The sequence below is a fragment of the Ambystoma mexicanum genome, chromosome 7q (genome assembly GCF_040938575.1).
Source record: "Ambystoma mexicanum isolate Mex_15411 chromosome 7q, UKY_AmexF1_1, whole genome shotgun sequence".
NCBI classification, from domain to species: domain Eukaryota; kingdom Metazoa; phylum Chordata; class Amphibia; order Caudata; family Ambystomatidae; genus Ambystoma; species Ambystoma mexicanum.
The window spans coordinates 756,015,830-757,169,262 of NC_090941.1; the positions used below are offsets into that span (position 1 = coordinate 756,015,830).

The 1,153,433-nt window shown below is 46.0% G+C and overlaps 2 protein-coding genes, 2 long non-coding RNA genes and 1 pseudogene across 6 annotated transcripts; 1 reads left to right on the forward strand and 4 right to left on the reverse strand.

Moving 5' to 3' along the window:
* Positions 1-69,702: 69,702 nt before the first annotated feature.
* LOC138528763 (sarcolipin-like) lies at positions 69,703-121,993 on the reverse strand. 2 transcript variants are annotated; one of them, XM_069640634.1, is made up of 3 exons: positions 121,778-121,988; positions 80,342-80,425; positions 69,703-70,372 (listed from the first exon to the last, which is right to left on the reverse strand). In XM_069640634.1, exon 3 carries the CDS (start codon positions 70,291-70,293, stop codon positions 70,198-70,200), a length of 96 nt encoding a protein of 31 aa, XP_069496735.1. In that variant the 5' UTR covers positions 70,294-70,372; positions 80,342-80,425; positions 121,778-121,988; the 3' UTR covers positions 69,703-70,197. The 2 variants fall into 2 exon arrangements, with proteins under 2 accessions (XP_069496735.1, XP_069496736.1); XM_069640635.1 differs by lacking the exon at positions 80,342-80,425 and having other exon boundaries at positions 121,778-121,993.
* Positions 121,994-122,076: 83 nt separating this feature from the next.
* On the forward strand, positions 122,077-913,036 carry LOC138528765 (uncharacterized). Its single transcript, XR_011284235.1, has 3 exons — positions 122,077-122,716; positions 394,031-394,167; positions 912,652-913,036. It is a non-coding gene; the product is annotated as an uncharacterized lncRNA (long non-coding RNA).
* Positions 259,124-286,144, reverse strand: LOC138528764 (uncharacterized). Its single transcript, XR_011284234.1, has 2 exons — positions 285,938-286,144; positions 259,124-259,803 (listed from the first exon to the last, which is right to left on the reverse strand). It is a non-coding gene; the product is annotated as an uncharacterized lncRNA (long non-coding RNA).
* Positions 396,397-469,308, reverse strand: LOC138528757 (sarcolipin). Of its 2 annotated transcripts, none has more exons than XM_069640629.1 (2): positions 469,088-469,257; positions 396,397-397,059 (listed from the first exon to the last, which is right to left on the reverse strand). In XM_069640629.1, exon 2 carries the CDS (start codon positions 396,966-396,968, stop codon positions 396,873-396,875), a length of 96 nt encoding a protein of 31 aa, XP_069496730.1. In that variant the 5' UTR covers positions 396,969-397,059; positions 469,088-469,257; the 3' UTR covers positions 396,397-396,872. The 2 variants fall into 2 exon arrangements, 1 of the variants encoding a protein (XP_069496730.1); XR_011284227.1 differs by lacking the exon at positions 396,397-397,059 and adding an exon at positions 426,568-427,244 and having other exon boundaries at positions 469,088-469,308.
* Positions 913,037-917,305: 4,269 nt separating the features above from the next.
* LOC138528079 (F-box/SPRY domain-containing protein 1-like) lies at positions 917,306-941,782 on the reverse strand (annotated as a pseudogene).
* Between the last annotated feature and the right edge of the window lie 211,651 nt (positions 941,783-1,153,433).

The following is a 1,153,433-nucleotide window of genomic DNA, read 5'->3' on the forward strand; positions in this document are numbered from 1 at the left end:
GCATGATTTGTCCACGATTACACATTTGGGGAATGAAATTTTCTAGATTCGACGTGGGGTCTACATGTAAAACATACACAATGCAGTATTTCTAGCAGGGTAACCGAAGTCTATAACGCAGGTTAGAGCTAGCGTATGAAACATCTATAGATCAATGAACAAAGAAGTACGTTTTATCTGTGGTGTTGCTGTGTTAAACAAGCCAAAAAAGCACTGACCTGGGGAGGCGTGCGCTGCTGTTTAACCAGGAGAAAAATGCTGCACGAGCAAGGCCTGCAAATTAAATTATTGACCAGGATTTAGTATCAATAAAATGTCCATGGTTATAAATGTTTATATGATTCATCTACCACTGCGATAGAAGAAACTTATTACACTGGTCCCCGTGCACAGAGGGGAGGGCACCTGATAATGTTATCTTTGCTCGAGTATCATACGTGGGAAAGTTTCTTTCAATATACCCAAGACCCCCCCATAGTTTTTATTATCTAAGCATAATACTGGGTGCCAGAGGACTTGAAAAAAAACACCATTTAAAGTGATATCATTGCTGCACACATAAATTCATAGCACCACAAATTGAATACACCCACAAGTTGTTTCTCACCGAGGGACTCGCTGGCAGACTTGAAGGCGCGCACTGCACACTACCCCTTTGTCAGACCCTGTGGTGGTCAATGGCATAGCACAAAATTTGGCAGCTCCCCTGCGAGCCATGCTGTGGGCCCCCACACCCCAAGCTCCTTAACAAAGCACAGGACATGCCACTCCCCGGGCCGGTCCGGACCACCACGTGTGTGTAATGTCCATGATGATTATGCCGCTGCAGGTGCATGCACTACGGCAAGTGAAAGAAGTAAATATGTTTCTCAATCATAGCTTAAATCTTTAATGCAACATAGATAGAAGGGGGTGGTGCCTGTTCCACAAATATACCAGCCACCAGCACTGGCTGGTGAGTTGTATTTTTTGGAGGGTGTAAATATTTGTCAGAAATATGTGATTGCGACTAAGCATAGCGAGGGAGCCAGAACAACAAAAAAATGGGTCCGGGGTTGGGGTGGGGAGCCAGGGGATTCTTCTCCCGCCCCAGAGTAAATGTTTGAATAATGGGTTGAAATGGTGTATTACAAAGCACAGTTCTTTTGAGTAAAAGGCCAACAATTGATTTTGTAGGGTGTAGGGTAAATCATGAAAAAGTACAATAGATGCAAGTCCGGTCCCTGCACTATATGCCAGTATAAAAAACATTTGTATGCTGGCTGTGCCCATAGATTTCCATGCTGGCTCCACCGACATATGCTAGTATTCCCATAGTATTCCCATATAAGACCATCCTTCTGTTCTGTTCGCTTTAAGACGTTTTTCTATAGTATCATTACTGGCACTGGGCACAAAACTGGCTCTGCCAATAAATGCCAGTACTCCTATGTACGTACATACTACCGTTGGTTTGGCCATCAAAAGTGTCATGTCACAATAGGAAAACCTGTCCAAACTGATTCCAATGTAAGGCAGTCTAGACCCATACGAACACTTATCTTGCTTGATTCATCATAGATGCTCAGTTAATGCAAAGTCATGCTACAATGAAGAATATACAGGCTGCTACACCAAAACATCAGTCTATTGAGGTAACACTACTTATCATGCTTGCTTTTTTAAAGATACAGAGTAATACATTAATGCCACAGTAAGCAATGGCTACACTGACTGCACCAAAATGTCAGTCTAGCCAGGGAATGGCACACATGAACTTGCTGTTGCCCAAAAATACCAGTAAAACATGCAAAGTCAATAAAGGATGTGGCAAAAATGCTCCAGTGATCCCCAGTCTCCCAGGGTCTTAAACACACATGCATCCCCTTTCACCCGCCAGTCACTCACCCATACATCTCCTCTCGCACTCGCTCACACTAGCTTCACCACACAGGCACACACCAAACCCCAACCAGAACATTCAAACACACACTACCACATGTATGCTCATTCCATTCACCCACCAGTCACTCACTCACACCTTCTCTTACATGCACTCATTGCATTCTCTACACAGGCACACACCCACCTACCCAAAACATTCAAAAACACGCCATCACATTCATTCTCATTCACCCACCAGTCACTCAATCATTCACCTTTCTCACCTCCACCCATTGCATTTTCTACACAGGCGCCGCACACACCCACCCACCCAGAACATTCAAAAACACACCATCACATTCATGCTCTTTCACCCACCAGTCACTCACACACACATTTTCTTACATACACTCATTGCATTCTCTACACAGGCACACACCCATCCACTCATTGCATTCTGTACCCAGGCACACATTCACCCACCCAGAACATTTAAAAAAACACATCACATCACTTCTCATTCACCCACCACTCGCTCACAACTTCTCTTACATCCACTCATTGCATTCTCTACACAGGCACACACACAGAGAGGTTTGGGGTCGCAAGGGAGCCCCAGGGTTTGCAACTGTGCATTCCAGGAGTCGCAGTTGCGACCTCTGGACACCCCCAAATGACATCCCTGGGTATCGAGTATTTTTTAGTATTGTCTAGTATTGTCAAAGTATTGTCAAAATTAGTAGGGAAAGGAGCAGAGGTAGATATCCTTCTTCTATGTTTAGGACACATTCAGGGTCTGAGGTAAACGGTTCTGGTGAATAACCTAGACTATTGACTCGAAGGCACGGATGACAGATGATATGTAAATAGTGGATTTCCTGTGGGTTGGGTGTTTTAGCTCAGGTCATAGATGACAGTATCCCCGTAAAGTTTAGCAAGGGAGTAGGCCTAGAATGTGGAAGGTGAGTCAACTGGTTAAGTCTCCTGGAGGGAGACGTTTTGCATGCTAGGCAACGCAGCGCATACTGTTGAATCACAAGAGAATATTGGTATACTCCTCCGCCTGGAGGCTGGAAGACAGCTGTGGGGTTTATGTATTCTTCATTAATGGGTTGCAACATTGAGCGCGTGAAATTCGACTGTTAGCATTACCTTGTTTAGTAAAGTGGTGACGTCAACCGTAGGCTTGCACATAGAACATGGAGAGCAAGAGGAGGTGAGGAGTTAGCATTGGAAATTCGAGATTGGCAGACAAGGTGAATAAGTGGCGGTGTGCGGAAGGCGCATGCGCATGATTTTGGGTGTGCCTGAGGAGGCAGTGATGGCAAATTTGTAAAGGGGCGGTGCGCAGAGGGGATGAGTGCGCAGAGGGGATGATGTTACGCTCACCTGGCTCCCACAGGGGCGTTGGTCGGATCCGGACGGCTGCGGTCTCCACCAACGTGATGCGTAGTGCAGAGATAACTGACTGGACTGGCCCTCCTAATCTTGTCTGCTTGACCCATAGAAGTATTCTCCTGCAAGTGGAGAGATGGATTTAGCCACCCGTGGATTCAAGTGATGGCACCCCCCACAGTCCTCCCAACTAATCACCTCCGAAGTGCCCTCTCAGCAATCTCACCTTATATTCTTGAAAGATGAGCTCTCCATCCTGCATGGATTGCAGGGGCGCATCGATGCCATTTACTTCACTGGTTTGAAGGCGTGGGAGAGTTCCGGAGAGTATTGACTCTGAGGTTCCTGGCAAGGTCCGGTAAGTATCAAGTTCATAGAGTTCAATATGTTCGATGTTTTACTCTTGTCCCCCCTTCTTCCTTGTCTTGCAGCTGAGATTGTGAGAAGATTCTCTCGTGGCAGCTGGTGGCGCTCAGGTAAGAGTCTGTATCACCCGACGCTGTCCGGTAAATGTTGCACTTGTTTAACGTGGTGTTTTCTCTCTCTTTGCAGGTGCGGCACATGAAGATGTGGAGGGTTATAGAATAATGCCTCTGGTGGTAAATCAGGTAAGTCTATGGTGATAAGAGTTACATTTGTTGGTTTTCTCGGCTCACCTTATTGTTTTCTTTGGTCCCCGAGGTGCCGGAGTTCGGCGAAGAAATGATGGAGGCAGCGCCAAATCGAAAGATGCTGCGAGGACTGGTGAGTATGGCGCGGCGCTGCAGCTGGAGATGCGACGCGTACAGAAATGATGTTCTTTCCAGGTCCGGAGGTGAGATGGATCCGGAATCAGGTGAGGAATTCGAAAATAGTTTGTTTTCTAACCTTGTCCTTTTCTTTCCTCTTTGTTTTAGGAACTCCAGATTTGGATGCAGACTGCAGGCACGATGAGGTTTACGCTGCTGGATGCAGAATAACGCGAAGTGTGTGCTGTTGTTTGGGCATGGTTTAAATAGCCTCCAAAGTAGTTCCAGTTAAGAAGTTCCCTAGAACCACGCCCGAGTAAAAAATAGTCCCTGTAATAGAATAGTCCCATCCAGGCCTCACGTTGGCTTGGACTCAATAGCAGCATGGTCTGCATCAGGTAAGTAAAGTCTATGAGCCTGGCGCCTATGGCGTCAGGACTGATTTCTATGATGAGCCTGGTGCCTAAGGCGCCAAGACTGAACCCAGACAGCCCCCAGCCGGGGCTGTTGTGGTTTTAATAAGTATCTGGATGCCTGCTCCCGTCGCTGAGTGGCTTGGTCCTGATGCCCGGGGCTAGGCATCATGACAGCACTCCCCCCCCCCAAGGCCCCTCCTAAAGTTGTTCTTCCCCTTGGCCCTGGTTTGTCTGGGAAGTCCCGATGGAATCTCTTCACCAAACGAGGTGCATGAATGTGGTCACGAAATCGAACTCGGCAAAGAACAACGCTCATCTCAAGTTGGCACGACGATTGGGCTTTGGCTGTTTTTAAATGCAAGTTCCGGTGATCAGTGATTACAATAATGGTATGCCTGGCACTGAGAAGATAATGCCGCCAAGCCTTGAAGGCGGATTTGATGGCTAATAACTCTTTATCGGTAACCGCATAGTTTAACTCGAGTGCCGAGAACTTTCTGGACCAAAATGCTACTCGGTGAAGTTGACCGGTTTCAGGATCCTTCTGGGACAGGACAGCTCCCATGGCTAAACTGGATGCATCAGTTTCAACTATGTATGGAAGTTCAGGGCGTGGATGCTTTAAGACAGGTGCAGAGGTGAATTTCGCTTTCAGCTCTTGGAAGGCCTTTTCAGCCTCTTCGGTCCACAAGAAGGGTTTGTTTTTTCGCAAAAGTGCTGTGATAGGGTGTTAAAAATGTGAGAAATCCGGAATGAATCTGCGGTAGAAATTAGCAAATCCGAGCATGCTATGTACCTCTTTAACTGAACTGGGTGATGGCCACTTGAGAATTGCGTCCACCTTTCGAGAGTCCATTTGGACTCCTTTTGGAGTCAGGATAAATCCAAGGAATTTCAACTTCTGTAGCATGAAAAACGCATTTTTCCAATTTTGCATATAACTTGTGCTGGCGTAGTTTCTCAAGGACTGCATGCACGTGCTTAACATGGTCTGATTCTGAGGAGGAGTACACTAGAATATCGTCTATGTATACGACAACACAGACGTCAATGCGTTCACGAAGGACATCGTTCATAAAATACTGGAAAGCTGCTGGTGCATTGCACACCCCGAAGGGCATCACCTGATATTCGAATAATCCGTACTTGGTGCGAAAGGCAGTCTTCCATTCGTCGCCTTTCTTTACACCTACCAGATGATATGCCCTTGGAGATCTAATTTGGTGTAGATGCAAGCAACCTTTACTTGGTCTAGTAATTCGGGGATCAGAGGCAATGGGTATCGGTTCTTCACCGTAATCTGATTTAATGCATGGTAGTATATGCACGTTCTGAGGTCACCTTCCTTTTTAGGCACAAAGAATAAAGCTGAGGATGCAGGGGACTTGGATGGACGAATGAAGCCATTAGCAAGGTATTGGTCCAAGTATTGTCGTAGGTGAAGGTTTTCGGGTTCCGTAAGGGCATAGATCCTACTGCATGGAGGTTTTGCACCGGGTATGAGGTCGATTTGACAATTGTATGATCTGTGAGGTGGTAAGGTGTTTGCCTGTTCTTTTTGAAAAACATCCTGGAATTCTTGATATTCCTGAGGTAACTGCACGACTGGATTAGCGACTGTGGCCAGGCCTTTGTTCAACGTTTTTTCTGGGTAACAGGTGTGTGCATAATCCGGGAAGGTTATTCTCTTCTCTCGCCAATCAATTCTAGGATTATGTGTTTCCAACTAAGGTATCCCCAGTATTATTTGGAACTGCGGGGCTTTGATTAAATCAAACACAATAGTCTCTCGATCTCAAAGTGCTCGGAACTGGTCTCAGGAGTTGAGTCAGTACTATGCTCTGATCCACTACAGGAATCAATATTCCCTTCCTCCTCCTCCTTCTCACCTGAGGTAACGGTGTTGTCCGGTCCTTGTCCTTCTTTCTTCTTCTTGATCCTAGACCTTCGATCGAAGAGAAAGGGTCTCCCTCGGTCGGAAGCCACTCTGCTGCCTTTCTGTGATGGCAAGCAGGAGGGGCCCCCTTCCGACGAAGTCCAACACGAGGCAAAAAAGCCAGCCGGCAAAAAAAACCTCTTGAAGATGGCAGGTAAGGAATTCGCTGTGGATTGGCGGTGAAGGACTATGACTCCCAGAATGCAGCAGCAGCAGAAGTAAGTATGAACCAGGAGAGAAGGCTGATCGTGGAAACTTGCAACTGTCCAGAGGAATGGCTAAACCAAATGGGGAGACCCAAGGTGGACGCCAAAAGGGGAAAAGGCTCCGGACAGAAAGCAGCCGAAGTCACCGCAAGCAGGTAACAAGGGCCGTGTGAACGGTAGAAAACCGGGAGAAAAGAGGAACCAGAGAAAAGGACGGGAAGCGGCGCCAGGGGGGGCCGGAGGGAGAAAACAAGGGAAACCCCAGAAGGAACGGAAGGCAAGGAAAAAACTGAAGGTAAGAGGAAAGCAACACAGCGTCAGACTCACGAGGAAAGCAGTGAGTTGCAACCCAGTGTCAGCCCGGAAAGGCGGGGCTCAAGAGCAGAAGTAAACAAAGAAAGACTAGACCCATACACGCACCCGGAAGAAAGGGAAAGTGCTAACGGGAATACACTCGTCTGTGTGGCCAAATGCGGCAGGTGAGGCGGCGCATGACAGTATGCCCCCCTCCCAAAGAGATACCACCCGGCTTGCCAGGGTGGGATCGATGGAACTTTCGGACCAAAACAGGGGCATGGACATGTGATGCCGGTTCCCAGGAGTCCTCTGAATGGGGGAAACTCTTCCAATGAATGAGATATTCCAACCTGCCCCTTTTATATCTGGAATCTTGCATGGAGGCCACTTCATATTCTTCAGGATTGGCGTCTTTGGTCGGAATAGACCGAGCGAAGGGATCCGCCCTACATTCCTTGAGTAAAGAGGAATGGAATACCGGGTGAATATGTTTCATGTGATCAGGTAAGCGTAATCTGTAGGCAACAGGGTTTATCCGTTTGGAGATTGAAAAAGGACCCAGATATCGGGGAGATAGCTTAGATCTCTTCAGCCAGCGGGGTAAGTACCTTGTAGAGAGCCATACCTTGGTCCCTTCCTGCCATGAGGGAGACTGGAGTCGATGGGGGTTGGTTTGGTCGCAGTATCGGTGACGAGCGTTAACAAGACTTTGATAGGCTGTCTTGTGCGCGTCAGCGATTTTGACGAGTAAATCGTCCACAGAAGGAATGGCAGTGGCTTGTAAATTGTCAGGATTAATAGCTTGGGGGTGAATCCCATAAGAACAGAAAAAAGGGCTAAGAGAGGTGGCACTATGACTGCTGTTGTTGTATGAGAATTCTGCCAATGGTAGCAATGCCACCCAATTGTCCTGCTGGGAATTGATGTAGCATCGGAGGTATTGTTCTAACGTGGCATTAGTTCTCTCAGTTCGGCCGTTAGTCTGGGGGTGAAAACCTGAAGATAACGCTCTTTGTACTCCCAATTTGTTGCAAAGTGTCTTCCAGAAATGTGAGGTGTACTGACTTCCCCGGTCCGATATTATCTTCGCCGGAAGTCCATGCAGACGGAAGATATCACGGATGAAGACGGTAGCCATCTCGGATGCAGTGGGTATACCGGGAAGTGGGGTGAAATGTGCCATTTTGGTGAACGTATCGACTGTGACCATGATACATGTACACCCTTCTGAAGGTGGTAATTCGACTATAAAGTCTGTTGCTATTGTGTTCCAAGGTCTTTCGGAAATGGAATCGTGTTGTAACAGACCGATCGGTCTCCTGGTATCGTATCTAGATCTGCTGCAGATGGGGCAAGACTGTACATAACTCTGGACCTCCTTAAGCATACCGGGCCACCAAAAATGTCGTTGGAGTAGATTGATGGTTCCAGCGACACCCCCGTGTCCAGCCACCGGATTATCATGGCACCATCTCAAAGCCTGTAGTCTGGTAGACGAGTCAGGCAAGTACAATCTTTGTTTCTGAAACACCAAACCATCTCTGCTGGTGACATTGGGAGGCAAAGAGGCACAGGAGGCGGTATTTTTCCTAACCCTTTGAAGAAACGGCGAGACTACACAAACCACTTGTTTGAGGGAGAACATGTATTCTGGCATGTTATGTGGAAGATTACCTGTAATAGGTATTCGTGAAAGAGCATCTGCCATAATATTCCTGGTTCCAGGCAAGTACGTAATGATGAAGTGAAATTGGGAAAAATAATGTGCCCACCTGGCTTGTCTGGAGTTGACACACTCCATCTGTTGCAGGACTTTTACATTTTTGTGATCCGTTCTTATAGTGAATGGACAAATTGAGCCTTGGAGTAGGTGACGCCATTCTTCACATGCCATTTTGATGGCTAATAGTTCCTTTTCAAGAACAGAATAGTACCTTTGGCTGGGTGTCAGTGTCTTGGATAGATAGGCCACCGGGTGTTCCAAGCCATTATGTTCTTGCAAAAGAACAGCGCCTAAAGCTGCCGCTGATGCATCAGTCTCCACAATGAAAGGTAGGGTCTGGTCGGGCTGCTGAAGAATGGGAGCCGAGCAAAAGGCTGATTTTAACTGGACGAAGGCTTGATTGGCTTGTTCCGTCCACATAAATGGATGAACGTCTTTCTTGGAAAGAGAGGTAATGGGTACAACCGTCCTTGAAAACCCTGAAATAAACTTTCGGTAGAAATTGCTTAGACCCAAGAATCTCTGCACTTCTTTCACTGAGGTGGGAACTGGCCATTCCAGGATAGCGGTAACCTTTCTGGGGTCCATTTGGACTCCCTCATGGGACAAGAGAAAGCCCAAGTAAGGAACTACGGAGGCTTGAAAGATGCATTTGTGTGGATTAACTAACAGATGATGTTCTTGCAATCTTTGGATCACTTGTCGGAGATGGGTCTTGTGTTCTGTCTCGGTGGCGGAAAATACTAAAATGTCATCCAGATATATAATGGTATTGATAAAAAGAAGGTCTGAAAATATGCGGTCCATGAATCTTTGGAATGCTGCAGGGGCGTTCACCAAACCAAAAGGCATGACCCGGTATTCAAAAAGTCCGTAAGGAGTACAGAACGCAGTCTTCCATTCGTCTCCAGCACAGACTCGCAAAAGATGATATGCTCTTCGGAGATCCAGTTTAGAAAAGATGACTGCGCCTTGTACCGCTTCTAGTACATCCTATATCAGTGGCATAGGGTAGCGGTCCCGTATGGTAACACTGTTGAGACCGCGAAAGTCTATGCAGGGACGAAGTTCATGGGTATCTTTTTTAGGGACAAAAAATAGCGAGGCCCCAGCCGGAGAACGGGAAGGTTGTATCAAGCCGTTTTCAAGGTTTTCATCGAGGTATGACCGCAGGACTTCCTTTTCCTTAAGAGAGAGGGAGAACATTCTTCTGAAAGGAACTAGAGCGTCCGGAATAAGATCAATAGAACAATCTTCTGGCCGGTGAGGAGGAAGGGCTTGTGGACCTTCACTGTTGAAAACTTCTTTGAGATCTTCCAGGTATACAGGAATGGGGAGAATCTCGGAAGCTGTCCTGACCACAGGGTCCGCAGTAGTTGTGTCAACTTTAGTATAGTGCCTTTTCTGTAGACAGCTCTGGCAACAATAGTCAGAAGAAAATGCCATTCATCCAGTCTATTACCGGATTGTGTCTGTGTAACCACGTGATTCCCAGTATGACTGGAAAATGTGTAGCCTTGATGAGATCGAATTGGATGGTTTCTTCGTGATGGGTAACTGTCATAATGATCGGGATGGTGGAATGGGTGATGAGGCCAGAACATAACGGCTTTCCATCCACACCCTCCACCTTTTGGTTCTCTTCCTTTTCTTGTGTTTCTATACCCGTCCGTTTGGCCCAGGATATGTCCATGAAACAACCAGCCGCTCCACAATCCACTAGAGCTAACACCTCTAGCCTTTCTTTGTTGGATAATAGCTGTATTCCCATAACCATAAGCCGGTTGTCATCAGACGGTAAGGTGGAAGTAACTTATAATGTTACGTAGGAACTTGTTGGTACACCTCGGAGCCTTGCCCCTTCTAGTTCCGAGGTTTCTCGTTTCCCTGGCGCCGTGGAGGAACAAAAGGGCAATCTCGTAGTATGTGTTTGTCGGAACCACAATACATACAAAGGTTGTTGTCTTTTCTCTTTTTTCTTTCTTCTGCAGTCAAAGGACCTCTCATGGTTCCAATCTGCATTGCTTCGTCGGGTACTGTGGAAGGTGAGGAGGAAATAGGGGTAGGAGATTCTAGCCGGAAAGGCAGACCACGATTCTTGCGCCGTTCACCTCGTCGTTCACTTAGTCGAAAATCGATCTGGAGAACCGTGGAGATCAAATCGGAAAGAGTAGCTGGCCTTGGGGACCGGGCTAACTCATCCTTGAGTTCTTCCCTGAGGCCCCTGCGGAAAATAGTGTATTGCGCCGTATCCGGCCATCCAGTCTCTGCAGCCGTTCGTTTAAACAACGAAATGTAGGACAGTAGATCTGCCGTACCCTGTCGGATATCCAGCAATTCCTCACCGGCTACCTGGGCTGTCTCCTGTCTTTCGAAGGTGGTTTTGAATAGGGCAGTGAAGGCACCATAATCCTGGAGTAACGGGCTACCACTGGTTACTAGTGGTGCTACCCATGCCAGAGCGTTGCCCGTTAGGTTCGATATTAGAAAACCTATCCGAGCCTTGTCGGACACATAAGTTTGAGGGCGAAAGGTAAAGTGAATTACACAGGCTTCCATAAAGTCTTTGTATCTCCGGGGGGATCCATCAAATTTACCGGATGCGAGCGGTAATGGAGGTAATTCAGTATGTAGTAATTCACGAGTAGCCATAGATTGTCGAAGATCAGCATTTTCTTTTTTCAGAGTCTGCACCTCCTGGGTAAGGCTCTGTAGGGCAGCCACAACCTCCTGCATCTGTTCGGCAGTAGCCATGATGATGTTTCGTGGGCGTTGCAATCTCTCAAAGTGCTCGGAACTGGTCTCAGAAGTTGAGTCAGTACTATGCTCTGATCCACTACAGGAATCAATATCCCCTTCCTCCTCCTCCTTCTCACCTGAGGTAACGGTGTTGTCCGGTCCTTGTCCTTCTTTCTTCTTCTTGCTCCTAGATCTTCGATCGAAGAGAAAGGGTCTCCCTCGGTCGGAAGCCACTCTGCTGCCTTTCTGTGATGGCAAGCAGGAGGAGCCCCCTTCCGATGAAGTCCAACACGAGGAATAAAAGCCAGCCGGCAAAAAAAACCTCTTGAAGATGGCAGGTAAGGAATTCGCTGTCGTTTGGCGGTGAAGGACTATGACTCCCAGAATGCAGCAGCAGCAGACGTAAGTATGAACCAGGAGAGAAGGCTGATCGTGGAAACTTGCAACTGTCCAGAGGAATGGCTAAACCAAATGGGGAGACCGAAGGTGGACGCCAAAAGGGGAAAAGGCTCCGGACAGAAAGCAGCCGAAGTCACCGCAAGCAAGTAACAAGGGCCGTGTGAACGGTAGAAAACCAGGAGAAAAGAGGAACCAGAGAAAAGGACGGGAAGCGGTGCCAGGGGGGGCCGGAGGGAGAAAACAAGGGAAACCCCAGAAGGAACGGAAGGCAAGGAAAAAACGGAAGGTAAGAGGAAAGCAACACAGCGTCAGACTCACGAGGAAAGCAGTGAGTTGCAACGCAGTGTCAGCCCGGAAAGGCGGGGCTTAAGAGCAGAAGTAAACAAAGAAAGACTAAACCCATACCCGCACCCGGAAGAAAGGGAAAGTGCTAACGGGAATACACTCGTCTGTGAGGCCAAATGCGCCAGGTGAGGCGGCGCATGACACTCGATGCCCATCTTGACCCAACAGTGTCATCTCTGTGGTGGAATGAGTTACTGGCCCAGAGGCAATTTTAGTTCCATCAACTGTGGTGATGACATCCAAAGAGGTTTTTTTTGCAGAAAGGTATATTCATCCTAGAAGCCAATTCGTGGTGCATATAGTTTCCTATGGCCCCGCTATCAATGTATGCCCTTACTGCGTGCATACGTGATGGCTGCCTTGGATCAATAAGGACCATTGGTATGATTAGGTGCGAGGTCTGAGTGTCCTTTTTCAAGCTCGGCAAGCAGACCTCTACGCTTTTCGGGCATGGTCGTTTCCCGAATCAGGTTTTGTTTGATTTCTATCAGCAACTCCGACTACTTTCTTGGATGGTTTTATAGGGCAATCCCGTAGAAAATGTCCTGAGGCCCCACAATACAGACACAATTGCATCTGCCATCTCCTTTCTCTTTCCTTTTGAGTTAAAGGTCCCTTAACCCCCCTGATCTGCAGAGGTTCTGCTGCATCTGTTCCTTTGGGCGTGACGTTGGGTTTAACCAATACCCGATTCTCGAACTTAGCTCAGTCAGCCTTTCTATTCTGAAGTCGGTGGTCTAACTGGACCACTAAGTCTATATATTCTACGCAATCCTAGGGTGGGTTCACAACTTGGGCCATACAATGTAATTTGTTTTACCTCGGGCCATACGGTTTCCACCACCAACCTATTAAAGGTTGCGATATAGGTTAACAGATCCTGGTTACCTTGTCGTAGGGATAAAAGTTTGTTATCCAGGGCCTGTCCCTGGGAATGTCTGGCAAATAGTCTTTCCATGCTCATTTGAAAACCCTGAAAGTCCTGAAGAAGAGGGTCATCCTGATTGACTAGTGAAATCGACCAGTCAGCTGCACTGCCACTCAAATATGATAATACAAAAGCTACTTTCGCTTGGTCATTTGGAAAAGCTCCAGGTCTGCATAAAAAGTGCAAGCGACATTGGTTCATAAACACGGCGAACCTTTTTGGGTCCCCAGCAAAGCATTCAGGTGCAGCTAAAGGAATAGCCCCTGGTAAAGCCACTTGCACCGGATTGCTCGATGAAACAAGAGTTGGATTCCCCCCCGAGTCCTGGTAAAGGTGTTTGCCCTGCTTGGTTTTGCAGCAGTTGCCTAGCCAGATCGTCAGTGCGCTCCTTCGAGACAATCAGTTCTCTCCTGAGGGCATTAGTCTCTTGGCGAGCGGAGTGCACTTCTGCCCTAAATTCCCCCAATAATTAGGCCAGTTGGTCGGTTTCTGAGGTTTCCATAACGCCCGGGTGGGGATTTATAGAGAGGCTTCGTGTTCTGTTACGCTCACCTGGCTCCCACAGGGGCGTCGGTCGGATCCGGACGTCTGCGGTCTCCACCAACGTGATGCGTAGTGCAGAGATAACTGACCGGACTGGCCCTCCTAATCTTGTCTGCTTGACCCGTAGAAGTATTCTCCTGCAAGTGGAGAGATGGATTTAGCCACCCGTGGATTCAAGTGATGGCACCCCACACAGTCCTCCCAACTAATCACCTCCGAAGTGCCCTCTCAGCAATCTCACCTTATATTCTTGAAAGATGAGCTCACCATCCTGCATGGATTGCAGGGGCGCGTTGATGGCAGTTACTTCACTGGTTTGCAGGCGTGGGAGAGTTCCGGAGAGTATTGACTCTGAGGTTCCTGGCAAGGTCCGGTAAGTATCAAGTTCATAGAGTTCAATATGTCTGATGTTTCACTCATGTCCCCCCTTCCTTCCTTGTCTTGCAGCTGAGATTGTGAGAAGATGCTCTCGTGGCAGCTGGTGGCGCTCAGGTAAGAGTCTGTATCACCCGACGCTGTCCGGTAAATGTTGCACGTGTTTAACGTGTTGTTTTCTCTCTCTTTGCTGGTGCGGCACATGAGGATGTGGAGAGTTATTGTCATGATGCCTACCTCCAAGGAGCCAGGTCCGACTCAGCAACCCCAGAGGCAGGCATCATTCCCCCCAGGGAAGTGCTAGCGGGCCCAAGCTGGGGCCCTTTGGACACAGTCCTGGCGCCTTAGGCGCCAGGCTCATGTTGGACCCCTGTCCTGGCGCCTTAGGCGCCAGGCTCATAAAGCTATACATGTGTTCAAGTGTTTTAATGTGCACTTACCTGATGCAGACCATGCTGCTACATCCAGGCCCTCTTGAGGCCTGAATGGGACTACTTTACCTGTGGGGCTACTTTCCACCTAGGTGTGGTCAGGGAAGGATACATACCTGATCGGTGGAAGGATACATACCTGGAACTTCTTCCAAAGCTATTTAAACCACGCCCGATCAGCAACTCACGCTTCGCGTTGTTCTGCTCCTCGCAGCTGGACGCTCACCGTGTCAGCTCCTGCATCTGGACTTCAGCCACGCCTGTCAGCATCCTGGGTCACCTGCAAAGGGAGATAAGAGAGAATTGGGGAGAAAGAAGACCTTACCTGCTAAAGCTGTATCACGGAAACATCACACCGACGATCCTGAAAGGGAAGACATCATTTTTAAAAGCATTTTGCTTCGATCGCTGCAGCGCTGCATTTCACTCACCTTTCCTGGGCACCTCCATCTTCAGCAGCGATCATCCGGATCCGCAGCCACTTCCCAGAGCCTAGAGAGAAAAAGACAAGAACACAAGGTGAGAGAAGGAAGGGAATAGGAAAAGCTCAGTTTCCTTCTAAGACTTACCTGTTGGGTCATTCCCATTTCATTTCGGGTCCTGCCGCTTCCTGGCATTCTGGACCCCGGTCCCTATGGGGAAAAAAGACAAAGACATTGAATGAGCGAATGCAAAGACATTACCCGAACGCTCATCCAGAACTTACCTGTCATTTATTGGAACTGCACGTTTCACTTCGGTTCGGCGCCATATCTCCGGCATTCCGAACCCCGGGCCCTAAGGGGAAAAAGACATAAGCGTTAGCGCTTGCTGCAATAAGACAATGAACATTATTATTAAGCTTGAACTTTTGAACTTGCAACAGAACTCTTACAGCGCCTTACCTGAATAGTCAAGCTTATTTGAACTCAAACCTCAATCCAGTGAAGTAACTGGGTTTCAACGCGCCCCTGCATCAGAAGCAGGATGGAGAACTCATCCTTCCAGACCCTAAGGTGAGACTTCACGGGGAATCGTGGAAGGGTATCGTGGAGGGTTGGAAGGGAGTGGGAGGCTTGAGCATTATTCCGTCAGTAGGTAATACTCCCTTTTCACGCACAGGGGAATATTCCTGCGAGCCAGAGAAGCCAGAGTAGAGGGGCCCTACCTGTCCATCTTCAGAGTCCTGCGCTTCACCATTGAAGAAGCATCAGCACTCGAAGCCAGACCTGCGCCTCCGTGGGAATCAGGTGAGCGTGACAGTTATAGAATAATGCCTCCGGTGGTAAATCAGGTAAGTCTATGGTGATAAGAGTTATATTTGTTGGTTTTCTTGGCTCACCTTGTTGTTTTCTTTTGTCCCCCAGGTGCCGGAGTTCGGCGAAGAAATGATGGAGGCAGCACCAAATCGAAAGATGCTGCGAGGACTGGTGAGTATGGCGCGGCGCTGCAGCTGGAGATGCAACGCGTACAGAAATGATGTTCTTTCCAGGTCCGGAGGCGAGATGGATCCGGAATCAGGTGAGGAATTCGAAAATAGTTCGTTTTCTAACCTTGTCCTTTTCTTTCCTCTTTGTTTTAGGAGCTCCAGATTCGAGGCGGGCGTGGCAGAAGACTGTATGCAGACTGCAGGCACGGTGAGCGTTACGCTGCTGGATGCAGAATAACGCGAAGCGTGTGCTGTTGTTCGGGCGTGGTTTAAATAGCCTCCAAAGTACTTCCAGGTAAGAAGTTCCCTAGAACCACGCCCGAGTAAAAAATAGTCCCTGTAATAAAATAGTCCCATCCAGGCCTCACGTTGGCTTGGACTCACTAGCAGCATGGTCTGCATCAGGTAAGTAAAGTCTATGAGCCTGGCGCCTATGGCGCTAGGACCGATTTCTATGATGAGCCTGGAGCCTAAGGCGCCAGGACTGAACCCAGACAGCCCCCAGCCGGGACTGTTGGGGTTTTAATAAGTATCTGGATGCCTGCTCCACCTGGACCGGAGCTGATGGGCTTGGTCCTGATGCCCGGGGGTAGGCATCATGACAGATGAGTGCGCAGAGGGGGTGGGTGCGTAGAGGGGGTGGGTGCGTAGAGGGGATGAGTGCGCACAGGGGGTGGGTGCGTAGAGGGGGTGAGTGAGTAGAGGGGGTGAGTGTGTAGAGAGGGTGAGTGCGTACAGAGGGCCTAGAGTGGGGGAGTGCGTAACGCGGATGAGTGCGTAAATCTCACAGAAGCGAGTAGAATGCAGGAATGCGCAAACCAGACGAATACGCAGAATGGATGAGCGTAAACTGGATGAGTGTGTAGAACAGATGAATATGTGGAGCGGACGAGTATGTAGAGCCCACGAGTGTGGATAGTGGATGATTGCGGAAGTGCAGAGAGTGTGTAGATCGCCGGAGCAGATGAATGTACAAACCTGGCGAATGTATAGAGCACATGAGTGAATAGAGCACATGGGCGTATGGAGTGAATGAGCGTATGGAGTGATGAGTGTACGGAGTGGGTGAGTGTATGGAGTGGATGAGTGTATGAAGTGGACGAATGTATTGAGTGAATGAATGGAAGGAGCGAATGAATGTAGGGAGCGGATGAGTGTATGGAGCGGATGAGTGTATGGAGCAGATGAGTGTATGGAGCGGATGAGTGTATGGAGCGGATGGGAATGCACAAGAGTGCATGCATGGGGCGGACAAGAGGGCATGCGTGGGGCGAACAAGAGAGCATGCGTGGGTAGACAAGAGTACATGTGCGGGACAGACTAGAGCGCACGGGGCAGACAGGAGTATTGGACAGACTGGAGCGCGTAGAATTGCATGACATATATGGCTTAGAATGCAGAGAGCGTTTAAAGAGCATATGACCCATCATATCACACCACCACGCTTACTCTCTTCTTTACATCACCACTCAACTAGAACACAGAGATACTATGACACCATTCGGTATAACTGTTTTCATACCAACATCCGCCGCTCACTGCACATCATTCTAAGTAAACACTGCTGGTTTCACACCCCCCAGCCAGGCGTTCTCCTCAGGCCTAACGCAGCCACAGCCGTTCTGGATAAAACCCGCCAGAACCAACACATTGGGCCTCATTACAACTCAGGCGTTAAGGGTTAACGCCGTCGTTAACCCTTAACGCCTGATTCCGATTGTAACGGCTGCTTCTAGCAGCCGTTAAAATCCATGGCGCTAAACCGCCTTGGTGCTAATTACGCCACCGTAATTTACGGTGGCGTAATTAGCGCCTTCCCCACTCCCATTATGCCCTATTGGGCAAAAATGGGAATGGGGAAGGGTAAAATGGGAAATGGGGATTTACCGCCCCACTCACCTTGGAATGGGGCGGTAAATCCGCCATCCACCATGGTGTAAACGTAGTTTACACCATGGTGGTAAAGTTGGCGTACTTACCGCCTGGGTCGTAATGACCCCCATTCTCCTGATCTCTCAACCACCACACCTACCGCTAAGAAGCAGCTATTACACGAATACCGCATGAGCTGCACACATACCCGGTGCTCACATGCACCTTTGACTCTCTCTACTCTCTCTAATGATCTGAACTTCGGTTCCCAAGGGCGTTCAACCTACCAGCGCCATCAGACCATACCAATGGTATATAAGGCGCTATATAAGTGCAAAATAACATAACTCCTGATAAGTTGTAGAGCCAGAGAGGCTTGCAGCAAGCTGAAAAGTATTGTTAGTACATTGTACCTTTCTCCCTAAACAGCAGATTTGCGAAACCCTGGACTTGAGGTCAGGTAAAAGCAAGAAAATGTATCAGGGGAAGTGCAGGGGTGATGCGCCCCTCCAGCACTTGTGTAAGACACTCCCACCTTGCAGGGAATACATCTGTAAATACAGCATAGAATGGTCTAAGGGAACAGAGGGAAAGTTAACTAAACCATGGCCACTCTGCAGACGTTTCTCCAAAGACGTGCAGCAATCACTACTGACACACATACAGGGTACTTATAAGGAGAAGAAGTTGACTAGCCGCATGGCCATATTTTAGTTGTGGCGCATGTTCCAGGAGGGCGAGGGGGATGCAGCGAGGCGTCAATGGATGCTGAGCCAGCGGGAGGTGCAGGAGCATCGGGCTTCTCCCTCCGCTCCCCCACACGTTCCTCCAAGCGTAGTTTCCGATGACAGAGATGACGAGCAAGAGATGTACCCAATATGGGAGTTAAGAGCAGGAGAAGGGTACTCAAATCTAACATATAAGCCAACACCACACACCAAGGAAGAGGGGCAGAGAGAATCAGGGTGACCAGCCTGTGAACGAGAGACGAGCAGCGAGGCGCAGAAGGGCATGAAGGAAGGGCCAGGGTGCAGGGTGCATAGCCACAAACAAATGGATAGGAGGACATATACTCCTGAAGACAGATGGGGAGTAGGAGGGGGCAATGGAAGGTCTGATTGGGTAGCTGTGAAGTATCGGATTTGGCTGAAATAATGGAGGAAGTAGACAGAAGGGAGAAGGAGAGAGAGGAGGAACTAGAGAGGGAGGACAGAAGAGGAGAAGAGAGGAGAGATTAGAGAGAGGACAGGGAAAGAAGGAGAAAGGAGGAGAAGAAACAAGTGCAGAGAGAAAGGGAGGAGAGAGTCAGAAGGGATCGCAGAGAAAGGAAAAGAGAGAAACGGAAGCAACCGAACAGAAGGATAAGGGAAGTGGAAGAGATCGACAGGCGGAGGGAAGTTGCAGAGCAGGAAAAACGCAGGTTGTTTGAGAGGGAACAGAAGAACTTGCAGGTGGACAGATTGACCAGGGAACACATATGCAAGGAGGCAGGCGAGCAGACAATAAGGGTTCTAAGGACACAATGGATAGTGGATCAGGAATACGATAGACTCGAGGAGGGTAGACAAACGTAGCCAGATAGCACAACCCTACGAGACAGGGGCACCACAGGAAAGACAGACCAGGCTTAGGAGCCTGTGGGGAATGCAGCAGATATGACTTGCTAAATATCGACAGTGACATGAAGTCCAATACAGACATTACAACCCGAAGGCTTAGCTTCGTAGACAACTTCTGTAGCAATATGGGCTCAGGCTCCGACAACGAAGGACGGAACAGTGGGAACAAGAGGCGTAGTTCCACAGGCTTCAGCCCACAGGGGCAGGGATAGATAAGAGGGTGACATGGGAAAGTGGAACAGGTACAGGGGGAGCAGGAGGAGGAAGCATGGACGAGCAGCAACGACTGGAAAATGCCATATGCACCCTCAATGACATACTTAGATATGTAGACAGGCTCATAGATCTCCCAGGATGAAGGAAGGGGGAAACAGCTATATTGTGCTCAAGAGAAAGGGTAACCGGGATGCATGACGACAATGTCTGGGTGCCCATACCTGAACCGATAGACGTGTACGCAGGTATCGTAAGAGAGAACAAGCATGTTAGGATGACAAGAAGCACCCATGAAGAGGGAGGTTTCACACAGATGCCCTTACTAGAAAGGGGAGGAGTGCGACCTCAGCATATACCATGGAAACATGCTGACAAGGAGGACATGAGGTGTAGGCTGCCATTGTTGGTTGCAGGTGCTGGGCAGCAATGGTGTGAAAGCAGGGTACGGAGGAGGAAGGATGCCGCTTGGGAAGCCAGCAGCCTAGACATGAGTATCAGGAGACTTGGAACATCAGAGCCCCATAAAAACTCCAAGTACACCGACTTTGTCTGCAGAGCTGATTGGTGAAGACTCCAACGCAGGTAGGAATGAAACAAAAACTTACTGGGAAGACACTCAGTCACCAATGTCTACCCCTACCCGTACCCCCACTCCCTAAACATTGTCTCTGCGCTCCACACATCCCCACACAGAACATTTGTCCCAAAAAAAAATGACCTACCTGATGTCTTCGAGATAGGTAATAGCGACAAGGGTTTGGGCAGCAGTGTGGCAGTGGGGGATGGGCTGGCCAATGGGCCCCCCCTTTTGTGTGTGGTGGAATGACGAGATTTAAGTCGGTGGTGTGTGTGGTGGATTTGACGGCCATACCCCTCCTCCTTAGCACCGACCACAGCGCGCCTGAGACTGGGGACATGGAAGTATATCAAAGAAATGAACAGAACGAACTCCGGTTGCAGATGTGTGATGATAAAGACGCAACAGATTCCACAATAAAAGAGGACAAGACTCTTGGCGGAAAGGAGGACAATCAGTTTGAAAAAACAGGTTTGAGCCGTCCGGACGAGCACACCTGTTTAAACAACACACTAGGTCAAAAGACGAGTGAATTTAGCAACAAACAAATAGATTGTACTGCGGTCCAAACAGAAGATACGGTTAAAGAAATAGCAACAACGTTGAGGGAGGTTCAAATTGAAATTCATGCGATACCACAAAATAAAGATCTGATGAACCCTGTTCCCTCTTCGAACCTTTCTCAAATATCACGACCAGAGGAAGTAGTCAGAACGGCGCGAGCCTCCATAAACAGCTACAATGAGGATGTAGAGGGACAAAACGACATTCAACAAGTCATCCAAAATCCTTTGAACTCAACCGACTTGGAGACGGAATACCAAAGGGGAGGAAGAAAGTTACACCATCAACACCTAAGACAACCGAATAATGCACAAGTACTACAAAAGAATGTAAAAACTAAATGCATATTTAAATTAAAAATGAGGGAAGATGAAGACCCCTTGCTTTATACTCAGGTGATTCAAGAGCTTTGGTGCCTTGAAACTCGACAACTGTGGGATAAAACAATAGCGTTAGATAGAATTGTGAATGGTAGCATGTCCAACACTAAGATTGAATTGTAAATGTTATCATGTCCCACACTTAGATGGAATGTGAATGGTAGCATGTCCCACACTTAGATGGAATTATGAATGTTAGCCTGCGCCGCTTTTCAGTAGAAGTGTGAATGGAAGCATGTCCCACACTTAGATGGAATGTGAATGGTAGCATGTCACACAATAAGATTGAATTGTAAATGTTATCATGTCCCACACTTGCATGGAATTATGAATGTTGGCCTGCGTTGCTTCTGGATGGAATTGTGAATGGTAGCATGTCCCACACTTAGATGGAATCTGAATCGTAGCATGTCACACCCTAAGATTGAATTGTAAATGTTAGCATGTCCCACACTTAGACGGAATTGTGAATGGTAGCATGTGCCACACTTGGATGGGATTGTGGTTGGTGGCATGTCCCACATTTGGATGGATTTGTGGGTGGTGACATGTGCCACACTTGGATGGAATCGTGAACATTGGCCTGAGTTGCATCTAGGTGGAAGTGCAGTTGTCGGCATTTCCCACACTTAGATGCAACTGTAAATGGTAGCATGTCCCACACTTGGGTAGAGTTGTGGATGTTGGCATTTGCCACACTTGGAATTGTGGATGTTGGCAGGTGCCATACTTAGATGGAGTTGTAGATGGTAGCGTGTGCCGCACTTAGATGGAGTTGTGGGTGGTGGCATGTGCCACACTTGGATGAGGTTGTGGATGGTGGCGTGTGCCGCACTTGGATGGAGTTGTGGATGGTAGCATGTGTCACACTTAGTGATGGAGTCATGGACATTGGCCTGAGTCGCATCTAGATAGAAAAACTATTGGCAACAGGTCCCGCACTTAGATGGAATTGTGAATGGTGCCCCAGAATGGTAGCATGGTGAATGGTAGCATGTGCCACACTTGGATGGAGTCGTGACCATTGGCCTGCGTTGCATCTAGATTGAATTGTGCATGTTAGCATGTCGCAGCATGTCCCACACCTAGATGGAATTGTGAATGGTAGCATGTGCCACACTTAGATGAAATCGTGAACATTAGCCTGAGTCGCATCTGGATAGAAATGTGAATGTTAGCATGTCCCACACTTAGATGGAATGTGAATGGTAGCATGTCCCACACTTAGATGGAATTATGAATGTTAGCCTGCATAGCTTCTAGATAGAATTGTGAATGGTAGCATGTCCCACGCTTAGATCAAATTGTGAATGGTAGCATGTTACACGCTAAGATTGAATTGTAAATGTTGTCATGTCTCACACTTAGATGGAATGTGAATGGTAGCATGTCACACACTAAGATTGAATTGTAAATGTTATCATGTCCCACACTTGGATGAAATTATGAATGTTGGCCTGCGTCGCTTCTGGATGGAATTGTGAATGGTGGCATGTCCCACACTTAGATGGAATGTGAATGAAAGCATGTCACACCCTAAGATTGAATTGTAAATGTTATCATGTCCCACACTTAAACAGAATTGTGAATGGTAGCATGTGCCACACTTGGATGGGATTGTGGGTGGTGGCATGTCCCACACTTGGATAGATTTGTGAGTGGTGGCGTGTGCCACACTTGGATGGAATCGTGAACATTGGCCTGAGTCGCATCTAGGTGGAAGTGCAGTTGTCGACATTTCCCACACTTAGATGCAACTGTAAATGGTAGCATGTCCCACTATTGGGTAGAGTTGTGGATGTTGTCATGTGCCACACTTGGAATTGTGGATGTTGGCATGTGCCACACTTGGATGGAGTTGTAGATGGTAGCATGTGCCGCACTTGGATGGAGTTGTGGGTGGTAGCATTTGCCACACTTAGTGATGGAGTCGTGGACGTTGGCCTCAGTCGCATCTAAATAGAAATACTTTTGGCAACAAGTCCCACACTTAGCTGGAATTGTGGATGGTGCCCCAGAATGGTAGCATGGTGAATGGTAGCATGTGCCACACTTGGATGGAGTTGTGACCATTTGCCTGAGTTGATCTAGATAGAAATGTGATTGTTAGCACGTCCCACACCTAGATGGAATTCTGAATGTTCACATATGCCAAACTTAGATGGAATTGCGAATGTTAGCATGTGCCACACTTAGATGAAATCATGAGCATTAGCCTGAGTCGCATCTGGATAGAAATGTGAATGTTAGCATGTCCCAGCATGTCCCACACCTAGACGGAATTGTGAATGTTAGCATGTCCCACACTTAGATTGACTTGTGGATGGAAGCATGTGCCTCACTTAGATGAAGTTGCGAACATTTGCCTGAGTTGCATCTAGACAGAAATGCAAATGTTAGCATGTTCCACGCTTGGGTAGAGTTGTGGATGGTAGCATATGCCACACTTAGATGAAGTCGCGGACATTAGCCTGAATCGCATCTAGATATAAATGCAAATATAAATGTTAGCATGCCCCACACGTGTGTCACTGTTTCCCATGCTGTTTCTATATACCTGTGTACCCCTCCTGTCGCTGTAACACCAGCCCCCTGTCACTGTGTGTCCTTGTGTCGCTCTGCTCCCTCCCATCCCGTTCACGTGCCTGGTCTCAGGCGCATTAAAGATAACCATCATATCACATCACTACGCTGACTCTCTACTATACTCCATCACACAACTAGAACACAGCTATACCCCTGACAAATTCGGCCTAGCTGTTCACATACGAATACTACCACATGAACACCTCATCACCCTAATAAAACGCAGCTATCCGATGACATTCTGGCCTAGTTGCTCACATAAGCGTCCTTCAGGCCTAACACAGCCAGATCCCAGTCTGGGTGTCCACCCACCAGACTGCACACATCCAACTGATATCTTCAGCACCACACTTAATGCTAGGATGCAGCTACCATCCGGCAACTGCATCAGCTGCACACATATCTGGTGCACCCAAACACCCTACGGTTCTATCTCTCTCTACTGACCAGAACTGCGGTTCCTGAGGGCGTTCAACCTACCAGTGCTTTGAGATCATACCAATGATATATAGAGCACTATATAAATGCCAAGTAACCCAACATAACATAACAGCAATTTTCGATCACATACTATGACAGGGGCTGCCAGAGCCCGTTCAGAAACACTTAAGGAAGCTGGTAGGCATGGAAGCAAGGCAGGGGTGTTGCTAGATCTGGAAAAGATCAGGGGCTACGCTAATGTCAGGACTGTCAGGATTCAGGGATAGCTAGCTTTTTGTTTGTAACCCCTGAACTTCTAACAGGGGCTACAACCAAAAGACCCGGACCTATGGCCCCCTTAGCCACCCACTAGCAATGCCTTTGTTCCAGCGTTTTTCTTCAGGGGGTTTCCCATGGCAAGGGAGGGTGTCACCACAATGTTGGACGTGTGGGCAGATAGGACACATCCCGAGAGTATGTAGGAGCAGGGGGATAAAGCAGAACTGGGGATCACATTGCCAGCAACCATACCAAGGGGATCAGGATGACTATTACACACAGGACCAGCAGCAACAAGGACAGATACAGAGCACACACCAACAAACACCACTGAAGCAAGCCCCTGCACCACAGTACTTGCAACCACCACAGGTTTGCGGGAACACACAGAAATTGGCATAGATACAGAACAATGATGCAGTGGCCCATTGGACTCCATGGCAACAGTTCCCATCAGGCAACTGGGAGGAGTTACTATGGTGGGGAACAAAACGACCCCTTTACTGGGAATGGGATGTCCCTATATCCTCAATAGGACAGCCCACAAACGGACTTGATGTGTCCCATCTGTCGATCATACCCAACCCTCCGGAGGAACCTCACATGGGGTGGCAATAGGTGACAAAACCTTTTCCTTTCTTGTAGACATGGGGGCGACTAGGTCCTGCATTCGAGAAGGAGCATTTAAATTGTCAGGCGATGCCATGAATGCTCACGGATTCTCTGGGGCTCACAAAGTGGTTTTTTTCACAGACGATATTTCTCTTTCTATAGGAAAACACAATCTATCTCTGCCTTTACTTTACTGTCGACAGGCACTTGTAAACATTGTAAACATACTGGGACGAGACATTATGAGCAGACAGAACATGACAATTTCATTCACAGACAAGGGGATAATGTGCTCCACACCAGGAAGAGAGATCATTGAAGCCTATTGTGGACGGACGGTACAGAGGGGGGTGCCAGTAGACGAGGAGATGTTCCAGTACTGGACTGACATTGCCATTGCATGGCTCCCAGGTATTGCAGGGAAAATGTGGCGGGTTCCAAATGAGTATCTATTCAGACCTGAGATACCATTGGACTTGGAAGAGGGAACAATACTGTCAATAGAAATTGAGGCAGTGGTCGCGAGCGATGATTGGATAGCAGTACATTGGATGGATGACACAGGGCAACCATGGCGAGAAGTGATCACTGTGGCAGAAGGGTTCAGGTTGACCACAGTGACAGATGAAAATCTAGCTATTCAAGGAAGAGAGGTCCGAGACAGAGATGATGTTCGAGATGAGTGTGACTTACTTGTTGAGGATACACTACAGGGAGGTACCACAGAGGATGGTAATGGTGCTGGAAGTGCCACCCCCATTCTGTGAGGAGGACCTGGCCAAGGTGCCCAGCACCCTATGGACAAAGAGTCCCTATGATGTGGGGCTTTTGAAAAGAAAAGCATAGGGTGGTAAAGATAAAACTGAAACCAGGAGCAATTTTACCAAGAGTAAAACAATACCCACTCATGAAGGAGGCAGATGAGGGTATTTATGAGACAACTGCAGCACTAATAGAGAGAGGCATTCTAGTACCATCAGAGTCCCCATGCAACACGCCAGTGAAAAAGGCAAAGGCTTTTTATCCAGGACTTAAGGCCTCTTAACTACATCGTAGAAGCAGAGTATCCTCTGGTTGCAAATCCAGCAACAATACCATGCAGCATCCCAGCGGAAGCTGCCTGCTTCACGGTCATAGACTTAAAGAATGCATTCTTCTCAGTACCACTACACCCAGACTCACAAGACTTGACTTCCTTTATGTACAGAAACCGGAAGTGGAAACATACAAGATTTCCTCAAGGGTACTGTGAGTCACCCTCCATATTTAAAAGAGTGATACAGATGGACTTGTGCAATCTACATATGGAAAGCACAGTTTTACAGTACGTAGATGACATTTTGATTTGCAGCAAGACAGAAGATCAGTGTAGGAAGGACTCAGTGCACATGTTGACAATGTTAGCTGACAAGGGATACAAGTTGGACATGGGCAAGCTACAGTACTGTCAGAAAGAAGTGCTGTACATTGGGCAGACAATCTCCCAAAATGGCCGACAGATTACAGCCGAATGGGCATAGACAATACGCAAGACAGCTAAACCCACGACAGTGAGAGAAATGCCGCAGTTCTGTGACTTCTTTTTTTTTTAACCTTTATTCAACATAGTAGCAGCCACATTACTTTGAAGACAAGCCATTTGGGTCGAGAAATTGCAGCATAACATAGAGTGGACATTCCATTATTACTGTGAATCCACTTAAATGGTATAGTCTTGGTTGATGTGTGTCATTGCATTCTCGTAAGAGCTAACGTGTAGTTCCAACCGACTCCTCTGCATCATTGATTTGTAATAGGTAGTCCGGAAAAACGGACCCCAAATGTCCTTTGGTCTGCACCTGGACACAGTAAATGCAATGTATCCCTCCTCCCTCTTTTTAACAAAGGTTAGTTCACTGAACCATTCAGCTATACTAGGGGCTGTTCTGGATTTCCAATATTTCAGAATACATTTTTTAGCAACTATGCAGCACAGGTTGAATAACCTGCACATTTTCACAGTAACCTTCCAAATATCTCCCAGTAGGTATTTAGGGGGAGAGTGTGTAGGGGATATTTTGGTGATACTAGACATGACTTCTGCCACTTCCTACCAGAAATGAGCAGTCGGTGGACAGTTCCAGTACATATGAAGGGAGTCTGCAGCAGCCATAAAACATTTCATGCATTCATTACTGGTGTTTGGTGAGAATTGTGAAATGCGTGCGGGGGTATAGTGTAGTTGATTGAGTATTTTAAATTGTTTTAATCTAAACGTTACATTGAGGGAGACCTATTTTGTTAGGCGACACCAATGTAGCCATTGGTCGTCCCATATTACCATGTTTAAATCTCTCTCCCATTTCCCTTTGACCCTGTTGACAGGTATCTGGTTGGCTTGGCATGCTTTATACAATCTGGAGACAAGTCTCCTGGGTTCTCTGCCACTCGCTATCATGTCTATGGGTTCACAATTATCTGGTTCCTGAGGGAACAAGGGCCACCGGCGGCCAGCCGCTGTCCTCATTCTGAAGTATTGAAACTTTCTGATTGGGTTATTGCCTAGCTTGGCCACAAATTCTTCAATTGTAACAAATGTTTCATCTGGGAACAAGACTTATAAAGTCATTGTTTCTCCCTGAACCCACATATTCTTAATGTCTTTGTTGTACGTCAGGGGGTAGTCGTAGGCAATTCCATAGAGGAGCGGATCTAAAGTCTTGGGCAATCACATTTAGTCTCTTGAACAATCTTGACCAGGCGTTTACTGTTATGCGCACCAGGTCGAAGGAGCATGAATCTTCATTTCGGTCCGCCAGAGTAATCGACTTTAGATTTGTTGGCGCAGCACTGTATGATTCCAGAGCCTGGTATATTGGGGTTTTGTTGTCAGAGTATCAGTGGCCCGCATATTGGGCTTGTGAAACAATATAATATAGTTCAAAATCGGATGCCGCCAGGCCGCCCTGTTCAAATGGTTTGGACAATCCCTCCCATCTCAGTCTTGGCATACCTATTCCCCATATATATTTGGTTGCCAGCGAGCGATGTTTGTTGAAAAACGCTTGTCCAGGCCACACTGGGATATTTCAGAAATAATATAATAATTTGGGTAATATCACCATTTTGAGCAATGAAAGTCTGCCATAGAACGACATTGGGAATGTTTCCATAAGCGTAACTTAATTGCCAGGGCTTGTAAATAGGTTTTGTGATTATCAATTAGTAGGGAATGGTGTGAGCGGGAAACCAATATGCCCAGGTACTTAAATTTATGTGGGGCCCATCTGAATCCTGACAAGTCTGCCGGGACGTGCGTGGCCTCAGTCAATGGGAATAATTCTGATTTGGCCTCGTTAATTTGATATCCACAATGGAACGTGAATCTACGGACCTCATCCATCATTGGAGCTAAAAAAATATTCTGGGTTATGGATATATAAAAGTGTATGTCGGCATATAGGGATATAACCTGTGTTGGACCAGCTATATGGATCCCCCTATGCCCGTGACTATCACGTATCATTCATGCAAAGGGCTCTATTATTAGTGCAAAGAGCATTAGGGGCAGTTGGCAGCCCTGCTTTGTCCTGCATCCCATATAAAAGGTGGGTGATAACATGGCAGATGGTTTAACATATAGTAGTTGTACATACTCCATAAAATTATTATCCCCCAATCTCATCTGACGTAGGACTGCAAAAAGGAACTTCCAAGAAACAGAGTCAAAAGCTTTCTCTGCGTCGAGCGAGGCTGCAACTGCCTTAGCTTTGTGGTCTATTTGGGAGATGATACAAAAAGGTCTACACAGATTAAATGCTTGGATCGTTCAGGAACAAATCCTGACTGATCCGGGTGTACCAATGTTGACATAAATGACAGGAGGTGGGTGGACAGAATTTTTGCAAATATTTTGGTGTCGGTATTATCAGTGATAGTGGTCTGTACGAGGCCATCTCTGATGCTGGTCTATTTGGCTTCAGTAGAACAGGGATCACAGCCTAGAAATGTGTAGGTGGCAGCTGGCCAGTCTGTAGGGACTCTTCCCAGAGTTTCAGGAGTTTAGGTGCCATTAATTGTCAGAGTTCCTTATATAACTGAATTCCTATCCCGTCTGGGGCTTTCCCAGACGATAGGGCCATGATCGCATCTATAATTCCTTCTAATGTCAATGGTTGATTACGTGTTGTCTGTGTCTCAGCAGAGAGGGACGGGAGAGAAAATCCATCTAAATAATGGCATATGTCAGTGTCAGTGCATTCATCCACATTGGTATATAAGGTTTCATAGTATCGGTGGAATTCACCGTTGATCTCCTCGTGTGTAGTTAGCATGTTGCCTCACTGCCCCTTAATCTCAGTGATGTATTGTGTCATTCTTTAACCCCGGATTGCTCCTGCTAGGAAGCGGCCCGGTCTGTCTGCCCCCCCATATGGCTTTGCTTGGGTGGGCTAGCTCATCAGGTAGAGTTCCCATTGAGGAGTCCCAGCTCCGTTGTGTGTTACGCCATATTCATTTTCAAGTTATCTAAAATCAGTTTCCACTACTCTTAACTCTTTTCTTATTTCTTTCAAACTACCGGCAGTCATCGAGATCATTTCACCCCTCAGCCATACATTGAAGGTCTCCCAGACAGTGGAATAACACGGTACAGACCCTTCATTCCTCTGCAAGAAATCCTCAATCTTATCCTGAGTAGCTCCAGGAAGTTAGGATCGAGCAAGCACGAAGGTGGCATTCTCCACGATTGATGAGGAATGCCGATGCCCTACCACTGTATTAGCGATGACACTGGTGAATTATCTGAGATGGTTCTTGGGTATACTACACTCACGTGAAATCCATCCCGCAGAAATCAACCAATAATCAATCCTGGACTGTGCGTGGTGGACCGACGAGTAGTAGGTGTACTCGCGCACAACGGGGTTACGATCTCTCCATGCATCTATCAACTCTAATTGTAGCATCATTTGTCTCACCATGCGACCCGCATTAGTCAGTTTGTGCTGGGTATTCCTCATTCGATCCAGTGCAGAGTCCGGGATCGTATTGAGGTCACCCCCAGATAATCGGGGAGGCAGATCTCCTGAGCAGAATCTCCGATATCTGCCCATAGAAATCAGGGTCATCAAAATGAGGGCCATATGTGTTGACTAGCTGTACATCGACCCTAGAGATCTTACCCCATAATATCACATATCTTCCATGGGGGTCTATGCATCATTTAACCTGCTGGAAGCATATTGAATGGTGTATTAGGGTCATCAACCCACTAGCCTGTGTTGAGTAATCAGTATAACCTTGTTGAAACCCCCAGTTGGATGCAAATCCCTTGTTGAGTGCCTCTTGGGCATGGGTTCCTTGCAGCATCACTAGCTTGGGGCCATGGCATTTAAGTATGCAAGAACCTTCCTCACCTTAGTAGGGTTATTCAGTCCACGGACATTCCATGTTAAGAAGGACATTTTATCACCCATTGCTTCCAGTTAGCCTTGCAAAATAGACAAGTCTCACATGCTGCACAGGATTCTATTTTCATGTTTGTCGGGTAGCATGTCTGCACTTTTCCAAGATAAAGTACTACAACTTAATTTCCATTCAATACCCCAAACCTTTGATAAGTGAATCCATCATTAACCCCATATTGATGGATATCAACCACCCCCCACTCATCATCTCCCAAAACTTGATGATGTGATCAAAACATAACTGTGGCAATCTCCTGTGGAGCTTTGGGGTCAGTTGTTGCAAACATTCAGCAGGTCACTGGGAGAGCGACCGGTCTCAAGATATATGAGTGTTGCATGCCATTTTGTATTCTTGCAGTGGTCAGGTTCAAGCCAATGTCAGTATGGTCCAGTCATCAACCTTCGGCATCCATCTCGTTATTGTGAGGTCGAGGATTGCAGTTCCGGATGTGGTCCCGCTGTGGGAGAGGGATTGACGCCTCCACATATGCAGTGGCCTCGGATGAGGTTTTGAAAAAATGTGCGCAACCGCCATGTTGGATCTTGAGCTTGGCCAAAACATAAGGGTATACAGAACATGTCTGATTTGGAGTAGTTTCTTAACTGGATCGTACAATTTCCACAATCTGGGTAGATGTGGATATCTTGAGCTTCATAACGAAGTGTGCCCTTTTCCCTGGACATCCATAGTATGAGATCCCTGCCCCTGCAAATGAGTAATCTTGCAATGATGTTGTGTGGGGGAGCTCCCGGTTTAGGGACGGGTGCCAGTGTACGGTGAGTTCGCTCCACCAGGCAGTGCGAAGAGAATTTTGCAGGGCTGAACAGTGTTCTCAACAGGTCCTCTACGAACGTCTCCATAGGGTCCTTGCCTGCCGCGTCAGGTATTTAAATTATGAGAATGTTATTTTGCCTTAAGCGCGATTCAAGATCATCACATTTGTTGCAGATGTTACTCATTTCCAGTTGTAATTTTGCTATGTCGCTTTTCCGTTGGCTTTATCTCTGCCTCCTCAAGTCTGGTCTCTACCTCGTTAATGCAGCCTCTTTCTTTCTCCATCTTGTATTTTAATGAGCCTATGGTGGCGACTATACTGTGTAGTTTCATTTTTACTGCCATGAAGCCGCATTGCCACCAACAAGTGATCTTCATGGGTGTCTCCAGTGGTCGAGGCATGTTCATCACTGATCACATGTTCATAGGTTCAGGGGTTTTAGCTCGAGTGTTGGTATATGAATCCATAGGTCCTTTCTTTTTTCCTCTGACCCCTTTTGTCATATTTCCACTGTTGTTACAGGTGCTGAGTGTCTCGGAGTCCCACAGGTCGAGCAGGCCAGGTATTCGAGTCTTGAAGGTGTCCTGTGTAGGTTGGTATTGTTGTCAGGGGTTTGTAAGTACTGGGCTGATGGGCCAGGCTGGAGGAGATCCGACTCTGGGCTCACGTCCCGGTCCTAAGCTAAAGTCGCGAGGAGGAATGCTGCGGGGGTCAGTCTTGCACTGGTTGGATTCAATGTGGCCAGTCACGACAGGGTGCTCCTTCAATTGCGGAGTTTGCTGCACTACTGTGGGTGTTAATGCTATATCCAAAGCGACTGGCTTCTGGAGGAAGTTTTAACACTTGTATTTATTGTAATGAGTTTCCGGTATCAACCTGTTATATTAATTGCAGGACTGGAAGATCAATTAGTGTATAGTCTGGACCATGCGTGTATTGCATTGAGATAGTTGAGCGTTTACAGGCACCGTGTATGAACCAGCCATAAGATGTTAGCACAGCAAAATAACTGTAGGGTTACACTGGGTGCAGTTCGCGGCTCCGGTTCCCTAGGAGAGTCATCGAGTGTCACTGGTATTTACATGGTTGTGGGTCCCCTCCCCGCACCCGGCTTACTGTGTGTTGTTCCGGCCAAGTCATCCTTGTGTGCAGCCCATGTAGATCATTGGGCCATAGCGTCTGGAAGCGCCAGTCGGCCACAGCTCCTCCCTCACTCCGCTGCGCCTCTCCAATGCTCTCGGCCTGGTCCCAGCAGAACGAATCAGTACGAATTTTGGGCTGCAGGTCCTCTGGTCCAACAGCTATGCGTCGGGGTCTCTGGCATTCGGATTGGTGGCGTGCAACAGGATTTATCTCGTACCAGGATTTTAGTGCGACTGGAGCTCTGATTCAAGCTGCCATCTTGCTTGCTGTTCAGCAGCACCCCCGAATTGCTGCAGTTCTTAGGGTTGTGCAACTACTGCAGAGCATGGGTCTTCGACTACAGTACGTACTCGAGTCCTCTATTGGGCATTCTGAAGGATGCACAGAAGGGGCACAAGACACTGACATGGCCCACAGAAATGACTGATGCATTTGATATGCTGAAGCAGAAAATATGCACAGCCCCAGTCTTGGGAATCCCACACTACAAAAAGGAGTTTTTCCTAGTCTCAGATACTGACAGTGTGATGATGAAAGCAGTACTGATACAAAAGACATGCATGGGACACAACCCCATAGCCTACTACAGTAAAAAGCTTGGTCCAGTAATGAGAGGAAATTATCAGTGCAAACAAGCTTTGGCAGCTGCCCCATTCACAGTGGAGAAGTCAGCAGCAATCACCATGCACTACCACTCTATAAGTGGAGCACACCCTCTTTGCAATACACCTAAAGCCAAAGAGCACACTGACAACACAAAGAGCATCAGGGTATGAAGTGATACTGTCGAATGCAACTAGAAGCAGACTATTCACACGACTGCACAGAAAACATACAGACATTCAGTGACACTCGCACAGTATATGAGGATACGCTTGAGGGGGGAGACGTGCTGTACATTGACAGGTCGTCAACAATTGACCAGACATATGGGGTCTGTCATACAGGAACTGCCTGAGTAAGGTTGAGAGAAAATGGGACGAGTGAGGTAGTGGCAAGTGCGCAATTACCATCCCATTATTCAGCACAACCAGCAGAACTAGTGGCTTTAATACTAGCATTGGTGCACAACAAAGACAAGGAAGTGACAGTATACTCTGACTCTGCTTATGTGACAACAACAGTACACTCAGGGTTGGCACGATGGACAAGGAGCGACTTTAGAAGGGCAGATGGGACACCAGGACAACACGCTCTGCTATTGGGCGAATTGATTGATGTCATTGAGTACCCTGCACAGGTAGTAATAGTGAAGTGCCAAGCACACAATAGAGGGGAATTACCCATCTCAAGGGGAAACGAAGCAGCAGATTTTGAGGCAAAATGCACAGCATACCTTGGGGAGCTATTGGAAATGGAGACAGCTTCAAATGCTCGGGATTATGCCAGGAACATGGTACTGAAGGAAGGGTACAAATGCATTGCCAGAAACACAGATTATGGAATTGCAGGGAGATGTACCCATGGAAGAGAAGGAATGTGGACTAAAAGGGTGCGTACAGTATCTCCAACAGATGCCCTATGGTGGCAGAATAACATAGGGAAAGTGGTCATGCCACTAGCATTATTGAACACTGCATTGACACAGTTGCACTATCCAACACACACAGGAAAAGAGGTCATTGCTGCCCGCATTGGAGAAACATGGTTCTGTTCTAATTTCGCGAAACACGTAGCTAAATTTATAAGTAATTGCTTGACTTGCAAGCGATATACAGCAGAGCATACATTGAGAGTTGTGAGAGGAGCCATACCTCGACCAATAAGCCATTCCAGCATCTACATGTCGACTATGTTGACATGATCCAGGTTTGCCAAGGATACTGCTACATGATAGTGGTTGTGTACCCATTCTGCAGGAGGATTGGAGCAAGTCCCTGTTCACATCCTGACACTCTCAGAACAGCTAAATATTTGGTCAGAGAGGTGTTCCCAAGATGGTGTGTGTGTGAGGTCCTGCGGTCTGACAACAGCCCTTACTTTGCCAGTGTGATGTTCCAGCACATCACCACATTGCTGGGCATTCAACATAAGTTTGCCTGTGCATACCACCCACAAGCAAATGAGTTACGTGAATGCCTGAACGGTCTCCTGAAGGAAGCCATAGCTAAAACACAACAGAGCACAAAGAAAAGGTGATTACACTGCTTGCCTCTTGCATTGTTTGCATTGCACAATAAGCCTGGGTCTGACCACCATTTAACGCCCCATGAGGTGGTGACTGGACGCCGCATGTAACTCCCTAGAGCATTGATAGACTGTGAGGGTAGTGCAAATGTGTCAGGGCAAGAGATGTATGAATACATTACTTCCTTGATTTCTAATGCCTCTTTTATCTCTTGCCAGATATGACACCGGGGGGGCCCAGAAGACAGCGGAGAGAGCAACTGAAACAACGCACCAAAAGATTCTGAAATCAAGAGACAAGTAAATGGGACCTAGTGTTGTTGCAGAATTTCATCCGCAGGTGGAACGCGCCAAGTTTTATGGGTCCTCACACTGTGGAGAAGGTGGCCGACCGAGCAGTCAAACTGGAAGGCAAAACAGTATGGAATCACATGTCTGATATCAAGCCCCACAAAGCAGTGGCCTCACCGGGCAGTGAGTACAACAGGGCCAATGATCAGCAGCAAGAAGAGCAAACAAACAATTCTGAACTTACACTGCCGAGTGGAGGACACCCAATGGTTACTCGCTCACAGCCAGCAGAGTTAGGGACTGGACTCTTAATAAACTTAGAGTGAGGATACACTGTTTGTTATTTTATTCTGTACATACTCTCGACGAGAAAGCCGATGCAATTGTTGATGTTTGTTCATGTTACCCACTGCCTACTACCCTGACACTTTCTCAAACCAGTTTGTCCACACTGTGAGAAGACCCAAGCAGGTTCCGAGCATGATCTCCCAGAGTATATTACTGTCATGATGCCTACCCCGAGGCATCCGGACCAAGCCCATCAGCCCCGGGAACAGGCATCTAGACATTTAGTAAAACCTCAGCAGCCCCGGCTAGGGGCTATCTGGGTTCAGTCCTGGCGCCTAAGGCGCCAGGCTCATAGTCATTACTTACCTCAGGCAGACCATGCTGCAAATGACTCCAATCCAACATGAAGCCTGAAAGGACTATTTTTCCACAGGGACTATTTTTTACTCGGGTGTGGTTCTAGGGACTTCTTACCTGGGACTACTTTTGAGGCTATTTAAACCACGCCCGACCAGCAACACACGCTTCGCGTTATTCTGCATCTAGCAGCGTAACACTCACCGTGCCTGCAGCCTGCATCCAGTCTTCTGCCACGCCCGCCTCGAATCCGGAGCTCCTAAAACAAAGAGGAAAGAAAGGGACAAGGTTAGAAAACAAACTTATTTCTATTCCACACCTGATTCTGGATCCATTTTGTCTCTGGACCTGTAAAGAACATCATTTCTGCACGCGCCGCACCTCCAGCTGCAGCGCCGCGCCATACTCACCAGTCTTCACAGCATCCTTCGGGTCGGCGCTGCCTCCATTATTTCTTCGCCGAACTTCGGCACCTAGGAGACAAAAGAAAACCACAAGGTGAGCCGAGGGAACCAACAAATATAATTCTTACCACCATAGACTTACCTGATTTACCACCGGAGGCATCCTTTTGTGACTCTCCATATTTTCACGTGCCGCATCTGTAAAGAGAGACAAAACACCACGTTTTCCTTGTGCAACATTTACCGGACAGCGCCGGGTAATACAGACTCTTACCTGAGCACCACCAGCTGCCACAAGAGCATCTTTTCACGAGCCAGCTGCATGACAAGAAAGGAAGGGGGGAACAAGAGTGAACATCGGACCTATTGAACTCTATGAACTTAATACTTACTGGTCCTCACCAGGAACCTCAGAGTCGATACTCTCCGGAACTCTCCCGAGCCTTCAAACCAGTGAAGGAACTTGAATCAACACGCTCCTGCAAATCCACACAGGATGGCAAGCTCATCTTTCAAGAATATAAGGTGAGATTGCTGTGAGGGCATTTCGGAGGTGATTAGTTGGGGAGGACTGTGGGGGTGCCATCACTTGAATCCACAAGTGGCTAAATCCATCTCTCCACTTGCAGGAGAATATTTCTATGGGTTAAGCAGACAAGATTAGGAGGGCAGATCCAGTCAGTCATCGCTGCACTACGCATCACGTGGGTGGAGACCGCAGCTGTCCGGGTCCAACCGACGCCCCTGTGGGAGCCAGGTGAGCGTAACAATTACCCTGCATTTGTAGAATATTTGGCCCAAACCTACCCACAACTCGAATACGGTGCTCCTCCTATTCTCACCACACTGAGAGACCCAGCAGTAAGAGCAGTGGGGGAAGACGTTTTTGTCTTTGCTATTAACGATTATTTAGGTTGCTGGGCTTGAGAAGTTACTTAAAATACTAACTCAATAACGCATTTGTTTGCACATTTCAGGCAGGCAACTACATCTTTAGGCTGCACAAGGATCAGCAGCACAGGTGAAGATGAGTGAAATCATAAAGAATGTGATTATCCAGTTGTGTCTCCTTATTCTAAGTGGAGTTGTTGTTTTTATATTTTGGAGGATTTCATTTGTTGCTAGTGCTGCCGCTGTATCCTCTACTAACATTCTCCCGACCCAAGCAGGTGGAACGACCATGTCAAGTGGACAGGAGAGCACTGCAGAAATGGTAAGGAGAGGTAAGTACAGTGTTGACACAGACATGAAAGGGGTAACCTTCTATCTCACCAACACTGCTTGAGTCTCTAACAACATGTGGTACAAACACATGACAAAAGTAGGTAAGGAAACCACCGGGAAGAGCTGTTATGTCTGCTCACTAATCCCCTATGCCATCAGTGCCTCCAGAATGTTTATAGCAACTGAAATGCCAACAGCAAGAGCTCAATGCCTGATGTACCTGTCGATGGTAACCACTCGAGGGAGATTTCAAGGGAAGACAGCAACACTAAGGTGGATGTCTCGAGCAATGTTCCCGTATGAAGACAATTATAAAAAGACATTAGACATGATGAAAAATTACTGGCAGTTAGATGAAACAATACAATACATAAGTGATGGACCTTAGAAGGGAGACACAAAGACTATAGCACCGAAGGAATTGCCATGTCCATGGACAAGAGTGAAGGAAACAGGAGGAGAGTGTGGATTCTGGAAAAGACCGCAGATAGCTGTGTATGGCCAAGTATATACAGAAGATGGATGGAAGGATGGAGTGGTGGGGAGCAAGACGCTGATCTTAGCACAGTCACCAGTAAACGAGGTACAGGAAGAAAACGACAAGTGCATGAAGGAGTGGGATGCGAGTGCAAGGTTACTGACATGGGTGGTGAATGAAGCTGGTCCAATGCTGATAATACCCCTGAAGACACCAGAACTGTGTTACCAGAATAATGGGGTGGTGGAAGTTGGCGAGAATGTAGGATGCAAGAGCACAGAAAAGCATGCAGCATTGAAGACAGGCACAGCTGTAGTGATGGATCACTACTGGGCATGCAGATCAAAGGTGTACGAGAAGCTGCCACCCAACTGGGGAGGAGTTTGCTTGTTGGTACACATAAATATGCCCTCATTGGTCATATCACTGAAAGATGTGAAGCTTGATGAATTCCCGAAGATGGACACCAACAAGAGGAAGAAGCCCGTTCAATTGAGCAGAGTAAAGAGAGGAGGTAATTACTTCTCAGAAGCATCAGAGACAGCACTAGATGAAGTTCTGGCAGAACATAGACTGTTCAGCAGGACGCAAATGTTTGTCGCCACAATAATACCATCTGTACAGGCATACACAAATGCAAAAATGGCTGCAGATTACCATTTGGGAGCTGATGGTGACGATCAACTCCACAGTGAATGGGTTCAATGCAATAAAAGAAGAGCTCCGAGCAGTGAGGTTGGTGCCGCTCCAGAATAGATACGTTCTGGATCTGTTCACAGCAATGGAAGGAGGAGTTTGCGCAAACATTGGGAGTTCCTGTTGAACGTTCATACCTGCCGATGACGAAGACAGCGCTACCCTGTCAGAAGCGGTATCTCAGCTATCCCAGATGCATGCCAAAATGGAAGAAGACGCTAAGGGGACAGGAAAGGACCAGAGCTGGATAGCGTACATATGGCCAAGGATGCCAACATGGCTGTCAGATGGACTAAAAGTGATAATGGGTGCACTTATACTGGCAGGGGTGTCAATGTGTGGAGTGAAGATTTGCCTTGTGAACTGCCAAAAGACTGCAGAGGAAGCTATCGGGATGCAGGTCCTGATGGATGTGAACATAGGAGGAGCGAAAGACCAGACTGTGGCAGAAAGAGACAAACTGAGAGAGAGAATAGCGACATGTGTATTGTTCCCGCTTGGAGCGATGAAGTTGGACAACCCATTCAATGTAAAGTTTTATGAAAGGAAGTGGGTGTGGTGCAACCCCCTGTGCAGTTATATGGAATGGACTTTCGTCTTTTGATGATCATGTAAATTACTATGGACACCTCGGAGGAATTAGAAAGATATGGCAGCCAATAGCAAAAGGACTGCCTTATATTGATGTGGTCGACACGTCTACCAAGGGGGGGACTGAAGAGGGAGTCAGGGTCACTCTGCAGGGCACACTCTAGATGTTCTGATCTCCTCAGACCTCCCTCTCTCTATCCCACTCACCACCCTCTCTTCTGGAGTGATCTCTTTCTCCTTTCCTCCCATCTCTCCCTCTCCACCCCTTTGGCCAAGCCAACTCCAGCACTGCCACCTACCTTCTCGGTCATCTGACTCATGAAGCGTGTGTCAGTTGAGGCTTTCGCTGCCACTTTCTCTCCTCCTTTGGCTGACTCACATTCTGACACAGCCCTTTCCATGCTCCTCTCTTCTATCTCCGATACTCTTGATGTTCTTGCCCCTGCCATGAGGATCCGCTTGAAGCCGAAAGCCAAGTGCAACTCCTGGTATGACCCTGACCTTGTCACCCTCAAACACAAGTGCAGGGTGGCTGAGAGGAAATGGCTAGCTTCTTCTGCATCCTCTGACAAACTGGCCTGCTGCCTGCTCCAAAGGTAATACCGGCTCTCTGTCCGCACTAAGAAGAGAGCCCACATCCAAGCCCGCGTCTCTGCGGCATCTAACAACTCTGCCGAACTCTTTAAAATCTGTAAGGAGCTGGCCAATACTGCTTCAGTCTCTACTTCTCCTGTCCCCTCCCATGCCCTCTGCATCGCCCTGGCTTCTCATTTCATCTCTAAAACTCAGGACACCCTGCCTACCCTCTCGTCCTCTCCTCCTCCTCCCTCTACTCTATCCTCTACATCCAGCACCCCTGTGCCCACCTCTCCTCCCTCTTTCTCTTCCTTTCCTCTGTTATCCCCTGACGAGGTTTCTAGACAAGTCTGATATACTAAAGTCTCGTCAAAACAGGTTCTTCCCTGTTCTTCCTAAACCATCAAGGACCACATTGACACCCTCGCTCCTGTCCTGGCTGACTTCTGAAACCACTTCTTTGTCACTGTAGCCTTCCCTTCCCCCCTGAAGCACTTGTGCACCCTCTTCTCTAAAAACCCTCAGTCGACCCCTCCTTCCCAGCTAACTATTGCCAGATCTCCATCACTCCTTTCATGGGCAAACTCCTGAAAAAGCTGGCTATCTCCCAGCTTAATCTTCACACTGAATCTGTTGGTTGTCTCCATGACCATCAGTCTGGCTTCAGAGCAGCCAGAGGCATGGACACTGCCCTCCTGAACATCCATGAAGACCTGCTCTCTAACCTTGATTCTAGTGTCCCCACTGTCCTCATCTTACTCAATCTCTCTTCTGCCTTTGACATGGTCAACCATGCCATCCTGCTCAATCGTCTCCGTGATAACCTGGGTATCGCTAATCAGGCCTGGCCTGGCCTGGCTGAACTCGTTCCTCTTTGATCAACCCTCCCAGGTCCAACTTGAGTCCTTCTTTTCCTCTAGCTCACTCTCTATCCGTGGTGTTCCCCAGGGGGTCTAACCTCTCTCCCTGGCTGTTCAACCAATACCTGGCACCTCTCGCTCACCGCATTGCTGCTATCTGCTCCACCTTTCTGTGCTGTGCAGATGACACTCAGCTTGTTTTCGGGCTCCCCTCTGCCGCCTCTTCTCCTTCTCTCCTCTCTGACTGTCTGCTATCCAGGACTGGTGTGCCACCAACAATCTCTGCCTTAATTCCAGTAAGACAGAAATTCTCCTCAACAGCACACCTGCACCTTCCTTTTCTGTCACTCTGTGGCCGGCCTCCCTTGGCCCTCTTCCTGCTCCCACCTGTGAGGACCTCACATCTGTGACATTTCGAAGAAGCCAAACTACCACAGAGGTATTCTTCCTTTCCTCTCCTTCCCCCATATGCACACTGTCTCTAGAGCTCTGGTTCTCTCTAAGCTGGACTACTGCAACAGCGACTTTCTAAATCTGCCTGCTTCTACTCTCTGCCCTCTGCCACTCACCCAGAACAGGACTGCGAGACTTGTCCTTGGTCTCAAGCCCAGGGATCGTATCTCTCCAGCACGGAAATTTCTGCATTGGCTCCCAGTGGCTGCAAGGATTAAGTTCAAGACCCTCTGCATTTTCCACAAGGCCTTCTGGGGCCTGGATCCTCAGTACCTCCAACTCTCTCTTTGTAAATACCTTCCTACTGAAGCTCTTTGCTCCTCCAACTCCCTCAGGGTCAGTCGCTTCTCCAATCAACGAGTTGGTGGTAGATCTCTTTCTTCGGCTGGGGCCTCCCTCTAGAACAGCCTCCCTGAAACTTGAGGTGAACCATCTCACGTTCCAGAAACACCTCAAGACCTTCCTCTTTGCTTCTGCTTCTCTCTTCCTCTCCCCTGCTGATTTCCTGTCTGATACTGCACTGGTCACCTGCATCCCCTCTGATTTCAGGCACAGGTCCCTGCCTGGCCAGTTGCACACCTGCACTGCCTCCCGACAACCCTTGCACTTGGGTCTGTATGTGTAACCCTACAGTCCCCCTACCTGTACTTTTGGATACCTGCTATCTGCACTTACCCTCGCACCTGCCACCTGCTGACCACACTTCTTGTTATTGTTTTGATCCCATGAACAGCACTGCTCCCTCCCTCCTCCCCTGCACTTGCGCAATCTCAGTGTCACTTGGCCTAGTAAGATTGTTGTCTCTGTCCTCCCTCTGTTCCTCCTTCCTTGCCTCATTGTGCCTTGAAACACTTGTGAATAGGCGCATTACAAATGCGATATCATATCAAGACCACCCCTCTGCCCCATCAAATTCATGACAAGACGGAAGTCCAGAAACGTCTGCAACCACCCATTCTATTGCAGATGAATCCCAAATCCACCAATGATTGACAAATACACAGATAGGTACCCTCTCAGTCAGCCATACAGACCAAGTGCGGTACAAATCTATCCAAGTGTAGGAGAAGAGCCAGAGACCGTGATGAGCGACACATATGTGGACAGCCTTGACTAAACATTGAGAAGCCACAGTGCTGACGTCAATAGTGACACCACAACGTAGCAGCGTGAGATGTGAAGCACATGTGCAGTCTGCACAGCACCACACGCACACACTAGAATACATGCAGAACATGAGTGCACAGTTATATAGTTAGAGGACAGGTACATATACATACTGTTGTTGCTTTTACTGTTTTGTCTTTAACCAAATGCTGTAATGCAGAACCGCAAGGCACAAGAGATCCTGAGCAGGCGTGTTGAGGCTTTAAGTCAATAGTGGCGTTGACATACAGGAGGAACCTGATCGAACCACGTACAGCTAACCCATAGGGAATGTAGTATAACATGGACAATGTAGAAATCGCATTATAAGGTTTAGGAAAATGACAGCAGGCCTCGAATCACTGAGCAGGAGAAGGGCTCAGCCGATTCAGGCTGGTCAGAGAGCAAGACACGTGAGACAAGGCCCACAGCCAAGGTCAAGAGATATGAAGACATTCCAATCCCCAGATGACAAAGGGACCAGTTGCAGCGAAACAGAATAAATCCTCATAATTAGGAGCCGCAGAGCTCGATTGTGTGGTCTCTAAACACGTGGTATAGCTGAACGAAACAATGGATAGTCTTCCATGGTGGAAAGAGAATCCATTCCCAGCAGCCAGATGCAGAGTGCAACAAGTGTTGCTACTGTTAGGGGAATATTCTCATAAGGCAAGATGGTGTACACAAGTTACAATACAGACACATAATCGTTCACATTACCTTGAAAAGGTACACAGCTAGATGAGAACTCGGTCGAGTCCCAGGCCTTGTGGGATTCAGCTCGAACCAATCAGTTTTTTGTTTTTTTTTACTTTTATTTTTGTTGGGAGAGGAGAATAGCTTACACATACATCAGAGCAGCCAAAAGTGACACAATACATTTTCAACTGAGTACAGTGGTGCATATGAACGGTAATATAAAGACAGTCAGGAATACAGCATCATGAAGCGTCCAAAGCTGTCGCATTTTATAGAGATGATTGCGATGAGTTGTCCCCCAGAAGATGGTGTATGTAGGCTGTTAAGATAGGTGTTAAAGGGAGACCAGATGTTTTAGGCCGGGAGTGCGCCGGGAGGGTAATGAGGTACTCCTCCTCACAGCTCCGAGCCCATGTTAATAAGTTCAACCGTTTCTGAAATGTGGGGGGGGGAGGACTTCCAGCTCTGCAGCACACACTTCTTAGCAATTATACAGCTCACATTTAAAAATTTAGCAGCACCTCTGGCTTCCTCGGCCCCCCACCCCGCAAACAGTACCCCCAGCGGGTCAGGTTCAATAACAGTGCCACAGATTTCTGACAGAGTTTTCAGGATCTCGTCCCAAAATGTAGCTAGCCTTGGACAGCCCCAGAACATATGAAGATGGCCCGCATCCTCTGCACCGCAGCGAGGGCAGAGCCTTGGGTCGGAGCGAGCATACCTGGAGATCTTGCGTGGGGTGTAGTATATCCTGTTCAACAGTTTGTACTGAATGGTGCGGTAGCTGAAGTTCAAGGAGCTCTATCAGTGTGGGAGCACATTTTCGTCCACAGTTGGTCGGTGAGCTCCAACTCCAGTTCGGATGCCCAGTCGTCCCGGGCCCCAGAGGGCTGTGGTGGGGCAGTAGTTAGGAGGAGTTTGTATAGTGAGGATACCACCCCGCGGGCCCCTCCCGAGTTGGCGATGTAGGAAATCCCAGGGGGGTTGGGGGGTTCATTGGGAAACTCAGGCCAAGCACTACGGAAGGCAGCTCGGAGTCTGTAAAATTCTAAAAGTTCCAATGGTGACCCCGAGTGGCCCGGTTTCCAAGTCTGTGGTGTTTTGAACTGCCCGTCGCGGTAGAAATCAGTTAGGGCCAGGTATCCCAGGGTCTGCCAGTGTCGTGCCAGGGCTATATCGTTTGTGGGTTCCAGCCCGGGGAACCGCCAGGTGGGGAGCCACTTGTAATACGGGTGTTCCTCAGAGCCTGTGGCGAATATCCGCCCCCAGGCATGCACCGTGGTTCGGACCGGGTCAATGGCTGAGTCCGGCTCGTATCGTCGATGTATTATGTTAGTGCCAGACGCCGCAAGGGTTTCCAGCTTGACATGAGGGTGTGGGGGGGGGACCGGGGTACCAGTAGGAGGCGAACTGCGCCTGCGCTGTGATCCAGTACCGCAGCATGTCAGGGGCAGTGAAACCACCTTTTTCGTAGGGTAGTGTCATAGCAAGCCATTTTTTATGCACGGCCCCTGAGTGCCACCGAAACTGAGCGCACAGCTTGTATAAGTCTGCAAAGTATTTCTTGCCAGGCCAGATAGGTACATTAGTGAATACATACAGCAGTTTAGGAAGTAGTATCATTTTTACCAGTGAAAGTCTCCCCGCTAGAGAAAGCGTAATCTTGGCTATAGCCTGTTCTGCCAAGGCCAAGTAGTTACCAGCCAGGAGGGTGTCTTTGGTGACCATATGGGTTATTAGACTCCCGATGGTCAATGCCTCACACCGATATGTTTTTGGAGAAGAACCCAAGTGATGACAGAGTAATGATGTAATTTTAGAGTAAAAGTGGCCTGCGAGCCAGGAGACGTTGAGGTACTGGAACCCACCTGTTTTCTTGTATCAATCCCTGTTGGTTTGCACTTTCCGTTGGCTGAGTCATCCATGTATACTGGGGGAGGGAGTTGGGCTCTGCAAGTCCGCGTACTTCCAGCATCGCTCTGGCATACCTGGGAGTTCTCCCCAACACCATAAAGAGAACTGTGAGAGAAATACATATGATACAGTACTTGGCAGGGGAGTAAACCAAGTCTGTATGTGAACTGTAAAGAGAACCGGGAGAGAAATACATATGATACAGTACTTGGCAGGGGAGTAAACCAAGTCTGTATGTGAACCGTAAAGAGAACTGTGAGAGAAATACATATGAAGACAGTACTTGACTGGGCAGTAAGCTAAGTCTGTGTTTGGCACTAACAGACCTGATAGAGCAAGAAACCAGATCTGCCAACCAGGGTCAGGGACCCACCACAGCTTGGCGGAACATCCAAGCCATTCTTCTTCACTGCAGTGCCTGGTAGGAAGAACCAGGTCTGCCAACCAGGGTCAGGGACCCCAAAGACACAAAAGCTTGAGAAGGGCCATTTGAGGAACGGGGACATTTCCCACCAATTGTTGAACTGTATTATAAGCTTGAATGAGGTTGGGGAAGAGAGACATCTCCCCAACACTTGAGAAACTGAAAGACCTAGAACTGTCTTTTTCTCCAGGGGAAGGGAGTCCCTCCTCTGGCCTAGAAGGACCTCCTTGTTATTTTAGTTTAACTTTGAGTGTGAGGGACAAAGTTAGGATTCTGACATTGGACTTTTTGCTTTGGACAGTCTGACTGAGACATTCGTTATTTTGGTTGAGGCAGGGAAACCCCTCTTAGAGTAGTGCAATATGTTAGTGCAGTTTTCTTTTAATTTTCTCACTTGAATAAAAGCTTATGCCATCCACCATGACCACTCTGTGTCAGAGGGTTACTTCTGCACCCTTAGACTGTGCAAAGAGGGTCCGGTCTGGGTGTGCTCTACCTCTTTCCCTTGGTCATCCAGTTCCTCTCACAGCCACTGGCTCCCTGCCATCCACATTCTCAAACATTGCCCAGCCCTCTCTTCTGTTGCTGCAGAGACTGTAATTGAAGCAATATATGCTTGACTCATTCATTTCTGCTCTTGACAAGAAACACAATGATTTGTTCTGCGGGGGGCTTTGTTTGGCACACCACACGAATACTCTTCAATTTTGTCTGTATGTTTGGCTATAACCCCTGAACAAAAGCACCCGTTACTGCTTTCTGTGGTGTGTCATCCAATTTACCAGAATGATGCAAAAAAAAAAACCTTTTGATGAGCAAGATCCTGTTTTAAATTATTCATTTTGGCCCAATCTGTCTTTTTTGAGCACACCAGGGCAATTTTATGTATCAAAGTATCTCTCTCTCTCTTGTACCAGTTCAGTACCAGTTCCGATGTCCTCGGCATTCCAACGACTCACTTGAGTTAAATGCTAGCACATCTCTGCTTGCATTTGTTATACTGCTGAGCCGGGCCCTTCACATGCACACTAAATGACAAACACAGGAGCCATGTTCTCTGGTGACCTTCCCTTTATTCCTCCTTCTCGATACTGATTTCCCTCTTCCCTTGGCCCTCCCTTTCCTCCTGCTTCCCGCTCCCTCCCATAGTCTTGAGCTCTCCTCTTAAAGGGGCTCTGTCCTTTTTCCCTTACAACACCTCCCCCTCGCTTAACATGAGACTTCCCAGGTTACATTTGCTCGATGAGCCGTTGGGGTCTCTTTGTAGTAAATGGGGCCTGCTTGGTTGCTCGTGGGTCCCCTCTGCGCCCTCTCGTTGCAGCGTTTCATGAGTCTCCTCTCTCTCTTATTCCTCCATCTCGATCACCTCCCTTTCCGTTGGTTCATGCTCTTCAAAGTATAACTTGTGGAGGAGGGAGTCATTTGGCGTCATTTTGCAGTAGTTCCTTGTCGTACTTGTCACTTGTTCTTTGTCCCCTGTCGCTAGGATGGGGTCTGTGCTGTTTGTCTGTCCTTTGGCTTTGCTTGTCTCTCCCGCATCTTGCTCGGGCACATGGTCCTTCTTGTGGGTTACTTTGAATGCTCTATAATGGACGCTGATGAGTGCGTGCTGTAGTGCTGTCCGGTTGCTGAGACGGCTGTGTCCTCTGGCGGGACTCGGTATCATGCGGATGGTGTCCGGCACTCTGCGTTCTCCTTGGGTTGGGTCACGTTGTGACCGTCCTTTAGGCTGCTCTGTCTGTGCCGTCCTCCATTGGATGGCATGGCCTTGGGGTTTGACTAGGGGGTATTCTTCCGCCCTTGTCTGGTACTGTTGCCTTGTACTGACGTTTTCTGTGACTTCCATTCCCCCCCCCCCGTACGATATTTTCACAGTGTACTGGGCGGTTGCGAAGCTCATAGTCCTCTCGCAGGACGGGTGGTGTTTGTGTGGCAAATGTCGGTCCGTACCCTTTGTGGTGGGCTGGCTCAGGGTAGAGGGGGTGTGCATGCCTGAGAGCTCTTCGTGGGCCGGTGTTCATGTCCTTGATGTCTTTCCTGGTGTCTAACCGTGCTCTAGGTGTACTCGGGTGTCTTGGCTGGGGTGTGGGTTGGCATGCCGAGCTTGTGGGTGGTCCTGTTCTGCACATTCTCTGAAGGTGACCTTCCTGGCCACAGCGCCAGCATGTTCGTCCAAAGGTTGGGTATGGTTGTCTGTGGGTGTGTTTCCACCCTCGCCCGAGGCATTGCTCTTTGCTCGGGCTTTCTTGCCAGTGTCTTCTCAGTTTCCTCCTGCTCCACGTTCGAGTGGGCTCACAGTATTGCGGTTGCTCTTCCGTGAGGGCCGTGATGGCGTTGCGTTCAACTTTCCTTTCAATGGTGGCTGCCTGTGCGTCAACTCCCTCGTATGTTTTTGCCATATTGAGTATTTTTGCTAGGGGTAGGGACTTTATGACAAGGTGTTTTCTGAACGTCGACGAGGTGCACCCTTCTATGATCCTTAGTCTTATAGGCATCTTCATCATTGAAGTTGGCGAAGTTGCAGTCTCCTATCCTCTGCTGGAGACGTATGACGAACTCTCCAATCGATTTGTGTGGACGCTGCCTGTGTTGGTTGGATGCAAGGCGTTCATAGTCTTTGTAGGATCCTCCTATGAGTTTGTCGTTGATTGCCTCGAGGAGACGTTGGTACGTGGTTTTGTCTGTGGCTGGGATTGTCTTGATGATGTCCTTTACCCCTTTTCCTACCAAGTTCCTAAATATGCTGAGTTTGTTTGGCGGGTCTTTGTTCCCAATTGCACCTAGGAAGTCCTCAAATTCTTCGACCCATTCCTCCCATCTTGTTCCTTGGTCATGGTGCCGGATCAAGGCGAATGGGTTGGGCCTTCTCATGACGGTGGCATATGATGTGGGGCCCACGTCTGCTAGGGCTTGCGCACTTGCGTCGGTGTCTGCTTGCTCTAGGTCAGTCATGGTGGCCGGTGTTTAGTTTGGGTATGGAGTCACCGTGTTTTGGTCCTTTGGTTTGTATGGGTGGTGTTGCTTTTACTTTCACTGTTGCCTGTCCTGTCTGGTACGGGTCTTCTCTGATGCTGGTACGCATTAATTTGGGCTGCTTTCCATGTCCGTCTTCTCTTTATTTCCTGTGCATGTCCTTATGGTGGTGTTTGACCTGTGACGCACTGTCATCATGTGTGTAGTCCTCATTGTGGGCCTGTGTGGTCTTCGGTTGCCTACGCTTCGTATTGTGTTTGGGGTGGCTCCACGGACCTATTCAGATGGCTTTTGTTGTCTGCCAAGTTTGGGGCTGGCGAGGTGGCCCTCTTCGCAATGGTGTTTGTCACTGGAAAATCACTGTTCCTGCCCTGGACGTCTGACGTGGGCTTAGGCACTGTGGCGTGTGATGCACTGTGCGTGGTGCGTGTATACTCCTTGGATGGCTAGGGTCATCTATAGTATTGAACCGCTCTTTACTGTTCTTTTATATCGACGAAGTGTCACTAATCGGGAGACACAGGGTCTAGTGACCTGGCTGGGTGTGGTGTAGTTACTTAAGTGTCACGTGGGCACTGGTCATAGTTGTTTCTAGAGGCACTGTGATCACTTGTTTAGTGTGCCATACTACGTCTTTTCCTTGTAGGTACCTTCTACCTGCTGGTTCGGTAGGGTAGGGTCAGCCGTGTTATTGTTCTTGGCTGTTATTGTTCATCTTTTGCCGTCGGGCCATAGGGTTTATCCTTTATTTTCACTGTCACGCTTGTGCTTATTCTTATTTCCTTTTTTTTCAGTGTCACTGGGTGGGAGACACAGGGTTAATGCTGCTGGGCTATACGTTGCAGCTTTATTATTATTATTTTTTTTTCATGTCACTTGTGGGAGACACGGGGTTAATGTTGCTGGGCTATACGTTTCATCTTTATGATTTTTTCCAGTGTCACTTGTGGGAGACACGGGGTTTCCCTTGTTTGCAGCTTGCTTTCATCCCGACCCCCTGCAGAACACCTTACTTGATGGGGGTGTGTCCCTCGCGGTCCGTTGACTCTTCTCCTGCTGCCGATGGTGGAATGGAGCGGACCAGCAGCTGGTTCTGCCACGCTGCCACGGGTGCTGCAGGCGCGGTCTTCTCCTCTTCTTGTGCGGCGGCACCGCAGCCGCCGGTCCTCCCTTCTGGAGGCACAGGGGCCTCCTGTTCACTGTCGGGCGCACGGGCTCGCAGCAGGGCGTACAGGCCCTCCGTCACTGCTGAGCGTCCGGGCCGCCTACTTTGTTGGGCTTGCGGGCCCACTGCAGGGTGCACAGACCCACCTTTGCTGCCAGGCTCGCAGTCCCTCCTCTGTTGCTGGGCTCACGGGCCCGCTGCTGCAGGGCGCACTGGCCCACTATGGATTGCTGGGCGCACTGGCCCACTGTCATTCCTGGGCACACGGGCCCGTTGATGCTGGGCGCGCAGGCCCGCTGCAGGGCACACGGGCCCCAGGATGCTGCTGGGCGCACAGGCCCTCCGCTTCTTCCGCTGCTAGGCGTACGGGCCCTACTTCACTTTGGGCACACGGGCCCCACAAAACTGCTGGGCACTCGGCCTCACCTTCACTGTGGGCGCACAGGCCCTCAATCACTGCGGGCACTCGGGCCCCTGGGTGCTGCTGGGCACACGGTCATGTGCCGGGTCGGGTCCGCCGCACCCTCCATTTTACTGGGCACCTTCATGCTGCTGGGCTCACCTCTGCCATGGCACTGCTGGACCTCATTTCCCTTCGTCGCCAGCTGTGATACTGCTGAGCCGGGTCCTATACATGCATACTGAATGACAAACACAGGTGCCATGTTCTCTGGTGACCTTCCCTTTATTCCTCCTTCTCGATACTGACTTCCCTCTTCCCTTGCCCCTCCCTTTCCTCCTGCTTCCCGCTCCCTCCGATAGTCTTGAGCTCTCCTCTTAAAGGGGCTCTGTCCTTTTTGCCTTACAACAGCATTATCACCATTATGATCTGGTTCACGTCATGTCACATCACTGAATTACTTTTCTCAGTTCCTCAGTAAACCTTTCTGGTTCTTCACAGACATTTGGAAATTGTTTAAACATTCCCATGGGTTTACTGAGCATGCACTCTTACCAAGCCACTAGCGCCCACTCCTGGTAACTTTCTCAATGGGGCTTGCAGTTGCTCATTTGCGGACCATAACGGATGGATGTACAGTACGGGAAGCACCCGTTTCTTGCCCAAATGGAGCATGAGCTCGGGTCCGATGCTGAGTGGCTGACCTTAATGCACCCTGGGACTGCATTTCCTGGGGGGCTGCTGGGTTGTGCTTCTTCTAGTGCGGTGGGGGCACATGCAGCTTTGGGCGCTTAGCGTCTCCATAATATCGTCCTCTCAATATTCTTTAGCCTCCTCCCCAGCTTTATTGATTTCTGTTACTTTCAGGTATAGCAATGCCACCAGGCTATAAAAAGGAGGTGAGCTAGACTTTGCTCCTCTCTCTTGTCCCGTCATGGTTTCTGTAGTCTCTCTATTTTATTTCCCAGCTTTACATTTGTATTTTCCAGCTCCCTCAATCTCAACTCCCCTACTCTCTTCAGCCCTTCCCCAATTCAAAAAGACGTCTCACTCTGCTGGCTTTATTTCCTGTATCCTGAAAGTAGAATTCGGTACTTGAGCCACGTCTCACATGGCTCAGTGACAACTGGGAGCCATCACTGGAAGTTGACCTCCAGTTCAGAAGCACAGCAAAGCATTGTGGGTCATGCAAATTAGCCCAAATACAAACCTGTAGCTCCAGAAAACTGTCTATCTTACAGTGCAGGCAGTTTACAATCCTGCATGCAGTTACATACTGGTTTCACCCTTATTAGGGATTATCAGTGCATTACGGTCTGACAGCCTTGTGGTTAGAGCATTGGGTCACATTTAGCAAGCACGAGCAAAGTTATGGTTGGTTTTAAAGGCTTCAAAGAAATCCTTTAAGGTATGTTGTAAGTTGCAAAGTTTAATCAGATCAAATGTCCCATTTGTTGGGAATTGACCCGCCTGCCCTCCTTTGTCTTTGAGATCCATTTTTTTAAGTACGTACACGTTTTCAGTCTGTCATTACTGAATATAAAGGGGCAGATTCTCAAAAGGTTTATTGGCGCAAGTGATGAGATGAGCATCTCCTCCTTTGTGCGAAAAAAAGGAGAAACCTACTCTCAAAGAGCATCTGAATGTGATCATCTTGGATGAGCCCCTTCAGATGCCTCTTTTCACCCCTTATCAGAAGGCATGTCTGTGCATTTAAATGCGCACACTGAATTTAAAAACAGGATGTGCTTGTAAATGCGCAGAAATAAGGGTCATCCACCTGCTCCTCCAGGAACAAACTCAGGAGGAGGCACACATCATTACATGGTGCTTTCTGACCCTATCATCATTTTGGAACAGCTTCACGGATATGAGCCCTTTAAAAGCCTGTCTTGTTCGAAATGGGCTCCTAGCAACTACCTGTCATACATTAGTGTTGGGAACGCACTCCCGACACTAATGTATGCAAGGGGGCACAACAGCAGATCTTTGTGCCACTCTCCACCCCCTCCTGAAATGCTCAGGTCACTTTTGAAAATAAGGTGAACCTGGGCACTTTTGAAAGTAGGGCAAATGAAACAAGCGCATTCTCTGCACTCCTTTCATTTAAACTACGGTTTGACAATCTGGCCCAAAGTACCCATCTCTACTGATATCTGGAGCGCTAAGCTCTTTTGACTGATTCTTCCCAGCATTTTCTGCCTGAAATTATTCACCACTTTTGCATAATTTCGTGTACCACTTTTAACAGGTTCGTGGCTCTTAGCTTACTTTTATTCTTTCATAGTAAGACAGACCTAAACATGATGAAATTCTTTTTTTTCCTAAAGAATGCTGCTGTCTGCATCTTTGCTTTAATGGCTTTAATGGCTGTACCCTGAGCAGCTCCTGTCTGTCTATTTTCTTACCTACCTGTAATGCCAAATCTTGATATTTCGGCATTCTGTTCTATAGAGTTTTTGTTAAATTATTCTGTCATTCCCTTTCATTAGATTTAACCCCAGTGTCTCCTCCTCTCCCCATGTCTGCCACCTATGCTGACGCTTAAACACAATAATCTTATTTGGTCCCCCAGAAGACCTCTGGTGGACAAGCTCTGCACCCACCCAAGGAAATAAGCAGTCAAAAGATTCTGTTTATACTCTCCTAAATTGCACTCATTTTATTTTTGTGTTGATAATGTTGATTTGCTTCAACTCCATGAATTGTAATGCAACATTTCTATTAATGCATAAACAATCATAGCAATTAAACAATGCTTGGAATGTTTGTAGACCCTATTGATGCTTGAGTTTATAATTTCACATAAATAGTGCTGTAAAATATGTCAAACAATTGATCCACGGTCATTGTCCAGTTATGGCTGCAATTCTGCTCTGTCTGTGGCTCATGTACGTTCCCGACTAACCAGAAATAAAAGTCATTTGTGGTAGGATTTCTTTTAGCCATTCCATCTTAATGGAATTGGAAGGCAGAGGCCAAGATTTGTGTGTAATTAATTTGAAATGTTTGAAATATTTGTTGGTTCAGCTTTCATACCTCAATACCGTACGCAAAAACATTGTTTGGGCTGATATTATTTCTATTTTATAACTTACCCAAATAGTTTTTTTGGATAGGTGTATTAATCACGAATTTATGTTTGTTACATTTTCCCTGGCTTGTCTAGGACCCACAAGCATATCTCGTAGTTCAGGTGTAACTGGTATTGTCAGATAGATTTCACAGTTTTTAAATTTTAGAAAAAAGCCTGTGAAGAAAGTGTCCCTTGATTGGAAAGGGTCCCACCTCCAGGAAGTAAAAACCTGCGGTGTTATTACAATCACCTACCTTTCAACATTTGTTAGCATAAAGGGAAAAGTAAAGTTAACACGTGTGCCTTAAAGTAAATTGTAAGTTTTACTAGGAGTCCATGCAAAAAGCATTTAATGGCATCCGACACGCTATCACCATTCAGCATACAAAATGATAGCAGCAAGCTCCTGCACAAGACAAGACACTGTACATTTCCGTAAAATAAATTCGCAAACAGAGCATTCTACAGCCAAACCAAGTTGACAAGTGTGCCTGGATATATTACTCTTAGTGTGATGATGACGACATCAGATACAATCCCTGGTACCTTCTCATGTGATAAAACCACATTCTAAGCAGAACAACTTTTTCTACTATGAAGCTGCAGTCAAACAATATCCCAGCTTGATTTCTTTGTGCATCAACATACATTTAAACTATTTTTGCAACATGGTTTCCACGGGATCGGCCATGCCCTCAGTATCTTCTTCAAAGTCGCAGCCATCACCAGCAAGAGTCTCATGAACACAATCTTGCTCCATCTCTGCTGCCCACAGAGGGACACTCAGACTGAAATGACACAATTGATGTAATAGAAATATCTCTGTCTTCGAGAGTCTTAAGGACATGAACTTCAAACATTGTGACATACACACCCAAAAGCTCTATTGTTCCAAGGTAGATGCCCAGTTCAAGGTGAGAGAAAGAAGAAGGTCTATTGTAAGGCAAATCCTCTCGCGTTGCTCTCATAGGATGACCACAATAAACGTACTGTGTCAAACGCTTGGATACTCACATGATCCTGATAATGATGCTGATAGATACTACCAAATAGGGATAGGCACATCTACCACTGTCCATGCTTGGGTTACCACCAGCCACACAGGTAACAGTTTCTAGCCCAACTAGCCCTGTGATGTAAAAGGATCTGCTCCCCTCAAGACAAAGGCTTTGATCAGAATGGCGATCCGTCCAACACTTCATCAGTCAAAGGAGAATTGGAGAGGGCATTATAATTAGCTCCAACGCACACTTCGAACTTTGCCTCTTTAACAAGGGACTTGCCACCATCTTATTGAAACCCTTAATAATCCTGCCCTTAGAGAGATGAGTTATTGGTGATGGAAACTGATAGAGTCGTGCCAAAGGACTATATTTCAAGATGTAGCTCCATTTCTTTCCTATTAATGTTTATGCATACAAAATAATCCAGAAAAAGCATTTTCTCAGGGCATTTTATCCCATGGATTTTATGGAGTTCTCCGTCTGGTTTTCACATATTTTGGAAATGTCCCCAGGCAGCAGCTTGCATTGTCTTTCATTTTTCTTGCCTTTTACTTTTCTCTATATGCAAACTTATATATTACTTTTTATCAATAGCTCCACGGTAGGAAGAGGTCTCAGTATCCATACATCACTATTAACCATAACTGCCAACTCTTGTATGGTTCTGTTGCTGTCTTTTCTTCAAAGCCCATGTATTTTACGTTGGACCTTATTTTGAAAAACCTGCTCTTTTTTAATGCTTTCACCTTTCCGTGTCGTTCTGTTTCCTCATGTTTTTATTTTCAGAAGACACTTTCTCTTAGCTGGCTTAGAGATACTTGCGTGTGACCGGATCACAGTGTCCTTGTGAGTTGTAACCCTGGACTGGGTCTCTCAGGTGCAATTGCTGGGCACCCACAGTACAGTCTTATTGTGTTGTTTCACTGTATTTGATTTGTAAGGCCAGAGCATAAGGTCAGAGAGGATCTTTAGAGCAACTGTGATGTTTTTGTTATTAAATATTAGCCTAGTGGGGTTGTTGTACATACACAATACTCTAAGCGAGTTTGATGTGTAGAATTCTCCTCTTCTCACAATGCTTTTTCAAACTACAAAGTTTGAGTAAATAGGGATATCCAGCCTCTCAAAAAACCTGACGAATATAGTTTCATATTCAATAAGAGCTTTTTACATGCAGAGCCTATATATCAGGACAGTTTAGCTTCAGGTACTCTTGTGCGTAACTGATATTGACATACTTGGATCAGTGGGAGGGTCAAGGTTCATGCAATATTCAGAAGGGAAGACAGGAACACATCATCAAGCAGAAAAAGACTCATCTTGTAATAGCTGTCCATCTGCAAGTTAGTGGAACAACAGAGTTGCCTCAGTGTAGACCTCAGCTCCTCAAAGCACAGCAGTCCAACACTGACAAATGAGGCCTGAGTGCACAGAGAGAAAGAAAGCATCGAGGTGAGACTTTCCATTTAATAGCATATTTCCATGGATTGAAGGATGCTCAGGGGACAAAGATAGCATACCCTGCGATGATAGAACGCATATGCTTGAGGTTGATTTCTTTGACAATCGTGGTCCTGTCCATAGTTCCCCATATCTAGCCCAGTGGCTGGTTTATGGCTATGTCGGATATGGCGGGAATATATCAGACCGAGGACTCAATAGCTTGGCTATCTGTTCTGTTCTCAAATAGAACAAGAGATGGACATGACTATGTGATTTGTGTACTTGTCATTAAGTGTTGATGGCCGTTCATAGTAATATTTGTCAGTTTTTAGTAGGGATAAGTTACTCCTCTTCTTTTGGCTAAGAATGTGGGACAAAAGAAGAAGTCACTTGAGAATTGTGAAAATAGCTGATCCATTGTCACCAAAAATGCGATGTCCTGAACTGACACAGTGCAATGGGTTCACCCCTCCCCCCATTCAGAAAGTACGTCAGTAAAGCAGAGAAAAATAAGACTATACACTGAAAGGAACACAGCCAACACCCCATCGCCTCCCATAGTTTCCACTTTCCAAGGATCCAAATGGATCTTTTTTGCCTTACCTTGGATTTTATCCTATCTCCTGAGCTATGCTGGTGGATCTGGCGGTTGATACTTGTTGACCAGAAAGCATACACGAGGGGGATCGTACTTGTTCGCTATTAGTAGCATGTGTCTGTGAATCTGAGCTTGTGGCGATAATTCTATGTAGAGTAACATAGTGGGCAGAGAAGGCTTTGGTAGGGCTACACACACTCATTTATCTGGGCCTTGGAAGTCAATTCATTTCCCGAAAGGAATTGGAATGTAAAACATAGGAGGGTGAATGAGAAGTAACCAATATCGCTGGCGCCAATGCATGAATTTAGTGTCCCTACATTTATACTTATTACAGTGAGGTCAGTAGTGGATGCGCCAACACCATTTCGCAAATGTCATTTTCACCACCATGCTTTCCACAGTAGTCTATCCAGACCCTGGCCTGAACTTTATTCTATCCTGCCCTTGGCAGTTACTCAATTTGGCAGTTGTTAAGATCTTGGTGTGCTTGATCCTGAGATCAACAAAAGTTTTGAACTTTAGTAGTAGGCGCAAAATGTGCTCTTACACATGGTTCGTAGATGCCCACGATATAGACTTGATGAAATCTACAAATACCCAGGAGTGATCTTTAGTGATGGAGATTAAGGGAAAGACCACCGTGAGTTGATTACTGTGGAAACTGTACAAATCATAGCTGCTCTCAGGCAAATTCATATGCAAATGGTGGGTATAGCTTGTGGAAGCCTACAAAAGTAAGGTGGCTGTAAACCATGGGCATTTGGTCATTCCTCCTGGTTACACAGAATAGAGAGCGGAGCTTGCGTCTTTGGAGGAGCATTGGGTCAGCCTAGTAGTACTTCCATTGAATTGGTCCAGATATAATTAAGATTGATATGTTTGGTACCTTTAGCTAAAGGAAGAGTGGCAAACTTGTCTTTGTGAATATGACATTCTAGAAGCAACACCCTTTTGACCACTCTAAAACATAAATTGTGGTCAGGATGGATTGTGTAGGAATGACTCATTTTACTTTTTTGTTTATCCCTACCTGATGTCAAAATCTGCCATCACTAATACAGTAAGGGGTTAAGATTGTTTTAGTAACCTTACCCGTTGGGGTAAATTGAAACACCCCACTGAGTTTCTCAAACAGGAACCTCCAACTGACGTGGCATCTGGTTACATTAGCATCGTATCTTGTCCGAGAAATAAGAGGAGCTATATGCTACGCCTTTTAAAAAACTTAAAACGTTTGCAGATTTGGGGGCTTTGACAAAATGACCTGCATCTCATCGCTGTTTCTATACACATGGAAATAAATCAGTTGTCACACGTTTATACCACCGTTTTATGGAAGACTGTGAGGTTTAGGGCACAGAGCGAAGCAGGTGCATTGGGCAGCGTGGCTTGTCTATATATCACTGCTGAATTTAAGGCCGAGTTGTGGATACATTTGTTGAATGACAACGATGTTCAGGCTATTCTGAATGGGATTCCATTTTGGGAATATGTTGATTTGTAAAATGTGGACTCTAACTTCATGTTGATGATTTTAGATAATATCTGCTGATTGTTTTGTATTGACCTTTTCATTATGTTATATATTGTAATACTTTCTTTTTGTATGTATAAACCAAGATATACCATAAGAAAACGGACAGTGGGTATCGGGTTATATCATCCCCACCAATAATATCGCCATATATATCATCATGGGGTAAGGCCAGATGCGATATTATTAGTGGGAATAATTTATGGTGTTATTAGGACCAGGGGTTGCGGGGGTGTAGGACATGGGGTTGCGGGGGTGTCCCCTGCTCCATTAAAAGAATTATGGGGGTTGTGGTGGTGTCCCCCGCAGGTTCCATGGCTTGATATTGCCGCAAGAATATGGCAATATTTTTGTATGGCGAAATTCTTGCGGGGATATTAACACATGGAACCGGGCAGTGTGGGGTGTGCATGTTCGATTAATCTTGCTTTACAGTAGCCCGCTCTCTTTGGCTAGAGTTTTTGTCGCGTCTTCTTATCTCCTGTCACTGCCATCAACACTTATTATTTTCTCCTATTTTCAGACAAACTGCATCTCTCTACTTTACTACTGTATCCAGTGATTGCACTGCAGAATTTATACTTGACACATTTTTAGTGCAAAATATCAATCTCTCAAAAAATATCACCTACAATATACAATTGAAAATAATGCACAGACAGTAAGTTTGGGAAAAGCGATAGTGGTTTTGGGGGTTGAGGGCATAATGAGGGGCTGCGTGGGGAATTTTCCCCTGCATTTTGCTGCTGCACTGAATTGAAAATCAATGAAAATTCAAAAATGAAACAAATCTGCAGTAAAAACACCTGGAGCCTGCATCAATACAAGTATACGTTTGTGCTTTGTAGGGTCTTTAGGTAATTCAAGCAGTCTAGACAGAACTTCAAATCTAACAACACCAGAAATGATACAAATTGTGGATGCAGAGGCTACATTTGGGCGTGCCAATTCTGAAATGTCCCATTTTATTAATAAGCAGGGCCTATGTTTTCAGCAGGAACAATGTATTCTTAAAATACAATATAGATGACTGCCAGCCGGCTCCTGTGCCTGGCCTTAACGGCCTAATGCCCACCACGGCAGGCCCCATCCCAGAGGTAATTTCACAGTTAATACAGGGCTCAGTGGAAAACCCCACTTCTCAGGTTGCTAATCCCCGCCAGCTTCTGTTTGGGCTAGTGCCACTCCGGATCTTAGAGCCAGCACTGGCCGTGAAAAGAGCATGCATTCAGAGACATGATTGCCAATGCATTTATTGCATGAAGGCTCATGCATATAAGGTTAGTGGTCAAGGGCTTGTGCCATATTAGAAGAATGGCTGGGCCAATCCTTGGAGATGCAACGCTCTGTATCCAGATGGCCATTTAGCATTCAAGATTCTCTTTCACTTGTCAAAGGTTGTCCCACGAAAATATGCCATATTATGGTGGTCTTATTTAGTTGAAAGGGCATCGCCCTACCTGCATGGCTTCTTTTCCTTAAATTAAACTCAGAGGGCAGAAACCTAGCATCTTGTTGTAATAATGACATCAGAAAAGGAGGCCTGGGTGGTTGGGGGCAATGGGCGGGTCCCATGATTAGTTTGCATTCCGGATCTGTAGTCTTTAGTTTTTGTGAACCCAGAAGATAAGGGGATAGTGTGATTGTAAAAGGTTGTGGAGGTTATGGTATCATCCCCACTTGTGTAGCTAAAGAGTCACAATAACCAGGTGGGAACCTGTTTTCAAATGTCTTTTATTCAGTTGTAAAATGTAAATTTAATGTCTACCAATATCTTCTTACATATTATTATCAATAGCATTTAGAGGGGGCCATATTGATTTATTCATTGTTGATTCATACAGCACCTACTGCTATGTAATCTTGTCAAACCACCCGACCCCTCATATTTGAATGAGAGAGGGAAGCATTGGCCGGCTCACTTGGTGAAGAGGGAGGTATTGGAGTCCGGCAAAAAAGACCAAGAGGGAAGGTGGTGATCCTTCACATCCATGGAATATTCCGAATGGAAATTTCAAGGGCCATAGGACGGAGGAAAAGTGCTAAGAAACCACAATACAACATAGATGAACAATACGTTGAGAATAGGGCAGGTTATGCAGACTTGGGCCATGTGGTGTGCCTATGTAGTATACTGGGAGTTGGTGAGGATAGGTGCAAATAGTGTGGAGTGATCGTGACAACGGGATGGTCTATCCACTATGGAAAGACATCTTGCAATGGGTAAAGCCGTACTCCAGGACCCTTAGGAACAGTTGCCCTTTAAGGAGATGTTGGGGCAAACTTAGTGTTTAAGGCATTTTTTAAAAGCATTTTTGAAAAGTAGAGTTTTAAATTGTCTGGCAGACCTCTGGTGGGTATCTTCCTTTTAATGGTCCATCGGGGGGAGGTGGGGGCGGAGGGGGGTGGAATACTGCCACAGGGAATGTTCTGCCACCACAGGTGGCATTATTTATTTTTAGTTATGTATTTATTCTTTTTTTTGTTTGGAGTGCGGTGCATTCAGGAAGATCTGCTTTTGAGTGCCGGAGCAGGGGTAAGTCAGGAAGGAATAGATTCTGCAGTGTGGGGTCAAAGGAAGGGAATCAGCCATGGGTCCTGATGTTCCAGGTTTGAAGAAACCTCAGAGTAGCCAATACCAAATTATATGGAATGTAGGGGGGGATGATAGGAACTCTATGGTAGTCGTGTCTCTGCCCTGAAACAGAAAATGTTTAGTGGTCCCTGATGACACTATTTCCAGGCATCCAAACCAAAAACCTTGTTTGAGTGGACTAAACTCGAAATGAAAAAAACCCACTATCTTCATATGGTGCACGCACTTGCTAATAGAGCCCTCGGGAGTGTCATTGGGCTCCCTTGAGCAGGTAGACCAGCATAGTTCAATATGAGCCTGGTTAACAGGAAGGAGTGTAAAGGGCTGGGCTAAGATTGTATTGAAACTGGGACTAACATCCATTCCCCCTCCATTTACCCTAAAACCTAGGAATCCAGATTTCACCCCGGTGGGCAAATTAAATAATTTGTATCTTGGACAGGGTTGGCAATTGAAACATAGCCAAAGAGTTTGGGCAGAGAATTATTAAGTACTTTATTGATGTAAGATTCATGATAAGTGACAGAGTCTGAGAGGGTAAAATATATGTATTTAAGACACTGGGCTATGAATGGAGCTATTAGAATAAGCACAACCAATGATTTAAAGCTTTTTGAAAAATTCACTCAAGTTTTCAATTCCAGCAAAGGCATTGTAGGTGATATGTACATGCCTAGCAGTACGGATGAGCAACCTTACTGGGGACCCAAGGTTGGAGGTGACCTGTTAAAGCTTCAAGTTGCACCCAGGGCAAAGGGACCAATTATCAGCTCCTATACCAATGGTATCCATATCCGGTCAGTTTGAAGAAAGCATTTCCCAACCTGCTCGATAGTTGAAAGAATATGCATGGCAATGGGCATACATTCATATGTGGTGGCCATGCCCCATCTAAATACATATAACGTAAACATATAGAAGGGGGGGGGGAAACCTGAGGTCAACTAAGTTTACCTTTAAAATCACAGAAAATAAAGTGGGCAAGCCTAATGTGAAAACACGAGACACGTATATGCATACAAGAGGGCGGTGCAACAGAGGTTCCGCCTTAAGGTCGTAGAGAAAGTCCCAAACAGAAATTGGTTGAGGAAATCAAATAGACAAACAGGGGGCAGAAATAAAGACAGCAAAACCCATAAACAATGGCTGACATGGAAACCTTAAGGATGGCAGAGGCAACAATGTTGTTTAATGACTAAATTACAACTCAAAGGGCCTCATTACACGGTAGGCGGCAGGGGTTTATCGGTACCGGTAAGGGTACCGGTACCGGTAAACCCCTACCGCCTTACTACGAGTTCCTTTTGCGGGACCCGACTTTAACGGCTGGTTTTACCAGCCGTTAAAGTAGGGTGCCACAAAGGGACTTCAGAGCTAATTACGGTACCGCAATTTGCGGTACCGTAATTAGCACCTTCCCCATTCCCATTATGCCCTATGGGGGCAAAAATGGGAATGGGGAAGAGCCTTGGTGAATGGGGAATTACCCCCCCCGCTCACCTTGGAGTAGGGCGGTAATTCTGCCATCCACCAAGGCGGACATGGTAAAATACCGGCGGCAACCATGGCGCTATTAGCGCCATGGTTTCCGCCTACCGTGTAATGAGGCCCAAAGAGCACAAACAAATACTACCACAGAAATAAAAGAAAATCAAACTTTAAAACAAAAAATGCTTGTCTTGGAAAAAACACACAAACAAGAAATAAGCAAGTGATGGGAAGCAACTTCACTACAAAACTACATAGACACAAGATGAACTCAAAGATGCTTGAGAATGCTCACCATTCCGTCCTATGAGAACCCAGACCCGGATATGTTAAAAGAATGGGCAGATGCAATGAATGACTGTTCCTTCAAGTTTTTAGAAATGTTGGTGAGATATGCGAAGAAAGACCAGGACATGGAAAAGAAACTCTCTTCAGGTCCAGAAGGCAAAGAAGCAATTGCAATGAAACCACAGATGGAGATACATTTGAAAATGCATGTAAAAGAGATAAAATAATGAAAACAATGAAAGTTTTTACGTGACAAATAAGACTATGAACTAGGTAGAATATATACCTTCGCTAGAAAATATGATCAAGCATGGAAGGCAAGTGCAGTTAAAAGACAGACACCAACTGCAAAACAACAATCACATATGGAAGAAGCATTGTGTTCATCAATGGAAACATCAGATAGTGATGAAACACAAACACCAGTCTGCCTGAATTTTTTTAGAAGAGAAGAAATTAATACATCTAGAAGGCAGAAAACCAACATCTCATGGAAGATACCCAGTCAGAAAAACAGGTAAATGGGACAAAAACCAAGGAAAGCAAGGCAGGAAAGAAGACAAAGTAGTACAGGCCCGGTCATAAACCCCTCAAGGACCTCAAACCCGCTTTGGACAAGGAAAGGGCAAGAAGAATTAACAAGCAACACAATGCAAATCATAGATATATCAAAGAAGGTGCTAAGCAAGGAAGAAACCCAGCTGTTATCAAAAAGTTTGAAATTCTGTCCAAAAATAGAAATGAATTATGCAGAAACACAAAGTGATCTCTACAAATTTCATCGCAAATGAAGATTAATGAAACACTTTGCCACCAATGAACAGAATGAGAAAAGGAAGGAAACAAAGGAAACAAATGAAAAACCCATCCTATTATTAATACAAGACATACAGGCTCTGATAGATCTACAAACACTAGAGCTTGGAGAAAGCCAAAATGATTTACAAAAAGGGGAGGAAAATATGTGGGATCCCGCAGATCTTACCGACGATGGGATAAATAACACTGTCGTAGAACAGTAGTTACAAACCACCATCAAAATTTAACCCAATGGTAAAAAACTGTTCACACTTCGACATTTTCAATGACTTGGTTATGGATTATCTGAAAAAATTGGCAAGAACAAAAGAAAAAGGAACTAAGAAGCAACAAAAAAGGGAATACTGGAAGGGAAAATCTCTTCAAGACCTAAATACTCAAATATAATTATAAAACCTTCAGATAAGGGAGCCAACATAGTTATTATGGACGGGGAGGACTATTTTAAGGAGGCAAACCAACAACTGAACAACAGGATACAATATGCCATACTCGCTGAAAAACCCAGAGGGGAATACAAATCAACATTTAACCAAAAGATAGAGGCATGGCATGAAAAGGGCCTCCTATGTTGGGAGGAAAGGGAATATTTAAAAGTGAAGCATCTCATCATACCCATAATCTATTTTGTCCCAAAGGTCCATACAAAACCACATACACCTCCATGCAGGCCTATTGTGGCATCCATAGGTTCCCTTTTAGAGAAAACATACATTTGTCTTGATCATTTCCTGTTTCCATTAGTGGAAACACTGCCTTCTTACATAAAAGACACAACAGGCTTCCTGCAAAATATAGCGGACATTCCATGGGAAGAATCTTACTAGCCACATTAGATGTGGTGGCACTTTACTCAAGCATTGAACATCCATCTGGAATTCAAGCTGTTAAATATTTCCTTAGCACAAAATCCGCAAGTCACATGGAACCCTCAAAAATTCTCATTGAAATGCTAACATAATGTCTTCATCGTTGACAAATTAACAAGGGGGTCCTGGGAGTCCCCATGCCCCATTAGTCCTGGTTATGAGAGCCTTACCCAGATTCTTTAGCCCACTATCTTTCACATAGGAGAAATATCCAAAACCACCACCAACAAAGATCCAAAAAGCAAAATCAAGCAGTTATGATACACCATAAGAAAAATCATCAATCGGAAACTGCACGCAGTAACTCTCAGCAGGTATTTTAAAGCACAACGTATTCAAAGAGGATTAAGAATACCCTTATGCCCTACTTTGTGTAAAGAAAACAAAGAATTTGTAGATAAATGGGAACAGATTCTTAACAAGTGCACCCTGGATCTAATATTACTGACGATCAGAGAACTCTCAGGCAACATCGAACAACTTGAGAAGGAAATTGAAGTTTTGTCAAAAGACATAACAGAGCTGACTGATGCTGAATCTTTTGCAGATATATTGACAGACATTAACAACAAACTTGAAAGTTATCAACAATATCTAGAACCCCGAAAAGTGAGGAAATTTAGGAGGGATACCTACGATTATTTAAACAACGAGGTATATATTTGGGCTGATAAATATCTCAATTAAGGGCAATAACCTAACAAGCAGTCATGTGATAAACGCAGTTCAGACTCTGACATTGCAGAACCAGCAGAAAATCAAACAGTTGAAAATCCAATAGCAAGTGGATCTGGAGCTAATGCAAGATCGGCACAATCTTCGAACCCTCCAGGAAGCGATTTATTAGGACTAAGAGGAAGAGGACAAGTATGATATGATATGGTATGATATGGCATTTGTAACGCGCCTATACACAAGTGTTTCAAGGCGCGACGAGGCAGGGAGTGGGAACAAGGGATGACAGACAAACGATCCTACTAGGCCAGGTGTCATTCAGATCGCGCAAGTGCATGGGTAGGGGGGACAGGAAAAGTGCAAGGGGGAAAGGGAGAGGGGAACATGCAGTACAAAGTGATTAGTAAAATACAAGATAAAAAATAAGGGCCAGCTGGTGGCAAGTGCAGGATAAGTGCAGCATAAGTGTAGAGGCAAAAAGAAGAAATCAGGGGATGTCACAAGACTTCAAACACATCAGAGTTAATAGTTAATCTATCCAAGAGGGTGTTATCGGTACAAGAAGTAAGAACATTAGAAAAAGGACTCAAATTTGTACCAACCTATAGCACCAACAGGTTTAACACCAAAATTGAACTGTATGAACTGGTTCGAAAATGGAAACTAAAATCCTTTTTCTCTGAGACAGCTACCATGTCATCGGAAAACACACATCAGAAACAAACAGAATACCTTGAATTTAAACCAAAAAGCACTTTTTGCTCACCAGTGAATGTACCTTCGATCGATATATTTCACAAAATGGTTTTAAATGATATAAAGAAAATACAATTTCATCCTCCTAAAAGGGACAATTTGAGCAGAGGGGAACTCTCATTAATCAAGAATTTGTTTTCAGACAATTCTATAACTATTCGACCCGCAGACAAGGGTGGAGCAATAGTGATACAGAACACAGAACAATATCACCAAGAATCTCTGTGACAACTGTCTGACCATGATACATATAAACAATTCACACAGTATCCTACGAGAAAGATCAAGAGAGATTTGGAATAAATATTAGAGACACCATTAGAAAATGAATGGATTATGAATAAAACCAAAGCATATCTGCTGACTCCATATCCCAAAATGCCCCACCTATATACACTACCCAAAATACACAAACAGTTAGATAATCCACCAGGAAGACCGATTGTGGCCGCCACTGAAAGCATTTTGCAACCATTAGGTACCTATATCCATTATTTCTTGCAACCGATCATTCAAAAAACATCTACCATGTCAAGGATACGATGCATTTTCTTCAGATTTTGGAACAAATTGAATTACCAACTAGTGACATATTGTTCACCATCGATGTAGCTAGTCTATATACCAGCATTCCTCACGATCTTGGTCAAGATGCAGTTTAGAAACTTCTATTACAAACAGGATCAATAGGAGCCAACTAAGAATTCTTAATGATATTATTGAAATTCATTTCAACTAATTCATGCTTTGAATACAATGGCATCTATTACATGCAAAAAACAGGCACGGCGATGGGTGCCATAATGGCACCCGTGTATGTAAACTCCTTTATGTATGATTTCGAAACCACCCACATAATTGAGAACACACGATGGAAGAAACACTTGAAAAAATGGGTATGATACATAGACAACGGTTTTGGAGTCTGGTCAGGAACTAAAGAAGAACCGGAAGTGTTTCTCATATACTTAAATAACATAGACAGACACAGACAATTTACCATGGAAATCGGAAACCTGAACATAAACTATTTAGATGTACAAATTGTTATCGAAGATCAGAAGATTACAACAACATTATACACAAAAGAAACAGACTGAAATAACCTTCTCCATCGAATGAGTTTCCACCCCCCAAGCATTTTGCGTAAATACCCTATGGACAGATGCTGAGGGTTAAACGGATTGTTAGTGATCCCACAAAATGCGAAATACAACTCAGGAAATTACATGAAAGACTACAGGACAGAGGCTACCCAGAAGAAGACTTATCTGCAGCACAAGTAAAAACGAATGCACAAGATCGTGCTCAATTATTACGGAAAAGACCTGAGCGAACCAGTCCGGATTTAGTTTTTGTTACTAAATATTGTACACAGAGTCAACAAATTAAGGACAGTATTCTTAACAGATGGAGCATTCTTAAGAGTGACAACAGAACTAAAGATCTTTTTGTGAATCCACTAGTCTTCGCATACCAAAGAAGTAGCAGTTTGCGGAACGTGTTGGTAAACACATGCAGTCAAAACGTACAGAAACCACCTGACAAATATCCAGGCACGTACCCATGTATGAGTTGTGGTAATTGTAACAATGTTATAAAAGGATCAACAATATCCCACCCTAGAACTGGTGAAAGAATAAAACTAAAACATCATGCTACCTCACGAAAAATACGAGTATGTATGAATGAACACAAATCATGTATCAGAACAAACAACCAGACATCAGCAGTGGCAAGACTCTTTCAGGAGAACGGACACACAGTTGTACAGTTGAAATTTGTAGTACTGGAAGTTATATCAACAAGAAGACACAACACTGACATAAAAAGACAGAGAGCACAACAAGAGGCGTATTGGATAGAGAGACTGGATGCTCTAGCACCTGAAGAAATAAATTAAGAATTCGAGTTGAGTTGTTTTTTATGAATTTTTTTATGATCACATTCACCATTGTTTCTATCCCCATATTGCCAGTTTTATTTTAGCACTCTTGGTGCCATTTACTCTCTAAGTTTAAGTAACTCCTTTTTTCTTCCCTCACTTCTGGGATTACAATCCTTGTTGTTGATCCTTATTTTTATTTTTATTCTTGTTCTTACTTGATTTTATTTCATTTCATAATTTCATTCTTATTTCTATTCTTATTCTTATTTGATTTGATTTCATTTGAATGTATTTTATTTCTAACTAAGTTTTGGTGGTTTACCTACTCATCATGACATACAAGTATATTCAGAATCGTTAATACACTAATCTAAACACCTCGATGGAAGTACAATATGAAGTACTCCCTCTAGAGGCAGTAATCCCAATGTTAACTGATTAACATCAGATTTGCTAGCATTGATATGCGTAATTTGGCGAGCGATATTGGATTTCGGGTTAGATCTCATACGTAAATATAAGTTGATCTGATTTTGGAGGGGCGCACTGACATGAGCAAATCATTCTTGTTTTGACGTACTAACACTAGGTTTGCCGACAATGACTGGCACTTGTTACATATTTTTGTAGAATATTTGTAGAAATCTGAATATTCCCTATTAGTTAGAGACTTTCTCCTTTGTATAATACATAATTGTTATGTAACGAAAGATCAAGATAATCGTAAATGACAGTTCGTTGGGCAGCACTGCAATAGAAACTTTAGACCAATCTAAAATGTCCGAAGTCCGATGCAACCAGGTAGCCTAGGCAACGGAAATACAAAAGTGGAGAATGGCCGTGCACGCGCTCTATGGCGTTCCGACTGCTCCAGCCTGACGATCACAATCAGGTAAGATTATGCACGATTAGCGCTGACACGACATATTACAACACAAGCACATTGCATACTAATGCAGGGTTTGCCTTCACAGACGGCCGCACTCGTTAACGCCATAATCAACACACGGAAGCTCAATCCTCGATTCCTTTAGGTAAGAATCCTGTGACGGTATTATCTTTTGTAGTTACGCATGAAACAACTGAAATCTTTCACACACACTCACATTACCCTTCTTTCAGATCAAATTACGCGGATTCCTTATGCAGGTTAGTCTTTTACACAAGGTCTTTGGGAATAGTACAGTATTTAGTTTGTATCACATTCACAATGATGTTCTTTCCTTATTTTACTTTGTTTATATTTCCCAATTGGGGAATCACATCTACAATGGTAATGTACAACTATCTTAATACATGCATCCCATTTGGGACTTGTATTTGTTCATGTGCATTAATGTGTTATTTGCTGACCCGATGGCGGGTTACCACGCTTTCTAACTTCTCGTGACTGTTGACATGTTTTATGAATTTACATTCACGGCATACTATTTCTTGATTTACCATTGTTGAACTATTACTGTTGTGTCTGCGATATACATGATGGTTCATGTTTCTCTATATGTCATATGGTCGGATTATATACATGGTGCTTAACTGCATTATCTTAACTGCAAATTGCGACATTGATAACATTTTTTGTTTACATATACATATATACATAATTTTTGGAGACCAGATTTTGGCATAGACATATACTATCACTGTCCCTGTGGAAGGTCGATATAGTGGGAAATGCATAGGCCCATGATGTGATACGTCTGCACACATTAATCAATCAGCGAATAGTTTCTTTTGAGAAAATAAAAATTTACTTTTGATTTAACAATTTTCTACGGAAGCAAGATATGATTATTTAAAAGTCGAAGTGAAAAAGAAAAAAACACTTCATAGTGGAATTCGGTGTTCAGTCCCCACCGCATGCGTCACGACCAAGGTCTCTTTTCTCAGTCAATTATTGTGCTATTTCACTGAGGCATATAAATAGTGGGTTTGCACCCCAAGTGAAACTACCATTGATATACAAAATTAACAGAATCTAATTGAAACACTAAGGTTTTGCAAGCTCACCTCTTTTCAAATATCCAAAACATATCAGTCTTTGTCCTGCCAAAGAGTACCAACAGTAAACACAGACACGTGTTTCAGTCTGGTTGGACCTCATCAGTAGGGTGGAGCTGTGCCTCTCTAAGAATATTCAGCAAGGGGTCCACGTCTGGATTCCCCAAGTAACTTAGGGTGAGACCCAAAGTTACTTAAATTATGCAAATTACAAGGGGGGTCCTGGGAGTCCCTCTGCCAGACATTAGTCCTGGTTACGAGAGCCTTACCCAGAGTCTTTAGCTCACTATCTTTCACAGAGGAGAAATATCCAAAACATATCAGTCTTTGTCCTGTCATAGGCAGTTCAGCACTGAAATGCTAGGCAATTCTCCTCTGTACAAGAGTACCAACAGCAACCCCAGTCACAGGGCTCGACTTTCTTAACAACTTGGATGTAACCTACTAAATGCTACCCCGAGGAACCTCAGTATATCGACCTATTGAGTATAGCCACTGTATTGAAGTCAGATGAATTTTGATGCAACTGTCTACTAACCATACTAAAAACTCTCCAATATCCTGCATACTCACCCTCAAACACATAACAAAACACTCATACCTCTACTGCAGCAAAACCTAAAATCACCACAAACTGGACACACTACGCAACATACAACAAAAAACTAAACCAATTACACACAAATCACCCATACACATTAACACACCAAACACCACATAACATATTTCAACTAAAAACAAACCAGGACACAGTGACCGTTTATTACGAACTGAAGCTACCAACAGCACATCAAAGCTCTCTTGCGCTTTTCCCTCTCAATCCCACTAACGAAGCCCTCACAACCCTATTTCCTTTTCAGATCCGCCAGAGCGCCTGGAGGCCATGAAAATGGTAGCGGTGTGCTGTATAAATCCAAATAACATATTGTTCAACATCTCTGATAGAGCAAATTTTGCTGGCCACCACAGAGGTGATGTCTACTTTGTGGTAGAGCCCCTTTAACACTGCTTGGCATGAAAAGATATGGGAAACTATAGCAATGGCGAGCATTATTAGCACACGTCTCTGTAAACCACAAATATTCACTCGCATGTACCTCCTGTACCTTGACTGTATCTCATTCCAAAATAAAGATCTTACCTGCTTGTGGAGGCTGCAAGCTCCCCATCTCTTTGGACATGTATCTTTGAACACCTGCTATGAGAACTATATATCTGTACATAACTCATTACTGGGTTTTTTGAGAATGTGTGAGGGAGGCAGAGTGTAACAAAGAGGGCTTGGTAGGTCTTAAACAAGCAACTGAGTCAATGTGAGAAGAGTTTTAAGAGGCTAAATGCATTTACAGTCAAAAAAAGAAGAACAGTCTGAACATAAATCAAACTTTGGTTTTATTTAGGTGGCAAAAGTAACGGGCAAGAACATTTTCTTTCAGCAGTAAAAATGTGCAGGATTTCTGCATACAGCGAGGATATGCATGGCCACATCTTATTGCAGATGAAAATATTGTTTCATGAAGGCAGTGCTCTCAATTTTGCCCTATTGTGGATCGATGGATTGCATCAGTTAAGCTTGCGGTGCAAAAAAGTCCCATCCTCATACAAAGAAACTTTGCGCTGACCGTGCTGCTACTCGTTTATATTGCATGTGCGTGAAAATAGATGGAAATCTTTCTAATTTGGGCGCAGATGAGAGTGGCAAATGGCTTCTACTTTGCATCTTAAAAATGGTCACCCATGTAGAACGCTACCAAGAAGCTGTAGAAATGTTGTACACATACTGGAGAGGTGAACTAAGGTAGGGTTGACAGACCGCACGCCATCATGAACACACACATGGTGGTAACTCCCAAGAGGACTGTCCAATATTTTACTGTTGATATGATTTCACAAGAATCCACATGAGCAGCACCGTGATCAGCACAACGAAGAAATTGAGGAAGAGCTCTCGAGTGGACCTCTCCATTTTTCACAGGTGCTGGTAAGATAAGAGGACCTTACGGAACCTACTCGAAAGGGCCGAGTTTAATCTTCAGGAGATTTTCCTAAGAAACACAAAGATACAATATTTGAGTTCTTATCCATTCTTTTGGCAAGTGTTATTTCCTATTGTTACGTTTGTGATGCAAATAATAAAATGAAAGCCTCTGCATTACATCCCTAAACATCACAATATACATAAATGTCATTGTCATTGTATGTTTAACTGCTGTTATAATATTAAGTACCTTACCCATATCTGGTCCAAAGTACAAAAGCAAAATAATTTAAAAAAAATGATAATAAAAGTTTGAAAAATTAATGCTCGAACCGTTTCAGTAGACATAAACAATCACAATAACGTATGTACGTTCTAATATTAAAATAAAGGGTTTATGGTGATCAGTGAGACAATCTAGTTTCATGGTCTTTGTCACATGGTCCCGGAGATGCCATCCCTAGGTCCTCAAGACGGGAGGCATGCCCAGGCCAAATCATCCCACCCCATTAAGAAACCCACCATCTGGAAACAAAGACTTCCAGAATCCACCACTTGGGCAGGAAATCCTGGGCTGCATCTGGAAGAGGCATCTATGGGTCTAGAGGTAGAGACCTGTAGAAAGTTCCCCACACAGTACCAGCTTGCTGATTTGGACCAGGAAAACTGCAGGCAAAACCAGAGTACCCCACATGAACACTTTCCAACCCCAACAGAAGGCATCGACTTAAACCAGGCACCTCTCTTTAGTGGGGCGAAGGAAGTGTAGCCCCTTACTGCAGGGTAACCAATGGGAGAAGCATCCCTGCCAAATTCATAGACAGGTAAAGTGTTTGTTGAAACTACCCACCCTTTAAAGGAAATGCTCAGCACCACCCACTCACCATTGGTGAGCAGAACCTAGCCAAAACATACTCTGGGATGGGGCAGACATACAGAGAGAGCAGCAGCTGCCAACCAGCCATCATACTGAACCTTCTGGATTGTGAGACAAGATGGCGGAAGCACCTTGTGAAGATTTCCTCCCATGACTCCAAACCAATAAAGACTGAGCATGCTCAAACAGGTCAGGAAAGCCCTTCAGCAAATTAGCCTATTAAATCCAAGCCATATGTAACAGCCAGTCCCCAGCACAGGATTGTACGATTTTGGAGGCAGAGTAGGAGCTCTTAAGCGTGCTGGAGTAGAGCGCAGAAGGGGGCAGAGCAGGAAAAAGAAACCCTGGGCGCAAGGTGGCCAGAGAGCAGGAGGAATGAGGCTGAGAGGGGTGGTCAAATAGGAGAGGAGGTTGTTGGTGTTTAATTGTGACGAGCGGGTGGACAGTATGGAGGAACAACTGGAGAGAGGTTTTTGGAGGGAGAGCTAAAAGAAAGGAGGAAGGAATCCAGAGGAGTATATTAAGAAGGAGGCTGAAGGTTACATAACAGAAGGAGGAGGTTGGTGGCAAAACAGAGAATAAGAGTCAGGTGCTAGAGGAGTGTATAATGTGGGAGGTTGGAAGAGGGGGTTGAGGAGGAATGTATTCAGGAGGTGGTTGGAATAGACTTTAGAGGAGTGAAAGAGGAATCTATTGAGGGGGAGCTTAATTAAGAGGGAAAAGGTCTGAGGGAAGTGAGAGGAGCAGGCACACCCTAGCTATGGAGGGAGTGAGTGGAGTTAGATTGGCGGAAACAGCAGGTAGAAGAGAGGGGAGTCGAGGGGTTGTAGAAGAGGGCCCCTCATTGTGGTGGTTGACTAGAATGGGGTGTTGTGGACTAGCTATCAACAATGGATGTGCAACATGACACTTTCCAAAGGTGCTCTTTTTCAACAAATCAGTTTGTATTTCTTTTGGGAATTCATTTTATTTATGAAGCTTGCTTCTAATTATGATTCACATTTGAATGTTGATATTTATTATGTTAAATTATCCCTTATTCAAGTGCACATGCTTCAAAGTTGCAACAGTGGATACATTATAAAGCCATCATGAAAATTCAAAGAAAAAGACCCTATATGGAACAATCAAGTTTGGCACTAGAGCCAGGATCCTAATGTGTCAAGGAAGCGTACCCAGCCTGTAGAGAATTTCAGGTGACCAGCCTCCTGGTGGAAGACTATGTTCCTCTATCTATTCCTGCCTTTGCCAAAGCCTAGTATGCAAGCACATATAGGGCCCAAGACACACGCATGGTGTCTCTCGATGGGCGAGGATGAGAAGCTGAGGGGCTGAATCTACTAACCAGGGATCAAGAAGAAAGAGCGATGGATTAGGGCAAATTTATCCTGGTAAAAATTCCCTAGATTGAGGCAACCCCAGAGATTTTTGTTTGCACCCAGAGGCTTTTGTTTGTTGTACAGAGCTAAGGACTCTGTTGTGAAAAACGAACAAAAGCCTCCTGACCAGTGTTTGTGAGGATTCTCAACAATCCTCCCACCACCCTTGCAGGGAAAATAAACAACTTAAACTAGTTTTAGGGTGGCATGTGATATCTAGTGTTCATTTCAAAGGGGCACATTGTGGGATTGCAGAGATCCATGTAGCATTCAGCACATGACTACCAATTGCAATGAGGTAATTGATGGAAAGCTAAATAGTCCATGGAGCCAACTGGAGAACTAACTCGATGGATCACAGGTCTACAATTCACCTGACCGCCAAAGCACAGATGCCCTTCCATCTCTCCCTTAGGAGTGAAACCTGGTCATTTTTAGTGTAAGGTTAGTGTGAATACCAATCACACTGCGCCGAGCCCATAGTTTTTTTTTAGAATTTAATATTCAAGTGTCATTACAGTTTTCCAGTGCTCCCAAAATCATGGAGTATCATGACTAAACCAACACGTGTTTTGATCATGAGGTCTTTTTCAATATAGTAACCAGTCAATAAATACCAGAATGCCAGGTCCTTAATCACGCCGTTACAACAAAACAAAAATCCCCAGGAAACATGGCTGCATTTATGCTTTGAGGCAGGCCAACTAGTTCCTCGTTATAGTTTGGTTAAACAGAGAGCTCAGGACGGTTAACCCAATGCTTGTGGACCTTGTCCTTTGGCAATATTACCCTAAGAGGATACCTTTTTAGTTCCTGCAGAGGATGGGGAATTAGCCGTGCCAGTCAATTTAGAGGTCTGATTGCTATATTTCTTAATTCTTTAATTTAACCCTTCAGTTCCCTTAGGGAGTATATATACATGCTTAAATGTAATCACATTTGTCCCGCTAGGACTTCATTATATACATGCCCTAATTTGATTGATTGATTGATTTATTTATTTATAGAGCGCTTTACACCAAGGCGCTGTACAATGGAACAACAAAATACAGAGTAACAACAACAAATAACAATGGGAGCAACAAATTACATCTTGAATCATTCAGCAAAAACAGTGCAAAGAGCAATTAACTGATGGAAGGGAGTGGAGTGGGAATGGGAGTGGTGATGGGGGCAGGAGAAGGATTGGACGAGTGTAAATGGAAGGAAGATAGAGTGTAATAGGAGAGGGGAGAGAGGAATTAGATTAGAGGAAGGGGGGAGTAGAGAGGGCAGAGGGGGAGTTTTCAAGGTGGAGAATGGAGGAGGAGGGATTTAAGGGAAGTGCGAAATGAGGTGAGGGTCGTGGAAGAGCGGATTGAGAGAGGGAGTGAGTTCCAGGCAGAGGAGTAAGGAGTTGGAAGGAGCGGAACCGAGAGGAAGCGCAGGGGGAAGGAGGAACAGTGGGAAGGAAATGGTCAGCGGAACGAAGGGAACGAGAGGGGGAGTAAAAGGCGAGAAGGGAGGAGAGATAAGGAGGAGCAAGACCATGGAGGGACTTGAAAACAAGGCAGAGAAAGTAGAATTTTAGCTGTAAGTGGAAAGGTAGCCAGCGAACGTGAGAGAGCGAGGAGGAGATGGAGTCAGGGGAGGTAAGGAGACAAAGGGTACGAACAGCAGAGTGGTATATGGATTTAAGAGGGGCAAGCTGAGATGCGAGAAGTCCGAAGATTAGAGAGGAGCAGTAGAAGAGGCGGGAAAAGATGGAATTAGGAGTTTGGTAGCGTGGAATGTGAGGGAGGGACGGATTTTGCTAATATTGTAGAGGTGGTATCGGCAGGTGTGGGAGGTGAGTGAAATGTGTTGCGAGAAGGTGAGAGAGGAGTCAAAGAGAATGCCTAGATTGCGAGCATGGGTGGAGATAGGGAGATTGGAGGGAGGAAAGTGGATGAAAGGGGGAGGAGAGGGAGGGGAAAGAGTATCAGAAGAGAAGAAAAGGACTTCAGTTTTATCGGTGTTAAGAGAGAGAAAGCGGGAGGACATCCAGTTCTTGATAGCTGTGAGACAAGAGGAGAGTTTAAGGTGGAGGTCAGGTGTGAAGGAGGAGAAAGAGAGAAAGAGTTGAGTATCGTCCGCATAGAAATGATGGGAGATGCCAAAGGAGGAGATAACAGGGGCAATGAGAAAGGTGTAAAGAGAGAAGAGGAAAGGACCAAGTACAGAGCCTTGAGCCTTGAGGAACACCATAAATAAGCGGGAAGGAAGGAGAGGTCTGGCCTCCCCATAAAACAGCAAAGGAACGGGAGGAAAGGCAAGAAGATAGCCATTTTATAACAGGGCCTTTGAACCCGAAGGAGGAGAGAGTGTGGAGCAGGAGTGGATGATCGACATCTGCTTTGCATGTCGAGCAGAGAGGAGCGAGTTGAGAATAGAGGTGAGAGCAGTTTCAGTGGAATGTTTGGGATGGAAGCCAGATTGGAAGGGAGGAAGGAGAGAGGAAGTAGAGACAAAGGAAGAGAGTTGAGAGTAGGCGAGGCGCTCAAGGAGTTTAGAAAGGAAAGGCAGAAGAGAGATAGGTCTGTAGTTAGCAGTGAGAAGTGGATCAGCAGAGGGTTTCTTTACAATAGGAATAATCGTTGCATGTTTGAAAGCAGAGGGAAAGGTAGATGAGGAGAGGCAGGAGTTGAAGAAAGTGGTAAGGTAAGGGATAAGAAAAGGGTAGATCTTGGGGATGAGAACAGAGGGGAGAGGGTCAGAGGGGGCGGACGTGGGGTGGGCTTTGGATAGAAGGGAGGAGACATCAGAAGGGGAAACAGATGAGAAGACAGACATAATGGAAGAGGGATGAGAGGGGGGAGGAGGAGAGAGGGAGTCAGAAAGGCTGTTAATTTTCTGCCGGAGTGTGATGATTTTGGAGGAAAAGAAGTTGGCAAAATCCGACGGAGAAAGTGTGGAATTGGATGATGGATCAGGAGTAGGAGGAGAGAGAAGGTGGGAAAGAGTTTGAAAAATCCAACGAGGATGGGAGGCTTGAGACTGGAGAAGGTTAGAGTAGTAGGAGGACTTGGCCGCTGCAAGACAAGAGTTCTAAAGTGCGTGGAAAGAGAAGTAAGAGGTTTGATTAGAAAGCGAGGGAGTTTTGAGCCAGAGTCTCTCTAACCGCCTGAGAAGGCGCTGCATAGAGCAGAGATGGGAAGTAAGCCAGGGTTGAGAAGGTTTCCGAGTAGGGCGGAAGAGAGAAATGGGGTAAAGTTGATCTAGGGCAGTGGAGATAGCAGATGAAAGGGAAAAGAGAGCATCGTCAGCAGAGAGTAAGGCAATGTCTTGGGGAGATGAAAGAGAAGATGAGCAAGTGTCAGAAAAGAGGGTAGCGTCAAAGTCACAGAGGTCACGACGCGAGTAGATTGGAGGAGAGGGATTAGTAGTAGTGGAGGGTGGGAGAGGAGAAAGTGAGAATGAGAGTAGGGCATGGTCTGAGAGATAAACAGGAAGAGAAGAGACAGGGGAGGAGGGATAGGAGGAGTTGAAGATGAGGTCAAGAGTGGAGCCAGAGGAGTGAGTGGGGGATGAAGGAAGGTGGGAGAGGAAGTAGGAGTCAAGGATGGAGAGGTGGGGAGAAGATTGGGGGGGAGAAGGAAGATGGATATTAAAGTCGCTAAGTACAGTTAGAAGAGAGGGGGGGAGAACTAAGTGAAAGGAGGAGATCCGGGTCTTCAAAGAAGGAAGAGAGAGGGCCAGGGGGTCGATAGATGACCAGGAAGGTAATAGGGTGGGGAGAGGAGAAAGACTTGTAGAGAAATTCAAAGGTAGGGAAAGAGGGGAGAGATGGAGATGAAGAGGAGGAGACGTATTTGGGGTGGTACAAGAGACCGACGCCTCCACCACGGCCAGAGGGGTGGGGGGTGTGGATGAAAGAGGAAGAAGAGGTTGTTAAGAAAGCGGGGACAGACGTGTTGTGAGGGGGAATCCAGGTTTCAGTTAGGCAGAGGAAATGAAGGTTAAGGCGAAAGAATAGATCAAGGGTAGCAGCGGTTTTGTTACAGATGGATCTGGCGTTCCAGAGAGCAGTGTTCATGATGGCAGAGTGGCTGGCAGTGGGGGGGGGGTAAAGAAGGTTAGGGCGGTGAGAGAAGGAAGGAGGGTGGTTAGGGGAGTGGGGGAGAGGATGTTGAAGAGCACTAGGCATAAGGAGGAAAGAGGAGAGTAGAAGGGAGAGGAGGAGGTGGAAGGGTGGGGAGAGGGGGGAGAGTGAGGTGGAAGGGAGATATGGAGGATCGCATACCAAGAACTTAGAGAAGGACAGGTAGAGAGCAGCCGTAATTGTAGGAATTGGGAATGTAGGGGTAGAGACCAGTGTGATGGATACAGAATGGGGGAGGCAGTGGGCAATGTGGAGCCAAGTGTGGGGAGAGATGGCAGGAAGAAACAATAGGGTCAAAGGGAGCAGGCACTCTGAATTCAAGTTGGAGGAGTCCAGGTAAAGGATGGCGTCGAAGGTGGACTCAGGTGAGTGATGAGAGATAGCTGGAAGGAACCAAAAGAGTCAAATGGTGTAGGTTCTCCAGACTGCGGATGGAGGAGTCCAGGTGCTTGAGGCAGGAAAATGAGGTGGCAATTCTGGACTGTTGCAAGGCAGGAACCAATAGAGTCAGAGGGAGTAGGCACTAGAGGTTGTGGTTGGAGGAGATCAGGTGTCTGAGGCAAGAAAGTGAGTAGCAGTTTTGGGCTGTTGCACCTTGGTGTGAGCAAACAGGCTCAGGTTGGCCGGACCGCTGTGGGTGGTACGAATTTTGGACTGTTACAAGGTGGCCACGGGTCCAGTGCAGAGAAATGACCGGCCGGAGCCAATAAAGTCAGAGGGAGTAGGTACTCAAAGTGGTGGCTGGAGGAGACCAGGCACCTGAGACAAGAAAGTGAGTAGCAGTTTTGGGCTGCTGCACCTGGGGGTGAGCAAACGGGCACATGTTGGCCGGACCGCTGTAGGTGGTACCAGGGTAGAATGGAGAAAGCTACCACAACGCAGGGGCTGTAAGTTCACTAGATGACAAGGTGGCCTGAGGAGGATGGAAAAGCAATGGAGGAGCAGCGTTTGGACCACAGCCAGTGTCGGGTGAACCGAGGACTGTGGGAGCAGAGTTGGAGCTGGAGAATGGGGCAGGCTGGATCCAATCTTGCGTAAGGAGGAGTGGAGGAGGCGGGGAAAATGAAGATGGTGTGACTCAGGGCGCTGTGATCCCTCCAGGACTGGGAGAGCCAGTGGAGCAGTGGAATGATCAGGTGAAAGTTTTAGGGGAACATGGAGCCAACTCGTCCCTGTCTGGACACAGGATGTGGAACCCAAGTGGAGGCTTTAAAGGCTGGAGTAGTGGAGTAAAGATGTTGATACTTAAGACTGCGGCAGACACAACAAGAAACCAAAAGCCCCAGTCTGGGGGGGAGCACAAAGGGAACAGAGCCCACAATGGAGAAGGAGGAAAGTCAGACTCGCTCTCGGATGGAGGGGGGGACAGGGCAACGTCAAGATAGCGGCACCTCAGACCGCAACTAGCCCGCTGGAGCTCAGGGAGCCAAAGGAGGAGCGGAGCACCGTGGAGCTGCTGAGGGGACGCACCGAGCCGCCCCGATTTCGCCCGCGTATAGGAAGGGCAAGAGGCAAGTAGAGGACTCAAGAGGAGCTGAAGCTGGTTCCAGGTTTGGCTGCAGGTTCACCAGGACTCTGTGTAGTGGGGAAGGGGGCCGTTGAGGAGGCGAGGCATTTCAGAGCTGTTGAGGGGACTCCCAGTGCCGCCCTGTCTCGGCCCGGACACGGGAAGTGGAGGTCCCAGGGGGTCTTGATGATGGTTCCAGGTACGGCAGCAGGCTCGCCAGGACTGTGCGTGGTGAAGAAGGGAGCCGACAAGGAAGCAGAGCGCTTCGGAGCTGCAGAGGGGACACACAAGGCCGCCCCGTCTCTGCCCGGACACAGGAAGGGCGAGAGATAAATGGAGGTTCCGGGGGGGGCCCGGTGCTGGCTCCATGAGCGGCCGTAAGCTCATCAGGACCCCGTGGAGTGAAGAAGGTGGCCGATGGGTGAGGGGAGTGCGCCTGAGCTGGTGAGGGGACACACAGAGCTGTCCAGATACTGTCCGGACACAGGAAGGGCAGGAGCCAGATGGAGGTCTTGAGAGGTCCCGAAGCTGGCACAATGGACGGTTGCAGGCCCACCCGGACCCTGCGTAGTGAAGAAGGGGCTCCGGGGGCTGTGTGGAGTGCAGAGGTCTCAAGAGGTAGTGATGCTGGCTTACCCAAACCCTGTGTGAGGCAGAGGAGGCTCCAGAACCCGTGTGATGAAGAGGGGGCTCCGAGGGCCGTGTGGAGCTTGGCGGTCTAGAGAGTTTCCGATGCAGGCCCGATACTGGCTCCGTGGATGGCTGCAGACACACCGGACCCCGAATTATGGAGAAGGGGCTCAGGGGGCTGTATGGGGTGTGAGGAGTCCAGTAGAGAGATCCCGGTGTGGAGGTTCCAGGAGTTGAAGCTGGCGCTGGGTGTGTGAAGGCAGGAGGGGATGACCGCCGCTTTGGATGTATGTGAGGCGGGAAGGATCCCATAGGGCCGGCCTGATGATAGAGCGGGAGGAGGGCGTCCCGAGGCTCGAGCCAAAGTCACTCAAGGCGGATCCGATTTTCGCTGGAAATGCCGTCGGAGGAGCCCAGTTGGCGCCGGGTGTGTAAAGGCAGGAGGGGATGACCGCCGCTTTGGATGTCTGCAAGGCGGGAAGGATCCTGTAGGGCCGGCCTGAAGACAGAGCGGGAGGAGACCGTCCCGAGGCTCGAGCCGAAGTCACTCAAGGCGGATCCGATTTTCGCTGGGAATGCAGTCGGAGGAGCCCCAGTAGGTAAGTAACAGGAACGGAGGAAGGTAAGGGGCAGAATTGCAGTTTATACTGTTTTAATATTAGAATTATTCAGCCTGATTGAGGAGAGGCAGACTCAGGCAGTCATGCTCATGCGCCCCCAATTTGAATTAAGAAACACTGATGTTCCATTGTCCCGACTTTTGAGGCCCTCAGGTGGTCAAGAAGGGTTAAATCATTTAAAATGCTATTATACCACAAGGTTTAAAGAGGAAGATTGTTGTGCAGGGCACTTAAAGTACTTCAGCACATGCATATTTCCTGTCATTAGTGTTCAGTCTGTTTGATTTGGTACTCATCAAAACATATTTGGTCTCCATTATCTATTTCCTATATTCTTTATTGTTGGCATGAAGTCTAGCGTGCAGCTTAGTGTCATTAAACCCAAGTGACTGCCCCTGAAAGAAAGTTTTTATTAATTCAGGGATGAACCAATTCTTACACTGTTTTTTTGACCTTTGGTATTTGCCACATTACAGGGATCAAGTGATCATTGCCATTTGGCAGCACTGCATGAAAAAGTCTGCTGGTATAAACTCTTGCAGGAATGGGGTGCAGGGGAGAATGGTATGGGACTGTTAGCAATAATCCCTCATCATACCCTGTAAGCTTTTTAAGGGACACCTCATTTTTCCCTGATCAGCATTTTATGTAAGCTAATAGTTTCAAATGGACCAGCCCACCAAGGGAAGAGAAAATCGAATACAATTATGACCCAACCAATCAATTTCGAGCCAATCAAGAGTTTGCCCCCAAAGGATTTGCATAGAATTCACACTAATGGAATAAGTAAAAATCACCCACTAGTATGATTCAATTCATTTTTCTGAGATTACCACATGAGCACAATAACATTAAAATGAAGTACATAGTGACTATTGCAAAATAGGATACATGATGTCTTACCAATAACATACACAATCAGATTGATTAGTTGCTGGGTTCTTTTGCTTGTGGATGATGCTGCCTCTTTTCCTCCTCCTTCATTACCTGCATGATGACAATCAGAAATGATGGAATACATGCAGAAATGCCCAGATAGATATCAAGGTCAGACACAACATCTAGCCAAGTCTTGGTTAGCGCAATAATATCAATATGATATGAGAACATGAGGTCAAAGTGATCAGTTGCATGGGCCGGTCCAGGCTTAGGATTCAGATATTGAAATAGAAGTCTCCATCCTGAGCCCTCAAGTGTGTGGACCTTATCAAGAGTTTTTAGTGAGTCATTAGAAACTGATTCCGTATCCTTTTCTTCATTTACTATTGATCGGAGTGCAATGATTACACAGGTCGTCTTATAGGTAAGTTAAAGGCTTTATTATCGCTAGTCCATTAATCCCCCTTCCAACCTTCAAAATCTCTCTCTCAAATCCCTATGGGTTCCACACTCCTGTAAACATGTAGCGCTCCCACAATGCCATTCTACCATCCAACATACCACACATTCCCCTCCCTTCCAGCCTCAAAATATTTACACTTTGCTGTTACTTATATCTCAAATCACAGATGGGTTTAGTCACTGATACATTTCAAAGTCTTGAGCTCTCCTTAGAAGGAAACGATCTCTCGCACTCATTCTTACATGGATCTCCTCTTGTTGATTCCACTCTTCTCTTGTGATACTTCAGCCCCATCTGCCAGCTCAGCTCTCTATCGATCTATAATAATTTATTCTAAACCCTCGGCTATCACACCCTTGCTATAATTAATGTTTCTGTTCCTTTAATACTCTTCTCTCTCGGATAACCTCTTGTCACATTGCACCAACCTGTTCAAATTTCACACGCTACGTTCTGCACTCTCATTGTGTTTTTTAAATACTTTAATCACTCTCCTCTGGGTATCACTGATCAGGCTCTGACCTGACTGACCTCTGTCCTCTCTAATCGACCCTCCCAGGTCCAACTTGGATCCTTCCTATCATCTATCTTCCTCTCTACCTGTGGTGTTCCCCAGGGGTCTAACCCTGGCTTTTCAACCAATATCTGGCAACTCTCGCCCACTGCATTGCCATTTTCGGCTCAAATTTCCAGTGCTACGCTGACGACACTCAACTCATTTTCAGGCTGCCCTCAGCCACCTCCTCTCCCTCTCTCATCTCTGATTGCCTAACTGCCATTCAAGATTGGTGTGCCGCCAATGATCTTTGTCTGAATGCCAGCAAGGAATATAGAATTGGGTACTCCCTTATTTTTGTTAACGGGGGGTCAAATCTGCGTAAAAGGGAGAGTATACAATATAATAAAGAAACAAACAGATTGACTACCCCTCTCTAACTAGTGCCTTTGGTACAGCAAGGTGGGATGAAGTGGATCTACCTTATTAGTTGGTAGAAGGACAGCTTTCATTGCAAAATATAGTTCTCTTTATTCATTTTTCATAAAAACATGTTAAAAACATTTAAACATTTGATCCTTTGATCATCATTCACCACTTTCATCCGACATACACTTTAACAATAATGGGGAAAATTACATTTGTTTTTCTTCGAGCATAACAATCAGTAGATTATGCCTTTAGGACATGGGAAAAACACATTAGATTCCCTTTATGGTCGACATATGTTTCGGCCCTTAGATGTGTACCAGACCCTGTCTTGCGTTGTCACTAGTTTGAGTGTTGGGCCATCTTCAGGACATAGGTTGTTTTTTCTGGAAGTTCAATTTCGTTCCCCAGTGGTAGGTTTAATAATCTGTTGTACCCGTGGTACTACTTGGGACTTCTGAGTTTGGAAACTGGTGAATTTGCATTAAACATCCAGCACGTATTGGCCAGTGAGTAGACACAACTTCTACAACTATCACAAATATCACTATAACAACCCACTTTGAAGTGCCGCTCCAACTCAGTTGATTTCGACATTGGGTCTCCAAATTAATTATTTGCCAACAACAGAAGGCACGGCCCAGCACATGAATCTAAGGAACACGATACTGGATGTTTAATGCAAATTCACCAGTTCGCAAGCTCAGAAGTCCCAAGTAGTAGCACGGGTACAACAGATTATTAAACCTACCACTACATCTAAGGGCTGAAACATATGTCGACCATAAAGGGAATCTAATGTGTTTTTCCCATGTCTCATAGGCATAATCTGCTGATTGTTATGCTCGAAGAAAAACAAATGTAATTGTCCCCATTATTGTTAAAGCGTATGTCTGATGAAAGTGGTGAATGATGATCAAAGGATCAAATGTTTAAAAGTTTTTTAACATGTTTTTATGAAAAATAAAGAAAGAGAACTATATTTTGAAATGAAAGCTGTCTATTAAAATATGAATGCCAGCAAGACAGAGATTCTCCTCATCGGCACACCTTCACCATACTTCCCCTCACTCTCTGGCTGGCCTCCCTTGGCCCTCCTCCTACCCCCCACCTGCGAGGCTAAGAACCTCAAGGTCATCTTTGACTCCACACTTTCCTTCTCCGCCCACATTTCTGATGTCTCTAAAAAGTCAAACTTCCGACTGCACCTCCTCAGAGGTACTCTGCCTTTCCTCTCCTTCCCCCAGAAGCTCATGGTCTCCCAAGCTCTGGTTCTCTCTAGGTTGGACTATTGTAACAGCCTCTTTCTAAATATACCTGCCTCAACTCTCTGCCCTCTGCAACTAATCCAGAACAGGACTGCAAGACTTGTCCTTGGCCTCGAGCCCTGGGATCGTATCTCTCCAGCTCTGAAATCTCTCCATTGGCTCCCAGAGGATGCAAGAATTAAATTCAAAACCCTCTGCATTGTCCACAAGGCTTTCTGGGGCCTAGGTACAAAATACCTTCAGCTATCCCTCCGCAAATACCTCCCCTCTCGAGCTCTTCGCTCCTCTACCTCTAACTCCTTCAGGGCCAGTCGTTTTTCAAAGAAACGAGCTGGGGTTAGATCTCTGTCTGTGGCTGGGGCCTCCCTCTGGAACAGCCTCCCTGCCACTCTAAAACTTGAGGAGAACAATCTGAGGTTCTGGAAGCACCTCAAGACCTTCCTCTTTGCTTCTGTCTTCGCTCCCCTGCTGATCTGTTCTCTCTTTGCACCGTGCACCTGGCCACCCTCTGTCCTTTGGGCCCAGGTACCTGCTCACCCTGCCACCCTTCCTCACTGCCTCCGGGCCACCCCTTGCACTGGGGCCTGTATCTGTACCCATACAGTCCCCCCCTTTTTTCTTCCTGCACTTATCAGACGTACCCTGTCTGCTGCCTTAAACCCAGCACTTGCCAATTGCTGGCTACACTACCACTGTTTGCTGCCTTTATTATTATTTTTTTTTTATTTTTCTGTTTCTACTTTACGCCGCACTCTCCACTTCTCCCCCTTCCATGCACTTTTCCACTCCCCCTCTCCCATTCACTTGCGCATTCTCAATGTCACTGAGCCTAGTAAGATCGTTGTTTTGTTCCCTTCCCTTGCCGCACTCTGAAACACTTGTGTACGAGCGCAATAGAAATAAAATATCAATATCAATATTGGACAAGAGAACTTAGACAAACCCGACTTCTTCTGTCTTCCCAACTTAACCAGTAAGATCGCTTATTTTAACCAGGCCACACAAATTCTTGAATGTCCCACTAGCCCTGCAGGTTGAGTTCCTTAATTTACATACTCAACCTAAACGAAGTGCACTCACCTCATTGGACGTGTGACAGAAAATTTGAAAGTGCTTTCTGTTAAATGGTGCATGTCACCTTAAGCACCTTTCATATTTGGCACAATGCTTTCCCTCAGAGGCCAGTCATGCACAGTGAAACTTTTATTTACTATCTAATGCAATCAATGTTTGTTTGCAGTAAATGTCAAGTAAATGTTACAAGCATATCTGTACTCACCAGCAAGGTCTAGTGCCATCCAAATGGTACGCAACTTTCATAAAATCTCCTCGACTATGCAAATGGGCAAGGAGATTTTCATAGCCCTGTAAACTCCTCTCAATTTCTTGTCATCTTGTCATTGAAATGCACCGTACGTTTCTCATAAGCCAATTGAATATCTTTGGCCCCACAATCTTCACTGATAATCTGAAGCTTCCTCCTACTAGTTAACTATGATGTTGATAATTTAGAATTCAGTTCTATGCCCCTCATTAGCCTAAACAGGGAAACTCCCATTCTGGCATGTGGCGTTACCCTCATACTCCACACCATTTCATTCAAGGACTCCTTCTAATCTGATTCATTTGCCAGATGCATCCACTAATCACTCGGTACATCCTCTCCGCCATGCCCCTTAGCCTCTGGGTGATAAAAAGAAGTGAATTTCCACTGGAATCCCATGTCCTCACAAAATCTCCTCATATCCCGAGCTACAAACTGGAGTCCATTGTTACTTAGAATAGTTTCCAGGCACCCCTTTCTACTACATATCTTGTCTAGGAACCAACAAACGTTACTTAAGGTCACCCTATCCATTGCTGCTTCTTCCACCCACTTGATATATGGATCCACGAGACCCACCAGAAACCTTTGTTCCCATCCCAAGCAATGATACAGCCCTAGAAGATCAATACCTATATTCAGCCAACGTCCTGGGGGTACTGGAAGTGGGTATAATGTTAGTTTATTGATATTTAGATTCCTATCACAATTAGCACACAGCCAGCATTCTCTCACCATTCTTTCAATTGTGGATCCATACCGGGCCACCAAGATCTATTCCTCACCTTCCTCTTGATGATCATACTACCCGGATGCCCCTCATGAGCCAGATGTATATGTTATGTTATGTTTTTATACCGTGCACCGCTACCACCCAGGGGCAGTCTACACCTGCGGAGGAATAATCTTATAGCCTCTCAATATGCAATTCCGCTCTGTAGTCAATTCTCCTCTAACTTCATAAAGTCCCTTGTAACACTACCCCAGCATGTTCTTCCCCAGCCAGCCTGCGCAAATCCATCCAATTACTTTTCAATACTATATCTTTCCTTTGTCTTCCCACTCTGCCAGACTCAAAGCAAAAGGCAACACACATGTTCACCCAACAAAGGGCTTACCACACATTCATCTCTTCTTTCTTTTCTGGCCTCTTCTTCATCCGACACTGGCATCCTTGAGCGAAAACCAGCCGCACAATTTCTTTGTGTGGTAGCTACTCCACTTTGCAGTTAAATTACACAAATCTTAATCCCATCCTTGCTATTTACAGGGGGGGGTGGGCTTAGATGTGCCTTCGACAATAAGAACATCCACTAAAGGCTTATGTCCCAAATGAACTGAGGGAAGTGCTCCAGCAACATGCTAAGAGTTTTCTTACTATTACTGAAAAACGCGATTTTACTGTGAAGCAAAGGATACTACCCTTTCCCTTTTTACTTCCATCCGGGATAGCACTGCTCCCAACTCCTGGCAACTGACAGCCACCTCGATTATCGCATTCCCTGGCATAAAACCTTCTACGCATGGGGCATTACATATCCCTTTCTTCACTTCCTTAATTGCACGTTCACAAACTACATCCCATACTTACCTCGCATTACTTTTCATCAGCTACCTTAATGGAAATGTAATCTCCAAATAGTGAATCTACTTATTGTAAGATTCTGGCAACTCCAGAAATGAGCGCAAATCATCTTTATCAGATGGGGGTGGAGCTTCCACAATTGCGTTCATGGTTTTGTCTATTGGTCTATAGTCTCCTTTGGACAGGGTGTGGCCTAAATAGTTCACCTCCTCCATCCCAAATTCACACTGATTGTGTTCCACGATCAACCTCTCATCGTCTAGTTCCATTAGCACATCCCTTAAGCTATCGTTGTGTTCCTTCTGGCCACAGCCATATATCAAAATATCATCTTGGAATACTCCAACCCCATTAATACTGGTAACGTGTCATAATTCCCTGAAATACTGCAGTCGCCGAGGTTAGATCTAACCACATTCTAAGGTAACATAAGATCCCAAGCGCTGTTATAAATGTGCACTTCTTGGAATACTTATGCAAAGAAATGTGGTGGTATGTTGCAGATAGGCCAATTGTGGTTAAGAGAGCTGCCGACCCAGGTTTAACAACTCAAATATCATGTGGACTTCTTTGTTACAATGTTCTTATTTAGATCGCTTAAATCAGTGCACACCGTTGATTTTCCATTTGCCTTATTCGCCACCACTATGGGAAAAAACATTCTGCAACTTCCACAGGTTCAATCACGTATTCACCTAACACTCTATCTATCTCTGGCCTCATTTCCTATATCAGTGAAATTGGGATTTTACTCACTGTGTGTGAAACAGGCTTTGCACCACCTTTGAGGACTATTTGTGGAAATATCCTTTCAATGTACTTATACTTTCCTTGAATATTCCAGGAAATTGAGGTTTTTTTTTTCATGCTCCGAACCTACATCACCTCTATTCTTCCTTTTCCCACTTTGTTCTGCAACTACTGAAACAGGGTTTTCACCTCCCATGCTATGTTTTATATGTAATTCTGTCTGGTCTCCCCAACCTAAAACATGCACTCTTTTCTTAGCTAATACAGCTACACAACAGCCATACATCCTTTAAATTCTACTAGGGCACTTCTGTATCCTTGCATTCCTATCATCGACCATTCAAACGCTCCAGGCTTCCTAATATCTGTTTTGTACAATGTTGCACCATATGCCCTACAACACATCTCTAACCACCTCTCCCTAGCCACAATGGTGTCCTCCAGTCCACAATACTGTTGCACCATATAACATACCACATAGAGAGAATTGAGTGCATTTCGAATATCTTTAGGGCTATGTTGATTTGCCACTGAGCGTCTATGAAACATCATCATCTGTTTGTTACCCTTGTTTACATGCTGCTTGGAAATCTATGAAGACAAGCGCCATCACCATGTGGGTTGTATAATACATCTTACCCCTGTAATAAATAAGCTAGGTAGACTGGTTCGGCGTGCACTGACATCTCCTCAGTAGCTTTTAATGTTATTAGTACATGGAAGTAATTGTTGGCTGCCTTTCATCCAATCGGAAGTGCAGCCATTCACGATGGTTATTGGCTGCATTCTGAGCATTCTGATTTCAAATGCTGGCAGGGTAACAGCAGAAAACATTCAGGAAACAGTCATGACAGTTCCCAACAGGAGTTCTTTCAAGAAGACATTCCCAATCTGCAAGGATATATTTTTCACTGCACCTTCAACATGACAGTCAAAAACCAATTGAACACACCAAAGTTAAAATTAACGCTTATAAAAATGATTTCCCTTTTGTCTAGACAACAGGCCTCATTACGAGTTGGGTGGGATTCTGGCGGTAAATCCGCCGGAATACTGCCCAATGCAATTACCGCAGCTCATAGCTGGATGTGAATCCTCCAGCTTTCCGCCAAACTCATAGTTGGGCGGTAATGCAGCAGTAATGGTATTACTGCCCCATTTTTACTGCACCGCCCAATTCATAATGAGGCTCACTGTTTACTTTTACATTACACCAAATGCTTGCGTATGTTCAAATGCTGGTATAACCAAGCTTACAATTAAAATGCTTACCTCATTAAAAAAAAACTTTTTTTTTTAAATGCTACAAAATATAACACATTTAATTTATGAACATGTTTTGTCCATTTATTTCATACACTTATTAAAATAGTGTTTCTTTTACCTCACCACCGCAACTCCATAACTGATGTATTGTGATCACCACTATGTCCTAGTAGCCTTAAAGACTGGGGATGAGAACCCTGGCCTAACTTGGGGGGCAATTTAGTAAATTACGTTAGTGACTAGGACTAGAAATCAGGAACGCTTTAGCAGGCATGAAGATGCAGATGTAAGCGTGGTATTCTGTTTGGCTTAAGAGTGCCAGGTGAGGGGAAGTGTTCTTTTTTTAGAGGCAGCTCAGGAATGTCTCATTCAAATGAAGATAGGCGCTGCATGAGAATACTCTGCCTTGACCAAAGCTCCAATGGCTGAAGGTCCCAGGGATCTCACGTAGAAGGGGAGATGTATTTAAATTTGATGTAGTATGTTCTCCAATTGACTGCACTGTCCATTAGAGAACTGACTTTGTAGTAAAACGATTATATATTACCTAATAAAACAGTTTAAACTGGTTCAGATATTTCATTTTCTACTCCTTCGCTGTCATGGCACTGCTAAAGTTCTCAAAGCTTGCTATCATGAGGCCAGACTCACCTAACGTCCTCATACTATTTAAAAAGGAAAAGCAGTGATCCTTTGCATTTCTGGATAGTCAGCAGACTCCTGGGGGGTCCTTTGTCTGATACTAACTGAGCTTCTGGGCACACTTCAATTCTTTAGAGCAAATTCTGTATTTGGTAGGGCGAATACCTGATATAGCTTAGCACAGCTCATCGAAACGTGACAAAACACAACCAAGCATAAAATAGGCAACAAAAGCATAACTTTGAATAAAGCAATGGTACTTCCACATTTGTTTTAGCATTTGCAGACCTACGGTAATCCCATTTTACCTTGGCTTTTTCCACCTTTTGCTCCTCGGTGCCTGGAGGTTGCCTGGCAGTTCAGAGTGCTTTCGTGGAATGGCATTTAATAACACAAGCACATAGTTACTTAGGGGGTCATTCCGAGTATGGCGGTAGGGGGTTAACTGCACCAGTAAGGATGCCAGTGCCGTTAACCCCCTACCGCCGCATTCCGAGGTCCCTTAGCGGGTCCCACTAGGGCCGGCGTGACCCGTTAGGGACCATGGAGCTAATAACGGGCCCGCAATTTGCGGGCCCGTTATTAGCGCCTTCCCCATTCCCATTGAGCCCTATGGGGGCTCAATGGGAATGGGGAATGGTTTTCGAAATGGGGACTTACCGGGTCCGCATAGGTCCGAATGTCCCGGTAAGTCCCCATTCCGACTACCCGGACCCGAGTTTGGAGGCAGCCATGGTGCTAATTGCACCATGGCTGCCTCCAAACTCGGAATGACCCCCTTAGTCTCAAAAAGCCATTCTTTATCATTTTACTGCACAAGGTTTCTTGCATATAGCTGAGCTTTAACCTATCACGCCTGTCTCTCACAGTCTGATCTTCCACCTCTCAGCTCCTTTCTTGAGGTTGCCAGTCTCTAGTTGGTTTCTCAATCTCTTTCCAAATCTTAGGGCCTCATTACACGGATGGCGGAGAACCATGGCGCTATTAGCGCCATGGTTCATGCTGGTAAAATACCAGCACTGCCTTGGCGGAAAGGGGAATTACCGGCCCATTCCAAAGTTGGCCGGGCGGTAATTCCCCCTTCCACCATTGCCCTTCCCCATTCCCATTTTTGCCCCATAGGGCATAATGGGAATGGGGAAGGCGCTAATTACGCTACCGCAAATTGCGGTAAAATAATTAGCTCCCTGGGTCCCTTTGCGGGTTGGTTTTTAACGCCTGCAAAAAGCAGGCGTTAAATTCCCCAATCCGCAAAGGGACCTCGTAGTAAGGCGGTAAGGATACAGGTACCGTTAAACCTTTACCGCCATCCGTGTAATGAGGCCCTTAGTCCTTCTCGTTCTCGTACTTTCAAGTTTCTCAGTGTTTCTCTCAGCCTCTAGGCTCTTTTTAAACTTCTCAAGCCCTCTCAGGTGCTAGGATCTTTTCAGACTTCTTAGTACCACACTTTGGCTATAGATGCTTTCTAAAACTTCTCAATGACTCTCTCGGTTCCAGGCATCTTTCATATTTCTTAGCATCCGTCTCAGGGCCCGATTCTGAAGGTGTTAAGTACAGAAAACGTCACAGAAAGCTTTTGCGAAATTTTTGGACACACCACCTATTCTGAAGGTGGTGCATTGTTCCGAAGTTGGAATGAATGCGCCACGTTCGGAATATTTATTTATCTATTTATTTATCTATTTGTTTATAATGCGGCGAAAGCCCTCGGGCATCGGGGTGCCACACATACAAAGGAGACTAAACCATAAAAGAAGGGACAAGATGCAAAAGGATGTACAGGTGGGTAAAGGATTACTTAAATAGCAGAGTTTTTAGGACTTCCTGAAAGTTCTTGGGTTGTTGTCCCTTGTGAATGAGGTGGGAAGGGAGTTCCAAAATAATGCTGCTTTGACTGGGAAGGATCTTCCCAGGCCATTTTCGGGCTTGTATTTTGGACATATGATCTGCCTTTTGTCGGCTAACAGTAATGCAGTAATGCTCCGGTGGGACAATACTGTGGTATCACGGTTTTCAGGTAGGTGGGAGCTGCTCCATATACACATTTGTGGATAATGGAACCTGCTTTAAAATGAATGGGTTCTTGTATAGGCAGCCAATGTTGGGTCCTTCTGTGTGATAAAATGTGCTCTCGTCTTGCGAGTTTATTAACAATGCGTACAGCATTGTTTTAGAGTACATGGCATTTCCTTACGTTGTTGGTTGAGGCTCAAATCAATAGCGAGTTACAGTAGTCCAACCTACATCAAACAGTAGCTCGGGCAATAGTTGCTGTGTTATCTCTGGTGATTTATGGTCGAATGTTTTTAAGTAGATGTGGGAGTAGTTACAACTTTTTGTCATCTGATTGACATCAGAATTTAGGGAGGCCTCCAGGTGGATACCCAGGGTCATCACCTTACTCAGGACAGGGATGCAGCTAGTGCCTATTTGGAAGCTGGTATATTCAGTGCATAGTTTAGCCTGTGCAGTCTTTGAGCCGAAGATCATCAGCTCAGTCTTATTGCTGTTAATGCATAGCCAGTTGGATGACATCCAATCTTCAATTTGGTGATATATGGTTGAGAAGGCTGCAGAGTCAGTTGCGTAAACTCCTGTAGTTTTTTATGACTAGCTGGGTGTCATCAGCATAGTTGGTAAAAAATACACCCAGGCTGTGTAGAAGGGAACAAAGGGGTCTGATATACAGATTGAATAGTAGGGGAAACAGGCTTGCCCCCTGCGGAACTCTGCACCAAATAGGAGCTTCAGGTGAGTAGGTCTGACTGCATTGAATTCTTGATTCACGATCGGATAGAAATGAGAGGAACCAGTCCACCGCTATGTCTGAGCAGTGGCCCAGAAGGCCCAGTATTTGTTTGAGAATGCCATGGTCCACCAGATGAAAGGCTGCGGATAAATCCAGCAAAAGATGTGTTGTGGTTGCAAATTGCGGTACCGTTATTAGCTCTAAAGTCTCTTAAAGGGTCCCATCCTTAACGCCTGGTAAAACCAGGCGTTAAGGAAGGGACTCGTTAAGGGAAGTCGGAATAGGGCGCAAAGGGATTACTGGCACCGCTGTCCTTACCGGTGCCCGGTATCCCTTTGCGCCAAACTCGGAATGAGGCCCAAAGTTGTCTCAAGCAGCCGTGGAAGACTGCAGGTGTGCTTCTCACCGAACGTGGGAGATTCAAACCTGAGTCGCTGATCCAAAGGGAGAGAGCTCCAAGGATGCTGACAGTCTCCCACGTCTGATGATCGTAAGATCTGTGGGAGCAGATCTGTGCACAACATTGTTTAGAGGAGGAAGGTACGCAGATGGCAGCAGAGAACGCTGTTGCACAGCAGCAGAGAAAGCAAGACGCCAGAGAAGCCGAACCAAATTCCTGCCATCCCAGGAAGCCCCAGCGACATGCCGAAACCCCTGACAAGGTAAAGGGTGGCACGGGTGATCTGGAGGGGACTAGGGGCAGCTCACCAAGAGGGTGCATGCTGTTGTTCCTAAGCCCCTTTGAAATCATAACGCTTGGGTGGCACGGCAGGGGCAGAAATCCTACAAACCTTCTCCTCCTCATCATAGCGGTGGGACGAAGCATGTGGCCCACCAGGGATGGGCCGAGGAGCCCAAGCACCAGAAAAAGAACTTGAGAGGGAGAGTCCCTCACATCAGTGGCGAAGATAAGATAAATGAGGGTCAGGAACACGAGTCATCGTCCTCGTGGTCATACTTATCGGTGAAGTGAACCAAGTAGGCCAGTTCAAAAAAGAAGAGAAACCAGGGTCTGGGACCCAAAGGAAGAAAGTCATATGAGTCATCTTCCTCGTTGCAGTACTTGGAAAAGTAGTGGACCAAGAGAAGCAAATCAAAGAAGATGAGAAGAGAAGAAGAGAAGCCAGGGTCATGGATCTCCTAACACTTAGAATTGGGTGTTGGAGATGTGAAGCCAAACGAAAAGAACACCAGGGGAAGAGAGTCATTCCCTCTGGTTGTAAGGAACTGATAACAAGATACCAGGCAAGGGAGTCATTCTCCTGGTAACCCAGACAGGAAGTAAGGTCCAAAAAGCCTGGGGAAGGCAATCATTACCGCGGGCTATGTGAGACTGGACGACAGTAGAAGGGAGACCTTCTTTTGACCCATCCAGAAGAAGAGTATTTGTTTGCAGCTTTACCATCAGGGGAAGGGAGTCATTCCCCTGACAACCTTTGCCATGTGTATTATATTATTCTACCTCTGTGGTGTTGCCAGGGAGGGCTCCCAGTGTATTCTCCACACCCGGCATGGAGGTCTCTTTTTACCAGCCATGTTTGTAATCCTTTCTAGAAATGATTACCACTTCATCCCTCTGCTTTTCTGTAGTCCTTATGCAATGAGGGTACATTCACACTTGAAGATAGAAATCGTTTTGCCTTAAAGAAATTCACAATTTACTTTTACTCCACCCATTTCTGACAAACTTCTACAAATAGACCTGCCACATTGTTTATAATCACCTGTTCTGTCATTTTCCTGTTGTTGCAGGCTGCACGTGGGCTCCTTATGCACCTGCCTTTTTAGAAGCAATGCACAAATAAAGTGTAGTTGTTCTTTCCCCCTTTTAGAGAATGGCATTGATTGCGATTAGCCAAATCAATTCCTTGAACCCACTTTTCTTAGAAATCTGAGTTTATTCTGCAGATCACGTGACAATCTAATGGATCAGATCTCCATACACTGCTGAGCTTAATACTGGTGCTCACCTGATGAGAACCTCTGGTTTATTCGTTTATTTTATTTTAATATTCATAGAGTCCAGCCCAAAGTCCACAGAGTGACATCTTTTATTTTAAATGTGAAATGTTATGGAGTGCACCCTGGCCAAAAGGTAGCAGGGCACTGCACAAGATAAAAAGAATCGTTTATAGCAAAAATAGAAATATTTCATAAAGAAAAATGCAAAATCTAACACATAATAACAATGTGAATTATTAATCAAATAAAAACACAAGTAAACAGTAAAATATGAATGATATTAAATAGCATCTCACACATAACTAAAATGGATAATGCAGCAGAAATGATTGGTAACTAAAGTAAATAATATACTCAGGGCCTGATTATGAGGTTGCTGTTTGTACTCTTGTTCAGAAAGGAATTGCCATAGCATTTCGGTGCTGGACTGTCCATGTGGGTGGGATAAAGACTGATATGCAAATTGATGTTTCCCATCTGTGAAAGGTACAATGAGCAAAACGCAGATGGCTACAAACTCTCGTAGTGGGAAAAAACCACTGAATAGGTTATCATGCCATGTTCTTTCTGGAGAGGGGCGCTTGCTACCATTTATGAATAATGTTTGCAAGGAACTTGTGGTTGGTCACTCAGAGTTACCTGGAGGAACCCAGACATGCACACCCTGCTCACTGTGCTCAGAGAGGCACAGCTCCACCTCATTGATGAGGCCCAACAAGGCTGAAACACGTGTATGGGGTTGATGTTGGTACTCTTGTTCAGAAAGGGATTGCCATAGCATTTTGGTGCTGGACTGCCCATGTGGGTGGGACAAAGACTGATATGCAAATTGATGTTTCCCATCTGTGAAAGGTACTATGAGCAAAAAGCAGATGGCTGCAAACTCTCATAGTGGGAGAAAGCCACTGAACAGGTTATCATGCCGTGTTCTTTCTGGAGAGGGACGCCTGCTACCATTTATGAAAAATGGCGATATTACTGCAGTAACACTGACAAACTCATTTACCGTTACTGCATGCTGTAAACGGGAAGGGTCTGTATGTTTGCAAGCCATGCAAACCCTTCTGTTCTTGCCCATTTTTTAGTCCCATTGGACACCATGGGGATTGTTATTTACTGCTTCTGATAATAACTGTATGCAGCAATACCTTTGTGTGGAGTAATTGCCACACGAAAGCAGGAGTAAGTGAAGAGTTTCAGAAAACAATCTGAATTTGACAGAGTGGTAAAACATATGGAAATGCATGATGTTTTACCACTACCGTCAAACTTGTATTCAGGCGGCAAGTCTTTCAAGATTTGTAAAGCTCAGATGACATGGGATGAAGTTAAATAGAAAGTGGGATAGAGGTCCAGATTACTGCCGGTAGGAGCTACCAAGAAAGCTTATGTAGAGGACTGAGAATGACCAAAATGGGCAATGTTGAACCTGAGAATATCAAAACTTTCATTCTGTCCGAAGCCACCAGAAATGTGAAGTTTGGGGGACAAGCTAGCAGGCTTGCTCAATACTTCTGCTTGGAAAGTGTGAAAAGAGTGCAGATGTGAATCAGGAGCCAATGAAGGGAAGTTAGTACAAGAGATCAGGCACGTAGAGCAGCAGAATGGATTATAGATGCCGGTAGGCCAATCAGAACAGCATTGCCACCATTAAGGCTAGAGAGCACAGAGACTTAGACTGCAGTATGGCAATCTGATGGAGGACAAAAAGGACACTATTTCCTAAAGAAGAGATAGCTGAGAAATGAAAAAGAAGAAATATGTGTTTTTAAAAGTTGTGGTCAGAATCCAAAGACTTAGCAAAGGACACCCAAGTTGGAGTGACGAAGGAGCACAGGGGTTGAAGCGGCTCTTGGATAGGTGAATAAGAAGAATGTGAAGTAGAAGAGCATGAAAAATGTTCAATTTTAGTGGGGTTAAGTTTAAGAGGAAGTAAAGACATACAGCCCCGAATGGCCCCAAAACAATCCCTCAGGCAGTAGATGCCATCCACTGACAACACCTTTGGATAGAGTTGGGTGCGGTCATCATACTAGTGCATTAAGAGACCCAACCCGTGCCTCAAATCCCCCACTGTCCCACCTAGATGTTAAATATCATGGGAAAAAGCATTAGGCCCTCAAGAACTCTGCAACACACGGGGAGAGGGTCAGTACTGGAGGAGCCCACCTGCACACAGAGAGTATGATATTCTAAACAGGAAAATAACCTACCAGGCCTATCCCACCTAAAGCCATTCAGCCTGAGTGGATGAGGTAAGGACCTAATGGCTCACTGTGTCAAACGCTGCTGAGAGATCTGCATGGCATTATCCCAGTGCTACATCAGATATAGAATCCAGATTGCTAGCCCCAAAGACGATGCTGTGAGGACAAGTCAAGGGTACGTTGATCTGCTGCATAGTATTTCAGATAGGATCTATGCGATTACTGCAAATGTGTTACTGCGACAACCGAAAATGTCGATTTCTATGTTTTTATATGTACCCCCTTTTCACTGCATATGCATGTGGGGGAGACCCCCGCAACCCACCCCCTTCTCCATTAATTCCCACATATGGGGATGACGAAAATACCAGGAAAAAGGTACAGAGGTGACGGGAGGTAGTGGGCAAAATCAGGCAGATCGAAAACAAGTCACATGCCAAACATGCCCACTTTTCAGAGAATTTGGAAAGATCACGTTTTGAAAAGAGTATTTATTCATGAGAGCCAGAGGGATTACAGAGTTGAGGGACTCTGCATGATTTGATAAGCTGGAAGAGAGTCATCCTTGTATGAAGTGGCATACAAAGATGAAAAGAAATGCTAAATAAACAGTTAATCGATAGAGGTTATAAAATCCCAAATTGGGCAGGAATTAGGCAAAGTGGAGCTGCAGATGAAAAAGAGGTGCTTAAATATGATCTTATATTAACTCAATCGACATAATAAATTAACATGATTTACTTGATCAGTGGGAAAAGAAAGCATTGAACTGGCAGGATTAATACAACGTTTAATGATGTGAAATAGTTATTTTGAGCCAATTACTGCATTTGTAATTAGATGCACTGATTCGGGAGGCAAAATATTTTGCTTCTGGCAAGCTCAAAGCTGTCACAGCTGAGACAATAAAACTCCAACTTACGCTTTACACCAATGCTTCAAGGCATTGAATACTCTGTTGGATTTTAATATATATGAGAACAATGGGGCAGAAATGCAGGAGCCAGGTTTCACTGCTCCCAATGAGGCAAGAGGAGCTGCAGCATGGTGTGCAAAAGAAAGATACTCATGTGTTAACACATTTACATTGGTATGGATGAACTGAAATATTTTTCTAAGCAGCAGAAAACAAATGTAAATGTATAAATAATGTATAAACAATTTAAATGTAATAAACAAATTTAAAAAAAATAAAGAAGTACAGTACAAACAGGAGGAGATGAATAAAAAGGGATTTTAAGACAGAAAGGAATATCTAAACAATTAGACTAGTCAAGAGAAAGCAAAGAGTCAAGAGTAAGGATAAACTCGTTTGAGATTAATTGACCAAGAATGTTGCCATGTTGATTGGTCGTGGATATTGGTTAATGAAGATCAAGGCTATGTAAATTGTTGGCAGCAGGGCAAATCAATTGAGTGTTTATATCATTCCAATATAAATTAAAATTAAAAAAAAACATTGTTGGAATGTGAAGTGGATTTCAAGTGTATAAAATTGCATTATGAATAAACCGTGTGTGGATTCAGGAAACATAAAACAAATCAAAATATAGAGTTTGAGTTGAAGAACTCTAAAAAATAAAAGACAGAGCTGTAAAAAGAACCAAAGGAATACAAATAGTATGATGGGATAGAATTAAACAATAGGCCCCAAGCCGGGGGGCATTACCACTTCAGGTAATTGCCTGGGGCGCAAGGAAAGGAGAGAAGGGACCACATGTAGTCCCTTCTTCCTTTCCATGACGGCCTGCCGCGGATTGGGAGCGGACGCGCTGGAGACAGAAGTGTTCCCAGCGCGTCCGCTCCTGGAATTGACAAAAAAAAAGTGGGGTTGGGAGGGGATTCTTTGGATTCGGGGGTGCGAGGGGAGGGAACAACACTTACCTCGATCCCCAGCAGGTGAAGATGGCAGCCTCCAGCCGTGTGGTGGCTCGGAGCGGGGATTACCCCATTCCGAGCCTCCTCATTGGCTGAGTGGCTACCACCCCCACAGCCCCAAACAGGGAAAGGAAGGAATATTATGGGGAGAGGGATTCCTGGTCTGGTTACACCCCGGTGAGTGCTAATGAGATTGCATGTTACAATCTCATTGTCCCTCGCCGGGTACTAATAATCATTAAAGTACATAATTAATAGGAGAGATTGAGAAAAAAGAAGCAAAATGTAGGGCCTCTCTCTCTCTTCAGGATTGTACCCATGGACCTCTTTTCCCATCCCCTCTTTTGCTCTCCCCTTCTCATTCCTCCTCCCACAGTCTGGTCCTAGTAGGGCTGATCTGGCTTGCCAGAGCCTTTCTATTCTTGCCGTCTTTGTCACCACCTCCCCCTGCTGTTGCAACCTCCTCTGCTTCGAGTTCACTACCCTCTCCTGATGTTACCAACTCCTACAGACTCCTAACACCTCCTTTGACTTTTCCTGTCTGCTCCAAGTCTTCACCCACTCATCCTTCTCCTGATGTTACTACTTTCTCCAAACTCTCATTATCTCCCCATAGTACAACCACCTCATTTAGTACCTTCTCCTATGACTACCGCCTGCTTCAGTTCTTCAGACCCACTCCTCTTGTTGCCACTACCTGCTCTAATCATGTATGTCTTCTGCCTGATGTTACCACCTCTGCCAATCTCTTACTACCTGCTCCCGGTGTTACCACCTCCTCCAATCTCCTACCTCTGTCTCCTGGCTTCTTCTCCTCCTCTCAACTCCAATAGCTTCCAATATTCCACAGTCCTTGTAACACACTCCAAAATCCTGCCACTGCCAGCTTATCTTGCTCCATCAACCCCCACTAACCAACTAGGACTGGATGCACTGACACTGTCCTCCCTTCTCCACCTGGGAGGGACTTTTCCTGAGGGTCTGCACCTGTGAGTGGTAATTGAGTGAGGCCTGGGATTGGTTACTTCCTCGGAGTGCAGTGGGGCGCTTGAGCCACAAGAGACTGAGCCAAGCCGATATCTGGTTTGCCAGCCATCTTGGTTTTCAAGAGTCTGTCTGTAATGGGCAGAATGCTTTGATGTGTCCAGTGTTAGTGTTACAGACTGAGAAAACACACTAGGTACGCGTATTCGCTTTTCTCATTCATTGTCAGTATTGTGTGAATCGGTCATGTCAGACTTTGCTCCCCCAGCATTTGATTTGTTTGCAAAGGAACACTGGTGTTGTAATGCTGCTTTGCATATTTGGTAATGCGTGTCCCGGAAGTTGTGGACTGGAAATAACTGTTGGTGGAACCATAGTGCGTGTCACTGTTTCTGCGGTTCTCCAAACATTCCTACTTTGATGTGCCAGGTGAACCAACAACAGTGGGGCTGTGTATGCGCTACTTTCGCTGGTTACAAAGGAAGTCCCTCAAAGGGAAAGACCTTCTTTTACAAAATGGGGAATTTGGGTCTGGCTTAAGTGAGCTTTAGGATCTTTGAAAAGGGGAGTGGGCGGTCTTCCATTAGCTTGCCCAGCATCACCAAGGTTTAGGTGAAGGTCTAAGCCCTTGGGTTGGTCTGCCCTGATGGGCCACTGGGAATGAACTGGACTCCAGAGAGTGGCCTTTGATTGGGAAATGGGACTGTCCCCTGCCCTATTTCGGGGGCCATTGCTAGGTTATGAGGAGATTCTCCCCATACTGTCCCCAGATACAAAATGCAATGCATAGTGGTTGCACATGGCCCACAGAGTCAAATTCCTGGCACCCTCATCACAAAGGTTAGGGTATGTTGCTTTGTTTAAAGTTGGCTTCATGAGTCACAAATGTCCTATATCCTTGGATGCAAGTATTTCCTGGTATGACTTGAAAATCCATGCCAGGACAAAAGACTTGTGCAGGAGACGTTTGTCTTGACGCTATTGAGGACATTCAGACAATCTACAGACTTTTGGAAGCCCGTGGCTGAGATTTATAAATGAGGAAATCCCAGCTTCAATTGTTATTTTCTGCAGTTTTGTTGGATCTTCCTCCTCATGGTGAAGGTAGGGACACAAGTATTCTACCTTGTGCCACTGCTCTTTCCTGCCTTCTCTGTGTTCGCTGCACTTCCTGGGTATCCAGTTACCCAGTCTCATTTGGAAAGGTGGTGCGTTATAACTGCAGCTTAACAACAATAGCAGCCTCCATCTTGATTTCGTATGCATTGGTCAGGGGAGGGGGAGGACTTCCTGGAACAGAGCCTGTACATGGCCAGAGCTGTCACATCGGTAGATTCCCCGTTGCTGCGATGCGCAGCGCTGAGCATGTGTCACTGAGCTAGATAGTTAAAGTGTATTCGGGTTTACCTATTAACACACATTTCCAACACATCAAGAGTAAGACAAAACAGTCATACATAAAAGTCACACTACATTACATTTGCAGCTAAATGCCATCTTTACATAATGTGAAACAGTCTGCTTTGGATTCACACATCTTCTTCGTGAATCTTCCTCTACGTGCAGCTCTTACCAAATAGAAAACATCATACAGGAAATTTGCATCATTGCAAGACAAACATCATACATCCGTACATGTCCTAATATTAAACTAGAAATTATTTACAAATGCATTCAACCTTCATGTCTGCCCTGACCACATGGACATTCCCTCTCTAAACTCAGCCAGGTCATCCTTGCTCTCAATAGAAGGACATTAAGCCTAACTATCACTATAATCCTGCAGCCTTCCACAGATTCGATTGTATCTATAAGGACTGGAAACCTTGGTTTCTTGCCAGCGGGGGAGTAGAATTTTAAAGATGCTAGAGTACAGCTTCTGAATTAACAAAAGGTTGACCTAACAAAGTAAATCTTGTGCAATTTATGTATATGCAGTATTTCATTTACGGCATTCAATGCCTACTTTTTTCAAAAAGTGGTCTGACGAACCAATCAAAAGAGACAATAAGCTGTTTGAGAGTGTGCGTAGTCGCACAATTTATTTACAAAGAGAGGTTTTTACTTGCTGAAAAATGAGCTGCCGAAAATAATTTAAGGCACGATATGGCAGCTCTGGGATGAACGTGTACCCTTTACTAGACAAAAGACATGAGCTGATATGAAGACGTAACAAATGACCGAAATGAAGGAATAAAACCTTATCTAAATGAACACAACAGATTGTGCAAAAAGTGTAATACAGAGTGTGCAAAATATGTAAAAAGTGGTAATCACGCTGTTACTTATCGAAACAAAGGTCACTTGTTAAATACTTGACCCATCATGTGTTGTCGTTTAACATTCATCAGATCCAAGTTTACGCAGACATTACAATTCAATACTTCAATGAAGACAACCATTTTTAATGCAAGAGGCAACAAAGTTCAACAGAATTTAGGGCAAAAACGTGGTATCGAGATAGCTAAACAATGGGCTGTGCTTTCTTTTCCGGGCCCTGAAATCCTCAATGGTCCAATTTAATATAAACCCATGCCAACTAGCTCAAACACGGGACCTATCCACAGCGGTGAGGTCGCTAGATATTAGCTAATAATTTCTAAAACAGGTACTGTATACATGACAGAGAGTTCTGCCATCCTCATTCTCTGGACGTTTCGGATTGTATGGCTTGAAGCCTTCCTCTGGACCAGGAGTAGGTAAGTTGTGTGGAGGAACATTAAAGCCCCAATTATTCATAGTGTCATATAGAAGGGCTAAAAAGACCACTGTGTGCTGCTAAGTGCAGGCAAAATTGTACTGGCCTGTAGTTACCCCTTTCCCAACACCAATGGGGCAGAAGGGGGAGGGGGAAGGGTTCTCTTGCGTAGAGAGAAGGAGCTGGTGTAGTCCTGTGGACCCTGTGTCTCTTTCCTGTAGGGGGACAGAGGAATAGGTGCCAGAAATACATGTTTCAGTCTCTAAATGGTGGTCTGTACTCAGGAATTCTCAGGGCCCATATGTGGGGATCATACCTGTAAGATCAGTTTCTATGCATATCGCTGAGTTGTGGTAGGTATGTGTGCCACAGATGCAGGAAGGTAGATTTGGCCTCACAGTAGAGTGCTTGCTCCTATGAGTCTCTGAACCCTCAGCGGCAATGGCTGTGCCGGTTTAAGGCATCGCAAATTAGGGGCAAATGGAATGATTCAAACTTGGAGTGGCTTGCGTGGAGTTCTGTGACTGCCACTCAATTGTTGACCAATTTGCGTCTGCAGTGCAGGTTTGGTGTCCCTGGGACTCTGCAAGACATTAAAGAAAATCGCAAGGTAATTATAAGTTTGCAAACATGGGCCCTCGGGCCAGAGCAAGAAAAAAGATCTCATCTAAGTGAAGAGTCAAATTGTAGCGTTCTTTGTGATGGAGAGAGGCCACTCGATTACCTGCTGGCATTCGGCGTTAGTTTCCAGGGTAATGCTTTCAAGGCGAGCATGCCGAGGGGCTCGTTTGAAAAGTGCCTCCTGCAGGAAATGCTGTCTCTTCAAACCATGAACAAACATCTAAACAGAATGTAGCCCCCAAAGAGGGGGTTGCTTTGAAAACCTTAGACAACAACTGAAATTGCCATCAAACCGGCTGACAAAGGGGGTGGTATTGTGATCCTAGCAGTAGAGAAATACCGTAAAATGGTAAGGGACCTAGTCGATGATGAGAATAATTATCTGAAGCTCAAGAAGAACCCCACACTGGAGATTAAGAGGTAGATTGAAGAAACGACTACAAATGCCTGCACCATAAGTGGATTATAAGGAAAGTGTTTGAGTACCTCAATAACTCGCAGGGCAGGATACCAGCCTTTTACGCACTGCCCAAAATCCACAAGGACCCCAGGAACCCACTGGTCGTATGGGGATGTGGCTCTGTACTGGAACTAGTGTGCACATTGATTGATAATTTTCTCAAACCCCTGAGCCAACTGACCACTTCATACCTGAGAGACACCATGGATACTATCGACCACTTTGAGAATACACCATTTGATGCCTCTTCACAACTCCTTGTGACAATGGACATTCATGCATTATACACAAGTATACATCATGAAGCTGCGATTGACTGCATTAGCGATCATTTTATGCACCACATGATCCAGGAGAGGATACCTGTCAATTTAATCATGAAACTACTCATGATAGCACTCTTGAAGAACTGATTTTCGTTTGATGACACTTTCTATTTTCAGACTTGTGGCACGGCCATGGTCGCAGCTTTTGCGCCCAGTCTAGCAGTGATATATAATATGGCTGTCTATGAAGACAAATATGTCTTCATGGTTGAGAATCCTTTCCATCAGAGGATCACGAAATGGAATTGGTACATTGATGATGTCATCTTCGTATGGCAAGGAGATCTCTGCACCTTGGGGGAATTCCACTCAAGGCTGAACAATATGACTCAGGAAATTGAGTTTACCATGTCGAGCAGTCCAAGGGAGGTTAACTTCCTGGACATTACCATCCAAGATAAAGAAGGAATACTCATGTGCAGTCTCTACAAAAAGAGTATGGATAGAAACACCCTATTACACTTTAAAAGCTACCAGCCCAAAACACTAAAGGAGAACCTCTTGTATGGGTAATATCTTAGGATAAGGAGAAACTCTTCAGAACTAACGGACTACAGAATACATTCTAGAGATCTATAGAAATACCTCAGAGCACGGGGCTACCCGAGAAAGTTACTTAAAGACTCCAGGAAGAGGACACAGTATAACCTGAGGGAGACCCTGTTGAACCTACAGGATAGAAGAGACACAGATCAACGCTTCACATGCATGACCACCTATGGCCCAGATACAAGTAGACTATGGATGATTATAAAAGAATTCTGGCCACTGGTGTGAATAAGTCTCCCAGATGAACCACTACACAGGATAGCCCTAAAGCGATCACGCAATCTGAAGGAGTCACTTACCCACTCGAGGTTCAAAAAGAAGGAGCCCAGGAGCACTCTCTTGAATATGAGAGAAATAACAGGACACTATTCCTGCAGCACAGACACTATATGCAGGTTTACAAGTAATAAAAAAAACATTTACAGCAAACCAGAGAGAATGGAGTATAAGGAGCTTCTACAAATGCAAAACGAGCAAAGTGGTAATGTGATTAAATGTCCCTGTGGATTACAGTATGTAGGGCAGACCAGCGGTGAACAAAAGATTAGGGGAACACGGCGCCAAAATAAGGTGTAGAGTCCACACGGCACCCCTGGACTCCCACCTTACGAGTTACAACATGCCCCACATGACATCAAGTGGTGGGTTGTGGACGTGGTGAACACCAATGTAGAGGAGCAGCTGCATGCTTCTGCAGGAAACCCTGCCCCCCTACCTCCAATATGTTGGAAGCCTGAGATTGTGCCGTGTTTGACCTCAGCATTTGTGCAAATACTGCAATGTTTGTTCGAAAAAGAAGATACCCATTGAGACAACCCTATCGAATGTATCCCCGAAGGGCCAACAATTTGAGAGAGGAACACCCTGAAGGAATATAAAAAGAGCAAAGAAAGAATCCTGTGAGGTCATGAGAGAGTATCTATGACGTCTCAGGATACTAGCTGAAGAGGATGTATGGATCCTACAGAAACTAATGATGAAGTAAAGAATCAAGAGTACTTTTCAATATGAAAAAGAAGTATACACGTGCACAAACTGCTGCAGATAATCAACCATTCAATAATTGTACAGATGCTGAAATGCAAGTAGACTAAGTCATCATAGAAGCTGGCTATATGTAGTGAATAGAATGCAGGTGAAGCCGCCATTGTATAGAAGCTGGACATCGGTATCATGAATTTTAGTAAACTAGGACCCATGAAGAGGGAAGAAGAAAAACTATGTCCCAGCAAGAATAAGCTGAATCGTGGAGCTGCATGGCGAGGTTGTCTGGCCTGAAGTCAAGATTAAAGCAGCCAAGGTCGACTATCTGTTCTGGAAAGGAGCGAAATGTGCAAAGGATGAATCAGCCCTTGTTAAGGTGCAAAGAAAGAGCACCAAGAGTGCCAAGTTTAATTCATTGAAGACATTTAAAAGCTGCAAAATGGACCAAATCAGGTTCTCCTGTCACGTGAGCCAAGGATGAAAATAGAGTTTGATCTTGGAGTTCTAGAACACGATAGTGAGTGCCCGCACTCCCATGTATTCTCAGAGACAAGGATACTTTGCAAGGCCACGTTCAAAGACAATCTTCTTGGCAGAAGGCTTGTGTGATGAGAGATGTTGGGATAATTGAGTGGGGAGGTAGAGTCAGGCACCTGGGTCTGGGATTTTGTGCTGCTAAGTGAACCAAATGTTCCAGACATGGCATAAGTGTACCAATCAATTGTAGAGGCCATATAACAAAGGGCTTATAGTTTGAAAACCAATGAGAACTGTGTATCTAATGTTTCTGAAGATGACATGTTTTAGAGGTAGGTATATGTTGTCCACCTGACAGTGGGCAGCCAATTACAATCCTAGTTCCTATATAAGGTGTACTTAGATGTTCCCCTTAATCCACTACTGATCCTTATTAGGTTTTATTATTTGCCATGTAGTATGACATCACCTCTGACATATTTTGGGTATATAACCTTCATGTTGTGAAAAGATTGCTGAGAGAAATCAAGTGTATGTCCGTTGATGTCCGTTGTAGCTCCCTGTTTTAGATAATTGTTAATTAAACTGTACTTTGCCATCTTCCTGAGTTGGTTCGGTTATTTGGACTCAGAGTTATTCTGTGGTACACAGCGATTGGCCCTGCCATACCACTCCCAACACGAACTTCCATTCCCATTGGTTCCCGAGTCATACAGAGTTTTGCTTATAATCAGGCAGGCTCACTCGAACTACACAGCAACCAGTCGATGCTGCAGAGCCCCCGGTGACACATGCACCTGTGTGAACGCGGTACGTTTTTGGATCGTGATGCTACGGTCTTTTTACTCGCCGTGCTTTTATTCCACCTTTTGGCCTTCACTCGCGAGACACGGCTAGTTCAATAGTGGGATATTCTGGAACTCCATAGTTGGGTACTCTGGCACTCCCTGTATCCACCACATAACCTCCCCAGGGAGAGAGCAACACTGAAACGAACCACTCGGCCACTGCCATTCTCTCGAACCACATAGCACGCACGTTTGATTTATTGACTCGAGTCCACCCTCTGTGACCCGCCACACGAAAACGCTATAGCTCAGCAGCTAGTCACACCACAGTATTTGTGTGGCACCCCGACTGCACTGGACCTCATTAATGGGCCTTCCACCCCTTCCAGACAGAGACGGGTCCTGTGCCCGTGATTGCACATCCAGTCGGCACTATTAAATCACAGGTAGCTTCCACAAGCACCTAGCCTCGACCCCCCAGATCACGCGGAGCACCAACCCACTATTTTCTGAGTCTACTTGCTGCACGGGGTAACCCACCCCAATTATGGTTGCTACACCCCCAGCTGAGTCATTTGCATTAATTTGGACCGCACTGACTCCCTATGGTCCACTTCTTTTCCATAGAATAGGGACCTATTCAGGCCCTCATCAAGCCTACTGGATCCTGAGACTCCCACAGCCATCAGGAACCGACGGCTTACCCTGAGTGCATTTTTGCACCAACAATCCAGCAATCAATCAAAGGATTGTCCCACATACAGCATCACCACTGCTATGACAGCAGCAGGTAAGCTGTACGTACATTGATACACCATGTGATGTATCTTCACGGTATCACTAAGCCATTATTCAATAATCCATGAATCATTTAATCACCCTGAGATCCTGACAAGCCTTATCTCATCTACAGATATTACTGACAGCACCACAAACCGGTGTCAATCCTGAAGAAGGCCATTATGCAGATAGGCTACAATCCAGCCCTCCATGGCCGAAACACACCCGTGTCGATCCCCCATGACACAACTGCAAAACCCCTCTTTGTGTATGTTATGTAGATATTGTTGTGTGCACTCTGCGTTAACTACGCCCCGGACCATCCCCTGTCCTGGGTGCACTTTGGTCTAACTATAGGTCTACCCGACTGTCATATGTGTCTGTGCCCTGTTGTGGAGCCTTTACCTCAACATCATAGAGGTTGATACACACTTGGTATTTCCACTGTATAGAGCATCACACCTGTCCATTGTCATTTCACTTTCGTGCTTATCGAAAGTTGTGTATACTAAATAAGAATTAATTTTGGTTCTTGAAACAAATGTATATGTTCAGAACCTCACATTGCTTGTAGGATCTCTCATCCTCATCCTGTGTAACCTATGTCTCACATATGCCTTCCATGTAAATACACCCTGCATGTGCTTCCGGAATGTAACAGTTGGTGGCCAGATTCCATACCACTTTTGTGAGATCTTGGTATCGCCTGTGTGACAACCATCAAACACATTTTTCAACCAGAAGGCAGGGGCATCCATCCAGCTTTGTCTACTTAGTGTGCCCAATACATTTGATGTTCGAGCATCTGTGACACCAGCAGGTAATCGAGTAGCCTCTCTGCATCACGTAGAACATTATGATATGACTCTTCGGTTAGATGAGATCTTTTTGCTTGCTCTGGCCCGAGGGCCTATGATTGCAAGCTTATACTTACCTCACGCTTTTCTTTAATTCCTTGCACAGTCCCGGGGACACCAACCCTGCACAGCAGACGCATATTGGTCTATAATTGAGTGGCAGTCACAGACCTCCAAGCAAGCCACTCCAGTTATGAATCATTCCATTTGCCTCTAATTAGTTGTGCCTTAACCAGGCACCGCCATTGCCTCTGAGGGTTCAGAGACTCATTATATCTCCCCTTTACTTTTGTGTCTTCTCCCCGACTCCCTCCAGGTCCACATAGGAGCAAGCACTCTACCTTCCTGCATCCGTGGCGCACGTACACACCACAACTCAGCGATATGCATAGAAACTGGGATTACATTTATGATCCCCACATATGGGCCTTTAGAATTCTTGAGTACAGAGCGCCATTTAAGACTGATATATTTCTCTTTTGGCACCTATTCCTCTATCACCCTACAGGAAAGAGACCCAGGGTCCATAGGACAACACCCGGTCCTTCTCTCTACGCAAGAGAACACTTCCCCTCCCGCTTCCACCCCATTGGTGTTGGGAGACGACTAACTACAGGTCAGTACAATTTTGGCTGCATTTAGCAGCGCACAGTGGTCTTTCTAGCCACTCTGTATGACACTATGAATAATTGGCGATTTGCTGTTCCCCCACAGAACTTACCTACTCCTGGTCCAGAGGAAGGCTTCAAGCCATACAAGCCGAAACGTCCAGGGAGGCAGGACGGCAGCTCTCTCTGTCATGAATACAGTACCTGTTTTAGAAATTATTAGCTAATATCGAGCAACGTCACCACTGTGGACAGGTCCCATGTTTGAGCTAGTCGGCATGGGTTAATACAAAATTGGACCATTGAGGATTTAAGGCCCCAGAAAAGCACACACAGCCCACTGTTTAGCAATCTCGATACCACGTTTATGCCCTAAATTCTGTTGAACCTTTTTGCCTCTTGCATTAAGAATAGCTGTCTACATTGAAGTATGGGAATTGAAATGTTGTCTGCGTAAACTTGGTTGCAATGAATGTTAAACGGACAACAAATGATGGGTCAGGTATTTAACAAGTGACCTATGTTTTGATCAGTAACAGCATGATTTGCACAGCATACCACTTTTTGCATATTTTGCACACTCTGTATTACACTTTTTTGCACAATCTCTTGTGTTCATTTAGATACAGCTTTTTCCTTCATTTCTCTCATTTGTTATGTCTTCATATCAGCTCATGTATTTTGTCTAGTAAAGGGTACATGTTCATCCCAGAGCTGCCATTTCGTGCCTTACATTATTTTCGGCAGGACATTTTTCAGCAAGTAAAAACCTCTTAGTGTGACTAAGCACACTCTCACACAGCTTTTAGTCTCTTTTGATTGATTCGTCAGACCACTTTTTGAAAGAAGTAGGCATTGAATGCCGTAAATGAAATAATGCATATACAAAAATTGCGCAAGATTTACTTTGTTAGGTCAACCTTTTGTTAATTCAGAATCTGTACTCTGGCAGGGTCTTGCGCTGAGCGTTCAAACGTTTGCTCACGGTAACTACATCCCCAAACTTTTTATGAAAGCAATCACACTAGTAAGCCATCTTGCAGGATAGTTAATAGGGAACCTGGTAAACTCCACCAAAGCTTTACCCAAATTTGGGTTTGCTGAGGAGTTAAGCCGGGCCCTTGGAAAAAACTCAAAAAATCTCCTTTGGGCCTGCGACAAACGTCACAACGTCGCGACATGTCTGTCTTGCCCCACATTTGTGTGTAAAAGGAGCACAGACTACAGGAACGAGGAATCAAGGAAGCATCCCACACCTTATTACATCACAGTTCATAATTCACTGTGGCATTGTGGGTCCAGAAATAGAAGTAACAGGGAGAATGCCCCGGAAACCAGGCAGTGTCGGCAGATCAACGGAAAGCTGTGCCAAGTACAAGAATGATGAGAGACTCGCTAAGTGGTGAAAAGAAATGGTACATTGATTTGATGTGATATGGCATTTATAACGCGCCTATACACAAGTGTTTCAAGGCGCGACGAGGCAAGGGAGGGGGAACAGAGGGAGGACAGACAGCGATCCTACTAGGCCAAGTGTCATTCAGATGGCGCAAGTGCATGGGAAGGGAAGGAGGAGAAGTGCGGGGGAAAGGGGGAGAGGAAAGTGCAGTACATGGGATAAGAAAAATAAATAACAATAAGTAAAAATACGGCCAGCAGGTGTCAAGTGAAAGGGTAAGTGCAGACGTCAGGTGTCAAGTGCTGGTAGTGGGACTGTAGGGATACAGAAACAGCCCCCAAGTGCAGGGGCTGCCAGGAAGGCAGTGCAGGAGTGCGACTGGCGGGGGAGGGGACCAGGGCCCGAGATCAGAGGGTGGCCAGGTAAGCAGTGCAGTTTCAGTGTCAGCTAGGAAGTCAGCAGCGGAGAGGAGGAGAAAAACCAGACGCAAAGAGAAAGATTTTGAGGTGCTTCCGGAATCGAAGATGATTCTCCTCAAGTTTCAGGGAGGCAGGGAGGCTGTTCCAGAGGGAGGCCCCAGCCGCAGAAAGAGATCTACCACCAACTCGTTGCTTGGAGAAGCGACTGACCCTGAGGGAGTCGCTTCTCCAAGCAACGCAGATGGCAGATGAGCGAAGAGCTTGAGAAGGAAGGTATTTAGGTAGAGAGAGTTGAAGGTATTGAGGCCCCAGGCCCCAGGCTCCAGAAGACCTTGTGGACGATGCAGAGGGTTTTGAACTTAATCCTCGCAGCCACTGGAAACCAGTGCAGCGATTTCATTTCTGGAGAGATACAATCCCTGGGCTGGAGGCCAAGGACAAATCTCGCAGTCCTGTTCTAGATAAGTTGCAGAGGGCGGAGAGTAGAAGCAGGATGATTTAGAAAGAGGCTGTTGCAATAGTCCAGCCTGGAGAGAACCAGAGCTCTAGAGACAGTGAGCTTCTGGGGGAAGGAGAGGAAAGGAAGAATACCTCTGAGGAGGTGCAGCTGGTAGGTAGTGTGACTTCTTGGAGACGTCAGAGATGTGAGGAGAGAAGGAGAGTGTAGAGTCGAAGATGACCCCGAGGTTTTGAGCTTTGCAGGTGGGAACAGGAAGGGGGCCAAGAGAGGCCGGCCAGAGAGCTACAGGAAAGGAGGGAGCGGGTATGCCGATGAGGAGAATCTCAGTCTTACTGGCATTCAGGCAGGGGTCATTGGCGGCACACCACTCCTGGAAAGCAGACAGAAGGTCAGAGATCAGGGAAGTCAAGGAGGAGGCCGAGGGTAGCCTGAAGATGAGCTAGCATCTTCTCTGTTTTAAATACACCCCAATCCAGCCACAACACACTCTACTATCTCTCTTACTATCCCACTATTTTCCAGTCAATTCCTTCCAGCAGCCTACGGTCCAGCCTTCCCTGGGAGGGACTGTATGCTCCTAACTCGGACACGGCGGTCACACGCTTTGAGACCACTACAGTGGGAACTGGCGCAGTATAAAAACCCAATAATGATGGCCAACACTTGCTTTGCCCTCTTGATGTTGTGTATGTGTCACACACAGAAGGCAGTTGTATGTGACGTGCTGTCAAAGTCCCCCCTCTCCATGTGTCCCTAATGTGTCTAAAGTGCATTTCAAGCTATTTATGGCGCCAGGCAGCGCAGTGTATGCCAACCCAACCAGCTCGCATTGTTATCCCCTTGAAATGTATCTGCGTGCTAGGTTTTCATTTCACAGCCCATTCTTTTGCGTCAAACAATGGACAGTGAAAGCGGTCGGGTGTCACAAGGCGTATTAATAGACGCGTTCTCAAGGAAGCCGAAATTATAGGCGACAGCTGCACGTTCGATTATGTCTCCACTGCCTTTGGAATATAAACGGTGGGATTCCTTAAGAGGTTCAGCCCCAAGGCCAGATTAGTTCAAATTCTCTAGCGCACTCCTGCTCGTTCCTTAAAACAGGAATCTGCAGACATTTGGATTTGGCGATCAAAGCTACTAGACACTACATATATGTTGGAAATAGTATTTAATTAGAATTTTGAAACATCCGCTCTTCCTAAATGAGTTACCTTTTCTTCCCCACCAACCCCTTTCGCCCTCTTGAGTTCCTCCATCCCACTTTCTGCCTTCACACTGTGCCCGATTCATGCAATATTTGCCCGGTTCATAGTGAACTGTGCAAAGTGTTTTTTTGCCGTGCAAAGTCCGGACAAAGCCATTGACTTTGCCCGGACTTTGCACGGCAAAAATACGCTTTGCACAGTTTCATGAATCAGGGTTTGTTTCGGCAGTGCAAAGTCACTTTTCAGCAGTGTAAACTCACTATGAACCCGGCAAATATTCCATGAATAGGGCCCAGTGTGACCGTGCACTTGGCCTCACGCTTGAGTCTTCTTTTGTTTGTTTCCACCCACAATGCCTGAATCTCCAGCTGCAGCTGTTCCGGCTACAGCATCTCTAATACACCCAGCGGCGGATTGGCCATTAACCTTACAGGACAAATGCCTGTAGGCCCTCTTCATCAGAGGCTCTAGGGCTGCCTGATCTGTTGGCTACTCAGGGCTGTGGCAGGACCACTCGCCCCTTCCCTACCAGGGAAACGGATTCTTTAACAGGGAAAGCTATTCTGTTCTTCTCCATCCATAACAACCCCAGGTGGGGCAGTGGTACAAGCCCTTGGTCAAATCCTGCTGCTTATAGCAAGTTTGGATGAGTGCACGAGGTGCAGCTTTTGCGGGCACTGCTATGGGGTACTAAACTGGGCTGTAGAATATTATTATTAATATTAGGCACAGGGGGGAGAACAAGGTAAGAAAGCAGAGAAAGATGGGAGTGAGGATTTTAATAACAGAGGAGGGCAATTGTCAGCAATGGATCTACAAGTAACCAGGGGAGGAATCAGATCACCCAGTCTCAGGTAAGGTGGCGACTGCAGGGTGCATGGAGGTAGTTGTTAGGGAGGAGCCTTGAGCTCATTCCTGAACTGCAGAAATGAGGGGGCCAGTCAGATGTTGATGGTGAGAAGGTTCCAGAGTCTTGGGGGGTAGACAGAGAAGACCTGACTTCTGTTTTATTCTTTCCCGCACCATCAGAGTTCCGTTCTGCACATGTCCTTACTTCTGGTGGATCGTAGGCCTGCAGTGAGGATGAGTTTCACAGTGAGGTAGCTTGGGGACCTCTTGGTGACAGCCTTGCAGATGATGCAGCAGGATTTGAAGATGAAACAGGCTTGCAGCGGGGGTCAGTGCAGTTCGATGAGGGTCGGGGTGACATGGTCGAATTTGCTGCCTCCTTTGATGAGACATGCTGCAGCATGCTTGACTGATCTCAGGGGTGCCAGGGTAGTCTGCGGAAGACCTTCCAAGAGGACACTGACACCATCCGGGTGGGAGAGGACCAGGGCTTGGACAGCAGTTCTGAAGTGCTTTCTAGGGCGAAGGGCTTCACTTTTTGCAGAGGAGAAAGTTGATACCAAGACATTTGTGCCTTCCTTGCTATGTGCTTTTTGAAGGAGATGTGTCTGTTAATGTCCAACCCAAGGAACTTGGCTCAGGTGGCCAGCTGGGGTGTGAAGCCCTCGAGGTTCACAGCACAGAGCCAGGTCTGGATGTCAGGAGGGTGTTCGATATTGTTGGTCAGTAATTGGAAATCAGTCTTGGAGGGGTTGAGCTTCAGGAAACTATATGCTTCTCAGGCTACCATGGGTATGTCAGTCCATCCCTTAGATCCCTCATCTCTTTGCTACTAAACTACTTAAGAAAAGTAGTCTGCTTCCCAACCTTGAAATTTAGAGCTCCCCTTGCATTTTATTTTTAGTTTCATTATTTATCTCCGACTTTTTCTATATCAATAGCTTCAAAATCCTGAAATCGCAGGGGTGGATTCTACCAAGCTCCAGGGTGTACATTTGCCTTATGTGCTCCAATAGAGTTTTGCTCCTGGTGATCCAGCTAACACATTCTCGGGAACATGTATCAAAATGTGGGAAAGGTGTTGGAGCACAAGAGTGTAATCCCTGTGAGCCCTGAGAAACCTCAATAGCAGCGATTAACCAAGAGCCAGGCTTTCCCCTGGTCTGTAGAGTAGGGGTCGGCAACCCGCGTCTCTTCAGATATTTGACTCCCATGGTTTCTCACTATTGACTATGCTGTCTAAGCCTGTTGCTGGTTGTCCTCCAAAACACTTAAAGAGCCAAAGGTTGCAGAATCCTGCTATATAATAATGCACAAAATGGAACTACTCATGGTGATCTCGAACTACTTGATTAGGGATCACCCTGGTGAACGTGGGCAGCAGTAGGTAGCACAACAAAGAGAACAGCATGGTGCATCCAGGTAGGTTAGGGCCCTGTTAGAACCAGGATTGGCACAAAACACCCATGGGATCTAAGGAAGCTCTGGCAAAGAAGCTGCGTGCCCAAAGAGGCACAGTCTAGAGTAGCCCATGGAGCAAGGTCTCGATGCCTTCCAAACTGTTACAATCACTGGAGGAGATGAAATCATACGTGCATCTATGTTGCTGTCTTGATCTTGGCAGCCATTACTTAGGAGACAACATGGAACAGGCCATCTTGGGGAGTGGCAAAAACTCAAAATCTCGAGGGAAGAGCTGGGCTGAGTGGTGAGTTCTCCCAGAAATGTAAATCTCTGACGAGTGTGAAGCACTCAAATAACTCACGGGGCTCAGTCATGGCCAGAAATACGTCTTGGCAGCACTAGGCGATCGGAAGGAAAAGCTACAGTGATGGACTGCAGATTATTCCGAGGTATGTGAAGGCACACCAGGCGAGGTGTTGTAAGTAAGGACAGAGAAGACACATTCTGTCTAGTTGTAATATTGCTAGTTTGCACGAAAAGAGTGCAAAAAGGGTTGGGGGTTCCCAAGATTGGTGCACAATTATTCCCGTCGGCACCAAAGCCAAGGAAACGCCATAATAAGGGAGTTCAAGAGTACCCATGTAGGGCCTTTGGCCTTTGCATAAGGGACACAAGAGCTCCTAAAGGATGTGACCAGATGCAAATAAGGTGGTGAAGAGCCGCCGTTTTGGTGGATGCTGTGTCTGTATCAGAAGACCTTGAGTGCAGTAGATGTATAGCAGAATACACATGAGCTTAGAGAAGCTCATTTAGGAAGGCCGCATTGCTGGACATTTCTGCACCGCAATGTGAGGCTCATTTGAGGGTTTAATCAGAGCCATTGGAACATTGAGACACCGTTACTTGTTCGGATATAATGAGCCATTTGTTTCCCAATGTGTAGTGCCTTGCTAGACGTGGCTTGATTGTTTGCACCCTCTCTAAACTCCTCCCTGGTGGGATTTGCTGACTGGTGTCCCACTGTAATTTTACCCATATGAGGTTTTGCTCCCTGAGGTCCCACTGTCACTTCGCCCCCTGGTGCCAAGGCAGTTAGGGTCCGGCCTTGTTTATACGTAATTCGTGTGACTGGTTCCTAGATATTGCACCTTGACCCCATAGCATCCTATTTATTTTTAAGAACCTCGCCAGGTCACTGCCCCCCTGATATCCCTGCACTCAACTCTCCTCTGGATCAATATGTGCCCGCTTTTTGATTGGCAGCCACTGTTGCATGCGTCCAATGTCTTCCACTCTCCCACCTTTAACGTGTTTTCCCCCCTCTCATCCAGGCACAGTCTCTGCACACTGTCCACTTCCAGGGATACCCCTCCAGAGTGCCCTAGGACATCCCCTCACATGTACCTTACCCAAAGTGCACCACCGCCTAGATGTCACACAAGGGGCATCCTCGCCTACACATTGCCATGACCACACCCAGGATGAAGACTCCAAGTTGCGCATCTTGCCCTCCACTAACCTCCCTGCACTGACAGTCTCTACCTCAATTCTCAAATTATTATATGCATACGAATTAAGCGACTTGCCCACAGCAAATGGAGACCGTCCCAACAGACATGTAGGTGTAGTGTTCTGTTAGATATCACAGTCCTGGCCAATGCACTGTAGCGCCACGAACACACAAAGCAAAGCTCCAGACATAAAGGCCTCTGTGGTCTCCGAATAGAACACCTACCAACAGACCTGCATGCAGGGCTCAGGGTATATCCGGCCTGCACACATCAGAACTACAGCAAAGCTATCTTGCGTGTTTCGCCTGTCCTCACTAACCTACCAAGCCCACACCTCTTTCGGATCTGCCAGAGTGCCTGGAGGTCATGAAAAGGGCAGAGGTCCACGGTATAACTCCCAGTAGCATAACATCTCCCAGCCCAAGCGGTCCATGACCGCGTTACCAACTGCAGCTAATGGAATACTCTGCGTAGTCACACGAGTAGGTGTGCTACACGTATCAGGTTGTGGGATTTTAACAAAAAGAGAGTACTTCCACTTGCCCTCGCTTCCAGCTTCCATTAGCTGGTCAGATAGCACAGTCAGCTAAGCGCTTGCTCCTGATAGCTGTGCGCAGTCTGCCGTGGCAGGTTCGAACTCCGGAAGGGTCAACTCAGCCTTTCATCCTTCCGAGGTCGATACATTGAGTACCACTCTGTGGGATGATACTGTCTTCTGTTATTTCAGCGCTCTGAGACCTATGGGTGTGCAGCGCTATTTATGAAATACTTTAGTATTATTACTGCCCTCTGCTCTCCTGCCACATACCACACCGGGGTTAAGGCAGTCTCACAGTGAGTACATGTTTCCCCACAAAGGGATCTTTGCAATCTCCTGCCAGGCTTTATCGTACTCCAGGACTCCCAGACGTTGCAGACCGGCCCATCCCCTGCCTTGTCCCCCACCATGAAAGGTTTGCTGGTTGTGCCAGTATCCCCATACTCCAAACGTATATTGATACCCTAGCAAGTCGCCTTTTGTCAATGATGCTCAGCGTATATTTGTTGTGGTTGCTTCTGGGTTGAAACGGATTCAGCGAGTAAAGGTAAACCACTACTCACTGACATGAATCCCCTGCAGGCACTCCCATGCTAATTGCAATGATCCAGTTTCTTTACAGACAGCATTGAACCTATTTATAAGCAATCCCGAGTTCAGCAGAAAAGCAAACTGGGGCACAGGAAGATCAAGTAATTTGTGTAGGTTCCCAGAATGTTGGTCAAATGGGGATCCTAGTTTCAAATTTGTCAACCAAGCCACAAGACCTCATCTCCTCCCATGAAGATGAGGAGCGTTTTCTCAAGGTGTTGGGGGAGGGGCGGGCAGAGGAGAGAGTTCATGGGCTGACTCTAGCTGTAAAGTAAAAATGAAGATACAAAATATGTGCAAAAGGGGATCCATACATGAATATTTTTTAATTTATTTAGTTTTACGCAATTAAGTCTTTTGACCGTGTACTTTTGTACGCATGTGAAAAAGATGGAATACCATAGATTGCCTCTGATGATAAACACCCCCCCCCCCCCCCGCAATGTGTAGCGGCATAAGGAAGAACCAGGAAATCGCCACAGCTGGGAGCGGGCTTCAGGCACAGAGATTCTTGGGGGGCGTGGGATTGCAGGTTGAGGTGGCCAGAGGATGTGTGGAATGGTGAGCAGGGGCTGGTGGATTTATAGGAGAGAAGGATTTGTTTGGAGGCTCTGGGCATGGGAGGAGCAGGAGGAGGCTGGTTGGGGAGGCAATGTACAGGGGGCTTTGGGTGTTTGACCCCCCCAGTGAAAAATCCCCCCCCGTTGAAGGTACCACTGAATCGGCCAATAAAAAGCAGTATTTTTTGGGTGCGGCCTTCAGTGGGAAGGTTTATGACATGGAACCTTAGCTACTATCACCTGTGTTCTATCTCGCTCATTGCCGGTCTGACAGACATGGCCACAGCTGTCGCGGGGTTTGGATTCTGCCCAACCTTGAAAGAACTTTCATGCCAAACGTACATCTCTCTGTGATCCCCTCTCTTCATAGTGGTACATGCCATGGTCCACCCTCTTCATAGTGGTACATGCCATTTATGTGTCAGGTGGATGACAAAGTTGGCAACAGTAAGCATGTGTTATGTGTATTTGCACACAAAGGGCCTGATTCACAGAGCGTTTCCCTGTGGGATTGCGCCCTTATAAAAATGCATGAGTGAATCAGGCCCATAGTGTGGGCGTTTTGCTGTTGTTTTCTCAATTCCTCGCTACCTTTGAAAAGGGCTCGAGTGCAGCTAATCTGAATTTAAATACATGCACATAGTCACAGTGCAGTATTTGAATACACGCTGCCTTTGCATGACTGCCTTGCAAGCGTTCCTGTGGATAAACAACCCATTTGGAAGCGAAATACTTCTGCTTGTCAGCCAGCTGTTCCTCACCTGTGAGGAAAGAGATTTCTATCCTCCCTTAATCGTAGGCACAGGGACCGAGCGCCAGCTCTTCCGGGGCTGTCGGAGCCCTCCACCTGGGATTTACGCGCCACTTTTCACACCACCATACGTTCCGCGGCGGATTCATCCATTTGAGGAAATCAGAAAAGGAGTTCCAACATGTTGTTACAGATATTATGTCATACAAAAATAGTTCACTTGGGATCAGAAATCCCGTCTAGTTCTACAAAATGGGACAAGATAGGCCAAGAAAGCAGAGAATGCTGGGAAGATGAGCCCGGGTGACCTCAAGGGGCAGCGCAAAAGCAGGCACTGCGATGTGACGTGCTTGGGTGGTTGAGCATAAAGTAAAAAGTGCACACTGGTTTGGGGTGGCGCCCTGTATTGCATTGCACGTGTGCACACTGGGGGGAGCAAGCACATCTCTAAAGAGGGCCACCCCTGCATTTACCTCAGAAACGAGAAAGGGCACCGGCTGTTGAGTGAGGAAAGTACACATATTCAACAAACGACCTAAACAGGTCTCCTGCGCTGAAGCACCCACACTCCAAGCATGGACTGAACCCCGAGTACACACTTTGCACAGATACACACTTTAAACCATTGTATTCAGAATATCAATAATTTAAAAACATAAAAAATGGAGAACAGGCAGAAGAATGTGCACAACATCCAGGTGTGTGAGGTTACTAACAGGAAACTGCAATCTGCATTCAAAAAAGAATCTATTCACTGAGATTCATAGTACTTCATACATCAAATGGAAGGCACCTAGCCTGGTATCCCCTCTCCTCAGTTCTAAGGGGGATTGGATTACAGTTTTATGGCCACTAAGTAATGCATTTAAAGCTTGTGACAATCAGTCTTTGCCCTTACAGTGTCACAATCACCAGAGGATGTACAATCTGTAGAGAAAACAATCTCTTAAATATTTTTTCAAAAACATGTCGACACAGGTGTTTCGGCCAAAGAATGCTCTAGGTACACGCATCCTTAATGTCCCTGCAGCATCATTATGTGGCCTTCATCAGGACGAAAAATGAAGTTGAATGCGTATGTGTTTCTAACACCTTTCGATTAGCTGCAGTCTCCAGAAACCCAAATCTTCCTTACTGGGTGCTAATGGTGCTTGACGCACCTAGGTATAATCATTATGCCCCACTACTGCGCATTCCTGACTTTCACGGCTATGCAGTCCTTAGTACTCAGAATCTGGAGATGTGATTACTAATCCGATCCTATTGAACGATTAACCATTTTTTTATTGAAGAAGTGCTTCACAATCATGACTGATTAAGAGCCTGGTAGCCCGTAGGCATTCACACGTATCGCAGTGTATCCTCCATCGAGGTTACTGCGAGTCTCGGGAGGATAGCTCAGTGGCAACGTGCTCGCCTTGGAAGCAAGACGACACAGAGCAACACAGGTTCGAACCCGGGTCCGCGCTTAGAAACCTCTAGGTATTAATCGCGTTATAAATAACCTAACCTATCATATCATATCATATCATATCATGTCAAATCGATACCGGATCAAATTGGGGAGAGTGCAGAGGAGGGATACCAAAATGGTTCAGACACAGCACTAGCAACACTCAAGGCAAAATTGTAGTAATCGAAGGACTGTGACTCAGGTAGGTGCAGGCAGGTTCCTTTATTCAGGTTTTAGTCACATAGTTTACAGGTAAGCGGTAAGGGGAAGACCCACTGGTCCCCACCACCCAGGTAGCTCTTCCAACTGTAACTCCTAGAACCTCCTGGAGGGAACCTTTCCAACACTCACTCTGACATCACAGCTACAGGCTAACTAACACAGAGGGAAAGGGATACAAGACACTACAGAAGTCATCAGGGTGTTGAACATGTGGACTCTGGATAATAGGAGCGGGTTCAGTTGAGTAAGTGAGAGACATTCCAAGGATTTTAAAAATGCACAAAAAATTCACAGAGCATATAAACTGCACTACAGGATTTCCAAGTAGTGCAAAAATGTAAAAGAAGTATGTGTTTTCACAAAGGCTGATTGATGACCAGGAGAGCTTGTCGTCTGGGGAAATGGTAGTATCTGGCAAGTATCTGGCAAGCGCATAGATTATAAAATGGAGGATGGGTGAGTGAAGAAAAGACGAATGGTCTTGTAGGGTCTGCGGTTATTCAGTAGAGTACAAAATGGGCAGACAAGGTGGTGGCCTGATGTGGCAACCTTTCTAGGTTTTCTTCATATGTTTATTTAAGTAGTTCATGGTTGAATGCAAAGGAATTTGCTTGGATGACTCCAAATGAAAGGGGGGAGGTGAGCATGTGATCAGGAGGGATCGGAAAATGGGGAGAAAGGTAATCTGAGCATTTTCAGTTCAGTGCATTCAGGCAAGTGCTGATTGGAAGAATATGGGGAGAAGAGCATGCGTGTACATAACCCGAGTGCCTACACAGCAAGGATTTCCAGGGACCAAGAACTATGTGAAGCCCATAACTCGACCAGCACGCAAATGCTTACGCAGCTCTGCTTGAGAGTCCCATCACCGTGGCAGGTCCTTGCTTGTTCCAGGAAGTCTCTTATAGTTGTAAGCAGGTATCTGTTCAAATAGGGGCAGAAGCTAGCCCAGACGAAGTGCAACGGCAGCCATAGTCAAGTCCATCTCAGTACATGTGGTAATCCACACCATCAGCAAACCGCTTGAAGTTAGTGGGGGCCCAGTCAACTAACAAGGATGGTAGAGATGTTGAGGTGTGCTATCCGGTGAAGGCTTGTCTGAAGAGGTTTGCTTTAGTTGTTTCCACCACTGCGGTGCTTCTCTTCACACTGAAGAGGGAGATTCTGCCACAGGAAGGCAGTGGAGGTGAGGTGCATCGACTTGGCAGATCTGACGCTTCTTGGGTGTATTTCTTCTGTTTTTTGGCTACGGAATGTAGAGCTTTTTCCACCGTGGATTTGAGGTTTGCAATCAATTGTCTGGCTCACAGGGAGCAAGGGGAGGATTTTCAAAGCTGGTGTAATATGGTCACCAGTTTCAAGCCCCCGATCAACCCACCGGAAGAAGCTGAATTTGGTGGATCGCTTGCTTTGCAAGACCCGGGGAGAGGCTGTTGAAGGAATATATCCAAGATAAAACTATAACTCTGGTGTCTCGCGTTTTGCAAGATATTACCACTTTTGTCGAATGGCAATTACATCAAATCCCCCAACCCCCACTTTTTTTTTTACCACAAGCGTACTGATGGTAAGTTTGGTTATGGTATATAGTAAGTGGAGTGAGGGTGAAAGGTGGGGTGCAGAGGGTCTCTCCCTGCTTTTTATGCTAAAAAAAGGCACATTCGGCAGAAAAAAACCCAATGACAATGCTATTCGCCAAAATAAAATCAGCAAACGTTCATAGATCCTTTTGGGGGACACATTGAGAGAGGGCACTGTGGCTTTGAGTTGGTGAAGATGATAGTGGCATTTCTTGGCTAGATCCTGTATTTGGTTAGTGAAGGAGAGATTGTCATCAGAAACTGTTCCAAGGTTTTTGGCTAGAGGGATGGAGGCGGGTTGGCCCAGGGTAGCAAGCCAGGGGAAAGGAAGTATAGGAGAGATTGTTATCAGAAACTGTTCCCAGGTTTTTGGCTCGAGGGATGGAGGCGGGTTGGCCCAGGGTAGCAAGCCAGGGGAAAGGAAGTATAGGAGAGATTTTCATGAACATGAAAATAATAGCTTTTTCTGAGGATCTATATGTCTCGTTCAGTCTTTGGAACCATCAAATTTAGTATCTCGAGTTTCCCTTCAGTTAATATAGACAAATAAGTTACGGTCTAAGAAACTGCTGCACCATAATGTTTTTTTCTAATGTCAAGTGGTGAGGTGGTTTGTCCCAGTCTTCCCAAATCGGTCTTGTGGCTAGTAGCCATATAGCAGAGTCTTATAAAGTCACCAAATTCTTGGATCTATATCCTGCCTTCTTAGTGAAATCTGAGGCATCCCTGAGGAAAACCGGGATGCACGTCATAGACAAACCACGTTCGCCCTAAACTGTCAGTAACTGTGATGTGCACGTCTCCTAATTCGATATCTATATCGTTTCTCTCACGTTCTTTTTTCTTTGTTGCTCTCTCTCTCTCTCTCTCTCTCTCTCTCTCTCTCTCTCTCTCTCTCTCTCTCTCTCTCTCTCTCTCTCTCTCTCTCTCTCTCCATGTTTTTGAACAGGTATTGAGAACTGCATTGTATGCAGACTGTCCTTAATGCGCGCCACTGCACATACCCCAAAACACTGGAAAGTGACGAAGATCCTGCCGCAGGTGTAAATGAAATGGACTAACTCATCAGCCTGCACAGCTGGGAGCGCCATCACAAGCCTATTCTGGTTGAAATTATTGAAACAAGTGAAGTAAGTTTTGGGAAAGTAAAAGTAAGCGCCTAGTGAACCCCATAACAGTTAAGGGCATGCATTTTAGGCCAATTCACACTGACATAAAATAGACCAACACCTATTTAAAAAAAAACGGCAACGTACCAAACAACCCAAACAAAAACAGAAAACCCAATAAGAGCCCAGTTTGCTGAAGCAAGAGATTTCGATGCAGAGACCTGTTGTGTCTTGAGCATCGATAAAGGTCGCCCCTACCTGGAGGGGATGCTCTGCAGTGTCGGCGGATGCCTTCCTGGGGGCGGCTGCGGTGGGCCGTCAGGGCGCGTGTCTCCTTGCAGCCTGTGCTCTCCCTGCCTCCCAAAGCACACTGTGGATTCCAGCCCCCTGTGCCGGACTTAAAGCAGCCGGAGGGAGGAGAGCGGCCAGTGAAAAGGATGATGTCACAAGTGGCCTCTCTGAAAGCCACTGCAAGACCGAAGCATTATTTCTAGGCAGTGCCTCAGGAGAGAGAGGGAGAGGGGGCAGGGCCTGGGAGGCGACGAAAGAGCAATGCAGAGAGAGATAGAGAGACAAAGAGAGAGAGAGAGAGAGAGAGAGAGAGAAACGTTGGAAGGAAAGAGTCAAATATAGAAAATCAGAAAGGGAGTAGGTAAGAGAGAGGGAGAAAGGGTCATAGGTGGGGGGGGGTAGCACACTGAGGCACCAAGAGGAAAAGAGAGTCAGTGAGGAGGGAGAGATAGAGTGAGCAAGAGGATAGAGAGAGGGAGGGAAAGACAGGAACAGAACAATGGGGTGGAGAGGTCGGAAGCGAGAGAGGCAAAGAGATGGAGAGAGGCATACAGAGAGACAGGCAATATGGGAATGAAGAGGAGATAAAGGTATACGGAGGGAGAGAGGGAAAGAAAGAGGCAGCTCGACGGAGAGAGGCAGGGTGAAAGATCAAAACATGGAGACTGTAAGAGACAGAGAGCGAAACAAGGAAAATGGAAAAATGCACCCTACTAGAAGAAAACCTAGACACAGTAGAAAAAGAAGTGTTGGCAAAGTAACCATTTTGGCTTTTGCGTATGCATGTAGCCGATAATATAGCTCAGTGGGTTGAGCGCTCGTTGCGGTGATGTGTTTGATCTGCAGGTCTCAAATTCAAATCCTGGCACAGTCGACTCAGCCTTTCATCCTTCCAAGGTCGATAAAGTGAGTACAAATTTCGATTGGGTACTAATAATGTATGTAAATATGTTCTATGTAAAGAGCTTTGGATAAAATCACTATATCAATAACAAGTTATTATTATTTTTATGGGATAGGCATTTGCCAGACACTGCCATTATGGCGCTACGTTGGCATAAGATGGCAACAGCTGGAAAAGGGTGCGATCACCTAGACATATGACAGACGTCCTTGGTAAATGTCTATCTAACACCTATTCACAAGCCAAAACTGTTGGCTTTGTGAATGCTTGTATTTAACAGGACTTCAGTGCAAGGAAGGATAACCCAGGACGACTAGTTTGTCTTGGGCAGAGCAACACAGATTCAAATCCCAGTCCCGCACTTCGAGACTAATCTTCGGTATTAAGTGCGTTATAAAAGATTAATTAATTAAGGAACAGATATAAGTGGATGAAGGCACAATTGGTGAAGCCATTTCCTGTATACAAGTAACCCATTTACAGCTACAATTAAGTGTTTTATTTCGCTGCCTGATGGAGCTAGCTGAAAGAGATCCCAGGAGGATGGGCTATGAGTGGCAGGTACTGGGCGGTAATGGCCATATGGATTAGCATGGCCATGGGCCGTCAATGGGTGGGTAGATAACCAAACAACACCTACAAGCTTTGTGTCCCTCCTCACCTGTCATGCAACTCCTACGTCTAATAGTTTTGGCTTATAGGTGCAGTTAATGGCCATCTAGTAGCCAAAATTAAACAGCAGTCTACTTGGGAGCCAGAATCCCCATCAATACACTGTACGGCACAATATTGATCATGCACGTTTTGACAGGACTTGGCATTATTGCATCTTTTTGAGATAAAGAGAAACTAGTCTCTCCAGTCTTCACCCCTAATTGTACTGTTAAAACAGCAGAATCACTTGTCAGGCTTATTTGCTATATCCCACACTGTTAGATGTATTTCATGCACTTACTCTGCCTGTGCAGACTACTATCATCTCAGTTTTTCAAGGGCTATGACCGCCTGTTGTTTTTCCCTGTGTTCCCACCCTCCTTGAGCGCTTTGAAACACTTGCCTGTGTATAGGTGGTACATAAACAAGCAATACAATACAAGTGGCAGAGATAGAAAGTGTGACATGGAGAGAGAGCGTGAGAGACACCACACCAGATTGCATAAACCAGTAAGATAGCTGAGCAGGTTGAGCTCTCGCTGCTATGATGTTTGTGTGATCTGCAGGTTGCAGGATTGAATTCTGGCAAGGCCAATGCAGGCTTTCATCCTTCTGAGGTCGATAAACAAGTACCATCGTTGGCTGGGTGGTAATTGTATGTAGATATATTCGATGTACAGAACTTTGGTGAAAGGGTTACATGCATGACATTAGCTTACCGGTGTGTTGCGCTATGCCTCACAAGCATGTAAAGCATTGGGATGCCTCATAGCCTTCTTTCTTAGAGGACCTACCAGAGCACCGTCCCTCCCTCTCTAGATTTGATTGGAGTTTGGGTAACTTGGCCTGTCTTTCTTTAAAACCCTGGCATTGGTCCACGCTGCATTCGCGTGGAGAAAATTCCGCCAGCTCTGTGCCTCCTCGAGACACCGTTGACACACGGCCCTCGTGGAACACATGAGGTTTAGGGAGGCTTTTTTGTGCGGATCTGGGCAGTTGCGAGTTTTGTGTTACTGCTTCCTTTGCTTGGGACGGTTCAGACACCTGTGTCTGCTCTGCCATGCAGCACTAACCGCTGGCGCCTGGGGAGAGGGAGGTAGGGTGCTCTGACAGGTGGGCGAATTGATGTCAAGCCGGGTCAAGCCTTGAGAAGACATAACAGGTTGCTTCATGGCACTGTTTCTCAGGCTGGCGGCTAGGCGAGGCCTGTGCCACCCCCCGTGCCCTCTTCATGTGGTCAAGACGGACATTGCGCAACCCACCACAGCTATGCACTAATGAGGTGCCCACAGGCAGCTGGTAAACAGCACTCAAACCCATCCGACCCACTGATGCGGTGGCACCTAGCACGCAGATCCATTTCAAAGACTGGGTTGGCATACACAGCGCTGCCTGGTGCCATAAATAGCTTGAAAAGCACTTTAGTCACATTAGGGACAAATGGGGAGGGGGAACCTTGACAGCACGTCACAAGTAACTGGTACCTGGCAGGACCTCAGATGAAATAGTATTGGTCTGTCTGCCCCAAACAAAGCGTCGGACATCCAATCCAGAGGCTCGGAAAAGGAAACGGGAACATTCCCATTAAACCCACTGTTTTCTCCTTCAAAAGTTTTCAAGCATCGAGTTGTGTCTGACTTACATTCGCTCCCTAATCACAAGTGTCAGCAATTTTCTGCGTTATTTTGCATAACGTTTCTGTTATTCGTGAACATATTCCCCTAGGTTCTTTGCTGGCTCATTATCCAATAAGTAAAGGAACCGGCTGTTTTATTGACCAAAACTGAACCTGCGTTTTTTGCTGAAGATCCTTGTCTTGCCAGCAAGGGTGGAGTGTCCTGGAGATTTCCCGGCGGGCCACTGCGTTCTATGTGTTAAAATTGCAGCAAAAATGGCTGTGGATACAAAATATCGCTGCAAAAAGGCAGTGGTTTTGTCACCGCAATCCATGTAAAGCAGGGGTGCACAACTGATTTTGACAGAGGGCCGAAAGTACCTTACATGAGGGCTATAGTGGGCCGAAAAGTAAATGTGGGCGGGGCGGTAGGCGGGGCGTGGCAGGAGGCTTTTTAAACCCCCAATTTGTACTAAACACATGGAAAAGGAATGTTTTTGAGAGGTAACGATTTTTATTTGCATTTCAAACTTACATTTTGTACTACACATTTTCCATTGTTATAATTTATTTCTATTTAGTTATTGTATCTCGCCTGTTTAATTAACTTACATATATTTTATTGAGCCTAGATTGGGCATGCCGTTATTTTGGACTGCTACAGTTTGCTATTTGGGTTGCCCAAGAGGAGTATGGCCTTCGTTGAGTCAGGTTTCCTCAAAAAGCCAAAGATGAACATCTCCTAACTTTGCCTGTTTTAGCTTTATTATTGCGTTCACTCTTGGAGTGCAACACTATGCCCCATGTCCCTCACCCCCAACCAAACACTATGCCCCATGGCCCCCCCACACCCAACCAAACACTATGCCCCATGTCCCTCACCCCCAACCAAACACTATGCCCCAGGGCCCCCTTACCCCCAACCAAACACTATGCCCCATGGCCCCCTCACCCCCAACCAAACATTATGCCCCAAGTCCCTCACCCCAACCAAAAATTATGCCCCAGGGCCCCCTTACCCCCAACCAAACACTATGCCCCATGGCACCCTCACCCCCAACTAAACACTATGCCTCAGGGCCCCCTTACCCCCAACCAAACACTATACCCTATGCCCCCCTCATACCCAACCAAACACTATGCCCCATGGCCCCCTCACCCCCAACCAAACACTATGCCCCATGGCCCCCTCACCCCCAACCAAACATTATGCCCCATGTCCCTCACCCCCAACCAAACATTATGCCCCATGTCCCTCACCCCCAACCAAACATTATGCCCCAGGGCCCCCTTACCCCCAACCAAACACTATACCCCATGGCACCCTCACCCCCAACTAAACACTATGCCTCCGGACCCCCTTACCCCCAACCAAACACTATGCCCTATGGCCCCCTCATACCCAACCAAACACTATGCCCCATGGCCCCCTCACCCCCAACCAAACACTATGCCCCATGGCCCCCTTACCCCCAACCAAACACTATGCCCCATGGCCCCCTCACCCCCAACCAAACATTATGCCCCATGTCCCTCACCCCCAACCAAACATTATGCCCCAGGGCCCCCTTACCCCCAACCAAACACTATGCCCCATGGCACCCTCACCCCCAACTAAACACTATGCCTCAGGTCCCCCTTACCCCCAACCAAACACTATGCCCTATGGCCCCCTCATACCCAACCAAACACTATGCCCCATGGCCCCCTCACCCCCAACCAAACACTATGCCCCATGGCCCCCTCACCCCCAACCAAACATTATGCCCCATGTCCCTCACCCCCAACCAAACATTATGCCCCATGGCACCCTCACCCCCAACCAAACACTATGCCCCATGGCCCCCTCACCCCCAACCAAACATTATGCCCCATGGCCCCCTTACCCCCAACCAAACACTATGCCCCATGGCCCCCTCACCCCCAACAAAACACTATGCCCCATGGCCCCCTCACCCCCAACCAAACATTATGCCCCAGGGCCCCCTCACCCCCAACCAAACACTTTGCCCCATGGCCCCCTCATCCCCAACCAAACACTATGCCCCATGGCCCCCTCACCCCCAACCAAACACTATGCCCCATGGCCCCCTCACCCCCAACCAAACACTATGCCCCATGGCCCCCTCACACCCAACCAAACATTATGCCCCATGGCACCCTCACCCCCAACCAAACTCTATGCCCCATGGCACCCTCACCCCCAACCAAACACTACGCCCCATGGCCCCCTTACCCCCAACCAAACACTATGCCCCATGTCCCTCACCCCCAACCAAACACTATGCCCCATGGCCCCCTCACATCCAACCAAACATTATGCCCCATGGCCCCCTTACCCCCAACCAAACACTATGGCAGTTGGAAAAAACATCTTTTTGGAGGTGTACCATTTTATTTGTATTTAAAACGTACATGTTGTACTATACATTTCCCCAAATCATACAGGATGAAACAGTGAACCAGACATAGTTGATCAGTGAGAAACATTGCAGCGTTTCTCAGCTGTCAGTTTCTGGATCTCGGGCTCCAGTGAGGTTGTTCCTACTCTCAGGATAGCATGGAGATGTTGGTCAGTTAGTCTTGTCCTTAGGCTGGATTTATGTAGTTTCTTTTGTGAAAAAACTTGCTCACAAATGTAAGTACTGCCAAACATAGAAACCATCTTTAATGCTTCCCGTGAAAGATTGGGGAATTGCGCAGTGTCCAGAGACTGATAGAAGACTAATAAAGGCATCTCTCTGTGCTTATTTTTGAGGGCACTACAGCACTGAAGTTCAATCAGTTTCAGTTGCAGTTCAGGTTGCACACTGTCAACATCAGCTGAGAAAGGGTCTGCAAAAAGTTGAAAAGAGGCTCGCTGGGATTTGAATCGTAAGAAACGATTCTCAAAAACATTTTGCAGTTCCTTCAGGACCTTCACATGCCGATACCACCCTCCATACTAGTCATGGGGGAAAACCTCTGCACATGCGGGGTAGTGTGCCAGCATCCCTTTCTCCAGTTGGGCTGTCAGAAGCCTTAACTTTATTTCAAAGGCACAAACTGCCTTAAACAGATCCGATATGAGATTTTGGCTTCCTTGCAACTGTAAATTTAAATCATTGAAATGGCCTGTCAGGTCAGTCAGAAAAGCAAAGTCGGCTATCCAGTCAATATCTAGCATGACAGAAGTGTCCATTCCTTTTTGATCAAGGAATGCTTTTATTTCATGCCGTAAAGCAAAGAATCGCTTCAGCACATTGCCACGACTAAGCCATCGAACTTCGGTGTGATATAGGACATCACCATAATCCGCCTTTACCTCTTCTAGAAACGCCTGAAACAATCGGTGATTTAAAGAGCGTGCACGGACAAAATTAACCGTGTTCACAACAAAGTCCATCACTTGAGTGAATTTCAAATGTTTTGCACATAATGCCTCCTGGTGGATTATGCAGTGATAATTTTTTAAATGGACAGCCTTCTCGCCTAAGTGCCTTTTGAAGCAGCCAATAAACCCATTTTGCTCCCCAACCATGGCTGGCGCCCCATCAGTCGTCTCGCCTACCAACACATCCCATGGCAAATTTAAATCATCAATGACTTTTTGAAAGGCATTAAAAATGTCAGCACCAGTAGTCCTGCCATGCAAAGATACCAGGGAAGCCAGTTCCTGAAATACTTTGCATTGATTATCCACCCCCCGAATGAAAATTAAGAGTTGGGCTGTGTCACTTGCATCTGTGCTCTCATCAAGGGCAGCTGAAAAGAACTTGACATCCTTACACTGCATTTTCAGTTGGCTGTAACAATTGTCAGCCATATCTACAATACACCGCTGGATACTCATACGTGAAAGGGGAACATTTGTAAAAACATATTTTTTTTCTTTACACACTGCCTCGCAAATCTCCATCAGGCAGTCTTTAACGAAATCCCCATCTGTGAAAGGACGTGCTGACCTTGCAATAAGCCGAGCAACCTTATAACTCGGAAAGGTGGCACATTCAGATTCTTTTTTTTTCTGGGCAAAAACACCCTGTTTCTTAGCCAGCTGTGTTTTTAGCTCCCCAGCTTTCTTAATTCTCGCTTCCCCCTGCAAATCCTTATATTGTGAATGTTTTGATTCACAATGGCGGCGGATGTGATATTCCTTGGGGACTGCTATGCGTTCAAGACAAATGAGACACGAGTACACATCAGGTTTGGACTCGATGAAAAAAAACTTCTCACTCCACTCATCCTTAAATTGACGGTGCTCCTGGTCAATCTTTATTTTTTTTACTGCACTAAACATTGGCAGGGACATCTTTGGGTAAAGATACGAAATCCACTGTTATGCTCCCACTACGACGGTCCAAGTCTAGAGTATATACAAATTATATACTTTTTGGAGAATCCTAGAAGCGACAAAAGAACAAGATCAGATAAAGAACATAGCCTTGCCAGCATACCTTTTCATGCACTTATTCATGGATACTTTGAGGAATAGCGGGCTGCATAGCATATCAACCTGCTATGTTTGAGATGAAGGTGGAAATTGAGGACATACTTTTTAAAAAAAATAACATTTCAAAGCACAAGCTGTTGCCATATTATGAGCTTTTGAAAGGAATTATCACAGGATGACCAATCACTTTAGTGAACATACAAAGAAACTGATCTCAGTTTCTTCCTGGGCAGGGCAAAACTGGCAGGAGCGCCAGAGAAATAGTTTTTGCTTGTGCTTCTATCCCCCTGAACAATGCTTGATGGGGTTGTAGAAAGGTAACAATTACCCACACTCAATGGGTCTCAAACGCTTGATCGAGGTTCAGTTGCAAAATTACAGGAGCAGACATCATCCAGGACCTTACTAGAAAAGACTGCAGCCGATTTTGGAAGCTTTAGGAATGTACAAATAACCACACCCACTGCTGACCCTTGACACTCTGGCCCAACATCTCTAATGATATGCTATGATAGTTTATTTCTGGAAGAGCCGGAGAATTACACAAGGTGAGGGAGAGGGGAGGAGAAAGGAGGGAGAGGAACAAAACAAGCTTTTATCGTACTAGGCCTGACGACATTTCAGATAGTGCTGGAGAGGGAGAGGGGATAGTAAGTGGGGGCAAACATTTGTTACTATCATACCATGTCCAGGGACAATTCTGGACCTAGGAGTATGATCTTTAGGGGACTGCAGCGAATGCCAAAGAGCATCACGAAATGGGAACAGAGCTACATGGTGATGCCGATTTGGGTTTGGCCCGGGATTTACACACTGGGAACAGTTGCTATACATCAGGCCAGTGGCCAGGGTTTGCACTGGCAAACACATTTCACTTGCCTGTGTGATCCTACAGGGCACCAGGCAAGGCTGCCAGTTGTCTCTGATGTTATTCACCCTGGCCCACCTCACCCCCCAACTCAGCACACACACACAAACATGCAAACATACAGACCCGAACCCCCCACGCCCCCAACTCCAAACGCCCACCCCCCAAATCAGCACACACACACAAGCACCCAACCAGACCCGAACCCCCACCCCCCAACTCAGCACACTCTCAAACATACAGACCCAAACCCCCACCCCCCAACTCAGCACACACACAAACATGCACCCATACAGATCCGAACCCCCCACCCCCCCAACTCCAAACACCCACCCCCCAAATCAGCACACACACACACAAGCACCCAACCAGACCCGACTCAGCACACTCTCAAACATGCACCCATACAGACCCCAACCCCCCACCCCCCCAATTCCAAACCCCCAAATCAGCACACACACACACAAGCACCCAACCAGACCCGAACCCCCACCCCCCAACTCAGCACACTCTCAAACATGCAAACATACAGACCCAAACCCCCACCCCCTAACTCAGCACACACACAAACATGCACCCATACAGACCTGAACCCCCCACCCCCCCAACTCCAAACCCCCACCCCCCAAATCAGCACACACACACACACAAGCACCCAACCAGACCCGAACCCCCACCCCCCAACTCCAAACCCCCACCCCCCAAATCAGCACACTCTCAAACATGCAAACATACAGACCCAAACCCCCACCCCCCGACTCAGCACACACACACAAGCACCCAACCAGACCCGAACCCCCCACCCCCCCAACTCCAAACCCCCACCCCCCAAATCAGCACACTCTCAAACATGCAAACATAAAGACCCAAACCCCCACCCCCAACTCAGCACACACACACAAGCACCCAACCAGACCCGAACCCCCACCCCCCAACTCAGCACACTCTCAAACATGCAAACATACAGACCCAAACCCCCACCCCCCAACTCAGCACACACACAAACATGCACCCATACAGACCCGAACCCCCCACCCCCCCAACTCCAAACCCCCACCCCCCAAATCAGCACACACAAACGCACCCAACCAGACCCGAACCTCCACCCCCCAACTCAGCACACACACAAACATGCACCCATACAGACCCGACCCCCCACCCCAAATCAGCACACACACAGACCCGAACCCCCCACCCCCAACTCAGCACACAAACAAACATGCACCCATACAGACCCGAACCCCCACAACTCCCAACCCCCACCCCCCAAATCAGCACACACATGCACAAGCACCCAACCAGACCCGAACCCCCCACCCCCAACTCAGCACACACACAAACATGCACCCATACAGACCCGAACCCCCCACCCCCCAACTCCAAACCCCCACCCCCAAATCAGCACACACACAAACATGAACCCATACAGACCCGACCCCCCACCCCAAATCAGCACACACAGACCCGAACCCCCCCACCCCCAACTCAGCACACACACAAACATGCACCCATACAGACCCGAACCCCCACCCCCCAACTCCAAACGCCCACCCCCCAAATCAGCACGCACAAGCACCCAACCAGACCCGAGCCCCCACCCCCCAACTCAGCACACACACACAAACATGCAAACATACAGACCCAAACCCCCACCCCCCAACTGAGCACACACACAGACCAGAACCCCCCCCAACTCAGCAAACACACAAACATGCACCCATACAGACCCGAACCCCCCACCCCCCCAATTCCAAACCCCCACCCCCCAAATCAGCACACACACACAAGCACCCAACCAGACCCGAACCCCCACCCCCCAACTCAGCACACTCTCAAACATGCACCCATACAGACCCAAACCCCCACAAATCCAAACCCCCACCCCCCAAATCAGCACACACATGCACAAGCACCCAACCAGACCCGAACCCCCCACCCCCAACTCAGCACACACACAAACATGCACCCATACAGACCCGAACCCCCCACCCCCCAACTCCAAACCCCCACCCCCCAAATCAGCACACACACAAACATGAACCCATACAGACCCAAACCCCCACCCCCCAACTCAGCACACACACACAAGCACCCAACCAGCACACACACAAGCACCCAACCAGACCTGAACCCCCACCCCCCAACTCAGCACACTCTCAAACATGCAAACATACAGACCCAAACCCCCACCCCCCAACTCAGCACACACACAAACATGCACCCATACAGACCCGAACCCCCACCCCCCCAACTCCAAACCCCCACCCCCCAAATCAGCACGCACAAGCACCCAACCAGACCCGAGCCCCCACCCCCCAACTCAGCACACTCTCAAACATGCACCCATACAGACCCGAACCCCCCATCCCCAACTCCAAACCCCCACCACCCAAATCAGCACACTCTCAAACATGCAAACCCAAACCCCCACCCCCCAACTCAGCACACACACAAACATGCACCCATATAGACCCGACCCCCCACCCCAAATCAGCACACACACAGACCCGAACCCCCACCCCCCAACTCATCAAACACACAAACATGCACCCATACAGACCCGAACCCCCCACCCCCCCAATTCCAAACCCCCACCCCCCAAATCAGCACACACACACAAGCACCCAACCAGACCCGAACCCCCACCCCCCAACTCAGCACACTCTCAAACATGCAAACATACAGACCCGAACCCCCCACCCCCCCCAACTCCAAACCCCCACCCCCCAAATCAGCACACACACAAACATGAACCCATACAGACCCGACCCCCCACCCCAAATCAGCACACACACAGACCCGAACCCCCCACCCCCAACTCAGCACACACACAAACATGCACCCATACAGACCCGAACCCCCCACCCCCCCAACTCCAAACCCCCACCCCCCAAATCAGCACGCACAAGCACCCAACCAGACCCGAACCCCCACCCCCCAACTCAGCACACACACACAAACATGCAAACATACAGACCCAAACCCCCACCCCCCAACTCAGCACACACACAGACCTGAACCCCCACCCCCCAACTCAGCACACACACAAACATGCACCCATACAGACCCGAACCCCCCACCCCCCAACTCCAAACCCCCACCCCCCAAATCAGCACACACACACAAGCACCCAACCAGACCCGAACCCCCACCCCCCAACTCAGCACACTCTCAAACATGCAAACATACAGACCCAAACCCCCACCCCCCACACACATCCAACACCCCCCCACCCCCGCATCTCAACATACACACAAAAAACATTAAAATCCAAACATCCGACACACATCCGACACACATCCGACCCCCCCTCGCAACATACACACACAAACAAAGCAAAACAGACCCGACACACAAACACAAACAGACCACTTACCGGAGACGTGCTGGAAGGCAGGCAGGTAAGCGGCAGGTAAGCTGGAACGCTGGACTCGTACTACGGCTGGCCCTCCATTGGTGCAGCACACACGCATTACGTGGCTCGTAGGAGCGACGTGATGCGTGTGTTTGCTGAGCCAATGAGGGCCAGTGTCCATTAGGGCCGCCCTCCATTAGGAAAGTCTTTGTGCCTCGCGGGCCGGACAAAAGAGCGTGGCGGGCCGCAACTGGCCCACGGGCCATATGTTGTGCACCCATGATGTAAAGGATGCGGGGGGCACCCCCGCAACCCCCAGACCCATTATACCATTTAAGGAGAGCGGGGGACACCCCTGCAACCCCCAGACCCATTATACCATTTAAGGGGAGCAGGGAGACACACCCGCAACCCCAGACCCATTATACCATTTAAGGAGAGCGGGGGACACCCCCGCAACACCCGCTCCCCTTAAATGGTGTAATGGGGTACACCTTTAACGGGTCAAACCACAGCATTTTTGCCGCGATTTTTTGTACAGGGCGACATTTTTTGCCACGATGTTATCACTGTATACCGCCACTGCACCTCTTTTGTGTGTTCACCTGTTTTATTTCCAGGTTTAACTCACGGGATAGGGTTGGGCTTGCTGAAAATGTGTAATGTAGGGCTAATTTGAACATTAATTCCTTGGCCTCCTTTGGTTCCCAGTCCACCCTTGCTTGCTACCCATTTTTATGGGATCTATGTGATTATTGCGACCCCCATAATTACGACAGCCGAAAATGCCGACTTTAAAAAAAACTATTTTTCAAACCCCCTTTGCACCACATACATATGCGGGGGGAAACCCACGCAGTGCCCCATGTCACCATTATATCACATACCCCCCAAATATATATTTTAAGAAAAGTCGGCATGTTCGGCTGCCGTAATTGTGAGGGCGACATTTTGGCCCATTACCAGTTTCATGGAGTATCTGGGTCTTTTTAACCCGCTTGCTCTTCTTTTGGTGAATTTGTCTTCGAGCTAGGACCTTTTCACCTGTTCATCTTAAGGCCTGCCGTGTAGTTTTGTTCTCAAAGAAAAGCACGCTAGACTCAGAATGCCTTTCAGGTTTTCATCCTGTTACAGCTCTTTCTTTTCTGGGCACATTTTTAGAGAACGTGTTTCAGTTCAAATGAGTACTTGGATAGACAGTTGTCATGTTTTGACTGCGTTTCAGCCCTGTCTGCGCTCTGGTTGCAGCACTGAAACTGCAACGATACACGGGACTGATGCTGTCCATCGTGTGCTTGATGGTGGGTTGGGGGGACATGGATTTTGGCATTGCTGGATTTCTCAGCAGCCTTTGACAGGATGGAGCATATGGTCCTTCTGGATATTCTTGTCCGCCGAATGGGCATTAAGGCATTAAGGTGGGTTCTTGGGTGGCTCCATTCCTTTCTGACCAATCCTTTGCAGTTGCTTGGGGTGGATCAGTCCCGCTCTGGTCCTCTCCCGGCCGTTTTAGTCTTTTCATAGAGCTCTTTTTAAAAGTTTGCACTTTGTTCGTGCTTTTTTGGTCGAAATTGACCAATTACCAATTGACCAATTTTGGTCGAAATTGACCAATTGACCACATACACATATACAGATATGTATATGTGTTTGTGGTGGAAGGGGAGTGAGGGCTGTGGTGGGGGGGGTGAGAGGGTGTTCATGGGAGCATCACCCCATTAATAAACGAAAAAAGCCAGTGGAATCAATTGCTACAAAAACTGCACCAACAAAGAACACAGGTTTAAAAAGGTATGTACTAAAACATATAGACACATCCCAGGGACCTGTGGGGTCCCCCAGGGGTTGAACTTGTCACCAACAATATTCAATCTGTTATATGGAGCCCATGGAGCCAGTGGGTCTTCTGGTTATGGTTCGGGGTGTTCCATTCTATCAGTAGGCCCATCATACTCGCTCTACTTGAAGATTTCATTTTGATAGATATATATATATTTTTTTTTTAAATTTATTTGTTACAGTTGACGAACCAACTTTTTAAATATTAAATAACAATGCGGTGTATCAACAAGTTGCATAAATTAATACAATGCATCTCAGGATGCACACAATCACAGTGCAAATTGCAATACTCCTCACATTCATGATAAAATAAATTTCATTTGTTTTCCTTATTCTCACTTAGTCTCTTACATTCCTGGTAGTATTATTTCTAAAAATTGCACATTGGCAACCTGAATAGTCACTCTTGAGCTAGAAAACAGCATGTTCCAAATTTGATCATAATCTACATGATTCTGTACAATAAGTTTCTTCCCAAAACATTTGGCCCTTGTTGCTTCTAACGCATTGCACTCGATTACCAGGTGCTGTAACGTTTCCCTCTGCTCCCTGAGTAAACAGAATCGGCAATAATTTTGCTCTCTTGGTATTAGTCGCCTTCTACATAAGATATCTCTTGTTTCATGCTGATTCAATCTAAATTTTAACATTTTTCGGCGATGTGAGTGCGATGGAGAATTTACCAAATAATCAGCTATCACACCATACTTTTTAAGGCCGGAAGTGCTAGAATTAAAATCCCTCAGTTTTGAACATAGTGCTAAATTGCCAACCCAGTCATATTCATAGATCTTTCTTTTTGCACGATATGGGTTGGTTAATAGCAACTCAATTGTTACCACGGCATCAGCTGCTGCATTTAAGGTATGGTGTTTTGATTGATATTTATCACCTTCAGTACTTTAAGCAGAACATAGAGTCTTGGATGGCCTCTCATTTTATTGAAAAAGACAGAGGGCCTGATTTTCTCATGGGATTGCACCATTGTAAAACGCTTTCGTAAATCAGGCCCCTGGTTTTTTACTGTTTTCTTACCACAGTGTCCATTCGTTCTTGGTCAACTAATGCCTCTATTCCCGTTACCCTGTCTGAGTTTGCAATATTCGTTAGGTCTTTGGGTTTTTATTTTCGTTTCTGTTCTTACTTTTATTCCAAACGTGAATGCATTGTTGAAGCCTGCCAATGATAATTTACTTGATTTAAAACCTATGGGACCCTACACATCTGCTGAGCGTTTTCAGCGCTTAGCACAGGCTTTAGTTTTCTCCTGGATTGCCTTTGGTAATGCTGTGCTTGCTTTGACTCCCACCCACCACTTGGTCTCTCTGGGACTGGGCGATTTGAAGGGATGTCCTGCATTATGGACACTGTCTGGCTCCCCCTGGTGGCCAGGATTGTGCTGAAACTGGAATGCACACAGCTATTGGGCGTATAGCCTGCTCTTATCTGGAGGTAGGAGGAGTTTACATATTCGGGAGATACTTGGGCGCAAAGTGCCACCTTTTCACTAATCCACTTCTCTTAAGCAGTGAAAGGCTGGACTTCTTCCTTCCTTTCTTGAGTTTTGGCTGCAGAGGATTTCGTTGAAGAATTCATCAAATTATTTACAACGGATTTTGCCACAAATATATGTGGAGGGTGGCTTTAGTTAAATAAATAATTTAGAGGTGTTAAGGGAGGGCTGTGGGGGGTCTCCCCCGACTATATTTGTGGCAAAATTGGCCTAAGATTTTTTTCCGATGAAAATGATTTAATCAGATCACATATAACCGAAAAGGGTCATAACACCTGCGTGGCCAATAAGTCGATGCCAGAAAACATTTGTCCCATAAGACAAAGGGGTGCTATTGGGCAGTGTCCTGCCACACACAACACCCCAGCTTCATTTGCTGCTGCAATGCACAGTAATGTCACATTGGAAAGATAAGGCATTTGCCATGAGATGCTTGATGGATTACTTCTTTCTCCACTGGAACTTTCCCTTCTCCCCTTAAGCACTTCCTTGTGCACCCACTCCTCAAGAAGCCGTCTGCTGATCCTACCTGCCCGGAAAACAATTGTCCAATCTCCATCAACCCTTTCCTGGGCAAACTTTTGGAAAATCTGGACATCTCCCAGCTTACCCTCCACACTGAATCTGTTGGTTGACTCCATGACCATCAGTCTGGCTTCATAGCTGCCAGAGTCATGGACACTGCTCTCCTGAACACCCGTGAAGATCTGCTTTCTAACCTTGATTCCAGGACTCTTTCTGTCCTCATCCTCCTTGATCTTTCCTCTGCTTTCGACGCGGACAACCACACCATCCTGATCAATCGACTCTGTGAGAACCCGGTACTCACGGATCAGGCCCTGGGGTGGCTGGCCTCCTTCCTCTTGCACCACCACTCCCAGTCCAACTTTGTCCCTTTCTCTCTGCCACCTCTCTCTCTCTACCTGTAGTATTCCCCAGGGCTCTATCCTCTCAACCTTGCTTTTCAATCTCTACTTGGCCCCTTTGTGCCACCTGATCTCTACCTTTTCTTCTAACTTTCACTGTTATGCGGATAACACCCAGTTTTCCTTCAGGCTCCCCTCAGACTCCTCTCTCGCTCATTCCTGACTATCTATCCACGATTCAGGATTGGTGCACCTCCAACAATCTCTGCCATAATGCCAGTAAGACGGAGATTCTTTTCATTGGGATCCCTGCCCCTGCTTTCCCTCTCTCATTCTGGCTACCCGCCTTGAGCCCTCTTCCTTCGCCTTCCTGCGAGGCAAAAAACCTGGTGTCATCTTTGACTCCACTCTCTCTTTCTCTTGTCACATCTCGGACATTACCAAGACGTCCCATTATCAGCTGCACCTCCTGAAAGAGACTCATCCCTTTCACACTTTCCCTCAGAAGCTCACTGTCTTCAGAGCTCTGGTTCTATCTAGGCTGGACTACTGCAACAGCCTCTTTCTCAATCTGCATTCTTCTACTCTCGCCCTCTGCAACTAATCCAGAACAGGACTGCAAGACTTATCCTTGGCCTGAAGCCCACGGACTGTTTCTCTCCAGCCCTGACATCTCTCCACTGGCTCTCTGTGGCTGCAAGGATCAAGTTCAAGACCCTTTGCATTGTCCACAAGGGTTTCTGTGGCCGGGGCCCGCAATACATCCAACGTTCTCTTCCAGAATACCTTCCTTCTCGAGCCCTTTGCTCAGATACCTCCAACTCTCTAAGGATTAGATGCTTCTCAACAAGGCAGAGAGTGGGCAGTAGATCCCTCTCCTCTTCAGGTGCCTCCCTCTGGAATGGCCTCCCTGCCCCTCTTAAATTTGAGCCGGACCACCTGATGTTCCGGAAGCAACTCTAAACATTCCTCTTCTCCTCTGTTTCTCTCTCTCCTTCCCCTGCTGACCTACCTGTCTGCTGTACAAATGGGTTGCTTGGCTACCCTCAGAGTCTCACTGAGTCCAGGCTCTTTATTGATCAGTCACCCTTGCACTGCCTCCGGGCCTACCATGCACTTAGGGGCTGTAACTGTAACCCTACAGTCCCTTGTTCTCCTTACACTAGCCAGAGTCGTGCTGCCCTGGCTGCACTTACTCAGAGCATTGCTGCCCTGTTTTCCCCTCCCCTCTCACTTGCACTCCCCCCTTTCCACTTGCACTTCTCGTTCTCACACTTGCACGATCTGAATGACACAAGGCCTAGTAAGATCGTTTGTCTCGTCCACCCTCTGTCTTCCCTCCCTTGTCTTGTCACGCCTAGAAACAATTGTGTACAGGCGTGTTATACATGACTTATCATATAATATCATATCATTTTATCACAGATGCCCAGAAAAAATATACAATGCCGCAGTAAGAAACGGCTAGACTGGCAGTGCCCAAATTTCACTCTAGCCTGGTAATTACACTTAGCAGGACTGCTTTATCAGAAATGCCTAGTTGAAAAAAAAGTCATACCAAATTGAGGAATGACTAGACTGGCTGCACCAAAATGCCTTTCTAGCCACTAATACCACCTACCATGCCTGCTTAGCCTAGACATGGATGACCATTATCATTTATCGCATAATCCCACCCCCCCACACATCCCTTCTCCCTCCCACCACTACTGCAACCTCCTAAATCAGCTCCTTGGCCCAGAATTAGCTTCATGTCCCTCTTTCCTGTCCCAGTGCTTATATATGAGGCTCCTTCCCTCATAGGTAAGTACTGGGATGAGGAAGAGTGGGACTAGGAGTACTGAAGATTACAGGTATCTAAATCAGGCATTACTTGTATGTGCCTCTACCTCATCCCAGTACTTGTGTATGAGGCAGAGTACCTCATACACAAGTACTGCCTCATACACAAGTACTGGGACAAAGAAGAATAGGGCTAGGAGTAATGAAGATTACCAATAAGTAATCAAGGCATTAAACACAAGTAGTTGCACAACACCATTGAGCTCTATGGGCTTCAGCACTCCCCCCCTGATATTTTGCGCTGACTGATCTACAGAGCAGTGGCCGAACAGAATAGGACAAAGATGTTAAACGGCACCTGGGTTTCGCTGTTAACAAGGGTCCAGCAATTACTAACATAAAGCATTTAACTGTTAGTACCTGCATGCAAATGCCACATTTTTTAGGCAATTATAATTGTGATGTGGGTTTCGTACTTGCATGCCAGGGGAGTGATTGGAAGCATAGAGAGGGAACAGGAGACCGCTCATTCTCACAGCAGTCCATAACTGGTTGCTTTCAGACAAAAAGAAAAGAGTTAACTGCTTGTAACAGTGAAGCGCACACTAGAATACTCTAATTAAAATGTGTAAAAAAGTTACATGCCCCCACACAAATAAGTTTGCCCCTCCCCACCGCTTGTCAAGTTAACACCTCTCCCAACATTTGAAGGGTTAGCCCCGCCAAATTGTAGGCTTTGTTGCACCCCTGAACACAAGCACACACACCATTCACCATATACACACACGCACACCCAGCCACTCATACATTTAAGTGTGCACCCTTTCACTGTACACGCACACCCAGCCACCCATACATTTGTGTGCACCTTTTCACCATACACTCACACAGGCAGCCACCTATGCATTTAAGTGTACACCCTTTCACCATACACTCACACACGCACACGTCATGGGTTTGAGGGGAGCCCTATTACTTCAAAAATAAATTGTTACTTTTTGAAGGACCGGACCATAACGGAAATAATTTGTTTATGAAGGCAGAGTGACTTCAAAAATAAATTATTTCTTTTTGAAGTCATAGGGCTCCCCGCCACCACAGGACATTGAGGCCTCCTGCCTCTTCCGTGTCATGGGGTGGGAGAGTACTCGAACTTCAAAAAGAAAGTTGCTTTTTGGATTCACTCTGCCTTCATAAAGACATTATTTCTGGTACATAAATAATTTCTTTATGAAGGCAGAGTGAATTAAAAAACGTTTATTTGTATTTTTATTTTTTTCAATTAAAAACAGTTTTCCTTATGTTTTACTCCATGTGGGCCCCCTCCCAAGATACGTGGTGGTGGGGCCCGCCCACACCATAGGGGGGGGCGTTGAGGGCGCCCGTTACGCCAGTGCATGTGGAGGGGATACAATCAATTTACTAGTCATATGGATTTCCATTCTCCTTCTACCCCCATTCCCTATCTCACATTGGTCTTTGTTTTGACTATTTGTGCTAGAGTGTTAACCTGCCCTTCTTCATTATGCAGGATTTGCTCTAGAACTCTGTGGTATCTAATGGGGGTTGTCCCCAAGAGCTTAAATTAAAAAGCGGGTTTCCGCGTGACCTTTTTCCTTAATTCTGTTTGCGGTAAAGGGGATTTCTCATCTAACTTTCCCTGTAGTAATGCTGAAGCATATCTAATTAGAGGTTTCTATAGGTACACATAAAGAGAGCAATGCATTTTGGTGTATTTTTAAAAAGAGGTAGGAACAGGGTGTTAGCCAATAAAACAGTGCAGGTTGTTATTTTTATTTAGAAAAAGCACAAAAACAGTACATGATCTTGCAGCAAAGATACCTTTATTAGGCTAACTCCATATTTGTGTCATATGGTCTCTTCCCGACGCAGTAATAGTGCAAATGACCCGGAATCTTTGCTTAGGGAGAGGAACAGCTTCAGTACAAGTGAGCACAGGAAAGGAAGAAACATGTCTGCATTTCATGGTGTGTAAAAGGGAAACATGAATTTGGTGAAAAAGAGACTGAATGCTGTTTTGTTTTACATTACTTCCTAATCCTTTAATAAAACCACATCAGCCTGTGACATACTGCAAAGAAAATGAAGTGATACTTGAGATAATATTTATGTATGATGTCAGTTGTATTCATTGCTGCCATTGTCCATTTTCATTGTCTTTTTAGATTTTTATGTGTGTGCTCTCCTTGACTTTCTTAAAGGGTGTAAGTTCCATCTCTGATTATCTATGAAAAAGAGAAGCTTGTCATGTTACTACATGTTCTTACAGGGGACTTTGTTTTCTTATGCTCATCCCCCCCTTTTTAGTTGAATAAGAATGGTTCACCACTATTGTCAAATATTTATGATTTGTCATTCAAAATATCCTTGTAAAAAAGGTAACGAGATTGTGTCTGCTATTTCCGTCGTGGTAAACCACACTAAAGTAGTGTATGGATGAACTTTCATAACTTACTTTGTCTTATACTTGTTAACCTGAACTTCTACCTATTCACAGGATGCCTACTGGTGATCACTAGTGGTCAGTAAAGTATTCATCTGAGTTCTACCTAAAGTGAAGAACAAAAGTAGTATATATCAAGTCATTTATTAAATATTTATAGTGCAAGTAAAGTGCTTATTCAAATGCTCACTTATTACAATTGGACAAACAACATACTGATAGACAACATATTCAATACATAAATACAATACAAACAATGTTGAAAACCGCATGGATGCTGGGTCTCAATCTTATTTGTCAATAAACAGTACACTGGAATCTAGGTATGACATTCCTTATTCCTTACTCTAATGTTGTGTACCTATGCATGCTCATGCATGGTGTAAATGGTTTAAGTGCTGCCCAATGCTCCCTACCCTGGAAGCTAACATGTTCATAAAGTGCAAGTTAAAAAGTGCAAGTTAAAAAGTGCAAAGTGCCTACTTGCTACGTTAATTAGAGCATAGATGACTGCACTCAGATCAGACGAAATTCTTGATTCTGAGCGTGGGCTATTTTCGACGGAATGCCGTCTTCATCAGGGCTAGTCTTCCTCTGTGCTGTGGCTTTTGGTACTGTTGGAAGGTCCAGAAGTGACTACTTACTTCTGAACTCTACTAAGATTGGCTGGAAGGGGATCTTCGGATGCTGCCGTCTTGTTATATACAGTAAGGACCGTATGTCGGATTCTGCCTGCTGGTCTGCTTGTAGATGCTGGATGACTTTGGGCCTCATTCCGAGTAGGGCGGTAAGTATAGGCGATTACCGGCATGGCGTAAAGAGTGTTTCTGTGCTGGTACAAGACCGTAAAAATCGGCCTATTCCGACTTCGCGTGCACGCGCTTTGCGCCATGCCGGTAATGCACCTCAGCGCCATGCTGGAAAAGGGCCCCAAAAGCCCTTACCGGCAACAAGCGCACCGTACATAACACTACCGACATAGAGAAATTAGCGGTAACCGTAAATAGCGGTCCCCGCTAATTACGGTCACCGTTAAAAAACGGAACCGGAAAAAACGTCATCACACAGGAACGGGAAGGAGCACGGCGGCCATCTTTAAAATCACAATCCATTGCCATCCTCTCCATACAGGACCCGGAGGCATATAGTGATCAGAGAAATAGGCATTGGAGACCAGCATCATGCCTAAAGCATTAAAAAAGGGTGCTGCACACATAAGGAAGGAGCGCTTTACCCAGGATGAGCTCCAGGTACTGGTCGACACTCTGCACAAACATGCAGACACTGTATTCAGCAGTGATATGCGGAGGCCCACCGTCGTCAGGAAGAAAGAGATCTGGGCCTTGGTGGCACAGAGGGTGAGCGCCGTTGGAAACACCCCCCGCACCACCAAGGACTGCAGGAAACGGTGGGATGACCTCCGTCTCAGGGTGTGGGCCATCCTCTCGGCAAACAGAAGTCAGGCCCTGGAGACAGGAGGAGGGCCAGGTTACCCCATCAAAATGATGCTGTGGGAGGAAACGTGTGCGGCCATGATGGGCACAGAAGCCATAGAAGGTGTTGGAGAAATGGAGTGCGGTGCAGCGTCATCCGCTGATGGAGGTGAGTGTCATGAGTCAAGACAGAACATGCATTCCTAACGTAAGTCACTGCCAAGGGCTGGGCAAGGTGTCACGTCATGGTTGGGCAACCCCCCAACCCCCAATGAAATCATGCTGTAGCAAGTAGGACCCAGGATGATGTCAGGTGCAAGGCTGAAACCCATATCGGCCATACCACACAAAGAGGCCGAATCTGTGAGGCACACGGGGCAGTGATTGTAAACATTGTGAATGTGAGTCATCACAGTACTCCGCCAACATGAGTGAGCCAGACATCTGCATGCATTGACCATCCAAGCCCAGATCACTGTCCCACTCACCACCCAAATGTCAACAAACCGCTGCAATCCCATTGTGATACCATAGGCATGTAGAAATGCTGACCCCCAAATCATTGCTCATGCCGTCTCTCTCTTCGCCCCCCCACAGGCAGCGAGCATGACAGCGAGGACCAGGAAAGCACCCGGGCCAGTACCTCCAGGGGCAGAGTCAGGGGCCGCCACATACCTGCAAGCAGGAAGACAACACAAGCAACACCACCTGCTCCAGCAACCCCCATGGAGGGTGCACAACCCCCACCCGCACCCCTACCCATGCCTGCAGTGCCGCTGGACACATGTCCCACGCTGCACTCTGAGGAGTCCAGTGTGGCTGGTGAGAATGCAGCCATGTGCCTCCTCGATGTGCCAGACAGCCCCCCATCAATATCGGGAGCCAACGTGGAGGACACCAATGACATTGGCCATACCCCTGACACACCATCATACAGCCAGGTGGCACACAGCGACTCCGGGGAGAGTGATACCCCAGGGCTCACAGGGCAAGGAGTACAACCTGCCTGTCCTGTATCCACTTCCCCTGCAGAATCTCCGGGAAGGCCTGCAGGCCCAATACCAAGCCTGCCAAGCACATCGGCCACATCGGCCATGGATGTAGTGCGCTCCCAGCATCTCACAGGCCTCATAGAGGAGTTCATCAGGGACAATCGCGAATCAAGGGTGGAGTGGCGCAATAACCTTCAGGCTCTGGGCGAGGTGATCACAGCGAGCACAAACCGGCTCTGCGACATCCTTGGCCGGATCGCAGATGCCCTGGAAGCAGCATACCCCACACCACAGCCCCAGCGGGAGGACCCACCTTCACAAAGCTCCTCCACCCAGACCAGCCCGGTCCGTCGTTCACTGCGTACATTGTGCCCCTGGCTCTGGGAGTGCACATTGACCATGCCGGCACACACATGTGGCCTATGTTGTCCTAATTGAACTATTGTGGGGTTGTTGTGGGGGGAGGTGGAGGGGGGTGGGGGTGTGTGTGGGAGTTGTGGGGGAGGGGGAGGGGGGTGAGGGTGTGTGTGGGAGTTGTGGGGGAGGGGGAGGGGGGTGAGGGTGTGTGTGGGAGTTGGGGGGGAGGCTGAGGGGGGGTGAGGGTGTGTGTGGGAGTTGGGGCGGAGGGGGGTGAGGGTGTGTGTGGTAGTTGGGCGGGAGGGGGAGAGGGGTGAGGGTGTGTGTGGGAGTTGGGGGGGAGGGGGAGCGGGAGGGGGGTGGGGTGGAGGTTTTGTTGTACACGTTAGAACTTTATTATTCAATACACCGGTTGATCATCCAAAAAAAACAGAGTGGACATTGATCATTGTGCATGTGTATTTTAATGTTCCACAGTGCATGCTGTACATGTATCCCCACACCCAGTGCCTGATGTCCTGTCATCCTCACACCCTCAGCTAACTAGTGAGTCAGAAATATTGTCTGATCAATGATTGCCGCACGGCACGTCCATCCTGTGCATCGGCACCGTGATGCTGTCCTGCCATTCCTTCCTCCTCCCCCTCATCATCATCTGGTGGTAGCAGTTCCACGTCAGGGGGCAGTGGCACGTTCCGACGGATGCACATGTTGTGCAGCATTACACATGACATGGTGATCTTGGACACCTTCTCGTGGCTGTAGATGAGTGCCCCACCCGACCGGCTGAGGCAACAAAATTGTGCCTTCAACAGGCCGAAGGTCTGCTCTATCACCACCCGTGTATGGGTATGGGATCTATTGTAGTCCTCCTCGTGCCTGTTCTGTGGGTTGCGGACCGAGGTCATGAGCCACGGCTTCAAAGGGTAGCCAGCATCACCTGCATGAGAGTGGAATGAAGGTAAGTTTATGTAAATTCATGGTGGAGAACTGTACTAGTCTTACATGGCAGCAGGTGATCACTGGCCATACACACATGTCCCAGGATGCATTCACCCCATTACTGGCCCAGCTATGTGTCCTGTGCAATGGAATGATGGAGGGGGTAGCTTCTTCATGATGGGTTATGGTGTGCACTCACGTCTTGTTGCATGTGCATCGTATATGCATGAAGCAGTGTTGGACTGCATTCATTGATGTGTTGTGCGAGTTTTGGTGACGGGGGGGTTGGCTGTAGTTAGTAGCATATTCATCATTCTGCACTGATCTGTGCCATGGTGACTTGCAGCAATCCTATGGGTGTGCAGGACCAGTCACACGCTGTGGGATCCCTGTTAGACTCACTTCTATGCACTCCCAGGGATGACTGTCCTGTGTGGTGAGATGCAGGAGTCTGCGACATGGTGCTATTGCACTGCATGGTGCAGGATGCCCTTACGGTGTGTAAGGGTCGCCGATGAGTGGTGCATGTGTTGTGGTATTTGGGCAGGTTTCCTGTTAGTCATGTTGTGTTAGGTGTCAGCTCTAATTCATCACTGTGTGGTTAGGTAGTCATGTGTCGTGTCACTTGCCTTGGGGCACAGTGTTCTGTGAGGTGCACATCGTGCACTTGCGTGAACATTCCCACCCAGGTGAAGTAGGCATCTCCCCCCCTTTCCCACCCAGGTGAAGTAGGCATCCCCGCCCTTTCCCACCCAGGTGAAGAAGGCATCCCCCCCTTTCCCACCCAGGTGAAGTAGGCAGCCAACATACTCACAGCCCCAATGCACTGCCATGGCCCACTTAGGTTACTCACCAAGCAGCCAGGCACGTCGTCCGGCATGTCGCTCCATGTAGCGTGGTAGTGTGGAGTTCCGCAGGACCGCAGGACCAAGGAATCATGAGTTGATCCGGGGTATCGGGCATTGCAATGTGTGATGGCTTTACTGGCATTACACACCATCTGGACGTTGATGGAGTGGTATTGCTTGCGGTTGCGATACAGCACCTCCATGGCATGCGGGACCACCAATTCAACGTGGGTGCAGTCGAGGGCACCTATGCAATTTGGCATGCCTGCCAGTGCATGGAAGGCAACTTTTGTATCATATATTTCCTGGGGAGTCCGGGGTAGGGATATGTAGTCCCTTGTGTGGTTGAGGAGGGCATCCAGCACTTGGTTGAGTATCCGGGAAAATATGGGCTGTGAAATGCCATGCATGTGTCCCACTGTATGCTGGTAGGTGCCTGTGGCAAGGAAGTGGAGCACAGACACTACCTTCAGTAGAGGGGGGATGGCAGTGCTGATTTCTATGAGGCTCACTATATCGTCATGTATCAGGTCCACTATGGTGGTAATGGTGTCCCAGTCAAGCCGGTAGAGGGTGTGGATCTGCTCTGGTGTGAGGTTGAAGGGGGTGGCTCTGATGCGGGGGATTGGGGGCTGCCGGCGTGGTAATGTTGGCTGCACTGGTAGGGCATGCTGGGCCTGTCTCACCCTTCTTCTCCTCCTGTGTATTCTCTGTGGTGGGGGCTGTGGTTGTTGTTGTTGCTGTTGTTGTAGTTGCTGCCTTGCAAGCAGGGCCTCCAGCTCCAGGGATGCCGCTACAATTTGTATCATCTTGGTGTGGGAGGGGGTGTGGTGTGTAGGTGTGCTCCTTTTGTGCTGTGCCAGACTCCATTGCCTCCACCTGTGCTGATTGAGTGCACCTGTGTCTCTTGGAAACACTGCTCATGGTTCTTAACACCTTCTCAGCGATGTCGTTATTTACTCCATGCCGGTAAGGTACTTTGCGGCCTTGTGGAGGCCGTTTTTTGCATGTCCGCATTACTTGGGATCAGCTCCGGTTTACGCCATGCTGCTAATTTCGGCATGGAGTGTCGGGCGCGCGCTACTAGACCGCTATTTACGACCTTGTACTTTATGGCACCGTAAATAACGGTCTGGTAGGGCAGAATAGTCTGTAACGGGAAACGATGCCGGTAATCCTTTTCCGGAATCGTTTTCCCCTTACCTCCTAACTCGGAATGACCCCCTTTGTCTGAATGACATGCTGGTTAAATGCCACTGGGTCTCTGGCAATATTTTCTGGAAACGTACTTTCCGAGTTACTTAGTTGAGCTGTAAAAGCTGCAGACACGTGTGCTTCTCTGTACTGGGAAGCGATAATTAGATTCTGCAGAATATTCATTTATGGTCTCCTCTGCAGTGGCGCGCTGACTCAGAATGACGTGGTTACGCAGTATAATGTCTGACTGGGATCTACCTGCATGTCCCTGCGTTTCAGTTTGTTAATGTGCCATGTTGGCATTAACTGCCACTGCGTATGTTGAGAAGCAGTGGTGTCAAATGAGAAAGTATATCGTGCCTCCTATTGCAATGAATATATGTATATTGGCCTACGCCAAGCTGCTTGTAAGTCACTTGCGAAGAAATCCATGTCGCAAGGTCCTGACCTTAAAATCAATATAAGCCGCCATTTTAGGTCAATCCGCCATTTTAGGTTTGCTTTGTAAAGTCACCATGTGAGTTAAAATGGTGGACGATGTCATTCCGAAATACAACATGGCCGTCTTGACCTCTGCATATAGCTAATATGTAACTTGCCTGCAGGCCACTTGTTCAGGTCGTGAACTGAGACCTTGTCCTTCGTTGACCTGTGTGGAAAGGATTACTCGTGCAATGAAACTAATCCGCGAGCATATGTTGAGAACAATGTATTCAAATACTGAACGTAGAACACTTGTTTAACTACATTGTATTAATGTTTGAGAGGACCTGCATGGGAAATCCCAGAATACACAGTTGCCGTGTAGGCTTGTTGATATATGTATTAAAAGCAAACCAGTTACATATGGACATGCGACCTCGGCATGAACCCTAGATCAGTAATGTATTAGAGGAATATTAACCCGAAGTAGGGTTGGACATCGTGTTCGCAAATAGTATAAAAGAGCAATGAATTCTAATGTACCGCGTCTCTCACTGAACACACTGAACCACGCTGGAGTTTGTTGTGTTGCACTGAGCGCCGATAGCTATCTGATTTTGTTCTGTTCTTTATAACTGAATTCAGTTTAAAATTAAAGTACTTTGTATGTTCCTTTGTAACCCGTGTCCGGTGTATTTTCTTTTGGGTTACTCAGCCTCAATATTTTGATTTTGTTTTCACAGTTGGCACCCGAATAGGGACCCTCAAGATTGATGCCGGATTATCGAAGGTTGACCCTCGCTATCAGACCGGGATCGGACGGTGTGACAAAAAGGGGGCCCCAATGAATGAGACGCGACACCTCAGCAGCGCTGCACGACCCGATCCCTGGACAATTAGCTTGTGGTCCGAGAACGGCATCTTGACGAGGGTCCACTTATCGAGGCGGGCAGATTTGCCAAAATCACCACACACGAGGTAATATTAGTTAGGTAAGATTCTTTGAAATCCGATCGGACCTCCTTAGGCTTGATCGGGTGAGTCGTGACCCGAATCTTAATATAATCCTGATAATTTGATTTTGGCGTATTGTATCTGCAGACACAATTATTGACCAGGTAACACCAATAATTTGATATGCCTGGGAAATTGTCTACCTGCTTCAGGGTGTTGTTCCGCAGCATTAGACAATCTTTGGAATTTAGCCGTCCCGCACCACAGGAGGGGTCGCCGGCGTGCACTATGTACTGTAAGCATGGCATTGGAAGTATAGTGTTTAATGACATTTGGCACAGACAAACCAGTCATGCCTCCGAACTTCAGTGGCTAATCAATGGTAGTTTTAAAATCCCTCGTATTGAGTATTTAGAGTCAATTCTATTAAAGAAAAAGGCTAGACCTGCAGCATTTGATGTTTTGCAGAATTGGAAAAAAGAAGCGTTGCAGCAACTTAAGAGTAGAGAAAAACATGTGCGCCGTCATAAAACGAATGCCGAAAAAGCAGTATTGTATGACCAAGATAAACATTTTGAATCAACTAGGAATATGGATAGGGCTTTCTCACTTGGAATTCAGAAAATCTATCCTTCTAAAGACCTTCATGCTTCTGACGAATTCATAGACAAATTGTTAAATGCACAAAGGCCTGGTGCCTCTGCGCCACCTCCGTATGTTCCTCTTCCTGCTGCTTTGCCTCTTCCTCCTGCTCTTCCTGCTCTACCTGCTGTTGTTCCCGTTGTTCCTGCTCCTCCTAATGTTCCTCTTCCTCCAGCTCCTTCACCTCTTCTTATCGCACCTGTAACAGTACCTCCATTGAATTTGCCTGCCCCCTACCTTCCAAGTGGTCCTGTGCCACTTGTAGTTGATCAAGGTGTGGGGTCGAAGGTTGTCACTCGCAATACTGTACCGCCAGAGAAGAAATGGGATTTGATTGCATGGGCTAAGCATTGTATGGAGAGGGATGATCAAGTTAATGTTTTTGCCACACTTTATAATATGGATAATTTTCCTGAGAAAAATGTTTTTATTGATGGTTTAGGGATTCATTTATGTGTAATGTGGGGAAAATTAAATAATACAGATCTCCCGCAAGGGTTAAGGGATCTAAATACTTTAGCGTTTTCTAGAGACACAGGGCCTCATTACGACCCAGGCGTTAAGGGTTAACGCCGTCGTTAACCCTTAACGCCTATTCTGATTTTAACGGCTGCTCTTAGCAGCCGTTAAAATCCATGGCGCTAACCTGCCATGATGCTAATTACGCCACCGTAATTTACGGTGGCGTAATTAGCGCCTTCCCCACTCCCATTATGCCCTATGGGGATGGGGAAGGGAAAATGGGAAATGGGGATTTACCGCCCCACTCACCTTGGAATGGGGCGGTAAATCCGCCATCCACCATGGTGTAAACGCAGTTTACACCATGGTGGTAAAGTTGGCGCAATTAGCGCCTGGGTCGTAATGACCCCCACTATGGAGAAAGTAAATGAGCATGTCGAGAGGTTATTTGGATGTAGAAAGGAGTTGGAAAGGTTACATAATGAGGATGGCGAGGGGGAAAGTATGTATGTACAGAAACGGTTCCTTCCTTGTCGTAAATCGATATCTGAGGAAGCACGAATTTGTACGAAGGACGCGCTTAGATGGATTTCAGATATGTCAATAACTCCAGTTGAAGTATATGACACATATAGTCAGTATACGCCAGAAATGCAGAGGAAAGTGATACAGGTAAAGATAGAGTACCTACAGGATGATTGTGTAAAACGAAAGATTAGTTGTCCCACAGAGTTATTGAGTATTTATAAGAGAGCTTTTTCACTTGACACTTCTTCGACTGCTTTAGCGCTCGACTTAGCTCTGTTGCTTAGTAAGTGTTCGCAGTCACCTACTTCTCAGTTGCCTATGAGAGAGTTTCCTCCGACATTTGTCCCGAAGGTTGAGGTTGCGGCCGATGTTGCACAGGGTATAGTTGCTGTGAACATTCCTACACATTATGTATCGCAGTTTGTTCATGTCCCGTTCTCAAGACAGGAAGTGAATACTATTAGACAATCTATTCCTGATATTAAGAAAAATCCGACAGGATTCTATAAAGAAATAGAGTCCGTCTTGCAGTCCTCAGTGTTCACCCTAGGAGATATTGATTTGTTATTTCCTGTACTCCTGCCTGTAGATTTGTGGAAACAAGTTAGGACTATAGACGACGTGCCAGGGTTGGAAGATATATGGGCAAATATAACTAGATTCGATGGAGAAAGGCCAGCTGGTGAAAGACCGCCCCATGTGATACGGACTTTGCCTGATAGAATTATTGTAAAATTAAAAGCCATAATCCCTGAGAAAAGAATTATTTGGGACAAACTTACGGCCTGTGTCCAAGGGAAGTCTGAGGGTGCTACCAAGTTCTTTAATTGGTTCGAACACGTATTCTCGGATTTCAGCAGACAAGACCTAGGGCCTCATTATGACCCAGGCGCTAAGTGTTTAACGGCGCCGTAAAAGGCTGCAGTGCCGTTAAACACTGAGCGCCTAATTACGAGGTCCCTTTGCGGGACCTGACCTTAACGGCTTGTTTTACCAGCCGTTAAAGTAGGGACCCGCAAAGGGACCTTGGTGCTAATTACGGTACCGTAATTTGCGGTACCGTAATTAGCGCCTTCCCCATTCCCATTGAGCCCTATGGGGCAAAAATGGGAATGGGGAAGGGCCATGGCGGCATGGGGAATTACCGCCCCACCAACCTCAGAATGGGGTGGTAATTCCCCATTCCGCCATGGCGGACTCCGGCATGGACCATGGTGCTAATAGCACCATGGTTTAGCGTCGGAGTCCTAATGAGGCCCCTAGGCACAGAGTCTGGGAAAAGGTTATTTGTGGACAAATTTGTGCGTGGATTGCTGCCTGACATCTAGTCACAGATTATGTCCTCTGAGAACATTAACCAGTGTGCCTATTGTCGACAAGAGGGTCATTGGCATACACAATGCCCCGTCCTTCGACAGTTGTCTAATAACACATTTGGGAATATGGGTAGACGATCCAGAGGTCGCCCGGGTGTAGGGGGCCCTGGTAGAGGTCAGTTTGCACAGGATCCTCAGCAACCTTTTTCGCAGGACAATCAGACTTCGACTGTGGACACCAGGAACATATTTGATCATCCTTCTGCTGCATATTTATCTGAATAGCTTCCTTTTGATGACTTTCTGTTTTGTTAGGATTGACCGAAGCAGGGTTTGGAACTTACACCTATTCCCGTCAATCAGAAAGGTCCCTGCGTTGAAATGGTGGTGGGAAATAGGAAACATCAGTTTTTGATAGACACTGGAGGACAGAAGTGTTCCATTGATCATTCGCAGGTTCCAAACATTCCACTGTCAGGGCAAACCAATGTTTCTGTAGGGTTTTCTGGCACACCAGTTGTTTGTCCAGTTTCTTCTACGGTACCCATTTCTTTGGGTCTCTTTACGGACCACTGTCCATTTCTGTTGACTTCGAATTGTGGAGAGAATTTGCTGGGGTTGAACCTGTTAAAAGAATTATATGCAGTAATATATTGCTCTTATGATGGCGTGCGCTTGACGATTTCACCACAGCAATTTTCTGTCTCGCAATTCTTGACTAGACATTTGCAGCCAGAATTCATTGATGTACCAGAGAGCTTATGGGCTGTTGACGACAATGATGTCGGTGTTTTACAGATTGAGCCTGTTAAGATAGTTTTGAAACATGGAATTGAGCTGCCACGCATTCCCCAGTGTAAGATTTCAGTTGAGGGCGAGCAAGCTTTGAAATGCATTGTTTCCGATTTTGTGCATCGCGGGGTGATTGAAGAAATTTCAGGAAGTTTGTGTAATAGTCCGATTTTACCCGTGTACAAGAAAGGCGATAATGCAATTCCATTCCGTTTCATAATTGATTTACGTGCCATTAATAAAGTTGTCGCTCTGCAATTCCCAATGTTGCCTGATGCGACAAAAATATTAACCATGATTCCAACTACAGCTACTTACTTTAGTGTTGTGGATCTAAAGAATGCTTTCTTTAGTATTCCTATACAAAAGGATAGTAGATACTTGTTCGCATTCACCTTGGGGGGACGGTAGTTCACATTTACTCGTGCACCTCAAGGGTACACAGAGAGTCCTAGCATCTATAGTAGGGCTTTGAAAGAACAGCTTGATACCCTTGAATTGCCCGCTACTTGTACATTGCTTCAGTATGTTGATGACTTGCTTTTAGGTGCTGATTCTGAGAGCGCCTGTAAGGAGGGCACTGTGTTGTTGCTTATTCATCTAGCTAAGCATGGTCACAAAGCTTCGCTTAAAAAGTTTCAATATTGTTGCCAGGAGGTCGCCTATTTAGGCTATCTCTTGTCAAAGGAGGGAAGAAGATTGACACCTGAACGTACAAAACACATTTCTGGCATGTCTGTCCCAAATACACAGAAGGAAGTTAGAGCCTTGATAGGTATGGTTGTGGGTCCCAAATGTTTCACTAGTGATCAAACCGATGTTGGCTTTGACAAAGAAGGGCATTTCTTCACCATTGCCGTGGAATGCGGAACACCAGCAATCATTTGATTTGCTCAAGACTGCATTATACTCTGCACCAGGTTTGGGCACACCAAACTATGGAAAGGCCTTTGTGTTGTTTTTGCATGAATGTGATGGATGTGCTTTGGCTGTATTAACGCAGGAACATGGAGGGAAGAATAGGCCGTGCGGTTACTTTTCTTTCGCCCTTGATCCTGTAGCATGCGCTTTGCCAAGATGTTTGCGAGCTGTCGCAGCTGCTGCTGCATCTGTAAAACAGAGTGAGGGAATGGTCCTAGGCCATGATCTAACCCTGATGGTTCCTCACTCTGTAGATGTTTTACTGAACTGAACCCAAACGCAACACCTCACTTCCGCACGGTTAACGAGATATGAATTGATCTTGTTTGCTCCTCATATCCAAATTAGGAGGTGTTGTGTTCTTAATCCGGCTGAACTCCTTCCTTTCCCGCAAGATACTACTTGCGGCGATGAAGAGTCACATGACTGTCTGTATACTACCGAACAAGAGACAAAGGGTAGAATTGATTTAAAATACACTCCTTTGGATAATCCGCAAAGAGAGCTGTTTTGTGATGGCTCCTGCTTTAAACTTCTGGATGGTACATCCACAGCCGCTTATGCAATCACTTCATTGAGCACGGTTGTGGAAACTAAGAGAATTACGCATAATTCTGCGCAGGTCGCAGATATTATAGCATTGACCCGAGCTTGTGAACTTTCCCATGGGCTTGCAGTAAATATATATACTGATAGTCACTATGCCTTTGGGGTGGTTCACACCTTTGGGAGACTTTGGTCAGAAAGAGGGTTCCTAATATAATCTACAGCAAAGAGAGGTTTACCAAAAACCATTAGTATGGTAGTGGTTTAAGGCTAAAACAACCACATACTGATTTTATCTTAGTTGCAGGGGTGCAGTTTGACATCCTGCTTGTTACTAGTTGTGTGTCTATTACAGATGATGATGCGTGTGACAGAAGGCGTTCCAAAAACTACATACAAGAAGGGTTTTAAACTGCACCACAATCCTGCTCAGTTATTAGGATGAAAATGATACATCCAGAGGCCTGGCTCCAGCAGGGGGGCCAAGGGGGCCAGGCCCCCCCCCAGAGTCAGCCTCTGGCCCCCCCTAGAAAGAAGGCCATGTCAGTGGTGTTATACACCACTAGTAACTGAGGGAGTGGGGGTGGTTGTCACTCTATACATTCAGCAGCCACCTCAGAGACATCATTGATTGAGGCTGAATTGCAGGAGGCCTGGCCAGGATTTGTTTTCTTGCCCTAGACAATGATTTATGCCCCACAGCCATGAAAGCAGAAATGGCCAGGGAGATGGAGGGCCAGTCGCACCTCTAAGTGAGGTAGCATTATTCAAGCAGGCTCCCTACAACTATTTTGTCAAACCTAAAATCACAATTTTGGTTTCTGTAATTTAAAGTATGTTTATTTTTTGTGGTAATATAGTGGTTTTTCACATCATGCTTAATAAAATGGTTAACTATAGCAAACAATAAATGACAGGTAAAGATGCTTGAACACAGATTTCTGCAGAAGGTGCGTCAACTGACTGGGGCCCTTATAAATTACATTCAAAGTATATATTCTGCTGCATTAACTACTTGAGTATAAGTGAAAAGATAAGGTTGGTAGTAACAAAAATGTAATTCTGAAGGGGAGAATGTAGTAAAATCAAGAAGTGATAAATGCAAGCCTTTGAATGAAAAATTACCAATACCGTTGCTCTGCGCAACATTACATGCCATGATTCTGTATTATGCCTGTGTGATTAGAGAAGGGGACAAGCCATTAGCAAATGACTTTTGGTGCTGCCACCAAAAGGTGCAGTTCAATCTGAATTGCCAGGCCTTGTTCCCTCTCCACCGTTACACAAGCAACCACATGCATTTTTAGGCCCTGTAGTCTAGCAGTTTGGGACGGGCTTCTGGCATTAGTGACAGGGCCAAGGCTGATATGCAAACAATGGTATATGATATGATATGATAGATTATTTCTAACACGCTTAACACTCAGAGGTTTCTAAGTGCGGACCCGGGGATCGAACCTGTGTTGCTCCATGTCGTCTTGCTTTCAAGGCGAGCACGTTGCCACTGGGCTATCCTCCCGAGACATGGCTAGAGCAATGACGGTGGTTCCAATTGATTCAGAGACTTTTTACCTATTAGGTAAAACCAGAATGCATGCCGTGGAACACAGATAGGATAGCAATAAAATGTGAGGAGAAACACACATCCTATGGGTGTGTCTGGTCATTTACCCACCTACCGACTAGCCATGGCTATGTCAATGCCTCCCCACCAAACCCTAACCTTTCTAGAACTCTTTGAGCATGCTCTATCACAAAGTAACACCAAACATGTTGCTGTATAGGGCCTGCCAGTGTTATATCTAAGCATTCTTTTGAGTGTTTAATAACTTAATTGACTATGTAAATGAGCTCCTGGTGTAGTACAATTCTCTTAATGTGTGTCTTCAGCCAGTTCATTTTATAAGCAATATATTTATCAATGCCTCTGTGACTTGCACTGAAGTCCTGTCTTAAACAAGCAATCACAAAGACAGCCGTTTTAGCTTCCGTATAGGTATTAGCAGACATTTGCCAGTCAATGCCATCATATGCCCAGTTACTGGCAACATTTTCCAGCTGTTCTCATCTCATGGCCAGGTTTTACCCTTATGGCAGTGCCTGGCAAATGCTTATACATGCCTAATCAAAGACCCAAGATGTTGGCTTTGTCAATGCATGTTGGCTTCCGTTTGTCTCTCTAAGTGAATGGCTATATGCCCAGATGTGGGTGTCTTACTTGCTACGCCTAGAGAATCAAGCTGCAACTCACTGAGCTGGTCCAACAAGGCCGTACCTGAAAATGATAAGGCTAGGTTGGCCAGTATTGACCAGTTTCAGATCGTATCATGCATACTTACCAGTAGAGCTCTGACCTAAATAGAATGTACTGTTGTTTGGAAGCCTAGTCTACTCTAGAACGTTTCATGATTCAAACTGATAAGCACTGACTTGATAACCTCATTCTGTTTGCATGCAAACTCTGTAAATTTACTCAAACAGAATATGTCATGTGTGTTGTGGGATTTGTTTGGAAAGTATGATGTAAATCCTGGGTGCTGGGTGTTCAGGCAGGGCCGGAAATTAAACATGAACACCCTTTAAAATAACAAAAAAGAAGAGTGTTTTCAATAACATTGCAGGCAAAGTATAAAAGGTGTACATCTTTCATAACTAAATAGCAGTATTTCAATATTTTCTATAGCATGCAATCAGAGGTGGATTTAACATTTGAACAAGTGAAAATGCCAATCCCACCACCCCTCCGCTCTACTCTCTCCCCTCAGATACAAAAAGCAGGGCTGACCCAGCCCTACCATTGAGATCGTATCTTTTTAACATGTCTCAGAGGCAGATTATTTACAACAGGAAGTGATTAGAGATGAGAAAAGGTAAAAGGGTGGTGCCACAGGCTTTAAAATATATATATAAGGTTTTAAGAAGCTATTTAAGTGTGATTGTTGGGTGATTAGCAAATAAGGGGATACATAAAAAGCTGTGTGAAACAATAACCTTTTCATGTATTTAATTTCACTTTGTGTCTGTATGAGATTGTTTGTAAGTTCTCATTAATTGCTATGCTGGAGCTTGTAGGCTTCCATTCAGGATGGGGAAAATAAAGCTACAGTCATAGGGGATCATTTTCCAGGTCAAGTGGAGTGGAAGAAGTGTCACTAAATGCATATAGCTGCACTTTTTATAAGCTGCTGCGTTTTGTAAGATTTAACACGTGAAGTTGGAGAACAGATCAGACTTAACAAGGTCCCCCTGCCAAATCCGATTGGTATTCCACCAGCATGCATTTTTACGTTGGCAGAAAACCAATAGATTTCTTTGGGATCTGCCTGACTTTAACACCTGGAAAAAGGAATCCATTGTGGAGGGCTCCCACAATCGTTAATTGTGGAAGTGATTTACACTTTTCCAGACACACAGTTGTAAAGTAAAGAGAAAAGGTGATTTTCGCCTGTGTCTTACTCATTACTTTTCCAGTACTTGGTGAAAACAATTAAAATTAAAGAATGGCCCTTTTTGCAAAAAAGTGTAAATAGGAGAATTACGATCTGTGCAATTTAGGATTCAAAACAAAATGCCCTCATTAATCTTTTCATCAACATGTTTCTACAATGATGAATACATTGTCAGGTTGGTTTATCATGTGATGTGGGCTTTTATAAAGTAATCTGCATAAAATGTAGTATTATTTAAGGTATTCAAAGCGAAACTTGAACACATATTTGCACCAAGTTGAGCTCGGAAGATGTGTGGTCAAGAATCTAATCTAAAAAAATAAAAAAAATAAAAAGTATCTAAATTTCAAGGTAGGCTCAAATTATGGCTCTACCACTTGACCAAAGTGTGTGATCCTGGGCATATTTTTTAATTTCACTAGGCCTTAGCTGTTAATATTAGGTGCCCCTACAAGTGATTCAGTTCACATTCTAAGCTATTCCAAAAAGCCTCACTCATGGTTTAATAGATGGGCAGCACAGGGATTAGGACACACACACATCTAACTTTGAAAATATCCGGGCCACATTTATTGAACACAATTGTGTCATTCAATAGCAAATCAGAGTAAACACATCAAACAAAGAGTCATCATGGACAATTGCATATTATAACCAGTATGTACCAGACAATGATGTACAGGGGCACGCCCCACCAGGGGCGATACCAGGAGACCGCAAACCCATCAACCAGCACTGTCTGCCTCCTGATTCAGCTCTTACAGCCCTAGCACTCCATTGCACCCTCAACTCAATTAAAATGTCCTTCAGAAATGCAACAAAAAATACCATTTTGTGCTTAAAATGTAATTTTGGACATGAACCATTGATGGGAGACATTCAAAATGGGACTACTGTAGGGGTTCAGTTTGAAAGGAGGGAGGAGGAGGTTGTGGAATGGGTGGGTGAAGGGTGGATTGTATACATGTGTATGTTATTGGAGGATATGTTGCTGTGCTCGAAATATTGTTAAGATAAACAAGACTACCTGTATTGATTGGACATGGTATGTTCTGTTCTTGAAATTTAAAGCAGTTTGAAAAACATTTAATTTTGTAGGAAACAAAATCTATTCCTTGCTTCAGTATTCTGTGTGGGGGGGTCTATCTTTCACAACAAGATGGACGGACCACAAACATCTCCTCCAGGGCCTGCTGGGAGTATGCACAGTGCTCAGGAAGGTATTGTTGGGCAGACAGCATCTGAGATGGTACAAAGCCTGGGGGCCTCACTGCTTAGCCCTCTCAGATGAGGAGGAGGAAGCATCACCCTCAATTCTCCCAAGACAGTCCAGGAAAGGCATGCTGGGTGCTGGTGTGAATAGGTGGGATGGGAGGTAAATTGGAACGTTGGTTAGGGCAGCTGAAGGACAGTGACTGGATGATGAAAGGTGAAGGAGGATCAAATATAACAGGAAGGGGAGAGCAGATGGGATGGGAAGATAGGTAGATTGATGTTGCAACACAATTGTCCTTGCTTCTCTGTTACTTTGTACAGTTTTTTATAGAGAGGTGCACATGTATTTTTGCAGATCTGGGAAGAAATGTTTTGCTGGATCATGGATCCGGGAAATCTGGATCAACGCCAGCACTTTGTTTAGGGTACTCCTAGACCCACACCCAATGGAATGTGGGCCCCCCTAATCACAACCCTGGCCCACCCAGATGAAAGTTCCTGGAGCCGGGCTTGTACATCCATGCGATTGTAGCATTGGGATTCTTTACCAAATACCATCAATATTATTCTGGGTTTAAAAAATGCATAACAAATCTTTTACTTGTAATGTGAGAGTAGAATATGGCATTTCAGTTAGCAAGCCACACGTCTCACTGATTAGCCATCACTGCAAGTTTACTTCCAGTTCAAAGTTCCAAGCACTGCAGTATGGACATAGCAATTAGCTGAAAAGCTTGCATTATAGCTCCAGGTGAGATAACTATCTGTGTCTAATAAATACCTTCATCAGCCCAAGACCGAGAGTTTGCAACAATTGAACAATGAATGTTGAAAAGTACAATGTGGTGTTAGCACTCCGGTTGAAGGGGTTTAATGGGGGGTAATGGGCCAGCAGCCCAAGTTAACGGCCCGAACGAAGTGAGAGCAGTTAACGAGGGCTCTGGTCCGTTACCCGCATTCCAGCACTTGGAACGGGGCGCTAACGCCGTTAGCACACCAGGTTCCAAAGCAGTAACCCAGGGTGCTAAAAAAAAATGAAAAGTATTTTTATCCATTGAACAGGATGCTGCGTGCGTCCCCTTCAATGAATGAAACTACTTATCCAAAATGGCCGCATTGGTTGTAGAAGGCGGGGCTCCATACGGAGAACCCTCTTCTATTACCATGGCAGTTGGAAAAGCAAGGAGGGAAGTTGCTGCGTAATCAGGTAATTGGAACTGGGGAGGAGGGCTGGAAAAAGTCAAAAGGGAGGGTTTCACGGTTTCAGCCCACGTTTCATGGAACCTGATTGGCAGTTCCCGCCCGCCGCGGGCGCGAATGACAATTATTTCACAAGGAGCTAAAATGTAAGATTTTCAGATAATTTACATACCCATTGTGACGTCGAGAATAACCTCTGTGATAATAAAAAGGTAAGGGGAATCAGCTATTGGTATGAGTGCAGACAGAGTTATCTTGCGGTCTGTTTTTCAAGTCTAATAAGAAAAAGAAAACTAAGCAGTAGTTGGATTTGTAAAATTTCCAATCTGGCGACAGAGAGTGATGGTAGGGGCTCTGGGAGACATACAAGACAAATATCTTCCACATTTTTAAGATTACGGCTGATGCTGGACCAATGGAAGTCATATCTTAAAGGCAGTGCAATCTAGGAATATCTTTATCTTCCTGGATCCATTTTTCTGGAAGATGTTTCTTTTCTTCCTCCTAGCTTTTTCTAGCTTCCTGGACATGAGCCCATGCAGAAAGGGCTTAACTGAAGCAGTGGGTACAGCTGTGGGAAAGGGCAACTGGCTCAGTTCTAGGACATGACAACACTGCCTCGAGCACCACCTGCCGGATTTAACACATTTCCATTACAAGCATCAAAGGTTGTCCTTTACAGACAGGTTGGTGGAGGTGCCACAATGCAGCTCTGCCTTGGTCGAAAAAGCTCTGTTCACCCACCTGGTATCATTGTATTGTATTGGGGCTCTGTGCTCTCAGGCCTGCAGCAATGGTTGCTGCAATTACCGCCATCTGAAGGCAGTGCTGCAAATGATATTACTGCTTGCGTTAATATAGCGTTTCCCAATGAAGTCCTCTGGGACTCCACAGTGACACAGAATCAGGCGGACGCTTCAATTTACTGCATGCGCTATTGATATATCCCCCCTTAGTAGATAAATTACATTAAATCTTAATTGCTGGGGAAGTGGCTATAGTATAAGAAAAACCTTAAATACCTCTTCAGGATTTACATGCAGTGATACAATCCAGTGGTGGTGGTGGCTGGGGATCTTTGGGGGAGAAGGGACTAGCTGATAGCCCTCTACGTATCTGCGGCCTGCTTCTGGGAGAGTGGAGAGTAGGTGGTGTTTCAGCATCATCTTGAAATCAGCTACAGAGCATGCCACCTCGCAATGCAAACAAGCATTGGCAAAACCAACAGGCTTCACTTGCTTAAAGCCTGTGTGCTGTGACGGTGTTGATAAGTATATTGTTAGTTCCTTTTCGTTACTATTCAGAAAGTGTAGAACTTGCCACATCACATGTAAAATCATGTAGAGAGCGTAAGGATGTTTGTTTGGGATGTGTATTTGTGTGCCAACGTATGTTTTGGTTTTTGGAATGTCTGTATTGTATAGGTGGGGGAGGTAGGAATGAAAGACGTGAGTATTGCATACACGGGTGTTTCAGTGTTGCAGTGCATTTAATGGCTAAAAATATGAATGGAGTCCCTTCCGTATTGTTGTACATCACCCTTTACTACAGAGACCTGCACACTTGTGTTTGTTGTATAAGCATTGTAGTGTTCAGCTTCCTCTCCTCTATTGACATGTAGCGCCTCGTGTGGTAACAGTAAAGCGTGGTATTTCGGAGCACTGCTTGTTTTACTACACTATATTCTTATAGATTTTGTGACCGAAACCCTATCACACAGTATGCTTTTGTGTGGAGGTAATTATATCCTCACATAAGCAATAACAAATGCAGAATTTGCAGCGTGATATCATCACATGTAAGAGGTTATACTGCTTGTCCGAATCAAATGTTTATTAACAAAAGGTTCCACATTACAAATCACGCAGAAACGTCCCTTTACTGCAGGCTTACTGCATGCAGTAACAGTATTTGAGATTGGCAGAATTTCCCTAGGAAATACCACCAAACCTGTAATATGACCCTTACTTGTTTATTTTTAGGTTTCTTATTCTCAATCGAGAACCACCAACCTTTGCCCAAAAAGAGGTGTGTAGCTCATATATAAATAAATGCAGCCTTTCCTCAATTAATTGATTGCATATATAAACATACAGACATTCACAAGAAGAGGAGAAAATTGTGTTAAGCATCTGCTAGTTGATATAAATCATATATATTCCCTACAGAAAATGAATACATTCAACCAAAAATGTATGTTATTACATTGTTAGATTTAACGCTTCATAAAAAAAATCTTCTTATAAATAACTCCTTCCAGGTTTGATTTCCAATAGCAATCTTAACTTATTAGGGTGTATTTTTCTATATCATATATCATTCAGTCTTCATATATCTTGTTTGATATTTGTCTCTCTTGGATCCTTCCTTTTCTGATCATTCCTTATGGTTTATGCTCATAAGACTCTTTATATAGCGTCCCATATTCCTTGTGGATCATTTTGTTTGTTATTATTCCATATCTTTCTTAAATCTTTATTAGCGCGGTTATTCCACGTGGTTTATATTGATATCGTGGGTTAGAGCTGAATGTACCTCTTAATTTGTATCCTACTGCCCCAATACGTGTTTCACTGTACAACAGTTTCCTTAGGGGGTTGTAAAGCAGGGTCTGCAAAGGGCCACTGAGGATATACTGTGGTCTTAGAGTGAAGCAGCCGTATCAAAGTTAAGCAAATGAGATCGAGTTTCATTTGGGCACAATTTCGCCTCACTGAAATGTGGGTTTAAAATAGTACAGCAAATGCTGATGTTATTAAATGTACTCACATTGGGAGCACTGACCTACTCTCATTACTGCCTATACACAAATTCATGTAGACAGTAATAGCAAGGAAAAAAGTGAAAGTATATGTTTAAAAAAAAATAATTATATCACAGTCTCTTAGGGGATACCGCACCTCTGAATTCTGACTTTTACTGGAGGTAAATCCTTAATTTCAAGGTAAAAAATCAGAGGAATAACCATGGCGGAATTGCCGCTCACAATAATTCCGCCAACATTCCTTTGGCGTCCTATGAACGTGTAAAATGGGGATTAACACCGCCCTTCCACCAACTGTAATCCTGTGGTAACCCCACGGGACCAAGTGGCGGTAACAGTAGAAGATCTGGCAGTAAAATGGCATATTTGCCACTGAATTACTACCTAACTCGTAATGAGGCACACTAATGGCACACATGCATATAAAGGAATTGAAATACAGAGATGCTGCAGGTTTGTTAAATCAACAAACAGTAACTAAATAATAACAATGCATACATTATGTAGACATAATTCACCTGTAATGTAGCCTATAACACATATAGTAATAACAACCAGTAAGTGTGATTATACCAGAATATAAACACATGCCACTGATTTGCATTGGGGTCCACTTAGTTGCTAAGACCTTTGAGAATTTCCTACAAAAAAAAACAAATGGGGTGCATTTGTCTTTTGGTTTGAAAAAAGGGCGGTAGCAGCTCACAATACGTTTCTTCTATTGGTTTACAGAATCTTATCCCATAGTCATAATTCAAAAGTAGAAGATGGGCCTGTATCCAAACCATCACTATCCTCCTTTTTGGCAAGGAGGAATCCCAGGTTCACCAAGCATCCGAAGCACTAATGGATGTTGCACGTATAACCCAGAATACCAATTAGAGGAGATAAAGGAATTTAGTTGCCCTAAGAATTGAAAACCTGCTCCGGGAAGGAGAATATTGTTACACAAGTCCACGCCAAGTGCAGGAAGTAGGCATTAGGAGAGCCATAATTAGCACAGCAATCCCAAACATCAGGAATGAATCCATGGCAATCACCCTCGCATCGGAAGGCAGGCATGGCTGGTAATGGGCTGCTGACCCAAGCCTAGACGAGGATCTCAGAGAGGGCTGTGGGTGGTTAATGCCCATGTCAGCCACCCGACGCAGGAATGATAGCCATTTGCACCCTGAGGTGAATCTGGGTACCATACAAATCCAATAAAAGTGACTATTTGAGGTGAAATAACAAAATCCTCAAGAATATAAACATACACATTGACATTGGCTATTTGATGAAAAAAGACAAAAAAATATTTAGAATAAAGTTTGAAACAAAACGATTCACTTACTTTTCTACGAAAACATCAACAAATGTTGAAATCAAAGGAAAATATTAGGCTGACATATAACTTTCTTATTCTAGGACTTATTCAACTCTGAAATGTTGCACGCTATCTGTGGCACACTTTTGGTTTCTAGCTTTGACATGGATACAAGAATGTTTTTGGGGTTGATTTGGTTATAATTATTCTAAAGACTTGGGTTGGGGAATTCTGATTCTTTTCAGAATACTGGGACAGTAACAATTAACTCTCTCACTATTCTCTAGGAATCAGGTTGACCCCCTCAGCATGCCGGTTTAATATATTCATTAAGGAAAAGATTTCAGTTACTTCATTGACTAGGGCGGATATCCATCTCAAAGGCATATCTTTCCATATTTCAATACAGGATGTCTAAGGCCTCCAAGGATCCCACATTGCTGGAGAAAAACCTTAATAAGTTGAAACTTCTCAGGCTTTCAGGTTTAATTATCAATCACAGAGCATGTACACATTGTACTAGAGTCCCTCTTTCAGTGCTATAACTTATAAGCAGGGCTCCCCAAAATACATAACATTTTCTTTGTTTATTTATTGTTCATTTGTAAGGTGCTTATACATCAAGTAAATTGTGTTTCAAAGCGCCATCATTACTATTGTGAATTGAATTAACTATTGAGACATTTGTTTAAATGCTTTGGGATTGTTGTACTCACTTCCTGTTTATCTTTCAAAGGCGAGGACAGGTAGAGACACCAACTAGCTCTAGGCACCTATGCCAGGCAAGCTCTTCCTTTCAGTTGGTCCACCTGGTCCCGACATCCTCTGCATACAGTATCTGCTGAATAAGGACTTCTTAAGGAGAATTTCCATCAGCTACTTCCAGTTGGAATCCATATCTGCTTTTCATCTGTTTACAGGCTCTCTTCCTTTGCTATGCCCCTTTGACTCCCTTCTCTTTCTATGGGCCTCATTACGACCCTGGCGGTAAGGGGTTTACGCCAGCGTTAGCTGCGCCGACCCCTTACCGCCAATTACGAGGTCCCTTAGCGCCATGGAGGTTTTAACACCCGCATTTAGCGGGTGTTAAAATCCATGGCGCTAAGGGACCATGGAGTTAATTACGCCACCGTAATTTACGGTGGCGTAATTAACGCCTTCCCCACTCCCATTATGCCCTATGGGGCAAAAATGGGAATGGGGAAGGGTAAATGGGGATTGGGGACTTACCGCCCCGCCAAGGTCGGAATGGGGCGGTAAGTCCGCCATCCACCATGGCGTAAACGTAGTTTACGCCATGGTGGTAAAGTCACGGCCCAGGCGGTAACTTACCGCCTGGGTCGTAATGAGGCCCTATGTGTTTGGGTTTAAATACCCAGCAAACTCCACCCAGACAGCATCATTTGTGGTGGCAATTTTGGATTGGACAGAGCCTGCAAACATTTCATTTCCTTACTCAAACCCTTACAGATTATCTTCTTTGCTTCTATTGACCCATTGAATTCTCTTTGTCATAAGGGGATGTGTTATATAAGTGGACTGTAAAATTAGAATTGGTATGAGATATGCCTTTTCCTCATAATTTCATTGATGGACTGGTGCCATTATCAAGCATTGTATATTCAGATTACCAAGAATATTCTTTGTGTGTTTGTAACTGCGTGCATAGCAGAGTTCTTAAAAATGAAAGTGCATTCACAATTCTTAGAAAGGAATGCTTTTTATATGCATATGATACACCCTGTTGAACAGAATTCAAATCTATCTTAGGTTTCAAATTAGGCAAAGGTTTTAAAAACCAGAACCCGAAAAGGTATTTCTTCTCTATCACTTTGAAATAGCTCTTTTGGTGCACATTTTTACTGTGCAATCCACCTTAAGTTGGACATGTGTGTGTGTGTATGTGTGTGTTGACCCATTTTTATCATCTAAATCCATCTGCGGAGACAGATGTTCTGGGATCATTTTAATAGGATACTTTACAGGAACAGGTTGCTGTTCCAGAGTTGGAGTATTTGGAATTGTTTTCCCTATTTTGCACACATCTTTGTTCTGGGTAAACACAGATGTGGCCCTTTGCCTCCTTCATATGTGTGCCATAGCGATGAATAATGGAGCCTATGAATTCCTTGTCTCAAGAGGGATGAATTATGCATAAACATATAGTTTGGAACACAGTACATAAAAGATATGTTTAGATATGTGGTGACCCATGTAACACAAATGCGCTATTTACTTTGTCATAATGTTTAATAAAACGTACATATTTTATGGCTTTCTACATAAATATTCAAAACCTCTCATGTGCTTTGCAATTCTTACCCTATCGATCATTTCCTTGCAGAACCCTAAAATAAATGTGCATAGTTTACTAAATTCTTCGTGCAACATGACTGCATAAAAACAGAAATTTCTTTGCATTCGCTAATTTCATATTTTTGAATAAAACATTTGTGGCCAGATTCTCAAAAATCTTTTTTTTTCATCACTTGTGCCAAAAAAGGAGCAGTCGGATTCATTGAGGGCATCTGTATCTAAGATGCACTTTTTCCCCCTTTGCACATTTGCACAAATAAAGTGTTGTTTATGCATATGTAAAAGCTGATGCCAAATTAAAAAACGGATGCACTTTTAAATGCACAGAAAGGGGGTTAATTCCCCTGCACCTGTTGGGAACATTCAAAACTAATGCAGGGTCATTTCTTTGACAGCCACACTTTAAACAGGTGCTTTCACACTCGCATTACCGTCCCCCACCAAGATTTTGTTTTTTCGAGCATTTCACCGAGTCAGACTCTGTGAAATGCCCTCGCTGTAAGCATGTGGTACATTTGTTTTGGGAGCGTGCTCCCGAAACTAATATATGCAAGGGGCTGGACAGAGCATCTTTGCGCTACTATCCAGCCCCTCCATAAATGCACAGGTCACCTTTGAGTATAAACTGAACGGCACATTTCTAAAAGTAGCACACATGAAACAAGGGCATCTCTGCTCCTTTCATTTGCCCTACTGTTTGAGAATCTGGCGTTTGGTCTTCTTATGTTACCATTAACTGCATGGTGTTTCACTTTAAAGCCATCGTGAATTCACATTGTTTAATGAAAAATATTTCATTCAATCAGATCATTCCTTACAGTCCCTTTCCTACAATGTGGTAGCAGCTGTCCTACAAGTCTCCAGACAATGGAGACCAGCTACAACTTTGCTGCTCCAACCCCCTTAGCCAGGGTGCCCGAGCCTTATACGTGTAAAATGAACTGGCAGAGCACAAGTCCATTGCCCGCTTCTGTCATGGCTGAGCTCCAGAGCAAGGATTTGGAATCGCCTACTAAAAAGGCACGGTGCCTCGCAGATACTATTGACAGGATTTTACGGCTCCAAAGAGAGCTGTTAATGTCCCTAGTGATAACAGGCAAACAGTGTGGGTTATCTTCCCTCCACAGAAGCTGCGCAAGTACAGGATTCATGCTAGCTTCTGCATACACTTGACAGAGCTTCGTAGAAATGCCCTCAATCGGATTCTGATTCTCTAGCGTATCCTTGATATGAGAATCTTCATTCATATGCACATTGTCCCAGACATGCATACGGAGGGACTCATTATGACCCAGGCGCTAAGTGTTTAACGGTGCTGTAAAAGGCTGCGGCGCCATTAAACACCTAGCGCCTAATTACGAGGTCCCTTTGAGGGACCCGACTTTAACGGCAGGTTTTACCAGCCGTTAAAGTAGGGACCCGCAAAGGGACCTTGGTGCTAATTACAGTACCGCAATTTGCGGTACTGTAATTAGCGCCTTCCCCATTCACATTGAGCCCTATGGGGCAAAAATGGGAATGGGGAAGGGCCATGGCGGCATGGGGAATTACCGCCCCACCAACCTCGGATTGGGGTGGTAATTCCCCATTCCGCCGTGGCGGACTCCGGCATGGACCATGGTGCTAATAGCACCATGGTTTTGCGCCAGAGTCCTAATGAGGCCCGGTGTCTCTTTTAGGTCAAGGTTTTGTGGTTTTCGAATGAGATGTATAAACCTAATAATACCAAGTAAATATAAATAAAGTGGTGTAAGCGAAGTGATATAATGCTTATAAAACACACAATTGTGATCTTCCTATACTTGAAATACAAGACAGAAAGGGCCATACGTGTTTTTTTGTGAATTTAGGCCTGGACCACACACCATATTTTTTTAATTTTTATTTTATTAGAAAAACCAGGTTCGCTCCTGTTGTTTTAGAGGCATCATATGCTCAGGTACTAAGCACATAAGCCAGATGTTAGAATGGTATGTTGATGCCCTTGCAGGTACTCACAATGAATGCAATATGTACACTGCGTGAGTTTTACCAGCCGTTAAAGTAGGGATCGCAAAGGGACCTTGGTGCTAAGTACGGTGCCGCAAATTGCTTAGCGCCTTCCCCATTCCCATTGACCCCTATGGGGAAGGGCCATGGCGGCATGGGGAAAAACCTCCCCGCCAACCTTGGAATGAGGTGGTAATTCCCCATTCCGCCATGGCGGACACCGGCATGGACCATGGTGCTAATAGCACATGGTCCTCCGCCTGGGTCGTAATGAGGCCCAATATTTTGAACACAATCCCTCATTACAACCCCGGCGCTAAACCATGGCGCTATTAGCACCATGGTTGGTGCCGGTGTTGTAACAAGTCCGCGATGGTAGAATGGGGAAATACCGCCCCATTCCAAGGTTGGCGGGGCGGTATTTCCCCATTCAACCATGGCCCTTCCCCATTCCCATTTTCGCCCCATGGGGCTCAATGGGACTGGGGAAGGCGCTAAGTACGGTACTGCAAATTGTGGTACCGTAATTAGCACCGAGGTCCCTTTGCGGCACCCTACTTTAATGGCTGGTAAAACCAGCCGTTAAGGTCGGGTCCCGCAAAGGGACCTCGTAATCAGGCGTTAAGGGTTTAACGGCGCCGACACCTTTTACGGCGCCGTTAAACCCTTAACGCCAGGGTCGTAATGACCCCCAATGGGACAAAAGGCCATAGAATCAATACTTGATTCCCTAACATGACACATGAAAAAATCCAATACATTCCTGGTCACCAACAGTACACAGGAACATTGTACGTTTTCGCGTTGACTCTATCCGCAATATATCCCAGCATTCCCAGTTTAAATGACTTTGATGATGTCACTCATACAATATACGACAGAAGTCCCACAGTAAAACATGTTCATGAAGGTGCTCCCACAATATATCCCAGCATTCTTACTGTAAATCACTTTGAATGTGTGCCCTAGTACATGCCAGCATTGCCACTATAAACCACTTTGATGTTGCACGCACAATAAATGCTGGCTTTCCCACTGTAAATCACATTCATGATGCAGGCTCCTCAACCCTGCCAAACAAATACAAAGGAAATGGCTCTTCAATGAACACTAGATGTAACCCATCACATGTAACAAAGCAAGGAATATTTAATTTTAGCTGCATGTGAACAAAGCCATGTTTATGACATACCAATGACAATAAAAACAAATAATGAGATTAACATTCACAATGTGGGTCATTACGAGTAAGCCGGTCTGGGCAAAATGCTGCTATAACGGCCGGTACCAACGACTCTGGCATTTTTCCCGGACCAGCTTACTCTGGGTCTGTCAGTAGGGGTACTGAACTACCAGCAGGCCCGACCTGTCGGAGTTTAGTCCACTACCAGCAGAGGAATCACTGAAGCATCAGCAACTTAAACAGCAGTGCCGGTGCTTCAGTAGTTCCCATAGAATGAGAATTTACTGCCATTGCCGGCACCCGTAATATCCCGGTAACACCTGAATATTGGGTGCCGGTAACGGTAAGGCGAGTCTGCCAGTAGCACCAGCGGGCTAACAGCAGACTCCTAATGAGGCCCAATGTCTCCATATGATTCAAACTCACAAACAACTATATTTTTCTCTTAAAAGGGTAATCATTCCTTGTTCATAATTCATGTAGTTTGAACATGCTGGGGTTTTCTATACAGAAGTGCTCTGTATTCTAGTATACATGTGTATCATTAAACAATTTTAAATTAATCATCGAGTTAAGCAATCAATTTTCGGCTTCTACAGCGACTGGTATTTGATGGCTAATCCTTCGTGAGTCTTGATAGGTCTGTGTTTTTTGCTGTAAAAGACCAAATTTGAACGGGTCGGTGGTGTGTACAGTGCACCAATCAATTTAAAGATGTCAAAAATATTTTTGAGGGAGATTGTTGCTACCCCACACCTGCCAAAAAGCACATGCAGGGATCACACTTGTGCTAACACACACACAAACGCGCGCGCGCACACACACACACTCTCTCTCTCTCTCTCTCTCTCTCTCTCTCTCTCTCTCTCTCTCACACACACATATACTCACACACACACATACACTGTGGCGAAGGACACAGTCTCTGACTTTCCATCTCACTGATGATGTTTATGAACTGAAAGGAATAAATGCCTATCTCTCTCTATGATAAGGGTTTTCCCTACCTAACAGAACTAACTAAAGTGGTCGTCAGTGAAAATCCAAATGAGAATCAGTCCACTGTCCAAACTAAACTATTCTAACCCTACTACTATTATAATAACAACAACCAGAATGACTCCTTTCTCCTGTAAGCTGGTTCTTCAGCAAGTTCAGTTCAGTAACGTATTCCCAACTAGTTCTTGGTAACTCATTTTATTAAGTCACTCAGTTCTGATACTGGGTTCTTCAGGTTTTCATGTTTCTCCTTCACTTGACTACTCTTCTGTTCATTATTCTCTTCCTGCCTTATTTCATTTGTATTTATCCTTTTCCTTTCATGGGTAACTTTATCCAACACTTAGACATTTTCCCTTGGCTTCTTGGGTTCTCAATCGTTATTTCACAGTCTTTGGCTTCACTTTGGACTTGGCCGTATTCTCTGTTTCAATCTGCTCCTCAGGTTTTCCCCTTCCACAGTGTTACTGATTCTGTTATATCTCAGGGTTTTCTCCTTGACCTCTTGGAGTATAAACCTTTGAGTAAGGATTATCATTCCATTTTAATGCTTTATCCTGATCGGGATAGCCATGAGCGTTCCAGTAATGATTCTTGTTCACTTAATTCAATCTCAATACTTTATCTCAACTGGGAAGAGTATGAGCGTTCCAGTAATGACTCTCTTTCTCTTCATTCAACGCCAATAATTTAGCTCAACTGAGACAAGTATGAGCGCACCAGTAATGGTTCTCTTTCTCTTCATTCAATTTCAATAACTTATCTCAACTCGGAAGAATATGAACGTGCCAGTAATGATTCTCTGTCTCTTCATTCAATGCCAATAGCTTATCTCGACTGGGACGAGCAAGAGCATTCCAGTAATGATCCTTAGTCCCCATCCGAGGTCTCCCGCTTTCCCCGTTACCTGTTGTGTTCAGGGATAACATCACTGGGGTTCTCGACTGGTTCGCTCCTTCTCTTCCACTTGTCAGATTGGCTTCTTGTAATTCCCCTGGTTTCATATGCGATCTCCCAGGTCTCTTGTTTGCTGGTTTGTTCCATGTTCAATCAAAGGAAGTGGTTTTTGGCGTTGTACATAGACCCACTGGTCCACCCCTGCTTGATTGCAGTCACGCCACCACTTAGCTCTCGCTCGGGATGAGGATGCCTTGTGTCCACCTCTGCTTCTTTTCTCTCTTCCCGTTCCCAATGCTGCTAGCCTACAGTTCCACTTGGGTTTCTCTTTGGCATAGGACGCTGCATGTCCAGCTTTCCTTCAGCATATGTCTGCAAGCAAGTTCATAACTCGCGGGTTCTCTCTCTCTCCTTCCAGTTGCCTCCTCTTTGTTTTATTACATTGCTGTGGGACTTTCCTGGCTTAATGTCACAGTCCTTTCTCTCTGTTTGTTCTACACTCTGTATTCCTTCACAGACCTTTTACTCATCTCAGTACAATATATTTTTCTTCCAAGGAATAATCAATTTCTTGATGACAATAACATATTTGGTTATGTTCTTCATACCTTTCTTCACTGGATGTTTTTGGAGGTATATTATTGGTATATTTCTTATTGAGTCCCTCTTAAGAACGGGAGTCCTTGTCCCCAAAGAGGGAGTCTCTCCCGATGTGGTCCCGCTTGCCTCTACCCTTAGAAAGGGTGTTGCGGAGTGGGCTCACCTCCCTAGCCTCACAGGGTAATGCTCCCCTTTGGGGAGAAGTGACGGATTCCTGTTATTCGTCACAACACACACAGAGTCTGTCACATACACACAAACACACACACACATACATACATGGATACATACAGATATTATTCTCACTCACGCATGCATACTAATTCCAGCTCTTGCACACACACAAACACTTTTTAAACATTTTCCAAACTTACCTTTATATTCTCATGCTTTGGTCTTTTTCTCAGTCTGGACGATGCACAGGCAATTCTCTAGAAGGAACAAGTGTGGTGTGAAGGCATATTTCAGGTTGGTTGCATAGCAACTTGTGTGCATGATCTCAGGTAGGTTGCCTAGCAACTTGTGTGCTCCAGCGTGCCACTCACTCCTCCATTTGTTATTTTTCTTTTTGTCATCTGTTCAGAGTGCCAGCCTAGCGGGAGGAATGGAGTGCACTCAGCTGGCCAGTTCACAACGTCTATGTGACGATCTCTCCGCTTTTTTCATTATTAAAATTGAAGAGATCAGGAGTTGAATTGCAGAGAAGGCGAACTCTAAAGACGGAAACAGTTTGAGTGTCAAAAGTGACATCCCGACTTTGCCGTCAGAAGGAAAGGTAGAGACACGTTTTGCTGATTTCACTTTAGCCAATAGAGAGGAAGTGATCACGATAGTAGCAAGGCTGAAATCAACATTGCCCCTCAACCCCATCCCACTGCATTTGTTTAAACAGGCCACAGTGGACTTTTTTGACACACTGGCTACAGCAGTTAATTAATCTGTGATCTGGGTACAAGTTCACCTTAAACTTAAAGAAGCCATGGTTATACCATTATTAAAAAAACTGACCTTGGACACCTCTGTCCTGGCTAACTATCGGCCCATTTCACCCTTGCCCTTCCTTATGAATGTTTTAGAAGCAGTGGTGACCCCTCAATTGAGAGCGTTCTTGGATTCTCAAAATATTTTAGACAGCTGCGAAATGGGCTTTCACCCTTTGATGGGAACCAAATCGGTCCTGGTATCAGTGCTTGACAACCTTACAATGATCAGGAACAAAGGTGGTACGGCAGGCCTTATCCTCCTGGACCTGTCGGCCGCTTTTTTTACTATTGATCATGGAATCTTGATAGCAAAGCTAGAGGAGGCAGGGTTCTCTGGGGCACTGTTAAAATGGTTCTGTGCCTTTCTGACCTCACTCTCCCAAATAGTCTCTCTTCATCTCTATCGCTCGCTCCCGGTTGCGGTTGCTTGCAGAGTCCCACAGGGCTCAGTCCTATGTCCCTTACTTTTCAACTTGTACATCTGCCCTTTGATGGTCCTCATCCATCTATTTGGCTTCAGGGTCTTGTCATACACAGATGATACACAGATTCTGTTTAGACTGGACCCGAAGCAGGCTGATTGGATGGATAGGCTAAAGAATTGCTGGAAAGTCGTCCGGATTTGGATGGGGTCAAACTGGCTCAATGGCGGGAAGACGAAGATCCTGATCTCTGGTCCGCCAGAGGAGGCCGGGAGATGGAGCAATGACTTCTGGCTGGCATCGCTGGGCCCTTTACCAAAACCTGCTAAAACAGTTTGTAGCCTAGGAATTAAGATATCTGAATCCCTGTCTATGTAGGCCCAGGTTAATACAGTATACGGAGCAAGGTTTGTCAAACTGAAACAGCTAAAGAAAGTTCTTCCTTTTATCCCAGATAGGTTCCATGCACAGTTAGCGGCAGCATGTGTAAATGGGAGTATAGACTACTGTAATGCCATTTACTTGGTACAGCCACCTTTTCTCCCCCAGCGCACACAAGGGCTACAAAACGCAGCAGTGCGCTTGGTTACACATTTTCCAGCCGAAGCAGGAGTAACGAGGGCCCGAAAATCTCTTCATTGGTTGCCGATTGCTGCATGGGTAAAATTTAAAGTGTTGTGTATTATGCACCGTGCATTGAACGGCAAAGGATGGCTAGCCATGCAGGAGAAACTGGATAGTACACTCCGAGATCCGCAAATGCAGCGTTGTTGCATATATCCAAATATAGGAAAGAGCGTTTGGGCGGTCGTGCGTTTTCAGTAGCGGGGCCCAAGCTCTGGAACTCTCTGCCCCTTCAGCTAAGGACCATCGAGGACTTCATATAATTTAAACAAAATCTCAAAAGTTTCTTTTTTATGTATACCCATCTCTTATCCAGATTTTGTATTCTTCACCATCTTTCTCGGTTGATGTCTGTCTAAGCGCCATAGTGCCTTTGGTGAAAGAGCGCTATACAAGTAGCTGATTGATTGATTGATAGGCATGGAGGAGAGGCTCAGCGGTGGGGCAACCCATCCTCACTGCCTCCCTGGCTCTGCCAGGGAGTGCCTTAATACATCCTTGTACTCCTGCAGTATGTTGATGCGTGTATGGTATTAACACTATTTGTCAGTGATAGCCATTGAATGCTGAGGCCAAATCCCCATATAACCTGTGCTGCCACGATATGCTCAGTAACTTTCACCTTTGTTATGACGTAATATGCCATTACATCATACAACATGTATTACCACAATATGTCCATGAACTTCTACTGCATGCAACAGAGCATTTTCCCATCCAGAGACATGCTCTTGCATGCAAACAGAAGCACGCATTGAAGCTAAGCTCGCACCTGCTCTATCACATGCAGTACAGGCCACGGTGCATTCATTCGCACACCTCCAGGATGTTAAATGCACACACATATCCACACGTGCTGTCATAAAGACACACAGCCATGTATTTACACACACATTAAAATGCCTACACACACACACACTAACTCATCCACTGACACAAATAAATACATACCTTTATAAAAAGAGATACAAATGTAAGGGCACCACACAACCAGTGCGCCCTTATACATATACTACGCCCATAAGGACATGCGTGCTCCCACAAAGAGTAAACACCGTCAGTATCAGGATATGGGAGATTGATCGTTTTTCAATGAGTCTTTGTTGAGTTCAGGGAGACCTGGGTTGTCTGCTCATGTCTCTTCATAGAGAAATTAAACAGGCCTACTTGTTATTCTGTAAGTGTGAGGAAGCTGTTTTGTGGATAGATTAATGTTATTGTATGAACTCAAAGATGGATAGATGAATGCATGCAATTGTGTTGATGGTTGGACGGGTAAGATTGTCTTGATGGGACAGATTATATTGGTGGATGGATGACGCCGTCGTGCGGGTGGTCTGATAGACTAGTAGGTTTGATTGATAGATGATTGGATGGATTGATGGATGTGATTGTTTGGATGTCTGGGATTATTACATGGCGCAATGTCTGGGTGTGATTGGATGGATGGTTATGTACAGAGTGAAGGGTCAGGGCAGGGCCTCTAAGGAGCACAGCGTTGTATCTGGCAAGCATCCCTTACACATGTTCTCGTTTGCCAAAAAATAATCTCTCTCTCTCTCTTTCTCTCTCTCTCTCTTTCTCTCTCTCTCTCTCTCTCTCTCTCTCTCCCTCTCTCTCTATCTCTCTCTCTCGTTTCTCAACGAAGGTATACAGTTGGAGGCCACGTTGCTAGAGTCTCTTCTATTTAAATGTAAGAACCTTGATACATAGACCAAATTGAGGGACTTCTTGCACTCTACCCACGCCTCAGTTGCTTCCAGGGATTTGCTAGGGAATGGGATAGTGGCTCGCCCCCTGGACTCTCTAGCAGCGCCTGATCTGATGTTTTCTTCTTTTACTGAGACATCCTCTCTGGTAGGTCTTTCTCTGGGTGTTGTAGCCTGTCTCACGCAGAAGGCAGTTATTTCTGTTGAATGTGGAAAGCCAGAGTCCAATGTGGCCTTCTACCCAATGTTTGGAGATGGGAACACCATTATCAACAAGGCCTTTTTGAAGGAAGTTCTTCGGGTTAAACGTGGAAAGCCAGAGTCTAACTTAGCTTTCTGCACAGTGTTTGGGGTGGGGGGGCTCTTCTATCAAAGGGGCCTCTCTTTCCAAGGAAACCTCTGTAGAAGCCTTTCAACCATACAGTGTTCTTAGGAGCTCTCAGGGCCCAAATGACTCTTAAGGTAGTTACTCGAATACTACTTTTCCTGCCCTTCAAAGGCTTCTGGTAGAGTGGGTGGAACTATCTCTTGTGGTCCTCAAGCCAATGCCGTGTGCTATGGCCCCCGTGGCCCGGAGGGATCTCTTCACCCTTTAATCGTCATTGTTGAGGTTTCCTCATGCTGAGTGGCTCCAACGAGAGTCAGAGCAGTTGCTTTTGAATCTTGGGAATAAGAACTCCTTGGCATTCTGGAAAATGGTCAATGCAGTGGGCGTTCCCCAGTCAGATATTCAGCTCAATGCAGTCTTGGGAAAACAATTGGGTTGAACATTTCGAGGCAATGTACTATGTTGCGAGCCTTGTGAAGCAGCTGTGAATACAGATACCTCCGACTTCGGAGCTATCTGGAAACTTTATTTCCCTGAACTTGTCACAAGTGCTGAGTTTCTTGACTTAGGCGATAATTGTAACCTTCCGGTTGCTTGGGAGGATGTGGAAGTTATCATTACTACTATCAGCAATTCCAGGGCACTTAGTCCTAGTAGATTTTCTAATGCCTACTTTAAGAGTGACCCAATTCTGTGCTCCTTGATTTTGAAAGTTCTCTAATTGCAGGTGGCTCATTCTGATACCTTTCCTCCATTATGAAGAAATGCATTTGCCGTACCCATTTTTAGCACAGAGGCTCCTGGGCACATCCAAAGAACTACAGGCCCATTGCCATTCTTGATGCTGATAGCAAAGTTTTTGCATCTCATTTGCTGTCTCTTCTTAATGGCTGGGCAAAGGAGAGGCACATTTTGTAGAAGTGGCAAACTGGTTTAAGGGGGCATTTGGGGACCAGTTTGAATGGTCTTCTCTTAGAATGCGTTCAAAACCTGGCTTGGTCCAAGAAATTTTGATAGCTACAATTGACTTGTCTGTAGCGTGTGACACCGTTGATAGAGGAATTCTTTGGGTCAAACTGTTGCGCTGGGGAATTCCAGCTGGTCTATTATGCTTGATCATTGGTCTTCATTCACATTCTAACATACAAGCAAGACTTGATCAAGCAGGGTCGCTGTTTTGTAAAATGTCAACACCTAAGGGAGTCAGACAGGAATACATCTTTGCTCTTTGCGTTTTTAATCTTTATGTTGAAGATGTCGGGAATATCTTGTCCCGGCAACTTTTGCATCCCCACAATTTGGTCATCTCAAAGTAGTCTGGTTGGCTTATGCCAATGACTTCCTATTATTTGACTGCACCCAGAAAGGCCTTCAGCAACTGGTAGATGCTTTTGCTAATTTCGACTCTCTAAATTCCTTTAAAATGAACTCCTGGAAGACCAAGACAATGTAGTGTACCAGGAAGATGACTGCTTTCCAATGGCATACTGCTGCTGATCCGTTGGAACGGGTTGACAGTTTTCTTTATTTAGGTTTCCCAAATGTTTCTAAACTGCATAAATTACAATGTAAGGATTGGCTGAAGTGTAGGAATGTGGTGCTGATAAATTAAATGTGTATAATTGGCATCAGATACAGCAAGTTTTCTCTTACTCCACTCCTAAGATTTTATGAGGGGAAGATAGTTCCCAAGATTGTATATGGGATTGAAGTCTTTCAACCTTGGGTACCGTACTATTTGCCTAAGCTAGAAGACCTAATTTGGCACAGGGAGCTTAGGGTTTCCAATTCTCTTCCCCTTGCTGCCATCAGATATGAGTTGGGTATCTGTTCACTGGTTAGTAGGGCCCACTGGAAAATCATATCCCTTTACTATAACATGTTGAGCCCTCACCTAGACTCTCTATATGTGATCTTATTTCTGTTGCCAAGCAGAATGGTTATCAATTCTTGAAATCCTTCCATGTCTTATGTAACTGCTACTGTGAGAAACCAGAAGGTGTCTCACCCGCTAGTCCCAGTGAATTTGCCATCCAGGTGGCCAGGACACGGCCATCACTTTTGGATCTAGTTCCTTGGAGTGGACCAGTGTGGGAGGATCACCTGGGTCCTCGCCGAGTGGAAGTGGGACAACGGATGGCAAGATGGGGTATCCCCTTCCCTGTAACACCTTTACCCCATCCTACAAAGTAGGATACTTAGGAACTCAACCCTCCACCCCCTTTCCTAGCATGAACATTTCCTCACAGACAGCTCACTACAAGAGAAAACGGACTAACACCCGAGCCGTATACCTGACATGTCCCAATACAATGGTCAGGCAGGGTCAGGCAATTACTGCTAACCGTTACACACACCTGATTTCCATTACACTTCCCCACATGGATGAAAGGTGGAGCACCAAAGCACACTCTGAGAAAGGCAAAGCACTTGAGGAAGAAGCAGTTCCAAGATGGCAGTTTAATACAAGTGGAAAGATGGCAAGACGAAATAGGATTGCAAGGAGGGAAGTGCCCTTGACCTTTTCACTGAAAGACTGTTACTTTCATGAACCTTAGAGAATAGGAAACGTAAAGCTGAAGAATCCTGCATTGTGTGTTGGAGGTACCTGGGGCTCTCCTGCGTCGATATTCAAGGCAGGGAGAATCGTTTGCCACCGTGGTACTGTCCTTGGCTCCTCCAACAAAGCAGTGCCAGTGAAGTCAGCACAGCCGGTGAGTTGGGGAGACTGATACCAGACCGGTCTGTGTTGAAGCCAAGGTTGCAAGCAGCAACATTGTATACTGAAAACGGAAGAGAACAATGTATTAAGTGTATGTGGTAAGTAACACGAACACAATTAAACAGCAGATGAGGGATTGAACTTTGAAGCCAATATATGATACCGTAGGCAGAGTGGTCTGGGACTACGTCTGTGCTCATTCAAAGGTCTCTGTTAGGTGTCCAACTGAAAGGTGGCAAATGTGAAGAGTGATAAAGAATTGTGAATTCGAAGTGGTTCTGCAACGGGTTAAGCAAAACTTCTGTGCACATTTGAAAGTCTTCGATAGTTGATAAATAAGGTATGTGAAATTGGTCAGAACCCGGCTGAGGGAGACTAATTGAACAGTGTGTGTGAAAGAGGATCTGAACCCATCAGAGGGGGATCTGGGGTGCACAGGAATACACCTGAAAATGTGGACATTGTGTTAAAAGGAATCTGAGCCTGACTGAGGGGGATCCGAGATCTGGGCCCGACTGAGGGGGATCCGAGATCTGAACCAGGCTGAAGGGGATCCGGGGTGAACCGCGAGTCACCCGAGAAAGAATATCCTATGAGAAATTGGATGCATACATGATTTACGAACATTGTGTTGAGGGGATCTGAGCCCAGCTGAGGGGGATCCGATGTGAATAGTGAATCGCCTAAGAAACTGAGTACCTGTGAAAATCGGAAAGAGGAAACAACCTTTATTGTTTGTTTGTCGTATCAGGCCCTCTGAAAGAAGAGACTTTCAAAGGCAAAGAGACTTGAGCACCGAAGGCCCTGATGCTAATGATTGAACTGTATCCTCGTGCTAGAGAAGCCAGAAACTGTTGTCATGGTTACTGGACTAGGGTCCAGTCCTTCCTCACCCCCAGGGTCCAAATGGACCCAGTCCTGGCGCCTTTGGCACCAGGCTCCTGAAAAGGTGTGCCTTGCACGCTCTGTGCCTAAGGCACGTGCAGCAGGACCGGGTGTGGCCATAGGACATCATTGGAAGGCACGTGCAGGGGTCCCTGGGAGGGGCAAGGTGGAGCCACTAGGCATGGCTAAAGGGAGGGGCCAAGGCCAGCCTACATAAGGCCAACCCATCCACATGCCTCCGCTTCGCGTTATTCTACCTTTGCGGCGTAACGCTTACTGCTGTTCTTACCTGTGCATCCACTTGATTCCAGCTGTTCATCTATGAAGACATCTTACCTGAATCCAGCCACTCCACCGCTGAAGACGCCTCTTACCTGAATCCAGCAACTCCACCGCTGAAGGCGTGTCTTATCTGAGTCCAGCCACTCCACAGCTGAAGGCGCCTCTTACCTACTTCCTGCCGCTCCATCGCTGTGCGCACCTCTTGCCTGCATCCCATCACTATTGGAGTTGGAGCCTTCTTCTCACCTGATCCGGGCACCCAGTCACTCGGAGCTCCTCTTCTTTTCTTCTCCTTCATCCTGCAACCGTGGAGCTGCGCCCAACTTCCAGGCTTCATTCTACGCCGCCATCACCTGCAAGGGAAAAAGAACACAACAGGTTAGAAATCATATAGATAACCAACGCTTGGCCGCGCCATACTCGAGACTAGAGTTCCATAATATAGGCCAACTTACCAGCTACTTTGAGAGCTCCATCATCCTTAGGGGAATCCCTGGATTCGCTCCACGACTCCGATCTGCATCTTCACACCTATTGGGATGAGAATAGACATTGCAAGAATTACTAAGACATTATAATAAACAAACTATAATCATAACCTTCTAAGTGGATGGGTCGCAGCCTGGATCAACACTTCCACGAGCCAGTGAAGCAACTAGGTCCACGCTACGCGCCCCTGCTATGGAAGCAGGACAGATAGCTCAACATTACAACACAACAGGTGAGCTTGCATGGGAAAACGCTTGCACACTTCATTTTGGCACGAACGGGTCGAGGGAAGTCACGCCATTCTCATTGCCTCTCATCTTCTCTCAGGGGCAATACCAGCATCCAGAACAGCAGGCTCTGCAGCAACAGGGAAAGGGAGGTGATCCAGGGGAGCCAAGTCGAGGGAGGGCTCCAACCATGCCCCAACGCCCCCGCAGAGACCAGGTGAGCGTAACAGAACGCAGAGCCTCTCCGAATCTCTGCCTGGGCATTATGGAAACCTCTGAAACCAACCAGTTAGCCTAATTACTGGGGGAGCTGCGGGCTGAAGTGCATGCCTCAAGAAAAGAGACTAATTCCTTGAGGAGAGACCTTATTGTAGCCCGAGAACGGACAGAGGATTTGGCGAGGCAAATGCTCCAGGCACATGCAGGACAAGTTCCGTTACCCGGAATTACACCAACTCCGTTGCCACAGCCATCACCACCGGTGCAGGTGGTACTTCCAGGGGCAGTCCCACTGGCTCCACCAGAACGCTTCTTTGGCGACCTGAACAAATATGCTGTGTTCATGAACCAGTGCTGTCTCCACTTTTTGTGCCGACCAGGAGCCTTCCCTAACGACAGCGCAAGGGTGGCCTTTGTGCTTTCCTATTTGGGGTACGATGTCCTTTCGTCGCGGGGTGCTTTTTCACCGTTTTTTTACAGCAAATTATTTTTAAAAAAAAAACATCTAATTTTTTAGAAAATGGGAGGGTTGGGGAGACCCCCACCCCAAAAAACTAAAAAATTTGATGGGTTTAAAAAAAAAACACGGTAAAAAACCCTGTGAAAAAACATCCTGCAATGAAATTACATGGAACCCTATTTGGGAGACTGTGCAGCTGACTGGTCCATACCATTAGTGACTCAGGACGATCCAATACTTCGGAACTTTGTGGAATTCCAAAGGGAATTGGAAGAATTGTTTGCCAGGCACACCCAAGGAGAAGCATTAGGCAACAAACTACTATCTCTTAGACAAGGAAACCATGACTTATTGACTTATATTGCTACTTTCACCCGCCTCGTAGCACAGACTAATTGGCTTGAGGAAAAGCGGACCACACTTTTTTACCGGGGGCTACGTGGTGAGTTGAAAGATGTACTAGCTCAAGTTGTCAATCGCCCGAATGTTGTGCGGAATATATCAACCTCACTGTGCAATTGGACCACCGATTACAAGACCGAAAAATGGACCGCACGAGGGCGGAAGGGAGATCAGTTTACATACAACCTCGGGACAATCAGACCAGACCTCATGAAACCACTGAACCTATGCAAAGTGGGGGATTACGAGCTCCCATTTCCAAGGCTGAGAGGGAAAAAAGGAGGCAACAACAACTTTGTTTATATTGCGGAAAAGGCTGGACATTTTTTGCGATATTGCCCTATTAAACCCCCCAAGAAGATGGTAGGTGTGCACGGACAATGACAACAAAGAAAAAGAACAGAAGTCGGAAAACTCAGAAGCCCAGCAAGTGTAGGGGTCCACTTGTCAAGCGGAATTAAGAGAGTTGTACAGACCTCACACCTGGTCATCCCGGTAATAATAACTCATCACCAACAACCGTCAGGAGTACATGCTCCAGAAGCCTACATTGATAGTGGTGCAGTGGGAAATTATATGGATCAGGATTTGGCTGCACGGATAGGCCTTCCACTTCAGCAAAAACCACACTCGGAAAACGTTACTGCCATGGATGGCTCTCAGCTGTCGTCAGGGCCAGTAACTCAACACACCGATAAGGTGCTGCATTATTCAGTCTCTTCTAATTTCAAGCATTTAATATAATTGACTACAGCTAGTACAATAGAAGTGGAACTACGAGCAATACAGTTAAGCCAAAAGACCTCACAGTCTGCCGTGATACTTCATTATACACATCTTTTTAAATAAGCAAATCACAAAGCAAAGTGTGTAAAACAATAAACCAATAGCTGTTTCAAAGTCTCGATCTCACTTGGGAGACCAAAAAATCTACACTTAATCATCTTCCCATGATCACACCATATCTCAATAGAATTTGTCTGATAATTGGACCTAGAGGAGAAACTTGAAAATGTTGTGTTTTGCCTAAACTCCTCGAGCCAAGGCATTGTATCACTGCTGAACATCTTGAACCTACGCCTCCTGCTTTTCCTGTTTACCTTTACCAGTACATTCCCTTGCCCCTTTCCCTAATGGAACTCGCACCTAGATACCTGGGGGTTCAGTGCGCTGCCGCAAATGCAAAATAAATCAATAAATCAGTACTAGAGCAGCCCTGGAGCCTTCAATGCTGCTTCCCCACCGGCCGAAGGCCTGACCTGTTTAATGGCCAGTCAGCCCCAGAACCATTTACCGTCACAGCATCACATTCCGGCGATAACCCTGACATCCCTAAACTGTGTCCCACATGTTGCAGCGCGACTCATTGAACTCCACTGGCTGTCGGAGCTGTAAGCATAAATCACCTTCAAATCCTGCTGCATCATCTTCAAGGCCATCACCTTCAAGTCCCCAAACTACCTTAGTATTCATCAAGGCCTACGATCCAGCAGAAGTAAGAACATGTGCAGACTTGAACTCCACTGCTGCAGGAAGAAAAGAAGCAGAAGACAGGCCTTCTCTTTCTATGTCTTCAGACTCTGGAACCTCCTATCCATCTTCACGAGACTCTCTCCTTTAATTCTCCATTTCACTAAGGAGCTCAAGGCCCTGCTCTTCATGGAATGGCCTCTCCCTAGCACCTAGTTGCCCATTCACTCCTCACTTAACTTGAGACAGGGCCATCTGCTTCTCCCTGTTTCCTTCCCTGCTTGCTTGTAGATTTCTTGCTGCCAAATTGCCCCCCTCACCCTCTCCCGTTGTTAGCTACCCTCTCCCATGTATCTCTGCTTCCTCACTGTGCACTTCCCCCTATGGTAATAATAATTCTAGTAATCATCATCCCCTCATGAGGGGTTAGCGGATGAAAGAAGGAGAGGCTCCTGGCATTGTGCCATTTAGGAGAGATAATGAAGGGGACGTAGGAGGGATGACTGGGGCTGGATTAGAAAGCGTGGTTGATGTGAATGCCGCTGCCTGTTTGGGCTCCTGAAGATCTGGATAGAGGACAGCATGATACCATTGCTAAACAGGGTTGCTCACGGTTAGGTCGGGGCATGAAGACGCTGGGAATGTTGTCGACCCTCCTCCTGTGGCTAGGAGAGGGAAAAGCAGGGTGCTGACGGCATTGCACAGAGCAGCAGAAGCCACATGAGGCACGTCAGGGCTTTAAGTGAGTCGGGGCCAGCGCCACCATTATAGAGAGAAACGTGAGGCCGCTGGAAGCAGAGGCCTTGTTTTCTAAAATCTGAAGCTCCCGCACATTCACAGGATTTTCCGTCTTCAGGAAATAGCCTCAGCTTCCAGTGGCTTCACAATTTCAGCTTTAATGGTGATGCTGCCTCTCCCCAGCTGGCGAGGGCCAGCGCCACCATTAAGGCTGAATAGGTGAGGCTCTGTCCCCTGCCAGGCAAGCCTTTAGAAAATAAATGCAGGCATCAGCACCCTCTCCCCAAGGGGAGAGGGTGCTGATCTCTACAAAAGGCTGCCTGGCAGGGGTGCCAGTAGCCCATTGAGCCGGTCACCCCTGCCATTAGGCCACGCCCCCTTGATGAGCCTCGGCTCATTTTGTAGTGCCACTTAAGGCACTGGGCACTGCTACCATTTTTATTGTTCAGGCCCCAATGAGAAGCCAAGAAGCAACCAATCAGAAGCATAAGATGTTTAACAAGTCTGCCGACTGACAACAATACCCCTTAGTGGTGATGTGTATGCATTAGATGAGAGGAGAGAGCAAGCTCTCTCCAGCCAGTCCTTAAAATGCTCTTGGCTGGAGAGTATGTAATGGGATGGACTGCTAATGTGTGCCTTCTCTTATGTTAACGTTAATGTTAAAGGATATTTGTACTGCGCACTATCACCACCGGCTTGGTCCCCTGGTGCTCTGGCGGCTCTGAAAGAGGGAGAGGATGGGGGTGAGTTAGTGGGAATAAGCTGGAAAAGTGCAAGAGAGCAGTGATGTGCTGTTGGCAGCCTCAGCCCGGTGGGTCCGTTGTCTGGGCTTGGGTTGTTTTACAGTCGGTAGTTGTCGTGTGCTGTTGTGCAGGTCTATGTGCAGTTTGTTTTGTTCTTGCAGTGTAATGAAGTTTGTGCGGATTGTGTTTTAGGCTTGTGGTTGTGTTTGGTTAGAGTTTGAGAGGTGTATGCAGAGGGATGAAATTGTTAGTGGATTGGTTAGTTGGCCTTGCTGTCGCTGCAATTATGTCTAGGTGTGATGCTTGCTATCATTCACCATTCCATCGGAGTTATGGGTCAGAAGTATACCTGCATAGTCTCCAGGTTTATCCCAGAGAGTCTGGGTTTTTATTCTCTTCTCTGGTTATTTGGGGAAGAGCGTCTCTGGGATTTCCGGCTCTTCCAGTAATTCTGCCCACACCTTAATGTGATTGGCTACAAACAGACCGATAGTAGCCAATCACATCAAGGTATGGGCAGCCAAGCGTAAATCTCGCTCAGATTGACGTCATTTAATGTTGATTTTTGCTTTTTTTTAAATGGGGGTGTCGTGGGTGGGTGGAGTCTCTGGGACGTGGGTCGGGGCATCCGATGAAATCATCCTTCGGGTTTTTCTTTCGCAAATGTAGGCAGGTATGTTCAGCAGTGGAACCTACAGTGACGACCCCTCTTTGGTAGGATTAACTGTTAAGCTTCGCTCATTGCATTGCGGGTCTAGTATTTAAAGTATATGTGGCACCACCTCGTTTTAGCAGTCATACATGCGTCCGGAAGGTGCGCAACAGCTCTCTGGAAGGTCCCCTCAGAAAAGTTCCGCCTTTCCCTGTGTGTAACTGAACAGGAATACCCACTGCCCTTGGGTTGCTAATCAGTCAGCCTTATTGAGAGCGTGCGCGTGGGCTGTCAAAGGGCACGAAGAGTTAGCATAACATTGCAAGCCGGGAAGAATTGACAGCTAGCCCAAGGGCGGATGCAGCATTCCTGCTCTCAGATATCCTCACCCGCCGCCCATCCCGCACCAGCTGACAACTCCGTCGCAAAGAATGGGTATAAATAACCTGATGAGAAATCGTTGGAATCGTGATTTAACACCTGCTTCTTTCGAGAGCTTTATTACCATGGCATATTATCCTGTCACGTGTTGTAAATGTAAAAACAAAACTCGCAAGTCGATGGCCTTCTTTCATTTCTATGTTGCTTATATAACCGTGCCCTTGCACTTCATGCCTTTCTGGTGGTGCCCAAGCTTCATAAAGGATGCCCTCTGCTGGCTTAAGCGAGGTGCACTTACATACCTGTAGGGACATTATTTCATTTTAAACTAAAGCTGGGCTCCGAAATACTGATAATTTTCCTGCATTTCCAGCAACTAAACAAATACTGCTGAGGTAAACGTACCAGAGGCAGTCAAAAAAACAAGTATTTGCAATGACAACAGTTTGGGCTTTTTTGTAGGCATTGCAATGGCACTTACCAGGCACTGCCCTAGTGGGATTGATGGTAGCAGGTGCAAAATGGTGTGAATACCTGGGTATCTCGTAACATTGCCTGGCGAAATGCCTAGTACGTTGGCTTTGCCAATGCTTGTTTTTCAGGACTTTTGTGATGGAGACATATTGAACCTCATTACGAGTTAGGCGGTAATTCGTCTATAAATCTGCTGAAAACCAATTACCGTTACTGTCACTTGGTCAGACGGAATTTCTGCCCGATTACAAGTGGTGGTGGCGGTGTAATTCCCCATTTATTTTGGGTCCATTGGACTTAAAGGCATACTCTAGTAAAAAATTTAATTTCAAAAATAGATAGGCCACATTAAAAAAAAAAAAATCGCATCCTCCGTTTTAAAACTTCCTATGTAAAATTTTGAGCTATTCAAGCTCAAAATTCGAAAAAGCAAGCACAGGGGGGCCACCATTTTGTGAAATGGAGGCCCTCCTGTGCTGGCTTTTGCTTTTGCGGCACTAATGAAGGAAAAGCCAACCAGCTGTAGTAAACAAAGTCTACCGCTGGGTGGCTTTCCCTTCATTAGTGCCGGGACTCGGAGGACGCGGACCGGAGACCAGAGCAGGAAAGCTGCAGCTGAATCTCGGTAAGTGCTATTTTTTTTTACAAAAAATAAGCACTAGCTGCGGTTTTTTTTCTAAGTTTTCCGGGCTGGAGGAGCCCGGAAAACTTAGAAATAAAACCGCAGCTTTAAAAACGTTGTATTTATGTTTGCGGTCGCTTTTGAAGCGACCGCAAACATAAATACAACGTTATTGTGGTGGAAAACGCTGCGGTTTTTCGTTCCAAGTTTCTCAGGCTCCTCCGGCTCGGAGGAGCCTGAGAAACTTGGAAAGAAAAACCGCAGCGTTTTCCAACACAACCGCGTGTGTTTCTGCCTGCTGTGGCTATCACTTTGGGTCTCCGGTGCTCCCAGGGGAGCACCGGAGACCCAAAGTGATAGCCACAGCAGGCAGAAACACACGCGGTTATGTTTACATGCCGCATAGTGTTTCTACCTGCAGCTGATTTCCCATTTGGGGCTCTCGGGCTCCCCGTGGGGAGCCCGAGAGCCCCAAATGGGAAATGCTACGTTGTCTGCCTGAATCTGCTTTTCCATTTCGGGCTCCTGGCTCCCCGTGGGGAGCCCGAGAGCCCCAAATGGAAAAGCAGATTCAGGAAGACACAACGCGGTTGTTTTCTGCCATGCCGCGTTGTGCCTGCCTGAATCTGCTTTTCCATTTGGGGCTCTCGGGCTCCCCGTGGGGAGCCCGAGAGCCCCAAATGGAAAAGCAGATTCAGGCAGACACAACACGGTTGTGTTGGAAAACGCTGCGGTTTTAAAACCGCAGCGTTTTCCAACACAATAACGTTGTATTTATGTTTGCGGTCGCTTCAAAAGCGACCGCAAACATAAATACAACGTTTTTAAAGCTGCGGTTTTATTTCTAAGTTTTCCGGGCTCCTCCAGCCCGGAAAACCTAGAAAAAAAACCGCAGCTAGTGCTTATTTTTTGTAAAAAAAAATAGCACTTACCGAGATTCAGCTCCAGCTTTCCTGCTCTGGTCTCCGGTCCGCGTCCTCCGAGTCCCGGCACTAATGAAGGGAAAGCCACCCAGCGGTAGACTTTGTTTACTACAGCTGGCTGGCTTTTCCTTCATTAGTGCCGCAAAAGCAAAAGCCAGCACAGGAGGGCCTCCATTTCACAAAATGGCGGCCCCCATGTGCTACCTTTTTCGAATTTTGAGCTTGAATAGCTTAACATTTTACATAGGAAGTTTTAAAACGGAGGATGCGATTTTTTTTTTTAATGTGGCCTATCTATTTTTGAAATAAAATTTTTTACTAGAGTATCCCTTTAATGGGGCTTTTTTGTGTGGAATTATCGCTGCAGTAATTTCTCCAATTCTGCCGATTTTACAGCGTTGAGTGGGAAGATTTACCTCCATGGTTGTCCTGGAGGTAAATCCTCCACTCAAAAACCAATCTCATAACTTGGCGTAGTGGTAAAATTATTTTACCACTTACCGCCCAATTCCTAATGAGGCCCAAAGTTCTTATAAATTGAGTGGCAGAAGGAAGACCTGGTTAAGACTTTTTTTATTAGACCAGTTGCATGTTCATGGCACAAATTAAGTCATTAATGCTTTGAAAAAAAACTGGCTGGCACTTCAAGTGCAAAGTTTCATGATAAGACTTGACAAAAGTGAGCTCAAAGAGTTCCTATTAGAAGGTGTTTTGGGCAGGCAGGGGCAGGAATTGGAAGGTAGTGTCCATAGGAATTAGCATGGCCGTAGGTGGTTAATGGGTGGACAAATAGCCAAACACCACCTAAAAGCTGTGTGTCTTCCTCCTATGCATTTCTCCCTATCTGTACGCTAATGCAAGAGTTTCGGCGTATAGGTGCTCCAATTGCCACCTAATAGCCAAACTGAAAACAGACCATATTGTGTACATTTAAGAGGCACAATATGGCTCCTGCTGCAGTTTTCCCACTGTAGTTGAGACCTACATTTGTTTATACATATATAATAGCTTTTTTTATCTGCCAAAAGAGCCATTTTACCAACATGCCAATGATTCTTTCCCTCGATTTATCGCTGATACAGGTGGACACACCCTTCTGAGATGCTGTTTATATTTTCACCATTTGTTGGCTCTTTGTCATTAAACAAGGGTCAAAAACGTCCACACCTACATGCTCTGTCTACAGCAAGTACGGTTGCGCTGTGAAGAGGAGCAGACTGTGATGTAGGTGTCCTTTCAAGCACATAGATGTTCATGTGCCCGTCAGACCAATTAGCTTTTGAGAGCTCACCTTGAGTGCTCACCTGATGTACCTACCCCTAATTGATTGAGAACCAGTGAAACCCTCAATCAACTGGGCCCCAGGTTTTGATCTGTTCATTTGAAGTGATTGTGTCACTCAATACAGTAGACACTACTTAGCGTACTGTATTTCGTTTTTACACTGTGCTCAAATTCTGCATTGCTCTTACAAAAATAGAGTAACTGTTGCCACAACCATGCAATCCTTACATCCAAAATGTAAGATTGTCCGAATCAGCATAATTATAATTGTTCTTTTATAACGTGCTTAATACCAGAGATTGGTTTCTAAACACAGGATTGGGATTTGAACCTGTGTTGCTGGTGTTGTCTTGCTTCCAAGACAAACGCGTTGCCCCTGAGCTATCCACCCTCCCAATACATGTGTGTAGATGGCTCAATGTTACAACCATCTTGATGTTAGGTTGAGTATGTTAAAAAATTAAATGAGCACAAAGCCCAGTATGCATTATGGTCTTAGAGTGATTCAAGCATGCAGCACTGTTACAAGAGATATGCTTGTTATCTGTTGTTATTCTTATATTCACAATTTGTTCTTTGATTTGATGTAAAGCAGCCAGGAACCCTTATCTGTGTTAGTTGCCTGCTTGCCCTTTCTCATTGGGGTATTGCAAAAGAGTACAATATGAGTGCACCAGACTGTCCATCTTGGAATGATAACGTTCTGCCAGAAAATAATTGTTCTGGTTAGTCTAGGTTTTGATAATGCACTTTTCTCAGAAAGAGAAGTGTAACATTCGTATTACGACTAAAATGTACATTGATTGTTAGAATGTAATGTTGTACAATTTTAAGATGCTGTTTACAATCTTAGTGCAATTAAATACTTTCCTTTTTGTCATTTAATAGCTGCTTTTGCAAAAAAGAATAGTCTTCCCCCTCAAAATATCTGTTTTTTTTTTCACTGGCAGTGAAGTTGCGAACAAGGGCTGGGGTGTCTTTAGCAAACGCCCACCTGACTGCACAACTCTCACACTCATAGGCAGAGGCAGAGGAGAGAGAGAGAGAGAGAGGCAGAGATAGAGAATAAGAGTGCAGAGAGAGAACGTGTATGTGTGTGAGAGAACAGAGTGCTAAATCGGCATGTGATATTCTACGTACAGATAGTTGTTTATTTATTTATTTATTTATTGTGTATGTTATCCCTGATTTGTTTTTGTCAGTTTACTGGTACTACACTCATGTCAGTTTTTCACTGCCGAATGATTTTAAGGGCACTCCACTCCAGAACCTTTACAGTACATCAGCATAGAGCCGAGTCCAGTTCATTTAACACCTGAGCCTTGGAAGTTGTGAAGCAGTTTAGCGTTTATTCATACCTTCAGTGTGAGGACGAAGCGTGTGCCATATTGCACTTGAAGCGCGTAGACGTTCAAAGTGCCTGTCATTCCTTTTGCGCTGATAGGCCCGTGGCCAGAGCGCATGGTTGGGAAACCCCCAACGTACTAGGGCGAGGTGATTGCAGCTCCATTTCCCTGGATGCTGTTGACACTATTATCATTTTTATTTCGGATCATGCATATGTTATGGACTTTTTTCCCCCCAAATGTTTGTTCAAACACCTGTCTCCATTCCTGTGAATGGCTATAAAACCCCAGAACGGCTGCCTTTAGCAGAGCATCATTAGGCGAGGTGAACTGGCTGCCGCCTAAGCTGCTGTAGCCCCTGTCCTGACGAGTGTGCTAATAGACTGTGACCTATACGGGACTATGGCCCTCATTACGACCCTGGCGGAAAGGTGAAAACGATGGCGGAAATGCAATTCCGCCATCGAATAGCGCTCGTTGCGACTATGACCCGTCACCGGAAAGTACGAAGCCATTAGCGACACCGTAGTGAACGCCAACGCTAACTGCACCAAGCATGCGCGCGCGCGCCATGCCAAACCGCAAACACCACCATGGCGCAAGGGTACGCCAATTCCGACCCTAGCGGACATGTACCTAACGCCATCAGGCATGGCGTAATGTACCATTCCGCCATGGCGAGAAGTACGGCATCGCGAATCAACCGTAAACGGCCCCACTGAGTGCCTGTACACCGCTCCCTGCCCACAAAGTACAACTCCCCGTAGGTGCAATGAAGTCACAATGCAACCATTGAAATGCACAAGTCACCCCTGCATGGCAACGAACAAAAGAAACACAAGAGGGGCCAATGGGAGCTGCAGGGCACAGATGGCACGAATACAGAAGCCATCCCAATGGACATGACCACAGTCCCCCACCAAGAAACGCACGCAAACACAGACACCTGTGACCAGCAATATTCCGAAAAACACATCATTCCACCAGTCCACCTGGCTGACCGGCATCTGTTACCCAAAACCCAATCCCCCGCCCCTGAGCATGACAACATTCAAACAGTCATATTGGCAGCCCCCATCCCTGACCTCACTGTGCTACGTAGGCAAACGCGCCCAGCACAGTACCACGCAACTAAACCCCGAAGCTGGAACCCAATGCAGATCTCCTCACAATACATCGCCCCCCAAATAGGCATATGCCACATCACTTGCAAAGAAAAAAGCTACACGGGCCAAATCAGAATTGAAATTTAATGCACATCAAAGTCACCAAGCCCATACAGCCATCAGGCCATGAACTACAAAACACAAATCACCATTGTGGGCTGCATCCGCAAGAAATGACCTGCCACTACCTGAGTGTCGCCCTGTTCCCCCATGGTACACAGAGCCACATTCACGTACGAAAAGGCAACATGGAAGCGCACAGAACCGCAGGGCCGACCCAATGGGGAGGCACTAGTCCAGCTGAAAGGCCGAAATGTTGCTCCGAGCCACCAGTACTGCGTAAGGGCATGTGGGCCACTGGCGATCGTCCCATAAGATCGTAATGCTGCTCCACCGATTAACACGAAGCAGCAGGTGTCGGGAGTAAAATCCATCTGCAGGAGTGGCATACAGATGGCAGTGGCAAAAGGGGAGGAGATACCTGTCAACCAAAAGAAAAGAACAAGAACAGAATGGCCATCAGAACTGCATTCGAACAACTCACTTCAATGATCACACGAAATCCACAGCCATATGCATGCTAGCCCACTCCAAAGGATCATCACCACCCCAAAGCCACTTGCGACTCATAACCATCTATATCGAGGTGTAAACACCATCACGAACGAGTGTACCTGTGCATGCGTCTGTCAAAACAGAATCCATCAGATGGGAATGTTAACGTGCATGGACACAAGTGTCTGAGGGCGCGTCGAGACAGGGAGGGCTCAACAAGGCCAGATAGACGATGGTCCCACTATGGCAGCCCTGCATCACATAGCGTAGGGGAGGCGGATAGATCCCAAGAAGCCCTGTACATGGCAAACTCTGTATCAAATCACCTGCCCATGCATCCATTCATCATTCCCTCATCCCGGGATCAAAACGCCTGAATAATTACTCACATGACATTAGAAACATCCATTGAGTCTGTGCGTAATGCAGCCTGCTAAATCCACAGTGCCCCAGCCCGTAAATCCAGTGTTGTGAAGTAACATGTATTTGGGAATGGCCGGCCTCATCGCCCACGTAGCTATTGCGCATCCCAAACTATTCATATCAATCATTGCTCCCTCGCCATGGGTCCTGTCTCAAGGACATAGAACAATAGAACGTTATATTTGCAGTCAGACCTGTGGGCATCTCCTCGCCGCTAGCTGGAAACCGAAAGCGCTGCCCTTCGAATTCCTCATTTGCAACATCACGTCGAGAAGGCATCTGTGGCCGTTTGAGATCACTAATTATTCCATCGAGTGCGGCTGTGTGTGAAAATGGCAACTGCCTTCACCCACAAATGGGAAGCCACGCCCGTCGGTGCAACTCGGTACAGTGATGCATGAGGGCCCACCGTTACTCGAGTACTACGTTCCACTGACCCTTCACAAGTCCGTTCGCGACTGCACAGATAGTATGGGAAACAATGGGACCACAGCAGAATGAACATATCAACCAATCTTACACGCCCATCGGGTACAAATACATGATTGCAATAGCAAGATACCATTACCCGATTTGCAGCGTTGTGCGCGGGACGTGCTCGGCCAAAGGGGAGAGCAGTTTGCACAGGTGGAATCAATCACCACAGGTGGAGGCCATACAGCCTGGAAACACATAAATTGCACACCCAGTCTCCTCCCACAACCACAGCGAAATGCTACCAGCAGGACTCGCGATGTTGGCCCTGGGGGACCTGATAGCACTGCAAGTGCTCCGACTCCAAGAAGAAGACGAACAACAACTACAACCAGCCGCACGGAGGAGACGCAGGAGGAGGAGGAGGCCAAGGCAGGGCCAGCAAGGCCCAGCAGCACAGCCACTACCACCACGCAGGCAGCCCGCAATCCCACGCCTCCGAGCACATCCGTTCAACCTCACTGATGAGCAGATCCACACCCTCTACCGTCTGGACCGGGACACCATAGCCGCCATTGTGGACATGACACAGGCTGACCTAGTCAGCATGATAGATAGCCCAACCGCCATCCCACCCCTACTGAAGGTGGTGTCTGTACTCCACTTCCTGGCCACAGGCACCTACCAGCACACAGTCGGACAGTTGCATGGCATTTCTCAGCCACTGTTCTCACGGACACTATTCCAAGTGCTCGATGCCCTCCTGCAGCACGCAGACGACTACATCTCTCTACCACGCTCGGAGCAGGAAATAACCAACACAAAAGTGGGATTCCATGCACTTGCCGGCATACCGGGTTGCATTGGTGCCATCGACTGCACCCATGTGGAATTGGTCGTCCCACATGCCATGGAGGCCCAGTACCGCAACCGAAAACAATTTCATTCCCTGAATGTACAAATGGTGTGTGACTCCAACAGGATCTTTACGCATTGTTGTGCCCGATTCCCTGGATCAACCCATGATTCCATGGTCTTGAGGAACTCTACAATACCACGCTACATGGAGCGACATGCAGGGAACAGATCCTGGCTACTCGGTGAGTCTCATTACATGCATGATGATGTGGGGTATGTGATTTGGCAATGTACTGGCAGGAAGGGGGGGGGTGTGCGTACGTATCAATGGCATTCCACATCATACGTTTCTCGTCCACATACAGGTGATGCTGGATATCCACTGAAGAGATGGCTCCTCACACCAGTCCGGAACCCACGGGACCAGCATGAGGAGGACTACAACCATGCCCACTCACGTACCCGTGTAGTCATTGAGCAGGCATTCGGCCTACTGAAGGGCCGTTTCCGCTGCCTCAGCAGGTCTGGCGGGGCACTCCTGTACCGCCATGAGAAGGTTGCAAAGATGGTGATGGCATGTGTCATGCTCCACAACATGTGCGTACGTAGAAATGTGCCCATGCCCCCTGACGCAGAACTGCAAGCACCTGATGATGGTCATGATGAGGGTGGGGATGTGGCAGCACCTCATGGAGTCTGCGAGGCACCGGAGGCCCGTGACATTCGTCAGCATCTCATTGATGTATGCTTCTAGCACTCACGCCTGGTGGCTGATACATGGACACGGGACTCGTGGCACTGTGTGTGTCTGGAACATGCACAATATGGACTGTACGCCTATGATGGCCTAGTACACAAAGATCAATGTCCACACATCTCATTGGTTGATCGTGCACTGTTTATGGCATATGTGATATAATGTTGAACACCCTATCGACCCGCCACCCAAGTGAGCCCAACACACCCCCTCCACCCTCCTACCTCCCACCCGAACACCAGTGTCCAAAGATGCTCATTGTCAGTGGGCTGTCGCTATTGCAAGCCCCCTCTGCGGGTATCAGGGGCACCCCTGCCTGTGGAGCGCAGGTTCCTTCCAGATCTACGTTGGGGGCTGCCCTGGACGGAACTTGCAACGGATGATGTGTCTGCCTGCTCACGTCCATGCATGTCCCTAAGGGTTTGCGAGAGCTCAGTGAGCACACGGCGCACTGCGGCAAGTTCGGCACATACGTCTTTGGACGTCGCATGCAGTTCCCCCCTCAGGCTCTCGGTGCTTCTCTCAATTTGTGCCCTTAGCGTCTCTGTGCCTCTCTCCATTTCTGCCCTAAGTGTCTCAGTTGATGTTTCTATGTCTGCCTTGGTGCCCCCACATTCATCGGCATGGTCCTTGAGGAGTGTGGCCAGTTGCTGCTGTTGTTCGATCAACTGGTCGAGGGACTGTTGCCTCTGCTGGGCCATGGCCATTTGCGGGGGTGTCGCAGAGGGGCTGTTGACCTCATGTTGCCTTGCCACAGGGCTTGGGGGGGATGGCCAGTCGTCGTCTTGTGGGTGCCCCTGCGTGGTATCCTCATGTTGTACGGGATGGGACAGACAGGGGGATTGGGACAGGTCATGGATGGATCTGACTTCGGCATCCCCGTTTTCTGTGTCGGAGCATGCTGCCATCAATGGGGTGTCGCCTATGGTGCTGCTGCCACCTGAGGCAGTGCCTTCTGTGGCATCCATTGGGGGGACCTGTGGTGGTGGTGTTGTGGGCATGCTGGCTGCTGGGGTGCCTGTTGATGTTCCCTCCTCTGTGCTGCCACCTGATTTGTGCTGCTGCCGTGTCTTGATGCGTGCAGCTGAGGTGGAGGGTCTCTGGCCGTTGGTCTTGGCCCTCTTTGCAGGTGTGCTGGTAGGGGTGTCCTGTGGCTCGTCGTTTGGATCGGACCCTGTGGTGGAGTAAAGGAGGGCGAGGGTTATTGATGGGTCTGTGGGAATTGGAATGGCATTGTATCACATGCATTGGGGTGGTACCTGAGGGTGATTTGGGTCGGGGCCTTGGAGGTGCTTTGATTTGTGTGTGGAGTGAGGGTGCAGTTGTTTGGCAGCCTGCAGTTAGGGTGTGCCTGCTGCACGTGTAGTGCGTGTTTTAGGGGTTTTTAATTATTTATGTATTTATTGTGGGTTTTAACGTGCGCTATCAGGCCGATGTGTGTGGACGTTCTCCTGGACATGTGTTTCTGTTGCACTATGTGGACGCATGGTACTTCACATGGATGGACTGTGTGGATTTGGCATTGTTTTGTCTGGTCCACCTACCTGATTCTTCGGATGTCTGCACTCCTTTCTCCATCCCTCCGACTCCCTCTATGCTCTCCATTCCGATGGTGGAGGCACAGATTTCTTCCCAGGGGGTCAACTTGATGGGTGATTCAGGACCTCCCCCGGTGGCTGTGGCAATGTTGCGGTTGGCAGAGAGTATGCTGCGGACGCGTATCCGCAGGTCGTCCCATCGCTTGCGGCATTGCTGTGGGGTGCGGGGTGCGGTCCCCACCGCACTTACCCGCTGTGCCACCAGTGCCCATATGGCCTTCTTGTTTGCAAGTGCCGTCCTGGTCATTTGCGTGGAGAAGACGACGGCAGCATTCTCCTGGAGGGTCTCTGTTAGCACGGTGAGTTCCTCACGGGAGAAGTGGACCTGCCGCTTGCGGTCGCACGCTTTCTTCGCTACTTTTCCCATTTTTCTTGGTTTCGCTAGGGTGGTTGACGGGTTGGGGTGTGTTTCAGGGTGGTGATTTTAGTGGTTGTGTGGTTTTAGTGGTTTTATAGGTGTACGCCGGGATGTTTCCCGTTCCGGGCCCATGTTTTAACTTCCGTTTCCGTATATTTCCGGTCACCGTACTTTCCGGTAGGCGCACACTGCGGTGACCGCTGAGAGGGGTGGCGGTATTGCACCTAGGGCGCCGTACGGCGGCGGTGTGGGCCGTTTTGGGGTCATTTCCGCCATCGCGGACTTTGCACTTCCGCCGTGGCGTGGTGCTCGTGCCCGATGGGTCGGAATGGGCCGCACTTTGCTCCTTCGTGCAATGGCGGAAACGCTATTTACGCTTTGGCGCTCCGGTCAGTCGATTTCCGCAAGGGTCGTAATGAGGGCCTATGTCAACTATTGTAAGATACAGCGTCACGCCTTACACTATATTCTCGTGTTAATGTAAAAACTGAATTTTGGCCACAGCTCTTCAACATTGGGGATGCATGGTGTCAGACCACCCCTTATCCCTCGGAGGCTGTCCTCCTCAGTGAACCCCCCTGCCCCACCCCCTGTCACTGCTGGGAGCTGCTCTTAAACTCCCTACCTAATCATACACCACAGGTCCACTGCCGAGGGCTGAAGTGTTCGGGCTAGCTATCAAGGGCCCCCCGTGCTGTCCCTGCTCTTCATGCTGCAGGGCGATTGTCCATTACAGCATCATTGGCGTCTCATAAGAAACAATGGAACCCTTTTAAACTCAGACTGTCTCTCTCATTATGTCTTCCCAGAATTTACTTTAGGGTGAACTCAACTACTGCAGCTTGGAGAACAATCTGCCCCACCCCCATACAACCTTCTTTGTCCCCCCACCCCCCGAACCTTTATTTAATCAACATTGTAGTACTACAATATATGCCGCTGTCTTCCCTTCTTGAGTGTGTCTCTTTCTTTCCCTATTACAGTACAGTATTAGGAAGTGCATTCCCCGTGACTTCCTTTTCGGATAGCAGAGTTTCCAGTTTTCCACTGGCACTGGAAACCTTAAATAGTCCCCGGCTGCAAGGAATGATTGTGCTCTCTGAGGAGACTGCCTCCAGCAAACCTGTCCCCACATGCCCTGCTCCAGGATAATAGTCAATGGACTGAGCAGCCAGAAATGCCAGCATGTCGCTCACTACACCCTGCCCCCAAAGCGGAACCGCAGTCACAATGATATTGATGATCCCTTGGATTGGGGCCTGATGCTGCATGAAGAGGACTGCTGAGCAGTAGACTCTATGTAAGCAGTCCTCTCCATGCACATTTGTGGAACCAATTCATAGAATCAGGCGCAGATGTAGCGCACGCGGCTGGCGCAGAGAGGGAGCGTGCGCCAAACAGCATTTTGGCGCACCGTGTATTCATGGATTTCCCGAGCCATTTGCAGCCGTGGTGCAGCAAAAATCCAGCAGCACTAGTAATGCCCCTAAGAACGCCCCTTGCGCCAGAAAAAGCTATATAAATCCCCAACACGGTGCAAAGGGCTGCACTAACCCTGAACCAGCATACAGCCCCCCTACACCGTAATCGCGTGAAAAACTGCATGTAACCCACTCGCGGCATCCAAAACACATGAAAAGCTTGGCGTGCACCCCCTTGAATACGTGTAGCCCGCTCGCGACAGCCAAATCATGTGATAATCTCCACGCGCACCCTCTTGAATACACGTACCCCGTTTGCACCAGCCAAATTGCGTGGAAAGGGCTGCCAGTATGGTGACAGGTGTTTGGGTGTCCCCCCTGTGGGATGGGCTGCCTGTGGGACATGGTTAGGTGTGATGGGCTGCCTGTGGGGCATGCACACGGGTGATGTGCTGCCTGTGGGGCATGGTTAGGTGTGATGGGTTGCCTGTGGGGCATGCACACAGGTGATGGGCTGCCTGCAGGGAATGGTCAGGTGTGATGGGCTGCCTGCGGGGCATGCACACAGGTGATGGGCTGCCTGCGGGGCATGGTCAGGTGTGATGGCCTGCCTGCGGGGCATGCTCACGGGTGATGGGCTGCCTGCGGGGCATGGTCAGGTGTGATGGGCTGCCTGCGGGGCATGGCAGGTGTGATGGGCTGCCTGCGGGGCATGGGGAGGGGCCATCCCACAGGCAAATTGCATGTAAAATGCACTTGCGTACCCCTGAATACACGTACCCCGCTCGCGGCAGCCAAATCACATGAAAAGTGCACAGGTAAACGACGCGAAATGCATCACCACGCTCGCGCCAGCCAAATTGTATGAAAATCTTCAAGTGCACCCCCTTGAATACACGTACCCCATTCACGCAAGCCAAATCACGTGAAAATCTGCACGCGCACCCCCTTGAATATGTGTACTCTGCTCGCGCCAGCCAAATCGCGTGAAGAGTGCACTGCATGCTGGCTGCCCCCACTGGCTGCCCCCACGAACACACTCTGCAGGCAGCCCACACCATAAGGGACCACCCCAACACCTGGGAGCATGCCACAGGCAGCCCCCACCACAAGGGACCACACCATCACCCATCACCATGCCCGCAGACAGCCCCCACCACAAGGGCCACCACAACAACCGGGAGCATGGCCGCAGGCAGCCCCCACCACAAGGGACCACCCCAACACCCAGGAGTATGGCCGCAGGCAGGCACCACCACAAGGGACCACACCATCACCTGTCAGCATGCCCGCAGGCAGCCCACATGGCACCATACACAACAGGCAGGCCCGACTCATGTCCCCTCACTCCACCAGTGACGGCAACCTGTCAGCAGGCCCTGACTCATGTCCCCCCAACACATCATCACAACATACAAACATGTAGTAAATGTCCACTCAAATGGCCACACACGCTGCCCACCCCTTGCAACTACACACCCATCCAGTGGCCCCACCTCACAGTACTGGCCCCATGGCATGCCATACCCAGAAGCACACCTGCATGCATGCAAATACATGTCCAACATAGCCACACAGCAGTGACACATGCCTGAGCCAGTGGCGATTGACACATGCAACAAACAAGTGTGAGCAGACAACACTCAGATTCGAAGAAATGAAAATGTATTGTAAAAAATGAAAATACACGAAGCACAAATACATGCCTGCCTGTATTATACGTAAATTGTTGTACCATGTAAATTGTGTAAATTGTTGTACTATGTAAATGTATATCTCATGCCTGTAACCGCTTCCTTAAGCGTCCTTCTACCTATGGGTCCGGAGCGCTCTACAAATAAATAAAACAAACAAACAAACAAACAAACAAACACATTGTGTATGCAAATGAAATGAACGTAAATAAATCAAAATGCCAAAATAAAAATAAAAAGAAACACCAAAAAAAAAATAACTCATGAAAAAGGCCTTTGTCCAAAACAATGTACTCAGTCCAGGAATTTCAAAAATAAACAAGGAAAAACCATTGCTCCATGGGAAATAAAAAAAGAAGAACAGATAAATCCACAAAATGTCCAACTATTTACAATAAATGATGAAGGGTCCATGTTCCCAAAAACAGATTGGTCCAACAAACAACCTACCAAAAAAAAATATACAAAAGAGTGGAGCAATGTCTGGGTCCTCCAAAAAAAAAAGAATAAAAACAAAGGAATCCTAACACTAAGTAACTATTTACAATTTATTTTATTTTTTATTTAGTTTAAAGTGCAATTTGGTTAATTAAAACCTTATACACTACAAACAAATCACCAAAAACAATTACATTTATATCCTTGAACCATTATTATAAAAAGAGAAATACAAACATAAAATAATCAATTTCATCCAATTTAAAATCAAATCATGATAGAAAGAGAAGACACGTTATAAATCAATTTCAAATAATTCACTAACAGATAGCTCTATTCCAAATATAAAAAGCTGCCCCAATAAAAATCTTTATCTCCCCCTCATAAATAACTGACCAGAATTGATCTGATTCAATCATTTGTAGATCACAAACTATATTTACATACCCTTTGTAGTACCATTCCTTTAATTTAGTACACATAGTTAAAATATGTCTTGTAGTCTCCACCTCTATTTTACAGTGCCTACATAATCTTTCTGCTCGAGGAATGTTAGTCCAAACACCAATTAGTTCATTACAAGGTAGGGTATTCAAGCGTAGTTGTAGGATAAATCTTCTCAATGCCCTATTTCCTGTATTTAGTAGATATTCTCTTGCGGTAGCAGGTTTAAGACCTTGGAGAGCATAGGCAGCGTACCGTGTCTTAGTACGGATGTATGTTTGATTTTCACACAAATCCCAAATATTTGCTTTTTCCTTTAGACTTTTCAGCATACAGAGAACATCTTCTTTCACCTTAGGAACCTTCAGACCTAAATCTTCAAGGAAGGACAATGCTGTATTTTGTAAACTCAATGTATAAGTATTCTTAAACCTGTCTTCCCTTCTATGTTTACCTATTAGGTTAAGCAGATTTCCTTACCCCCCTCCCCCAATATTATTCCAAAATACAGTTTACAACATGATATTTTCCACAAGGTCAAGAGGGAAATAAGCCCTAGCTCACATTTTATAGCTTCTATAGGCACAGCATTAGGCAAACCTAAAACTGGTCTCCAAAGTTTCCCTTCAAGTTCACCTAATTTAATCAAAAATGTACCCTCCACTGTTTCCAAGGCGTACACAATACTAGGTATAATACAACTCTTGTATACCTCAAGGAAGCCTTCAATAGAGTGGCCTCCTTTACTGGACATGTATTACCTTATGACATTCCACTTCTTTAGTGTTTTTGTATCTACCGCCTCTTGAAAAAAATGTATACTGGAATTACTCAAAATGGGCATCCCCAAATATGGATACGCATTAACCACCTCCAAGGTAACAAAAATAATTTGCCATCTAGAGGTATTTGTATTGTATTTTATTTATTTGTATAGCGCACCAGGCCTAGGGGCAACCGGGCGCATCACTTAGTTACAACATAAGAAAAACAGACAGAACTACAATTACAAAGTTTACAAGTATAGTACAGAATTTACAGGTATAATAATAGCAATGAGAGGACAAGCAGATTATATATACATGTACAAATTAAGCAGAGAACCCAGAGCTAAATGTCCTGGGGGGCCAGCCAGGTTTTCGTAAGGTGTTTGAAGCTCGGGAATGAGGGTTCTGCTCTAAGCCCATTAGGAAGCGTTTTCTTAATTGATTTAATCAATTTTTTCTTCTATTTCTTTGGTACTCCAAATACCATAATCTTGGTTTTATTAATGTTGATATTTAGATTGTTTACCTCTGAGTAGTAATGCAGGCCATTCAGCATTCTTTGCAGTCCGACCGGAGTTTTAGAATGGTATCGTCTGCGTACATAAGACCACATATTGCTTTTGCCCCCACCATAGGGGGGGAAGTTATTTATAGCAATAAAACTATCCCATATATCCAATACGTACAAATTGTACAGAATAGGCGATGTAACACATCCCTGCTTAAGGCCGGTATTTGTGCTAATCTCAGGAGATAGCATCCCTTCTTTACCCAGACAAATACACACTGTGGTATCCCTGTACATTTCTTTCAAGAAATGAAGGATTCTTGGGCAGATCTTTTTACCCCTCAATTTCTCCCACAAAAAGTCTCTGTTGACACAATCAAAAGCTTTCGAGTAATCTATAAAGCACACGTATCATTTTTCCCCTTTGTCCTTTGTGTCAGCAATAATATGTTTCAACATAGTCAAGTCGTCCAGGGAACTGTGACCTTTTCTAAAACCAGATTGTTGAGCAGAAAGGACACCCTTCTTCTTTATCCAGTTTTTCATGGTACCCACTAACAGGGAACACAAAATCTTGCAACTGCTATCGTCCATTGCAAGCAATCTATAATTATCAGACAATTTTCTGTCCCCTTTTTTAAAAATTGGGATAACAATGGCTTTCCGCCAACTATCTGGAATAATACCCGTTTCCCATATACCAGTAAAAAGTTGGGGAAACAGAGCTGCCCATTTTTTAGGGTTTTGTTTGATAACCATATTAGCCAGCCCATCCGGGCCCGGGGCTCACAAGGATTTCATTTTTGAGATGACTTTAAGGATATCGATAATGTCAAAGGGAAGATCTATGTTCCATATGGATTTCTACAGGTAGGAATGGCAGAGATGTGACTTATCTTTAAGAAGAGATTTGAGATATAGTGCATCCAAACGTCCTGACCCACGTCATTATTTTCTTTGTTATCATCCTCCATCAAAAATTGGCGATATAAGTACCAACATTTTTTTGAGTCGTGAGTTTTACATATTTTATACATGCACCTCCAATTTGCATTAATGGTATTGTATTTGTAATCCTTTACCCAATTTTTGTAATGTGTGTTAATATTGCTAGATCTCTTCTCTCTTCATCATCCAAGTTACATAACTCCTTAAGGGCCTGAATATCCTGCTTCATTTCTTTTTTTCTCTCCTGTATCAATTGATCAAATTTGTGAGTTTTTGCCATTTTTGTTTTTCAAAATAATTTTACAATTTTTTCTCTGTATCAAACCCAACAAATTAGTGATCATAGTGAGGCCATTGAGGGCAATATCCTGACCATCCAGGGTAAGACGGTCAAACAGGCTGTTAAATAAAGCTACGTTTTTATCAGACCACATAATCCTGTTTCCACCTGCCGTAAATTGTAGATCCATCACCTTACCTACTTCCCAACTCTCTATTTTTTGGACATTAGTATATTTTCCTCTTAGGGCTGTGTGATCACTCAGAGGAGTAGCTACATGTTCGAACGAAATGCTGGAGTTACTTAGACTTTTGTTTACAAACATGTAGTCAAGACGATATCCAACCTTCCCATTTGTCCAGGTTTCCCCAATACATGACCCTTTGTTTAGTTCCAAATAGTTTAACCCCCAGTTAGACAGCAATTTCAACCATCGCACACCTTGTAAGATTTGGAGCTTTTTCCTCCCGGCCAAACAATAATCGTGTAATTCTGCTGATACAATAATCAGCGTTTCATCCCACAATTACTGACACCTATCCATCTCCTTTTTAGCAGTATCGCAATAGGTATTAAAGTCCCCTACTATGAAAATTTCAGAGTCCGGGGATTCCGATATCCATCCTTCAATAGTTTGTTTTATAATCTCCCCTATCTCGCATGGATAAGGAGTTTCCCTAAAAGGTTTCCCCTATCAATAACTGCACACATAACGAAAGGAGAATTCCCATACTTCTCATACAGTCTGTATGCAATATGATTTTTTACACCAATACACAGGCCTCCAATTGGTCGACCCTTTTCACCTTTTGTGGCTGCTTTATTCCATATATTATATCCATTCAGCAGCATTTCCCCACTAACCCAAGTCTCTTGAAGGGCAAATATATTGCTGTCCAACAGCAGTTGAATACCATCCATATGTAGAAGGGAATTATAGCCCCTACTATTCCAAGAGAGTAGGGTAAATTCTTTATTACATACCTCATCTCAGTTTATAGTTGGTGTATTACCCTCTGAGAATCACACTTCAGTATGGTTACTTCCCGGCTCAGTATTTATTATAGAGATCACACCCGATTCCATATTTTTATCTTTCAAATCAGGGTGAATTGAGGAATGGCATATCACAATCTCATAATTGTTACCCCATACACCATTGGAATATTCCCGTATGATGTCTGCAAAAACCTCAGATCTAAATTGAACGATTACCCAGTTTTTCCAACTCCCAATTTTGGGCAAGATGATAGAGTCTATGTCCCCTGAGTTAATATTTTGCAGCTGTGGGATGAGTGACAATTTATTCAATATCCAAGCCCTATTTTAAAAAGGGCTTTCCTCGATTGTGGATTTTTCAATGATCTTAATACTTTTCCCCACTATAAATTGGGTTTCTTCTTTCTTTCCAGTAAAATTGCTCATTCTAGCTTTAGAGTTACTTTACATAGCCAATTGTTCCATATCCTTAGTATATATCTCCCTCTCCTTTATGGTAAGAGACATAACATTTTCACTAGTGGGGATATTGACATATTTAAAATTATTATTATTATTTCCCAAAGTTGCTTCATCCCCTAATTCTGTTTTATCTATCGTATGTTATTTGCCCCTCAGCCAGTTATCTAAACCCTTCTTTTTGGTAAGCCCTGTTTTTCCCTTATCCAACTTCCAATGGCATTCCATAATTTCAAAGTGGTTTCCCACTTGAATACATTCAGAATCTAATGGGGCTGTAGAGGCTAGAGCCAAAGTATTATTTTTAGCACTCTTATGAGTTTTAACCTTAGCCATAGCCACCCTATTTCGGGTAGATCTCTTATTTTTTCTTTTGAGTCTAGTAAGTCTACTTAACCCCTGGGACGTAGTTATTTCACTAACATTTCCACCTGAGTTTATTTCTTCTACCAAATTCCCCTTCGAGAGAGATGTCTCACTAAGATATGACTTTGACTGAGAGTCGCTTTTCTCATTTTCTTTTTCAATAGCCAAAACCAATTTACTCAGATCCCCTAAGGCTACATCTACCTCATTCAAGTCATTATTTTTTCTATGCAAAACATTTCCCCAAGATTCCTCTACCATAATCCCAAGGGATCTAGTATTATCAATAGTCTGTTGTACCAAAGATTTGATGTCACTCTGTTCCTTTAGCAACTTAGTGCAGATGGTCAGAAGCACATCCATCATGGTAGTCAGAGCATCGAATTTCTCACTAACTTTAAGTGACTTTTCACTTTCATTACACCTTATCCTATTAGGTGTGTTTTCAAAAGAATTCCCAATGGCATTCCAAGATGCATCCCCCTCATCAGGATCAACATCAGTCTGTGCAAATCCAAATCTGGTGTTGCTGACAAGTTTATTCCGATAACATTATTCATGTTGGTATTCTCTACCGCAGAGATATCCAAATCTTCTATGTTCGTTCCCATAGATTGCCATCTGAAATTCTGTACTAATTTGAACAGTGAATTGTTATCAATGATCGAACTATTGGCAAGGTGGGGGTTGAATTTCTACTGTCACAGGAACAGTCACCTTTTCTTTGATAGTTAGAAAACTAAGTATCTTAGGTTGCTCTAATAGGCATTTAGCCGCGCTAGTGTGGCTAGCATCTTTGTTACCTCTTTTCTTTAAATTCTTTACTTTTCCCAACACCAAAGTTCCTTGTTTTGAATTTGATGTGGTTACATTTTTTTCCCCTTCTTTGACCTGAGGTTGTGTGAACATGAGCTTGGGCCCATGATACTAATAAAGGTAGGGTAAACCAACCGCTCAAAAATATGAGCAGAGGATACAGAAATCCTATACACCCCTGGGGAGAGGAGTCACCTCGCAGCCTCCAGAGATTAGGAATCCCAAAGAATATACCACCAATAAAAACCAAAATTATTCCCTACCTACCAAAAGAAGGACTATAAGTTAAAGGGCAAAAGTGTTTGTAAACAACAATAAATAGTATTCATAAAACCAAATCCTTACTTAAAAGTAATAGGGGAGAAGAAGTCTTTGCAGCCCCAGGCAGAGTTAAAAAAAATATAGGTATAGAGGGTTTACCGATAATATCACCAAAAGAGGAGGAGAATAAAAAGAGAGCTATCTAAAAAAGAGGGCATGCGTTATTTAAAAACCCTTCCTATCAAAAGTTTTGCAGATATTAAATTAATCCTGGAATTAAATATAATAATATCCTAAAACTGGAATTAATCAGTTTATTAATAAGAGTCAACACCTATAATGTCCAAAAATTCAATTCCAAATGTTCACCTGAGTTGGGTACGCCCGACAGCTTAAGGAGCGGCCTTAGTCCGACTCTCCCCCCCCAACCAGGAGATATTTTACAGGAACAATGGGTGAGTTGCTTGCTTCTGATCTTTCGGCTTGCAATAAATATCCCTCCAAAGATAGCAAGACACTGTAACAGGCTTTAGTAGATTTCATGACGCCATACACGCCCAACAGCAGTCACCCGCCCTTTACTCCAACCGGGTTTAACGCCACAAGGGCCACTGCGCAATATTTTTAAAGTCCCACTTCCGGGGTGGGCGTGGCCAGCTTCACTCGAGCTTCAGCTCGTTCCAAAATGTAGATTAGAAATAGTAAAACGCTCAGCCCACAGAGCGTTAGCAGCAGCCTTCCGTTTTTAACAAGAAATACAACTTGACAAGGGCACACGCAGCTTTTAAAGTCCCACTTCGGGGTGGGCGTGACCAGCTTCACTCGAGCGTCGGCTCATTCCAAAATGTAAATTAGAAATAGTAAAACGCTCAGCCCACAGAGTGTTAGCAGCAGACTTCCATTTTTAACAAGAAATACACCCTGACAAGGGCACACGCAGCTTTTAAAGTCCTGCTTCCATGGTGGCCATGGCCAGCTTCACTCGAGCGTCGGCTTGTCCCAAAATGTAGATTAGAAATAGTAAAATGCTCAGCCCACAGAGCGTTAGCAGCAGCCTTCCAGTTTTAACAAGAAATACTATTTACAATGGCAGCAGGCTAGTCCTACGGCTCACTCTTGTTGTTAAATTCTTTGGCCAGGGCATCCCCGAACTCTGTGTCTATGTCTTGGAGGCGGGACTGTGCCCTATCCTCGAGGGCTCACAGGGACGCCGCCATGCTCTCCACCAACTCCCTGCGAGTCTCCTCGAGGAACTCTGCCCGCCTCTATGCTCGTCCCATGGAGTTCTGCACCCTGATCATGGTGAGCCGTGCCCTCTCTGCCCACCTCCGCTCTGCATCCATTTGCTGTCCCATCAGCTGCCACATGGAAGACACACTCTGTCCAGGGTCCTCCTGCCCTTTGGCCGATGCCTGCCCCCGTGATGTTGTAGGCGCCGAGTCCGGACGCCTCCTACGTTGAGCCTGCTGCTGCTGCCTTGATGTCATCTGCCTGTGCCACCCCGACTGCCTCTGGGATGCTGACAACCCCCGGTTCTGTCGTGGATGTGCCCTGCTGGAAGGTGCCTGCACAACCTCCATTGCCAGGGCTCCTGTCGCTATGGTGACCACCTCTGCTGAACCTCCGACTCCCGACTGTGGCAGGGATGTGATCTCCACCAGCCTGGCCATGGTGGATGAGGCAGGTCCACAGGGCGCCCTGGTGGGATCTGGGCTGGAAGACGGCATGGAGGATGACTGGCGCATAGTGGGTGCAGAGGCGGAGAGGGTCACAAGAGCGGCCAGCACATGGAGGAACCCTGCAACAATGAGCCATCCTAGCCAGTTCTGGATGGCACACAGCTGTTTGTGATGATGTGCGTTGTCCTGCCTGGAATCACGCACATCATCACGAATCACGCTTGTGCGCATCGCGACACCGAATAGGACGGGCTCAACCCTGTCACGGATTGCCTCGTCCGCAGGTAGAGGTAGGTCAGTTGACGTGGACACTTCCTGTAGCTGCAGATGGGCCTGGACTGAGGCATCCATGCCAGTGCAGAGTGTTGCAGTCACAGAATCAGTGACAGGATAACGCACAGGCACCTATGCGGTGACCTGTGCTGCCTCCTGCCCCTACCCCTGGACTGCACCACTTGCACCAGTGGAATCACCCCCACCAGGCCCCATGTGTGGGTCTAATGCAGCCTCCTCCTCCTCCTCACCCACCACCAACCTGGATGCCTCTGCGCCGTCTTCCGCATTGTCCTGCCCCTGTGGGGGCTCACCTGCCCCTTCCGCGGCCGAGGAGCCCATTTCCAACCTTGTCCTCTTGGGCCTCCCCTCGGTAGCTGCGGCCGTAGTGGCGGACGCAGCACCAGTTCCCTCGCTCCCGGAAGATGGCATAACCTGGGAGGGTGAGTGGGCCTTGCGTCTCCAGCTGGTGGAGGCATTCCTGCTACTTTGCTCCACAGCGCCGTCTCCGCCCTCTTCTTCACTCGCCACCGTGGAAAAGGAGACATTGAACACAGGCATAATTCGAGGAAAGGCCCTTAGCGCGTAAGTGCGTAAGTGACATGACGCGTGCAGGCGTTGCCTTCGGCAGGGGTTAAAGGTCAGCGCGGTACAACAGTTTGCTGTACATGCTTTTTTTATGGAGTCCGATACGTGTGTTTCTGCTACTTGTGGGTTCACACACGACATCTTCACAGCGCTTAAAGTTCATACTTCTTGTTTTGGCGGGGAGTTGCCTACCGGCACACGCACGTGTGTTTTTCTTTTACACGCAAGGCAGACGGTGAGTCGCACATGCTTTATTCCCCATTGTGGTTCCCCTTGTGTGTTGCGTACCCCATTTTTGAGGTCAGAGTAGCCTGCGTGTTCCACGTGTATGATTTTTTGTGTCCCTGGGTGCCACAGCTTACTGCGGGAGGTTGATTCCATGCACGTTGGCTACTAGGGGTTGCGCGCACGTTTATTATCAATTTTGGTGTGCCTGAGCGTTCCGTGACCCGTCTTTATTCACCAGTGGTCACAGGTAGCAGGAGCACAGGGGTGCGTCTAACATCACATACCCTGCCGAGGACAATTGTTGTGTGCCCCTCCCATTGGCAATAGTCCATCTGTGCCATGGTTGGGAGGCCTCCAGAAGGGAAGGGCGGCAAAGCTGGGTGACCTTCCAGGGCTGGGCATGGTGGGGCACGTGGCCGGGGTGGCCAGGGAGTCCAGGCAGGCCAAGGGGGACGCGGAGGGGGACTCTGCCAGGCTGTTTGGCAGGGGCGGGATGTCCAGCCACATGCTGAGACAGCCATGCTACCCCCCAATGGCTCAGGGAGATGCTGCTGCTGCAGTCATCCGCAGCGCACATCTGACCCCACAGCCATTGTCATCTGCTGGCACGGGCCACCAGTTAGTGGAAGCTGCAGGTGCAGCTGCGGCAACCACCACCCATGCTTGTGGTCAGCCAGTGCAGGCTGCCTTGGCACAGGAGGACTCCAGGGCAGATTTTCAGGTGGGGAAGGCCAAGCCACGTGTGCCTAAGGTAGCTGTGACCAAGGCACATGTATCTGGGGCAGTGGTGACATCTGCTGCCCCGACCAGCCAGGTGGTGGGAGCTGCAGGGGCAGTTGCAGCCAATACCACCCCAGCAGTGAGTCTGCCAGCCAGGACTGTGTTGGTCACAGCCCTTGGCACTGAGGCACTTGTGCCGCTGGGTCCTGGCAACAGCACCCAGCAGCCAATTACACAATCTAGGCCTCCCGTCCTCATGCCTATTCCTACTCCCCTTGGCCAGTCCACCTTCACCTTCGCCGGTCCACTCAGGGTCCGCACAACCGGCCAAGAGGAGGAAGTGTGCTTCTGCGCAAGAGGCTCGGACCCCAGACACTGCTCCGGCCTCCGACACGGCAAGGAAGAGTACTTTCAACAAACAGGAACTGGACTTCCTTGTGGACTACGTGTCGGCACACAATCGCGATATGCTGGTGGGCTCAGGTTGCCATACTATGCCTGCCCAGCGATGGTCCACTGGCAGTTCATAGCGGATAGTGTCAGTGCCATGGGATATCAGAGGCGCACAGCTCAGGATTGCTACAAGCGTTGGACTGACCTCTGACGCTGTGCAAAACAAAAGCGGCCCTCTAATTACTCCCTGACTCTGGTGACTGGCAGTGGGCCACCACCAGAGGAGGATGAACTCACTCCACACGAGGAAATCGCTGCAGAGTTCATCGATCAGGGACAGATCTAGGGAGTGGGAGAGATGCCGGATTATGATGTAACATCCGGTGAGTGTTGATGCTTGCGTGTCCAGCCTTGTGTGTGTAGCTTGTGCGATGTGTTGTGATTGACTGCCAGTACAGGTTATGTGTTCATGAGTGCCATGTGTGACACATGCAATGCTTGACTGATGCATGCTTGTAGTGATGCAGCCTGCATGCAGGGCATTTGCTGCACATGGGGCAGTCCTCATCAGCACACATGCACCCTACTTACATGCAAGTCACTCGGTGGCCTCTCCTGTCCATGTTCGAGCTCACTGACATGTTAGCATACAGCCTGTGGTGTAGTTCCACTCAACACTCAGCCTATGTCGTCACATGACTGACGGCTATGTGAGGTCACACTGCAAGCTGCTTTTCCTCGCGGGCATGCTTCCTTGCCTCTCCACCACCCGGAAGCTCACTGTCTCCATGTTACTGGGGATTTCTGTGTTGGATTACTGCAATGGCCTGTTCCCCATTCCTATGTACATGCACACTTCCCTCTTCAACTCTGCCAAACCTGTACTGTGGGGTACTTCCTTTGTCCTTGATGCAGGGTGTCTCACTTGGACCGTGCAGATGGCACAAGCTCAGAGTGGACATGAGTGTTCATTCATGGACCATGTGCATTCCCTGCAAGCCCTTATGGGTCAGCCATTCAGATCCATGCACTGCCTTCCTGCCATTCCCCAGGGTGTTCGGGGGGAGGGGGGTGTTCACTGCATCCCTACAACCTAGTGCCAAGACTTTGCACATGATGACTGCGCTTGCCCTTACAGCGCCGTCATGTCACGAGATTGACATCACTACGTGTTTGGTTCTGTTGATAGTTGAGGACCTACACCTGTCAAAGCCACTCTCATGATGGTAGGGGTACATGTGGTGGCAATGTCACATTGAGGCACTTGTGCTATGGTGTTTCCTCACTGTCTGACATTGTCACTGTTGGGTCCTGTGTTCATGATATGTTATGCTGGTAAATTGGTAGTCCTGTGTTGGTTTTGCTTATGATGTGTCACGGGATCAGCAAAATGTTTCCGTTGCAGATGTGTCCAATGTGGGAATTGTATGCAACACTGAAGGTTCATGCATTTCCCATGCAAACATGCATTGATTAGCCCTGCAAACACACCCCCACCCCCAACCCCATCACCACCCAAACATCCACCCACGCACACACACACACTACTTGCCTTCTGAGACATGCTGTCTCCCTGCTGCACAAGTTCACATTGACTTTCGTGATCGTAAACTGGTGCCGCAGGGTCATTTTTTTGCTTTGTTTTTTATGCAGCTGCAGGTTTTTCCAGGCCTCAGACACCAATCATTGTACTGTGTTGTGTAGTGAGAGGGGTGTTGCGGGGGACAACCCTGCAGCACCTGCATTTTCTTTTCTTCTTTGGGATTCCCTGAAATGCATACCACAGAGGGTTCGAGGTTTTGGTGTTGACACCTTTGTTGGCATGGATTCACGTACTTTTAGAATAGGTTGGATATTTTTGCTCACTCTTTTCTTCAGAGTCCGTATCTGAGGGGATTGTCTGTGGCCTGATTCCATTTGTGACGGTGCACTTTGTGACAGTTGCGTCATGTGTGTTGATATTTTTATTGTACTTTTCACATTGCATGCCATGGCATGGTGTGTGGGGTGGGTGACATGGGGTTGGGGGAGGTTGACGTGACATACCAGCATTTGGATGTGATGTTTTGCATGGGAGGGTGGAATCTGTATCTTGCATGTGTGTCTTTTGGTCACACAGGATTGTGTTTAAGTGGCTAGGGATGCACACAATGCTGCAATTCCAAGGACACATTCTCAGGGTGTTAAGGTTGTAACAGTTGACTGTCCCTTTGTCATCATCGATTGTCACCTGAAATGTGTCAGGCCTGTTTGCACTCTGCAGGGGGGGAGTTTAGGTGAAAAATGTTGTCACAAGCTGGGTACGGGCTGCATCACCACATGCCCTTTCCCCTCCCATGCGTAGCGGGCGTGCGTGTGGTTGGGGATGTGGGGGGACCACCATGTCCACCGTTATGACCCACCGGGTTTTATTTTATTTTATTTTTGGATTTGTAGAGCGCACTATAGCCCACAGGCATCAAGGCGCTATAACGGATACTTAAGAAAGCTTGCTTGAGGGTTACATTAAGCGGCCCAAGAATAAAGCTTAAAGACAGTTGCTTACGTGGTTATATTACATAGTACTGTATACTTCATAGCATAGTTTGTCATAGTCAGTGGTTGATGAGAAGTAACCTATGCAGTATAGAACTCATAAGGATAACCCCTATCAGACAAAGAGCCTAGTTTTTAAAGCCTTGCGGAAGGCAGCATGAGAGTCAATTGATCTGATCTGGGCTGGGAGGTTGTTCCAGAGGGTTGCAACGTTGTGCAGGACACATGCTGCCACAATGATCCTGCACACTACCGGGGGCGCATATAGTAGCTTCCCACCAGAGCGGTCAAGGGAGCGGAAACGTGACTTGAGCACTCCAAATGTGCGCTCCACTATGCCCCTGGTTGCAATATGTGCTGCGTTGTATCTTACCTGGGGTGGTGTGGTGGGGTTCCGTATTGGCGTCATCATGTAGGTGCTCAGAGGGTTGGCACTGACCCCTGGGGGGGTGATAATGGTTGTCATTAGTTTGGTTTGTGTATTTGTCTGTGTGTGACATGCATGCCTGTGCACAGGCATTTGTACTCACCAATGAGCTATGTGTTGCCATGCCTCCCAGCTTCCAGGTCCCGGTGTAGGGCTGACATCCTGAATATGAAACTGTCATGGGTGTACCTGGGATAGTTTGCATAGACAGAGGTGATGATTCCCTTGGCATCGCATACAACCTACACGTTGATGGAATGCCAGTGCTTGCGGCTGCGATAGATGGAGATGGGCTCAGTGGCCCTAGGTGGACGTAGGGCCACATGGGTGCAATCAATGGCACCGAGCATTATTCCTTCCAATATGACTATCTGGCCTGGGCCATTACTGGGCCATTACTGTACATAAACAATGCATTTGAACACTGCACACAATTTAAGGCTGTCTTTGTAGTCCCTAAAGTTACAATCTTTTCTGTGTCGAAATGTAAACATGATTTTTTTTGTGTAATGTTTCGTCTTTAGCATTGACAATAATCAGACATTGTCATGAGGCCTCAACCGTTAGGACTGCTGGCACTATGAAAAGTGCTGCTTGGCTAGGGAGGCCTTGGCACCGGTAAGTGCTACAGGGTGGCCACATCATGCGTTGCCAGAGGACCCTATGCACCATCTGAGGTTCCTGCCTGCAAAAGGACTCTCCCTGGGCCTACATCATCCAGGAGTATGTCTGCAAGTGCGGAAGCAATCTGGAGCTCTGTGATTTGGTTCCAGAGGGACATGTGACATACTGCCTCTCTTATTCAGTCTTCCCTGGGTGTCGAGCACAGGCATCTGCTTCCAGGGGCCAATAGCAGCAAAGGGATACTCCCTGTTTGGGCAAGAACGGGACTAGGGCCACAACGGCAGCTCAAGCCAGTTCTTCACCAAGTTCACCCTTTGCCTGACTTCAGCTTCCATGCATAGGGCTCCTTCCACCCATTAACTATCATTTCACAGCAGAGCTTCTGTTATCTCACAGGACAAAGGAACGTTGCTGTTTTAGGCCTGTTAGCTATCTTTTGGTTACCTATAGCCCCATTCTAGCCCAACTCAGAACTTACACCTGCTTCGTCTCAGCCAACCATCCACCCCGTCCCTTTCCACTCACCCACCCTCCCTCTCTCTTGGGATGCACCCTTTCTTCATTGTCTTCACTTGCATATTTCTTCTTCTTGTCATCATGCCTCTTGACTTTTTTCCATTCATCTTTTTACTCAGTCTTCTCCTTCCCTTCACTCATAGCTTTCAGCCTCAACTTATTGCGACTTCTGCATTCCTCTCAAGCCTTTCCATCTTTCTCCTTCCCCCCTACACCTTCACCCCCTCAGATAACATGTTCCTGTGGTCCCAAGATTTCCATCCTCATCTATACCCCTTTGCCTACTGCACAACACCTGCTCCTCTCCCCCACCTCACTTCCAACCAACATCCCCATTGTCATGCTGGGGGACTTTAACCTCTACAGGCCCTCTGCAGTCACCAGCCTTGAATGAAACTCCCTCCTATCTAACCACTCCCACTATCCCTCCACGACCAACCTGGAAGGACTTTCTTGCCCTGTATCTTGATGATTCGAGGATCTCTCTCCTGCCTCTTTCCTCTTTTAGCATCTCCTCCATTGACCGTGTTTTCTCTGACTTTCACTATGCGCTTATGACACCATTTGACCAACACTATTGTGCTTGCACATTCAAACCTTCCTGTCACCATCCTCAGCTTTGGATCACCTCTGAAATTCAGACCCCCAAAACAAACATGCACTGTGACCTACAATGATGATGCAAATTACTGAAACCTAGCCTACACAAATTCCCTTGCTGGCCCTAAACCCTTCACTGGACTCTGGCAAATCCTCCACTTCAGAAACCTAATCTCGTCCATTTGCAAACACCCCCACATCTAACCTCAAATCTTTACTCACACTTCCCAAGTCGAAATCCCTTGCCCCCCCTTTCTGCTAATGACTTTGCTCACTACTTTTCCTCTAAAATCTCAAAAATGTGTGACAATCTCACAGCCCTCCTCTCCTCTCTAACCCTCCTGCTCTCCACCACCTCCCCCTACACCTCTACTCTCGACTACTGCTCCCCTGCCTCTACTGTTGAACCTTCGCAGAGCTAGACCATCTTGCTCACCTATTAACCCTGTTACTTCCCAAATGGTCAAAGGCTTAGTCTCAATCACTTGTCCTTATCTCTTTGAGCTATTTAACCCCTCTATGTCTGCTGGGCCCTTGCCTGCCTGCTACAAATCTGCAATTGTCGTACTCCTATTGAAGAAGCCCTCTGCTGACCAAACATCCCAGAAAACTATCACTCAGTTTCTTTCCTTCCCTATTGTTCAAAGGTCCTTGCATGCGTGGTTTTGGACCAAATCATCAAACATTCTGGCGGTGGAGATACACTTCAATCTGGCTTCCATAGTGAACACTCCACAGAGATTGTACTCATGCATGTCTCCGACTTCCTCTCTAATTCTCACCACTCTAAACTCTCTTCTATGCTCCTCCTTTTGGACCATTCTGCCGCTTTTGGCACTGTCTATCACTCCTCCCTCCAGGACAATCAAAGCCAGCCCAACTGCAGATCTCTTGACAGTTCGGCTTAACCTTCACTTACTTGCTAAAGAGGGTGCTCCCCCTGCCCTCTCCCCTATCCTCCCTACCTGACCACTCAACTGCCTCCAGTAGCGCTTATTTGTATTTATATTTGCATGGAACTCCTCTTTAGTTTGAAGCACATGCCCCTTTCGGTTAATGTTACCTTTGTAAGTTACCTATTTCCTTGCACTCTCATAAATGGGCTCATCACTTGTTCTCATCTTTGTGCTATTGTACAGGTACCCTTTGTGGGAATGCCTCTGCCATCTGTAAATGTGTTATCGTAAGTAATTTCTGTTTGAAATGGACATCCCTCTTCTTCAAATAAATACAAATACATTGGCAGCATTGTGTGAGATAAAGCCAGGTCTTCTGCTAAACAATGAAAAAGCCCAGGATTGGAAGAGTTGCAGGAGGTAACAGGTAGTTCCAAGCATACCTAAGAGATGGGACTTTTTCTAGAAGGATCACATCACATGATCACTGGATGCAGGAGGCGCATAGGACAACAAAGATGGGCAAGCAGGTGTTCGCTCCCTGATGCGAGAGACTGCACCTTCCCAGGACAAGTATTTTTTTCAAGGATGAGTGAAGACATTGGGCCTCATTACACGGTAGGCGTTAGGGATTTAACGTTACCGGTAATGGAATACCGGTAACGTTAAATGTCCATGCGGATTACGACCCGGCTCACCGCCATTAGCGGCACCACTAAGTACGGTGCCACTAATAGCGGTCAGTCCGCGTGCGCGCGACACTCCATCCCGTAAATAACGACATGCCGCCAATAGCACATCATCACAAGGCAAGTGTACATGCCAATAGCGGCATGGTAAATCTCCCAAAACCCCTTACCGGCATGGCGCTAGTATCGCCATCGCGAACCACCCGTTAAAAGAACTGTGCAGTGTTACCACCTGATACAGGAGGCCAAAATCATCACAGGTGGAGGCAATGGAGACTGTGGCTGCTCAAAAAAAGCACACCACACCCCTTTCCACACCCCTTCCCACACCAAGATGGTTCCAATACTGGCAGCATTAAATGGCCTGGAGGACCTGATTGCAGCGCAGCTGCAACAACAACAGGCAGCACAGAGGAGACACAGGAGGAGGAGGAGGGCAAGACAGGCACAGCAAGCACCACCACGGCACCTAATCATACCACAGAGGCACCCACCAATTCCCAGGATCAGAGCCAGTCCATTTAACCTAACACCTGAGCAGATACACACCCTGTACCGTCTGGACCGGGATACCATCACCAGCATCGTGGACATGATACACGACGACATTGTGAACCTCATAGACATCAGAACTGCCATCCCCCTCTACTGAAGGTGGTGACTGTGCTCCACTTCCTGGCCACAGGCACCTACCAGCCTACAGTGGGGCAGATGCATGGCATCTCCCAAACAGTATTCTCAAGCACACTGAACCAGGTACTCGATGCCCTCCTGAAGCATGCACCCGAACATATCCATGCCACGGACTGGCCAGGAGATTGCAAACACCAAAGTTGGCTTCTATTCACTGGCAGGCATCCCAAGTTGCATCGGGGCCATCGACTGTACACATGTGGAATTGGTCGTCCCACATCACAATGAAGTAGTGTACCGAAACAGGAATCAATTCCACTCCATCAATGTCCAAATGGTATGTGACGCCAACAAGATAATCACACATTGCTGTGTCCGATTTCCCGGATCTACCCATGATTCCATGGTCCTATGGAACTCAACTATCCCCCGCTACATGGAGCGAGAAACGGGACAACGTTCGTGGCTACTTGGTGAGTAGCAGGCCAAGCACATGGCAGTGTGATTGGGGTGGGGGAGATAGATACTCCAACTTGGTGTGCTTGGGGGGGAGAGATAGATACTCCAACTGGGTGTGCTTGGGGGGGAGAGATAGATACTCCGACTGGGTGTAGCCTGTAGTCCATCGTCCAAATGCACATACAGATGTACGCCAATGTCCATCTGGGAGGGCCGCAACGTACTTGAGATGAACGGACATGCAAGTATATGCTACACAACACAGATGACAATCTAAGTCTAGAAACATCAAACATCAATCCACATCCACATTGCACAACATTCCACGCCACAAAATACACAAATGTCATCCATGCCGTCAAAATAGTCATGTAGAATTCATCCAGCACGACATCAATAATGCATTGTGCCCTTCAATGCATGCTAAGGGATACCCCCTAGCCATAGCAATGCACCACAAACCCATAGCACCACTGAAGTGATGCCTCTCAGCATGGCAACATCAATGTTGGAAGGGCAGTACACCACTAGTGTGGTACCAAATTTGCCTGGGCACAGGGACACCTAAGACCTGGCCTCACTCAGGACATGTCAATTACTGTTGGAGGCATCAATGGGGCATGTCTACTTGCACGGTTGAGCTCACCTTTGCACATTGCAGTTACACCGACCATTTGCATGTATGCTGTTAAGTGTGTACTTGAATCTCAATGCCAAGTCAATGTTTGTGATATGAACCGGCCACACTTGTGGTGAAAAGTAACAGAACCCCATTACTTCCCCCATATATGTGATGCAGGCTATCCCCTGAAGAGGTGGCTCCTCACACCTGTACGGAACCCACAGAACAGGCACAAAGAGGAATACAATCGTGCACATACCCGTACCCGCATCGTGATCGAGCAGACCTTTGGACTTTTGAAGTCACAGTTTAGTTGCATTAGCAGGTCTGGTGGTGCTCTCCTGTATGGCCATGAGAAGGTGGCCAAGATCACCATGGCATGTGTTATGCTGCACAATATGTGTATCAGACGGAATTTGCCACTGCCCCCTGACGCTGAAATAGAAGGACCTGATGAGGATGATGATGGTGATGAGGATGGAGGTGAAGGGGATGCAGGTCATGCAAGAGGGGATGGCCAGAAGGGACGTGCTGTGAGACAGCATCTGATCAACCAAATCATGTTCTCGTACTGTCACCTGGATATGGCTAGTGATGCACTGGTGTCTGTTTGTTAGCTCACAATAGACCCTGGCGTCAATAAATTACACATACACAATGAGGAAGTCCAGGCCTGTGTTTTGCTCAAACACCAGTGTATTTATGAACTTAAACAGGAAAATGTGCATGTCCTCGAACATCCCACAACCCTACCCCCCCACCCCCCACAACTGTCCCATCACAGCCTTCCCCCCACCCCCCACAACAGTCCCATCACACCCTTCCCCCTAGCCCCCACAACTGTCCCATCACACCCTTCCCCCACCCCCCACAACAGTCCCATCACACCCTTCCCCCCACCCCCCACAACAGTCCCTCATGTGTCTTCCACAATGTTTGCGTCCAGGCATGCAAGCGGAAGCATGGACATTCACTCCCTATTGGTCATTGCCAAAACCAGTATTTGGAGGCTGCCTAGTGGTGCATGCGGAGCGTCAGAGTGGGCTTGTCTGCCGCAAACTGGCGGACGAAGAAGTGGCAGACTGTCCTGGTGCTGGTGGTTGTGGGAATTGGCGGTCCATTGCATCTGCAATACGTGTGAGCACCTCCCGAACTCGGATGAGCTCCCCACACAGCCTGTCTGTGCATGCCTCCATTTCCTCCCTGGAGTGCCTGGATGTCTCCCCAATCTCCGCCCTGAGACGGGCAGCCTCCTCCACATGCTGACCAACCAGCACAGTGAGACCCTGTTGCCACTGGCTGATGCTGGCCAGGTCAAGGGCAGTGTCGGGCTGTGGTGGTGTGGCTGCTGTGCATTGTGATGCTGGCAGGTGTAGAGATAGAGGCACCGGGGGGCTACTGAAGGCTTCCATGGTTTCGTCACCAGTGATGTTGGAGCCAGGTGTGTGCTGGGGTGATGGCTCTGGGGTTCCAGGGGGGCTTGGGGTGTGCATGCCCAGGTCGAATTCTGTTGGGTCCTCCACATCAGATAATGGTGCAGTGGCTGCCGCCTCTCCTGCCGAACTAGCTGCAGCTGAGGGTGGTCCCTCAGTGGCTGTGATTGGTGGTGGTGAGTGAACCTCCGGAGGTGGGGCAGTTGGGTTTGGTGTGGCCTTGGCAGCGGCGCTCGACCGATGTTTGAGACTCTGCAAATGGAGCCTTGTGCCTTTTCCCCTTGATGTCGTGGGGGTGTCCTCGGTCAGCTGTGGCCTTTTTTTCTTCTGCGCAGGGGGTGCCTGGGATGCATCCTCACTGTCTGTATGTGACCCTGTCGGGGACAAGAAAGGGGATGGCATTGGTTACGGTTCAATGTACTTAATGCAGGATACATCATCAATGCAGTTGTGGGCATTTGGACTTCATTGTGAAGGATGCAGGTGATGTGTCAGTTCAGTGGCTCATCCATGCAGTGTTGTGTGTGGCACTTGGCTCTGTTGATGTGTGCATGTTTGTGTTTGGGTCTGGCACTGACAAGGGCTGGGTGGGATGCATGTGTAGATGTTTGGCCATCCATGAGGTGATTCTGGGCTGACATTTGTGGGGACCAGTAGATTCACATTGCATGCTTTCATTAGTACACTTACCTCCATCCGAAGTGTTTGCCACGCCATGCTCCATCCTCCTGACTCCCTCGATGCATTCAACTCCGATGAGGTTGGCGCATGTCTCCTCCCATTCCTTTAGTTTAATTGGCGACCCAGCTCCACCTGCGATGGCAATGTTATGATTTTCTGCCAGGATCATTCTGACCCGGAGTCTCAAGTCATCCCATCTTTTCCGGCACTCACGTACATTGCGGGTGCTGGTGCCCAAAGCACTTACTTTCAGTGCCACCTCAGCCCAGATAGCCTTTTTTTTTAAGGAGTGTCTCCCGCCGCATGTCGTTTGTGAAGACCACTGCAGCATTGTCAGATAAGGTCTGGGTCAGCATAAGTAGCTCCTCAGTTGAAAACTTTTCTTTCCGCTGGTGGTCAGTTGTTTTTTTAAGTGCCTTGGGCATGGTAAGGGTGTTCCAGGAAATCTCCAACAGCAAAGTACTACAAACAGGTACAGGGGGCAGAGGATGGCAACGGATTGTGTTTTTGAAGATGGCCACCGTGCTCTTTCCCGTTCCTGTGCGATGATGCTGTTTCCGGTTCCGCTATTTAACGGTCACCGCTATTAGCTATTAGCGGTGACCGCTATTTGCATGCTGCGTCAAGGCGGAGTTGCTATCTGCACTGTCGTCGAAGCCAGTAAGAGACTTTTGGGGGAGTTTACCGGCATGGCAGTAGGGGCATTTCCGGCATGGCGCAATGCTCGTGTCCGCGTACTCATAATGGTACGCTATTAGCTCCCTCCTGCGAGGGCAGACACGTTTAGGGCGCCATGCCGGTAATTTGCGGTTTTTTGCACGCAAGATGTAATGAGGCCCATTGTGATAAGAATGTCTTTCTTCAGCTCTAAAAATAGTACAAAAATATTTGATTTGGGCATTGGGTCTTGAAGCTGCTTTTAGTTTAGTAGGGGACATTGGGCTGGTTATTGTATTGCATTGCAATATAATAAACTGATTCTGCTCCTTGCTAATCTCATGTAGGCTCTGTTTCCTGGCAGAGGTGATTGATCCCACTGAAGGCAGGTGGCACCCTGCACCCAAATGAGGGTGAGTCGTGAGGCATACTGTAGTGTACTGAAGGTAAACAGCGAACATACATTCTGCACAGAACCCCCATCCTCTCGAGTCCAGGACATCTGTAAAGTCTCATGCTGCAGTCTGCCATATCTAATCCAGAGCTCACTGAACATGGTAGATGACTTGGTTGGTAACTTGAATTTGTGAAGAGATCTCATGAACACGCCTAACGGTACAGCAAAAACATACATCAAAGGAAACAAAGGGAATGTTAGTGCTCGGACCTAAAAGAAAGTATACATGTATCAAAAAAGCAACATTTAATGCAGCAAAGATAGAGCTCCTGATATGCAGGATATGTCATCTACTAAACATGTTGTGTGACACAAAGCACTTGGTGCCCCCTCAGGTACTTTCTAAAGGGAGGGTCAGCATGCATGCACCCCACCACCTCCTACAGTTTGCTGTACAGCACCCCACCCCATTCCCACAGTAGCTCACAGCACTCACTCATCCTCTTTCTTAATTGTCCTCCTTTTGGTGTGCTTCACCCTAATGGTAGTAGTTGGCAGACTGAGTGTTAATAGCCATTGCTGGATTCCTGTAATGGAATGCCCAGCAATGAAAAGCTTCTTCAGGTTGGAGCTCATCTCTGGCCAGATGATTTTAGGAATTTTGCATTACAAGAAAAGGTGAAATAACTCTTGAGGTACAATGCACTGTGGATACGTGTTTTTGGTTATCTTTAAAAAATAGGGTTCTTCAAAGAGGGTATGTCAGGTAGAGGTGGATTAAACTGTAAAGTTTAATTGTTTTATGGACTGCTGTACTAAGTACATGGCACCTTTATCAGGGCCTATTGACCTTTCGATTCCCAGGTAGACATAAATCACACACCTTGTAAAAGGCTAGAGGGTTACTGGGTATTTCACCAGAAGGCTGACAACTCCATATCAATAGGGTGCCCCATTCTGAAAGCAGCTCCCTTTGCCAATTCCAGCATAGTGTACAAAACCTCAGCACAACATGTATATTATAGATGGGGAGTTACCAAGTACAGGGATATATTCCACCCAAAGGGTGCTGACTGACATCTGACAGATCATTTTCTTTTACATCCCTCACGACCAATGGACCAATATTGATGGAGGTGCAGGGGTTATGAGGATCAAACAATAGCACATACCTCAATGAAGCAGCAGGTCTTTTAAAGTCTTATAGTTGTTAATAAGCGTGGTACTGTTTTAACATAGTAACCAAACTGATTAATCAGTCGTTTCTTGAGGGTCGGGTATCAACAGATCTCAAAGAAGCGTGGATCACACCGCTTCTTAAGAAGGACAATCTTGACCCGCTTCTGCCCAAGCACTACCGCCCGATCACAATTGTTCCGTTCTTGCTCAAGGTGATGGATCAGGTGGCTTATCTTCAATTACAAAGTTTCATCGAGGAAAATTCCATCCTCGGGCCTCAGCAATGGGGCTATCGTGTTCGACACGGCACTTAGACAGCCATGCTTGATTTAAAGTCCAACCTGGCAGCCATTCTCGATCGCGGTCATCCAGCAATCCTTAGGTTACTGGATCTTTCGGCCGCTTTCGAATTGGTGAACCATGAGGTATTGGCAGCCAGGCTCCAATCCCTGTTTGGCTGTACTGACTTAACTATGCAATGGCTGGTCTCCTTTCTCGGCCCTCGTAATGCTTGCGTTGTTATTCACAATGCCTCATCCTACTCTTTTAACACGGGGTGTTCCTCAGGGTTCTTCACTGTCACCAACACTTTTTAACATCTGTATTCTTCCTTTGCTCCTGCTGCTCGATGGCCTGGGTGCCCTGTATACTAATTATGCTGATGACACCCAGGTCATCCTTGAACTGTCAGGCGTGTATTCTGTGGACTCTGATGCTGTTAATGCTATCTACACTCTCATTCATTCCTGGATGACCCAGAACTCCATGGTCTTGAACACCATTAAAACAGAGATTTTTATCGCGGCCTCTAGCCATATGCTAAACAATCTCTCTTCTGAATATACAGCATTCTTTATTTCCAACATGTCTATTCCTGTGGTTCAGACTGTTAAAACGCTTGGTGTTATCATTGATGCAGAACTTACCATGAGACTTCATGTGGCTAAGACTCGTGCCTCATGCGGTTGGATCAATAAGCAGCTTTTCTCTTTGTGTCCTTTTTTGTCTGTTAACAATATGTCCACTCTAGCTTCGGCTCTGGTTAACTCGAGGCTAGATAATTGTAACAGTCTCTTAGCAGGCACTGCTCAAGCCAACCTAGCTGCCCTTCAGATTACACAGAATCGTTCGGTCAGAACAGTGCTGGGTCTTTCAAGATGACATTCTATCACTGAAGCCAGACAAAAACTGCACTGGTTGCCCATCAAGCACCGGATTTCTTTCAAGATCCTTACACTGACTTTGCAGTGTTTGAACGCTGAAGCCCCCATCTACCTCACTGAGCACTTTCAGCGTTATGTACCGCGCAACCCCTTAGGTCACTGGAACAGGCTAGGCTTAGTCTGCCCAGATTTCATCTTGCCAAATTTGGAAAAACCAGGTTTGATGTTGTGGCCCCTATTATGTGGAACTCAATTCCTCTGCACCTTAAACTGTCCATTTCACTTGTTGACTTTAAAAAGAAGCTGAAAACCTTTCTTTTTACGGCCCCTTGGAGTCTCATCTTCTCTTCTGGATTCCTGCGCTCTCTTTCTTTGACTGTCTGTCCGTTCTATGTTTTGTGTGCGCCTTGAGGCCTGTAGGCGATCTGGCGTGTAAGAAGAATTAAAATAAATAAATAAATAAACAATACAACAAAAATACATTTGGCCATGAAGCGACCACAAACTGCATTGTACCTTTTTACAGACAACCAGTACAACTCCTGAGCACACAGATCCCCTCAGTTATGGAGCTCTGAGGCTTATTCCAGACCAAATGTAGATAAGCTTCTATCCCATAGGAGTTGAGATTCTAACACATATACATGATGGCTCTGATTACAGAGGAGAGCGATCATACTACTTTACCACCAATGCTGTGACCATGAAGCCTGTAGATGCGCAAAGGAGCTTTAACGCAACCAGGTGCATCATCACCTTGAGCACGGAAAATGCAGCGTGTGTTTAGCCACTCACCATGGATGAAGTGGAGCAGTGCTCTTAGTTTCCTTTGGGCCTGTCAGCGATAGTGTGGGGGAGGGAAGAAATGTATTCCTCAAAGGCTGCTCACCAAATGAAATGGGCTCATATTGCAGCAAAGGAAGCATTGTGTGTCGACTATTACAAATGTCAACAAGTACTGTACAGTGTACACTGCAAACCTCCCCTCCATCATTACTAGTGTGTACATTGTCCACACCGAATTCATGCTCCATACTGTCGCAGATTGATCATTTTTAACCTATTTCTGTCTGATTTGGACATCACCTTGTAAGAAGCCTGATCGTTCCCACCGCTTACAGATGGACAGGCTGTTAGCTGGCTTCTATACGCGTACAATTTGGTCCGCCTGCATCAAACACCGGTTGGCCGGCATTGCCAATTGCATATATTGCACAAATCTGCAATTGAGACTGATCTCTCTGTGAATGTGGTAAAATCCAAAGGGATGGTGCTGCGGTCTGCCAGAAAAAAGAGAAAATACGCTTGCATTGGTCTCTTGATTGTATTACACTGGATAGGATATCCTCCTTCAAATATTTGGGATTCCATGCGCTGGCCCCTACAACCTCTACGCGTAAACACAAGGTTACACTTTTGTCTGCCCTGGGAAATGAACTTGACCTTAGAGGGCCTGTTCTGGAGGAAAGTTTTAGATATGCCTAAGGGAGTCCCTATACAGATGATCCGATATGAATTGGGCTTATTATCAAGGAACTCCATTGTACACTGGACATTACTATCCCTGTACAGGAAATGTTTGGCCCCGGGAAAGGAATACTTTATTCTCCTTACTGCACGAAGCCTTGACGAGGAAAACTGATAGGCGTCTGTCTTCTTGGCAAGAAAGATAGTTAAGGTTATTAATGGCCTGGGTGCTACTAAGGATTTGCTTATGGAGAATCCATTGGCTGTGAAACGTTAACTCTGGCTAGATGACTGGATCACCATGGGGCTAGACTGTAAACAATATAAATCATTTTATCATTTTAGAAATGAGACAAAACCTTTAAATTCTATCCCAAATATTTTAAACAGTTCCCTAATACTTACATTCGACTTGATTTTTATCCTACTAAGGACATTTTAGGTGCTCACTGCAAGCTTTATAAGAATGCAATTTTGCAAAGATCCTGTGATGAGTGAGACTCTGCGACACTTAGCAGCTTTGTGCCCTTCCTTAAATGAATTGAGACATTTGCATGTTGGTCGTTTTTTGATGCAATATAGAACAATTACCGCAGAAGGATGGTGTACGACTGCCGGCAGTGGGTCAAACACAAGCTTAGTTTTAGCTGATGTTAGGTTTTTGAAAGAGCTCTCTTTAGAGGATCGTGTTTAGTCTGATGTAGAACTATTTAACTCTACTTTATTAATGCTGTTTACCTGCTAAATTGCCTAGGACATGTGTGGTTTCGTGACCCTTTTTCTTTTATGCTCGTTTCAGTTCTCTTATAATGGAGATTTTGTAATATAATGTTTTATTTACATATATTATAAATAATTTTCGTTATGTATGTCTTGAGCAGCAAATCTACCATTATTTGTAAGTTGTGAAAGGTTTATTTTAAGCCAATCACTTCAATAAATATTATTTTTTCACTTTTAGAACCAGATGTCTTATTTTAGGTGGTAATGTCCAGTATTTGTGTGTGTTTCATAGTTATTGGTGTTTACTAGTGGTTATACAATAGATGCCGGCGGTAACTATATCAGCGGCGGGATCCCAACATGATGGATTTCCCATTCAGGTTGCACTTCCCTTTTGGTAATGGCAGTAGGTTATAGTACAGATATTCACAGATGACAGTGCCATTAAACATTCACTCTTAACTTCTACAGATGGATTGAAGAAAAGGGATGCTTACAAAACAACAATGCAAGTATGTGTGTTCGTGTAGTCTGGTGCTAGTTACTTTCATTGTGTACTTTGTATGCTGGTGTATGGGTACAGTTATTTGTTGTAGTCTCTATGACACTTTGATCGAATGCTTATTGTACACTTTCTTCATTATGGCTAACTGTGCCTATAACCCATCACCTTTATTAATAACAGCGGCTCTGCAGTTTGTTTTCGTAGATGGAAAAGGGCTCCTAACCCTCAAGCTTTGGCGAATGCAACAGTGTTAATAGAAAAAGGTTTCCTTCCTGTCTGCACTGCACTGGATCTCCGGATGTCTGCATAGGGGCGGGGTGGGGCACCTTCACCCTCACCATCACACACAACGGCAGGGAACCTGTGCAGACCCCCATAGCTTACCCAGCAGAGGTAGGAGTGTAGCAAGAGAAGCATTGCAACCCGGATGCCCGCGGGAATATCGGGCCGCCGGGGTGCCGGACTATGGCGCAGCTCGCGTGTTAAGGGCTTGGAGGGAGGGGTAGGCGGATGGCCAAGTGGGTCTAATGGGCAAAAAAGTGGGTCCAAGATCAACTATTTCTCTTACTCCAAAAAAGATTCAGTGTAAATGCACAGTAACAGCTATTGTGGCTTTTGGAGGCCTTTCTAGAGCAAATTCTAGACATCATAGAAACATTGTAGTGAGAGGGGATTTGTTTTGTTGTTATCCCTGATATGGCATTGTATATGTTCATGCAACGGTTCCACACTCAAATGTGAAGAAAACTAGTGGCATGGCGACCTTTATATTTCCTAAATGCTAAATTCTAGAGGAAGAAGTAAAGCACTTACTTTTTAATGATGTGCCATAGTTCTGTCAGATCTGAACCATTTCCTCTGAAGGGTCTGAAAAGGACCCCAAACTGGTCCAGGAGTAGGTGTGTTGATGTGAAGAATGAAAGTGCACATTTTATGTTGGGTTAGAAATGAAACGGCTAAATACTCTTTTTGGGAATATCTTCCTTCTAGTCAAACAAGAGACATTGGCAATTCATATCTTGCTTGTATCACAACGCCCTTAGCAAGAAGACAGATTACAGGACTCAACCTTTATCAGCCTTTATCCGATTCCTCTGGCAGCTAATCCCACACGTTTATTTGTAATTGATATGTAATTTCTAGGAGAAAATAGACTGTACCTTTACAGAAATTGTTAGGGTTTACACAATATCACGTGGTGACCTACTGTTACACTACGCTAGTGCCTGATAGGAGAGTGAGATGGAGTATGCAGCACTATTTAATACCTGCCATAAGATTTAGACAACACAAGTTCGAAGGAATATTATTATTCAGATTTTTATGTTTTTAGGCTTTTAAGGACGTTTCTATGATATCGCTATGTATTTTATGGTTTATGAGTTGTTTTACACTCAGGTTAATATGTTATTTCAAGCTTTTAATGTTATGATTAATTGTGTACTGGTGCATGAGCACCACACACTGTGGGTATAAGCAGCGCTCAGATACCCGAGGGTTCGTAGCGCTATATACATGCTAAATTATTATTATTATTATTATTATTATTATTATTATTATTATTATTACTATTATTATTATTATTATTATTATTATTAGGAATGTTTTAATTCAAAATAAATATAAATGTACATGCACAAGTCAGCACAATATAGAAAGAGGGAACAGATTACTTCCAGAAGGATACATAGATAGAATAAATAAACAATATCTTTCCCTTCAAGGTTCTGCCAAGGCTTTTAGGAAAAACAACATGGATGTGTCATGTTGAGAATATGTGCGTCCCCACTTTTACAGGCTATTTCTCAAAATGTGCTTCTCTGAGCAGAGAAGTTCACCCTGCAGTCCCCTCTACCCCTAGAAGGGAGCTTCAAAGGAGGCCATAATCAGGTTCTACAGGGTTCCATGGCGGCCATGTTCCCTACATGGAAATTGCATGGAGGGGACAGGCTCCATTTGTACTTTTGTGCAAAAAAGTCCCTTCTGTGCAATTTGAATTCTTTCCACCAGATATTGGAAATGTGAAGACTAAAACACAGGTGATGTTGCCTTTAATCTTGCCTTTAATCTTCACTTTCCACTGGATGTTTGGAACAGTGTTACTGCCCCCTGCAATGAACGACTGTGGGGGGTATTTATAGTCCTATGCAGTCCACCTACCTACATTCATGCACATTCCATACAAACAGATTGGTTTATCACCAGCATGGCAATGTCATGCTATCGTTAAACTAGGGGAATTGGTCGTGCAGAGCGGGAAAGGGGCTGGAGATGTAGAGGCCGCCCTGATCCCCAGCTACGCCTGTCAAATCCTTAAATCTCCTGGATCTGTAAAAGTGGGAGGTAATTATTACAAGAAAGAGACTGAGAAGGAGAGCTAGCGAGCGACAGAGAGAGAGAGAGAAAATCAGAGAGAAAGTGTGAGCAAGAAAGCAAGAGAGAGGTATAGCAAGAGAGAAAGACACAAAGACATAAAGAGGCCCCTATTGCCGGGAAACAAAGAAGGATAGATAAAATAAAACACGGTGGGCAATGCAGAGCGAGACACACACAGACAGAGGAACAGTAACTGGCTAAGAGATGAATGGTATAAGAGATTAAAGTGCTGTGACTAAAGAATTGTGATTAGGGCTGAGAGAAAGTGATGCGAACTGAGTCAGACTAGGACTTGGACTGAGACACTGTGATTAGGACTGAGACTGAGAGATAGCCTGGTCAGACCCTTTTCCCTTTTGCTGTGCAAGCGGGCGACGGCGGGGCTTGTCCCTTTCATCCCGCCCACTGTGTGCTACACGAGTGATATCTGCTGCACGCTAGGTTTGATTTGCCTACTCTTCAATCTAGAGAAGCTTCGGCTGCTGCTGGCACCCTGAGAAGTCCATCTGGCCCTGCCCGAAGGAAGGAAATTGTCGTGGGCAACTGCCCACCGCCCCGTAACAGTTTCACCAGGGCCCGTCTCATACCTACACCCTATCTCACTTACCTCACCTACAGCCAATGCCCTGTGGAGCCTGTGGAGCCAGGTTGAGCGGCCGCCTCCCGCTATCTTCCACCAGCCGCGTGTCCACCTTAGCTTCGGCATCAGCTCCTCCAGCTGCTGTATAAATCTTCACCCTCACGCGACTGATTGACCCGTCACTGTTTCTTTCGCCATGGCAACTGCCGCAGGCCCGGAAGGCCCTGCTCGAGATCGAAAAACAGGACTCTTTCTATCCCCGACCCCTCTCACCCAACAGCCGCGGCAATTCAGGTGAGGACAGACTGCCACTATATATATATAGCCGCTGTAGGGATACAGTATCATGAAGGGTTGTATAATGGTTGAAGAACATACCCGGTTAAGATTTTATGAACGCGTGTTTTGCTGGACAGAAAGATGCTGTAATACTGCGCCTGGCAAAGGTGCGGGATAACTGATGAGACGCTGTCCACTTTTTGAAGGTGCGGATGGTAGCGTAACCGTCCTAAAGCGTGAGGGCGGGAACAAAAAATGACCGCAAACATATTAGTACTACTCAGCATCACCTATGTGACAGCTCCGCCTCTCCCAGGCTCACTGCTACCGAATGACGCGATGAGGAAGGAGAGGGCGACTGCTGCAAGTAACAGCGAGCCCAACAATGAGATGAAGGAGTGGATGACCGGACCCGAGCGTCCAATTGTACCAGCACCACTGAAAACTGTTTACCCATTAGGAAAGCAAGCTTTACCAACCAACGACAATCACTCCTCTGTGTCCTTGCTGAGAAGCTCTTTCCCAGCTGGCAATGTCAAATATCACTATTCTGAGCCCCCCCCTTGATAAGCAATCTCTCAAACCCCTCACTGGTTCCTTTGCCACACAGCCATCAACAATTTATCCTTCAAAGCAGCGAACTGGCTCTGCTGGGATACAAGCACCACTGACACAAAAAGAGAAAGCTCTTATAGCTAAGAAGCTGTGGGAACAGAAATGTGTGCATCCCACCAAGCTAAACAGAGCCAGCCACTCTAGACGTACGACAGTAGAGTCACGGCAAGCCCACCTTCCTTTAGCCATTACGGAGATTGAAGATCTTATAAGCAGTCAAGAATAAAGGAATGAAGTATTCCACTTACCAAATAAATCCACTAATGTGGAATTCTTCAACTCCCCGATCTACCATTCCACTACGTCCTACAGATGACCCAACAAACCTCTCTTCAACACATCAACATGACACGTGGAATGCCCACCTGAAAATAAAAGAGGAGCCTAACCACCCGAAATGCCAATGTCAACCGAGTCTCTCGCCAAGACGAGAACAGGAGTCCATACCTACAACCATGCTAGACTTACAAAACCTACTACTAGCAGTTACTTCCCAAGCGATGACACCATTTATGAAACTACAAGAGGCAAGTTGGGAAGCGCAAAAGGATCAAGTCATGCTCCTCACACTCATCCACTCCAAACAGATTTACCTTGAGGCTTTCATTAACACAATACACAATCGACTTAACTTGGAAGCTGAAAACAGCGCACAATGGCAATCTCGAGTATTTGAGATTGCGAGGAAGGATCGCGAGGAATACGTTTCTCTCACAGCCACCATGTTGGGCCTACTCTCAAAAGCTAATATACCCACAAACCCAAAAGACACCATGACTATGGAACATAGCCAATCTAACAACCTAACTCCATCTACTGAGTTTGTCGCTCCGACAGGGAGTAGCTGCGCAAGAATAAGAAACGCACCTGAAAATGTAATCCAAAACACCAAGGGAACCAAAAGCAAGAATACACATCCTATCCCAGAAGTAACTGAAAGCTTTGTGATTTTCAACACCAATAAGTCAAATAAGAAGATCCCTCAGCAACGGCAGATTCCGAATAAAACGAAGAAAAAAAGACAAATGGTTCGAGGGCATTCCTACGGAACCTCACTACGCCAAAACTCAACCATAAAACTTGTGGCGAAAAAAAAACAAAATCCCAAATCTGTGGACAAACTCATAGATATCTCAACTAGCAGTCAAGAACCAAATCGAATAGACACCACCATAATTGATCTCGAACATCAAGCAATCATAGAAGAACAACAACAACTTGAGGTACTGTTAAACCTTTCTATCTACTCAGCAGGCAATTGCGATTCGAGTAACGACTTGAAACCGCCTACCGATGACCAGTGGTTAATCATCATTGACCGATATGAAGAAGGTCACACGTTACAGACCGAATACACCGAACTGTCGTGTGAAGACATCTCAGATATTGACTTGGAAATAACAACGATGGGAAATCCAACAACCATCGATCTCACCGTAGCCACTGATGACCAATCAACTCCAAACACAGTCCGAATACTTGGGAATGCTTGTGAATCAGTCTGAGGTAGAGAAAGAATGGACGGTGCAGCTAAAAATAAAACTTCCTCTCTAGCTCGTCAAGGATCAGAGATACACCACAAATTCGGGAAATACTCCATGAAACCCATCATATTGTTGTACCGGCAGAAGGTGACTGGAGTGAAACAATGGGAGTCACTTACGGGAGTGAAACAATTATCAATCTAGATCAAACTATATGGGATTCACAGGAAGGGATCTTCTGGCGAAAAATCCTAGGGTTGCCCAGATCGTTTCCCGCTGTACGAATTCACCACAAGCTTGCTACACAGTCACCGAAATCTATAGTCACATGGAAGTGACTTGACTTCTACAGGAAAATGGCAAATGAAGATGACATCTCTGCTCTCGACATCCTTTGCGACAAACAGAACTCGATCGCTGATACAGTGCTTAGAATGGGGAAACTTGCGGTAGAGGAACAAATGCTAGAAAATTATATAACCTTGGAAATGCTTATCAACCGTCCACAACTAGCAAAGAAGCAACTACAACAGAATGACTGGATCCACACCATTGCAGCAAAAACTAAATACCGAATGAATCTCCACTGCGATCTGGACATTCAACCAATCTACCAATTACCATCAGACTTGTCACTATTTCCTGACCGCCACATTAGAGACCTATTTTTAAGATTCCGTCTTAATCAACTACCTACACGTGAACTACTTGCCATAACTAGACAGATTCCAAAATCCCAAGATTTCTGTCAATTCTGTAAACAACAAGATACTATTGAGACACTTTTTCATGTTATAATGGAATGTCCTACCCTGACTGGAAAAATAAATCTATATAGAGAAATGACTGTAAACACAGGTCCACCTCGTGATCCTAAAGATAGATGGGCAGATTTTGTGGCTGGGACAAACAAAACCCTGACTATTATAATTATCCAATTCTGGAACAATATAACTGAAATACAGGAAAAACAAAACAAAGTGTCAGAAAGGTCTCACTGGCTGATGGACCATTCTCAATATGAACTAAGACACTAAACAAGAGATGTGGACATTGAACTCTCGTTTTTTCCTGATCTTCCTTTCACTTTTCATCACTCCTCCGATCCCTCCTTCTCGTCCCTCTTTTGTATTTACGTTGTTTTTATCTATTACTAATTGGACTTTTTGGGAACAGATTGCTAAAGCGCAAATGAGAAGTTGTGTTAATTAAACTATATCATTGTAATAAAAAATAAAAAATAATTAGCCTGTCACTAGAACTAAGACTGAGAGTAAGACTGGATCTGAGGAACTGTGATTAGGACTGACATTCAAAGACTGTGAAAAGAACTAGTACAGAGACAACAGCTAAGATACTAGCTGTGACTGGAACTGATAGACTGTTACTGTGTCCCAGACTAAAAGACAGAGTAAGACACAGTGAGTCGCACTAGGGCTGAGAGACTGTGACTGGGGCCGAGAGACTGAGAAACTGTGACAAGAACTGAGTGGCTGTGACTATGACTGAGAGACTGTGAGAATGATTGAGCCACTGTTACTAGGACTGATGCGCTGTGACTATGATTGCGAAACTGTGACTATGACCGATAGACTGAGACAAGGTTTGAGACTAGCACTGGGATACTGTAACTAGGACTAATACTAAGCAGCTGTAACTTGTACAAAGAGACTATAGGGGGTCATTACAAGTTTGGCAGAGTCGGTAAATACGTGACCTGCAGTTTTATTGCCCCATCAAACAACAGGTTTGCCGGTGGGGGTTACCTGATTTACCTCCAGCCAAGAACTGGATGTAAACCAGGCCCCCACGGGCAAAGAACTGCCAGAATTACCGGCAGCAGCAATACCAATTCAGGTAATTCAGGTATTGGACTCATTGGAATGAGGAAGTACCCACATTCCTGCCACCTGCATTATCCTGGAAATACCAAGATATTATGTGGCAGGAATCATAATTCCGTTTGCCGGTATCCTACCGGTAATTCTGGCGGGATACTGACAAACTTGTAATGACCCCCGATGACTACAAATAGGAATGAGACTGTAACTAGGTCTGAGAAACTTTGACTAGCTCTGAGTGACTGTGATTTGGACTGAGAAACTGTGACTAGGAATAGGTCTGGGAGACTTTGAATTGAACTGACACTGTGACAAGGGCTAGGACTTACAGACTTTGATTAGGACTCACACAATGTGACTAGGGTTGATGGACTGGGATGAGGTGTAAGACTAGGTCTGACAGAATATGGCTATTTCTAGGACTGAGCGACTGACTAGGACTGAGGCACTATGACTAGTTCTGGGACTCAGACTGTGACTAAAACGGAGAGACCGTGACTGGGATTGATAGACTGTGACTAGAACTAAGACTAAGATGAATAAACATTGACTAGGAATGGAAATGAGATACTGTAACCAGGATTCAGGATGTGACAATAGTTAGGACACAGTCCATGTGACTAGGGTTCATGGACTATGTGAAGACTAGGAGAGACTGTAACTATGACTTGGACTCAGCGACTGAGTAGGACTGAGGGACTATAACTAGTCCTGGGACTAGACTAAGAGAATGTGACTAGGACTGAGAGACTATTACTAGGACTATGACTAGGATGAAGAGACTGTGACTAGGAATGTTACTGAGAGACAGGGCCAGGATTGAGGGTGTGACCATGGATATGACAGAGAGATTGTGAGTAAGACTAAGTCAGGGAGATGGTGACTAGAACTAGGACTGTTACTTAGAGACTGTGACTAGAACAAAGGCTGAACGACTGTGACTAGACCTTGGAATGGAAGGCTGTTACAAGGTCTAGGTGCCAAGAGATTGAGACTTGGATTTAGACTCCAGAAATTACAGCCATTTATAGAGCTTTGAACTCTGCCACTATCACTCAGTCTGCAGGGTTGGAGCACACCAGGGCTTCCTTCGCAGTACATTTTTGAGAGGCGAGCTTTACCATGAGTGAGCTCTGCAGCTTTTTACCTGTGCCCTCACTGAGACATGATGACAGAAGAAAATATGGTAAGCAATAGGAACAGAGAGCAATCCTACATCATAACTCCTGATTGCACCCATGTCATGAAACAATCCATTATTGCTTGACATGACAGACAACACACCAAATAACAATATGTGAGGCAGTCAATGCAGACCACATGCTTTGAAACACTTGTGTATGATTGCGATACAAAGAAAATATCATATATCATATCATATCATATCATATCATATTATGCTTTGCCAGTTGCCATACCACTGAAATATTCTGCTTCTCAATACCCTTTCTCTTCTCTATCCTCTCTGTGATATTATTTGGCCTCCAGTTGGCACTGAAGCGTTACCATATGAGGCAAATCCAAACATGCTACTCTATATTATGCTGTTCATGGGAAGTGTCTCTGGGTAGATGGGGTTCTCATGGTTCTTGAAAATCTACACCCCTCTCCTGTACCCATACATGATTGAGGAGCATGGCAAGGATAGTCCTGGACCAGATAGCTACTTAAGATCTGGCTAGAGTCTAATCTAGCTGTCTCTTCAACTATTGTCCATGTCAGCAATTAGGCAATGATATGATATGGCATTATACACACATGTTTCTAGACGTGTTAATGCAAAGCCAGGCTTGTGTGAAGGCATCATGACATCATGAAGCAAGACACAGACAACAGATTCAACGTTCAAAAGAAAATGGTTTATTAAATCAAATGTCAGGATGATAGAAGGCCTAACTTGCCTTGTGCTAAGGTGGGATTTCCGTACCTGAATGAAACTAAGGAAAGTCTGAGTGAAAGAGTTCAACTTAAAGGTCTGTCTGTGTCTAAAACCTATCCTTGCCCTAATAACTAAAGCAACACAATGTGTAGGGATGTCAATAATGAAAGAAATGGTGATCAACACAAAGTTCAGAGCTTCTTCCAGCTCTTAGATTCCTCTTCACCTCCCTTTCCCCAAGTTGAATAAAGTTCCACAAAAAGTTCAAGATTACCTTTCACAAGTTCAGGGTAATATAGTTCGCCACAATTCTCTGAGTTCCCTTCCCCAAGTTCAATGCAACACAGTTCACAAAAAAGGGGTCTTGAGCCTCTGTCGTCAAGACAGTATTTGCAGTTCATCAAATCTCAGGGTTACCTTCTCCAAGATTTGAACATAGCACTTGCACTGGTTTCATTCTTTCAAAGTTCAACACAAATCTAGGTCCAATTGACCCTCCTTCTGGCTCGCTTTACCAGTTCACTCGCAGTGCTTTTTCTTGGTTTATTTCAAAATGTCTTTAACTTTCACCATTTAGGGCTCACTGGTCTAGGCGCAGTTGTCAGACCACACTGTCCACCCATCACAGGTCACGCAACCAGGAACCCCATGCTCTCCAGCCCACACAGGTTCTTCTGTACGTCTCCCTGTGTACAGATTCATATTCACTTAGTTTCTCGTCATCAGCCTTTGGGCTGTGTGTTCAGTTTCACATTCTTCCTGGTTTCTCTTGGGTAGCCTCTTGGCTTTGCCTTAATGTGTTACACACTTCTTGCCAGCCTTTAGCCCTGCACTTTGTGGTGGTATTTTTCATGCCCCACATTTCTGTTGCATTCTTTATCTCAGTTTAAAGGTTTCCATTCAGTTCGATATTCAATACACGTAATTCAGCTTTGTTGCAAAGTTCCACTCAGATCGGTATTCAATAAATGTAATCCAGCTTTGTTTCAAAGTTTCATTCAGTTTGGTATTCGAGAAACATAAGCAGCACTTGATTGCCTAGGCGTAGCCCTATAGGAGGGCCCCAGGGCTGAGTGACTTTCCCTGACACTCACTGGTCTTCACCATTCCTCTTGGGGGGGCTCCACTACTCCTCTTCTGCCTCTCAGGTAGGCAGCCCTCCTCTGCGAGTCCCTCTCGCATTCCGGATGCGGTCCTCCACACGCCGGCGGCTCTGCTGCTTCGGTGCAGATGGAGTACTTTCTTCTTCCTTTCTCGCTCGCAGCTTCAGCTGATCCCTCTCCAATACGGCGCTCCCACGCCTTTGGTAGCTTCACAGCCCAGCTTTCCCTAGGCTCCAGAGGTCCTCTGGGATATCAGCCGGCATCCTGGCTATCTCTCAGTTCCCACCATGGCTACCTCCTAACGATACGGGTCCCCTGCTTGTCTCTTCCACACAGGCCTCCCTGTTGCTCTATCTGATGCTCCTTTGGCCACCGTTTATACACCTGCAACTTCTTGACAGGTTGCAAATATGGATTATCAATTGGGCTTGCCTAACCATAATTAAAAGGACATGCTTGACCTTTAAAGCACTCTACAGGCATCTTCTTTGTCCCAGTACTAGAGTGGTAAAACGAAGGGTTAGTGTTCATCACTGCTAATCTCCTCTTCCTCGTCCCAGTAGAGTCAGAGGTAAAAGGTGGGTAAAAAAGGGGAGAGGTTTTACAATAGCCTATAAAGGCCAGGGGAGGGTTGGGTTGGTCTTCAATAGGTAAAGGGGGATAGCATTTATCACCTGAAGGCACCCCACTCCCAATCCCCGAGACCCTCTACCCAGGTGATCCTCCCTCAATTCTCCAACCCAAAGGTCAGGATCCAAGAGCGATGGCCTTTCCCTGGCCACCTGAGAAGAGGATCCAGGGGGAGTAGGAGTGAGGATACCCTCAGGTTTCTCACACTAGCTACCTGCTGAAATAAAGCAAATAGCACAGCCTACAATTACATATCTTGTAATACAGGAAATCTGTTAATTGTGAAGATTGCCGTAGTTTATCAGTAAATACTGAGCAGTGTCAAGTCTTTGACCTATATCTTTAAAAATTCCCTCACATGTGTCACACTAACTGTCACAGGTTTGTAAAAAGGACCACCCTGACAAGACTAAGGGCGCTGACCCTAATGGGGAGGAGGAAGCCCCCCACTTCCAACTTAATTGGTCATAGGATCTAGCTCCCTTTTTTACACAACAGAGAATGTCTTCACCATCTGATAACAATGCCAATCTATGCTCTGCTACAAAGGTTTAATTAGGTTTGTTTATTGAGCTTGTGGGGGCTCCAAGTGTGTATTAAGGAGCCCTCCAGCCTCTTTTCCTTTGCAGATGGGGAGCAGGTGCAAGTGGATCTAGGTCACCTGGCCTAAGCCCCGCCCACCTGGTGCCTTCCTGCCTGACGCTCTTGTTCACCACTTAGCAAGCCCCGCCCACCTGGTGCCTTCCTGCTTGCCGCTCTTTTTCACCACTTAGTAAGCCCCAACCACCTGGTGCCTTCCTGCTTGCCACTCGTTTTCCCTACTTAAGGAGCCCTCCAGCCTCTTTTCCTTTGCAGATAGGGAGCAGGTGCAAGTGGATCTAGGTCACCTGGCCTAGACCTGCTATTAACTATTAGATCAAGGGCATCTTTCACCCGGGCGTCTCTAGCGAAGGGCAGATGAAGGAAAGGCAATTCCTGTTTGGACCTGTTCGGACCAGGAGGACCCAGGGCCCGACCCCCTGCTCAGACAGTGGGTAAGCATGCACCAACATGTATTACTCCCTCTTCCCCACAGGCCATCCTCACACCCTCTGGTCCCCCCTGATGTTCCCTTGCGCCCCCACCATTCTCACACACAGGTGTTGGTGTGCCTGTTTTGCTTGATTCTTCTACCCTGCTGCCCCCTGACCCCCACTTCTGCATGAGTCTGTCCTGATAAATTCTGGTTTCACCATCACCGTCTTGTGACCAATGCTGGATTTGACTTTTATGGACTTCATTCATTCACGGTGTGTCACCCTTTCTCAACTCCCATGCTGGACTTCCTTTGCATCTTGTACTCATGGTGTCCCTGAATCATGCTGTTCCCATCTTCATCTTGTATCCTGGCTTGCAAAAATATGTGTTACTACTGACTTCTGCAATTGTATTCACTCTCCCTTCTTGCTTCTCCACTCTTTTGACTGCTAACTCTCTGTTCTCCCCTCCTTTCCCTTCTCCCTTTTCCTATCTCCTCCCCTTACTTTTTTCTATGCACTTACTCTATCAGAATTGTCCCTGGACCTAGTATGATAGCAACCTCGTCTGTCTCCTCCCCCCTCCCTTTACTGGTTTTTTCCTCCCAACACCCCTCCAGCACTATCTGAAATGCCGTCAGGCCTAGTATGATAGTCGCTTGTTTTGTTCCTCCCCTACCTTTCTGCGCCCCTCTTCCTCATCTCTTGTTTTTCTCCGGTTCTACCCGAAATGTCATTAGGCCTAATACGGTAGTCGCCTGTCGGTTTCCATTTCCTTACAACTCTCCCTCTCCCTTCCTTATCTATGTCTTAGCTCTTGCACTATCTGAAATGTCGTCAGGCGGAGTACGATAGTTAATTTCACATCCTTGCTGTTCATGGCCTGTAAGAATGTCATTGTATTTTCCCTTGTTCCCTCCCTTGCCTTGAAGGACTTTGAAACAGTGTGTATAGGCACTATATAAATAAACTATCATATCATATCATAATCCCTCCCCAAACCACATACACATTTACCACCCTTATACCTCACCGGGTGAGGTGTTACCTCACTGTGTACTTACTGGATTTGCAACATGTTCATTATAACATTGCAAAGCACTCCTTTACAAAGGGATAGGGTAGGGAACAAAAGAGAAAGGTTTCATTGAACGAGAGTCATAATTCTTAACATGCAACTTTCTCATTAGCATTTTATCAACATACCTCAGTCATAAAAGACTAACGTTGTAAAAAAAAGGAAACATTTATTTTATAATTATAAAAGCCCTCAATACACTCTTGCTAGGTTACAAGTCATATTTCTGTATTCAAACCAAGCTACAAAACATCTGTTCAAATCCAAAAGCCTGGTTCAGTCCCATATGGGGCATACATCACAATTCTATTTGAGGAAGGCACAAATAGTCCTATCGATGTCTCAACACCAAGTAAGCTCAGAGATACTGCTCAATTCAAAGTTCCAAACTAAGCCAAACATATATATCAAGAAAGCAAAAGCATCAATGAAATGAAATGCAAAAAATTAGAAGACATTATTAAATGTATCAATCAGAAATAGACCAGCATTTTGACACAGAGAACATTCAATTTAAAAAAACCAATGCAAGTTAACTTATAAGATGCAGGCTTCTAAAGCAAACATAGAATCTGCTGTGATCTGTCTGACCACAGCCCCTTGTCTCAGCTTGTCCCATCTAATTAGCCAGCCAACCTTTTCATGGTGTTTATATGGGGTCTTAATGGAAACCCCCTAATTATTAAACTGACATGCCACTCTGAAGGAAGTTCCACAACTTCTAATGCAACCCTATATAACCTGGGATTAAACCCTGCCTCATATGTATGATGTAGGTAAACCTTTTACAAAGACACTTCCCCTTTAGCACGGGGCTACAATAACAAATCTTAGTATCTGGCGGCTTATCAGCTGTTCACAAGATGCTCTAAGCATCTCTTCTTGTTATCAATCCTCAGCAAGGTGCTCTGAGTATCTACCCACGTTATCATGTTATCAAAGCACAGCAAGATGCTCCGAACAGCATTGTGCTTCTAGGTACAAAATCAAGGCCTTTTGCATTGTACCCTGGCTTCCTCAGCAGAGTGCTGAATCCTTTTTATGCGGAATAAAAACAAAGTCACTTTGACGGCTTGTTGGTTCAATATGTAAGCATATGCAGAACTAAATATGTAAGCATGTATGCATGCATGTATGTATGAGTCAGCAATCAAGTTTCTAGGTGCTGTTCTATAATTAATAATTTTATAAGTTCTTATATGAAAAGTACCATAAAGACACACTGTACTAAGAGGCTGCTTTGCAAATGTAAAGTAAATACAGGTTAATGCAGGCTTCCAGCGCTCTGAGCGCTTCCTGCTGTTCAAAGCACTACATGTACTATTGCAGTATAGCTCTCCAAGTGTATAGCGCATCACTAGTCTCTAGGCTCGACATACTAACACCACCTTCTACTAACGCTATGTTAATTATATGAGGGGAATTCCGACATGTTTTGGTGTCTGCTTTCTACCCGCAGGGCAGAATGGTTGACCACACATGACAATATGGCTTATCTTCAATTGAAAGTGCTAGCCTGATTGCCTGGTCGTAGACTCAGGATCCCAAAGTAAGGACTATGATGACAAGGAACAGTGACAAAGAGCCAACGTTATTTAATGAACGTGTAAATGAAGTCTCTATATTCTAAACAAAGGTTCATTATTCGGCAGCTGCATTTATCCACAAATATATATACACGCACATTATGACAGTTTAAAGTTATCCCTAAGTGTGGTCGTAATATGCGAGTTGACATAAACTTCACAAAGAACTAATTTACTCATGTAAGAACACGCATGTGCAATTTAGCTAATTCACAAAGAAAGCACACTTATATTGCTGTATGCAACTGAAACTCCTTAGCATGCAATTGACCCCTATTTAGACCTATTAAAGAAGGGTTTTCGAAACCCTACAGAAGCGGAGGTGCTCTTGATTGTTTCTGAACAGAGTGGGAAGTGCCTTCATAGAGAGGGGACAGGCGAAGAAAAAGGTCTGCCGCATATTCAGCTATGGTTCAAGCATGGAATAGTTAACTATCAACTGTTCAAAGAGTGGAGATGTCTAGTCAGGCAACATTTCCTGAGGCGGTCTCCAAGAAATACTGATCTGGTCTCAGAAAAAGTGCACTAATCTAGTGGCAGCTGGTGAATTTATTTAATGGAGGGCGTAAAATATTTGCCACAAATATACATGAGCGACTAAGCGCAGCCAGTGAGCCCAAACCAACCAAAAGGGGTTCGTAGGGGTTCTCCCTACAAGATTCTTTTTAATAATGGGTTAAAATGATGCATTATATAGCACACTTTCTGTAAAAAGTCAGACAGTTTGCAATCGGTTGTGTAGGCTAACACATGAAAAAATCCAATAGATGCAAGTCACCAACAGTGCACGGGAGCATTACCCAACACATTTTCACAAAATCCTTCTCCACAATACATGTTAGTATAAAAACACGTTCATGCTGGCTGTGCCCATTCATTTCCATACTGGGTGCACCTATACATGCAAGTATACCCATATAAGAACATACTCATGTGTGCTTTGTACATAATGCCAGTAGTGATACTATAAAACATGTGCAAACCTGCTCTGCCAATATATGCCAGTACCTGCACTTAGCAACACACTCCTGCTAGCTTTGCCATTAAAAATGCCATGCCACAATCAGAAAACATAGCCGACAAGTAATAACACTTATGTTTGCTTTATCATAGATGCCAAGTCACAATATCATGCCACAATAAGAACTGGCTAGAACAGCAGTACTAAAATGCCAGTCTAGCCTGCTTGCTTTATCATAAATGACCAGTAAAATGTCCATGCCAGAGGCAGAAAATGCAACCAGACTTGCTGTAGCAATGCAGTCCCGTCTAGCCACTTAGCAACACTTATCATGCAAGTAGTAACAGTTATGTTTGCTTTATCATAGATGCCCAGTCAAAATGTCATGCCACAATAAGAAATGGCTAGAACAGCAGTACTAAAATACCAGTCTAGCCACTTAATACCACTTAACATGCTTGCTTTATCATAAATGACCGGTAAAATGTCCATGCCACAGGCAGAACATGCAACCAGACTTGCGGTAGCAATGCAGTCCAGTCTAGCCACTTAACAACACTTATCATGCAAGCATGATAAATGTTGTTACATGGCTAGACTGGACTGCATTGCTGCAGCAAGTCCTGTTATGCTTTCTTTCTCTGAAAATAGTTTTGTGTGTACTTTAACACTGATGGCCAGTAGAAACTGCACCCAATTCCACAGCATCCCAAAATTATTTTGGGGTGCAGAGAAAGTGGGAGGCCCGCTCACCAGCACCGCTCACAAGCCTTGGTAGTCTTCCGATCAGCACCCTGCATGTGGTACAGTACAAGGCAATAAAGGCAGTACCCTCAGAAGGAAGGCTTAACGGCCATGCAGTGCTCCTTGTGCAAGGAAAGGAACATAAAGTGATATCAAAGTAAAACAAACGGTTTAACATAGTTTTCTTAAGCTGTGCATTAATATATGGGTTTAGCTCTTAATAACATTTGCATTGTATAATTGACATTGTGGGGTGAAATTACCCCTGAATGTAAAATATAAGAACGTCAGAGTCCGTTATGAGGACTCCCCAAATTCTCAGGCCTGTACCGAAATCATGTGGAAATGAGGCCCTGCACTTTCAAAGCGAAAAGGAGTGCAAGTAAACATCAAAACATTGAGATACATACACATTTTAATTGCCTTACATAAGGGAAAGACATATGGCAAGAGCTGCCACATTATCGGAGAGCTGAAGTCGCATCCTCAGAAACTACTGTCCACAAAACCCTAAAGGGGCTGTCAGCATTGTGACTTACAGTTGCAGTGAAGCAGATTGCATTCTGGCAGGCACATTAAAGAAAATGTGTAAATCTGTTTTTCCCTTTAAACTAAAGACATTCTCATCAAAATGTGTGCAAGATTTGTAAAATATGAACTTGGTTTCTGTCATGCTGGTAGGCTGAACTATGTTAAATGGCTACAGTAAAATTAAGGTTTTTCACGGCTGAGACTGAACAAAATGACATTTCAATTGTGCTTTTAAAGTGACACTCTGCACATCCAGATGTACAACTGAAGCCTCTAAAAGAGAATTATGTTGCCCTTCTTTAACCATTGTGGGCATGGAACTAGTTTACATGTTAAATATTCTGTGCATTTCCAAGAGTTCATTTGGAAGCGAAATGGAGTTAAAAGGCCATGTTGGCTGAGTGAGTTCAGGCCTAATCTTGGTTTCATTTCTCTCTGCTTGTGTCTCCAATTGTGAAACTAGATTCCAAAGCCTGTTGTCTTGCGGATGGAGGCCTGGTTTCCCTTCAAACATGAGGCCATTCTGTTAAAAAATACAATGTTAAATTCCAGTGGAGATCAGATCTGTGGTGTGGGTGAGATAAGAATTGCTCTGCTCTCAAGCTTTTATGACTCAGGCTACTTGGGCCGCAATAAAATTGACCTTAGCTGGCAATCAGCCCTTGAAGCTCTGAGCTAATCTAAACACAGGACCCCCTCTTGACTTCACAGCCAGCAACAGACACATGGCAAGGGAGGGGGGTCAGGGTTAATGAGTGGTTTCACTCCCATTGTGTGAAATGGGAGATATGCTTTTTATTGAATAACATTGGCAATATTTGTCACACACTAGTCATGGTGGCATTTCTGAAAAGCTGTCAGCAAGCCGCTTCTGAGCAAACCAAAATGATGTTGGTGACACCAACATACCAAAAGTTATTAAGAAGAACTTAATGTGGCCCTCCGTATGAATATGAGAACCGTAAAAGTGGGAGAAAACATGGAAAATATTATTCATATTCCGCCCACCGAGCGCCATATATTTGATTAATATAGTTCAGGAGTAAATGAGGAAAAATGGTAGCTTCACATAGGAAGGACACACAGAAACCTAGCGATGCTTAGGTGATTCACAGCAAAATATAGTGTTCAAATATCTATTTTTTTATTTGTATTTAATCAAAATACATTTTTACAAAAGTAGCAAGTAAATATCTAATATATCTAATAGCTGAGTCACATTGTCTCTTACAGTTGAACGTTTGCTGGCCGCTTGCCTAAAATGAGAGTATTGTTTATGTATTGAAGAATTTTATATGTTGCCAGTAACCGTGAGGTTTTATCTACCACCAACATTTTCGACCAACATGAATCTTCTATAATAACTATCGACCAATTGCTGGGCTCCCTTGGCCGGGTAAAATCCTGGAAAAAGTGGTAACTAAACAACTGCAGGACCATGTTGAGGACCACGGCCTCCTTCACCCCCTACAATTTGGCTTTCGCGCCCTACATGGGACAGAGACGGCGTTGATGGCGGTTTGGGATGACATGTGGCATGCTGGGGACACAGGTAAACTCTCCCTGATTGTAATGCTTGACCTGTCTGCCGCGTTTGACATGGTGGACCATAGCATTTCCTGGACCGTATGGAAAATCTTGTAAAGGTGGACCCCTGTGCGTTACAGTGGTTCACGCCTTTTCTTACTGGTCGCCAACAACATGTTCAGATTGGTGGCTTCCTCTCAGAAATTTTTTCTCCAGTGCTGTGGGGTACCGCAGGGATCGGCACTCTCTCCACTTCTTTTTAATATCTATCTTTGTGCTCTTATGAACGTCTTAGAGAAATATCATCTCAGATTTCATTCATATGCTGATGACACCCAGCTATACCTCAGGCTTGATGATGCGGAGGAAGCCCTTGCCCTGGTTAGTAGTTGTTTGGAAGAATTTGGTTCGTGTAATAATTGGCTGCAGCTTAACCCAGAAAAAACAGAGGTGATCCTGTTGGTCCTAAGCATCTCCTTGCAGGAAATACATCTCCTCCTCCACCCCAGTTTCTGGGTACCAGCCTTAAGTATTCCTCTAAAGTAAAGAATCTCAGCTGTATTTGTTACCTGAGATGTAATGCACAGGTCTCAGCCAAAGTCCAATCAGTTTTTTATAACATTCGCCTTTTGCGTCTATTGCCCTATATACCTACTACTGATCGTGGTGTGGTGGTTGGGGCCCTAGTCAATTCCAATTTAGACTATTGTAATGGACGTTTATCTGGAGAACGAACCAATCAGATTCAATGCCTCCAAAAGGCACAAAATGCGGGTGTTAGACTGGTCTTTGATGTAGCCAAAAACACCCATATTTCTGGTCTGCGCCGATCATTGCATTGGTTGGCGGTGGAGGACCGGATTAAATTCAAAGTTGGTCTACAAATGTCTGACTGGGCTGGCATCGGCCTACTTGATCAATAAATTGAAGCGATACCGACCGACTCAACTTCCCTGTCAAAATTTAGATCAGGCTAAAAGACTTATCTAGTTAAGTAAGCTCAATGATTGCCAGCTTTGTTTGAAGTTCTGTGCTACCTGTCTTTATCATGATGTTGTTCTCTCCCCATCATATGTTATCATCTGCACCAGGATACGATTGAGTTAGTTGTGCGCGCGTTACAAATTCTTCAAAATTTAAAATTCAAAATGCCTTCATATCTGTAAAAATCTGAAGATTAAGAGCACTTGTCATGCAGAGAGATTTCTATGTCCCTGAAACAGACCAAGCCCTCCTGTCACAACAATATGATAGATAGGTCTCCTCCCCTGGTATCTCAAAACAGTCCTACATTTCCTGGACCTATCAGCCGACAGAAGGAAGTGTACTTTTGAACAGTACCCAATCCCTTCTTTGGGAACTCTGACACATTAGTGATGTCACTTGCCCTATACATATGTCACCCTGCCTCAAATCAGGACTTTCCTACTAAATCCTGAGGCGAGCAGTTGAAAAAATCTGGAACCATCCGAGCACAGTGAGAACTAAATCTTGGAGTGGAGCCAGGAGGTTTAGTAGATGCTTTGGGACCCCTTGGAGGACAGAAGGAATCCTTGACTGACCCCCTTGACTGTGCCAGCAGTGATGCTCTGACACTCCCTGATGTCCATCAAGCCCTCTCCTTTAAATGTACATATCCTAAGCCATAGATTGCATAAGCCATATCCTCTTCCGCATTGCCATAGAGATTCCCCCATGGAAAAATCCCCTATCTTATTTGTTTGTGCATTAAAGTTATTGTCCTATTGAAAAATCCTTTGTTTGTCTGTGCCTTGTAGAATTTTCCTATTGAAGAATCATTTGTTTGTCTGTGCATTTCTGTCATTTTCCATTGAAGATTCCCCAATTGCCTGTGTAGATCCTTAGTATATTTTTCTCAGTAAATCAATTAATTTCCACATTTATTTCAAAGGAGTTGGATAGTTGGAATTCAAAACCAATGATCTCTTCCCAGTGCATTGTGAGTCATTATAGTTATAAAGTGTTGCCCAAAACAATTAATCCCATTGTGAGCTGAAAAATGAATTTGTCCCTATGTTTAAATTCTGCCCTGCTAAACGAATTTCCATCTACAACTGTATTTTTCCCTTGCTCTGCTATCCTAACCCCAAACCGATTTTACTTTTGTGAGCTACCCCTTTTCCCAGAGCCTACCTGTTATTTGCATCTGTCATTCTAACCAAAAACGATTTTCCTTTTGTGAGCTACCCCTTTCCCAGAGCCTACCTGTCATTTACAGCCCCAGTTAAAACGAAGTCCATTTGCATTTCTTTTCCCTTGAATTTGTGCTTAACATCCCTAAAACCGATTTTCCTATTCTGTTCCCCTTTCCCTATTGTGTTGTCAAAATGAATTTCCATTTGCATTCCCTTTTCATTGCCCATGTGTTGAATCTCCTACGAACTGATTTTCCTACTTGTGTGCTGACTAGTATTTTCTAAAGCCCTGCCTGTCTCCTAAGTATAAGCAGCACAAAGTCCTTTTTGTTCTTTCCCATAGCGGTTGTGCGAAATAATTAAAAACCTATTTTTTTTCATTGTGCGAAAACGAGTTGTCCCATTCTTTGCTTTCTCCTCATATTGTTTCTGTGAGCACTACTCAAAATCCGATTTTTAACTTGTGTCCCCATTCCTTTCTAATGTCTTCCATCCAAAACTGACAAGCCTAGTGGAGGTTTAGGGGGGGTGAGGGTTGCTGGGACTCAAGTATCATATTGTGTGTGCATACACTTTCCTGTATGTCACATTCATTTTCTTGGTGTGTTTGGAAAGTAAAAGTGAATCCTGTTACTGCTTATTTTGAGTTATCTCAGTGTACTGCTTCACCAAAAAGGTCACTGCATTTTGTGTTGCCACACCTTGGTGGCTGTTGTAATTTGTTTATTCCAAATTTTGACATTAAATAATAAATTAATAAAATATTTATTGATAACACACCAACCTGTTTCCTAGCCCTTTGTGACACGGGGTATTGGTGGAGATTGGGTGCAAGGCGGTTTGGAGGCCTCCTTAAGAAAGAATCTATGTTGTAGAAATAAAAAGCGTCTTATTGTGCGCCACATTCATTGTAGGGGAAGGAGATCCCTAACTTGCTTGTGCATTGTAATATATCGTGACACATTTGGGGGCTCATAGTCCGGGATTGAGGAAGTGTTTTCATCTGTGTCAGTGCAGCATAGCAGGCTAGCCCATTGAAGGTATAGTTACATTTAGTGGATAGAAAGCTGAGTTGCCTTGTGAAGGCGCAATCCAAACTTGCACCCTAGGTGTCGGGGCTGTGTGAGTAAATAAAAGACTGTGAGTACAGACTAAACAGGAGCAGGGTGGAGATTTTACCCTTGTATAGAGAACCTATCAGGCGCAGAACACATTTCACAATGAGCACTGTAGAAATTAACATGGCTAGGAAGCACCTTCTATCCAAATTGTTCATTAAAGGTGAATGGGTAGAACAGGAACATGAAGCATGGGAATCTAGAATAATGCAACAGGTTAGCTCTATAAATTGGGATTTCTTGCAGGATAATGGCCTGTTACATCAAGCCCTGGCAGATTATTATATGTTGCAGACCACCAGACATGAGCAAATTAAAATGCCCCAGCTCACTGCATATATGCACTTCCATATGATGATCATGTAAGAAAGATACCAGTGTAGCCTGTGTGAAAAATCAATCTGAGTTATTGGATCAAGCACAGAGAGAGATAAGGCAGGTAGAGGAGAAAGTGCAAGAGAGCCACAATTCTGAGTTAAAATTAGGCAACATCATTCAGCAGCTAAAGGATGAGTTGGCAGCACAGCAACAAATTAATTCAGAGCGAGAGTCTCAATTCTCTGCACTGAGAGTGGAGTGTCAAGAAGGGGTTGAGAACTTGAGCGAGAGCCAACTAAAATTGAGTCAACAAGTGGTCCACAATAGAGCCTGCTTGGAGGACATCTGTGCATTTAAAAATCAGATTAAGCAATTGAAAGAGGAGAATAGCTGGTTGGCCATAAAGGAGGACCATTCCCAGGCGGAATTTGATCAGGAGCGTAAGAATTTGAGCACTATGAAGCGACAGAGAGATCACCTCAGCAAAGAGAATAGCACATTGTGTCAGGAAAAAAATGTCCTGTGTCAGGAAGTGTGCCAGTTAAAGACAGACCTGGAGAAAAGTGTGTCATGCTTCCAGGAACTGACTGACATGAGGGTAGAAAATGAAAAATTAATGGGACATGTGAGACAAGTAGAATTGGATCTAGAACAGGCAACAGAGACCAAAAGTGCACAAAATGAGGAGATCAGTCTCCTGCAAAAGAAGAGGTCTGAGTATTGCCAGATAATACAGGATTCACAGAAAGAAAATGAGTCCCTTTGTGAGGAAAACAAGGGACTCCATTGGCAAGTAGTGGCACAAAGCAAGGTTATAGATGTTACTCAAGCCTTGATAGCAGAGCTCAAAGCTAAGGCCTCTATATACCACCAAGAGATAGGGGCGGAGAAAGAGAAATCAGAGAGATTGGAGAAGGAAATGGCTAAATTCAATCAGGCCTTGAGGAGCCCCAAACAGCTAGGGTATGGAAGGGCAACCTCTGATCATGGTGTGATGTCCTCTGCACCAGGGGCCTCAAACCAACTCACCCCATTATATGCGCAAGGCGCTGTACATTTCATGCCTACCCGTTCACAAGAAGAGGGAAACATGAGGCAGCTGGACTCAATTAGGCCTAGTTTAAATGAGCCGGAAGGCCAGTTCCTATCAGATATTGATGGACATGCATCTTTAGTTAGATTTAAAAATATACTAGCAGACACTTCTGATGAGGAGGGCTCCTAAAATCAGAGAATCAGGGAGTTAGACTGGCAGAAACATAAACTACAAAGCGACCACTTGGTCCACTTTGCAGACAGAGAAGAACTAGAGTCCAGGCCTCAAAAGAGCATCTTGGAAACCTCCACCCAGTCGGGGAGGGGCGTGGGGGGTGTTCTCCACCACACCCGGGAGAAGGGTGGCGGAAGGTAAGTACTCCCCTGTGCAAAAGGGGGAGCCCAAGGGAAGTGACCCAGAGAGCCCACAGCGCCACAGGGGAAGAGACCAGACCCCATCATTCTGGGACGGACTCCCAGTCTCAGGGAGGCAGGGAGCGCCAAGAGGACAGGGAGTGGACCACAAATAGTAGCGTCTCTGAGTCTGAGTTCGAATGGACTTAGGTGCAGTGGAAAAAAAAGCTGTCAAATAAAGGAGAACTCTTGTAAAAGAACCAATTCTGCAAATACAAGACATCAGAAGTTTCATGACTCCCTACCACAAAAATGCAAAATACTCAGTATGGGAGCATCTGGCACTGTATGACTAGATGATGACGTCATTTGGCATCAAAAATGATCATAATTCCATGGAGTTTATCAAGTGGACATTCTCCCCGAAATACTCCAACTTCTTTGCTGGGCTGAAGGATCAAAATCATTCAAGATGGTCTACCTACAAGGCAGCCATCTTGAAACACTTCTCAGTGCGCAGGAATCCTCAGGAGGACAGCAAGGCAGCCTACAACTTGCAGTGCGGAAAGGATCAGACACCTAGAGAGTTTGTGCAGGAACTGAAGCAGGCATTTGTCCAGACCTCTACACGGGTGCGCACCAATAGTAAGGAGTTCATTAATACTTACTTTCATGCCCTCCCTAAGTATATCATGACCCAATTGGCAAGGGACTTCCATGATCAAAGGGCCCTGGATTGGGTAATAGAACAGGCTACCTGGATCTATGAGGTCCAAAAGCAGGTTGAAAACAAAAACAATCCCAAAAATGCCAAACCATCCAACACCCCTTTGCTGCCAAGCTGGCGGACGTTAAAAATACCCCCATCCTGGACTTAGAAATAGGGGGGCCTAAAAATACTCCTCCCTCTAATGAGCCAAATGAGAGGCAGAGGAGACCCTCTCATCAATCCCAAACGGGTGGTAGCCAGGCAGGGTATCCCACAAATGCGTCACCTGACTCTGCCACCTACATTAGCCCGAGGTACAAGGGTAACAGACTCATCTTGGGGCATGTATGGACTCCGCGGACACAAGGGTGGGATCCAATCAGGTAAGTCCAACCCCACGAAACTTCCCTCCAAACTTCCCGCAGGAAGAATATAATATTCCACCCTCCAACTTAAGTTTCTTCCCTAGGTACCCACCAAACCCCAACCTCTAGAATAATCCTCCGCTCTCTCCCTACTTTCAGGATTCTAGACCCCAAATCCGGGAGAAGGGAGACCAAGGATGGAGGGCTACCAGGGAAACCTTCAATACCCAAGTTACTCTGGGGGAAGGGACAGCTACCCTACCCGTGAGAAGCAAAGGTATGACCCTAGACCCCCATACCAACCAGAGAGGATGTTGTAACTAGAGCGCCAAGTCCAAGGTCTGACCCAAAATCCGAGTCACATGTTGAGGGCTCAGCAGGGCCCTCAAATGAACATTGCTTCTGAGAACAGCTCAAACCCTGGGTCCGGTAACCCGGAGAAATAACGGGGAAAAAGCCCAGACAACCAACAGGTTCCAGAGGAGGAGGCCCAGGGGATAGGGAGATACAAAGCCCTAGAGGAAGCTTCCTTTCTCACCTGAGAAAAACCCCTAGAAACTTCGGAACCTGACTCAAATCTCCTACCCCCGAAAATCTGCAACCTAAGGAACAGAGGATAAGTAGGAGAAATCAAAGGACAAAGAACGTCCATTTCGTGGAGGAAGTCTGCGTCATCCAGTTTGAAGAGGAAGAATCCCTGGAGGATTCAGGGAAGAACATTTTCTCTTTCAGGGATGCAGGGATTCCTCCCAAGGAAAAATGGTTCCCAAAAGAACTTAACTTAGACTAGGTAAGTATGGGGACTGACCCAGAACCACCAATTCCTGAACCCCAAAAATGTCATCTAGAGGACTCGGAAATCCAGGCAGGATCCTCCCCCCAAACCGGTTCAAGTGACTGTCTCCAGGAAAAGGGGGACAGCACAGAATCAGGGGGAAAAGGGGATTCCCAAATCCCACCAATCTCTGGGTGCCAAATTTTTGTTACAGATTTCCAAACTCCGACCCAGAAAATTGCCCAAGATCACACAGTGTCGGAGTTCAAAATAAAGAAATGAACTGCCAAGCTGGCCCAAAATGCACATTTCCTTTGCCCCCTTGAGGAGAGGCAAGGCAGATTTTATGCCTCAGTCAAGGTACAGGGCCAAGGTCCATTTTCAGCACTGGTCGATACAGGATACCAAGCCACCCTTCTGTCCAAAAAGGCATTTGACCAAATCAATTCAGGAAGAAGGGAGAGCCACCAAATTCCCCTCACATCTCTTCCTGGACAACTCCAAAACCTCAACGGAAATTACATTCCCGTTGAGGGGACTGTGGATCTGGAGATCAAAATTGGGCAACATAGGGTGAAACACCTGGTCATAGTCATCAATCCAGAGGGCACACCTTGTCTCCTGGGAATAACCTCCTTCAGAGGTTGTCACCCCTAATAGACTGTGTGACAAAGGTCCTCTGGACAATGACTAACCGGCCAATAAGACAGAGACAAAGCATAAACCTATGTTAGTCTACATGGCACATGCCACATGGTTGAGCAGCGGTCTGACCAAATCGAATTCCACTTTAGTAACAATCAAGTCCCAGACATCATTGTCATCTCTGTAGGAGAACAAACTGGTGATGGTAACCCTTCTCCATTTTTGAAACTCAGCCTTCCTCCCACTTTCAAGTGGCATTCCACACCCGAAGGAAATACCCTGAAATGTTATACTGATCCACAATTTGAAGAAAACCCAAATCCCATGACATGAGGTTTCACAAGACAAAAACATCTCTGGATTTGTTTGTGTCCCCATGCAGAGGCGACATGGTCTGACAATTTGGGCTGAACTGTTCCTATTTCAGGCTGGGCAAATTCTGATTTGCAGATGGTGGTCACCTTCTGAACTGGCACCAATGGGCTCACATACAATGGTTTGGAGGGTTGCGCAGAACAATTCTAGTGATTATGATTAACTCAAAAGATTCCATCCATCATCTTCTGCTTTTAACTTGAAATAAAACAGCCATGGGTTGAGCTAGTGTAAGAAAGGATCATGTCTACAAGATCTGATGGTGTTTTTGGACACTTGCCTGGATCAACTTTGTAATGACGTTAGGGTTTATCCTTATTGATATCTTGTCTTAATGCGACACATTGATGGGATATAACCGCCTGCAGGAGGAACCAAAGAATTTGAAGTGACTACTTTTAGAGAACATCCGTCAATCAAGACATGGGGGGTCATTACAGGTTTGCCGGTAACCCACCAGTAAACTGGCGGGTTACTGGAAAAACCCAGTGTTACTGCCGTTGCCGGCACCCGTAATATCTCAGTAAGCTCCCATACCAGTAGGACTGCATGGAATGGTTTTGCCCCAATCACCGGCACTGTAGTACCAGTGCCAATGATTGGGGCAATTCTTTGCCGCTAGGGGCCTGAACTCCAAGCAGGTCATGCATGCCAGTAGTTCAGTGCCCCTACCGGCAAACTCAGAATTTGCCGGTCAGGTAAAAGTGCTGGATCCGGTATTACGAGCAGTTTTCTCTGCATTTTTACTGGACCGGCACATTCGTAATGAGGCCCATAGCATTAAAATTGGGAATAACAGTTTAAGATCTTGGTAATGACCACACACTGCCAAGCTTTGCATACCGTGTTAAATAAAAGTAACCTATGAGTGGCAGTAAATGGCTGCAGTGTTGGAACTATGAGAAGGACCTTGCTGTAATATGTCTAAATCTAGATATGAGCAACACATTTCATTTCGTATAAAAAGGATATACAGCCCTTGGTTATGTTAGTACAAGAGGTATTGAAATTCAAAAAATAACAAAAAGGAAATTTAGGTTAGATGTGTGATGATTCATACCAAAGACCCTGGCCAGGGACCCTACTCATGTGGCCAAGGAAAGGCAGACTCTTCCTGACCCTGGGGGTGGTGTACTGCAGGAGGATCACATGGGATGGGACTCAGGTTAGGAGAACTGGGAGAACCCTCTAACCAACTTCCCTAATGATCCCATGGTCAAGGGGAGACTCTGAACTGCACAGGACGCGTGGTGGAAGCAGTGCTGTTACTGACCGTCCTTTCGGAGAGAGAAGCTCTCCTGGTCTGGTGTCCTACTCCGGTGGTTGGCGTTTACTGGAGTAATGCGAGGAGCGAGGCATGCTCCCTGTGTAGAAGGCGCTGGCCGTGGGAGTGTGAGCAGTCCTGTCAGATGCCCAGGGCCTGACGAGGGAAGGACCTGCAGCAGCGGGTCGAATGGAAGCGGAGGGAAAGTCCGGTGAGTTGGCCTTTATTAGGTAATCCCAGAGCGCGTGCCAGTAGATCTCTGGCTGCCAGTAATTCTTTTGAATACCAAACAAATGAATTAAAGTATTTTTGGCGCAACACTCAAACTGAGAGAGACCGAGTGGGGAAATATTGTAACCACCATTGCCAAAGTAAAGAGGGGCAATATTTGAGCAAGATGAATGTAATCTACAAAGCAGAAGATTATTTGAAAAGGAAAATAACAACCAGTTTTGTCTAAGCCAAAGAGGGGCAGTTATAAAAAAAAAGGGGATACAGTTTTCCTAAAGAGAGAAACTGAGCAGGAGACATTACCAGATGTTTATTTTTGGTGTAGAAGAAATTCAAAGGTGGCAGGAGAGAAGCCCCCTGTGTAGAAATCGCCAAGGGGAGAGGACAATAAACTGCATTGCCTGTGGCAAACAAATCAGTGGAACAAATAGTGTCAATGTGTAATGCACTATTATGCATGAAGTTGTGAACTCAAATGCTGTTGTTGAAAGGGTTTATAGTGATCATTTCGAAAACAATAATGTCGAAAGTCATTATTTCGGAAAAAAAATGTTGAAAAAAAATGTCGAATTTCTTTTTCAATACGTTTTTTTTCGAAATGGGGGGGTTCCCTTTCCAACCCCCCTTTTTTGATTTTTTTTTTTGTTTTACCCCTTTTTTTTTACTCCCGGACACCAAAATAAATATATAATTTTAAAAAAGTCATTCGACATTTTTTTTTTCGACATTTTTTTTTTCGACATTTTTTTTTTTCGACATTTTTGTCATTCGACATTTTTTTCTGGAAATTATGACTGACCACCATTGAAAGTTAGACTTTTTCAAGAGCAGTTTTCTTTTATTAATTTTCCACATTGAGGATCTTGGTATAGAAAGTGCAAGCCCCAACACAGAGTACTTATAGGAGTTTTATCTTGGCAGGTGAGTAAACCAGGAAAGGGACTATTAGTGGTTAGTCCAGGCAGGTTTGTGGAACAGGAAGAAGATAATTAAAGTACTGCAATGTGGTTGAAGGTTTTGGTGGATAGAAAGTGGCAGGTCCACCAATGTTTATGATGAACTGTGATAAAACCATCATGACAAGACATTATTGTTTATGAAGAAGAAATGTGAAAGTGTTTCTTTTTCAAAAATAAATTATATTGAATTCTGACTGGAAGTGTCAAGAGAAAGTCTTTTTTGTAGAGATTGTCCAAACGTTGGACAAACATTTTGAGTGATAAATCATTGTTTAACAATACAACAATCCAAGTACCAAGTGAAACACTCGGGAAGTGAAAATAACTTTGCGTTGCATTTGGCGCAGAACTTGGCTATTGAAAAGAACTTTCTTATTTGGAACTTTTGGTTTGGAAAACCATGCATTAATCCTGGGGAAGGGGAGCCGACCCCGGTTACAAGGATACATGGTTACAAAGCATATGTTTGAATATAACTGTAATTCTGTTGAGTATGAATGGCCATATGATACCTGTATAAAAGTGTTGTATTTACAAGTGTGAGGGGCAGATACCGTTTGACTTTCAAGTGTTTTCCTTTAGTCTTAGTTTGTCAGGCAGGGAAATCCTTGTTAGGTTAGGAACAGCAAGGCGTTTTTCTCATCCTTATCTGTATTAATATTTGTGAAAGTGTGTTTGTATGTTCGGGGTTGGCTCAAGCCCCATAACAGTTGGTGGACTGAATTGGCCAAGGTCATCATACCAGCCTGGGGAGTACTGGGGAAAGTGAAATGTTATCAACACCACCCATTCGCCATGCACAGGGGGGATCCAGCCCTGTACTATCAGTATAGGCGGTTTCGGAAGAGTGCCAATTGTGCGATTGTTGGATCCAGCCCCACAACAGTTGGTGGGCTGAGATTTTGGTCCGAGGTCAGCACGGTCTGGGATGAATGCCGATTTTGCGACCTTTCCAAAAATAGGAAGTCAGGACACAAGATCGGCATCCCAGTCTGGGGTGTACTGGTGGAAGTGGAATTTGACCAACCCCACCCATTCATCCTTCACAGGGTTGCAGCGGGGTCTGGCCCTGTACTATCAGTCTAGGTGATTTTGGGAGATTGCTGATTTTGCAATTTTTCAAAAATAGGAAGTTATGACACAATAAAACATGCACAGGGTTATAGCAAACCCTCACGTGCGTGTCAGCTACAGAACCGCCGAACACCAGGTGGTACCACTAGTTTTCCATACACATCACCCTACCTTGTGCTTCCACTGTACCACATCCTTGATGCCCCTTCATCCTCTGCTTACTTACAATTAAGTTTCATACCTCTGTTACCCTTTTGCGCCACCCCTTTAGTCTTTACTTACTTCCATTCCTTTACCTGGAATGCAACCCCTTTCCTTTACCCCTATTGACTAATTGCTTTTGACTCACCTCCTTCCATTGCCCTGGTTCACATGTGCATGGTAGATTACATGCATTTGCCATTCATGTTGTTCAAGACATGACAAGAGGTTGTGGTCTGGCACTTGATGGTAATTGTAGCTATGGGGTCCCACGGACAACACAGCAAAGGGCACTGGCCCTGATTCATGGATTATTTGCGCTGAAAAAAACGGGATTTGTGCGCCATTCTGCCCATGGGGATTTGCGGGCAGAATGCCACACAAATCACGTTTTTTTGGCCCGAATAATCCATGAATCAGGGACACTGAGTTTACTTGACATTTATTAGACTGACATGTTGCACTTTATTGTAAAGTTTGCTGCATATTTCAATTCATGGAAGCAGAGGTAACTGCGAGGGGTGTCATCCTGTCATATCATCCTGTCATATGGTGATGAGAGGGAGGAAGTGTGACCTATAATATGTTTTCAAGGAAGCAGAGGTGCTTTTCTTCAAACCACAACAGGTGAAAAGGATGGCATATCGGATGCCCACAGTCTCACAGCCTTTCACAGGAAATGCTTAAAAGGGACAATATTGACTATTATGTGCATAAAATATGACCAGTGATGTTATTATTCTACTAATAAGTAATACCTGACTGTTACATCCGTCTGTGCATGTTATTCAACTGTGCCCAAAAGTGAGTTCCACAAGCTACCACACTTGTAATATTCATGGTCATTTTCCAGGGTGCTATTAAACTCTTTTTTGTAATGAACTCAAAAGTGCTCAAGAATCTCATCAGAACCGAGCAGAAGCAGTCATATGGAATCAAGGCAAGGAAAAACTCTTATAAGATATGGAGTCTAACTTCATTGGCAAGAAGGATTTGTGGTAAGTGGCTATGAATTGCAATGGACCAAAGGTTTCTGGTGCACAGTGTAGCCAATGTTGACATCCCGGGTGACAGAATATGTAATTTAAATGCATTCTTAGCCAATGTGCAACATGAACGTGCACCAGTGGCCTACGCTCATTTCCATCTCACTGTGGAGGCCCACAGGTGGAGGCCACCAAGACACACCTGCAACATTGCTGAAATCAAGATGATTGCTGGACTAGATCTGGACAGAAGCCAGTAAGCCTTTCAAAACTCAGCTCATTCTAAACATGCTGGAATTTTAGGCATTTTCTCTTTTCATTGTTTTTTTGCACTTTGCACCTCTGGCCCTGGGAGAAATAGTCCAGCCAGCCTGGTGGGCAATTGACCCTTTGCCCCCCCATCCCGGTCCGCCTGTGCCATCTCTATATATTAAACCACCACTTTTCATCCATCAATATCCATGCACCTGTATTTAGCGCTGTAACCCTCTCCCTATGTCCCAGATGATTTGTGAAGTGATTTTGTGCATGTTTTATCCACACTGAAGGTGGGTAGAGAGTAGCTAGTTAGCTAACAGCAATAGGTAATTCTCAAACGTTGGGAAGTAGGTGCATTGATTAATGTTGCAATAGGTGGCAGAGTCCCATGGGTGAAATGATTTAACTGCTGGACAGAATTTTAGAAGTCATAGTATTGGGTTTGAGGTGGAAATGCCTGTATTCATGCTGTGTATTCGAACCCTGTTTTTTGTTAAGTGAGGAGATGGTTCGGATGTGTACAGGCACGATACAATAAGGTTTTGTTGTGATGTGGTTGCTTGACTGTACAGTGAAGAAAGAGTGCCACATGTTTGTAAAAACTCTTTTGACAGTAATGCAATCTCCACCTAGCCTGATCTGAACTGTATGGGCAAACAGATCTGCACCCTACACACACTACTGCAGGATGGCCTCCCTTCTGGGCATCTATAACAAACAATACCTACATGCACAGGGCACAAATAAAATGGCTACTTGTGAGAAAACTCTATCTACTTGTCCGTCTCACATTTCTGACCCCTCACAGATTGTAGGAAACCCATTCTAGCCATCTGGCAACCTAACATCTAGAACAACCTCCGATGCAAGGTTGTTACAATTAATTTTTAAGACTGTAGGGTTAAAAAAAACCTTCATAATATAAATAACTTAATTTTTGAATAGCACTTGCTACAACCCTCTTTGCTATTTACCTAACCTGTGACTAACAAGTGTTGCTATTGCAAAATGTAATGGAACAGAGTGTATCGACTATGGAAGGGTAAAAGGCAATTTTGGCAGAGACGGGACTTGAACCTGTGAACTGCAGGTGAAACGAGAAATCATCGTAAAGGATTTTGAGCCACTGGTTCACTAATTGAATGATGTTACAGGTTACAGGTGCTAAAGGTCACATTATGGAAAAATAAAAAATATCCGAAGTTATTAAAGAGAATAATACTGATAGTAAAGTCTAGTGAAATTATGCAACAAGGCACAGTGCATGGATTATCTAATTAATGGGCATCCTGTATGAACCCATATGATGATTTCACCAGACAACAAATCAAACCATGGGTACCAATCACTTTGTTTAAATAGAAGAATGAATTGAAGAAAGGAATAAATCCGTCCTGAATAAGGCTACAGAAGTTGCAGAAGTAGCCGAAACATTTGTGCATGCAATATATTTTAAAGAACATTTTGATACTACGCTGTGGTCCGATATTCAGCTGCCAGAGATGCCACTGATATATTGAATGTAAGAATTTGATGAACGTTCTTGAGGGGGGAGTGAAAGTTAAAAGTATGCTTATGTGTTAAGTGATACCTCACTGGATGACAGTGCGACATATTGAACATCTATACATACAAAGCTATTTAAAATAACATTGAGCAAAAGAAACAATGAAAATCTATACTAAGAAAAAAACGTAAACTTTGCATTTATTCAGTTGTGAATAGCATTGTGCGAACAATGGTTTCTACAGTCACGATACCACTGACAGAAGTGGTCCTGTAGGGGAGATGGCATACTTTACAAACTGCAATTAGCTTCACACCAGGACAGCATGCTATCCATGTTAAAGTGTTAACAAATGAGAGATGCTTAAGCTTGCTTAGCAATAATTGAGCACAAAATCACATGTAGTGAACATTGATGAATTTTGAGTGTTCACATCAGGGTCATTACGTGCTTATGAAAGACAATGAAAGGCTTATTGTGTTGGCTGAAACAGATGGTGGTGCCCAACAGAGTCGATGAAAGGACTTTGAGTTGTTCTACGTTGCGCTATTCAGGCCATGTATAGACAGAGCAGAGAGCGTGCAGCTTTGCAGCTCCCATGGTTCTGCTCTCCGCTTACATTGTTCTTCACAGAGGTACAGGCTTAGGGTAATCCAAGAGACATTTGGCAGGTCCTTATTCCATATAAGATTTCACAAGAAGCCACATGAGGAGGACTGTGATCAAGACGACCATGAAGTTGAGGAACAGCTCCTGTGTAGATCGCTCCATCTTTGTCAGTGATGAGGACGCCGGATAGCCAAGCAACGGGAAACCTCACAGACTCCTTGGCGTGCAAGGTTCAGTGGGATGTTAGCCTCTCCTGTAGAATGGAACACCGTGACATAATGGAAAAGGTTATTCATATCATGCCAATACTTGCACAGTATGGGAACACAATACAACATGTATAGAGTGTGGGATAGACATATAAGGTCACCAAATTAGTTCCTAAAATATGCATGTATTATTACATGTATTGCTTGATGTTTTGTGCTGTACTGAAAACTGCATATGTTGCTTCTGTACCCTATAGAATAACAAGCATTGGCATGCAAACAGTTTGGGCTTTTGTGTAGGCGTCAAAAAGGCAATTGCCACACACTGCCGTAGTGGTATTAACTGGCCATTGATGGTATTGGGTGCAGAATGGTGCAACTACCTGGGCATCTAATAGCAGTGACTGGCAAATGCCTAATACTTATACACAAGTAAAAACTGTTGGCAGTCAATGGGTGGGCAAATAGCCAAACAACACCTATAGGTTTTTTTTCCCTCCCCCTATGCCATTTCACTCTAATGCAATAGTTTCGACTTATAGATGGTGCAAGCGCCACTGACTAGTCCGACCTAAAGCGGGTGTGGAGGTTAGAGCAGAACGGGCATGAATATATCGAGGGCAAATGGATATGCATTTTTGGAAAGAAAAGGTCATTGGAGACTGTGCTAGGTAACATTTCGCACATCCTAACTCTATGAGGGTCCAACTCACTAATGATGGTTAACAGAACTGCGCTCATTCAGCAAACTCCAGATCAGTAGCAAACGTGCAACTAATCAGCCCAGAAAATTATGAAACGCACATCTTCCTTATGCAAATTCATAGTGAAAGCCTTTTGATGGGTCGATGAGCCCAGCACTAACACTTTCTCGGGCTCTCTGCGACGTTGAGAGAAACCTAGAGCCGGATTGGCAAACAAACACATACAACATTCATAAATAGAGCTCATATGTCTTTCTCCCTCCAAACACCGAGCCCTTTGCCCAGCACAAGTACAGCAAGTTAGGAGAGAGGTGTACAGAATAATAGAGCCATCACCTTGACATCCAATGTGGAGGCTAGGGAAGTTGGTTAAGGGATAGCTACTCATAGCATTGCTCACAAAACACCGCTGGTGGCAGCAATGATCCTTCCCTTGTTCCCTGATACACCATCAAGCACTTTTCTCAAATATTCTGGGGTCGAATTAAGATTAGTAAATAAACGTAGTCCTAGAATATTTGGCCAATGTCAGGATTTTAGAAAAGGATGCTGCACAGTGTGGACAGTTGCACTGTGTGATAACCTCTCTTCCGAGGTTTTTCATTTCAGTCTGGATTAAAGCTGTTGAATCCCATGTGGTAGAGTTTCTAGGGACACGTGGCATAAGTCGAAACTATGCTTTTTTGTTAAAAGATTTATCCAGGCTCCTTCTAATGTGGTGTTTTACTCCTTGTTAAAATGTACTGACATATTGAAGGATAAGATAATGTATGAACTCTAATTAATTATAAATAATATGATCTTAATTTGTCAAAGTTTTAATATTTTTGTATATAGGGCTTACATCTTAAAATCGATATATGCCTCATGTGCTAGATTTTTTAAGGCATTAATAACTTGGATTTGATATGAGTAGGCCTAAATACATACTTTATACTTGTTTCCAATACTTGTTTTAAGAGATCATTCCATACTTTTACTGTATTGGATATCTGATGCCCTTATGGCTCTAAGCTTCGAACACGCATCAGATAAATGCAACGCATCATAAAGTACAATCCTTAGGTTTAGGAGATATGGGAATGTGCTGGTCATGGTATTTGTGGGTAGGAGGTCATACTTATCTTACCATTGTGGAACAGAGTTGGCACATTTTACATGTCATTATTCTTGTCTTCTTATTAATCCGCTGTATACAATGGTCCAGACATGTGCCTGCTTCCATCTCTGATAACTACTTCACTATAATACACCCGCTGGCTCTTTCTAGGGATAGCCTCACCCACCCACTGTAATTCACGGATTCTGGGTGCAGGTATTCTCTTCATTGTGTGTATGGCAAGATTAGTACACAAATAAAAAATGGTCCTAACAAATTTATTGCCATTTCTTAGCACTCCATATTACCAGGTGGGGGGTAAATTGGAGGAAATACCTCCAGTACTTGGCTGGAGTTATTTCCTCCAGGAAATGGGAAGAATCGTCACCAACTGAATTACGACTTGTGCTCATTCCTTCATTACACAATGGAATCCTATTGGACTCTGAAATGGGGAATTAACACAACTTGGAATCGTGCAGATTTACTGTGATTATAAGTTGCGTTATTGGAAAACAACTTTTGCAAAAGTACTGTAGGTTATTCCATCAAACTCATAATGATGGGACATTTCTCTATACGATTTGTTCCATCATTTTGCGATTGAATGTGCCAAGCAATCGCAACATGCCTCGATCACACTCTTTCCTTCCTAGAGCAATTGGGTTTAGTTTAGTGATGGGGATATACACCACCTGCAGTCGTCTCTCCCTCCTGTGGAGGTAAGTCTCCTGGATCTGCTACACTCCGTGGAGTGAATCGCTACGCTTCGATTTGATCAAAAAGCGGGCACATCGCCATTATTTAAAGCTGCCTGTGCGTCGGTACCTTGATGCGAGAAGAACATTGCCCCGTGAGAGTAAAGTTATATTTTTTTTCACTTGAACTTTTATTGAGCATTTGTAATCAAAAATAGAACACTGAAAAGAAACAAAGACAGGAAACCCCCGAACCAAACTCCACCCCGTTCCCCCACCCTCACCCACCACCCACTCAACCCAAACCATACCCAGAGGAACAAAGGAGAGAAAAACATCACAAAGTATCGGGACCAAAATTACAATCAATACTGCCACAATGGGTTCAAATCAAAGAAACAAAGGACGGTCCATGGCATCATATGCGGGAACACAAATATTCGAGGCATATGAAAAGTCTCATAAATCAAGGTCTCATTGATTCACAATCTTCATGAAGCAAAACCACCATCCAGTCTTCCAAAAAGGAGTTAATGGTGTTGTGAGTAATCGCCAAAATTATTTGGACGTGAAGATCACCCAGAGTTTTGCTAACCAGTCAGCTTTAGAAGGCATCACAGCACTTTTCCACCTCTGAGCCAAAGCAAGCCTCCCCGCCCGCAACATAGCATGGACCAGTCGTGACAAGGGCAAATCATCCTCCTCCGAGGCCCGAACACCAAAGAGAAGTACAAGAGGCTGCAAGGGTAAATCAGCCCCGTAATCTCCTTAATCCAACTCAGGAGCTCAGACTAGAAAAACTGGACAGAAGGGCAACCCCACCAAAGATGAATCCAGGACCCCCGTTGACCACAACCTCTCGGGCAGAGCGGGAAGGACCCTGCGTACATTTTGGCAAGTCTCTCAGGAGAAAAGTGCCACGCGTGCAGCATTTTTAAATTATGTTCCATTGCCGCTGTGTATAGGGATCCCAAAATAATGACCTTAAAAATGGCCGACCAAGTAGCTTCCCCTATTTCCCCCTCTACCCAGCCCTCCCAATGTTTCTTAAAGGGCTGCCTGAGCTTAACATCTGCCGTAATCAGCGCTTTGTAAATTTTAGAAAGGGAGCCTTTCCTACTATTGGACTCGATAATCACTCTCGCCAACGGAGTGGGGGGGGCGAGATAGGTCTGCAACCCAATGGGGGTCAGTCATAATGCCTTTCACTCGTACATAGTCAAAAATAGAGGTCGGAGGAGCGCCCAGAGAGTCCATAAGACTATCATAGTCTATAAATACACCTCGCCTAAACAGCTGGGCTGCACGCTCCAGACCCCTGTCCGACCAACTTTGAGTTACCCGAAAATCTCTATTACCCAAGTCGAAAGGGGGTGCCCACACCGAGGACAGGGGGGAAGGCCAAGAAGAAAGGGACGCATTCCCCTTATCATTCCTCCACAGCGACCACAACACTGACAAGGTGGGGTGTACTTTCACAGCTCTAGGAAGGGGGGTTCCCACTGCCCACAGGAGGTCTCTCACTTGTATGGGATGGGCATGGACATCCACAATATATGACCAATACGTTCTCATTTCATCCCTTAAGTGCTCCAAGAACACCCTCAACTGAGCCGCCTTATGGTATCGACGAAAATCAGGCATCCCAAAACCCCCGAACGAATGCGGAAGAGTCAAAGTATCATATTTAACCCTCGGTTTCTTCCCCCTCCAGATAAAGCGAACCACCTCCGACTGGCGAGCTTTAAAAAATGACTCTGGGATAATGACCGGGAGGGAGGAAAACATATAGAGCAGATGGGGAAGCACGTTCATCTTGATCGACACCATACGGCCGAACCATGATAGCGTCAAGGGGGACCACCGCCGGAGATCGGCAAGAATCTTCACCAAAGCCGGAGGGAAGTTGACCTCATAAAGCTTTGTTAGATCCCTCGGGATCAAAACCCCTAAATAATGTGTCGCCTCCCGTTCAACTCTGATACTTTCCCAAGTGGTCCCCTCCCCCACCTCCAAGTCAGAGCTAGCCATAGGCATCAAGCATGATTTCGTACGATTAATTCTCAACCCGGAAAAGGAACCAAAAGTGCTAATTAGATTGAAGAGACTCGGAAGCGACTGCCTTAGGTTAGTTACATACACCAGAAGGTCATCCGCAAACAGTGAGAGTTTAAACTCCAGCTCACCACACCTGACCCCTGCTATACCCCGATGTTCTCTAGCCGCTATCGCCAGGGGCTCAATCGCCAGAGCATAGAGCAGAGGCGAAACCGGACAACTCTGGCGGGTTCCTCGTGAAAGAAAGAAAGGAGACGAGGTCACGCCATTAACTGCCACCCTGGCCGAGGGGCCATTATACAGAGTTGCTATCCACTAACGCCCAAACCCATTTTCATTAAAACCTTGCTCAGGTAGGCCCACTCAACCCGGTCAAAGGCTTTTTCCGAGTCCAGAGATAACAGATAAGCCTCCACCCCCGAAAGAGCCACTTCATGCATCAACACGAGTGACTTCCTAATATTGTCGCTACCCTGCCTCCCCGGGTCAAAACCCACCTGGTCGCCATGCACTAGGACAGGGCGATGAGTCGCCAACCTATTCACCAAGAGCTTAGCTAAAATCTTCACGTCCGTGTTAAGCAAGGAAATTGGGCGGTATGACTGACAACTTCTCAGGTCTTTTCCTTCCTTAGGGATTACAAAAATACGGGCTGAAAGCATGGAAGGGGTGAGATGCCCTGAGTCCAGAACACCGTTAAACAATTTAGCTAAGAATGGAGCCAAAGCACCCTGAAATGTTTTATTAAAAAAAACAGTAAACCCATCATCCTCCGGGGCCTTACCCGATTTCATAGCACCTATATTGTCTATCACCTCCTGGGGCGAAATAGGGCTCTCCAAGAGGGTGGCCTTCTCGAAGGGAAGAGAGGGAATTGGCAAAGCCTCTAAGAAATTATCTATGTCCGCCCCATCTCCATCGTATTCGGATTTGTTTAGGCTTTCATAATACCTACGAAATTCGTCAGCAATCACAGAATCCTCTCTGCAGAGCATCCCATCTGGCAAGGCAAGAGCCTCCACTTGCCTACTCTCCCTATGCTCACGGAGTCTCCATGCTAGAATTTTGTCAGCTTTTTCACCCCTCTCCATGTACTCCTGCTTAAGGAAGGACAACTTCCTTTCAGTCTGCCCCACCAGGAGAGCAGCTAGTTTTGCCCTGAGCTGCTGAAGCTCTGCCAATTTACCCGGGAATATCTGGGACCTTAATTTGCCCTTCGGATGAATAGCCTCAATTTTGTCCCTAAGAAGCTTTTCCTCCTTACCCCTCTCTCGCTTCCTCACCGCCCCGAACCCAATAAGGACACCCCTGATCGTAGCCTTAAAGGCTTCCCAGACCCCCTCCAGGCCCACCTACCCATCATCGTTGAACTCAAAAAATTCTTCAATAGAGGTCAGGACAGTCCGAGCTAACTCCTTGTCTTTCAACAGGAGGTCATTGCATGTCCACTGCCTCGGCCCTGGGAGAACAATGGGAATCCCTAATTGTACCCTCACCATGTCGTGGTCACACTACGGAGTCACCTTCACACAAACCTCAGAGATTCTGTTGTAAAGCCCCCTATCGACCAGGACATAGTCAATTCTAGAGAATGACAAGTGGGGCTTCGAGAAAAAAGTGAAAAGGTTGTCAGGGCCTTCTCGCGTCGAGTTTGAGTCCCAAAGCCCTAATTCATCGTTGGTGCTCTGGAAGGAAGACGCGAGGCGTCTTTGCAGCTGGGAGTCCACCGCCGGGTGAATGGGCATCCTATCACACAAGTAATCAAGAACCATGTTAAAATCACGCCCTACCACTAACGCACCTTCAGTAAAGGTAATCATTTTGAGCTTCAATTCCGACCAGAAGCGTTCTGGGGCATCATTTGGCACATAAATGGAGACCAATGTGACCCTGGTTCCCCTACAGTCACCCTTGACCATTACAAAACGGCCCTCTGGATCACAAACCTGGGCTCGAAGAGAGAAATGGGCAATCGCCACCCCCCTCTTCTTGACCTTGGAGGATGCATGCAAGACTTTGTGTATGGACCTTGCCTTCAAAACAGGTTCTACTCCCTTCACCCAGTGAGTCTCTTGAAGAAATAAAATGTCGAGTTTCAACCTATTGAACTCCTCTAACACCAAAGACCTTTTATATGGGGAATTGAGGCCCCACACATTTAACGAGCCCAGCGCCAGAGGAAAATCACACTCACCCATTTAAATAAGAAAGTCTCGGCCTTGGTCGCTGGAAGATCAAACTCTCAGAAAAAAACCTTGTCGGATGACTCTCCAAAAATTCCCCCAAGCAAAAGCAACAACAGTAATCAAAATCCCCCCAAACCGTTTGAAACCCAACAGACCCCCACCCCCAAAATCCCCATTCTCTGCATTACAGAGCGCCTGGCCTGACAGCACCATCCAACCGCTGCCACACCAGGCCACCATTGGTTGCCTCCAACCGGGCCGCCCATGACTAAAAAAAAAATATATAACCCCATTTTGAGCCCCCCCCACATGCAGCACACAAACCCACTCCCCCCACATTCTCCATTCACCTTCACAATGTCCCTCTTGTTTATGCCAGCCTCATCAGGGCATAACTAACGCAAAGAGCCCCAAGAACCCCCAGGACTCCCCACCAAAAAACAGTATATTCCATGAACACCCAAGAGCACGATATAGGAAACAACCTTCTTGAATAAGTTAAGAGGCAGGCTGACTCGGAGAGGGTGGTGTCACCCTCCTAAACTTCCTATGACCTCGAACGCTGCACCTCTCCACAAGCCGGGAGGGTCCCCGCTGTTCGGAATTTTTTCCAGGGCCATCTGAAGTTCCTGCAACATCAGCTGAATTTCCCAAGAGTTCACCAGTCACCCTCTGTATGTCGGCTTCTGTGACAAGGGAGTACTTATAGCCTTCAACTTCAAATGCAAGAGAAAAGGGATGACCCCATCTGTATCGCACTCCCTTAGACTGCAACCATTTAGTCAAGGGGCCACAGAGTCTCCGGCGCGCTAGAGTGAATGCCGTCAAATCCTGATAAATCATTATTTTGGAACTCTCCCAGGCGATGTGTGCTTTCTTCTGGGCCAAGTCCAAGATCTTCTCTTTCTCAGAGAAATAGTGGAACTTTACCAGGACTGATCTAGGGGCACCAGCACGACCCCCCGCTCTATGAGCTCTGTCTGTTGTCGGCTCATTAGTATTACCGCCGTCAAAGAGTTTACTTATTATTGCTCTGACTGCTCTCGTGATGTCAGACTGCGTTTCCCTCTCCTGCTATGGAATGCCTACAAATCTCAGGTTAGAGCGCCGCTCCCTATTTTCCAAATCGTCCAATTTAAGGAAGACCTCTCCTCCCGTCTCTCGAGCTCCGCCAGGCGCATATCAAACTGAGTTTCAAAGAGATCCGACGACGTTGATTAGCCTCCAAAACATGGACCCGATCATCAACTGCGTCCAGCTTCTTGTCCAGGGAGTCGAGTCTCTTGCTGATGTCAGCTCGGAAGCCTCTTATCTGCTCCAATAGAGCAGCCATGTTCTGACTCACCGCTTGCACCTCCTTAGCTTCCGACTGGGAGGCAGGTCTAGAATCGCTCTTATCCATGCTGAGCTCGGGCGAGCGCCAGAACCTCCGCAGTGATTGAGACCGGTCCATCAGTAGTGGGGAAAAGGCAGTGAAAAGCAGCAGCTCCGAGCGGCGGATGGATGGCCAGGCACAAGAGGACACACGGCTAGACAGACCCCCAGGTAATCACTGCGGCAGACCCCCCGTCCGGACCCAACCCCAGTGCTTTAGGAACCGCCTCTCCAGCACCCGGGTTGAACCCCATCCCAGCTGAGACAGGGGGACAACCGGAGCTAGCAGAGACAGGCGTCGTAGGGCCTCGGAGGAGATCCCCGCAACATCACCTCAAGCAGAGAGGACCAGGGGCCCCGCAAAAACTCTTTTCGCCCGCTGAGAAAGAGCCTGCCCCAAGCCACCGCAGGAGACCAGGCCCGGGAGAAGGAGCCCACCAGCAGGACAACACCGCAGTACCAGAACTTCTCCAGACCTATGCCGAGGGGCGCTGCCACCCCAGACAGCACACTCCGCACCGGGCCCGCTCCCTCAAGGCACCGCAGGGTCCCAAAGCACCCCCTCGCCACCGGGGGGACAAGCGCTGCTCCCAAGTGTCCAGACGAAATTAAACAAGCTGACAAGCAATCCAAGTTCCAGGGGCAGGACCACCGTCCGAGGGCTCACTCCAGACCTCCGCCTTCAATGTAAGGGACTCTGAGACGCCAGTCCACCAACGCGCCCTGCGTGGAGACCTAAACTCCTGGACAGCGCTGCCGCGGGACGGGGCACCAACTCACCCCAAGACACGTCTCTTCACCGCCGCATTGAAAGCTGTCGGCAGCCAACAGGAGGGGCAGGAGACCACCCACGGCCCCCGATCCACTGACAAGCAGGGCCCCAAGACACATCCACGTCTGCCCCGACCAGGCGGCCAGCACCTCCTGCGCTCTTTCGGGAAAGCACACAATGGGGGAGTACCCAGATGTCCAGCTCGCTCTCCCTCGCCAACGAATCCTCAATGAAGGCGGGCTAATATGGTATCCTCCGCCGGCCCCCTCCCCTCGTCTTGGGGCGCCAACGCACGTCCACTGAATAGGGCCTGGGCACCCGGGCAACAGCCGTCCGGGCAACGGCCGCCTCTCCCCCACTGACCACTGGGGAGCGCGTCACGGAGCTCCTCGGCGGGGACAGCCACCTCCCAGGCACCGCTCACCAACACAGAAGGCCTGCTCACAGGAATAACGGCAGCTCCGGGTGTCAGAAAAACACACAACTGGTGCTCGTGTGTTTCAGTAACTCGCGGTGGGGGTCAAAACATCAATTGCGGCATACTGGGGGGGCCCAAATCCCTATTTTCGGCACCCCAAGGTGGAGACAGACCGAGGAGCGTCAGCACGCCACGGCACCCTCTGGTGGCTCCCGGAAAGTTATTTTAAGCGTGTATCTGGACGTGTTTCCTTTGTGCAACCAAACGCTTCACACAGCGTTAAAATGGCTGCTGTATAATTTGAGCATTTGCTGAAGTCCCATCGCTCTGGTAACCACTTGTGCATCCTGATTGGTCGCAGGAGACCATTTCAGGCCAATCAGGCGACCGGCAGGCACAAGCCAGCCCCCCATGGTCTAGAAACACTGCCCGCCTCCTGCTGCAGTTCCGCCATTGCCCCCGTTCGCTCTATAATCCCCCCAACCTCGCCTATCGCTGAATAGAGGCTGTGCTGCAAACCAACCATCACACTTTGATGGTAAGCGCTGTCACTCATATCATTTGACTAAATAACATTCCAGTGACTACCTTTTGCCATACTACATATGAATTGCGACTGCTTACTTATTTTCAATTGTAATGTACATCACGCTGTAACTACATTGTATCCTACGGCTGTTACATCGTTGGTCTTCACAAACTACTACTGCCTTCTTGAGTACCTAAATGAGCTACTACATTTTCTGCAAATTGAAAATGTATGTGGCCGTTCCTCTAAACAGTTAATCGTCAGTTCATACCTTGTGTCTACCACTGATTACGTGTCTCTCTACTTGCTTGCCATTTGGCGCGATCCACACCTTCTATGTATACCTAAATCACGTCTCATGCACTGTTGTCTCCTTGCTAGTCCTAGACTACTACGTACGCCGATGTCTACATTGTGACTGCCAATAGCTTTAATGAATGACTTGTCAAACGAAATTGCTACCGTGTATCTGCGGTCGCTAGCCTAATTTTATCTAGCTTATTCATCTGCACGCCCTATCGTACGTTGCCTTTAATTGCTATTCAAACTATTCATAGAAGGCCTTATGACTACCACTACCTTCAAGTGATTCTCCTAGTGAATATCAGGTTTTTGAGCAAATGTTAAAGTGTATTGGGCTACAACTTTTATCAGCTTTTCTATATGGCGTGTCTCAGCCAATATCTTGAACTACACACCACTAACTCGTGTAGAAATGTCAATTTACAACGGGATTCTCCCACTAAATGCTTTTTTATGCAAGTAATTTCCAAATGTATTAGGCTTGATGTCTGATATCCAATAACTGTACTATTAATCATCAATTTCAACACCAAAATTATTTTTTGCATGTACTGTATCTCACCCAATGTGTAGCTGCATGACACAAGGTTCAGGCATAATGTCTCACCTCAGCGTGCATAGCATTTAACATTACTCTCCCGTGCCACTGCTATAATCAGCTATCACTGGCCTAGCTAGCCAGTTTGATTACTAACCATGCACACACTCTTCAAAAGTACTATAAGTCTGCTAAACACAATTTCAGTGTTATCACTACTCACCATGGCTTCATTTACGCCAACCCCCTTTGCTAATGATAATAACAACAATCCCCAGACTGTTCTCAACTCACCTAGGACAGCTAGCATATCCCTAACAATGGCCACCACATTACCTTTGAGAGTATCAATCATACCTGCATTCTACCACACTTACTCCAAAAGGTTACCAAACGTCACTGCACTGCTCAAAGAATGCTAAGTGACACACCAGCCACTCACCCCTACCCAATAGATCAAGCTCTTCACTACCAGACCTACTGCCAACCAACCAAGTCCAACCAAAACTAGGAACCTTAGACTAGGCACAAGAACCTGGTCAACCAGACCCTCACAAAATAATGACGTAAAGACTCCCAATAATAAAATTGCACTAACAAAATTAAAACAGGTAACCTCTCGAATGGTATAATTACAAATGTGACACCTCTACCTAAAAATACCACTAACACAAAAAAGAACCCAACTAGCTCTTCCCCACCTATCAAGGGGCGCTCATAAACACCAGATCATTGACTGCCCTCGCGTTAGATATTGCTGACCTCATAACCAAGAACAATTTGGACTTCCTAGCCATAATTGAGACCTGGCTTCACCCTGCATCTGCGCCATCACTCTCACTTGCTATACCAGAGGAGTAGGCCATTATAAGATTAGACAGAGAGTCTACCAAAGGTGGCAGTGTGGTTTTTATTGCTAAAACGTCACTAAAATGACGACCTATTCCTAGCCACTCATTCCCTTCTGGCGAACTGCCATCTATCAAGCTGCCTATTACGGCCTCACAAACCACAACCATCCACCTCTTGTACAGACCACCTGGGCCGGTATCTTCCTTCGAGGAAGACATTACCTTACTCCTTACTACTAACACAAAACTAGGGTCTCATGTCATACTACTAGGAGACTTTAACATGGGACTACATGATCCTAAAGATGTCAATGCCCTAGCGATTGCCAATTGCTTAACAGAATTGGGCTTCACTCATCACATGTCACAATCTATCCACAACAAAGGAAGAACATTAGATTGGATTGCAGACATGAATTGCAAAATCAATATCCTCTCTAACTCTCCTTGTGCTTGGCCCAATCACAATATTATCCTATTTACCATTCAGGACAGCAACCTACATAACCAAGATATCCTGATTGCCCCTTCTAGACTTACCAGGAACTTACAGAACTTAACAGCACAGACACTACCATTTGTACAACTGATCATCAACCTCCCTATCCCTACTAACGACCCGTCCGTCTTGGTTGATCTCTAAAACGACACATTACGTGACACCATCAACACAATAGCGCTGTTGAAAATGCAGAAGTCCAAACCTTACGCTCATTTACATACATGGTTCACCCGCACCTCAGAACGTTGTGAAAGAACAAAGGAATAGCAGAAACTCTATGGAAAAACCAGCACGATACACTAAATAAAGATAACTTCCTAACAGCTTCCTCAATCTATAGGAGCCCCATCCATAAAACTAAAAGTGACACATACAATGATAGAATCTCTAAAGCTAAGTCATGTACCAAAGAATTATTCAGCATCCTTCGAGAGTTGGAGTCACTTACACCCCCACCTGAGTCTAGCATTAAAGCCTCCTCATGGTGTACCAATATTCAGAAAGCCCTACTTGACAAAATTGAGATCATACATGCTAAAATAGAGGTAAAAAAACGGAGCCTTACTACTAACACTTCTCAAATCCTGCCACTTGCACCCACTCTGAATCCCGACAACCTGTTTAAATTCTCACCTCTCTCCGCTAAGGACATCAAAGGCATAATCTCGAATCTGAAACCTTCAAGATGTCAGGGGGACATCTGCCCGCAACTATTATCATCACTTCAATAATTAACGCCTCATTCGAAACGAGTACAGTCGCGACTAAACTGAAAGACACTTGGGTGCTTCCTCTATTAAAAAAGCCCACTCTAGACCCAAATATCCCCACTATTTTCAGACCAATCACCACAGTCCCGTTTCTGCTGAAAATCCTCAACAGGGCTGCCCACCTTCAGATTCAGGAACACTTGGAAAGTAATCACCTTCTGGCAGTCTGACAATCTGGTTTTAGACCTAGCCATGGCACTGAAACAGCCTTGATTGATCTGAAAACATAAATGGACAACATAAGAGACAAAGGTAACTTAGCCTCCTACTGTTACTTGACCTATCGGCTGCCTTAGACTTAGTAGATCATAAAGTCTTATGTAATCACCTCACAACTGCAGCACACTTCTCAGACCAAGCCACCACCTGGATCCAGTCCTTACTGGATAATATAACTACAAGAGTGTTTTCACCCACTGCTTCAGCAGAACCTACACCAGTTACATGTGAAGTTCCTCAGGGCTCTTGTGTTTTCCCTACGCAATACAATATTTTTACTAAGCCCCTTTTTGATGATTTAGATCATTTGGGTGTCTCCTATACTAACTATGCAGATGACACCCACATTCTCATACCTATTACTGGCGACTATATTTCTGACTCTAAACATCTCAATGACATTTACCTGATCATACAAGCTTGGATGGCCAAACATGGACTTTGCCTCAATGATGACAAGACAGAGCTTCTCCTTATAGGATCTCAAATTAGACTTAACAGGTTATACAACCAATTTGACTCATTCAATATTGACGGCAACAATATAAAAGGGTTCGAAGGAGGTAAAAACGCTAGGCGTGTACCTTGACTCGTCATCAAAACTGACCAGACAAGTCAACGCAACAGCCTCGACTACACCCTACACATGTAAATTAATTAATACATGTAGGCCCTGCTTATCCATTGACAAACTGCATTACTATAGCCAAGGCGCTTGTCTTGTCCAAATTAGACTATTGTAATGCCCTCTACTCAGGAACTAGCCAACGGAACTTAAACAAGTTGCAAATACTACAGAACAACACACTTAGATCGGCGTTGAACGTCCCTAGTTCACACCACATCTCGGAATTTAGACATAGTGTACATTGGCTTCCCATTAACCAAAGAATTGCGTTCAAAACACTCTCACTTACCCATAAATGCCTCTTCAACCAAGCACCTAAATACCTGAGCGACAAATTTGTATGGAACCTCTCAGACCACCCAACTAGATCCTCGCAACATCATTGCCTTAAAATAGAGAGATTTAAGCTTCAGAAAGCAGGGGGCAGCAGCTTCCTGGTTCTAGCAGTTAAACAATGGAACTTACTGCTCGTTACCTTAAGAGCAGAAACATCCTACCTTAACTTCAGAAAAAATGTAAATATTTGGATCACTTCTCAGGAACAGTAAGCATGGGCTCCTTCTATTACATCAATTGCCTGCTGTTGTATATGTCATGATGTATCATATTTAATTCCTGCATTGTACCTACTGTATGTAAATATGTAACATGTACAAATGCTGTACCATATCTAATGTCTGTATTGTCTTAACTGTATGTATTCTGTAACACATGTAACTCTAAGAAAAAGCACCCAGACACCTAAGGGTTGGGTGCGCTATACAAATAAAATAAATACAAATATAAATACAAATAACTCATACGCTGCCATGGCTCATGTATTGTCCTTCAGTTCAAATGGACTTTCAGACATCCTGTATAGTCAGTTGTAATGCAGCGTCAGACATGAGTTAAACGTGGCCCTAATGCTCTCTTCCACTGTGGGTTGTCAGCCAATCTGCAATGTCAAACATATTGCAGAGTGGGGGTAAGGGTTGTCAGTCTTTATGCGCTGCCAGACACCATATACTGTCAGAGATCATGCACTAAAAAAGTAATGCCATGACAGACATTATTCATCTATGCACTACTAACATCATGGACTGTCAAACACCACACGTAATTAGCAGTCATGGGCTGTCACACATCATGCTGTACTGTCTGATGTGGTGCGCTGTCAGGCTCTTGCTGACTGACAGTTAGAATTATTGGCTAATAACAATGTGCTGAGAGACATCTTGCACCCTTGTTAATTGTGTCTCTTACTGTAGGTGCAGCTTATGCCACATCACTGCCTGCAAAATAATGCTGCATCTTGGCTCACCTGGCTTAGCAAAGGAAGACAGGTAATCTCAGGAGCCATTTCTTTATTAGTTCATGTGAGCCATCTTGGAACACTGGCGGAGGATAGCAGGTGAGGAGTTTGGCATCCTACACTCTCTCTGCCCTGCTCGCCTCTCAGCTCCCTGGTACTGGCGGAAGATGACAAAAGAGGTGTTTGGCATGTCTACACTCTTTGTGCCATGCTCATTTCTCAGCTCCCCTGCACTGGTGATGGGGAACAGAAGAAGGTTTTTGCATCCCTACATTCTCCCTGCCCCCTCGCCTCTTGGTTTCTTCGCACTGTCACTGTGCCCCACTGATTTCTCATCTCCTCTACACTGGTGGAAGACAAAAAAGAGGGGTTTGGTAGGAAGGTCCTGTTGCTACCCTTGCTGTCATTTTCGGCAGGTGCTGCAACCTCTGCACCAGACCCTTAGGCTGGGCCAGATAGAGTGCATTACAGTAGTCAATGCGGCTAGTGATCAGGGATGCCACAACCCGAGTGCAAAGTACAACTGGAAGGAAAGGAAGTATCTTCCAAAGTACCCTCAGGGAATAAAAGACCATCTTACAAACCACACTAACCTGCGCTGCCATTGACAGAGAAGAAGAGAGATAGACACCCAAGTTTTTCACTGTGGATAGAGGAAGATGAGAGTCCCCCACGGCAGACGACCAGAAAGAAGGGGCCCAAGAAATAGTCCTAGAGGAAGCACCCACCAACAGTATCTCTGTCTTGTCCCTGTTCAATTTTAGCCACTTGCTGTCCATCCAAATCTTCACAGCCACCAGACACTCGTGCAGCCAAATGATCACCCTCTGTCTGGTTCTGATTTAATCTGACCGGAATCTGGGTGTCATTGGCATAGGCGTAGCATCTGAAGCGGTGAGAGCAGATGAGAGCAACCAGCGGCTGCACGTAGATGTTTAAAAGCATCAGAGACAGAGTATGTTTTTTCCGGGACACCATACGCGTGGCGCCTTTTGCGCTCAGCTTTCAGTTCCCGTGAGAACCATGACACTGACAGGTGCCTATGAGAGCAGAGAGGTTTAATGGAGGCAACTAAGTCTGCTGTCTGTTTTGAAAACTGTGTCAACAAGGATAGGCCTAGGTCAGGAGTTGACTGTGTCACAAGTACTTAGGTTTTTAAGGAAATTCCCTTCAGACCCTTAATTAGCAAGGGGCCCGGGAAATTGCAAACTCTAGCTTTCTGTGTTATTCGAAGGTCTATCCTAGTCCCCCAAGCCAAATACCCTATCTGTGTTTACCAATTCAGTGCTCTTTACCAGCCTGCAGCTGCTGCACCGCATGCCTCCGTTTCTAGGTCAAGGTGCTGCACATATCGAGGAATCCACACGCCACCTACTATCTTTTCTGCTCCTCATTCCATCATGCAGATCCCCTAGCAGGGTTGCAAAAAAACCAAAGGGCTCGATCCAAGTGAAAACCTGGTGAGCTGTGGCCGTTGAAGGGGCGGGGGGAGAGCTTGAGGTCACATTTTGGACTGTTTGAGAAGAGTTTGGGGTTTGCGGTCGACAGCAAGGTAGACCTGCAGGTGAAAAGAGCAGGGATACTGGCCACTCTCCCGGAAAAACACCTGATGAAGGCCTGAACCAGGCCTTGTTCTGCTTCAACAGTCCTAACAGGCCACTGAGCATAGCACCTGAGCATGTTAGAGGGAGGTTTGAGGCACCTTTCAGCCTGCCAACCAACATACTAAGGAAGGTGAAATGGGTGACTGTGGTACACAAATTTGACGCAGCCCTTCCTCTGAACCAAATGCTCTTGCCTCCCATAAACCTTAGCAGGTAGCACATGGTAATCTCTGACTTTTCAGACTGCCCAGTTCGCACATCTGCAGATGCTTGTCCTATTCCTCATGGGGTAAACTGTATCTATGAGAGAGAGCGAGAGAGACAGACAGACAGACAGACACACAGACACGTGGCAATGTGAGCTAGAGAAGTGGGAACTCTTTGCAAATGGGCAGGGGTAGGAGTGCAGCATTGCAGGTTGTTTTGTCTTGTAATGCCTACCCGCGACTAAGCGACTCCCCTCTAAAATCGTCTGCCACCTTACATAACACACCCTCAAATGGCCACCACATGCTTAGCTATCAGCACATCAACATAACCTAGCCATGAACTAGCTCTCCTATTTAGCCATCATCAGTGGCTAACCAAACCGAAAGTTATATAATCTACCAAATCTTGGGCTTTCCCTATGGATAGCATACTCCCAGTTTCTCATAGACCGCAGATTGGAACTCAGGAACCGGGGACTTCCGATCTGCACCTATTAACACCACAGGTTTTGCATCTGTCTCTTCCAGTGCCCCAGTAATGAACCCATGCAGAGCAAGGTCACCAAAAGTGGTAGAAGGGCGCAGTTCATGTCCACTTACAATATGCAATGTATGCAGCTATATTTATACCTCAGTCTAGATGGTAGCGTGTTCTACATGGAGTGGTGCTATACAGCGAGGCACTGCACGTAGCACTCAGCATTTCTGTTTTGGATGCTAAACATTTGATCAATAATACAGCTCACAAATATTGGCAAGGGCAATATTTGTACCTTTTGTATAGTGAAAATGTTTTCTAGGCTGCCATGTTTGGCCATGATATGCGCAGGTGCTACCAATCTGTGGCAGGTATCCCCATGCTATGCTTAGTTTCTCATTTTGTGAGGCAGGCATTGTCATCCTATACAGCTATTGCAACCATACGCCCAGCCCAGGTACTCAATCATTGTCTTGTACTGCCGCAATATGCTGAGATGCGCACACTATTTGGTGGACACTGATAAACCCACCACATACCATGTTGTGACCTCATATCCCTAAATAGTGACAGAATGGGACAGTTTTTACCATTGAGTTCCAAAGCGCCCACATCAAATGCCAGGCATTGCCATTGGATGCCAGGTAAAGCCTTGCTCCACTCATGCTCTAACACCGTGTAACAGATATAGATCAACAGTTCATAATTAAATACAAGTATAATATTTTGGGTTCACAGCAAAGTGTGAATCCCAGATTTCTGGTGGCTGCCAGGGAGTGCAACGCGCCCTGGGGAATCACCATGTGGTGCAAAACATGAAATTCCTGCTCTTTTTGGGGCAGAGGGGGAACCAAATAATTCCAAATGCTCTAACACCGTTTGGCAGCTATAGATCAACAGTTCATGGTTAAATGCAAATATAATACATTGGGTTCACAGCAAAGTGTGAAGACCGAATTTCTGGTGGCTGCCAGGAAAAGCAATGCGCCCTGGGGAATCACCATGTGGTGTGAAACATGTATCACCTGCTCTTTTTGGGTGGGGCGACCAAATAATTCCAATTGCTACACATTCTACTGTTAGTCTGGGGAAGTGTTTCATAACCAAATGATTTTTAAACAAACTGGAATGTATTAGCCATGCACACTTCCCTTTTCAAATGATGAGTTTTGAGTAGAACATCTATATAGTTGTTTTTATGGCCATTTAATGTTGGTATACAGACATTGCATTGATGCTGGGGAACCACAACTGCCTGATTTGAATCACTACAGTGTAAAATACATTTAAGAAAACCATACCATAGTTTTTATAAAATGTCCAAGCATTAAGGCATCTTACATGTCCTTCTTAGCTATTGATCAAAGAGGTCCTCAAGCATGTTCCTGCTAAATGGGTGCAATACCTTGGCCTGCGATCTTGCTGCTCCAGTCAGTGTGAATTTAGAATGTGGAATAAACTCACGCATTCAGGCAAACCCGGTTCACTGGGTCTTTCACTGCATGCATGTAGTGATTCGGTTCACCAAATCTTTCACTGCATGCATGTAGTGATTCGGTTCACTGGGACTTTCAATGCATGCATGTAAGCATTCGGTTCAATGGGTCTTTCACTGCATGTATGTAGTGATTTGGTTCACCAGGTCTTTCACTGCATGCATGTAGTGATTCGGTTCACCAGATCTTTCACTGCATGCATGTAGTCATTCGGTTCATCGGGTCTTTCACTGCATGCATGTAGTGATTCGGTTCCCCCGGGTCTTTCGCTGGGTGCATGTAGTGATTCGGTTCACCGGGTTTTTCACTGCATGCATGTAGTGATTCGGTTCACCAGGTCTTTCACTGCATGCATGTTGTGCTTCGGTTCACTGGGTCTTTCACTGCATGCATGTAGTGATTCGGTTCACTGGGTCTTTACTGCATGCATGTTGTGCTTCGGTTCACCGGGTCTTTCACTGCATGCCTGTAGTGATTCGGTTCACTGGGTCTTTCACTGCATGCATGTAGTCATTCGGTTCATCGGGTCTTTCACTGCATGCATGTAGTGATTCGGTTCCCACGGGTCTTTCGCTGGGTGCATGTAGTGATTCGGTTCACCGGGTCTTTCACTGCATGCATGTAGTGATTCGGTTCACTGAGTCGTTCACTGCATGCATGTTGTGCTTCGGTTCACCGGGTCTTTCACTGCATGCATGTAGTGATTCGGTTCCCCCGGGTCTTTCGCTGGGTGCATGTAGTGATTCGGTTCACCGGGTTTTTCACTGCATGCATGTAGTGATTCGGTTCACCAGGTCTTTCACTGCATTCATGTTGTGCTTCGGTTCACTGGGTCTTTCACTGCATGCATGTAGTGATTCGGTTCACTGGGTCTTTCACTGCATGCATGTTGTGCTTTGGTTCACCGGGTCTTTCACTGCATGCATGTAGTGATTTGGTTCACCGGGTCTTTCACTGCATGCATGTAGTCATTTGGTTCACCGGGTCTTTCACTGCATGCATGTAGTGATTCGGTTCACTGAGTCGTTCACTGCATGCATGTTGTGCTTCGGTTCACCGGGTCTTTCACTGCATGCATGTAGTGATTCGGTTCACCGGGTCTTTCACTGCATGCATGTAGTGATTCGGTTCACTGGGTCTTTCACTGCATGCATGTTGTGCTTCGGTTCACCGGGTCTTTCACTGCATGCATGTAGTGATTGGTGGGTGAGGGCATTAGCAATGGCGACTGCCATTGATTCGTTGGTGTCCACCATTGTAATAATTCCTGACCCAGCCCATCACTGATTTTGACGAATTGCACTTGGTTTTTGCAGACGCGTGAAAGCAGCAAACAATTTGTCAGCAAATATGCAATTCCGAGGGAATCTGAATACCCAGGCCTCGTGGCATGGACAGTTTCCTTGCGGGTATGTGGAGACAATCTAAGTGTAACGCATTGGAACGGGTGGATGTTGAGGACATATGTTCAGGACGGCACTGTTGCATGGTAATTTACACAGATCTGATGTAGTAGCTATGATCATGGCACAGTTATGCTGCCATAAAGGTGGTGTAGTCAGGTTTCATTAGATGTTCATGTACCCTTGTACATTAACACCAGTATTATAACACTGAAAAGTACACATGTCATCAATCTTTTATGTTAATCCCCACTATGGAGACCCATAGGACTCCATTGTGAAAAATTGACACCAGCGGTAATTCTGTCAGCGATAAAGACTCCATTTTCTGGAGGAAATTCCACAGACCAAATGCTGGAGGCATTTCCTATAGCTTTCCATCAAGCCCAATATTTGGCAGAACGGTAGTAATTCTAGGACTGCCTTTTCCCTCTGCTGCTGCCTCACTCGTCACGAATCCCTTAGTCTCCACAGTGGAATGCTAGCAATGATGCCCACTGAAGAGAACGTCAAGTATGGCCTAGAGCATCTGCCAGGGGACAGACAGAGGCTTCTGGCATCATTTGCCACATCTATGACCTCCCTCAAGATGAGCCCCCCGCACTGTTGCTGAGTTGGGTCCCCTGGCCTGAAAGACTTGCAACTGGAAGGTGCTGCCACATGTGGGTTCAGATCCTCTCCAATATGCCCATGGCTTTGCTAGAACCTCCAGCCGCATCGTGCCACACTTTCCAATATCTTTATTCATATCTAATGATATTCCCAGAGTTCAGCTTCTGTTCTAAATGCTCAGTATAACTTGCCGTGCTTGCCTGCTAGCCATCAAGGGTCACGTTGAGAAGTAGATGCCCTACAATATTTTCTTGGAAATTGACATCTCTCAGGATAGTTTCATAATTCATCCATAGAATTATGCAGGAGGGCTAAGAGTAGGGAGGAGCAAACCGGGCCTGGAGGTGGGATAGACCAGGAGGGAGTTGGGGGGCGCATTAATGAAGGGCACCTTGCTGGGGAGGCATGAGGGAGGGTGAAGAGGACAGAGAGGTTGCCAAGAGTTGTTAAGAAATGTACGGTTTCCCTATTATAACCATTCCCGCTCCTCCGCCTGTTTGCACTCGGCAGTGATGGTCTATGAGTCCTGTTCAGGGGTAGGAAGTGTTTAAGAAAGGCGTGAGGGGGCGGGGGGGTTGGTCCAGTATAGATTTGTGGATAACTTCACCATCGGCTGCTGCGCCTGTCTTTGAGTTTGCAGTATTCCAGGAAGAGGTCGAATGTGCTCCTGCGATTTGAAATACCAAAGAAAGCCACCTGTATTATCCTGAAAGCTTGAAAAACAAGACACATGACTAGTCACGTGCCTAATGGAGACAGCATCCATTCATGGGTGCGTTTAACAAAATAATAAACACGTACAAATGCGTTGTTTGAAGACACAGATTTGCAATTGCAGTGTTGCTCTGATTTCCATGTGGATTTGAGAAATAGCATTCCGTTATGTGGTCACACTGTGCGGAGAAGTTTGATGTTCCCAGAGAGCAGAGCACGCAAGCTCCTCAAGGCACTCTAGGTTACAGTGACAGCCTCCCAGAAAAGCAAACGAACGAGGTTCCAAAGCAGAAGAACCTGACAGTAAAATGCAGCCAAAGGGCATTGTCTATTTATTTACGGATGTTGTATAACGCTATCACACGCTATCACGCGGCCATTGTCCTGAAATTATTTCTTAAGTAGTAGTTTGTTCTTAGCGAGTGATGTGCGTACTTTTGGGACTGAGGACATTTCATATTTAAAGAATATTTGTGCCACCTGTACCAGCCAATCAAATTTCATAATTTATTTTTTTGTCATGTCTTTTGTCATAAATTTTCATTGTCTCAGGGTTTCCTTTTGGATTAATGTTTTCACAAACATGTTGTGGCTTAAGTGAGCATCAACTCCAAAGAAGGGTGTACCAGGACGGTTTGTAGCAAACAATCTACCCCCGCCCCCGCCCCAGTATCCTGCATTTTGGACTTCAGCACTCACTGGATACATCTACTGTGTACCACGTGCCCCTACAATCACGCCAGTATCCTGTTTCTGCATCATGCCTTCAGCAACTTTGGTACTGGGTCTATGCACTGTGCATCGCGCACCCCCCCACCCCCTCCCCCAGTATCCCGCTCTTGCATCATGCATTCTGTGACTTTGGTACTCAGTCTATGCACTGTGCTTCACGCACCCTCTAACCCCTTCACCCCAGTATCCTGCTCCTGCAGCATGCATTCTGCAATTTTGGTATTGGATGCATCTACTCTGCAACAACTGTGCCTCCCCTGACCCAGTATCCCCCTCTTGCATCATGAATTCTGTGACTTTGGTACTGTGTCTATGCACCACGTACCCTCCCATCCCCGCACTGCAGTATCCCGCTCCTGCATCATGCATTCTGTGACTTTGGTACTTGATACTGTACTCTGCAAAAACTGCCCCTCCCCTGATCCCAGTATCCCGCTCTTGCATCATGCATTCTGTGACTTTGGTACTGGGTCTATGCACTGTGCATCATGCATCCTCCCACCCCCTCACCCCAGTATCCTGCTCCTGTATCATGCATTCTGTGACTTTGTTACTGGGTCTATGTACTGTGCATCAAGTACCCTCCCACCCCCTCCCCCCAGTATCCCGCTCCTGCATCATGCATTCTGTGACTTTGGTACTTGATACTGTACTCTGCAAAAACTGCCCCTCCCCTGATCCCAGTATCCCGCTCTTGCATCATGCATTCTGTGACTTTGGTACTGGGTCTATGCACTGTGCATCATGCATCCTCCCACCCCCTCACCCCAGTATCCTGCTCCTGCATCATGCATTCTGTGACTTTGGTAATGGATACATCTACTCTGCACCAACTGCCCCTCCCCTGATCCCAGTATCCCGCTCTTGCATCATGCATTCTGTGACTTTGGTACTGGGTCTATGCACTGTGCATCAAGCATCCTCCCACCCCCTGACCCCAGTATCCCGTTCCTGCATCGTGCATTCTGTGACTTTGCTACTGGGACCGTTCCCTGTGCACCACTTGCCCCTCCTCTTACCCCAGTATCCCGTTCCTACATCATGACTTATTTGACTTTGACCCTGGATCCATCTACTGTGCACCACCTTCGCATCCCCGCACCCATCCTGCCCCTGCATCCATCATGCATTTGGTGACTTTGGCACTGCGTCTATGTACTGTGCATCACTTGGCCTTCCCTCACTAGAGTATTCCACTCCTGGATCATCCATTCTGTAACTTTGGTGCTGGGCCTATAACAGTGCACCACTCACCCCTCCCTATGCCCCTGTATCCATCTCTTGCATTATGCATACTGTAACTTTGACACAGGCTCCATCTACTATGCACCACCTGCCCTTCTCGCATCATGCATTATGTGACTTTGGCACTGGGTCTATGTACTGTACATCACCTGTCCTTCCCATCACCTCAGAATCCTGCCCCTGCATCATGCATTCTGTGCCTTTGGCACTGAGTCAATGTACTGTACGTCACATGCCCCTCCCATCACGCCAGTATGCCACTCCTGCATCCTGCATTATGTGACCTTGACACAGGGTCCATCGATAGTCACCACTTGCCCCTCACCTCAGCACAGTATGCCACTCCTGCATCATGCATTCTGTGACTTTGGTACTGGGTCTATGCACCATGCAGCCTCCCACCCCCGCACTGCAATATCTCTTTCCTGCATCATGCATTCTATGACTTTGGTACTGGATACATCTACTCTGCACCAACTTCCCCTCCCCTGATCCCAATATCCCGCTCTTGCATCATGCATTCTGTGGCTTTGGCACTGGGTACATCGACTGTCACCACTTGCTCCTCTGCACACCCATCCTGCCCCAGCATCATGTATTATGTGACTTTTCCTCAGTGCCCGCCTACTGTGCATTCTGCAGACTGACACCTTTAGAGATGGGCTGTTATTGTTAATGTATGAATGTTCGGTGCCTCCAGATGACTACTGCAAGACTCAGTGGGCAGTGGACTGCTTTTTTCACCGGATGTAGTGAACCCACATCTTCGACATGTTAAGAGTTGGCAAACTGCCCATGAGAGCCCCCGTAGGGTGCAGACATTAGTCCTTCCTCTGCCACTTCCGGCCCCTCTATGGGTCCAATCACACCCTGCATATGCCACTGCTACTGAGGCAACTTGTCCATGAGCTCCTAAGTAATTCTACATTACCTCCACTTGCGCGTTCTCAATGTCACTGGGCGTAGTAAGATCGTTTGTTTTGTCCTACCTTGTTCCCCTCCCTTGTCTTGTTGCGCTCTGAAACACTTCTTCTTCTTCAAATTATCGAATGCTCGGGCGGACCCACGCAGGCGCTTCCCCATCCAAAAGGATGATGTGCACCTACCCCACCAATCTTACACACAGCCCTCACATTCTCATAACTCCTCCCACCGCCCCGTCTGCCCCACAAAATCCAGCAGCACACTGCTCCTCTCCCTGCTTCTCACCCAGACGCCTCCCAGCAAAGCCTTCCCACTCAGTTCAGCTACTCCCAGCGCAGACAACCGAATCCTCATCAACTCTCTCTCCTCAACATGCCTCTCACACGCAAGCAGAAAATGTCCCACAGTGTCAGGCACCCCACACACCGCACAGTCCCTCGACTCACGCTTCCCCACTCGAAACAGACTGTCATTCAGCCCCACATGCCCTATCCCCAACCGGTTCAGCATCACCGCCTCCCTCCTCCTCATTCCAGTTTCCCTGCATCCACCTTCACAGACACTTTCTCACGAACACCAAACATCCACGTGCCCTTCACCCCACTCTCCCACCTCTCCTGCCACTCATCCATAACCCGCTTCACCACCACAGCCTTCACCTCATCCACTGATACCTCTGCTCCTCATACCCGCACCCGCCGCCAAATCCACCAACTCATTACCCAAAATGCCACTGTGACTGGGGACCCACGCCAACTCCAGATCCATCCCCCCCACGCACACACCGATCAATCTTCCACCTGATGTCCAAAATCACATCCTTTCCATCACCATCCCCTGCCACAATCACCTGCAACCCACTCAATGAATCCGAAAACACCACCACCTTCTCAAACCCCAACTCGCACACCCTAACAATCACCAATGCAATCGCCACCAACTCAGCCATACAAATCGACAATTGTGTACATTCCTTCATTACTGCTGAATCTAAAACTAAACAATTGAAATAGATTTCTATGGGCGGGAAAAGTGCATGTTTTTTTCTTTTTTTCAAAATAAGCGTTGCAACCTAGAGCGCTCGTGCAGCAAGCGTGGGAATTCTTTTTCTGATTGGGCCATTTGTGTTTTGTTTTTTGCCTTTCATTGCACGTCTCCACTTATCTGCTCGCCCAGGCACGAAGGGGATTCTATACTTGGCCTGGCATTCAATCCAGTGCTGCAATGGGTTAAGCAGATGGGCACACTGTGGCGGGGTAGATGTGAATATGATCTGCCACTCTGGCCGTGTGATCACAGTCACCTAATGCCCAGTGTGGAGCCTCAGCAGAGGAGACCCTGGTGCCTGACGCCACTCCCAAATATGGCACTTACACTGCCCTTTGGGTACGCACTGTGCTGGCGGCATCGCTGCAACATGCACTGCACTCTAACCCTACCATTCACTACTGGGCCACTGCTCCTGAAAGTGTGCACTGGAGCATGTGCAATTGCACAGGATATATTAACCCTAAAGCTGTCCTTGTGCTAACAAGTATTCTTTCAATTCGTTCTTGCGCCAGGGCAATGTCTGGCCGAGTACTCATAAGAAACCGCAATCATTACATTGGTGCAAAAATGCACTGAAAGAATACTTTGTATTAGCACACTCTTTTCCCTAGTGCTAATTCCGTGCAAAATTGCACTCACACCGGTTTAAAGTTTCCATAAGGACCTCAACACGTGCACTCCGTTGGCCACAGTTGGAAGGACTTGCGCCGCAAGCTTAGCTTGTTTTTAAAAGCTATTTAAGATCAGCCCTAAGGAGCCCAGCGTTACCTGGAGAGGATGACCGGTGCGTCTGCCTTCGGGACCCAAGAGGCCGATGTGGAGAGTCTTCCTCTCCTCTGCTCTGTCTCTCTGCCAGTGCAGTGTGGATTTCAAATCCGACTCATGCAACTAAAGTAGCTGGAGGGGGGAGCAAGACGTGGACTGGCAGGAAATCTGATGATGTCGCTGGATATTAAAAAAAGCCTGGGCTGGGCTGGACTTTAGCAGGACTGACCTCGTGCTATCGATGGCCAAGGGTGCATGCGCACTGCACATAAAAAAGCTCTTCCAGGGTGCATGCACACAAGAAGCTCTTCAAGGGTGCATGCACACTGCATATGCGAAGCTCTCCAAGGATGCATGGACACTGCACACAAGAAGCTCTCCAAGGGTGCATGCACGCTACACATAAGAAGCTCTCCAAGGGTGCATGCACACTGCATATAAGAAGCTCTCCAAGGGTGCAAGCACACAAGAAGCTCTCCAAGGGTGCATGCACACTGCACACAAGAAGCTCTCCAAGGGTGCATGCACTCTACACATAAGAAGCTCTCCAAGGGTGCATGCACACTGCCTATGCGAAGCTCTCCAAGGGTGCATGGACACTGCACACAAGAAGCTCTCCAAGGGTGCATGCACTCTACACATAAGAAGCTCTCCAAGGGTGCATGCACACTGCATATAAGAAGCTCTCCAAGGGTGCAAGCACACAAGAAGCTCTCCAAGGGTGCATGCACACTGCACACAAGAAGCTCTCCAAGGGCGCATGCACTCTACACATAAGAAGCTTTCCAAGGGTGCATGCACACTGCATATAAGAAGCTCTCCAAGGGTGCAAGCACACAAGAAGCTCTCCAAGGGTGCATGCACACTGCACATCAGAAGCTCTTTTCGCACCTTGAAACACTTGTGTATAGGCGCGTTACAAATGCCATATCATATCATATCATATCATAAGGGTGCATGCACACTGCACATACAAATCTCTCCTAGGATGCATGTACACTGCACATAAGAAGCTCTCCAAGGGTGCATGCACACTGCACATAAGAAGCTCTCAAAGGGAACATGCACACTGCACGTAAGAAGCTCTCCAAGGGAACATGCACACTGCACATAAGAAGCTCTTCAAGGGTGCATGCACACAAGAAGCTCTCCAATGGTGCATGCACACTACACATAAGAAGCTCTCCAAGGGTGCATGCACACTGCACACAAGAAGCTCTCCAAGGGTGCATGCACTCTACACTTAAGAAGCTCTCCAAGGGTGCATGCACACTGCATATAAGACACACAAGAAGCTCTCCAAGGGTGCATGTACACTGCACATAAGAAGCTCTTTTCGCGCCTTGAAACACTTGTGTATAGGCGCGTCACAAATGCCATATTATATCATATCATATCATAAGGGTGCATGCACACTGCACATACAAATCTCTCCTAGGATGCATGTACACTGCACATAAGAAGCTCTCCAAGGGTGCATGCACACTGCACGTAAGAAGCTCTTCAAGGTTGCATGCACACAAGAAGCTCTCCAAGGGTGCTTCCACACTGCACATAAGAAGCTCGAAGTCTTTTTGTTTGTGCGTTCATCGTTTTTACATGAAACCTTACACAATAATAGAACAAAAAAAAGAAATAAGAAAAGAAAAAGCGAATAAATAGCAAATACATGATATAATACAATAAATTACAAAACACAAGAAAGTGTTCTGAAAGATGATAGTATAAACATAAAATCTTACTTACAAAAGTTAGCTCATTTAATTTAATTTCTCTTACAAATCCAATACGAGAAACACGCAATAATTAAGTTAAATATGTTAATGTTAATGTTAAAAGTATTTGTACCGTGCACCGTCACCAACGGAATTGGTCCCCAGGCGTTCTGGCGGATCTGCAAGAAAAAAAGGACAGGGGGGGGCGTGGGGGTAATATAGGAAAGTAAAACCTGAAATTGGGGGTAATATAGGAAAGTAACACCTGAAATTTACTCAATACATTTTACAGATGCCAAAATTAAAGAAATAATCTGCTTACCAGTATTTCCTTCCAAAATTCATCAGCCTAAAAAAAGTAGAAAGTTGTAAAAATACTTATGCCTATTAGAAAACGTCGAGGGGCAGATTGTTAATAAATGTTTCAATGTTTCGATAGACCCCTCCATTTTGCAAAATCTGCACCGTCTTTTCATTCGCTCAACCCACCTTCTTGCCCCCAGAACCTCCTCAGTAGGCATCAAGTTCATTCAAAACCTTAGAAATGTGTTCCTCCAATTTGGACATGGACATTTTTTAATGTATGGCTCACATGCCGCCAAGGGTTTCGGAAGCGAGGAAATATCATGAAAGAAAGCCTATCTTATGTTGGTCTCCCTGGTCCTAATCCAGGCCTACTCCCAAAGTTTCTTTTTTAAATGTTTTGTGGGCATAAATCTAAAGAATCACTCGATCGGCCCAAATCTTGAAACAACAGGTCGCATGAAGTTATCCAACTGGAGAAACATCGAGAGGTGTTGTCGTTGATTTACGTATTTCTTTTAGCACATATGGAGTAGGGAGATGGCAACCTAATCTTTCTATAAAAGGATAGTGTTTTCCACTCCAGCCACGATGTCATGGATAGGAGACCATGCTCTTGATGAATAATAGAGGCGGGAACACACTGAGGGAGAGATAAAATGCTCCTCCAGATTAGGACCTCAATATGTTGCCAATCCGGAGCTTCAAAGAGGGATAGTAGGTCAACATCATATAATAAATCCAGCAAGACCTAGGCTGTGTAATAGTTAATTAGCAACACTGGGGAGAACTTCCCAAACTTTCTATTGATACTCTTTAATTGTGCAGAGAAGGCTATACACTTCTTTTTCATAACTTCCAAATTACTGGGCCATTTTGGGCGACTATACATTTTAAAGCCTAGGTATAGACAGTGATCTACCAGGTCAAGTTTTACACCTTTAATTTCCCATGTAAAATTGGGATGTTTCCTACCACAGCTACACATCATTATTCTAGTCATCTGGGCATTGACTCCATAAATTCAGGCATTGACTCCATAAATTCAGTTGGAGCAAGGAGAGAGCGTTGGAGACCAATGGGCATTTGATCTAGTATTAGCAGGTCATCCGTGTAAGCAAAGTCATGAAGAGACCCAAGCGTTGGGGGAAAGGCTTTAGCCTGACCATGTCAATTACCCAGTTCTGGAAGATAATGATTGAAGAGGGCCGACTGTCCTTTATTGCATACTTCACTTTTCTTGTGGTTTTCGCGGTTTGTGCTTAATGTATTGCATACTTTTGCATCCAGGTCTAAAACTTTGTATCCAAACGTGTTGACCATGTCATTGAATTTATTTGTTTCCTGCACATTTAGCCACAAAACCACCTCTGCCTGCCAATGGTAGGCTCGGACTGGCATACAGGCAAATACGGAAATTGCCGAAAGCGCATGCCATTGTTTCTGCTGAACGTGGGCCAGATTTGTTGCCAAAGTGGGCCAGTTTGATGAGTTACTTCATCGTGAAGCTTGCAGTTTTGATCATTGTTATTGTACACATATTCTTTCAAATGCGCCCTTGTAATCCTGTGAAGGAATTGCTGTAGAAATTGAGGCAGGGATTTCCCTCCAGCCTGGATGGGCCCAGAGGCATGGGTGGGGGGGAGGTGTAGGTGCGAGCGGGATTGGCATATAGCACCTGTCTGTCTGCTGCAGGCAATGGGTTCAAGGCTTGGGGAGGACAAAGGGGGAAGCTCTTCAGGCCCCCTACCTTCACATCCCCTGATCTGACCCTACACATCAACAAACTGGGGAAAAATGCACAATTTGTATCAGTGTATTTACAAGGCCATAATTGGCTGGCTTGTCATTTGCTAGCCAGAAAGAAGCAGGGTTCCAAAGCTCGGCTGATCCACGAGTTGAACTCACTCAACTGCCCGAGTCTTGTTTGTCTCAAAATCTACTCATTAACACTACGTGCTAATTTTGGACAAAAACTGTTTTCGCAGAAAGGATTCAAAGACAGAGAAATTCATCATTTCAGCGCCCTTAGAATGTATGTATATGTCCTAATTTCCATCGGAAAGCATTGAAGTCCCAGCAATGAAAGGGTTCACATGTTCTAGCCAACCTACGACAAATAACATAACTTAATGGGAGAGCTGCATATGGGAATGTGGTGAATAGGTGTGAATGAACCAGCTAAGCAGAAAAACAAATGCAGAACCATGGAGTCAGGGAACATCTCGAAAGACACTGCTATGCACAGGATCACTGTCCAGAAAGCTGGCGATCCCAGGAGCCCAAGCACGCTTTTTTTGAAACGTGTAAGTTTAGACTTGACTCTCAAGATGTTTTGGACTACAACTCCCATGAACCCTGTAAATTGTAGTCTAAACATCTGGAGTGCCAAAGGTTGCTGACCAATGGTTTAGAGGTTCCCAATTTACTATAATTTTCCTCCATATGTGTGGAACAAACAAGATGAGATCTTGCAAGATGAATAGGTTTATAAAATGGCAAATTCAAGAAAATGTCATATGAAATCACCCTGTCCAAAGACTCCACATTTTATGGAAATGTGATCATATCTAATGATGTGTCTATGCTAATTTACCAGTTCCTAATACCCCAGTTGATTGGTTAGAGAGAAAGGAGGAACACACTAGCTATTGCAATGTTGCAGAGGCTAGGATGGCCTAGGAAAGACTAAGGATGACATTAGTTTCTATTACCAAGTTGACTCTAGCATCAGCCCCCCGTTTCCACTGCTATGTCACTGTAAATGTTACACCAAACTGTGACGAATGCGAAATAAGTTGTTTATCTGTGTGTGTTGCCCCAATTCAATGTACCCATGTGTCACCTCCCTCACCTGGTCCTCTCCTCATACCAATTTATAATCCTACCACAGTACAGTGCCCGATAATGACAATGTTTGGCTTATCTATAAGGTGTCCATTGCACAGTGTTCCTTGTGCAAGCTCCATCTCCTTTCTATGATAAATACAAAGGTTAAAAATAGAAGGCCCACACTGACCAACATGAGTGTGGGTAGTATTCCATGAGTTACAAATTATGGAAGGTATAATGTGGGTACTGTTCAACAAAGCACAAACTATGGAAGGTACTTTGGGGGTACTGTCCAACAAAGCATGAATTCTGGAAGGTAGTGTGGGTAGTGTTACAGTAAGCACGAATTATGGAAGGTATAGTGTGGGTACTGTAACAGGAATCACAAATTATGCAAGGTATAGTTTGGGTACTTTTGCAGGAAGCACGAATTATGGAAAGAGGTATACTGTGGGTACTGTTACAGGAAGCATGAATTATGAAAGGTACGTTGGGGGTACTGTCTATCAAAGCATGAATTCTGGAAGGTAGTGTGGGTAGTTTTACAGGAAGCACAGATTATGAAAGGTATAGTGTGGGTACTGCAACAGGAAGCACGAATTACGGAAGGTATAATTGGGGTACTGTAACATGAAGCATGAATTATGGAAGGTATAGTGTGGGTACTGTTACAGAAAGCATGAATTATGGAAGGTATATTGGGGTACTGTAACAGGAAGCGCGAATTATCGAAGGTTTAGTGTGGGTATTGTAACAGGAAGCCGAATTATGGAAGGTATAGTTTGGGTACTTTTGCAGGAAGCATGAATTATGGAAGGTACATTGGGGTACTTTTCATCAAAGGTGGTGTGGGTAGTGTTACAGGAAGCATGAATTATGGAAGGTATAGTGTGGGTACTTTTGGAGGAAGCACAAATTATGGAAGGTATGCTGTGGGTACTGTTCCAGGAAGCACAAATTATGGAAAGGATATTGGGGGACTGTAACAGGAAGCCAGAATTATGTAAGGTAGTGTGGGCAGTATTAAAGAAAGCAAGAATAATGGAAGGAATATAATTGGAACTGTAACAGAAAGCACGAATTGCAGAAGATATATTCGGGGTACCATAACAGGAAGCACGAATTATGGAAGGTATAGTGTGGGTACTTTTGCAGGTAGTACGAATTATGGAAGGTATATTGGGGTACTGTTACAGGAAGCACACATTATGGAAGGTGTACTGTGGGCACTGTGAATCAAAGCATGACTTCCTGAAGGTAGTGTGTGCTCCGGGACCCCCAACCGGCCCATAGAGTTAGGGTTTGCCCAGAAGCACTTTAAGACAAGATAGCAGCACCCGTGAGATGGATGGGGGTGCAGATTAATACTCCAACACCAAATCAATAATGACAACTCGACAGTTTGGCAAAGGGAGTCCGTTTAATGACAATTACAAAAAACAGGGAGTCTCATGAATACCACCGGATGCGTGATCTTCCTTCTCGCTTCACAACTCCAACGAACTTCATGATAAGAACATCATTTATACTAAAATCGCGTTATCACTGACATTTAACGCTTAAGAGTTGGCATGCAATTCTATTGGTTAAGGAAACAAACTTTAATATAGGTACTATATCTGTATATCGTAACGGAGTAAGGGGATTGGATGAACACTGTCAGGTGGGACATCTAAGCCCTATCTTCGAAATAGCTACTGTAGACGTCACTAAAAGTACAACGTCCCATTGGTTCTACTAACTATAGGACCCTAGATTGCTTGGTCCATTGTGATTGGGTTGGCACCAGCCCCTACTCATACTTTTCCACTGTGCCTAGCAGCACGCAGAATGGTCGGCCAGGTGCAGGGTGCCCCTTAGCTACCCGGCCTTCCTCCAATTATTGTTACAATCAGTCATCACTTTAGTAGCCATGTGTCAATTATTTCACTGTGGTTTGCCTCGAGACTGCATCTCCTGTCTGGAAAGTTCTGATATCTTAGCCTGGCCTGATGCCATGCGTAGGTGTGAAAGTCTCGCTTCTCCTCGCTTGGCTGGTCACGTGATTCAGAGACCGTGAATTTGTCTCTTCTTCATTTAATTAGTGTATTTGATTTTCGTTTCACCCACCACCTGCCTCCAGTTTCTTATCTTGAACTTTCTGAAGCAGGATATTCTGTTCTTATTTTCAATTAATTGTAGCTACTGTTCGTCTCTTCTACTGATACGACCTTGGCCTTCTTGGCACGATTTGCCTTTGCTGAGTTTAGTTTTTGCCACATATTCTTGGTTTTGCTAAATACGAAGCCCTCCTCGTGTGGCCTTTAGTAACCTTTGGTTAATTCTGCTTCTTGTGCAAAGTGGAAGTATACTTATATAACATGCTTCCTTTGAGGTAGATATGTATATTGGCGCTTTCCGCACTATCGTTCTACTAAGCATAGCAAGCCGCACGGTTTTCTTAGCTTTCTTGCGGTTCCAAGTATATGTACATGTGTAAACTGGTCGAATATCTTCATCGTGCTTACAGCTTGAGTTTCTTATATGTGACGTTGTCTTCTCACCATAGGTTCACGATGCCCTTTGTCCATGGCATTCCGTGTCTTTACATCATTCTCTGGTCGTCGTTTCTTCTATATGTGTGTCAGTCCGGGTTCTCGTGTCATCACCATTCGTCTTCCATTAAGACCCTTTTGGTTTCTTCAGGGACTGTACTTAGACGATCTTCATTTTGTTTCATTTGTTGATATGGTTTTCTCAATGGGTACCTTACTGTCCATGGTTTCCTTGGTACTGGCACTTCAATAGGTGCTGTTCTTTTGATAGGTACTGGACAGAGCCCCACTGCAGCTCTCTGCTGGTTTATTTGCTCATCATACATCACATATTTCAGTGTGAACGTTCCTGGTACTTCAAAATGGATGGATGGAGTGCGGGCTGTATTTGGGACCTCCTCTACACTCCCCCCTCTGGGCGTTTCATCAACCACTTTCATCTTTTCCTTTGGATCCTTCTTCTTTTGTTCTACTGTATTTACCTTCACTTTATCGCCTGGGTCCATTCTCTCTTCATCCTGTGGGTCTATACATGATGGTCTAAAGAAATGTCTCTTCGGGGACCATATCTTTATGACTCCTTTTAAACTTCCTGCTGTTCTCACGTGTTTGTCCTTGTTCCCATATCATCAGTTGACACTGTCCATTTGGGCTGCAGTAAACCCATCTTCCCACATAATTTCTATGCTTCTTTGGATATAGAAACTTTGTTCCCTCTGGTGCATGAATGCTTGCCTTCACAAAGCCTCTTATTTCTTCATCAGTTAGGTCTTTGGGCTTCCATCCTGGCTTGACATCAATCATGATCTTCATCCCTATGGCTTTTTTTGCAGTTTTCTGGCATTGAGATATTATTATCTTGATAACAGAGAATCCTAGCAATATCATCACTAGTAGGGCTCCCAGGAATTTGAAAGCATCTGTCATCCATTGTGGAACCCATGAGAATAGTGATTCGAACCAACTGTCATCATCAACTTCGTCAGTTTCATCAATCATCTGATTCTGCAGTTTCGTCAGCATACCTATGGCCTCTGTTAGAGTTCCATTTTTGTTCATCGTGAGATGGTATAAATGTGCAACATGATTCTCCAATTTTTGCACAAACACCTCCATCCATAGCTGTGATCATGTCAAGTACATATCTGTTCTGGAGAGTCATCAGTCGGATTGCCCTTAACTCCTCCTTGATTGCGTTGAATCCCTTTATGGTTGTTTTGATGATCTGCAGCAACTCCCATCTGGTTATCTGCCACCATTTAGTATTTGCTCCAACTTGAAATCTTGGCATGAAGATTGTCGTGAACACTGATGAGGTGAGGCTGAACAGCCTGTGTTCATATGGGATTGCATGAAAAGCTGCTTCCGATTTGGCAGAAAAGTATTTCTCTCTCTTTATTCGATTCAGCAGTTCCACAGATCTCTTCTTCCTCAGGTGAGCATCTGCTTTCGGGAAACTGTCAATGTTCAAGTCACTTTTCGGGATCACCAATGCTGGAACGTGGACATTCACTAGCGTGCATATACCTCCCCAGTTTCTTGGCAGTCTGATGTATGCTTTGGATCCACATGCCCAATAATGATCCATTACTGCAGTTCCATGCACCATTCCTGGAGCATCAAAGATTTGTCCACAGTTCTCATTCTCTCCCATCTTCCTTGTGCCATTATTCCTGAAGCACAATTTTGAGCTTTCCAGTGGTACTATCTGCAAGGGTCCTCCTCTGTCTTTGGCCCATGTCAGCAGCTTTGCAAGCTTTGGTCATAGTGGTTTGCATATCCTTTGTGCATTTTCAATTGCTTCTTTGCAGGCTCCAAGGACCATTCATGCCCTGCAAATCACTACTCATTTCTTCCATCCATCTGGTGAAAGCACTGTTCCCCAAATCTGCATTTGGCCTCTGTTTTTCCAATTTCGAGCCTCTTCTGGAGTTTTTCCTTGGACGTTTATCTTTTGATTTGCTTCTCTTTTAATCTCTGCTCCTTTAACTCCAGGCTTCTCATATCTGATCACAATGTATTTTGTCTTTCCACGGTTTCTTGTCTTTATGTCCTTGACATAATCGTCTTCATTTGGCTCGGTTGCTTCGGTTGCCCATTTCAATGAGGCGTCACTACCCATGAACTGGCCTCTGGTCTTGCACATTGCTACATGTGAAAGGCAGTGCGCTGTCTGGACATCAATTTCTACAGCTACAAAGATCTTTGACTTCCCCATGCTGTATGGTAGGAGTGCACAAACAAAACATTCCCCCTCTGAACTTCGTCTTCCAACTTCTTTCATGTGCTGGTACTAAATGTTGTTTCCCAAATGTGCTGTGCTGTCCAGGTAATTGTTTAGTTCACTGTCATCTCCGTGTATGCTTCTCTTGATTCTTAAAGTTTTCATGTAGTTTGCTACAACTACATCTCTGAATACATCCGTATGGCTTCTTCTTGCTGGAGGATTCTCAGGTATCCTGGTCCATAGTGCAGGTCTCCTCATCTGTACCATTTGAGTAGAGGAAAGTCTAATGATTTTGTCCAGTTCCTCTTGCCTCTTCCTGGTTCTGGCTATGAATGGCCATAATGAATCTGCTATCAGTTGTGCTCGTGCAGAGATCTTCTCCGGGTTTTCTCCTGCCCTTCTTGGTATTGGATCAATAGTTTCTAACAATGCAGTTTCTGTTGGCTTCCTTTCCAACCCTTCTTGTCTCTCCATGACATTCGCTTCCTTCATTTGGCTCTTTACTTTGCTTATAGTGGGATTTCTCATAGAAGGCAGTCTCTTCTTCTCTCATGCTTCGGATTGTGGTTCTGCAGTCATTGACACTAGGCCTGGTGTGTGTGCATTCAATGTTTGCATGCGCGTGGTTGTCAGTAACCTTTTCACGTTCATACTCTGCCGACCCTGTCTCCGGATTTTCGATTCGCTTGTTACCACAAGTGTGTGTGTGTGTCATTGCTAATCACATCCATCTCAAGTTCATTCATTCCATCATCGGATCTTCTAGGGACTGAATGACTATGTAAGGTCTGGGTGCTTTCGTGGGCTTCATGTGTGCATCGTTAGGTGGGTGCACTGGAATTGTACCGCTTTGTGCACCAATAAAAAATGCAGTTCTAATTGTCAGTGACAGTAAAACAATGATGAATATAATGCATAAATACATAATACACCTGTATGTTAGTCTGCAGCATTTATTTCCTGAATAGTGCGGTCATCTCTCCTTTCGAAGGAAGATGAGATTGCTGCTCTGGATCCCCATCTCGATCATCCGTTGAAAGATGCTAACTTTTAATACAACTTTTAAACAATGTTATCTCTAGATTCTGTTTGTGAGTTGTAGGTACTAAACAATTGTCCCCCTTTGTCTGAACAATGAATTGTCTATTATCTATGGATACAGTTCTCTTGCTAGGTTATGGGAAGTGTCAAATTCAGGCAATAATTCAGCAGGTTTCTTTACTGTGCATGTTCAAAATAGACTAGCTCCCAGTCTATGCCTATGATCTGCTTCATTCCCAAAGACATGCTGTGTCCTTGCCAGTGTGACAAAAGTGAAATCTCTTGCAAGACTCTCTCAATCTGTCCCTCGGCAGAAAGTTTAAAATCTTCTCAAATAGTTCTGCTGATGATTAGAAAGTTTGACTTGCATCATGATACCATGCAAGAGCATGCTCATTTGTGTAGAATTAGCTGGGTATCTGATAAATGTGAGGACGTCAACACAACAGGTCTCCCCACAAGTTATGGGAAATCCGCGATTAGGCGAAAGAAAACATTACTTGCCAACCTACTGTCTTCTGGCGACAGGAACATTTGTCCTGTCTTGCTGAAGTTTGGGACTGCTTGGCCCTCACTCACTGTGAACAGTTTCTGCAATTTCGGTGTGTGTGAAGGGCAACTTGGAGAACAATACCATTTAGGATTATACTTAAACGCTCTGTATTTGCTGGATCCTGAAGAAATGTCACTACATCTGTAGTTCTTCCAACAAGATCTGGACAGTCTTCATTCAGGCGAAAGAACAGTACATTAATTAGCCTATTCACCTCTTCCTCTGCTTGGGACATTTGGTTTTTCCACACTGTATTCAAGAAGTAGGGGGAACTGCTCGGCAATTACAGTAAGCAACCTCCTTATAGTTTTTTCATTTTCAGGATCTTGAAGAAAATCAGTGACACTAGTGAACCTCCTTACCAGTTACGGGTACGATCTAAGCACTAGGTCAAAGTAGATTAATACATCTTTGGTGATGTCATCACTGTGGGACCCCATAAGTGATTCCGAACAAGGTCTTGGTGTGGAAAGAATCTGGATACTGTATTTTCTTCGAATTTATGTGTCACTGGTCAAAATTTTGCATATTCTTTTTTCTTAGTCAAGGCTGCAGTGTGCCTCAGTCCAAAGTTCAAAGTCACCAGACTATGTTGTGGCTTCCACGTGCACGTTTCCTTCTTCACCTTGCAACTAGGATGCACAGAGTGTCAGTTTTTTTGTCCTTATCCCCTCTTTTTTTTCTCAGAGGAATGTCAAAAATGAAGCCACAACTTCTGCACAAAAGTTCTTTGTCTTTGCTTTGCTGCTGCTTATGCCTCCTTCTTCCTCGTCATGGATCTCGTCTGCCCATGCTGTGGTTCTTCCCCGTCGTCCGTAGTCTCTTCGCGGTGGGGTGCAGGCAGGGGGCCTTCTCCAATGTATGGTTTGATGTCACTCAAAAAGATCCAAGCTCTTTTTCCTTGCAGCTTCACTGCAGAGGGAGGGCAGTCTTCCACTGTAAAGGGACTGTTAAACCTTGGCTCGTCCCAATTTTTTCTCATGTGCTTCTTCACCAGGATGGTGTCTCCAGGGAAGATTTCTGGTACACGTAATCCTTGAGCTGGGTCTGTAGTAGTATCTGCTTCTGTGTTCCGTACTGCCCTGCACCCTTTTCGTCTTCGCTGCAGCTCTTCTGAAATTACAGTAAGGCAAGATGTCATGCAATTCAAGTAATTTTGCATTTTGGACCTTAATATTTCTCCTGTCGACTGGGCATCACATCTAGCTCGGTCTCGGGGTTTCAGGGGAGTGCGCATTCTTCTTCCTGTGGCTATTTTGTGCGGCATAAGATGATGGTCAGAATCGGGTTGGTTCCTGAGTGCATACAGTGCCAAAGGAAGGCAGTATAACCATCCCTTTCTTAGAGTAAGCTTCAACTTGGCTATCCTTTCCTTTAATAAGCCGTGGAGCGTCTCACATATCCCGCTACCTTGCGGGTGATATGCCAACAAGATCTTGTGCTTTATACCAAGCAACAGGCTAATCTGTTCGAAAACTTCCTTTACAAAGTGAGTCCCGTTATCTGATCTCATGACTTTGCATACTCCCCACCTGGGAAATACCTCTCTCAATAGAAATTTGGCCGCACAGGTAGAGACTGGGTGTGTACATGGACCTGCTTCTATCCATCTAGAGAATGGACACACCACAACAATTAGATACCTGTACCCGTTACATACTTGAATCACATTGACATAATCGATATGCAAGTGCTGAAAAGGTCCATTGGGCCTTGGGATGACTCCTTTAATTACTTTTAGTGTGTGCCCAGCCGTGAACTGTTGTCAAATTATACAGTTCAGCATAAAAAACGCAACATGCTCCACTAAGTTCGGTATGAACCAGTCTTCAGCGAGCGCTGCTGCTAGATTCTCTTTTGTCATTTGTGCCGGATAGTGCAACTGGTCCAGCGCTATTTTTAACAAGGCTACAGGCATTACTGGTTTACCAGTGCTGTCTTGTCGCCACAAGCTTTCGGAGGGGTTTAAAGAACACCGTCGCCGCTTCCAGAGGTTTTTCTCCTCCTGTGGTGCTTCCCCTTGAAGTTCCATTCACTGTGTTTGTCCCACATTATTGTAACTCTCAGGCTCACGCCGTGCGACAATCATTTTCTCATGTACATTTGTGACTTCCACATCCATGATCGTCTCGCTCCTGGATTCCATTTGCTTGATTTCCACGTGAGATAAAATCTGTCCCCTTCGTGTCGGAGGAGCATGCCCACTGGGAGCTGTAGTGTCTTAATTAGTCTGTCCAATAAGGCTGCGTGCTGTACTGGCATGCCGTCCACTCAGAGGTAGCCCCCTCCTTTTCCAGCACGCTAGGCCTGCGTGCACTGTTGATGTCACATAGGCGGAGTCACTGTACACTGTTACTTCCTGGTCTGTATGATTCTTAATCACGAGTATCAACGCTAATAATTCTGCAGCCTCTGCTGAATAATGAGATGGTATTCGTCCACTAAGAAGCACTCGAAACTCTCCATTTGCTGTGTGTTTCATTACAGCAGCGCCTGTATATCTTTGTCCATCGTTTTGATCGATTCTTGAGGAACCGTCAACGAAGACAATTTCTCCTTCTGCCAATGCATTTTCTTTTACTCTGGGAATTTCATCATAGAATTCTTCATAATTTGCACAGTCATGTATTGGCTCTCCTTCGGTGACTGGCTCTGCTATACACCTAGCTAGGTTCACTATCTTGCATCGGACTATTTTAATTGATGGATTCGATATGATCACTTCATAAGCAGAAGCTCTCTGAGATGTCAATGTGCCTTTCGGTTTCTCTAGGATAGCAAATAGCGAGTCCTCAACATACAGTGTCATTGAGCATCCCATTACAATGATTGTAGCCTTCTCAATGGCGAACGCTGCAGCAGCTAAACTTTGTTTGCAAGGGAAATGGCCTCTCATCACTGGGTCCAAATTTCCACTATAGTATGCCAGGGGTTTGTACCCCAATGTGGTCCTCTGTGTGAGCACTGCCGTCATAACGCTGCCATTCGTGCGTGAAAACAGGTAAAATTCCTCTGCATAATTGGGAATCCCTAAAACTGGTGCCGTGCAAATGACTCTCTTGAGTTGAACAAATCCTTCCTCCATGGTCTCAGACCATTCAATCTTTTCTGTCGTCACATGTGCCTTCTTTAGGGCCTGTAGCAAGGGCTTGCTATATGAGCTGCTGTGAAAGACCCATGCCCTGACATTTGCACCTAAAAAACTCTGCATCTGTTTTATCGTGTGTGGCTTAGCCGTGTTCAATATGGCTTCAGCCCTTTCTGGGGTAACTCTTTTCCCCTCATGCGAGATTAACTGACCTATGTATAGCAATTCTTGTTGACAATATTGTAACTTCTCTTTGTCAACCTTATATCCTTTTTCAGCCAATATAGTTAATAGCTGAACAGAATCGTATCTGCATCTTTCCTCTGTCGAGCTGCAAATTAAGATGTCATTCACATATTGTAAGACAACACTTTCTAATGCAATATTGCTTAGGTCCATCTGCTGGACTATGTTGAAAATAGAAGGAGACTCAAAGTATCCCTGAGGTAGCCTTGTGCTTTTCAGACGCATTTGTCTGAACATGACATCAAATCCTGTGCATTTTTCAAGTCAATCACCATGAAATATTTTGCCTCAACAGGTATATTACATAAAATCGTAGCCGGGTTAGGGACTAAAGGGAACTCGGCCTAACAATATCATTTATCGGCCTTAGATCTTGAATTAGCATCCAAGATCCTCCCTTTGATTTTTTGATAGGGTAAACTGCAGTATTGCATGACGACTCTGACATCACTCAGATGCTCTGCTCCATCATAGCTGAAATTGTCTTAAAAATCCCTTCATCTGCCTCCCTGGACATGGGGTATTGCCGTGCTTCACTTAATCTTCACTTCTCCTACTCCTTTCAATAATCCTACGTCATAGTGGCCTTTGGTCCATACTGAGACAGGCACCTGGGCCATGTCATCCTCGAAATACTCAGGACGGTTCTGCAGGACGGTTCTGTGCCAACATCATTTTCTGAGGCACTTCTCTTTTGAACATTTTCACCCAAACGGTAGGTTCACCTCAACTGTTGTTTCTCCCTCGTCTGTTTGCTCATCAAACAGATCGTCATCAGTAATGTCAGTCAATCTGTATCCTTCTTCAATGGCGATTACTGTGCACCATTGTCGGCCTTCATCATCACAACCATCGATTAAAGCCATTTTCCCTCGTATCGTGGCTGTGTCTATCACTAAGGGAAATACTTGTCCCTTTTCCTTGTGCATAGGTATTCTTGGCCTGAGCAGAAATTCATCTGGGGTCCTCATGGTTTTCTCAGCAAGGCCTGGCAGTCCTGCCATTAACCCGCATATTCCATATGCGAATATTTCAGGCTCTAACGGTGCAGCCCTCATAGCTGTGTGTCCTGCGTCTGCTCTAATCATTTCGCATACATTCAGATAGTGCATTCCTGGAGTTGAGCATACTATACCCTCCTCCGTGAATGAGATTTTCATGTTTAATTTCATCATTAAATCTCGTCCCAAGATGTTTACTGGTGTTTGTCATGAATATAATAGTGGTACATTCATATCACATGTCGCCTATAGACACTGGAAGTGTATCTGTAAAAGGAACACGACTTGTAGTTCCTGTGAAACTCTGAGTATTTATAGCATCGCCGAACAAGGAAAATTTCCCTTCACGTATACACGAACGTGTTGCACCAGTGTCAACTAAAAAGGAATATTCTTTATCCCCTACAACGACATCCACCCTTGTTCCTGGTGAGAGTCTGGTGTCACTGATAGGATAGGACACATCAGAGTTCCCAGTGAGCTGTCCTAGACCATATATAATTTTGTCCCATCCTGTGTGAATGGACTTCCCCCATCACTAGTGTTATTCCTCATTCAGGGTTCACGGCCTGTCCTGTACTTGTCTGTGACAGTTGCATCAGTGACTGTTGAGACTGTCCCTGCAGAAAATTAATCGAATTCTGAGGTTGCTGTGCTCTTGGGATTTGTTGTTGCACTGTGTGATTCTGTGCAACTCCATTTCCTCCCTGCTGTAAAAGCACAGGTGGATTCACCATACCTGTTCCTGTTCCTTGGCCGTTTTGCATCATGCCTTGATTTCTGCATGTGCGTGCTAGATGCCCTGTCATCTCACACGACCAACATACTGGCGGTGGTCTGATCTTTTGCCCATTTGACATATCTTGATTGCCATTTTGTTTTTTCAAAATAGACATTTTATTTATGAATCAATAATAAAAAGAAAGAATAACAATTGAACAACAGACATCGGAATTGACATAAGCTTAAGGTGGCACAGTTCATTATAGTGATACAATGGGCATAAAAAATTAGCATATATCTCATTCGCAACAATGCTTGACTGAGAGAATGGTGGCGGTGGGGGAAATCTCCGTGCTGGAGAGGGCGCTTCCATGTGCAAATCAGTCCAGCCAGCGGACGCTGGGCGGCTTTAGCGAGAGGGCCGGGTAGCGGTCTGCATAGTCCATGAATGGGGCCCAGGTGTTTCGGAAGGGATTGAGGTTGCCCAGGCAGAGTGCTGTGATTCTTTCCGCTATGACGATGTCCCAACACTTGGCCCACCAAAGCGGGATAGAGGGGCCCTTGTGGTGCTTCCAGAGACTGGCAAGGGCTGTCTTGGCCGCTAATAGTAGATGTGTGCATAAGCGGGATGCGTTCCCCGACAGCGGCAGGTCCCCATTCCCCGGGTCTCCCAACAGAAGGATTCCAGGGTCCCACGGGATATTGAGGCCTGTGATTGCTTGGACATGCGTCAAAACCCCCTTCCAATAGTGCGCCGCCTTGGGGCAGTCCCATAGGAGGTGGAATAGCGTTCCCTCCTGCGAGCAGCCCCTTAAACAGTTCGGTGAAGGCCTCACGCCCGCTTTGTACGGTTGGACTGGCGTGCTATATTACCTGAAGCACACTTTATATCCCCCTTCCCTATTGATAACTCATTGAGTGCTCCTATGGAGTCTTGTCCATATTTTGTTCCAAGCTTCTGGCTCCAGGGAGCGCCCCAGATCCCTCTCCCAATTCAGCATGTATCTTTCTTTCGACTCTGGGTTGGATTTCTCCAAGAGTTTGTAGACGGTAGAGATCTTGCCCCTCGGAGGGGATGATGTCAATGAGAGTTCGAGGGGTGTTAGATCCCTGGAGCCACGCTCTCTGACAGTGCGCTGCGAGATCCAGTGACGGATATGTGTATAGCGGAATTGTTCCTCCTCGGTGATGTTGAACCTCGCCTTGCAGTCCTAAAAAAAGAGAGCGGTTGGCCCTCCTTTAGAAAGTATGAGATTCTGTGAAGGCCGCCCTCTGACCATTTGGCAAAGCTGTGGTTGCAGAGGCCTGGGGAGAATCCCGGGTTGTCCCAGATTGGGGTCAGTGGGCCCAGTGAGCTTTTGATTCCCCACCTCCTGTTTGCGGCTCTCCAGCTGTCCACCGTGTTGCAAGTTGCTGGAAGTGGGCTCAATGCGGGGGGGGGGTTTCCGGGGCTGGATGTGTGGCAAGTCAGGCGGGGTGACTTGCACCATGCGTCTTACAGTTGTAACCAGGATGGCCGTCCATGGTGCGTGTCCATGCGAAGGCATGCGCGAGTTGAGCCGCGCGCCGGTATCTGGAGATATCTGGGACCCCCAGTTCACCCAACTGACGGCTGCGGGTCATCATTTTCCTGGTAATGCGGGCCCCCCCTCCCAGATGAATTTCATGATTTCACGCTGCAAGGAGGCAAGGTCCACTTCAAGAATATGAGTTGGAAACGCATGGAAATGATATAGCACTAGTAAATTCATTTTTACCGCTGCCGCCCAGCCCAGCCATGAGATCTCATGTTTATTCCATCGTTTCAGGTCTGCGCTGAGCGTTTTAAATAGCTGTAGGAAGTTATGTTTGTAGACCAATGCCCTAGATTTGGGGATTTGAACGCCTATGTATTCAAGTGTGGTATTAGCCCAAGGGATCGGCAGGCCGGGACACAGGGTGTTTCTCTGTCGCTTTGGAAGGTCGATTGGGAGGACTGAGGACTTATCATTCATCGTTCACTCTGAACCCAGAACATACACTGAATGCCTCTAGTTCTTCGAGTATAGGCTGCAATGATCTGTCCGGATCAGTGATAGTGAGAAGGACATCATCAGCGTATAACGCCACTTTGTGTTCAATCCCGCCCACTGTGACTCCTTTGATGTTTGGGTTAAGGCGGATTCTCGCACGAACGGCTCCATCAACAGGGTGAATACCAAGCGTGACAACGGGCACCCCTGACGGGTCCCTAAGGATATAGGGATGAGCGCTGATTTCCTCCCATTGACTCGGAGTTGCGTTGACGGGTGTGCGTAGTTTGCCATTGTCCAGGTTATAAAATTGTGGCCTAGGCCCATGCGGGATAGGGTGTTTCGAATGTAGTCCCAGTCCACTAGATCAAACGCTTTATGTGCGTCGAGGGAGATCACTAGGAGTGAAGTTTTCGTTCTGTTCGCGGACTCGATGATATTTAGTGTGCATCTAACATAGTCGTGTGTTCATCTGCCCGGGATGAAGCCTGTTTGATCTTTGTGTATTAACTCGGGGAGAATCCTACCTAGCCTAACTGCTATCACCTTGGAATAGATTTTCCCATCAGTATTCATCAAAGCAATTGGCCTATATGAGGCCGCTTTTTCGGGGTTCTTCCCCGGCTTTTGGAGTAAGATGGTGGTTGATTCGGCCATGGAGTGTGTTACCTTTTTGGTGGATAGAAAAGAGTTAAATAGCAGTGTTAGTTGAGGAGTAAGGATGTGAGCAAATGATTTATAAAACTTGGGCGTTAGCCCATCTGGGCCTGGGGCGGCGTTCTTGAGCGATTTTATGGCGTCTAGGATTTCCTCTGCGGAGATCGGGGCTTCTAGGGAGTCTAGGGAGGAAGAGACGACTGGGGTGTGGAATGATTCTAGATATCGCTGCTGTTGAGCTCTATCCTCTTGAGATGTGGGTGGCCCTTGCATGACCGCCTTTGAGGCTTGTAATGTTGTTTCTGGTGTGAGTCTTTCGCAATTTATAAGCTAGCAGCCAGTTTGCCTTATTGCTTTTGTGGTAATAGAATTGTTTTGTATACGCCAGAGCCTTCGCGGTGCGGTCGGCCCAGTGCATCTCTAGTGCTCTTCTAGCCTTTTTTAGCTCCCTGTCCGCCCTTCTAAAGTATTGGGTCTTTAGCTCTTTTTCTAGAGAGGAGACTTTGGAATCCAGAGCTTGTGTGTGGATCTTGGAGACTCTAAACTGTTCAGCGGCTGAGCTGATAAATACCCCTCTTATCACCGGCTTCATGGCCTCCCATAATAGCCCAATTGAGATTTCAGGGTTCTGGTTTTCCTTGAAGTAGTTGATCAAGGAGTTTTCCGCCTCACCCCTAATTACCTGATCTAAAAGTAGGGTGTCATTGAGATTCCAGAATCTGGGAGGGGGGGTCGGGGCCCCCCAGGATAGAGAGGTCCGCCGAGACGGGTGCATGGTCAGAAACCATCCGTGTGTGGATTTCGATGCTGTTAAAACAAGGGAATAAGGTGCTAGTGGCTAGTAAAATATCAATTTGGGAGTCACCTCTGTGTGCGTTTGAAAAAAACGTATAGTCGTGGGTATCAGGATTGGCTAGCCTCCATATGTCGACCATGGCCGACTCTTTTACTAATCTGGCAAAAGCCAGGGCTCGGGTGATATCAGGGTTGGATGGGGGTAGGGATTTATCCCTTATGGGGTCCGGTACTATGTTAAAGTCCCCCCCGATTAGGAGGTACCCCAAGGTGAAAGTTAGTAGTGGTGAGAGTAGCCCTGCTATGAATTTATCCTGATTTGCATTCGGGGCATAAATCCCTGCAATTGTGATTGGCTGCTCTGCAATATATCCCCAAAAGAGGAGGTATCTGCCCGTTGGATCCTTTTTAACTGTGGGGTTGGACAGAGGAAACTTGTCGCTTAATAGGACCACCACCCCCTGCTTTTTCTCGCCACTAGAAGTGAAGAAGCCCTGTTTAAAGCGCTTGAATTTGATTTTGTGCTCGTCGGCTGGCAAGAGGTGGGTTTCCTGAAGGATTACTATATCCCCATTTAGTGCCGCCAACCTGTTCTCCACCGATTTGAGCTTCCTTGGGGAATTAAGACCTTGGACATTCCAGGTCAGGATGCGGACATCTCTAGCGTTGTCCGGGCCTATTGATTATGGGAGCACGGCTTGTATTGTGCGGGTAAAGCTGTATAGGAGCTGCGGATGCTTTGGGAGATTCCCGTGTGTGCTTGAAGGTGTGCTGCAATTACCGATGTCTACAAATAAAACTGTAATCGTTAACTGGGGCTCCTGGGGAGTTGAACGGTTCCTCGGGCCCAAAACTACCCCCCCTCCTCTCCCAAAACTGTGAGAATGAGACCATAAAGCTAATTCGTGGGGTTACTGGTTGACCCCGTCATCGGAAGTTGAGCCCCGCCGGGGAAGAAAGAGTAACTGCGGGGTCGCAGAGCTGCGGGCTCAGGGGCCGCGAAGAGAATATGGGCCTGTGGCTATACGCTTAGTTGTCTGCCCATGGGTGTCCCCTTGGGTGCTAGGTGTTATCCCTCACCTTCCCGAGTGAGAGGGGGAGATCTGGAGAGCTGGTAGAGATTGCATGACACAGGGGATCTCTTCTCTGAGGGGAATATGACACAAACCTGACGAATTTGTTTCCGGCGGGGAGATGAGGTCCGCTGATCAGTCCAGATTATGCTGCTTCCGGGGGCCCCGAGGCCTGCGACGCCCACCAGCACGTGACCAGCGATTGAGTGTTGGCGAGCCGGGTTTAGATTAGGAGCGAGTGGCATGATCAGAGTCCTTGTCTGCGGTTCTTTTTCCCAGGAATTGATCCGCCTCCTTGGGGTTACAGATCTGCCTGCGTGTTCCTTCCCATTCGAAGCATAAGGTTGTAGGGTGACCCCAACAGTATTGTATTTTTCTTTCTTGCAGCCACTCCGTTAGACTGTGGAGGGCTATCCTTTTCTGGAGGGTTATGCTTGCAAGGTCTTGAAATAGCGCAATGTTAGCACCTCTGAAGGTGATTTGCTTCGAGGACCTGGCCTCTCTCATTATCTCCTCCTTGACCCTGAAAAAGTGAATCCGGGCGAGGACGTCTGGAGGAGAAGATGATGCTTGCCTTGGCGCTGTGCGGTGGACTCTGTCGATTTCTAGCGGGGCGCTGTCCGGGAGTGTTATTATGAACTTAAACAGGTCTTTGGTGAAGCCCTCTAGTTCTGCGTTGGTAATTGTGGTGGGGATTCCGTGGATGCGGATGTTGTTGCGACGGGAACGGTTTTCACCGTCCTCCTGTTTGGATTTGAGTACATCGCATCTGGCTTCCAGGGTTGCTATTCTGCTTAAGCCGCACTCTAGCTCGAATGTGTTGTCACACAGGCCGTTCTCCACTTCCTCTGTGCGCTTTTCCACTTCCTCCACCCTCTGTCCAGGGAGGCGATCTTTTTAGTGACTTCCTCTGTGCCATTTTGGATCTCTTTGGTGAGGGCCAGTAGAAGATCTTTTAGGTCTGTTTTGGTGGCGAAGTGCTCAGCCTGCGATTGCTCCAATGAGAGGATGACACTGGGTATCGCCGTTGTGATAGGGTCGGCTTTGCCTGCTTTATTCTGGCCGGAGCTAGACATCATTGTCGCGATGTCTGCTTGTTTCGCTGTTTTGTTGCTCTTTGACATGATTCTGCTGAGCGGCGGGTGTGGAGAGAGGAACTGCTGCTGCTATTCCGCCTGCCAATCGTCTCTGAGACACCAGACCGATCTCCGCTAGTTATGCCCTGCGCTGGGGAGGCTGGCGAGCTCCACTATGTTGCTGAGCTGTCTGGACTGCTGCGAGTGCCAGGGATGAGCACAGTACGTTTTGTGGGGCTACCCGGAGTCCTGTTGTTCTTCGCCAGTCTGGTCACCGGATCCTGGGTAGCTAATCTCCACAGCTGGGTCGAGACAGTGTTAGAAGGCTCCACCAGGGCCCAGGCCCCCGGGCTGCCACACTAGATGCTTGGATTTTTGGGCTGGCAGATCCGGAGCAATGCTGCAGAGCGGTGTATAGAGAGGGTTTAGATGTGAGTGAGGCTTTGTTTTACTTGCCGGAAGCGTTGTTGGCCCGTCCGAGGGTGCACAAAGCTATGCAGGCACCAGCCAAAGGGATTTCCAGAGTGGGGTATGGTGCATCGCTGTTGCTGCTAATAGATTCAAGGGGCTACTGCTGTTGGCCAGTGCACCTGCCGATGTGGGGGTTGCTCTGGGCGCTGCTGAACCCCTTGATGTGGTTCTGAGATTGGGGCCCTCCAGATAAGCCCTGGCTCCGGCTTTGTGCCCTGGTGCGGCGCGTAAAAAGCTCTTGGCAGATGCAGCTGAGTCCGGCTGTGGGAGCAGTGGTGGCGCCGGAGCGGGGCCCACATCCCCCACTGGGCTGCCGCGGACGCCAGGAAGTCCTCCCACCAGGACCAGCGCTCGGCACCCAGAGTCGGAGTCCCCTGGAGCAACGAGCGGCGTGCGGTGGGGCACTACCTCTGCGTCCGGCTGGGAAAGGTTCAAGCGAGCCAGAGCAAGACCTGGCGCCCCTTGTAGCGCAGGCGGGGGACACTGCGGGTGTGAGTCGGGAGCCCTCCGGGCAGGATCCGGCACTCGCTTGACTGCCTGGGATTGCTGAGGCGGGCTGTGCAGCACTCGGGTGCTCTCACCGGAATCGATTGGGAGACGGCAGGCAGGGTTTGCGCAGAGCCCCTGTTCTATGACCTGATGGGAGGCCTCCGGGCCGGGGGCGCGCATCCTCGAGCGAGCTCGGGTCCCTGGGTTGGTTCCTAACACGCAGCTTCATCCTCAGTATGGCTGGATGACGCAGGAAAGGCCTCTGCTTGTTGGTGTTGTGGCCGGGCTGGCCACAACACCAACAGCTTGGCCACCGAGCTTGCAGGGCTCCCCTCCGAGGCCTCGCATGGGGAGAGCACGCTGGCGCGGCTCTGTGGCGGTTGCGTCCGAGGTCTCCCCCGGCCCTCGGATTGCTGGATTTGATGGGAGATGTTAACGGAGGGATGCCCCTCCCCCACCGGAGCCGCGGTCACCACGGGCGCCCGCTCGCCATTTTGGACTTCTTCAAGCAGGTCTGACTGGAGAGTGTGGGGCTCTCTCAGCCTCAGGGCTGCTCCAAACTGCTTCTGACCCTACTCAAAAGTGGCGGTGGGCGTTCATGGTGCTACAGAGCTGAGGGGTGGCTCGGCGGCGGCCTCAATCCACGGGGATTCTCTCCAACGAAGGGGCCGTCCAAGAGCACTCAAGGAGCCATGCCACACTGTCGGCTCCCGGCCACGCCCCTTCCTTGATTGCCATTTTTCATGTTTTCAAAGCCTCCTTGATTATTCTGGAAACTTCCCTGATTACTCTGCCATCCACTTCCTCTAAATCCTCTTCCCCTGGGGTAAAACCCAGTATTGCCCTGATTATTCTGCTGTGGGTTATTTACCTGTTGCATGCTCGACCCGTCTGTGCTAGTTATCATTGCCCCTTCAAGGGCATATTTTGACAGTTTCTTCTCCCTAGCTTTGCCTCCTCACACTTTAGTGCAGCCTCTTTTTTACGATTCTTTTCTTGCAGCAACCTGCAATAGTGTCCGATGGTCAGCTGTATTTCTGACCATGATTTGGCCTCGATTCCTAGCAATTTCTTGAGCTGTTTCTGTACCAGATCTGGCAGCCCTTGGCATACTATATGGTAGAACACGGGTATGGATTTCCCCCAAGATTCCCGAGTCTCGAGTACCCACGCGTCTTGGAAATTCTGGATGTAAAGCAACAGGTCTTCCGACTCCTTCATTTTATGTGTCATTATAGCTCCCATGTTGGAAGTGTCTGGATATAGCACTCATAATGCTTTCCATACCGCGGCTCTGCAGTTGTTAAATGGAGCTCCGTCATGTGCGGTATTAACTGTGGTCACACCAGGGTAACCTGCCGTGTCCACACATCGTCTGCTCTGTCACCAAGTATGGCGATTAAGAGACTGTTAATATCCCCTATAGCTAACATGTTCCATCCCGTCATTTTCTCTAGCTCGTATATCCATTTTCCGGCTCCCGATGTCAACATTAGAAGCTTATTTTTCAGGTTTTCTCCATATGTGGCCATGGGATATACTGTGGTCTCGCTCCACCTTTTTCGAGCAACAGTAATTGGGACGCATAGTCCTCTTTCTTCTCTCATTGTTCTTCTCTCTATTGCAGTGGTAATTTTCCTGCATTGCCATCTACCTGGCAATGTCCTTAGCTGCCTCACATAGGGCGGTGGAGCCACCCCCCTCTGACCTTGAGATACTTCCTCGCGTCGGTCTGACTGTGTGGCTGACTCTGATGCCCTCGGTGCAGACTCACTATAGTCTGACCATCTTATCCCTTTCCCCCTTGAGAATCATTTTTCGCATCTCCTCTCTTCCTCCTTTTCCTCATGCTCCTCTCTGTCAGTGTCAGACATTGTCTGTCCCCAACTTGTGCAACGTCTTGCATCATCTTTGTTCCAACTTATTTCCAACCTATCCAGGGACAGTTCTCTATTTCCGCTACTTCAGGAGACATCCTCAGTATCGTAAAGCTGAGTGCTCTCCAGGCGCTCGTCTTCCCCGTCCCCTTGGGGTACTTGTTCTAGCCCCATTTCATCATATATCCTATCGATCGTCTCTCCGATGGTTCTGCTGTCGAAGTCATCCTCGATATTTGCCCTAGATGTGCCTGGTACTGAATCGTACTCAGGAAGAATTCTTCTATATCTTCCCAGTCTACTATTGGCTCAGGTGTTTTAACCTCCCTTTCCAAATATTCAAGATCGTGCGCTCTTTGCCTTCGCTTACGTTCTACATCGTCATCAAATTCTCTGCGCTTTCTGGCTTGCTATACCCTGTGGCTGCTTTAAGTTCTCTTAGTGGTATAACGCTTTGTCCTTACTGTCTTCAGTTTTTGTTTCAGATTTGGCGGGTGGCTATGTGGGCATCTCACCCCCCTCTGTACATACATTAAAGTATCCAATCTACTGGTGGCTCCTCCTCCTTATCCTGTTGGTACATTTTCCACAACTCTAGACTAGCTAGGCGTTTGTCTAACCTTTTGCCCTTGTATGTGGCCTGCAAATATGTTGTCATGTGTTGTAGGACTGTTTTAGATAACGATCCACCCTGGGGCCAAGGCATATACATTTTGTTTGCGGTTCCTTTAACCCATTCTCCACTGTATTTTTTCAGCTTAGGTGCATGTTACGGCAACTGTTTGCATAGGTGTACTAATAGAGTCATGTCTTCCATGTTTAAATGTGTTCACTTCCCCTTTATAAAACACTTGTTATACTTTCCGTTATCTAAGTTATTCCAACAATATGAGTCCAACAATATGAGCGAGCACCAATCGTCGCAAGCTTCAATCCCCTTTTTCCCACAAAATGTTATATCTTCTAATTTGCTCAATAAACATCAGGTTGCATTCTACAATATTTCAAGTTTCCAATCACATCATTTCTATGCTCGTTCCTCGAAGGAAAAATGTTCGTACTATGTCGTCACAACAAATAACATGTGAGACAGATGTTCACAAACTAGACAAACTCCAGCTGGTTACATAGCCCTCTGCCTCTAATACTTACCCAGACATGGATTTTAAACTCATCCCTTTCACGGGCGTCTTTAATCGCTGTGGTGACCTATTTGTTCCTCTTTCTTCAGGACTCTGGATGCAAGTTTCTTCTAGCCGCTATATTAAAGCGTAGGAATAGGTGAATCCTCTCTCTTCTCGGGTGTACCCCCTGGTATACTCTCTCTTCTCAGGTGTCCCCCGCGGTATCCTCTTTTTACTACTTAGTCACCCTTTGAGTCACTATTTCCTTCCCCATATATATATATAGAGTCAGGGTTTGCCCAGAAGCACTTTAAGACAAGATAGCAGCACCCGTGAGATGGATGGAGGTGCAGATTAATACTCCAACACCAAATCACTAATGACAACTCAACGGTTTGGCAAAGGGAGTCTGTTTAATGACAAGTACAAAAAACGGAGAGTCTCATGAATATCAGCGGATGTGTGATCTTCTTTCTGGCTTCACAACTCCAAGGAACTTCATGATATCAACATCATTTATACTAAAATCTCGTCATCGCTGACGTTTAATGCTTAAAAGTTGTCATGCAATTCTATCGGTTAAGGAAAGGTAACTTTAATATAGGTACTATATCTGTATATGGTAACAGAGTAAGGGGATTGGATAAACACTGTCAGGTGGGACATCTAAGACCTACCTTCAAAATAGCTACTGTAGACGTCACTAAAAGTACGACATCCCATTGGTTCTACTAACTATAGGACCCTAGATTGCTTGGTCCACTGTGATTGGGTTGGCACCAACCCCATCTCATACTTTTCCACTTTGCCTAGCAGCACGCAGAATGGTCGGCCAGGTGCAGGGTGCCCCCTAGCTACCCGGCATTCCTCCAATTATTGTTACAATCAATCATCACTTTAGTAGCCATGTGTCAATTATTTCACTGTGGTTGGCCTCGAGACTGCATTTCCTGTCTGGAAAGTTCTGATATCTTCGCCTGGCCTGATGCCATGTGTAGGTGTGAAAGTATTGCTTCTCCTCGCTTGGCTGGTCACGTGATTCAGACACCGTGAATGTGTCTCTTCTACATATAATTTGTGTATTTGATTTTCGTTTCACCCACCACCTGCCTCCAGTTTCTTATCTTGACCTTTCTGAAGCAGGATATTCTGTTCTTAGTTTCAATTAATTGTAGCTACTGTTCGTCTCTTCTACTGATACAACCTTGGTTTTCTTGGCACGATTTGCCTTTGCTGAGTTTCGTTTTTTTGTCGCTTATTCTTGGGTTTGCTAAATACGAAGCCCTCCTCGTGTGGCCTTTAGTAACCTTTGGTTAATTCTGTTTCTTGTGCAAAGTGGAAGTATAATAATATAACATGCTTCTTTTGAGGTAGATATGTATAGTGGCGCTTGCCACACTATCGTTCTACTAAGTATAACAAGCCGCACAGTTTTCTTAGCTTTCTTGTGGTTCCAAGCATATCTACATGTGTAAACTGGTCGAATATCTTCATTGTGCTTACAGCTTAAGTTTCTTATATGTGACGTTGCCTTCTCACCTTAGGTTCACAATGCCCTTTGTCCATGGCGTTTCGTCTCTTTACATCATTCTCTGGTCGTCGTTTCTTCTATATGTGAGTCAGTCCGGGTTCTCGTGTCGTCACCATTCGTCTTCCATTAAAACCCTTTTGGTTTCTTCAGGGACTGTACTTAGACGATCTTCATTTCTTTTAATATGTTGATATGATTTTCTCAATGGGTACCTTACTGTCCATGGTTTCCTTGGTACTTTTACTTCAATAGGTGCTCTTCTTTTGATAGGTACTGGACAGAGCCCCTCTGCAGCTCTCTGCTGGTTTATTTGCTCATCATACATCACATATTTCAGTGTGAACGTTCCTGGTACTTCAAAATGGACGGTTGGAGTGCGGGCAGTATTTGAGACCGCCTCTAGACATGTTACAGGAAGCATGAATTATGGAAGGTATATTGGGGTACTGTAAAAGGAAGCATGAAATATGGAAGGTATAGGGTGGGTACTTTTTTTTAGGAAGCATGAATTATGGATGGTATACTGTGGGCACTGTTCATCAAAGCATGAATTATGGAAGGTAGTGTGGGTAGTGCCACAGGAAGCACACATTATGGAAGGTAGAGTGGGAGTACTGTAACAGGAAGTATATTGGGGCATTGTAACAGGAAGCATGAATTATGGAAAGATATACTGTGGGTACTGTTCATCAAAGCATGAATTATGGAAGGTAGTGTGGGTAGTGTTACAGGAAGCATGAATTATGAAAGGTATAGTGTGGGTACTGTAACAGGAGGTATGATTTGTGGAAGGTATATTGGGGTACTGTAAAAGGAAGCACTAATTATTGAAGGTATAGTGTGGTTACTTTTGCAGGAAGCACAAATTATGGAAGGTACACCATGGGTACTGCTACAGGAAGCACACATTATGGAAGGTATACTGTGAGCACTGTAACAGGAAGCACAGATTATGGAAGGTATATTGGGGTACTGTAACAGGGAGCACACATTATGGAAGGTAGGGTGTGGGTACATTTGCAGGAAGCATGAATTATGCAAGGTATACTGTGGGCACTGTTCATCAAAACATGAATTCTGGAAGGTAGTGTTAGTAGGGTTACAGTAAGCATGAAGTATGTAAGGTATAGTGTGGGTATTGAAACAGGAAGCACGAATTATGGAAGGTATATTGTTGTACTTTAACAGGAAGCACAAATTATGGAAGGTATATTGGGGGTACTGTAACATGAAGCCTGAATATGGAAGGTAGGTTGGGCAGTGTTACGGAGAGCACGAATAATGGAAGGTATAGTATGGGTACTGTAAAAGGAACCATGAATTATGGAAGGTATATTGGGGGTACTGTAACAGGAAGCACAAATTATGGAAGGTTTTTCTGCGGGCACTGTTAATCAAAGCATGAATTCTCGAAGGTAGTGTGTGTAGTGTTACAGGAAGCAGGAATTATGGAAGGTATATTGGGGGATTGTAACAGGAAGCCGGAATTATGGAAGGTATATTGTGGGCACTGTTCATCAAAGCATGAATTCTGCTAGGTAGTGTGGATAGTGTTACACGGAGCAGGAATTATGGATGGTATAGTGTGGGTACAGTTACCGGAAGCACAAATTATGGAAGGTATACTGTGGGCACTGTTAATCAAAGCATGAACTCCCAAAGGTAGTGTGGGTAGTATTACAGGAAGCACAAAGTATGTAAGGTATAGTGTGGGTATTGTAACAGGAAGCATGAATTATGGAAGGTATATTAGAGGTACTGTAACAGGAAGCCTGAAATATGAAAGGTAGTGTGGGCAGTTTGACAGAGAGCACGAATAATGGAAGGTATAGTATGGGTACTGTAACAGGAAGCACAAATTATGGAAGGTATATTGGGGGTACTGTAACAGGAAGCACACATTATGGAAGGTATACTGTGGGCAATGTTAATTAAGGCATGAATTCTCAAAGGTAGTGTGTGTAGTGTTACAGGAAGCACAAATTATGGAAGGTATAGTGTGGGTACTTTTGCAGGAACCATGAATTATGGAACATATACTGTGGGAACTGTTCATCAAAGCATGAATTCTGGTAGGTAGTGTGGGTAGTGTTACAAGAAGCACACATTATGGAAGTTATAGTGGTGGCACTGTAACAGGAAGCAGGAATTATGGAAGGTATATTTGGGTACTGTAACAGGAAGCATGAATTATGGAAAGTATAGTGTGGGTACTTTTGCAGGAAGCACACATTATGGAAGGGATACTGTGGGTACTGTTCATCGAAGCATGAATTATTGAAGGTAGTGTGTGTAGTGTTACAGGAAGCACAAATTAAAGAAGGTATATTGGGGTACTGTAACTGGAAGCACACATTATGGAAGGTATACTGTGGGCACTGTTAATCGAAGCATGAATTCTCGAAGGTAGTGTGTGTAGTGTTACAGGAAGCACGAATTATGGAAGGTATATTGGGGTATTGTAACAGGAAGCAGGAATAATGGAAGGTATAGTGTGGGTACTTTTGGAGGAAGCACAAATTATGGAAATTATACTGTGGGCCCTGTTCATCAAAGCATGAATTCTGGTAGGTAGTGTGGGTAGTGTTACAGGAAGCATGAATTATGGAAGGTATACTGTGGGCACTGTAACAGGAAGCACGAATTATGGAAGGTGTAGAGTGGGTACTTTTGCAGGAAGCACGGATTATGGAAGGTATATTGTGGGTACAGTTCCCGGAAGCACGAATTATGGAAGGTATACTGTGGGCACTGTTGATCAAAGCATGAATTCTCAAAGGTAGTGTGGGTAGTGTTACAGGAAGCACAAAGTATGTAAGGTATATTGGGGGTACTTTAACAGGAAGCATGAATTATGGAAGGGATATTGGGGTACTGTAACAGGAAACCTGAAATATGAAAGGTAGTGTGGGCAGTGTGACAGAGAGCACGAATAATGGAAGGTATAGTATGGGGACTGTAACAGGAAGCACGAATTATGGAAGGTATATTGGGGGTACTGTAACAGGAAGCACACATTACGGAAGGTATACTGTGGGCACTATTAATCAAAGAATGAATTCTCAAAGGTAGTCTGTTTAGTGTTACAGGAAGGACGAATTATGGAAGGTGTAGTGTGGGTACTTTTGCAGGAAGCACAAATCATGGAACGTATACTGTGGGTACTGTTCATCAAAGCATGAATTCTGGTAGGTAGTGTGGGTAGTGTTACAGGTGGCACAAATTATGGAAGGTATAGTGGCGGCACTGTAACAGGAAGCAGGAATTAATTAAGGTATATTGGGCTACTGTAACAGGAATCATCAATTATGGAAAGAATAGTGTGGGTACTTTTGCAGGAAGCACACATTATGGAAGGGATATTGTGGGTACTGTTCATTGAAACATGAATGATCGAAGGTAGTGTGGGTAGTGTTACAAGAAGCATGAATTATGGAAGGTATAGTATGGGTACTGTAACAGGAAGCACGATTTGTGGAAGGTATATTGAGGGTACTGGAACAGCAAGCATGAATTATGGAAGGTAAAGTGTGGTTACTTTTGCAGGAAGCACAAATTATGGAAGGTATACTGTGGGCACTGTAACAGGAAGCACACATTATGAAAGGTATATTGGCTACTGTAACAGGAAGCAAACATTATGGAAGGTATAGTGTGGTCCTTTTGTAGGAATCATGAAATATGGTAGGTATACTGTGGGTGCTGTTACAGGAAGCACGAATTATGGAAGATATACAGTGGGCACTGTTCATCAAAACATGAATGCTGGAAGGTAGTGTGGGTAGTGTTACAGGTAGCACAAATTATGGAAGGTATATTGGGGTACTGTATCAGGAAGCATGCATTATGGAAGGTATACTGTGGGTGCTGTTCAGCAAAGCATGAATTCTGGAAGTTAGTGTGGGTACTATTACAGGAAGTACAGAGTATGTAAGGTATAGTGTGGGTATTGTAACAGGAAGCACACATTATGGAAGGTATATTGGGGTACTGTAACAGGAAGCATGAATTATGGAAGGTAAAGTGGGGGCAGTGTAACAGGAAGCGTGAATTATGGAAGGTACTTTGGGGGTACTGTAACAGGAAGCATGAATTATGGAAGGTATAGTGTTGGTACTTTTGCAGGAAGCACACATTATGGAAGGTATATTGGGGTTACTGTAAGAGGAATCACGATTTATAGAAGGTATATTGAGGTACTATTCATCAAATCATGAACTATGGAAGGTGGTGTGGGTAGTGTTACAGGAAGCACGAATTATGGGATGTGTATAGTGGGTGTACTGTAAGAGGAAGCACGAATTATGGAAGGTAGTGTGGGCAGTGTTACAGAAAGCACGAATAATGGAAGGTATAATGTGTGTAGTGTAACATGAAACACAAATTATGGAAGGTATAGTGTGGGTACTGTAAAAGGAAGCACACATTATGGGAGGTATTTTGTGGGTACTGTTACAGGTAGCACGAATTATGGAAGGGATACTGTGGGCACTTTTAATCAATGCATGAATTCTCAAAGGTAGTGTGGGCATTGTTAGAGGAAGCACGAATTAATGAAAGTATGGTGGCGGCACTGTAACAGGAAGCACAAATTATGGAATGTATATTGGGGTACTGTAACAGGAAGCATGAATTATGGAAAGAATAGTGTGGGTACGTTTGCAGGAAGCACAAATTATGGAAGGTATACTTTGGGTACTGTTCATCAAAGCATGAATTATGGAAGGTAGTGTGGGTAGTGTTAGAAGGAAGCACAAATTATGGAAGGTATGTTGTGGATACTGTAACAGGAAGCAGGATTTGTGGAAGGTATATTGAGCGTACTGTAACAGGAAGCATGAATTATGGAAAGTATACTGTGGGCACTGTAACAGGAAGCACAAATTGTGGAAGCTATATTGGGGTATTGTAACAGGAAGCACAAATTATGGAAGGTATAGTGTGGGTACTGTTCATCAAAGCATGAATTCTGGTAGGTAGTGTGGGTAGTGTTACAGGAAGCATGATTTATGGAAGGTATATCAGGGTACTGTAACAGGAAGCATGAATTATGGAAAGTATAGTGTGGGTACCTTTGCAGGAAGCATGAATTATGGAAGCTATACTGTGGGTACTGTTCGTCAAAGGATGAATTATGGAAGGTAGTGTGGGTAGTGTCACAGGAAGTACAAATTATGGAAGGTATAGTGTGGGTACTGTAACAGGAAGCACAATTTGTGGAAGGTATATTGAGTGTACTGTAACAGGAAACATGAATTATGGAAGGAATAGGGTGGTTACTTTTGCAGGAAGCACAAATTATGAAAGGTATACCGTGGGTACTGTGGCAGGAAGCACAAATTATGAAAGGTATACTGTGGGTACTGTTGCAGGAAGCACGAACTATGGAAGGTACATTCAGGTACTGTCCAACAAAGCATGAATTCTGGAAGGTAGTGTGGGTAGTGTTACAGAAAGCACGAATTAGGGAAGGTTCAGTGTGGGTACTGTAACAGGAATCACAAATTATGCAAAGTATAGTTTGCATTCTTTTGCAGGAAGCACGAATTATGGAAAGAGGTATACTGTGAGTACTGTTACAAGCAGCATGAATTATGGAATGTACCTTGGGGGTACTGTCTTTCAAAGCATGAATTCTGGAAGGTAGTGTAGGTAGTTTTACAGGAAGCACAGATTATGAAAGGTATAGTGTGGGTACTGCAACAGGAAGCACAAATTACAGAAGGTATAATTGGGGTACTGTAACAGGAAGCACGAATTATGAAGGTATAGTGTGGGTACTGTTACATGAAGCATGAATTATGGACGGTATATTGGGGTACTGTAACAGGAAGCCTGAAATATGAAAGGTAGTGTGGGCATTGTGACAGAGAGCACGAATAATGGAAGGTATAGTATGGGTACTGTAACAGGAACCACAAATTATGGAAGGTATATTGGCGGTACTGTAACAGGAAGCACACATTATGGAAGGTATACTGTGGGCACTGTTAATCAAAGCATGAATTCTCAAAGGTAGTGTGTGTAGTGTTACAGGAACCACGAATTATGGAAGGTATAGTGTGGGTACTTTTGAAGGAAGCATGAAATATGTAACGTATACTCTGGGCACTGTTAATCGAAGCATGACTTCTCAAAGGTAGTGTGGGTAGTGTTACAGAAAGCACAAATTATGGAAGGTACAGTGTGGGTACTGTAACAGGAATCACGAATTATGCAAGGTATAGTTTGCATACTTTTGCAGGAAGCATGAATTATGGAAGGTATATTGGGGGTACTGTAACAGGAAGCCTGAAATATGAAAGGTAGTGTGGTCAGTGTGACAGAGAGCATGAATTATGGAAGGTATAGTATGGGTACTGTACACGAAACACGAAATACGGAAGGTATAGTGTGGGTACTGTTCATCAAAGCATGAATTCTGGTAGGTAGTATGGGCAGTGTTACAGGAAGCATGATTTATGGAAGGTATATCAGGGTACTGTAACAGGAAGCATGAATTGTGGAAGGTATGTTGAGTGTACTGTAACAAGAAACATGAATTATTTAAGGTATAGTGTGGTTACTTTTGCAGGAAGCACATATTATGAAAGGTATACTGTGGGTACTGTGACAGGAAGCACGAATTATGAAAGGTATACTGTGGGTACTGTTGCAGGAAGCACGAACTATGGAAGGTACATTCGGGTACTGTCCAAGAAAGCATGAATTCTGGAAGGTAGTGTAGGTAGTGTTACAGAAAGCACAAATTATGGAAGGTACAGTGTGGGTACTTTTGCAGGAAGCACGAATTATGGAAGGTATATTGTGGGTACAGTTACCGGAAGCACAAATTATGGAAGTTATACTGTGGGCATTGTTAATCAAAGCATGAATTCTCAAAGGTAGTGTGGGTAGTGTTACAGGAAGCACGAAGTATGCAAGGTATATTGGGGTACTGTAACAGGAAGCATGAATTATGGAAGGTATATTGGGGGTACTGTAACAGGAAGCCTGAAATATGAAAGGTAGTGTGGGCATTGTGACAGAGAGCACGAATAATGGAAGGTATAGTATGGGTACTGTAACAGGAACCACAAATTATGGAAGGTATATTGGCGGTACTGTAACAGGAAGCACACATTATGGAAGGTATACTGTGGGCACTGTTAATCAAAGCATGAATTCTCAAAGGTAGTGTGTGTAGTGTTACAGGAACCACGAATTATGGAAGGTATAGTGTGGGTACTTTTGCAGGAAGCATGAAATATGTAACGTATACTCTGGGCACTGTTCATCGAAGCATGACTTCTCAAAGGTAGTGTGTGTAGTGTTACAGGAAGCACGAATTATGGAAGGTATACTGTAGGCACTGTTCATCAAAGCATGAATTATGATAGGTAGTGTGGGTAGTGTTACAGGAAGTATGAATTGTGGAAGGTATAGTGTGGGTACTTTTGCAGGAAGCACGAATTATGGAAGGTGTATTGTGGGTACAGTTACCGGAAGCAAGAATTATGGAAGGGATACTGTGGGCACTGTTAATCAAAGCATTCATTCTCTAAGGTAGTGTGGGTAGTGTTACAGGAAGCATGAAGTATGTAAGGTATATTGGGGTACTGTAACAGGAAGCATGAATTATGGAAGGTATATTGGGGGTACTGTAACAGGAAGCCTGAAATATGAAAGGTAGTGTGGGCAGTGTGGCAGAGAGCACAAATAATGGAAGGTATAGTATGGGTACTGTAACAGGAAACACGAATTTTGGAAGGTATAGTGTGGGTACTGTTCATCAAAGCATGAATTCGGGTAGGTAGTGTGGGTAGTGTTACAGAAAGCATGATTTATGGAAGGTATATGAGGGTACTGTAACAGGAAGCATGAATTATGGAAAGTATAGTGTGGGTACCTTTGCAGGAAGCATGCATTATGGAAGGTATACTGTGGGCACTGTTCCTCAAAGCATGAATTATGGAAAGTAGTGTGGGTAGTGTTACAGGAAGCACAAATTATGAAAGGTATACTGTGGGTACTGTGACAGGAAGCACGAATTATGAAAGGTATACTGTGGGTACTGTTGCATGAAGCACGAACTATGGAAGGTACATTCGGGTACTTTCCAACAAAGCATGAATTCTGGAAGGTAGTGTGGGTAGTGTTACAGAAAGCACACATTATGGAAGGTACAGTGTGGGTACTGTAACAGGAATCACGAATTATGCAAGGTATAGTTTGCATACTTTTGCAGGAAACATGAATTATGGAAGGTATATTGGGGGTACTGTAACAGGAAGCCTGAAATATGAAAGGTAGTGTGGTCAGTGTGACAGAGAGCATGAATTATGGAAGGTGTAGTATGGGTACTGTACACGAAACACGAAATATGGAAGGTATAGTGTGGGTACTGTTCATCAAAGCATGAATTCTGGTAAGTAGTGTGGGCAGTGTTACAGGAAGCATGATTTATGGAAGGTATATCAGGGTACTGTAACAGGGAGCATGAATTGTGGAAGGTATATTGAGTGTACTGTAACAAGAAACATGAATTATTTAAGGTATAGTGTGGTTACTTTTGCAGGAAGCACATATTATGAAAGGTATACTGTGGGTACTGTGACAGGAAGCACGAATTATGAAAGGTATACTGTGGGTACTGTTGCAGGAAGCACGAACTATGGAAGGTACATTCGGGTACTGTCCAAGAAAGCATGAATTCTGGAAGGTAGTGTGGGTAGTGTTACAGAAAGCACAAATTATGGAAGGTACAGTGTGGGTACTTTTGCAGGAAGCACGAATTATGGAAGGTACATTGTGGGTACAGTTACCGGAAGCACAAATTATGGAAGGTATACTGTGGGCACTGTTAATCAAAGCATGAATTCTCAAAGGTAGTGTGGGTAGTGTTACAGGAAGCACGAAGTATGTAAGGTATACTGGGATACTGTAACAGGAAGCATGAATTATGGAAGGTATATTGGGGGTACTGTCACAGGAAGCCTGAAATATGAAAGGTAGTGTGGTCAGTGTGACAGAGAGCATGAATTATGGAAGGTATAGTATGGGTACTGTACACGAAACACGAAATATGGAATTTAATCTGTCGGTACTGTTCGTCAAAGCATGAATTATGGAAGGTAGTGTGGGTAGTGTTATAGGAAGCACAAATTATGGAAGGGATAGTGTGGGTACTGTAACAGGAAGCACGATTTGTGGAAGGTATATTGAGTGTACTGTAACAAGAAACATGAATTATTTAAGGTATAGTGTGGTTACTTTTGCAGGAAGCACATATTATGAAAGGTATACTGTGGGTACTGTGACAGGAAGCACGAATTATGAAAGGTATACTGTGGGTACTGTTGCAGGAAGCACGAACTATGGAAGGTACATTCGGGTACTGTCCAAGAAAGCATGAATTCTGGAAGGTAGTGTGGGTAGTGTTACAGAAAGCACAAATTATGGAAGGTACAGTGTGGGTACTTTTGCAGGAAGCACGAATTATGGAAGGTACATTGTGGGTACAGTTACCGGAAGCACAAATTATGGAAGGTATACTGTGGGCACTGTTAATCAAAGCATGAATTCTCAAAGGTAGTGTGGGTAGTGTTACAGGAAGCACGAAGTATGTAAGGTATACTGGGATACTGTAACAGGAAGCATGAATTATGGAAGGTATATTGGGGGTACTGTCACAGGAAGCCTGAAATATGAAAGGTAGTGTGGTCAGTGTGACAGAGAGCATGAATTATGGAAGGTATAGTATGGGTACTGTACACGAAACACGAAATATGGAATTTAATCTGTCGGTACTGTTCGTCAAAGCATGAATTATGGAAGGTAGTGTGGGTAGTGTTATAGGAAGCACAAATTATGGAAGGGATAGTGTGGGTACTGTAACAGGAAGCACGAATTATGCAAGGTATAGTTTGCATACTTTTGCAGGAAGCACAAATTATGGAAAGAGGTATACTGTGGGTACTGTTACAGGAAGCCTGAATTATGGAAGGTACCTTGGGGGTTCTGTCTATCAAAGCATGAATTCTGGAAGGTAGTGTAGGTAGTTTTACAGGAAGCACAGATTATGAAAGGTATAGTGTGGGTACTGCAACAGGAAGCACAAATTACGGAAGGTATAATTGGGGTACTCTAACAGGAAGCACGAATTATGGAAGGTATAGTGGGGTACTGTTACAGGAAGCATGAATTATGGAAGGTATATTGGGGGTACTGTAACAGGAAGCCTGAAACATGAAAAGTAGTGTGGGCATTGTGACAGAGAGCACAAATAATGGAAGGTATAGTATGGGTACTGTAACAGGAACCACAAATTATGGAAGGTATATTGGGGGTACTGTAACAGGAAGCACACATTATGGAAGGTATAATGTGGGCACTGTTATTAAAGCATGAATTCTCAAAGGTAGTGTGTGTAGTTTTACAGGAAGCACGAATTATGGAAGGTATAGTGTGGGTACTTTTGCAGGAAGCATGAATTATGGAGCGCATACTGTGGGTACTGTTCATCAAAGCATGAATTATCAAAGGTAGTGTGCGTAGTGTTACAGGAAGCACGAATTATGGAAGGTATATTGGGGTACTGTAACAGGAAGCACAAATTATGGAAGGTATACTGTGGGCACTGTTAATCGAAGCATGAATTCTCGAAGGTAGTGGGTGTAGTTTTACAGGAAGCATGAATTATGGAAGGTATAGTGTGGGTACATTTGGAGGAAGCACAAATTATGGAATGTATACTGTGGGCACTGTTCATCAAAGCATGAATTCTGGTAGGTAGTGTGGGTAGTGTTACAGGAAGCATGAATTATGGAAGGTATAGTGTGGGTACTTTTGCAGCAAGCACGAATTATGGAAGGTGTATTGTGGGTACAGTTACCGGAAGCACGAATTATGGTAGGTATATTGTGGGCACTGTTAACCAAAGCATGAATTCTCAAAGTAGTGTGGGTAGTGTTACAGGAAGCACGAAGTATGTAAGGTATATTGGGGTACTGTAACAGGAAGCATGAATTATGGAGGGTATATTGGGGGTACTGTAACAGGAAGCCTGAAATATGAAAGGTAGTGTGGGCAGTGTGACAGAGAGCACGAATAATGGAAGGTATAGTATGGGTACTGTAACAGGAAACACGAAATATGGAAGGTATATTGGGGGTACTGTAACAGGAAGCACACATTAAGGAAGGTATACTGTGGGCACTGTTAATCAAAGCATGAATTCTCAAAGGTAGTGTGTGTAGTGTTACAGGAAGCACAAATTATGGAAGGTATAGTGTGGGTACCTTTGCAGGAAGCACGAATTATGGAACGTATACTGTGGGTACTGTTCATCAAAGCATGAATTAGGGTAGGTAGTGTGGGTAGTGTTACAGGAAGCACAAATTATTGAAGGTATAGTGGCAGCACTGTAACAGGAAGCTGGAATTATGGAAGGTATATTGGGCTACTGTAATAGGAAGCATGAATTATGGAAAGTATAATGTGGGTACCTTTGCAGGAAGCACAAATTATGGAAGGGATACTGTGGGTACTGTTCATCGAAGCATGAATTATCGAAGGTAGTGTGGGTAGTGTTACAAGAAGCATGAATTATAGAAGGTATAGTGTGGGTACTGTAACAGGAAGCACGATTTGTGGAAGGTATATTGGGGTACTGTAACAGGAAGCACATATTATGGAAGGTATACTGTGGGCACTGTTAATCAAAGCATGAATTCTCAAAGGTAGTGTGTGTAGTGTTCAGGAAGCACGAATTATGGAAGGTATAGTGTGGGTGCTTTTGCAGGAAGCATGAATTATGGAACGTATACTGTGGTACTGTTCATCAAAGCATGAATTCTCGAAGGTAGTGTGTGTAGTGTTAAAGGAAGCACAAATTATGGAAGGTACATTGGGGTACTGTAACAGGAAGCACACATTATGGAAGGTATACTGTGGGCACTGTTAATCGAAGCATGAATTCTCGAAGGTAGTGTGTGTAGTGTTACAGGAAGCACGAATTATGGAAGGTATAGTGTGGGTACTGTAACAGGAAACACGATTTGTGGAAGGTATATTGAGGGTATTGGAACAGCAAGCATGAATTATGGAAGGTATAGTGTGGTTACTTTTGCAGGAAGCAAGAATTATGGAAGGTATACTGTGGGCACTGTAACAGGAAGCACACATTATGGAAGGTATATTGGGTACTGTAACAGGAAGCAAACATTATGGAAGGTATAGTGTGGGTACATTTGTAGGAATCACGAAATATGGTAGGTATACTGTGGGTAATGTTACAGGAAGCACGAATTTTGGAAGATATACAGTGGGCACTGTTCATCAAAGCATGAATTCTGGAAGGTAGTGTGGGTAGTGTTACAGGTAGGACGAATTATGAAAGGTATACTGGGGTACTGTATCATGAAGCATGCATTATGGAAGGTATACTGTGGGTGCCGTTCATCAAAGCATGAATTCTGGAAGGTAGTGTGGGTACTATTGCAGGAAGTACAAAGTATGTAAGGTATCGTGTGGGTATTGTAACAGGAAGCACAAATTATGGAAGGTATATTGGGGTACTGTAACAGGAAGCATGAATTATGGAAGGTGCAGTGGGGGCAGTGTAACAGGACATGTGAATTATGGAAGGTACCTTGGGGTACTGTAACAGGAAGCATGAATTATGGAAGGTATAGTGTGCGCACATTTGCAGGAAGCACACATTATGGAAGGTATATTGGGGTTACTGTAACAGGAAGCACAATTTATGGAAGGTATATTAAAATACCATTCATCAAAGCATGAACTATGGAAGGTGGTGTGGGTAGTGTTACAGGAATCACGAATTATGGGATGTGTATAGTGGGTGTACCATAAGAGGAAGCACAAATTATGGAAGGTAGTGTGGGTAGTGTTACAGAAAGCACGAATTATGGAAGGTATAGTGTGGGTACTGTAAAAGGAAGCACGAATTATGGAAGGTATTTTGTGGGTACTGTTACAGGCAGCACAAATTATGGAAGGGATACTGTGGGCACTGTTCATCAAAGCATGAATTCTCAAAGGAAGTGTGGGTAGTGTTACAGGAAGCACGAATTATGGGAGGTATGCTGTGGGTACCGTTCATCAAAGCATGAATTCTGTTAGGTAGTGTGAGTAGTGTTAAAGGAAGCGTGAATTATGGAAGGTACAATGGGGGCAGTGTAACAGGAAGCGTGAATTATGGAACATACTTTGGGGGCTCTGTAACAGGAAGCATGAATTATGGAAGGTATAGTGTGGCTACTTTTGCAGGAAGCACACATTATGGAAGGTGTATTGGGGGTACTGTAACAGGAAGCACAGATTATGTAAGGTATAATGGGGCTACCATTCATCAATGCCTGAACTATGGAAGGTGGTGTGGGTAGTGTTACAGAAAGCACGAATAATGGAAGGTATAGTGTGCGTACTGTAACAGGAAGCACGAATTATGGAAGGTATAGTGTGGCTACTGTAACAGGAAGCACATATTAAGGAAGGTATACTGTGGGCACTGTTAATCAAAGCATGAATTCTCAAAGGTAGTGTGTGTAGTGTTACAGGAAGCACAAATTATGGGAGGTATAGTGTGGGTACCTTTGCAGGAAGCACGAATTATGGAATGTATACTGTGGGTACTGTTCATCAAAGCATGAATTAGGGTAGGTAGTGTGGGTAGTGTTACAGGAAGCACACATTATTGAAGGTATAGTGGCAGCACTGTAACAGGAAGCAGGAATTATGGAAGGTATATTGGGCTACTGTAACAGGAAGCATGAATTATGGAAAGTATAATGTGGGTACTTTTGCAGGAAGCACACATTATGGAAGGTGTTTTGGGGGTACTGTAACAGGAAGCACAGATTATGTAAGGTATAATGGGGCTACCATTCATCAATGCCTGAACTATGGAAGGTGGTGTGGGTAGTGTTACAGAAAGCACGAATAATGGAAGGTATAGTGTGCGTACTGTAACAGGAAGCACGAATTATGGAAGGTATAGTGTGGCTACTGTAACAGGAAGCACAAATTATGAAAGGTATTTCGTGGGTACTGTTACAGGCAGCACGAATTATGGAAATAGTGGGCACTGTTCATCAAAGCATGAATTCTCAAAGCTAGTGTGGGTAATGTTACAGGAAGCACGAATTATGGAAGGCATAGTGTGGGTACTTTTGCAGGAAGCACGAATTATGGAAGGTATGCTGTGGGTACTGTTCATCGAAGCATGAATTATCGAAGGTAGTGTGGGTAGTGTTACAAGAAGCATGAATTATAGAAGGTATAGTGTGGGTACTGTAACAGGAAGCACGATTTGTGGAAGGTATATTGGGGTACTGTAACAGGAAGCACATATTATGGAAGGTATACTGTGGGCACTGTTAATCAAAGCATGAATTCTCAAAGGTAGTGTGTGTAGTGTTACAGGAAGCACGAATTATGGAAGGTATAGTGTGGGTGCTTTTGCAGGAAGCATGAATTATGGAACGTATAATGTGGGTACATTTGCAGGAAGCACAAATTATGGAAGGGATACTGTGGGTACTGTTCATCGAAGCATGAATTATCGAAGGTAGTGTGGGTAGTGTTACAAGAAGCATGAATTATAGAAGGTATAGTGTGGGTACTGTAACAGGAAGCACGATTTGTGGAAGGTATATTGGGGTACTGTAACAAGAAACACATATTATGGAAGGTATACTGTGGGCACTGTTAATCAAAGCATGAATTCTCAAAGGTAGTGTGTGTAGTGTTACAGGAAGCACGAATTATGGAAGGTATAGTGTGGGTGCTTTTGCAGGAAGCATGAATTATGGAACGTATACTGTGGTACTGTTCATCAAAGCATGAATTCTCGAAGGTAGTGTGTTTAGTGTTAAAGGAAGCACAAATTATGGAAGGTACATTGGGGTACTGTAACAGGAAGCACACATTATGGAAGGTATACTGTGGGCACTGTTAATCGAAGCATGAATTCTCGAAGGTAGTGTGTGTAGTGTTACAGGAAGCACGAATTATGGAAGGTATAGTGTGGGTACTGTAACAGGAAACACGATTTGTGGAAGGTATATTGAGGGTATTGGAACAGCAAGCATGAATTATGGAAGGCATAGTTTGGTTACTTTTCCAGGAAGAAAGAATTATGGAAGGTATACTGTGGGCACTGTAACAGGAAGCACACATTATGGAAGGTATATTGGGTACTGTAACAGGAAGCAAACATTATGGAAGATATAGTGTGGGTACATTTGTAGGAATCATGAAATATGGTAGGTATACTGTGGGTACTGTTACAGGAAGCACGAATTATGGAAGATATACAGTGGGCACTGTTCATCAAAGCATGAATTCTGGAAGGTAGTGTGGGTAGTGTTACAGGTAGGATGAATAATGGAAGGTATACTGGGGTAATGTATCATGAAGCATGCATTATGGAAGGTATACTTTGGGTGCCGTTCATCAAAGCATGAATTCTGGAAGGTAGTGTGGGTACTATTACAGAAAGTACAAAGTATGTAAGGTATAGTGTGGGTATTGTAACAGGAAGCACAAATTATGGAAGGTATGTTGGGGTACTGTAACAGGAAGCATGAATTATTGAAGGTGCAGTGGGGGCAGTGTAACAGGACATGTGAATTTTGGAAGGTACTTTGGGGGTACTGTAACAGGAAGCATGAATTATGGAAGGTATAGTGTGCGTACATTTGCAGGAAGCACACATTATGGAAGGTATATTGGGGTTACTGTAACAGGAAGCACAATTTATGGAAGGTATATTAAGGTACCATTCATCAAAGCATGAACTATGGAAGGTGGTGTGGGTAGTGTTACAGGAATCACGAATTATGGGATGTGTATAGTGGGTGTACCGTAAGAGGAAGCACGAATTATGGAAGGTATTGTGTGGGTAGTGTTACAGGCAGCACGAATTATGGAAGGTATGCTGTGGGTACCGTTCATCAAAGCATGAATTCTGTTAGGTAGTGTGAGTAGTGTTAAAGGAAGCATGAATTATTATGGAAGGTACAATGGGGGCAGTGTAACAGGAAGCGTAAATTATGGAACATACTTTGGGGGCACTGTAACAGGAAGCACGAATTATGGAAGGTATAGTGTGGCTACTTTTGCAGGAAGCACACATTATGGAAGGTGTTTTGGGGGTACTGTAACAGGAAGCACAGATTATGTAAGGTATAATGGGGCTACCATTCATCAATGCCTGAACTATGGAAGGTGGTGTGGGTAGTGTTACAGAAAGCACGAATAATGGAAGGTATAGTGTGCGTACTGTAACAGGAAGCACGAATTATGGAAGGTATAGTGTGGCTACTGTAACAGGAAGCACAAATTATGAAAGGTATTTCGTGGGTACTGTTACAGGCAGCACGAATTATGGAAATAGTGGGCACTGTTCATCAAAGCATGAATTCTCAAAGCTAGTGTGGGTAATGTTACAGGAAGCACGAATTATGGAAGGCATAGTGTGGGTACTTTTGCAGGAAGCACGAATTATGGAAGGTATGCTGTGGGTACTGTTCATCAAAGCATGAATTCTGGTAGGTAGTGTGGGTAGTGTTAAAGGAAGCATGAATTATGGAAGGTATAGTGGCGGCACTGTAAAAGGAAGCACGAATTATGGAATCAATAGTGCAGATACTTTTGCAGGAAGCACAAATTATGGATGGTATACTGTGGGCACTGTTCATGAAATCATGAATTCTCAAAGGTAGTGTTGGTACTGCAACAGGAAGCATGAATTATGGAAGGTATAGTGTGGGCTTTGCAGGAAGCACGAATTATGGAAGGTAGGCTGTGGGCACTGTTCATCAATACATGAATTCTGGAAGGTAGTGTGGGTAGTGTTCCAGGAAGCACGAATTATGGAAGGTATATTGCAGTACTGTTGCAGGAAGCACAGATTATGGCTGGTATATTGGGGGTTATCGATGTAACCGCCATACATATGGTAAAATCTTAGCAACCCCAACAACCTTCTGGCACCAATGGCCGTTATACGTCTTTACCACTCCCTTTGTTTGTTGCAACTGAGTGCCCATAATGATTGATTATGGCCCTTTTGAAAGGTCAAGACCTTGGTCTTTGTCCTGGTCAGTTTCATCCTATGGGTAGATAAGTACTCCTCAGCATAAGAAAGGCTGCATTGCAATCCCCTGGGGTCAGATCAACCAACGCTGTATCAGCGGCGTACTGGAGTGCTCCATAGGTGATGCTGTGTAGTGAAGGGGGTTGATCTTATATCCCAGTGCTTATATGTTGAAATCAGAAAGATATACGATGAATAACAGAGGGGCTAGAGCACAACCATGCTTTACCCCTTCTTTGTTTTATAAACGTTCCTGACAGCCAGCCAGAGCACAATGCCAGGAGAGGCTCAAAGTAGAGTTGGCTTCTGCTTTGTACTTTCCCCCTCCGTCCTGGAAGAGCACAACATTTTACGGCTATATAAGAGTTTCATGCAGGCATAAAACACACAGATTCCTTTGGAATCTGATTTATATTAGAACTGGATAACGAGCAGGCAGATTAAATTGGAATCCTTTAATAAATGCCAGCTGCAAAGCTTAATTTGCATGTGGTGTTGTATTGCCACAAAGTAGAGAGTAAATGTGATTTTGACTTCATTTACTTTTCACTATCGCACTCCTCTTTCTGAGTGTTGACATTTGCATCAGTGGACCAGCAACATGTAAGTGCAAGCATTGGCGGACCCCTGCATGCAATCAGCATGTACTGTAAAATGAGGCTCTCAGTATTTTGAGAAGCACTATGCTTACTAATAGGCCTCCAGGCCTTCATATGATTATGAGAGAAGCTCAGTTATGCAAGTGCAAATAGGAGGTAGCCCGCCCAGCCTTCAGCCTCGTTGTAAATGTTGCAGGTGGTAAATCTGGGTCAGCATTAAAGCGTTCCATTTTGATGCAGTGACAAGGTGGAGGAGGGGCACGGAGCATAGCTACGATCTCTGTCGTGCATTCCTCCCGCGTCATGCAAGTGCATTTCGTGTCGCTCCTGTATGGCATTTTCATGCAGGCGTGGAATTAGTGTATTCTTATAGAATACACCTTGGTTTTATACCTGGTAAAAACTAGGTGGAGGCCATGGGAATAAATTAGTAAACACTGCCTGCAAAGTGTGCTTGTACGCAGCGTTTCTTTTTCCACAGGACGGAGTGGAAATGAAAGAGTAAAAGCCAGTTCGCAAACGTTTGTCATCTTCTGCAGGCAATTTTCTATTTTTGTTAAAATTATCTCGATTGAGGCTTCTCTACAGAATCGCTTCCAATCTCCTACATGCCCCAAATGACACCGCAGGGCAATTAACAAATGTAATTGTCTCCTAGACAGAGGGATGGCGATGAATATAAACAGATAATGGGGAACAATCGTCATTTTGAGTACATACCTTCACTGAGATTGGAAAATGTTGCTATATGTTCCATGCAGTTTCCACTTACCTCCTGATATCATTTGGTATTTTCTTGTGCCATTCTGTCTAGGACCTGCCCCGAGATTAGAACCCTTTGCATGATTTTACTTCTGCTTCTCTATAGACTCCATCCAGTTACTTGATTCTTGGCGATGTCCAGCTTATTTTCCACAATTTTCTTAAAACTAGCTGTAAAATTGATGACCGAGGGGAATGCCTGACCAAGATTGGAAGACATCAGCAATGCCTCATCAGCATAAAGCGCAGTGCAATTTCAGCACTGCCACAAGAGAGAAGAGGCCGGTCCCACTGCATCCCTACTCATGACTGCCAATGATTCTAATATATAAAGCAAATAACAGGGGGTGCAGGAGACAGCCCAGTCTGCTTCCCCAGCGTTTGTTAATTTGGTGGATCCCGCTCCTCCTAGCATCTTGAACTTTTGCTTTCTGTGAAAAACATAGAGCACAGACACTCTTCCAGAAACATCATCCACGTTAGCACCCATCATGTGAAACCCCGGCTGACTCTAGAGAATGACTCCTCTGCATCAAACAAGATAAGGCTTTGCTGGGATTCGTGGGATCTTACATCAATCAACGTGGCCAAGCTATTAGTTTGCTAGATAGGGCTTCAATCCTATAGTTCATTTTCTGTGAGCAGTATGGCAACAACGTGACCGGAATGTCCACTGTCTGCCAGGTTATTAACTCATCTAGATCTGATACTAATGGTATAAAAGTGTTTGGATAAAGCATTTAGCATGACAAGTTAAGAATGGAGTGTTCTCATTAGATTGAGTGATCCAAGAACTTGGGTTTGCACTGTGATGCCCAACTCACTATACATAAATAGACAGGTAGCTAAGCACTGTCCAGGGGCTAATAAAGTGAAGAGCTTCTGGTATGTTATTGTTGTTATTGTTATTTTGAATTTATATAGCGCCTTATATACCATTGGTATGGTCTGAAGGCGCTGGTAGGTGGAACGCCATTGGGAACCGAAGTTCAAATCAGTAGAGAGAGTACAGAGAGTCAAAAGGTGCGTGTGAGCACCGGGTATGTGTGCAGCTCGTGCGGTATCCGTGTAATAGCTGCTTCTTAGAGGTAGGTGTGGTGGTTGAGAGATCAGGAGTATGTGTTCATTCTGGCAGAATTTATCCAGACCGGATGTGGCTGCGTTAGGCCTGAGGAGAACACCTGGCTGGGGGATGTGTAACCAGCAGTGTTTACTTAGAGTGATGTGGAGTGAGGGGCGGATGTTGGTATGAGAACAGTTATACCGAATGGTGTCATAGTATCTCTATGTTCTAGTTGAGTGGTGATGTAAAGGAGAGAGTAAGCGTGGTGGTGTGATATGATGGGTTATATGCTCTTCCAACGTTCTCTGCATTCGAAACCATACTATATACGTCACGCAAGTCTATGCACTCTAGTCCGTTCCATGCACTCCTATTCACCCCATGTATCCCAGTCTGCTCCATACACTCTGGTCTGTGCCATGTACTCATGCATTCTGGCTCGCCGTCGCGCTCGGGTCCGCTCCGCGCGCTTCAGTTCGCACGCGTACTCCTGTCTGTCCCACGCATGCACTCCTGTCTGCTCCACGCATGCACTCCTGTCTGCCCCAAGCGTGCACTCCTGTCTGTCCAATGCTCTACGCATTCGGCAGCTCTACGTATTCATCTATTCTACGCACTCACCAGTATTGGATGCAATCTGTGCTTGTTCGTTCTACAATCTCGTCCGCTCTACGCAACACGCCCGTTCACTCTGGCACTCGTTCGCTCCAGCATTCATCTGCTTTATGCCCTTACATGTACTATGCATTCACCTGTTTTATGCATTAATTTCTCTACGCACTTGCCCCCTCTACGCACTTGCCCCCTCTCCGCACTCGTGCCCATCTACGCACTCGCCCCATCTACGCACTCGCCCTATCTACGCACTCGCCCCATCACGCACTCACCCCATTATGTACTAATCCCCTCTGTGCACTCATCCCCTCTACGCACTCATCCCCTCTACGCACTCATTCCCTCTACGCACTCGTCCGCTTTAAGCACTCGTGCTCTACACGCATTCAACAGCAATATCCTGTTCCACATACCCCTCTCTACACTCATCCGCTCTATCCATTCGTCCACTCTACCTCCTCATCCGCTCTATCCCCTCATCCACTCTACCTCCTCATCCGCTCTATCCCCTCATCCACTCTATCTCCTCATCCACTCTATCCACTCATCCACTCTATCCACTCATCCACTATATCTACTCATCCACTCTATCTATTCTTCCGCTCTATCTACTCATCCGCTCTATACACTCATCCGCTCTATCCACTCATCCGCTCTATCCACTCTTCCGCTCTATCCACTCGTCCGCTCTATCCACTCGTCTGCTCTATATCCTCGTCCGCTCTATATACTCATCCGCCATATACATTCATCAGCTCTATACACTCATCCGCACTATACACTCATTCGTTCTATACACTCATCCGCTCTGTACATTCATCTACTCCAGCGATCTACACGCTCTCCGCACTTTCCATATTCATCCATTATCCACACTCATGCGCTCTACATACTCATCCGCTCCACATACTCATCTGTTCTACACACTTATCTGGTTTACGCTCATCCGTTCTGGACATTTGTCTGTTTTACGCTGTTCTTCCTCTCATGCATTCTTCCACTCAGTGTATTCCTTTGTTCAAACTGTTTCATCCCTTCTAACTAATTCATCCAAGCTATTCAATTCGTTTACTCCGCATGCATTCTGTTCATTTCAGGAGTTTAAATCTCTTTACTGTTTCCGTATGATTTACTCTTATTAACCGTTTCACTGCTTTGATCCACTTTATTTCTTTAATTCTGTTTGCTCTTCTAGTTTATATTAGGGGTTATTAGCTGATAGTTTCTCGCATCAGGTGGTTTGATGGATTGGTGTCCTTGAGTTGCTGTTGGTCAGTTTGGGTTAGTTTGGTACGGGTTGGTTTTAGGGGAAGAGCCAGGTTTTCAGCAGTTTACAGAATGACATTAGATCCTCAGTTAGGCGGATGTGGGGTGGGAGTCAGTTCCATAGCGTGGGGGCCAAAGCTGAGAATGATGATCCGCCTAACCTGATTGAGTTTGTCTTCGGTATGACTAGGAGACCAGCTGAGCTTGATCTTAGGCTGCGTGGGGGGTGGTAGGGTTTTAGCTTGTCTTGGAGATATTGAGGTCCGGTTTTATGCAGTGCTCGATGGGAGTTGCACAAGGTTTTGAAAGTCACCCTTCGGGCTACTGGAAGCCAGTGCAGCGTTTTAGGGGCTGGGGAGATGTGGTCTCTTGGGCCGAGCGCAAGTAGCAATTTGGCTGCCGCGTTTTGTGCCCTTTGGAGTTTATTCAGTTGGTACGCGTGGACTCCGAGGTATAGGGGGTTTGCATAGTCCAGTCTTGATATAACGATTGATTGGACCGAGGAGAGTCTGTTGGGAAAGGAGAGATATGGAAAGATGCGCCTAAGGGTTTTAAGGTGGTAGTGGCAGGACTTTGAGACGTTGTTGACTTGGCGCGAGAGTGTTAGGTCAGAGTCAAGGGTGCATCCAAGATTTTTCACTGAGTTGGAGGGGGTCGGTGAGTTGCCCATGGCGGATGGCCAGGGTAGTGGCTGCGGAAGGAGTTCGGAGTTGCCACATACCAAGATTTCCGTTTTGGCGGGGTTTAACAGGAGGTGGCTTTGGGTCATCCAGAGTTCTATGTTGAGGAGGCAGGAGGCTAGGTCAGGTTGGGAGTTGGGTTTTGAGTTAAGGAGTTTTAGAATCAGTTGAGTGTCGTTGGTGTAGTTGTAGCACAGGATGTTGTGCGAGCGAATTATTGGTGGGAGGGTGATCAAGTAGAGATTGAACAGGAGGGCGGATAGGCATGCTCCTTGTGGCACTCCTGTGTCGACTGGTCGGGCTTGGAAGGTATAGGTGGAGATTATCGTTATTTAGTACCGATCTTTGAAGGAATGAAGCTATCCATTTAAGAGCGGTTCCACGACTTCCTAGGGAGTGGAGGCGGTCTAGGAGGATTGAGTGATTGATTGTGTCAAAGGCGGCAGATAGGTCCAGAAGGATTAGTGCTGTGCATCCCGCGGAGTCTGCCGTCATTTTGAGGTCATCCCAAATTGGGGTTAGGGTGGTTTCAGTTCCGTGACGGACTCTGAAACCTGATTGAGCGGGGTCTAGGAGATTGTTGGCTTCGACAAAGGCATTTAGTTGGGAGTAGGCAGTTTGGTCAATGAGTTTGGCAAGGAATCTGGTGTTTGAGATGGGGCAGTAGTTTTTGGGCTCAAGAGGGTCGAGCAAAGGTTTTTTAATTAGAGGTTTGACATGAACCGTTTTGAATGCGTCGGGAAAGATACCAGAGGAAAGGGAGGCATTTGTGATGGATCTTGCATGCTTTCCTGCGCAGGTGGAGGCGAACATTTCTTTGAGGGTTGTGGCTGGGCAAGGGTCCAGCGGCGAGCCAGATGGTTTGCGGGCATATAGAAGTTTGAGAAATTGTTCTGGTGATATTGGACTAAAGGATTCGAAAGTTGGTTGCGTAGTGTTCGCAGCCGGTGGCCGGCTGGTATGGGGGGAGAATTGCCCGGTGGATGTAAGAGAGCCAGTTTGGTGCCTAGCGTATTTGTTCTTTCGAGAGCTGTGGTGTAAAAGTGGAGGGAGAGTGAGTCACACAGTGATTGTGAGGGTGTCGGGACAGTCGTGTTGCAAGCCGGATTGGTGAATTTGGAGATGATTTTGTGGAGTCATTTGCTTGGGATTTTGCAGCTTAGGATTCGGGAGTTGCAGTGGGCTTTTTTTGCTTTCTGGATTTCGGCCTTGTACTGATAAATGTGTCGGGCCACGGTGGCCCTGTTCTCCTGGGTTTTGTCTTTCTGCCATTTGCGTTCTAGGTATTTGTATAGTTGTTTAGTGATCTTCAACTCAGGAGTGAACCATCTGGGGAAGAAGCCACGGCGGGTTGATGGTTTGCAGGAGGGGGTGAGCCGCATCAGAGATGCGTTGAGCCATGAGTCAAAAGCGTCGAGGGTAAGTTGTTTGTTGAGTTGGCAGGTAGGTGGTGGGGACTGGAGGAGTGCGTCGGCTAGGTCCGGGACGATTGTTAGTTTTTTCCAGCATTTGCGTAGATTTGGAGGTTCAGATTTGAGTACGGGAAGGGGGTCGGGTAAGTGAATGGCGAACAAGAGAATGAAGTGATCAGACCAAAGGATAGAGGTGGGGGGCTTTAAATGAATCAGGGTGTTGGAGCTAAAGATGGCATCAAGAGTGTGTCCTTTATAGTGAGGCGGGTCGTTTATGTGGGGTTGGAGGTTAATTGCGTCCAAACCGTCAACCAGAGAGTGTGTCATAGGGTTGGTGGGGATGTCGAGCCATATGTTGAAGTCTCCAAGAAGGGTGAGGTTGGGATGATTTTGTTGAAGGGTGGCAATAGAGTCGCAGAGGTTGTTTGCGAATTGTCTATCGTAGCCAGGGGGCCTGTAGATTATTAGGAAGCTGTGTGATAGCGACGGGGAGAGGGATCGTCTCACGAGGAGAGATTCGCAGGAAGGAATGGAAGGTTGGTTGTTAATGATTGAGGCGTGGAAGAGAGACTTGAAGACGAATGCTACTCCCCATCCTCTGGAGGGATGGTTCAGTGGGATGAGGGAGTAGTCAGGGGGGAAGGCTTCATTAGCGATTGGGGCGAAGTCGTCAGAGAACCAAGTTTCGGTGATAAAAACCAGGTCTGGTTTGTCAGAGGCGAGGAGGTCAAAGATGCAGTGTCTGTTTTTCGCTACGGATCAAGCATTAAATAGGATGCAGTTTACATCGGCAGGCAAGGTTGGTCTTGGAGCTGGAGCGGAATGTGGTGGTGGAGAGAGTGGAGACTGGGGAGGGAGAGAGGTAGGGGGGTGATGCTCGATGGGAATAGAGGGCGTGCAGAAGAATTGGCGGGTTTTGGGCGGGATTGGGTTGCTGCGTATATTAGGATGATCGGGTTTAGTTTGGGGGATCTGAAGGTGGGGTGTGGGCGGTTAGGAGTTTCAGTTGCAGTTGATGAGAAATCGAGGGAGAGGGGTTTTAGGAAGGGTGAAGCCACGGGGGAAAGAGGTGAATGCGGGAATGAGGTGGTGGTTCGAGACAGGGGAGGTGAGGAGTGCTGAGAGATTGAGGGGGACCAGGTACGTTTTCTCTTTAGTTTCTTTGTAGCAATTGGAGTGTGAGAGAGGGTAGGGGGATCGGAGGGAGAGAGGGATTCAGCTTCGGTTCTTGCTAGGGCTAGGCGTGCAGTTTTTAGGGAGGGGAAAGGGTGCGGTCGGGGGGGAAGGTGGCAAGGGTTTGTGGGCAAGGCGGGGGGTTGATGATTGCAGGGCGGGGTGTGCCTGTTGTGATAGTGAGGGGAGCCGGCATGGTTAACATTGGCTGGTCGGTGGTGGGGTTCGGGGGAGGAGTGGTCTTAGGGTGGTTGCACACCATCGTGCCCCTCTGGCTTGTTGTTTGGAGAGGGGAATGGTAGGGAATGCGAAGGGGGATGGGATGAATTGGGCAGGGGGAGCGGGAGGGAAGGCAGATGGGGGAGTGGGGGCGATCCAAGGTGGTCGTTTCTGACACACTCTGGTGGAGTGGGTGTACTCATGCTTGGTACAAGCTTTTAGGTGGATTTTAGGAGGGCTTTCTAATTGTAGTTCTAAATTCAGTGGGGGCACGCTTTTAGGCACAGTTCTAAGTTCAATTTGCTCTGGGATGATATTAGACTATTAGGTGCACTTCTCGGTTCGACTGTACACAGAGGTGTTATTGGGCTATTAGGTGCTTATTAGGTACACTTCTAGGTTCAACTGTACACAGAGATGATATTAGGCTACTAGGTACAATTAGGTATACTTCTAAAATCAATTGCACACAGAGATGGTATTAGGTCTACCTCTAGATTCAATTTTTTAGAGAGGGGATATTAGACTATTAGGCGCAGTTCTAAATCCAACTGTACACTGGGATGATATTAGGTCTACCTCTAGATATAATTTTGTATAGAGTTGTTATTAGGTCTATCTCTAGATTCAATTTTGTGTAGAGGGGATATTAGACTATTAGGCACACTTCACTCAATTCAATTTATACAGGGAGGGTGTTAGGCATGATTCTAAAATCAACTTTGTACAGAGAGGTTATTAGGGAGATTAGTCGATTCAACCAGTCACAGTATTAGACTAATAGGATATTGGGCCCACTTCCAATTCAACTTTCACAGAGGGGCAATTGTTACACTTCTAGATTCACAGAGGTTATTGGGCACACTTCTAAGTTTGAGTTCTAATGCGCTTCTAAATTCAACTTTCACAGAGAGTCTATTGGGTGCACTTTTAAATTCAACTTTCACAGAGAGGCTATTGGGTGCACTTCTAAATTCAGCTTCTGAATGCACTTCTAATTTCGACTTTCACATGGAGTCTATTGAGCACACTTCGAAATTCAACTTTCGACAGAGAGGCTATTGGTCACACTTCTAAATTCAGCTTACACAGAGAGGCTATTGGGCACACCTCTGGATTCAACTTTCACAGGGATGCTATTGGGAACACTTCTAAATTGAGCTTTGCATAGAGGGGTTATTTGGAACACTTCTAAATTCAGTTTTGCACAGAGGTGTTACAGGGCACATTTCTAAGTTCAACTTTGCATAGAGGTGTTACAGGGCACACATTCTAACTTCACAGAGGGGTTACTGGGCACACTTCTAAATACAGCTTTCAATGAGTGGCTATTGGGCACACTTCTAAGATCAACTTTCACAGAGGAGAAAATACAACTTTCAATGAGCAGCTATTGGGCACACTTCTAAGTTCAACTTCTAATGCACTTCAGATTCGACTTTCGCGGAGAGTCTATTAGGTACACTTTTGACATTCAACTTCTAAATCCAACTTTTACATAGAGTCTATTGAGCACACTTATACATTCACCTTTCACGGAGAGGCTATGGGGCACACTCCTAAATTTGACTTCTAAATGCGCTTCTAAATTCAACTTTCACATAGAGTCTATTGAGCACACTTCTAAATTCAACTTTCACAGAGGGGCAATTGGGACACTCCTAAATTCAACTTCTAAATGCACTTCTAAATCCAACTTTCACCTAAAAGCTATTGGGGACACTTTTAAATTCAGCTTCTAATGCACTTCTAAATTCAACTTTCACAGAGAGTCTATTGGGCACACTTCTAAATTCAACTTTGCACAGAGGTGTTATAGGGCACACTTTTAAATTCAACTTTCACAGAGAGTCTATTGGGCACACTTTTAAATCAACTTTCAAAGAGGGGCTATTGGGCACACTTCTAAATTCAACTTTCACAGAGGGGCTATTGGGCCCACTTCTAAATTCAACTTTCACAGAGGGGCAATTGGGACACTTCTAAATTCAGCTTCTAATGCACTTCTAAATTCAACTTTCACAGAGGGTCTATTGGGCACACTTTTAAATCAATTTTCACAGAGCGGGTATTGGGCACACTTCTAAAATCAACTTCTAAGTGCACTTCTAATTCCAACTTTCGCTATTGGGCACACTTTAAATTCAACTTCTAATGCACTTTTAAATTCAACTTTCACAGGGAGTCCATTGGGCACACTTTAAATCAACTTTCACAGTGGGGCTATTGGGCACACTTCTCGGTTCCACTTTCTTCTGCCGCTTGCTCTCTCTCCAGATACTCACAGCCAGAGTGCATCAGAAGAGGCAGGTCACCCATGCTAGCAGGTGTGGTCTGCACAATACTTGTCTACGCCACAGAATCTGGGTGCTGCAGATTGCAGTGACCCTTTGCCCTCAGAACAACCACTATGAGTTGTGCTTCGTTTTCCAATATGGCACCCCTAGTGGTCAGTGTCTGCCAGTTATATAAACGTACATATAAATAAGACGCTTCTGGTTTAACTAACAATATGTTAGTTGTAGTGAATTCATGAAATTCAGACAGAGCATGACATGAATTACTGTGCCCTATTAATGGATTTCAAGTGATGTAAGGAATAATGCCTTGTTCTAAGATGACACACCCCTTAACGACAGGGATGTTTACCCTGGGGGGAAACCTTCTTTTAAAAAAATGGACAGGCAGACAGTACAAAACTAGGCACGCTGCATGGATACACACATGTACTGTTTAGTAACTAGCTATGCGCTACCTTAATGATGCTAATGGAATTCATAAAGAGCATGAAACATAGTCGAGGACCATTAAGTGAGTTTAAAGGAAGCTAACGTTTACTTCTCTTCTTTCAGATAGTATATGCCCTGCATTAACAGGCCACGTTGTCCTTCATCAATACGAATAACTGGAGTAATTCAGTTGATTGAGGCTGTACACTTTAAAATACTTTTTATGCTTACCACAATTGGTGGCTTGTGTTTCTTACATTTTATCAGTAACAGTTCCCTTATAACTTCATTTGTTCACTTTGTTCTGCTGCCCATTTTCAGGCTGGTCTATGGGGTACTTGCCAGCCTCCCTTTACAATGGCGAAGTGTGTTGAAATCAAGTACATGAAAGTAACAATGTATACACAGTGTTTATAAAGTGACCATTCTGGAATGTTATTATAAAGTAACTGATTTCCGTATGTGCCTTGTTTTCAGATAACTATACCTATTAGTCCGAGTATCAACATGTTTTACTCTTTATTTTTGAGCCATGATTTTGGCCTGACTGACAGTAAAGAAAACACCACTCATCAGGTATGTTGTGATCACAAGTGAGAATACAACAGCCCAGCGGATTGCTCCTGTTGAGATTTGGGCTGACACAAGTTGGCTTCTATTTGGCATGATTAGGTTATATGTCTTTATAGAGTGGACACATATCTTTACATGACAATATGCGCCTCACAGCCTTGGAGTCTCTACACAAAACTTGACATCATGAGTAAAATCAAAGATTAGCATTTCTGTCTATTATTTTTTGTGATTTTTAGTTGTTTGTGTATGTGCAAGGTAGGTGCTGATTTGATACAGGAAATGGGAGATAGGCTCAATATGGATGGCTCCCATACACATTGTCTAGGTCCTTGTGCTCTAAACAAATACAGCAAGTTATTTTGAATTAAATTATCCAAAAATTGGAGGAATTTTCCATGAGCATAAACAAAAGCTAAAATAGCTTGCTCTATGGAATATAATCCCCTCCCAAATTCTTCAATCACATGTTGGCCCTGTGCAGCATACCAGAGGAAAATATGAATTCCCATATCAGTCTGATCTTTCTCGTGATATGAAACACAAATGTCCTCTGAGCAAGAGTACCAACCAGCCCCAGACATGTGATTCTACCCCATTGGGATCTTAAGTGAGGTGCAGCTGACCCTCTGAAGGCAGATACAAGGGGTCTGGGTATGTATTATCCTATTTACGTAGTTTAAAACCTCAAGTGATTCAGAATTAGCAAACCATATGAGAAGCCATTTGCTGAGAATGAACAAAAATAAGGGCAAGGTGTGCCCAATGAAACTCTCACTGAGCATTGGAGACGCCCGATGTGTAGTAAATACTACTGCGAATGTAAAAATTGAATTCTTGATCTTTGAAATGTTCTGTGTTCAACCTGTTGAGGTTGTATCAAATGATGCTCTTCTCGTGTTTTCAAAGTTTTTCAACAATATTTTTATGTGAATTTCTTCATTTTTACAGAGGCCCCAGCCAATGCATTTTGGACTTACAGCCCATCCTCAGGGTGGGTCCTGCAGTAACAATATCTCTATTCAAAATACTCTGTCATACTTCAAAGAATGCCTTGCAGACACCAGTCTGTGTGTTTGTGATCTGCTTCACAAGCAGTACAAAAGTTCCCAATGGCAATACCAGTCAAATAGCTTGTTACTTGATGTGTATTCAGTGTTCATGGACTGGCTTAACGTAGTCAGCAACATCATGCTCTATTAGTCAATGTATTCATAGCATCCATTTACTTGATTCCTTGCTATTCACTTTCTTGCAGCTGCTGTGAAAGTGTATCTTCATTTTCAATGTTATTATCTAGTTACCACCATTGAGGTGGATTGTTGATAGTGTGCGAGGGACGCAACACTTCCTATTTTTGGATCCTCTTTCTTCTTTCAGGTGCCATGTGGGCACTCATTCAAAGGACGCTATATGGTTTTCCATTGCTGTATCCTTCATTGTCGATGAGCCAATTGTTAGGGTTTACGGCAAAATATGGGTAGTTGTCAATTACTTTACCAAGATGGCTTTGTTTATTTCTTGTCAAGGAATGCCGACTGCTCCCATGCTCGCCGATTTATTCCTATGGTACATCTTCCGGTTCTTTGGGCTTCCTGATATTGTCATATTGGATCGGGGGTCCCAGTTTATGTCTCGTTTTTGGAGAGCACTCACCTCATCCTTGGGCATTGATGAGAGGTATTCAAGTGCTTACCATCCACAAACGGACGGTCAAACTGAGCACCTAAATGCCACTCTTGCACAGTATCTACGATGCCCAACTCTCCAACACCAAGAAGCCTGCTTTCAGTTCTGATTATGGCGGAATTTGCATACAATAATTCATTGCATACCTCCACTGGTTCCTCCCCCTTCTTTGCCCTTTACGGCCAACATCCTTGAACGCTACCACTGGTTCCAGTTGTCTCTTCTTACAGCCCATCTGTTCTTGCTTGCATTTGTGACCTGGCCGAATTGCATCACAATGTTAGACAACACTTGACGGAGGCCCATTAATGCTCCAATGCCTTTGCGGACACGCATCGGTCTCCTGCCCAGGTTTACCAAGCCGGTATGCGAGTGTGGTTGTCTACAAAGAATCTCTGTATCCCCGGTCACAGGTCACTGCTCCCCAGGTTTGTTGGTCCCTATGTGATCATGGAAAACATCAGCCCATTAGCTGTGCGGGTGGTGCTGCCTAGAACCTGGAAAATACATCCCGTGTTTCACATGTTTGTTTGTTTGTTTGTTTATTTGAAAATGCGCTCCAAGCCCTTGGGCAGCTGGGCGCAACAATACAAGTAGACTCGAAACTTAGTTACAGTGCCTGACACAGGCTATTACAAAACAGGGGTAACTTACAACAAATGATACAAGTGATACAGTACATATAGGATCAAGATGGGTAAGCGTAGAAGAATACCGTCTTAACATATGTATAGCATGATCAGCTAGATAAGGGTGAATATCGTTCCATATCATTGTTGTGCAGCCATTTGAGAGCGTTACATCTAAATCTAGTGTAGGGTAATGGGCATCTGAGGTCAGGTGGGAGTGTGTTCCATGAATGTGCAGCTCTAACAGGGAAGCTAGATCCACCCGCTGTGGTAAGTTTGAATCTCGGGACTTCAAGTAAGAAGGTGTTGGCAGATCTCGTCAGTCGGTTAGAGGGTCTGCAGTTGATTCTTTCAGCTAGGTAGGGGGGTGCTTGATTGTTGAGGCATTTGGATGTGAGAGAAATAGTTTTAAGGAGGATTCTGTCCTTTATCTTTAGCCAGTGGGCCTCAGTCCGGTGTTTGGAGATATGCTCTCTAGGTGGGATATTCAAAGCTGCTCTTAGGGCATTATTTTGTAATCTCTGGAGTTTGCCAATGACCGATTTATTTGCACCTGTACATGTACCTTGTGAAACCCTGTTGTCCTACCGTTAGGCTTCCATCCCGTCCTCTTCCCGTTGCTGTGCAGGGGGTGGATGAGTATGAAGTAAACGCTATTCTTGACACCAAGCTATATCTTATTGATTCGAAGGGCTATGGTCCGGAAGACCGGACCTAGGAACCCAAAGAGAACATTCATGCTCCCATTCTACTCTACCATTTCCATGCCTCACAGGGGGTGGGTGGTTCTTTGGGGGAGGATGTTGTCAGGAAACCATGAATGGCCACACCCCCTTCCTGTCGCACACGTGTCTCCAGGTTACCCTCCTTACCCGTGAGTAGGATCCTCCATGGCCAAGCGGGATTTCCCAGCAAGAAGTATCCTATCCAAAACCTTGTAACCTGCAGTTCGGCATCCGCAAAGGTACTAAGGCCTGCTCTCGCAGCACATTTTTCCATATGCGTTGGGGGTTACCATGGAAATGCTGGAACCCCGTGAATACGCTACAACACGCGCCAGGCTGGAGGAGCCACGGTTAGTGTCGTCATGTGACTCATGCAATTTAAGCTCTGCCTTGTGATACTACGGTGCTTCTGATTCTTTCCAGCAGCTTGATTTGATTCCAGTGCTTTGTGTCTACGCTCTTCTTGTGTCCTGATCTTTTTGCCTGCTTGCCCGATTTTTGCCTTTCCTCCTCTCTGGTCCTGATTGATAACACAGTTTTGGACTTGGCTTGTTTCCTGGATTGCTTGCTTGACGACCTGGACCACGTAACCCACAAAATGCCGACTCACTAACTGTCCTCCGGATTGTCCGTACATTCCTTTTTGCTATTGGTTATTGTCCGCCCAGTGCCGACCGCATTTTCTACTATTGGACTGCTCACTGTTTCAGCTGCACATTCCTTGGACTTCAACGCACCACTATCAAGGATAGTGCACGGACTAGAGACTTCCTCCTGGTGCACTTTCACTGACCGTTTAGGCATCCTCATGCCGCCGGAACAGGTGGATCATTCCAACCAACTTGGGAGACACTGTTCTATAGGCGTCCTTGTGCCGGCGGTGTAGTTTCTAGTTAACTTGCAAGTTAATGCTATTTTCAAGATACAATAAGCTTAAAACCATGTCCTGCCCCATGGGGACAGAGCGAATAGATCGAGTTGTGGAATTGAGCGATTTGGGATACAATCTTACCAATTCTTTGTCTATAGGTATGTGTAGGCTTCTTTGTTAGAAAAGCTTTTACCTTTGACATCACATATGAAATATTTACATGTTAGGTTGTGTACATTTGTGATACTTCCACTTTTAAATTACTACTTGATGAAGATTGAGCCCATATCACTGTATGGATTAGATATGTGTTTACTTGACTTGGTAGTATTTGAACTACCTACACGGACGGGTCTGGAAAGAGGTTCTTGGTCTCTCTAAATCTATGCCAAATGCCATCATGAGGCATGAATTGGGACTTATCTGTCTGCTTACCAGATACCGCTGGAGGCAACTTTCAAATTTTGCAAAATTTGTAAACCCTCCATGTTATTCATTACATGTTGATTTGGGTTTAATGTTGTTGGACTCCTGCCCTGGATCTGTTCATTTATGTAGACAGAAGATTCTTCTTCTCCTTAGTGAAATTGATTTGAGTGAAGAGTAACGTATTAACTGTCCATGCAATGTCAAAAAGAAACTTTTTAGACTTGATTGGCTCTGCACAATTGACCTTACAGGGACCGATAGCTTATTCAAAGAATATGCTAAGTTTCTTGGGAAGAAGCGTCAACTTAGCACTTACCAGAAGCGCTTTCCATGCAATAAAGCACAAGCACTTTATATGTGTTTTCGCCTAAATCAATTTGCCACTAGCAAACAAACAAAAAATTGGGCTTCTTTCAAGGTTTTACATATTTCTATGGACTGTCTGTTTTGTAAAAAAACACAATGCCTGGAAACATTACAGCATTGGATAATCGACTGTCTGCATTTTAGTCATAGTAGGCTTAGATTTTTTAACTCTATAATAAATTTTGATCTTGAATATGACCAAACGCTCTTCTGGACTAGATTGTTGTGGGGGTGAGAACATTGCTTTGATATTATTATGATATCATTTTTTAACCTTCATTGAGTCACAAATTACAGGGTTGTAGAAGACTCCTGTTGAATGTGAATTGTCTAATTGTCTTTTTCTAAGGTGACAAGTTTTAATATGGAATTTTTGAACTTTGGCTGATAGTTAATGAAATGTATATATTTGTATTTGTTTTTTTTTTTGTATAATGTGTCTCTTTTGTAAAGGTTTGAAATAAACCAGATACAAAAATAAAAATAAAATATTTGCATGGGTCTCTTTAGGAAAACTCCTGCCTGGGAGATGTAAAACTGTTTATGTTGGTTGGGCATTGACATAGGGACTCACAGCATAATAAGCATCAGAGAAGGCCGTGAGGGGGTGCAATGTGGTCTCCAGCACTCATCAAGTCTACCCCAAGCTGCCTTATCTATACTGGTGTGTAGAAGGCCAGCCAGTATCTTATTATCATACTACCAAAGATAAGAACAGCAAGCAAGCAAGCAGTAAAACTATAGATGCAAAATATATGCAAATTGATGTTTGTCCCACCTCAAAAGAGGTAGTTAACCTAAAAGGCTGGGTACCATCCCCTTTGCACAGGGCCCAAGATTTGCTTTGACCTCACTGGGTATCATCAGGACTCTAGGCACAGTAAGCTTTGGACCCATTTCTGGGCCTCCCTGTCCTACTTAAATTATATTTTACCAGTGCAGAATAGTTTGATGCTCTTAGTGAAAATAAGAGTGCCCAGATCTGGGCCCCTTCCTCACTCTTTGCACAATGTAGCATCAAGGTGCACCTCACTGATGAGGTTGCACAAGACGGAAACCTGTCTGGAGTTGTTTGTGTCCCCATGCAGTGGCGACATGGTCTGACAATTTGTGTTGAACTGTTCCTCTTTCTTGATGGGCCAATTCTTTTATTATGTTTAATAGTTTTTATTATTTAAGGTAATAAAGATAATACATATGTTAGTAAATTACAGACTTTGAGAGGAATTTCTGCCAAAATAGAATGTGAACAGAAATTGATAACAATAACAAACGAAGAAATTAATCAATACCAAACGCATACATTAGACAAATCGGATCATGGTGCATATATCAACTAGCATAGTAGATGAAAGTAAGATAAGTTTAACATTCAATATAGTATTAAGTCTGCAGATAAAAGATTAGGGGAAATAAGAATGGACAAATGGGGAGACAAACAGATAGACAGACCTAAGACATACAAGAGACAAATGGAAGGAAGGTAAGGGGAGAAGATGGGTATTATGCATTATTTAGTCAAATTGTTCTTACCACTGTAATCATAATAAATAACAGGCATTTGAGTAAGTAAATAATCAACTTGCTAATAAATTGAGTATGAGTATAGATGTTCATGAGTCATGAGCAGTTGCATTGAAACAATTAATATAACGGATGAAAAAATACCATTTAACATTATATTTAGGAATAGGATTATGATTCTTAGCCATGCACAGTGACATTTTTTGAATATGACAAATAGAGTTCCACCATCCTCTAGTAGAAAGAGATTTGAAGTCTTTCCAGTTGGCTGTAATACATTTCAAAGCTACAGAGATGAGTAAATCATACAGTCTGGTTGAGTCAGGAGAAATATAAGTTGTTATAGCTAGACTTCCTAAGAAAACATTAATAGAGGACAGTGGAACGTCAACAGAAAAAATAAGCTTAATGAACTTCCAGATGTCCTGCCAAAATCTGAAGATATATGTACATTCAAAGAACATATGCATGTATGAGGCGGGAGACATGCCACATGACCAACACTTAGCATCGTGATTAGGGTTGGCTCTTGCTAATTTAGCCAGAGTGATAAATGCTCTATGGATAAAGAAAAAATAATGTTGTGTTATGTTAGCTAAAACCGATATGTGTTTAATGTTAGAGAATAAACAGAGCCAGATTTGATCCTCAAACCTACATCCTAAATCATTTTCCCCCTTAAAACGAATTGAACAAACATCAAATGTTGAAGTGAGCATGTTATACATTTTTGAGGCTCTCACATTGCAGGTCATGGTGAGCTGTAATAATCTGAGGGCATCTAGAGAAAGCATCTCATTAGAGAAGTGATTAAGTGCATCTAGGCAGGAGTTAATTAACTGATTGTAGTATTGAAAACCAGCTTTGGGAATGATGAATTTGGATGGGATTTGCTGAAAGGAGAGAATGGAAGAACCATCCATAATGTGGTGGATGAATCTAATTCCTTTTTTAATCAATGACCTGCGATTAAGAACCCTGTTGTTAACAATTATATTCTTGTTGTGCCATAGTAAAGGGGAAAGGTACTTGTTGGCAGTTTTGGTATAGGGGAAGAGAAAGGATTGTAGGGCTGTTACAATGCTTTTATAGGGTCCAAGATATTCATGGAGGTATGTTTGAAAATATATATGTGATCAGTGATGTTATATGGATGAACTGAGTGTTTTTCTAATATGCACCAAGTAGGAGTATCAGAGATTTCAGGATCTGCGAATCAGTGGCGAGATTGCTTTATGAGAAATGCGGAGTGATATAGCTTAAAATCTGGAAATCAAACACCCCCCATTTCATACGGTGCTTTAAGTTTGGTTAGCGCAATTTTTTTACTTTTTCTAGCACCCCAGAGAAAGTTTAGTAAAATAGAATATATAGATTTGAAAAAGGAAAGAGATAGTGGAACAGAAAGAAGCTGAAGGTAGTATTGTACGATAGGGTACAGCATCATTTTGATCATATCCAAACGTCCCCACCAAGAGAGGTAAAGGGGGGACCATTTGGATGTTAGGTCTTTAAGAGTGTCCAGTAATATCTTAGTGTTAAGCTTGATGGTATCAGAGATTGTAGGGGCAAACCGAATACCCAAGTATTTAATGGAACTACTGCACCATTTAAGGCCAAAAATATCAATGTCATGTTTGAAGCAGTAGAGATTTAAGGGAATGATTTCTGATTTCTGTCTATTTAATTTGTATCCTGATACTTGACCAAACTGTGATAAAGCATTGAAGAGATTAGTTAGGTAATGTTTGGGGTTTTTGATTATAATAAGGATATCGTCAGCATATGCTGATATTTTGTTACATGAAGCACCTATTTGAATCCCTGGGATATTTTTGTTAGACCTTATTAATTCCAATAACAGTTCCGGTGAAAGAGCATATAGTAACAGTGAGAAGGGGCAACCCTGCCGCGTTCCTCTGAGCAATGGAAAGAAGGAGGCTGTTTGACCATTTAAATAGATTGAGGATTTGGGGGATGAATACAGGAGCTTGACCAATGAAATGAATTTATCACCATTGTTGGAATATGTTGGATAAATAATTGAATGGATTTAGTAAACTGTGGATCATGTAGGAGAACATTATTAAGTTTCCATCTGCTAGCAGTTTTATTTACTTCTGTAAGGGAGAAGGATGTAATTACAGGTGCATGATCTGGTATAATAATAATGGAAATTTTAGAATCTACAATGGATCCGGAGAGGGTTTTAATTGCAAAAAATATAATCAAGGCATGATAGTGTAATGTGCCAGCGAAGGGTTTGAAACATAAAGTTCCAATCGACATGGTCAAAAGCCTTTTCCGCATCCAATGCAATGCCAGCATAGCCTTGTCTATCTTTTTTATCTTTGGCTGCTATGTTGATGGCATTGAGTAGCAGTCTAGAGTTAGAGGATATGTTGTGTCCTTTTACATATCCCGTTTGATCGGTTTTTACCAGAATTGGAAGTGAGGATTTGATTTTATTAGCAAATATTTTTGCAAAAATGTTACTTTCAATATTAATAAGGGATATGGGTCGATAGTTACTGGAAAGTGTTGGGTCTTTGTCTGGTTTAGGGAATATGGAAGTGTTGGGTCTTTGTCTGGTTTAGGGAATATAATAAGTAAAGCTTCTGAAAATGATCCAGAAGAAGCTTTTTGGTCTATAAAGTATGAGAATAGTGCTTTAAGTTTAGGGGTTAACACTTCAGATAAATTGCTATAGAATTCTGTAGAAAGTCCACCAGGGCCGGGTGCTTTCCCTTTACCCAAGCCATGAATGGCTTTAGTAATCTCTGAGGATGTTATATTCTTATCAAGGTGGGAAAGTTCTAATCAAGGGTATGATGTCCGACTAATATTATTAAGAAAGGAGTCAATATTTTCATTAGGAATAGTACATTCCTGGGTATAAAGATCAGTATATAATTTTCTAAAACAATCCAGTATTTCTTCAGAGCGATGATACGATATGCCCTGGGTATTCTTAATATGGGATATATGAAACTTTTCTTTTTTCGTTTTCAAGTAAGAGGCAAGTATTTTGCCCGCTTTGTTTGATCTTTAATATATCTTAGTTTTGTATTTGAGTATAGTTCCTGCTGCAAGTTCTGTTATTTCTTTATTGATTATGAAACTTAGTTTTATCACCTGCCGTAGGTTGGTCGAGCTGGAGTTTAAATAGTAGCATTGCTCTGCTTGGGTAAATTGGGAATAAAGGTCATCAAGGTGTCTTTTCCTCAGTTTTTTCTTTCTACCAGACAGGACCATAATGTGACATCTTAAAGCTGCTTTAAACGCATCCCAGTTATTAACAACAGAATTTATAACAGTCTTTATTACTAATGAAATATCGTTGGATAAATAATTGAATGGATTTAGTAAACTGAGGATCCTGTAGGAGAAAATTATTAAGTTTCCATCTGCTAGCAGTTTTATTTACTTCTGTAAAGGAGAAGGATGTAATTACAGGTGCATGATCTGATATAATAATATTGGAAATTTTAGAATCTACAATGGATGCAGAGAGTGTTTTAATTGCAAAAATATAATCTAGGCGTGATAGTGTATTGTGCGGAGTTGAATGGAATGTGTAGTCTAACTGTGTAGGATGGGGGAGTCTCCATGTGCCAATTAGTCCTGTTTCTGCTAGGCAACTTAAAAAGGACTTATGAGTTTTATCTGATTTAAACATGCAGCTGGATTTTCGGTCTAAGAATGGATCATGGACTTGGTTGACGTCTCCACACAATATCAAGTTAGTGAAGTTATTTTTGAATATCATTTGTTTGATTGAGATCCAAAAGGATGGATCCGGTAGAGTGGGACCATAAATGTTAAGGTTCGAGACTGGAGTAAATCAATTAAAAGTTTTACCCACACCCATCTACCATTAGTGTCGGATGGGCCAATTCTGATTTGCAGATGGTGGTCACCTTCTCAAATGGCACCAATGGGCTCACCTACAATGGTTTGGAGGGTTGCCCAGAACATTTCTAGTGATTATGATTAAGTCAAAAGCTTCCATCCATCATTTTCTTCTTTTAACCTTCCATGGGTTGAGCTAGTATAAGAAAGGTATCATGTCTGCAAGATCTGATGGTGTTTTTGGACATTTGCCTGGAGCAACTTTGTTATGACATTAGGGTTTATCCTGATTGATATCTTGTCTTAATGGAACACATTGATGGGATATAACAGCCTGCAAGGGGGAGCAAAGAATTAGAAGTGACTACTTTTAGAAAACATTCATCAATCAAGACATAGGGTGTCATGGTGGGTTTGCTGGTAACCCACTAGTTAAACTGGCAGATTACTGGAAAAAACCCAGTGTTACTAGGAAAGTACGGGTGCCAGCAACGGCAGTAAGTAACCATTCCATGGAGTCCAATTGGACTCCATGGAATGGATTTACCCCAATCAACGGCACCATAGTGCCGGTGATTGGGGCAATTCTTTACTGGTAAGGGCCTGAACTCCCAGCAGGTCATGCCTGCCGATAGTTCACTGCCCCTACTGGCAAACTAGGAGTGTGCCGGTCCAGTAACAATGACAGATCTGATATTACCAGCCTTTTTCTCCACATTTTTACCGAGACAGCACACTCGTAATGAGGCCCATAGTATTAAAATTGGGAATAACAGTTTAAGATCTTGGGAACAAGCACACGCTTACAAGCTTCCCATGCAGTGTGAAATAAAAGTAGTCGATGAGTGGCAGTAAATGGCTGCAGTGTAGTAGCCATGAGAAGGACTTTGCTGTAATATGTCTAAATCTAGATCTGAGCACCATATTCCATTTGGTATAAAAATTATATACAGTCCTTGGTTATGTTAGTACTCGAGGTATTGAAATTCAAAAAATAACCAAAAGGAAATGTAGGTTAGATTTGTGATGAATCTGAGGTAATCATCCCAAAGACCCTGGCCCTGGACCCTTCTCATGTTGCCATGGAAAGGCAGACTCTTCCTGACCCTGGGCGTGGTGTTCTGTGGGAGGATCACATGGGAGGGGACTCAGGTCAGGAGAATTGGGAGAACCCTCTAACCAACTTCCCTAATGATCCCATGGTCTTCATGGCCTATTCTAAAATTGAAGCCTTTGATGTTGACAGGAACAGGAATATTGGGGACTTCAAGTCCCATCATGCTATAGGTACTGAGACGAGGATGGTGCAGTACTGTAGTATGCCCTCTAGTGTTTCTAATGACCCACACCTGAGGGGGAATTGTAATATTTAAAGTCCCTTCTGGTGCAGGTCATTAGAAGTAGACTGCATCAGTGGGAGCAGAAGAAACAGAAAGAAGAAGATGCCTGGAGCTGCGGCTGTGTTTGAAGCGGGACGCAGTGCTGAGAAAGTCGTAGAAGTGGAGACTCTGAACTGCAGAGGATGTTCAGTGGGAAGCAGTGCTGTTACTTACTGTCCTTTAGGAGAGAGAAGCTCTCCTGGTCTGGCGTCCTACTCCCAGTGGTCGAAGTGGGCTCGGAGTGGTTGGGAGCGGTGCTCCTCTACTTCTTTTAATTACGTTTTACCGTTCCTATACTTTTATTTTAAAAAGAAACCGCTCCGGAACGGTTTCATTTTAAAATAAAAGTCTAGGAAGAAGTTGAAACGTGCACTTTTAGTGCACTGCACAGGACGTTTCCTTAAAGAGCAGGCACATGTGTTTTGGGGGTTTTATTGTGCATGGGAGGGGGCGCTGCGATGGTTTCTGTGGGGAGCGTTGCAGGCCAGTAGGAAACATAGTTCCGCTATTTCTTTTCGTACACTTCGATCACTGCCTACTCCGGTGGTTGGCATTCACTGCAGTATGCAAGACGCGAGGCAGGCTCCCTGTGTAGAAGGTGCAGGCCGTGGAAGTGCAACCGGAGCTGTCAGACGCCCAGGACCTGATGAGAGAGATGTACCAGCAGCAGCGGGTCAAATGGAAGCACAGGGAAAGAATGATGAGTTGGCCTTTATTAGGAAATCCCACAGAGCGCTCCGCAATAGACCACTGGCCACCAGTAATCCTTTTGAATACTAAACTAATGAATTAAAATATTTTTGGCGCAACAATCATATCGACAGAGACCGAGTGGGGAAATATTGTAACTCCCATTGCCAAAGTAAAGAGAGGGAAATATTTGAGCAAGATGAATGTAATCTACAAAGAGGAAGATTACTTGAAAAGGAAATTAACACCCAGTATTGTCTAAGCCAAAGAGGGGCAATTAAACATTTAATGGGATACAGCTTTCCTAAAGAGAGAAATCTGAATAGGAGACATTACCAGCAGTTAATTGGTTGTGTAGAAGAAATTCAAAGGTGGCAGGAGAGAAACCCTCCTTCTAGATATTATAAAGGAGGAGAGGAAAATAACCTGCATTGGCTGTGGAAAACAAATCCGCAGAACAAACAGCGTAAATGTGCAATGTTTTCTCATGGAAGAAGTTGTGAACCCCAATGTTGTTGTTGAAAGTTGAAGACTTTTTCAAGAAGCAGTTTTCTTTGATTGACTTTCCACATTGAGGATCTTGGTGTGGAAAGTCTGAAGCAATGCAAGCCTCACCAAAGAGTACTTATAGTAGTGGTAGGAGTTTTATCCTTGCAGGCGAGCATACAAGGAAAGGGACTATTAGTGGCTAGTCCTGGCAGATTAGTGGACCAGGAAGAAGATCATTAAAGTACTGCAGTGTGTTGGAAGGTTGTGGTGGAAAGAAAATGGCAAGTCCACTAATATGTTATGATGAACTGTGATAAAACCGTCCTAACAAGACATTATTGTTTATGAAGAAGAAATGTGAAAGTGGTTGTTCTTCAAGAGAAATTATATTGCATTCTGACTACAAGTGTGAAGAGAATGTCTTTTTGGTTTATTAAGCAAGAGCTTGTGGAAACCATGGCCAATCATTTTGAAGAGTGATACATCATTGCTTAACAATACGACAATCCAAGTGCAAGACTCATGAAGTGAAAAGAACTTTGTGATGCACTTGGAGCATTGAAAAGAACTTTCCGGATTGGAACTTTTGGTTTTGAAAACCCTGCATTAATCCTGGGGAAGGGGATCCGACCCTGGTCACAAGGATACATGGTTACAAAGTTTATGTTTATTTATTATATTTATTTAGAATTTTTGTTCCATCGTGCCACAAGCCCACAGGCGTCTGGGGACGCAAGGAACGGAAAAATAGACAGACAATCATAACAGAAAATACAGGACAATGCACTAAGAAGGCCAGGGACGGAACTTAATAGTCAGAGGAAGCAATCCAAAGGGAAAAGTAGTGATAATCAAGTGGAATGTTAAAGAGGAAAGTTTTCAGCGTCTTTTTACATTTTGAGGGTGTATCAATCAATCTAATGATAGGTGGAAGTACATCCCCGGTACAGGGACCTTGGGAGTTAAAACTGCACCCACCTACCTTCACCAGCTTAAACCTTGGTTGAGTCAGTCTATGATGCTGTTGTGATCTAAGAGAGCGACTCGGGACATATGGCTGGTTGCACGCTTTGAGATATTCAGGGGAAGCATTCACCACACATTTATGTGTTAATGGTAACATTTTGTGGGTTATGCAATGTTTTACTGGTAGCCAGTGTAAGCCCCTTCTGGCGACAGTGACGTGAGATTGTCTAAACATTGTGGGTTATGCAATGTTTTACTGGTAGCCAGTGTAAGCCCCTTCTGGCGACAGTGACGTGAGATTGTCTAAACATTGTGGGTTATGCAATGTTTTACTGGTAGCCAGTGTAAGCCCCTTCTGGCGACAGTGACGTGAGATTGTCTAAACAGGCCTGCAACATCCCGTACTGCACTATTCTGGATGACCTGTAATGCGGCTATGGTAGAAACAGCGCATCCGCTGACCAGGCTGTTGCAGTAATCTAGACGAGTGTTTATAAGTATTGAGGCTAAAGTTACCAGATTCTCTTATGTGACAAAAGTTTGTATGTTATGTAGTAATTTATTTATCAGACCACAGGAAGGGGGCATCCTTGATGTTTGCCTACAAATGTTATTTTGTTGAGTTTGAATGGCCATCTGATACCTGCATAATTTTATTGTATGTAGAAGTATGAGGGACAGATACCTTTTGATGATAGAGTGTTTTCCATTAGTATTAGTCTAACAGGCAGGGAAATCCTTGTTAGGTTAGGGAAATCGAGGTGTTTTACTCATCCTTATTATTTAATAAAATGGCTAATTATGAGAAACTTGTATCGCTTTGTCGGTCTTTCAATTCTGACCCCTTGCATATGGTGTCAGGGGTGGGATCGGAATCAATTGAAACAAATTGGGGAATACTTAAATTTGAGAAACTTAGTAAAAGAGCATCCGATCCTACCATTGTTACTGAACAATCTATAGGATTTTATATCTATAGTAATAGAGGATAATTAATTCAACCTGGAGACAAAGAGTTGATATCCAAAGATTTAATTTGTATTCTTCCCACTGGCACCTATATCAGAAATGCCTTTAAATGAGGCCTAGCCTGGTGCTATGGCTAAGACATATTGGTGGGATTAATTGATCTTGACTATAGGGGAGGTATCAAAATATTGATACAAAATAGTGGGAAGAATGCATATCAAGTCAAAGAAGGAGAACGAATAGCTCAAACAATATTGAAGAAGGCTCTGTTTCCAAATTCACAAGAAGTTAAGGACAGTGACCCAACTGATAGAGGAACTCAGGGTTTTTGGCGAAGCAGATATAGAACATCCGCGGGAACCATTAATGAAACCCAATGTTGACGAAGAGGAAAGATTATCCCTGACTTAGCATTCGCTCAGAGAAAGGATCCTTTGTTATCAGAACTCTTAATTCAGGTAATATCAGAGAATGAAAGCAGGGAAAAGACTGGAACTTTTTTTTAAACCTAAAGTCCGGATTGTTTTATAGAGTAGATCTAGGACTGGCCAGTATACCCCGGTCACAAATTGCAGTACTTAAAAGTCATACAAATATTGTTCTAGAAATAGCTCATTCTCATTTGACAAGAGGCCATTTGGGAACTGCAAAAACTCAGGCACAAATTGTGAATGGATTCTGTTGGCCTGGGATTTATGATGACATAAAGAATTGTGTTAATAGACCTGGCTTATGTCAGAAAACCAATACTCAGATTCCTCCTCCAGTACCATTACAACCCTTGCCTATAATAGATATTCCCCTTTCACGGATAGGAATGGATATAGTGGGTCCTTTAGAAAGCTCAAAGTTAGGAAACATGTATACTAATAATTTTAGATTACGCAACACGTTACGCTGAGGCTGTTCCTTTAAGAAATAACACCTCACAACAGATCTTGAAACATTTACTTCCTTTCTTTTCTAGAATTGGATTCCCAAAAGATATTTTGACAAATCAATGATCTACATTTATGAATACACTTGTGGCCGGAGTTAAGGAGATTCTTCAGATTAAAACTTTACACACATCCATTTATCATCCCCAAACTGATGCATTAGTGGAGAGATTTAATCAGACTTCAAAACACATGTTAAAGAAGTTAGTGGAAGCAGACGGGAAGAATTGGGACATTATGGTACGTTGGGCACTGTTTGCCATTAGAAAGACTCCTCAGTCTATCACAGGTGTTTCTCCCTTTGAACTATTATTTGGAAGAGAACCAAGAGATATGTTGGGTATGTTACGTGAAACATGGGAAGAAAGAGAGCGGCCTCCCATGCCATTATCCCAAATGCTCCAAGATTGAAAGAACATATGGCAGCAGTTCAAAATATAGTTCAAACTAATATGGCATGAACTCAAGAACATCAAAAAGAGTACTATATTAAGAAAGCAGTGATGACATCTTTTTCTGTAGGTCAAAAGGCATTGGTTTTACTTCCATATTCTGAAAACAAGATGCTTTCCAGATGGCATGGCTGTCATGATCTCTGCTTCCAAAAGGTCAGGGTTTTCCCAACTCCCTTGGAAGCAGATCCATAACCCAGGTTCCGAGTGCCAACCAGTCCCAATTGGGACCTTTTGGACCCAGTCCTGGCGCCAGTGGCACCAGGCTCATAAATATGCCCAGTCCCAGCGCTGGAAGCGCCGGGCTCATAATGCTTGGGTGGACTTACCTGCAGCAGACCATGCTGCTTACTTGCCTGCCAGTTGAGCCTCTGATCCTCTTCTGTTTGGAACTACTTTTCCTGTGGGTGGGGCAGGAGCCACTCCCTAGATTCAGAACACTGGAACTCTTCTGGAAAGCAGGAACTCTTTTCTTACCTAGGCGTGGCTGTGGAAGGAGACACCTAAGCACTACAGGAGGCTATTTAAACCACACCCGATGGATGAATCTTGCTTTGCGTTATTCTGCATCCTCTGCAGCAGAACGCTCATCGTGTCTTCTGCATCTGATCCTGGGCCTAAGGAAAAAGGCTTACCATCCTGAATCCAGTCTTCAGCAACACCTATAAAGACAAGAAAGAACAGGTTAGCATTATGGTCTTCAGTGACAGCTCTTCACTTACCTGGTCCATCGGCTGTCACCAACGCCTCGCGCTGCATTCCGGCATCTGAAAGACAAAGGCTTACCTACTCTTCGTGCGCTCCGGAGGTCTTCACACTGCATTCCGGCATCTGAAAGACAAAAGCTTACCAACTCTTCGCACGCTCCGGAGGCCTTCGGCGCTGCATCCCGCATCTGAAAGACAAAACAAGGTGCGTTTAAAGACATTGGGGAACTTTAATACTCACGTGCCATTACTCCTTTCCACATCTAACCCAGTGGGTATTCCGGCACCCTGCAGCCGCTCCGAACTTGTACCTGCAAAATAAAAAGACAGTTAGAGCGCATCGTGAAGCAGGCAACAAGCGCTTACTTACGTGCTTCCAGGCACTTCTATTCATCACACGGGCTCCATCTTCAACTCACTTCAGCCCGTCATCCGCCATCGCCGGAACCCTGCAAAACAAGAAACATCATTACTAAAGACTTTAAAGACATTAGAATTACTCGAAACTTACCGTTCGTGCAGTAAACGACGGACAGCAGTCCTCTGAAGTCAAGAGGCCTGCTCCCCTTATCCAGTGAAGAAACTGGTTACAGCACCCTGCCCCGAGGCAGATGGAGAGCACGGCGTTCACTTACCTAAGGTGAGAGCGTTAACCTTTGGGGTTCTACAGGAGAAGAGAAAGGGAAGAAGAGAGAGCCATTCAATAACCCAGTTCCTTAATCCCATATTTTCTATCTGCAGACATCTTCCCCTTCGAGGCAGACATACAGTGCACAGAGGTCCAGCCCAAAGAGCCAGCCGTGTGTTACACATCACCTTTGAAGATACCGTATACGCCCAGTCAAGACCGGCGCCTCTACGGGAATCAGGTGAGCGTTACAGAACGCAAAGCCCACCACAAAACTCCCGTCCAGGCGCTATGGAAACCTCAGATACCGACCAGCTAGCCCAGTTACTTGGGGAACTAAGGGCAGAAGTGCATGCAGCCAGTCAGGAAACGAACGCTCTAAGAAGGGAACTGATTATTTCCAAGGAGCGAACAGATGATCTCGCTAGACAATTGCTACAGTCACAAGCCGGACAGACCCCGTTACCCGCATCTGGGGGAAATCTTCCTTCTACATCCTCTATGAATCCAGTGCAGATCAACCTACCTGGGAATGTACCTCTGGCTCCGCCCGAACGATTTTCTGGTGACCCAAAGAGGTTTGCAGTATTTATCAATCAGTGCCGGTTGCATTTCTTATGCCGGCCAGCAGCCTTTCCAACTGATCAAGCTAAAGTAGCTTTCGTGCTTTTGTACCTTAGTGGCAATGCGGCAGACTGGTCAATCCCTCTAGTAAATCAAGATGATCCGGTCCTCCATGATTTTCAAGCCTTTCAGCTCAGTATGGAAAAACTGTTCGCAAGACATTCACAGGGGCAGGCCTTGGACAATGAGCTTCTTTCGTTGCGACAAGGTAATCAAGACCTTTTGGCCTATATTGCGTCTTTCAACAGACTGATAGTGGAAACTCAATGGCCTGAAGACAAAAGGATTACGCTGTTTTATAGAGGTCTACGTGGAGAGCTCAAAGATGTGTTAGCCCAAGTAGTGAATCCCCCACAAGATTGTTCGGACTATATAGACTTTGTTGTTCAAATAGATCACAGACTGCAGAACAGGAAGGCCGATCGTTCCAAGTTTGATGCTCGAGTATTTTCCAAACCGCCAACTCCTTCCAAAGGAGTGGACTCCGGGGAACCCATGCAAATAGGGGGTCTGAAAGGTCCTCTAACACAAAAGGAGCGGGAAAGGAGAAAACAGTTGCAATTATGCCTCTATTGCGGAAACTCAGGGCACTTTCTTCGAGACTGTCCGGTGAAACCTGCCAAGAAGGCAGTAGGAGCTGCAGTTACCAAAGTTACAAACTCTGAGCAGGGAAACGACCTCGCCCGACAAGAATAGAGGTCCTCTTGGCGAGCGTGAAAACCAGTTCCGTGACCTCGCATTTCGTGATACCTATGGTCCTCATTAGCCCTGATAATCCGGATCGATTACATGCAATTGAAGCTTACGTCGACAGCGGTGCCATCGGCAATTATGTGGATCATGAAATGGTTTTGAGGATGAATCTAACTCTTTGTCCCAAGGCTGTAAAGGACGTCATTACTACGGTGGATGGTACGGAGATAGCCTCCAGGCCAGTAACGCATACCACTCAAGAGGTGACGCTAGTAAGTCAAGATGGACACCATGAGAAGATCGTGTTCGATGTGATCAAGGCCCCTCAGTTTCAGATTATTTTAGGAATACCTTGGTTAGAGAGACACAATCCTCTGATCGATTGGCGAGCAAGAACGGTCCAGTTTCCAGAATGTGTCTCTACTTGTCACCCTCCACCTGGTGTTGCACTGGCAGCAATTCCTTCAGAGACTCCCCAGTTACCTCCCGAATACCTAGAATACCAAGATGTCTTCCGGAAGGATCAGGCTAACTCTCTACCTCCTCATAGGTCTTATGACTGGCAGATAGACCTGATACCTGGATCTACGCCTCCTTGTAGTAGAATTTATGCCCTCACCGAGCCTGAGAACCTTCACCTTCGACAATACCTGGATCAATACCTGGCAAATGGGTTTATTCGTCCTTCCAAGTCTCCTGCTTCTTCAGCTTTGTTCTTCGTTCCAAAAAAGGAAGGAGACCTTAGAACTTGTATAGATTATCGCTCCCTGAACCAGATCACCGTTAAGAATAGCTATCCGTTACCTTTGATCCCTGAACTCCTGGACCAAGTCAGAAAAGCATGCATATATACAAAGCTGGATCTTAGAGGAGCTTACCACTTGGTACGAGTAAAAGAGGGCGATGAATGGAAGACGGCCTTCGGCACCAAGTGTGGGCTATTTGAATATCAGGTCATGCCCTTCGGACTTTGCAATGCCCCGGCCGCCTTTCAATATTTTATGAACGATGTCCTCAGAGAGCTCATAGATGTGTGTGTTGTTGTTTACATTGACGACATCCTCGTTTATTCTTCATCGGAATCTGAACATCGGAAACATGTGAAAATGGTCCTCGAAAGATTGCGTCAACACAAACTTTTCGCTAAGTTGGAAAAATGTGTTTTCAACGTGACTGAAGTTGAATTCTTGGGATTCATATTATCACCTGGCGGAGTGCGTATGGATTCAAAGAAGGTCGATGCAGTTCTCAAATGGCCATCACCATCCTCCGTAAAAGGTGTGCAAAGCATGTTAGGCTTTGCTAACTTTTACCGCAGGTTTATCCCCGAATTCTCTCGAATAGTCCAGCCCATCACTGCCTTGTTAAAGAAAAACAAACGTTTTGAATGGTCTACCGAGGCGGAACGAGCTTTCCGGGATTTGAAGACTAAATTTATCTCTGCACCAATCTTAAAACACCCTCGCCCCGAACTCCCCTACATCGTGGAAACTGATGCTTCAAGCCTTGCCATGGGGGCAGTTCTATCACAAAAGGACCCAGTAACCAATCAGTTGCATCCCGTGGCATTTTGGTCCCGCAAATTCTCGCCTCCTGAAATCAATTACACGATTACTGACAAGGAACTTCTGGCTATCAAGTCTGCCTTTAAGGCTTGGCGACATTATCTGCTGGGGGCCCGACACACCGTTACTGTGATTACGGATCACCGAAACCTGCAATATTTGAAAACCGCAAAAGCCCAATCCTCTAGACAACTCCGTTGGGCATTATTCTTTGCCGAGTTTGACTTCATAATTACCTATCGACCTGGTACAAAGAACGGTAAAGCTGATGCCCTTTCTCGGATGGGAGTGGAAGAACACTTGATCAACCCTAAACCTGTACCAATCATTCCCGAACAAAGAATTCTGGGTGTAATCGCCACAGAATCCATAGAGGAAGTTAAGGATAAAGCCAGGCAACTTGTAACTCCAGCAGACATACAGAATTGGCATCTGCAGGGAAAGGACTTTGCAGTAAAGGACAACTTATTGTATTTCCAAGAACAATTATACCTACCCAGCACAGATTTACAGAAAAAAGTAATCTCTTGTTATCACGATTCTTTAATGGAAGGACATCCCGGTATGGCCAAGACCTCAGAAAAGATCAAGCGCTACTTCTGGTGGGCGTCTTGGAAAAAAGATATCAGAGACTTTATAATGTCCTGTGGAGTATGCACCCAAAACAAGAGTCAAAAGGAAAGACCAGCAGGCCTCTTACGCCCTATTGACATCCCACCTCGCCCTTGGCATACGCTTTCTATGGACTTCATCACCGATCTACCTCCATGCTCCGGATACAATACGATTCTAGTAATCGTGGACTTATTCTCCAAGATGGCGCATTTCATTCCGCTCAAAGGCTTGCCAACAGCAGCAACTCTGGCCCGGAATTTCTCGAAAACATCGTCCGCCTGCACGGTTTTCCTTCGGTTCTAATTTCGGATCGAGGTAGTCAATTTATTTCTCATTTTTGGCGAAGTTGCTGTCGGTCGGCTCAAATTGATGTGAGACTATCGACCAGTCACCACCCTCAGACCGACGGACAAACCTAGAGGACCAATCAAACTCTGGAACAGTATTTACGCTGCATGCTGCAACAAACTGAAAAAACTTGGAAAGACATCCTTTGGATAGCCGAATATGCCTACAATAACTCTGTCCATTCGGGAACTGGGAAAACCCCATTTTTTCTTTTGTACGGCAGTCACCCTCGAACCTCGGAGTTGGATCCCCTCCAAGATCTTGAAACACCAGCTGTAGACTACCTGCATTCTACAATCACCCAAGCCTTTAAGGAAGCTGTTTCTCACCTTCAAAGGGCTAAAGAACAATACAAGAAAGGAGAAGATCAACATCGGAAGGAAGCCCCTCAATATCAAGTAGGGGATCAAGTCTGGTTATCCACCAAATATCTACCCCTAAAAGGGCCACGCACATTCAACCCAAGATACCTTAGTCCCTATTCCATCACTACCATAGTAAACCCAGTAGCGGTCAAGTTGGACTTGCCCCCGCACATGAAGATACATCCGGTCTTCCACGTCTCTCTATTAAAACCCGTGCAACCTCGAACCCGACTAACTAAATCTCCAAAACCTATCCTAGTTGATGGAGAACTCGAGTTTGAAGTCAAAAGCATTCTGGACTCCAAGATCTCCAAATCTAAACTATTTTACCTAATTGACTGGAAAGGCTACGGCCCCCAAGAGAGATCCTGGGAACCTGCTGAATATGTCCACGCTCCTAGCCTAATCAAAAGATTTCACCGAACATTTCCTGACAAGCCAAAACCCCCGGAGAAGCCCGGTTTGGGAGGGGCCTTGAGGGGGGTACTGTCATGATCTCTGCTTCCAAAAGGTCAGGGTTTTCCCAACTCCCTTGGAAGCAGATCCATAACCCAGGTTCTGAGTGCCAACCAGTCCCAATTGGGACCTTTTGGACCCAGTCCTGGCGCCAGTGGCACCAGGCTCATAAATATGCCCAGTCCCAGCGCTGGAAGCGCCGGGCTCATAATGCTTGGGTGGACTTACCTGCAGCAGACCATGCTGCTTACTTGCCTGCCAGTTGAGCCTCTGATCCTCTTCTGTTTGGAACTACTTTTCCTGTTGGGTGGGGCAGGAGCCACTCCCTATATTCAGAACACTGGAACTCTTCTGGAAAGCAGGAACTCTTTTCTTACCTAGGCGTGGCTGTGGAAGGAGACACCTAAGCACTACAGGAGGCTATTTAAACCACACCCGATGGATGAATCTTGCTTTGTGTTATTCTGCATCCTCTGCAGCAGAACGCTCATCGTGTCTTCTGCATCTGATCCTGGGCCTAAGGAAAAAGGCTTACCATCCTGAATCCAGTCTTCAGCAACACCTATAAAGACAAGAAAGAACAGGTTAGCATTATAGTCTTCAGTGACAGCTCTTCACTTACCTGGTCCATCGGCTGTCACCAACGCCTCGCGCTGCATTCCGGCATCTGAAAGACAAAGGCTTACCTACTCTTCGTGCGCTCCGGAGGTCTTCACACTGCATTCCGGCATCTGAAAGACAAAAGCTTACCAACTCTTCGCACGCTCCGGAGGCCTTCGGCGCTGCATCCCGCATCTGAAAGACAAAACAAGGTGCGTTTAAAGACATTGGGGAACTTTAATACTCACGTGCCATTACTCATTTCCACATCTAACCCAGTGGGTATTCCGGCACCCTGCAGCCGCTCCGAACTTGTACCTGCAAAATAAAAAGACAGTTAGAGCGCATCGTGAAGCAGGCAACAAGCGCTTACTTACGTGCTTCCAGGCGCTTCTATTCATCACACGGGCTCCATCTTCAACTCACTTCAGCCCGTCATCCGCCATCGCCGGAACCCTGCAAAACAAGAAACATCATTACTAAAGACTTTAAAGACATTAGAATTACTCGAAACTTACCGTTCGTGCAGTAAACGACGGACAGCAGTCCTCTGAAGTCAAGAGGCCTGCTCCCCTTATCCAGTGAAGAAACTGGTTACAGCACCCTGCCCCGAGGCAGATGGAGAGCACGGCGTTCACTTACCTAATGTGAGAGCATTAACCTTTGGGGTTCTACAGGAGAAGAGAAAGGGAAGAAGAGAGAGCCATTCAATAACCCAGTTCCTTAATCCCATATTTTCTATCTGCAGACATCTTACCCTTCGAGGCAGACATACAGTGCACAGAGGTCCAGCCCAAAGAGCCAGCCGTGTGTTACACATCATCTTTGAAGATACGGTATACGCCCAGTCAAGACCGGCGCCTCTACGGGAATCAGGTGAGCGTTACAATGGCCCTTATGAAATCCTAGAACAGATGGGACCTTTCAAAAAGTCTCTCAACCAGACAGAAAATTAAAACCCATATTTATCACATTCATTTACTTAGAGTGGAAAGAGGACCATATTAAAAATACTTCAGTTATATTAACCAGCTTATTAACTGAAAAAAATGATACCAGTAACAGGGTGCAAAATCTGAAGTTATAGGCCACTAGTCAAACGCAAATGTCACTCACCCTCATTTGTGAAAGAAGTCTGGTGGACGAAGCGTCCTGAGCCTGTGTGTGCCAAAACGTCAGATGCACATTAAAGAACATTGTCCCTGAAAGTGAAGCGTAATGATCTATAGTTCTTAACATGTAAATTGTCGGTAGATGTAAAAAGCGAGCACTACAATTGTGAAGGACAGTCGTTCATTATATGCCCTAATTAAATTCAGTTCTGCGATCTTCATTGTTCACCTCCTTCATTACGCCTGAACTCTCCTCCCTGGACTGTCCTCATCAACCCACAGTTCGTTGGCTTACATATTTAGAGGAAGTGCCAGGAGGAGCATTTTAAAACAAGAGAGAGAGAGGACAAGTAGACACTGGACACCAGCTACTTGTCCTCTCTCTCGCTGACACTGTTGCTTGATTCTTAAAGGAATCCCCAAATGACCCCGAAATTCAAGAGATATGATGGGGAGAACTCTCCACCGCTCCACCCTCATGCCCTCACAATTCTCTACACTTCCATATTACACATCTCCATCAGTGAACTAAATCTCAGGCCAGCTGGGGTCTTCTGGTGCCAGAGACTGGGTGATTTGGCAAAGTAGGGGATGAAGAAACAGAGACAAAGAAAAAGGCAGAGAGTAGGGAAAGATGGTTGAAGACAGGGAGGGAGGAAAGAGAGGGACTGGGGAGAGAATGAGGGAGAAGAATGCAAAAAGGCAGGAAAGAGAGAGAGGAAAGTGAGAAAGAAAATAGACAGGCAAAGTGGGAGAGACACGACAACGGGAGAGGAACACAGAAGAGAGACAGGCAGAGATGAAACAGTGAGGCAGGTACAAGAGAAATGTTGAGAAAGAAGACCTGGCTTCATTCAAGCGGTAGAGTTAGTACATAGTCCTACAGACTATGTTTAGTGTCACTGAAGTTCCTCCAAAAACAAAAACCCTCCTCGTCAAGGGAAAATCAGACACAGGAAGTGCTCCTAAGTCCAAACCCACTGTGTTCACCTCAGCTATCCAGACTTTTCAGGGGTGATTCCAACACTGATTGCTTATGGCAGTGGGGTAGATAACTACATTGACAGTAGAAAAAGCCCTAGCAAAATCAGTGGATTCAATCTGAATAATTATTCTAAAATCATAACATTTCATTGAACACTCTGTGCCTCCAAAGACACCGCTAGTTAATCCTGTCCAATCCACTTTGCCCTGCCACTCTCCACAAACTGTTTGGTTCGACCATCATTGCTCTTTCATTCTCCACTGCTTTTCATTGTTCCCCTTCAAAATCACAGATGAAACAAGTGGTGGTACAAACTTCTCATGTCTTCGGCTATTATCTAATATTTTACAATTTCAATTAATAGGACATTAGAATTTAAGTGTTTTACAATTATGAACTCCATACTGCATTTTTTTGTTTTCAGCACCAGGCACTTGTATATATTTAGCACAATGCCATAGCTATTGGGACAGTGGAGCTGTAATGGATAGGGAGAAAAATAATAGGCAGTGGGAGTCATGACAAAGTGCATTAGTGGTCCACTTTGGCTTCAAATAAGTGGATTGCTAAGTCATTCGAATACAGAAGTCTCTTAGGGGGTAATTCATAGAATTCAGCGCACAAGTGGCGCACGCGGCTGGCGCACAGTGTGCGCGTGCGCTAAAATACATTTCCGCGCACAGCGTATTCATGGATTCCAGCCACCAAAACCAGCCGTGGCGCAACGTGGCGCAGCGACCCTGCAGCAGCGCCAGTTACGCCCGCAAGAACGCCCCTTGCGCAGGGAAAAGCCATCAAAATCCCCAATCCAGCGCAAAGGGCTGTGCTAACCCTGTACCAGCACGGCAAGCAGGGTATGTGTATCAATGGGGTGCGCAGGAAGTTTCTCACGTGATTTCAGCTGGGTACGTGTATTACTGGGGTGCGCGGGAAGTTTCACACGCGATTGGCCCCATGCGAGCGGGGTACGTGTATTACTGGGGTGCACGGGAAGTTTCACACGCGAATTCAGCAGGGTACTTGTATTTCAGGGGTGCGCGGGAAGTTCCACACGTGAATTCAGCAGGGTACGTGTATTTCAGGGGTGCGCGGGAAGTTCCACACGCGATTGGCCCTGTGCGAACAGGGTACGTGTATTTCAGGGGTGCGCGGGAAGTTCCACATGCGATTTCAGCTGGGTATGTGTATTTCAGGGGTGTGCGGGAAGTTCCACACGCGAATGTCCTGTGTACGTGTATTTTGGGGAGCGCGGGAAGTTACACACGCAAATTCAGCAGGGTACGTGTATTTCAGGGGTGCGCAGGAAGTTCCACACGCGATTCCATCAGGGTACGTGTATTTCAGGGGTGCGCGGGAAGTTCCACACGCGAATGTCCTGTGTACGTGTATTTCGGGGTGCGCGGCAAGTTTCACACGTGAATTCAGCAGGGTACGTGTATTTCAGGGGTGTGTGGGAAGTTCCACACGCGAATGTCCTGGGTACGTGTATTCCTGGGGTGTGCGGGAAGTTTCACAAGCGAATTCAGCAGGGTACATGTATTTCAGGGGTGCACGCGAAGTCTCACACGCGAATGTCCTGGGTACGAGTATTTCGGGGTGCGCAGGAAGTCTCACACGCGATTTCAGCAGGGTACGTGTATTTCAGGGGTTCCGGGGAGTACTACACTTGAATTGGCCTTGTGGGTCCTCCCAGGTGTTCGCTCTACAAACTCCACGGCCCCTGCAGGCAGCCCACACCACGGGGGACTACCCTGCACCCCTGCTCATGTCCCGCAGGCAGCCCATCCACCATGGGCATGCCCCCCAGACAAGCCACATGTCACCTTTCACTACTGATCAACAATGCATGTCTCCCAGCACCCCCACCCACCAGCAGTGCAGGGCACCCTTCACCAGGCCCCCACTCCTGTCTCCCTGCACCCCCACCCCCCACCAGTCAGGGGCACCCTCCACCAGGCCCCCACACATGTCTCCCAGCACCCCCACCTCCCACCAGTCAAGGGCACCTTCCACCAGGCCCCAACACATGTCTCCCAGCACCCCCACCCCCCAGCAGTGCAGGGCACCCTCCACCAGGCCCCCACGCATGTCTCCCAGCACCCCCACCCCCCAGCAGTGCAGGGCACCCTCCACCAGGCCCCCACTCCTGTCTCCCTGAACCCCCACCCCCCACCAGTCAGGGGCACCCTCCACCAAGCCCCCACACATGTCTCCCAACACCCCCACCCCCCAGCAGTGCAGGGCACCCTCCACGAGGCCCCCACTCCTGTCTCCCTGCACCCCCACCCCCCACCTGTCAGGGGGACCCTCCACCAGGCCCCCACACATGTCCCCCTGCACTCCCACCCCCCAGCACTGTGGGGCACCTGCCAGCAGGCCCCCCTCATGTCCCACACATGTCTCCCAGCACCCCCACCCCCCAGCAGTGCAGGGCACCCTCCACCAGGCCCCGACTCCTGTCTCCCTGCACCCCTACCCCCCACCAGTCAGGGGCACCCTCCACCAGGCCCCCACACATGTCTCCAGCACCCCCACCCCCCAGCAGTGCAGAGCACCCTCCACCAGGCCCCCACTCCTGTTTCCCTGCACCCCCACCCCCCACCAGTCAGGGGCACCCTCCACCAGGCCCCCACACATGTCTCCCAGCACCCCCACCCCCCAGCAGTGCAGGGCACCCTCCACCAGGCCCCCACTCCTGTCTCCTTGCACCCCCACACCCCACCAGTCAGGGGCACCCTCCACCAGGCCCCACACATGTCCCCCTGCACCCCTACCCCACAGCACTGTGGGGCACCCTCCACCAGGCCCCCACACATGTCCCCTAGCACCCCCACCCCCCACCAGTCAGGGGCACCCTCCACCAGGCCCCCACTCATGTCCCACTCGTGTCCCCCTGTACCCCCACCCCCCCAGCATTGCGAGGCACCTGCCTGCAGGCCCCCACCCATGTCCCAATCATGTCCGCTAGCACCCCCACCCCCAGCATTGCGAGGCACCTGCCAGCAGGTCCCCACTCATGTCCCAATCATGTCCCCCTGCACCCCCACCCCCAGCACTGCAAGGCACCTGCCAGCAGGCCCCCACTCATGTCCCACTCATGTCCCCCTGCACCTCCACTCCCCAGCATTGCGAGGCACCTGCCAGCAGGCCCCCACTCATGTCCCCCTGCACCCCCAACCCCCAGCATTGCGAGGCACCTGCCAGCAGGCCCCCACCATGTCCCAATCATGTCCCCCTGCACCCTCACCCCCCAGCATTGCGAGGCACCTGTCAGCAGGACCCCACTCATGTCCCAATCATGTCCCCCTGCACCCCCACCCCCAGCATTGCGAGGCACCTGCCAGCAGGCCCCCACTCATGTCCCAATCATGTCCCCCTGAACCTCCACCCCCCAGCATTGCGAGGCACCTGCCAGCAGGCCCTGACACATGTCCCCCAGCCAACACATCATCACAATCTAGATCCCTGGCCCTTATGGGCAGCCTCCACATGCCAAACACCCACCCAAGTATTGCATCCACCCACTCAGAATTGCCATTTACATGATACAACCCCAATGGCAAGTATGTAAATGAACACATGTCCCTCACATACACACAATGGGTGTAAGTGAATGTCAAAACCCATATCATGACATGCATGAAACCAATGATATGATACTACACATTGAAGTTTGATGAAAAAAATGTATTAAAAGCAACAAACGACAATGGGAATTAAAATCAAAAAAGCTGCATGTCCGTAAAATAATGAAAAACCACAAATCATAATCCAAAGGAAAGGTGTCCAAAGTCACAGTTCAAAAAAGTACATCCAAGGGAAAAACAAAACCAAAAACCATTGCTCCATCGGTAAATCAAAAAAACAAAACATAATCCAACAGTCAACTATATACAGATAAACAATCCAGGGTCCATGATCCCAACTGAAGAAATGACACCTATCTAAAAATACTACGTAATAAAAAAAATATATACAAACATGTTGGCCACTGTCCAAAAGGTCCAAAATCAAGAAAAAAGCAAAGGAAACCTAACACTAACCACATAACTATTTACAAGGGCAGCGGGCTAGACCAACGGCTCAGTGGATGTTGTCATGGGCCAGGGCATCATCGAACTCCTGTTCAATGGCTTGGAGGCGGGCATGTTCCCTGGCCCCGAGGTCTCGCAGGGATAAAGCAGTGTCCAGCTCCAACTCCCTGCGAAGACCCTCGAGGCACTCAGCCCGCCTCAGCGCCCTCCGCATGGAGTTCTCCGCCCTGACCATTGTGAGCCGTTCCTCCTCTGCCCGCTGCCGCTCTGCACCTATTTGCTGGTCCAACCGCTCCCACACAGAAGCCACACCCATTCCAGGGTTCTCCTGCCCTCCGGCCGATGCCTGCACCCCTGATGTTGATGGCCCGAGCCATGACGCCTCCCACGTCGAGCCTGCCGCTGCCTCCGACGCAACTGCCTGTGCCAGCACGACGGCATCCAGGCTGATGGAATCCACTGACGCCGTCGTGCACGTGCCCTGCCCGATGATGCCGTCACATCCTCCATCTGCTGGGGTCCAGTTGCTGGTGTGTCCACCCCTGCTGGACCTCTGACAGGGATGGGATCCCCACCGAGTTGGCTGCATTGGTCGGGGCAGGTCCACAGGGGGCCAAAGTGCCCGACACATGTACGAGACCCCCGACCACGACCGCTCCCAACTGGGCCACGTTGGCACGGTGCTCTTCGTGATGACGTGCGTGCTCCCCCCGGGAAGCACGCACCTCATCACGAATGACACCCGTGCGCAATGCGACACCAATCAGGACCTTCTCCATACGGCCAGGGGTCCCCTCGTCCGCAGGTGGAGGGGAGTCAGGTGACATGGACATCCCCACTACCTGCGGACGGGCCTGGGATGGGGCATCCCTGCTGGTGCATGGTGGTGCAGTCACAGTGTCAGGGACAGTGACATGCACAGGCACCTCCACGGCGACCTGTGCTGCCTCCTGCCCCTGCCCCAGGACTGCACCACTTACACCAGCAGGGATGCCCCCACCAGGCCCCATGTGCGGCTCAGTAGCGGCCTCCTCCTCCTCTGTGGAAACCACCAACCTGGATGGCTCCTCACCGTCTTCCGCCGTTGCAAGCCCCTGTGGGGGCTCACCCACCCCTTCCGCTGCAGCCGTGGGGGCATCCGCGCCGCTTTGCTCCATAGCGCCGTCTCCGCCCTCTTCTTCACTTTGCGCTGCGTAGAGGGAGACATAGAACACAAGCATCAGGGTACTGTACAATGGTCCCCTAGACAGGAAGCAATAGCAGATGAGCGGCACTGTCAAAGATCACTTCCATCATGTCCCTCCACAACACATGGATCAGTGCAGGCAAAACACATGCAGTAACAGGCATGGCGCATGCTATGGACATAAGCAAACATGTCCAAGGGACTCTTGAAACATACAATGTTGTTTTTAAACTCACATGCATCATGGGTCATGCCTATCACATTCACACACTTCACCGTACTTTCATACATCTGGACTCGTACACCCCAGACACAGTGGATGCAAGGATCGCTAGGCTGCATCAGTGGATCTGAACATTGACACAGACATGTGTCAGCATCCATGGCATTCACAAGTCACAGACACGCTGGTCAGACACACAGACATGGAAACCATACATGTACATGGCATCATCACCCATCCCTCACCCCCACCCATGTCCAGGAACAGAGACTGGCATGCTCTCATGTGTCCATTCCGCATAGGGCTCCCCATGTAGCATTTAAACACATACACCAACCGTGTGCTTCACACATTACTGGTCTCACATGCATGACCATGATGTCCCTGCACACACACACGCGTACATGGCCTATGTCACACATACAGGCAAGTATCAGACAACCAGCACACTACAACATGCCCTGTCGCACACAGCAATGCCTGGCCACTTACCGCTTGATACGGAGTGATTTGGCACTTGAAAATTCTGCACGTCAGCATGTAATTCGAGGAAAGGCCCTTAGCCCGTAAGCGCGTCTGCACGCATACACAATTTCATTGGACAGAAGGCCCTTCAAGCGCAAGCGCCTCTGTGACGTGACGTGCGCAGGCGTGCATGGGCGTTTAGGCGCACGTGAAAAACTGCACATCCGCATGGGAATGCGTGTAATCCGAGGAAAGGGCCCATGCGCGTAAGTGACGTGACGCGCGCGGGCGTTTCCCTCAGCACAGGTTAAAGGTGAGCGGGGGCAGCAGTTCGCTTACGTGCCTTTCGTGGAGACCGACGTGTGTTGCTACTTCCTGTTGTTTCACGCGCCATCACAACATCACAGCTATCAAGGACGTATCTCTTCTTTTGGCGGGGGTATTGGCTACGTGTGTTTTTCTGCATCGCGCTAGTCAGACGGTGAGTCGCACACGCTATTTTTCCCACTGCGGGTGCCCCTGTGTATCGCACCCATTTTCGATGTCATAGTAGCCTGCGTGTCCCACGCGTACGCGTTATTCGTGTTACTGGGTGCCACCGCGTACTGTGGGAGGTTGATTCCATGCACGTAGGCTGCAGGGTTGCGTGCACGGTTTTACTGCAGTTTTGGGGTGCCTGAGCGTTGCGTGACCCGTCACTACATCACCGGGGTCACATACAGCCTTGCAGGTGCAGGGGGGCTGTTAACATCTTGCTTCCTACCCCCTTCACCCCAATTGCCCAGGTCAATTGTGGTGTACACCTCCCATTGGCACTACTCCATCTGTGCCGGCACTACTACATCTGTGCCATGGTTGGGAGGACACCAAAGGTGAGGGGCGCCTCAGCTGGGCGTACTCCTCGTGGCGGGCGTGTTCGGGGACGTGGCCATGGTGACCAGGGAGTAGGGGGACTCCAGGGTGTCCAGGGCGGCCACAGAGGGGGAAGAGGCAGGGGTGCGCCACTTGAGCACAATGTTGTGCCATGTGTCGGTGCAGTCATGCCACCACCCCCTGTGGTTCCGGGGGATGCAGCTTCTGCATCTGACACTGGCGCCCGTGTGACCCGGCAGTCCGTTCCATCGACTGCCACGGGCCCAAGGGTAGTGGTAGCTGCAGGTGCAGCTGTGGACACCGCCACCCAGGCTCAGGGTCTGCCAGCGCAGGCTGCATTGGCACTTGAGGAGCCCTTGGTAGATTTCCAACAGGCCAGGAGGGAAACCATAGGGGCAGGCAGGGCTGCTCAGACCAAGACACGTGTCCCTGGGGCAGTTATGTCATCTGCTGCCCCGAACAGCCGGGTGTTGGCAAGTGCAGGGGCAGATGCACCCAACGACATCCCGGTTGTGAGTCTGCCAACCAGGACCGTTGCGGTCAATGACCCTGCCACAGATGATGTTGCTGCGCAGGGTCCATTAGAGGGCACCCAGATGCCACTGACACAAGTCAGGCCTTTGGTCGTCCCTCCACCTGCCACTCCCTTGGCTCAATCCACCGAACCCACTGTCCATACTGGTCAGGGCGGCATAAGCCAGCCAGGGTCTGCGTCTCAGTCCAAGAGGAGGAAGGTTGCACCTGCAGCACAGGCTGGGACCCGACACACAGCCACCACCTCCTGCATGTCGAGGAAGAAGCCTTTCTGCAAGCAGGAACTGGACTTCTTTGTAGGCTATGTGCAGGGCCACAGCCGTGACATGCTAGTGGGTGCCAATAGTCAGACTACGGCTGCCCAACGTGACACCCACTGGAAGCATATTGCGGAACATGTCAGTTCATTCGGCCATGAGGTGCACACGGCGCAAGAGTGCAAAAAGCGTTGGAATGACATCAAACGCAGCACTAAGGCTAAGCATGCCTCTAATTACAACTCGACTCTGGTGACTGGCGGTGGGCCTGCACCAGAGGAGGAAGAGCTCACTCCGCATGAGGCACTCGTTGCGGAGTTCATACCACCTGAATTGGTCGAAGGAGTGGGAGAGATGCTGGACTTTGATGCCCAGTCCAGTGAGTGTTGATGCGTGTTTGTTGAGGACGTGTGTGTTTCAATTGTGGGATGTGTTGTGCATGATTGCCACTACATGTGACGTGTACATGGTTCTGATGTGTAAGTAATGCAATGCTTCCTTGATGCATGTCTGCTCTGCTGGATGGTGGACATGTGGAACATACGGGGACTGTCCGCATCACCACTTTTGCACCCTACTGACATGCTGGTTACAAGTACGCCCCTCCGGTCCATGCTCCAGCTCACTGGCCCTTCTGCATGTGGCGTGGGGTGACCTTCCTCTCAGCCCAGGCGCAATGTCATTGCATGACTGACGTGCATGTCTCCTCTGCCTGCATGCGGGGACTCCATGTAGGCATGCTCCCTTGCCCCTCCTCCGCCACTCTGCACCCCAGTTCCACCTTTGCACTGGTCTGCTTCAATCTTGCCAATGTGTACTTTCCTGTTCATGTGTCCTGTGTCGATGCTAACTTCCAGCGTACAATCTGCCAGACATATGCCGTGTGGTACAGCCTTAGTACTTGATGCAGGGTATCTCACTTGTACTGTGCATAGGTCAGATGTCCCGCAGGGACATGAGTGCCCATTCATGCTCCATGTGCATTGCACGCATGCCCCTATGTGTCCTTGACTGGATGATTACTGTAATACAAGTCCTGGGTGACATACATTACATGGCATCTCATCAGCCTTCCCATGTCAACTGTGGGTCAGTACTGCGTTGCAAACATGTTTAGGGTCTGACAATCTGTGTGGCTCACAGGCCTCAGCCTGTTTAATGGCCAATGACTCTGTCCAACTGTTGTAGTGTCTTCATCACACGTGGGCGGCCTCCAGAGTTTTCATCATGTGTCCTGCTTACTGTCCCATCATCATTTGCAGTGTTGTCACTTGAATCACATCAAGCTGTTGATGCCAGTCAACACTGCCTGTCAATACACAGGTCTATGGTCAGCCTTTTGATACCATGCTAGGCATCCCTGCTTTTGTACTTGGGTGGAGGGGTGCTTGGCTTCTAGATATGGTACACATTGAATGCACAATGCATGTGATGCCTGAATTTGACCTTGCACTGCCTTCACATTTCCTGACACACACCATGGAGTCCTTGTACATGTAGGTAGTGAGTGGCGTACACATTTTCTGCACTGCATAGACCCACTTCCATGGAAACCGCCACCTTTCAACAGGTCTGATCACAGAAGCAATTCAAAGTTGACCCAGCATGCATGCCAGGTTATATGTTGTGTGTCACATGTCTGCCTGATGCATTTGTTGTTGGTGTGTGTGTGTGTTGTGTGCTTCTGACATGTGTAGTGACCTTTTTTCTCTCTATTTTTCAGGTGATGACGCAATGGAGGCAGAGGATGGTGTTGTCATGCCAGACACAGGGTTGTTACCACTACATCAACCCGGCACAAGTGGGGGTCGTGGGGTGGTAGGCCACGAAAACCCCCAAGTGCTACAGTCCATCTTGTCTCTGGCTGCCTATGAGTCCAGCCTTGATGACGACTCTGACGTCCATGTTGAGTTGGATGAGCATCAAGTCCATGTGTCAGGGGTGAGTGATTCTGATGTGGATACTCCTCTGTCCGCGACACCTGCACTGAGGGATCAGACAGTCTTGGTTCCTCCGCCCGTGGTGGATCGGGACGCAGGGTCACCCTCCACACCAGTCACTGATGTGCCTGGGACATCACGTCGACGGGGGCATGTAGTCGTGCAGCCGCGGGCGGTGCCAACACAGCGAGGACACCCGGTCCTTGGGTCCCGCAGGGGTCAAGCCCAGCAACGCGGTCGCCGCGCGCAACTGCAGTATACTGAGTGGGAGCAAGACATGACTGCCAATTCAGAACGGCAGGGGGCAGCAATGGAGAACATCGCTGAGAGCATGGAGCGTGTGGCCCGATCTGTGCTCCCCCCTGCTAGGCAGGTGCTTCTTCAGCAGCAGGCGGCACGGTCCACGGCCCGCTCGCTCAGGCTGGGCATGGCGGCCTCAGACAGGGCATGCCAGGCTGAAATGTCGTCTCTGCGTCAAGCAATTGCGGCTCACGCAGAGGCGCAAATGGATGCCCTGAGGGAGGAGTATGCTTCCCTCAAATCCACTCTGGGTGTCCTTATGATGTCCCAGAGGCAGCGGGCAGAGGAGAGGTTTGCACAGCTTGAGCGTACCATCTCGGCTGAGCTACAGGCTTGAGGTGCAGCGGTTGTCCAGCCAGGCCTTGCAGGAGGAACTCCGTGTTACACGTGCTACCTTGCAAGAGGAAGCACGTGTATCACGTGAGGTTCTGCATGCAGACCTACGTCACATCGCCACACAGAACCAGGCTCACCCGTCCGTCAGACTTGCTGCCGACAAGGGGCAAGCTGCGGCTAGGCGTGGCCAGCCTACTGTGCCACGTCCTCCTTTCCAGGATGAGCCAGACTCGGACAACCATCTATCTCCCACATAGGTCGGGCTGTGCAGGCGTTGAGCCCATGGAGGTTTTTTTTTTGGCTCAGCATCATCGCATGTGGGTGTTGAGCAGCACCCTGTACCTCCCCCCTCCTGGGTGCCTCCCCTCCCCCCGGGTCGTATGTGGCCATTTTTGATTTTTCTTTTAGTTTCGTTAGTTAAGTTTCTGTTTGATAGTTAGTTTAATTAGGTAATGTAGGTTTTTCATAGTTAGTGTAATTAGTTAATATAGTTTAAAATTCCTTGTCTATTGTGCTTTCATGTGATGGTGCGGTCCAGCTGGGCCCTTCAGGCTTGTCTTGTGTATGTGTTTGCTGCTTGGGGTCCTTGACTCACATATGCCACTCATGCCTCCCTTATCCATGGGCTTGCAAGGATGGTTTGGTGTGACAGCCTATTACAAAAGGGCTTTGGACTGTCATATCTGTGGCATGTCTGGTGCTGTGTAACTTGTGTTGACACCCCTAGTGGGGATGATTGCAGTGTTATTGTCCACTGTTCAGCTTTTGCTAGATGGGGTGTTTCATGATTAATGTGTACAATCATTGATATGCATTGTGTAGTATGTTTCTTATCTTTACTGTACACGTGCTTGTTGCAATTCATGCCGTAGATAGTGTATTCCACACTTTGGATGTGAAAGACGGACTGATGGTGTGATTTCTGATGTAAGTCTCTGACATGGTCCAGTAATGAAATGCCTGAAGAGACACACACAGATGACTTTAAAGCATTAATCATGTGTTTCATGCCCTTTCTGCAGGGGGATGAGCCTCCAGACCACCTTTGCCAGCAGACATGGCCTTTGGACGTCTGAATTCTGGACACGTTTGTTGGTGCCCACATGCACATGTGTGCACAAGCAGAGGCACAGGGATTGCAGACCTACATCCTAGAACTGCTGACGTGTTCCAAGGAACTCCAGGCAAGGTGCGCAGCACAGGGGGGCCACAACACAGCAAAGCTTGCACCAGGCAAGTTGCACATGCAGGCTTAGTAACAGCACTGAGGGTGAGCTTGGACGAATATTGGTGTTGAAGCACACAATGCAGCTCAGATGTGTTGGTGGACTGATGGCTGTTGATTGTAAGGTTGTCTGGCGCACCTGCAGGGGCAGTGGCACATACCCTCCAGTACACCAAGGTCCATCAAGGCACTTGTATCAACCATGTAGCCTTCCGAGACATGGAAAGGGGCAGCTCACATGGACATACAGCAAGGGACATACTCGGGTGCAGTGCATTTCATTTCCATGTACATTTTGAAACATGCACTGCCTACTTTGTTTCGGTCATGGTGGAACACGACTTGTTCTGAAGTCATGCCTTGCTATATGGGTCTGTCTGCTTACCCAGGGAACATTGCATGTTGTGTGAATTGTGACACATTGGTGTTCCATTTGCCACGCACCCACCGGCGGCTGACTTACTGCATTGACTGTGTATGACCCATCACAGGGGTAATGTTACATATGGGTACGAAGCATCTACACCAGATTGTCTGTTTGTAGAGTAGTTTGTTGCTATGGGGCATGTTTGGTGGTGTGTTTTTGTGTTATGGGCATGGACAGATTATTAACTGTGGCTCTCTTTGCAGCATTGAAGTGCTCCTGTAACCGGACCGGAGAGTGCGCAGGCAGGAGGCCAGCACTCAAAACCAGAGCTAAGTGTCTTGTTGTTTTTCTTTGAAACTGCTCTGCATAGGCTTGCTGGGGGGTGCACTAATGCATGGATGAATGTGTAATTCAATTTGGTATGTTTGTTTTCCCCTAATCACCCGGAGTCCTATCCAATTTTAAACCCTGTACCCTCTACCCGGTGTTCCTGCTTCCCGTGCCTATCCAAGCAACGTTCCCTAACCCTCTTTCCCCGCTGGGGTTGCGGATGCCTGTGTAAGCCCCAAACTTGCAGGCGCCAAAACCCTAGAGGGGGTGGTTGGTTCGTGCCACTCCTAAGCCTGGACTACAGAAGGCCATGACAATGATGTCCAAGTTTGTTCGGATTGTGTATGTGTTCATGCAGGTAGTACATTTTCGTGCATTCCCTACTTTCATGTGTCATTCCTCCTCCCCTCTCCTGCCACTCATTCCAGTTATCCAGTGTGCCAACACCTGTCCCGACTGCATATCCCTGACCCTCCTTCCCCACCAGGGTCTCAGAGGCCTGTGTGAGTTTGACCTTGCAGGCACCCGGGCCACGGTGGGGGTGGTTGTTTCGTGCCACTCCTGCGCCTGTACACGGGACCTGTGACAGTACACATCCGTTCATGGTGCATCATTCTATGTATGTACCACACATGATTCACATCTTGTTGTGACATTGTTTTACTGTGCTACCTTGGTTGTTACATCATTGTGGTAGTACTTGGCCTTTGTGAGGTACTGCTACGTCAAGTCATCTACTGGAGGGTGTTCTGGTTCATTTTTCTGGCTTGGATTTTGTGATTTTGCAAATGAGGGTGGACTCTGAGGGTGCAGGCACCTTTTTACACACAAGGTGGGAGATGGTGACGAAGGGGAAGGGTGATCCTGTGGCCAGGTGAAATTGAGGGTTGAAGGCTCCATGACCCAGGTGCAGTTGTTCAGTGGGTCATGGTCATTTGTGAGGGAGTGGGGGGTGTTTTGTTGTTGATAGTTGCCTTGCCCTGCAGTGTGATGGGAACCCTGACATTGTAATTGTGGTATCCTATGTACATGTTGTGTTCTGCTGATCAATTCCTGTTCATGTGTTGTGTTTACCTTTCAGGTGTGAGGGGATAGTTGTGGTTTGAAATGCTGGGGTGTACACATGGTGAATGTTCACATGTGATGTGTAGAGGACACTGATGGTCACTTGATTGCACATGCATATGCTGAGTGCATGTCCTTACTGACCCACACACTTGCACTATGATGCACTACATGTACAACCACCTTGGATATCCACGTGTACACTCTGTTTGCCTTCTGGTGCCCACTGTGTCCCTGCAGCACATGTTCTGTGACCAATTATGGATCCTGCACATGCCTAATTTGCTTTTTGATGTGGTTTGTCACTTAGATGTGATGCTCAGGGTGTGCATCACACACAATAGCTGTTCACTGTGCTGTGCGCTGAGCAGTGTGTTGCAGGAGTTGGACACAGCACACAGAAGCTGCATTGTTGATTTTGCAATGCACAATGTGCATGTAGACAGGCATTCATTGTTATGTTACGTCTACAACTTTTGTAATGGATTTGGGAATGACTTATTTTGGGTGGGAGGTTGTTGGTCAGTCATTTCATCTGATTCCATGTTAGGCATCATTGTCTGATGCCACTGTACATTTTTGATATGGCAATGTGTACCTTATTGGTACTGTGTTGGTGTATGGCTATTGCTTGCCATGTCATGTTGGGGTTTGGGAGGATTTGAGTGACATAACAGTGATGGTCATGGCCTGTTTTGCAGGTGTGTGTGAATCACACCTTGCATGTCAGGGTCATCCGCTTCACAAAGCAACTAGTTGGGGGTAGATCTCTCTCCGCGGCAGGTGCCTCCCTCTGGTACAGCCTTCCTGCCTCACTGGAACTTGAGGAGAACCATCTCCGGTTCCGGAACCACCTCAAGACCTTCCTCTTTGCTTCTGCTTTCTCTCTCCCTCTCCCTTGCTAAATTCTTCACTGGAACTGCACTGGATCTGCAACTGGGCCACTCTCACCAACCTCGGTCCCTGGCCCAGCCACTCTCCACTTGCACTGCCTCCCTGGCAACCCCTGCACTGCGGGACTGTCTCTCTATCCCTACAGCCCCCCCCTTCCCAGCACGTGTCTGCACTTACCTTTGCAGTTGCCACCAGCTAGCCTATTTATTTGTTTTTTATTCTACTTACCCTGTACTGCACTCCCCCCCTCCCCTTCCCCTTGCACTTTTCCCTTCCCCCTACCCCTGCACTTGCGCAATCTAAATGACACCTGGCCTAGTAGTATCGTTGTCTGTCTTCACTTGTTCCCCCCTCCCTGCCTCGTTGCACCTTGAAACACTTGTGTATAGGCACGTTACAAATGCCATATCATGTCATATGTCATATGTGCGCCTTTTGGTCACACATGATAGCTTGTGTTTAAGTAGCTAGGGATTCAGACAATGTGGCACTTCCATGGCAACTATCTCAGGGTGGTAGGGTTGTGACAGTTGACTGTCTCTTTGCCATCATTGATTGTCACCTGGTATGTGCCAGGCCTGTGTGCACTCCGCAGGGGTGGGAGTTTAGGTGAAAAATGTGGCCACAAGCTGGGTCCGGGCTTCCTCGCCACGTGCCCTGTCCCCTCCCATGGGCAGCGCCTGTGTCTGTGGTTGGGGATGTGGGGGCACCACCATGTCCACCGGTACACCCTGCCGTGTTGCAACATTGTGCAGGACACATGCTGCCACAATGATCCTGCACACTACTGGGGGTGCATAGAGTAGCTTCCCGCCAGAGCGATCAAGGGAGCGGAAACGTGACTTGAGCACTCCGAATGTGCGCTCCACTATGGCCCTGGTTGCAATATGGGTGGCGTTGTATCTTACCTGGGGTGGTGTGGTGTGGTTCCGGATTGGCGTCATCATGTGGTTGCTCAGAGGGTAGGCACTGTCCCCTGGGGAGGTGTAAATGGTTGTGATTATTGGGGTTTGTGTATTTGTGTGTGTGTGTGTGTGACATGCATGCATGTGCAAGGGCATTTGTACTCACCTAGGAGCCATGTGTCGCCATGCTGCCCAGCTTCCAGGGCCCAGCTCAGGGTGGACATTCTGTATATGAAACTGTCATGGGTGGAGCCAGGGTAGTTTGCATAGACAGAGGTGATGATTCCCTTTGCATCGCATACCACCTGTACATTGATGGAATGCCAGTGCTTGCGGTTTCGGTAGATGTGCTCAGTGGCCCTAGGTGGACGTATGGCCACATGGGTGCAATCTATGGCACCGAGCACTTTGGGAAAGTGTGCCACCCTTTAAAAATCCAGGACAACGGCCTGCCTTTCTGCGGGTGTTCTGGCCATGTATATGTGCCTGCGGACTGAGGGGCATGCTGTCATGATTGCCAGTACCTGGTGTAGGCAGCATGACTGCGTGGCCTGTGAGACCCCCCCACTATGGCAGTAGTCTGCTGAAATGACCGAGTGGCCAAGAAATGCAGGACATTGAGCACCTTCTCCAAGCGGCTCAATGCTTGGGAGCAAAGGGTGGGGGATGTAAGGTCATCTTCCCACTCCCTGACCAGGTCTAGGATGATATGGGGTGGAAACCTATACCTGCCGTAGACCTGGTCGTCAGGCATCCCAAAAAGGCTTGTCCGTGGTGCGAAAATGCGTGCCCTGGCTATTCTCCTCCTCCTGCGGTGTCCCACGATCAGTGCTGCGACAAATGGGGCTTTCATCGTAGCTGTATATACGTGTTTGTTGTTTGCGCGCACTTTTATACTGTGCGCGGGGATGCTTCCGCCTGCCTTTGTGTGGCGGATGTGTTGACGCCTGTGTGCATCTTTTGCCGTGCGCGGGTTTCCCGTATTCGAATCCATGAATATGGGTTGTTCGCGTGCGTGTGGGCGTTCCGTGTAGTTCCCTGCAGTACTTGCCCAGTTACGCCTTCTTTTTCATGCGTTATTCCCAATTCCGCGTGTTACGCCCACTGTTCTGCCCACTTTGGTTGTGTGCGCCACGCTATGTGCGCTTTTGCTGTGCATGTAGCGCACGCCGTGTGTGCCCGCGTGCGCCATGACAGGATTTGGCGCACGGACAGCGGGAAACACGCGCAGCGTCTTCCTTGAATCGTGCGCGTGCGCTGGGTTTCTCACGCTTGCGCCACCTTGCGCCTGCTTGCGCTGGGATTTTCGGCGCACGCTTGCTCCATGAATCGACCCCTTAGTGTCACAGCTGCATTGAACCGTATTCTACATACCCATCTGACTAGACTGTCAAAGCTATCCACAGCATTTATGAATGCGAACGATTGACTGGTAGTTAAAACAAGAAAAAACAGGGTCAAGGAATTATCTGGAATCTAATCAATTTGTTTCCAACAAAAAAGGAGGGAACAATCATGAATTTTGTTTCAAAATGGAAGGGCACTGCAGAAATGTAAGAATGGTGGTCAACAGGTTGACAAACAATTAGAATCAGAAGAAAACAGTGTCCAGGCGGAGAAAAAGGAAGATTTTAAAATCCATAACTGCAATGTCAGCTGGAGCATTGCGTACATGCTAGTTGAATGAGGTTTCACGCACGCACCCTGTGTCCCACCTAACCCCGGAAAACTGTCCTTAAAGACCACATCACTACATTAAATCAGAGGGAGTGCACACTTTTTACATGACCCAGCGCTACATACAAGTTTGAAAAATAAATAGGCAATGCAGCATTGATTTCACCATTAGTACAAACAAAACTCTTCCCGCCTATCAACCCAGCCAAAAATAAATAAATAGGTGGACTTAATGGACTTCAAAAAATCTTCCTACAGTGGCACTCGTGTCTCAAAGGAAGGCTGTGTCGCCTGTTTACAGTACAAAATGTTAGGAGGTATATATTACATTTTAGACGTGTAAACATGACACATCCCATGGAGCACCTTACCAAGCAGGCTAACGTTTCCATGGACTGGACACAAAGCAAACAACACAGTACGTTTAGAGAGATCATCCAACATGTAAAATAAGAACCCTTCTTAAATCCTGAATGCTGTAATTGTTCAATAACATATCTGCTTGGTTAAATCAGTTTGAAGACAATCTAGACGCCCCCCCCATTTCCAAAACGAGGCCTAGCCGCCTAGGTCATGAGAAAATGAAACCAATTTAGTTGCACTGGTTTGGAAAATCTGGAAAGCAGCACGAAAATAAGCACCTTTGCATCGGCAGTCTGAAAGCACAGCCCTGGCCCTCTTTATGTAACTGAATTGTGCAAGACATGAAATCCTAAATCCACTCAAAGCTGGTTTGCAGACCCCACCTTCTAGAAAGTTAATCTAAGGGTCACCATCATGCAGGCCCTTTCCTTCGGCCGTGGGGAGCCTCACAGAGGCCAGACCACAATCAAACAGACCTTGAAGTACAGGACCCAAAAGTTCTGCACGAAATTAGCAACTACACTGGCAGGCTGCTGATCGGAGAGGTAAAGTTCCCTCCCCCAAAGAAGCATTCTCTCAGAGTTCCCTTTCTCAGCATGACAGCTTGGGTACGGATTCCAAGAGCTGTGAGGGGTTTGAGTGCTGGAATAGCTCTAGAATGTCCCCCAGGACATCCACCTTGCCTCAGGGCCCTGCCCTATGATTAGCTGAGCTCACAGTGTGTCAGCCAGGTCACAGGACACTGAATGTTCTATTTCATGGCTGAAGCAGCTCTGCAGCCAAAAAGGCACTCACCAGCCAGCCCTTTGTACCGTATCCTACTGTGTATCTATCCGTGCCGTTGCCACCTGGTGCAGCAAATAGATAATTGCAGAAGAAGCATAATGCAAAGCAGAAGCTCACCCCAGTCCAATTTTCACTCACTATTTGCGACCTGACAGACCTTCTATAACAGTTCCCTGATGTATTTAGAGCTGAACCAGGTAGAGTTAAAGGGATATATCACCATATTCATACTCCTCTGGGGTAGATTATTAATAATGCAAATATACAACCTTACTACTGTATATATTTTATGTATATTGCATTTCTGTAAATTGGCAACTATATAACTGTGTATACATACGCATGTAACACTAAGAACTGTTCATTATTGTAATTTATGTAACCACTTCAACTACAGTATCGCCCAGATGACCACGGGCCCGGATGCGCTATACAAATAAAACAAATAAAAATACAAATAAGTAACCTTATAGAATCCCTGAGAGTAAAAAACAGATTTTTCAAGAAGAGCTAGAGGCTATGTTAAGAGTGGATATTATCAAACCCTCTCAAATCCCTTGGTCTTACCCTATTGTGCTGGTTGCAAAACCTGATAATTCATGGAGGTTTTGTATTGACTTCAGAAAGGTTAATGGAGCATTATCAAGTATTATAGCTGCTCCATGCCCAGGATAGATAATTTTATTGACAGGCTGGGCAATGCAGTGAATCTTTCTACCATTGATTTAACAAAAGGATATTGGCAAGTACCTGTTAACCCCATAGACAAACCAAAGACAGCCTTCTCTACTCCGATAGGCTTTTTTTCAGCCCCAGCTACCTTCCAAAGACTAATGGACCAAGTTCTTAGACCATACATTTCATTTTGTGATGCCTATATTGATGGTATCATCATTCATAGTAATTCATGGCCAGATCATATGCCACATTTATACATGGTGACCCAGCCCCTAAGGAATATTGGATTTACTGCCAATCCGAAGAAGTATCATCTTTCTAGATTTGCAGTAAAATATCTAGGCTTCTTTGTGGGGAATGGATTAGTTCAACAACAAAGTAAAAAAGTTAGAGCAGTCGATGAAACTCAGGTTCCCAAGACTAAGAAAGAACTATGATCCTTTTTGGGACTGGTGGGTTATTATAGACGATTCATCTCTAACTTCGGTTCCATCACTACCCTTCTCACAGAAAAGCTTGGAAATGCAGAACCTCAAAAAGTTGAATGGTGCCCAGAAGACCAAGCATGTTTTGATAAATGAAAACATATCTTATGCAGTGAAGGTGGAAGACTTCAATAGACCATTTATCCTACAAATAGATGTGTCACTTCCTGGTCTTGGGGCTGTATGGCCCAAATCCATGATGCTATAGAACATTGCATTATTTACATTAGCAGGAAACTGTTTCCACGAGAGAAGAATTATGCCACTTTCGAACTTGAAGACCTAGCCATTAAATGGACTATAACTTATTTAAAATAGTATCTGACAGGTAGAACATTTTGCCTGGTTACCGATCATGCTCCCCTTAAGTGGTTGAGTTTAAGATACCAATGCCAGAGTTTTGTGCTGGTTTTTGGATTTACAGTCATGTTGCTTTTTGGTTGAACATCGTAAGGGAAAAGAACATGCTAATGTTGATTTCCTTTGATGATTCCCAGTATAGGCTGTGAAAACCGGTGGCATGGGGGAAGGGTATGCAATGATTCTGAGGTGATCATCCCAAAGACCCTGGCCCATGAACCTTCTCGTGTGGCATGGGAAAGGGCAGACATTTCCAGATCCTGATCATGGGGATGGTGTTCTGAGGGAGGATCACATGGGAGGGGACTCAGGTCAGGGGAATTGGGAGAACCCTCTAACCAACTTCCCTAATGATACCACGGGCTTAATGTCCTATTGTAAAATTGAAGCCTTTGGTGTTGAAAGGAACAAGAATATTAGGGGCTTCAAGTCCCATAATGCTATAGGTACTTGGACAAGGAAAAGGGGCTCAGACGTGCAGAACTGTAGTATGCAGTACAGTGTTTCATATACCCCACACCTGAGCAGGATTTTTTAAAATAGTTAAATCCCCTCGAGGTGCACGCCATTAGAAGTAGACAGCAGCAATCGGACCAGCAGAAGCAGAGAAAACAAGATGCCAGAGATGCTGCTGTGTCTGAAGCAATACGCGGTGCCGACAGAGTAATAGAAGTGGAAACTCTGAACTGCACAGGACGGCAAGCAGGAAGCGGTGCTGTTACTGGCTGTCCCGCAGGAGAGAGAAGCTCTCCTGTTCTGGTGTCCTACTCCGGTGGTTGGCGTTCACTGGAGTATGCGAGGAGTGAGGTAGGCTCCCTGTGTAGAAGTCATGGGCCAAGGGAGTGTGACCGCAGCTGTCAGATGCCCAGGCCCGACGATAGAAGTACCAGCAGCAGTGGGATGAACAGAAGTGCAGGGAAAGACTGGTGAGTTGGCCTTTATTAGGTTATACTGGAGCATTCTGCAATAGACCGCTGGCTGCCAATAATCATTTTGAATACCAAACTAATGAATTAAAGTATTTTTGGTGCAACACTCAAATTGAGAGAGACCGAGTGGGGAAATATTGTAACCACCATTGCCAAAGTAAAGAGGGGGCAATGTTTGAACAAGATGAATGTAATCTACAAAGAGGAAGATTACTTGAAAAGGAAAATAACCAGTATTGTCTAAGCCAAAGGGGGGCAGTTATAAATAAAAGGGGATACAGCTTTCCTAAAGAGAGAAATCTGAACAAGAGACATTACCGGCTTTTAATTGGTGGTGTAGAAGAAATTCAAAGGTGGCAGGAGAGAAGCCCTCCTTGTAGAAATCATAAAGGGGAGAGGCAAATAACCTGCATTGGATGTGGCAAACAAACCAGTGGAACAAATAGTGTCAATGTGTAATACACTCTTATGAAAGAGGTTGTGAACCCCAATGGTGTCATTTAAAGTGAAAGACTTTTTCAAGAAGCAGTTTTCTTTGATTCATTTTCCACATTGAGGGAGGATCTTGGTATGGAAAGCGCAAGCCTCACCACAGAGAATTTATAATAGTGCCAGGTGTTTTATCCTGGCAGGTGATTATACCAGGCAAGGGATTATTAGTGGTTAGTCCTGGCAGGTTAGTGGACCAGGAAGTAGATAATTAAAGTACTGCAGTATGGTTGAAGGTTGTGGTGGAAAGAAAGTGGCAAGTTCAAATAATGCATTATGATGAACTGTGATAAAACCATCCTGACAAGACATTATTGTGTATGAAGAAAAACTGTGAAAGTGGTTGTTCTTCAAAAATTAGTTGTATTGAATGTCTGACTGCATGTGTCTTTTTGGTTTAGAGCTTGTGGAAACGTTGGACAATCATTTTGAGTGATAAATCATTTTTTTTTACTTGTGTATATCTATTTTAATAGATTTGCCAAGAAAGTTGGGCCGACTGATCTTCTTCGCTCTTTATTCATTAATGGGAAGCCGGTTCTCTTTCTCTGGTTGTGAGTGGGTCTTGCATTCTTCTAAAGCTGTTTGGAGAATCTTTGCTGCTGCTATTGTCATGGAAGTTTTGGAGCCGCTCATTAGTCTGGGCCACCATGCCTCCTCTTCTTGTATTCTGTACTCGGCTGTGACTGGGCGGAGGTATGCTTTCCTGATTTCTTAGATTTTTGTACAGTTCATTAGAAGGTGGCGTACGGTTTCAATTTTGTTGCTTTCTTTGCACAGTCTGCATGTGTTGGAGTCCGACTGGCCTCTGATGTGGAGAATTTCATTAGTGTGGAGCAAATTTAGTCGTGCTCTTAGGAAAGTTTGGCGAAGGGGTCTGTTTGGGAATCTTTTGAGGTATTGTGGCGGTTCATTCAATTTCATTTGCTTAGCTGGCAAGTGCATCAGAAGTTTGTTTTTGTTTGCTATTTCTGAAGTGTCAATCCAGTCTAGCTGCGCTAGCTTCCTTTTAATTTTGCAGGGTTTTCTGATTAGTTCCTCTTGGGAGCAGGCGATTTGACTGAGCTGTTGGTTGATTTGGGTTGCCCATTTTGTTAATATGCTGCATCTTTCCGATTTCCTTTCTGTGTCAACCATTTTGTATAGTGGCGGCCCATCAGGGAGTCTCGTTTTTCTGAAAAGTGAGATGCTGTTAAAGGTCACTGTGGCTTTGAGTGAAGTCAGGCCCAGTTCGCTCCTGATTGTTGCCATTGAGGTAGATTGGGGTAGATTTAGCACCGTTCTCCAAAAGAAGCTTTCTATTTTTAGCCAAAGTGAGTTTGGAATTGTTGGCATTGCTTCACCACCGTACATTAAGGCTGGGCCGACTTTTGCCTTATAGAATTTTAACGTTGGGATTAGGGAGAATCGACCGAATTTCTTTTCGAGCATGTGTGCCTGAGTTGTTAAGGATCATGTTTTCGCCCAGAGGTGCTTTTGCATGCTTGCTTCCGTTGGTGAGCTGTCCATGATTACGTCAAGATATTTGAAGTTAGGCACTGTTTCGATCTGCACCTTTTCCAGATTCCATTTGAAGTTTTTTGATCTTTTCACATTTTTCTCCAGAATCAGAATCTTTGTCTTGGTTTTGTTTATCACCAGGTTTGCTTTGTTAATGTACTCTAAGAGGTGTTTAGCTGTCTTTGGAGGCCAATCTGCGTCTGGTCTATCAATGTTATGTCGTCAGCATACATGAGTGCGGTATGAGTGTTCCCCCTATTTTTTTGGGGGGAAGGCTCTGGTTTTAGGGCGCTCGTCTTTGTAATCCCCCAAAAAGGCGACAAACAGGGCTGGAGCAAGAGGGCAGCCCTGCTTAACACCTCTGCGGGTTTGCATTTCTGATGAGAGTAGACCATTTCTGTTTGATTGTACTCTCATAATAGTAGACGTGTGGAGGGCTCTGATGGGAGCGAGGATGTTAGTTGGGCAGTTCCAGGAGTGAAGTTTATACCATAACTGCACTCTGTCGACCAGGTCGAAAGCTTGGGTTAGATCTATAAACACCAGGCACATTCTGGAGGAGCTTGCTAGAGTTTTGTTTTTGATAATGCTTAGCAGCATTATGTTGACTGTTGTCGCTGAGTTTTTTTTAAAGCCTGCTTGAAGTGGGTCTGCACAGGGTGCTGATAATGCCCAGAGTTGGAATCTGTTTGGGAGGAGCATTCTGAAAATCTTGCTGATAGTGTCCACTATTGGGCGATAGTTACGTGGATTGAATCTGTTGCAGTAGTCCATGATCTGGGAATCGATCTAGAGCTTGCGCATCTGTTGAAGACTAGGCTGATGAATGGGGCCCATTTTGTCAGAAAGTTTTTAAGGTCGATGTTGGTAACTCCATCAGGACCTCGTGCTTTCAAGGCTTTCAATTTGCTGATGATTGTAGTTATGTTCTCTGTGTTGGAGACGTCTGCCCATGAGGTGTCAAAGGCATCCAGAGATGTAGCTGCAGAAGTTACTGGAGCTTGAAATAGTGACTCAAAGTGTTCTTTCCATCGATCCTCGCTTACCCCGTTTGACGGGACGGTTTCTCTCTGGTCAGCTGGCGATTTCATAAGGGCCCATAATTCCCTGGTGTTTCTGTCGCTGCTTTTCTTAATATATCTTCTGAGTCGTTTTGGTAAAGAAGTGCACAGTGATGTTTTAACCATGCTTTGTATTTTTTTGTTTCAATCATTAGTTCAAATTGGAGGGCCGGAGATTTGAGGTTTGTCGCTCTTGTTTTAAGTTTCCTTAAGGCAGAACATTTGGAAACCACCTGTTTGTCGTACTGATGGGCGTCAGTATTGCGATGTCCATTGTCTTGCCGTGGTTTGGCTTTGAAGGGGCTTAAGAGGGGCTGGTAATCGGCTTCCGCTGTTGCGCTGTCTGTGGCGTCGAGTTTGAGCTGGTAGTTCTTGGTAAGTTGTTCAACTCTCGCAGCAGTTATTCTCATACGGTCGCCCTGAGTGGTGCATTCTATGTTTTCCTTCGTTGATACTTTGGTTGTTGAGATAGAATTCCATGTAGCTTGCAGAAGGTTGTGATTACTTGCATCGGTTCGGATTACTTCGAACATTGTTATTAATTTCATTATAGCGTCTGTGACAAAGATGTAGTCTATTGTTCCCGTTAGATTGGTTCTCTCCCATGTGGGGGGCCTGCCTTGGTCTGGGAGGGCCAGGTTGATGTTGTGGAAACCACGCAAGGTCATCAGGTTGTTCCATAGCGTGCCTCTGTTATCTAATGCGGTTATTTGTCTCGGCTGCTGGTCTGCGGATATGTTTGGCTTGCATTTAGTGTTGAGGTCGCCGCAGATGATGATATGTGCGATGTTGTTTTCTACGTAGATGGAGTCCATTGCTTTTTCAGTTTCAGGAAAGTTTTCTCCTTAATCGCCTGTGGGTTCCAGTAGGTCTTTATTATTGCCAGTCGGGTGGTCAATTTTTTTGCTGAGGACCGGTCGTAGTGCACCCAGCTGGTTCTTACCACAAGGTGGTGGATTATAGCTGATATTGTTTCCTGAATTTCAATGCTGCTGCCCACGCGTACTGCCAATAGTAGGCCAGCGGCTGGTTTGAAGGCGATGTCAAAACCGTCTAGGTGTGGTTTTTCACACAGCCACAATTCCTGTAAGGCGATTAGGTTGAACTGGCCAAGGTCCATGTCTCCCGTGGTCATCAGATGTCTGTAGCCGCATGTGTTCCACAAAGCAATTTTGAGGGTCGTTGCGGTTAGGTTGACGAAAGGTGCTTTAGTCATTTGCGTCGGTCGCCGGCCCAGATTCCGGGGGGCGTAGCCTGTTTTGCGGGTCTTGAGGGGAGGAGGAGGGTCTTGATTTGCTTCAAGCATCTCTGCGTCTGACAGTTCTAAGAGGGCATATTTCCTCTTGCTCTGTTTTTTAAAGAAGTCTTTCAATTAGTTGCTTTGTAAGGGTTTGTGAGTAGTGTTTTTTTTTTACAATTGTTGGTTTCCTTGGTTTCTTGTGAACTTTTGTTTCTACTTTTTTTCTTTCTTTTCCTTTTTCTACCTGCTCCCGAAGGTTGTCAGATTTTATGTTGTCCATGGTCGATAGTTGAGATTGTACTTGCTCATTTTGTGGCGTGTGTGGTCTCTCTGGGCTTTTTTTCTTAGTGTTTTTGTTGTTTTTCTTGCTAAACTTTTGTTTGAGGTTTGGTGTATCTTTGTTCTTGGCCAAAGAATTGGAGTTATTGGTTGTAAGAGGAGGCTGGGTATTTTCTTTATTGCATTCAAGATCAATCCATTTGTCCTCCTGAGCGGCTTTCTTGAGAGTTGCTGAATTTTGCCCCATTGAAGATTTCGTTTCAGTGGCGCTGGCTGCAATAACCACTTCAGCCAGTTGGGGGCTCACTGCACAGTCGTCTGGGCTGGCGTGGATCAGTGCAGCAGTGACCACCCGCTTGGAGGGCGTCATCTTTGTTCCTTCGGCGGAGAGTTCTTGATGCAGGGGAGAGCCTGGTTTCTCCCGATGGCTCGGGGAGGCTGCACGCCCTTTACGGGTGGCAGGCAAGGGCTCCAACAACGCAGCGCAGCTTCCACTTGGCGGCTGGATCCCTGTGGCATCGTCCTTCTCCAAGGTAAGCGGGTCTGGGCGCAATGGAGGTGAATCTTTCTCCCGTGACCCACTCGTGCTCTCTGACCCCCCTTCTGCCTCCCCCGGGCAGAACCCAGCTCCGTCAGCCCTTCAGGTGGCGGAGGAGGGGACGCACACGTGACGGGGATGGATGAAGGGAGAGGGTAAAGGTGCTTATGTGAGGTAATTGGCAGCACTGAGGCTGTCCTGTGGATGCCCAGTGGGCTGGAAGGGGCATCGGGCCTCAGTCTCTCCTGATGCTGTTTTTTGGTTGTGTCAGCGGGTTTAGGGTCTTGAAATCTTAAGGTCAGAGATTTCTGCCCCACGGACAGTTGCAAAGGCAGGAGTCCAGCTGCCTGACTCCTTGATTTCTCCGTAGATGTTGTTGGAGAGGAAAGCAGGCGAGGGTACTCCAGAGTGGACCCTTGCCTTATAGGCATGCCTTGAGCGCTTCTCATCGATCTTTTTTCGGTCAGGCCTTCTGCATGATGATGTTAATGCTCGCGCTGGGCGTTAGTTCATGCTGTATCTGCCATCTGGCTATCAGGCCTGTCAGGGACTGCAGAGACTGCGACTCCCTCAGCGACTGGCTCCGCAGCTGGCTGGTGTCTTATGTAGGTCCTCCTACACAGGGTTGAATGGAGGCTGTAGAAAGACTGCTGGTTAGTGGAGCACGTTGGGAGAGAGTAAACTGCAGAGACTGCGACTTCCTCAGCGTCTGGTTCTGTCATTGTTTAACAATATGACAATCCCAGTGCCAAATGAAAGACTCGTGGGGTGAAAAGAACTTTGTGTTGCATTTGGAGCAGAACCTGGCTATTGAAAATAACTTTCTTATTTGGAACTTTTGGTTTGGAACTTTTGGTTTGAAAAACCCTGCATTAATCCTGGGGAAGGGAAGCCAACCTTGGTTACAAGGGTACAAGGATACATGGTTACAAAGTGTATGTTTGAATATAACTGTTTTTTTTGTTGAGTTTGAATGTCCATATGATACCTGTATAATTTTGTTGCAATTACATGTGTGAGGGACAGATACCTTTTGATGTTCGAGTGTTTTCCTTTAGTCTTAGTTTGACAGGCAGGTATATCCTTGTTAGGTTAAGAAAAGCGAGGTGCTTTTCTCATCCTTATCTATATAAATATTTGTGAAAGTGTGTTTGTATGTTCGTGGTTGGCTCCAGCCCCATAATAGTTGGTAGGCAGAAATATTGGCCCAAGATCTGCATACCAGTCTGGGGTGTACTGGAGGAAGTGAAATGTAATCAACCCCACCCATTCCCCCTGTACAATCAGGATCTGGCCCTGTGCTATCAGTATGGGCAGTTTCGGGAGATTGCAGATTTTGGGATTGTTGGCTCCAGCCCCACAACAGTTGGTGAGCTGAAATGTTGGCATGAGGTCAGCATACCAGTCCAGGGTGTACTGGCGATGGTAAAATCTGACTAACCCCACCCATTCGCTCTGTACAGTCCAGGGTCCGGGTGATTGACAATTTTGCAACCTTTCCAAAAATAGGATGTCAGGACACAAGGTCGTCATACTAGTCTGGGGTGTACTGGCGGAAGTGGAATTTGACCAACCCCACCTATTCACCCTTCACAGGGGTGGAGAGGGGTCCGGCCCTGTACTATCAGTATAGGCAATTTCGGGAGATTGACGATTTTGCGATTTTTCTAAAATAGGAAGTTATGGCACAATAAAGCATACACATGACTATAGCAGTCCCCCCCATGCATGCTAGCTATAGACCCGTGCAATGCCGGCTGGTACCGCTAGATTTCCATACACATCACCCTCTGGTGTTCTTCCACTGCAGCACATCCTTGATTGCCCTTCATCCTCTGCTTACTTCCAATTAAGTTTCATACCCTTTTGTGCCATCCCTTTACTCTTCACTCACTTCCCTTCCCTTACCTGGCATGCAACCACTTTCCTTTGGCCCTATTGACTAATTGCTTGTAACTCACTGCCCTCCAATACCCTGGTTCACAAATACATGTTAGATCACATTTATTTGCCATTCATATTATGGAAGACAGGACAAGAAGTTGTGGTCTGGAACTTGATGGTAATTGTAGCTATGGGGTCTGCCCATGGACAGCACAGCAAAGGACACTGAGTTTACTTGACATTAATTATGCTGACATGTTGCACTTTCTTGTAATGTTTGCTGCATATATAAATTCTTGGAAGCAGAGGTAACAGTGAGGGGTGTCATCCTGGGATATGGTGATGAGAGGCAGGAAGTATGATCTATAATATGTTTTCAGGGAAGCAGAGGCACTTTCCTTCAGAACACAATGTTTTTAGAAAGGGCCATGGAAAGGAGTGAACAGGATGGCATCTCGGATGCCCACATTCTTACGGCCGTTCACAGGAAATGCTTAAAAGGGACAATATTGACCATTATGTGCATAAAATATGACCAGTGATGCTATTATTCTACTAATAAGTAATACCTGACTGTTACATCAATCTGTGCATGTTATTCAACTGTGCCCAAAAGTGAGTTCCACAAGCTGCCACACTTGTAATATTCATGGTTATTTTCCAGGGTGCTACTAAACTCTTTTTCGTAATGAACGCACAAGTGCTCAAGAATCTCATCAGGACAGAGCAGAAGCAGTCATACGGAATCAAAGCAAGGAAACACTCTTATAAGATATGGAGTCTAACTTCATTGGCAAGAAGGTAAGTGGCTGTGAATTGCAATAGACCAAAGGTTTATGGTGCACAGTGACATCATTTAAATGCATATGTAGCCAATGTGCAATATGAACATGTGCCTGTGGCCTAAGCTTATTTCCATCTCACTGTGGAGGCCCACATGTGGAGGCCACCCAGGCACACCTGCAACATTGCTCAAATCAAGATGATTGCTGGACTAGATCTGCACAGAAGCCAGTAAGCCTTTTAAAACTCAGCTCATTCTAGACATGCTGGAATTTTAGGGATTTTCTCTTTTTATTTTATTTTTTGCAATTTGCACCTCTGGCCCAGGGAGCAATAGTTCAGCCAGCTTGGTGGGCAATTGCCCCTTTGCTCCCCTTCCCGGTCCGGCTGTGCCATCTCTATATATTAACCCACCGCTTTTCATTAATCGATATCCATGCATTTGTATTTAGGGATGTAACCCTGTCTCTATGTCCCAGCTGATTTGTAAAGTGAGTTTGTGCATTTTCTATTCACGCTGAAGGTGGTAGAGAGTAGCTAGTTAGCTAAGTGTACATACTTCTCAGATGTTGGGAAGTAGGTGCATTGATAATGTTGCAATAGGTAGCCGAGTCCCATGGGTGAATTGATTTAACCTCTGGACAACATTTTAGAAGTCATAGTATTAGGTTTGAGGTGGAAAAGCCTGTATTCATGCTCTGTATTCGAATTCTGTTTTTTGAAAAGTGAGGAGATGATTCAGATTTGTACAGGTGCGATACAATAATGTTTTGTTGTGATGTGGTTGCTTGACTTTACATTGAAGAAAGACTGCCACGTGTTTGTAAAATACTTACAACAGTAATGCAACCCACACATAGCTTGAACTGTATGGGCAGACAGATCTGCACCCTACACACACTACTGCAGGATGTCCTCCCTTTTGGGCATCTATAACAAACAATACATACATGCACAGGGCACAAACGCTTGTTATTTAACAAAATGGCTACTTTTGAGAAAACTCTATCTACTTGTCAGTCTCGCATTTCTGACCCCTCAAAGATTGTAGGAAACTCATTCTAGCCATCTGGCAACCTAACATCTAGAACAACCTCTGATGCAAGGTTGGTACAATTTGTAAGGCTTTTGGGTTAAAAGAAAACCCCTTATAATATAGATAATAACCTATTTTTGATATATCACTTGCTAAACCTCTTTACTATTTACCAACCCTGTGACTAACAAATGTTGCTATTGCAAAATGTAATGGTACATAGTTTATCGACTATGGAGAGATAAAAGGCAATTTTGGCACTGACAGGAATTGAACCCGTGAGCTGCAGGTGAAAAGAGACATCATCATAGATGATTTTGAGCCACTGGTTCACTAAGTGAATGATGTTTCAAGTTACAGGTGCTAAAGGTCACATTATGCAAAAATAAAAAAATGTCTGAAGTTATTAAAAGAGAATAATACTGATAGTAACGTGTAGTGAAATGATGCAACAAGGCACAGTGCATGGATTATCTAACCAATGGGCATCCTGTATGAACCCATATGATGATTTCACCAGGCAACAAAGCAAACCATGGATACCAATAACTGTGTTTAAATAGCAGAATGAATTGAAGAAAGGAATACATCCATCCTGAATAAGGCTACAGAAGTTTCAGAAGTAGCCGAAACATTTGTGTATGCAATATATTTTAAAGAACATTTTGATTCTACGCTGTGGTCTGATATTCAGATCCTAGAGATGCCAGTGATAATGTAAGAATGCGATGAAAGTTCTTGAGGAGGGTGCACAAGGTAAAGATATGCTTATTTGTTAAGTGATCACCTGTAGATACTTCACTGGATGACAGTGAGACATATTGCACATCTATGCACCCAATGAGTGTTTTTTTAACTCTTTGATAATTAAATACATATAATTGCTTTGATACTTTCACACAACATAGAAAGAAGCGAGTCTTATTTTGGAACATAAAATGAAACATTTTCCGCACTTGTTGACGATTTCGTTCTAAAGCACAAATATATGCATATGCATTCAATATTAAGTTGTTCTGACATAGTATATATGTGCTCTTCATGAGACTGGGTTTATGAACAAACCATAAGCAAAAAACTCAAAAATTCTTTCGTCTTTACCATTTCTTCATAAATTATTGTGTAAGCTGTGAAATGCAGGAAACAGCAGACATACAAAGCTATTTTAAAATAATATCGAGCAAAATAAACAATGAAAATCTATACTAAGAAAAAAACATAAACTTTGGATTTATTCAGTTGTGAATAGCATTGTGCGTTAAATGGTTTCTAGAGTCAGGATACCACTGACAGAAGTTGTCTTATAGGGAAGATGGCATACTTTACAAACTGCAATTAGCTACACAACGGGATAACATGCTATGTTAAAGTGTTGACAACTGAGAGATGCTTAAGCTTGCTTAGCAATATTTGAGGACAAAATCACATTTAATGAACATTGATGAAGTTGAGTGTTCACATCAGGGTCATTACGTGCATATGAAAGACAATGAAAGGCTTATTGTGTTGGCTGAAACAGATGGTAGTGACAACAGAGTCGATGAAAGTACTTTGAGTTGTTCTACGTTGCGCTATTCAGGTCATGTATAGACAGAGCAAAGAGCGTGCAGCTTTGCAGATCCCATGGTTCTGCTCTCCGCTTACGAGGTACAGGCTTAGGGTAATCCAAGAGGCATTTGGCAGTTCCTTATTCCTGATAAGATTTCACAAGAAGCCACATGAGGAGGACTGTGATCAAGACGATCATGAAGTTGAGGAACAGCTCCTGTGTAGATCGCTCCATCTTTGTCAGTGATGAGGACGCCGGATAGCCAAGCAACGGGAAACCTCACAGACTCCTTGGCGTGCAAGGTTCAGTGGGATGGTAGCCTCTCCTGTAGAATGGAACACCGTGACATAACGGAAAATGTTAGTCATATCATGCCATGACTAGCACAGTATCGGATATGCAACATGTATGGTGTGTGAGATAGACATATAAGGTCACCAAAATGGTCCCTAAAATATGTATGTATTATTAAATGTATTGCTTGATGTTTTGTGCTCTACTGTGTGGGATGTATCAACCCACTCATCCAAGCCCTGCAACATCACTGTGCATTGCTGGCAGCAAAAACATCATAATGGCCGCCGGAAAGCATGCTGCTTGCCAGAAATCACCAGAAAATGCGCACTGAAAACCAGGAAAATAGGCCACCATCCACTTTTGCTATCTTAGTGAGCACAGGAGACCACTGCCAAAAACCACCATGGGGCTACCCACAAAGTAGCCTGAAACCACTTGGAAATAACAATGCTGATGGAAAAAGAAACACAGAGCTGTTTGAAAAACCATTTTCATGATTGTCAAAAATGGCTAAATTCATGGCTCACAAATCACCTAAAAGATCCAACCTCTTTGTTGGGTGTTCCACATCATTTACTGCAAGAATCCACATCAATCCAATATCAGCAAGAATCCTATGCTCTCAGAACAAAATCCTATTTTAAAGATACTTGATGGAAAGACAGCTGTCAAAATGGGTGTAGTACCGTTACTCGTCTCTGTCAGGTGCTGGCGATTTATAATTCTAACAGGAGAACTTGTGTTTCAGAAGTTAAATATGCCAAAGAAGAGAATTCCATCAAAATGCCATATAGAGTTCCACACAGTGATTTCATGTTGAAAAAGACTTGATTTAAAGATATGTTGCTTATTTTAAGTTTATAAATGTAATTTTTTTACACAAGGAACTATGTTACAATTTATCAGAAAAGTAACCTGATGCAGTTAAAACTCCAAAAGGCTTGCTTCCCCTGAGAACCCTTCACACCTTGTCATTCCCACCAGAAGGAGGATGTCGCATTGGCATGCTAATCAAAAAGGGAGGAGAATTTCTCTGCAGCCCGGAGAAAGGAACAATAGATTCCTTGGACTGAATGGGATTGCTAATTTGGGGTGTAACTGACCACAAAGTGTTGGCAGGAAACAAGACATGTGACCCTCTGAGTCAGCCCAGCTCTAGGAGGCAGACCAGACTGAGATGTGAACTGAATTGAAAGCAAATGTATGTTTTATAAAAATGCTTATAACAAATTGTACCAAGCTGACAAAAATGGGAAACTTTGAGGTTCTTAAAATGAAAAATTCCCTCATGATTTAAGACTAAGCTGGCCTTCGTGTGATGTTCTGAGACTAAACCCCGGAATTTATTCATATTGTAGCTACTGCATTTATGCCAAAAACTGGAAAAATTATAGAAATGTGCCCAGGTGGGGTGTGCAGGCATGTCTAAAATTTGGTGCAGAAAGAATATTGGGAAACCCACCAAAAGCGCAAAAAGTGGTAATTTCTGAACCCAAGCTCTGAGGAAGAGGAGAGTTAAACAGAAATGGATCTTAATTAATCTGGCATGTAATTTATGTAATATTAACAAGTGGTATATATTGTAAATATGTGTTTTATGGAAAATAGGATATCCTGTACAGACACAAAGGGGAGGTTTTTTTCCCTAAGCCATAAAGATGACACAGGGTGACACGCTGATCCTTTCTCCAATAAGGGGACAGGGAATCCTCTAACCTATCAAATCTTTAGAGGTTTGGGCATGAATCAGCCTCCCCACCCACTTTGAAAACTCAAAAATAGAGACTGCTTGGGACAGATAGGACACACACACTTTTCCACTACTCAATTATTCTTGGCGAAGCACCCTGCAGGAAGACTCCAGACTCCAGATAGATCCAGAGACCAGACTCTAGAACCAAACTCTAGAACCCTGAAGCAGAGGCCTAACCCAAAACTGAACTCTTTGCAGCAGGCCTGCAGAATCTATCAACCTGATTCTAACCCCTAAATTTCCAGGGGATCTCACATTCAACAGCCGGGCTGTGCTGTTTTGCTATTCTAGCCAAGAACCCTGTGCTAGAACCAAGGTCCAGACCCAGAAAGCAGAGCTGTATCCCGAACCCGTCATATCCAGTCCAAGAGGCCACCCAGACTGCCGTGCAGTGCTGAGAGCAGAACCCAGGGTGCCTGAGACCTGTCCGGTGGCGAGTGAAGTCAAAACCCTTGACCAGGTCTTTGACGAGGCCCACTCCATTCCAAAGCCTAAGAGTGAGTATTTAGTCTAGAACTGGCCATAGTCATCTCTTAGTTTAAAGTAATCTTATTCCAACCATCTCAACCTGTCCAGAACTGCATTACAGAACCTCTTTTGTCTATCCTAAATTTTTCTCTCCTCCACATAATTCTTGATAATTGTAGCAATAATCATATTTGCGCTGATATTTTCTGAAGAGGGACAAGTGTTTTGACGGACAGAGATCAGAGCGGTGGTGCCGCGGTTCTGGTGGCTGCCCGTTGAGTGCCTTGCTTCTTCATAGCTCCTTAGATTAAGCCTATCCTTGTTGGTAAATCTTGAAAGCGCGATCTGTTATTTTTGAAATCTTGACTTTATTTCTGAAAAACCTACCTTCACAAAAACCTCCGTAACTTTTGAACCACACGTCCTAGAACTGAAATCTAACCGTCATTTTGAAGCTAAGATCCTAAGCTTTGAAGCAACGAACCTAAGATGAGATTCCGATTCAGTATAGTTTTCCGTAATCGCGTTTCATGCAGGCGGGAAAAATTGCTGCGAATTGCCAATTAGCTCCATTTCAACACATGCCAAAATAGCTGTTTCTTGTTTGAAACTGCTGAGATTGGTTTTCCATCTGATAATCAACCATGAATCATTGCTAGTATTGACCTGGACCAATCCAAAGTAACTCTCACTAGTGCTGAATATCCTTTAGTGAATTAAAATCATTTAAGCATATTTTCACCTTATTTGCAATCACATTCAAAGGTATTTTTTGCCTGTTTTAAAATCATACCTGTTTTCTCTAAGCCTGCAGGGGGGAACTGGAATTGAACTGCAATATAGATTGTATTTCTGAAACCTGTGTGCCCTCATTTCCATGTCTTCATATTGCATAGTGGGGGGAGTGAGTAGTCACAAGGGAAAACGTGATCATATTATCTTTTTATTGAAAGCATACCAAGTTTATTTCTGTGTTGCATTCTTTCCCATCATTGCATTTCCGTGAATCATATAAAGTATTCTCTGCTACCTTATCCTTTCTGTTCCTACTCCTAACTGATTAAAGGGATTGTTGATGTTGTAATATTACCTATTGCTGATTACCGTTCATATTCATAAGTGTGCTATTCAGATATTATTCTATTCATAAAAGTGTGATGTATTGTTCAATTCTTCAAATAAATCTTTTAATTTGCAAGACAAACCTACTTCTTGGCTCAGTGAGGTCAGGTGGATCCAAAGAGAGGGCCGTTATGTAAAGGTTCATCATCCAGATTTAAAGAACTTTGACATAATAATATATAAATAAGGGCTTCCATTGGGCATCCCAGACTAGGCATTGACTTAGTTGGAGTGCTGGATTGAAGTCACTTACAGATTGGGGGCTCGTCTGGGATTTCTGGATTAGACCTACCACTTGTGCAGTTTAATACAGTGTGCTAACTGACAGGATACATAAATCCTGTTGGGCTACCACGCTGTGTTACGCTGTAAAAGCACCCCTCAAAAGGAAACAGTCTGTTTTGCAAAATAAAATAATAAACTTCTGTAAGTCAGGAAGGAAATCACTTTCCAGAATGGCGGCATTGGTAGACATCAAGATAGCTAGAGAGCACATTTTCCATAAGTTGTTTGTGAGAGGTGAGTGGACTAAGCAGGACCAGAATGTGTGGTTGCAGGCGATCACACAACAGGTCACTGCAACTAGGTTAGATATCTGGAGAGATCAGGGTCCCCTACATGTGGCCCTGAGTGAACCAAATATGGCTCCTAAGGCCAAGGATGAGCACAACAAGATTGCCAGGGTAGTGGCATATTTATATTTATCTATGGGAGCCATTCAGGACAAATGTGCTGAAGGCCAAGATCTGGCAAGTAGGCAACTGATGGCATTAGAGAAGGCCCAATCTGACCTGGACTCTTCTGAGCACAGGCTGCCAGGAGTCAGAAAACTAAAGTAGGCAGTATCTAATTAAAATAAAAGAGGACATGGGTATCCTGCAACAGGAAAGGGCAGACCAGGATACCAGAATTCTGGCCTTGTAGAAGGCGTACCAAGAAGGTTTGGACTCCCTACTGCAGAGCCAGAAAAAGCTGGAGCAACAACTGGATTTCAATAGGGTATGCGCAGAGCAGGTAGTCACCCTGCAAAGCCACCTGGATAGAGAGAAGGCAGAGTGCAACAAATTATTTCTGAAAGACCTGGACACCCAGGCAGAATTTGAGGAAGAGCACCAGAAAGCTGGTGCCCTTCAAAGGCAGAGGGATGACCTGGCAGCACAGAGGCAGGCTCTTGCTCAGGAAGGGGATACCTTAGGCCAGGAAGTCTGTAACTTAAAAGGGAAGCTGGAAGAAAATCCACCTGGCCCTCCAGGGACTGGGTGACCTCCAAAAAGACCATCAGAACTTGTTAGAGCACACCAGGAGGGTGTAGGATGCTCTAGCAAGAAAGGAGCAGGCCAGTAGGGACGGGACTCAGGAGGTAACCCTCCTGCAGCAAAGACTGGCCCAGTACTCCAGGACCAACCAGGAAGCACAGAGGCAAAATGAGGCTCTCTGTCAGCACAATGATAGGCTCCAGCGAAAGGTAGCCATGCAAGAGAGACTCATAGAGTCTAGTAAGGCCTTTATTGAGGAACTGAAAGCTCAGGCTCTTGCATGGCAACAGTGAGCAGGGGCTGATAGAGATGAGGTTCGCTGGGAAAGAGAAACACCTGAGCATAACCTCAGGAGCCCTAGTACCAGAGGCCTCCATCTCTCCCAGTCCATGGACTCTGCCACTCCCATGTTCCCTGGCGCACATGAGCCCAGGGCCACGGGGATGGCAGATTACTATCCAGTCAGAAGTATGGGGCTCATAGGCCAGTACCTCCCAGAAATGGACAGGCAGCCATCCGGGTATGGGCACCCAAGTACAGTGTAATTTAGGGGGGAACCCCAGGAGAGTAGGCCCACTAAGGGCATCCTGAAAACCTCTGCCCAGGTAGGTCAGTGGGGGGGGGGGCACCCATCAAATCCTGGCAGCAAGGAGGAATCTGAAGACTTGTCTGAGCGTCACAGAACACAACAGACTAGGTCCACACATTCTGCCAGCCATTCCCAGGCTCGCAGAATCCGGGAAAACCTGGAAGATCGGACGGGCGCCTCTGGGAGCAGTGCCTCTGAGTCAGAGGATGAATGGACTAGGGTTACCCGAACCAAGAAGGCCAATAAGGCAAAAAAAGGGCCTTGCTTAAGGACCCCTTAAAACAGATAAAGGCAATAAGGAGTGTCATCACGCCTTATCACAAGAACGCCAAGTATTCTGTGTGGGAACACTTAGAGCTCTTTGAGCAAATGATGGAGACTTTCCATTTGAAAGACAGCAGAAGCTGCATTCAGTACGTCAAATGGACATTCTCCCCAGAATAATCCAGTTTCTTTGCGGGGCGGGAGGGCCAAAATTATTCAAGATGGTCCACATATAGGGCGGCCATCTTAAAGCAATTTTCTGTTCATAGAAATCCCCAAGAGGCTCGCAAGGCAGCCTACAATTTACAATGTGGGGAGGATCAGGCCCCACAAGAATTTGTGCAGGACTTGAAGCGTGCCTTTGCGCAGACTACCAAAAGGGTGCGCACAGACAGTAAAGAATTTGTGAATATGTTTTTCCATGCGCTGCCGAAATACATCATGACCCAGCTAGTGCGAGATTTTCATGAGAAAAGGTCACTAGACTGGATCATTGAACAGGCCACCCCAATCTATGAGGTGCAGAAACCCATAGAAAATAAAAATAATGCTCAGAAAAGCCCCAAACCTACCAGCACCCCTGCCGCTGTTAAGGTGGCAGAGGTAAAGGTTGCCCCCTTTTTAGATTTGGAGATGGGGTCCTAAAAACTTGCCTGCACAGAATAATTCCAAGCCCAGAAGGCCCTCGATCCAGTCACAGACAGGGAGTCAGGAGGTAGTCCCACAAATGGGGTCCCTCACTCCCCTGACTATGTAAGTCCCCGCTACAAGGGAAACCAACCCATCCTGGGTTATGTGTGGACTCCTCCAGCCAAAGGGGGGGATCCAACCAAGCACCTAACCCAGGGAACCTCCCTCCTAACTTCCCCCAGGAGGGCAGAAGTTCCCAAAATCCTGGGCAGAACTTTTTCCCCAGGTACCCACACAACTTCCAACCCCAAAATCATCCATCCTTCTGTCCCCACTTTCCTGAGCCCAGACTACCTAATCCAGGAGAGGGGAGGCCAAGGGTGGAGGGGTACCCAAATCTTCCCAACCCGGGGTACTACCAGAGGAGGGATAGCTACCCTTCCCGGGATCTGCCCAGGGGAGAAAACAGAACCCTGTATCAGCCTGAGCGGGTTTCACAGCTTGAGCGCCAGGTCCAAAATATGGCACACAATATGGGTCACATGCTGAGGGCTCAGCAGAACCCTAAGATGGGCATGCCGGCACAGAATGCCCCAAACTCTGGACCTGGTGCTCCAGAACAATGATGGGAGCAGCACCCCGGTTCCCATGGAGGAGGCACAAGGGGAAGGGGGGTGTAAAGCCTTGGAGGAAGCTCCCTTCCCCACTTGTAAACAGCCCCTGCAAACCCAGGAACCGGAAACAAAATCTCCTAACCCTGAAAGTCTGCCACCCAAGGAGCAAAGAGGGGTAGGAGAAACAAAGGACCCAAACAGACTCATTTTGAGGAGGAGGTACAGATTTTCCAATTTGAAGGAGAGGGGTCTTTAAAGGATCCTGGGAAAAGGATCTTCTCCTTCAGAGATGGGGGAACTCCTCACAAAGAAAAATGGGTCCCAAGGGATTCACATCCAGACTGGGTAGACGTGGGGACTGAGCTAGCGCTGCCCATCATCCCATCCCAGAACCAACAACATCAAAATCCCCTGGTTCAAACCCATCCTGGTGTCTGCCTCCAAAAATGGGGGGGGGGCGGGGCGGCCCAGAACCGGAACCAGGGGAACTCAGAACTTCTCCTATCTCTAGTTGCCAACTTTTTCTTTCTGATTCCCAAGACTCCCCACAGAATTCTGTCCAAATCTCTTCTCTCTCCATGTCCAAAACTAGAAAATTAGCCCACCAGTTGCCCAAAAATGTGCATTATCTGTGCCCCCTTGCGGAGAAGGAGGGAAGATACTATGCCCCGGTTCAAGTACAGGGGCAGGGTACAATTTTGGCACTGGTGGACACTGGATCCCAAGCTACCTTCTGTCCAAAAAGGCCTTTGAGGTACTAAATTCAGGAAGGGGGGAGAATTACCGAATTCCTCTAACCTCTCTTCCTGGACAACTTCAGAACTTTGACGGGAAGGAAATTCCCGTCAAGGGGACTGTGGATTTGGACATTAAAATTGGGCGACACAAGGTGAAACACCCGGTCATAGTAGTGACTCCAGAGGGCACCCCTTGTTTACTAGGGAATTACCTCCTGCGAAGGTTGTCACCCCTAATAGACTGTGTAAACAAGGTCCTCTGGACCCAGACTAGCCGACCAATAAAATTAAAACAGAGTGTCAACCATGTTAGTTTAAACGGCACATGCCACATGGTTGAACAAAAATCTGACCAAGTAGAATTTCACTTCCAGAACAACCAAATTCTAGACGTGACAGTAATAGCAATAGGACAACAGACTGGTGATGAGGGGTCCTCTCTATCTCTGAAAATCAACCGTCCTTCCAGTTTAAGGTGGTATTCCACACTGGAAGGAAACACTCTCAAATTCTTTACCAATGCACAATCAGACATTCCCACTCCTATAGTCCAGAAAGATGTGAAATGAGCTCAGAGCCTGGCTGATGTTCATCAAATTGGAGAGCAGTTGTTCATACCCGTTCAGTTAATTGAAGGGAAGGACTCTGTTCTCGCCCGAGTGTGTGTGAACAACGGTAAGAGCTTCATCAGCGAAGCTATGTTCCGCAAACTCCCAAAAGATCCAGCCAATCCCACATTTAGACTCATAGCCAAATGGGAAATGTATCTGGAAGCACCCAATTCCAAGCATCTCCTGCCAAGCAGGTGTATGTTCAAAATCTCCATAGGCAACAAGTGCATAGTCCATAATTGTTGGGTCATGCGAGACGTCACTGCCGCCTTTTACTTAGGCAGTGACATTCTCAATCGCTTTGCCATTAGTTTGGACCTAATAAACTTCAAAGCTTGGTCCCGATTAGGGGATAATCCCATGGGCTTTGATGATCCAGAGAAAGCATTTAGGTCAGCTCAATTGCTACCTTATGCAGTTGAAATTCAGATTGGAGAGGAAGTTACCATCCCAGAAAGGACCCGACAATTCTCCCTGGAAGTGAAAGTTGAAAGAGGACAGAAATTGAAAAACCCTGATGCTTATATTCATCTAAATGCTTCTCTCCAACAGCAAGGGTTGGGGGTAAACCCAACACCATTAGTGAATATAGAACATGACACCATTCCAATAGAGGTGGATAACAGCGACTTATTATTATTATTTATTTGGATTTGTAGATCGTACGTCAGCCCGGGGGCATTGTGGCGCTTATTACAGACATATCTGAGTTACATAGAATACATAGTTCACATACAATAAATTATTTACAGTGGCAGATATGATATTTGTACAAATTTGCGATGCAGTCTATTTACATAGATTGGCGATTGACATATCTTATTGGGCAAGGAAAGAGGTCTTCAGTTTCCTACGAAATCACGGGAGTGAGATTTACGCTCTAATGTCTGCAGGAAGGGCATTCCAGGTCTTGCTGCAATGTAGGGGAAGTTTAGGCCACCGGCTTTGGCTTTTTTGATGCGTGGGATGTAGAGTAAGTTGGTGTATTGCGTTCTGGTGGGACGGGAGGAGGAGGGTTTGGAGATGGTCTCTGATAGATAGGACGGGCGGAGAGAGAGAAGCATTTATGTGTGAGGGTCAGGATTTTGAGCGTGATCCGCTCTTTGACCCAGGAGCCATTGAGCTGAGTGTCTGGCATGGGAGATGTGCTCTCTTCTTGGGATGCTGAGAGCGGCCCGGAGAGCATTGTTCTGAGTGACTTGAAGTCTGTTTAGGTTTTCTGCTGATGTCTCTGCTAGGAGGGCATTGCAATAGTCCAGTTTTGCTCCAATGGTTGCTCTAGCTATAGAGAGGCAGTTGGGTTTAGAGAGGTATGGCTTGATGGCGTTTATGAGTTTGGTGGTATGCGCAGAAGAGGAGGTGATTGCGCTGACTTGCCTGGTCATAGATAGTGAGGAGTCTAGGCATACTCCCAGTGTCTTTACAGCTGAGGATACGGGGATGGTGGAGTTGTCAATGGAGAAGTTAGCGTACCGTTTGTCAAGTTTGTCTAAGGTGCTCTGTTGACCTAATATCATGATTCCAGTCTTGTCTCCATTGAGGCAGAGGCCATTATGCCATCCATAACCATGGATGATGGAGTAGATTGTGTGGAGTGCCTTGGCATCTTCGTGGTATGACTCTGAGAGGTGTAGAATTACTTGTGTGTTGTCGGCGTAGTTCGTGTATGTGATACCGTATGAGTCGAGTTTGTCAAAAAGAGGCTTAGTGAACAAGTTGTAGAGTGTGGGTGCAGTGCAAGATCCTTGAGGGACCCCGCAATGGATTGTCGTGGGGGTGGCGTTGGCAATGTCCGAAAAGACTTTCATGGCTCTTCCCTCTAGGAAGGAAGAGACCCAGAGAGCTGCTTCTCTCAAGAAGTTGGCTGAGTGAGTGAGGTGTGATGAGAGGGTCTTGTGGTCAACCAGATCGAAGGCGGCTGAGAGATCTAGAAGGAGCAGAAGGGCTGGCTTGCCCTTGTCCATGATTTGAGTGATCTGATTCTTTAGATCCACCAGGGCTGTTTCTGTGCCATGTCCTTTCCGGTATCACTCTAGCCACAGGCACCATTATTGGAATGGCGGTTGATGACCAACATTTTTCCATTGATTTAGGTAATGAACTGTTAGGACCAATCCCCAAGGACTGTTTTGACAGTGACAGTGATGACAACACAACACCAGACAGGATCTTTACCCGGCATGGGGGGAACTTCCTGGTGTACACTTCCTGCCCTTACGGTAAGGAAGATGTGACTTGTGACTTCAGGAGGGATGAGGTGATTTTCCAGGTCCATGAGGGCTGCCTTTCCCACCTGCAGCCACCAGTCCAAATCAGCACTTTGACCGGGGACTTCTCCACCCAGCTGGAGGAGGCCGCTGAGATAGCGAAACCAGAAGTCTTTCCAGGCTTCAGGCAGATGGTTGAACAGAGAGTCAACCTAGCTGATGCCTGTGAGACTCTGGAGCAGAAGCAAAAGTTGAAACAAGTTTTCTTGGATTTTCAAGATCTCTTTGCGGTGGACTCATATGACTGTGGTCGCACCGACATCCACACAACAACAATTCCCGCAGACCCTGGCATGACTCTAGTGTTTGTGAAGCAATATCGCTTGCCTCTCGCATCAATGGAGTGCCTGACTGAAATCATTAAGAACCTTGAGTCCCGTGGGATAATCCGTCCAGTCCACAGCACCTTCAATAATTCGGTGCTAGGGATATTGAAGCCAAATGGCCAGTGGAGACTGTGCGCCGACCTTAGGGAGCCCAACAAACGGGTTCATACTTCCCGATGGCCTCTTCCCTATATTGACCAAGGGCTGGTCCAGATCCAGGGGTCACAGGTATTCACTGCAATAGACCTGACCAATGGATACTGGACTGTACCTGTCAGTAGGGAGGACCAATACAAGCTGGCTTTTACCTTTGGGGGCCAGCAGTACACATGGACCCGGACTCCCTTCGGATACCTCAACTTCGGCAATGAGTTCAACATTTTTCTGCATAAGGCCATGCCGACCTGGGTGAGAGGGGTAACTTGGCTTATGTAGATGATGTCCTCATCAAAAGCTCAACTGTGGAAGAACACGTAGCGGAGATCCGTTATGTTCTGACACAGTTGAGGGCTGCCGGAGCAAAACTTTCCTTTCAGAAAGCACAGTGGTGTAGAACCCGTATTAATTTCTTGGGGCATGAGATTACTCCTCAGGGTCTCTGTCCCCAGGAAAAGAAAGTGGAAGCACTCCAGAAAATGAAGGACCCCACAACTCTGCGGGAACTAAGGAGCCTCCTTGGACTGACTAATTACAGCAGAAAGTTCATTGAGGGCTATGCAGAGATCACGAGACCTCTGATTCATCTTTTGAAGGGGGGGTTAAGTGGGAATGGGGTCCAGAACAATCCGGGGCAGTAAGACAGCTCAAAAGAAGCCTCTCACATACGTCTTGCCTAGCTTACCCCGTCAGAAACAAGGAGTTCTTCTTAGAGACAGGGTTCTCTAATACATGCTTGACTGCAGTACTATACCAAAAGCATGACAAGGTCAATAAAGTAATCTCCTATGCGAGTAAAACTTTATCCTCTGTGGAGGAAAAATTCTACGATTGTGAGAAGGCACTCCTGGCAACGGTGTGGGCATTGAAGAATTACCGCCCGTTCATCCAGGGGGAACACATCATAGTGGAGACTCCACACCAGCCTCTGCAATATCTCCAAAGTGACAGAATCCGGGCCGGAAATGTGAGTAATTCCTGGATTCTGTCAATGCCAGGTTTTCCTGTGGAGGTCAGATGTGGCCAAAATAAGAGTCCCCTCGCGCAAGGTCTGGCTGACTTGCATAATTGTGACAGAGAAAACTGTATAGAGGACGAAAGTCTAAAAATCAAGGACAACATGGAGGCATACCTCAATTCCCCACACAAAGTCTTTGAAGAAGACAAGTGTGAGGGAATGCCCACTGTCTATGTGGATGGATGCTCTTACCATGTTGACAACAACGGGGAAAAAGAACTTGTGCGGTGTAGGGAATGCATGGGTGAATGAGTCCCCAGAACCCTCCGTTGGGTACAAGATTGGTCCTCGAAGAAGTCAAGTGGCAGAGTTGATGGCTGTGTATCAAGCCATCCTCACTGCTGTCCAACATCAACTCCACAAACTGGTCATAATCACAGATTCAGATTATGTACGGAACGGATTCGTGGAGCACCTGGTTAATTGGAAAACCAGGGGCATGCTATGTGCTAACAACAAACCCTTGAAACATGGGAAGTTAATTCAAAATATTGATGATCTGGTCACCTCAAATGGGATGACTATCTACTGAAAAATGATCAAGGGTCTTTCTAAAGTAGAGGGACCAGACAAAACTGGAAACGACTTAGCAGATCAGTTGGCCAAAACCGGGGCCATCCAAGGGGATCTAATAGAGATCGAGTCCCTGTTGGGGGAAATCCAGGTCACTGCTAGCACTAGGTCCCAGACAAATGCTCACGATGATCTCTCAACTGCACAATAGAGTAAAGAGACCCCAGATGCTGATTTGATTACGACTCAAAAAGGGGATCCAATAATTGTTAAGTTTTATCAACACATTGAGGACCCTGAGAACTTTCCCCTGACAGATACCGATTACATTGGGAAAGAGGACCTCGGAGTGTTGATGAGATGTCCAAAAATGTTCAGAATCCAAGACGGTTTGTTGTTAAGGAAATCCCTAGCTGGCCATGATGAGTGGGTGGTTCTTACCTCATTCCGAAGCCTGATGTTAAGTCACCCCCATGATGCGGCCACAGCCGGTCATAGGGGGTTTCATACAACACTTGAAATCTTAAGAGAGGTTGCATACTGGCCAAACATGGGGCAGGACCTCGACCAATACTTGAAGGGGTGTCTTGTGTGTGCACAATTTCAGCCAACATCCCTCACACACCGTGCGCCTCTCCAAAAGAGGGGGATGACACTGCCATGGTCAGATTTGCAAGTAGATTTCATCGGGCCCGTGATTTGTTCCTCTAGGGGAAATAAGTACATGTTGACCGTGACGTGCTTATTTACTAAATGGGTGGAATGTCTCCCGGCCCCAAACTGCAAGGCAGAAACAGCAGCTGCCCTGATGATCAACCACATCTTTTCACGTTTTGGACTACCCCAAAGGATTGAGTCAGACAGAGGTAGCCATTTCACCAGCGAAGTCATGACAAAGATGTGGGAGATACTTGGGGTTAAAAGGAAGCTACATATTGCTTACCGGTCAGCCTCTAGCGGTGCAGTAGAACGTTACAACAAAACCATTGTGAGCATATTAAAAAAGTTTGTGGCAGATTCTAGGCCAAGTTGCGATATCCGATTACCTCTTGTCCTAATGGCCATCAGATGTACCCCTTCATCTGCAACTAAAATGTCACTGTTTGAGCTGATGACTGGTCGCAGGATGGTGCTTCCCCAGCATCTGCTTTACAGGACCCAGGAGCTGACATTGATCAATGCCTCCACAACACATGAGTATGTTGAAAATTTAAGAAAACACCTTCAACATGCTTTTGCCTATGCCCAGCGAAATCTAGAAAGATCAGCCGATAGCATGAAGACCCACTATGACTTAAAGACTACCAGGAAAGAATACAATGTAGGGGACCGGATCTATCTATACAATTTCCAAAGGAACCAGGCCAAACAGCAAACATTTCTGCCTACCTGGAAGGGACCTTTTGAAATTGTAGACAAGATCTCACCAGTCGTCTACAAGATCCGCATCCCCAAAGGCAGTTTGGCAGAAGGGGATGACAAGTGCGTCCATATTAATCAGCTGAAGTGTTGCCATCCTAGGCACACTCTGCAGCAACTGGAGGAGTCTTCTGGAACCCCAGAGGGGGCCACTCCAGATCCATAAAATCTCCACCCTAAAATATTCAACATATAGTCTATAAAATACAATAATACAAATATCTCCTGATTTATAAAATGTATATGTCCGCCCAACTATATTAATAGTGGTGGGGAAATGTCTACAAATATGTTTTTGCTTTGTCATGCTAGGAGAGATAACCTATAGTTGATTGGAAACCATGGAGACTAACCAAGGAGGACGACCCGGGGACCGGGAGCAAAGATCCGAGGGGCCTGGGGTATCACTCAATACTCCCATCAGGACTGGCGAGGAGAACCGATCGATCCACCCCGGATGGAGGAAAAGATGCTGAACGTTGCCATTTGTGGAATCCAGAGAGATGAGGCTTACATCCCAGTCTTGCAAAGTTCCATTGATGGAAGATCAACGGCCATCGCAAGAGGGGGGCATGTGGGATGTATCAACCCACTCATTCAAGCCCTGCAACATCACTGTGCATTGCTGGCAGCAGAAACATCATAATGGCCGCCGGAAAGCATGCTGCTCGCCAGAAATCACCAGAAAATGTGCAGTGAAAACCTGAAAAATAGGCCACCATCCACTTTTGCCTATCTTAGTGAGCACAGGAGACCACTGCCAAAAACCACCATGGGGCTACCCACAAAGTAGCCTGAAACGGTTACCAGTCAAATGGTCGAAAACATTTGGTCGACAGACAATTTGGTCGACACCATTTGGTCGAATGCCAAATGGTCGAATTTTTTTTTTATTTTTTTTTTACCCATTTTTTGTTTTTTTTTGGGGGGGTCCCCCTCCCAACCCCCTTTTTTTCTTTTTTATTTTTTTCCCCACACGAAAACCCACAAAACACATATATAAAAAAAAAAAAAATTCGACCATTTGGCATTCGACCAAATGGTGTCGACCAAATTGCAGTCGACCAGTTTGTTGTCGACTAGTTGACTGGACACCTCCTGAAACCACTTGGAAATAGCAATGCTGATGGAAAAAGAAACACAGAGCTGTTTGAAAATCCTTTTTCATGATTGTCAAAAATTGCTAAAATCATGGCTCACAAATCACCTAAAAGATCCAACCTCTTTGTTGGGTGTTCCACATCATTTACTGCAAGAATCCACATCAATACAATATCAGCAAGAATCCTATGTTCTCAGAACAAAATCCTATTTTAAAGATACTGCTGTCAAAATGGGTTTAGTACCGTTACTCGCCTCTGTCAGGTGCTGGCGATTTATAATTTTAACAGGAGAACTGGTGTTTCAGAAGTTAAACATGGCAAAGAAGAGAATTCCATCAGAATGCCATATAGAATGCCACACATTGATTTCATGTTGAAAAAGACTTGCTTTAAAGATATGTTGCTTATTTTAAGTTTATAAATGTTATTTTTTTTCACAAGGAACTATGTTACAATTGATCAGAAAAGTAACCTGATGTAGTTAAAACTCCAAAAGTCTTGCTTCCCCTGAGAACTCTTCACACCTTGTCATTCCCACCAGAAGGAGGATGTCGCATTGGCATGCTAATCAAAAAGGGAGGAGATGTTCTCTGCAGCCTGGAGAAAGGAACAATAGATTCCTTGGACTGAATGGGAATGCTAATTTTGGGTGTAACTGACCACAAAGTGTTGGCAGGAAACAAGACATGTGACCCTCTGAGTCAGCCCAGCTCTAGGAGGCGGACCAGACTGAGATGTGAATTGAATTGAAAGCAAATGTATGTTTTATAAAAATGCTTAGAACAAATTGTACCAAGCTGACAAAAATGGGAAACTTTGAGGTTCTTAAAATGAAAAATTGCCTCACGATTTAAGACTAAGGTGGACTTCGTCTGATGTTCTGAGTCTAAACCCCGGAATTTATTCATATTGTAGCTACTGCATTTATACCAAGAACCGGAAAAATTATAGAAATGTGCCGAGGTGGGGTGTGCAGGCATGTCTAAAATTTTATGCAGAAAAAATATTGGGAAACCCACCAAAAATGCAAAAAGTGGTCATTTCTGAACCCAGGCTCTGAGGAAGAGGAGAGTTAAACAGAAATGGATCTTAATTAACCTGGCATGTTTTTTTTTATGTAATATTGACAAGTGGTATATATTGTAAATATGTGTTTTATGGAAAATAGGATATCCTGTACAGACACAAAGGGGAGGTTTTTTCCCTAAGCCATAAAGATGACACAGGATGCCAAATTGATCCTTTCTCCAATAAGGGGACAGGGAATCCTCTAACCTATCAAATCCTTAGAGGGGTGGGCATGTAGAATCAGCCTCCCCACCCACTTTGAAAACACATAAATAGAGACTGCTTAGGACAGATAGGACACACACACACTTTTCCACTAATCAACTATTCTTGGCGAAGCACACTGCAGGAAGACTCCAGACTCCAGATAGATCCAGAGACCAGACTCTAGAACCAAACTCTAGAACCCTGAAGCAGAGGCCTAACCCAAAACTGAACTCTTTGCAGCAGGCCTGCAGAATCTTGTAACCTGATTCTAACCCCTAAACTTCCAGGGGCTCTCACATTGAACAGCCGGGCTGTGCTGTTTTGCTATTCTAGCCAAGGACCCTGTGCTAGAACCAAGGTCCAGACCCAGAAAGCAGAGCTGTATCCAGAACCCATCAGATCCAGTCCAAGAGGCCACCCAGACTGCCGTGCAGTGCTGAGAGCAGAACCCAGAGTGCCTGAGACCTGTCCGGTGGCGAGTGAAGTCCAAACCCTTGACCAGATCTTTGACGAGGCCCACTCCATTCCAAAGCATAGGAGTGAGTATTTAGTCTAGAACTGGCCATAGTCATCTCTTAGTTTAAAGTAATCTTATTCCAACCATCTCAACCTGTCCAGAACTGCATTACAGAACCTCTTTTGTCTATCCTAAATTCTTCTCTCCTCCACATAATTCTTGATAATTTAGCAATAATCATATTTGCGCTGATATTTTCTGAAGAGGGACAAGTGTTTTGACGGACAGAGAACAGAGCGGTGGCGCCGCGGTTCTGGTGGCTGCCCGTTGAGTGTCTTGCATCTTCATAGCTTCTTAGTTTAAGCCTATCCTTGTTGGTAAATCTGTAAAGCGCGATCTGTCATTTTTGAAATCTTGACTTTATTTCTGAAAAACCTACCTTCACAAAAACCTCCATAACGTTTGAACCACACGTCCTAGAACCGAAATTTAACTGTCATTTTGAAGCTAGGACTCTAAGCTTTCCAAGGAACCTAAACATTCCAATCAGTATAGTTTTTCCTTAATCGTGTTTCACGAGAAAAATTGCCGCGAATTGCCATTTAGCTCCATTTCAACACATGCCAAAATAGCTGTTTCTTGTTTGCAACTGCTGAAATTCGTTTTCCATCTGATAATCATTCATGAATCATTGCTAGTGTTGACCTGAACCAACCCAAAGTAACTCTCACTAGTGCTGAATATCCTTTAGTGAATTAAAATCATTTTAGCATATTTTCACCTTCTTTGCAATCACATTCAAAAGTATTTTTTGCCTGTTATAAAATCATACCTGTTTTCTCTAAGCTTGCTGGGGGAACTGGAATTGAACTGCATTATTGATTGTATTCCTGAAACCTGTGTGCCCACATTTCCATGTCTTCATATTGCATAGTGGGGGGAGTGAGTAGTCACAAGGGAAAAAGTGATCATATTATCTTTTGATTGAAAGCATATAAAGTTTATTTCTGTGTTGCATTCTTTCCCATCATTGCATTTCCTTGAATCATATAAAGTATTCTCTGCTACGTTATCCTTCCTGTTCCTACTCCTAACTGATTAAAGGGATTGTTGATGTTGTAATATTACCCATTGCTGATTACCGTTCATATTCATAAGTGTGCTATTCAAATATTATTCTAGTCATAAAAGTGTGATATATTGTTCAGTTCTTCAAATAAACCTTTTAATTTGCAAGACAAACCTACTTCTTGGCTCAGTGAGGTCGGGGAGATCCAAAGAGAGGGGCATTATATAAGGGTTCATCATCCAGATTTAAAGAACTTTGACATAAAAATATATAAATAAGGGCTTCCATTGGGCATCCCATACTAGGCATTGACTTATTTGGAGTGCTGGATTGAAGTCACTCACAACTGAACACTGCATATGTTGCTTCTTGGCCCTATAGAATAACAAGCGGTGGCAATGCCAACTATCTGGGCTTTTGTGTAGGCATGGGAAAGGCACTTGCCACACACTGCCGTAGTGGTATTAACTGGCCATTGATGGTATTGGGTGCAAAATGGTGCAAATACCTCGGCCTCTAATAGAAGTGACTGGTAAATGCCTAATACCTATACACAAGCCAAAACTGTTGGCTTTGCCAATGCTTGTTTTTAACAGGACTTCAGTGAAGGACACGCATAAGTGATAATAAATTGAGTGCCTGAAGGTAGATTTGGTTAAGGAATTTGTATTAAACCAGTACTGTGTTTACAGTTCCAATTAAGTCATTTTCTCACAGAAGACTGCTTTGAAAAAAACACGGGCAGGCAATTCAAGTGCAAAGTTTGATGGTAGGTCTTGAATAAAGCTGAAAGAGTTCCCATGAGGAGTTGTTTTGGGCAGAGAGGAGGACAAAATTGGGTGGGAATGGGCATAGGGATTAGCATCTCCATTGGCAGTCAATGGGTTGGCAAATAAACAAAGAACACCTATACATTTTATTTCCCTCCCCCCTATGCCATTTCACTCTAATGCAATAGTTTCGACTTATAGGTGGCGCAAGCACCACTTAATAGTCTGACCTACAGAGGGTATGGAGGTTAGAGGAGAACGGACATGAATATATAGAGGGCAAATGGATATGCATTTTTGGAGAGAAAAGGTCTTTGGAGATTGTGCTAGGTAACATTTCGCACATCCTAACTCTGTGAGGGTTCCAACTCATTAATGATGGTTGAATTAACAGAACTGCGCTCATTCAGCAAACTCCAGATCAGTAGCAAACGTGCAACTAATCGGTCCTGAAAATGATGAAGCACACATCTTCCTCATGCAAATTCATAGTGAAAGCCTTTTGATGGGTCGATGAGCCCAGCACTAACACTTTCTCGGGCTCTCTGTGACGTTCAGAGAAACCTAGAGCCGGATTGGCAAACAAACACATACAACATTAATAAATAGAGCTCATATTTCTGTCTCCCTCCAAACACCGAGCCCTTTGCCCAGCACAAGTACAGCAAGTTAGGAGAGAGGTGTACAGAATAATAGAGCCATCATCTTGACATCCAATGTGGAGGCTAGGGAAGTTGGTTAAGGGATAGCTACTCATAGCATTGCTCACAAAACACCGTTGGTGGCAGCAATGATCCTTCCCTTGTTCCCTGATACACCATCAAGCACTTTTCTCAAATATTCTGGGGTCGAATTAAGATTAGTAAATAAACCCATGGATTAAAGCTGTTGAATCCCATGTGGTAGAGTTTCTATGGACACGTGGCGGAAGTCGAAACTATGGTTTTGTTAAAGGATTTATCCAGGCTCCTTCCAATGTGGTGTTTTACTCCTTGGTAAAATGTACTGACATATTGAAGGATAAGATAATGTATGAACTCTAATTAATTATAAATAATATGATCTTAATTTGTCAAAGTATTCATATTTTTATATAGGGTTTATGTCGTAAAATCGATATATGCCTCATGTTCTAGATTTTTTAAGGCATTAATAACTTGGATTTGATATGAGTAGGCCTAAATACATACTTTATACTTGTTTGAAATACTTGTTTTAAGAGATCATTCCATACTTTGCTGTATTGGACATCTGATGCCTTTATGGCTCTGACTTTCGAACACGCGTGAGATAAATGCGACGCATTATAATATAGAATCCTTAGGTCGGGGAGATATGGGAATGTGCTGGTCATGGTATTTGTGGGTAGGAGGTCATACTTATCTTACCATTGTGGAACAGAGTTGGCACATTTTACATGTCATTATTCTTGTCTTCTTATTAATCCGCTGTATACAATGGTCCAGATTTGGGAAATTGGCAAACTTTTGTACTCAATGGATCATGTGCCTGCTTCCATCTCTGATAACTACTTCACTATAATACACCCGCTGGCTCTTTCTAGGGATAGCCTCACCCACCCTCTGTAATTCACGGATTCTGGGTGCAGGTATTCTCTTCATTGTGTGTATGGCAAGATTAGTACACACATAAAAAATGGTCCTAACAAATTTATTGCCATTTCTTAGCACTCCATATTACCAGGTGGGGGGTAAATTGGAGGAAATACCTCCCGCACTTGGCTGGAGTTATTTCCTCCTGGAAATTGGAAGACTCATCACCATGGGTAGGAAGTATTTAAGAAAGGCGTGAGGGGGGCTGGTCCAGTATAGATGTGTGGATAACTTAGCTGTGCCTGTCTTTGAGTTTGCAGTATTCCAGGAAGAGGTCGAATGTGCTCATGCGATTTGAAATACCAAAGAAAGGCATCTATATTATCCTGAAAGCTTGAAAAACAAGACATATGACTAGTCACGCGCCTAATGGAGACAGCTTCCATTCAAGGGTGCGTTTGACAAAATAATAAACACGTACAAATGCGTTGTTTGAAGACACAGATTTGCAATTGCAGTGTTGCTCTGATTTCCATGTGCATTTGAGAAATAGCATTCCGTTATGTGGTCACATTGTGTGGAGAAGTGTGATGTTCCCAGAGAGCAGAGCACGCAAGCTCCTCAAGGCACTCTAGGTTACAGTGACAGCCTCCCAGAAAATCAAACGAACGAGGTTCCAAAGCAGAAGAACCTGACAGTAAAATGCAGCCAAAGGGCATTGTCTATTTATTTAGGGATGTTGTATAACGCTATCACACGTTATCACGCGGCCATTGTCCTGATATTATTTCTTAAGTAGTAGTTTGTTCTTAGCGAGTGATGTGCGTACTTTTGGGACTGAGGACATTTCACCTTTCAAGAATATTTGTGCCACCTGTACCAGCCATCAAATGTCGTAATTTTATTTTGTCTTGCCTTTTGTCATATATTTTCATTGTCTCAGGGTTTCCTGTTGGGTTAAGGTTTTCACAAACATGTTGTGGCTTAAGTGAGCATCAACCCAAAAGAAGGGTTTACCAGGACGGTTTGTAGCAAACAATCTACCCCCGCTCCCCAGTACCCTGCATTTTGCACTTTAGTACTGGATACATCTACTGTGTACCACGTGCCCCTCCCATCACACAGTATCCTGTTTCAGTATCATACCTTTAGCGACTTTTGTACTAGGTCATTTACTGTGCGCCACCTTTCCGTCTCTCACCCCAGTATCCCGCTCCTGCATCATGCATTCTGTGACTTAGGTACTGGTTCTATGCACTGTGCATCACGCACCCTACCACCCCCTCACCCCAGTATCCTGCTCCTGCAACATGCATTCTGTAACTTTGGTACTGGTTCTATGCACTGTGCATCACGCACCCTACCACCCTACCACCCCCTCACCCCAGTACCCTGCTCCTGCAACATGCATTCTGTAACTTTGGTACTGGTTCTATGCACTGTGCATCACGCACCCTACCACCCTACCACCCCCTCACCCCAGTACCCTGCTCCTGCATCATGCATTCTGTGACTTAGGTACTGGTTCTATGCACTGTGCATCACGCACCCTACCACCCCCTCACCCCAGTATCCTGCTCCTGCAACATGCATTCTGTGACTTTGGTACTGGTTCTATGCACTGTGCATCACGCACCCTACCACCCTACCACCCCCTCACCCCAGTACCCTGCTCCTGCAACATGCATTCTGTGACTTTGGTACTGGTTTATGCCCTGTGCATCACACACCCTCCCACCCTTTCTATCCCGCTCCTGCTTCATGCATTCTGTGACTTTGGTACTGGGTCTATATACTGTGCATCACACACCTTTCCATACCCTGACGCCAGTATCCCACTCCTGCATCATGCATTCTGTGACTTTGGTACTGGTTCTATGCACTGTGCATCACACACCCTCCCACCCCTTCACCCCAGTATCCTGCTCCTGCATCATGCATTCTGTGACTTTGGTACTGGGTCTGTGCATCACGCACCTTTCCACTCCCTGACCCCAGTATCCCGCTCCTGAATCATGCATTCTGTGACTTTGGTACTGGTTCTATGCACTGTGCATCACACACCCTCCCACCCCTTCACCCCAGTATCCTGCTCCTGCATCATGCATTCTGTGACTTTGGTACTGGGTCTATGCACTGTGCATCACGCACCTTTCCACTCCCTGACCCCAGTATCCCGCTCCTGAATCATGCATTCTGTGACTTTGGTACTGGTTCTATGCACTGTGCATCACACACCCTCCCACCCCTTCACCCCAGTATCCTGCTCATGCATCATGCATTCTGTGATTTTGGTACTGGTTCTATGCACTGTGATTCACACACCCTCCCACCCCTTCACCCCAGTATCCTGCTCCTGCATCATGCATTCTGTGACTTTGGTACTGGTTCTATGCACTGTGCATCACACACCCTCCCACCCCTTCACCCCAGTATCCTGCTCCTGCATCATGCATTCTGTGACTTTGGTACTGGTTCTATGCACTGTGCATCACACACCCTCCCACCCCTTCACCCCAGTATCCTGCTCCTGCATCATGCATTCTGTGACTTTGGTATTGGTTCTATGCACTGTGCATCACACACCCTACCACCCCCTCACCCCAGTATCCTGCAACATACATTCTGTGACTTTGGAACTAGGTCTATGCACAGTGCATCACACACCCTCCCATCCCCTCACTCCAGTATCCTGCTCCTGCTTTATGCATTCTGTGACTTTGGTGCTGGGTCTATGTACTGTGCATCACACACCCTCCCACCCCTTCACCCCAGTATCCTGCTCCTGCATCATGCATTCTGTGACTTTGGTACTGCGCCTATGTACTGTTCATCACACACCTTTCCACTCCATGACCCCAGTATCCCGCTCCTGAATCATGCATTCTGTGACTTTGCACTGGGTCTATGTACTGTACATCCCCTACCCCTCGCATCACGCCAGTATGCCACTCCCACATCATGCATTATGTGACCTTGACACAGGGTCCATCGACTATCACCACTTGCCCTTCACCTCACCACAGTATCTCACTCCTGCATCATACATTCGGTGGTTTTGGTACTGGATACATCTATTCTGCACCAATTGCCCCTCCCCTGATCCCAATATCCCGCTCTTGCATCATGCATTCTGTGACTTTGGTACTCAGTCTATGCACTGTGCATCACCAACCCTCCCACCCCCTGATCCCGATATCCCGTTCTTGCATCATGCATTCTGTGGCTTTGGTACTCAGTCTATGCACTGTGCATCACCAACCCTCCCACCCCCTGATCCCAATATCCCGCCCTTGCACCATGCATCATGCATTCTGTGACTTTGGTACTCAGTCTATACACTGTGCATCACAACTCTTCCCACCCCCTGATCCCGATATCCCGTTCTTGCATCATGCATTCTGTGGCTTTGGCACTCAGTCTATGCACTGTGCATCACAAACCCTCCCACCCCCTGATCCCAATATCCCGCTCTTGCATCATGCATTCTGTGGCTTGTCACTGGGTACATCGACTGTCACCACTTGCTCCTCTGCGCACCCATCCTGCCCCAGCAGCATGTATTATGTGACTTTTCCTCAGTGCCCGCCTACTGTGCATTCTGCAGACTGACACCTCTAGAGATGGGCTGTTATTGTTAATGTATGAATGTTCGGTGCCTCCAGATGACTACTGCAAGACTCAGTTGGCAGTGGACTGCTTTTTTCACCGGATGTAGTGTACCCCCATCTTCGTCATTTTAAGAGTTGGCAAACCGCCCCCAAGGTTGCAGACATTAGTCCTTCCTCTGCCACTTCCGGCCCCTCTATGGGTCCAATCACACCCTGCATATGCCACTGCTACTGAGGCAACATGTCCATGAGCTCCTAAGTAATTCTACATTACCTCCACTTGCGCGTTCTCAATGTCACTGGGCCTAGTAAGATCGTTTGTTCTGTCCTACCTTGTTCCCCTCCCCCCCTTGCCTTGTCGCGCTCTGAAACACTTGTGTACATTCCTTCATTACTGCTGAATCTAAAACTAAACAATTGAAATAGATTTCTATGGGCGGGAAAAGTGCATGCTTTTTTCTTTTTTTCAAAATAAGCGTTGCAACCTAGAGCGCTCGTGCAGCAAGCGTGGGAATTCTTTTTCTGATTGGGCCATTTGTGTTTTGTTTTTTGCCTTTAATTGCACGTCTCCACTTATCTGCTCGCCCAGGCACGCAGAGGATTCTATACTTGGCCTGGCATTCAATCCAGTGCTGCAATGGGTTAAGCAGATGGGCACACTGTGGCGGGGTAGATGTGAATATGATCTGCCACTCTGGCCGTCTGATCACAGTCACCTAATGCCCAGTGTGGAGCCTCAGCAGAGGAGACCCTGGTGCCTGACGCCACTCCCAAATATGGCACTTACACTGCCCTTTGGGTACACACTGTGCTGGCGGCATCGCTGCAACATGCACTGCACTCTAACCCTACCATTCACTACTGGGCCACTGCTCCTGAAAGTGTGCACTGGAGCATGTGCAATTGCCCAGGATATTAACCCTAAAGCTGTCCTTGTGCTAACAAGTATTCATTCAATTCGTTCATGCACCAGGGCAATGTTTGGCCGAGTACTCATATGGAACCGCAATCATTACATTGGTGCAAAAATGCACTGAAAGAATACTTTGTATTAGCGAACTGTTTTCCCTAGTGCTAATTCCGTGCAAAATTGCACTTACACTGGTGTAAAGTTCCATAAGGTTCTCCGTGGAAGACTTCTTACCCTACACTGGGCTCGCGCCGCAAGCTTAGCTTGTTTCTAAAAGTCATTGAAGAAGATCAGCCCTAAGGAGCCCAGCATTGCCTGGCGAGGATGACCGGTGCGTCTGCCTTCGGGACCCAAGAGGCCGATGTGGAGAGTCTTCCCCTCCTCTGCTCTGTCTCTCTGCCAGTGCAGTGTGGATTTCAAATCCAACTCATGCAACTAAAGTAGCTGGAGGGGGGAGCAAGACGTGGACTGGCAGGAAATCTGATGATGTCGCTGGATATTAAAAAAAGCCTGGGCTGGGCTGGACTTTAGCAGGACTGACCTCGTGCTATCGATGGCCAAGGGTGCATGCGCACTGCACATAAAAAGCTCTCCAAGGGTGCATGCACACTGCACACAAGAAGCTCTTTAAGGGTGCATGCACACAATAAGCTCTCCAAGGGTGCATGCACACTGCACATAAAAAGCTCTCCAAGGGTGCATGCACACTGCACACAAGAAGCTCTTTAAGGGTGCATGCACACAATAAGCTCTCCAAGGGTGCATGCACACTGCACATAAGAAGCTCTTCAAGGGTGCATGCACACAAGAAGCTCTCCAAGGGTGCATGCACACTGCACATAAGAAGCTCTTCAAGGGTGCATGCACACAAGAAGCTCTCCAAGGGCGCATGCACACTGCACATAAGAAGCTCCATCTGTCTTTTTTTTTTCGGAAAGTCCACTCTCTGCCAGGTTAACTCATTTAGATCTGGGTGGAGGTTCTGATGCTAATGGTATGAAAGTGTCTGGATAAAGCATTTAGCATGGCAAGTTAAGGATGGAGAAATTGGGTTTGCCCTGTGATGCCCAACTCACTATGCATAAATAGACAGGTAGCTAAGCACTGTCCAGGGGCCAATAAAGTGAAGAGCTTCTGGTATGCAATCAACTTTCTTCTGCCGCTTTCTCTCTCTCCAGAGACTCACAGCCAGAGTGCATCAGAAGAGGCAGGACACCCATGCTAGCAGGTGCGGTCTGCACAATACTTGTCTACGCCACAGAATCTGGGTGCTGCAGATTGCAGTGACCCTTTGCCCTCAGAACAACCACTATGAGCTGTGTTTCGTATTCCAATATGGCACCCCTAGTGGTCAGTGTCTGCCAGTTATATAAACGTACATACACATGAGAAGCTTCTGGTTTAGCTAACAATATGTTAATCGTACTGAATTCATGAAATTCAAACAGAGCATGACATGAATTAATGGATTTAAAGTGAAGGAAGCAATGATGCATGGTTCTAAGATGGCAGACACCCATTAACAACAGTTATGTTTACCCTGGTGGGATTATTTTTTTCTTTTTTAAATGGACAGGCAGACAGTACAAAACCAGGCACACTGCATGGATACACACATGTACTGTTTAGTAACTAGCTATGCGCTACCTTAATGATGCTAATGGAATTCATAAAGAGCATGAAACATAGTCGAGGACCATTAAGTGAGTTTAAAGGAAGCTAACGTTTACTTCTCTTCTTTCAGATAGTATATGCCCTGCATTAACAGGCCACGTTGTCCTTCATCAATACGAATAACTGGAGTAATTCAGTTGATTGAGGCTGTGCACTTTAAAATACTTTTTATACTTACACTATTGGTGGCTTGTGTTTCTTACATTTTATCAGTAACAGTTCCCTTATAACTTGTTTTGATCACTTTTGCATCATGGCCATTTTCAGGCTGGTCTAGGGGGTATCTGGTCTTTGCATCTAATGCATTACCATTGAATGCCTTGAATGCCTTTCCATCGAAAAAGTTGCATCGAAATAATATGCATCGAATGCATAGTTTCATTTTAATTGGGTTTAAAGGGTAACAAATAGGGGGTAAGGAGGGCACCCCAATAACCCCCATAAAAAAAAGAAAAATGCATTTTTTTCGGTGGTATGGTCCATCGATGGTAATAATTCAATGCAATGACCATAAACCGTCTAGGGGATACTTGCCAGCCTGCCTTTACAATGCTGAAGTGTTGTTGAAATCAAGTACAGGAAAGTAACAATGTATACACAGTGTTTATACAGTGACCATTTTGGAATGTTAGTACAAAGTAACACAATTGCTTATGTGCCCTGTTTTCAGATAAATATATCTATTAGTCCGAGTATCAAAATGTTTCACTCTTTATTTTTGAGCCATGCTTTTGGCCTGACTGACGGTAAAGAAAACACCACCCATCAGGTATGTTGTGATCACAAGTGAAAATACAACAGCCCAGCGGATTGCTCCTGTTGAGATTTGGGCTGACATGTTGGCTTCTATTTGGCATGATTAGGTTATATGTTTGTATTTAGTGGACAGTTCTTATTTACATGACAATACGTGCCTCACAGTTTTAGCGTCTCTACACCAAACTTGACATCATGGGTACATTGAAAGGTTAGCATTTCTGTCCATTATTTGTTATGATTTTTGGTTGTTTGTGTGTGCGCTAAATAGGTGCTGATTTGATGTTGGAAATGGGAGTGGGCTCAAGATGGATGGCTCCCATACCCATTGCTCTAAAGAAATATAGCAATTTATGTTGCTATATCCAGCAATTGGAGGAAAATTCCATGAACATAAACAAAAGCTAAAATAGCTTGCTCTATGGGATATAATCCACTCCCAAATTCTTCAATCACATGTTGGCCCTGTGCAGCATACCAGATGAAAATATGAATTTCCATATCAGTCTGATCTCTCTCATGAAATGAAACACAAATGTCCTCTGAGCAAGAGTACCAACCAGCCCATGACATGTGTTTCTACCCCCTTGGGATCTTAAGTGAGCTGCAGCTGACCCTCTAAAGTCAGATAAAAGGGGTCCTGGTATGTATTATCCTACTTGCGTATTTTGAAACCTCAAGTGATTCAGAATTAGCAAACCATATGAGAAGCCATTTGCTGAGAATGCACAAAAGTAAACCTAGATTGTACTATGAATGTTTACCCACTCAGGTTGTCCTCAATCATGATTTAGCACTCTGTATCGTATCAGAGGAGAATATATATTTGCATGGGTCGCTTTAGGAATACTCCTGCCTGGGAGATGTAAAATAGTTTAGATTGTTTTGGCATTGACATAGGCACTCACAGTATAATTAGCATCAGAAAAGGCAATGCTGTAGTGTCATGTGGTCTCCAGCACTCATCCCGGCTACCCCAAGCTGCCTTATCTATACTGGGGTGTTGAAGACCAACCATTATCTCATGGTCGTACTAACAAAGATAAGAACAGCAAGCATGCAGTAAAATTATAGATGCAAAAATACATGAAGATTATTGTTTGTCCCAGCCCAAAAGAGGTAGTGAACCTGAAAGGCTGGGTACCATCCCTTTTGCACAAGGCCCAAGATTGGCTTTGACCTCACTGGGTATCATCAGTGAGGGATAGCTCGGGACTCTAGGTACAGTAAGATTGGAACCCAGGTCTGGGCCTCCCTGTCCTACGTAAGGTACATGTTACCACCACAGAATAGTTTTCTGCTCTTAGTGTAAATGGGAGTGCCCAGATCTGGGCCCCTTCCCCAGTCTCTGTACGATGAAGAATCAAGGTGCACCTCACTGATGAGGTTGCACAAGACAAAAACATCTCTGGATTTGTTTGTGTCCCCATGCAGAGGCGACATGGTCTGACAATTTGGGATGAACTGTTCCTATTTCAGGCTGGGCAAATTCTGATTTGCAGATGGTGGTCACCTTCTGAACTGGCACCAATGGGCTCACATACAATGGTTTGGAGGGTTGCGCAGAACAATTCTAGTGATTATGATTAAGTGAAAAGCTTCCATCCATCATTTTCTGTTTTTAACTTGAAATAAAACAGCCATGGATTGAACTAGTGTAAGAAAGGTATCATGTCTACAAGATCTGATGGTGTTTTTGGACATTTGCCTGGAGCAACTTTGTAATGACGTTTGGGTTTATCCTTATTGATATCTTGTCTTAATGGAACACATTGATGGGATATAACAGCCTGCAGGAGCAACCAAAGAATACAAATAAAAAATATCTGAAGTTATTAAAGAGAATAATACTGATAGTAATGTGTAGTGAAATGATGCAGCAAGGCACAGTGCATGGATTATCTAACCAATGGGCATCCTGTATGAACCCATACGATGATTTCACCAGGCAACAAAGCAAACCATGGATACCAATAACTGTGTTTAAATAGCAGCATGAATTGAAGAAAGGAATACATCCATCCTGAATAAGACTACAGAAGTTTCAGAAGTAGCCGAAACATTTGTGCATGCAATATATTTTAAAGGACATTTTGATACTACGCTGTGGTCTGATATTCAGCTCCTAGAGATGCCAGTGATAATGTAAGAATGCGATGAAAGTTCTTTAGGGGGGAGGGAAAGGTAAATATATGCTTATATGTTAAGTGATCACCTGTAGATACCTCACTGGGTACTGAGACATATTGCACATCTGTGCACCCAATGAGTGTTTTTTTTTAACTCTTTGATAATTAAATACATATAATTGCTTTGATACTCTCACACAAAATAGTCTTATTTTGGAACATAAAATGAAACACTTTCCGCACTTGTTGACGATTTCGTTCTAAAGCACAAATATATGCAATGCATTCAATATTAAGTTGTTCTGACATAGTAGATATGTTCTCTTCATGAGACTGGGTTTATGAAAAACCATAAGCAAAAAACTCAAAAATCTTTCGTCTTTACCATTTCTTCATAAATTACTGTCTAAGCTGTGAAATGCAGGAAACAGCAGACATACAAACCTATTTTAAAATAATATCGAGCAAAATAAACAAAATCTATACTAAGAAAAAAACAACTTTGGATTTATTCAGTTGTGAATAGCATTGTGTGTTAAATGGTTTCTAGAGTCAGGATACCACTGACAGAAGTTGTCTTATAGGGAAGATGGCATACTTTACAAACTGCAATTAGCTACACAACGGGATAACATGCTATGTTAAAGTGTTGACAACTGAGAGATGCTTAAGCTTGCTTAGCAATATTTGAGGACAAAATCACATTTAATGAACATTGATGAAGTTGAGTGTTCACATCAGGGTCATTACGTGCTTATGAAAGACAATGAAAGGCTTATTGTGTTGGCTGAAACAGATGGTAGTGCCCAACAGTCGAAGAAAGGACTTTGAGTTGTTCTACGTTGCGCTATTCAGGCCATGAATAGACAGAGCAGAGAGCGTGCAGCTTTGCAGATCCCATGTTTCTGCTCTCCGCTTACATTGTTCTTCACAGAGGTACAGTCTTAGGGTAATCCAAGAGACATTTGGCAGGTCCTTATTCCATATAAGATTTCACAAGAATCCACATGAGGAGGACTGTGATCAAGACGATCATGAAGTTGAGGAACAGCTCCTGTGTAGATCGCTCCATCTTTGTCAGTGATTTTGACGCCGGATAGCCAAGCGACGGGAAACCTCACGGACTCCTTGACGTGCAAGGTGCGGTGGGACGTTAGCCTCTCCTGTAGAATGGAACACCGTGACATAATGGAAAATGTTAGTCATATCATGCCATGACTACCACAGTATGGGAACACAATAAAACATGTATAGAATGTGGAATAGACATATAAGGTCACCAAAATATTTCCCAAAATATGCATGTATTATTAAATGTATTGCGTGATGTTTTGTGCTGTACTGAACACTGCATATGTTGCATCTGGACCCTATAGAATAACAAGCCGTGGCAATGCCAACCGTCTGGGCTTTTCTGTAGGCATGGGAAAGGCTCTTGCCACACACTGCCGTAGTGGTATTAACTGGCCATTGATGGTATCAGGTGCAAAATGGTGCAAATACCTCGGCCTCTAATAGAAGTGACTGTTAAATGCCTAATACCTATACACAAGCCAAAATTGTTGGCTTTGCCAATGCTTGTTTTTAACAGGACTTCAGTGAAGGACATGCATAAGTGATAATACATTGAGTGCATAAAGGCAGATTTGGTTAGGAAATTTGTATTACACCAGTAGTTGTTTACAGCGCCAATGAAGTCATTAACTCACAGAAGACTGCTTGGAAAAAAACACTGGCAGGCAATTCAAGTGCAAAGTTTGATGGTAAGTCTTGTTTAAAATGAGCTCAAAGAGTTCCCATGAGGAGTTTTTTTGGGTGGGGAGGAGCACAAACTGGGCGGGAATGGGCATAGAAATTAGCATGGCCATGGGCAAATAATCAAACAACACCTATACGTTTTATATCCCTCCACATATGCCATTTCACTCTACTCTATTGCAATAGTTTCGATTTATAGTGGCGCTTAATAGTCTGACCTACAGAGGGTATGGAGGTTAGAGGAGAACGGCCATGAATATATCGAGGGCAAATGGATATGCATTTTTGGAAAGAAAAGGTAATTGCAGACTGTGCTAGGTAACATTTCGCACATCTTAACTCTATGAGAGTCCAACTCACTAATAATGGTTGAATTAACAGAACTGCGCTCATTCAGCAAACTCCAGATCAGTAGCAAATGTGCAACTAATCGGTCCTGAAAATGATGAAGCACACATCTTCCTCATGCAAATTCATAGTGAAAGCCTTTTGATGGGTCGATGAGCCCAGCACTAACACTTTCTCGGGCTCTCTGCGACGTTCAGAGAAACCTAGAGCCGGATTGGCAAACAAACACATACAACATTAATAAATAGAGCTCATATGTCTTTCTCCCTCCAAACACCGAGCCCTTTGCCCAGCACAAGTACAGCAAGTTAGGAGAGAGGTGTACAGAATAATAGAGCCATCACCTTGACATCCAATGTGGAGGCTAGGGAAGTGGTTTAAGGGATAGCCAGTCATAATATTGCTCACCAAAACACCGTTGGTGGCAGCAATGATCCTTCCCTTGTTGTCTGATACACCATCAAGCACTTTTCTCAAATATTCTGGGGTCGAATTAAGATTAGTAAATAAACCCAGTCCTAGAATATGTGGGCAATGTCAGGGTTTTAGAAAAGGATGCTGCACAGTGTGGACGGTTGCGCTGTGTGATAACCTCCCTTCCGAGGTTTTTCATTTCAGTCTGGATTAAAGCTGTTGAATCCCATGTGGTAGAGTTTCTAGGGCCACGTGGCATAAGTCGAAACTATGCTTTTTTGTTAAAAGATTTATCCAGGCTCCTTCTAATGTGGTGTTTTACTCCTTGGTAAAATGTACTGACATATTGAAGGATAAGATAATGTATGAACTCTAATTAATTATAAATAATATGATCTTAATTTGTCAAAGTATTAATATTTTTGTAAATAGGGCTTATGTCTTAAAATCGATATATGCCTCATGTGCTAGATTTTTTAAGGCATTAATAACTTGGATTTGATATGAGTAGGCCTAAATACATACTTTATACTTGTTTCCAATACTTGTTTTAAGAGATCATTCCATACTTTAGTGTATTGATCTGATGCCTTTATGGCTCTGACCTTCGAACAAGCATCAGATAAATGCGACACATATAATATAGAATCCTTAGGTTTAGGAGATATGGGAATGTGCTGGTCATGGTATTTGTGGGCAGGAGGTCATGCTTATCTTAATATTGTGGAGCAGAGTTGGCACATTTCGCACGTCATTTATTCTTGTCTTCTTATTAATCCGCTGTAGACAATGGTTCAGACATATGCCTGCTTCCATCTCTGATAACTACTTCACTATAATACACCCGCTGGCTCTTTCTAGGGATAGCCTCACCCACCCACTGTAATTCACGGATTCTGGGTGCAGGTACTCTCTTCATTGTGTGTATGGCAAGATTAGTACAAAAATAGAAAATGGTCCTAACAAATTTATTGCCATTTCTTAGCACTCCATATTACCAGGTGGGGGGTAAATTGGAGGAAATACCTCCAGCACTTGGCTGGAGTTATTTCCTCCAGGAAATGGGAAGAATCGTCACCAACTGAATTACGACTTGTGGTCATTCCTCCATTCCACAATGGAATCCCATTGGACTCTGAAATGGGGAATTAACACAACTTGGAATCGTGCAGATTTACTGTGACTCAACATTGCGTTAATGGAAAACACGTTTTGCAGAAGTACTGCAGGTTATTCCACCAAACTCATAATGATGAGACATTTCTCTATACGGTTTGTTCCATCATTTTGCAATTGAATGTGCCAAGCAATCTCAATATGCCTGGATCACACTCTTTCCTTCCTAGAGCAATTGAGTTTAGTTTGGTGATAGGGATATGTTGTCTAGTTGAATTATTATGGCACCACCCTGCACTTTTTATATTTTTTAATTGTTCTGTGTGTTTTAACTTCCATATTTGCTAATGTATTTTGTTTAACTCTTCAATTCTTCTTCATTTTTTGAATTACTTTTGTGTCACCATTCCTCAATGTTCATGTGATGCTCTGTCGGAGAGGATGCAATACCAGAAATGGTGCATGGTCAGGCAGGGTGCACTGTCAGACCTCAGAAGACTCTGCGGTATCATGTAACTCTTACGCTGCCATGGCTCGTTTATTGTCCTTCAGTTATAATGGACTTTCAGACATCCTGTATAGTCAGTTGTAATGCAGTCTCAGACATGAGTTAAACGTGGACCTAATGCTCTCTTCCACTGTAAGTTGTCAGCCATTCTGCAATGTCAAACATATTGCAGAGTCTTGCACCCTTGTTAATGTTGTCTCTTACTCTAGGTGCAGCTTATGCCACATCACTGCCTGCAACATAATGCTGCATGTTGGCTCACCTGGCTTAGCAAAGGAAGATAGGTAATCTCAGGAGCCATTTCTCTATTAGTTCATTTGAGCCATCTTGGAACACTGGCGGAGGATAGCAGGTGAGGAGTTTGTCATCCCTACACTTTCTTTGGCCTGTTCGCCTCCCAGCTCCTTGGCACTGGCGGAAGATGGCAAAAGAGGTGTTTGGCATCTCTACACTCTTTCTGCCACGCTCATCTCTCAGCTCCCCTGCACTGGTGATGGGGAACAGATGAGGTTTTTTGCATCCATACATTCTCCTCGCCTCTTGGTTTCTTCGCACTGTTACTGTGGGCCACTGATCTCTCACCTCCTCTGCACTGGTGGAAGACACAAAACGAGGGGTTTGGTATCCTTAGACTCTGCCCCAATTGCCTAATGATGCCTCTGCACTGGCAGAGGCGTGAAGAAGAGGAGCTAGGCATCCCTACACCCTCTCTCTGTCCCGCTCACCTGTCCACTTCTCTGCACTGGCAGAGGCGAGAAGAAGAGGAGCTAGGCATCCCTACACCCTCTCTCTGTCCCGCTCACCTGTCCACTCCTCTGCACTGGCAAAAGAAAGCAGAAGAGGAGGTTAGCATCTCTACATTATCTGTGCCTCGCTAGCCTCTCAGCTTCTCTCCACTGGGAAGAGGAGTTTGGCATCTCTATACTCTGTTACTCCCCTGCTCGCCTCGCAGCTCCTCTGCACCGGTAGAAGGGAGCAGATCAGGAGTTTGGTACCCTTACACTGTCTCTGCCCTGATCGCCTCATGGCTCCCTTGCACTGGCAGTGGCGAGAGGAGGAAGGGTTTGGCATTCCTACATACCCTCTGCCCGCTTGCTTCTCAGCTCCTCTGCATTGGCAGAGGAGAGCAGAAGAGGAGTTTGACATCCCTATACTCTGTCACTGCCCTGCACACCTCGCTGCTCCTCTGCACTAGTAGAAGGGAGCAGATCAAGAGTTTGGTATCCTTACACTCACTCTGCACTGGCAGAGGTAAGAGGGGGAAGCGTTTGGCATCCCTACGTTCCCTCTGCCCCGCTTGCTTTTCAGCTCCTCTGCATTGGTGGAGGAGAGAAGAAGAGGAGTTAGGCATCCCTACACCCTCTCTCTGTCCCACTCACCTGCCCACTTCTCTGCACTGGCAGAGGCGAGAAGAAGGGGAGCTAGGTATCCCTACACCCTCTCTCTGTCCCGCTCACCTGTCCACTCCTCTGCACTGGCAAAAGAAAGCAGAAGAGGAGGTTAGCATCTCTAAATTATCTGTGCCACGCTAGCCTCTCAGCTTCTCTCCACTGAAAGAGGAGTTTGGCAACTCTATACTCTGTCACTGCCCTGCTCACCTCGCAGCTCCTCTGCACTGGTAGAAGGGAGCAGATCAGGAGTTTGGTATCCTTACACTCTCTCTGCCCTGATCGCCTCATGGCTCCTCTGCACTGGCAGAAGCGAGAGGAGGAAGAGTTTGGCATTCCTACATACCTTCTGCCCGCTTGCTTCTCAGCTCCTCTGCATTGGCAGAGGAGTGCAGAAGAGGAGTTTGACATCCCTATACTCTGTCACTGCCCTGCACACCTCGTAGCTCCTCTGCACTGGTAGAAGGGACCAGATCAGGAGTTTGGTATCCTTACACTCTCTCTGCACTGGCAGAGGTGAAAGGGGGAAGCGTTTGGCATCCCTACATTCCCTCTGCCCCGCTTGCTTCTCAGCTCCTCTGCATTGGTGGAATAGAGCAGAAGAGGAGTTTGGCATCCCTACACTCTCTCTGTCCCGTTCACCTATCCACTCCTCTGCACTGGTGAAGGAGAGCAAAAGGGGCGTTTGGCATCCCTCTACTCCCTCTGCCCTGCTTGCTTCTCAGGTCCTCTGCATTGGTGGAGGAGAGCAGAAGAGGAGGTTGGTATCCCTACACACTCTCTGCTCTGCTCCTCTGTTGGTTCCTTTACAGTGGCAGAAGAAAGCAGAAGAGGAGGTTAGCATCTCTACATTATCTGTACCTCACTAGCCTCTCAGTTCCTCTGCACTGGGAAGAGGATTTTGGCATCTCTCTACTCTGTCACTGCCCTACTCGACTCGCAGCTCCTCTGCACTGGCAGAAGGGAGCAGATTAGGAGTTTCACATTGCTACACACTCTCTGCCCCGCTTGCCTTTCCGTTCCTCTCTCTCCCTTTGCAGCGGGACTTGGGTGAAGGATACAACAGGAACAGAGCGTTTTTTTTTAATTTGTCTTTGGTTTCACCAATAAACCTTTACAAACATTTAAAAGTGGAATTGATAAACTCAGTAAATACATGTTAAAATCACATTTGTTACAAATCATACACAGAATGCTACCATCACACACAATCACACACATTGTGTACATAAAACACAGAAACACAAATTCATGTTTTCCTTTTTTACAGCCTCACAAAAGTTTTCAAAATGTTAATACATAAAAACGGACCCTAAAACATATTCACAAAATGCATAATAGAAAGTTACAACAAATACTTGTCAGACACCCAACTATCCCATGTCTGAATTAGCCGGTAACCATGTGATTTCATAACATAGCATACTATGTTCAATGGATAATCAATTTGTGCACAGTTTGTGCCCAACAAGAACCTCTGTTGCGTTTATCCACTATCCTTCTCTCATGGCAATTAAGTCAACGTTAATTATGCTTAACAAGTGCACAAGTGCCAACACCAACCCTTGATTGGTACCCCACATACATCTTATCCACACAAGCTCTTTGTATGACCAATGTTCAATTTCAATAACATTGTACTTATAGTATCCTTAAAATGCGGACATTCTAATAAGAGATGTTTTAAAGTCTTGATATGCTTTTCCTTAACTGTGCAAAAATGACAAACACCAGTATTATTTTTAATAACATATTTTATTGATGGTTTTTGAACATTCATACAACATACCAACTGATTCCCCCCCACCCTCCCTCCACCTTTGCCGTGTCAATCATCGATCTGTTCGTCTCTTGCCACTCTGTACATCACCTTTCCAGTAATATGTTCTTTGCCGTGTCCATGTTGTGCTCCTGCGCTTCCCACTCTTCCACCCCTCTGACCGATCTCAGGTCACACGTTCTTCCCACTTCCCCAGATTTTTGTGGCCTATGCCGGGCATCCCCGTGCTGTAAAAATTCTGAGTTCTTTCGTCGCGCAGATGTCCATTTCGTTGGACCACTGAGCCGCTGTCGGGCACTCCGGGGCTCCCCATTTCTGTGCTATGTCACGTTTTATCAGGCCCATTGCTGTGGAGAGATGAATGCCCTCCCATTTGTTCGAGATGTTCTCATCTGGGACCCCCAGTAACATTATTGCGGGTCGCAATTCTATCGTGCGACCCAGTGCTTTTGCCAAAATTTGAAAGCATTGTGTCCAGAAGGTCTTGATTTTAGGGCAGTCCGAGAGGAGATGGATGAAGGTGCCCTCTTCCCCCCGGCATTTCAAACAGTTGGGATCCGTTGCCCTTCCCCAACCAAAAGGGGCCACTCGGGGGTAGTATACCCTGTGAAGTATCTTTAGCTGTATCAGTCTTATTCTGGAGTCTATAGAGATTTCACGTGGATGCATGAGAACCTGGATCCAGTCCTCAGGTTCAATGTTCCCGACATCCCGTTCCCATCTGGCTTTGAGGCTGGTCACCTCTGGGGTGGCGAATGCATTAATAGCTTTATATAGAGTGGTAGTTACCTTGGTGGGGATGTGTTGTGGAAGTAAGTTGCGTTCCAGGGGCGTGTAATCTGGGGCGTCAGCAAGTGCTTGCCTGTGTCCACTGAGTGCGTGTAATAATTGTGTGTAGTGGTAGTGTTCTGCTTCCGAAATACCATATTCCTGCTGGAGCATTTCAAACAAAAGAATAGAGCCCTCTGTTAAGATATTTCCTATCGTGGTTATTCCGGCCCTCACCCACCGGGTCCAGGCGGGCAGCTTCCACACTTCTGTCAGCATGTGGTTATTCCATAGTGGTTGTGCCATGGTAATCTTGTTCCCCCAGCCTATGTGCTTGTGTGCCTGCCTCCAGACGATCGCGATGTGAGAGGACAATGTCTGTGCAGGGGGTCTGGATAGGAGCTGATACATTGTTGCGAGTGGTGGGGTGTCCTGCCTGAAGGGTAATTCTGCTCTAATGTGTGGTAGGTCGCGGTCCCCATGGAGGAGGTCATTGACTATGTTTAGTTGACTGGCCCAGTAGTAGAACTTCAGGTGTGGGACTCCGATACCCCCCTCCCAGATCGATCGCTGCAGCGTGGTCAACGCAATTCGAGGTTGCCCTCCCTTCCATATCAATTCCCTGAGGAGGTGTGGAAGTGCCGTAATTTTGAAGAGGGCCGCCCTTCCCATGAGTGTGAGGGGGAGGTGCATCCAATGTCTTATGTCCCCCGCGAAGCGGGCCATTAGTGGGTGCAGGTTGTGATGCACATAGTCTGAGAGAGCCCCGGAAACCCATATGCCCAGGTAGCAGAAGCCTTCTCTTTCTATTAGGTATGGAGCGTCCCGGGGGATTGCTATATCATCCCCTTTTACTGGGAAGAGAACTGATTTCCCCCAGTTTACTCTAAGGCCACTGAAGTCCCCATAGGTCTTTGGGTTATGATTGGGCATGCTTGGTCTGGATTGCTCAGGTAGAGTAATAGGTCGTCCGCATAAAGGGAAAGCTTGTCCTCCCATCCATTTGGCCAATGGAATCCGGACCACGTGGTGACCTGTCAGAGCCATCGGGCCAGTGGCTCGATTGCTAGGGCGAAGAGGAGGGGAGACAGAGGACAGCCCTGCCGGGTGCCTCTACCCAGCGGGAAGGTCCCGGAGTTCCAGCCGTTCACCCTAACTGTAGCTAGTGGGGTTTCGTATAGGAGTTGAATCCAGCTAAGGAAAGTTTCGCCGATGCCCATACGCCTCATTGTTGCCCAGAGGCTTGCCCACACCACCGAATCGAACGCTTTCTCGAAATCAATTGCGAGGAGCGTGAGTGGAGTGTTAAGGGTTGGGGCCTCTTCCAATAGCAGGTGAAATCGACGTAGGTTCATTCTGGTCGATCTTTGCGGCATTAAGCCGCATTGATCTTGATGGACCAGTGAGGATATTACCCCTTGGAGCCTGTTGGCCAGTACTTTGGCAAAGATTTTAGTTTCACTACTGAGAAGCGATATCGGTCTATACGATGTGCACTGGTCGTGGGGTTTGCCTTTTTTGGGAATGACCACTATGCTGGCCGTTCGTAGATCTGGTGGGAGGGTGCCCTGTTCTTTGGCAGCGAGGAATAGGTCCCGGAGGGGGGCGGCCATCTTGTTGCTGCCCAATTTCTTCCTGGTCTCACCCGGGAAGCCATTCGGGCCAGGTGTCTTCCAAGATTGTAGTTGGGTCATGGCCTCCGTTATTTCGGTTTCGTCTAATCCCCTCCCCAAGTGAGTCCTCTGCAATTCCGATAACTGCGGAAGCACGATCTCATCCAGGAGGGAAGCGTCTGTGGGGACCGTTGGGGCGGCGTAAAGCGTAGTATAACATTTGGCAAAGGCCTCCGCTATTTCTGGGTCTGTTCGGGCCGGCCCGTGCGGGCTGCCGGTAATCTGTCTGACGTGTCTGTGCCCCTCCTCCTGTCTTTCCAGCCATGCCGATAGTTTGCCGGCTTTGTCCCCTTGCTCAGAAATTCTGGTCTTTGATTCCCAATGCGCCTGCCGTGCGTTATCAAGCACCGTGTTATGGAGGGATGTTTTAGCCTTCAGGAGGGAGCGGTGTATTTCCGGGGAAGCGTTAGATACATATCTAGTTTCCCATTTCTTTACTTCCTCCTCTGCCTCCGTCACCTTCCTGTGATGTTCTCTCTTTTGGTTACAGATCCAGGCTGTCATTTCCCCCCTAAGCACTGTCTTGTGTGCCTCCCATAATATCACAGGGTCATCTATCGAGCCCGTATTGATCTCAAATCACCAATAGATTTGCTGGGTAGGGACCTCCTTAGCAAACTCAATATGAATATTTCTTTCACAGAAATAGGGATAGTGTGCTCTATCCCTGGGATCTGCCCGTTGCAAGCAATTCTAGTAATACATACATGAGCCACGGTACCGGCGGTGCGCACGAAATCAGTTGACCCAGACATGTTCATTCAAGGGCTAAAGACACTAGCACGAGTGGTACCTGAACTAAAACACCAGGAATGGAGAGTGCCGGCAGAATTTGTGTTCTGCCCTGTAGCCCGCCCTGAGATAATGCCAAGAAGAGTGATGTCTCCAGATTTGCTTGGAGTGCAGGTGTCCGCACAGAGAATAGCCGTAATTGGAGTAGACATACATGGATGTGAATGGCGAACAGTGTTGTGTATCAATGCCAATACACTCCTGCAAGATTTATCTGACGAGGAACTGTTTACTGATTCAGACAGTGACGGAGAAATAATAATGGAGATAGCAATTCCCTGTGACATAATGATCCAGACAAGACAAGTGCCAGTACAACTCATGGCGGTGGTGGGCGCACCACCTACGTTTTTCAATGATGACATGCAACTTATGCCAAAGGAAGTGTGGACAACACGCCCACATGATGTAGGGTTGTTGCGTGAGGTGACCCAAGTAAAAATCAAACTCAAACCAGGGGCATTACTGCCCAGGGTTACACAGCACTGCCTGTCACGAGAAGCAGAAGAACGGATAACAACTATAACTGTCTATTACAACAAGGGATTATAGTGTCCTCAAATTCACCATGTAACACTTGTATATACCCCATTAAGAAAGCAAAGGGAGGGGCGTGGTGGATAATACAGGACCTACACCCTCTCAATGACGTTATACAGAAAGAATTCCCACTTGTCCAAAATCCGGCGTCAATTTTGTGCAGCATACCCAAAGACGCTTCATGTTTCACAGTAGTGGATCTGAAGAACGCATTCTTCTCAGTGCCACTGGACCCTGAATCACAATATTTGACAGCATTTACCCTGGGAGGGAAAAAGATATGAACATTGCAGGTTGCCCCAGGGGTATTGCGAGAGCCCAAGCATATTCAACAGGATCTTACATGAAGATCTTGGAAATATTGACACAAAGAGCACAATCATTCAGTATTTAGACAATCTTTTGATATGTGGGAAGAATGAGGAGGAATGCAGGCATGATTTTGTGACATTATTAACACTTCTGGCACACAAAGGCTACAAAGTGGACAAGGACAAATTACAATACTGTTTAACAGAGGTGTTGTATTTGGGTCAGCTAATATCCAAGGATGGCAAAAGGATAATCCCTGACAGGGTAGCAGCAGTACGAGCCGTGAATGAACCTAGGACAGTGAAAGAAGTGCAGAAATTCCTCGGCATGTCTAATTGCTGCTGTGCATGGATCTCAGAATACATAGGATACACACAACCACTCTTACAGGGCCTTAAGGAAGCACAGAGTGAGAATGTAGCAATACAATGGACACAGAAAATGCATACAGCCTTCAATACATTGAAAGAACTGATCTCAACATCACCCGTCCTTGCAAATCCAGAGTATGAGCACAAATTTTATTTATTTTCACATTGCAACGGGACACTAATGACAGCAGTATTGACACAGAAAACATCATTAGATCACAAGCCTCTGGCATACTATAGTGGTACACTAGACGCAGTGATGCAAGGACACTTTGCTTGCGAAAAAGCTCTCGCAGCCGCAGCATTCGCCATTCAAAAGAGTGCAACAATTGTGATGGGATGCTCCGTGACATTGTACGTGGAGCATTCACTCTTTGCAATATTAGAAAGGTCCAAGAGCACACTGACTACACAGAGAGCCACAGCATATGAGATAATACTCTCAAGTGCAAATATACACATAGTGAGATGTAAAACAATGAACCCAGCCACTTTCCTTACAGAAGCATGTACAGTGGAAGACATGCAAACACACGATTGTGCCACGTACAGAGGGGAAGATGATGGTACACCCACAGTTAGTGAGGACACATTAACTGAAGGAGAAGTATACTTTATAGATGGGTCAGCATCAATTAATTGTGAAACAGTTGAAAAACACATGGGGGTAGCCATGGTACGCCTAGAAGAAGGTGAGTATGAAGTAATAGTGCAGAAAAGATTGCCCGCTCATTTCTCAGCACAGGCAGCAGAACAAGTGGCACTAATCAAAGCATTCATTACACACGGCAAAGGGATGTTCAGTAACGATATACACTGACTCTGCATAAATGACCACAACAGTCCATGGAGGGTTGGCACGCTGGGGACAGAGGGGATTTCGGGGGGCAGATGGATCCCCAGTGCAGCACGCCAAATTGTTGGTAGAGCTAATAGAAGCACTAAAAGAAACAAAGGTTGTGGCATTAGTGGAATGCCAGGCCCATACTAACAATAATGATGTCATCTCGTTAGGGAACGCGGCAGCGGACGCTGCCACCCAAAAAGCGTCATATCTAGTTAAAGAAACTACAAGAGAGTACATCTTACAAAAACATCTAGAAGAAGAGTAGAGTGAGGTATACAACTCCATGCCAATTTCACACATATTAGAGTTGCAGCAAGAAGTGCCAGCCGAGGAAAAAGAGTCATGGGTAAAAAGAGGGTGTAGCCAGTCATCCACCGATCTTCTCTGGTGGCAAAACAACACAGGTAAAGTGGTAATGCCTCAGAAACTCCTAGAAATAGCTTTCCAACAACTTCATTTCCCAGCTCACAGCGCCAAACAACATATAGCAGCAGAGATTCAGGAATATTGGTTTGTTCCAGGATTGCAAAAACAAATATCAAAGCTGGCAATGGAATGTACAACATGCCAAATATACAATTCAGGGATGACACTAAGAACATTACAAGCAACACTGCCTAAGCCAATAGGACCATTTCGGGAGCTCCACATAGATTATGCTGATATGGGTTAAAGATGCAATGGTTCCTGATACATGACAGTGGTAGTGTGTCCTTCTTCAAGGTGGGCAGAGGCGGGCCCTTGTGCCCACCCAGAAACAAAGTGAGCAGCCAAGTTCCTGGTGCGGGAAGTATTTCCCCGCTGGGCAATATGCAACATGATACATTCCAACAACGGGACACATTTCGTCAACGATCTGTTCAAAGAAGTGACCGCAATGTTAGGAATAACCCACAAATTGTGCACAATTTATCACCCGCAAATAGCGTTGTAGAAAAAAATGAACGACTCCTAAAAAGCAGACTCTCAAAACTATGTTACACAATGAAAAAGAACTGGGTATACTGTTTACCCCTGGCCCTATTTGAGTTAAGAAACCAGCCAGCAAGGACCACCATTTGTCCCCCATGAGATAGTGACAGGCAGACGCATGCACACAGCACACTCCCCACTACGAAGACAGTGAGATGCACACAGGAGTGCAGCAGTACTAGGGGAGGAACACCCAAAAACAGCACGTATGATTGCAAAACAGCTTGTGCCCCCATTCTTACAGGAAGCAGCAAGTGACACTGTAACACCAGCCACTGATAGCCCTACAGGTCAGCTCATGACAGGGGAGATGGTATATGTGTGGAGTTTCGTATGTCGGTGGAATACACCAAGATTTCATGGCCCATATGAAGTGGTGTACTGTACACCCACCGCTGTGAAAGTAAAAGGGCTGAGGTACTGGATACATTTGTCCGACATACGAAAAGCATATGACAGTGTAACCCCAGATGTAGAAACAGACAGGACAGAGAGGTAACACAAACTTAAAAGGTAAAATAAGAGAAATAATAAGCAATGCATAAGAAATGCATGTGCAGGGGACATCAGTAAGAAAAGTGCAATGAACAAAGTAGACCAAAACTCTCTCTCTCTCTCTCTCTCTCTCTCTCTCTCACACACACTGTTTCTCTCTCTCTCTCTCTCTGTCTCTCTCTCTCTCTCTCTTTCTCTCTCTCTCTCTATCTGTCTATCTTTAAAAATGAAGATTAATGGAGAATTTGAAATTAGTATAAACGTCACTTAAAATGCACAGAAATGAAAATACAACAAAAAGATTATTTATAAAATGGTAAAGTATGTATATATGTGTATGCTTAATACCCCTTTATGTCTCATTGTGCAGGAGCATTCATGGCAATGGAGGGGGCCCCCAATGTCAACAATGTTAGAGTAGATAGAAATGGAAATGTTATTTTAAATTAAGAAGATATAGTTATTTGTGTGGTTTGTTCTTCTGCGCAGTGATATTCTTTTCAATGTTGTTTGGTTTGGTAGTGTACTGGGCCGTGGCATTTATATATATAGATCTAAATGAGGGGGGAAATGGAACAAGCATGGTGCAGAAGGAGACACATCTCATCTGGGATGGGGTGAAACTGATCTGGGAACACGGGAGGAAGAGGAATGACATACATCATGCAAATAGTACAGCCAGCACTATTATAACAGTGATCTCCACCGCCCCATGTAATGACTCTGAGTTCAACATATTTGCAATGAATGACCCAGAGCCCCTCTGAATTTCCCTGGTTAAATGATGATGTTTCCGACCCAAATCTATCACTTGAACATGACACAACAGAGCAATACGAGATGCAGAAGCGCATGGTGGATGATGATGAAAAAACTGCCGAAAGGTTCATGACCCTATATAATGAGTGGGAAAAAGGGGGGCAGGTGGGATACCCTTAATGCAGAAGGCTGAAACTAAAACTCGGGGGCACACAAGGGACAGCAAGAGGCAGAAAAGGGGGGGCCAGACGAAGAAAGTATGATAAATAACATGGGTTGGGATTAGACACAATAGAGGACCCACAACACCCACACCAATCCGATAAATGGTACGCAGATATGAGTTATACTGCAAAGCAAACAACGAACGAGAGCTGTCATGTGTGCTCTCTAATACCCCATACCTCTGGTACTCCTAAAGTACTGTCACCACAAGAATCACCTATTGCAGATGCACAATGTCTCCTTTATCTTGCACTATGCAGAATTAAAAACACTTTTCAAGTGCACACCGTCTCCTTGCTGCAAAACGAGAAAACTTGTTACTCGAAACCAAAAGGAGTGACATGTCTGAAGGAACCCTTTTTAGTGATCAAAGGAACATTATATGTGGACAATAAATGTCAAGATGAACAGATAACATGCAAAGCAGAGGCACTACGAGGGCTGGCAGAAGAAAAACTACAATGGATCCAAAGAACATGTGCCCCAATATGGAATTATCACATCTTAAAGTTAACATGGGTAACAGCCCTTGAAAAGCCATTCAAGCTGCAGAAAGAAAGAAATCATGAACTTTGCTTCCACGGAGAGGGAAAAGTTAATATGGGCACAAACAAGAACTGTAACAAAACGCTCATCATTCCAGACATGAAAAAAGGAACTGCTGCACTAATGGACACTTACTGGGTTTGCAGGAAACAGGTATACCTGCACCTTCCACTGTCATGGAGGGGCACGTGCTCTCTGGCAACACTGCACTCTGCTCTGATGGTGATACCTGAAAGCCATATCCAAGGGGAGAAAAAGCTACCGCCCGCCACCAATCCAGAACACGTGCAGCCAACTGAAGGAGATCCCCTCTATGCAATATCTGAGGAGAGCATGCAGAGCACTGTCTCACGAAGAAAGAGGTAATCAAACTACATCTCCAAGGCATCTTCTGAAATTTTGGCGCAGATTCCAGATCGATTTTGGTTGTTTAATTCCACACAGACATTCTTTGCTTCCCTCATTCCCAGCATCCGAGCATGGGCCAATGCAAAATGGCTCAAAATTACCCACTGAGAGCTGATCCAACTGGCGAATAGCACAGAAGAATGGTTTAACGTGATCAAGGAGGAGCTGAGGGCCCTGCGGTTGATGACGATGCAGAACAGGTATGTCCTAGACCTGTTGACATGGATGAAGGTGTTTGCCAAAAAAACACGAGCACATGTTGCACTTTCGTACCCTCTGCAGATGCGGACAATGGAACTCTGTCCCACGTAATAGCAGCCGTTCATAACCTTGGCGAGCGGATGAAAGCAGAAGGAGGACTGCAGCCCAGTACCTGGTTCGAAGACATTTTTTCGTGGGTTCTCTCCTGGCTTGGGATGGCCGTCAAACTATTAGTACCCACCATCGATTTTCTGCTTTTGGTTTTTTGTGTGTGCCGATTAGGTTTGAGGTGCTGCGCAGATGCAATACTCAACAGCACAATGATGATGGTGACACTGGGTAATGCAAAAGGAGTGGTGCAGATGACACGAGGTACAAGTACAAACAGGGGATGACTCAGGACCAAAATACAGGATGACAGCTATATACAATGATGGGTATATTGTAGATAGGTTATATCACACAACTATAAAAGAGCCCCGGGAGTTAGCTTGGTATAATGAGGTGTGGGTGGATCTGGAGGGAGATGGAGGATGTATCTATATGACTTTCACCCCAGATGAGTATGCCAGGGCAGGGGAAAGCCTCAGAGCCGTGTGCAGGGCATGGTGCCACGAAAGGGAACACCTGCCTGGGATGAGGTTGTGACTGAGGAAGAGGAGCGCAAAAGGCTGGGTGAAATGCAATATTCGTTACTTAAGTAACGAAAGGGGGGAATGTATGGGCGGAAAGGTCTTTGAGACCCCTCCCCTCTATTCCAACCCACGTGCAGATTATGATTCGTCCACCGGCGACCCATGCGCCTCTGGAAAGAGATGCGGGATGGCTGCGCGACGACCCATATGTATGCACACATTTGCCAGAAAGCTGATCCTAGACTCCATTTTGTACCACAACCAGACTCCATTTTGTACATGATAGCACAGGCTTCATAGACAAAGGTTGCCTGCAGAGCTGCAGCTCTTGCCTCGAGATCGCACACAGCAAGCCAGTCATCTCCCTCACCCTCCTCCCCTCTGCGTCCCTGCAGAAGGCCTGTTCCCACGGGAGACTAGGCGCGAACAGGCTTCATGACAAACACTGTATCTTTCACCTTCTGCAGTTCATCGCTGACCTGTGAATGACCAGGCAAAGGCTTGAGTTTGAAGAAAACAATTTATCTCCACAAACATGCCCCGTTCCCTCGTAGACCCCACATTTGTTACATACGCTGTGGATAACCCCCCAACCTTGTTCTCCTCATGAAGTAATAGATACAGACCCTACGCTTGTGTGCCACCCTGTTTCACCCACACTGCTAATCCCTCTGCAAAGTTTATACATCCCCTCTTGTAGGTGTGTGTTAAAGGGCTGATTCTAGGAAACGAAACAAGAAAACCTCTGCCTATCTTTCTGTGTATGAAGCCATTGGTTCTATGTCTAGGCCCCATACTGTTGAGCGAATCTTGTCTTTTACAAAACACTCACACCAATGTATGATATGTTAATTTACTTGTTCGATATGATGCAAGGTGCACAGCCCAGATACTCACTTGCTTCTTAAATATATGTATGTTCACAAACATGTTCAACTTGCACACAGTGATGAATGTATATAATGCAAAACAGTAAAGCCACACGGCTGTTGTAGATAGAATTAATTTTGTAACCCGATATTTATGATAACCGTCAACGTGTAACTTAGATTAAGATCCTAGTTCACATATTATCCGATGTATTCATTACCACACCGGCCTAATTCTACCTCGCATTTTAATAATTCATATGCAATCCCGCAAAATAGACTGTCTAAAGGCAACAGGGCCCTCTCTCCCTTCTCCTGCAGTGCTGCACACTCAGCCCCCACCTTCCTCCCCCCTCCAGTTGGGCTGACAGTTAAAGGCCCTTGTTTCACTGACGATGTGATGATCCAAATGTAACCCCTCACCCTTCTGCTGAGCCTGTGCCAAGTATCCACCCTCCCACCAGCCCCCTGACTGGCAATGGCACCATAAACTTGCTCCGCACCCCCAGACTCTGGTTAAAGAAATATGGGCAACAAGCCTCTCATCCCACTGCCTTTTTGATGTACCAGCTATGTGCCCTCTGACCAGGTAGTATCCCAGCTCACCCCAACCCGACTGACCATGGTGGCAATATATTTACTCTTGTACTAACTTACCATAAATATGTCCCTCACTAGATCTAATGTAGAAGAGTGATAGATGCTTGCTCACGCTTCTCCTAAAGCCTCCTGAACCCGTGAAGCAGTCCATTTATTGTATAGTATTTTATGATGATGAAACACAAACACCTAGAGTTATGTGCTATTTTTACTGTGATGTTAGAATAACGATTTGTAGGATTTACAGGGCATTATGAATTATACTTAACACTGAATGAGTATGCATGGCCACAAGGGCAAATGTTAGTACAGCCGAGATGTATCAATTAAACATCCCCCGACCCAGCGCTCCACCCCGAGTCCTGCTGACCTATAAGCATCGCCAATCCTGAAGCTTCGACCCTACACATCCTATACGGTCAACTCCCCATTGGCCAATCTCATCGATTCATGTAACCCCTAGTCCCCACATCACGTGGTTTTGTAACAAAATGTAGATGTTTTCTGATGTTTGGCAGAGCGCTCTCTGAGTTTGCAGAGTTCTCTGCTTGCCCTATTTGGTTTTGAATAAACTTTACGTTTTATCTTCACCCGCACTTGGTCTTGGTCTCATTCCCTCCTGGGGTGTGTCCATTATTGGCTCTCATTGGGAGTTTGGTATTGTATTTTTGGGGACGCTCACTTTCAGTACATACCTGGACAAATGATTGCAATGTGTGGCAAATGGTGAAACTTCTAACTCCTGGATAATGGTGTGTGTCAGGGCAAATAATGAGAATACCTGACAAATGTTGTGAGAGTAACGCCATTTGATAACAGCCTGGAATGTGCTGTGAGTAGCTTGGGTATAATGTCGGCACCTGGCATATGGTGCCTAATACATAGAGAACTGGAGCAAATTTGGAGGTTTTTGTAGACCAGAGGCGTTATTGGGGTGGTGGGTGGTAGGAGGGGGCTATAGCCCCACGTCTTTTGGTTGTAGCCCTGGATAGAAGCTCAGGTGCTACAACCAAAATGCTAGCTAGCCCTGAGTCCCGCCAGTCCCGACATTAGCTGAGCCCCTGATCCTTTCCAGACCTAGCAACACCCCTGTTGGAGACTCATTCAGGGGCCTCTGTGATAAAAGCATCCACAAAGATGTTCACAAGCGTTTATCTGGACAATTCACTGAACTTCTCATAGATGCTCTGGGCTTCTGTGGATTTGCTCCAGTTCTAAACCTAGTGAGCACATTATAACATGGCTCTGGTGTGTCCGAGATACACACAGACATGAAACATTTTTCTCCAAAATGCATCTTTTTGACCCAGACCCACAGTTCATTCTTTGAATAATGGTTTGGTGTGCATGTTACACTTTTCACTGGTGTGTTCAGAGACATATTATTCTTATGGGCACTCGTGCTGCCTTCTCTGACATTTCTCCTTGGATATCTTACCAGTTAGCATGCAAGTTGTAAATGCGAGATCACTGTTCAGTCAACACCCCAGTCAGAAAGAAATACTATTTCCTCCTTCCTGTCTTCTGTAGTGTAAATAGCTGTTAATAGGTGAGGCAGTACCTTCCCCAGGTCCTGGAGATCCCCTGTGGGAGCAGCTTTCACCTTGTGCATAGGCTAATCCCTAACAGTCCCTCCCTATCCTTGGAAGGACAACCCTTAATTATGGACAAATAAAGCATGGTTGGTGTTGCCTTGGTTTCATCATTTATTTCTTTTATTTATTTATTTGCAATTCTTATAGCGCGCTGAAGTGGGAGAATGCAACAGAAGGCTCCCACCAATCCCCTCACACCCCTGGCCTAGAGGATCACGGCCCAGGCACCCGCCACGAGAGGAGTTTGCCCATCTACCAGATGACCAAATACCCTGGTACAGGAACATACGGATGTGCCCACCCGCCTGCCCACCAGCCTGCCCTGCCCATGCCGACACCTGCGGCATGGATGGACTCGACTGAACCATCCAACACTAAATCAACACATCGTTAGAGATGCCAAGACGACCTAGCCAACGGTCAGCACACCCGTGCAGACATGCACACTGGACACTCCCACACCAATCCACACGAAGAACATATTCAGTGCTATGACGTAGGTGACGGACACACCCACTGACGCGCATCTTTATTATTTTTCACATAGGCTTTTTTTCAAATGCAGAAACGCAAGACGCACAATGAACTCATCTAAAATGCTTGCTCACGCTTCTCCTAAACCCATGCATTACAATGAGAAATATAACGAAGACATGATACTGGGGATAAAGCAATATGATACCATAACCTAAAGCGCTGTGTGTCAAACGGTTCCACCTATGCACCAGGCCCAAGTAGGCCGCAAGCAAGAGCTTCCATGAACATTGAATGAGCAAGAGTACAGTTGCTGACCCTGCAGAATGAGCCCGGCGAGAGCAGACAGTCAAGGGCACAATGTTGCAAACTCGCATGCCGCAAGCCGACGCCAAGGTCACACCTGCAAATTAAGCCAGGCACACAGTGGAAAATGCAATATTAATTGTGCAGAATTTGGCCTCAACCACGGTCTCACCTCACGTGACCAAGCCGAACCTGACAGGGTGCCAGGTTAGGAGGAGGGAAGTGCCTGGATCCCACGTTTCAAGACACAGGCAGATACAATTAAGCGACTCAATGGACATCTGCGGCAGTGGGAGTACTCTGCCTTCCAGCATATGAATAAATCCTCACATTGTCTGCACATACCCATAGTGATACATTGTTGCAAATGACAGGTGCACCGCGAGCTGGGAACAGCGATGGTTCCAGACTGGGGGGCTCGCGAGTGGACCAATCAGAACATGGGGCTCTTATCACTGACGCCATTCACATTGACCAATCCTCAGGGGTCTTCATGTAACAATTGTCATGTATCAAATTGAAGGGACAACCCAAGTATACCACCTGACTAACCCTCGACCACTAATAACGCTCTCTATACATATGCTATACTAACCCTACCACTCGAGGAACCAATCCAGAGTGGCGATAGGTTTTTTGCTAACTTTCCCAAGTGGCGCAAGTAGCGCGTCATACTAAGGTAAAAAGGGCCTGCGAGCCCCACGATTAGAGAGAGAGTGTCAGGACGGACGCGTACGGTCCTTGACCCATCCCTGCCGTTTTGTTTAATAAACAGCAGAATCACCTTGCTTCTTGCGTGTGCCTCATACTCATTTTTTTGGGATATACGGGAGGAGTTGGGGCCTCCCTGCCCGGAGGTCCGCGGACGGCCCAGCCGACCCCGGGAGAATTTCCCCCCGACAAGTTGGAGGCACTGCTGAGATCTGTTTGAGGTCTGCTTTTTATTTTATTTTTCCGAGTACTCCCGTTGCGAGGAGGCCAGGCGGCGCGGCCCCCTCTGCCGCTGCCCCCTTTTGAGGACTACAGGACCATTGCGGAACTGCGAGAAGACCGGACAGCGCAATCCGGATATTGGCCTTCGGGAGCCGGTTGAGAAGTATCCCGCCCGCGGTTGGCGAGTGTCCAGACGTGGTCCAGACGAGGGGAGGTGGCGAGCCGCTTGGAGGGGTGCACGCAGTCGAGCGGCCCCGCATCAAGAGAACTTGGTGAGTATGCCACGCACAACAAGCAATGTGAAATTGTGAGGGAGGGGGGAGGAACTGAATACGGGAGGCGGGAGGTGTTGCACAGGTGCACGGCGAAGGTTTGATAAATTAGTGTTGACGGTGCAATGAATAGTAGCTGGACAAGTGCGAGAGCAGTCCGCTATGTTACGGAAGAGAAGGGGGCGGAGCACGAAAACATCACTTGCGGCCGCTCGTAGACACTGATTGGCCTAGGTCGCGACCACGTGTAAGGGTGTGTGTGTGTGTGCCGTTTCCTACGATTTGGTAATTATTGATCAATGAGTAGATGAGGATCCCTATTGATCGAGCAGGAAACTCGATAGATAGATGATGTTTCCCTGTAGGCGGTAGCTAGCTGGTTGCCCAATACGGAAGATAATTGGCTGGTTAAGCCCTCCTGTCGAGGGGCGTATCACACGCGAGGCGACGCAGCGTGCGCAGTCCGATTATATTGTTGATTACCTTGTTCCAGGCGTGACAGGAAGACAGCTGTGGGGTTAACGGGGGTAGATTGCAAGCGTATTTTGAACTTTTAAAAAAAAAAAACATATGAAGAACTTACCAGTAGTTGAAGAGATCGGTGACGTCACCAGTAGGGCTTTCATAGGATATCTCGAGCACAAGGCATCTTTCTTTCTGAGAGTGGTGGGGAAGAGAGTTGTGGTAAGGGAGTGGAAACGGAGGTAAACGGTAATGAGTTGATCGGGGGGAAGGTGAAAAGGGGGACATGGCTGTGCATGGAGAACGCCAGCCACGGCAAGTGTAGAAAGGGGAGGAGGAACGGGGGGCTACGTGCGCCTCGGCCGCAGGGGGCCGTAAAGGTGTTCGGTAAAGGAAGAAAAGAAAGAAAAGAATATACAAATGTAACTGCTATATTTTACTAATTTTCCTTAGCGGACTATCGCAAGTCCCCAAACTTACGGGGCCAGGTAAAGATCTAAGGCTGTATAGTGTAAACTGTTAGTAAGATAACCGCTACCAAATAGGGGAAGGATAACAAGTGAAGCGGTACTATGTCATACGGGGCAGGATCGGGAGGGTGGGGGAACACCCTCACTACCCCGTTACAGCACATATGTAAAACACTGTCACCCCATAGGGAGAAACTGATCAAGTATAGCATAGAATGGACACAGGGGACGGACAACAAAATGACGACACCATGACCGCCTAATGGCAGTTTCGATCCATATACCCAACATTCACTATTAAACCATCTGCATAACACATACAAGAGGAAGAAGTTGATGCACCACGTGGAGGTGTTTAACTTATGGAGGATGTTCCAAGGGTCCCGACCAGGACCAAACGGAATGTTTATTATGGGGGAACCAACGGAAGAAGAGAAGATTAAGGAGGAAGGAGAGAATGGGGAAAAAGAGAGTGAAGGCACACAGAACACGGGGAACGGAGAAGAGGGAGGAGAGAAGAGTAACAACATAAACGAAAAGGAAATAAAAAAGGAACAGAGCGACGATATACCCCTAGCGAAGGTAGTGAAAAAGGAGGAAGGGGGGTTATATCCTTTAACAGAACTACGAGACATGGTTCAATTAAGGGCGGCTGAGGGGTACTCGAACCCGGCATACAGCCCGCCACCATATACAGCCACAGGTAGCCACACAGGAAGGGAGCAGAGTAGCACGACGGGATCAGCTCGCATGAAAATGCCCGCAGGGGAAGGGGGGATTGGCGAAGAGCAGATCGCAGGAATAGGACAGGATGAGTGGGTAGCTGCGCAGGTATTATTAAAATTACGAGGTTCATTAACAGAAGAAGAGGAGGGGGTAGTAAGGAAAATGGACGAGGACAACACCAGGAAGAGTGAAAGGAAAGGGGAAGAGGGGAAAAGAAAGGGGGAAGAGCTGTTATGACAGAAGGAAGAGATTTTGGAAGAACGATTAGCAGAATTAAGGGATGAGCAGAATACACTGATCAAGCAGCTCGAGAGAGAGGAAAGAGAGAGAGCACGGGAAAGGAAAGAAAGCAAGAATGAATTGGACAAAATGAGGGAACGAACTGAGGAGAAAAAGAGAGAAGCAGAAAGGGTGAAGGCAGTAGCAGAAAGGGTATCCAGAGCAGCACTGCGTGACAAGAAAAGGGAGGAAGAAGAGAAAGAAAAGGAAATGGAAATATGGAGAAGGAGATTACTATCAGAAACGACAAGGAAATACGAAGAAGGGAGGATGATAGAGGGTATATTAGAGCGGGAAAGAGCGAGATGGGAAAGGAAGAAAGAAGAAGAAAGGATAATGGAAAAGATGAGTATTGCAGTAATGGAGGAATTGAAAAAGAAAAGAGAGGAAATTGGTAGAGAAATAGCAGAGAAAAATGAAGGGGAAAGAGAAGAAAGGAGAGGGGGGAGTGAAGTAAGGAGGTATGTATACAGAGACACAGAAGTAGCAACAACATCAGCACAAAGGGGAGCAATTGGCAAAGAAGACAAGGGAGGAACGGATCTAATAGACTTAAAAACAGTAACGATTAGGGGAAAAAGACAGACTGGGGGTTGCCATTAATGGAGGACTTTTGCAGTGAGGAAGGAGAAGGAATAGAAAAGGAAGGGAGAGACAGTGAAAGGGAAAGCTTAGATAAATAATACATCACCCGGACAAATGGAGAATCACCATGGATCTGCAGGAGAAAGGAAGAACTGGAGGGAAGTGAGGAGGAAGAGCAAGGAATAGCGGAAAGGCAGACACGTGCAGCCACACCGTCACCATCCCGTCCCACATGCTCCACTACCTCACGCTCATTACGTGCAACATGCCCATCTAAACTCGCGCCCTTCTCACACGAACTGACACCCTATGCAGGCAGGCTTAGAGACCTCCCAGGACGCAGGCAGGGAGAACGAATACACACGCCCAGATTAAATAAAGGAAATGATAAAAGAAAGGGAAGTGATGGAGGAGAAACAGTTACAAGCAGGGGAAATATGGACCCCATTGACGATGTAGAAGACAAGGAAGAAGAGGAGGGGTGTACAGATTTGATTATGTGGGACCCAAAGGGCCAACCAGGACACAACCTAATGCCACTTCTGGAGAGGGGAGGGGTTAGGCCACAATACGTCCCCTGGAAGCATGCAGACAAGGAAAATATAAAGTGCAGGCTCCCATCATTAAGTGGAGGTGCGGGAAAATGGATATATGAAATGGAAAAACACACTGCAGGACAGAAATTGGCAGTGGGGGATGTAAAGGGCCTTCTAATATCAATATTAGGGGATGCAGCAGATGACATCTGGAAGAGAGCAGGCTTCCCCGGGGTCACAATAACAAAGACATCACACGATGGGGCACCATTCGCAAACTGCAGACATGCATTATGGAAGGCACTGAGGGTACAGTACCCAGACACATCAGACATAGGAGCAATTACCTCACGCAAGATGCGTGAGAACGAAGATCCTGTTGATTATATCCAGAAAATTCAAGAGAAGTGGCGCATGGAAACTAGAGAACAATGGGACAAGACACCAGCAATATTCTATCATATACTAGTACAAGGGCTCCCAGAAGAAGTCCAGAAACAACTGAAGAAAGTAGTGGGGATGGAAGCAAAAGCATGGCCAGAAATACAACAGACAATAGTGCATCATTGTAGGACATGGCAAGAAAAAATGAAACAAAAGGAAGAGGATAGAAAAACGGAAGAGGCTAAATTAGTACAGAAAAATCTTACTAAATACACGATGGAAGGTGCACTAATAACTACACCTGCAACAATGACTCAAAGCCCCACACAAGTAGTGGCTGCACAAGATCCCTCCCAAATACAATCATCACAGACTGTAACACAACAGCTGCCGCCACTCCAACCATACACAACTAACATGGGAGGAGGATACTCAACGCCAGGAGCTGGGTATTATAATTACAACAGGGGAAGGGGAGGAATGATGAGGGGAAGAGGATACGGATATAACACACAACAGCAGGGGGGAGGACTTAGAAATGTCTACCCCACCGGGCAACCAGTATACCAGGACAACCCAGGAAGCTTTGCATGGCAGAACAGGGAACCACCGGTGTGTTGGATTTGTGGATTAGTAGGGCACATGTCACGCACGTGTAGAGTGAGACCAGGCACACTATCATGGAGTGAACAGGGACAACAAGGGCCCACACAGGAACAGCAGGGCATCCAGCAACAGCAGACATTGCAACAGGGAAATGGGCAGCAACAACTAGTAACACAACAACAGCCACAGACATATTCACTGCCACAACAACAGGTAGCGATAACACAACAACCCCAAGTACAGCAAGTACAGCAAGTACAGCAAGTACAGCAACCTGCCCAAATCCAAGACCATAACATAACCTCTACCAATACACAACTACAGCAAACACAACTGGGAAGGGTGACGGTCCTGGGACACAACCCTTACACAGGAAGTGGTCAATCATTATACCCTCAATAGGACAGCCCACAGACGGCCTTGGTGTGTCCCATCCTGTCGGTAACACCTAATTGTGCGGAGGAACCACGCATAGAGGTAACGATAGGTGACAAAAAAATTATCATTCCTTGTTGACACCGGGGCGACCTGGTCTTGCATAAGGCAAGGTAAATTTAAGATGTCAGGTGAAGCCATGAACACCCAAGGATTCTCTGGGGCTAGGGGGTTGGTTCCCTTTACTGATAACATTCCCTTATCAATAGGGGATTATGACATGTCAGTGCCGCTTTTGTATTGTAGGGCCTCACCAGTAAATATACTGGGGAGAGACATAATGAGCAGGTTGAATATGACGATCTCCTTTACGGAGGACGGCATAATTTGCTCCACTCCAGGAATTAACATGCTCACTGCACGACAAATTATGCAAGCATACTGTGGACAGACAGTGATTAGGGCTGAGCCAGTAGATGGTGAACTGTTCCAGTACGGGACAGGCATGGCATTTGCATGGATGTCAGGAATAGAAGGAAAGATCTGGAGGAGGCCAGCAGCCTATTTGTTTAGACCAGAAACACCAGCCAATGAACCAGAAGGAAAGGTGATTTCAGTGAACATAGAGAGCATTATAGCAACTGCTGATTACATTGCAGTACATGCCCAAGACAGAGAAGGAAGAGCATGGAGGGCAGTGATAGCACTAGCAGAGGGATGTAAACTCACCCAGGTGTCAGATGAGGAGCTCTTCTCAGAAGAAAAGGAAGAAGGTGAAATGGTGTTTATGATGAGTGTAGAAATATGGCTAAGAGTGACGTACAAACAAGTGGCACAGAAAATTGCAATGGCACTTGAAGCACCCACATCCACCCCAGTTCCCTTCTTTGAGGAGGATATGGCAAAGGTACCAACATCATTATGAACTACTAGTCCCTATGACGTGGGGTGCATAAAAAGTATAGGGGGAGTGAGAATAAAATTGAAAAAAGGTGCAATACTCCCCAGAGTGAAACAGTACCCACTATCAAAAGAGGCAGATGAGGGCATATATGAAACAATAACGGCCCTTATAAATAATGGCATATTGGTACCATCAGAATCACCATGTAACACAGCTGTATACCCAGTGCGCAAAGCTAAAGGGGGTTCTTGGCGCTTCATACAGGACCTCAGGCCCTTGAACAACATAGTGGAAGCAGAATACCCCATAGCAGCAAACCCGGCCACAATATTGTGCGGCATTCCAGCAGAGGCATCACGATTTACAGTGATGGACCTCAAAAATGCCTTTTTCTCAATACCCCTGCACCCAGACTCACAAGATCTGACAAGCTTCACGTACAGAAACACAAAGTGGAAACACACCAGATTGCCACAAGGGTACTGCGAGTCACCCTCAATCTTCAACAGAGTAATACAGATGGACTTGGGTAACATTGAAGTGGAAAGCACAGTGTTGCAGTATGTTGATGACATAATAATTTGCAGCACAAACGAAAGGAGATGCAGAGAGGACTCATTGAAGATGCTGACAATATTGGCTGAAAAGGGTTACAAGGTAGACAAGGAAAAGTTACAGTACTGTCAGGAACAGGTACTTTACATTGGTCAGCTCATATCCCAATACGGAAGAAAGATTGCACCACAAAGAGCACAGGCCATTTCAAAAACGCCGCTGCCCCAAACAGTGAGGGAACTACAGCAGTTCCTGGGGCTGTGCACCTACTGTAGAGCCTGGGTATTTGATTACAGCTCATACATAGGACCCCTACTTGAGGCGTTAAAAGAAGCTAACAAAGGGGAGAAAAAGTTGGGGTGGACAATGGAAATGAAAGAGGCTTTTGATGAACTGAAAGATGCAATATCAACTGCTCCGGTACTGGCCACCCCAGATTATGAACGACAATTCTTTATATTTTCACATTGCGACTCATCAGTAATGAAAGCAGTGTTGGCCCAAAAAACAAGCATGGGCTACAAACCAGTAGCGTTTTACAGTGGTCACTTGGATCCTGTGATGTTAGGACATTTCCCTTGCGAACAAGGTCTCACCGCAGCTGCCTTTGCGCTAGAGAAAGCATCAGCAATCACAATGGGGTGCCCAACCACACTATTTGTGGAACATGCACTATTTGCAATATTGAACAAGCCTAGGTCCACACTAACCACGCAGAGGGCGTCAGGTTATGAGATCATCTTATCTAGACCAGAACTATCAATTGTTAGATGCAGCACGGTTAACCCTGCAAGGTTTATAGTAGAAGTAATTGAGGAAGGAAACTATGCACACGATTGTACGCAGACTACCGAAATGTACTCATGTACTAGAAAGGTTGAAGAGAACGCACTAGATGGAGGTGAGCTCTTGTTCATTGATGGGTCATCAACAAGAGACCAAAGTGATGGGATAAGGAGAACTGGGGAAGCAGTGGTAAAAATGACAGAGGAACCTGTGTGTGTGGCAATGAAATGCATACAATTACCACAGCATTACTCTGCTCAAGCAGCTGAGTTAGTTGCACTGATCTTGGCACTGAAGGAAAGCTTTGACAAACGAGTGACTATATATTCTGACAGCGCATATGTCACGTCTACTGTCCACTCAGAGTTGTCCAAATGGAGGAGAAGAGGGTTTAGGAGCGCTGACGGCACCCCAGTGCAACATGCTCTCTTGTTAGCTGAACTAATTGAAGTAATAAATGACCCCCAAGAATTAGCTTTGGTCAAATGTACCGCACACACTAATGGAGAAGATCATATCTCAAAAGGGAATGCAGCAGCAGACACACATGCGAAGTATGCTGCATATTTTGGTGAGATATGGAACCCCCCAGAGTCAGAGAGAGGGAGAGGGAGGGGAATAGCTAAGGAGATGTTGATAAGAGAAGGGTACACCCATCTCCCAGCCACACAAATAATGGAGCTACAAGCGGCTGCACCAATGGCAGAAAAAGAAATATGGGTAAAAAGAGGATGTACAATGTCACCAACTGACGCACTATGGCGCCAGGGTAACACTGGAAAGATGGTAATGCCATTGGCACTATTGAACACCGCCCTGAGCCAACTCCACCACCCAGCCCACACAGGCAAGGAAGTTATTGCAGCACGAATTGGGGAAGATTGGTTCTGTCCCCAGTTAAATTCCCATGCGACAAATTTTATCAGCAATTGTCTCACATGTCAACAGTTCACGGCCGGTCACACGCTGAAGGTGATAAAAGGTACTATACCCCGGCCAGAGGGACCCTTCCTGCACATCCATATTGACTATGTTGATATGATCAACGTATGTCAAGGAAATAGGTATATGATTGTAGTAGTATGCCCATTCTCCAGGTGGATTGAGGCAGGACCCTGCTCACACCCATATGCGAACGCCTGAATGGCCTACTGAAGGAGGCAATTGCAAAGATACAGCAAACAACAAAGAAGAGTTGGTTGTATTGCCTTCCGCCAGCCCTATTTGAGCTAAGGAATAGACCTGGCTCCGATCACCACCTCACCCCTCACGAGGTGGTGACCGGACGTCAAATGCGCCTTCCTCTAACGCCAACATCAAGAGCATTCACTGATTATGAAAACACTGCAACCGTTCTTGGTGATGAAATGTACCAATATGTGTCTTCTTTGATTACTAGTGTAGTGTTTGTGTCTCAACAGCTCGAGCGCACGCGGGGCGGGTCTAAGAGTGATCAACAAGAAGACGCGGATAAAGAATTGGAAAAAGGAAAACTGTGCAAAATTGCTAAAGGTGACCACGTACTACTCTGCAATTTCAACAGAAAGTGGAACAGCCCACGCTTCACTGGCCCCCACCTGGTAGAGGAAGTATCCACGAGAGCAGTAAAGTTACAGGACAAACGTGCCTGGAATCACCTACACGACGTAAAGATCTGCAAACTCCAGACCCACCCTAGCGTCACCGACAGGGCCATTGGAAGAACAGCAACAGCGTCACCCACGGAGGAAGAGACTCCTACCACAGCCAACAACCTAAGTGTCTCCCTACCCTACCACCCCCCAGATTCCCCAGAGACAACTACTGAAATAGAGAAGGGTAATTCCCATACCGCCCACCCCATGGTCACACGATCAAAGAGTAAAGAGACTTCTGCCAGTTGAGCTCTAAACCCTCTGCCTATCGACGTCCTATCCACTGCAGTAATAACCCGACTGAAGGACATTATCTTGCACATATACACATGTAAACACTTGAATGTTCTCTTTTTTTTCTCTCGCACATGCAGGTACCGCGTATTATTGTACTGCTAAGAAAACAAATAACTAACAAGGTCACTGCCCAGGAGTAGATGCTACCCTCAGACGATAACTACCCTAAAGAGCTATCACACCAATTTGTCTATCACATAAAAAGGCCAAAGTACCTGAAAAGAAGGAGGGTACGTGTCTACTACACAGCATTTCTCTTGGCCATAGAAAATCAATGCCCCATCTTCACCAATACTTGCCTGTCCTAAGAGATAGATCGCTTAGATTGGCGTGGGAACAGCTCTTCGCCTGGGCACTGAACGAATACTTGATAGGGAGAGCTTGAAAACAACAACTAACACTAATAACAAGCATATTGAGAATTTTCAGGCGGGCAACTTTAAAGTCGTAAGAATTAGCTGCCGGACTGCAGCAAGGTAAGAGCAAAATGCCGGTGAGACTAGCCTCTGTAATAAAGATGATAGGGATTTTGATGATCACCGGGTTCTTGGCTGCCTCTGTATGGCAGATCAGTTATGCTATCAGTATTTTGGCTGTACCCAAACCTAATATACCCCCACCCACGGCTGCAGCAGGTGTTACGTCAGGTGGTACTAGCAAAATTCCACACAAGGGAAATAGAGTTAAACGCAGCACATACTCAGATAATAAAGGTATTGACAACTACATACAAGATTCAGCACACGTCTCAAACAACATGTGGTACCAACACATGACTCAAATAGGTAAGCAGACAACAGAAGACAGCTGCTACGTCTGCTCATTGATCCCATACGCCATGAGCGCTTCTCGAACTTTCGTTGCCACGGAAATAGATGAAAAGACAGCACGATGTATAATATACTTGGCACTGTTCCAAACGAAAGGGATATTTCAAGGGAACACGGTGCACCTGGTATGGAAAACGCGAGACACATACCCATACGAAAACAACTTCCTCAAGGTTTATTTGAGTTACCACAAGACCAGTTTGCATGCTGAAGCATTCAGATACATAACAAGTGGCCCTGAAAAAGGAGAAACAAAGAAAGTAACACTACAATACCTACCATGTGATTGGTACGCCACTGAAGTTCCTGGTAAACAAGGATGTTGGGAAAGACCACTGATAATAATAACAGGGAAGGTGTACCTGGACAACAAATGGGACATAGGAGTGGTTGGCAGCAACATGGTAACGAGAGAGGATACTACAACTATTGCTGAACACAACAACAGATGTTGGACGACTTGGGTCAAGTACGTACCCATGCTAACGTGGATAGAGAAGGATGAAGACCCAATAACAATACTACCGCTGTCTGCACCTAAGGTATGCTACCAACATATAGGAGAAGTGGACGTGGGATACAACACCAACTGTGCAAGCGTGACGGAGTTACCTGAGGGGGGAGCAGGAACAGCAGTATTAATGGACCATTATTGGGCCTGTGGAGACAAGGCATACCACACACTGCCCCCTCTGTGGAATGGTATATGCACAATGGTACACGTTAATGTACCATCACTAGTGGTGCCCCAGAAACATGTGAACGTGGCGAACTTCCCTAAAATGGATGAAGGAAACTAGAGGAAGAAGAGATCTGTACAACCTCAGAAGGGGCCAGAGAACCAAAACAACGGCAACAACACCGTCCTGAATAGAAAGAAAAGACAAGGAGAACCTCTGACAGGAAATTACCTATGGGGAAGGTCGGAAGCAGCACTCACTTCAATCCCACCAGAACACAGACTATTCAGCAGAGCAGCAATGTTCTTCTCCTCAATAATACATCCGGGACTACAGGCTTACGCAAACGCAAAATGGCTCCAGATAATCGATGGGAACTAATGATGACAATTAATTCTACAGTAAATGGATTCAACGCAATAAAAGAGGAACTGCGAGCAGTGAGGATGGTAGCACTACAGAACAGATATGTACTGGACCTCCTCACAGCAATGGAAGGAGGAGTTTGCGCAAAGATAGGACAATCATGCTGCACATTCATTCCTGCTAACGATGCTGACAATGGTACACTGACAGAAGCAGTATCACAATTGGCCCAGATGCACTCCAAAATGATGGATGAAAGTAAAGGTGTGAAAAAGGATGACAGCTGGTTTTCGCTATTATGGTCATGGATGCCATCTTGGCTGTCGGACGGACTGAAGATTATAGTTGGATGCATTATTTTGGCTGGAGCTGCACTGATCATAATAAGATTTTGGAAGGCCCGGAAGGCACGCACCACAGACGAAATGATCGAAATGGTTGGTATGCACCCCTTGATGCCAGCAGATGATGGCCAACACACAGGCACAATAATAAAAGAGAGATAGAAATTGCGCAACCAGATCATCACCAACCACCTGGACCCACCATCTGTGAAGCTCGAAAACCCAAGAAACCCAAGGAGCTACATAGGGAAATGGGTATACTGCACACCTGGAGGAACCTGTGTATATATGTATTGGTCATTTGAAGACCATGTTAACCACTACGGACATTTGGGAGGAGTAACTAAAATATGGAGAGTGAGAGGAGATAAGGAAAAGGATATGTTTGTGGTCGACATGTCGACCAGAGGGGAGACTGAAGTGGGAGAATGGAACAAAAGGCTCCCACCAATCCCCTCACACCCCTGGCCTAGAGGATCACGGCCCAGGCACCCGCCACAAGAGGAGTTTGCCCATCTACCAGACGACCAAATACCCTGGTACAGGAACATACGGATGTGCCCACCCGCCTGCCCACCAGCCTGCCCTGCCCATGCCGACACCTGCGGCATGGATGGACTCGACTGAACCATCCAACACTAAATCAACACATCATTAGAGATGCCATGACGACCTAGCCAACGGTCAGCACACCCGTGCAGACATGCACACTGGACACTCCCACACCAATCCACACGAAGAACATATTCAGTGCTATGACGTAGGTGACGGACACACCCACTGACGCGCATCTTTATTATTGTTCACATAGGCTTTTTTTCAAATGCAGAAACGCAAGACGCACAATGAACTCATCTAAAATGCTTGCTCACGCTTCTCCTAAACCCATGCATTACAATGAGAAATATAACGAAGACATGATACTGGGGATAAAGAAATATGATACCATAACCTAAAGCGCTGTGTGTCAAACGGTTCCACCTATGCACCAGGCCCAAGTAGGCCGCAAGCAAGAGCTTCCGTGAACATTGAATGAGCAAGAGTACAGTTGCTGACCCTGCAGAATGAGCCCGCCGAGAGCAGACAGTCAAGGGCACAATGTTGCAAACTCGCAATCCGCAAGCCGACGCCAAGGTCACACCTGCAAATTAAGCCAGGCACACAGTGGAAAATGCAATATTAATTGTGCAGAATTCAGCCTCAACCACGGTCTCACCTCACGTGACCAAGCCGAACCTGACAGGGTGCCAGGCCTAGGAGGAGGGAGGTGCCTGGATCTCACGTTTCAAGACACAGGCAGATACAATTAAGCGACTCAATGGACATCTGCGGCGGTGGGAGTAGTCTGCCTTCCAGCATATGAATAAATCCTCACATTGTCTGCACATACCCATAGTGATACATTGTTGCAAATGACAGGTGCAGTGCAAGCTGGGAACAGCGATGGTCCCAGACTGGGGGGCTCGCGAGTGGACCAATCAGAACATGGGGCTCTTATCACTGACGCCATTAACATTGACCAATCCTCAGGGGTCTTCATGTAACAATTTTCATGTATCAAATTGAAGGGACAACCCAAGTATACCACCTGACTAACCCTCGACCACTAATAACGCTCTCTATACGTATGCTATACTAACCCTACCACTCGAGGAACCAATCCAGAGTGGCAATAGGTTTTTTGCTAACTTTCCCAGGTGACGCAAGTAGCGTGTCATACTAAGGTAAAAAGGGCCTGCGAGCCCCACGATTAGAGAGAGAGTGTCAGGACGGACGCGTACGATCCTTGACCCATCCCTGCCGTTTTGTTTAATAAACAGCAGAATCACCTTGCTTCTTGCGTGTGCCTCATACTCATTTTTTTGGGATATATGGGAGGAGTTGGGGCCTCCCTGCCCGGAGGTCCGCGGACGGCCCAGCCGACCCCGGGAGAATTTCCCCCCGACAGCGCACCTTCACCCGAAGGCATCTTGGCGCTAGGATGAGAAGTATTTTAAGGAGATGGGGAAGTTGAAGATGGTTTTCTGTGCTCCTAAGCGCTGCAGGAAGATCATTCCATAGAGTTCCTGCCACCACCAAGAAGGCTCTGCCCCCAACGTGCGTTCGCTGGATTCTAGGGACGACAACCAGATTGGACATTCTGCAGCGCAACATCTGCCCAGCAATGTATGGCACAAATTTGTCTCGCACAAGCTCGGCCCTTGCAAGTAGTAGCCCTGATGAACCAAGCAGAGGAACTTGATCATTTTCTCCACCGGCAACCAGTCGAGGGAACAGAGAACTTGGTTAATGTGATCTCCATAGGGAGATCCTGTACTACCCTTGTTGCCATTTTCAGTAGGGGCTGCAACCTCTGCGCCAGACCCTTAGGCAGATAGAGTGGACTGCTTAGTCAATGCAGCTAGTGATCAGGGACACCACAACCCGAGGGCAAAGAGCAAATGGAAGGAAAGGAAGTATCTTCTGAAGTACCCTCAGGGAGTGAAAACCCATCTCACAAACCACACTCACCTGCGCTGCCATTGACAGAGAAGAAGAGAGCTAGACACCAATGTTTTTCACTGTGGATAGAGGAAGAGGAGAGTCCCCCAGGCGAGACATCCAGAAAGAAGGGGCCCAAGAAATAGTCCTAGAGGAAGCACCCACCACCAGTATCTCTGTCGTGCACCTGTTCAATTTTAGCCTCTTGCTGTCCATCAAACTCTTGACAGCCACCAGACACTTGGGCAGCCGAATGGCTCCCTCTGTCTGGCTCTGATCTAATCTGAACAGTATTTGGGTGTCATCGGCATAGGCGTAGCATCTGAAGCGGTGAGAGCAGATGAGAGCAACCAGTGGCTGCATGTAGATGTTAAAAAGCATTGGAGACAGGGTGGATCCATGAGAAACACCACAGGACAGTGAGTAAGAGTTCTAAAGAAAAGGTGGTAGAGAAAGTGATTGGCCTTGATTTGATAGAAACGAGGAGAACTAGTCGAGGACGGTTCCCGAGAGGCCTGCTGTTGCTATCCGAGTCAAAATGATGGTATGGTCAACCATGTCGAAGGCCGCTGATAGATCAAGCAATTGCAGATCTCCTATACCATCTTGGTTGGCCATCATCGTAAGATCGTCAAGTACTGACACCAGGACACTCTCGGTACCCCTCACCGGCTGGAACCCTGACTGAAAAGGATCGAGGCCAGAGGTTTGTTACAGAAAAGATTAAAGGAGGGGTGCCACCAAGAATTCCAAAAGGAAGCAAAGAAATTGACCCGAGGGTCCAAGGCAGGTTTTTTCAAAAGTGGAAGGACAATGGGTTGTTTGAGCGACAATGGGATATTGCCCTGACTACAGGAGCTATTCACTGCAACTGTGACCCAAGTAATCACTGCCGGAAGAATCTCCTTAAGCACCGCAACTGGAATAGGGTCAGAGGGGGTGGCAGATTTTAACCGGCCAATCGCCATAGTCACCTCTTCGGTGGAAAATTGTGGAAAGCAGGACTTCCGATTTGCACCTATTAACAGGTTTCACATCTGTCTCTCCCACTGTCCCACTAATGAACCCTTCCTCCTTTTTTCCAGAGCCATGCAGAGCGAGGCCACCAATAGTGGTAGAAGTCCACTTACAATATGCAATGTATGCAGCTATATTTATACCTCAGTCTGGATGGTAGCGTGTTCTACATGTAAGGCTGCTATACAGTGAGGCACTGCAGGTAGCACTCAGCATTTCTGAAGTTTTGTACGCTAAACATTTGATCAATAATACAGCTCAAAAATATTGGCAAGGGCAATATTTGTACCTTTTGTATAATGAAAATGTTTTCTAGGCTGCCATGTTTGGCCATGATATGCGCAGGTGCTACCAATCTGTGGCAGGTATTCCCATGCTATGCTTAGTTTCTCATTTTGTGAGGCAGACATTGTCATCCTATGCAGCTATTGCAACCATACGCCCAGCCCAGGTACTCAATCAGTGGCCCTCATCAGGAGGTTGGAGGTAACCATGCCGCTTTTAGCGGCATGGCTGCCTCTTTACAGCAATCCGGGCCCCGGTCCCTCGAATGAGGACTTACCGGGCCATTGCAACCTTGGCGGACCCGGTAATTCCCCATCCAAGGAACCCGGACCCAGTCCATCCCCATCCCCACTCGAGCCCCCAGAGGGCTCAATGGGAATGGGGATGGAGCTTGTTAGCTCCCTGGTGTCCTCGCGGGACCCGGTATGGGCGCCTGGTTTTTTCAGGCGCCCATTGCGGGTCAGCACGAGGAGACCTCGTGGTAGGGCGGAATGGGTTTACCGGCACCTTTACCGGTGCCGGTAAACCCATTCTGCCAACCTTATGATGTGGGCCATTGTCTTGTATTGCCGCCATATGCTGGATGTGCACACTATTTGGTGGGAACTGGTAAACCCACCATATACCATGTTGTGCCCTCATATCCCCAAATCGTGACAGTATGGGACAGTTTTTACCATTGAGTTCCAAGGCACCCACATCAAATGCCAGGCATTGCCATTGTATGCCAGGTATAGCCTTTCTCAACTCATGCTCTAACACCGTTTGGCAGCTATAGATCAACAGTTCATGATTAAATACAAATATAATACACTGGGTTCACAGCAAAGTGATTTATGGTGTCTGTCAGGGAGTGCAATGCGCCCTGGGGAATCACCCTGCGATCAGTGTGAATTTGGAATGTGGAATAACCTCACGCATTCAGGCAAACTCGGTTCACTGAGTCTTTCACTGCATGCATGTAGGGATTCGGTTCACCAGGTCTTTCACTGCATGCATGTAGTGATTCGGTTCACTGGGTATTTCACTGCATGCATGCAGTGATTTGATTCACCAGCTCTTCACTGCATGCATGTAGTGATTCGGTTCCCCAGGTCTTTCACTGCATGCAGGTAGTGATTCGGTTCACCAGGTCTTTCACTGCATGCATGTAGTGATTCGGTTCACTGGGTATTTCACTGTATGCATGTAGTGATTTGATTCACCGGCTCTTCACTGCATGCATGTAGTGATTCGGTTCCCCAGGTCTTTCACTGCATGCAGGTAGTGATTCGGTTCACCAGGTCTGTCACTGCATGCATGTAGTGATTCGGTTCACCGGGGCTTTCACTGCATGCATGTAGTGATTCGGTTCACCGGATCTTTCACTGCATGCAGGTAGTGATTCGGTTCACCGGGTCTTTCACTGCATGCATGTAGTGATTCGGTTCCCCAGGTCTTTCACTTCATGCAGGTAGTGATTCGGTTCACCAGGTCTTTCACTGCATGCATGTAGTGATTCGGTTCACTGAATCTTTCTCTGCATGCATGTAGTGATTCGGTTCACCGGGTCTTTCTCTGCATGCATGTAGTGATTCGGTTCACCAAATCTTTCACTGCATGCATGTAGTGATTCGGTTCACTGGGTCTTCACTTGCATGTAGTGATTCGGTTCACTGGGTCTTTCACTGCATGCATGTAGTGATTCGTTCACCAGGTCTTTCACTGCATGCATGTTGTTCTTCGGTTCACTGGGTCTTCACTGCATGCATGTAGTGATTAGGTTCACCGGGTCGTTCACTGCATGCATGTAGTGATTCGGTTCACCGGGTCTTCACTGCATGCATGTAGTGATTGGTGGGTGAGGGCATTAGCAATGGCGACTGCCACTGATTCGTTGGTGTCCACCATTGTAACAATTCCTGACCAGCCCATCACTGGTTTTGATGAATTGCACTTGGTTTTTGCAGGCTTGCACGTATATGGAAACAATCTAAGTGTAACGCATTGGAATGTGTGGATGGTGAGGACATAGGTGCAACTTTGTTTTGCACAGATATGAGCCTCATCTGCATGTAGTACATTAGGGTTGAATATGTGTGAATTCCAATCAGTAGTACGGTCAGGCAAGCAGGTGCAGGGCATCAAGGATTGTGCATGTATGCATGTTTGGGATTTATAAAGCGTGAACCTCACTCTGAGGCAACGGAGCGCTGCCCATAGGGGAGGCACAGGCAGGCTACAAGTAGGATGCAAGACTAGCAGAGGAGCATGGATGGGAAGGGGGAGCAGGGGAGGGGTGTAGCATTGTGACAGTACTGTTGCATGGTAATTACACAGATCTGATGTAGTAGCTATGATCATGGCACAGTTATGCTGCCATAAAGGTGGTGTGGTCAGGTTTCATTAGATGGTCACGTACCCTTGTACATTAACACCAGAATTATAACACTGAAAAGAACACATGTCATCAATCTTTTATGTTAATCCCCACTATAGAGACCCATAGGGCTCCACTGCGAAACAGAGAAATTGACACCAGCGGTAATTCTGTCAGCGATAAAGACTCAAGTTTCTGGAGGAAATTCCACTGACCAAATGCTGGAGGCATTTCCTATAGCTTTCCATCAAGCCCAATATTTGGCAGAACGGTAGTAATTCTAGGACTGCCTTTTCCCTCTGCTGCTGCCTCACTCGACACTACTCCCTTAGTCTCCACAGTGGAATGCTAGCAGTGATGCCCACTGAAGAGAACGTCAAGTAAGGCCTAGAGCATTTGCGAGGGGACAGACAGAGGCTTCTGGCATCATTTGCCACCTCTATGACATCCCTCAAGATGAGCCCCCCCCCACTGTCGCTGAGTTGGATCCCCTGGCCTGAAAGACTTGCAACTGGAAGGTGCTGCCACATGTGGGTTCTGATCAACGGCGTAGACAGGATAGGGTCTGAGCGAGCAAGGCCCACCCAAAATCTGTAAATGCCCACACTGCAGAGCTGTGTGGGCATTTACAGCAATTAATGTCACTGCGGTGGGCTCAACTACATTAGCTTCAGCCCCTACTCGTTAGACTGTCCTGGCTACACCTCTGGTTCTGATCCTCTCTAATATGCCCAAGGCCTTGCTAGAACCTCCGGCAGCATCGTGCCACGCTTTCCAATATCTTTATTCATATCTAATGATGTCCCCAGAGTTCAGCTACTGTTCTAAATACTCAGTATAACTTGCCGTGCTTGCCTGCTAGCCATCAAGGGTCACGTTGAGAAGTAGATGCCCTACAATCTTTTCTTGGAAATTGACATCTCTCAGGATAGTTTCATATTTCATCCATAGAATTATCCAGGAGGGCTGAGAGTAGGGAGGAGCAAACCGGGCCTGGAGGTGGGATAGACCAGGAGGGAGTTGGGGGGCGCATTAATGAAGGGCACCTTGCTGGGGAGGCATGAGGGAGGGTGAAGAGGACAGAGAGGTTGCCAAGAGTTGTTAGGAAATGTACGGTTTCCCTATTATAACCATTCCCGCTGCTCCGCCTGTTTTAACTCGGCAGTGATGGTCTGAGTCCTGTTCAGGGGTAGGAAGTATTTAAGAAGGGCGTAATGGGGGGCTGGTCCAGTATAGATTTGTGGATAACTTCACCATCGGCTGCAGCTGTGCCTGTCTTTGAGTTTGCAGTATGCCTGGAAGAGGTCGAATGTGCTCCTGCGATTTGAAATACCAAAGAAAGGCACCTGTATTATCCTGAAAGCTTGAAAAACAAGACATATGACTAGTCACGTGCCTAATGGAGACAGCATCCATTCATGGGTGCGTTTAGCAAAATAATAAACACGTACAAATGCGTTGTTTGAAGACACAGATTTGCAATTGCAGTATTGCTCTGATTTCCATGTGCATTTCAGAAATAGCATTCCGTTATGTGGTCCCACTGTGTGGAAAAGTGTGATGTTCCCAGAGAGCAGAGCACGCAAGCTCCTCAAGGCACTCTAGGTTACAGTGACAGCCTCCCAGAAAAGCAAACGAACGAGGTTCCAAAGCAGAAGAACCTGACAGTAAAATGCAGCCAAAGGGCATTGTCTATTTATTTACGGATGTTGTATAACGCTATCACACGCTATCACGCGGCCATTGTCCTGAAATTATTTCTTAAGTAGTAGTTTGTTCTTAGCGAGTGATGTGCGTACTTTTGGGACTGAGGACATTTCACATTTAAAGAATACTTGTGCCACCTGTACCAGCCATCAAATGTCGTAATTTTATTTTGTCTTGCCTTTTGTCACATATTTTCATTGTCTCAGCGTTTCCTGTTGGGTTAAGGTTTTCACAAACATGTTGTGGCTTAAGTGAGCTTCAACCCGAAAGAAGGGTGTACCAGGAGGGTTTGTAGCAAATCATTTAACCGCCCCCCTCTTTCGCCCCAGTATCCTGCATTTTGGACTTTATCACTGGATACATTTACTGTGTACCACGTGCCCCTCTCATTAGGCCAGTATCCTGTTTCTGCATCATGCATTCTGTGACTTTGGTACTGGATACATCAACTCTGCACCAACTGCCCCTCCCTTCGCCCCAGTATCCCATTCTTGCATCATGCATTATGTGATGTTGGTACTGGGTCTATGTACTGTACATCACCTGCCTCTCCCATCACCCCAGGATCCTGCCCCTGCATCATGCATTATGTGATGTTGGTACTGGGTCTATGTACTGTACATCACCTGCCTCTCCAATCACCCCAGGATCCTGCCCCTGCATCATGCGTTATGTGATGTTGGCACTGGGTCTATGTACTGTACATCACCTGCCTTTCCCATCACCCCAGAATCCTGCCCCTGCATCATGCATTATCTGACGTTGGCACTGGGTCTATGTACTGTACATCACCTGCCCTTTGCATCACCCCAGAATCCTGCCCCTGCATCATGCATTATGTGATGTTGGCACTGGGTCTATGTACTGTACATCACCTGCCCCTCCAATCACCCCAGAATCCTGCCCCTGCATCATGCGTTATGTGATGTTGGCACTGGGTCTATGCACTGTACATCACCTGCCCTTTGCATCACCACAGAATCCTATCCCTGCACCATGCGTTATGTGATGTTGGCACTGGGTCTATGCACTGTACATCACCTGCCCTTTGCATCACCTCAGAATCCTGACCCTGCATCATGCATTATGTGACGTTGGCACTGGGTCTATGTACTGTACATCACCTGCCCCTCCAATCACCCCAGAATCCTGCCCCTGCATCATGCGTTATGTGATGTTGGCACTGGGTCTGTGCACTGTACATCACCTGCCCTTTGCATCACCTCAGAATCCTGCCCCTGCATCATGCGTTATGTGATGTTGGCACTGGGTCTATGCACTGTACATCACCTGCCTTTCCCATCACCCCAGGATCCTGCCCCTGCATCATGCGTTATGTGATGTTGGCACTGGGTCTATGTACTGTACATCACCTGCCTCTCCCATCACCCCAGGATCCTGCCCCTGCATCATGCATTATGTGATGTTGGTACTGGGTCTATGTACTGTACATCACCTGCCTCTCCAATCACCCCAGGATCCTGCCCCTGCATCATGCGTTATGTGATGTTGGCACTGGGTCTATGTACTGTACATCACCTGCCTTTCCCATCACCCCAGAATCCTGCCCCTGCATCATCTGACGTTGGCCCTGGGTCTATGTACTGTACATCACCTGCCCTTTGCATCACCCCAGAATCCTGCCCCTGCATCATGCATTATGTGATGTTGGCACTGGGTCTATGTACTGTACATCACCTGCCCCTCAAATCACCCCAGAATCCTGCCCCTGCATCATGCGTTATGTGATGTTGGCACTGGGTCTATGCACTGTACATCACCTGCCCTTTGCATCACCACAGAATCCTATCCCTGCACCATGCGTTATGTGATGTTGGCACTGGGTCTATGCACTGTACATCACCTGCCCTTTGCATCACCTCAGAATCCTGACCCTGCATCATGCATTATGTGACGTTGGCACTGGGTCTATGTACTGTACATCACCTGCCCCTCCAATCACCCCAGAATCCTGCCCCTGCATCATGCGTTATGTGATGTTGGCACTGGGTCTGTGCACTGTACATCACCTGCCCTTTGCATCACCTCAGAATCCTGCCCCTGCATCATGCGTTATGTGATGTTGGCACTGGGTCTATGCACTGTACATCACCTGCCTTTCCCATCACCCCAGGATCCTGCCCCTGCATCATGCGTTATGTGATGTTGGCACTGGGTCTATGCACTGTACATCACCTGCCCTTTGCATCACCCCAGGATCCTGCCCCTGCATCATGCATTATGTGATGTTGGCACTGGGTCTATGTACTGTACATCACCTGCCTTTCCCATCACCCCAGGATCCTGCCCCTGCATCATGCATTATGTGATGTTGGCACTGGGTCTATGCACTGTACATCACCTGTCCCTCCCCCGCCAGATCATTTTTTAAAAAAAGCTGTTTAAGACGAGCCCTAAGGAGCCCAGCATTACCTGGAGAGGATGACCGGCGCGTCTGCCTTCGGGACCCAAGAGGCCGATGTGGAGAGTCTTCCCCTCCTCTGCTCTGTCTCTCTGCCAGTGCAGTGTGGATTTCAAATCCAACTCCTGCAACTAAAGTAGCTGGAGGGGGGAGCAAGACGTGGACTGGCAGGAAATCTGATGATGTCGCTGGATATTAAAAAAAGCCTGGGCTGGGCTGGACTTTAGCAGGACTGACCTCGTGCTATCGTTGGCCAAGGGTGCATGCACACTGCACATAAAAAGCTCTCCAAGGATGCATGCACACTGCACACAAGAAGCTATCCAAGTGTGCATGCACACTGCAAACAAGAAGCTCTCCAAGGGTGCATGCACACTGCACATAAGAAGCTCTTCAAGGGTGCATGCACACAATAAGCTCTCCAAGGGTGCATGCACTCTGCACACAAGACACTCTCCATGGGTGCATGCACACTACACATAAGAAGCTCTCCAAGCAAGGGTGCATGCACACTGCACATAAGAAGCTCTCCAAGGGTGCATGCACACAAGAAGCTCTCCAAGGGTGCATGCAAACTGCATATAAGAAGCTCTCCAAGGGTGCATGCACACTGCACTTCAAGAAGCTCTCCAAAGGTGCATGTACACTGAACATAAGAAGCTCTTCAAGGGTACACGCACACTGCACATAAGAAGCTCTAGTTGTCTTTTTTGTGTTCATCGTTTTCACATGAAAACCGTACACCATAAATAGAAAGAAATTAAAAAAGAAAAGAAAAAGAAGAATAAATAGCAAATACATGATATAATACAATAAATTACAAAACACAAGCAATTGTTCTAAAAGATGAGAGTATAAACATAACATCTTACTTAAAAAAATGAGTTAATTTAATTTGAATTTCTCTTACAAATCTAATACGAGAAAAAAATATTTTAATGTTAAAGGTATTCGTACTGCGCACCTTCACCAATGGAATTGGTCCCAGGCGCTCTGGCAGATCTGCAAGAAAAAAAGGAGGGGTGGGAAATATAGGAAAGTTATATCCGAATTTTCCTCAATACATCTTACAGATGCCAGAATTAAAGAAATACTTTTGCCTACCACTATTTACTTCTAAAATTCATCAGCCTAAAAAACGTAAAAAGTTGTTAAAATACTTATGCCTGATAGAAAGCGTTGAGGGGCAGATTGTTAACAAATGTTTCAATGTTTCGATAGACCCCCTCCATTTGGCAAAATCTGCACCGTCTTTCCATTCGCTCAACCCAATTCTTGCCCCCAGAACCTCCTCAGTAGGCATCAAGTCCATTCGAAACCTTAGAAATGTGTTCCTCCAATTTGGACATGGACATTTTGTAATGTATGACTCACATGCCACCAAGGGTTTCGGAAGCGAGGAAATTGTCATAATCTCTGCTTCCAAAAGGTCAGGGTTTTCCCAACTCCCTTGGAAGCAGATCCATAACCCAGGTTCCGAGTGCCAACCAGTCCCAATTGGGACCTTTTGGACCCAGTCCTGGCGCCAGTGGCACCAGGCTCATAAATATGCCCAGTCCCAGCGCTGGAAGCGCCGGGCTCATAATGCTTGGGTGGACTTACCTGCAGCAGACCATGCTGCTTACTTGCCTGCCAGCTGAGTCTCTGATCCTCTTCTGTTTGGAACTACTTTTCCTGTTGGGTGGGGCAGGAGCCACTCCCTAGATTCAGAACACTGGAACTCTTCTGGAAAGCAGGAACTCTTTTCTTACCTAGGCGTGGCTGTGGAAGGAGACACCTAAGCACTACAGGAGGCTATTTAAACCACACCCGATGGATGAATCTTGCTTTGCGTTATTCTGCATCCTCAGCAGCAGAACGCTCATCGTGTCTTCTGCATCTGATCCTGGGCCTAAGGAAAAAGGCTTACCATTCTGAATCCAGTCTTCAGCAACACCTATAAAGACAAGAAAGAACAGGTTAGCATTACGGTCTTCAGTGACAGCTCTTCACTTACCTGGTCCATCGGCTGTCACCAACGCCTCGCGCTGCATTCCGGCATCTGAAAGACAAAGGCTTACCTACTCTTCGTGCGCTCCGGAGGTCTTCACACTGCATTCCGGCATCTGAAAGACAAAAGCTTACCAACTCTTCGCACGCTCCGGAGGCCTTCGGCGCTGCATCCCGCATCTGAAAGACAAAACAAGGTGCGTTTAAAGACATTGGGGAACTTTAATACTCAAGTGCCATTACTCCTTTCCACATCTAACCCAGTGGGTATTCCGGCACCCTGCAGCCGCCCCGAACTTGTACCTGCAAAATAAAAAGACAGTTAGAGCGCATCGTGAAGCAGGCAACAAGCGCTTACTTACGTGCTTCCAGGCGCTTCTATTCAACACATGGGCTCCATCTTCAACTCACTTCAGCCCGCCATCCGCCATCGCCGGAACCCTGCAAAACAAGAGACATCATTACTAAAGACTTTAAAGACATTAGAATTACTCGAAACTTACCGTTCGTGCGGTAAACGACGGACAGCAGTCCTCTGAAGTCAAGAGGCCTGCTCCCCTTATCCAGTGAAGAAACTGGTTACAGCACCCTGCCTCGAGGCAGATGGAGAGCACGGCGTTCACTTACCTAAGGTGAGAGCGTTAACCTTTGGGGTTCTACAGGAGAAGAGAAAGGGAAGAAGAGAGAGACATTCAATAACCCAGTTCATTAATCCCACATTTTCTATCTGCAGACATCTTACCCTTCGAGCCAGACATACAGTGCACAGAGGTCCAGCCCAAAGAGCCAGCCGTGTGTTACACATCACCTTTGAAGATACGGTATACGCCAAGTCAAGACCGGCGCCTCTACGGGAATCAGGTGAGCGTTACAGAACGCAAAGCCTACCACAAAACTCCCGTCCAGGCGCTATGGAAACCTCGGATACCGACCAGCTAGCCCAGTTACTTGGGGAACTAAGGGCAGAAGTGCATGCAGCCCGTCAGGAAACTAACGCTCTAAGAAGGGAACTGATTATTTCCAAGGAGCGAACAGATGATCTCGCTAGACAATTGCTACAGTCACAAGCCGGACAGACCCCGTTACCCGCATCTGGGGGAAATCTTCCTTCTACATCCTCTAGAAATCCAGTGCAGATCAACCTACCTGGGAATGTACCTCTGGCTCCGCCCGAACGATTTTCTGGTGACCCAAAGAGGTTTGCAGTATTTATCAATCAGTGCCGGTTGCATTTCTTATGCCGGCCAGCAGCCTTTCCAACTGATCAAGCTAAAGTAGCTTTCGTGCTTTCGTACCTTAGTGGCAATGCGGCAGACTGGTCGATCCCTCTAGTAAATCAAGATGATCCGGTCCTCCATGATTTTCAAGCTTTTCAGCTCAGTATGGAAAAACTGTTCGCAAGACATTCACAGGGGCAGGCCTTGGACAATGAGCTTCTTTCGTTGCGACAAGGTAATCAAGACCTTTTGGCTTATATTGCATCTTTCAACAGACTGATAGTGGAAACTCACTGGCCTGAGGACAAAAGGATTACGCTGTTTTATAGAGGTCTACGCGGAGAGCTCAAAGATGTGTTAGCCCAAGTAGTGAATCCCCCACAAGATTGTTCGGACTATATAGACTTAGTCGTTCAAATAGATCACAGACTGCAGAACAGGAAGGCCGATCGTTCCAAGTTTGATGCTCGAGTATTTTCCAAACCGCCAACTCCTTCCAAAGGAGTAGACTCCGGGGAACCCATGCAAATAGGGGGTCTGAAAGGTCCTCTAACACAAAAGGAGCGGGAAAGGAGAAAACAGTTGCAATTATGCCTCTATTGCGGAAACTCAGGGCACTTTCTTCGAGACTGTCCGGTGAAACCTGCCAAGAAGGCAGTAGGAGCTGCAATTACCAAAGTTACAAACTCTGAGCAGGGAAACGACCTCGCCCGACAAGAATAGAGGTCCTCTTGCCGAGCGTGAAAACCAGTTCCGTGACCTCTCATTTCGTGATACCTATGGTCCTCATTAGCCCTGATAATCCGGATCGATTACATGCAATTGAAGCTTACGTCGACAGCGGTGCCATCGGCAATTATGTGGATCATGAAATGGTTTTGAGGATGAATCTAACTCTTTGTCCCAAGGCTGTAAAGGACGTCATTACTACGGTGGATGGTACGGAGATAGCCTCCGGGCCAGTAACGCATACCACTCAAGAAGTGACGCTAGTAAGTCAAGATGGACACCATGAGAAGATCGTGTTCAATGTGATCAAGGCCCCTCAGTTTCAGATTATTCTAGGAATACCTTGGTTAGAGAAACACAATCCTCTGATCGATTGGCGAGCAAGAACGGTCCAGTTTCCAGAATGTGTCTCTACTTGTCACCCTCCACCTGGTGTTGCACTGGCAGCAATTTCTTCAGAGACTCCCCAGTTACCTCCCGAATACCTAGAATACCAAGATGTTTTCCGGAAGGATCAGGCTAACTCTCTACCTCCTCATAGGTCTTATGACTGCCAGATCGACCTGATACCTGGATCTACTCCTCCTTGTAGTAGAATTTATGCCCTCACCGAGCCTGAGAACCTTCACCTTCGACAATACCTGGATCAATACCTGGCAAATGGGTTCATTCGTCCTTCCAAGTCCCCTGCTTCTTCAGCTTTGTTCTTCATTCCAAAAAAGGAAGGAGACCTTAGAACTTGTATAGATTATCGCTCCCTGAACCAGATCACCGTTAAGAATAGATATCCGTTACCTTTGATCCCTGAACTCCTGAACCAAGTCAGAAAAGCATGCATATATACAAAGCTGGATCTTAGAGGAGCTTACCACTTGGTACGAGTAAAAGAGGGCGATGAATGGAAGATGGTATTCCGCACCAAGTATGGGCTATTTGAATATCAGGTCATGCCCTTCGGACTTTGTAATGCCCCGGCCGCCTTTCAATATTTTATGAACGATGTCCTCAGAGAGCTCATAGATGTGTGTGTTGTTGTTTACATTGACGACATCCTCGTTTATTCTTCATCGGAATCTGAACATCGGAAACACGTGAAAATGGTCCTCGAAAGATTGCGTCAACACAAACTTTTGGCTAAGTTGGAAAAATGTGTTTTCAACGTGACTGAAGTTGAATTCTTGGGATTCATATTATCACCTGGCGGAGTGCGTATGGATTCAAAGAAGGTCGATGCAGTTCTCAAATGGCCATCACCATCCTCCGTAAAAGGTGTGCAAAGCATGTTAGGCTTTGCTAACTTTTACCGCAGGTTTATCCCCGAATTCTCTCGAATAGTCCAGCCCATCACTGCCTTGTTAAAGAAAAACAAACGTTTTGAATGGTCTACCGAGGCGGAACAAGCTTTCCAGGACTTGAAGACTAAATTTATCTCTGCACCAATCTTAAAACACCCTCGCCCCAAACTCCCCTACATCGTGGAAACTGATGCTTCAAGCCTTGCCATGGGGGCAGTTCTATCACAAAAGGACCCGGTAACCAATCAGTTGCATCCCGTGGCATTTTGGTCCCGCAAATTCTCGCCTCCTGAAAACAATTACACGATTACTGACAAGGAACTTCTGGCTATCAAGTCTGCCTTTAAGGCTTGGCGGCATTATCTGCTGGGGGCCCGACACACCGTTACTGTGATTACGGATCACCGAAACCTGCAATATTTGAAAACCGCAAAAGCCCAATCCTCTAGACAACTCCGTTGGGCATTATTCTTTGCCGAGTTTGACTTCATAATTACCTATCGACCTGGTACAAAAAACGGTAAAGCTGATGCCCTTTCTCGGATGGGAGTGGAAGAACACTTGATCAACCCTAAACCTGTACCAATCATTCCCGAACAAAGAATTCTGGGTGTAATCGCCACAGAATCCATAGAGGAAGTTAAGGATAAAGCCAGGCAACTTGTAACTCCAGCAGACATACAGAATTGGCATCTGCAGGGAAAGAACTTTGCAGTAAAGGACAACTTATTGTATTTCCAAGAACGATTATACCTACCCAGCACAGATTTACAGAAAAAGGTAATCTCTTGTTATCACGATTCTTTAATGGAAGGACATCCCGGTATGGCCAAGACCTCAGAAAAGATCAAGCGCTACTTCTGGTGGCCGTCTTGGAAAAAAGATATCAGAGACTTTATAATGTCCTGTGGAGTATGCGCCCAAAACAAGAGTCAAAAGGAAAGACCAGCAGGCCTCTTACGCCCTATTGACATCCCACCTCGCCCTTGGCATACGCTTTCTATGGACTTCATCACCGATCTACCTCCATGCTCCGGATACAATACGATTCTAGTAATCGTGGACTTATTCTCCAAGATGGCGCATTTCATTCCGCTCAAAGGCTTGCCAACAGCAGCATCTCTGGCCCGAGAATTTCTCGAAAACATCGTCCGACTGCACGGTTTTCCTTCGGTTCTAATTTCGGATCGAGGTAGTCAATTTATTTCTCATTTTTGGCGAAGTTGCTGTCGGTCGGCTCAAATTGGTGTGAGACTATCGACCAGTCACCACCCTCAGACCGACGGACAAACCGAGAGGACCAATCAAACTCTGGAACAGTATTTACGCTGCATGCTGCAACAAATTGAAAAAACTTGGAAAGACATCCTTTGGATAGCCGAATATGCCTACAATAACTCTGTCCATTCGGGAACTGGGAAAACCCTGTTTTTTCTTTTGTACGGCTGTCACCCTCGAACTTCGGAGTTGGATCCCCTCCAAGATCTTGAAACACCACCAGTAGACCACCTGCATTCTACAATCACCCAAGCCTTTAAGGAAGCTGTTTCTCACCTTCAAAGGGCTAAAGAACAATACAAGAAAGGAGCAGATCAACATCGGAAGGAAGCCCCTCAATATCAAGTAGGGGATCAAGTCTGGTTATCCACCAAATATCTACCTATAAAAGGGCCACGCACATTCAACCCAAGATACCTTGGTCCCTATTCCATCACTACCATAGTAAACCCAGTAGCGGTCAAGTTGGACTTGCCCCCGCACATGAAGATACATCTGGTCTTCCACGTCTCTCTATTAAAACCCGTGCAACCTCAAACCCGACTAACCAAACCTCCAAAACCTATCCTAGTTGATGGAGAACTCGATTTTGAAGTCAAAAGCATTCTGGACTCCAAGATCTCCAAATCTAAGCTATTCTACCTAATTGACTGGAAAGGCTACGGCCCCCAAGAGAGATCCTGGGAACCTGCTCAATATGTCCACGCTCCTCACCTAATCAAAAGATTTCACCGAACATTTCCTGACAAGCCAAAACCCCCGGAGAAGCCCGGTTTGGGAGGGGCCTTGAGGGGGGGTACTGTCATGATCTCTGCTTCCAAAAGGTCAGGGTTTTCCCAACTCCCTTGGAAGCAGATCCATAACCCAGGTTCCGAGTGCCAACCAGTCCCAATTGGGACCTTTTGGACCCTGTCCTGGCGCCAGTGGCACCAGGCTCATAAATATGCCCAGCCCCAGCGCTGGAAGCGCCGGGCTCATAATGCTTGGGTGGACTTACCTGCAGCAGACCATGCTGCTTACTTGCCTGCCAGTTGAGTCTCTGATCCTCTTCTGTTTGGAACTACTTTTCCTGTTGGGTGGGGCAGGAGCCACTCCCTAGATTCAGATCACTGGAACACTTCTGGAAAGCAGGAACTCTTTTCTTACCTAAGCGTGGCTGTGGAAGGAGACACCTAAGCACTACAGGAGGCTATTTAAACCACACCCGATGGATGAATCTTGCTTTGCGTTATTCTGCATCCTCAGCAGCAGAACGCTCATCATGTCTTCTGCATCTGATCCTGGGCCTAAGGAAAAAGGCTTACCATTCTGAATCCAGTCTTCAGCAACACCTATAAAGACAAGAAAGAACAGGTTAGCATTACGGTCTTCAGTGTCAGCTCTTCACTTACCTGGTCCATCGGCTGTCACCAACGCCTCGCGCTGCATTCCGGCATCTGAAAGACAAAGGCTTACCTACTCTTCGTGCGCTCCGGAGGTCTTCACACTGCATTCCGGCATCTGAAGGACAAAAGCTTACCAACTCTTCGCACGCTCCGGAGGCCTTCGGCGCTGCATCCCGCATCTGAAAGACAAAACAAGGTGCGTTTAAAGACATTGGGGAACTTTAATACTCACGTGCCATTACTCCTTTCCACATCTAACCCAGTGGGTATTCCGGCACCCTGCAGCCGCCCCGAACTTGTACCTGCAAAATAAAAAGACAGTTAGAGCGCATCGTGAAGCAGGCAACAAGCGCTTACTTACGTGCTTCCAGGCGCTTCTATTCATCACACAGGCTCCATCTTCAACTCACTTCAGCCCGCCATCCGCCATCGCCGGAACCCTGCAAAACAAGAGACATCATTACTAAAGACTTTAAAGACATTAGAATTACTCGAAACTTACCGTTCGTGCAGTAAACGACGGACAGCAGTCCTCTGAAGTCAAGAGGCCTGCTCCCCTTATCCAGTGAAGAAACTGGTTACAGCACCCTGCCTCGAGGCAGATGGAGAGCACGGCGTTCACTTACCTAAGGTGAGAGCGTTAACCTTTGGGGTTCTACAGGAGAAGAGAAAGGGAAGAAGAGAGAGACATTCAATAACCCAGTTCATTAATCCCACATTTTCTATCTGCAGGCATCTTACCCTTCGAGCCAGACATACAGTGCACAGAGGTCCAGCCCAAAGAGCCAGCCGTGTGTTACACATCACCTTTGAAGATACGGTATACGCCCAGTCAAGACCGGCGCCTCTACGGGAATCAGGTGAGCGTTACAGAAATATCATGAAACAAAGCATATCTTATGTTGGTCCCCCTGGTCCTAATCCATGCCTACTCCCAAAGTTTCTTTTTTAAATGTTTTGTGGGCATAAATCTAAAGAATCACTCGATCGGCCCAAATCTTGAAACAACAGATCGCATGAAGTTATCCAAATGCAGAAACATCGAGAGGTGTTGTCGTTCATTAACGTATTTCATTTAGCACATATGGAGTAGGGAGATGGCAACCTAATCTTTCTATAAAAGGATAGTGTTTTCCACTGCAGCTATTATGTCATGGATAGAAGACCATGCTTTGTCGAATAATAAATCCAGCAGCACTTTGGCTGTGAGTTAATTAGCAACACCAGGGAGACCTTCCCAAACTTTCTTTTGATCCTCTTTAATTGTGCAGAGAAGGCTACACACTTCTTTTTCATTATTTCAAAATGATTATGCCATTTTGGGCGACTATATATATCATAAAGTCTAGGTATAGACGGTGATCTACCAGGAAAAGTTTTACTCCTTTAATTTCCCATGTAAATTTGGGATGTTTCCTACCAGAGCTACACATCATTATTCTAGTCATCTGGGCATTGACTCCATAAATTCAGTTGGAGCAAGGAGAGAGCGTTGGAGACTAATGGGCGTTTGATCACCAGGTCATCCGTGTAAGCTGACCATGTCAATTACCCATTTCCAAAAGATAATGATTGAAGAGGGCCGGCTGTCCTCTATTGCATGCTTCACCTTTCTTGTGGTTTTTGTGGTTTGTGCTTAATGTACTGAATACTTTTGCGTCCAGGTATAAAGCTTTGTATCCAAACTAGTTCACCATTTCTATTAATTTATTTGTTTCATGCACATTTAGCCACAAAACCACCTCTGCCTGCCACTGGTAGGCTCGGACTGGCCTACAGGCCAATATGGCTATTACCAAAAGCGCAGGCTATTGTTTCTGGTGAACGTGGGCCGGATTTGTGGCCAAAGTGGGCTAGTTTGTTGAGTTACTTCACTGTGAAGCTTGCACTTTTGACCATTGTTACTGTACACACATTCTTTAAAATGCAAACTTTTCAACACATTTGACCAAAATGGGCATCACTCAAACGGTCTGTCGCAAAGGGAACACATTGCCATTTGCGAACTTGGGCCACTTTTTCATTGGTTCCGAAGCAAATTTTAGGCCCCGGCCCGACTCTGGCCACTGAGGTTTTGTAGCCCACAAGGCAATGTGGTAGTGCTTCTTTCAAGGAGCAGGCTGTTTCTATGGCAGCTTGCTCACTTTGCATATTCAAAAATATAGAGGAAGGCTTGGATCGTCAACATTCGATTGAGGATCACATTGATTTGTCAGGAACACACATAATTGCAAGCATAATTTCCTGATGGCAATAGTAGCGGATGGCAATACTGCGTGACAATTGCCTGTTATAAAGGGGATGCTTGGAATCCTGTGAGTGAATTGCTGCAGAAAATGATGCAGGGATTTCCCTCCAGCCTGGATGGGCCCAGAGGCATGGGTGGGGGGAGGTGTAGGTGCGAGCGGAGCAAGACATGAGCTGGTATTCCGGCGGTGTGGGACACCTATTGCAGGGCATCTGAAGGGCAAGAGGGATTGGCATATAGCACCTGTCTGTCTGTAGCAGGCAATGGGTTCAAGGCTTGGGGAGGGCAAAGGGGGAAGCTCTTCAGGCCCCCTACCTTCACATCCCCTGATCTGACCCCACAAATCAACAAACTGGGCATACATGCACACTTTGCATCAGTGTATTTACAAGGCCTTAATTGGCTGGCTTGTCATTGGCTAGCAGGGTTCCAAAGCTCGGCTGATCCACGAGTTGAACTCACTCATCTGCCCGAGTCTTGTTTGTCTCAATATCTACTCATTAACACCCTACGCGCTGATTTTGGACAGAAAAATGGTTTTGTGGAAAGGATTCAAAGACAGAGGGCCTCATTACGACTTTGGAGGTAGCCATGGCGCTATTAGCCGCATGGCTGCCTCCAGAATCGTGTCCGGGTCCGGTCTGGTGGAGGGGGGATTTACTGGGACATTCCGCCCTTGGCGGACCCGGTAAGTCCCCATTCCAAATGCCATTTCCCATTCCCATTTGAGCCCCCATAGGGGTCAATGGGAATGGGGAAGGCGCTAATTACGGGCCTGCTAATAGCAGGCCCGTAATTAGTGCCCTGGTCCACTAACGGGACTTGTAAAGGACGTGTGGTCCGACCACTTGTCCCTTGCGGTTCCCGCTAAGGGACCTTGGAATTGGGCGGTAAGGGATTACCGGCAACGGTCTCCTTACGGGTCCCGGTATCCCTTACCGCCCACCTCAGAATGAGGCCCAGAGAAATTCATCATTTCAGCGCCCTTAGCATGTATGTATATGTCCTAATTTCCATTGGAAAGCATTGAAGTCCCAGAAATGAAAGGATTCACATGTTCTAGCCAACCTGCGACAAATAGAATAACTTAATGGGAGAGCTGCAAATGGGAACAATTTGGAGAGGTGTGAATGAACCAGCTAAGCAGAAAAACAAATGCAGAACCATAGAGTCAGGGAACATCTCGAAAGACACTGCTATGCACAGGATCATTGGTTAGAAAGCTGGCGATTACAGGAGCCCAGGCACGCTTTATTGAAACGTGTAAGTTTAGACTTGACTCCCAAGATGTTTTGAACTACAACTCCCATGACCCCTAACCTTTGACTATTCTGATTAGGTCTGATGTGAGTTGTAGTCTAAAACATCTGGAGTGCAAAAGTTTCCTGACTGATGGTTTAGAGGTTCACATTTACTATAATTTTCCTCCATATGTGTGGAACAAACAAGATGAGATCTTGCAAGATGAATAGGTTTATAAAATGGCAAATTCAAGAAAATGTCATATGAAATCACCCTGTCCAAAGACTCCACATTTTATGGAAATGTGATCATATCTAATGATGTGTCTATGCTAATTTACCAGTTCCTAATACCCCAGTTGATTGGTTAGAGAGAAAGGAGGAACGCACTAGCTATTGCAATGTTGCAGAGGCTAGGATGGCCTAGGAAAGACTAAGGATGACATTAGTTTCTATTACCAAGTTGACTCTAGCATCAGCCCCCCGTTTCCACTGCTATGTCACTGTAAATGTTACACCAAACTGTGACGAATGCGAAATAAGTTGTTTATCTGTGTGTGTTGCCCCAATTCAATGTACCCATGTGTCACCTCCCTCACCTGGTCCTCTCCTCATACCAATTTATAATCCTACCGCATAATGTGCCCGATAATGACAATGCTCGCCTTCTCTATACGGTGCCCATTGTACAGTGTTCCTCGTGCAAGCACCATCTCCTTTCTCTGATAAATACAAATGTTAAAAATACAAGGCACTAACTGACCAACATGAACGTGGGTACTATTCCACGAGGCACAAATTATGGAAGGTATACTGTGGGTGCTGTTCAACAAAGCATGCATTACGGAAGGTAGTGTGGGTAGTCTTACAGGAAGCACAAATTATGGAAGGTATAGTGTGGGTACTGTAACAAGAAGCACGAATTATGGAAGGGATATTGGGGTACTGTAACAAGAAGCACAAATTATGTAAGGTATAGTGTGGGTAGTGTTACATGAAGCACGAATTATGGAAGGTATAGTGTTGGTACTGTAACATGAATCACGAATTATGGAAGCTATACGGTGGGTACTGTTACAGAAAGCATGAATTATGGAAGGTACATTGTGGGTACTGTTCATCAAAGCAGGAACTATGGAAGGTAGTGTTGGTAGTGTTACAGGAAGCATGAAGTATGGAAGGTATATTGTGGGTACTGTAACAGGAAGCAAAAATTACAGAAGTTATATTGGGGGTACTGTAACTGGAAGCACAGGTTTTCGAAGGTATGGTGTGGGTACTGTAACAGGAAGCACGAACTATGGAAGGTATAGTTTGGGTACGTTTGCAGGAAGCACGAATTATGGAAGGTATACAGTGTGTACTGTTAAAGACAGCATGAATTATGGAAGGTACATTGGGGGTACTGTTCATCAAAGCATGAATTCTGCAAGGTAGTGTGGGTAGTGTTACAGGAAGCATGAATAATGAAAGGATTAGTGTGGGGTAGCTTTGCAGGAAGCACAAATTATGGAAGGTATACTGTGTTTATTGTTACAGGAAGCACACATTATGGAAGGTATATTGGGGCTACTGCAACAGGAAGCCCGAATTATGGAAGGTAGTTTGGGCAATGTTACAGAAAGCACGAATAATGGAAGATACAGCGTGGGTACTTTTGGAGAAAGCAGGAATTATGGAAGGTATATTGTGGGCACTGTTACAGGAAGCAGGAATTATGGAAAGTATACTTTGGGCACTGTTAATCAAAGCATGAATTTTCGAAGCTAGTGTTACAGGAAGCAGGAATTATGGAAGGTATATTGTGGGCACTGTTAGAGGAAGCACGAATTATGGAAAGTATACTGTGGGCACTGTTAATCAAAGCATACATTCTCGAAGGTAGTATGGGTAGTGTTACATGAAGCAGGAATTATGAAAGGTATGTTCGGGTACTGTAACAGGAAGCACGAATTATGGACGGTATACTGTGGGCACTGTTCATTAAAGCATGAATTCTGGAAGGTAGTGTGGGTAGTGTTACAGCAAGCATGAATTATGGAAGGTATAGCAAGTATAATGTAACAGGAAGGAGAAATGATGGAAGGTATATGGGGTACTGTAACATTAAGCATGCATTGTGGAAAGTATAGTGTGGGTACTTTTGCAGGAAGCACAACTTATGGAAGGTATACTGTGAGTACTGTTCATCAAAGCATGAATAATGGAAGGTAGTGTGAGTAGTCTTACAGGAAGCATGAATTATTGAAGGTACAGTTTGGGTACTGTAAAAGGAATCACAAATTATGGAAGGTATATTGTGGTTCTGTAACAGGAAGCACAATTTATGGAAGGTACAGTGTGGGTACTTTTGCAGGAAGCACACATTATGGAAGGTATAATTTGGGTACTGCTACAGGAAGCATGAATTATGGAAGGTATACTGTGGACACTGTTCATCAAATTGTGAATTCTAGAAGGTTGTGTGGGTAGTGTTACTGGGAAGCACGAAGTATGGAAGGCATAGTGTGGTTATTGTAATAGGAAGCACGAATTATGGAAGGGATATTGGGCTACTGTAACAGGAAGCACGAATTATGAAGGTATAGTGGGGGCAGTGTAACAGGAAGCACACATTATGGAAGGTACATTGGGGGTACTGCAACAGGAAACACAAATTATGGAAGGAATAGTGTGGGTACTCTTGCAGGAAGCAAACATTATGGAAGGTATATTGGGGTACTGCAACAGGAAGCATGAGTTATGGAAGTTATTTTCGGGGTACTGTTCATCAAAGTATGAACTATGGAAGTTATTGTGGGCAGTGTTACAGAAAGCACGAATAATAGAAAGTATACTGTGGGTACTGTAACAGGAAGCAGGAATTATGTAAGGTAGTGTGGGCAGTGTTACAGAAAGCATGAATAATGGAAGGTGTAGTGTAGGTACTGTAACAGGAAGCACACATTATGGATGGTATATTGGGGTACTGTAACAGGAAGCAGGAATTATGGAAGGTATAGTGTGCGTACTTTTACAGGAAGCACAAATTATGGAAGGTATATTGTGGGTACTTTTGCAGGAAGCACGAATTATGGTAGGTATACTGTGGGCACTGTTCATCAAAGCATGCATTCCGGAAGGCCCTGTGGGTAATGTTACAGGAAGCATGAATTATGGAATGTATATTGGGGTACTGTAACAGGAAGCTCAAATTGTGGAAGGTATAGTGTGGGTACTCTTACAGGAAGCACACATTATGGAAGGTATTTTGGGGTACTGTAACAGGAAGCATGAACTATGGAAAGTATAGTGTGGGTACTTTTGCAGCAAGCATGAATTATTGAAGGTTTACTGTGGGTACCGTTCATCAAAGCATGAATTATGGAAGGTATATTGGGGTACTATAACAGGAAGCACGAATTATGGAAGGTATACTGTGGGTGCTGTTCAACAAAGCATGCATTACGGAAGGTAGTGTGGGTAGTCTTACAGGAAGCATGAATTATCGAAGGTATAGTGTGGGTGCTGTAACAGGAAGCACGAATTATGGACAGTATAGTTTGGGTACTTTTGCAGGAGGCACGAATTATGGAAGGTATACTTTGGGTGCTGTTCAACAAAGCATGCATTACGGAAGGTAGTGTGGGTAGTCTTACAGGAAGCACAAATTATGGAAGGTATAGTGTGGGTACTGTAACAAGAAGCACGAATTATGGAAGGGATATTGGGGTACTGTAACAAGAAGCACAAATTATGGAAGGTACAGTGTGGGTAGTGTTACATGAAGCACGAATTATGGAAGGTATAGTGTTGGTACTGTAACATGAATCACGAATTATGGAAGCTATACGGTGGGTACTGTTACAGAAAGCATGAATTATGGAAGGTACATTGTGGGTACTGTTCATCAAAGCAGGAACTATTGAAGGTAGTGTGGGTAGTGTTACAGGAAGCATTAAGTATGGAAGGTATAGTGTGGGTACTTTAACAGGAAGCAAAAATTACAGAAGGTATATTGGGGGTACTGTAACTGGAAGCACAAAGTATCAAAGGTATGGTGTGGGTACTGTAACAGGAAGCACGAACTATGGAAGGTATAGTTTGGGTACGTTTGCAGGAAGCACGAATTATGGAAGGTATACAGTGTGTACTGTTAAAGGAAGCATGAATTATGGAAGGTACATTGGGGGTACTGTTCATCAAAGCATGAATTCTGCAAGGTAGTGTGGGTAGTGTTACAGGAAGCATGAATAATGGAAGGATTAGTGTGGGGTAGCTTTGCAGGAAGCACAAATTATGGAAGGTATACTGTGTTTATTGTTACAGGAAGCACAAATTATGGAAGGTATATTGGGGCTACTGCAACAGGAAGCCCGAATTATGGAAGGTAGTTTGGGCAATGTTACAGAAAGCATGAATAATGGAAGATACAGCGTGGGTACTTTTGGAGAAAGCAGGAATTATGGAAGGTATATTGTGGGCACTGTTACAGGAAGCAGGAATTATGGAAAGTATACTTTGGGCACTGTTAATCAAAGCATGAATTTTCGAAGCTAGTGTTACAGGAAGCAGGAATTATGGAAGGTATATTGTGGGCACTGTTAGAGGAAGCACGAATTATGGAAAGTATACTGTGGGCACTGTTCATTAAAGCATGAATTCTGGAAGGTAGTGTGGGTAGTGTTACAGCAAGCATGAATTATGAAAGGTATGTTCGGGTACTGTAACAGGAAGCACGAATTATGGACGGTATACTGTGGGCACTGTTCATTAAAGCATGAATTCTGGAAGGTAGTGTGGGTAGTGTTACAGCAAGCATGAATTATGGAAGGTATAGCAAGTATAATGTAACAGGAAGCAGAAATGATGGAAGGTATATGGGGTACTGTAATATTAAGCATGCATTGTGGAAAGTATAATGTGGGTACTTTTGTAGGAAGCACAATTTATGGAAGGTATACTGTGAGTACTGTTCATCAAAGCATGAATAATGGAAGGTAGTGTGAGTAGTCTTACAGGAAGCATGAATTATTGAAGGTACAGTTTGGGTACTTTTGCAGGAAAGCACGAATTATGGAAGGTATACTGTGGGTACTGTAAAGGAATCACGAATTATGGAAGGTATATTGTGGTTCTGTAACAGGAAGCACAATTTATGGAAGGTACAGTGTGGGTACTTTTGCAGGAAGCACACATTGTGGAAGGTATAATTTGGGTACTGCTACAGGAAGCATGAATTATGGAAGGTATACTGTGGACACTGTTCATCAAATTGTGAATTCTAGAAGGTTGTGTGGGTAGTGTTACTGGGAAGCACGAAGTATGGAAGGCATAGTGTGGTTATTGTAATAGGAAGCACGAATTATGGAAGGGATATTGGGCTACTGTAACAGGAAGCACGAATTATGAAGGTATAGTGGGGGCAGTGTAACAGGAAGCACAAATTATAGAAGGTACATTGGGGGTACTGCAACAGGAAACACAAATTATGGAAGGAATAGTGTGGGTACTCTTGCAGGAAGCAAACATTATGGAAGGTACATTGGGGGTACTGTAACAGGAAGCATGAGTTATGGAAGTTATTTTGGGGGTACTGTTCATCAAAGTATGAACTATGGAAGTTATTGTGGGCAGTGTTACAGAAAGCATGAATAATATGAATAATAGAAAGTATACTGTGGGTACTGTAACAGGAAGCAGGAATTATGTAAGGTAGTGTGGGCAGTGTTACAGAAAGCATGAATAATGGAAGGTGTAGTGTAGGTACTGTAACAGGAAGCAGGAATTATTGAAGGTATAGTGTGGGTACTTTTGCAGGAAGCATGAATTATTGAAGGTTTACTGTGGGTACCGTTCATCAAAGCATGAATTATGGAAGGTATATTGGGGGTACTGTAACAGGAAGCACGAATTATGGAAGGTATGCTGTGGGCACTGTAACAGGAAGCAGTAATTATGGAAGGTATATTGGGGGTATTGTAATAGGAAGCATGAATTATGGAAGGTATGGTACTTTTGCAGGAAGCATGAATTATGGAAGGTATACTGTGGGGACTGTTACAGGAAGCACACATCATGGAAGTTGTACTGTGGTCACTGTTCATCAAAGCATGAATTCTGGAAGGTAGTGTGAGAAGTGTTACAGGAAGCACGAAATATGGAAAGTATATTGGGGGTACTGTAACAGGAAGCACGAATTATGGTAGGTATGTTGGGCGCATTATAATAACAAGCACGCGTTATGGAAAGTATAGTGTGGGTACTTTTGCAGGAAGCACAAATTATGGAAGGTATACTGTGGTCACTGTTCATCAAAGCACAAATTCTGAAGGTAGGGTGGGTAGTGTTACAGGAAGTATGAATTATGGAAGGTATATTGTCGTACTGTACCAGGAAGCACAAATTATGGAAGGTATAGGGTGGGTACATTTGCAGGAAGCTCAAATTATGAAAGGTATACTGTGGGCACTGTTCATCAAAGCATGAATTCTGGAAGGTAGTGCTACAGGAAGCACAAAGTATGGAAGGTATAGTGTGGGTATTGTAACAGGAAGCCTGAATTATGGAATGTATAATGGGGGTACTGTAACAGGAAGCACAAATTATGGAAGGTATAGTGTGGGTAGTGTTATATGAAGCACGAATTATGGAAGGTATAGTGTTGGTACTGTAACATGAATCACAAATTATGGAAGCTATATGGTGGGTACTATTACAGAAAGCATGAATTATGGAAGGTACATTGTGGGTACTGTTCATCAAAGCAGGAACTATGGAACGTAGTGTGGGTAGTGTTACAGGACGCATGAAGTATGGAAGGTATAGTGTGGGTACTGTAACAGGAAGCAAAAATTACAGAAGGTATATTGGGGGTACTGTAACTGAAAGAACAAATTATCGAAGGTATGGTGTGGGTACTGTAACAGGAAGCACAAACTATGGAAGGTATAGTTTGGGTACTTTTGCAGGAAGCACGAATTATGGAAGGTATACAGTGTGTACTGTTGAAGGAAGCATGAATTATGGAAGGTACATTGGGGGTATTGTTCATCAAAGCATGAATTCTGCAAGATAGTGTGGGTAGTGTTAAAGGAAGCACGAATAATGGACGGTATAGTGTGGCTACTGTAACAGGAAGCACGAATTATGGAAGGATTAGTGTGGGTAGCTTTGCAGGAAGCACAAATTATGGAAGGTATACTGTGTTTATTGTTACAGGAAGCACGAATTATGGAAGGTATATTGGGGCTACTGCAAAAGGAAGCCCGAATTATGGAAGGTAGTTTGGGCAATGTTACAGAAAGCACGAATAATGGAAGGTATAGTGTGGGTACTGTAACAGTAAGCACAAATTATGAAAGGTACAGCGTGCGTACTTTTGGAGAAAGCATGAATTATGGAAGGTATATTGTGGGCACTGTTACAGGAAGCAGGAATTATGGAAAGTATACTTTGGGCACTGTTAATCAAAGCATGAATTTTCGAAGCTAGTGTTACAGGAAGCAGGAATTATGGAAGGTATATTGTGGGCACTGTTAGAGGAAGCACGAATTATGGAAAGTATACTGTGGGCACTGTTCATTAAAGCATGAATTCTGGAAGGTAGTGTGGGTAGTGTTACAGCAAGCATGAATTATGAAAGGTATGTTCGGGTACTGTAACAGGAAGCACGAATTATGGACGGTATACTGTGGGCACTGTTCATTAAAGCATGAATTCTGGAAGGTAGTGTGGGTAGTGTTACAGCAAGCATGAATTATGGAAGGTAAAGCAAGTATAATGTAACAGGAAGCAGAAATGATGGAAGGTATATGGGGTACTGTAATATTAAGCATGCATTGTGGAAAGTATAATGTGGGTACTTTTGTAGGAAGCACAATTTATGGAAGGTATACTGTGAGTACTGTTCATCAAAGCATGAATAATGGAAGGTAGTGTGAGTAGTCTTACAGGAAGCATGAATTATTGAAGGTACAGTTTGGGTACTTTTGCAGGAAAGCACGAATTATGGAAGGTATACTGTGGGCACTGTTCATCAAAGCATGAATTCTGGAAGGTAGTGCTACAGGAAGCACAAAGTATGGAAGGTATAGTGTGGGTATTGTAACAGGAAGCCTGAATTATGGAATGTATAATGGGGGTACTGTAACAGGAAGCACAAATTATGGAAGGTATAGTGTGGGTAGTGTTATATGAAGCACGAATTATGGAAGGTATAGTGTTGGTACTGTAACATGAATCACAAATTATGGAAGCTATATGGTGGGTACTATTACAGAAAGCATGAATTATGGAAGGTACATTGTGGGTACTGTTCATCAAAGCAGGAACTATGGAACATAGTGTGGGTAGTGTTACAGGACGCATGAAGTATGGAAGGTATAGTGTGGGTACTGTAACAGGAAGCAAAAATTACAGAAGGTATATTGGGGGTACTGTAACTGGAAGAACAAATTATCGAAGGTATGGTGTGGGTACTGTAACAGGAAGCACAAACTATGGAAGGTATAGTTTGGGTACTTTTGCAGGAAGCACGAATTATGGAAGGTATACAGTGTGTACTGTTGAAGGAAGCATGAATTATGGAAGGTACATTGGGGGTATTGTTCATCAAAGCATGAATTCTGCAAGATAGTGTGGGTAGTGTTAAAGGAAGCACGAATAATGGACGGTATAGTGTGGCTACTGTAACAGGAAGCACGAATTATGGAAGGATTAGTGTGGGTAGCTTTGCAGGAAGCACAAATTATGGAAGGTATACTGTGTTTATTGTTACAGGAAGCACGAATTATGGAAGGTATATTGGGGCTACTGCAAAAGGAAGCCCGAATTATGGAAGGTAGTTTGGGCAATGTTACAGAAAGCACGAATAATGGAAGGTATAGTGTGGGTACTGTAACAGTAAGCACAAATTATGAAAGGTACAGCATGCGTACTTTTGGAGAAAGCATGAATTATGGAAGGTATATTGTGGGCACTGTTACAGGAAGCAGGAATTATGGAAAGTATACTTTGGGCACTGTTAATCAAAGCATGAATTTTCGAAGCTAGTGTTACAGGAAGCAGGAATTATGGAAGGTATATTGTGGGCACTGTTAGAGGAAGCACGAATTATGGAAAGTATACTGTGGGCACTGTTCATTAAAGCATGAATTCTGGAAGGTAGTGTGGGTAGTGTTACAGCAAGCATGAATTATGAAAGGTATGTTCGGGTACTGTAACAGGAAGCACGAATTATGGACGGTATACTGTGGGCACTGTTCATTAAAGCATGAATTCTGGAAGGTAGTGTGGGTAGTGTTACAGCAAGCATGAATTATGGAAGGTAAAGCAAGTATAATGTAACAGGAAGCAGAAATGATGGAAGGTATATGGGGTACTGTAATATTAAGCATGCATTGTGGAAAGTATAATGTGGGTACTTTTGTAGGAAGCACAATTTATGGAAGGTATACTGTGAGTACTGTTCATCAAAGCATGAATAATGGAAGGTAGTGTGAGTAGTCTTACAGGAAGCATGAATTATTGAAGGTACAGTTTGGGTACTTTTGCAGGAAAGCACGAATTATGGAAGGTATACTGTGGGTACTGTAAAGGAATCACGAATTATGGAAGGTATATTGTGGTTCTGTAACAGGAAGCACAATTTATGGAAGGTACAGTGTGGGTACTTTTGCAGGAAGCACACATTGTGGAAGGTATAATTTGGGTACTGCTACAGGAAGCATGAATTATGGAAGGTATACTGTGGACACTGTTCATCAAATTGTGAATTCTAGAAGGTTGTGTGGGTAGTGTTACTGGGAAGCACGAAGTATGGAAGGCATAGTGTGGTTATTGTAATAGGAAGCACGAATTATGGAAGGGATATTGGGCTACTGTAACAGGAAGCACGAATTATGAAGGTATAGTGGGGGCAGTGTAACAGGAAGCACAAATTATAGAAGGTACATTGGGGGTACTGCAACAGGAAACACAAATTATGGAAGGAATAGTGTGGGTACTCTTGCAGGAAGCAAACATTATGGAAGGTACATTGGGGGTACTGTAACAGGAAGCATGAGTTATGGAAGTTATTTTGGGGGTACTGTTCATCAAAGTATGAACTATGGAAGTTATTGTGGGCAGTGTTACAGAAAGCACGAATAATAGAAAGTATACTGTGGGTACTGTAACAGGAAGCAGGAATTATGTAAGGTAGTGTGGGCAGTGTTACAGAAAGCATGAATAATGGAAGGTGTAGTGTAGGTACTGTAACAGGAAGCAGGAATTATGGAAGGTATAGTGTGGGTACTTTTGCAGGAAGCATGAATTATTGAAGGTTTACTGTGGGTACCGTTCATCAAAGCATGAATTATGGAAGGTATATTGGGGGTACTGTAACAGGAAGCACGAATTATGGAAGGTATGCTGTGGGCACTGTAACAGGAAGCAGTAATTATGGAAGGTATATTGGGGGTATTGTAATAGGAAGCATGAATTATGGAAGGTATACTGTGGGGACTGTTACAGGAAGCACACATCATGGAAGTTGTACTGTGGTCACTGTTCATCAAAGCATGAATTCTGGAAGGTAGTGTGAGAAGTGTTACAGGAAGCACGAAATATGGAAAGTATATTGGGGGTACTGTAACAGGAAGCACGAATTATGGTAGGTATGTTGGGCGCATTATAATAACAAGCACGCGTTATGGAAAGTATAGTGTGGGTACTTTTGCAGGAAGCACAAATTATGGAAGGTATACTGTGGTCACTGTTCATCAAAGCACAAATTCTGAAGGTAGGGTGGGTAGTGTTACAGGAAGTATGAATTATGGAAGGTATATTGTCGTACTGTACCAGGAAGCACAAATTATGGAAGGTATAGGGTGGGTACATTTGCAGGAAGCTCAAATTATGAAAGGTATACTGTGGGCACTGTTCATCAAAGCATGAATTCTGGAAGGTAGTGCTACAGGAAGCACAAAGTATGGAAGGTATAGTGTGGGAATTGTAACAGGAAGCCTGAATTATGGAATGTATAATGGGGGTACTGTAACAGGAAGCACAAATTATGGAAGGTATAGTGTGGGTAGTGTTATATGAAGCACGAATTATGGAAGGTATAGTGTTGGTACTGTAACATGAATCACGAATTATGGAAGCTATATGGTGGGTACTATTACAGAAAGCATGAATTATGGAAGGTACATTGTGGGTACTGTTCATCAAAGCAGGAACTATGGAACGTAGTGTGGGTAGTGTTACAGGACGCATGAAGTATGGAAGGTATAGTGTGGGTACTGTAACAGGAAGCAAAAATTACAGAAGGTATATTGGGGGTACTGTAACTGGAAGAACAAATTATCGAAGGTATGGTGTGGGTACTGTAACAGGAAGCACAAACTATGGAAGGTATAGTTTGGGTACTTTTGCAGGAAGCACGAATTATGGAAGGTATACAGTGTGTACTGTTAAAGGAAGCATGAATTATGGAAGGTACATTGGGGGTATTGTTCATCAAAGCATGAATTCTGCAAGATAGTGTGGGTAGTGTTACAGGAAGCACGAATAATGGACGGTATAGTGTGGCTACTGTAACAGGAAGCACGAATTATGGAAGGATTAGTGTGGGTAGCTTTGCAGGAAGCACAAATTATGGAAGGTATACTGTGTTTATTGTTACAGGAAGCACGAATTATGGAAGGTATATTGGGGCTACTGCAAAAGGAAGCCCGAATTATGGAAGGTAGTTTGGGCAATGTTACAGAAAGCACGAATAATGGAAGGTATAGTGTGGGTACTGTAACAGTAAGCACAAATTATGAAAGGTACAGCGTGCGTACTTTTGGAGAAAGCATGAATTATGGAAGGTATATTGTGGGCACTGTTACAGGAAGCAGGAATTATGGAAGGTATATTGAGGGCACTGTTAGAGGAGGCACAAATTATGGAAAGTATACTGTGGGCACTGTTAAAGCATGAATTCTCGAAGGTAGTATGGGTAGTGTTACAGGAAGCAGGAATTATGAAAGGTATGTTCGGGTACTGTAACAGGAAGCACGAATTATGGACGGTATACTGTGGGCACTGTTCATTAAAGCATGAATTCTGGAAGGTAGTGTGGTTAGTGTTACAGCAAGCATGAATTATGGAAGGTATAGCAGGTATAATGTAACAGGAAGCACAAATTATGGAAGGTATATGGGGTACTGTAACATTAAGCATGCATTGTGGAAAGTAAAGTGTGGGTACTTTTGCAGGAAGCACAAATTATGGAAGGTATACTGTGAGTACTGTTCTTCAAAGCATGAATAATGGAAGGTAGTGTGAGTAGTCTTACAGGAAGCATGAATTATCGAAGGTACAGTTTGGGTACATTTGCAGGAAAGCACGAATTATGGAAGGTATACTTTGGGTACTGTAAAAGGAAGCACAAATTATGGAAGGTATATTGTGGTACTGTAACAGGAAGCACAATTTGTGGAAGGTACAGTGTGGGTACTTTTGCAGGAAGCACAAATTATGGAAGGTATAATTTGGGTACTGCTACAGGAAGCATGAATTATGGAAGGTATACTGTGGACACTGTTCATCAAAGCGTGAATTCTGGAAGGTTGTGTGGGTAGTGTTACTGGGAAGCACGAAGTATGGAAGGCATAGTGTGGTTATTGTAATAGGAAGCATGAATTATGGAAGGTATATGGGGTACTGTAACATTAAGCATGCATTGTGGAAAGTAAAGTGTGGGTACTTTTGCAGGAAGTACAAATTATGGAAGGTATACTGTGAGTACTGTTCTTCAAAGCATGAATAATGGAAGGTAGTGTGAGTAGTCTTACAGGAAGCATGAATTATTGAAGGTACAGTTTGGGTACTTTTGCAGGAAAGCACGAATTATGGAAGGTATACTGTGGGTACTGTAAAAGGAATCATGAATAATGGAAGGTATATTGTGGTTCTGTAACAAGAAGCAAAATTTATGGAAAGTACAGTGTGGGTACTTTTGGAGAAAGCATGAATTATGGAAGGTATATTGTGGGCACTGTTACAGGAAGCAGGAATTATGGAAAGTATACTTTGGGCACTGTTAATAAAAGCATGAATTCTCGAAGGTAGTGTTACAGGAAGCAGGAATTATGGAAGGTATATGGGGTACTGTAACATTAAGCATGCATTGTGGAAAGTAAAGTGTGGGTACTTTTGCAGGAAGCACAAATTATGGAAGGTATACTGTTAGTACTGTTCTTCAAAGCATGAATAATGGAAGGTAGTGTGAGTAGTCTTACAGGAAGCATGAATTATCGAAGGTACAGTTTGGGTACTTTTGCAGGAAAGCACAAATTATGGAAGGTATATTGTGGTACTGTAACAGGAAGCACAATTTGTGGAAGGTACAGTGTGGGTACTTTTGCAGGAAGCACAAATTATTGAAGGTATAATTTGGGTACTGCTACAGGAAGCATGAATTATGGAAGTTATACTGTGGAAACTGTTCATCAAAGCGTGAATTCTGGAAGGTTGTGTGGGTGGTGTTACTGGGAAGCACGAAGTATGGAAGGCATAGTGTGGTTATTGTAATAGGAAGCACGAATTATGGAAGGTATATGGGGTACTGTAACATTAAGCATGCATTGTGGAAAGTAAAGTGTGGGTACTTTTGCAGGAAGTACAAATTATGGAAGGTATACTGTGAGTACTGTTCTTCAAAGCATGAATAATGGAAGGTAGTGTGAGTAGTCTTACAGGAAGCATGAATTTTTGAATGTACAGTTTGGGTACTTTTGCAGGAAAGCACAAATTATGGAAGGTATACTGTGGGTACTGTAAAAGGAATTACGGATTATGGAAGGTATATTGTGGTTCTGTAACAAGAAGCATAATTTATGGAAGGTACAGTGTGGGTACTTTTGCAGGAAGCACACATTATGGAAGGTATAATTTGGGTACTGCTACAGGAAGCATGAATTATGGAAGGTATACTGTGGACACTGTTCATCAAATTGTGAATTCTAGAAGGTTGTGTGGGTAGTGTTACTGGGAAGCACGAAGTATGGAAGGCATAGTGTGGTTATTGTAATAGGAAGCATGAATTATGGAAGGGATATTGGGCTACTGTAACAGGAAGCATGAATTATGAAGGTATAGTGGGGGCAGTGTAACAGGAAGCACAAATTATGGAAGGTACATTGGGGGTACTGCAACAGGAAACACAAATTATGGAAGGAATAGTGTGGGTACTCTTGCAGGAAGCTAACATTATGAAAGGTATATTGGGGGTACTGTAACAGGAAGCATGAGTTATGGAAGTTATTTTGGGGGTACTGTTCATCAAAGTATGAACTATGGAAGTTATTGTGGGCAGTGTTACAGAAAGCACGAATAATAGAAAGTATACTGTGGGTACTGTAACAGGAAGCAGGAATTATGTAAGGTAGTGTGGGCAGTGTTACAGAAAGCATGAATAATGGAAGGTGTAGTGTAGGTACTGTAACAGGAAGCACACATTATGGATGGTATATTGGGGTACTGTAACAGGAAGCAGGAATTATGGAAGGTATAGTGTGGGTACTTTTACAGGAAGCACAAATTATGGAAGGTATATTGTGGGTACTTTTGCAGGAAGCACGAATTATGGTAGGTATACTGTGGGCACTGTTCATCAAAGCATGAATTCCGGAAGGCACTGTGGGTAATGTTGCAGGAAGCATGAATTATGGAATGTATATTGGGGTACTGTAACAGGAAGCTCAAATTGTGGAAGGTATAGTGTGGGTACTCTTACAGGAAGCACACATTATGGAAGGTATTTTGGGGTAGTGTAACAGGAAGCATGAACTATGGAAAGTATAGTGTGGGTACTTTTGCAGGAAGCATGAATTATTGAAGGTTTACTGTGGGTACCATTCATCAAAGAATGAATTTTGGAAGGTATATTGGGGGTACTGTAACAGGAAGCACGAATTATGGAAGGTATGCTGTGGGCACTGTAACAGGAAGCAGTAATTATGGAAGGTATATTGGGGGTATTGTAATAGGAAGCATGAATTATGGAAGGTATGGTACTTTTGCAGGAAGCATGAATTATGAAAGGTATACTGTGGGTACTGTTCATCAAAGCATGAATTCCGGAAGGCACTATGGGTAATGTTACAGGAAGCTTGAATTATGGAATATATATTGGGGTACTGTAACAGGAAGCTCAAATTGTGGAAGGTATAGTGTGGGTACTCTTACAGGAAGCACACATTATGGAAGGTATATTGGGGTACTGTAACAGGAAGCATGAATTATGGAAGTCATATTGGCGGCACTGTTCATCAAATCATGAATTATGGAAGGTATATTGGGGTACTGTAACAGGAAGCATGAATTAGGGAAAGTATAGTGTGGGTACTTTTGCAGGAAGCATGAATTATTGAAGGTTTACTGTGGGTACCGTTCATCAAAGCTTGAATTATGGAAGGTAGTGTGAGTAGTGTTACAGGAAGTACAAAGCATGGAAGGTATATTGTGGCTACTGTAACAGGAAGCACGAATTATGGAAGGTATATTGGGGTACTGTAACAGGAAGCACGAATTATGGAAGGTATGCTGTGGGCACTGTAACAGGGAGCAGTAATTATGGAAGGTATATTGGGGGTATTGTAATAGGAAGCAAGAATTATGGAAGGTGTGGTACTTTAGCAGGAAGCATGAATTATGGAAGGTATACTGTGGGTACTATTACAGGAGGCACACATTATGGAAGTTGTACTGTGGTCACTGTTCATCAAGGCATGAATTCTGGAAGGTAGTGTGAGAAGTGTTACAGGAAGCACGAAATATGGAAAGTATATTGGGGTACTGTAACAGGAAGCACGAATTATGGCAGGTATGTTGGGCGTATTGTAATAGGAACCACGCATTATGGAAGGTATAGTGTGGGTACTTTTGCAGGAAGCATGAATTATGGAAGGTATACTGTAGGTACTGTTACAGGAAGCACAAATTATGGAAGGTATACTGTGGTCACTGTTCATCAAAGCACGAATTCTGGAAGGTAGGGTGGGTAGTGTTACAGGAAGTATGAATTATGAAATGTATATTGTCGTACTGTATCCGGAAGCACAAATTATGGGAGGTATAGGGTGGGTACATTTGCAGGAAGCACAAATTATGAAAGGTATACTGGGGGCACTGTTCATCAAAGCATGAATTCTGGAAGGCAGTGCTACAGGAAGCACAAAGTATGGAAGGTATAGTGTGGGTATTGTAACAGGAAGCCTGAATTATGGAATGTATAATGGGGGTACTGTAACAGGAACCACAAATTATGGAAGGTATAGTGTGTGTACACTTTCTGTGTGGTTTATCTTGGCGGCAGTTATACGTGAGTGAGTGGAGAATGAAGACACATCAGTCAGAGGTTGTTTCTGTACATGTTTTTTAATGTACTCAATAACACGTGACAAATTCTGGCAATATTAGCCATAATGGTATCGGATAGTATCGGAATTTCCCCTGGAACAGTTCCTCTTGCTTGTATTTGGGGAAATTAACAAACCCCTGCCTTACTTCAAATTCTTGAGACTAATACCAAAATGCCCGTAATGAGCATAGTTGTTGAAAAACACCAATTGGTTTTACTGTTACCACCGTACCCTTCAAGAGGAGCAAAGGTGTAATTTAAATATCATAGTTTATTGCCACCCCTGTGGTGGTTACAATACCATACTTGGCTAATATTGCCAGAATTTGTCACATGTTATTGAGTACATTAAAGAACATGTACAGAAACAACCTCTGACTGATGTGTCTACATTCTCCACTCACTCACGTATAACTGGTGCCAAGATAAACCACACAGAAAGTGGACAACCACGAACTGCCAGCGCCAACTACCAACAAGGCTTGTCACCCCACCCAGTACGTAAACTCCTGAGAACCCTGGAGTTTGGTTCTCTGACAAACCATGTGCCAGGCTGCAGGCAACACTCTAATTCTACACTAAAACGGTGCGCAGGGGACCGGTTTTTCCCAACCAAAATTCCAACCCTTCTGAAAACGTATAGTGTGTGTATGGTTGCAGGAAGCACAAATTATGGAAGGTACATTGGGGGTACTGTAACAGGAAGCACACATTATGGAAGGTATGGTGTGGGTACTTTTGCATGAAGCATGAATTATGGAAGGTATACTGTGGGTACTGTTCATCAAAGCATGAATGATGGCAAGTATGTTGGTGTACTGTAACAGGAAGCAGGAATTATGGAAGGTAGTGTGGGCAGTGTTACAGAAAGCACGAATAATGGAAGGTATAGTGTGGGTAGTGTAACAGGAAGCACAAATTATTGAAGGTATATTGGGGTTACTGTAACAGGAAGCATTAATTATGGAAGGTATAGTGTGGGCACTGTTCATCAAATCATGAATTCTTGAAGGTAGTGTGGGTAGTGTTATAGGACCCACGAATTATGGAATGTATATTGGGGTACTGTAACAGGAAGCACGAATTATGGAAGGTATAGTGTGGGTGCTTTTGCAGTAAGCATGAATTATGGAAGGTATACTGTGGGTAAGGTTACAGGAAGTACGAATTATGGAAGGTATCCTGTGGGCACTGTTCATCAAAGCATGAATTCTGAAAGGTAGTGTGGGTAGTGTTACAGGCAGTACGAATTATGGAAGGTATACTGGGGTACTGTAACAGGAAGCACAAATTATTATTGGGGGTATTGTAACAGGAAGCACGAATTATGGAAGGTATAGTGTGGGTACTTTTACAGGAAGCACAAATAATGGAAAGTATACTGTGGGAACTCATCCACGACGCACGGATTATGGAAGGTATTCTGTGGGTACTGTTCCACAAAGCTGGAATTATGGAAGGTGTAATGGTTATACTTTTACAGAAAGCATTTATTTATTTATTTAGCATTTGTAGAGCGCACCAAGCCCGTGGGTATCTGAGCACTGGAGAGTAGGTAATACTGCACAAGGCATGAGGCATGAACTATGGAAGGTATACTGTGGTACTGTTACACAAAGCATGAATTATGGAAAGTATAGTGGGGGTACTAAAACAAGAAGCACAAATTATGGAAGGTATAGTGGGGGTACTATTTCACGAGGCACGAATTATGGAAGGTATACCGTGGGTACTTTTCCACAAATCGCGAAAATATGCAATGTGTAGTTTGAGTACTGTTCCATAAAACACGGAAATATGGAATGTGCACTCTGAGTACTGTTCCAGCAAACATGACATAAGTAAGACCTTTGCGTTTATTTGTAGGAAAATGGCTATAAAATGCAGCACACAAAACATTTTACGAAGCCAAATTATTAGTAGCATTTTGTATAAAGAAAGTGGCTTTCGAGAGTACTTGTATATATATTTTCGAACTGAAATCTGGCCGTGGCGCATTATAGCTTGCACTGAGGGAAATATGTGCGTATATAATTTATATAGACGCCTCTGAACTTTGCAGGGCCGTTTCAAGTTCTTCCCCAGCCGGAGCGAGCGCAGACGGTGCATACCTTCCTATAAAAGCCCAGGCACCTGTTGCTGTCTTATAGCCTTATTATAGCCCACCGAGTTCTCATGCCCATATAGATGTGAACTGAAAGACAGCTGGAGGGAGCAGGCCCTTGCGATCCTCGGTCCCATACACTTATATTCCCTGGGTGCCCACTTGGGTAAACAGGAATGGCATGCCTAACATGGGGCAGGCTGTAATAGGACACTCCACTCCTGCCGTCTAGAATGGGCCCTTTGAACGGCGATGAGGTTTGACCCATCGGCCGCTTGCACAGGACTGCCCACACTGCCTTCACACAGGATGCAAAAGTTTCGGACATATTATGTAATCCTAGTCAAAAATACAGATGTGGCAATTCACACTCTAATGGCTCGTTAGGAGCTTGGAAGCATTTCTGCTAAGAATACCTCACGTGGACGTTGCTGCTGCTGCATCTGCTGTCCTCAGTAGGAAATGCTTCGGAGGTTTATGGCCAAACTGTGGGATTTCTGAAACACTGAATGCAGAATTTCAGAAATAACTTATGTCCATTTCTATTTTAAAAAAATACAACAACAGAAACACACACACACACATATGAATCATGCCTGCATGAGCGATTGAAGTATTTATTGGGCACCAGTAGATACTACTGCTGCTGTCCCACGGAAAAAATGTACAGAAGGGTCTGTAATGATGCTCTGTGCATTGTGCACCCCCATGCATAAAGAGGGTGAAGATCTGGGCCCAGCCCATCACCCACTGGACAAAAAAGGTATTGTCATGCAAGGGGCAAACATATCTTTTTACTTCCACCTTTTGGGTGATGACGTTGATAATTAGGTGGTATTTCAAGCTATAAAAATCATGAAGCATTTACTGAATACAGTATTTTTTAAAAATACTTTGAAGAGCGATACATGATTGTGGCCCTTGTTGTACCGGTCTCGCCCTTGTCTCTTCGTCACGGAAATCAAATGTGTACATCGTTCCTGATCCCCCCCATCGCTGATGTACCACAGATGTGAGAAACACTATTCACTCAGACAGCCATTTACACCCTATCCTGATTACATTGTTGAAGAGATACGTTTACAGTCAATGTCGCAAGTAGACTTACTGACTATGCAAAAAGCTGATGACGTCACGACTGAGGCTATGGCATGGATGGGTTAGGCATGAAGCACATATGCATTACTACGTGAAGCTATGCAGACACTTAGACTGAATTGCTACTAGACACAAAGAACATGCATATGACCCACTTAGATAGAGAATGGATACACCCTCGCTATGCAGTAACCACAAATTGCACAAGAATACATTTGAACTGCTTGCTGACGCTGAATTCAACTAACATGAGTGGCCATGTAAATCAAGATGGAAGCTACAGCCGTGTTGAAATAAATTGAAGACACTGAAAGGGACTCGAGAATGCAACGAAAGGCCTGACGCGTTGATTTTCGCAGAGACGCGCAGACCAGCCTGCCTGTGCAGCCAGCTCACATATTTTGTCCAAGGACACAGAGGGAGAGAAAGTTTCACATTAGCAGAAGAGATTGGACACCTACATGTGTAAAAGCTGGAAATCCTCATAAATGTTAGTAGGAAAATTAAGCATGTGATCAGAACTTGGAAGACAAAGCATATTAATTCGAGCCAGACGAAGAACGTTCCCATCCAACTGAAGACAGATGACACAAAAGTAATACCACGTTGAAAGCTTAATGTTCTGTCTCAAGGCATAGGGGATCAGAGATGGTAACTCTGTTGGGTGCAAGCAGTACCTTTGAGGGTGTTCCCACCACCTTGATAGGTTTGTTGCTCATGGGCTTGCAACTTTTCAAAGTGCAAAGGCTGAGGAGACCCTCTGTGACCAATCCCTACTCACCTTCCACGCTAGCTCACAATTTGTTCCAAGGCCCAATGGCAACGTGCTATTCTGACATACTTGTAGTTTTAACATTTAGGAGGTGGTCACAGAGGGAGCCACCAGACACTGTTTAGCCAATGAAGGTACTAATCCCATATATCTTCTATATGTATCCTACCGTATTAACCAATCCCAACGCGCCTTAGGTTTTTCCAATGTATCATTTATTTTGTGACATCAAGTCACATTAAAACTACATGATGAGCCTATAACCAGTGAGAAAGTATTGGAAATCATGCAATGTCCATAACCTGATCTCTCTTTTAAAAGCTTTCAATAAACAGAGTTTTGTCACATTTTTGGACTCTTCCATTTTGAGTGCAGGGAATTTCCCCTGGGTCAGTTCCTCTTGCTTGTATTTGGGGAAATTAACGAACCCCTGCCTTACTTCAAATTCTTGAGACAAATACCACAATGCCCGTAATGAGCATAGTTGTTAAAAAACACCACTTGCTTTTACTGTTACCACCGTACCCGTCAAGACGAACAAAGGTGTAACTTAAATATCATAGTTTATTGCCACCCCTGTGGTGGTTACATACCCATTAAAAGTGAAACATTCCCCTTCGAGTGTGAGGTGCAAGAGGGTATAATCTGCCCATGATTTAACCTTCTAGGTGGTAAATCAGTCAGTTATTTTGTAGTGAACTCTTTTTGCATATGTGTGTACCCCATACTGTAAATGTAATAACATCTGGGCTCTTGAGTTGAGTCCCGCACTGCGGGACTGTCTCTGTTATCCCTACAGCCTCCCCCCCTTTCCCAGCACTTGTTCTGCACTTACCTTGCACTTGCCACCAGCTAGCCCTATCTATTTATTACTTTACGCCACTTACCTTGTACTTTACTTCCCCCCCCCCTTCCCCTTGCACTTTTCCCCCTCCCCCACCCCTGCACTTGCGCGATCTGAATGACACCTGGCCTAGTAGGATCGTTGTCTGTCTCCCCTTGTTCCTCCCCTCCCTGCCTCGTTGCGCCTTGAAACACCTGTGTATAGGCGCGTTACAAATGCCATATCATATCATATCATATCATATCAATACATTAGTACAAAGACACTTTTTTTTCTTTAGGGCTCACATTTTGCTTTTGCTGCTCAGACATTCTCTGCAGAGTAACCAGTGATGAGGCCTTATGAACAAAGTAACAGATGGTCTACATAATGCCAACCCACTGGTTATTCTGCATGTAATGGTCAAGAGAAACGTGCTTCAGACATCCTGTGTAGAATAACCAGTGGGCAGGCATTATGTAGAGGATAGTCCGTCATTCTGTACAAAATAACCAGTGGGCTGGTAGTATGTAAATGTGAAAAACCACAGGGTGTTTCACAACCTAGTCCCCGGGGATCCCGTACTCAGGAGGCCAGGGAAAGGCCATCACTTTGGATCCCGACCCTGGGGGTGGACAAGCGAGGGAGGATCACCTGGGTAGGGGGTCCTCAGGGAGTGGGGGAGAAGCACCCAATGGTAAGACATGGTATCCCCTTTTTCCACAACCCATCTAAACCATATGCCGACTTATTTTATAGGAAACTACAACTCCCATAATTTCTCCCCACTTCACCTTGTAAAAAGTACTGCACCAAGGAAGATGAGGAATGATGTTAGAAGGATTACCTCCCCTGACTTGCATTGGCCCTGTCCCTGTAATGAGGCCAGGCAGAGTCAGGCATGTAGCTCTAACAATGTGCACCGGCCACTTATTAACACTCCCTTCGAAGATAAAAGGTGGCGCGCACAGACACACTTTGAGCGAGGCTGGGTACAAGAAGGAACAGCTCTTCGGAGGCTGATGCGAACCATGCTGTAGAAGGTGGAAGGCTAACATGTTGATTGACAGTTGACAGGATCAAGAGAAAGCCAGCAAAGATTTTCATGCTTTCGGGAGGCTGTGAGCGTTCGAAGAGCAAAGCGGAGCAAGCGGAGGAAAGAAACGTTCAAGTTCTCAGAAAGTGGCACGTGACCTTCTTGGGTGAGCGGCGGAGTTGGGGAGGAGCAGAAGCTGCATTGGTAACAGCCTTGAGCTGCAGGAAAGAGATGAAAGAAATCCAATTAACATAGCCAGCGAGTTATCGAGGAAAACAAATGTCTGGTTGATGTTAAAGGGAATTAGACTGCAATTTGAAAGTTGAAGGTTGTGGGTGTGCCGATCAAACGCAAATGAATAAAAAAGAAAATCAAGGATATAAAGTAGCAGAGTGGTCCCGCGAGATGAAGTCGCACATTCGAAAGCCTCTGTGAAATGTTATGAATTTGAAAAGATATTACGAGCAGAGATCAAAGGAATCCGCAATAAGGAAAGAAAGTTGAACAAGAGGAAAGTGATATTTGTGAACTGTGAAATATGCCAAGAGGCCAAAAGTATAATATAAGAACTTGGCCAAAAGACCAAGAAGGCAAGTGAAACAGAATAAGAACTACAAGTAGCAAGAGGCATTGCTGATGCAAGAGAAGATTGTGAATTGAAGGATTGTTGAAAGAGAAGTTGCAGTAGTTATGCAGAGGTCTATGTAAATTCCTTGCATTCTCAAAAGTCTTCGACATTGAAAAGATATATGAGATCAAATGTGGGGGAGGGAACCCCCACAAAGGAGAGACAGGCTCGAGCCCGGCAGTGGGAATCCTGCGCAGGACTGTGAGAAATTGAGAATTAATGGATTGAGTATTTTTGGCAAAGCGGGCGAAGCCTAAAGAAGTGATTGAACTTCCAGAAGTAGAAAGCCTAGGATTGAACTGTTGAATTGTATCAGTGAGCCAAAGTGTGCAAAACTGAAAGAACTGTGCCATCCACCCATCCTTTGTTTTTTGAGAGACTCTCTAGACCCCGTGGGCTTGAACCTAGGAAGGGAGTTGGTACTGAAGCCAATCTGACATTTCTTTTTGAGACACTATTTTCATTTTGTATTCCCATAACACATTTGTTATTCTAAGAAGGAGGGCAAGTTTAGATTTTTTAGTATAGGTCTTTTTATTTTGACCATTAGTTTTAATGGTCGAGATTACTCCCATTTTAGAGTTAGGGTTAGTTACGAATTCTACCATCGCAATCAAAAGTGTAAATAAAGGTTTTCGAAACATGTATACATTTTGTCTGTGTTTACTGCTCGATACCATGCCTTCCTCACATAAAGGATAGTCAGCCATTCTTTTCCCACTGTGCCCCATCTCTGTATATCAGGGATGCCTGTATTTTCTTATCGTCTCTGTAATATGCCCTATTGTTTTTGCATGAAGGTATCACAGCAAAAGCACACTGTACTGTTTGTTCTGTGCCCAGCAGTGTCTCACTAATAGATGTCCCAACAAAACCACTAACAACCTCCTAATCAACCACCCTCAAGCACCACCTACTTACCAACCACTACAACACAACTGGTCAGATAAAAACATTCCCCCTTATACACTCCAAAACCATACATCTCTTCAATCATTGTGCAAAGATCTCCAACTGACTCAGACACTCTAACAACTCGAATAATCGATGTAACCCACCGGCAACAAATACACCTCCAGTGTACACATAAAACCCACCCAAAAAGCACACCTGCACAGGCGCCAGTTACTCTTGGCTGTAGACACACCAATAGCTAAGCACAACGCATTGGGCCTCATTACGAGTATGGCGGTAAGTGGTAAAATTGGAGGTAGCTAAGTTACCTCCAATTTTACCATACACCAAATTATGAAATTTTGGGTTTGTGTGGAAGATTTACCTCCAGCAAAACCCTGGAGGTAAATCGTGTCACTCAAAACAAACAAATCAGCAGAATTGGCAGAATTACCACACCAGTAATTCCACTGGGGCAATTCCACATAAAAAGCCCCATTGGGTCCAATGGACTCAAAATAAAAGAGGATTTACACTGCTACTACCACTTGTAATCAGGCGGAAATTCCGCCTGACCAAGTGGTGGTAACTGTAAATCCATTTGGTTGTATTTCAGAGGATTTACCTCTTAAATAACTCCAAACTCGTAATAAGGCCCCTTGTCTTTTCCCTCATCTCCCCTAACCAATCCACTGCTACTTTCCCTTACAGATCCATGAGAGTTCCTCAAGACCATGAAAATGGCAGTGGTGCATGGTATAAATGAATATTATTTATTTATTTGTTTGAATTCTTGTTTAGCGCTCACCCTACCCAGAGATTCTCGGAGTGCCTTACATGGTTCAAATATTGAAAAGGTGGGAGAAGAAAAAATAATTTACAAAATGTTTTCAGGAAAGGATACAAACATTAGGATAGACAAGTGATAGCATTGGAGGAGGGCAGGTTTATATGTGGGCAGACAGGTATGTTTTGTGGCTCTTTCCGAAAGTGGTAATGGTGGATGCAGTGCGTATTTGGAGAGGTAGGGTGTTCCATGCCCTTTGTGCCCAGTGGGTAAATGCTTGTTTCTGAGCGCATATGAGTTTGCAGAGTGCAATGTGTAGAAGGTGCTCGCTGGAGTGTCTGGTGTTTGTGTGGGTGATGGCTTTGAGTTTGTCATGAAGGAAAGATGGATGTTAGATGTGGATGGCTTTGAATACAATGCAGAGTCCTTCTCTTGCATATGTGGAGCCAGTGGAGCTGGGCAAGAGTAGGAGTGATGTGTGAATCTTTGGGTAGTTGGAGGATGAGTCTGGCTGCTGCAATTTGTATGGCTTGCAGGGCTTGCAATCATCCACTAGCTAGAGTCCTGCTAAAGGGACATTAATAAAGTTGATTGCAGTGGAGCAGCTTAAAGTCAGGTGTGGAAGCACCACTGCACTGCAACAGCAGTCAAAAGACGGTACACCTTTTCACATGAGACCCAGTTTCTACAAGGTGTTAACAGTTAAGACTGTGAGGGGGCATGGTATCACAAGTAGACACTGACACAAGAGATGGATGTTTCAAAACCTTTATGAATGGTTTAAAAGCAGTAGGAAAACTCCTATCTTGCCCTTTAACTAAGATGGGAGTATACTCGACCATCATACAAAAAGAAAATACAGTCCTTGTCAGTCCTTAGTCAAAATAAAATGACCTATACTAATTATCCTAATGCCTGTCCTCTTTCTAATACAATAAATGTGTAAAGGGAATGTGTAATGCAAAAAGGAAAATCAGTGTTCAAAAGAAATGTTAGTATGGCTGAGTAAACTCCCTTCTCCACGTTTTGTAGCACAGGGTAAGGTGGCACACTTGGACCTTGAGACACACTCTGGCTTTGGACACAAGGCCTTCTATGAAAAGTCACTAGTTTATCCACTGGACCTCTCGGCTTTCTCTCACTCCAGTCCAGGTCACCTTTTAGCTTGTAATACAGTTCAACAAAAGTTTGTTTCCTTCTGGTTACCACAATTCAGTCCAGGTTTCCCTCCACCAGGCTCAAACCTTTCAATCACAGTTTGTGGGGGTTCCCTTCCACAAGCTTCAATCACACCATCATACATTTCCCTCCACCAGGCTCAAGCCTCCTTTCACCTTCCTTCCGCTGTCGAAGACTTTCGAAACTGCCAGGCTTTTTCTCTTACCTCGGCATGACCACTTCAACCTTCTTTCCTCAAACGTGACTTTTCTTCTCATACACCAAGGCCTCTTGGTAAATGTAGTCTCGAGCACAGTACTAATTTCAAATTTCAAAGATATCCCTCACATCCAGGTTTCCATCTGCCGGGATTAAACCTAACAACATTTCAAATCTCGCATCTCAGTTTCTTTCTCTTCCCGCCACTTCTGCAGCATCAGCCATTTCACAGAGACTTTTGATTGGGCAATCTTCTTTCGCCGGACCACTCTGTTACTTTTTATCTTTAATTTACAGTTCTTTGCAATGCTTTGCTTTCTCTCACATCTTATTGGCACATGCACAACCTCCATTCGTCTGATACAGTTTCCATGAGGTTTCATTTTATACAGACCAGATTTTCATTACTTTCATCAACTCACCGGCTGTGTTAATTCATTTTTGACTTTCGCGGCTTTGATCCTGAAGTCAAGGCTGATACCACAACTGCTGCTGGACCTCCCAAACACTGCTGCTCACCCGAGACGGTGGCTGATATCCTTGAAACACAAAAGAAGCTTGTTTCCTCTCTCTGGCTGGGCTCCTTGCGCAACCTTCAAGGCCCTTCACAGGTAACGATCTCTCGCCAGGGTGTCCAAGGTTTTTCCGTACCTCAGTTCTGTCCCTCAGCCTGTCGCTCTGCTCTGCCTGGTTTGCGTCGCCCTGGAAGAACTGCTCCTTCTCGTGCATTGCCTTGCTCAGAGTTTGTCTCAGTGTTACACCTTTTAACCATGTGGGGAGAGCTAATAAGTATCAGGTGTGTGTAATTAAGATCAAGTGCCTGACCCTGCCTGATCTTATTAGTGGGACAATTCTAATGTATTGCATGGGTGGTACTCCCTTCAGCCTCAGACCTCCTCTTCCTCGGCTCAATGTTTGTGTAGGAAAGGGGGGGATCTAGGAAGTTGGAATATCCTATCAAATAGGATGGGCGAGGGGTATTTGGAAAGGGGGAAACCATGTCTTGCCATCAGGTGTGCTTCCCCCACTTCCTGAGGACTCCTCACCCATGTGATACTCCCGCACTTGTCCACCACCAGGGTTTGGATCCAGAGGCGGTGGCCATGTTCTGGCCACCTGAGTAAGGGATCCCCGGGATCTAGGCAGTGAAACACCTCCAGTTTTTCACACAGACAAAAAAGTTCAGCAAGAGAGAGCAGCTTCAGCTGAACCCCACATTTGAACAAGGTGGTGGATTGAGGGTTCATCAAGAAGTGTACCATACAACATATATATGTTGTATGCAGTTCATTTAAACATGCCCCTTGGATTCAATATGTAATAAAAAACAGGAGGAGATAAATACTGTAAAAATAAATAATAAACTAGAAATAGATAAACTTGAACACATTTACCATAATGTATTTAAAGTGCCTACTTCCCACACACCAACATGGGAGTATATAAAAATGCAGTGGATAATCACGAAAATATAAATAAATGTTACTGGCTTAAAATGAATGATTTACTGAAAACATTTAAAGTATCAGAAGGAGGACAGATTGAACCCTGGTACACAATCTATCAAGGGTACACCAGGCAGGCTTTAACCCCAACTGCCATGGCTACTACAATGAGTGTCAAGAGTCTGAATGCTTAGGTTGCTGAAAGGATAGCTCTGTAATGCCAGCACATGAATGTGAAGGTGCTTCTAAACCCTTTGAATGGCAAGGAGTCACCTAGTCATGAAATTATAACCAGTGTTTCAAAAGGCTGTCTACAACCAGTATTAAAGATACATTGGGGCCAACAGAGCTTTAAGATATGTGGGCAGTGTAGCTAATTTAATAAATAAAAAAAGAGACGTGTACAAGTGTCACTGACGGGTACTGTACATCCTTAAACACAACGCTAATCTGACTCCAAAATATGTACCAACCCAGTATGGCTATGACGGAAGAAAGTCATGCATACAATAAACACATAATAAAAAACCAGAATAATTCCATTTAGCAATTATTCATGTAATTGAAGTAACCCGATCGATACACATTTAGCACTTTTTCCATAACAAACAAATCCACATTTCATTAATGTATAGGACATTTTCAAATTAATTCCAAAGCCCACTTACAAAAGTGGATTTCCCTATGACAGCTCGAACCCCCAGTGAGCATTTCCAATGGGCCATGCAAAGCCAGGAGGGGATACAGCTCTGAATGTGTAAGAGGGTGTGCATGGACTTAGTGTTTTCACTGGGCTGGATTGGCGGCTCACACAAAATGGGTTGGTGAACACCCCATTGCCTGTTATGGAAGAACCGACCCTGCTGTCTTTTAAAAATAATGAGCCTGACGGTTTGTTTGTTTGTTTGTTTGTTTTTATTATTTGTAATGCGCACCTAACCTGGGGGGGAGCAGGGCGCAAGAGCAACAAGAGGATTGTATAGCTTAGGTTACATATGGCGAAGTGGATGGAGTCCAGCTATGGTTACAGTGCTGGTCACATCCGCATCATTAAGAACAGATACAATAAATCATATTTACAGGAAGTAAAATGTACAAAATGTACACGTTATAGCTAGGCAAGTAAAGTAGGTGAGAGAGTGCATTAGTTGTCATGTTCCTTGATCCAGTGGATAAGATTGGATCTAAATTGTATGTAGGGCAGGTCTTCCCTTAGGGGTGGTGGTAGAGAGTTCCAATGTTGTGCTGCTTTGATGGGGATGCTGCACCCCCCCCGTCGTAGTGCGTTTGAATCTCGGCACCAATAGGAGGTTTGAGTTGACCTTTCTAGAAGGGTGGCAGGAAACTTGTCTGGTAAATCTCGTTGTCAGGTAAAGAGGGGCAGAGTGGTGGAAACATTTGTGAATCAAAGAGACAGATTTAAGGAAGATCTTGTCTGTCGTGGAGAGCCAATTGACAGATCTTCTGATATCTGAAATGTGGCCTTTTTTCTGGAGACTGAGGGCTGCTCTTAAGGCATTATTTTGCAAGATTTGAATCTTGTTTGTAGTTTATTAGTTACTGCCTACGTAAAGGGCATTGCAATAGTCTAACTTAGACAGGATTAAAGCTCTAGCTAGGTAATGCAATTATTGGAGGAGAGGAAAGGTTTGGCTGCTCTGATGAGTTTGCAAGTGTAGGATGTGGCAGAAGCCATAGCGTTTACTTGTTTTTTTAATGTTAGTGTGGGTTTTTACCTCCTTAGCCACGGCAATGGTATTATTGTCAATTTCGAATGAGGAGTAGTTCTGGCCAAGTTTGTTCAGGTTGGCTGTTGTGCCCAAGATAAGGAGTTCCGTTTTGTCATCATTCAGGCATAGACCATGGGAGGCCATCCATGCCTGGATGATGAGGTACACTCTGTTTACAAAGGCCAAATCCTTGTCATAATCCCCCGTCAGCGGGATGAGGATCTGGGTACCATCGTCATAGTTCGTGTAGGTGATACCCAGACCGTCAAGATTATCGAAAAGGGGCTTTGTAAAGATGTTGTACAAAGTGGGCGAGACGCAGGATCCCTGTGGCACACCGCACGTTATAGGTATTGGGTCCACAGCTGCTAACGGGGAGAAGACTCGCATTGTTCTGTTATTGAGAAAGGACGGAATCCAGTCGATTACCTCTTGGGAGAAGTGGGCTGCCGTCTGTACGTGCTTGCAGAGGATCTCATGGTCGACCAAATTGAATGCTGCTGAGAGATCAAGGAGCAGCAGTAGTGCCGTCTTGCCCTCGTCTCTTAGCTCATCAATTTGTGCCTTAAGGTCTACAAGCGCGGTCTCAGTTCCGTGTTGGGGTCTGAAACCTGACTGTCAGACTCCTAGAAGGTTGTTGTGTTGAAGGTAGTGCCCGATTTGAAGGTATGCTATTTTATCAAGGATTCTAAGAAGGAAAGGCACTGTGGTGATAGGATGGTAGTTAGTAGGGATGGAGGGATCTAAATTTTGTTTTTTGAGTAGTGGGAGGACCCAGGATTGTTTCAGGTTGTTAGGTATGATACCTGAGGTGAAGGATGCATTTATAAGCTTGGTATTGAAAGGGGAGAGTTCACAAGCTGCATCTTTTATGAGTTGTGCTGGGCACAAGTCGCCATGGCAGTTTGAAGGTTTAAGAGTGAGGACGACTTTTTCCACCTCTATACTGGATACTTTGCGAAAGTTAAGGTGGGGGATGGCTGCACGGGGTAGGGTCGAAGTAGGTAAAGCTGCAGTTGCATTACTGTTGGCCCGCCTTACAAATAAATAAAGATATGGCAATGATAACAATGAGTTTGTCAAAGGGTGGCTCATGGTCATATCATGTTGGCTTTAACCATGATTACCAGTAAAAAATAAAAAAGCCAGGTCAAAGGCATGAATTGTAAACACACTGGCTGTAGCAATGCAGTTCAGTCTAGCCACTTAACAACATTTATGTTTGCATGATAAGTTGTTTCTCAGAACCAAAAGAACAGAGAAAAATAGTGACATTCCAAGAAAATAAAATAGTCATTATTGAGAGGGAGAAGAACCCAGAAAACCAAGAAAAGAATGTCTTCTTTTTCAGAGATGGTGTAAAACCCCCCCAAAAAAATGGGTCAAAATAGGAGAGCCTGAATCTGATAATATGGCAACAGAGACGAGAAGTGCAAAGAAAGCCTTAGACATGAAAGCCAATCTGATAAAAGAGAAACTAGGAACCAAAAAAGTCCAGAAACAGTAGAGGATTTTGAAGATTATCCTCTGAAAAGAGAATTCAGCAAAGAATCTGTGGAAGGGGGCTACATCTACTCCATACACAATTCCCCAGTGCGTGTTTATTCTGACAGTTTACCAAGCCAACTCACATGAACTTGTTCTAAAAGAAGGGTGTGTGTACATGGTGGTGACCCAAGTCCAGAAATAAATGACATCAAGAACATTCATGCCCAGTAGTCCAGTAACTCACACCTTCTTTGCAAAGTAGAGAAGAAAGAAGGTAGATTGCATGCACCTCTTCAGAAACAAGGCCAGTGTGATTTATCATCACTGGTAGACAGAGGGCCACAGGTGACCTTGATTTCAAAACAAACATTTCATCAACTCAATTTAGGAAGGGAGAGAATCATAAAACTCCCTCTCAAACTACTTCTAGGAGAACTCCAACATTTGGATGGATAGGATATTTGTGTCAATGGGATTGTGGATATGGAGATCAAAATTGGGTGACACTGTCTAAAACATCCAGTGTTTTCAGTGGCTCCAAAGGGCACACCCTGTTTACTGGGGAACAATTCCCTTTTGGAGGTTGTCCCCTCTGATTGATTGCCTGAACAGTGGTCTCTGGACCCAAACAAAACGTCCCATGAAGCTGAAGAGAGTGCCAGTTGGGTCAACCTCAATGGCACTTGTCACTTGATTGAACTGTTGGGTGGCACTTCCAGGTATGCCAGAGCCATGCTGGGGTCTGCAGACTTCGAGGGCCCAACACCCTCCCAGAACAAACAGAGGACTCAGTCAACGGCAAGTACAAACTGCAGTTTATTGCAAATAAAACCAACAGGGGAAGATTCTGGTACATCTCGATGTTCCACGGCATGCAGGCTGGTTTCGTATGACTCTGGTGTCATCACTTGGGCCCTTCTCCAAAAAACCAGCCCAAGGGATTGGGTATCGATAGTTCTATAACCTATGCGGTCTCTTATAGAAGTTATTCTACTGGTCCTTGCATGTCAGGTGGCTGGCCTGTCCCATCCACATTGTTGAAGAGTAGTGGGCTTACCATTGGTTCTTGCTCCTTGCCATCCACCCCTGGGTTTCTAGATTGTCGTTGGTTAGAGCTGATCCCCCCCAGGCCTAGCACTCAATTGAGTTCTCAGCTTGTTGTGCACCTCTTCAAGGTGATGTGAATGATTATGGGCCTCATTACGACCCTGGCGCTAATGGGTTAACAGCGCCGTAAAAGGCTGCCGCGCCGTTAACCCATTAGTGCCTGATTACGAGGTCCCTTTGTGGGACCCGACCTTAACGGCTGGTCTACACCAGCCGTTAAAGTAGGGACCCGCAAAGGGACCTTGGTGCTAAGTACGGTACTGCAATTTGCGGTACCGTACTTAGCACCTTCCCCATTCCCATTGAGCCCTATGGGGCAAAAATGGGAATGGGGAAGGGCCATGGAGGAAGGGGGAATTACCGCCCGCCAACCTTGTAATGGGGTGGTAATTCCCCCTTTCTCCATGGCGGAGTCGGTAAGTTACCGGCATGGACCATGGTGCTATTAGCACCATGGTTTTCCGCCTGGGTCGTAATGAGGCCCTATGTGTCTGTATCGTAACTTGGGTGTATGACCTTTGCCTATGAGAATATGCTCCTTACGTTGCAGTCTCCATCCTGCTTGCTGGGATCGGCTCCTCTTTCCCACCACGGAAGACTGTGCATTGTCTCATTCGGCTGTACCACGTGTTTAGAGACCACAAATTTGAGCTCCCATTTATGAGGATTTATTCTGCTTCTCAGCAGCTGGTCCATTTGTTGTTTGGTATTGGAATGTGTCTTCGTATATCTGACTTGGCTATGGGCCTGTCTCATTTTTAATGCGGTTTCTACATTGCCCATGTTATACTACGTTCTCTGTGGGTTAATTATACGTGGTTCAATTAGGTTCCATATATACTCCTGTATGTTCACAGGACTATTGGCTATAAGCATCAGCAAGCTTGTTCAGGATCTCTTGTTCTTTGCGAATCTGCATTACTGCATTTGGCTGGTGTAAAAATAATAAAAGTAATGACAGTATGTATCTTTCCTCTAGCTATAGAACTGTGCACTCATGTTCTTCATGTATACGGGTGTGTGTTTATGTGTGCAGTACAGGACTCAAATGTGCTTTGTGTCTAATGGTGTACATCGTGGTGTCACTAGTGATGTCAGCAACATGGCTTCTTGGTGCTTAGTCGAGGCTGTCCATATAAGCGTCTCTGTCCATGATCACGGGATCTTCTCCCACACATGGAAAGATTTGCATGGTGTTGCGTCTATATGGCTGTCTGAAAGGATACCTTTCAGTGTATTTGTCAATCATTGGTATACTTGGGATTCATCTGAAATATGATGGGTGGCTGCAAGCATTTCTGGCCTTTCATCTCATCATGAACTTTGGTGGGTGGAGGGATATTCTCAGGACTCCTGGGACCCCCTCTTCAGTCCCCTTGATCTGGATGGTCCAACCACCCCACCCTGCGGCCCTTAGTATTTCTTTGGATCAGGAAGGGACACTCTGGAGCAAGCGGGACACTCAGGCAGGTTTCAGAAGTCATCAGGTTTTTATTTCCAACAGGCGATACACAGGATACATCATCAGAAACACTTATGGACTCTAATTGCTAAGCTCACCCAGCGTTATATACAGTCCTAGGGAGGTGAGGTAATGGTTTTGTCACAAAAACAACCCCTTTCTGTCTGTGATTTGTTAATTCTACATGGCACGATCAATGTGCTGTTCTTCTCCCTACATGTGATTTGCTGGCCTATCTGCCACTCAACCTAGTCTAAACCGGTTCTAGGCACTCATTCCCCCCACCTTTGTCCCCTACATAAACTCCTTATAAAAAAGATCTCCACTGGTGTCATCATGACTCACAGCAATCCATCATTTTAGGAATCGCCTGACCATGCCTGACCTATCTCAAAATGGTGGATCACCCTATTTCCGGTCATATTTTGATACCTGGTGCGATTCAAGTCTAGGTTTTTAGTAAAATATACTTAGCATGTACTACTTAACAAGCCTTCTATCATTCAAACAATTCTGACCTAATAAACATGAATCGGCCTTTAAAGCGCTTGCTGCGAAGCACTATAATTCTTATTTCTACAACATTTAGAATCATTGATCACCCCACCAAGTTATCTACGTTCGGTTTGAGGGGGATTGGGTCTATCTCCACTACATTCAGTTTGAGAGGGGGGGCTAAGCACTTCTGTACACTCCCCCCTCTTGTATAATATTTAGTCATCTACCCAACTACACCCATGTCCACCCTCCTCAATTTTCAATGTACCTACACATTTCTGACCTAATCACCCTTTTCTATAGGTAACTTTCTTTAATCTAAGTGGTTCCTAACACATTTCTACAACGTCAGTACTCACACATTATCCTCTCCTAGTCCGAACATGTATGTGTCCCTAAAACTACTTTTATTTTATTTTCTTTAAACCATATCTCCATTCCCCAGTTTTACTTTAAATTAACTATATGCCTCAGATAATTTTACAGCCACTATGCCTTTTTTGAGAGACAGTTACTGCTTGAGATAACCCAACAGCCCATCATCTGCATACAATTTGTCAATTTTGTGGCTCATATTCCACATCCTTTCTGCAACTCCCACCCCATCAACGACGGTTTCTTTCCTTGCTCCCATTATCTTGCCCATGCATATTTTCAAAGTTGAACACATATTTTTCTTCTCCTCAATACATCTTCAACTCGCATGTCTTCCACCCGACTGATCTCGGTTTGCCATCCATGGACCATCTGTGTCCTATCGATTTTGTCCTCCTTTTTGAGCTGGTTGCAAGCAAGTCCTTGGGCCCTTTACTTTCACAGGCCAATTCTTTCACTTTGGAGTGTCTCTTTTTTCATAGAGCACTCAGATCCAATGTTCAAATAAGTCCAAAAGAGGGGGTATTTTAGAAAGGGAACACAAGAATGGGGAAGTCTTTTGCAGAGATTTTTCAACAGATATGGTTATTCGAACAAGGCTTTTCATTGGGTTCCTCAGTGACTTCTCTCTGCTTATGTAGTTAACCAATTGTCTGAGTCACATAGGTCCCTCGTTGTCCATCTATAATATAAAACTGAATGAGTTTCCTTTGTAAAATAAACATATCTCTACTATTCATACATTTCCTCTCAACCCATCCCCTTAAAAATCTTATGTGCATGTTTTTTAAAATTCACCTTCCTTCTAAACAAACTTTCTGGACCTCACTGCCTCCTAGACAAAGCTAACAAACAATGTATTCTTTGTGTATCAAAGCTATTAGTTCACTCCAATTTGTATACACTTTTGTAATTTATTTTACTGCATGTGGTCAGCCTGCTGGAATGTGATTTGTTTACAATAAACATATTTAGATACATATTACTTGTCCCTTCAGGGGACTTTTTCATTGTCCCTCTAGACCGACATTCTCAAATATAGAGGTACTCGACACATTAAAACAATACCTTGCTACAATACAATAATCAAAAAGGTCAGTTGTTGTCTTTTCCATCTCCTGGGCGCATCCGTAGCAGACAAGGATGTCTTTTCTCATGGATCCCTGTTGTCTGTAGAAAATTGAAATAGGGACAAAAGTAATTTGGGGACTGGCAAGGAGGTCAAGTTACTTCTCAAACTAAATTCTCTTTCCTGCTGCTAACAGAAATACTTTCTAGATTCACTTCTATATTTTTTCAGCCCATTTTACTCACAGGCCCTCCCTAACTCGTTGGTGCACAAAAACAACTAATTCTCAACAATCCTATATGATATTGAGGGTTTATACCCTGCTTTGCTGAATGTGCTTGACGCTGAGCTGTAAATGCTTCATTCAGCTATGCTGTAAATACTTCCTGCTATGATGTAATTCTTCATGCTTTTGTTTCTCCATCTTTCTCCCAGTTGCAGTTTGACCATGGTCTTTTCTTCTGTGCTTTGCTTTCATCCTGTTGAGAGAAACTAAACGTTTCATTGCACATCATCCCCTCTTTACCCCACTACGCTCAATCTAGTCTACCCCTGTTTTTCTAGACTATATAGGGCCTCATCACGAGTTGGGCGGTAAAGCCGGCGGTATTACCGCCGGCAGTATTAGCCCTACCGCCAAAACCCCCGACGCTATTAGCGCCGGATCACGGGTTTGGCGCTAATGAAATTCCCCATTCCCCACTGAGCCCATTCGGGAATGCCCCATTCCCCATTGGGCTCAATGGGGAATTTTCGCGCTCTTACCCCCGGCCATTTCCTGCCGGCGGTAATAGCGTGAATTTTCAGCAGACTTCCCCCCAGCTCAGACCTGGGGAGAAATCCGCCAAAGCCCTGATTTAGCGGACCCTTAAATCCAGCGGTAATATCGCGACCGCCGGATTTAAGGGTTGCCGCCAAACTCGTGATGAGGCATGACACCAATTCTTACTACGTGCCTTCATTTTTATCATAAAACTACATTGTTTGCCTGTTCTAAACATTTTTTTATTCCCTCGCCAAGTCGACCCCCTTTGGCATCCCATGAATACAAAAATGGCTACTCACCCTCAATTTTACTTCCGTTTTCTGCGTTTGTCTGAAGTGGCCATGCTTTCATCTATTTGCTACTATCTTCACACCTGATTGCACCTATCTTGGGAAAAATGGCTACACACTTGAAGACACTGTGTCTCTATCTATCTCTTTTTCTGTTACTTACCTGGATCCTCTTACTTTTAGTAATGATCAATAGTGTGCCCACACGCTTGTGGTGTGAACCAGTACTTACCTCTTTTTCCTTTTCTCCCTATTTAAGGCCATGCAGACATTCTTCCTATGTTCACGCAAGGTCCATGATTTTCATCTGTAACATAAACCAACATTGTTACATGCACTCAAAATATAATAATTTACTGACCTCTGTATTTCTTCTTGAATTGGCTCTGTTGAAAATTGTTCTTGTCTGGTTAACCCAATTTTGGTCAACCATACCTCTTTTCTGGTTCTCAATTACTTCCAAATGCTTTTTTATTGCTCTGCGCAATCTTTTCTATGTTGGCTTGGCACCCTCATTGATACTATTTATTTTAAATATTTTGATTTTTTGCTTATTTTATGCTTCCTATTTAATCCCCTATCCATTCATTCATTCATCCAATAATTTCATCATTTATTTTTTTCTTTCATTCATTTTTTAGATATTTATATATTTATTTACATAATTTTTCTTTTTTCATCCAAATGCCGTACATTTTTTAAACCAAGCTCTTTTATTCCTATACGGTTTATGGTAAATCAATTATTTTCCTCTTCTCCTAATTCATTTTTCTGGAGCTATGCCAAAAAGGTCCAAATTCTACCCAACGTTTTTGACACTTTTTCCAATCTTCTTTTATTATGCCCTATCTAGGTATTTCACCATCTGTGTTGTTACTTAACCTAAACCTTTTTATGTAACCCATTACTGTCCTTCATGATCCATTTTTATTATTCACTCCTTAATCCTTGCCATGTTTCCTTACTCTATGGCTGTCTCTAATTTCATGGAGGTCATCTGTCCTCCCCTCTTTGTTCATAAATATCCGTGGACTGAGACTGAATTCATCATATACTCTTTCCACTAGTTCACACAGCTATCTATAATACCGTTCTTTAGTTTCAACAAAAAACCTTTAGTCTCTACCAGAACAACCTCATCAGCCTTCTGCCTTGTTCATGCCCCTATAGACATACCCCTATTCAAATGGTGCACTTCTCAAAACAAACAAACCACGCCTTTCCATTGATTACCTAAACAGCATCACCATGCTTTAGGCTTGCATTGTCCACTTCTTTCCTCAAAATATTAGCAAATGCCTGTTATGCATATACAAAAAATTCATCAGAACACACTTTCCTCCAGAGACTGCTAATTTCTTACTAAACAAATCTTACACTTATCGTCTTCAAAAACCATCCTCAGCCTTTTAATATTCATTCACCACCTTTCTGTCTTCGCTCCATAAACACAATGGCCCTCATTACGACCCTGGCGGAAAGTAACTGACCTGACCGCCATAGCGTAAATAGCGTTTCCGCCATTGCACGATGGAGTAAAGTGCGGCCAATTCTGACCCATCGGGCACGAGCATTACGCCATGGCGGAAGTGCAAAGTCCGCGATGGCGGAAATGACCCCAAAACGCCCCTCACCGCCGTCGTACGGCGCCCTAGGTGCAATTCCGCCACCCATCATAGCGGTCACCGTAATAAGCGGTAATCGCAAAATACGGTGACCGTAAATATACGGAAACGGAAGTAAAAACATGGGGCCGGAACGGGAAACAGCACGCCGTACACCTATAAAATCAGAATCCCAACACAACCATCAAAAATCCGACCCTGAGACACATCCCAACCCGTTAGCCACCCTAGTTAAAACAATCAAAATGGGAAAAGTTGCAAAAAAAGCGTGCGACCACAAGCGGCAGGTCCACTTCTCCCATGAGGAACTCACCGTGCTCACAGAGACCCTCCAGGAGAATGCTGCCGTCGTCTTCTCGACGCAAATGACCAGGACGGCACTTGCGAACAAGAAGGCCATATGGGCCCTGGTGGCACAGCGGGTAAGTGCGGTGGGGACCGCACCCCGCAACCCACAGCAATGCAGAAAGCGATGGGACGACTTGCGGATACGCGTACGGAGCATACTATCAGCCAACCGTAACATTGCCACAGCTACCGGGGGAGGATCGGAATCACCCATCAAGTTGACCCCCTGGGAAGAAATCTGTGCCTCCACCATTGGAATGGAGAGTATAGAGGGAGTCGGAGGGATGGAGAAAGGAGTGCAGACATCCGAAGAATCAGGTAGGTGGGCCAAATAAAACAATGCTAAATCCACAATGTCCAATCATGTGAAGTACCATGTGTCCACATAGTGCAACAGAAACACATGTCCAGGAGAACGTCCACATACATTGGCCTGATAGCGCACTTCAAAAGTCACATTAAATACATAAATAATTACAAATCCTAAAAACACCCTCTACACGTGCAGCATGCACACCCTAACTGCAGGCTGCTAAACAACTGCATCCTCAATCCACACAAAAATGAAACCACCTCCAAGGCCCTGACCCAAATCACCCTCAGGTACCACCCCAATGCATGTGATACATTGCCATTCCAATTTCCACAGACCCATAAATAACGCTCGCCCTCCTTTACTCCACCACAGGGTCCGATTCAAACGACGAGCTACAGGACACCCCTACCAGCACACCTGCAAAGAGGGCCAAGACCAACGGCCAAAGACCCTCCACCTCAGCTGCACGGATCAAGACACGGCAGCAGCACAAATCAAGTGGCAGCACACAGGAGGGGACTTCAACAGGCACCCCAGCAGCCAGCATGCCCACAACAGCAGCACCACAGGTCCCCCCAATGGATGCCACAGAAGGCACTGCTTCTGGTGGCAGCAGCACCATAGGTGACACTGCATTAATGCGAGCATGCTCCGACACAGAAAACGGTGCTGTCGATGTAGGACCCATCCATGACCTGTCTCAATCCCCCTGTTAGTTTCATCCCGTACACCATGAGGATACCACGCAGGGGCACCCACAAGACGACGACTGGCCATCCCCCACAAGCCCTGTGGCAAGGCAACATGAGGTGATCAGCCCCTCTGTGACACCACCGCAAATGGACATGGCCCAGCAGAGGCAACAGTCCCTCGACCAGGTGATCGTGCAACAGCAGCAACTGGCCACGCTCCTCAAGGAGCATGCTGATGAATGTGGGGGTACTAAGGCAGCCATAGAAACATCTACTGAGACACTTAGGGCACAAATGGAGCGAAGTACAGAGACACTAAGGCTACAAATGGAGAGAAGTACAGAGACACTAAGGGTACAAATGGAGAGAAGCACCGAGAGCCTGAGGGGGGAACTGCATGCGACGTCCAGAGACGTATGTGGTGAACTTGCCGCTGTGCGCCGTGTGCTCACTGAGCTCTCACAAACCCTTAGGGACATGCATGGACGTGAGCAGGCAGAGACATCATCCGTTGCAAGTTCCGTCCAGGGCAGCCCCCAACGTAGATCTGGGAGGAACCTGCGCTCCACAGGCAGGGGTGCCCCTGATACCCGGAGAGGGGGCTTGCAATAGCGTCTGCCCACTGACAATGAGCATCTTTGGACACTGGTGTTCGGGGGGGAGGTAGGAGGGTGGAGGGGGGGTGTTGGGCATTCTTGGGTGGCGGGTCGATGGGGTGTGTAATATAATTTCACATATGCTATAAACATTTCGTAATCATCCAATGAGATGTATGGACATTGATCTTTGTGTACGAGGCCTTTATAGGCGTACAGTCCACATTGTGCATGTTCCAGACACACACAGTGCCACAAGTCCCGTGTCCATGTATCAGCCACCAGGCGTGAGTGCTAGAAGCATGAATCTATGATATTCTGACGAATTTCACGGGCCTCGTGTGCCTCGCGGACTCCTTCAGGTGCTGCCACATCCCCACCCTCATCATGACCATCTTCAGGTGCTTGCAGTTCTGCGTCAGGGGGCATGGGCACATTTCTACGTACGCACATGTTGTGTAGCATGACACATGCCATGACCATCTTTGCAACCTTCTCATGGCGGTACAGGAGTGCCCCGCCAGACCTGCTGAGGCAGCGGAAACGAGCCTTCAGTAGGCCGAATGCCTGTTCTATGACTACACGGGTACGTGAGTGGGCATGGTTGTAGTCCTCCTCATGCTGGTTCTGTGGGTTCCGGAGTGGTGTAAGGAGCCATCTCTTCAGTGGATACCCGGCATCACCTGTATGTGGACAATAAAGGATGTTTGTGGAATGACATTGCTACGTACGCATCCCCCCCCTTCCTGCCAGGTCATTGCCGCATCACATACCCCACATTATCATGCATGAAATGAGACTCACCGAGTAGCCAGGATCTGTTCCCTGCGTGTCGCTCCATGTAGCGTGGTATTGTAGAGTTCCTCAAGACCATAGAATCATGGGTTGATCCAGGAAATCGGGCACAACAATGTGTAAAGATCCTGTTGGAGTCACACACCATTTGTACATTAAGAGAATGATATTGTTTCCGGTTGCGGTACTGGACCTCCATGGCATGTGGGACAACCAATTCCACATGGGTGCAGTCGATGGCACCAATGCAACCCGGTATGCCGGCAAGTGCATGGAATCCCACTTTTGTGTTTGTAATCTCCTGCTCCGAGCGTGGTAAAGAGATGTAGTCGTCTGCGTGCTTCAGGAGGGCATCAAGCACTTGCAATAGTGTCCCTGACAACAGTGGCTGTGAAATGCCATGCAACTGTCCGACTGTGTGCTGGTAGGTGCCTGTGGCCAGGAAGTGGAGTACAGACACCACCTTCAGTAGGGGTGGGATGGCGGTTGGGCTATCTATCATGCTGACAAGGTCAGCGTGTGTCATGTCCACAATGGCGGTTATGGTGTCCCGGTCCAAATGGTAGAGGGTGTGGATCTGCTCAGCAGTGAGGTTGAACGGATGAGCTCGCAGGCGTGGGATTGCGGGCTGCCTGCGTGGTGGTAGTGGCTGTGCTGGTGGGCCTTGCTGGCCCTGCCTTGCCCTCCTCCTCCTCCTGCGTCTCCTCTGTGCGGCCGGTTGTTTTAGTAGTTGGTGTTCGTCTTCTTCTTGAAGTTGGAGTACTTGCAGTGCTATCAGGTCCCCCAGGGCCAACATCGCTAGTCCTGCCGGTAGCATTTTGGAGTGGGTGTGGTTGTGGGAGGGGGTTGGGTGTGCAATTTATGTGTTTTCAGGCTGTATAGCGTCCACCTGTGGTGATTCATTCCACCTGTGCCAGCTGCAATCCCCTTTGGGCGAGCACGTCCCGCACACAACGCTGCAATTTGACGCATGGCATCTTGCTATTACAATCATGTATTTAATCCCGATGGCAGTGAAATATTGGTTTATATGTTCATTCTGCTATGGTCCCATTGTTTCACATACTATCTTTGCAGTCGCGAACAAACTTGTGAAGGGTCAGTGGAATGTAGTACTCGATTAACGGTGGACCCTCATGCAGCACTGTACCGCGGTTCACCGACGGGCGGGGCGTCCCATTTGTGAGTGAAGCCAGTTGCCATTTTCACACACTGCCGCACTACATGGATGAATTTGTAATTTCAAGCGGTCACAGATGCCTTTTCGACGTGATGTTGCAAATGAGGAATTCGAAGGACAGCGCTTTCGGTTTTCAGCTAGCGGCGAGGAGACGCCCACAGGTCTGACTGCAAATATAACGTTCTATTGTTTAATGTCCTTGGGACAGGGGCCATGGCGAGAATGCAATGATTGATATGAATAGTATGGGATGCGCAATAGCGTAGTGGACGATAAGGCAGGACGTTCCCAAATACATGTTACTTCACAATACTAGAATTCCGGGCTGGAGCACAGTGGATTTTGCAGACTGCATTACGCACAGACTCTATGGAAATTTCATATGTTATGTGAGTAAATAATCAGGCGTTTTTATACCGGGATGAGGGAATGATGTATGGATGCATGGACAGATGATTTAATTGAGAGTTTGCCATGTACATGGCTTTTTGGAATCTATCCCCTTCCCCTGCGCTATGTGATGCAGAGCTGCCATAGTGGGACCATCGTCTATCTGCCCTTGTTGAACCCTCCCTGTCTCGACGCGCCTTCAAACACTTGTGTCTATGCACGTTACTAATCCCATCTAATGGATTCTGTTTTAACAGACGCATGCACACAAACACTCGTTTGTAATAGTGTTTTCAACTCGATTTATATAGTTATGATTCGCAAGTGATTTTTGGGTGGAAATAATCCTTTTGTGTGGGCTAGCATGCATATGGCTGTAGATTTAGTGTGATCATTGAAGTGAGTAATACAGATGAAGTTCTGATGCCCATACTATTCTTTTTCATTTCATTTGGGTGACAGGTATCTCCTCCCCTTTTGCCGCTGCCATCTGTATGCCACTCCTGCAGATGGCTTTTACTCCCGACACCTGCTGCTTCGAGTTAATCAGTGGAGCACCATTACGATCTTATGGGACGATCGCCAATGGGCCACATGCCCTTACGCAGTACTAGTGGCTAGGAGCAACATATCAACCTTTCAGCTGGACTAGTGCCTACCTAATGGGACGGCCCTGCGGTTCTAGGCGCTTCCATGTTGCCTTTTTGAACGTGAATGTAGCCCCTGTGTACCATGAAGGGACAGGGCGTCACACAAGAAGAAGCTGGTCATTTATTGCGGATGCAGCCCACAGTAATGAAAAATATTTTGGCGTTTATGACCTAATAGCTGTATGGGCTTGGTGAATTTGATGTGCATTAAAATTTTATTCTGATATTAACCGTGTAGCGTTATTCTTTGCAAGTAATGTAGCATATTCCTATTTGTGGAGCGATGTATTGTGAGAAGATCTGCATTGGGTTCCGGCTTCTGAGTATAGTTGCGTGGTACTGTACTGGCCGCGTTTACCTACGAAGCCCAGTAAGGTCAGGGATAGGGGCTGCCATTATGACTGTTTTAATGATGTCATGCTCAGGGGCGGGGGATTAGCTTTTGTGTAACAGATGCCGGTCAGCCAGGTGGATTGGTGGAATGATGTGATTATCAGAAAATGGCTGGTCACAGGTGCCTGTGTTTGCGTGCATTTCTTGGAGGGAGACTGAGGTCATGTCCATTGGAATAGCTTCTGTATTCGTGCCATCTGTGCCCTGCAGCTCCCATTGGCCCCTCTTGAGATGAGCCTGGCTGCTCAGTCACTCTGCCAACTTGTGTGGTACATGCTTATGCTGATGGTTGGTTTGTTTACTGGCAAGAGTACAGGGCTGGTGCAGTCTCCCTCAGGATACTGCTTTGAATGTTGCCTTACACTGGTGTCAAGCGATGGGGGCCTGTTGTTGTTTTGTCTCATATTTCAGTTCATATTGCTGTACTTGAACCTTCACATGCCTGTGCTGCATCAGTACGGCAATGGTGACATGCCAAATATGGATGGCCACTCACAAGGCACTTGGAGCCCCTACATTCATTTGTTCGTTGGCATGCATGGGTGACTTGTACATTTCACTGGTTGCATTGTGTAACTTCATTGCACCTACGAGGAGTTGTGCAATGTGGGCAGGGAGTGGTGTACAGGCACTCAGTAGGGCCATTTACGGTTGGTTCACGATGCTGTAATTCTCACCATGGCGGAATGGTACTTTCTGCCATGCTTGATGGCGTTAAGTAAATGTCCGCTAGGGTCAGAATTCGCGTACCGTTGCACCATGGTGGTAATTACGGTTTTGCATGGCGCGCGTGCGCGTACTTGGTGCAGTTAGCGTTGGCGTTCACTACGGTGTCGCTAATGGCATCATACTTTACGGTGACGGGTCATAATCGCACCGAGCGGTATTCGATGGCGGTATTACATTTCCGCCATCGTTTTTCGATTTCCGCCAGGGTCGTAATGAGGGCCATTGTGGCATGGTTCTTTTTTATTGACATATTCAAAACAATGTAGCTATCGTATCACCCTACTATAATGACTACTGGGAGTCGTAGTGCTCGTTCCCAGTGGTCTATTCAATAATGCTGCTTGCTGCACAGGAGTACCGCCCGCTCGGAGATCACCCCTCTTTTTTCAATGTGCTAGTTTTACGTATACTACCAATGTCACATGGGCGGGGTCACTGTGCACCATTACTTTGGGGTCTACAAGATTTCTCTGGCGCGACAATCGGCACCACTAATTCAGTAACCTGTGACGAAAAGCAAGACGGTAGGCATACATTTTGTCGTCATGTGCCTTACCCCAGTGGCACCTGTATCTCTAAGCCTACTACCCTGATTGATTCTCAAAGAACCGTCAAAAAGAGAATCTCCCCCACTGCCACTTACTCTTCCTTTACCCTCAAGGGCTCATCATAGAATTTCTCAAAATGCAAACAACCATGAGCTTGCTCAGTTTCTGCTAGTGCTTTCCACTGCACTCATGGCAGAATTCTCTTTTCTATGTCTGATTATTTGATCGCCAGTTTTAACACAACCCCCTCATAGGCAGTAGCCCTTGGAGATGCCAACATACCCTCAGATTTTCCTAAACAGAAAAACCCTTACATATTCAATACATTACGACACAAAATCATATTATCACCGTACTGTCAGCGTCATAATGGCATATTTGACGGCTGTCAACTTTAGTCGCAAGGGGCGTGACCCCTTATTGCTGGGTCCAAAAATCCCCCTGTAGTGCGTACGAGCCCCACCCTAATATGAGTCTCTGCATGTGCATATTTATCATATCAATTCCATTTGCATATGGCAAAAAGGATATTTCCTCAGTATAGTTTGAGCATCTTTGAACTGGAGTCTATTCTGTACTCCTTCACTCAGTCATCAAAGCCCCTCCTTGATTTGTGAGCTGTACACTAGGGGTCGTGCTGCCTCCCATCTTGTGAATTCTCCATTCTGCATGAATCCTTGGCTTCTACGCTTGTGTGCAAAATGTTCTAACATACCTTATGTGCAATACACAGGAGGAGGTCTCCTAACCTGCCCATCCTGCATATTTTGATTGTCGTTATGCATATTTTGAAACCCACCCAGGATACTCTGAGAATTTCCCTAACTATTTTGGACGCCTCTACCCTAGAAGCCTCCTCTACCTTATAGTACTGATACATCATTGCCTTGATCAAGCTGCCTTTGGTTCTTGAACTGCGGCATGCTTGCTGTTTACTTTGCCTCCACTATTGACATTGACCTTTCAATGGTGTATTTCAACAATTTTTCTGCACTGATTTTGCTTTTTCATTTTCCTAACATCATTTCTCTTGCTATTCCATTCTTGCAGTAGTCTGCATTAATACACGATGGTCAGCCGCATCTCTGACCATGGCCTTGCTTCTAGGCCAACTAATTCATTAAGCTGCGTCGGTACACGCTCTGACATCCTCTGGCATTTTGATATCTCTCCCTTCTGGCGTGTCTGTGTACAATACTATGAGCACTTTTCCAGACTGCCGCCCTACTATTGTTTAAACAGCACACCATCATGGGCGATAATGCTCAAATGTCTTACCTTTGACCAAATGTCATCAGCTTTTGTCCCCAAAAATAACGGGTAGAAGAGTTTTACTGTCTTCTGTAGCTAAAGTGCCTCTTTCTGAGATTTACTTTTTCTAATACATGTATACACTTCTTAGTGCTAGAAATCAAAACTCTGGAGTTTATACCTTAAATTACCCTTGCCCATCTGGGGTCAAGGTACATACTGTGATCTAGCTCGCCCTTTCTCTAGCCCCAAACTCGTTCTCATTTCTCATTGTCTGTCTGTCCATAGCAAGGGCAATGGCTCTGCACAGCCTTTTACCTGACAATGATCTCAATTTTGCTCCCATGAGATGGCAACTTCCCCCCACTCACCATGAGATTGCCTTTTAAATTGCTCTAACTCCGCCAGTGATTCTGATGCCCGAGATGCAAATGCATCTAAACCTGACCATCTCCTTTTTTATACACTGAAACACACCCTTCAAGGCCATACTGTCAGGTTGCTCTGTCCTGGCCTGCATGTTTGAGGCAGAACAAACCTTTCACATTTTCAATCTGCATTAGTGCAAGCTTTTGACAAAAAAGCCTGCCAACGATGTACTCACTTGTTTGCGATTTGTATCTGTTCCCTTTCTCTGTTTTAATCAGCTGTGGCCTTTGCAAGCTGTTATGTACAAAAGTTTACTTAATTATTTTGTCCGCAAATGCGCTAGTGCTGCATTCCTGACTCTCTTTTATCATGAGCCACTTTCAACTTTTGGCAAAACTTTTTCCTCAAGTCCTTCAGTGCTATATTCTCTTCCTGCGAGTTCACCGCTTACTCCCACTTTTCTCAACCTGCTGTCTCATCTGTTTCAAAATAGCCCTTTTGTTTACATACACAGTAAAATGTAATTACTGTTCTTTTATTCTTGCATGCATACTGCAAATATCTCAATATTTTTTAAATATAAATACACAAATTCCTGCCCTTCATAAGTTTTAAAAAAGTGACAGATCAACTATTGTCTATGTCAGCTACCAATTTGACTGCATGTGTGCGTATGTGTGTTTTGTGTGTCCTTTTCTTTTTTTTATTGGAACATTTAGCTAATACAAACTTTTATTGCAAATCACAACATGTGTGTTTTGTGTGTCTTTAATCATGTCAGTGCATCTTCATGGATGCCTGCATATGTCGGTGCAGCTTGCTAGCTGCTTTCATGCTTCTTTTTGACTGCATTTTAATACTTTTCAAAATGTGTCATGTTTAGCTAAAAAAAAGTTTGTCCAATAATGTTTCTTCCCATATATTACTATAATTTCCATAACTTATTTACTGTGCTTAGTCCAAGTACCATCTATTAGCACATTGGCCTGCTTTTTGCTGTATTCTGCATATGAAAACACAATTTAAATCTCAGCTACACCTCTCTCAATTTTTGTGCTCCTGGGCACCTTTTCTCTGACTTCATGTCCAAATGTCTTCTAAATTCTCAAACATAATATATATATATATATATATATATATATATATATATATATATATATATATATATATATACATATATATATCACTAGGAACATCTCTTCCTCACTTGACACCTGTATTCTGTGCAAATTAATTTCATGCAATTTTAGAAATTGACATATTTTTTGCACTTTATGCTATAATTTGCACGCCAATATGTCTTTTATTCTCAGTTCCTGGTCGTAGCGCAAACATGAAAATTAATTTTATTTCAACCAAACATGGGCATTTCTTAAAACATGCACCCATCAAAACATGTATTGCCAGCTGGCCTAGCATAATCAAAGCACTGTCTCACAATGAGACACAGTTTATGCATCAAGTGTTAAAAAAAAGATGAACCCTCCATCTTTGTTTCATTATATAACAGTTTCTGTGATTGTTCAAAGACTGTGTCAGCGTGGCTTTCAACTTCAATTTAGCCACTTCCCCTTCATAAAAAGTTACCTTGCTCTGTTCTTCAAACTGAGACTTGCTCCTCTCTCATCTGTTAAGTTAACCATTACTCAATGTCATGTTTTTCGTGCACAGTTTAAACCACATTACATTTCAAAGACCGTCCACTATAAACATAGCTCATCTCATTTTGACTGCATAGCTTGTGAAACAAACATTATTCATTTCTTCAGCAGTATACGGCTATCTTGGCACTCTGTCAACTACACACTTCTAACATAAATCTGCTTTCTCTGTTCAAGAATCCTTGCAAATCCAATGCGGTTCTGTACTGTACAAGGTTTATTAGCTTCTTAAAGGTGTTTGACCCAATAAATACAACAGATTAACCTTCTGTCTTCTTGCATTTTTCTATCGCAGAGCTTTCAAAGTGCCCATGCATTTATTTTTACATTTTTTTAAAAAGTACAAATCATTCTTAAAAAGGCATATCTTCTCTACTTTTCGTTTCTAACAAGCCAAATGCAAAACCTTATCATATTAGGTTATTTGGACAGCTCAACTGGTCTATTTTTAGCAAATACAAGGATTAACTCCATACTTGCTGGACTTTAATTTCTATGGAGGTTTAAAGGGAAGCACTTTGATTTCTATGGAGGTTTAAAGGGAAGCACTTTTTTCCTGTTTCTTTCATTTATTTCACCACGTATTCTTTTAATCAACATAAAAACAACGCAAACCTGTTTACTTTGATCCATAATATATTTTAATGTCACTTATTTTCATAATTGATCACTTTTAATTCCTTGCTTAATGCCAATTTTTAAAATCAACAAAAAAATGCATTTACTTACTCCTAAATCATAAACAAAATGTACAGTTCACACATGTGACATAAATCATAACGCATAAAACAAGACACACAACAACAAACAACAACAAAAAAACAGACTCGACCGGTCACATGTATCTCCTATGGTCTCCTTTACAAGACACATCGTGCCCTCTAAAAAATATTCTGACAGGAGTGTAAGTTACCCCTTTGAAACCGCCTTTAATCAAGACCATCTCCTAATATTCCGCTATGGGACTATGGGTTCAATCTTCTTCTGTTACATTGCAAAGAACGCAGGCCAGGGCATATTCTCTTATCGTGGCCACTCTTACGATTATATATTGCTTGGCCATACTCGAGTCAATATTTCGCTAATTCAATTGCTTGGCCTCACTCAAGTCAATTGCTCAATATATATATTCACTACTCATTTCTTTAAGCTACATTTTATCCCATTTTCCCGTTACAGCCTAAAACAAAACCATTATTTTTTTCCCTAAAAAGATCCTATGGGGTGTCACCCGTAGTAGTGATAACCTTGTCTCTAAAAGCTGTGCACACATTGACTCAAAACGCTTTTTTCTTCTAAGAGTGGTTTCTCCAAGTGAAAACATTAAAAACATGTTTTTTCTAAAGTGCAACTCCCAAACATGAATTTTTAAACAATTAATAATTTTTTTTAAGACCCTTGAATTTTTACTCAATTCTACATTTTTGGGAAGGTTTTCAAAAAAGGACTCTGAAATAATTATTCTTGGAAATTTGCCAAAAAGAAACAGCCCCCTTCACTGGGATAATGCCAAGGCCCTCTGCCATGCTGCTAGGGTTCTGTGAGATCCCTTCCTTTATTGGGGTGTGGGCATCTGCAGTTTGCCCCCACCTATCCCCTCTCCCAGACGCCCATAGCGTAGCTTACCTATCTCTCCAGGATCTTTGGGCTTGAAGAGATGTCATCTTAAGCCTCCTGGCTCTAGCTCGCCAAATGTTCTGGATGGTCCAACCACCCCTCCCTTTGGGCCTTAGCATTTCTTGGGATCAGGAAGAGACACTCTGGAGCAAGCAGGATACTCAGGCAGGTTTCAGAAGTCATCACATTTTTATTTCCAACAGGCAATACACAGGATACATCATCAGAAACACCTCTGGACTCTGTTCAAATTGCTAAACTCACTCAGCCTTGTATACAGTCCTAGGGAGGTGAGGTAATGGTTTGGTCACAAAGACAACCCCTTTCTGTCTGTGATTCGTTAATTTTACATGGGATGATCAATGTGCTGTTCTTCTCCCTACTTGTGATTTGCTGGCCTATCTGCCACTCGACCTAGTCTAAACCAGTTGTAGCCACTCATTCCCCCCACCTTTGTCCCCTACATGAACTATTTATAAAAAAGATCTCCACTGGTGTCATCATGACGCACAGCAATCCACCACTTTAGGAATTGCCTGGCCATGCCTGACCTATCTCAAAATGGTGGATTACCCTATTTCTGGTCATATTTTGATACCTGGTCCGATTCAATTCTAGTTTTTTAGTAAAATATACTTAGCATGTACTACTTAACAAGCCTTCTATCATTCAAAAACATGAATCGGCCTTTAAAGCACTTTTCTGTGAAGCACTATAATTCTTATTTCTACAACATTTAGAATCATTGATCACCCCACCAAGTTATCTACGTTCGGTTTGAGAGGGAGTGGGTCTATCTCCACTACATTCAGTTTGAGGGGGAGGGTCTAAGCATTTCTGTACACCCTCTCTGGTTGACCTGTCGACAATATCCTAAATTGTTAATCCTTTAACTCTTGGTTGCCATATTTCCGTAATCCCTCCTAGGTGTCCATAGTAATTCACATGATCGTCAAAAGTCCATTCCATATAACTGCACACTCCTTCCAGGTTGCCCCACACCCATTTTCCTTTGTAGTCCTTTGCATCAAATGGGTTGTCCAATTTCATCGCTTCAAGCGGAAACATTTCACTATTTGCTATTCTCTCTCTCACCTTATCTCTTTCCTCCACTATTTTGTCCTTTGCACCTCCTATATTCACATCCATCAGGACCTTCATTCTTGATCTACTATATTTCGGCACTGGGTGATGCAACTCTTCACCATGCATAGTGTCACTCCTGCCAATATTAGTGCTCCCAATATCACCTTCAGTCAATCTGATTTCAATTGCAGAATCCATTTCCATATGTTTGCTATCCAGCTCTGGTCATTTCCAGTCCCCTTGGCTTCCTCTTTCATCTTGGCATGCATCTGAGATAGCTGGGTTACTGCCTCCTTATGTGTGCCATTATATTCATCATTGGCAGGTATGAATGTGCGACAGGAACTCCCAATTTGTGCACAAACTCCACCTCCTATTGCTGTCAGCAAATCTGGAACATATCTATTCTGGGCCGCCACCAAAGTACTGCTTGGAGTTCTTCCTTTATTGCATTGAACCCATTCACTGTAGAGTTTATCGTCACCATCAGCTGCCACCCGGTGATCTGCAGCCACTTCGCATTTGTATATGTCTGCACAGATGGAATAAATGAAGCAAAGAACATTTGCATTCTACTGAACAGCCTGTGTTCTGCTGGTACTTCATCCAGAGATGCTTCTGATGCTTCTGAGAATTAATTCCTGCCTCTCTTTATTCAACTTAATTCTGTCTGCCTTTTGCTCTTGCTTATCTGTTCTTATTCCACAGATCTCTTCTTCCTTTTATTGGTGTTCATTTTTGGGAAGTCATCGAGCTTTGCAGCCTCTGTAGCATGACCATTGAGGGCATATTGATATGTACCACCAAGCAAACTCCTCCACATTTGGGTGGCAGCTTCATGTACGCCTTTGCTCCACATGCCCAGTAGTGATCCATTAGTACTGCAGTGCCTGTCTTCATTGCCGCATGCTTTTCTATGCTCCTGCATCCGGTATTTTCCCAAACTTCCACCTCATCATCATGTTGGTAACGGGGTGCTGGCCTTTTCAAGGGTATTATAGGCATTGGTCCAGCTTTATTCTCTACCCAAGTGAGCAATTTTATACTTGCATCCCATGACTTTAGGCAATTGACATTTTCTTCTTGCACTTTGTTCACTGGTGATTGTGCTAGAGTGAGCTCCTTGCTTACCACCACTCCATCCTTCCATCCATCCTCCTTGTAAACTTGACCATACACAAGTTACTGTGGTCTTTCCCAACACCCAGGTTCTCCTCTGATCTCTTTAACCCTTGTCCATGGGCACGGTAATTCCTTCAATGTTACAGTATTTGTCTCTCCTTTCTCAGGCCCATCAGTTATATACTGTATTGCTTCGTCTAACTGCCAATAATTGTTCATCATGTCTAATGTCTTTATGTAATTGTCTTCATATGGAAACGTTGCTCGAGACATCCATCTCAATGTTGCTGTCTTCCCTTGAAACCTCCCTCGAGTTGTTGCCATCGATAAGTACATCAGGCCTTGAGCTCTTCCTGCTGGTATTTCAGTTGCTATGAACGTTCTGGAGGCACTAATGGCATAGAGGATTAACGAGCAGACATAACAGCTCTCCCGGTGGTTTCCTTATCTACTTTAATCATGTGCTTACACCCTATGTTGTTAGACACTTGAGCAGTATCAGTGAGATAGAGATGTACCCCTTTCATGTCTGTGTCAGCACTGCATTTACCTCTCCTTATCGTGCTTACAGTGCTCTCCTGTCCACCTAATGTGCTCGTTCCACCTGCTGGGGTTGAGGCAAGGTTAGTAGAGGATACAGCGGTAGTGCTAGTAACCAGCAAAATTCTCCAAAAGATAAATGCAAATACTCCACTTGGAATAAAGCGACACAACAATATAACCACATATTTTATTATTTCACCCATCTTTACCTGTGCTGCTGATCCTTGTGCAGTTTGAAGATATAGTTGCCCGCCTGAAATGCGTGCAAAGGTGCATTTTTGGGTTAGTATTCAGTTAATTATTTAAGCCATGTGGACCATATAGTCATTGATCGCGAACACAAACACCTGCCCCCACACTGCTCTTACTTCTGGTTCTCTCAATATGCAGAGAACAGATGGGTTGCCTTGTCTGAGTTGTGGGTAAGCTTGGGCCAAATATTCTATGAAGGCAAGATAATACACTCTGGGTGACCGTGCTCGGAATCTGCTGGGTCTTCTCAAATTGTGGAGAAATTGGTCTGAGAAAGTATCAGGGTGATAGTCAGAGGGTAACATAAACACACAATTATCACAGTCGGCTTTCTCGAAGAATGTGTGTAGAGAAAAAATAACAAACAGACACTGTATCCTCACTATAAATGTATGAGTAGTTTGTTCCCTAGCTCTGCTGCCCTTGAGCGAGTACCCATTGGGTGTCCTCCACTCAGCAGTGTAAGTTCAAATACGTGGTTTTGCTCTCTTGCTGCTGATCGTTGGCCATGTTGAGCTCGTTGCCATGTGAGGCCACTGCTTGATACGTGATTCCACACTGTTTTCCCCTCCAAAGTAACAGTTGTGTCTGCTATTGTCGCAACAATGTGGAGTCCCGTGAATCTGGGAGCATCCCACCTTCTTACAAAATTTCTGAGAAGCACTGTATCACCAATTTTAACATTGTGTTTTGTCCCAGAGTCCTTCAGTTTGTTGTCACTGTTGCTTTCTGCACTGCCTTCTGCCCCGCCGCGGTGTCATTGTATCTGGCGAGAGATGAAAAAGGTACTAGAAATCAAGGAAGTAATGTAATCATACATTTCCTGACCTAACACATTTGCACTACTCTCTGCATCCTTCAATGCCCTTGTGGGAGGAGCCACTGGGAGTTGCATGAGTCGTCCTGTCACCACTTCATGGGGCATTAAATGGTGGTCAGACCCAGGCCTATTGCGCAATGCAAACAGTGCAAGGGGTAGGCAGTTAAGCCAATTCTTCTTTGTGCTCTGCTTTGTTTTAGCTATTGCTTTTTTAGAAAGATTTTTCAGGCGTTCACACACCCCATTTGCTTGTGGGTGATAAGCACAAGGAAATTTGTGGTGAATGCCCAGCAACATGGTTATGTGCTTGAACATCTCATTGGCGAAGTGAGGGCCATTGTCAGATCGCAGGACCTCACACACGCCCCATCTTGGGAATACTTCCCAGACCACAAATGTTGCTGCTCTGAGAGCGTCAGGATGTGAACAGGGGCCTGCCTCAATCCACCTAAAGAATGGGAATACAATCACTATCATGTAGCAATATGCTTAACACACTTGGATCATGTCAACATTATTGACATGTAGATGCTGAAATGGGCCTGCTGGCCGAGGTATGAATCCTCCTATAACTCTCAATGCATGTCCTGCTGTGAATTGTTTACCTGTCAAGCAGTTGCTCTCAAATTCAGCCATGTGTTCTGCCAAATTAGGACAGAACCATATTTCTCCAATATGGGAAGGAATTACCTCTTTTCCCGTGTGTTTTGGATAGTTTAACAGTGTCAATGCAGTGTTCAATAATGCTAGTGACATCCCCACTTTCCCTGTGTTATTCTGTCGCAAACGGGCATTTGTCAGAGATACTGTAGATCCCTTCCTGGTCATAGTTCTTTCTCCTCTCTGGGTGCAGCTCCCTGCGGCTCCATAATCTGTGTTCCTGGCAATACATTGTACCCTTCCTTCAGTACCATGTTCCTTGCATAGTCTCAGGCATGGGATGCTGTCTGCGTTTTCTAGTAATTCTCCAAAATATGCTGCGCACTTTCCCTCTGAGTCTGCTGCCTCGTTTCCCCTTGGGATAGGATCTTACCCATGTGTGTGTGCCTGGCACTTCACTATTACTATCTGCCCAGGATACTGTATAACTTCAATCAGTCTACCTAATAAAAGTGCATGCTGCAGGGGTGTCACATCTGCTCTTCTGAAACCTCTCCTCAACCATCGTGCCAGTCCAGAGTGTACTGTTGACGTCACATAGGCGGAGTCAGAGTACACTGTCACTTCCTTTCCCTTGCTATGCGCCAATGCTAGTATTAGGGCCACTAGCACGGATGCTTGAGCTGAATAATGTGATGGCAATTGTGCACTTGCCACTACCTCACTTGTTCCATCTTCCCTCAGGTTCTCCACTGCGGTTCCTGTATGTCTGACCGTGGGCCTCATTACAAGTCAGCCGGTCTGGAAACAACCATGGCGGTAAATCCGCTGCCAGCGTTGTTTCCGGACCGGCTGATTCTGAGTCCTGCAGGTGGGAAGTGTCACTCCCGCCAGGTCTGACCTGGCGGGAGTAACACCACCTGCCTGGAGGAGGACACGGAAACACCAGCTCTGTCATAGACGGAACGTGTGTTTCCATGGTCCCCATCCCCATGGAGTCCTATGCGACTCCATGGGAATGGGGATTTACAGAATTCTGCCTCCAAAATTACTGGGCCACCGGGGTTGTAATGCCCCGTTGATGCTGGCAATCACGGAGGCGGAAGGCATTACCGGTCCGGCGGCAGCCTGCCGGTTTTTCCAGCACGACTAACGCCGGACTCATAATGAGGCCCCATATCTCTCTGGTCGATTGTTGATGACTTGTCAATGTACAGCACGTATACCCTCTCAAGTGCGTCCACATGTACCTTGTGGGTGTCACTGAATTCCTGTATGTGTTCTGCGCAATTGTGTGCAAGGTCACCTTCTTGTTAAATGTCTGCTAGAAAAATTTCTGGGTTGACAAATCTGCACCTTACTGCCTTGATAGATAGGTTTGATAGTAACACTTTGCACCCTGATGCTCTCTGTGTTGTCAGCGTGCTCTTTAGCTTCTGCAGCATCACAAAAAGGGGCGTGCTATGCGTGAAGAGTTGTATTGCACCCCATGATAATTGCTGCTGACATCTCCACCGTGAATGCGGCATCAGGTAAAGCTTGTTCGCACTGGTAGTGTCCTCTCATTACTGGTTCAGCTTTTCCACAGTAGTATGCTATGGGCTTGTGTCCCAAGCTAGTCTTCTGTGTCAGTACTGATTTCATCACTACACCAGTGTGAGAGAACAGGAAAAAACCTTTTTTACAGTCTGGGATATCTAACACTGGAACTGCGCATTTTGCCTCTTTCCGCTCATTGAATGCTTTAATCATCTCTGTCATCCAATTCAGTGTCTTGCGCCCCTTTTGTGCTTCTTTCAGAGGACTCAGTAAAGGCCTTGTGTATGTACTGCAATCGAAAACCCATTCTCAGCAATAATTGCACAATTCCAAGAATTGCTGCATCTCTCACTGTCATGGGTTGTGCTGTCTGGCGTATTGTATCTGCCTTTTCTAGTGTGATCTCTTGGCCATTTTGGGAAATAGTCTATCCAATGTATAGAACTTCCTTTTGACAGTACTGTAGTTTTGATTTGTCCGCCTTGTATCCTTTGTCAGCTAACACTGTCAGCATGTGCACAGAGTCATTTCTACACTGGTCTTCTGTTGTGCTGCAAATCAAAATGTCATCTACGTACTGTATGCCCGTGCTTTCCACCTGTACATTGCCTAGGTCCATCTGGAGGACCCTATTAAATATGGATGGTGACGCGCAGTACCCTTGAGGAAGTCTTGTATGTTTCCACTTCCGGTTTCTACACACAAAGGAAGTGAAGTCTTGTGAGTATGGGTGCAATGGTACTGAGAAAAATGCATTTTTCAAGTCTATTACTGTGAAACAGGCAGCTTCTGCTGGAATGCTGCACAACATCGTTGCTGGATTGGGAAGCAAAGGACACTCTACTTCTACAATGTGATTAAGAGGATGTAAGTACTGGATAAAAGGCCATGACCACCCTTTTGATATTTTAACTAGGTACACCACTGTGTTTCATGGCAATTCTGATGGCACTAAGATGCCTCGCTCCACTAGTGCTGCAATTGTTTCATAAATTCCCTCATCTACTTCTTTTGAAAGTGGATACTGTTTTACTCTGGGTAAGATTGCACCTGGTTTCAGCTTTGCTTTCTCTCCCCCTATTCTTTTCAGAAGCCCTACATCATAGCCAGATCCTCCTCACAGAAGGATGTTGGTGCTTCCAGCACCTTTCCCATCCTCTGTGTTACCTCTCTGCAATGTATTTTCAATCAATAAGTCACTGTAGTCACCCTGCACTGTTCTGCCACCGCAATCACTGCTCGCCATGGTCATCCTGTGTCATCCATTCCATGGACTGCTAGCCACTCGTCTCTCACCAGCACTCCCTCTATTTCTATCAGAACTATTGTCCCTTCTGCCTCATCCAATGGTATCTATGGTGTGAACATATACTCATTTGGGACCCGCCACATCTTCCCTGCAATTCCTGGGAGCCATGCAATGGCAATATCAGTCGCGCATTGAAACAGCTCCTCGTCTACTGGCATCCTCTCTGTACCTTCCATCCACAATAAGCTTGAATGATCTCTCTTACAGTGAACATGTGTATTCCTGGTGTGGAGCTTATTATCACCTTGTCTGTGGATGAAATTGTCATGTTTAGTCTGCTCATAATGTCTCATCCCAGTATATTTACAGGTGTCATGGCCACTAACCAAAGGCCATTACTTCCATCCTCCAAAGGGTCCAAATGGACCCTGTCCTGGCGCTTTTGGCGCCAGTCTCATAAGAAAGTCTGCCCTGCACACTTTATGTCCAAGGCATACACATCCAGACCGGGCGTGGCCATTGGAAGTCATTGGAAGGCACGTGCAGAAGTCTATGGGAGTGGTAAGGTGGGGCCACAAGGCGGAGCTAAAGGGGAGAGGCTGGGGCTAGGCTATTTAAGCCAGCCCTACCCGCATGTAGAGGCTTCGCATTAGTCTGCTCTGTGCAGCATAACGCTTCCCGCCGTCTGAAGCTCTTATCTGTTTCCAGCTCAGCACGCATCTCATCGGGGCCTGGACATCGTCTTCAGCGTGCAGCTTACCTGAATCCAGCCATACCATCGCTCCCAACGCAGCACGCGTCTTACCTGAATCAGCCATAGCTCACAATCAGCGTGCATCTTACCTGAACCCAGTCATACCATCACTTGAAGCGCTGCCGCCTTCAACTCAGCGCCTACTGTGCGCACCTTACCTGTCTCTGCAATTCCATCACCTGCAGCTCGCCTCATCCTCACTGGTCCGAGCGCACCTACGCGGGAGTCTTACCTTCGCCTTGCGTACCACCTTGAAACCCAACTTACCTTCCAGTGGGGCCACTCCATTCCCCTTCTGGCACCATGCAGGCTTGTTTCTAACACCGCTACGCAGTGTGGCCATCTTCACACCTATTGAGAAAAGGAAAGACATTATAAGAATTACGGACAAGAATCATTGTAAAAACATTGCAAAAGCATATGGACAATAATCATTGATATCAACACTTACCATCCAAGTGAATTGATCACATCCGGTCTGGGCCATCACGTACATGGACCCGTGAAGCAACTAGGTCCCTCTACAGCGCCCCTGCTGAAGAGAAGCAGGACGGAGAGCTCATCTTTACAAAACAACAGGTGAGAGTTTATAGGAAAATGCATGCTCCTCTCATTCTGGCAAGAGGGGTTCGAGGGGGATCGCAAATCAGGTGCAGCATTTTCACTGCTTCTTACCTTCTCCCAAGGGCATTGCCAGTGACCAGAGCAGTCCACACTACAGCGGCTGGGGTTAGACCCAGATCCAGGGGAGCCAAATTCAGGGACGGCTCCAATCGTGCCCCAACGTCCCCGCAGAGACCAGGTGATCGTAACAACAGGTGTCTGTCGAGAGTAAAGTAATGGCAGAGATAAGTCATGTTCCCCTATTGAAAGAGAAATGTCGCCTGTGAAACCACTTACCGAGCCCCAGGGAATCCTTGAGTATTCATGGCATCTCCTGACAATCTAAATGGTCCTTCTTGAATGCAGGACCTAGTCGCTCCCGTGTCTACGAGAAAGGAAAAATATTTGTCACCTATCGCAACCCCTATGCAAGGTTCCTCTGCAGAGTTGGGTGTGATCGACAGGATGGAACACATCAAGTCTGTCTATGGGCTGTCCTATTGAGGGTATATGGACATCCCATTCCCAGTAAAGGGGTTGTTCCCCACTATGGTGACCCCTCCCAGTTTTCTGTTGGGGAGCTTTGCCATGGAGTCCATGTGTAACACTGTGCCGTCGTTTTGCTGCGTGCTGTCTTGTATGTGTGGCAACTGCTTTGTGCTTCCTCGAATCTGTGGAGCTTCCAGATACTGTGGTACAAGTGCTTTCATCTGAGGTATGGGTGCTTGCATCAGCTGTATGGGCGCTTGCATCTGCAGTGCCTGCTAGTGTGTGCTCTGTCTCTGTCCTTACTGTTGTTGGTGTTGGTCTTGCATGTAATAGTCATCCTAGCCGTCCTGATATGTCCACTGGCACTGTGCTCCCCAGTTCTGCTGCATCCCCCTGCTTCTAAAAGCTCTCGAAATGTGTCCTATCTGCCTGCATGACCAACACTGTGATTGCTCTCTTCTTTGCCCTTGGAAACCCCCAGCAGAATCCCCTTGTCCCTGCTGCACCTGCGGCCCACATTCCCGAAACCCCCCTGGGAAACGCCCTTGGTTGTGATGTATCTGTGGCCCATTATTGATTATTAACATTGGAAATTATGGACCTCTATGATACAACTTTGGCAATTATATGCTTACCCGTAACTTATTGATTGAAAACTTTGTGTTGATTCGTATGAATTCATGGTGGCTTAACGTTTTGAAAATAACGATATTCCTGGCTATTAGAGATCAAACTGGAGGCGCATAATATAGAAAGGTGGCCCTGACAAAGGATTGTTTATTCAAAATGCATTGGCCATAACATCTAGGTCTTGGATGCATCTGCATAACAGTGAACTCGAGTTACACGATAATACTCATGAAGAATAAAATAATTTACTTAACAAATCAAAGAATTTTGTCAAAACATTATTTTAAAAACTATCAAGTAAATAAACACCACATCACAGTGTCTTACGAAGATATAGAGCATATCAGAGAGAATCGTGCAACAACCCTAGGCTTCTCAGCTGAGGAAGCAGATACCATACTAGGCCTAATTAAAGATACAGCACGCACCAGAACTTCAAATGACTTCAAAATTAAACAACTAGAATACTCAATAAGGAAGCTAATTAACCATAAGATACATGCACTGACACTCGGCCGATATTATAAGGTGCAGAGAATCCCTAGAGGATTAAGAATACCATTACGCCCACACTTTGCAAGGAGAGTAACGAGTTTGTAGATAAATGGGAACAAATCCTCAATAAATGTTCTCTTGATCTGATATTATTGACCATCAAAGAACTTTCAGGCAACATCGAACAGCTTGAAAAAGTGATAGAAACTTTGTTCAAAGACATTACAGACATCACAAATGCTGAATCCTTTGCAGAGATACTGGAGGACATTAATAGCAAACTAGAAGGCTAAATGCGGGATCTAGAAGATCGGAAAGTAAGGAAATTCAACGAGATATGTATGATTATCTCAATAACGAAGTATATACGTGGGCAGACAAATATCAGTACCAAGGACCAAGACCGAACAAACCAACTACCGACAACAGCAGTTCAGAATCGGATGGTACCGAACAAGGAGAAAGCCTAACGGCAGAAAATCCAACAGCTAGTACCTCAGGAACCAACACAAGACTAGCCCCATCCTCGAATACAGCACCAACAGGTTTTTTAGAACAAAGAGGAAGAGGACAAGGAGAGGGAAAAAGAAGAAATGAAGGAATGCTGACCAGACTACAAATGAATCGGAATTAGTAGTCAACCTCTCCAAGAAGATAATATTTCAACAAGAAATTAAGACGCTTGAAAAAGGGCTCAAGTTTGTACCCACCTATAGCTCTGACAAGTTTAACAACCAAGTAGAACTATACAAACTAGTTTGCAAACTTAAATTGATTTTATTTTTTCACTGAGTCATCTACCTCTCCACAGACATCAGAAGAACCAGCTGAATATATTGAGTTTGAATCGAAGAGCACGTTTTGTGCACCAATTAACGTACTAACGATTGACATCTTTCAGAAAATGGTTCTTAATGATCTAAAAAAAGTGCAGTTTCATTCACCTAAAAGGCATTACCTTAATAGGGGTGAACTCATTAATTAAGAATCTATTCACAGATGAGACCATTACTATTCGACCAGCTGACAAAGGAGGGGCAATAGTCATCCAAGATACTGCACAGTACCATCAAGAATGCATGTTTCAACTGTCCGATAGTATCACACACATATAACTAGTTTAAGATCCAACTAGAGAAATTAAAAAAGAATTAGAAGCTATACTAGATATGGACTTGGAGAACAAATGGATTACTGCTAAAACCAGATCATACCTGTTGACACCGTACCCTAAGATGCCTCACCTTTACACGTTACCCAAGATTCACAAAAAAATTGGACAATCCCCCAGGGAGGCCAATTGTGGCTGCCACCGGAAGCATTCTGCAACCATTAGGAACTTATATTGATTTTTTCCTACAATCTAGTATACAAAAAACTATAATGTACGTCAAGGACACTGTGCATTTTCTTCAGATTTTAAAACAAATTAAGCTGTCAGAAAATGACATATTGTTCACCATCAACGTTGTAATCTTGTACACAAGTATTCCTCATGAATTGGCACAAACGGCAGTTGAAACCCTATTATTACAAGCTGGACCGATAGGAGCAAATAAAGAATTTATAATGATTCTACTTAACTTTATCTCAATGCACTCATGTTTATCGAATACCAACAGAAATACTACTCGCAAGTATCCAGAACTGCCATGGTGCTACTATGGCACCCTCAAATGCAAACTGCTTTATGCACCAGTTTGAAGTGACACACATTATAGAGAACCAAAGATGGAAACAATACGTAAAAAAATGGGTCCGGTACATTGACAACATTTTTGGTGTATGGACAGGAAGCAAACATGAATTGGAGGAATTCTTCAACTACCTCAATAACATAGATACAAGGATTCAATTCACAATGGAAATCGGAAACCCAAGCATACATTATTTGGATGTAGAAACTGTCATCAGGGGTGAAAGCATCAACACAACTCTCTACTCTAAACCAACCGACTGCAATAATCTCCTCAACCGTATGATCTTCCACCCACCTAACATTCTATGTAACCTTCCATATGGGCAAATGTTAAGGATCAAACTGATCTTTAGTGATCCAGAAGATTGTGAGACACAATTGGACAAATTGCAAGATTAACTTCAGTTGAGAGGTTATCCACAAACAGATCTACTGGATGCTCGCACCAAAACTGGCTCACAAGAATGAGACCAACTATTGATCAAAAGCACAGGCCGGGAAGAGTTCTGAATTAGTGTTTGTGGTGAAATACTCCATTCAAAGCAGACAAATGAAAGAAATAATTAAGAATAGATGGAGTATTTTGACCAGTGATGACAGGATCAAGGACTTATTCCCAGGGCCACCAGTGTTAGCATAACAAAAAAGCAGCAATCTTCGCAACTTACTAGTGAACACACGAGGAAGATCCACAAACAGAATCCCCGGATAAACATCCAGGAACGTTCCCCTGAATGAGTTAAGGAAATTGTAACAACATTATAAAAGGCAATATAGTATCACATCTGAGAACAGGAGAAAAAATTAAGCTTAAACATCATGCTACCTGTCTATCTGAGAATGTGATCTATGCAATTAAGGGGCCTTGTGGGAAATTTTATGTGTGTGAAACATCAAGGAAAATACGGGTGCGCATAAACGAACATAAGTCTTGATTAGGAATGACATTCAAACATCGGCAGTGGCAAGACATTTTAAGGAAAACTGACATTCTATCACACAAGTACGATTTCAGGTACTGGAAGTGATACCTACCAAAGGACAGAACAGAGACATCAAGAAGATGCAAGCACAACAAGAAGCATTTTGGATCGAGAGATTGGAATCTTTAGCTCCTGGTGGAATGAATGAGGAGCTAGACCTGAGTTGTTTTTTGTAATCTACAAATATCCATGACCCATGGGACTTTATAATTCTCTAGGTTTATGAATATTCACAACTATATATTGGCAGAAATATATATGATGTACGATCGATCGATATACCTAAGAGTAGGATCTATTATGAATAGTCAGAATTGAATCAGAAATATATTTCTCTAAATCAATTTGCCAGATTATTTTTGTTAGTTTTAAGCGTTTATTGATTTTGACTGTTCTTTTCCTCTTTTATACCAGAGTTTCGTATATCACACCTCTAGTGTTAATGACTTAGAGTTTTTGCAGACAGATACCTACATTAGTGGTATACAGAGCTTGATCTGTGCCTTCGTTTGGTTTATGCAGCAGCTAGAAAGCAGTTATGATTTACCTCGAGACAAAACACATAGATGTAATATGGCACAGTATATAGGATCCTTTTGGACAATCATAAGGAGTTAGTAAGTGTTTCACAAAGGGCATGAAGTTAGATGATAATTATGTCACATAAACGAGATTGTTGTTCGATGAATGGTATAAAATTATTTGTAAACAGGGCTACCAGTGCATGCTCACCTGAGTAGGCTAATTTATGCAGCACATGGAACAGTGTATATATTGTAGTATAATTACATTTAGAGAATAGTCCTCCGATTGCAATTTCTGTTAGTCTACACTTTGGATCGATATTCAGACACTTAGGGCTTCCTAATAGTCCGGATAGGACTAGTGACAAACCCAAAATAGCCAATGCACGAACGTGTTGACCGTGGTTACCTTAGTAACTGAAAACAACAAGAAAGGCCATGCCTGGGTGTGCGCCGCGTCCCCAGACAACCAGCAACAGCATTGGATTGAGGTAAGCAGCCCCATTAGATAGTAGTGTCCCCACGCAACTGTCCGATCGCTTGATGATAACTGATTAGACCGTCATATCATTTCAGGACAGGGCACGCGCTGTTTTCAACACGCGCATAATATCCTGTCAAGAATCTCTATCCCGAACGTGGGACAACTGGTAACAAGCAACGTGGCACTTGTACTAGTGTCCACGCTCACTAGGAGGTGCTCACAATAATATATAAGGAGACATCACACTGATTGTATTTTTTACTACCCCTTAGAGCAAACGCTGTCTAAAGCATCTACAGGTTAGTTATTCTGAATACATATTACTAAGTATAAGTTTCTGAGGGTAGTTAACACTGACTCTGATCCTGGTTTCCTTTTTCTTTCTCTTTTCTGTTATAATTGCCTGACTATTCAACAACACATATTCACGTATGTATGTATGTAACATAATGGTGGACAATAATGTATTGCTATAGAACAACCGTTTTGTCTGAATATTGTTGACTTCTTTGGTCCACACGATTGTGATTACAAACTATGTGCCAATATAATGGGTGTAATGTGATGATCAATATTGGGAATTATGGAACTCCACACTATATAATGTGTGCAATGTGATTATTAACATTGGGAATTATGGACCTCTATGTTACAACTTTGGCAATTATATGCTTACCCTTAACTTATAGATTTAAAACTTTGTGTTGATTTGTATGAATTCATGGTGGCTTAACGTTTTGAAAATAACAATATTGCTGGCTATTAGTATCCTAGTATGGTTTGATCCTAGTATGGATCAAACTAGAGGCGCATATCTTAGAAAGGTGGCCCTGACGAAGAATTGTTTATCCGAAATGCATTGGCCATAACCTCTAGGTCTTGGATGCATCTGCATAACAGTGAACTCGAGTTACACGATAATACTCATAAAGAATAAAATCATTTACTTAACAAATTAAAGACTTATGTCAAAACATTCTTTGAAAAACTATCAAGTGAATAAACACCACATCACAGTGGTATCAGGGAGTGCAGCCCGCACTGCTGGCTTCAAGGCCAAGGTCTCATTTTCATTTTTATCTGTGGCCCATACCTGTGTCCTCTTGATGGCCCCCCTCTTCCTCAGAACCCTTCCTCGTGTTCTCCTGCCCGATGAATCCTCCCCCCATGGGCAGCTGTGTGTACTGCTGCTGCTGTGTCCCCACGCTGGTTAGTACCGCCCCTTGCATTGCATACTTCAATAGTTTTTTCTGTACTAGTTTTGCTTCCTCTAACCTTCTCTTGTGTGCTTTCTTCTTCAGCTTTTCTTGCAATAGCTTACAATTTTGAATGATCGTAACCTGTATTTCTGGGCAAGATTTTGCTTCCCTGCCTATCATCTTCCTTAACTGTTTCTGAATGGGTTCTGGTAACCCCTGGTATAATATGTGGTAAAATACTGCTGCTGTTTGTCCCACAGTTCTTGAGTTTCAAGACGTCAAAGCTCATGGATCACCTGAATGTATTATAAGGGGGTCTTCGTCTATCTCCATTTTGTGAGACATAACTGCATCGATGTGTGATGTGTCTGGGTATTGTGGCATCTAGGCTTGCCATGTGGCAGCCCTGCAATTCACAAACGGTGAACCATCGTGCTTCGTGTTCTGTATGGTCACTCCGGTAAACCCGCCCTCTTCCACGTGTCATCGGCAACTTCTGTGAGGATCGCTTCCAACAGTCCTTTCAAATCCCCCGCTGCTAGCCTTTCATATATCCACTTCCCAGTCCCCGCTGATAACGATGGCAACCTACACCTCATGTTTTCCTTGTTGCGGTGCTTCCATGGTATATACTCAGGTTGCCCCCCTCCCTTTTCCAGTAAGGGCATCTGTGTAAACCCTACCTTCCCATGCGCTTTCTAGTCAGCCTGACCTGTCTGTCCACGTCTCTAATGTCAGTGTATACGTCTATTGGTTCTAGTATGGGTACTCGGACACTGTCATCATGATCTCCTGTTAACCTTTCTCTTGAGCATACTATAGTTGTTTCTCCCTTCCTTCGTCATATGGTGCTACGTCATCAATGTTACATAAATTGTCCATTGACTGTGGTGTCCGCTCATCTGTGCTGCCTCTTGTTCCCCCTATACCGGACCCTCTTTCTCATGCACCCGTACCTTTGGATGGGGGCCTACGTAGCTCCCTACTGTTTCACCCCTCATTGTCGGATCTCAAAACCATGTTACTGCAAAAATCATCTACGAAGCTTAGCCTTCTAGTTGTTGCGTCCGTGTTGGGTTTCAGGTTAATGTTGAGATCCTGCAAGTCGTATCGGCTTCCTCCCCCCAGGCTCCTAGGCCTGCTCCGCCTGACACCGTGGCAGTCCTGCTATGTGTGGTTCTGCTGTCTGGTTCTGCTCATCTGTCCCCTCCAGCTCAGTCATTTCCCCGACTCACTGTCCATTGTGTCTTAACAGCCCTTAATGCTCGCTCGTCCTCTTCCTTGCATGTGCGTTCCCTTGCCAGTCTGTCCACCTGCAACTTTCTTTGTTCCCTCTCAATCAACTTGCATTTTTCCTACCTCCCTTCATCTTTCTAGCTCTTCTACTTCTCTTATCCTACTGTCCCACTGTTCCTGCCCCTCTTGCTTTCTATCTCTGTGATCCCTTTCTATCCTCTCTTTTATTTTTCTCTGCACCTGCTCCTTCTCTTCCTCTATTCTCCACTCCCTGTCCTCTCTCTCTAACATCGCTTCTCTTTCATTATTCTTTCTGTCCATTTCCTGCATTATCTCAGCCCAATCCGTAGCTTCGCTGCTCCCCTTCAGACCTTCCATTGCCTTAGCTGCCCCCTCTGACTCTGCATCCGTCTTCCCTTCCAATTTCAAAAGAATCGATCCCTCTATCCACTCGTTCCCTAGCCCCTCCTTCGCTTTCTTCTGCACCTCGCCACTTGCCCCTTGTCCCCATGGGACAAGTTGGCTTGTGCCTCTCTGCCCCTCATACCTTGTATATAGTGGTGGTTTATATGTCGGATTTGAATACCCCTCTGCTGTTCTTAATTTTCATAATGGGTACATCCCCTGTTCATCATCTGTGTCATTGGCGACCACACTCAGAGGGACATGTGGTGGAGCGTTGGTGGGGCCGTGGGCCCCTGCACATCCTGCTGGCTCAGCATCCACTGGCGTCTCGCTCTGTCCCCCTCGCCCTCTTGAAACATCCGCCAGAGTTCAAATATAGCCATGCGGCTTGCTAACTTCTTTCCCTTATAGGTACCCTGTATGTGTGTCAGTAGTGATTTCTGCACATCTTTGGAAACACTTCTGGAAGGTGGCCAGGATTTGGTTAACTTCCCCTCTGTGATTTTAGTCCATTCTATGCTATACTTGCATATTTTATCTTTGTAGGGTGGGAGTGTGTTACACAGGTGCTGTAGGGGCATGTCACCCCTGCACTTCCCTTGATACATTGCTCTTGTGTTTACCTGACCTCAAATTGAGGCTTTCGACAGTCCACTGGTAAGGTAGGAACAAAGTGTAATCACAATGTTATCAGTTTGCTACAAGCCTCTCTGGCTCCACAGCCTATCAGGTGTGCTCTGTGCACTGCCCCTTTACAAACTCGCTACCTCCTCAGGCACACCCACAATCTCGTCCATGCGCCTTCTGTGCACTGTCACTTGTTCACCTCGTCTGCTAATCTCAAGTTTTCCAATGCTAGCTCCTCATCGCCTTGTGCTCTCCGTATTCTATGCACAAACCTACGGGTGATGTCACCAATTCACTAACCACGTAGTGCAGACTCTTAAAAAAGCATACACACAACTTACCGCCCATTACCCCAAGATGCACAAAGCCCCAACACAAACCCAACAGCTGTCTTCCTGCCTCCAGGCAGAGTATACCACTATTCTCTTGTGTCCGATCTGTACCTGCTGTAAACCCTGCTAGTGTTACTTAAACCGCATTACTGTGTCTATGCTGTCGCATGCGATGCTGCCTCGCCTACCTTTTGCATTTAGCCTACACAGTTGGGTCTCCTTGCCTCTAGCGGCGGGTCACCACTCTAGCCTGATTTCACATGTACCCTGCTAGCGCAAGCCATCTGTATTTATTGTGCCTGTTTAGTTGGATGCCACGCCAGCCTATTGCTTATGTGTATTTAACATAGCTGGCAGAACCAGGTCATCATGCCTTTGCGGCCAGCTGAGTCCTTTAGCCCTGATGCATATGTACCTTGCGAGATCATCTAACTGTATTTTGTGCGTCACTAGTCGGCTGCCACACCTTGCCTTGTGCTTTCAATCCGCAAAGTAAGACCATTGAGCCTCTAGTGGGCGTCCGCCACCTTAGCCCTGCTGCATTTGAATCTGAATTGTTCCCCGCACTGCCCACTCTCTTCACGTAACCATAGCTTGTACCGGATGCGGTAACCTGCTTGCCTACCCATCCTCCACCTTACTGCACATGTGTACACATTTGTCACCGACTAGCTGTCCAGGTTCCCAATTTTGGCCCATTGTTACTTCACTCCCCTATTAATTCAGCACCCAAAATGCTTTGTACCTTTGATACTCACCATCCCCAACCATCCTCGCATATCAGTGCACTAAAGCCTGCACACCAGCCTATTCCACACCTTGCCAGACACTTACTGATCACCCTTCAAGTCCTAATTTGGTCACTGCTCGGCACCTTCACCACGCAGTTCAACATCGAGCATTCACCCACATTTATTATAACAACATTTCCCGATTTACTACATGTATCCATCAAGACAGTTCCAAATCCCTATCTAAATGCGCCAGCCCTTTGGTTACTTCACTTCACCACCAAACCTACCCCTAATCAACCCTGCCCTATTCTCTCTAGAAATTCGAGGCTTGGCTCGCGTCCACGCCACCTACCTTGCCATCAACCTATTACAATCAACAACACAGCTACCCCCACTAGTCACCACACTGTGTTCGGCACAGGCATAGTGAATCCTGCTGCAAATTCAGTATCCACTCTGTCTCAGGTTCACACCACTACCAACTGTCTTCCACGGTCTTACCACACCATATCAACGGCTGCTATCCAACCTAGCCTATCATGTGCATTATCAGTCAGGAACCAAAGATTAGCCTCTAGGACCAGTGAGGATATCTAGTCTGGATATCCTCACTGGTCCTACCACGTTAACAGTCTTGTGACTGACAAAACCACCAATGTTAGCATTAACAAAACCCAGCCACACTTGACACCTAAAATTAACTCTCCCATCCAGGCTCCTAATGACACTACAGCCCCTAAACTCAAAGGTGCACTCATCAACGCACGCTCTGTCCCCGCACACACCCTAGACATTGCAGATCTCATTGTCACGAAAAACCTGGACTTTCTTGCAATCACTGAAACTTGGTTGCACGCGGCTTCCGGTCCTACCCTGACATTGGCCATTCCCGACAACTACTCCATCATCAGGTGTGACAGGGATACCAACAAAACGAAGGGCGGTGGATTAGCTTTCATATTTAAGAGCTCGCCTAACCTTAGAGTTGCCAATAGCCTCCAGCTACCTTCAACAGATTTACTGTCTATCAAACTGCCAATCTCTCCTAACCATGAAAGCAAAGAAAAGTGTCTAAATCTAAAGACACACCCGTCCCCTGCACACCATAAAAGCTGATACAAAATCAGTCAAAGTGTTCATAATTTTTACTTCAAAAAAGTCAATATATATACACATCAGAAAAAAGCTTGTCACAACATAAATTGTAGACCAGAAAACATCTGGTTAACATTGAAATATCATTCAAAGATCAAAGAAGCCAACAAAAGATGAGTCGATAGTCCAATATAATAATTCTAGCCAAAGAAAATGATAAAAGTAAGTTAGCAAGGAACAATATTCTTGCGATGAACTGAAGGGCTCTGCGCGTTTCGGGGAACACCCCCTTCTTCAGGAGCAAAATGATCTGAAATTATATACATTAAGAATCATCAGTTTGAAAGAAACATAGCATAATATTTACAGAATACACAGGAGAAAAGAACATAGAACATGTATTAAACATTTTTATGGAACAGTAAAATTGTATTGTAATATTCATTAATAGTTATATAAATGCAATGTAAATTGTGGAAGTCAAATACCTGAATACATCATCTAACATACTATAAGTGTGACTCCAAAGAAGAACATAAATGACCTCGAAAAGTGAGGTACTAAAGTAAATAAAGAATGAAAAAGCAAAATTTACCTAGGTAAATAGAACTTGGTGGCAGCAATGCTTGGCTCACCACATCGATGGATCAAATAAATTCGGGAGTGGACAAACTTCACTATAGGTAGAATATTGATGCACAATGGTAATTTCAAAATGTTCTAGATACCCTATATGGAGAGATCAAAGATATATCCATCCTTAAAATGTTGTCACTCACGTAGTAACTACCCTAGGGTTCTCCATATAATTAATTATAATGCTTACCAACGGTGCAATGACCCCGCATCCACTAAATTCTTTGTCACATGAGCAGACGATATGTCAATCAATGACTCCCCACCCATTTGGGGATGTACTCCTATATGAGTCCACTGTCACTATTTATGGTACCAGGGAAATGTCAACAAATAACAAATGAATCACTAGATCTATTAGAGAAAAAGAAAACACAAAGGACAAAGCAACAAGGTTTATAAATAAATAGACCAAAAAATCAGTCGACTCTTAAAACAAATCTCAAAAAAATATATATGTAAATTTCAAAATTATCTCCAAAAAAAGAGGGGTTTAGGGAACAATTATTATTGAGATACTAGTTGCACAATGCAACCTAAAAAATGAATGTATGAATTCAACTAATTCTAACCACCAAAAACATCTACAAAGAGATCGTCAATCCCTCCATTAAACTCACCTCAGATTCAAAAAGTACTGACTCCAACGATCTCCACGACTCGTACTAAGAAGCCTCAAAGAGAGACTAACGCTTAAATAGCGTCTATTTGGAAGTCATATGACCAAGTCACGTGATAAAAAACGTGACGTATTGTGAATGAACACGTGTTTAAACACGTGACTATAGAAAGTCACGTGGCCAAGTCATGTGGCTAAAACATGTGACCGCATTATTCGTTTCCACAAAAACACAATCCAACTCAAAATACAAGTATTCCTGTCAAATGGCAAGAACACACAAACTTAAATGACACACTTCATAAAAATAGGAATATACTTTATTCGAGACAACTCTGTAGATTAAAGATCCAATTCTAATCTAGTCTGATCCGACGCAGAAATGCATTCGTCACAGAACTGATATGTGAATCCAGTAAAAAAATGAAAAAAATGTCCCATAAAAGGCTGCAGCGAGTGCGTATAAGTGTAAACTAAAACAAAGTGCCGGGCCATATCTTATAGCTATGGAGGCGGAATCGCGGTCCCTATCTCGAGCGGGCACCACATATAAGCAATGATTGCTAACAGTAACTATTAGAGGGGGAATCAAGTTACTTAAACTCTTAAATAAAGCCAATTATCAACGGAGTCCAATAGAAACAAAATGATTAAAAATAGGGGGGGTAATATGCTATATTCAAATGTCTAACACATTAATGATTATTCAAAAATAAATCTCCAGAAGCTAATAAACGAAAGGAGATAGGACCATGAAAAAAAGTTCAAAAAGTAGTAGAATTAAACGAATACTAATGGGGAAAATCAAACACAAACTGAATAAATGTAGAATAAAACTAACTTAAGACAGGAGTCACACAAATCATGAAGAAAGTAAAAACCAGAGATCAAAACCATTGTCCCAAAAAAAGGGACAATGCACATATCCGTGGGGATTCATACAAAACAGTTGAGGGAGAACTCTTCATTGAGTCCTCTAGGTGAAATAGTATCCAAGGTGTCTATCCAGAACATTTACCTTTGTGATAACATCCTCATGTAATCACCTCCCCTAGAAATAGGAGTAGATTTCCAAATCCTCGACCAACTTCATCGGATTCAGAGAACACCAGTGAATGTAGTATAGGTGATCCCATACGAGGTAAAAAAGTACCACCATATCAACCATCAGATCCCATCCACAATTTATCAGTCAGTGGATCGGCTCCAAACACTTCAGGAACCTCTCAACATTTTTTAGAAAAAAGACCCGACGTGGGCACAAGATCAAAAAAGAAAAACAAGTGATAGAGTCAATTGTTGTAAACATTTCCAGTAAAATCTTATCAGATAGTCAATTGGACATTTTGAACAAGGGACTTTCCTTTGTCCCTACTTCCAACTCGAGTCTTTTCAAAGAAAAGGTTAATCTCCATCTTTTACTTCGTAAAATTAAACTTAGACTCTTTTTTGCATCACAAGCAGAGGAACCAGTATTTGAAGGTTTGGATGATCAACTAGAGATGAAGCCTAAAAGTATGTTCGATCCACCAATTGACAATCCTGTAATTAATATGTTTAAGTTGAAAGTTGAGAATGATTTAAAGAAGATCAATTTTCACTTAAGGAATCCAGTGAACTTTAAAGATTCTCAATTGAAGGAGTTGGAAACATTGGCCAAAGATCTTGAATTGACCATAAAACCGGCCGATAAGGGTGGAGCAGTGGTAGTAATGGATTCCGCATTCTACCACGCCCAGTGTAGATCTATGCTGGATGACACCACCACACATCTAAGGTTGAATGGCGATCCTACACCCCAAATTATGGAAATAATTGAAGATTGTGTTAATGAGGCCTTGGATAATGACTGGATTACTGTGAAAACTAGGTCCTTTTTATTGAAGAAATATCCAATCATGCCTGTTCTATATGGTCTTCCTAAAATACACAAGGATCGAAATCTTCCCCCATTAAGAGCGATCGTTGCTGGTACAGAAAGTATTCTAGACCCCTTATCTAAATATGTAGATAGAGTCCTCCAACCATTGGTACAATTAATACCCACGTACTTAAGAGACACTACAGATTTTCTTTTGAATGTGAATGAATTTACTTGTCTGTCATCAGAGTGTATACTTTTTTCAATGGATGTATGCAGCCTATATACCTCAATCCCACATCAGGAGGGTATTGAGGCTATTGAGTGGCTGCTATTACAATCAGATTCTGTGCAATGTGATCCACAATTGATCATCCAATTTATCACTATTATCCTACACAATAGTTTTTTTCGATATCAACGAGAGTATTACTCACAAATATCTGGTACATCAATGGGGTCAGCAATGGCCCCAGCATATGCAAATATATATATGTACTGGTTTGAAAAATTGTTTGTATTGGATAATTTGGAATGGTCTTCTAAAATCATTATGTGGAAAAGGTATGTAGACGATATTTTTGGTGTGTGGTGTGGCTCTAAACAAAATTTGGAAGATTTTTTGAACTACCTCAATTCAGTACACTCTCGGATCAAGTTTACCTTAGAAATGGGGGAACCCACACTTCACTTCCTGGATGTTCAATTGGAGATTTTTGAGAACCAAATTAAAACATCTATATATCACAAACCTACCGATGTGAATAGCCTATTACACTATGCGAGTTTTCATCCCAATCCAATGAGGTCTAGTTTACCATACAGTCAAATGTTACGCTTAAAAAGAATAATTACAGACAGTGAGGTTCTAAAGGATGAATGTATTACTCTATCCAAAAAATTCACCTCAAGAGGGTATCCTAATGAAATAGTAGAAGGTGCTCATGTTAGGACACTTCCCATCTCGAGGGAACAGCTATTAACTCCTAAACCCAAAAAAGTCAATGTTTCCATTCTTCATATTTCTAAATATTCAAGACAATCATTCCACATCAAAAGAATTTTTCAAAAACATTGGCCAATTTTGCACTATGATCGTTCCTTGCTCGAATTGTTCCCTGAACCTCCAATGATGGTTTATAAATGGGGCACAAACATCCGTGATAGGGTGGTTAAGGCTGAACGAGTACCTAAAGATATGCAATTGACATTGGCCACCAAGAAGAGGGGAACTTTTCCCTGTCTATCTTGTGGCCACTGTAATAATGTCTCCAAGGGTGATTATATCATGCATCCCCATACAGGGCGAAAAATTAAATTGAGAGATTTTGCAACCTGTCGTTCAACTGGAGTTATTTACAGTATTAAGTGTCCGTGCGGACTGATGTATATCGGGCAGACTGCAAGGTCTGCCCGAGAAAAGTGGTCTGAACACAAATCAAACATCAGATGTAATAATGTTAAATCACCGGTTGCAAGACATTTTTCAGCCACACGTCATACAATAGCCCAGATTAGATTTACCATTTTGGAAGTTGTTAGACGACCCACTAGGGGTGGTGATTACATGAGGATGTTATCACAAAGGGAAATGTTCTGGATAGACACCTTGGATACTATTTCACCTAGAGGACTCAATGAAGAGTTCTCCCTCAACTGTTTTGTATGAATCCTCACGGATATGTGCATTGTCCCTTTTTTTGGGACAATGGTTTTGATCTCTGGTTTTTACTTTCTTCATGATTTGTGTGACTCCTGTCTTAAGTTAGTTTTATTCTACATTTATTCAGTTTGTGTTTGATTTTCCCCATTAGTATTCGTTTAATTCTACTACTTTTTGAACTTTTTTTCATTGCCCTATCTCCTTTCGTTTATTAGGTTCTGGAGATTTATTTTTGAATAATCATTGATGTGTTAGACATTTGAAAATAGCATATTACCCCCCCTTTTTTTAATCATTTTGTTTCTATTGGACTCCGTTGATAATTGGCTTTATTTAAGAGTTTAAGTAACTTGATTCCCCATCTAATAGTTACTGTTAGCAATCATTGCTTATATGTGGTGCCCGCTCGAGATAGGGACCGCGATTCCGCCTCCGTAGCTATAAGATATGGCCCGGCACTTTGTTTTAGTTTACACTTATACGCACTCGCTGCAGCCTTTTATGGGACATTTTTTTCATTTTTTTACTGGATTCACATATCAGTTCTGCGTCGGATCAGACTAGATTAGAATTGGATTTTTAATCTGCAGAGTTGTCTCGAATAAAGTATATTCCTATTTTTATGAAGTGTGTCATTTAATTTTGTGTGTTCTTGCCATTTGACAGGAATACTTGTATTTTGAGTTGGATTGTGTTTTTGTGGAAACGTGTAATGCGGTCACATGTTTTAGCCACATGACTTGGCCACGTGACTTTCTAAAGTCACGTGTTTAAACACGTGTTCATTCACAATACGTCACGTTTTTTATGACGTGACTTGGTCATATGACTTCCAAATAGACGCAATTTAAGCTTTAGTGTCTCTTTGAGGCTTCTTAGTACAAGTCGTGGAGATCGTTGGCGTCAGTACTTTTTGAATCTGTGGTGAGTTTAATGGAGGGATTGGCGATCTCTTTGTAGATGTTTTTGGTGGTTAGAATTAGTTGAATTCATACATTATTTTTTTAGGTTGCATTGTGCAACTAGTATCTCAATAATAATTGTTCCTTAAACCCCTCTTTTTTTGGAGATAATTTTGAAATTTACATATATATTTTTTTGAGATTTGTTTTAAGAGTCGACTGATTTTTTGGTCTATTTATTTATAAACCTTGTTGCTTTGTCCTTTGTGTTTTCTTTTTCTCTAATAGATCTAGTGATTCATTTGGTATTTGTTGACATTTCCCTGGTACCATAAATAGTGACAGTGGACTCATATGGGAGTACATCCACAAATGAGTGGGGAGTCATTGATTGACATATCGTCTGCTCATGGGACAAAGAATTTAGTGGATGCGGGGGTCATTGCACCGTTGGTAAGCATTATAATTAATTATATGGAGAACCCTAGGGTAGTTACTACGTGAGTGACAACATTTTAAGGATGGATATATCTTTGATCTCTCCATATAGGGTATCTAGAACATTTTGAAATTACCATTGTGCATCAATATTCTACCTATAGTGAAGTTTGTTCACTCCCAAATTTATTTGATCCATCGATGTGGTGAGCCAAGCATTGCTGCCACCAAGTTCTATTTACCTAGGCAAATTTTGCTTTTTCATTCTTTATTTACTTTAGTACCTCACTTTTCGAGGTCATTTATGTTCTTCTTTGGAGTCACACTTATAGTATGTTAGATGATGTATTCAGGTATTTGACTTCCACAATTTACATTGCATTTATATAACTATTAATGAATATTACAATACAATTTTACTGTTCCATAAAAATGTTTAATACATGTTCTATGTTCTTTTCTCCTGTGTATTCTGTAAATATTATGCTATGTTTCTTTCAAACTGATGATTCTTAATGTATATAATTTCAGATCATTTTGCTCCTGAAGAAGGGGGTGTTCCCCGAAACGCGTAGAGCCCTTCAGTTCATCGCAAGAATATTGTTCCTTGCTAACTTACTTTTATCATTTTTTTTGGCTAGAATTATTATATTGGACTATCGACTTATCTTTTGTTGGATTCTTTGATCTTTGAATGATATTTCAATGTTAACCAGATGTTTTCTGGTCTACAATTTATGTTGTGACAAGCTTTTTTCTGATGTGTATATATATTGACTTTTTTGAAGTAAAAATTATGAACACTTTGACTGATTTTGTATCAGCTTTTATGGTGTGCAGGGGACGGGAGTGTCTTTAGATTTAGACACTTTTCTTTGCTTTCATGTACTTCACAAGCCCCGTGTCAGGGCCTGTATTCCTCCCCAGCACCCGAAATCATTAAGTTCTCAATCTAATTTTGAATATTTGACCTTAAATTGGTTGTGCACCTATCCATTCCTATATTTGTTAATCTCTCCTAACCACGCAGCCACAGTTCATCTTATCTACAGGCTTCCCGGCCCGACCTCTTCCTTTGTAGAAGACATCTCATCTATCATAGCGTCCAGCACCAAGCCCAGCTCTCAAATTATTATTCTGGGTGACCTTAATTTAGGCTACCAGGATAAAAATGACGCCAAAGCCACAGATTTAGAAAATGTCCTGACCGACTTTGGCCTCACACAACATATCAGTGAGCCCACCCATATTAAGGGCCGCACTCTTGACTGGGTCTCAGACATAAATTGTGCACTTAACGTTATTTCTGTGTCTCCTTGCGCATGGTTTGATCACCATACAATATCATTCTCCATTAATTCTAGCCCACCCATAGACAAACACAACCTTGCCCCTCCCACTTGCACACGAAAAAAAAGACATCACAGTTGAGAAACTTCTTCCTCTCATCCTCCCTTTGCTGATCTCGGCATCTGAGTCCTGCTCTGACCCCACAGCTTTAGTAGACACCTATAACCGGGTCATGCTAAAAGCCCTCAATACTATCGCCCCAACCAAATTGCACAAACAAAAACCGCGGCCTCACCTCAACTCCTGGTTCACCCCGGAGTTACGCGACTTGCGCAAAGAAAAAAGAAAAGCTGAGGCTCACTGGAAAAGTGCGCCTTCCCCAGTAAACAAAAATAACCTTACTTTAGCCTCCCTTACCTACAAAGAAGCCATCCTAATTGCAAAAAGGAAGTGTACAATAAAAGGATCACCCAAGCCCAATCTAACACCAAGGAACTATTTAAGATACTCAAGGAACTTGAGTCTCCAGTTGCCCCACTTGACACATGCACCCCTGACACTGAATGGTGCTTAAATATCCAAAAAGCTTTGCTGGACAATATTGCCCTGCTCCAAGCCAAAATTAACGCAAAAAAGCGACCTCTCTGACTCAACTGGCAACCCCCCGCTCCACAAAATCCTTTCTCCCAAACACTCCATCAAACCGTTCAGTTTCTCACCCCTCACCATCAAGGAAGTAGAAAATATCATAACGAAGCTTAAGCCTTCTAACTGCCAAGGTGATGCCTGCCCCGCTACTATCATAAAGGAGGTCGCACCTGATCTCGCCCCATTTATTACCGCATTCATTAATGCATCCTTCGAATCAGGCACCGTGCCTGATAACCTCAAGGACGCTTGGGTCATCCCCTTAATTAAAAAAATGAATCTGGACCCTAGTCATCCCTCCAACTATAGGTCCATCACTACGGTGCCATACCTGCTCAAAATCCTCGACCAGGCAGCCTATCTCCAAATCCAGGAGTATCTTGAAACCAAAAATCTATCAGGGCTTAGAAAATCCGGCTTCCGTCCTTGGTATGGTAAGGAGACAGCTTTAATAGATCTAAAAACCCAAATCGAGGATCTGAAAGATAAGGGCAAACAGGCTCTCCTGCTCCTCCTTGATCTTTCAGCAGCCTTTGATTTGGTCGATCATCAAACCCTCTGCCACCATCTCAAAATTGCTGCCCACTTTTCTGATGCAGCAACATCCTGGATCAGCTCCTTCCTTGCAAACAGAACCATGAGGGTCTTTCCTCCTCTAGCTGCAACTGACCCAGCCCACGTCCTGTGCGGAGTCCCACAAGGATCTTGTGTATCTCCCACACTATATAACGTGTTCACTAAACCACTCTTTGATATACTTGACTATCTGGGTGTCTCCTACACTAATTATGCGGATGACACCCAGATACTCATCCCTATCACTGGTGATTATGTAACCAACGCCAAATCTCTTAATACAGTCTACACCGTCATCCAGGCCTGGATGGCTAATCATGGGCTTTGCCTTAATGACGAAAAAACCGAGCTAATCATCCTAGGCTCGCAATCTAAACTTACTAAACTTGACCCTAAATATAATTCCTTAATTATTGACGGCAATGATATTAAAGTCACCAATGTCACAAAAAGTCTTGGAATATACCTCGACTCTACCCTATCCCTAAATCGACAAACCAATGCAGTTGTCTCAGCGTCATTTTACACTTGCAAACTGATTACAGCATGCCATCCCTTTCTGACTACGGGCAACTGCCTGATATTCTCCAGAACCCTCATCTTGTCTAAAATTGATTATTGCAATGCCCTCTACCTAGGGACTAGCCAAAGAGACCTTCACAAACTCCAGATAACGCAGAACAACGCCATAAGGGCAGCACTCAACATACCCAGGCGCATTCACATTTCCAATACCAGACGGAACCTACACTGGCAACTTATCTCTCACTGCATATCTCTCAAATCACTTGTTCTAACCCACAAGGCCCAGAATAACGCAGCTCCTGCATACTTATCATCACGCTTCACACAACACACAGCTTCTAGACCACTGAGATCCACCCAGGCAAACACGCTGGCTATTCCCAGCTTCAAGCTCCGTACTGCTGGATGGTCGAGCTTCCCTGTCCTTGCGGCCAAGCTTTGAAACTCCCTTCCCAATGCCTTGAGAAACGTTCCTTACTGCCATTCCTTCAAAGCTAAAACCAAACTATGGTTACTTGAACAAGATGCCTTAGCCGCCACCCCGTCATCTGTCAGTTGCTAATACTTTGATGTGCTGCATACCGCACTCTCTGCTATTCAGAACATTTCTGTATATATATATATATGTGCATAATTGTGTAGTCTCTCTACTCTTTCTACTTTGCTGTAATTGTAACTTGTAACTGTATATGTTTATACCTTTGCTGTAACTTGTAACTTTCCTAAACATGCGCCCGTAAGCCACTGGGCAAGGTGCGCAACACAAAATAAAATAAATAAATAAATACTAAAAATGCTTAGCAAATAATATGCCTCCTCTCGAGACTTAACCAACCAAATCAGCTTCCGCAATCCCAGTCAGCTCCCTTGCTAAACCTTACGGGGATACTGTAGTCTATGACCCGAGCTAAAACACCCAACACACAGGAAACCACTATTTACATAGTTCTGTCATCCGTGCTTTCGAGTCAATAGTCTAGGTTGTTCACCAGAACCGTTTACCTATATACTTGAATGTGCCCTAACCACAAATAATGACGTCTACCTCTGCTCCTATCCCTACTAAGTTTGACAATGCTAAACAATACTTTAACAGTACTCAACAGTACTCCACAATACTTCACAATACTCAATACCCTCCCCCACACCCACAGTTGCCGTGTGACTGGGTCAATACTTACACTTCATGGCTTGCTGCCGCTGCTCAGCTACTGTATCCCCCAAAGCTGCCACTTCCCCCTCCCGGTCTGCCTGGACGCCTCACTGATCTTGGCCAGGATATTCTCCCAGCTGGCTCCTTATGGCCTTTTCACGGGTATGCGTTCCCCGTCTTTCTCAGAAAATGTGATGGTCCTGCAGCCTCTCATGTTCTGCGGCAGAGGAGATGGCTTTGTGCTGGGTTGGCGCAGCCAACCATCAGCTCTGCTACCAACATGTTGGGTGCGACTCCCAGGTATGCCAGGGCAATACTGGGGTCCGTGGACTTCGAGGGCCCAACACCCTCCCAGAACAAATGGAGGACTCAGTCAACGGCAAGTGCAAACTGAGGTTTATGGCAAATAAAACCAACAGGGATCAATACAAGAACAAGGGAGGATTCTGGTACAACTCTATGTTCCATGGCACGCAGGCTAGTTTTGTATGACTCTGGCTTCATCACTTGGGCCCTTCTCCAAAATACCTTTCAGCCCGAGGGATTGGGTATCGAGAGTTCTAAAACCTATATGGTCTCCTATAGAAGTTATTCTACTGGTCCTTGGATGTCAGGTGGCTAGCCTGTCCCATAACCAAGAAACTATCTATTACATTGTTACAGAGTAGTGGGTTTACCATTGTTTCTTGCCCCTTACCCTCCACCCCTGGGATTTTAGACTGTGATTGGTTGGAGCTGATCCCCCCAGGCCTGGGACTCAATCGAGTTCTCAGCTCGCTATGTATCTCTTCAAGGTGATGTGAACGATTATGTGTCTGTATTGTAACTTGTGTGTACCACCTTTGCCTATGAGAATATGCTTCTTATGTCGCAACACGTGTTGCAGTCTGCATCTGGCTTGCTGGGATCGGCTCCTCTTTCCCACCCCGGAAGACTGTCCATTGTCTCATTCGGCTGTACCACGTGTTTAGAGACCACACATTGGAGTTCTGCAGCTCCCATTTATGGGGATGTATTCTGTTTCTCTGCAGCTTGTCTGGGGATTGGAATGTGTCTTCGTATCTCTGACATTGGCTCTGGGCCTGTCTCACACGTCTTGCTCTCTGTGCAGCCTGAGTCAGCTCGGCTCATCTCATGTTCAGTGGCTTGAGGCGTGCTGTAATTTTCCTAAACTTTATAATGCAGTTTCTACATTGTGCATGTTATACTACGTTCTCTCTGGGTTAGGTATACATGGTTTGATTAGGTTCCATATATACTTCTGTATGGCCACGCGACTATTGGCTATAAGCATCAGCAAGCTTGTTCAAGATCTCTTGTGCTTTGCGGTTCTGTGTTACTGCATTTGGCTAGTGTAAAAATAATAAACGCAATGACAGTATGTATATATATCTGTCCTCTAGCTAGAGAAGTGTGCACTCATGTTCTTCATGTATATGGGTCTGTGTTTATATGTGCAGTGCAGGACTGTAAATGTGCTTCGTGTCAAATGCTGCTATGTCGTGGTGTCACTAATGATGTCAGCAACATGGCTTCTTGGTGTTCAGTCAAGGCTGTCCATATAGGCGTCTCTGTCCACGATCACAGGCTCTTCTCCCACACATGGAAAGATTTGCATTGTATTCGGCCTGTATGTCTGGCTGAGAAGATACATTTCAGTGTATTTGTCAATCATTGGTGTGCTTGTGATTCATCCCAAATAAGATGGGTGGCTGCAAGCCTTTCTGGCCTTTCATCTCGTCATGAATTTCGGAGCATGGAGAGGCGTTCTTGGGACTCCTGGGACCCCGCTCTTCAGAACAATACCCCAACCAATTTGAATTTCTTTTTCAGAATAATCAGGATCCCACGATCACCAACATCTCAGTAGAAGTAGTAGTTAGGGGACCACAGCTCAACTCCTAAAAATGTATGTCTCTCCGGACCACAAGTGGTCTTCCACATTGGAAGTGATCACCTTGAAGTTCTACACTCACAAGGGCCCTGAGGAAATCCAAAGTCCTCCTGAAAAGAATCCAGAAAAACATATTGACAATAAGACTGATATTCAGAAAAGTGGCAAACATACATTCTTCCCCATTCAGAAAAATTGAGTAAAAATCCTGTACTGTTTAAATATCAAACCATTAACTCTTTTGATTTAACAAATAAATGGGAAGTTTGTCTGGAAACCCAAAATTTAAAACATGTACTACCTAGCAGGCGCATGTAAAAAATAAAATTTTCAATACAACTATTGGCCATAATTGTTGGATAGTTAGAGATATGACTTCTGAATTTTATCTGGGTATTGAAAAACTCCATTGTTTTGGAATTAATTTGGCTTTTTATTGATAATAAAGTTTGGTCAAGACTTGGGGGGTAACCCAATGGACTTTGACAATGTTGAGAAAGCATTTTGGCCAGGTCAATTTTTGCCCTATGCTGTTGAGGTCCAAGCAGAAGATGAGGTTACTATCCCAGGACAGCTTTCAAAATAAAGAAAGGAGAAATCCTCATAATCAGGAAGCATTCATACATTTGAATCATATACTTCAACAACAAGGATTGTCCTTACATCCAATTCCACTAGCCAATGTCACTGATAATACCATTCGAATATTGGTGGATAACAACGATCCTCAAATTATTACCTTGGCTGCTGAAACATCTATTGGAATGGCAGTCGACTCTCAATTCTATTCTATTGATTTAAAAAATTAAATTATAGGTAAAATTCCTGAAGATTACTATGACAAGACCGACAGTATCCTACCAAAAAAGATCAATACCTAATGGGGTAAATTTCTTGGTGTAGTGTTCATTCCCTTACTGGGTAAAATATGTTGCTTGTGACATCTTCGAACATAAAATAGTATTTGGAGTTAATAATAATCTTGAATCTATGAACCGCCTCCCATGTTCAGATAAACATGATCAAATAGAGATCTCTACACCCAACTGGAGTATACTTCCGAAATTTCAAAACCAGAGTTATTTCTGGGTTTTTGGCAGATGGTCGAAGAACAGATCAGTCTGTCCAATATTTGTGAGACTGATGAACAACGCCAACAACTGAGACAAATATTCCTGGATTTCTAAAGTATCTTCACAATTGCCATGTATGCTTGCAGGCATACAACTATTCATTCAACAACACTACTTACGGACCCTGAAACGACTTCCGTGTTTGCAACACAATACTGGTTGTCTCTCATATACATGGAAACACTCACAGAAATGATCATAAATGCGAAATACTGTGGGATAATTAACCCTATTCACAGTATCATTAACAATCCAGAACTGGCGATCCCAAAATGAAATAGAAAAAGGAGACTTTGTGCTGACCTGAAGGAGTTGAATAAACAGGTCCACATGTCAAGGTTGCCTCATCCTTATATTGACCAAGACTGACTCAGATCCAAGGATCAAAGGTGCATTCAGCACTTAAACTAACAGCTGTTATTGGACAGTACCAGTGAATAGGGAAGATCAGTATTAGCTTGTCTTTACTTTCTGGGGCAAAAATATATTTGTCCCTGTTGTACGAAACCTGAGGCTATTCTCACTCCTATTTCCCCTGGATCCTCTTTTCAGGTGGTCAAGGGAACGGCTGCCACTGTTGGATCCAGAACCTGACAGTGGACAAGCAGGGGAGGATCACCTGGGTAGAGGGTCCTCGGGGATTGGGAGTGAAGTATCCACAGACGAGACGCAGTATACCCACGGGACAAACAGGAGAGGTGGAGGAAGTCCCAGAAACTTTTGTGGGTATTTCAAATCCCATTTCATCATCTCTGATCCAGGCCTCATTAACCCCAATCTAAGGGGGGACAAGAAAGGATTGTATTATAGGAAGCTAGGTGAGGGGAAAGATCAAATAAGACAAAGATATGGGCTTAAGCAAAGTATCCATTCATCTTCCACAACTCTAGAACACAGGGAATACTGTCAAGTCCCATGCTTGTATGCCAGTATGTCAGGGGTACAGAGTGATCTACAGAGAGGTACAACTATCCTTTTAAATAAACCCAAGGCTAGAGCGTTATCCTGTATCCCTTGTCAGTCACCTACTAATGTTTCAATAAATAAATCTAATCTACAATCACATTCCATCTCCCCCTCCCCATGTGTGATTAATACTCGGAAGAAGAAGAGGTGACTGGGAGTAGTGAGGATTACTTATGAGAAACACTTTGAGAAACAGAAGAGAGATGACTGCTACCAACTAACATTAGGTTGTCCCACTAATAGAGTAGGCAGGGTCAGGCATTTAACAATGACCACTCACACCTGACTCTACTTGACTCTTCTTTCAACGATAACATTTGTGGTTTTGTACAAACAGCAGAGTGAGCTGGAGGTGCAGTGTGGGGCACAGGAGCCAAGCAGTGAGGACGAGTGTGAGAACCTGGAGAAGAACAGAGTGCTGAGATGCTGACCCAGTATGCCAGAGGGGGTGCAGTGTGGCTAGGGAGCCATGTCTCCAAGGGGCCGAAATGAGGTGGCCGTGCTGGCCGAGCTAATTGCCGTGTTCAAGGAACTGCTTGTTCCCTTGGGATGTGCGCTGGTCCCAAGTTTGTCAGAGGGTCAGGTGGTTGGAGCCTAACCTCGGCCCAAACAACCAAAACAAGACTGCTTTCCAGTGCAGCGTTTGCCAGTGAGCTTCAGGAGTAAAAAGCAAGAGAGTAACTCGGTAGAGGGCGGGTGGCTGGAGTGGAATTGAAACGTTGTTGAAACCGGCATGAAAGGAAAGAAAGTAGAAAGGAAAGCTTAATGCAAGCATTACGAAAGGAAAAAAGACATGAAGGGAAGCAAGGTTTCATGCGCAAGAGGCACAGAGTTAAAAAGAAGAAATTAACTTTAAAAGTGTAATGCGCTAGAGGTACAGAGAAATTAAAAGAACAGAATTGTAGAGGTAAAGTAACACAAATAGGCTGCGAGTGACACAAAAAGTGGAAAAGGGTGCGAGTGAGCATGATAAAGAGGAAAAAGTGTGCAAGAGGCACAGTAAAGTAAAACAGGTGCAAGTGTGCACAGGAAAGTGGAAAGGGGTGCAGGAAACCCCAACGAAGGAAAGTTAAGAGAATTGTGAAAGTGGCAGAAAAAGGAGAGGAGTTATTTATCAGTGCAGTTGCGCTAGGGAGGAGCAAATAACCTGCCATTCTCGAAAGTCTCTGATACTGCCCCTAAAAGAACTGTGATTAAAAAAAGGTACATCTTGACAAACTGAACTTTTATTTTGAATCAAAGGGGCCTAAGCTTGGGGAAGGCAACCCTGAGAGGCCTAAAAAGTTGAATACTTATTTTTAAACAGAGAGGCATACGCTTTGGTAAGGGAACCCTGAGAAGCCTTTGAGGAACTGTGTTATATTTTGTTTGAAACTTGGAAGAATTGAAGCTTGGGGAAGGGAATGCCAAGGAACCAAACACATTGGAAGTTGTTGGAAAATATTGCAAGGAACCTGTGGAGAAGGTTTAACGAACAACACTTTTTTTTTATTGTACTAACCTTTATGGCATTGGCAGAACTACACCTGGTGAAAAAACCACTTGAAGCCAGCCTTGGTTTATATTTCTTTTTTTGAACTACTATTTTTCTTTTAAGAAAACTTCCTAGCGCATTTTGTCAAAGAGTGGGGCAAGCATAGGTTTAGACACAGATGGATTTTGGTTTTGGACCAACAGACATCAACGGCCTTTAGAAACATCAGTTGACAGAACAATCCCTTTAGAGTTAGGGCCAGTTGGGTATTACACCAATGCCAGAACTTTACTAAATAAAGGTTTAAAACTATTATCTTTGATTTTGTATCTCTCTTGATCAATGCTCCCTCTAATTATTTTTCTCTAAGTGCAGAACTGGTTGCCTTTCGTGCACACTTTATTTTCCACATGTGCAACGGACTAACGAGTCAAGCCACTTTGTGAGCATGCAAAGTTAGTGAGCTACCATCTCTGAGGAGAGTTTGGAAAGGAATTTCCCCTTCCCAACCACTGCAATTCTTTACAACTCTGTGTAAAAGGTGCATCGTACAACAATTTTTCCAAGTATATAGGCTAAAACAATATTTTACATGTGATTGTTAAGAGAACTCAACCAGTTCAAGATCTCAATATCTGCCACAGTAGCTAGTAAAAGTACTCCTGTGCAGAGAAAAATGTGTGCTTCATGCCACTGGAAAAACACTCATGTGTATTACAAAAAACAATTATCGGTTGTCATCAGACAGGATACAATATTTGCAGATGGAATGATGGCAACTAAAAGGAATGTGTCAGAAAACATGCCAATAGGAATTCATGTGTCACTAACTATTTTAGGGGCCAGGAGAACATGCCTCTCATAATTTGTGTAAGGATGATAATTACATCCGAATAACTGCACCACAGAATATGATACAAATTCCCTAGCTTCTGCTTACTATCCACATTACATTACATTGAGTTGTGACAGCACTTATTCAAAACCAGCCTTACAGCTAAGAGACCCATCCCTAAAAATGGGCCCATCAAAAACAGGAAACAAAGAACACGTAGAAGCCAACCCCTGGCTTCTGTCCACAAAGCTCCACTGATATTTTTTCGAATCAGTGCCCAGCACAGCAGTGGCATAGGAAGGAACTCTAATAATATTTCTGCCCAATCTCAAGATTAATTTTAAGGGGAAAGAACATCTTTTAGTAAGCATAAAGTATACCTTTTGGCAAAGCTAATTATTGTTGTACTCCCTGAAAAATAATATCACTCCAAGTAGGAAGTACATTCTTATCAGAGCCTTGCTTGTAACCCTGACATAGGAAGTCAAATGACTGGGCACATAATACAGCCTATACTGTCGCCCTTTCTTCCTCACCACAACCTAGACAAAATTCAACATGAGCCTTACTGAGGTTTGTTATGGCGCCCGGTGGAAGAAAATCTGAGGTTAGTAGCATTAGTGCTTAGAGGTACAACAGCTTGAGTGCATTCCTATGTAACTAGGAATCCCTCTGTAATGCATTGTTATCAGTTAAACAAGATGCAGGGTGATGCTAGAGTCAATACATGAAGAACACATGTTTATATTGAAATGCTGTCAGCAGCTGAGCATAGATAGAAACAGAAGGTGCAGTTCTCTAGACTGTTACTAGTGTTTCTTATCCGTTAGGAAACAAATAACACATTTCCTTCATTGTAACCTTGATACAACTGACTTGATTTTTGAAAGTTACTAATTTGTTTATTACCCGCAAGGAGTGTTTTCCTGTGCCCTTCCACTTGTCCCCGCCTCGCCTACTGTGCTAGCCAGGGTACTGTAACAAGTGAGGGATAGTAGCAGCAAAACACTCACTGGGATATTTGCACCCCCATGATACTCTGCAAGCAAAACAAATATAGTGCTTCACCATGAAATATGTGCATTTTAAGAAAATGTAATGAATCTGCATGTACACAATCATTTTGCAGTGAATGCAAGAATGTTTGCAACTTACCCCACCCTTATATCATTGGGTAGGATTATACAACTCATAATTGAAACAGTTTTGCATAGCAGCAAGTTACAGAATAATTTGATAAGGCCTATGCCCAATGCAACTCTGAACACTTGGAAAGAATGCAGATTGTGCGAAAAGCATTCTATTGTCTGAATATTATTTTTTTCTTCATTTTTTATTTAATATATCAAATAGCCTTTCGGCTTTGTATATACCATGGTTCCACAAGCATAATAGATACACATCATTTCATAATACATCATAAAACATCAGATCACAAAACCTTAGCACATAAGTATACACTCTTAATTCATCCACACGTTTGTGTCTTGTTTAAAATGCCTAACTCAAACCATCACAAATGTCAACTATTCGCAGGTAGAAAGACACCATAAAATAAATAAGATTACAATCATCACCCTCCATGAACTTATGCCATAACATTAAAACATTACAACCATCAACCTGATTATTATATGATTTAAGATATTTAGTACGTAACGCATGCAAGCTTTCACAGACCATTACTACATGATAAAGTGACTCAATTACTTCACAGCCACATAAACGGCAATTCCTATTCTCACAACCTAAGCCCAATCGAGCTCCTTTGGTTTCAAGTACCTCTGAGTTATTAAATTCCATTAGGAGGTATGAGCGAAATGTCTTGTGACTCGGGTATGCCTTAATGTAATTGGGAACAGATTTACGATTCAAATAATATTGATATAGTGACCACTATGTACTCGAGAAGCTAACTCCACTATGTGTGTTTCTTTACAGTACATTGCCAATTTCTCTTTAAGCCAACACTTTACATTTACTAGAGAAGTGATAGAAGAGAGTTGCGTATGTCCAGATAACCATTTCTCATGCATACTTTTAATGATAGCAAGCGTACCCATCTCCGAGAACCTGTCTTTTTTTTTAAAAAGGCTTGTGTATGAGATACAACAATGGTACCATTCTTTAACTTGGTCAGATTCTTATAGCACATGACTGATCTACTTATGTAATCTACATTTATGCATTTGATATTAAATTCTAGATACAGGTATTCGACAGATACAGGCATTGGGAGACGCATCAAAGTAACAATGTCTCGAATTTTACAAGGCGCAGTATATATTTGTGTCCCCATATCTCAATTGCATATAAGAGCATAGATCTTATTTTTGCGGTGCACATCAGTAATATTGCATGTGCAGAATAGCCAACATTCCTGCCTATAAAGGCACTAATCGTGTCTGCTGCTGTAAGGCATCTTGATTTCCCAAGTTAACTTGTTATCGAATATAATCCCCAAATACTTTAACTGCAGACTTGTTCTAGGGGTGCACTGTTCATAGTTCATCCGTGTTTTTTGTGAAAGACCTTTACTGGAAAAAACATTATTTTACTCATGTCCGCATTTATTTTAAGCCCATTATCATTAGAATACACAGTCAGTGCATCTAGTAACCTCAGTAGACCAGCTGGAGTATAATCAAGCAGAATAAGGTTGTCCACGTAAGCCAACCATCCCACGGACGACAAGCCCACTTTTACCGGATATGTACAGAGGTTCTTAAAGGCCTGATCCATATCAGCCAGGTATAGGTTAAACAGGGTTGCTGCCACTATGCAACCCTGCTTAAATCCACAACCTGCGAGTATACTAGCCGACAGCTTTATCTTTGCATCTAGGCGTAGCCGCACTGAAGTATTTGAGCACACCAACATTAACATTTTGAGAAGCCCTTTGGGTATGTTCCAAGCGCTCAGTTTATTCCATAATCGATTCCTAACTACTGAATCGAAGGCAGCTGAAAAATCAATTAGTGCACAATAGACATTCAACTTCCTTTTTTGCCTGGCATAGTCAATGACAGAAGTCAATACTATTAGGTTATGGGATGTAATAGACCTTTGTCTAAAGCCAATCTGGTTTGCTGGCAAGATAGATATTATTAGCAGTTATTCAATCACGTAATTCTACTAACAATACTTTGGCAAAGATTTTCGATGGTATGTCGAGCATTGCCAACATTCTAAAGTTCTTATGGTCATTCCATGCTCCCTTTTTGTACAGTTAGAATGTGGCTCACACACTATGATTAAGGGATTCTTCCTTGTAAGCCAATTTGGACAAATAGCAAACGCAATGCAGCAGCCCACAAATCTGGTTCAAATTTCAGCAGTTTGTTGCAAGCGCCATCAGGGTCTGCTGCTCTTGAATCATTCAGCTGTTCGATAGTTACTGTAATGTCCAAAACAGATGATTTACATAACCATACCTCCTCAGGCAGCTGAAGTGGCTCATTAATGCTTTCTATTTGACCTAACGTCACTTTAATATGTGCACACCAAGAGTCTCCCGAGATGCAGTTTATTGTTACTTCTCTTTGTTTGGCACAACGGATTACATCCCATAACTTAGATGAGTTGTTGGCCTGTGCCAAAGAGGCAATGTGTTGCCATTGCTCAATTTCATGGCACTTCAGATGCTCTCTTAGCCAACGACGATAACTGTTTTTAGTACATTTTACTCTAGTCCTGACCAGTACCGCTTCTGACCCCATCCCAATGCCACAAACAACATTAGCAATGGCATTACACATCTCTTTTTTTGCAGAACTAATGACCTTGCCAACATACCTTTTATTGGTTGTGTTTTTGTTAGATCTTCCTATGGTTGACTTGTATGCCTGGCCAAACATCACTTGATGTTGGAGCTGCTCCATCATCTGGGGAAAGCTTGATACTACCATAATACTTGCATCATCTCCACTGATCAAGCTCTCTTCAATGAATTGTAGAAGCAGCGGCTTAGCAACTGCATTTGCCAGTTCCAAATTGTGGGTATGCCATTGTATACGATTTTAGCCCTCACGTATATCTGACCGTTAAGATCAAAACTGTGTGCTACCCTATTGCCCTATGGTAGTGTCAAAAGCATGCAGAGAGGCAAGTGGTCACTTTCCGCTCTGCAAGTTATGCTCATATCTCCAATGTATTCATTTCCCATGCAATTTATATAAATGCATAGTCTAAAATTGATGCTGATCTCCCAGCCACTCTTGTGGCCGCCATGTTTGCATCACTAGAAGTGCTCCCATTTCGCATTACTAGACCATGGGGTGACAAAGTTGAGTGCCACTGCTTCCCTTGTTGGTTGTTGGCTTGCCTCTTGCAGGGCGAAGACGCTTCATTCATAATATGTAACGCACTCAATGATGAGGCTCTGATCTTGGCATGAAAGTCACCACATATCCATATCGGGTATTTATGGTTATATTTTTGGAGAATCTTACTAACCATCCTAATGTTGTTTTTAGTGATAACCATATTTGTAGGATCGTATATGTTGAGAAGTATTGTAACTTGTTGATACGACAGTTTTGTTGCCAATATATTTAATGTGGATTCCTTCATCTGGACTTGCCATGGGAGCTTAACAGTTATCAATAGTCCACCCTTTGGTCGACCTTTATGCACTTGAGTGGCTGGTTGCTGGACAGTGGTTCGCCCATCAAATAATATATCACTGGGAAGCCAAGTTTCCTGCAAAACTACAATCAGGAAACAATCAAGATCTGATAATAATCCATCTTCAGCAAATAGATGGCTATTGCCTCTTGTATTCCAAGACAACATACAATTGTCTCAGCATTGGCCCATCGTGAAGTGCTCTTTAAACACGGCTGGAAGCCACTGCCAGTACCCTTGTTCTGTTACCTCTTTAGCTGTTCCCATTTGGCTCGACAGAGCTGGGAGTTTACTCGATGTTATGAGGGCATGTCCTTGCGTGCTCCTAGCACACATCGGTTCCCTTGGGGCTGAACCTATTGACAACTGGTTACTGGGGATTGTGTGAGCATTTAACTTCATCCGCCTCATATTAGTCAGATCCCTGGCGTCTGGGCATTTTGGCAACTGCTCATTACTCACATGGCCTATGGCTGTTGAACTCACATCTTGAGATGGTTTTCTCAACAGGGTTCCAGGTTGAGTTACAGGTGAAAGTAATTTAATAGTTGGTTTTAATACTGCCCTACTGGAGTACCCAAAACACAACAAGTCTACCTCATAACTTATTACATAATTTAAAATTGCTTCAGATCTGAAGCATATATTTGAAATAAAAACATCCGCTAGTTCCACTTGATCAACTAGCACAATGTCTCTCGTTGAGATTGTCCTTAATGGAACAATCCAGTGTAAGATGTTTAACACAGGGGATCTATTTATGTCTGAATATATGTAGCCCATACCTATTATCCTTGCATGCCAAGGAAATGATATTGCAATGTTTCTCTCCACGTACAGGGTAATGTTCGCAATGCTAAAGTAGCAGATGCTGAGCATGACACGTGTCAAATCCTTAGAGAGCAAATTCATATTTGAGTTATGTAATGCGCTAACTTGCAAGGGGACCGCTTCAAAGCGCTTGTGTGCCATATGCACTAAGAATAGGAAGAATAGGAAGCATGGGATGAGGTTAAACATCCAAGTAGCCTGCTTACTTACAGTCAGTATCAGATATTTGAGATAATAGTTGGGTTATATAATGTGGGTGATGCTTTTACTATTATTATTATTATTATTAGGGTATTTATTGTGTGCGGACCTAGTTTTGGGAGCAATGGAACACTTTACAATCATAGGGTGAAGAACACAGTGAGGGAAGCAGAGAAAAAGAGAGTGGGAGCTAATACGAGAGGGCAAGGATGGGCAATTTGCAGCAAGGGATCTACAAGCAACCATGGGAGGAGACAGTGTGGAGCAGATCACAGAGTCTTGGGTACGGTGGGGAGTGAAGGGTATGTGGACCTATGTTTTACAGAGGAGCCATTACTTGAAGAGTACGTTCTTGAGCTCTTTCCTGAACTGTAGCCATGATGGGGGGAATCTGATGTTGACAGGAGGAAGTTCCAGAGTCTTGGAACATGTACAGAGAAGGCTGGTCTTCTTGTCCTTTCCTTCCTGAACCGTCAGAGTTCAAGTCTGAACATTTGCTTAATTCTGTTTGAACGCAGTCCACCAGAGATGCTGAGTTTCTCAGGCCGGTAGTTTGGGGACTTCAGGATGACAGCAACAGGATTTGACGATGAAATGGGTTTGCAGTGGGAGCCAGTGTAGTTAGAGGAGGGTTGGGGTGATGTGTTCGAATTTCCGAGTCCTTTGATGAGTCATGCTGCAGTTTGCAGGACTCATCTCAGGGGTGCTAGGGCAGTTGCTGGAAGGCCTTCCATAAGGGCACTTTTGATAAGGCACCATAAGTAACATTTGCTATGGTGCTTGAAGGTTATTAAAAGTACAACAAACATGAAACAAGTGGATTTAGGTACAAGTCTGGTAACCTTTCGCAGAGCCTAGAGAGGAAGACTCAAGGTTGTCTGGTAAAATCTAGATATGTTCTGGGGCAGAGGTTAGAGTAAACGCATGGTAGAGTGAGGCAGAGGAGCCATGCGAGGGGAGGGAACAGTATTTGGTTTATGTGTGCAAGCATATCTTAGCTTGTGCTGTTCATGGAGCCACTTTTTCATATTAGTTTTGACCTCTTGGGTTTTAGGTTAACGTCATGCGTGCATAACAGTGTAATGTAAATGAGCTAGAATATCATGACTAGCTGGTTATTTTAAGAGAAAGCAAATATCAGGTAATTTCTGTGGCTTGTTCCTTATTAAAGCTTGAGAAGGTGAGAAATCCCTGTGTGCGCTGTTAAAAATCTTCTGAGCGGCACCCAGAAGGAAGCTGGGCATGCGCACAGCCTAGAGGGAACATTGCCTTAATACCATGCCCGTATTACACTGTCCACCAATTGTTTATATCAATTCAGGAATTGAGTCCAGCATTTTCCTTCACAGAGCCATGCCTGATTTGGGCGAAAGAGGAAACTTGACCTATGTGGATGATCTGCTAATCAAAAGCTCAGCTGTGAAAAAACATATGACAGAAATCTGATATGTTCTTGTCTAGTTGCAAAAAGCTGGTGTAAAATTATCTTTCCAGAAAGCACAAAGGTGCAAAACCAGAGTGAACTTTCTGAACATTAAATTATTGTTGAGGGTCTCAATCCTGACAAAAAGACGGTTGAGGCACTACTTAAATTAAAGAAACTCACAACTCTGCATGAGTTGCAAAGCCTCTTTGGATTAACTAATTATAGTTGAAGATTCATTGAGGATTATGCAACAATGACCTTTGGTTTACTTATTGAAGTCGGGGGTAAAGTGAGGGTTGGGTGGAGCACAATCCAAAGCAGTAAAGCATTTGAAGAGAATCCTGTCACAAGCTCCTTCTTTGGCTTTCCCCATCAAGAGGTTTCTCAGATACCTGCTTGTCGGCAATGTTTTACTCAAAACATGACAATGTCAACAAGGTTATCTCTTACATGGGAAAAACATTATCGTCCATATAAGAAACATTCAATGATTATGAGAAAGAACTCCTGCCAATGGTGTGAGCATTGAAAAACTACTGCCCATTTACCCAGGGGGAGCATAATATAGTAGAGATCTCTCTCCAACCATTACAATATCTACAAAGTGATAGAATATGGGCTGAGATTGTCTCTAATTCCAGAATTACTTCAGGCCTTTTCTGTAGACGTCAGATACAGCCAAAAAAAATAGCCCAATAGCTCAAGGATTGGCAGACTTACAGGATTGTGCTAAAGGACACTGTCTTGAGGATGAAAGTCTAATAACCACTGATAATATGGAGGCATAACTGGCGTACCCACATAAGGTATGTGAAGAAAACACTTGTCAGGGATGCCCACAGTTTATGTGGGTGGTGTTCCTACAATATTATTAAAGACGGACATAAAGAATTAGGTGCTGACTTTGGTGGGAATGAGTGGGTGAATGATCTTCCCAAACCTTCCTCTGGTAATGAATAGGTTCCTGAAGTAGTCAGGTGACAGAGCTGATGGTAATTAATTAAGCTGTCCTCATTGCCGTAAACTACCAATTTACAGACTGGTGAAAATCACTGATTCTGATTATGTGCGAAATGGGTTTATGGACACCTGATTCATTGGAAAAATAGAGACATGTTTTGTGCAAATAATAAACCATTAAGAAATGGTACAATGATTCAGACTATTGATGATCTGGTGATATCTAATAAAATGGCCCTCTGTTTGAAAAATATCAAAGGTCATTCAAAGGTAGTGGGTCCTGATAACACTGGAAATGATTTGGGTGACCACTTGGCCAAAACATGAGCTCTACAAGTGAACCGCATACATATAGAACACCTCCTGGGAGAAATCCAGGTCATGACAGTGACCAGATGGCAAATCAGACCGGCAGCAGACTTTCAGCTAATCAAAGGAGTAGAGCTGCTCCTGATGCAGACATAATCACTGCTCAAAAGCAGGAGCCCATTATTAGGAAATTATTATTAGGAAATTCTAGAAACTCCCCTATCATTTTTCCTCTGGTTATCAAGGAAAAGAAGATTTTTGAGTTCAGATGAACTTTTAGAACATGTTTGAGCTGACTCTTAGTGAGAAAACCCCAATCTGGGTACAACCAGTGGGCGCATCACCAAAACACAGCAAATGTATGGCCAGAGGGTGCCTACCTAATTACAAAGTCTGTTGTTAAACCATGCCCATGATGTTTCTACCACCAGTCATAGAGATTACAAAAGACTCTAGAGAAACTGTGCGAAGTTGCATACTGCCACATAAGGGCCAGGATACATAATCACATGTGAGGAACATCATGTTTTACAAACTCCCAATTGTTTAATGTAGACATATCTAAAATGGGATCACATCAAATTGAAGGGAAAACTGGGTTTAGAAGTTACTCCCATTGGACTGCCCTCTTCATCATTAATATATCATTAATATGTCCAATGAGTATAAAGATGATGGTTTAGTGTGGTGTCACTATTGGAACACTGTCAAATCACATATAGAAATAGAAACATAGAGGAATGATAAACACCTCTAAAGGAAGTGTTACTTAATCTTTAAAACTCCAAACCCACAGATTGAAGGTTCTGTCTGACTCACCAATGGACTGTCTGACTGACTGGAGGGGAGACTGCCTGGAAGAAGGATATAGGAAGAATAAATGGTATCAACAAGAGGGGGAATAAAATAACCCGATTTCCTCTGGACATATATTTGATTACTGGCAGACCAGGCTTACAGGGAATTCAATCCAGGCGTTCCTCAACCAGGCAGTGAAGGAAAGCTGACTCATCTTACTGACTGCTGCCCACATATTGCTAGAGGGAGATAATTGAGCCACCAATACCCGTACCCACCTGTCTGTGAGTTAGCCAAAATACATTCCTATGTCTGTATAATGCCAATGGAAAATACAATTCTGTGAGGAGGTATACCCTAAAAGGGAATAGATGAAATCTCAGCCCCTGGTATTTGTGAAAGTACTGAAGGGTGGTGGAAGGAGTATATCAATTGACTGTACATCCTTGGAAATAAGTAAATATTTCAGAAGTGTACATGCTTATGGAAACCACAGATGTAATCATAATAGACCCAAATGGTGTGTATATTCTGAGATCCCTGCTTATTTTCTGTGTAATGTCCAAGTACAGACTGGGAGCCATATAATATCTAATTTTGCACATGCTTAGAAAAATAAGGTAATTGAATTCATTCCCTGGTTATATCACTGAGCAGTGTCCTGGTACTGGCTTTGAGCTACTCAAGAAAAGGGTAAACTGTTTTTAAATACCACCCAATTTCCCACGTTGAATTGCCCATTACTAATGTATACTACTTTATACACTGTTACTTTTTACACTGTAATGCAATAGAAACAGTACTGAAGGGAATCTAGCAAATATACATGTTAAATAGATATTTTTCTTTTCCATTGATTTACACACAGGAATGTCAAATAGCCTGTCTTTAAATTGAGTTTTCTCAAATACTGTTTGAAATACTGACACGTCTATTCAGTAAAGGGGAGGTGTTTATGTTTCCATGAATTAAAAATAGAGAGATTTAGGTGGGAAGGGAGGTTTGGATTTAATTTGGTCTTCTATAAAATGAAAGCTTCGTCCTGAATCCGCATTCACTTTTCAATGCATGATGAATGTGTGCTTAGGGTAAAACCAAATGCATCTACAGTGATGTGTTTTTTAAAAGTCTACATTCAAGTTAAATGGAGCAGTGAAAATTGATTTTACCAGCGCAGTAATCATTCTTCATTGTAGTAACAATTTACAATGGGATTTCATTGAGAATGATGAAAATGTGCAATCTGCTTATATTTTGATTTGCTTTGATGATTATTATTATTATTTTAAATAAATCAGCCTTCTGTGCATTGCTGTGTATTTCTTGTCCTGAAAGGAAAGGGGGCAGTAGGGAACAAGTAATGTTAAATTGGCATATCCCAGGTTGAGAAAACATCTTTGTTAAATATATAAAAAAAGTTGTGTTTGCTTGATTAGGGGTGAAACATGCCCCGAACTAGATGTCGCCAATTAAAACATCATACAAATTGGAGTTTCCACCAACATATGATTTCTGGGATTGCTAGTGGCATTGAAACAGAAACCTTTTAACTCAAGTTGGTCAGATTTCATGATTGGCGTGAAAGCTTTGTTTTGCATCTGACTTACATTGGCCCTCATTACAACACCAGCGCTAAACCATGGCACTATTAGGACCATGGTTGGTGCCAGTGTTGTAACGGGTCCGCCATGGTTCAATGGGGAATTACCACCCCATTCCAAGGTTGGCGGGGCGGTAATTCCCCATTGAACCATGGCCTTTCCCCATTCCCATTTTCACCCCATAGGGCTCTAAGGGAATGGGGAAGGCGCTAAGTATGGTACCGTAAATTGCAGTACCGTACTTAGCACCAAGGTCCCTTTGCGGGTCCCTACTTTAACGGCTGGTCTAGACCAGCCGTTCAGGTCGGGTCCCGCAAAGGGACCTCGTAGTAAGGCGCTAAGTGTTTAACGGCACCACAGCCTTTTACGGCGCCGTAAAACACTTAGCACCAGGGTCCTAATGAGGCCCATGGTGTGGACAACACATCCTCATAAGATATTAAGATGTGTACATAAATAGATAATTGTGTTGAGAAAGATTAAGGTTCAGTTTTGGAGTTAAAAGTGACTGACTGACAGTGGTTAAATAGGAGTCAGAAATGTTTTCATTCTTTTGTTCAGTGAGTTATTTGGAGGTTGATTGCTACATTTTAAACACAGAGATGTCTGAAATGGAAATGCCTGTGGTTAAAGGCCATGCTATTTTACAATTATATTGAAAGGGGATTGGGCGGCCACAGATATTGATATACGGAAGCCAAAAATTATGGAATTGTGGCATCTTTTGGTTGAGATATTTGGGATGAAATCAGACCTTTAAATCAGTCTTTGTAGAGGCTATGTATGACTACAACAGTCAAAGAAGAACATTTTAAACTCACATGCCTCTCTGCAGACCTGTATTTCAACTTTCAATTGGTGGAGAGCAGGTTAGCAGACAGGGATGTTCAGGTTAAAGAGTGCCAAGAAGCAGCCCAGATAACTTCTGAGAAGATGCCAAGTGCCAAGCAATTGTGTAATGAAAAACTAGAAGATATTTTGAGGTTGCAAGAAACAGTGAAAGAAAGTCAGGTTTCTGTATTGCAACAGCAAAATGTCTTTAATCAAATGCAAGCTGCAATAAATACGTATCGTGATGATCTGCAGAACCAAGTGACACCATTTCTGATTCTACAGGCCACTTATAAACAGTGTATGGAGGCCGAAAATGAACTTCAGGAAAAGATAATGATCAATCTGCATGTGATAATGCCCTGTCAGACAACATTGTGACACTGAAAAACATTGTGGAATTAAAAGAAGAAAATAACAAACTAATTCTCAAGGAAGTTGAGTCCCAAACTGATCTTTTTCCAATTATTGGGATAATTCAGTTGATGCATTTGCTGAAATCTATTCAGTTTCCTCAGATTTTATTACACACATGTATAATAAATGTTGAAATGCTAGATTGTATTTTGTGACATTTAAGTGAGATGATTAGTTAATTTCTGTATGCTGCTTTGTGGGAATTAGTAATGTAAATTTGCCATTATTTGGCTACAATCAAGTAAATGAAAATCAGTGTATGTGTTTACCTGCCATTCACAAAAGCTGTTTCTATGCATCATGTTTGCATTAAAATATTTGCCTAAAACAATTACATATACGCAGCATCCCTAATACCCAGTGTGGAGAGAAATGTCCAACAAATAGGACATACGGCTGCTTGGTTCCATTTGAAAGTGTTGGACATCATACTGAAACACCTGGAAAGGGATGAAGGAGAACATTTTGAAAAATAGACCACATCTTATATAAATGCCATATTTTGATTCCTAAGGATTTGATGCAATAAGAACCTTTGGCCATGATTTGAAGTTTGCCGGTATCCCACCGGTATTTACTGCGGGATACCGGCAAACGGACCTACCATTAGCGGCACATGATATGCCTGAATTACCAGCATATTACAGGTGCCGGCAACAGTACATAAATCCCCATCCATGGAGTCCATATGACTTTGCCCCAAAAACTACCATCCCATCACTAAAGTCCACTTCCATCTCAGAATCTTAGACCGTACAGCCTATACCCAGATCCAATCATTCCTCGAACACTACAATCTGCTTGACTTTCGCCAGTCCAGTATCAGACACAAACACAGCACAGAAACAGCCCTCCTTGATCTGAAAATACAACTCAACACCCTTCCGTGACGCAGGAAACCTAGCCCTTCTGCTCCTCCTCAAGCTCTGTGCTGCCTTTGATCTTGTCAACTATAACATCCTATGCCAGCACCTCACAACAAAGTTCCAGTTCCCCCCACAGAGGCTGCTACCTGGATAAACTCCTTCCAGAGGGGCTGCATATCCAGGGTCTTCTCAGATGAAGCTGTTGTCGACTATATTCCTCTTCCGTAGGAAGTCCCCCAAGGTTATTGTATCTCCACCACCCTCTGCAATATATACACCAAACCCATATTCCACCAGCTAGACAATCTTGGCATCCCATAAATCAACTTCTCTGACAACACAAAGATTCTTCATCCCATCACGGGCAACCACTCCCAAGACACCACCACCATGAAAAAGATCTATAGCATCATGCAGAACTGGATGGCCAATCACTACCTATGTCTCAATGACAAAAAAACGGAACCACTCATTGTAGCTTCCCTTAATTGCCTGCAACACCTTTATCCTGCCTTCTTAACCTTCCCCAACGAAGGCCACAGTATCCCTGTCTCGAAACATGTAAAAACTCTTGGGGTACACATAGACGCAAACCTCAACAGGTTCAAACATAGCAATGCTCTTGCAGCCTCTGCTGCCAACAGAACTGAACTTATCAATCACAGCAGGCAATTCCTGACCCCGAACAAATGCCTAACGCTTGCCAGAGCTATCATAGGCAGAAAACTTGACTACTGCAATGCTCTATTCATAGGCACCCCTGCCAAGAACATAACTAAACTACAACTGCTACAAAACATTGCACTCAAAGCAGCATGGGGCATGTGCCGCACCAATCAAATTTTACATGGCAGACACAAAGCTCACTGGCTACCGATCAAAGCCTGTATTGAATTCAAAACTCTGACACTCGCTCACCACTGCATCCACAGTGCCGCCTTGTCCTACCTTAACCACTGTCTCTCCAGAAAATCACTTCACGCCCATTGCACTCTTCTTCCATCCTCTCACTCCTCACACTCAGATTCAAAAGCAAGAAAGAGGGAGGCTCCAGTTTCACAGTCGCCGCCCCCACTCTCTGGAACTCCCTCCCCCCAGTAATCAAAGACGAACCATCCAATCTCATATTCAAGAAACTTTAAAAAACGTGGCTATTGAACAAATATGACTGGTGTTTTTCTGCCTCAGAACTACGACCTATGAACTCTAGTGTATGTTCTGCCTTTATGTTTTGTCCTGCCTCTATCTCTCTTGGTACAAGCGCCATGATACGCTACACAAATGCATTACATTAAATAAAATAAAATTATTCCTCTACTAAGGCATGCACATTTGATCACTTTTGTATATATTTAAATTTTGAAGACACAAACTAATCTGCCCAATATTATAGTAAAGCACACATGAATTGTATTATGCGTTTTGCAGTTTGATAGTAGAATTGTCATTTGTTGATTAATGAAAGTCCTAATTTCCTGTAATTAGTACTCCTTAATGGTATACCAATGTTGGGATACAATAGTGCAGAGATCTAAGTGCTCAAAGTTAAAATCTATATTTAGTTTCAGGTACAAATGTTGGCTGGACTGAGTTAACCTCACATACTTGTCTCAGGAGGATAGCTCAGAGGCAATGGGCTTGCCTTGGAAGCAAGATGAGACAGAGCAACACAGTTTCGATCCCCTGGTCCGTGCTTAGAAACCTCTGGGTATTAAGTGTGTTATAAATAACCTATTATGTTTTATCATACTTTAGAGGTCGTTAATCTGACTATTAACTGAGGTAATAATCACATTGGAGGCACTCTGCACGAAGTGCTACATAAAAAAGATAAACGCCTATCTCAATTACCTCTAAAGGGACACATGTTTTACTGCGTTTATATTTCAGTTGCAAATGTAACCTTGTCAATTTTGTTTGTTATGTAGCAGCACTTGCACAGACTGGAGAGTCAGGTTTTGAATGTTTTAACCAAGACTTTATTTCTCAGCTCGATGCACATATTCACATTTTCCCAGTGCCTGCAGTCTCTTCAGGATGTATAGGTGCACCTTGCCCCTAGTTGCATAGTGGATGAAGGGGGACCACACTTTACCAAATGTCCTCAGCGTCCCTCGTATTGTTGCTGTCATCTTTTCCACATCCACCGTGTCCCATATTGCATAGTACCATTGTATAGTGGATGGGGGTTCCTTCTGATTCCAGTGTTTTGCTATGCACTCTTTGAGACCATCACTAAATTTGCCCACAGTCTTCCGGCGTTCCCCCCTAGTCTTTGTTGTTCACCAAAACATGGTGCCTAGGAGTATCTCCGCCCCCTCAAAATCCCTATACCCCTCCATTATTTCCTGTACCTTAGATTTCACCTCCTGCCAGAAATGTTTGAGCCACTGACATCCCTACCATATATGTTCCATCGTTCCCTTTCCCCCACAACCCCTCCAACACTCCTCAGACCTCATGGGAAACATTTTGTGGAGCCTCTCCGGGGTGTAGTGCCAGTGGTGTAGAAGTTTATATTGTAGTGCTTGGTGTTGTACCGAGGTGTATGAGGTATACCAGTGCCTTAGCACCTTGTCCCATTCCTTGTCATTGAGCGCCTTCCCTCTCACTTTCTCCCATTTATCCCTCAGAGCCCCTCTCTCCTCCTTCTCCCCTCTTTTTTGGATCTTATATATTGCTGAGATCAGACCCCTGTTGTTCTCTCCAGATGATATTAGCCTTTCCCATTCTTTGTGTTCACTCAAGGCCCTGTCCATCATTGTGGGGGTTCCCGCCCCATACCTCAGTTGGTGATATGCAAATCGGCCCTCTTCCTTTAGACCTATGTCTCTTTTACAGTCTGCAAATAACAAAAATTGAGTCCCTTCATGGAGGTCGCTGATCACCCTTATCCCCCCTCCCATCCATCGCTTAAACCTACCATATTGTTTGCCCGGTGGGAAGGTGGGGTTTCCAAATATGGGTGTGTGCAGTGAATGCCAAGGTGATAGGTTAAGTCTCTCGTTCAGCTTTTCGCAGACTTTCAAGGTGTTGCTCGTGATTGGGTTCCCGAGTAGTCCCATCGGCCTTTCCCCTTTTTTAAAGCCTGCCACTTTCCAAAGGTGTACTCCTGCCACTGCTTGTTCCATGCCTATCCAGTACTTCTGATTCTCCGCCCTTCTCCATTCTGCCAATGCCCTCAGCTGCGCCACCTGATAGGATTTCTTTATGTTGGGGCATGCCACTCCCCCTGTGACTTATTCCTAAATAGTGTTCCCTTTCCTATCCACTGCTTTTTCCCTCCCCAAATGAAGGTCATGATGTGCTCCTGCATATCCTTGATTAACTTCGAGGGGTATCGCCTAGAACAGGTAGAGTAATCGGGGTAGTACATTAATTTTGATCGCAGCCACCCTTCCGAACCATGATATGTACAGCCCCGTCCATCTTGCTAGGTCTGCTTTGATGTGCTTCATCAATGGATGGTAGTTAGCCCCCATTATTTGTTCAATAGACGCTGTCAGGTGTATCCACAGGTATTTGACTGTTCCCGATGCCCACCTAAATGGGTTGTTCCTTTCTAGCTGGTTCTTTACCGCCTCCTCTATGCATGAGTTCAGAATGTCTGACTTCCCAATGTTTACTTTAAATCCTGACACCGCCGAATAAGTGTTTATCTCTCCCATTATCACTGGCAGCGATTTCCCCGGCTCAATGATCATCAGGATCACCTCATCCACAAATAATCCTATTTTATGTTGTGTCCCCGCCCATTTTACCCCACAAAACACCCCGTTTTCCCTTATCTGGTGTGCAAAGGGCTCCATCACTAGGGCGAAGGGGAGGGGCGATATTGGGCACCCTTGCTTTGTCCCAGTCCTTATTGAAAATGGGTCTGTTGGCCTTCCGTTAACTTTTTGACTTGGCATGTGGGTGTTGGTAGTTTGCCTGTACCATTCTCACGAATTTTGGCCCCATTCCCACCTTCTCTAGTGTTTTCTCCATGAAGGCCCAGTTGACGAGATCGAATGCCTGTACCATTCTCACGAATTTTGGCCCCATTCCCATTCCCACCTTCTCTAGTGTTTGCTCCATGAAGGCCCAGTTGACGAGATCGAAGGCCTTCTCGGCGTCTACATCAGCAAGCAAATGGGAGTGTTTCCCCTCTCCCCGCCTTGTTGATAACATGCAGAACCCTCCTTATGTTGTCAAACGTATTTCGTCCCTGTACAAACCCTGTTTGGTGTTGTCTCACCAGCCCTGGTAGAATCCCCCTAACCTCGCCGCTAGTACCCTTGCGTATATTTTGGCATCCACATTGATAAGTGCAATGGGGCGGTATGAGGAGCACATGTATGGGTTCTTCCTGGCCTTTGGGATGAGTGTGATGTGTGCCATGTTCATGGATGGTAACCTCCCCTACATCTCTAAAATGATTGAATAGTTCAGTGAGAGTTTTAGACAGTGCATCCCTGAATGTTGTGTAGAATGCTTCCGTTAGTCTGTCTTCCCCAGGCTTTTGTTTGCCTTTACTCAGGATATTGCCTTTTGCACCTCCTCTAACCCTATGGGCTCTTCTAGTTGATCTCTTTGCTCAAGGGTTAGCCTTGACCCTTCACAGCCTGCCATGTGTGCCGCCTGGTCTTCCCTTTCTACAGGGTCTTCCCCATACAAATCTGCATAAAAATCCATGATAATTCTTTTTTTAAGCTCCCTCTGCCCCCACTTGCTTGCCGTCTTTGACCTCAAGCGTGTCTATAAATGTGTTCTGTTCTCTAGCTCTTATCTGTCTCGCCGAATGCCATCCCCACTTTGTTGCCTTGTTCATAAAACCTCTGCCTTTTCCTTAAGAGAGTGCTTTCAACCGTCTTGTTAGTCATCTGTCTCAGCTGTCCTCTCGCACTCGGCTAGTTTCCTGGCTACCCTGTTTGTGCCTTTTTCTTTGTGGCTCTTCTCAAGTTCCCATATTTCTTTCTCTAGGCCCTCCTCAGCCTCCTTCCTCTCCTCCTGCATCTTCTTTGCTACCTTTATAAAGTATCGCTTTATATGCTGTTTGAACTCATCCCATCTCTCCCCGAGGCTGTCCCCATCCTCTCCCCCCTTCTGCAAATTTACGTATCTCATTCTCAGTCTGTTGCCTCACCTCGCGGTCTCTAATTAAGTATTCCTCTAGTCTCCAGCAGTCCCTCTCTGAGTGTTAGCTCCTTCCCACTCTAATGTGACTGGAGCATGGTCCGATAGTGTCATCGTTCCCATTCGTATTCTACTGGTAAATTGGAATATTTCTTGTGTTGCCATTACATAATCTATCCTAGAATAAGTCTTGTGGACATGGGAGTAGTAGGAGTAGTCTCTTTCTTGTGGGTGACGTGCCCTCCACACGTTGTAAACTCCCTCCTCTTGGAACCTCCCCAATAGGTGCGTGGACATCGTCCCCATTGCATGCCCCTAAGGCCCCCAACCTATCCCAGACAGGGTCTGCTGCCAAGTTAAAGTCCCCCAATATGATCATCTCTCCATCCCCGAACTTGCTCAGCTCTTCCAGAAACCCCCCAGGAATCCCTCTTGTCCCTGGTTGGGGGCATAGACAGATGCCAATGTAGAAGGCTGGCCCCTCATTCTCCCTTTCATCATCACATATCTCCCTTCCGTGTCCCGTTTAACCTTGATTCCTTCAATTCATACACTTTCATGGATTAGGATTGCCACCCCCACACGTTTGGTTCCTGCCATAGCGTGACATTGCAGCGGGTAGTTCCTGCTACGCAGACGATCCTCATCTTCCTTCATTAGGTGCGTCTCTTGCAGACAAACTATTTCAGGCCCCTCCTTATCGACTTCCATCAGAACTACCCACCCTTTTGTTGGGACGGTTCAGTCCCCACAGATTCCACGATCTCAGGCTATACATACTGCTTTAATTAAATTTCCCCCTAATTGCTCTGGCACCTTACGTTTCTTCCGAGTGATTGAGCCATCGCCCCCTTGTCCCTGACCTCCCCCTGGACTAGTTATAAATTACCTTTTCATAACTGTCTCCACGAGGGGCACACTTATGGTTGCTAGGCAACCAACTCAGCAACGTGAGGCCACGCCCACCTGACTCATTTGCACTCACTTGCCGCGGCTAGGAAAACTCGCCCTCAGGCGAAGCCGTGGCGAAGTGAGGCAAAGTGGAACTTAGCTGTCTGCAGCTGTCTGCGGTGACACCGCGGCCACGGGCCACAGAGGGCATGCTGCTCCCCACTTGCAAGCTCCTCTCAGTACCTGCCCAGATATCACGTTCTGCAGCCTGGCCTACTATCAAGGTACTGTTCATATTCATCATGACTGTTTCCATACCTAATTGTTCTTCGCCCACTAACCCTCAACCAGATGGCCATATTCCCATTTGGACATCAACTCTCATTTACTCTCAAACTGCTAACATTTTTACTGTTATTGACCTTGGCCTACTGAATTCAAGGTCTCTCTGCAACAAGACCACTGCAGTCCTGGACTTATTTCTACGTCTACTTCTCCACTTTCTCTATGTAACTGAAACATGGATTCTCCCACATAATTCTACCATCTCTGCATCACTTACGTCCTCTCTGTCCTCTTTTGACCATGTTCCCGGAGCCTCTGGACCCGGTGGTGGCATTGGTCTATTGTTTCATCCCAACTGCTTATCTGTACCTTCTTCTTTACCTTTACCTGACTACCCATCGTTCGAATTTATGTACAAATCATTCACTACTCCTCATGTCATTTCTTTTCTAATTATCTATCGTTCCCCTGGCCCACTGGGGTCATTCTGCGAGGACATTGACCTTAGCCTCATTTCACCCACTGCCACTCCTCTTGTTTTGCTTGGAGACTTTAATCTCGATCTTTCCTCTACACATACAACATCTCCCTTCCTTTCTATACTCGACTCATACCTACTCTCTCCACTCCCTACTACCTGTACTTATAGTTCTGGTTCTACTCTTGATTTGGAGGAGATGGATGGGGAGGTGCACTCAAATTAGGGTCAACAGATTCTAATGATCTGGTCATGCGATTCTAATCGAATGTCAATTTAATTCAAGGCACAGCAATAAACAAAAATGGAGATTTTTTGCAAACCTTTTAAATCTGATCAATTCGACCATTCAAGTCAGAAATTATATACCAATCATTTCATTTTTTTCGTACATGTATTTTCAATAGTCATACACATATATGTATCATAAATAGTTTCTTCAAAACAATATCAATTCAATACAAAAGTACAAATCACAGAAGCCCTCCTTAGAGTAACAAGTCATCCTATTAATACATTTTCTTCATATGTAATAGTTTTTCACAATTTTCATTGATAAATGTCCCAATAACTTGATAGGAGTCAGTCAATATTAAGCATATTGGCCCTGATTCACAGAACGTTTTCCTATGGGATTGTGCCATTACAAAACACCATTGTGTCCTATCTCTAACTACGCCTTTTGGGTGCTTCTCACCCTCCTTCAGGTTTGAGTATTGGGTTTTTCTTTCCTGATTTCTGCAAAAGGATATCATGTATATTCTGAATTAAAATTCAGTATGCCTTACTTTAACAACTTGTAATAATACTCTACAGTAACATGCACTCCAAACTACTAACCTTGTCTACTCTTGATCTGATCTTTGTCTCAGCATTCACTGTGTACTTTTCAGACCATTCCCTACTCTCTGTTTCTCTCTTCCCTCTTGTTTCCTCTACCACCCTCCTGTCATGATGCCTGCCCCCGGAAGACCAGACCAGGCCCAGCAGCCCCGGAAGCAGGCATCATGCCACTTGGAGCATGCCCAAAAGCCCCAGTTCGAAGTCAAGAATATTTTGGACTCAAAAAGAGTGAGATCAAAACTCTTTTACCTAATTGACTGGAAAGGTTATGGTCCACAGGAAAGGTTTTGGGAACCTAGTGACCACGTGCATGCACCTCGTTTAGTGAAGAGGTTCCATCGGGAATTTCCAGACAAACCACGGCCAAGTGGGAGAACGACCTTAGGAGGGGCCTTGAGGGGGAGTGCTGTCATGATGCCTGCCCCCGGAAGACCAGACCAGGCCCAGCAGCCCCGGAAGCAGGCATCATGCCACTTGGAGCATGCCCAAAGCCCCATTTAGGGGCTGTTTGGGTACAGTCCTGGCGCCTATGGCGCCAGGCTCATAAAGATAAAGTCAGTCCTGGCGCCATGGGCACCAGGCTCATTATTGATAACTTACCTGAAGCAGACCATGCTGCATACTCACCTGAGGCAGACCATGCTGCATGAAGACTCAAGCCAAATGATGCTTAGGAGGGACTATTTTACTGAAGGGACTATTTTGTTACTTGGGTGGGGCTGTGGAAGAATACTTACCTGGATCTTCTTCCAAGGCTATTTAAACCACGCCCGGACAGCCACACGTGCTTCGCGTTATTCTGCTTGCTACAGCGTAACGCTCACCGTGTTTTCAGCAGCTCCAGTCTTCAGCCACGCCCGCTTCAGTCCTGGGACTCCTGAAACAAGAAGACAAAAAGGATAAAGGTTAGAACAGGAGTTTTAACTTTAATCCTTACCTGAATCCTGATTCATTTCGCCACGGAACTGAAAGACAGAAGTCTTTGAAGCATTGCTTCGCATTCCTACGGCGCCGCGCTGAACTCACCTGCTTGGCGGTACTTCAGCATTCCATCACGCTCTCTCCATCTCGCGGCCGCCCTCCGACACCTAAGGAGACAAAGACAGCAAGGTGAGCAAGGGGACTCTCTAAGGCCATACAAGCTACCCCCAAGGATTTACCTGATTTACCACGGGAGGTACTCACCTCATTTCGGGTCGGCGCAGTCAACTCTGCTTCATCGCCGTACCCCGGCCCCTAAGGGGAAAATCACAATAGACTTACCTGAATCTTACCGAGTGCCATTTGGAAATCTTCGAGTGGATTAATCGGCAACCTGCAAGGAATCGGACAGAGTGAAGAGCAGACATTTGAACTCTTATGAACAATTGGACTTTAGAGTCAATACTGGAACTCACCAATTCCTCTACGCCAGTGAAGTAACTGGTCATCAACGCGCCCCTGCGGTCGACGCAGGATGGAGAGCTCATCCTTCCAAACCATCAGGTGAAACTAGGAGGGGACATCAAGAGTGATCAGTGGGAAGACAACGGGAGAGGGGAAGGTGGGTTGACACTCAATTCCACGGGTGGTTAATTCCTCTTCTCCCAGGGACGTCATTTGGGGGTCGCCAGAGGTCGCAAGAGCGACCGCTGGTGATTGGCCAGCGACCCCTGTCAATCTCTTGCGACCTCTGGCCATTGACCAATCAGAGGAGGAGGGGGCGTGGCCACAGCGTGCTGCGACGCTTGTGTTGGCCTCCATTTTATTTATTGCACGTGCGAAATCGTCTCGCTGCTGAGGCTGAGTTTGTTGTGTCCAGGCGGACCAGGCAGGCTGCAGTGCATCCACGTCGATCCATCCCTGAAGAGGAGGCCAGGCCAGTGACTTCGTTCGAGCAGGTGAGTCAGTGAGTCGAGTGGTGGTCGCCGCCGACGGCAGGCAGCACCAAATTCATTTCACTGACGTGCAAATATTTGCCGGCGGCGGCTTGCAAGCTGCCGCCGGCACATATTCGCAATGTAGTAAAATTAATTCAGTGCCGTCGTGCCGACGGCAGGCAGCACCAAATTAATTTTACTAACGTGCAAATATGTGCCGGTGGCAGCTTGCACGCTGCCACCGGCACATATTTGCACGTTAGTAAAATTAATTTGGTGCCGACGGCAGCCGCAGCACCAAAGCGGTCTGTGCTTCGCCGTCCTCCCCAGGGCCTGAGCCACTGGCATCGCTGTGGTGCCTTGCCGCACCTCTCTCCCCCAAGCAGGAGCAGGAGGGCACTGTGATGTGGCAGGGCCAGGGCGTCTCTGTTTTTTTCTCCCCCGGAGGAGCAGCCTTTCGTTCTCCGAACAAAAAAAGAAAAAACAAAGAAATCGGGAGTCCTGATTTCTTTGTTTCTTCTTTTTATGTTTTGCATGTGCGGTGGGACCACCTGCCGCACACACCAGTAGGGGCCTTCCTTGCCGGAGGAGCCAGCCGTTGTCGGCGTCGGCTGCCCTCATTCCGTCTCGGTGCTGTGCCTGAAGTGCAAGCTCACACATCTTTCTGCATGTTCTTTCCAGGGTCGGATAATTGGGGAATCGGCCTTTCGGCCCGTGGCCGAAACAATTGGAGGCTCTGGAGGCCCTGGCTGGGCCGGTTTCATTAGTCACCTGGGGCCGGTTTTGAGGTGTATACTGTAACTCGTGTTACTTTCAGCACATTACGCACATTGTTTCACTGTCTGCAGGCTGCGGCCCTCCAGCAGCCAGGTCGCAGAGGGGATGGATTCATCAAAGAAAGTTAACACCTAAGTGTTACCTTTCCTTTGATGAATGCTTCATAGCTAGGTTGTGCTGGTACTGGCAGTGCCCCAGCCATCCGCTGCGCCAGCGTCAACGTGGTGCCAATCAGGATGCCGAGGCAGCGGCTCCTATTGGTTTTCACATCATTATAATAGTAACAGGTGCACTTGCAACAAATTGTTCTGGGCAGGGGGTAGGGGTGGGTCTGAGCCGGTGCTGAGGTTAGTGAGGCAGGCTGAGCTTGTGCCTCTCGCTCTCTCAGCTCGTGCTGATCAAGTAAGTTTGCTGCTTTGGGTTGAGAGGGTTCTCCTGAGGCTGACCCTTGGGGCTGGAGCAGGGGCCCAGGGCTTGCCTCTTACCTGTTGTTTCTAGGCCACTACCGCAGGCTGCTGCGGAAGCCAGTCATGCGCCTAGCCGGCCTTGACGCAGCACCAAATGTCCAGTCATGCACATGGTGTGGGGTGAGCCTGGGGCTTGGGATTCGGCCACTTGAAGTCACACAACCCACCCAGCACGAGGCAGAAGCAAGGACACAAGGAGTGGTGACTTAAGACAAGAGCAGATTGTGTCACTCACTGGACATGTGATATTGCACTGTTTCTATATATACCTTACTTACTAATTCTGAGGTGCTTGGTTTTCTTCACATTATGGCAGCATGGGCCCATTTTCTTCATTGAAAGCATCCCCTACAATCACAACATATGTGGCTCTTTGCTACAAAACGGTGATGTCTTCAGTCTGCTTTGACTCACCACCAATGAGGTGCATGGCAATGATGAGTTACAATTTTTTGATCTGCTGCTTTAACTATTATAGTTTAGCTAAATTTGAGGCACTTTGCTCTTGTTTTTACAGTGCTACTTGTGGTAATTAATCCTGTTTCTGAACACTCTCTTTCTGGGGCCAGTTCGCTACATTAGGCTTCCCATTGCCACTCAAATAACGGAGAAACTGAATGTACACTTTCCTTCTCACCATTTTTGAGCGTGCATAGCATAGGCTAGCAGCTGTAGCTGTTTCAATTTAGGAGTTCCAATAGGTCCCCTTAGAGTTTGGCAGACTATATGATAATGATGCCAGCCTCAGTTTTTAACTGATGTGTTTTTTAACACTTGTTACGTCAGTAATAATGTCTTAGAGTGTACTTATAAGTTGCAAAAAGCACAGCGCAATAAAGCCACATGACAACATGTAAATACTTATAGCAATGTTAAGCCAAAATAATATTATTTTGGCTTTCATTTTCACATCCTGAACGATGAACTATGAGTCCCAGAATGCAAGATAATGCCAACCTGAAAAATCTAGTTATCTTCACTGTGTTTTCAGTGATTTAAAACATGCAATGAATGAAGCTGTGTAATAACAAAGATAGATGTGCAAATTATTTGTCCCAAACTTCCAGCTTCTTGTTATACATGATGTTGAAACAACTTGATTAGCAACTTTATTGTTTTGCATAGTAAGAAAGTAGACATCATGGATATAACATCTTTTTGAATGGGTGCTAGGAAAAGAAACCTAGGCATATAAAGAGTGTTGGTGAGTGTGGGAGTAATGCAAAATGGAGCCAGGATTTTTTCCCCCATAAAATATGGGGAATGGACTGATGAGGCTTTTGGTACTGAAGTTTGTATCACTCGGTAATGCACTGTATGTCTTGAACACATTTTGAACTAATCTTTTGGCAGCCAAAGTAACACAAGCAAAAGTCATTAAAAACTGAGGATGCCATACATGTTTTCTGGTGAAATATTCTCCCTCTCCCCTTTTATCCTGGCTTTCCCCTATGCCTGTGCCCGCCTATCCGTCCCTGTCCCCCCAGAATGTGATTTCGCTCTGTAGTCCTGTTGAAATAACAGGGCAGATCCACATAAAGAGGGGATTGTGGTTCATACACTTCACGTGACACTGCTACATATGATGATCCATTCTTGTATGAAATGTCACAATACACTGATATTGTAACCATTTTTTCCTAATGCACTGAGGGATAATGCTTTATGAGGCCACTTCCTGTGATGTCATGGTGGGGGCATGGTCTAATGACATCACTTCCTGTTGGGGGTGTGCTCTAATGACATCACTTCCTGTGGGGGTGTGGTCAAATGACATCACTTCCTGTGATGTCACTCTTGGGGGTGTGGCACTGTGATGTCACTTCCGCTACCCCTGGCATTTTGGTGAAATGACGTCCCTGTCTTCTCCTTTGCAGAAGAATATTCTTGCGAGCCAGACAAACTAGGCTGAGCGGGCCAGTCCAGTCAGTCATCTCGGCGCTACACGTCACGCTGGTGGAAATAACAGCGGCCCAGTTCCGGTCGACGCCCCTGTGGGAAACAGGTGAGCGTAACACCTCCCCCTTCTTCGAATACCTTCCTTAGACATGATCTATTCAACTTTAACTCGCTTACTCACTTCTCTACTCTTTCTGCGGACAAAGCCACGTCCACCCTCTCCTCCTCTCTTGTTTCTAGTCTTGACCAACTCTATCCTCTTTCTTCCTTTCGCCCCACTCGCAAACCTGCCCAACCTTGGCTTTCTCCACATCTCTCATCTATGCGCCGTCTTCTCCATCGCCTCGAAAGGCGCTGGTGCAAACTCAGTTCTCCAGCCAACTAGGCCACCTATTTTTCCTACCACGCCCTTTATGACAATTGCCTCAAATCCGTCAAGCGCACTTTCTTCTGCGATCTTCTTAACAGCCAATCCACTCAGCCTCGCCGTATTTTCCAAACTCTGACTCGCCTTCTCTCTCCTCCTACACCTGATCCTTCCATTACATCATCCCTAACTGCATAGGATCTTGCTAACTTCTTTTCTTCTAAAGTACATTCTCTACATCAGGACATCTTATTATCTCCTTCATTCAACCCTTATTCCCTATCCTTCCCAGCACCCTCTACTACTGTTTCCAATTTCACTCCTGTATCTGACTCTAATGTGGCCCTTCTTCTGGCCAAAACTCACCCTACCTCTGCCCCCAGTGATCCTCTTTCCTCATTACGTATTCCTAAAGTCTATCCACTCCTGTTATCCTTTCTCACCTCCTTTTTCAATATCTGTCTCGCTACCTCAACGTTTCCATCTGCCACGCAACCATCATTCCTATCCTTAAGAAATCTACAGCAAATCCTTCTTTTGCCTCAAATTTTCACCCTATTTCTCTTCTACCCTTTCTATCCAAGCTTCTCAAACGTATCGTTTATTCACAAATTTCATCTTTCGTCTCTGAGCTAGCCCTTCTTCCCCCTACTCAGTCTGGTTTCCGCCCCTGTCACTCTACCGGAACGACCCTGACCTCTGTACTCAACTCTCTTCTCACTGCTTGTTACTGGAAACATTCTTCTGTCCTTATTCTTCTCGACCTTTCTGCTGCTTTCGACATGGTGGACCACTCTTTGCTTCTTGACTCTCTTTCCTCATTTGTTTTCTGTGGTTCTGTACTATCCTGGTTTTCTTCTTACCTATCTAATAGAACTTTCGCCGTATCCTGGGGCAGCAATATTTCTCCTTGTCTCCCTCTCGATCACAGAGTCCCACAAGTGTCTTATTCTCAGTCCCTTTCTTTTTTCCTTGTACACCTCCTTTCTTGCCCCTGTTATCTCTTCCTTCAGAGAGTCACATCACTTTTATGCAGATGACACTCAGCTCTTTATCTCTTTCTCATCTTTAACACCTGACATCCAGCTCACCATCTCATCCTGCCTTATCGTTATTAAGTCCTGAATGACTACTCATTTTCTTACCCAAAACACCATAAAGACCAAAGTCCTTTTCTTTCCTGCTGATTTTCTTCCATCCTCGTCTCCTCTTGCTCCTTTCCTTTTTCCTCCCTCTAATCTCTTGATTTCTCCTCATGGTCTTTACTTTAACTCTGATCTTTCCTTCTCCCATCACATCTCTTTCACCTCACGTGTCTGTCATTTTCATCTCTACAACATTCATAAAATTCGCCCTTTTCTCACTTTTCATGCTGCTAAACTTCTGGTTTCCTCACTAGTCTTTTCTCGACTCTTCTACTGTTCTGTTCTAGTCTTTGGTCTTCCCTGTTCTCGTCTTGCCCCTTTTAAATCAATCTATCACTCCTCTATTTGCTCACTTTGTCTGCTTTCTTACCGTGACTCAATCTCTTCCTCTCTTGACTCTCCTGGATGGCTCTCTTTTCACTCTCAACTCAAATACAAATTCCTCAGTCTAGTATTCAAATCTCTCTATGGTCTTGCCCCCGATTACCATGCTTCTATTCTCTCATTCTATTCTCCCCCTCGGCCTCTTCGCTCTGCTGGACCTTTCCGACTTACTGTTCCTCCTGCCCCCTGGGCACAATCCTGCTTCTGATCTTTCCAACTTCTTGCCCCTCTTCACTGGAACCTCCTTCCTCTATCTCTCCGCTCCATTACCTCTTATTCTTTGATTTGCTCTTCCTTAAAAACTCATTTACATCAGTCATCTGTCTGATTGCTACTGGTTGATTTTGAACACCACCGTCTATGGCTGATTTTATTGTACTGTTGACTGTTCTTTGTTAAGCACTTCGGTAAAAAGCGCTATATAAAATATAATAAAATACAAAATACAAATACAAATTGTACATAGTCCAAGCGTTCTGGTGCAGATGCAGGGCAGACTGGGTCATTGTAAAAACACTTCCACTGTTAGGCCTATGGCATCCCCGTTGTGCCGGGGAATGGCTGTTCCCCAGTGCTGCAATAGACGCCATGGCTGAGACACATGTGCAAAAAGAAGACCCCACCATAACGACATCACATATGGTATGCCTGCATCAAAGTAGCTAAGTGTTACGGCCTCTTTGGAAGTCATTAAGTGTACTGAGGGGATATGACCCGAGGCAGCTATCCGATTCTGCCGGTAACAGCTCTCTACCCAGGTTAAGGGCCGGAGTGAAACGAATGTCCCTTATTGTGGGCAGCAGTGCCATTACAGGCCTGGTCTGCCCCACGCTGACCGTCATATCGTCATTAGAACATGCAAGTAAGTACACACAAAAAAGGGGGAAAATCTACCTACCTTCTGTCCTGCGACACTGTGTCTGGGACAGAAATCCGTTTTCAGTGTTGATTATGATGACGTAATCAACATTGAAAGCGGACTCCCTGTCACAGAAGTTGCATCGCAGGACTGAAGAGAGGTAAGATTTAATTTTTTCATTTCCCTCCTTGTTATCCTTTCCGTTATCTCTGCCTTTTTTCTCTGTTTGAACTGCCGTCCTGGAAGAGCTGCCTCCTTGTGCGTTTGTCCTTGCTCAAAGGGTGCTCTTGTGCTCAGCCTTTTATCCCTGTGGAAGGGAAAGGGCGATCAGGTGTGTGTAGTTATTGTCAATTGCCTGATTGGTTACCCTCCCATGGTGCTAATAGGTGGTATCGAAGCAATATAAAGCCAGGAAGGGAGTTTCAAAGGCTTACAACACACCCTGGGCGCAAGTTAGACACCAGAGGGAAGCAAGGAGCTTAATGTGGGCTCGGGGTTTAAAAGTTGGTTAACCCCACCTCCTTTGGCTTTCTTGCACGGGCCAAATTCTCGTACAAAAATACAAACACAAAAATGGCTGCCATCGATATAGAAACAGGGTTTTCGATGTCTATGGTGGATATGACATTGAAGGATGGCTTATGCAGGCTTACGAAATAAGAGAAGGTAAATGCTGGTCGAATGTGGGAGGTGATAGGGATGTGGCCTGGATGTATACACCATTGGGTGGTGAATAATTATGTGTTACATATGTATATGGCTGTGGGGGACATTGATACAAAAAGGAGGGTTAGGGCAGCTTCTATGCCCAGTGTCACCAATGTTATGTAACCTGCCCTGTTTCAGATACCACATAATTCTCCTGACAGCAACACAGGGAGTGCAGTGGCACCATCGAGAAGGAAGGTAGGATTGTAGCACTGTGTGTTCAAAGACCCGGGTTATGGCGGTCCAGCCCAGGGAGCAAACATAGTAATGAGGGGCATCAACTAGACAGAAGTGTGGAGAAGACCGGGGCTGTTGGCAGGCTGACTGACTGAAGAGGACACTAACTGATTCTGTGGTTATTCAGGTAAGAGAACCACGCACAACCACTGATTGGGATCTCCCATTTAAGGTGGCCCGGTGCAACTACTAGCCGGAGGAGGATCCCAGCTCTATGCTTTCATATCTGCCCATTGAAAGCATAGGTTTGCCCTGTGTGGAGAGGCAACTGAGTGAGAGAGGCTGTTTGCGGATTTGTCTTGGCAGAGCCTCAGGAAGGAGTTTGGAGTTTACGTGAGAGAAGATTAATGACTTGACTAAAGATCACAGCTTAGCACCAAGAGTAGAAAGACAGAGTGTACATGGGAGATAGAAAGGAATGAGAGGCAAAAGCGATTCATCCACATGTGTGCCCTTTGCAATCACAATCTAGTCAAGCTTTTTCCACCCTTTTCCCCAATGTATGGCAGTGTGCTTTAACCTCACTTAGCGCGTCATTTGCTGCTGATTCCCTCTCATGACTTGAGGGTCTGTCTCACACAGAAATGTGAATAATCCTTTGAGTCGGATAACTGTATTCCTACTGTGTAGTTGGAACCTGTAAAACCCTGTATCCTTTATCAAGAACAAGAAGGATGGATGGAGATGCAGACTGAAAATACATCTGTAGATGTAAGAGAAGCCTCCTTGAATTAAGATTTAACTGAAAAGTGTACCTACTCAAGCCTTGGTGCCAAATTTGTATTGATCGTGAGTTTTTTTGCATATTATTTTGATGGGTTCCTGTCCACCTAATGAGAAAGGTGGAGGAACTACAGCACATAACGAAGATCAGCTGAGGTATTGCAATATAGGAAACAGATCTAGAGGTTTGGCCGGCACAGGGTGTGTACCGGGCCGCAGGGGGCATTAACCCCTGATTCATGTCTCCTGTGCCTAGAACTACAAAATCAGGTGTGCACACTTAGTTAGAATTGTGAATATTAGCATGTCCACACTTAGATAGAATTGTGAACATTAGCCTGCACCGCATCTAGATGGAACTGTGAATATTAGCATGTCCACACTTAGATAGAATTGTGAACATTAGCCTGCGTCGCATCTAGATAGGATCTTGGCTGAAGGATAGCATGCCCGCACCTACATGAAACTTGAATGTTAGCATGTGCCACACCCAGAACTGTGAACACCAGCCTGCACCGCATCTAGATAAGGCTGTGAATGTTAGCATGCCCACACCAAGATAGAATTCTGAATATTGGCCTGCGCCGCATCTAGATAGGATTGTGAAGGCCTACAAGTGCCACACTTAGACAATACTGTGAATGTTAGCATGCAAAAGGTCAGGTAACCCACTAACCAATATAACCTTAAACTCTGCATACTTATCTCACTCAAAAACTCACACAGCCATCTCTCGCACCACAAGCCGCACGCACTTCACAACACTGCAACAACACATAAGCCGGAGCAACAGCACATGCGGACTGACACCGATCCAATACCCGCACCAAAGCTAAGCACCCAGTGTCCACCGAGTTGAAGCTGCCAACAGAACACCACTCCTCTCACTATCCTACTCCTTGTTCACCTTACTAACCCAACCCCCTTTTCGTTTGCAGAGCCGCTAGAGCGCCTGGGGACCAATTCCGTTGGTGACGGTGCGCGGTACAAATACCTTTAACATTTAACATTTAACATTTAACTTTTAGAGAAATTATATTTCCAATACAGCTTGTTTTTGGGGATCTAGAAGGCCACACATTTCTGTGGCAGTAGGAATGTATTCCCGTTCTGACCTGTCTGGGCTCTCACTGACACACAGGCATTGTCTTTTCACATGATGCCGTTTGTGTGCCTGCTGAAGAAGTTCCAATGGTGCCCACGGGGAGTGAACCATCTTGGGCATTTGTTTATCAGAGAATGTAGTTGCCTATCTAAACTAAAACAAGGAATTAGGGAAGACCCCAATGGCATGTGTTATATATTCCACAGACTATTCTATATCTTCTCAGATGTACCAAAAAACGATCACCCTGCTTTTAGCTTTTTTGTGCGAACAAAAGTGGCACTTTTCTACTTGAAAAGGAGCTTGTTTTCCCATTATAAACCCTAATGCCAATGGGACTATCATCCATAAGAATTGTTGTTTTTTACTTGCTGTATATACACATGTTGCTTCTTTTATAATATAAGCAATAATAAAAATGCGAAGTGTTGAAAATGTGTATATTTGCATGGTAGATCCTTCATTGATGGGGCTATGACTTTCACTAGCCACAGAGAAACCCCGAACTGCCGACCTGATTGCCCACATCCCTGGGAAGAACCAGAGCCGTGTCCCCAAGCAGATGCAGGTAACGTGAACGATGCAAAGAGTGGGTGGGGTTTGGGTCAGTTGCAAGCAAGAGTGCATTAGGAGTAATCTCCTTCATCACAGTGGTGACGAAGAAAGTCATAACCACCAAGAATGTCTCAGGAGTAATCTCCTTTTTCACAGTGGTGACAACGAAAGTCATAACAAGCAATGGTGTCTCAGGAGTGATCTCCTTCATCACAGTGGTGCATTAGAAGGCACCAATAGTCAAGACAGACTCAGGAATCATCTCCTTTGTTACAGTGGTTAAACTCACGGAGAATTGGTGGAAGATACATTGCCTCAACAAGGAGTAGAGACTACCAAAAGCTGGCTATTGACATTCAGAAGTTCGTGGAAAGAACTGAAAACACTTTGGGCCTCATCACGACCCCAGCGCTTACCCTTAAAGTGGCTGTAATGGATTTTCAGCCTCAATTACAGCTCTGAGCGAATCATGTGTCAGTGCAAATTCCGCCGACTGTATTGCAGCCGGTGGAATTACAGCCAGCGAAATTAGCGCTGATACAGGAAAGTGCAACTACCGTCGCATCACAAGTCCTGACACGGCAGAATAAGCACCAAAATATGGCGCTAATACCGCCAAAAATAAAGGACAGTTACCTCCAGCCTCCACGTGAAGGTAAATGCATACAGGTTTTAACACAAAAAAGGGCTAACACATCTGAACAAAAGTACATCGCACCACGTTTCACACTCATCCAGAAGTTAAAGAGGGGTTAACCTACAAATCCATGCACTTAAAGAGATACAAGGATAGAATGATTCTCTCACTAATGCTGCCAAACATGTACTAATTCTAGGCTGCGCTGGTGTGCCGCTTTTCTAAAAGTGGATAGAATAAGAACTGGAAAAAAGAAATAATTGCTATTCTTGATGGTTTTATTCTCTTCCCCTCTTCAACCTCTCTCTATCATTCAATTATGGTAAAGTCCACCTGTCTATTTCTGGTACAATTCAATTTATTAATCTACAGACAAGGTGAACTTCTCCCAAGAATCTCTAAGTTATAAAAATAGTGCTTACTATAACAACCACACATGCTGTGAAATAAACACATGTCTTGCAATGAAGCCTCATATGCTTGTACATGATGCCCTTTGTCATGATGGAGTGAATGGCAACACCCACACAATACACTGTGACTTATGGCTCTGCCTTTCTGCCTGAAGGTGACTACAGATACCCACAGCTGCCTTGGCTCATAACACCTGTGTGGGATCCACAGACACCACAGGAGGTGGCCTACAATCATGCACACAGCAGGACCGGTATCTGTACTGAGCGTACCTTTGGCTTCCTGAAGGCCCGTTTCTGCTGCTTGGACCGTACTGGAGGGGCACTAATGTATAGACCAGAACATGTTGTGAAGATTCTGCTGTTGTGTGCCATACAGCACAATATCTGCCTCCAGAGGAATGTCCCTCTACCCCCTGATGTGAACATGCCACCCCCTGAGGATAAGGACACACTGCCTGTGGCAGAGGCGTCTGTATGCATTTGCTGAGATGACATCAGGGTTGGACGAGTGGTTCGCCAGGAACAGATGGACAAGTGGTTCAGATGATTTGTCATGTCACATACCATACACCAACCATACACCACTGTGAACTCACACATGTATGATTAAACACATGGACACAATGAGGAATGCCCTTGCATTGATCCAGTTGAATAATGATTAAATGTAGTAGTGGACAAACTATCCCTCCTCTACCACACCCTCCCCCAGTACAACACACTATCCCTCCTCCCCCACCCAACAACACCACCCAGACAAGCTATGCCCCTCCAAAACCACCCAACACACTATCCTGGCCTGCAGGTGGAGTGAGTGAGTATTGGTAACTGCCTCCATTTCAACGTCCCACCTCTCCATAGGGTCCATAGTGCCCAGCCTATGCATTATGGTGTGCCTAGGTGTGGGCTGGGGAATGGGTTGTAGGCTATGTGGAGAGCACGGGCTGAAACATGGAGAACCATACAAGGGGACTTGTGTATGTCTCCCTCTGCTGTCTGGGCATGCTGGCCATGTTGCATGCTGTCTTGGCTGGGTGATGCTCGGGTGCCCTGTGCCTGTTGGGGGGGTTGCTCCACACTGGCTTCATCACGCCTGCCAGCAGCTTGCGGTGCAGTTGGAGTGGTGCTCCCTGAGGCACGTGGGGTGGGTGCTGGGCCTGCGCTGGCACCAGAAGGACTGGTTTTGCTGGGAACTGGTGTGACATGTTGTGCCTTGCGTGTCACTTCAGATCACCCTTCAGAAGTTGTAGACTTTGATGTCCTAGAGGCGCCATTCGTCAATGGCCCTAAACCCTCATCCTCCTCTGCCTCATCCTGAGCCGGCTAAGAGTCGGTAGGGGGACACATTACATGCTGTCAGGCATCATGTGTTCCTGTTCAATGGCATGCAGGTCACACATGCTATTGATCAGAGGGACCCCCCACCCATTTGGCCAGAAGGGCACAGATGTACATGGGCTATTGAATGTGCCCACAGCAGGGTGGGTATGTTTGCAGCTGTGTGTGTCTGACCCATGGCCAGTTGGCCTTTGGCCCTTGTGCAGCCAAGGCGGCCTGTCAATGCAGGTGCAGCAGGCTGGCTGAACCATGCGTGCAAGATGCTCTGCATGATCATGCATATTGTGGCATAGTCCTATGGACATGTGCTGTCATCCAGGCCCAGCCTTTGCCTTAGCAGTGCATGGGGTAATTGTATGGGCTCATGTGCCCCCAACCCCTCCCATGGAGACACACACCTGGTGGGAGTGTATTTAGTTGCATCGTCCAGGGCAGTGCCATGGCTCCATGGGACGCTGCTGTGGAGCCAGCAGCAGTGCTCAGTTTGGTTTGGTATTTGGCTCACTGCACCATGCAACATACGGCTCGTCTGGTGTGACAGCCGCGCTGTGTTGTGATTACTCACACACCACACTCCTGCTTGCACGGCCAGCATCAACAGGGGAGTGGGGTGCATTGCACTTCAATAGGCCGCATCCCACACCTTCTCACCCCACACCAGCTCATGGGTGCACTTGGTGGCCTCCCCCGAGGCTGCCGCGGTGGGGTGGCTGATGGGGCAAATGTCCTTGTCATTGGTAGCCTCCTCTCCGCCAACTCCCTCATTCCCCTCCATATTGAGGATTCTGGATGCCTTCTTCTCCCACGGCAAGTAGCTCTGTCGTGCCGCCTCCTGTGGCCATGGCCTCCTGCCTGTGTTGGGAGAGGAGGCCCCACACTCTGACCTGAATGTCATTCCACCATTTCCAGTAGTCTTCGGCATCCCAGGGGACCATGCCTACCAATGCCACTTTCTGGATTATTGTTGGTTTTTGGGCACCTTCCCTCTGGTTTTCTCTTGCGACAGGATTCATGTGACTTTTTGGTCCTAATGGCTGCAGGAAGTGGGGGATTCCGGGTGGATTATGTTTTTCAAGATGGCCACCGCCATGTTTCCCGTTCTGGCGATGATGCTATTTCCGCTGTTGTTAATTGTGCCAATTGACCAGCGGTAACAGTAATTGCGCCGGGTTTTAGTGGTTTTTGGGCGGAGTGCCCTGTTTAGGTGCTCATGCGGAATTAGCATTACTGTTGAAGTGGTGTCCGCATTCATGATGCATTGTGATACGTTGTGAAATCCGCCGTGGCTGGGAACGCTGGGATCCCGCCACACTCCAGATGAGACCATCACCAAAAGGCAGTTTGAAGAACTTGTCCATGTTGACCAGAAGAAGGGAGTCATTCTCCAGGACTTAAGACATTGGTAAATCAGACCCTAAAGCAAGAGACAGCTGTGGAAGCTTCTCCTGGTGTTGTTTGAAGCATTTCAGTGAACATTGTTTATGTTGTTTAGTGGCACGGACAGATTAGTGGATATGAGACAGAGGATGGTATATATTTTACTTTTGACTGACATTCTGACGTGCACCCAAGTTCTCTCTAGGTTGGGGCAGGAAATCCCCTCTACACTCAGGGAAAGATAGGCTTTTCTTTTTGTATAGGTATAAGTAAAAGTCTATAGCCCCAATCAGGACACCTCCTCCAAACTCTACCTTGCCAAAGTCTGCAAAGCTCAGGATCCTGAGTCCCATCCTCTTTCCATAAAAAGAAGGAATGGAAAGAAAGAAGGAATGTTTATTTACTATTCATGAAATCACTTTTGAGTGCAAAACAAAAGACTGATTTGAAAGAGTTGTGCACTGTATAGCAAGGTTGCCATCCCAGAAGATGTTTTACACCTGATACACACACGGCATGGTGTTGCTTGACCTTGGCCAGTCCTTCTTATGGTGGGGTTTAAGCCAATGCATAATAAAACTAGTGGGTCATTGTGCACCGATTCTTCCTCCCACGGTGCAGGGAAGATTTTAAAAACAAGGGGGAAGCGTTAACCGCCCCTTGGGAGGCCACTTATTGTGTTAGCTGCTTTACACATACGTTCTGGAGCAGGTGTATTTGCCTTAAAATGGAGGTCAGGGACTGCTTGCAGTTCCCATTATAAATGATGGTCTTTGATATCTTTTGTTTCAGAATTATGACATCATTGACATTGTAACAGCCCAGTGTGTTCTCCCCTACAGGAAGGAAGTTGGCAGTGTAGCCTTGGATGTTAGACAATATGGGTTTGGTGGTCCAGAACCAGGGAGGACTATGGAAAGGAGGAGCATTATTAATGGGAAATAGGGCGATGCCCAGGGCAGCTTGTGGTTTTGCTGCCTGTGGAGGACACGCTCCTGTGGTTACCAGGTAAGAGAACCATGCAAAACCAGAGACCTCGGTCTCTGATTTAAGGACATCTGCCCCCCACCATCTTGCTAGGCAAAGCGGGGCCCCGTACTATGCTTTGACCGCTGCTCATGTGAAGCATGAGTATGCCCTGTTTGGAGCAACCTGAGAGAGAGACTGCCAGCTTGGTCTTGACAGGATCTCTGGAAGCTGTTTCGTGCCCAGGCAAAACATAAGATCAATGACTTAACTAAAAACTGTATGAAATTAGATCAGTTGCATGACTAGGCCCAGAGCTTTGTTATGTTGCATCAACAGTAAAAAAAAGAGAGAGACAGGAATGGAAGGAGAGATAGGCTGGAGTGAGAAACTAAAGTGTGTTGCTCTTATGTGTTCCCAAGGCCAGTCAGTGATAGACTGCCTTACTTGATCCAAATGTGGCAGTCTTTTCCCATTTTCCCAAGGTATGCGGTTCACTCCCCTACCAGGGGAGTCATGCATATAATAAACAAGTGGTACCACCCGGCGTTGCCGGTCTGTAGCTGACTTGCACTTGGGGGTCTTCTATAGCTTTATTGATTTTTGCTTTGCATCAGATCGAGCTTTTTCAAGGGATGTTTGTTTTTTGTGCAGCATGTTTCAGTCACTCAATGGCTTCAGCACATTTGAGAAAATGTCCAAGAAAGATTGTTTGATTGTGCTCTCTTCTCATGAATGAACTTAATTGCATCCCAACGTAAAGCACTCAATATGTCCGCCACACCCCCTCTTTCCCCCTCACAACCCTCACCCACAAATACCCCTATTTGCCTTCAGAGAAGTCACAGAACTAGAAACCGCCGCCCTACTCAAAAACATCAAATCCTCCACTTGCAAGGGGGACTTATGCCCTCCCACTATCATCAAAGAGTGCTCACAAGCCCTCATCCCCATCATCACAGCTTTCATCAATGCCTCCTTCTCCTCAGGAACCGTACCTCATTGCCTAAAAGAAGCCTGGGTACGCCCACTCTTAAAAAAAAACCCACCTTAGATCCCACCTCCCCCAGCAACTATTGCCCCATCACCACCATCCCCTTCCTCCTCAAAATCCTTGATAAAGCAGCCCACAACCAAATTCAGCAATACATAGAGACCCATGCTAGCCTAGGCAGAAGACAATCAGGCTTTCGCAAAGGCCATGGGACCGAAACTGCCCTACTAGATTTAAAAAATCAATTCACCAAAATAATGGACACAGGCAAACCTGCTTTCCTCCTGCTACTCAACCTCTATGCAGCATTTGACTTAGTGGACCATGACATCCTCACATCTCACCTTTTCAATGTAGACCACTTCTCCCTTAAAGCAACCTCCTGGATCACATCCTTTCTAGAAGGTCGAGCCATGAAGGTGTATTCTGACCAGGCCAATGCTCCTCCGACCACCATAAGCTGTGGAGTCCCACAAGGGTCATGCACTGCACCGACTCTATACAACCTCTTCACTAAACCCCTCTTCGACCTACTGGACTCCCTCGGCATAGCTTACACAAACTATGCCGATGACACTCAAGTCCTACTCCCCCTCACTGGAGACTATGCCCGAGACACAGAAGCCCTCCTCAACATTTACTCCACCATCCAAGCATGGATGGCGATCAATGGCCTCTGCCTTAACGGAGACAAAACAGAGATCATCATCCTGGCCCCCAGCGAAATCCTATCCAAGCTCAGCCTAGACTACTCACACATAAACATCGACAACACCAACATACCTGTATCCACTGCTGTGAAGACCCTAGGAGTATACTTAGACGCTACTCTCTCCATGACAAGACAAGTCAACGCCATCTCCTTCTCCTCCGCACTGACCACCAAACTCATCTTTGCCATAAAACCCTATCTCACCACTCCCAACTGCCTCTCCATTGCCAGAGCCACCATAGGAGCCAGGCTAGACTATTGCAACGCCCTCTTAGCCAGCACCTCAACTAAAAATCTAAACAAGCTCCAAACAGTGCAAAGCAATGAGCTCCACGCTGCCCTGCACATCCCCAAATTCGACCATGTGTCGCAGGCCAGAAGAAACGCTCACTGGCTCCCAGTTAAAGAAAGAATTAACTTCAAAGTACTCTCCCTTACACACAAATGCATCAATCATACCGCTCCCTCCTACCTAGCAGAAACCATCATCAGGAAATCCTCCCTTCGTCCTATAAGAACCCCCCATGACAACCAACTCCGAGTTCCCACCATAAGAAGAGCTAAAGCTGGAGGCATTGACTTCCCACACATAGCACCTAAGCTCTGGAACAATCTCCCTAACTCTCTCAGAGCGGAACCCTCGCTGCTTTCCTTTCGGAAATCCCTCAAAACCATGCTCTTCACATAAGCACCTCCCTTCCGACATGAACGATACATATTTTAAACGCCCTGTTGTCTGAGCTGCTTATGTATGTAACTAAAACTTGATACTGTAAATCGAAATGCCTTGGAAACGTATATATCTAAAACATGATACCGTAATTCAAAATGCCTGTAAACTTAACAACCTTCCTTCTGTAACCAGCCAAGTGCTTATGTGTAACAGCGCCACGATGCCCACGGGCTGAGCGTGCGCTTTAAAAAATACAAATAAATAAATAAATAAATAAGTAAACAGTAAACTTGCCATTTCCCATATTTGGAGTGGTGTGATACATTTGTTTTTAATTCTTTCTTTTTTTAAATTCTCTTTAAAAATGCTTTAATAGCCACTTTCAAACTGTACAGTAGTACAATAGTAATAGTAATACATTTCAAAGGAATAACCAACACATCGATCATTTTGCTGCAGATACTTTTCCAAATGTGTCTTCCTTCTAGTACCTACTGTAGTGAATTCGGGATGAGCATCAGTAAATGAGGCTGACTACGGAGTTAATTTCTTGCATCCAAACATAGACTACAATCTTGACCCAGACAAATGAACAATCCATGCAAAATTTGGTAGCAATGGGTTCAACAGTGTGGATTTGTATAGCCGGAAAAACATACACACGCACATACATACATTGAGCTTTATATATTAGATACACTGGAGCCGAAATCGAGGGACAACCGTCTTCTTTATTTCTTTTCCTCATCAACCCATCCTCCTCCTCCTTACATCCAACCCTCCTATTCACGTCCCGCTCCTCGCCAAACAGTTTTTGAATTAAAGGGACACTACAAACTTCCCCCACCTAATGGAACACAAAAGTCACTGTCAGACACTTCTACATCTCCAGAATATTCTACGTCTTGATCACTACTCCCCTCCGCCCCTCGGCCCCGTTGCCTCACAGAGGTGGGAATGATGCAGTTTGTGTGATTTCACTGTGTTAATTCCCAGCCATTATTTGTGACCCAGCAGTGAAATAAAATACAATGGACCAGTGGAAGGGAGGGGTGATCTCCCGTTTTATAATATGTTTTTTTCAAAAATATCAACCAATGATTCAAAATATTCAATCAATGAATTCAGTTATATTGTAACACACGTTTTTTTTTTTAAATTACAAAAATACATAATACAATTTTCACAAAACAAATTTTTCAAAATTTTTCAAAAAATGTTTAAGAAATATTTAAGAATATTTTAGAAACACCAAAGCTCACAAATCAAAATACACTACAACTCATTCACTCTCATTCTCCATTCCATTCATACTTTCTATCTTCTCTCTAACCTTCCCTGGTTAGATACGACAGTTTTGCTGTTACAATTTTTTTTTTGGGGTTCAGGTCTGTTGCTTAATCAACCCTTCTGTGTTTGGGTCTTCTTCGTGCAGCAACCTTCTTCAGGACGAGCAGACAGCAACCCTTTTATATGCTGTCTTTTATGGTAGAGTGAGCCATGGTCCCTACAAAACAATTAAAAACACTCTCAATTCTGTGTCACCCCTCTCATTATTTCATGATATACTTAATATGCATAAAATGACTCATTGATGGTCATAACCTGACTCACCTGCACTTGTCAATCAGCGCAGATGGTTCAGATATGGATGTTAATCCATATTTCTATATGGGTCCTTGTTTCCCCAAAGTGGCACGACCTAGAAAGGTTACAGTACCGCGCGTTCTAATATTGTTTTTCCCTTTCTCGTTATTGCAGGTCGCAATGTTCGAACAGCAGCTGTGGTATCAGTTCGCCGGAAGCCCTTAGGCTAGTACTCACAGGTGAGTGATGTTTCTTCTTCTCTCGGTTTCCACGGATTGCAGCCCAGTTGAGATGCTGAGTGCTGGATGGTGTTTTCTCAGGTAAGACAGAATAATCTTATTCTTGTTCTTGCAGGATTACAGGAAGATGCTGAAGACCAGGAGCTGGACACGGTGAGCGTCACACTGCTAGTTGCAGAATAAAATGAAGCGTGTTCTGCAGTCAGGGTGTGGTTTATATAGCCCAGGTAAAGTAGTACCAGGGAAGGTAGTTCCAAGCCTGCACACCCAAAACACTAGACCGCATGGCTTGGTTCTTAGAACTAGACTGTGTGGGTGCTTCCATGTTGGATTTAAAGGCCCATGTACATAAATGGGACCTAGTTTGAACAGCCCTTCCTTCCTACATATGAGCCTGGTGCCAAAGGCGCCAGGGCTGGCTCCAGGAGCCCTTTTGCAGTGGGTTTAAGGCCCTCAGGGTTCTGGTGGGAGCCTGCTTGTGGCACAACTTGTGCCCCCTCACAGTGGTCATGCCAGCACTCCCACCCCAAGGCCCCTCTCATGGTATCCTTCCTGTCCGGTCCGGGTTTGGTGAGGTTATCCAGGTGAAACCTCTTAATCAGACGTGGTGCGTGAATATGTTCACTTGGTTCCCAAGTTCTGTCTTCAGGCCCGTACCCTTTCCAGTCCACTAAATAGTATAGCTTAGATCTGGTACGTTTCGAATCCAGGATGTTTTTAACTTCAAATTCAGGCTCTTCATCAACTAGCACAGGTTTTGGTGGTGTTAAGACTCGGGTTCCTGGTTGTACAGGTTTTACAAGTGACACCTGGAACACTGGATGAATTTGCATGCTTGGTGGTAAGGCTAACTTGACGGCCACCGGATTTATCACCGATTCGATGGTATAGGGTCCTAGATATCTTGGATGAAAGGTACCTTTTATGGGCACATGTTTTGATGCCAACCAGACTTCGTCTCCAACTTATCGGGAGCTTTCTTTCGATGCCGGTCCGAGAATATTTTTTTTGCCTGTCTTTGGCTTGCAGTAAATGTTCATTTGCCCTTTTGAAGGCTTGGGTTATGCTTGTGTGTAGAGTCTTTACCTCTGGCATTTCCAAGGTCATGGGGGAGTCTAGTTCAGAGGTACGTGGATGTCTTCCGTATATTGTGTAGAACGGGCTTTGTCCCGTGCTGGTGTGTATGGAATTATTGTATGTGTATTCCGCTATCCATAACAAGTCTTTCCAATTCTCTTCCACTTGATGCAGTATGCAACATAAATACTGTTCTAATGTCTGGTTTGTTTTTTCTGTTTGTCCATCCGTTTGGGGGTGATGGCTAGTGGATAATCGAACATCGATTTGTGCCATGGTACAACATTTCCTCCAGAAGTTGGATACAAATTGGCTTCCACAATCTGAGGTTAGGACTGAGAGGAAACCATGCAGTTTTACAATCTGTTCAAGAAATGCTTTTGCCAGACTGGTATCATTAGGAAGTCCTTTGAATGGAATGAAATGTGCCATTTTAGAGAACAGGTCTACAGCCACCAGAATGGTATTAAAACCTTGACAGGGAAGTAAGTCTGTAATAAAATCAATAGAAAGAGTATGCCAGGGAGCCGGTGGAATATCAAGTGGTTGTGGGAGGCTAGGTGGTTTCTGTTTTTGTGATTTATTCTTTGCACATATCCCACAGGATAGACCGAATCGAGCAATGTCCTTACGCCAGGTTGGCCACCAATAATTCTGTTTAACCTTGGCTAGAGTCTTAGCAATTCCGGGATGGCCTTCGATCAGGGAATCGTGATAACCAGACATGAACAATTCTTGCAGATCTTTACTTGGTAGGTATAGTCGTTCCCTGAAGTAGGGTAATCCATCCAGAACCGTGTGATGTTCATTTTGGGAATTCCATTTCTGCAAGATCTCAGGATTCATTAAGGTTCAAATCTTATCTTGAAGTTCACTCAGAGTCAATGTGGTGGTGAGTCCCAGTAGTTTATCACTTGGGGTGATGGCAACAGGGTGCAGGGTACTGTTTGTTTGCTCTTCAACACCCATACGAGACAAGGCATCGACCTTCCCATTCCGAACTCCCAGTCGGTATGTTATTAGGTAATCGTATTCTGCAAAGAATAGACCCCACCGCAACTGTCATGACGATTGGGCTTTTGCTGATTTTAGGTATTCAAGGTTTCGGTGATCTGTGATTACTGTGATGGTATGTCTGGCACCTAATAGATACTGCCACCAGGCTTTGAAGGCTGATTTTATTGCCAACATTTCTGTGTCTGTAATTGCATAGTTAAGTTCTGGTGGTGAGAATTTACGCGACCAAAAGGCCACGGGGTATAATTGGCCTGTCTCTGGATCTTTTTGAGAGAGAACTGCTCCCATAGCTATGCTGGAAGCATCAGTTTCAACTACAAAGGGGAGATCAGGGCGAGGATGTCAGATAATTGGCGCGGAGGTGAATCTTTTCTTGAGTTCTTGAAAGGCCTGTTCCGCCTCTTCAGTCCATTGGAATTTTTTGTTGTTTTTTCTCAGTAACAATGTGATTGGGTGGACTATCCATGAGTAATCTGGAATAAATCGTCGATAAAAAATTTGCAAAGCCGAGCATGCTTTGGGTTCCTTTAAGTGAATAAGGTGACGGCCAATTAAGGATGGCATCTACTTTGTGTAAATCCATCTTGACTCCCTTTGGCGAGAGAACAAAACCGAGGAACTCAATTTCGGTGACATTGAAGGAGCATTTCTCGAATTTAGCGTACAGTTTGTGCTGGCGAAGTTTTGCAAGGACTGAGCGAACATGTTCCACATGATCTCTTTCAGAGGGGGAATACACCAGGATGTTGTCAATATAGACCAGGGCAAAGACATTGATTAATTCCTGTAATTCATCATTCATGAAGTATTGGAATGCTGCTGGAGTGTGTTGCACAGCCGGAACGGCATTACCTGATATTCGTACAGGCCATACTTGGTGCGAAATGCAGGTTTCCATTCATCCCCTTTCTTAACACGTACAAGGCGGTTTGCTCCTCTGAAGTCTAGTTTGATGTAGATTCGGGCATCCATGACTTGGTCCAACAGTTCCGGGATAAGGGGCAAAGGGTAGTGGTTTTTTACTGTGATTTGATGAAGTGCGCGGTAATCAATGCAAGTCCTCAAATCTCCTTCCTTCTTGGGTACGAAGAATACGGGAGAGGCTGCCCGTGACTTTGACGGGCCGATAAACCCATTAGCCAGGAATTGATCCAGATGTTAGCCTGTTCCTTCTGAAAAACATCTTGATAATCCTGATATTCTTTGGTAAGGTGTCCATTGGTTCCGCGATCCCCGATGCTATTCCTTGAACAGATTTCAGGTTTGGCTGTGGTATAGATTTCGGGTAGCAAGCGTGGGCGCATTCATCGGAAAAGGTTAGTCTCTTTGCACGCCAGTCTATGTGGGGTTTGTGAGTTACTAACCATGGCATCCCTAAGATCAACCGGAACTGAGGAGCTTTGATGAGGTCAAACGTGATTATTTCTTGATGTCCATCCTGACACAGAAGGGTTAATTCTGTTGCGCATTGGGTTACTGGTCCCGAAGCAATTTCTGTACTGTCATCAGTAGTTACCTTTTCAGTTGTTGGTTTTGTGCATAAGGGAAGTCCCATTTCTGTTGCCAGATCTTGATCTATGTAATTACCAACTGCTCCGCTGTCTACATATACCTCTATGGCATGCATCCGTGACGGTCGTTGGTGATTGATCAATATTACTGGTAGGGCGAAATGTGAAGCCTGTGACTCATCCTTCTCGCTCGACAAGCAGACCTCTATGCTTGCCGGGCCTGGTAGTTTTCCAATTCCTTTCCATCATCTTCTTTCTCTGTAGTGCCTACCACCTTCCTTGGAGGTTTCACTGGGCATTCTTTGCGATAGTGACCCGATTTACCGCAGTATAGGCATAACTGTAGCTGTCTCCTCTTGTCTCTTTCAACCTTGGTTAAAGGGGGTCGTACTCCTCCAATCTGCATGGGTTCTGTGGTATTTTATCTTTTGAACGTACGTACACGGCACGATTTTCGAGTGTACTTCGGTCTGTTCTTCAATCCTGTAATCTGTGGTCCAACTGAACTACCAGGTTGATAAATTCTGCACAGTCTTTAAGTGGGTCTACCACTTGAGCAAGGACATCCTTCAGGTCTCCTTGTAGGCCCTGATGAAACAACATGGTTCTTTTATCTTCTGGCCACCCCGCTTCTACAACCAGTCTGTTAAAGGTGGCAATATAAGTCAGCAAATCTTGATTCCCTTGGCAGAGGGACAGGAGTTCATTATCAAGAGCTTGTCCATGCAAGTGTCGAGCAAATAACTTTGTTGAAAACCCCTGAAGTTCTGCACTAATGGGTCATCCTGGCCCACTAAAGGTACCGACCAGTCTGCGGCACTTCCACTCAAATATGATAACATGAAGGTCACCCTCGCCTGGTTGTTTGGGAAAGCCCCAGGCCTACAAAGAAAATGGAGGCGGCACTGGTTCATAAATGTTGCATACCTTCTGGGGTCTCCATTAAACCGTTCTGGTGGTGCCAAGGGTACTGCTCCCGGCAAAGTTATCTGTACTAGGTTGACTGATGATGTTGTAGCAACGGATTGGGGCGAATCCGGGCAGTACAGCCTGCCCCGCCTGTGTTTGTAGTAGCTGTTTGCTTAGTTCATCAGTACAGTCTTTTGTGACTATTGACTCTCGTTTTAAGGCATTGGTTTCCTGCCGGGCTGCGTGTACTTCGGCACATAATTGTCCCAAAAGCGGGGCTAACTGATCCGATTCAGATGTCTCCATGATGCCCAGGTGGATAAGGTTTAAAGGCTTTGTGTTCTGTTACGCTCACCTGATATCCCCGGGGCATCTAGAAGGCTCTGAGATCTGGAACCCGGGATGCATAGTTGCTCAGTGCAGAATAATGAATCTTAGTTATTTGTAGGGTGAGCTATCCGCCCTGCGTTTCTTGTGCAGGGGCGCTTGACGTTTGTTGACAAGCTGCCCGAGTTGCTTCATTGATGCAGTACGCCTTCCTTGGGACCAGGCCTGCTGCGACCCCGAATCTGCTGGTAGGCAGGTAGGTTTGTTAATTGGAAGTCTTTGTTCTGTTTATGGTGGGAATTCGTTAATGTCTTTATCACCTTCTTTTCAGCTGCGAAGGTCTTGATGCTGGCGTGCCGGATGGAGGGGCACGTTTCTAGGTAAGAGAAAGCATGAAGCACAACGCCTTTATTGTCTTTTAAAGCTAACCTGTGTTTTCTTCTTCTTCTCCTCACAGGCCACTGTGGTGCTGTGAGTGGATGAGAGCGCGAAGAAAAACAGGCCCCCGGAATCCTTTAAGGTAAGTACAGTGCTGTGCGGTTGTTTAATATTGAAAGCGAACCTGAATATGTCTCTTTTCCTTTGCAGATGTTGCTGTGGTGCTCTGGATGGAAGCGTGGCGTAGCGCGATGGAATTCAGGTAAGACTGATGGAATTCAATGTTTTGGAAGCTCGCGTTCAAATATTGTTTTCCCTTTCTCGTTATTGCAGGTCGCAATGTTCGAACAGCAGCTGTGGTAGCGGTTCACCGGAAGTCCTTAAGCTAGTACTCACAGGTGAGTGATGTTTCTTCTTCTCTCGGTTTCCAAAGATTGCAGCCCAGTTGAGATGATGAGTGCTGGATGGTGTTTTCTCAGGTAAGACAGAATAATCTTGTTCTTGTTCTTGCAGGATTACAGGAAGATGTAGAAGACCAGGAGCTGGATACGGTGAGCGTCACGCTGCTGGTTGTAGAATAAAACAAAGCGTGTTCTGCAGTCAGGGTGTGGTTTATATAGCCCAGCTAAAGTAGTACCAGGGAAAGTAGTTCCAGGCCTGCCACACCCAAAACACTAGACCGCATGGCTTGGTTCTTCGAACTAGACTGTGTGGGTGCTTCCATGTTGGATTTAAAGGCCCATGTACATAAACAGGATGTAGTTTGAACAGCCCTTCCTTCCTACATATGAGCCTGGTGCCAAAGGTGCCAGGACTGGCTCCAGGAGCCTTTTTGCAGTAGTTTTAAGGCCCTCAGGTTTCTGGTGGGAGCTGCTTGTGGCACAACTTGTGCCTCCTCACAGTGGTCATGACACCTTCATACGTACTGGGTCAGCCTCGTCTGACAAATTCTCAGTACCAATACTGCCACGGTTGTTATCTTTATTTACTTCCGGGTCAGATCAGGGAAACTAAGATAAACAAAGGACGTGTATGCCTTTTTGACCGCAATGGTCATAGAAAGAGAACTTTTCTTTCTCAATACTCCGTACTCCATATAATATTCCATGGTGCCACCTCGGGCACTCAAAATTGGTTATTAACTCTACATAGTAATGCTAGATGCATTACTACCTGATTTCTGCCAAGCACTCGTGCCACAACGCACATCTAGGCATGAACTATCGCTATGGTCACAAGGGGCTTTTTCTCCTAGTAACTCATGTTGTTATATTGCAGATTGATAAGCACAGAGTCTATTGGTTCATGATCCCGGATCGGACACTTTCTAGTGCACTCCGTCTTCTCTGCTACGTCGTGCTAGACAGTTAGTACTTCGAGGGCCTGATTACCTCCTCACAGTAAACTGTTATCAGTACAAATTATTTCAGAAAAAGACCCATCTATGGCGGAAAAAAACAAGGACAGACTTATGATGAAAAAAACAGACTTATGGTGAAAAAATGGTGAAAAATGGTGAAAAGATGGTGAAAAAAAGCCCCTAACACAGAAAACTCGTAGTCGTCCAGGGCAGAGCCTACATAACTGGGTCCTCTTCATCCATCATGTTAACTACCATTAATTTCTGAGTAATTAAGTTGTTCCATTCTACGGCCACATTAAGTCCTTGTTTTACCATGTTAAGGGTGTATATCCATTTTTGTTCGATTTTATGGAGAATAGAGACAGCATCTCCCCCCCGAGTTGGAGCTTTAACTTGCTGCAAAATGAACCACCTAAGATCTGTATCTCTCTGTCCCATTTTGGTAAAATGGTCAAATAAGGGTTTTTCTTGAACTTTGTTTCTCATGCAAGACCTGTGCTCTCCTATGCGTTGTCGCACTTCCCTAGTGGTCTTCCCTACATAGACAATTTATTATGTATATCACATTTTTCGATCTACAATTAGTATGTGTCCGTAATTTTCAGATGATTTTTCCATAGTTAAATTCAGTTCTCTTCTCATTGAGTGGGCACGCCACACACCCCCCACATTTGTGGTGACCCACAATTGGCAGCAGACCCCATTGGTTTTGATTGTCTATTCTTTATTAACCTCCTCATAGGTGTGTACCAATTTTTGTTGTAGGTTCTGGGTTTTTTTAATGCAAAGAGTGTTTTTTTTGCTAAACGTCCCGGTTGCTTAATCAGATCCCAGTTCCGATTAATAATTCTCTTTATATCGTTATTAATTGGATTATATGTTGTTACACACACTATTCTTTCTTCTTTCTTCTTGGTCTGTCTTGATTTCAAACACTCCTCTCGTGGTGTATTAGCCGCCCTCTTAAGGTTATTGTTAACCAGTCTGCGGGGATAGACTCTCTCGGTCAATCTTGTTTTTAATTGTCCTGCATGTTCCACAAAATCTTCTTTTTTAGTACAGTTCCTGTGAATCTGCAGGAACTGTCCGTAAGGCAAGTTTTCTCTAAGCCCTACCGGGTGGAAACTGGTAAAATGCAACAGTGTGTTCTTGTCGGTTGGTTTACTAAAGAGGCTGGTGGTTAGCTTGTTTCCAGATATCTTAATCTTTAAGTCCAAAAAACTCACCTTTTTCATGTTGAACTCTGACGTGAACCTGATATGTGGGTCACAGTTGTTAACCCAGTCCATAAAGGTGTTTAAGGAAATGGAGTCACCTCTCCATATCAAGAAGATATCATCTATATATCTATACCAGGTGACTAAACACTGGTGTAGATCTGGTAGTTGTTTCAAAGTATTTTGGGGACCCAAGATATATTTATTCTCGAACTCTACCATAAACAAGTTCACGCCATCTGGAGCGAAGGTGGCCCCCATACTTACTCCTCGTTTTTGTTTATAGAGTTGGGTCTTGAACAGAAAAAAGTTTTCCAAAACGAGCATCTGTGGGATTGAAGTATATAACGATTCGACTTCCATTGTTACAAGGATGTCTCCCGTTCTTTCTTCTAGCCTTTCAATCATTTTTTATCATTTCCGTGGAGTCCTTTACATAAGAGGGTATCTTCTCTACAAAAGGTTTCAGGAAATAATCCACATAAATGGACAAAGGTTCCAACAGAGAATCGATTGCTGGCATGATAGGTCTTCCAGGGGGTTTGGTTAGATGTTTATGCATCTTAGGTAAGATGTAAAAAGCTGCAAGTTTTGGATATGCTTTGTTCAAGAAACGCTGTTCATCTTCACAGATCCAATTTTCTTTTCTGCATGAGTGGTGAGACTTTTTTACCTCTTCTTGCAGTCTCATAGTAGGATCTTGACCCAGTTTGATGTATGACTCAGTGTCATTCAATAAACGTAAACATTCCGTTTCATAATCACTAGTTTTCAAGATAACAATCCCGCCCCCTTGTCAGCAGGTTTTATAGTTACCCCTGGCGTGGGACACAGTACTTTCAGACATAACCTCTCTTGTTGAGTCAGGTTATCACGTTCATGGTTTTTCTTATTAATCCTCTCCATAACTTCCCTGGTCACTCTATTTTCGAATGTTACAATTTCGGGGTGAGCATGCGTTTGGAGGAGGGTTAAAAGTGGATTTAGGCTTTAAGCCAGTGATATTAGATGTCCTTTCGCACGTATCCGTTTGTGCACCTGTCCTGTGTTTTGGCAAAAAAGTCTCAAAATAATAATTGAGTCGGATATTCCTATACAGCCTGTGCAATCCCAATTCTGTGTAGAAACAATCTGCTCTGGCTACTGGCACAAAAGATAAACCCTTTGATAGAAAATCTCTTTCCGTGTCACTCAGAGTAATTGATGACAAATTGAAAATAGGTATTGTGTCCTGATTTCCTATTGGTTTTGATACCATAACCTGGTTCTCATACCCGGGCCCTGTCTTGGACGTCCTCTTTGGGTCCGTCCCGGAAAACCCTGTTGTTGTTGTTTCTGCTGCATCCCTCTTCCTTGGATGTTCGTGCTCGTATCTGGTCGGTTATTCAGTGATGGATCTGATCCACTTGATGATCCAGATGTGTTGGAGAAAGATACATATTTGTTGTTATGTCGTGTTGTTTGCCCAAACACTGGGTCTGTGAAGAACCCTTCCCTGAGATATGGGTACGTGTTTTCCTCCTGATAGTTGGTCACGCGGTATTGGTACCGAGCGTTTGTGAGACGAGGATGAACCAGCACGTATGAAGGAATAAAAAGGTGAGTGTGACATAGGTGCCCCCATGTAGGTCTTTTTAATGCAACCAGGTGAGACCGCAGTGTATGCGGTAACACAGACACTAAGCACAAACTAGGTCATTTTGGAACTGCTAGAGTATGTGTAATTTTCAGGATATGTGCTACGCAATTGCGATCTTGTAGAAGGAATATAAGAACATATTCTAATTTGAATTTAAGAACACAGTGGTGGATTGTGTATATTGAGAATTTCGACTGCCTGTAAAATGAATGAACGGCAGACTACACACATATAGGAATACGCCATTTATGACTTGGACTCTTGGTCTAGAGAGTCTGAATGTGATAATGGAATAAAATGACAGGTACTGCACCTTTTGGTAGGGCCCCAGACAAGACCTAGTCGGGATTGTCAGAGGTGGCATACCAGGGAAGATTAAAAACTCTGGAAAAGAGGATCACCCACATAATTGTGGCTGCACTCAGAGCACACACCTTTACAGTAGGTGTAAAATCAGCTGCTGTTATGACGTTTTTCTGATCAAGATGCGTTCCTTAAGAGTAAACATTTTGTGGTACTATAACCTTTCTAGGTCGTGCCACTTTGGGGAAACAAGGACCCATATAGAAATATGGATTAACATCCACATCTGAACCATCTGTGCTGATTGACAAGTTCAGGTGAGTCAGGTTATGACCATTTATGAGTCATTGTATGCATATTAAGTATATCATGAAATAATGAGAGGGGTGACACAGAATTGACAGTGTTTTTAATTGTTTTGTAGGGACCATGACTCACTCTACCGTAAAAGACAGCATATAAAAGGGTTGGTGTCTGCTCGTCTTGAAGAAGGTTGCTGCACGAAGAAGACCCGAATAGTGGTCTAGGAACAACTGAAACACGTGTAGACATTTCGAATCTGTGAGATTAACATCTAGACAGAAGGGTTGATTAAGAAACAAACCTAAACCCCAAAACAATTGTTACTGCAAAACTGTGCAGGGAAGGTTAGAGAGAAGATAGAAAGTATGAATGGAATGGAGAATGAGAGTGAATGAGTGGTAGTGTATTTTGATTTGTGAGCTTTGGTGTTTCTAAAATATTCTTAAACATTTCTTACACATTTTTTGAAAAATTTGTTTTGTGAAAATTGTATTATGTATTTTTGTAATATATATTTTCTTAAAAACGTGTGTGACACAATAAAACAGAATTCATTGATTGAATATTTTGAATTATTGGTTGATATTTTGGACAAAAACATATAATGGAATGGGAGATCACCCCTCCCTTCCACTGGTCCATTGTATTTTGTTTCATTGTTCATAGCCTGAGGAACCAGGTGTAGTATCAGGTATCCCCATTTTTTTTTATGTAGTGAGAATATCAGGATAGAATGGGGACACAGCTTTATGAATGGTTGGATGGCAAATGGAGACAAAGCTTTATGAATAGTTGAATGGTGCACCAACACGCTATCACCAACTGCGAACGACGATTCCTCGACCTTTCTTCTTTTGTCTGCATTTTGTTTCTTTGGCAGAAGTGTCTCTTTCTCTGATGGCCTGAACCTGAGCCCTTATTTCTGTCAGCATCACGGGCTGAGGCAGGCGAGTGCATATGAGTTGTCTGAACATCAGCTCAGCGGGACAGATGCCAGTCATCCCATGAGATGTATTTCTATAGTCTTGCAAGAGTTGATATGGTGTCTTTCCATTGGTCGATTGGTGAGATGGGATATCTGAATGGCCCTTTTGATATTGCACATGAAATGTTCAACGATACCATTTGCTTGTGGTCATAGCGTTGTGACACGCCGGTGGCGAAATCCCATATATTCAGCAAATCTTACAATATTCATGACCAGTAAAGTGTGGTTCATTGTCTGACTTCAGAACACTTGGCACTCTATAGGATGCGTAGATCTAGTGTCCAAATAGTGTGAGATGCTGACGGTGAGACCAGATAAAGCTCCAGATATCTGGAATATTCACCTATGACTATGAACACATACATGTTGGATTGTAGTGGACCAAAAGAATTGACAGCCACTTACTCCATTTGTTTTTTTTAAGAGGTGACATGTAAAGAGATGCAGGTGTTGTGTGCAGATTCGCTGTTAGACCAGTATGACCGTTTTTGAGCATTGTCTCCACCATGTCGTCCATATGCGGAAACAACACTTCTTTGTCATAGTAGTCTCTTTGTAGACACAATACCAAATACACACTGCACAAACCCCCTGGGCTTCATGTGCGAAATCAATTATGCATTGTATCAATGGAGTTGGAATTAACACTTAACTGTCTCATGTAATGATAGACTGTCTTTTACAAGCAAAAGACATTTTAGCACATGTGTGCCCTCAATTTGTCTGCTTTTGGCCATGTTTTTTGCATGTTTCCACTTGCCAGACGTCAGACCATCTTTTAGTATCTCAAATATCGCACTTTGTTCTATCTGATGTCTCATCTCCTCATGTGGCACACAAGATGGTATTGCGTGATGTACTACGTAATTGATGTATCTGTTTGCGATAGGCTGTTTTGAAGAATGATGTAGGAGCGGGTGTCCTGACAAGACGTTAGCTGGATTAGCTTCCTTTCCTGGTTTGTGTATTATGTCAGACGTGTATTCCCGTAACCATAAACCCCATCGCACTAGCCTGAGAGGCATGTCAGCTTTGGATTTCCATGGTACATGGGTCTACAACCTTTGGCTCTCCAGATGTTTTGGACTACAATTTGCATGAAGTCTCTCTAGTCATGATGCTGATTAGGGATGATGGGAGTTGTAGTCCAAAACATCTGGTGAGCCAAAAGTTGCAGACCACTGCCACAGATCGTGAGGAGAGCTGGGTGATCGGTATCGATCATTAACATTTTCCAATATAAGAAATAGCTTGAGAGCACCCCTATTTCATGACTGACAAGCTCCTGCTGGCCAATGAGATGATGTGCCTTGGATTGGTAGCTGTGGTCTCTATTTATGCTATAATGTCCCATAGACCTACTGTGCTCTCTGATTTGAAATAGGCGGTGCAGATTGATGGCGTGATTTTTTGTTGTATGCTGTCGAAAGCTTCCTGGCACTCTGGTGTACATTTAAATTCTTGGCCTTGTTTGTAAAGGGTTTTAGAGGTGCACTTATAGAGGGATAATCTTGTATATAACGCATGTAGTAGCTTGGCAGACCTAGGAACAATCCCAGAGCAGCTAAAGTTTGGGATCTGTTAGTCATTGCTACAGACTTTTTCTGGGTCTGGCTGAATACACTTTTCTGAGAATATGTGCCTGGAGAATTTCATAATCTTTTTTCCAAATTCACATTTATCCTCAACGTTTAGTGCACACCTTCTAGTGCCATACATACATGCTGCAGTGCATCTTTGTGTTCCTCCTGAGTTGTGCCGAATACCACTATGTCATCACTGTAGTTAGAACAGCAAGGGACGGGACAAATCACTTTGCGAATCTCTTCATGCAATATTTCTGCTGCTGAAGATACTCCAAAAGTTAAGCGCTTGTACTGATATAGTCATGTGTGGGTTGTAAATGTGATAGAGCGTTATTCTGGTGCTAGATCAAATTGATGTTAACCTTTATTGAGGTCTAACTTGGAAAAAATGGTTGCAGCATTTAGCAGGTGCATCATGTCTGATATTTTAGGAGCTTGAGGTTGCTTTCTCGCTCGATGGCTTGGTTGGGTAGCCTCATGTCTATGCAAATGCAGATTTGCTGATCAGACCCTCTCTTGGGCACTGGGTCAATTGAAGATACCGAAACTGGCTCGATGATTTACTGATCTAGGAGGTATTTTAGTTATTTTTCTACCTGATCTCTAATGTTGAAGAGAATGCCTCTGTATGCTTGAGCTGGTGGTTCAACTAACAAGTCTAAATGTAGTTTGATTTTGCCGTTTTTGTGTTTGCATATGCCGTGAAATAGGGAATGGAATAGCTTGTCCAGTTTGTCAGGTGTTTTGAGATATTGATGAGCCATTATCCTGTACAGGATGTGTACAAGACCCATGTGTGTCGCTGTTTGAAAATTGAGTATGCATCCATTGTGCTTATGGTTCCTGTGTTGATGACATGTAGGTGAATCTTCGCTTGATGTGACTTACATAAGCAGTTAGCTGAAAATACATGTTATTTTCATGCTTGAGGGGCTTTCCTTTGATCCTGCGAAGGAAGCATTAATATACATGGACATCCCCTGTCCATACCCGGTTTCAGTTCGTGGCTTCCTGTACTTGGGCATACGAATTAGCGCCTCGCTGGAGGAGTTCCTCCAACTGAACTTGCAACCTGTCCTCGACAGGCTCGCCACAGACATATCCCACTGGCAATCCCTACCATTGTCTCTAATGGGCAGGGATGAATTATTTAAGATGTTGGCACTCCCAAGACTATTGTACTTTCTACAGAATGCCCCACTGCCCATCCCCCAGGAATTTTCACATCAATAGACAGACACATACAGACTCTACTATGGGGGGAAACAACCCAGAATCGCTCTCACGACACTACAACGCTCAATCTGGGAGGCAGGGATATGACTACCATGCATCCGCACATACTACCTAGCGGTGCAGACTGGGTTGGTAAACGACGGCTGCATAGCGACAGCACACTCCCCCACATCAGCATGGAACTGTCCGGCATGCACCCGCCCTCCACCCTCCAAGTGCTGTACGGCCCCAGGGATGGAACGGCCAAAACCCCACACATGTCACTCCACATACGCCATACATGGGAAGAAGCACACAAACATATAGGCTGGGGTTCCAGGCCTACACTGGCCCAACCTATTTGACATAATGCACATCTTCCTGAAATTCGAAAATGGGGCTCTTGGGAAACTGGGAAAGGCTTGGATACTCACACTGGAACAGGTGATTCAAGGGGGGGCACATGGTTGAGTTTGACACTCTCAGGGAACACTTTGACTTGAGCCCTGGTGACCGCTTCAGATACACGCAACTGGTCCACGCCATGAACGCACAATTTCCAGGCCTAGGGGAGGTCCTGCCTTGCTCCACCCTGGAAACTAACATCCTTTCGGAATGCATCCCCTCAAAGGTTATCTCCACGCTATACCAGGCCCTCAATTCCTTCGGCACCAAAGAGCTCACTACACTGAAGGAGAAATGGGAAATGGACATGGGCAGGCTGGAACAGGAGGAATGGGTGGAAGCTCTGATGTTCCCTCGCGAAATCGGCATTGATGCGAAACTACGCCTGATCCAGCTCAGGATACTGCACCAATCCTATTATTCCCGTACCACGCTGGCTAGATGGAGTGGGGAATCTGCATCCGATGCCAATGCGAAAGGGGCACCTTTTTCCACATAATTTGGGAACGCTCTGTGATCAGACCTTCTGGGCAGGTTGCACACGCACTATCTCCGCAACAGTAGGAGCCAACTACCACTGGACCCAAAGTTGATACTGTTTGGGATATGGGGAGAACTGGGCCTCACTAAGCAATTGAACACTGTTCACGGCCGTGGCACTGGTGGCGGGCAAGCGACTAATAGCTGCAAATTGGGAATCAGCCACAACACTGAGCTTAACCCGATGGTCAAATGAGGTCACCAGGTGCGCCTCCTTGGAGCGACAAATTTACACGGCAAGAGGATGACCACGCAAGTTCCAAAAGGTCTGGGGTAAATGGATGGACGATCAATGAAAGCCCCCCTCCCTCTCTCTCTCTCCCTTCCTCCTACTCCTCCCACTCCCGCCGCCAGTGGTGCCCTCCATCCACATTCAGGGCAACACTTGCTGCACCATGACTGTATGCACTACTGAATTAATTGGCTTCTGCTCATTTTCTACATGTATGATTCATGCACTTGTTAAAACAATAAAATGTGTTTAAAAAAAAATATCCATGGACATAGAAGCGTTGTACACTAATGTGCCACACAGCGCATTTTAGAAATAGTCACTGAACATCTAGCAGTTGAATTTCAGGAACTTAATCAGGCACACAGGGAGTTTATTCTATGGTGTACAAAGATTACTTTGATTGGCAATTCTTTTTGTTTTCAGAATACACTGTATCAACAAACAGAAGGGTCGGCCATGGGGTCTACTGTGGCTCCAAGTTTGCCAATCTATACGTAAATAGTTTTAAGGAAACACATTTATTCTCTCAATAACTCGTTTCAATGCCATATAAAGTTATGCAAGCGTTATATCAATGACATTTTCGTCATATGCAAAGGACTCATGGACGAAATCCTGTTGTTCACTGCATAGCTGAATTGCTTGGGTCCAAAACTTTACACGTACCATCAGTTATGTAGAAATATCATATTTGGACATCTCAAGTTTTTGTGCAGACAATACTCTTAAAGTCAAAGTCTTCAGTATACCCACTGACTCTAATGCCCTGCTTAATTTTCACAGCTTCCATCCAAAATCGTTATGCTCAGTCAGTGTATACACCATTGGTGGAACACCTACAGGCTGACACATTTTGAGAAGGCTGCAGGTAAGATGACAAAGAAACTAAAGACAAAGAAATACCGCAAGAAATATATTTGGCAAGCTAGAAAAAGAGTGTCCAACATTCCGAGAGAGGTCTTTTTAGAACCTAAGGGTAGAGAAAACACTGGTGAAAGAATTTTATGTCTGTCTACTTATTCCATGTGAAGAAGGGCTATTGGAGGAAAATTGAGAGTTTAATCCAGTCTTTTCTCTGGGAGAACAAACAGCCACGCCTGTGGAAATTGCAGCTGCCCCAAGACTGTGGGGTTTTGGGGGTTCCTGACTTTGAGAATTATCATTTGGCCTTTGGAGCCAGGCATCTGGTTCCATTTATTGAAGATTCGGAAGATGTTTGGACGCTGGCGGAATCAAGTAGTTCTTCTCCGTTGCCGCCTAGGGCCATACTGTCCACGGTGGATGGATCTGGTTATGCTCATTTCCGCCGACAAGATTCCTGAGAACTTGTTGGAGGGAACTATGGAAGAAAATTAACCGCAAGGTATGTGATAATGATTACATCCCTATCTGGTTGAATCCAGGTATTTTGCTGAATGGGAGGCCGCTATTGTGGTTGAACTGGCTCCTGAGTGGTGTACTGTGGTTGAGTGATCTGATGGAAGACGGCAAATGGATCAGCTATAGAAGATTTGCACAAATTAAAGATCTCAGAGACTGTACAATGGGTGAATACAGAAAATTGAGAGGTTTGCTGCGGAACCAGAGAACTGTTGATGGCGGTGGTTGGCAGTTATGGCTACCTGAATATAAGACATTAGGTGGTATGGCGTCCAAAGTATAAAGAAATCTGAGCCAACAGTACACGCCAGCAGAGGGGTTGTTAACTAAGTGGTCTGAGGTCCTTGGCTCTGATATGACTGTGGAGAGGTGGAGGTTTCTTTGTAAAAACGTGACTCTGACATCCATTAATCTTGGAGAACAATGCCGCCAAATCAAAATTCTTAATAGAGTGTTTTGGACTCCCCAGAGACTTTATGCGAGAGGGATGATTGACTCAGAGGCCTGTTGGAGGTGTAAGCATGATGTCGGCTCCTTTGAGCACTTGATCTGGGACTGTTATGAACTGAGGACATTTTGGAGGAGTGTCACTGAGAAGATTAATGAGGTTCTAATGCTGCAAGAGGATTTTGATTATAACACTATCATCTTGAGTGAGGATGATAAAGTGGAAGATCTCACTTATCCACAGAAATGCTGTTTTTTTAGGGCTGTAAATTCTGCGAAAAAAATCGTTTTGAGAAAATGGAAATGTGATGAGAGGCCGACCTGTTCAGAATGGGTGGAGGACTTGAGGCAAGTGGCCAGAATTGAGAAGGTTATCCTTCGCAGGAACAAAAAGTTGAAATTGTTTGATGATATGTGGGGTGGGTTTTTGGATGGCATGTGATAATAAGTTGCCTGTTTTGCTTTTTAAATTCTGTGAAAGGTTGGGGGTGGTTTTGGGGTGTGGATTCTATGCAATGAATTCTACGATTACAACGCTGATAAGTTTGTTGTTTGTATGTTTTCTATAAATTTCAATACAATTAATAATAATAAAAAATAAAAAAATAAAAAGAATAGCATAAGGAAACATTGCCATTTCCTCCAGAATGGACCTTTGACCCTGCCTCTGCCGTTCTTTGCTTTCAAAAGAAGTCACAATATAAAAGACATGGTAGTGACAACTAATGTGATTAAAACAGCTCAGAATCAAACACCCGCTTTACCTGAGACTTGGGAAAATGCCCACACCTCTAGGGCACACACCATGTGGCAACTGCAGCTCATACAATTTCACCAGATGCTCCAACAGAGTGGATAGTGTCTGAGTTATCCATGGGACCAATGTAATTTGACCAGCTGTAATTCTAAGATGTTCATTTACTGTATGAAATGCCTGTACAAAATGATCAACATAGGCATAACCACATGAAAAGTAAAAACAAGAATTACAGAATACAGAAGCTGCATACGGTTGGGCAATTTTAATACCCCACTGATGATCCATTTTACTGAATCCCAACACACAAAAAATTATGTGTTCTGTACTTTGTTGTTACAGTGTCAGGGCCCCAAAGCTGATATCATTCTAGCACGTTGGCAACAAAGACGAATTTTTATGACTAACAGTCATATGATGGGGCTCAATGAGGAGATCAATTGTGATGTAAACCCCCGTTCCAAGGGCTGCAATGGGGGTAACGACCTGGCAGCCCAAGTTAACGACCCTACGCTCGGGCCGTTAACTTGGGCTGGCAGGCTGTTAACCCCGTTCTAGCCCTTGGAACAGGGGTTTAACGCCCATAGCACCCGGGGTTACCAAAGCGGTAACCCGGGAGCTAAAGAATAAAATATTTTCAGTCATTGACTGGGACGTGCAAGGCTCATTCAGTGGCCGGAAATACTGTGCTAAGATGGCTGCGGAGCTCTGTATGGAGCTCCTATTCCATTTCCATAGCGGCCGGAGAATCTGAGAAGCTGCCGCAACAAATAGGTACATGGGGTGGGGACAGGGGTTGGCAATTGTAAAATGAAAAAAGAAGAAATAAGGAAAAAGAAAAAAGAAGCAATGAGAGGATGGAGGGTGGGGCGAAGATGGCGGCTGGGGAACCATACATCTGGCTGTCAGGCCACCAAGCAGCTTGGAATGTAGGCCGAGATTGTAGGTTTCAGCCCGCATTGCTAGCCACCTGATTAGCTGGTTACCCCGTGCCGGGTGCTAATGAATGATATAGCCCTTGTAATCAGGGTTAGTGACCGTACTCTTCAGGATAGGCCCTTCTCACCTGCCAAGGGTATCTGTGCATTTACTGTGGAAGCAAAATTCCATCCGTAGGAATAGGATCACATCCAGCACTTTTAGTATCCTTCACACTAGTGGGTTATTTGCATAATATAGACAGACGAGGCTAGCTCATTTAAGCGTTGAGTCATACATATATATATAAGACCATTCTCCCCTCTCCCAACTTGACCTTGGAGATAATCAGAAGAGAAATGGATGGGGTGCAGAACGCAATGCTAACTACATGGAGTCCAAAGAACAGGCTGCTGTTAGACAACATGGGAAATTCCGAGAAGGAGCTGATAACAAATCCAACAAAAGTGAAAAAGAAAACATCAGAACTTGATTGGATACAAACACTGGAAGAAGCCGACAGTTACAAGCTCACCAAAGATCTAACGGTGAACCCCAAGAAACTAAATGAAGTTATACCATATTTTGCAAAATCCCCTGACCCAAAAGTGCGGCAAAGCTTCCTACGAATTCGACTAAACCTGATCAGCACAAACGAGATCCAAGAAATAAGAGGGAAAGTTTGTTCTAATGAATGCCGGTTTTGTCAAAATTCAAATCAAGTGGAAACCACAAGGCACCTATTATTAGCCTGCTTGGGTGTGAATGAGGAAAGGAACACCTGCCCAGGACACTTCTTTAAAGATCTTCACTGTTATAGGGAAGAATACTGGTGGACCCGCCTAATGAGCGGAGAAAAGATCAACTGGGCGATAGCAGTAGTGGGAATTTTTGGGATGCTTGGCTTAGTCTAAAAAAACACTGAACAAGGAAGCTGTGAGTTGGACGTCTCCATGAACGAGAGATGTATTTGAAGAAACTCTGGCCATACTTGTAAAAACCTTGAGAAGACTGGACGTAAATCTTTCTTTGAAAGCCTTTCTTTCACCCTTTCCTCTTTTTCTTATATACTTTGGACACACACTGGAACTTGGATTAATGAAGTAAGAACATTTAGGTTGCTTCTTCTTCCTCTTCTTTTGGTTTTATACAATTAAATCAAATAATAGATATACATAAAAAAATTGTTCATGAGTTCCAGTAACACAAGAAGCCCAGATGCCCCTTGTGCTCGCCGTCCTGGTCCTGCAAAGTTCTGTAAAGACTGGGACATTTCCCACATGGCCCAGACGCCTACCATGTAGTTAGTGTACATCGGCGGTCTAGAGCACCACACTTTACATGTATTGCCTAGTTCATCTCAGCATACATTTAGGATATAGTGCCAAGATGGGGATTTGCAGACACTCAGATGTACTATTCATGCAGAAAAGATTTCCTTGTGTATGTTTTGAATAAGACACATAAACTAAAATATTGGATGAGTATATTAGTTTTAGTTACTTTAGAGAAGCTGTTGTTCTCTCTCTGTTTGCTTTGCGAGTCATGTCAGGCTTCATAAGCAGGGTTGATTCATTCCAACATGGCGGCCAAGTTGGTGTTTATTTTAGTAAGCATGAGTAGGGGTTCTAGAGTGCCAGGGATCGGACATATTCATCCACGCCATCATGGCACGCATTTAGGCAGCACTGCTATGGTGGAGGCCACCCAACAATACTGGGACACAATGGTACGCGCTATGAACGACACAACGGGTAAGTGAGCTGTAGAGTATTTATTGGGGTTTGTTATTACCTACTGGGCAGACAGACAACTAGTGTTTTTTATCGTGCCACCTATATATAGCTGACACAACTGGCGTACCTTCATACAACCTCCTCCGGGTGTCATTGGTAAACAACTTGCTGATTAAGATTTTCACACACAATTGGCTGTACCTCTTTACCATATAGTTACCAGATTATGATGTAAATGTGGGATTTAATAGAGCTAGTGACTCTGAATGTGGTTTCAGATGCACATGTGACTGAGTAGTCCACTCATGTTTATATTGCCATTTCTGAAGATGGCAAAGAGTGGACCATCGCATGATAATCCATATATGGGAGGTCCGTGTTGAGTTTCCCTACTTTTCCACCACAAGTAACCCACACATCTGTATAAAATAAATGGAAAAGAAGGGGTGGCGCTGTGTTTTGGGACTACACCCTGTGAGGGACTGGGCGAGAAGAACAAGGTCAATATTGATGAGACAAATTTTTCATGAGGGTCCCTCCCTCCTGGCAACATACTTGAACCCAGGTTTTTGGTTCAATCACAGGTTATCGTTTTAAGTTGGAGAGCATCTGAATAGTGGGTGTCCAGGAGAGCCTGTGACGGACACTGCTTGTCAGGTAATCATGAGGATTATTTGGTGATTTGTAATTATATATATATATATTTAATAAAATGATGAGGGCATTCATGTTTCACTTCCAGTTAGTAATTAAAGAATGTTGATAACAGTATTCATTTCTCAACATGCCGCATATGAGAATTCGAGAGAATATTTCCATTTAATTGGGGCTTCAAGATTTTAAATATTTCTGGCCCCCTGAAGAATGTTCTGAGAGTCGAGGAACAGAAACATGTTGGCGAAGAGACAAGATAGAATTTTTTATATTTTGTTAGGAGTGTAATTTCTTAGGTACCAAATCACTAGGTGTGGTCTGGTCAGGGATGTCATTTCACCAAAATGCCAGGAGTAGTGGAAGTGACATCACATGACCCTTGACCTCTGATGACATCATAGGAAGTGATGCAATTTGAGCCCACCGTGAAGTGACATCACGGGAAGCGATGGAACATGACCTTTTACCCCTTGGCAAAACAGGAAGTGGCATCACATAGCATTATCCCTAAGTACACTATGAAAAATATGGTACGATATCACTATAATGTGATATACATTTCATACACGAATTGATCACCATATGTATCATTAATATCAATGTGTATGGGCCCATATTACCAAATTACTGTGAATGCAATCAGACGTCCAAGGCCAAATGATAATAATGTGTTATTATATAGCCCTTCGCTTAAGTGCTTTGTATAGAACACATATACATACAATATCACCCAACCTGTGTTTGTACTCATTGATCAACCTCAGAAGGATGAAAGGCTAAGTTGTGGTGTTTAAGAACAGACTAAATCAGCGACCTACCCCCTGAAGTGTGCCTGAAATTAACCTTTAATGAGTTTATCAAATATTGTATAGAATTCCAGAAAGACACATTTGTTATTCCTATTCTTTTTTATTTAGGCTCACTGCTCAAAGTGTTACATATGTGGTACCCACTGTTGTTTTTAAGAGGCCTGAACAAGAAAGCTAGCCACTCCAGAAACATAGCCACATGGTGCTGGCCAAAGCCCAGGAGCTTACATTAAAATTAAAAAAAAGAACAATGTGTTGTCTGGGGCAAAGAGATAACCTTCTATGTTCTTTTCACTATCAGATGGTGCATTTGGCGTTAAGTATCACGGTCGTCTCTGAGGTTTCCGAGTGGCTTTATGCTCAGGCGACTGTGGACAAATGAATCATTGTCTGGATGATGGCTTTCTCTTTTCAGGGGATCAACGTCTGTATTGTTCTTCATGGGGGCACTGCATCGGATTTGGTACGCTTGTGTAGGTTGTCTCATGTATGTTGCAGATTTTTCATTACAATGAATTCTGCAGAATGCTTTAAAAGTATTTTCTCTGCCACATGCAGAATATGTTTGTCCTAGAGCTGGGCATTGGCCTTCATGAGGGTATTCGTAGCCACACATTTAGCATGTGTATTGTACATTTGGGCATAGTGGGGGCTGAGTCAATATTTATGTATGTATTTATTTATTTATTTATTGTTTGCTTGTTAGGCGCTCATACAGCAAATAAATTCTGTTTCAATGTGGCAACAGGGGGGAACATGGGATTGAAGTACATTAAAATACACAAATATAAATACAGTGGGGGAAGGAACAGACAAACCTATTATGCCTTGTAAGTATTCCGAACGTGCAAGTGCAGCAAGGAAGAGGGCAGCGGGGTAGGTGCTAAGGGTGTCCATGCTTGTGGGTGAGCAACAGATGAAGTGCAAGGTGTGGTAAGTGCTATACAGCCTGGTGTCTCATTGGCTAGAAAAGTGCAAGTCTCCAGGGCAGAGGGTGTGCTGAGGCAAGTGCTGAAGGTAACCGAAGCTGGGAAGATTGGGTGTGAGTGGTCATGGGCCCAGAGGATGCATAAGGGTCCAATACACCAATCACAGCAACTGTGAGATTAGCAGAGGAGAGAATAAGGGAAGGAGGCGGGAAAGAGGCAAGTCTTGAGGTGCTTTCAGAATATAAAAATGTTGTGCTCAAGACGTAGAGGGAGGGGGAGGCTGTTCCAAAGGAGAGATCCAGCTGAGGAAAGCGAACAACCTCCTTTTCTCTGTTTAGCAAAATGCTTTGCACACAAGGAGTTGGTTCCAGCGGAACGTAGAGGTCTGGGGGGAGAGTAATTTGTAAGAGAGAGTTGCAGATAGTGTGGTACCCAGCAACTGGGAGCCAGTGAAGACTTTTTAGGGCAGGTGAGATGTGGTCCCTGGGCTTAAGGTCAAGGATAAGTCTTGCTGTTCTGTTCTGGATTAGCTGAAGGGGCTGCAGAGTGGAAGAATGAAGATTGAGGAGGAGGCTATTGTAATAGTCAAGCCTAGCGAGAATCAGCGCTTAGGAAACATTGAGCTTCTGTGGGAAAGTGAGAAAAGAGAGAATTCCTTTGAGGAGGAAGAGTTGAAAGTGGGACTTCTTAGCAATGTCCTGAGTGTGAATGAGCAAGGAGAGAGAGGAGTCAAAGATGATTTCAGGGTTTCTGGCTTCAGAAGAAGGTGCAGGGGCAGAGCCTATGGAGGGAGGCCAGAGAGATGGGAAGAAGGAGGGAGCAGGAGTCCCAATCAGAAGGATCTCAGTTTTACTGGCTTTGATGCAGATATGCAGTCAGGGATGAAGGAAGGTGTGAGTGAGTCAGAAGGAAGTCTTAAAAAGAGTTGAGTGTCATCTGCATAACACTGAAAGTTGGGGGAGAAGGAGGAGATGAGGCTTGCCAGCTGAGCATGGTAGATGTTAAAGAGCCAGGGAGAGAGGATAGAACCCTGGGGGACACCACAGGTGGAGAAAGAAGTAGGAGAGGAGAAGGTGCCCAGGATGACTGGGAGGTCAGCCACTCAAGTGCCTGTTCTGAGATACCAAGGATATCGTGTAGCTGTTGTATGAGGATGGAATGGTTGACAGTGTCAAAGGCAGAGGGGAGATCAAGTAGGGTGAGGACAGCTGGGGAGTTGGAGTCCAGGTATGCAAGCAGTTGTTCACAGGTGTTCAAAAGAGCAGTTCAGGCGCCTCGCCTCTGGATACTCAGAATCCAGCATGGTGGTCATGGAGACCACCAAAATGTTTAGTGTTGGAATTGAGTTGGGGCAAGGCCAGCTTTTAAAGCAGTTTCCCCAAGAAGGGGGTGATTGAAATAGGGGTGTAGGGTATGCTGAAGGATTGTTCAGGAGTGGGCTCATAAGGGAGTGCCTGAGGGAGGATGGGAAACATCTACCAGAGAAAGAGTGGATGCAGAAATAAGGGAGTGTGGGGGCAAGCAAGCCAATGTTGCCCTTGATGGTTCTGTCCTTGATGGTTCTGGATGAGCAGGGGGAACCTATTTGGAAGAAACCTTCATGTATCTGTGGGGTACATTTAAGGCCTAAGCCAGAACCCCCCTACAACAAAAACTGCATTTCAGCAGTCACCCAAAAATGGCTGTGCTTTGGTCTGATAAGCACAAGTGGGGCGAGAGTTGAACACAACCACCCCAAGAATAACTGCATTTTGTTGTCATTCACGTGAATCCAGAGAAAACAACTCAAACTCAGAATGGCTGTGCATTGCTGTTCTGTCATTTAAACATTCAAGGCTGCGCAGGAACATGACCTGCATTTAAAATGGCATCACACTGGTGCCTACTTTCATTTTAAACATCACATAGTTTTGTTCTATTAAAACACAGCCCTGGCCGGGTATTTCATTTTGAACACCATCAAATAAGGCCATCCCTCCCAGAATGGCATTGTTTCATCAGTAAAGTCCCTGAAAAGCAAAAGAATTCTACTTCAAGTTCGCACGGCTTGGATTTACCTTTTTTGAAATAAACTAACACACACAAAGTATTTCAAAGAAAAGATGCTCTCTCTTCCTTCGTGTCAATTACCAAGAAACATATCTCTGTTTCCAGAAACTGACCAGATCTATAAAAAGCCTTTTTAGAAAGTACATTCAAAGTAAGCTGTGTGTGTGAAAAAACACATTTTGTGAAATGAACATGAGGAAAAAAATGAACACGTGTAAATCTGTTGTTACAAAGCAGAAAATGACCTTGGGAAAGCTAAATATGAAATAATACTGTAGCTCACACAGAAACACAATTGTACATTGGGGGAGAGGGGCTGCAATATGATGTATAGTGTGCATTTTCCCACAAAAAAGGACTTCAACAGCCTGGCTGGGGCCCAGGAATTACTGTCAAACCAGTTTGGTTTAAAGGCTAATTTCGCACCTACCAGTGACTAAGGCTGCAAGGGCATATGCCCTGTTCTCGTGACACTGACTGCGTGATAATTACAGGTTCTCTCAGACTGCCAGGCAGAACTGCTCTAAAGACAAAGGATGGGGAAAGCCCTGAGTTTTGCCTCGTAGGTGTAATTTACTCTGCATTCATTCCCAGTATCCACTGGAGGACTTCAAAGGGGAGTCATGGAAATCCTTGTGCAAGATGACCTAGGGAAGACATGTTGGCTGGGGGGTTGAAAGGTCATCCACATTTGGGACAAAACCAGCCCATCTGATTTAAAGACCTTTTCATATTAAGAAATTTTTCTCTGCAATCTGAATAAGCAGTAATTTGATATGATGACAGTTTTAATGTGATTTTTGGACAAGCACAATAAGACTATGTGCATCTCTCTGGCACATGGGGAAATTAAATGGCAGGGAAAAGGCATTTATGGGGGAAGCATAAATGGCACAGATATTAAACTTGGGGAAACTATGCCAAATACTATTCTGCATATTTATAGCCCTTTTCAGAATTTTAGATAATATGGTTCTCTTGAAACGGCAAAATTGTGCCCAAGGATGAGGCAACATTGCACAGAATTGTTGTTTGAACTGGCATATTCCTTGTAAAATATGGGATCTGCCTATCTGATTTTTATGATGGTGACTATTGTAAATACGGAGTTTTGTTTCATAACTCATTTTGGTGAAAAATAGGCTTGTAAGAAAAAGGGAGTCATAAAACACACATGCATAAACTCATGTCACTTCCATGGAATCAATCCGCCCACAGGGAGGAGGGGACATGCACAGCATGGTCTATCCCATGCAAGGGGTAAGTCCAGAGTATTTCTGCCCATATTGTAAACAATCTATGATGTCAATCTGCCTATATATGAGGTAGACAGGGACACATGGGGATATATTCAACATTCAAAATTCACCCTGCAAGATTCCAAGACTCCAGAACCAGATCCAGGGGTAGCTGACACAGATCCAGGCAGAAGCACCTATCCAAAACCACCTATCCAGAACCACATTCATCCCAATAATTCAGGGAGAAAGGAGGAAAGGCCGCTGATCCCTTTAGGAGAATCCGGTCACCAGACCTTTTTGCCTAGCTGACTCATCCCGCTGCCCACAGTGACCAGACTTTGCCCAGCTGTACCCAACAAGGAGAGCTCCACGGAACTAGACCCCAGATATTTTGACCCCGCTGCCAGTGGCCAGATCCTTGGCCTCTGTCGCATAGAGACCTTGCTGGCTGTCCAAATTACCAAACCCAAGCTTGCCTTGTAAGTATCCTATCACCCAGTAACCAAAACTGCATATCCTGCTATTTTCCCTTGCTTCCTGTTCAAACCCTATTAAAACCCCATAAAAACCCTAGTCATTTCCCAATTGCCAGTAGCCTCTGTTCACCCTTTCCCTAGGAGAATCTGTTATGTCCATATCTGTTAGCATATGTCTTTTCTATTTCTTTCAGTTACCTGTGTAAGTCCCTAGTACAATGTGGAATAACTCAATTAATTCCCCATTGAAAATTCAGGTTCATTGTTGTTGCACTTTGAAAGTAACCATTTTGTTGAGTGTTTTTACTAATTATAGCCTTAAAATATAGTTTCAGTAGTACTAATCACTGTGGTAATAAAACCGATTTTACCCATGTATTTTTCTTTCCTGTAAAAATTCCGACTTGCATTTCCCATAATAAAACCCATAACATCATCCCATCAGAGTCATCCCTTTTCCTCAGTATCCTATCTGTTCTGTGTCTTTGTTTCCCAACCCAAAAAACGATTTCCGATTTTGCCTTCTAAGCCCATTGTCTTAGCTGTTTCCCAATTTAAAACATGTGCAAAATAAGAAATTGCAATTCTGCCACGTGTTATTTTTGTTGCATTGTTTTCCTCCCAAAATCAATTTTCTCACCTATGTTCAAGGTTGCTTTAGTACCCTGCTCAGTAGCCTGCAAGCTTTCTTGTCTCTTTAGTGCAGCCACGTGAAATTCTATCCTAACTATCCTACCGCAAATGTAAACTGATCTCTAAGTAACCAGTGAAATCCGAGTATGCTATTTTGCTAATTTCTTTAGGTTTTCATTTTCTTCTTTGACCTCCTACCCTGGGGTGGTGGGTCGAATTTAAAAACCAATTCTTCCCTCTTCTTGCTCACTCCTTGCCACTGCTTTCCATCCACACAGAATTCAGTTAGCAGGTGTTCGGGGGAGTGTTGCAGGGGCGGGGGCAGTGCATAACATAAGTGCCATCTATGATTATGAAAATGTGATTCTGTTCCCATTTCTATTTAATGTTTATGTAGATGATGTCGGAAAGTTGAATTAATTGTATTATAACATTTTACATTATATTGTCACCACAATGGTGATTGCTGCCCTCCTAAAATTTTGTTTTGCTCTGATTTTCCTATGAATTCCAAAAATAAATAAATCAATATTTTCCCTTGAATCAGTTCGATGCCGTAAGGCTGTTACATATAATTGTTCACTTGCATTTGCAATTGGAACTCAGCACGGTGATTCTTTTCGTAATTTAAGCAAGTTATTGCATATCTAATTGCACAAGCACTTGTGGCCTCAGAGGAAGAGCTTTGCTCGAAACACATGTCAGGCTGTAGAACGGAATTAAAAATACATTACAACTGTTTTGATGTATTGTCTGTAACTTGGCGCAGTTCACTAGTTAAATTTACTCTGTTTTCTACTGAGGGTTCTTGGTCTAGGCACCCTCAAACTAACAGTTGAACGCTGCCGTCGTTACAACCCTACTAGTAGGCATTAGCACTGGTGTTACTAGTGGCCTTTTTGACCGCCCCCCCTTTTTTGCAATATTTCTTTGTTACACACTGGCCTGGTTCATGGTCCATTGTGACATTGGGTTTTGTTAAGGTGGGTGTGAGATGGGTTGGGTGCCTCTTCAAGAAAGAATCCAGGGTTCAAATAAAAAAAAGTAAAAAGGAGGTGTATTGTGCGCCACCTTCAGTGTCAGTGACAAAAGTCCCTGGCTGGAGAGTGCCGTGCCTTAAAATCTGTTACACGTTGGGGGCTCGTGCCGTGATTGAGCTTAGTATTTCCACGCTTGACAGCTTAACACAGCAGGCCAACCCAGAAAAGGTAGTGATACTTTTTCTGATTAGAAAACTGTTACACTGTATGAGCGCCCTCCTAAATTGTATACCTAAGGTATCAGGCCTGTGAGTACAGATTTGTCCTGACATAAATAACTAAATAAAGGAAAAACACTCTTCATAATAAGCGCTGTAGAGATGAATATGGCTAGGCAGCACCTTCTGTCCAAACTATTCATCAGAGAGGAATGGGAAGAGCAAGATCAGGAGGCCTGGCTATCAGACATGATGCAACAGGTCACCTCCATAAGCATGGAAGTGTGGCAGGACAGTGGACTATTGCATAAAGCCCTGACTGAGTTTTATATGACTCAGAATATCAAAGAGGAGCAGCTTAAGTTGGTCCAACTCACTGCGTACATATATTTCCACCTAATAGTCATAGAATAAAAGTATCGAGAAAGTGTAACCTTTGCGCAAAACCAGTCCGAGCTCTTGAACCAAATCCAGAGTGAATTAAAACAGGTAGAAGAAAAACTGCAAAAGAGCCAAAATTCTGAGGGAGAATTTGAAAACCACATCAAGCAGTTAAAAGAGGAGTTGGCAGAGCAGCAACTAACTAATTCAGAACAGGAAGCTCAGCTGGCTACATTAAAAGAAGAGTGTCAGGAAAAGGTTGATTCCTTGAAAGAGAGCCAATACAAATGAAAGCATCAAGTGAAATACCATAGAATTTGCTTAGAGGACATGGACGTGCTCCAAAAAAAGATTGAAAAATTGGACGATGACAATAGTAAGTTAATTATAAAAGCAGTCCATTCCCAAACAGAATTTGACCAGGAATGCCAGAAATTAGGCGCTATAACACAACAAAGAGATGGACTGACTGAACAGGTTGGCACCCTGTATCAGGAAAAAGATGCCCTATATCAAAAAGTGTGCAAATTAAAAACAGACCTAGAGAAAAGAGAGTCAGTCCTTCTGGATCTAACTGACCTAAAAACTGAATGTGAAAACTTAATGGTGCACACAAGACACATAGAAGGTGATCTAGAAGAGACCACCCATGCCAAAAATGTGCAGAGACAGGAGATGCAGCTCCTGCAACACAAATGGTCTGAGTATTCCCAGGCAATACAAGAGGCCCAGAAAAGAAATGAGGCCCTTTGTGATGAGAACAGGGGACTCCAGAACCAGGTAGCTGCACAAGGGAAGGTAACAGAGGTAAGTCAAGCCCTGATAGCAGAGCAAAAGACTCAGGCCTTTGCCTACTGTCAGGAGATAGTGGCTGAGAGGGAGAAACATGAACTGTTTGTAAAAGAGTGTGTTAGGTTGAATCAAAACTTGAGAGACCCAGAACAAGTAGAGAGGGACAGAGCCATCCCTGACCACAGTGTGATGCCCTCTCTACCAAGGACCTAAAACCCCTTCACCACTTTTTTTGTGCAAGGCACTGCTACTTCATGTCCACCAGTTCACAAGAACCGGGTACCATGAGGCAGTCAGACTCAAGTAGGCCCAGCATGATTGAGCAGGCAGACCACCACCCATCATAGATTGATGGACAGGCATCCCTGTACAGGTTCAAAAATATTATGGCTGATGTATCTGACCAGGAAAGCTCCTATTAGGAGAAAATCAGGGAGCTAGACCTGCAGAAACATCATCTACAAAGGGACCATTTGGTTCACTTTGCAGACAAAAAAGAGCATGAATTGAGGCCCCAAAAGAGTATTCTAAAATCCTCCACCCAATCAGGGCAGTGGGGGGGATTTTCCACCAACCCTGGAAGCAGGGAGGAGTCAGAAGACTACTCTCCTGTGCAAAAGAGGGAGTCCAAGGGGAGTGACCCAGAGAGCCCAAAGCACAACAGGAAGAAGAAACTAGGCCCACCATTCTGAGAGAGACACCCAAGCGCCTAGAGAATAGGGAGGGGACCTCAAATAGCAGCAGCTCTGAGTCTGATGGCATATGGACTCAGGTGCAGCGGCAAAAGAAGGCTAGTAAACAAAAGAGGACTCTGGTGAAAGACCCTATTAAACACATTAAAGCTATCAGGAGTTTCATTACTTTGTAGCACAAGAATGCCAAATATTCTGTCTGGGAGCATCTGGAGCTATATGAACAGATGATGACCTCTTTTGAAATTAATAATAACCAGAATTCCATAGAATTCGCCAAATGGACGTTCTCTCCAGAGTACTCCAGCTTCTTTGCTGGGCTGGAAGACCAGAACCATTCAAAGTAGTCCACCTAAAATGCGGCCATCTTGAAGCACTTCTCCACACACAGAAACCCCGAGAGGCCCGCAAGGCGGCCTACAATCTGCAGTGTGGAGAGGATCAAGCCCCAAGCGAATTTGTTCAGGAGCTAAAGAGGGCATTTGCGCAAACTACTAGGCAGGTGCGCATGAATAGTAGTGAATTTATAAATACCTATTTTCATGCACTCCCAAAATATATCATGACACAGCTGGTAAGGGATTTCCATGATGGAAGGACCCTGGACTGGGTAATAGAGCAAGCTACATGGATCTACGAGGTTCAAAACCAGTAGAAATCAGAAATCCAACAAAAAAAACAAACCAACACCCCCGCTGCTGCCAAGGTGGTAGAGGTGAAGGTTGCCCCCATTTTGGACCTAGAAATGGGGGGGCCTAAAAATACTCCTACCCAAAACCAACCAAATCAGAGGCAAAGAAGACCTTCTGATCAATCACAAGCAGGTGGTAGTCCGGTAGGGTACGCCACAAATATTCCCCCTAACTCTCCCAATTACATCAACCCTCGGTACAAGGGCAACAGACCCATCTTGGGGTATGTCTGGATTTCCCGGACTAAGCAGGGATGCAATCAGGTAAGTACGGCCCCAGGGAACTTCCCTCCAAACTTCCCTCAGGAGGGCCGTAATCTCCCAAATTCTGGTCTAAGTTGTTTCCCTAGGTACCCTCAAAACCCCAACATCCAGGACAACCCTCCTTACTATCCCCGTTTTCAGGAGTCCAGACCACCAAATGCAGGAGAGGAGAGGCCAAGGGTGGAGGGCTAACAGGGGAACCCCCAGCATTCAGGTTACTCCGGGAGAAGGGATAGTTACCCTTCCCAAGAGCAACCCCGAGTTGATTCAAGTCCCCCGTACCAGCCGGAGCATGTTGAGGGCTCAGCAGAACCCTCAGATGAACATGGCGGCTCAGAATAATTCAAATCAAAGGGTCTGGCAACCCGGAACAATGATGTAGAGAGAACTCTGACAAACAACCGGTTCCAGAGGTGGAGGCATGGGAGGAAGGGGGTGCAAAGCCTTAGAGGAAGCTTCCTTCATCACCCGTGAAAAACCCCTAGACACCCCTTGTGTGAACAAGTTCCTCCGGACTCAAGCTAACCGGCCAATAAAATTAAAACAAAGCATCAACTATTTCAACTATGTCAGTTTAAATGCCACATGGTTGAACAAAAATCTGACCAAACTGAGTTCCATTTTCAAAACAATCAAATACCTGACATTACTGTAATTGCTGTAGGACAACAAACTGGTGATGGGAACTCCTCTCCAGTCCTGAAAATCAACCTTCCTTCCAGTTTCAAGGGGTATTACACACTGGAAGGAAATACCTTGACATGTTATACCAATCACCAATTTAAAAATCCAAGTCCTGCAGTAAAAAGTGACGAAAGACCAGCTCAAAGCTTAGCTGATATTCAGAAAATGGGTGAACAGCTGTTCCTCCCTATTCAGTTAAATGAGGGGAAGGAGCCTGTTCTCGCCAGAGTCTGTCTGAATAATTTAAAAAACTTCATCAGCGAAGCGTTGTTCAGAAAACTCCAAAAAGATCCAACCATTCCCACATTTAAATTGATTGATAAGTGGGAAATGGCCCTGGAAACTCCCAATTCCAAAAATCTCCTGCCTAGTAAGTGTATGCTAAACATTTCCATAGGTGATAAAAGCATAGAGCATAATTGTTGGGTTGTGCGAGATGTCCCTGCTGCATTCTATTTAGGCAGTGACATTCTCAATCGCTTCACAATTAATTTGGACCTCATAAATTACAAAGCCTGGTCCTGACTAGGGGGCAACCCTATGGGCTTTGATTCTGAAAAAGTATTTTGGTCAGCCCAATTGCTTCCGTATGCAGTTGAAATTCAAATTGGAGAGGAGGTCACCATCCCAGGACAGACCCAACAATTCCCACTTGACTTAGGACAGAAACTCCAAAATCCAGACGCTTATGTACATCTGAATTCCCATCTCCAACAGCAGGGGTTGGGGTTAAACCCCATTAGTTAACTTAGAACGCAACACCATTCCACTATTGGTGGATAATAAGGACCCTAGGAGTATCACTATGGGGGCAGACACCTTTATTGGAATGGCGGTTGATGACCAGCACTTAGGAAATGAAATCATAGGACCATTCCCCAATGACTGTTATGACTGTGACAATGACATACCACCAGAAAGGATCTTCACCCGGCAAGAAGGGAATTTCCTGGGGTACTCTTCCTGCCCTTACGGGGGGAAGAGGTGACCTGTGACATCAGGAAGGATGAGGTGATATTCCAGGTCCATAATGACTGCCTCTCCTACCTGAAACCCTCTGTCCAGGTCAACACCCTTACCAGAGACCTCTCCACACAGCTGGAGGTGGCTGCTGAGATCCCACAACCCGAGGTCTTCCCAGGCTTCAGACAGATGGTTGAAGAACGGGTCAACCTCGCTGATACCTGTGAGACTGAGGAACAAAAGCAAAAGTTGAAACAGGTGTTTTTAGATTTTCAAGATATCTTTTCTGTGGACTCGTACATTGTACCCCAATTCACATAGACCCTTAAATGACTCCGGTATTCGTGAAGCAATATTGCTTGCCTCTCGCGTCTATGGAGTCCCTTACAGAAATTATAAAAAACCTAGAGTCCAGTGGGACAATTCCTCCAGTCCAAAGTACCTTTAATAATCTGGTACTGTGGATTTTAAAACCAAATGGCCTATGGAGACTTTGTGCAGACCTTAGAGAGCTGAACAAATGGGTCCACATGTCCCGATGGCCTCTTCCCTACATTGACCAGGGACTGGCCCAGATCTAGGGGTCAAGGGTGTACACCGCCATTGACCTGACCAATGGATATTGGACTGTACCCATCAGCAGGGAGGACCTGTAAAAGCTGGCCTTTATGTTGTATTGTGCCTGTCTGAGGTGAGGTAGCTTGAGATGTCATGTGGAATGTTTATGTGTGGATGATAGAATATTCTGAGTCAGTGTTCTGTGTAGAGGCGGTTACAGCTGGCTGGCCGTGGGTGATGGGAGCCGGTGTTGTCACAGCTTATGTCCTTTATGTCTTCATGTGGATATGTAACTAAGAACTTGGAAATAAACTTATCTGAAGAAATCTTAAAGAGCCAGGAGCCTGCTTTTTAACAATTGCGACGAGTGGGTCTTTGGTAACCTACGTGCCACAAGCTGATGGACTGAGGACCCTGCTGCAGGGGGTGCAGGAAGGACCAGCTTCTGGAGAAGGCCAACACCGACCCCAAAAACTGTAAGTCCCATCACCCAGGGTGCAGGGGGAGCCGGAGCATTAAAACCCCATCTTTGGTGGGACCGGCGCACATAAGTAGTGGGCAAGCTGGGCCCTAGGGAGTATTCAGGGAGAAGCCCTGACATGGCTCCCCAGAGCGCAGGGGCAGGAACAGGAATTGGGCCCCATTGCAGAGGGATCAGCTCCAGGAGCAGGAAGGAGGACTGCGTCCCAGGGTTCAGGGGAAGTCCAAGAAAGAGGCCCCTTTTTGGATGGGCAGCTCCTAAGTAGGAGGCAGAGCTCTGCCCTGGGGGCTGGAGGTGGCGCTGGACCAGCAGGTGAAAGATAATACTGGCAATACTGGGAAATTGATGTTGAAAGCAAACGCTGTACCCTGGTCCTCCTTGAGATGTAATGAAGAGCTAGCCCACTGGGAGGAATGTGATGCTAGTCTACGTTTTTTTTTTAAAAGTTAGAATGGCAATTGAAAAAAAGAGACGCTGCTATGTGTTTGGGAAATGGATGTGAATTTGACATGAACAAGGCGGACTGTTTGCCTGACTACACGTCACTCCCATGTCTTGTGCACTCATAGCAATGGGGAGCTGTTGTTTTAAACGCTGTCCTTCTCATGAGATAATTGCAGGCTTTGAAGAGCCTGGCAGCACCGTACTGTGCTTATCGTGCACATCATGTTTTTGGCTGTCTGAAACTCTGGTGATTTATGAGCCTTTCGTGGCGAGGTCTCCTGGGAAGTGAACGACCGTTGGCCTATGAAGCTCTGCATAGCCCTGCTGAGAAGTAGTGACTGATGATGTCACACATGCAGCAGGGGGAGATGGTGAAGCGTAGAATGTTCTTTAGAATGTGCTATTGTTAGAGCTTCGTATTATAAGTGCTGTTTGCCCTGAGGATGTAAAAGGGAAAGTACTTTAAGGAATCTGGCGTTTGGCAAGACATGTGTCTTAGAAGGAAGGAAGCAAAATATGTGTGCAGCTATATTAAGGCAGGAATGAACAATGCTTAGAACATGGGAACCCTGTGATATGAATCGGATCCAAGAGACATGGTTTATTTAGGTGCCAAATGCTGTGATCTCTGCTTGGCAAAAGAGACATTTTCGGCGGATTGTGATGCTGGCATGCCGCTCCGTCTCAGTTAGTGAGGCCACAGGTAGCGGCCAACAAATAAGGTGACATTTTTAGGTCATGACAGTATGGTGAGGTATAGGCTTGTGCAGAGAGTAACAGCTATAATGTTGGGTAGTTTGGAACCTTAAATATACCTATTTAAAACTGACCGAGCATTTTTGCATGTGCAGGATGGTGAGTGCCTTTGTGCGCTGTGAATCTGTAGAATGGGGGCACTGCGAGGATGCAAATGAGTTTGTGTTTATAGAAGATATACATGCATCTTAAACGCCGCTGTTCTGTTATGTAAATGGGTAAGTGAAACGGTGACAATATAGTGTGGTAATATGTTGTATTGAAGGGTATTTAGCATAATTCTTTTGAGGAATTGCAGGTTTCGAGTGCCAAGCACCATGGCACATGGACACTAATGTGCATAAATCGTTGCTGTTAGTGTAAAATGGGTGGTATGTGTATGAGTGTGATAGCTTTAATCATTTTGAGGATTTTCAGCTATATTGCACATGTCAGTACAGCCTGTGTAAACGGCTATGGACTCATAGGTTCGCTTAAGAGCCTGCAAATGGCTATGGACGTTTTAGTTCATAAAAGTGTTAGTTTGGGGGATTTTACTTACTATGAGCAACATGGTTTTGTATTCAAATGTGCACAAGGCAAATGTTTTTAATGTGGTTTGTGTATTGTTTACAGCATATGGTTGCAGTACTTTAGGATGTTGGAATGTATGTTATGATGCATCTGACTCAGATAGGTTGGAGAGACTCAGTGAGTGTTGGGTATTGGGTGGACTCACATTCAGCATGGAAGTGTTGCAGTGTGAAATGCATGGTTTGAATTGTTTGGGTAATGTCAGTGGGGGATATAGTTTTCCTTACATTGTTTTGGTTTGGTTTGGGTAGTTACCTGTCGTGGTAAAAGTTGAACACCCATGTGATTGTTGTAGAGTGCGGTAGCGCCTCGACTCTTTCAATTAAGGATGTTAGGATTTTCTAATTTCATGTGAGGGGATTGGTCTGGTTATAGGGGTTACCTGATTCCAGTAAAGGTTGAACAGCGATGAGGTTGTTCTGTGAGGGAGGTGGTGCCTCCTCTAGGGTTTTTTAACCTTCTCATCACATTGAACAGTAGGTAGCTGGTGGTAAAGGGGTAGCTGGGGACGCCTGGTAATGACCCATCGGTATTGAGTGTGGTAAGTCCTGAGATGATGTGTAAATAGTTTTCTATGTTACTTGTGGTATTTATTGTGGATTTCGTTGTATCCATGGGTTCAACAGCTTGTTTTGGGTTAGGATGTTTTCCTTGCTATAATGCCGTCTAGTTTTTACCAGTCATTGATGTTGGCATTGGGAGTGCGTGGCCACCGCTCCCAATGCCTTTGGAAAGCTTGTACATCCTGGTCTGGTGTAATGAGTATGGTATTAAGACCATGGGTGTTTGTGATCTCAGTGATGGTGTATGTTTCCACTTTGTGAATCTCTGTTGGAGTGAGGTTGTGATTGTCTTTTTGGAGGCTTTGAGGTCTCAGTTCTCTAGAGTGGCAGTCTAGAGGCCTGCTGAGGTTTCAGGGTGGCAGCCTGGACACCCGCGTTGTTGTAGGCGGGGGCAGGAGGTAGGAGATGTAGCAGTCTTGTGGTTGTTCAGGAATGTAGGTGAAGTAGCCCAGTTTCAGGGTTGGCCAGGTCCTGGGGTGAGAGCCCAGTTGCTTGTTTGTGGCAGGAACAGGCAGATGGATGACAGTATTTTTGTTATTGGAACATGGAATGTAGTTTGTCAGGGTGTGATGTTTTGATGGTTGGGTTTGGCCGTGGAAGTGTCTGTCTGCCAGTTAAGTGTTACGTGTGCGTATATCTTGGTAGGTGGTAGTTGTGTTGTTCTGGTATGTGACTTGTTCTGTACATGTATGGTTTAGTAAAGGAGGGAGGTGTGTTGTATTGTGCCTGTCTGAGGTGAGGTAGCTTGAGATGTCATGTGGAAGGTTTATGTGTGGATGATGGAATATTCTGAGTCACTGTTCTGTGTAGAGGCGGTTACAGCTGGCTGGACGTGGGTGATGGGAGCAGGTGTTGTCACAGTTTATGTCCTTTATGTCTTCATGTGGATATGTAACTAAGAACTTGGAAATAAACTTATCTTTTCTGTGTACTTGTACATTGTACCTCAATTCACATAGACCCTTAAATGACTCCGGTATTCGTGAAGCAATATTGCTTGCCTCTCGCGTCTATGGAGTCCCTTACAGAAATTATAAAAAACCTAGAGTCCAGTGGGACAATTCCTCCAGTCCACAGTACCTTTAATAATCTGGTACTGTGGATTTTAAAACCAAATGACCTATGGAGACTTTGTGCAGACCTTAGGGAGCTGAACAAATGGGTCCACATGTCCCGATGGGCTCTTCCCTACATTGACCAGGGACTGGCCCAGATCCAGGGGTCAAGGGTGTACACCACCATTGACCTGACCTATGGATATTGGACTGTACCCATCAGCAGGGAGGATCTGTACAAGCTGGCCTTTATGTTGTATTGTGCCTGTCTGAGGTGAGGTAGCTTGAGATGTCATGTGGAATGTTTATGTGTGGATGATAGAATATTCTGAGTCAGTGTTCTGTGTAGAGGCTGTTACAGCTGGCTGGCCGTGGGTGATGGGAGCCGGTGTTGTCACAGCTTATGTCCTTTATATCTTCATGTGGATATGTAACTAAGAACTTGGAAATAAACTTACCTGAAGAAATCTTAAAGAGCCTGGAACCTGCTTTTTAACACTTTACCTTCGGGGGGCAGCAGTACACATGTACACGGACTCCCTTCGGATACATAAACTCCGGCAATGAATTCAACATCTTTCTACATAAGACCATGCTCGAATTAGGTGAAAGGGGTAACCTGGCCTATGTGGATGATGTCCTCATTAACAGCTCTGCTGTGGATGAATACATAGCGGAAATCTGCTATGTTCTGACCCAGTTCAAGGTTGCCAGAGCAAAACTGTCCTTCCAGAAGGCACAGTGGTGTAGGACCCGTGTAAACTTCTTGGGACATAATATCACCCCTGAGGGTCTCTGTGACCCAGGTGAAGAAAGTGGAAGCACTACTAAAACTGAAAGACCCCACAACTCTGCATGAACTAAGAAGCCTTCTTGGACTGACTAATTACAGTAGGGAGTTCATTGAAGATTACGCAGAGGTCACGAGACACCTGGTCCATCTATTGAAGGGGGGGATCAAGTGGGAGTGGGGTCCAGAACAAGCCAATGCAGTGAAACAACTCAAAAGAAGCCTCTCACAAGCGCCTGGTCTAGCTTACCCTGTCAAAAACAAGGAGTTCTTCTTGGAGACAGGGTTCTCGAATGCATGCTTGACAGCAGTATTATACCAAAAGCATGACAAGGTCAATAAAGTAATCTCCTATGCGAGTCAGACTTTATCCTCTGTGGAGGAAAAATTCAATGATTGTGAGAAGGCACTCCTGGCAAAGGTGTGGGCATTGAAAAATTATTGCCCGTTCATCCAGGGGGAGCACATCATTTTGGAGACTCCGCACCAGCCTTTGCAATATCTACAAAGTGACAGAATCCGGGCAGTAAATGTAAGTAATTCCAGAATTACTTCCTGGATTTTGTCCATGCAAGGCTTTCCTGTGGAGATCAGGTATGGCCAAAACATAGAAGAGTCCCCTTGTGCAAGGTTGGCTGACTTGCATGATTGTGCCCGAGAAAACTGTCTCTAGGACAAAAGTCTCAAAATCCAAGACAACATGGGGGCGTACCTGAATTCCCTGCACAAGGTCTACAAAGAAGACACGTGCAAGGGGATGCCCACTGTTTATGTGGACAGGTGCTTCTACCACATTGACAACAACAGGGAAAAGGAACTGGTGGCCAGCGTTGGGAAGGCCTGGGTGGATGATGCCCCAGAATCCTCCGCTGGGTACAAGATCGGTCCCCGCAGTAGTCAGGTGGCGGAGTTGATGGCAGTTCACCAGGCCATCCTCATGCCGTGGAACACTGACTCCACAAACTGGTCATAATCACTGATTCAGATTATGTTTGGAATGGGTTCGTGGAGCACCTGATCAGTTGGAAAACCAGAGGCATGCTGTGTGCAAACAATAAACCACTCATGCATGGCAAACCCATACAGAATATTGATGATCTGGTCACCTCTAATGGGATGACCATCTGTTGGAAAAAGATTAAGGGTCATTCCAGAATAGAGGGATCACACATGACTGACCTGGCTGATCAGTTGGCCAAAACCAGAGCCATCCAAGGGGATCTCCTTGAGATCAAGCCCCTGTTGGGGGAAATCCAGGTCACTCCTGTCACCAGGTCCCAAACACTTGCTCACAATGAACTCTCAACTGCCCAGTGGAGTAAGGAGACCCCAGATGCTGATTTAATCACGGCACAAAAAGGGGATCCAATTATTGGGAAATATTACCAACACATTGAGGACCCCATGGGCTTTCCTCTGACGGAAACTGATTACATTGGGAATGAGGATCTCATGGTGTTGATGAAGTTTCCCAAAATGTTCAGAACCCAAGACATTTTTTTGGTACAGAGATCCATCTTTGGATGTGACCAGTGGGTGCTACCTACCTCATTCTGAAGCCTGATGCTAGGTCACGCCCATGATGCGGCCACAGCTGGTCATCGGGGTTTCATACTACTCTAGAAATCTTGGAGGAGGTTACATACTGGCCACACATGGTGGAGGACCTCGACCAATATTTGAATGGATGGCTTGTGTGTGCACAATTTCAGTCAAGTTCAGTCACACACTGAGCTCCCCTTCAGAAGAGGGGGATGACACTGCCTTGGTCAGATTTACAAGTAGATTTAATCTGGCCCGTGATTCGCTACTCTAGGGGGAACAAGTACATGTTAACAGTAACATGCTTGTTTAGCAAATGGGTGGAATGTCTCCCGGCCCCAAATTGCAAGGCAGAAACAGCAGCTGCCCTGATGATCAACCACATCTTCTCGCATTTTGGCCTTCCCCAAAGGATTGAATCAGACCGAGGAAGTCACTTCACCAGTGAAGTGGTGACAAATATGTGAGAGATACTTGGGGTAAAAAGGAAACTTCATATTGCATACCGCCGATCCTCTAGTGGGGGAGTTGAGAGGTAAAAATAAACCCATTGTGAGCATTCTCAAGATGTTTGTGGCAGATTCTGGGCCAAGTTGTCCGGTCCGATAGCACAGCGAGTAGGAGTGCTCGCTTTGACATATGTGCAGAGCCTGCTGACGCAGGTTCGAATCCCGGCAGGGCCAAACTCAGCCTTTCATCCTTCCGAGGTCGATAAATAAGCACCACACACCGTGGGTAATAATAAGCAGTGCTCAGATACCCAAGGGTTCGTAGCGCTATATAAATGCTAAATTATATTATATTATTATTATAAGTTGGGACATCTGATTACCGCTTGTCCTGATGGCCATCAGATCTACACCATCTTCTGCAACCAAAACGTCTCCATTTGAGCTATTGACTGGACGAAAAATGGTGCTACCTCAGCATCTGCTCTATAGAACACAAGAGCAGACACTGATAAACTCCTCCACAACACATGAATATGTTGAGAATCTCAGAAAACACCTTCAGCATGCTTTTGCGTACGTTCAGCGGAAGCTGGAGAAATCAGTAGAGGGGATGAAAACCCACTATGACTTAAAAACAACTAAAAAGAATACCAAGTGAGAGACAGCATCTACTTGTACAATTTTCAGAGGAACCAGACTAAGGAGAGAAAATTCCTCCCCTCCTGGCGCGGTCCCTTTTAGACAAAATTTCACCTGTTGCCTACAGAATCCGCATCCCCAAAGGAGAGCTGTCAGAATAGAAATGGGTCCACATCACTCAGTTAAAAAGTTGTCACCGTAGAAGGACATATTGAGGTGCATAGATATATCTATATAACAGGGAGTATTTTTCTTTATTGTTATTATAAAAATGAAACCAAGGTGTTGTAAAAGTCAAATGGTGTTCTTGCCTTGTGGAGTCATTTGCTTAATGTTATTGTAGCCGGTCAAGTGGCACAGCGAGTAGAGCGCTCGCTTTGACATCAGTGCAGAGCCTGCGAACGCAGGTTTGAATCCCGGCAGCGCCAAACTCAGCGTTTCATCCTTCCGAGGTCGATAAAGGGTTCGTAGCGCTATATAAATGCCAAATTATTATTATTATTGTCCAAATGTAAGGAAAAGACCGCTGAAAACTGTAACTATAGGCATTGTTCCACTGCGGTAAATTGTCCGGAGATGCTGTCATTTAAACATCCTAAAACCAGTTTGTATCTATCTCCTATTAGATGATTAACTCCATTACCTCGTAGACTGGTGAGGATCTCCGCGGGGACCTGGAAGGAAAGGAAGGAAAGGGGCTACCACTCCATACAACCCAACCGAAAGATGGAAGGAAATCCTGGTGTGCCGCTCCCTGATGAAAGAGAACTGCATCAAATGAACCCCACTCTGCCCTACTCTCCCTCAACAAGAAGTCGTGGCAGATCATGGCGGAATCTGTGGGGTACATTTAAGGCCTAAGGCAGAACCCCCTACAACAAAAACTGCATTCCAGCAGTCACCCAGAAATGGCTGTGATTGGGTTTGCTGAGCACATGTGGGGCGAATGTTGAACACAACCACTCCAAGAATGGCTGCATTTTGTTGTAATTCACATGAATCCAGAGAAAACAACTCAAACTCAGAATGGGTGTTCATTGCCGTTCTGTCATTTACACATTCAATGCTGCAATTCATTTCAAACATCACACAGTTGTGTTCTATTAAAACACATCCCTGGCCATGTATTTCATTTTGAATGCCATCAAATAATGCCATCCATACCAGAACGGCATTGTTTCATCAGTAAAGTCCCTGAAAAGCAAAAGAATTCTACTTCGAGTTCGCACGGCTTGGATTTACCTTTTTGAAATAAACTAACACACGCAAAGTACTTCAAAGAAAAGATGCTCTCTCTTGCTTCGTGCCAATTACCAAGAGACCATTTTCAAACATATCTCTGTTTCCAGAAACTGACCAGATCTATAAAAAGCCTTTTTAGAAAGTAAATGCAAAGGAAGCTGTGTGCGGGAAAAAACACATTTTATGAAATCAACATTAGGAAAAAAATGAACATGTGTAAATCTGTTGTTACAAAGCAGACAATGACCTTGGGGAAGCAAAATGTGAAATAATACTATAGCTCACACAGAAACACAATTGTACATTGGGGGAGAGGGGCTGCAAAGATATATAGATTATATTTTTCCCCCCAAAAAGGACTTCAACAGCCTGGCTGGGGCCCAGGCATTCCTGTCAAACCAGTTTGGTTTAAAGGCTAATTTCGCACCTACCAGCGACTAAGGCTGCAAGGGCATGTGCCCTGTTCTCATGACACTGACTGCGTGATAATTACAGGTTCTCTCAGACTGCTCCCAAGAACAAAGGATTGGGGAAGCCCTGAGTTTTGCCTCGTAGGTGTGATTTCCTCTTCATTCATTCCCAGTATCCACTGGAGGACTTCAAAGGGGATTCATGGAAACCCTTGTGCAAGCTGACCCAGGGGAGACATTTTGGCTGGGGGGTTGGAAAGACTGCCCACATTTGGGACAAATCCAGCCCATCTGATGTAAAGACCTTTTCATATTAAGAAATGTTTCTCTGCAATCTGAATAAGCAGTTATGTGATACTATGACAGTTTTAATGTGATTTTTGGACAAGCACAATAAGACTATGTGCATCTCTCTGGCACATGGGGAAATGGAATGGAAGGGAAAAGGCATTCATGGGGGAAGCATAAATGGCACAGATATTAAACTTGGGGAAACTATGCCAAATACTATTCTGCATATGTATAGCCATTTGCAGAATTTTAGATAATATGTTTCTTTTGGAAACGGCAAAATTGTGCCCAAGGATGAGGCAACATAGCACAGAATTGGCGTTCAAACTAGCATATTGCTTGTAAAATATGGGATCTACCTATCTGATTTTTATGATGGTGACTATTGTAAATATGGAGTTTTGTTTCATAACTCATTTTGGTGAAAAATAGGCTTGTGAGACAAAGGGAGTCCTAGTAACACACAAACATAAACTGATGTCACTTCCCTGGAACCAGTCTGCCCGCAGGGAGGAGGGGACACCCATAGCCTGGCCTATACCATGCAAGGGGTAAGTCCAGAGTATTTCCGCCCATATTGTAAAAATTCAATGATGTCACTCTGCCTATATAAGAGGTAGACAGGGAGACATAGGGATATATTCAACATTCAAAATTCCCCCTGCAAGATTCTAAGAATCCAGAACCAGGTTCAGAGGTAGCTGACCCAGATCCATGCAGAACCACCTATCCAGAACCATCTATCTGGAACCACCTATCCAGGACCACATTCATCCCAATAATTCAGGGAGAAAGAAGAAAAGGCTGCTGATCCCTTTAGGAGAATCCAGCGACCAGACCGTTTTGCCCTGCTGACCCATCCCGCTGTCCACAGTGACCAGACTTTGCCCAGCTCTTTCCCAACAAGGAGAGCCCCACGGACCCAGTACCCAGATCTCTTGACCCCGCTGCCCGTGACCAGATCCTTGGCCTCTGCAGCCTAGAGACCCTGCTGGCTGTCCAAATGACCAAACCCAAGCTTGCCTTATAAGTATCCTATCACCCAGTACCCAAAAACTGCATATCCCGCTATTTTCCCTTGCTTTCTGTTCAAACCCTATTAAAACACCATAAAAACCCTAGTCATTTTCCCAATTGCCAGTATCCTCTGTTCACCCTTTCCCTAGGAGAATCTGTTTAGTCCATATCTGTTAGCCTATGCCTTTTCTTTTCTTCCAGTTACCTGTGTAAATCCCTAGTATCATGTGGAATAACTCAATTATTCCCCATTGAAAATTCACTTTCATTATTGTTGCACTTCGAAAGTAAAAATTTTGTCCAGTGTTTTTACTAATTATAGCCTTAAAATATAGTTTCAGTAGTACTAATCACTGTCTTAATCACTGTGCTAATAAAAACCGATTTTACCCGTGTATTTTCTTTCCTGTATAAAATTCGACCTGCATTTCCTATAATAAAACCCAGAACATCATCCTATAAGAGTCATCCCTTTCCCTCAGTATCCTATCTTTTCTACGATTTCCAATTTTGCCTGCAAACCCATTGTCTTAGCTGTCTCCCAATTTAAAGCCTGTGTGAAATAAGAAATTGCAATTCTGCCACGTGTGATGTTTGTTGCATTGTTTTCCTCCTAAAATCGATTTTCTCACTTGTGTTCGTGTTGCTTTAGTACCCTGCTCAGTAGCTTGTAAGCTTCCTTGTCTCTTTAGTGCAGCCACACGAAATTATGTCCTAATTATCCCACTGCAAATGTAAACTGATCTATAAGTAACCAGTGAAATTCGAGTATGCTATTTTGCTAATTTATTTAGGTTTTCATTTTCTTCTTTGACCTCCTATCCTGGGGTGGTGGGTCGAATTTAAAAAACCTCTTCTTGCTGACTCCTCGCCACTGCTTTCCATCCACACAGAATTCAGTTAACAGGTGTTCGGGGGATTGTTCCATGGGGAGTGCATAACATAAATGCCATCTATGATTATGAAAAAGTGATTATGTTCCCATTTCTATTTAAGGTTTATGTAGATGATTTCAGAAAGTTGAATTAATTGTATTATAAAATTTTGCATTATATTGTCTCCACACTGGTGATTGCTGCCCTAAAATTTTGTTTTGCTCTGATTTTCATTTGAATTCTAAAAATAAATAAATATTTCTTTGTTACATGCTGGCCTGGTTCATGGTCCATTGCGACACGGGGTGTTTGTTAAGGTGGATGTGAGACGGGTTGGGTACCTCTTCAAGAAAGAATCCAGGGTTCAAATAAAAAAGGTAAAAAGGCGGGTTTTTGTGCACCACCTTCAGTGTCAGTGACAGAAGTCCCTGGCTGGAGTGTGCTGTGCCTTAAAATCTGTTACAGAGTGGACAACTCTGGTAACTTCTTCAGGTGTGACAGAGGCGGAAGGGGGAGGGTGAGTGGCCAAGGGAGGCAAGGGGATGTGGGATGGGTTTGGCGGGTGAGTAACAGGGGTGTTCAGGATGTCCTGCGTTTTGGTGGCAAAGTGTGTGGCTAGTGCATTGCAGACTTTGTACGGTTCGGCCGTGTTATTGGATGTACCAGATACCCGTGCCTGAATGTGAGCCCTTTTTCCATGGATGGAGAGTATGTATTGCCTTTGCAGCAGGCGGCAGGCCAGTTTGTCAGGGGGTGAGCCTGAGATTTGTCACTTCCATTCCGCCGCTCTGCACTTTTGTTTCAGGGCTGCAAGTTCAGAGACATACCAGGTGTTACGTTTAGAGGCGGGTTTCAGGCGGATCCTCATGACTGGGGCAAGGATGTCAAGAGTATTGGTGATGGCCAAGTGGAAGTTGCTGAGAGCCGAATCTGCGGAAGAGTCTGCAGTGGGGGGGGGGGGAAAGGGGATGAAGGTAGAAGCAAAGGCAGAAGCTGACACTCGTTTCATCAGATGGATTTTCGTGGACGAGGTTGGCAGGGCTTTTGAGGGTGCGGTAGGAGAGCCAAAGGGACCCAGGTGGGAGGAGAGGTTAGAAGGGTCTGACCAAGAGAGAAGGGTTACCAGAGCGGGGGCGAGAGAGAGGTCCGAGTGGATGATGGCATTCAGAGTGTGTCCAGCTGAATGGGTTGGACTAGAGGGGAGAATGGAGATGGATAGAGAGGTGCAGAGGTCAATGAAAAGATTGGATGCTGAGACAATTGGATGTTGAAGTCATCCAAGAGGAGGAGGTTAGGGGTGGTTGAAAGTAAAGAAGAGCAGTCCATGCAGAGAGGAACTGGGTGGTAGCATCTGGAGGCTGCTAAATGGTAGCAATGGTCAGAGTGGAGGAGGGAGAGATGACCAACTTGCATGCCAGGCACTCAAAGGAAGAGTAGAGCTGGGTGGGTAAGATGGAAGAAGGAGCCTGCTCAGGATAGATTTGTTGTTATTGTGCTGTATTCAATGTTGTAATGAGTTTGTCCATGGTTTCCAACAGTCTTTCAATGGCTTGCTTAGTTCGTGCCATGATTAGGATTTCATCAAGGGTATGTGTATTTTCTGATAGTTTCTGCCTAAATTGAGATGATTTGCAGCCAGCAATCTGTGATTTAAGCATTTCATCATTTGAGTATTCATGAAAGTTGTAGTGTTTGACTCTTTTTCTCAATTTCATGACACAATTGTCCATTGTCACAGTTTTTTCCTGGATTCTGGTGTGAAAAATGTGCCTTTCACAATCCACGCTCGTGTAGGGTGCAAATTATTTGTTGAATTTAAGTTTTAGGTCGAGGTACATGCTAATGTATTTTTGAGGGAGTATGTATGTTATGCCGTGCACTTGCAGTCCTGCGTTTAGAGGCTTTTTATGTGCCTGCCATTTTGGGTTTGTACGGTGTCTAAGTATTCTTGGTTCCATGTGATGTCCCAGCAAAAATGTCGTCATGCATGAATGGCACTGTTTTTTTGCGTGACATTATCATATGGAACCTGTGGGGGACACCCCTGCAGCCCCCACATTTTTTTTAAAGGGAGCGGGGGACACCCCTGCCACCCCTGCTCCTATTTACCCCATATATTGTCTCCATAAATAATGTTGCCTATGCCGTTTCCTTGCAACTATATGTATGGCGACATTATTTATGGGAGCAATACTATCTGATACCATATTCTTCAAAGTCTTTCAACTATCTGTGCCATCTGGAGCCAAGAGTGACTGGTGCTTGCAATGCAAGTGTTTCTTGATTTAGTTGTGGCATTGGATGTGCAGGTGCGCTACGGTTGGAAGATGATATTTCTTCATCAGACATGATATCATGCTGTGATGATTTCTTTTTACTTCGGGATCAATGTAGCTTGTCAGAGTTTAATTTCACGTGTCTTATGTCTGGAAATAAGAGGGTGGCATGCAATGTTCCCTCTAATTATTTTTCTCTTAAGTGCGGAACTCCTTGCCTTTCATGTGCACTTTATTTTCCATATGCTGAACTGACTCACGAGGTAGGCCACTTTGTGAACATGCGTAGTTAGTGAGCTATCATCTCCAAAGAGAGTTTGGAAAGGAATTGCCCCTTCCAAGCCACTGCCCTTCTTCATTAATCTGCATAAAAGGGCATCTTACAACACTTTTTCCAAACACATAGGTTAAAAAAAGAATATTTTATATGTGATCATAAAGAGAAATCATCAACCAGTTCAAGACCTCAAGATATGCCACCGTAGCTAGCAAAAGTACTTTTGTGCAGAGAAAAATGTGTGCTTTATGTCACTGGAAAAACACTCAGGCGTATTACAAAAAAACAAATATTGCTTTTCATAACTGATGTGGCTATAAAAACTCAGACCGGATACAATTTTTGCAGATGGAACAAAGGCAACTAAAAGGAATGTGTCAGAAAACATGCCAATATGAGTTTGTGTGCTACTTTTGTGAAGTAATTCAAGGGCCATGGGAACATGCTTCTCGTAATTTGTGTAAGGATAATTGCATCAGAATAACCGTGCCACAGAATTTGATGATAAAAATTCCCGAACTTATACTTACTTACTATCCACATTATGTTGCCCTGTGAGTTACTCACAACCAGCCTGACGGCTTAGAGACATATACACCATCCATTTTTAATCCCTAAAAACCCCAAAATGTCCACAATAAAAATGGAAAACAATTAACACAAAACTCCACTGATATTTTTTCGGAACAGTGCTCATCAGAGCAGTGGCATAGGAAGGAACTCAAATAATATTTCTGACCAATTTCAAGACGAATTTTAAGGGCAAAGAACATCTTTTAATAAGCATATAGTATTCCTGTTGGCAAAGCTAATTACTTTTTTTACTCCCTGACAAATCATTTCACTCTAAGTAGGGAGCAAATTCTTATCAGAGCCTTGCTTGTAACTCTGACATAGGAAGTAAAATGACAGGGCACATAATACAGCCTATAGTATTGCCCGCCCTTCCTCGCCACAGCCTATACAAAATTCAACAAGAGGTTTACTGAGGTTTCTTACAGAGCCCTGAGGAAGTAAATCACATATGTATGCCTTTTAGGTTTATAGTATCCATGCTCAGAAGTACAACAGCTTGAGAGCCTTCTTCTGTAACTCGGGATCCCTCTGTAATACATTGTTATCAGTTAAACAAGATGCAGTGGGATGCTACAGTCAGTAAACACAGAATACATGTTTACACTGAAATGCCCTCATCAACTGAGCGTAGAAAGAAACAGAAAGTGCCATTCTCTAGACTGTTACTAGAGTTTCCTTTCCTTCAGCAAACAAACACATGCTCTACACTGTATTGTACTGCCAAAACAACTGAGTTTGGTTTTTGAAAGTTACTGATTTGTTAATCACCAGCAAGGAGTGTTCTCCTGTGCCCTTTCACCAGTACCCTTCCCCAGCTCCTGCGCTCGCCTCCAACACTAGTTGACAGGGCACTGTAAAACTTGAGGGATTGTAGCAGTGGAACCCTCACTGGGCTATTCGTATACCCATAACTCTTTGTAAGCAAAATATATTTAGTGCCTCACCATGATATTATATGCAAGTAAAGAAAATGTCATGAATCTGCAGGTTCACAATTATTTTGCAGAGCATACAAGATTGTTTGCAACTTATTCCACCCTTATATTGTTGGGTAGGATTATACAACTGATAAGTGAAATCATTATTGTATAACAATGAATTACAATATCATTTGTTAAGGTCTGTGCCCAATGCAACTCTGAACACTTAGAAAGGATGCAGATTGTTTGAAAAGCATTCTACTGTCTGAATATCCATTGCCTTAATACTTAATACTATAGATGATACCCATTATCCATTGCAGGCTATGAAAGTGATATTGCAATGTTGCTCTCCACTTATAGGGTAATGTTAGCAATGCTAAAATAGGAAACTCTGAGCATAACATTGGTCTAGTCAAAATTCATAGAGAGCAAATTAATATTACAGTTTTGTAATTCATTAACATGCAAGGGAACACTTCAAAGCGATTGCGTGTCATATGTACTAAGAACAGGAAGCATGGGATGAGGTTACACATCCAAGTAACCTGTTTACCGAAAGTAAATATCCGATATTTGAGATAATTAGGTTACATAGTGTGGGTGATGCTTTTATTATTAATATTATTAGTGTATTTATTGAGTGTGGACCTGGCTTTGGGAATCAACAGAGTGCCTTACAATTGTAGGGGGAAAACACAGTGAGGGAAACATAGACAAGGGAGTGGGAGCTAACAGGGGAGGGCAATGGCGGCAATTTGCAGCAAGAGATCTACCTGCAACCAGGGAGGAGACACTGGGGGGCAGATCAGAGTCTCAGGTACGATGGGGGAGTGGAGAGTGTGTGGACCTATGTGTTACGGAGGAACCATTCCTTGAATAGGAAGGTCTTGAGCTCTTTCCTGAACTGTAAGAGCAATGGGGTAAGTCTGATGTTGATGGTAGGAGTTTCCAGAGTCTTGGAGCATAGTTATAGAAGGCTGTTCTTCCTGTTTTCCCTTCCTGCACTGCCAGAGTTCAAGCCTTCACATTTCCTTACTTCTGGTGGATTGCAGGCCTCTGGAGAGGCCAGTTTCTCAGTGATGTAGCTTGAGGACTTCAGGGTGACAGCCTTGTACATGATGCAACAGGATTTGAAGATGATACACGCTTGCAACGAGAGCCAGTGCAGTTAGAGGAGGGTCAGAGTTGAATTTCCAGAGTCCTTTTATGAGTCGTGCTGCAGCATGCAGGGCACATTTCCTGGCTGCCAAGGCAGCCACTGGAAGGCCTTCCAAAAAGGAACTTTTTATAAGGCCAGATGAATAACGAATGTTCTGGTACTTGAACACTATTCAAATTACAACAAACATAAAATAAGAGGATGCAGGTACATGTCTGGTAACTTTTTTGCAGAGTCAATAGAGGAAGAGTCAAGGTTGTCTGGTAATATCTAAATATGTTTTGGTGTAGAGGTTAGAGTAAGCGCGTCGTAGACTAAAGCATAGGATTCATGGGTGGGGAGGGAACAGTAGTTGTTTAATATGTGCCAGCATATCTTAAATTTTTCTGTTCATGGAACCACTTTTTTATATTAGTTTTTACCTCTTGCGGCTGCATTCTGTTTTTAGGTTTTTAAGGTCACACTTGCATAGTAGTGTAATGTAAATGAATTACACCAGAATATCATGACTAGTTCATTATTTTAAGAGAAAGCAAATGTCAGGTAATTGCTGTGGCTTGTGTCTTATTAAATCTTTTTGCATAGGTGAGAATTGCCTTTGTGCGCTCCTAAAAATCTTCTGAGCGGCACCTAAAAGGGAGCTGGGCAAGTGCGAATGCCCACAGCTTAGAGGGAACATTGGTGTTATGTGATATATAGGCGGCCATTTTTGGTAATCATTAAATGGCAGAGGAGTGTACACTATATTTTGGTGTGCATATGCGCCACTCCCTGTAGGCTCTATCTGTTCTTTCCATGGTGCATTCTGTAATCTATGTAGTACCTTTATTCCTTCATGTATCATATTCTTTATGTTTACTTATATTTGACTTTTTATATGTGATAGTCGAGCCCCACCCGATTTGTAGGTGTGTGGTGTCTTTGCCTTGTCATGACGGGCACTATCTTCCTGTTTTAAGATTGGTGGTGTAGACACTACGCAGCACCGACATGAGCTGCCGCGCTCTGCCTCTGGCTGCAAGGGTTGTTCAGTGGATCTTTACGTATGCGAGGCACATCTCCCATGTTGCCAGTGTTAGCTCTGTTGCCATGGGAATCATGCATATATTAAATACACTGTAGCCAAAATCGAGGGATAACCGCCTTCTTTAATTTCTTTACCTCATCCACTCTTCCTCCTCCTCCTTACGTCACTTCCCTCCTTTTCACATCCCACCCCTCACCCAACAGCTTGTGAATTAAAGGGAAACTACATATTTATTTATTTATTGGACATTTGTATGGGGCCTATGCACAAGTGTTTACAGGACAAGAAGGGGGAGGGGAGCATGGGATATCATAAGAAAAACAACAATAAGAAAAAGAGACGGTCATATTGGCCTTATGACAATCCTACCGTGCAAGTGCTTACGGAGATAAGTGCAAAGGGGAGGGGGTAGAAGAAGAAGTGCAATAGTGCGGGATCCCCACGGGGGGAGGGCAAGTGCTGTACAGGCCAAGGCGGCAAATGCCAGGGGAAAGAGAGGGTAGGGGAGGCAAAGTGCAGTGGGCAGGCGGACTTGGGAAGGATAGTCTGGGAATGAGAGCCCAAGGGCAGGTGCTGGCAAAGGATTCTGGGAGGGACTGGTGGGGGGGTGGTCTGGTCCCTGCATAACTCAGACGGGACCAGGCCCCAGGCGCAGCGGCATGTAGAGAGCTTAGCAAGGGAGGGAGAAATGGAAGGCAGAGGAAAAAAGGAAAGTCTTGAGAAGTTGCTGGAACTTTAGTAGATCCGGCTCAAGTCTGATGGGGAGAGGGAGGCTGATCCAGAGGGAGGCACCAGCCGAGGAGAGGGATCTACCTCCAACTCTCTACTTGGAGAAACCTTTGACCTGGAGAGAGTTGTAACCAGTGGACCGAAGGGTTCTGGCTGGGCGATATTTAGGGATGGAAAGCTGGATGCAGAGAGGTCCCAGGCCTCAGACAGCTTTGTGGATGATGCAGAGGGTTTTGAATTTGATCCTTGCAGTCACCGGGAGCCAGTTTAGAGATTTTAGGGCTAGTGAGATGCAGTCCCTGGGCTTGAGGCCAATGATAAGTCTTTCATCCCTATTCTGGATTAGTTGCATGGGGTGAAGAGAGGAAAGAGGAAGGTTGAGAAAGAGGCTGTTGCAGTAGTCAAGTTTCGAGAGAACCAATGCACTTTATCCTCAGCCAGAGGGTGGTGTGTGGATACTTCTTTTCCTGACTTGAGGGTATATCTCCCAATGAGATTTGACATTTGAGTAATGCTTTAAGCTGGATAACTGCATTTCCACTGTTTGCACTGAAATGTGTAGCAACTTCTGTCCAGGAACTTGATCGATAAAAACAAGCATGAGGAAGCAGATGTACACTGTAAACTCATTTAAATAAGCATGGGAAGCCACAATGACTTTGGTTGTGGGTTTTATGGTGTATGGTTTATTCTAATGGCACAGTGGAGGTTCTGCAGTGCATAACAAAGTGCATAACGAAGATAACAAAGATCTGATGAGGCACTGAAATGCAAGAAACCCGCACTGAACTGTGAAGGAACTTGCCGGGTGGAGGGCTTTGACTATGTACTGTAACCTGTCTCTGATGAGCCTCGCAGGTTGAATCTAGAACTATGAAAGCAAGGTTTCTTTTGCTATCCTATTTTATACTATGATCTGACAGGTTACATGAGTCACATTCTGTCATGTGTTCACTCACATCAGTGATAAGCATATAGTACATATAAACTCCCGGACTGCCATCTTAATCCAGATAACATATAAACCTATATCCTGCAGGAACAATAGAAATATATGTGTAATGACGTTTCAACTCACAATATTCCAGAAGAGATCTTGAAAAGGCACATCATTGGCTGGTTGCAGAAGTCCCTTGCAAGTCTGGGCATAATCCCCACACACCGCCCCGAGTAACGGAATACATCTCATTTTAGACCACATAATACCCCCACAAAGGTATCCCTGGCAGCAGAATCACATTCCCACAGGCGGATATAGCCGGGGTAACCTTAGAAGAGGTCCGGTATTGCACATTGCCCTGGAACCAGCTGGCAGCTGCTGGGTATCCAACATAAATCCATTAAACTCAATGAAAAGTACAAGTTATTTTAATAGGGTGAGTGTTAAGCGACTTGTCTGAGAAACAGAACGGCGTGCCTTGCAAGCAGGGTGGCTCAGTTGGCATTAGCATTCCAGAGCTGGGAATCCAAAGCAAGGGTACACACGCCAACTTGTTACAACACAGAGTATCCGGTCGCAGACGCTCTGTACAGCCCTGCATGATAGAGTTGACATGGATGGCTCACTTTCATCCTCGATGTGACCGGTAAACCTGGCTACATCTGTCAATGACAGTGTCTGATATAATGACCTTTGCTTTTGTTTACCCTACCAGTGCCATGTGAGACAGTGAAGTGGATCGCGCGCCGCCCGACCCACAGAGCTTTAGAAGGCATCTCATTCGCTGCCGCTCGCCAGGGCTGTGCCAAGGCCCCATCTCATACTTCACATACGCTGACAAATCTCCTATCTATTTTTGAAACTGCTGTCTCCCTTGTGAATTCCTTTAAGGCTACTGTTGAAGAAGCACGTAGCCATGCGAGGGACTTTTCAGTGTCCACGCTCATCTTTCCCAGTCTGGGTTTCCTGTGGGCCTACTAGGCTGGCTACTGTGAAATGCCAACCACGATCAAAAGCATAGTTTCATTGTCGGAAGGACAGAAATGCAAGTGCGATAGCAGCGATGATTCAAACCACTGCTGTGTCGCTTTAAAAGAAACGACCCCTCAGGCTTTGGACTTCCTTCAGGACCATGCTTCCCGTTTGGGAAGTTGGGATTTTGAGATTTTCTTTAAAATGTAAGAAATGCTGTCTGGCACCCCTTTTCTTTGTACAAGTTCCCACAGGGAGGAGAAAGGGTGCCTAAATGTGTGCATCTTCTAATAGAGCATTCATTTTTAGCGAAAGTTAAAGAGGTGTGGTAGAGAAAGGGAATCGCACCCATGGTGCCTCATTATGACCCCGGCAGTAGCCGTGCCGGTAAAAATGGAGTCATTTTTTTTATGGCGCCCAGCAATGGGACTTACCGGGGCATTACAGTCCTGGCGGACCTAGTAATTGCCCTTGCCGGGAACCGGGAAAAATAACTCCCCATTCCCATTCGAGTCCCATTGGACTCAATGGGAATGGGGAGGACGGATGCACCGGCACCATTTATGAATGTGCCGGTGCATCCATCAAGGTGGGCGGAAAGGCACACGCTCGCAGAACTCGGAGTATGCCGGTCCGGTAACAACGGGGCCATTAGCTTACCGGCACTGTTGTTACCGGACCGGCATACTCATAATGTTTTCGAGACTTGCTGTGACACGAATATTGTTCAATAGCTCCTGTGTATGCTTTAGTGGCCGTGTGGCTGTAGGTGATTGGTGTTAAGCAAGAAACGTTCCAGCCATGCGTCTTCTTACCGGATTTTCTCTTATGTGGGCCCTGGTTGTTTTACGGAAACCAAGTGTGAGAGCAAGTCAATCAGGGATTCTATCTGTAATTAATTTCTTCCCTTTCTCCACCTTCATCACAGCAAAGATTGACAAAAGCGTCCACAACATCCTCAGCCCACATCTCTTTTAACCTCACAGCACAAGCGCAACCAACTACAAGCAGACTCAACATCCAACTGCTTCCGATTACTAAACCCCAAAGCACTTCCTTCCAAATGAATAACCAACGTGAAGCCAACCATCTATACAAGAGACCTCTGCCCTATATGCTGGATAACATATGAAGCTCCTCTAATGGTTCCCAACATCTCTGCTACCTGTTCATCTCTTTAAATGATATTAGCACATGGAGATCGTTAAAGACCTCCTTTCAACCAATCAGAATATTTAAGATGCAGTCAGTAACTACTGGTATTGACTGTGTTCTGAACATTCTGTCTCCAAAAGCAAATGGGGAAACAACAATGCAATTTCCAGGGAAGATTTGATTAAACAAGACACTTTCTCTCTGAGAGGAACATTTTGTGCTGCAACATCTTATTTAACATATGAAAGAGGAAGCTAAAACATGAGAAATGCTTTTGCTTTCTTATAGAGAAACCATGCACTTTTACATGACGCCGAATACATGCACATGTTTTTAATTTATTTTGTATTTTTTAATTTGAGCATTTATAGCAGCACACCAAATCCTCAGGCATCAGGGCACTAGTTACAGAAAGTGCAAAAGTAATTCTTCATAAATTGAATTCAGATTGGAAAATCACAAGCAAGTGGTATTGCATACATAGGAAGACATAGCTGTGCCTCATAGTGCTGGAAGCTACATCCAGTATACATAAGAGCAACAGTCAAATCCGATAGGTATGTAATCTGGCAGGGCCATGCCTCATGGTACGGGGGGCTACAACCGGAATACATAAGAGCAACAGTCAGATCAGGTAGGTATGTAAGCTGGCAGAGCCACGCCTCATGGTATGGGGGATACATCCGGTATACATAAGAGTAACAGTCAGATCAGGTAGGTGTTGGATTCCTCCGGCCGGTGCTGCGGGCAAAGGGAGAAAGGAGTGGGGGGCCGCATCGTAGGCCCAATAGGTGCACAGCGCGGGAGCTACAGAGGACATAACACGCCAATATTCACTTGTGCCCGGGACTGCCTGCCTTCCGGCAGGGCGGGACCTTTATTCACATGCCGCCTTACATCACTGCGCATGCGGGACTTGAGGTGGATATAACATTCCTCCTTTTTTTCCAACAACCACAAATACACACAACTCTATAACAGTATCAAACAATATCACTAACTCTCCTGTGCAAATCTAGTTCGGCACAGGTACATGCTATGCGCCTTTCCTTTCACCATTCATAGTCTCTTAGTCTCTCTGGGGCCTTCGGGCTGCCCTTAGGTTATACCTACTGGGCCTCTGCCGGGATGCTATCACTGGCTATTTCCCCCACCTGGCTCACCTCCATCTTCTGGATACACCACCTCAGATCCTTCTTGCTGCTCCCCTGGCTCTCCACTCTGTTGCGCTTTTCCATTGCATCGGTGACTCGAGGCGTGCGGTAGCTGCTCTTCGTCAGCCTGCGATTTTCTGTCTCCATCTTTCCACATCTGCTTGGGCACCCTCTTGAACCCGGATGCATTCCTGACGATTGTCTGCTGTCCTTGTGCCAATGTCACGATCGTTCCTTCCAGTCGGGTTACTGTCCAAGGTGCATAGTCATAGCGTGGTCCAGCTTGGACCTTGTGGGGTTTCACAGGACCAGTACCTGATCGCTGACTTTGTGTCTTGATTCTCTTGCGTATCTCCTGACGCTCATGTGGCCGTTCGCTGCGACTCCCTTTTGTGAGGTGCGGTCGCTGTCTAAAGGGTCGACTCCCCTGCTTGGGTGGTGTGGTATGGTTGAATTCATCATGGTTCCATACATGAAGTCTGCCGGGGGTATGTTGGTGGAGCTCTGCGGTGTCACCTAGTAGTTCCGTAAGAATCTGTACAGATCCACTTTCCAGGCGCTGTTTTGAGACCTGGATATGCCCAACACTTTGTTGATTGTTCGCATGAATCTTTCCACATCCCCATTTGGCTGTGGCCACCTGGGTGTGATGTGGTGATGTTTGATGTGTAGATTATCCAGGTATTTCCAGAGCTCGTCCCCTGGAATGACGGCCCATTGTCACTCCTGATGCGTCCATGTGTTGCGAACATTTTCTCAAGCGGAGGTAGTACGGTCTCTGCCGCTATCGAGGATATGATCTCCACTTTCGGGTATCGTGAGTGGTCATCAATAGCCACCAACAGATATGCCCCTTCTTGCACCATGCAGAAATCAATGCTGATAGCATCCCACCTTGATGACCTGTGCTCTGCCGACTGTATTGGCTCAGGGTTTGCAGGTGCTTCTGTGATTTGGCAGGGATGGCAGGAGGTGATGACCTGCACCACCTTGGTGTCAATGTGAGGGAACCACACACAGTGTTGTATTCTGGCCTTTGTCCTGACCATTCGCTGGTGGCCTGCGTGTGCCAGCGCCACGATTCTGTCCTGCAGGCTGCTGGGGATTACTATGTGGGTTCCCCTCAGGATCAGGCCTTCGCTGGTGAGGGCCAGTTCCTAACATCATTGGAACATGCCGGTGAGGAACTCTCTGGCCACTGGCGTTCAGTTATGCACGTGGAGGAAAAATGATTTCCAATCACGAAATATGATTGTGTTCTTCACTATGTCACAGCAAAGGTCGTTATGTGTGGCCTGCACAATGTCTTTGATGTTGATTGCCTTGACCTTCATGGTATGTATGATTTGACATATGTGCTCCTCCGTCTCCTCTGCTTCACTGACTTGCCCCAGGGTCTCAGCCCTTGGGTGCCTAGACAAGACGTCAGCCAGATTGTCTGTGCCCACCTGGTAGGCCATTTCAAACTCATACTGCCTAAAATGGAGCAGCCACTACCCAATTCTAGCCACAGGGTGTGCTGATGACTCTAAAGATCGGGATGAGTGGCTAGTGGTCTGTGTATGCTCTGGACTTCTGTCCATAGAGGTAGATATGGAAGTGTTGGCAGCCCCAGAGTACCACTATAGCTTCCTTTTCGATGTGCGAATATCGCTGTTCAGTTGGCGTGAGGGCTTGGGAGGCATGTGCGATGGGCCTGGTTTCCCCTGTCTGTGATTTTTGGACCAGATGGCCCCAAGGCCAACATGGCACACATTGACATACAGTTCTGTTGCCAAGGTTGGGTCATAATAGGCCATTGTTGTTTCAGAAGACAGAGATGTCTAGATTTGCTCAAACACTTCATGGCATTCTGAGCTCCAGTTCCATTTGACGTTTGACCTGGTGAGCTCCCTGAGGGGCTTGGACATGGTTGCCCGGTTTGGAATCAGTACACTATTGAAGACGTACACGAAGAATGTTATCTCTTTTTTCAGGAAGTCACTTTTGTCCCGGTGGATGGTTAGGCCTGCAGTCTCCAACCTGCAAATCACCATTTCAAGGCGACGAATGTGCTCCTGCCTGTCGCTGGCATGAATGAGGATGTCGTCTCTGACATTCACCAATCCTGGGAACCCTTGGATCATCTCCTGGATGGCTTTCTGGAACACCTCTGCCACGTAGGAGATGCCGAAGCTTCAACTCTTGTACCACCCCAGACCAAGGTGGGTGGAGAAGGTTGTAATGTACCTTGAGTCTCGGTGTAGTTTCAACTGGTGGTAGCCAGTGTTGAGGTCAATTTTTGAAAAGATCTTTCACCCTGTGAGGTCCGTGATTATCTCATATAACATAGGGGTGATGTGTCGCTCCCTTTTGATTGCTGCGTTCGATAGGCGCATGTCTATGCAAACCCTTACTTTCCCCGGTTGCTTTGTTTTTTTTTTCGTGACCACCATTGGTGAAACCCAAGGCGTTGGTCCTGTGACTTGTTCAATAATGCCAGCCTTTTCAAGTTCCTGTAACTCCTTTGCGACCAGGTCTCTCATGTGAAATGGAGTTCCCCTTTGGCGTACCGCCCGGGGCTGTACCTCTAGTTTTCTGAGTTTGCCTTTTAAACATCCAATGCCTTTGACGATGCCAGGGTGTTTCGCTAGAAGGTCAGTGACGTCAGTGGAATCTGCGATATCGCAGATGATCCGGATTAGTCCCAGGTCTTCAGCTGCATACCCGCTGAGTAGGTATTCGATTCCAGCGTTGACGACATATATCTTCAATTTGATGACCGTCTCGCCTCTGCTTTGTTCCGTTCTGAAACGTCCCTTTACTGGGAGTGGTGTCTTGCTGTCATAGGTGAACAGGAGTGTTTCTATTGATTTAAGGTCTGTTCGAGGACGCAGTGTCCAGAACATTGTCGATGGCATCACATTTACCGATGCTCCAGTGTCTATCGTCATGAGTGTCTCTTGACCCTGTATGAACAAAAGGCATTTGGGCCTTTTCCATTTCTTTCGCGGCTCTGTATTTCTGTGATCAAGTTCTGAGATCAGATGGATGATTCTGCTCCTCCTCCTCGTTCTCCCAGTCCCCACAACCATCACTGTTTCTCCATTGTCATCACCGGATTTGTCTGTTGACGAGTTGTCCTCGGGTGCTATGCGACGCATATCCACTTGCTTGTTTTTCTTGGAGAAGGCTTTAGCTTGTTGCGTGTGTGGTTGCGGGCATTGAGTTTTCCCTGAGGATCTGCAGACACATGTGTAGTGGTCTTTCCGGCCACATGTCCCACACATGGTTCCCTGAGATGGGACGTTTTTCCTTCCGTGACATGCTCCACCACACCCTCCGCACTCGGTAGGCCCTGGGATTCTCGGTTGCCACTGCAGTGAGTTGTTTGTTTCATTGGAGTCCTCCATCAGTGATTGGCAGTTGGAGATCAGTGCTATTGCTGCTGCTGTTGGCGCCAGCTGGAGTTTCTGTAGTGTGGGGCCCATTTCTGCTGCCCTTGGGTGCGGCAGCTCCCTTTGGTGCCCATATTCGAGGATCCTGGCTAGGGTGATGCCTTGTTCGCCCAATACCATTCTGCACAGTTTCTCCGAGTACATGCCAGATTGATGATCTGGCACCTTATTTACTTTTCGACGTGGCCAAATTCACAAGACAGTGCTAGTTTTCTGACCCTTGTGTAGTAGGCGTCCAGTGTTTCGCCCTCCATTTGTACTGTGGTACAGAAATTGAAAGTTGTGGCATGAAATGTGCTGAGAGGGCATCTTTGGCCAGTTGTTATATGTCAGCACCATCATCAATGACCAGCGATTTGAAGATGCGCAGGACATCGTTTCCTATGTTGAGCAAGAGGTGTGATCTAATTTTCCTGGGTGTTGTTATATCCTTGCAGTCCATCACCATCTCAAACTTTTGAATCCACAACATCCAGCCGGCCCCACTGATGATGGATCAGTGTAGGGGTCGAAAGGCGTGGCATCTCCAGGAGGTCGAGGGGACGGCACTGGCTGTGTCAGTGACGCAGGTATCCTTGCTGGTGTGCTGGGTCTTGGCGTGGAAAGGCCAGTTGCCATCTTGCCCTGATGCTGTGTACACATCTGTGTGTGTGTGGGTGGCGATGGGCTCCTCCTCACCCGTAATTGCCGGTGTATAGGTGTAGCACAATGGAATTAGCAGCTCTTATGTTCTTCCCTGGATTGTGCTGTGTCTTTGCAGCGGCATCCACTGTTGTGGTTCATTTTGCATTGTCCATTTTGTTCTCCATTTTTTTGGTGGGTCAGGGATGGTACTCCCACTGTGTTTTCCAAAAATTCGACTGTGTCGTGGTCTTGTAAAATAATATATTGGCTGCTAACAGCTGCACGCATGCTCCATCTCGTTATCTCGTTGCCAGTGTTGGATTCCTCTGGCCGGTGCTGCCGGGGGGGGGTCGCATCATAGGTCCAACTGGTGCGCAGCGCGGGAGCTACAGAGGACACGACACACCAGTATTCTCTCATGCCCCGAACAGAATGCCTTCCAGCAGGGCCGGCCCTTTATTCAGATGACGCCTCATGTCACTGCACATGTGGGACGTGAGGCGGATATAACATTAGGTATGTAAGCTTGCAGAGCCACTGCTCATGGTACGGGGGCTACAACAGATATAATGTTACATGTTACTTGCCGAGTGGCAGGTAGGAATCAAAGGGATAGTAAATGACAGGTGAGATGGAGGCACGAGTCATACAGAGCACTTCATGGCTGGAGGTCAAGATCCGGCAGAATGAGTGAGGAGCATATTGCACAAAGCACAGAGCGTGTGAGAGGCAAGATGGCTGCACAGATGGGGAGAGTGCCTAAATGCGATTTTGCGCTAAACACAGAAAAACGTTTGGAACGAGATGGCTGCACAGATGAGAGGAGTGTCTAAATTCGATTTTGCACTAAACGCAGAGAGATGTTAGAGGCCAGATGGCTCAGACCTGGTAGTAAATACCAATGGGGAACAGGGGTGTTCTAGCTCAGCGTTTTTCATCAGGCTTCTTTGAAGGACTCAACTTGGGGCACAGTTGGAACCAGGGGAAGAGCATTGCGGATGCACGTTGATGTCACTCATAAACATACATCCTGGAAAAGGAAAAGTAGGGACGAATGTGGAAGTGCAAGGGAATGCACAAGAATCCCACTCCTTTGAGAAAACACACATTTCGATTCACATTTATAGAAATCAGAATGCGAAACATTATTCAATCAAGGTCACATCTTTTGGTCATGATCATTTATTCATTCATGGTCACTTAGCATGGCCATCTCCGAAACGGTAGAGGGATTCAAGCTATACACACACAGCTTGCGTTGTAAATGAATACTGAGGATCTTCATGTTGTGTTGGGAAAATGTGAAGACAACACATCTGCAGCTATGGGATCAGCTGGCAACACAACACCTGCTCCAGCTAACACCAGGGCTTCAGCTGCTGCAAGACCGGTGAAGAGCTCGCGGAAATTCCACCCAAATCCCCATGGAGTCATATGGGCTCCAAAAATGGGGATTAACACTGCCCTATCACCACTGGCAATCCCGTGGTAAACCTATAAGACCAACTGGCGGTAACGGTAATCGAGATTTACTGCCAAATTACCACCAAGCTCATCATGAGGCCCACTTTTTTCATTTGAATAAAAAACAAAGCAAAATGTTCAGATGATGAATTTACAAATATATGCTGTGTCTGGCAATGAGGCAGACAACACACTTTTCAATGGTTTGAAATACAAATACAGATCTGCCAGTTAAAAAGTATCTTTGTCTGTAACACCTGGAGCACAATTGTTCTCAAGGTGCAATATGGGATGGTAATGGAACAAAAGCCGGGCGTCATATCACCAAAGGCAATACCACTTGTAAATAGAGCAGTTACAAAATGCCTCCATCATACCTATGGAGCGGGGAGGGGATATTAAACCCAAAATAGAGCATAGGTTATCTTCACCAAAGATATGGTATTTTCAGTACTGCAGCGTTACAGGGAAAGCCGATGCATATGATAACCAGGTCACATTATCCATTATGGTGTGTAAACAGCTGAAATACCTAGTGCATCTTCCATATAGCATATGAATAAGAAGAGTTATCATGAAGACCTCCTGAGATGTCTATCTGCCCGGAGGCTGGCAAATCTTCTGTGCACGTGAAATACAATGTCTAGCAGTCCCAGCAGGCCCTTGGAATTCAGGCTCCTTGAAAGATGCACCTAGTGATGCTGGGTGGAAGGGGAAGCTGAGCACACTCGAAGCAGCAGGGCCAAATAAGTGATAGCACTTTCATGTAGGTGAATGCCCTCTGGGGTATGGGAAGTTCATCAGAGGAGTTTAGAATGCGTGTGTTCATTTTAGTCAATACGAAGGTAGGTTGGGGTGGCCACATCCCTGTTAGCTACCCATGTCGCGCTGGCATGTGGATTGCTGCTGCGCGGTAGTCTGGAGAGTATGCGAGTGCAGGAGACTCATTATGTGTCCAGCTAGACTGAATTTTTGTCGTGCAGGATAGCTGAATTCTTATGGCAGAGGTGTTGTGCGATGCGTCTTAGAGTAGTGTATGATAGAAGAAGCGTGCGGGTGGGTGGCTGTGCCTTTGTCCATCGTCCATAAGCATGGAGTGTGACATGTACTCAAGTGTCCTGGATGGTTTCTTGTTTTCATATATGTGGATCAATTCTGTCCTGTGGTGTGGAGTTTGTTCTCTCTGTCACTCAGTACATTTCATCATGGTGGGTTCATTGCTTCCCCGGCCTACCTCAGAGGTGGTTAAAAACCCAAAGTGTAGCAAGGGTTTGTCAGGATGCGGGGGAAAAGCCAGGTCTTGAGGGCCCTCCAGAAGAAAAGATGATCCTCTATGCGTCAGACTCTAAGGGCAATTGTATTTCAGATTGAGGGGGATTGGATGCAGTAGGAGGATCCCCCTATTCTTGTAGATTTGCAGGGAAGGATCACAAGGAGGCGTGTGGTGCCTGCTCGCAGGTTTCTGTTGGGTTGGTAACAGATGACTTTCTGTTGAATGTAGTTATGATTAGCACACCAGCGTACCTGGCAGCTAAGCTCCACATATCTGGTGGTGCATGCTCCTCGCAAAGCAAATTGACCAACTGACTTCAATCACAATTCATCCACAAAGAGAGGACCCTCAAACAATCCTTCTCTTATTATGCACCCACCCTCTGGAACTCGGTCGTGGTGTCGGCTTGGAATGCCACCAAATTCTCCAATTTCACAAATCTCTCAAAACATGGCTCTTTCAACAACATTTGACAAAGGACTAATTCCAATGGATGCACATACCAATGCACAGACCTCACAGTATTGTGCTACTGTTAAAAGATGGCAGCCCAAATGGCTACCCACACTCTGTACAGCATTCCCCCACTAACAAGCTAGGTCTGTGCTTTAAACAATAATAAAAAAAGGTATTCTGGGCCTGTCTTGTGGAGGGTACTGTGGGTGATGCGCAAAAGTTGTCTGTTGCCCAACAGTGATCCAGTGGAGGACACCGAGGTCGGGTGTGATGTACTCTCTGGGGCCAAAGGCCAGGAGTAGCCTAGTTGCAGTGTTTTGGACACGTTGGAGCTTTTGAGTTGATATGCGGGGGCATTCAGGGAAAGCAAATCGGCATAGTTTAGGCAGGAGAGAACAATGGCCATGACTGCTTTGACTCTGTGAGGGTAGGAGAGGTAAGAATGCAGAGGTGTAGATAGCAAGATTTAGACACATAGTTAATGTGGTGTGAGAATGTCAGATCGGCATCCATGGTGCATTCCAGGTTCTCTACTGCGTTGGATGCAGAGAGGTTGGGGGGCGATAGGGAGGATGGCCAAGGGGTGGGTTGGAGGAAGGGAGCCGTCTTACCAGAAGATCATGATTTTGGTTTTCCTGGGGTTGAGGAGGAGGTGGTTAGCAATCATCCAGCGGTCGATGTCCGTGAGACCAGAAGTGAGGTCGGAATGGGGGTTGGAGGAGGTCTTAGGGATCTTGAAGATGGCTGTGTGTTGTCTGCATAGTTGTAGCAGGTACGGTTATGTGAGCGAATAAGGTCAGCGAGGGGGTCATGTAGAGGTTGAAGAGTAGGGTAAATATGGAGGTGCACTGTGGGACCCTGTTGGCTACAGGGTGGGGGGCCGAGGTGAAGGGAGGAAGGAGGGTTTTTTGTGATCTGCTAGTGAGGAATGAGGAAATCCACCTTAGTGCTGAGTCCCTTATGCCGAGCGAGTGGAGTGTGTCAGTGAGGATGCTATGGTCGATGGTATCAAAGGCTGGCAAGAGCAAGAGGTCGAGGAGGATGAGGGCGGCACAGCCTTCTGATTCTGCTGTGCATTTGAGGTCATCCTAGATGGATACTAGGGATGATTCAGTTACACAGAGGGGTCTGAAGCTGGACTGGACTGGGCGGAGTCGAGGGGGGGGTTGGATTCAGTGAAGAATCAGAGCTGGGTGTAGGCCGTTTGGTCAATAAGTTTGGCTAAGAAGCGGTTGTTAGAAATCGGTCTGTAGTTGACTGGAAGGAGCGGGTCAAGGGAGGGTTTTTTGAGGAGGGGTTTGTTGTGCGATGTCTTGAAGGCTTCTGGGAATATGGCTGAAGTGTGGGCGTAGTTAATGATAGATCTTGCGATGCCGCAGCACAGGTTGAAGAGAAGATTTCTTTGAGGAGGTGGAAAAGCATGGATCTCCCGAGAATCTGGATGGGCGGCTGCTAGCAAGTTGTTTCAGGAATTCGGGGCAAGAGATGGGAGAGACAGAGGAGAAGATATGGCAGGAGCAGGGAGGTTTAAAGGGGTTGGACACAGTGGGGGTGATCTGGGTGGGAGTGCTGCTAGTTTTGCACCGATGTTGCAGTTTCTTTCTACAGAAATGTTGCAGAAATGATTTGAGAGGGCATTAGAGAGTGCTTGGGAGTTGAGAGAGGGGGGAAGTGAAGCGAGGAGCCTTGAATTATGAGATTATCTTGTGGAGTTCCTTGTGCTGTTACAGGTGTTAGAGATTCTGTGTTTCAGGGTGTTGTTGAGTGTTTTGAGGGTTTACAGAGAAGCGGTGAACCATCTAGGGGAAGGGCCTTGTCTGTGGTAGGCCAACCTGGAGGGGGTCAGAGGTTTGAGGGCATTGAAGAGCAGTAGGTCAAAATGGCTATAATAGAGGGCAGACCTCCTTGGACTGGCAGATTTGGAAAGGAGGAAATCAAGGAGTTGGCCGGGGGCTTTCGGAGTCACTATGACCTTTTTTCGAAGCGAGAGGAGGGTGGATGGCCCAGTATTAGTCAAGCAGGGAGGAGGGAAATGAGTCAAGAGTGGTCGGCGGGGCAGAACTCAGTGCTACGAGGGACAGAACGACGGGAAAACCCGGGGGAAGGACAATAAACCAACCGAAATTAGTCAAACTTACCCAGGGTGTCTCCGGTCACAGATTGTGAGGGAAAAAGGAAGAATCTGAAATCATGGAAAGTAGGGAAAAAACATGGGAACATGTTGGAGTGTCCAGCAGCTGCAGTCCCAGACATCAGGTAAACAGGAGAACACGTGATGGAGCAAACCAGTAAATCCATGCCTTGAACTATTTAAATGGCATGAAAACGAATCTATGAGGCCTTCATTCTATTTTAGACTGTGGGTCATTATTTTCTTATGGTTATGGTGATGTTCTGATAGACTAACTGGCAAGACGGCCTGTCCCTCCACTGTCTGTTGAAGTGCTTTACATCTTGGTTTCCCAGCACTGCGCAACACAACAGGAGGACTCATGGCATTCTGCTACTTATCTGCACACATTTTGTACGATGTTTCTCTAAGAAAATAACAAAAGAGTGCAGCAAATGTTGCAGGAAGCTCAGGCCTGCGCTTTGGGTCCCCGTCATCTTCTCTCCGCCTTCCTTTTTCGCTGTCTTGGTCTATGGATAACAGAGAGGAGGCACAGTCCATCTTGGCAGGATTGAGCAAAGTAATCCAGCATGGTATCCCACCTCAGGCCTGCTGAACCCCCCCATAGCTATTTCCTAATGTCTGCACTCTAATGGGAAAGGTCCGCTTTGCATAAGCCTTATACCTGGGCAATGAAGACGTGTTTTGCGTTATGATACATCATTATACTTGAGCATTCATAAATCATGGTGCACGCTATATATGCCATCAGTGCCAATTCGGATGCCCAAAACCATTACTGTAATTATCACTGCAATTATCATAGTTTAATAGTTGCGTAAAGTTTTGTTAACTATCCCACTATAAATTAAAAAAAAATTACTTAGCACCACACAGTTCATGCCAATGTTAAGTCACATTCAAAGTACATCAGGGTGCCCAGCAGGTCATACTCTTAAAGAATGATATCACTTAATTGTGATCTGAACACATAGCCCTGCTGAACAACATAACCGTGTCCATGCCAAGGCACCAGAACAGCATGAACGCCAAGACAGAGAGGTAGTTGGGAGGCCCTACCCATGAATCTGCATGTGTGGCCAGTATCGTGGGGGTGTTTCAATAAAAGTTCATGATTTACTATATATATTGGAGACAAGGGCATATCAACCGCTGGTCACGCGTGGAGAGAGCAGCCCGAGGAGGAGCGGACTGTCTAAATAAGGCATGAAAAGTGCAACATAATAGCCAAAATATCAAATCCCTTCTGTCAAGGGATAACATACATCGCCTAAGCCCATTGCAATTGTCCTGTGAAGATAGCTCAGCAGCAACGTGCTCGCCTTGGAAACAAGACGACATGAAGCAACAAAGGTTCGATCCCGGTCGGTGGGTATTAAGCGCGTTATAAATACTAAAGGAAGTCATATTCCTGTAACAGCGCCTCGATGCCGCCGCCCCCCCCCCCCCACGCTGTGTAAGCATAAAAATGCAACAAAAACAAAAAAATCTGTGTCCTGGAGGATACACCTCTTGTGCCACTGTAATCAGTAGAAGAAGCAGCGTTTACCATGGTAGACCATGACATGCTCACAGGAAACTAAATGGTGCCGTGTGCAAAGAGGATCATTGGGCCACTAAGGACTTCGGCTGGCATGCACACGCTGCTGGGAAGTGTAGTTCTAATCCTAAAACTGATTGTGACATTATAATTATAATTAATTATGAAATAAGAAGAGCACCATTGAAGCATTACAGTTGGGGTGTTTTACATCCACATTAAGGACACAAGTAATATAGTGATACGAACAATAACCAAGAATCTTTGAATTGGGACGCATTTCACTGGCTGTGACAAAAGTCAATTGTGAGGCGAAACATCCAAAGAAAATTACATCATGTTGCAACAATGGCCCTGCTCAGGGCATACCCCCTCTGAGAAAATAACAAGATGGAGGCCTTGCATGCTGTCCACCTGGTATCCCACCTCAGGGAAGAAACCTACCATAACATTCAAAACATAGCCTTTCCAGACTTATTTCTGTTACAGCCCGGGGCGCCTCCTATGCCTTGGGAACGAAGGTAAGATGCCTTGCAGATATCCATGTGGCAGCAGGGGGAACAATATGGGGTTATGCACCTATTCCAAGGGCTGGAACGGGTGGTAACGGGTTACGGGCCGAGCAAAGCGACGGTGTTTAACGAGGGCCTCTAGGATTTTACCACCCCTTCCAGCCCTTGGGACGGGTGCTTAACACTGTTAGTACCCATCCCAGGGGCTGGGACGGACTTGCAGGAAAGTATTTTCTGTCCATGAACGGGAGCATCGCGGCATTCGGTTCAGGGAAAGAGAAAACTATGCAAAGATGGCCACCATGGAATCGGAAGACCGGGCTCTGTACAGAGCCCCTCTTCCCTTTCATGTCAGCCAAACGGAGCAATGAGAGAAGCTGCAGGAGCTGTGGCAGCGGTTGCCGCTGCCGCAGCAGCAGCACACAAGTAAGAGCGGATTAGGGGTGGGGATCAAAATGACTGCAGCAACGCTGGGGTAGGGAGCCGGGAATCGGGCGGACTGGAAAGTTGGCTAGATCGGGAGTATCAGCCTCCGTTTCTAGCCTCCTGATTGGCCAGCTCCCATCCACATGGAATACAGACCAACAGGATCCACATTACTGCACAGTCTCAGAATTGAGAGACTCTGCATGTTCCACAGCCTCCCTGAGCCTAAAATAGGAGAAATAAGAGTCGAGCAGAGGTGTCAGTACAGGCCCAAGGAAATATGAAGCAGCCATTGCAACACTAAAGGAACATATCGGGAACAAAATCTATGTGGTGTTGGAAAGGTAGCACTTTTTTCCCCCGGAAGCGAAGAAAAGGAGAATCGGTAGAAAATGACATGACTACGATCAGAGGGATCTGAGTCATGTGGAATTTCACTAGGGTGCCCAATGACTACCTTAAGGACGATTAATGATGTGCAGAGCAGAGCATCCAACAGATGCTAGGGCAGGAAAAGGACCCAAGTCAAAGAGAAGCCATAGACATTGCTATGTCATTCAAAATGGGGACCAAAAGCGTCAAAATATTCCATGGGAATGAAAAGACTGACGCAGTCTAAGCAGTGATAATGGACCACCATGAACACGTCTGGCTCAGTGAGTCAGAAGACCAATAAAGGACAGTGGCCTTCAAAAATGTTTGCTTCCACACTGTTGCATGTTTGCATCCATACTGTTGCGTGACTTGTTTGCATGGGCAAAGGGGGCGGGGAGGCTGGAACTCCACCAAACAGGCTTTAGGAAAGGAATAGGGATGAGTGTAAGCGGCTTTGTCCTGAGCCTTATAAAATGTGAAGCTATGATAAAGTCGAGACCTGTGTTTATTTTAGTTTAATGACTTTTCAATGGCATTTTATAGTGCCGACAGGGATCTGCTGTGGCAAAAGCTTTTGGATTGGGGATGCCCGAAAGGTCTCCTGAACATGATCATTGCTTTGCATACCAACACATTTGTCAAGGTGAGATTGAATAGCAAGGGTGCTCTGTCAAGTATAATCCAAAGTAGGCTCAGCCTTAAGCAAGGCTGTGTTTTAGCGCCCCTTCCAGTTAATCTGTTTATCCCTGACATTTCAGGCACCTTTAAGGATATACGTTCTTTCCCGCCCTATTTAGCAGATAGCAGGACAAACAATCTCCTGTATGCTGATGACCTAGGGCCTCATCACGAGTTTGGCAGTAACTCTTAAATGGGGCGGTAACGCTATTACTGCCACATTTAAGGGTCCGCCAAATCACGGCCTTGGCGGTTTTCCTCCAGTGCTGAGCTGGGGGCAAATCTGCTGCAATTTTGCCGATTTTCGGTGCTAATACCGCCAGCAGGAAATCCGCCAGCTATAATAGCGCTGAAATTCCCAAACGGGCCCAATGGGGAATGGGCACTAACCGTTCCGCCAAACCCATGATCCAGCACTAATAGCGCCGGGGGTTTGGCGGTAGGGCTAATAGCGCCAGCGGTAATGCTGAGGCCCCTAGTCTTGTTGGATTTCACCGAGATTGGCCTCCAAAGACAATTTACACGTTTGGCAGAGTATACGAGGTGTAATCAACTGACGATTAATGTCAATAACACTAAGGTCTTTCAATTTAGGGCAGGCAAGAAAAGACATTGCGGCAACTATAGATCGTTTTTGGGAAATTCCATAACAGAGCAGGTGCCTAATTTTGTCTACCTGGGATTTTACCTGTTTGAGGGCCACAACCATAATGAATCCTTTCTTCAACAGAAGGTTAGGAGTGCATGCATGGGGTTTAAGGCCTCTCTTATTAACAAGAAATTAAATGTGGCTATATCTTAATGGTTCCAGTTGTGGAGTTTTTTTATAATAAAAAAGGTCTTCCAGTAGCCACATATGGGGCAGAAACGTTACTCTTTTAGCCTACGAACTGCTGGGGAAAACTAGAAGGTCGCTTCTAGTGAAGAGTTTTGAGATTGCCACCAGGGCTTCCAGCAGCTGTGATACCTTATGAGCTGTGCCTTTTGTCTATTCTCGCCCACGTTGCATGGAAAGAATTATGGGTATTGGTTAAAATCATGTCTGGTGAAAAGCCTATGCTGTGATGGGAACTGAAGCAGATTAGGGAGGGGAAAGTGAGGATTGTAAATTGTAATGACATTGTGATCACATATGAAGGGGACTTGTACACATTGCAGGCTAGCCCCCTCCTTGTTAAGAAGAAAATCTGGGAGTGGGACAGGATTTTCAGCATTCAGGAAGTGTGTCGGTTTAAGTCATTTTCCGGAGTGCTTCTTGACGCTAGATCTTTGGTGTCCTACCGAACTACATGCTCAGATTTCCGTGTTCTTATTGGAGATCCCAATTCTTACGCCGGCGGTGCAACCTGTTCCCAGTGCAAGAAGTCCTAGGGGCTCGAGAGGGGGGTTGAGCGCAGCCTAAGAATTTGTAGGTTCAGCAAGTCTGAAAGTACTGTTGAAACTATTGTTCACATGTTATTGGAATGTGAGTTTCTTAGTGATCGGCGTATTTTACACTTTGAACATCTTTTTCTGATTTCAAAATGTTATCTAGCGGTTTTGTATGGCAACAAATCATAATGTCTAAAAGTAATCATTGGGGATTAGCAGACTTACGTTTTTTGAAAGATTTGTTTCTTAAATTTAGCCCCCTGTGACTAAATGGGCCTAATACAGAAAAAAGCGATAAGTCTGCGCTATAAGCTACTTTTTTGTGAATCAGGTCCATTTAGCGTGGTGCACAGAGTACATTTGCGGTGCAAAGTCACTTTGCTCCGCTCTGTGAATTAGGCCCGGTGCAAAGTGTATGTTTGCAGTGCAAAGCCACTTTGCCCCACAATAAACGTTCTGTGAATTAGGCCCTAAATTTTGACTCTACAAAACAAAGTAAAACCATTAAAGCAAAACTAAAAACGGAAACAATTTTTCTTCATTCGGAGGGCCGTGTTGTACCCACTTGCCAATCCAATGCTGTGTGAGTGACGCATGCAGAAGTACAGATGAACTTTAACAACACACACAGCCCTCCCCTACGTCAACATGCACTGTGCTCAAGCAAAGGATGGTGCATGTGCAGTGCGGTTTTCCATCTAGCGCCACACTGTGGAGAGAATGGAGAGGTGCAGTTGTTTTCTCTCTGGTATATTGTTGACAGGAAAACATTAAATCAGAGGTCACTCGAAAGACAACAGGTTTTGCATTGGGGCAACAGGTGCATTGTGTGTCAATCGATCTTACAACTGCTGAGGACAGGTGCTGTACACACAGATTTACCATGCAGAACAATGGTTTGAAATTAAAAGTGGGTCATTTACTGTTTTAAAAAGTGTGCACAGCTGTCTCTTTATCTTTGTATCGTTTGCAACGGTGTGCTTTGCTTCTCAGCTGAATGCATGCTGCAGTAGTTCTTGCCAGAGACAGACAGAGAAACCCATCAACCTTTGTTGGCATGGTAAGTACGTGGTTTAAGAAGCTTTAGACAGAAAAAGCAGGGACGTTAGTTATTCAAGCACGTCAGAAGGATTCATGTCAGAGATTAATGAGCAGGTCACAGTCCTGTACTGTACTCAGTGCAATGCTCGGCAATCCATTGATCACCCTGATGCAGTGAGACGTAACTTACTGTAGCTGTGGTTTGGGAAAGGTATATTCCATTCATATCATTGGCCACTTCTAATGGCAAGATTGCAATGCACACTGGAGTAGGTCATGCAGTCATGGTCCTTCTTTTGTCTTCTTTGACTTGTAGCAATGCAATGTAGCAACTGTAGTGCCAGCGTGTAAAGATGCTGGATGTGAACATCAGATATTGGGCCTCATTGCGGTTGCTACCGGTGGGTTGCCGCCGGACCTGTAATAATTTACTGGCGCTTGACCTCCCGGTGCCACCGGCTCATTACGAGTCCGGCGGCCGGGAAGTTGGGCGCCGGTATATTTGTTAATCCCCATTCCCATAGACTCCTATGAGACTCTATGGGAGTGGGGATACGGGAGCACCAGCACCGTTAGCAACAGTGATGATGCTCCCGTGAAGAGTCTCCCTACCGTGGCCGCAGCGCCCAGCAGGGTCAGACCTGTCAGGAACAGCGGCACCGGCAGGCAGCCTCGTAGTTTGCCAGTCTGGAAACAAGGGTGCAGATCAGCTTACCGCACCCTTGTTTCCGGACAGGGAAACTTACATGAGCCCCATTGTCTTGTTCATGAACCGTTGCAAGAGTTCTCAGCAGACGTGCGTGGGTCATGAGCATGCGCTGTAGGCCACAATTACCTTATGTGCTGAGTATGAGTCAGCGTGTAAGGCTTCTGTCTCACGGGAGGCCTTTGCTTGGTGCCACTGCGCCACCTCTGTATGTGATGAAGAGGGATGTGAAGCGGCCAAGGGGGGACATCACCTTCCGGGAGAAAAAGCTCCAAGAAAGAAAGCACTTCAGCTGCCATACAGAATGGCCTGAGAGTCAGACTTCAGAGACCAGATGAGCCAAGTCCCAGTAAGGAAGAGTCCGGCATCATGCCGGGAAGTACCGAGCTGGCATGATGAGAGATGGGGCACCTCCTTCAACCCAAACACCTGATGATGGGAAGGAGCACACAACTGCTATTCTGTGCTATGCAGCATTTGGTGGAGGAGTGTGCAGGGGTCCTGTTAAACCGTCAGTCCACAATCTATGTGAAAGAGCAGGAAGTTGGGGGGCACCACGTGTCTACCCCAATGGGCAAAGCATGCCAGACGTTCCAGTTGTTTGATAATGTATGAACGCTATACTGATTCTTGTCGACGATTTCCAGGGAACACAATGCGATGAAACACCACTGTCACAAAAGCTGAAAAACCACTGAGCAGGGAAAGAAGCAAGGAAACAAGACCACCCGCAGCGCTAGACGTCTAAGCGCCTCATTACACGGTAGGCGGTAAGGGTTTACCAGTACCGGTATTTCACCGGTATCGGTAAACCCTTACCGCCTTACTACGAGGTCCCTTTGCGGGTTGGAGAATTTAACGCCTGCTTTTTGCAGGCGTTAAAAACCAACCCGCAAAGGGACCAGGGTGCTAATTACGGTACCGCAATTTGCGGCACCGTAATTAGCGCCTTGCCCATTCCCATTGAGCCCTATAGGGCAAAAATGGGAATGGGGAAGGGCAATGGGGAAAGGGGAATTACCGCCCCGCCAACCTTGGAATAGGGCGGTAATTCCCCTTTCCACCAAGGCAGTGCCTGTATTTTACCGGCATGGACCAAGGTGCTAGTAGCACCTTGGTCCTCCGCCTACCGTGTAATGAGGCCCCTTAGTCTGATTTATGCAGGCGAGGGAACAGGACTCCATTCATTTTCACTAACATTTTGAAAAAGTGAACAGTGGCTAGCTACAGTGCCTTTGGATAAAATCAGTGGGGGAGTTGGGTGGAGGAAAGAAGAACTTTAGTGGGTTGAAGGTACACAACCAGTTTCCATTGCCAACCTCCCATTCACTGCAAAGCTTTTTGCTCAGACTGGCCGGACCAAGGGCCTTACATTAACCATAAATGGACCAGCATAGTGGTGCGGTGGGAGATTTCCCAGGGGTCCTTTGCGCGATAGCTTTCTTTTGTGTTGGGGTACTGGTACAAAGCCCCCCGCACGCACAATGTCTTGAATATTGATGTAATAATGTATATGACAAGCGCCCCAAGAAGGCGAGGACAGGATCGAGAGGCCGCCCGGGCATGATGGGTGCATCTTTATTTCCCCCATTATCAGGGATTGCCAGGGTGAGCTTGCCAGCGTCTACATCTACTCATCATGCAGGACCACCAGACCTGCCCTGGCAATGTGCAAGCATGACAATTGCATGAAAACTGAGGTGGCAGCATGAGTTGACCATGAGCTCATATCCAGGCATTCATCCATCTGTGTGCTTGGGGGGCTTTTGTAAGTTTCTGAATCTTCTCTTTCTTATATAGTAATCTGTGATCGCGGGTTTGTGCTATCTGCATGCAGTGCCCCTAGACTAGATCCCAGGCATAGTCCTAGCATTACCCCGGCACAATGGAAGGCCTCCCTAAGCCTGCGGCTTTCGGAATAGGTGTCAGTATGCTCCTTCTGAGATGTCCCCCTTTATCAAGAAAGTGTGACTTGTTCATATTCTGCAGTCACATGATCACGATCTCACACCCTCCCATCTCATCCCCACATCCCCATCTCGTTTGCATATCCCCATAGAACAACCAACACATTGTCGTGATGCCCGCGGGCTGTATGAGCGCTTTAAAAATGCTAAATAAATAAAATAAATAAATAAATAAATAAATAAATAAATAAATAAACACTGTAGAGAGACACAGGCTTCATCTGGGGTCACTTGTCCCTGGGATCAGGGTAAAGTATGAAGGGCGTTCTCCGCTCTGTGCATGAAGAAAAGGGTGCTAGGCTGATCAAGTCCACTTTAGTGCTTAGTCAATACTTATATAAAAACACTACACAGCCCTGAGACGCTCACCCTGTCAGATGTGTTGCCCATTTGTGGGTAAGGACTGTTGCTCTGTTTGCTGTGTCATCTGCGCCATCCCGTGACCTTGATCCTATTGCATCCATCTTGTGTGTTTCCTCCATCGGCAGGTACCAGAAAAGTGCAGAAGAGTCTGAGAGGCAGGTCTCAGCTGGAGACAAAGCGTGGCACCTGTGCTGAGCTGGGGGTGGGGCGCTGTACCTCGCAGCAAAGGAACAGGAAAGACATTCATGTTCTGTGTTAAACCAAGTCCCTCACCTAACCTGGCACCTACCTGTTATCCCTAGCCTGTACCCATTGGCATACCACCAATATCTCACTACCTCAAGTATATGTTGGTCTCACTACATATCTACTCTGCCTGACAATCTTATCTATTCAGTGTCTCGCAGGGAGTAACACATCTGCTGAATGGCTCTCTCATAAGGAAAATACAAAAGCAGATGTGCAGCTTTGACCATAGTGTGGCGAGGTGGTATAGTTTTCTACTTTTGTTCCAGATGAGTAGTTTTGAGCCGGTAATGGGCAGAGGTGGCTAGGAGCACTAGAGAGGGAACTGCAGTGCCCCTAAAAAGCTACTAAAGGTTATTTGAATGCTTCAGACAGGGCCAGAGCAATACATGGGTCCTCATTATGAGTATGCCAGTCCGGTAACAACGGTGCCGGTAAGTTACCAGACCAGCACACTCCGAGTTCTGCAGTAACAACAGTGCCGGTAAACTACCAGCACCATTGTTACCGGACTGGCACACTCTGAGTTCTGAGAGCGGGTGCTGCCCCGCCGGCGGTAGTGATCGATAGTGATCCCTCGATATCAACAGACCATTTAAATAGGATGCTAGTTGTGGTGAATGGTAGCAAGCACATAAGTGAATGTTAATTGGAGTGACCATTTCCTGGGATAAGTTCCTCTTATACAGGTTCATGTTTGGGTGATAATAACTAAAGTGGCATTTGCATTTGAAAGCCCCATGTCACAGCTGAGTGATTAACAGATAACTTGACAGTCATTAAACGTTTACTAAACGTTGTATGTAGAACACACATGTATTAGGTTTTGACTGAGACCACAGTATGGGATAGGATTAGCATAATCATTACTCTAGGTCTTTACTCTTCCTCCCAGAGTTTCCATAGGAACATGGTCCTCTGTCCTCCCATCACTTCCCCAGTTCAGGTTCACCTCATCAGTGACTACAACAGTCACTTACAGTCTCTGGGTAGCAAACACTACTTTTTTGTCTCTGTGTTTTCACTTGGTTGTTGGCAATGCTTTAGGGCTACACTGTGCCCTCAAGGAGCCTCCTACGAGGTGCCAACACCTGGTACACCAATGTCTACCGACATGGGTCGGAGATATGGCCATATACACTGGTTGGAGCCAGGGGTCTTCAGCTTCTATTTCCTTACACTTTGGCCTTAGGTAACTAATCTCTGTTTGGCTTTGGCTAAAGGTTTTGTTTCTTATCCTTGCCTCACTGTAGGCTCCAGGAGTGGGCCCTTCTTCACCATCTTTCCATCTTTGGGGAGCCTTTCTAAGCTTGGCCTACCTCCTTGGGGTTTCTCTTCATTCCTATTCATAAAGATCTTCTTCACTTCTGCTTTTGGCCCATCTCCTCCTCTTTGACTCTCTATCACCCTGGTTTGTTCCTTGACACTTTCACTCTTCCCTTCCACTCTTCCCTTCATCTTTCTACTCCTTCACTTTCTTCTTGTTCTGTTGTTCTTCATTTCCCTCCACTCTCTCTTGTCCAAGAGCTTTCACTGCCACTTTCCCATCTTCATGCTTTTGATGTTCTTCCTTCTCCACCTGTGCCCTTTTCATTCTCTCTCTCCTCATCTTCTTCCTTCTCTCCTTTTTCTCTCTTTTGCAACTCCTCCCCCCTCTCTATTCTCTGTCTTTCTCCTCTGTTTCTTCTCTATGTACTAACTCTCCGTCTTCTCTCGAATTTATCTCAGCTCTCTCCCTGCCCCCCCCCCAACCCCTCCTGTCTGGTCTCGCTCAATCGATTCCACTCTCCTTTCTCCACACTCTAATCTTTACTCTCCAACTCCTCTGCTCCTCTTCCATCCAATTTTTAACTACCATGCCTTCTGCCTGAATTGCATCCCCTTTAGTTTCCATCGAGTTTGGAGAACGGTGTACTAAATGGAAAAAGGCTCGCAGCGGTATGCTGTTTGGAAGCAGGCAAAATGATTCGTGCAATCTCTGTCAAACCTCCAAGGTGAACTCGGTTGTGCAGTGATCCACCCTGCAGTTCTGTGCCCTGCCATCTTGTAATTTTTCAGCATCCTCCCTGCTTCTAGATTCTGTGATGCCTGTGTTGCTGCTTGCTGGCTCTAGATTGCTGAGGCACCAATTCTGATTCCCCTTATGCAAGCTCGGTTTCCCACAGTCTGAAGTGGATGAAGTCTGTGGTCTCAGCTGCTAGTAGTGCCCACACGCCCTGGCTGTCTCTGTTAGCCTATCAGTATCACTTGTGCATGGAATACCACACGTGCAGGACTGCAGGCATGGGGTTTTTCCTCTGCCACAATTGCACAGCTTAAACTGAAAGAAGCACCCTTACATACAAAGCCACAGAAGAATTGTGAAACATGGGGATCCAATATATACCGCCTCTGGGGTGTGTCCAATGGAGCAGTCAACAGCACCCGTTCCTCACAGTTCCCCAATCTTTATCCCCTATCTTACCGCATGGGACTTGTCACACTTCACAAAGCTCATTTAGCTATCCAAATCTGTGCCTTCTCTCAAGACAAACTGAGTTACAAAATATAAACTCCCCTTTTCAAAAGTATCTTATTGTTATGATCGTGCTTCTTTGACTTGAATAACAAATTGATTGCTTTTTTGTGAAGTTAACAGCTGTAGGTCCCTGTCAATCAATGAACATAAGCAGGTGACCTTATCCCCCAGTAGGCCTCAATCTAAGGCTGGCGGGGAGGTAAGAAAGTGATGGCAATTCTGTTACTGCTATTTTTGTGGTGGTAACAAAATAACTGTCACGGCTCGCTCCCTTCGTTCCCGTCCCCGCCACTTGGGGGCATGTTCTGGGTTTTATTCCTTACTGGACATTTCCTTCGAACCCTATGCTACAGTGCTCTGATGAATTGGGAGCGTTAAAACCTTATTTTCCCAGTTACTTCCCTTCCGGATCCATTCCTGGTTTTTGGCAGCCAGCATGCTATTTAAATCAAATGACTATGTTTCCCAGAATGCCTTGGCTCACTGTTTCACCTCCTGCTTCCCAGAATGTCTGGTTCACTGCTTCATCTCCTCCCTGGCATCCGGCATGCTATTTAAATCAAATGACTATGTTTCCCAGAATGCCTTGGCTCACTGCTTCACCTCCTGCTTCCCAGAATGCCTGGCTCACTGCATCATCTCCTCCCTTGCAGCACAACGTTGGGAGGAGGATAGGCAACACCTGTGGCTGCAGGTGCAGCAGGCGGCACGCCTGAGGGGTGTGCTCGTTAAGCAGCTTTAAAAGCCTCAGTTTGCTTCAGTCCGGCGCTGGTCATTGTAGCAGTGTTCCTGTTGTGACTAGTCCCTGTTTCCTGTACTTAGTTTCTGTGCCTTGTACCTAGTTCCAGTTCCCTGTTCATAGATATTGAGCCAAGTATCTATTTCCAGTTCCTTGTTCCTAGTTTCTGTGCCTTGTACCTAGTTCCAGTTCCTTGTTCATAGATATTGTGCCAAGTATCTAGTTCCAGTTCCTTGTTCCTAGTTCCATGCCTTGTACCTAGTTCCTGTTCCTAGCTTTGTGCCCAGTTACTAGTTCCTGTATCTTGTTCCTCTGTCCTGGATTTCGGATTTATGCGCTTATTTGATTTATGCTTTCTGAATTTCCCTTTCTGTCTTCCTCTGTCTGCAGACAGCCTTTCTCTATACTTTACTATTTGATGCAGCCCAGTTTGCCGGTGTTTTTTGTCCCTTTATGCTGCCCTGGTTACTGAAAAGCATGATGTATTATTATTTACTTTCGTAGAATTAGTTACTGCCTTTTCTCCTTGGATTGTGTGGGAAAGGTTTCCTTTTGTGATATCATTTTCCCTGCTCCTGATCCAACTTATTGAGATTCCACTCCATGTTTTCCATTGCACTTCTGCATTCATTTTCCATTGATTATTAGGTGTGGGTTTGTTGTTACAAGTTCCAGAGTGTTCCCCTTTTAGTTTTCCTCACGATTTATCCATTGCACTTCTGCATTCATTTTCCATTGATTATTAGGTGTGGGTTTGTTGTTACAAGTTCCAGAGTGTTCCCCTTTTAGTTTTCCTCACGATTTATTATCACTATTCAGACTTGCCTTTTACTAGGGCTTATGTATTTTGTTATCTTTAACCCTTTGCTTTTACAGCCTTCTGGGTCCCTGTTTGATCTACAGGGTTCGTGAATTCACTGACATTCAAGTGGTCTTTCCGGTCCTCGTGAGTACTGTTTATAATTGCCTTATTCAGTATTCTACAGATTGTCAGTTCACAGAATCTGTCCTTGCTTGCCCGCTACGTGGGTTTAGCGCTGTCAGTATCTGTAAGAGCATAGTGGGTAAAGAGTTTGCCGACTTTTCCTTTCAGCCATAAGGAGGTCCTAAGTGTTTACCCCACATCCCTTTTCCTAGATTGGTAATACTGTTTTACCTTATTGACGTTCCTGGGTTTTACATATATACACAAGACTTGGGTATTATATACACGTTGTTAGATTCAGAGTTGTTCACAGTGCAACTGTGTGCATTTTCCCTTTTGCCATAGTATGCCTTCTTCCTTTCTTAACAATAACAACCACTCTTACCACACTAAAGAACAGCACTTACACATGGGGTGCTGAAACGAATCTCCACTAGAAGGCAACATCTTACAAGATGATAAATAGCTGCAACAGGAAATTCACATAAGAAAAGAGACAAACCGAAAAAGTTCATGGACATCGTGACTATTTGATAATTAAAAAAGTTGAAGAATGTATGCAAACTAGGAATATGTCAGAGTACCAATTATTTAACAATGGTGTAAAATAGCCCTGAAGAAGCTTATATGAGTGGGAAGAAAAATACAAGGAAACCAAAGTGCGAAACATGTGTTGGCCAATGGGATTCGTGTTGCCTTTGCATTTTTTGTAATTTACAGGAAATATCTTTTTCCTTGGAAAAAGTAGAATTCAAACGATTTATAAATGATTTTTTAAAACATAAGTTAATGCACAATTAAAAGTGTAAAGTAAAATAATTTGTATTTTAAAACAGCGCATTAGTAGATTGTGTTTCATTATTCTACATTCATATCATATTGAACACTTACAGGTCAAGTGTTTTGAAAATCAATCTCCTAGAAAATAGCAGGCAATAGGATTGTCAGAGAAACTTTATCTAATACAGTTAAAATATGAAAAGGTGAACACAATGTAGTGCAAGGAAGACACAGCATTAAAAGGCCTGATTGAAAGTTTCAAAACACTTTTACCACACTGTCAAAGTCTGAGATTGGTGATGAAGTGGAGGAATTTCCTCCATCATAGAGCTGGAGGTAACTCCTCCACTATATGACAAAAATTGGAGGATTAACTGCAGTGAAATTACCGTTTCTGGTAAATCCTCCAAAATCCCCATGGAGTTGGATGTATTCCAACAATAGGGACTAGCTCCACTGTTACACCTCTCATAATTTGGCCATAATTCTTTCAGACCGAGTGGGGGTAATAATAAATTAGTTTGGTGGGAATTCCTTCAATACTGCCACGAAAAACTCACAATGAGGCACAGTGGCAAAACAAAGAAAGTCAAGCTACAGTTATGCTTTTTTAACATATTTTGTTAAAATGAAGGATGTACTGGAGGCTGCTTGAAGGTTGATCCAAGTTATTCTTTATTAAGATGACCAGGCAAATGACATTGCTTAGGGGCTGGGCCCCAAAGTGTTCAGTTCCCCAGGGGAAAACCACACCGGCACCGACCACCCAGGTAGGTTGACACCAACTCACACAGAGAACCTTCTTTCACAGCCAAACATTCCAAGCTCACAGCAACATTCTCTCGCTGACCTCACTTACTCCGGGGGCACAAGGATGGCACTGAGCTGCAGATATAACAGATTTCTGTATGGATTTATATCCTCATCATGATGGGTTGTTATATGATGTGCATTCCTTCAAAACATGCCTTTTTAATTCATTTTTATTAATGTATATGCTTTCAAATGTACCCTTTTAACACATTTTTTGAACATTTTCTGGGTGGATCGGGGCTTCCTCATACCTGCAATTGGTAAGGTATCTTGGGTGGAAGCTCCCAAAAACTCACCACACAGAGGGTGGGCTCACTCTTTTCACTTGCTCTCTCAGTGTAAAATGGGACTACCTTGAAATGTTTGTTGTTCCCTAATCCAATAACAGAGGGCATTGAAAGGCAGCCCGCAGCATTCCTCAAAGCATTCATTCAGCAAAACATGAGTTGTGTTTCCATTTGAACCAATTTTAACGAAATGTCAACCCAGGGCAGAATTGGTGGCCTTAGTGGAAGATCAACAATGGGGAAATAGGAGACTTATAGGGGACAGATTGTTCAGTGCAAGAAGCATTCCCTTAATGGAGAGGAATCAAATATGGCTTTCTTCTCAGACCATGTTGATACTATATTCCTTACACAAAAAGTTAAATTACCCAATGCTGTCCACAAGAGGACTGTACAAATCCCCTCCAACATTCAAGAATAGCACCTCAATCCTGACACCTGCTCTTCCATGCAATTCGATTTGTTCCACCAAATGTTAAAACTGCCCGACGGTTGTACTCTTGACAGGTCAATCTTAGAGGTGTTACAGAAAGAATCACAATGAGTAGGTGACACATCAATGTTACGTCCCTAATCTTCATCCGAGGGCCAATCCCAGCACTGAAAATTGGCCAAATAATCTTGGCAAAGGTGAAATGTCATTTGCAGAACATTGAAGATGCCATCTGTTTTCCCCTTGAAGGAGGTTATGCATATTTCTTGGTAGCATACCATTTCTGTGTACAATTATTTATTGATGTGTACGCCCTTTCCATTATTTACATATAATACAAAATTTCAATTCATGTCATAAAATAATTTCAATATCAATTTACAAAATTTCCAATGTCAATTTACAATCTCTCCCATTTGTATTTACAATTTAAACTTACAATTTTCTTACTAAGGCAATAGAAGATATTTTAATATACATAATTCATACTTGCCTAAAAAAAATATTCTCAAATATGTACCATACCTGAATGATATTTCATCAAAACCTTCTGCCCAGTCTTTACACCACCTGAAATAATGTTTTTTCATCTCCTGACAACCGGTTAGCACATGCCTTATGGTTGCGAATTTAATTTCATTTTTTACACATTCTACATGTTCTTTTTTCTTTAGCAATGTTTTGCCAAACTCCTGTATTGGCCAATACTGGTAACATATTAATTCGTATTAGCATGGATACTCTTCTATATTCTGGATCCGGAAATTGGTATAAATATTTTTGAGGATTCATATATCTGAAATACAATTTGGAGTAGTTGTGCAGGGATTTTAGTTTACGTACATGATCATGATTTTGTGCCCAATCCAAGGCAATCAAATGTTTTTTTAAGGAAGCCCTTGATGCCCCATGGCCATCAGCCCATGTGGGAGTCAAAGCTATCTCTCTGACTTATTCTTCATTCTTTAATTTAAATTCAGTTAGGCTCCTACGTTTTCCATCTAACATTTCCCTCTTTATTGACAATAAGATGTTCTCTGAATTTGGATACATTATATTTAAAAACAACATTCCTCTTTCATTTTTATCTGGGTGCTCAATGATGTTAATCCAAGTTCAATGCAAATTGCTTGTCTAGGCGTAGAATTATTTGTACTTATTTTTGTTTTATGCCCACCTTTTTTTAAGTATCTCTTGTACCAAATGCCAATGGTTAAAGTGTGCTCAATAAATGTTTCATTAAAATGGATTATTTTGGAAAGAGTGGCATTAGAAGATCCTTTCCACCCCATTAAGATGGCTTATGCTGCTGGACCCGTATTATGAGACAACAGACATGTGGAGCAATAGGCATGCAACATACTATGGAGCTGATTCATGGAATTATTTGCGCCAAAAAAACGGGGATTTAGGCGCCAATCTGCCCGCAAATCCTCATTTGTTAAACAGGGATTTGCGGGCAGAATGGCACACAAATCCCCATTTTTCGGCGCAAATAATTCCATGAATCAGCCCCTATATGTATATCACTGCACAATGGGCTTCTTTTAAGGAACTGCACACCATGCCACTCAAACACTAATACCTCGACTGCCACACTTAAATACAATTCACCAGAAAGCAAATCTTGCAGTGTTTGCCATGGAGAAGTCACATACAGTGGCAAACATCATGGCACATGCCAAGGCTTTATAATGACTTAGATCCCAATGATTGCATGCCACTTTTGCTGTGATTGACAATGATCGCAACATTGTACATCCAATGGCGAACTACTGTGTACCCTGTTTTGCATACTGCTTGAACCTCAAAGTACAGGAATTCCTGAAAAAGGACATACAGTTTGCCAACATATTGGCCATATGTCACGACATTTGGGGCCATTTCAGCCACTCTGTCAAAGCCTAGAAGATGTGAAGATTACAAACAGCGACTGAAATTTCACTTCAGCCTCATCTATTAAGTTTCTACCCAATGGTAGTCAACCCTATATATGTTTCAACTGCTCTGTGGACAGAAACAAACTATAAATGTGCCTGTCATGCAGTATCAGGGTGAAGCAGGGTCATCCATGTCTTTGACTCCTAGGCAATGGGGCTTGTGAAACTGCCTATCTAGTTGCTACCACTTTATAACTATGCTACGCATGCTACTGGCAATGATAACAGTTCCATCAGTGATGTGATCTCTCTATTTCATATGCAAAAGACCAGATTGTACCCCAGGGGCAGGGAATGAGGGAAGAAGACGATTGTGAATCTCTGGGTCTAGCCAACGGCTTACAACAGTGCTTAGAAACATATGCCAATATCAAAAAATCCTATTTGGCTTTGGGGAGTTCATCTGTGCCACAATATTAAACCCAATCTACATATCGTGGTTGTCTGCTTTTTTACCTCTTTTAAGGGTATTATGGCAAAGCAAAAGACATACATCCTGGAGTGAACTGTGGCACATGAGAGGGCGAGATCACATTTTCTATGCTAGTGAAAGAACTGGTTAAATACTGTCTTCTTACACTTCGACACAGAACAGTCCCAGTGGCACTACCACCAGTTCTTTCACTGCCACTTGTGACGTGGCATCACTGAAAAACACTCTGACACCTGAAGCTATTATTTTCGGTTTGTACCAGATCAGGTTCTCAGTGTTCTCAGGTATTCCTGAGGCTCGGTGGTATTTGGCTTGAGGGCTGTCCCTCTCTCTCCATCGTCTCCCTTGGTGTTCCCCCTCCCTAACCCAGAAGTCCATAATCCTGGTTAGTGCTAGGGCTGGGTAACCCTTGCAATCTTGCTATATGAGGCTTAGACTGTGATGGTTACCCTAAGGCGTTGGCTCTCTGTCTTGCTAGGGGTTTTCTAAATGTCCCTATCTTAGCCCTGCTTAGTGGTCTATTGGAAGTTGAGGAACGGTGCCTTGCATTCGCCCTGTTGGAATCAATCGCCAGTCATGCACAGTCTCACCTCACCATTCTGCTGAACCTCCTTCTCTTCTTCCCCCTCCTCTTTAAATCTTCTGTCCCTCTGATCTTCAATTGTGTCTTCCTACATCCAACCATAGATGTTACCCTCCTTCCTCTTCTTACTTTCCTTCTTTCTCAACTCCTCTGCTCTACAACAACGACCTCCTTAGAACCCACTACTACTCCACTCACTACTACTCTTCTGCTTTCAACACTATTGTTTCTCTATCTCTATGACCACTTCTCTTCTTTGCTACTACTACTTCTTTGCTACTACTACCACACCTCCATTCCACTACTACAGCCTGAGCGCTTCTACCAATACTACTACCTCACCACTTGTACTACTACAACCTCTACTACTACCTCCCTGCTTAGCATTACTACCACCTCCCCACTACTGCTGCTTTTCCACTACTACTGCTTCTCTACTACTACCTCTCTCTTACTTCTACCACTACCTCTCACTACATCTTTCTTCTCATTACCACTGCCGCTTAATACTAGTACCTCCTCTTCTCACTGGAACCGCAACTCACTACTACTCCCTCCAACTAGCAGTACTTCATTCTCATCTGTCACTCACGCACATCCACTCCACTGTATCCCTCACTCCAACAACTTCCACACTCCTTCTCTTTGTTCTTCTGCTGATCTCTTGGTCCTCCTCCTTCCACCTGTGACCTCACCCTTGTAACCCACCAACTTCCTATTTCCAGTTAACTCCTTAAATGTACCTCTCTCTCCCTGGATTGGTCAGTTTTCCTTAGCCAATCCACTTACCTTTTTTGATGGATGTGTGAGGGGAGGGCAAAGGAAGCTTCAAAAAGGGGGCTAAGGGCCACCCGCTTCATTCTCTGCAGACTCACTGCATTCCGGGCCTAGACACAAATAACAGTCCATAGGGGACTGCTGTCCCCTGCTGCTATGGGCTTCCTGTAGGCCTTTCATTTATTTTTCCAATCCCTGGTGGTTTAGTGGTTCCCCATATGTGTGGGCTCTGGCTGGTGGTAGCTGCTGGAGCCGCTCTCATTCCCATTCCGACAGGCAGAGCTGGATGCCAGCTTCTGAATTCGGGATGCTCTTTTAAATGTGCAGAAACCCTCCCTGATTTGAACAAATGAGCAAATAGATAAAAAGGCATTGAATGAGCATCTACAATGTGCACATTAGGCTGTCCTTTGTGGATTGGGCTGCTCCTTCTTATGGAACAAATGATGAGATGTACTAGCGCAAGTCATCACATCCACCCAAAAACGTTTTGATCATCTTTCCCTATGTTTTTAAGTGTATATTTTTTAAGTGGACGCTCCACTTTACCTTTACTTAATATACTCAGTTATATATTTATATGCCATTTAGATTGTTTAGATTGTTTTAGATCACCACACTTAAAAACAAGTGCAGGGTGGCTGAGAGAAAATGGCATGCTTCCGGTACATCCTCTGACAAACTGGCCTGCTGCCTGCTCCAAAAGCAATACTGGCTCTCTGACCGCACCAAGAACAGAACCTACATCCAAGCCTGCATGTTTGCGGCATCTAACAACTCGGCCAAGCTCTTTAAAATCTGCAAGGAGCTGGCCATCCTGCTGCAGTATTTACTTTTCCTGTCCCTTCCCAAGCCCTCTGCACGGCCCTGGCTTCTCATTTCATCACTAAAACTCAGGACATCCTGTCCTCTCTCTCTTTCTCTTCCCATCCTCCCTCTACTCCTTGCTCTTCCTCTGGCCCTTCTTCGGCCACTTCTCCTCCCTCCTTCTCTGCCTTTGCCCTTTTCTCCCCAGACGAGGTTTCTAGACAAGTCCGATCTATGAAAGACTCGTCAAAACAGGTTCACCCCTGTTCCTCCAAAACCATTAGGGACCACATTGACACCCTGGCTCCTGCTCTGGATGACTTCTGCAACCACTCCTTTGCCATTGGAGTTTCCCTTCCCCCTGGAACCAATCCCTTGTGCACCCTCTTTTTAAGAAACCCTCTGCCGACCCTTCTTGCCCGGCTAACTATCGCATAATCTACATCACTCCTTTCCTGGGCAAACTCCTGGAAATGCTGGCCATCTCCCAGCTTTTAATCTTCACACTGAATCTGTGGGTTGTCTACATGACCATCAGTCTGGCTTTAGAGCTGCCAGAAGCATGGGAACTGCTCTCCTGAACATCCGTGAAGACCTGCTCTCCAAACTTGGTTCCAACACCCCTTGTGTCTTCATCTTACTTGATCTCTCTTCTGCCTTTGACACGGTCAACCATGCCATCTTGCTCAACCGTCTCTGTGATAATGTGATAACCTGGGTATCACCGATCAGGCCCTAGCTTGGCTGCCTTCTTTCCTCTCCGATCGACTCTCCCAGGTCCAACTTTGGTCCTTCCTCTCCTCTATCTCTATCTCTACCTGCACTGTTCCCCAGGGATCTAACCTCTCTTCCTGGCTGTTCAACCAGTACCTTGCACTTCTTGCCCACCGCATTGCCCCAACTTTCAGTGCTATGTGGATGACACTCAACTCATTTTCAGGTTCCCTTCCGCTACCTCTTCTCCTTCTCTCATCTCTGACTGTCTGTCTGCTATCCAGGAATGGTGTGCTGCCAATGATCTCTGCCTTAATGCCAGTAAGACCGAGATTCTCCTCATCGGCACACGTGCGCCCTCCTTCCCTGTCACTCTCTGGCCCTCTTCCTGCTCCCACCAGTGAGTCTAAAAACCTTGTGGTCATCTTCGACTCCACACTTTCCTTCTCTCCTCACATCTCTGACGTCTCTAAGAAGTCACACTACCAGCTTCACCTCCTTAGAGGTATTCTTCCTTTCCTCTCCTTCCCCCAGAAGCTCACTGTCTCCAGAGCTCTGGTTCTCTCTAGGCTGGACTGCTGCAACAGCCTCTTTCTAAATATGCCTGCCTCTACTCTCTGCCCTCTGCAACTCATCCAAAATAGGACTGTGGGACTTGTCCTTGTCAAGCCCAGGGATCCTATCTCTCCATCATCCTCCATATCGCCCCCCCCTCATCCCCTGCGCTCTCCTCCCTCTCTCGCTGCTCAGACTTTGATTCTAGGAAGAACACGATAAGTGAGACCAGCCATCTGCATTGGACAGAGAAAAAGAATACTGCAGTTAAATTCCATCCAGGTATACAGGATGTATACCTTACACCACATCTGTGGACAAAGACCATAGGCGCAGCCACTCATCCATGTACCATAGCATGCAGCTATGGCTATGCCATTCCGGTATAGCAGCACACATAGCCGTCCACACTGAAACCCCTGATGTACCTCAACATCTCTCTCGTTAGTATACAGCGACAACCAACAAAACAAAACTCGGTCGAGCTGGGCACTCATTGAATACTCAGCAATAGCACTCTTTCCTCTAAACCACCAACAGCGCCCACCCACATGCCTGACCTCTGGGCTGCTTACTGGAGCCTAGCCAGCCGCCTGATTTCTAAATCTGACAAAAATGCATACCAGCATCTTTTAATTTTAAATTCAACTCTTAGAATCTCCTACATATTGACTGCGGTCACTGAGGGCGTTCCAACCACAAAGCGCATTAAGGCCATACAAATGGGGAAATGGCACTATATAAATAACGAATACAATAAAATACAATAAATTAATTAACTATTAATATACTCAGTGATGAACAAAAAGCAAAATGTAATGTAAATCTCCACACAAATAGAAAATATCAGCCTTTAAGAGCTATGAAAGAAGAGACCAACATGTATCATTACTACAACCCAGCAGCCCACGTGAATGAGGCCCTGTGCCACCCATACATCCTTCCATCACTCCCCTAGACAGGCAGACACTGGTCTAGTGGCTCTAGTGAGCGGAACATTGTAACATGACATCTGTCTCAAAGCAGTGCAAATCCATTTTAATTACAAAAATAAATAGAACCTGTTACCGCAGAGCAACATGAAATTTAATGCAAAAGGTTAAAAGTGCACCACTCTCCAGTCACAAATTAATAAACGTAAAACAGTACAATTAAAAATGTAAACAAATGGACCAAGGGAACGCAAAATATGATTGGCCACCGCTGTGGAAGTTGGTATCTGGCATCTCCACAAAACATCTCGTTCTGGCCTTCATGTGGTCCAGCTGGTATAGCATTTCCTGTAACTCTCCATTTAGTTTCTTGCACTGTCCCTCATGAGTGTGGCGGGAGTGATGGGCCTGGTGTGATGGTGCTGATGCCAGTTGGGTGACGGTCACTTCAGGCTGCTGAGGTACCATTCTCGCACCTGTGCCAAGTTGCATTGTTGCAGTGTCTTTCTCATGCTGCTGGGAGAGGACGGCTATGGCTCCTGCTGATTTCTAACTGAGAAAGGAAAACAGGACTGTAGCATTAAGGGCTTTGTTAGTTTGGAAAACAAATCCCTACCATCGTCTTGCCCCCCCCCGGGCAACCATGCACCGGTCTTAGACAATCTTAGACAATCTCCTAGGGGTGTGGATCACTATACCCCCCCTGCATTTGTATCAAGACGCCTTTGTGCACTGTGTTACTCCTACCTTACATCTAATAACATACACCTATCTTACTTCTATGGACACAAAAACATAAGACACAAAGAAAACACATGAATCAATTCAATTATAACAATGGAATACATTTATTTATGCACAGCAAAGCATAATGCAGACAATGCTAAAACTCTAAAACTCTAAAATTCGAGCCAATATCAAATTTGCACCTTTTATGCTTCTGGTGCAAATCTACCATGCAATAACTACAAGCCTTTCAGGTCTCTAATGCAAGCCTGTGATGCAAGCCTGTGATTCTAATGCAGTCTAATGCAAGCATGAATCAATCCTCTCCAATCCACATCAATCCACACCATACTTCACACTCACTCTCTTAAGACAATCCCTGTCTGATCTCCCCTTCCTCTCAAACCCAAAGCTCTTTGTGTGAGTGTCTGTTCTAATCATGGGCATAATTCTAAAGGGGGGGCAGAGATGCCCATCCCCCCAACCTCCATGGCACACTATTCTGTCCCCACTCATCTTGGCTCAGGCACCTCCTCTTCAGATGCCATGTCCTCACCAAACCCGTTAGCAAAGCCACCCCATTGGTTGTAATCAATCAGTTTGTCTAGGCCTTGAACCATACTTCCCATTTGCATCTCTCTCCTCTCCAGCTCTGTCTTTGTCAAGCCAGGTCTCTAAGCACAACTCTGCAATCGGCCAGTCAACAGTGTCAGGCCACTCACGATCTGGTCACATGACTGCCTCTGCCAAGCTCTGCCAAGCCGGATTCTGCTGCACCAAGACATCTCTCCCTCATTCTCCATCCAAAACTCCATCAGCAATTAACTCGAACGAACTCCATCTGTATCTAACCCCATTCTCCTCCAGCAAATACCAGCAACTAGCAAGAACTAACATCAACTACGGGCAACTACCAGCAACTACCAACGACTACCAGCAACTACGGGCTCTCCTCTCTCTTCACCTCTGCTTATACTAATCCAATGACGCACTCATTTCTCCATGGTTAACTGATTTACATTCTCTAAGCTAAGAATGCCTATTCCTCTGTCAGCATTCCATATTCAGGCAGTGCCTGCCAGTCTGTGTTATGTGTGTCTCGTGTTCTGGTCACTACGTTCTGTGTCAAAGTGACATAGGACATCATATCTCTGCCTTGGCCTTCCGAGTGCGGTGCAAAACACCATCTATTCCATCTATTTCTCCATTCACTCTAATGTTGGCTCTGTCCGAATCACAAAATCCTCTCTCCTCCAGAGAGCAGGCCATCTCTCCTCATGCAAAAGGCACTTCTCCCATCTCCCCATGTCGCGCTCCCTCCATGGCCCCAACTTTTGCTGTCTCTGCGGCACACCAACCCATGCTGATTAGCCTCCTTCTCCTAAGGCGAAGGCAACCTCTGTGTCTGCCAAGAAACTGTTTACATTCCTTCTTTCACACTAACTCATAACAATCTCTCCGCACTGAGCCCAGTGACACTTCTGCGTCCCCATCAGAAATGGCTTCAAATGCCAGCTAAATACTTTCTAACGTTCTTGAATGTAGTGCCCAACACATTCAAACAATACCAAGCACTATCCTCAAAGCATAATGCAAATTCTAAGTGCACACTCTACACACGGTGTCTATACATGCATACATGTATACATGTGACTACAAAACATAACAATGTGTCACTCTAAATGGCTCTACATGGCATTTTCAAATATGACAGTGTGTCATTTCAGGCCTCATTCATTCTCTCTAGTGTCTAGCACGTTTCTCTCTCAGCCTAAGCGCTACAATGTAAACATATCATTCTAAAAGCATCTCTTTCAACAATAACATAACTAAGCAAACCCTTCATATAACAGGGCCTATTTCTCTCTTCAAATGCATAATGCAAATGGCTAATGCATACAAAAGTGGCCATCTAATATTGTGGATAGTGTCTACTTCTTCATGTACTACTAAACAGGATGCAATAATGGATAACTAAACATGATGCAATCATCCCTAAAGGGATAATACTAAATAATGGTTCTGTAACAAAGAGTACTGATTCTTTTATGATTCTCTAATGATAACAAATCCAGGCATCCTCATTTTATCAGATTCTACAGCCTGATTCACAGAAATGATTTATAATGGCACAATCCCATTGAAAAACGCTCTGTGAATCAGACCATTAGTGTAGTATACATCACAGCTTCTGGGACTGTTTGTAGGGGGTGCATTTCATGGCAGTACACACCTCCGTCTTGGTGAGCTCTTTCTCCCAAAATGACCATCTTTACTGGAAAGGTATATATCCTCAGACCACACGTACTGCACTCATTGCATGTAATGCGCAATATATTGCAGCAGGCAGGCTACCTCCATCTCACTCAGTATTATGTTCCGTGCAGGATCCATCTCCCAAACTACAAATACCAAGGTCCAGGAGAGTTACCAACAGAGTGCATGAGCCCAGCTCATTTGAAAGTCGTTCGTGCTGTGTACCTTCAGGGACATCCGTTTCCAGCTACTCATGCACACTCCGATTGAATAAATCTCCACAGATGTAGCTGTGCCTCTTCTGTTTTCTATTAAATGTACTTAAGCTAGTAAAGTTTGTAAATGTGGCTACGAGTGTTCCACTTAATATACTTTAGCAAACAATGAACTCTGCAAATGTGGCTATGCTTCTCAATTCCTCACCACAACTGTATTTTTTTTTTACTATTTCACGTACATATATGTGCTTGGTGATTTCTAGCCGCAGCAAGAATTGGCTGGAAATGTCATGCCCCAAATGAATGGTGCAGATAAAAAAGTGTTGCCCTCAGTGCCCACAGGAAAAGAAAGTCAAACTTTGCAACTCCCTATAGCTGCTAAATCAAAAGCTTCTAAAAAAAAACCATGTTATGCACCCCTAATGAGTAACACGATGATCTAACATGCAGACCTATTCTGAAACAAAAAAATAACTTGACTGAGCAACTGATTTTTTGCTTCTTTATGTTAAGAATAAAGTGGTTGGATTGCTTTTCTCAATTTTAGTTTAAATAGTCACTTTCTCAACCTTTTTGAAAAGTGTTGCTTTCAGGGGCTTGATAGAAAGGTGCTACCTTACAGCATGCTGCACCGTGCAGGAGAGCTGGTTGCACTTCTTATTTCTCTCATACTGTAGAATCAGAGAAGATACCGCACTCGTTATTCGCGATATCAGCTGAAACACACGGCACGCTTTGATGCGATATGCGGCCTCCCTGGGAGTCGCGCCTGGGAAATGTACTTAGTCTACTGCATTGATACTCCTATAGGGAAAGCAATGGCACCTTTTCTCTTTCTCTATTGTGTGGCCCTGGACACAATCCATACTGCCCATGCACAAGGTTTTGACCGGCCGAGCGCATGGTGACATATGACGTATGATGACATGCCGGGCTTTTTTTGCACTTGTGTGTGCTTGTGCAAAGTGCAGGGTATGGCTTGGGAGCAGAAACCCTGTTTTTCCCAGTGTGCATTAAAATAAAATAATAATATTTAACTATGTATGTTTAATTTATTTCTGGAAGTAACTAGCCTCACGCTTGGCAGTCGAGATAGTCTATCGATGCGCTCTGGTTGTTCAGGTGGTAAGCCCCAGGATCAAACATATTTTTCGCATTCAATTTGGAACCCCTTGGTGACTAATGCCATTTTTTCTTTACAGTGTCCCACTGTGGCATTAAGCCTTGCTCTTAGGTGCTTGGGTGCTAATGGCCTGCTAGCCCAAACCTAACTAGTGTGTAGGCGTCATGCAGTAGGCACAGACAAGAGATTCAACTTTGTTCTCAAAAATCGTATTTAACTTAAAATGCAGGATGGAGTAAGGCCTCACATGCCTTATGCTAATGTGGGATTTCCCTATCTAAAGAAAACCCAGCATAGTCTGTGTCAGGAAGTCCAAATCAAATGTCTGCCTGTGTCCAAAACCTATACTTGCCCTCACAACTATCTGTATACAATGTTTAAGGATGTCAGCATCAAAATGATAGTGTTCAAAAGTATGTTCAGAGCTTCTTCCAGCTCTCGGTTTATTATCAGCTTCTTTTTCCCCAAATTCAAAACAGTTCACAAAATATCGGGGCTCCCTTCCCCAAGAGTTCAAATCTTCCAGCTTTCAAAAATAACACAGTTCCTTGGGACACTTCCCAGCTCAGAGTTCCCTTCCCCAAGAGTTCAAATCTTCCGGCTTTCAAAGATAACACAGTTCCTTGGGACACTTCCCAGCTCCTTCTGATATCAATACTTTGTACCAGTTCACTTAGGCAGTTCTGTTTCTTGACTTCTAATTCAGTGGTATGCACCCATAGCCCCCTTCATCGTCTCAGTACCAGAGTGGTGTTTGGAACTGTCTGATTTAAGAAAAGGAGCATTTATGACTCTGTTTTGTCTCGGATATGTGTGTGCATCAGTCAAATGAGGATGTGTCCTCCTAGTTGGTCTCTTCCCAGTACTAAGTTGGTGTTTCTGCAGGACAGTTTGGAAGGAAGAAAAGGGAAAGGGCAGATAGCACAATAAACATGCTTTAGGGATAGAGGGTTGATTGTGAAAAGAGAAATGGGGATATCATTTCTCACCTAAGGACGTCCTCTCCCCAAGTTCCCTCCACCCAGGTGATCCTCCCTTGCATATCACCCCCAGGGTCGGGATACAAAAGCAATGTTTTTTCCCTGGACACCTGAGAGGAGGATCCAGGGGGAATAGAAGTGAAGACGCCCTCAGGTTCCTCACAGTAGCCCCATCAAAGAGATGGACTAGACGGGGCTTAGAGCCTTTACCACCCAAGCACAGTATCGCGTTGTTCTACCAACAGATGTTTATTTGAGGTCATTTTCATCTGAACTATTTCTTTTAAAAAAACGAATCGGAATATATAGGGGTGCACGTGGTTAAAAGGGGTAGGGAGGGGTTTGGGTAGGGATAATAGTATAGGGAAAGGGGGATGTGGGGAGGGCAACATTTCGATGTGTATTTTTGAAGTAATTTCTTTTAAATAAATGACTTTGGAAAAACTGCTGTCAGCAAAGGGATATGCGCCACCTAGAACCCCAAGCACTCCCCAGTCTAGAAATCCAAACATGGCTTAACAAGGCATGACAAGGCATGGACATTATAAGAAAGCATTAGAAGTCATAGCAAAGCATAAAAAGGCATAACAGGGCATAATAAACCTGATCTCCATCCCACAGTCCTACCAGTGGCCTCTGTACATTACTCCCATGTCACTTTTTAATTTTGCCACTGTGGATGTTTTTGTTTTTAAGTTTATTTTGTTGAGGTGATCTTGGAAATCTGGATAGTTGTGGTGATCTTGGAACAGTCTGGATAGTCCAGTCATTGCCTTAACAGAAGTACTAGGCATTGTGGGAGGCAGAAAACGTTGGTCCCGAGAAAGGGGTCCCTCAGATATGAAACCCCCAAGAACTCATTTCACATATCTATGACAGGATGCAGTCTGCGAGAAGTCTCAAACCTCACTCTAACTTGCTCAGATCTCTGTGCCATGGGCTTACTGGGACTTTTGTCCTTCGGCCAATGAGCGGATTTTGTCATATGTTCATAAGGCAATCAGGAAACAGGACATAATCCCTGGCAACTTCTCCCAGAAATCTGCCCCAATGTCTTCAAGAAGCCTCAAGCCCCTCTCACAAAGTGTATATAGCCACAGGCCAACAATTAATACTCCTGTCCCCCAAATCCCTCCACATGCCTCCCTCACAAGGTGCTGGAGCAGCTCACTAACTTCAGGTTCAGAATGTTGTTTAAACCATGCAGGTGGGTTTCACAGGGAGGTCAATGAGATCAGGAACAGTAATGATAAAATGAGTGTTTGCCGTGCCCCCAAAGTCAGGTGCATGTACCCCTTTCCTAAAGAGAGCGCCAAGAGAGTAGGAAGGTGAAGGGAAGCATGCTGACACTGAAAGAATGTGAGTTTGGGGTAGAATGGCAGTCCAAGAACACAGCGACTTCTCTGTCCCTGATGATACTGGAAGATGGAACGTGTCAGTTTGTATCTTTTTTGTTCTCACAGTTTACTGTTGATGAGATACTTCTGTTATTGAAGCAAGTGCGTCCTGGTGCATGTGTTGGTGAGATTCTGCTGTCCAGAATGCATTCAGCTATCAGCGCCTCTTTTGGCAAGGTTTGTGAATTCCTCATTCACCCATTGCATGGTCCCTGATGTTCTCAAACAAGTAGTGGTGACGCCCTTACAAAAGAAACTTGGGCCCAACCAGAATAACCTTAGCAACCTAGGCCCTATAACTAATGCTTTTTTTCTTGCTGAAGATCTTAGATAAAGCTGCCACGATTCAGTTTCAGTGTCATTTAGAAAGTAATAATATTCTCCACCAAAAACAATCCGGGTTCTGTTCTTTTTATGGCGCTGAGGCGGCTTTGGTGGACCTGCAAACTAATATGCCAAGAATCATGGAGAAAGGTCAGTCAGGCTTATTAATACTTTTGGATCTATCGGCAGCGTTCGATTTGCTTCAACATTCCTGCCGCTTAAAATGCCTTTACTTGCATGGTCTTTACTCTAATGATGCCACCAACTGGATTGCTTAATTTCTGGGAAACAGGAAATCAAGAGTTTGTTGGGGGGAGGCAACTTCTGCACCAACGTTATCATGGAAGGTGTCCCACAGGGTGCCTGCTTATCGCCGCCACTATTTAATCTTTATATCATGCCTTTTTGTGATCTCCTGACTACCCTGGATGCTGAGTTTTCTAACTATGCCGATGACATACGGCTCATTATGGAACTGAGTGGCAACTATGCCACTGATTCAGCTCGGCTTAATTTGATCTATAACCACATCAATGCTTGGATTCACTTAAATTTGTTGTAAAAAAAGAATTGATGATCTTCAGATCTCAGCAAGCTAGAGCGAATCTCTGTGGAGATTGTCCATAGCCTGACCATCGATAAAAACATATTCAAGGTAAAGGATAAAGTTAAAACCCTTGGGGTGTTCATGAATGCGGCAGTGGATGCTGATGCTCATGTGTGCAATGTAGTAAACCATGCACATACCGTCTTAAAGTATTAAGGCAAGCCAAACCATTCTTGAACCATAAAAATAGGATTATCCTGGCAAGGGCAATAATTTTTCCTCGTCTGGATCAATGCAACGCTCTACTTCTTGGGGCAAGCGTCTGCAATATACACCACCTGCAAATTCTACAAAATGATGCTATTCATTTCATCTATGATGTCCCTAGAAAGGATCATATCACTTATGCAAGAAGGGAGCTACACCGGCTACCAGTGACAGCCAGGATTAGGTTTAAGGCTCTTACCCTGACGCATAAATGCTTGTATGGTAAAGCGCTGTGCTACCTAAAGGAACTATTTAAACCTTATGTTCTGGTAAGGGAGCTTTGCTCAAGCACAGGGGATCTTTTGATGGTACCAAGTACTAAGAAGAGTAGAGGCCTTGGAAAAGCATTCCATGTTTTATCGGCTGAACTTTGGAATATGCTACCCACTGCCCTAAGGCATGAAACTAATCAACAGGCCTTCAGGAAATAATTGAAGACCCACCTCTTTACTTGATTCTCCTCAGCTAGCTTCCCGTCCATTTAAATTGTCCCGTTCCTTAGTCCACTGTCTTTATGTAGCGCCCTGATGCCTTCAGGCTTTGGAGCTTTAGGGAAAAAAAAATAATACTGATATCTTCCAGCGCTCATTGGAAAGCTCTGTGCGAGAGCTCAAGAATAAACCATGAAAAGATCATGTTAACAGTGTTTAATTTTAGGGTTGTCCTTCCAGAGACAGGGAGGGGCTGTCAGGCAAGTTCCCATATGGAAGCGTAGAAGGAACCACCTCAACCATAAACAGCTATTTGCATCAAAAAAGGGGAGGAAAGGAGTCAGATTTCTACATTAAGGTGGAGTTGAGAATTTTGAATTTTAAACTGTCTTTCCTCTTCCTCTTACTTTGCTCAGTGGCCAATGTGTGGGCCTCCAACATGTCCTTTTATAGAATACCATACACTATTTATGCTATGTTACTCAGCTTTTATTAAAATCACAAACCTCTCCAAATCACACTTTTAAGGTGTTATTTCTCATCCCTATAATTTGCTGATAGTGGAAAGCTACTTTTTTGACCTATACAATGTCATCTTATAGATTTGTATGTAAAGTTCTTATTCACAGTGCAGTAAAGGTGTATTTTCGTGGGAGTTGTGGGGTCTTGGTGTACCGAGGAGCATGCAGTTATTATTGGGCTGTAACCTTCAGGGCAACCTGACTTCTTGTGCAATGGCTGTAATGCCTTCTTTAAGTAAACTACAGTGAGGTTGCGTTTTTAATTTGTTCTAGGCTGTGACCTAGGATCCATGATGTAAACTAGGAGAAGAGGAGGTTGCATGTAAAGCAGTATATTGAGGTATGTGAGGACTTAAAGGGCATGCTGTCTTTTGAACATATTAAGCCTAGTTTTATCAGCATAATTAGGTCTCTAGACTGGATCACGTTGTTCATTATCAGCATGGTGCAAAACATGAGTGAAACAATATTGCTATTAGGTCTCTTCCACTAACAATCTTCTTTAACTGGGATAAGGTTGTCCAGACCTTAATGTAACTGATGTAAACAATTATTGTGTTTTTTAGTTTGTATGAGTCTCAAGTTTTGATATTTACTACGCATAGGCAGCCACGCCACTATAATGGTTCAACAGGGTGGCATTTTGCAAGAAATGGATCCGGTCAAGTAAACCAAGGTCAATGATCCCAGTGAAAGTCCATTTCTCTGGGGCATTTACAGAAATGGACAGACCCAGTGGTTATCTTTGAAGAGATAATGGCCAAAGCAACTTTCAGGGGAACATTGCCTGTGGGGTGGTGTTCTTGCATATGTAAATATGTTATGCCCTGGACACCCAAACACTCAGAATAATATAGGACAATGATCAAAAACACTACGAAGCTGCAGGATTCGTGGAGAGTCAGGGCCTTCATTGGGCCGGTAGTCTACCTGAGTCTCTGGACATGAAGAGTTATAAAGGTATTGGCCTGAAGGGATATTTGAAGTGGGTATATAAACCCATGACAAAGGCTGAGTTCATTCATGGCATTTCATAGCTTTGGCTTGAAGTACTTTCACAAGATGTTGCCAATGGTAAAAAGATCCTACCTTAGATCCTAGTTATTGAATAGAATGAAGCAGCGACAAATATGTGATGTTGTATTACAATACTTCAGTCTCACTTTGGTTGCACAAACAGTCATTGTGTGGAGTGGGTTAGTGCAAAGGGTGAGCTTTTGGCAACCTTTTGACTGCGTAAAGCTGTAGTGTGGCTTGGGTACCTCATCATACAAAGAATGAATTTAGTTTAGCATATGGTGAATTAATTTGTTAATACCTCTGTATGAACAAGCTGTTTTAGTCTCTCCATCTTGTTCTAGTGGTCATTGAATGCAATGAAGCAGCGACACATATGTTATCCTGTATCATCATTTTCAGGTTTTTCTTACTTTGGATGCACAAACAGCCATTTTGGGGGGAAATAGCGTGGTCTGGGGCATGACGGAAATTTTGGTTTTGCAAAGTTTTACTTAACCATCATCAGGGTTGCTTCAAATGGTGGAGGTAGGAAAAGGGAGAGATTCCTCTACAAGTTGCAGGAGGAGGAATAATAATAATAATAATAATAATAATAACAAAAATAAGAAAAATCAAGTGATCATAAATAATTTACTTGAATCTTCAATAAATCATTAAACTCCACGGCTCCGGGCTGAGACAAGAGGAAGGATAGCTCAGGGGCAATGTGTTGCGGTGCAACACAGGTTTGAATCCCGATCCTCTACACGATCTTCTGTGTGTCTATTCTTGTCCCGTTTTTGTAATCACTGTCCTGTCTTTTTGGAATGCGCTCTGATGCCTGCGGGCTTTAGCGCTATATAAATAAATAAAATAAATAAAAATAAATCTGCTTAGAAACCACTCGCTGGTATTAATCGCGTTATAAATGAACAATAAAATTAAAAGAATGAAAGAAAATCATGACACTAAACATATATTTCAGGGGGAAGCTGGTGGTGCCACTTTTAATAACACATGTCCACAGGTCTTTCCCCCTTGTACAGAGAGAGAGAGGACAAGCATAGCGTTTTACAGCTTGCCTTATTCTTTATTTATTAATATTGATGCAACATGAATGTCATTATATGTAAGTAAGAACATCTGTTATGTTATGTTATGTTATTTGGCATTTATATAGCGCTCTATATATCATTGGTATGACCTCAAAGTGCTGGTAGGTTGAACGCTCTCGGGGACCGTAGTCTAGGTCAGTTGAGAGAGTAGGGTGTCAGAGGGTGCTTGGGTGCACCAGTTATGTGTGCAGCTGATGCAATTTCCTGATAGTAGCTGCATCCTAGCATTAGGTGTGCTGGTATTGATATCAGCTGAATGTGCGCAGTCTGGAGGGTGGACACCAAGACTGGGTTCTGGCTGCATTAGGCCTGTGTAGGACGCTGATGTGTGTAGCTAGGCTGGTTTGTCATGGGATGTATCTCCGTTTTATTAGAATGATGAGGTGTTCATGGGGTAATGTTCGTATGTGAGCAGCTAGGCCAAATTGATTGGGGGGTGTAGCTGCACTCTAATTGTGTGATGGTGTAGAGTAGAGAGTAAGCATAGTGATATGGGAGGTGAGTGTTTGGTTGGAGTTGTGATCTAAGGAGGTCGCTATTCCAGATTTCAGGCGTGCGTTTGCTTAAAAGTGACTTAATAAGCGTATTCAGTGGCGTCATTGCTTGGGATCTCATTGAACATTAATCATCAGGTTGCAAGGGTTCAATCGCTTCAGATGGTTGTCAAAGACGTCATTTGGGGGTCGCCAGGGGTCACAATTGCGACCCCTGTGGTCTCCCTTGCTACCTCTGTAGTCTCCTTTGCAACCCTTACAAAAAAAAGAAAAATGTTTTTCATTTTTTTCTTTTTCTTTTCTTTTTTTTACAAACCGAAGCTCGTGGTTCTGTGGCCAGCACCATGTGGCTTTCTTTGTGGAGTGGCTGGCTTTCTTGTTCATGCCTCTTCCGAAAAGAAACGGGGGTTCTAAAAATGTAACAGTGATACTAAATGAGAAAGAATAGGAATAGTAAAGAATTTGTCTTTCTGGTATTTTTAACAATAACTGCTAGACTCATTAAAGGTTTATTTTAGGTCATTTCAGGGGTTGACCAACTGATTTAGACTGTTCTTAAACACCTCAAATTTACAATCCAGACAAAAACGTCCAAAAAACATTTAGAGTATAATGAGCATCCATTTCGGACTATATATTTTGCTTTTCACAGGTTGCAGTTTTAACATGTTTTTTTCTGCCATTGTCTCTGTTATGATCATTACATGACATTCTATCTAGGTGTCCTCGGTCACTTGACAAATCCTTGTGCCTAACAGCTTGTGTACAGTGTAGAAATGTTTGACCATAGCACATAGTGACCCCTGATTTCATTGTGCCACAATTCATGCTTTGTTGTAATGTCTCTATCTTTCCTATCTCCCTGGCATGCTGTTCAGGATGTTTGTTTGCATGTATGAGATAATGAGTGCCCAGAGTACGGGATGCGGTGTGAGTGCCATGCCTTCCCTGCGCTCCTCTAAATTCTTATATACACAGTTATGAACCCTCCCAATGGTGTGTATTTTGCCAACCTCTGAAGCCTGAAAAGTAGATCCATGCAAGCTTGACATGTGGCCAACTGTGCACCGGACCTGCAGATGAACTGTACTGATGTTCAGTTACCAGTTTAATTGTATCGACTACAGAGTGTAATTTGCTTTCTGACTTTGAGAACATTCAGGCATGTAATTGCTAATTTTACTATAGCTGGTAAGATAGCTCAGTGGGTTGAGCACTCATTGCTGCGATGTGTGGGGTCTGCAGGTTTGAATCCCAGCAAGGCCAACTCAGCCTTTCATCCTTGTGAGGTCGATACATGAGTGCCACCACAGGTTGGGTTATTGTACGTACATTTGTCCTATATAAAGCGCTTCAGCGTAAGTGCTATATAATAACGCATCATTATAATTTTTACTTCGACATCTGCTTGCATTTGAATATGTTTTGTAGTGTACTTAGGAACAATGCAATGTGATGCCAGTTCTTGTTTTGTCAAGGGGTGAACGGTCGTGTGCAATCACTTCCCGTGATGTCACTTCAGGGTGGGGTCAAATGACATCACTTTCTGTGATGTCATCAGAGGTAAAGGGACGTGTGATGTCACTTCCCTGGCATTTTGGTGAAATGACATTCCTGATGGTTGTGGTTGGCATTAAGGAAAGAGCCACCTTTGTAGAGGTTTGCGGAATGTCATATAGTCTTGGGTGTGTCAAATATGTAGGGGGAGCGAGTTCCACAGAGTTGGGGCCAAGGTTGAGAATGGCGGATCCTCTGATCCTGACAGAGTTAGAGGTTGGAATCACTAGAAGGAGGTCAGTGCTTGATTTTAGGGTGAGAGATGGGAGGTATGGGTTTATCTTTTCTTGTAGGTACAATGGGCCGGTCTTGTGCACTGCTCGGTGAGTGATGTATAGGGTCTTGAAGGTGACCCTTCATTTGACTGAGAGCCAGTGGAGGGTTTGGAGAGCTGGTGAGAGGTTGTCTCTTTGACCCAGGGCAAAGAGCAGTTTTGCGGCAGCGTTTTGGGCTCTTCAGAGGTAGTTGAGTTGGTATGCCGGAGCTCTTAGGTATAGGGAGTTGGCAGAGTCCAGTCTTGACATTGCGTTCTGAAGTCTGATTGTGCGGAGTCGAGGAGACATAACTGCGGCAAGTCTGTTCGGGTAGGAGAGGTGGAGAAAAAAACGTTTGAGAAGATTGAGGTGGTAGTGACAGAATTTTGACACGTTGGTCTGACGGGAGAGGGTTAGGCCTGAATCCATAGTGCAGCCTAGGTTTTTCACTATATCGGAGGGCGGGGGAGGTGGGCCGAGGAACGGGGGCCATTGGAGTGTATGTGGAAGAAGGGCGTATTGCCACACAACATGATTTCAATTTTACCAGGGTTCAAAAGGTCCATCGGTCAATATCGCAGAGACAGGCTTCAAGGTCGGGATGCAGGCTGGTGCCTGACTTAGGAATTCTTAGGATAATTTGGGTATCGTCAGCGTAGTTGTAACAGGAGATGCTGTGAATGTGGATGATTCCTGGTAGAATGGTCATATAGAGGTTGAACAGAAGAGCAGATAGGCATGTGCCTTGGGGTACTCCAGTGTTCACTGAGCAAGCAGTTGAGACAAAAGGGGAGACAAGGGTTATTTGTTTCCTGTTGCTGAGGAAGGAGGTGATCCATTTGAGAGCAGTGCCACAGATTCCTATGGAGTGAAGGCGGTCAAGGAGGATTGATTTGTTAACCTTGTCAAAGGCTGCAGAGAGATCGAGGAGAATCAATGCTGCACAGCCTTCAGAGTCTGCAATGACTTTGATATCATTCCAGATCGATATCAAAGTGGTTTCTGTTCCATGTCGCGGTCTGAAGCCTGATTGTGTGGAGTCGAGGAGACAGTTGGATTCAACAAAGGAGATGAGCTGGGAGTAAGCTGTTCGGTCAATGAGTTTCGCAATAAATCTGGTGATGGAGATCGGTCTGTAATTCTTGGGGTCATGCAGTTCAAGGGATGCCTTTTTTAGAAGTGGCTTGACATGCACTATTTTTAAGGCATCAGGGAAGATGCCAGAGTTGAGGGAGTCATTTAGTATGGCTCTTGCATGTTCTCCTGCGCAGGTAGATGAGAATATTTCTTTTAGGTCAAGGGGTGACCCGGAGGGTTTGCTGGCTGATAGTAGGTCAAGGAACTCATCTCTGGAGATGGGTTTGAAGGAATCAAACATAGGGAAATTGGGTGTTAGGGTAATGGGATAAGGAGGGGTCGGTGATGCTTGCGGGAAGAGGTAGGACAGTTTGGTGTTAAGGGATGTTGTCCTGTCAAGAGCGGTTTTGTAGAAGTGTAGGGAGAGGGAGTCGCAGAGTGATTGTAAGGGGGTGGATTGGGTAGAGGTGCAAGTGGGTTTGACGAATTGTGATATGATCATGTGGAGTTCTTTGCTGCTGTTGCCACAGTTGAGAATGTGTTTATTGTAATAGGCTTTTTTGGCCTTTCGGATTTCAGCTTTATAGTTACGGTGGTGCAGGGCGAACATGGATCTGCTAAAATCGGTTTTAGATGCTCACCATTTGCGTTCAAGTGAGTTATTTTATTTTTGGCATTTCTCAGGTGGGGCGTGAACCATTTGGGGGACGGTCCATTGCATGAGGAAGCGGGCGTGAGGGGATGAGAGGAATTAGTGAGTCCTTAAGCCAGGAGTCAAAGGAGTCGATGGTTAATGGTCTATCAGGGTGGAGTGTTGCAGGGGGATGAAGAAGCAGGGCTTCGGCTAGGTCAGGAAGGATCTTGACTTTGTTCCAGCATTTGAGATCCCGGGTGGAGTGTGGGGGGGTTGTAGGAGGAGGGGCAGGAGTGTGGATAGAGAAACAGATGGCATTGTGGTCGGTCCAGATGAGTGGTTTGGGATGGGATATATAAACCAGTTCATGGGAGCTGAGAATTGTATATAGGGTGTGCCAACCTGAGTGGTTGGACCAGTGGTATGTTGGGAGAGGTTGAGTGCATCAAGACTGTCAACTAGCGGATGAGTCATGGGGTTGTTGGGGATATCGAACCAGATATTGAAGTCTCCTAGGAGTGTAAGAGAAGGGATAATGAGGTGTATAAATAAAGTTGTACACGTTGATAATGGGGTGCTCTAGGATAAAGACTAAAGGTTTGCAGGTGGAGACAGTGCAAGGAGCACTGGAATTGATGTATGAGGAGAAATTCCTTTCCCTTCTTAATGGTATGATTAAAGCCAAGTCACCCATTATTATTGTAGGGGACCTTAATTATTGGGCAGAAGACAAGATAAATCAGCCACATCATTACTTGCAGCCTTGGATGCCATTAGTTACATCCAATGGGGTAAAGAACCAACCCACAGGGATGGAAACATTCTGGGTCGGGTTCTCACACACCAACTCAATATTAGGAATCTCTATCTCTACATGCCCTTGGTCTGACCATTTTATGGTCAATTTCACAGCTTGCCTTGCAGAGGCGCCGCTCACCTAGACAAACAGCCCAGATACGTTAAAAAGAGCAGGAACTTCGAGAATGTGACACAGTCCGAATTCTCAGCGCTCTTGAAATCTAAACTACTTCCTCTTGACTCTCTGGAGAATGTCAGTGTCTTGGCATCCCATCTTTCATCTGTCATTTGCTCCTCCTCTATAGAGGTCTTGGCACCAGAAAAAATAAGAATGATTAAGTCTGAGACCTTAAAGAACACTTGGTTTGATGATAATGTTCTCCAGATGAGACTAAAGAAAAGAGCACCAGAGAGAGAATGATGCAGAAATCCATCTGCACAAGCCTTAACCAACTATAAAGACTCTGTGAAAACTCCAAGAATGCCATCAGAGAAGCCAAATTCAAACATTATAACACCAGAATTGTCAGGGCTAAATCTAGCTCTAGCGAATTATTTAAAATCTTGAAGGAATATGAGGGTAGGAAAAGAGATAACCATAACATTGTACGAGGCTCAGCCTGGTGTCAGGCAATACAGAAGGAATTTTCTGATAGAATCCTTGGTCATCAAAAGGCTATTCTTATGCAGCAACTCAACTCTAAGGCTGCGACTAAGGGCATGTTGACTTCTGTAACCTCCACTGTTAATCCCTTGACATCCAAGTTTAATTTCAGACAATGTTCTGAAGCTGAGTTATCTAGGATAGTTGGTAATCTGAAACCAACATCATGCAAAGGAGACATCTGCCCTGCTAACATTTTTAAAGGGTCCTTAGATGCGCTGATCCCGTGGATTACCTGAATGGTCAACCTGTCCTTTACTGAGGACATAGTTCCAGCTTCACTTAAAAAGGCCTGGATGACACCTTTATTGAAAAAGAGCACCCTTGATCCCACTTTGGACAAAAGCTACTGCCCTATTACCAATGTCCCATTCTTGCTCAAGATCCTGGATAGGGTGGCCTATCTACAACTTCAGGACTTTGTTGAGAATAATAACATCCGAGGCACACACCAATCAGGTTTTAGAGCAAGATATGGGACAGAAATGGCCCTTTTGGACCATAAAACCAGTCTTATAGGTATAGTGGAAAAAGGGCAACCTCCGCTGCTCATGTTATTAGACCTCTCTGCAGCCTTCCACCTTGTCTGCCATGCTATCCTTGTCAACAGGTTGAAAGGTCTGCAGGCTGCTCTGACAAGGCATCAGACTGGATTGCCTCTTTCCTGGGCCCCCGAGTATCAAAAGCGGCAGTGGAGAGTGTATAATCTTCTCCCAACATCATTAATGCTGGAGTACCACAGGGTTCATGTATATCGCCATCTTTCTTTGACATCTACATTAGACCTCTGATTGACCTTCTAAACTGTCTGGGTGTCGGCTAAACTAACTATGCTGATGACACTCAGGTGGTCCTTGTGTTGTCTAGCAACTTTGATTAAGATTCAGAGGCTCAGATAAATTCGGTATATGCTGCAATCCAGTCATGGATGATTTCAAACTCCATGGCGCTCAACAACGACAAAATGGAGCTCCTTATTGAAGCTACCGGGCCGTGGCTTAAGAAATTGCATGCAGCTTATGAAAGCTTTAACATTCACGACAATAAGATCACAGTGACCAGTTGTGTTAAGACCTTGGGAGTCCATTTGGACGCAGAACTGAGCATGAAGGCCCAGGTGGAACATATATACGTTCATCCTGTGGCTAGGTGGTGAAGCTTTTAAACCCAATCAGGCCATATATCTCGCTCAGTAAAAGATCAATTCTGGCCACGGCCCTAGTAAACTCCAGAATCGACTACTGCAACAGCCTCCTAATTGGGACACTCAGGCTAATCTTCAATCCCTTCAGACCACTCAAAATAGTCTAGTATCAGCAGTTTTTGGTTTACTCAAACAATACCATTTCCCAAACCCAAGAAGGGTACTACATTGGCTTCCTGTTAAGCAAAGCATTTCTCACAAACATTTAGCACTCTTTATAAGTGCTGGACGTCCATTGTCCCCCTATATCTTTCAGATCGCCTGATCATAAATCATCCTACCCGGCACTTACGTTTGAATGACAGTTTAAACTCAAGCAACCACAGTTCAGGTTGGCTAAATATGGAGGAGCCAGCTTTACTGTTCTGGCACCTAAAGAAAGGAATGCGCTTCCTTTGGCAATCCCTGACAGAGCAGTGACCACTTACAGTTAAACAAGTTTTGTCCTGACAGCTCTCCTCCCAGATTCTCGACTCCTTCTCTTTTGTACTGTCTGTTCTTGTTAAATGTTGAGTGTGGGCTCTGAGGTCTACAGGCATGTGGGGCCATACAAGAAATAATAATTAAAAAAGAAAAGAATAACAATAATAATAATAATAATAATAATAATAATAATAATAATAGTAATAGTAATAATAAGAATAAGAATAAGAATAATAATGAGGGTGCTGCGGATGAAGGTATGTAGGTGAGGGAATGCTGAGGCAGAGGTTATGGGCAGGGTGTCGAGCGGAGGCAGGTGGGCATTGGTAGGATGGCTCTTCCTCCTCTGCCACTTCCTCAACCAACACCTTGAACTGTCTCTGTTGAAAGGTGCACATTGTTTCTTAGGAGGTCCAAATGCTTCTTCAGTCAGCACAATTCATTGAACCTCATCCAGGAACATGTGGTGCATGGGGAACCCTACAGGTGTGCACCCTTGTTCGGGCACCAAAATGTATTTGCAGCTGAGGTTTCGGCGCCAAAGAAAACAAACACACAGCATGTTCACATCAGGGACCAAAGGGAAACATCACAGGAACACACACCAACAAACAGTGCATATCAAAGTCTTCCATAGCCAATAGAAACAGAAGCTAGCCCCTCATGAGTGGGAAGAACACAGCCACAGTATTGTAACCTCATATGAACCCTTCCTGCACTCCTATTGTGTAAAAGAGATAATAAACCAGCGATTATCAAACTATAATTGGGAGAGACACATGCCATACAGTGGAGTAATTTACTCTCTGCAAGGAAGAGGACCTTGCTATTCCTCCTGTCCTTGGCCTTTAGGAGGATGTTCTGTTGCGTGTGCTGGTCTTCATTCAGAGGTTGGGTCTGGACAAATAATGTGCTCAGACTCAAACTAGTAGTAAAGGTGCACTTGCACTCTCTGCCTTGCGTATATGGGGTAAAAGTAATGTTGTCAGCAGAAGTTCCTACATGCAAATTCCTTACTTGTTTCTATTTGTTAAAATGGATTCCTGAACTCTGTCCTGGAGGGGCAGAGGTTCAGAAGGCCAGCCTAGTTTCTTGGAACAGGGTAACCTTTGGACAAGCCAGACCAATCAGGGTAGCGATGGCGGCGGTCAAGACTAGGTCTCAAGAGGGGTGAGGGTGACTGAAAGCCTGCAATGAGCACACAAAGCAAGGACGCTTACAAATTACTCCAGGCAGGTGTTATATTAAAAATATAGACACATTTATTACAAGGCCTTTGTAACATCGACCATAGTAAAGAATCACGATAAAACTCAAGTAAACCAACACATCACAATCAATACAATATATATATACAAGACCAAGGGGTCTAAAGAGATATAAGCACGAAATATGTAGACCACCTAGATGGGAAGGAAAACAGGCAGTGCAAGTAATCGTTAGACCCAGTTCGACATCAGAGGCCACCTAACTAGAAGGAAGTCCGAGCCCTACAAAGAGTGGAGCCTTGTGCTCAAAAGTACCTGCACACGCGGGTGCCAACGGGCCAAGGAGTGTCTCTTCGGGGAAATCAGGCAGTTCAGAGAGGTGAACAAACAATGGCGAACAGACCTCCACTACTCAAGCGCAGCTTCCACTTGTGGGCAGAAGCACGGTGCGAGTACGGAGAAAGGGGTGCTGCTTTTCAACAGTGGGGGAAAGCCACAGGCTTCTGCAGGAGGGAGACCGGTTCAGGGTATTGATTACTCACCGGTCCCCGATGCAGGCAGACCCAGGCTTCTCCGAGTTAGTTTCTTCGCTGGCAGGTTCAGATGCGATCAGAGGGACGTCTCAGCGCCGTGTAGATTCCTCAGCAGCAGAAGTCAGGGTCGAGGGTGTCCCAAACGCAGCGAACACGCAGAGATGGTTACCTCAGCAGGGCAACTCGGCAGCCGCTTATATTCCAGGCCCAATGTACACTTCTCACTTCAGACCTGGAACGCCAAGAGTACGAAGCGTGTGAGAGTGTCAAGGGCTCTGATTTCAGCAGCAGCAAGACGGCGGTAACAGAGCAAGCTTCCTGTGTAGGCTGGTCAGTCAGCTGGATGGCCCAGGGAAGCTTCCGAAGGCTTACATACAGGAGTTGGTGAAGATGCCGAGAATAGCTGTCCCACTATTCTAAAGGGTCGAAGCGCCAGTACAGGCCTTCTCATACGATCAGAGGCAGAGGGGTCTCACAGAGTGACAGCAGTGCAGGGTGCCAAACCTTCAGCGGGTCACCAGCGATTCCTCGACTCAGCTTCTTAGTTGCAGGATACTTGGCTCCTTTATCCTTTGTTCGTGAGAACTCAGGAGATCGACATTGTAGTGGTGTTTCCAGCCTCCTCTTATCCAGGGTTCCCTTGGCGCCAAAATGGAGAGGGCCAATGGAAGATCTGCTCACAAAACACTCACACCATATGTGGACCTATCACGGACCATGGTGGTCCCAGACATTCAAGACACACTAGACTCTCTGGCACCCAGGATGTGTATTGGGACCAGACATCCCAGCCCACATCCGGGAGGCTCACAACAGGCCTGTAGAAGCCCGCGAAAGCATCTCTGTTTCGCAGGAAAGTACATGCCCAAATAAGGATGGCCCGGGCCGGCTCGACCTGGGGAAGGTGAAGGGGCAAGACGGTCAGTGGACAGGACAAAGAACCTCGTGGTCTGGCCATTTTGGAAGCCAAGCCACCCATTTTGGCCAAACACGAGAAGCGCGGTTAACAGGGCAAAAGGGAGTTCAAAACACAAAGAAACGATCGCTGCCACCAGTCCCGTCTGTGACATACTTGCACAGTTCGTTATAAATCCATCGAGAGTTACTAGGGCCTGTAGAATAACTAGAGACCCAAGAGTGCAGTAACTTAGCTTACAGTGCCCTCTTGTGCCATGTTGCGCGAAAGCTGCAACATGAGAAAAGAACTACGGAAAACAACGTTTCCCGGTACTGACTGTCTTAAGGGCATGTCAGTTTCCCCATAAGAATGGAGCGAAAGCCCAGAGGAGTGCGGCAGAAGGCTGCGCTTCTCTGGCAAAGTCTAGATCAGGGTGTAAAACAACAGCAAACAGTTTGTGGGTTGCCACATGGAAGGAAAATTACCTACAATATGAAATCTTTCCTAACACTCGCCCCTCCCAGACTAAGGACAGGGAGAACTAATCCACCCCTGGATGAGTCTCTTGTTCAGGTCATTTAAACATTCTGGACAACCCATCAGCATTGCTATGTTGGACACCTGGCCTATGCTCAATAGTGAAGTCAAAACCTTGTAGACTTATGGACCACCTAAGCAACTTTGGATTCTTTCCCTTCATGTTCATCAGCCACTTTAAGGGCTTATGGTCAGTTTGCACAGTGAAGTGGGTCCCATAGAGGTAGGGCCTCAGCTTCCGTAGGGCCCACACAACAGAGAAGCATTCTTTCTCTACTGTGGACCATCTGAGCTCTCTGTCCTTAAGCTGGCGACTAATGAAACCAATAGGGTGTTCCTTACCCTTCTCATCTACTTGCGATAGTACAGCTCCTATCCTAGTGTCGGAGGCATCTGTCTGCACAATAAAAGGTCTTTGATAATCAGGGGCCCTAAGGACAGGGGCCTGGCACAAGGAGTCTTTTAAGCCGTTGAAGGCCTTCTCACACTCGTCGGTCCAAGTTACCTTCTTGGGTTTCTTCAGAGTGGTGAGGGCAGTCAGGGGGGCAGCTATAGTGCCATAGTCTGCCATGAAGTTGCGGTAATACCCGGTGAGTCCTAGGAAGGCTCTCACTTGGGTCTGTGTAGTGGGGGTAGGCCAGTCTTGTACTGCTTGTACTTTACTGAGAAGAGGCTGTATCTTCCCTCCACCTACTTCATGTCCAAGGTAAACCACTGAGCCTTGTCCAATCTGGCATTTACTAGCCTTTATGGTCAAATGTGCTTTCTGAAGAGCCTGTAGCACAATCCCGAGGTATTTCACATGGTCTTCCCAGGTGGCGCTGAAAACTGCTATATCATCCAGATGTGCAAGACAGAATTCATCCAACCCATTCAACACATGATTCACAAGCCTCTGGAAAGTGGCAGGTGCATTCTTCAACCCGAACGGCATTACCCTGAATTGGTAAAGACCGTCTGGAGTGGAAAACGCTGTCTTCTCCTTGGCATGTTCTGCTAAGGCTATTTTCCAATAGCCCGCAGTGAGGTCAAACGTGCTGAGGTACTTGGAGGCACCCAAGGTATCCACCAGCTCATCTGTTCGAGGCAAGGGGTGTGCATCTGTCTTGGTGACAGCATTCAGAGCCCTGTAATCCACGCAGAACCTCAATTCAGAAGTGCCTGCTTTTGGAACCAAAACCACAGGGCTGGACCAAGGACTACTAGAGGGTTCAATCACCCCAAGATCTAACATTTTGTTGACCTCTGTCTTTATGTAAGACCGTACTTTGTCTGACATCCTGTATCCTCTACTTTTGGTAGGAACGCTGTCTCCTGTGTCTATGTTATGTTTGCACCAAGGTGTCAAACCAGGGGACTGCGAAAACATGGGGGAAAATTGCCTAAGCAAACTTTTCACCTCAGCCTGCTGATCAGAAGTCAGGTGAGGGGCCACTCGGACACCCTCAAAGGAACTATCTGAAGGACCGCTTTGGAACAGGTCGGGGAGAGGTTCAGACTCCTCTTCCTCAACATCTGAAGCCAGTAGCAGTGCTGCGATTTCGACTCTTGGGATGAAAGCCTTCAGCCTATTTACGTGGAACACTTTTGGAGCCTGTCCGGGCCTTCCAAGGTCCACTAAATAGTTGACCTCACCCAGGGGCTCCACCACTGTGTAAGAGTCTGACCATTTGTCCTGTAAAGCTCTAGGCCTTATGGGATTCATGATCAGGACTTGCTGACCAGGTGTAAAGTTGATGAGGGAAGCTTTCTGGTCATACCAATGTTTCACCAGAGCTTGTCCTGCCTTCAACTTGTCACTAGCCAGACCCATCAGAAGTACCATCCATTTTCTGAGCCCTAACACATAGTCTACTACGTTGGTAGTAATAGGGGGAGTGGGCATCTCCCATCCCTGTTTGACTATGGCTAAGGGTCCCCGCACAGGGTGACCAAACAGAAGTTCGAAGGGGCTGAAGCCAACACCCTCCTGTGGTACCTCTCGGTAGGCAAACAGTACGCATGGTAAAAGAAGATCACATTTTCCTCTTTGAGGTTCTTCCAGAGCCCCAATCATACTCTTTAACGTTCTGTTGAACCGTTCCACCAGACAATTGGTCTGGGGGTGGTATGCGGAAGAGAACTTGTAGGTGACCCCACATTCCTTCCACATAGCCTGCATATACTTTGGCATAAAGTTGCTGCCTCTGTCAGACACAACTTCTTTAGGGAAGCCAACCCTAGTAAAGATGCCAAGTAACGCTTTTGCAACTGACTTGGCAGTTACAGTTTTCAATGGGATGGCCTCAGGATATCTGGTAGCATAGTCAACCAGCACCAGGATAAACCTATTGCCTGAGGATGTTTGCGGGTCAAGGGGACCAACGATGTTGATCCCTACCCTTTCGAATGGTATTCCCACAACTGGGAGTGGTCCAATGGAGCTTGGATTGTGGAGCCACTCTTACTAGATAACTGGCAGGAGGCACAACTCCTGCAGTGACTTTCTACCTCCACCCCCATCTTGGGCCAGTAGAAGTGCATGCATAACCTTTGCTTGGTCCTCTTAATACCAAGGTGACCAGCAAGGGGCACTTCATGCGCCAACTGCAGGAGGAAGGGTCTTACAGCAAGGGGAACCACCAACCTCCTATGGTCTCCTTCTGTAGACTCTGTGGGCTCACTGTACAGGAGTCCACCTTCCCAATAAATACGATGCTTCCCAGGAGGTTCACCCTCAAGCTGGGAGCAGGCCTGTCTCCTTAGGCCTTCCAGAGATGGGCACTCACGTTGGCCTTTACTGAAATCTTCCTTGTCAGGACCACCTTCTACTAACAAGTCTTTTAGTTCAGGATGGTCATTGGGGTCAAATACTTCAGGTATCGCCGCCTCCTCGTCAGGTCCGGGCGATTGACCAACTTCCTCCACCGCAGTGGTAGGTGAGTTTGGGGGAATATTTTCTTTCCCTCGTTTTGGTTTTCTTACTCCTTTAGCCTTGGGTTTCCCCTTTTGCTGGGGCAGTGCATTGGTCTTGGCCAATGCTGCTCGTGTTTGAGACCGTGTGCAGGGTCTGTCAGCAGTGTCTCTCACGACCCCTAAAGTTCTGAGATCGTTGCCCAACAAGACCTTTCCTGGGACATTCCTCTGAATGCTTACTGGAATCCTGACTGCTGTACCATTGAGAGTAAGATTTACAGGTATTACTGGAAACATGCGAGGTGGGCCGTCAGCCAATGTAGTGGGCATCAGAGTAGCTCTGGCAACTTCCTCTGAGTCTACCAAGGTAGAATCCACTACAGTTCGACTGCACCCACTATCCCTAAGAGCTGGAGTATTGACTCCATTGATCAGCACACTGTCTTTAAAGTAGTGCTTGGTGTTATCCGGCATCCTAGCATAAGCCTCTGCGACTTTAGGCTCCCAGGAACCCAGGGAAACTAAAACTACCTTGGCTTCTATCCCACTGGGGAAGGAGTCTGAGGAGAAGGATGCTCCTGTAATCTCTTCTTCCTCGTAGGAGGAGAAGGCCAGATTAGCGGAGTGGACCCCCAAAGGTGTAACCTTACACCGGGGATCCCCCTTCAAGTGGTCAGTTGCTCCACAAGCAAAACTTGATCCATTGGGTCTGTTTAGATAGGGAGGCTTACTATAACCAGAGTTCTGTTTCGGAGGCTGACCTCCACTACCCTGTGAGTACTCTTGTGTCTTACCCTTATTTTTCTTTTTGTGGCCCTTTTGAGAAGAAGATTTATCAGATTCCCCACCCTCCTTATCTTTGGATTTATTCCCTTCCTCCTGCTTACCAGGATGAGTTTTATCCTTATGGGACACTCAATGTGACACCCATAAATCTGCTGCAATGGCCAGCTTCTTAGGATCTATCTCCTTTGAATCTGCCAAATGCTGCTTAAGCTCCGGGGAAGAAGATGCAAAAATATGTTCCAGCATGACAAGACTTATCATACCTTCAAAGGTAGAAACCTTATAACCTTCGACCCAGCCAGTCAAAGTTTTTTAAGGATTCGGTTACATAAAATACCCAAGTACCACCTTGTTTTTTCTTATACTCTCGGAATCATTTTAAATATTGGGCAGGAGTCTTTCCAAACTTTAAAATGAGAGTTTGCTTCAACATTGCAAAATGTGCTCGCTCAGCCTTTGACATTTCCATAATGGCACTGCAGCCAGAATGGGGCAGTCTGCTAAGTAACCAGGCACTTTTATCAGCATTGTCAACTTGTTGAACTTCACATGCATACTCAAATGTATTCAGCCAGTCCATAATGTCATTCTTTTCCTCATACACACTGAGCAGATCTTTTGGAAACCGTGGATGAGAGGAGGCCCCAGACCCATGTCCAGGACCCTTGGATCCATTGGCAACTTGAAGCTTGGCCAGTTCCAACTGGTGATCCCTGTCTTTCTGTTTTTCTGCCTGTTCGATTTTTAGCTTGACCCCATTGAAGTCAAGCTCTTCCTGTTGTTTGGCCATATTGAACTCAAGTGCTTCTGCCTAAACAGCAGCTCTTGTTTCTTGAATTCAAGCATGGCTTCCCCATCAGCACTGGCAGAGGAAACATTGGACATCGCATCCTCCCTGTCCTCATGGTCGCGGTGGACTAGTGCAGCGGCAGAACTGTCAGTTCTACCAGTGAGAGCAGCCTCACCTCCTTCTGCACTGTCCTTGGAAGCTATAGCGTCAAGCTGAGCTTCTTGCCACGCCATGATTCTTTGGATCATTTCCATTTCTGTGCCTTGCGAGGAGACACCTCTTTCAGCACACATCTTTTTCAATGTTTCAGATTTAGAAGCATTTAAAGTTAACAAGGTATTTGTTTCCATACTGTTAGATAAGACTATGGCCTTTTAAAAGTTATACTACGACAATTCACTACGTGTCCTGGTAGGAATAACTTGAAATGCCTTCGCTCGTGTGCAACACTGGATACCTTCAGTCGTATCCCACCGCTGTACACCAATTTGTTAAAATGGATTTCTGAACTCTGTCCTGGAGGGGCAGAGGTTCAGAAGGCCAGCCTAGTTTCTTGGAACAGGGTAACCTCTGGACAAGCCAGACCAATCAGGGTAGCGATGGCAGCGGTCAAGACTAGTTCTCAAGAGGGGTGAGGGTGACTGACAGCCCGCAATGAGCACAGAAAGCAAGGACGCTTACAAATTACTCCAGGCAGGTGTTATATTAAAAATATAGACACATTTATTACAAGGCCTTTGTAACATCGACCATAATAAAGAATCACAATAAAACTCAAGTAAACCAACACATCACAATAAATACAATATATATACCAGACCAAGGGGTCTAAAGAGTTAGAAGCACGAAATATGTAAACCACCTAGATGGGGAGGAAAACAGGCAGTGCAAGTAATCGTTAGACCCAGTTCGACATCAGAGGCCACCTAACTAGAAGGAAGTCCGAGCCCTACAAAGAGTGGAGCCTTGTGCTCAAAAGTACCTGCACACGCGGGTGTCAACGGGCCAAGGAGTCTCTCTTTGGGGAAATCAGGCAGTTCAGAGAGGTGAACAAACGATGGCAAACAGACCTCCACTACTCAAGAGCAGCCTCCACTTGTGGGCAGAAGCAGGGCGCAAGTACGGAGAAAGAGGTGCTGCTTTTCAACAGGGGGGAAAGCCACAGGCTTCTGCAGGAGGGAGACCGGTTCAGGGTATTGATTACTCACCGGTCCCCGATGCAGGCAGACCCAGGCTTCTCCGAGTTAGTTTCTTCACTGGCAGGAGGTTCAGATGCGATCAGAGGGACGTCTCGGCGCCGTGTAGATTCTGCGGCAGCAGAAGTCAGGGTCGAGGGTGTCCCAAAAGCAGCGAACACGCACAGATGGTTACCTCAGCAGGGCAACTCGGCAGCCACTTGTAATCCAGGCCCAATGTACACTTCTCACTTCAGACCTGGGAACGCCAAGTGTACGAAGCGTGTGAGAGTGTCAAGGGCTCGGATTTCAGCAGCAGCCAGACAGCGGTAACAGAGCAAGCTTCCTGTGTAGGCTGGTCAGTCCGCTGAATGGCCCAGGGACGCTTCCGAAGGCTTACGTACAGGAGTTGGTGAAGATGCCGAGAATAGCTGTTCCCACTATTCTAAAGGGTCGAAGCACCAGTACAGGCCTTCCCGTACGATCAGAGGCAGAGGGGTCTCACAGGGCGACAGCAGTGCAGGGTGCCAAACCTTCAGCATGTCACCAGCGATTCCTCGACTCAGCTTCTTAGTTGCAGGATACTTGGCTCCTTTATCCTTTGTTCGTGAGAATTCAGGAGATCGACATGGTAGTGGTGTTTCCAGCCTCCTCTTATCCAGGGTTCCCTTTGCGCCAAAACGGAGAGGGCCCAATGGGAGATCTGCTCACAAAACACTCACACCATACGTGGACCTATCACGGACCACGGTGGTCCCAGGCATTCAAGACACACTAGACTCTCTGGCACCCAGGATGTGTATTGGGACCAGACATCCCAGCCCACATCCTGGAGGCTCACAACAGGCCTGTAGAAGCCCGCGAAAGCATCTGTGTTTCGCGGGAAAGTACATGCCCAAATAAGGATGGCCCCAGGTCGGCTCGACCTGGGGAAGGTGAAGGGGCAAGACGGTCAGCGGACAGGACAAAGAACCTTGTGGTCTGGCCATTTTGGAAGCCAGGCCACCCATTTTGGCCAAACGCGAGAAGCGCGTTTAACAGGGCAAAAGGGAGTTCAAAACACAAAGAAACGATCGCTTCCACCAGTCCCGTCCGTGACATACTTGCACAGTTCTTTATGAATCCATCAAGAGTTACTAGGGCCTGTAGAATGACCAGAGACCAAAGAGTGCTGTAACTTAGCTTACAGTGCCCTCTTGTGCCATGTTGCGCGAAAGCTGCAACATGAGAAAAGAACTACAGAAAACAACGTTTCCCGGTACTGACTGTCTTAAGGGCATGTCAGTTTCCCCGTAAGAGTGGAGCGAAAGCCCAGAGGAGTGCGGCGGCAGGCTGTGCTTCTCTGGCAAAGTCTAGATCAGGGTGTAAAACAACAGCAAAAAGTTTGGGGGTTGCCACATGGAAGGAAAATTGCCTAAAATATGAAATCTTTCCTAACACTATTCTATAGGAGATTGTGACAGAATGCAGTGCAAAGTACCCTTGATAGATTGTCTGGATGTTGTAGCCATCAGCAGTCAGACTGGCCAGTTGAGTGGAGGAGGAAAGTATAAGTTGAGCAACGATTTTAAAGATGCAACTGTTTTTGCTCCATCAGCTTCATGGTGGGGGTATCACTGAGAAAAATAGCCTCCCGGGATAAGGCAGCCATTTTACCTGAAACTAGGGCTATGAAGTTTTTCACCAAAACAATTAATTGAACTGGGATTGTGCAGACAGGAAATACTATATGGGGATATATGGGACTATGCTGCATGCTGACTGATAGTCACATTACATAATACTATTGTGATATGTCTTGGCAAGGAAAACCCAATAGACTCTCCTTAACACGTAATGCATGGCAAAGAAAAAAACATTTAGTTTAAAATAAAAACAGTTTGACATGATTGTATGCAGGACTCAAAAATAAAAAGAAGGTGGGAATCAAATCAACACTGCTTGTCCCTAGTGATTGAGGGTTTCCCAGGCATACAGCCTCTCTTTGAGCCTAGTAGAGTGACAGGAATAACACGCACCAGAATGCCTACGTGGTTGAACGGATACCTTCAGCGGTTCAATGCATTGTATTGAACGCTTAAAAGTACTATGTGGCACCCATGTGAGGGCACCCATGTGAGCCGTGCTGAGAGCCCCCTAAGCTCAGAAACAAAGCACGGGTTGCACCACACAACGGACAGATCTGGAGCAAGACACACGATGATCATGCTGTTAACACAAGGGGATTTTGCCTTTCTCCTGGCACCCAAATGTACCAACCAACTCTGTGCATGGCCAATAATATTACGCAAAATAATTATACAATAAGAAAACATGTTAGCGCTGGCTCTATCAGTATCTCCATATACGAACATTCTCTTGTTGGCTTTGCCATTAATGCCAGTAAAAACCTCCTGCCACAGGAAGAAAGAATGTTATTTCTGACTGCACAAATACTTGCCCAACTACCGCCCATCATGTAAGAATACTGTTCAAGTGGAATTTGCCCTCAATGCGAGTGACACATGCAACGGCTAGACCTGCTGCACCCAAATGCCAGTCAAGACATATAATAACACTTATAACAATTATCATGCTTACTGTATTATAGAAGCCCATTAAAAAAAGTCATGCCACAGTAAGAAATGACTGGACTGGCTGCACCAAGATTTCAGTCTTGCCACTAATAACACATATCTTATGAGTTAGCGTAACCCTTGCCACACCCTCCCCACAGGTCCCCTCTCCCTACCACCCCCTACCGCAACACCCAAAATCAGCTCCTCAGCCTGTCATTACCTCCATGCCTGTCTTCCTCGTCCCAATAATTATGTATGAGACAAGTACTGGGACAAGGAAGAGCAGGACTAAGAGCGGGACTAAGAGCATTGAAGATTACCGGTTAGAAATGTGGGCAGTAAACACAAGCACACACACATTCACACACCAGCCACTCACTCATTTACACATGCACACATTCACCATGCACTCATGCACACTCAGCCACCCATACATCTTGCATACATAAAATACATAAACACGCATTTAAAAAAAATACATGTTTTTCGAACCGAGACAATCCTCTACAGGTAGGCCTCCAGATCCCTTCCCCAGGCAGCAGGAATGCTAATTCTTGTTATGCATAGAGCAGATGATCCAGAGGCCTGCATGTCTTGGGGGGTATGGGGGGGTCCTCGGAATTCAAAAAGGAATTATTTATTTTTTACGTCACTCTGATTTCAGTAAAAGATTATTTCCGTTACGGAACCAAACCGAAACGGAATGATTTATTTCTGAAGTCATAATGACTTCAAAAAGAAACAATATTTTTTTTTAGTTGGGGGGATAGGGGGTGGGGCTATAGGACATGGGGCGGCGGGGTTCCCTGCACCGCGGGGGGGCGCGGGCTCCCGCTACGCCAATGAAAGTACTGTGTGCTGAACACATTCACAAGAATGTATTTGTGGTTGCAGGAGTTAGTTGCGTGCACTGTAAACGAATTGTTTGCTGAGATAAATAAGAAAAACACTGCAAAATACTGTTTGACATTGCTTTTCTATGTGTCAGGACCGGTGAAATGACAAGACAACACAATGCAGGTTATGCTATAAAAAGAAACATGCTCAGTAGCGTCTGCTCTATGTATAATGGGGGAAAATAACATTGGGGTGAAGAATGGACCCTGGTTGCCAGTTGATTGAGGGGTTCCTTCAGTTAATTGACGGTTCACCAGGATCAAACCCTGTTTCCCAGCTGATGGATAGGTCCGCCGAACAAGCGCTCGGATCCACCAATGCTGTGAGGTATATAATGCACACCAGAATGTCTGTGCACTACAAAATGGCGCACCTGTGGGCACACCACAGATGAGTGCTCGGCTCCCGTTAACAAGAAGACACGCGTTACCGAAATGTTCGACGGTGTCTTGTAAGAGTGTATCAGCCGCATATCAGGGATAGGTCAGGGGCAAATAGAAGCACGACATGTTGGTGAGATGCCTGATTCAGCTGATAAACTAGGGTTATCCTCCTTCTTGTTCATTTGGCTGTGTACTTGTTAGTCTTGGCCTTGTTTTCCTGGCACCCTGAGGCCCGTGGGCGTGAGGCGCCACATTCAACAATTCAATTAAAGTAATAAAGACATTCTCTAGAGCAGCGACCACGTGACCCAAGTGGCTCGAAGATCTGGTGTCTCAGACATAGTTCACTAAATGTGTGATGGGCCGGAGGGAAAAAGAAGAGCAAACACACGTGAATGGGTGTGCTGCACGTGAACACGAGCACTTGAACTCGTGAAGCAGGTGAGGCCTTTTTAAGTGAAAATAACACTCATGCTTAAGAAAAGGGGTAAAGAGCAGAGCGTCAATATCCAGCTTGCAGAAATGGCGGGAAGCAAAGAAGGGAAAGTGAAGAGTGCGTCCAGGCCTTTATCAGGGGATTCAAAAGAAGTCCATATACCTTTTATCTGAAGCTAGTAACAGGAAATGTTTTACGTCAACGAGGTGGCCGAACTTCACAAGAAAACCCTGAATAACAGACGCCAAAGTCACCATTCGTGAACCTCTTTGGGGCAGGGAGGGAGGGGCGTGCATAGTATACACTGCACATCTCACACACAAAACACTACTCTAGTTAGCTTTGCTGCCAGAGGTGAAAGGGGCACAGGAACATGCACTCTCTCTCTCATAAATTGAATTTGCTGCTGTCATCAGACTACCAGTCCATGTTGGCGCTTCCCCTCTCACACTGGACTGCAGAAGCTATTTCATTGTGTTCTCATGTGATGCCCGGCCTGGCCCGCCCTGCTGTCGCCCTCACTAGTTGTCTCTCTGAAGCACCGCCCTGTGAGCTTCTTTGATCACGGATTATGCACAGGTGTCTTCACATGTAAGGGGTGAGAGGGGATTTCCAGGAAATGGAACGCCGGTTGCGAGGAACTGCATTAATCACTCCACAGTGAACAGGTGTCTGCTGTTTGGGAACAGCTCTAGATGGACATGACAGGGAGCTAGCTACCCACCCTGCACCAGGGAACGCTGGCGCAGCCCAAGTGAAGGGCCCGAGCGAAGCTTTCCCTAGCGAATACAGCCCGTGTTCTGAGCATTCTCATTGGTTGATGGCGCCTCCCAGGGTGCTAATGGGTGATAACATTGCGGATATATATGTTGATATTGGACTTTTCCATTAGTAACAATCGTCTGCCCGCTTTTTGTGAGAGAGAGCTTAGTTCAGTACATGGTAAGACGCTTGGGTGTAGCATTGTACCAGCTAGATTAATGCTCTGATTACTTACCGGTAATCTTCATTACTCCTAGTCCTATTCTTCCTCGTCACAGTACTTACTTCATGAGGCACCCGCCTCCGACACAGGACCTTCTTCTATTTCTTTAAATCCCTATAACTCCTCCCCCACATCCATGTCACTCAGTTTCATATTACCAAGCCGGAGCATGGGACCTTCCCCGCAGGGAGGGTGAGGAGGGTCGTCAGTACTGTGACGAGGAAGAGTAGGACTAGGAGTAATGAAGATTACCGGTAAGTAATCAGAGCATTACCTCCACGTCCACTCTTCCTCGTCCCAGTACTTACTTCATGAGGTATACCAAAGCATCAACGGGGAAAAGGTCCCAATGAGACAGAGCCAAAAACAGTGCAGCAAAACACACCCACAATAACTCTTAAATCACATCCCCACAGCCAAAAAACTCCAACCACGAAGGAACCAACCCCCGAGTGGGAGAAACTCAACCCATAGCGGTTGATGAAAATGCCTAGACCAGCCAAGGCGGCAGCCATACAAATCTCTTGCAGAGAAAAACCCTCCTTACATCGGGCCAGGAAGCCGCGAAACCCCTGGTAGACCGCCCCTGATTGTGCGCAGGCACAGGCAGGCCAGAAGCCACATAGGCCCTAGAGATCACAACCCGGAACCACCGGAAAATGGAAACCACAGATGCGTTATGCCCAGCCCCAGCCAGACCACAAGCAATCAGAAGACTATCAGATTGGTGGAAAAGGCAAACCAAGCCAAATACTCCAACGCGTCCCGCCGGACATCAATGTTAAGCCGAGCCACCTCCTCAGGCGTTCTTGGATCATGAAAGAAGTCAGGGAGAACCAGACCCTGAGAGGTGTGAAACCCGAGAGACAACTGAAGGGAGAAACTTCGGACCACACCCCGGCACCACCGAGTCTGGCAGCACCCTCAGGAAAGGAGCGTGACATAAGAGAGCCCCAATCTCCCCAAGCCTACGGGCAGAAGTGAGGGCAATAAGAAAAGCAGATTTCAGTGTAAGATGTTTGATATCAATCTCGGAAATGGGCTCAAAAGGAGGCCCGTGAAGGAACCGTAATACAAGAAGGGGATCCCAAAAGGAAAACCCTTTATCAGCACAAGGAAGGGAAGAAGAAAAACCCTGGATCAACTTCCCCACCAACACCTCCCCATCCAAGTGACCGTCAGAGTCCCCCAAAAGGAATTTCATGGAGGCCCGCTGAGAGCGAAGCCTGGAAAAACTGCCAGGCCCCTGTCAAAACCCCTCCTGGAGGAACCGAAGGATAGCAGAGGCCAGAACGCAGGGGAGGGATCTCAGACTGCCCATACCAGTCTCGGAAATGGCCCCAATGTCTGCCTAACACCTTCAGAGTGGAGGGTCTAAGAGCATCCATTTGGACTCAACTACAGGATCTGAGAACCCCTGAGATATCAACCTAGACTGAGCAATAGCCACACCGCCCATTGCATCCGGTGGAATTCTAACCGCAGATCCCCTTGAAGGGGACACGGCCACCTCGGAATCAGCCAAGGTTCCTAGGAACGAAGCTCCAACAGAGAGGGGAGCCAACTCCAGCGGCACCAGAACAGAGCTAACAACAACACAGTCACCCTGGACACTCAGATGCACCAAACCACCCGGGGCAGAAGGGGAATAGGCGGAAAGGCATAAAGGAAAACCCCAAGGCCACTGTACAGAGAGGGCGTCCATCCCCCAATCCCCTCAACCTGAAACCGAGAGCAGAAGAGGGGAACTTCTGCTGAGGCCGGGGATGCAAACAGGTCTAGAACCAAGGACCCTAAACTGACACAGGTCAACGCAAAGACCTGGGCCAACAGGACCAGTTCTGCAGAGGAGTGAAAACCGGCGTCTGAGAAGATCCGCTTGAACATTGTCCACCCTTCTGATACGTGAGGCCAGCAGATACACCAGATGAGATTCCTCCCAGGTGCCTATCAGCGCTGCCAGAGCATTCAAGGAACAGCCGGAACCCCTTTTGCAGTTCACATATGCCAAGGCCGTCGTATTGTCCGATCGGACCAAAAACCGCCGACCGTCAAGCAACTCCTCGAAATACACCAGAGCTTGCACAATGGCACACCTCTTGCCAATTGGATGATCACCGGCTCTCCCCAGATCTCACAACCCTTGAGCTGAGAGGACCCCCAATGTATACCCTTTCTGCTGGTGTTGGTAGTAGGAGAGGTCACAGGAGGAAGGACCATGCACACCTCAGCCTGTAGACCTGAAACCCCCCGCCACCATAGCAGGGACACTCGCAGCGCTGGGGACACTGAAAACAAAACTACGAAAGCCGAGATGTCGGGAGCCAGTGGGAGAGAGTATAAGACACCAGGAGACGTAACCGAAGACAGGCTCAAGGAACTGGAAAACATGCAAGACGCCACGTGCCCCGTAACTTCAGCAACAGGTGAGTCGAGACATACTGCCTTCTGAGAACCCAGCCCAGAACAGCCAGCAAGCGCCCCCCCTGCACAACATCCAGAGTACGCTCTCCCCAGACGTCCGGACAAGCAGTGCAGGGTCTTGAGACCCATAAGCAGGTGACACATCCTAGAAGGCATAGGGACCAGGAACACCCGCAAGTAGAAAACTTGACCCTGAACAGGGAGAGGAACGGGCAAGACGGTAACCCACAACAACCGCTCGGAGAGAACGGATCCCATGGCCAACTACTTGGACCGTGAGCTGGGTACCAAAGTCCTAACCATGCAAACCTGGACAGGAGGAGACAGGAACGGCAACTGATACCCCCTCCAGAAGGAGCCCATTACCCAGGAAGCCGAACCCCACCGGTCCCATACACCTCCGAGAAGATAGAGACGAGGAGCCAGGGAAAACCGCCAGTCACTGCACTTGCACCAGAGGGAAATCACAGGACGTTGAAACAGGCCTGCGCCACAATATAACAGCATGCTTGTCAGCCCACAAAAAGATTTGACCTATCAAAAGGAAGATACTGGACAGGCCAGAAGTCCAGCAGACTATGGCCCCCTCAGCCGACAGAGGAGCCACCAGGCTGGCGTCAAAAGGGCAGAGTACTGTCACAAAGCGGGGCAAAGCAATCCATCCCGGATAGCCGACATCAAAGGCAACCCCCTACCTGAGGTATGCCTATACTGGAAAACCCACTGAAGTGACATCCCCCTCCACCGGCACCAGGGGCTCTGAGAACCCCTCTAAGCACAGACATGTGCCACCATGTGCCCTATCACTTCCCACAAGTCTGAGAGGAGGCGTGAAAGCAACACGTCAGCACCGGAGGACCTAGGGCCTAAAAGAAGAGACACTGGGAACCCCCTGCATGGCCGTTACTTCCATGATCATTTTCCATAATCCCATGCCGGACAAGGGAAAAGCAAATCAACTCCTTTGACTTTCCCTTGCGCAGTTTAGAGGAAGAGGACAGGACAAGGAGTCTGCGTCCATAGCTAGCACAGACCCAAACACACCACTAACACACCACATGACTGAGAGGTGGTTTGAGCCCTGTATCCAGTAGCTGGTAGCCCCATGCTCTAAATCGTTCCAATGCATCGGTCTAGGAAGGATGAAGGACCGAGTCAGCACCGCTGAGACTCGAACCCGAAGTGTAGACTATGCCAGGCCGGTACCCTTCCGGCCGCTTGCAGATGTGTCCAAAATCTGCGCCGTATTCACAGGCAGCACGCAAGGAATGCAGCCAACATCCGGTGCATACTGGGCTGTGTGTGTCTGAGGAGCTGGTGGTATGTGACATGTCTGTGACAGAACAGAGCCCCGCACTTTCAAATACTCTGTCACAGTCACCCCACGACAAGAAGCAGAGAGTCCTCACAACAAAAAAGGAAGGCTAGCCCATACTGCCAAGTGCTTGCCATCATTTCCAATAAAGATGTGTACACAGAGCACGAGGTAACGGCCTTTCAAAGGAGTCAAGATGGCCATACCAGCAAGAGAGGGGAAAACATCAAGCACAGTCCTCCCCTCTCCTTACCTTCCCCCAGAGAATGCAGCTGACATCCGGTGCATCCTGGGCCGTGTGTCTCTGAGGAGCGGGTGCTATGTGGCATGCCTGCGACAGAACAGAGCCCCCGCACTTTCAAATACTCTGTCATAGTCACCCCACGACAAGAAGCAGAGAGGCCTCACAACAAAAGGGAAGGCTTAGCCCATACTGCCAAGTGCTTGCCATCATTTCCAATAAAGATGTGCACACAAAGCACGAGGAAAACGGCATGTTGAAGGAGTCAAAATGGCCATACCAGCAAGAGAGGGGAAAACATCAAGCACAGTCCTCCCCTCTCCTTACCTTCCCCCAGATAATGCAGCCAACATCCGGTGCATCCTGTGCTGTGTGTGTCTGAGGAGCGGGTGGTATGTGACATGCCCGCGACAGAACAGAGCCCCCGCACTCCCAAAGACTCTCTGCCACTGTCACCCCACGACAAGAAGCAGAGAGGCCTCACAACAAAAGGGAAGGCTAGCCCACACTGCCAAGTCGAATCAAGATGGCCAAAACAGGAGGAGAGGGGAAAAACACCAAGCCCAGTCCTCCCCTCTCCTTACCTTCCCCCGGGCCGTGCAGGACCCGGGACACAATGCTCACGCTGCGGTCCGGAGCCCAGCAAAGAACCGAGCGAGGCAATCCAGCTCAACTGTGACCCCAAGCCCCGCAGGGGGCCCAGGAGCAGTGCCGCACCTGAGGGAGCCGAGGGCCCCGCCACACAGCCCCCCCCAGGGGGCCAGCAATCGGTGCTCCCTGGTGCCCCGCACCGGGAAGAAAAAGTCCAACCTGCCGGAGGCAGGAAAAATTTAAACTGAGTGACATGGATGTGGGGGAGGAGTTATAGGGATTTAAAGAAATAGAAGAAGGTCCTGTGTCGGAGGCGGGTGCCTCATGAAGTAAGTACTGGGACGAGGAAGAGTGGACGTGGAGGTAATGTAGGTTTTCTTTAGTGTATAATCATTAAAGCAATAACTTTGGGCTTGACAGTCACAGCTGTGCTTCTAAATGCCAATCGCATGTCTGGCTTGAAGTAAAACAGAGTCCTAGATTAAATAATAAATGTGTACAGAAAAGAAAGTTCTATTTTTAAGCCCAAAGGTTTCGCTTTCAATGATTGCACCCAGGTAATCTTTGGCCCGCGATTTCCGCCACTCATGTTGCGTACCGGGGATGCAGGCATTATCACGACTACATGTGACTGTTTTGCCTTTTAACGTTCCATGTTACTGAAAAAAGGCACCTCGGTAACAATAACAAATTAAAAATAAAACAAAGAGTAACCAGGGAAGGATGTAAAGGGATGTGGCAGAAGGGGACGAGGACGGGGCAAGAACAGGAACTCCACATGAGGGCTAGGTCTGGAGTTTGGGGAGGAAATCAGTAACCTGTAGTCAGGCACTGCTGGTCGGGATGTGGTGGTCGGTTCCCATCACTAGATCTGCACGCCCTAATACAAGTCAATCTCCATATCATGAGATTTGCATGTACTTACCAATGTGCGCTGCTTAGAGAAAAATACTATGCATCAAGAAGCACAACGCTTACATGCAGTGGACCAGACACCTTCCATGCCTCCACGATGATAACATCTCTCACGCCTTTATTGCCTCGAAGATTGTACGCCTTCCATGCCTTTTACGCCCTCTTTGCTATTGTGCCTTGCATGCTTTTTATGCCTCCATGTCTCATACATCATGCCTTTTATGATCGCTCTATGTCTTTTATGCAGAGCATGCCTTTATGCCTTCAATACCATTGAGCCTTTTAGGCCTTTATGCCCGTCATGTCTTTTTTGCCTTCTGTTACTCTTGCACTTGTTATGTCTCTTATGCCTTCCATACCTTTATGCCCTCCTTGACTCTTAGGCCTTTTTTTAATTGCATGCGTTCCATGTGTTTCATACTTTTAACGTCCTCTATGCACCGAGCTTGCCCTGTTACCTGCTCTCATCTTCCCTCCCTCTTCAGTCTCTCGCTGTCAACTGGCATATTTCCAGCCTGTTACAAAGTGGACATGGCTTTGCCCATCTTGAAAAATGTCACACTCCAAAGTTTTTGAATGATCCATCACCTTCATTGTCAGCAAACTCTTTATGCAACCACCTTCAATCTGGGTTCCAGAGCAGACGCTTCACAGAACCTGCTTTAGCTCATTCGTCTAACTTGCTTACCACTACTCACCACTCATATCTGTCCTTCATCCTCATTCGACATTATCTCTCTGCTCTTTCCTTCAACACTGTGCACCCACTCTTCCTCTTCCAAACGCGTTGTTCCATTTGCTTCAAGGACATCATGTGTGAATGAGTGGTCCCTTAGCTCTCTGGCCACTTCTTCCAGGTTTCCTGGAACACTTACAACTTCTCCCCACCAATGTTTCAGTGGGTGTCCTTCAAAGACCAGCCCTATGCTCACTCAATGTCACTCTACACACTTCCTCCCTGAATAAATCGATCTCATCCTATGGCAGGGGTGCCATGGGCGTGTCCAGTGAGTGGGCTGGCGTGGCATCTGCTACCCCTGGAATCTGATTGGCTATCCCAGGTGCCACCGCATTATCCTAAACTATGATCATTATAAAACTTTAAACACAGGAATGTAAGCCACTAATATTAGTAACTAGTAATTAAAGTAAGGTTGTGGAGACAAATAGTACCTTAATTATATTCAGATGTGTGTGTGTGAGCACATGTGTGTGTGCGCTCATACTTCATGCCACCTCTGCATATGTGAGTGCCCCACTTGGGCCACCCCAGTCAAAAGAGTCTTGACCCGCCACTGACTGGGGTGCGCGACTGGTTCCTCTGGAGAGCCAAATGTACCACACAAGTCCCATACAGTGGACCAAACAATCCATGGGAATGAGCATGTGGCAGGGGCACTGGTGGACGAATTGGCGTTACAAAGCATGGGTTTTGATGTGTGCTTTATATGTATTCATTTTTTACTGTAACACAAGATACATATCCTTTTAATGGAATTACCACTTTGATTTATTTGTGTTATGTGACTGAAATCATATTTTTGAATAGAGGCAAAACTGCACATATCATGATGTAAAGACATTAGCTGGACCACAAAGGCTTTGCACACCTGAACGGGGCTCTCCAGGCATGGCCCAGGATTCAGTCAACTTTGAAGGTACAATGGACATAGGGCCTCATTACGGGTCTGGCAGTAGGCCTGCCGGTGATACCGGAGGCTTGCTGCCAGACCCGAAAATAATTACTGGCGCCTGACTTCCCGGTAAATCAGGCTCCCGTGACTCAATGCAAATGGTGACCACGGAAGCACCGGCGCCGTTAATAACGGTGCCGGTGCTTCTGTGAAGCTCTGCGGGCGGGTGTCGTTCCACCCGCCAGGTCTGACCCTGGTGGGTGGGACGGCACCCATTCGCAGAGTCGTACTGTGACGGTCCGGTAACAACAGTGCAGGTAGTCTTACCGGCACAGTCGTAATGAGGCCCATAGTCTTCTTTAAGTAGAACATTTGCTGTTGGGCACTCGTGCTGCATTTGAAAAGGTTTTATGCAGAGGGAAACCAAAAACTCTGGTGGATAGTTATGGAAACTGATACAACACTTTCCATTAGCTGAGTTATTCATGGAGAGCCAGGGAATCCACGGGGCCAGAAATGGATGATGAACCTGAAGAAGGTGGTCTGGGCTCAGTGTTACTTGGAGGTTGTTCATAAACCCAAGAATAATACGGAGCTATTGGACAGGACAGACAGGTTTTTGGAAGGGAATTACTACAGACATATTATGTAGGATAACTAGCCCCGTGAAAAAGGGGCTCCCAGTGGTCATTGAACAGAATGGGGCTGTGACAAACACGTGAGCCTGAAGCCTCTACCATACAATGACACCTATGCCTTGGACTTGAGTAAGACAACTACTGTTATGAACCTCATCTGTGAACATCTCATTTTTATCACAAGGTTTGTCAAATAAATAAGAGAAACTAAATACATTATCTAACATTGCTTTGAGTTGTCATTGAATATCCTCCCTTGAATCTATTGAAAGGCAGGTAGGCCTTGAATATTTTCATGGTTAGGCATGGCAGGCATGCTGATGGCTATGAACGGCCTGTAAGATTGTGGGGACAAAAATAGTGGTGATATGTCTCAGGTTTTCTGGCAAGAAAAAAGAGCGTTATGTCCAAAAGATGCTCTCAAGTACAGTGTATGGTGGCCTACCTGTGGCCTGCATTTAGGTGTGGAGGGACGCATAAGCAGTGAATAGTCACACAGTATCCCTTGTTCTACTGGTGATCTGCATTTGTGTGTGGAAGGACACATGAGCATTGGATAATCACACTTGAACCGCTGCACAATGGTGTCCCTCCGCATGAGTCTATTCACATAAACAAGTACATTCATTCATTCATTCATGTACGATTTAACAGAAGTAACTGAAGCTGCAGATGCAAGGGCTTTGCTGAGTGCCCAAAACGCCCAATGTAAACAGAACCCATAGTTTCTAAGGGGTTCGACCAATCAGATCACTTGTTCCAACGATGCTATAATCAAGAGAAGGGGGCAACTCTGTGGGGTGGAATCTCGAACCGATTAGGTACAGGAAAATTGGTTGTGGTTAGCAGGAGCCCTCCAATCTGAAGCTACAACAAATGATTAGCAAAACTACCCTGCACCTACCCGCCTCGTGCGAATAATTTACTGGAATACTGGAGGGTTTTAAGACTTATTCCAAGAGGGCAATTTAAATCTTAAATCATTTGAACTATTTGCACTTCAGGAAACATGGCTACTGGAAAAAAACGCTTTAGGGTGGTTATTCTTTATTTCTTAATCCAGCTGTTAAGGGATCAAAGGGGCACCCCAATGCAGGATTTGTGGTCAGGGTTTGTAACCAACTATGAATATTTGCAGACACTTGGTCTCAAGCTAATCCATTCATCAAGGCAACCGAACTTTAATGCATAAGAAATATTTTTCAAAAGTGCAATATTCCGTAAAAGTAAATATCTATTGGAAACTGGCGAGTATCTCCCAAGAGTCCATGTTGAACGCTAGTGAAGACTGCTCGGAATTCCAATAGTATTAGCATTTGTGGTGATCTTAATACAACCTGTGGGTCCTTGAACTCCATTTTGCCAGTGACCACTAAAAGAAATAGAATAGCCCAACTAAGTGTAGCGGTGTGGATTGCTCTTATGTAAATTTGGGGCTTATTTCAATTTAACAGCAATATCAAAGGTGATATCACTGCAAAGCATACATGGTCCTGAAGCCCACAGAAGGCAACATCAGATTATATTTTTGCCAAAGAAGAGATAGTTCAAAATTCTAAAACCGTACATATTTCTGACATGACCCTTAGTGACCATTTACTGCTGTAATTGGTCTGGGCAGCGCAAGGTCAGTATTCCCTGGCAACTTATTCCCCCCCCCAAATCTTGAGGAAAATAGTGGAGCAATAGATTGGTAAGAAATGAAAGAACCACCACTAAATTCAATAACCGGGTTGAATTCGCCATGGGAGATATAGATCTTGACTCTTATTTCTCCTTTCATAATTATACCGAGGTGATGGTTGCAATTTATGAGCAGCTGCAAGGTCCCAGGAAGATGAAGACCTGTCATAAAAGAAAACATAGCGTTGATAGAATAATCCAAAGTCAGATGAGAACCCTGCACGCAAACTTAGGTGTGCTTGGGTCATCTCAGTCAAGGCAAAATATTATTGCTCGTAGAGCACTGAAACAATGTTACAAAATCTGGCTGTATCTTAATAGGGGTACTATAATCCGGAGAGACTCAGAGAACATGCTGAGTGCACTCGATCATAAGAATGCTCTGATTTTGGGAAAATTATCAATCTTAATACAAACCTCCAGGTTGCTTCTCAAATAAACCGTATCTCTCCCACCCTGATTAAATTCAAAACCCTCTTCATTGTCCACAAGGCTTTGTAGGGCCTGGGGCCAAAATAGCTTCAGCTATCCCTTCGCAAATACCTCCGCTCTCGAGCTCTTCACTCCTCTACCTCTAACTCATTCAGGGTCAGTTGTTTTTCAAAGAAACGAGCTGGGAGTAGATCTCTGTCTTCCTGCTGGGCCCTCCCTCTGGAACAGCCTCCCTGCCACTCTGAAACTTGAGGAGACCCTCTCCGGTTCCGGAAGCACCTCAAGATCTTCCTCTTTGCTTCTGCCTTTGCCGCTCCTCTCCCCTGCTGATCTGTTCTCTCTCGGCACCGTGCACCTGGCCTACCCTCTGTCTTTCGGGCCCTAGTACCTGCTCACCCTGCCACCCACCCGCACTGCCTCCAGGCCACCCCTTGCACTGGGGTCTGTATCTGTACCCATACAGTCCCCCCTTTTTCTTCCTGCACTTATTAGACATACCATGTCTACTGCCTTAAACCCAGCACTTGCCATTTGCTGGCTGCACTACCACTGTTTGTTGCCTTTATTATTTATTATTTATTTATTTATATTATTTATCTGTTTTTCCTTTGCGGCACAATTTCCACTTTTCCCCCCCTTCCATGCCCTTTTCCCCTTTCCCTCTCCCATGCACTTGCGCGTTCTCAGTGTCACTGGACCTAGTAAGATTGTTGTATTTGTTCTCCCTTGTTCCCCTTCCTTGCCTTGTCGCGCTCTGAAACACTTGTGTACGAGCGCAATGCAAATAAATTATCAATATCAATATAATCTAATACTAAAGAGTAAAATATAGCGTGCACCAGGCCCAGAATACCTGTCTAATGTAATACTGAAGCTTAATCTTTTAATCTGGGCCTGTATTCTTGCTACCATTTTTAGGCATATTCTTGAAACTCAAACTATTGCTATTTCTTAGAAAATGTCCTCATTAGTTCCAATTTACAAGAAAAGTGCTAGACTAAACTGACAGAACTATCAACCCATTGCCCTATTAGACATCCCGCGCAAAATATTCTCCTCCCTGGTGGAACATCAACTATGCACCTGGGCCCGTTGGAAGACAGGTTTCGTTAAAGGCTCTGGGACCTTGTTAAATGGATTCCTGTTAAACTTGTTTAAGGAAAGGGCTCTATTCAAGGGGAAAATACTCTATGTAACCTTTGTGAATTATGCCATGGCTTTTGACAGTGTGAACCATTTGTTATTATGGCATAAGTTACTACACCGGGGATGCCCCCCTTATCTGATAGATATTATTAAATCTCTTTACTCAGAAACCTCTATGATATGATATGATATGATATTTTATTTGTATCGCACCCATACACAAGTGTTTCAGAGCATGACAAGGCAAGGGAGGGCAAACAAGGGAGGACAAAACAATGCTCTTACTAGGCCCAGTGACATTGAGAAGGTGCAAATGAAGGGGAGAGGGAAGGGGGAAAGTGTGAGGGGGAGGGGGCAGTGGAAAGTGCTGAACACTTGATAGAACAATAACAGGTAGTGAGGCCAGCAGGTAGTAAGTGTGCAAATAAGGGGTAGAGAACAGGTGTCTGATAAGTGCTGGAAGGGGACTGTAGGGTTGCAGATACAGACCCAAGTGTAGGGGTTGCCAGGAGGCAGTGCAGGTGTGTGGCTGGGCGGCCAGGATCTGGGCACGAAATCAGAGGGGAACCAGGTGCCCGGTGCCAAAGCAGACAGATTTGCAGGGGATAGGACGAGCGCAGGCAGAAGCAAAGAGGAAGGTCTTGAGGTGCTTCCAGAACCGAAGATGGTTCTCCTCAAGTTTCAGAGAGGCAGGGAGGCTGTTCCAGAGGGAGACCCCAGCCGAGGGAGGCCCCGGCTATCAGAATAAGAATAAACAAAGTAGGTCTTTTGTCACCCTTAGTGCATACAGAATAAGGATTAAAATAAGGGTGCATATTTGCCCCAATTCTTTTTAACTGTTTTATTTCCGATATATAAGAAGCTCTTTTAAAAGCATGATCTTTGCTTACGCATCTGGGACATAGAAAAGTTAGCTGATTTCTTTACGCCACCGATCTTGTAATATTAGATCAGACCCCCATCTGCATACAGAGGCAACTTGCTGAGCTTCAACAATATGCTACGAGCAAGCACCTAATCCTCGATTTAGAGAAAACTAAAATCCTAAGAATGGAATCCCTGAAAAAAAGATCTCATGCTACTTTTACATGGCAATTTAATCAATCTGAGCTAGAAAGAGTTACCTTGTTCACATATCTAGGATTCCATATGAATGGGGGAAATGATCATTTGAATTTGACCAGCGTGCTGAAGCAAAAGACGACAAGACTGGCCTCTCAAGCCTGTATGATTAATGGTAAGTACGGTTGCTTGTCGTGCCTCACCATTTTAAACTTTTACAAAGCTAAGGCTGATCCTAATTCTGTTTTCGGGGGCAGAAACAGTGTTAGTAACTAACGCGATTACTTGGTTCAGACTAGAGGTAGTGTTCTGGAAAAAGAGTCCTTCACTTACCAACCAGGGTTCCCACCCCGATTATACTCTTCCAATTGGACTTACTTTCTTTCGCAGTGATGGTGAAAAGAAGGAGGGCACATTACTGTGTATGTTAAATAACTTGGTCACCAATGAGAAGGATGAAATAATGAATAACCGGGTAAAACACTGTCCAGATATTCTAAATTCCATAGAGGTTACTCCAGAGATGTTGAAGTTCTAAAAATAAATTATGGAAAGACGTTTGCATAGTAACCATTAGAGAATGTAAGAAGTATACATTTTCTCCTATGTGACTTCTGAGGAGAAACCTTCGAACTTGGTACCGAAATATCGTAAAAATTCCTGATACCCGATGGAGAGCGCAATTCCTCAGGATGCGTTTTAATGTATATCCTACGAATGAAATACTAGTTCCTGTTATAAAATAGGGAGGCACCTCATAAAAAGTCAGTTCTGTATTTGCCCAACTAAGATCGAAACATTAGAGCACCTATTGGTGGAATGTCACACTCTGAGAAGACGTCGATGTTAGCACTTTGGGCAGCTTCTAAGGGAGTTTGGAGTAATTACCCCAGAATCTCTGTGGCAGAAAGTACTGTGGGGTCCCCAAATTCCATTAAAATTAGCTGCACGCAGATACGTAAAATTGGTGTGTGCTATAAACAGGGTAATTCATAGAATTTCGCACAAAAGTGGCGCACGCGGCTGGCGCACAGTGTGCGCGTGCGAATGGCTGCGCCAGCCGGGTGCGCTAAAATCGATTTCCGCACACAGCGTATTCATGGATTTTAGCCTCCAAAACCAGCTGTGGCGCAGAGTGGGCAGCGACCCTGCAGCAGCGCCAGTTACGCCCCCAAGAACGCCCTCGCGCAAGGAAAAGCCATCAAAATTACCAATTCAGCGCAATGGGCTGCGCTAACCCTGGACCAGTTTACAGGGCTGCCAAACAGCAAAGCCAAGCGGGGAACGTGTATAACTGGGGTGCGCGTGAAGTTTGAAACGCGAAAGGGCCCTGTGCGAGCGGGGTACATGTATTATGGGGTTAGCGGGAAGTCTCACGTGCCATTTCAGCAGGGTACGTGTATAACTGGGGTTCGTGGGGAGTTTTACACGCGAAAGGGCCCTGTGCGAGCGGGGTACGTGTATTACGGGGTTCGCGGGAAGTCTCACACGCGATTTCAGCAGGGTACGTGTATTATAGGGTTCGCGGGAAGTCTCACACGCGAAAGGGCCCTGCGCGAGCGGGGTACGTGTATTACGGGGTTCGCAGGAAGTCTCACACGCGATTTCAGCAGGGTACATGTATTACGGGGTTCGCGGGAAGTCTCACACGCCATTTCAGCAGGGTACATGTATTACGGGGTTCGCGGGAAGTCTCACACGCCATTTCAGCAAGGTACGTGTATAACTGGGGTTTGCGGGAAGTTTGACACGCGAAAGGGCCCTGTGCGAGCGGGGTACGTGTATTATGGGGTTCGCGGGAAGTCTCACACGCCATTTCATCAGGGTACATGTATAACTGGGGTTCGTGTGAAGTTTTACACACGAAAGGGCCCTGTGCGAGTAGGGTACGTGTATTCCTGGGGTTCGTGTGAAGTTTGACACGCGAAAGGGCCCTGTGCGAGCGGGGTACGTGTATTACGGGGTCCGCGGGAAGTCTCACACGCGATTTCAGCAGGGTACGTGTATTATGGGGATCGCGGGAAGTCTCACACGCGAAAGGGCCCTGTGCGAGCGGGGTACGTGTATTACGGGGTTCGCAGGAAATCTCACACGCGATTTCAGCAGGGTACATATGTTATGGGGTTCGCGGGAAGTCTCACACGCCATTTCAGCAGGGTACGTGTATAACTGGGGTTCACGGGAAGTTTTACATGCGAAAGGGCCCTGTGCTAGTGGTGTACGTGTATTCCTGGGGTTTGCATGAAGTTTTACACGCGAAAGGGCCCTGTGCAAGTGGGGTACGTGTATTCCTGGGGTTCGCGTGAAAGGGCAACGCCTGTGCGCGACACGTCACAGACGCGCTTACGCGCAAAGGGCCTTTGGTCCAATGAAATCGCGTACATGTGCTGACCCGCTTACGCGCTAAGGGCCTTTCCTCGAATTACATGCTGACATGCACATTTTTCACGTGCCAAATCACTCCCTATCAAGCTGGCCACGCATACACACACGGAAGACCACACTCCTGCCCTGAAGGCCATTTTCCTGCCCCCCAGAACCCCGAGCACGCTCTCACCTGCCATCTGCTGCTGCCTGACTGTCTGCTGCCCACGTGCCCTGCTATTTGGTGCCTGCACATCAGCCATCTGCAGGTGTCCAGTTGCTGTGTCCACCCCTGCTGGAACAGAAGACTCCCGACTGGGATACCATCGCTCCACAGCCCAGCCCCAGGACCCAGTTGCCCACCCACTCCTGCCTCTGGGGTTGCCATGTCGGGCACATCTCCATCTGGCACCACTGGCAACCCCCAGCCAGAGAGGCAGAGGGCCACCAGCTTCACTGCCACCGAAGTTGGTTTCCTGGTGGAGCATGTCCTGGGGCATTATGATGCCCTCTTTGGAACATCACGCACCAACAAGGAGGGACGGGAGAGGATCTGGGACGACGTAGTGGTTGCCATCAACGCGGAGGGGGTGGCAACCTGCAACATCAAGCACGTCAAGAAGCGCTGGGACGACTTCAGGTCCAGGACCCTCCACATGGCCCGGCGCCTCGCGGAGGGGGGCCGGGCACGCATGAGTAACATCCAGATGAGGGTCTTGGAATGCGTAGGCCCAGCGCTCCACGTCCAGATCCTTTGGAGGCAGATCCGTCCGGAGTTGAGCAGTAAGTGCCCAAGCATTGCTGTGTGAGACAGGGCACGTTGCAGTGTGCTGCTAGTCTGATGCTTGCCTGTATGTGTGACATAGGCCATGTATGGATGTGTGTGTGCAGGAAAATCATGGTCATGCATGTGAGACCAGTTATGTGTGAACCACATGGTTGGTGCATGTGTTTTAATGCAACATGGGGAGCTCTATGCGGAATGCACACATGAAAGTATGGCTGTCTCTGTTCCTGGACATGAAGGGGGGGTGAGCAATGGGTGCTGATGTCATGTACTTGTATGGTGCACGTGTGTGTGTGTGCCAGAGAAGTGTGTGTGTGACTTTGAAACGCCATGGCTGCATGTGACTTTGAAGGCAACATCTTGGTTTACAGGGGCCTTTCTACATGGATGTTGATGTTGATTGCAGGCGCCGGGACTGTTTCTGCATGTGTGTTGTGTGCATTGACCCATGGGTTGTGGAATGACAGGATGGAAGTGACTTGACAGTGCCACTCATGTGTTATTGCTTCCTGTCTAGGGTACTTTGTACTGTACCCTGATGCTTGTGTTCTATGTCTCCCTCTATGAAGCGTCAAGTGAAGAAGAGGGCAGAGACGGCGCTGTGGAGCCAAGCGGCGGGGATGCCTCCACTGGGCGGCGACGCAAGGCCCAGCCACCCTCCCAGGAATTACCATCATCCGGGACCGAGGGGGCTGGTGCTGCGTCTGCCACTACGGCTGTGGCGGAAGGGCCGGGTGAGCCCCCACAGGGGCTTCCAATGGCGGAAGACGGTGTGGAGACATCCAGGTTGGTGGTCTCCACAGAGGAGGAGGAGCCCGCTACTGAGCCGCACATGGGGCCTGGTGGGGGTAGTACCACTGGTGCAGTCCTGGGACAGGGGCAGGAGGCAGCACAGGTCACCGCGGAGGGGCCTGTGCATGTCGCTGTCCCTGACCCTGTGACTGCACCACCATGCACCAGTAGGTTGGCCCCGTCCGCAGGTAGGGGAGAGTGCCATGTCATCTGCCTCTCCACTACCTGCGGACGAAGGGTCCCACGAACGTGTGGTCTCCGACCTGGTTGGTGGGTCCCTACATGTGTTGCGCACTCTGGCAGACCTCTCTTCCTCTGTGGAGACTATGCGCCAGTCGTTCTCCACACCGTCTTCCGGCCCAGATTCCACCAGGGCCCCCTGTGGACCTGGCCCGACAAACACAGCCAGCTTGGTGGAGCTCACATCCCTGCCACAGTCGGGAGTCATTGGCCCAGCAGGGGTGGACACCACAACTGGAGACCAGCTGATGGAGGATGTGCAGGCACCATCAGACATGGCAGATGGACAGCAGCAGCAGGAGCAGGCTCTAGGTGGGAGCAATGATGGCTCGGGGCCTTCAACATCGGAGGGGCAGGCATCGGCCAGAGGGCAGGAGGACCCAGGACTGGAAGTGTCTTCCATGTGGCAGCGGTTAGGCCATGCTATAGATGCGGCGCGGCAGCAGGCAGAAGAGGCACGGCTCACGACGGTCAGGGTGGAGAACTCCATGCGGAGGGCCCTGAGGCGGGCTGAGTGCCTCGAGGCAATTCGCAGGGAGTTGGAGGAGAACATGTTGTCGTCCCTGCGAACCCTCGGGGCCATGGAAGAGGATCGCCTCCAGGACATTGAGCAGGAGTTCGATGATGCCCTGGCCCGGGACATCCAAAAGTGAGCCATCGGACTAGCCCGCTGCCCTTGTAAATAGTTTTTATAGTTAGGTTTCCTTTATGTTTTCCTTTTATTTGTGGTCAATGGACAATGCCACCCAAATTTGTATATAGTCATATTTTTAGGTAGGTAGGTAGGCAGGTTTCATTTGTTTGGTTGGGATCATGGACCCTTTACATCCTTGGACAATGGATTGTACATAGTTTCATCATGTATCCTTTTTTTTTTGTTTTCCATTATGGACATGGAGCAATGGATTTTTTTTCCCGGACAATGGATTGTAAATAGTTTGACAATTGATTGATTTTTCTCTTTTTTTTTGGTTATGAACATGAAGTAATGGATTTCTTTATTTTGTTACATTTCCTTTGGATTTGCGTTGTTGGAGGCTGACTTTGGACTGTTTTTCATTCAAATTCATATGGATTGGTTGTCATTTTCATTCAATCATCATTTTCACATGCTTTTCATTTCATGTTTCATATTTTGGTATGCTTTCATTTCATTTTTGATTTCATGTACATAATACATTTTCATTTTTTAGTTCCATGTCTGGGATTCGCTCATTGGCTTGATGCATGTGAAAATGTGGGTTTACACAAGCAATGCCAACCATTGTATGTGTGTGACTGACATGTGTTGATGTACATAGTTTTGACTTTTGGTTTGTGTCATGAGATCAGCATTTCACTGCTGGGGGGTGGGGGTGCAAGGGGACATGAGTGGGACATGAGCGGGGGCCTGCTGGCAGGTGCCCTGCACTGCTGGGGGGTGGGGGTGCAAGGGGACATGAGTGGGGGCCTGCAGGCAGGTGCCCTGCACTGCTGGGGGGTGGGGGTGAAAGGGGACATGAGTGGGGCCTGCTGGCAGGTGCCCCTGACTGCTGGGGGTTGGGGGTTCAAGGGGACATGAGTGGGGGCCTGCTGGCAGGTGCCCCTGACTGCTGGGGGTTGGCGGTTCAAGGGGACATGAGTGGGGGCCTGCTGGCAGGTGCCCCTGACTGCTGGGGGGTGGGGGTGCAAGGGGACATGAGTGGGAGCCTGCTGGCAGGTGCCCTGCACTGCTGGGGGGTGGGGGTGCAAGGGGACATGAGTGGGGGCCTGCTGGCAGGTGCCCCTGACTGCTGGGGGGTGGGGGTGCAAGGGGACATGAGTGTGGGCCTGCTGGCAGGTGCCCCTGACTGATGGGGGGTGGGGGTGCAAGGGGACTTGAGTGGGGGCCTGCTGGCAAGTGTCCCTGACTGCTGTGGGGTGGGGGTGCAAGGGGACATGAGTGGGGGCCTGCTGGCAGGTTCCCCTGACTGCTGGCGGGTGGGGGTGGGGGTGCAAGGGGACATGAGTGGGGGCCTGCTGGCAGGTGCCCTGCACTGCTGGGGGGTGGGGGTGCAAGGGGACATGAGTGGGACATGAGTGGGGGCCTGCTGGCAGAAGCCCTGCACTGCTAGGGGGTGGGGGTGCAAGGGGACATGAGTGGGACATGAGTGGGGGCCTGCTGGCAGGTGCCCTGCACTGCTGGGGGGGGTGGGGGGGCAAGGGGACATGAGTGGGGGCCTGCTGGCAGGTGCCCCTGACTGCTGGGGGGTGGGGGTGCAGGTGGTCATGCGTTATTGATCAGTAGTGCAAGGTGACGTGGCTTGGCTGGGGGGCATGCCCATGGTGGATGGGCTGCCTGCGGGACATGACCAGGGGTGCAGGGTAGTCCCCTGTGGTGTGGGATGCCTGCAGGGTCCGTGGAGGGTGTAGAGGGAACACCTGGGAGGACCCACACTGCCAAATTACGTGTAGGACTCCCCTGCACCCCCGAAATACATGAGCCCTGCTGAAATCGCGTGTGAGACTTCACGCAAACCCCAGAGACTTCACGCAAACCCCAGGAATATTGGCCCTGTGCGAGCGGGGTATGTGTATTACGGGGTTCGCGTGAAGTTTTACACGCGATTGGGCTGGGTATGTGTATTTCAGTGGTGCGCGGGAAGTTTTACACGCGATTGGCCTGGGTACGTGTATTTCAGGGATACGCAGGAAGTTTTACACGCGATTGGGCTAGGTACGTGTATTTCAGGGGTGCGCGGGAAGCTTTACACGCGATTGGCCTGGGTACGTGTATTTCAGGGGTGCGCGGGAAGTTTTACACGCGATTGGGCTGGGTACGTGTATTTCAGGGGTGCGCGGGAAGTTTAACACGCGATTGTGCTGGGTACGTGTATTTCAGGGGTGCGCAGGAAGTTTTACACGCGATTGGCCTGGGTACGTGTATTTCAGGGGTGCGCAGTAAATTTTACACACGATTGGGCTGGGTATGTGTATTTCAGGGGTGCACGGGAAGTTCTACACATGATTGGCCTTGGTATGTGTATTTCAGGGGTGCGTGGGAAGTTTTACACGGGATTGGGCTTGGTACGTGTATTTCAGGGGTGCGCGGGAAGTTTTACACGCGATTGGCCTGGGTACGTGTATTTCAGGGGTGTGCAGGAAGTTTTACACACGATTGGGCTGGGTACGTGTATTTCAAGGGTGCGCGGGAAGTTTTACACGTGATTGGGCTGGGTACATGTATTTCAGGAGTGCACGGTAAGTTTTACACGCGATTGGCCTGGGTACGTGTATTTCAGGGGTGCGTGGGAAGTTTTACACGCGATTGGGCTGGGTACGTGTATTTCAGAGGTGCGCGGGAAGTTTTACACGCGATTGGCCTGGGTACGTGTATTTCAGGGGTGCGTGGGAAGTTTTACACGTGATTGGCCTGGGTAGGTGTATTTCAGGGGTGAGCGGGAAGTTTTACACGTGATTGGGCTGGGTACATGTATTTCAGGGGTGCGCGGGGAGTCCTACACGTGAATTGGCAGTGTGGGTCCTCCCAGGTGTCCCCTCTACCCCCTCCATGGCCCCTGCAGGCAGCCCACACCACAGGGGACTACCCTGCACCCCTGGTCATGTCCCGCAGGCAGCCCATCCACCATGGGCATACCCCCCAGCCAAGCCACATGTCATGTTGCAATATGATCACCAACCCATGTCTCCCAGCACCCCACCCCCCAGCAGTGAGGGGCACCTTCCAACAGGCCCCCACTCATGTCCCCCAGCCCCCCAACTCCCCATTATTGACAGGCACCTGCCAGCAGGACCCGACACATGTCCCCCAGCACCCCCACCCCTCAGCAGTGCAGGGCACCTGCCAGCAGGCCCCCACTCATGTCCCCCAGCCCCCACTCCCCCATCATTGACAGGCACCTGCCAGCAGGCCCCGACACATGTCCCCCAGCACCCCCACTCCCCAGCAGTGCAGGGCACCTGCCAGCAGGCCCCACTCATGTCCCACACATGTCCCCTTGCACCCCCACCCCCCAGCAGTTCAGGGCACCTGCCAGCAGGCCCCCACTCATGTCCCACACATGTCCCCTTGCACCCCCACCCCCCAGCAGTGCAGGGAACCTGCCAGCAGGCCCCGACACATGTCCCCTTGCACCCCCACCCCCCAGCAGTGAGGGGCACCTGCCAGCAGGCCCCCACTCATGTCCCACACATGTCCCCTTGCACCCCCACCCCACCAGCAGTGCAGGGCACCTGCCAGCAGGCCCCCACTCATGTCCCACACATGTCCCCTTGCACCCCCACCCCCAGCAGTGCAGGGCACCTGCCAGTAGGCCCAGAAACATGTCCCCTCGCACCCCCATCCCCCAGCAGTGAGGGGCACCTGCTAGCAGGCCCCCACTCATGTCCCACACATGTCCCCTTGCACCCCCACCCCCCAGCAGTGCAGGGCACCTGCCAGCAGGCCCCGACACATGTCCCCCAGCACCCCCAGCCCCCAGCAGTGCAGGGCACCTGCCAGCAGGCCCCGAAACATGTCCCCCAGCCAACACGTCATCACAATCCAGATCCCTGGCTCTTATGGCCACCCAAATCCCACCCCACGCCACCCCAGTCCAAACACCCAACCAAGCTTTACATCCACTCCAAACTGAAATCCCCATTACATGATAAATCACAAATAAGCAGTATGCGCATGAGTACAAGTCTGTCAGACCCACACAATAGCAACACTTGACTGAGAAAACCCACATTGTGACGTGCATGAAACCAATGAGAGAAGACCACACATTGAAGTAAGAAACAAAAATGTATTCAAGTCAAAATGAAGGGAATGAAATCAAAACACACAATAATGCCAATAATAATCTAAATGCACCATGTCCCAAAAAATGATAAATAAATAAAATGAGAATCCAAATTAATCCAAATGAAAATGTGTCCAAAGTCGCCGTCCAACAAAGCAAATCCAAAGGGAAAGAAAAGCGTAATATCCATTGCTCCATAGTGAAAAAAAAAAAAGATGGAGAAAAATCCACTGTAAAACTATGTACAAATAGCAAATCCAGGGTCCATGAGCCCAACGACATAAATGAAACCTACAATGAAACCTACCTAATTACTAACTATATACAAAAATGTGGGGCATAGTCCATGCACCCCAAATGAAAGAAAAAAGAAATGAAACTTAACACTAATGAACTATGTACAATGGCGGCGGGCAAGTCCAACAGCTCACTTGTTGATGTCATGGGGCAGGGCATCATCGAACTCCTGTTCAATGTCTTGGAGGCGGGCCTGTTCTCTGGCCCTGAGGTCTGGCAGGGATAACGCCATGTCCACCTCCAACTCCCTGCGAATTCCCTCGAGGCACTCAGCCCGCCTTAGCGCCCTGCGAATGGAGTTCTCCGCCCTGACCACTGTGAGCCGTGCCTCCTCCGCCCGCCACCGCTCCACACCTATCCACTGGCCCAACCGCTGCCACACGGAAGACACTCCCATTCCAGGGTCCTCCTGCCCTCAGGCCGATGCCTGCCCCTCTGATGTAGATGGCCCCGAGCCATGATGCCTCCCACGTTGAGCCTGCCGCTGCCTCCGACGCAACTGCCTCTGCCAGCACGACGGGATCCAGGCTGATGGAATCCACCGACGCCTTCGTGCACGTGCCCTGCCCGATGATGCCGGCACATCCTCCATCTGCTGGGTGTCCACCCCTGCTGGACCTCTGACTCCCGACTGTGGCAGGGATGGGATCCCCACCGAGCTGGCTGCGTTGGTCAGGGCAGGTCCACAGGGGGCCCTGGTGGCATCTGGGCCGGAAGACGGCATGGAGAATGACTGGCGCATAGTCTCCACAGCGGAGGAGAGGGCCGCCAGAGTGGCCGACACATGTACAAAACCCCCAACCATGGACACTCCCAACTGGGCCATGTTGGCACGCTGCTCTTCGTGATGACGTGCGTGCTCCCCCGGGAAGCACGCACGTCATCACGAATGTCACGCGTGCGCAACGTGACACCAATCAGGACCTTCTCCATACGGCCAGGGGTCCCCTCGTCCGCAGGTAGAGAAGTGTCAGATGACATGGACATCCCCCCTACCTGCGGACGGGCCTGGGATGGGGCATCCCTGCTGGTGCATGGTGGAGCAGTCACAGTGTCAGGGACAGTGACATGCACAGGCCCCTCCACGGCGACCTGTTCTGCCTCCTGCCCCTGCCCCTGGACTGCACCACTTGCACCAGTGGTACCACCCTCACCAGGCCCCATGTGCGGCTCAGTAGTGGCCTCCTCCTCTGTGGAAACCGCCAACCTGGATGGCTCCACACCGTCTTCCGCCGTTGCAAGCCCCTGTGGCGGCTCACCCACCCCTTCTGCTGCAGCCATAGTGGCAGACGCAGCACCAGTCCCCTCATTCCCGGGCGATGGTAATTTCTGGGAGGGTGACTGGGCCTTGCGTCGCCGGCCAGTGGGGGCATCCCCGCCGCTTTGATCCACAGCGCCGTCTCCGCCCTCTTCATCACTTGCCGCTGTGTAGAGGGAGACATAGAACACACGCATCAGGGTACTGTACAATGGTCCCCTAGACAGGAAGCAATAGCAGATGAGTGGCACTGTCAAACATCTCTCCCATCATGCCCCTCCACAACACATGGGTCAGTGCAGGCAAAACACATGCAGTAACAGGCATGGCACATGCTATGAACATTAGCATACATGTCCAAGGGACTCTTGAAACATACAATGCTGGTTTGAAACTCACATGCATCATGGGTCATGCCTGTCGCACGCACACACTTCACAGTAGTTTCGTCCATCTGGCCTCGTACACCCCAGACAAAGTGGATACAAGGATGAGTAGGCTGCATCAGTGAATCTGAACATTGTCACAGATATGTGTCATGCATCCATGGCATTTACAAGTCACAGACACGCAAGTCAGACACACAAACATGGACACCATACATGTCCATGACAGCAGCACCCATCTCTCACACCCCATCCATGTCCAATAACAGAGACAGGCATGCATTAATGTGTGCATTCCGCATGCTGCTCAGCATGTTGCATTGTAACACATGCACCAACCATGTGGTTCACACAAAACTGGTCTCACATGCATGACCATGATGTCCCTGCACACACACATACCTACATGGCCTATGTCACACATACAGGCAAGTATCAGGCAACCAGCACCATGCAACATGCCCTGTCTCACACAGCAATACTTGGCCACTTACCGCTCAACTCCAGACGGGTCTGCCTCAGAAGGATCTGGTCGTGGAGCGCTGGGCCTACGCGTTCCAGGACCCTCATCTGGATGGTACTCATGCTGCCACGGCCCCCCTCCACGAGGCGCCGGGCCTTTATGAGGGTCCTGGACCTCAAGTCCTCCCAGCGCTTCTTGACTTGCTTGATGTTGCAGGTTGCCACCCCCTCCGCGTTGATGGCAACCACAAAGTCATCCCAGATCCTATCCCGTCCTTCCTTGTTGGCGCGTGATATTCCAAAGAGGGTATCATAATGCCCCAGGACATGCTCCACCAGGAAACCAACTTCCTTCTGACTGAAGCTGGTGGCCCTCTACCCTCTGGCTGGGGGTCGCCAGTGGTCTCAGATGGTGTTTGCCCCGACATGGCGACCCCCGAGGCAGGCGTGGGTGGGCAACTGTGTCCTGGGGCTGGGCTGTGGAGCGATGGTATCCCAGTCGGAAGTCTTCTGTTCCAGCAGGGGTGGACACAGCAACTGGACCCCTGCAGATGGCTGATGTGCAGGCACCAAATAGCAGGGCACGTGGGCAGCAGGCAGTGAGGCAGCAGCAGATGGCAGGTGAGAGCATGCGCGGGGCACTGGGGGGCAGGAAAATGGCCTTCAGGGCAGGAGCATGGTCTTTTGTGTATTTTCGCGTGGCCAGCTTGCTTGATACGGAGTGATTTGGCACGTGAACATTTTGCAAGTTAGCGTGTAATTCGAGGAAAGGGCCTTAGCGCGTAAGTGCGTCAGCACACGCACGCGATTCCATTGGACCAAAGGCCCTTAGCGCGTAGGCGCGTAAGTTACATTACGCACGTGGGCATTTCCCTCATAGCATGTGATGACAGAGCACACATGGAAAAACTGCACGTCCGAGTGTCATCGCGTGTAATTGGATGAAAGTGCCCACGTACACGTGTCTCTGACGTGTACGTGTGGGCCAGTTTAAAAGCTGCGTGTAGGACGCCATTTCCTTGTACGTGCTTTTCGTGGAGAGCGAGTGGGTGAAATCTGTACTTCTTGTCGGTTGACACGCGATTACTTCACAGCGTTTCTAGTTCATACTCCCTGTTACCTCTGACAGCTCTTCTCCGATTTTTTGTTGGGCCTGTTTCCTCAAACAGAGTTCATGTCTCCTTTTGTCCTGTCTCCTCAGACAGCGTACAATTCTTCTTTTGGCGGCGGTGTTGCCAACACGCACACGGGCATATTTTTCACGTTCTTTTTCCAGGCAGACGGTGAGTTCCGCACGTACTTAGCAACTGTGCTTGCCCCGTGTGTCGCGTTCCCCTTCAGAGGTCATTGTAGGCTGCGTGTATTACGCGTACGCTTATTTTTGTGTTTCTGGGTGCCACAGTTCATTTTTTCATGCACGTGGTCTATGAGGGGTTGCGTGCATGTTTATTTTTGATTTTGGGCTGCCTGTGCGTTGCGTGACCCGTCATCTTCCCCCAGGGGTCACATACAGCCTTGTTAGAGCACCAGGGTACGAATTCCATCTGGTATCCTACCCCTTTGACCCCCAATTGCCCAGGACAATAGTTTACTGCAACTCCCATACGCACAACAACATCAGTGCCATGGCTGGGAGGCGACCAAGCGGTAAGGGAGGCAAAGATGGCCGACCCTCAAAAGGTGGGCGTGGTGGGCACGGTAGGGGACGTGGCCGGGATTTGCAGGGTGCCCTATGCCCCCATGTGTGGAGTAACAATCAGGGACACCCATGCCCCCCCATGGTTGAGGGAAACGTGGCTGACACCATCCAAGCTCAGCCCCTGTTGGACCAGCCCATTGTGGCACCTGACCTGGCACAGGATGATTCCCTGGCTGACTTCCAGGTCAGCAAGTCTATGCCACGTGTGGCGGTGCAAGTTGTCACCAATCCACGTGAATCTGGGCCAGCTATGTCATCTGCTGCCCCAAGTATGCAGGGTGGGGAGGTTGCAGGGGCAGCTGCAGCTCCATCCGCCCCAGCTCTGACTCTTCCAGCCAGGACAGTGTCAGTCCCAGTCCATCAAACTGACGTTCCCCCTGCTAACATTACCCTGCAACCAATGCCTGCATCAAGACCTATGGTCATTGTGCATTCCCACACTCCTACTACCCAGTCCACCAGTGATTCTGCCCCTACTGACCAGAGTGGCGTAAACCACTCTGGCTCTGCTCCACCTTTAAAGAAGAGGAAGAAGGGTGCTCTGGCATGACAGGCTGAGACCCCAGACACGGCTACACACTCCGGTACCTCAAGGAAGCCTTGCTTCAATGATTCGGAACTTGATGCACTTGTGGGCTATTTGTCGGCACATAGCCACGAAATGGTGGTGACTGCAGAGTGCAAGACCACACCTGGTCAACGTAAGGCACACTGGCAGACCATTGCTGACCGCAAAGGTGCCCTTGGATTTGTGAGACGCTCAGCTGATGATTGCTACAAACGGTGGAATGACCTGAAACGCAGAGCAAAGAACAAGCTTGCCTCAAATCATGCCGCTACTCTGGTGACTGGCGGTGGGTCTCCACAAGAGGACCACGAACTCACTGAACATGAGTCTGTTGCTGGGGCCTTCGTCACAGAGGAACAGATCCAAGGTGTGGGAGGACTACCTGATTATGAAGCATTGTCCGGTGAGTGCCCATGCATGTGTGTGTAATGCATGTGTATGTTGTTTGGGTGACGGGTTCTGATTGAGTACCAGGTGAGGGTGTGTGTGCCTGAGTGGTATGGGTCACCCATGTGCTTCATCCAAAACATTCAGCGGCCTTGGATTTGGGTGTGACAGTATCCTTTCTGTCCACATTAGTAATTTGGCTCAACATTACGGCAGTTGCCCTTGAAGTGGCATCTTGCAACAACATTGTTTGTATTTTTCAGTGTTCGTTCAGGCTGATTGTTTCAATTCTCCCACTTTTGCTACGCATTCCTCAGCCCTATTGTCACATTTGTGACATGCTTCTGTCATTGATGAACCCCACATTGGACCACATGTGTTACCTTGTTAGATGAATGATTTGACCATTCAGGCTAATTGAGTATTGGCCTGAGCACAAGAATTTTTGGGGCCTGTTTGAATGTGGAACATGATAGTTGTTTCCTGTCATGTTGAAGTGACAAACCATTGATGTGTACATCGTCCTGCAATCACTGTATTTTTGTACACTGGATGTGTTGCAGTGTGTGGCACATGCCTATTTTGTCACACTATGTAGCATTTTTCATCTCATCGTGTCCATCTCACATGGATGGCTGACAGTATTCATTCACTGACATATGGATGTACTTGTGGAATATACCATGGCTATGGTACATGCCATCTGTGTGATGGCATGTGTCATGTATGTGTATTGGACATGCCACTCACAGCCCAATGCGTGATGGCAGTGCTACCCAGCATGCAGCAAATGTGTTGCTCTTCCATGTAGGTGTCATCAGTGTCTGCCTTTTGGGTCCCCTTCAGACTCAGTGACAGTGCATGCATGGGAGGGTTATAGTCATGTGGGATGTGTGTAAATCATGTACTGGTTATGTAACTTGTCAGGCCTATTTGTGTGCTATGGTGCTAATGCCTGTTTCCATTTTTGTCTTTCATGTTTTTGCAGGGGATGACGCACTTGATGCTGTTGAGGTTGAGGAGATTGTGCAGATCCAGGAGGAATCTCAGACACGACCGGGCACCAGTGGGGGACGTGGTGTGGTGGTGGGTGAGAACCCAATCTTGCTGCAGAACATCCTGTCGAGGGGTCCTCTGGGTGCACCTCCCCAGACCTCTATTCAGGTGCTGATTCGGATGATGAGACCTATGTGGCGTCGCAGGTAAGTGTTTTTGGCAGGGATTCTGTTCTGTCCAACCCACCTGTACCAGGGGTAGAACCCTCTATGGGGAGGTCAGTGTTGGTAAGTCCGCCTTTGGCGGTTATGGAAGCAGGGTCACACTCCACAACATCTGATCCTGTTCCTGGGCCAGCAGATCAGAGGGGGAATGCAGTCCTGCAGCCTCAGGCAGTGCCGGCACAGCAAGGCGCAGATCGCCTTGCCCCAAACAGGTGTGGTGCCCGCCGATGCGGTGGCCGTACGCCACCAGGCAATACCGCATGGGAACAATCCATTTACGGTATGGCAACCCAACAGGCAGCATCAGTTGAGATGATGGCTCAAGCAATGGAGAGGGTGGCCACTTCCGTTGTCCCCCCTGAAAGGCAGATGGAGCTACTACAGCAGGCAACAGACTCCATTTACCAATCACACAGGGATGACATGTTGGCGTCCAACAGGGACAGACGGGCGGCACTGGAGACTCTACGCCAATCGATATCAATAGAGTCCCAGGGCCACAGGGAAGCCCTGAGGGTATAACTCCATCACCTCAGGGAGACTTTTGTTGACCTTGAGGCTTCCACTAACTTGAGGACAGAACAGCAACTGGAGCGGCTCACACGTTCGCTCTCAGCTGAGATGCAGGCAACTCGGGAGGAGATCCGTGCATCATGTCAGGTGCTGCATGGGGATCTCCGCACTATAATCCTCCAAAACGAGACCTTCCACACCCGCATGCTTGCTGCCATGGAGGACCATACCAGGGCTCTGCGTGGGCTGCCTCCCATAGCACCACCACCTCCTGTGGCAGCAGCAGAGGGTGATGATAGCGACAGCAGCAGTTCTCTCAAATTGGCATAGCCGTGCAGGCCATGAGCCCATGGAGGTGTTTTTTTCCCCAACATCCACACAGGTGGGTGTTGGTGCGCACCCTGCCTCGGACCTCCTGGGTGGCCTCCCCCCCCTCCTGGCCCCCACATGGCCATTTTTGATTTTTGATTTTTTTGTTTTGTTTTCTTGCAGTGTGTTGCCTTATGTGGCTCCAGTGGGCATCCACTGTATTCCGGCTGGGCACATGCAGGCTTGTCCTCAGTTTGGGTTAGATGCTTGGGTTCACACACCCCTCCTGCTTCCCGTTTCCATGGGCTTGCAAAGGGTGTGCCCAAGTGACATTGACATACACGGTGGCGTAGGACTCCCATGAGCTGTGTGGGCAGTCTATAGTCAATACTGTGTATACATTCCTAGTGGATATTGTTGTTGAATTGTACACTGCATGGTGTATTGCTATGTGCTTGTGCATCCATGTCTTTCGCCTAATTTGCAGGTTAATTCCTCATGTCTTCACAAGGCCGTCTACTTTGGAGATGGAGTTCATGTTGTAAGCAGTGCACTTGGACATTTGCGTGGCAGCAGCACTGTACAGTTGGAAGTGGCCGATGTGCTGGCATGATCAGGTTGTAAGACTACCACTACTTTAACTTAGTACTGTCATGTTTATGCTATGTTTGAGGTTGTGTAGCTGCATTGTATTGTTGGTAAGTATTTGGTCATGTGTGTTGTTAGTTCTACATTACTGCGAGCATATTGTGTGTGGGCACTTTCCATTAAGGACACTGTACTTTGACACTTGTGTCATGTTTTGGGGATTGCTTTGTTTGCTTTCACATAGCATGACATGCCATGGTGTGTTGGGTGGCGGTGCTGGGGAGGGGTTGGGTGACATGGCACTGTTGTCATGTTGTATTTTGCAAGGAGGTAATGATTTTTGCAGCATAGAAGTGTGTCTTTTGATGACACAGCATTGGTGGTGTTTGTTTAGGTAGGGATGCACACAATGTAACACTTCCAGGTGACCAATCTCAGGCTGCTATGGTTGTGACAGTTGACTGTCCCTTATGTCATCATCATTGATTGTCAGGTGGTATGTGCCAGGGCTGTGTGCACTCCACAGGGGTGTGATTTTAGGTGAAGTAATTAGCCACCAGCTGCGTACGGGCTGCCTCACCCCGTGCCCTTTCCCCTCCCATGCGCAGCGGGCGTGCATGTGGTTGGGGATGTGGGGGCACCACCATGTCCACGGGCAGGCCCTGGCGTGTTGCAACGTTGTGCAGGACACATGCTGCCACTATGATCCTGCACACTACTGGGGGAGCATATAACAGCTGCCCGCCAGAATGGTCAAGGGAGCGAAAGCGTGACTTGAGCACTCCGAATGTGCGCTCCACTATGCCCCGGGTTGCAATGTGGGCTGTGTTGTATCTTACCTCGGGTGGCGTGGTGGGGTTCCGAATCGGCGTCATCATGTGGGTGCTCAGAGGGTAGGCACTGTCCCCTGGAGAGGTGGTGATGGGTATCATTAGTGGAGTTGTGACATTGCTCAGTATCTGACATGCATGCATGTGCTGTGGCATTTATACTCACCGAGCAGCCATGTATCGCCATGCCACCCAGCTTCTAGGTCCCGGTATAGGGTTGACATTCTGTAAATGAAACTGTCGTGGGTGGACCCTGGATAGTTGGCATATACTGAGGTGATGATTTCCTTGGCATCACATACTACCTGTATGTTGATGGAATGCCAGTGCTTCCGGTTTCTATGGATGTGCTCCGATGCCCTGGGGGGACGTAGAGCCAAATGGGTGCAGTCAATGGCACCTAGCACTTTGGGGAAGTGTGCCACCCCTTAAAAATCCTGGACGACAGCCTGCCTTTCTGCAGGTGTTCTGGGCAGGTATATGTGCCTGCAGACTGATGGGCGTGCAGTCATGATGGCCAAGACCTGGTATAGGCAGCGTGACTGCGTGGCCTGTGACACCCCCCCACTATAGCAGTTGTCCGTTGAAATGATCCAGTGGCCAAGAAGTGCAGTACATTGAGGACCTTATGCAGGGGGCTGAGTGCTTGGGAGCACAGGGTGGGTGATGTGAGGTCATCCTCCCACTCACTGACCAGGTTCAGTACTATGTGAGGTGAAAACCTGTACCTCCCATACACCTGGTCATCAGGCATCCCAAAAAGGCTAGTTCTGGATGTAAAAATTCTGGGCCTGACTATCCTCCTCCTCCTCCTGCTGTATCCCACGACCACTGCTGCTAGGAAAGGTATATTCATCCTGGCGTCTGTGCTTGTTTGTTGTTTGCGCGCACTTTTATGCTGCGCGGGTCCACGTACGCCTGCTTCCTGCTGGCGTACGTGTTTCCTGATTAGCGCGTCTTTTTTGGCGCACGCCTTAGCCCCGTTCGATTCCATGAATACGTGTTTTGAACGTGCGTGTGGGTGTTCCGCGCACTTGCCTCCCGTACTTCCCCCGTGATGCCCACATTCTCATGAGTTGTTCCCCATTCCGCGTGTCACGCCCCCTGTTCCTCCTACTTTTGTTGTGTGCGCCGCGCTATGTGCGATTTCGCTGTGCGCTTAGCGCACAGTGTTTGGAGATGTGTGCGCCAGCGTGCGCCACGCAGAAATTTGGCGCACATCCTGGGATTTCCACGTGCACGGACTTCCATGAACTGCTGCGCGCGGGTTTCGCTGCGATTTTCGCACTGGCACTGCGATTCGCACGCTTTCGCACACTTGCGCTGAAAATTTCAGCGCACATTAATTCCATGAATCGGCCAGAAAATGTTAACACCGCTCCTACTTCCCTGCGCTGTTTTAAATGATTAACCATAGTAAGATAAGGCACACTTCACTTTTGGAACATTGTGTAGAGTTATTTTGATTTTAAACTTTACACTTGTCTCATGTTTAAACTGACTTTGCTTTTTCATGTAATAATTGTCTGTAATAGTTTTTTTATTTCTCTATATTGTGAAAGGTTTACATGTTGAACCAAAGCACAATTAAATAAAAAGGTTCTATGCCATATTTTCGCTTTTTGTAGGTTGCCTAACAAAAAGTCCGATTTTTTTCAGCCGATTTTAGGCAGCCCGCAAAAAGCGAAAATATCCCCTTGACTTGTCCCCCACCCTCTCTACCTTAATGACTTTTAAATCGGGGGGGGGATGTAGGGAGGTTACACCCCCCGAACCACTCTTCCTCACCTGCCGCCGCCTCCCTCCCCACCCCTGATATCCCGTTCCCAAAAACACAAACAGGCACCACGCAACACACAAACACACGCAGACACCGAGCAGCACTTACCTGTTCTCCCATGTCTGTCAGCCCCTGCGTGCACTCGTGTGGAGTAGGGGCATGACCGTTCGATTTAGAAATACCGCTCTGTGCGGTCACAGAGGGGTCTTTCTAAATCGATCTTCTTTGAATTCGGGCTTGTGAAAACTATCGTGAATATTTTTCTAATAAATTTATTTAGTGAATTGTTCAGGAAACAAAAATGTGTTCACAGTGACGTGCAGCGATGGCCAGGAGGATGGCATGAGAGAAGGAGGGCTGCATGTGGCTCCCCCACATAGAGAACTTAATACGCCTCCATTCTGTGGACAGTAAAGCCACTCAACAGCAGCATTACTGTGCTTTGCTGGTCCCACGGCTACGGTTAGAAATGCCTGCTGGCCTTGTCTATTCAATGCATTGCCAGTTTCTAAAAAGTGTTGTGTGTTGTGGGACCTCCCTTGCGCATACTCCACACTCATGGAAAATGCTGGAAGGTTTGGTGATGTCCAGTCAAGGATGTACGGGTCTCCGTGGGATGTACTGCTGGCCATCCGGCTGTTACTCTGCTTTAAGGAGCAACCTATACTGTAATATGTGTCTGAGCTGCCTTCAAAGTTGAGAATATGTTCATTCAGGATTTGCCATAGTTAAATCGATTCATCTCTATTGCTCCAAGACACCAGATACCTGGGCATACCACATGTACGTAGCATGTAAACAAATATTTGTAACTTTGACAATGCAAAGTTTATATTTGAATTGTTTCCAAGCAGCCTATCTTTACAAAAATAGGAGTGGGCACAGGGTGACAAAAGAGCCAAGGACATGATTAAGAGGAATTGTGATTCCTTTCCTAATGCTCACGCAGATGTACTTTAAGTGACATTGAAAATGTGTCAATGGCATTTACGCGGGGCACGATCGAGTGCATCTAGCGTAACATTCCTCCATACTTGGCTTCAATACATCAAAATAGGTGTCAATTCAGTTTAGTAAAATGTAACACATGCAGGGAGAGCCCGACCTCCAAATGTATAGTAGACTCCTGCTGCCCCACTTGCTGCAGGGGTGGATGGCCACTCGACACTGCTTGATTGGGGATTCCAACGCCTGGACCTAGTCAAGTGTGACCGAAGTAAGTGTATTAGATACATTCAATATTATACCCCTCGATACGCCAAGAAGGCTTGACTTTAGTGCAGCCACAGTGTACACTTGTGTTTGCTTCGAATCATTATTAAGGGGCCGATTCATAGAATTCAGCGCACAAGTGGCGCACGCGGCTGGCGCACAGTGTGCGCGTGCGAATCCCTGCGCCAGCCGTGTGCGCTAAAATCCATTTCCGCGCACAGCGTATTCATGGATTCCAGCCACCAAAACCAGCCGTGGCGCACAGTTGCGCAGCGACCCTGCAGCACCGCCAGTTACGCCTCCAAGAACGCCTCTCGCGCAGGGAAAAGCCATCAAAATCCCCAACCGAGCGCAAAGGGCAGCAGCAAACGCAGAGCTGGGAGCGTGCATTCCAGGGGGGTGCGGGTGTTTCCATACGCGACTGGGCTGGGTACGTGTATTACAGGGGTGCGCGGGAAGTCTACACGCGATTGGCCTGGGTACGTGGATTTCAGGGGTGCGCGAGAAAGACTACACGCGATTGGCCTGGGTACGTGGATTACAGGGGTGCGCGAGAAAGTCTACACGCGATTGGCCTGGGTACGTGGATTTCAGGGGTGCGCGAGAAAGACTACACGCGATTGGCCTGGGTACGTGGATTACAGGGGTGCGCGAGAAAGTCTACACGCGATTGGCCTGGGTACGTGGATTTCAGGGGTGCGCGAGAAAGTCTACACGCGATTGGCCTGGGTACGTGGATTTCAGGGGTGCGCGAGAAAGTCTACACGCGATTGGCCTGGGTACGTGGATTCCAGGGGTGCGCGAGAAAGACTACACGCGATTGGCCTGGGTACGTGGATTTCAGGGGTGCGCGAGAAATTCTACACGCGATCGGCCTGGGTACGTGGATTTCAGGGGTGCGCGAGAAAGTCTACACGCGATTGGCCTGGGTACGTGGATTCCAGGGGTGCGCGAGAAAGACTACACGCGATTGGCCTGGGTACGTGGATTTCAGGGGTGCGCGAGAAAGTCTACACGCGATTGGCCTGGGTACGTGGATTTCAGGGGTGCGCGAGAAAGTCTACACGCGATTGGCCTGGGTACGTGGATTTCAGGGGTGCGCGAGAAAGACTACACGCGATTGGCCTGGGTACGTGGATTTCAGGGGTGCGCGAGAAAGTCTACACGCGATTGGCCTGGGTACGTGGATTTCAGGGGTGCGCGAGAAAGTCTACACGCGATTGGCCTAGGTACGTGGATTTCAGGGGTGCGCGAGAAAGTCTACACGCGATTGGCCTGGGTACGTGGATTTCAGGGGTGCGCAGGTGGTGGGTGTGCGGGAAGTTCAAGACGTGAATTGGCAGTGTGGGTCCTCCCAGGTCTCCCCTCTACCCCCTCCACGACCTCTGCAGGCATCCCACACCACAGGGGACTACCCTGCACCCCATGTCATGTCCCACAGGCAGCCCATCCACCATGGCCATGCCCCCCAGCCAAGCCACATGTCCCCTTGCACCCCCACCCCCCAGCACTGTGGGGCACCCTCCACCAGGCCCCCACCCATGTCTCCCAGCACCCCCACCCCCCAGCCACCAGGGGCACCCTCCACCAGGCCCCCACCCATGTCTCCCACCACCCCCACCCCCCCAGCCACCAGGGGCACCCTCCACCAGGCCCCCACCCATGTCTCCCAGCACCCCCACCCCCCCAGCCACCAGGGGCACCCTCCACCAGGCCCCCACACATGTCTCCCAGCACCCCCACCCCCCAGCCACCAGGGGCAGCCTCCACCAGGCCCCCACCCATGTCCGACTCATGTCTCCCAGCACCCCCACCCCCCAGCCACCAGGGGCAGCCTCCACCAGGCCCCCACACATGTCTCACAGCACCACCACCCCCCAGCCACCAGGGGCAGCCTCCACCAGGCCCCCACCTATGTCTCCCACCACCCCCACCCCCCAGCCACCAGGGGCACCCTCCACCAGGCCCCCACCCATGTCTCCCAGCACCCCCACCCCCCCAGCCACCAGGGGCACCCTCCACCAGGCCCCCACCCATGTCTCCCAGCACCCCCACCCCCCCAGCCACCAGGGGCACCCTCCACCAGGCCCCCACACATGTCTCCCAGCACCCCCACCCCCCAGCCACCAGGGGCAGCCTCCACCAGGCCCCCACCCATGTCCGACTCATGTCTCCCAGCACCCCCACCCCCCAGCCACCAGGGGCAGCCTCCACCAGGCCCCCACACATGTCTCACAGCACCACCACCCCCCAGCCACCAGGGGCAGCCTCCACCAGGCCCCCACCCATGTCCGACTCATGTCTCCCAGCACCCCCACCCCCCCAGCCACCAGGGGCACCCTCCACCAGGCCCCCACCCATGTCTCCCAGCACACCCACCCCCCAGCCACCAGGGGCAGCCTCCACCAGGCCCCCACCCATGTCTCCCAGCACCCCCACCCCCACAGCCACCAGGGGCACCCTCCACCAGGCCCCCACACATGTCTCCCAGCACCCCCACCCCCCAGCCACCAGGGGCAGCCTCCACCAGGCCCCCACCCATGTCCGACTCATGTCTCCCAGCACCCCCACCCCCCAGCCACCAGGGGCAGCCTCCACCAGGCCCCCACACATGTTTCACAGCACCACCACGCCCCAGCCACCAGGGGCAGCCTCCACCAGGCCCCCACCCATGTCTCCCAGCACCCCCACCCCCCAGCCACCAGGGGCACCCTCCACCAGGCCCCCACCCATGTCTCCCAGCACCCCTACCCCCCCAGCCACCAGGGGCACCCTCCACCAGGCCCCCACCCATGTCTCCCAGCACCCCCACCCCCCCAGCCACCAGGGGCACCCTCCACCAGGCCCCCACACATGTCTCCCAGCACCCCCACCCCCCAGCCACCAGGGGCAGCCTCCACCAGGCCCCCACCCATGTCCGACTCATGTCTCCCAGCACCCCCACCCCCCAGCCACCAGGGGCAGCCTCCACCAGGCCCCCACACATGTCTCACAGCACCACCACCCCCCAGCCACCAGGGGCAGCCTCCACCAGGCCCCCACCCATGTCCGACTCATGTCTTCCAGCACCCCAACCCCCCCAGCCACCAGGGGCACCCTCCACCAGGCCCCCACCCATGTCTCCCAGCACACCCACCCCCCAGCCACCAGGGGCAGCCTCCACCAGGCCCCCACACATGTCTCACAGCACCACCACCCCCCAGCCACCAGGGGCAGCCTCCACCAGGCCCCCACCCATGTCCGACTCATGTCTCCCAGCACCCCCACCCCCCCAGCCACCAGGGGCACCCTCCACCAGGCCCCCACCCATGTCTCCCAGCACACCCACCCCCCAGCCACCAGGGGCAGCCTCCACCAGTCCCCCACCCATGTCCGACTCATGTCTCCCAGCACCCCCACCCCCCCAGCCACCAGGGGCAGCTTCCACCAGGCCCCCACCCATGTCTCCCAGCACCACCACCCCCCAGCCACCAGGGGCAGCCTCCACCAGGCCCCCACACATGTCTCCCAGCACCACCACCCCCCAGCCACCAGGGGCAGCCTCCACCAGGCCCCCACACATGTCCGACTCATGTCTCCCAGCACCCCCACCCCCCCCAGCCACCAGGGGCAGCCTCCACCAGGCCCCCACCCATGTCTCCCACCACCCCCACCCCCCAGCCACCAGGGGCAGCCTCCACCAGGCCCCCACCCATGTCTCCAAGCACCCCCACCCCCCCAGCCACCAGGGGCACCCTCCACCAGGCCCCCACACATGTCCCCCTGCACCCCCACCCCCTAGCATCCAGGGGCACCCTCCACCTGGCACCCACACATGTCTCCCACCACCCCCACCCCCCAGCCACCAGGGGCAGCCTCCACCAGGCCCCCACCCATGTCCAGGAACAGAGACTTCCATGCTGTCATGTGTGCAATCTGCACAGGGCTCCCCATGTCACATTCAAACACATGCAACAACCATGCGGTTCACACATTACAGGTCGCACATGCATTACCATGATGTCCCTGCACACATACATGCGTACATGGCCTATGTCACACATACAGGCAGGTATCAGACAACCAGCACACTGCAACATGCCCTGTCTCACACAGCAATGCTTGGCCACTTACCGCTCAACTCCAGACGGGTCTCCCTCTCAAGGACCTGGGCGTGGAGCGCTGGGTGTATGCGTTCCAGGACCCTCAACTGGATGGAACTCATGCGGCCCCGGCCCCCCTCCACAAGGCGCCGGGCCTTCATGAGGGTCCTTGACCTCAAGTCCTCCCAGCGCTTCTTGACCTTCTGGATGGTGCGGGTTGCCACCCCCTCCGCGTCCTCTCCCGTCCTTCCCTCTTGGCGCGGGACGATCCGAAGAGGGCATCATACTGCCCCAGGACTTGCTCCACCAGGACACCAACTTCGGTGGCAGTGAAGCTGGTGCCCCTCTGCCCCTCTGCCCCTCTGGCCGGGGGTTGCAACTGGTGTCAGATGTGGATGTGCTCCACATGGCAACCCCAGGGGCAGGAGTGGGTGACCAACTGGGTCCTGGGGCTGGGCTGTGGAGCGATGTCATTTGAGTCGGGACTCTTCTGTACCAGCAGGGGTGGACACAGCAACTGGACCCCTGCAGATGGCTGATGTGCAGGCACCAAATGGCAGGGCACGGTGGCAGCAGGCAGGCAGGCAGGCAGCAGCAGATGGCATGTGGGAGGCTGCTTGGGGCACTGGGGGCCAGTGAAGTGTCCTTCTGGGCAGGAGCGTGGTCTTCCGTGCGTTTTCGCGTGGCCAGCTTCATACGGAGTGATTAGGCACGTGAAAAATCTGCACGCTGCGTGTAATGCGCGTAACCGCGCGTGAAAAACTGCACGTCCGCGTGTAATAGGAGGAAAGGGCCCATGCATAAGCGTGCGCGCGTGAAAAACTGCACGTCCGCGTGTAATGCGCGTAATCAAACGTGAAAAAGTGCACGTCCGCATGTGACTTGACGCGCGCGTGCGTTTCCCTCAGCACGGGTTAAAGGTGAGCGGGCCCAGCAGTTCGCTGTACGTGCCTTTCGTGGAGACCGACGTGTGTTGCTGCTTCCAGTTGTTTCGCGCGCCATCTACTTCACAGCTCTCAAGGACGTATCTCTTCTTTTGGCGGGGGTATTGGCTACGCGTGTTTTTCTGCATCGCGCTAGTCAGACGGTGAGTCGCAAACGCTCCTTTTCCCACTGCGGGTGCCCCTGTGTATCGCACCCATTTTCGATGTCATCGTAGCCTGCGTGTCCCACGCGTACGCGTTATACGTGTTACTGGGTGCCACCGCGTACTGCGGGAGGTTTAATCCACGCACGTAGGCTGCAGGGTTGCGTGCACGGTTTTACTGCAGTTTTGGGGTGCCTGAGCGTTGCGTGACCCGTCAACACATCACCGGGGTCACATACAGCCTTGCAGGTGCAGGGGGGCTGTTAACATCTTGCTTCCCACCCCCTTCACCCCAATTGCCCAGGTCAATTGTGCTGTACACCTCCCATTGGCACCACTCCATCTGTGCCAGCACTATAACATCTGTGCCATGGTAGGGAGGCTACCAAAGGTGAGGGGCGCCTCAGCTGGGCGTCCTCCTCGTGGCGGGCGTGGTCGGGGACGTGGCCGTGGTGATCAGGGAGTAGGGGGACTCCAGGGTGTCCAGGGCAGCCACAGAGGGGGAAGAGGCAGGGGTGCGCCACTTGAGCACAATGTTGTGCCATGTGTTGGTGCAGCCATGCCACCACCCCCTGTGGTTCAGGGGGATGCAGCTCCTGCATCTGGCACTGGCACCCGTATGACCCGGCAGTCCGTTTCATCGACTGCCACGGGCCCAAGGGTAGCGGTAGCTGCAGGTGCAGTTGTGGACACCGCCACCCAGGCTCAGGGTCTGCCAGCGCAGGCTGCGTTGGCACTTGAAGAGCCCTTGGTAGATCTCCAACAGGCCAGGGGGGAAACCATTGGGGCAGGCCGGGCTGCTCAGACCAAGACACGTGTCCCTGGGGCAGTCATGTCATCTGCTGCCCCGAACAGCCGGGTGTTGGCAAGTGCAGGGGCAGATGCACCCAACAGCACCCCGGTTGTGAGTCTGCCAACCAGGACCGTTGCGGTCAATGACCCTGCCACAGCTGATGTTGCTGCGCAGGGTCCATTAGTGGGCACCCAGCTGCCACTGACACAAGTCAGGCCTTTGGTCATCCCTCCACCTGCCACTCCCTCGGCTCAATCCACCCAACCCACTGGCCATACTGGTCAGGGCGGCATTAGCCAGCCAGGGTCTGCGCCACAGTCCAAGAGGAGGAAGGTTGCATCTGCAGCACAGGCTGGGACCCCACACACAGCCACGACCTCCTGCACGTCGAGGAAGAAGCCTTTCTGTAAGCAGGAACTGGACTTCCTCGTGGACTACGTGCGGGGACACAGCCGTGACATGCTAGTGGGTGCCAATAGTCAGACTACGGCTGCCCAACGTGACACCCACTGGAAGCATGTGGCGGAACATGTCAGTTCATTCGGCCATGAGGTGCGCACGGCGCAGGAGTGCAAAAAGCGCTGGAATGACATCAAGCGCAGCACTAAGGCCAAGCGTGCCTCAAATTACAACTTGACTCTGGTGACTGGCGGTGGGCCTGCACCAGAGGAGGAAGAACTCACTCCGCATGAGGCTCTTGTTGCGGAGTTCATACCACCAGAATTGGTCGAAGGTGTGGGAGAGATGCTGGACTTTGATGCCCAGTCCAGTGAGTGTTGATGCGTAGTTGTTGAGGACGTGTGTGTTTCACTTGTGGGATGTGTTGTGCATGATTGCTGCTACATGTGACCTGTACATGGTTCTGATGTGTAAGTAATGCAATGCCACCGTCATGCATGTCTCCTCTGCCTGCATGCGGGACTCCATGTGGCCATGCTCCCTTGCCCCTCCTCCGCCACTCTGCACCCCAGTTCCACCTTTGCACTGGTCTGCTACATTCTTGCCAATGTGTAGTTTCATGTTCATGTGTCCTGTGTAGATGCTAACTTCCAGCTTAGAAACTGCCAGACATATGCCGTGTGGTACAGCCTTAGTACTCGATGCAGGGCATCCCACTTGTACTGTGCATGGGTCAGATGTCCCGCAGGGACATGAGTGCCCATTCATGCTCCATGTGCATTGCACACATGCCCCTATGTGTCCTTGACTGGATGATCACTGTAATATGAGTCCTTGGTTACATACATTGCCTGCCATATTATCGGCCTCCCCATGTCAACTGTGGCTCAGTCCTGCGTTGCACACATGTTTAGGCTCTGACAATCTGTGTGGCTCACAGGCCTCAGCCTGTTCAATGGCCAATGACTCTGTCCAACTCCTGTCGTGTCTTCTACACACGTGGCCGGCCTCCGGATCTTCCATCATGTGTCCTGCCCACTGTCCCAGCATCATTTGCAGTGTTGTAATTGAAATCACATTAAGCTGTTGATGCCAGTCAACACTGCTTGTCAATACACAGGTGTATGGTCAGCCTTTTGATACCATGCTAGGCATCCCTGCTTTGGTACTGGGGTGGAGGCGTGCTTGCCTTCTAGACATGGTACACATTGAATACACAATGCACGTGATGTCTGATTTTGATATTGCACTGCCTTCACATTTCCTGGCACACACCATGGAGTGCTTGTACATGTAGGTAGTGAGTGGCGTACACATTTTCTGCACTGCATAGACCCACTTCCATGCAAACTGCCACCTTTCAACAGGTCTGATCACAGAAGCTATTCTAAGTAGACCCAGCATGCATGCAAGGTCATATGTTGTGTGTCACATGTCTGCCAGATGCCTTTGCTGTCGGGGTGTGTGTGTGTGTGTTGTGTGCTTCTGACATGTGTACTGACCTTTTCCTCTCTATTTTTCAGGTGATGACGCAATGGATGCACAGGATGGTGTTGTCATGCCAGACACAGGGTTGGTAAGACCACATCAACCCGGCACTAGTGGGGGTCGTGGGGTGGTAGGCCACGAAAACCCCCAAGTGCTGCAGTCCATCCTGTCTCTGGCTGCCTATGAGTCCAGCCTTGATGACGACTCTGACGTCCATGTTGAGTTGGATGACCATCAAGTCCATGTGTCAGGGGTGAGTGATTCTGATGTGGACACTCCTCTGTCTGCGACCCCTGCACTGAGGGATCAGACAGTCTTGGTTCCTCCGCCCGTGGTGGATCGGGATGCAGGGTCACCCTCCACACCAGTCACTGATGTGCCTGGGACATCACGTCGACGGGGGCATGTAGTCGTGCAGCCGCAGGCGGTGCCAACACAGCGAGGACCCCCGGTCCTTGGGTCCCGCAGGGGTCAAGCCCGGCAACGCGGTTGCCGCGCGCAACCGCTGTATACTGAGTGGGAGCAAGACATGACTGCCAATTCAGAACGGCAGGGGGCAGCAATGGAGAACATCGCTGACAGCATGGAGCGTGTGGCCCGATCTGTGCTCCCCCCTGCTAGGCAGGTGCTTCTCCAGCAGCAGGCGGCACGGTCCACGGCCCGCTCACTCAGGCTGGGCATGGCGGCCTCAGACAGGGCACGCCAGGCTGAAATGTCGTCTCTGCGTCAAGCAATTGCTGCTCACGCAGAGGCGCACATGGATGCCCTGAGGGAGGAGTATGCCTCCCTCAGATCCACTCTGGGTGTCCTTATGATGTCCCAGAGGCAGCAGGCAGAGGAGAGGTTTGCACAGCTTGAGCGCACCATCTCGGCTGAGCTACAGGCTTGCCGGGAGGTGCAGCGGTTGTCCAGCCAGGCCTTGCAGGAGGAACTCCGTGTTACACGTGCTACCTTGCAAGAGGAAGCACGTGTATCACGTGAGGTCCTGCATGCAGACCTATGTAACATCGCCACACAGAACCAGGCTCACCTGTCCGGCAGACTTGCTGCCGACGAGGGGCAAGCTGCGGCTAGGCGTGGCCAGGCTACTGTGCCACGTCCTCCTTTACAGGATGAGCCAGACTCGGACGACCATCTATCTCCCACATAGGTCGTGCTGTGAAGGCGTTGAGCCCATGGAGGTATTTTTTTTTGGCTCAGCATCATCGCATGTGGATGTTGAGCAGCACCCTGTACCTCCCCCCTCCTGGGTGCCTCCCCTCCCCCCCGGGTCGTATGTGGCCATTTTTGATTTTTCTTTTAGTTTAGTTAGTTAAGTTTCTGTTTGATAGTTAGTTTAAATAGGTAATGTAGGTTTTCCTTAGTTAGTGTAATTAGTTAATAGTTGAGTTAGTTTAAAATTTGTAGTCTATTGTGCTTACATGTGACAGTGCGGTGCCTTGTGGTTTTTGAAGGCATCCACTGTCTGTTCCAGCTGGGCCCTTCATGGTTGTCTTGTGTATGTGTTTGCTGCTTGGGTTCCTTGACTCACATATGCCACTCCTGCCTCCCTTATCCATGGGCTCGCAAGGATGGTTCGGTGTAACAGAATTTTACACAAGGGCTTTGGACTGTCATATCTGTGGCATGTCTGGTGCTTTTTGACTTGTGTTGACACCCCTAGTGGGGATGATTTAGGTGTAATTGTCCACTGTTCAGCTTTTGCTAGATGGGGCGTGTCATGATTAATGTGGACATTGATTGCTATGCATTGTGTATTATGTTTCATATCTTTCCTGTACACGTGCTTGTTGCAAATCATGCTGTAGATAGTGTTCCACACTTTGGAGGTGAAAGACGGACTGATGGTGTGATTTGTGATGTGACTCTCTGACATGGTCAAGTAATGAGATGCCTGATGAGACACACACAGATCACTTTGAAGCATTAATCATGTGTTTCATGCACTTTCTGCAGGGGGATGAGGCATCAGAGCACCTTTGCCAGCAGACATGGCCCATTGGACGACCTAATTCCTGACCCGTTTGTTGGTGCCCACATGCACATGTGTGCACAAGCAGAGCCACAGTGATTGCAGACCCACATCCTAGAACTGCTGACATGTTCCAAGCAACTCCAGGCAAGGTGAGCATCACAGGGGGGCCACGAGACAGCAAAGCTTGCACCAGGCGAGTTGCACGTGCAGGCTTAGTCACAGCACTGAGGGTGAGCTTAGACAAATATTGGTGTTGAAGCACAGAATGCAGCTCAGATGTGTTTGTGGACTGATGGCTGTTGATAGTAGGGTTGTCTGGGACACATGCGGGGGCAGTGGCACATACCCTGCGGTACACCAAGGTTCATTGAGGCACTTGTATCAACCATGTAGCCTTCCAAGACATGGAAAGGGGCAGCTCACAGGGACATACAGCAAGGGACATACTCGGGTGCAGTGCATGTCTATTCCACGTACTTCATGATAAATGCACTGGCAACTTTGTTTTGGTCATGGTGGTACGCAACTTGATCTGTAGTCATGGCTTGCCATATGGGTCTGTCTGCTTACCCAGGGAACATTGCATGTTGTGTGAATTGTGACACATTGGTGTTCCATTTGCCACGCACCCACCAGCGGCTGACTTACTGCATTGACTGTGAATGACCCGTCACAGGGTTGATGTTATATATGGGTACGAAGCATGGAGCACAGATTTTCTGTTTGTAGAGGTGTATGTTGTTATGGGGCATGTTTTGTGTTGTGTTTTTGTGTAATTGGCATGTACTGGTTGCTGACTGTGTCTCTCTTTGCAGCATTGCAGTGCTCCTGTAACCGGACCTGAGAGTGCGCAGGCAGGAGGCCAGCACTCAAAACCAGAGCTAAGTGTCTTGTTGTATTTTCTTACAAACTGCCCTGCATAGGCTTGCTGGGGAGTGTACTGATGCATGGATGTATGTGTGGTCCTATTTGGTATGTTTTTTACCCTAATCACCCTTGATCCTATGCAATTTCGAAACCTGTACCCTCTACCCGGTGTTCCTGCTTCCCATGCCTATCCAAGCAATGTTCCCTGACCCTCTTTCCCCACTGGGGTTGCGGATGCCTGTGTGAGCCCCGAACTTGCAGGCACCAAAACCCTAGAGGGGGTGGTTGGTTCGTACCACTCCTGAGCCTGGACTACAGAAGGCCATGACAATGATGTCCAAGTTTGTTTGGATTGTGCATGTGTTCATGCAGGTTGTACATTTTCGTGCATTCCCTGGTTTCATGTGTCATTCCTGCTCCCCTCACCTGCCACGCATTCCAGTCATCCAGTGTGTCTACACCTGTCCAGACTGCATATCCCTGAACCTCTTTCCCCACCAGGATCTCAGGGGCCTGTGTGAGTTTGACCTTGCAGGCACCCGGGACATGGTGTGGGTGGTTGTTTCATGAGACTCCAGCGCCTGTACAGGGGATCTGTGACAGTACACATCCATTCATGGTGCATCATCCTATGTCATGTACCACACATGTCTCACATCCTGTCGTGACATTGTTTTGCTGTGCTTCCTTGGTTGTTGCATCATTGTGGTAGTACTTGGCCTTTGAGACGTACTGCTATGTCAAGTCATCTACTGGAGGGTGTTTGGGTTCCTTTTCATGCCTTGGATTATGTGATTTTGGAAATGAGTGTGGATTCTGAGGGTTCAGGCATCTCTTTACACACAAGGTGGGAGATGGACACGAAGGGTAAAGGTGATCCTGTGGCCAGGTGGGAATGAGGGTTGGAGGCTCCATGACCCAGGTGCAGTTGTTCAGTGGGTCATGGTCATTTGCGAGGGGGGGGGTTGTTGTTGATAGTTGCGTTGCCCTGCAGTGTGATGGGAACTCTGACATTGTAATGTTGTTGTCCTATGTACATGTTGTGTTCTGCTGATCAATGCCTGTTCATGTGTTGTGTTTTCCTTTCAGGTGCGAGGGGATAGTAGTGGTTTGACATGCTGGGGTGTACACATGGTGGATGTCCACATGTGATGTGTAGGGAACACTGATGGTCACTTGAGTGCACATGCATATGTGGAGTGCATGTCCTTGCAGAACCACACACTTGCACTCGGATGCACTCCATGTACTCCCACCCTTGCATATCCACGTGTACACTGTTTGCCTTCTGGTGCCCACTGTGTCCCGCCAGCACATGTTCTGTGACCGATTATGGTTCGAGTAGATGCCTAATTTGATGTTTGATGTAGTCTGTCACTTAGATGTGATGCTCAGGGTGTGCATCACACGCAATGGCTGTTCACTGTGCTGTGCGCTGAGCAGTGCGATGCAGGAGTAGGACATTGCACACATGAGCTGCAGTGTTCATTTTGCAATGCATCATGTGCATATAGCCAGGCATTCATTGTGATGTTACGTCTACGACTGTTGTAATGCATTTGGAATCGACTTATTTTTGGTGGGACATTTTGTTGGTCTGTCATTTCATCGGATTCCGGGTCAGGCATCATTGTCCGATGCCACTGTACATTTAGGACATGGAAATGTGTACCTTATCGTTACTGGGTCGGTGTATGGGTATTGCTTGCCATGTCATGTTGATGTTTGGGAGGGTTTGACTGTCATGACAGTGATGGCCATGGCCTGTTTTGCAGGTGTGTGTGATGCACACCTTGCATGTCCAGGTCATCCGCTTCTCAGAGCAACTAGCTGGGGGTAGGTTTCTCTCCGCAGCAGGGCCCTCCCCCTCAAACAGACTTCCTGACTTGAACTTGAGGGGAACCATCTCCAGTTCAGGAAGCACCTCAAGACCTTCCTCTTTGCTTCTGCTTACTCTCTGCCTCTCCCTTGCAGAATTCTTCACTGGAACTGCACAGGAGCTGCAACTGGGCCACTCTCACCAACCTCGGTCCCTGGCCCAGCCACTGTCCACTTGCACTGCCACCCTGGCAACCCCTGCACTGCAGTACTGTCTCTCTATCCCTACAGCCCTCCCTTCCCAGCACTCGTCTGCACTTACCTTAGCAGTTGCCACCAGGCGACCTATGTATAATTGTTTGGCCTACTTCCCCTGTACTGGACTCCCCCCCACCCTTGCACTTTTCCCTTCCCCCTACCCCTGCACTTGCACAATCACAATGACACCTGGCCTAGTAGTACCATTCTCTGTGTTCCCTTGTTCCCCCCCCTGCCTCATTGTGCCTTGTAATACTTGTGTATGGCTCATGTCATGTCACATGTCATATGTGTGCATTTTGGTTGCACAGGATAGCTTGTGTTTAAGTAGCTAGGGATGCAGACAATGTGGCACTTCCATGGCAACTATCTCAGGGTGGTAGGGTTGTGACAGTTGACTGTCACTTTGTCATCATCGATTGTCACCTGGTATGTGCCAGGCCTGTGTGCACTCCGCAGGGGTGGGAGTTTAGGTGAAAAATGTGGCCACAAGCTGGGTCCGGGCTACCTCGCCACGTGCCCTGTCCCCTCCCATGGGCAGCGCCTGTGCCTGTGGTTGGGGATGTGGGGGCACCACCATGTCCACCGGGACGCCCTGCCGTGTTGCAACATTGTGCAGGACACATGCTGCCACAATGATCCTGCACACAACTGCTGGTGCATAGAGTAGTTGCCCACCAGAGCGGTCAAGGGAGCGGAAACGTGACTTGAGCACTCCGAATGTGCGCTCCACTATGCCCCTGGTTGCAATATGGGCAGCGTTGTATCTTACCTGGGGTGGTGTGGTGGGGTTCCGGATTGGCGTCATCATGTGGTTGCTCAGAGGGTAGGCACTGTCCCCTGGGGAGGTGATAATTGTTCAGATTATTGGGGTTGGTATATTTGTCTGTGTGTGACTTGCATGCATGTGCAAGGGCATTTGTACTCACCTAGGAGCCATGTGTCGCCATGCTGCCCAGCTTCCAGGGCCCGGCTCAGGGCGGACATTCTGTATATGAAACTGTCATGGGTGGAGCCAGGGTAGTTTGCATACACAGAGGTGATGATTCCCTTTGCATCGCATACCACCTGTACATTGATGGAATGCCAGTGCTTGCGGTTTCGGTAGATGTGCTCAGTGGCCCTAGGTGGACGTAGGGCCACATGGGTGCAATCTATGGCACCGAGCACTTTGGGGAAGTGTGCCACCCTGAAAAAATCCAGGACAACGGCCTGCCTTTCTGCGGGTGTTCTGGGCATGTATATGTGCCTGCGGACTGAGGGGCGCGCTGTCATGATTGCCAGTACCTGGTGTAGGCAGCGTGACTGCGTGGCCTGTGAGACCCCCCCCACTATGGCAGTGGTCCGCTGAAACGACCCAGTGGCCAAGAAATGCAAGACATTGAGCAGCTTCTCCAAGGGGCTCAATGCTTGGGAGCAAAGGGCGGGGGATGTGAGGTCATCTTCCCACTCCCTGACCAGGTCTAGGATGATATGGGGTGGAAACCTATACCTGCCGTAGACCTGGTCGTCAGGCATCCCAAAAAGGCCTGTCCGTGGTGCAAAAATGCGTGCCCTGGCTATTCTCCTCCTCCTGCGGTGTCCCACAATCACTGCAGCAACAAATGGGGCATTCATCGTCGCTGTATATACGCGTTTGTTGTTTGCGCTCACTTTTATGCTGTGCGCGGGACGCCTCCGTGTGGGCGGACTCGTTGGTTTCCCGTATTCTGGTGTCATCGCGTGTGATCGGAGGGGAGCGAGCGTACACGCGATTGGCCTGGGTACGTGTGTTTCGGGGTGCGGGAAGTTCCACACGCGATTGGCCTGGGTACGTGTGTTTCGGGGTGCGCGGGAAGTTCCACACGCGATTGGCCTGGGTACGTGTGTTTCGGGGTGCGCGGGAAGTTCCACACGCGATTGGCCTGGGTACGTGTGTTTCGGGGTGCGCGGGAAGTTCCACACGCGATTGGCCGGGGTACGTGTGTTTCGGGGTGCGCGGGTAGTTCCACACACGATTGGCCGGGGTACGTGTGTTTCGGGGTCCCGTGAACTTTCACACGCGATTGGTTGGGATCCACGTGTGTACTGTCATCACGTGCAATGAGGGATACTCCCTCGTACGTCACGTCACAGACGCGCTCACGCGCTGAGGGCCTTTGGTCCAATGAAAATGCGTATGCGTGCAGACGCGCTTACGCGCTAAGGGCCTTTCCTCGAATTACACGCTGACGTGCAGAATTTTCACGTGCCTAATCACTCCGTATCAAGCTGGCCACGCGTAAGCACACGGAAGACCACGCTCCTGCCCAGAAGGCCGAACTACTGCCCCCCAGAGCCCCGAGCACGCTCCCACCTGCCATCTGCTGCTGCCTGACTGCCTGCTGCCCACGTGCCCTGCCATTTGCTGCCTGCACATCAGCCAGGGGTGCTGTTGGTGTGACCACCCCTGCTGGAACCAAAGACTCCCGACTGGGATTCCATCGCTCCACAGCCCAGCCCCAGGACCCAGTTGCCCACCCACTCCTGCCTCTGGGGTTGTCATGTCGGGGCCAACTCCATCTGTGACCACTGACAACCCCCGGCCAGAGAGGCAGAGGGGCACCAGCTTCAGTGCCACCGAAGTTGGTGTCCTGGTGGAGCAAGTCCTGGGCCAGTATGATGCCCTCTTCGGAAGTTGCCGCGCCGACAAGGAAGGACGGACTCGGATCTGGACTGACATCGTGACTGCCATCAACGCGGAGGGGGTGGCAGTCCGCGACTTCCAACATGTCAAGAAGCGCTGGGAGGACTTCAGGTCCAGGACCCTGACCAAGGCCCGGCGCCTCTTGAAGGCAGCGGATGCCAAGGGGCGCCGGGGCCACTTGTCGGAAGAACAGATGAGGGTCCTGGAACACATATCCCCAGCGCTCCACGTCCAGGTCCTTGAGAGGCAGACCCGTCTGGAGTCGAGCGGTGAGTGTACATGCATCCTGATTGTGAGCAGTGCGTGTGGTGATTGTTCAGTAGTGTGCAGGTTGCACATCTGTTTGTATGGGGTCGAGTATGGGTGCGGGTGTACAGGGCCGTGGGGCTGACACATGCGAGGGCTGTAATGTGTGAGACATGGATGGTGCCTGTGTGTGTGGGCTTGCATGCCAAATGCAGTTGTGTGGGCACACAAGTCTGTATGAATGTGTATGTGAGTAGACATGTCCGTGATGTCACGCATGTATGTTGTTTTCAGCTGATTGTATCAGCGCTGTGTACATGTGCATGTGTGTGTATTTGACAAGGGTGCAACAGTGATGCAACATGGATGCATGTGACAGCGGTATGTGGAAGCCTGATTGGCAGATGTGACATGGATGCCCGTCTGAACACTGCGACACTTAGCAGAGGTGTACACATGCATGCAAGTGTGGTGGTGTGTGTACATGTGTGGTGCACTTCCTGTGTTGCATGTGATGTCTGGCTCACCTTTGCCTGCTGATGCTGTTGTATGTGTATGGATGGTGTTGGCAGTTGCAACATGGCTGTGGTATGGCTCGTGTGTGCAAGTTGTAATGACATGTGTGTTGGGGATTGTGATGACATGTCAGAGGTTTGCCAATGCCACTCATGTACAACTGTCATGTGTGTATGTGTACATTGTACAGTGCCCTGATGCCTGTGTTTTGTTTCTCCCTGTCTGCAGCGTCAACTGATGAAGAGGGCGGAGAAGGTGCTGTGGAGCACAGCGGCGGGGATCCCACCGCCAGCCGGAGACGCAAGGCCCGGCTCCCCTCCCAGGTTGTCATCTCGTCGGGGAGTGAGGAGTCCGGTGCCGCGTCCCAGGCCGCAGCTGCCGGGGGGAGGTCCAAGAGGCGGAGGTTGCAGTTGGACTCCTCGGCAGCAGAAGGGGCAGCTGGGACCCCACAGGGCCCAACGGGGGAAGATGGCACAGAGTCATCCAGGTTGGTGGGGGGTTTGGTGGAGGAGGAGGCCGTGCAAGCACCGGAGACGGGGTCTGGGGGTGGGGATCCCACTGGTGCTAGTGGTGCAGTGCAGGACCAGGGACAGGAGGCAGCACAGGCCGCCGCGGAGGTGCCTGTGTGCAATCCTGTCCCTGATCCTGTCCCTGCATCATCTTGCACCAGCAGGGATGCCCATGTCCAGACCAGTTTTCAGGCAGGGGATGAGCTGACGTCAACTGGCCTTCCCCTGCCTGCGGACGTGGCTATCCAGGCCCGGGTTGAGCCTGTCCTGGCTGGAGTGGCGTTGCGTCAACGGGCCATGCGAGGCGACCTGCAGTCTTTTCATGAAGAGACTGCAGGTCATCTCGAATGGCTCGTTGACCACGTCAGCCTGCTGGGACAGGTCACCCAGGCCGGATTCCTCCGTCTGATGGGGCTTGCCACGACCCCCTCCTCAGCTGGACCCCCTACGCGCCAGTCGTCCTCTGTGCCATCTTCCCACCCATCAGTCACCTGGGTGCCCTGTGGAGCTGCCTCTGACGGTGCGGCCAGGCTGGTGGAGGAGGCATCCCTGCCACAGTCGGGAGTCGGACGTCCAGCAGGGGTGGCCATGTCAACGACTGCACCCCAGCCGGCGGAAGATGTGCAGGCAGCAGGAGGCAGTGCAGGGGCAGAGGCACAGCAGCAGCAGCTCCATGGTGGGAGCCATGAAGGCTCGGGGCCTTCGACATCGGAGGGGCAGGCATCGGCCGGAAGGCAGGAGGACCCAGGACAAAAAGTGTCTTCCGTGTGGCAGCGGTTGGGCCACGCCATAGATGCGGAGCGGCAGCGGGCGGAAGAGGCACGGCTCTCAATGGTCAGGGCGGAGAACTCCATGCAGAGGGCCCTGAGGCGGGTCGAGTGCCTCGAGGCAATCCGCAGGGCTTTGGAGGTGGACACGTCGACGGCCCTGCGGACCCTCGGGGCCATGGAGGAGGACCGCCTCCGGGACATAGAGGAGGAGTTCGATGATGCCCTGGCCCGGCACATCCAGAAGTGAGCCGTGGAACTAGCCCGCTGCCCTTGTACATAGTTATGTAGGTAGTGTTAAGTTTCATTTTTGTTTTTATTTCATTTGGACCTTTTGGACATTGGCCACATTTTTGTATATAGTTTTTTTTATTAGTTAGTGTAGTTAGTTAGGTTTCCTTTATTTTGTTGGGATGATGGACCCTGGCTTCTTGCTTTGTACATAGTTGTGGACTTGTACATACTTTATTTTTTAAAATTATCCATGGATCAATGGCTTATGTTTTTTTTTCACATTGGATTTTGTTTGGTGGACATTGACTTTGTAGTACATTACTTTGGATTTCTATATTCTTTGATTTTTTCTTTTTTTTGGACGGACATGCTTCTTTTCATTGTTTTCCATTCACATTTCAGTTTCTTCATTTTTGTTTCTATTCATCTTTCCTTTAATACATTATTTATTTGTTGCACTTCAATGTGTGGTGTCTCATTGTTTTCATGCATTTCATGTTATGTGTTTTGAGATTCACTGACACCCATTGGGTGTATGTGAGGGACATGTGTTTGTTTTGGAACTTGCAATTGGTGTTCTGTGATGTAATTGCAGAATATGAGTGGGTGGATGCAATACTCGGGTGGGTGTTTTGCATTTGGGGGCTGACCATAGAGACCAGGGATCTGGACTGTGATGACATGTTGGGTGGGGAACATGAGTTGGACATGGGTGGGGGCCTGCTGGCAGGTGCCCCACAGTGCTGGGGGGTGGGAGACATGAGTGGGGGCCTGGTGGAGGGTGCACCTGGATGCTGGGGGGGTGGGGGTGTTGGGAGACATGAGTGGGGGCCTGGTGGAGGGTGCCCCTGGATGCTGGGGGGTGGGGGTGCTGGGAGACATGAGTGGGGGCCTGGTGGAGGGTGCCCTGCACTGCTGGGGAGTGGGGGGGATGGGAGACATGAGTGGGGGCCTGGTGGAGGGTGCCCCTGGATGCTGGGGGGTGGGGGTGCTGGGAGACATGTGTGGGGGCCTGGTGGAGGGTGCCCCTGGATGCTGGGGGGGTGGGGGTGGTGGGAGACATGAGTGGGGGCCTGGTGGAGGGTGCCCTGCACTGCTGGGGAGTGGGGGGGATGGGAGACATGAGTGGGGGCCTGGTGGAGGGTGCCCCTGGATGCTGGGGGGTGGGGGTGGTGGGAGACATGGGTGGGGGCCTGCTGGCAGGTGCCCCACAGTGCTGGGGGGTGGGAGACATGAGTGGGGGCCTGGTGGAGGGTGCCCCTGGTGGCTGGGGGCTGGGGGGTGGGGGTGGTGGGAGACATGGGTGGGGGCCTGGTTGAGGCTGCCCCTGGTGGCTGGGGGGGTGGGGGTGGTGGGAGACATGAGTCGGACATGGGTGGGGGCCTGGTGGAGGGTGCCCCTGGTGGCTGGGGGGTGGGGGTGGTGGGAGACATGAGTGGGGGCCTGGTGGAGGGTGCCCCTGGATGCTAGGGGGTGGGGGTGCAGGGGGACATGAGTGGGGGCCTGTTTGAGGCTGCCCCTGCACTGCTGGGGGGTGGGGGTGGGGGGAGACATGGGTGGGGGCCTGCTGGAGGCTGCCCCTGGTGGCTGGGGGTGCAGGGGGACATGCGTTGGTGGGCAGTAGTGCTAGTTGATATGTGGGTTGGCTGGTGGGCATGGCCATGGTGGATGGGGTGCCTGCAGGACATGTGCTGGGTAGGCCCCTGTGGTGTGAGCCACCTGCAGGGGCCGTGGAGGGTGTAGAGGGTACACCTGGGAGGACCCACACGTGCAATTCACGTGTGCTGCTCCCCGCGCACCCCCGGAATACACGTACCCGCTCAATCGCGTGTGGAACTTCCCGCGCACCCCCGAAATACACGTACCCCGCTCAATCGCGTGTGGAACTTCCCGCGCACCCCTGAAATCCACGTACCCGGCCAAATCGCGTGTGGAACTTCCCGCGCACCCCTGGAATCGTCGTACCCGGCCAAATCGCGTGTGGAACTTCCCGCGCACCCCTGAAATCCACGTGCCCGGCCAAATCGCGTGTGTCACTTCCCGCGCACCCCCGAATTACACGTACCCCGCTCAATCGCGTGTGGAACTTCCCGCGCACCCCTGAAATCCACGTACCCGGCCAAATCGCGTCTGGAACTTCCCGCGCACCCCCGAAATACACGTACCCCGCTCAATCGCGTGTGGAACTTCCCGCGCACCCCTGAAATCCACGTACCCGGCCAAATCGCGTGTGGAACTTCCCGCGCACCCCTGGAATCGTCGTACCCGGCCAAATCGCGTGTGGAACTTCCCGCGCACCCCTGAAATCCACGTGCCCGGCCAAATCGCGTGTGGAACTTCCCGCGCACCCCCGAAATACACGTACCCCGCTCAATCGCGTGTGGAACTTCCCGCGCACCCCTGGAATCCACGTACCCGGCAAAATCGCGTGTGGAACTTCCCGCGCACCCCCGTAATACACGTACCCCGCTCAATCGCGTGTGGAACTTCCCGCGCACCCATGAAATCCACGTACCCGGCCAAATCGCGTGTGTCACTTCCCGCGCACCCCCAAAATACACGTACCCCGCTCAATCGCGTGTGGAACTTCCCGCGCACCCCTGAAATCCACGTACCCGGCCAAATCGCGTGTGGAACTTCCCGCGCACCCCCGGAATACACATACCCCGCTCATTCGCGTGTGTAACTTCCCGCGCACCCCCGGAATGCACGTACCCCGCTCAATCGCGTGTGTCACTTCCCGCGCACCCCCGGAATACACGTAGCCCGCTCATTCGCGTGTGTAACTTCCCGCGCACCCCCGGAATACACGTACCCCGCTCATTCGCGTATTTTACTTCCCGCTGCGCCACTTTTTTGATGCGCTGGGACTCTACCGCCTGCCTTCGTGTGGCGGACGTGTTTCAGCTTGTGCGCGGCTTTGGCTGTGCGTGGGTTTGCCCTATTCCATTCCATGAATACGTGTGGTTCGTGTGCGTGTGGGCGTTACCTCTGCTTCCGTGCAGTGCATCCCCAGTTACGCCCTTATTTTCGCGTGTTGTTCCCCATTCCGCGCGTTACGCCCCATGTCCCGCCCACTTTCTGCTGTGTGCGCTGAGGTTGTGCGCTTTCACTGTGCGCGTCGCGCACCGTCGCGCACGCCTTTCGCGATGTTGCAGTGACTTGTGCGCCATGCACGGGTTTGGCGCACATCGTGCGGTGAACACGCGCAGGGACTTCCATGAATCGCACGTTTTTTTCCGCTTGCGCCTGCTTGCGCCTGCTTGCGCCTACTTGCGCGTAGATTTTCGGCGCACGTTTGTTCCATGAATCGGCCCCCAAATGTCTTAAAAGAGGATAATCATAAATGCTCATTAGCATTATCTGAGTAGGGATCCTGTGTCCCTAGTTTATTTTTTTAAATGTGAAAATGAAACAAAAAGAGCAGTGGAGCCAAATGGCAACTCTGGCTGGCCCATTTTTCATGTGTCTATCATGTGCAATTGTAGCCATCGGCCTACACCTCACCAGGAAGACGGTGTGCCTATAAACTATCTGGACAGTGAGAAAAGGTCAGCATTCATGCCTAGACCTGCCACAAAGTCAGTGAAATCCCTGGACTAGAACAATACAAGTGACGTACATATTAGTTTGTCACATCTCAGTGTATTGTTCTTTCAGGGACCCCAGTAGGACACAAGGGTCCATTGTTGACTGCTGTGCTCTGAATGAAGCTTGAAAGAATGGGATTAAATTAACAATACTTGCCCGTTCCTAAACTTTCATGAGTAATCATTTACCACATTAAAAACTAAAAACATATACCTGTCTAAAGACATCAATCAGGGTGACTGGGCGATAACATAGTCAATGGACTTCTTACCTCTTCATGTGGATTGGGATCCATTTATCAGACCTTTTCCAACAGGACTTGATACAGAAGACACCAGAGCTATTTGCCTACATCTACACCAATACAACCTGAAGGACGCACAGTGTGTTACAGGGAAGGCCAATAGCACCAGCCGCTCCACCTCTTTTTATCCGAATTAAACAGAAGAATAGTTTCTGATTTCTTTGGAGTCATTGTGGTCGACACAATAAGCTGCTGGCCAACTGCTGGCCAACTGCTGAAGGATCATATAGATTCTTTTTTCTTCAAATTGTAATTATTTTGCAATTTGTAGACCAAAACAATCACACTATTATTCCTTACCTTCCACCCCACCAAATACCCACCCCTCGTAACAGGAATTCCTCTATCATCTCTTAACATCTCGAGTCCACGCCTCTCAGAGAAGCCCAGAATGATATCGAGTTATCAAATACATTCCCGGCTCTAAGTCTCACTGGCAATGTTCCCTCTAATTTCTTTTCTCTAAGTGTGGAAATGCTTTTCTTTCATGCACATATTATTTTCCATCTCCCCAACTGACTAACAAGGTATGCCACTTTGTGAGCATGAGCATTTAGCAAGGTTTCAACTCTGATGGGAGTGTGAAAGGGAATTTCACCCTCCTCAACTACAGAAGTTCTTTACGAACCTGTGGAAAAGGTGCACCTTGCAGCACTTGTTCCACTTAATTAAGCTAAGAAAAGAATCTTCTACATGCAGTATTAAGCGAGCTCGTGAACCAATCCAAGGCTTCAAGATCTGCCGCAGGACCTAGCAACAGTACTCCCGTGGAGAGGCAAACACATGTATGTGCCAAAAGAAAACATTTGTACGCTCAGTGAATACAATAGGTTTATTTGTGGTTATTCATTTGTCAAGTGGCAAACACTGCTCAGTGGCAGTGAGGAACATGTTTTATGCCACTAGAAAAAAAACACTCAAGTGTGTTACAAGGAACACATTTAACAAATGTGTCTGGCAAACAATTCAGACATGATATGTTATTGATATAGCGCAATAGAAAGAAAGACTTAAAGAAAATGCCTGCAATGAAGATATTCTATGAAACGTTAATTCCCCGACCAAATAACAGTTACTGAATGCAGTGTGCTAGAAAACACGCCAATAAGCGTTGACGTGCCGCTAGAATGATATAATTCATGAGGCAGGAGAACATGGCTCTCAGAACTTCTGTGTCAGGAGAATAATTGCATTGAATGGATGAACAACAAAGTATGATAATCAGAATTCCTGTTTCATCAGCTTACAACGGCCCAAGAACAGAGTAGTGACAGCCTTTCATAAACATCCTTACAGATAAGAGGCTTACCAGTCATTGGTACTCCATAAAAGCAGGGTGTAAAAATAATACTCCCAACAAAAAAATAGGGTGTAAAAATAAGCCCAACAGAAAATTGGAAACAACGGGCACGTAGGACCCTACTTCCTACTTCCACTCATGGATATTTTCGGATCACTAGTACCAGCAGAATATTACTGCCTGTTCTCAAGAGGAACTTCAGGGGAAACATACATTTTAATCATCGTGAAATATTAGGTGGAAAGAAGATTGGATAACAAAAAGATGTCTATTTGACAGTTAACATATATTTCAACTTGCCTAAATAGTATCCCCATTGGCAATGCAAATGACTATTCTACTCTTTGAATATTCATTTATCTCCAGACCTCCAAAAACATGGGGCAACATCTTACCAGAGCCATGCTTTTAACCCTGTCATGGGAAGTGAAATGACTGGACACAGAATCTAGCCTAGAGTTGTTTTGCCAACCCTTTCTCAAGCCAGCATAAAAACAATTAAAGACATTACAACCTCAACAAGATTCTTTAGAGAGCCCCTTTAAAATAAATATTTCATAGGTGTGCTTTATATGTCTATGAGAGATGGAGTGCTTTTGCCTGTAACTAAGGTTCCCTTTTCTCTAATTCACAGTTAACAGTTGAATAAAATGGAGGGGTTGCTATAGGCTCTGGACACAGAATGCATGAAAAGGCCTCCACAGTTCAACACAGAAAACAAACTGGAAGTGCAGTTTGCTACGGGGTTGCAGTCCTGTAAGGCAAACCATCAGCAGGTTTCCTTCACTGTACTGCAGTGCCAAAACATCTGACTTGGGTTTTGTAAGTTGCTAATATGTCTTTCCCGTCCAAGGAATGTGCACCAGTGCCACCAGGCTCCTGCACTATCATCGAATAGTAGTTGACAAGGCTCAGTAAAAAGGGAGATAGGCTCCTCTGGCGATGGTAGTAGTAACACATACACTGGGATATGTTTATACCCACAATACTTTGCCTGAAAAAGATACTTAAAGCATCACCATAATATTATGGGCAGTTGAAGAAAATGTCATGAACCTTTATACTCTTAACAAAAATGTTCACAACATTCCTCGGCCCTAGTGTTGTTGGGTTGATTATACAAGTGCTCTATTAAACCATTATTTTATTGGACAGATATATAATAGCATTAATTAAAGCCGATGCCCAAAGGAACTTTGTAAACTTTGAAAGTATGCAAAATGCCTGAAAAGCAATGTAGATACTTGAATATCTGTTTCCCTAATGCTATATATGAGTAGTGCCTGGAATAGTTGATACCCATAATCCTTTGCAGGCCAAGCAAGTGAAATCTCAATGTTGCTCTTCCAGTTTGGGTAATGTTAGCACTGCTAATGAAGCAGAGACTGATCATGAAATGTGCCTACCCCAAATACTACAAATGAACAGGTTTGTACAGTCGGGGTAATGTACAAAGAACAAGAGAAGAATATCAAGACGAGTCAGTACAGCTTAGCTTTCTTAACAGAGAAAGCACATGGCACGTAATGATTGTGGCTTTTGCATTATGGATTCAGGAGAGGGTGTAAATGGTCTGTGGGTGCTGCTAATGCTCTCCTGAATGGCACTGAAAAAGAAGCTTGACAAGTGCACATGCACAAAGCTTACAGGGAACATTGCAACTAGACAAGAAAAGTCCCAGAAATCCTTCTTCATTTAGTCCACAAAAGGAGTTCCTCGTTCTCAAAAAGGATATTCCCTTCTCGGACTAAATCGGTTAATTCCTCCATGCCAACCTGGGCCCACCAATTAATAACCTTTTATAGTGGTTAGTCCGTTGTCCAACAGATATCGGTAAATCAGTTATTTTATCTTCTCCTTAGTTCCCATAGCTAAACGTTTCCAAACGTTAACCATATCCTTGTGTTTTACACTAAGCAATAGTTTATCCCACCTCTTCATTGTAGATTACATTTTCATTTTTTAATATCTTTTAGTATGGCTTTTTGAGTCATATTATGCATCTCTGATCCATCTTAGCCCATCTGAATATAGTATTCAGATTCCTCTTAACCCTTGCACGTGCATGGCCCAATCAGTCTACGTTTTCCACACTTGCGGGATGCGCTACCATATCCACACTTGCTGCATCCCCTAACATTTCATGAGGGGCTCATGAGCACACAGGCTTTTTATAGATCCTCCATACATGATTCAATTATTTGGAAACCCTTAATTGGCTCTGTTTCATTTCCTGCCATCTGCTCACTAATTATCTCTGCAATTCTATGGCATTCAATAGCTGCTGGAAAGGAGAGGTAATCCTTCCCACTAGGCATTTTCTTTCCACCATCGAGGACAGCAGCATTTGGAGAACTTTAACCCCTGCATCGCAATAGCACGTAGCCAGGGGCTTTTGGTAACTACATTCTAGGGCCGATCCCAAAATCCTTAAATTGATTCCAAGAGAAAACATCAATCACTATATAATCATTAAGTGATTGGGTGGCCTTTGCTTGATAATTAATCTAAGAGTATCACCAACTGTCACATTTGCACTGTCTCAAGTCATGATGGGATATAAATGTCAGCAATTGATTCCCCCTACGATAGGTCAAGCAGTTCAAATAAGATGACTTTGAATCATCGGATTTGCAAAGGAATCTAACTCAAAACATGTTCCCACAGCTGGTGCTGATCATTTAGCATTGAAATATCTGCCTCGAGATATTTTGGATTAATATATTTATACATGTATGTACTAATAATTTAATGGGATGTCCCTAATAAGGATACAATTACAGCATTCTGCTAAATTCATATTAACAATTTTTCACTGTTTGAGGATTTAAATTGAAGGACTTCTTGATTACAGACATTTCCCCATCCCCTCTTGTTGTGGCTTCTGCTTGTGTGCTGCTGTAGGACAGTAAAACCCTCAAATTCATAATATTGTTCCACCCAGGTTTATTGGAACCAAGTTAGGTCATGAGTAAGAAACCATTTCCTCTAGTATTTAGTCCTAACTTACAGAGCCTCTGATGTTCTACTGGGTACATGCACCTCTTTCTTGGCTAAATTTTAAATTATGATAACTTCTTTCCATCCTGGCCACTCATTTGATTTCCTTCGGATACTATCAAGGACTCTACTCGAGATCCAGTAAAGAACGTTGTGCTTCCCTACTTTCCTTCTGAACACCCTTCACTAAATGTTAGGGAGGATTCTCAAAATGTGCTAATTTCCCCTACCTTTTGAGACCCACAGCAAATTTGCTGGATTTCTATGATTTGATTTGTTTTACCTTGGAAGAGTGTGAGCCTTTTTTTCCCACTCTTCCATGTATTTTGATGTGTGTTTTACTTTTGTGTTCTTTGGTTATGGAGTTTAAAAACCACTCCATAGGCATAATCTTTTTCTGTGTGTCACACAGCACCTTCAGTGCAGTGGCACAGGGATGTCTTTCAGACTTCCCAAGGTTTAAATACCTTCTCTGGGACTGACTACCGTCTTTCAGAGCATGTAAAATTAAATTAACTTTACTAGTCTCTTTAAATTTACAAACCCAGCACACACTATCTTCCTATAGAGTCCTGGAGGGGTTGCCTGTTACCTTTTCCTACTTTAAATGGCTGCTGGCAGTGGTTTAGATCATACTACCATGATTTTTCCTGACTGCTAACAACAGTAGCTAAAAATTGGGTCAGCCATGTTTTTCAATATGGTGCCCAAGACCTATCTGTATAAACAGACTCTGGTCATCTTTTTTCACAATTTCTTTTACGGCAAAGTCCTTCTTGTGTTTGTCTCTGTGCGCCAAACCAGGTTTGGTCCCTTTGTACGTTGACCTTTGGCAGGCTTCAGTGCTGAAGCCCTCCTCTGGCGCCTGAGTTTCTGGGGTTGACAGGATGTGAAAGAGGTGGCCGAAACTCCCTGTGCTTAGTCTCCTAGGAGACCTGAATGCACTCTGGCGTGATTGGCCAGCTGGCTGTCCGGCAAGGATGATGAATGGGAGAAAACTGTTTAAAAGCAGGTCTCTGGGACTTGGAAAGCAGAGTCGACCACTGGAACGGAAGAAACGAAGACAAGCTGAAGGAAGAGGACTGCTGCAACTTCTGGACGACCGGTGAAGCCCTGCTGCAGGTCCGAATTGCCTGAAACTCCATCGATAGAGAAGCCCTTCAAGGTTAACTTCTTCCCTTTAGTTTGGTGGGAACAACCAACTCGCAAGCCACCTAGACACTGTCCCCATCTGGTCGAATTTTCATCAGAGTGCTGTTGAAAACCGGATAGCCAGAGGGAAGGAAACCAGCTCGTGGACTTTAAGGCACTCACACCTTAAAACAACATTTTGCCAAGCTTGTGGCCTCATCCCTGGGCAGTGCAGGAACCTCCCGATGTCCTCCTTCTTGTCCTCATGACTGAAGCTCAGGAACAGGGAGATCTGCTTGAACTGCCAGGAACAACTACCTCAGCTACAGCTTTTCTTCACTTTAAAGGTACTGTGCAAACGTGGCCCGGAAATCTTTTCGGCCAGCGAGAAAGTGCGTGAAACTTTCCCAACTTCGAAGGCTTGTCCTTCCCTAAACATTCATCAAACTTTTCGCCTAGCCAAATTCTTCTAAAAACCATGGCAAAGACTTAACCGTTTACTACCAGAACTGTGCTATCTATACAAAGACTGACTCTGAACCATTGACTTTGGCCCAGGCCTATGAAATGAATTTCTGGTTGTAGTTTACTGAAACCCTTTGCCCTGCCTATGAACGTATTTGTGCTGTTGATTCTTATAACCTTGTCTTTTTACCCCTTTTAAAAATATCTGAAGTGCCATTTTGCTCCCACTTCAGGGGAGCTAAACTTGTTAATTTACTTACCGGTTGTGTATTTGTGGTTTATTAGTGTATGATATTGAGCTGCTCTTGCTAGTGTAATGTTTTCAAACTGACTGAGTAAATAAATGCATATCCTTTTACAAAGAAACCTTGAGTAAGTGTTTGTTTGAACCACTTTATTTGTTGGTCCTTTGTGTAACTTGCTTTACTGCTCACTTCAACTTTTGAGATAAGTCTGGCTGCTCAGCCATCGCTACCACTTTACTGTGTAGTACAGGCTTGTAGCAAAGGTGAAATATACTTACACTTGTAGTCTTAATTGCATGTAGTGTTCCCAAAGGGTACTGCATGTGATTTTGCCTAACACTAAATGCACAATATTTGTCCTCGGCGTGGGTCCGCAAGATCAACAATGCAAATGATAAACCATGCATCATGAAGATGGCAGTCTTCTAATGAGACATTATTAAATATCTCTATTCCCTACCTTGCTAGCAAATCTCTTCCTTTTATGACCATTCTCTGATATTGGATCACAATACATTTTAGTTGACTTACTCTGGGCCCTTTCTACCTTATACCATACTGCTCCAAAGGGGTCCCACTGGGATTTGCACACATTTGCCCTCTGTGGCATCCCTATTCTGAACTCTGCTCTGCAACCTTTCTCCCCCACTGTCTACTTTTGATATATGTCATTTATAACGTGCCTGTATGCAAGTGTTTCTAGGCGTGACAAGACGGGGGGGGGTGACAGGAGAGGACAAGACAAATGCCTATCTTAATAGGCTTTGTGTCATTCAGATCATTTAAGTGCAACAGTGCAAAAGTGCATGGGGAAAGGAGAGGGGGGAAGTGCCAGGGAGAGGGAAGGGGAAGTGCAATCAGGGCAGCGCTGCTCTGAGTAAATGGAATGAGAAAGGGGGCTGTAGAGGTTACAGTTACAGCCCCTAAGTGTGAGGTAGGCCCAGAGGCAGTGCCGGGGAGGCTGATCAGGGAGGAGCCTGGTACCCAGTGAGACTCTGGGGGTAGCCAAGCAACCAGTTGGTGCAGCAGACAGGTAGGTCAGCAGGGGAGAGAGAGAGAGATAGAGAAACCAGAGGAGAAAATGAAGGTCTTGAGCAGGAACCTCAGGTGTTCCGGCTCAAGTTTGAGAGGGGCAGGGAGTCGCCTCCAGAGGGAGGCACCTGCAGAGAAGAGATATCTACCCCTCACTCTCTGCCTTGAGAAGCGTCTGACTCTCAGAGAGTTGGTGGTAGCTGAGCAAAGGGCTCGAAAAGGAAGGTATTTTGGAAGACAGAGTTGGATGTACTGCGGGCCCTACCCCAGAAAGCCTTGTGGATGATGCAGGGGGTCTTGAACATGATCCTTGCAGTCACCGGGAGCCAGTGGAGAGATTTCAGGGCTGGAGAGATATGGCCTCTGGGCTTAAGGCCAAGGATAAGTCTTCTAGTCCTGTTCTGTATTAGTTGCAGAGGGGGGAGAGTCGAGCAAGGCAAATTTAGAAAGAGACTGTAGTAGTAGTCCAGGCTAGAAAGAACCAGGGCTCTGGAGACAGTGAGCTTCTGGGGGAATGTAAGAAAAGGAAGAATACTTCTGAGGAAGTGCAGCTGGTAGTGGGATTCTTGGCAAGGTCCATGATTTAAGGAGAGAAGGAGAGAGTGGAATCGAAGATGACACAAACGTTTTTTGCCTTACAAGAAGGTGAAGGAAGAGGGCCCAAGGGTGGCAGCCAGAGTGAGAGAGGGAAAGTCGGAGCAGGGGTTCCAATGAGAAGGATCTCTATCTTTGTAACCACTGCTGAATAATGCCTATTCATTTTACTCCTCCCTGTGTTTCCCCGCTCTCATCCAGGACCATTCACTTCTCACAGTCCTATGCCACACATATCAGCCCACATCAGGGTTCTTAAGGACATCCCCTCACAAACACCTTATCTGAAGGGCACCACTACAAAGATATTACCCAAGGGGCCACGCCCCCTGTGTTTCGCCTTGGGCAGCCAGCTCACTATGTCTCATTTCTGTAGTGCCTCATTAGAGATGCACATGGTCATTTAGGAAGTGAAAATGCTACTTCTGGGTGCACATTTCATTTAGATTCTTTCCATACAGGAGCATTAGTGCTATGGCAGTCCTGCAGGTTCTGAGCACTTTTTCAGGCACCTTACTCTCCATTAGCACTCTGGTGGGGGGAGCCTGTCAATCAGATGGCTGGGAGCATGTGCTTGAACCGTAGGTCCATGCACGCGTTCCATGCCACATGACGGCCGGGTCCCCCGCCGTATTCGTCCCCTTAATTCTTTTTGTTATGGAGCCCCGCCTTCCCTTTCCATGGTGGCTATCTTTGTAAAGAGTGTAAAGGGTAACAGCCCGGGGGCCCTCGTTAATGGCTCTCGCTTCGCTCGGGCTGTTAACTTGGGCTGCCGGGCCATTACCCTCTGTTCCAGCCCTTGGAACAGGGGCTTAACGCCACATTGGACAACCATCACACCTGCAGAGGTTGTACCATGAACATTGTTGTATAATTGACAGCATGCTTTGGGGGGTTCCCCAGTGAAGGAGTGGTTTAACATTTTTCAGTGAAATCATTCAAATCTAGGGGGCTGTAACACAAGTGCAAAGCACACTTGCAGGAGGTTCAGAAGAGCAGCATTTGGACAGGAAACTGCTGGGCCTCTTTTGAGATCAAATGTCAGGGTAAAGAAAGAAATTAAATCAAGATACTGGCTTAGTTCTTGTTTTGGAGCCAGTAGAAATGACCTCACACAATTTAACAATTTACACATACAGTCACAGACTGTGCATGCTAATATGCCTACTTTTATTCTGGAGATGTTTGTCGAGCAATAAATAGATTTTCAGACTATGAATGTAAGAGCAGAATTCTCAGAATGAAAAATATAACTCTCCCTTAAACCCCCTTTTTTCACCCCAGACCCTTTTTTCCACCGTTTTTTTTACTTTTGTGTATGCCTCATCCAGATGTATACATATAGTCCCTTTGTCAAAATTATTTTTCTCAATGGTAGGGTCGAAATGCTGGATTCTCAATGGAGTTTTCAAATTGGTGACTGTATACGGGTAATCAGCTCCCGAAAAAATATCTTGTGTGTCCTGATAAAGGCAATGATGCCTGTCTGAGCACATATGAGCCTACTTTCAGCTCATGAAAATACGTGCATTGTGGACAAAGAATGCATGTGTAGGCATGATGAACCTTGCAGAAAGCACAGGAGACCGAAGGTGCTGCAAAAATCCACAGCACCACCTGTTGTGTACCAGCAGCATTTCTGGGAGAGTTTGAAAGCCAAATAGTAGCAAAATCCTATCAATCAAATGACTGTTTTGAGCGAGAAAAAAAAGAGTGATATTTCCAAATGCAATGGACTCCAGGAAAAGGGATTAACCCTATTTTACCCCCACTTGTAATCCATGGTAAATCCGCTGGGCCGACTGGCAGTAACAGTAATCAAGGATAGTGGTAATTCCACAAAAAACACAGAATCACTGCTAAAATCCCAATGAGGCCATACGCGTTGTACAAGCGCTTTTCATGGATCTACACTTTTGCAATGTAAAGACAACACAGCACAATTGTATCGACTTCATAGAAACATAGCTAGTGTAAATAAAATCAACAGTTGGAAAAGTTTGGGTAAAGGATGACTGACTAAAAAGCAAAGCTAGTAAATAAATACAAATCGAGAATTATTGCGGCTACAAGAAAACACAATTGTATTTAGGTTTAACATAGGTAAGATAAAGGAGATATTCCTTCTTAGGGGGCTTTCCACAGATACTTAGACAGGGCTAAATTTAGGCAAGCGATCATGAATCAGTGGGTGAATTGAACTAATGATCAGAAGTGAGATGGATTTATAAATAGAAGGGTTAATGAAATGTGAAACTAAAGGACATATGTGATCCTTGTTGACATACTGTACTTGATCGAGAGGAGCATTTGATGGGACATGTTCCTGTAACAGACACCACTGATAAGTACGATGCAAAATACCGGTGTTGGGTGCACAGTCTTGGTCTCCACTGACTGAAATGTTTTGTCATCATATGGCCCCAGAAAAAAGAAGTGTGTGTTACATAACTTTTCTGAGTGCACATCCTTGCAAAGAGTGCATGTTAGCTCTGATCTATGCGCTTCTGTCAGCAAAACCGTACGGAGTGAAAATGTCTTGTTCTATTCATGGACAGAGCCGTCTTTCTAAATCAAACTGTCATGCCCCTGCCGCACACAAGTGAACACAGAGGATGATAAACGTGGGCAGGAGTGGGAATACGTGGGAGCAAAGTAAGCATATTCAGTGTGTGTGTGTGTGTGTGTGTATGTGTGGGTGTGTGTGCGTGCATGCATTTCTATGCAGGAGAGGAGGGTGCCTGTTTGTGGTGGGGAGAGGATGGACGAGAGGGTAAATGTGTGTTTGCGAGAATATGTTGGAGAGGAGGAATGTGTTGGGTTGGGAAGGGGTAGGGGTGATGAGAGGTGGTTCGGGGGTAAACCCCCCTGATTTTCAATAAATCAGGCGAGACAGGGTGGGGGTGGGATCACCTTCCCGGGAGGTGGGGGGTGATCAGAAACACATATTTCTGCATTTTAAAGGCCACACACAGTCTACTGAAAAAATCGGTCTTTTTTGTGTTCAGCTTTTAAAATGCGGAAATATCACTTAGAACCAGCAAAATGGCTATGCAGGTCCAGGTGGCTTATATCATGTTCATCATTATTCAGCTGTGACACTGTTTCACTGTGGCTTTGTTTCATCAATGTGTCTGTTACAGTTCTGGGACTAATTCTACATTTTCTGCTGGCAGGAGATACAGCAAAGAGACCCTCCCCCCAACCCCTGATCAGCTACTGGAATGGGGTGCTCTCTTCTCTTATTTGCAATCATATATTCATTATAACCCTATACATTCCACCGAAATCACTCCCTTAATCAAAGTTATCTAACAGTCCAGCCGACATGTGATAGGGTTATGAACAGTGTCACCATTAATGCGGCTTTTACCAATTTCACCAACAAAACAATGTCCTGGAATGTTCTGTAGGAATGCATGAGTAGGCTCCAAATGTAAGAACACATTTCCAGTTGCTTCACCTACCTACCTAGTAGATAGTGATGGGCAGCACGGCGCCTGCACAGCTCTGGATGCATCCATGCATGCGATTTATATAGCGCCAGTCTAGCCAATGGGCAATGAAGCACTCTACAGGAAAGGGGAGACTACAGAGCGAGAAGGACATGGAGGGTGGGCATGTGGGCAGGCGGTGCCATCAGTGGGTCAACAGGCGACAAGGTGTTCCTTTAAGAGGAGGGGCTTTAGTTCCACCCTGAAGTCCAGGAGCGATGGGGCCTGTTGGTCTGCGTTGTTATGCTATTCCAGAGCTCGGGTGCACAGCAGAAGAAGGCCTGAGCTCTCAGGATGGAAACCGTTCATGCATTGACACTCAGGACTGCTTGTATGCAAAAGATTATTTGGCAGTGGAAGCGGGTGCCTGGTCGAAGATGGCCCTGTGAGGGTCTGATAATATTTGAAACATCAGCCAGTCGGTCTCACTGGCAGCTAACTCAAACATTAACATCACATTTCTTTGTTTTCTCCAAATGCTTAGGGGTTTTCACTTTGGGTGCTCTGTTGAGGAGCCAAATAATAAAAAACAAGATTGAATGCAGATGCCTCAATGGTTTTGACCTATGCCCGCTGGTTTATTCACCTATCATTTCTGAATTAGAGACCATGGACAGACCGATGATGTAACATTGGAGAGGGGAGCTGGCATCAGTTCCCCTAATCAGAGTCCTACATTGAGTAACAAGCAAATTAATCGTTTTTCTGGAAGTGCTGTATGAGTAGATGTGCACAATCTTACACTGTCATTCAGGAGGTGTTCCAATGGCATCTTGCACATGAACACAGCACTCAGTGGCATCTTGCAAATGAGCACTGCACTCAACAACATCTAGCACATGAGCAGTACACTCTATGGCATCTTGCATTTGAGCACAGCACTTAATGGCATATTGCACATGAGCACAGCGCTCAATGGCATCTTGCAAATCAGCACTGCTCTCAATAGCATCTAGCATCTAGCACATGAGCATTGTACTCTGTAGCATCTTGCATATGAGTAGAGTGTTCAGTGGCATCTTGCACATATGCACTGCACTCAACAGCATCTAGCACATGAGCATTTCACTTTGTGGTACGTTGCATATTGTAAGCGATATTCAATCAACACTACAGCTAAGTCAATGCCTAGTCTGGGATGCTGAGGAAAACCCTTATTGATGTATTTTTATATCCAGTTCAGTACTTTGGATGACAACCCTTGTATCACACCCCCCCTCTTAGAATCCCCCTTACCCCGCTGAGCCAAGAAGTAGGTTTGTTTTGCAAATTTAAAAGGTTTATTTGGACATTTCAACAATATATATCTATCACACTTTATAAATAAATTGATAACTGATATCACACTTCAGAATATGACCGTGATCAACAATGGGTAATCTGGCACTAGCACACTTCTTTACAATCAATGAGGAGTTAGTATAGGATGGATAAAGTAGCAAAAATACCTTTATGGTTTCAAGGGAAAAGCAATGAGGAATAAAATGCAGTACAGAAATACTTGATATGATTTTTAGCAAAAGATAAGATAATCACTTTTTCTCTGGCAATTCACCCCCTCCCCTATGCAATGTAAGAAATGGAAGGGGATGGAAAGAGGAGCACACGGTTCTCAGGAATGCAATCAAATGCAATACGAAATTCAGTTCCCCCCCAGCAAGCTTAGAGGAAACAGGTAGGAGTTTGAAACACAGGCCCAAAATGCTTTTCAAATGTGATGGCAATGGATGGGAAAATGTGCCAACTGATTTTAATTCCCTCTAGAGATTCAGGGTGAGTGGGAGATGCGTGTTGGTATTAGTTCAGGCTCACTTTAGCAATGCTCTATGAGTTATTACCAAGTTGCAAACGGATTTTAACAAAAGAAAGAATGGAGCTACTATTTTGACAAGTGGAGAAATTGAGCCAAAATCGCAAATCGCGGTAAATTTCGCGAGTGCGTAAATCGTGATTGCGGAAAAAGTATAAGGAAGTCGGTTCTAAGTTCGTTGGAAAGCCTAGAATCACAGCTTTAAAATGAAAGTTAAACCACGTTCCTAGCCCAAACGGTTCCAGAGATACAGACGATTTAATAAAGGTAGATTTTCGGATTTAAAGTAAAACTCAAAATGACAGGTGACAGCTTGCAGCTGCAGATTTGACAGGTGACAGTTGTGCAGCTTTAAAAATGACAGATGACACGATTTCTAGGAGGCTGTTCTACTTAGGTTAAAATAGTTTGGATTAGATTATTTTAACTAAGAGATTGGTTCTGCACAGTTCTGCTAGGTACTCACAATATAAATTTGAAATAGGCCTCGTCACGGTCTGGTCAGGTTGGACGGGACTTCCGGCGGGTGGTTCTGAAGTCCCGGCTATCTGGGTCAGCTCTGCTCTCTGGGTCTGTCAAGCACTGGATCTGCTCACAACGGTCTGGTTTGTGGTTCTCTCGGGTTCCGGATACAGCACTGCTTTCTGGATACTGCTACAGGTTCTTGCAAAAATTCTTGGCAAAAATTCAAACAGCTCGCCCGGCTGTTGAATAGTTTGGTTGGTTTTGAGGCCTGCTGAAGAGGATTCAGCTGGTGGATTCAGGCCTCTCTGCTACAAATTCTGGAGTTAATTTCTGCTACAGGTTCTGGAGATTGATGGATTTGAAGTCTGGATCTCTGGATGTGAAGTCGTCGGTCAGCATGCTCCGCAGCAAATGGAATTGAATGTCTCTACCTGTCCCAGCAGTCTCTTTTTATATGTTTTGAAAATGGGTGTGTGCCTGGGCCTAGCTAAGCCTGCCCCTCTCTACTTGTCATTGGCCCAATTCTCCCCTCTCCCATGATTGGGGGAAGGAAATGGATTGTCATCATGATGAGGTCTGTTTATGGGTCAGAGGATCCTCCCCTGGTCAATTTGCACACAAATCTATTTCTGACCCAAATACATATTTATCTATGTACCATTTTTCTAATATTATACGTCCAGTTAACATATTTTCTGTAGCACCAAACCATCCGATCCCTGTCTTTGTACGATGTCGTGTCCACTGATGACAGAATTCTCCCCTTTTCATCCAGATAACGACCTCTAAACCATTCCAGATTTTACACAAATGTGCACCAGGGATATGGGTTACAGATGATAAAGTGTCAGATTTTTAACATGCATACATTTGGAGTAACAACCTTTTTTCCGCTACTATCCCCAGGAACATACCACGGGGTCCTAACACCTCTTAAAATGTGCACAGAAAAATCACAAGAATAATGATATTATTTATATAATTTTGACAGGTCCGTACTATGAATTATCTATCTTTTTAAAATTATGCTCTGGTCAAAAAGGGGTGTGGCATCACACATCACATGGTGGAATAACTGGTTTATCCACTTCCCCCAAGCCAGCTTGTTCACAGAGGCACAGCTGCCCCCCAGTTTCTCCCAAGAGGAAGCTATTTTACGACGCCCCCAATATAACATTTGCTTGAGTCAAGGAAGTTGCATTGTTCTGTCCCTTCCAGTTCCCAGGTGCTCAACCCCTAATCTAATCAGAGAGGTGTCAACTCCTTTTGGCAAGGGGCAGCAGGATGCAGCTAGGCATGGGAAGAGTGGCTGAGCAGGTTTCAACTCCTGTCGGGGGTAGTTGTCAGGCAGAATCCAGTTTCATTAAGCCAGGTTTCAGCTAAATGTCACTTTTTGTTCCCAGTTTTCTACATTCAAATCAAACTGACAATTTTTACCTATACATTAAATAATTACTTCCTTCAAGTCATTTCAGAATATAGTTTTACATTGTATCCACCTCTTAGCAAGTCTTTCCTTGGTCTGGTTTTGTTTCATTTGCTCTGTTTTACACAAAAGTCTGGTGGTTTTAAAACGCCGGCTTTCTGATAGTGGTGAGTACCGGTATTGCAACCATTTTTGGGATTAAGAAAATGAATTCCCCACAGTTCTGAGTTGCTTTTTGGCAATCAGCATTGCCATTCCCAATGGTTTCAGGCTAATGTGTGTGTAGCCCAATGGTGGTTTTAGGCAGTGCCCTCCTGTGCTCACAACATAGGCAAAAATGGGTGGCAGCTATTCTTCATGTTTTCCCTGTGCACTCTCTGGGGAGTTCTGGCCATCATGATGTTTTCCATGCCAGTACTGCACAGTTTTATGGTAGGACTTGGATGCATGGGTAAAAACATCCCACAATATGAACACAGTGCCCAGTGGAATCTTGCAAATGAGCACTGCGGTCAACAGCATCTAGCACATGAGCATTGCACTCTGTGGCATCTTGCATATGAGCACACCACTTAATGGCATATTGCACATGAGCACAGCCCTCAAAGGCATCTTGCAAATCAGCACTGCTCTCAACAGCATCTAGCACATGATCATTACACTCTGTGGAATCTTGCATATGAGTAGAGTGCTCAGTGGCATCTTGCACATAAGCACTGCGCTCAACAGCATCTAGCACATGAGCATTGCACTCTGTGGCATCTTGCACATGAGCACATCGCTCAATGGCATCTTGCACATGAGCACAGTGCTCAGTGGCATCTTTCACATTAGCACTGCACTCAATGGCATCTAGCACATGAGCATTGCACTCTGTGGCATCTTGCACGTGAGCACAGTGCTTCATGGCCTCTTGAACATGAGCACCAAGCCCAAGTAGATCTTGCACATGAGCACTGTGCTCACTGGCATTGTGCACATGAGTCTGGCATTCAGTGGTATCTTCCACATGTGCACATCGCTTTCGTGGCATCCTTAGTATGGTGCCCTATGGCATCTTGCACATGAACACGTTACCTGCTGAGCTTCTTGAGATGAGCAAGTTGATCAATGCCATCTTGCCATAAGTCAATTGTTAATTGGGATGCGTTCATTGTGCAGGTTATTCACTCGTAGACAACATTCAATATCAATAACTATCAAAAACCCAACCATATAAATAAGACGTGAAAAAAACGAATGGATTGAATGCATTGGTCAGCGTATAGCAGATTAGAATGAATACATATAATCTGTTTATTGATTATATATTTAAAAATAAATGATTACAATAATGGCTTCTTCTTCCTCTGCCATTGTCATCATACATGACTCATTGCTATGATATCACGACCACCAGCTGTGGCGCGGCTCAACGGCATCAGAACTAATAAAGCAGGTAAGCAGCAGGAGCAACTCATAATGATAACAAGTTCAGAAAATCATGGACTGCACTTTTGGGAATCACAGGCCATTCTGTGGGCTTGGCTTATTTTATGGGCGTTTCCCACATTTTACTTACCTAGCCTGAGCCATTCCCACTTTGCATATGCTGTCTAACTTGACTGTTCCGCGACTTCGTTTGCCCACTGCACCCCTTCAGTTGTCTATCCTGGGCAACTGCTGAATTTACACAACAACGAGCCTGGGATGCAACCATCTTTGCCCATGTTCAAATTGCACATTAGCGCCCATGGAAATCCCTTCTGGGGCATAATGTGGCCTTGTGAATTGACCCCTTGGTGTCTACATTGCATTCAGGTCCCTTTGTGTATGTGCCAGAATGCCACCTAGTGAGGGTGGTATAGTCTTAGCTTTTCTGATTTTCTAAATATAATGATGCAGATAATTCTGTTTCTGAAAGGGAGATCTGGTAATCAGGCACCCTTTCATAATCATTTGTGGCAAAAAGCATAGTGCACGCATGTATCTTGTGCTGTGACAAATGTTCCCTCTAAACTGTGCCCACGTGTGCTTGCCCAGCTTCCCTGTGGGTGGCGCTCAGAAGAGGTTTAGCCCCTCACACAGACAATTCCCACCTTCCCAAGAATTAATAATGCAGACGCCAAATATTACCGTCTTGCTGATTCACATTACCAGACTGTAGAAGAAAATACACCGTGAAGAGGTTCCAAAAGTGTATGAAAATCTGGCTCCAAGAACAGAAGATTTAACAAAGCCCTGCCCGCCAACGTCAACCAAATACCCTTACTGACTCTACCACATTTATACTTTATGGGTAACTCTCACCCAGGTCACATTTAGATATAACCTTGAATCATCCCACCTTGGCTCTAAAAAAGGTTATCAGACGTGCACCTATGTCGGCTTGTTTTGTGTTTGTTGTAATATGAATAGCGTGCAATCACCAGCATCTCTGTTACTCAGGTGCCTCAGCACACGCGTCATCCACACTATGTAACCAAACTGTCATCTCAAATATCGGACACTCAAGGTAAGTAAGCTTGGATGTGTAACCTCATCCCAAACTCCAATTCTTTGTACATGTGTCACACAGCCAGTTTGAAGTAGTACCCTTGCAAGCTAATGCATTATAAAACTCAAATATTAACTTGCCCTACAACTATTCGGAGTAGTCACATTTCATGTGTAGCATCTCCTACTTAAGCAGTGCTAATGCTACCCTATAAGTGATAAGTGAAGAGCAACATTGCAATATCATGTACGTGGCCTGCAGGGGATTATGGGGATGGGAAATGCCTGACACAGCTCATACATAGCATTAGGGCAACAGGCATTCAGACTGCTGCAATTCTTTTGACACAATCAGCATTTTATCCACGTTTTCATAGTACCATTGGGCACAGACCTTACACTGGGCCTCATTCTAAGTCGGCCAGTCTGGTAAAAAAGTGCCGGTATTGATGTATACCAGCACTTTACCAGACCATCTGACTTCAGGTTTGCATACTCTTACATATGCCGATGACATTGTTATCCTGGATAGAACACCCATTGGCCTACAGCTTTCCTTGAATGCCCTACAGATTTATGCAGAGGAAAATGGCTTCAGGATAAATATGTTAAGAACAAAGATAATGGCATTTGGTAGGAAGTCACAGGGCAGAAATAGGTTTAACTGGCACCTGGGCTCATATAAACTGGAGTCAACAGATAAATATAGGAAATTGGGGATACAGCTAAAGGCATCCCCGACATTTTTACACGTACACAATACCATAAAACCTAAGGTGTGGGCCAAGTGGCTGGCCATTAACAAGGTGATCGACATGTGGGGTGGACGGTCATTGGAGGAAAAACTGATTGTCTATAAAACAGCAATTGTGCTAGGGATCTTGTACGCTCTGGAGACCTTTACTAGGAGAGCAATTAATTGGCTCCCAAAATTGGAGGGAACCATTCTGAGATCCTTGCTGGGCTTACCAGGCACTGTACCAGTGGAGGTAATGAGACTGGAATTAGGTCTCCAGTCTCTTGTCTCAAACTGGACAGCGGCAGCCTGCAAATTATGGGTCAGTATAAGATTTGGCGGTGACAGACACTATCATTACTGCATTCTAGTGTGGCACAGGCGGAACAATATTCCTGTAGTGTTGTTCAAAGGAATTAGAGAACATAGTACAAGCTTATTGCCTTGAAATATCACTGACAAGCACCTCGGAGCAAGAGGTCCCTGTTTTTCAGGACAAACTGGACACTGTGGTTTCATGATAGGATCCTGACTTTTGCGACCCTAGACAGAAGACGTAAATACATGCATTTCACTCAACAAGGGGGTTTCTCGCACTGCCCAAGGCAGTATTTAATTAAATGACATTTCCCTGCACTGATCCACTTTGTCTTACAGTTGCGCCTAGACATTCTGCCAGTCTTTAGTTTCAGGGGAGCTTTGCAGGGTGTCCCGTTTGAGAAGCGCCTTTGCTGGATTTGCGGGCGGCAAATTGAAACCACAAGACATTTTGACGTCCTATCTGAATATGAGTGTCAATTATGATAAAGCTTATGTCAAGTTTAGGTCGCCTGAGAGCGACCAATTCTGGAGCATGCTTTTCTCAGCTGAGTCTTATGTGGTGGTTTCTGCCGCATATTATATTTGGCTTAAGGCCAAAACTCTGTTGGAAGCAAGGGGCTGACCCTCCTGGCCCCTGAGATTATTAAGTTCCCTTAATAGTTTTAATTGAGATGGAGAAATGAGATTGTGTAATATGAATTTTTATTAGGGACTAATAGAACCATTAGTAAAGGCTCTTTTTATTTGCGCAAAGTGTTTAAATGTATTTTTAATGTACTGATTATATTGAGTAATGGCATTGTAAATGCATGCAGTATTAATTGTTTCGTATTGTTAATGAAATTTGTATACAGATAGTTTAAACAGTTGTTAAGAACTTGAATAAAAAATATAAAAATAAAAATATACTCTAGTCTATTTTTAGATGCCCCATTCTTTGAGAATTTGTCCCAAAATCGTTTTTTTTTAATTTTTAAAAATAGTCACAATATATGGAGGAAAGAAGTGGGAGGGGGAGCAGTAGGCAAGAAAGCAGAGAGGTAGCAGGGTCTACAGCAGGAGAGGTGGATCAGAAAGCAGAGAGAGCGGTTTTCCGGAAAGAGGCAGTGAACTGCAGATTAGGAGAAAGGATGAGGGAAGAGTGCGATAGAATGGGTGAAAGAATGCAAGATGTAGAAGTAGCAAGAACACATTAAGGACTTTATAAGGTGGGGGAATTGGGGAGCGTAAGGTGTGAGTTGGGAGTATGGTTTGGAGCGTGGAAGAGACTTGGGGCGTGTGAGTTATTACTTGGCAATGTGATAGAGCTTGTCAGTATGCACATAAGTGAGAGATTTGGGCGTCTACGTAGTGACGAGGAATTGGTGAGTGTAAGGGGTGTTGATGGAAGTCATGTGTGGGTGTTTAGAGGATAAGAGAACATAGAAGGGGAATATTTTCACCATTACCACTGACAATGATCAATTAAGATAATAATATCAAATAGGAATGCGCTTTAAACCAGAAATATAGAGCAAAACAAATACTGTTTTGTCAAGCCCTGGACATCTAGGTCTCATCCTATTCAATTCAGATAAAAGGTACAAATAGCCTCACACACTGACCCTTTCCTGCAATGTGCCAATCTTACACCCTCAAAAAATGTGAAGAACAAATTTCACAATAAGTACACTCTTGCGTCGCAAAACTTGATTTTTTGTGCTGCAAATTTTCCAATTCATGTCACAATATTCTGGAGGGTATGATTATAGCTCACTAACTGTGCATGCTCATGAAGTGGCTTAAAGTAGCTTACCTTTATAGTTGTGCACACAGAAAATAATGGGTGCACAAAAAAGACAACCATTCCGCACTTAGAGAAACCACCCAAGTGCCATTATTCACACAAGGCAGAAATTAGTGGAGCCTAGAGGATCACATATGCGGACGCAGTTGTGGAGGCAATCTATAAATACATACATACATACATACACACACACACAGACACACAAGCACACTCACTCTCATTTGCTACTGGTGCCAAGGAGTCTACCATAGAGATGCCTTCTCTTCCTAAACCACCAATGTCTCTGTCAACTTCGAATGTTTAGCGTGTCTGCCCATAGCCTTTGACTCTACTGCGTTCCGGTCTCTAGCTCTTCAGTCTTTATAGGCAACAGCATCTTCAATCACTGAACCTCCACTATGCCTGCCATTTACTCATTTGCCTCCACCATTTATTTATTTTAGTTTTTCAGTAAGGCACTACATGCCCGAAGGCAAGTGGTCAGCCCCAGAGCCCTTTACATGCTTTTCTTAAGCTGCTGAGATAGCTTCTGCATGCATGTCTTCAGCCCTAGAGTCCCCTCTGTTATGCCTGTGTAGAGTAGGTCCCAAATAAAGCCTGCACTCCAGTCGCCCATTTTGAAGTACCAGGAACGTTCACACCAAAATATGTGACATATGATGAGAAAATAGACCAGCAGAGAGCTGCAGTAGGGCTCAGCCCAGTACCTATCAGAAGAGCAACACCTATTGAAGTACCGATACCCAGAAAACCATGGCCAGAAAGGTATCCATTAAGAAAACCCTACCAGCAAATGAGACGAAATGAAGAGTGCCTAAGTACAGTCCCGGAAGAAACCAAAAGGTCTTAATGGAAGACGAATGGTGACATCACGAGGAACCCGGACAGACTCACAGATAGAAGAAATGACAACCCAAGAAAAACATAATGAGAACAAACACCATGAGTAAGGCTATTGCGGACTTAGACAAAGGAATAAGGTCCAAAACATACTGTATCTGAAAGGTCAAGATAAGGAGGAGTAGGCAGGTGGCAAGCTAAATAAGAATCAAATAACCACATTTAGAGAAACTAGACAAATTCACAGTGTGGGAAGCACGTGACCAGCCGAGCGATAAGAAGCATGGGTTCACACCTACGCTTGGCATCCACCCAAGCAGAGATAACATAACTTTTCCAGACAGATGATGCAGTTTCAAGGCCAACCACAGTGAAATAATTAACACATAGTTGCTGAAGCGATGATTGATTGTAACAATAATTGGAGAAAGGCCGGGTAACTAAGGGGCACTCTGCACCTGGCCAACCGTTCTGCGTGCTGCTAAGCGAAGTGGAAGAAAATGCATGGGGTTGGTGCCAACCCAATCACAACGGACCAAATAATCTACGGTCCTATAGTTAGTAGAACCAATGAAACGTCATACTTTTAGTGACCATTTTTTAAGGTGGGGCATAGATGCCCACCTGACAGTGTTTACCCAATCCCCCACCCCGTTATCATATACAGATATAGTACCTATATTAAAGTTACCTTTTCCAAACCAATAGAATTGCATGTTAACTTTTGAGTGTTAAATGTCAATTATGACGAGTTTTGAGTATAAATGTTGCAATTTGTATGAAGTTTGTTGGAGTTGAAGCGAGAAGGACCATTGCATCACTCCTGATTTCCATGACTCCCCGTTTTTTTACTTGTCATTAAACGGACTCCCTTTGCCAAACCATTGAGTTGTCCTTATTGATTGGTGTTGGAGTCATAAATCTGCACCCCCATCCATCTCAAGGGTGCAGCTATCTCGTCTTAAAGTACTTTGAGCAAAATATGGGCCAGCCGGGGGGTCTCGGAGTACACCTGTCTTCAGCTAAAGCGATTCCTCCAGCACATTACTCTTCATCCATATCATCCATATAGCCTCTGGCAGACAGTCCTAAGTGCATGTCTTCATTCCCAGAGCCTTCTGCATGCCTGCCTTCTGTTTCTGGGACACCTGTAGCATGCTTATCCTCAGTGCCAATGACACAGGTATACCTGGCTATCAGGGGTGTTGATTCACCAAAATGCCAGGGGTAGCAGAAGTGACATCATACACCTAATGGCATCACAGGAAGTGATATTATATGACCTAGGTGGCATAGTTCTTCTTTAACACTGAAGTGGCTTGCGGTCATAAAAAAAGTACATACATTTACAATCTTAAAAATACCCAAAAAAGTTCTAAAGCAGACAAGAATATTTTAGATACCAACCACAATTTAGCAAAGGTGCTGTCTTCATATGCCCTGGATGGGGTCATGATATCGTAGGGTTAGACCCAATGGAATCAACATAGGCTGAGGTACTGCAAAGATATGCCATGTCATCATTGTATGGCATTATACGATAAGTAGAGCCCCTACATTGTCAGTTGCTGTGATATTACAGAATTCCAAAATCCAATAGATGCAAGTCACTAACTATACACAGGAGCATTAAGGCTTTGCTTCATGATAATGATTTTTTATTTATATAGCTCTTTCACCAAAGCACATATTTAAATAGAATTATAATTCCAACCGAAGTTGGTACTCATTTATCAAGCTCGGAAGAATGAAATGTTGAGTTGGCCATGCCGGGATTTGAACCTCTAAACTGCAGATCACACATAAATCGCAGCAGCAAGCGCTCAACCCACTGGCTATCTTACCGCTTTGCTATTGCAAATGCAATGCCACTATAATAAACATTTCAAAACTGGCTGCACAACGTAGGTTAGACACATAATAACACATATTATGTTTGCTGTAGCCTTGATGATACAGAGGAAAAAATGCCATGCCGCAGTAAGTCATACCGAGATGGGTTGCACCAAAATAGCAATCTAACCACGTAATAACACTAATCATGCTTACTTTATCATAGAGACCCAGAATAATATACCATGCCACAGTAAACAAAGGCTTGATTGGCTGCACCCAAATGACAGTCTAGCCAGGTAATTACACTTATCATGATTGCTTCAGCAGAGATGCCCAATACAAATGGTCAAGCCACAGTAAGACATTACTAGACTAGCTGCACCAAAATGCAAATATACCCATGTAATAACAGTTATGATGTTTTATTATATATGCCCAGAAAATATGCCGTGGCACAGTATGACAAGGCTATACGGGCTGAACCCAGGCTAGACAGGTAATAACACTTATCATGCTTGCTTTATTATAGATGACCAGTACAAATGTCATGCCGCAGCAAGAAATTACTAGACTGGCTGTACCATAATGCCAGTCTAACCACTAATATATATCATGCCTGCTTTATCATTGATGACGTGTATGCATTAGCACACCCCTCTCCTATCCCACCATTCCCACATCTCCCCTCTCCCTCCCACTCTCCTTCTCCAACCTCCAAATTAAACACCTCGGCCCAGTATTACCTCAACGTTCCTCTTCCTTGTCCCAGTACTTATGTATGCGGCAACATGCTACCAAGGCGAGTACTGGGACGAGAAAGAGTGGGAATAGGAGTACTAAAGATTAACGGTAAGTAATCCAGGTATTTAACACAAGCACACACATTCACACACCACTTGCTCATTTACATATGCACTCATTCACCATTCACTGAGACAAGCACACCCAGCCACCCAAACATCATATACTCATTCGCACACATTACATATATACACCTGCGTACATTACATAATAAACACACGCACACACAAACAAACGCACACACTTTTACATTTAAAAAATAAATGTCCTTTCCTTCCAGAATCCACTGCTCTTCCTCTGCAGGTATGACTCTGGCTCCCATGCTCCAGCGCGCATGTGTCATGCGCATCAGAGCACATGAGCCAGAGTTATCCATGTCCTGGGGGCATCAGATTTCAAACTGAGAACCCGGCAACCCCAGTGCAACCCCTGGCCCTGCATCTGTCCCCTGGCCCTGCATCTGTGATCCCTGAGGGTTTGGATTTAAAAAAGAAAGAATTTCTTTTCAAAGTCACTCTGATTGAAATTAAAAAGAAACCAAAATGTCAGAGTGACTTCAAAAAGAAATTCTTTCTTTTTGAAATCCAAGCCCTCAGGGGTCACAGATGCAATGCCAGGGGTCGCATGGGGGTTGCCAGGGGTTGCAGTTGTGATCCCTAGCATCCCCCAAATGATGTCCCTGCTGTCTATGCTGTCAGATCCTGCTGAATTTCCTTCAGCTCCAGAGATTTCTCCTGAATCCCAACCATCTACTACCAAAGCACCTCTAGACAGCCCTTTTTATGCTTCAGGGGACCACCAGAATGCCTGCCTTCCATACAAGAGGATTCTAACGACTGCTTGACGTCAGTACCAGAGCCTCTAGAGTATTCAGAATGAAATATTGAAACTTTTATCAGCCTGCCTGCAGCTTCTACGCTTCCTGCTTGTCAGCTCTCGGCAGAAAGGCTAACAGACAGTCTGCCATGATCTACTGCATGTTACACTAGCCTGCCATCATCCTCAAGGACTTACAAGTGTCCGCTCCCAGTGACTGAGGTTCCTGTGCCTTCAAACTCTGCGTCATATCTTTCAAGTCCTTCATGCCTTTCTTCAATCGCAAGAGAGTGTTAGGGAGAATTCTCTGTTAAGGCTAATTTCCCAAACCTAGGGAGTCCCCAAGCAGCTTTGCTGGATTTTAGGGGTTTATTTTTTTCTCCTGCTAAGAGTGAGACTCTTTTTCTCCCACTCTTAGACATGATTTGAGATATCCTGTGACTTTGCAGTGTGTTTAATGGGCTATGGGGTCTTTTACTCCATAGGGTTTCATGTATGTTTGGTAAAGTGTGTTACACAGCACCCTCAGTGCAGTAACAAGGGGTGTCATAGTGACCCCCCAACATAGACTCCATACCGTGGGACTGACTACTGTCTCCCAGGGCATGTAAAGTCACCATTGACTTTACTAGTCTTAAATTTGGAACAGAACCAATCTAATTACTCCTACCAGTACTTGTGGAAGTACTGGTAGGAGTAATTAGATTGCCCCTGGGTCTGTTTTTCGAGGGGCACTGTGCAGTCCCCCCTCTTCGAGTTTCTGGCTGGTGGCAGTGGTTACTACGCAAAATATTCCACCGGAATATTTCCTATGGTATTTTCCCATTCATTTTAAACGCACCACTTTTTGGTGCAATGTTAAAGATACCGACGGGTTATTTATTTAAAATGTATTCCCCGGTTGGGTCTTTTTGCCAGGACTCGGTTTTAAAATGGCGTTTGTGTTCGCCTCTGTAACTCCAACCCAATTCGAGCCGTTTGTTCCACTTTTTGGCGGGCTTCTCCACAGAAGCCTCCAAAAGTGGTGCCACTCTGTCTGGGTTTACAGGACGTGTGAGAGGGGGGTTTAGGCACCCTGGACTGAGTTGCCTCGGCAACTCAAGTCGCACTCTTGTGTGATTGGCTGGCTCACCACTTAGCATGTTTGAGTGACAGCTAGGACTGATGAATGGGGGTTTTCTGCATAAAAGCAGGGCTTTGGGGACTGGAACTTCAGAAGTCGCCAAAGGACCAAAGGATCCGAAGAGGGAGAAGCTGAGCCGACCTGCAACGACGACACCACCGGTGGAGCCCTGCTGAACCGTCTCACCACTTCCCAACGACAGAGAAGATCTTCATCTCGGAGAGTCTTCTTCCTCTGAGCCGGTGGGGATAACCAGTTCGCCCTCTTTTTCGCCTTCCTGGATCATCTCATGGTCGAATCGCCCATGCCAAGCACCCCGGCGGCCGGATAGCCACGCTTCACCACTACCGCGAATAAAAGGGTAGTACCTTTTGACGGGGAAACTCCGCGGCTGGTTTCTTCCCTGGCAGTGCGACGACCTCCAGCTTTCCTCCATGTCGAGATCTCCTCTTCCCCTGGACGAAGCACCGACTTGCACCCGCTGCCAGGAACAACTGCCCCCGCTGGAGCTTTCTCACCATTTCAGGTACTGAGTCCCGCCTGGTCTCCCTTGCAACAGACTGTTCAAGGTGTCCCATAAATCCTTGACTTTCTATCCTGGGGTGACTTGGGACCTACTAACTAACTTTTCCTGACTTGAGCTAACCCTTTTTGAACTCTTTGCAACAACTCTTTAAAAGTACTATTCAACTGTGTGATACTGGACACATTCCGCCTTGCTCTCTTCAAGAGTGGGCCTGGCCTATGACTTTCTTGCTCCTCAGTAGATTCTGCCTTTCCTGTCTTGCTCTGGTTCTCCTAAAGTGTTGGCATTGTGTATGTTCCTAATTCTGCCTTTTTCCCTCCCTTTTTAATTAACTTATTGGAGTGCCATCTTAGGTTAAGTGTTCATCTCTGTCTGAAAATAAGTGGTGTTTTAACTAAGACTTGTTCAATAAGTGATCAGGGATGTATATATATTAATAGTGACTGTGTTTGAACTTGCTTGCCATATTAGTGTTAGTGTATTTTACAAAGTGTGTTTTTAAATAAATAATTATATACTTTTATACCCAAGCTCTGGTCAGTGTTTGCTTGTGCTACTGTATTTTGGTACCTATCTTGTATACTCTATATACTGTCTAACTCTTCTTGAGAGAGGTCTGACTGCTCAGCCACAGCTACCGGGTAAATCTGGGTGGTACAGACTGCTACCAATTGGGTTTACTGCCAACACCTGTAGTCTTAAGCCTTTTGCAGTGGCCCCTAAGGGAACTGGACATGTTTCTGCCTACCACTGGTGTACAGCGGTGGGATCTGTATTGAGTATACCTTTTAGTGTGCTTATAGATACCTTAGTGAGACTAACCACAAAGCTTAGAACTAAAAAGTTTATTTTATAACCTGTCAACTATGGAAAGTCATAGTGAAGAGTCCCTTGCTACAAAAACTGCTGATTGTTTAAGAGTTCTCTGTAAGCATAAGAATCTCCTGACTAAAAGCAAGAAATTGGAGCTAATAGAAAGGTTGTTAGCAAACCAAAGTCTGGATGGTGGTTTAGAGGAACCTACCACTCCAGCAAATGTAGATAACAGTAATGATATTGATACTGATCCAAGTATTGATAATCTGGAGTCAGGACCAGAAGAGGAGGGTGAGGATGATGTAGTTGTTCCCCCTAGGCCTCTACCTGCTCTGCCAGCTGTACCTACTGGACCTTTGCCAGGTACCACATTTAGTCCTCAATATCTGGTACTCGAGAAAATGAAACTTGAATTGGAGTTTAAGAAACTTAATACTCAAGCAGAACAAAGACACCAAGAACTGAATCAAGAACTAAGGCTCAGGGAAATGGAGTTCAAGCATGAGTTAGAGATGAAGAAATTGTCTGTTGAAAATGCTTCTCTCTCCGGATCCTCTAGGGCAGGGGTCTCCAACCTTTACGTTAGCTAGAGCTACTTGTAGTGGAGGCCAACAGTGGAGAGCTACTAGCGGGCGATATCGGGGTGGGGATATTTATAAACCTTGGAATTTTTACCAATTTTATTTGGCTCGATTATTTCCTCTCTATAAACAGATGGAATAACATATGCCTTCACGAATATATTAAGAACTTCAAAAACCTCTTTGTTGCATTATTTATTTATTAGTAGCTGTCTCTGTCATGATGCCTACCTCTAAGGAGCCAGGCCGGGCCCAGCAACCCCAGAGGCAGACATCATTTTCCCCAGGGAAGTCTCAGCGGGCCCAAGTCGGGGCCCTTTGGACTCAGTCCTGGCGCCTTAGGCGCCAGGCTCATAGCGGACCCCAGTCCTGGTGCATCTCTTCTAAAACCAGTACAACCTGGAACCAGACTGTCTGAGCCCCCAGGCCCTGTCCAAATTGATGGAGAATTAGAATTCGAAGTGAAAGACATTTTAGATTCCAAGATAGTTAAGTCGAAACTCTTCTATCTTGTTGATTGGAAAGGATATGGACCTCAGGAAAGATCTTGGGAACCCAGTAACTATGTTCACGCACCACGATTAATTCAAAGATTCCATCGAAGATTCCCGCACAAACCAAAACCCCAGGAGGAAAAGACCTTGGGAGGGGCCTTGAGGGGGGGTACTGTCATGATGCCTACCTCTAAGGAGCCAGGCCAGGCCCAGCAACCCCAGAGGCAGACATCATTTTGCCCAGGGAAGTCTCAGCGGGCCCAAGTCGGGGCCCTTTGGACTCAGTCCTGGCGCCTTAGGCGCCAGGCTCATAGCGGACCCCAGTCCTGGTGCCTTAGGCGCCAGGCTCATAGAAGAGGATATGTGTTTAAGTGCTTGGGTGCACACTTACCTGATACAGACCTTGCTGCTTCATCCAGGCCCTCTTGAGGCCTGAATGGGACTACTTTACCTGTAGGACTACTTCACCAACCGGGTGTGGTCGGGGAAGGATACATACCTGATTGGTGGAAGGATACATACCAGGAACTTCTTCCAAGGCTATTTAAACCCCACCCGAACAGCCACATGTGCTTCGCGTTGTTCTGCACCTAGCAGCTGGACGCTCACCGTGTCAGCTCCTGCATCCTGACTTCAGCCACGCCTGCCAACACCCTGGGACACCTGCAAGGGGAGAAAGGAAGAGAATAGGAGAAGAAAAGCCCTTACCTGCTAAATCTGCATCCCGGAGTCATTTCTCCAACGGCCCAGAAAAGGAAGACATCATTTTAAAGGCATTTCTTTCGATCGCTGCAGCGCTGCGTTTTACTCACCTTGGCAAGGCGCTTCCATCTTCAGCAGCGATCTTCCCGATTCAGCTACGCCCCGGCGCCGAGAGGAAAAAAGACAAGAACAAAGGTGAGAGGGAGAAAAGGAATAAGGAAAGCTCAGTTTCCTTTTAAGTCTTACCTGTTGGATTATTCCCACTGCATTTCGGGTCCTGCCGCTTCCTGGCATCTCCGGACCCCGGCCCCTATGGGGAAAAAAGACAAAGACATTGAATGAGCGAATGCAAAGACATTACCTGAGCGCTCATCCAGAACTGTTTCACTTCGGGTCGGCGCCATATCTCCGGCACTGCGAACCCCGGCCCCTAAGGGGAAAAAGACTTAAGCATTAGCGCTTGCTGCAATTAGACAACGAACATTATTATTAAGCTTGAACTTTTGAACAGAACTTTTACAGCGCCTTACCTGAACAGTCAAGCTTACCTGAACTCCCATCAATCCTCAATCCAGTGAAGTAACTGGGTTTCAACGCGCCCCTGCATCAGAAGCAGGATGGAGAGCTCATCCTTCCAAACCCTAAGGTGAGGCTTCATGGGGAATCGTGGAGGAGGTATTGTGGAGGGTTGGAAGGGAGTGGGAGGCTTCAGCATTGTTCCACAGTTGGTAATACTCCCTTTTCACGCACAGGAGGGTATCCAACGAGCCAGGGAAGCCAGAATAGAGGGGCCCTTCCTGTCCATCTTCAGAGTTCTGTGCCTTCGACGCCGCGCCTCCGTGGGAACCAGGTGAGCGTTACAAAACGCGAAGCCTTACCACAATTTCCCACCTGGGCGCTATGGAGACTTCCGAGACAGATCAGCTGGCCCATCTTGTAGGGGAATTACGGGCAGAAGTGCACTCAGCCCGTCAGGAGACTAATGCTCTCAGAAGGGAACTAATCCTATCCAAGGAAAGAACTGATGATCTGGCCAAAAGGTTATTGCAGGGCCAGGCACAGCACACTCCTTTACCTGTTTCCGGGGACATTTCTACAACAATGGGTTCGAAATAACCCGGTACACATCAATCTACCTGGACACATGCCTTTGGCCCCGCCGGAACGTTTTGCGGGGGATCCCAAGAAATATGCCGTTTTTATGAACCAATGCCGTTTACACTTTTTATGCAGGCCCGGGGCCTTCCCCAACGACCAGACCAAAGTAGCCTTTGTACTATCTTACCTCAGTGGCTGTGCTGCCGATTGGTCTATTCCATTGGTAAATCAGGATGATCCCATTCTCCGGGATTTCCAGGGCTTCCAGGCCAGCATGGAAAGATTGTCCGCTCGACACTCGCAGGGACAGGCCCTTGACAACGCTATCCTTACGACAAGGTAATCAGGATCTTTTGTCCTATATCGCCACCTTTAATAGACTAGTTGTGGAAACCGGATGGCCTGAAAATAAAAGGGTCACATTGTTTCATCGAGGCCTGCGCGGAGAGCTTAAAGATGTTCTCAGATAGTAGATCCACCCCAGGCCTGCGCAGACTACATAGACTTAGTGGTTCAACTTGATCACAGACTTCAAAATAGAAAAGCAGATCGGCTCAAGTATGAAACCAGAGTACCTATCAAGACCCTAGTTAACTCCAAGAGTACTGACGTTTCCGAACCTATGCAAATTGGCAGTGTTAAAGGACCATTAACGCAGAAGTAACGAGAGAGAAGGCGACAAATGCAACTTTGTCTGTATTGCGGAACTTCCGGGCACTTTCTTCAAAGTTGTCCAGTTAAACCACCCAAGAAGGTGGTTGGAGCCACTGATAACGAGTTATTGACACCTGGTTCGGGAAACGACCTAGCCCGACAAGCGTAGGGGTCCGCTTGCCGAGCTTGAAAACAAACTCTTTGACCTCGCATTTTGTCATGCCAATGGTGCTTGTGAACCCAAAACAGCCTCAGCAGTTGCATGCTATAAAAGCATACATTGACAGTGGAGCTATTGGAAATTACATAGACCGTGAATTGGCTTCCAGGATTAAGCTTCCTCTCCGCCCGAAAGTAACCCAAGATGTAATTACTACAGTTGATGGAACCGAAATAGCCTCAGGGCCTGTAACGCATTCCACAGTTGAAATCACTCTGGTGGGTCAGGACGGACATCGGGAAGCAATCGTGTTTGATGTGATCAAGGCCCCACAATTTCAAGTACTTCTTGGAATCCCTTGGTTAGAAACACATAATCCGAGAATAGACTGGCGAGCAAAGAAGATAACTTTTCCTGATTGTGAACCAACCTGTTACCCAAGGAATCCAGCTATGGGTCTAGCCTCTGTAACTTCCACCCCTGTACAGCTACCATCTGAATACCAAGAATTCCAAGACCTTTTTCAGAAAGAGCAGGCTAACACCTTACCTCCCCATCGATCTAACGATTGCCAAATCGACTTGGTACCCAATGCACAACTACCCTGTAGTAGGATTTATGCTCTTACTGAACCTGAGAACCTGCATTTGCGCCAGTATTTGGATCAATACCTGGCCAATGGCTTCATTCGCCCATCAAAGTCACCAGTCTCTTCCGCTTTGTTCTTCGTACCAAAAAAGGTAGGAGACCTTAGGGCCTGTATTGACTACCCCGCCCTAAATCAGATAACGATTAAGAATCGTTACCCTTTGCCCCTGATACCTGAGCTTATCGACCAAGTAAAAGATGCTCGTGTGTACACCAAGCTAGATCTCCGAGGAGCTTACCACCTGGTACGTATAAAAGAGGGCGACGAGTGGAAGACTGCATTCCGCACCAAATTTGGGCTCTTCGAATATCAAGTAATGCCCTTCGGTTTGTGCAACGCACCTGCCGCCTTTCAGTACTTCATGAATGATGTTCTTCGGGAACTTATCGATGTTTGTGTCATCGTTTATATTGACGACATCCTGGTGTATTCCTCCTCAGAATCTGATCACAGAAACCATGTTAGGGCAGTTCTTGAGAAATTACGCCAGCACAAATTATTTGTCAAGCTCGAAAAATGTGTTTTTCATACCACAGAAGTGGAGTTTCTCGGATTCATCCTGACACCACAAGGAATCCGAATGGACTCGCGGAAAGTGGACGCCATTCTCAAATGGCCATCTCCTAGCTCTGTGAAGGGAGTGCAAAGCATGCTTGGCTTTGCCAATTTCTATCGAAGGTTCATCCCGGAATTTTCTCGAACTGTTCAACCCATCACATCTCTCCTAAAGAAAAATAAACGCTTTGAATGGACTCTTGAGGCTGAACAAGCCTTTCAGGACCTGAAAACCAAATTCACCTCTGCACCTGTATTGAAGCACCCGCGCCCAGATCTCCCTTACATCGTGGAAACCGATGCATCCAGTTCGGCCATGGGAGCTGTCCTGTCGCAAAGAGACCCAGAAACTAACCAACTACACCCTGTAGCCTTTTGGTCCAGAAAATTCTCTCCACCTGAACTAAATTACGCAATTACCGACAAAGAACTACTGGCTATTAAATCAGCTTTCAGGGCTTGGCGTCACAATCTTCTCGGTGCAAGACACACCATCACCGTAATTACGGACCACAGAAATTTGCAGTATTTAAAGACGGCCAAAGCTCAATCTTCGCGACAACTCCGATGGGCTTTATTCTTTGCGGAATTTGATTTTGTAATTACCTATCGCCCTGGCTGCAAGAATGGTAAGGCAGATGCCTTATCCCGGATAGGCATGGAAGAACCCAATTCGAGTTTAGAACCTGTGCCAATCATACCGGAACAAAGAATTCTGGGCTTGACTTCATTGCAAACCATTGAGGACATCCAAGCTCAAGTAAAACAACTTTTTGACTCTTCTGACTTACTGGAATGGAGTCAAAAGGGTCCTCACTACACCATTAAGGATGATTTACCCTACTTCCAAGAGCGGTTATTTCTGCCAAGTAAAGAATTGCAGGAACTTGTCATTACCCGTCATCATGAATCATTAATGGAAGGACACCCCGGTATCGCAAAAACAGAAGAAAAGATCAAACGCCACTTCTGGTGGCCTTCTTGGAGAAAAGACATAAAGTCATTTGTGTTGTCTTGCGGAATCTGTGCCCAAAATAAGAGTCAAAAGAAAAGGCCAGCCGGCCTACTTCAACCTTTGGACATTCCACCAGCACCTTGGCACACCTTGTCAATGGACTTTATAACTGACCTGCCTCCTTGTGGTGGTTACAACACGATTCTCGTAAAAGTGGATCTATTCTCCAAAATGGCCCATTTTATCCCTTTAAAAGGATTGCCGTCAGCTTCCACCTTGGCCAAGGAATTTATGGAAAATATAGTGCAGTTACATGGTTTCCCTTCCATATTAGTCTCAGACCGTGGAAGTCAATTTATCTCCCACTTTTGGAAGAAATGTTGCCAACTAGCACAAATAGACGTGCGGTTATCCACCAGCCACCACCCCCAGACCGACGGACAAACCGAGAGAACCAATCAGACTCTCGAGCAATATCTGCGGTGCATGTTACACCAATCCGAGTTAAATTGGAAAGACATCCTTTGGATTGCAGAATATGCATACAACAATTCAGTGCATTCTGGAACCGGACAGACTCCTTTTTATACCCTGTATGGTCACCATCCTCGACCTCTGACCTAGATCCACCTCTGACTCTGGAGATGCCTGCAGTAAATCACCTACATTCCACAATAACCCAAGCCTTCAAAGAAGCTACAACCCACTTACAGCAAGCCAAGAAAAAGTATAAAGAAAACGCTGATTTGCACCGAAGTAAAACTCCTCCTTACCAAGTAGGAGATCAGGTATGGCTAGCAACTAAACATCTACCCCTCAAGGGTCAGCAAACTTTTAATCCCAGATTCATTGGGCCTTACCCCATCAAAGCTATTATCAACCCAGTGGCCTTTAAACTCGATTTACCATCCAACATGCGGATTCATCCCGTTTTCACGCATCTCTTCTAAAACCAGTACAACCTGGAACCAGACTGTCTGAGCCCCCAGGCCCTGTCCAAATTGATGGAGAATTAGAATTCGAAGTGAAAGACATTTTAGATTCCAAGATAGTTAAGTCGAAACTCTTCTATCTTGTTGATTGGAAAGGATATGGACCTCAGGAAAGATCTTGGGAACCCAGTAACTATGTTCACGCACCACGATTAATTCAAAGATTCCATCGAAGATTCCCGCACAAACCAAAACCCCAGGAGGAAAAGACCTTGGGAGGGGCCTTGAGGGGGGGTACTGTCATGATGCCTACCTCTAAGGAGCCAGGCCAGGCCCAGCAACCCCAGAGGCAGACATCATTTTGCCCAGGGAAGTCTCAGCGGGCCCAAGTCGGGGCCCTTTGGACTCAGTCCTGGCGCCTTAGGCGCCAGGCTCATAGCGGACCCCAGTCCTGGTGCCTTAGGCGCCAGGCTCATAGAAGAGGATATGTGTTTAAGTGCTTGGGTGCACACTTACCTGATACAGACCTTGCTGCTTCATCCAGGCCCTCTTGAGGCCTGAATGGGACTACTTTACCTGTAGGACTACTTCACCAACCGGGTGTGGTCGGGGAAGGATACATACCTGATTGGTGGAAGGATACATACCAGGAACTTCTTCCAAGGCTATTTAAACCCCACCCGAACAGCCACATGTGCTTCGCGTTGTTCTGCACCTAGCAGCTGGACGCTCACCGTGTCAGCTCCTGCATCCTGACTTCAGCCACGCCTGCCAACACCCTGGGACACCTGCAAGGGGAGAAAGGAAGAGAATAGGAGAAGAAAAGCCCTTACCTGCTAAATCTGCATCCCGGAGTCATTTCTCCAACGGCCCAGAAAAGGAAGACATCATTTTAAAGGCATTTCGTTTCGATCGCTGCAGCGCTGCGTTTTACTCACCTTGGCAAGGCGCTTCCATCTTCAGCAGCGATCTTCCCGATTCAGCTACGCCCCGGCGCCGAGAGGAAAAAAGACAAGAACAAAGGTGAGAGGGAGAAAAGGAATAAGGAAAGCTCAGTTTCCTTTTAAGTCTTACCTGTTGGATTATTCCCACTGCATTTCGGGTCCTGCCGCTTCCTGGCATCTCCGGACCCCGGCCCCTATGGGGAAAAAAGACAAAGACATTGAATGAGCGAATGCAAAGACATTACCTGAGCGCTCATCCAGAACTGTTTCACTTCGGGTCGGCGCCATATCTCCGGCACTCCGAACCCCGGCCCCTAAGGGGAAAAAGACTTAAGCATTAGCGCTTGCTGCAATTAGACAACGAACATTATTATTAAGCTTGAACTTTTGAACAGAACTTTTACAGCGCCTTACCTGAACAGTCAAGCTTACCTGAACTCCCATCAATCCTCAATCCAGTGAAGTAACTGGGTTTCAACGCGCCCCTGCATCAGAAGCAGGATGGAGAGCTCATCCTTCCAAACCCTAAGGTGAGGCTTCACGGGGAATCGTGGAGGAGGTATCGTGGAGGGTTGGAAGGGAGTGGGAGGCTTGAGCATTGTTCCACAGTTGGTAATACTCCCTTTTCACGCACAGGAGGGTATCCAACGAGCCAGGGAAGCCAGAATAGAGGGGCCCTTCCTGTCCATCTTCAGAGTTCTGCGCCTTCGACGCCGCGCCTCCGTGGGAACCAGGTGAGCGTTACAGTCTCAAAAAGACAGATATTTGTTGGACTACCACACAAATATCCTGTAATTTTTGTGCCCCTTCCTTTGCGTTTTATGCAGGCTTTCTACATGCTAGGCACACTATTCTTTTCCAAATGTGCATTTCACACTTACATAAAAAAAGCAAAAGTAATTTCCAAATTGAAAAATGTTGCTTGCGTTCACAAGTTTTCTTTGAAATGTTTTTTTTTGTCAGACACCACACATACTCTGTTATGTGCCAGTAAGATAGCTCCGCGGGTTGAGCGCTCGCTGCTGTGATCTGAGCGTGATCTGCAGGTCGCAGGTTAAAATCCCAGCAAGGCCAACTCAGCCTTTCATCCTTCTGAGGTTGATACATGAGTACCAATTTCAGTTGGGTGATATTGCATGTAAATATTTGCTCTGTAAAGCGCTTTGGATTAAGGCGCTATATAAATAACACATCATTATCATTATTTGTGTGCCCCTCTGTGTTTTAGCACAAGTTATATTTATAAAGATGTTGTATGCTTGTCAAACTGGTTAATCACAAATAAATGCTTCTGTTATGCTGACAGCAGTTTTTGGGAAATTAAACTGTGGGTTCATGGGTGCCAACTTTTGATTTTCACAGGGGCAGAAATATCCCCACCTCAGCCCTGAATATAAGAAAGCAAGCAGCCCAACCCATACCCTGGCCAAACACATTGCATAGCACTTTTTTTATAATGCATTGCAAAAAGTCATACGATTAACAACCTGTAGTTTTGAATATATAACATCTCAGCATCGGTCTTGCAACCTGCTGAACTACCCTGGTAGGCTTCTACTGTACAGCGTGTATATGGATTGATTAATGTACTAAAAGTGGGTGTACTTGTGTCATGGAAGTGATTTAAAGTGGAAATGTACGGTGTGGAATTTGGAAAGAAACCACCTGAAAGAAATTGCACCATTTTTTAAATATTATTTTGAACATTTCCAGGCGAGCGGCAGTGCTACTGTGATATTTTCATTGCGTGGTCACAATGATCCTGATCCTGCCCCAGCCCCTCCAACATCTCTGGCAAACAAGAGCAGCTTGCTTAAGAAAGACTGTCATGGGGGCGCACAAGGCCAACTGTGGTACTACAGGCAGCCTGCAGAAGCATAACGTGATACTGACATTTGTCAGTGGATTCATAAGCACTTCCAAGTGGCACAGTAGCCAAGCTCTCTGCCTGCAATTGGTCTGACTAGAGTTCAGATCCTGAACATGGAACATGGCTGCAAAAAGCACCATTAAATAATATAACTTAGGATAAATGTTTATTTTTCGGTATCTTCAGCGCGACTGTTTGGCGACCTCTGCTCTAGGGGTTCCAGTCCCAAAAGACCCCGGATGCCTAAAGAGCTGGTGGGTATGTATGAGCCTAAGTTGGATGTGTTGGATTGGTTGAGTTTGTTTGAGTATAATAATGGGCTCTAGAACATTACAGGAAATGAGTCACTTTCCTGGCTGTTCTCTAGGCTCCCCCCTGTTGCAACTGATGTGGTAATGGAGTTGGGGGAGGGGGATAGAAAGGATTATGAATGTGTGAAGTTAGCTTTATTAGCTAGATTTGGGAAGACCCCTTCCCAGTACCTTAAGAGGTTTAGGACCCTCAAAAAGAATGATGGTACCCCTTGGGCTACCTGGGCGAGTGAAAGTTTGAAAAACGTAGAGGGATGGATTAAGGGTTACAAGGTGAACACTTATGAGGGAATGGGAAATCTTGTTATGTTGGAGTCAATTTATGATGCCTGCTCTCCTGAGCTCAGACAGCACTTGGCTGATTCAAGGGAATTAGATTCCAGGGAGCTAGCTAAGGCTGCTGACTTGTGGGTTGCCAACAGGGCTACTCACAAGGATTCAGGGGTCACTCAGAACACGGATGAGGGAAAGCAGCCACCAAAAGGGAACCAAGAGACTTCTAATACCTCCCAACCCAAAGAGGGCCCCAAACAACAAAATAACCAGAGTAAGCCCCAGGGTAAACCACAACAGGCTAGTGTACCCTCTGGTCACAAACCAGAAGGAGGTCAGACCAAGCCACCCTTTCAGAGAGCATTTGGAACATGCTATCTCTGTGGGGCAACTGACCACATCAAGGGAGATCCCAGATATAAGGGTAAACCTACAGGAATCAGCACAGTCGCCTTAGCCTTCACTCCTGAGGAGGAAGTCCAAATGGCTAGTGTTCACTTTGAAGTCTTTGCTGAAGAACCTTTGGGTCTTCAAGCAAGTGTAACAGTAGAGTCCATGGATCTGGTTAGTGATCAGAATAGGAGTGTGTACAACTCCATAACAGAAAACTCTAAAGTTTATTATATGGACAGTGTTCTTGTCAATGGCCAGGATACTCCTGCCAGGCGAGACTCTGGGGCCAGCAGAACAGTAGTGGATGAAAGCATTTTCAGTCCTGAGGATGTTGCTAAGGCACCCAAAGGTCCCACTAAGATGTCTGGAGGCCCTGTCCAAATGGTTCCAATTCTACCAGCCCGCATTCAGTGTAATAACATGGATTCCTGTCAGTGTTCAGAGTGAGGTGCCCGGAAGAGTCCTGTTGGGGAATGATCTAAGAACTCTAGGAGTAGTATCCAGTACCCACAGGACTCCCAGTATGGAGACCCACAACCAAACCAAAATGGCTAGAGAGGCCACCTTAAGGAACCACTCTAAGCCTGTGGGAACCTCTACTGAGAACCCCACTACAAGCCCTGGTGTTGGTAAATTGACCTCTGACCCAGGCAAATTTCAGGCAAAAATGGTAGGGAAATGGGAGCCCGAACAAAGCTCCATCATTATTCCCCCAGTTTTAGAGTCTGTGACTCCCCCTGCTTCTGAGGAAGAGGTGGCTAGACCAACTGGACCTCTAACTAGGCCTAAGAGAACTGGTCATTCTCAGTGCTGGTGGAAAACCAGGAAAGAAAAGTCTAAGGCCAAAAACCTTCAGACTGTTGGACCTTCTACTGAAGACCGCAACCCAAATCCTAATCTTGGGAGTGAAACTCCTAAAATAGGTAAGTGTAGATCTAAGAGGAAGGAGAAGCATGTACCTTGCTTATCTCCATCCCCTCCAACCAAGGGGCCCAAAACCCAACCTTCTCCCAACAGAGAAGAGGTGAGGAACTCTGGAGGCCCCTCTAGATCTAAGGGAATCCTTTATAAGGGCCCCTTGAAAAAGCCTAACACAGGTTCAGAATTTGTACCAACTTCTGAGGGACTGGTCAACCAGATCCCCTATAGTTTTAAAAAGACTGATGTTCCTCAAAGGGTTTGTAGGTCATATAGCTTACAAAGGAAATCCTTTGATTTGACCATAGAGCACAGGTCAGGGTGTCACCACCAAAATGCTGATGGTCTTTCTAGGATGTATGTCATCGACTAGAGGTATGAGATTCATCCAGGAGTGGATTAAATCCTCCTGTCCCTTAGTCTGGGGGGAGCGAGTGTTAGGGAGAATTCTCTGTTAAGGCTAATTTCCCAAACCTAGTGAGTCCCCCAGCAGCTTTGCTGGATTGTAGAGGTTTATTTTTTTCTCCTGCTGAGAGTGAGACTCTTTTTCTCCCACTCTTAGACATCATTTGAGATATCCTTTGACTTTGCAATGTGTTTAATGGGCTCTGGGGTCTTTTACTCCATAGGGTTTCATGTATTTTTGGTAAAGTGTGTTACACAGCACCCTCAGTGCAGTAACACAGGGGTGTCATAGTGACCCCCCAACATAGACTCCATACCCTGGGACTGACTACTGTCTCCCAGGACTTGTAAAGTCACCATTGACTTTACTAGTCTTAAATTGGGAACAGAACCAGTACAAACCATCATATTGTGGAAGTACTGGTAGGGGTAATTAGATTGCCCCTGGGTCTGTTTTTCGAGGGGGCACTGTGCAGTCCCCCCTCATCGAGTTTCTGGCTGGTGGCAGTGGTTACCACGCAAAATATTCCACCGGAATATTTCCTATGGGATTTTCCCATTCATTTTAAACGCACCACTTTTTGGTGCAATGTTAAAGATACCGAGGGGTTATTTATTTAAAATTTATACCCCGGTTGGGTCTTTTTGCCAGGACTCGGTTTTAAAATGGCGTTTGTGTTCGCCTCTGTAACTCCAACCCAAGTCGAGTCCTTTGTTCCACTTTTTGGCGGGCTTCTCCACAGAAGCCTCCAAAAGTGGTGCCACTCTGTCTGGGTCTACAGGATGTGTGGGAGGGGGGTTTAGGCACCCTGAACTGAGTTGCCTCGGCAACTCAAGTCGCACTCTTGTGTGATTGGCCCAGTGGTGAGCCGCCCGGCTCACCACTTAGCATGTTTGAGTGACAGCTAGGACTGATGAATGGGGTTTTCTGCATAAAAGCAGGGCTTTGGGGACTGGAACTTCAGAAGTCGCCACAGGACTAAAGAATCCGAAGCGGGAGAAGCTGAGCCGACCTACCACGACGACACCACCGGTGGAGCCCTGCAGGGCCGGTCTTTGCATAAGGCCACTCAGGCGGCTGCCTGATGTGCTAGCTTCCTGGGGGCGCCAGTAGGACTCCTCCAAGGTGCTCCAACTCGGCCGTCATGCTTGATGCTTGTTGCTGATGCAGCATCATTTAATTTTATTGTACGAAAGTTAAGGTTGTACAATTTAAATTTAAAAAAAAGTGCTATTCGGAATCAGACTTTTGGGGGATGGTAGAGTGAATGAGGGCTATCGGGAGAGGGTGCTGGACTGGTGCTGGGTCGGTGTCCCCCTAAGGGCCTTGCAAGGCATCTTGAGAGCTAGTGGCGGGGCAGTTGGGAAATGCCAGGATTCTTGGTGGCAATAAAGGGTGATCTGAATCAGCGCATGATGCCTAGGAGTCAGTGCAAGGTACCGAGCGTGTAATGCCAGTGGCAGGGTAATGTAATGCAGAGGACAGCACACATGTTCTGGGGCAATGTAGAGGGACTGTGGATTATGGGAGTTATATGGCCCGTGGGGGGGTTCCTGAGGCCACTGCAAGAGACCAATGTATTGTGGGCTGGTTGATAACACAGACGGTATAAACCCACGTGCACGTTCCACTGGAGGCCATCTGGGGCAATGCAGATGCCTGGGGATGGCACAGCACAGGCATAGCGCATGAGGTGTTGGACAGTTGTTGTGTGAAGTCAGCTTGGGTTGCAAGGGTTACTCACCTCGTGGGGTTGTGCAGGCCCTGTATTATTTTGTTTTGAGGAGGGGACAGTGTTTTGTAAATCAGGTACTGCATTGATGTGTTAAGCACTTTGCATGCATTCTGAGGGTGGAGGCTAGTACATTTCTTCCCTGCTTTTGCAACCCTGAATGCCTAATGATTTAAATTCTATGCAGCAGACTGCGTTTTTGTGTGTTGTGCTTGTGCTTCCTGATCGCACGTGCCCCGCGCCTGCAGCTATTCCACTTTATGACGATACATCCGGAGGCCGGCTTGCATACAGGGAACCTAGGACATTCAGCACAGCCCAGTGGGCTCTGGCAGAGCCCGGCGGGTGTCCAATTTTTGGAGCCACCTGCTTAAGGCAACATTTACAGGTGTCCTTTTAGACCAGAGCCCCACTATGTATCACTGCACGTTGCCATATTCACTCAATTAATGTCCTAACATGTTTGTGGGAGGGTACGCATTGCTCTTGAGTCTTGAATGTACAAAAAAAAGCTAATACAGTTGGGTCTGCGGGGACGTGTGCGACTTTCACGCGCTGGATGATGTCACTGTGACCTGATTAATGCCTGCGAGAAATAAGCTTCCAGTGGAAGAGCAGTTTTGGGCCCCGTTGTAATCTCGCTTTACAAACCCGCTCGCAGGGCTCTGGGACAGGGCCAAGGGGAGGCTGCTGCTGGTGTCTGGGGCGATTTTGTCTAAGGTGATGCGGTGCCTCTGACCTTAATGGGTCCATTCAAGATTAGCTGCGTGCGAACACCGGTCCGTAGCGTTTAAACGTCAGAATTCGAGGGTGTTTTTTGGAGGAATCTATTTCTGAACGTTTTTTCTTGTTTAATTCACATTCACAAACAGGGCAGGACTCAGAAGGAGGCCAAACTCCAGTGAGGGAAAAGCCGTGTGTCAAGACGGTAATGGTCTTGAGTAGCAGAAGATCTTTGAAAGCAAGGGTTTCAGAGAGTTCCTATTGACAGCTCTCCTTTATCTAAATGCTCTCAGTTTTTGCAGACAAGTTTGCAAATATAGCTAATCGCGCTACCCATTGGGAAAAGGACCTAGGTGACAAATACTTTGGCACTCCATAAATATAAGGACACTCAGCTTTGGCATGTCGGAAAACATGATTAAAAAGCAACACTAAAGGAAAACAGTTGCAACTGTTTTGACTGTGCAAATGAAATTACAGCTCTTGGAGGGCGGGGGTGGAGGGGGAGGTAGCTCAAACGATATGAAAGTGGAAGAGTTGGGAAACGATTTTGTTACCATGAAAGGGAAGTTGAAGTGTTGAGATTTGAAAGTGAATCCATATAAATGTTCCTTTTAGAGGTGACAGGGATTGGTAAAGTCATTGCTCAGTGATGTTTTAAAGAGAACAGTGTGATCATTAAGCAGCCTTTGCAGATATATCCTCGTAGGTTTTTTTTATTGAACGCTGTGTTTGTAGCTTTATGGGAAGATTTGCGCTGGCCTACTTTGATGTTGACGTTTCCTTTCTCACTTTTCTAGAAAGTCTCTGAAAGTCATTTCCCAAACTAGATTTATACATTCGTTTTCCGAAGTCCTGTCTCCAATGTGGACCCGCGAATATAGTCAGATTGCTGTTCAAGAGACACCACCAGGACAGACCCGGCCAGGCCAAGGTCTTATTGAGAAGCGCCTCATAAGGGTTTATGCCTTCTGGCTGTGACTGTCGTGCACCTTTTTATATTTAATTTATCTGAACCCCGTCTGCTGACATCGACCTTTTTATTGATACCTATGCTTTCAGCAGTGGAACTTGAAAAGTGTTTTCGGACAATCTCATTTACTTGTCTTGAATCAAGACTTATCAGTTTGGTGGTCAGCGTTTGACTATCAATGGACACAGTGTTTGCGTATGTGCATGAGTTCAAATTGGCAACCGTGGTGATGTTATTTCATTTCTATGCTACCTGTTTGTTCCAGCTAGATTCGAGCATGCAGAGAACTGGCCCAAGCCCTGTGCTAATTAGTAGAGAATGTTCGCTGCATGCAGTTTCTATCGAGTTTCTTATTTAGTGCCTTTCATAGTGCATGTCACTTCTCATAGCGGTAGTCGCCCCAATGCACCATACCTAAAGCCATGACTCATATCTGCCAACCAGCACTAGTTAATTATTTTATGCCTGAGATAGTCCAGTCAGATAGTAAGTACATGTATACAGGGGATTTTCAGTGCAGCAAGAAATCTTCCATTTTTTATACCCATCTTTTATCTGTAGTATGCTAGTCTTCTCGGTGCTAGCAGCCTTACTCATCTCTACTTTCTCACAGTGGTGTTTCAGTGTGTTTACATTTTGGGCCTTTGTTCCCTAGTCTCAGGATTCACAGTTCAGTGCCATATTGATATTTGTGAATTCATGGGCCATTATTGACCGGCCTCATACCTGGTGAAGGAAGGGTGGGGTACCATAAAGGTCTGCCCTCATCTCTCTATTCAGCGCAGATTGTGTCATGCTTTGATACAGCATATGCTTGATTTCCCAGTTATTCCTTTTGAATGGCACTGTGATGAAGTCCTGTTTTTGTCCTCAGAATCCTTCTTTCTCGCTTGCCAGCAGCATTTTTCTTAATTTTATAGACATGGGGTACCCTAACTGATCGGCTGTTGCACATATCATGTCGTATTTCTAGCATTTCATTCATTTATTTTCTTCTCATCCGCCTGCGTTATTGCTTTTATGTCCTGTGAGGTGCAAAGTAATAAGGCATGGATGTTTAAGCTACTATAAGATTAGCAGAGGACTCCATGTAATGAAGCACCATACTTTTACTTTGGTCCAATACATCAAATTAAGTGAATAAAGAATTCAACTCCCCAAATGCAGGTGAAATGAAAGCACAGGACTGGGGGGTGGTCTCCTTGGTGACATGGAGCCTTCTGGTAACCTTAAATTAGTTTATTGCCATAGGTGCACCGATCCTAGCCAGATCTGGTGGGGATCCTTGCTCAGGAAATACACAATAGAGTGTTTATTGAATGGGTAAGAGATTTCAGTTGTACCCCAAGATCCTTTACCTCCATAAGAACACAAAATTTGACACAGTGTACGCCGTACTGTCAGTGCCACTGGCACTGGGTTTCCATTCCAAACATTGGTTGCATTGCTGTAATCTCAAAGCAAATTAACCCCAGGAAGGGCCAAAGTTACGTGTACAGATCTCTAAACTGTGTCGTGTCGGACATTGATTATGCGGTCCTGTCAGGCTGCCACCCACTCCTCCTCTTGTTCTACTTCATCCCACTCGCCTAACAAATTGCTCCCGTGCCCCTGTAGCCAAACCAAACGGTAGGTTTATGTCCTGGGGGTTATTGTGACAGTATAATTTTTGGAGTGTTAAAATAAACTTGCAGGATTAACAACACTGCTTAGTACCCTAAAGCAAAGTTTTGCTTGAATTGTGTAGCCGAGGCAGATACATATGCATGCATCAGGACGTACCACAAGTAGTGACACAAACAGCCTACATTCATTATTGTCCTTTGAGGTATGCAATTTTCTCCTAAGCTAAACTCAGCCTGGCCCATCCCAGCCTGGCCCTCTTGTTTCAGTTACAGACAGTTTCACCAGCAAGCAAGCCGTTAGTGTAACAAGTGTCTTCTGCAGGCACTGAACGATGAACCAGTGAGTACATTATATATTCTGCTAGCGCTCTACAAGGAGTGTCATATAATTGAGGCGCCATAATGGTATCCACCACAGCAGCCCGAGGATGTGGAACAGAACAGGTGCACTTTGAATGTCTTCCTCATCAGAGATATCATATATCCTATGCATGCAATTTATGTAAATGGTACTTTTATTTTTAAATCATATTCCAGTGACTTCACAGAAAGGCTCAGTGTAGATGTTCATCAGTACAGCAGGTACATGGGCCCCCTGTGGCATCATGCAGGTTTGTCCATTCTCCCAAATGAAAGGACCTAGTTCTGAGCAAAGATTTATTTCAGGCAGGCCAGAGTTGGGGTGTGCCACTGCTCTAGATGGGAAACCTTTAAAATCACTGCAATAGAGGGCAGCAAACCATGGTTCACGAGGCCTCAGTAGTTTACATGGGTGGTGAATTTAGGCTGAAGGGCTGTGTAACTGGCAAACGTCACTGTACTTGAGTACAGGGACAGCATCAGGGCCTTTCAATCTTTTCAAATGAAAGGGGCCTCGAGCCTCAGGGGCGCCCTAGCAACTTCCCCCAGGTTGCCATTTGTAACATACAACTTCTGTTGTCATTTTTGGAGTGCGGGGGGCGCCAACGATGCTTCCCGCCTGGGGTGCAATCTGGTCCAAGACCGGCCCTGGAGCCCTGCTGAACCGTCTCACCACTTCCCAACGACAGAGAAGATCTTCATCTCGGAGAGTCTTCTTCCTCTGAGCTGGTGGGGATAACCAGTTCGCCCTCTTTTTCATCTTCCTGGATCGTCTCGTGGTCGAATCGCCGGTGCCAAGCACCCCGGCAGCCGAATAGCCACGCTTCACCACTACTGAGAATAAAAGGGTAGTACCTTTTGACCGGGAAACTCCGCGGCTGGTTTCTTCCCTGGCAGTGCAATGACCTCCAGCTTTCCTCCACGTCGAGATCTCCTCTTCCCCTGGATGAAGCACCGACTTGCACCTGCTGCCAGGAACAACTGCCCCTGCTGGAGCTTTCTCACCATTTCAGGTACTGAGTCCCGCCTGGTCTCCCTTGCAACAGACTGTTCAAGGTGTCCCGTAAATCCTTGACTTTCTATCCTGGGGTGACTTGGGACCTACTAACTAACTTTTCCTGACTTGAGCCAACCCTTTTTGAACTCTTTGCAACAACTCTTTAAAAGTACTATTCAACTGTGTGATCCTGGACACATTCCGCCTTGCTCTTTTCAGGAGTGGGCCTGGCCTATGACTTTCTTGCTCCTCAGTAGATCCTGCCTTTTCTGACTTGCTCCGGTTCTCCTAAAGTGTTGGCATTGTGTATGTTCCTAATTTTGCGTTTTTCCCTCCCTTTTTAATTAACTTATTGGAGTGCCATCTTAGGTTAAGCGCTCACCTCTGTCTGAAAATAAGTGGTGTTTTAACTAAGACTTGTTCAATAAGTGATCAGGGATGTATATATATTAATAGTGACTGTGTTTGAACTTGCTTGCCATATTAGTGTTAGTGTATTTTACAAAGTGTGTTTTTAAATAAATAATTATATACTTTTATACCCAAGCTCTGGTCAGTGTTTGCTTGTGCTACTGTATTTTGGTACTTATCTTGTATACTCTATATGCTGTCTAACTCTTCTTGAGAGAAGTTTGGCTGCTCAGCCACAGCTACCAGGTAAATCTGGGTGGTACAGACTGCTACCAATTGGGTTTACTGCCAACACCTGTAGTCTTAAGCCTTTTGCAGTGGTCCCTAAGGGAATGCACAGGTTTCTGCCTAACAGAGGCCTGCAGATAATTCTTCTATACTGCAGCCTTATTATAAACACTCCAGGCCCTAGGTTATTGCCCACAAGCCACCATTTCCATCAGTGCCACCACAGAAAAAAAAGGAACTCCTATCATGGAAACTAGAGGCCTGTTGCGGATGGTGGGTGCCAGAAGACGGCCGTGGGATAAGGTATAATGTCACGATTCCTTCCCTTCACTCGCGTTCCTGTGCATCGCTCTAAATCCATATTTTCCACGTGACTTCCTTTCCAGAACCATTCCAGGTTTTTGGCAGCCAACATGCTGCTTTAATCAAAAGACTATGCTTTCCAGAATGCCTGGCGCAATGCTTGCAGATCAAGGTTGGACAGAGGATAAGGAGCACCTGTGGCTGGCAAGTGCTAGCAAATATGCATACCTGAGGAGTGTGCTCATTAGGCACCTTTGAAAACCTCAGTTTGCTTCAGTCCATCGCTGGTCATTTTTGCACTATTTCTGTTTGTGACTGGTCGCTTGTTCTTATGCTTAGTGTCTAGTTCCTCGTTTCTTATTTTCTTCTTCCTGAATTTGATGTGCTTATTAGTATGTTCTGCTTCCTGGATTCCCTTTCTGTCTTCCTCGGTTTTGCAGTCAGCACTTTCCAGTGCTTTTCTTTTCCTGTGCAGTCCAGTTTGTCTGTGTTCTTTATTCCCTTGACTTTGTCCTGTTCTGCAGTGTAGCATTAATCTTTTAGACATCCCTCATTGAGAAATTGCGTTTGTTGTACCCTTTTTCTTGCATGGCTTCGGAGGAGGTAGGTTTTGCACTTGTGAGTTAGTTTTCCCTGCTTCTGTTCCTTTAGTTTCTCCTGGAGTATGTTTCTGATTTTCCCTTGCACTTCTTTCTTTGTTCGCTATTGATTGTTAGGTGTGGTGTGCTATTGAATCCAGGTCCTGTGTGAATGACTATGTTTTCCTCACTGTTCTGTCAGCTCTATTCCTATTGTCACTTATCAGGAGTCTTCTGTATTAAGTTCTCCTCCTTTTGCTGTTATAGTCTTTCTGGGTTTGTGGGCTTCGCTGACATTCCAGGTGGTGTTTCTCTTCTTCGTGAGTATTGTCTTTGAATTACCTTATGCAATACCATCAAAGGTGTTAGCTCACAGACCCTGTCATTGCTTGTCCTGTATGTGGGCTTAGCGCGGACAGTAGTTGTAACAGCAATTGTAGGTGCTGACTTCCTTTGTAATCAAAAGGAGCTTCTAAGTACTTACCCCACATCAATTTTCATATATTTGTATTCTTATCAGGCTTTAAATGCACACCCTGTGTTTTAGTGTACATGTATCTTGGTTCCTGAGGGCATGTTTGACAGAAAGCTATTCACTGTGTGATCTCGTGCACATTTCCTTTTCCAAATTCACTGCTGTTGTCGTCTCATGACAGTTAGACCTCCATTTATGTTCACTTATCTGCTCCAGGGCCTGCACTTCACGCACCTACAAACCAACATCATTGTGTGACTCAGATCTCATTGGAGAATGCTTTGTTTAATTCCACAAAAGGTTTGACCCTTGATACTGTCATTATCTTGTATTAATACAGCTCTTGTGTTAAATCATTCTGGTTTTGGCTGCTCTTTCTGATTTGCTGATGAACTTGAGACCACGGGAGCATATTATTAAACAAACTACCATACTTGTATTACAGTTGGTGAAAGTGTTGAATTGCCATGTTTGCTTCCAGTCTAAATCTATTGCTTTCATTTTAATACTCTGGGCGCACATTACACAATTACCACATGTAAAATGGCCTAGGATTGTCTGAAGCCCCCATGTGCTTGTGATTGATGGAGCTGTTTCTTCTTGTTTACCCAAAGTATGTCGGATAATCAAAGCACGTATGTAAGTGCTCTTTTTAAAAGCAAAAGGTGCTAGAGGAAGAGTTTTTATCTTATAAGATAAACGTGAAAATATCATGACACAGACCATTCTGTCATCTTGCGTTTTAGTATCAATCCATTTGGGATGGACTGGTGTAATTAAAGTTTTTTCATTCCAACCTGTTCCTTGTAATTTGATTATCATCCAGTTTGCTTCATCCTAAAGGTACTTTCGCTACCGCTATTTCACCTTATTTGTAGAATGTGACCAAAAGGTAAATCAGCTTTTCTGTGTTTTGGATGGTGACATGATCTGTGTAGTAAAGCATTCATATCACTTGGTTTGTGATACTGCTTTACTGTTAAGTCTTCTTCTTCTTGGTATGTGGTCAAATGAAGGGAATGATGATGGTCATCATTAATAGTATAAATTGTGCATAGAGCCATGTAGTAAATTCTTCAGCCAAGTAGTGCCTTCTCATATTACAATGATGTAATCTATATAGCGCTTCCAAAGCATGATATTATTCTTGTATGCATTGGTTTCTACATATATGATTTTCTCCTCAATGTAATTCACATATAAATTGGCCAAGCAGGGAGAGACTGTGGTTCACCTGGCCTTTCGTTCAATCTGTTGGTGTAAATAACCTTGAAACTGAATAAAAAATGTGTCAGGTCCACTTCTATGCACCAACATGCAAACTCTTTTGGAATATTTGTTAGAGTTGCTCTACAAACCTCTAACGGTGCTTGTTGAGGAATTTATGTATATAATGTTACTATGTTGATGCCTATCAAAAGACCTCTAGCTTTTACTAGATATTTAGTTTTCAATAAATGTATTATGAGTGTAGTATCCTTAACATAAAATGTAACAGTCAGAATATATCTATTTAATAATATATATGCATATTAGGAAAGTGTTTTTTAAATTGCAGAAACTCCCAAAACTAAAGGAAGTGCTGGTGGTTTGCCCTTTTATTTCATATTTTTGAGAATGTGTAAAAAAGGGTATCCTATGCTCTGTTTTTAAAATGAAATCAGCCTCTTGTTCTGAGGGCCAATAATTGTTTTTGGCCTTAATTGCTTCGCTTTGTAGACCCTTTTTAAGATAAGTGTTTGAATACTTCTTGAATACTTCTGTAAGCACTTAGATCAGACAGTTTTCTCTCACATTATGCTATATTGTCTTCTCGATTCAGGATTACTATTGCTCTGCACTTGTCTGTCTTGTGTATCACTATGGTATGATTACTTGATTACAAGATAAATCTCTCAGAGCTTCATGTTCAGCTTTGCTGATATTTCTGCAAGATCAAGCGAGCTTTCCTTCTCAATATCTGTTAGGATTTTTTTTACCAGGAACTAAGGCGTCTGGGGTTCTAAAATGAATAGGATTGAAATGTGAGGGGTTCTTTAATTCTGTAGTATTGTCTGGTACAGAACACTCTTTGCCCTCAAATAATTGTTGTAAATGTATTTTGCTCATCAACAGGGAGGGAATTTCACCAAAAGTCCATGGGTAGCAGAAGTGACATCACATGAACCTTGACCTCTGATGACATCACATGAAGTGATGTCATTTGACCCCACCTGAAGTGACATCCTGCGAAGCGATGGAACACAGCCTTTCAACCCTTGACAAAACAGGAAGTGGCATCACATAGCATTGTTCGTACGTACACTACGAAAAAAATATGATTACGATATCACTGTAATGTGATATACATTTCATACAAGAATAGATCACCATATGTATTGTTAGTATCAGTGTGTTTAGGCCCATACTACCAAATTGCTTTGAATGCAAGCAGAGTTTGTTGTTTGTTTGTTTGTTTATTTATTTATAGCGCGCGCCAGACCCGAGGGTATCCGGGCGCGTGTTCAAGGATACTTTAAGCTTACATGTTACAGTTACACATTTCAGGAAGGTTACAGGGTGCATTAACAGTAAATGATGACAGTATACGTGTTACAGTTACACATTTCAGGAAGGTTACAGGGTGTATCAACAGTGAGTGATGTTAGTATGCGTGGTTACATGCGCAGGTGAGTGTGCACAGGGGTGTGTGCACAGTATGCATTGAGTGTCGGGAGCAAGGTGGGTTAAACGGGTGATGAGCGAGGTATGCGTTCGGCTGCAGATTAACAGGTGGGTCAGACGTGAGTAGTCCTAGTCTAGTCGGTTATAGGTCATTTTCTTTGAGCCATTTAATGCAATTAAGCCTGAAGCGTGGACAAGATTGGTCAGACCTTAAGGATGATGGGAGGGAGTTCCATAGCTGGGCCGCTTTGACGGGGAAGCTGGTGCCTCCGGCTGTGCTCAGCTTAAATGGGGGCACGGCTAGTTGGTTGGTGTATGCTTCTCTGGTAGGTCTGTTAGAAGTTCTCCTTTTGAATCTTTCTGTTAGGTATTTGGGGGCTAGGTCATTAATACTTTTGAAAGTCAGTGATGCTGTTTTGAGTTTAATTTTGTCAGCTGTGGATAGCCAGTTAGATTGTCTTCTGACGTCTGAGATGTGCTCTCTTCTCGGGATTCCTAGGGCGGCTCGAAGGGCGTTGTTCTGCAGGGTTTGGATTTTTTGCAGTGTGTGTTTATTGGACCCTGTGTATAGTGCATTGCAGTAGTCCAATTTGGATAATACTAGGGTTCTTGATAGGGTGAGACAGCTGGCAGTGGATAGATATGGTTTAGCTGCTCTAATCAGCTTAGAGGTGTAAGCGGTGCTAGAGGCCATCGCATTCACCTGCTTTGTTAGGGAGAGGCAAGAGTCGAGGTAAAAACCTAGTTTTTTTAATTCTTTCGCTACTTTAATGGTGTTGCCATCTATGACAAATGATGAGTAGTCATCGTTCAGTCTTTTGATATTTTGTGTGTTCCCCAGTATGATGAGTTCTGTTTTGTCATCATTCAGGCATAGACCATGACGGGCCATCCATGCCTGGATGATGAGGTATATTCTGTTCACCAAGGCCAAATCCTGTTCATAATCCCCCGAAAGTGGGATGAGGATCTGAGTGTCATCTGCATAGTTTGTGTAGGTGACACCCAGAAGGTCCAGATCATCGAACAGGGGCTTCGTGAAGATGTTATACATAGTCGGAGAGACACAGGATCCCTGGGGAACGCCACATGTGATAGGTACTGGGTCAGCCGCTGCGGAGGTGGAGAAAACCCTCATGGTTCTGCCGCTTAGGAACGATCTGATCCATGCAATGGCATGTGTGGAGAAGTGGGCCGCGGTTTCCAAGTGGGTACAGAGCACATCATGATCCACCAGGTCAAATTCTGCTGAGAGATCCAGCAGGAGGAGTAGGGCAGTTTTTCCAAGATCTCTCAGCTCATCGACCTGGGTTTTGAGATCGATAAGTGCAGTTTCGTGCCATGTTGAGGCCTGAAGCCTGACTGTCTGGTACCTAATAGTTGGTGCAACTCCAGATATTTTTGGATCTGTAGGTAGGCCACTCTGTCTAGGATTTTTAGCAGAAATGGTACCGTGGTGATTGGCCTGTAGTTAGTCAGGATGGCGGGGACCAGGGTTTTCTTTTTAAGGAGCGGGAGGACCCATGATTGTTTAAGATTGTCTGGTATAGTGCCTGATGCAAAGGAAGCATTAATACGTTTGGAGATAAATGGGGAAAGGTCTCTGGCCGCATCTTTTATCAGTTGGGCTGGGCATATGTCGCCTCGACAGTTAGTTGGTTTGAGCGAGAGTATTATTTTTTCAATATCCAGGATTGTTACTTTGGTGAAGTTGAATTTATGTTCTGGCTTGTTAGAGGTAGGTGGTTTACCACTTGGGTTGGTTGAGGTGGGTATATTTTGTTTCTTTTTCTCAATTTTGGTTTGGAGTGTGGCAATTTTGTTGTTTAGAGCTTTTTGGATGTTAGAGCACCATGTTTTATTTTGATTGCAGTTGTCTGGAGTGGGGATGGGGTTTTCCACTTCCTTTAGTATAAGAAATAGTTCTTTGGTTCTGGATTTAGCCTGTAGTATTCTGTTGTTAAAGTTTTCTTGTTTGGCCTTCCTTATTTCATTTTTGTAGATCTTGGAAGCACTGATGAGAGCTATTTTATTAGTCTCTGATGGAGTTAGTCGCCAGGTGGATTCGCATTTGCGTTTTTCAATTCTTAGGGATTTGAGGTGAGGGGTGAACCAAGTGTTTAAGTGTGCTCTGGGCTTGCTTTTTCTCATTTTCAACGGGGCGATAGCGTCCAAGGCTGTGGACATGGTTGAGTTGAATTCGTTCACTAGGGTTGTTGGGTTTAGCGATTCAGATAAGGAATTTAGAGTTGGGAGGATAAGTGGCAGCAGTTTGTCTGCAGTTATGTTTTTTTTGTTTCTGGTCGGTAGGGGGCGGGGGCTAATACAATGTCCTTGGGTTGGGTGGTGTTTTCATTTATGAGGAAGGTTATTATTGCATGGTCTGTCTAGATTTGTGGGCAGACATCGGTGATTGTTACATTACAGTTGTGGTTGGCTACCCAGTCGAGTGTTTGACCTTTTTCGTGGGTAGGTTGTGAGATTCTTTGGGTAAATCCCAGTTCTGTGATGACATTGGCGATGTTAGTCGCTTGCAAGTCTTTGTGGTCATTGAAACCTAGGTTCATGTCTCCCAGGAGGATGGCTTGTGAGGAGTTTTTTAGATTGTTTGAGAGGATCATAGAGATGTCTTCCTCAAAGGTTCAAATGGGACCTGGAGGCCTATAGATGAGATGTATGTTGATAGATTGAGAGGGTGATGTTGAGAGTTTGGCGGTTAAGGATTCACAAGATTTGGTGATTGAGGGCATTTCTATTGTTATGGCGAGGTTGTTTTTAGCGATGATGGCTAGGCCGCCTCCTCGAGAGTTGGTTCTGTCCTCTCTGAGAATGTTGTAGTTAGGGGGCAGGGCGAGCATCAAAGCGGGTCCTACTGCTTGGTGAAGCCAGGTTTCCGTTATGGCTAGAAGGTCATAATCGCCTATTTGGATGAGATCGGCAATTTCGGTGGCATGTGCTATCAATGATCTAGCATTAATGAGGGCACCCTTCAGCGGTATGTTTGGTTTGGGTGTCGCAGGGGTGACATGGCTTTTCTTTTTGGTGGGTCTGATGCTTGATTTGCGGTGGTTGTTAATGGGGCTGTCAGCATGGGAATATCTTTTAGTGGGGGAGGTGTCTAGTTTGGGGGCATTGCGTTGGTGGTTTCTTGTATTGCTGGGTTTGGTGGCTAGTCTGGCTAGGAGTTCATAGATTTTGGTTAGTCTTGATCATAGTTTTGCATTTCTACTTAAGGTATCGCATGGGATATTTGTTATGGGGTGGTGGGTGGTAGGTATCTTTATCTTTATAGTTTCTGAGTTAGTGTCTGGGATGCTGGTCGGTCGGGGCTCGTCATCAGAGTTTGACGTTGCAGAAGGCATAGACTGCGGTGGGTGGTTTGCTGCTGTCATTGTATAGCAAAGGGTGATCAGGAGGAAGAGGATGGGGATCATTCTATAGAGCATACAGTGGCTGTCAACAGGGTGGCTAAGTATGGACAGTGGTAACACAATGGCTAGGTATGGGCGGCACACTGGCTAGGTGTGGGCAACACGGTGGCTAGATGTGGGATGCACAATGGCTGGGTAAGGCAACACGGCGGCTGCGCGATTGAATATAGATACGCAGGGTTCACCCAGATTCAGAAATCAGGGTAAGGCTAAGGTGCGTGTGCAGACAGGTTTCATCTAAATTCAGGGGTTCAAAAGTGGGGCTAAAATGCATGTGCGAGCAGGGTTTACTTAAATTCGGGAATCAGAGGTAGGGCCTGGGTGGCAGATACCTATGGAGCACCTAGATTAGCAGTACAGTGGGCTAAAGCACAATGCAGCAGTACAGTAGGCTAAAGCACAGGCAGCTGTATAGTAGGCTAAAGCACAGGGCAGGGCATCACCTAGATTTAAGACAGCGCAGTGGGCTAAAATGCAGCACTTAGATTAGCTGTACAGTGGGCTAAAACACAAGGCAGCAGTACAGTAGGCTAGAGCACAGGCAGCAGTATAGTAGGCTAAAGCACAGGGCAGGGCATCACCTAGATTTGAGACAGCGCAGTGGGTTGGGATGCAGCACCTAGATTAGCAGTGCAGTAGGTTAAAAAGACCAGGTGACTAGGCGTGGCAGGACTCGGGTCAGAATAGTTCCAAGGGTCTGGTGTCCCGCCTGACCGCGGGAGGTATTGGCAATATCTTTCATGTGGAGAAGTATGCAGTGGCAGGCAGTAGTGAATTAGCATTAGATGTTATAGTTGCTAGCAGGCCAGAGAGCAATGGTGGCAGTGGGATATAGAGTGGGGCAAACAAATGACGCTGATTGCTATAGCGGGACAAGGTAGTAACTGGCAATCTATGACAGACAATCATGGAGAGCTTGGCAGATGTATGGCTCTGTAGAAGGGCTCAACAGTGCAGTAGTCATAGGCACATGTGAGCAGGTTAAATCAGACAATGTGGCCGGGCTCTGTGAGAGGGCCTAGCAATGCAATAGGCATAAATACACGTGGAGCGGTTTGCGAACAGGATGAATCAAGCAATACGGCAGGGCGTGAGACGCATGAGGAGGCTTATACAAGAGCCATATGACCAGATGTGTGGGCTTAGAGACAGATGGCTAGCAGTGCGCGCAGTGCGCAGGCAAGGCTAATCCGTGTGAGGACATGACGTTTGCGCCGCAGGGTGGGATAATTGCAGTTTGTGGCGTGAGGCAATGTTTTGCAGGAGTGCAGTTTAGGATACAGTGATTGCGCTCTCACAATAGGGCTAAGTAAAGTTGTGCAGTGCAAGCTACTGACAAATGCAACTTTCAGCACTGATATACATATAGCTGGTGCTGTGTTCCGAAATCGAGGAGCGTTTGAACATGGTAAACAGATACGTAGGTGTAATGCAATGCGCGAGAAGTTCAACGAACATGCAAAGTCTTACAGTTTTGAGGGCAGCAGGACGTTGTCGGCCGGTCCGTACCTCAGATGCATAGGGCTTGGCAGTAGAACAGTAAGAGAGACAGGGTGGCTGGCAGACGGGAACCCCGGCAAAACAGGCTCAAAACAGGAGCTAGCCTTGCCTCCCGTGGGCCTTGGAGGGAGTGGGCCGGCTTCGCCTGCCGGCGGCCAATGGGGAGCAATATGGACCTTGTAGCCAATCAGCTGGCATCCAGGGGGCCTGGTTAGGAGGAAAAGGTTGTAGGCAGCAGGCAGGCGGCCATCTTAGAAGAATTAGGTACCTCGTGTACCACAATGGCGGCGGCGGCTCGAAATGGCTTTTTAGGAAAATAAAAGCGTTTATTTCCGTTTCTAGGATCCGGATTCAGGACGATTCAGAGCGTGCTCAGCTCGGGGTAAACAAGGAGCGCTGTGCACCCAGTTTTCATAAGGTTGTGCTAAGGGCATCAACGCTTACCATAATTCGTGGAAAGCAGGGATGGGCAACTGGTGTCCTCCGTGGGTCCACTGCTCCTGCAGGGACATGACCTGGAGCTCCTGCTCCTCAGGTGGGTGGTAGGGACTGCGGTCCAAGGCCAAATGATAATGATATTTAATCATATAGCACTTACGCTTAAGTGCTTTATATAGACAAAATATAATATCACCCAACCTGTGTGGGCACTCATTTATCAACCTCTGAAGGATGAAAGGCTGAGTTGGCCTTGCCAGGATTCGAACCTACAACCTGCAGATCCCACACACATCGCAGCAGTGAGCGCTCAACCCACTGAGCTATTTTACTGGCTATAGCTATCTTACCGGCTATAGTCAAATGAACAATTACATGTCTGAATGTTCCCAAAGTCAGAAAGAAAATTACACTTGTAGTGGATACCATTAAACTGGTAACAGAGATTTAACAGCAGGCCAGTTTATCTGTAGGTCTGGTGCAAAGTTGGCCACATGTCAAACCTGCATGGATCTAGTTTTCAGGCTTCAGAGGTTGGCAAAATACATACCATTGGGAGGGTTCATAATTATGTATTAAAGAATTTAGAGTAGCACAGGGAAAGCAGCGCACTCACACAGCATCCCATACTTCGGGCAATTTTTACCTCATGTATGCAAACAAACATCCTGAACAGCATGCCCTGGAGATAGGAAAGATAGACACATTACAACAAAGCATTAATTTGGGCACAATTAAATCAAAGGCCACTTTATGTGCTATGGTAAAACATTTCTACACTCTACACAAGCTTTGAGGCACAAGGATTTTGTCAAGGGACCGAGGAATGACAGAATGTCTTGTGATGATCGTAACAGAGACAACGGCAGAAAAAAACATGTAACAGAGACAATGGCAGAAAAAAACATGCTATGACTGCAACTTGCGAAAAGCAAAATACACGCTCTGAAATCGATGCTTATTGTACTTTAAATGCTTTTTGGACGTTTGTGTCTGCATTGTGAATTTGAGGAGTTTAAGAACAGTCTAAATCAGTGACTCGCCCCCTGAAGTGTGCCTGAAATAAAGCCTTAATGAGTCTAGCAATTATTGTATAGAATTCCAGAAAGACACATTATTTGTTATTCATATTATTTCTTATTGAGTGTCACTGCTCAAAGTGTTACACTTGTGGAACCCCCTTTTTTTTTAAGAGGCCTGAATGAAAAAAACAGTCACTCCAGAAACAAAGAGCCACATGGTGCTGGCCACAGCCCAAGAGCTTCCATTTTGAAAAAAAGAAAAAACAAAAATATTTTAAAAGAATTATTTTAGGGGTAAGAAGGGAGACCACAGGGGTATCAAGGGAGTCTTCGGGGGTTGCAGGCACGACCCCCGTCCACCCCCAAATGATGTCCCTGCTCATCAATGCAAGTAATTCATTCTGTACGACATAGGAAAGGATCATGGTCTTTAGTTAATACATAAGCTAAACCCTTTTCAAGAACCATCTTTTGTGGGTTCCATGTAATAATGTCACCACAAAAATATCGCCATGCAAAAATATCGCCGAAATATTGTCGTTTTTTGTGGTGACATTATTGCATGGAACATGTGGGGGACACCCCCGCAACCCCCACATTTTTTTTAGTTTTTCTTTTTAAAAAATGTTTTGGTTTTTTTTGCCCCTGTCGCCATATATATGGTCACCCAAATAATATCGCCAGAACATTTTCCTGGCAATATTATTTACGGCGACCATATATGTGGCGATATTATTACCTGATACCCTTTTGTGTCTGCAACAGTTGGTAATGTGGAAAGTTCTCTATCAGATGTGTTCCCTCCTTGACACCTTCGGGTTCTGGTCAACCCACTGCGTGGGTTCGCCCCTTACTTTTTTAGTAGGGATGAGTTTCCCAACACAGGAACCAAAAGGAGACCAAACCGGGCTAACATGTATATTTTGATTCCGACAGTGAAATAGTGTTATGTTTGGTCGCATTATTTTCTATCAGAGATTTAACTGCTTATGGTTAGCATCAAATAGAGCTTGTCCAGTATACTTTCTGCAGAATCCTCTGAATTATGCTAGACTTGTTTCCAGTGGAGAAAAATCATGTGCACACCTGCTCAGTAATACGGAAGATGTGTGAGGTGCACAGCCTATTCTAATGGTCAACTTCATAATGTATACATATGTAATGATTTAAATTCAATTTCAGTTGCAGCTGGGCCATACTCTCCATCCATGAAGAGTGAGACAATATACAACAAATATCGCCACTGTTGCCAGTCGGTGACCCAAATGCACTCATGTGGAGAAAACTCTTCTAACAAGCTTTGTTTGCTAATATATTCACTCATCAACTACGTATTGAAGTAAATAAATAAAAATGGAATAACTCTGTAGACCATTCAAATTGCAGACTCAAAGTCCTTTGTAACACCAAACTGTTTATAATTATATGCATTTCAAACAAGTTTCACATAAATCCATCATAAGTCACTCCACGTATGGGGAGCCTAAACCATTCCTTGTGTTCCATCTACAAACACTCCTTCTCATTCCTCTACTTACCAATTCAGAATTTCATCTGCACTCTAACAGAAACTCTGCAGATGACCGAGCCCATGAAGATTTCCCTCCCTAAATGCATTCCTTGGCATTAGGCAGTCACATGTCCTAATACGATTAGTCCCATGGGGACGTAAAGACGGCGTCCATCTTGTAAGTGCTAACTTAACTTTACTGTTAATAGTTAAGAATGTTCCACTTGTGAACATTCTTTCTATCCTGTACCCATGGTTTCGGTTTTACTAGCAGTCACAATATCAAAATCAATAAATTATGCGGGACTTGGAGAAGAAAACTAAATAAATTAAAAATGATGGAATGCTCTTCCTTAACTTAATCAGGTAGGTTGTCAAGAATGACAAGGCGGCCTAGATGTAACCGGTCTGGGGATTCTGGTCCGGTGTCATTAGGCCCCTCCACTTGCACTTCAATGTTTACATGTTAATTCTACCCAGTTGGATTCTGATGAGGGGGGGTGTGTTGATATGCAGAGGGCGGATTCCTTCATCTGTGCTTCTAATCAGGGACCTGGACCTGTGAGGACACAATTAAACTAAATGCATCTTTTTGCGCAGGCATCAGAAGTGGTAGAGGTGGTAAATAGACACAGCGAAGAAATTGGAAGCCTCAGGCTGGATTGTGTGAGGTGTACCTGGTTGTGGGGATTCTGGGACGATTCTTATGTACAGCAGAGGGTGCAGGCTCAGGGTGCGGATGACCTCCAAGGTAAGCGCCTGCCATGGTGCAGGACCTGGATGAGTGAGGTTCCTTTGGCAGTGATATGTCTGAGGTACCTATTGTGTAATGGCATGCAGGGTGGGGGTGATCATCCTCATTAGTGGTTATCATGATAAATGAATCCTGGATTGTTAGGTTACTGGGAGATGATGTGCATTGTAATCTGGAAGATGGAAGTATCTCAACTCTTGTATTTTGATCAATTTACATTAGTGAGCACTGTGTATACAACAAATGGCAGGCATTTGGTATCCCTCCTGCTCCTTCTGCACAACTATCTTGCAGATGATTCAGAAAACATTCACGGTTAAGGATGACATCATTTTAATATGATGACGGGCTAGAATGGGACAGCTAGAGCCAGTGCAATGATTGACACTGTTGTTTTACCCCCCCACCTATATTTTGCAGAGGGGCTAGATGTGAAGTTTGTGGGGCAAATTGGACACACTTTGGTACTCCCCTGCTGGTGGCACCCTAGGTGTGGTGCCTACAATTGCCTTGCAGTATAACCGTCCCGACAGCCAGCGGTGCACAACAACTGGCCCTTAGAGAAGGGAAAAGGGTAGGCTCACTACTAGATGATGAGGGCCACTTGCAAAATGCTAATAGAGACACAGTAGCTGATTAGGGTGGGATCCAAAACGGGTTGATGGGGACATTCCATTTGTGCAATACTGGCTGACCGGGAACACCTCAAGCACAATCCTGGCTGATGTTGGTGTCCTATGCTGACCTCCTGTTCCAAGAACCTTCCACCATGGAAAGCATTGATTTGTGGCCTTTTATCAAGAATTCTTCTGAGTAAGAGGATCTAGATGAAACGTGAAATGTTACTGTGTAATGATCTAGAGATGTATCATGATCTTGTGTAATGATGAGCAAAGCAATCCAAAGTTATGTACTGTGACTGTGCAAATTAAATAAAAGTTTTTTTAAAAATAAAATAATTCTGCTGAGTAGGATTCACTCAATTTGCCAGGCACTACTTTGCTTTTCATGCTAACCCTGATCAGGCTGTGGAATACAATTAATGAAGAACTGCACATGGGTTTTATGTGGAATGGATCCAACTGTATTTAGTACCAGAGAGCTGAGTTTTTCAGAGTTCAATATTTCTACCAAATACAGACATCTGCAATCACAGTGATGTGTGTTCTTATATTGCAATTAATGCTGGATGCCCCCAGCTCCAAAATGCTGACATTACATTTATTATTATCACCCAGTTTTTAATGCTACTGAATGTGTCAACCTCCTAAGGATCAAAGGGTAAGTCGGCCCTGCGTGGAAATCAACCTTGCGAATTGTAGGCTGCCCTCATGTCATAAAGCAGCGCTTATTAATGAACCATCCAAACAGTATTAAACTCTGATGGTTTGAGGGAAAATTGAATGTACATGCTTAATGCAGAAACGAATTGGTTTATGCCATTAATAGCCTACATCCTGGCACTTGGAGTGAGTATCATACAATTTCCCTGAAAAAGCTTGCCTTGAAAACCCAGCCTTGCGTTCAGCTGAATAAATAAAGCAACAATCTGCAGCATATACATTTAAGGCAGGGGATAAGGCTATGGCGAGCACATAAGATAAAAATCTACAAATTCCCTCTGAAATTAGTGTAGCCTTTTATGGAAGTGTCAAATAAGAACACTGCTTTCTGAGCTGCTCCTTTCTCTTTCTGATGTTAAAATGTAAAGGAGCTTTATTGGCATGACAAATGTTACCAGTGTTGCCAAAGTTAATATATGGCATATACCTAATTAAAAGGCCTGCGGTAGCGGTCCTATAATTATGGTTAAGTTGCACAACTCATAGAAAGAGCACTTTAGGCGGTTTATAACTTTGGTGCCGTTCGAAGAAACCTCACCAAACTTTTCAAAAATAACTATATGAACCACTTGGAATGATTATCGGACATTTGGTGTTGTTTCGTCAAGGATGGGCAAAGTTATAAGGGGTTCCATAATTTTTGAACTCCTCATAGACACAATGGAAAAAAAATGTTGCTCACACCTACAGCCCAAACTGCTGGATGGATTTTCACCAAACCTGCGTGAAGAGTTGCGGTTTGGTCCCAGAAGCAGGCTTTTGCAAATTTGGTGTAAATTCGTCCAGGATTTTTTATTTAATGGCCCCAAAGTAGGTACAAGAAATTAGTGATATCTAGGTCAGGAAACAATCTCTGGGGAGATGAAGGGTGATGAGGATGGGAAGGGATATGGCCATAAAAAGACAAAAATCGGGTGCTTTTTCCATTACGAAGTGCGCAAACATCTCAAATATTTGGGGCCATCCATGCATATTTCTGCATTATAGGGTCGGTGAAAAACAATTTAAGGATGGCTTATAACTTTGGCACCACTCATTGAAACTGCATGGAATTCTGCCATATCATTTTAAACCTGCCCCTGAATGGTTCTGCAAGGTCTGGTGCTGTTTCGCCAAGATGGGGCAAAATTAGAGGGCGGGTCCCAAAATATTTTTAAAAAGACTTATAAATTTGGTGCTGTTTGATGAATCTGCATAAAGGTTTGCAAAAATAATTTACACCATATATTTTAATGTTTTTGCAAAGTTTGGTGGGACTTTGTAAAGAGGGTGCAAAATTAGAGGGGGTCTCAACATGTTTAGATAGCTTATAACTTTGTTGCTGTTTGAGGAATGTGCACAAATGTTTTCAGAAATATTACAGACCCAACCTTGAATGTTTGTGCAAAGTCTGAATGGATTTTCTCAAGTCGGGGCTAAGTTATCTGACTATTTTCTGTACGTACATTTTGAAACTTTGCAAAAATAAAACCTGGACGTATTTGCAGCAAACTCGTGCACGGATAATCGGCAAGGATGCTAAAGCCTGGTTTTGCAAATCTGTCTGTGCTTTATTTTTTTTAAAGTGTCATAATGTAGGTACAAAAAATAGTGATATACCTTTGGTGAATGAGGTATAGCCTGTGGCCATGGGCAGTGGCCAAATTATCTGGCCACTTGCCATGAACATGAGGGACCGGCAATGGAGTTAATTTTTCCAAAATTGGGATTGGCTTGAATGGGCAAAAAAATTCTGCTTGTGGTTACAGCCCGAAGTGCTGCAGACGATTGCAGCAAACATTTGCGAGCAGCATCAGCAAAAACCTTAAAGCATGGTTTACAAATCTGTCCTGTGTTTTGTGTCAAAATGTAAGTACAAAGAACTCCTATATAACTTTGATTCCTGGGCAATGGGCCTGGCCCTGAGCCACCACAAATGTTTACTCTGATTTTCTTAATGGAGCGTGCGGCATGACCGAAGACCTAGGTATGAATGGGAAAAAATATTCTGCTTGCGGCTACAGACTGAAATGCTGGAATGGATTACAACAAACCCGCGTGATGAGCGTCAGCAAGGACCTAAAAGCATGCTTTTGCAAATCTGTCCTGTGTTTTAGTTTTCCAAATTGTCAAAATGTAAGTACAAAAAATAGTGATGTAACTGTGGTGCATGGACAGTGGGCCTGGCCCTCGGCAACGACAAATGCCTACTCTGATTTGCCTATTAGGGAATGCACTATGGCCAGATCCCATGGCCCATGGATTGTGGAGACTGGTCATGGCTGCAAGCCATGAGCACTGGTAATTGGTCACATTATAAAGGGGTCGTGGGCACTGAACTAGGATGCGGGGTAGGTGTAGTGGATAACAGGGGTTGTTTGGTGGCACTGGGGCCATGGTCGAGCCTCATGCCCTAGGCAATTCAGCCATGACTTGCATCCCCAGCATGCACTCCTGATAAAGAAGCACATCAGTATGCACTGCAGAAAATGTGTTTGTTAAAGTAGCTTTAAAGTTCTTTCATATATGTTAAAAGAGGAATTATGAATAAGTTATATACAGTGATGTAACATCATGAAACCGTTTCACTCATAAAAACCTATGAAATTCACAGAAAAAACTTGGTAAACGGAAGTTAGGGTTAAGTTGCACTAATAGAAACCTATGGAATTCAGTGAAAAAACTTGTTAAAGGGACATTTTGGTTACAAGTAAAACCGAAAACCTCCTGAAATTCACCAGTTATGGTAAGCTAAGCAACCATAACTTGTGCCACCACCGTGCACTGCTAAAACTAACACCCAGGACATCAAAGATAACATATAACTTTTAAAAAACATATTTCAAGGCCCTAGGACACACTGTTTCCAAGATATCTGCACCGATGATGGCATCATTCAGCAAGCCACAGAATGAGGATTATACCTAATTTGTATGATGGAGAATCTGAATCCTCTTAATGGCATGGAAGTGAGTATTATCCCACCCATCGGCTCCCATCCATACATGGTTTCCTTCGATTCCCGCAGCAGACAATTTCAATACAGCCCCAATGCTCTCTTGAGTTCTTGTCTCTATTGACCCACGATGGATGTGATCTCTCTGGGTATTTGGTCCTTTTTTGTCCGAAGTTGACATCTTACGTTTTCTGCAAGGTTGCCGCTGAATAGGGGACTGGTTAAGCGGCATGGACTCTATTATGGGACTTAGAGAAGGCTGATGGGTTAGCCACAATGTTTTCTTATGGCTGTTTGTAATAAAGGAAAAGTAGAGTGCATAATTGGAAGCCTCTGCACCATGCCATACAATTGTCTGTTATGCTTGGCTTGCAGATGGGAGCATGGCAGGATCCTTCCATCAGTGACTCTACTGCTTGGTCCGTATGTACCAATAATGTTTTTAGCTCTGATTACAAGATGCAGATGAAGGTTATAACCAGCAGACCTTCTGCCTTTCTGCTTGCATTACTCAGATAATACACAAAGACAACACATGTTTTATCCCTACCTGATAACTGGCTGCCAAAACAGATTATCTCTTTAAAGCTCTGGCTATGGCCGAGCAGAAGTAATGCTTGCTGTGCGTTTGGACTTTGGCCTTGTGAACTGGAGGTTGTTTGGAAAATGCGATGATGCATGTCCATCTGTCAGCTGTATAGAACATATATAAATAAAACAAGCATTGGCAATGCCAACAGCTTGGGCTTTTGTGTAGGCATGGGAAAGGTGCACGCCAGGCACAGCTGCAGTGGTGGTAAAGGGCTATTGATGGTAGCAGGTGCAAATGGTGCAAATACCTCGGCATCTAATAGCAGTGCCTGACAAATGCCTAATACTTATAGACAAGCCACAACAGTTAGCTTTGCCAATGCTTGTTTTTAACTGGATTTCAGTGTAAGACAGCAGAGTGCTTATAAATCGAGTGGCTAAAGGCAGACTTGGTTAAAACATTTTTATTACACCAGTAGCAAGTTTACAACTCCAATTAAGTCATCAACTCTCAGAAAACCGCTTTGAAATAATACTGGCAGGCTCATTCAGTGCAAAGTTTGATGTTAATGCTTGATTAAATTGAGCTTGAAGAGTTCCCATAAGGAGGTGTTTTGGGCTCGGATGGGGCAGGAACTGGGTGGGCATGGCTACAGTGATTAGCATGGCCATGGGAAGTCAATGGGTCAGCCAAGAACCACACAACATCTACAAGTCGTGTTTCCCGCCTCATATGCCATTCCTCCCTATCTGTACTCTAATGCAATAGTTTTGGTTTCAGTGTCGCAAGCGACACCTAATAACCAAAACTAAAAAAATAAAGCGCAAAGCCAGTATTAGTGCATGTACAAATCTTCAATTCCAGATTTATGCAGACACAAGAGATTGGCAAATCACGTTAGACCGTTTTTGGTATTGGGTTGTTGGTATTGCACCTATAAGAAATAGGCCATGAGTGGTGTGGCATAGGAATCTGAGTGTGATATGTACACACAATGTATGATCCGAAGGAAGTTATCACAACAGTACTCACTTACGGTGTATTCTACTTGTGTGATTTTAACATAATGTATATGTTTTATGTACTATGATCATTTTTTATGATGAAATATATTGAATCTTAATAACATTTTGTGATATTGAATTTCCACTTTTTGATGTGGGAAGAGTGTTTGGTGACACCTGTTTGAATTCCTGACTTTCTTTTTGTAGATAAAAGACCGTTTTTGGGAAACATAGCCAAGCGGCTGGCAGAAACTAAAGCACCCAACACCAGGTTTGTGATGCGGTCATGATCCAAACCGCCCATACCTTGTGATTCTGTGTTAAGACTTGTGCTCAGACTCCAAGCACAGCCAAGCTTATACCGCAAATGAACAGAGAACAGAAGGCGGAGATAGGCCTACTTCCAAAGGTTACACCTCTGGCAAATAGTTATTTTATGCAACAAAATCTGATTTCTCCACTGGGGACCGACAGAATACCACTTCTTCTTGTGGGAGCAAAACATTCAGCTACCACTGATTAAACCAGTACAATGGGTTTTTAACATACAACAACTTGTTCTTTTGGACAGTCAAGCCGGTTGCATTCTTTATCTGTTTCACAGCTGCGGGTGGTGTGCAGGAGGGCATTCTAGCACAGAGCTCGGAGCAGAGCACACGCTCCACACATTGCTGCTCCGATAATTCGACCCCCCTCCCTGCCCTCTCCTGCTATTTCATGTGCTGTAAATACCACATAAAGCAGCCAGGTCCTCAGAGGGATTATTCATCGATATACTCTTCAAGGAATGGCTCCTCCTTAACACCTGGGTCCACAACCCCCGCACCCCTCACCCCGCTCCCCACCTAACCTAAGACTGCTACCCCCGTTTGCTTGTAGATCCCTTGATGCCAACCTGACCCCCCTGCTTGGTTGTTAGCTCACCGCTCCCTTGTGATCTGCTTCCCTTGCCACCGCCCTTACGACTTCCTGAAGCACAATACATTTCCTTGTAATGCCCTAATAATCTGTGTAACTGAATTCCCCTCTCGAACGAGGAATGCAAGAGTAATAGATGTTGACAGTCGCATAGCTGCATTGCTAATGCCCCTCCCATAGGTGGCGGCTCGCTTTCAAGCCATAAGAGCTCAATGGATTGCCCTATTCGTTGGACTTGCTTTATCTGCCAGTTGTCCCAACACAGCTGTTTTCCGAGCACCATAGAATGCGCATGCGCAGACCCTCGTGACATTCCTTGTCCATTCACTGGGGTTGGCTTCCTGCTCAGATGCCCAAATAGAAGTGACAGCTCACGCCAAGTGGCTGCGGCCATGCCAAAGTGTCCCATTACGCCACTGCGTTCGCTCTTTCCATCTGAGTGAAATATTTCTGAACACGAGGTGGGCAAGCAAAGCAAACCTATGATTCCGCAGGAGATATTATGGAAATGCCCACGCAAAGCACCGCCATTCCGCGCCTTTTCCTCTGACCTTCAGTTTCTAGTTTCAAATGAGACGACGTACAAGACCTACAGTAACTCGACCGCCTCCATTTTCCTTTGGACTAAAATAGAGAATTCTGGGCATCGCGCCACCTACCGGGGCTGACAACTGTTTACCAGATCACCCTGACGCGCGCACTGCACGGAGTGACGTGCTGAAAAACGGATAGCGAATGTCTTTATATTTCACAGAATGCAGGGATTGTTTGACATGTGATTGCACTGTTTGCTGATTCGGTTATCGGTAGTGTCTGCCATGTATAGAAGGGTCCCCTAGGGCAGAGATATCTTTTCAGGAACTCGTATTGCTGTGAACTGACTACCCCTAGAAGGGCTACAACACACCAGCAGCAGCCAGCAACAGTGTGTACCGTCTGGAATCACATGGACCAATCAGGGCTTAGCTTGTAACACATGGAATGGTGTAATACCATTGTGGTTCTCAGGTGAACCAAAAAGATAAATATGGCAGCAACCTTCACTGACATCAATTTCGGGTTAATGAATGAATGAACCTTCTTTATTTCGGATTTGCAACAGCAATCCATAAAACATCAACAAAACGGCATACATACAATTCAGGTCAAATACATCATAGTTAAAAAAGCTTAGTTAAAAGATAAAATGTACCTCATAGAATTACAAATAACAGCATCATAAAGAGTGCAGTCGAGTTCTTCTCTTCCATGCCTATTGAAGATAACTTGCAAGAATTTATTTATTTTTTGTGTTCACTTTATGTATCAATTTTTCAAAGAACATATTTCAGACATCGGGAAAAAATACAATAAACGATGCAAGCGACACCACGGCAATAGCCACCAAAAAAACACCCTAATCACAACGTAAATATTATCCCGCAATTAAGTAGAAAAACAAACAACCACCCACGATTAGCCCTATGAATATACGAATATGAGAATGAAAAAGAAACGGAATCATAACCAAACAGCAGGACAAGAACAAACACTCCAACATGCAAGTTTAAAAACACTTTAAGCATTGGAAGAGGACAGCAACAACATGAAAGCAGGTTTCCAAAGACCAAAGCCTCTAAGTGGAATTAATAGGTATAGTCTCTGCAAGTCTTTGTATAATGGACAAAATACAACAAAGTGTGCCAGGGTTTCAGTGTTCCCATAATAGCAGCGAGTACCATTTCCATACGTAATTAATTAATGCATTTTTACTCTAAGCCACTTAACCAGCATGTCTCAAAGTGCACACCTTGTCAGAGTTTTAGACACATTCGCCTCATTACGAGTGTGCCAGTGTGGTAATTACGTGCCGGTATTACCGCATGCTGGCACATTACTGCACCGGCACACTCCAAGTTTGCTGGTAGGGTGGTGGATTTACCTGCGGCTCTGAGCTGGAGGTATATCCGCCACCCTACCAGCAAAAAAGCTGCCGGCAAATACTCCCATGGATTCCTATGGACTCCATGGAATGAGGATTTACTGGCGTTTCTGCCACTTGGAATCTGCCGGTAATTCCAGTCAAATAGGGGTCACTGATGCAGTCAGCCATCCCTTCTCAGTATGTTGTCTCTAGTGTGTTCATAGTGGTTTAAGGGGTCTACGCCTGAAGGAAATAGTGGCTGCGCTGGCCCCCCTGTCTGTTCTTCTGCAATGGCCCTCTCCACCAGTTGGGGCACCAGATCTCACTGCTCATGCCCTGTGCCCTTCAAACCGTCCCTGGGTGGCCCGTGGGGCTGCCTATTGACCGCTGCAGTCCTGCATCACTCTTGATTCATTTTTGTTGGACCCTGTGTCCCGGTGGCCCACTGTGATCACTGCAGCGGCTTCAGTATCCTATGGGCTTCATGGGGAGAGGTGCCAATGCCGGGATCTCACAACACTTGCTCACCGGTGTCCCCGTTGCCATGGGAAACCACCATCATCACTGCCATGCCATGGCATGCTACATAGCATTCCTCACTGTCTTCATTGCATTGCATTGGCATGGCACAGGGGGCAGGCCGCATACTCAATGGGACTCCGGTCGGCATGCCGGAGCCCTCATCTTGAGCCTGGCTGCCAGAGTGTTGGAAACCAGGAACCTGTCTTCACCCAGGCCGCGAAGACAGAGAGGCCCTTGACTTCTCTTTACTTGAGCCGCGACTCGGTTTGCCAAAGTCTGTAGGCCCGGGGGGGGGGGTGGGGTTACTGGAGACCATTGCCCCTCACAGAGCTGAGGTACTTTAACCATCTCTCCCTAACATTTTTATTTTGCAATCCGCTCCCTCCCATGCCCAGCAGATTCTTGGGCAGGGGAGTTCTGTTGTTTGTTTCCTTCTTCTCTTTTCTTTCGCAGATTGCATGCAGCCCCATGGTGGGCTGGATGGTTAGGTCCAGGTTAGTGGATACAGTACACACAAACACTACACGACTATACTAAATAAAGTATTTGATTTCCTACACCTTGGTGACTGTGGGCCTTATCAGGTGTTGGGCGGAGTGGCAAAAATGCAGCGGTAATGCTATTACTGCCGGGTGGATAGATCAGCGGCAACGTGCTCACCTTGGAAGCAAGACGATGCGGAGCACCACAGGTTCGATTCCCGGGTCCGAGCTTAGAAACCTCTGGGTATTAAGCGTGTTATAAATAGCTTATCCTATCATATCATTACTGCTCCGCTCAATCCCAAGTTTGGGCGGAAACCTGGAGATTTACCTCCAGCTTCGAACAGGATGTAAATATCCAGCTTGCTGCCTGTTTCGGTGCTATTACCGCCGGAGCTATTGCAGCCAGCGGTAATAGCACCAAAAATCCCCATAGAGTCCTCTGGACTCTCAAAAAAATGGGGAATTGCTGCCTTACCACTACTCAGGATCCAGCGCTAATAGCCCTGGACTGAGTAGCAGTAACGCTATTTGCATTTGCAGTATCCCAGAGCAATTACCGCTGGGATACCGCCAAGGCTCTGTTAGAGCCCTGTGTGTTTATTGTTATTTTTCCCTCAGGTGACAAGCATGTAGCTCTGCCTAGCCGGGCCAATTTGGTCCATGGGCTACATAAGGTAGGCAGTGTAGTAAGAAAGGAGGGGAACTTAAGAAGGTGGGTGAATGAATGACTGAAGGACTAAGGGCCTCATTACACGGACGGCGGTAAGGGCACCGGTAAACCCTTACCCCTTACTACGAGGTCCCTTTGCGGGTTGGTACTTTAACGCCTGCTGTTTAACAGGCGTTAAAAACCAACCCGCAAAGGGACCAGGGTGCTAATTACGGCACTGCAATTTGCGGCACCGTAATTAGCGCCTTCCCCATTCCCATAGAGCCCTATGGGGCAAAAATGGGAATGGGGAAGGGCAATGGGGGAAGGGGGAATTATCGCCCCGCCATCCTTGGAGTAGGGCGGTAATTCCCCTTTCCTCCAAGGCGGTGCCGGTATTTTATCGGCATGGACCAAGGTGCTGATAGCACCTTGGTCCTCCGCCTACCGTGTAATGAGGCCCTAAGAGTAATGTATTGCAAATGAGTCCGTATGGGATTGGCAGATTACTGCGCGACCAATTTGGTCACAGGAGAGTTTGTTGCGTTTTTCTAAATGCATTATGCTGCATATATATATATGTGTGGGTAAGTTTAGGGGAATATTTAAGGTAGAGGGTTTAAGGAGGGCTGTGGGAGGTCTCCCCCACATATATATGCCGCAAAATGCACCTTACAAAAATAAAAATTCAACTAATTCTCCCACGACCAAATGTCTTTAATCAATTCAACCTAAACCATCTGTATACCATAGCCTGCATACATGAGGGGCTCTAGATGTGCTTGGCCTGTCGTAGGTATGCTCTGGGCAAGGTGGATCATGGTTGTCCACTGGGTAGAATATGAGACCACATATATGCAGTCTGTGGCATTTATTTGAAGTACTGAATATTGACATACTGTATATGGTGCATGTTTTGATAAGAAAATGGTTAGTAGAACTTTTAAACAGTGGACCAACAATAAAATATATGTGATACTAGTAAATTAGTCCTGTGTAGATGAGTCAGAGTAACTACTGTGGCGACCCATGTACTATTGCCATACCGGAGATAATCCTAAAGCCAAAATTAATAGGACGAAGAATAACAGAGGAGACATGCAGGTCATTAACTATGCTTGTAGTGGTACGAGGTGGTCCTGAAGAGGCATAAGGAGTCCTTTGTTAATAGAGACAATGGACTTTTACAATCCGCATGGGAGGAACTCGATACAGTGTATTAAACGGAACAAAGGACTATCAAATGTGTCAAGAACATCTGTGTGATGCATGGCTGTGTAAAACCCTGCCGGGTCTGGCAGCAGGTGCTGAGGTGAACCAGTGTGAATGGTCCAAGTGCTGCCGAAGGACCAGAGGGAAGAGGACGGCAGAGAAGGGTCTGGAAGCCGAAAGCAGTCACTGAAAATATAAGAGGAAATCTTCCTCATCACAGTGGGGACAAGAGAACCACTAACCACAAGAGAAGGGTCTGGGATCCAAAATCAGATACTGAGAGTATTAGAGATCTTCCCCATCACAGTGAGAAAGAGAGAACCACTGACCCACCAGAAAGGAGTATGGCACCCAAAAGCAGATGTTGAGAGTATTAGAAGAGGTCTTCCTTGTCGCAGTGTGAAAGAAAGAACCACTGACCATCAGAGTAGGGTCAAGGACCGGATTGTAAATACTGAGAAGAAACTGAGCAAGCAAGATGTATAAAAGACACCAAGGGAAGGGAGTCATTACCCCTGGCCTTGTTGGGAACTGGGCCAGGTAACACCAAGAGAGGGGAGGCATTCTCCTGTTTACGAACTGGTGGGAGTTGTGCTAGAGACGTTAGGGGAAGGAAGAAATTCCCCCCATCTGTGTTGGAAAGTTTGTAGAGCTACTCCAGGAGAAGGGAGACATTCTTCTGGAGGCGAACCTTGGATAAGGGTTGTTTAGTTTAGTTTAGTTTATTATTTGTATTGCGCTCCAGACCCGAGGGTATTCAGGCGCAAGGCATAAGGATATTCAAAGCTTGGATACAACATGTAAAATACAATTATGTGCAAGTGCCGCTTGGTTACATGTTGGCACAATGAAGTTACGATATATACAGGCAGGTACATTGATGGCATGCATAGTTTTACACAGTGGTTGGTGCATGCGGTGTAGAGAGAGGTGCCGGGCAAAGTCAGCAAGGTATATGCCTAGATGTCTGCATCTTTGAGCCAACTAGTGATGCTTTGACGGAACTTGTGATAGGATTGATTGATTCTTAGAGGGGAAGGTAGTGAGTTCCATAGGAGTGTTGCCTTGACCTGGAAGCTACTGCCTCCTATTTTTACATGTTTGTATCTGGGGATCCAGAGGTAGTTGGTGTTGGCGAGTCTGCTGATTCTTGTGGTAGGCTTCAAAGTGAATCTGTCGGATAGGTAGCGGGGTGCTGCCTTGTTCAAGCATTTGTGCATGAGGGAGGCAGTTTTTAGTTTTATTTTGTCGTGAGTGGAGAGCCAGTTGTTGGCTCTTCTGGTTTTAGAGATATGTTCTCTCTTGGGGATTCCTAGGGCTGCTCTTAGTGCATTATTTTGTAGGAGTTGGATTTTTTTGATGGTTTGTTTATTGGCTCCTATGTATAGCGCGTTGCAGTAGTCCAGCCTGGATAAGATGAGGGCTCTGGCTAGGGTGATGCAACTTTCCTGAGACAGGAAGGCCTTGCCTGCTCTGATCAAGGCATTGACCTGCTTGCTGAGGGAGAGAGTGGAGTCCAGATAGAAACCCAGTGTTTTGACCTCCTTGGCGACAGTAATAATATTATTGTCTTTGTTGAATGCTGAGTATTCGGGGCTGAGATTTTTGAGGGTCGAGGGAGTGCCCAGGATGATGATCTCTGTTTTGTCATCATTCAGGCATAGACCGTGGGTGGCCATCCATGCCTGGATGATGAGATATATCCTGTTCACCAATGCCAAATCCTTGTCGTAATCACCGGTAAGCGGTAGCAGAATCTGAGTGTCATCTGCATAGTTAGTGTAGGTGACACCCAGAAGATCCAGATTGTCGAACAGGGGCCTGGTAAAGATATTGTAGAGGGTGGGTGAGACGCAAGATCCCTGGGGCACTCCGCAAGTTATGGGGATGGGGTTGGCTGCTGCCATAGGGGTATGACACCCGCAAGCCAAGGGAAGGGGAGCATTCCCCCCTGGTATCCTTATTGCAAGAGAACATTCTTTGGGATGCAATCCACACAACAGGACAAGGGAGCCATTCTCCTGAACAAGGAACATTCCGTTAGTTTATCCTTTTGTTATAGTGTGAGGGCTAGAAGTAGGTTGTGACACAGGACGGTGGAGTTTATTTTGATGGACATTCTGACAGACACTTCAGTATTAGTTTTGAGGCAGGGAACCCCCTCATAGAGATAGGGATAGATAGGGTTTTGGTACTGGAAATAAAAGTCTGTAACCACCAGCATGTCACCCTTGTGCAGCTTCCTTCTTTGACACCCTTAAACTACCCACTGTAGGGGTTCATTGCCTACTCTCTCTTCTGATGCACAGTGACCGGTATATGCTTGTCTCTACCTCTATTCCTACCAAAGCTCCTACTGTGGGGGGTCTAGGACCCTCACCGAGGGGTGGAGGAAAGGCATCTGTGAGGTAGAGGTGATAGAAATCATGTCATATTGACCCCCGAGATGTCACATGACAGCTTAAACAATCCTACGCCCTAATGTTTTCTCCATACATAGATACAGAAGAGGGACTAAGGGGGTTGCTACAGGCCTGGCAATACAAAGAATATAAAGACCTTAAAAACACATAATACACTATAGCTAAGAGCATGGTGTCTTTTTAAGTAAATACTCTTAATAGCTATCTAGCTAAGAGATACTGGAATGACAAACCCACATGTTTCTGTCGCTATAACAGTAGATTACCACCAAGCAGTAACCTGTTGGTTAAATGAAGGGCTTGTTAGAGATGTGACCACTAACTTTACAGTGGCTGTGCATGGAGGATTGTCAGGGGAAACCCTGTTCACAGGCCCCCACTCATGTCTCCCACCACCCCCACCCCCTAGCAGTGCAGGGGCAGCACCACCAGGCCCCCACTCATGTCCCCTATCACCCGCACCCCCCAGCAGTGCAGGGGCAGCCTCCACCAGGCCCCCACTCAAGTCTCCCACCACCCCCACCCCGCAGCCACCAGGGGCAGCCTCCACCAGGCCCCCACTCATGTCCCCTATCACCCCCACCCCCCAGCAGTGCAGGGGCAGCCTCCACCAGGCCCCCACTCATGTCTCCCACCACCCCCATCCCCCAGCCACCATGGGCAGCCTCCACCAGGCCCCCACTCATGTCTCCCACCACCCCCACCCCCCAGCCACCATGGGCAGCCTCCACCAGGCCCCCATTCATGTCTCCCGCCACCCCCACCCCCCAGCCACCATGGGCAGCCTCCACCAGGCCCCCACTCATGTCCCCTATCACCCCCACCCCCCAGCAGTGCAGGGGCAGCCTCCACCAGGCCCCCACTCATGTCTCTCACCACCCCCACCCCCCAGCAGTGCAGGGGCAGCCTCTACCAGGCCCCCACTCATGTCCCCAGCACCCCCACCCCCCAGCAGTGCAGGGGCAGCCTCCACCAGGCCCCCACCCATGTCTACCACCACCCCCACCCCCAGCAGTGCAGGGGCAGCCTCCACCAGGCCCCCACACATGTCTCCCACCCACCCCACACCCCCAGCCACCATGGGCAGCCCCCACCAGGCTCCCACCCATGTCTACCACCACCCCCACCCCCCAGCAGTGCAGGGGCAGCCTCCACCAGGCCCCCACTCATGTCCCCTATCACCCCCACCCCCCAGCAGTGCAGGGGCAGCCTCCACCAGGCCCCCACTCATGTCTCCCACCACCCCCACCACCCAGCCACCAGGGGCAGCCTCCACCAGGCCCCCACTCATGTCTCCCACCCACCCCACCCCCAGCCACCGGGGGCAGCCCCCACCAGGCTCCCACCCATGTCTACCACCACCCCCACCCCCCAGCAGTGCAGGGGCAGCCTCCACCAGGCCCCCACTCATGTCTCCCACCACCCCCACCCCCTAGCAGTGCAGGGGCAGCACCACCAGGCCCCCACTCATGTCCCCTATCACCCCCACCACCCAGCAGTGTAGGGGCAGCCTCCACCAGGCCCCCACTCATGTCTCCCATCAGCCCCACCCCCCAGCCACCATTTGCAGCCTCCACCAGGCCCCCACTCATGTCTCCCACCACCCCCACCCCCAGCCACCATGGGCAGCCTCCACCAGGCCCCCACCACCCCCACCCCCCAGCCACCATGGGCAGCCTCCACCAGGCCCCCACTCATGTCCCCTATCACCCCACCCCCCCAGCAGTGCAGGGGCAGCCTCCGCCAGGCCCCCACTCATGTCTCCCACCACCCCCACCCCCCAGCAGTGCAGGGGCAGCCTCCACCAGGCCCCCACTCATGTCCCCTATCACCCCCACCTCCCAGCAGTGCAGGGGCAGCCTCCACCAGGCCCCCACCCATGTCTACCACCACCCCCGCCCCACAGCAGTGCAGGGGTAGCCTCCACCAGGCCCCCACTCATGTCTCCCACCCACCCCACCCCCCAGCCACCATGGGCAGCCCCCACCAGGCTCCCACCCATGTCTACCACCACCCCCACCCCCAGCAGTGCAGGGGCAGCCTCCACCAGGCCCCCACTCATGTCCCCTATCACCCCCACCCCCCAGCAGTGCAGGGGCAGCCTCCACCAGGCCCCCACTCATGTCTCCCACCACCCCCACCCCCCAGCCACCAGGGGCAGCCTCCACCAGGCCCCCACTCATGTCTCCCACCCACCCCACCCCCCAGCCACCATGGGCAGCCCCCACCAGGCTCCCACCCATGTCTACCACCACCCCCACCCCCCAGCAGTGCAGGGGCAGCCTCCACCAGGCCCCCACTCATGTCTCCCACCACCCCCCACCCCCCAGCAGTGCAGGGGCAGCACCACCAGGCCCCCACTCATGTCCCCTATCACCCCCACCCCCCAGCAGTGCAGGGGCAGCCTCCACCAGGCCCCCACTCATGTCTCCCACCACCCCCACCCCCTAGCAGTGCAGGGGCAGCTCCACCAGGCCCCCACTCATGTCCCCTATCACCCCCACCCCCCAGCAGTGCAGGGGCAGCCTCCACCAGGCCCCCACTCATGTCTCCCACCACCCCACCCCGTAGCAGTGCCGGGGCAGCACCACCAGGCCCCCACTCATGTCCCCTATCACCCCCACCCCCCAGCAGTGCAGGGGAAGCCTCCACCAGGCCCCCACTCATGTCTCCCACCACCCCCACCCCCTAGCAGTGCAGGGGCAGCACCACCAGGCCCCCACTCATGTCCCCTATCACCCCCAGCCACCAGGGGCAGCCTCCACCAGGCCCCCACTCATGTCTCCCACCACCCCCACCCACCAGCCACCAGGGGCAGCCTCCACCAGGCCCCCACTCATGTCTCCCACCACCCCCACCCCCCAGCAGTGCAGGGGCAGCCTCCACCAGGCCCCCACTCATGTCTCCCACCACCCCCACCCCCCAGCCACCGGGGGCAGCCTCCACCAGGCCCCCACTCATGTCCCCTATCACCCCCACCCCCCAGCAGTGCAGGGGTAGCCTCCACCAGGCCCTCACTCATGTCTCCCACCACCCCCACCCCCCAGCCACCGGGGGCAGCCTCCACCAGGCCCCCACTCATGTCCCCTATCACCCCCACCTCCCAGCAGTGCAGGGGCAGCCTCCACCAGGCCCCCACTCATGTCTCCCACCACCCCCACCCCCCAGCCACCAGGGGCAGCCTCCACCAGGCCCCCACTCATGTCTCCCACCACCCCCACCCCCCAGCCACCAGGGGCAGCACCACCAGGCCCCCACTCATGTCCCCCTGCACCCAGGTCCTCACAATCCCCAATCATGTGCGTTATGGTCAGCCTCCACAGCCAAAAGGCCCTACCAAGTAACCCATTCACCCACATGGAAATGGAAATTACATGTTACACCCCCAATGTTCATAAAGCAAATGAACCCATGTCCGTCACACACAATGGTTGCAATTGAATGGGAAAACACCCAACATGACATGCATGAACCAATGAGATGATACCACACAGTGAAGTATGAAAACAAAATTGTATTAAAAAAAAACTGAATGCAAATGAAATGAAACAAGCTACAATGGCAATAAAAAAGATAAGCTGCATGTCCGTCAAAAAAAATTAAAACTACAAATCCAAATTCAAAAAAATGTTGTCCAAAGTCACATTAAAAATAAAATCAATCCGAGAGAGAAAAATAAATGCAAAGACCATTGCTCCATGGTGAATAAATAAAAACCAAAAAAATAAAACAATCCAATGAAGAAATATGTACAAAACATCCAAGGGTCCATGAGCCCAACTGAACAAAGGAAACCTACAAAAAACCCTAACTAAAATGCAACTATATACAAAAAGTGGAGCAGTGTCCGTCGACTCCAAATCATAAGAAGAAACAAAGGAAACCTAAAACTAAAGAACTATATACAAAGGCGGCGGGCAAGACAAGCGGCTCACTCCATGGTGTTCCGGGCCAGGGCATCATCAAACTCCTCTTCGATGTCCCAGAGGCGGTCCTGTTCCATGGCCCCGAGGGTCCGCAGGGACGACGCCATCTGCTCCTCCAACCCCCTGCGGATTGCCTCGAGGCACTCGGCCCGCCTCAGGGCCCTCCGCATGCAGTTCTCCGCCCTGACCATCGTGAGCCGCGCCTCTTCCGCCCGCCGCCGCTCCGCACCTATCTGCTGGCCCAACCGCAGCCACACGGAAGACACTTCCCATCCTGGGTCCTCCTGCCCTCCGGCCGATGCCTGCCCCTCCGATGTTGATAGCCCCGAGCCATGATGCCTCCCACATTGACTCTGCTGCTGCCTCCGACGCAACCGCCTCTGCCAGCAGGACGGCATCCAGGCTGATGGAATCCACCGACGCCGTCGTGCACGTGCCCTGCCTGATGATGCCGGCACATCCTCCATCTTCTGGGCTACAGTTGCTGTGGTGTCCACCCCTGCTGGACCTCCGACTCCCGACTGTGGCAGGGATGGGATCCCCACCGAGCTGGCTGCATTGGTCAGGGCAGGTCCACAGGGGGCCCTGGTGGCATCTGGGCTGGAAGACGGCAAGGAGAACGACCGGCGTATAGCCTCCACAGAGGAGGAGAGGGCCGCCAGATTGGCCGACACATGCAGGAAACCCCCGAACTTGGAAGATCCCATTTGGGCCACGTCGGCACGGTGCTCTTCGTGATGACGTGCGTGCTCCTCCAGGGAAGCACGCACGTCATCACGAATTGCACCCACGCGCATCGCGACCCCAATCAGGACCTTCTCCATACGGCCACGGGTCCCCTCGTCCACAGGTGGAGGGGAGTCAGGTGACATGGACATCCCCTCTACCTGCGGACGGGCCTGGGACGGGGCATCCCTGCTGGTGCATGGTGGTGCACTCACAGGGTCAGGGACAGCGACATGCACAGGCCCCTCCACGGTGACCTGTGCTGCCTCCTGCCCCTGCCCCTGGACTGCACCACTTGCACCAGCAGGGATGCCCCAACCAGGCCCCATGTGTGCCTCAGTGGCGGCCTCCTCCTCCTCTGTGGAAACCACCAACCTGGATGGCTCCTCACCGTCTTCCGCCGTAGAAGGCCCCTGTGGGGGCTCACCCACCCCTTCCGCTGCAGCCGTGGGGGCATCCCCGCCGCCTTGCTCCACAGCGCCGTCTCCACCCTCTTCTTCACTAGCCGCTGCGTATAGGGAGACATAGAACACAAGCATCAGGGTACTGTACAATGGTCCCCTAGACAGGAAGCAATAGCAGATGAGTACCACTGTCAAAGTACACTTCCATCATGTCCCTCCACAACACATGGGTCAGTCCAGGCAAAACCCACACAGTAACAGGCATGGTGCATGCCATGGACATTTCCATACATGTCCAATGGACTCTTGAAACATACAATGATATGAAACTCACATGCATCATGGGTCATGCCTATCACATGCACACACTTCACCTCAGTCACATCCATCTGGCCTCATACACCCCAAACACAGCGGATACAAGGATAACTAGGCTGCATCAGTGAATCTGTGCATTGTCTCAGACATGTGTCATGCATCCATGGAATTCACAAGTCACAGACACGCAGGTCAGGCACACAGACATGGCTACCATATATGTACCTGGCATCCGCACCCATCCCTCACCCCCACCCATGTCCAGGAACAGAGACTGGCATGCTCTCATGTGTAAAATCTGCATAGGGCTCCCCATGTCGCATTTAAACACATGCAACGACCATGTGGTTCACACATCACTGGTCGCACATGCATTACCATGATGTCCCTGCACACATACATGCGTACATGGCCTATGTCACACATACAGGCAAGTATCAGACAACCAGCACACCGCAACATGCCCTGTCTCACACAGCAATGCTTGGCCACTTACCGCTCAACTCCAGACGGGTCTCCCTCTCAAGGATCTGGGCGTGGAGCGCTGGGCGTACGCGTTCCAGGACCCTCATCTGGATGGAACTCATGCGGCCCCGGCCCCCTCCCCGAGGCGCCGGGCCTTCACGAGGGTCCTGGACCTCAAGTCCTCCCAGCGCTTCTTGATCTTCTGGACGTCGCGGGTTGCCACCCCCTCCGCGTTGATGGCAACCACACAGTCGGCCCAGATCCTCTCCCGTCCTTCCTTGCTGGCGCGGGACGATCCAAAGAGGGCATCATACTGCCCCAGGACATGCTCCACCAGGACACCAACTTCGGTGGCAGTGAAGCTGGTGCCCCTCTGCCCCTCTGGCCTGGGGTTGCCACTGGTGCCAGATGTCGAAGTGCCCGACATGGCAACCCCAGAGGCAGGAGTGGGTGGGCAACTGGGTCCTGGGGCTGGGCTGTGGAGCGATGTTATCCCAGTCGGGAGTCTTCTGTTCCAGCAGGGATGGACACAGCAACTGGACCCCTGCAGATGGCTGATGTGCAGGCACCAAATGGCAGGGCACGGTGGCAGCAGGCAGGCAGGCAGCAGCAGATGGCACGTGGGAGGCTGCTCGGGGCACTGGGGGGCAGTAATTCGGCCTTCTGGGCAGGAGCGTGGTCTTCGGTGTGTTTTCGCGTGGCCAGCTTGATACGGAGTGATTTGGCACTTGAAAATCCTGCACGTCAGCGTGAAATTCGAGGAAAGGCCCTTAGCGCGTAAGCACGTCAGCACACATACGCGATTCTATTGGACCAAAGGCCCTCAGCGCGTAAGCGCGTCTGTGACATGACCCGCACGGGTGTTTCCCTCATAGCACGTGATGACGGAGCACACGTGGAAAGACTGCACGTCAGAGTGTCATCGCGTGTAATTGGACAAAAGTGCGCGTACACGCGATTGGCCTATGTATGTGTATTTCAGGGGTGCGCGGGCACTTACACACGCGAGTACATCAGCGCACGTGTATTCCGGGGTGCGTGGGAATTTCCACACGCTATTGGCCTGGGTACGTGGATTTCAGGGGTGCGTGGGAAGTTTCACACACTCGCCAACAACACGCGCAAAGAAACACGTACGCCAGTAGGAAGCAGGCATACGTCGACCCGCGACGCATAAATTTGCGCGCAAAAAACTAACAAGCTCAGACGCCAGGATGAATATACCGTTCCTAGCAGCAGTGGCCGTGGGCTACCAAAGGAGGAGGAGGAGGATAGTCAGGGCCAGAATTTTCACACCCAGAACCAGCCTTTTTGGGATGCCTGATGACCAGGTGTATGGGAGGTACAGGTTTCCACCACACATAATACTGGACCTGGTGAGTGAGTGGGAGGATGACCTCACATCACCCACCCTGTGCTCCCAAGCACTCACCCCCCTGGAGAAGGTCCTCAATGTACTGCACTTCTTAGCCACTGGATCATTTCAGCGGACAAGTGCCATAGTGGGTGGGGTGTCACAGGCCACGCAGTCACGCTGCCTACACCAGGTCTTGAACATCATCACTGCACGCCCATCAGTCCGCAGGCACATATACCTGCCCAGAACACCTGCAGAAAGGCATGCTGCCGTCCTGGATTTTTACGGTGTGGCACGATTCCCCAAAGTGCTAGGTGCCATCGACTGCACCCATGTGGCTCTACGTCCCCCCAGGGCATCTGAGCACATCTATAGGAACCGTAAGCACTGGCATTCCATCAACGTGCAGGTAGTATGTAATGCCAAGGGAATCATCACCTCAGTATATGCCAACTATCCCGGGTCCACCCACGACAGCTTCATTTACCGAATGTCCACCCTAAGCTGGGACCTAGAGGCTGGGCGGCATGGCGATACATGGCTGCTTGGTGAGTATGAATGCCACTGCACATGCATGCATGTCAGATACTGAGCAAGGTCACAACCCCACCAATGATACGCATCACCACCTCCACAAGGGACAGTGCCTACCCTCTCAGCCCCCACATGATGACGCCAATTCGGAACCCCACCACGCCACCCGAGGTAAGATATAACACAGCCCACATTGCAACCCGGGGCATAGTGGAGCGCACATTCGGAGTGCTTAAGTCACGCTTTCGCTCCCTTGACCGTTATGGCGGGCAGCTGTTATACGCTCCCCCAGTAGTGTGCAGGATCATAGTGGCAGCATGTGTCCTGCACAATGCTGTAACAAGCCGGGGCCTGGCCGTGGACATGGTGGTGCCCCCACATCCCCAACAACATGCACGCCCGCTGAGCATGGGACGGGAAAGGGCATGGGGGGAGGCAGCCCGTACACAGCTAGTGGCTAATTACTTCACATAGAAATCACACCCCTGTGAAGTGCACACTGCCCTGGCACATACCATCTGACAATCAATGATGACTCAACCTGACAATGATCTTGAATGTCTGGAGAATCAACCGTCAAAACCATATCAGCCTGAGATTGTTCACCTGGAAGTGTTACAATGTGTGCATCCCTACCTACACAGACACCACCAATGCAGTTTCGTGAAAAAACACATTCATGCAGCTAAAATGAATACCCACTTGCAAAATGCAACATGAGGACAGTGCCATGTCACCCAACCCATCCCCAGCACCGCCACACGACACACCATGCCATGTCATGCTATGTGCGGGTAAACAAAGTAATCCCCACAACATGACACAAGTGTCACAAAGTACAGTGTCCCTAATTGAAACTCGCGACACCTGAAATGCTCACAGTAATGCAGGACCAACAACACACTTGAGCAGGTATTTAGCAATAACACTTATCAGCTACTGACCCTCAAAACTACCATTAACATGACATTACGAATGTAAGAAATTAGTAGTCTCACCACCTGGAAATGCCTGCACTCCCACCACTTCCGACTGTACAGTGTTGCCGCCATGTAGAGTTGTAGGTGCACTGCTGCCAACATGGACACCATCTCCAAAGTAGAGAGCCTTGTGTAGACATGAGGAAAGGACCTGCAAATTAGGAGGTAGACATGGATGATGAGTTACACATCTATGCAACATGCAGTGTACAACACAACAGCAATATGCACTAGGAATGTATACACAGTATTGACTAGACTACCCACACATGTAGTGGGAGTCCAATGTCACCATGTACGTCAATGTCACTTGGGCACACCCTTTGCAAGCCCATGGAAACGGGAAGCAGGAGGGGTGTGTGTGACAAAAACCCAAGCATCTGAACCAAATACATGACAAGCCTGCATGTGCCCAGCCACAATGCAGCGTATGCCCACGGGAGCCACACAAGGCAACACACTGTCCCAAAAAAAAAATCAAAAATGGCCATTAATGGGCCCGGGGGGGTTGGGGAGGCCACCCAGGAGGTCGGAGGACAGGGTGCACACCAAAACCCACCTGTTTGGATCTTGCGAAAAAAAAAACACCTGCATGGGCTCATGGCCCACACAGCTACCCTATTGTGGGAGTATCACTGCTGTCGCTATTCTCACCCTGTGCAGCTGCATCCGGAGGTGGTGGCACTATGGGAGGCAGCCCACGCAAGGCCCTAGTCTGTTCCTCCACGGCTGCAAGCATGCGGGTGTGGTAGGTCTCGTTCTGGAGGATGAGTGTGCGGAGGTCCCCATGCAACAACTCACGGGATGCCCGGACCTCCGCCCTAGTTGCCTGCATCTCAGCTGAGAGCGTACGGGTGAGACGCTCCAGCTGCTGTTCTGTCCTTCTGTTTGTTGAAGCCTCAAGCTCAACAAGAGTCGTCCTGAGGTGAAGGAGTTCCAGCCTCAGGGCTTCCCTGTGGCCCTGGGACTCTATGGAGATGGCTTCCTGCAGAGTCGCCAGTGCCGCCCGCCTGTCTCTGTTGGACGCCAACATGTCCTCCCTGTGTGACTGGCAGATGGAGTCAGTTGCCTGCTGTAGTCGCTCCATCAGCCTTTCGGGGGGGACAATGGAAGTGGCCACCCTATCCATGGCCTGAGCCATCATCTCTGATGATGCTGCCTGTTGGGTTGCCATACCGTAAATGGATTGCTCCCATGCGGTATTGCCAGGTGGCGTACGGCCACCACGTCGGCGGGCACCACACCTGTCTGGGGCAAGGCGAACTACGCCTTGCTGTGCCGGCACTGCCTGAGGCTGCAGGACTGCATTCCCCCTCTGATCTGGATCAGATGTCGTGGAGTGTGACCCTGCATCCGTAACCACCAAAGGCGTAGCTGCCAACACTGACATCCCCATTGAGGGTTCTAACCCTGGTGCAGGTGGGTCGGACAGAACAGAATCCCTCCCAGGAACACTCACCTGCGACGGCACGTAGGTCTCATCATCCGAATCAACACCTGAGTACAGCGCGGGGAGGTGCCGACAGAGACACCCCTTGAGAGCACGACCTGCAGCAGTTGTGGGTTCTCACCCACCACCACACCACGTCCCTCACTGGTGGTCGGTCGGCCCTCAGACCCCTCTTGGGTCTGCACCATCTCCACAACCCCAGCAGTATCAGGTGTGTCTTCCCCTGCAAAGACATAAAAGAAAACAAATGGAAACAGGCATTAACACCATGGCACACAATGAGGGCTGAGAAGCAACAGAACCAGTACTTGATTGACACATGTCCCACATGACTAAAACCCTCCCATGCATGCACCCTCACTGCGTATGAAGGGGAGGAAAATGGCACACATTGATGACACCAAGATGGAAGATGAACACATTTGCTGCATGCTGCCTAGCAGTCGCATCACACATTGGCCTGTGATTGCCAGGTGAAATACACATGCCATCACACAGATGGCATGTACCATTGCTATTGAGTGAAGATGGAGAGGAGGGCAGCACTTATTCATTCAGTCCAGTTCCCTCATGTAATAGCTTTTCTAATTCAAACAGGTCTGATTTTTCACCTGAGCTGCCAGTCCAAAATGGTCCGATTGCACAGGGACATGTCTAAGCAAATGATATCCAGGTAAAAAAGTCACTCCACTTTACCATAGCCATGTCAGACATGTGACTAGAGGACTGAGAAATGCCTAGTAAAAGTGGTGGAATGCAAACAATCTGCCTGAATGAACAGAGAAAAATAAGCAACAATGTTGTGGCAAGGTGACACTTCAAGGGCAACTGGCGTGCTGTTGGGCTAGATGTCTACTGTTGGCAGAAGGGATCCTGCTATGGCCAAATGCTGCTGCGCAGAATGTATTGCATGAAGCACATGGGTGACCCAAACAACTAAGGCGCACACACCCTCACCTGGCACGCAAACAGAAGCCCTCACACACACACCATGCACATGGATGACACACACATGCATGTGCACTCACCAGACAATGCCTCATAATCTGGCAGATCTCCCACGCCTTGGATCTGTTCCTCCGTGACGTAGGTCCCAGCGACTGACTCATGTGGAGTGAGTTCCATGTCTTCTACTGGAGACCCACCTCCAGTCACTAGAGTTGCGGCATGACTTGAGGCCAGCTTATTCTTTGCCCTGCGCTTTAGGTCATTCCAGCGCTTATAGCAGTGGTATTCAAACTGTGGGTCGCGACCCCCTAGGGGTCCGCGGGTGCATCCCAGGGGGGCCCTGAGAGCTCAGCATGAAAAAAGATTTTTTTTTTTTTCTTTTTCTTTTTAGATTGGAAGAAATGGGCAGGGGTGGCCCACATGGGCGGGCTGAAGCATGAAACTGTCTCAGGCAACAATGAAAAAGTGGCCCACAGTTGTAAATGGATATTCATTCCTTTAGTCACAGACTGGGCCTCATTACTACTATGGCGGACCAGTAACAACGGTGCTGGTAAGCTACCGGCACCGTTGCTACCGTTCCGCCATAGTAAGAGTTGTGCTCGTGGGTGCTTGACAGCCCCCGCCAGGTCTGACCTCAGCTCGTCGGATGCACCAGCACCGTTATTAACGGTGCCGGTGCATCCGAGCTCCCCCTTCCCATTTGAGCCATATGGGGCTCAAATGGGAATGGGGATCTACCGGCACCTTCGAAAGGGCAATTATCATGTCCGCCTAACTCGGCATGACCTAGTAATTGCCCATTCGCGGGTGCCAGACCCGGATGCAACTCCAGTGGCAGCCGTGCCGGTTTTACCGGCACAGCTACCGCCAGAGTAGTTATGAAGCCCACTGTTTCAATAGTACCGAAAGGGGTGCTTTGTGTTAAAATGTAAGTAAATTGTGATATATTCAGCAACAATGGTCAACATTACTAACTGCATAGTGGCCCCTCACCCATTATGGAGGAGCTAAGGAGCCAGCCCAGTGAAACAGTGAGCACTCCCTCAGCTGCTTTATCCAGCTAATGGAGTGCTCCTGGGCTGGCTGAACTGTCAAAGGGAAACGCTGTTTCCCTTTGACAGTTCAGTTTAGTTCCCCAGCCGCACATGCTCACTGAGCCATGCAAGTGCTGGGGCGTTTTGCTTCGCCAGCATTGCATAGCTCATTGGAAATGCTGGCTGGGGCACTGCATGTCTGTATGTCCAAGGGGGAGCTCCTGCGCCTCCTCGCACATACGGACAGAGCAGCTGGAGCAGCACCCACACACAGGCCAATGCAGAAGGTACGTTTATGTTCATTGTTTTTATTTAAACATGTGTATGGATGCGTTATGAGTGAGTGTATGGTGATGGATGCTCATGTGAATGATAGAGTGATTGCTGTATGAATGTGCAGCGCCTTGCATATACACATAATCATGTTCATTGTGTTAGGACCAGTGGGGCCCAGGAGACAGGGATGGTATCTTTTTACCGGACATCTATCATTCAAAACCCTCTGCCTTGTCCACAAGGCTTTCTGGGGCCTGGGTCCAAAATACCTTCAGCTATTCCTCCGAAAATACCTCCCCTCTCGAGCTCTTCACTCCTCTACCTCCAACTCCCTCAGGGTCAGTCGTTTATCAAAGAAACAAGCTGGGGGTAGATCTCCGTCTTCGGCTGGGGCCTCCCTCTGGAACAGCGCCCTGCCACTCTAAAACTTGAGGAGAACCATCTTTCTTCCTGCACTTATCAGACCTACCCCGTCTGCTGCCTTAAACGTAGCACTTGCAAATTGCTGGCTGCACTACCACTGTTTGTTGCCTTTATTATTTATTTATTGTTATTTATCTGTTTCTCCTCTGCTTCGCACTTTCCACTTCTCCCCCCTTCCATGCACTTTTCTCCTCACACTTGCGGGTTCTCAATGTCACTGGGCCTAGTAAGATCGCTGTTTTATTCTCCTCTGTTCCCCTCCCTTGCCTTGTCACGCTCTGAAACACTTGTGTACGAGCGCGATAGAAATAAAATATCAATGCCTGCCCCCTGGACTCCCAGCAACAATTGCAAACTGTTTGGCTATTTACCCATTTTTTGTTAAAAGTATGCTCTACAATGCAACATTTTAACCTATTATTTAAAAAAAAATTCACAGGGGGAAACCCCCCCGAACCTCCCCTTAATGCCCCTCCACTTAAAAAAGATTCACCAGCCGCCACTGGCCCTCAGACTGTGTTGGGAACGGGATGGGGGAACCGAGGGACTATGGTGGGAGCACAATGGGCGGGAACCATGGGATAGTGATGGGAGCAGAGTGGGGAGAGCCCTGGGTGTGTGATGGGGTGGGGAGAGACCAGCGACTGGGTAGGAGTGGGATGAGGGAGCCCAGCGACTTTGATGGGAGCAGGTGACGGCGCGCAATATATACTGTCCATTTGGCATTTCTGGGGGGTCCCGACCTGCCCAAATTTTGCTCAGGGGGGCCCTGGCCAAAAAAGTTTGAAGAGCACTGGCTTATAGCAATCATTGGCTGTGCGCCTCACGATTCCAAGGGCACTTACGATGTACGCAACGGTCTGCCAGTGTGCCTGGCGTTCTGCAGGTGTGGATTTGGATCCTGCAACAATGACCATTTCGTTATCATGTGCGGACACATACTCGACAAGTGAATTCAGTTCGGCATCCGTGAAGCTGGTCTTCCTCGACGGGCCGGACTGTGTAGCCGTGTCTGGGGCATCAGCCTGTGCCGGACGAGCACTCTTCCTCTTCCGCTTGGAAGGTGGTGGTGATCCTGAGTGTCCTACGCCGCTCTGGACACTAGGGTCAGGAGCCCTGGTGGACTCTGTATCAGGAGTGTGGGATTGCACACTCAGCATGGGAGTTGGTGCAGGCATTGGCTCAAGTGTAATGGTGTCAGGGGGAATGTCAGCAGGATGGACTAGGACCGACACTGTCCTGGCTGGGTGTGTGAGAGCTGGGGTGGATGGAGCCGCAGCTGCCCCTGCAGCCTCTCCACCCTGCCTACTTGGGGCAGCAGGTGACCTTGCTGCCCCTGATCCACGTGGCCTGATGACATCAACGTGCACCAGCGCACGTGTCATAGGCCTGCTGACCTGGAAGTCAGCCATGGAGTCAGCCAGGTCTGGTGCCACAATGGGCTGTCCAACAAGGGCTGAGAATGGATGGTGTCAGCCACATCACCCTCAACCAGGGGGGGCGGGGGGGATTATGGGTGCCCTTGACTGGTCGTCCACACATGGGGGGACAGGGTCACCCTGCAAGTAACGACCACGTCCCCTACCGGATCCACCACGGCCACCACTTGTGGCTCGTCCACCTTTGCCACCCTTACGGATTCCTCGCCTCCCACCCATGGCACTGATGTTAATGTGCGTATGGGAGTGGCTGTAAACTATTGTCCTGGGCAATTGGGGGTCAAAGGGGTTGGGTACCAGATGGTAATCATACCCTAGTGCTCTAGCAAGGCTGAATGTGACCCCTGGGGAAAGATGACGGGTCACGCAACGCACAGGAAGCCCAAAAAAGGGAGATAACGTGCACGCAACCCCTCCTAGACCACGTGTGCGGAAAAATAAACCTGCACTACGCTGTGGCACCCAGTAACACAAGAATGAACGTATGCGTGTCACACGCAGCCTAGAATGACCTCTGAAGGGGTAGGCTACACAAGGGGCAAGCACAGATGTTAGATACGTGCGTGACTCACCGTCTGCCAGGAAAAAAGAGCATGAAAAAGAAGCGCGTGTGCGCGTTGGCAACACCCCCGCCAAAAGAAGAATTGTACGCTGTCTGAGGAGACAGGACAACAGTAGAAGGGAACGCTGTTTGAGGGAACAGGCCCAGGAAAACCAGAAAAAGAGAAAAAAGAGAAAAAGCTGTCAGAGGTAACAGGGAGTACGAACTTGAAACGCCGTGAAGTAAATCACGTGTGAAACGAAAAGAAGTACAGATTTCACCCACTCGCTCTCCACGAAAAGCACGTACAAGGAAATGGTGTTCTACACGTACCTTTTATGCAGGCCCACACGTCCAGTGTCACTTCCGCGCGTACGCGCTAGGGCCATTTCCACCAATTACACACTTTGTCACTTCCGCGTGTACGCGCTAGGGCCATTTCCACCAATTACACGCTTTGACACTCGGACGTGTCTTTCATTTTTTTAACACGCAACATTTCAAACGTGTGCCATATTCAACGTGCACGTGACTTCATAGACGCGCATACGCTGGTGGCCTTTGGGCCAATGAATGTACAGACGTGTGCTGACGCGCTTGCGCGCTAAGGGCCTTTCCTCGAATTACACGCAGACGTGCCGGATTTTCACGTGCAAAATCACTCCGTATCAAGCTGGCCACGCGTTCACACACGGAAGACCACGCTCCTGCCCAGAAGGCCGAATTACTGCCCCCCAGAGCCCTGAGCACGCTCCAACCTGCCACCTGCTGCTGCCTGACTGCCTGCTGCCCACGTGCCCTGACATTTGCTGCCTGCACATCAGCCAGGGGTGCTGTTGCTGTGACCACCCCTGCTGGAACCGAAGACTCCCGACTGCTTTTCCATCGCCCCACAGCCCAGCCCCAGGACCCAGTTGCCCACCCACTCCTGCCTCTGGGGTTGCCATGTCGGGCACTGCAACATCTGGCACCAGTGGCAACCCCTGGCCAAGGAGGCAGAGGGGCACCAGCTTCACTGCCACCGAAGTTGGTGTCCTGGTGGAGCATGTCCTGGGGCAGTATGATGCCCTCTTCGGAAGGTTGCACGCCGACAAGGAAGGACGGACTCGGATCTGGATGGACATCGTGACTGCCATCAATGCGGAGGAGGTGGCAGTCCGCGACTACGAACGTGTCAGGAAGCGCTGGGAGGACTTCAGGTCCAGGACCCTCAACAAGGCCCGGCGCCTCCTGAAGGCAGCGGATGCTAAGGGGCGCTGGGGCCACTTGTCGGAAGATCAGATGAGGGTCCTGGAACGCATATCCCCAGCGCTCCACGTCCAGGGCCTTGAGAGGCAGACCCGTCTGGAGTCGAGCGGTAAGTGTACATGCATACTGATTGTAAACTGTGCGTGTGGTGTGCCAGGAGTGTGCACATGTATTTTTATGTGGGCAAGTAGGGGGGGTGTACAGGGCCGTGAGGGTGACACATGCGAGGGGTCTCATGTGTGACACATGGATGGTGCTTGTGTGTGTGGGCTTGCATGGCACAGGATGTGGAGGAATGATTGTCAGGTGTGACATGGATGTCGTTCGGAACACTGCGACAGTTGGCGGAGGTGTACACATGCATGCAAGTTTGGTGGTGTGTGTGCATGTGTAGTGTACTCCCTATGTTGCATGTGATGTGTGGATGACCTTTGGCTGCTCATGTATGTGAATGGATGGTGCTGGCTGTTGCAATATGGCTGTGGTATGGCTCATGTGTGCAAGTTGAAATGACATGTGTGTTGGGGATTGTGATGCCATGTCTGAGGTTTACCAATGCCACTCATGTATAACTGTCATGTGTGTATGAGTCCATTGTACAGTGCCCTGATGCCTGTGTTTTCTTTCTCCCTGTCTGCAGCGTCAACTGATGAAGAGGGCGGAGAAGGTGCTGTGGAGCACAGCGGCAGGGGTCGCACCACCAGCCGGAGACGCAAGGCCCGGATCCCCTCCTAGGTTCTGATCTCGTCGGGGAGTGAGGAGTCCGGTGCCGTGTCCCAGGCCGCAGCTGCCGAGGGGAGGTCCAAGAGGCGGAGGTTGGAGTTGGACTCCTCGGCAGCAGAAGGGGCAGCTGGGACCCCGCAAGGCCCAACGGAGGAAGATGGCACGGAGTCATGCAGGTTGGTGGGGGGTTTGGAGGAGGAGGAGGCCGTGCAAGCGACAGAGGCGGGGTCTGGAGGTGGGAATTCCACTGGTGCTAATGGTGCAGTGCAGGATCAGGGACAGGAGGCAGCACAGGCCGCCGCGGAGGTGCCTGTGTGCAATCCTGTCCCTGCTCCTGTCACTGCATCATCTTGCACCAGCGGGGATGCCTACCCCCAGACCCGTTCTCAGGGAGGGGATTGGCTTACAACACCTGGCCTTCCTCTCCCTGCGGATGTGGCTATCCTGCACCAGGTTGAGCCTGTCCAGGGTGGGGTGGCGTTGCGTCAACGGGCCATGCGAGCTGACCTGCAGTCTTTTCATGATGAGTCTGCACGTCTTCTCGCATGGCTCGTTGACCGCGTTGACCCACTGGGACAGCTCACCAGGGCTGGATTCCTCCGTTTCCTGGACCTTGTTCCGACCCCCTCCTCCACGGAACCCCCTATGCCCCAGTCGTCCTCCATGCCATCTTCCCACCCATGTGTCACCTGGGTGCCCTGTGGAGCTGCCTCTGACCGTGCGGCCAGGCTGGTGGACAACAGATCCCTGCCACAGTCGGGGGTCGGATGTCCAGCAGGGGTGGCCACATCAACAACTGCACCCCAGCTGGAGGAGGATGTGCAGGCACCATCGGACAGGGCACATGGACAGCAGCAGCTGTAGCAGCAGGAGGCTGTAGGTGGGAGCCACAATAGTTCGGGGCCTTCAACATCGGAGGGGCAGGCATCGGCCGGAGGGCAGGAGGACCCTGGACGGGAAGTGTCTTCCGTGTGGCAGCGGTTGGGCCACGCCATAGATGCGGAGCGGCGGCGGGCGGAAGAGGCGCGGCTCACGATGGTCAGGGCGGAGAACTCCATGCGGAGGGCCCTGAGGCGGGCCGAGTGCCTCGAGGCAATCCGCAGGGAGTTGGAGGTGAACATGTCGGCGACCCTGCGGACCCTCGGGGCCATGGAACAGGACCGCCTCCGGGACATAGACGAGGAGTTCGATGATGCCCTGGCCCGGAACACCACTGAGTGAGCCGCTGGACTGGCCCGCCGCCATTGTATATAGTTATTTAGTGATAGGTTTCCTTTATAGTTTATTTTTATGTGGAGTCGACGGACACTGCTCCACCTTTTGTATATAGTTCCATTTTAGATAGGTTTTTTGGTAGGTTTCATTTCTTCTGTTGGGATGATGGACCCTGAATACTTTGTACATAGTTGGACTTTGCATTTGGATATTTTATTTACTATGAATATTTTTTTCCATGGAGCAATGGTTTTCTATTTCTTTTTTCCCTTCATTTCCTTTTTATGGACTTGAACTTTGGAAGACATTTTTTTGGATTATCATTTATTGATTTTAATTTGAAAAGGGACAGCCAGCTTAATTTTGTTTTTTTTTACTTGTGTATTTTGTTTAATTTTGATTGCCATTACTGTTGTTTTTAATACATTATTTTGATTTTTTCATTCTTCAATGTGTGGTTTCATCTCATTGTTTTCATCCATGTCATGATATGGGTTTTCAGGTTCACTTGCAACCATTGTGTGTGTGAGACACATGTGTTCATTTACATTGTTTCCATTGGAGTAGTAACATGGGCGCATGTAATACTTGGTTGTGTCTTTGGGCTGTGGTGGCTGGCCATGAGGCCCATGCTTGAGGATTGTCAGGGCATGTGGGCAGGGGGACATGAGTGGGGGCCTGGTGGAGGCTGCCCCTGCACAGCTGCGGGTGGGGGTGATAGGGGACATACATGAGTGGGGGCCTGGTGGAGGGTGCCCCACACTGCTGGGGGGGAGGTGGGGGGTGGGAGACATGAGTGGGGGCCTGGTGGAGGCTGCCCCTGCACTGCTGGGGGTGGTGGTAGACATGAGTGGGAGCCTGGTGGGGGCTGCCCATTGTGGCTGGGGGGTGGGGGTGGTGGGAGACATGAGTGGGGGCCTGGTGGAGGCTGCCCCACAGTGCTGGGGGGTGGGTGGGAGACATGAGTGGGGGCCTGGTGGAGGCTGCCCCTGCACTGCTGGGGGGTGGGGGTGGTGGTAGACATGGGTCGGAGCCGGGTGGGGGCTGCCCATGGTGGTTGGGGGTGGGGGTGGTGGGAGACATGAGTGGGGGCCTGGTGGAGGCTGCCCCTGCACTGCTGGGGGGTGAGGGTGGTGGTAGACATGGGTGGGAGCCTGGTGGAGGGTGCCCCACAGTGCTGGGGGGTGGGGTGGGTGGGAGACATGAGTGGGGGCCTGGTGGAGGCTGCCCATGGTGGCTGGGGGGTGGGGGTGGTGGGAGACATGAGTGGGGGCCTGGTGGAGGGTGCCCCACAGTGCTGGGGGGGTGGGGGTGGGAGACATGAGTGGGGGCCTGGTGGAGGCTGCCCCTGCACTGCTGGGGGGTGGGGGTGGTGGTAGGCATGGCTGGGAGCCGGTTGGGGGCTGCCCATGGTGGCTGGGGGGTGGGGTGGGTGGGAGACATGAGTGGGGGCCTGGTGGAGGCTGCCCCTGCACTGCTGGGGTTGGGGGTGATAGGGGACATGAGTGGGGGCCTGGCGGAGGGTGCCCCACACTGCTGGGGGGGTGGTGGTAGACATGGGTGGGAGCCTGGTGGAGGGTGCCCCAGTGCTGGGGGGTGGGGTGGGTGGGAGACATGAGTGGGGGCCTGGTGGAGGCTGCCCATGGTGGCTGGGGGGTGGGGGTGGTGGGAGACATGAATGGGGGCCTGGTGGAGGCTGCCCCACAGTGCTGGGGGGGTGGGGGGTGGGAGACATGAGTGGGGGCCTGGTGGAGGCTGCCCCTGCACTGCTGGGGGGTGGGGGTGGTGGTAGACATGGGTGGGAGCCTGGTGGGGGCTGCCCATGGTGGCTGGGGGGTGGGGTGGGTGGGAGACATGAGTGGGAGCCTGGTGGAGGCTGCCCCTGCACTGCTGGGGGGTGGGAGACATGGGTGGGGGTCTGGTGGAGGCTGCCCCTGCACTGCTGGGGGGTGGGGGTGGTGGTAGACATGGGTGGGAGCCTGTTGGAGGGTGCCCCACAGTGCTGGGGGGTGGGGTGGGTGGGACGACATGAGTGGGGGCCTGGTGGAGGCTGCCCATGGTGGCTGGGGGGTGGGGGTGGTGGGAGACATGAGTGGGGGCCTGGTGGAGGGTGCCCCACAGTGCTGGGGGGGTGGGGGGTGGGAGACATGAGTGGGGGCCTGGTGGAGGCTGCCCATGCACTGCTGGGGGGTGGGGGTGGTGGTAGACATGGATGGGAGCCGGGTGGGGGCTGCCTATGGTGGTTGGGGGGTGGGGGTGGTGGGAGACATGAGTGGGGGCCTGGTGGAGGCTGCCCCTGCACTGCTGGGGGGTGGGGGTGGTGGTAGACATGGGTGGGAGCCTGGTGGAGGGTGCCCCACAGTGCTGGGGGGTGGGGTGGGTGGGAGACATGAGTGGGGGCCTGGTGGAGGCTGCCCATGGTGGCTGGGGGGTGGGGGTGGTGGGAGACATGAGTAGCGGCCTGGTGGAGGGTGCCCCACAGTGCTGGGGGGTGTGGGGGGGCGGGTGACATGATTGGGGGCCTGGTGGAGGCTGCCCCTGCACTGCTGGGGGGTGGGGGTGGTGGTAGACATGGGTGGGAGCCTGGTGGGGGCTGCCCATGGTGGCTGGGGGGTGGGGTGGGTGGGAGACTTGAGTGGGGGCCTGGTGGAGGCTGCCCCTGCACTGCTGGGGGTGGGGGTGGGGGGTGGGAGACATGAGTGGGGGCCTGGTGGAGGCTGCCCCTGCACTGCTGGGGGGTGGGGGTGGTGGTAGACATGGGTGGGGGCCTGGTGGAGGGTGCCCCACAGTGCTGGGGGGTGGGGTGGGTGGGAGACATGAGTGGGGGCCTGGTGAGGCTGCCCATGGTGGCTGGGAGCCACTGGTGGGGGTGGTGGGAGACATGAGTAGCGGCCTGGTGGAGGGTGCCCCACAGTGCTGGGTGGGGGTGGGGGGTGGGAGACATGAGTGGGGGCCTGGTGGAGGCTGCCCCTGCACTGCTGGGGGGTGGAGGTGGTGGTAGACATGGGTGGGAGCCTGGTGGGGGCTGCCCATGGTGGCTGGGGGGTGGGGTGGGTGGGAGACATGAGTGGGGGCCTGGTGGAGGCTGCCCCTGCACTGCTGGGGGGTGGGGGTGGTGGTAGACATGGGTGGGGGCCTGGTGGAGGCTGCCCCTGCACTGCTGGGGGGTGGGGGTGATAGGGGACATGAGTGGGGGCCTGGTGGAGACTGCCCCCGGTGGCTGGGGGGTGGGGGTGGTGGGAGACATGAGTGGGGGCCTGGTGGAGGCTGCCCCTGCACTGCTGGGGGGTGGGGGTGGTGGGAGACATGAGTGGGGGCCTGGTGGAGGCTGCCCCTGGTGGCTGGTGGGTGGGGGTGGTGGGCGACATGAGTGGGGGCCTGGTGGAGGCTGCCCCTGGTGGCTGGTGGGTGGGGGTGGTGGGCGACATGAGTGGGGGCCTGGTGGAGGCTGCCCCCGGTGGCTGGGGGGTGGGGGTGGTGGGAGACATGAGTGGGGGCCTGGTGGTGCTGCCCCTGCACTGCTAGGGGGTGGGGGTGGTGGTAGACATGGGTGGGAGCCTGGTGGGGGCTGCCCATGGTGGCTGGGGGGTGGGTGGTCGACATGAGTGGGGGCCTGGTGGAGGCTGCCCCTGCACTGCTGGGGGGTGGGGGTGGTGGTAGACATGGGTGGGTGCCTGTTGGAGGCTGCCCCTGCACTGCTGGGGGGTGGGCGTGGTGGTAGACATGGGTGGGAGCCTGGTGGGGGCTGCCCATCGTGGCTGGGGGGTGGGGGTGGTGGGAGACATGGGTGGGAGCCTGGTGGGGGCTGCCCATGGTTGCTGGGGAGTGGGGGTGGTGGGAGACATGAGTGGGGGCCTGGTGGAGGCTGCCCCTGCACTGCTGGGGGTGGGGGTGGGTGGGAGACATGAGTGGGGGCCTGGTGGAGGCTGCCCCTGCACTGCTGGGGGGTGGTGGTGGTGGTAGACATGGGTGGGAGTCTGGTGGGGGCTGCCCATGGTGGCTGGGGGGTGGGGGTGGTGGGAGACATGGGTGGGGGCCTGGTGGAGGGTGCCCCACAGTGCTGGGGGGGTGGGGGTGTGAGACATGAGTGGGGGCCTGGTGGAGGCTGCCCCTGCACTGCTGGGGGGTGGGGATGGTGGTAGACATGGGTGGGAGTCTGGTGGGGGCTTCCCATGGTGGCTGGGGGTGGGGTGGGTGGGAGACATGAGTGGGGGCCTGGTGGAGGCTGCCCCTGCACTGCTGTGGGGTGGGGGTGGGTGGGAGACATGGGTGGGGGCCTGGTGGAGGCTGCCCCTGCACTGCTGGGGGGTGGGGGTGGTGGTAGACATGGGTGGGTGCCTGATGGATGGTGCCACACAGTGCTGGGGGGTGTGGTGGGCGGGAGACATGAGTGGGGGCCTGGTGGAGGCTGCCCATGGTGGCTGGGGGGTGGGGGTGGTGGGAGACATGAGTGGGGGCCTGGTGGAGGGTGCCCCACAGTGCTGGGTGGGGGTGGGGGGTGGGAGACATGAGTGGGGGCCTGGTGGAGGCTGCCCCTGCACTGCTGGGGGGTGGGGGTGGTGGTAGACATGGGTGGGAGCCTGGTGGAGGGTGCCCCACAGTGCTGGGGGGTGGGGTGGGTGGGAGACATGAGTGGGGGCCTGGTGGAGGCTGCCCATGGTGGCTGGGGGGTGGGGGTGGTGGGAGACATGAGTAGCGGCCTGGTGGAGGGTGCCCCACAGTGCTGGGGGGTGTGGGGGGGCGGGAGACATGAGTGGGGGCCTGGTGGAGGCTGCCCCTGCACTGCTGGGGGGTGGGGGTGGTGGTAGACATGGGTGGGAGCCTGGTGGGGGCTGCCCATGGTGGCTGGGGGGTGGGGTGGGTGGGAGACATGAGTGGGGGCCTGGTGGAGGCTGCCCCTGCACTGCTGGGGGTGGGGGTGGGGGGTGGGAGACATGAGTGGGGGCCTGGTGGAGGCTGCCCCTGCACTGCTGGGGGGTGGGGGTGGTGGTAGACATGGGTGGGGGCCTGGTGGAGGGTGCCCCACAGTGCTGGGGGGTGGGGTGGGTGGGAGACATGAGTGGGGGCCTGGTGAGGCTGCCCATGGTGGCTGGGAGGCCTGGTGGGGGTGGTGGGAGACATGAGTAGCGGCCTGGTGGAGGGTGCCCCACAGTGCTGGGTGGGGGTGGGGGGTGGGAGACATGAGTGGGGGCCTGGTGGAGGCTGCCCCTGCACTGCTGGGGGGTGGAGGTGGTGGTAGACATGGGTGGGAGCCTGGTGGGGGCTGCCCATGGTGGCTGGGGGGTGGGGTGGGTGGGAGACATGAGTGGGGGCCTGGTGGAGGCTGCCCCTGCACTGCTGGGGGGTGGGGGTGGTGGTAGACATGGGTGGGGGCCTGGTGGAGGCTGCCCCTGCACTGCTGGGGGGTGGGGGTGATAGGGGACATGAGTGGGGGCCTGGTGGAGACTGCCCCCGGTGGCTGGGGGGTGGGGGTGGTGGGAGACATGAGTGGGGGCCTGGTGGAGGCTGCCCCTGCACTGCTGGGGGGTGGGGTGGTGGGAGACATGAGTGGGGGCCTGGTGGAGGCTGCCCCTGGTGGCTGGTGGGTGGGGGTGGTGGGCGACATGAGTGGGGGCCTGGTGGAGGCTGCCCCTGGTGGCTGGTGGGTGGGGGTGGTGGGCGACATGAGTGGGGGCCTGGTGGAGGCTGCCCCCGGTGGCTGGGGGGTGGGGGTGGTGGGAGACATGAGTGGGGGCCTGGTGGTGCTGCCCCTGCACTGCTCGGGGGTGGGGGTGGTGGTAGACATGGGTGGGAGCCTGGTGGGGGCTGCCCATGGTGGCTGGGGGGTGGGTGGTCGACATGAGTGGGGGCCTGGTGGAGGCTGCCCCTGCACTGCTGGGGGGTGGGGGTGGTGGTAGACATGGGTGGGTGCCTGGTGGAGGCTGCCCCTGCACTGCTGGGGGGTGGGGTGGTGGTAGACATTGGTGGGAGCCTGGTGGGGGCTGCCCATCGTGGCTGGGGGGTGGGGGTGGTGGGAGACATGGGTGGGAGCCTGGTGGGGGCTGCCCATGGTGGCTGGGGGTGGGGGTGGTGGGAGACATGAGTGGGGGCCTGGTGGAGGCTGCCCCTGCACTGCTGGGGGTGGGGGTGGGTGGGAGACATGAGTGGGGGCCTGGTGGAGGCTGCCCCTGCACTGCTGGGGGGTGGGGGTGGTGGTAGACATGGGTGGGAGCCTGGTGGAGGGTGCCACACAGTGCCGGGGGGTGGGGTGGGTGGGAGACATGAGTGTGGGCCTGGTGGAGGCTGCCCATGGTGGCTGGGGGGTGGGGGTGGTGGGAGACATGGGTGGGGGCCTGGTGGAGGGTGCCCCACAGTGCTGGGGGGGGTGGGGATGTGAGACATGAGTGGGGGCCTGGTGGAGGCTGCCCCTGCACTGCTGGGGGGTTGGGATGGTGGTAGACATGGGTGGGAGTCTGGTGGGGGCTGCCCATGGTGGCTGGGGGGTAGGGTGGGTGGGAGACATGAGTGGGGGCCTGGTGGAGGCTGCCCCTGCACTGCTGTGGGGTGGGGGTGGGTGGGAGACATGGGTGGGGGCCTGGTGGAGGCTGCCCCTGCACTGCTGGGGGGTGGGGGTGGTGGTAGACATGGGTGGGTGCCTGATGGATGGTGCCCCACAGTGCTGGGGGGTGTGGTGGGCGGGAGACATGAGTGGGGGCCTGGTGGAGGCTGCCCATGGTGGCTGGGGGGTGGGGGTGGTGGGAGACATGAGTGGGGGCCTGGTGGAGGGTGCCCCACAGTGCTGGGTGGGGGTGGGGGGTGGGAGACATGAGTGGGGGCCTGGTGGAGGCTGCCCCTGCACTGCTGGGGGGTGGAGGTGGTGGTAGACATGGGTGGGAGCCTGGTGGGGGCTGTCCATGGTGGCTGGGGGGTGGGGTGGGTGGGAGACATGAGTGGGGGCCTGGTGGAGGCTGCCCCTGCACTGCTGGGGGGTGGGGGTGGTGGTAGACATGGGTGGGGGCCTGGTGGAGGCTGCCCCTGCACTGCTGGGGGGTGGGGGTGATAGGGGACATGAGTGGGGGCCTGGTGGAGACTGCCCCCGGTGGCTGGGGGGTGGGGGTGGTGGGAGACATGAGTGGGGGCCTGGTGGAGGCTGCCCCTGCACTGCTGGGGGGTGGGGGTGGTGGGAGACATGAGTGGGGGCCTGGTGGAGGCTGCCCCTGGTGGCTGGTGGGTGGGGGTGGTGGGCGACATGAGTGGGGGCCTGGTGGAGGCTGCCCCTGGTGGCTGGTGGGTGGGGGTGGTGGGCGACATGAGTGGGGGCCTGGTGGAGGCTGCCCCCGGTTGCTGGGGGGTGGGGGTGGTGGGAGACATGAGTGGGGGCCTGGTGGTGCTGCCCCTGCACTGCTAGGGGGTGGGGGTGGTGGTAGACATGGGTGGGAGCCTGGTGGGGGCTGCCCATGGTGGCTGGGGGGTGGGTGGTCGACATGAGTGGGGGCCTGGTGGAGGCTGCCCCTGCACTGCTGGGGGGTGGGGGTGGTGTTAGACATGGGTGGGTGCCTGGTGGAGGCTGCCCCTGCACTCCTGGGGGGTGGGGGTGGTGGTAGACATGGGTGGGAGCCTGGTGGGGGCTGCCCATCGTGGCTGGGGGGTGGGGGTGGTGGGAGACATGGGTGGGAGCCTGGTGGGGGCTGCCCATGGTGGCTGGGGGGTGGGGGTGGTGGGAGACATGAGTGGGGGCCTGGTGGAGGCTGCCCCTGCACGGCTGGGGGGTGGGGGTGGGTGGGAGACATGAGTGGGGGCCTGGTGGAGGCTGCCCCTGCACTGCTGGGGGGTGGGGGTGGTGGTAGACATGGGTGGGAGCCTGGTGGAGGGTGCCACAAAGTGCCGGGGGGTGGGGTGGGTGGTCGACATGAGTGGGGGCCTGGTGGAGGCTGCCCATAGTGGCTGGGGGGTGGGGGTGGTGGGAGACATGGGTGGGGGCCTGGTGGAGGGTGCCCCACAGTGCTGGGGGGGGGTGGGGGTGTGAGACATGAGTGGGGGCCTGGTGGAGGCTGTCCCTGCACTGCTGGGGGGTGGGGATGGTGGTAGACATGGGTGGGAGTCTGGTGGGGGCTGCCCATGGTGGCTGGGGGGTGGGGTGGGTGGGAGACATGAGTGGGGGCCTGGTGGAGGCTGCCCCTGCACTGCTGTGGGGTGGGGGTGGGCGGGAGACATGGGTGGGGGCCGGGTGGAGGCTGCCCCTGCACTGCTGGGGGGTGGGGGTGGTGGTAGACATGGGTGGGTGCCTGGTGGAGGCTGCCCCACAGTGCTGGGGGGTGGGGTGGGTGGGAGACATGAGTGGGGGCCTGGTGGAGGCTGCCCATGGTGGCTGGGGGGTGGGGGTGGTGGGAGACATGAGTGGGGGCCTGGTGGAGAGTGCCCCACAGTGCTGGGGGGGGGTTGGGGGGTGGGAGACATGAGTGGGGGCCTGGTGGAGGCTGCCCCTGCACTGCTGGGGGGTGGAGGTGGTGGTAGACATGGGTGGGAGCCTGGTGGGGGCTGCCCATGGTGGCTGGGGGGTGGGGTGGGTGGGAGACATGAGTGGGGGCCTGGTGGAGGCTGCCCATGGTGGCTGGGGGGTGGGGGTGGGTGGGAGACATGAGTGGGGGCCTGGTGGAGGCTGCCCCTGCACTGTTGGGGGGTGGGGGTGGTGGTAGACATGGGTGGGGGCCTGGTGGAGGCTGCCCCTGCACTGCTGGGGGGTGGGGGCGGTGTTAGACATTGGTGGGAGCCTGGTGGGGGCTGCCCATGGTGGCTGGGGGGTGGGGCTGGTGGGAGACATGAGTGGGGGCCTGGTGGAGGCTGCCCCACAGTGCTGGGGGGTGGGGGCGGTGTTAGACATTGGTGGGAGCCTGGTGGGGGCTGCCCATGGTGGCTGGGGGATGGGGGTGGGTGGGAGACATGAGTGGGGGCCTGGTGGAGGCTGCCCCTGCACGGCTGGGGGTGGGGGTGATAGGGGACATGAGTGGGGGCCTGGTGGAGGGTGCCCCACACTGCTGGGGTGGGGTGGGGGGTGGGAGACATGAGTGGGGGCCTGGTGGAGGCTGCCCCTGCACTGCTGGGGGTGGGGGTGGTGGTAGACATGAGTGGGAGCCTGGTGGGGGCTGCCCATTGTGGCTGGGGGGGTGGGGGTGGTGGGAGACATGAGTGGGGGCCTGGTGGAGGCTGCCCCACAGTGCTGGGGGGTGGGGTGGGTGGGAGACATGAGTGGGGGCCTGGTGGAGGCTGCCCCTGCACTGCTGGGGGTGGGGGTGATAGGGGACATGAGTGGGGGCCTGGTGGAGGGAGCCCCACACTGCTGGGGGGGTGGGAGACATGAGCAGGTGTGCAGGGTAGTCCCCTGTTTTGTGGGCTGCCTGCAGGGGCCGTGGAGGGTGTACAGGGAACACCTGTGAGGACCCACCCTAATCGCGTGTGTAACTTCCCGCGCACCCCTGTCATACACGTACCCAGCCAAATCGCGTGTGATAATTCCCGCGTGCCCCTGTAATACACGTACCCTGGCTAATCGCTTGTAAAACTTCACGCGTACCCCTGTAATACACGTACCCTGGCTAATCGCGTGTAAAACTTCCCACGTACCCCTGTAATACACTTACCCTGGCTAATCGCATGTAAAACTTCCCGCGTATCCCTGATATAAACGTTACCCGCTTTGCGTTCCTTGTTTGGCAGCCCTGTAAACTGGTCCAGGGTTAGCGCAGCCCTTTGCGATGATTTAGCGATTTTGATGGCTTTTCCTTGCGCGAGGGCGTTCTTGGGGGCATTACTGGCGCTGCTGCAGGGTCGCTGCGATACTCTGCGCCACGGCTGGTTTGGGAGCCTAAAATCCATGAATACGCTGTGCACGGAAATCGGTTTTGGCGCACGCGCCTGGCGCAGACAATCGCACGCGGACACTCTGCGCCAGCCGCTTGCGACACTTTTCTGCGAAATTCTATGAATTACCCTGTTGGTGTCAGGCCAGGGGACAAGTTTGAAACCCTATACATTAGAAGGGATCTAGACCAGATACAGTATACACCAAATAGGTATTCCGAGTTAGTTTTACAGCAAGTAGACCAGCAGAACTGGTTTCAAGGGGGTTTAACATATCCCACTACCAGGGCTAGACATGGCCCTTTGGCTATGGAGCGGTTAACCTTAGAACACATTCTTATATTACACCCAAAATGAGGAGTCATTTTCATACTGTCGATGCTCAAGCTGTAGAGTACAGAGCTCTGGGAGCTGCACCAGCAGCTATGGAAATATGCACATTTGCCGAGCCCATGTACAATTAAGCAGTTACAGGCCATACTTGGCCTTTTGATGTTTGGACATTCAAACGTCGCAGACTATGCAGCATTTTTGAAAACACTACAGCCCTCATCACGAGTTTGATGGTATACCAGTGGTAATACTGCCAGGATACCGCCCAATGCTAATAGCGATAACGCAACTCGAGTTGCATGGGGGCGGTAAATCCCCATTCCCCTTCGGGTCCACAGGACCTAATGGGCTTGGGGAGCGCTATTATCGACGGTGATAATTGCACAAAAAAATGTCATTTTTACCTCCACAAAAAGCTGGAGGTAAAAATGCCATTTTCCGCCCAACTCATGATTTGAGCAGCCCTTAAATGCGGCAGTAATACTATTACCGCCACATTAAAGGGCTCAGGCCTAACTCGTGATGAGGCCCATTATGACCTAATGAAGCCCAACTGTGTCCAAAACCTATACTTGCCCTCACAACTATATCTATACAATGTGTAGGGATGTCAGCAACCAAAGGTAAACAGTGTTTAACACAAAGTTTTGAGCTTCTTCCAGCTTGCAGCTTCCTTTCAGATCCCTTCCCCCAAGTATAAAACAGTTCCAAAAAAAGTCTCAAAATTCCCTTTTCTTAGACTTAGCATGCAATAGTCTTATTCAAGCCTCAGGATTTTCCTTCCCAAAAGCAGGACTCAGACTTCCCTTCCCCAAGTTCCAAATCATACAGTTTAAACAACCCTGAAATGAAATGCTCCTGGTCAGGACTCTGGGTTCCCTTCCCCAAGCTCCAAGTCATACACTTTAAACAACCTTGAAATTAAATGCTCCTGGTCAGGACACTGGGTTCCCTTTCCCAAGTCCCAAGTCATACAGTTTAAACAACCTTGAAATGAAGTGTTCCTGGTCAGGACTCAGGGTTCCCGTCCCCTAGTTCCAAGTGACACAGTTAAAAAAAACCACAAGGTATCCTTGTCTTTACAGTTCAGTTAATGTTGTTTCAAATATTGGTTCAGATAATTTGCAGCTTTCACACAGGTTGAAAATGTCAATGTAAATCAGGCTTCAGTATCTGATGTTTACAGTTTCTTTAAAGTCACTTTAGATTTCAGCATACTGTGATTTGTTTAGAGTTATATTCATTTTAGCACTTCAACATATAATGGTTTGCTTAGATTTAAAGTTTCTTCTCCCGTTTTGGGTTCCAAAGGTTTTAATTCTGTTTGGTAGCAAAGCTTTAAGTCAGTTCAATATGCGATATATATATGTCTTGCTTATGGTCAATTTTCACTTCATTTGTAGTTCAATATTTGTTTGTTTTGCTTTAATTGAATGACTCAATGTTCCGAGACCTTCGAAAGCCTGCTTCGTGATACACACAACCACTCCAACACAAAGTATTCCCATCTGTTTACTAATTAACACTGAAATGATCAGAGACTTTCAAAAACGTCCACAGCATGTAACCACACTGATATAAAGTATTCAGTAAGGAATTAAGTATACACACAGCGCACCAGGTTTCTCATTCAATTGAAATGCACTGGTCGCTTTAAGAGTTTGTGCTGCAGCGCAGATCACACAGCCTTCTGCTTGTAGTGTCAGTGCTCCAGTTCCTGCCCCTCAGACACTTCTATGGTGGCTTTCCAACACCTGGGAATGAGCACTTCAAACAGAAATGAAAGGGGCAGTCTTCCCGCACGGCTCCTTTCACCTTTCCCAATCTGTTCCAGGGAGTCCCAACTCCCATGCCACACTGTAGGGTTCTCTGCTGCATCCATCGGTCTCATGCCGCTTCCCTCTCCTCGCACACCACTTGTGAATGGGCTGAGCTCCCTTTATACACCTGCAGCCCCTTGGCAGGCTGCAGGTCGGGATGACCAATCAGCCTTGCCTGACCGCAATCAAAGGGACATGTCCGACCTTCACTGCTCTTAGCAGGCATCTTCTTCGTCCCAGAACTAGAGTGGTAAAAGAGCATAGCCTTCATTGCTCTTAGTTGCCTCTTCTTCATCCTAGTACTGTCAAGTATCAATTGGGGAGAAATTATGGGAAATGGCTTATAACAGCCCATGAAGGTTGTGGAAGGGTTGGATTGACTGTCAACTGGAATACCGTGTCTCGCCCAAGAGCACTCCACTCCCAGTCCCCAAGGACCCTCCACCCAGGTGATCCTCCATCCCTTCTCCGCTCCCAGGGTCTAGATCCAATAGTGAGGGCCTTTCCCTGGCCACCTGCACAGAGAATCCAAAGGGTTTTGGACTGAGAATACTCTCAGGTTTCTCACACATTGCTTATCCATCCATGACCCAGATAAGGTTTTGAAGTGGCAGTAATGTACACATTGTTTTAATAATTAGAGTGTAAATTAAATTGCAAGAGTAAAAATAATTTGTCTCAGCAAGAGTGTGAATAGTTTGTGGAAGGAAACCAGAACATTACTAAACCTGAAAATGAATGGAACACAACTAAAATAGTTGTGTAGCATGAGGCCTGGCATTAAACAAGTAATTACATTTGTGAAAAATCTTCTCTCACAAATTAATATGTATGAACAGACCACATAAATGCATCATGCACTGGTATGATATGTCAGCAGGTTGAGTGCTTGCTGTGATGTCCGAGAGATCTGCAGGTTGCAGGTTAGAATCCCTGCAAGGTCAACTCAGCCTTTCATCCTTCTGAGTTTGATAAACGATTATCGACTTCTGATGGTGGATAATTGAATGTAAATATGTTCTATGTACAGTGCTTTGTCAAAAGGCATATATAAATAACACATAATTTTTATTATCACTGACGATAAATGCACACAAAACAGGAACTCTCAAAAAAACTATGGTGCAATGCAACAGGGGCGCCTCCAAAGGGTGGCCAAGGGGGGCCATGGCCACCCTTATAGAAAGGCTGGCCCCCCTATTGGCCACCCCCGTGAAAAAGCAACAAAAATATTTTTTTTTTCGCACTGAACTGTGCATGGACATTAACATGCCCAGTTCAGTGCGAAAAAAAGGATTTATTTTTTCCTTTTTTGCTGTGTCCCACAGCCTTTGATGGTCTGGGGCAAGAGAATGAATTAAGGCATAAAAAATGTATGCCAAGAACATATAGCCTGCAGGGCGGGAGTCGTTGCAACGTGTGTCCCACTGTATTCAATGCGTGTGTGTGGCCCATGTGTTGGGCAGTGCCGAGTGGCTCCAGGTTGCCTCTGTCTGTTTCTCTGGGGTTGGCAGACGTCACACCCATGTAGCAGCGTGCAGGCACCATGTCCAGAGCAGCAGACCACACAATAGATGTTTTGACCAGTTCCCAGAGGCACAGCAGTTACCCTGCACCCATCTATGTCTGCGGTGCTGGTGCACACACAGTCAGCACCCCCACCGTCACTTCTCTTTTCTCGGCTACAACAGAGCCTATCCTGTGAGTGGCTCAATCAACTCCTTCTGTTTTGCCTTTTGGCTCTGGTGAGAAATGTTGCACTTTATTTCCCTTCCTTGCTTTAAGCTGAAGCCTAAATTGAATTACCTCAAGGCTGCCAAGCTCAAATTACAGGCGGTCCTGCAAGCGGCTAAGCAGGGGAGAGACAGCACTCCTGTGTATGGATGTAGGGGCGGTGGGACGCGTCCTCTAATTGGCCAGCTCCAGGTGCCGGTGGCTTGCCTGGGCAGGTCCCCAAATGTGAGCCCAGGACAGGGGAGTGAGCCAGAAGTGTGCGTTCCCCTATCCGCAGAGTGGTGCATTTCTTTGCACGCACCTAAGAAAGACGGCCCGGCAGACAGCAGCAGCAGGGGCCATGCAGGAACCGATGCAGGTAGCCCACAGCCAGCCTCACCTCCACACTACGGATCTCATCACTTTAAGGGGAGCCCATAAGCCACACTGCTGGCAAGCTAGCAGAGGTGCATTCCCATGACCTTGCTACCCAGGGCCAGGCAAGTTATACAGCTGCATTTCACTGCAGATATATCCCAGAGCCATTAAAATTAAAGCAAGCCATCTTAAATGTAACGCCACCATTCACTGGCAATGCATGGAGTCAAAGCGCCAGTGGAAAGGCAATCGCATCTCTTCAAGCCCAAAGTGAAACAGGAACATCATTAGAGAGCTGTGGAAGGGAATCCACTGAATTATGGAAATTATAATGTATTATGTATTTATACTGGACCCCTTACTGCAACAGTAGTCTCACCTAGCCGAGGCTCCTCCCGCGCTGGTGTATTGTGCCCACACGGCAGAGAAGCAGGTTATCACAAGTGCGGGTCAGGGAGGTAAAGAGAAACTCATGTGGTGTGCCCAAGGCTGTCAGTGGTACTGCATGCAAAGGAGACCTGGGCTGCAACGCTGAGAGATGATTCCACCAGGCAGGCAAGAAGCAAGCACTTCAGAGCTGAGAGGTAAGCAGAGTGTGTCTGGAGATACAGTCTGAAGAACAAGAGTATTCCTAAGAAAGTCTAACTTTTAAATTGCCTGGGTTTTTTATGCACACTGACAGGTGGTGACTTTACCTAGGTTGTGTTCTCAGTGAAACAGAAAATAATAAAGGAAAGATGTGTTGCTCAAATTTACAAGTAACATTCTTAAAACTAAATTGGGAACGACAGAAGAGCTGCCATTTCAGAAACTGAAAATAAGCCTTTTGGTAGACCCTCATTTTACCATCAACCTGTCTTCCCTAAGATTCCTTTGTGGAGACCAATGCGTAAAATGTACTGGGTGTATTCCCATCATAAATGCAGTCCAAAGACAAGATACATCTAGTATTCTATTTCTACATAAGTCAAACCCTGCTGAGTGCACCATATTTGATAGGCATGTTGGCAATTAAAAACTTGTGAGTGAGGATTTAGAGGATTCTCTGGCTATGATATGATATATGATATTTTAGCTGTATCCCACTCATACACAAGTGTTTCCGAGCGCGACAACGCAAGGGAGGGGAACAAGGGAAGACAAAACAACGATCTTACTAGGCCCAGTGACACCGAGTACGCGCAAGTGCAGGGTGGAGCGTAGGGGGGGGGGAGTGCAAGGGAGATGGGAAAAGTGGAAAGGGCTGAGCAAGGGGTACAACAATACAAAAGGTAGTGCAGCCAGCAAGGTGGCAGGTGCAGGTGGTAGGCCGGTTCTCAGTAAATGTTTGGTCCCTTACAATCAATGTGCTCCTTTAATTTAAAACTGTATATTTGACTTTTCAAGTCAAAGTTGAACAACTATTCTATTTGAAGAACAATAAATTGCCCAACATGCATATACACATCACATATTCCTTACATAGCACAAGCAGGATTGTGAAACTCAAAATGTGAACCGTACTGGTATTAGTGTAAGCGCATCCGGTACATTAATTAGTTAACAGTTAAATAATCAATGGAATTATATCAATATGCAATTTCTTAACTCTCATATATACATAGTTTTCAACTGGACTATATGCTGCATCGGCATAATAGATTTCCTGAAATTCAGTTATGTGTTTGTTTTGGTGTGCCACCCCAAGATTTCCTTTGGCCTCATCAGGCCACCCCTATAAAACATTTCTGGGGGCGCCACTGCAATGCAAGCAAGCATTCACTAAAGAGCATCATTTGTTTGTTAAAATAATACTTCCCAATTGTATAAAGTTTTCCATCCTAATACTGCTATGATCCTCAAATGCTAGGAAAATAAAAAGGCATGCATTATGAAATGCATCATTTCCATTGACATTTACAGACCCAAAAGACAGCAGAAGTTGAAAAGAATGAAACCATTCCCCTCTCACTGTGTGCTGTTTCTGACAGGCTCAGTGTACGCAATACAGAGAAAAACATGTGAACTGCTCCGGCACGGTCCTGCAATTGCATCCATGCAGATAGGAATCAAAACAATGTGTTCTGGTTTCCATTAAGTCACTTAACATGTGCATTGCACTCTGCTCTCAACTGGTCAGTAAATTTACGCATAGAAAGATAAAAGTTGTCGTATTTACAAGATTTCAATATGTAAAAAGGCCCAGTATGACGCTTATCTGGAGGCCTCTAGCCAAGTTCATTATAGATACAGGGGTAACGCTAAACATCATGTGCATTTCGGAATTCATTTAAGATACTGGAGCCACCGACCCTGATACTGTCTGAGCTGAGAGTCGTCCAATGCATGGCCAAGGATCCAGTGACAAATCACAGAAAATGTCGGGCCGCACTTCGATACAAAGAGAGACAGTTGTCTTCAGGGGTTCTTGTCCTCTAGGAGAAGTCCCTGGAAGCAATCTACTAGGACAATCTACGGCCATAGCCATGAACATTGCTGCTGTAATGTACACCATGCAAACATCACACCTGATCATCCATCAATTTCCATCTCTTTTTCAAGGCCTACAGCATCTCAAAGGACCCCCTGAGAGGTTACACCTTGATGAATCAGTAACACCTACTGCCCAACAGAAAGAGATGAACTACCTACTTACAAATTACATCACAGAAATGGCACCAGGTCCTACCCCCTGGGTTACTCAAATGGTGGCCCTTCCAAAGAAAGACACAGTTGATGAATTAAGCATTTGTGTGGACGTGAGGCAGGTAAACAAAGTCATAGGGAGTGAACGACATCTAGGAATGCATCTGAATGACATGGTGAGTCTGCTCTTGGGGGCACTAATATTCTCAAAATTAGAGCTTAACAAAGGATGTCACCCAATAGAGCTGGGTGCACAATCGAGATACATAACAACCTTCTCTATGCACATGGGTTTGTTCAGATACAAATGCCTACACTCAAGCATCTACTCAGCTGCAGAAATCTACCAGGCACATCAAAAAATGCTTTAATTACAGAGATGTCATTCTGATATCTGGGGCCACGTTTCGAAGCAACATGATCAGACACTCTCACAAGTCTGCTCAGCCCTGATCGAGGCAGGATTAACTCTCAATGCGAAGAGGGTGTCTTCCACAAGGCTAACTTACAATTCTTTGGGCACATATTCTTAAGCAAAGGCATGAGACCCGATCCAGGAAAAGTAAAAGCCATTGTGGAAATCTCTGCTCCTAGCGATGTGAGTGACATCTGATCATTCCTGGGGATTGCCAGTTATTGCAGCCACAAAGGGTTTTGCCACCACAAGCATGCGCTGAGGGAAATTTCCAAGCAAGGTGTAGTGTTTCAGTGGTCCTCACAGGACCAATATCGTCCGTCCTCATAAAGGAACATATTTGCCAGGATGAAACACTGCTCAAAGTACAAGAACTGATACCAATGAGAAGATGTTGCTCTTTGACTTCAGAAAGTCGTCCGGGAAGCACAATATCAGGGGATGATCTGAACGCCATCAAGCAAGTACAGGAAGAGCTATCTGTCTCGGCGCAGGGACTCATCATTAGGGGCACTCAAATGATCATCCCAATTAGCGTTCAACAACAAATTGTGGACCTTGCACATGAGGAACATAGAGGAGTAGCTGCCACCAAGTGACGAATCAGAGACAATATGTGGTTTCCCAGGCTCAATGCCCTTTTATGAAACACTGTATGTTCGTGTCATCTATGTCAATGTACCATGGCAGCTGAAAAATCTGAATCACTACAAATGTCAGAGCTGTCTGAGACCATGTGGCGCATGCTAGCAATTTATTTTCATTGAACCTCTTAAAGGCAAAAAGTATATGCTGTTAATAATGGACAAATACTCTTGATTCCCCATAATACATATGATGTCGTCTATATAGGCAGTGGTGGTAGTCCCAGTACTTGACATCATTGTCCCAGCATGGGCTATCGCAGAGGTTCTCATGTCGGACAACACACCCCCTTTCAATAGGATTAAATGTGCCCCTTTTCTACAATACACTGGTGTCCTTCACTGGAACGTCACTGCCCTGTGACCCCAAGCCAAAGGGATGATTGAAAGGTTCATGTGCAGCCTATAGAGGATGGTGCAACAACAGGAGCAGAGTGTAATGTCTCTAAATCAAGCCCTTTCCAATCTGCTGAGAGATTACAGGAACTCACCACACAGCACCACAGGCAAATGCCCTGCTCAACTGATGTATGGAAGGAAGATAAGAACGAGGCTACCACACATTCCTAGCAGAATGTGCACAACAAAGAAATAGAAACCAAGCAGGGGGTTTTCAGAATGGTTCTACACTGAGAAACGTTTTAAATACATGATTAAAATAGTGTATTTTGCAAGACACAATCAGATAACAATTGGGGAAAATACCATACAATTCACCATCGGTTCTGCAGGGTAATACATGAACAATTCCTATAGATGGGAAGTCATGAGAAGTACACAGAAGAATTTGTCAATGCATTTCCCGGATGATGCCTCTGTCCACAGTATATGCCAGTATTACCATTTTAAATACACATCCATAAAGGCTTTGCCTAATAATACCAACAATGTACGTAAACACTCATAGTGGCTTCGTCCAGTAAGGACACTATTGCTACTGTAAGTACACACTGGTGATGGCTGTGTCCAATCAGGCCAGTACTGGTATAATAAACAGAAACTCATGACTTGTTTCCCGAGAAGGCTTTTACTTCTACACCAATAAGGCCTGAGTTCATTCTATAAGTACACACTCTTGAAGGGTTTTTCAAATACGGCCTGAACTACTTCTGTAAGTAAATACTCTAGACTACTCCTGCTGTAAGTACACACTCTTGACGGATTTGTCCCGGTAAGGCATGCACTGCTCCTGCTGTAAGTACCCAGTCTTGACAGGTTTGTCGCGGTAAGGCATGCACTACTCCTGCTGTAAGCACACAGTCTTGATGGCTTTGTCCCGGTAAGGCATGCACTACTCCTGCTGTAAGCACACACTCTTGATGGGCTTGTCCCGGTAAGGCATGCACTACTCCTGCTGTAAGCACACACTCTTGACGGTTTGTCCTGGTAAGGCATTCACTACTCCTGCTGTAAGTACACACTCTTGATGGGTTTGTCCAATAAGGCATCCACTACTCCTGCTGTAAGTACACACTCTTGATAGGTTTATCCCGGTAAGGCATGCACTACTCCTGCTGTAAGTACACACTCTTGATAGGTTTGTCCCTGAAAGGCATGCACTACTCCTGCTGTAAGCACACAGTCCAGGAGTACACACTCTTGATAGGTTTATCCCAGTAAGGCATGCCCTACTCCTGCTGTAAGTACACACTCTTTATAGGTCTGTCCCTGTAAGGCATGCACTACTCTGGTAAGGCCTGCACTACTCCTGCTGTAACTCCTGCTGTAAGTACACACTCTTCATAGGTTTGTCCCGGTAAGACATGCACTCCTCCTGCTGTAAGCACAAATTCTTCATAGGTTTGTCCCGGTAAGGCATGCACTACTCCTGCTGTAAGCGCACAGTCGTGATGGGTTTGTCCCGGTAAGGCATGCACTACTCCTGCTGTAAGCACACACTTTTGACGGGCTTGTCCCGGTAAGGCATGCACTACTCCCGCTGTAAGCACCCACTCTTGACGGGTTTGTCCTTGTAAGGCATGCAGTACTCCTGCTGTAAGTGCACACTCTTGACAGGTTTTTCCAATAAGGCATGCACTTCTCCTGCTGTAAGTACACAGTCTTGATAGGTTTATCCCAGTAAGGCTTGCACTACTCCTGCTGTAAGTACACACTCTTGATAGGTTTGTCCCGGTAAGGCATACACTACTCCTGCTGTAAGCACACAGCCCAGGAGTACACACTCTTGATAGGTTTATCCCAGTAAGGCATGTACTACTCCTGCTGTAAGTACACACTCTTGATAGGTCTGTCCCTGTAAGGCATGCACTACTCCGGTAAGGCATGCACTACTCCTGCTGTAACTCCTGCTGTAAGTTCACACTCTTCATAGGTTTGTCCCGGTAAGGCATGCACTACTCCTGCTGTAAGCACACACTCTTGACGGTTTGTCCTGGTAAGGCATTCACTACTCCTGCTGTAAGTACACACTCTTGATGGGTTTGTCCAATAAGGCATCCACTACTCCTGCTGTAAGTACACACTCTTGATAGGTTTATCCCAGTAAGGCATGCACTACTCCTGCTGTAAGTACACACTCTTGATAGGTCTGTCCCTGTAAGGCATGCACTACTCCGGTAAGGCATGCACTACTCCTGCTGTAACTCCTGCTGTAAGTACACACTCTTCATAGGTTTGTCCCGGTAAGACATGCACTCCTCCTGCTGTAAGCACAAATTCTTGATAGGTTTGTCCCGGTAAGGCATGCACTACTCCTGCTGTAAGCGCACAGTCTTGATGGGTTTGTCCCGGTAAGGCATGCACTACTCCTGCTGTAAGCACACACTCTTGACGGGCTTGTCCCGGTAAGGCATGCACTACTCCTGCTGTAAGCACACACTCTTGACGGGTTTGTCCTTGTAAGGCATGCAGTACTCCTGCTGTAAGTGCACAGTCTTGATAGGTTTATCCCAGTAAGGCTTGCACTACTCCTGCTGTAAGTACACACTCTTGATAGGTGTGTCCCGGTAAGGCATACACTACTCCTGCTGTAAGCATACAGTCCAGGAGTACACACTCTTGATAGGTTTATCCCGGTAAGGCATGCACTACTCCTGCTGTAAGTATACACTCTTGATAGGTTTGTCCCGGTAAGGCATGCACTACTCCGGTAAAGCATGCACTACTCCTGCTGTAACTCCTGCTGTAAGTACACACACTCTTGATAGGTTTGTCCCTGTAAGGCATGCACTACTCCTGCTGTAAGCACACAGTCTTGATAGGTTTGTCCCGGTAAGGCATGCACTACTCCTGCTGTAAGCACACACTCTTGATGGGCTTGTCCCGGTAAGGCATGCACTACTCCTGCTGTAAGCACACACACTTGATAGGTTTGTCCCGGTAAGGCATGCACTACTCCTGCTGCAAGCACACACTCTTGACGGGTTTGTCCCGGTAAGGCATGCAATACACCTGCTGTAAGTACACACTCTTGACAGGTTTGTCCTGGTAAGTCATGCACTACACCTGCTGTAAGTACACACTCTTGACAGAGTTGTCCCGGTAAGGCATGCACTACTCCTGCTCTAAGTGCACAGTCTTGACGGGTTTGTCCCGGTAAGGCATACACTACTCCTGCTCTAAGCGCACAGTCTTGACGGGTTGTCCCGGTAAGGCATGCACTACTCCTGCTGAAAGCACACAGTCTTGACGGGTTTGTCCCGGTAAGGCATGCACTACTCCTGCTCTAAGCGCACAGACTTGACGGGTTGTCCCGGTAAGGCATGCACTACTCCTGCTGAAAGCACACAGTCGTGATGGGTTTGTCCCGGTAAGGCATGCACTACTCCTGCTCTAAGCGCACAGTCTTGACGGGTTGTCCCGGTAAGGCATGCACTACTCCTGCTGTAAGTACACACTCTTGACAGGTTTGTCCTGGTAAGTCATGCACTACACCTGCTGTAAGTACACACTATTGACAGAGTTGTCCCGGTAAGGCATGCACTACTCCTGCTCTAAGTGCACAGTCTTGACGGGTTTGTCCCGGTAAGGCATACACTACTCCTGCTCTAAGCGCACAGTCTTGACGGGTTGTCCCGGTAAGGCATGCACTACTCCTGCTGAAAGCACACAGTCTTGACGGGTTTGTCCCGGTAAGGCATGCACTACTCCTGCTCTAAGCGCACAGACTTGACGGGTTGTCCCGGTAAGGCATGCACTACTCCTGCTGAAAGCACACAGTCGTGATGGGTTTGTCCCGGTAAGGCATGCACTACTCCTGCTCTAAGCGCACAGTCTTGACGGGTTGTCCCGGTAAGGCATGCACTACTCCTGCTGTAAGTACACACTCTTGACAGAGTTGTCCCGGAGTTGTCTCCCTAACAAGGATCCGCCGGTCTCCCTGGCACACCATGGATCCACCGGCCTCCCCTGGGATGGTGCCCGCAAGGACTGCCAGTAGCCCACCGCCAGGTGATAGCCCGGCATCGATGGTGTCCACAGATGAGTTCCCCAACTCTTGCATGTCACGGAAAGTAGGCCCCCACCAGGAGGACCAAGGAGAGAGGCGCGGCTTCCGCCACATTGGCTTGAATGTGTCCAACCTGGGGGAGAGTAAATGGCGGGGCCCCGCCACAACAGATGAAGAAATAGGCCGGCCAAGAGGACAGTTCGAGACACCGCCTGCGGCATCGCTCTGGCCCCAATCCTCAGTTTGGAGGGTGCTTGTGCGGCCGAGTGGGGTGGAGGCCACACTAGTATAAGAGGCTTCCCACCCGTAAAGAGCGCTGTGGGTTTCCACTGACGCCGGGGGTATAAGAACTCCTGTGTCTCATGCTTGGAGTGCTCCTGCGGTTGCAGAGAGAGGATGTGGCCTCCGCCGCCTAATCACATCAATGAGAAACCTCCCACCTGGGGGAGTCTCCAGACAGCTTCTGCAGTGGCCTTAAGGTCAAGCCTCCCGCAATGGAGAAAATACATTTCCTGCCTGGTGGGAGAAAAGAAATGAAGTCGCCCCAACCATGGCCACCAGTGGTCCCAGACCCCACCAGTCAAGCCCCTGCACCTGGCTGTGGCTTCCCCAGAGGGAGGTTCGTGTGCAGTCGGGTTACACACTAGTGCTGCAGGGGATTAGGAATGATCTCACCCTGTCTGACAGCCCAGGGAAGACAGCTGCCAGCCTCCACAGCTACGGACACTCACTACCCGCATCCACCGCAGAGCAAATGTGGCCACCGGTAACAACAGCGCGGCTTTGCCTGCATGTGGTCAAAGTACTTGGGTTCAGGGACTAATAAATATGTAACCCCTGTTTAAGTGATATGTCTTGGTTCTGTGCGCCCGCCCGTCTAGTAGACTTAAATTGGCCGCAGACAAAGTGAATGCTGCTGTGCGCAGCCATGCAAATGTATAATGTATGGGGTGTTGCTTTGGGTTGGTCTTTGTTTTATTGTATATGCCTGGCATGGGATGTTGAGACTTAAGCCCCTTCTGGGCTTGTGCGAAAGTCACGTGTGATGTGACATGTGAGAGACATGTCATCATGCCAATAAAGGGCCGAGCGGGAAGCCACTCGGCTGTCTTCTACCTCAATGACTCCTGCCTCCTGTGTCATACGTGACGCTGCACCAGCGCTACACAGCAGGCAGCAGGCCTGCCCTGCAGGGCCCTCCATTACCAGGGCCTGGGACCACCAGGCCCCTTAACAGAATGGAGGTCCAAGGAAGCCACAACCTTCTGACATCACCTGATCCTTGCTGCACCTATGACAGTGACACTATCAGAAGGCACATGAAAGCAGTCTGTTGAGTGTGAAAAGGTGACTGTTGTCCTTTACTATGCCTTATGACTGTTTACATCTGGTGTGAGCAATTTGACCATCCGCATGGTGGGTGTGTGCTCGGCCAGGCTTTTTGGAAATGGTTAATTGAATGGAATGATGGTATACCAACCTCAGGAAAATGTGTGGGCCTAATGCACATGCATGTTCCTGTGATCACACCATGACAAAAGCATCGACCCATGTACTCTGGCGTGGACACAGGCGCATTCCGCCCCTGTCATAATTAGTTGGAATGTGACAGCCAGGAGTGCACAATGTCATCTCCAGGAAGGGGGGGACCAACCTTCCCCTTGCCATGGTCAGCCTGATTAACTGGCAACAGCTTTTTGGAAGTGCCATGCTCTTTTGTTAGGCCCTGCAGCAGGTGGCAGTGATTGAAATACCAATAGAGGGTCCTTCAAACAAGTGCTCATGGCACCTGGATGCAGAGGGTATCATAGGAGACAGGAAACCCAACAACCTTCCATATGTAACTGTGTCAACCTGAAGCCAGCTCCTGCCTCTGAGTAACAATGGCAGTGAACCGTCATGTCTAGGTCTATTGTTTACAGTAGGCCAACCCTCAGGTATGTCATTTGGGGGTTTCCAGAGGTAGCAGCTGCATCCACTGGGTCTGTCATGAGGGGTGTGCCCAGTGGCTTCTGCCACCAATCCTGCCTGGACACTGTGTGGCCTGATCCAGATCTGCCAGACCTGCATCACACGCACACTGTAGATAGACACAAGGTGAGATAATTAATTAACATAAAGTTACCCTTCGCCTTTGAAGTAAAACTTTTGTTGCATCCTCAAGCAAAACAAATATATATTTGGAAGGATAGATCAGGGGCAACACACTTGCTTTGGGAACACGAAGAAGCAGTACAACATGGGTTTAGTTCCTGTTCCTGTGCTTCGAGGCTGGCATTAAGCAAGATATAAAGGACCAATGAAAATAATAAAATGGGCCTTTTCTAAGGGTGATGTCATGGAGCTGCTGCTGCTGTTTACATATTCATTATTTTTTTTTAACTGCAGGTACTGTACCTGCAACACATCCTTTCTCTCTATCTATTTAATGTTATGGGGGCTGGTACTGGAGACTTAAGATGTTATACTAGTGAGTTACAGATGTTGGGAGAGAGTGTTTGAGACGTAATGTGTTGTATGAGAGTTGGAATGCATTGAATGCAGAAATAAGATATTTGTTGGGTTGTTGAAGGAGAGTACTGGAGACTTAAGTTGCTAGTTTGCTTGAGGCTTATGGTTTTGGGGAATGCTGGAAACTTAGGTTGCTGGAGGGTGGCCCTGTGTAAATATAAAGGTGTTGGAGCAATGCATTGGAGGTGTAAGGTTTTGGAGGGTGCGAGTGGGTGCCAGAAATGTAAAACTGTTGACGGAGGGCCCTTGGTGACTCACAGTAGATGGTGGGGTGCCTGTGGTGAAAATGGTTGGGGGACATTCAGGCTCTGTGTGACTGGTGGGAGTGGGTTGCTGTGCGCATATTGTCCAAGTGTAGAAGCATAAAGTGGTACAGCTTATGATTGTCTTCTGGTTGGACTTGTGTTGGTCAGTTGCTGTTTCCAGTGTGTGGCCAGATACTTGGCAGGCACTGGGTGTCTGCGCTTTGAGGGTTAGGCCTCTTCGAGATGCTCTGTCTAGTGATAGTTTAAACCGAGTGATGTTCAACAGTACAGGCTGTTGTGCTGTGTAGAGCAGCCCCTCAACGTTCACACCAGAAAAAATACAACCCACTAGGGGAAAAGGCCCTGCACACCTCTTGCAAGAAGAACAAGATTTATTCTCATCTGTGGCAAAATTAGTACAGGCATTAGGTTTTAAAGGTAAAACGCATCACAGCGGACGTACATCGCATTGGTTATATATCCGCGTAGATGCCAGCTCATTGGTCTTATCTTCATATGCTCATCTTCGCCCACATGGGATCCTTCTTCGTTCATCATCAGGCGCAAGGCTGCTAATTACCAGTTATACACAAAGCATTGCATTCTCTATCTAAGACGTAATATGCACCTGGTACTGCAGACATGGGAGCGATGGATACTTTTGAGGTCATGTTACCTTACAAACCCCAGCTCGATCCAGACACGTCAGCACCATCCCAACTCTTCTCATCTTAGTTTTAGATTTGTTACACTCCCGTCTGGCACGTCTAAGCACAAATCACAGTGACCCGGTTTGGGCAAATTTTGTGATCTTTCTGATAGATTGGTATACTAACAGTTTTATGGTCGGTGGGCTGGGGGTGACCTTTACACTGCAATGTGGGAATCTCTGGATGTGTGTGTCTGGCCACTATAACATTAAATCTGGACTGGTGAAGGTTGGATGCCCGTGCCCTCCTTCTGAAGGATAATTTCTCTTGGAGAGCTCTTGGCCTCTCATGGCCTTTCAGGGCACCTTCCTTTTGGGATACATGTGCTAGCTGTATGAGACAATGAGAGGTTTATGAATCTCCAAGGATCTGGTCTTCTATGTGGCTGCCTATGCTGTAACCCAAACGTGTGTGCATGCAGTGATTTCTATATATTGGGCCTAGACCTAATGCCCTTGTTGCAGTGCCGTACTAGGCCTCCATTTCAAGATGGCTGCTATTATCTAAGATGACGTTTCACTACAAGCGTGATCTGTGCCTACACTTGCGCTGTTTTGTCCCCCCAGCGCTTTTATAATGACATCCCTCTCCCCCTATAACCTCTGTAAGCCCCTATAACACATTCTTATGTCTCCACCTCATCCAGTACCTCTTAGGGGCCTGGGACGATCGTGCCCGTTCCCCAACATTCCCCCTTAAATCTAAATTAACAAACTCCCCTGCCAATAACCTTCTATCCTCTTCCATCCTCCTTTCCCGCTCCAACCTCTCAGCTTCCACATACAAGGCTGTGTCCTTCTTATGCACCCATGCTTTGCCTACGGCTCTCAAACTCTTGCCCACTTGTGCATACTTCTCTGGGGTACATGTCAGATGAATACATCCCCCGTCTGCTGCAAGATCTACCCAATGCTCGGCAAAGTTTTTAGGATCTGGTGGGGGAGTAGTGATGGTGCCTGGAGGGTGAAGACGCTGCTCTAATCTAACCATGCAGGGTTTGCTAGGGTCATCTGTTTGTACGTCGCCATCTTTTGTACTGCAAGGTGCCCCATGTACACCAATCAAAACCATCATCATTGCACTGCTAGGAATTGCATCTGCACAGCATTGAATCCCCAACTGGCAAGTGCAGAAGATCAGCAGCACGAACACGATCACAGGTACTATCAGTTTCACTATAGCTCTCATCCACAATGGTGCCCAGAAGAACAGGTTATCGAACCAGCTACTTCTTTGTATGCCGGCCCCAGTTTGCATTGTGTGCCGAGGGTATGCAGGGCCTCTATTATATGTGTAAGGGACCCACTGTCAGAATTGTTTGGGGGTACATACATACAGCATGAATACCCAATTTGTTTACAAACCCCACCATCCATGGCAGTAAGCAATTCCAAGAAGTAGTGGTTCTGCAACATCATCAGCCTTATTGCCCACATCTCCATTTTTATGGAATTTAGTCCCTGCTCTGTGTCATTTTCCAGTTGTATCACTTCCCAACTGACAATCATGAGCCATTTGGGGTTGGCAGCCACTTGTACCCCTGGCAATAACAACGAGACAAATAATGTCTCTTCCTTCCTATACAGTCTATATTGATCCAGTATTTCTTTGAGCAGTTGTGATGAGTCTTGAGACAGGCAGTTAGACCTCTGCTTTCTATGTAATATTTCTTTCTTTTCTTTTACTGGCAGGATACAAAATATGGGTGGTTCTTGCAGTATCATGGTGGAGACATCTGGTGTCGGTGCCATCATTGAAGTGGGCAAGCCCACAGTCCCCAGTATTAGATGCTCTTCGGGAACCACAAGGACTGTGGAGTGCAATGATTCCAGCAAGCAAGTGTCCCTCCATTGTGGAGGGAGGTGCAAAAACTCCTGCTGGCCACAGCCCCAATAATTGGCCATCACTACGACTGTCCCTTTCTTGTGGTCTGCGATATATAAAATCTTATTGTATTTGTTGTTGGCACCCACAAAGACACTTCCTTCATTGTAGAAACACAGCTCGTACTCTTGCAGCTTCTGTACCTTCACTGGTTCTCCATCGCTTCAATCCATGTGAGTTTTGCCACATGCTCATTCCAGTACTCTTGGCACATGTCATTTATTTTTTGGATTACTTAGTCACCGAACCCTACAAGACCTCCTGCCATGCAGCTTGTTGTCGACTCCTACCATCTGTTCAACACGAACATCACTGCTTCAAGCTTCAAGCCTGGTCTTCTAAAACACTGCACATTTTTGGGATTGCAGGCACATTACTGTTCATCTGGATCCGTCATCATGAGTTTTATGCCACGTGCTTGAAAGGTGGTTTGCAGTCTGCATAATGTCAGATGGAACAAACATTGAGCTTCCACAAGCAGAATTTCTTGTGGCATTAATACCTCGGGTGCTCCTGATGCGTGTGGTATAAAGGAACAAATATAACAGCTCCCATTTACCCTCTGTTTCCCTACTGAGCTCATGTCTGCATACCAACTATTACTTAGTTCTGGGTGGTGATCTATACTGATCAAATTTAGCTCTTTTCAATTGCCTTTTAAAACGCTTCGTTACAGTAAAGTATGAAACAGCAAGAGGGATACTCAAGTTACAAGGCATATTAAAAAGCAGATTCAGAAACAGCAGTGACATGGCAAGCTTGGTAAAATTGGTAATCTCTTTTTGTGTTGTCTTCACATTAATAACAGTGGTGTCATTTCTTTCTGTACCATTTAGTACTGACATATTTACTTTCAGTGATGCAGGAATATTGGTATTCAGTGATGATGAAATATTGACATTCCCTTGACCCCCCTTTTATATGACCTCCCCATATAATACTGCATCCTAAATATATCCCTAATGCAAACATAAACAAGCAAAATGATCCAACTACACAATGCATCACACAAATATAAGGGGAGAAAACTGCATATGTAACACAGCGCTCATGAAGAGGAGGCGGTGAGCACCCGTCAAGCGTATCTGCAGATATCTGTATGTTTATCATAACAACAAAAGGGCAGAAAAGGCTAATAAGAAGGGTACGGGGGAAGAAGTAATATCAGAGGGGAGGGGAAAGATGTAGCAAGAATAAAGTGCAAATTGTGTATAGCAATGTTGGAACAATAAAGGTATACGCCTCTATCCTAAACTCAGTTATCATTGGTTTTATGCATATACAAGCCTCTTGTTCATCGATCAATTCATTTTTTTTCACAGAATCTACACCTCTATTTCTTGTGCAGGGGGTGCAGTATGGGGAGCTTCCTGGACATCTGAAAGGTGTATCCAATTCTACAGATCCTTAACCTTCACCGCAAGAGGAGTGACATAGACAACAGTGAAAGGACTGTTGTATCTAGGCTTACTCCATCTGTGGACAAAATTCTTGATGAACACACGGTCACCTGGGAACAGCTGCAGTGGTAGTGACATCACTGAGGTAGATGCAGCGCTGTTTGTATCCTCAGAGACCGGTGGTACTATCTGATGAGCGATATGGGCATGTATACGCCGTCCCGTTAACACTCATCGAGCAATAAATGGTGATCCTTGCATGGCTGAGTGCGCAAACTGAACAAAGCCAGGGGCAGATAATGCACCCAATTCTTTTTTAGCTCTGTGCAGAGCTTTGAGAGCTTGCTCTTCAGCAATCCGTTTACATGTTCTACAATTCCATTGGCCTGAGGGTGGTAAATTGTACATATTTGATGCTTTATGCCCAATAATGCAGTAATTTCCTTGAAAAGCTTGTTTAAGAAATGGGTGCCATTTATCCAATAATGCTGCATGTTGTACTGGAGATCCGTCAGCCCTTCAGAACCCTCTCATCCTCTACAGTGCTAACCCTGAATGTACCATTGTGGTAACATAGGCTGAGTCAGAATAGATATAGTCACTCAGTATCCTTGGGAAGCAAGAAGCACTTCAATGAGCGATATAAGCTCTGCCGCTTGGGCAGAATAATGCATCGGTAACCTTTTCTGCCCCACCACCTCATACTTTCCCTCCACTAGGTGTACCAATGCCACACCAGTATGTCTCAGGACTTTCCCCTGGTCAATGGTCGCTGACCTGTCAAACGAAAAGGACCTACCCCCAATTCCCGAGCAGAGTGTCTTTTGTTTTGGTATGTCCCCTTCCCCCCCTTCAAATGCCACACAGTCATGTTTCACAAGGTCTTCTTCAGTACACAATTCTGTCAGAAAAGTGGCAGGGTTTACTGTCTTGCCCCTCACTATATGGATGTTTGGGCTGGACAAGATGACCTCATAGGAGGATGCCCGCTGAGTGGTCAATGTTGATATTGACGTTCCAAAATGACAAACACGCATGCTCCACATACAGTGTCACAGAGCACCCCATGGTAATAGTGGAGCTTTTCTCAATCGCAAATGCATCAGCCGCAAGCACCTGCTCGGAGGAAACTGTCTCTGCATCACTGAATCCAACACCCCACTGTAATACATCTGTGGCTTATGGCCCATAGTACTTTGTTGGCTGAGTACTGCTGTCAGGATCTGGCCATTGGAATGGGAGAACAGGTAGAACTCTTGTGTATAATCAGGAGTTGCCAACAATGGAGCAGTAGAGATAACCTCATTCTATTCATTAAAACTAGTTGTCATTTCCTCTGTCCAGACAATCTTGTTATCAGTTTTCTGAGCTTCGTTGGGGGCTTACAACAATGGCCTTGTGTATGCTGCATAATCTAGAAACCATGCCCTACAGTAATTTCACAAACAAAAGAACTTCTGTATTTCCTTGACAGTTGTGGGCTGGGGAGCACTGTGCACAGATGCAGCACATTCCGATATTATTTCCTTCTCATGGACCGATATCAATTGGCCCAGATAAAGTGCTTCCTGAAGACAGCATTGTAACTTTGCTTTGTCTACCTTGTACCCCTTGTATGCTAACAACTGCAGGTGGGCAATAGAGTCACTTCGATATTGCTGTTCATTGTCACTGCACACTAATAGTTCATCCACATATTGGATAATAGTACTGGGCACTTGGATTTTCCCTAAATCTGCACGTAGTATTCTATAAAAAATACTAGGGGATTCGCAGTACAGTTGTGGTAATCTTGTGTGCTCAAAACCACATTCCGGCATGCATGAACACGGTGAGCTATTGCGAATCTGGATGCAGTGTTATGAAAAAGAAGGCATTCTTCAAACCCACAACAGTGAAATGTGTTGCTTGTTTTGGGTTACTGCACAAAATGGTTACGGGGTTGGGAAATACAGGAAATTATGCCTGTACAATATCATTCAGAGGGTGGAGATCCTGAATCATTCTACAACTTCCCCCTTTGCCTTTTTTTATTTTTAAATGTGTTTTATTGGTAGGCGATTACAGTGAAACTACATACAATCATTACATTATCACATACTTTGCATTCTCCTGCTGTTTTTGAACTCCTACCCACACCAACTCTTTGTGAAAACTCCCTCCCTACCCCAACCTGCAGTAGCCTCCGGATAGTCTAACCTAGTGTCCCCTTCGAATTCTCTGATTGTACTCAGAAAGCCCTTGCTGCGAGCAGCAGGAAGTGGGACATTTGGGGCAGTTTCGTCCATTCCCCCTCTACCCCTTCCATCCTGAATAGCACCAACAGGGGCTCCAGGTGCCTTTCAACTCCATCCAGAGCTTTTATCCATCCCAGAACCTCCTTCCAGTACTTTTGCACCTCCCCGCCTGAGCACCACATATGCCAACAGTCTGCATTTTGGCCACATTTCCTCCAGCAGTGGGATCTACCCCTGGGTACATCCTGGATAGCCTAGCTGGGTCCCACTGCCATATATACAGAGGTTTAATGCCATGTAGCTTATATTGACAAGTGATAGATGTTCAATGTGCATTTTCACATTATATTCTCCACTGTCGTGTATCTAGCTCCATTGCCATGCCCCTTTCCCATTTCTTTTTATATGTATCAGTCTCTCCTCCTTGGGTGGCTAGTAGGGTCTGATATAGCTTGGATATTAACCCCTTCATTTCCCTTGTCTCGCTCAGTGTCTTTTCCGTATCCATCAGTTCCCTCTGCAGCTTCTCCTTCCATTTGCCTGACATCAGAACTCACTTGAGTTGTAGATATTTAAATACTGTGAGGTTACCTATGCCCACATTCTCCTCTAGTTATGCCACCTCTATGAATTCTCTTTTCTTAAGAACCTGCCCCACTCTTTCAAGTCCTGCCTGGAACCAGTCTTGGAATCTGGCATGGTTTTAGATGTGGTCACGTATCGGGGGGCTCATATTTGACTCAGCGGGGACAGCCAGGTGGTGACTCCCACCATTTCTCTTCTGACCCTCCACAATGCCCATAGCAGTCCTAGTATGCGGTGCACTTTAACTTTTCTCGGTATCGCCTTTCGCAGCGCCCAGAGCCATTCCCCCAATGTAACTGGCCTCCATTGATAATTTTCAATCTGAACCCACTGTTTTTGCTGGTCCATTCTCAGGTGGGGGACCAGGGCCCTACATTGAGTTGCCCTGTATTAGGCGGGCATGTCTGGGAGACCTACTATGCCCTTCTATTTTGGCTACACCAGTACTCTGTATATGAGACCCTCTGCTTTTTCCCTTGCCATATAAATCTACCAATTCTCCTCTATATTTCCATGAAGTGGGTGACCGGCAGCGCAATTGCCTGACACAAGTACCTCACTCGGGGAAGCAGGGGCATCTTAACAGCATTAAGTTTGCCCAGCCAAGATATCGTAAGCCTTCACTATGTTTCAAGATCCACGAAGAGCCTATGCAGCAATGGGGGGACCTTGAGCTCATATAACCTATCTAAGTCCTTGGGTATTCTTACTCCCAGGTATTTTATCCAATCCTCTTCCACTGGAATCCCCAGGTTTCCCCATTCTCCTCTACTCTCCCCTACTTCCCTTCTCAAGGGGAGAAGAACTGACTTGGTCACGTTGACCGTAAATCCTGTCACTCGGCCATAGTCCTCTAGCATCTTGAGTGCCCCGCTGACTGAAGCGGCTACATTCGAGACGTATAATAACACGTCATCGGCATACATGCTTATTTTGTAACTCTCATCTCCCACCTTGATGCCACTTATCCAGTCCTCCTCCCTTATTTTCATACCTAGGGGCTCCATTGTAAGCGCAAAGAGCAGAGGCAACAGCAGACACCCTGCCTTGTGCCCATACTAAGTTGGATTTCCCTGGACATTTTCCCATTCACTACTATCTTTGCTGTGGGGGCTGCATAAACAGCCCCTATTGCCCGACACATTCTGTCCCCGAAACCTATCTTTTGCAAAACTGCAAACAGAAAGGCCCACTCGACCCAGTCAAGGCCTTTTCTGCATCTAAGCTCAGCAGCGCGTGGTAGCCCGAGTCCCTGGAGACATGCTCCATAAGATCCAGGGTTTTCTGTATTGCATCTGGGCCCTGCCTACCAGCTATGAAACCAATTTGGTCTGGGTGTATAATGCGCAGCATTTTCTCTTCGAGTTGGGTTGCCAGTATGCGCGTAAACATCTTTTCATCTACATTTAGCAGTGAAATGGGACAGTAGGTTGGGCATTAGGTCGGGTCCCTCCCTTCCTTTGGTATCACCATTATCAATGCCTTGCTGAAAGACGCCAGAGCTTCCCCTGTCTCTAGGATATTGTTATAGAGCTTTACCCTATGACTCAGGAGTACCCCTGAGAATCTTTTATAAAATCCTATAGTAAAACCGTCTTCCCCTGAGTGATCCCCTCCTGTACTTCTTCTGCCATTATTGGGATCTTTAGGTGTTCTATTTCCGGGCCCGTGAGCCGGACCATGTTGACTCCCTGTAGGTACTCTTCTATCATTGCGCCTGCTTCATGGTACTCTGATCTATAGAGCTCTTCATAGTATTGGGCTAAGCCCTCTGCTATGTCTGTCGGTGTATTTCTGGGGCCTTCCTTTGGGTCCTCTAGGGTTGTCACCCATCTTTCCGCCTCGTCTCTAGCTTCGATGTTCCACCTGATGTGCCCGGTTCTGACAGCTGGGTTATGTTGTGGCGTTTAGCTTTTGTTCTGCCCCTCAGCTTTCATGCCGCCACTTTGCAAAGCTCCTCTCCCTTGCTTACCTCAGGGTTTGCTCTGTTTCTTTATGCTTGCTGCCCCCACTGCCTTCCCGTGGGTTCACCGTGGGGCTCTGTCTCGCGGTGTTGCTTTGGGGACCTGGGATGTAGTCAATTCAGATGCAGGCTTGTCACTGGCGTGTGTACTGGAGCTGGGAGGGGGCCGTCTGGGTGGTGGCTCCCTCCTATGGCAGGCCAATTTCGTGGTGATGCAGGAGACTGGGATTCCGCTCCGATGGGGGACCACCCCTGGTGTCTCCTTCCCGGCCGCAGATCTGTGTGTCACCCCAACATGGCCCACTCATGCTGAGGCGTGGGCCGCCAGGGCTGAGGGGGTGGAGACGTTCCTGTCCCAAACCAGTCCTTGCTCTTTATGGGCGCCCACAGTCTATTTAGGCTTTCCATGTGTTAAAGGCACTGTATCCCTTTATGTCCTGCCCTTCCCCCATACCTCTTTGTCTTGCTTCCAAGGATCAGCTGCTTACAGCTCCAGCCGATGACACTGCCACACAAACTGCTCGTGCTGTCTAGGCCTCTGCCTGGGTGGGGCCACTGGGGATGTTCTGTGCACTCAGCTCAGGTCAGTGAAGGGCTAAGGGGGGCACGTTAGTATCTTTTTTGTTTCGTGTTCGTTGGGCGGGTAGAGGGGGGCGGGTCCTCTAGAGTTTGAGGTAGCCACAAGGCCCCTGTGAAGTCAAGACATCAGTAACCCTGTCTGATTAAGGAAGCTCAAGTCCCAAAATGTAGCCTATTCATCAGTGTGTTAACGACCAGAATATCGAAGGGGTATTGTGATTGAATCATTCTGAAAGAAATCTAACGTCCTGAAAAAGGACCTAAAACATCAAAAAATGGTACTAGAGATAGTGCCGGATGGAAAAAAAGGCAGAAATATAGGTTGACCATCTATCAGGCGTCACCATTTAGCTTCATTATTCCCTGGAAATCACACTTAAGGTTTTCCACTCAATAACTTGTGACTTATACATGTTTTTTTTGTCTCTTCTGATTTGTAATTGATACATCGAAGAGCAGATGACAAAAGGTTCTTTGTTGTTTTTTTCTACCAGTGTCCAATATAAACATTTACAAGATAGACTTGATCTACAATATATGGACTCTAGTCACATACTAACCCCACTTTTGAAGAATTTCTTTATTGTGATTTTAGACTAATTGATTTTATTTCGTGTTCATTAATACATTTGTAAAAGAAAATTGAGAAAAAAGTCCTTGTGGAAATTTCGTGTATTACTCTACCTACATAAAAGTGGGAGGAGTGCACTGATCTATTGAACAACAATAGGGACAAAGAGAGGGATAATCAATCTTTCGGTCCTTTATAGTTCTTGCTCATACCCTCCCCATATAAAGATTGATCCCCTGATAACAAAAAATAGGGGAGCACCCAATGTATCTAACTCTCCAAGGATCTGGCCTGGTATGTGGCTGCCTACGCTGTAACCCGAACTTGCGTGCATGCAGTGTTTTCTATGTATTGGACCTGGACCTAATGCCCTTGTTGCAACGTGGCGCTAGGGCTCTATTTCAAGATAGCTGCTATTATCTAAGATGGCATTTCACTACACGTATGATCTGTAGCTACACTTGCGCTGTTATGTCCCCTCTGCCCTTTTATAATGACATCCCCCTCCAGCCTATAACCTCTGTAAGCACCTATAACACACTCTTATGTCTCCACCTCCCCGGTAACGCTTGGGGGCCTGGGACGATTGTCCCTGCTCTCCAACATTTGGATGTCTGCTTACATTCACAGTAATTTGGTAGTATCAGCCTATATACACTGATATTAATGCTACATATGGTGATCCATTCTTGTATGAAATGTATATCATTTTACAGTGATATCGTAACCATATTTTTCTTAGTGTACTAAGCAACAATGCTATGTGATGACACTTCCTGTTTTGTCAAGGGGTGAAATGTCATGTGCCATTACTTCCTGTCATGTCACTTGGGGGTGGCGTCAAATTACATGTCGTCAGAGGTCAAGGGTCATGTGAGGTCACTTTCGCTACCCCTGGCATTTTGGTGAAATGACATGCCTGCTCCTGTTACTGCGCCACTTGTTTCTCTGTGCATCAAACATGCTGCTCTCATTCACGTGAAGCAGATGAGGGGTGGTGATGCTTTCTCACCATGTACCCCAAGAAAAAGAGTAGGTCTATTGTCAGTAAATTTCACTAGAGACAGTGATAACTCATGGTATTGCTCTGAGATAAATACCAGGAGACTACTTACTATAAGTACACATTCCTTTTGGGGTTATCACCTAAGGCTAGTTCTTCTACTGTAAGAAATTCTTACAGGGCTAGGGGCATGTAATGTAAACATGAATAGACGTCCACGTCGAATGCCTCGAGCCACATAATAGTGGCAATCCAAAAATGGCCATCCCCTACAGCCCCACAGAACATAATAGAGGCAAGGTGATGGGATATTGGAAGGCCGCAGGTTTTTATTAAATTCAATTAGAGTTACTTTACAGACGATATATAAACTATCAGCATTGTTAATTTCAAATCTAATAATTGCTGATTTTCTGCACTGACACTTTGCTCATTTACTTCTGGATGAAAGGTTTCACTTCTGGACAATTATGTTCCATGTAACATGTCACTTTCGAATGGGTTACTTCCGAGGCATAGTTATTTTTAATGGCCTGGTCTGCACTCGGGAGGATAGCTCAGGGGCAATGTGCTCACCTTAGAAGCAAGACGACACGGAGAAACAGAGGTTGGGTCCGCGCTTAGAAACCTCTCGGTATTAAGCGCAATATAAATAAACTATCATATCATATCATTAAACTGCACTACAAATAAGCGTTGCACAGACACATTCACAAGCACACAATGTACACGCACACAAAGGCAGACACACAACCACTCGCATGCTCACATAAAAGGTTTTTTGTTTACTTTAACTTACCTGTGGCTCCCTCACTCACATCAGCTCTCGACCTTGCGTGCTTTGAGATGGCCTGCCCCTGTGCTCTTTCCAGGCAAGAATCAGGTAGCAGGGGAAGGTGTCACTCACACCTCTCCCAGAGCCATGGCTCCTGCTGAGCAACAGGAATGTAATTCCCCTTGCAGGGCATTAGAGCAGGAGTGCCCCTATACCCGAACCCCAATCAGCATGCCTGATGGGCTACGCAAGCAAAACGCTGAGTCGTCGCATGGCCCAGTGGGCATGCGTCGGCTGATGCACATACACACAAAGGGAAATCAGGATTCCCTCACAACTTGGGCAGGCCCAGGAGCGTTGTCTGAGGAAGCACTCGGATCTCACTGGCCTGACTGTTTTGATTTCACGCGTTATATAGGCTGGGAAGTACAGTAGCATATTTACTTTCATTTGTTATTGTCTACCGAAGCCAGCAGCCGCTGACGTCGGTGCGATTGCGGGCGCGGCAAGTATTTGGTCGCGGCAGTAATTATTTTCATTTGTTTCCCTGTTTTATTTATTACGCGGCCGCCCGCGGTGAGCCGCGGCGCCGCGTGCGGTTGATCTCGCCTCCCCGGAATACTACACGCGGGTTCCGGGGAGGCTTAGTCAACAGGCGCGATGCGCCAGTGGAGCTCCAGTGGGAGCTCCTGCTCCCCTCGGTCCCTTTCTCAAGCCCCGGCGCTCGTACGAGCATTTCCGTTCGGCGCATAACAGTTGGCAAGTACGAGCGCCGGAGGGAGCTCCTTCCCTGCCTCTTTCGCCTGACAGAGAAGATTATTAAAAAAAATAAATAAAAGAAATGAAAAGGGATTGCTTGCAGAACCAGCAGCACGGAGCTTGGTCTGCACAGCATCCATTGCCAGCAAGTGAAAGGTGACTCTCCTGTGACTTAGAGACATTGTGATTATATATAAGCTGGCATACTAAGAATCTGGGCCATTGAGAGAAGGTGGTCAGCCCAGTAAAAAATAAAACAAATTTAAAAAAATAAAAAAAAGGGGTAAAGGAAGCGCCTGGAAGAAATGGAAGAGCGCATGCGAGGTGATCCTCCAAAGGGAGGTAAAAAAACACAAAAAAGAAAACACCTTACCCAAGGGGGAAGTAGTCTGGCTCGTAAGAGCAAAAGCTCTGTGACCTCCCCACCCCCCGAGCCAGCTACCTGCCACTGCTGCAATGACAGATGCCTTCACCAGGCTGAAACACGCCTTCATGACTAGGGGGGTAACCCCTTCCTGCGAAAGACCCTCTAACCCCGAGGAAGAAATTAGGGGTGTTGGACCCTCGAGCCCAGAGGGAGAGAATTAGAGCATACAAAATGAAGCAAGCTCAGAATTGTATAACGATGAATCGTCTCACGCCTCCTCGGAAGAGAACTCAGAGTCTTGGGGTTCTAAACCATCGACCTCGGGGAATGTGGCAGCCCCCATCCCCAAGGCGAATCCCAGGGAATCCCAGGGAACGGCGCCCTACCGAGGGGATGTTCGACCTTGAGGATTTGATACATCCTAGGTCCACAGACTGGCAGCCGTCAGTCAGGACAACTGAATACATGTACAGCAGGCTACGTAAGCCGTTAGAGAAGGAAACCAGGGCAAGGCTCAGAGCTGAATGCCTGCGCCCTGACATACCACATAAAATAGCAATGACGCCAGAATTGGATTCTAAGATGATTACCTTTATGGCAAAACATGTGAAGGACCCTAAAAAGGTCATAGACAGAGCCTGGAAGTCTTGCCAGGATAAACTACTGGACGTTGCGGGGCCTCTCGCAAAAATTCTAGATCTGGCAGAAGAAGCCTCAGCCTCCTCAGCGTCCATTGACCCAGTCATCCTCTCCAGGTGGGCTCAGAGAGCCATCTGTTTGTTGGGGAATGCTAGTTGCGCCATTTCCACCGAACGCAGGAAAGGCATACTATTCAAGATCGACTCAAAACTCGCTGAATTAGCGAACCCAGAGTCCGGCACCGCTGCGCAAGGACTACTATTTGGAGATCCTTTCATGAAAGAAATGATCAAATTTGTAAGCACGTTCACTGCTCTAGATAAGGCGCAAGCCTCCATTAAGAGGGTTTTCTCCGCTAAGGTTTTCACCAGGGCCGGTCGAGGTCGCTCTTCCGGCCGCTATGCATTTGACAGAAGACCTCAGTACCAACAGCAGAACCAGCAAGACCGAGCCGACACCTTCTTTCCCTCCAGAGGGCGCAGCAGAGGCCGCTACTGGAGGAGAGGATCAAGGGGCGGAACTCGACAACCCACAGGTCAGTCTAGCGATTGCAGCGCCAGCGCCGCACACGCCCATTGGGGGGAGGTTAATGCTCTTCTCAGATGCTTGGGACGCCTTGTCAGGGGACACATGGGTCAGGGAAGCAGCGCGTGGACTCCAGCTAGAGTTTTTTGCACAGCCTTTTCAGTGCAGTCCCCCTGTCTCAATAATTATGTCAGAGCCAGATCAAAGGGCATTGGGCAGTGAGATTCAGAATCTGTTTCAGAAGAGGGCAATTCGGCCATGCTCAACCCCAGGCGGATTTTTCAGTCCAATCTTCCTGGTACGCAGGAAGGAGAAGGTAAGACCTGTAATAAATCTAAAGGAACTCAACGAGTTCATAGTCTATCGACATTTCAAGATGGAAGGTATCCACATGCTCAGGGACCTTCTCAGGCCGGGCGATTGGCTTGTGCGTCTAGATCTCAAAGACGCTTATCTCGCAGTGCCCATTTGTCCGGAACACGTGCAATATCTAAGATTCTCTTGGGATCGCAAAGATTGGGAGTTTACGAGTCTACCTTTCGGTCTCTCTTCATGCCCCCTGGGCGTTTACCAAACTATTGAGACCTGTAGTGGCACGCTTAAGAGAGCAAGGCGTTCGCCTGATAATATATCTGGACGACATAATTCTTATGGCTCAATCTCAAGACCTGCTGCAGGAGCAAACCAATCTAACTATAAACTTGCTCCACAGTCTCGGTTTTCTCATCAACTGTGAGAAGTCGGTGCTTTGCCCCGCCAAGAATATGGAATTCCTCTGGTTCGTTGTAGACACCCAAAATTCACAGCTTCGTCTTCCAGCTGCCAAGATTCATTCGACCAAGAGAGAAATTCGCAGGCTCCTACAGAAGGATTTTATCTCTCTACGGGAGCTGGCAAGAGTAATAGGCCTCTTGTCCTCATCCATTCAGGCAATTTTCCCAGGTCCCCTTCATTACCGGGGATTGCAAAGACTAAAAGGCCAGCATTTGAGGCACAGTCTTTCTTACTCTCAAAGACTGAGACTGCCATTGCAAGCAAGGACAGAACTGAATTGGTGGCTGTCGCACATGGAGGCCTGGAACGGCAGAGCCATTTTCGGTTCTGCTCCAGATATCATCATAGAGTCGGATGCCAGCCGTTCCGGATGGGGAACAAGTTGTGGCACGGCTACCACTGGAGGGACCCGGTCTCCACAGGAGCTGAGTATGCACATCAATTGTCTAGAGCTCCTCGCGGGGTCATTCGCAATTCGCTCTTTCGCCAAAGACAAAATGAGCTGTTGCATTCTACTGAAAATGGACAACGTATCCGCCGTGAGATACATAAACCATCTGGGCCGCACCAGGTCTCGTCCACTAGCAGATCTTGCCAAAGACCTTTGGCATTTTTGCTTGGATCACCATATCTCAGTGACAGCGGAATACCTACCAGGTCTCAAGAATGTAATAGCGTATTGGCATTCCCGCAACTTCTTTCGCAACTGGAGTCTCGACAGAAATGTTTTTCTTCGCCTACAGCAGCACTGGGGCCCTTTGTCCGTAGACCTCTTTGCATCTCGCCTCAACGCACAACTACCGGTGTTTTACAGTTGGAGGCCCGATCCGGCAGCGGCAGCGACGGATGCATTCTTGCAGCCTTGGACACAAGGGATACTTTATGTATTTCCTCCCTTTGCAATGATAACAAGGACCCTGGCGAAGGTCCGTCAGGACAGAACACAGCTGGTCCTCATAGCCCCAGTATGGCCTTCTCAGATCTGGTATCCAGTTATTCAGGAACTTTCCACGGATTCTCCAATCCTTCTACCCCAGTATCGGGATCTCCTAGTAGATCCGTGGGGGCAAGCTCACCCCCTCCTAGTTTTTCGGGTCTCTGACCCTGGCGGCTTGGAGGATTTCAGGGCGAGATCGAGAACATCAGGCATGTCCAGCAAGGCAATTCACCTCACTGAAGAGAGTTGGGTCCCCGCCACTCGCAAACAGTATTCCAATTCCTGGAATACCTGGAAGTCGTGGTGCCAGGACCGAGGCCTACATCCAGTTTCAGCCCCGTAAGAAGAAATACTAAATTCTTTAGCCTCTTTAGTAGAGAGAGGTTTAACCTACAGGACGGTAAACATATATAGATCAGCGATTTCTGCAGGGCACGATTTCATACAAGGGGTTCCAGCGGGAGAGCACCACTTGGTTTGTAGATTACTGAAGGGTGTCCGTCTTACCGTGCCACCCTCGTCCTGTTACAATAAGCTTTGGGACGTTAATAAAGTGCTCAATCTTTTTCTCTCTTGGCCTGCTAACGAAGAGCTATCACGCATGTCACTCTCCGGCAAGCTTACTACACTGCTTTGTCTGATTTCTTGCAGGAGAGTATCGGATGTTAGAGCTCTAGATCTAGAGGGCAGGTCGTTTTCTCCTGACGGTATCGTCTTCCACATAAGAAGGAGGACTAAATGTGATTCCAGAGTGGTCTCTTACCCGGCATTTAAGGAACAGCCCAAGCTTTGTGTGGTTCAGTGTTTGAAGGCCTATGAGCAGGTGACAGCTCCGCTTAGACCGTCTACAAACGTTCAACTTCTCATAGCTATCCGCAAACCTCATAAGGTGGTTTCGGCTCCTACCCTAGCTCGCTGGGTACGTTGGACTTTAGCCCAAGCAGGAATAGATACACTTCAGTTCGGAGCTCATTCAGTCAGAGGAGCCATGGCTTCAAAGGCTTTTCAAGTGGGTGTCCGTCTCGAGGACAACATGAGAATGGCTGATTGGGCAGGTGAGTCGATATTTAAAGAGTTCTACTTGAAGCCAGTAGAAGAGCCTGCTTCGATAGTGGTAAGTAAGCTTTAAACTAGCATAATGGGAGCCTCCGGTCTTGACATAGAATAAAGATTTTCCATAATAACTTACTAGAAATTCTTGATTCTATTAAAGACACGGAGGCGAGCATTATCCCAACCTTCGAAGAAAAGTTAATTATACGTTAATTAAAATGATGCTAGTATTGTTCCGAATTGTTATTTGAACCTCTTATTGTGTAACAATTATAAGATGCTTTTCTCTCCCACCCCTATAAGGGAACTAGGGTTATTATACGCCAAAAGTTAACATATTTTAATTTTTCTTGGCAGCTTCTGCAGACAAATCCACCTGACTTACGCACTAGCGGATGTTTTTCCTGGTTGAGCGTGTTTTGAAGTTACCATTGAAGACATCAAGTTCGCAGCCTCGAAAGAGGAAGTTGTTTCTTATTCAGGACTGTTTATGGGGACATATATACACCTATTGGAGGAGCAGAGTCACATGACTTTGGACATTGATGACCTTTGGACCGTCATGGGATTTGAAGTTTTTTCTCTTCTTCTGTGAATGTTTTAAAACATATGTGTACTTTAATGTTTTGGTTATGTATTTTGTTTAATGCACTTCCAACATGAGCTTGTTAGATGTAAGTGCAGAAAACACCTTGCTGCTGAGCTTTCTTTATATAATTAATTAAAAGAAAGAGAAGCATAATGCTTGCCTCCGTGTTTTTAATAGAATCAAGAATTTCTAGTAAGTTATTATGGAAAATCTCTATTATATATCAGCTTTTTACCTTCTTTATAGAGGCTTCAACTTGAAATGGAAAATATCTGTGAAATAACAGTGCATTTTTTACTGTTGCCCGGGAATGGGCAATTACCGCGTCCGGCGGGCTGTAATTACCTGGTAATTGCCCATTACCAGATGCCAGTGAAAAAGACTCGGCGGCAGCCGTGCCGGCTTTACCGGCACGGCTACCGGCAAAGTAGTAATGAGGCCCACTACTGTGTTGAAGTCATTATGGGTTAGAGGACTGCAGCTGGATCTCCTGCAATGCCACTATCTAAAGGCTCAGGGGCTTAATTTCCCTCAATAGCTGTGCTCTCTTGTTTGTTTGTTAAGATTCCTAACGTTGATGGTGTCAATTCCCTCAAGTGAGCTTGATAAAGCTGTTGAACAGAGTAGTATGTCCCTCTAAAGTTTCCAGCTATGTATATTTTGGGTTATATGTGATTTTACTGACCCAAATTTCAGAGTGGTACATTTCATCGCGGAAAACACTGAATCTATTTAATTTTTATTTGGGGTTCCTCCTCCAACACCCCCACTCCCATTGTTCTACCCTTATAAAACCACCCCAGCCCCATCCCGACTCATTTTAACCCCTTAGCCCACTACCCCATATAGTTTTTATTAATTATTTGGGTGTTTTTTTCGGTATTATGTACCTCAGTGAAATGTACCACTATGTTTTGTTTTTGGTAAAATGACTGGCTACCTGAATTTTGTTCCTAGGTGTGTGCTAAAATAGCATTACCAACTTGGCTCCTAGTCTAACCTCAAAATCAACGGTTCCACTGCATATGATGCATAACTTTTTACTTACCCCGGAGTTAACCCTTACCCATCCCAAGACCATAAATACTTGACCATCTTCCAAGGTGGGATTACATTCTCATCCATGGTTCCCCTCACAATCAAACAATCAGAAATATAAAATAATACACAACAAAAGTCTCCCTGGGAGACCCCAAAATAAGATTAACTCACAATAATCAGCTAGTGGAGCGCTCTCCTCAAAGAGTATGAATTTCACTTAAGATCTTACAATCTATGTTAAGATTTTCCTGTTTCCCTCACTTCCATTCTGGTGCTGAGGATTTTATGTTATGTCACCTCACCCCTACTGCACCTCCCACACAATGCTAAGTAGGCCGAGTGAGGGTGCTTGGATGTGGCCAGGACTAGATGCAGGAAGGGTGTATCCCCATGACCACCCCCACCCCGTAAGAGCCGTAGGGGTCAGGATCATTCATGTAGTAGGCCCTTTCCAGGTGTGGAAGCAAAATGCTTATCTTTGCAAAGGGATGTCTAAAAGAATGTTGATGAGAAATGTTATGTAACTGAATTCAAACTTAAGTGGGAGAGGTATACAGAATTGAGAAAAATAGACCTTTAAATCCAGTAATAGGCCTCATGTAGCTAGGAGAGAGACATCATCTTGAATTTATGCTTGCGGTCATGATGGACCCACAAGAAATTAGGTCTACCCACTGTATTATTTCAGGTATGGCCACAGTGGGAATTAGAACTAGCACAAAAAGAGAGAGTCATAAACTCAGAATTTCATTTTTTCAAAAACGTTTTTTTTTCACCCATTTCTAATTAGAAGAAACGCTCTAGTTACAAGAACACCAACAGTTAATCAAAAAGATATATTTTTTATTTATTATAACATGTCAATGATAATCACAATACAAACCAATTATAATCAACAGAGATCAATTGCTCTGTATATTAACCTTCTCTAACTCAACACACAACTCAATTACCATGGCATACAATCACAATCTCACCAAACAATTCAAACACCAAACACTCTCTCCTCATGCACATAAAAACATATAATATCAGACTATCAGAAAATAAGTAAAATGTGATACAAGTAGTTATCACCCAGCACCGAAATATCTAAACTCGTCTGCCACTACTCTCTCTAATTTACAAACAAAAATGTAATATCTACGTAATTCTCATAACAATACAAGAACATTTGTTTCAAAGGTCATCTTTTTAAATAAACATTTGTAGTACATTCAAAAATTGCCAACTATAGTTTTGTCTCTATGGGTCAACATGGCTTTTTCATGCCCCGCCATCCCCCGGGTACATCACCTTCCAGAGGGTTAGAGATAACATTTTCTTTCGTCCCACGATGTTCTGTGCCATCCGGTCGAGGCCCTGTTGCTCTACTCTCTAGCCAGACCGAACCACTCAATTACTTGATTTATTTCACCACTCCTCAGCCACATAGCTCTCAGGGTATCGATCCTGTCACCCAAGCGCTGCATTAACAATCGGGAAACATAATCAAGTGTTTTCTCTTATATTCATTCCAACCACCTTGCATCCACCACCTTCCTTGTTCCTTCAGGTACTCCGTGGTATCTCCGGAGAAACCGCGTGGACGCGGCCATCTGCTTTTCCAAAGGTCCATGGTACAGGTACTATGTGATGTATCCTGTTCACACACACTGCAAGGCGTTCAGGCACCTCCCTTCCAGACGTTCCACATTACAGGTACTATGTGATGTATCCTGTTCACACATGAACAGTCATGATGGAGTAATGAGATTGTCAACTGATGCTCTATTCAATGACATGTTTTGTGTTCTGCGGGCTAAGCAAGTTATTTTAGAAATATGCTTACACTGCCTAAATGTATATTCATATTTCCCAAACACAAGCAGCTTCAAAGGAATGATAAATAGTGTGAGTAATAATTGTATTAAGGGTGCACATCTCTCATGGATATGTCTTGAAGACTGAGGATGTGAGTTTCAGAGTCTAAGCTTGCTTGTCTCCACATAGAAGACCTCTGGGCTCATTGGGAGGCCTGAAATGCTTCTTAGTGACGTCATAGACTCTTCGACATGTATTGATGTCAATGTACTGAATGCCTGTAACAGTTGCTGATAAAGGCGTGGGGTAACACATTTTCGGGATTGCGTGCTCTCTATTCCTGTGTTTACCCTTAAGTGTTGCTATTAAAGGTTTACCAGCTACCCTCACCCGAGATTTGAGTCCCCCTTTGTTTTGGTGCGTTAGGTTCAGTTTCATTGGCTGATGGGCGCCCCAGAGGATCTCCCTGAGGGGAGTGCCCATGGATTGGTGAACCTCTGACCAATTGAATAATTAGCTAGTTTTGTATAGGAGACAGTTCAGTAAATATTTAAGGTTATAATTGTTTGTTTGTATTTGTTTATTGTGTTTGTCTCTGGTAACTATTATTCTGAATCTGTCAGAAAGAATGCTCCTGACCCCATCTGGTTTGGGACAGATGGCTGACAGTAGTAAAATCACTGGCACACATATACTATGCTTAAGAAGGGGCAATCATAACTGTAGGGAATCTGTATTTTTGAACAAATGGCTCTTGAATTAATGTAGAAAAGGAAAGGTCACCACACAGTTCAAAATGACCGGATAACTGGCATACCTCTTACATGAGTACCACATTATGTTATAAACAGGAAGAAGTAGTCGTACAGGGCTGGTGACAGAGAATACTGTACAGGGGCGGAAAAGTGACTGTGTGAAAGTGTTTGTTGTCAAACGCGATTAATTTGTGTAGCCATTGGTCAGATGCTTCGGGAAGTGTGGTTATGGTGAAGAATTTCTTTCTCGCACGTTAATTAAGTTCCGGTGTTCTCGGTACACACCAGTAACAGAGACACTCAACAAGCTCTTCCTCAAAAGCCAACCCTTGTTTTACATCTGTGGGAATGGTACAGGTGAGTCCAAGCAAGTGCCATTTCCCGCTCAGGGAAGTCCAGCTTATTTTATGTGCAGAAATGATATGCCCAAGACTTATAAAGTACAGGATAACTGGCAGTATTTTACACAAAGAGATGTCACAAAGCAGTTCCAGAGGAATGTACATTTAATCTTGATAAGATTGTTTACAATAGAAGACCTCTAGGGACCCTGATACTGAAGGTCCAACAAAATCAGTGAGATTAATTTTTCCACTGATACATGGAGACTACTAATGGGCGTCCAACACTAAGACTTGATCTCGGAAAGATGCCCAAGGGAAACTCCAAAAGCAGTTAAAAAAACAACTGTAAGCAGAAGCAGAGCAAGCAAATTTGGCCATCCCTAAAAACAGAAAAGGTTAGAGTAGACTCTATCTAGCACTTCAACTGATACCCCCACCAAATGAAACTGTAAAAAATAGCATAAAGTCACGTGACCCTGCTATTTTGAACCATGTACTTCATCAGACTCCACATCAAACACACGCAGCTGCATCTGTTCCACCATCTCCACTGGGTGGGCAGATTCCATTTCAGAGTCCAGGTTCATCTCTCTGTGATCTGCCAGAATATAGTCAACCGACTTCTATATGATCACTGGTGAACTCTATATCGCAAACGCCTTCAGCTAAGCTATTGATGTGCTACTCAATAGGTGGCCGATTTCGAATCCTTTTGTTGGCTCATCTACATCTAATGCATCTGCAAACTTTGAAGGGCACCCAAATACATCCCCTCAAGCTAACACTGCAGCATACCCCTTGAGACAGCTTTCTGGGGAAGGTAAAGCGACGGTAGCTGTGCATTCACCATAGAGCTGGACTGATCGGTTTCATATTGTGCAAAGATTCCCTAAAATCCATGAAGGTCCTGTTCAGTTTCAATAAGAGTTACAAGTGGATATTCACTGTTGCAAGCCTACTTGTGATGATCTCATTCAGTTATTAAGAGCTGCCATTTCTCCTGACATATACAGTATTGAAAGAAAGATGTTAATGGCCATTGCAAGATCCACCAGAGATACTTTAAATAGTTTACTGATGGACTACCTCAAAACATGATAGAGATGTTCCCCAAAACGACAGATTGGACTAAGATACATCTGTGTAAACAAAATAAAGGGCAAACTCAGCAGATTATCTTGCAAGGCTTAAGCAAAGCTTTGGTCCGTTTTTGGGAATCACAATGCAGTGATGACTGCGTAACAGGCTGTGGTTTTCACATTCGTAATGGGGCTTCAGCCCAGGCTTGCTGAAGGAATTAAGGGAGTACTCATTGACTGGGAAGACAAGAATTTGGCTGAGGTATTATTAATATTGCAGCATTTGTCATGGAAAGATAGAGAGACAGAAAGAAAATACTGAAGATAGATTAAAGGTGTTAGAAATCCAGCAATTTGAGTCTTCACTAGGAAGGGTGGATCACCAAACAGTTTTCAGGTCCCATGGAAGAGCAAGAGACTGAGAAAGAGGAGTCCCCATTAATTTAGGACAACAAGGAGTTCAAGATAGACAGATGGTGATTGTGGACACCAGAGTTCTGAATGACTTAATCGACTAGCTCAGCACTCTTCATGACCAAGGCACCCCTCTCTCCTTTCTCCCAGTCATTTCCACCTCCTCCTCCACCTCCTACATTCATTACACAATGTGACAGCCATGTGGGCTAGTGATATTGTTACACCACTGATTCCACTTGATCCTTATGCTCCTTATTTAAACTGTGTTGCTATTGAGAAGTTTTTTGTCTCGTTGATACTGGAGCATCTGCTCAACCTCAGAATTTCCATATATTTTAATTTCAGTGGTAAATGCAGTGGGCATTGATGGTTGACCAATCCCCATCCAGTTACACAACCTGTGACTTTCACTTTGGATCAGATCTCTGAGCATCATGCATTTTTATTGAGCCATTCAACCCCAGAGTATTAATCCATCTAGGGCTCCTGGGTCAGACGGTGTCTGCAATGCCCTGCTAAAGAAAAACCCGGGTGATGGGCCAATGCTTTACATAACGTTTTCTTAACTAGTAGTAAAACTAATCTCTTGCCCAAATCTTGGACAGGCAGTATTAGTATTGTATTAAAAAAGGACTCTAACAATCTGGGTAATCCAGGATACTGGCAATGCTCAATGCACCTTCTGAAATCTAAGCACAAGTATTGCTAAAGGAGCTAAATTAATGGATCACTAGTAATTACATTACCCCCCTCAATTCCCCTCAATCCCCCTCAAACAAGGTTCTGAAAAAGTCTGATACCCTAGATAATGTTTAGTGACCTTTGTTCAAAGGCCTTGCATATCCGGAAACATATGGTTTATGTATCGTTTGTTGATTTTAGCACAGCAAACAGTACTGTAAAAAAAGGGAAAAACAATGGCGTAAACTATCAAAATGGAAAATTCTCACAGGACTATTGAGACTGATTATTACATTAAACACTTCGACAAGAGTCAGAGTTACATTTTATGGTTTGGATGCTATTACTAAATGGATTTCCACATATACCGGGCTCAAGCAGGAATGCATATTAGCACCTACCCTTTTCAATTGGTATCTGTCAGACCTTGAAATTGCATTATCCTCCCCTATAATCCTGCACCCAAACTAGGTGACCTCCCTATTCATTGGCTGGAATCCGCTGAAGATTTGGTACTGATTGGTAGTACACCTGGAGGACTTCAGAAGCAACTTAGACTCTCCCCTGTATACTAAAAGGAGAATGGGCTGAAAATAAATTTAGGGAAAACTAAGAAAATTATCTTTTGGCCAAATAGGCAATATAAGAATAGGGAATGTAAATGGATGATATATGACTGTGAGATAGATGTAGTAACACAATTCAAGCCCCTTGGGATTACCATTGATAATAAACTGAGTTGGCGCTCGTGTTGGTAGAGCAGTAAATTGGGGGCTCCAAGGGCATTTGCATATACACATGAGGGCTACTCGGAGAATTGTATATTGAAATTGTATAGGGCAAAGATCTTTCCTATCATCAGACATGGGGCTGACATCTGGGCAATGAAGCTAAGTAAGGAAATTGACATGCCTTAGAGTAAATGTTTAAAGGTTCTTCTCAGGCTACCAAACTACATACCAATTGAGTATGTGCTTTTGAAATTTAACATCTGCAGAGTAAATGGATAGTAGTGTGTTGCTTTATTACTATTATTGGAAATGTGTTAAAAACTCCTGTATGACAATATTAATGTTGGTTTGACGGGGATAGTTATCGTGCACAGCTTTACAAAATAGCAGTGTTGTTGATCATCTCTTTTCCTCTGCCAGACAGTAGGATTGTTGTTTCATTGCTTATGATGTTGATATTACATATTGCGGTTACAAAAAATCAACAGAAAGAATGATAAATCAATACCGTGAAGAGCAAATGTTGATTAACTTGGCTACACAGCTCAATAGTGCATCGTTCATACAGTATTGTCTGAACAGAACAAGCTTCCCTAGATGTTTCCTCTCATTCCCGAGTAATAATGTGTTATGGGAGTATATCAGGATCAAGGTCACCTTGTTGAATCTTGGGAGGTTACTGGTAGGAGGCAGCACATAATTCCCATAGGGAAGTGCTTTTAAATGCTATGAGTTAAACACATCTTAATGCTCCTAATAATGTAGCCATACACTTTGAAATTTTGACACAGTCCTTTAAGATTTGTTTTGTGCGGTCAGTCAGCCCAGAGCCCCTGCTTGGGCTCTCTCGCTGCGCTCACACTAAATCAGAGGCAACATTTACGGCTCACTACAAATTGAGCAGAGCCCACTGGCAATGCGGCCACATTTTCCTTCTTCCAGTTCACATTGTAACGAGAGGTCATCCGCCTTGCATCAGCTGACGTTTTGGATGGAACATTTTGCAAGCCAGGGGAGGTGTTGACAGTTGTCATATTTCAAATTGTCGCAGCTAGTGAGAAAGAAGGCGATTGAAGCGCCACTGCAAATTGCTACAGACAGGTGGCGAGGGGATAAGAGCCTGGCTTCACATTGTTGCCAACAGGAATCGAGGTGAGTGTACATCTCCCTAAGCAAGAAACAAGGTGACATCTTGCCACACAGCAAATTGTTACAGTCAGGCATCAGCTGCAGGTCAATGGGATCAGCTATGTTTAATCTGCAAGCAACATCTACCTGCCTTGGGAATCCATGTTCCTTTCCACCCATGCCCAGAACCCCCATGGCCAGTACCAGCAGAAAGCTGGGTCCAAGTTCCAGTACTTGACCACTTTCAGTTTCCATGTCCACGCAGCTCACAGCCCCAACTGGGCACTGACCCCGTTCGCGCAATTAAAAAAAACAAAAAAAAAAACACATTTTTGTGTAAGTGGCCTACTGGACACTCACCACATCTAAACAAGGAATGGCTCATGCAGGAGGCCCTGACTGACCTCTGGCCCCCATTGTCTCATGCGCCCCCCATACCCCAAGTTCAGCAAAAGCCCTGAGCAGTCGGCCCCTGTAGGTAATGCTTGTGCTACTCCATTTAAAAAAAAACACATGCCACAGCTACCCCCATTTTAAGGAATAGCTGTTCATGATATTGAATGGTTACGACGAGCTTGAGGGGTGTCCAGCACAGGCATATGTTGTTGCTGAGATAGACCTCGTCATCTTCTTTTGACACAACCAACGCCAACCCCCATCATTATCTTTGGCCAGAAGCAGCTTGAAATGTGGAACCAATGTTGGCATGGATCGTTGAGGCAAGCGTCATAATAGTTTCTGGGCCAACACCATGACAAGGGGGCAGGGGCTGGTATATATTGCTGTGATAGGCCTCAACATTTTCTTTGAGAACCACCAGCTTGAAAGGAAGAGACAACACAGGTATAATATATTCTTGAGAGAGGTCCCATGATTGAAAATGTGTTTAAAAGTGGCAATAATGGCATTGTTGCGAAAGGCCTGATATATAATTTTCTTTGGTCACAAAACATGGGAAGGAAGGCAGCACTGGCATATATATATTCTTGAGAAACACTTTGTGTTATTCTTTGTGGACATGTAGCAGCTGATGGCCTTTCCAGGCGAATGAACCATCATGAGTGCAGGCGTGGAAAGGTCATGTTCCAAGCTTGAGGACACACAAATACATGCCTCAGTGGAACAAGAAGGTCTTGAGGTTCTAGTGCGCAGTGGCGCAGACCATGTGTAAAGCAGTAGACATATATCACAGGATTAATAGAGTTCAAGGCAAACGGTGAACACTTGATGGAACTTTATTGTTTGTTAACGGTTAACAATAATATTTGCAGTATGTTTGGTCAGTGGACTCCTTTGTCAACTTCCCACCATCTTCACAGGAGTGGTGGCTCTTATCTAGCACCCTAAGTCATCCACACAACTAGGGTGTACACATTGTTCCTAACATTTTGAACTCATTGGTTGAAGCACTTAGAAGCTTATGGACTAGTGCCACACCAGCGCTCTACAAAACCCTTTTTTATTAATGTCAACAGATACATATTTAGTAACTGCCATTGTGCTCATGGTGTAGGCCACACGCCTTCTTTCATGACGCCAGCCTAGTTGGTGCTGCACCTGTTCAAATTGTTGATTTCTGCCAGTGCTGGGATCGCACAGTCCATCTATGGCGAAAACGTAGGCCTCCTTCTGAAAAGCCGACAACACAATAACTAGAGCAACACATACTATTATTAGCTGGTCAATCATTCTAACAATTGGATTAGGGAACGGCAAGTGTGCCAGTGAAGGTCAATTGTAGTGCGCATTTATCCTATTCAGAAGGATGGTAATGCTCATGTCACTGGCGGAATGTAGGGTTACATTTCTGGGAAACCAACCCTGCATCGACTCATCAAGGATCCCGCGTCATGACTCATTGTCCATATCCATGGCGAACAGCTGCTGCAGGACCAGTCACACCACGCGCTCCTTCCCGGTTCCCAGCTGGGTTTCCCTGCAAAGTAAAATAAACAACATGGCTGGACCATGATGACATCCCCTGCTGCCAGCTGACATCCTCTTCCAGAGTGGGGGAAGTGGAAGGCCAAGGCATCAGACTGGAGTAGTACGATTTCAGAGAGGCACAGCCTGACTATGTTGCTTCAGGAATAGAAAGCACACCTCCTCTGTTGTTTGTGGAGTAGTGTTCCATAGGGGAGGACCTGCAGTCCAATGTTTGGTGCAGTGCTCTACAATGTAGAGGTTCTGGGTTACTGGTGGGGTTAAGGCCACCATATCAATCTCGTATTCCACATTAACATTTGTGTCATTTTCTCACATGCAATCCGCATCACTGGAGAAAAACTAAGGTCCAAGACAGTTTATATAATCCAACTTCAAGATGTGTGTGTTCCTTCAGGTCCCTAACGTTGTTTTAATTACATATTTCTGAAAAGAATTACAAGCAGGAAAAATCCTAAAAATTCAAAGTCCCAGATTGGAGGGCTACCTTGAGCTATATAACGTTTTATTTCCATAAGGCTATATTGATGTATACCAAATACCCAGATTACGTAGCAGTAATACTCTCTATGTCGAGTTCTGGTCTTTCTCATCACATTACTATCATCCATTTCACGACACTGTGCTGCCACTTCACAGCCCTTATCAATGCTTCCTTCTCCTCCTGCTCCCTGCCGATCAGCCTGAAGGAAGCTTGGGTGCTTCCCTAGATCCTTCCATTCCCACCAATTATCACCCAATTACCACCGTCCCATTCCTCCTCAAGAACGTGCATTGGGCAGCCTATCTCCAGATCCAGCTTTGAATCCAACATCATAGGCTTGACTATTGCCACGCCCTCTTCATAGGCACTTCCACTCGCAACATCAACAAACTCCAGGTCATTCAAAACAATGCATTCTGAGCGGCATTAAACATCCCAAAGTGTGAACACATATCAGCGACCAGAATAAGTGGCGACTGACTCCCCATTCAGGAGTGCATCATTTTCAAAACCTTATCCATCATCCACAAATGCCTGTCCAACTCTGCCCCCACATTCCTTTTCCAGAAACTCAAGAAAGCGCAATCTTCAAGACCCACCCGCTCCGTTGATGCTTGCGCCTCATCACACCTCGATACAAATAAACAAGAGCCGGAGGGCCGAGCTTCATGGTTATTGCCTCCAAGAACTGGAATTCCCCACCACCACTAGAAGGGAACAAACATACAGGCCCTTTCAGAAACACCTCAAAACTCTACTTTTCTCACAACCCCAGCCCCCCTCCCCGGGCTATTAACTTACCTGTGACTTAGTTTGCTCCTCTGCTGACACTATTGCAACCAGCGCGCCTTGATGACCATGGGATTAGAGCACTTTACAAATGTAAAAATAAATAAATGCATATTATTGCAGTTGCATCAGTATGATAGAACAAGGAGTCGCAAGGGACACATTTATATAAAAAACGTGAGGCTATGTATTTCAAGTCAAGTCAAAGGGGGCAACAGTAATGTGGCCGGTCCCAAAAGCTGCATTTCCCATAATGAATTATTGCTCTTATCTGCAGAAAAAAACTCTGGATGCGTTTGCACCAAACCTTCTTGTGAAGCAGGCGTCTGGGCCAACTTGGGGGCTTTGCTTGTTTTGGTGAAAATCTGTAGAGCTTTTTTTTTTTAAATTAAATATAGAACATTTTTACTTATGCATATGTTGGCTGTTAAATTTGCAGATCCTTTTCTAAAGGTAAAAATGGCAACTTAAATGATGTAAAAAAACAAAAATATTTTGATTGAAAATATTTAAGATTCTGCCATATTCAATCCACATATCCAATACAGAACCTTTGGATCAAGGGCAAAGCCATTCTGTGGAACAAAGACAGGAAAAGGGCATAGAATAGCCATCTGCAGTGTGTTAACAGGGCGAGCGAGGCCATGCCTCAGAGGCATGAAACGTAGACTTTATTTGCATAAAAATGCCATGTCTTGGCCGCAGGATCCGCGGATATGGCCCTGAGGTGCAGCTGATAGGACCTTGCTTATGCAGTGACTGGGTCAGGGCTCCATGAGGTTGAAGCACTATCTTGGGTTGTCCTGGCCTTTCAGAACCTGGGGACATAGTCATATTTTGTAAAGTTTCAGAGAAATGGGGCAAACCAGGAGTGGTATCATTTCTCATGAAACCGCTAACCAGTTAACTCATGTCGGCTTTGTGGGGTACCTGGCGACTGAGGTGCCAAGGTCAAGGTTGTATGAGGACGAATCCTTCTACTATTTCGTCCTGGTGTTCTGCAACTTAGTCATTTTCCCAAGTTGTGGAGGACTGGGACCAACCAGGAGAAATATCAGACGTCAGGGAGCCCTTACCAAGTCACCTCATGCTGACTTTCAGTGGTACCTTGTGACTGAGGTGGGTGTCAAAATGTTCAAGTCCGAAAGTTGCGGAGGATCGGGACAAGCCAGCAGAGGTATCCGACCGCATGGCGTCCTGACCAGTGGCCCAAGGACCTACAATGGTAGTAAAGTGGCCACTGGGTCTTGCTGGGGGCCAGGCCCAGTGGCTTTGTTGGATGGCTTGGCGGCAAATCGGGCATAGCCGAATGCCATGTCCCAGTCAATGTGGCCTCCTGCTATGGGGCACTGAGCCAATACAGCAGTTAAGGTGCCACTGGGCTTTTGCCAAAGGTCTGGCCCCATGGCTACTTTTGGTGGCTCAATGGTGCCCGGGAGATGGCCTTGGGCCACGCCCCTGGGCAACATGACCACGACTTGCACCCCTACCTTGCCATACTGTCACACAGCAGCACATTCGTTTTCTAAAAATCACTTAAGGGTTAAGCTATGTTTGTAAAAAGATGGCCTTTTAATACAGTATGTACCGTTCAGTCACAGCATGAAACAATATGAGCTATAAAAATCTTTGAAATTCAATGAAATTTGTTTAAGGGACATTATGGTTAAGCATATGCTTTAAGAGCCATTCAAAGTCTGTGAGAAAACATTTGCTAAATGGGCGTTTTGGTCCCTGTGTCTATGTACTGTTTGTACGAAGAGGGCTTTTTAGTACGTGATGTTCAGTGCATTAACATTATGAGAAACCTTCAGTTATAAAAACCTTTGAAATGAAGTGAAAAACCTTTGTTGAATGGACGTCATGGTTAAACTTACACTTTCCCGTACCATGCAAATTCACTGAAAAGAATTTGTTAAAATTACAGTATGGTTGCTTCACAGAAGGAGTCATAAATGGCATCATCAATGACATCACATGCGACATCACCTATCTGTAGATGCAACAACAGAAAGTGCCTAATAGGCTTTGGCCCTCATTACGACCCTGGCGGAAAGTAACTGACATGACCGCCATAGCGTAAATAGCGTTTCCGCCATGGCACGATGGAGCAAAGTGCGGCTAATTCTGACCCATCGGGCACGAGCATTACGCCATGGCGGAAGTGCAAAGTCCGCGATGGCGGAAATGACCCCAAAACGCCCCTTACCGCCGTCGTACGCCGCCCTAGGTGCAATTCCGCCACCCATCTTAGCGGTGACCGTAATGAGCGGTCAGCGCAAATTACGGTCACCGTAAATATACGGAAACGGAAGTAAAAGCATGGGGCCGGAATGGGAAACAGCACGCCGTACACCTATAAAATCAGAATCCCAACACAACCATTAAAATTCCGACCCTGAGACACATCCCAACCCGTTAGCCACCCCAGTCAAAAAAATAAATATGGGAAAAGTTGCTAAAAAAGCATGCGATCGCAAGCGGCAGGTCCACTTCTCCCATGAGGAACTCACCGTGCTCACAGAGACCCTCCAGGAGAATGCTGCCGTCGTCTTCTCGACGCAAATGACCAGGACGGCACTTGTGAACAAGAAGGCCATATGGGCCCTGGTGGCACAGCGGGTAAGTGCGGTGGGGACCGCACCCCGCAACCCACAGCAATGCAGAAAGCGATGGGACGACTTGCGGATACGCGTCCGGAGCATACTTTCTGCCAACCGAAACATTGCCACAGCTACCGGGGGAGGATCGGAATCACCCATCAAGTTGACCCCCTGGGAAGAAATCTGTGCCTCCACCATTGGAATGGAGAGCATAGAGGGAGTCGGAGGGATGGAGAAAGGAGTGCAGACATCCGAAGAATCAGGTAGGTGGCCCAAATAAAACAATGCTAAATCCACAATGTCCAATCATGTGAAGTACCATGTGTCCCCATAGTGCAATAGAAACACATGTCCAGGAGAACGTCCACATACATTGCCATGATAGCGCCCTTTAAAAGTCAGATTAAATACATAAATAAGTAAAAATCCTAAAAACACCCTCTACATGTGCAGCATGCACACCCTAACTGCAGGCTGCAAAATAACTGCATCCTCAATCCACACAAAAATGAGACCACCTCCAAGGCCCTGACCCAAATCACCCTCAGGTACCACCCCAATGCATGTGATACATTGCCATTCCAATTTCCACAGACCCATAAATAACGCTCGCCCTCCTTTACTCCACCACAGGGTCCGATTCAAACGACGAGCTTCAGGACACCCCTACCAGCACACCTGCAAAGAGGGCCAAGACCAACGGCCAAAGACCCTCCACCTCAGCTGCACGGATCAAGACACGGCAGCAGCACAAATCAAGTGGCAGCACACTGGAGGGGACTTCAACAGGCACCCCAGCAGCCAGCATGTCCACAACAGCAGGACCACAGGTCCCCCCAATGGATGCCACAGAAGGCACTGCTTCTGGTGGCAGCAGCACCATAGGTGACACTGCTTTCAAGCCAGCATGCTCCGACACAGAAAACGGTGCTGTCGATGTAGGACACATCCATGACCTGTCTCAATCCCCCTGTTTGTTTCATCTCGTACACCATGAGGAAACCACGCAGGGGCACCCACAAGACGACTGGCCAACCCCCACAAGGCCTGTGGCAAGGCAACATGAGGTGATCAGCCCCTCTGTGACACCACCGCAAATGGGCATGGCCCAGCAGAGGCAACAGTCCCTTGAGCAGATGATTGTGCAACAGCAGCAACTGGCCACGCTCCTCAAGGAGCATGCTGCTGAATGTGGGGGTTCTAAGGCAGCCATTGAAACATCTACTGAGACACTTAGGGCAGAAATGGAGCGAAATACAGAGACACTAAGGGCACAAATGGAGGGAAGCACCGAGAGCCTGAGGGGACAAATGGAGAGAAGCACCGAGAGCCTGAGGGGACAAATGGAGAGAAGCACCGAGAGCCTGAGGGGGGAACTGCATGCGACGTCCAAAGACGTATGTGGTGAACTTGGCGCTGTGCGCCGTGTGCTCACTGAGCTCTCACAAACCCTTAGGGACATGCATGGACGTGAGCAGGCAGAGACATCATCCGTTGCAAGTTCCGTCCAGGGCAGCCCCCAACGTAGATCTGGGAGGAACCTGCGCTCCACAGGCAGGGGTGCCCCTGATACCTGGAGAGGGGGCTTGCAATAGCGTCTGCCCACTGACAATGAGCATCTTTGGACACTGGTGTTCGGGGGGGAGGTAGGAGGGTGGAGGGGGTGTGTTGGGCTTTTTTGGGTGGCGGGTCGATTGGGTGTGTAATATCATTTCACATTTGCTATACATTTCTTCATATTCATCCAATGAGATGTGTGGACATTGATCTTTGTGTACAAGGCCTTTCTTGGCGTACAGTCCACATTGTGCATGTTCCAGACACACACAGTGCCACAAGTCCCGTGTCCATGTAACAGCCACCAGGCGTCAGTGATAGAAGCATGCATCTATGAGATTCTGACGAATTTCACGGGCCTCCTGTGCCTCGCGGACTCCTTGAGGTGCTGCCACATCCCCACCCTCATCATGACCATCTTCAGGTGCTTGCAGTTCTGCGTCAGGGGGCATGGCCACATTTCTACGTACGCACATGTTGTGTAGCATGACACATGCCATGACCATCTTTGCAACCTTCTCATGGCGGTACAGGAGTGCCCCGCCAGACCTGCTGAGGCAGCGGAAACGAGCCTTCAGTAGGCCGAATGCCTGTTCTATGACTACACAGGTACGTGAGTGGGCATGGTTGTAGTCCTCCTCATGCTGGTTCTGTGGGTTCCGGATTGGTGTAAGGAGCCATCTCTTCAGTGGATACCCGGCATCACCTGTATGTGGACAATGAAGGATGTTTGTGGAATGACATTGCTACGTACGCACCCCCCCCCCTTCCTGCCAGGTCATTGACGCATCACCTACCCCACATTCTCATGCATTAAATGAGACTCACCGAGTAGCCAGGATCGGTGCCCTGCGTGTCGCTCCATGTAGCGTGGTATAGTAGAGTTCCTCAAGACCATAGAATCATGGGTTGATCCTGGAAATCGGGCACAACAATGTGTAAAGATCCTGTTGGAGTCATACACCATTTGTACATTGATAGAATGATATCGTTTCCGGTTGCGGTACTGGACCTCCATGGCATGTGGGACAACCAATTCCACATGGGTGCAGTCGATGGCACCAATGCAACCCGGTATGCCGCCAAGTGCATGAAATCCCACTTTTGTGTTTGTAAGCTCCTGCTCCGAGCGTGGTAAAGAGATGTAGTCGTCTGTGTGCTTCAGGAGGGCATCAAGCACCTGGAATAGTGTCCGTGACAATAGTGGCTGTGAAATGCCATGCAACTGTCCGACTGTGTGCTGGTAGGTGCCTGTGGCCAGGAAGTGGAGTACAGACACCACCTTCAGTAGGGGTGGGATGGCGGTTGGGCTATCTATCATGCTGACAAGGTCAGCGTGTGTCATTTTGACAATGGCGGTTATGGTGTCCCGGTCCAAACGGTAGAGGGTGTGGATCTGCTCAGCAGTGAGGTTGAACGGATTAGCTCGGAGGCGTGGGATTGCGGGCTGCCTGCGTGGTGGTAGTGGCTGTGCTGGTGGGCCTTGCTGCCCCTGCCTTGCCCTCCTCCTCCTCCTCCTGCGTCTCCTCTGTGCGGCCGGTTGTTGTAGTAGTTGGTGTTCGTCTTCTTCTTGTAGTTGGAGTACTTGCAGTGCTATCAGGTCCCCCAGGCCCAACATCGCTAGTCCTGTCGGTAGCATTTTGGAGTGGGTGTGGTTGTGGGAGGGGGTTGGGTGTGCAATTTATGTGTTTTCAGGCTGTATAGCCTCCACCTGTGGTGATTCATTCCACCTGTGCCAGCTGCAATAACTTTTGGGCGAGCACGTCCCGCACACAACGCTGCAATTTGACGCATGGCATCTTGCAATTACAATCATGTATTTAATCCCGATGGCAGTGAAATATTGGTTTATATGTTAATTCTGCTATGGTCCCATTGTTTCACATACTATATTTGCAGTCGCGAACAAACTTGTGAAGGGTCAGTGGAATGTAGTGCTCGATCAACGGTGGACCCTCATGCAGCACTGTACCGACGTTCACCGACGGGCAGGGAGTCCCATTAGTGATTGAAGCCAGTTACCATTTTCACACACAGCCGCACTACATAGATGTATTTGTGAATTCAAGCGTTCACAGATGCCTTTTCGACGTGATGTTGCAAATGAGGAATTCGAAGGACAGCGCTTTTGGTTTTCAACTAGCGGCGAGGAGACGCCCACAGGTCTGACTGGAAATAGAACGTTCTATTGTTGAATGTCCTTGGGACAGGGCCCATGACGAGAATGCAATGATTGATATGAATTGAATGGGATGCGCAATAGCGTAGTGGACGATAAGGCAGGACGTTCCCAAATACATGTTACTTCACTACACTAGAAATCCGGGCAGGAGCACAGTGGATTTTGCAGACTGCATTACGCACAGACTCAATGGAAATTTCAAATGTTATGTGAGTAAATATTCAGGCGTTTTTATACCGGGATGAGGGAATGATGAATGGATGCATGGACAGATGATTTAATTGAGAGTTTGCCATGTACATGGCTTTTTGGAATCTATCCCCTTCCCCTGCGCTATGTGATGCAAAGCTGCCATAGTGGGACCATCGTCTATCTGCCCTTGTTGAACCCTCCCTGTCTCGACGCGCCTTCAAACACTTGCGTCTATGCACGTTACTAATCCCATCTAATGGATTCTGTTTTAACAGACGCATGCACACAAACACTCGTTTGTAATAGTGTATTCACCTCGATTTATATCGTTATGATTCGCAAGTGATTTTTGGGTGAAATTAATCCTTTTGAGTGGGCTAGCATGCATATGGTTGTAGATTTAGTGTGTTGAATGAAGTGAGTAATACATATGAAGTTCGGATGCCCATACTATTATTTTTTTTTTCATTTGGGTGACAGGTATCTCCTCCCCTTTTGCCGCTGCCATCTGTACGCCACTCCTGCAGATGGCTTTTACAGTCGACACCTGCAGCTTCGAGTTAATCAGTGGAGCACCATTACGATCTTATGGGACGATCGCCAATGGGCCACATGCCCTTACGCAGTACTAGTGGCTAGGAGCAACATATCAACCTTTCAGCTGGACTAGTGCCTACTTCATGGGACGGCCCTGCGGTTCTAGGCGCTTCCATGTTGCCTTTTTGAACGTAAATGTAGCCCCTGTGTACCATGAAGGAACAGGGCGTCACACAAGAAGAAGCTGGTCATTTATTGCGGATGCAGCCCACAGTAATGAAAATTATTTGGGAGTTTATGAGCAAATAGCTGTATGGGCTTGGTGATTTTGATGTGCATTAAATTTATATTCAGATATTAACCGTGTAGCGTTATTCTTTGCTAGTAATGTAGCATATTCCGATTTGTGGCGCGATGTATTGTGAGATGATCTGCATTGGGTTCCGGCTTCTGAGTAGAGTTGTGTGGTACTGTACTGGCCGCGTTTGCCTACGAAGCCCAGTAAGGTCAGGGATAGGGGCTGCCATTATGACTGTTTTTATGATGTCATGCTCAGGGGCGGGGGATTAGCTTTTGTGCAACAGATGCCGGTCAGCCAGGTGGATTGGTGGAATGATGGGATTATCAGAAAATGGCTGGTCACAGGTGCCTGTGTTTGCGTGCGTTTCTTGGAGGGAGACTGAGGTCAGGTCCATTGGAATTGCTTCTGTATTCGTGCCATCTGTGCCCTACAGCTCCCATTGGCCCCTCTTGAGATGAGCCTGGCTGCTCAGTCACTCTGCCAACTTGTGTGGTACATGCTTATGCTGATGGTTGGTTTGTCTACTGGCAAGAGTACAGGGCTGGTGCAGTCTCCCTCAGGATACTGCTTTGAATGTTGATTTACACTGGTGGCAAGCGATGGGGGACTATTGTTGTTTTGTCTCATGGAATATTTCAGTTCATTTTGGTGTACTTGAACCTTCACATGCCTGTGCTGCATCAGTACGGCAATGGTGACATGCCAAATATGGATGGCCACTCACAAGGCACTTGAAGCCCCTGCATGCATTTGTTCGTTGGCATGCATGGGTGACTTGTACATTTCACTGGTTGCATAGTGTGACTACATTGCGCCTACGAGGAGTTGTGCAATGTGGGCAGGGAGTGGAGTACAGGCACTCAGTAGGGCCATTTACGGTTGGTTCGCGATGCCGTAATTCTCACCATGGCGGAATGGTACTTTCCGCCATGCTTGATGGCGTTAAGTAAATGTCCGCTAGGGTCAGAATTCGCATACCGTTGCGCCATGGCAGAAATTACGGTTTTGCAAGGCGCGCGTGCGCGTACTTGGTGCAGTTAGCGTTGGCGTTCACTACGGTGTCGCTAATGGCATCGTACTTTACGGTGACGGGTCATAATCGCAACGAGCGGTATTCGATGGCGGTATTACATTTCCACCATCGTTTTTCGAATTCCGCCAGGGTCGTAATGAGGGCCTTTGTGTTTAGGGTATGACAAGCAACATATGCAGTGTGAGGGGTAGGCCTCTCATGAACTCAACTGTTTTATTTATTTATTTATTGGACATTTGTATGGCGCCTATACAGCAGAAAGTGTTTCCAGACGCCACAAGACAGGGGAGGAGGGAACAGAGGATGATAACAACAATAGTAGTCCCACTAGGTCTTGTGAAATTCGGATGCAGCAAGTAGGAAGTGCAGGGAGTCAAGAGGGTAAGGGCGAGTGGGAAGGTAAAAACTGTGGTAGGGAGGAGTGAGGGTCTGGGTAAGTTCTAGGTAGAACCAGGAGGGCAAGTGCGCTGAGGTAAGGGATGAGGGCAAGTGCAAGGATGGGGGCAGACTCACTAGTCGAGCAGTGTGGGGAGGATGGGATGAGGGAGAGCTAGTGCAAGGGGGGTAGACCAGACTCAGTAGTCTGGTCAGGGACGATGCCGGGGTGCAAGTGCTAGTAAGGGGATACTGGGGCAGACTGATCGAGGGAGACCTGGCCCCTGTATGGCTCAGAGGGGACCAGGAGGCCAGTCAAAGCATCACAGGAGCATCAGCAAACAAGGGTCAGATAGAATACACACTGTCTAATCCAATATTTTGGAGAATATAGCTACCTTACAAAAGATAACCATAGCCTATACCTACATCATGGCCCATGGAAAGAGAGCACGCTTCATATAGTGTAATCTGGAAGTAGAATTGAATGTCTGGATCTATCAGAACATTGAGCAACTTTAAATGTGTAGACCGGGTCTAAGTATACATCACACACTAGCCATGTGTGTGGATGTAGAGAGTAAACTTAAAGAATAGGTGCATACAAATCTGATGTACAGTCAGGTAACATCTGGTAATGATGAAACAAATAAACCCAGATCCCAAATCTAGAGTTAATGTACATATAAGGTATACAAAGGACAAAAACCTCTCTGCATACTACATATAACATTAGTGTTTATGCACCATGAGCACACACACATTTCTAAGGAAACCAGCCTAAATGCATCCCTAAAGGTCCCTGCATATACAGTCATTCCAGTATATATTTATGTCATGTTTTGACTTCACTACTTAGCAGTCAAGGCCTCTGCTTACCATCACAAAACAAGGAGACCTTCATGAGACAAAGCCATTGCATGGACCAAATTTATCTTATAACCTTTTTACACGCCATTCTTCTAGTGTCACCATGTACATATGATGTAATTGTTGATGTCATATGTGATGACAGCAGTAATGTCATTGATGATGAGATTTGTGATGTCATCTCCAATGCCATGTGTGCTAGTATGGTCAGTGCATGGTGCAGGGGCATGCTATGATGGAGTAGAATACTATAACTGACACATTTCAATGGTTGTTAAATCACAAGCTTAACCATGAAGTCCCTTCCAGTTTTGACTTTGTTATTTTTACTGTTAATGTTGCTTTTATGTTTAATAATATGTTAAACCTTAACATTAATATGTCCAAAGTTTGTAGACTTTACTTTTTAGCGGAATAGTAATCAAAACCTTTTTTTTAAAAATGATTGTTCTCAATTCAATTTCCATACTGTTTTAAACATCTTGATTACTTACCCATTAACTCTACTTTTAAATGTAGTAAGCCTAACATTTTTTTAAAAAGCTGTTTTCTATTTTCTTTAGTTACATTGTAGGGTCATATTAGCATGTTGTGGGAGAGGGTGCAACGTCTCCTTTGATCTAGCTAGTCTGCCATGCATTATTTGACATCCTTACCTCTAATTTAATTCTTTCATACTGCATTGTAATAGCTTATATAGCAAGTCACTACATACAGTGGAGGCAATCCTTGGCTCTTCTCCACTCCAGGCAAACCTGATCAAAGCCAATTCCTGGTGCTCAGACTTCCATCCGTTTGCTCGACTTTACTAGCAGAACTCCCCATGAAGTGATGATAGTAGTAATGCCATTGATGATGCCATATGCAATGTCATGTGTGCCGGTATAAACAGTGCAAGGTGGGTGGCCAAGTTAAGGTTGCGTAGATTACTATAACTTGCACATTTCTATGGTTTTTAGAGTGCACCCTTAAACATAAAGAGAAGTTTTTATTTTATATTGTGTTTACTTTTACTTTTGTTGCTTTAATGTTTAATAGTATGTGAAACTTTAATATTTATATTTACAACATTTGTAGGCTTTACCTCTAGTCACATTAAAGTTTTAAAAATACATATTTTTCTAAATTGTATTCTTATATTGATAAAAAACCCTTGGCTTGGAAGGTTTGGTCTAAACTGGCGACATCCGATAGTGGTAAGAAACTGAATGTCATAAATGAAAGTAGTCCAATAAATCCTTAAAGTCGCGTCCCACCAAGTCGGGGGTTTAGCCAAGTACAAGACCCCTTGCTGAATAGTGTGAAGTATAGGTGACCTGGAAGGAGACTGCGCCTGATTCTTGCACACAAGACTTATTTTTTTAAATTTTATATTTTTTATTTTTTATTTTTCAGAAAAAATTGCCCCCTTGAGACTTGTAGCAATTCTGCGATTGTACGCGCTTAATCTGAACAGCAGGGATTTATCCCAATGATATATGGAAGCTTATCTTTCACATCTTGTGACAGGGGCCTCTTACATGACCATAAGACTAATCAATAGCCCTGATTTGAGAAAGGTCCTTGGAGGACCGAAACACGTGTCATCAACGTTAAGGGCAATTTTTTCTGAAAAATAAAAAATAAAAAATATAAAATTTAAAAAAATAAGTCTTGTGTGCAAGAATCAGGCACAGTCTCCTTCCAGGTCACCTATACTTCACAGTATTCTTATATTGTTTTAAAACATCAGGATTAGTTACCCTTTAGACTTTACTTTTAAAATCAGTAAGCCTAAGATTTTCTCAAAAAGAAATGTGTTTTTCATTGATTTCTATTATTTGTTTTTGTTACTCTGGAGGATCATATGAACATATCCTAAGAGAAGGTGTAATGTCTCCTTTGATCTAGCAAGTCTGCCATGCTTCATTTCACAACTTTAGCTTTAATTTAAGTCTCTCATAATGTATTCCATTGGCTTATTTACCAAGTCACTGCATCCAAGGGAGACACACATTCTCTCTTCTCTACCTTAGACAAACATGGTAGGGCTGTTGGAGAAGATTATTTGACAAGCTCTTCTTTATTTCTCCAAGCGCTCAATCCGTTCCTGGTTCTCACACCTCCATCAGTTGGCTTGGCTCTACTAGTAGAACTCACTATGCCTACAGGCAGGAAGGAATCTGATATTATTATCCGGTTAGTAGCCCCACAACTCCTAGGCATTCTTGAGCACTACTCGAGGCCAATACGCATCCACGACACACCTTCATGTAATATCACCATGAAACTAGTAATTGCCTCCATGCTGGTTCTGCTTGCCAAGAAGAGAAGCTCTCGTCCCTTCCCTTAATAACCTGTTCTTCTCATCAAAATATCAGAAACTATTCATACATCCCAATGATCACTTTCAAGCAACCTTATGTTTTCACTTCCCTATTCTTGTGAGTTAAGCCTGTACATTTTTGTATCCCTGACTTTTCCCACTCTTTCCCATTTCCACTCTCCTTTGCCTGTTCACTCCAAAGGCCATGGTCTGGTTGTCATCCTAAGGGGGTCACAATTCACCTCTTTGCACTTTAATATCACTATGGATGTGATGTGAACTGTATAAATGACTAATATAAAATAACAAACAATTAAATATATCATTTTGATATATTAGTTGTGCCAATGTTTGTTATATCCTATGTTTTTACAGGATTGAATTGTCATAGTAATTGAAACTATAAGCCTTTATTTGTAAATTAACAATAACACATATTGTCATTGGTATTGGCTATAAGCTTTGCCAGTGTTTGTTATTTGGCATATTTTTTTCATGTGTGATTGGTCACAGTAATGGAAGTTATGACCATTTGCTTGACAATGCATAACTACTAAAAACAAAACTATTGGTTTTGTCAATGTTTTCTGGTTTGTGAATTTTAACATGAAGCAATGCCAGCAAGCATGACTTAAGGTTGCTATATACGACCACTTTCCATAACATTACATCACACCACACATGAAATTAGTCATAGTAATTGATGCTGTGACCATTTGACAATGAACTACTGAAATTGGGAAAAATATTGTGTTTGCCAATGGTTATTTCCCACAATTTTGTATTAGGGATTGGTCGTAGTAATTGAATTTATGACCAGTTGTTTATCAATGAATACCTACAAATGCCCAAACTATTGGTTTTGCCTGTCCTGTTATTTTGTACATTTGCACACATTGATTGGTTATAGGAATTGAAGCTACAACCATTTGTTTGTGAATGATTTATTGGCTTAGTTAATGGTTGTAATTTCCAAGGTTTTACACAAGTGACTGTGTGTATTAACTGAAGATGCAACATTTTGTTTGCCACTGATGCCAAAACAAATTTCAACATTATTAGCTTGCCTTGTTATTTTTACACAAGGTCTTCCTATTAAATGATGAAGCGACGAAAATGTGTTTTCTAATTAACTACAAATATCAACACTGTTGGCTTTGTCAGTGCTTATTATGTTAAATATGTATAGTAATTGAAGCAAAAGCATTTGTTTGTCAATAAACGAATGGTTGGTATTTTGGAAATTTTTGCACACGTAATTAGTGATAGTAATTGAAGGTATGACCATTTGTTTGCCAATGAACCATTGCAATTCCCAAAACTATAACCAATGCTTGTTGTTTCATGCATTTTTACATGTGAGTGCCTATAGTAATTCAAGCATTTTTATGTCAACTAAGACCTACAATCGTCAAAACTATAGGCTTTGTGAGTTCTTGTTTTTTCATAAATATTTACATGAGCGATTGCTCACAGTAATTGAAGCTACAACGTTTCTATTTTAATAAACAACTACAAAGGGACAAAATGTTGGCTTTGGCAACACTTTTCATTCCAAACTGTATACACATGCAATTGGTAATAAAGGCATGAATTTATTTGGCAATGAACAACTGTAAACAACAAAACTATTGGCTTTGCCAATGCTTATTATTGCTGGTTTATATATTTGAAAGTGTTTTGTACATACGGTTTGTTGTTTTGTAAAATCTTACAAAGCCCATGTATATCTGTTGCTAGAAAGCTGCGCATTTGTGCAAGAAATGAGAAGAATTGAAGCGGACACCATGCTAAGAAAATGGGAAAATTCACTTTTTTTCCACTTTTCATAACAGTGCATATATTTTCATACAAAATTGTATGCTTGAGTTGGTTGCTTGCAAATTGCATGCAACGCATCCATATTTATTTGATGACACCTTCCAAATTTCCTAACCATCAATGGAGTGGTTTAGAATATATTAGAAGTTGAAAAAACAACACATGTACAATTTATCTTGAAGTTGTGCATGCATCACAAATGGGGAAAATCACATCAGCAAAAGTATTGTTATTAACATGTGAAAAATTAGGATTTATCTATATTTTTGTTATGTGCAGTGAAGTCATATTGTCATAAAGTAGTATGATGTATTATAAATAGTGAATGGTTGTATTGACATAATATATGAAGAGAATAGGGCATGCAAATGGTTGTACTTTCTTATCTTGCATTCCATGTGTATACATCAAATCATGTTTGAGCTATTGGGACAAAGCCATCTAAGTCTATATGTATGCAGCACATGTTCACTTATGTGTTCAGTTGAATGGCAGATTGCTCGCTCCGTTAGGTGGTTGCAGCTAAGATCTTAGCTCACACTGTCTGATTTAAAGCAAAGTGTTTGAGAGTGAACATTAAAACATTAACACATTACCAGATTGATTGTTTACCACAAACAAACAAAGATGATGCGTACAGCTATACCATCAGACAACTGAACTCATCTAGCAAGCATTGGCAAAGTCAAAACGTTCTGCCTTTTAGTTTTACATTGTCAAAGAAATAGTTACAGCTTGTATCTAGTTTCTTGAAACATGATATGCTATTCAGACATTTATTTATTTATTTTTTGAGAAAGAAATTGTCATACCTTTGTATTTAGTTTCTTAAAGTGTAATACAATATAGGAACATACAACTGAAAACACATAAAACAAGCAATAGTTTTGGCTTTTGTAGTAGTTCATTGACAAACAAATGATTATGCCTTTGTGTCTCCTTATGTAAAGTGTAACATCCCCACACAAAAGTGATAGCCCATCTAACAGGCATTGCCAAAGCCAATAGTTGTGCCATTTCGAAATCGTTTTAGTTTTGGTCATAGCTTTGTATTTAGTTTCTTAAAGTGTAATATCACATGACTGAAAACTCATCTAACAAGTATTGACAAAGCTAATAGATTGGATGTTTGTAGTTTTTTAAAGTTTTATATGTTATATGAACACACGGCTGAAAACTTATCAAACAAGCTTTTGCAAAGCAAATAATTTCATCCAATGTAGTTGTTCTTTGACAAACAAATGGTTGTAGCTTACGTATCTGCTTTCGTATACTGTAATATTACAATTCAGAACACAACTGCTACGACAAATGACTCAAACAGCAAGCAACAGCAACAGAAATAGCTTTGGCTTGTGTACTTCTTCATTGAAAAACAAATGGCAGCACTCCATGCTTTATAAAGTTAAATATGATATATGAACATAGGACTGAAAACTCCAACATCACACATCATAGCTTAGTATCTCATGTATTTAAAGTGTTACATTATGCATGCACCTATGACTTAATACGCATAAAACAATGATTGGCAAAGCCAACACTTTGGGACTTTGTATTTTTATATTTACAAATGAGTGATTGTAGCCCGATATCTCCTTTCATAAAGTGTATTCTTATAAATAATCAATGTAAACTCATCTAAGAAGCATTAGCAAAGCAACTGGTCTTGGCATTTGTTCTTATTCATTACCAAATACATGGTTTTAACTTCATATCTTATTTTCTAAAGTGTAATAATGTTATTGGACAAAGGAAAAAACCACTGAACACACATCTAACAACCACTGGCAAAGTCAATAGTGTAGACGTTTTTACTTGTTCATTGACAAAGGAATGGTTGCAGGTTTGCAACTAATTTCATAAAGTGTACTATGATATACAAACAAACAGACATGCAACTGATAATTTATTAAAATGCATTGGCAAAGCTTGTACATTTTTCAATTGTAGTTGTTATATAACAAATTGTTGTAGCTTTGTATCTCGTTCCATAAAGTGCAATGTGATATACAAACATATCACTAAAAACTCATGTATCATGCATTGGTAAAGTCAATACTCTTGACATTAAATTAATACTTAGACCCAGACAGACGTATATGCCATCATTCTATTCCACCATATGCACCAACATCCACACATGGCCACCACCAGTCTATGCCATATATGCAAAACCATCCACACATACCTGCCAGCAACCTATGATTCCATACGCATCATATGTCACTGTTCACATGCCACTTACAACCCTTTCTCACAATCAGCACCCGCTGTCACAATCCACACCCATCCACAATCGGAACACCATTTGACCCAAACATCATCCTTCGCCATGATCCACAACCATCCCTAAAAGTTATCCCCTTCACACAATCCACACCCTTTGATACAATCCACATGCCCCATTCCATGAAGTGCTCTCCTGCACAATACTCTAATATGCACCTATCTTGTAATCGCACACACATATATGTAACATATATTATATATTGTGAATATAAATATAAATTGTATTTTTTTAGTGTTTTAGTAATCTGTGCCAGCCTAGGAACAATATGAAAAAAATGTTTACACTTAAAAAAAGTACATGATATGCATGTTTTTAAAATACACATACAAATAATAACACAATAACAACCCCGTACTTGGATATGGGTAGATTGAACACATTTGGCCAGGTTTTAGAACATTAAATAGTACTCTCATCCTTCTCCACAAACCTCAGACACATTGTACTGAGGGCACAAAGTCCTGCGCTACACTACATCTTTGGATGAACTCGTGCTTTTTAGTGAGTGGAAAAATAGCTTCCATCTCCAGCATTCAAATGGTGCATTGATGTAAATTGAAACACATATAAAGCCTTTCATACAATGGACAATTGTATGGTCCACTCCAATGACCACTGACATCACCGAGAAGGATGGACAATCAAGTCTTGAGGCAGGGAGAAACTTCTTATGGACACCATAAATGATGGCTGCCTCCCGCATTTCCACAATGTGCCCTGGGGGTGATCTGCTTTCCCTAGGTGAGCCACGCATATTCCACCCCATTGAATGAAATTCTTCCAGCTGGAGGATCTGCAGCCTAAAAGAAGCTCAATGATAGTACAATCATCCTGCAAGGGGTTTCCAAGGTAAACCAATGTCACCTCTCTGTTGCCATACACAGCAGATACTGCCGGGTGAAGACAGGCCTTTGGCAGTACACGAAAGGCCAAGCCAAGGAACTCATAGCCACGCTTGAAGGCTAAAGTCTTATCTTCCATGTCCAGGATGACCCTTATTCTTTCACCTATCTGGTATTTTGGAGCATTGGTGCATTGTGGAAAGCTATTATTCACCTTTCCATTATGCAGCAAGTTATTGTCCACAATATTCCATCCCCAGCTCTGATCATTACTCCCCAGTAGTGCAACATACCCCTATCACTGCAATGGGGCACGTTTGGTAGTCATTCCAATCACAGCCACGGTGCCTACGGCCCCTTCCCACCAAACTTCCCAGGCACGCATCCTTCACTGAAGGCAATCTTGGTCCGTGCACCATCGGTACTCTGTGCAATGGGGTTAGGATGTAGGGTAATGCCTACATCTTAGGGTAATGTAATGTAGGGTAATGCCATTCTTTTTTATGCATACATTTCTGGAACGGTTGCGTCGCTCAGACTAAAGCCATGCTGGAAGGACCTGACCTTGCTCTTGTATGTGTCCAATCCGAAAGGCACGTCCCCTGCAATACTTCTTCACCCAGGCACTGGGTGCACAGGCCCCTCCACACCTCCCCGGTCTCTTCCCCATGCAGTATCTGGTGCCAAAGCCGGCACATCAAGGAGCAGGTCCGACAGGCTCAGGAACGAAAACAGCAGTTCCAGGTCTGCGGTGACAGCGGGGGAAGACAAAATCTCCATAACTACCACCATTCTGTGGGTCCTTTTCTATATTAACACACGTCTGCCTTTGTAAAATGTAGAGGGTGAGCTTTTGATATAAGCCTCCACAGGAGAAAAATACCTTCCCTTTACATTTACAAAGCCAGACCTGTCATTGCCATTGGCGTCCTTTTACACAATGCTACAAGAGCTCTTGGAGAGAATTAGCGCTATCTCTGGTCAGAGCACAAAGGGTGGTGATAGTTGCCGGCGCTGAGAAGACACCCAATCTGCAAAGATTGTGACGATGAAGATGTACAATGAGGTAATGCAACCAGTGTTGCCCACTTCTGATGCTGACATTTTCCTGATAGGCCGCTTTGGTTGCACCACAGCCTGTCTGGATGCAAGTTTTCCATATTTAGGAAAAGCTTGGCAGAGGAGATAAAGGTAAGGAGTGAGGTTTGGGTGGAGGGCTATGCGTTTTCATAATAGGGGAATAGTAGAGAAGTGGGGCAGGTTGGGGACGGCGCGGGATTACTGGGAGAATGGGACAAACAGAAGGGATTGTGTGCAGAGGTTAGAGGGGTGAGAGGCAGATGGGTGGTGTCTGCAGCATTGTCCCTCGCACAACAGGATGGTCTGGGGGAGTAGGGGGAATGCTAGAAAATGGACAGCAGTGCCAAAGCCGGAAGCATGAAAACGTGTCTTTGCAAAAGTGGCCTGCAGGCAAGTTTCATAGAACAGCACTGAAAACAAGTGACGAACACCAATTTTTACTGCTAATAGGGGAGATTTCACCACTAAACATCATTGCCTGTCTAGATCTTGGGATAGAATTACACCAGGGGAAAGGTACCTTTTCGAATTTAAAAGGTTGTGTTTTGCTGCTCCACGTTACATTCATTTAATTAATTGCAGATAAGCCTTGTGAGTTTCTCTGTCTTACCTAAAGCTCAAATGTATTTTAATTTTCCACACCTACTTCTTTCTCAACCAGTACGTGCATATTTGTGAATAGATACAACACTGGCCTACAGTTACAAATCATCCTATTTGTGATGGTGGGGGTCTCACATGGCCAGCTCGGCCTACTAGGTGTAAAAGAGGGACACGCACACAGTATTAGTGGTTCATCTGCAGTCCCCCTAGTGGGCTCGTGCTACTTTATTTATATCCTAAATAAATGTACATGAGGAATTTCTTGGTGATATCAATTCAAATGACCTCCACGACCAAGTTCCCATTGGTGTGTGAATACACGGAGACCTAGAGTTCCTCTGCTCCGTTACAAAGCAAGAAAGATAATTGTTTTTCTTCCACACCACTTATTGCGAATTCTTTGGATTCATTGATGGTGTGGAAGAGACACAATTATTTTTCTTTATTTATGTCCTGTCTCGCATCATGATATGAACGTCATCACCCCTCTAGCTCGTCTCCTGTCCTCTACATTCCTTCCCAATTTGGATACAAATTAACAACAATGACATTTTCCTCTGGATCAGCTTACAGTTTGTCGATACACACTATGGAGTATGAACCCTCTCAGCTTCATCGATGATGGAGATCGTTTTCTTAGTTTATACTTTGATCTGGTCTCTCTTCCAGTCGCTGGGGGTTTCTCTGGGGTTTCTTCTCCTTCCCTGGGTGTCTCTTCTGCAGTTTGCTCGTTCGTTCTCTCTCTGCTGGTGGTGTCTCATCTCTTGAAGTTCCATGTGTTGTGTTGGGTCCTTTTTGGGACGCTGGGGTGGTTGCTACTGGTGTCTCTTTCCATATCATTGCCGGGATTTTTTCTGGAAGTGCGGTGCATTGTTTGTCACTGTTTCCTGATTGCTTTATGCTGTGCCCATCCCATGTTCATTTCCAAAAATGCTCCAGGGTTGTGCTTCGTATGATAGGGTCAACTTCTTTGGCAGTGATCTGTTCTTCACTAACACCATGTCACCCGCCATCAGGGTGCTGGGTTTCACTCTTCTTATCAGGCTTTGTTTCTCATGTCTCCTCTTCCGTGTTGGTTCTACCTGGGTGTGATCAACCTTTGGTGGTGTCCACTTTGGGTGCACCAAAGTCTGACTTGTATCAGTACCCCAAACACCAGGGCCAAAGGGCTCACGTGAGTCGATGAGTGTGGAGTTTGGAGATTTGAATGTAGAAATCATTATACTTCTGGTAACCATGAAATCTGTTGATCCTTTGATATTCAGACGGTTTTGTTCAGAGATGTCATGAATCTCTCTGTGTACCCATTGGCTTGCAGCCAGCCTGTGGTGATTCTGTGATGTTGTACGTTCATGTTGTCCAGAAAATTCTGTAGCTATCTCCCTTTGAAGGGCTGTCCATTATCGCTTTTTACCTTGTTCTAGTGCTGTTATCACTGACCGTGTCCGTGGACCTTACCGGTTCGACTTCTGGGTACCTAATGAATTCATCCACATCAACTAGCAAGTAGGCCTCGTTTGCCACAGAACAGAAGTCCATGCTGATGGCTGAAGCGTTGAAAATGTTGTGTATAGGCGTGTTATAAATGTCATACCATATCATATCATATCTATTCTGGCTGCGTGGTGGGCTAGCGATGGGTTCTGGTGGTCCTTGTCGTTGGGACGACTGGCATGCCCGGCACAACCCAATGAGGGACATTACTTTCTGCTGGATGTTCGGGACCCATAATCTTAAGTTTAGGGATGCCTGCATTTTTATTATTCCCTGATATCCTTCATTGACCAGTCAGAGTGTTCGTTCTTCTAACTTGTTGGTATCACTATGCGATGAGGTCAGGTAATATATGGGAAGATGCAGTGTAGGGGACTGAAATTCTAAAATAACATGATACCAAAGTATCTATGAACTCAATCAAGAATTAAAATGCTTTTAATGAAAAAATAGTCAATCATCTGTAGTTAATCAACACAGTACATCTTACATAACTCATCAAACATTTACAATACAGTTAAAGTGCAAAAAAAGCTGCCTTCCAAATAAAGTGCTAGCGTGACTCTAAATACCCTAAAAATGGGACTGTGTGTAAAGAATAACAAATAAAAAAAAAACACGAACTAAAATCTGGGTCTAAAACATGTGACAAATCACATACAATTTCGTTTATTTGGTTAGGGTCAGTGTAATTTCAAAGACCTTCGCTCAACATTTCTGTTCTTTAGTCCTATTACTGGCCAACATTCAACAGGAGCTTATCAGGTAGTCGCTATTCAGTTAAAGTACTCTTTTAACGGTACCAAGATTATTCTTAAACCAAAGACCGTAGCTAGGTTTTTCGTCTCTGTCACGACGCTTGAGAACCCCACAACGCAAAGCACCAAAAACATAAATAATAGCCATTCGTGCCATGCTTTTAAACAGAGGGGTAGATGTATTTACCTTTCCTAATCCCCAAGAGCAGCAGACATGTTGCCTCTCTGGGTGTGTAAGGCAGGTTTCTCCTGTAGTAAACGCTGGGGTAACTTCTTGAAACAAATCACAATCGCCATCTGCCAATACACAACAACGTGCATTGAAAAACCATCTTCTTTTTCGCTATTCGTGACAGAACGGGTTCCAACTGTCACCTCACCAATTCACTCACCATTGCAAACTCCCTTTCCCAAGTGACAACTTCTGTTCTTGTGGACTTAACCCTTTGTGGGCATCTCCTGTTTCTCAGGCGCCGTCCTGGTCGGGTCAAACTTTGAAAAAATCTACATAAGTTAAATGGACAAAAAACAGGTTCTAAACATACCCATGTTGTTAAGTAAAAAAGTCACCATTCCGTATATCTCTCAACAATCTGATAGATAACTCACCAAGCAAAACGGAAAAGACCACTTAAGAATCTTGCTTGCGGCGCAACATCCTGTACTTCTTTAGGACCAGAGATAGAACTTAGCGTTCCTACGTATTTCTTATAAAGCAGCGTGGCACAGATCTTACTGGAGATGCGTTTAAAATGTAAACCGTGCACACAATAAGTTATTCTACCCTCGTGCATTTATTTGTATATAGAACCTGCTCACTAATGAGCCCCTCTTACCTATGTTTCACATCCAAAACGTCTGCAATCTATTAGCCGACTGTGAAAACGCTGCGTTCGCTCTGCAACCTTTTTGTTGTTGTATCTCGCCCGTTTATGAAAACAGAAGCCCGTTTTCTCTATCGCTGGATGACAAACATTCCGGCCATCTTGGGATGGTTCTATGACTTAATTTAGGCAAAGCAACAGTACTCACTATGGGAATATACCTTCTCCTGACTTGCTATGGACTAGACCCCCTAGATCTGTGTGTATAAATATTACTCCTGATTTAATGACTAAACCCACGGCTACCATAGCACCAAATTGTACAACTGACCTGTAAGACTTTCCATCCCAGCAATTCTGTTTAGGGTAGCCTTTACTTACAAGAGAAGCTATTGATTTAATGGCTGAGATGTCCAGGATGAATATTTATAAATACCAGAAGCACCGATAATTTAGGATTAGGCCTTCTTGTGATACGGACAGTTCATGGTGAACTCCAAATAGGCCCTGGTGCATTTTCTGGGCGACTGCTTTGAGGTGGTTTTCTGCTGCAAGGAATTTTGCCAGTCTCCTGCCGTTATTGCTTCTTTTGCTAGTTGCAAGCACATGTCTAAGGCTGTTTCCTTCACGATTTCTGCCAGCTTCATTTCTCTTGGTCTGGCGCAGGCTATCACATGGCACACATTTTTGTCTGTTTCCTGCGCGGATTCTTGTTCCACTGCTGTTGCTGGGCGTGAGTGCAGTGACAGATAGTCGTAGGGTAATCTGTTCCTGTTCGGTAGACTACTTCAATGTCAAACGGCTGTGGCTGTAACATCCATTGTTCCAGCCTGGTTGGCGGATGACGTTGCAGAGCCCTTGAAGATTGGCACTAGAGGTTTTTGATCGGTGCATACCCTTACTGGCTGTCCCATCAGATACACGTGGAAATGCCTGCAGCCCTACCGGATGGCTAGTGCTTCTCTCTCTATGTGTGCATAGATTTCGTCTGTTTTTGTTAGGGCTCTGCTGGTGAATGCAATGGGATAGGTGATGCCTTCTTGGTCCGTTTCAGTAAGGACGGCTCCTAGCGCTACTGGGCTGGTGTCTACAAGCAGTTTGATGTTGCGAGCTGTGTTAAATAATGCCATTGTTGTGTTAATTGTCAGTGAATATTTTATTGTCTGGAGTGCGTTTTTCTCTCCTGCTCCCAAGGTCCAAGGTGTGTACTTCCATGTGAGATCTCTTAGCGGGGTGGCTACTGTTGCTAGGCCCGGAATGAACCAGCCACTGTAGGTGGCCATTCCTAGAGCCCTTCAGATTTCTGATGTGTTTGTTGGAGGTTTTACACTTTTTACATCAGCCACTTTGGTCAGGTCTGGTGACACCCCGCTGGGGTTAGAGAAATAGCCAAAGAATGCTGATTCTTTCTTCCCGAACTCGCATTTTTCAGCGTGCAGCATTAATTCAGACTCCTCCAGGCGTTTCAATTCAAGTTGATCGTTCTCTCTTGTGCCATAAACCAGGATGTCATCACTGACGTTCGTGGCACCTGGTAAATCTTGTAGCACTTTGCGTATTTCATTTTGAAACCCTTCTGCGCAGGGACGTCATTTCACCAAAATGCCAGGGGTTGCGGAAGTAACATCGCATGACCCTTGACCGCCTGATGACATCACAGGAAGTGATGTCATTTGACCCCCCACCCGAAGTGATGTCGCATGAAGCGATGGAACACAACCTTTCACCCATTGACAAAACAGGAAGTGGCATCACATAACATTGTACACTACGAAAAATATGGTTACTATATCACTATAATGTGATGTACATTTCATACAAGAATGGATCGCCATATGTATCGTTAAGATCTGTGTGTATAGGCCCATATTACCAAATTACTGCAATCAGACGTCCATGACCAAATGATAATGATGTGTTATTATATAGTACTTACGCTTAAGCACTTTACATAGAAGAAATATACACCCAATATCACCCAACCTGTGTTGGTACCCATTTATCGACCTCAGATGGATGAAAGGCTGAGTAGAGCCGTTTAAGAACAGACTAAATCAGTGACTCACCCCCTGAAGTGTGCCTGATAATGAGTCTAGCAATTATTGTATAGAATTCTAGAAAGACAAATTTTTTGGCATTCCTTTTCTTTCTTATTTAGGGTCAGTGCGGAAAATGTTAGACTTGTGGCACTCCTGTTCTTATTTTTCTTCTTTTTTAGAAGGGGCCTAAACAAGAAAGCTAGCCACTCCAGAATTAAAGAGCCACATTGTGCTGGACACAGCCCAGGAGCTTGCATTAAAAAAAATATATATATATATTTCTTTTTAGAGGTCGCAAGTGGGACCACAGAGGTCGCACTTGCGACCTCTGGTGACCCCCAAATGACGTCCCTGCTTCTGCCAATGAAATCCCAAAGTTGAGTCGCTCAGTCCTTGATAAGATGAGAAGGTAGTGATGTAACAGGATTCTTTAGCAAGCTTGATTTGGTGGTAGCCTAACCTGAGATCTAGTTCGCTGAAGAAAGTGGCTTCTTTTAAGTCTATAATCAATTAATTTATTGAAGGCGTGATATGTCATTCTCAGCCGATTGCAATGTTCGGTAGGCGTATGTCTATGCATATGCGAACTGCATTTGGTTGTTTGGGTTTCTTGGTGATGACCATCAGGGTACCCACGGTTTTGGTCCTGACATTTTCTCTATGTTGCGAAGAGCTTCAGGTTTCTTAAGCTCTGCCTCTACCGCTTCTCAGATGTGGTATAAGACGCGTCTGGGTTGGACTGCTCTGGGTTCATTCTGGTGACATTTTCTCTATGATGCGAAGAGCTTCAGGTTTCTTCAGCTCTGCCTCTAGCGCTTCTCAGATGTGGTATAAGACGCATCTGGGTCGGACTGCTTTGGGTTCCACCCTTGGATCTATGTGAAGCATCACAGTGCAGTTTTTCAGGCATCCATTGCCCTTGAATAGCTTGGCGTGTTTCCTGAGTGGTTTTTCATTCTCTGGTGTTTGGATGCTAAATGCATAATGGATCAGTTTCAGTTTCTCAGCAGTCCTGCTGATTAGGAGTGTTTTGATACCAAAGTCTCCGTCTTGAACGACCCTTTCACTTGTAAGAGCTTCTTACAGCCGTATGCATATAGTTGGACTGTTCTGTACTGCAGTTGGAGTTTTGTTGTCACCCTCTTGAATTTTGTTAGGGGCATGATGTTTACGGTTTCCCCTGTATCGATCATCATGTGGGTGGATGCTCCATACAATTAAGGCGGCACATGTTGGTTGTGATCTGCATTTGGAATGCTTTTTCCCTTTGTCAAGGTTCGCAACAGATATCATATGCACTCTTTTGCTGCATGTTTTTCGGCATCCTGCCTGCCGTTCTTTTGAGGGTTCTGTCTCGGATTGTTCTTTTTCACTGTCGTTGCCACTCTGGTCATGTTTCTGTGCTACGGCACTGGCCTTCCCTTTGTTTTTCTTCTGCTAATTTCTCAAGCTTGTCTTGTCTAGCACTCTTGGAGTTCTGGAGCTGAGGCAGACTGATGCAAAATTGGTTTAGTCTGCCACACTTGCCGCATATCACGCTGATGGGTAGACATGGTTTGCTTTTGTCCACGCTCCTCTGCACCACTTCCACCTCACTTTTGTTTACTTCAGTTGTTGTGGGCGGTTAGTTGTACCGCTGCGGTTCCCTGTTGGCAGGTTATGAGATTTGTTGCCCATGCGTTGATCACTGCTACGTTTCCATTTGGCTTCTCCACATCCACTGGTAGGCGATTCATTGCTGCTTCCATGGCCGCTACTTGAGAGTCCGTCCTTTACCTTTGTCGGCCCATGGCTAGAATTTGGTCAGTGGTATATTTGGTTCTGATAGGATCGATCTGGAAGTACCGCCAACAGAAATTCCATCGGTGGAAGTACATTGTGGCCTTTAAAGGAAGCACTGCAGCGGCTATTTTGGAAATCACAATCCATCAAATATCGGCAAAACAGAGTTCCATCCAGGACGACTGACAAGTGGAATCATGTCAGGGGGAAAGAGGGAATCAAGGGTGCTGGATTTGAGAATTCAGAAACCTAAATTTACTCATCAAGTGCTCACCGTATTGACTGAGCAGGTTGGTGGCTCACCTGGAGATCAACACCGGCAGACCACCCAGAAGCGCAAAAATACAATATTGGGAGACACCCAAGACAAGGTGGTGGCCGTAGGAAATGTACAACACGGTGAGATGCATTGGAATGATCACAAGGCCACGGTACGGAGCCTGATTGCAATACAATGCAGGGAGACAGCTGCCACTGGAGGCGGCACTTTAGAACCACTCCTTCTCACACCCTGGGAGGAGACGGTCACTGGCATCATCCACATGGTTGGCATCGAGGGCGTAGGCACTGCAGAGTTTGGAGCCAGCAGCCAGGCATAATCTGGTGAGTACATGTGTGAAATGTACATTCATAGATGGACAACCCTGCATGCATGCCGCAAAAAATATATATACATCAAAGTGACATGAGCCAGAATAGCCAATCTAGGCGAGGTCCAAGTCCACAGTGATTCCAGTCAGCAAAGCAATGGCCCCCATACAAGGAAGCCAGGCAGGAAATGGAGGGGATGACATCCAACTATCAAAATTGCCATGCAAGCCCAAAGGCTCAATGCACAACGCTGTGGGTACAGCGCACAACACAACCCCCCTGGCACATGGTGACCACCCATGCACATGCAACACATACAACATGCAACAATTTTACAATGCGCCATGGTGACACTCATTGCACACTCCATGCCCGTCATCACGTCCACCTGACTCACACACAACTCAATGCAGTGCAATCACCTTACTGCTGTACGACAATCAAAGCCTCAACAGTTCGGACGCACATCTGGACAGGACACCCTGTTGGTAAACCCATACAAGGGTTGCATATCCATAGTAAGCACTGCCCCCACACCTATCACCTGGTTGCCTCTATCCAATACATGGTCCAAACACAGTGGCAGACACATGATGCATGCCCTCCACCTCAGGAGGAACAATGCACAGTGATGAAATTGTACAAATGAAGATCAATGTTGTATCGCCATGCACCTCAGCAACAATGTGATAATGGACATCTGAATTATACCCCAAAAGGCACTCAAGACACCCAGGAACAGACTGATGTTGCAGGACCCTCCAGGACACCAGCGCCAGGAAACACACACTGCCAGCCAGTTCTGTGAGAGGGATAATGCCACCCAAAAAAGGCACCTTGTGAGTATGCAATTTACAGGCCGAATGAGCGTTGGGAAGGACACAGCCATGGTGTATCGACAGGACACTGTCACAAAAACAGCACCACAGGCCACAGGGCAACACACAACACAGCTGGGGCGACGGTGGCCCCTCATGTGAGACACAGTGTTGATGACAGGAGACAATCCCAGCAGGCCACAGCTGGCACAGCAGACGTGTTGTCAGAATCTGCATCCCCCGCTTCAAGTCCACCAAGTTCCCCTGCCTGCCAGTTCTCCCCAGAATCCTCTCCCCTGAGTAGCCTCTCCCCATTGCACACCCTGCCTTCTCATCGGGAATTACGCTGTGCACTCGAGTACCATAATGAGTACTACTCCGATGGCCAGGCTGAGGCAGGTCACTGTTCACCCTGTTCACTGCAGTAGGCGAACCATGGCAGTGGCCATTCACCCCAGCCATTGCCTGGCCCCACAATGCAGGCCATCTGGGACCATCTCGACAGGATGGAGCAGAGGAAGGCTGAGATGCAATCCATGATATGATATGATATGATGATTTATTTATATAGCGCCTACACACAATGTGTTTCAAAGCGCTTCAAAGCAAGGGAGGGAACAAGGAAAAATACAAAGACAATCTTACAGGCCATGAAAATAAGAATGTGAAATAACTATCATACTCAGCCCAGGAACAATTGGGTAATTCTTAGGCCATGCAGGATTGTATCCAGGGAGCATCCAGGTGGTTTCCCAATACCATTGACAAGCTGTGCAGGAACAGGGAGCGCAGCAACGCAAGCCAGTGACTGATGAGCCAGAGGGTGCACAAACTAGTTTAACAGTTGCCATCCTCCCATGAGGCCATGGCCAGGGCCATCCACCTCACCATGGACCATGGCCCTGGAGCCACACAGGGGAGTTCACACAATCCACTACCACTACTGAGGGTTCATTAGCCAGCACCCCACCCAGGCACTCACAGCGCTGTGCAGCACATGCTGCAATGGCTGCTGACAAGGGGCCAAGAGGTTGCGCTAGTGGGTTCATGTTCATGGGCTAGGTTGTGGGGTGGGAGGTGGAGTTGGGGATCAGGGTGTGGGGTGGGAGGTGGAGTTGGGGATCAGGGTATGGGGTGGGCGATGGAGTTGGGGATCATGGTGTGGGGTGGGAGGTGGAGTTGGGGATCAGGGTATGTCAAGTTCTGCATTAATCACTGTTTGAAGTTAGTGTTTGTGTAAGGTGTTTATTCTCTGGTTGAGTAAGTTGTGTATTCAGTGTCTCACTGTTGCGTAAGTGCATAGTCAAGGGTAGTTGTCCCTGAGGTCCTTGCAAACCATCAGTCCCTCCATCATATCCCAACGTATGTCCTGTGCTGATCTCATTACACCTTCAGAGACATACTCATTCAAGCTAGGGTGTGATTGTGCCTCATCTGGTGGCATTTAAATGTGCCTTCAAGTGCCCAAGTGGTGCTTTATTGCAGTGATGAATACTATCTTGACTATTTCATCCGATTTGTACATGAGGGCACCACCTGTGGGGCGTAGGAATCTGAATCTGACTTTCAGAAATCCAAATGTGCACTCAATGCAAGGCCTTGTCCTCCTCTGCGCATCACCGTAGGCTTCCTACTTTGGTTTGCCAGGGTTCCTCACAGGCGTCCTCAGCCATGGTGACTGTGGATGGCCAGCTTCCCTTGCAAGACGTGAAGGGACTGTGTGAGGTTGATGTAACTCTTCAAACATGGTACAATTGTAGTCAGTTACATTGCAGGATTCAGCAGTAGTCAAGGATTTGTCTGTGTCATGCCATCTGCAAAGCAATGTTGCAGTACATTTCTACTATGGTTGTGGAGGGTGGCCTGAATGCATTGTGCTGCCTTGCATGGCAGGATATCCTGTGTCATCACATGAGTACTGTCTCGGGGTGGGTCAGTCTGTTTTTTAGGTCTGTTCTGTGCACTTCTGTTGTTGCATCATGGGACTTGTAGTTGTTATACTTTGCTGAACGGCTCCCCTTCCTGGTCTGCGCTCCCGCCTCCAGCCCGCCCCCACTCTCTGATTGGCTGACTCACCTGGTGATAACGGCCTCTCCCAGGGCAGCCCTCTGCCCGGCAGCCCCTGCAACTAAGGCCCCCAAAGTAAGGGCGCCCCCTACAGAGACGGCTCCAGAAAGTGTCAGCAGGTGCCCGCAGGGGAAGCCAGTGAAGCCAGCTAACAGACGTCAACCAGTAGCAACACAAAGGTAAGTGTGGCATGGGCGGGGAGTAGATCAATAATTCTACTCCCAAAAACCCAGCGACTCAACAATACCTTACCTCAGAACTATGAATGATAACAATGCTGTTAGATTTGTTAGTACTTAGCTAAATTGTATACAGTACCCTGCATCAATTCTATATAGGATTGTAAATGTTAGCAACGCCACACTATTAGATTTGTGAACATTAGCCTGCGCCAGACCCATATAAGATTGTGAATGGTAGCATTGCCTCACCTACTTAGAATTGGGAAAACTAGCCTGCATCACTGATTGATAGAATTGTGAATGGTAGCATGTCCCTCACTTAGATGGAATTGTGAATGGTAGCGTGTCCCACACTTATTTGGAATTGTGAATGGTAGCATGTCCCACACTTAGATAGAATTTTGAATGGTAGCATGTCCCACACTTAGATGGAATTGTGAATGGTAGCATGTCCCACACTTAGATGGAATTGTGAATGGTAGCATGTCCCACACTTAGATAGAATTGTGAATGGTAGCATGTCCCACACTTAGATGGAATTTTGAATGGTAGCATGTCCAACACTTACATAGAATTGTGAATGGTAGCATATCCCTCACTTAGATAGAATTGTGAATGGTAGCATGTCCCACACTTAGATGGAATTGTGAATGGTAGCATGTCCCACACTTAGATAGAATTGTGAATGGTGGCATGTCCCTCACTTAGATGGAATTGTGAATGGTAGCATGTCCCACACTTAGATAGAATTTTGAATGGTAGAATGTCCCACACTTAGATGGAATTGTGAATGGTAGCATGTCCCACACTTAGATGGAATTGTGAATGGTAGCATGTCCCACACTTAGATAGAATTGTGAATGGTAGCATGTTCCTCACTTAGATAGAACTGTGAATGGTAGCATGTCCCACACTTAGATAGAATTGTGAATGGTAGCAATGCCACAATTAGTTAGAATTGTGAACATTGGCCTGCCCAGATCCATACTAGACTATGAATGTTAGCAATGCCGCACTTAGCTAGAATTGTTAACACTGGCGTGCCCAGATCCATACTAGACTATGAACGTTAGCAATGCTGCACTTAGCTAGAATTATGAACATTAGCCCACGCCAGACCCAGATAGTATTGTGAATGTTAGCAATGCCACACTTGGTTAGAATTGTGGACATTAGCCTGCACCAGACCCTAACAGGATTGCGAATGTTAGCAATGCCCACGTGTATCACTGTGTACCCTGCTTTCCTGTTCCCCATGCTGTTGCTATATATCTGCATTCCCCTCCTGTCGCTGTAAGCCCAGCCCCCTGTCTCTGTGTCGCTGTTCTCCCTGCCATCCTGTTCACGTGCCTGGTCTCGGGCGCCTTAAAGATAACTATCATATCACATCACTACACTTACTCTCTACTATACACCATCATACAACTAGAACACAGATATACCCCTGATTAATTCCACCTAGCTGTTCACATACAAATACGACCTCATCAACACCTCATCACCCTAATAAAACACGGCTACCCAAGGACATTCCGGCCCTGTTGCTCACATATGCGTCCTTCAGGCCTAACGCAGCTAGAGCCCAGTCTGGGTGTCCACCCACCAGACTGCACACATCCAACTGATATTTTCAGCACCACACCTAACACTAGGATGCAGCTACCATCCGGCATTTACATCAGCTGCACACATATCTTTTGCACCCTACAACACTATCTCTCTCTACTGACCAGAACTACGGTTCCCGAAGGCGTTCAACCTACCAGCGCTTTGAGGTCATACCAATGATATATAGTGCGCTATATAAATGCCAAATAACATAACATAACATTATGTACCCCAGGTGTGTGACGGTGGTCCTGTGAGTCAGGAATGCCTACCACGAGCCAGGTGAGCTGTCCTCTGTGTCTCTGCATGAACGCTGGTACAATATATTAGAGCATGGAGGTCCTCTTTTTTGATATAAAGGGGCTTGTGGATGAGGACAGGGAGTTCACCCAACATAAAAGTTCCACAGAAAGCTACCCAATTATACACAAGAAGTGGGCGCTCAATAGTCATGATTTGGAAAACTGCTTTGCATTGCTCTAGCAGAATCACAGGGTCAGTGAGAATATTACCACATTTTATTCACAAAAACATATGTTAAAACATTCAAATAAAACATAAAAGCAAACACGGATTAATAACCTGATTCATGGAATTATTTGCATGAAAAACGCAGATGTGTGCGCCTTTCTGCCTGAAAATCCCTGTTTGAAGCACGGGGATTTTCGGGCGGAAAGGCGCAAAAATCTGCGTTTTTCACGCAAATAATTCCATGAATCAGGCTGTAAGTGTCGTATCCAACATACATGTTATGTCAACCGATGTTCAAAACACAATCAAATCTTGTTGTTTGTCTTCCACTGTTTGAAGGAAATTGTATATTTCATGTGAGGTTAGTACCACATGTGAGAGGCTTATTGACACGTGCGTATAAAATAGCTCTCCCTGTTTGGTGTCTACACCATTTGGTGTTTCTAGGTGCAAAGGAGACACATCTATTGAGCAATCTCTTTTCTGTGCTCCTTTGGATCCGTCTTCAGGACACGAGATGTAATGAGGCGTGTGCGTGTTGCACGTTTCTTCCAAAGCATATGCTCATGCACTTTCGACACTATTGGAAAAATCACACAGAAAAACAACATTTAAAACAAATGGACCTTTACTATAACGTAAGCCTGACATGAGCTGTGCCCAATTTTGAACTAACCTTCCATTTCTTAGCTGTGTGTTAAGCAGATTATAAGGAAGTGTCAAAGAGTGAGGCCATCGATGTATTCGTCTTCTTTCCAGACTGGAATAGAGACAAGAATTCATTTTATTTTTGCACAATGGCAACCTGATTAATGGGGAGTCAAAGCACAGAATGGCTTTCACCTGAGAATTCGTCTCTGGCTGTGTATTTATTCATTTAGGATTCGTTGAAGAACCCCAACTGTGGCCACTTTTCGCTCAGCCTGCTTGCATGCTGCAGGATATTAGAGGTTGGTAATCCTCCAATCCGGAAAGAAAGGGTTAAACATTTTATTGCAATCTATTCCCTGTGACTTTTATCGAGTTTCAGTGATATCGTGTGGCAGTTGGAGGATTTACCTTGCGAAAGCTTTGTTTTAAGACGAGGCACTCCCTATAAAAGCTGCCTACCTGCAACATTTAAGAACACACCAGAGACATATTCACAATTTTCTCCACTGACAATGTGTGCCCTCTTTATGGCTGCAGCTTCTCCCGTCCCTCAGCAAATAGAGACATGTTTATGGGAGGACAAAAGGGGCACGTGCTCCCTTCCTGGGAGGGATACCCACCTTGCTGACTATTGGAAAGATATCAGTGCACATTTTTTGAAAAACATAAATAACTCCTGGGGTCTGTGTCTGTGCTGGGGTTCCATTTGTGTCTGATTTGCTACTAATTTGTGTCCAGCATCTATTCTGCCGGCCATATACCTTCCTTGCGGCTGCTACTGTTAGACTGTGTCGTGTACCCATACAAGAGCGCAAGTGTATCATTCTCCTTCTTGCAAGGGCGAAGGGGGCAAGGGGACTGCAAGGGAGTCCATGATTATTTTGATCACTGCCAGTGCAGCATAGCAAGCTATGCTGTTTAATCACAATGCGGGAGGGGAGTGATCAAAGCTTCTTGGATCCCTTCATTTGCTAGATTTGGCTATTAGGCGGAGCTGTAACTGTCCCCTTTAAGGTGAAACTATTGGCATGGTTAGAGAAGATAGGAGACAGATGAGATGGTAGATGGGCCATGCATAGACTGTGGGTGTTGTTTGAATGTTTACCTATCTAGTAACTTCCCATGACTGTGCTAGTATCTATGGCCATTCATTCCCATCCACCCCTTACCTCTGCATGTCCAAATCGCCCCCCCCCACCACCAGAATCTGTATCTCTCTTATGGAGTGACATGGGCTGCCACTGTTATCTCTAAGAAGTCTTTTTTCTTTAAACCTCTTAAAATATAAAACTCTGACTAAGCAGTGGCAGAAGATACCTCCCTAAATTGTCAGCACAACTTGACCACAACAAATCTGAATGAGGACTTGTGTCAACATTCTCTAACAGTTTCGTTTAAAACGCCTAATCAAATGTTACTGTTCCTTACCAGTCATTGGTGTTAAACATAATGATGTGTATCAGTATATGTCTACCTGATGGATAAGCACATTGCATCTCCTGGAAGCCTGCTGGATTCCAGAGGAGTGAAGAGAGTAGGTGTTCGTGACACCTGTACCGAGTCCTATTTTTCTGTGGTAAGCTAAAACAGACATGTGGCTGCAGCGTGGTGGAATGCCAAGCCATTGTTGTGCCTCTTCATTACAGCTTTACTGTTAAGGCAGTGGTAACTAATACAAATACCCTTACCACTAGGGATGAATGCAAAAAACTGCCACCACCAGCAGACATCTTTGAAAAATTCTGTTACTTTCGACTGACTTTACCAAAGTATCATTACTGCCGCTTCGGACAATGTCTGCCAATGTGGCCATTTTCAAAAATTCAATCTCTCCAAAAATCACTGCGTTCCTATTGCCTGCAAGCCAGACAGGATACGCCAGAAGTGTTGTTCTGGGGTGTTGGTGGGGGGCACTGACGGGGGACGGGCGATGGCTGACACTGCAACATTCCATTTTCCTGGTTGACATAGGTGATAAAAGAGGGCCCCAGCCTGTTCAGAGCACTTAGCATCAAGAACAGCACTATCAAGAAGAGTCAGCTATGGCAGCCCATGGCAGATACGGTGGCTGCTGTCTTCTCCCACCCACAGAGGACGACATCCACAAGTGGTGAAATGATCAGTGGGGTTCTGGGGGAAGCCAGTTACCTTGTCTTGTGACACAGGAGGGAGGTCATCACAACTAAAGGGGGAACCATGCAACCGCTGGTGCTATGTCCTGGGCAGGGCAAGGTTTGTTGACACTCTGGACCCTGCTGGAAAGGACGGCCAATGGGCGCCAGAAGGTGGGCACTTGATCCTTCAGTTCTCTCAGTGATTGGACACACACTTCATGCACATACATACCAGCATGGCAAATACCATATTCAATATGGTACTGCCGTCCTTATGTACATATTTAAACATCTTGGGATGTGCATACATGGAGTCACCCATTTTGAAACCAAGAGAGGCAATCCCAGAATGCCAGCAGGGAAGCAGGACTGCACTAGCATCTCCTGATTGCAAATTAAATGGCATCAAGGGCAACAGCATTGACGAGGACATGCACTGGGAGTGGTGCTGTCAAGCCTACATGTGGATGTGGAGCTCCATCTGTGTCGTGCATGGTTAGATGCGCCTTGAAGGATATAAAAATGCAGTGATGAACTGAAAGTGGTGGAATGCCCAGGATGAGTCCTGGGTTCAGAGGGGCAGGATAGGCTACACAAGCTTAGATCCAGTCTGCAGCAGCGCAAGGCAGGAGGTGCCATTGTAAAGTCTTCTGTTTGGATAAGGAGCACTTAACAATTGTCGTCTGAAATGCTGATGGTGGGTTGCAATATTGTTGTAAGTGTGTTGTTTGAGAGAAACAGTGCATACTAACCTAGTGCCACAATGCCACTATGCCAGTTGCTGTTCATGCAAAAACCATGTTCCACCGGGACACACTCCAAAGAGGAATTATCATTCTACACTGGCACCTACATCACTATCACATTGATTCACTCCTGAGTGCCTGCATAGTAACCCCTTAACTGCTGAGCTTTAATCAACTCTATGCAAAAAGGACGAGCATACTCGAAAGGGGATGCAGTGAATATGTCATATGCCTGTATTATCTGTCCATACATCAGAATTGTATGTTACTTCCTGTCTCCCCCACCTACACAATACAATCACTGCCCTCCTGCCTACATACTTAAAAGGCCATGTGTTGCAAAAGGTCACCATCGTGTGGCTGCACATCAACATGTATGCCCATAAGGAACATTGCAAGTGGACACATGATGCAGTACATCATGGCAATGTCTAAGGAGACCCCTTCCATTAACTTGTAGAGGGAAACATCAGAGAACTAGAAGAGCTTTTTATCACACTGACAGGACCTACAGATGCACCGAGAAAACATGCACACTCGGAAATCACTCAGTCAAACTGGTGTGTGCCTGCTTGTCCAACAGGAGACCCAAACGTCTGAAGTAGATGGGACCACTGTCAGTCCATCCACACAATACAGTGCTTGTCTTCTGCCACACCACTGTTGTTTCCACAGATGCCACAGATAACACCATTCTGCTGTCACAACCACCCTCCCCCACTGCTGCTACAACCACCACCACCATCACTGCTTAGGAAATCACTGCCACCATTACTGTCTGTGGCACTAGAGCTGGAGACGCAGCACCTGCACCACTGGGGTACCCTGCTGCTGACCAAAAACTGAGCAAAGAAATAACTCTAGCAGCCTGCCTACTAGGAAATCTGCCACCAGTCCAGATCATCTTCAATCTGCCTCCTCTGAGCCCTACAGATGTTTCCACCATTCCACTTTCAGTGCTGGATGAAGTCATTGGTCTTCTTCGGTTTGTTGATGCTGTCCCTGTGGTGATGCATAAGGGGGTAATGGAGCACACAGCATGGGCTGAGAGTGACGATTAATCTGAGCATAGTCCTTGTTATCATTAGTAATGACCCGTCACCAAGTACAGATGATGGTCATATGGATCTACCAGACCCGTACACACCTATTATGAGAAAAACTAGAAGGTGTCTCACCCACTAGTCCCCGGTATCTGCCATCCAGGTAGCAAGGACACAGCCATCGCTTTTGGATCCAGTTCCTGGGGGTGGACCAGTGCAGGAGGATCACCTGTGTGAGAGGTCTTCAAGGAGTGGGACAATAGATGCGAGACGTGGTATCTCCTTCCCTGTAACACCTTACCCCATCCTACCAGGTAGGATACATAGGAAGATAAAGGAAGATTTTCTCCTGGCTATCTTGCTTGAGTGTTTGAAATAATCGTTTTAACACTGTAGTTAATGCGATACAGGATTCGCTTTTATTAGTGATAGTGTTGGATTGTTTTTCACATTACATTGATAAGCGTCATATACACTTAAAGGAAATTGTGCGCCTTGTTTGTCAGCCGACACGTGTTTCGACCCGAAGGGTCTTTATCAAGGCTATTGTCAAAATTCTTGAGCCACCTCTGGGGTCCTGGTCCTGGTATGGGTGCTGTCCTGTTGACAGGCATGGCTCCTGTTGGGCGCTTGTATGCGTCTGCGATCCTAGGTCCGTTGCGGCTCCTGAGGATCGAAACACGTGTCGGCTGACAAACAAGGCGCACAATTGCCTTTAAGTGTATATGACGCTTATCAATGTAATGTGAAAAACAATCCAACACTATCACTAATAAAAGCGAATCCTGTATCACATTAACTACAGTGTTAAAACGATTATTTCAACCACTCAAGCAAGATAGCCAGGGGAAAAACGTATCTACTCAATAACTTTGGGTACTGGCTAATCCCCAACAGCTCCTGTGATCTTGCTATGCCAGAACAATTTATTAGTCTCGGACAATAGCGGGGCCTAGCACAGGCTGTTTCCATACCTAGAGCCAACCCCGATCCTATCAGGATACATAGGAACACCATCCCCCACCCCCTTTTCCTACACGAACACATTCACATGGACCGCCCGCTCTGGAAGAAAACAGACCAACAACCGAACAGTATACCTGACAAGTCCCAATACAATGGTCAGGCGAGGTCAGGCAATTACTGACCAACACTCACACCTGACTTTCATTAAGCTTCCCCATACACGGATAAAAGGAGGAGCACGAAAGCACACTCTGAGCGAGGCAAAGCACATGAGGAAAAAGCAGTTTCGAGATGGCAGCTGAACGAGAGGAGAAAGACGGCAAAACAGGAGGGGTTTGCAATGTGGGAAGTTCCCTTGAACTTTCTGACATGAAACTGTTACTTTTAAGAGACCTTGAGATTAGAAAGTATAAGACCAGGAAGGCAGGCTAAAGAATCCTGTATTGTGTGTCGGAGATACCCGGGGCCCTCCCGCGTCTCTAATCAACAGGGGGAAAAGCTGCAGCTGCTGTTGTACCGTCCTTGGCTCCAAGAAGAAAGCAGCATCAGTGAAATCAACATAGCTGGTGAGTTGGTGAGACCAATACAAGACCGGTCTATGTTGAAGCCAAGGTTGCAAGCAGCAACAGTGTATGGCGAGCGCTGGAATGAACATTGTTAAAGCGTGTGTGATAAAAGGAGCAAGTAAAGTTGAACTGCTGATGAGTGTTTGAACTTTGAAAAGCAAGATACTATACTTTTGAGAGAATGGTCCGGCACTGCGTGGGTGCTCAATCGAAGGTCTCTGTAAGGTATCCAGCTGAGAAGTGAAAGTTAAAGTGTTGAATTAAAACGATAATAAAGAATTGTGAATCAAAGTGGTCCTGCGAATGGTCAGGCACAATACTGCGCACAGTCGAAAGTCTTCAATTTTGATACTGTATAGAATGTCTGGAAAATTAGATAAATTTGGTCCGAGCAGAGGGAGACCAATTGAAGGTTTTGTGATGAAGTGGGTCTGAGCTCAGCGGAAGGGGACCCGGGTGAATAGTGAATCACCCGAAAAATTGTGCATTGTGAGATTCTAGGAAGAAAGGACCTTTGATGTTTGTTTGTCACATCAGGCCCTCTGAAATAAGAGACTTTGAATGGCAAATAGACTTTGGCACAGAAGGTCCTGGTGCTGAGGTTTTGATCTGCATCCTCATGCTAGGAAAGCCAGAGTGTGTTCTAAGCTCGAGTGTGCCGCCTTGTCCTTTGCTGAAAACGTGGGGGAGGGGAGCCAATGGCTCAAATATCCGGACATATCATTTCTTGAACACTTTTTCTTTTGTATAACATTATTTCCCACACCATTTGTATTTAGAAGTAAGGAATGGCAATAGGTTTATTAGGATAGGCACTTTTATTTTGACAAGACACCACTAGGGTTGCGTTATTATTATTTGATGATTGTAGCTTGCTCCCATCTTTAGATTTAGGATTAGATAGGCATTTTTCAAACCCAATTGAAGTTCAATAAAACTTTGAATTGTGGTCATTTGTGTCTGTCTTACTGTTTGATACCATGCCTTCCTTGCACTATCCACACTGCACCACCAAATTCCTCAACATGGGATCAGGGCATGGTGTATGGACCCAGCGTTTGATCCAGCTGCTGTCCGCCAGCTGGTTCTGTCCCGCCTGCAGTGATGGACTTGCATCATGATGCCTTAGCGGGTGTCAGCCACAAAACTAAACTTCACCTCAGCTGCCTTTGTCACTTGCATGCAGAATGCCCAGCTGCCATGATTCTGCACAAACAGGTGGTGTGATGGCCGTCAACAGACAACTCAAGCCCAGTATCATTTATTGCTATTATATGAGTGTTTAGCGTTTTCTCAACAAACAATGGAGGGATATGGTTGAACAATAAGTATTTGGATTGTCTAACTGGGCTCTTTAGGACTGTGGTTTTCAGACCATCCTTATCTTTCGCATTTAGGGACGTAGCTCCAAATATTATTTGCACTCACTGGGAATGTATAGTATCCCAAAAACTTCTTTCTTGCAATGGTCCTCTGGGACTCTGCAACCAGATACAACCACCCATCCCCCTTAGGTCGTCTAACGTGGGTCAGGCATCAGGCATGTCAAGAGCAGTAGGACCACAGGGTATTCCTATACTGAAGGTGGCGTTTCCTGGACTCATCATAGCAACGCTTCCGCCAGAATGAACGGCGGTGGAAAAAAACCGGGTGGAGGGGGCTACCAGAGATGGGTCAACCCACACGGAGCTGAGAGCACAAGGGTAACATGATGCGCTGCTGGAAAGTACAAATGATGGCATCGGATTGGTGACGACACGGCCCCTGAAGGGAAAGCCCTGGTGTAATGGCAGTGGTGTGGAAAAGTGTATGATGGGCATGACTGATCACCTTCAAACCGGGGGATGCACAGGAGCTGGGTTGGACTCTCCCCTACACCAATACCTTTTTTACTTGCCTTTTTTATTTTATTTCCTTTAGTTGCTTTTGTTTTCCCATCCACAAACAGTACACATCATAGATGGACAACATGGGGTCTATGCACACCTGCTGATGGCATGTACCACAATGTTTAGTTATTGCAGCTGGCTAGTACTCGCATTAAAACTGCATAATGTCTGCTGACGGGTTTCCCTGCAAGCCAAACTCATTCTGACATGGGAGGCCCTTTTCTGCAACTGTGATTAGACTGATTATATTGTAGCCAGAACAGCGGGCGTGTGCTTTTCTCTTTACTGCATAGTAGTTTCAGGGGTCACTAAGGTCATGGTACAGGGCAGCTGGGGTATTATTGACTCTTCAACTGTTTTTGACTCTCAGTCCTAGCCATTGTAGCCAATGGGGAGGGATAGAACGAGCTTTTATTCCAAAACATCTTGAGAGCAGCAAGTTGCAGACACATGGGCTAATTTTGCTTGTTGGTGAGTGGGTGCTTCTAGGCCAGGTGATTGTTTGATACACAGGTTGCCTAGTGTACAACTAATGTTTAGTAATGCCGATTGATGTGACCTTTGTTGATATCTCATCTGCTCGCGAGCCACACTCATTATCTATGATACATGTTGATAAGCAAATAAGCAATTACTTTATTCTGCTAATCCAACCAAATAGTGCATATTGTAGAGGTAACAGTGAGTGCATAGACTTTCTTGTTACTGTTTAGCAGTTTTAGGCACGAGGGAGGGCATGCTGCAGGGATAGGAGTTCTCACTGCACTGTAGAGTACTGCAATGTAATTGTAGGAGGGATTTGCAATGCACTGTGCAGCTTTTGGCTCTCCAAATGATTTTCACAACAACCCCATCAGCCAAAGCCAGCATAGTGAAAGGGGAGGGTTCATGGGAGCTGAAGTCCAAAACACATTGAGAGTGACAGGTTACAAATGCGTGGCCGTATTTCACTTGATGGCGATGGGGTGCTCAGCACCTATGTGATGGGTTGTTTGGTCCACAGGTGACTTGTGCTCCTGAAGGTTAATAATGTCTATTGGCGGGACCAAAGTGAGCTCAAAAACAGATGCACAGAAGAGGCTTTTCCTTTATGCGCATTCATCGATTCAACTGGATTGCCTAAATAAATACATGCATGGATGCATGAATACATGAGCCGCAGCCATGGGGCGTGGAGGGTTGTGGCGTGCCGGGGAGAGAATCTTTGGAGCTTGGAGGACTGTTAGGTGTTGTCCCAAGGTGGATGAAAGATTGACTAGCCTGCTTAGGGGGTGAGTAAAGGAGAAGGGCTGCTCACATGGGCTAGTGGGCTTCCAAAGGTGGTCAAGCATGTTGTCGGAGCACCCACAAGAATTCATTTGATTTGTCCTTCATGTGATTGGTTTACGCCCTCGGGAAACTTGCTTGGACCAAGGACGGAATCATGGGTCCCAGATTAAGAGCTGTTGATGCCTTATTGTCCTATCCATCAATGCCATCTTTATTGATCCAGTTAGTGATACTGTATAATGGTGGCCAAGTGGTTGAAGAGAATGTGAACTATCACAGCTAGAGAATGTTTGGAGGCACAACAAAGGACCTGGTCCTCCTACGGAGTGCTGCACTCTTCTTCCCTAGAACCATCAGGCAGGGTAGGGGAAACCATGCTACCATGGAAAGCAACTAGGACAAGAGGATGCGAGGGGGGATTTCTGGGGTGCGGATGTCAGTATACAGGGGAGTGGTGGTGTGGGGGAAGCTGCCAAGGGGTTAGGTGTCATGAGGAGAGGAGGGGGTCGAGGATGGCATGGGGTACTGGGATGACGGCTAAAGGGGTGCAGGGGCCGGCAGTCTGAAGAGCAATATGAGGGACGTAGAGTGCAACTTATGGAATACAGGGGTACAAAGCATGGTCATAGGCATGTCAAGCTGGGGTTGCTCCTCAATGATATATTTGAAATCAGTAATAGACCGTGTTCCATGATGCAGCTGTGCCTGACCAACCAGATCTCTATGGCCCATTTTGTACATTGTTTCTCAGGAGCTGCAAATTCCACTTCTCTCTGCACAATTGGGTGACAATCGTCTACATCAAGAGCACAGGGTGTGTGAGCAGCTGTGCAGGTGGCAGCTGGCAGGGTCGTGTCTGTTCTCGCAACATCCTAATTGTTTTTCATATTAAGGACATTTCTGCAGGCCCTGAACTTCAGCCCCATGACCAAGACTCTAGGCCACTTTTGACCTCTGCTCCTTTGCCCAGACGTTGGTGTTGTCTGTCGGCTTAAAGGGATGGTTCGCCCAAAAACTTTTATTGCAAAAAAAGATGGGCAATAATAAAAAAAATCGATTGCCACTTTTTTTTTTAAGTCCCTATGTAAAATTTTGAGAAAATGAAGCTCAAAATTTTAAAAAGGAAGCACATGGTGGCATCCATTTTGTGAAATGGATGCCCGCCTGTGCTTGCTTTTGCGGCACTAATGAAGGAAAAGCCAGCCAGCTGTAGTAAACAAAATCTACCACTGGGTGGCTTTTCTTTCATTGGTGCCGGGACTCGGAGGACGCAGACCGGAGACTACAGGCAGAAATGCTGCAGCTGCATCTCGGTAAGTGCTATTTATTTTTAAAAAAATAAGCACTAGCTGCAGTTTTTGTCTAAGTTTTCCGGGCTGGAGGAGCCCTGAAAACTTCAAAATAAAACACAGCTTTAAAAACGTTGTATTTATGTTTGCGGTAGCTTTTGAAGCTACCGCACACATAAATACAACGTTATTGTGTTTGAAAACGCTGCGGTTTTTCTTTCTTGGAGGAGCCTGAGAAACTTGGAAAGAAAAACTGCAGCGTTTTCAAACACAACCACGTTGTGTTTCTGCCTAAAGCTGCAAAGCCCCAAATAGGAGCCCGAAAGCCCCCAGGGGAGCACCGGAGACCCAAAGTGAAAGCCAAGTGAAAGCCAAAGCAGCAGAAACACAACGTGGTTGTGTTTCCATGGCGCTGTGTTTCTGCCTAAAGCTGTTGTTTTCTGAAATGCGAAACGCTGCAGTGTTTCTGCCTAAAGCTGCTTTCCCATTTGGGGCTTTCGGGTTCCCCGTGGGGAGCCCGAGAGCCCCAAATGGGAAAACAGCTTTAGGCAGAAACACTGTGGCATGGAAACACAACCGCGTTGTGTTTCTGCTGCCTTGGCTTTCACTTTGGATTAGTGGTATGATGACCTGTGCTGCACTATTCTCACTTAAGAGGGACTTGATGGATGACTTTTGTACTTGGTGGCTCAGAACACTAGAGGGCATTTTAGGAAATAAAGCTGATGTTATGTTACTCGGTTCTGATGCCTGTAAGCGTCAGGATTGTTAAGGTATAAGTACTGCGGTTTCTACCTGCGCCTGCAGTGAGGCTACCATAGCTTCTATTGGTTGGTGTGGTTCTTGGGGGGATGTCCATGCAGAGGACGGGGTGGCCACGGCTGGTTAAGGTTTGCACTAGGCCTGTTTCAAGATAATGCAATGCTTTGAGCAGTCCTTTTTCTAGCAGTGTGACGTAGACTGGCTCCATGCTAAGCAGGGAATGGAAATACATGGAGGTGCACGCCTGTCCAATTATGAGGCCTTCTAGGCTGCGGTAGCAAACACCCGACCACCCTTTAAGGTTTGCAGTGGCTGCGGAAGAGTATCCACCGAGTACCTTGACCCACGAGGGAAGCAGAATTAGGGATCATGGTTGGACAGGTAGGTGAGTTAGGTAAGTTGGAAAGAGGGCTCAAACCAGCATTTTGGCACGGGAGGTGGCGTGCTTGGGTAAGGTTGCTTGACATGCCCGCTTGCCTTTTGCAATGGTGCAGAGACTTCAGCACACTTATGCCCACCGTGTCCCTATCATGATTCTGTCTTGTCTGTTCAGTCATCAACATTAGTACACAATTAAAAAAATGATGCCACCTCGCTTTCTGCGCCAGTTTACTTATATAAGTTTATTCACTGGTTAGTTCGTGATTTTCCAGTTTACTTATGTAAGTTTCATCACTGGTTTATTAACAAACGGTCCTAGTAAGTGTCCAGTATGCGGCACGTGTTTCGGCCGATGGCCTTCTTCAAAGCTGGACAGAACATGAAAATTCAAAATCCCTTCTGGGTTCATAAATTGCCACTTTTCTGAATTGGTAGAATAACTGTACTGGTGTTCGATCACCATGCCTGGTCCTTGGAGTTCCCTTCTCCCTGTCTGCGTTTGGAATTAAGAAAAGTGGACATTTCTAAACCCAGAAGGGATTTTGAATTTTCATGTTCTGTCCAGCTTTGAAGAAGGCCATCGGCGGAAACACGTGTCACATACTGGACACTTACTAGGACCACTGTGACAGGCAGAACTAATTCATCCTTCATAATTGCCACTACTCAGTCAGATACTGTTGCACTAAGATCCTTTCCACATTTCCCACAACAGTTTTTCATTAGTACACAATAGGCTTCTCAGTTAACAAGACTCTACACTTAGCCTGTGAAGATGCAGGACACAGGGGTGCTCCTAATACACCTCATTAGTGTACGGCTCGATTACTCTTTTGGTTTTTTCTTGGCTTCCTCTGATGGCAGGAGCTTTGCCTCTCTGTGATTTGTCTCAATGCAAACAAGGTGTTAGGAAGCATCTCTTCTCATTAGGAAATGGCTGCCGAAGTCCAGCCTGCTCATTTTTCAGGACCTCGCACCTTCCTTGCCCCAACCTTTACTCAAGAGCTTCATGGCATCACAGCTCCATGAGCTGGAATATAGGCACCGGATTCTTTGCTGGGGTCTGTGTCTTGTACGGTCGAGTTAGGGCTTCTTGACAGCCCAGAGCATCAATTGCACTGGCAAAGAAAGTCAGCTACTTGTTTGATACTTAATTGTCTCATACACCTGTAAAATGATAAGGTGTGCATATTGGGACTATGGAAAATGAGCATGATAGCTCAATTGATCAATGCACCAACCGGCAGGACAGTTGTGCAGCCTTCATTTCAGAGGCCAGGCATTTTGCTTGTTCTTCCAATGCAGAAAGAACTGGCCAGAAACCAGAATCACTACTGGTTGCATAAAGGTGTTTCTATCTAAGGGGATGGACCTGAAAGCTAATGTATATGTTTATCATTTGTAAATGTGCTTTGGTTCAATAAAAAGTGATATCATCCCCGCAGAATCAAGGTAGTTTTTAATAACCTCACAATTAAAGGGTGATTCTTGGTTATTGTACATCCAGTTCTAGAATAACACCAAGGTGGCAGCTTGGCGCTGCCTTCGGTTAACACTACAGGCATTGTGAAATACTTTTTTCTCTCTAAAATAAAAATCAGGACAGTGTCTGTGGGCTTTTCGTTGATCTAGTGAGGACCTGTTAACTGGGGAAACACCCACGCTTTAAGGTGTCTACCAAACATGGGATGGCCACAGCAGGTTGCAGAGATGTGTGCTGCTGCAACACACAAGGCCCTGCCTCTCAGCCCAACATAGCGAACACTTTGTTTTAATGCTTGTGCAGACATTGAAGGTCTGGTGGTGGTGCATCAAGTGAACCTACTCACGAGGAACTGAGGGACAACCCTGTATGCAATGGTGATACCGCCAAACTACAGCATCAAACACACATTGTGATACACATGAACAATGCCTGTGATGGCAATATGGCAATCGCTGCCAATGATGTTCATACCTGTGCATATTGTGTTGATGCCTGTTATACGGTAGCAATATCTGCCCCTTTATGTGCCGTGTGCCATATGATGTGACTAACATGGCATAGCACAGCAATACAGGGATAATTAGAGCACTATATAGCCATAAGGCAGGAACAGATGGAAGACAGTGCGGGCAGCAAGTTATATGTTGGCAGTTCCTGGCAAATGGCTATCTAATGCCTATACAAAAGCAAATCCAATGTCTTTGCCAATGATTGCTTATATTTCTATTCATTTCAAGTTGAAGACGCATTTGGCCTCTCCAGAGGATCTTAGAGCACTTTACAAAGTGCAAAGGAAGGAAGTAAAAAGCAAGTTACAATTTTCAAAACAGCATAGGAAGGTCAGCATAGATGAAGGATAGCAGTGGGTGAAGTCTAGCTGGATTAGGTGGGTGGAAGGGTTCCATTTTGATGATTTGGCAAACGGTGATGAGGAGTAGCGTGGATGTGGGGTGGGAGGACCTTGCAGGCTCTGGTGGCAACTGGGTAAAAGCCCATTGTGTCTGCAGGTTAGCTTGCATATGAGATTCTGGTTGGCTTCTCTAGTGTTTGCGCGGGCAATGGGTTTCGGTTTGTTGTGGAGGTAGGGTGGGCTTGGAAGTGGTTGGAGTTGTATATAATCCTGAGTCTTTTGAAAGCAATTCTATGCTGTATGGGGAGCTACTGGAGCTGCGAGAGACCTGAGGTGGTGTGTCACTTTGTGGCTAAGTGTGGAATGAGTCTTGCTGCTGTATTTTGCATGAGTTTCAAGGGGGCGAGAGGGTTGTTGGGAAGTCCAGTGAGCACTGCATTTAAGTAGTCCAGCTTAGATAGGACTGGTGCAGAGACTGCGGTACAGAGGTTGTCTCCAGAAGGATGCATTGTACCTTGCATAGAGGGTGCTGCTGTACATTGCATGGTTTGATGACTGTGGTTATGAGGTCGGTGATGGATAGACAGGGTAATTGTGAAACCTGGGGACTTGAACAATGTGGAGATTCATATGTGTGGGTTGGCTGTGGTGTGTTATTTGATCCCGGGGGTGAGATTGGGTTTGAAGTGGGTGGACTTCCAGGTGATGATAGTGGAGAGAGGGTTTCAAAGTGTGTGGAGTTCGGAAGGGGTGGCCATCTTGATGTGCATATATACAGATATCATTGGTATTGCTGCTTGGAGTCTGTCCAAGGGATTCAATGTATAGGTTGAACAAGAAGGGTGATAAGGAACATCTTTGTGGAACCCTGTATTCGACTGAGTGGAATTGATTGATAGGGAGCATGGAGACAAAGTGTGTCCTGTCAGGGAGGAAGGTGGTAGACCAGTGGAGAACAGTGCCTTAGATATTCATCCTGAGGGATAGCATGCTCAATGGTATCAACAGCTGCAGAGAGGTCAATAATAATAATAATGCATTTCTTATATAGCACTACACACCCATAGGTCTGAGAGCGCTCAAATAACATAAGACATTATAATCCCACAGAGTGGTACTCATTTTATCGACCCACGATGGATGAAAGGCTGACTTTACCCTGCCGTGATTCGATCCTGCCACAGCAACCTGCACACGGATATCAGGGGTGAGCGCTTAGCTCGCTGTGCTATCTGACCGGCTCAATCATGACTAGAAAGGCTATCTTCATTAGGTCTGTCATCTAGGATGTAAAGTGTCGCAGTTTTGATGCTGTGGCTGGGGCAGAAACCTGATTGAAATGGGTTGAGCAAGTTGTTTGTCGTGATGTAATATTGTTACTATTCCCTGGGTGGCACTCGTGATTACTTGGTCACTGGCAGCTGATTTCACAGTACAATTCCACAGGAAGCAGAAGTAACAATACAAATAGCAAAAAAAAAGTAAACCAGCATTAAAGTGCAACAAAATGAATCAATGAATCAGCCTGAAAAAAGGCCTTCAACGCATTAACAACGCTCTCCCCAATCCAGATGGTTAAACTAACTAGCTTCTATAAAATGGCTGACACAATAACAGCGCTTTCACCATGATTTGCTCTGTATGAATCACAGAAATGCTGAGTGACACCAGGGCCCCTATACACAGCCCCGCAAGAGCTCTGGCAGGGACTTAAACATTACTAGACCAGTGCTCTTCAAACTGTGGATTACAGTGATTGTTTTTAATAGAAAATATAAGCATTTATAGCTTGTGGTGGGCCCCGCAATCTATATATTTTTAACTTAAGGGGTAGCTCTGCATAAAGAAGCTTGCAGACCACTGCTCTTAGACAGATATAATACTGCATCGTTGCTGAGAAGTGCTGGTGCAGTTCTAATAAAATGACTGCAACTCTCGTGAGAAGTCGTACTGTACTTTTAGAAGTAAAGCTGACCTGACAAAAGCACAGGTGCTGTCCCGTTCAAGTACAGCAGAAGTGGTAAGTTCTGGCAGTTTCCCATTTAAAGTCTGATGTGTAGTTTCGCCCTGGTGTAGCATCCGTGCTGGGAAGTGCAGGTCCGGCCAGCCAATGCACGAGAGCCATGTTTACAGATTGCCGGGGGCGCCTCTCCCACTTCCCACCCAGAGGCCAGACTGTATTGCCACATAAGTCTTGCCCTCTCTGCTGGGACGACCAAAACACGTGACATACACACACACACACACACACACACACACACGCACGCACGCACGCCCGCCCACCCACACACACGTACACTACATGTGGACAACCCTCAGCACCGGAAGACAGCGACTGTTGTAATTGGCACAGTATATAAGATTGACAACATACATAGCATAGCACATACATCTACGTATAGAGCCATTGGTTTTGCCAGTGCTTGTTTGGCTGCATTTTAAGGGTGAAGATGAATAGGACACAAGCCCACCCCCTCTACTCAGCCCATTGCCTTCTGAACACTGGCCAGTTGTATATCGGAATGGGCAAGAACACCGCAGCTGCAGGCCGGTGCCACCACAGCACGAGAAGCTGGCCTATTAAGGAAAGGAGAAGCAGCACGCAGCGGCCACGGTGGGCTATAAAAAGCCAGGCACGCAAATAGAAGGCATGGCCGCCCAGCCACCCCAAGTGCCCTCGGCAGGAGACTCGGGCTTCATGATCTGATATCTGCATCTATTCCCGTCATCATGGGAGCCTGACAGCGAGTCATCTCTGCACTCGGTACATAGCCCTGCAGCTCAGTGGGTGCAAAGCATTAGTGCTGCAGTTAGCAGAGTAAACAGTGTTCTTTCTTACCGTGCGAATTCAAGAGGCTCCTTAAGTCACCTAGAGCCCGCCCAGAACAGTGATAAACCAGCTAATGGCATTCTTGGCTCGAATTAGGCCATCACCTAAAAAAAATATGCCTTGTGATAAGAGGGACAGACTTTCCCAGGCAGACACGCTGCAATTAGCGCAAGTCATGTCAGTGTCATTTCAACTGTACTGGGACTTGTTATGTTATGTTTGGTCAGAGTTGCATGTGTAGCCAGGGGCGTAGCTTGGCCAATAATGTTGAAGGAGGGGGCGGTTCTGAGTTTTTCACAACAAGCTATGCAGTGCACCCACATGAAAAAAAGGAGAGCAGAGAGTTGGTTACTAGTACTTTATTATGCACTTTTAATAGAATTATATATACTCTGTTGTATACACGACGACTACCGGCCGCAAACACCCCAGGCCCAGCCAACGGACCCACCGGGCTGAGGCTGCCAACAGCACATCTCTGCTCCCTTGCACTTTTCCTGCTTCCGCACACTAACTCAACCTCCCCTCCTCTTTCAGAGCTGCCAGATTGCCAGGGGGCCGGTGGTGATAGTGCGCGGTACAAATGCCCATTAACATTAATATATATATATATATATATATATATATATATATATATATATATATATATATGAGGAGCACTTTTTGGGTGGCTTATAACTCCGCTCCCCCTGGACGACTCCACACCAAACTTTGCAAAAGAAGTATATGGGCCACTGTGAATTTGTTTGCAAAGTTTGGTGATGTTTGGTCCGGGGGGGGGGAAGTTATAGGGGGGGGTCCCAAAACGTCTTTTTTTCCCATAGACTGAATGGGGGAAAAAGTTTGCGCACACCTATAGCCCAAACCGCTGGACGGATTTTCACCAAATTTGCGGCAGGAGCAGGAGCTTGGTCCCGAAAGTCTGCTTTTGTAAATTTGGCGCCAATACGTCCAGTAGTTCTCTTTAAAACGACCAAAAAGTATGTCTAAAAAAATGTGTGATATTGTGAAAATTGTGATATCTATGTTTGCTCCACGGTCACACTTCCCTGTTCGCTCCGGGGACAAGATAACGATTGGCTAATGGGCTCGCGTCATGACCGCGGACACGAGACGTGTCCGCCGATTGGCTGGAGTGAGGCGTGATCTGCATCAGATTGTTCGGATGAGCCCGACATCTTGGATACGCCGCGAACAGAGGCAAAATGCAGTTTTGGGGAGTGTTTTGGTGTGTCAGAGTGCTTGGGGAGGTTTAAAGAGTAAGAGATGGGTGAAATGCTGTATTTGTTTAGGCGGCAGGTGCTAATGATGTATTCGCCATGGCTGCGCTGTCCGGGATGTTTGTAATTACTGAAAATGAGGTGTCTCATAAGGATAGTATTTCCGGCCGTGCTATGCGCAGGCAAGTTGAAACTGTTCTAAGGACACGCGTGGTGTCAGCGATCATTAAAATTGAGTACATGCCGCAATTAAAATGTTTGATTCTATGGGTGTGGTACTGAGTTATAAGCCACCATGGGTGTGATATTCTGCGGTGGTTGTGGCCAGTGCTAGAGTCTTGGGTACATGGCCGTAGGCCATAGGCCATACACCCAAGACACTAGGCCCTGGCCACAACCACCGCAGCATAACACACCCATAGATCACACCCATAGATTCAAATATCTACAGCTATACACTCAAGACTGTAGGCCCTGGCCGCAACCACCGCAGCATATCACAGCAATAGATACACTTGTAGTTTCGAATATCTATTAGGTGGTTGTGGGGAATGCCTAGAGTCTTGGGTGCATGCCCAAAGGCCATGCACCCATGACCAAATTTATAAGTAGTGAAGTTATAAGCCACAATGGAAGTAATAAGCCACAATGGGTGTGATATGCTGCAGTGGTTGTGGCCAGGACCTAGAGTCTTGTGTGCATGGCCGAAGGCCGAAGGCCATGCACCCAAGAACAAAGTTATAAGCACTGAGGTTATAAGCCACCATGGGTTTCGTATACTGTGGTGGTTGTGGGCAGGACCTGGAGTATTGAGTGCATGGCCAAAGGCCATGCACCCAAAACTAAAGTTGTAAGTACTGAAGTCATAAGCCACTATGGGTGTGATATGCTATAAGGAGTAAAATTATAAGCCACCTTGGGTTTCATATACTGCAGTGGTTGTGGGCAGGACGTAGAGTTTTGGGTGCATGGCCGCAGGCCGTAGGCCGTAGGTCATACACCCAACACTCTAGGCCCTGACCACAACCACAGCACCATATCACACCCATACATCACACCCATACATTCGAAAATCTATCTGGTAGGTGTGGGCAGGGTGTACAGTCCTGCGTGCAAATTGAGTATATGCTGCAGTTAAAATGTTTCATTCTATGGGTGTGGTAATGACTTATAAGCCACCATGGGTGTGATATGCTGCAGTGGTTGTGGCCAGGGATTAGAGTCTTGGGTGCATGGCCGCAGGCCGTAGGCCATACACCCAAGACTCTAGGCCCTGGCCACAACCACCGCAGCATATCACACCCATACATCACACCCATAGAATCGAATATCTATGAGGTGGTTGTGGTCAGGGCCTAGAGTGTTGGGTGCAAATTGAGTATATGCCGCAGTTAAAATGTTTCATTCTATGGGTGTGACAATGAGTTATAATCCACCATGGTTCTGATATGCTGCGGTGGTTGTGGCCAGGGCCTAGAGTCTTGGGTGCATGGCCGCATATACCCAAGACTCTAGGCCCTGGCCACAACCACTGCTGCATATGACACTCATAGATACACCCATAGAATTGAATATCAATCAGGTGGTTGTGGGCAGGGCCTAGAGTCTTGGGTGCATGGTCGAAGGCCATGCACCCAAGACCGAAGTTATAAGCACTGAAGTTATAAGCCACCACTGGTTTCATATACTGTGGTGGTTGTTTCCAGGACCTAGAGTCATGGGTGCAACACCGAAGGCCATGCACACAAGACCAAAATTCTAAGTACTAAAGTTATAAGCCACAATGGGTGTGATATGTTGCAGTGGTTTTGGCAAGGACCTACAGTCTTGGATACATGGCTGAAGGCCATGCACACAAGAGCAAAGTTATAAGCAGTGCAGTTAGGTGCATGGCCAAAGGCCATGCACCCAAGACCAAACTTATAAGCCCTGAAGTTATAAACTATCATGGATTTCATAAACTGTAGTGGTTGTGTCCAGGATCTAGAGCCTTGCGTGCATGGCCGAAGGCCATGCACCCAAGACCAACGTTGTAAGTATTGAAGTTATAAGCCACCACGGGTTTCATATACTGTGGTGGTTGGGCCAAGGACCTAGAGTCTTGGGTGCATGGCCAAAGGCCATGCACACAAGACCAAAAGTCTAAGTACTAAAGTTATAAGCCACAATGGGTGTGATATGTTGCAGTGGTTATGGCGAGGACCTACAGTCTTGGATACATGGCTGAAGGCCATGCACACAAGAGCAAAGTTATAAGCAGTGCAGTTAGGTGCATGGGCGAAGGCCATGCACCCAAAATCAAACTTATAAGCCCTGAAGTTATAAACTATCATGGATTTCATAAACTGTAGTGGTTGTGTCCAGGATCTAGAGCCTTGCGTGCATGGCCGAAGGCCATGAACCTTTTGACCAACGTTGTAAGTATTGAAGTTATAAGCCACCACGGGTTTCATATACTGTGGTGGTTGTGTCCAGGACCTAGAGTCTTGGGTGCATGGCCAAAGGCCATGCACACAAGACCAAAAGTCTAAGTACTAAAGTTATAAGCCACAATGGGTGTGATATGTTGCAGTGGTTATGGTGAGGACCTACAGTCTTGGATACATGGCTGAAGGCCATGCACACAAGAGCAAAGTTATAAGCAGTGCAGTTAGGTGCATGGCCGAAGACCAACGTTGTAAGTACTGAAGTTATAAGCCAGCATGGGTTTTATATATTGTGGTGGTTGTGGATAGGATGTAGCGTCTTGGGTGCATGGCCGAAGGCCATGCACCAAGACCAAAGTTGTAAGTACTGAAGTTATAAGCCACAATTGGTGTGATATGCTGTGGTGGTTGTGGCTAGGACCTAGAGTCTTGGGTGCATGGCTGAAGGCCACTGCACCATATTACAGCCATAGATCACACATATAGATTCGAATATGTATGAAATGTTTGAAAATGTACTTACTGTTTCATTTGTTGAGATTCAATATTTTTTTTACATGACTTTAGTACTTGGAGGAAATATTCTTTTTCAATTTCTGTGATAAAATAAAAGAGCATGTTAGTGTATGTATTTTATAAAGACTTATTATATTGCATAATACACATTTTAGCTTTTTTTCGACCCTCATATTTAGTTTACAAACCAGTGTACTGTGCATTTGGCCCAGTTTCTGTGTTTGTTTTTCAAATCATTGGGTCTGGGGGAAAATAAATCCTTGTCGGATTTAAAACGGATTTAAAAAAAAACATTTTTTGTTATGCTACACACTATTTGTTTCCTTTGAGTGTTCACTTGTTGTTTCTGGTTAATGTTCTATCTGTTGGCTTGTTGCACATTTTTGAAGCAGTTAGATACCTGTTGGCGTACTATAACTGTCTATTTTTTGTTACACTTCAGTGCCATTCATCTATCTGTGTGGTTGTTATACAATGTTGGGCCTATTAGATACCTGATGGCGTATTCTAACTGTTTATAGTCTTTTAATTGCATTTTTGTTAATGTTGAAGTACAGATTAGTTATTCAATTTTGGCTTTAAGAAGATTAAATAAGCGTTTGTAAGATTTGCTGGTAATCTCTGCTTTAGAGTAATGCTACTATCATTACATTCGAACCATCCATATTTCTTTTTAATATATGCAGTGTAGTGACCTGCATTGGTTGTGGCTCCTGTGTGGTAGATTATACCTATTGTTGTGAAGGTTTTCTTACCAAGTGACACTTGACCGTGTGTGAATCCAGTCAGCTTGCAGTTGTTTTTGGTACCATCTGCATTGTAACGTAGAAGCATTAGTATTATGTAGTTACTATGTGTTTGTATCAGTAAGGTGGAGCGATTATCTGAATTGCGGATAGTACACAATCTGCCATGGTTTGCATTTTGTACAAGTTGCTGAAATTAAATGGATTCACAATTAGGTATGGATACATACACAAATCGCTCATTTGGGATTTGTTCCTGTGTCACATTGTTGCAAAGAGTGCATGTATGTTTCCACATGTATGAAATCTGGAAGATTTCATTTTTAGGTATGTTTTTGTTTTCAAGTACTTGTAGTAAGTACATTAGAAATTCTTGTGGATCTTCTTGTGAGTTTATAGTGAACCTCACCATTCCAGCACAGTAGTCCAATTCTTGTCTTATTCCGTGAACACTATACATGTTGTCAGGATTGTTTGTTGCTTTTCTATGAAGGACTAACATTTGCAAACACAATTGGTCTGTACTGTGTAAGTAAAGGTTGTTAACAATTGGTGCCAATTGAAATAGAATATTTATTGCTATATTTGCATAGCAACTTACACCAGTTACATTTGAAAATTTGAATGGACCAGATAGTTCTGTGTCCGAGTGATTTTTTCGGAGTTTGTGTTCCTTCTTTGAAGAAGTACCTGATTTACTTTCACTAATAGGTTCTTCTTTGGTTGTGGTAATTGATGAAATATTAGCTTATTTTACTCTCTTTGAAGGATTTGCAGTCAGATCTTGGTGCATTTCTGTTTGAATTAGTTTTATTTTACAATGTTTTCCTTTTGTGGAACAGGATATGATTTCAGATGGGGGGTGTACAGTGAACGTAGTCTATTGTATTCTAAAATGCAAGGAATATCAGCGTTCACTTTACTTGCATCAAAGTTGATTAGAAATAGACCGTCAAGTGTACGTAAGCATGATAGTGCTACGTAGCTCATGCCTACTTTAAAGACTGTGTTTCCAATATCTATCAATGCTTTGTCTAGGGTAAGACCTTGGGATTTATTAATGGTGACTGCATATGCAAGAGTTAGAGAAAATTGTTCTCTACGTACATACATGTCTTTGAAGAGAAGGAATCGAGCTGTTGAGCGCCCTATCCTTTTTACTTCGGAAAGTTTGTAAAAGAGAATATTGACAAACTGAATGTTGTTGTCACGTGGGTATGTTTGAAAGCCAACAACTGTACCCAGTGCCCAATTAACTAGTCCTTGTTCCACGTCAAGGTTATGTTTAAGCATTACTCTACAATTTAGGGATAATTTTAATATTTTGTACAACCCAGCTGTGTTGGAGATTGAATTTTCTAAGGTATTTAGTTTGTTGTGGCTTGCTGACACATGGCTAGTGTCATACCATGTACGTCCAGTTTGTCTGTGGAGCAAATTTCAATTATTGGTTGCATTTCTTTTTTTAACATTGTTTCATTGAATTTGGAACAACTTGCAAGAGTTGGCATTAAGGCCATACAATTGACATTTTTGTGCGCTAATTGTTCTATAAGATCAGTAGCACATGCGTTATCGCCATAAAGCGCATGGATGTGCCGGGTTTTCAATATTGCTTGTGCTTCTTGAGATAGTACACCAACTCTAATACTTTTTAAAATGTTGGCGTAAGTGGGGTCTGCAGATTGACGCATGTTTTCTGTTAATTCTCTGTATTGGAAATGTTGCCAAAGGTTGACATTTCCTATGCTGCCAACAGTTTTACGGCAGAGTTTGTGTCCTAAGGTTTTAAAAATAGGTTCACCTTCCACTGGTGTCAATTGAAGAAGATCTCCGAAAACAATATTGTGTTTTCCTCCAAAGAGTTCTTCGTAGTTTGTTTTAAGTACTTCTTGCAATCTGAGGTGAATCAAAGCCAACATTAGGTTGGAGACCATGCTCACTTCATCTATTAGTAGCATTTTCATTTGTTTTAATACTGTGCGTAGTTCAATTGCAGCTTCTGTAGAAAGTTTGTAATAGTCTAATTTATTTTGGTGTTCTACTGGAAGGAGTAGTAATCAGTGTAAAGTGACACCGCCTATGTTGTAAGCAGCTACACCTGTGGGGGCAGTTACAACAGCTGACAGTTTGTTGTTTTTCAATTGTTGAAGGAACTTGCTGATGATTTTGATTAAGAATGTTTTGCCTGAACCAGCTTCACCACTGACGTACAGCAGTATAGGTTTGTAATTTTGGCAGGTACATTCTTTATTTTTGTGTTGTACACCATGTGCAATTTCTTTTGTTACTTCTTCAAAAATGGTGCGCTGGTCTTTGTTAAGTTTTGATAGTAGTATAGTTAAGTCTTCTGTATCTTCTTCATAGTGACACATGGTGTTTTCTACTCCAGTCATAGCTAATTCTGCCTCATTTGGTTTTAGTGGCTGTCCCAGTGGTTCTTGGCTTCCTGTTAGAGAAGATTGACTACTGTTGGGAGTGTCCTTATCTAGTTGGGCCTGGAGTTCTTCTTTGTGTTGCTGTTCATTGTGCAACATTGTTTTGTACTGCGTAAAGTTCACATTGGTGATAGTGCTTTCATTTGCTTTGAACGCGTCTTCATAGCAGGCATAGTTATCTAGTATCACTTCTTCTTTTCTCCATGGTTTAAAAAATTGTAGCAGGGACATGTAATATAGTTCTTTCTGTTGAGGAGTTTTGAATGACAATTTGACATGATTAATTAAGCTTTGTTTGGTAAGCTTCACTAAGCTGCCTTCACAATGTCACTCTATATCTACCTTTGCTTTCATCGGGTTTTATATTATTTTTGTATGCAAAGTTTTGGGCTATGTGGTATAGACACATGGTTTCCAAAGTGGTACTCCTGTTCGGGTAGTATGTGTCCAGTAAATTGTTTTTCAAAATGTCCTGGCTGTTGGGATCATTTTTGGCTATTGTTTCTATGTCCTCAGTTGATTTGAAAACTCTTTTTCTAGATTTAGCAGGACCAAGACTTAGCCATACTATATTTTCAGATTTTTCATACAAAGCAGTACCGGTTAAACGATCTACAGCTTCGTAGGCGCCACATTCTCTATGAGAGAGCATTTTTCTATGCCTAGCCTGTACAATTTCTGAGATAGTGTTTTGTCTGATGATAGGTCATTCCAGAGGTCTCGAAGCTCTGTTTTTTCTGCTTTTGTTAAGTAGGCTGTAACATATCGTGCAACTGCAGTGGAATTGTCTGCAATGTACTGCACATCTATGTTTGCATTCCATAAGAGGGCAAAGATTGCATTGTAATCATTGATATATTTTGATTCTTCTGTTCTTTTTATGTAATACGTGTTCTTAGGTGATTTACCTTTAACACCATGTTGAACTGAAGACATGAAGTTGTTCACTTCCCCTGTTTCTGTAACTGGTCTAGGGAAACCAAAGCAGCATTTGGTGTAGTATTTTCCTTTGTTTTTGTATTTGCGATGACAATATTTGCCACATTTGTGTCTTTGAAATTGTAAAATTTGTCCATGAAGGTCACTATGTATCGTTTGTGAAGGGATTTCACAAGTGACATATTTTTGGATGAACTGCAAAACAGTGGCATCACAGTCCTGACCACCTTTAATCCATAAAAGCATGTGGATATGTGGTGCTCCTCTGGCTTGATATTCTTTTCTCCAAAAGAAGTGTTGCACTTCTCCAAGGGGAGGAACAGTTTTATTACAAATAAAGTGTAGCATAGCAATGAAATGATGGTGGAAATATCTTGAAACATTAACAGGATCCAGAGAGCAAAGTTCTCCAGGTGTTAGTATATCTTTGTTGGTTTTGTTGTTGTTTGATATGCGTAGGAAATCATGTGAATCTTCCCATGCATATTCTGCACAACTTAATGTAACAAACCAAGTCGGTGGTCCAAGGTTTCTGATCCTTCAACGTACATCTCCGTGACGTCGGAACCAGTATTCTTTCATGCCACGCATGTTTGCAAACAGATTAGTTATGCTTGATTGTAAAACGTCATCTTTTTCTTGCACTTTTTGTATTAATTGCATGGCTGACATATTTTGAAAGTGGGTTCCAGATTTCAATATGTGTGCAACTCCGTAACAAAGAGTAGGTGGAATATGTATTCCACATTTTGTCTAAATCTGGGATCTTCAGAATACATTCGTAATGAGCAGTATTCTGATGCTGTTATCTGAGTGGGTCTATCATCGTATCTTCCTCCTTTGCCAGTAGAAAATAGTAGTGGAAAATCAAGTGCTTCTATACTTTTTTCCCATATGCTCATTGGTGAACCTTTGGTTTGTCGCATTTGGTAAGTTTCTAGTGCATCATCTATGCTCTCATTAGAGTGCAATGGATGAATTGTATAATGGTCCAAAAGAGGGGATACTGCGGCAGGATCCAGAAGTTCAAATTGACGAGTTTATGATGACTCTTGAATTATTTCAGGTGTTTCCCTTAAGCTTTCTTCAATATTTATTTCTTTGTAGTATTCATTATTGTCTTTCAGATATTGCAAGGCTTGTCTAACTTTATGTAAATCCACGAGTTGTTGCCAAATTGTTTTGTCTTTTGTTGGTACACCATTTGCTAAGACAATTACAGAATGCTCAATTGGATGTTGCACTCCTAGAGTGTGCAGATTTTCTGTGAGATCTAATGGCAAATAAACTACTTTGCCACAAATGCCTTTCACCAATTCAGAGGGAGGTAATTCTGCTGTTTTTGGTGGAAGGCGTATTATTGCTTGAAATGGGTGTACTGTTTGAATTATGATGCTCTCATACAAATTGAGTTGTTGCAGGGGTTTTGGTAGTGGGAATAATTCCAAGTTATTTGTGATAGCACGTGAAGGAGTTTGGTTGCTTTCAAGTTTTGTAGTGCAGTAACTGCAACATATTAAGGGTTCACTTATTTCGTATTTGTTTTCTGCTAAAAGGTAGAGAGCTAATTCAAACGATTTGGAATCTTCATTGTCTTCTATTTTGTTTGTTACATCTATAGTTTTTGGGTTACTTTTGTAAAAAGTTCTGCGGCAACACACACACACATGGTTTGGTACTTCAGCAGATGTACTTTTAAATGTTAGTATTTCTTTTTTGTATGTGTGTAATAGAAGGTTGCCATGTGCAGAATTGTTGCTAGTCTGTTCTAAAGCTATTGCATTTTGTAAGTGGCTTTCACTTCCAAAATATTTTCTCTGGATACGGTCGATTTCTTCTTGTAGGTATTTGGGTGTACCATGCAGAAGATTGTTATTTAAATTGGCTAGTTCTAAAGCTGGACTTTTAGAATAGTACAGTTTATACACTAGATTTATTACATTTGAATGATGTGTTGATATCATTTTGATATCATGAAAGGTGCTTTTGCAAATAGGTCCTGAAATGCAAGCTAATGAATGTCCTTGTAGTCCTGTGTATTTGCGCACTGGACAGGTATCCATATTTTGCAGCACTTTCATTTTGATTTTGTCTTTACCTTTCACATACTGATTGAGGAACTGGCGTAAAGATTTGAAAGTTTTGTTGGGAATGTTACACATTGACGTGCATGGCCATTTGTATACTGGATGTTCTGGTTCAGTGGAATGGAGAGGTAATTCTGAGTTTTCTGGGGATACTTTTGTTAGAAGTGTTTCTTGTTCCATGATGGTATTATTGATTTTTTCATATCCTCGTCCACTGCTATGGATGGCAATTGTGTTTGTTTGATTTTGTTTGTATGCTTCTTCATTAAAATATGGCTCTGTTGTCGTTGTGTGACTCCATTCACCTCCACAAATATTTAAGAAGTTATTTTTGTTGACATTCTGTTTATTGAGAAGTTTCATTTGTAATTTAGTACTTATTTGTGTAAGTGGTTTCATCCCGTTTAAAACTAAAATAAATAACATCCTTTTGAGAAGGATTGCACTGTCTACGAGAGCTTCTAGAATTAATTTTCTACGGTAGGTTTTAAGGGTTGTGGATGATTTTGCTCCTCTTCTTATTAGATCCTGAAGGACTCTGTGGCGGAACATTTTTGCTAAAATACTTTTTTTTACTATGGTTTCTTGCTATTATATGAGGATTTATAGGAGCAGTGTTAGCAGTAGTGGTAGCCGAATTCTTGTTAAGCATTTTCTGTTTCGTGCCACATTTTGATAGAGGAGGCAAAGTTTCTGTAGTTGAAGCTTTTTTTGTTTCGCTAAATGACTCATTAGCTGTTTTGTTTCAATGTTTTGTTACGCTCACCTGGTATCCACAGGGAGGCAACCCAGCTGGGTTACTCGCTGGTATACTTCTCAGTGGTGCCCAGATGTGATTTGCAGGGAAGGTTCTACCTGAAAATACAGGAGGACTGTGTTCAAGACTGGCCAACCGGGGTAAGTATCCTCCCTCCACCCCCGTATGATTTCAGCCCCTCTGGGGCCCTCTCCTCACCTTGTGGTAGAGTTAGGCATGCTCTCCGTCCTGCCTTCTTTGCAGGGGTGCGTTGCCTTTCATGGGCGTGTGTGGTCCAGTTACTTCACTGACGCCGGCCCGTTTCTTTCGTATTGTTGCTATTCCTGCATACCTTTCTTTGTTTAATAATGTCTCTTTTTCTCCCTTAGTTATGCAGAGCTTCAGCGCGGCGAACTGGCTTTGTTGAGCCTCGCTGGTAAATGATGGCGCATTAAAAGCGCTATGATGCAGTAAGTAAGCGCTATGTGCAGCGCTGCAATGTCTTGCCTTTGCTAACCTGTTTTCCTTCTTTCCTTGTAGGTCGCAGTGTTATTCAGCGTGTGTGGAGTTTGCGGAGTGGTGCCAGTCGAGAGGTGACCAGCCAGGTAAGCCTTTTGAGCAGTTCGTAATTTGAAATGTCTCTTATGCTTTCTTTAATGTTGCCTCTGTCTTCCTCTTTCAGGTCGTTCAGTCCGGGAGGCGTGCAGAATTCAAGGAAGCTGTTCACAGGAGCTGCGAGAAGCTAAAGATGAAGACTGATGGTAAGATGCTGCTGCTAACGATGTTTCTCTTGTCTCTTTGCAGGTTCTGCTTCTCTAAGGTTCGTGGGTATAGCTGGACACGGTGAGCGTCACGTTGCAAACTGCAAAGTAACGCAAAGCGTGTTGTCTTTCTCGGGTGTGGTTTAAATAGCCCCAACAAAATAGTCCAGGTAAAGTAGTTCCTAGGCCACCACACCCAAAACACTAGACCACATAGCTTGGTTCCTAAGAACCAAGCTATGTGGATGCCTCCATGTTGGCTGACAAACACAATAAAGTAGTTCCAGAAGAAATGTTCTTCATGGTGTTTGGGCCTGGCGCCATAGGCGCCATGATTGGCCCCAGGAGGGCTTTCGAAGAGGATGCCAGGCTTTAGAGACCCGAGTCCTGATTCCACCTGGCCAATGAGCTTGCCAGAGGGGCGAGGGTCATGACAGCACTCCCCCGTAAGGCCCCTCCCACAGTGTTCCTTCTGTCTGGTCCAGGTTTAGTTGGGAAGTTCTGATGGAATTTCCTGATTAGATGTGGTGCGTGGATGTTCTCACTGGGCTCCCAGGACCTGTCTTGTGGTCCAAATCCTTTCCAATCGACGAGATAATATAACTTGGACCTAGAGTATTCGGAATCCAGGATATCTTTGACTTCGAATTCTGGTTCTCCGTCAATAAGTCTGGGCTTAGGTGGTGTCCCAATCCGCGTACCGGGCTGCATTGGTTTCAAGAGGGACACATGAAATACCGGGTGGATTTGTAGATTAGGAGGTAAATCCAGTTTCACGGCTACTGGGTTGATAATTGCCCTAATGGTATAGGGTCCTAAGTATCTGGGATGAAAGGTCCGGGTTCCCTTGATGGGTACGAATTTAGCGGCTAACCAAACTTTGTCTCCTACTTGATAGTCAGGGGCCTTTTTTCGGTGTTGGTCGGCGAATTTCTTTTGTTTTTCTTTGGCATGAATAAGATGTTCCTTTGCCTTTTTGAAAGCCTGAATGATGGTTTGTGTGTAGAGTCTTTACCACTGGCATTTCCATGCTGGCTGTAAGGTCTACTTCAGAGGTACGTGGATGTCTGCCATAAAGGTTATAGAAGGGCATTTGTCCCGTGCTTGAATGCAAGGAATTGTTAAATGCATATTCGGCTATCCATAGTAAGTCTTTCCAATTCCTTTGTTCGTGGTGCAGCATGAACCGTAAATATTGCTCAAGCCTCTGATTGGTCCTCTCGGTTTGGCCGTCCGTTTGGGGATGGTGACTGGTAGATAGCCGAACGTAGATCTGCGCCATAGCACAACATTTTTTCCAGAAATTGGATACAAACTGGCTGCCTCGATCAGAGACCAGAACTGATGCGAAGCCATGTAGCTTAACAACGCCCTCCAGGAATACCTTTGCTAACGTGAATGCTTCTGGGAGGCCTTTTAGAGAAATAAAGTGTGCCATCTTTGAGAATAAGTCCACAACTACAAGGATGGTGTTGAACCCTTGGCTGAGGGTAGATCAGTGATGAAGTCGAGGGAAAGAGTGTACCATGGAACTGGAGGAATGTCCAATGGTTGTAGGAGACCAGATGGTTTTTGTTTCTGTGATTTATTTTGTGCGCAGACACCGCAGGATTGAATATACTGAATGATGTCCTTATGCCAGGTAGGCCACTAAAAGTTCTCTTTCAGCTTAGCTATGGTTTTGGCGATCCCAGGATGCCCTTCGATCAGTGAATCGTGATAACTTGAAATAATATGCTGTTGTAATTCCTTCTTGGGTACATATAAACGATCCCTAAAAAAGGGTAAATGGTCCTTGATGGAATCTTGTTCTCCTTGATTTTGCCATGCGAGGAAAGCATCAGGATTCATTGTCCGTTGAATTTCTTTTCGTAGTTCAGCTTGGGTTAAGGCTGTTGTGATACCCAAGAGTTTGTCTTCAGGTATAATAGGTACTGGGTCTGGAGTTGTATATACCATTTCATCTATGCCCATACGAGATAAGGCATCTGCCTTTCCATTTCTGACCACTGGTCGAAACGTGATTACATAATCATATTCTGCGAAGAAAAGGGCACACCGCAGTTTACGCGAGGACTGGGCTTTGGCTGTTTTGAGATATTGCAGGTTTCAGTGGTCTGTGATGACTGTAATGGTGTGTCCGGCCCCTAGAAGGTAGTGCCGCCAGGCTTTAAAGGCGGATTTGATAGCCAGGAGTTCCTTGTCCACGATGGCATAATTAATCTCTGGAGGTGAGAACTTTTAGTGTAGATGTAGTTGGCCAGTTTCCGGGTCTCTCTGTGAAAGGACAGCCCCCATTGCTAGACTGGATGCATCAGTTTCAACGACATATGGGAGGGCTGGACGAGGATTTTGCAGGATTGGAGCGAAGGTAAACCTTTGTTTAAGTTCCTGAAAGGCTTTTTCTGCTTCTTCGGTCCAAGCAAACTTTTTATTGTTTTTTCGCAATAGAACTGTGATTTGGTGCACAACCTGAGAGAAGTCTGGGATGAACCGGCAGTAGAAGTTCGCAAAGCCCCGCATGCTTTGTACCCCTTTCAGAGACGTCGGTGAAGGCCATTTTAGAATGGCATCTACCTTGTGCATGTCCATTCTGATGCCTTGTGGAGTAAGGATAAAACCAAGAAACTCTACTTCGGTGACGTGAAAAAAGCATTTTTCAAGCTTTACAAACAAGCGATGTTGACGGAGCTTGGTGAGGACTGAACAAACGTGCCTGACATGATCTTGTTTCGAGGCTGGGCACACTAAAATGTCCGTCTATCTACACTAAAGCGCACACGTCAATTAACTCCCTCAAGACGTCATTCATGAAATATTGGAATGCCGCAGGAGCATTGCATAACCCGAAGGGCATGACTTGATATTCAAACAAGCTGTACTTAGTACGGAAGGCGGTTTTCCATTCCTCTCCATTTCTGACTCGGACCAGGTGGTACGCTCCTCGAAGGTCCAATCTGGTATAAATCTGGGCATCTTTGACTTGGTCTAGCATCTCAGGGATAAGTGGCAAGGGGTAGCGGTTCTTCACGGTGATCTGGTTCAATGCGCGGTAGTCAATACAGGTTCTCAAGTCCCCTTCCTTCTTCGGTACGAAGAACAAAGGACTGGCTGCTGAGGACTTCGAAGGACAGATAAATCTGTTTGCAAGGTACTTGTCTAAATAGGATTTCAAATGAAGGTTTTCTGGTTCTGTGAGAGTGTAGATCCTGATGCAAGGGATTTTTTGCACCAGGAACAAGGTCGATCTGACAGTCATAGGGCCTGTGCGGCGGCAATGTACTGGCTTTGTCCTTTCAGAATACATCCTGGAAATCATGGTATTCACTTGGCAAGGTATTAGTTACTCCCAGGGTTGATACTGTCGCTTCGGGAGTCATGGGGATACAGACGTCGGGTTTCTCCTCTTGATAATAGCAGGCAGGGGAGTAGTCACCGGGGAAGGTTAATTTTCGTGCCTGCCAATCTATCAAAGGGTTGTGAGCAACCAACCATGGCATCCCTAGTATTAGCCTGAACTGAGGTGCCCTGATGAGATCAAACGAAATAGACTCCCGATGTCCGTCCTGGCACAGTAAGGTTACGCCGGCTGTGCACTGGGTTACTGGTCCAGAAGTGATTTCTGTCCCATCCACGGTGGTTACCTTGTCCATAGTCAGCTTAGAACACAAAGGAAGCCCCATCTCTGCTGCCAGTTCTTGACTTGATCAATATAATTTCCAACTGCTCCACTGTCGATGTAGGCTGTAACGGCATGCATTCTTGACGACCGTTGGTGGATAATTAAGATCACTGATATTGCAAATTGCGAGGTCAGCAACTCTTTCTTCTCACTCGACAAACTGACCTCTACGTTTGTCGAGCTTGGTAGTTTTCTGATTTCTTAACTTCATCCTTTTCTGTGGCCCTGACTGTTCTTCTTGTGGGTTTTACTGGGCAGTCCTTCAGAAAATGTCCTGGTTTCCCACAATACAAACAAAGTTGTTGTTGTCTTCTTTTATCCTGCTCTTGTTTTGTTAATGGAAGCCATATCCCTCCGATCTGCATGGGTTCTACAGCGTTTTCAGGTACACGTGATGTGTTTTCCCTTGGTCGAACATACACGGCCCGAGGGTCCGTCTTAGACCGGTCTGCTTTTTCTGTCCTGCAACCGGTGGTCTAGCTGCACAACCAGATATATGAATTCGGTACAGTCACTGGGCGAATCAACCACCTGGGCTAAGACATCCTTTAATTCGCCTTGTAAGCCTCATATCGTTCAGGTAGGTCTTACTGCTGTTCTTTCGTATTGTTGCTATTCCTGCATGCCTTTCTTTGTTTAATAATGTCCCTTTTTCTCGCTTAGATATGCAGAGCTTCAGCGTGGCGAACTGGCTTTGTTGAGCATCGCTTGTAAATGATGGTGCATTAAGAGCGCTATGATGCGGTAAGTAAGCGCTATGCGCAGCGCTGCAATGTCGTGCCTTTGCTAACCTGTTTTCCTTCTTTCCTTGTAGGTCGCAGTGTTATTCAGCGTGTGTGGAGTTTCCGGAGTGGTGCCAGCCGAGAGGTGACCAGACAGGTAAGCCTTTTGAGCAGTTCGTAATTTGAAATGTCTCTTATGCTTTCTTTAATGTTGCCTCTGTCTTCCTCTTTCAGGTCGTTCAGTCCGGGAGGCGTGCAGATTCAAGGAAGCTGTTCACAGGAGCTGCAAGAAGCTAAAGATGAAGACTGCAGGTTGGATACTGCTGCTAACAATGTTTCTTTTGTCTCTTTTCAGGTTCTGCTTCTCCGAGGTTCGTGGGTATAGCTGGACACAGTGAGCGTCACGTGGCAAACTGCAAAGTAACACAAAGCGTGTTGTCTTGCTCGGATGTGGTTTAAATAGCCCCAACAAAATAGTCCAGGTAAAGTAGTCCCTAGGCCACCACACCCAAAACACTAGACCGCATAGCTTGGTTCCTAGGAACCAAGCTATGTGGATGCCTCCATGTTGGCTGACAAACACAATAAAGTAGTTCCAGAGCACATGTTCTTCATGGTGCATGAGCCTGGTGCCATAGGCGCTAGGACTGACCCCAGGAGGGCTTTTGAAGAGGATGCCAGGCTCTAGAGACCCGAGTCCTGACTCCACCTGGCCAATGGGCTTGCCAGAGGGGGTTTTTGGCGAGGGTCGTAACATGTTTTGTGCAAACTCTGGTAGAGATGGATGCTTACTTTGGACACTTTTATTTTCATTTGCTCTATTTTTGCGTTCCTTTCTACGCACTTGCTTTTTGGTAGGCATTCTTTGGGGTCTGTTGAAAAAAAAGAAGGTATGGGTTGGTCTGTTTCACAATGTATGTGTGCTGTGCGCATGCGTGTATGAGTTTGATGGGGAAGATGTTTGTGGTGTGTGTAAATGTGCATTGGGCAGTTGCAATGAGTTGGGAAGGCTATTACTACACTGTGCTTCAGATGAGAGTAGAAAGTGAGCTAGTGGTGAGGAGAAGCATTAATAGTAAACGTAATGGTATAAAATTAAAACAGGTATTTGTTTTGTAGTACTAACATTCTAAGTTTTATGTATGTTATTTGTGTTCCAAAAAAACAGGGATTTGTGTGCCATTCTGCCTGTTAATCTTTGTTTAATAAATGCGGATTTGTGGGCAGAATGGTTCAGAAATCGATGTTTTTTTTGGTGTGCAAATTAGATGAATGACCCACACAGTGTCTTTGAGGAACAATAAGAATATAAAGGTAATGTTGTACGTACTTTTTTTTGTGGAATGAGCAGGTTTCTTTGGATATGTTGTTTGAAGTGCAGATGCTGTATTTTCAGGAGAGTGGTCTTCACTGCAATTGTAAAAGGAAGAAGTTAGTATTGTTGTGTGTTTATAGCAGTGATGTTAATGTACACGTTCATTTTTATGCTTTTGTGGAAGTATTCCCTTTTGATATCTCAACACAGTGTATGCATGCATTTCATTTGACTATGTGCAGCCTTTATATGTTATTTGCAGTATGTTAGTTCAAACTGCTTCGCAAATGAGTACAATTTTAAGTTCATGAAATTCCCTTGTTTTTTTTCAGCTGTGTTGTAGATAGCAAAGAGGTTTGGAAGTGATAGGTCATTATAGTAGATGGGAAAAATTTGAATACTTTCATATTATAAGTAGGCATGCGAAAAATCGGGAGCACCTGAGAGGGAGATGTCACCACAGCAATCGGGAACGTTTATTTTTCTCATCCGATCGCATTGGGAGTAGCATTAATTTAGGCAGAAGACAGTAAAAAATTGTGACATTTTTTAATGAAAAATCGAGTTTCGTGTGTAAATCGGGAGGGTTGGTACGTATGTATAGGTTATGCAGGAGATAGTAAGAAGCAGTGTGATTTTTCATTGAAAATCAGGAGTCTCGCGTTTAAAGCGGGAGCGTTCATATGTATGTTTTGGCTATGCAGATTTAGTGGCATTAATTTGTTTATATGGAATCATAAGAGTTGTACATGTACTCTGAATAAAATATGCATACCTGTACTTTGTAATCATGCATGTGGGTATGTATGGAGCTGTAAGTAGAAATCCTCAAGACTTGTACAGTAGTTTTTGTAGTAGGTGCTTTGCAATGATATGACACTTGTATTCAGAGTGATCAACAGTCCATTTGAAGTGCGGAACTCTGATGATGGAGTTAGATGTAGAGGTCTTGGATGTGATTGGTGGATGGTTATCTGTGTCCAATGAGGGAATGGATTCGCGAGTGATGTGGAAAGGGTAGAAGGACTGGCTAAGAGTTACGTGCCGCGCAGACATTGCGCCTGTCCGCGGGTAGGGTGTGCCACATATGGGGTTTTACAGCAAATCCAGCATGGAAAGGGGACTGTAGGGATCAGCCAATCAGATGTTGACATTGTTGATTTGTGTAGAAAGAGAGTGTGTGTGGTGAAGATGGCAGAGGTGGAGACAGTCAGGGTGTTGGTGCTCAGAGATATTTTTGTCCATGGTTTACAGCACTATTCTCAAATGTACGCATGTGGCAAACAATTTCGATATAAGAGGAGTGGAGGTGGTGTGGAGCGCTGTGACTGACTGCAATGTAGACTCAATTCTCCAAGTTTGCAGAAATATGCGTAGGATGAACAGTCCCCATGTGGTAGTTTTGCAATATGGTGCTTTCCATTTGGGCTACGTGAGTTCACCTACTTTGTTGGGAGATTTGGAACAGTTGGTTCAAGCAGTCATCAACATCTTTCCAACTGCGAAAGTAATTTTTTCTGGATTACTTCCTAGAGCAAAATGGGACAACAGTTCTGTTTTTTGTCCTGATCAAAGTATTGGTAGGCGTGCAATCAATCACGGCATGCGTGCTTTCATGTTAAGAGCTGGTATGTTTTTCTGTAGCCATGAGAACATTGTTTCCAGTAATGCGGCTTATTTTGAAGCAGATGGTGTTTCTTCATCTTTTTTGGGAAATGCCATGTTCTTTTGGAATGTAAGGCTTGCTTTGGAGCAGGTTATGTGATGATTGTAGGAGTAAAGTAAGAAGAAAAAAAACCCCAAAAAATACAAAATAACAGGTGTCTGTCAGCCATCTGCAAAAAAAACAAAAAAACGGCTCTTTTCAGAGCCCACCTTAAAGAGAACATGGGGAACACTATTTAATTGTTCAATCATCATGCTTAGATCCTCTACATGTCTGCGGACATGGCGGTAGTCTGCAGGCAGCGCATAACACATACAGGGATTCTGGGGTGGAGAGGCATGCAAATAAGAATGAGCGAAGCTAGGGATTGGTCAGTAAAGTTCAGTGGGTGTTGTGAACTGAGAGATTAAGGGTGTAATTCATAGAATTCAGTGCACAAGTAGCACACGCGGCTTGCGCACATTGTGCACGTGCGGCAGTCTGCGCCAGCCGCGTGCGCCAAAATCCATTTCCGCGCACAGAGTATTCATGGATTTCAACATCCATAACCAGTTGTGGCACAGAGTAGCGCAGCAACCCTGCAGCAGCGCCAGTTACGCCCAAACCCCTCCCCATGCGCCATGAATAGCGCACAAATCCCATACATGGCGCACAGGCCAGTGGACCAGCATACAGCCCCCAACCACGAAAACGTCTGTAAAACTCCCTGCGCACCCCACCGAAAACACGTACCCCGCTGCGCAGGAAGTTTTACACGCGATTGGCCTTGTGCGAGCGGGGTACGTGTATTTCGGGGGTGTGTGGGAAGTTACACACGCGATTGGCCCTGTGCGAGCGGGGTACGTGTATATTGAGGGTGCGCGGGAAGTTTCAGACACGATTGGCCCTGTGCGAACGGGGTACGTGTATTTCTGGGGTGCGCGGGAAGTTTCACACGCGATTGGCCCTGTGCGAGTGGGGTACCTGTATTTCTGGGGTGCGTGGGAACTTTCATACGTGATTGGCCTTGTGCGAGCGGGGTACGTGTATTTCTGGAGTGTGCGGGAAGTTTCACACGCGATTGGCCCTGTGCGAGCGGGGTACGTGTATTTCGGGGGTGCACGGGTAGTTTCACACGCGATTGGCCCTGTGCGAGCGGGGTACGTGTATTTCGGGGGTGCGCGGGAAGTTTCACATGCGATTGGCCCTGTGCGAGCGGGGTACGTGTATTTCTGGGGTGCGCGGGGACTTTCACACGCGATTGGCCTTGTGCGATCGGGGTACGTGTATTTCTGGGGTGTGCGGGAAGTTTCACACGCGATTGGCCCTGTGTGAGCGGGGTACGTGTATTTCGGGGTGCGTGGGAAGTTTCACACGCGATTGGCCCTGTGCGAGCAGGGTACATGTATTTCGGGGGTGCGTGGGAAGTTTCGCACGTGATTGGCCCTGTGCGAGCGGGGTACGTGTATTTCGGGGGTGCGCAGGAAGTTGCACACGCGATTGGCCCTGTGCGAGCGGGATACGTGTATTTCTGGGGTGCGCCGGAAGTTTCACACGCGATTGGCCCTGTGCGAGCGGGGTACATGTATTTCTGTGGTGCGCAGGAAGTTTTACACATGATTGGCCTTGTGCGAGCGGGTGGTACGTGTATTACGGGTGTGCCCCAACGAATTGGCAGTGTGTGTCCTCCCAGGTGTGCACTCTTCACCCTACCCAGGGCTTGCAGGCAGACCCCAACACAGGGGTACACACTGCACCCCTGGCCATGCCCCACAGGCAGCCCATCCACCCTGGCAAAGCCCCCCAGCCAGCCCACATGTCACCACGCACAAGTGAGCACTGACTCATGTCCCCCAGCACCCCCACCCCCTCAGCATTGACGGGCACCTGCCAGCAGGCCCTGACTCATGTTCCCCAGCACCCCCATCCACCTAGCAGTGAGGGGCACCTGCCAGCAGGCCCCGACTCATGTTCCCCAGCACCCCCAGCCACCCAGCAGTGAGGGGCACCTGCCAGCAGGCCCCGACTCATGTCACCCAGCACCCTCATCCACCCAGCAGAGAGGGGCACCTGTCAGCAGGCCCCGACTCATGTTCCCCAGCACCCCCATCCACCCAGCAGTCAGGGGCACCTGCCAGCAGGCCCCGACTCATGTCCCCCAGGCCCCCCATCCACCCAGCAGTGAGGGGCACCTGCCAGCAGGCCCTGACTCATGTCTCCCAGCACCCCATCCACCCACCATTGAGGGTCACCTGCCAGCAGGCCCCGACTCATGTCCCCCAGCACCCCCATCCACCCAGCACGCGATTGGCCCTGTGCGAGTGGGTGGTACGTGTATTACGGGTGTGCCCCAAGAAATTGGCAGTGTGTGTCCTCCCAGGTGTGCCCTCTTCACCCTCCCCAGGGCCTGCAGGCAGACCCCAACACAGGGGTACACACTGCACCCCTGGCCATGCCCCACAGGCAGCCCATCCACCCTGGCAAAGCCCCCCAGCCAGCCCACATGTCACCACGCACAAGTGAGCACTGACTCCTGTCCCCCAGCACCCCCACCCCCCCAGCATTGATGGGCACCTGCCAGCAGGCCCTGACTCATGTTCCCCAGCACCCCCATCCACCTAGCAGTGAGGGGCACCTGCCAGCAGGCCCCGACTCATGTTCCCCAGCACCCCCAGCCACCCAGCAGTGAGGGGCACCTGCCAGCAGGCCCTGACTCATGTCCCCCAGCACCCTCATCCACCCAGCAGAGAGGGGCACCTGTCAGCAGGCCCCGACTCATGTCCCCCAGCACCCCATCCACCCAGCAGTGAGGGGCACATGCCAGCAGGCCCCGACTCATGACCCCCGCACCCCCATCCACCGAGCAGTGAAGGGCACCTGCCAGCAGGCCCTGACTCATGTCCCCCAGCACCCCCATCCACCCAGCAGTGAGGGGCACCTGCCAGCAGGCCCCGACTCATGTTCCCCAGCACCCCCATCCACTCAGCAGTGAGGGACACCTGTCAGCAGGCCCCGACTCATGTCCCCCAGCACCCCCATCCACACAGCAGTGAGGGGCGCCTGCCAGCAGGCCCCGACTCATGTCCCCCAGCACCTCATCCACCCAGCAGTGAGGGGCACCTGCCAGCAGGCCCCGACTCATGTCCCCCATCCACCCAGCAGTGAGGGGCACCTGCCAGCAGGCCCCGACTCATGTCCCCCAGTACCCCCATCCACCCAGCATTGAGGGTCACCTGCCAGCAGGCCCTGACTCATGTCCCCCAGCACCCCCATCCACCCAGCATTGAGGGTCAGGCCCCGACTCATGTCCCCCAGCACCCCCATCCACCCAGCAATGAGGGGCACCTGCCAGCAGGCCCCGACTCATGTCCCCCAGCACCCCATCCACCCAGCAGTGAGGGGCACCTGCCAGCAGACCCCGACTCATGTTCCCCAGCACCCCCATCCACCTGTCACGATGCCCGCTCCCGGGGAGCCGGCTCAGGCCCTGCGTCCCCGAAAGCGGACATCAAGTCCCCGGGGAAGGCCCCAGCAACCCCTTACAGGGGCCCTTTGGACAGCGTCCTGGCGCCTATGGCGCCAGGCTCATAGAAAACGTCAGTCCTGGCGCCATAGGCACCAGGCTCATTATGAAAGGGTTTGGGTGCACTTACCTGATGCAGACCATGCTGCAGAACCCCGGCCTCCTTGAGGCCTGAAAGCAACTACTTTACCTGTGGGACTCATTCACCACCCGGGCGTGGTCAGGGAAGGATACATACCTGATTGGAGGAAGGACACATTCTAGGAACTTCTTCCAAGGCTATTTAAACCACACCCGATCAGCCACACGTGCTTCGCGTTGTTCTGCATCTAGCAGCTGGACGCTCACCGTGTCTGCTCCTGCAGCTTGACTTCTACCACACCTGCCACACCTGCCTGAATCACCTGCAAAGGAAGGGAACAAGAGAACAGAAGAAGGAAAAGGCCTCACCTGCTAAATCTGCATCCCAGAGACATTTCGCCGACAATCCTGAAAAGGAAGACATTTATTTTTAAAAGCACATCGCATCGATCGTTGCAGCGCCGCATTCTACTCACCTTTACAGGGCGCCTCCATGTTCAGCAGCGACCATCCGGATTTTCAGTCGCACCCCCCCGCCTAGGGAGAAAAAGACAAGAACAAAGGTGAGAGAAAGAAGGGAAAAGGGAAGCTAAAACTCCATGTCAAGACTTACCTGTTGGGTCATTCCCTTTTCATTTCGGGTCCGCGCCGCGTCCAGGCATTTTCGGACCCCGGCCCCTAAGGGGAAAAAGACATCAGCGTTAATGAGTGAATGAAAAGACATTACCAAAACACTCATTAAAGACTTACCTGATTTCCACAAGGATTTCACCGCTCACCTCGGGTCGGTGCCTGTTCCCCGGCATTCTGTACCCCGGCCCCTATGGGGAAAAAGACACTAGCATTAGAACATTAATGCATGGACACAAGGAGAACCACTTATAGAAAAACTTACCTGGAAGCCAAGCAAGTTTGGTTCTCACCCATCCGAAAATCCAGTGACGTAACTGGATACCAACGCTCCCCTGCATCAGAAGCAGGATGGAGAGCTCGTCCTTCCAGACCCTAAGGTGAGACGCTACGGGGAAGCACAGAAGGGTTTTGAGGAGGTTGAGAGGGGTAAGTGGGAGGCCGATTGCATTACCCCGCAGACAGTTAACCCCCTATTCTCACCTACAGAAGGATACTTCTGCGAGTCAGACAAGCCAGATCTGGGGCCGGTCCAGTCCGTCTTCCGAACCCTGCGCATCACCTTAGACGAGGTCACAGCAGCGCGAACCAGACCAGCGCCCCCGTGGGAGTCAGGTGAGCGTTACAGAACGCGAAGCCTTCCTACAAATTCCCACCCAGGCGCTATGGAAACTTCTGAGACTGATCAGTTGGCCCAATTACTGGGGGAATTACGGGCCGAAGTACATGCCGCTCGTCAAGAGACTAATGCCCTCAAGAGGGAATTAATAATATCAAAGGAAAGAACTGATGACCTGGCCAGACAGCTTTTGCAGGGTCAAGCTGGACAAACTCCTCTACCCTGTTCCGGAGAGAGCCCCGCTCCTGTGGTTCCCAGTAACCCTGTGCAGATTAATCTACCTGGAAACATGCCGCTGGCCCCACCTGAACGCTTTGCTGGGGACCCCAAACGATTCGCCGTATTCATGAATCAGTGTTGTTTGCACTTCCTATGCAGACCTGGGGCCTTCCCTAATGATCAGACCAAAGTAGCCTTTGTATTGTCATATCTCAGCGGCTGCGCTGCCGATTGGTCAGTTCCACTGGTTACTCAAGATGACCCGATTCTCCGTGATTTTCAAGGATTTCAAGCAAGCATGGAAAGGTTATTTGCTCGACACTCTCAGGGGCAGGCTCTGGATGACGAACTTCTATCCCTGCGACAGGGCAATCAGGACCTTCTATCCTATATTGCAACCTTTAATAGACTAATTGTGGAAACGGGATGGCCAGAGGATAAAAGAGTCACATTATTTTATCGAGGTCTACGCGGAGAACTTAAAGATGTCTTGGCCCAAGTTGTAAATCCGCCCCAGGAATGCACAGAATATATAGACTTAGTGGTCCAATTGGATCACAGACTTCAAAACAGAAAAACAGATCGGTCCAGGTTTGAGACCCGGGTGTTGGTCAAGACCCACGCTAACCCCAAGGGAGTTGATGTCTCTGAGCCTATGCAAATTGGAGGGGTTAAAGAACCCTTAACTCAAAAGGAACGTGAAAGGAGGCGGCAGTTAAAATTATGTCTTTATTGTGGGAACTCTGGACACTTTCTATGAGATTGCCTGGCAAAACCGCCCCGAAAAGCGGTAGGAGCCGCTGATAAAAACCATGAAGACTCTGTTTCGGGAAACGACTCAGCCCGACAAGCGTAGGGGTCCGCTTGCCGAGCTTGAAAACTAACTCTCAGACCTCGCATTTCATTGTGCCAATGGTTCTCGTAGATCCAGAAAAGCCTAAGCGGTTGCATGCAATAAAGGCATACATCGATAGTGGGGCTATTGGAAACTATGTGGATCGTGAATTGGCCTCTAGGATTAACCTCCCTCTCCGTCCTAAAACCAGCAAAGATGTCATCACCACAGTCGATGGAACTGAAATTGCCTCTGGACCGGTAACACATTCCACTACTGGGGTGACTCGTATTGGTCCTGACGGCCATCGGGAGGCAGTTGTGTTTGATGTAATCAAGGCTCCACAGTTTCAGGTTATTCTTGGAATTCCTTGGTTAGAGACACATAATCCTCGAATTGATTGGCGAGCTAAGAGAATAACCTTCCCGGATTGTGCACAAACATGCTACCCAGAAAACCTGAAGATTAATCTAGCATCTGCAACCTCTGCCTCCATGCAATTACCTCCGGAATACCAGGACTTTCAGGACGTCTTCCAAAAGGAACAGGCCAACACGTTACCTCCTCACCGATCGTACGATTGCCAAATCGATCTGGTGCCCGGTGCACAACCCCCTTATAGCAGGATTTATGCCCTTACCGAACCTGAGAACCTGCATTTGAGACAATATTTGGATCAATACCTCGCCAATGGTTTTATTCGCCCGTCAAAGTCCCCGGCATCCTCGGCTTTGTTCTTCGTGCCTAAAAAAGAAGGCGACCTTAGAACTTGTATCGATTACCGCGCATTGAACCAGATAACGGTTAAAAACCGTTATCCTCTGCCTCTGATTCCTGAACTCCTTGACCAGGTGAAGGACGCTTGCATATACACCAAGTTAGATCTCCGGGGGGCATATCATCTGGTGCGAGTAAAAGAAGGCGACGAATGGAAAACAGCCTTCCGTACAAAATATGGATTATTCGAATACCAGGTAATGCCTTTCGGGTTGTGCAATGTGCCTGCTGCCTTCCAATTCTTCATGAATGATGTCCTTCGGGAACTCATCGATGTTTGTGTTGTCGTCTATATCGATGACATTCTAGTGTACTCCTCTTCGGAATCTGATCACAGAAAACACATTAGGGCAGTTCTGGAAAAACTGCGCCAACACAAACTATTTGCTAAACTGGAGAAATGTGTTTTCCATACCACAGAAGTTGAGTTTCCCGGTTTCATCCTGACACCCAAAGGAGTCCGAATGGACTCAAGAAAAGTGGATGCCATCCTCAAATGGCCATCACCTAGCTCTGTAAAAGGGGTTCAAAGCATGCTCGGCTTTGCCAATTTCTATCACAGGTTTATCCCGGAATTTTCACGCATAGTACAACCCATTACTGCACTCTTGAGGAAAAATAAACATTTTGAATGGTCTGAAGAAGCCGAGCAGGCCTTCCAGGATTTAAAAGCTAAGTTTACCTCCGCACCTATATTGAAACACCCACGTCCAGATCTCCCGTATGTCGTCGAAACTGACGCATCCAGCCATGGGAGCAGTTCTGTCTCAAAGAGATCCTGAAACCAACCAACTGCATCCCGTAGCATTTTGGTCCAGAATATTCTCGGCACCAGAGATTAATTACGCAATCACTGACAAAGAACTGTTAGCCATAAAGTCCGCTTTTAAAGCCTGGCGGCATTACCTACTTGGCGCTCGACATACCATCACGGTGATCACTGATCACCGGAATTTACAGTATTTGAAAACCGCCAAGGCTCAGTCATCACGGCAGCTCCGATGGGCTTTGGTTTTCGCTGAATTTGATTTCGTGATTACCTATCGACCTGGCTGCAAGAACGGCAAAGCAGACGCCTTATCCCGAATTGGAATGGGAGAACCTGATACAAACTCAGAACCAGTACCAATAATTCCCGAACAGAGAATTCTAGGCATGACTTTGTTACAGACGCTTGAAGACATTCAAGTCAGAGTGAAACAACTCCTGGACCCTACAGTCCTACAGGATTGGATACAAAAGGGATCAGACTTTACCATAGATAATGGTTTACTTTATTACCAAGGACGCTTATTCCTGCCGCACAAGGATTCACACAAACTAGTTATTTCAGGTTATCATGATACATTAATAGAGGGACACCCCGGTATTGCCAAGACAATGGAAAAGGTGAAACGACAATTCTGGTGGCCCTCTTGACAAAAAGATGTTAAATCTTTTGTGATGTCCTGTGGTGTTTGCGCCCAAAATAAAGGTCAAAAGAAAAGACCAGCCGGTCTCCTTCAACCTCTAGACATACCGCCAGCACCCTGGCACACCCTATCAATGGATTTTATTACGGACTTGCCTCCTTGTTCGGGATACAATACCATTCTGGTAATTGTGGATTTGTTTTCCAAAATGGCCCACTTCATTCCTTTGAAAGGTTTACCTTCAGCTTCTGTCCTAGCCAAAGAATTCCTCGAAAATATTGTTCGGCTACATGGATTCCCATCTATACTAATCTCTGACCGGGGAAGCCAATTCATTTCCCACTTCTGGCGCAAATGTTGTCAAATGGCACAAATCGACGTAAGATTATCGACCAGTCACCACCCTCAGACCGATGGTCAGACCGAGAGGACAAATCAGACCCTTGAGCAGTACTTACGGTGTATGTTACAGCAATCTGAAAGCAACTGGAAAGACATTCTTTGGATAGCCGAATACGCATATAATAATTCGGTAAACTCTGGAACTGGCCATAGTCCTTTTTATACCTTGTTTGGACATCACCCTCGAACCTCAAACCTCGACTCACCTCAGAACCTCGGAGTGCCTGCAGTAGAACATCTGCATTCTATCATTACCCAAGCCTTCAAAGAGGCAACCACGCATTTACAACAAGCCAAGAGAAAATACAAGGAGAATGCTGACCTACATCGGAGTGAAGCACCTCCGTATCAGATTGGGGATCAAGTGTGGTTAGCTACCAGACATTTACCGCTCAAAGGGCCTCGAACTTTTAACCCAAAATATCTAGGACCTTATTCTATTACGGCAATAATTAACCCAGTAGCGGTTAAACTTGATTTACCAGCTAATATGCGAATTCACCCTGTTTTTCATGTGTCACTTCTGAAACCAGTGGTCCCCGGAACCCGACTACTCAAACCTCCAGAACCTATTCAAATAGATGGGGAACCCGAATTCGAAGTGAAGAACATTTTAGATTCAAAAATGTTTAGGTCAAAGCTTTTCTACCTAATTGATTGGAAGGGGCACGGACCTCAGGAGAGGTCGTGGGAACCCAGTGACCATGTGCATGCACCTCGATTAGTCAGGAAATTCCACCGACTCTTCCCAAACAAACCAAAACCCCCGGAGGGAACAACCTTGGGAGGGGCCTTTGGGGGGGAGTGCTGTCACGATGCCCGCTCCCGGGGAGCCGGCTCAGGCCCTGCGTCCCCGAAAGCGGACATCAAGTCCCCAGGGAAGGCCCCAGCAACCCCTTACAGGGGCCCTTTGGACAGCGTCCTGGCGCCTATGGCGCCAGGCTCATAGAAAACGTCAGTCCTGGCGCCATAGGCACCAGGCTCATTATGAAAGTGTTTGGGTGCACTTACCTGATGCAGACCATGCTGCAGAACCCCGGCCTCCTTGAGGCCTGAAAGCAACTACTTTACCTGTGGGACTCATTCACCACCCGGGCGTGGTCAGGGAAGGATACATACCTGATTGGAGGAAGGACACATTCTAGGAACTTCTTCCAAGGCTATTTAAACCACACCCGATCAGCCACACATGCTTTGCGTTGTTCTGCATCTAGCAGCTGGACGCTCACCGTGTCTGCTCCTGCATCTTGACTTCTACCACACCTGCCACACCTGCCTGAATCACCTGCAAAGGAAGGGAACAAGAGAACAGAAGAAGGAAAAGGCCTCACCTGCTAAATCTGCATCCCAGAGACATTTCGCCGACAATCCTGAAAAGGAAGACATTTATTTTTAAAAGCACATTGCATCGATCGCTGCAGCGCCGCATTCTACTCACCTTTACAGGGCGCCTCCATGTTCAGCAGCGACCATCCGGATTCGCAGTCGCGCCCCCCCCGCCTAGGGAGAAAAAGACAAGAACAAAGGTGAGAGAAAGAAGGGAAAAGGGAAGCTAAAACTCCATGTCAAGATTTACCTGTTGGGTCATTCCCTTTTCATTTCAGGTCCGCGCCGCGTCCAGGCATTTTCGGACCCCGGCCCCTAAGGGGAAAAAGACATCAGCGTTAATGAGTGAATGAAAAGACATTACCAAAACACTCATTAAAGACTTACCTGATTTCCACAAGGATTTCACCGCTCACCTCCGGTCGGTGCCTGTTCCCCGGCATTCTGTACCCCGGCCCCTATGGGGAAAAAGACACTAGCATTAGAACATTAATGCATGGACACAAGGGGAACCACTTATAGAAAAACTTACCTGGAAGCCAAGCAAGTTTGGTTCTCACCCATCCGAAAATCCAGTGACGTAACTGGATACCAACGCGCCCCTGCATCAGAAGCAGGATGGAGAGCTCGTCCTTCCAGACCCTAAGGTGAGACGCTACGGGGAAGCACAGAAGGGTTTTGAGGAGGTTGAGAGGGGTAAGTGTGAGGCCGATTGCATTACCCCGCAGACAGTTAACCCCCTATTCTCACCTACAGAAGGATACTTCTGCGAGTCAGACAAGTCAGATCTGGGGCCCGGTCCAGTCCGTCTTCCGAACCCTGCGCATCACCTTAGACGAGGTCACAGCAGCGCGAACCAGGCCAGCACCCACATGGGAGTCAGGTGAGCGTTACACCACCCAGCAGTCAGGGGCACCTGCCAGCAGGCCCCGACTCATGTCTCCCAGCACCCCCATCTACCCAGCATTGAGGGTAACCTGCCAGCAGGCCCCGACTCATGTCCCCCAGTACCCCCATCCACCCAGCATTGAGGGTCAGGCCCCGACTCATGTCCCCCAGCACCCCCATCCACCCAGCAGTGAGGGGCACCTGCCAGCAGGCCCCGACTCATGTCCCCCAGCACCCCCATCCACCCAGCAGTGAGGGGCACCTGCCAGCAGGCCCAGAGTCATGTTCCCCAGCACCCCCATCCACCCAGCAGTGAGGGGCACCTGCCAGCAGGTCCCGACTCATGTTCCCCAGCACCCCCATCCACCCAGCAGTGAGGGGCACCTGCCAGCAGGCCCTGACTCATGTCCCCCAGCACCCCCATCCACCCAGCAGTGAGGGGCACCTGCCAGCAGGCCCCGACTCATGTCCCCCAGCACCTCCATCCAGCCAGCATTGAGGGTCAGGCCCCGACTCATGTCCCCCAGCACCCCCATCCACCCAGCAGTGAGGGGCACCTGTCAGCAGGCCCCGACTCATGTCCCCCAGCACCCCCATCCACACAGCAGTGAGGGGCGCCTGCCAGCAGGCCCCGACTCATGTCCCCCAGCACCCCCAGCACCCCCATCCACTCAGCAGTGAGGGGCACCTGCCAGCAGGCCCCGACTCATGTCCCCCATCCACCCAGCAGTGAGGGGCACCTGCCAGCAGGCCCCGACTCATGTCCCCCAGTACCCCATCCACCCAGCATTGAGGGTCACCTGCCAGCAGGCCCTGACTCATGTCCCCCAGCACCCCCATCCACCCAGCATTGAGGGTCAGGCCCCGACTCATGTCCCCCAGCACCCCCATCCACCCAGCAGTGAGGGGCACCTGCCAGCAGGCCCCGACTCATGTCCCCCAGCACCCCATCCACCCAGCAGTGAGGGGCACCTGCCAGCAGACCCCGACTCATGTTCCCCAGCACCCCCATCCACCCAGCAGTCAGGGGCACCTGCCAGCAGGCCCCGACTCATGTCTCCCAGCACCCCCATCTACCCAGCATTGAGGGTCACCTGCCAGCAGGCCCCGACTCATGTCCCCCAGTACCCCCATCCACCCAGCATTGAGGGTCAGGCCCGACTCATGTCCCCCAGTACCCCCATCCACCCAGCAGTGAGGGGCACCTGCCAGCAGGCCCCGACTCATGTCCCCCAGCACCCCCATCCACCCAGCAGTGAGGGGCACCTGCCAGCAGGCCCAGACTCATGTTCCCCAGCACCCCCATCCACCCAGCAGTGAGGGGCACCTGCCAGCAGGCCCCGACTCATGTTCCCCAGCACCCCCATCCACCCAGCAGTGAGGGGCACCTGCCAGCAGGCCCCGACTCATGTCCCCCAGCACCCCCATCCACCCAGCAGTGAGGGGCACCTGCCAGCAGGCCCCGACTCATGTCCCCCAGCACCCCATCCAGCCAGCATTGAGGGTCAGGCCCGACTCATGTCCCCCTGCAACACGACAGGAAGCTGCACAATCATGGGCCTCATGTGCACCAAAATACCACAGCATGCCACCCCAGTCTTGACATGCAATGATTTCACCAATCCACCCCACACCGACATGCCTATGTCAGGACACAAATCAAAAGTCAACCATGTACATCAACACATGTCCGTCACACACACACTGTTTGCCATAGATCGTGCAAAACCACACTTTGACACGCATGAACCCAATGAGCGAATCCCACACATGGAATTAAAATATCAAAATGTATTATGAACAAAATCAATGTAATGAAATGAAAGCCAAAAAAATAATACAAACATGAAATGAAATGCATGTCCAAAAATATGAAAAAGGAAATGTAGATCCAATCCAAAGAAATCCTAAAGAAAAATAGTCCAAACTCTCTGTCCACCAAAACAAATCCAAAGGAACGTAAAAATCAAATTCCATTGCTCCATGGTGAAATCCAAAGAAAATGTAGACATAAATCCAATGTCCAACTATGTACAAGCAATTTTCAAAGGGTCCATGAGCCCAACAAAAGAACTGAAACCTATCAAAGAAACTAACTAAGAAATAACTATATACAAAAGTGCGGGGCATAGTCCAATCACCCCAAAATAAAGCAAAACGAAAATGAAACCAAATACTAAAAACTATTTACAATGGCGGCGGGCTAGTCCGACGGCTCATTTTCCGATGCCCCGGGCCAGGGCATCATCGAACTCCTGCTCAATGTCCTGGAGGCGGTCCTCTTTCATGGCCCGAGGGTTTGCAGGGACGATGCCATGTTGGACTCCAACTCCCTGCAAATAGCTTCGAGGCACTCGGCCCGCCTCAGTGCCCTCCGCATGAAGTTCTCCACCCTGACCATTGTGAGCCGTGCCTCTTCCGCCCGCCGCCGCTCCATACCTATGGCCTGGCCAAACCGCTGCCACACGGAAGACACTTCTAATCCTGGGTCCTCCTGCCCTGTGGCCGATGCCTGCCCCTCCGATGTTGATGGCCCCGAGCCATCATCACTCCCACCTTGTTGCTGCTGCTGTGCCTGTGCCCTGGCTCTTGCTGCCTGCACGTCCTCCTCTGGCTGGGGTGCAGTTGTCGTGGTGGCCACCCCTGCTGGACGTCCGACTCCCGACTGTGGCAGGGATGTATCCTCTACCAGACTGGCCGCTGGGTCAGAGGCAACTCCACAGGGTACCCAGGTGATACATGGGTGGGAAGATGGCATGGAGGACGACTATGGGCGCATAGGGGGTTCAGGTGAGGAGGGGGTCGGAATAAGGTCCAGCATACAGAGGTATCCAGCCCTGGTGACCCGTCCCAGTAGGTCAACGCAGGTCAACTCGCATGCCCTGTTGACGCAATGCCATCCCAGCCAGGACAGGCTTAACCCGGTCCCGGATTGCCACGTCCGCAGGGAGAGGAAGGCCAGTTGTTGTGCGCTCATCCCCTCCCTGAAAAAGGGTCTGGACGTAGGCATCCCTGCTGGTGCAGGATAATGCAGTCACAGGATTGGGGACAGGATTACACACAGGCACCTTCATGGCGGCCTGTGCTGCCTCCTGTCCCTGCCCCTGCACTGCACCACTAGCACCAGTGGACTCCCCACCTCCAGACCCCGTGTGTGTCCCTTCCACGGCCTCTTCCTCCACCAAAACCCCCACCAACCTGGAGGACTCCATGCCATCTTCCTCCATCGGACCCTGTGGGGTCTCAGCTGCCCCTTCTGCTGCTGAGGAGTCCACCTCCGACCTCTGCCTCTTGGACATACCCTCGGCAGCTGCGGGGTCGCGGCACCAGACTCCTCACTCCTCAACGAGATGGCAACGTGGGAGGGGAGCCGGGCCTTTCGTCTCCGGCTGGTGGTGCGATCCCTGCTGCTTTGCTCCACAGCACCCTCTCCGCCCTCTTCATCAGTCGACGCTGCAGACAGGGAAATATAGAACACAGGCATCAGGGAACTGTACAATGGACTGATACACACATGATAGTTGCACATGAGTGGCAGTGTAAAACTACAGACATGGCATCACACTCCCCAACACAAATGCATTTCAACTCACACACATGAGCAAATCAACAGGAATATTGCACCAGGCAGCACCGTCCATACACAAGCAACAGCACGAGCAGCCGAAGGTGAGCCTGACGTCACATGAAACACGGGGAGTGCACAACACATGCGCACACGCCACCAGACTTACATGCATGTGTACATATCCACCAACTGTTGCAGTGATGAAATCGCCATCCATGTCACATCTCGCATTCAGCCTTCTACATGTCAGTGTCACATGCATCCATGTTGCATCACAGTTGCACACTTGTCAAATACACCCACATGCACATGTGCATAGTGGAGATACATGCAGCATGAACCAGCATCCATGTGTGACACCACAACCATGCCACAGTACATACTCATAATGCATTACATGTGTGCACCCACACATACATTTGCACAGCATGCTTGCCCACACATACACCATCGATGTGTCTCACACTTGATAGGAATCACATGTGGCAGGTTCACGTCCCTGTACATACGCAGCCATACATGTCCCTACAAAGACATATGTGCAACCTGCACACTCCTGGCACACCACAACACGCACAGCGTCTGATCAGTATGCATGTACACTTACCACTCGACTCCAGACGGGTCTGCCCCTCAAGGACCTGGACGTGGAGCGCTGGGCGTATGCGTTCCAGGACCCTCATCTGGTTGTCGGTCAGGTGGACCCAGCACCCCTTGGCATCTGCTGCCTTCAAGAGGTGCCGGGCCTTGTTGAGGGTCCTGGACCTGAAGTCCTCCCAGCGCTTCCGGACATGTTTGATCTTGCGGACTGCCACCCCCTCCTCATTGATGTCCATCCAGATCCTCTTCCGTCCTTCATTGTCGGCGCGCGAACTTCCAAAGAGTGCATCGTACTGCCCCAGGACTTGCTCCACCAGGACACCAACTTCCCTGGCACTGAAGCTGGTGGCCCTCTGCCTCTCTGCCTGGGTGTTGCCAGTGGTGCCAGATGGTGTAGTGTCCGACATGGGAACCCCAGAGGCAGGTGTGGGTGGGCAACTGGGTCCTGGGGCTGGGCTGTGGAGCGATGGTATCCCAGTCGGGAGTCTTCAGTTCCAGCAGGGGTGGTTACAGCAACTGCACCCCTGGCTGACGTGCAGGCACCAAATAGCAGGGCACGTGGGCAGCAGGCAGGCAGGCAGCAGCAGATGGCAGGTGGGAGCATGCTCGGGGCTCTGGGGGGGCAGGAATATGGCCTTCTGGGCAGGAGTGTGGTCTTCTGTGTGTTGTTGCGTGGCCAGCTTGATGCAGAGTGATTTGGCAGGTGAAAAAATTGCACTTCTTTTGGTGGGGGTATTGGCTACACGTGTTTTTCATCATCGCGCTAGTCTGACGGTGAGTCGCTCACGCTATTTTTCCCACTGCGGGTGACACTGTGTATCGCGTACCCGTTTTCGAGGTCATAGTAGCCTGCGTGTCTCACGCATACGCCTTTTTCGTGTTCCTGGGTGCCACCACGTACTGCGGGAGATTAATTCCACGCACGTAGGCTGCAGGGGTTGCGTGCACAGTTTTACTGCAGTTTTGGGGTGCCTGAGCATTGCGTGACCCGTCACTTCATCACCGGGGTCACATACAGCCTTGCAGGTGTAGGGGTGCTGTTAACATCTTGCATCCCACCCCCTTCACCCCAATTGCCCAGGACAATTGTGGTGTACACCTCCCATTGGCACTCCTCCATCTGTGCCGGCACTACTCCATCTGTGCCATGGTTGGGAGGCCACCAAAGGTGAGGGGCACCTCAGCTGGGCATACTCCTTGTGGCGGGCGTGGTCAGGGACGTGGCCAGGGTGACCAGGAGTAGGGGGACTCCAGGGTGTCCAGGGTGGCAGCAGAGGGGGAAGAGGCAGGGGTGCGCCAATTGGGCACGATGTTGTGCCATGTGTCGGTGCAGTCATGCCACCACCCCCTGTGGTTCCGGTAGATGCAGTTCTTGCATCTGGCACTGGTGCCCGTGTGACCCGGCAGTCCATTTCATCGACTGCCACGGGCCCAAGGGTAGTGGTAGCTGCATGTGCAGCTGTGGACACCACCACCCAGGCTCACGGTCTGCCAGCGCAGGCTGCGTTGGCACTTGAAGAGTCACTGGAAGATTTCCAGCAGGTCAGGAGGAACACCATAGGTGAATGCAGGGCTGCCCTGACAGAGACACGTGTCCCTAGGGCAGCAATGTCATCTGCTGCCCCGACCAGCCAGGTGTTGGCAAGTGCAGGGGCAGATGCAGCCAACAACACCCCGATTGTGAGTCTACCAACAGGACAGTCACGGTCAATAACCCTGGCACAGCGGATGTTGCTGCACAGGGTCCATTCCAGGGCACCCAGCAGCCACTGACGCAAGTCAGGCCTTCGGTCGTCCTTCATCCTGCCACTCCCTTGGTTCAATCCACCGGTCCCAATGGCCATACTGATCAGGGCGGCATTCGCCAGCCAGGGTCCGCGTCACCATACAAGAGGAGGAAGGTTGCATCTGCAGCACCGGCAGGGACCCCAGACACAGCCACGGCCTCCTGCATGTCAAGGAAGAAAATTTCTGCAAACAGGAACTGGACTCCCTTGTGGACTACGTGCAGGCCCACAGACGTGACATGCTAGTGGGGCCGAATTGTCAAACTACGGCTGCCCATCGGAATACCCACTGGAAGCATGTCGCGGATAATGTGAGTGCATTCGGCCATGAGTTGCGCACAGCTGCCGAGTGCAAGAAGCGTTGGAATGACCTCAAACGCAGCGCTAAGGCCAAGTGTGCCTCTAATTACAGCATGACTCTGGTGACTGGCGGTGGGCCACCACCTGAGGAGGATCACCTCACTCCGCACAAGGCACTGTTGTGGAGTTCATACCACAAGAATTGGTCAAAGGAGTGGGAGAGATGCAGGACTTTGAGGCCCAGTCCAGTGAGTGTTGTTGCGTGTATGTCCAGCCCATGTGTGTTTTGCCTGTGTGATGTATTGTGCTTGACTGCCACTACATGCTATGTGTACATGGTTTTCATGTGCTAGTCATGCAATGCTTCACTGATGCGTGCTTGCTGTGCAGGATGGTGGACATGTAGGGCAGACAGGGACTGTCCTCATCACACTTGCACCCTACTCACATGTTAGTCACCCAGATGCCCCTCCGGTCCATGTTCCTGCTCTCTGGCCCTTCTGCATGTAGCCAGGGGTGGTTTTCCTCTCAGCACTGGGACTATGTCATTGCATAACTGACGTGCATGTGCCCTCAGCCTGCATGCGGGTACTCCACGTAGGCATGCCCCCTTGCCCCTCCACCCCCCCTGAACCCCAATTACACCATTGCAATTTTGTGCATCATTTTGGAGTACTGTAATGGCCTATTCAAGCCTCCTGTGTACATGCTAACTTCCACCAGCCAACCTGCCAGACACATGCAGTGGGGTACATCCTCTGCCCTTCATGCAGAGTGTATCATTTGGACTGTGCAGATGGCAGATGCTCCGCAGGGTCATGAGTGCCCATTCATGCTCCATGTGCATTCCATGCATGCCCCTATGTGCCCTTGCCTGGATGATCATTGTAGTACGTGTCTTGTATGAGCAACATTTCTTGGGATTTCTACAGCCATCCCATGCCCACTCTAGCCCTTTCCTGTATCACACACATGTTTAGGGTGTCACAGTCTGTGTGGGGCACAGTCCTCCCCCAGTTTCAGGCCCACTGACTCTGTCCAACTGGTGTAGTGGCTTTTGCACACTTGGGTGTACTACTGAGGGTTCGTCATGTGTCCTGCTTACTGTCCCATCATCATCTGCTGTGCTGTCAGTTGACTCAGATGATGCCATTGATACTAGTCAACACTCTTTGCCAATACACAGGTCTCTGTTCAGCCTTTTGTTACCAAGCAAGGCATCCCTGCATTTTCACTGGGGGGGGGGGCTTTGCTTGTAGCCATGTGATACACATCATGAAGTACTTGTTCATGTAGATAGTGAGTAACGTACACATGTTCTGCACTGCAGCAACCCGCCTCTGAGCCGTGTAACACCGTTCTACATGCCTACTCCCTGATGCAATGTCAAATTGACCAGGCATGCATGGCAGGTTCTGTTTTGTGTGTGACATGTCTGCTTCATGTGTTGGCTGTCTGTGTGATGTCTATGTGTATGTGTGTCATGTGCTTCTGACATGTGTGCTAATATTTTTTTCTCTCCACTTTTCAGGTGATGACGCAATGGAGCCAGAGGATGGTGTTGTCATGCCAGGCACAGGGTTGTCATCACAACCACAACCCGGCACAAGTGGGGGTTGTGGGGTGGTAGACCACGAGAACCCACATGTGCTCCAGTCCATCTTGTCTTTGGCTGGCTATGAGTCCAGCAGAGATGACCACTCTGACAGCCATGTTGAGTTGGATGTGCATCAGGTCCATACGTCAGGGGTGAGTGATTCTGATGTGGACACTTCTCTGTCCGCGACACCTGCACTGAGGGGCCGGACAGTGGTGGGACCTCTGCCTGTGGTGGATCGGGATGCAGGGTCACCCTCCACACCAGTCGCTGATGTGCCTGGGGCATCACGTAGACGGGGGCATGTAGTCGTGTAGCCACGGGAGGTGCCAACCCAACGAGGACGCACAGTCCTTGGGTCCCGCAGGTGTCAAGCCCAGCAATGCAGTGGCCGCGGGCCACCGAGGTGTACTGAGTGGGAGCAAGACATGACTGCCAATTCAGAACGTCAGGGGGCAGCACTTGATAACATCGCTGCGAGCATGGAACGTGTAGCCCAATCCGTGCTCCCCCTGCTAGGCAGGTGCTTCTCCAGCGGCAGGCGGCGCAGTCCACGGCCCGCTCGCTCAGGCTGGGCATGGCAGCCTCTGGCAGGGCACGTCAGGCTGAAATGTTGTCTCTGCGTCAAGCAATTACTGCTCACGCAGAGGCACACATGGCGGCCCTGAGGGCTGAGTCTCAGTCCCTCAAATCCACTCTGGATGCCCTCTTTACATCCCCGAGGGTCCGGTCAGAGGAGAGGTTTGAGCAGCTTGAGCGTACCATCTCGGCTGAGCTACATGCTTGCCGGGAGGTGCATCAGTTGTCCAGCCAGACCATGCTGGAAGAACTCCGTGCTACATGTGTTACCTTGCAAGAGGAAGCACGTGTATCACGGGAGGTTATGCATGCCCGTCCGGCAGACTTGCTGCTGATGAGTGGCAAGCTGCGCCTAGGCGTGGTCAGGCTCCTGTGCCACGTCGTCCTTTACAGGATGAGGCAGACTCGGATGACAGATTATCTTCCACACAGGTCGTGGTGTGCAGGCGTTGAGCCCATGGAGGTTTTTTTTTGTCTCAACATCATCGCATGTGGGTGTTCAGGTGACCCTGTACCTCCTCCCTCCTGGGTGCCGTATGTGGCCATTTTTGATTTTTCCTTTTAGTTTAGTTAGTTAATATTAACTATTTGTTAGTTATTTTAATTAGGTTATGTAGGTTGTTCATTGTTAGTTTAATTAGTTAATATAGTTTAATATTGTTTGTCTATTGTGCATTCATGTGACGGTGTGGTGCTTTGTGGCTTTTGAAAGCATCCATTGTCTGTTCCAGCTGGGCCCATCAAGCTTGTCTTGTGTATGTGTTTGCAGCTTGGGGTCCTGACTCACATAGGCCACTCCTGCTTCCCTTATCCATGGGCTCGCTAGGATGGTTCGGTGTTACAAAATATTTCACAAGGGCTTTGGACTTCCTTAATTACTGTGGTCTGTCTGCTGCTGTTCTACTTGTGTTAACACTCCTAGTGGGGATTGGTTGCGTTTCATCCACCCCATGTCTGTAATGAATTTGGGTGAGTATGTGATTGATTTCTCCATTAATTGATGTGGATTGTGATGTATGTTATTTTCTTGCCTGTATATGTGCTTGATGCACTTCATGCCGTAGACAGTAGCCTGCAACCTTGGCCTTTCAAAGTGATAATGATGGTGGGAGGAGTTTAGATGTAGCTCTGTGACCTGGCCCAGTGACAACCAGCATGTAGACACACACACACAGGGAACTGTCAAGCCTTATTAATTTATTTCATGCCCTTTCTGCAGGAAGATGAGCCTCCAGACTACCTTTGCCAGCAGACACAGGGACGACTAATACAGAAAACTGGGCACGTTCGGTGATGCAGACGTGTGGATGTGTGCACAAGCAGATGCACAGGGCTTGTGCTCAGACGTCCGCCAGAAGCAGGCGTGTTTCCACGAGATCCTGGCAAGGTGAGCAGCACAAGGGCCCACACCGCAGACTACCTTCCACCAGGCCACTTGCACATGGATGCTAAGTGGCACCAGTGCTGTGGAGCTTTGCCAGGCATTGTTGGAGAAGCACACAGTACAGCTGACATGCGTTCAGGGCCAAATGCAAAGTGCCTTTACTAGTTGTCAGGGGCACACACAGGGGCCATCAAACATATCCTCGAGTACCCCCTGCTCCATTGAAGCAGAGTAATTAGGATAGTAGCGTTCCTGGCCAGAAACTGATACAGCGCACAGGGACAACCAGCGAGGCTCAGACTTGTGCTGAGTGCATGTCATTTGCATGTGCAAATTGCCACATGTACTACCTACTTAAATCTGCGGCAGCCAGAACACAACTTGTACTGAAGTTGCACCTTGCTATACGCGTCTAGCAGCTCACCCAGGGACCATTGTATCATGTCTGATTCTTGACCCATTGGTCTTCCATTTCCCATGTGGCCACATGCGCCGGCATTACTGCTTTGACAGTGTATGTACCATCGGTGGCCCAAGCTAACGTATGGGTACATAGCAGCAGACAGGGGAGTTTGTTTGTGGAGATGTCACTTACTTTGGGGCATGGATGGGGATGTATGTGTGTGTTGTAAACACACATTCAGATTAGTAACTCACGCTCTCTTTGCAGCATTGAAGTGCTCCTGTTACCGGACCTGAGAGTGCGCAGGCAGGAGGCCAGCACTCACCCCAGAGATAAGTGTCTCTTAGGCTTTCATTTGACTGATTTGGTACAATTTGCATGATGAACATGTTTTCTCTGATTGAGTATGTGTTTTTGTGATTAGTTATATTTTGCCTACTTTACCTTGCAAATCCACATCCATTTTCCTGCCCCTCTTTCCGGTTATCCTGAATACCAATGCCTGTCCATGCAACATATCTCTGACCCTCCTTCCCCGCCGGGGTCTCAGAGGCCTGTGTTAGTTTGACCTTGCAGGCACGCAGACCACGGAGGGGGAGGTTGGTTCGTGCCACTCCTGCGCCTGGACACTGGAGCTGTGACAGTACCCATCAATTGTTGCATCATCATTGTATGTTATGTACTGTGAATGGAACCCATCCTGTTGGACCATTGTTCAACTGTGCTACCTTGGTTGTTCCATCATTGTGCTTGTACATGTGCTTTGACATTTCCTGCTACCTCAAGTCATCTACTGGAGACTCTTCCAGGGTTTTTTGGTGCATACAGCCTTTTTCACTGGTTTGTGGGTTTGCCTACTTGGAGTTTTCTGTGATGTGGCATTTTTACCAGTCAAGGTGGCCTCTGAGGGGGCTGGACCCTATTTACACGCAAGCTGGAACATGGAGCCCAAGGGGTAGGGTGATCCTGTAGCCAGGTAGACTTGAAGGAAGAAGGCTACATACCCCAGAGACAGTTGCTCAGACGGTCACAGTGATGTGTAAGTGAGGGCCTTTTGTTGTTGGACAGTTGGCTTGGCCTGCAGTGTTTTGGGCACTCTGACATTGTAATTGTGCGGTACTATATACATGATGTGTTGTGCTGCTCAATGCCTGTTCTTGTGTTGTCTTTACTTTTCAAGTGTCAGGAGATTGGTGTGGTTTGACATGCTGGGGTGTTCACATGGCCAATGTTCACATGTGATGTGTACAGGACACTGAGGGTCACTTGATTTCACATGCATATATTGAGTACATGTCCCTAACGACACACACAGTTGCACAATGATCCATCACACGTACATCCACCCTTCCATGGCCACAGTTGCACACAGATTGCATTTTCAGGCCTGCGGTGTCCATGCAGCACATGATCTATTGCCATTTGGGTATCCTGTACATGCGTCATTTGGTTGTAGATTTCATTAGTTGTTTTCATGTGATGCACAAGGTGTATCTGCAACACAATGGCTGCTCAAAGTGCTGTGTGCTGTGCAGTGTGTTGCAGGAGACACACACAGCACACAGGTTCGGGAGTTTGGATTTTGGCATGCCCAATGTGCATGTGAACGGGCATTCAGTGTTGTGTTCATGCTACGACTGTTGGAAAGCATTTGTGTCTGACTTTGCCGGTCAAGTGGCACAGCGAGTAGAGCGCTCGCTTTGACACCCGTGCAGAGCCTGTTAACGCAGGTTCGAATCCCGGCGGGGCCAAACTCAGCCTTTCATCCTTCCGAGGTCGATAAATGAGCACCACACACCGTGGGTAATAATAAGCAGCGCTCGGATACCTGAGGGTTTGTAGCGCTATATAAAAGCCTAATTATTATTGTATGTGTGGGAGGTTGTTGGTCAGTCATTTCATCCGAAATGAGGCATCATTGTCTCATGCCAGTTTTCATTTATGGCATGTCTCTTTGTATATTATTGGTCATGTGTTTGTCTTTTGCTATTGCATGCCATGTCATGGTGTAGCAGACAAGGGTGATGTGGTTTGGCAGGGTTTGGGTGACATACCAGGGATTGTGATGGACTGTTTTGGAGGGGTGTGTTATACACACCTTGCATGTGTTCCTTTTGGTCACACAGGATTGTTTATTTTTAAGTAGCTAGGGATACACACAATGTGGCACTTCCGTGGGAACATTCTCAGTGTGTGGTAAGGTTGTGACAGTTGACTGTCTCTTTGTCATCATCGATTGTCACCTGGTATGTGCCAGGACTGTGTGCACTCCGCAGGGGTGGGAGTTTAGGTGAAAAATGTGGCCACAAGTTGGGTCTGGGCTGCCTCGCCACATGCCCTGTCCCCTCCCATGGGCAGCGCCTGTGCCTGTGGTTGGGATGTGGGGGCACCACCATGTCCACCGGTACCTCCCGCCGTGTTGCAAAATTGTGCAGGACACATGCTGCCACAATGATCCTGCACACTACTGGGGGTGCATATAGTAGCTGCCCACCAGAGTGGTCAAGGGAGCGGAAGCGTGACTTGAGCACTCCGAATGTGCGCTCCACTATGCCCCTGGTTGCAATATGGGCATCGTTGTATCTTACCTGGGGTGGTGTGGTGGGGTTCCGGATTGGCGTCATCATGTGGTTGCTCAGAGGGTAGGCACTGTCCCCTGGGGTGGTGATGATAGCTGAAATTATTAGGGCTTGGGTATTTGTCTGTGTGTGACTTGTATGCATGTGCGCAGGCATTTGTACTCACCTAGGAACCATGTGTCGCCATGCTGCCCAGCCTCCAGGGCCCGTCTCAGGGCGGACATTCTGTATATGAAACTGTCATGGGTGGAGCCAGGGTAGTTTGCATAGACAGAGGTGATGATTCCTTTAGCATCGCACACAACCTGCACGTTGATGGAATGCCAGTGCTTGCGGTTTCAATAGATGTGCTCAGTTGCCCTGGGTGGACGTAGGGCAACATGGGTGCAATCTATGGCACCATGCACTTTGGGGAAGTGTGCCACCCTGTAAAAGTTCTGGACCACGGCCTGCCTTTCTGAGGGTGTTCTGGGCATGTATATGTGCCTGTGGACTGAGGGGCGTGCAGTGATGATTGCCAACACCTGGTGTAGGCAGCGTGACTGCGTGGCCTGTGAGACCCCCCCCACTATGGCAGTGGTTCGCTGAAATGACCCAGTGGCCAAAAAATGCAGGACATTGAGCACCTTCTCCAAGGGGCTCAATGCTTGGGAGCACAGGGTGGGGGAAGTAAGGTAATCTTCCCACTCCCTGACGATGTCTAGGATGATATGAGGTGGAAACCTATACCTGCCATAGATGTGGTCGTCAGGCATCCCAAAAAGGCTGGTCCGGGGTAAAATAATGCAGGCCCTGGCTATTCTCCTCCTCCTGCAGTGTCCCATGATCAGTGCTGCGACAAATGGGGCATTCATTGTAGCTGTATATATGTGTTTGTTGTTTGCGCGCACTTTTATACTGTGCACGGGGACACTTCCGCCTGCCTTCGTGTGGCGGATGCGTTGACGCAAATGTGCGTCTTTTGCCGTGCGCGGGTTTCCCGTATTCGAATCCATGAATACGGGTTGTTCGCATGCGTGTGGGCGTTCCGTGCATTTCCCTGCAGTACTTCCCCAGTTACGCCTTTTTTACACGTTGTTCCCCATTCTGCGAGTTACGCCCCGTGTCCCGCCCCCTTTTTGGTGTGTGCACGGACGTTGTGCGCTTTCCCTGTGTGTGTCGCGCACAGCGTTCGGGATGTTTCAATGACGTGTACGCCTGTGTCGGCCACGCACGGGTTTGGCGCACATACCGAGAAAAACACGCGCCGGGACTTCCATGAATCGCACGCATGTGCGTGCGCTTCCTTTTTCATGCTTGCACCACTTTTTTTGGCGCACGTTTGTTCCATGAATCGCCCTCTAAGTCAGAACATCTTTTTCCTGCGAGGAGAACAGACAGCTATGGCTGTGTGTGCTCGAAAACAGATTATCTGGATTTTGGAAGACTCATGGATACATTGGTTGAATGTGCATGCAGAACGTTGCGGTATATCTGCAAATCTTGGAATCCCTCATGTGGAAGTGCACTGGCATGGAGTAAGTGGAATGAAGTCGCTGGACTTATTACCTCTCTGTGCTACTTTACAGACAGAGCGTCATCCTGATATAATTATCATTCATTGTGGAGGAAACAGTTTAGGGCATGTGTCTGGAATTTCTTTGCAATTTGCAATGAAGGAAGGACTTGAGAAGGTCATGGACATGTTTCCAAATTGCCAAATAATTTTTTATTGTATTGCCCAAAGACAAATGTGGCTCCGTTCTTCTTTATTTGGTCCACAAATGGAGAAAGCGAGGCGCAATGTCAATAAGGCTGTTTGTGCCTTTCTAAGAGATGTTGGCATGTCCTCTTTCCACAATGAAAATATTATGTTTCGTAGCACATTCATTTTTCGCATGGAGATGGAGTCCATCTTACATATGCTGGCAATCAGATTTTTCTTCGAAATGTACAAAATGCCTTGCAACCTTTTTTGGAATTATAGTCACCTATTTTGCATTACATGTTGACGAATCCAAGTTTTTCAAACACACAAAACATCACCAAAAGGCTCTTTTCAGAGCCACCACTTACTCCCAGAGAAAAGTGCATTGGTTTGCTAAAATTCTGTCTGTCGTAGGACTGTCGGCGGACTTTTTGAAAAATGCATGGGGGCCTACACCGTTTACTTGATAGTTACTTGATAGTTCCATTTTTAAACTGAGAAAGGCGGCTCTGAAAAGAGCCTTTTTTTAAAAATGTTTTATATTTTTTGGGATTTTTTACACACGACACACTAGGAGAGGAGGGGAAAGGAGGGTATGAAGGGACACCAACCACGAAGATAAGAAAGCAGGTGGAGAGAGAAAGATGTAGGGTGGGCCTTATTTAGGTAGGTAGCAGCTCTTCTGGTGCTCCATGACCGTAGTCTCGAAAGCACTTCGAAGACTCTCCCCCCTGCAGAGTACCTCGTCGCAGTACATACACAATATTGTGACCCTCAAAAGGTAAGGGACAACAGCATCGCGAATGGCCTGTGAAGCAGCTGGAGGGATGCGCTCTCCCACAGGAGTGTCTCTTGTGGTGAGAGGATCGGAAACGGAGGATGCTGCGGAGGAACTCAACACACTACGTTCTTTACATGGTAAAACCTTGCAAATGTCCGCACCGTGGAACGAAATTAGGTGTCGCTTCATGGTTGTCGTAACAAAGCTGTACGCACCAGGTCTCCCATGACTCAGCACCAACTTGCACTGTTTACAGGTGACCTGGTTTGCACGTGCTTTTGGTACGTTACCATAAACGGTAAACAAACGCCACACGCACGACTCCCGGCGAGTGCTGGTAGTAGGGAGTTCCTCCACCTCATTCTCTTCATCCTCTTCATCCTCGCTCTCTACATCCTCACCCATATTCTGCTCTGCAGGCCCTTGGGGAGGTGGTGGTGGTGGAGGGTTTGGGGGTGGTGCTGAGGCTGATGTAGCAACAGCAGCCATGGATGCCATCAGGGTTGGTGAGGTAATCTCCGCTAGAGCACTAAAGGCAGCAAAACTCAATCTGCAATCGCCAGAAGTACAATGAAGATGAGCTTGGTGGTGTGGCCTTTTATAGGGGTGGAGGGGTGCGCTTCGTGACCATATTGATCACTCAAAAGCATGCAAAAAGTTCCAAACAATATGTGGAAGCTAGGGCCATTGTATGGGACATGTGAAATGGTGATTTTTTATTGTAAAATAATTTGGCTTGTCTGCATAAGTTCTTTTGAAATGTTGGGGAAGCGGGAAGAAAAGTGCGCAAATTAGGACACACGCTCAGCGTGGGTGTGGTCACATGATGACGTTGTGAACACATCCGTGAAGGAAATGGGTGCCCGCAGGACACCAAATGCACAGGAACGGTTGTGCGCATGCACACGGGTGTTCTACGGACAGTGTTCGGGTTCTGAAACTAATTAAAAGTGTGACACAAGTGAGACGGACAATTACAGACAGGCGCGATGTTCGCAGGACTTACAGGTGTGGTGCGCATGTGCGTAGATGTTCTGCTGACTGTACGGCCAGTTTTAGTGTCCTTAGGACACCTCCATTTTGTTTGACTACGGACATGCCGGACACCGTGCCTGTTATACGGACAGTTCCATCTTGGCTGCAGACGGTACAGACAGGTATAGTGTCCTTAGGACATCCATATTTTATTAATTACGGACAGGCCGAACAGGCTCGCTGTCCGCAGACATTTTAACTCTTTTAAAAAAAAATAGACGCAAACAATTCCATTAAAACTAACAGAACATTTTTTTTTATCAAACACATATACAGCAATTAAGAGAGAGAGGGGGAAGCAGACACTGAAATAAAAATAGTGGAATTAGGGGTTTCCGCAGGCTGGTTGTGAGGGGATGAAGGGATGGAAGTTTCGTCAAAATGTTTATGTTTTTCTTGAGGGTTTGGGGATAGTTCACTGGGAAATGGAGAAGGGGGACAGGTGCAGGTAGTACAGTGGTATCTACATCCTTTGACGTGGTCCTCCACAAATTGCAATAAACTATTGAAATTATCTTTGAGCATGTCAGCTTTCTCTTCTATGCGTTTCAAGGTGTCTTGCACTGTGTGTTTTGGTTGAATTTCTTAAATTTTTGTATGGTCTGTTAAAAATAAATATATATATGTTAAGTACACATAAAGTACTGACTATTAATTTGATTATACAGAGAAGTGTGTACCATTATTATCACTATCTTCCAACATTTCGTCATGCAGAAAATTCTCCTCCAGCCACTCCAAAGTACTGCACATTTCTGTGTGAAAACAACAGAAATACATTATTTTTTCTGCACCTCATACAAAAAGTATACAAACATATAAGAAAAATTAAGTTCACTTACTACTTTCTTGTACTTTATATTTGTTGTATTGTCTTTGTCTACTGTCACTCCTAGCTGTGCAGTTTCTGTGAGGTAATTACGTTGGTGGCATATCTTTTTTTGTTATGGTATAATCCATTTCATTATATATGGTATTTAAATGGATGGGTGATGTGTTAGATGTGTAGGTTCTACTGCTTATTTATCATTACTTATAATGTGTTTATGTGCTGCTTTTTAAACTTGTGCAGTTTTTATATGGCATGATAGAACAATTTCAGATACCCCTTGAGTGTTTGGATAGTGTTGATCTCGTCCGCGCCCATCCGCGGACATACGCTCAGTCCGTGGTCTTCAAATATCATTAGCGGGGGGATTCACTATGTTCTATGTTACATGTATATAAAGTAAGGAAATCCTAGTAAATATCTCCTAAATTCACATGATGAAAGTGTATATTTAGTAAAAAAAACTTTGTTAAAGGGATGTTATGATTAAGTTGCACTACTAAAAACCTATGAAATTCAATGAAAAGACTTTGTTAAGGGGACGTTATGGTTAAGTTACATTAATAAAAACCTATGAAATTCAGTGAAAAAACGTTGTTAAAGGGACATCATGGTTAAGTTGCGCTACTAAAAACCTATGAAATTCAGCAAAAAAACTTTGTTAAAGGGACGTTATGGTTCCAAGTACAACTGAAAACCCCCTGAAATTCGCCAGTTATGGTAAGCTAATCAACCAAAACTCGCGCCACCACTGTGCACTGCTAAGACTAACACCCAGGACATCAAAGATGACATCACAATCTGAACCAAATGTTGCTTGTTACCAGTTAGGACACTCCAGACATTACTGGCTACATGACATTTGGATACCCCACCCCATTCCCCGGATTTCACCACAAGTCAAAATGTGTTTGGAAGTACGGGAAGTACCCTGAAGTGCCTCTTTGCCTGTGACTCTGTTTCCTTTGCTGTTTTTCTGCTGTGGACCCTGAGAATCACTCAAGGAATAAGCACCAGCCCTTTTTGAAGCTCATTTCAAGGTCTGCAGTCAAGCCACGCCCACCTGGGAGGCAAGGGTACAAATACAGACTTCCGCGTGCACCAGCGCGCGCGCAACGCAGGAAGTACCTGGAAGTGCCTCTTTGCCTGTGACTCTGTTCCCTTTACTGTTTTTCTGCTGTGGACCCTGAGAGTCACTCAAGGAATAAGCACGATACTATGGATTTGACGCCAGCACTTGATTAAGTTGCTCCACTAGTGGATGTTCGATATTGTTTGTATTTACTTTATCTCATTTAGAGCCCTTTTTGAAGCTCATTTCGAGGTCTGCAGTCAAGCCTCGCCCAGCTTGGAGGCAAGGCTACAAATACAGATTTCCGCACGCACGCACCGCGGGAAGTAATCGGAAGTGCCTCTTTGACTCTTCGCCTCGTCGGCAAGGCATTGAGGTTTTTGAGGTCTTCCAGGTAACTTCATTTCAGCTAAGCGGTAGATTTTCAGCCCAAAATGATTGTTCAGACCCTCAAAACAGGCATGCCCTCCAGACTTGCTCCCGTGTCACTGAGCGAGACCCCGCTCGCCTTTCACGTGCCTCTAATAATGAATATTCCACGCCGGTTGGAGGGAAAGGCAACAAGCATGGGCTCCCGAATGCGGACATCTGCATGTTTTGCAAGGGCTCTCTATCAGCTCATAGAGCTAAAAAAGTGGTGGTGGAGGCTTCGGCACACAGCATAATAGTGGTTGAGAGCGGTAAGCATACCACCCCCAATCCTACACCTGTTCCTCCACAATGTTTGTTACCAGTGTCCATAATAACAGACAGCCCTGTCCTGATGCAGTCTGCAGAATCACACCCAAATAACTTGTCTATAACAGACACAGCCATTCTAGACAGCTTGGCAACCATAGCAAATAAGTCAGGGTATGCCCCATGTTCTGCTCAGCCTATAAGCAATGTTGCCATCATAGACTTGGATCCTAACGACTCTGTGTTTTCAGACAAGTGTTCACCTGATAATCTGTCATGTTCACCTGCTATGTTCTCCGAGGTTTCACATGATATTACTAAGTCAGTTACTCTCATTGCATTCGCAGTCATGCAGCCCTCGTACCCATACACACAGCAATAACACGTCCTTACATGCTCGCCATATTGATATACAGGTTGATGTTACATTACAGGTGATGAACTCGGCTCTTCAAGCTCTGGGTAATTTATATCATGTACTTGACCGCAGATTGCTGGCACAGGAGGAAACATTAAATCAAATTCTGTCCTTGCAAATAGAGGGGCTCAATGAGGTTAGGCAATGCCCCATGCCGATTGTGCAACCCCGCCTCCCCAAAGCCATCGTGACCTCTGTAGCACGTCAAACAAACATGGGTTGTGCTCTGCAGTCACCTCTTTGTCCCCCTCATGCACTTGAAAATGGTGCAAAGGTGGGAGCCCTCCCCTCCATTGATTCAATTATTTATGAAATCGGGCAAAAGGAATTTATACAATCTTTGCCCCATCCAAGAACACTGCGCATAAGTCTACGGTGAGGCCGTTGACTTCTAAAAACCAACAAACCAGCAAGATTGGTGGAAATAATAATGAACCAAAACTCCCGAAAAATCAGCCAGCACCCAAGCATGTGGGGAAGGTGGTGGCAGAACAGTTTTTCAAAGCTATTTCCTTGCCTAATAAAAATAATGCCACAGCCTCTCAAGCCATCTGGAAAAAATACATGCTTCGAAACCAAGCGAAGGTAAAAAATGGTCGCACAGGGTTTCACCCAGCACAGCCTTTAACATATCCACCCTTAGACGACCTAGTGAGAGAAATCTCACATCCGGTGCTAGTGGAATCTGTCTCCGTGAATGGCATTCAGGTATGTCATAAAAAGGGGACTGCTCCAGACAAGGGTTTAGGTGGGGAGCCCTCGATTGACGAGATGAGGCACAGAGCTGGAATCCGGAAGGCGGGTTGATGCATACATGGTTGGACATGTACTGCCCCATTTAGAAATATGTGCAAATCCGACTGCTCTGTCTTCGGATAGAAGCATAGCCTGAAAGTCATATGACGGAAGTCTCCATGTAGACAAGGAGTCAAATACTTGCACTAGTGCAACAGAATCAATACATGCAAAAAAACTGACCCTTGGTGTTAGGGCTAATCATGCGAGTAGCAAAGAGGGTGCTGTTGCTGCTCCCTTGTTGTGCAATCTGCCTCGGGTTCCAAGCTAGAACCTTTTAATTCTACCATTGATCCATCACAGCTCTCTGGAGCTATTCTAGCCTTGATTGAAAACGCTCTGGGGAATTAAAAAGCCTGTTGGTCCTTTGAAGGAAATGACAGCTAAGATTGAATACTTCAAAAAAATTCAGGTGAAAAAGGAAAATTTGAATGTAATTAAATGGCCCGCTTTGTGCTCTCTAACTTTCAAATGTAGACCTTCTCCTTCCAGCAAATTCGACCTGAACCGAAGGGCGGTGATGGCAATATTCTCCAACATTCAGATGTTAGAGGATATTGTTTCCTCTGATTAAACATTAATAAGCGAAATTTAAATGCTGTAAGATTATGGATGCAATCGAGGGTGGTCCAAAATTTGATCTGGCAAGCAAAGCGTTCATTATATAAATTTGGGCTTCATATTAAGCACTGAAGATAGGGGAACTGTTGCTCAGCCTGGTGAGATAGTTCAAGTTCAAATACCAAATATCCAACCCCAAGACACTAGAGATGTGAATAAGTCTCGACCATTGGTTAAACCATGCTCTTGTGAGTGTACATCAAAGCAGAATTAACTAGTTTCTCTGACTCCCCAGCGCATAATTTCCCTCATGAGTTGGAACTCAAGAGGATTCAAACACCTCTTAAACAATGATCAAAGCAAGTTGAGTTCATTCGATATAGTCCTTCTGCAAGAGACTTGGTTAACACTTCCCCCTTTCTGGGATGGCCATGAGATCCATTTCAATCCTGCTTCGAAAGCTGCAATGGGAAGACCCACCTCAGGCCTTCTAATTGCCATAAAACGTGGGTCGGGGTTGTCTTCCAGTTTTTGGGCAGCTCCGAACAAGTTTATGGTGTTAATCAAAGTAAGACTCTTGAGGGTTTCATATGCAATTTTGAACATATATATTGGAACCCAGTTGGTATCACTGATGAGTATTTTTTCAGGGATTTGAATAGTTTACTAGACATGGTGTTTGAAGATCAAAGCATTACGTATTTCATCTTGGCCGACGATTTGAACCTAAACTGTTTTGAGAAAAGGTGTAAGCGATCCAGTGAGAGGCTCATGCGCTGGAAGTGTTTAGTGAAGCATAGAAATTTGTATGTCTTGAATGGTGCCTTTTCGTCAGATATACCACCAGCCCCAACCTGGCACAAAGGTAGCACTTTCTCAATAATTGATTATATGTTTGTAAATATGGCGTTGTGGTCAGTAATGCAAACATTTCATGTCATCCTCACCAATGTGAGTTATCACAACATACTATGTGCAGAATGGCGAGTTCAAGGGGAAAGCAATCCCACACAGAGTTCACCTGTGCGGGGCTGCTTTGTGGTAAATTCAGGTGGAAACTGACGTTGATTGACAGAGGATGCCTTGATTCATTTTAATCAGCTAATGACTCAATCGGAAGGGACAGATGACCAACAATGTGACAACTTGGGGTTGATCTATAGTGATGCGATTTAGGGATTTAGTCTGCACAAGATATCTGCTGGTAATTACAAGAGTCATCTGCATATATTTGATAAAATAGTACACACAACAAAAACGTTATATCGGGCAGAACTAAGAAAGCTTTCAAGGCTTCCTCCTCCCCTCAGAGCGGTTCTCACTCAAAAAATTTGAACGCCCCATAAAAATTGGATGAAAGGACACAGGTCAATGCTCTATCAGAGAGATGGAGCCAACATGCTGAGGATATTAATGGAGAAAAACATTTCTAAAATGTGGACTGTACTGAATCAAGCACTTAGTGTGCATTAAACAGACTTACACATTCCTACAGTTGATACATATCAGTGGGTCTCATATTTTGAACATCTGTATTCACCTGCCTTGGGTTGTAGGATTTTAGATCTGCCATTGTCACCAGTTGAGTTCTGTCTTAACTTGGATTGAAATGCAATCATTCAATTAATTAAATCAGCTAGCAATTCACGAGCAGTAGGCCCGGATAGCATCTCGAATCATGTTATGAAAGAACATCCATAGATTTGGGCGTCTATATTGTTTAACATATTCTCTGCCATAAACCGGGGTCAGAAATTGCCGAAAACATGGACTCAAGCAATCACAGTCCCAATTTGCAAAAAGGGTGACCGTCAATTACCTGCAAGTTATCGGCCAATCTCTTTATTAGATGCCCTGGGAAAAAATGTCTGCAGAATAATTCTGAGTGAACTCAGCGCATGGGCTGATGAAAAACACCTGAAAGATCCTCTCCAATCAGGCTTTGTAAAAGGACTGGACACAATATTAAATATACTGGCTCTCACCATGATACAATCGCAGCAAGCAGCTTCAGGTCAATCTTTATTTCTGGGCTTTATTGATTTCAAAGCTGCTTTTGATTCAATAGATAGGATGCTATTATTTGCAAAATTACAAAAACATCAATGTCCCTCTTCACTATTATCTTTGATAATGTTACTCCACACAGATACATCGATGCGTGTGAGAATCAACTTTAATGGTAAATTATCTCTGTCAATTGCGACTCAAAGAGACTTGAAGCAAGGCTGTGCCTTAGCCTCCTTTTTGTTTAATTTTTTTATATTGGACATAGGCAAGTCTATCAGAAATTGTTTTGGTGAACCCCCGCGGATAGGTGTCCAAAAAATTCCATATTTACTTTATGCGGATGATTTGATTTTGTCATCTCAAACTCCTAGGGGTCTTCAAAACATGCTCGATCAATTAGCACTTATGCATTGGACAACAATTTAGTCATCAACACCCAAAAATCGCAAATTGTGGTCTGCAATAACAGTAATATGTCGAGATAATACAAACATAAATGGCAATTACAACAGTGTGAACTTTCAAGTGTGTATCAATATAAATACTTAGGTATAACAATCCAGCACAAGAAAACAGCGAGGCAGTTTACTTGTGAGATTAAAAACAAATTACAATCCTTGACATCTCAATCAAAGATACTCCAAGCAAAGAAAAGTTCTCCTTAAAACACATTGTGACTTTTTACAAAATGAAAGTAACACCAATTATCTTGTATGGAGTGGAAGCCATACTCCCTCAAGATCGCAAGTTCTGGGACATTATAGAATCCAAATATTGGAAAACAGTCCTGTAATGGCCTCATAGCACTCCTATAGCGACTCTGCGATATAAATTCGTTTTATTGTCCCTTTATTCACAAGTGACATGGAAGCAATGTGCTCTCCTTCGCAAAATGATTGATGGACCGACCATCTTGAAAATCATAGCGCATGATTTAATTACATCTAAGAAAACCTTTCTGATCAGGTGGTGAAATCATGTCTTGAATGCCGCAGCAGATGCTGCTGTGACACTTGACCTTCTCATAGCTAACCCAGATCGAGCAAAGGTGAAAATCTTTCAACATGATTGGGCAGGGAATTTGGTGAAGTGTTCTAAACATATACTTTTGTTTGGTATCAAAAAATATGGAGTAATGGTTGACTATCTCACTAAAGGCCCGTCACAGGTTTTCCGGAGAAAATATTTGAGGTTCAGATTAAATCAGTGGAGCACTAGGGAGATGCTGTGTAGAAGGAAGCAGATCACTTTGAATCAGAACTATTGTCGCTATTGCTTGAATATCAATCAAAATGAAACTTTGCAGCATTTTATAATTGAGTCTACTGCTCTAAATAATGTAAGAAGAAAATGCTTTGGGAGGAAATTGATTGTGCAGGATCATTTGGATAAAGAGTAAATATGGCATCTCCTATTCTCAAATGCGAGAGTAGTTATACAAATAGCGAAAGTACAATATCTTGATATGGTGTTACCAACTATAAGAACTCTGAAAGAGAAGGAAATGGTCAATTCATGTATAAAAGGGAAATATATGATTTAAGAGCAGCAAGACTGGAATGGAATGTAAATAACATAATGGCAACAATGAATTCATTTTATGGTTTGTGATGTGGAATGTTATCCCTTTGATGGACTAATGGAAAATCAATTTTATTTTTATGTCTATACATACTGGTCAGTATGTTAATTAATTTAGAAATATATGATGTTTTTCTTAACTTCTTTTTTTGTATAAAATAATTTGAAAAGTTGTATCTTCAACTAAATACATTAATTTTAAAAAAAATAATTTTAAAAAACGTGTTACCAGCAATTAACTATCATCTTTTCACGTGAACATTGAGTCGAGAATCATGGCTCAAATTGACATAGCTATGAGGGACACAAGAGGTACTTCAGCACACTGCACTATGCACTCTGTTAAGCCATACATGTGTGAGTCTCTGTGTAGTGCATATCTAAAAGAACCACTTAATTGCACCAACAATTTTGTTGGTAAGGAAACTAAGGCACCCTCCTGTAAAGTAATGTGGCCAGGACCACATACTTTGGTCAAATTGAGAAGCAGGGATTATAGGGCAGTAATCCTGGTTCTACAGTTTGCAATTCAATCAGTAGATAATAGGGTTCATTACGTGGGTGCTGGTGTGGTAAACAAAGCGGGAGTCATGGAATGACTGCTATATTTACCACATTGGCATACTACAAGTTTGGGGGTAAAGTGGAAGAAATACCCTCAACCAAATGCTATATAACCTTTGTCAGTGCAGTAAAGTGGAGGAAAGACCACCAAGTGCTAGAGGCATTTCCTCTATTTTACCCCCCAAAACTGGAGGAAGTCTCCACACTACAAAGCCAAGAAGGGAAGCAATCGTGTATGCACACTGATTTACCATGAGTAGCAATTTGAGAAGTTGACCAACTTGTAAAAAAGAAACCATGCTAGTAACATTGATAAACTAATGGCCACTTGTGTCACCTAACTTCATTCCGTCACTTGTACCAATTCCTGAAAAAAACATGCACATTCATAACTACTGTATTGTTCAATGGAAGACATGAGGATTTCTATGGGTCTTCTTTTTTCAAGCTCATGCCTTTTTGCTCCCTTGCCCAATATTGAATATTGATTTCCCCCAATATAAATGCCCCCCTACAAGTTGCTTATATACAGGGTGAAGCAGGCATGGAGGCCAGAACAGGTGGTGGAGTATCTAACACTTGACATTTGCCCTTCCTGCTATGTATCATACATCTCAACTCCCCTGTGTTTTGCAGCTATCAACCACTCTGGACTCGGTTCCCACTCACGATAAGCCGATTACTCTTAGCTGGTAAAAACAATAGTTTAAGAGATAGGAGATCTACAGAGAGGGAGCTGCATTGCAACAAAGCTTTAAGTATTGAGATTTAGTCACAAGAAAAGCCTGAATCCTCCATCCAGTCCTTTCTGTTCAGTCATCAGCACTTTGCATTCTCAGACATTCCGTTACTTTCCCTCCACTACTTCCCTTACTCTATATAGTGGTTTTGGAGCAGAGATACATTTCCCCACTCAATGTCCCTGCCTTGTTTGATTCTTCCCATTATTGTACCCATACAGTATGCTTCTTTCACTGTAAATCCAGAACTATAGGAAGCAGAATGCAAAAGAAACACAAATATGAATTGGATGGACTGCTCACATGTGACATTGGACAACTTGAGTTGTGTGTGGTATTTTGTGTGTGCAGGAGTTTTAATTATTTATCTGGATGTGTAAGGCAATATAAGTAACTGTTTCCTGTTGGTTTATTGCCAGGAATTACTTCAGTCATTTACTTCAACGTAATTCCTTCAAAGAAACTCAATGACTTATCTAGGGGTTGGGGGTAAGGTGTTAAAAGGGGCGGTGAGGGGGCTCGTGTAGGGCTACTCGTACAGCGAAAGGGGGTTAAGGAGGAACCCCCCCAAATGTACCCTCAAAACATGTGGTACGTTTTTTTCGAAGGAGTTACTTCGAAGGTAAAACGACATGGAACCATACGCAACAATTGTTCCACAGCGCTTAGAGATCTAATGCCGAAATCTAACTATCCTCCAAGTCGGGTGCCAGCAGTGCATTCTCCGATGTGTGTTTATCTGCATTTTGTTACTCATAGTTTTGTTTTTCAATTATTAAAGCAGAGCTGCAAGTGACGAAATGCAAGTAGGGATGGCTGCATGTCGTATTCCCATTTGACACTGGGACAACTTTAGATGACAATATATTCAGCGGTGAATTAGTTATATTTTCAATTAAGGTCGTTTGTTTTTTTCACGGTAACATATAATTGACCTTTTCTTAGCAAATAAACCGATCAACTATTGTGAATTGGGGTGCTTTAAAATAAAGAACCACTACTGTTAATAAACCCAACATTAAGACTTTCCCTGAAAAATTGGAATTTTGCATATGAAAGGGTGACTGAAGATGAATTTGCCCTCATGACCAATTTACCATTAATTGCATTCTGCTGGGCAGCTCTTATCTGAAAATAGAGCTGCGAATCTCAGCTTTCATGAATGAAATGACTTGCTAGCCATGCATGAAACCCATTCATGACTGCTCTGTTCCCAACTAATTCTCATTCCTCTGAGCACTCAAGTTCTGTTTTTAAAATTTTTTAAAATTTTTTATTGTTACAGTTGTAAAACAACTTTTCAATAAAAGTTTTTCAATACATTTTTTTACATCAAATCATATGTTTTTTTTTACATAAAATCATATGAGGTGAGAAACATCTTAAACCATCGGTAAAACATTTGTTATGGAGATACATAACACAAAAGTACAAATACCAAAAGTTAAAGGTCAATAAAATAATGATACAAAAAGCATTACGTTTTTAATAGACATAATTGAAATTAGTCACACATAATCAGTTCTTTTGTAAGACATTAATAATCCTGATCAATGTTCAAGATAGACATTGAAAAAACACACAGAGCAAACGTTAGATCTTTGAGGCAGTACCACTCATTAAAAAGTCATGGCAAACTAATGCTATTGGTCCTTGCCTGTATAAGAATATCAAAGACATGTTCACACAAAAAAGTCATTGAATCACCTTAATAATATTACTAATTCCAATTTAAGGCAGACTTTCAGGTTCTAGTTTGAGTTGTAGTATATACTTCGCAATTGCAATCTGTAGACTCAGTAGTCTTGTATAATACAGTCTCTTCCAGAGGTCTTCTACAGTTATGATTATTTGCTCTTTAAGATAAGGTTTGAATAACATTATACGTTGGTCTAGCAACATAGGACAAGCAGTTAGGAGATGTTGCAGCGTCTCGGGACATTGTTGGTTACAGCAAAATCTACAGACGTTTTCTTGCGTTGAAATTTGTTGCCTCTGTGCTTGGAGATCCCGGGTTAGACTTAAGTTCAAACAAAATCTTAAGAAGATAGTTTGGAGTTTACGATCTGGGAATTTCAATAGATATTTTCTATTGTACCAAGGGCCTTATCCTCTAACGGATTTTCTCTGTAAATTTTGTCAGTTTTACAGATATCCGTGGTGTGGATCCAGTCTAAACGCCATAAGATGTATTTTGCTTTGGTAGGATTTGACATTAGTAATATTTCTGTGATATTTGCCGTAACCATTACAAATTTTACAAGTTTTCTCCAGGCTCGTGGATATGTGTGGAGAGATTCAAGCATATACCTCGCAAGTTTCACCAAAATTTTACCAGATTCTAAATTTAGAAGTAGTATTCTGTATAGGGCAAGGATTTTCCAAGTGGTCATGACATATAGAGAGGATAAACCCAGTTCATATCTTATACTGCACATGGGTTTGGGACTTAGGGAGGTTTAAGATTCATTTCCAGAATCTCCCTTCCATGACTGTCCAAAATTTCTCACTTTTCATGAGTTTGGTTTCACTTCCATATAGAATTAACGCTGTTACTTTCTGGATATAGAAAGTGATTGCTGGCTTAAAGGAAAACTTCCCATATTTATTTTGTATTAGCATTGCCTGCGAGGTATTGGCAATTATCTTTCCATTCAAGTCATCCTGGTGCATTGCTGATATTTATTCCAAGTTATCTATATTCGTCTAAGTTTCTAGTATGCTGCTATTTAAAGTCCAGTTAAAGAATGTTGATTTAGAGGATCGTTTTGGTTTGGGACGCAAGATCTTAGTTTTGGAGGTGTTTATTTGAAGGCCATTTATTTCAGCATAATGCTCGAGAGCGAACAGTAAATTCTGTAGTCCAGTCGGGTCTTAGACAGAAGAACTAAATCGTCCGCATAGAGAAACCAGGATATGTCGGCTTGACCCAACCGCGGAGGATCCATTAATAATGATTTAAAGATGTTTCTTAAGTCATGGATAAAAAAGCTAAACAAGACGGCCGCCAGCACACAGCCTTGGTTTAGTCCGCGGTGTGTCGAGATTGGTGCAGATAGTAGGTCTTGCATATTTAGTCTTACACAGATGGAAGTGTCAGAATGAAGTTGGACTATTAAAGCTAGAAGGGTTAATGGACATCCTGCGGCAATTAGTTTGTGTACCAATAATTCTCGACTCACCGAGTCAAAAGCGGACCTAAAGTCCACAAATGCTATGTACAGCCCTTGTTTGGAGTTAAGCGCTTGTTGTTGAATAGCGGTCACTACAGTTAGATTAACTGATTGTGGGATGTATCAACCCACTCATCCAAGCCCTGCAACATCACTGGGCCTTGCTGGCAGCAGAAATATCATAATGACCGCCGGAAAGCATGCTGCTCGCCAGAAATCACCAGAAATTGCACAGTGAAAACCTGAAAAATAGGCCACCATCTACTTTTGCCTATGTCAGTGATAAAACAGGAGACCACTGCCAAAACCCATCCTTTGGGTGCTCACAGAGCAAAATCACTGCCAAGGAATAGAGAGCTGTCTCAAAAATCGGTTTTTATTTGGTGTCAACTATGGGGCTCGGATAGACCACAGAGCTTTGAGCAATGGATCACGAATGTGGACATCTGCATTGCCATGGAAAAGAGGGTTTATACTGCCAGAGGGTGCCCCGAGAAAGCGCAGAAAATATGTCAAAAGTGGGAAGTAATGCACTAAAAGTAAGCATAATATTGTATCGTAGCGCAACTCAGAGACTTGTGTAGGACCTGTTGGATGTCAAATAAGAGTGTAAAATGTCGAGAAGTGCTTTGGAGAATGTTGGGGTTGAGCCATGGTGGGAGGTTGTTGTCGGGCAGGGATTGGGGAGTTTTGTTTTGTTTACCCCGCTGTACGGGGCTGTATGTTTTATGTTCTTCAAAAAACCAATACAAATGTTATATTAAAAAAAGAATTGCTAAAATCATGGCTCACAAACCACCTAAAAAGATCCAACCTCCTTGTTGGGTGTTCCACATCATTATACTGCAAGAATCCACATAAATCCAATGTCAGAAAGAATCATATGTAATTAGAACAAAATCCACTTTTAAAGATAAAGAAAGCTGTCAAAGTCGGTGCAATAACGGTAATCACCACTACCAGAAGCCGGCGTTTTAAAACCATTTTCTTTGTAAAGTTGAACATGGAACCCCAAACTATGCCAAATAAATACTTGCTATCAGAAGCCTAAGGGGTGGAGACAATTTCAAACTATATTCTGAAATGGCTTGAAGGAAGAAATTGTTAATGTATGTGTTAAAAATGTGGGTTATATTGTAAGAAAAGACAATTTGTAGACATTGGTTGCAGAGTTAAAATGTTTCCCACACTGGGATCAAACAGATTCCACACCTTCCCCCTGGACAAAGGAAGCTTTCCCCAGCCCTTGGCCAAGAGATTGACAGACTGGTGTGAACAGGAACTAGCCAAGGCACCCTGGCATGCTGCTCTCAGTCAAGACAATGGATTCTTTGGGATAAATAGGAATATGCTGATTTGGGTGTGACTGGTCAACAACTCCTGCAGGAAACAAGACATGTGACCCTCTGAGTCAGCCAGCTCTGGAGGCGGAGACAAACCACTGATGTGAAATGAATTGAAAGCAAATGTATGTTTTATAAAAATGCTTATAACAAAGTGTACCAAGCTGACAAAAATATGAAAATTTGAGGTTCTTAAAAGGAAAAATTCACTCACAGTTTAAGACGAAGCTGGACTCTGTGTGATGTTCTGAGACCAAACCCCAAAATGTATTAATATTGCAGCTGCAGTGTTTTTGCTATGAACATACGAAATTACAGTAATATGCTCAGAGAGGATATGCATGCATGTATAAAATTTGGAGCAGAATGAATATTGGGAAACCCACCAAAAGCGCGAATAAGTGGTCATTTCTGAACCCAAGCTCATAGGAACATATGACATGAACAGAGACATGCCTTAATTAATCTGTGATGTGTATATGTATTATGAACAACCTGTGTATCTGGGAAATATGTTTTTTGGGAAAAATAGAGTTTCTATGAAAAAGCAAAGGGGCGGGATTTCAGTTAAGCCATGAAACACAGCATCACTCTGACACATATGACACACTGCGTCTGTCTCAAATCAGGGGACAGGAAATTCTCTGACCTATCAGGATCCTTAGAGGGTTGGGCATTGTAGAATTAGCCTCCCCTCCCACTCTGGAAATACATAAATAGGGACTGCTGAGACCCAGAAAGACACACTCTTTTCCACTACTCAACTATTCTTGGCGCAGCACCCTGCCGGAAGACTCCAGAACTTAGACTCCAGACTTCCGATCTAGAACCAAACTCTAGAACTTTGAAGCAGAGAGGCCTAATCCAAAAGCTGAACCCTTCTCAGCAGGCCTGCTGAATCTAGCAACCTGATTCTAACCCCTAAACTCCCCAGGGTCTCTCACCTTCAACAGCTGGGCTGTGCTGTTTGCTTCTAGCTAAGAACCCTGTGCTAGAACTCAGGTCCAGACCCAGAAATCAGAGCTTCACAACCCATCAGACCCAGACCAGAGGCCGTGCTGTGAGCAGAACCCAGTGCCTGAGACTGTCCAGAGGTGAGTGAAGCCAAACCCTTGACCAGATCCTGACTGGGCCCACTCCATTCTAAAGCTTAGGACTGAGTATCTAGTCTAGAACTGTGCATAGTCATCTCTTAGTCTAAAGTAATCTTATTCCAACCATTCCACTTATCCAGAACTGCATTATAGAATCCTGTGTCCATCCTGTTGATTCCAAATCTGTAAAGCGCAATCTGTCATTTTGAAATCTTGACTTTATTTCTGAAAATCTACCTTCACAAAAACCGCCGGAACTTTTGAACCGTATGCCCTAGAACTAGAATTTAACTGTCATTTTGAAGCTCAGATCCTAAGCTTTCCAAAAACCCAAAACGACATTACAATTCCCTGGAATATTTCCATAATCGCGATGTACACACGCGGAAAAATTGCAGCGAATTGCAATTTAGCTCCATTTCACCACTTGTGAAAATAGCTGTTTCTTGCTTTCCACTGCTGAGAGTCGTTTTCAATCTGATAATCATTGATGAATCATTGCTAGTGTTGACCTGAACTAATCCAAAGTAATTCTCACTAGTGCTGAATCTCCTTTAGTGAATTAAAATTATTTTAGCATATTTTCCCATTCATTGCAATCACATTCAAAAGTATTTTTGCCTCTGTTTAAAATCATACCTGTTTTCTCTAAGCTTGCTGGGGGAACTGGGATTGAACTGCATTATTGATTGTATTCTTGGAACCTGTGTGCCCTCATTTCTATCTCTTCATATTTCATAGGGGGGATTGAGGAGTCACGGGGAAAAAGTGATCATATTATCTTTTGATTGAAATCATATCAAGTTATTTCTGTGTTGCATTCTTTCCGTCATTGCATTTCCTTGAATCATATAAAGTATTCCCTGCTACAGTATCCTTCCTATTCCTACTCCTGTGATTAAAGAGATTGTTGATTTTGTAATATTACCCATTGTTGATTACCGTCCATATTCATAAGTGTGCTATTCCGATATTATTTTATTCATAAAAGTGTGATGTATATATTGTTCCATTCTTCAAATAAACCTTTTAATTTGCAAAACAAACCTACTTCTTGGCTCAGTGAGGTCGGGGATATCCAAAGAGAGGGGCGTTATATAAGAGTTCATCATCCAGGTTTAAAGAACTTTGACATAAAAATATATAAATAAGGGCTTCCATTGGGCATCCCAGATGAGGCATTGACTTAGTTGGAGTGCTGGATTGAAGTCACTTACAGATCGGGGGCTCGTCCGGGATTTCTGGATTAGAGCTACCACTTGTGCAGCTTAATACAGTGAGCTAACTGACAGGATACATCCTGTTGGGCTACCACGCTGTGCTACACTGTAAAAGCACCCCTCAAAAGGGAACGCTCTAAGGAAACGGTCTGTTTTTGCAAAATAAAATAATAAACTTCTGTAAGCCAGGAAGGAAATCAATTTCCAGAATGGCGACATTGGTAGACATCAAGATAGCTAGAGAGCACCTTTTACATAAGCTATTTGTGAGAGGTGAATGGACTGAGGAGGACCAAAATGTGTGGTTGCAGGCAATCACACGACAGGTCACTGCAACTGGGTTAGATATCTGGAAATATCAGGGTCCCTTACACGTGGCCCTGCGTGAACTATATATGGCTTCTAAGGCCAAGGATGAGCACAACAAGATTGTCAGGATAGCAGCATATTTATATTTATATATGGGAGCCATACGGGACAAATGTGCTGAAGGCCAAGATCTGGCAAGTAGGCAACTGATGGCATTAGAGAAGGCCCAATCTGACCCGGACTCTTCTTAGCAGAGGCTGCAGAGGAGCCAGGAGTCAGAAAATGAAAGTAGGCAGTATATAATTAAAATAAAAGAGGATATGGGTATCCTGCAACAGGAAAGGGCAGACCAGGATACCAGAATTCTGGCCTTGCAGAAGGAGTATCAAGAAGGTTTGGACTTCCTACTGCAGAGCCAGAAAAAGCTTGAGCAACAACTGGACTTCAACAGGGCATGCACAGAGCAGGTCGCCACCCTGCAAAGCCACCTGGATAGAGAGAAGGCAGAGTGCAACAAATTATTTCTGAAAGACCTGGACACCCAGGCAGAATTTGAGGAAAAGCGCCAGAAAGCTGGTGCCCTTCAAAGGCAGAGGGACGACCTGGCGGCACAGAGGCAGGCTTTTACTCAGGAAAGGGATCCCTTAGGCCAGGAAGTCTGTAACTTAAAAGGGAAACTGGAAGAAAATCACCTGTCCCTCCAGGGACTGGGTGACCTCCAAAAAGAGCATCAAAACTTGTTAGAGCACACCAGGAGGGTGGAAGATGCTCTGGCAAGAAAGGAGCAGGCCAGTAGGGACGGGACTCAGGAGGTAACCCTCCTGCAGCCAAGACTAGCCCAGTACTCCAGGACAAACCAGGAGGCACAGAGAGAAATAAGGCTCTCTGTCAGCACAATGATAGGCTCCAGCAACAGTTAGCCATGCAGGAGAGGCTGATAGAGTCTAGTAAGGCCTTGATTGAGGAGCTGAAATCACAGGCTCTTGCATGGCAACAGGGAGCAGGGGCTGATAGAGATGAGGTTCACTGGGAAAGGGAAACACCTGAGCATCATCTCAGGAGCCCTAGTACCAGAGGCCTTCATCTCTCCCAGTCCCTGGACTCTGCCACCCCCATGTCCCCTGGCGCACATGAGCCCAGGGCCACTGCGATGGCAGATTACTATCCAGTCAGAAATATGGGACTCATGAACCAGTACCTCCCAGGCATGGATGGGCGGGCATCTGGGTATAGGCACCGAAGTACAGTGCAATTTAATGGGGAACCCCAGGAGAGTATGCCCACTACGGCATCCTGAAAACCTCTGCCCAGTTAGGTCAGTGGGTGTGGGCACCCATCAAATCCTGGGAGCAAGGAGGAATCAGAAGACTCCTCTGAGCATCCCAGGACACAGGAGACTAGGTCCCCACATTCTGCAGGCCATTCCCAGGCTCGCATATTCTGGGAGAACCTATAAGATCAGACGGGAACCTCTGGGAGCAGTGCCTCTGAGTCAGAGGATGTATGGACCAGGGTTACCCGAACCAAGAAGGCCAATAAGGCAAAAAGGGCCTTGCTTAAGGACCCCTTAAAACAGATTAAGGCAATAAGGAGTGTCATCACACCTTATCACAAGAACGCCAAGTATTCTGTGTGGGAACACTTGGAGCACTTTGAGCAAATGATGGAGACTTTCCATTTGAAAGACAGCAGTAGCTGCATTCAGTACGTAAAATGGACATTCTCCCCAGAATACTCCAGTTTCTTTGCGGGCTGGAGGATCAAAATCATTCAAGATGGTCCACCTACAGGGCGGCCATCTTAAAGCACTTTTCTGTTCATAGAAATCCCCAAGAGGCTTGCAAGGCAGCCTACAATTTGCAATGTGGGGAGGATCAGGCCCCACAAGAATTTGTGCAGGAGTTGAAGCGTGCCTTTGCGCAGACTACCAAAAGGGTGCGCACGGACAGTAAAGAGTTTGTAAATACGTTTTTCCATGCCTTACCCAAATACATCAGGACCCAGCTAGTGAGAGATGTTTATGAGAAAAGGTCACTAGACTGGGTCATTGAACAGGCCACCCGAATCTTTGAGGTGCAGAAGCCCATAGAAATTAAAAATAATGCTCAGAAAAGCCCCAAACCGACCAGCACCCCTGCCGCTGCTAAGGTGGCAGAGGTAAAGGTTGCCCCCATTTTAGATTTGGAGATAGGGGGCCTAAAACCCTGCCTGCCCAGAATAATTCTAAGCCCAGAAGGCCCTCGGGGCAGTCACAAACAGGGAGTCAAGGAGGTAGTCCCACAAATGGGGCCCCTCACTCCCCTGACTATGTAAATCCCTGCTACAAGGGAAACCGACCCATCCTGGGTTATGTGTGGACTCCTCCAGCACAATGGGGGGGATCCAGCCAAGCACCTAACCCAGGGAACTTCCCTCCTAACTTCCCCCAGGAGGGCAGAAATTCACCAAATCCTGGGCAGAACTTTTTCCCCAGGTATCCACAAAATTTCCAACCCCAAAATCATCCATCCTTCTTTCCCCACTTCCCTGAGCCCAGACCACCTAATCCGGGAGAGGGGAGGCCAAGGGTGGAGGGGTACCCAAATCTTCCCAACCCGGGGTACTACCAGAGAAGGGATAGCTACCCTTCCCGGGATCAGCCCAGGGGAGAAAACAGAACCCTGTATCAGCCTGAGCGGGTTTCACAGTTAGAGCGCCAGGTCTAAAACATGGCACAGGATCTGGGTCGCATGCTGAGGGCTCAGCAGAACCGTCAGATGAGCATGCCGGCGCAGAATGCCACAAACTCTGGACCTGGTGCTCCAGAACAATGACGGGGGCAGCACCTCGATAACTCACCGGTTCCCAGGGGGAGGCACAAGGGGAAGGGGGGTGTAAAGCCTTGGAGGAGGCTTCCTTCCCCACTTGTAGAGAGCCCCTGGAAACCCAGGAACCGGAAACAAAATCTCCTGCCCTGAAAGTCTGCCATCGAAGGAGCAGAGAGGGGGTAGGAGAAACAAAGGACCCAAACAGACCCATTTTGTGGAGGAGATACAGATCTTCCAATTTGAAGGAGAGGGATCCTCAGAGGATCCTGGGAAAATGATCTTCTCCTTCAGTGATGGGGGAACTCCGCCCAAAGAAAAATGGGTCCCAAGGGATTCACATCCAGACTGGGTAGATGTGGGGACTGAGCTAGCGCCACCCATCATTCCATCCCAGAGCCAACAACATCAAAATCCCCTGGTTCAAATCCATCCTGGGGACTGCCTCCAAAAAGGGGGGGTGGCCCAGAACCGGAACCAGTTGAACTCAAAACTTCTCCTATCTCCAGTTGACAACTTTTTCTTTCAGATTCCCAAGACTCCTCACAGAATCCAGCCCAAATATCTTCTCTCTCAATGTCCAAAACTAAAAAACTAGCCCACCAGTCGTCCATAAATGTGCATTATCTGTGCCCCCTTGCGGAGAAGGAGGGAAGATACTATGTCCCGGTTGAAGTACAGGGGCAGGGTACAATTTTGGCACTGGTGGACACTGGATCCCAAGCTACCCTTCTGTCCAAAAAGGCTTTTGATGAACTGAATTCAGGAAGGGGGCGGAATTACCAAATTCCTCTGACCTCTCTTCCTGGACAAATTCAGAACTTTGACAGGAAGGAAATTCCCATCGAGTGGACTGCGGATTTGGACATTAAAATTGGGCGACACAAGGTGAAACACCCGGTCATTGTATTGAATCCAGGGGGCACCCCTTGTTTACTAGGGAATGACCTCCTGAGAAGGTTGTCACCCCTAATAGATTGTGTAAACAAGGTCCTCTGGACCCAGACTAGCCGACCAATAAAATTAAAACAGAGTGTCAACCATGTTAGTTTAAACGGCACAAGCCACATGGTTGAACAAAAATCTGACCAAGTAGAATTTCACTTCCAGAAGAACCAAATTCCAGACGTGACAGTAATAGCAGTAGTACAACAGACTGGTAATGGGGGGTCCTCTCTATTTCTGAAAATCAACCTTCTTTCCAGTTTAAGGTGGCATTCCACACTGTAAGGAAACATTCTGAAATTCTTTACCAATCCACAATCAGACATTCCCACTCCTATAGTCCAGAAAGATGCGAAATCAGCTCAGAGCCTGGCTCATATTCAGCAAATTGAAGAGCGGTTGTTGATCCCTGTTCAGTTAAATGAAGGGAAGAACTCTGTTCTCGCCCGAGTGTGTGTGAACAACGGTAAGAGCTTCATCAGCAAAGCCATGTTCCGCCAACTCCTAAAAGATCCAGCCATTCCCACATTCAAACTGATAGACCAATGGGAAATGGATTTGGAAGCACCCAATTCCAAACATCTCCTGCCAAGCAGGTGTATGCTCAAAATCTCCATAGGCAACAAGAGCATAGTCCATAATGGTTAGGTCGTGCGAGACGTCACTGCCGCCTTTTACTTAGGCAGTGACATTCTCAATCACTGTGCCATTAGTTTGGACCTAATAAACTTCAAGGCTTGGTCCCGATTAGCAGATAATCCCATGGGCTTTGATGATCCAGAGAAAGCATTTAGGTCAGCTCAATTGCTACCTTATGCAGTTGAAATTCAGATTGGAGAGGAAGTCACCATCCCAGAAAGGACCCGACAATTCTCCCTGGAAGTGAAAGTTAAAAGAGGACAGAAATTGAAAAACCCTGATGCTTATATTCATCTAAATGCTTCTCTCTAACAGCAGGGGTTGGGGGTAAACCCAACACCATTAGTCAATATAGAACATGACACCATTCCCATAGTGGTGGATAACAGCGACTTAAAGAGTATCACTCTAGCCACAGGCACCATCATTGGAATGGCGGTTGATGACCGCCATTTCCCCATAGATTTAGGAAATTAACTGTTAGGACCAATCCCCAAGGACTGTTTTGACAGTGACAGCGATGACAACACAACACCAGACAGGATCTTTACCCGGCATGGGGGGAACTTCCTGGTGTACACTTCCTGCCCTTATGGCAAGGAAGATGTGACTTGTGACTTCAGAAGGGATGAGGTGATTTTCCAGGTCCATAAGGGCTGCCTTTCCCACCTGAAGCCACCAGTCCAAATCAGCACTTTGGCCAGGGACTTCTCCACTCAGCTGGAGGAGGCCGCTGAGATAGCGAAACCAGAAGTCTGTCCAGGCTTCAGGCAGATGGTTGAAGAGAGAGTCCACCTAGCTGATGTCTGTGTGACTCTGGAGCAGAAGCAAAAGTGGAAACAAGTTTTCTTGGATTTTCAGGATCTCTTTACGGTGGACTCATATGACTGTGGTCGCACCAACATCCACACTACAACAATTCCCACAGACCCTGGTATGACTCCAGTGTTTGTGAAGCAATATCGCTTGCCTCTCTCATCAATGGAGTCCCTTACTGAAATCATTAAGAACCTTGAGTCCCGTGGGATAATCCATCTGCTGAACGTTGCCATGTGTGGAATCCGGAGAGATGAGGCTTACATCCCAGTCTTGCGAAGTTCCATTGATGAAAGACCAACGGCCATCGCAAGAGGGGGGCTTGTGGGATGTATCAACCCACTCATCCAAGCCCTGCAACATCACTGGGCCTTGCTGGCAGCAGAAACATCATAATGGCCGCCGGAAAGCATGCTGCTTGCCAAAAATCACCAGAAATTGCGCAGTGAAAACCTGAAAAATAGGCCACCATCTACTGTTGCCTATGTCAGTGGTAACACAGGAGACCATTGCCAAAAACCATCCTTTGGCTGCTCACAGAGCAAAATCACTGCCAAGGAATACAGAGCTGTCTCAAAAAATCCATTTTTATTTGGTGTCAAATTTGCTAAAATCATGGCTCACAAACCACCTAAAAAGATCCAACCTCCTTGTTGGGTGTTCCACATCATTATACTGCAAGAATCCACATAAATCCAATGTCAGAAAGAATCATATGTTATTAGAACAAAATCCACTTTTAAAGATACTTGATGGAAAGAAAGTTGTCAAAATGGGTGCAATACCGGTACTCACCACTGCCAGAAGCTGGCGTTTTAAAACCATTTTCTTTGTAAAGTTGGACATGGAACCCCAAACTATGCCAAAGAAATACTTGCTATCAGAAACCTAAGGGGTGGAGACAATTTAAAACTATATTCTGAAATGGCTTGAAGGAAGAAATTGTTAATGTATGTGTTAAAAATGTGGGTTATATTGTAAGAAAAGACTATTTGTAGACATTGGTTGCAGAGTTAAAATGTTTCCCACACTGGGATCAAACAGATTCCACACCTTCCCCCTGGACAAAGGAAGCTTTCCCCAGCCCTTGGCCAAGAGATTGACAGACTGGTGTGAACAGGAACTAGCCAAGACACCCTGGCATGTTGCTCTCAGTCAAGACAATGGATTCTTTGGGATGAATAGGAATATACTGATTTGGGTGTGACTGGTCAACAACTCCAGGCAGGAACCAATACATGTGATCCATTGAGTCAGCCAGCTCTGGAGGCAGAGACAAACCACTGATGTGAATTGAATTGAAAGCAAATGTATGTTTTATAAAAAAAAATGCTTATAACAAAGTGTACCAAGCTGACAAAAATATGAAATTTTGAGGTTCTTAAAATGAAAAATTCACTCACAGTTTAAGACGAAGCTGGACTCCATGTGATGTTCTGAGACCAAACCCCAAAATGTATTAATATTGCAGCTGCAGTGTTTTTGCTATGAACATAAGAAATTACAGTAATATGCTCAGAGAGGATATGCATGCATGTATAAAATTTGGAGCAGAATGAATATTGGGAAACCCACCAAAAGCGCAAATAAGTGGTCATTTCTGAACCCAAGCTCGTAGGAACATGGGACTTGAACAGAGACATGCCTTAATTAATCTGTGATGTGTATATGTATTATGAACAACTTGTGTATCTGGGAAATATATTTTTTGGGAAAAATAGAGTTTCTATGAAAAAGCAAAGGGGAGGGATTTCAATTAAGCCATGAAACACAGCATCACTCTGACACATATGACACACTGCTTCTGTCTCAAATCAGGGGACAGGAAATTCTCTGACCTATCAGGATCCTTAGAGGGTTGGGCATTGTAGAATCAGCCTCCCCACCCACTCTGGAAATACATAAATTGGGACTGCTGAGACCCAGAAAGACACACTCTTTTCCACTACTCAACTATTCTTGGCGCAGCACCCTGCCGGAAGACTCCAGATCTAGAACCAAACTCTAGAACTTTGAAGCAGAGAGGCCGAATCCAAAAGCTGAACCCTTCTCAGCAGGCCTGCAGAATCTAGCAACCTGATTCTAACCCCTAAACTGACCAGGGGCTCTCACCTTCAACAGCCGGGCTGTGCTGTTTGCTTCTAGCTAAGAACCCTGTGCTAGAACCGAGGTCCAGACCCAGAAAGCAGAGCTGTCTCCAGAACCCGTCAGACCCAGACCAGAGGCCATGCTGTGAGCAGAACCCAGAGCCTGAGACCGTCCGGTGGCGTGTGAAGCCAAACCCTTGACCAGATCCTGATGGGGCCCACTCCATTCTAAAGCCTAGGAGTGAGTATCTAGTCTAGAACTGTGCATAGTCATCTCTTAGTCTAAAGTAATCTTATTCCAACCATTCCACTTATCCATAACTGCATTATAGAATCCTGTGTCCATCCTGTTGATTCCAAATCTGTGAAGCGCAATCTGTCATTTTGAAATCTTGACTTTATTTCTGAAAATCTACCTTCACAAAAACCTCCATAACGTTTGGGCCGTACATCTTAGAACCGGAATGTAACTGTCATTTTGAAGCTAAGATCCGAAGTTTTCCAACAAACCCAAAACGACATTCCAATTCCTTGGAGTTTTTCCGTAATCACGATTTACGCACACAGATAAATTGTTGCGAATTGCAATTTAGCTCCATTTCACCACTTGTGAAAATAGCTGTTTCTTGCTTTCCACTGCTGAGATTCGTTTTCAATCTGATAATCATTCATGAATCATTCCTAGTGTTGACCTGAACTAATCCTAAGTAATTCTCACTAGTGCTGAATCTCCTTTAGTGAATTAAAATCATTTTAGCATATTTTCCCATTTATTGCAATCACATTCAAAAGTATTTTTGCCTGTGTTTAAAATCATACCTGTTTTCTCTAAGCTTGCTGGGGGAACTGGGATTGAACTGCATTATTGATTGTATTCTTCTAACGTGTGTGCCCTCATTTCTATCTCTTCATATTGCATAGCGGGGGAGTGAGTAGTCACAGGGGAAAAAGTGATCACATTATCTTTTGATTGAAATCATATCAAGTTATTTCTGTGTTGCATTCTTTCCATCATTGCATTTCCTTGAATCATATAAAGTATTCCCTCCTGCAGTATCCTTCCTATTCCTACTCCTAAGTGATTAAAGAGATTGTTGATTTTGTAATATTACCCATTGTTGATTACCGTCCATATTCATAGGTGTGCTATTCCGATATTATTTTATTCATAAAGGTGTGATATATATATTGTTCCATTCTTCAAATAAACCTTTTATTTTGCAAAACAAACCTATTTCTTGGCTCAGTGAGGTCGGGGAGATCCAAAGAGAGGGGCGTAATATAAGGGTTCATCATCCAGATTTAAAGAACTTTGACATAAAAATATATAAATAAGGGCTTCCATTGGGCATCCCAGACGAGGCATTGACTTAGTTGGAGTGCTAGATTGAAGTCACTTGCATGATGTACCAATACCCGGAAGAAAGCCTGTTTGGTGAGGATCCATTTTAGTTATCCACTGATTACAGTCACGTAGTATTAATCTACTGAAAAGTTTGCCAGGCACGTCCAAAATGGCGATTGGACAATAACTTTGAGGTTGTTAGCGGTCACCTTTCTTAAAGATCGGGACTATAATCGATTTGTACCGAGAGGAAGGAATTTTTCCAGTTCTTATGATTTCAGTGAATATAATGTTGAGAATCGTTGCCCAGAGCTTACTGTTAGTCTTTAGAAGTGTATTAGAAAGGCCATAAGGGCCTGGGGCCTGTGAGGTCTTGAGATTTGAAATGTAATATTCAATGTCATCATTATCAAACTCAAGGTCAAGAGGGCATACAGGGGGTCGGATATCACTCATCGGTGGAATCTCTTTGTTATGGATTGCATAAACCATCGTAAAGTGAGTTATCCAATTCTGCTCAGGTACTGGGTTGATCTGTAATGCAAGTTGAGAAGTCTGAGTAGATTGATTAAGTAATTGCCATATTGATCTTGAGTTTTTCGATGACAGGGCTTTGAACATATTCTCACTGTCATTTTGGTACATAAGCGCCTTCCTTCCAATGAGCCAGTTTTTGTAAACCAGCTTCAAATGTTTAATCGTCATCTGGTAGTTGTTTGGTTTAAGCTTCCTAATTGTCTTATCTCACTTTGTAAGGTGAGCTATCGGTGTTGCAGCTCTACGTCAAATGCATGTTTGTGCACAAAATGAGTTTTTTTCGTCTGTTTTCAGGTTCAGAGAATAGTTGAAGCTCAGTAGCATAGCAGGTGTCTCGGGGGTCATTTCAGAGTTTAAAGGCACCTTAAATTTTAGACAGTATAGAAAACTATATAAAGAATCCTCTGTAATCCGCAGTCTATTACGAGCGCCGTTTACCAGGTAGGTGTTTTTTAGATAATTGTTATGAGGCGCGGTAAGTTCACAAGCCCAGGTAAATGTGAGTTGGTCATGGTCACTCTGGTGTTGCCTACAGATTTCAAACTCCATGACTGATAGAAATGTGGCAGGATCAATATATACATAAACAATGGTGAATTCCTGATCCATCCTTCGCCAAGTCGGTCTATGAGGGACATCTCCCGCTACTGAACCGTTCAACATCTGTAATTTGTAATTTGCCATGATTGTCGACCTACTATCAGTAATTACCAGTTCTTGGGGAGAGGATTTGTGAAACAGGTGTATATTTAGATCACCAACGAGTTTAGTTGCTGAGATTGATCCATCTAAAACAATTTGAGTCAAAAGGAGTTTGATATCTGAAAAGAACACATCAGGTGTCAGGGTTGCCCGATTCCAGTATACATTTAGTAAAGCAATTGTATATGAATTGCCACTAATTTTAACAAGTTGCATATAGTCATTAGGGGCGGCCCATTTCGTGATTGTGAGCCCCAGAGATTTTATTACTGCATGAGCAAGCCAGCCATTGCCCTTCCTTTAGGAGGTTGTGTTGCTTGCACCGTTAGTACATCAAAGTTATCCCAATTTTTAACCATGTCTCCTGCAATGCAATTATGTCATAAAGGTGTAAGTTACTTTCAGCATTGTTGATCAAATGAACGTGACCACGTGTGTTCCAACTAACCAACTTCAGTTCTCCTAACGATTTTGTTGTTAGTGGTTATGGTTCTCGGCGATATCATGCTGTGATTCGAGATATTTTGGAAGAGGTAGATTCGAAACCTGAAGGCTTGTGAGTTCTTTGGTAGGGATTTGGTTTTGTTTTTTTATTGATGATTTTATCTGGAAGGTTTCATAAGAAATCGTGAATCCTAAATCAAAGATGTCACGTCTGGCCTGCCATATCAAGTTTAAAATGACCCCTGACTTTGAACCCAATCTCATACATGTAAGTTTTATGTCATCTAAAAATTCAACTTGATCTATTTCAGTTGAAGAAAGATCTTCTAATGAAGGAATCTCGGCAAAGATATTCAAAATAGATGTACGGTTTAAAGCATATACTTCATACGGGCCAGATCTACATTGTATAATAAGAGTATGAAAGGACGGACCTAGTTGTGAAGGCCTCCCTTAATTGTGGGTGGTGGTTTATGTTGGGTATTTACATTGACAAGAGAGTGAGGGGCGATTACGCTCTTGTCTAGATCTATTTGTGTTTGGGTATACATCGGGTTGGGGATCTGAACCTTCAGTATTTTCTCGAGCTGAGAGACTCTTTCATGTAAGATGAAAGATTCATGGTTGGATGTTCCTTTTCTTTGTGGTCGCGTCAAGAGATGTGAATTATGGATATGTGGTGTTAGATGGGTTATTTGAGGTTGAGTCAGCAGGTTAGGTGTTGCATCTATAGATTGAGATTGAGGAGGATCATGAGGTAATAAGCTTGACGCAAGGTCTGGTTTTTGAATTTCCATATTAAACTATGACTTTGCAGCAGGAATTTGCATTGATTTCTCGAGTTGGAGAAGTCGCTGTTCAATTGTGGATAATGAATCACTCATTGGTTGTAGTTTTAAAGAAAGATGGTCGACGTGGATATTGGCTGCAGCTGTTTTGTTGGGGCATCAATGACATCAACAAGCTCGTCTAGGGGTCGGTAAACTGGTGCATTTTGGTCTCCTTGAGTGACTAGACGAGCTTGGATAACTTTTTTAGATAAATTCACATATTTATTTGTAATTCATCAGAGGTTATTTTTAGGTCTTTTGAAGGTTTGGTCCATTTTTTCAAGAAATGTTTAGTTGCAGACTGTTGGTTTGATTTAATACTTTTTTTATTCTTTGTTTTTTTTTGTTCAAGTACAGCAGCAAAGGATACATTTTTTTGCTTTGTCATTGGCATACAGAATTTTGCTATATCTTGATGTCCCTTTGGCTTGTCTGAATTTGAGTTATTTTTTGAGACAGGATCCGAGTTCATCCCAGCACTAGCCTTGAAGGTAAGGTCAATTACAGTTGGTCCTGTCTCTGACGAAGCAGCTACCGAGACAGGATGTGGTACATTGTTTTGGGGTAGATCAGGCATAGACGGCTGATCAACAGCCAGTGGTAAAGCTGGCGGTGAGTGTGTTCTTTCTTGATCAGCCAGCTTTAAAAGTGTCTGGGTGTAAGCATTTGAAACAATAAGATCACACTCAGACATCAGTAAAATTTTATTTGGTGATACAGTTGTTGGCGAGGCCACTGTCAGTTCTTGTTGGTGGAGTACTTTTTCTATAAGAGAATTTTGAGTTTTTAATCTATTATCAAGTGTGTCATAAAGCCTTAAAATGGTCGGTATGGCTAGATTTAAGGCGTCTAATGTAGTTTGTAAAAGGGGACAAGACTCATCCGGTATTACTGCAGGAACTGTAAGAGGGGAAAATGTTGCATTTGATGTATGGCAATCTGGTCTGTCAGGTGAGCTAATGGAGGTGGCCTGTGTTATAGATAAGCTAAGAGGGAGCGTGTCAAACATTACAGGAGATTGAGATAAATTAAGTTGGGGAATTTCTTGGTTTGTGAAGCTCCTTTTTTGGCGATTACTCTGAGTAATGAGGTTCCTGCTTGCATAGAGATATCAGCAAATTGTGCACTTTCGGCTAAGGGATCAAAGCATTGAGCTTCGGTGGGTGGATCCAGATCGATCAGTCGATTCAACGTTTCGGAAGGCAAGTCGAGGTTACTACATACTCCCAGGTAAGGTATAGGATTTATTGGTGAGGTGCGCGAGTTTGTTATAGTCAGCACAGGGACATTTTTTCCATTTTGTTGAAGCGTATGGCCAACGGACACTCTTGCCATAGTTGTGTCACTGACAAGGAGGTTTCCAGATGAACCTCGATCATATTGGTTTGGGTCTTCGGTCATTAAAGATGAATGGGTCGAGGAAGTTTTAGCAGATGTTGGTGAATAAAACATTTGAATATCAACCGAAGAGATTGGCGGCTGCAATCGCCCATCGCCCACATACTGATGAAATTTTATGCGAAGATAAACAGTGAGGCATTTTTGCCGCTGTGGATTTCAAACATTGGATTAGTTTCAAGGTGTGCCGCCTAGACGGCATACCAGGCGTTAACGTATAAGGGTCCATTTCTGTGTCTTGCTTTAAGGCAAGTACACAAGAATGGAAAAATGTAGAACAGAAAGAAAAGAAGAAAAAAGGAATAAATAGAACAAAAGAAGAAAACGAATAAATAAAATAAAATGAGGTGACCGTTAAGGGCTTAGCTTAATGGTAGTCGATGAGCGCCCTTTACAGCCCAAAAAGCCACAACAGCTCTTTGCCAAAAGCTCTTTGCCGAAATGCGCGGGCTTCCAGATGATATGGGTTGCTGGGAAAAATGGGTGGGACTTAGGCAAACAGAAAAAAAAGAGGACGGAATTGAATTCCCCAATTGCTAGTAGTAGGCTGGAAAGAGCAAGATCCTTGGTAGTGTAAGCAGCACAGAGCGCTCCAGCCACAACAGCTCTTTGCCAAAAGCTCTTCCTCAAGTTCTTACACTAAGAGCTAAGGACCTACTGAGGATCATGGGGCAAGACTTTAGATCTGTCAGTGGGGGAGGATGTCCTTAGGTGAGAAATAGTACTCCCATTCCCTTTTCAGAATGAACCCCCTATCTCTCAAGCCTTTCTAGGCTACTCAGCCATTGCCCTTTTCTTCCCTCCAAACTGTCCCCCAGAAACGCCACCTCAACACTGGGACGAGAAGAGACCAAAACACTGGGACGAGAAGAGACCAAATAGGAAGACACATCCTCATTTGATTGAGACAAACACATATCAGAGACAACACAGAGTTATACATACTTCTTTTATTAAATCAGACATCCCCAAACAGCACTCTGGTACTGAGACAGAGAAGAGGGTTAATGGGTTTCGCCATAGTCAGGCAATTGAACTTAATGACCCACACCTGAGGTCACTTAAAACGCTTAACGGATATAAAAGTCCTTGCTGCATTGAGCAAGGAGGAAAGGGCTGGAGAGAAGGGAGCTGGAGACCCAGAGCCGGAATCCATATCAAGCAGGAGAGCGAGACGCTGTGGCCGAGGTCGGCCGCGAAAGGGTCTGGAAATCCTGCTACCCTCCTTATCAGGTACACACAGCAGCAACTGTGACACTCTCAAGAACCCCAGCTGCTGCGGGAAACCAGGAGAACGAGCAGTACTCTCTGTCACTGACATAAAGGAAAGGCAAGGCTCGGGGAAGCCGGAAAGCAGAATGAGCAGCGTTGAGAGGCCCTTTGCGAAGGACAATAAACAGAAGGGAGCTGCCATGTGCAACCGGGGAGTGCAAACAAGGGAAACACACATACCGTGGCACTCTGGAAACTTGAAACAACGTCCTTTTGAATGCAGAACAAACTGAAAGTCATTGCAAGTACCTTTGATTGCTGAAACAAGCAATTTTGAATACCAAACCAACTGAAAGATATTGTAAGAACTTTTTAAATGCTGCACAGAGTAAAAAACAAGTTTTCAGCACTTTTGAGTGGAGTGAAAGCAAAGTGGTGCATAGAGCAGAAACCACAGAATGTATTGTCGGAGAGACAGTATTGGTCAAGACAAGAGAATACCAAGAAGGGTATGAGATGAGAAACCCAGTATTGGCCAAAGCTAAAAGAGTTCAAGGAACTGCAGGTTAAGAGGAAACCTGCATTGGCAAGAGCCAGAGGAATATAGGAAAGTGTGACAAAGCGCATGGTGGCCAACCAAGACACAATACAGTGTTAAAAGAGTGTGACACTGATGAAAGAAACAAGCGTCACTGTCAAAGGAAAGCAGAGGCCAATTGTTGGAAAGCAGTCAAGAAGGGATATTGGTTGCCTGACATGTAATCGGGGGACTGTGTGGTCTGACAACTGTGCCTAGACCAAGTGCCCCCCTTTAAGGAAGAGCCAATGAAAGTATCCATAGCAAAGCTTGTGTTTTACAACAGCCTCTTATGTGATTTTGAAGGCAAGAAACGGAAATCCCTATGTGAACCAGTAGAAAGCACTGATGCCAAAAGAGCTGGGAAGTATCCCAAGGAGTTGTGATGTTTAGCGCTGATGTCAAAAGAGCTGGAATGGGTCCCAAGGGATTGTGTTGTTTTGAACTGATGTCAAAAGAGCTGGGCAGTGTCCCAATGGATTGTGTTGTTTTGAAAAGCTGGAAGATTTGAACTCTTGGGGAAGGGAAACCAATACCATGTGAAGTGTTTTGAACTTGGAGAAGGGGAAGCAGATTATAAGCCAAGAGCTGGAAGAAGCTCTGAACTTTATTTTGAACACTATTCATTTTGGCGCTGACATCCTTACACATTGTATACAGTTAGTTTTGAGGGCAAGTTTAGCTTTTGGACACAGCTCCACCTGCACTCACAACTGCAGACTCTCAGTCTCTTGCATTCCACATCCCACACTTGTCACTTGTGTCACTATTATCTGCTATACCTGTCACTATTATGTGCCATATCCCTCCACCAGACTTGTACCAACACCCCCACGAACCGCTTCTGCATTGTATGTACCTACTGCATGTTGCCATGACCTGTACTTATCCCCGCGAACCGTTCTGCATTGTATATACCTACTGCATGTTGCCATGAACTGTACTTATCCTTAGACTGTAACCAAGCTTCGAATCTTCTTGTAACTGTTGCGCCCGGCTACCCAAGGGTTTTGTGTGCATTATCAAATAATAAACAAACAAACAAACAGACATTTGATTTGGACTTCCTGACTCAGACTATCCTTAGTTTTCTTTAGGTAGGGAAATCCCAAACTTAGCATTGGGCAAGTTAGGCCTTACTCCATCGTGCCTTTTAAATTAATACAATTATTGAGAACCAATCTTTAACCTGTTGTCTGTGTCTACTTCATGATGCCTTTGCACCTGGTACCATCTGTTTTGGACACACAGCGTGAACATTATCTGCTATCCAACTTGAGCAGTTTACAAACTGTAACTCGCTTGCATCTTTTCAAATCAAGAATTTTGCAGTAAAGAAAAGATGTGGAGAAAACATATGGCTATATCATCCCCTCTTTCTTCTAAACTGGCTTTAAATAATTATAAAAAAAGGCCATCTTAATGGCAAAATCTGGTTTCTTGAAAAATCATGTAAACAACACTATTAACAAACCTAAGGAACTATTTTACACTACATACACATTTATTTAATCCCCTGGTGTGGTTCCAAGCATACTGCCAATGATTACATTGGCAAATGATTTGAATAATTTCTTTGTGGCCAAGATTAAAATTAAAAATCCTCCTCCTTCGCGCTATAAATGGACATGATTAAATAATTCCTGCCATTTACATTTAAAAATAGCATTTTTCTATTTAATGATACTCTATATAGACAAACGAAGAGAGTGCCCATGGTGGCCAGTTACACGACCGCATTGGCCAACCTCTTCATAGGTGTATATGTTTTTTGAATTTTATTTTTAAATATATTGTGCACTTGGTTAAACATACAAAAACCTTAGGCACAGTTAAATACATTTTAAAAGCAGTATAATATTATAATAATAACCATCACAACAAATACATATTTTAAAAAAAGGATAAACAGTACACTTCAATCATACAATCAATATTATAAAGAATAGTACAGACACACAACATATCAAGAGAAATGTAATGTCTCTGCCAACATGAAGTTGAATTCAAAATAATTTACCATGCTCAAATTTCAGGAAATCCATGGGCATAGAACCCATTGTGTCCTGTTAAGATCCTTTTATACAAACCAGTTCTTGCAAAAGGTGATTTATTAAGTTAATCTTAAAGCCCAAGGCTTTACAGCCTCTTTCCAGACATAGTAGGTTGCCTCTGTAATAACCAATGAGGATGCTCCATACAGGGAGCTCTAGAATTGATCTTTCTGGACATTTGTCAGTTTACTGACAAAAGTCGAGTATGCCTTTCGATAGTGCAATTTTAAATTAGAGCAATGGTTTAAAATATGGCGGTTTGATTGTACCGCTCAATGACAAAGTCGGCGTAATCTATCTTCTAACGTTATGCCTAACAAGCTTCCAGTATATGCAAATGTAGGTAGGGTATTTCGGTGAAGGTGAATACTAAATTCTCTCAATTTGCCATCACAGATCTTAGCCAGATATCAGCGGGGACCAGTAGAAAGAAATCCCTGCTGGGTGGATTCAAAATATCACCTTTTACTGCTTTACTTTTGGATGGTTTCCGCTCTATCCCATGCCCAAGACTTCTTTTTAAGAATGTTAATATAATCTGGCATATCAGATACTGCATGCACTGGAAAGTTAACATCATCACAATGTCGACACACTGTTGTTTTTTAAGCCCTCAGAAACTTATTTAGAAAATATGCTTCCAACTTGGTTGCTATAAAGGCCAACAGGATGTTATCTTAGGGTTTCCTAAGTAACAATGAGAAATAAAGCTTACAGCTCTTTAACAGTCACTGAGCATGAAGTGAAATTATACCCAACTCACATCGTTAAAACCTCCACTGGAGTTGTCTTAGGGAAGTTTAATATAGTTCTAAGAATATTTCCGTCAAGCCGCGCCAACCATCCCACATAGGGTTCCGATAGCATTTCAAGGCCAAAGGTAAGTGCTGAAATTATACTGGTTAAGTATATTTTAATTAAACTTTCCAAATTATTACCAATAATATTAGTAGCAAAATGATTTATAACAAGCCATTTCTTAAGTATGCAGGAAGAAATGAAGTCACCATAGTGAGAATAAGTAGGATATATGCAAAGAGGGAATCCAAGATAAATATAGCAATCCACCACCTTAAAATTGGTGTCACTTTAGTTTCCATACAAAAGATCCGTGGTACTTAATTTTACTACCAAGTAGCATAACCTTGCTCTTGGAAGAATTGATGCTCAAATAGACCATCCTAGCATATACGGATAGAGCATCTATGGAGTGCTGTAGGCCGACTAATCTATGGGCCAGAAGGATTGTGTCATCAGCATGCATTAGCCAAGGCACAGGTTGCATTCCAAATCGTGAGAGGGAAATTTCCACCCCATCCAGATAAAGATCCAGGTCCGAAACGTATACATTGTATAGTAGGGGTGCAAGCACAAACTATTGCTTCAATTCCTGTATTAGTTTTGATCGAGTTTGATAAGCTTCCCTCTTGTGTCAGGCGTATGGATACTGCTGTATTGCTATACAGGGCCTTCATGTAATACAGTAGATCTGGTTCGATACCCCAATTCGCTAGTTTGTTCCAAAGATTCTATGTCAAGACGGAGGCGGAGGCGAGCATTAAGCTTCTTCTTCTTTATTATCCACTCTCCAGCAGTTTCAACAAATATAACTTTGTAAACTTTTTATTTCAAATGTAACTTTTATTTTATTTTTTTTAAACAAAAACTTCAAGTCCCATCCATCCTGTAGTCCCATAGTCTCTGGCCATGTGACCTAGTCCTTCCTGTTCCTTAGTCTTTCCTCTTCTTTTTCTGCTCTCCAAAAGATAAGTATAGTTTTCTTAGTGCTCCGTGATTCATTGTGTATAATTAATGATTTCACGTTTTAATAGTGTTTATAAAATGTTATGACTCCTTTGGAGATGCGCACGCGTGGCGGCACAGCGTTGCATTGAGAAATGTACTAATTTCGTGTTAGATTAGCGTGAGAGGGATCTGCGGCCCCGTGCCGCACTACCGGCACCTCAGGGGCCTGCCGATCTCCTCTTCACAAGCCCCGCGGCACTTCCCTTGCGCCAGGAGCAGGCTAGCCCCCACCCTCGTGGGGGCGGAGCTTGTCACGAGCGGGAAAGCTTTTTCTGCGAGGGGAATCTCCACAGAGAAGTAGCTCCGGCCCCCACCCTTGGCGAGGCGGGGCCGGGAGCGAGCGCAGCTCGCACGGAGAGGGAATTCCCTCTACACTGATACGAGCGTAAGGCTCGCATAATAAGCCCCCACCTTTGGGGGGAGGAGCTTAACTCAAAAATCTCTGTTGCAAAGGAGATTATCGAGTGTGTGGTAGTACAGAGCAGTAATTAGCTCCTAATTATGATGAATGATACAAGCACCGAAGGAAGCACGTCCACTAGGACCTCTGCGAAGGGTCCAAAGGGGTGTATCAAGGCCCGGAAGAGCGGAGACTCTTCTGACCCCCCGGGCCAGATGGAAGGGGCAGGACCAATGGCCCCAGAGGCTTCTGACGCTTTTAGTAAACTCAGGGAAGCGTTCATGAGGAAGACACAGGTGCCGAGCCTCGAGACCCCCCTCACAGGAGGAAGCAGATAATGAAGGGGACGAGGAGAGCCAGCCTCCTCCAAGGAAAAGACTCAGGAAACTGAATAACCTAGAGGAGGAGGAAACATCAGATATGTTTCAACCAGAAGAAATAAGAAGCCCCAGATCTTCCGAATGGGTGCCCTCACTGAGGGTAGCGAAATATATGACGCAGAGGTTGCGAAAGGTTTTAGAGAAGGAAGTCAGGCAGTGGATGAGAGCTGAGTGTCCGAAACTGGATTTGCCGGGCAAGGTGGCAGAAGCACCAGAACTCGATCCGAAGATGCTCTCTTTCGTCTCCAAGTCGAACAGAGATCCCAGGAAGGGCATAGACCGCTCCTGGAAGAGCTGCCAGGAAAAAGTCCTGGACTTAGCTGGTCCATTAGCAAAAATTATGGACATGGCAGAATGAGCCAAGGACACTGGGGAATAAGTGGATCCTGCAGTCCTAGCAAACTAGGCGCAGAGGGCCATATGCCTTTTAGGCAACGCGAACTGCGCATTCTCATCAGAACGCAGAAGAGGCCTCCTGCTTAAAATTGACAACAAATTAGGAGATCTGTCGTTGTATGAAGCAGGCGAGGCGGCGCAAGAACTCTTATTCGGTGACACGTTTGGCAAGGAAATGGGGAGGTTCGTGGGAACCTTTACCTCATTAGAAAAGGCCCAACCGTCAATGAAAAAGATCTTCCCCGGGAGAGTTTTTGGCGGGACCGGTCGGTTTAGAGGCCGAGCGACCGGTCGCTATCAGGCTTCCAGAAGGCCTCAAGGAAACAGAAACACCTACTGGGAGAACAGACAACCAGATGTATTCTTCCTGCCGAGAGGTCACTTCCCGTGAGGGAGGAGAGACAGAGGACAGGGAAGAGGACAAAACTATCCCACAGGTGAGAGTTTCCGTATACCCTCCGGTTGGGGGGAGGACAGCGTTATTCTGGGAGAACTGGCGATCGCTTTCCAGCGATGCCTGTGTTCTGCAGACAGTGAAAGGCATGCACATAGACTTCATAGAGACTCCCATTCAGAGTCATATTCCTCGTCCTCTAGCCACGACCCACATAGAGAAAAGTCTATTACACACAGAATTACAAAAGTTAGCAGGGAAGCAAGCGATAGAGCAGTGCAAATCGCTCCCAAAGTTTGTGAGCACTATGTTTTTAGTCCACTGGAAAGAGAAAGTAAGGCCGGTGATAAATCTAAAAAACATGAACGGATGGGTAGTCTACAACCATTTCAAGAAGGAAGGGACCCATCAGCTCAGGGATACACTCAGGCAAGACGATTGGTTAGCGAGAATAGACTTGAAAGATGCATACCTGACGATACCAGTTCACAAAGAGTTTCGCCCTTTCCTGGCGTTCGACTGGGACGGGCAATTATGGCAATTTGCCACGATGCCTTTCGGGCTGGCCTCAGCGCCGTGGCCATTCACAAACATCATGAAGCAGGTAGCAGCAGCAATCAGGGAGAAAGGGATACGGATGATTACATATCTAGATGATATCCTGCTGATGGCCAGCTGGAAGGAGACTCTCCTTTATCAAGCCGACTGGGTAGTGAAGCTCCTGACGTCTCTGGGTTTTCTGGTGAATCAGGAGAAGTCGGAAATGAAACCAACCAAGAGCTTAGAATTCCTAGGGTTTGTCCTAGATACTAGGACAGCTACTCTAGAGCTTCCAAGCAGGAAAATAAGAGACATAAAAAGAGAATTGAGAGCATGTTTCAGCAAAACAGTGATTTCCGGGGCGTGGCCTGGAGCCGACTCAACTGGAATGTCTTCCTGAGAGCTCCCGCCTGGCCCAATGCGCCTTTTCATAAAAACCCCGCTTTTAGCCTCCGTTTTTCGCCGGGATTGAAACCTCCGGCAGTGGAACCTCCCCTGCACCCACCGGCCAAGCGATTCCCGGCTTCATCCCGAGACCGCCATGATAGAACCCTCGACAGCCCCGGGGCCCACTCGGCGGCAAGATGGCCGCCGCAGCTTCGGGAATTGGAGGCCGCCCAAGAGGGGGCGGAGCGGACACTGAAGCCCTGCCGATCGGCAACCGCCGGAGACGGTCTGGAGTGTCCATGCTCGTCGATCACTGCAGTGTCCCACTGCCTTGGACCCAACACCCAACCTCCCCAGTCGAGCCCGCCCGGAGACACTGTCGCACCCCAGGAATCGAGGACACCAACCCTAACCCTTGACGATCGAACGCGGTCGCCGACCGCGACCTCCGCGCCTCGGCTCCTAGCACAGAGGGATCGACTCTGCCCACGCTGAGCCCATCCAGCACAGGCACCCCCCCAAAACTCCCTGCAACGCCGGCGAGTGCGGGAGACCGCACAAGAACCTTCGACACCCGCCCACACCCGGACACCCGCCCCCACCCGGATCAGACTCGCTCCCCGGGTGGAGGCACAGACAACGCTCATCCCCGTCGCCGGCGATCCGCCACACAGCCGGCCTGCCTCTGCACCCACCACAGGAGACTATCAGCCTTTACCAGGACCCTGACTGAGGCCCAGCCATTGAGCCCACCAGGTGAGCGCGCGCCCAGAGCCCGCTCACAGGACTGCACCGGACCCATAGAGGCTCGGACCTACGATCCTCCATCTCCCTTCGCTGAGCACATTGCAAGTGGTGATACGGCCACATAGTCACAACGCCTCCCAACGGTACTGGCACGACTGCCTCCCCAGCTTCATCACCCCCGGGCCCGGGGGCCGTCTTGCGGTCCAGAGCCCGGAGCACCCACCACAGCATCAGGCCCTCCTGCCACCCGCACGCCACCAACGGAGACGACCTCCATCCAGCCTCCCCAGCAACTACATCCAGGCCAACAGCCACCCGCTCCTCGTGTCTCCTGCCCCTCTTCCAGAACCGTCGCTCCATAGGCCGGCAGGGGTTGCTGCCCCCAACATCCTCCCAGGCTGCTCCTGGTCGCAGGATACCCACGCACTCAATACAGCGGCAGCACACTCCGCCACAGGGGACAGGAGGTAAGGAGTCGGGGGGAGAGCGGGAGGACAATCAGCCCACCCCAGGAGCGTGACAGAGGGGGGCCACCTGGACTCGCTGGCTGGCTGGCTTAACTTTCCAAACCCGACACCCACCCGGGATTCCGGCGCAACCATTTCCCCTCTTACTGTGCCCCCACACCTCTGGAACAGACAACTTCCACTTCCCAGAGCTCCAACCCTAGATCCTCCCGAGCATCTCATAACTTTCACCACCTCGCTAAGACGGAACTACTGCCTCTCCCTGCAACCCCTCACGGCAATGTCCAAAAGCGGGAAAGCACCTAAACAAGCGGACATCATCTCCCTTATGTCGTCCGCGACCGCCGAAAGAGCAAAGAAAGCCGACCTGCCGGGGGAGACCATGAAAAATACCACCCCACCAACCACAGAAACAGATCCCACCCTGCCTCAAGCTGCAACCAAAGCAGACCTACAAGAGCTATTAGTAGCCCTAACCAGGGAAATTCAAAAAAGCTCCGAGGAAATTACTAAGAAAATAAACACTCTGGACAAAAGAATGGGGGAAGTAGAACAGCGAACTGCCGAAATCGAATCCGAAATCTGCGACCAAAGATTCGAAGATGAACACAACAAAGACCGGATAGCTGCCCTTGAAGCAAGATGCAACATCCTTGACGCAAAGCAGGAGGATTTGGAAAACCGATCAAGGAGGAACAACATCAGAATCCGAGGTATCCCAACCACGATCCCGGATCCAGATCTGAAAGCCTATATATTGGATCTCTTTCGTTTCATCATCACCCTCCCAGACACCTCCCCCCTAGAATTGGACCAGGTGCACAGAACAACCCCAAGGAAATCCTCAACGCTCCCCCCGGATGTCCTGGCCAGAGTACACTTCTTTCAAATAAAAGAGGACATTATGCGAGAAGCAAGACAAATGAAACAGATCACCTTCAGAGGTTCCAAGATCTCTCTTTACCAAGACCTAGCGAATACCACACTCCTGAAACGGAAAGCAATGAAACCCCTAACATCCTGGTTACAAGAAAAGAAAATCCCATACCACTGGGGTTTCCCCACTTCAGTAAAATTCAAATGGGAGGGAACACAGAGGCAAATACAGACTTTAAAAGAGGCGGAGAAATTCATGGGCGTAAGCGGTGCCGACCCCAACGCCGAACCCGAAGAGGCAACTCACCCTCCCCGAGACATATCCCCAGGCGGGCCATGGTCCAAGTCCAACAGACGGCGCAGACTTAGAGGCCCCCCGAAAAAAGACGGCGACAGGGGCTGAACACTCAACAGCAGCTCACCGGGGCAGGAAACAAAGATTTCCTCAAGCAATGCTCTCCCAAGACCAAGGAGGACCCTCCAATCACATCGCAATCAACCCTCCCGCTCCGACACGGAGAGGTATCCCCCGACGAGCTTACTCCCGATTCATCTCGACGGCCCAGTTGGCCACACCGAGCGCATTGGTGCCACAAGTTCCCCAGTGGCAGCAGGTAGAAGTTCCATCTACCAGTCCAACGTTTGGAAAGGAGAAAAGATTCAGAAAGAAGTACGAAAACTTGCAAGAATGCTTTACTCAGTTCGTTTATTCACTGGTCCCAGAGTCAACAATAGACTCGGCAGCACAACATGCAACAACACTCAAAAACAAGCACGCATCTCGTTACACTCATCAAGCCTGACACAACCCCCACAGACCAGCCCAGGGACAAACCCCAAGAATCAGCCTCATCACAACGCCACCAGAGACGACTAACACAAGCGAGTTAAGATTCCTCTCCTGGAATATTCAGGGGATGAACTCACCAAGGAAACGCAGATCGGTTGAGCACCGCCTGAGTCAACTGGCCGGAGATATCGTTCTACTGCAAGAAACGCACCTTCTCGCCGAGGATGAACGACGCATAAAATTCAAGAGATATAAACAGTCCTACTTCGCCACCTCTGGCTCAAAGAAAAGAGGGGTGGCAATTCTTCTCAGCAACAAAATTCCACTACTCAACATCACTATAAGAAAAGACCCAGACGGCCGTTACCTACTTCTTAAAGGTACCTTTGAAGAACTTCCCATCACGATAGCCTCAATCTACAGCCCCAATTCCTCCCAAAACAAGTTCTTAAACGACATCCTGCCAACGATTTTAGCTTTCAGAGAAGGACACCTATTTATCGGAGGAGATTTCAATACCATCCCTAACCCACAGCTCGACAAGACTCTCCCAGCCACGAACAATGACTACGTGCAGGCCCTAGCCTTACTTAAGTTGTTCAGAGAAACAGAGACAGTAGACGCATGGAGAATACAAAACGGCGACACAAGAGATTACACACACTTCTCCAACGTTCATAAGGGATTCTCAAGAATTGATCTAATTTTAATCCCCGGCATCCTACTCCCATGTGTCACTGATACAGAAATCCACACACGCATGATCTCCGACCACTCCCCGATATCTGTAAATCTAGCCATTTCAGGCCAGGAATCCCCCCCTCAAAGGTACTGGAAACTGAATGATGCACTCCTTCTAGACATCAGCATAAGGGCCGAAGTGGAGGACTCACTGATAAATTACTTTGTAGAGAACACCACACAAACATCCCACATCAGTACAATCTGGGACGCAATGAAAGCGGTGGTTAGGGGTGTACTAATAGGAGCCGGAGCTGAACAGCGAAGGATCTCAAACATAGCCCTCTCCAAACTAGAAAAAGAAGTATCCCTCCACGAATCACAGCTAAAAGCTCAATACTCAAGGAAAACCGAACGGGCCCTGAGAAAGGCGAAAACTGCCTTGGAAATGCACTGTGCTGACCGGACAGCTAAATCCCTGGCGTACACAAAGCAATTTTACTACGCCAAAGGAAACAAAGCAAACAGGATATTAGTGCAAAAGCTGAGGGCTCTCCGTAATCGGAACAACATACTTAAACTACGAGGAGTGAACGGAAAACTGCTCTTCTCCCAAACGGAGAAAATGAACGAACTCCTGAGATACCATACAGCGATAATGTCCAGTGACCCACTAACACTAAATGAGCTACCAGAATACCTGAGCGCACTTCCGCCCCGCAACCCCACACATCTGGAGCATCTGGAGGCTCCCATTGAAGTAGAAGAAATTATTGAAGCCATCAAAACTCTCAAACCCTCCGCCCCAGGCCCGGATGGCCTAACCGCAGCCTTCTATAAAAAATTCGCCAGAATTCTGGCCCCACAATTATCCGCTTTATTCAACTCCTTCCTATCCACGAAAACTGTCACGAAATCCATGGCCGAATCAATCACAATCCTGCTACATAAACCCGGAAAAGACCCTGAACTCCCAGAATCCTACCGGCCCATCTCACTCTTAAACAATGATGGGAAGATCTTCGCCAAGGTACTAGCCAGAAGACTGGGCCCAACTCTTCCAAGCCTAATCGACCGGGACCAAACAGGATTTATCCCTGGCAGAGGGACAAACGACAACATTCGACGAGTTCTAAACCTAATTGAAGGCGCTCACAAATCTAAAACAAAAATGGCAGTAATCTCATTAGATGCACACAAAGCCTTCGATCGGGTGGACTGGGGATACATCCAAGAAGTCCTCCAACGCCTCGGCTTCGGCCCCAACTTCACAGCTTGGGTCATGGCTAACTATCAAATTCCCACCACACAGCTCCGAATTAATGGCACAAGGTCCGAACAGATACGCATCACGAGAGGCACCAGACAAGGTTGCCCGCTCTCGCCCCTGGTCTTTGCTCTATCAATGGAGCCTTTCGCCGCTAGAATCAGACAAAATGAAACCATAAAAGGAATCCAAGTGGGTAATCACGAGTATAAAATCGCACTCTATGCTGACGACGTGCTCTTAACGATTACAGACCTGGCGGCCTCCCTAAGGACACTATGGAAAGAGATAGAGGAGTTTGGCACCATGTCAGGATTCAAAGTCAACTTAACCAAATCCTCAACACTACCCATTAACCTAACCCACCTGGACGAGGCCGCCCTCACACCGCTCTCACCAATTCCCTGGGCCAAAGACGCCATAGGATACCTCGGAGTCCAGATCACCGAAAACCCAAAGCGACTATACTCAAAAACATCCCACAATTACTTAGCACCCTTCAAAATGATCTCAAAAGATGGAAACAACAAGAAATCTCATGGTTCGGACGAATCTCAGCGGTAAAAATGAACCTAATCCCCAGATGGATATACCATTGCGCAGCCCTGCCAATACAAATCCCACCCCCAGCCATACGCGCACTACAGAAGATACTAATGGAATTTGTGTGGGGAGGGAAGAGGCCCAGGATCAACAAACGAATCATGATGAAAGGCAAACCTTCAGGAGGAATGGGTGTCCCTGACCTAGCCAGATACTCGCAAGCAGCTCAACTATCACACGCATTCGCTTGGGTGCAGGAAGCTGACCCCCCGCTATGGCGTCAAATTGAGGAGTCCTGGTGCCCGGTCCCCCTATATGATCTCCCACACCTACCATCGCTAAAACCTCAACCCAACTCCGGGCCTCTTTCGGCCACGACCATCACAACCCAATGCTGGAAAGCCGCAGCTCGGAAATGGGGACACTGTAGCCCCCTAGGACCCTTGTCACCTATCTGGAACAACCCGGAGTTTACCCCCGGAAACCCGCCACGAGATTTTCACGCTTGGATAGCGGGTGGTCTGGCAAAAACCAGCGATTTTATTGAAGTAGGCCTACCCATCACCTTCGAGAGATGCAAATCAAAATTTGGAGTGGGGGAACGGGAAAGATTCCGATACTCACAAATCAGACACTGGATCTCGCACAGAAGAACCCGGGACAAATGCTCGAGGGAACCATCAGCCCTGGAGATCACATTAACTTCCCCGACTAACAAAGGGAAAATATCCTCCATATACCGGCTCCTAGAAAGATCGGACCCAGCAAAGAAAGAAAAATATATGACGGAATGGGAAAAGGATATTGGCCGTGAAATAACAACAGAAAGCTGGGGGCAAATCTGGTCCAGACTACATAAAAGCTCACAATGCGTCACGAACAAGGAAGGAGGCTACAAACTGTGCTACAGATACTACATCACCCCTGTCCAAATCCATAAAGCCAACCCGGACTTCCCCGCCACATGCTGGCGAGGATGCCAAACCCCCGGATCTCTCTATCACCTAGTCTGGAGCTGCCCAAAGGCAGAAATATACTGGAAAGAAGTCCTGAAACACATCAAAGAAATCTCTGGCCTCTCCATCCCTTGGGACCCAGGAATTGTCCTCCTGGGCGAAACCGGCGATGGAGCATTCCCAATCTCAGGTCACATTTCCCGACTATGCAACCACCTGCTATTAGCCGCAAAGATAGCTATGGCCCGATTATGGAAAGACAAAAATGGCCCCTCGATCGCCCTATGGTGGGCCAAATGCTGGGAGATTGCAGTAGCAGAAAAAATCACGGCAATCCGCTCGGACTTCCTAAACAGATCCCTGAATATATGGGACCCATTCTTGGACTATGCGGCCAAATACCCAACCCTCACCAGGAGACCTCCACTCACTAGATGGCTCCAATGTAGCCCTCTCTACTAATCACCGTTCAATCACCGAACAGACCGGAACAGAGGGAACAAGCATCCAGAACTCTGCCACCCAGCGCCACATCCAGAAACTGTCCACTATTTCCTCCATCCTACGACTCACATTGGGCTACAAACACACTAATTAAATATTTAAATTATAATATTTTGCATTGTTGCATGTAACACTATATCCTGCAAGATCAATAAAATGTTGTTATGAAAAAAAAAAAAACAGTGATTTCCCTCCGCACTATAGCACGAGTGGTAGGCTTGTTGGCAGTCTCGATACAAGCGATTTTCCCAGGTCCGCTTCATTATCGAGCCCTGCAAAGACTAAAGATAAAACATCTACAGCAGGGCCTGCGTTATCACCACTTAGTTCAGATCGATCAGGAATCCAGGACAGAACTATAGTGGTGGTTAGCAAATATGGAAGCATGGAACGGAAGAGCCATTTTCGGCGACCGTCCAGATCTGATAATAGAGTCAGATGCCAGCCGAGCAGGCTGGGGAGCCCGATGCGGGAATCTCCAGACAGGGCGGAGATGGAGCGCGGAAGAACTCCAGCTACACATCAACTGCCTGGAACTGTTAGCCAGATCATTTGCGATCAATGCTTTCACAAAAGGAAAAGTGAATTCCTGTATTCTGCTGAAGATGGACAACATTTCAGCAGTCAAGTACATAAATCATTTAGGAGGGACGAGATCCAGATTGCTGGCGGAGTTAGCCAAGGATTTTTGGCACACCTGCCTGGAATCTGGGATTTCAGTGGTAGCCGAGTACCTGCCAGGTTCGCTGAATGTGATAGCGGACTGGAACTCCAGGTACCTCTCGGACTCCAGCGATTGGATGCTGGATCGGGAGAAATTCCGACAGCTGGAAGAGCTGTGGGGACCGATTCACACAGATCTGTTTGCGTCCAGACTGAACACACAGAAAGAAAGATTCTTCAGCTGGAGTTTAGACCCAGCAGCAGCAGGGGTGGACCCCTTTCTACAAGACTGGAGAGAGCAGACTCTCTACGCTTTCCCGCCATTCATAATGATGAACAGGGTATTAGCGAAAGTGCGCAGAGAAGCAGCGAGCCTCATAGTGGTAGCTCCGATTTGGAAATCGCAAGTATGGTTTCCGATGCTCATGGAACTGCTAATAGACTATCCGAGACTATTACCTCAAGGAGTGAACCTGCTCACGGACCCAGCTGGGTCATTTCACCCTCTGAGAGTGAAGGGGAGGCTGCCGCTGATGGTGTGCGGGATAGCAGGAGACGCTGGAATCTCCCTGGAATTTCGGTGCAAGCTGCAAGTCTCATCGCTGAGTCCTGGGCACCTTCCACCAGAAGGAGCTATGACGCAGCTTGGAATAGATGGTCGACATGGTGCAGAAGGAGAAAGATTCATCCCGTTTCTGCCCCTCTAGTCGAAATACTAAATTTCCTAGCGGAACTGCTACAAGATGGTAAAGTTTACAGGACTATAGGAGTCTATAGGTCTGCAATCTCAGCAGGACACCTGCCGATAGAGGGAATACCAATAGGAGAAAATATAGCAGTGATCAGACTTCTGAAAGGGATTGGATTCAGGAAACCTCCACAACCAAGGTACGAAACCCTATGGGACATGTCCATAGTGCTGAGATTTCTCGCAGATTGGCCAAACAACAAATATCTGTCTCTGGGTCAGTTATCCGGTAAACTAGCTATGCTCCTGTGCATGGTCTCATGCAGGAGAGTAGCAGACGTGAAAGCTCTGGAGATCAATAGAAAGACTTTCGGTCCGGAAGAAGTGACATTCAACATAGTTAGAAGGACAAAAACAGACTCTTCATCAATCACTTACCCATACATGCAAGATCACCCCAAGTGGTGTGTAGCAACATGTATTAAAGAATACGAGGCTAGAACAGCGGAAGTGAGGCCGGCAGGAACAACAAAGCTATTAGTAGCGTGCAGGAAACCACATAAGGGGGTAGCTACTGCCACGATAGCTAGATGGGTCAGAGACATCATGAACCTTGCAGGCATTGATATGTCCAGATTTGGGGCGCATTCAGTCAGAGGAGCGATGGCCTCTAAAGCTTTAGGACAGGGCGCAGCGTTGCAAGACATAATGAAAGCAGCAGATTGGGCTAGCGATTCAACGTTTAGAACGTTCTATTTTAGACCAATTAATACAATAGCTGATCCAGTAGTAAGAAGCTTTGAACAAGCTTAATGCTCGCCTCCGTCTTGACATAGAATGAAGATTCCCCCTGCTAATAGCGCAGGGAGCTCTTGATTCTATAAAGACAAGCAGGCGAGCATTAAATTCCCATCCGGAATACACAAGCGGATACAATGATGTAATAGAAGACTTGTTGCAATGTTCGTAATTAATATGATTATTCCTTCCAGAGTAGGGTGTGTATTTCCCACCCTAACGTATACCTTTTGTTTCCTCCTGGCATTAGGGGATGAGCAAAAGAACAGCTGAAACGCCTAAAGAACCGCATTGTCTGGAGCGAGCTCGCAAGTTCAAGTGTGAGAGGCTAATCCAGCATTGAGCAGAAAGTTTGGAACAGTTGACCATTTGGTTACACAGTTTGGGAAAGGATTGCAGTTCGAGCAGTCAAGAAGAGGAAGGACTAAGGAACAGGAAGGACTAGGTCACATGGCCAGAGACTATGGGACTACAGGATGGATGGGACTTGAGGTTTTCGTTTAAAAAAAAAAAAAAAAAGTTACATTTGAAATAAAAAGTTTACAAAGTTATATTTGTTGAAACTGCTGGAGAGTGGATAATAAAGAAGAAGAAGCTTAATGCTCGCCTCCTTGTCTTTAATAGAATCAAGATCTCCCTGCGCTATTAGCAGGGGGAATCTTCATTCTGATGACAAACTGTATTGAACGCCTTGGAGTAATCTACAAAGCATAGGTACAGTTTGCGATTACATGAAATGGTATCCGAAACCAGATAATGTAGTGCACAATTATAATGGATAGTACTATGTGCACTACGGAAGACTGTTTGAATTGTTTTTAAGCGAGCAGTGTCCTCAGCCCACTTACTAAGCTTTTTTAAAAGAGGGATGGAAAGATTTTGCTGCTTGTGTCCAACATGGCTTATAATCTGTAGTTGGAGGGGGACCAGGTCAGAGTTTCTACAACTATCAGGGGATCAAGCTCAAAATGAATATCCTGTCGGACCAGTCCGCTAATAATATTGCCCAAAGAACAGGATTGGCTTTGTATACTATATTAGGAATGGCATCGGGACCGGGGGCCCTTGAGCTTTTTTGTCTCTTTATTACCATCTCTATATCATCAGCATCAAAACCCTCCAATCTTCTAGATGTGTTTATTCGGACAGGTGTCAAAGGTTGCGTTATTGCAGAATTATAATACAGAGAGGCTATATAAAAAGATCAAGTTGCCTCTGAAATGGGGTTTAACTCATGCATGGAAACACCTGCCAGATAAGGACATTTCATAATCTCCACTCAATCTCTTAAGATTTCTTTCTCTATTGGATAACTACATTGAAAGGGCTATGTGCCAATCTGTATCGTGCATCCTTTAATCTACACAATTTTAATTGATCAAGTAATTGTGTTAGTGCTGTATTTTTGTATCCCTCATAATGGGTAAGACTATGTTCAAACCATACAGGATCTTTGGAAAGAAATTTGTTTAGTTAAATTTCTCAATAGTAGATCCTGACCAACACATGCGATTAACCTGGTTGTTGGCTGAAACCTCTGGGAAATTTTACCCCTATCAGCCAAAATGCACGACCAAGTTCATAATAAATGGTTGCTAAGATTAAGTTGGATGAGGTCAATAGGGCTGAGATGGAACCAGAATTTGTGGTTAACGAAAACATAATCAATGCAGTAGGAGTGCATCCCATTGGTCCAGGTTTTCCCCAATGGTGAAGAGCCTTTTCCCTTAGCATTGAGGCAAACCAGGCCATGAGTTTCCAAACATTGGGCCTTATTACGAGGTTGGAGGTAACCATGGCGCTATTAGCGCCATGGCTGCCTCCAAATCCTTACTGACTCTGCCCTGGTGAATGGAGCTATTACCGCCCCATTCCAAGGTTGGCGGGGGCAGTAATTCCCCATTCACCAGGGCCCTTCTCAATTCCCATTTGAGCCCCCATAGTGCTCAATGGGAATGAGGAAGGTGCTAATAATGGTACCGCAAATTGCAGTACTGTTATTAGCTCCAAAGTCCCTTTGCGGGTCCCGTCCTTGATGCTTTTAAAACCAGGCATTAAGGGAGGACCCACAAAGGGAACTCGTAGTAGGGTGGTAAGGGATTACCGGCACCAGTGCCCTTACCGGTGCCGGTAATCCCTTACCGCCCACCTCGTAATGACCCCCATTGTCTCAACCAATGTATTCTCAAAGAAAGGCCTATAGAGTCAGATAATAAGTCTGCAGGAGCGACCATATCAGAGGTATTCAATGCTTCAGTCCCTGAATAGATTTTATCATTGAAATCCCCAGCAATCATCACCTGCCCCAAGGGGAATTGATTATACCAATAAATTAGCAGCTCAGTGATTTTCCTACATACAGAGTTGCTATGCATCCCCATTGCAGGATTGTATATATTGATGACCAAAACAGGGGTTTCAAAAAGAGTCCCGTTATTCAAGATTGCATAGAGAGAGGGATGCCAATAGACAAAAGTGTCACAGAAATATGTACTCTGGTCCCAATGGCTAAACGGCCAGAACAACGTCCTCTACCATTCTGCTTAGCTCTAGAACAGACAATACTATATCCATCAAAGAGAAAATCGTCAATCAGCCAGGTCTCCTGCAGCAAGATGTCATAAGACATCAATGTGCGCTGACCTAAGTGGTTTTTCAAAAATTAATAAAAACTCTGCGTATTCTAGGAGGCCCAGCTGATTTGAGATTGAATTCCACAAATTCATACAGGTTGCGAACCAGGATGATTAGATAGATTAAGCCCCAAAAGTTATAATTCCTCTGCTCAGTGCTCAGGGCATGATGACCAGAGCAAGGTGTAACAGGTGCACGTGGAAGAAGAGATGTAAAAGTGTTCATACAAGTGTGAGAATCGGCATACAATGGGTGATTTGGCTTCTTCCATCAAACAGTCAGCAAAAAGCCCTTTTTTTAAGCTCTGATTGATAGGAGAACAAAAGAGCCGTAATAGCTGGTGAGACAAATTCAATGATGGCTCAATTAGTGACACTATGCAACTCCGGCAAGACAAGTCTTATAATGTCATGTCTACAAATGTTCCTAAGTGGAGGAATACAATGAAATAGGGTCTTCAAATGGGTTCTATTCAGGAAAGGGTAAGTTGATAGAGGGGAATGTTTCTCCAACTTAATCCCCTTCCTCAATAACAAAGTTTTTCCACAATGCTGATGAAACCCTGAGTGGCATATTTCTCAATGGGAGCCACTATGGTCAGCAAATGGGGATGCCCAACGGTTGTTTTTAAACATATCTGAATGGTGCAAAGGTTCCTGCTGGCGGCTCCAGACAAAAGCATTCACAGCTGCCAGTTCGGGCTTGATACAGATATGGGATAAGAGTTTGTTGTGTGCAGAGTGGCAGAAAGGGTATTGGTAAGCTGCTTGTTCGTATGACTGAACTGCAGCTATCTTTCAAGAGGACCACGCAAGTCATCCTGTCATATTGTACCGTCCGCAAGAGTATTAGTAACGGTTAGTAACAGGTCTTCATACGATATCTTGAGACACACCAGACAATCCCATTGATAGAATGAGACTGCTGAGATGCATTTTGGTGTGTATGTCGTGATTCAATTGTGGTCAATTTCCTTGGGGCATGCAGAAGGGAGCAACCATGTCTTTTCTTTCACCTCATGATATTCCTTCGGGTTAGACATAGAAGTGTTCGCAGTATAGAAGCTCCTCCGGCCTAAAGGCTCATTTTACATCTGCAGCAAGTCGAGTGGTTCCATAACCAGTTGCTCCATACGTGCCATTGATTGAGTTTGAGATGTGAGATCAATGACAGGGCATAATTTATCAGAGACTCGGTTTCTCAGATTCAATGTTTGCAATGATAAAAGGTGCGCGTTGCTGGGAAGCGGTGAGTCAGCCGCACCAATTTGTTGGACGGGTTCCAAAGGATTACAGATAGGTGCATAAGGTTCCAAGATGACATAGACGACTTTGGCCAGGATCATTTTGATCTCAAACTGTTCTTTTGCCATAGTAGTACAAAGTGTGAGCAGTCACTCTATTGATGCCGCAATTGATTTCAGTTTTGATTGCAGTGGTTCTCCCTGCTTACCACTTAAATTGGTAGTGGGGAAAGAGCTGGGAGCTGTTACCCCACTATGCTCATCTTCAGCCTCACTATTACTTTCACTTGAGCTATCCTAGCTGCTAGTAGAGCTTGCAGAGGAAATCAGAATTGGAGGCCAGGAGTTGCAAATAATTGGGTTCCAATTATGTTATTATATGCAACTGAGGAGTTCAAAACTGCATTCCTCTCAGAAGGTTCCAGTGATTTCCTTTGGAGATTAAGGAATAAGTTGAGTAGGGAATTATTTTTGTCGATGCGAGAAGCGAGCAGAGCGGCTTGGTGCTTTGAAAGCTGTGATGAAATCTCAGGGCTATAGTTCTCCAGAGCCAGCGACTCAAGAATAAGCATGGGATCAGGCAACTCAACAGACAATGACCCAGGATCAGTCACAGTACATGTATGCGTCAGTGACCCCGCCGCATGGGTCAGGGGAAATGATGAGGGGGGCTTGCTTATTTTTTTTTATTTTTTATTTGTTTAGTTGAATTTAATAAACCTTTCAAATATAAAACAATTCAATTTACAAGGTTTCAAATATCATACATTAAAACAAAATGTGACATAAAACTACAATTTAAAGAAAATGTAAAAGAAAAAAAAATTTGCAAAAAATATAAAAAAACGAAACACAAAAGCTAAAAAAATTCCAACAAGACAAAGACGATATAAGTCAAATGCATCATTCTAAAGTCCAACCAATAAAGTATGGGCAGAATAGATTAGCAACCAACAGGTTCAAGCATCAAACAATACAAAAAGTTAACAGTGGATATTTGTATGGCTAAATAAGACTAATTTAGGATTGCCGCCCAACAGTCTTGAGGGTCTAAAAGACCTAAATATTTACAAAATTTGGAGAAATTAGTTTCTCGTTTACCTCGGAGAGGTGCACATTCAGTGATCAGGTGGACACGAGTTTCGTGAGTATCAGGTGACATACAGAAGCAACAAATATTCTTAGATGAAGGGAGGAACTTGCGCCTAACTTGAATGTCCTTAGTAATCCAGAGATTAAACCTCAGACGGAGAATAACCAAGCGATATTGCGGGGTAGGTGAAAGAATCAAGTATGGTGCCACAGTGAGGATTTTTTTGTGAGGAAATCTCAACCCATCTCCATCTTTATATTGTAGGCAGAGATCTCTGTTCAAGAGCCAATCAGTTTGATAGATTTTGAGTTTCGCTTTATCTGGGTTCGTGATCAAGAGATCGATTGAGACTTCTGCATTTGTCAAGATGTTGTATGCCCTTGTCAGCCAAGTGTTTATGAAAACATGTTTAACAGAAAACATATTTAGAAAACAATTGTAGGACAGAAATATGAGTAGTTGAGATTAAGCACTTGCGAAGGAGAGCACAGATTTACCAATTAAGCAGGGCTTGTAATGAGACTAAGCCTAATTCAAACCTAATCCATGCACAAGGTGTGCATTGTGGTAAATGTAACACCTGTCTCCAAAATTTTGCTTCCCATAAGGTAAGAAGTGATGTTAAATCTTCATTAGTAGTTTCAAGGCCATAGAGTAGGTAGGAGTAACTTTTAAATTCCAAAATTGTAGTGCAGGCATCACTGAAAATTTGCCATACTTAGCCATTATAATAAAAGACTGAGAAGTGTCAGTTTCCAATTTGGAGGACAGGTTTAGAATGTGACCAGAAGCATGAGGCTTGCCCTCGAAAATCAATCCAAGATGGGTGTATTGTGAGACTATAGTCAAGGGAATCTGATTTATATGCCACAAGTGTGTTAGTGGTTTATGCTGTCTCGGGCTAAATGATATGATTTGAGTCTTTGTCGTACTTACTCTCAATTCATTGCAAAAATTGTAATTATGAAAAGCATTTAGTAACGTCTGTAGACCAGAATTAGTTTTAGAAATGAGGACCAGATCATCGGCATATAATAATGCTTTAACTGGATAATTATTAAATTTAGGGGAGTCTGAAATGATATTGTCAAAGGCAAGTCTCATGTCTTGAATAAAATAATTGAAAACGGCCGAGGCCAGCAGACAACCCTGTTTAAGGCCACGGGCTGTGTGGATGTTCGGGGATAAGCGCCTGTCTAAGGAAAGACGGATTTGTATAGAAGTGTCAGTATGTAGCGCAGAAATTATATTGAATAGGATAGGTGGGCAATGATCACGAGAGAGTTTAGCAAAAAGCAGTGGTCGGCTAACAGAGTCAAACGCCGCGTGCAGGTCCACAAAAGCAAAAAAACTTGTTGTTTAGTGGCATGACATTGTGCTTTGAGTGCATTCAAACAGATTAAATTAATGGTGGTACCTAAACCTGAAACAAAACTTGATCGCTGAGGATCACGAAAATGAACATTTGTAGTCCATGTATTGAAATCACGGAGGATGAATTTGCAGAAGAGTTTGTCCATCGCATCAAGAAGTGCAATAGGATGATAGTTAGATGGTAAACTGCGATCGCCCCTTTTGGAAATCGGAATGTTTAAAGATGTCTTCCATGAGAGGGGGATTAGCTGATGCTTCAAAATATTGCAAAATATAATGGGCCTCATTACACGGACAGTGGTAATCATGGCGCTATTAGCGCCATGGTTGCCGCCGGTATTTTACCGATTACGCCTTGGTGAATGAGGGAATTACCGCCCCATTCCAAGGTTGGCGGGGCGGTAATTCCCCATTCACCAAGGCCCTTCCCCATTCCCATTTGAGCCCCCATAGGGCTCAATGGGAATGGGGAAGGAGCAAATAACGGTACCACTATTAGCGGTACGGTTATTTGCCCTGAAGTCCCTCAGCGGGTCCCTTCCTTAACGTGTGGTCTGGCCACACGTTAAGGACAGGACCCGCTGAGGGACCTCGTAGTATGGCGCTATGGGATTACCGGCACCGGTGCCCTTACCGGTGCCGGTAATCCCTTAGCGCCATCCGTGTAATGAGGCCCAATGTATAAGATATGAGCCCATTCAAGAGGATGCGCCTTGAAGATCATGTTAGAAAGGCCGTCAGGGCCAGCAGCTCGAGACGAGCTTGCTTACATGATTTGGTCTTGATTATCGGAAATAGATAGGTCAACTTTCCAAGGGATGCAATTGTTTGGATGAAATTTATGGTTGGAGAATTTTGAATCAGTGTATAATGTTGAGAAATGAGTTAGCCAAGCCAAATCTGAGACTCCATTGATCTGTGAAGCATCCTGTGAGTGGGATGTCTGAGCGTGAAGTAATTGCCACATCGCACTAGAGTTCTTATTCTTCATTGACCTTAGCATGACTTCACTGTCATGTTGGAAGAGAGAAGCCCTTTTGCTTCTAATCCAATTCTTATATCTGGATTTGAGTTTGGAGAGATCACGACTACATGAGAGAGAGTTTAGACGTAAGATAGCTTTCCGCATTCTTCGATAGTCGGCCTTTGTTGATTGGATGGTCGAGTCGAAAGAATGTCGATATCTGGTATTCAACTGTCTCAGAGTAGTGAAAGTGTTAACAAAGGGGGTCAATAGCTCAGAATAGTGAGTAGGATAAGGCGATTGGGCATGATGTTCAAGACTTTGCTTGAGTGATAACAGAGAAGAAAGATTCCAGTGCACTCGTGATCTAGCAGAGTTGATGAGAAGTTCAGGCAAGAAGTAGTGATTTTTCTCATAAGAATGAGACCACTGAATGCTCATGGAAAGTGGTTTGTGATCACTATAAGTAAGATCCATAATAGTGAGGCTGTCTATGAATTGAAACAAAGTAGCGTCGACACAGATATAGTCAATGATGCTCGAGCTTGCTCCTCGATGCCAGGTGCATCGAGGGGGGGACGTCACCTAGGACCGTCCCATTGACCATATGGAAGTTGCGTTGCTTCATAAAAGAAGACCACATACAAGTTGATTGAGTGGAACGAGCTTGATTCCAGCAGTTAAGATTTATGTCACCCAAAACAATTGTGTGTGAGATGTGAGGAGTTATTAGGACTGCAAGTATGGAAGCCAAGCCATCAAAGAAGGTGTCATCAGATTGTCCAAGAGGGTTACGATAGATGTTGATTAGTGCAATTGTAAAGGTGCGATGACTAATCTTCACCAATTGAATGTGGGCCTGCACTGAAGCCCAGGCTGAGACAGAGAGGCCCATCTGAGAGTTAACCGCAACTAATAGACCCGAAGAGGGTCGACCCTTGCTAGGAAGAGCTGGAAGTAAGGTCAGATCAAAGCCATCCCATACTGGGGGAGTAAGTAGCCAAGTTTCTTGAAGGGCTACAATGTGATGAGAATGAGAGAGATGGGACATGGAGATATGTAAATGTGCATTGCCACGAGTATTCCAGCTAGCAAGTTTCAAAGATAATGGAGTTAAGACATTTGATGGTTAAGAAGGGCCATAAGAGGGTAGTGTAGAGCAGTTAGTAGTTTTGTTAGTGACATACTTGCCAACCCTACCGATTTAGGTGGTAGGATACCGCTTTTTAAGCAGTCCTACCGCCTACCGGCTTTCGTGGCTGCACTACGGATTTTCAGGCCTGTGCCAGAGGCCCCAGAGCACTGGGGGCGTGACTGCCCATCTCAGATTTTGATTGATGACAGAGGCGTGCGCTTGGCCAGGCACACGCCTCTGTCATCAATCAAAATCTTAGATGGGCAGTCACGTGACCCCGGCGCACCAAAGCTTGGTAGTGTTTGCCTGCAGCGTCAAGTGCCGTGATCCTTCGGGCAGTGCCAGTGCCTCAGCTAAGTTGAGTCACTAGTGTCAGTCTGGACGACCGGACTCACTCTCTGTCAGGTAAGAGAAAAAATATTCTGTTTACGCTATTCTCATCCCACATAATATAGGCGTAGCACACCCTGTTAACATGGTAAAATATAACATTGTGAACTAGGGTGGTGTGGAGCTCTTGCCACGCGGTGGGAGGTTCTGGTGGGGGCGTGCAAGCAATACTGTGAGACAGTTTTCACACATTGCGCTGTTTCTCAATTACTTCCAGGTACTTTGGGATACATCTTTGTGCCCGTTGGATGCTTCCTTTTCCCAGTATATCTTTAGCTTTCCCGGTGATTCGACTCGGCACAAGTTGCTGCTCATACAGAGGCAGCGCGATGATTTCTGATTCGCAGTCTGTCATTCGCATTAATAACCTACCGGGCCTGTCACACCCATTCCCAGTTGCTGCAACAATTTGTTACAAAGAAAATTGTTGGCCTGTTTAACAGGATTCTTGGGTTATTTATGCAGAAAACGTGAAATGAAATCCACTTAATGATCACAAAAAATGTCACTGTCAAAGAACTGTGGCAGTATTTCAAGGCACTTTTTATGGGAAGGAAAGCATAATGGGCCTTAGTGCAAAAACAGCTGAACTTTTCTACAGACCAGTGATCTGCAAATAATCCCGCTACCATGAGGAGGGCCTTTAAAGTATGATCCATCATTACATCAGGAAGTAGAAATGCACTTGCAAAATCTACTTTAAAAACAATGTTAAACACAGGAAATTTAAAACTGGGTTTCTGACTTTTAAAATAAAGTGTGTGTGCCTGAAACACAGTTTGCATTAACGGGTATGCATACTGAAATGCTCCATGCCTTTCAAAATTCTGTTTTGGTGACGTTGCTGGGAGAGGCGTAAGGGGGCCATAGCGCCTGGTCTTTTGGTTGTAGCCCCGGATAGAAGCTCAGGGACTAGAACCAAAGGGCTACAGCTAGCCCCGAATCCCGCCAGTCCCGACATTAGCGTAGTCCCGGATCTTGTCCAGACCTAGCAACACCGTGTGACCCACACATAATTCAGTGGCAATCCTTTCCATAATATGTATAAACGAACACTATGGGGTCTGTTGTGGGGAAAGAATGTGTCGCTGGAAGTTACTTGGTTTAATAGTTGGTTGAATAAATGCTGATTTTGTCGAATTTTCTTAACATAGCACATTCCACGGTAGCATGTAACGGTGGGTGTGGAGGCGGGGGGTTATTTACGGTTGCATGTTGTACTTATTCCACGGTAAGGTGATTTTTTAAGAAGGAAGTGATGTTTACGCGTTGGCCGCAGACATGCTTGCTGAATTTCACTCACTATGTTGGAGGCTTTTTTTTATATTGTCCTCATATTCAATCTTTAACCATAAGGCTTTCAGGACATCACGATTTGCAACAAATAATTGTCAACACCTTAAAGTAGATAGTTACATACTTGCCAACCCTTTTTTTTTTTTATATTTCTTTTTTTTGCCCACGCCAGCTCGGTGGGGGGAGTCTTTCAAGGGCTCACTCGAGCTGGCGTATCGGGAGAAGGTGCAGCATGCAGGCTTTTGATGTAAAAGGCGCCCACGACGGTGGGCTAAATGCGCCCCTCCGCCGCGGGTGCCTTGACAAAAGGCATGATTAGCCCCCCACCACGCCAGCTCAGGGGCGTCTTTCAAGGGCTTCCCCGAGCTGGCGTAGCAGGAGAAGGGGCAACATGCAGGCTTTTGATGTAAAAGGCGCCCACGGCAGTAGGCTAAATGCACCCCTCCGCACTGGGTGCCTTTCACAAAAGGCGCCATTAGCCCCCCACCACGCCAGCTCGGCGGAGTCTTTCAAGGGCTCCCCTGAGCTGGCATAGTGGGTGAAGACGCGGCATGCAGGCTTTTGATGTAAAAGCCGCCCAAGGCAGTGGGCTAAATGCGCCCCTCCGCCACGGGTGCCTTTGACAGAAGGCGACATTAGCCCCCCACCACGCCAGCTCGGGGGAGTCTTTCAAGGGCTCCCCCGAGCTGGCGTGGTGGCAGAAGGCAGGCCGCGGCGGCGGGCTCATTCAATGACAATGGGCTGCTGACACACCCTATTCCTATCATTACCTCCTCGCCTGACTATTTTTGAAACTTTAAGATTCCTACAGATTTTTGGTCACAGAATGTTGGCATGTATATAGTGATACCCTGATAAATGTTAACTTTGGTCTTAGAAGGTTGTATCAGATGCGAGGTAGATTCTGGATCTAAAGCTAGGAGAAAGCCTAGTTCAAAAAGTTGCATTTTACAATGCCAGATTGAATTCCAGACTACGCCAAATGGAATGCGAAGTCTGACCACGGAGAAACAAGTGTCTGATACAAATTCAGTCTGGTCTATGTCATGAGTGGAGATATCATGCAAATCCTCAATGTCTCCAAAGATGTTCAGGACACTCGCACGATTTAGATCGTATTTGGGAAAATTTCCCTCTCGACACTTAAGGATAAAAGAGTGAAAAGGGGTGCGAGTGGACACTGCAGCTTTGGGCATGAATTTAGCAAATTAACTTAAGGTGGGCTTTTTTGAGGAGGTTGCTCTGAGGCACGAGCGCAAGGCATTCTCCTCATCATGGATTGCTTGAGCTGAGGAATCATGCGATGGAAGCTCAGGATCAACAAGGTGTACCTTGGGAGGGCCCAATCGCGAAGCTAGGTAAGCATCAACACTAGGTTTTAGGTCTGACAGAGCAGAGCCAGAAGAAGTTTGCATTTGAAGTGTAGATGGTACAGGAAGTTGTGAAAAGGTAACATGCTTTGTTGGGTGAGAAACAATCTGTTTAGTTTGAGCATTAGCTTGAGTGATAGAAGCTAGTACAAGCGGCCGTAAGGCAATAGGGTTTGAAAGACCTGCCGGTATCTGCAAATGGCACAGACGTGTGGCTAGGTAAGCATCAATACTAGCTTCGTAATCAAAATGGGTATCTAGGATAGTAGGATTTGTGGAAAGGGTTGGAGGAATGGGGGAATTTGTAGAGTTGTGAGTGGTGATTGAGGGGGAGCTGAAGGAGCAATGGATTGATGGGGAAGCTCCTGATGATCGAGGGATTGGACTAGTTGACTTAATGGGGAGAGAGAAGCTGGGTAAACGGCATCAGAGGGCAAAGGTTGAGGCCTTGGAGATGAGGTCGGGAGCAACATGGTGTTGGAACTAGATGGGATTTGGGGTCGGGCAGCGTTAGCAAAACTGTAGAGGCTGTGGAAGATTTTGCAGATTGGCCTAGGACTTTAAAGAAGGCCGTGAGAGCATGTTTGGAGTGTTTTAGGCCAGCCAAGTTTTTTGTTTTCTTGGATGCAGGGCAACATCTGCGGTTGGGTGGTTTGGTAATGGGGATGGATTTGGTAGCCATGATGGCCTCGGGAAACAAAGTTGACAAAGGGTGGCTTGAGGATGGGGCCATGATCGAGGCATGAGAGGAAGTATATGGATTTGGGACAGGGTGAGGGGTGGAGGTTAGGTCACAAGGTAAGGGGGGAGCAGTCACCGGCTCAAGTGGGGACTGTGAACTGGGAGGGTGCTCGGTAATATTGTCGGGACAAGGAGGAGCTAGGGAAGGAGAAACAGCAGGGACACCCTGTGGGGCAGGAGGCAATGGGGATAGAGAGGTCACTATGGGTCTGATGACACCTGGGATGGAGGGAAGGTGAGTGGTCAAAGGAACAATGAAGCAATCTGAGGAAGGATTGTTGGATTGTCGCACATTGTCGGCAGAAACCTCAGGATAGCTGGGCGGCGGAATCTGTGAATGAGCCACAGAAATATTGGTGCACGGGATGACAGTGGGAGGGGAACCATGTGCATGCAACCATTTTGCAAGTTCTTCAAAAAGAGAATACTGATTTACAAGTTTATGGTCAATGGTGTCATACAGTTTGCTCATGGTAGAGATTGCAAGATTGATGGAGGTAAGAGCAGCTTGGATGAATGCAAGTTGTTGGGATACTGCAGCTGGAGGCATTGCTTGTGATGCTCTTGGAGTAGGCATAGCGAATGAATGAATGAATGACGAAGACTGAATGGCTTAGGAGTGTAAGGAAACTCCTGTAGGGGCTTCGTCAGACTTCACAGAGATTGGTATGGCACTCGAAGACGCATGGATGAAGATGTCAGATGCGTCAGGGTGCAAGGAGGGAAATTGAATTGGAGAAGGGAAGAACACTTTACTTGGAGCCAGAGAATGAGGATGGACCGAGTTAAGCATGGTAACATCAGACAATGGGTGTGTATTTGTAAAGGCCTGCTGGGTTTTGCAGCCAGAAGATGGTTGATTAACAGTGGAGGAAAGGACATTGGAGCCAAGGTTCTCTGGCCTTGAAGAGTAATTCAGATGTGGCTGTTGGCAGGCTTCACTCGGTACAATTGGAAAAGGAAATTTAGATGGTAATGTTAAGCCACAGGGACGAGGCGCTAAAAGAGGAGTTAGCGCAATGGCAGAAAATAATCTGGGGGATTGAACTGCCACCTGACCACAAGCGGCCAAATTTAGTAGAGCAGATGCAGTATTAGGCATATTTGAGGTGAGTTTATAGATATGGAATATCATCAATTAAAGATTGATCAGAATGTCACAGGGTGGTAATCTGGGCTCACCAGGAGGCTTAAATTTGAGCTGCCAACTTATTTTCGCAAAAAGGAAAAAAGAAAAAAAAGAGAAAATAAGAATGAAAAATAAGCAATAAAAAAACAAATGCATAAAAATCAGACAAGATAAAAGCATGTACTAACATATATTAACAATCATGAAACAAACATATAGTCAATAAAAATATAAATATAAATAATTGCCACAGACCGCGGTTAACGCGGGTAAGCAGTACTTATACTGGTACTTGCCCGTGTGCGCGCATGCTGTGTGCGTGCGCCGGCAGTTTGTAATTAAGCAAGCAACGATAGGTTAGGATAGGAGCCAATCCGTGTGAGACTGGGGCGGGCTCAAAAAGAATCAACGTCAATCACTGCAGTCCCACAGTTACGTTGATACAACGCTGAAACGCTGAAACGCTGAAATGGAATAATAGTCAGCGTCAGTAAACAAAAGTAAGTTCGTGTCAAAGCAAGATGACTGGATGCCACAAAAGTCACCTTTGTACAGTTGAGTAGGATCACAATCCACAGGTCCAAGGGTCTCCAGGAATCGCAGTAGCAGTGTTACAAGCGGGAAAGCGGTACTTATACCGGTACTTACCCGTGTGCGCGCGCGCTGTGCGCGTGCGCTGGCAATTTGTAATTAAGCAAGCAATGATAGTTTAGGATAGGAGCCAATCCGTGTGAGACTGGGGCGGGCTCAAAAAGAATCAATGTCAATCACTGCAGTCACACAGTTACGTTGATACAACGCTGAAACGCTGAAACGCTTTGTACAGTTCAGCAGGATCACAATCCACAGGTCCAAGGGTCTCCAGGAATCGCAGTAGGGGCTTGCTTATTAGCGGCAGTGTGGACCTCAGTGTGTAGCACTCCGTAATAGCACATGATTTTATTTTGAGCAGTTTTCCCTAACTGTACCCTGCTCACAGCCGGTTGCAGTTTCCGGTAGAGCACAAGGTGTACACGGTTGTATACGAATTGTTCGTATTACAACTGTTCCAATTACAATTGACCTTTTCATAAATGACCGAATTGTAAAGGTCAATTGTAACATATATGGGAAACCCCCCGCAACCTCCCACCCAACCCAAAACCCCCCCAAAATCCAAAGCGATATATATATATATATATATATGCATATATATATATATATATGTTCAAAATGCTGCCATTCTCATGCCAGAAAGTTTGAGCTGCACTCTCCACAGTGTTGGTAAGGCACCAATCAAATCCAAATTGGAAAAAATGTTTACGTCCAAGTCCACACTTCGTTTTCCAAAATAACCTTCCTTTATTTTTTAACAGGGAAAATTGTAATCTTCACCAAACACATGGTAGTCCTTTAAAATTCAAACGACCAAAATACATGGGTCCTCCCAAGTGCAACAAATAATTTGCTGAGGCGTTCACGCGTTCCGCGGCCAACTCGCCGCTTGTTCACAACAGTTTGCCTCATTGTCAGCCAAACATTTAAAAGAGGAAACATGAAAGAGAGACTACCCACACAGTTTGGATATAAACACAAAAAAGGGACTTATTGCTAAAGTTGATTCGAACACACAGTTTATATGTCGGCCATATTGGCCCTGTGTTTTTCCCGAATACCCAGCAATTGCCACCTTTTGCATATGCCATTTCGTGATCTATGTGGTACAAAATTTCAATCCATTTCTAAATACACATGGCATATTGTAGATAAACGTGGGTACCTTCGAGTTTTATTTGTCTTTTGCAATATTTCGTGGGAGTTGAGGCATAGTTTGTCTATTATGTCTAAAAACAGAGGCTGAACAAATGTCTGTAAGACAGTTTTTCTTATTTACGGGTTGGCTAACTATATCATGCGGAAACAAATAACCAAACCCCCATATATTTGGGCGATTGTTTTTTGCTAAATAAAGTGCTTAGTGCATTAGCAGCAGTATTCTGAAATTATTGGGATGCTTAGTGCTCCTTAACGTCTCTTTATTATCCAGTTAATACCGGGCAACCCTTAAAGAACATAAGGTGTATAGTGCCAACAACCTAAAACCATAGAATTATACCTTCTCTCGGATCAATCCGATTTTTTCTTACAAGTGCATTGTGCTTAAACAGCAAAGGATTGTCTTTAATTCATCATTACGACTCAGTCTCGTTTCTTCCAATGACTGAATGCTTATAAAGTGCATAGTGCGCGACATTATCATCATAGTGCCATCCCTATCTCAGAAGGCCCTCAACGTTATTAAGCTCCCATACTCCCTATCTTCTACTGCATGAAGCCCAATTCATTACATGTTTTATATGGTCCCTTGTTGTAACCCCTCTTTCCGAAACCTATTGTATATTATATGTTAGGCATCAGTGCAAAAATAAGAAACAATCACCTAAAAAGCATTATAAAATTAAAAACTATTAAAACCATAACTCAATTAAAACATTTTTAGAATTAATACTCTTCTAATTACTACATCTACGTTTGCTCTTGCTGACATTTTAGTTCTAATGTTGGGGAGTCAGAAGTTTACTCAGGAAAAAAAAAAAAGGGGGGGGGGAAACTCTATAATGCATTAGCTCTAAACATTATACGCCTCTTCACTTGTAGTGTGATGGTAAAACATGGGAGTTTATCAGAAATCTAATTTAGCACCCCAGAAAAGTATACAACTCTTCATCGATGTTGTGTCCGTTAGGTTGTTTACTTTCAAAATCTAGGATGCAACGAGTTTCTTTTTGTCTTAGGAGTTTCTCTTTGTCTCCTCCTCTGGGACCCATTTCTATTTTGTGTATTCCAAAGAAACCCAATTGATCAATGTTGCTTTGATGACAGTCAGAAAAGTGTTTGGCCATGGGGTAATTGGCATCCTTATGCAGGATTGCACGCACATGTTGTTGGATGCGAATTTTCAGCTTACATTTTGTGCTGCCAATATACCATTTCTGGCAAGGGCACGTTAACACATACACCACATGGTCTGATTCGCATGTTATCCATTGTGTGATCCATGTTTTTTGATCTGTTATCGGATGTATGAATGTTTCGCAGTTTGTTGCATACCTACAGATGTTACATCTTGTGCATTTATGAAACCCCTTCTTTTTTACAGTTAGCCAATTAATTTGTCTTTTGGATTCATCTTTGGACATGAAGCTCTGGACCAGAATATCTTTAAAAGATCTGTTTCTCCTGAAACTTATCTGTGGGTGTTTATGAAGACTTTTGGCGAGGTCTGGGTCAGCTAAGAGAATGTTCCAGTATTTTTGCAAGATGTGTCTTATAGATTTGGCTTCGCTGTCAAAAGTGAGGATGATTCTCGTGTTATTCTTCTCTTCTTCTGTTTTTTCTTTTTTGCTATGACTACTTGTTAGTAGAGTTTGTCTTTCTAGTTGTCTAGCTTTCAGAAAAGCCCTTTCTATGACTTGTTTAGGATACATTTGACGTTGAAAACCAGCTGCTGTGATTTTACTCTCTCTGTCATATACTTCTAAGGTGGTATTGTTCCTTCTGAGTCGTACAAATTCCCCATAGGGGACACTCCAGATCAAACTCTTGGGGTGTCCACTTTGTGCGTGTAATGGGGTATTGGAACCCACTGTTTTTCTATGTAGTTCACATGTGATTTTGTTGTTCACTATTCTTACATTCACGTCTAGGAAGGTAATAAATGTCCTGCTGTGGGTTTCGGTGAATCTTAGATTTTTAGAATTTTCATTCAGTCTTTCAACAAAATCCAACCAACCTTTTGCAGTACCTTTCCAGATTATGAACAAGTCGTCAATGTATCTAAGCCATAAGACCACATTCTGAGTAAATTCCTGATTCGTCTCTGCCCAGACCTCTTGTTCCTCCCATGCTCCCATCATCAAATTGGCGTACGAGGGAGCGAAAGTTGTGCCCATTGCGGTTCCTTGCACTTGTCTAAAGAATTCATCATTAAAGAGGAAGACATTGTTCGTCAAACAAAGATTGATCATTTCCATCACCATCTTAGTATGCTCCAGAAAATTTAATGATTTTGAGTTCAAATAGTGTTGACACGCTTTTTTGCCATCCTCATGTCCGATGGATGTGTATAATGAAACCACATCCATCGTCGCTATAAGGTACTCCTTCTCCCAAGGAATGTCTTCAATTTTACAAAGAAAATCTTTGGTGTCTTTGATATATGACGGGAGGGCGGAGACAAATGGAAACAGTACTTCATCTATATACTTGGACACATTTTCCAATGCAGATCCTATAAGACAGACTATAGGTCTTCCTGGGGGTTTCTTCAAATTTTTGTGAATTTTTGGAAGAAAGTATATAGTTGGTGTTATTGCATGCCTGATCCACAGAAATTTTGCTGTGTCTTCGGATATTATGCCTCTTTCTTCCCATTTGTCCAAAAATGTTTTCACCGTCTTTTCCAACTCTGCCATAGGATTGGCCTTTAGTTTAGTGTAGCAGCTTATATCGTTTAATTGCTTATATGCCTCTTTGATGTAATCATCTCTATTCAGTAAGACTATGTTGCGCCCTTTATCCGATGGTTTAATTATACAATTGCTTAGCTCCTGAAGTTCTTGCAGTGCTTGTCTCTCATTCGGAGTTAGATTGTCTTTGAATGTTGGCTTTTTTGTTCTTCTGCGTAACTTTTTTAAGTCCTCAATTACTAGACTTTGAAACACATCGATATTGCTGCTAACATTTGATGTTGGATTGAATTTTGATTTCAATTTAAGACTGCTTTTGGCCCTCCAGTCTGTTTGGATACCTGTGTCTGTAAGATCTACCGGCCCTGCCGCTGTTTCCGTATCTGTGCCACTTTCCAGTTCCATAAGATCTGTCAAAATGTCCAATTCTCTGATTTCAATATTAGTTCTTCCTGTTTGAGCCTCTTTTTTACGTGGGTGCCAACTATTTGTTGCAAAAAATTTCTTGAGCCGCACTTTGCGAATGAAATGGTCTAAATCGATTCTTGTTTCTACGTAATCGTTTTTTGCATTTGGACAATAATTAAGACCTAAACTGAGAACCTTGTGTTGGGTATCGGTGAGGGTGTGTTTGGACAGATTGATTATTTTGAACATCCCCTCATTTGATTCGGCATTACTATTTATTTGCCAGAGCGCAGAGATCTGGCCTGGATATTGTTCGGGGACCCTCCTGCTCCTTTGTCCCCTCCTCTCTTGTTTCGGCCGCCTCTTCCTTTGCCTCGATTTGCATTTCCACCTCTTTTTTGTTTGTTCTTTTTTCCATCTTGGCGCAGTAAGCGCATTTCGTCTAAAAAATTTAGGCGGATTTGTGGTTCCTCTGAATCACTCCCTGTCAAATCTGATTCAGATAATGATGAAATTTCACTAGTGCTGGCTGCGCATTCTTCAATCGCTGGTGGAGACTTTTTTTGCGATGCCTGTCTTAGTTGATCGAACCTTTTTGCAAAGGTATATACCCTGCCAGTTTCATAGTCCCCTTTGTCACGTAGGAACTTTCTTTGTTTTCTTTGTTGAATTTCTTCCTCGAATTCTGTTAAGTTTTTCTCCATAATGCTCTTCAGTTTTCTCCCCTCATCCGTTTCTGTGTGTAGTTTCAATTTGCCTTCTACTTCAGTTATTTTTTCCAATAGTGTGGTACGGTCACTTCCTGCATACTTAATTAACAGCAATAAAAAAGTTCTTGAACAGCCGTTGGTGGCATCCCTCCATTCTTCAAGCATGAGTGGATTTTGTTCTTCAAATGATGGGATGGTGAGGATTCTCAACCCTCGGGGTATTCTACCCACCTCTATATAGTTCTTTAATGAATGTTCCTCCCACCACTTGCTCACTTCTTTTCGTTGCAGTTGTTCCAGTTCCTTAAGTAGGCCGATCTCGCTATCATTTTTCGGCACTGTAGCAGTAGATGTGTCTTTTTTAGTTAATTTTAATTTTTCATTAAAAAGTGTAAGGGCTTGTGCCCGCCGTGTTGCTTCTTTGTGCACTTGGGAGTTAGCCATGTGTATTCCGTGTTATCCCAAAGGAGGGTGGTCACGAAATGGGAATATTGGCTCGTATATATCTGTAATATGTCCGTCAATTGACAGACACAAATTGCCTTGCTGTGGAACTTAATTTCAAAATCTTTATAATTTTGCAAAGTCGTGTACTGTTTCGAGGAAAATAGGATTGCAAGCGATATTTACTTAATCATACACTATCCCGTTTCCCAGTGCAGCCTCCGTCTTCCCCCAGCTTCACTTGGCCACCTGTTCTTCAACGTGTGGATTCGTTTTGCTATTAGGGGTGTCTGGTTGCTGCCCTGTACTCACGTTCGTCGTCGTGTCTTTATTCTGCAATCCGAGCAGCTGCGGGACATCAAAGTCAGCGTTATCCGTGTACTCCGCGTGCTCCTCCTCCAACGTTGACACTGGTGCTTAGCTCCGCGCCGACACGTTCCGGCGAGTCAAAATGTTCAAAATGCTGCCATTCTCATGCCAGAAAGTTTGAGCTGCACTCTCCACAGTGTTGGTAAGGCACCAATCAAATCCAAATTGGAAAAAATGTTTACGTCCAAGTCCACACTTCGTTTTCCAAAATAACCTTCCTTTATTTTTTAACAGGGAAAATTGTAATCTTCACCAAACACATGGTAGTCCTTTAAAATTCAAACGACCAAAATACATGGGTCCTCCCAAGTGCAACAAATAATTTGCTGAGGCGTTCACGCGTTCCGCGGCCAACTCGCCGCTTGTTCACAACAGTTTGCCTCATTGTCAGCCAAACATTTAAAAGAGGAAACATGAAAGAGAGACTACCCACACAGTTTGGATATAAACACAAAAAAGGGACTTATTGCTAAAGTTGATTCGAACACACAGTTTATATGTCGGCCATATTGGCCCTGTGTTTTTCCCGAATACCCAGCAATTGCCACCTTTTGCATATGCCATTTCGTGATCTATGTGGTACAAAATTTCAATCCATTTCTAAATACACATGGCATATTGTAGATAAACGTGGGTACCTTCGAGTTTTATTTGTCTTTTGCAATATTTCGTGGGAGTTGAGGCATAGTTTGTCTATTATGTCTAAAAACAGAGGCTGAACAAATGTCTGTAAGACAGTTTTTCTTATTTACGGGTTGGCTAACTATATCATGCGGAAACAAATAACCAAACCCCCATATATTTGGGCGATTGTTTTTTGCTAAATAAAGTGCTTAGTGCATTAGCAGCAGTATTCTGAAATTATTGGGATGCTTAGTGCTCCTTAACGTCTCTTTATTATCCAGTTAATACCGGGCAACCCTTAAAGAACATAAGGTGTATAGTGCCAACAACCTAAAACCATAGAATTATACCTTCTCTCGGATCAATCCGATTTTTTCTTACAAGTGCATTGTGCTTAAACAGCAAAGGATTGTCTTTAATTCATCATTACGACTCAGTCTCGTTTCTTCCAATGACTGAATGCTTATAAAGTGCATAGTGCGCGACATTATCATCATAGTGCCATCCCTATCTCAGAAGGCCCTCAACGTTATTAAGCTCCCATACTCCCTATCTTCTACTGCATGAAGCCCAATTCATTACATGTTTTATATGGTCCCTTGTTGTAACCCCTCTTTCCGAAACCTATTGTATATTATATGTTAGGCATCAGTGCAAAAATAAGAAACAATCACCTAAAAAGCATTATAAAATTAAAAACTATTAAAACCATAACTCAATTAAAACATTTTTAGAATTAATACTCTTCTAATTACTACATCTACGTTTGCTCTTGCTGACATTTTAGTTCTAATGTTGGGGAGTCAGAAGTTTACTCAGGAAAAAAAAAAAGGGGGGGGGGGAAACTCTATAATGCATTAGCTCTAAACATTATACGCCTCTTCACTTGTAGTGTGATGGTAAAACATGGGAGTTTATCAGAAATCTAATTTAGCACCCCAGAAAAGTATACAACTCTTCATCGATGTTGTGTCCGTTAGGTTGTTTACTTTCAAAATCTAGGATGCAACGAGTTTCTTTTTGTCTTAGGAGTTTCTCTTTGTCTCCTCCTCTGGGACCCATTTCTATTTTGTGTATTCCAAAGAAACCCAATTGATCAATGTTGCTTTGATGACAGTCAGAAAAGTGTTTGGCCATGGGGTAATTGGCATCCTTATGCAGGATTGCACGCACATGTTGTTGGATGCGAATTTTCAGCTTACATTTTGTGCTGCCAATATACCATTTCTGGCAAGGGCACGTTAACACATACACCACATGGTCTGATTCGCATGTTATCCATTGTGTGATCCATGTTTTTTGATCTGTTATCGGATGTATGAATGTTTCGCAGTTTGTTGCATACCTACAGATGTTACATCTTGTGCATTTATGAAACCCCTTCTTTTTTACAGTTAGCCAATTAATTTGTCTTTTGGATTCATCTTTGGACATGAAGCTCTGGACCAGAATATCTTTAAAAGATCTGTTTCTCCTGAAACTTATCTGTGGGTGTTTATGAAGACTTTTGGCGAGGTCTGGGTCAGCTAAGAGAATGTTCCAGTATATATATGCGGTCAATTGTGAAAAGGTCAATTGTGACCCTTTAAAATCGGTCAATTGTCAACGAGTTGCTGCTTTTTTTCTCAGCCGCTGCACTGCAAAGTCCAAGTTTCCGCCCCATATTTGTTTTCATTAAAAATCAGGAGTGCTATGCACTACAAATGTCCTGGTACAATATAAGTATGGGCACTCATCACAGTTCTGTGTACACCAGCCAGTAACACTGGACTGAAGAATCAAGCTTTGTAGCTTCATGACAATGCAAGGAGGTAAATGCAGAATGAGGGAGCCACCTCGCTGTCGAGCCTAGTCAAACCACAGTAAAATCACTCCTGCTCCACTGTCGTGCCGGACTTCGTGCATGTGTGGGGATTAAGTAGTATATACAGCAGCTCTGTTGTTGATGGTCCGTCTTTGTCAATAGAGGTAAAGGAGTTACTGCACCCTCTGCCACGAATCACAGTAAAACCACTCCGGCTCCACTCTCGTACTTGTGTGTTTGTGGATTAAATAGTATACACAGCAGCTTTGTTGTTGAAGGTCCGCCTCTGCCAATAGAGGTAATGGAGTTACTGCATCCTCTGCCACGAATCACAGTAAAACCACTCCTGCTCCACTATCGCGCTGCAATTTGCGCGTGTGTGGGGATTAAGTAGTATACAAAGCAGCTCTGTTGTTGAAGGCCTGCCTCTGCCAATAGAGGTAAAGGAGTTACTGCATACTCTGCCACAAATCACAGTAAAATCACTCATGCTCCACTCTCATGCTGCACTTTGCACATGTGTAGGGATAAAGTAGTATACACAGCAGCTTTGCTGTTGAAGGTCCACCTCTGCCAATAGAGATAAAGGAGTGACTGCATCCTCTTCCATGAATCACAGTAAAACCACTCCTGCTCCCCTCTTGCGTATATGACTATACACATGTTTTCACACATTCTGATTTCGCAAGCCAAGTCCATAGCTGGATTCGATTCATTAATGACATCTTCCTTATATGGAAGGAAACTGACCACACTTGAATCAGAACACAATCAGGATAGAGTTTACACTGGAGAAGAGCACCTGCCATATCACTTTTTTAAACTTGCTTATAGAGTTCCTCGATTACATAATAGTAACAAGAACTTTTAAAAAAACAACAGAGGTGAAGGCAGTTTTACATTCACACAGTTGTCACAAAAGAACTGTACTAAATAATATCCTGAAAGGGAAATTTGTAAGAGCAAGAAGAAATTGTAGTTTAGATTCCATCAATCAAGAAGAATCCTGTATCATACAGAAAAGGTTTTTGGAAAGGGGATACACCACTAAATGGTAAGAGCAAGAAAATTGTAGTTTAGATTCCATCAATCAAGAAGAATCCTGTATCATACAGAAAAGGTTTTTGGAAAGGGGATACACCACTAAATGTATAGAAGAAGCCAAAAAGCAAATAGATAGCTTAGAAAGGATATAACTACTCAGTCCTAAAGTCAACTCGTGTAAAGATGATAATAAGACCTACATGATCACCGCCTAGCGTAGAAATAACAATGACATACAGAAAATCTGGCACATGTTACTACTTGATGAAGATTTGACCAACTACATTTCAGATTGGCCAGAATTTGTATTCACAAAAGCTGTGACCTTGAAACCTTGAAAGCACAATTTAGTCCAAGTTTCATGAGCAATGGAAATCGTCAAGTACAAACGAATGTGCTAATAGGCCAAAAAATGAGGGGATTTTTCAAATGTATGAGTTGTTCAATATGCAAACATGCTTTAAACAATGTATAAACCTTTGAGACCACTGACAGACAACTACCAATAGTAGACCTTATTAATTGCAGAAGCAATGTTTTTACTTATATAATCCTTTGTGTATGCAACAAATTGGACATCGGGTCAAAAATCTGTGAATTATGCTTCAAAATTAGGGAGCATATGAATATGTCAAGTGCCACAGATAAGAGATTACCTTTACAAGAACAATGGGCACTCAAAAATCAAATTGATAACAAAGATGGAATTAAATTTGTTGGAGTCAATTACATTCAGCAAGACACAAGACTTGGAGACCGGGAACTGAAATTAAGACAGGAAGAGGTGAAGCTAATTTGTAAACTGCAGAGTAATATAATAGGTTTGAATAAGGATGATGAAATGCAGATGTTTATATGAGATAATATCATATGTTCAAATGCACAATTGTATAGTTCTAATTAAGGTACAAGTATGTAAAATGTTTACAATGCACATTGGCACGCCCAAATTTATTGGATTTCAGTACTAGTGTAAAGCAGGTGCTTTAATGAGTCAGTACTATAGGATATATAGTATGCAAGGCGCATTGGAATAAGCACCACGTTGTATCCATATGCGGAACAACACATTAGAATTAATATATATATATATATATATATATATATATATATATATATATATATATATATATATATATATATATATATGTGTGTTCAAAGCCAGCATAACATATGTGTTCTAATTATAATGTATGAATTCTCAAGAGTAACAGGGTGATCATGCCTGTACATATATATAGAGAGAGTTATCTTATCATAGAATACTCAACGACAGAGGTTACCACTATATACTGTCACTGCCTAGCAATATGCAACACACAGACGTTTGTGAGCTATTGGTCTGAAATAATTTGGCACACAAACTGAACTGTTCATGGACCATATAATAATTTTAGGGCTAATGTGTGAGGAATTTGACCATCCGCACGGTGGGTGTGCACTCACCTGGGCATTTTTTAAATTGTATATGAAATTGAATGATGGTAGATCAGCCTCTGGAAAATGTCTGGGGCTAATCAGCACACATTCTCCTATGCTCACTGCACGACATACTAATAGACCCATGTACTCTGAGTGGACACAGCCGACAGGTGCAGTCCTCCCTGACATATTTAGTTGGGATCTGACAGGTGGAGTACATGTAGCATCTCAGAAGAGAGAGGGACAAAACCTTTGTCCTGACATGACCAGCCTATTTAACTATCAAAGGCTTCATGAATAGGCCCTGTCCATTTGGTTACCCTCTGCAGGTGTTGGCAGCAATTAACATAATTACCATACTAATAGATTATACTTCAAACAGGCCAACATGGGGCCTGGCTGCAGAAATTAACAAAGGAGACAGGAAACCCCAACAAACTTTGATATGCATCTGTGCTAACCTGAAGCCAGCTCCCGCCTCTCAGTATTAAGGGCAGTGAACTGTCATGTCTGGGACAGCTGTTTACATTGGCCAACCCCGCTTGGGGACCCCATTCAGAAGGTATGATAGTGTTTTTTGTGTGTGCAAAAGTCAGAAAGTCTGGTCTCGCCGCAACTTCAAGGGAGACCTGCCCCTTTAATCAAGAACCAAGAAGAGCTCAATTAACTAGAGAGACCCTTTGATCCACAACGGACAGGAAGATGGGTGGGACTTAGTATTACATATTTTCACCCCTTTACCTTTTCTGTTGAAAGCACTCTGGTTATGACCTCATGTAAACAGGAGGTGGTGGGGACCCAGGATTGGTTCATTAAGGTAGGCTTAGCCTGCACCAATCACTGTTGCCCTTTTGGCTTTAAAGGAGGGCTGAGCCCCTCTTTTGGGCAGATCATTTGAAGACTTTGCAAGGAGTAGCAAGACATACTCTGCATTTGGACCCTGACTGAAGGTACAGTCTGCCTTACATCTTCCAAATCAAGTATCCTTGAACTATGGCGATTCATTTCTTTACCCGCCTGTCAGTATCCAGAATGCATCCCTTTTCCTTCTTTGAAACTTTCTGTCCTCTGCGTTCCTTTACAGCAAGGTTGTACCGATCCAGGCCTCGAGGGCCGAATCCATGTTGGGGTTTCAGGATACCCCTCATTTATATTCATGAGCTAGATTTGCATACAATGATGCTAAATATATGCATATTTTTCCTCATGAATATTAATGAGGGATATCCTGAAAACCCATCAGGATTCTGGCCCTCTAGGCCCAGAGTTGGACAACCCTGCTTTACAGGGTGGGTTGTATTTCACAGTGTGCTAGAACTGTCTGTTGTGATGATAATAAAGTAGATAGTTTTATACAACCTTGATTGGACGGTCCGTTATATCATTGGGTAATAATAGTATATTCGCTGTGTTGCAACTAACCAACGATCCACGACCTTGCAGAGATACGCCTGCAGTTCCATCCACGTTACCAAAATTAGTCAAGGAGGTTTATAATTTGCATTTGTTCCCAATCTGTTCCGATCCCTTCTGGTGTACTAGAGGTGTGGTGCTGATTGATGGTTTAGAAACCGATATTCATCCCTGGACCACTGGTGCCCTGGAAGTTGATTCGTCACATGATGCCCGACATAAATATAATAATGTGGCACAGGAGCTGGGCACCATTAATTTTCAATATTGTTATTATTATTATTTATTTGTTTATGGTTATTAATAACCTTTAGAAAAGCTTAAGAACAAATAAATACCATTCATTACAACATAAACACAACAAAACCATCTTCAGCATAATAACCTTTACAAAACTTAAAATCATATCAACCAATTAATACAGTACAATACGTTACATCAAATAAAAATAAATAAGCATATCATAATCACATAGTATAAAACACAGTTCCAAATAATAGACTTCTACTTATACAGTATTACAATTCATTATTTCCTAATTCATCACTCAATTCCCTTTCAGCCGCAATCTACAAACATTTTTCAGATAGCTGATAATCGCAATTTGTAATGATTTGTCCTTTCCATGTAGCATTTTTCACCAAAGTACATTCAGATTGACTAGACCAGTGGTAACAACAAATTTGCTAAAATACTGTATCCGATTAGATCTCAATATTGGACAATCTATCAACAAATGCTCAAGAGACTCTATTTCTCCTAATTTCTGACAAAATCTACAGCTTTGCACCAGCCCTAACTCAGTCCTCCGAGCATATAAGATTTCTCTTGTAGGGAGAACATTACACCTGAATCGCATAAACATATGCCTGGTCGATTTGTCAGGGAACAAAATTAAATAGGGTTCGACGCTTCCCAGCTTTTTATAGTGCGACACCATATGTTTATGAAAGCATGTGGCTGCAACAGCACTTGTTGTAAAATCTCAATCCCACTATTCCAAGTATCTTTTTACTATGGTCGGATTGAACATCAGGAATTCCAGAGAGAGGCCCAGAATTTCAAGATAGGTCATACATTCTTCTTTAAGTTCAAGTATGTAAGCAGAGGTAATATTATTACTTTGTATACTCCAGCCCAAGAGATCATACAGAGTCCCTCTAGCAGTTGTAACCAATTTCCTAAGGAGTGCAAGTTTTTTCCATATTATCATACACGCCAAAGAGTTCAGTCCTAGTTCATAACGTAGTACTGCCAGCGGTGTATGCTTCGGTAAACACAAATAAATGGTCCTCAATAGACGTCCCTCATATTTAGGCAGTTCTACCATAAACCATCTAGGGAACAGCTTCAGTCCATAGCAAAGTTGTGGTAGGAGTTTCTGCTTATAGAAATGTAAGGCAGGTATAATTGAAAACTTGCCACATTTGGTATCGATTATTTTTTTATTGTAGCACTATAGGTTTAATTTTGTCATCCATATAGTCTCTATAATGAGACTTTTGCTTGTTTCCAAAGATGGGATAGCCCAGATATCGCAAATTAGGCCTTACCACAAGTTTTATACGATTCAGGAAACAGGAGTACTGTTTTACATAAGGGCGCAGATGTAGGCGTATTACAACTGTTTTATTTTCATTGATCATTAAATGATTTTCGTCAGTATATTCTCGAAACATACACAACAAACGCTGTAGTCCAATAGGCGTATGATCGAAAAGCATAAAATCATCTGCATATTCAGACCAGCAGATTTTAATTCCCTCAACCACAGGAGATGCAAAGGCAGTCTCTTCCAGCCCCTCCTTTGCGTCTGATAAACACAAATTAAATATGGTTGGCGCAGTCCATTCGGGGCATCAATTAGAGTGGAGAGAGTACCCTGGTTATTTAGTCGAACCTGCAATTGGGATCCCTCATGAAGCTTTATTAAAACTGAGAGAAGGGCCGATGGCATACCCAGATGTTTCAACTTTTCCCAAAGCAATGTTCTATCCACTTTGTCAAACCCCATTGACAAGTCAATGTAAGCAATGTAAATCCGCACGACCTCCTTTCTCCATGCCTTACACTGCATAACAGTCAGCAAGAGTCCCCCCACATCCATCCCCACATTTTTTCTGAACCCATATTGGAGCCTAGATAGGATACCTTTACAGTCAATCCAACAATGTATATCATTTAGGATGATTCCTGAAAAGATTTTCGAGTCTGTATCCAATAAGGCTATTTGCCTATAATTTAGCAGATTTGAGCGGTCACCCTTTTTATAAACAGGTACCACTCACTTATGAAATATGCCAAGAGGTAGGAATCATGCGCGTCAGGAAAATGTCCTTAAACAACACAAACAATATCTTAGCCCACAATTCCTTGTTATGCTTAAAGATAACATTAGCCAGTCCATTAGGCCCTGCTGCCCTGGACATTGAGGCCCTATCTATCAAAGCACCAACGTCCTCCTGGCTGACCTCTATATTCCACTCAGCATCATACAGAATTTATCGAATTTGCTTATTACACTGCCCCGTTTGGTAGAGGTTGCCAAAATGCCCAATCCACTGGTGCTCTGATATAGCAGTAGAAAAGCCTGTGCTATTCAAAGTAGCTTTGTTGTTAACCAGTGCCCAAAAAGATCTTGATATATTATCCTTCAACGCTGAGAGAATATTTTCTCCATCTATCTGATACAGTATTACTCTACGTTCCTTGATCTTACTTTTCCAGTAATTGCCAATCTTATTCTGTAATGCTAATTTCACTGCCAAAGGTAATGTAGCTTTAGCCAGCAGCCTCAGATCCCTGGATCTCTTGTTTTTAAATATTCTAATGGCGGAATTATAACAATGTGTGTGTTTGTTTCTAACCAAGCCTGGCTTAGAAGCCACTACCGCTTAAGGGATTACCAACATAATGTGAAAAGGATCTTTAGTGTACAGTAAATGGTTTTTCCCAAGACTAGAGGAATTAAAGTCATTTAAGAACACTGCATTAGTTTTCTCCACATTGCCCCAATGCCACACAATCCTATTTTTTGCCAGATTTGTTTCTAGGTTAGCTTGGCAAGTGTGAACTCCACCCCAGGCCCTTCTTCCCTCAAAATTCAGATGCAACATCTTGTGATCACTGCAGTCCGTTTCAATAACTTAAAATCCTTCACAAATCCCATAAGTGAATCCGTAGGGAATATATAGTCAATAGCACTGGTTTGGCACCCTCTAAACCATGTTGTGTATATTTCTTCACTTCTCAGGAGACCTGTAGCATTGGTCAAGCCCCATGAATCTAAAAAGACCTTCCAGTTGAGCCCCTACAAGGTCTTTTTCCCATGATTCCAACTTGGGATACCTGTGCCTTCACCCTTGAACAAGTAGGAATCACAAAGGATTTCAACATTGAAATCCCCCGCAATTATTCACCAAATTAGTAGATATTTCTTGGCATTTCAACATCAAGTCCCCCAATTTTGTGAGCTCATTATCAATGTTCAATTTCAAGCTCCAATAGATGTTAACAATCAGGAGATTACAGTTCCCCTTAAACAGAATGGACTCAAACCGTAGTAACAATAGAAGGCACCAATCAGAAATCTTATAGGATTTTCTGACGCTAGGTCCCAAAGATGTAGCATTTGCGATAAGTAAACCACCTGCTGGTCTGCCCGTGGGACCCTGTTTAGCCACACTGGAGTGAACAATAAATCCATCTAATGTAAAATCAGAAGTAAACCAAGTTTCCTGTAAGCATATGATAGTAATTTTGAATATAATACCATCTGAAGCATAACTATGATGCTGGTACTGCTGAGTAATATGCATATGATTACCTTTCTCTCACTGCTGCTTATGTTATTGGACTGCCTTTCTCTAATCTGGATTTTCTATTTCCAGATCTCCCTGTCTGCTGTTAATTTTTACTGTCTGTATATGTCTCTTTTGCTCTGCTTCTATCCCTCACTCCTATTGTGCATGTCCTCTTTTTTACCTCCGTTTCGCTTCTCTCTTTCTGTGTTGCTCTCTTATGTAGCTCATTGGTCTCTCTCTTCCTGTTTCTCGAATTCCTGTTTTGGATTGTCTAATACGTTTGTTGTTCTCGCGGCCTCTCCCCTTTCCCCTCACTTTGTTCTCCTGTATTGCTTAGGTTCAGAGTTGCTCTTTCTCTCCTTTTTGTCTTTTGACATAGCATCAATAAATATTTATAAAGCTGAACATTTCTTTTCCCTTTCACAAATCCAGTGCAGTTTTACCATTGGGTGCTTCTTTTTTTAGATGTGTGTAATCCTTCTTTTGGTCATTAGGCTGGGAATGAGTTAGAGGTGTGTCTCACCAGATGCAGTACTTGCTTGAATGCAGGTGCTTTACCAGCACTGTATGCCATTACAAGTGTAAGAGCCATAATGAGATGTGTGATCTGAGCCATTACAAGTATAGCAGCCCTCATGGGATGTGCTTCTTCTGAGACTTTACAGATATAGCAGGCCTGATGAGAGGGCATATATTTGATCACCGTGCTGTTTTTACTGCGACCGCCAACAATGCTGATAGACCCCCTCGCTACTCCATACATTCATTATAGACTGTACCCACCCCTTACACATATATATAGGGTCGAAATAAAAAGTCAACATTTTCATTGGTTGCCGTAAAAAAGGTGCAGTAATTGTATGATCCCGATGAGAGGTGTGTGCTCTGAATCACTGAACATTTAGTAGTCCTTTCGATAAGTGGAAAGCTAAGTCAGCTCTGTTACAATTGAATGTTACCTGCATCTTAAACACATACCTCTGATGCAGACACATTAGCTCACCTATCAACAGGATTTGAACTAACAGGTTACACAATGGTCTCTGCATGAGGCTTATTGTCCCACTGAGCTACCTTTCCCAACAGGCTGTTGACTTGGAAAGGCACATAGGGTTAGCCACTGGCAGTTCCATGTGGTGCTTGCCTAAGATAACTGGCTTGTCAAAATCTCTCAGCCTGTTTGGACTATCCTACATGAGTCAGTAGACTCATAATGAGGCCTTGAAATATGCTAGATTTTTAGTAGTGGGACTCAGTAATGTGACATGGGCGAAGCAGAAGTTTTGAAAAGTGCAAAGCAGAGTAGGAGGGATTGAAGTATATGACAGCATTTCCATCTTCTCACACTGTCCGCCAGTGTGCATCACACCAGCTCAGGAGGGTGGTGGGAAGGCTCTGCGTGAAAATACCACATTCTTTACTGCAAGGTTGGAAATCCTGCATGTAAAACACATTTTCTGTATTTTTAATGCAGGGGGAGACCACTCACAGCACACCCCCTCCATATCCAGCCACTTTATTAAATACCCCTACCCAACTCCCCTCCCCATCTATTCTTTGGGGTGAATTTGTTATTTTCTATGTAAGGTGTTCTACATCACGTTAATGGGATTCGGGAATTTTGTAGTGAAACCGGTGGGAAGAGCTCAGACACTGTTCTTGCTCAGTATTTTAGCTTGCTGCAGAAAATGCCAACACGTGTGTGTGCTTTGTCGTTGCAGCCGCTCTTTTAAGAAATTCAGATACTGGGCCTCATTACACGGAAGGCAGTAAGGGTTAACGGTCACCAGTAATGGTACCGGTGACCGTTAACCCTTACCACCTTACTACGAGGTCCCTTTGCGGGTTGGTTTTTAACGCCTGCTAAACAGCAGGCGTTAAAGTACCTACAGCAGGCGTTAAAGTACCTACCCGCAAAGGGACCAGGGTGCTAATTACGGTACCGCAATTTGCGGCACCGTAATTAGCGCCTTCCCCATTCCCATAGAGCCCTATGGGGCAAAAATGGGAATGGGGAAGGGCAATGGGGGAAGGGGGAATTACCGCTCCGCCAACCTTGTAATAGGGCGGTAATTCCCCTTTCCACCAAGGCGGTGTGGGTATTTTACCGGCATGGACCAAGGTGCTAATAGCACCTTGGTCCTCCGCCTACCGTGTAATGAGGCCCACTGTCTCAAAACATAGCAGTCCTGCTAAGAAATGTCGACATGATACAATCAGTCCTGCTGTGAATAATTAGCATTGTACCATGGCATGCGTTTAGTAGCTCCGCTGATAAATTAAGCTATCTGCCTGAACATATAGTAGTCTGTTCAGAGATACCTGTACAATCTGTGCCACTCAAAATATATACAGCACTGCTTCTCCCTGCATACATTAGACCTGTTTGAGGTGGGCAGGTGGTCAGAAAGGGAGTTAAAGTACAGTTCAGACTACATGCCCAGCTATTCCTTGCTCTCTAAGAGACAACAAACTATGTACAATGCCCTTTCATGCATGCACATGCACACGGACATATACAATCTTAAGACTAAAAAAAAAACATCTTCATATAGAACACCAAAAGTTTTTGCTTCTTACAAATGCCAAACAACTGCTTGCTGGGAGGCTCCTCTAAAACTTCGAGACATGATGAAAAGAAAACAAAGTATGAAATGTCCATGATGCTGCCACTGCGCTGCCTCTATTAAAGCGGATCAAAACAGAGGAAAATGAAGCAGAAATGCAGCACTAGTTTAAGACAATTTTAATTTTACACAATGCCACATGTGTCCTAAAGCAATGTGAAAAGCATGATCATGGTTCAGAATGCTTCAATAACACTGTAACCTACAAAATGCAGGCAGTTGAACAAAGTGAACAAAACACAAATTCACTTCTACATTACTCAGAGTATTATCTTGTTAGAATTATTAACAGTGTTAAAAAAAAGAAATAATAGACCAGGACTCATCCCAGTTACTTCTTTCAAGGAACTGTGTGGTTACATTTGGGATCGGAAATGCATGCACCAACTTGCATGCTTTTTCCACATTTGGTATTATACTGCTGTTTTTTGCAATTTTCCCTACATCATGCAGATGTATTATATGGCTATGATGAAATGTGTTGGTGTATTGATATTATGCTTTCCAACCAAACTAAGATGACCATACAGGCTCTGACGAAGGACCCTAGAAGTCCGAAATGCAGAGGACAAATGTATGTCTGCTTTCAAGTGATTATTGAGCATAATCACAGCTACTATTGAATAAACTAAGAGCAACACTTTCATTTGCAAGATCACGTTATTATGCTTTACAATTACAAATTGTAGAAACCACATAGTGGTTAATAGGGTGTGCAGCCCACATCACTGGCTGAATTGCCAAGGTTTTGTCCTTTTGGTATCAAAATGCTTCAATAACACTGTAACCTACAAAATGCAGACATTTGAACAAAGTGAATAAAGCACAAATTCCCTTCTACATTACTCAAAGTATTATCTTGTTAGAATTATTAACCTAGTGTTAAAAATACAAATAGACTAGGACTCATCCCAGTTGCATCTTTCAAGGAACTGTCTGGATTTCTAAAGTAAAAAGTGGATTGCAAGCTGCTGCTGGCCAGCCTGTCACCAGTGACCTCTAAGATGTATGGGGGTGCTGCTATAAATAGCTTGTGTAAGCTGTACACAAAGAAGAATTAAAAGGGCCGTATTGACAAGATTTCTGTGCGTAAAATGTTATTTAAATGTATCGATTGGATAAAACATGCCCCACAATCAAGGGAGGGTGCAGTTCACATGTTTCAATTATCCCCTGGTTCAATAATAAACACACTAAACACAATGCCACCGCCGCATGAAGCTGTGATGTCATTAAGGCTGTCATGTCCTACACATAAATAGGGAGTTTCATGATGGCAGCGACCTCCTTCACATGCGGAACACTTCTGCCGTCTTGAAACAACCTACACTGTAATTACACGTAAGAAAACATGGGAGATTATGTTGGTAACAGTTTGAAGAATATGTAGGGGTCATCCTAAGGTAGAACTTAATATATTTTGCAGGTACATGTTGCACATTAGTGCACATCACACAGGACCGAATTGGGTTTGAAGTTAAGAAGACTATAGAAATGTCAACCCCACAAAAAGCATGTCAGCGATTAAGGTGCTGAGGACTGTTGGACAAAAATAGTATATTGAAGCTAAAGGACGGGCTTATAACCAATAGGTAATATATAACCAACATGTAATTAGGAGAAGTTACAAGTGATTAATTGGAATACACTACCAATCATACTGAAACATGTTTTGCAGGGTACATATGAAATCAAGTGATATTGATCTGAAAATATGGGGATATCCAGGATGCTATGAGGATCCAAATGAGTCTCAATAACTAAAGTCCATGATAATTGATGGATTAACACAAAATCTAGAGGTAAAATGTAATGTGCAATTAGTTGTATCAATCGCCTGCATGAGTTCAAATGAATGCATTTAGGATACCAGATATACCAACCTTAAATATACACAAAATAAGGCGATATCTACCACTTACACATGGCCCATATTTTTTTTATATAATAAGATTGGATAAAGATGCACTAGGGGTGTCCCAGAGTTTGTGAACCTGCATTATGCATACTATGACCTTAACTTGCATGGAACAAATATAACTATTAAGTCATCTTATAACAGAGTTGGCTTGCTTGGACCCTACGGGGCATACATACTGAGTAACATAGACAGTGAAGATGGATAACAACACTATGAGGATGAACGCAATATTTATTGAATTAAGCTCATGCCACCCATGTTTTCTCTTTTCCACTCTCTCTCTTCCACCTTTTCCTTTTATCGTATCTCTCACAGGTGGAATCGCGTACCACATAACTATATATGCCATTAATAATCTTGCAAAAAAACGTGCTTGGCAATATGTTGTAGAATAGCAACATTGTGAATAACCTAGATGAAGGCAGGAGTACTGGCGAAACAGTAAGCACGTGCACCCGTTGGTTAATGTCGGCTACTTGAATACGGACATGTATTTGTATATGTTGTACCTAAAAGACCACCTTAACACAGAAATGTGTTAGAGTTTATTTTAATTGAATATTAGACATTAATAATAAGCCATTTTCAAAGGGTACCTATAAAGAGTTTATTTTGGCATGAATTCAATACTGAGCGCACAGGAAGGGTGTCATAACTCCATATCATGAAAATGTGAAGTATTCTGTTTGGGAACACTTAGAACTATATGAGGAAATGATTGATACTTTTCATATGAAGGACAACCAGAATTGCATAGAGTATGTAAAATGGACCTTCTCCCCTGAATACTCCAGTTTCTTTGCGGAACTGGAGAACCAGAACCACTCCACATGGTCCACATACAAGGTGGCCATCTTGAAAAAAACTTCTGCTCACAGAAACCCCCAAGAGGCCCGCAAGGGGGACTACAATCTGCAGTGCGGGGAAGATCAGGCCCCACAAGAATTTGTGCAGGAGCTCAAACGCGCCTTTGCACAGACCACCAGGAGGGTGCACACAGATAGTCGGAAGTTCATCACCACCTTTTTTCATGCCCTCCCAAAATATATAATGACCCAGCTGGTGAGGGACTTTCATGAGAAAAGATCGCTGGACTGGGTCATAGAGCAGGCGACCTGCATTTATGAGGTCCAAAAACATGCAGATAACAAAAATCCAAACAAAACCCCCAAACCAGCCAACACCCCTGCTGCTGCTAAGGTGGCTGAGATGAAGGTTGCCCCAATTTTAGATCCGGAGATGGGAGGGGCATAAAAATATACATGTACCAAATCAACCCAATCAAAGACCCAGAAGACCCTCGGGCCAATCTCAGACAGGTGGTAGTCAGGGAGGTAATCCCATAAATGGGACCCCTAAGTCCCCTGATTACATCAGCCCCCGATACAAGGGTAACAGACCAATCCTGGGGTATGTATGGACTCCCCCCACACAAGGGGGGATCCAACCAGGTAGGTACCACCCCAGGACGCCTTCCCTTCTAACTTTCCCCAGGAGGGCAGTAATCCCCCAAATGCCGGGTTGAGTTTCTTTCCCCTGTGCCCACAAAACCCCAAACTGCAGGACAACCCTCCTTTCGTTCCCCGCTTTCTGGAGCCCAACAAGCCCAATCCAGGAGAGGGGAGGCCAAGGGTGGAGGGTTACCAAAATTCTCAATACCCAGGGTACTATGGGAGAAGGGATAGTAACCCTTCCCGTGACTCACCTAGGGTTGATCAGAGACCCCCGTACGAGCTGAAACGGGTGTCACAACTGGAACACCAGGTCCACAACCTATTTCAGGATCTGGGTCGCATGTTGAGGGCTCAACAGAACGCTCAGATGAACATGGTGTCTCAGAACCCCACCAACCAAGGGTCTGGTACTGCAGAACAATGATGGGTAGAGCACCCTGACAACTCACCGGTTCCAGAGGAGGAGGCACGGGGGAGGGAGGTGTAAAGCCCTAGAGGAAGCTTCCTTTCTCACCCCTGAAAAGCCCCTGGACACCCAGGAACCGGAACAAAAATCTCCTCCCCCCGGAAGTCTGCAACCCAGGGAACAGAGGGTGGGTAGGAGAAATAAAGAATACAAAAAGGCCCATTTTGTGGAGGAAGTCAGTGTCCTCCAATTTGAAGGGGAAGAATCCTTAGATGATTCTGGGAAAGAGATCTTCTCCTGGAAGGATGAGGAAACTCCTCCCAAAGAAAAATGGGTCCCAAGAGATCCAAATGAAGAGTGGGTGAATGTGGGGACTGAGTCAGAATCACCCATCATTGAACCCCAGAATGGGCATCAAGGAAACCACACTGTCCAAACCAAGTCTGGTGGCTGCCTCCGAAAAGGGGGGGGGGTGGCACAGAATCAGAAAAAGGGGAGCCCAAAACTCCCCACATATCCCAATGTCATATTTTTCTTTCAGATCCCCAAACTACAACACAGAATCATGACCAAACTACCCCTGCGTCGGAATCAAAAATAAGGAAATTGACCACCAAACTTGCCCAGAATGCCATTACCTTTGCCCATTGGAGGAGAAGGAGGGTAGATTTTATGCCCCAGTCCAAGTGCAAGGGAAATGTACATTTTGGCACTGGTGGACACTGGATCCCAAGACCCCCCTTCTGTCAAAAAGGGCCTTTGATCAGCTGAATTCAAGGGGGGAGAGATACCAGAACCCTCTCACCCCTCTTCCTGGACAACTTCAGAACTTTTATGGGAATGAAATTCCTGTCGAGGGGACTGCGGATTTGGAAATAAAAATTAGGCGACACAAGCTGAAACACCCGGTCATAGTAGTGACGCTAGAGGGCACACCCTGTCTACTAAGGAATGACGTCCTGCGTAGGTTGTCCCCCCTAATAGACTGTGTGAACAAGGTCCTCTGGACCCAGACTAACAGGCCAATAAAATTAAAACATAGTGTCAACCATGTTAGTTTAAATGGCACATACCACATGGTTGAACAAAAACCTGGTCATATTGAGTTCCATTTTCAGAACAACCAAATACCTGACGTGACAGTAATTGCTGTAGGACAACAAGCTGGTGATGGGAACTGCTCTCCATTTCTGAAAATCAACCTTCCTCTAGTTTCAAGTGGCATTCCACACTGAAAGGAAATACTTTGAAATTTTACACCAATTCACAATCTGAAAATCCCAATTCCATAGTCAAGAGTGATGAGAAACCAGCTCACAGTTATTCATCCCTATTCAGTTAAATGAGGGGAAGGAATCTGTTCTCGCCCGAGTGTGCATGAACAACGGTAAGAGCTTCATCAGCGAAGCCATTTTCCGACAGCTCCCAAAAGGTCCAGCAATTCCCACATTTAAATTGATCAATAAGTGGGAAATGGGCCTGGAAACTTCCAATTCCAAACATCTCCTGCCTAGCAGGTGTATGTTCAGAATCTCTATCGGAAAGAAAAGCACAGTGCATAGTTGTTGGGTCGTGCAAGATGTCCCTGCGGAATTCTATTTAGGCGGTGACATTCTCAATTGGTTTGCCATTAATTTGGACCTGATCAATTACAAAGCCTGGTCCCGACTAAGGGGACATCCCATGGACGTTGATGATTCAGAAAAAGCACTTCGGTCAGTCCAATTTCTGCCATATGCATTTAACTTCAAATTGGAGAGGATGGACACGACTTTTCACACTTGAATTAAAAATGAAAAGAGGACAGAAACTGCAAAATCCTGACGCCCATCTTCAACAGCAAGGGTTGGGGTTAAACCCAACACCATTAGTCAATATAGAACACAACACCATTCCAATATTGATGGATAACAGCAACGTTAGGAGCATCACTCTGGGCGCAGGCACCATTATTGGAATGGCGGTTGACGACCAACATTTTTTCATGGATCTAGATAATGAACTGATAGGACCAATCCCCAATGACTGTTTTGACAGTGATAGTGACAATGACTTACCAACAGACAGGATCTTCACCCGGCAAGGGGGGAATTTCCTTGTGTAGTCTTTCTGCCCTTATGGTAAGGAAGATGTCACCCGTGACTTCAGGAGGGATGAGGTGATCTCCCAGGACCACAAGGACTGCCTCCCTTGCCTGAAACCCTCTGTCCAGGTCAATATTTTAACGAGGGACCTCTCCACTCAGCTGGAGGAGGCCATTGAAATAGCCAAACTGGAAGTCTTTCTAGGCATCAGGCAAATGGTTGAAGAGCGAGTTAACCTAGCTGATGCCTGTGAGACTCCGGAGCAAAAGCAAAAGTTTAAACAAGTTTTCTTAGATTTTCAAGATCTCTTTGCGGTGGACTCGTATAACTGCGGGCGCACCGAAATCCATACAACAACAATTCCCACGGACCCTGGAATGATTCCAGTATTTGTGAAGCAATACCGCTTGCCTCTCGCATCCATGGAGTCCCTCACGGGAATAATCAAAACCCTTGAGTCCCGTGGGATAATTTGTCTAGTCCACAGCACCTTCAATAATCCGGTGCTGGGGATTTTGAAAGCGAACGGCCAATGGAGACTCTGTGCTGACCTTAGGGGGCTAAACAAATGGGTCCATATGTCCGGATGGCCTCTCCCCTACATTGACCAGGGGCTGGTCCAGATCCAGTGGTCAAAGGTATGCACTGCCATTGACCTGACCAATGGGTACTGGACCATGTCTGTCAGTAGGGAGGACCAATACAAGCTGGCCTTTACCTTCGGGGGGCAGCAGTGCACCTGGACCCAGACTCCCTTCGGATACATCAACTCCGACAACGAATTCAACATCTTCTTACACAAGGCCATGCCCGACTTCGGTGAAAGGGTAACCTGGCCTATGTGGATGATGTCTTGATAAAAAGCTCAACTGTGGAGGAACACATAGCAGAAACCGTTATTTTCTGACACAGTTGAGGGATGCCGGTGCAAAACTCTCCTTTCAAAAGGCACAGTGGTACAGAACACATGTCAACTTCTTGGGGCATGAGCTAAATCCTGAGGGTCTCTGTCCCCAGGAAAAGAAAGTGGAAGCACTCTTAAAACTGAAAGACTCCACAACTCTGTGTGAGCTAAGAAGCCTCCTTGGACTGACTAATTACAGTATGAAGTTCATTGAGGACTATGCAGAGATCACAAGACCCCTGATCCATCTGTTGAAGGGGGGTTAAGTAGGAGTGGGTTTCAGAACAAGCCGAGGCAGTAAAGCAACTCAAAAGAAGCCTCTCACAAGCGCCTTGTCTAGCTTACCCTGTCAAAAACAAGGAGTTCTTCTTGGAGACAGGGTTCTCGAATACATGCTTGACAGCAGTATTATATGAAAAGCATGACAAGGTCAATAAAGTCATCTCCTATGCAAGCAAGACTTTATCCTCTGTGGAGGAATAATTCAATGAATATGAGAAGGCACTCCTGACAACAGTGTGGGCATTGAGAAATTACCACCCGTTCATCCAGGGGGGAACACATCATAGTAGAGACTCCACACCAGCCTTTGCAATATCTCCAAAGTGACAGAATCCGGGCCGGAAATGTGAGTAATTCCAGAATTACTTCGTGAATTCTGTCAATGCAAGGCTTTCCTGTGGAGGTTAGATATGGCCAAAACAAGAAGAGTTCCATCACGCAAGGGCTGGCTGACTTGCATGATTGTGCCAGAGAAAACTGTCTCGAGGACGAAAGTCTTAAAACCCAGGACAACATGGAGGCATACCCGAATTCCCCGCACAAAGTCTATGAAAAAGACAGGTGCGAGGGAATGCCCACCATTTATGTGGACGGGTGCTCCTACCATGTTGACAACAATGGGGAAAAGGAACTGGTGGCTGGCATTGGGAATGCTTGGGTGAATGATGTCCCGCAACCCTCCGCTGGGTACAAAATCAGACCCTGTAGTAGTCAGGTGGCAGAGCTGCTGGCAGTTCATCAAGCCATCCTCACTGCTATCCAACACCAACTCCACCTGGTTAATTGGAAAGCCAGAGGCATGCTATTTGCTAATAATAAACTGCTCAAACATGGCAAACTCATCCAAAATATTGATGATCTGGTCATCTATAGTGGGATGACCATCTATTGGAAAAAGATCAAGAGTCATTCCAGAATAGAGGGGCAAGACAAAACTGGAAACGACCTAGCTGATCAGCTGGCCAAAACCGGAGCCATCCAGGGAGAGCTCCTCGAGATCGAGTCCCTGTTGGGGGAAATCCAGGCCACTGCTATAACTAGGTCCCAGACAAATGCTCACAATGAACTCTCAACTGCCCAGTGGAGTAAGGAGACCCCAGTTGCTGATTTAATCATGGCACAAAAAGGGGATCCAATCATTGGTAAATTTTATCAACACATTGAGGACCCTGAGAACTTTCCCCTGATGGATACCGATTACATTAGGAAAGAGGACCTCAGAGTTTTGATGAAATGTCCAAAAATGTTCCGAATCCAAGTTGGTTTGTTGGTAAGGAGATCTATATCTCGCTGTGATCAGTGGGTGGCCCCTACCTCATTCCGAAGCTTGATGCTAAGTCACGCCCATGATGCGGCCACAGCCGATCATTGGGGGTTTCACACTACTTTAGAAATCTTGCGAGAGGTTGCATACTGGCCACACATGGGGCAGGACCTCGACCAATATTTGAAGGGGTGTCTTGTGTGTGCACAATTTCAGCCAACTTCACTCACACACCGAGCTCCCCTGCAGAAGAGGGGGATGACACTGCCTTGGTCAGATTTACAAGTAGATTTCATCAGGCCCGTGATTCACTCCTCTAGGGGGAACAAATACATGTTAACCGTAACATGCTTGTTTACCAAATGGGTGGATTGTCTCCCAGCCCCAAATTGCAAGGCAGAAATAGCAGCTGCCCTGACGATCAATCACATCTACTCGCATTTTGGCCTCCCCCAAAGGATTGAGTCAGACCGAGGTAGTCACTTCACCAGCGAAGTGATGACAAAGATGTGGGAGATACTTGGGGTAAAAAGGAAACTTCACATTCATACCGCTGTCCTCTAGTGGTGGAGTTAAGATGTACAATAAAACCATTGTGAGCATTTAAAAAAAATTTGTGGCAGATTCTGGGCCAAGTTGGGACATCCAATGACCGCTTGTCCTGATTGCCATCAGATCTACACCGTCTTCTGCAACTAAGATGTCTCCATTTTAGCTGATGACTGGACGAAGGATGGTGCTTCCTCAGCATCTTCTCTATAGAACAGACACTGATTAACGCCTCCATAACTCATGAGTATGTTGAGAACCTAAGAAAACACCTTCAACATGCTTTTGCGTATGCTCAACAGAATCTAGAAAGATCTGCATGGGGCATGAAGACTCAGTATGATCTAAAAAAAAACAAAAGGAGTACCAAGTAGGAGACAGGGTCTACTTGTAGAATTTCCAAAGGAACCAGACCAAAGAGCGCACATTTTTGCCTTGCTGGTGAGGACCTTTTGAAATTGTAGACAAAATCTCACCTGTCGCCTACAGAATCCGCATCCCCAAAGGCAAATTGACAGAAGAGAAATGGGCCCATACTAATCAACTAAAGAGCAGCCAACCTAGGCTCACTTTGCAACAAATTGAGGAGCCCAGAGAGAATCAAACAGAGGAGACATTGGAAACAAGAGAATAAGGAAAAGAAGAACCAGAAGGGAGCCGATAGAAGTTGTAGATATGATTATGTAGCAGGGAGTATTTTCTTCATTATCAATTGTTAATATTAAAGACCTGTGTATACCACTGCTGTCAACCCAATTGGTGGGCAGTTAGTAGGAAATTGATGTAACCGGTTTGTGTTCTCTGTCATAGATTTGTACTGGTTGTGTCTATCTAACAACTAAGGAGGACCGCCCTGGTAGCCTGGAAGGGAGAAACGAAAGGAGATCCTGAAGTGTCGCTCCACACCATGAAAGGAAGATCCCAGGGAAAGCAGGGAGTGTCGTTCCACGTGTGACCAGAGACAACAAGAGGAGCATGGCGCACCGTTCTCTGATGGAAGAGGGACTCATACCTGCCGAATCCTGCTGTGGCCGATGAAGAAATCCCACTTGCCTGACTCTCCCTAGACTTGGAAGCCCAGAAGAAGTCGGGGGGTGGTGTGGGATATATTGGCCAACTCAACGGCATTGCACCACATAACTAAGCTGCATTTGCTCAAGAAACAGCAACTTGGCGGTGCTGGCTCCTGTGCTCACCAGGACCTCAAAAGTGCATTTTGGCAGCAACAAAAGAAATGGCTGCACCAGCCTGCCTAACACACTTCAGGCAAAATGGAACAAGGGGACACACGGAAAATGTATGCCAGTGTGTTCTGAGACATATATATGGAATCAAGTGAACCGGCAGCACTGCATTGCTGCAAAAGCCACAAATTCCCCTTCAAAATGAAACCTTTTTGCACCCTTTCAAAATGCTGTGTTATGCTATTTCCATCTGTGCATTCTGAAACCACTGTGATGGAAATGGCCCTGCCAGGCCCAGGATCATTCATTGTGCCTCAGAAAAACGGGGCATAATTCCTGAATGACAGGTCCTGTCAAAGTAGATTTGAAAGAAATCAACAAGCAACTTTCTTTTCACTCTCACTGGAACACGCGTTTATTTCCTGCCAAAATGTATCCAGGCGCAGCAGTTCACAGAGACTTTTCAATCTCTGAGCCAGTTCATGGATAAATGTATCTATGCTTTTGATAAAACTACTGTAAGCAAGGAAAATGACTACAGCTGCAAAGACAGTGGCAATCTGAGGAGCTGCAAACCGAATTAAAGAAAGAAATGCTAGCAGTTTTTAACACATGTGGAAAAATGGGCTATGCTGACTGAAGAGAAAAAAATGGCCTGTTTAAAGCTACATTTTTAATGAAAGCCTGTGTACTTACCAATATAAAGGGTTTTGTTAGTGGTGATAATACACACGTAGGCTATCTTTTGTCACAGGTTTGTTTAATTCAAGACCCAAAGCAAGAAATTAAACAGTTTAAAACACATAGGCTGGAGTTGCAAGCTCTCTGAAAAACCTGTTATTCCGGTTGCCAGCCATGAAATTTCTCCAAGGAAGGGAGATACACCATAAATCCAGGACATGTAGGTGCAAAGTGCCAGCATGAAAAACTTTGAATGGGACAGGACAATGGAAGTTCACATGCTCATCAGCCATTCGTCTGTGCTCCAGGCTGGGACAATAGCGGTCCTGGGAAACTCACCTGTCAAGTGTGAAGGGGCAATAAAACCTTCAATTAAGACTGGAATCCCCCTTTGCCTGGAAGGAAATGACAGCTGCTTGTAGTTGGAGGAAGAAAAAAAACGGACTGCCTGTTGGTTACAAAGCCTATGTTATAAAGAAGCTTTAAAGACTTTTATTTCTTCTGTCGCAAGAAATAGCAAAAATTTAAAAATGTTGCAGTTTTAAATCAAATTTTGTGCGCTATCTTTTAAAATTTGGTAGAACTCATTGCCACACGGGGAACAGAAGTTACGAACTATGACAGATTCCAAGGAAAGTATTAATGTAGCAAACATAAGGTTTTGTACATACATCCCTGGGGACATTTCGCATTTGTGTATAAAATTGTGGAATTTTAGGTCAAATCTTTAATGAGCAAAATTAACAAAATTTATCAGAAAGACCAAACAAGGTCGCACAGACCTGAGGATTGGACTGATCTGGGCTGCACATAATATGTAACCTGTGTGTATAATTTGTTAAGCGATTGCAAGTGAAGAAATTTATGTTTTTGGCAAAATCGGATTTTAAGTAATGTAAATGTGGGAGTGTTTGGACATTGTAAACCTCACCTCATAAATCTGACATCATTCCCTTCGAAATCCAACCAACTGAAAGCGAGGCAGAGACTAGCTTCCCTGCCCAATCCAAGTAGTTTAGGGGTGGGCGTAGTTAACCCTGCCCAGCCTCTACCTTGATATTGTCATTTTGCATTATAAATTAGGGTCCCTGACAAGACCCTAGACAGACACTCTTTCTGATTTACTGCACTGCGCTCCTGCTCCTGTTTCATCTCTCAGACTTCAGACTCCAACAACAAGGCCAAGCATTGCTGATCCTATTCCAGGACCCACTGCAAAACCCAGGCATTGCTTATCCTGCTCCAGCAAGGCCTACCGTACAATATTAAAACCCACTAATCTCCCAGTAACCAGGAGAAATGGTGGTACTTTTGGCATCCTAATCCAGCTTGGCTTGCCGCCACTCACTGCATGCTGCTGCCATCCTGTTACCCTGCTGACCTCTAGTATCCAGTAACCAGAATTGCCAGTCCAGAAGAACTGTCCTTTGGTATCCAGTCCCTGCCCAGATGATCCTGTCCCACTGATTTTCTCTGGCTGTCCTTTGTTAGACCAGACCAGTGTGGTGACCAGACCGCTGACTGTCCAAAATCCAAACTAAAAAGTGGACTGTGAGTATCAATAGGAACCATAGGAAACCATAGTATACCTTGCATTGCCTTGTCCTTAGTTCCCTCTCCAAGTCATCCTATCCTTATCTTGATAACTTGTAATATTGTCAAAAATCATTCTTGAAACCCTGCCTTTGATTTCTTGTGCTAGCGTCAACATCCTTAATCATTTTGTCTCGTTAAATCCTAAGACCTTAGTCCTCTTTCGAGTGATCAGACTGGTTCCGCCAGGGCGGGCGTGGAGGTGCTAGGGTTGAATTTGCGAGTCAACCCTGGAGCTTACTGTGTCTCAATCTGGTAGCCTAGCCTGAATACTCTAGTGTAGAGTAAAACTATTCTTTTCAAAACTGATTTCTTTTCCTTTTTCACGCCTTCATTTTCTCAAAACGCACCTCACTAGATCTTACATAACTCGCTCAATTTACCAACTAGAGACCTAATTTCACTTCCATATTGTACCTATGATCTATAGCTACACCCCAACACAAGAACCGCATTTCGATTTACAATATTTCACCCGTTTTTATTAAAAGCCGTTTTGGTAAATTTAGGCGGGAATTACAAAAGTTTGCTAAATTTCCAACGTGTCATTTTGATTATAAACTGTTTTAAATCTTCCATTCAATTTCCAATTGTATGCTTTTGCTCAGTATATTGCTTGTGATTGCTAGTATCTTTCCAGTATTGCTCCAGTAAATTATTGTTTTTGTTTCAAGAGCTTTATACACATTCATTGTTTTATTCATCCATTTCCGAGTGTCATTTTTAGCATTGCCAGGGTTTGAAATCGTTTTTCTCTCTTGTTTGGGGAGGGAAGGTCGGATTTCAATTCTGTTGTTTATTTGTCATTCCTGATTACCTGCTGCTTCTGTTTATCCACTTAGAATTGATTATGTGTGGGTTGAGGGAACATTTTAGGGGGAAATTCTACCTCAGGTGCTATCTTAACTAAAATCAAAAAGCTCTCCTATTCCCTGGTGTTTTGTAATTGTGTCAATAGAAGGTTAAACTAAGTGCATTGCTTACATTCCTATTGTTCTTATCACCTCATTGGTGATTGCTGCCCCATATAAAAAATTGTATGATTTCTTTCGAATTTTAAAATAAATAAATAAATATGACCTTTTATCAACGAGCCTGGTTCATGGTCCATTGTGACCCGGGGTATTTGAAAAGGGTGTGTGATATGAGTGGTGTACCATCTCAATATAGAAGCTAACATAAAACATAAGCATTTCAATCGCGTGCTGCATACTGGACCGAGACTAAGGTGTGCATCGCCTGATTGAAATCCTTAACAGGTTATAGTTGATATGTTTTCAAAAGGGATATAAGCATATCCAACTGGTGAGGCCAACACACAGGGTGTAGAAAAGTGTTGGATATGTGGCTTTATCCCACGATTTGGTGTGCCTGTAAAGAGCTAAACATTCAGCATGCTCTCCATTGCCCTTATAATTGTCAATCAGCGAGGTGGTGGGGAGATAAAACGGGGGTCCTGAAAGATAAAATGTCACAAACACATGTGCAGAAATTGGTTTGAAGTGGTCAGAGGCACTGCAGGTTGCTCTGATGAACATGCAAGGCACTGCTAAACGGGTGACATAATTGAGCCTACATACAGTTCTCAATGGCAGGCAAATGATCCATGGATAAACATGCCATGGTCATCCATGATTATATTTTTGATAACCACATTGACATAATGTGTGTACCCAAAACATGGCTAAAGGATTCCAGTGGTCCCAGCATTGATCTTGCTACGCCCGAAGGTTATAGTTTCTTTGGCCAGAACAGAGAACATGGTAAGGGTGGCGGGGTTGCTATTGTAGCAAGACAAAGGGTGGGTCTATTCCAATTTCCTATTAGCTGTGAGGGATGTGAAAATGGGTTGGTTAAATTTACCCCCTCTCCTAATCATTGCATTAATATAATCTTACTGTACCAACCCCCAAGTGAGATGTCTTCTTTTAATGAATGTATATCCTCTATACTAACCTCTCTGGACAGGCCAAATAGTCTCACTATCATATTGGGAGATTTTAATAGATGGCTTGGTAACAGTTTCGACACAGATGCCATGTCCCTAGAACATATGATAAAAAATGATGTGATTCACAGTTAAGACCTAACCCATGTCAAGGGTAACATGTTGGACTGGGTAGCACCCAAAAACCTTCAAGTTGGTCCCATATCTACCAGACCTTGTATCTGATCAGACCACCTATTTGTAGTATTTAAACTATCACTACCTGTTTAGGTAGTCCAGGGAAAAAACATATTAAGATAGTTTTCAGCAGAAATGTTAACAACTTCCCAATGGATGAACTAAGGAACTGTATGTCTAGACTTATGCCACTGACCCACCACATTTATTGGCAACGGGCTATGAAAACCATCTGACTGCTTTTCTAAATCGAGTAGCTCCTAAGAAGAATAAGAGCATTAGAGAAAGACCTAATAACCAAAATTGGTTCACCCCTGCCCTTATCATATGTAAACAAGAGAAAAGAAAAGCATAGCGTAGCTGGATACAAAATAAGACAAATGAAAATAAAGATGTGTGGAAATCCCTTGACAGAATATATTGGAATGAGAATTGTGAAACCAAAAGAACCTACTTCTATATGCAGGTCGAAGGGTCAGGTAACAATACCGAAAAGTTGTTCTAAATTCTCAGGAATCTGAAGAAACCTCAGGCCCAGTCTAATTTCTAAACCCCCCACGAATGAGGACTGCATTCCAGTTCAATAAGCCTTTGCAGACAAAGTTAAGAAAGCCCACTCCAAAATTCTTAATAACATGACATTGGATATTAACCTTGACACAGATAAACTTATGCATTTACCATCTCTATCTGTAAAACTATATTTGTGTTTAAACCTATAGTAAGACATCAAATGGAGAACATATTACAGAAAATGCACCTGACAACATGTCTTGGGGATGTTATCCCATTTAAAGTTATTCTTGCTAATGTTATCCTTTTTTGACACGCTTTACCAATGCAGCTTTTGCTTATAATACTGTTCCGGATAATATCAGGAATGTAGTAGTTGCCCCATTGATTAAAAAATCAGGCCAAGATTCGAAGACGTACAGTAATCTTAGGCCTATCACGAATGTTCCGGCATTGCTGAAAGTAGTTGATAAAACTGCCACGATCCAACTACAAGAGCATTTGGAGAAAGCCACTATCTTTCATCCTAGACCACCAGGCTTCAGGTCCCACCATGGCACAGAGACTGCACTGGTGGACCTGTAGACTCAGATGCTAAATGCTATTGATAACAGGAAATCAGGGCTGCTGATGTTATTAGATTTATCAGCAGCCTGTGATCTTGTAGATGATGATAAACGTGTCACTATTTTGGCCACCACTGGACAGTGTTCAGAAAAGGTAGCAGAATGGATTAAGTCCTTTCTCGCTAACAGAAGATCTAGAGTTCGTTGGGGAGATGCCACCTCTGAACCCGCCTTGATTACTTGTGATGTACCTCAGGGTGCCGGCCTCTCCCCAGCACTTTTCAATGTATACATTTGCTCTCTTTGTGATTTATTGGAGAGCCTAGGCATACAATTTACCAACTCTGCTGACGACACGCAGATAATTATGGAGCTGAGTGGAAATTATGCTGAGGATGCCAAAAAAATCTCTTATATTTAAAAAAAGAAAATACAAAACTGGATGTCAACAAATTGGTTCTGCATCAACGGTGCAAAGGCCCAACGTCTTATTTTTGGTTCTATCCAGGGAAGAGCCAAGTTAGGAGCAGAGTATTCAGGATTTATTATTGATAATCATTGTATTGAGGTAGTGCAAAAAGTGAAAACTTTAGGAGTCTTTTTCGAAGCCTCTATGGGGGCAGATGCACACACAGATAATGTAGTGAAGAAATCCCAGTATCATTTGAGGCTGCTGCAACTAGTGAAGCCATATGTCTCTGAGAAAAATGGAACCACTCTGGTGAGAGCAACTATAATACCGAGGCTCGACTATTGTAATGCCTTAATGAGTGGTGCTGGCCAGGGAAGCATAAAAAAACTCCAGATCCTACAGAATCATGCTATCTACATTATTAAAGGAGTATCAAAACAGGAACACATTTCGGTGCACAGAAGGGACCTAAATTGGCTTCCGGTTGCAGCTAGAATTCTGTTAAAAACCAATGTTCTAGTGCAGAAATGGCTATATAGTCTAGCACCCCCAATCTAAGTGAGAAATGCACACAGCAAAACTCTAAACGAATGACTAGCTCTAGTGATACTATGTACCTGGCCTGTCCCCAAAGCAAATGTGCTAAAGGTTATGGTCGATACTTTCCAGTGCAGACAGCCTTAACCTGGAATAAGTTACCTGCTGCCCTTCGCAGGTATGGGAACCCGTGGACATTATACAAAAGCTTGAAGACACTGCTTTTCAGCATATTTATACACTATGGGCTTCATTATGAGGTGGGTGGTAAGGGATTACCGGCACCGGTAAGGGCACCGGTGCCGGTAATCCCTTACCGCCCTACTACGAGTTCCCTTTGCGGGTCCTCCCTTAATGCCTGGTTTTTCCAGGCGTTAAGGATGGGACCCGCAAAGGGACTCTGGAGCTAATAACGGTACCGCAATTTGCGGTACCGTTATTAACACCTTCCCCATTCCCATTGAGCCCTATGGAGGCTCAAATGGGAATGGGGAAGGGCCCTGGTGAATGGGGAATTACGGGTCCCACCAACCTTGGAATGGACCGGTAATTGCTCCATTCACCAGGGCGGAGTCAGAACGAGTTTGGAGGCAGCCATGGCACTAATAGCGCCATGGGTACCTCCAACCTCGTAATGAGGCCCATGTCTTTTTGTGACGTTTGTTAGCTCTGTATGTCCTCTGAGTGCGCCTAGATGCCTGCGGGCTCTGGCGCGAAATAGACAAATAAAATAAATAGAATGCCTTTACAGAGGCACCTCCATTGCCTTTGTGCTGAGACAATGTCCAGCTAATGGATGATGAGATATTGCACTTTTATCAAGAGCTACTCATAGCTGTGAAATGTATCAGCAAGTCCAAAAGGTGCTCTAAAAGGAACCCAAAGCATTGCGGCATCCTTCTCAGCATAGGTGCTGGGTTTCTGTCCAAACCCACCAGAGAAAGGATTTTGTAACAGCCAGTTGGATTGGCCCATTCAAGGTGTTGCCGATGACTGATACAGCTGTGAGGTGCACAGATGTACCTGCCTTGATGCATGCCAGTCACTGCAAAGCAGCATTGGAGACAGCTGTGGTAGTTGTTCATTCGTTGGTCTGGAGCCCAGGTGTGAAAGAGTTTGTTAGGTGTCTTCTGTTTCCAAGAAACTGCTATTTCAGCAGAGGAGAAACACACAGGAAGTTACCAATAAAGCAATCAGCAACTGGGTGTGATGGCAAGAAAGGAACACAGTAGTGTGGCAGAGAGGACATAGTGGAAGTGCTTCCAGTGGGTGTCAGTTGACTTAGGTATTATGCCTGGCGCAAGTGAGTGCCCATATGGATAAGTGCCATATGCTTGTAATGCTCTGCCAGAGTGGAGGCCAACAAATTGGGGGCGAGGGACTAAGGCAAAGGCAGCACCTAACTCAGAGTGGGAAACGAAAACTGCGCTGGGATAATATGTGAAATAAAATGGTACCTAAGACTGAAGAAATGGGCTGGCTAAGACCGACAGTAAGAGCCTACTTATGTCTTACTGTTCAAAGTCAATAGCATTGGTGAGTGATTCAGTGGATGACTGATGGCAGCATGCAAGCGGAGAGATGAAGAACATGATGATATCGGCCAATCACGCCAAAGGTAAACTGCATTGCCAAAGGAAATTTCAAAAAAAGCTAGAAACTGTGATTGCCTAGGGTCTTTATATACCTGCCAATGAGGGAGATTATCCTAATGACAAATATTAGCATTGCCGCTTTGAAGTCCATGCTGATCTGTCATCACATTGCTCTTTCATGGAGGTTGAGGGAATGCATCGCATAGTCAATTTGCCAATAAGAAATAGACTATGTCCACTGATTCAGCAAATGTCATATCACCTTCCTAAGGCAAAGTTACTAAAGGACGCGATTGAGCTAATCCCCAAATCTTGTGGTACAGAAGGCTAAATAATGGAACGTTCCTAGTAAGTGGACAGTTCAGAATGCTATGCTGGCTTCTACACACTTTTATCTAACAATACTGAACTGTCAAATAACGAATAAGGCATTAAATTGTTCAGCAGGAGCAGCTATGAGGCTGGTACAGAAAATGGACTTTAGCATAAGGACCCAAAGAAGTTTAGATGGCCAAGTGTGTGATGGAGTTAACTCAGCAGTCTCAGAATGGAAGGCGTCCCGGGGAAACGTTCAAAGGGAAAGGCGGGTGAAGTTGGAAAAAGTGGCGTGGCTAATGGTGGGTTTGCTGTTAACTAATATAAATGCAAACCTAGGAGACGTACATGTCATCAACAGATTAAGCAGTAGTACCCAACTATGGCAGGCCGAAGGACGGAGTGGGGAATTGCCTTCAGTGAAATGCAACACTACCTGAACGACCAGCCGAGATCGATCGGCAGTGAGGTCAAACCCCAATCCTGGCCTGAGGCATCGATTTCCGGTGGCATTGTGGCCGTGGATTCACTCTTGGGTGTTTGCCAACGGATACTGCGACATTGAAACAGCAAGATGCTCCTTGGGCCAGTTTGAGGAATATAGGTCCCGACATATCAGATGATGCCGTGAATTGGGGCTGGCTGTAAATGGTATTGGGTGGGATTGCAACATCTGGGAAAACCATGTCACAGGAGAAGCTAATCATAATGAGGGGAGCATTCCAGGAATCAAGCCAAACTTGTGGGTCAGAACTGGAAACAACTGGATATTGTGGGGGAAAGGAACCCCACAGATCTGCCAGGAATGAAGGTCAAATCTGTTGGGAGGGAAATGCCAAGGGATTGATTCCAAACACATCTTCAATATTTCTCATGAATGATAGTTGTGCATATCAAAAAGGAGGACTGGAACATGATGTGAATGTTGATATCCTAATAACCATGACTAATAGCCATGAGTGAGAGGCACAGTGTGTTCTGGCCTGCAGAGCTAAAGGATGAAATCCATCAAAAGCATTACATTCTGTTTAACTGGTCCTCTAATGAGAACTTGTTAAAATAGTTGCCAGACATGTAAACACTCTGGAACATTAAGAAGGAACTTTGTGTTATTGAAAGAACAGTTCATCAAAAAAAGGTGGTTTTTGGATTAGCACGTCAAAGTGTAGCCCAATGTATGAGCTTAGATCTGAAATCTAACACAGCTAAATAATGTGATCATATGATGGGGCAGTACTGGTTACAGCAGTAACTGCACTGTATTTTAATGTGCATGCTCCTGGTGGGGCTTCCGTTGCAAGGTCCTGGAGAACTCCCTGCACCGTCCCTGTAATGAGAAAATATTCGGAATGTTGCAGAAATTCCTTTCACCAACGCTAACACCGATGCGGAAGAAGACGAGAACATACTCATTTAAACGCAGTGAATTATACACATACACATCGATTAAACTTAATGATTATGCTGCATGCTCGTGTCCAACCTGTTGTTATATAAGTTGTAAGAAAAAAACACAACTACAAAAGACAAAACAAAACACAGCTGCCTTCTTTCAATTGTGAAAAACACAATACCGTTTAGTTCATACAATTAGAATAGCGAATAAAGGCACACGAGACGTGGGCGGAGTTGTCTGAATAAATTGAACACGTGTATAAAATATTTATGTAAATTGTGCTGAAAGCACCAAAGGGGGCACTGTCACATTCGACGGTAATTTACTTCATGGTGAGCGACGGGCGCACATGAGCCACGGACAGAGCGGAACCATCGCCATTGCCATTGCAGGACAGTGACGCAGTTAACTTCAGCCGTGTTTAAAGAGGAGGCAGAGGGAGAGGTGAGATTGGACGCCACACGCGCGAGACCCCATAAGGCAATGCAGGAGTGATGTAAGTCCCGGCCCATAACGAAGGCAGAGCCAGCAGCACACGCTGTAAAATCAATGAAGGCGTGCTTAACCGCCTGAGTACTGGAACAGGAATCCCATGGGAACTAGTGCCTTGTCTGGTTGTATTACTTGTAATGGAAAGGCAGCGTAGGCAGTGATTTATGTCACATGAGCAGGCCGTACAGATCGCAAATAGTGTAGTAAAGTGATACCCTCCCAGGAACGAGGATGCTCTGTTAGGAAGACCATCATTAATGTAAAGCTATTGTACTAACTCTTTCTCTAAAGGGCTCAATGTGTAAAACCCTACAAGAGCTCAGAGGTTTCCGTGCTTGGGGGCCAGATTTCTGGGATGGGGCTACAATACTATAGTTTCACTGTTGATTTCTGCTTAGCTCTCTGGAAATAAATCATGCCACCACCTTTGATCTTGGGTTGCTTATTGGATTATATGGTGATGGGTTTGGGTTTTGATAATACCCATACTACAGACTGTGTATGCCTGCAATAGTTTCAATCAATGGGTTGTGTAATTGGGGGCAAGCTGGTGTGTGCTGTAACGTACGGGAGAGGTGTTGAAGGTTAGAGGTATGTGTTTCGAAGGGAGGTGGATAGGGCAGAGCTTTGTCAGTCTTGGGACAGAGGTCTACTGATGGGGCTGTGCATAAGTGGGCAAATCCTATCACCTTGGCATCCCCTGGGACTCACTTTAGTTATGCTTGCACTGTTGGGTGTGAGCACCCGTGAACCTTGAGTGGACACAAGACAGAACCATGGTCCTCAGAGGACGCGGCAGGGATGCCTCACTGTCTCATCTATTGAGGATAACCTCTTATGCTGATACTTTTTGAAAGTGATCCGCTGTTTAAACACAGCGGTGATTGCCTCCGCCAGTGAGTGCTTTAAATGTTACTGACGATGTGCTCATCCTACACCGTAATGGCTCTCAGTGGGTAGTCAGGCAACGGGCACCTGTGCTTTTCTCCTTGGGATCATTGAATTGGCATGAGGGACATGTGCTATCATGGGGGGGTACCTGCACAGAGGGGTGCAAGGAGTTATCAGATGTACTGCTTCTACAAGAGTGGTGCACAGGGTAGTGGAGGAGCTGTCATAAGATATCCTGTCAAGGGGGAGGTGTCATGGGGATTGTTAATTGCTGTCACCAGGCGCAAATGTCATACTCTGTGGGCAGGTTTGTAAAGGGGGAGACGAGATGTGGCATCAACGATTTGGAGGAAAAGTTTGTAACGGATTTTATGGCACGGCGCACTCCAGCCAGAGACTTCTTTTACTGACACTGAAGGTGGCACACAATAAAACATGCCTTTTTATTTTTATTTGAACCCTGGATTCTCTCCTGAAGAGGCACCCAACCCGTCTCACACCACCCTTAACAAATACCGTGTGTCGCAATGGACCATGAACCAGGCCGGTGTGTAACAAAGAAATATTTATTTATTTTTAGAATTCAAATGCAAATTCACAGCAAAACAAATTTTAGGGCAAAAATCACCAGGGTGGGGACAATATAATGCAAAGTCTTATAATACAATTAATTCAACTTTCTGACATCATCTACATAAACATTATATGTAAATTTAATTAATATCACTTTTCTTCACAAGCATAGATGACACATAGGTTATGCACTCCCCCTGCAACACTCCCCCAAACACCTGCTAACTAAATCTGTGTGGATGGAAAGCAGTGGCAAGGAGTCAGAAAGAAGAGGGAAACATCGTTTTTTAAATTTGCCCTACCAACCTAGAATGGGGGGCCAAAACAAAAAATGAAAACCTTCAAAGTGAGCAAACTAGCATACTTGGATTGCACTTGTTACTTGTAGATCAGTTTACACTTGCGTAGGAATGATAGGACAGAAATTCATGTGGCTGCACTAAAGAGACAAGAGAGCTTACAGGCTACTGAGCAGAGCACTAAAGCAACTTGAGCACAGGTGAGAAAATCGATTTTGGGAAGGAAAACAATGCAGCAGAACTCACACGCGACAGAATTGCAATTTCTTATTTCACACAGGCTTTAAACTGGCAAACAGCTAAGAAAACGGGTTTAGCAGTCAAAATCGGAAATCAGTTTTTGGGATGGGAAACAAAGACACAGAGCAGATAGGATACTAAGGGGAAGGGATCACTCTTTATAGGATGGTGATAGGGTTTTTTTAATGGGAAATGCAAATCGGATTTTAAAGAAAATCAAAATACATGGGCAACATCTATTTTCTTAACACAATAGATCAGTTCTACTGAGACTATATTTTAAGGACTATAATTGTTAAAGAAAGGTACTTGTCATGATGAGGTTGAGTTCGAATTACAACCAACTCACCGTGAATCTCTTTATAGGGAAATTAATTGAGTTATTTCAAATGATACTAGGGACTTACACAGGTAACTGAAGCCCGAGGCGTTGCTGGGGGGGGGGCTAAGGAGGCTATAGCCCCTGGTCTTTTGGTTGTAGCCCCAAATAGAATCTCAGGAGCTACAACCAAAAGGCCAGCTAGCCCCCAGTCCCGACACGTCTGACATCAGCGCAGCACCGGGTCTTTTCCAGACCTAGCAACACCCCTGACTGAAGGAGATAAAGAACAAATATGCTAACAGATATAGACTAACACAGATTCTTCTAGGCAAACAGAGGATACTGGCAATTTGGGAAATGGCTAGGGTTTATATGGGATTTTAATAAGGTTTGAACAGGAAGCAAGGTAAAAGAGCGGGATAGGAAGTTTTTGGGTACTGGGTGATGGATACTTAGAAGGCAAACTTGGTTTTGGTCATTTGGACAGCCAGCAGGGTCTCTAGACGGCGGGCCACGGATCTGGTCATGGGCAGTGGGGTCAAGCGGTCTGGTTATTGGGTCAGCTGGGCTCTCCTGGTTGGGAATAGCTGGACAAAGTCTGGTCACTGTGGACAGCGGGATGGATCAGCTGGGCAAAGAGTCTGGTCACTGGATTCTCCTAAAGGGATCAGCTGCCTTTCCTCCTTTCTCACTGGATTATTGGGATGAATGTGGTTCTGGATAGGTGGTTCTGCCGGGATGGGATCAGCTGCCTCTGGACCTGGTTCTGGAGTCTTGGAATCTTGCTGGGTGAATTTTGAATGTTGAATATCCCCTTGTCTCCTGTCTACCCCTTATATAGGCAGAGTGACATCATAGAATTTTACAATTCTGGGCAGAAGTACTCTGGACTTACCTCTTGCATGGGATAGGCCAGGCTACAGGTGTCCCCTCCCCCTGCGGGCAGATTGGTTCCAGGGAAGTGACCTCACCTTATGTGTGTGTACGTTTATGACTTCCTTTGTCTCACAAGCCTATTTTTCACAAAAGGGGGTTATGGAACAAAACTTCATATTTACAATAGTCACCATCATAAAAATCAGATAAGCAGATCCCATATTTTACAAGGAATATGCCGGTTTGAAGGCCCATTCTGTGCGAAGTTGCCTCGTCCTTGGGCACAATTTCGCAGTTTTCATGAGAAACATATTATCTACAATTCTGATCAAATCAAATGGCTACACATATTCATAATAGTATTTGGCATAGTTTCCCTAAATTTAACATATGTGCCATTTTAGCTTCTCCCAGAAATGTATTTTTTCTGCCATTTCAGTTCGCCACCTGCCAGAGAGACGCACATAGTCTTATTGTGCCTGTCCAAAAATCACATTAAAACTGTCATAATATCACATTACTGCTTATTCAGCTTGCGGGGAAAAACAGATTAAAGTATAAATGTCCGGCATTGTCAATGAGGTGGATTTGCCAAAGATGTGGGTGATGCTGCCACCCCCAAAATCCAAATCCCTGGGTCAGCTTGCACAATGGTTTCCATGACTCCCCTTTGAAGTCCTGCAGTGGACACTGGGAATTAATGTAGAGGAAATCACACCACGGAGGCAAAACACAGGGCTTCATCCCCATCCTTTGTCTTTGGGAGCAGTTCTGCCTGGCAGTGTGGGAGAACCTGTCAGGTCCATAAGAACAGGGCACATGCCCTTGCAGCCTTAGTCACCGGTAGGTGCGAGTTTAGCCTTGCTGCCAAACTGGTTTGATAGAAATTCCTGGGACTCAACCAGGATGATTTGTTTTTTTGGGGGGGGAAACAGAGCACAATATACATATCTTTGCAGTCCCTCTCCCGACATGTACAATTGTGTTTCTGTGCAATCTACAGTATTATTTCACATTTAGCTTTCCCAGGGTCATTTTCTGCTTTGCAAAAGACGATTTACCCATGTTCTTTTTCTCTCATGTTCATTTCACAAAATGCAGTTTTTTTCCCCGCACACAGCTTCCTTTGCATTTACTTTCTGAAACTCTATTTAGCCTGTTCATTGCGGATGTCGGAAACTCACTGAAAGAAGTTGTATCCTTCCCACCAAAAATGTAATGGCAATCTTGTAAGCTAGTTGATCTATGCAGATGACATCGTCCTGCTAGACAGGACCCCAATTGGTCTCCAGCAGAAACTGACAGCCTTAAAAAAACCTCGATAAGAACGGCTTTGAGATCAACATAAAGAAAACAAAAGTACTGCAACTAAAAAAACCTAAAAGGGCAAAAGAGAAACACCAAGAAATTATTCCATTGGAAACTTGAAAAGTAAACATTGAACGTTGTCACCCAGGCTCCGTACTTGGGAGTACTCATGAATTCGAACATCACAGATGAGCCGATGGCATTGAAAATTAAAGCCAAGTGCAAGGCCCTTGCAATCCAAGGGGCAGGTCTTAACAAGAAGTTCTGGAAATTCTCCCTAAAGCTGGTGACGGATTTCTATAAAGCTAAAGTAATTCCTGCTTTAATCCATGGGGCCAAAACGATGCTAGGCTGCCCCTATGAGCTTTGGGAGCTGTGTGAAAACATCTTTTGGAAGCAAACTCTACAACTTCCTCAAAGCTTCCCTTTGGCCTATATCCGCTATGAAATAGGCTTAACCTCAATCGATGTGAAGATTATGTGGAACACACTAGCCATTTATCGAAAGGCCATTGGATGTGACAAGCTACCACAGTTTAAAATTCTAAATACACCAAACCCAAGCAATCGAGATGGTGTATTTGAAAAGTGGATGCAAACTGTGAAACAACTCTAGAACAACTTAATTCTGATAAAAACATGCTTGAGACCAATCCTGAAGTTGTACAGAAAAACCTTTGGGATCTCGATTAGACCAAAACATGTGCGAGAAAGAACAACCATGCATGTAGGAAGGCATATGCTTTAGAGACCAAAGCCCTAAACAAACTGGCCAGATACTTGGAGAAATTCCCTTGCAAAATCCGTAGGAAGATCTTCTTAAAATTCAGGTTTAACCTATTTGCTACTAAGGAGATTCAAAATATGAAAACAAAAAAGGAAGACCGGGGAGATACCATCTGTTGTTTTTGCAAAAATACTGAAGAAACCTTAAAACATCTGACAATCGAATGCCCGAATTTAAGAAGTATTAGAACAAAGCACCTTGGTGTAGAGTTCTCAAAATGGAGAACATCTGCTGGAAGGAAAAGATAAGAAGTTGCTATTTGCTCTGACCTATTTTTTGAAAGACATGAGCAAGCTTCTAGACAACGACGAGGGAGAAACCGCATTATTGGATTAGATGATCTAAAGACAAATATGTAAACAAATGGCTGAAAAAAATGAAATGTGACAGATGGGACCCTTCTAATCCTGACCTTAACTAGGAAGAGAATGAAGAAGTGTAACAGCAACATTTTGAAAAATGTAAAAAGGGCTGGTGGAAATTGCTAGACCGATTAACTGAAAAATGTGACTTTAATGACCATTGGACGACGAAAAGGACCATTGCTGCCTTGAATTCCTCTTTGTCTTTCTATTTTCCTGTTTCTGTTTTCCCCCTTCCTTTTTCTTTTTTTTAAAAAGCTTGTAACAAGCTGTATTAAAAAAAAAAAGAAGAAAAAAATAAAATAAGGCTTTTTATAGATCTAGCCAGTTTCTGAACACAGAGATATACTTGAAAATGGTTTCTTGGTAATTAACATGAGGCAGTAGAGAGCATCTTTCCCTTGAAGTACTTTGAGTGTGTTGGTTTATTTCAAAAAGTAAATCCAAGTTGTGTGGACTTAAACGAAATTCTCTGCTCTTCACAGACTTTATTTGATGAAACAAGGCTGTTCTGGGAGGGATGGCCTTATTTGATGGTGTTTAAAATGAAATACACGGACAGGGCCGTGTTTTACTAGAACAAAACTGTGTGATGTTTAAAATGAAAGTAGCACCAGTGCGATGCCATTTCAAATGTAGTTCCTTTTCCTGTGCAGCCTTGAACGTTTAAATGACAAAACAGCAATGCACATTTTTTTTTTTATTAGTTTAATGTGCAAGTTGGTTAATCAAAACCTTATACACTATAACATATATACATCATACAATTAATACAGTCAGTAATACAGATCACAATAGATTTCATAATATAAAATAATATAAAACAAAATAGATATCAAAGAAACATAGATACCATTTCAATTTCAATTATTATACTACACTCACATATTTGTTAGTTCATATTGAAATTCATAATAAAATATTAAAATATCTTCTTTCTTTAACTTTCCTTTGTAGAGTACATGATTTCATCAAGGACTAACAATATCGAGATAGAATAGTAAACAAAAGCAAACTAAAAGCAGAACACATTATAACACACCTAATAAAAGACTTATGACCCACATTAATTTAGATTGAACACAGCTCTCTTCCATATATACAAAGCTGCCCCAATATATACCTTAATCTTGCCATCAAATATAACCGAAAACTGGTCTGATTGAATCATGTTTAAATCACTCAGCAAATTTCCATACCCTTTATGGTATCATACATAAAGTTCGCTGCACCTAGTGAGGATGTGTCTTGCCAGTTCCACTTCTGTTTTGCAGTATCTACACAATCGTTCCCCCTGGGGGATTTTCATCCTAGACCCCGCATTTTCTTTGCATGGGAGTATATTAAAGCAAAGTTGCACAGTAAATCTTATCATCTCTCTATTTCCTATTTTAGTTAAATATCCTCGGGGTGTAGCAGGTATGATTCTCTGCAAATCATATGCGCTATGGCGTTTCTTTGTGAAGAGGTATGTCAAGTTTTTACTCGAGTCCCAAACAATTGCTTTTTTCTTAAGTTTTCTAAGGAAGATCTCAATCTCTTCTTTTACTGTAGGCGCATTCAACCTAAGCTCCTTGAGGAAAGACAATACTGTATCTTGGACACTTACCATATAAGAGTTCCTATCCCCTTTCCCATTCATACTTTTTCCGATGATGCTCATTAGATTCTCTTCCTCTCCTTCCCACAGTTCAATCTTACAGAAAAGTTTACAACATCTAATTTTCCACAAAGTTTCCAACGATATATGGCCCAATCTGCATTTTATAGCCTCTATCGGAATATACCCTGGAAGGCCCAACACGGGTCTCCACAATTTTCCTTCTAATTTTCCTAAATTAGTCAGGTATTTTGCATCAATAGTTTCCAGTGCATAAATTATTGCAGGGACAATGCAACTATTATATACCTCTAAGTAACCTTCAATAGAGTGTCCACACCTACTAGTCATATATTTACGTATCACATTCCACTTCTTAGTTACCTTAGACTCAATCATTTCATGGAAAAAGTTCCTAGGAGGGTTATTCATGTTGGGGATACCTAGGTAGGGATATATATCAACTACCACAAATTTAATAGAATTAATATACCATTTGAGATCTTTCTTCCCCATCTCTTTTTTAGTTGCCCCAAATATCATCACCTTTGTTTTATTGATATTAACATTAAGGTTATTTTCCTTAGAGTAACGGTATAGTTCATCCAGCATTCTTTGTAGACCAACCAGTGTTTTATCCATTAAGATGGTATCATCCGCATACATTAAACCACAAATGCCTTTACCTCCTACATTTGACAGATGATTATTAATAGTAGCGTATCCCTCCCATACAGCCGAAATATATAAATAGTATAATATGGGAGATGTGACACATCCCTGCTTGAGGCCTACATTAGTTTTAATAGCTGGAGATATTTTCCCACCCTTCCCTAGGCAGATTTCAACCGTTGTTTCTTTATACATCCCTTTCAGGAAATGTAATATTCTAGGGCAGAGATTTCGGTCCCTTAATTTTCCCCAGAGGAGATCCCTATCCACACTATCAAAAGCTTTGGCTTAATCCACAAAGCATACATACAATCTGGTCGTCTTTTACCACCCCCCAATGGCAGCATATGCACAGCCATTCTGAATTTGAGTTGTTTTCTCTGGATTCACGTGAATGAAAACAAAATGCAGCTATTCATGGGGTGGCTGTGTTCAACTCTCGCTCCATATGTGCTCAGCAGAGAAAGGCGCAGCCATATTTGGCTGACTGCTGAAATGCAGTTTTTGTTGTAGGGGGGTTCTGCCTTATGCCTTAAATGTACCCCACAGATCCCCCCTGCTCTGCCGCGACTTCTTGTTGAGGGAGAGTAGCGCAGAGTGGGGTTCATTTGACAGAGTTCTCTTTCATGAGGGAGCAGCACACTAGGATTTCCTTCCATCTTTTGGGTTGGAGGGTATGGAGCGGCACCCCCTTTCCTTTCTTCCCTTTCCAAGTCCCCGAGGAGGTCCTCGCCAGGCTAGGAGGTAATGAAGTTAATTATCTAGTGGGAGATAGATAAAAACAGGTTTTGGGATATTTAAATGACAGTGTTCCCAGAAGATTTACAACAGCGGAACAATGCTTACAGTTACAATTGTCTATGTTCTTTTCCTTACATTTAGACAATAATATCAATCAAATTACTCCACAGAAAAAGAACACCATTTGACTTTTACAACACCTTGGTTTCATTTTTACCATAACAATAAAGAAAAATACTCCCTGTTATATAAATATACCTATGAACCTCAATAACTCTGTCTCTTTTTTCTTTTCCTTCTCATTCTTCAGATGTCTCCTCTGTTTGATTTTCCTTTGGCTCATCAGTCAGCTGCAAAGTGTGTCTGGGGTGACAACTTTTTAACTGATTGATGTGGACCCATTTCTCTTCTGACAGCTCTCCTTTGGGGATGCAGATTCTGTAGGCGACAGGTGAAATTTTGTCTCCAATTTCAAAGGGACCACGTCAGGAGGGGAGGAATTTTCTCTCCCTAGTCTGGTTCCTCTGAAAATGGTAGAAGTAGACCCTGTCTCCTACTTGGTATTCTTTTTTAGTTGTTTTTTGTTGTTTTTAAGTCGTAGTGGGTTTTCAAAACCTCTGCCGATTTCTCCAGATTCTGCTGAGTGTATGCAAAAGCACGCTGAAGGTGTTTTCTTAGATTTTCAACATATTCATGTGTTGTGGAGGCGTTTATCGGTGACTGCCCTTGTGTTCTATAGAGCAGATGCTGAGGTAGAACCATGTTTCATCCAGTCATTAGCTCAAATGGAGACATTTTGGTTGCAGAAGATGGTGTAGATCTGATGGCCATCAGGACAAGCGGTAATCGGATGTCCCAACTTGGCCCAGAGTCTGCCACAAACTTCTTAAGAATGCTCACACTGGTTTTATTATACCTCTCAACTCCCCCACTAGAGGATAGCGGGATGCAATATGAAGTTTCCTTTTTACCCCAAGTATCTCCCACATCTTTGTCATTACTTCACTGGTGACTTCCTCGGTCTGACTCAATCCTTTGCGTCAGGCCAAAACGCGAAAAGATGTGGTTGATCATATGGGCAGCTGCTGTTTCTGCCTTGCAATTTGTGGCCGGGAGACATTCCACCCATTTGGTAAACAAGCATGTTACCGTTAACATGTACTTGTTCCCCCTAGAGGAGCGAATCACAGGCCGATGATATCTACTTGTAAATCTGACCAAGGCAGTGTCATCACCCTCTTCTGGTGGGGAGCTCGGTGTTTGAGTGAACTTGGCTGAAATTGTGCACACACAAGACACCCCTTCAAATATTGGTTGAGGTCTTGCCCCATGTGTGGCCAGTATGCAACCTCCCGCAAGATTTCTAAAGTAGTGTGAAATCCCCAATGACTGGCTGTGGCCGCGTCATGGGCGTGATTTAGCATCAGCCTTCGGAATGAGGTAGGTAGCCACCACTGGTCACATCCAGAGATGGATCTCCTTACCAACAAACCGTCTTGGATTCAGAACATTTTGGGAAACTTCATCAACACCCTGAGATCCTCTTTCCCAATGTAATCGGTTTCCGTCAGAGTAAAGTTCACGGGGTCTGAGATGTGTTGGTAAAATTTCCCAATAATCGCATCCCCTTTTTGTGCCGTAGTTACATCAGCATCTGGGGTCTCCTTACTCCTCTGGGCAGTTGAGAGTTCATTGTGAGCAAGTGCCTGGTACCTGGTGGCAGCAGTGACCTGGATTTCCCCCAACAGGGACTCGATCTCAAGGAGTTCCGCATGGATGGCACCGGTTTTGGCCAACTGATCAGCCAGGTCATTTCCTCTATTCTGGAATGACCCTTAATCTTTTTCCAATAGATGGTCATCCCATTAGAGGTGACCAGATCATCAATATTTTGTATGAGCTTGCCCTGTTTAAGGGGTTTATTATTTGCACACAGCATGCCTCTGGTTCTCCAGTTGATCAGGTGATCCACGAACCCGTTCAGATATAATCTGAATCATTGATTATGACCAGTTTATAGAGTCTGTGTTGCATGGCAGTGAGGATGACCTGGTGAACTGCCATCAACTCCGCCGCCTGACTACTGCGGGAACCGATTATGTACCCAGCGGAGGGCTCTGGGGCATCATTCACCCAGGCATACCCAACTCTGGCCACCAGTTTCTTTTCCCCATTGTTCTTAACATGGTAGGAGCCCCCGTCCACATAAACTGTGGGCATCCCCTTGCATGTGTCTTCTTCATAGAACTTGTGCAGGGAATTCTGGTATGCCTCCATATTGTCTTGGGTTTTGAGACTTTCATCCTCGAGACAGTTTTCTCGGGCACAATCATTCAAGTCAGCCAATCCTTGTGCAAGGGGACTCTTCTTGTTTTGGCCATATCTGACCTCCATAGGAAAGCCTTGCATGGACAGAATCCAGGAAGTAATTATGGAATTACTTACATTTCCTGCCCAGATTATGTCACTTTGGAGGTATTGCAAAGGCTGGTGCAGAGTCTCCACAATGATGTGCTCCCCCTGAATGAACGGGCGGTAATTTTTCAATCCCCACACCGTTGCCAGGAGTGCCTTATCACAATCGTTGAATTTTTCCTCCACAGAGGATAAAGTCTTACTTGCATAGGAGATTACTTTATGAACCTTGTCATGCTTTTGATATAATACTGCTATTAAGCATGTATTCGAGAAACCCGTCTCTGAGAAGAACGCCTTGTTTTTAACGGGCTAAGCCTGACAAGGTTCTTGAGAGAGGCTTCTTTTGAGTTGTTTCACTGCCTGGGCTTGTTCTGGACCCCACTCCAACTTGACCCGCTCCTCCTTTAACAGATGGACCAGGGATCTCGTGACCTCTGCGTAATCCTCAATGAACTTCCTACTGTAATTAGTCAGTCCAAGAATGCGCCTTAGTTCACGCAGAGTTGTGGGGTCTTTCAGTTTTAGTAGTGCTTCCACTTTCTTCGCCTGGGACAGAGACCCTGAGGGGTGATTTCATGTCCCAAGAACTTTACATGGGTCCTGCACAACTGTGCATTCTGGAAGGACAGTTTTGCTCTGGCAACCTTCAACTGGGTCCAAACATAGCAGATTTCCTCTATGTGTTCCTCCACAGTTGAGCTTTTAATCAGAACATCATCCACATAGCCCAGGTTCCCCCTTTCACCCAAGTCAGGCATGGCCTTGTGTAAAAAGATGTTGAATTCATTGTCAGAGTTTATGTATCCGAAGGGAGTCCGGGTCCATGTGTACTGCTGCACCTCGAAAGTAAAGGCCAGCTTGTACTGGTCCTCCCTACTGACGGGTACTATCCAGTATCCATTGGTCAGGTAAATGGCGGTGTACACCTTTGCCCCATGATCTGGGCCATTCTCTGGTCAATGTAGGGAAGGGGCCATTGGGACATGTGGACTCGTTTGTTCAGCTCCCTACGGTCTGTGCAAAGTCACCATTGGCCATTTGGTTTTAAAATCCCCAGTACCGGATTATTAAAGGTACTGTGGACTGGACGAATTATCCCAAGGGAACTCTACGTTTTTTATAATTTCTGTAAGGTACTCCATAGATGCGAGAGGCAAGCGATATTGCTTCACGAATACAGGAGTTATTCCAGGGTCTGTGGGAATTGAGATAGAATTTATCTCGGTGCGACCACAGTCATGGTCCACAGCAAAGATATCTTGAAAATCTAAAAACACCTGTTTCAACTTTTGCTTTTGTTCCTCGGTCTCACAGGCATCAGCGAGGTTGAGCTGTTCTTCAACCATCTGTCTGAAGCCTGAGAAGACCTCGGGTTTCGCAATCTCACCGGCTTCCTCCAGCTGTGTGGAGAGATCTCTTGTGAGGGTGTTGACCTGGACAGAGGGTTTCAGGTAGGAGAGGCAGTCATTGTGGACCTGGAATATCACCTCATCCTTCCTGATGTCACAGATCACCTCTTTCCCCCATAAGCCCAGGAATAGTACACCAGAACATTCCTCCCTTACCAGGTGAAGATCCTTTGTGGCGGTTTGTTATTGTCACAGTCATAGCAGTTATTGGGGATTGGTCCTATAATTTCATTTCCTAAATCCATGGAAAAATGCTGGTCATCAACTGCTATTCCAATAATGGTGCCCGCGCGCAGAGTGATACTCTTAGGGTTGCTGTTATCCACCAATATTGGAATGGTGTTGTGTTCTAAGTTAACTAATGGTGTTGGGTTTAACCCCAACCCCTGCTGTTGGACATGAGCATTGAGGTGTACATAAGCGTATGGATTTTGAAGTTTCTGTCCTCTCTTAATTTTAAGTTAAGTGGGAATTGTCGGGCCCGTCCTGGGATGTTGACCTCCTCTCCAATTTGAACTTCAACTGCATACCACAGCAATTGAGCTGACCAAAATGCCTCTTTAGAATTATCAAATCCCATAGGGTTACCCCCCAGTCGAGACCAGGCCTTGTAATTGATAAAACCACCCTGAGCAGATCCACCTTGACCTTGCACCATCACCACTACAAAGCCGAAATCCGGAAAGCAAAAAAAGACCATTACAACTCTTGAATCCTCAACTGTGAAAACCCCAGCAAGGAACTCCACAAAATCATCTCTGAATTCACCAAACCATCATGTACCACCACCCAATTAACCCCTTCTCTGTCTGTCTCGCTCCACTTCTACACCACTGCTCTCGAAAGAACAAATTCCCTAATCAACAAACTGGCCCTCTTGCACCTACCACGCAATCCACCCACCCGACCTGCCAACCCACCGCCTGCAACTATAACCCACCCAACTTTCGACTGGTTCACACCAATATCAACTGACCAATTTCTCAAACTTCTCTCCGCCCGGAATCTATCCGGCTCCCCGCTAGACCCCTGCCCAGCCTCAACCCTCAAAGAAATATTTGCATCTACCTGCACAAGAGAATACGTGAGAACCATCATAAACGACTCCCTCTCCTCGCAAATTTTTCCAGACGCGCTCAAAACTGCTCATGTCAAGCCCCTTCTAAAAAAAACTTCCCTTGACCCTCTCGACCCCATAAACTACCACCCCATCTCAAACACCAGGTTCCTTGCTAAACTTATCGATCGAACTGATTACTCCCAACTAAATGCCTTTGTCGAAGCCAACAATCTCCTAGACCCAGCTCAATCAGGTTTTAGATCCCGACACGGAACTGAAACCACCTTGGCCTCAATCGGGGATGACCTTAAAAAGACTGCAGACTCTGCGGGATGTGCTGCACTAATCCTTCTTGACCTATCTGCCGCCTTTGACACAATCAACCACTCAATCCTCCTTGACCGCCTCCACTCCCTAGGAATCCGTGGAAACACTCTCAAGTGGATAGCATTCTTCCTCAACAATAGGAACAAAATAACTCTCCTCTCCTCCTTTGTTTTCGTCGCCCGACCAGTCAATACCGGAGTTCCACAAGGAGCGTGCCTATCAGCCCTCCTGTTCAACCTCTATATGTACACCCTCCAATTAATAATCTACTCGCACAATATCCTGTGCTACAACTACGCCGATGACACCCAACTAATCCTAAAACTCCTTAACTCAAAACCCAGCTGCCAGGCTGCCCTCGCTGCCTGCCTCCTTGACATTGACTACAAACCACCTCCTTTTAAACCCCACCAAAACTGAAATCATGGTGTGTGGCAACTTCGAACTTCTTCCACACCCTCTACCAGTGGCGGCTGGTTAGTTTGAAAGTTGGTGCGGCGTACATTTCCCAGGGCGAATTTAGGAGCTCTCGCGCTGCGCGTGCGAGCCCACCCCCCAAGGGCATTTTTCCAAAATTTTGGGAAAAACTGCCTACAAAATGTGCAATTTACTGTCCAAAAAACCCACCGAAATATGAAAAAAGCATTTGGTTTTACATATTAATGGTGGTACACTATTCTTACGTGTGCAAGTGTGATGGTGTATTTTACAGCAGCTCGTATTGAGAATAGCTGGTACTATGGTGTATGCATAAAGAAATTCATTATATAGTCAGTAATGATGGAAACATGTTTGTCATGCTGTTACTGGCATTCACATGCGTTCATCCTCTTACTAAGGTGGGATTTTAGGCATTTTCTGAAAGGGGGAAACTAAGCTAAAATATTACTTTAGTTTTTAACCACTTAATTAATGCGACATTTGTCCTACCTCTAATGGCTGTCTGCCTCGCTGAGTTGCCATTGCTGGCAGCCTGCAAATGGTAAGTGTGTTTCATCAACTTTCAAAATGGCTATTTATTGCAGAAAAATACCTGATCACAAGCTGCTTCTGGGGCGCAGCCATTTAAACATTGTGTTCCAAAGAGAGAGATAACGGACTTACATGCTGACTAGACTCATCTGAAGCATTCACACACACAGCCACTTACTCTAAGGCCCTGATTCACAGAACGTTTTCCAATGGGGTTTTGCCATTATGAAACACTTCTGTGAATTAGGCCCTAAAGGTCTTTGCATATGCAGGATGGGTGGTTGATGCGCTGAGTATGGCGGCAGTAACATGATTTTCTTGTAGGACTGAATGGCCAGCCTGGACAGTAGCATCCATACTCTACACAGCCATTGCGTCATCCTGGCATTTGGGGTCCATCGACGGAAAGTTTGTGGCTGTTGATTACAATAGCAGTAGCAGAGTCTACGCTGTGCCCACCTAATCAGCCACCTTAAGGCTCTCCTCTGTATGTGCCTCAAACACTCCTAGAACATTAAAAACCCATGCATTCACAGGCTACCATAGAGCATGAGCAGCAGGCCACTACTCAAGCGTTTCAGACTCACCGCTCTCAGCAAGCGTCCTTAAAAATGATATCAGCTGTCAGTTAGGGAGGGCAGGCTGATTGTCTAAGCTTCCTGCGCTCACTCATGTCTGCAATGATACTGTTGTCTCATCCTTATAGGGCCTGCTTCTTATTGCCTAGAGGACAAGGGCTTAAGTAAACAGAAGCGGCTGACACAGTCACTTTTAATGTCCCTAGAGGTACTTTTATGCTATAAGATTGTATGTCTTTTCACAGACTTAGCCCACTGTTCTCAGGTTATGCTAGTAATTGACAATTCAGCAGCAAAATATGTGACATCAATGGTGGATGAGCTGCGCCTCCAAAGGGACAACCCCGGCCCAACCCCCCTGGGGCATCCCTTACAGCAAAATTCTGGAGGAAGTACCTGCCTGAACCCTTAATGGTACCACGAAAACATGACATTTCCCCGTGCCCCAGGCAGGCAGCCACTGCTCCTGAAGTGCAGGGCATTCTTTCATTGGAGGACGCGCGCTTCATAGGGACTACCCCGCTCCCTGCTAGCATTTCATACGGCAGAGAAAACGCATCCTCTCTAAAGAATCCGCGAGAGTCCCCAAGTTAAATGTGTGCCACCTGCACTGGCAGAGAAATCGCCCCTTCTGGATCTCGTGTTCCCCTCACTACGCCTCTGATACGAATTGTACGCAAATATCTATGGAAGAAACCAAACCTGCATGCACGCTGTAAAATGTTTGCCCCAAGCAACTGATCCAGTCTGTTGCCTGTGACTGTTGAGGGGTGATGCTCTCCCACTGTGGTGGTGGGGAAATTCCCACCTCGCATTACATCGCCCTCGAGTAACAGAGGGATGCTCGCAAGCAACCAAACAAGCACTTACAACATACATGTCAACATCTGCCATGTTGTTTTGATGTTGCTCATCTAGTCCTTGCTTTTGCTCTGCATTCTGGGATTTGTAGTTACAGATTTATGGTTGGTGGAAAAACATACCACAAGACAAAAATGCACAGAAAAAAATGACAGGATGAGCATCTCTTCTACTTCGCTCTCAAGCTTCCGCGTGGTCGTGCACGAGAAGGACAAGCAGTCTTGCCTTTTCCCTTTGGAGTCTGGAAATTGTCTTTCTTACCCATTTGAAATGTACAAAAACTACAAGTCCTAGAATTCCAAGCAAAAACAGGACTCGATGGCCTTCTCACTGAATGGCCATGGGAGACATATGCACACGCGCACAGGAGCACATGCATCTACCCCGAGGATGGCAATGTTTGGTTACATTCATTGTTGGGGTGTCTGAGATGAATCTGTCAGCAGTGCATCATGACAGAAACAGCCCGGTAAATAATACACACTGACGGGTTTTAGGCATTCATGGGCTACATTTTAATCACACATTACTCACTGCATATGTTCATTGTAAGGACCATGAACTTGCAAATTGTTCTGGTGCTTAATTACTGAGGGGATGCCAGCCACGTGGCTCTGACTTCAGAAGTGCTGATTAGGGAAACATGCCACCGCACCTGTAACAGATTAAACCAACAAGAAAAGGACATCCATGACAAACCGCACCCCCCGCATTTGAGCAACTAACCAAAGACCTCTGGGCACTGCATCAAAGCCCGTAACCTCTGAGGTGAATTTCTCACACTTCCTATATTTTTCACCCACCTCACAGAGCTCTTGTGAGATATTCTATGCATGTGCGCCTAGCAGCTTGCATGCGCTCCCCTTACGCTGCTCTCCTGCGCTCTGGTACAGATTTCCCAGAGAATCAATCGCCTGTCGACCAACATCTCTATTGCAGTCTGATCAACCGGACCCAATCAGTGTGGAGCAAGTTCATTCAGTCCAAGAGAAGTTGTCTCGGGAGGATTGCTCAGGGGCACCGTGCTCGCCTTAAAAGCAAAACGAGTGGAGCAACACAGGTTCGATCCCCAGGTCCGCACTTAGAAACCTCTGGGTATTACGTGTGTTATAAATAACCAATCATATCCTCAGACAGGGATCCGAAGCCAAGACGTTGACCAATCCAATATGCAGCCCTTTCACCGAGGTAAACTGATGCAGTCATTGCTCCAACACTGACCCCATTTCCAAGGGCTGCCTCAAACGATCCTTTTGGTCCTGTGCAGCCGCGGCCCGCGACCCCTCCTGCATCTGCTAATTGTGCCGTTTTATATTTTTGCCATTTTTCAACAAAAAATTCAGAAAATATAAAACGGCACAAGTCACCAGGGCTCTCCCTGGCAGGGAGAGGCCCTCTCCCTGCCAGGGCTCTCCCTGGTGACTTTTGCCGTTTCCTGTTTTATATTTTCCGCATTTTTTGTCGAAAAATGCAGAATATATAAAACAACACAATTAGTAAATGCGGGAGTGGTCGCGGGCTCCGGCTGCAGTATGGCCAGCAGCAGCGCACGCCTGCCTGCCCTGGGCCTTGCTTGCTTACGGGTCCGGCATGGCCCTAGGCAAGGCCCTTGGGCCACGCACAGACCGGGGGTAAACAAAGTAGGCTAGGCCCAGGCCGCGGTGGCAGCGGGCTGCCCGCTACCACCAAGGCTCGCCCCAAGTTGATGGCAGTCAGCTTGGCAGCAACACTGAACGACGTGTAGGCCCTGGCCTACACGTCGTTCAGTGTTGCCTGGGCCTGGGCCGTGGTGGACCACATAGTTGGGGCCCGGGGAGGTGAGTGTAAGTGTAACACTCCCGAGTCCCCGGGCCCAAACAGAGAAGAAACAATGGGGTACTTACCGCAGCACCGTTGGGCTTATCACTGTGCAGCAGCACACTCGTGTGTTGTTGTTGACTCGTCGTCGGGCTGAAAGAAAAGAAAGAGAAACAGTCAACAGACGTGTGAAAGCGGCACAGGCGCACGCACACACCCTGCGCCGCCAGTCATAGATACAGTAATGTCATTGGCTGTTTGCCAGCCAATGACATTACTGTATCCATGGCAGGGGAGGGAATAAGTGCGCTGTTTGTGCACATTTTATACTGGCGGGGCCATCCCTGAAGCGCCCCACCAGGCTTCTAATTAAAGGGGCTACGTAGAGTGTGTGGAGTTACGAGCTCCACGCACTCTGCTATATAAATAAATATACTAAATTGGGACGCGCCCCGCTGTGAAAGCCGGGCCGGCCTATACACTATGGTTTCCTTGCCACAGCGCCCCCGCGCTGTTGGCAAAGGAAATGCAGCATCTTCTAAGCTAAAAGAGATTCAATCAGAGAAGTTCTCTGATTGAATCTCTTTTAGCTTCTCTCTTTTTTTCTGGGGGGACGGCGCCCGGCCGCCCTATGATAGCAGCCGCCACTGCCCTCTACCCTGGCCATCATCCATGGGCCATCCCCTGACAACCTCAACATCAGTAAAAAACCTTGGATGCACTCTCGACTCTGACCTAACCCTCTTGCACCACGTCAACAATGTCTCAAAGTCCTGCCACTACAACCTCAAAATTCGTAGGCGTATTTTTCCATACCTCTCCTTTCCCAACAGACTCGCCGCGGTCCAATCAATTGTAATGTCAAGACTGGACTATGCTAACTCCCTCTACCTCGGAGTCCCAGCATACCACCTGACTAAACTACAAAGAGCACAAAATACTGCAGCCAAACTGCTACTAGCACTTGGCCCAAGAGATCACACCTCCCCAGCTCTCCACTGGCTCCGAGTTGGACGAAGGGTGACCTTCAAAAACCTTATGCATCTCTCACTGAGCAATGCATAAAACCGGACCTCAATACGTTCAGGACAAGCTAAAACTCTACCATCCACTGTGCACTCTAAGATTAAGCTCTGCCCGCCTTGTAGTGATACCAAATACCAACTCAGTCAGGTGAGGTTGATCATCATTCTCAGCCTTGGCCCCCACTCTGTGGAACTCACTTCCACCCCACATTCGACTCACCGAAGATCTCATGTCTTTCCGCAAATTACTGAAAACGTGGCTCTTCCCTTAAAAATCGACTCTTAGCACAAACAGAATAAAAAACCACAATAAACAGAAACCCAAGGTTGTTGAATCAAAGATAACAATCCAGCATAGAGACCCGATCAAACAAACAGAAAACTAAAACGGCCAGTGTAAATAAAACAGATAAACTGAGTAGAACGAATGAAGTGGATGAAACAGATGAAGTGGATGAAACAGATGAAGTGGATGGAACGGATGAATTGGATGGAACGGACGAAAGGGGTGGAACAGATGAAGTGGATGAAGCGGATGGAATGGATGAAATGGGTGGAACGGATGAAGTGAATGGAACCGGATTGAAGTGGATGGAACCAGAATGAAGTGGATGAACCGGAAGGAAGGGGATGAACCGGAAGAAGTGGCTGGAATGGAAGAAGTGGTTGGAACGGAAGAATTGGAAGGAATGAAAGAAGAATTAGATGGACTGAAAGAATTGGATGGAACGGAAGAACTGGAGGGAACGGAAGAAGAGGGGGGAACCGAAGAAGAGGGGGAATAGAAGAAATATCCTGAACAGATGAAATGTAAAGAAAGGATGAAATATAACAAACGGAAAAGTAGATTGAACGCTTGGAAAAGGATATATTGAATGGATAAAGTGGTTAAAGGAATGACATAGATGGAAAGGGTGAATGAATTGAGCGGAGGGAGTAGGTGGAACAGAAGAAGTGGATAGAACAAATGAAATGGATAGGAACGGATATAGCGGATTGAACAGATTGAGTGAAGGGAATGGATAGAGTGAATGAAACGGATGGAACAGATGGAACGGAGAGCTGGTTGGACTGAGTCTACTTGTCAGAACGAACTGATGGAATGGATGGAGCAGACACAGTGGATGGAGCAGATGAAACAGATGGACCGGAGTAGACGTACTGGCTGGAGTGGATGGGATGGAGTGCTAGCTGTATTGGATGCACTGGCCGGAACGGATGGAACCAACAGAGCGAATGGAACAGACTAAACAGATGCAACGGAGTGGACGTACTGGTTGGAATGAATGGAACGGATGGTATAGATGGAACAAAAGGAATAGATGGGATGAATGGAAGTCGGAATCAGATGGAGCAGATGGGAACAGAAGAAATGGATGAAGTGGATGGAACGATGAAATGGATGGAACGGATACAGTGGATGGAACGGATGCATTAGATAAAACGGATCGAATGGATGAAACACGTAGAGTGGATGGAACGGATGGATAGGATGGAATAGATGGAGTGGATGGAACGGACAGAGTGAATGGAATAGACAGAGTGGATGGAACGGGTGGATTGGATAGAACAGATGGACTAGTTGGAACAGATGGAGTGGATGGAATGGATGGAGTGGATGGAACGGAAGGAGTGGATGGAACGGATGGAACGGATGGAACGGATGGAGTGGATGGAACGGATGAGTGGATGGAACAGACGGAGTGGAAGGAGCAAACGGAGTGGAAGGAACAGATGGAGTAGATGGTAGGGATGGAACGGATAGAACAGATGAGTGGATTGAACGAATGAGACAAACGAGCAGATTGAATGGATGGAAAGGATGAGTAGTTTTAACAAATGAAACAGATGGAATGAATCGAGTGGATGGAACATATTCAGTGGCTGAAACGGACACAGTAGACAGACCAGATGGAGTTGATGAAACAAATAGAGTGGATGGAACAGATGGAGTGGATGGAACAGGTATAGTGGATGGAACAGGTAGAGTGGATGGAACAGATGGAGTGGAAGGAACAGATAGAGCAGATGGAACAAATAGAGCGGATGGAGTAGATGGAACAGATGGAGACGATGGAACAGATGGAGTGGATGGAACAGATGGAGTGGATAGAGTGGATGGAACAGATAGAGTGGATGGAACAGATGGAGTGGATGAAATGGATGAAGTGTATGGAACAGATGGAGTGGATGGAACAGATGGAGTGGGTGGAACAGATGGAGTGGATGGAACGGACAGAGCGGATGGAACAGATTGAGTGGATGGAACGGATTGAGTGGATGAACTGATGTAGTAGGTGGAACACACAGAGCTGATCGAATGAATAGGAAGGATGGAATGAATAGAACACATTAAACGGATGGGAAGGATGAAATAGGTCTATGGAATGGATGGAGTAGATCATGTGGATGAAGGGCTGAGTGGATGGAATGGACGGAAGGACTAGTAGATTAAATGGATGAAACAGACGAAATGGATGAACAGACGAAGTGGAATAAACGGACAGAGTAAATAAAACAGATAGAACAGATGGTACAGATGGAGTGCTCGATCTCAAGTGCCCTAATGATAACCACCATATCACACTACCACGCTTACTCACTCCTATACACCACCACTCAACTAGAACACAATGATACTATGACACATTCGGTATAGCTGTTCTCATACTAACACCCGCCACATACTCCTCATCATCCTAATTAAACACAGCTAGCTGAGCACACAACACTAGCTTAAGCGTCTCCTCAGGCCTAACGCAGCCACAAATCAGTCTAGGTGTCAAACCTCCAGAATGAACACATATTCCTGACCACCCAACCACAACACCTACCGCTAAGAAGCAGCTATCATGCAACTGCCACACTGGCTGCACGCATATCCGGTGCACCCACGCACCTTATGGCTCTCTCTCTCTCTACTTACTTGAACTACGATTCCCGAGGGCGTTCAACCTACCAGCGCTTTGAGATCATACCAATGATACACAAGGCGCTATATGAATGCCAAGTAACATAACATAACATAACATAACATAAGATCCAAATTAATTGCAAACCGATTGAGAATGTCACTGCTTAAATAAAATGCAGCAGGGACATCTTGCACGACCCAACAATTATGCTCTATGCTTTTATCACCTATGGAAATTTTTATCATACACCTGCTAGGCAGGAGATGTTTGGAGTTGGGAATTTCCAGGCCCATTTCCCACTTATCAATCAATTTAAATGTGGGAATGGTCGGATCTTTTGGTAGTTTCCTGTACAATGCTTCGCTGATTAACCTTTTTCCATTATTCAGCTACACTCTGGTGAGAACAGGGTGTGGCTGAATTTAACTGAATAGGGAGGAACAGCTGTTCTCTCAATTTCTGAATATCCACGCTTTGAGCTGGTTTTTCATCACTTTTGACTACAGGACTTGGATTATCAGATTGGGGATCAGTATAACATTTCAAGGTATTTCCTTCCAGTGTGGAATGCCACTTGAAACTGGAAGGAAGGTTGATTTTCAGGAATGGAGAGGAGTTCCCATCAGCAGTTTGTTGTCCTACATCAACTACTGTAATGTCAGGTATTTGATTGTTTTGGAAATGGAACTCAATTTGGTCAGCTTTTTGTTCAACCATGTGGCATGTGCCATTTAAACTGCCATAGTTTGCTTTGTTTTAATTTTATTGGCCAGTTAGCTGAGTCCAGAGTACCTTGTTCACACAGTCTATTAAAGGAGACAACCCCGAAGGAGGTCATTTCTTAATAGACATGGGGTTCCCTCTGGAGTCACGACTATTACCGGATGCTTTACCTTGTGTCGCCCAATTTTAATTTCCAGCTCCGCAGTCCCCTTGATGGGAATTTCATTCCCGTCGAAGTTCTGGAGTTGTCAAGGAAGAGGGGTGAGAGGGATCTGATGTCTCTCCCCCATCCTGAATTTAGCTGCTCAAAGGCCCTTTTGGACAGAAGAGTGGCTTGGGATCCAGTGTCCATCAGTGCTACAAATGCACATTGCCCTTGCACTCGCACAGAGGCATAGAACCTCCCTTCTTTCTCTGCCAAGAGCAAAGGAAATGGGCATTTTGGGCAAGCTTGGCGGCGATTTTCTTTATTTTGGACTCTGACACTGTGGGGTTTTGGACAGTTTAGGAACTGATGAAATATAACGAACGGATGAAGTAGACGAAATGGAAAAGTAGATCGAACGCTTGGAATGAATAGAGTGGATGGATAAAGTGGATAAAGGAATGAAATATATGGAAAGGGTGAATGAATTGAGCGGAGGGAGTAGATGGAACAGAAGCAGTGTATAGAACAAATGAAATGGATAGGAACGGATAGAGCTGATGGAACAGATTGAGTGAAGGCAACGGATAAAGTGAATGAAACGGATGGAACAGATGGAACAGAGAGCTGGTTGGACTGAGTCTACTTGTTAGAACGAACTGATGGAATGCATGGAGCAGACGGAGCGGATGGAGCAGATGAAACAGATGGAACGGAGTAGACGTACTGGCTGGAGTGGAATGAATGGAGTGCTAGCTGTATTGGATGCACTGGCCGGAACGGAAGGAACCGGCGGAGCGAATGGAACAGACGAAACAGATGCAACAGAGTGGACGTACTGGTTGGAATGAATGGAACAGATGGTATAGATGGAACAAAAGGAATAGATGGGACGAATGGAAGTCGGAATCAGATGGAGCAGATGGGAACGGAAGAAATGGATGAAGTGGATGGAACGGATGAAATGGATGGAACGGATGCAGTGGATGGAACGGATGCATTAGATAAAACAGATCGAATGGATGAAACACGTAGAGTGGATGGAATGGATGGAGTTGATGGAACAGTTGGATATGATGGAATGGATGGAGTGGATGGAACGGATGGAGTGGATCGGACGGAGTGGATGGAACGGACGGAGTGAATGGAACGGACCGAGTGGATGGAACTGGTGGATTGGATAGAACAGATGGACTAGTTGGAACAGATGGAGTGGATGGAATGGATGGAGTGGATGGAATGGAAGGAGTGGATGGAACGGAAGGAGTGGATGGAACGGATGAAGTGGATGGAACAGATGAGTGGATGGAATAGACGGAGTGGAAGGAACAGACGGAGTGGAAGGAACAGACGGAGTAGATGGTAGGGATGGAACGGATAGAACAGATGAGTGGATTGAACGGATGAGACAAATGAGCAGATTGAATGGATGGAAAGGATGAGTAGTTTTAACGAATGGAACAGATGGAATGAATCAAGTAGATGGAACGGATTCAGTGGATGAAACGGACACAGTAGACAGAACAGATGGAGTTGATGAAACAAATGGAGTGGATGGAACAGATGGAGTGATTGGAACAGGTAGAGTGGATGGAACAGGTAGAGTGGATGGAACAGATGGAGTGGATGGAACATATGGAGTGGATGGAACAGTTAGAGCAGATGGAATGAATAGAGCGGATGGAGTAGATGGAACAGATGGAGTGGATGGAACAGATGGAGTGGATAGAGTGGATGGAACAGATGGAGTGGTTGGAACAGATGGAGTGGATAGAATGGATGGAGTGGATGGAACAGATGGAGTGGATGGAACAGATGGAGGGGGCGAACGGATGGAGTAGGTGGAACACACAGAGCTGATCGAATGAATAGGAAGGATGGAATGGATAGAACACATTAAACAGATGGGAAGGATGAAATAGGTCTACGGAATGGATGGAGTGGATCATGTGGATGAAGGGCTGAGTGGATGGAATGGACGGAAGGACTGGTAGATTAAATGGATGAAACAGACAAAATGGATAAACAGACGAAGTGGAATGAACAGACAGGGTAAATAAAACTGATAGAATAGATGGTACAGATGGAGTGCTCGATCTCAAGTGCCCTACTGATAACCACCATATCACACTACCATGCTTACTCTCTCCTATACACCACCACTCAACTAGAACACAGCGATACTATGACACATTTGGTATAGCTGTTCTCATACTAACACCTGCCACATACTCCTCATCATCCTAATTAAACACAGCTAGCTGAGCACACACCGCTATCTTAAGCGTCTCCTCAGGCCTAACGCAGCCACAAATCAGTCTGGGTGTCAACCCTCCAGAATGAACAGAAATACCTGACTGCCCAACGACTACACCTACCGCTAAGAAGCAGCTATCATGCAACTGCCACACTGGCTGCACGCATATCCGGTGCACCCACGCACCTTATGGCTCTCTCTCTCTCTAATGACTTGAACTACAGTTCCCGAGGACGTTCAACCTACCAGCGCTTTGAGATCATACCAATGATACATAAGGCGCTATATAAATGCCAAGTAACATAACATAAGATCCAAATTAATTGCAAACTGATTGAGAATGTCACTGCTTAAATAGAATGCAGCAGGGACATCTCGCACGACCCAACAATTATGCTCTATGCTTTTATCACCTGTGGACATTTTTGTCATACACCTGCTAGGCAGGAGATGTTTGGAGTTGGGAAATTCCATGCCCATTTCGCACTTATCAATCAATTTAAATGTGGGAATGGTCAGATCTTTTGAGAGTTTCCTGTACAAGGCTTCACTGATTAACCTTTTTCCATTATTCAGGCACACTCTGGCGAGAACAGGCTCCCTCCCCTCATTTAACTGAATAGGGAGGAACAGCTGTTTTCTCACTTTATGAATATCCAAGCTTTGAGCTGGTTTTTCATCACTTTTGACTACAGGACTTGGACTTTTAGATTGGGGATCGGTATAACATTACAAGGTATTTCCTTCCGGTGCGGGATGCCACTTGAAACTGGAAGGAAGGTTGATTTTCAGGAATGGAGAGGAGTTCGCATCACCAGTTTGTTGTACTACCTCAACTACTGTAATGTCAGGTATTTGATTGTTTTGGAAATGGAACTCAATTTGGTCAGATTTTTGTTCAACCATGTGCCATTTAAACTGACATAGGTGATGCTTTGTTTTAATTTTATTGGCCGGTTAGCATGAGTCCAGAGTACCTTGTTCACACAGTCTATTAAAGGAGACAACCTCCGAAGGAGGTAATTTCTTAATAGACATGGGGTTCCCTCTGGAGTCACGACTATTACCGGATGCTTTACCTTGTGTCGCCTAATTTTAATTTCCAGATCCGCAGTGCCCTTGATGGGAATTTCATTCCCGTCGAAGTTCTGGAGTTGTCAAAGAAGAGGGGTGAGAGGGATCTGATGTCTCTCCCCCATCCTGAATTTAGCTGCTCAAAGGCCCTTTTGGACAGAAGAGTGGCTTGGGATCCAGTGTCCATCAGTGCTAAAAATGCACATTGCCCTTGCACTCGGACAGAGGCATAGAACCTCCCTTCTTTCTCCTCCAAGAGCAAAGGAAATGGGCATTTTGGGCAAGCTTGGCGGCGAGTTTCTTTATTTTGGACTCCGACACTGTGGGGTTTTGGACAGTTTTCTGTGTCGGAGTTTGGGAATCTGTAAAGAAAATGAGGCATCCTGAAATAGGTGGGATTTTGGAATCCCCTTTTTCCCTTAGCTCTCTGCTGTCCCCCCTTACCTGGAGACAGTCACTAGAACCGGTTTGTGAGGAGGATCCCTCAACTACTGTTACATTCACAGGATGACATTTCTGGGTTTCGGGGATGGGCGATTCTGAATCAGTCCCCAGCTCTACCCAGTTTAGGTTAAGGTCTCTTGTGGCTCACTTTTCTTTGGGAGGAATTCCCCCATCCTTGAAGGAGAAGACTTTTTTCCCAGAATCCTCCAAGGATTCTTCACCTTCAAATTGGATAACACAGACTTCCACCACAAAATGGGCCTTTTTGGTCTCTTTGTTTCCCCTACCGACCTTCTGTTCCCTGGGTTGAAGATTTTCGGGGGCAGGAGATTTTAGTTCCGAGTGTCTAAGGGCTTTTCGCCGGTGAGTAAGTGAGCTTCCTCCAGGGCTTTGCCTCCCCATCCCTCCCGTTCCTCCTCCTCTGAAGCCGGTTGATTATCAGGGTTCTCTCCCCGTCATTGTTCCGGGGTGCCAGGCCCTTGGTTGGAGTTATTCTGAGCCGCCATGTTCATCTGAGGGTTTTGCTGAGCCCTCAACATGCGACCTAGATCTTGAGTAAGGTTCTCGACCTGGCACTCCAGTTGGGACCCCCGTTCCGGCACGTACAGGGTTTTGGATCAACTCTGGGTTGCTCTCGGGAAGGGTAACTATCCCTTCTCCCGGAGTAACCTGGTTACTGGGGATTCCCCTGGTAACCCTCAACCCTTGGCCTCCCATCTCCCGGATTTGGTGGTCGGGACTCCTGAAAGTGGGGAAAGTAAAGAGGGTTGTCCTGCATGTTGGGGTTTTGAAGGTACCAGGAAAATAAACTTAAACCAGGATTTGGAAGATTACTGCCGTCCTGAGGAAAGTTTGGAAGGAAGTTTCCTGGGCCCTGGGTTGGGGGAGTCCACACATACCCCAAGATGGGTCTGTTGCCCTTATACCTAGGGATGATGTAATGGGCAGAGTTAGGAGGCATATTTGTGGTGTACCCTACCTGACTAACACCTGCTTGTGATTGATCAGAGGGTCTTCTCTGCCTCTGATTGGGTTATCTTTGGGAAGGTGTATTTTTAGGCCCCCCATTTCTAGGTCCAAAATGGGGGCAATCTTCATCTCTGCCATCTTGGCAGCAGCGGGGGTGTTGGTTGGTTTGGGGGTTTTGGTTGGATTTTTGTTTTCTATTAGTTTTTGGACCTCGATCTGGGTAGCCTGCTCTATTACCCAGTCCAGTGTCCTGTCATCATGGAAATCTCTTACCAGCTGTGCCATGACATAGTTTGGGAGTGCATGAAAATAGGTATTTATGAATTCCCTAATATTCGTGTGCACACACCTAGTAGTTTGCTTAAATGCTCGTTTAGCTCCAGAACAAATTCTCTTGGGGCCTGATCCTCTCCATACTGTAGATTGTAAGCCACCTTGTGGGCCTCCTGGGGGTTTCTGTGTGTGGATAAGTGCTTCAAGATGGCCACCTTGTAGGTGGACCACTTTGAATGGTTCTGGTCTTCCAGCCCAGCGAAGAAGCTGGGGTACTCTGGAGAGAACATCCATTTGGCAAATTCTATACAATTGTGATTATTTTTAATGTCAAAAGAGGTCATCATCTGTTCATGTAGAATATTTGGCATTCTTGTGGTACAAGGTCATGAAACTCCTAATAGCTTTAATCTGTTTAACAGGGTCTTTCACCAGAGCTCTCTTTTGTTTATTAGCCTTCTTTTGTCGCTTCACCTGAGTCCATTTGCCCTCAGACTCAGAGCTGCTGCTATTTGACGTCCCCTCGTTATCCTCTAGGTGCTCTTGTGAGTTTCTCCCAGAATGATGGGGCCTAGTCTCATCTCCCCTGTTGTGTCTTGGGCTCTCTGGGCCACTCCCTTTGGACTCCCTCTTTTGCACAGGACAGTAGTCTTCCGACTCCTCCCTTCTTCCAGGGATGGTGCAGAATCCCCTCCACTGCCCTGATTGGGTGGAGGTTTTTAGAAAACTCAGAATACTCTTTTGAGGCCTCAACTCATACTGCTTTTTCTATGCAAAGCGAACCAAGTGGTTCTTCTGTAGGTGATGTTTCTGTAGGGCTAGCTCCCTGATTTTCTCCTCATCAGATCCCTCAGTCATAATGTTTTTGTACCTGAACAGGGATGCCGGTCGTTCAGTCTCTAATGGACGCTGGCCCGTCAGCTCAATCATGCTAGGCCTATTTAAGTCTAGCTGCCTCATGGTTTCCGGTTCATGTGACCCTGAGAGCATGAAGTCAGCAGTTCCTGGTGTATACGAAATGGTAAAATGGGTTTGAGGCCCTTGATATAGAGTGCATCACACTGTGATCAGGGGTTGCCCTGCCACTTTCTACTTTTCCAGGGTCCCTCAAGTTGTGATTCAGCCTAGCACACTCTTTTCTAACTTCCCAAGTTTCTCCTTCTCAGCATCTACCTCATGATAGTAGGCAAAGGTCTGAGCCTTTTGCTCTTCTATCAGGGCTTGACTTGCCTCTACTACCTTTCCTTTGGCTGCTACCTGGCTCTGGAGTCCCCTGTTCTCATCACAGAGGGCCTCATTGTCTTTTTCTGCTGCCTGTATTGCCTGGGAACATTGAGACCATTTTTATTGCAGGAGATACATCTCCTGACTTTGCACATTTTGGGCCTGGGTGGTCTTTTCTAGATCACCTTCTACTTGTCTTGTGTGCCCCAATAACGTTTCATATTCAACCTTTAGTTCATTCAGTTCCTGGAGGTCTAACTCTCTTTTCTGTAGATCTGTTTTTAATTTGCACACTTCCTGGTATAGGGCATCTTTTTCCTGATACAGGGTGCCAGCCTGTTCAGTCAGTTCATCTGTTTGTTGTTTTAGAGCCTCATTTCTGGTGCTCTTGGTCAAATTCTGTTTGGGAATAGAGTTCCTTAATAATTAATTTATTACTTTCCTCTTCCAATTCCTCAATCTGTTTCTGTAAAGTAATATCTGCTCTGCGCAGACTCTGTTATATTTTATTTGTTGATTTTTGAAGAGAGTCAACGTTTTCCTGACACTCCTCTTTTAATGTAGCTAACTTGGCCTCTTGCTCTAAATCGTTTTGTCGTTGTACAGCCAACTCTTCTTTCAGCTGCTTGGTGTGGTTTTCAAATTCTACCCCAGAATTCTGGCTCTTTTGCAATTTTCCTTCTACCTGTTTTAATTCACTCTGGATTTGGTTTAAGAGCTCAGACTGGTTTTGCGCAAGGGTTTTATTTTCTTAATATTTTTCCTCCATAACCACCATGTGGAGGTATATGTAGGCAGTGAGTCGGGTCATTTTAAGCTGCTCCTCTTTAATATTCGGAGTCATATACAACTCAGTCAAGGCTTGATGTAACAGGCCACTGTCCTGCCACACATCCATGTTCATGCAGGTGACCTGTTGCATCAAGTTGGCTAGCCAGGCTCCCTGCTCCTGTTCCGCCTATTCCCCTCTAACAAATAGTTTGGACAGAAGGTGCTGCCTAGCTATATTCATCACTACGGTGCTCATTATGAAGAGTGTTCTTCCTTTATTTAATTATCTATGCAAGGCCAGATCTATACTCTGCTTTTGTCTAGTTTAGGGTTAAGTTTACTTTATTTTTACACACAGGCCTGATACCTTGGGTACAGGTTTTGGGATGGCGCTTTTACAGTTTAATACAGTTTTCTAACCACCAAAAGTATCACTACCTTCAGTGAGTTAGCCTGTGTTAAGCTGTCACGGGTGGAAACACTTACTTCAATCACGGCACGAGCCCCCAACATTTAACGGATTTTATGGCACGGCGCACTCCAGCCAGAGACTTCTTCTACTGACACTGAAGGTGGCACACAATAAAACACACCTTTTTATTTTTATTTGAACCCTGGATTTTTTCTTGAAGAGGCACCCAACCCGTCTCACACCCACCTTAACACCCCGTGTCGCAATGGACCATGAACCAGGCCGGTGTGTAACAAAGAAATATTTATTCATTTTTAGATTCAAATGAAAATTCAGAGAAAATCAAATTTTAGGGCATCAATCACAAGAGTGGTGACAATATAATGCAAACACATATAATACAATTAATTCAACTTTCTGACATCATCTACATAAACCTTAAATAGAAATGAAAATAAAATCACTTTTCTTGACAAGCATAGATGACACATAGGTTATGCACTCCCCCTGCAACACTCCCCCAAACACCTGCTAACTAATTTCTGTGTGGATGGAAAGCAGAGGCAATGAGTCAGAAAGAAGAGGGAAATTTTTTTTTTTTTTAAATTCAACCCACCACCCCAGAATGGGAGGCCAAAACAAAAAAATGAAAACCTTCAAAATGAGCAAAATAGCCTACTCGGATTGCACTTGTTACTTGTAGATCAGTTTACACATGTGGTAGGATAGATAGGACAGAAATTCGTGTGGCTACACTAAAGAGGCAAGGAAGCTTACAGGCTACTGAGCAGAGCACTAAAGCAACATGAATACAGGTGAGAAAATCGATTTTGGGAAGGAAAACAATGCAGCAGAAATCACATGGCAGAATTGCAATTTCTTATTTCACACAGGCTTTAAACTGACAAACAGCTAAGAAAATGGGCTTAGCGGTCAAAATCGGAAATCGTTTTTTGGGATGGGAAACAAAGACACAGAACAGATAGGAAACTAAGGGGAAGAGATGACTCTTTATAGGATGGTCATATGTTTTTTTATGGGAAATGCAAATCGGATTTAAAGAAAAGCAAAATATATGGGCACAATCTGTTTGGTTAGCACAATGATAAGTTCTACTGAGACTATATTTTAAGGAATATAATTGTTAAAGAAAGGCACTTGTCATGCGGAGTTTGAGTTTGAATTACTACCAACTCACAGTGAATTTCTTTATAGGGAAATTAATTGAGTTATTCCAAATGATACTAGGGACTTACACAGGTAACTGAAGGAGATAAAGAACAAATATGCTAACAGACTAACACAGAATCTTCTAGGGAAAAGGTGAATAGAGGCTACTGGCAATTTGGGAAATGACTAGTGTTTTTATGGGATTTTAATAGTGTTTGAGCAGGATGCAAGGTAAAATAGCGGGTTAGGCAGTTTTTGGGTACTGGGTTATGGGATACTTACAAGGCAAGCTTGGTTTTGATCATTTGGACAGCCAGCAGGGTCTCTAGATGGCGAGGCCACAGATCTGGTCAAAGGCAGCGGGGTCAAGAGATCTGGTTACTGGGTCAGGTGGGCTCTCCTGGTTGGGAACAGCTGGGCAAAGTCTGGTCACTGTGGACAGCAGGATGGGTCAGCTGGGCAGAGTCTGGTCACTGGATTCTCTTAAAGGGATCAGCTGCCTTTCCTCCTTTTTCCCTGGATTATTAGGATGAATGTGGTTCTGGATAGGTGGTTCTGCCTGGATGGGATCAGCTTGGAATCTTGCTGGGTTAATTTTGAATGTTGAATATTCCTGTGTCTCCCTGTCTACCCCTTATATAGGCAGAGTGACATCATAGAATTTTACAATTCTGGGTGGCAGTATTCTGGACTTACCACTTGCATGGGATAGGCCAGGCTATGGGTGTTCCCTCCTCCCTGGGGGCTGATAGGTTCTGGGGAAGTGACTTCACCTTATGTGGGTGTACTTTTATGACTCCCTTTGTTTCATAAGCCTATTTTTCACAAAATTGGGTTATGGAACAAAACTTCATATTTACAATAGTCACCATCATAAAAATCAGATAGGCAGATCCCATATTTCACAAGGAATATGCCACTTCGAACATCAATTCTGTGCAATGTTGCATCGTCCTTGGGGACAATTTCGCCGTTTTCAGGGGAAACATATTATCTACAGTTCTGAAAATGGCTACACATATGCATAATAGTATGTGCCATTTAAGCTTCTCCCAGAAATGCATGTTTTCTGCCATTTCAGTTCACCATGTGCCAGAGAGACACACGCAGTCTTATTGTACTTGTCCAAACATCACATTAAGACTGTAATAATATCACATTACTGCTTATTCAGCTTGCGGGGGAAAATGTCTTAAAGTATAAATGTCCTGCATTGTCAGTGATGTGGATTTGCCAAAGATGTGGGTGGCACTGCCAGCCCCCACAATCCAAATTGTCTCCCCTGGGTCAGCTTGCACAAGGGTTTCAATGACTCCCCTTTGAAGTCCTGCAGTGGATACTGGGAATGAATGTAGAGGAAATCACACCTCCGAGGCAAAACACACTGCTTCACCCCCATTCTTTGTCCTGGGGAGCAGTTCTGCCTGGCAGTCTGGGAGAACCTGTAATTATCACACTGTCACGTCCATAAGAACAGGGTACATGCTCTTGCATCCTTAGTCAATGGTAGGTGCAAAATCAGCCCTGCTGCCAAACTGGTTTGACAGAAATTCCTGGGCCTCAGCCAGGATAATTTGATAATTTGGAGGGAAAAACAGAGAACAATATACATATCTTTGCAGCCCCTCTCCCCACATATACAATTGGGTGGCTGTGCGATCTACAGTATTATTTCACATTTAGCTTTCCCAAGGTCATTTTCTGCTTTGCAAAAGCAGATTTACCCATGTTCTTTTTCTCTCATGTTCATTTCACAAAATGCAGTTTTTTTCCCACACACAGCTTCCTTTGCATTTACTTTCTGAAAGGCTTTTTGTAGATCTGGTCAGTTTCTGGACACAGAGATGTACTTGAAAATGGTTTCTTGGCAATTAACATGAGGCAAGTGAAATCATCTTTCCTTTGAAGTACTTTGCATGTGTTGGTTTATTTAAAAAAGTAAATCCAAGCCGTGCAGACTTAAACAGAATTCTCTGCTCTTCACTGACTTTATTTGATGAAACAATGCTGTTCTGGGAGGGATGGCCTTATTTGATGGTGTTCAAAATGAAATACATGGACAGGGCCATGTTTTAATAGAACAAAACTGTGTGATGTTTGAAATGAAAGTAGCACCAGTGCAATGCCGTTTTAAATGTAGGTAATTTTCCTGGGCAGCCTTCAAATTTTAAATGACAGAACAGCAATGCACAGCCATTCTGAATTTGAGTTGTTTTCTCTGGATTCACGTGAATGAAAACAAAATGCAGCTATTCTTGGGGTGGCTGTGTTCAACTCTCGCCCCATATGTGCTCAGCAAACAAAGACACAGCCATTTTTGGGTGTCTGCTGAAATGCAGTTTTCGTTGTAGGGGCATTCTGCCTTAGGCCTTAAATGTACCCCACGGTTTACTCGGAGGAGAACTGTCCATGAGCTTTGAGGGTGCCATAAAGACACCTGAACACATACAACCTGTCACAAAGATGTGGGCAGGGAGTTGGTTGTTAATGTGAACTGGCTGATGCCATAGAATATCATCTGACTGAACTCATTAATTTTTTCCAGTTCGGTCCACCCTATGCAGCCAATGCTGGTAGGGGAACTGGCAAAGGCACTTGGAAGTAGTTGTTCCACCAGTCAAAATGTTCAAGGTTGACACCCAGGATGACCAATCCCTTTTTTTATTTTATTTGACAGGCTCACTGGCCATCCACATAAAGACCTATTGTTGGCACTCACATAATAGGAATTAATGTTGTTGAATTTTCAGTTACTTATTTTGAATGTTATTATTACTATTTTGAAAGTCAGCCACCAGGTTGTGAGCCAGGCATTAAGCACTTAAAAAACATATAGGTTGAGCTTCAGATAAATGTACACAGCTATCAAAGGCATCAGGCATCTTGCTTAATGACTGCTTCATAAATAGCACCATCGGTACATGTTCTGGCTCATCTTGAGCTCCTGCTCCCTCAAATCAGTGGCACTACTCAGGTGTGTGCACAACTACAGTATCATGGCCAATAACAGAACTTTGTGCATGTCTTGCATCCCAAGTAGACAGGAATGGTTTTCTTGCAGGGTGTTCATTCCCATCCTCAGTGTGAACCCGACAGAGAAGTCTGCTGCTACAAAAAGAAACACAATTCAATGATAGAACATCTGCACTATGAGTCCATGATCTTGGTAGCAGATAAACCTGAGGGATATCCCAAGACCGGCCACTTCTCCGGTTCGAGTCTGAGCATTGATTTGTTGATGGCACTGAGCTCTAAATAGTGGGCAAGAGCGGTTCAACTGGGGACACCATGCCATGCAACCAGCTAAAATTTGCCTATAGTCTGCTATGGGGATTTGAAGTGCTTATATTGAAAATGTTAAGGAAGAGGAGAATGCATCACTAAAGACCAAGGACGTTTCAGTGTCCCAGAGGGTTCCATGTGTTAATATCCCAGCAAAAATATCGGCATACAAAAGTATTGCCATATTTTTGCGCAATATTAAGGCATGGAACCTGCAGGTGACACCCTCGCAACCCCTGCATTATTTTTAAAGGAGTGGGGGACACCCTCGCAATCCCCGCTCGCAAAACCCCAACAATTATCCCCCCCAAAAATATCGCCTATGGCCGTTCCAGACGACCATATATACAGTGATATTTTTGGTGGGGATAATATGTACTGATACCGTCCCAGAGTAAGAACGTATTTCTAGTCACCTGTGTGGTTAATTCTCTTGCCTGCCTCTTTCACTACCACAAAGCAGTAGGCATTTTGCCTTGGGAGGATAGCTCAGGGGCAACCTGCTGCCTTTGTGGTAAAAGAACGCAGAGCAACACACGTTCAATCCCCGGGTCCGCACTTAAGTTATAAATAACTAATTAAAAATTACAATGTATTGTATGGTCCCTGGGGAATTTGATAAATATATAGTACTATATGTGTCTCTCCTTTACCCATGGACTTTTTTAAACAGAATAACAAAACAGAGGCATTGCAAACATGCGTTTAGATGTGTGAGAACCATAGTTGTTTTTTGCTTATCAACCAAGGTCCACACTTTAAAGGTCACCTTCTTTTATGAAGGTGGCATTTGCCTTGTTCTCATTTCTTCTATCCCAGCAAGTGACATATGCCTTTCAGTTGAATTGCCGTCCCACCAACTGTCACCCGCTGCCAAAGAAATGTCTCATCTCAGTTGACTAAAATGGTGTCCTGACTATCCCTACCGAAAACCCCTTTACGTCACCCTTTTCTGTAACTGCGCACTGTATGTATGTTTTTTCTTCAGTGCAATCACCTCAGCTGCCCCGACCAGTGCTGGATCTGATGTAGAACAGCCTCCTGGGGAAGGTGTCACAGACCAAGTCACAGGGCAATGATATTGGGTGGAAGAAAGAGCTGGATGATGGTGCAGCGGGTACGTGAAGTGCAGGAGCACACAGCGTTTGAGTGTGAGGTGGTCTCCAATGCAGGAGAGGAAGTCTCCAATGCCCACAAAGAAGCCCATCACCTGCGTAGATGCCCTCGCACCCCATGCTGCGAGATATGGAGGATATATAATCAACTGTCCAATCAGAAGCATCATTTGTGTCTCTTAAGGAACACTGTGTGTCTCTTAATAGAACCTCTAGATAAGAAGTGTGTGGGGCAGGCTGTACAGGTCCAACAGCAGGGTGAAAATCCTGGGTACGCTGGCTGGGGTCGCCTCTTTTGATACGCAATGCATCACAAAGGAAGGAAAGAA

Bases quoted from the DNA above. Each gene is read 5' to 3' on its own strand.
- LOC138528763 (XM_069640635.1), bottom strand. From the start codon at position 70,293: ATGGAGAGGTCCACTCGAGAGCTCTTCCTCAATTTCTTCGTTGTGCTG.
- LOC138528757 (XM_069640629.1), bottom strand. From the start codon at position 396,968: ATGGAGCGATCTACACAGGAGCTGTTCCTCAACTTCATGATCGTCTTG.